The sequence below is a fragment of the Rhynchophorus ferrugineus genome, unplaced genomic scaffold (genome assembly GCF_030347505.1).
Source record: "Rhynchophorus ferrugineus isolate W39M unplaced genomic scaffold, kcgeb_rfMv2 rfM4, whole genome shotgun sequence".
Lineage (NCBI taxonomy): Eukaryota > Metazoa > Arthropoda > Insecta > Coleoptera > Curculionidae > Rhynchophorus > Rhynchophorus ferrugineus.
The window spans coordinates 47,431,322-48,584,754 of NW_027472583.1; the positions used below are offsets into that span (position 1 = coordinate 47,431,322).

The 1,153,433-nt window shown below is 31.0% G+C and overlaps 10 protein-coding genes and 2 long non-coding RNA genes across 29 annotated transcripts; 6 read left to right on the forward strand and 6 right to left on the reverse strand.

The window, feature by feature from the left end:
* Nucleotides 1-303: 303 nt before the first annotated feature.
* Tcjhe (juvenile hormone esterase) lies at nt 304-67,204 on the reverse strand. 8 transcript variants are annotated; one of them, XM_076404124.1, is made up of 11 exons: nt 67,186-67,204; nt 20,173-20,406; nt 16,055-16,201; nt 12,611-12,779; nt 10,762-10,947; nt 8,875-9,077; nt 8,639-8,813; nt 3,232-3,425; nt 1,065-1,227; nt 856-985; nt 304-533 (listed from the first exon to the last, which is right to left on the reverse strand). In XM_076404124.1, exons 2-11 carry the CDS (start codon nt 20,380-20,382, stop codon nt 326-328), a joined length of 1,785 nt encoding a protein of 594 aa, XP_076260239.1. In that variant the 5' UTR covers nt 20,383-20,406; nt 67,186-67,204; the 3' UTR covers nt 304-325. The 8 variants fall into 8 exon arrangements, with proteins under 8 accessions (XP_076260239.1, XP_076260240.1, XP_076260238.1 ...); XM_076404125.1 differs by lacking the exon at nt 67,186-67,204 and adding an exon at nt 61,627-61,739; XM_076404123.1 differs by lacking the exon at nt 67,186-67,204 and adding an exon at nt 61,508-61,575.
* On the forward strand, nt 4,907-5,362 carry LOC143196449 (uncharacterized). Its single transcript, XR_013005746.1, has 2 exons — nt 4,907-4,961; nt 5,023-5,362. It is a non-coding gene; the product is annotated as an uncharacterized LOC143196449 (long non-coding RNA).
* LOC143195495 (uncharacterized) lies at nt 38,870-39,849 on the forward strand. 2 transcript variants are annotated; one of them, XR_013005545.1, is made up of 4 exons: nt 38,870-38,974; nt 39,041-39,344; nt 39,494-39,644; nt 39,685-39,849. It is a non-coding gene; the product is annotated as an uncharacterized LOC143195495 (long non-coding RNA). The 2 variants fall into 2 exon arrangements; XR_013005544.1 differs by having other exon boundaries at nt 39,494-39,849.
* Nucleotides 67,205-109,596: 42,392 nt separating the features above from the next.
* LOC143194713 (uncharacterized) lies at nt 109,597-145,002 on the reverse strand. 2 transcript variants are annotated; one of them, XM_076401361.1, is made up of 6 exons: nt 144,886-145,002; nt 123,255-123,402; nt 121,874-122,113; nt 116,816-117,094; nt 115,464-116,756; nt 109,597-112,971 (listed from the first exon to the last, which is right to left on the reverse strand). In XM_076401361.1, the coding sequence occupies exons 1-6, from the start codon at nt 144,949-144,951 to the stop codon at nt 109,676-109,678; spliced, it is 5,322 nt and encodes a 1,773-aa protein (XP_076257476.1). In that variant the 5' UTR covers nt 144,952-145,002; the 3' UTR covers nt 109,597-109,675. The 2 variants fall into 2 exon arrangements, with proteins under 2 accessions (XP_076257476.1, XP_076257475.1); XM_076401360.1 differs by lacking the exon at nt 144,886-145,002 and adding an exon at nt 130,838-131,178.
* A 2,006-nt stretch (nt 145,003-147,008) lies between these two features.
* Nucleotides 147,009-190,951, forward strand: LOC143196450 (uncharacterized). The gene is made up of 8 exons (XM_076404129.1): nt 147,009-147,252; nt 184,368-184,584; nt 184,705-186,370; nt 186,424-186,686; nt 189,460-189,736; nt 189,792-190,076; nt 190,165-190,331; nt 190,525-190,951. Exons 1-8 carry the CDS (start codon nt 147,232-147,234, stop codon nt 190,539-190,541), a joined length of 2,913 nt encoding a protein of 970 aa, XP_076260244.1. The 5' UTR covers nt 147,009-147,231; the 3' UTR covers nt 190,542-190,951.
* Nucleotides 190,952-191,545: 594 nt separating this feature from the next.
* Nucleotides 191,546-206,030, forward strand: LOC143196453 (oxysterol-binding protein-related protein 9). Of its 2 annotated transcripts, none has more exons than XM_076404135.1 (15): nt 191,546-191,751; nt 192,846-193,046; nt 193,574-193,675; nt 193,738-193,815; nt 193,876-193,926; nt 193,983-194,058; nt 194,561-194,656; nt 194,799-194,913; nt 196,929-197,089; nt 201,893-202,082; nt 202,168-202,427; nt 202,484-202,605; nt 202,666-202,938; nt 204,618-204,848; nt 204,954-206,030. In XM_076404135.1, the coding sequence occupies exons 1-15, from the start codon at nt 191,644-191,646 to the stop codon at nt 205,038-205,040; spliced, it is 2,151 nt and encodes a 716-aa protein (XP_076260250.1). In that variant the 5' UTR covers nt 191,546-191,643; the 3' UTR covers nt 205,041-206,030. The 2 variants fall into 2 exon arrangements, with proteins under 2 accessions (XP_076260250.1, XP_076260251.1); XM_076404136.1 differs by having other exon boundaries at nt 191,547-191,751; nt 196,932-197,089.
* On the reverse strand, nt 197,967-201,777 carry LOC143196454 (uncharacterized). Its single transcript, XM_076404137.1, has 2 exons — nt 201,542-201,777; nt 197,967-199,279 (listed from the first exon to the last, which is right to left on the reverse strand). The coding sequence occupies exons 1-2, from the start codon at nt 201,727-201,729 to the stop codon at nt 198,031-198,033; spliced, it is 1,437 nt and encodes a 478-aa protein (XP_076260252.1). The 5' UTR covers nt 201,730-201,777; the 3' UTR covers nt 197,967-198,030.
* A 1,159-nt stretch (nt 206,031-207,189) lies between the features above and the next one.
* Fancm (FA complementation group M) lies at nt 207,190-213,438 on the reverse strand. Of its 3 annotated transcripts, none has more exons than XM_076404101.1 (16): nt 213,240-213,438; nt 213,047-213,185; nt 212,803-212,986; nt 212,484-212,749; nt 212,285-212,431; nt 212,105-212,229; nt 211,941-212,053; nt 211,386-211,507; nt 211,092-211,316; nt 210,648-211,034; nt 210,485-210,596; nt 210,148-210,426; nt 207,963-210,088; nt 207,724-207,896; nt 207,561-207,666; nt 207,190-207,503 (listed from the first exon to the last, which is right to left on the reverse strand). In XM_076404101.1, the coding sequence occupies exons 1-16, from the start codon at nt 213,263-213,265 to the stop codon at nt 207,321-207,323; spliced, it is 4,713 nt and encodes a 1,570-aa protein (XP_076260216.1). In that variant the 5' UTR covers nt 213,266-213,438; the 3' UTR covers nt 207,190-207,320. The 3 variants fall into 3 exon arrangements, with proteins under 3 accessions (XP_076260216.1, XP_076260217.1, XP_076260215.1); XM_076404102.1 differs by having other exon boundaries at nt 207,724-207,866; nt 210,142-210,426; XM_076404100.1 differs by having other exon boundaries at nt 210,142-210,426.
* Nucleotides 213,439-213,708: 270 nt separating this feature from the next.
* On the forward strand, nt 213,709-630,803 carry LOC143196452 (inactive dipeptidyl peptidase 10). 4 transcript variants are annotated; one of them, XM_076404133.1, is made up of 12 exons: nt 213,709-213,791; nt 339,073-339,137; nt 562,728-562,941; nt 604,887-604,981; nt 605,743-605,870; nt 606,631-607,009; nt 615,711-615,938; nt 617,395-617,621; nt 620,665-621,135; nt 624,908-625,263; nt 625,506-625,711; nt 627,894-630,803. In XM_076404133.1, the coding sequence occupies exons 4-12, from the start codon at nt 604,964-604,966 to the stop codon at nt 628,026-628,028; spliced, it is 2,148 nt and encodes a 715-aa protein (XP_076260248.1). In that variant the 5' UTR covers nt 213,709-213,791; nt 339,073-339,137; nt 562,728-562,941; nt 604,887-604,963; the 3' UTR covers nt 628,029-630,803. The 4 variants fall into 4 exon arrangements, with proteins under 4 accessions (XP_076260248.1, XP_076260246.1, XP_076260247.1 ...); XM_076404132.1 differs by lacking the exons at nt 213,709-213,791; nt 339,073-339,137 and adding exons at nt 488,703-488,861; nt 536,867-537,047; XM_076404131.1 differs by lacking the exons at nt 213,709-213,791; nt 339,073-339,137 and adding an exon at nt 234,975-235,148.
* A 3,596-nt stretch (nt 630,804-634,399) lies between these two features.
* Nucleotides 634,400-641,693, reverse strand: LOC143196456 (uncharacterized). 3 transcript variants are annotated; one of them, XR_013005747.1, is made up of 3 exons: nt 638,902-641,328; nt 637,198-638,841; nt 634,400-637,015 (listed from the first exon to the last, which is right to left on the reverse strand). XR_013005747.1 is itself a non-coding variant. In XM_076404140.1 (2 exons), the coding sequence occupies exon 2, from the start codon at nt 638,813-638,815 to the stop codon at nt 637,277-637,279; it is 1,539 nt and encodes a 512-aa protein (XP_076260255.1). In that variant the 5' UTR covers nt 638,816-638,841; nt 641,383-641,693; the 3' UTR covers nt 634,400-637,276. The 3 variants fall into 3 exon arrangements, 2 of the variants coding, with proteins under 2 accessions (XP_076260255.1, XP_076260254.1); XM_076404140.1 differs by lacking the exon at nt 638,902-641,328 and adding an exon at nt 641,383-641,693 and having other exon boundaries at nt 634,400-638,841; XM_076404139.1 differs by having other exon boundaries at nt 634,400-638,841; nt 638,902-641,327.
* Nucleotides 641,694-641,910: 217 nt separating this feature from the next.
* Nucleotides 641,911-644,383, forward strand: GAA1 (Glycosylphosphatidylinositol anchor attachment 1). Its single transcript, XM_076404138.1, has 8 exons — nt 641,911-642,376; nt 642,431-642,590; nt 642,644-642,835; nt 642,889-643,091; nt 643,147-643,363; nt 643,421-643,525; nt 643,594-643,966; nt 644,019-644,383. Exons 1-8 carry the CDS (start codon nt 642,017-642,019, stop codon nt 644,326-644,328), a joined length of 1,920 nt encoding a protein of 639 aa, XP_076260253.1. The 5' UTR covers nt 641,911-642,016; the 3' UTR covers nt 644,329-644,383.
* An 881-nt stretch (nt 644,384-645,264) lies between these two features.
* Nucleotides 645,265-1,021,334, reverse strand: LOC143196459 (uncharacterized). Its single transcript, XM_076404142.1, has 8 exons — nt 1,021,275-1,021,334; nt 957,511-957,714; nt 764,101-764,201; nt 719,978-720,094; nt 717,782-717,928; nt 654,871-655,069; nt 649,495-649,756; nt 645,265-646,803 (listed from the first exon to the last, which is right to left on the reverse strand). Exons 2-8 carry the CDS (start codon nt 957,617-957,619, stop codon nt 646,731-646,733), a joined length of 1,008 nt encoding a protein of 335 aa, XP_076260257.1. The 5' UTR covers nt 957,620-957,714; nt 1,021,275-1,021,334; the 3' UTR covers nt 645,265-646,730.
* Between the last annotated feature and the right edge of the window lie 132,099 nt (nt 1,021,335-1,153,433).

The window sequence follows — 1,153,433 nt, forward strand, 5'->3', positions numbered from 1 at the left end:
ACAAAGCTTCAATTACGTCGATATCAGAAGATTGTGCAGCCCAGAAAAGATGGTTGATGATGTTTGATGCTCCTAAAAGCACCAATAAACCTTTTCTGTTGTATGGGCTCATTATCATCTAAGATCATTGCAATGGTGATTGTGCTAGCCAAGGCAAATGTTTGATGATACCAAATCATTGTTGTATATAACAAATATTAAATTATTAGTAAGGTGGTTCAGTCATATCATATAAACTCATACATTTTCTTTTTAGTATAAATATAACTTAGTAAGTAGGAGGAAGAAGAAAAAAATAAAACATTGTGAAATAGTCATTTATAATTTAATGATTTTCTAAAATATCGACACTTTTCCAAAAGTTTATTCGGTCTTTGTAAAATGATTTAGAGCCCTTTATATCAATTCCGTCCTTGATATTTCCCGTTATATTCAACAGGTGAATCAGCCCTTGAATGTTCTCTTTATTGATGGCAGTGTCCAGAGGTTTCCAACTTGTCTTTTGGGTTTCATCATCTAGTAAATTTGGATTCCTAAAAACCATAAGTTATATTGTGATGAAAATTTAAAACGACAAGAAAGTAAATTCATTTGTGTGAATTTTTAGTAACTTGAAGACATTTTTACTGAAATATCGTTCAGATGCCTGCTAACAACTAAAGTTATTTTTGGGATATTCCAGCATAAGTTAAAGTCATGCAAACAAAGTGAAATGTGTAATTTCGTTTAAAAATAAATATAATATAGTTTTTATAATACAGAAAAGGTTTTTTGGATTTTGAAAGCTATTATGATCACTAGTATTGGAAACTTAAAGATGAGCTAGAAACTATCGATAATGAATATTTTCCTTACCCGTAAATAACAAAATTTGTCCACATTTCAACTATGTATTTACTCATGCATATATCTCTATCAGCCTCAAGTTTGTTAAAATATTTTGGAGTATAAAATAGGTAGAGCAGGTCATCACAATGTGAAGTGCCTGAAACATAATATGAAACATGTTTATTGTAATGAACTAATGAAAGAGATAAACTAAAGAAAATGAACAGAAGACTTACCCCAAGAAAAACTGATGTCGTTTGTGGTAAAAGAAAATACATCTCCATATGTATATTCACCTTTGTATTCGAAACTGTATAAATAAATCGGGTTGTGCTTATGGTAAAGATGGAGAAGCAGTGATTGATACAATGGATATATAAATGACCTATCTGAATAGACCTAAAACAAAAGTTTAAGAGATATTATTAGTAATTGCATTATTGGGTGTTGTTTAAGTATAAAAAGTAAGTAAAAAATTACCTTTGCATTTTATATAAAATAGTCTTACGTCATATATGAATGGTAATGCAGTTTGTTAGTCTTTAAATCTTATTGTTTATTTGGAGTAATATTAACCATTGTATTGTGGACTATCACGTCTGAGGTGATTAAGCTCAGTCTCTAAATAATCTCGAAAAGTTTTATTGTGAAAAAGACTTATTTTCTGATAGTTTTTACAACTTTCATTACTTCGTTTAATTTATATTGAGCTTATTGTTTTTTTTTTCCATGCTGATGGTGCGTTTTTCAGTCGCCATAGTTTCCACAAAAGTCTTGATAATTTATGCTATTTACTTCAGCGGCCTTATTATATACAAGTTATAGATATATAAGTTAGACAAAATATTCAAATTGCATTCTTGGCTGTTGTTTATGTGTAAAAAGTATGTTTAAAAGCTTTTCTACCATGTTAATTTTTAAATTTTGTTATGATTTACATCAACAACATCTGTTTATCATTAAGTTTTTCAATTTATCATTATTATTCCTGATAAGTAATAATTGTAACTATTCGTAAAATGGAATTTGCTGTCATGAAAAATAGTACCAATAGAAGCGTTTATTCTACAAAAGTTTGATTCCAAGATATTATAATAAGAGCGAAAGAAACAACGTCAATACTACTGTAATACAAAAGTAGGATTTTTAACTCAAATTCAAATATAAACAAACCGTATTCTCGCCCCTTCCAAGTCCTTTTTGGATAAGTCTTTTTCTATTCAGTTCGATTTCTTAATAGTCTTTAAAACATAATCTTTAAAACTTTATTTAGTTTAAATCCTTTTTAATCTCTCTAGTCGGCCCAAAATGGATGAATACTTTTCAAAAGTATGGCCCCAAACGGGATTTTTCAATTTACGGTATTCCCTAACGAATAGTCAGAAACAGAACAAAGCTAAATCAGGCAACATAGCTATTAGTAGAAAAGTAGCAAAGAATTAGTCATTTATGAAAAATCATCTATAAAATTATCGTTAAGAAAGAGTTACTCGGTCCATTATTGTGACTTCTTGAGACATATACCTTCATGCAACGTGATTTAGATCCTAAAAGAAGGCAAACTTGTAAATTAATCGTTACGTCCCTGAGTTGAAGGAATATATAGATGACCAGAATACTGCCAACTCAACAAGTATTAGTTAAATTAGTTATGTCCGCAATAGTTAATGATGTGTGTTTAATACCGGAAGACAATCTCATTATATAATTTTTGTGGATGACGTGGAAACAACTCTGATGAAGAAAATATTCTCTTTCAGGAAAATTTGACATAGAGTGCCAAGCAAGGTTATTTAAGACATATTATTGACATAATAGTGAAATTGCATTGAAGCTGTGAGCAATGTCAGGGATAATTTTGAAGATCTTCATTATTTCATCACTGGATCCATCCTAAGACATAAGCCGCTGGCCTGCAATAATGGAAGAATGATTTCATTTTAATACCATTAATAAAAATCCAGAAGTAAGGCAATAAAACATGGTGTAATGGCAAGTAAAGACTAAGAAATTGAGAAATATCATAGATATATTATTGCATTCAATGTTCATGTATTTAGGCATATTAAGTTAATTGATATAATGTAGTAGGACTTGTTGAATAGTGTTCATATAATTTAATTTTTGTAGTTGTTCTAACCTATTAAACTTATTTAACAACCTATTAAATATACATGACCAATAAATTAATATTAGATTTATTATCGTATAAAATGATTATTTAATTATTGAAACGTTATTTTTAATTTATAACAAATAATTTTAATTCCATATTAGCAAAATATATGTGAGTTGCTTGTCAAACTAATACAATATTGGATAAAACGAATAGTTATCATGTGTTAAAAAGCCTTTAGAATTTACGACCAAGAAACTTATAATTATATTAACATTCTTACTTACATCAATTAAACCTTGTATGCTGTTGGGATTGTTAATATCGATTTTATTTTGTCCTCCAAAATAAAAGTTCGATATGTTACTGTAGAGCGTTGTGGAATCGGTAGTACTAACAGTTAACGCAAGTAATGTGTTTGATATTTCTTCTACAAATTTGTTATTGAGGGCATTTCTGATGTTATCGTTACGAAGCAAATCTGAAAATAGAAATAATATTATACTGCAATCTATACAATTTTCCAACATAGTAGATTGTACCAGAGTGAATTCACGGTAGGGCAGAGTAGATGTAAAAAAATCACTTTTAAGGATATGTCGTCTGTGAAAATATTGAGATTATAATTAAATATATATTATTTATGTGAATATTAAGTACAGTAAAAAGAAATTCATAATTTTTTCAATAGATAGCGCTAATAAAATCACGTGCTGTAAAGGTACGATCGGTATACGCTAGATGGCATTAGAATGCTGACGTTGTAGCGACCGAGCTCTGGTGGACTAGTACTATGCGATTCCCGGCTATAAAAAACCACCACGACGACGTCTCTTTTTTACTAGGCGATTGTGTGGTAAGAATTTTGGCGGCCCCAGATAAACCCGAGAAAAACTCAGGTTATTCTGTTCCACCGCTAGAAGGAGTTCAGTGCTTACCGCTTCCAAATTGATAAAGTTTCTATCCCCTGGAAAATAAGGTATTATGCCTCGGTTTTCAGTTCCGTAGATTCCAATGGTCAGCCCAAATCCAGCACGCTATCGGCAAAGGCAATGGCGTGTAGAGTCTACTTTTCCTACTCCTCTTCAGAAAAAGTAAACACCCAATCTCCCATAAAGTGACTCTATTAAAATGCTAGTTTGTCCAGTCTGCCTCTTCGGAGCACAGGAGTGGTACAGGTACGTGTCTGAGACACAACTTGAACTGCTCCTGTTTCAATCCATGGTTTATGAGGAACGACAACCCTCACCTCGAATCAGGCATCCCGTTCGTGAAGAGTTTCACGAAGATTCTCAGAGTAAGGTTACCTTAGGCGGCTTAGAACACGGTAACAACTTGATACAATCCATACTCATCCACAAACCCCGGTAGATAGCCAACTACGAAAATACTGGGTTACGACTCTGTTGCCAGCAAAACACTTCTCTATCTCGAACCCAAAGCGACATCAGCAAAAGGCCATTTGGTTTTAGCTGGCTATTCTGGAATAAGAAAAAAACGTCTCTCTCTTTTCTCTACCCCTTGTAACAGTATCACTTCCGTAGCGCATCCGTACTTCCTTAACCAATGTAATATCTTATCAATTCTTCCATCGAACACATGTAGTATTTAAGATTTAAATAAAGAAGTTTTTATTCAGCCGGTGTTTTTTACTCCCATGCGAATTTCGTCCACAAAAATAGTAGTAAGTTTTCCGATAAACAGTCGTGTCGGCAGCAACACATTTCGACCGACAAAATGAACATTCCTACAATTGGTGGCCCGAAGTAATCGAAGTGCCTAATGGATAAACCAGCTCAACAGAATCCACTCAACAGGTACTCGATGAAGACTACAGATTCCGCCATGCATGACATCAACGCATGAATACCCTTGCACCACGAAATGGGACCATAGAACCAGATGGCTGCTGATCCCGAAAAACTCCTGACTAAGGTTGGATCCTCATTTCATAAATAGTCTCTGGGCGAATAATTACGTAATTGTGGGTGTGTGCAGAAACCTGCACCACATGGAGGTACGTTCCACGGTAACTCCACTAGGAGGGGAGTAATGTAGTGATCGCTGCAACCCTTTAGGCTACCACCATTATATCTACAATAAGTTCGAAGGTTGGCAACGCTGGTGGATTGGTACCATGCGGTTTCCGTCTATAAAAGACCACCACGAGGACGTCTCTTTCTTTTTTATCTACCCCTTGTATCAATACTACTTCCGTCCTTCCTTATCTTAACCTAATATCCTGTTCACCCTCTCGTCGAACATATGTATTATATAAGATAGAAATAAACAAGTTTATTTTCAGCCGGTATTTTGTGTTTGCCTGCGAATTCCTTCCACAGAAATAGTAGTGGTGTTCCGATAAACAATCGCATCGATAGCCACACATTCCGACCGACCAGATGAATATTCCTGCAACGTTTCGGACAAAAAAGTTTACTCGAGGGACTTAACTCAGTTTTGATTTAATTCACGTAAGCGAAATGTGCCTCAGCAAAGAGGAAAGTAACGCTAATATTCACATTTTATTTTTCTTCAAAGGCTAATGTGCAAAATACCATAGAACAGACCGACCAGATGAACATTCCTACAACGTTTCGGACAAAAAAGTTTACTCGAGGAACTTATCTCAGTTTTGATTTAACTCACGTAAGCAAAACGTGCCTCAGCAAAGAGGAAATAACGCTATAATTCACATTTTATTTTTCTTCAAAGGCTAATGTGCGAAATAGGTAACTGAGAATGTGATTATGGTTCCGATACTGTCAATTAATTTGTCAGCTAAACTCAGCTTTCGTTTCATTGAATCTCTTCCAGTTATTTCGGTGTCAAGTATATACCATGCTCTGGAAGAACAGTTGTTGAAAATTTCAATGGAATCATGGAAATGGCCTAGTTCAACCATCATACAGCACTAGGTATATGATCAAGGAGCTAATAATTTAAGCAAATTATATCTGGAATACTGGGAACAATGATCAATCGCTCATCAATCCAGGATTGACGACCAGGAAGGTTTTGCTATTGGTTTGTTGGGATTGGCAAGGAACCATGTACTTCAGTCGTGTACTATGAGTTGTGATTAACTGGACTGTTATTTGATATTGTGTGTTTCATAAAAATAACGTTAAAACACATATCGACAGCGACTGGTCAGAAGCTTCGGGTACTTGTTTTAGGGATTTTTATGCCGCCACCTTTTAATCCGAACCTGGCATCAAGCGGTTACTGTTTGCTCCCATCCATCTGATACTATTTTGATTCAATATCCGATTCTCTCCAAGAGAGGCTCCTGGAAATAAAATCTTCCAATATTTTTATAATATGTAAATTGGATCCTACGAGAGATGTAGAGAATAGAATTATTTTCCAAACGGCAATATATATATATATATATATATATATATATATATATATATATATATATATATATATATATACAACATTTATTTATTATAAATAAGATGTTGATCCACGACTTGCTTTTTACTGTCGGTTTTAAAAGTGTCCATAACGGTTCAATTATGTTTAGGTCTGGCCATTGACCATTGTGATGATCGGGTCATACATTCTTCCAGTTAACAAATATCTGGTAGACTACTCAGCCCTTCCATGAATGTTAGCTAGCTTTGTGGAACTCTCGTTGTACTGTTTTTAATCAAAACAGTATTACTCAAGTGAATGCTGATTTATGCTGGCATTTTTGCCACACTAGCTTTATGTTTTCTGGCCAGAATCTTTTTTAATGTTCATAGGTCTCTGTCAATTTACTTTAGGCCTCCTCCACAGTTACCGTTCGCCGATAATATTTTACCATACTTTGTGTATGCTGTCATTACCTTAGATACTGTTGCTCATAAAACACTAGACATATCGGCTGTCTTTGCTATATATGCTCTCGCTAACCGAATACCAACAATGTTTTCTCCTTCAAAGTCTTAGAAATCATATGTTCTCACTGTTTCACTGATCGCCGCCGTCGTCGAGCAAAGCGTATAATATACTGAAATATAACTCAAATAACTTGGCATGTAAACTGAGCAATACATACGTGATACATTATTTACATGGAAACAGTGTTGATAATATACAACAAGATATACTATATTACATAATTCTCATATTATTTTGCCTTTATATTGTTAAAATACGGTTTCCAATTAATTAGTTTGGTCCGCAGGATCCGCACCTTGTTTTATTAATTAGTAATATAGGTATAGTATTTTATTATTTATAATCCATTGATTTATTAGATGAGTCAATGACATTTGAATATTAATTAGAACGTTTCGCAAACATTGCTTTTTTCAACCACCAGTTAATCTAGTCGATAACGAATAATCCGGTCTTGCAATCATTTACTTCACCAAGAAGCTGAACAATGGTTGGATTCTTGGAACTTTTTAAAAGAGGACGAACTTTATCGAGGCTTACGCCCACGCATGCCGTGTGGATAATGTGGATAACGGTGAACATTATATAGGTGTAGGATACATATTGTTTGAAAGGTGCCAAAAATACCACTCTACTAAAGAAACTGTTACCAATTTAATTTATGTGTAATAAGAACCAACTAATTTACGAATATATTTTAGTTTGTTAAATCCAAAATAGGACAGTGTTTACTATAAAATATATATTAGTAATTTTGCCTTAAATTTAAAAAAAGATTAAATCTATATCTCACAGTCTATTTGCTATTGAAATTTTTAAAACAGATTTAATTTAAATGTTATAAGGACCAAGTAATTTACGATTATATTCGAATTTTACACACACGTCTAGACTCGTACGTAACATACTCGTACTATACGTTATAGCTTAGGAACAATATTAATGTCTCAATCAAAACATATATAAAGATTGCATAATCATTATATTACCAGGTATATTTGTGAATATAGTTTTTATGTAGTAACAACTCCCACTGCAACATTTGATAATAAAAGATATCGTTTAAATTTAATCGCTACATACTTTGGTCTGAAATAGCAACCATTTAAGTAGAACAAGTTTTGTAATTTTACAGTGGGGGACATTTATTAACAGGCCGTTATAAAATTAAAAACAGATTGATTAGACTAATGATGAGTGAGACATTCAATTATATAATTGGAAGTAGAACCATTTCAAAATCAATGAAATTGATTACTCTAATAGGTGACCCATCATAATGGGTCTCATCATAACTTATCAATAAAAAGTGAATAGAGTAATGTGTGTAACTACTTATCCTTAAAATAAAAATCGCGATTCAATAAAAATAGTTTTTAAAAATATGAAAAAACCATTAAATATTTTGAGGAAACGCGGAATATATTAAACACTGCTGATGTTAGAGTAATTTTGGATACTACTCGATGTAGTATTAATCCATAAATCTTGGTTGCAGATCATACTAGTCTAAATCAACCTACTCAATTATTGACAAGTTAGCAATATGGAGATTTATTTCAATAGGTATCAGATTTGTCTCTTGGTTAATGGAACTTCAAAGATAATTATTTTTTGCCATATTTTATGCATTTTACCATCAACTTATCAACGAGCATTAAATTTTCCAGTGGTATTCGAACACATTGAAACTCAATAAAGAAACGTGTAAACCAACGACTCAAATCAACTATAGTAAAATAAGATAATTAATATAAATAAATATCTAAATTTTAAACATGAATACTGTCCTGTACTTACTTGATACTTTCAATATGCCTTCATCTTTGACTACTCCTGTTATCCAAGGCACTTTCCGAAACATACCCTTTTTCAGGTATTCTCCAGGAGGTTGTATTAAAAATGGATTAGGATTTCTAACCGATTTCTTTTCTACAGTTGATGTATAGACAACTAATGGATCCGAAAAGAATCTCTAAAAAAATATAAAAATATATAAATTTATGTCACATGTGATATTTGCATCAATATTGTACTTTGAAATAATCCTGCGTCTTGAGAATTTCTTCAGCGGGTAAACCACGCAGGCATTCAATGATTTGTTTCGTCTCGGTTGTCTCGTTTCCGCAATTAGTGAACAATGCTTGATAAGAGGTTATCTGTTTTTGGTAGGTTTCATTAAAGAATGCCCAGGGGCCCAATACATTGCCACTCTGAGAAATCGCTTGGTGGAAAAGACCTTAAAATAAAGTAAAAGAACTGTAATCAGAAATATTTTGTCTGGTAATCAACAAATATTGGTAAAAAATAAATATAGACTGCGGAACCACTATTAAAGCATATTAGTTGAGAAGTAGACACTATCTCAGAGCTCTGGTTATGAAATAATCATGATTCATGAAAAATGGTGTTCGTCAGCCACGAAGTATATGCAACAATAGAAAGAGTAACAATAATATAATTATTATAACTTCAATAATACTGGTGAGAAGATGATCCAGATTTGTCGTAATAAAATTCCTATAATTCAGGGAAAATCGTATTGCAGGCTGGTAATGATTAGTGTGTAATGATGATTAATTATATATCAGTGTAATTTTTCAGAATATACATGAGCATTAGGTTAGAATGTATAAGTAGATATTTAATACTAATAGTTTTGCAAGAATGCAGCGACTAAAATAGTATGAATTTTGTGGCAAGGAAGATGTCTACAGGCAAACAGAAAAAAACTAAGGAAGATAGATATTAAAATGGGACACAGAAACGAAGGAAATAGGAACTAAACGTAAAAAGGCAAAAATGGTCTTTAATGAATGTAAAATACATTATTTGGATATTCAATTGTTAATTTTATATATTAAGCCTCCAGAAAATACCGCACTATGAAACAAAAACCGAGCATAGAACTCCACCTCATAGACGGAAAGGAGTTAAATGCAAATATAATAAAACACAGCCCTAACCTACAAACTATCGTGGCTGCTTAAATAACTGTAGCTGTAAAGTCCTTCGAAAATATATACATCAGTCTGTTCAAACTTATTTTGTAGATACGTTATCTAAATTTGTGACGTCAAAACATTGCAATGTTGCCCCATCAACTCTGAGTTTTAGTTCAGTTTGGCTTTGACATACAACAAAATTCTAATCTAAATAAAATAATTAAACAAAAATGTTATCAACTATAATTTCTTTTAACATTATAGTACGTCTAAAAACTACAGTTCATTATACATGATACACAATAGTTTATAGGTTAGAGTTATAACTTCTTATCACTATTGCTTTTAAGAATTTTGCATACGTCTGACAATTGAACGACCTTAGGCTCATTCGTTTACACGTTCGAACTAATCAGACAGCATGTCTCCTTTTAACTAAAATAAAATAAGAAGAAAAATATTGTATGATTTTGAAACGAATTTATAAATTGCGACAGGCAATACATCTTGATGACGTATGTACAAAAAAAATTGACTAGACTATATGTACTATTATGTTACATAAATTATATTTAATAACCTTATTTTTTTTTCATTATTTTATTTACATTTTTTTACATTACATTTAATTATTTTGTTTACCCAGAGTTGATATAAACCAAAACATAAATTTGATGCGGCAAGTTTGCTACATTGTGGCGTCATACATTTTGATAAGGCTCATTGGCTGTTCTATAGAAACGACTATACAAATACTAAAAGCTAATAAATGGTTAGCAAGTAATGGATTAGTTTTTTTTTTGAATTTCTACATAAATATGGAAAATGTGTTAATTTTATTACTAAATAAAATTAATGAATTGAACGAATAAAATTAATGGATTGAAATTATATTTATATATATATCAACATATTGAAAATTATTAATTAATTAGCTCCATTAAAATAATTAGTAAATATATTAATCAGTTTTTTTACCTTCCGATTCGGAACTCAATAAATGGAAATGTACACTGGCAGCCCCGGCACTCTGTCCAGCGATGGTGACTTTATTTTTGTCTCCACCAAAGTATTCGATGTTCCTTTGAACCCATTTCAGAGCTAATACTTGATCTTTGAACCCATAATTACCAGGAGCCTCGTCATCTAATGTTGTCAGAAAACCTGCACGTAAAATTGATTGCAATTAATACCGATGGCCAGCAATTTAACAAATTTCATTAATTAATATTATTAACCCACAATTAAACTATGTATATATGACACTAGGTATTTCATCTAGCTCTCGCCGAGTTCTTATACCTCTTAATAGTCTTTTATAATTTTTTAGGTTTTATTTAACAATAATCAAATGATTCAGCTATGGGTGTATAGTACGATAATCTTAAAGGAAGTCTGACATAACGCAGTTAAATATATCGATTTATTAACAGGTCTCGCGATTGGTAATAAGCTTCTTTTCATGTAGCACAATCTACAAGTCGTCGAAACAAAACAGTCGGTGTGATACTAATAACGTGGAATCTTATAGAAGAACGCAATGGTAAATTCTCAACCATAGCAATTATAACGTTTGAAAAACATCAGGCTACGATCCTGTCGACGTAATTCTCTTAAATCATCTACCATGCAAAGGAATCATTAGCCTAGTGAAAATATTCAATGCTTGGTTTAGACCTGAATATTTTCAAGGAAATAATTCTAAGTTAGCCTAAACCACTAAGGACCTCGTATAAAACTATGAGTCCCAGTAACCAGTAATTAACTAATACAAAAAATTAATAAACATAAAGTAAACTAATAAAAAGATCCTTTTGATCGGAATGAAAGAGTACGTGATCAACATAATGTTCAGCTACCAATTGGGATTCCGCACAGTTGGGCTGGCATAATGGACTGGCATATAAACTGAAGAAGTCACTACCGCATTCATATTAATACATATTCTTATCCTACTTCAACCGAAGAAGCTTGTTAAATATAACGGTGAATGTTCTGCTCTACACGAAATACGCTCAGCTATTTTTCAGGGCAGCATTCTAAGATCTGTTTTATTATTGATTTACGTTGAGGACTTTCCAACTAATGTGGACAACCGCAACCTACGCTAACGACATTGCTCTCCTGTCAATACGGATTTTTTTTTTCAAACTTCAATGCTATCTAAAGGAAATAAAGAAGAACTAGTGGAGAATAATGGCAAATCAATGCGAGTTCACTCATATAACTTACACAATCAGAAAAGGTACCCACCTATCCTACAAGAAGAACATGCTAAATATTTGGGTCCTGCACATCTTGACTAAGCATACACAGCTTGACAAGAAATTCCAAGTGACAAGTATTTATCAAGTTAAGTTAGCAGGTTATCAATTTGACTCAAATAATATGAAAAATTATGATAATTCAAGTATTAATTATGCCAATCTGTGCACACGACATTGAGGGGCGCAGTGAGCAACAATAACATCAAAATTTTAGAAAGATTTGAGAACACAGTATTAAGGAATATGTCCAGTATTCCCCAAAGCGCAAACTGAAAATAATCTTAAGTCATGCTATGCTAACTATATCAAGCTAGCAGCAGAGCCTAAGATATCACGAAACAGAAATGAGCTAGCACTAGGCCTAAGAAGTGGGAGGATAACAGCACATTTTCTGCACAATTAGGAGTCATGTAGATTACTACTTATAAAATTGGTGTTTGTATGCATAAATGCATTCCATGCATTCTACTACTATAAAAAATATTTCAGATAACTTCAGAATTTTTAACTTTGGAGTTAATTAATATCACAAAATTATATAAAAGGTATAGAAATCTTACCAAATACCCCTAACCGATAATTAAATGTAACGACTATAATGTCTTTATCCATTAAATAGTCTGGGCCGAGGTACGCTTTACCACTGTTCCCAGCAAAGTAACCTCCCCAGTGGATGAAAACCAAAACAGGTAACAGTTTGTTCTCGAACTTGTTATGTCGATATTCAACCTGAAAAGGTAGAAAAAATTATAAGTAAATTAATTATGAGACTTATTCAAGATAATAATTCGGAATCAAAACAATAAGCTAATGAGTGATATTCGCAATTCGTACTTCGCATAATATATTCGCGAAGGTCATCAACAACTGAAAATAGACATTATCTAATTTTTAACAATCCAAAAGATATCTGCTAAATTTCGAAAATACCTGCTTCACAAACGAAAGAAGGAAAAGTTTTCCTGTCAATGATTTAAAATATAATTTATTACAATATCCACCCTATTAGCTAAATTAGCACTGGGAGAAGTATTTTTAGCGGAATGAAGACGTAAAGGCAATGAAGGGGCCTTATTCATTCAGTGGCAGAATCCTTAATTTATGGAATCATTAATATAATGGTCTTCAGATTTAAATAAATAATATTTAATGATTTAAAAGTATAAAATCGTATTTTAATTTACAACATTAAAACTTATTGAACAACCTATTATACTGAGTTTAAGAAACTGCGGCTTTTAAGAAGAGAATTTCTAATTAAAAGTATTCTTAGGGCTTTTTAAATGAAGAATAGCCTTTTTATATATTGACATATTTTATATTTTATCACTGATGTTACCAATCATGAAATTATCAAAATATATCTGTTATTTTATTTCCCAATCAATAGGTTCTTGCTACTTCAAAGTTTCAAACACTTGCGACAAAAACACTGCAATACTGCTCGTGCTTTGTACAGAATTATAAATTAGTAACATCTACTAAGTGCTTGCATGTATTTTGATCGTTCTTTCATAAATGTAATCATTTCACAGATTATTATTCGAATATATTTCATCACTTTCTATATACTCTTTTATACTTTTTCTGACAACATGGCGATACTGTGTCCATGAAGCTATATTAGTTCAATTCGATTGCTACAGCGATTTAATCCTCAATTGAATTCAATCATATTTTCGCGCTTCTTCGCTTGCAGCTATCAGGGTTTCGAATCCATATTCTGACCAAGCTATGTACGTTGAACTAGTGTTAATCTACAGAACAAGTGATTATTAGAAGGCGCTAAGTCTGCTGTACACATTGGCTGTAACTGAACTTCCCGCTCAAGCTGCAACAGAAGATCCTTCGTATCTATTGTAACATGTGGCCGAGATTTATCATATAAGAGGACGAGTTTGCGTGTACTCCGCACTATTGCTGTTTTTTATGCAATACACACAGACGATGTTCAATTTGTTCAAATGACGTCTGTAGATAACAAGTCAATTGAAAAGTCCCCGGCCTACCATAGCAAAACACATGTTTTGGCAAAATTCGTTTTTTTTTATTCAACATCATTCCCTTCAAGGATGATACACTGATTATAGCGACTCTTTAACTTTTCATTACCATTTTTGTAGTACGATTTGTCCTTTGCTTCAAAATAGGCCCCAGTTTCGGTGACCACCTATTCTTTCGACGAAAATTTCTTCCCAGCGAGTATTCTTTTGAGATCTGTGAACTGGGAATAGTCCCTGGGGGCCAGATCTGGAGAATACGGCAGATGAGGAAGAAATTAGAAACCCAATTCATGGATTTTTGCCATCGTTTTCACTGACTTGTGACACAGTGCATTGTCTTGGTGAAGCAGCACTTCACTTCACTTTCTTTTTCTTCAAATGCGGCAGTTTTTCGGAGATTTCGTCCTTCAAACGGTCCAATGTAATAGCAATAGTCGCTGTTGATGGTTTCTCCTTTTTTCAAGGTAGTCAATGAAAATTATTGCATGCACATCTCAAAATACAGACGCCATAACCTTGACAGCCAACTTTTGCGTTTTCCCACGCTTTGGAGCGGGTTTATCGTGTGCAGTCTATTCGGATGACTCTTGATTGCATTTTGGAGTGAAATGCTAGAGCCATGTTTCATCCATTGTCACATATCGACGCAAAATTCGGGTTTATTACGCTTGGTCATCTTCAAACATTGTTTAAATCATCAACTCCTCATTGTTTTTGGTTAAAAGTAAGCTCGCGCGGCACCCACTTTCCACAGAGTTTTCTCATACCCCAATATTCGTGAATGATATGATGTGCACGTTAATTTGATATCTATAGAGTGTCTGCTATTTCATTCAATTTCAATTTACGGTCATTCAAAACCATTTTGTGGATTTTTTAGATGTTTTCGTCGGTAACAACTTCTTTTGGTCGTCCACTGCGTTCACCGTCTTCGGCGCTCATTTCGCCACATCTAAACTTAGCATACCAACTCTTGATAGTTGATTTTCCTGGGACAGTGGACGAAAACTTGGCATCAAGCAAAGTTTTTGCTTCATCTGTATTTTTTCCCTTCAAAAAGCAATATTTTATCAACACGCGAAATCGCTTTTTATCCATTTATTTCACAATTTTCTTCACTCAAAATGGTATAACGCACAAGCTAATGATCCGACAGATGTCAAACTTATGCACCCATCTTTTAAGGGTTAGGGATAACTAAAAAACATATCTGTTTAATTCTAGTAGGTCATCTATGTGTCGGGCCGGGGCTTTTCAATTGACCTCTTACCTGTATTAACTGTCTCATTCGGTTTCAATAGCTCGAAATAAACAACACCTTCCAAATCCCACCGTTTAAATATCGATGCATATGGTGGTTCTAGACTGATCCATAATTTATTGAGCTTGTGATTGTACATCCACTGCGTTCTGCATCATCTGCGTTCTGCATATGAGCACGTTTGAAGTAAGCAAATCCACGTTTTATTGCTGTTTCTGATGTAGAGGAGTCCTTATAACACTTTTCAGACCATTGCTCCGCTTGAACGATATTTTTCCCCATAAAAGAGCAGTGTAAAATTAAAACACGAAATTGTTTTTGATTCATTAATTTGAAATTAACAAAAGTAGTGTTACTCTTAGCATAATAACTCACAAACTTAAGAGTAGAATGTCATGAAATTTGAATGAAGCTTGAAGATTAGTAAAGAGAGTCTTGAAGGTTAGTAATATCTGAAGGAGCGTTGAACGCAATATAACTAGCGCCATCTATGTGTTAGGCCCGGGACAGACCCCGTGTTATGTTAGCTGAACAAAATTAAATGAAGAAACGCCTATAAAAGCTTTTGTATTCAACACTAAACTAAAATTAAACTATATTGTGTCATTTACAGAACAACATATAACGTTTGTAATATGATAACACAATATAGAAACCGCAGAAGTTTTTCTTAAACTTAGTATATTAATAAAATGTATTATTATTCAAAAACATATTAAAAACGTGTATATTATAATTACCTCCGGTGTATATACATTCAAATATAAACAATCTTCAGTTCCTTCTGTTGGTGGATTGTAAGTGACCAAATAGTCCCGCTGAATGCATACTGGTGTAACATTGGTTGCTTGCAATGGAAGTGTCCAAGAATCTGGCTCTTCAGGGGCCTAAAATAATGTTTATTTATGTATGAGACTGTGTGATATTCAGTAATGTTAAAACAGGATTGTTTTTGATATCAATTTCCAAGGTATAAACTTGTTTTTGTGCGATTTAATATATATGTTAGTGTCAATTATTCGTCATAAAGAATATATTATTTTACTCTAAACCAACAGTTTAATTGAAATTTAATCAACAGCTAGCGAACCATTGAAAAATTATTGCCAAAAAAAGAATGATTTCTATATATCTAATAGGTTATGTAGACAAACATAACTATTACATTTGGGATGTCAAGAGCCAACATGTGATGATAAAAAAGTCATTACATCTGCAAAAAGTAATTGTTGCTATCAATTTTATTGAAAATAATAGAGTAACATTAAATATTGTATATTAAAGAATCATTCGAACTATTTATTTTATTTGTTTACTATTTGAAAATTTATCACGCTTTGAGAATGGCTATTTTTGTCAAATTTTGATATTTCTATTCACAATTAGTCACAATTAGTTTGCTCGTTTTCGTGAGAAGATGTGAAGAGGGACCTGGCCCTGACCAGCTAAATCGTTAAAAAAGTTAATGAAATTCTTGAACATATCGAGGCAGACTAATATATATTATTCCGCAGGATCATCAAGGAGCTAAACATCGACCGCAAAACAGTTTTGACTATTTATACAAGATTTGATAACAAGAAAACTTGATATTCGGGTTTTACATGAATTAACAATAAAACGTTTCATGGTGGCACTTCCATTTGTGAATCTCTGCTAAAACGAAACAAAATTAAACAATATTTAAAATGAATGATTATGGGCTATAACAAGTGGATCACGTATAACAATAATGTGTGAATAAGATCATGGTCAAATGTTAAAGAAGTAATGTTAAAGGATTGGTATTCTTTTCGACAATCTACTGTTTATTGTTAATAAATAATTTGATCTTTGTATTTCTAATACTATTTGGTAAAATAACTATTCGAGAATAAAAGGTTTTAATAAGTTCTTAGTTCTTAAAAGGTCTCTATTATTATTAATTTCTTGTAATATATACCTTGCATTTACTGTTATTTTTACATTTATTGTTTGGTTTTATATTTTTATTTACTATAATCGTTGTCAATCGATAGCTAGTGTTCAGAAACATTTCTAACTTCTGAACCTACTAATATGGGTCTAAATATACTGCTGATAGTGTCGCAAGACTTGTGTGGCCTACCTGCCACAACCGTTCTAGTCTGAGTATTCTTTAGATCGTCTTTGTGATATCTTGATTTGAAATATTGCTTTATTCGGAACTGCTTGCTACTTCTACCCAATATGTCGATTTCGCATGTCATTCGACAGACATTTCTAAATCATGGCAATCTGCTTCTATTATTTCTTTCCTCAATTATGCACTGATTAATGAAAGTCATGTAGAAATTGAATTACTCGTAGTCGCATTTGAAATATCTCAAGCTTACAGATGTCAAATTATTACAGTGTCCAAATTTTGTGGCTATTCAAAAGGATTGGCAAAATGAGACTTTAAAGAAGCTGGATTTTAGTCTTGATTCGAACATTTCCTCTGCTCTATTCCGCACGACCTTAGAGAAAAAGAACTTTGCCGCTATTACTGATCCCAAATACTTCACTTGCCTTAATTGCATCCCGTTGATATTTACAATAGCAAGCGATCCGTCTATTGCCAATCGTTTGACTGTAATTCGAACTATATCATGGATAATGAATTGAATATTTATTGAAGACTTTATTCCCATTTTAAAAATGATCACCCCTCATAAGAATAACAATTTATTATAATGCCGGACCTAACTTTTAATAAATTTGGTTAATTTAATTAATTTAATTAAATTTTTAATTTTTTTGTACTGTAGTACCACTTTTCTAGATAATCTTATTTGTTTTTGTTTTAGCTTATTAGGAAAGTTGCAACCATATCAACGAAGGAGAACTTCATAAACTTAATATATTTTTTTGATTTTTAATTTACCGGTTTGGTTGGCGCAGTGGTCAAGGTGAAAGAACTGTCTTCCTACTGTTGCGATAGATGCGGGTTCGAATCCTGTTGGGGCATGGATATACTTTATGTTTGTGACTGTAATTTTAAATGTCTTTATAGGCAATAGTGAAAAATTCGACAAGGAATAACCATCCCAGTCATGCAAGTAACTATGCTAGGTAAAGCCGGATGTCTTCTGGGATGGTCTCTAAATTGGTCAGTGGTCAGTCGGTAGGCTCAATTTCGAGGATCGTGGTTCGGAACTCACGTTAAATAGTAAGTCCATTCCAGATAAATCCTCATTGGTAAAAATAAATTTTAAAATATATATAAAAAGGTGTTAATTTCATAATTTTTGTTTAATTTATCATTTTGTGATTAATGTATGTGATCTTAATGTGATCTTTAAATATTAAGATATGATTGAAAAATTAGTAATAAAAATATTATTTGTTTTTTATTAATACGTAAAAATCCGGTCTGTAGATGGTATTAGAAAAAACTAAATAGATAACTAGTTCTCTCTTCGTTGTTGAAAAACTTCTTCGATAGCTCTCTTAGTGGACTGCCATTGGAGCCTTTTTATTTGATTACTGTTACCAATTCACTTTGTGTACTGGTTGGTGCTGGCATTGTATTTATATTAATAACAATTTAAGTTAACCAAGGCGATCTTTAACATGAGTCTTTCTATCTAGTCTTCTTGACCCTGAGCTCTCAAATTATCGGGAATCGAATTTAAGTGAACGAGTGAAAGAGTACTAGAACATATTGTTTCGTCCAATTTAAGGTGGAATGTATGTCACGCCTACTCCGAAAGTATACTGCATTTTCCAATCACTTTTTCTTCTAGCTAACGGTCAATTATAAAGATTTTTCCATATAGTAAATAAGCCAGAGGCCACGTAGTGGTTACAAAACCTGAAACTCATATTACCGACCGACAATATGCCGGAGAGCTAGATATAGCTGAAATTTATAGGCTGTATAATAGATAGATTATACTGGATACTGGCGTATTCATGAATATTCCCGAATAGACGTCAAAATATGGGGTATTAATGTAAACTACTTTTAGAATTCGTTGGCCTTGATTTATGATTAACTTAAATAATGACTTTCCTTCTAGAATTATTGAATTATTTGCTACTTAATTAAGTTAATCATCGAACTCTTAAAATAGAATTTCCGACAATCCTGACTTTTGCTATTTCATTTGAAGGAATCTGCATTTGAAGTCCATGACACACTTTGAAAACGAATGGTGATATTGTTCTGTCATTTTCCAATTATCGTTTTTAGTTTCAACTATTTTAAACTAGTGATTTTGTTGTATATAACAAAGAATGGAGTGAAGAACAAGAAAAGTTTGAAGACATTGGACAAAACCCACTTCAAACGCCCAAAAAACTTTCGGAATAGCGTAGCAGTTAGTGTGCTAATTGTAAATTTACTGGATATACCTTTTGGAACCCTTTCAATACTGGTGTTTCATTGTTTGTCAGCTAAAATACAAGATTTTTCTGTGGCATATGGTGACTGATATTGAATGGTAGATCTACTGTGACAGATTATCAAGAATCGAATTTAAATGAAAGAGTGAATGAGTATTAGAACATCTGGTTTTGTTGTATTTAAATACATTCCTTAACGCCTACTCCAAAAGTATACTGCATTTTCAAATCACTTTCACTTCTAGCTAAAGGATAATTATAATGGTTTTCTATATCACAAATAAGCCACAGGCCACGTAGTGATCCAATACCTGACCAAATTACAATACTGGCCGACAATATGCCGGAGAGACAAAAATACCACCATAAAGCTATAAATTTGCAGATATTGTAAAAGCGGTATTTTGGGAAATTACTATTAACATTTTACAAACATAATTAACAATTTTAGTCATTTATCTCTCCCACTTCCTTAATATTAGACTAAAATATCCCTTTAATTATAACTTACGGCAAACCTGAGTGGTCCAACAGGTGGTTTAGCAAACGGGATTCCGGTAAAAGATTGGTAGTACCTTCCATATCTGGATAGTTCTCGCTGTCCTTGAACTGGACCATAGACTGTTTTAACTATCGGTGTTTTCAGTGAAATGGAACTTACGCAGATGCACAAGGATATCATCACAAAACCAAAAACCACGGTTTTCCCATCATTGTGCATGATTTGTATGATTTCTCAATGATCCTAAAAAGTACAAATACTTAATTAGATTTAGCTAAAAATAGTCGACGTTCAACTAGATATAATTTAATAGTACCCGTAGTTGACGCTGTAATTAATTAATATTACAACTGCAATAGAATCGATGTTCTAAAAGTAAATATTGTGCAGTTGACGAAAACGTTTAGTAACGTACGGTAATGTTTAAACAAAAACATGTCTATTTACTTATATCCATCGATTAATTGCATCTTTGGTTTTAAACAATTAAAAATAAATCTAATTATGTTTGCCACATGTCTGCATTGAGTCACGGATTATACAGAGTCCGATAAAATTATCGTAACTTTTTTAAATCGTTCGTCTGTGTCGATTTATTGTGCAATAATTATCTTTAAACAATTCATCTTTTATATTATGCAAATTTTATTATATCAATAATAATAGTATAGAATCTGTCATCTGTTTTTTGTTTTTATAATATCACTCAAACTACAACTCTTGCTCTATTTTTGAATTACTACAATTTTATTTAAGGGAGTATATAGTGACTATAAAACAATTTTGAAAGATATACAAAAGATAGTGATACTGTTCATTAAATCGCATCGGGTACCCTTGTAACCAACTTCATGCAGAACCCTCACTGACAGGTTTCACTTTTCAGTATGTATCATTTTGTCGAAATGTGAACAAGACATATATTTAGTGCGTTGAAAATGTCTGAATTTGTATGGACTAAATCATATATGCGGAAAGTTTCGCTTTTTTACATCATTTTGATGAAAAAGGGACCTGAAGGCCACCCAATGCTGTATGAAGCGCATGGTAACTGTGCTTCATCGATTTCAACATGTGAATACAGTTTCGACATTTCAGAAATGGATATTTTGACACCGAAGACAAAGCGCGCTCTGGAGAGCCAAAAAAATTGAAGACGTGAACTTGTGAACTTGAAGGTATTATTTGATCGGTGTAATCGGTGTAAAACGCAAAAAGAATACGCAGAATTGTTGGGAGTAACCCAAGAGACCATTTTCAGTTAATTAAAGAGCATAGGAAAAACCCAAAAGGTTGAATATTTTGTGCAGATATATTGAAAGGCGTTTGGTCATGTCTCAAATGCGGTTTCAACGGCAAAATTGGAAAGGTTTTGTTGCACCTTATTGTTACTGGTGATAAAAAGTAGATCCATTACAATAGTCCAAAACGAGAGAAAATATGAAGAATACCAAATGGTTATTCATCAACATCAACGGCCGAACCAAATGTCCGTTACTCCGAGCAAATGCTCTGTATTTGGTGGGATGAGCTTCACGTGGTATACTATAAGCTGCTAAATCCTAATGCAGTCATTAATGCGGATCTCTATCAACCACTATGCTCGAAAACCACCTTCCATCATTATTGAAGCATATACTAAAGTTAATCATGGAACAGTCAAATTGAATTTTCGACAATCCTTACTTTGTGAAGAAATCTGCAAATCAAATCCATGAAATACTTTTAAAAACACGTGGTGACCTCGTTCTGTCGTTTCCCAATTGTCGGTTTTGGTTAGAGCAATTTTAAGGAAGGACAAAAAAGATTTGAAGAAATTGGACCAAAACCCACTTCAAACACCCAAAAAACTTTCTGGATAGCATAGCAGTAAATGAATCAACTATTTGCTGATGTTTGAGGGTGCTGGGCAAGATTCAGAAGGAGGAAAAATAAGGTTTCATTGTTTGTTAGATAAAATACTTTTTTATTTTTCTGTGGCATATGGTTATTTTTCTTGACAATTCCAAGTGCAAGAAGTCATAAGTTAGTTTCGGTTCGTCCACATCGTCTTTCTCTGCATATGGTGGGATGATCACCGAGAAGTAATGTACTACGAAGTCATAAAAACGAATGAAATTGTTATTACTGTTTTCTATCAACCACAACTGTAAAAAATAAATGACAGATAAATAGCTTTTTACTGACTTTTTATTAAATATATTACACAATGTATTTTAATGTTTATGAAATAATTTATCAAAAAAGTGTAAATTTAAGCCACAATAAAAATGCAAAATGCGACGGAATTCTAAAATAAACAGAAAACTTTTCTGTATAAGACAAAACCCGAAACCATATTGGTAAAACGAACTGAAATCCTTGAACTAAGATGACCATCTTAAGTGCAAAATATATTGTTTACAACAGTAATTTATTACAAGTCTAAACAAAATCACACCTTTATTCAAGTAAACCATCTACTTCAATATTCATCAAAATAGATTTAATTTGTCTTATTAATTTTAAATAACCACAAGTAATATTATCGGAGTTTTATTCGCATTACAAAATTAAAATCTTAAATATAAGGACACATTCAATGTTACAAAACTTGTTGCACATATATTTACAAACCGAAAAATCCCGTTTGGTCTGGGTGAAGGTTCTAGTAATCGTCCGTAAATATTAATATTTTTATTGCAAATTGACTCATCATATTAAATTTACCTCAAACAGATTATTTGACTCCATTTTATCTAGAATTTTCACGACAGGAATACTAATTGAAATCTCTAATTGTGTCATTATGTTCGAACCAAAGTTCATCCAAGTCCAAATCGTCTAACAATAGTTACAATGAGGTTCTAAAACTATTCCTATTCTAAAACTCAATACAACGAAAACAATCACTACATGTGCGTTTAGGAAAATTTTATTTGTTTACGTAGCAAGACGAAAATTAGTCTGGAAGATTTCTCAGCTACGCGTTTTTATTAGTATTATAGCATTATCTTAGAAATTGTTTTTAGGATAATTTTATGTTTACAAAAGTTTGTTGAGGTAATATAATTATATATTACTTAATAGAAAAAATGAGCAGCAGACAATACCAAAAATGTATATGTTACAGTGTGCTGGAGATAATGTAGCGATTAAACTACAAGATAAGAAAGGAAATAATAGAATATTATGAGAAAAATATACACAGGGTGTAGCAGATTAACCAAATAAGGAGAGAGCGCAATATATTACCTCACTGTTTTTCTCACTCTTGGGAGTAAATATCAGTCAGGACAGTTAATGAAAACTTATAAAATGTGGATTAAGTCTACTAGGGAAATCACACAATGAACAATTCAAGCGTCTAAAACTTTACCTCATAGACGATGTGGAGAAGAGTTTATTGTAAATATAATAAGGATATAAATACAACCCAACAAGCTGGCCAGGTTGGCGCAGTGGTATAGGTGACAGGACGGACCTCCTACTGTTACAATAGTCGCGGGTTCGAATCCTGCTGAGGCATCTTTGTGATTGTTTAACATTTGTGGTTGTCCTTAGGCAAGAGTGCAAAATCCGCAAGGAAAATGATCCCAGTAACGCCAGTAACCAGGCTAGGTAAGACAGGATGTCTTCTGGGATTATCTCCAAGTTGGTCACTCACCAATCGGTGGGCTTAATGACGAGAAACGTGATTAAATAGTAGGCCCAGACCAGATATACCCTAGGTGGTGGTAAAAAGGAGACTATAAAATTATATAAAAAAAACATTAAAACAAAGCATTATATATCTGCTCCAAAGAGTTATATAAACCGAGAGAAATAATAGATCACAAAGCTCCAAATCTTAAGTTATCAATTTATTTCACAATTTCTGTTAAATACATCTTATAGTTACACTCCGGTTCATGTCATTGCTAAAAGCTGCAAGGGACATTTTAGTAGTGTTCTCTTCCACACAAAATAATATAGTAATCAAACAAAAAAACAGATCGTTATTACCTAACACCCATATTGTTTTAGACAATGTCTGCATACACTCATAAAAACCCTATATGCAAGAATTTTGTATATATCTCAATTATAAAAATATGAAAATATTTAATTAAAATTAATTTTCTTAAAACAGGATAATAATTATATTAAAAAAATTGGAACTCATACAGAGACATTATTGGCATTGTGAAATGCTGCTTTTTGATGAATAAACGATAAAACAATTTAATTAATTATTGGCAGTAAATATATTTCAACTAATAATTAAATTTAGTTGTTTGTATTAAGCTTTATTATCAAGCTTGATGTAGATTAAGATAAAAATCAATGACAAGAAAAGCTCTTATTTAAAAATATTCAATCAAAAAAAGATTCATTTTCATATAAAATAAATATTGATCAATTATTAAATGAGTCTCATCCAATTTCTAAAGGATCAATAAATATTTCGATACCTTTTAATGTTAAACGAACAGGTGAAAAACAAATATTAGTTAATTTGAATTGTTTAGATTAGTTGTAGTGTCCTAAGGCAACAGGTGGGTTGCGACAATGTTTTCTTTGTTTAATTAGTTCCGAGTATGTCTTGTCCTTTAATGTATATGCAGACGGATTAAGGGTTTAATTTATTATCTAATTTAGGTATTAGCAGAAAACAAGTTATTAGGTGTGAACATTATGTGTAAAACCATTATTTATATACGTGAAAGCGAAACAGAGATAGGGCATAAGGGACACGGAATCTTTAGCTTTTATCAAGCAGGCACCAACCATACTTAACAAAATTTAAAACTTATAGAAGAACTTCACACAATAGTCATAATCTTACCAACTTATTAACCTCTAAAATAGAGATGCAAATTTAATTGAAAGAATGAGGTAATGATAAAGATAACATAATGTTTATTATATTTTGTTGCTCCGAAATAATTTGTTTGTAATATTTAATAAGCGTGTGGTGTAAGATATAATGCTGCATGCTAAACAATCACCGTCGACATATAAAAACAAAATTTTTTGGAGATAGTGAACAAGTATTGTGTACATTATAATTCTTATTTTGTTTCATGTATTAAACACGTAAAGTCCATTAAAACATCTAACTGACACAAAACAGCTAAATATCACACAGGATTATTGAAGTGTATTAAGAATCTTGAATTTTTAAATACACGGGGATATTTAATTTAGTTATTTTGATATCAATTTATAGTTAACGCAAAAATGAAAACAGGAAGTATTACAACAAACTGGCTAAAATGGAGGTAATATTAAATGTTATTAACAAGGAATACTGACGATTATGAAAATTATTTTACTATTTTTGATCCAAATTTAAAAAGTTAACTAAAAACAACTCGTCTACACAAAGAAAACCGCTCTAAATCCTCTTGTAACCCAATAAAGTCGCTCAAATGTTAGCGTAGATTTTGGTCAACAAAACGGACTATAAACATCTACGTTTCCATGTTTACAAAGTTAAATGTTACAGTTCTCATACCTCTTAAAAAGGTACATCCCCTCAGGCAATATCTCTTGTGGTCGTAAACATATTTACATTTTGATAAAACACAATTTTAAGCTCCCAAAGTATAGTCTCTCTGATAAAATCCAAGCTTATTTGAGCTATTTTCCCATATAAATATGACACAGGCATTGATATCCGTGCTCAGAAAGGAGTGAGACTCTACCTAATAGATCGATTCGCTGATCTATCAATCCGTTTGTATAAGACCATTGAAACTGCCAGGAAGACGAAAAGCCCGTTGTTGCTTATTAAGATGGAATCTAATGTTTTGCTTATAATAAATAGATGAACTGATATATCGATTGTGAGGAAAGGAATCTGAAACAATGCTTAGTTTGTTATATTATGTTTAGCTGCTATACATGTAGACCGCATTGATCAAGATCTTTCTGAATATCTAGGAATTAAATAATCCAGAAATAAAAAAGAAACATCGTATATAATGTGCATTTTCAAATAATAATAATAAATAATAAATAATCTTTGAAAATCACCTAAATTTGATTTAAGTCGTATTAAGTTTTCCAGCAGCAACCTTCCTTGTCTAAGAGACGTTCCCTATCGGACTTGTGTGAAGGGTACCAAATGCCATTCTGACTCAGAGTAGTGGTGGACAACGTCCAGTTTGGTTAGGTAGGTATGTCAACCACGGCGTACGTGATATAGACTTTAACATCCTGATACCACCTGCATATTTGTTATTTATATATTTGATTAAAAAAATAGGGAGTTATTTATACAGAAACACACAGACAGAAGGACGAAAAAATTGAATTGGTTCTGCAATCTCTTAAAACTTAGCTGAAATTATAACATTTTTAACATATATATTGAAGAGATATATTGCCGTTGATGTTTGCCCTTATTATTGACTTAAATGACAGAAAGTGACTTATAGAAAACTGTATATACAGATTGGTGAATAGTGCAGATGAACTTTAATTTAAGTGTCTTTCAACATATTTGTGTCACAATGGGTAGTAATTTTACAGAAAATATATAATTAGATAAAAATTAACACTCAAGGGAGTTTTTGAAATGAAGAGTCCAGATCTCAAGTGAAAAGAGGACCTTCTCTGTCTCTCTCCCCTGGACTTGGCCAACAGGAAACGATATTTAGTATTAAAATAATTAAATGACCCAATAGAAGATCAAATGACATGATGTTGTCCATGTAAAAAATATGTGCCTAAAAAGATAGTTATGTAGTGATGCGATTGTAGAATGGAAATAGAGAATATTCTGAAAGAAGTTTTGAAGGATTAAGTACACTATTCTCGCGTCATACAATGAAGGTCGCCTAATTTAATTTCATTCATCGCACTCATTTTAATATAGATAAATAGCCATACTTGTAACTAAACTAAACTAAATAACTAAACAACAATGGCAAGATAATCAAATTTCAACAAATAGAGAAAGAAAAAGAAAAATTTAGAAAACTAACTTGAATTAAGGATATTTTATTGTTTAAGATCATATACACAAACACACAAATGTGTTCCAATTACTTATTGCCATCACATTATATTGTACATTCAATTTATATAAATTAATATATAAATTTATTTAAACATATTTTTGTAGATATGAAGGTTTATACACTAAAGTTTCCACATTTTATTTCAATTCATAACAATTTTTGAACAAAAAGACGCTAAAAGGGTAAAGGTTTTATGGTAATTTGGTTATATAAGGTTTGCTAATTTCTGATGAGAATTGAGGTTAATTATATTGGCTCAAAGAGAAAACAAAGAAATGTATCCAAATGAGAAGAGAGAATTGCATTGGAAATATAATATATTTAAAAGTTAAAATATTATTCAATAACTAAGCGACTTACCTTAAATTTTGTATAAACTGAATACTACACAAAGATATTTAACTAACACCCAACTAGATATCAAACAACACTATGTTCATGCACGGTAAATATCTCATGATTATAAACACATTCCACTTGTCTAATATATATATATATATATATATATATATATATATATATATATGTGACATTAATTTGTATTACAGACAAAAATGTAAATGAGCTAATACTGAACAGAGATCTTAAATAATTTTAAACTCAAAACATTATTCTTTAGACGTTATCGACATTTAAATATAAATAATGCATTAATTAGCGTACATTTAACAATTTAATTGTTATATATTACCATGTGTTGGATTCGCTTGTTTTCAGTTTTTAAATTCTATAAATTGCACCTGCAATATGTTGATAGTTGTTGATTAATGAATAGATTGAGTCCATCATTCATAATGAATAAAATATATCAATATTATTATTCGAAATAGGTCTTAAATTATTTCTTCAATAATTTCGTAGAAACGAACAAAACTAAAACAATAATAATAAATGTTTTGCTTTACCAGTTTACGATATTATTATGCTTGGTGTCAAACGTGTTAAGTTATAAAGAATAATTTTTAAAAGAGGTAATTCATATTACATATACCGACTCACGACTAATTAGGTAATCGACGTGCCTGGTGAAACGACGATATCAACGACATTGATGCTACGATAGAAATAAATCAACTTCAAAAATTGGCATATAAATAAATTTTAAAGGATTTTCATTTTCAAAAGGATATCCATGTCTCTAGGTAAATGCTCGGTAATTAATGGAATTAGCTTGATGTAGTATACTAAACATTTCTAAAACCTAATGAAACTATCAGTGTGGAGAGCTTTCAACTACAATTGATGCCTTTGAGTCGTGTACTGCGCGAAAACGGCTGGAATACCATTTAATACATAAAAATATTATTCTTCAGCATGAGAACGCTGGACCACGTATTTCAAAACCCGTGAAAACACACATAGAAACATTAAAATGGAGAGCTACCCCACACGCATATTATGCAGCCATTGTACCTTTTGATTGCTATTTCTTCCGTCATATGAATCGTGCCCTATCTGAACAGCAGTTCTCAGGCCATATGAAGATATCAAAGATAGCTGATTCATGGATAGACTTAAAATATATACCGTTCGTTCAAGATGGAATCAATAAAATGCCTGAAAGATGGGAAAAAGTAGCGACCCTCGATGGACAATACTTTAAATGTACATTGTAACGATTTTTGCCAATGATTATTAATGGAAGATGAGATCCAGTCAAGATTCGAATGAAATGCACTCTAGAAATTTCACTAGTAATAACAAGCTCTGTGGAGTTTCGTATATAAATTTTCATTGTAAACAATATATTGAAGCATCAAATTTAAACAACGTTTGAAGGAAGAACTGACCGACAAATATAACATTTTAGCCAATGAAAGTGTATTCACAGAGGAAGAATATTTGTAAATAAGAGATTAATAGTATTCGTGTTTATACCAGATCAAATTTGATGCATATGTCCTACAGTATATAAAGCAATGTAATTGCTTGAACAGTAGGTGTAAGATTACCGGACTGCATAGAAGTAAATAACTGTATCAAGAAATTATTAATTAAAATTTATTAATTTGACTTTTATTTTTATTTGGTTTATTAAATTCAATTTTCCAAATGTTAGCGACAAATAGGAAATCAGATTACTTAAAATATATTGCCTTTTTATTGATGATAATGTTAATGTAAAGTCTTTAAAAAAATTACGTAAAAAATATTGATGACTATTTACATGATTAATTATAAAACATTCATAAAGTCATTTGATCATAATTGCAAAAATTCATTTTTATATTTTATAACAGCGGTGAAAGATCTCCAGGAGTTAAAGAAGATGCTTCGAAATATCTTGGGAATAACTTCAATAGCTTCCAAACGACTAGAAAACTACATCGAATGATAATTAAAACAAAACTATTGGTCCAATTAATATGCGTCGAATATCAACTGTTCATTAACTTGTAGATGTGGTTAATTATATGGTATTACTACATTTCTTTAAATTTAAAAAGCAGGTAAACATACTACTAGTTATTAACTACATCTAACTAGAATTTTTTGACATAATTAAATTTAAAAAGCTCATAGCACACATACTACTAGTTCTTAACTATAACCAAACTTATCTAATTTATTGGTTTAAAGGGCTTATTTAACTTGTGAGTAAATCCACTGTGTCGAGTAATTACAGTACTTCGACGTGCTAACGCAATCTTACTTGGTATTTTTCCATGATTCACTTAATTTCTTTGATAACCGATGGTACCCTTAGATATTTGTGAATAGCCTCGTTTCTAATATACCGTTGGGCATTAACGATATGCAAAGAAATTTTTTCTGGTCAGTTCGATTCATATTAATAATGGTTTCCCTTATGCGACCCCATAGTTGTTCACAGAAGGTACACATTGACTTCAACATTTTTTTATATAATAAAAATTTGTTATGGAGTGGTCGTGATTTCAAGTAATCGTTCATTCAAACTCTGTTGCCACTTCAGTTTGGTATCCAGTGTAATACCTAAATGGCTTGCTAGTCGCCATACGTCATTTCTTAGTTCACTCAGTAATGCTATTGATATTTGTATTCTATTTCCAATTGTCTCAATCATTTTACAAGCGTGGAGTGCTGTATCTTAATACGAATGGACATCACATCAGTACATAGTATCAAAAATGTTACATAAGAAAATATTCAAACATTATATATAACATTTCGATGCTCTAATACTCACAGCAATGTTGCTTATAGCCAGGAAATTTAATTTTAACATTAAAAAAAATTCTTTTTATCAATATATGAGATATTTGTATTAAAATGTGTTGTTAAGTTATATATTCAGCCCTATGTTAGTACAATTATAATAACAAAAGAAATTGATCAAGTGCTTTCAAGATAATTTTAATTATGATGACTAGTAAGTTTCTAAATCGTTCGGAAAGTGATATAATTTCGTAATAGAATATTTCAATGTATTATTTTAATTATACTAATATAAGCTACCAACACATTAATTAAGATATTTATTTAGGTTTTTTTGTTTTTATTGTATTTAATATAACTTTATGATAATGTAATACAAATGCTATACCAGCGTAAGAATGCAATTTGAATAACATTTATTTTAATGGGCTTTTCCTTCTATTTATATTTTTATAATTCTTGGTAAATTATTGTGAACATATACTACTAGTTAGTGACAAGTAAATACAAAATTACTGTTGTATACCTTATTATATTGCTTCATAAATTGGATAAAATGTTTATGTATAAATGTGCGTAGAGTGGTTAATTAATTTTTAAAAAAATGTGTTATTCGCTTGGTGTGCGTAGTTAATAGAGTGATATTTAAATAAGAAGGTAAGGGTGAATAAACATTGTATCTCAACGACTCTATTAACTTTCAAGATTCAACTCGTTTTACATATTACTCTCTATAAAGATATAGACTAATATACTATCGTTCGTTTACTTTTTAAAAATATATGTGTTTTATTGTCACTGGATATTTTTTGCAGGGTTCAATTAATTGATAATGTTATTGTTAATAGTCACCATAATCACTACATAGTATAAAACAAAGTCGCCTTTTCTGTCCCTATATCCCTATGTGCGCTTAAATCTTTAAAACTACGCAACAGATTTTGATGCGGTTTTTTTCAATAGATAGAGTGATTCAAGAGGAAGGTTTATATGTATAATACATGCATAATATACTAAGGCAACATTGCTAATTTTAGAGGTTTCTAACGTGATGTCGTAAATTAACCTATTTTTTTAGGCTTATTTAGCAATTAGCAAAAACGCTGCCTAACCCTACGAGTTAGATCAAATTAATGTACTACAGTATTGTACACCATAAAAAGGTCTACAAAAAAGTCCGCGATGGTATATGTTTATCTTTTAGGGATAACCCACATTAACCATTTTTATTGTTTACTTTTTACGTGAGAAAATGGCTTATTTACGAAGCTATTTTAAGCAATACGGCATTAATCCTTATCGAATTAAGTACCTTAAATACAGTGTGCAATTAATATAGATCAATATGGTTCCTTACAGCATGTAAATTAAACAAATATTTTCGGAGATATTACAAATTTAAAATTTGCGTTTAAAAATGTGTAATGTAATAAAAATTGTATGAATTTAGATATTCCAAAGATAGCAGGAAATCTTCATAGTAAGTATAGGCGAAGAGGAATTGTTTTACTCCAAATTTAATGCGTGCAGGCTAAGGGCAGTAATGAATGAACCAAAAATACTGGATCGATTTTAATCATGTTTTCATTGAGTGACATAGGCATATATATTTTATGCCCGTGCAAAGTCGGAGCGGGCCGCTATGTTTTTATATACAACGTTCATATTTTTTCTGTAGTCTATTTAATTTAGTATCAGCATTGCACCCATGCGAAGCCGGGGCGGGTCGCTAGTAAAATATAAAGATATAGATTGGGAGCCAGAAATCACACCTGAAAGGGGGTTCTGCCTAGGTCAAATTACTAGACAGTTGGAGGTATAAAGGCAAAAGCATCTGATAAATATTCTTTCTTTTAGTCTGAAATGTTGTAGCACATTTTAACTTTTATTTGTTTTTTTTTTATATTTATATATAATTTGTTATTACGACGTCATTTTTATAGTATTAAAAATAAAGATAATATGTTTAAATTGAAGAAAAGAAAAATGTTGTTTAAGATGGGAAGATTTAAATAAAACTAATTATTTTCCAAACGATTTCGCTCTATCCCAGAAAAAGTTTTTGACAAAGAAAAAATTAAGGGGGCCTCTTATGAATTCCTAAATAATATGTGTGTATTGATAGATCCCTTCCTTTGAAATCAGCACTTTTTCAGTACAAATTGGAACCTTCATAAGGAAAGTAAGTACATATATAATATGCTTTTTAAAAGAAGTAAATTCTGGAGGTCATTATGGTTAAGATCAGTAGATAGGAAACATCAAATAAGACAATAAAGATAATAAAATACCAAATAGATTAGGAATTATGTATGGAATTATGGTAAGCAAGAATTGTTATATATCGTTTTATTATTCTGCTATTGTAATTATATTATGATATTTAAACATTATGTACGGACACCGGGAACTTATTTTAATTCGTTTTTGTGTTTTGCTCTGGACTTACTATATTTATTACGAAAAGTATGTAAAATTCCAAATTTAACTAAAAGAAATTTTCCATGTTTTAAATTTGGATAGGACAGCAGAGCAAGGGTCCAAAAAACAATAACCGCTGAAAGCCAGAAAATGCGACTTCAGTAGACCGCCAATATTCTTACAGCACTATTAAAATTACCGGTCGATAATTAAGTTCCGGTTTATTAAATATATTTCACTAGCCATAAGTATATAATGTTATGACTTAATACATATGTTATTTTATTCTACCAACATTGATTTCAAAATTACACAAGATATGTTCCACTAAAATAACAGCCTTATAGACTTGCATTATTTCCTGTTTTTTTTGTGTTCAAAATATCCACTCAAGGTCATCGCTTGTTAGAGACTCACGGTGGGTATGTTCCAAATATAAGAACACAAGAAACCTGGTTTTTACAATTCAAATGTAGTGATTTCAACGCTCAAGATATAGAATGTCCTGGTACGCCGAAAGAGTTAGCGATTGAAGAGCGAACACAAACTCAAAAATAGTTGATAGAAAAATTAAACGAGATTACAGGCAATTGGAAAAAGATTGCAGTAAATAGAAGAATTGTTAGTGCAATGCTGCTTCAAAGGTATTCAACAGGTTTATTTCGAAAATTCGAGACTAAGCTGGTTTCATCTATTATGAAAATGAAAAAAAAGTTAATACGGATTGTTATGTTTGAAGAGTCTAGACCCATTCGACCTTTCCGCATCGATGGGATATGCGCTTGCAGATCGGCACATAGCCGATTTCGAAGAAATTACAAAAATGCCTCCAGGAATGGTTTAACTCAAGCGAGAAACTATTCTCTTGGCATTCATAAATTGTTTCAGAAAATGGCAAATTTGTTTTATTAAATAAACTTTAACTAGCCATTGTAAATAATACCAGTAACCGGAAAGGAATTACCGATACATTTTTCGATTCTGAATGTCTTTAGTAGAAAGTTATGTGGAAGCCCCTAACTATGAACGTTCCTTAAATATAGTAATATAAAATTCAAAACTGTTGTTTGTCTTTTGATTCTTAGAGTTGACTGAACGTCGGAGGGACGGAGAACAATACAAAGACAGTAAATATAAGAACAGTCTATATTTATATAAATTTTCTATGTATCAGTTTCTTATTTTTGTGATTTATGTAACGATGTCATATTGTGAGATAATTGGGGTTGATAAAAAACTGATATCAAATACGGTTTCAGTGCCAAAAATACATAAGATAAATGTAAATTGTTTGAAAAACATTTTATAATACAAACTTTTTTATTAGCTTGTGTAATTAATGATAGTAATTATTCAATATAAAGTGAACGGAGCCGTACTTACCAAATCAACGAAGTAATGAAACAAAAAACATCAGTGATTCTGTTTAGAACTAGACTTTTAAATTACTTTTATAGCAATCATTGTTTAAAAAAATGATATTAATGCATAATAACTAATTAGTGTCGTCAGGTCAACCTTGTTTATTATCACTTATTTTAATGAGGTTTCGGAGTCACGTCAAGAGTTTTTTTAACCTTGGTATATTATATAATGAAAAAATAAAACTAGTTAGTGATAAACATAAAATTACTATAGGTATTACTTAATAAAATCGTTAAGTAAATAAACTTATGGTACAATTAAAAGTACATAAAACAAAAACGTTATGAATAATTATTTATATTGCATCAAGTTGTTGCGTCTAACGGTATATTATTTAATAACATGGGGCCAAATCTACGTAATGTGTAACGCAATGAAGCAGTAAATAGCAGTCTAAAATATTTGCAAAGTAAATACACCAACCTTAGACATATTTGCTGAGCTAGATTATGACTGAAGTTCACATATTAAAATAGCGAGGTAAACCTTTGTTGTTTTTGTTTTGTTTTGATATGTTGACATGATGTATATTCTGGTTATAACTATTTAACTAAGTAATATATTCTGGAACCAGTGAGTATGTAGACATATTACCATACTCTCAAAATTGCAAGGCCGAAATGCTTTCTTTAGGTGCTTGATTTGAAGAAATCTACAGACAAAGCCACACATTTAGAAACTGGTTTTGGTTTCAACAGTTTAAAAGTGGCAATTTTGATGTCAAGGACATGGAGCATCCTGGAAGAGCAACAAAGTTTGAAAACAAAACTAGTAAAACTTACTAAACGAAAACTCAGCTGAAAATCTCAAAAAAAACTTTTATACAGTTTAGCAATTCATAAATCGAACTCTTTCCAGGCGTTTTCATGTAATATGAAAGCTCCAAATAAAGGATAATTATTACGACATAAGCTCATTGCATGCATGACAAAAAGGTGGGTTTTCTATGGAGTATTACGACTAGTGATAAAAAGTGGTCTTAGCAAGTCCAATCACCAAAAAAATTCATGGGTTAGTCCAGGAGAGCCATCCACATTGCAACCGAAGCATCATGCCATTTTTTTATTATTTAATTATTACATTGTCATTAGTCTAACCTACAATGTGTCTTTATGATAACTTAAATGTAGGTATAAAACTAGGAGGACCTATCGGCCCTATCCCAGTTTCTGGTGTAATAATGTTTATACATGTCACTGCTGTACTTTTTATTATATACATACAACTACACAATAGTACATAATATCAGATGGTATACAATATATGGAGATGGTATACAATAGTACATAATATCAGATCTTTTGAGTTTGTATCCTGTTCTGAAGATATCCAGAAGCTGCAATACTTCAATATTGTTATGAGAATGGAGACTTTCCTCATGTTCCCTTGTAGTTTTTCTGCAGTATTCCCGTGTAGGTTCTCTTGATTTCTTGACCGACTTGTCCTATAGTATTTGGTTGCGCCCAGAATACCTCTCAGGACTTGACAGGAAGATTCATTCCTAGATATGTAGCGTTGTTGCTATATGGAATGATAGTATTATTTAATGTTATTGGTGCTTGTACTGTCAGATTGTAGGTGAACTGCACAGGCACAGATTTACTTTCATTAATTTTTATTTTCCAAGTTTGTGTCCAATTATTTATATTGTCACTTGCCTGTTGTAATTTTCATGAGGCTTCTTCACTATTGTCCCCTACAACTATAATCGCAGTATCATCAGCAAATGTAGCTAGCCATCACAAGTGTATACAAGTGTAGAGTAGATAAAGTATTGGCCCAGTACACTTCCTTGTGGTACACCTGCTTTAACTTCTTTTATTGTAGAGTAAGCTTCTTCTTGTTTGGCTCTAAACATTCTGGTTGTAATATACGATTTTAATAGTTCGGTGTATTGTTTTGGTAACATTTTCTGTAGGTTATGAACAAGGCCTTCATGCCAAACCTTATAGAAGGCTTGTGCTATATCTAAAAATATAGCTGAGCATACTTTTTTAATTTCGTAGTTTTTTTCAATAACATCTGTTATTCTGTGGACCTGGTCGATTGTTGAATGCTTGTTAATAAACCCAAATTGGTGTGTTGGTATTATACTTTTCTCTCGATAACCGGTTTTATTCTTTTCAACAGGAGTTTTTCAAAAACCTTAGATATTACTGACAGCAGCGATATGGGTCTATAGGCTTTTATTTCGTCGGATGACTTTTCATGCCATGACTATAAAGTTTTGCTATGCATATGGTGGTTTAGCAAGGTGTATTCTAGTACAAGTCACTAAAACCAAATAATACTGTTACTGTAGATGTTATTAGATGTTGATTAAATAATATGCGTGTCGTATTGTTGAAAAAGTTACCAAATGAACTGACGCAAAGCCAATTTTTTGTAGAACGTAAAAGTTCAACCGCACGTCGGAAGAAATATGCAGAATGCACTGTTGTTGTCCTGGCGTATCCAACGTACTCGCCATACTTAACACCACATGTTCAGATCTGTGGATTTATCACTGAGACACACTGGCTTCAAAAATATTTTAACATATTTTTCCAATCAATGACTGAACGCGAGCGATCGCTTAATATTTAACCAAGTAAAAGATTAGGCCTAAAAATTAGTTTTAAATGATTTATTATTATTGATGATTATTAAAAGTATTGTCCATCCATAGCCACTACTTTTTCCCAACTTTCCGGCAATTTACGGATTGTATCGCGAAAGAACCATGCATATTTTGAGATTATCAAAATATCGACCCTTTTTGGCATCTTTATAAGAAATGAATCTTCGGTTAGAAAGATTACGACTCATATGTTGGAACAGTAATCCCATAGCACCTCCAATTTTAATGTTTTCAAGTATGTTTTCGCCAGTTTTGCAACATGGTGTCGAGCCTGATTATGTTGAAGGATAACACTGTTGTGTTCTTGCTCGTATTTCGTTCATTTTAGCGCAGTGCTGGACTCAAACGCTTGAATTTATTCAGTACAGAATATACAAGCTTTTGGACTATTTCCGTGTTCTTATATCGATTAGAAATAGGTTCCGATGTTACACCTGATTATTTTACATATATTTTTTATTTATTTATTTTTTTATATTGATTATTTTTCCGTTTTACATGAATTATCATCGAGTAATTCCTTCAAATCCTCGTCTTCAACATCTTTTAACTGACCAGAAGGTTTTTGCCTTCATTGTTAATATCACAACTATTTGTAATATTTCATTTTTAATTCGATGGAGCATAGTTGCCATAAGATTCACATTCACATATAGTTGCTATAAGGTTTCGATGACCTCCACTTCAGCCACCTCTATCTTCAAATTTATGTAGAAAAGCAAAACTTCTCGCAAATGTGATTTACTCGAAAAAAATCAACCATTTTCAACCCACTGAAAATAATTTTTGTTCACACTTTGAGGAAGTGACACTATGAAAAGTGACGCCTGTCATTTTTCCTGAGGTTTCAACATGATGTTGGTTAGAAACGCATCCGATGCAATTTAATACGCAGTAACACAATCTGTCTAATCCTCTAAAATCAATTAATAGGCCTAATCCTTATATTTTCCAAGATTATTATTAATTTATCGATTTAGTAGTAGTAGGAGGAGTAGTAGTAGTATAGTATAAGTATAAAAGTGGAATAAATTACTATTTTACATATACAGATAATTATATAATCTTGATCTTTTTAGATTTTAGATAGTACGCGATAATCAATGAAAAGCTCAGCGGAGTATCTTTAGTCTATTTAAAGTTTCTTTAGTAATAGATACGGATATTTGTGACGCCGAAACATACCGCATCAAATATGAATTTTAGTTCAGTTCATAGAAAAAGTTCAGTTTGGCTTTGACATACAAAAAAATTCTAATCTAAAAAAACGGAACAAAAATGTTATCAAATATAATTTATTTTAACATTATAGTATATCTAAAAACTACGGTTAATTATACAGCCACAATAATGTATAGGTAAGAGTTAAAACCTCTTATCACTATTGCTTTCAAGAATTTTACATGCGTCTGACAGCTGGTCGCCGTCCGGTTGTCAGATGTACGCCAAATTATTAAAATATTGGTTATAATTACTACAGGTTATAAACCGGCAAACATTATTTTAGCCCTTCGATTATTTTGACAAAATTTAAGTCGTTCCGTAATATATCATATTAATTTGTTTGAAAATGCCGAAAACAATAGATATTCAGGGTCACAATTTGATTGCGGCTTTAATAGGTTATTTCGAAAAGGACCGAGGTAATTATTGATGATATTAAATAATGTAAGTCCATAGAATTTTAGTGGAAATGTTTTTAGCGGGTTGCTGCCGCGCTAAATATTAGTGTGGATACTGTGAATAACATCGCTTACAAAATGAGGAATAATAAGTCAGATTCACCCGTCTACATATAAAATGGGTGACAAATCTTGACAATCTTGATATTGGCTCTATTCGAGATCAAATATACGAAATGTATAAGAACAGTACGTTCACAAACTATTTTATCGATATAAACATAATTTAATAGAATTATTTTAGAGAAAATTGCCTGTCTGGAAAGTATACATAAAAGAATTAGGGACATACAGCTTGTTGGGTTATGTAACACATCCTTTTATACACTTTTACAGGGCATAGGGTTTAAATGGTATCCAGACATTACCTTAAAAAGAATTCAATTTTAAAATGTATAAAATAAGATCAAGGAAGATAAACTATTTGAATTTGTGTATCTTGATGAAACTTGAATATTTCAAAATGGTTCATTGTAGCACTCTTGGTCAGGCAGTAACAAAAAAAGTGTAAAGACAACAAAAATTGATGGAAAAAGGTAACAGTTACAATAGCATTCGATTAGGTTTTGTTGGTCATTACATTTATTAATAAAAAATTGCAGATATATTGCCGGTCGAGAAGGATATTTCATCAAAAACTGTTTGGATATGTGGAAGGAACCAACCAAGGTGTCGACCATAACTTCTTCGGTTTTGATAAACTCGATAGACATACAGAGGAAGTAATTGATAAATGCTGGACTCGTGAAAAGGTTTTAGACAGATTAGAAATTAACAGTTTAGTGATTGAATTGGATAGTGAGTCGGAAAGTGAAAGTGACTGAAGGAAACTTTCTGGATATGTGATTATGCTGTGCAATGCTGGAAATTCCTGAGACACAGTGATGAGAGTGGAAACAACTAAAGGTACATAATTAATTGAATATAAGTGTAGAAAATGGTATTGTAGGGCGTGAAATATTTGTGTGTACAGATATGATTGTAATTGTTCAAAATTAAACATAAGCATTAGGTTAGAACGTATGAGGAGAGAATGAATACTAACTGTTTTGTAGATATGGTAAATACATTAGACAGAATTCAGTGTTTAATTTTATGAAGAATGGGGTACACCGATAGTAGCAGAAGAAATAAAATATACAGTGATACCAAGATGACTTGACAAGTAAAGACGCCATCGAAGGAGACAAGAACTTAACGTAAAAAGTAACTATACTCTCGAATGAAAGTAAAATACGTTTCTCAGATATACAACGGTTAATTAGGTGGATTAGGCCTCCAGGGGGATAACACTACCTCATGGATGGTGTAGAAAAGAGAAGAAATGTAAACAAAACAAATCTAACCTACAAACTATTATACCCGTGTTTTTAATTGTAGTTTTAAGTCTTTCGATAATATATGTATTAGATATACTATAATGTTAAAATAAATTATATTTACTAGTATTTTTGTTCCATTATTTAATTCAGATTAAAATTTTCTTGTATGTCAAAGCCAAACTAAACTAAAACTCAGAGTTGATGCGGCAACATTGCAATGTTTCGACGTCACAAATATCCCTGATGCATTACTAAAAAGACTTTGAATGGACTATATACTATTATTTATTTCAAAATTGAGCCTGTGAAAACAATAGCTTAGTGATCACTTGATGTACTTTGCATAAGTGATAAAATGTAAGAAGGATCATTGATATCTGACCCGATAAAAGATTTGTAAATTAGAAAACATAACATTGAAAGAACAAGGCTTTGTTAGTAAAACTAGCCCATCTAGATTTATTTGCCTTCGATCAGGTATTATAAAACTATATAAAAGAATAAGAGATCCCAGAAAATATATTTCTAATTAATTACATATTTTTTTCTTATAATAAACATTATTGTAAAATAAAATAACATGTAAATTGAAAAGTCCCCGGTCTACCATAGTAACACACTTTTTTGGCAAAATTAGCTTTTTTTTATTCAACATAATTCCCTTCAATGATGATACACTAATTATAGCGACCCTCCAACTTTTCGATACCATTTTTGTACTACGATTTGTCCTTTGATTCAAAAGTTTCGCATCAGTTTCGGCGATCCCCTCTTCATTCGACGAAAATTTCTTCCCAGGTAGCATTCTTATGAGATCTGAGAACAGGAAATAGTCACTGGAGGCCAGATCTGGAGAATACATAGATTTTGCCATCCTTTTCACTGACTTGTGACATGGTGCATTATCTAGGTGAAGCAGTACTTTCTTTTTCTTCAACTGCGGCCGTTTTTCGGCGATTTCATCCTTCAAACGATCCAATAATACTATGTAATAGTCGCTGTTGATGGTCCTTCCTTTTCCAAGGTAGCCAATGAAAATTATTCCATGGGCATCCCAAAATAGAGACGTCATAACCTTGCCAATCGACAAATATTCTGGAATGATATGATGTGCACGTTCAGTTGACATCTTTAGAGTGTCTGCTATTTCATTTAATTTCAATTTACGGTCATTCAAAATAATTTTGTGTATTTTTTAAATGTTTTCATTCACCGTCTTTGGTGCTCATTTCATTACGTGTAGGCTTAGCATACCAATCCTTGATGGTTGATTTTCCTGGGGCAGTGTCCGAAAACACGGCATCAAGCCAAGTTTTTACTATAACTGTATTTTTTCCTTTCAAAAAGCAATATTTTATCAACACGCGAAATTCCTTTTTTCACAATAACAAAAGTTGCTTCACTCAAAATGCTATAATTCACAAACCAGTGATCCGACAACTCTCAAATTTATACACGCATGTTTTGAGGGTTAGGGCTAACTAAAAATATATGGATTTAATTCTAGTGGCGCCATCTATGTCAGGGGCTTTTCAATTGACCTGGATCATGGATCTAATACTTGAACAATCCCACAATAACAGAACCAAGAGCAGTAGGTTTTAGCAGAATATCTGGCGGGGAGGAGAGAGGGATTCTTAGCTGAAACCTTTTCTTTTTATGAAGGAGAGATATAAAATCCTTTGGCTAATTTAAAAACTACTTAATAATAATTAGTTAATGTTCCAAATAGATAATCAGTTCCAAATGACGTCATTTGGCGCAACGCATATTTCATAGGATAATTTCATGACCGTTTTTAGGGTATTTCACATCAACTCAGTTATACTCATAATCCAACAGCGAAAAGAACTATTTTCCAAGAACTACAAATGTTTCTTTATCAGAACAGCGATTTGGTAAGTGTTCAAAAGAGCATTGGAACGAATGTTATGTGATAGTTATAACATCGTTATCAGACCTGATAAAACACCTAATGGTTAGAGCAAGTTGTTATGTATTTAACTGAAGTAAGAAAATTTCTTGTTTTATATTTTATATCTTCTATTCATTGAATTTGCTTGCTTATATTATAATTGAATGTTATTCTGTTTTGAGAAATGGTTTATATAAACTTTAAATAGTTCAAGAAGCGTATGGTAGCAATAAAAAAATAAAAAATACATCCTCTGGTTCCAACAACAAGGAAGCGGTAAAATGGTAATGGCCAAAACTGATCATTAGGAAAGCCATTGTCTTGTACTAAGTTTTGATACATCTACTCTCTTAATGCTGAAATGTTTATTTCAAAAGAGACTTGCGAAAATCACTTGGTTTCGGGCTATAAAAGACCATCAGGACGACGTCTCGCTCTCTTTTCTTTTCTCCATCCACTTGTAACAGTACCACTTCCACAGCGCTTCTCCCGTCGTCCACATGTATCAATAATAAGATAAAATGAACAAGTTTGATCCAACCGGTGTTTTTAGTTCTCGTGCAAACTCGTTTCAAGAATGGTAGTGAGTGTTCAGACAAGCAATCGCGTAGACAGCTATTCACTCCGACCGACCGACCCGTCGAACATTCCTACACCTTCATAATGACAGAAAGAAGGATTTACCAAAAGAATAGCGGAAGTTGACTGTCCAAAACGGCACATATATCATAATCAAATTAATCAATATCATAATAATTCATTTTATAAAATAGAAAAACAAGTCAAAGACACGATATTACTTTTCAGGTCAACTTGATGTTATATTGCGAAGGCTTTTGAAGAGTCCCTAGCGTATAAGGAACAACCGGTGCTTTACGGACCAATTTTCTCCTCAAAGTATGAGCCAGGTTTTTGAAAAAAAATCCGTGGAGCAAGTCTACAACAACTTAGTCCGCCAACTCCAGTTGAGATATCCTCCTAAATAAGAGACTTAGCAATACGTCTGTGTGTAAATATCTAAAGTAGAAATTCAACAAAAATTGATTGAAATGTCTATAATAAAAATCAAAAAATATTTTTTGCAATCCAATATTTTAAAATCACTAATATTTTGTCAATTAATATATAAGAGATTAAATAATAAAAGAGATAATATTGGTTATGTTTCCCAAATGTCATCTGTTATAATATTTAAAAAAACCTATACGTAAAATAAATCTTATATAAGTCAAACTGTAACAAGCGAGCACATTAATCTGAATATGTTGTAAAAACAAATAAATCTAATTTCATCTAAATTAATATATATTAATAAGAATTACGCGTGTGGTATAAATGATAAGGAACTCTATGATAGCAGTGCATAAAGTTTTACGGATCATTTAATATTATTTGAGGACTGGACGATTTCGCCAAAAATAGTTCTTATATAATTAAGACTAAACATGTTTATTTATGATCGATAATGAAATGTTTTTAAAAAAATCATTGATTGCGGAATACTCACGATGGAGTATATAATCAAATATTATTATTTATTATTTTTGTAATGTCTACTTTTTTAGTTTGTAGCGACCTTAAGGCATGTCGAATTTTACATAGTGGATTAACGGTCTACAAAATACCCAGAAATATAATCTCAGATGCTGAACATGGGCGGGGTGCCAGCAGCGCCAACTAGAACCCGATAACGAATAGCTGGCAACCCCGAGACGTTTATCTGGGATGTTATTGAAGGGTATTTCCAATGATTCAGTAACCGACCATCGTTTGGTTTAGACGTGCCACCATCGACTGCCCAAGCCGCGTCTCCAGGTAACACCGTGTCCATCCGTTTTTTCTATTTTATATTTTCCACATTTTTATATTACTTCAATAAATAACGGTCACATAATCTAAACACCATTGTTTCATTTAGTTTTACCTCCATTCACCGAGCCATATCAATTTATCCTAAAGTGGTGACCCCGACGTGATCTTTAGCAAAATTGGGTTTGGCCTCGTGAATGGAGGGTACGTGCAACATGGTGTGTTTTACGTGACCGTTATCTTTTTTTTTATACAAAATTTTCTCTAATTTTAGTTCGATTGTTTTTCCATTTTACTTTTATTTCTTCAACTTTACATTCATTCAAACATTTGTTCCTCATTAAATTTTATTTTAGTGCTGGAACAATGAACCTTAAATTTCATTTCTTTTTTTTTATTTTTTGTCCAAATTTTATTTCTTTCACAATCTTTTGAACCCTTAGAGATTTTTACATCACTATTTAATCATCATCATTTCAACTAAACTTTTCTTTCGGCGCTATGTTTAAATCATAAAGTCTTCCTACGCTCGCCGTTTCCGTCATATTGGCAGAAATTTTGACTTGAAAGGCTTTGGGCAGCTTCGGTCGAATACCATCGTTATTTGTTTTTTCTCAATTACCGTAATGTATGTGACTACGGATTAGTCACAGAGCAGCTCCAGAAGCTAGGTACCGTTTGCAGTCACGTCACCGTAAACGCGTCAAGTCTTCGCCGAGGTAATAGAATTGCCAACATCTCGTCGTCGAAGAAAATAAGCTACTATGTAGTCGAACAATCGATCCTCCCACAGCGTCGATTACGGGAGCCCTGTTCGAAAATAGCTTGTTATCAACGTCGTCGATGGACCACATTCAAGTGCCAAAGCGACGTTGAAGCAACGGTATCTGTAGGACCAAAAGATATCAACAGTCGTACCAGATCGCAACCGTACCAACCACAACCTTTTCGAATTATCATATGTTTCAAATCCCTTTTCATGCAGCACATTTTGTTTGGCATATCAGTATTTTATATTTGATATTTTTCCCCACAGTTTTGTATTTTAATTCGTTAAAATAATTGTATGTAAAATTCTGCCAGAGGAGTATTGTAGCAACCTTGAGGCATATCGAATTTTACATCGTGGAATAAGGATCTACAAAATACCCATAAATATAATCCCAGATGGTGAACACGGGCGGGGTGCCAACAGCGTCAACCAGAACCCAATAACGAATAGCTGGCAATCCCGAGACGTTTATCTGGGATGTTATTGAAGGGTATTTCCAATGATTTAATAACCGACCATCCTTTGGTTTACACATGCCACCATCGACTGCCCAAGCCTCGTCTCCAGGTAACACCGCTGCTATCCGTTTTATCTATTTTGTTTTTTCCACATTTTTATATTACTTCAATAAATAACAGTCACATAATGTAGACACCACTGTTTCATTTCGTTTTACCTTCATTCACCGAGCTGTATGAATTTACCCTAAAAGTTAAAAGATATGTTATGGTAATGATTATTACATCTATTCACATTCATCCATTCACATTCACATTATTAAGGTACATCCATTCACTGATTTAATCACTAACTTCCACAATATCTCGATTCTTATCTAAAATATCAGTTTCATTTCTATCATTAACATATTAGTTTAGAGGTAGGCTCAAGCCTAGTCTATAATAAAAGAACGACACACATTTTCTTGTAATATTAATGTGGTATATGAATGTGGTTTTGTTCCACTGTTAACGAATGTATCTACATGTAGCTAACACTGTCTTTAAGTACGGAAGCATTTGTATTGGATATGCATTCCATTTTTAAACAAATTGATTCATAAATGAGGTACTTATACCAAATTTCTTTATAAATTAAACTATTTATTACGTATCCAAGAAAATTATAAAATGGTGGGTTTTGAAAGTAGAGTTTAGTCTCAAACTAATGTAGCTACTACGGGTAAGTTGAGAACTTTTAAAACTTATTTAGTTTTTAGTGTTTTCCTGAGCTATCGAGTCGCGTGGCAGGTTTGCAAGAGCAATGAGTGTTGCAACAATATTGTTTTTCAACTTTCATATTTATTTAATTGAAACTAATTTACATGGTAAAGACATTTTAAGTATAAATGAGAAAATAAAATTACCAAGAACAGAAACAGGCACTAATCAATATCATATCAGGATTTGGGCAAGTTGTAATGGGATTAATTTAAAATTTATCTTGACGAGTTCAGGCAAGTATGAGAATGTGAGTGTATGGAGTATTGGAATGCATGTACTTACCATATTAAACTAAGCCAAAGTATCTAAATGCAGGAAAGGTTCTCCAGGGAAGGTTCTCCAGGGAAAAACAGAGCCAAGAAGATAAAAAATGAACAGCAGCATTAATTGTTGGGACTGCTGAGAGTACTTTGGGAAAATGTTTAAAACTCAACTCGACTTTGTAAATTTGATAAAACAACGAAAATGGCTGGAAATAATTATATTAATTAATTTATAAAACGACATCCGCATTAGCTTGAAACCAAACCACACCTACGAAAATAACAAAAGTTATTGCGGTAATGAAGTACAAATATGGTGTAGAGTGACAGTGTCAAGAAATGTATAAGTTTCATCCACATAGCTATATAATATATAGTAAGGACGAAACTGACATCAGTAAAAATATATTTAAAGTTCAATTCCTTGTAGAAACGGAACAAACGTTCATAAAAATTTTACTTGAGATTCTAGTCAAACTAACTTCTCTTTGATTTGCCAGTGCCTACATTTATTTTTCTTCGAAAATGAGGATGCAGGGTACATTCGTAGGTAGGGCTCATCTATGGAGTATTGCCATGACACTTGATTTGACTATATTTCACCACCAATCGATAGTACTGTGCTGCTGATAATCGATAATCATTCATATAAGCAAGCCCATAAGACATATGAGCCTACAATTCACCTTGATATGCAGACAGCAGATACTAATTTTAATCTTTGTATAGGTTTATTTACAGTTGGCAAAACATTTATAAAAAAATTGAAACATAATTGTTTAAAAATACATAGAGAATCGACAAAATAAACCTACCAAAAATTTAAGTCAATAAAAGAACAAAAACAGAAATAAAAACATGGAAACAAAAACTAATCCAAAAAAAGCAATTATATTAGGAAATATACCAAAACTGAAGACAATAAATATAAATGTTTACAATAAAAGTATTATTGTCAAGAGTATTTTGTCGAGAAAAGTACTAAGATACGGTGGAAGAGTGGCATGAGTATAATAGGTCAATTGAAAAGCCTCGGCCTGGCACATAGATGGAGCTATTATAATTAAATCCATATGCTTTTTAAGTTAGCCCTAACCCTTAAAAAATACGTGTATAAATTTGACAGCTTTCGGATCATTAGTTTGTGAATTATAACATTTTGAATGAAGCAACTTTTGTTATTGTGAAAAATTTTGTTATTGTGAAAAAGATGGATACAAAGGAATTTGGCGTGTTGATAAAATATTGCCTTTTGAAAGGAAAACATAAAGTTGAGGCAAAAACTTGGCTTCATGACGAGTTCCTGGATACTGCCCAGAAAAATCAACTATCAAGGATTGGTATGCTAAGTTTAGATGTGGCGAAATGAGAACCGAAGACGGTGAAGGCAGTGGGCGCTCAAAAGAGCTACAAGTTTTTGCGTCGATATGTGAGAACGGATGGAAAATAGCTCCATCATTTCACTCCGAAGTCCAATCTACAGTCATCCGAGTGGACTGCATGCGATGAACCCGTTCCAAAGCGTGGGAAAACGCAACAGTCGTCTGGCAAGGTTATGGCGTCTGTATTTTGGGATGCGCATGGAATATTTTTTATTGACTACCTTGAAATAGGAATGCCCATCAACAGCTGCTATTACATAACATTATTGGGCCGCTTGAAGGACGAAATCGCGGGAAAACGGCGGCATTTGAAGGAAAAGAAAGTACTGCTTCACCAAGACAATGCACCGCGTCACAAGTCAGTGGAAACCATAACAAAAATTCATGAATTAGGTTGAATTAGGAGTTGCTTCCTCATCCACCGCTTTTTCTAGCGACTATTTCCTGTTATCATATCTCTAAAGAATGCTCGCTGGGAAGAAATGTTCGTTGAAGAGTTGATCGACGAAACTAACGCCTATATTGAAACAAAGGACAAATCGTACTACAAAAATGGTATCGAAAAGTTGGAGGGTCGCTATAATCAGTGTATCACCCTTGAAGAGAATTATGTTGAATAAAAAAATCTAATTTTGCCAAAATAATGTGTTTTACTATGGTAAGCCGGGAACTTTTCAATTGTGCTGGTACAACTGCTAAATCTTAGTGGCATAAAGTCTGTATGAGCTAGGAGAGTGGCATGTGGTCTAGGTGCAGTGAATAATAAAGTTTCTGATGTGAGTTCACGGTTCAATAAAAATAAAATATAATTATTTGAATTATGGTTTATTACATTAAAATAAATTATGTTCTTTGGGGTTGAAATTAATCTTATATCGGAAGAAATTTACAAAAAATTGCGTAAAATTCTTTAACGCTTTTGAAAGTATTCCCACCGTTAAAATAATCCAGCTTGCCATTCTACAGAGAAGGTATTTATTCTAACTTTGTAACCCATCACCCAGTAACTGATGGTGGTATATCAGAGAAAAAAAGACGATGAAATCATATGAAGAATATTGCTGATCTATGCATTAAACCTCTCATGAATAAATAAGAAAGGGCATGTGATCAATGTAGGCCACACTAATGGAACCGATTACTTTTCTTGCGAATCGGCATTATACTTGGTTGACCGAAAGAACCAGATCCAGGTCATTAAAAAAATCTAATAATGGTCTAAAACAAGCGGTAAACAAGAACTCTTGCTAAAGCTACTTGCGACTTCGAGGACAGAAAATTGAAAATCAAGCTCAAAGGACGCTCTAAGGAAAGAACGGCGGATTGGACTTCACGACAAATATATTCCATAATTGTCTATAATTCTTCTCACCCTTCAGGAAATGCGACAACACCGTACCGAAGAGATGAAGTTTGTTTGACAGCGATCGCATTTCTTCAGAATTGCTAACATTGGGTCTAAGCCATATCCTTTTTCATCGATCTGAACTAGTGGTAATCAAGGGACGCTATGTTTAGCAAGTGAGCTACGTGCGACGGAACTTATTCTTACTGACCTATACAACCCTGTACTCTTAACAATTCTTGCAACGTGCGGTCAGGCGTTTTCATTTATTGTGATGATTTCGTCTCTTAGTAAATATTGCTATTATTTAGTCATTTATTATAATAATACGTCGTTTTTTTGTTTAATTTGTTTTTTGGTCTCTTCTGTTCGAATATCTCGTGTATTTGATATTTACATAATATTGCATTTTACCGCATTGGCTGCTGATCAAAAATCATACAAGAATTTGAAACTTTAGTAGTTTTTAGGGTTTATTCCATATATCAGCTATTTAATACTGTAAATAAACAAAATTTGACTTGAGAAACCGGATTCTCAACCTTTGAGCTCTGTTAAATTTAAAAATCCTTAACATTCGAGTTTTTTCGAATTTTTTCCGACGTACTTTCTCTCATCTCATATATACTCATATATGGTATATTTCAAATATTAAAAAAATTATTTTAATAGAGTATTTTTTATTTACCAATGTCCTGGAACTAATCGGTTCCATTAGTGTGGCCTACATTGATGGCTCTTAATAATGAAAATGACTGATAGATTGTTGTACAGTTGTTTAAAAATATAAATCTAAGCAACACATAATATAAAGCTTGATCATTTACCGTACCTTAACTAATATAGCTTGCGTCAATAACTACAAAGTCACGGTTTACTTTACTATAATTGCACTGCTGGATTTCCCTTTACGACGAAGAATGAGGCAAAATATTAAAATTCTTATTGACAACACAAACTCTTGACTCAAAACTCACTCGCGTGATGAACAATAGGTCCTGATTTTGGACTACCAAAAAAATTTTTTTATCTTTGCATCGATCAAGTGCCATTTAAAAATAAATCAACCCATTCCCCTCGCAAATACCTATGCAAATTTGATGTGGCGCCCGCCGTATCAATACTATTTCCATAAATTAAAACATCTAATTTTAAATCGCTCACAGAGAAACCATTAGTGATCGAAAATATTTGCATATATGAATAATCATTGTCTATAATGAGATGTTAAATATAAGTATTAAATTAAAGTGTGCTTTTTATCATCCAAACAAAAATAGAAAAGAATAGGTAAGGATGTTCAATAATAATCGGCCTATATATTTTAAAATTGAAAGATTTATCACACAAGAACTATTACATATTTATTCGAAGAAATACTATTTACCCCTAAAAACAACCTTGATTCGTAAATATAATTCGTGTTTTTGGAGGTGATCCAATTCGAAATTGTTGTCATAGTCATTCCACTTTTCACCTATATGTGGTGTAACATCTCCATTCTTTTCTGTCATTAGAGCAATCAATAACATGTGAAAAAACGTCGTTCAATGAGTGTTGCGTGTAATTCATATATTATCTCATCTATTACTCATCTTTTCAAAGCACACTTTTAAAGTAAGTTTTTAATGGTGGAATGAGGAATGACTGAGTTTTCCAACAATCTTCTTTCAGCAGGTTCTTCAATTGAATCTGCAAACTTCTTTCATGCACCCGATGCTGGTTACCCTTCATATCACGTTGTTATACTACTTCACTCGTCACTATGTATTTCAGTAATCATTCTTTTTCATTAATATTTGTGTTGGTTGGGATAATAACTAATCATGTTTACTCACTTAAGATACTATTTAAGATATTTATCGCGCTCGAGAGAGTAAGGAAGTATCCTATCGAGAGTGTAAGGAAGTGAAACAGTAAAACAGAACTGCAAAATGATTAGTTGTGTTTATGTATTCAATTGATTGCATAAAAATCCATTAAGACTGGCTCAAATCAACATTCAGTCAATCAGACAAGGTGAGAGCACACAATTGATATTTCTTACTGACCTATTAATTTATAATGATTCAAATACTCTTTGGCACTTTTCATTTGTATTAATTGGTCTTATCCGATTAAAATCTTTTATCGCTACTCTTATATTATGTATCATATATATATTATAAGGGCCGATATATTTTTACACATATCTATTATAAGTATAAACAGTATTTTCATGATGGGAAGTAAATATATTGCATAGATTTACAAATATACATCGAAGGTATATTATAAGAATCGAAAATAATTCAACATAAAAAAATAAATAATTAGAAAAATTTAAAGTCACATTAAATTTTTTATTATTTTTGAAAATATGTAAATTATTTAAATAAATATTATTGAACACTACAGTAAAATATGCAAAACAAAGAAAACGCCTAATTTAAATAATAGAAATAATTTCGGATTACAATCATTTATTGACTTTTATTTTACTGTAATGAAGGACCATGACCTACATTACAAAACTTGGTAGATCTGGTATCTAGTGTATATCTTTATCAATCGCTAATTCTTCCCATATTTCGGATAAGACACGACCACTGTATCTAATGAACTCATATCTTGGTATCTCGTCATAAGAAATAACATCGTGTTCTGAGAGATCATATGTGATTGATCGATACAAGCAATAGTATAGCTGAACAATATTTGGACAATGCAGCAGGTATATTTTCATTCAAATTTACCATTTCCATTATTGGACTGTTGTGAGTCTTTATATTGCTAGCCTATTGTCTTGCAGATAGTTTTCTATGACATCATGTGATTATTGGGTTTGATTTCTCGCCAAAAAAATTTAATCATTTTTCTCTGAAGAATTTTATATCTTTCATTCTACAGACATATTGTAGTCATTGCAGACATATGTCAGCATATTGAATTCATTCCTCAACTTTGAATTGATGAATTGAACATTTTTCACATTTTGATATAATCTTGGAGAAAAGGAAAACATTTGAATTAATAATAACATTTGTCATATGTATGTCAAGCCATGCAATTATTCAAGTCTCAAGCCATGTAACTGAATAGGTTTTGCACCTAATAGTATGGTGTTGCGATAAACAATAACAGGTGATCCCTCAGTTATCAATAATTCAGACGTCTCTTCAATTATTCTCAGGAAATATGGCTTGAAGCCTCAACATGGATACCAGCACAAATAGCGCTAGCATTAGCGAATATGAGAGCGGCCAAGAAGTTTGTAATCTCATGCTAGCTGCCATATCTGTTTTAAAATAATTTTTGTACAATCAGAGTTACTTATCGTGTAGGTCTACGAAGGTCGTGTCTTTCTTAATGTTGCCGTTGGAAGATTTAAATAAACTGTTTAATCTCTTGCCAGAAGGAAGTATAAAGTTGAGTACAATTTCTAACTTCCAAAAGGCCACTCATTATCAAGCCAGGCCATTTTCTAATTATAGCCTTTTTCCTAATATCTGTATTTACTTTTCAGTATTTCTTCAAAACTATGAGTTTCGCTCGTTTTCGTCCTTCTGTTATTTGCAGCAATTCGTCGACGATATTCCAGATATTGATATAAAGTTTGACTGCACATTTAACAATTATTTAAAATATTTATTTTTGACTGCTTTAATATAAAAAATTATTCAGCTATAACCATTCAAATGTGTTACAAAATAACGGCTAGTGAAGGACAATGCATTTTTGCAACTTTATTAAACGAAAAATTTATTTTTGAAATAGTGACGTTCCATTGCCTATTCTTATTATATGTGGCATAGAAATTGGCAAACATAGTAATAATATTTTGATTTAGTTTATTTTTCAACTGATGTGACACACGTTTTAAAAATACTTGATAAAAATAAATATAAGTAATAAATCAACAAAACAGGATCTATGGTTAAAAAAAAACCTGATAACAAACAACTCTGCTGCATAACTAAGCAGGTGATTTGAATGTATAAACATCATTAAGATCATAAGTAAAAATGATGATATTTTTAATTAGATTTAATTAGATAATTTAATTGTTTAAGGATAAAAAGAATTGTGCTCTATTTAGGATAATACTAATCAATATCGTTTATAAAGTCTAATTAAACCATTTTGTTGTCATCATTAATTCATAGCCCGATCTGGCTATTCTAATTTTGAATGCTGTTAACATTCTTTAGATTGATTTTTAGGGTCATTGATGTCTCTTTCTTGAGACATGACAAAACATTTCGTCACAGAAATCTTCTTGAGTTAATCTCACCGTATCTAATTTTTATGATATGCGTCTTCTTCTTCGATTGTTGCATTTTAATCAAATACTAATATGAGAACCTTTCGGAATTTGTATAGCTTACTCATATCAGACTGTAAGTATGTCTATGTAAGTATATGATAAGTATGGGTATGTAAGTCTTGACTGTAACACTTAGCATATTCTATAGGCAACATCGATACAGTTCTATCGCTTGCATTAACAAGCAAATGTATTCCATGTAATATTAACAATTAAGTTAACTCTTGTAATAAATTTAAACCGAACTTTACAATTACAGATTACCCATTGTATTTTTCATTTATTTTTAGCGAGCAAATACATTTAAATAACTTTGGATTAGTCAATTTTTAGGAAGAAAAGTGGTAACTGGTTTAACCGATGCTACGATCGATACTACCTTTTCCTTTTGGAATAATTACAGATTGAACTACGATGCTTTTTTACAAAATTCTGTAATTATGTTGAAGATTAGGATTATTATGTTGGATTATTAGAGTGTCCAATGTCATAATAATAACGCAATCTAACGTATAAAGGGTTAAACAAAATTATATAAACACAATGCAACATAGTAATCTAGTTGCATGTTGGCAATACTGCTTACGTGTAAATGATTCGACGTGAATATATTACCTAGATTACATGTCACCTAGTTTGTAGCTTAAATTTCAATGTCTTTTATTCCTTGTTATGCAATAGCTAACATTAGCAATCGATGAAATGTGTGAACTCTCAGAATTCGAAAGAGAGCAAATATTTATTTCGTGTTTAATTAACGGATGCATCTGTGATGAAAACAGGTGAATTGGTTAAAGATTCACAAGCAACAATAGATACGGCAATGACAGAGTAAATAAAACATAGTAAAGCAATATCAACATAAATAAGAGGAATAGAAGACAATACCCAAAGTTAATTGACGAATATTGACAAACATTAAAAATATATTGTACTGAGACGACATAAAAATACCGTGACAAAAGAGACTGTAGAACTCAACACTCACCTATGTTATACTATTTCGACAAAAATAGTAGAACTGAAGCTGAATAAGCTCGCATTTATGGCTGGTTCTGCAATTGTAATAACTTTTATAATGTAAGCCATCCCTAAGCTGCCAAAGAAGTAGTATAACGGTTCATAAAATCTGGAAAAGTATGTGGTATGATACGATGAATCATCGTTTATATATATATTTACAAAAGAAATCTAATATTTGAACTATCTTCCTACAGTTAAGCATGGAAGTTGATTATATCGTTATGATTTTGGCGGCAATATCGTGATATTCATGTGGTCCTCTTATTCATATCACCGGCCGGAATGAAAAAATCCTCACTATGACAAGCGCCATTCGCACAACCAAAGCTAAATGGTTCAACCGCAGTTTGACAAGCATCAAGATATCATCAAAAATTTTCCATGGCCAACTGCCAGACCTCACAATTGACAACGCAATTGATAGAGATTCCCATCTCCAACATAATTGAAACAATTTTTAGCAGATTTTTTGGTACAGCAACGGAACAACATTTTGTTGAAAATTATTCAGAGATTCTTTGAATCTATTCTGCGAAGAATAACAACTGTTTTAAACGCAAATGACTGAATACCTTATTAATAGATAATTATTTGGCATATGTCAAGTATTCTTTATATGTATTTACAGTGCATTAAGATAATTTACAACCTTCAGTTTTCATTTGGTACTCCACTTTCTTTCTTGAAAAGGCAATATTTTATATATAAATCAAATTGTTACACCACTAAAATCTTTAAACGGTTATTCACCAATAAATAATAATAACTGAATCATAATAAATTATTTAAATAAAATTGTAACAAGGTAGGATAATTTTTTTTAATAACCAACACTCAATCAACAATTTATTTCTCACTGTTTATTATGAATATTAGCATATGTTATAAGCTGATGTGAATACATTCATGTGTACGCTATTAAACTAAGCAGATAATTTCACAGTGCCTTGCACTGTTTTTTTCAATTATTCGAAATGCAATTATAACGTTAAAATCGTAATACAATCCTCTATATTAAATTGTAATGATGCAATTATATATACTAAAAGGCAATTTTCAGTGTCTTGTGTCAATAAAACCATTCTGTGTAAATGTTGTTACATGAGACTATATTAACAGTTTAGTTAAACATATCAACGTCTATAGTGGTACATGCACTACTAATAAAATGCTTAATAACATTATTTATCTCGAAAACACCACGTGTATCTAATTTACACGTGACATTTTTATGACTACAATTCAAATAGATGTATTTTGCATGTTTAAATAAATTTATCCTTGGCGCATGTGGTTCATCATTGACGTTTTTTCGACACTAGTAGTATTTGATAATAAAGGAAAAAATGATAAAAAAACAAAATAGCGTAGGTAACAAGTTCATCATACGTCATCAATAATGCAATGAATTATTACCGAAATTTTTTAACAAGTAATTGAATTATTAAAAGCTAGAAAAAACTTAATTTAGTAACATCATTAATATCTGTCGAATAATAATATAATAATATAATATCAATAATTAAATTCTTATTGTTCTTTCATTTATTTGTCATATTTTAAAGCCCTATAAAACGTATACCAATATTGTTGGATTTTTAGTGGAATACGAAAATACACATTCAAAAGAGTACATAATACATAGAAACAGATTAAGATCCCCCATTAAGGGAGAGATCCATTAAGATCCCCTTTGTCTCATCATCTTAATTCCACAAAATACGATTTTAGTATAAAAAATAACACATAATTGATTACACTGTACCATTTATTATTTATTATGCATGGATGATTTCAAACTAATAACTGCTTCATATAACCAAACGCTTAGAATTGTTCAAGAGTTTTCCAATGTTATTTGGATTAGATAAGGGTCGAACTTTTAGCGTAACCCGAGGAAATCTCCATTAAAATGCTTGTAAAATTCAGAATGGCTGGATTATCGAGGCAATGGAACGTAATAACATCTACAAATAACTAGGGTTAAAGCGGGTTTAGCGAATCCACCAAATAGCCATTAAAAATTGGCTTAGATGCGGGTTTATAAAACGAATAAGACAATTATAAAAAACACAGGTGAACAGTAAAAACATGCATACAGTGATCAATAATGTGCAAGCTTTGTCCTAAATTACTCATTTGGTATTATAAAATGGGCTAGAATCAACATCAAAGCCTACCATATTGTCAGGAAGGAATATCAGCAGCTGCTCAAGATATAATTATTGTAACAAATTATTTCATTAAGATATCCGGAATATCACTGACATGCAGCAATATACGAAGTCGATAGCTTTACCCCTTTACGTCTATAAGAAATCAATTATAGAATAATATTTTGGGACAGACGAAGAGAAAATAGAGGCTTGGAAAGGGAAGCCGGTTCATGGGTGGCATCCGTCCGAGAGTTACCAGGATAATGTCAACAGTGTAGCGTCGAACTATTACATGATAACGGGTAGAATGTTTCCGGAATGGGAAAGTCACCTACTGGCTATGCATGATCAAGTTGTTCCTACCAGAAGCAAACTATTTAAAGTATACTGTTAAGGATTTTATGGTTTATGATAACAAATTTACAATTAAAGCTGTAAAACGATACTACAGGAGTTGTCATATCCTTGCATCAACGAAATATAAAGAGCGACATGATTCATACTATAATAGACCAGATATGATAATTAATAAAAAGCAAAAAGTGTAATACTATTAGTGTTACCTTCCCGGACAAATGCAAAATAGCAGTCATTTTATCAGCAAAAAGTTTAATACCTAAAAATATATTAAAACATATTTGTAAGCTAGGTTAACATGAAGACATATACAAAACCATACAACCCAGAAAGCAACTTTGTTGGCGACATCTCGGTTTGTCCGAAAGTTCCTGTCCATATCAGAATCAACAGAAGTAAGTAATATGAAAAATCAATTGTTAAATATATAATTGTGTAATGAATTAAACTCAATTATAAATTACATAATAGAATTAGTTGACACAATTTAATGATAAAAATTGTTAAGTTAACATTATACAATATTCAGAAAGTTAGAGCTTAATCTAACTAACTAATCTATCTAACTAATAACAAAAACCGTTCTAACCTCGACTAAAATAATAGTAAAGTGTTTGAACTGCTATTTACTCTAGCTTCCACATAAAAGGTCGATTTTGCCACAGGAATATGAAAGCAATTTATTCTCTTTTCATTCGACAAATATATTTAAACCATTATAATATCCATTTGATGTTTTATTGTACACCGATTGTGCTACCTCGATTAAAACCACACAGAATTTGCTTTAATTGCTAGGTCAGAAACAAAGTCTCGGAGCTATACAGAAATACTAGCAATCTTATTATTAAAAAAACAGGATTTTCTTTTTGATTGTAATTTTTCCTCTCTTCCATATGCAACATCTTTTAGAAACGATAGCTTCTGCAGCTTAGCTTATTACCTCAAAAATGGATGCCACTTATTTTTACTTTATTACTAATATCAATTACTTCCGCACTACTATAACTGAATGATATTGAGATTCATCGGGCGACTCATCATTTGTTAATGTTTTAATAATTTCTTCATTGATTTTCAAGTCGTATAGCACAAAAATGCGAACAATTATAGAAGAATATTTTCAGTCTAGTATCTAATACGTTCGTCGATAAACAGGCGAAGTGAAAACCTTATCCAGCGAAAGTCTACCAAACGTAGTTCGGTCTAAATCTTACCTATTCCCCTCAGCTTGTTAAAGAAAACTTTTTTAACAATTATTAGGATACTTGCTTTTAATATTACGGTAACCTTTACGATTGCCAAATTAATTTTGGAATATCAATAAGTAATGGGGTTATTAAAATCTGCCTAATCTAATCTGGTGTAGTTTTACACATCAAGACGTTCATCCTGTGACTTTATAATGATTTTATATATTTTTTAAATATTGATATTTATGGTTGTATTCTCTTAGTCCCTTAAATAGATTAAAGTCACCCCATTCAAGTAGATCTCTCTTTCTATCTTTAGTTTTCTACGAACTGCCATCTATAAACATTTATCGTGTATCTAACGATCTGTTTTATATCAAGCTAGTGGACATACTTTTAACAAGAGTTGCTTTTGTATCGCATGAATATGGATATCGTTAAGCTGTCAGTAAAATGTATTTGTCGTTTTAATTTTGAATCCTTATTTGCTTTTCGCAAGTTGCATTTCGCAATTGTAGAATACTTTCTACGTTTCGGTTATTGGAGTCGTTTCACTATTCTACAAAGAAGATAATGGTCAGATGCACAATCACACACGCATACAATTTACATGAAAGAAATATTAATTTCAACGCTCTTCGAATTATTCGTTATCTCTTTTGTAAAATTATTTATTTTACAGCTGCAAAAACTATTTTTAAACTGATTCAGAAATATTTGTAGTAGTTCATTGACGCATACCAGCGATTTTTTTTCTGTTTCTCCTAGGAAGTTCTACACAGCGATTTGGATAAGGTTTTCTTCTAATTTGGGCAAACGCGGCACTTATTTCGGAAGCAACTTACTATTTTGAGACCTTTTTGGCTATTCCGGGACAAGTGTTTATTTTGGCCACCAGCTAAATATAGGTATAGTGAGTCTAGATGTCCAAATTTTATTAATGATAAATATACACCACAAGAACGAGCAGACATAGTGACAATATTCATTAAAATAATCGTTCCATATACAATCACAGCTAAATTCTGAATACCAGTAGAGAGGAGTTGATTCTCGTTTACCATTTTGCTTCAATATAAGTTAATTTCATGAAGAAACCATACAATAACATATGAAAGTCTTTATGTCAATATTTTTAAAAGTAGCAACGGATATAATAGAAAAAATAGAAATATCTCGCTATAGGCGACCATGGCGAAATGTTTTGTTTAGTTCAATCAACGGTAGCTCTGCGATCGCAAAGTGTGATTGGCTAGTTTAAATACCTGGTGCCGCCACTAACATGGAACGTGATTGGTCGATCAAATTGTGTGAAGTAAGCATTTTCTAAGAGCGTCCATTTTTAAGTTCGTTGTTTGTAGGTTTTGGTTTTTGTTTAGATCAAGAAATTTTCGTTTTACGTTGTGCATATTTTCTGTTTTGCAGTAATTATTATGGAGTATTAATATAAAAATTGATGACAATGCGTCAGTGTAGTAAAAGATGTAGTTTCCCAAAGAATGATCTCGCTCCTTTCCAAAAATGGGTTGATCAAGTAAATAGTAGTAAGTTACCTGGATAAACCACAATGCAAATATATCAACGTCATGGTGTCTGTCACGGACATTTTAGTGAAAAGTTTAGAATTACCCTTCCTTCACCAAGAGGTATTAGGGTAAGTGCATATCCAATATTGTTTTTTTGAGGTACATATAAAATTATCTATCTACTACATGTCTGTTTATATATTGTTTGTTTACAGAAAATCAAAACCTACTTATGAATATGTTAGTAGTAATAAAATTCAATTAATCTACCAAGTTGTTCGTATGCTGTCAGTGTGATGTCTCTACATAGAGAAGTCTTACAAGAAGGTAATAATTAAGATAACTGGATAATTAGTAGTAATAAATACTACTTTTAATTGTAAAATATCCCTAAAATATTTGTAATACTTTAACTTTTTAGAACAATATATAGATATATATATATATATATATATATATATATATATATATATATATATATATATATATATATATATATATATATATATATATATATATATACATTAAATATTAGAATCTCCTAAAACAAATAATATACTGCATAACATGCAAGCCACTAACTTTTTTCAGTTAACGGATTTGTTACAATTAATAAAGAATTAAAAAAATGGAATGGTATAAATAATAAGATAATGTGAATGTAACTATGCAGGTTCATACTTTTACGTTCAACTACTTTTAATATGTGTTATTTTAAATGCGTATTAAAACGAAATTATATCAAATTTGGTCTTGCACTCGTAATTGTCATCAATGAGATAAATAATTGTTTCAAGGAATTAACAATATTATGTTTATTATATTCGTTTTATGAACATAGTGTTAAATTGAGTCAAAAGTCTATATTCAATATAATAAAATGTATTTATATATATATATATATGCTACATTATACGTTTTTCAAATTATATTCCAGTGTTATAACATTATGGCATTATTATTTTAATAATGAAAGCAATATTGGTATTATTGATGATATTCGATGGTATGAAATGGCGAATTTAAATTTAACTCTAACAGCCATTAATTTACTAAATTATCACTAAATCTGCTTCTCTGGCCGCCTCTGATTTGGCTTATCAGGCGTAATTATGTTATAGCGTGTGCTCTTCACCAACTATTTTACATTTTATATTTTTTTACTAATATTTTAAAGCTTATTTCGTATATACTGCATTTATAAATATTTTGTATCTATATGTGACACAATATTGTTTCACTTCATAGTTTTTTATTTTATAACTATAAATTGGATGTCATTTTAGACAAACGAGTATTTGAAGAGTATTTAATAAGCATATATCTCCAGAGATGAGGTTAGACAACAAATCCTCTTCGACCATGTTTGAATTATAACATTTAGTTATATATGATTAACATCTAATGCGCATGATCAAAATTTATGACGTCATCACGTGGCAATGTTGCTATATCAAATTGGCCTTTTGGTCTATAACGTTTGTCGGTTTATAACTTCTAATTATTATCACTAACGTTTTTAAGAATTTGGAGAATTACATAAATTGACAACTATATTACATGTTTAAAAAATTCCTCAAAATTAATTCGTTTATTTTAATAATTTACTATAATTTATTAAACTAGTATTTAATAAATTATAATTATAGTAGAACAGTGAAATTGAGAAATAATCGATCTGTATTAAAACAAAATTTATACTATATTACATGTGCTCATAACAAACAATAAGGTAAATATATTATAAATAATATAACAAATATAACATAACACATGATATAAAGCATTGGTGTCAGATAAGACTAGCGACTAGTTATTTGGTTTACTAATTAACTTTATTTATTTTACTTATCTTTAAATTCATCGCAGTTCTAGGTGTGAAAAACTGACGTAGACTAATTAGTTTTCTAGAATTTGGGCAGAAACATACGATTTAGAGTATACGGCTACCAAAGGCAGATTATAGCAGTTAAAGCAAAAAAAGTTCCATATTTTATTCAAGAGTCGAGCATTCCATACAGGATATACCAGAGAAATTTGAGTAAAAGCAGCGCATCAGAATCCAGACTGGCAGACGCATTCACAAAAAAGTTTACTACAATTGTAGACTATTTAGAAGAAACAATGACCACATATATCCTTATAGTCATTTTTTTCAGGAGGGAGGTATTATATAGCGCAAGCGACGCTGGTAAAAAAAGCTGTGGTTAGTCTAGCTATGAGTTATGTGAATGAACTGTTTGTATTTAAAAACTCCGATGATATTAAAATAGATTCAATAAGTCTTCTGTCCTTTCCTCTAAAATAAAGTTTTTAAATTTCAGAAAAATTTTAAAAAATCTTAATTTACAAAAACAACATTAATGTAATATTATGTTATTGGTATTATATAATCACCAATTTTAAAGAGCTTCCAATCAATCAATTCTAATAAACATTTGTGGTATGTATAAAAATGTGCATAAAACATTTCCTACCTTAAAAATTGTTCTGATTTTGATTCAATACAATCTACTGCTACGTACATACTGTTAACCTCTTTTTAAAATATAGCAATTAATATTGACATGGTTTTACTTATCGGTTGTATAATTACCTATATATAAATGTATGTCGCGTTCTACACTATCACAATAATAACAAACACTCAGTTGCATCTCGTTAAACCTTTGACATTTACTCGTATGTTTTTCAATCTATATCCGATTATTTTTAATCTACACTACTATTTTGAATGAATGACTAAACACAAATAATTTTATATAGTGTTCCGGCAAGTGTAACAGTCATGATAAAATAAAAACGGAGAAAGTAGGAACTTTGGATTCCTTTTTCTCTGACGAAGTCCATAAAACTTATGATTGCAACCTATTGGCTGAGAAATAGACTAGAAGTAGTTTGATAATATATATTAGAATAAGTCGTTGTTAATTGCACTCTTCAAACTCACTAAAGCTGCTTCATTAAGATCAATATAATAATCCGAAGTTAACAACATTTGAAAAACGAGTCGTCCATCCAGGATTTGGCGAATTTCTGTTAATTAACAAATCTTCTACCATTAGTAGCGCATTGCTTGAAAAATAGACCATTTTTACAGATACTTAAGGTTGATAATGCTGGTGATTTTGATACTATTTTTAATGAGATTTGATCTGGGTTGAAATAAAATGGTCAAACTGTGTATAAAGTGGAGTGGAACAAGTGACAACAGAAATAGTCGAGGCTAAAAATCTTATTTTAATGACACCACTATTTTAAAAGAATTACATTTCTTTAATCAATTTGGAAATACTTCGAATGCAATTTAAATAGCATCAGGCTTCATTTTCAGTATTTGTCATTTGTTGTGAACAAAAAAGTTTTTCAGTGGGCTGAAGATGTTTGAATTTGCATCGAGTAAATCGCATTTGCAGGAAGTTTTAGTGTCTTATTTTAAATTTGAAGAAAAAAGCGTCAGAAGGTCACTAAATTTTATATGAAGCGTACGGAAACTATGCTCCATTGATTTCAACATGTCAATACTAGCTTCGACGCTTAAAAAATGTGTAAAAGTGGTTTTAAGGCAGTACCCGATGAAATCGTTAATGGGCATAGCTATCAACTACAACAGAACATAAGCAAAGGCACAACAATATTATTCTTCAGCATGATAAGGCTCAACCACATTTTGCAAAACCGGTGAAAGTATTCTTGGAGATATAAAAATGGGAAGTGCTACCCCTTCGCGCTATTCTCCAGACTTTGTTCCTTCTGGTTACTACTTGTTCCGACATCTGAGTTCTGACCTGCCTGAGCAACGCTTCACTTCCCATGAAGACATGAGAAAATGGGTCGATTCGTCGATAGCCTCAAAAGATACATCGCTCTTTCGAGATGGAATCTGTAAATTGTCTGAAAAATAAGAGAAAGTAGGGGCTATCGGTGGACAATACTTTGAATAAAATATATTGAATCGTTTTCTTTTTCACAATAAAATTTCAAATGAAAAAAAGACTTTAAAACTACTTTATAGGCGTAATATATACTGAAGTTTTACTCTGCAAAGCCATATAAATTGAGAATAATTTAAGAAACGACCAAAATATTAACAAATAATTGATGCTAATCTCCTGTTCTTCTAAATATCAGTGATAACAGCTAGTGCAAGAGTAAAAATATTTGAGTAATAATCAATCGAGACTAATATAGACTCTTTCCAACGTTTATTTTGTCATATTTAGAAGACGTCGAAGCTTGGACACTTATAGTCTCATCTATAAGATTGAAGTATCAAATCCTGAAATATAAAAAACAACCCTCGTATAAGGTAAATGTCAGCAGACGAACTATTAAAAAACGTATTAAATAAGATGTATATTTTACCAGCAAATATATAACTTTTTTATTACTCAACTTGAAAGATATTTATAATATTAAAAAGCTTATACTGCTGTGCTAATTGTTATTTATGGTAGCTGTTATTCTATATTTAAAAACAAAACAAACTATTAATTTTCATCGGTGGTAATTACTTAGTTGCAGGTAGTGGAAATGATAAATATTCCTTTGCATCTGTAGGAACCTTTGACATTTGATTATTTCAAATCTGTTCAAGGAATAATAATCAATTTAAAAATATATCATCATTCATTCGGCGGGGATATATGTTTATGTGTATTTCGTACGTAAGTCTCATTTGATGCAATATATGGGTTATATTTATTTATAGACTACTTCGTCTTTGATAAATAATTAATTGTTAATATTACCATTGCCTCTTTTGATTATTCGAAATTAGATATTATTTTTCTTGTTGAAACAAATATCTATTTTATTTATATAAATAAATATCTCAATTTAACTGTTAATTTTTATGTTAAACTTCAGTACTATTGATGACTCAGACGTCTAGACATTGGGGTTTGGTGTATGTTAGAATAAGTTTAAAACCTCAATGTCAATTTATCTCGCCGTTCAAAGAGTCGTCATTTCTTTGCCTAAAATCAATTATTGAAAGTAAATTTTTAAAAAAATACTTTTAACCTTTCAAATTTTATAAATTATATATACCATGTATTATGTATACCATGCATCAGTTAAATAAACTAAATTTCAATATTTTAAATATAATTTGTTCGATTATTTGAACAAAGTATGTACATGTATATGTACAAAATATAAAAAGAACAGCATATTGAGTATTACAGGGAATGAATGAAAGAATTATTAATCGTAGAAATTTAAGAAATAGTTACCAGAATATAGTTGTTGAGATTAGTAAAATTGATTACCAGATATTAGAGATTATTATTTGCAATTATTCATTATTTTATTTTTAACATTTTAGTACATAAATCATTGACCTTCATTGTTACTTAGTTTTTCACTTTTTCATGTTTTAAATTTAGACGTGTATCAAGCCTAAAGCAGTTGGTTAATCTTATCAAGGTATATTGGTGGGAAATTTTACTAAATTTATTAATGATTAGTAGTTTGTAGCATTATTATTAATTGATTATTTTCTAATTTTAATTTTTATTATGCCTCTTAGTTATTTTTAACCTTTTATTTTATAATTTAAACCTTTCAAATTCTGTTTTATTAACGGGGGTTTCTCTGGACTGGACCTACTGTTTAACGTGAGCTCCGAACCATGGTCCTCGGCATTAAGCCTACCGACTGGCGAGTGACCAACTTGGAAATCATCCCAGTATACATCCGGTCTTACCCAGCCTGGATATTGGCGTGACTGGTATTATCTTCCTTGTCGGATTTTACACTCTTGCCCAGGACATTCACAAATATTAAACAATCTTAAATATAAATTTACTAATAAATGTAGCAGGATTCGATCCCGCGACTATCGCAACAGTAGGTGGACCGTCCTGTTGCCTATACCTCTGCACCAACCGGCATTAAGCTAAATTCTGTGTATATAGTAAAATATAAAATACGCGTACTGGATAGGTTAAATAAGGTTTTTGTTTTTTCTTAGTTATTACAACGATTATTTTGTACATATTTTTTAACGTTTTTTAAACATTTTTTAAAAGTTCTTTTTTGTGTTCTTAAGTAATTAAATTTTTAGCATTTTGATTATTTTTTTAAGTGAGTTCCTTAATTATTTTTTGAAGTCGGTTAAATTGCTGTTAAAAATATTTTATTTAATTAAATTTAAACATTTAATTAAATTTAAGATATTATGATTTCAATGTTTTGTTTTAAACCGTATTAAACAAGGTATTCAATTATTTTTCGAACATTGTTTAAAAAATATTGAAATCATATGTATTTTTAATTAATTGTTTGTTAATAATTTTACATATATATCTTTTTAAAACTTAAGCCTTTTACATAAATAACACAAGTTATCATAGTTTCAGTGTTTTTTTTGACCATAATATTAAATTAAATAGTATGATATGTAACACACATAATAGTATTAATTGTTTTTAATTCTAATTTTTAACTTTTCTTTATCTGTGTGATTAACATCTATTGTGCCTCTTCTCAATTATTATTTTAATTTTTCATTTTGTAAGTTTAATGTGTTTTTGAATAGCTGTTTTATTGGCATTTTTTTACTTTTTTGATTAATTTTTTAAAATATTTACCCCTTTATAGTTATTAACTTTTTTTCCAGTTTCACCATTTTTAATATTCATTTTCACCATCCAGGTATAATTATTTAGTTATTTAGTATTTAAAATATTATAATTTCAGTGATTTTTTAATCAGCATACCGAGCTAGATAAAGGTACGGAATTATGTTTGTAACATCATTTAAAAAATGTTGATATCATATATATTCTTTTGGAAATACATACTGATGTATTAATCTCGTAATGGCATTTCTTATGTATTAATGCAAGTATTACAGAACAATAGTAATGAATTAATTTGTAAATTAAGGTTATACTATACTACTATACTATCTAATAAATTTGCCATTAAGAAATCTGTAGAAAATTCATAATTGTCAGGTCCAAATCGTTGTGTGTCTGTATTCGATATCTAAATCTAAAAGAGCGATACTTCATATCAGTATATCTGTGCAAGGAAATAAGCATCATGAACGAGCTCAGATAATATTTCATTTATCTTTTTAATCGGACCTTCCAACTGAGTCAGTGCATCAAGAAGTGTTTCGCTATAACTCTAATATCATCTAAACAAAATCGAGAAATGATTTATCCCATGGAGAATTCATCTTTAAACTAAACCAAATCAAGTTCGATAAAGTCACGTCACTTCGACTCAGAGAAGCATGCAGAATATTTGGGCCGTTATCTGGATCGCAGGTTAATTTGGAAGATGCAGATCTGAACCAAGCATAAGCAGTAATCATTGGATAGCGGTATCTGTAGTGTGAAATTCTTAACAGGTTGCCACTCCCGTTTAAGCAATGAGAACAAAATAAGGAATAATAGGTCAATTGAAAAGTCCCCGGCCTGACTCATAGATGGCACTATTAAAATTAAATCCATACGTTTTTTAGTTAGCCCTAACCATCAATAAATGCATGTATAAATTGACATTGACAGCTGTCGGATCATTAGTTTGTAAATTATAGCCTTTTGAGCGAAGCAAATTTTTTTATTGTAAAAAATGGATAAAAAGGAATTTTGCGTCTTCATAAAATATTGCTTTTTGAAAGGAAAAAATATAGTTGAGGCAAAAACCTCTCAAAAACTTGATGCCGAGTTTCTGGATACTGCCACAGGAAAATTAACCATCAAGTATGTAAGTTTAGACGTGGTGAAATGGGCACCGAACACGGTGAATGCAGTGGACGCCCAAAAGAGATTGTTACCGACGAAAACATTTAAAAAATCCACAAATTCATTTTGTATGAATATATATTATATATATATATATATATATTCTAAATTAACTCTTATTAATATTCAATAATCAAATATAAATGTTTGACCATGGTCTTTTAATGAAACTTAAGATATTATGATTTCGGTGTTTAATTTCAGTCAGTATATTAAATTAAATAATATGGTATATGTCATACATATTCTTAAGTCGTGGCTATTAATGTTAAAATGTTTACATACATTTTCGATATTTTAGAAGCCTTTAACTATAATATAACTTAATTATAGATGTAAAAGGTACTGCCTGTTGTTTACTTAATAAAATACGATATAAGTCTGGGTCTTACCTTAACTCTCAAGTTCTTCTCTGAAACACTCTACACGGTCGTACCAAAATATATTCAATTTTGAAACGAGCATCAGTTGCTTATAAAGCACCATTAACCTCTTTTGCAAAAAAATCAATTAATATTGACATTATTATATTTATCAGTGGAATAATTACCTACATTCGTAATGCGTATACGACGATTTTATGAAAATAAAAAACAGGCAGTTCTATCTCGATAGAACGACGTCGATGATCATTTATTATACGAAGTGTGGTTATAAAATAATGGAACTGAAACTGTAATAGTGGCAATTGTAGAACTGTACTTTAAGTTTATTTATATTTATTATTCAAAAACACTTCTATACACTTTTCTTCTATTTCTACCCCACACTAAACTTCAACACTTCTAAACCATAAACATGAGACAACTTCAATCAGTGAATGTCGCCCCTTAAGCCACACGTGCTGTTGTCCCCCTATTCCACTCATCGCTAATGCCAGCTGATATTAATACTATTATGTAATTATGCTACATTGTATTTATTTCCTGCCTTATTGTTTACACAATGAGATCCAGATAAATATACATATTGCTCATGCTATGAGAAATAGTGAGCATAACACGTCAATTGAAAAGTCCACGGCCTACCACAGTAAAACATATTTTTTTGTCAAAATTAGTTCTTTTTTGTTCAACATAATTCAGTTACACTGATTATTGCGACCCCCCAACTTTTGTAGTACGATTTGTCCTTTGCTTCAAAATAGGCTTCTTCCCAGGGAGCATTCTTTTGAGATGTGAAAGCAGGAAATAGTTGGTGGGGGCCAGACCTGGAAAATACGGTGGATGAGGAAACAACTCGAAGCCCAATTCATGGATTTTTGCCACCGTTTTCACTGACTTGTGACACGGTGCACTGTCTTGGTGAAGTAGGATTCTTTTTATTCAAATGCGACCTTTTTTCGCCGATTTCGTCTTTCAAACGGCCCAATAACGCTACGTAATAGTCGTTATTGATAGTCCCTCCTTTTTCAACATAGTCAATGAAAATTATTCCATACGCATCCCAAAATACAGACGCCATAACCTTACTAGTTGACTGTTTCCCACGCTTTAGAGCAGGTTCAAGATGTGTAGTCCACTCGGATGACTGTCGAATAGACTTCGGAGTGAAATGATGGAGCCATATTTCATCCATTGTTACATATCGACGCAAAAACTCTAGCGAGCGGCAGCCACTTTGCATATAATTTTCTCATACCCAAATATTCGTGAATGATATAGTGTACATGTTCAGCTGATATCTATAGAGGGTCTGCTATTTCATTCAAATTCAATTTGCGGTCATTCAAAATAAAGTTGTGGATTTTTTTAATGATTTCGTCGGTAACAACCTACTTTGGGCGTCCACTGCATTCACCGTCTTCGGTGCTCATTTCACCACGTCTAAACTTACATACCAATCCTTGATAGTTAACTTTCCTGGGGCAGTGTCCGGAAAGTCGGCGTCAAGCCAAGTTTTTGCTTCAACTGTATTTGTTCCTTTCAAAAGGCAATAATTTCAATCCATTTTTTTTTCACAATAACAAACGTTGCTTCACTCAAAATGCTATAATGCACAAACTAATGATCCGACAGCTGTCAAATTTATATACGCATCTTTCGAGGGTTAGCGCTAACTAAGAAACATATGGATTTAATTCTAATAGTGCCATCTATGTGTCAGGCCGGGGATTTTTCAATTGACTTGTTATTCCTTAATCTTGTTCTGGAGCCTTTCAATATTGTTGTAGCTGTTCAGATTATTGTGATAATGGATATTTATGCCATCATTTTGTTCTCATTGCTTAAATGGGAGTGGCTACCTGTTAAGAATTTCATACTACAGATACCGCTATCGAGTGATTACCGCATATGCTTGGCCAGATCTGAATCTTCGAAATTAACATACGATCCAAGTAACGGCCCAAATATTCTGCATGCTTCTCAGAGTCGAAGTGACGTGACATGATTGAACTTTGTTTGGTTTGGATTAAAGATTAATTCTCCATTGGTTAAATCATTTCTCGATTTTGTTTAGATGATATTAGAGTCATAGCGAAACACTTGTTGATGCACTGACTCAGTTGAAAGATCCGATTAAACAAGATAATAGAATTATTCTCTGAGCTCGTTCATGATGCTTATTTCCTTGCATAAATATACTGATATGAAGCATCGCTCTTTTAGAATTAGATATCGAATACAGACCCACGATAACGACTTGGACCTGACAATTATGACTTTTCTACAGATTTCTTAATGGCCAATGTATTCAGCTCAACACTCTAGATAAAATTCAACACAGTTTTTCTTGTTTATAAAGCATATGAAACAACCTGTAGTGTTAACATAATTGTGATACAATAATGTATAACGTTAGCATAATGATATATTAATTAGTAGAGATTCCAATTTGCTTTTTTCGATTGTTTTCAAATTTGAATGCTATTAAATAACAATTCAGATTCAGTCACTATATAGGATTAATGCAAAAACTTGGATGGTCTCATATGTCGACTTATATTATTCTGAACTTACTACAATAATCTCCCTAAAAAAGGTTTTCTAATAATTATTTATTGCTACAAATACAAAAACAACTCAGTAACGACTGATCTGTTTTGAAGGTATTTTTTGTGTAATATTTTGTATAGGGAAGATCTTAACTTAGTTGATCTAATGATTTGAAAGTTGGTGTAAAGTTTCAGTATTAACAGGTTTATTAGCAATCCACCCTTGCAATGCTTAAGATTACTGTTAAATAATTATCAGACTATTACCTCTACAGACACAGGAGAATTAATAATTGAAAGAAAAGGACATAAAGCTCTATTTCCCAAATGTTAAGTCATGCTTAATACCTCTGTATCAATATGAATCTCTGTCAATACATTTTTGAAGCACACCTCGTACATGTATATCAATTATTACAGATATTTTTAAAAAATTATCTTATCTACTACTAAACAAAATTTGTATAATATTATCCAAAAATGTTGATTCACATAACTTATAATGTAATAAATAATTGATAGTTTAACAAAAGTAATACTCTATGCCTTTGTTGCGAACTGGTTTTTAAAAACGAGTCAGACGATAACTGCGGAACGCTAGAGGCAAAAATTTAACAAATAGAGTGAAGAACATGACAACAAAAGGCTAATTTTTGTACAAAGAAGTAGGCAAAACATTCTGCTGACAAGACTCAACCTTGCTCGAATGATTGATAATATCCTTAGATTATTATTAGAGAAAGACTTATCCGCCTACCACTTGTTTCAGTCAATACAAGAAGTTTTAATGAGTAAACAACTTTTTATGGAGTTCAAAATGCTAGATGATGCGTACAGTCGTTGATGACGTTATCGCTGTGGAGCCCGTATGCTTCTCTCTAAACAATATATAATAATTTCAAGATTGAACTTGATGTTGTCTATCTGTAATATGAAATAAATTTGCTGATAAATCTGTAAAAAATCTCATTTAAAAGGCATTTATTTGGAGAAATTGATAGAATATATTCAAAAAATATTATTTTCAACCAGCCTGGTTAGCATCATATGCTATTTAGAAAACGGAATAGGAATAACTATGTGTTATTCTCGGTGTTTTAACAACATTTTAAAATATAGACGAATAAAGGCAATTTCAGAATGTAAGGTTAGATCTTTAAAAGTCATAAAATCCAAGTAACATCAATTTTATTTATAGTGGGAATTTAGCTGTAAAATTTGCAATAAATATATTCAACGATATCAAAGAGGGATCAACGTGTGTTCAAATTTTTTCCCAAATTAGCTGTAGATTTCAAAACGATAACAGAATGCCGAGAAAAAAAAAACTATTCTTGATGTTAAATTCATTAATGGGGTTTGTATATTCGGAATAGTCGTAGCAAACATAGCAGAAGAGATCATACTGCCACCGTGTACTGGTGGAATTTATTGTTTTGTGCTTGGTCTTGATATATATATATATATATATATATATATATATATATATATGTTTATATAAATGTGTTTATTCACAATTCGCTGTCTCTACCTGGCCCTTGGCTTACTTGAAATATGGAAAAATCCTTACAATTAGCTGATGATTAGAGTGGAAGGTGATTGTTAGATATAGTATGCTTTCAGAGTGTGTGTAAAATACACGCCACCTTAAATAGGGCGAACCGAGAGTTTAATCGAAGATAGTTCGGGTATTTCATTCTATATATTATTTTGTAACTGTAAGAATAATTATTATAGATATAGTTACTTTTATTAATAAAGTAGAATAGTGAATGTTCTAGAAACTAGTTGACATCAGTTTCATGAATCACTAATATCCTTCAAAACATCTTATTAATTAACCCTATTGAATTGGTCCTTCAAGCTGGATAGAATTGACAGAAAAGTGATATTCATGGTCCTTCGAGCTGTATACGCGGGTTTTGATTTATTAATTAACTTTATTGAACCAACATTACGATTATTATTAAATGAATTACACCAATTAATTCAACATTACCTTCTTACATATAACTTCAAGCCAGATTAAATCAAATCAAGTACTTATCAAATTTATTTCTACCTATATATAAATATGTTCAAGGACAGGACGATCCTCTTACTATTTCGATAGTCGCGGGACCGAATCCTGCTGATGCATGGTCGTACATTTATATCTGTAATTGTTTATAACTGTGATTATCCAAAAGGCAAGAGTATAAAATACGATAAGCAAAATGATCTCGGTCATGTCAGTACCAGGCTAGGTAAGATCGGATGTAGTTTGAAATGACCTCCAAGTTGGTTATTTGCCAGTCAGTAGACTTAATGTCGAGGACCGTGATTCAGAACAAAGAGGAAACTCTAAAATATAACAAAAAATTTCACGATACTTCGCCATTAACTTCTAACCTATCTTTCCAGCAATATCCGATTACCGTATCGCCAACCATTCAACCATTCAACCATTCAATCGTCGATCTATCTTCGCACTTCTTCAACTTTTCGAAAGCATTTTCAGTCAGATGACGGGTGAGTAAGTTGGTTGCATCAGTACTTCTTATCCAAGCTGTATGTGTATCCGTCACGATTTTTAACGCAATAAACCTAGCTGATTGCACAACTCTCTAAGGCCATTAATATTCCGTTTCAATGTCATGTGTCCCTCCTAGAGTAATCCATGATATTTTGTCTTTATGATTGTAGTATTAGATTCACTTTTCATCAGTCACGATATGCCACAAAATTCTTCTTTTTTTTCTGGAAGGTAATGAAAGTGCTTGCTCGGTACTTGGTGCATTTCTCTACTGGTCAAATTTTTGCATCGCATGTGAACGTCCGGAAAATATTGATTCATCGATTGCAAAGTTGCATGAAAGCTATTTGTGAGTTTAAATTAGGTTTCCAACAAATCAGCAAGTCTTGTAATTTATTGTTTTAGATTTTTTGGTTCTTTTAAATCATTGAAACCAAAACTGACGATAGACAACTATGGTGATGCTGCTTCATGCATCACCCTAAATTTCAAAATGTATTTGGTGGGCTTCGCCACCAAATATCTTTAAATCGAACAACACAAGTAAATTGAAAATGCAAGTTTTAGCCATGGAACGCTAGCTTCTGTAACTCATTAATAATAAATTGTAAAATGTTAAAGAAATGTTAAAACCATCGCATTTAAGAATAAAATAAGTTATTTGACAGTTGTTTATATTAATAATTTACATATTCATCATTAGATGCCGCTGATTGTATCGCATCAATAGATATCGCTGATATAGGTTTCGTGCGTAAAAAAGATGAACCGTTTCGGGGTATAAATGACCAGTGCGACTACGTCTCCCTCTTATTCCAAGTATAAATTCTCCAGACGATTTAGAAAGAACAGTCTCTAAACTCACTCTAGATATTCAATCAGCCGCAGATAGAGCTACTAAAAGAAGCAGCCCTGAACTTTTTCAATTTAACCTCCCTAGAGATACAAATGAACTAATCAGGTACAATAACCGATTAGCGAGAACAGCTCGCACTATTCTGGATCCTGAGGATGAGCACAGTGCACAATCAGAGAAGTCAGGGAAAGGGCTAGAACCTGCCCCACATGACCTCTAGCGCGCCACCAAAACGTAATGGGGAAAAATTTGAACGCCAAAAATCCTCCACGGACATCGCCGATCATCATTCATCAACATCATTCGAGAATTAAATGAAATGCAATCCATCTCTTGGCCCACGTCAACAGATATTGTCCATCATAAATGACAGCATCCCCTCTATAAAGAGGAAATAGTTCCAGTCAGTTTATTTTCTGAAGAGCATAGTCTCTCCTAGAGACCTTCAGCTCTCCATAAAAGGTCTGTCTTCTAAAAAAGCTCCAGGCCCAGATGGTATAACAGCAAACCATCTGGAAATCCGCACCAGCAAGCAACTATCAGAACTTGTTATCATTATCGACTCCATCCTGAGGTTAAAGCATTTCCCAAAGAACTGAAGACATGCGCGTGTCGCTGTTATTCTGAAAAAGGATGCCAAGTGTAAATTCCTTCAAATGAGGATCGGTGGCGCAGTCTCCTCTTGTATAAAGATTTCCGCAGGAGTCCCCGAAGAGTTCCGCGTGTATCGTCTTCAAATTGAAAAAGTTCTTTACCTTGACTCCAGAAGGCCATATACTTCTGTCTCCGCACAGGTTTGATACAAGTATGTCTGTGAGAGACTCACTCACTTGTTCAGTGTTCCGTGACATTCCATGAAGACCCACGAATATACCCAGTGTAAGTTTCTCCCTTGACACCTTACAATATCAAAATCCGTTGATCAAAGTGCTATCCGCTCATCGTTCTCTCTAGGTAATTAAATACGGCAGTTCCAAACATATTCCATCCGTAATAATCTGTCAGAACCCTATCACCGACAAACCATATCCTTTTACATCCTTTGAAAAACTAAACCAAAATTAGCAGAAGATACTTTGGTACTAGCTGCTCATCTTTGTTCACCAAAAAATTGCCTCTCTTCTTCTTTTCATTTTATTCTATTTCTTAATCCAGATGAGCTCTAAACTAATCATGCTATCTATCCTCCTATTAACCCCGTGTAGTTATAACTGAATATCATGTGAATATCTAAGAAGACAAAGCTGTTAATAACGATAACTTAAAGATACGAAATTTCCCAATAGACACCCTATAGTATATAGAATCACTTTCTTCTTTAAGAAGGTGGCGTATTACTTTAACGGACCCAATATGGAAATGAGCCAGCAATGAAATCTGTTTACTAGAGATATTTTGAGTGGTGGATGTCTGCTTTTACACCTTCACCTCTGACAACTTATTTTGCTTAACACAGATTACTTGCATTTATCTCAAATGACTACAGAGTTTCAAATATTTATGCTGCAAAATATTCCTAACATCTTCATAACGTGTTTCAGCGTCTGACACTCAAATAGTTTTTTGTTCTTTTTAATAATTTACCCATATCCTCATCAATAGATATTACTCCTCTGCCTTCTAATGTAATACAATATAAGAATTCTTTTTAATGTCAAATGTTTTCATTAAAAGAGTGTATTTTGAGTATTGGCTTCAAACTGATATGTAGCATCATTGTTTCATTTCTGGGTATCCTACCCATAATCACCGAACAATCATCCAAAAAAAATATTTATAAGAACATAGCTTCATTGAATACTGATAGGTTTATTAAAATTTAATTAACAGAGACCAGTCCAGAAGACATACGGTTTTACCCAATCTGGTTACTGGCATAACTAAAATGGTACGCTGCCAAGTTAGCACTGCTATGGCTGCACAATTGCATTATTGACGTATTTATATAAGTATAGTTCATTTATTTGTTCACTCACAAGTTTTTAAATCATATGTTTAATATAAAAATTTATATTTACATTAAACTATTTTGAAAGGAATTTAATTAATTAATAAGCAATTAATTTATTATAATTTTAAACGTATAATAAATTAATGTTAAATAGGGAACGACAATATCTTAAAATTATCAAAACAAAGCCAAATAAAAAAATATTAAAATAATATATTACCAGGCACCTTCTCCAAAACATATTGATTTACATTACTACTTGCTAGTTTCCCTAAGTTTGGTTAATATTTATATTCGTAATTTAATATATGTTATACGGCCATGCCTTCCCTGATACCTACGCATTGTTCTCTCACAAGTTTAAATTTTCATTTTGGAAAAATGTGGTTTAATGTCGCCTACTTCCAATAGCCACATTTTTTCATTGAGAAGCAAATGCAACAACAATTTTTCATTAATAGTTTTATCTTGACATCACTCTTCAGGTCCAAATCTAAGGTTACAAATCCAAGCAAACATGTATTTGTAAAATTTTTCACATATACACTCAAATATATTCGTTTTGTTTGGTAGAATGGTTTTGCCTCTTCAAACATCGAGAAAGTCCACTTATTTCGAGTAAACCACTGATCTTTAGATATCTTTAATTGCCGCCTTTGTGTTCTCATTTCTAGTGTAGCATGAACCATTGATAGATTTTGTTTTCTACTTACACTGGATTTCTTTGTGTAACTACCATTAACTGCATTAACTGTTACACAGTTGCACTTCATTATCTGTCGCGTTTGTTATCTCTTGGGGGATTTTTCAAGCAACCACTACATTTTTAGACACTCATACATATTTCTGCGCGTTTTTGATAAGGCTTATTTGATTTCAATTTGGAATCGAGAGTCATAGTCAACTAATTTACTGTGTTCGCTTAAGAAATTATTCCGAAGTCAGTTATCTATCTTTATATTTATCTATGTTTCTTATAAGAAAAATTTACATGTGTAGATTTGCACCAGTTAGTAATCTTATTGACATACGTTAGCAATTTACTGCTATTGATAATTAGTCAGTTTGTCAGTAATAGTTTGTCAAAGAGTTAGCTAAGTCTAAGTGAACAATTTTTTTTAACATTTCCTCTATTGCATCTGCAATACGGATTTATACCATACGAATGTCATATTTAGTTGGTCCAGCAGAAGATTTCTGTTATCTTGTTATATTTCTGGTAATAGACGTATTCTCAAAGAAGATTGTATTTATTGTTAAAAATATTTAACTCAATAACTTGGCATCGTCTGTTATAAGAAAAGTGCCGAAGCTGCTCTTTATATAGGTTATGCATTGTTCGCAAAAAAAATTGATAGGCAAAAGTAACAATTTTTTAAAAGTTTCTCAGAAGTATTATGATAACGATCAGCTGTAATAGTGCTTTAATCTTTTTTAAAATTATGTCTTTCAGTAAATTAGTTTATTACGAATAATTCACCAACAATAGTGCCGATTTGTTCGTATTTCAATCCAATCGAAAGCTTATAATATAAACAATTGTCAGCGTCCGAACGCTAACATTTGAAAAGCAATATGGCCTTATGGATCCAGAGGCATGACACCACACCTTCCTTCAAAAGAAACTGATCAAAGGTTTGTCTGCAATCGAAGTTTGCTTTAGGCACATTTTATAATTAGAAAGTGTGTTTCTAAGTAATGTGCATTTTTTAATGTTTGTATAACTTAGTAAGTAGCTAAACAACTGAGATACTTCCGATCGCTTTTGGTGGAGCTATATCCTGAGCTTCTATAAGAAATCCAGTAAACCAAAGACTGTTTTGGGCAACTTGCCATTAAGCAACAAAAGTTAGGACACTCTATAAGTTATCGGTCAAGCTAATAAGGATTTTGTGTTCGGTTACTTTGAACGACTTTCATCTATTTTCAGCTACTGTCTACTTAATGTCTATTATTTTGATTTAAATATATAGCCTAGGACTCATGTTTTATCTGTTATTACTACCGATGACGTTGTTATTATATTTGAACACCGATCTGAATCTAATTATTCTGATATATTTAATTGTCGGTTGTCATGAAACTGAACTTTTCCAAAAATTTGTCACTATAAGAGCTTTTTTAGTTTGTAAAGAATTTATTTTTTATGTTGAGTATTTGAGATGTTTATCACTTAAAAGTTGTATTAAGCGTTACACTTATTCGAAAATGGATCCAAATGTTTGAAAGAACAGTACAATGCTAAAATATTCATGATCCGAGTGATTAAGATCCGTAGAAAATATGTTAAGCAGCCAGTGAAATGTAATGAAAACGAACATTGACATTAATTTTTTACTTGAAAATAAAATTCAGTCCCTTTAATCTCTCCAAGTTGGAATGAGAAAATATAAATATGTAATGATGAACAACCTGTGTCAAATTAAAATAAAAAAAGATTCAAATTCGATCAGTTGTTCAGCAGAGAGAGTATCCAAGAAATTCATTGCTCCAATATGTTTATGTGTATATGGCGTAGCCTAAGCTTTCGATAAAGTTTGGCCCCATGGCTTAATACATATTTTAAACAAAATGCTGGCAAGGCAATAACTTTCAGCGTTAAACAAGAAGAAGAAGAATATTCTGAACTAAAGAAATACGAGCAGGAGTGCCGCAGAACAGCTTCGTGGGACCTATCCTCTATCTGCTTTATACTGTTGACTAACCGAATCTCGAGGGAATTGAACATTAAAATAAAAATTCAATAAATAATAAATGAATACATATTCGAATGATACAGCACTTTTAACAGTGAATAATAGCTTGAATAATAACTATTTCTTAAATAAATACTTCAATAAACTATTTGTTATATAAATAAATTTTTAAATTTAATAGGTGGTTACATGTATTTTCATTGTTTTCTTCACTTGCCAAAATGAAATTGAATGCTAAAAATACAATTTTAAGCATTCCTTGATCAGCATCTATATAGACTTTATAACTCAATACTAAAACATACTAAACCGAAAATGTGACTGTCTCTACACATAGTCAAAACCATTAATTTTAAGTCAATTTAAAATCTTCAGTTATCAGTACACTAAATTTAAATAATTAATATTATATCATTACTGATATATCAGTTTTGATCTTTAGTGATATTGTAGATCACTTATCAGATTTTATTTTATGAATTTTGAAATAGCATGCATTTTTTGAAAATAAAATTCAGTCCCTTTAATCTGTCCAAGTTAGAATGAGAAAAATAAAAATGTAATGATGAACAACACGTGTCAAATTAAAAAAAATATATTCAGATTCGATCAGTTGTTCAGTAGAGAGAGTATCCAAGAAATTAATTGCTCCAATATGGAACAGTACTAATTAAAATACATTAAAATTAAAAACAAGAGAAATTTTTTAATTTTGATAATAGCAATCTGGTTCATCATATTCATATCCATATTTTAAGCTATTCTTCTACTGTTGCTAAGGTAAGATGTTACTAAAAAGTGTCAGAAATGATAAATCCCGAATTCTGAATGAGGTACCTTATAATCATGTACTTTAATAATTTTCGTAGGTAAATGACATTTTTTATATATTAAAATAAATCTACTAAATAAAAACTCGATAATATAACATCTGTAATGATAAACCGGACTTATATAGACAGCTAATACTAAGTTATGCTTAATTAGCTACAGATATATTAACTTATTAAGAGATATGTTAAATGTGATCTACTCCAAATTATCTCTTAAGAATTTTTTTAAATTAAAATTAGTTGATACTATAAAGCAGTTTTATTTGTGTTTTCTTTGAAATAAATTTTAATTCATCATTTAGTCAAGAAAATATTTCAAATTATTGTTCCATCAAATTTAAACAAAAAATCATTATAACGCTGATTCATTTGAAATAAGTTTGCTTGAAGTAAATTAGACCTTGGATTATTGATTGGTATTATTAAATTATTTTAGGGTGCAAGTTTCTCTAGAAAGCTTCATCCTTGCTCCATATTTTAAATAAACTATATATCACTTTTACTTACCTCGTAAATTTTAAATGTTAATATTTGAAGTTTTATTCCATCTATTCAATAACAATTGCTCATTGCACTATCACGATTGGAAATATCTGAGATCGATATCAAGCACATAACAAACTCACTTATTATATTTTAATAATAGTAATATGACTATGAATTTCTAGAATTATGGCTAATTCAAAAAAATATTAATAAGTAACGCTAATATGAACCACGTTCTAATCACAATGGTAAATATATTGTTGATCAATATAGCAGTTCTACATTTTTATTAGTTTATTAACTGCTTAGGTATATTTTGAGATAAAATTTAACTTAGACTAACCACAACTTTTTATATTATATTTATACTATAGTAGTTTATTTTTTAAAATATAGTATAAAAATACTTTTAGCCAAAAAATTGAACCGACTTCAAAAAATAAATAAGGAACTCACTAAAAAGTAAAAAATAATCAATCTTAGATTTTTAACACAATAAAAAAACGTTTTAAAATAAAGTATGTAAATAATAATTGTTGTAATAACTAAATAAAAATAAACAAAAACGTTATTTAACCTATCTGCTACACATATTTTATATTATACTATTAGATACAATTTGGCTTAATACTTACCTAAACCTATTTATCTATCTAACATATTATTTGGTTTATTTTGTAATTTTTAGTCAGTTTCTTATTTATATTTTGAAGTCGGTTCAATATTTTTGTTAAAAACGTTTTATTTTTCTCCTTTTAGTGTTATATATTGACTTAATAAATTAGGACGTTATTTTATTAAGTATTACTATGGGTAGACGAAGTAAAGGTGCAGCCCATATGAGGAAAAATAAGGAGAAAGAAACAATGATTGAAAACAAGGAGAGCTTCAGACCCCGGGGATCGCTACCTGGCCTGGGTCATTTGACAAATCTTTCAATTAAGCAATAACAAATATTTATTTCAGGCGCCGTAATCGAACTGGCGACCTTTGATTGGGAGCTAAACGCTTTAACAATTACACCAGAGAAGCAGTTTTCTGGAAAATTTCTACGAGGTTATATATGCTATATTTGGTGCTTAAACAGCAAACTGAATGGCTTTTGCACTGAACGACTTCCGATTTGTCGTCATATCAGCTCAACAATAACATTATACACAAATATCTGATTATTTTAGATAAACAAATATGTGAAAACACGTACCTTTCAAATTTTAGGGTTTCCCCCGATTATCCCCCCCCCCCTTTCCATAGTACCACCTCGGAAGTGTACTCTTTCGAATAAAAAAATTATTTTGAAAATCGGTCCATAATTGACGGGGAAATCGGTGAACATACTTTAAAAAATATACATCCGAACATAGAACCACCTCCTTTTTCGAAGTCGATTAAAAAGCAAAGCTCTTTGCTGAACATCTAGGTGAAGCCTGTACTCCCAATCGTGAACAGACAAATCATGCCATTAATAGTATTGATAAGTTAAAATCACAAATTGTCACACTGGTAACCCCAAGAGAACTTATAAATGAGATAAGAATAAATCTGAACCCAAAAATTCACAGGCCTTCAATTTCATCATTAAAGAAATCCTAATCTAGAAAAGTCATAGTAAAGCATATTAAATTTTTAATGCAGATTTTTAAGAAAACTATATTATACATATTAGGATGTATATTGGAAAGCGGTAAAAGTACTTGTGATGCCTAAGCCTGGTAAACAACATGATGATGAATAATTATCATACGATATTAAATCGTATAGATCATTTTCACGACTAACAATTGTTTCAAGAATTTAAAAAAAATATTTCCCAAGAGAAGTCCAATAATAAACTAAAATTAGGTTGCTCCGAACTATAATGTATTTGGATTCCGATAAAGACACTCAAAAATCGACCAGGTCCCTAAGATAACAGATATCATTAAGACTTTTTTGAAATACATACATATATCTGCATACGATATTGCGGTTTTTCTAGGCGTAGCCCAAGCTTTCGATAAAGTTTGGCACCAGGGCTTGACATATAATTTAAACAAAATGCTGGCAAGGTAATAACATCATATTATATCATTACTGATATATCAGTTTTGATCTTTAGTGATATTGTAGATCATTTATCTGATTTCATTTTATGAGTTTTGAAATAACATGCATTTTTTCTGATTTAGTATTTCCCTTTCAGGTTAATCTCTGAAGAAAAATTCCATTTTTGAAAATATTTTTGAAGTTAAACATTTTATAAATTGTTTCAAATTTTCATCCTCTAAAGGTGACTAGTTTTACACAAATATATTAAAATAATATTCCTCTTTGACAGCACTATACAAGGAAAAAATACATTTAAAATAAAAGAAAACTGGATTGATTCTTTTTATTATTGATTATTTAATTAATAATAAAATTATTAATTACCATTTCAGCACATTAACAAAAAAAAACGTTAAAGTATGTTTCATTTCACTCTGTATATTAGGAAGTATCATGCTTTACTGCATCGCGAGCCGACTGTGTAGAAAGTGACAAGCGTCAAGGTCAAGTGAAAGTCAGATATAGTTTGACGATTTTTTCTCAAGCCGCGCTATAATCCAATTAAAACATCATATTGTATCTGATTAACTTTCCTAACTCACAAACGTGATTGTTGTTTCTATTTTTTGCAAAAAAATCATCTAAACTATAAAAATACTTACCACGTCAATTATCTCATATCATCTAAAAAGAACTAATTTATTATGAGAATATAAATATATTGATCAATTAATTAAAACATGCGCTAACTAACCTTCAGATGTATTCAGTTCAATTAATTAAACGTAAACCCAATATTTTGATTTAAATATTAATAACATTATTTGACTTGTATACTTTCACTTTTATTGCCAACATTTTTTCCCGTCAACTATAATATATAAGATTAAAATTAATATTACGAAATCACCTACCGGTTTTTTAAAAGACCCATTATATCCTTGCAGATATGACCTGTTGAAATGAATTTAATTTTTCTGCTTAACCTTTCTATGGTTTTAATTACCAGCATATACTGTATAAGATTTATTTTTCATTAAAACCAGTTAATGGTTTAAGAAATGATTTGAATTAAGTTTATCGTTACTGAATCCCAGCCAGATTTTTGTCTGGACTGACTCCTTATCTGGTGGCCAATGATTTCATAATCTCTTTGGCATTGCACAAATGTTATAACATGTGTACGGCCTAAAAGCCAAAAGTTTTACCTTAATTTAAAACTATTTTATTTTATAGAAAGATATATTATGTTATTAGAACCAACGAACGAATAATATTGTCAGCTGAATCCTATTCTAATGTAAAAGAGATGATTTGTGGTCGTAGTTCTTTGTAGAGAGCTCATAGTTCGCCAGTTAGAAATAGTACTTCTATTTTTGGTGTCTCCAAATTTTAATAGTTTATGGCTTAAAAACTTCTAGACCAAATCTAATAGTTCAGAGCAACTTCACTCCACCTTTAGTGGTGGTACATCCTAGGAGAATTTTTAAAGCATGGATGTTTTTTAATTATAAACGTTTATGGTTGAAGAGCTACCAAACTTTCACTTCAATTTTAATCCATGTGTTGTGAGTGATAATGTATCTATTTTCTTGGTGAGTAAGTAAGTTCTAGTTATTGCAAAAAAAGAGATCCTGAAAGGAAGATATTCAAGACTATTGTTTGCCTCATGTATAGAATTCAATTTAGGATTGACATACAGACACCTTTATTGCACTTTGAAAATATTTTATTTTACGAAGTAACGAATTATTGAGACGACCGAACAGACAATATTAGCGGCTAAATGAAACTCTATGCTGTTTTTTCATGGAGGACATTATCACTTTTGCGATATTACACAAATATTTCTCCTTTCAACTATCCATGATTGCAATTTTGCAGTTGCAAGTTTTAAAGTAGGCAACAAGTGCTCGATTTGAAACATAAATGGCACTACTATTTGCAACTCGATATGATTTCAAAAACGTCATACTATTGTTGTTTTTGAAACAGAGATAAAAAAATTCTTGCGTTAATTGTTTTTTAATTGGTTAAATACCGTTAAACTAAACAGCTACATGATAATGTTATGAAAAGATACAATGTTTTTGGAAAAACATAAATTGACGTTACATGAAATAATAGATATCTTTATCTATATTCAACAAGCTACTTAATAACAAAATCTTAAAATACAAACACTACTTCAAAAAGATTACCCTACGATAAAATGTTTACGACTTAGCATCTCCCACTTGAAGGAAATGATCACAATATTGACTGTTATATATATTGACTTCCTTTAGGCAGTTTAATAGTTTTTCACCAGATTTCGTCAGTTCACCTTTGACGATCTTCTAATCTACTATATTCCTACACATATGTTTATGACTTTCAGACTTTGGGATGATATTTTAAGCATTGTTATTCTCAAATTCCAATAATTCAGAATTGAATAACCAAGCTAATTCAGACCTGAACTATAAGCTTCTTCTTAAATGGTGAAATAGTAACCTAGATATGTTTTCACATCTTAAGAATTTCTAGCTTCCAATAGTTTATGGTTAGTTATGCTTTCAGCAAATGCTAGCTATATAGTATATGGTACGATGCTATCTGAGAATCTTATACAAATTTCAGTATATTAGGGTTAAAGGGTTCACAAATTCACTTAGATTACTCAGTTATGGATTATCTGAAATAGAGGAAACTACTGCTTTAGAATATCGGAATTCCAGAAACGCGAAGAAGGTGTTTTTGGCAAACATTAATAGCCCAGAGTTGTTTTAATTTAACAGACTGAGCAACTGAGCTACTTCAGTCCATTTTTAGTAGACATACATCCCGAAGAATAAGTGTTCAATTAAGTTCAAAACTATTGGTGATTTAACATCAACCGGTCTTCTTTTCTTAAGAAATAAAATGTGATTACATATTGCATCCAACAAGGCCATACCAATTTTTCCCGACGGTTTGTAAGTTAATTTAAACGAAGAATAATCAATTTTAATACAAAAACTTATTAATTTGCACAAGTTACCTGCGAAACTCAAGTTTGCTCCCACCAGACCAAAAGATAAACAATATATCGACGATTCAAACATTAATAGATCTTTGTAATTATACTGGTATGTTGAATATTAGGACTACTTTAAAGTACAAATCAGGAAAAGACGCTCTACGTACAAAAAGGGCTAGATGCTTTAATTTTTGTTTTACTTTATTTTAATTAACGGTGTTATAAGTCGACAAAAGCATTACCTTTTCACCAATTCGCCTCTTGCAAACCTCAAAGAGTACACTCTAAATAGGGAAATGTGGTTCTCTCTAAGAAATAATTACAGAAACTGCATATTTTAAGAAGAAATATAATTAGTGTCACAAAAATAGCTACAAAATGTTAGATGAGCGCTGGAATAAATGTATTACTCTTTGAATACTAATGAGCCAGAATGCATCAATAATCGAAGTTCTAATTAGATGGGAGACTGGTGGATTATATAGATGGCTCATATCTTGCTTTAAGTTGTTATTCGTCAGATTTTTATATACTTTATATTTGAGAAGATTTATGGCGTAAGTACCAATAATTTTGGGAGCGAGAAATTGATCATCGCTCAAAATACTCATTCTCAAATATAAATTGTTACACCCTATAGTAACCTTACTTTCGTATGAAATCAGTAGATGTTAAATATACAATAGATATGTTGATTATTGATAACATAATTAATAATAACTGGTTTAAATGTTACTCTGTTAGTTTACAATTATAAAAGAAAGGATACTATAGATGAAAGATAAAGATATTCAAGTAATGTTGACATCTAATGTTTTTCTCTTTCTCTGACTATCTGATTATGTATATCCTTTTGAAGACAAATGAAAGTAGATTTATGACACAACCAGAATTTTATCTTTATAGTGTTAATTATATGCTAATAATGTTTACCTTTCACCAAATTTTGTAATTTGACTTTGTAATGTGTACAATTCAAAATAAGAAACATATATTTGTCCGTACTGTAGATTTAATAACTATTCATTATTAATAATTATTGTACGATACATAGAATCAAGTACATTATATTTTTATTGTAAATCTATAAAATTCAAATAATTCTTTATAAGAGTTCACGATGTAGTAACAATACTTTTATTACTTCTGGTACTGCCAAATGATTTTTCCTTATATTTAAAGATAACCAATTATAACTTTAGTAAATAATAATTGATTTGACATGTTGACTCGGTCTATATGACCGAAAATATTTTTTTATGTACAAGACGCCTTTCCCCTATTTTATTTCACGGAATCTCGTAATTCATTGATATCTATCTCTATGCATTATAGCTCAAAATATTAAAATTTTGAGGTAATATGATTTATGCCACTGTCCCAAACGTAAAATACTGCAAAAATCGCTCTGGTAGTCAACACGTTATGCTACCTTTGAATATAAAGAAAATTAGTATTTGGATTCAAAATTCAAATAAATCTTCGCCGTTACAACAAACAAAACACAAACATCAGATATTCTTAAAATTATCTTATATAACACATAGATTTTTCTCTTTTAATTTTGAGCTATATGAGAAGTTGCGAGAGTTAGCTAACATCGTCAAGATATGAAAAGATTGTGTTAATTTTTTATTGCATGAGCATTTGACTATGAGAAAGCACTGTTCAAAATGGGTACTGCTTTTGCAGAAACAAAAATTGACCTAAAACAAAATATTATTGATAATTCTGAGCAATGTGGGGCCATGTTTAAACGCAACTAACGCGAATTTTTGCGTCGATACGTGACATTAGATAAAACTTGTATCCATCACTTCACTCCGAAATCAAAACGATCTCCATCTGAGTGGGCATCAACTAGTGAACCTTTTCCAAAGGAAGAGCGCAACAATTGTCAGAAAGCACAATAATCGGCTGGAAAGGTTATGGCCTCGGTATTTTAGGATGTGCAGGGTGTATAATATTCATCGGTTAAATTAAGAATGGAAATACTATCAACAGTGACTATTATATAGCGTTATTGTAGCTTTTCAAGGCCGATATTACCAATAAACGACGCATATGTTAACGAAAACATGTTTGTTTCATCAAGATAACGCACCGTGGCACAAGTTAATCAAAAAAATGGCAAAATTACGTGAATTGACCTTCGAATTGACCCCACATCCACTATATTCATCAGATTCGACTCCTTTGGGCGACTAATGGTAGTTCGCAGACCTAAAAAGAATGCTCACCAGTAAGAAATCTCGCTCAAATGAAGAAGTTATCGGTGAAATTAAAGCATGTCTTGAGGCAAATGGTAAATTGTTCTACAAAAGTGGTATTAAAATGTTAGAGCGTCGCTGGAATAATTGTGAGACTCTTGATGGAGAAAATAAAACGCATTTCTTTGTTAAGCCCGGGACTTTTCAGCCCATCTGTTAAGTTATATATGTAATATGTAATAAGTTGTTAGGAGTTGTTTCAAGAGCATAATGACATGAAGAAAATGTAGTGAAATTCCAAAAATGAAGAAGTATGATGTGAACATGCGTGGATGAAAAAGGAGCATCATCGTTTATTCGGTCAAAAATTATTATGGCTTGAAAATGGAAATCCAGAACGTCATTCCCGTAATTTTTTACAGAATCGTGAATTAATAGTATAAAAACAGCGAGTACACCTTATTAAAAGAATTGAGTATACTATTAACGATTTTTCAATTTACTTTGACAGTGTATCAGACTACAGCTTCAATTTCTCCTCTCTGTTTCGCTGACCCAGCTACGTTGTCACAAACTAGTAGTTGTAATAAATGACACAATTTTATTTTATATTGGACAGCTCGAAGATATAGAAATAGCCTAATATTTTGGTAGGATAGTGGTTGCAATTGCAGTGAATTAGAGCACCCAATGCAAACTAATGATGAATTGATACAAGCTTCATTGTTTATAGTACATCTATTATCGCAGCCAGAACAATAAAGCAAACATATATGCAATAATTATTACTTTTTAAAAACATAATTAATTTAACGAATTGCAGTCAAATTTTGACTAATAGTAGCTATAGTACGATGTTACTGGAGCTTCTCTTGACAAAAGCAATATAAAAAGTCATATAAGAGTAACTCATGTACTCTGTTAAATTGTAAAGATTCTAATATAGCTGCACTATGTGAAAAACCGTACTAGATATTTTAAACTGTGTAGAATGTTTACTAACATTTTTTATTAGTTAGAATATTTTTCAGTAAATGCCCTACCTGTCTCACATTTGTTCATATCATTTCCGATTAATTATTTTAAATAATTCAGACACAATTAGTTTATTTGAAACAAATTTGAAACATAAATACAATAGACAATGAAAGAGTAATAGAAACGTACTTTTAATCTCGATCAAAAAATCTATAAAAATCCATTAAAATCATATACCTACTATATATAGCACACAAAAGTTAAAGGAATATTATAATAGACGTAATCAAAATTCTCAAGATCTTTTACGTAAATATTTTGGTTACTAATATCATCCAATTAACTCTTCACGCAAAATCATCATTAAAATGGATCATGCATCCGAAACAACGCAGACTCTTGCAACAGTTTACTTGAGAATTTGAAACAAAAGCGCTCTCACGTCGATCGCTCCAATTAATTTCACTGAGACAATGGACTTAGCGCAAAACCCCGTCTTACAGAAAGGTCATAACGAAATAAATTGGTAAGAGCGTGATCTACTTCGTTAATGAAGACATGAAGCAATAAATATTCGAATTCAAAAGCATATTCAAACATATTTAATGGAAATGTCAATAAATTTCCTGTAACATTATTTACCATTGTAAACTTACAGATTTAGTTTTATTAAAACATATTGAAAATTGAGATTTACAGAAATAGAACGGATTTATAGTTGTAAAAATGACCATTTTCTCTATAATTTATTTTAATTACAATACGATATTTATTCTAACAGTCTTTAATTTATGGATTACAGATTATCATTGTTATGATTTTACGAATCTGTAAGATATGAACAAATGTGAGACAGGTAGGGCATTTACTGAAAAATATTCTAACTAATAAAAAAATGTTAGTTAGTACACATTTTACAAAGTTTAAAATAAATTAATTTTTTATTAATTATAATGGTGCTTTTACAGTTTTTCATTAATATATAATATAACTTGAACACATATTAATTCAAAACTGTTATTACCCATCTCAAAGACAGTAAAGAATTAACAAAAAAGGGTTATTTTTAAATATATTGTGATTAAACTATTTATTAATTAAACTATTATAAATATTATATTGGTTGGTGAAAATACAAGGAATAAACTGTTGAATGTCTAACTTAGCGGTCAAATAATTTTAACAATTAAATAAATGGTTTCGACATTTCTTAACACATAACATAACACCTATTCTCAGTTACTCACTCCTCAATTGTTCGTTTTGACAATTTAAAAATGTGCTGCACGAATGGCGGGTTCGAATCCAGGTCGTAAATTTATATTTGTGACTGGTTAACATTTATGATTGTATTTAGGTAAGAGTGAAAAATCTGACAGGAAAAATGATCCCAGTTACGCCGGTAACCGAGCTGGGTAAGACCGGATGTCTCTTGGGATGATCTCTAAACAGTAGGTCAAATACAAATAAGTTAATAAAAAGCCCTAGTTAGTAAAAGATACTCTTATACACAGATTTAGGTTCGAGAGTTGACCATAAAATTCATAAAATAATATGAAAGCTTCATAAGGAGCCGATTATTCCGTACAGGAATGAATATTGATAAAACCCATTAGATTGAATATTATTTTATATTATTTTGGACTTTATTGCAATGTTACTAGATAATACTTTATCTTATTAGTCTTTAAAATATAATTAATTAATAATAGTTGGCATCCAGATTGCCAGCTTATAATAGTAATTTTCACACCTGCAATTTTTGATTATAAAACATTTTATGATAAAGTAAATAAAAACTGAAAATAAAACAGAAACAAAAACGAATAATGCAGTATGTAAACCAATAAGGATAAAATTGTCATATAAAATTAGTAAATTAATTTTAGAGCAAACTTATTTGGGAAGAAAATATTAAAGTTGCATATAATCTAAGTTTTTAATTAAATAAATTAATATTTAATATTTAATATTAAATTATTTGTATTTATATTATTTTAATTTAATTAAATCATAATTAAGGATTAAGAATGATTAAGATTCATTCTAAATATATCAATGTATTCCTTTTACAATATGTAGCAATTGTTATAATATTTTAATGGGTTATGATTTATACAGTTTAAGAATATATTAAAATCATTTTGTAAGTTATTATATCATAATTATTTGTTATAACTTTTAATCTTTCGCTGTTTATTTATTTTTATGTTATTTATATTTATCTAAATTTCTATCTATCTAAATTGTTGACGGTCCCAATTTAAACTATTGGTTATCAATATAAACCGCCCTAAATATAAGCCGTACTAAAATTAATATATTATATTTGTTTTTGATTGAATTACATTATTGTTAGTTATTCGTCTTTGATTTACCAGGAATTATAACTATTCAATAATTGTATTTTCTATTATCTCAAGAACCGAAGTGTGTAGCGAGCCCCAGTTTAGTTCTAATCTGTCAGCGCTTCTAATAATTTTTAAGTTCACATCAGTAAAACGTAAAACGTCAGAATCTAGGAATACTATTTTAACGAATTTTACATTACATGCATTTATTTATTTAATATTTATATATTGTTACTTTCATTACATTTAATTCATTTACAACTACGCAATATTTTAACAAAATCAGCTAATAGCAAGAAAAAATATAACAACGTTTTTGGATTTTTCTTGATGATATATTACTCTGTTTATAGGGACTCAATATCGAAAGCATCTATAGCCAAAGAACTAATTTGACTTAGAATTGTTTTTACCTGTTGTACATATATAAAATTATATCCGAGTACTGTATATTGGCTGTACTGGCTATTGTATGTTTAAATATTTACTGTTTGTTAGGAAGTTAACTGATTTTTCACCTTCTTAACAATAAATGAGCGATATTTGTAAATATATTAGCCAGAGTATAAACAATGTCAAAAATAACATATGATGGTAAATATGGCTACACTACAAGAAGATTTGAATCTTAAAGCCAATCAGCATTTGAATACTATTCAATAGATTTGAATTTTAAAAACGTCTATTGAAGAATCAATTTTGCAGAATCATGCTACTTAACCAAGACAACTTGGATATTTGTTTTGGTTCTATTAGAAATCATAGAGTCAAAAATATACATTATTCAACAATTATGTAAAAAATAAAAGTTAAGTGGAATTTTTGTGTAACTATTATGGATGACACTGTAGTCTAAGCTGACATAAAAGTTATAGAGGCAAGATATCTTCGTCAAGTTTATTTTATTGTATTCTCTGTAGGCTCCTATCCTATCTCCTTTATTTTTATTTATTTTATTCTTATATTTTGCTGCAACCATAAGGCCACAGTAATTATATGCATATTATATGAATATATAGAAATGGTAAGTTTGATGTCAATGGCAGAGACCGGCTTTTTAGACAACAAAATTTAGAGACGTATTGTTGCCAAAATATGGTTTCAAAATGTAGAAAAAGTGCTGATAAATGATACTCAAAGTGCGAAAATGTTCAGAAAATCCAACTGATTTTTTATACATGATATATATAATATCGGCAGAAAAATATAGGAAAAATTTGGATTAATATATAATCTAACAATGTTCTCAATAAATGCCTTTCATACAAGCACTTAATAAATTATTTTTCTTATACAAACTATTTTATAATCCTTCACTGAAACAGCCAACGCAGGTTATCAACATTTATGATGTCAGCACGTTGCAATATTACCGCATAAAGTTTAACTTTGGGTTTATTTTGACTATGACATATTATAATATACTAATTTAAGTAAAGCAAAATACCAATTATGCTATTAAGTATAATGTATTTTAAAAATTGTATAATTTATTTAAATATCTACTTCATATATTATGGATGGAAACGCTACGGATTTCCTTAATGTCATCTTATTTACTGCATTCTCGCTAGTCGTAAACCCACATCCTGAAAATTTCATTTCACTGTCAATTTGTCATTTTTCTTCAATGTGTCTAATGGAATTCATTCAAATTGAAAGTTTTAGTATAGACAATGCTTCTTTCTACATATCAGTTCTTGTTTTTATATCCGTCTCTACCTGTACATCCATTTGTAGTAATTCTTTGCCACACCATATATCGAGGTTAACACTGATAGGAAAGAAGGTGTAATAGTCTGCGGTCATATTGTTCAGCTCTCTGATCTCCAGCGTATACTCTTTCAACTCTATTTCTAAAATACTAAATTATGAAACATTTAATTTATATTTATCAAGTATCAATTTGAAATAGTTCCTTTATTACACGCTTTGTTGATTCAATTGTTGGGATTAGTTCCATCAGTGGTATGGTTCATTATCCATAATAACAACAGATGGTTTTTCCAAGTGCTTTAGAAGTTAATTTACAAAACGAAGCAAAAATATGTTGTAGTCCATTTATCTATCATTGTGTCATAGGTAGTTGCATTTATCTGCAACGAATATTTAAAAAGTGTTATGCTTAACATATGTCTTCTTTTTCATGCATTTTATGTTTACCATTTTCCATAACCTTTTCTTTTCTTTACACTTTTTTTCTGAATGTTTTATTTTAGAATATCCATGTTATCACTTATATACACATATTTTTTTTACTTTTTGTGATTCCACAATCTGCCCTATAGGCAATAAGTATTTCTTATGTCTATATTATATTTATATGGCATGCAGAAAATCACTTCATTAAACGATCTTCTTGTTATAAAATATTATCTGAATTAATTAATAACTAATAATGTTATATTCCTCAACGAGCTGCATAATCCCTAGTTTTTTAATTCCAGACTAACAACTTTTTCTTAAATAATTATATTAAATTATATTTATAGCGAAAAAATTATTCACTATTTTTATATATTTCATAAATTTGATCGTGAATCCAATCCAATATATTATGGCGACTACTACTTGGTAAAATGAAATGTCTCCCGCATTTATTATTTTACATAAATATAAACAAATTAACGTTAAATCAATTCAAAGCATAATAAGCTGTTATGAAAGAACACAAGTCAACATTCGAAATTGATTTCATAGAGGAAGCAATAAGAAACAAGACATCAAAGTTCATTGATCAAATGTGATCGATTATTGGAGATTAGATAATAAAATGTGACCTATCCCTGCAACTGCAATAAAACGTGCAATTTCCTTTCGATTTTAACACACCACCGGCATCGTCGGTTACATCATCGACCCGCCAAAAGTAAAAGGAAGAAACAAGTTCTCGAAGCGTTCGGCTCTTAGTAACGCCGAGCGGTCCATGCAAAGTGAAAGGTCCGACGAGCCGTTACCTAAGCGAATAAGGCTCCTCAAATTTGACGGTGCGAGATGTTAATCTTGCCTTTTCTAGAACCAAACACTAATTATCCTTTATTTATATGGTATTCAGTAAACGAGTATCATCTGGCCGACAATGTTGCCTTTCACGTATAGCGAGAAATAAAGGCAATAGTTAAATAAAATAGAATAACCGGTCCGGCTATTTTTTCCGTTGTCGAATGATGGTGTTGAGATTTTGAAATGTATCTTCGGATGATATGCGGTCATTTGCGCAAGCAGTACATTATGGTTTTCAACTTTTTTTACAATTTACACCTTTCGGTTACGGTTTGAAATTGACTTTATTACGCCACATATATAGTATTTATTTAAAAGGTCATCCATCAAATAATACTAGTTGATTTGGATTTGCAATATTAAATACAATTTATTTTTAATATACGAATAATTAACTTTTAGTGTAACGAATAATCCATTACATAGTTTTTATGAAACGTTCAAGATTTCAAAAGATCTAGAGTTGCATCAGTTGTGTGTAAGAACAGATACCACGATATATTAATACTTCATCTATGGAGACATGATATTTCTCTATAATGAAAAGTGCTACTCAGTTGATGCTTCGTCGATAAAAACAAATGGCCCTGTTCCTTTCGCATTTGCATATAAGTTTCACGGATGTTGCAACGTACAGCCAAACATGATCATACAACACTTAATCCCGAATCTTTTTTTATAACTAGCGTTAATTCAAATGGTCAAACGAATTGATTAATTTCTAATACGACCTCGAGATGAAACATATAGAATTTTACTTTAGCATCGCTCTTGAAATACCTCAAACTTCCAGATATCTAGCTATAATAATGTCCAAGTCTCGGAGCCATACAGAAGGCAAGTAAGAGATTAGTAAGATAAGCGTTCAAAAGATGCGGGGTTTGCTTTTTTCACACACACCACCTTGGGGAAGCAAAATCTCTTGCAGCTTAGATTATGCTACTTTCTACTTCAGCGGTAGATAATATTTTTTTGTTCTGTATTATTGATTCCAAATATCTGAACTCGCTCCTGTACTTGCTCTGATATTGCTTAAATTGGATCCCCGTTCAAATATACAATAGCAGGCTATCCATCAGTTGTCAATACTGCGGTCATATTTTCATTAAATCTCAAGCCATAGGGCTCTAGAGTGTAAACTATATCATAACGAATGCTAGAAGGTTCAATATTTCGAAACTCAACATAAGCGAATATAATGCGAATATCAGCGAATAACAGTTAATAGCAACATATTGAGGATCATTTCTGTTTCTAAAAACGTAATGATTAACAGGTCAGCTGAGAAGTCACCGGCCTACCACAGTAAAACATATTTTTTTTGGCAAAATTGGTTTTTTTCCCTTCAAGGGTGACACTAATCATACTATAGCGACCCTCTAACTATTGGATAACATTTTTGTAGTACAAATTGTCCTTTGCTTCAAAATAGGTCTCAGTTTCGGCGATCACCTCTTAATTCGAAAAATTTTTCCCAGTCAGCATTCTTTTGAGATTTGAGAACAGTAAATAGTCGCTGGGGGCCAGATCTGGAGATTATGGTCGATGAGGAAGCAAATTCGCAGCCCAATTCATGGATTTTTGCCATTATTTTCACTGATTTGTGACATGGTGCATTGTCTTGGTGAAGCAGTACTTTCTTTTTCTTCGAATACGGCCGTTTTTCGGCTATTTCGTCCTTCAAACGGTCCAACAATGTTATGTAATAGTCGATGTTGATGGTCCTTCCTTTTCCAAGGTAGCCAATGAAAATTATTCCATGGGCATTCCAAAAATGCAGACGCCATAACCTTGCCAGCCGACTGTTGCGTTTTCCCCCGCTTTGGAGCGGGTTCATCGTGTGCAGTCCACTCGGATGGCTATCGATTGGACTTCGGAGTGAAATGATGGAGGCGTGTTTCATCCATTGTCGAATATCTACGCAAAAACTCGTGTTTATTACGCTTGATCATCTTCAAACACTGCTCCGAATCATCAACTCGTCATTGTTTTTGATCAAAAGTGAGCTCGCGCGGCATCCTTTTGTACAGAGTTTTCTCACACTCAAATATTCGTGAATAATTTGATGTACACCATCAATTGATATCTCTAGAATATCTGCTATTTCATACAATTTCAATTTACGGCCATTAAAAATAATTTTGTGAATCTTTTAAATGTTTTCGCCGGTAACAACCTCTTTTGGCTATCCATTGCGTTCACGTCTGAACTTAGCATACTAATCCTTGATGGCTGATTTTCCTGGGACAGTGTCCGGAAACTGAGAATCAAGCCAATCTTTTGTTTCAACTGTATTTTTTCGCTTCAAAAAGCAATAATTTATCAACACGCGAATTTTCGAGAAATGGTTAAAAAGGAATTCCTTTTTAACCATTTTTTTTCACAATAACAAAAGTTGCTTCACTCAAAATGCTATAATTCACAAACTAATGATCCGACAGCTGTCTGATATATGTGTCAGGCTCGGGACTTTTCAATTGACCTGTTAATTGTATTCGCTACTTCATTGAAGAACAGTGAAGAGATGTCATCATCATCAATGAATTGAGTCATGAATTGGTGCTCGCGGTGAATATCTTGCTCAACAGTATAAGGTACACTTCTTGTAAACATGATTTATCCCATCTCTCATATTTACTGCTTTCAACAGGGCTTGATATCATAATTGAAGCTCTAATGCCTATATAACTTTCAATTACTATAATCTTACTGATATAGTTAACATATATTAAAACATAAACCAGAGTTAATTGCTTTTTAATGCATATACAAATTTTATTTTGTGAAGTGGTACTAAGAATGAATGAATGAACAAATTCATTAGATTTCTACGATATTTCATAGAAATTGGCAGATGTTCCTCTCATCTATCATGCTTTTTTTATTTTACTGGTTTTAAAGAATCATAAACCAATTTGCCAACAAGTACAATGAGTACCAAGCAAGTGTATGTCAATATTTTTTTTATTATTTAATTAACCTGTTAAGTAATAAAGTAAATAAATATTTATAACATATTGAATTGAATGTATCTTATCTTTTTCTCACTAGTCTGTGTAATAGAAACGGGGAATCTATTCGCTATTTATTAACACATTTTTTGTAATATGCCAATGTTGTTTCATGGTATAAACATTGCTAAATATTATTGAAAATGTATTTTAGACAATACAATATTTCTACTGATCACGGTGACTTTCTTGTTGGTATAATGTCAGTCCTGACTATTCTTGTATCACGTTGTATCTGAATATATACCATCTCTTGTTATTATTAAGTATGAGTCGACTTGGTGGCACAGTGGTAAAGGCGATAGAACGGTCCTCCTACTCTTGCAATAGCCACCGGTTCGAATCCCGCTGGGGCATGGTCGTAAATTTATGTTTGCGAATGTTTGAAATTTATGATTGTCCTAGGCAAGTCCTGGGTAAGACCGGATGTCTTCTGGGATGATTCTTAAAGTTGGTCACTCGCCAGTCGGTAGGCTTAATGCTGAGAACCGTGGTTAGGAGCCCACATTAAGCTGTAGGTCTAGTCCAGATAAACCCATAGTTGCTAAAGAAGACTTTAAAATATACTTTAAAAAAATTATTAAATATGAAATAGGATTATAATTTTCTCTTTTTAGGGGTACAGTACGCGCGTGTATTCATATTACAGTGAAAATATAAGACTTAAATTATGATGAATTATTTTGAATATAAGCTCAAACAAAAAAATCAACACGTACTACATCATCTTTTGTAAATATATTCCATCATCATACTGACACAAAATATGATACTAAGAATTGGAGTATTGTTATAAGGTTTTGTTCAGTATTTAAACATATAATAAAGTAAAAAATCCCATTTAATATAAACAAATATTATAGAGGATAATTTGGAGACCTTTTGCGATTGTTCCAATAGTGATTCATCAATTTGAAAACTTTCCATTACAATTTGACGAACATGTTGAACAATCAGTAATCCAGTATTCAGATTCCAAAAGTTTAGTTATTTTTGAAAAAAATGATTATATTGAATAAAAAAATGAACACCTGTCATTACCGAAGTATTTTTTTTGGTGGAAAGTATAAAGATTTGCATCAAAAAATTAGTATCAATAATATCCATAATAATTAATTTATAGTTTTAGAATAAAAATTATCTTTTAGAGGATTATTTTGTTTACGACGACGTAGTAACAATGTTGCACAAGAAATCCTTCCAATTTGATTCATAGTCTTCGGTTATTAAACTTATTTAGAATCCTTATAATTACAATTTTGTTGAATGTTACTAAGGACTATAATTTTCTTTTAACCCGTCTAATAGCTTGTGTTCCATTAAATAAACTTTATGATTTATGAGGTAAGTAATAAGAATGTAATTTTCATTCACTTAATTATATGTTAAGTACGTTTACTTTTCACTAGATTTTATAATTTCACTACAGACTATATAAACCGTAAGTATTCCCGCGTAATTATTTAAGTGGTCTATTTTATTGTCTCATAAACTGTTATTATTAATTAATTTCTTTAAATGACTTTCCAGATTATATCACAATATGATACATAATTAGGCAGAATTAGAAATTTATACTATACTGTGCTAATGAGATCAAAAAATAATGAGACGTTTGACATAAAACGATTACACTTGTTCATTGACAGAATGATATGAAAGCGCCTATTTTGGATGGTGGATAAATGCCACCTCTTATTACGAATTGTTTCACGAAATGAACACATAACTCTCAAGTGATATTACTTGTGGACATTCGAATTCCGCTGAAGGAATTCCTAATGAACAACATCATGATCTTACAACTTTTGTCACTGTAATGCTTTCATTTACATTTTTACTTAATTATTTTGTAAACGTACTTATTAATTATAGTTTCGTAACTAATATTCAAAGGAAACACAAATTTTAATAAACAGGAAGAAACGTAATAATACATAATTTACAGCTCTTCCTATGAATTTCTTCGCGAAAAGAATACATAACCCCCAAGTAATATTTCTTGTGGACAATTTGGTTCAGCGAAAGGAATTCTTAATGAAGAACATCATGATCATACAACTTTTGTCACTGTAATGCTTTCATTTAAATTTTTACTTAATTATTTTGTAAACGTACTTATTAATTATAGTTTCGTAACTAATATTCAAAGAAAACACAAATTTGAATAAACAGGAAGAAACGTAATAATACATAATTTACAGCTCCTCCTATGAATTTCTTCGCGAAAAGAATACATAACCCCCAAGTAATATTTCTTGTTGACAATTTGGTTCAGCGAAAGGAATTCTTAATGAAGAACATCACGAGCATACAACTTTTGTCACTGTAATGCTTTCATTTAAATTTTTACTTAATTATTTTGTAAACGTACTTATTAATTATAGTTTCCTAACTAATATTCAAATAAAACAAACATTATATGTATAAAAAGTATAAACAGAAAGAAAAAGCTAAACTGTTACGCTACTGTTTATTCGGTAAATCTAGAGTATTTTCACCATAGTAAATAAAAAATACAAAATATTAGAGCAGCAATATTGAATGTACATTTTCCACATCGTACTAGTGACTGTAATAAAATTGACATGGAAAATAGAGATTGTTTGATATTACAAATCCAACCCGATCAGGCTTGCTCAACGGATCATTTAGTCAAACCTATTGGTACCCTCCCCTCAGATGTGCGGCAACTAAAGCGGAGCTAAAATTGCTGAAAATTCAAAAATTTGGAGTATTGGAAATCTTTAAAACTGAAGCTTAAAAACACCTTTATACTTATAGTTTATATATCATAAAGGTTGGGTATCGCCATAAGCAGAAACCGAATATTCGCAAAGTTACAAGCTGTGTTGGAAGAATTATGATGCAAGAACATTAAGTTATGTTTATATATATATATATATATATATATATATATATATATATATATATATATATAAATTTGGAGTATTGTAAATCTTTAAAACTGAAGCTTAAAAAATTGCTGAATATTCGCAAAGTTACAAGCTGTCTTGGAAGAATTATGATGCAAGAACATTAAGTTATGTTTATATATATATATATATATATATATATATATATATATATATAAATTTGGAGTATTGTAAATCTTTAAAACTGAAGCTTAAAAAATTGCTGAATATTCGCAAAGTTACAAGCTGTGTTGGAAGAATTATGATGCAAGAACATTAAGTTATGTTTATATATATATATATATATATATATATATATATATATATATAAATTTGGAGTATTGTAAATCTTTAAAACTGAAGCTTAAAAAATTGCTGAATATTCGCAAAGTTACAAGCTGTCTTGGAAGAATTATGATGCAAGAACATTAAGTTATGTTTATATATATATATATATATATATATATATATATAAATTTGGAGTATTGTAAATCTTTAAAACTGAAGCTTAAAAAATTGCTGAATATTCGCAAAGTTACAAGCTGTGTTGGAAGAATTATGATGCAAGAACATTAAGTTATGTTTATATATATATATATATATATAAAAATTTGGAGTATTGTAAATCTTTAAAACTGATGCTTAAAAACACCTTTATACTTATAGTTTATATATAATAAAGGTTGGGTATCGCCATAAGCAGAAACCGAATATTCGCAAAGTTACAAGCTGTGTTGGAAGAATTATGATGCAAGAACATTAAGTTATGTTCAGTATAACAACTATATATATATATATATATATATATATATATATATATATATATATATATATATATATATATATATATATATATATATATATATATATATATATATATATATATATATATATATATATATATATATAGTTGTTATACTGATTATTAAATTTTCTTTTATCGATTAATCAATTTATATCGTGTATCGTAAAATAGTGTCTCCCTAAATATGTATGTAGGTAAGTTAGGTATTAATATTATGTTAATTGATTATAAATGAAACTCGTGACAAAAGGCAAAAGCCTATATGACCCTAAAAGTTAACCGATATGACCCGATTAACAAATAAGCTGAATGAAGTACGTTAACCCGATTGAAGGTCGACAATGGTGATAGTCAACGGATGAATATCAAAACGATGCTGATCTTAAAAACCCTTGGAATCGTTAAACTCTTGAATTTCGAAAGCATAAGATTTGTATTAAGAGTAACATTGTCGACATTGGATATATAGTAAAAAAACAGAAAATAGGGTTTGCTGAAAGGTGTTTTTGATCAAATCTTCTTACGGACCACCAAGAAAACCAGGGGGTGGCATTGAAGATAGAATGCGGTCAAATTAACAGAATCTCTATTTAAATCGAATATGGAAAAACAAATAATCAACCAATCGTAGTAAGGCAGAGTCACCGTTAATAAAATGAATAATAGAACGTCAAATACGATAAAGCCAGAGAACAACTTATTATGTCTGGTCACTTGCACTTACTCTTGCAGTTGCGCCATCTATCTCAAATTTGTAGTCTATACAGTATATTATCGTTGGTTAATATTTTAAAATTAAGTTTCATTATGAAAGTATTTAATGATTAATACTTTGAAACTAGAAATAATTAATTTGGAATAAATAACTTGCGGCTGTAAATGCACTTGTATTTTTAAAGCAAGATGTATCCACTTCTACACTCTACGTCTACGAAGTACCTATTGATCATTGTTTTAAAACAAAAATGTTATAACATATTATGTGAGCGATATTCTGCTGATTAAACGAATTATTTGTATTAGGGGCCTGTTTAATCGAATTTTACATTTTTAAAACATTAAATGGAAATATTTATTTCTCCTAAACCTATCAGTGACTTATTTTTTAACTTAAAGTTTTATGGTGAAAATTTGATACAATATATTTTACTCAAGATATTATCTATCGATAGCCGTTGCTTTTTCCCATTTTTGTGCAATTTACTTACATTACTTTTATGTTATTTACTTTATTTTATGGATTCCATCTCGAAAAAACGATGTACATCTTCAGAGTATACATGAATTGACCATTTTCTGGTATCTTCATAAGGAATCAAGCTCTGCTTAGATAGGTCACGGCTCATATGTTGAAACAACTAGTAATAAGAGGGAGCAAGGTCTGGAAAATACGACAATTTTTTGTACAGTGCTCGTTTCTTTAAATCATTGTGTTCAAATTTTCATGAGTGGCCAGAGCTGCCTTTGTGTTCGATGCCAAAATCGCCACTTCTAAAATGTCGAAAACAATATTCACATATTGAAATCGTTGAAGCATGTTTACCCTTTTTCTTTAAATTGAAGTGAAATTAAAACTTCCCACCATCGCGATTTATTCGGTACAAACATTTTCAACGCACTCAAAACATTTTCTTTTCATACTTTGACGAAATGACTGAAAAGTGAAGCCGATCAGTGAGATTTCAACATGATGTTGCTTACATGCGATGCGAATCATTCAGCTTTGTCGCCTTTCCAAATCACCTCTTGTTCGTCGGTAAAATAAAAATCACGATTTCAATCACAACAAAAATACCTTAAAATATTTATGCCATGTTTCGTCGGCAACTTCTTCATATATTATTTTCTAAAATACAATGACGCAGCATTCTTTCAATAGTAAATTAGTGAAGTAGACCTAGAAAAGCACTTTATTTGAAATAAAAGGTGATATATTTAATAAAATATATTTTACTGTTATTTACACTTTAACCAAATAACTAAACTAAAGGGTGAAATGGCAACTCAAAAACAGTAGTAGATCAGATTTTTATAGAGAACAAATTAACTGAATTGAAATTAATTATTGTTATTTTTGGCAAGGCGCTACGAACTAATTTAAACAACTAATAATTTTAACTCTTTAAATAACTGTTTAACATTTGTTATATTCGTTAAAGTATCTTAAATTCCACCTTTTACTATAGTATATTCAAAGTTTTTTTTACAATGCGTCATGAATATTTGTGACGTCGAAACATTACCATGTTGCCGCATCAACTCTGAGTTTTAGTTCAGTTTAGCTTTGACATATAAGATATTTCTAATCTAAATAATATAATTGAACAAAAATGTTATCAAATATAATTTATTTTAACATCATAGTATATCTAATACATATATTATCGAAAGACTTAACTACAATTAAAAACACGGATATAATGGTTTGTAGGTTAGATTTGTTTTGTTTTCATTTCTTCTCTTTTCCACATCATACATGAGGTAGAGCTTCTGGCGCGTTTTTTTATGTAGTGTTATCCTCCTACAGGCCTAATTCACCTATTTAACCATTGTATATCTGAGAAACGTATTTTACTTTCATTCGAGAGCATATTTACTTTTTATGTTTAGTTCTTGTTTCCTTCGATGGTGTGTTTACTTGGCAAGTCATCTTGCTATCACTGTATTTTTATTTTTTCTGCTACTACCTGTGTACACAATTCTTGATAAAATTAATCACTGTTAGTATTCATTCTCTCCTCATAAGTTCTAACCTAATGCTCATGTTTAATTTTAAACAATTACAATCATATCTGTGCACACAAATCTTTCACAAATACAATACCATTTTCTACGGTTATGTTCAATTAATTATATGCATACCTTTAGTTGTTTCCACTCTCATCACTCATCATTGCACAGCATTATCACATATCCTGAATGTTTCCTTCAGTCACTTTCACTTTACGACTCACTGTTCATTTGAATCACTAAACTGTTAATTTCTAATTATGTTTAAAATATGTTACCTTTTATCAATTACTTCCTTTATATGTCTTAACGAGTTCATCCAAACCGAAGGTGTTATGGTTGACAATGCTTCCTTCCACATATCCAAACAGTTTTTGATGGAATATCGACCAGCAATATATCTTTAATTAACTATTAACAAATATAATGACCAACAAAACCCAATTAAATGCTATTGTAACTTTAACCTTTTTCCATCAATTTTTCTTGTCTTTACACTTTTTTTGTTACTATCTTGGCAAGAGTGCCACAATGAACCATTTTGAAATATTCAAGTTTCTTATATTATTTTATTATTCTTATATTATTTATTATAATTGAATTATTTTTAGGGTAATGTCTGGAAGTTCCATTAAACCTCTCCGAGGGTTAGCTTTACACTATTTAAACCCTATGCCCTGTAAGAGTGTATGAAAGGATATTTTGCATCACTTAAAAAGCTGCATGTCCCTAATTCTGTTATGTGTCCAGAGAGACAATTTTTTCTACAATAATTTTATTAAATTATGTCTAAATCGATAAAATAGTTTGTGTACTTATTGTTCTTACACATTTCGTATATTTGGTCTCGAACCAATATCAAGGTGGTGAAGATTCGTCACCCACTTTGTATGTAGCCGGGTTTTCTTGGGTTAATCTAACGTATTATTCTTCATTTTGTAAGCGATATTATTCACAGTACCCACAGTAATATTTAACACGGCAGCAACCCACTAAAACATTTTCAATAAAATTGTAGGGACTTATATTGTTTAATATCATCAATAATTACCTCTCTAACGGAATTTACTGGCAAAAGGGGGCCTCCATTATCTCATTCCTTTTCGAAATAACCTATTAAAGCCGCAATCGATTTCTGACCCAGAATATTTATTGTTTTCGGCGTATTCAAACAAAGTAATATGATATATTACTGTAATAAAATTAAAATTAATAATTATATTAATAATTTAAAATGTATCAAAATAAAGGGCTAAAATAATGTTTACCTGGTTATAACCTGTAGTAATTATAACTAATCTTTTGAATAATTTAGCGTACATCTGACAACCGGACGGCGACCAGCTGTCAAACGTAAGCAAAATTCTTCAAAGCAATAGTGATAAGAGGTTTTCATTCTTACCCATAAATTATTGTGGCTGTATAATTAACTGTAGGTTTTAAATATAGTATAACGTCAAAATAAATTATATTTGGTGACATTTTTATTTTGTAATTTCTTTGTAATATTTCGACGTCACAAATATCCACGACGCATTACTAAAAAAACTTTAAAAACTATATGTCACTATATATTCCCATTAAATCTAATATAAACTGCTATATAATTCATATATAACAACAAAAACAAATTGCACAATCATCTGTATGTTATTTGAATCCGTGTGCGAGAACGATCCGTATTGCAACTATGTCAGTTGCAATAAAACACTCTGTATTACATGATTGTGGAATATTAATGCAACTCGTGGTTTAACTATTCCTATACACACATCGCGTTTACGTAAGAATTAAACGGAAGATAAAAAAGAATTGCTTGGACAATAAACAATTTCACTTTCACAATTGACCTGCGATTGGATGGCACGACACTAGATAAATATTAGAGGGGAAACGCTTTTTTATTTGTATGCATTGTGTATGGTTTTTGGTACACGAATAGAAATGATGTTTAATGGCGTAAAGTTCGTCTGGCTCCCAGGACAAATTATATAACATTTTCAGAAAACTTATTTACATATCTTAAGTCGTAATGATCATTAAATGTTTTATATAACTACAGAAGGTCTGTCTGTCATATCAGTAAGTGGCCTATTTTATAAAATATAGCTACAGAGGATATACAGATAATATAAACACAATGCAATATGCATGTTAGCAACACTGCTTTCTTGTAAATAATACGACGCGTATATACTGCTCAGTTTACATTTAAAGTATTGAGGGTTATATTTCAGAGTACTATACGTTTTGTTCTGTGATGGTTAAAACAAGCATTCGGTGAAATGTGTGATCTCTCACTCTACGAAAGAGGACACTTCTATAGTGCTCAGGTAGCGTAATCGTTTCTGACGAAGACAGCTAAGATGCTTAACGTTTCAGGCGCGACGGTGTCAACAGTAGTGACAGCATATACAAAATATGATAAACATCATTGGCGAATAGGTATAGTAGGAAAGCCCAAAGTTAACCGAACGAGCATTAAAAAGGATTATGGGCAGTCAAAATAAACCGACCAATACCAGAACATAAACACTAACTTAAGTAATTATGTTTCAAGAACAGTACAGCGAAAACTCAACTGTAAAACGGCTGCAATTTCGTAAACCTTTGTTAACTTCAAAAGTAAAAAAGAGACTCTTGGCACCGAATCACGCATTCCAATAATTTCACCGTGAGATATAACCCACAAGACTTGGGATATAAACTGAACAATACATACACGTTGCATTACTTAAATAGAAACAGTGTTGATGACATACAACAAGATGTGCTATAGTCCTTCGAATATAAAAGCCAATGCATATCATCAAAAGTTAACAGGTCAATAGAAAAGTCCCGAGCCTACCATAGTAATATAAATTTTTTTGGCCAAATTATTTTTTTATTCAACACAATTCCCTTCAAGAGTGATTACATAATACACTGATTATAGCGACCCTCCAACTTTTCGATACCATTTTTGTAGTACGATTTGTCCTTTGCTTCAAAACAGGCCTCAGTTACGTCGATCACCTGTTCATTCGATGAAAATTTCTTTCCAGCGAGCATTCTTTTGAGATCTGAATTTAGAGAATAATCGCTGGGGGCAGATTTGGATAATAGGGTGGATGGGAAGCAATTCGAAGCCCAATTCATTGATTTTTTCCCATCCTTTTCACTGACTTGTGATACGGTGCATTATATTGGTGAAGCAGCACTATCTTTTTATTTCAAATGTGGACGTTTTTCGGCGATTTCGTCCTTCAAATGATCCAATAATGTTATGCAAAAGTGTTGACGGTCCTTCCTTTTTCAAGGTAGACAATAAAAATTATTTCATGCGCATTCCAAAACGCAGACGCCATAATCTTGCAAGCCGACTGTTGCGGTTTTCCCACGCTTTGGAGCGGGTTCATCGTGTGCAATCCACTCGACTTCGGAGTGAAATGATGGAGCCATCTTTCACCCATTGTCACATATCGTTGCAAAAACTCGGGTTTATTACGCTTGATCGTTTTCAAACACTGTTCCGAATGCCTTGCACAGAGCTTTCTCATACCCAAATATTCGTGAATGATATGATGTACACGTTCAGTTGATATCTTTAGAATTTCTGCTACTTTATTCAATTTCAATTTACGGTTATTCAAAATCATTTTCTGGATTTTTTTAATGTTTTCGTCAATAACAACCCCTTTTGGGCGTCCACTGCGTTCACTGTCTTCGGTGCTCATTTGACCACGTCTAAACTTAGCCTTGATAATGAAAATTATCCTTGATAGTTGATTTTCTTGGAGCAATGTCCGGAAACTCAGCATTTAGCCAAGTTTTTGCTTCTACTGTATTTTCCCTTCATAAAGCAATATTTTGTTATCAACACGCGAAATTCCTTTTTATACATTTCTTTTCACAATAACAAAAGTTGCTTCACTCCAAATATTATAATTCACAAACTAATGATTCGACAGCTGTCAAATATATACACGCATCTTTTGAGGGTTAGGGCTAACTAAAAAACATATGGATTTAATTCTAGTAGGGCCATCTATGTGTTAGGCCAGGGACTTTTCAATTAATATATTGACGCATAAAATTTAAGTTTTTGTTTATTTTGACTCTGACATAACAAAATAATGTAAACAAACTAACAAAATAGAAATAACATTATAATACATATATTATCGAAATACTTATAATATAGTTAATTGAACAGCTGCCATAGTTTGCAGGTTATTGCTGTTTTACTATATTTACATTGAACTCTTTTCCACGCCATCTGAGGAGCATTTTCTAGTAGTGGTCTCCTGGAAACTTAAGCTGCATAATTAAGAATTGTATATCAAAGTAGTGAATTTTACTCTCATCAGAGAGCATATTTAGCTTTCTAGATTTAATTCATGTTTTCTTCGGTCCTGTGGTTCTTTATTAAATAATCTTGATATATGTGAATTTCCCTTGAGTTTTTTTCTGTTACTGCCTGTGTACATTTTCCTTTAAAAATTAGATTTAAAAACTACATTCTCTCCAATGCATTTGCCAAATCTGAAAACCTTGAATATTATTTATATCGTTATGAAATTGAAATTTATTCTCAGGTATATTCTAAACAATTACACAAATATCTACGCACAGAACATAAATATTACACACTCTGCAATATGTTTTTCTACAGTTGTACTATATTAATTATATAAGCATAATTAATTTATATAAGCATTATATTAAGTAGCTCACAACAAAAAAGTTTCGTTCAATCTCCTTCTTATCAGAATCACTCTTCGAGTCAATCACCAAATTACTAACTTCTGATCTATCTAACACTTGTTAACAACTCCACCATCTATAAATTTCATTTTGTTCAAGTCTGATGGAGTTTGTATAAAGCGAAGGTGTTATGGTACACAATGCTTCTTCAGATTTGAAGGTTAATTTTATTATATGCTTTTGTAAATTATATTCTTTTAAAGTCAACGTTTTAAACTTCCATTGGACCTCTTCGTAGGTTATTCTTACTTTCTTCCTATGGATCTTTTCTATGGATACTTCCCAGATTAACAGAACTTTCTGAAATAATCATATTAAATAATATTTATATAGAGAAAAACTATTCACTGTTTTTATATAAACATACATTGCATTTCATAGATTTAACCATAATAGAGTTAACATCAAGTTGATCTTAATTCGTCACCTGCATGGTTTTATGGCGCTCTTTGTATTCACCAGCTCTCAATGCTTATATCAATATTAAGTGCAGCTGAAAAATATTTCTTATAGAACCGCAGCAACTTAAAATTTAATATAGTCAATTCAAAGTTTTTTTAGTAATGCGTAATGGATATTTGTGACATCCAAACATTACAATGTTGCCGTATCAACTCTGAGTTTTAATTCAATTATCTTTGACATACAAAATAATTCTAATCTAAATAAAATAATTGAACAAAAATGTTATCAAATATAATTTATTTTAATATTATAGTATATCTAAAAACTACAGTTTATCATACAGCCACAATAATTTATAGGTAAGAGTTAAAATCTCTTGTCACTATTGCTTTCAAGAATTTTTCATACATCTGACAGCTGGTCGCAGTTTGGTTGTCAGATGTACGCTAAATTATTCAAAATATTAGTTATAATTACTACAGGTTATAAACAGGCAAACATTATTTTAGCCCTTTGATTATTTTGATAAAATTTTGATTAAAGTCGTATTCATATTAATATCATATTACTTTGTTTGAAAACGCCGAAAACTATAAATATTCAGGGTCACAAATTGATTGGGGCTTTAATAGGTTATTTCGAAAAGGAACAAGATAATGAAGGCCCCGTTTTGCCCGTAAATTTTTTTTATATTATTTTGTAACAAAATTTTTATTACAATTTGCAAAATAGAAATCGAAGTTAAATATTATTTCAGATTTCATAAAAAGGTTCTTGCAACTATAATATAAATATTTTAATTTTTCATGAGGTTTTTATTTAATTATATGCATTATTATTAATCGTTAATAGATATTAAACACATATTTATCATTCAAAAACATCTTTATAGTAATTATTAAATTACAAGGATAAAGAGGGTTAATTTCTCGAAACGAAAACCTATTTCATTCGTAATCCCGTCAATTTTTCTAACGTTCGCTCAAATTTGTTGGCCTGATCCGCGGCTCCTAGAGCAACCCTCTGTTCGTCGCCAAGCGCTGAAAGTCATGCGGCGAACACTGGTACTAAGCAAAGTTCATGCGCACTACGACTTTGAACCAATTTTGAAACGAATGTTACGAATGTTCGCCGAATTCAATTCTGCTCATGCGCATTTTCAATTTTCTCACGAAATTCGCCCCGAGTGCTCAGCTATGTAACCACCATTAGATTTGCTGAAACTGCAATTATATTTAACTTCACATGTTCAAACAAACATTAAACCTTTCTTCTTTAGGCTTTTAGACTTTTAGATATTTATACTTTAAACTTTAGATGTAATGTAAACATATATATATACATCTGAAGTATACGTACATTCTATTTACTGAATGAAATTACGAAAACAATTTCTTTAATTATAGCTGTGTCACTTTTCAAGCAGAGACTCGATCGTAAATATAAACTAATAGAGGTCGTTCGTTATAAATCATTATAATTATCATACAAACTAACTAAAGTTTTCGAGCTAAACGGCTGAATAAACAGAAATTTAAAATTAGGATTAATATTACGATGACAAAATTTACACAACATTTATGTTTGTTTTTGATAGTTTTTGTGATTGTATGTTACGCAAAAATTCACCTTTTATTCAAACGCTACTACTAGTCTCCAATGAACTGAGTATGTTATTTAATGGTCATTTGTTTACTGATCATTAAGTGACTGGTGGCATGGAATTTTATGATTTCTTCATAAACTACCATTTTAATAAGTTATTTAATAAATTGTTGTTTTTAGGTGCCCAAAAAAATATTTTTATTTCGTTTGGCAACTTTCCAGGCTTTGAGATCATTTTAATTTGCGCCATCTTCTAAATGCCTGGGATATGGCTTCAAAATTAACATTTCAAAATCTTTACAATGATGAAAGTATGATGGCTTTACCAGAAAAGTGGTAAGATATTATCAAAATTTCTGGACAGAATAGGCCATTTACTGAGAAATGAAGCAGGCAAATCATATCGTGTCGTGACAATGCTAATCAACCCCCTCAAAGCCCATTTGAACATGCGGTGTTACACGGCATACTCAACAGATTGACCTCATCGGCCAATGCCTTACTTAATAAACAGTTCGTGACGCCAAACAACGTACAGTCTTCCTTTTTGGTTCCTTTTTCAACCCCTGTTATTTCAATGATAACGCTTCGAAATCAGCAGCCAATATTTTGTAAAATAAATTATATAAATTATAAAATAAATAAATTCGTACAACATATAATATGGATATAACAAACATAGGAAGAGTTTAAAGTGGAGGTTAGTTTTGTAAAATAACGAGAACAACAGTAAAACTCAACAGTTAATAAATATGTTAATATATTACTAACATAAATTTATACATAACTATATATTACATTGTATACAAACTAAGTTAATTATTAATATTTGTCCTTGCTCGATCCTCGTACGTTAAATATTCCTCTGGAATAAAACCATTGTTTTAAGGTTTGTACGTATAAAAGTCGGGTACTCTTATTAAACACAATAAAAAATAAGAACATCACAAATCCCTGCAAGGATGCTGTAATACAAAACAAGTACGTGAAGAATGTGTCGTTTTTTATTTGACCTAAAAATCCGAATATCCACGTCAGCCCCAGCATGAAAAATAAAAGAAGCGCCAGCCTCCATTGGAACAGAATCTCGTGGTTCACAACGTCGACACATTCGGTTTTTTTATGGAATACGTTGTATAAAATAAACAGAAATATGACGCTGTTTATGGTTATGATCAACAATACTGGGAACCATACACCTAGAAACAGACTCAAGTCGGAGGGGTAACACAAACCCGATTGGCCCACTTGGTAGCTTCCAGAATCGATGACCACAACACAGACGACTGGCAACACTGGAAATAACCAGCCACAAACGAGTGCTTTCAACAGAACGTATTTCGGTGGTCCGCCGAGAACTTCAACAAATCGTTTAAACTGTAAAATGGCGATTGTTAACATCCAGGCACACTCTGACAGAATAGCGTAATGCAGGATGGCTCCCGATATGGTACAACTAACGCCGCCTGACGTGCCGCGAACGAACTCACTAACGTAAAGCATAACGATCTTCAGTGTTATGGCAACAGAGAAGTTGATAAGTATAATGTTCCCGGTATTTTGGCGCCATTTTCTAAAAACCACAGCGGTGAAAAGAATGACAGATATGCCAAACAAAGACAGGATACATTCGATGTCCGTTACTATGTCCAGAACGGTGTCATCGTTATAATCATCGTTGTTTGCCAGCAGAAGAGCAAAATGCGTTACATGATTAAAACTACATATGGTGAAGTCCTTTAGTTTATGTTTATTGAAGTCTTTTGTCCACTGACCGGCTTGGTCAGCATTAACATCGTAGTCCCAAAACGCACAAACATTGTTCGGCCCCACGAGAGCTCCCGCTCCATACACCACATACAATTCACCATTCAAGGTTGTATTAATGCCAGGAAACACGACACCGAAAATCCTAGAGGTCTCCTGCTGTGTATCAATTTCATTAAATAAGTCATCGTTAAAATACATGGTTATCACCAAACGAGGATCGAAAGACGCCGATAACTGCTTCACTAATTCTTCGCTCAACATCACCATAGCAACTACAGTTTTGTTATCAACATAGTCGTTAACGTCGATGTAGTCACCATACATCTCGATACTGCAGGTGTTATCCCTGCAATCGGATATAATCACCGCTTTTACGCTCTTATTTTGAAAATTCTGCACTATCAAAGAAAAATTCGATAGGCTTAAAAGAGTATCATCGGATTTTTTTGCCATCTCATCAACTCCATGTAAAATAGTGTCGGTAGCGCTGTATGTTGATTGGGAAGCTCTTAGAACCTCTCTTGGTACACCGAAAAGACTGCTTACAATCTTCGAAGTAATATTGGTGAGAGAACTTTCAAATGTTGAATTCGCGATAATCTTGGATATTAAGGATATATCAACAGAAATGAGATTTTCAGTACTTGCCATTAAAATCAATTCGACCTCCATGAGCTTGTCTAAGCTTGACAGATCTGAGTATAGAAGAAACTCCAAATCTGTGGTGATATTATGGTTGGTGATGATCAACGTAAAATGAGTGGTATGGGTAAAAGTACAAATAGCCTCATGATCTTTGATAACAGCAGGGAACTCTGATCTCCAACTTCCACTATTAAGAACTTTTTTATTTTCTATAACGTGATTCCAATAAGCGCAGTATTCTTTGTTCCTTCTATAATTGTCGTGTCGATATATTATAGAAAACTCACCTTTACCAGGAGTGTCGATATCGGGAAATAATAGATCAATGACTACCCTTGAAATTATCTCACCACTCGTCATCGGGAAAAGTGTATCTTGATAGAAAATAACTAAGACTATTTTGCTTTGATATTCCTCAATTTGTTTCATCAATTTCTCACTGAACACTATACGCGCTATCATTTCTAAATTGTTTTGCATACTGTACATGTTTTTATTAAGCACTGTTACGTTATTTGGTGAGTAAATATCGAATCCTGCAATACCAGATGAATTTTGTTTAGATTTTATGATAAAAGTAACATGCTCTTTATATATTTCGACATCATAATTAATTTTATATATAACGTGATCGAGACTTGCTAGGATCTTATCAGCTGATTGGTATATTTCTTGAGATAGTTCCAATGTTGATTTAGGAAGCTGTAGCACTCTATTTATTATGTTTGCTAGTACTTCTGTTTCTTCTTCTTGAATGTATTCTAGAGTGAATAATTCATCTGCTATGGATTTTATGTCACCAACAGATATGTGATTCAATAATTTTCTTAAAAGCAAATTGTAAATATTATGTAATATATTCTGATGTTTTTTAATACATGAATTATCATACCCAAGATTATTATAATCTGGTTCATTTACGAAATAGTTTTGATAATATTCATCAAATGCGAAAGGATTTTGAGCACTACAGTATGTTTCATTTGGAGCATCACAACAAAAAGTATCGGAACTTAATTCATTGCTTAATAACGTGTCTTCATCAGGTTTATCAAATGGTAGTGCAAAATGAGTTACGTGGTAATATTTACAAATTATGAATGATCTTTCGTCGTCGGTATCTTCCATTTCCCAATCACTTCTGTACGTTTCGTCAAATTTCCAATAAGAACAATTATAATCTATTGTTCCTTTTCTGAAACCAATATGATAATAAATATTTAAAGGTCCTGCGAAAGGTTCATTAAATCCAGGTAGAAGAACGCCAAAAACGTAGCTAGTAAACCTGAAAGGACGTTTACCAACAAATAAATCACAGCCGTAGAAAATCGATATAACTATTTTCGCCGTATAACTGGAATTCCTTTCGGCATAATCCATAATTTGTTTTTGTAGATCTTCGGATAAATATATGGCAGCGAACACATCGCTCTTCAATTGGCTTTCCACGATCGGTTGTCCATAAATGGTAACAATACTGCAGGATTTGGAGAATCCGGTACAATTTTCTAGGAGAATACCGTAAAACTTGTCTTGATCAACGTTGATCGATTTAGCGATGAAGTTTTCACTCGCCCATTCTCCAGGGTCAGAGTCGCTTAAAGCATCATCAATAGCTATCAGTATATCATCGGTTGCTTTAAAATTGTCTTGAGCATCTATCAATATATGTTCAGGAACCTTCATGATATTACTCACAATACCTAGAACAGATTCATTAATATTATATTTGCTACATAAAAACTCAAATTAGAGTAACAAGTAATAATAATATTTATTTATAATATATATTGTTATAATCTTATTTCAACAGTTCTATCAAAAAATGTTTATATCGCAATCGATAAAAGAATTTAAACTAACACCGCCTTCCAATAAGTAGCTTTTGTTAACTTTATTATGTTAACTTGAACATATATTTAAACCCTCTTACAAAATCAGTTTTGTTTCTAAAAAAATGGGCTGTTTAACGGATTATAAGTTAAAACACCTCGGTATTTCTTAAGATAAATATGAATACAAACAGTAATTATCTCTGAAGACACACACAGACAAAGTGTAAAGGTTTGATAAACTTGAAAAAGCTTATAAAAAGCTGAAGAACTATATGTTGAATTTAGTCTAGTACAAACTGTGTCTTCAAGAGAGTATTCAATATGATTTAAAGGGAAGATGTTCATAGTAACAGCGGTTTACAACTTTTTAAATACATATAATATATTGTCAATAGTCGTATATTAAGGGAAGCCCAATTCCCAATATGTTTGATTCATCAACTACTACGTAATACGTTGCCGAAATATTAGTAGCACCATATGTATAAAACTCATGACGATTCGTAATACAAATTTCATAATAACAAAGTATCAACAGTCTCAATCTCAGAAACACATCTATTCATAAGGACTTCATAAGGACAGCTAGTAACTCAAGGAGCTATGCTTTGACACCAATCAAATACCAACATAGTGATAAACTAGAATTTATATATATATATAATTTCTGATTAAAGAGACAATAATATATTAGTATTATAATAGTATTAACAGTAAATATCATTAAAAACCAATGTTATAGTTAAATATTGTTGATACAAAATTGATGTTAGTTACGTGTCTCTTTGTTAGTAACTAAGTCGCTAAACTTGAACTTCTAAATATTAACACTTCAAAGAATCTTAATTGAGGGGTAAGTTGACGTAAAAAAATTTATAATTGGTGAAGAGATAAAACTTCATCATGGTTATATAAACCATAAAAAGTAAAAAGATCATCATTGTCCATCAAAACTTGCATTGTCGGTAATACTCTATGAGTTATGATAAATATTGTTTTCAAATTCAATTTAATTGCCATATTTAAAATATCGAAAGTACTTCCTAATTCCAAAACCCAAGAATTAGTTGGGCAAAAACAAAATACAATGAGACAATTAGTGAAAGGAACATTTATTTTAACATATACAACTATTGAAGCAATGATATCCTTTGGGCATTTCGTTACATATAGAATAATATTGAACTAATTATTTTGAGCTATAAAATTATTACATTAAATATAATAAATAATTTACAAATTAACTTAATCATACAGCCCTGGTATCTAAGAAACAATAGCAGATCAAAACATTTCAAGATTACACAATGACTGCGACAGACGTAGAAAAAATTGAATACATTCGCAGTTTTATGTAATAGATATAAGGAAATGTCTTTATGGCAAAATGTATATAAATATATCCCATTGCCAATAAAAAATAATATGATTTAGACAAAATTATTTACACTAGAAAGCCATGTACTGTTTTTACTATCCCAATAATATTTAACTAGCGAAAACAAAATTAATCTTAGTACTTGATGTTTGTGTGAAATCACGAATGAATAAGAGAAATCATAGGCAATCACGATATCCATTATATTATCTATTATAACACTGTCAATATATAATATAATAAAAATATTATAACGGTTTTCATTTGAAACAAGTAAGGTATTCAACTTAAAGGAACCTATAAATAATTATTTGTTCAAATACTATTTTACCCTTTTTAAGCAAATAAAAGATATTTGTTATATAACTAAACGTAATTATATTTATTCTACATTCCCTCTGAAGTGATGTTCTTTTTATTATTTTTGGAGGAAATCCGAATATCAATCTCCTATTATATTTTTTCAACATTTTAATTATTTTTTAGGTTTCCACCATGAAATTGCATTACCATCGCTTTAGAATAAACCTATTAAATGCGCTGTCAACATAAAAAAGCTTTAAACGACTGTTCTTCAGAAAATAACATTCAATAATTCGTTTTTCGTAGTTAATCGCTGGGACATATATTTATAATTCCGATAATCAAAATACATTTTTTATTAGTATTTTTGAGATTCTCAATTGTAACAAGTCGACGCTGACTCTATATGGCAGAATTATTAAAAATTGGATCCGTATCACAGTGAAATAAAAAAAATATGTTCACCGAACATTCACTGCGAAGCGAATGAATGTTATTACATTGACCCTCTCTTACTGTCTTATGAGCTTATGAGTAAAGGAAACGTATCTCAATTGCACAAACGTTGAAGAAGAATGTAACATTCACGTGTATCATAGAAAGCATATGTTCATTGTTTTAGCTTACCTTTATCTTAAAATTATAAATATGATTTAAATAACGCATAATTACTATTTACCTGTCAATTTCTGTAAATCCGGTTTATTATTTGCAATCAACTTCAGAAATTTGGCTATTAATAATACATCGATAGTCAGGAATGACTGAGCGTTTTCTGTTAATTCGCATACAGTACTCATACTCTTCAATAGAACTGTTATATCGCCAGACGTTATAATATCCTTGAGTTGTTTGGATGAATCTGAAGCCTCATAGAATGTACAATTGGGTATATCTGACCAATGAGCTCCAGAAATAAAATCGTCGATGCAATGTCGTTGCATTACCACGCCGTCATCATCAATACAATATCCCCCTATAGTATCATTGGAGGAATCTGCTGCGGTCAAAGGCCACGTCATTTTTTTACCTTTCATTGTCGTAACAACTTGAGCACAATAGTGAACGCTCCGAAAATCAATAAACTCGAAGATTTTTTGTGATCTAGATATTCCCTTTAAGCTTTCATATTCTTCAGGGGAATCAATGGACTCGGCTGATGATAAGTGATAGGTCAATGTGATCTCGTGCTTCTCCGCGTCCACCTTATTTACCATGAAGAGTCGTGGATAAAACGACTGGTAATTAGGTATCTCGTTCTTGAACAAATTCTGCAACATTTCCAGGTTTTCTGGAGTCACTGGATTGGTAGATAACTTATCAGTGTAGTTCTTCAGTTTTAAAATAGCTACATATTCGCCTTGGTAAAGAGGGTTATTCAGAAAAAATCTGTTTGAGGTGATGGTGTCTAAATTTGGATACAAAAAACCTTCACACCAATAATTGCCTGGACCTGATTGAGATATTGTCAAGGGATCAAAAACAAACACCATATTATCGTTGACGATTTTATCAAATGTCACCTGCGTTATTCTATAGATCAAACTTTTTGATGAGGCATCAGTGAAACAATAAATAAGGGGCTTCTGATTTTGATCGTATTTAAACTGCTGGGAGTTGCTAATGATTAAAACAAAATTACTATTTTCTGTGTCGTAAGTTAGTTTTAATTCTCCACTAGCTTCTGATGACTCCTTCTCGTATAAAACACAATCCAAATCATCATCGGTCAACTCCCAACCATCGAAGGTATAAGCACCATAATTTAAATCAAAATCAATGTCAACGTTATAATTCCAATTAGTATAAGTAATACTTTTATTCGATTTTATCCAAGTTGGTGATTTATTTGGTTCATTTTTCAGGCCAATTCGGCAAAAAGTTGAGACACTTTTAAACAATAAGTTTTGAAAAGGTTGTATAAATTCAACCAAATCATATGATGATATTTCGGGTTGTAAATGCTTGTCACCTGCAAATAAAATAAGCTGCAAATAAAATAAATGTATGTAACTCAAAATAGTTTAATACCTTTACAGAAACAACTTGAACGAGTTTCATATCCACTTTGAACACATTCTGAATCAATTTGTGAACAGAGCGTAGAGGATCTGGAAGGAAGAACATCATAGAAACAGACAGCCGAATATTTTGAGTCGCAGGGTACTGCCTCCACGTGGGTACTGTTGTGATATATTAAACAATTGCTTTCCATCAGTTGGCCGGTATAAAAATATGTTTTGCAACTATCTGTACATATTGTAAAGGGATCACCGTAGTTATTTGTGATTTCCGTATATCGCATGACATCTGAAATGATTTACAACATAAATTAAGCCTAAATCATAGAGTTAACTCTATAGGTGATCGTGAAGAATGTCTTGCCAAAAACATTGAATTGGTTCATTTGAATTTTTTGAACTTAATTTGAGTTCTGTTTGGTATTGCACATTTCTTTTGGGCGCCATTTTGTTGTATTCGTAAAATAAAGAAAACTATTCTAATAAATTCTGGTATAACACAATTAAAGTATTGCAACCAAATTATAATCAATATAAGGAATAATAGGTACCTGGTTGTACGGAAAGCAAAGAAATACTGTATTTTCATGTGAACTTAAAAGATTTCAAAAATTCATCGATCAAGTTAAAAATCCCAAAAATCTGGATAAATCATGTAAGAAATTGATGAACAGTGTTTTGTTTGTCATTATTTATTCAATAATACAATAAAAACACTCATAATAAGTAGATCTGAATTACTATTTTATTTTAATTTTAAAAAGGATAAACATGAGGATGCTTTAGATTAGTCTACATTGTTTTCTAATTGGAGATGTATTGCCAAAATTTGGCATATTGCAAGTTGATTCTATATCCTCTCTTCCTGATACTGTTACTATCAGAAAAGTAATAGTTTTACGTTGTACATTAATTTAGCCTTTATTTCAGGTTATTTGGTACAACTTTGTCAGGTCAACAAATTGAGATGTTTTGAGTACAAGGTAGTATCTCAGCCCCAACTGCCTATTCCATTAAGATTGTTTTATTATATTGTTAGTCAATCCTTGAGCTATCTCTTTAATTTAATTTCCCAACTTTGATATAAAACTATAAAAACTATAGTTATATTATCTTTATGTTTCTGGTTATATAAATTCACATTAACAAGAAAAGAAAGTCTGCTTTCAGTGTTAGAAAAAAATAGTTAAAAGTTAAAACTTTAACAGATCCTAATGATTTTGATTATATTTATCGGGATATATTGGGCTCTTAATTAAGCTCCAAAAAAGTTATATTTCTATATTTATATGTTTATATACCCATAATTATATTTATATTATATTTTATTCCAATATATTTAGTATATATTCAATTTAGTATCAAATTAAAATTTAATTGTAAATTGTTATCTCCGATTTTAATCCCAACAAAGTATTTGCTTGGCCAACCGGGTTGGTAGTCGTAGTGGTAAAGGCGAAAGGAGGGTCCACCTACTATTGCGATAGTCGGCAGTTCTAATCCTGCTAGGGCGTAAATTTATGTTTGTGATACATAAAAAAAAAGAAATTATGTTCTTTACAGATAATAGTAATTTAAACTAAGAAATACAACGAAAATTCGCCACCAATTCCTGAACGACGCAAAATAATTCTTCAAAGTGGCCTATTAAATTGACATTATCTCTATATTTAAAACATATTTGAAGATTGTATGTAACCTATAATTGACTAATTTGTTCATTGTATTTCCGTTTGTCTTCACTAAATCTGTCGTATTGAGTGTAGTATCATTAATAGACTAAGACTTTCATTGACAAGACTAAAGATGCCCTCCATGAAAGGAATTTAATAAATTTAGGTTAAGAAAAAATTCACATGATACCATATAAAGTGAGTACAATAATAAGTCAGATTTGTTGAGAATATTTAAAGCCTTGTTTAGTGCTGTTTTTAAATCAAACGGGACTTCTTTGGAAACATTCGATACTATTAATTATATAATGAATGATTTTAAGAAGTGTTGTGCTACGAGCAGCTAAAATCAAAATAAAGTCACAATTATTGAGATCTACCATGTTATTGAGCCAACTTTCTAGGGGTATTTCAGAGATTTCACTCTCGTAAGCAAAAGGCATACACGATAGTTAGAAACAATTAAATTAAATATCATAAACTTAGGTTCCGCTTCTGTCATAATATGTTATCTAAGAATGATATAAACATACTATAACAGAGAACTACTAGATATAGTATAATTATTATATTTTAGGTTTTTTACTATTATATAATATAAAGAGCTCATAAGAAATGCTTTCACATCTTATTTAAATCACAAATAAAATAGATAAAATATAAAACATTAATTAGTAATAAGTTTAAGGACTAATTGATATACGATTATTTCATTACGATTTTACATGTACTATTCAGCAATTAAAAGAAAAATATGAATGGCTAATCCATTTGTAGAATTAATGCAGGTTTGTTTTATATACAATATTCAGTAAAATATATAAAATAGAGAAGAAAGATTTTTAAGAGAAATTTAATGAACATATTTGTAATTAAATAATAAGCAAATTGGATCGTTAATTATACATTGATAATAAAGTAAGAAGATGTACGATAAAAAGATTTATATAAGAAAAGGTAAGGAAAAGTTAAGTCAATGAACTAAAAATTAATTAATTCATTAGTAGTTTTATTTTTATACATTTTTCATACTACTTTCTAATATAGTAAATCAACGTAAAAATCTTGATAAATTATAAACGAGAAAATATTTTGTATTTTTATTTGATGAGAAAATATGTAGAATATTTTTCCAAAATTTACTGGACAAGTTAGATAGAAAGAGCTTTTAAAGATAAGATATAGACTATATAAAAGTATATAAAACTGTATGAAATAGTATATAATTAAATTTTTTTATATTAATTATTTAAATTTTATTTAAAAATTATAAATTTTATTATTTACATTTTTGAACTATTTTAATGACAACTTTCTCAATATTCGGAAGAATCTATAAGTAACCTCGAATATTTTTTTCCAAAAACATTTGATTGATTTATTTGAATTTTTCTAAATTACTTTGATTTCTACTTATTATTGCACATTTTTTCTTTTGGATGAAATTTTGTTGTGACGAGAAATAATTTAAATAGCTGATGACAAGTAGATCTCGATTAATAACAGATCAATTGAAAAGTCGCCGGCCTGACACATAGATGGCGCTACTAGAATTAAATCCATATGTTATTTAGTTAGCCCTAGCCCTCGAAAGATGCGTGTATAAATATTACAACTGTCGGATTATTACTTTATGAATAATAATATTTTGAGTGAAGCAACTTTTGTTATTGTGAAAAAAAAATGGATAAAAAGGAATTTTGCGTGTTGATAAAATATTGCTTTTTGAAGGGAAAAAATACAGATGAAGCAAAAACTTGACTTGATGCCAAGTTTCCGGACACTGCCCCAAGAAAATCAATCATCAAGGATTCGTATGCTAAGTTTAGACGTGGTGAAATGAGCACCAAAGACGGTGAACGCAGTGGAGGCCCAAAAGAGGTTGTTACCGACGAAAACATTTAAAAATCCACAAAATGACAATTGAAACTGAATGATATAACAGACACTCTAAAGATATCAACTGAACGTGTATATCATATCATTCACGAATATTTGGGTATGAGAAAGCTCTGTGCAAAGTGGGTGCAGCGCGAGGTTACTTTTTACCAAAAACTACGACGAGTTGATGATTCGGAGCAGTGTTTGAGGATGATCAAGCGTAATAAACTCGAGTTTTTGCATCGATATGTGACAATGGATGAAACATGGCTCTATCATTTCAGTCCGAAGTGCAATCGACAGTCATCCAAGTGAACTGCACACGGTGAACCCGCTCCAAAGCGTGGAAAAACGCAACAGTCGGCTGGCAATGGTATGGCGTCTGTATTTTGGGATGCGTATGGAATAATTATCATTGACTATCTTGAAAAAAAAAGGACCATCAACACTGACTATTATATAGCGTTATTGGGCCGTTTGAAAAAAGGCCGTATTTGAAGAAAAAGAAAGTGCTGCTTCACCAAGCCAATGCACCGTGTCAAAAATCCATGAATTGGAGAATACGCTCATCCACCGTATTCTCCAGATCTGGCCCCCAACGACTATTTTCTGTTCTCAGATGTCAAAAGAATGCTCGCTGGGAAAAAAATTTTCGTTGAATAAAGAAGTGATCGACGAAACTGAGGCCTGTTTTGAAGCAAAGGACAAATCGTACTACAAAAATGGTATAGAAAAGTTGGAGGGTCGCTATAATCAGTGTACCAACCTTGAAGGGAATTATGTTGAATAAAAAAAACTAATTTTGCAAAAAAATATGTTTTACTATGGTAGGCAATTGGTTTTATTGACATGTTATTTATTTTAATTCTAAAAAGAATAAACATAAGGATGCTTTAGATTAGTTTACATTGTCTAATGAGAGATGTATTATCAAGGTTTGGAAAATTGAAAGTTGACTCTATATCTTCAGTTCCTGATAAAGCTACTAGCAGAAAAATAATTTTTACGTTGAACGTTAATGTTTTAACATACAAACTATTTTTAAAAGATCATTTTAAAAAGTAATAGAATTTAGACGATTTCATTAAGAAAAAATGAGGAACATTATCTCAAAGTTTAAAACTAAATGTAAAATTAGAAATAACTGTAAAGTAGCATATATTTAGTAAAGTTTCAATTTGTTAGCAATTCAAGAATTATTCGAACAAAATGAGTAAAAGATTACACGTAAAATTAATGCATTTATTATCAACCTGTTGTAAAATATTGTATTAATAGTTCACGATTTTCATTAAAAAATAATAGTTTTCTCTAAACTTAGTTTTTATGCAACACTTTTAGAGTTATCACCCATCTGTTAGCAAGTGTGATGTTTTTCTTAACGAACTGCTTTAATAATAAAATCACAGCTGACAAATGTACCAAGTAATTAAAAAAATTATATCGAAGTTAGTTTTTAAGTTAGCTAATTAAGTAAGCGATTAATCCACACCTAATTTGTCTGTTGTACTCACCCACTCCATAATACTGATTCTGTTCCCGTTTTAGTGGCATCCATATCGGTTTTTTTGTTAAATTTAACCTACTATATTTACTCCAACCTAGAGTTTCTTGATAGGGACATTGTGGAGGGAAAACTGTATTGTCAATAACTGTGTAACAGTATTTTCCTTGTATATAACTCAATCCAGTCGGACAGGGATTGGTAATTGTTGCTTGTAATCTAGTGCAGTTTGGTTCAAAATTCCACATTGCTACAATCAAAATAGTAAGAGAATTATTGGATGTAAAGATATGTTTAATAAAATTATTCATTAAAGCAGTTAATGTAAATGCCATTAAAATCATTGATTATATTTGGAACTTGCATTTTGGTATTCGAAATAAAGGCACGTGAAATAGCTGAGATTAAAATTTATTGCAAGATCCTTTTTCGAGAAAATTTGCACGAAAAATTGAGGACAAAAATCACGTCATAAAGAATAATCATTGTCGTCAAGAAAAAAATAATGGATCAAGAGCGTTTATGAATTTCTAGACAAAATAAAAAAGTATGAAAGCTTTCTCAGTTATCAATCTAGCAGAGCAGGGATATGCCCACTGGAGTTCTAATGACACCCATGTTTCTCGACGTATCAATGGGGCATAATCTTAATTATAATTTTGAAACATTTACAGTTTTTTTATTATTTTAGTCGATTGGAGGAAACAAGATCATCTCTCCGAACCATATAAAAAAGTCAAGCCGATAAAAAAGGACTTTAATTGAAACTGGTAGTTTACTTGATCTGCAAAGACAGGTCTCGATGAGCTCTCGATAGCACCTAACCTGTAGTGGCTTACTGGATTTGAAATGAAATCCATGGTATGAAACTTCTTGTAGCCTCGGAATATTTTAGCCATTGAATTATTTTCGATAAAGGAATGTTTACGGTGGCAAATTATCCCTTGTGTATGAAGTGGATTAACATGCAGCCTCCAAAAGTTGAACTCTTTGACCATTATATTTAAATAAAAGAGCGAAAGAAGGCGGTAACATCTCCATAAAAATTGGATTTTACTGTATATCACTAGATAGATAAAACAGTTAATAGATAAAATAGATAAAATTTAATAAAACAAGTTTAAAAGTTAAAGCGTAGCTATTTCTGCTAAATTGCGAATTATGCATGGAAAAGCATTACTAAATAAATTCAAGTAGGACATAGGCTTGCAGAAATATTAAAACGTTGAGCTGTTATCCATAGATAAAGCACGAGAACACAAAATATACTTAACAAAATATTTCTAATTCTAACTAAATATAAATTAAAAAGTTTTATTTTTAAGTCAAAACATCATTTCATAAAATAATATAACAATTTCATCTTCTTCATGTCCGTGATAATGACTTACACCCATCATCTCCAAAGATACAAGTTCTCTTGATTATTTTGTAAGTTTCATTCAGGCACAACGGTGTTGACCATACTGATAATCCCAAGGGTTGCTCTGGCCACACAATATTAACTCCGTTGACGGTTTGATTGATTTGGTAACAAATCTGTAACAAATAGACAAATTAATCATTCTAGGATATCTAAGAAATTTTTAAAAAATCAACCTAAGTAAAGTGAATATGTATTTTTCAAAAACATGTCGGATAGGGAAATAATGCATTAGTGGAATTTACAAAATATAGATTTAAATATAATTTTATAACAAAACAAAAATAAGTCAGTAGTTAATTCAGCAACTATCCGATTACAACCGCGAGATCAGTTAAGAAAAAATCAAGAGGCAACAAAAAAACATGAGAATTATATTGAAGAACACTACACGATGAATGAAATGAATGTTCTACTAATATAGATGAACTAGAACTAAAGATAGGCTAGTAGCCTAAGTGGGCAGTAGTGAAGAACAAAAATGATAAAAGAAAGAAAGGGACCTAAATGAGACCTTCCCCGCTAGGGAGAAAATATAAAACACAAAAATGCAAGAAAATAAAATTCCTGTGCCGCCACCCATCAAAGTAAGCGACATTAAGGATTTCGAACTCTCTAAGACAAAATTATTCTTTAATCCTCCTAGTAAGATTATTTTTCATTATTTAATAAACAAACAGTACAAATATTAGTCCTAAATATACTACAGTCCTAAATGTCAATGTTATTGGAAACTGAAGTAAGAAAGTAAATAACAAAAAATTAAACAAAAATAAAATTTGAGTGGAATTTAAATTTTTTAAAAGGCTAACTGATTTTAAAAGACTGAAAGAAATAAAGACGTAAAGTCACTTACTATTATCCCTGTTTCTGTAATTACTATTTTTCTCCAGTGCATTTTTACGACTCAAAGACAACAACTGCAGTTAGTAAATATAGCTTCTCGATGACGATATCGTTCATTTCAGCTTCAAATTCACTATTTCGAAAACCAGTAACAACAACTAAGTTTTGATGAATGAAGATGAATTTGAATTTTGTTCTGATGAAGCGTAAAGTTTGGTTATTGATAGAGACTCAAACTTAAAATATGATATTTTACAACTAAAATTTTATTAATAGTAGATAGTTGAATGATATAAGTTGTATAATTTTATTGACCATTGATTTGAATTTGAGGTTTTAATACCCAAAATGATACATTCATTTCATCATTTTAATGATGCTTCATATGAAAACGATTGTATTGGTTCGGAAAATACTGAGAATTTTAAAAATTATCGTCTTGACACGATCTACTTATTGTCATTAATATAGCCGCTTTACAGCTATTAAGCACACTACCTGTTCGTAATTACCATTCGAATAATAGTTTTAATCATAGACCTTAATCCCAAAACCTAATAATACTAACCATTGATATTTTACACTTTCTGCGTTTAAAATTACCGTCCGTCTAGCGTACTTTCTAATCAGAAATCATATAATTCTAACAATTAACAATCCTACCAATAATTTCGAATGTTATAACTTAATTTTAATTTAATTCTATTATTAAAAAACTTTATGTTACTTAATGAGGGAATAATTATTAAAAATAAAAAATGTTTTATAGCTACTGCTGTAGTGTTATAATATTATGTTTGGGTATTCATAAGTTTTTAAATGTTATTAAAATAACAGTCGAGACAGTTAGTCATTCAATAGAATTTCAGATACCCTCTGTTCCCATGACATAAAAATATGTTAACATATTAACATTATTGTTTGACTTGAAAATATATTTGTAAAACATTTTTATAAACGTAACCATACTGCTTCAACATATCTCTATTGAGTAATTTTAATATTAATGACAGAGAACGACCTGGAGGTCCAAGAAATTTCCAAGACAGTGAATTTCAAATCTTATTGGGTGACGGCTCAAGCTCTCAAAGAACCTTCATATAGTTTAGCAGCTAAATAATTAACTATTTCCAGATAATTACATGCTATGGGAAAGATCCAAAAGGAGGACAGGATACTATCATAAAAATTGACTTGAAACGCCATTTTGAACCATTCCAACATTGCTCTTCCAATCCTTACTAGTTAAAAAAGAAGATTTTTCTCTAGCGTATGGTGACAGTCGATGAAAAATGGATCTACTGCGACAATATTAAGAGCAAAATATCATAGATCGTTACAGGAGAGCCATTAAAATCCACAGCGTAAGTTACTTGTTTGAATTTAATTGATTGATATTAATTGATTAACTAAACAAAAATATGTTATTGAAAAAAATTTTTCTGACATCTCAAATATTATTGGAAACAACTGTAACTAGAAAATCAAAGCAGTAATCCCTAAACTGCAGAATTCAAAGATCACTGCAAACTAAATCAGCTGCCATAAAATTAAATAATAATTTAGATAATGATTTTTGCTTCAAAGACACACATATTCTCTGCAATAACTAGGTTCTTGAAGGTTGTACTGCGACTTAGCATAACTAACTCGTGATTGTTATTCAACTTCTTAAAAAATAAACTGAAAAAGTATATTTCTGAAAAGGAAGTCATAGATCTTTTATCAGGACAATACACTGTCCCGGATTGTATTATCTGTCAAAATATTTTGAGCCAGTATGATTCACTTCAACAACTGGTAGTTCAACTTTTTGTCGAAGCCGTTGTCGAACCTCCATTAAAAGTAAAAAGATGTCCGCATTTTCAAGATGCGAAAGGATACGCATAGTAAATGAGCTTGTGAAAGAATATTCAAATCGTGCGGTTTAAGAATGGATGCAGGATGTATATTGAGAACGAGTATATATACAATTAAAATAAAACTTTCAAAAGTAGCACTATTCATTGTAGTCACTATATATTTTGTTAATAGACGCTATATAGTAGATTTAAAATTGAATAAGATTTTTTACACAACCTTTTTTTGCTTATAATTGTTATTTAATGTAACGTTAAACTCTAGTTATATAATTAAAGTTTCACGATATACATTATTTGTTCATTTTTCGTTAATAAATGGGTATTCCTCCTTGGATACAGACACGTGAACATGCCCCATAAAATGTCCACGGAAAAGCAGTCAAATTTTATATCAGGATAAATTTAAAGTTATTCTTGGAGTTTTACTTAATATACAGGGTGTACGGGTAATAATATGTAGAGAAAAAAATTAATCCATTAATAAATAAAAAGAAAATCCTGGACATTATTTGCAATTTGTCTAATGTTCGCTATAGGGCGCAGCAGCCCGGTAGGCGGCGACCCATCAGAAAATATTTTCATGGTTTTTCGTTTTTTTTAAAGAAATTCAAAAATATTTGTATTTTCAAAGAGTTGGCAAGAAAAAATATATATTTTTCCAATTACAAGTTTAAAAAGTTATCTTAGGTGTGTAATAAGTAAGGTTTGATGTCAAGATATTGATTAAATATTGATAATATAATATTGAATAAGATACTGTAGCCTGAACCCGATTACTTCCCGATAGTACGTGTGAAGCAAACTGTAGCTCCTCTAGAGTTCTGTCCGGTAACTCAGGTGCGCGTTGTTTTAATCAATGCCTAATGAAAAAGAACCCGGGGTCTTCCTCTACGATTTAAACTGGAATTAGTTGGAATGGTGCTTCTTGTAGATTACTAAAAGTCGCATGCAAGAACGACATATTTTCTCATATTTAGTGGCCATTCTTAACCCAAAAACCTTACTGCAATTCATTATCTTGCCTTTATTTTTTTTTTCTGGAAATAATAAATTAATTTATGAATAGTTTATACAAAAATCTTGGATATGACGGAAATGGATTTTTTAAAAACTCGAACAAAATCTAAAATGCTGGAAGATTTACACAAATTTGGTTAGATATTTCTAAACTGTAAAAAACTTACCAGAACTTTACGGTAGGTTTTGTCTATAACAATATAGACTACGTTCAACAAGTTTAGAAGCGTTGCAAAAAAGCGCGACCAGCTAAGATAAGTGGTGTTTTTATGTTATTTAGTGACAAATAGTCTGCTCAATAATTTAATAAAATATACTAATATTTAAAAGTTATAAATTCAGTTTTTAGGTAATTTTGTCCTTGGTACTTCTGTGCCGTGGATTAACCGTACACTCAACGATATGTGATATATAAACATATAGCTCAGTGAAACCTTGTTGAAAATCGGATGGGTTATTTGCCACATCATTTAGTTCAATAATGTCGTTCAATAATGAATAACAATAGAAGTCATCTCAATCGCATCGATAACAAAATTGGGTAGGTAATTCGGGCCACCATATGAGAGACAATCTCCAAAATATAAAAATTACAGAAGATTAATACCCCATGAGGTATAGTAAATCCATTTATCAAAGAATACTGGAAATTGACATCAATATACTCACTAACAATAAAATAAAAAATACATGCTTATTTTCATTCAGTTCACAGTAATTGTAAAATATAATGGGAGCCACAATTTAAATATAAAAATAATAAATAATAATAATAATAATATATAATGAAAAGTGAAAGATATATTCAAGCTGTTAATATTTTATGTAACTTTAATTAAAAGAATCGCTTTGGAAATAATCTACTTAAACTCATTAAATTAATCACTTAATAATCATTTTTTAACAACCAATTTCCGGCAGACCGGAAATAAAAGTTTGGAAGGATTTTTAATGTGCGCTTTTACTTATTTTATTGGCTCTATATAGGTTTAATTTTTATTTTAAAATATTCTTAGAATTATGTTATGCTTCTAATTACTTAACTATTAAAATTGTGTATTTTGTCACTGGCACAAAGTTGGGATGTAGATGAGGACGATATAATGATAGTGGAGTATTTTACTACTATCGTTAAAGCTTATATTATGTAACATATTCACATTACAGCAAAACTTATAATTAATTTATGATTTTCTTTTCTTGCAGATTTTTCTCGTAAAGCGACTCAAATCTTCTCCTCTCCTCCTTCGAGGAGATGATTTTAATGTCTATAAAAACTCTCAAAAAATCATTTCAAATTAGCACGGTACTTATTCGTTTCTCAAGTTAGCTACTCCTTCTCCAGCTTCTTCTTTATAATAATATAATGACTGTGTTTTTAACAAATTTTATTCAACAACATTTTCAGATCAGTCAATATGTTGTCTTGAAACCTAAAACTTCATATAAACTTTTTTTCAACTAATATTTGCACACTGAAATCACAGAATTCTTTCGTATTAAACGAATACAGCGAATATTAACACCTTCAATAACAGTAAGTACAAAATCTGAGTCAAGCCGTTATTAGTAACTTACAAAAAATATAATAGCAGTAATATTATGCAAGTGAATCTTTAAAATTTTGAAGACCTTTATAATAAAGGACGTGGATATACTTGGATGTATGTTTGAAATTGTAATATTTCTGAGTATCAATGTAAAATCCTATAAGGAATACTCATCCGATAAATACCTTCTGGTAGTTGGACATTGGTCAGTCCAATAGGTTTAATCAGTAGGCTTAACTCTTAAAGCTGAAGACTATATCTCAGAGCCTACGTTAAACATTAGGTGCAGAAACTTCAGAACCCAAGACGTTGGTGTGACTAAAATCCATATTAATAAAATATTTATATAAAAATGTTTATGCACTACTGAGTATTCATTGTGACGCTATTCATATGTATGTACTTAATAATGGTCTTAGAGCAAACGAGGCTTCAGAGTTTGGCTAAGAATTTTGCCTTCTTAACTTTAGAATATCTGCGAATTCAATTTATGGCCATTCTAATAATGGCCAAATAGACTCTGAAGATAACGGGTTTGTAGGCAGCCGCATCACCTATTGTGTTTAAGCATCCGAACTTTCCAAAAATTGCAGTGATCAAAGTAAGAAGATCCCACTTAGATCACTCTTCCCTCCGTAGAAATATCAATAAGTCAGGATGCAGAAAGAGATGCTTGATCTAAACTTATTAGCAAACACTGGGAACCCGAGAGAGCAGCATCATAGATAAAATATAAATTATCCGTCTAATCAACAAGCAATAAAATAATTATTATGACATAGCACATAATTCTTATCAACAGTACAATACTTTTCTCCGAAGTTTTCTCAACCATACGGAATCCTGACAAATATGTAGAAATTTCAAAAAGGGATTATCGTTAGTAATCCAGATCATCAGTTGATCAAATCAGTCATCGTTTTAACCTCTCATCAGAAATATATTACCGCGTTTAGCTATTCGAAATTTAATCTCAATCATAATTCCTCACCAATTTGTAGCTATTTATATCTATAATTTATTTCATGATTTTTTATCTTCAATGCAAGTTGCATACTTTATTTTGAATATTTAAAGATAAGCATTCATGAATTAGGCACTTCAACAGATTTTAGGTAAAAATTGTCGTTCTAATTTTATTATTTTTTAGTAATTTTATTAGTCGGTGGCATCATACAAGCCTTGCATTTGAAAAAAATCTAGACACGTCGATTTTTTCGAATCTAGATACTTGATGGGCTTACAATTCTAACGAAATTATTTCTTATTCATATCGATCAATCACTTTTATTAATTTATGAAACGGTAAATCCATTGGTTCAATAAACATAGCAGGTCAATTGAAAAATCCCCAGCCTGACACATAGACGGCGCTACTATAATTAAATGCATATGTTTTTTAGTTAGCCCTAACCTTCAAAAGTTGCGTGTTTAAATTTGACAGCTTTCGAATCATTAGTTTGTGAATTATGAAGCAACTTTTGTTATTGTGAAAAAAAGAATTAGGCGTGTTGATAAAATATTGTGTTTTGAAGGGAAAAATACAGTTGAAGCAAAAACTTGGCTTGAGTTTTCGGACACTGTCCCAGGAAAATCAACTATCATCCCAAAAGGACCATCAACAGCGACTATTACTTAGCGTTACTGGACCGTTCAAAGGACGAAATCGTCGAAAAAAAAACGGCCGCATTTGAAGAATAAGAAAGTGCTGCTTCATCGACTATTTCGTGTTCTCAGATCTTAAAAATATACTCGCTGAGAAGAAATGTTCGCCCTTGAAGGGAATTGAAGGAATCGCATTAAAGAGAATTATGTTGAATAAAAAAAAATAATTTTGGCAAAAAAATGTGTTTTACTATGGTAGGACGGGAACCTTTCAATTGACCTGTTATACCATAAATGTTACAGTTTTAGTACTAAAATATGTTACCAATCTCTGTAAAAGTAATTTTTTTATCTGAGGCAATATTTCATGTTTTTCAATACTTTCTTTTGTGAAATTTTGTGCAGTCCATTTTGTTCCTTCTTCAACCTCATCTCTTATATATTTACCGATTGCCAATTGATTAAATCCTGATATCTATTATATTATATACTTATTTAATTGTCATACTCCGATGTTTCCATCATGTATGTTGAAAACTTTTACTTTCTATAAAACATTTTTTCAATCATCTTAACTATAATAAATATGACTGAGATATTTTTAGAGTGTACATAATTGCTTTGTAATATTATTTTAGATATATTTAGAATTTTCCTCCGTTACAACTCACCTGAGGATATGTTGTTGTTTCAATGATATCAGTAATCCCGGATGTATCGGAATAGTCTTCTTCCGATGAGCTACTTTCCAAAATAATATCGCTAAGCTTAAACCCCTCGAATGGGGGTCTAGATGGCCTGGTATATTTACCCAAAAACTGTGGATATTTCTGTAATAACATACTAAAATTGGACGGCCTAGGTCTGTATCCGCGATCGATACATTCAGTCCACAACAACTGATAAAAAAACAACAGCACGAGAGAGAGCAAACAGTATGACATGGTACTTGTGCGTGGTAAGTATCACGAAAAGTACCGGACTGGCATCATCATCAACACTCCACGCAACTAACCAGTCAAATCCCTATCGATAGATAAACAACGAAGAATCGTTGGATATTTATGCAGATTAAACGTATATGGAAGATAAATTTATTTGTAAACGCTTATTAATTAATTCCTTGGTAAAGAGCAATATTGTGCTAACGAGAAGGGAATCGTGTTTGTTTTAGCGATACGGGTTTAATTATCGGCTATATCTCAAAAAGAATTACGACGACATAGCGTATGGATTGTTCAATTATGTTGATTGCAGTGTCACATTTTTTCATTGATACGTTATTGACAGACTGTCTCCCCAGATCCTAAATCGCTACAACGGGTAACAGGTATTATTTTCGAGTCTTATTACCGATACATCGAGTAAACCGCTCAATTAATAATTTGTAAGATATATTTAATAAAAAAATTGAATCGACTTCAGAAAATGAATAAGGAATTAACTAAAAATTAAAAAATAATTAAACTTAGATTTTCAACACAAAAAAATAATAATCAAAACCTTCAAAAAACAAAAACCTTATATAACATATCTTCTACACGTATTTTATTGTCTATTCAAAGTTTATTTATATATGCGTCATCGAAATATGGAACGTCAAAACGTCGCAATGTTGCCGCATCAACTCTGAGTTTTAGTTCAGTTTGGCTTTGACATAGAACCAAATTCTTATTTAAATAAAAATACTGTTTTCAAATATAATTTATTTTAATATGAAACAATGCATGTATTATCGAAAGACTTAAAACTACAGTTAATAACACAGGTATCATAGTCTTTAGGTTAGAGTTGTTTTATTATATTTACATTGAACTCTTTTCAATACCGCCCATGAGGTAGAGTTCTAGGCACATATTTTTAAGTAGTGGTATCTGTCTGGCTCTCGACCAGCATGTTTATTATAATAATTCTTTGCAACTCGATTGTATTAAATATATAGTGATAGGAAGTTATAAAACTATGTGGCCATATTGTTGAGCCATCTGATCTACTGTATATCTTTTTTGGGCTTATTTCTAAAAAAAGTAAACTGTAAAAAATGCAATGAAATATTTCATTTACACCTAGTAACAATTTAAAGTAGTTCGGGTTTTAGCGTAGACTCTTCAAAACTCAATTCATGTTTTGAAAGCCATTTCTTCTGTAATGAAAGATTTTGTTGATCCTATTGTTGGAATTTTTTCCACCAGTGTGCTACGATATGGTGCACTGTCCAAAATAATAACTGATGGTTCCTCCAGGTTTATTAACAATTGATTTCTTCGTGGTAACCATTTTTATTTCCTGCATGAATAACAATATATCTGCAATTATTAATAAATATTATGATCAATAAAACCAAATCAAATGCTATTATAACTTTTACCTTTTTACATCAATTTTTGTTGACTTTACACCTTTTTTACTGTCTTGCCAAGAGTACCCAATGAACCATTTTGAAATATTCAATTTTCATCAAGATACACAAATTCTATTAGTTTATCTTCTTTGGTCTTATTGTATGTTTTTAAAAATTGAATTATTTTAAGACAATGTCTGGAAGTTCCATTAGACCTCTTCGAGGGTTTTCTTTACATTATTTAAATCATATGCCCTGCAAGAGTGTATGAACTGCAGTCCTGCAACATAGTACTAGCTGCATGTCCTTAACTCTTTTATCTTTACATTCCAGACTAATAATTTTCTCTGAAATAATTTTATTAAATTGTGTTTATATCGATAAAATGGTTTGTTTACTCACTATTCTTGTACATTTCGTATATTTAACTCGAATTGAGTCAATATCAAGATGGTTTTCTTGGTTTAATGTAACTTATTGTTCTTCATTTTGTAAACGACTTTATCCACAATACCTATACTAATATTCAGGTCAGCAGCACCACGCTAAAAACATTTTCAATAAAATTGCAGCAACTTATACTATTTAATATCATCAATAATTATCTCTGATTGGACGGTGTACGGCTGTCAGACGCGTGCAAAATTCTTGAAAACTATAGTGATAAGAGGTTTCAACCCTTACCTATAAATTATTGTAGCTATATAATTAACTGTCGTTTTTAGATATACTATAATATTAAAGTAAATTATAATTGATAACATTTTTGTTCAATTATTTTATATAACAAACTTTTTTGAAGTATTCTTTTTCTAGAATCTTCTTTGTATTTCAAGCCAAACTGGACAAAACCTCAGAGTTGATGCGGCAACATTGCGACTTTTTGACCTCACAAATATTGATGCCGCATATATAATAAAACTTTTAATAGACTATATATTCTACTACAAACACACAATTTAGCTTAATACCTACCTAAATCTATATATCTTTTTATAATACTATTTTAACTACTACCAACTGAACACTTTCAAGTCGGTTCCGAACCCAAACAGTTATATTAATTTAAAGTCGTTTTGTTCTTAATTTAGTTTTGTGTATATGTCACAAAATTATACCATTATTTTTGTATTGTGTAGCCTCGATACCGCCTTCAAAGTGTTCAGTTAGTAGTAATTAAAATAATATTGTAAATAGATAAAGAGGTTTAGATAATTATCAAGCTAAATTGTGTGCATATAGTAGAATATAAAATACGTGTAGTAGATAAGTCAAATAAGGTTTTATTTAGTTATTACAACGATTATTATGTACATGTTTTATTTTAAACCTTTTTTTGTGTTATTATTTTTATATTTGTTAATATTATTTTTACTCTTCGTTATTCCACAATCTGCCCTATATGAAATAAGTATTTCTTATGTCTATATTATATCTACATGGCATATAGAAAATCACTTCATTAAGCGATCTCCTTATAAAATATTATTTTAATTAATTAGTCTTATTCTAAAGCTTATTCTAAAGTCTATATATGTCCAGTAACCAGATCAGGTGGTGTTAAACGTTTTAGTCTACGCACTTCACTATCACGTCGCATATTTAGCTAGTTAGCGAGTATGTTGGGATGCACTGACACTCTTTCGAAGTACTTCACACAAACACGTTGAATTACACTCGTTATAGGTTCAAGAGGAATATCGCGTTATTTGTATCACTTTATTTGAAATATAGTGGGGAGCATCAACAATGGCACGCAACACCTTATTCTGGAACCGTTAAATGATGGATATATTAGATTTGCTACCCCATAGTTGGATTCCGTGTGACCAAATAGGCTTGAGTATAGACTTTTATATATTTGAGTAACTTTATGTATAGTTTCTCGAAAAGTTTCGAGATTATCGGTAATAAACTTATAGGCCGGTAGCAGGTCACCTCTTCTAGTATTTTTCCTGGTTTAAGAATCATTAATATCTTAGCTACTTTCGAGATGTTAGGTAAGTAATTAATTCGTAGCATAGCATTAAATATAAATGTTAATAATTCCATACCATTTTCTGATGGTTGTCTTAAAATTTTGCCAGTAATTAAGTGATAACCAGGAGCTTTTTTAATATTAATCTCTCTCATTATTGATTGTTTAACCTTTTTATCCGTTAATTTCTCGTGAGGTAAGTTCATTTGAAATGGCCAATCTAGAAAGCTAGTAATTTTATTTTAGTCATCTTTATGTAGCTGAGACTGGAAAGGTTTAAAAACATTTTTTAAGTGTTTTAAGAAAATGTCGGCCTTCCTTTTATTGCTTCTAGTTCAATTATTTTCGTTTGTTTTAATAGGTTATGCTGCTGGGGTCTTTTAAACTTTTTTCTTGCTTTACACAACGAATAGTCGGTAGCCTCAGTTGGTTTCAAATTCTGTAGATATTGAATGCCTTGGTTTTGTTCATTTTGGATTAGTTTTTTCAGCTCTTTTATTGCCCTATTAAATTTTCTTTTATTCTCTTCAGTCCTTTGCTGTTGCCAATTCCGTCGTAACTTTCTTTTTCTGCTATCTTTTTCTGTATTGTACATGATATATGTGTATTTTTTCTTGGAAATATTTCACTGTTAGAAGCCGCGGAATATGCTGCCTCCTGTATGTTTTTTGTAATGTTTATTGCTGCTATTTCTATATCCATTTCAGTTTGTAACGGTAAGTTTAGGGAGATGTTTTGTTCTAAGTATTCTCTAAATAAGGACCAGTTAGTTCTATTATTGCACAGAGAAAAGGGTTTATCTTCGAAGGTAATTTTTGAAGAGTGTTACTATTATTAGTGAATGATCAAAAGACAGGTCGAAACATGATTCTGCATGACACTTTTGGTATCAATATTTTTTGTAATACAGAAATCTATCATATCTGGTTTTTTATTTCTGTCTGAAGGCCAATATGTTGGTTCACCAGTAGAGATATGTTGTAAATTATCTTTCTTTATTGCTTTTAGCAGTTCTCTACCTTTTGAGGTTATTATTCTTGAACCCCACATTAAATGTTTTGCATTGTAATCTCCTCCGGCTATAAATCTGTTACCTAGCGTACCGAAGAATCCTTGAAAGTGTTATGCCTTGTTGTTATGTTTGGGTGGGCAATAAATCGCGGATATTGTTAATGGTCCATGGACTTCCTCTATGGTTATACTGGTGGCTTGCAGGTAGTCTTTGCGAAATTTTTCTTTTTCGAAATGCTTTATATCATCTCGAATGATTATGGCTGTACCTCCATGTGCTTTATCATCAGGGTGATTTGTATGATAAAGTTTATATTTGGGAATTTTCAAATAATGTTTGTCCGTAAAATGTGTTTCGTAAACCATAACATTTTTAGTTCCCTGGCGTGTTGTTGGAGCCCATTGGCATTCCAGACGGCGATTTTGTAGCTAATGATTTCAGGCATTAGGCAAGTTTGCTGACGACAGTTGTGAGTAGACCAAGCATCGTACTTATTTGATCCATTAGTTTGGCCATCATGTTTTCTAATCTAGAGATGTTGCTGCTAGTTTCAGTAGGTTGTGATGTGGTTTCTCGATTTTTTGTTGAACCATTTTCAACCACTTGTGCGTAAGTTATGTCTGGTTGACTTGGTCTGGTGGGTAGACTGGTAGGTGTGGTTTGTTTTTGTTGCTGTTGATACCTTTTTTCTCGTAAGACAGGATAGAGTTTCTGCTATAGTTGTTTGTGAACTGCGCAACCCTTGTAGTTCGCTGCATGATTTCCGTTACAATTAGCACATTTCACTTTATCATCGCAGACTTTACGAGTACAATCTCCTGTTTTTTTGTTTTCCTGCACATTATACGCATTTAAATGATTTGCGACAATAAGTTTTTGTGTGCCCGTGCGCTTGACGTCTCGTGCATTGTCGTATAATTCTTTTTATATGTGGCGGTTCGCATTTAATTATATTATTTTCTAATTTGGTGATTTCATACACCGCCTTATTCAAATCAATTTAGAACATTACGACCTCGTGTTCTTGTTCAGCTAGGGTTACCTTGATGGTATTAAAATCCGTCCCGTGATGTAATCCTTTTAACACAAATTTAAGTGTTCCCTCAAATTTTGGCCTGAATGTATGGTACTGGGTGTTTCTTTCGTCTAACTCTTTCACTAGAACCTTAAATTGCCCCGCTTTTTGGTTTCCATCCGATGGTTTTCAATAGGTCATGGATGTGTTCTATCACTCCTACCTTATAGAATGTTATTGGTGGTGGTTTGAGAACAACTTTTTCAGGGCTTGGTTGTATATTCTCTTCAATTTCTTCCGATAGGTCGCTAAAGTTGTTTTTTGTCTCTATTTTTTTCTGGAACCATTAGTCACTAATCCTTGTTTGTCTCCTCGCGATTGCTTCTTTTGGGCTTCTCAATCGCTTTTTGTCAATGACTGTAGTCCATTCCGTTTGTGGGTTTTGCGTTATTGCTGACTGAATAAAATACTAGGTTTTTTTTAAAGAAAGGTATCTTTCTAGAGCTTAGAGGGTATTGAAAATACGTCTTCACCCTACGAAGGTTGGAACCGGACTGTGTTAGAAATCTAAGTTTCATTATTTTTAGTGAGTTCCGTATTTATTTTTTTGAAGTCTGTTTCCTTCCTTCCATCAGATTCTGGCTTGGTTCCAACGGGGCCATCTCGGAAGTGCACTCTTTGAAATACAAAAAGGATTTTGAATATCGGTCCACAATTAACGGAGAAATCTGCGCACATACATTAAAAATATATATTTATATTCGAACATAGAATCTCCTCCTTTTTCGAAGTTGGTTAAAGATAAGAGTAAGATATTTTAAGAATCCCATGTTGTATTATGTCAAGACCCTGATGGAATGAAAGTTGTGACTGAGAACCCAAAGAATAACTCAAGAGCATTTTGTCAATTTAAATTTTTTAACATGACATTATCGTCAATCTATAAGAATGATCAGCAAAAATACGTCCGTCCCTTAATTTCTGGATACTATTTTTTCTTAAAATACAAACACATGAAGAAACTCATATGTTAACATGCCCCAGGGACGTTATAATTTTATAAGATTTTATTTATAAAGACGCGACGCTACCTTGTTTTTATTCAGCTGGTTTTATGATTTTTTTAAGCAGCTCAACCTGAGTTTCACCAAATGGTCAATTTGTTCGTAGAGTATTCCAGTTTTTTTTCATTTCCATGTGTTATTTATTAAATCTTCATTTATTATTATCTGTTTATTTATTTGTTTATCTACTTTTTAAAATAGTATCTATTTATCGTTACCTATTTTATTTTCCTCCATTTTATTATTTACTACTTCTTATCCACTACACTGCATTAAATGTTAATGCGTAAACTTGATTTAAAATATGAACATTCCCAATGAATACTTTGTATAAAGAAGGTTATTTTGAATCGATAATATACAGCAATCTAAAAGACTTGCCATACCAAATATATACAGTTCATCTCTTTATCTAATCCTTATTTGATCCCATATTTCCCATTAATAATCAGTTGCAGCCAATTAGTTTCCATAGTTTTACTGTTTAATATCGTTATTAACCACATTAATTAACGACTTACCTGTTAACAAAGCAGTCGCGAGTCTACTGTACAAATATGACGAATATTTTTTTATATTGAAGTATTTTTTGGTTTCTGAAATATTTGTAGGAGTCCAAGGAAGGTATATATGGTGAGAAAATATTGAAATGTATTCCAGAATTTAATTGTATTCTTGTATGTTCAATTGGAATGTTTTTCCACGCAATGTGTCACTGTCATCAACTGCTCGACTGTTACTATCAACATTTTTGTCATAAAGTAATTTTTGTTGTCAAATATTTACGTCTGTGTTCGGATATTTATTTTGTTACTAAAAATATTGAATACTAATTCTATAACGATTGATACATCGATTCTCTAATGTGAGAAATAATTAAATATATGTTAAATACAATATAACTATGTGTTAACGCTGATTTCGAAACGTATTCTATGACAGTCGAGTTTATATTCACCAAGAATGGAGTTGAAATATGTAGTGGCTTTTTACGGTAAAGCACACTTAGTATATTTATTTCACAGTAGTTTTTATTTAGTCACAAATTTAGTGCGACCGAACTTTATTTACATTTATTGTTAACAATGCCAAGGAGACTATCTGAATAAGGTCGTCGAAGAAAATCAAATATGCGACGAGATACCTAGCGTGCTAACCGCGCTGATGACCAGCGAGAGCCAGAAAATGATAATAGTCGTATTGGTATATACCGGTTGCGTTCGAGAGTGACTAGAAGTAGAGTAAATTGACTTAGAATGCAACGAGTCCGTGCTCATCAAACACAACAACACTGTGCCTGATACAATGAAATGGAACGATTCCCCAGACACAGTGATCCTGCGATCCAGGAACGAGCAACATTTCACTATGATCCGGCAACAGATTATGCTGCCAACATATGAGTTATAATTGGGTAAATGGCAATTCCTTGCCAATATAGTAGGACATCTATTGGTGAGTATATTAGGTCATTTATTAGGAGCACTATTACCGCCATCAGATACAGATCATTAATTCGTACAAGTTCAAATTATATATCAATAACTACAACTATTTCTTTATCAAACCAACGATTTAGTCAAAATATTCAGAATAACATTGAATTCAATGCCATCAGGCAGCCATAATATCATCATCAGACGTGAGACACCTATCGGTTGAAGGTTTAATTCACCGACAATATTATTGGAAGAAATGTTCAATGCCCACTACATCTAAGTGGTACCAAGTTCAGTGAGCTATCTAGTTATTTATATAGTAGGCCTACAGTTTTACGCAGATTCCAAACCACGAATTTAGGTTACTTAATTCTCTTATTGATATTAATCTTTGAAATATATCCCTATTCTCAAAGTTGACCAACTAACCAATGAGCAAAATAAAAAAAAATAAGAAGGCTTATGGTAGAATGTATTACACTCTTTTTTATAAAATATTACAAGAAGTTACATTCAGAATGAGATTTGTATGATGTCCTTATAACGAGTGTGAAATGAGCAAAATATTATTTCAGTGCTAAATACTAAAATTTGTCAGACCTAGGAAATAAAAATTATTTTCAACGAGACTTTCCATATTTATCTATCGAATTAGTTTTTTAGATTTATAAATAAAAAAGTTTATAAATACCAAACTTACCGTATATGGTATCGAACTGATTTGTACTCGTGCCTTAACTTGTAGAATTTTGTCGTGACGACGACAAAAATGTGTCTAGTTGCAGTAGATATTTTCTTCGTCAAAAGCGGAACGTTTTTCTGTTACAGTTGAAGTGGTCCAACAGATACACATATAATTGAATTGTTGTTTTTACAAGATAATCGATGTTAATTACATTGAGTTCATATCAAAATACTTCATATCTTCATAAACATGATTTTGTTCACATACATTTTCAACATCGAACGGACAGAACTGGTTTTAACCATTTTTGGTACAGTTTCACCTAGAAATATCCACTTCCTCAAATTGTTTCTAATCCCTGATTTCCAATATTAAATATATATAAATTAAATATCAACAACCAACGCTAATAATATTATGAATGAATATTAACATTATCATTGCTATGAGTTTGTGCTTATTATTATTTACGTCATTAATATCCAAATGAGTTGACCAAATATTCTATAATTTTATAGAGAACTACAGTTCCATATCGTCTCACGTACTTTCATTCTTCAAATATTGATGTAATTACTAATATTTACTGCTGCAACATGTTGCTCGTATGTGCGACTTAGATCTTAATCTCTAAAATACTATCATCTAATATGATCTTTTAGTTGAAGTTGTTAGGCATTATCCATGATTGAGAATTACCTAACACCTGTATGAAATGGATGTAATATTATTTTGATTTGACATCAAGATACGAGCTTGGTTTGTAGTGTCCTAGTGTTCTTTTGTATAACATATAAAATAGGTTTTAAACCAATAACATAAAATATTCCTATTTTAGAAAGTAACATCCTAAAATATATATTCTAAACATGATTTACTTACTATCCTCCATTCAAGAGTTCCTAAGTTAGTTTCTATTAAAAAATTCGGTTTCTATTAACAAAACCTACATACAAGATTACATCGAAAACAAAATAAATAAACATATTTTATACGCTTTTTTAATTTTGTTAAAATTACGTTAGTATCTAGTAACCCTTCATATTACAAAATTAATTTTGAACTGTAACAAATATTCCACCATGCCATTGCGTCATCAAATAGTTACTTAATTTCAGTAACTGATCGAAATAATTTATAAAATTTCTATCAACTGTGTTTTTTAATATTGATTAAAAAATGCTTCGTTCCACTTTCCTGTCATATATTCGTTATATCGCACTAATGAGACGATATGTTTATGAAAAAACTGAATAATGTGATGAGTGAGATATCTAAACCTAGCCGTTTGGAATACATTAAAACAAAAATAAGTATCGTTTTGTATCGCCATTCAATAAGTGGACACTTTTTGTTGTAAAATAAAATAGTTTTTAAAGTAACACAAACGTTTATCTTGTTTTTAAGATCATAACTGACGCAGTAGATATGATTCCAAGAAGGTTATATATCTGTTCTCATTCGAATTAACTGAATTAACCGGAATTATCCTGAATCGGAAATTAATTAATCAATTATATTCGGGCAATAAAGCATACACTTTAATTATCATAGCATGAATTTGTTTAATAAATAATATAAAACCAATTCAATGTATGAGTTATATGTCATTGTTAATAAAAATGTTTCTAATAGATGGTATCTGTACGTGTCAAAACATCCTAAAAGTACGTCCTAAAGTAAACCACTACCAAAATTGAAAACGCTATTATATTAAATATGAACTGATCTACTCTGACTTATTTTCTTACAAATTATTATGTAATTTACACTAAGAACTTAGTTTAACAATAACAATTACTTGGGGAAGAAACCTACAGAAAAATGAAAACCAAATCAAACTTACTTCCTTGTTAAACTAATATTTATTATTTTATTAACTAAAAACATTAAATGTTTTATGTGTTTTTATAATAGCTGCAGGGAAGGTTTAATTATATTTTAATGTCATTGTTAATTGTGTAATGTTAATTATTGTAATTTTTTACTTTTCTAATGAATAGATAATCGGTGGAGCTGTGGCACCCAAAAGGATACACAATCCTTTTAGGTGTGTGTCAATAATTTAATTAAAAAATAAAATGAGAACAGTTCTCCATATAATTAGAAGAAAATATAAACTATAATTATGTTGTTTTAATTAGTTTACGCAGTAAAGTTTCTTTTAATATTTGTTGCTCTTATAAATATTTGGAGAAAATACGTTATCTCGAGAGGAACCTATTAGTCTCCCTTTTACCAACGAGGGTTTATCTGTTGAACTGGACCTACAGTTAACCTAAGCTCCAAATCACGGTTCTCGGCACTAAGCCTAAAGAATACTGACTGGTGAGTGACCAACTTTTTTTTACCGGTTTTACCCAGCCTGGTTACTGGCGTGATCATTTTCCGCTGCTGCCTAAGGACAATCGCAAGTATTAAACAATCACAAACATAAATTTGCGACCATAGAACTGCAAGATACAAACCCGCGACTATCACAACAATAGAAGGACTGTAGTGTCGCCTTTACCATCGCGCCAACCAAGCCGGCAGTTCATTTCTATTTTCATTTAGTTTGCCGATATATATAATTTCTAAAATATATACAACTACTGAAAAGACTACAAAAGGATCAGTTGGTAGTAGTTAAAATAATATTGTAAATAAATAAATAGGTTTAGCTAGATATTAAGTTAAATTGTGTGTATATACTAGAATATAAAATACGTGTAGTAAATAGGTTAAATAAGATTTTTGTTTATTTTTATTTAGTTATTACAACGATTATTATATACATATTTTATTTTAAAAAATTTTTGTTGTGTTAAAAATCTATGTTTGATTACTTTTTATTTTTTAATGAGTTCCTTAATTATTTTTTGAAGCCAATATTCAATTTCTTGTTAAACTTATTTTATTTTTTTCTATTTAGTATTAGATATTTACTCAATAGGTTACACAGTTATTTTGTTAAGTATTACAATGGGTAGGCCAAGTGAAAGTGCAGCCCGTATGAGGAAAAATAGGAATAAAGAAACAATGATTGGAAATAAGGAACTCTTCAGGCCCCCGGGACCGAGACCGTTACCTAACTTAGTTGATTTGATAAATGTTCTAATAAAACTATTACAACAACTAAAAGTCTTTGCCCTCACCGGGAGTTGGGAACCAGGGGAGCGCTCTAACCACTTTACCATAGAAGTTGTTGCCTGCAATATTTCTACGGCTTCTCATATGGTATAGTTAGTGCTTAAAAAGCAAACTGAGCGGGTTTTGCACTGAATGACTCCCGGTTTTTCGTTACATCACTTCAGCAATAACATTATATCCAAATATCTAATTATTTTAGATAATAAAATATGTTAAAACTGTATGCGTGCCTTTAAATGTGAGGGTTTCCCTCAATTTGTCACCTTCCCCCATGAGTTCCTGACTAGGTTCCAATGGTTCCAAACCTCTTTCAAGTCGGTTAAAAATGATAGTATAGTTATATGGTAAGTTATGTCCATTCAAATGCTTTACTAACCTTTAAACCCAAGAAAAATCTAACACATCATATTTTTACTATAAATGTAAACGCAGAATGCTTAGATTTTAGTCTCGCTTAATCCTTGTATTGTAACGTAACAATTGTTGTTAAAGTGTAAAGCTCTTCATTATTATTTTTGAAATAAAGTTTGTTTTTTTAAAGACATTCCGAGTTTCAAACTTAATTGTACGCATTGTTGAACAAGTAAAATGACAATTTGATAATAATTAGATATATAATAAAAATATGATTTACGTGGATTGTTCAACAAATATTTAAATCCAGTCGGTAGCGCAGGTAGAATCGAAATATGTTTTTTTTCTAATGATTGAAACAGAAAACTTTCCTCGTTTAACTTTCGGCATACAAGGTTGTTTTAATTCCAAGACTTTTACAATACGCAAATTATATCTGAAATCGCAATGAAAAACTTTGATGTCCTCAGTAGCTAGGTTACAAATTTTACCGCGTCGTTGCATTTCATTACATCAGTACTTAGCGTGATAGCATCTTGTGAGCACGGGTACCAAGTGGACCTTAAGCGTTTTTAATTGATCTTTGTATGGGATGTTGTAAAAACGTACCATCTTTTGTTTCTAAAATACTATAATATTATAAAATATGAATACAAAAAATTAAAACGTGAAAATGAAATGTTGCATGAAAAAGTTCTAGTTACACCACCATAGCAGTCCAGAAGATTTCAAAGATGTTATTTCTCCCCAAGAAATAAAGATAGGGAAACTCTAAACCGTTGTTTTAGATATAATATCAGTTTTCTAACAGTAGAATTTGTGTAGTAGCGAAAAACAGTAAAATTTCTAGGTAAGAAAAATTTTTGTTAACTTTCTTATGCCGTTATCTTTCCTATATATTTTTTTAAATAAATATTTAATTTCATATATTTTTTTGTTTTATTTAATACTCAAGTTCCTAACAGAAAAATATATTTAAACATATATTTAATCTATGAAAGTAAATATCTTTTTGGGTGGATTTAACCGCGCGTTGTCAAGTCATGAATTATTTTGGCTTCGTATGCTGAACGTAAAAGAAATTGAAATTAAATAAGAAAATGAAAATTATCTTACTTTATAACAATACAAGGGCATTAGGCTCTTATGTGCAATGGCTCAAATCGAACATTTACTATTCAGTCACTTTTAAACTTTAAAAATTTACTTCACATAAAGCCCAGATCAATCAATGTAATTTATTAATAAGACGTTTAACATAAATTGAAAACCTATTTAAGTTAAACGTTTTTAAAAAGTAATTCCGGTTTTTTCATGTTCAAGTTTTAGCAGATTTATTCATAACAGTTTCAAATGCTATTTAACGATGTATGTTTCGTTTTAATCGATAACATTTTACCACTTTTCTGATAAAATCATAATTCTGACTTTGTAGAACTTTGGTAATTTTTGAACAGGAACATAGTGATTTTTACAAGCCTCTTTTAAAGTTACCTAAAATCAAATATTTTGTTTAATTTCGTTTCACCTGGACATGAAAATATTGGTCAGTATATAATATTAAATTTGATTGCTTATATTAAACCTATTATATATATATATATATATATATGTAATTTTATATACAGAAATATAAAATTGTGACTAAAGCATTTGCTAACTTTATTCTAAACTTATGTAATAATCTAATTAAACTTACCGAATTTGTATAAATAATTTTAGTAATCAAGAACACTATTGTAGGAATCAATATAGTTTTCATCATTGGAGAAAATTCAATTAAATTGTCCTAATGAGAGATCAATCAACGACTGTCGGTACTATTTTTTAATCGCCTTTATCTTTTACCTGGAAAGCAGTCAATTGTGAATATTTCTGTTTGATTAATATAAAAACAATAACTGATAAGTCAGGATAGATACGTCTGATTTGCTCCAAGTTTTGATAATTGCACATAGCCCTATTGTTAGTAATTATATTTCAAATATAACTACCGTATCACAAAAAATATTTATATAATTTAGCGTGCAAGTAGATTAATGTTATTCCATTCCAAGTGGAGATTTCAGCAGAGAAATTGATGCTATATATTTTATTCAATGTCTAAATAATATTTTCAATGTATCACTCAAAATCTCTATCAATTTTCTCATTATTTCACTAATAAACTTTTTGATACATAACATATACTAACATAATTGCATGAATTATTTTGACGCTTTTAGCAAATAGTATTACCATATGAAACTATATTATAATATGACTTATGACATGTCTTTCATATGTAATATGAATAACGTCCATTGCTACACCATTTCATCGCAAGACACACATGTTTACAGACGATTTAATACAGACCACTCCCGCGTGGAAGTCTTTGGGGTTTAATATCAAACTTTATTGTTTAATATAGAGAAGATTTAAGAACATTTTTTTGAAAATGTTTTTTCTTCTGTATATAATGACTTATGTTTTACGGTCAGAATATTTCTATTCCTAACTCAGTTCACTTTGCCAAATTAAATAAAATGCATTTTTCCATAACAAAATTTCTCTCATTGTTCACCGATAATAAAAACAAAATTTTTAAGGTATTTTTGCACTTATACCTAAACAAATTGCCAACAATAGATCACTATCCGTATATGGAACTGGTGGCTTTGACATTTATGATGCGTTAGGATATTTATAATGTGCTTATTGTCTTGCATTCGTACCGACGACATTCACCGAACAAACGCAGCAATTATTTACATGATTTTTCTGCTATCTTCATAAAGTTGGCACAGGAAAGAAAAATTATATATTATCACTAAGTGACTACTTGTACAGCTTTATCCTGCACAAAACAATTTAGACACAGCTTGCCACTGTTTACTACAGCAAAGTGTAAGTACTTCAAATACACATCTCTGAGTGCACTTTTTTCATTTTTCAACGTTTACCAAGCATAAATATCTACAAACGTACAAAAAATACATTTAATTGATTTGGCAACGTTGTCTCTGCATTTTCACACTCCCCGAAGCACAAAATCAAGTTCCAAATGGTGTTTGATGTACCGTCGTCAGCTGACATCTGCTACAAAAAGGTACAATGCTGCCACTATGCGCGAACTTCGAATAAGAATAAATATTGAGGCATGAATTGAATATCAGATTTCAAGACATCAAATCACTTCAAGAATCGTTCTCATATGCTCGGATCCAAAAGTTTACACGAATTTGTAAACTTCTTTAATGTTTGCAATTTTATTCATTCAATTTGTTCCGTAGTGTCCGTTATTACTTGTCATTGGCATCAAGTTTACCAATTTTAGACTGTTTATGCAAAACTTGGCAATTAATATATATTAAAGCGTCATCACTATAAGATTTTACGAATGTTTGAGGAGCCTCACTAGCATGGTCTTAAAACTAAACTGCAAATTATCGATTATAGAAAATAGCTAACAATAAATAATGCACTAAGAGTAGAAAAACCATTTAAAATAATAATAAGGCTGTGGAACTTCACAGAGTAAACTATCGATATGTTTTGTATCATTAAAATTACTGCAAATATATAGCACTAATAAGAATATATTTCTTATCCTAATAACAAACCGTCTAAAGCCAATATGAATTTTAAAAAGGTGACAAAGCCAATATACATACAACCGACAGATAACCAGTGGCGAAAAAACCGCTAACCACTGGCGCTCGTCACGTTTGTCTCAGCCTGGGGCCATAAGTAACTTTCTACCACGGGCCCCTTTCTTCCCACACCAGGAGACGACCCCTCTCGCCAACGCCGCCGAAGATGATCTTCGTCAGCCTCTTCATACCGCGATCAGTCGATATACGTTTCGGACGTAGAAACCGCCACAGGTTTTTCGTTTCTTTCTGCAGCGATCACACACAAAAAATCGTTGCCGGTTAACGGGAATGGTGATCGAGTGACAATCCTTTCTTCTTTCAGCAACTGAGTGCGGCCAAGGAATTTTCAGCGGTGGTCGTGGTGGATTCCACCAGTGGTTTCTTCAATTCATTCATCCACCATCATAATGAGGATTACTACTTTTCTTGTAAGTAAAATCGATATAAATATAATATATAACATATATATATATATAGTATTTGGATTTTGTAGAAATAGAATTTGAGTGTCTCACAATGTTCATAAAATGAGTTTCTTTAAGACTCCTAAGAAACTTAATCAACCAAATCTAGTTACTGTCGTAAGAAACTTAGGTGAATAAAATCAACGTTAAGCTCATTCATTCTACTAAAGTTAATAAACCGTATAAAACAAAAAAACTAGGATGACACAATATTGTATAGTATATAATATTATTATACATTAATTTTGAAATTGAATTTGAGTGTAAAACATGAATTAATTGATCAAAAATGTATTATTAATAATTTTAAAAATGTATATTGACTAAAACAAGTAATTTTAATCAAAAACATTCTTAAAAAACCTAAAGTGTCAATGATCAAGCTATGGATAAACTTGAACTGTTAAAGTACAAGAGTATGATATCCTTAAGTCTCCGAAAGTCTTAAAACTGCACTAAAATAATGGTATAAAAATCATATAAATAGAATAAAATATGTAATAAAGATGCTTTTTAAAAATAAAAGGAGTCCAATTGTAATTTGAAAAAAATCATTAAATTTTAACTATTATTTTCAGTTTCTTATGTTTTAGTTTTTGGAATTATTTCCTAGATATTCTCAATTTGTATATTATTTAAAAGACATTTGAGACAAATATTGTCAACCGATAGATACGATTTTTCTATCTTAAGCCGCAAGAACTAGATAGGGACCTGTAATAGTAAATTTACGTTTAATCAACAGTGATAATCCAATTCTTGAATTATCAATCGCAAATCTCTTCTCTTTGTGATTGAAATAGCTAAATGATAAATTTACAAATAAAAAAATGCCTCTCAATATTCCTGGAATTCAATTCGTAACAAAATCCTTTAAAACAAGAGTTTGAATGTTAAATGGAACATCTTACTTAATGGTACATTCAAGTGGTGTGATCTCAAATAACCAAAAATTCATGTAATAAAGAAAGGAATTGAGAATTTATATTTCAAATTGAATAAACACTATAAAATTCAATATCCATTTATCCTTTTGTGTAAAAATACTATATTATTTAAAACTTTTTTACTAATATTTAATATATGACAAAAATAAGTATAATTAAGTTTATTTTACCTATTTTTTACATATTGAAGTACAGTTACGTGTATAATATTTACGGGTCTTATTATTAGATCTACCCTTGTACATGTAGCCAACTTTTACTACACAGCCTGTAAACATCAACGCTTATGCTATTATTACTTCTTCTTTTACGTCGCACGTAAAATAATAGAACCGCTATTTTCAGTAATTTTCTATAAAGGAGAAACTCAAAAACGACTAGGTGTATGTTTATCAGAATTTGAGGCCATGTAACTTGACGAACAATATAGAAAAAAAGAACTTATCGTTACGTGAGTGGTAAATACTAATTTTTTTCGGGCATAGAAAGTCTGACGATCGGTGAATGTTAATGCGGATGGTGCAAACCGAATATATATAGATGGATTGGGTTACATCCAATTGTTTGCTGCCTTCCGCTAAGATAAAGAATATATTGTTTTCTAAAATATTTATAAATATTCAATAGAAATTGCAGGAAAAACAATAGTTGCTATTCTATTCATGCAAATAGTCAAGGTGGGATAGCTTGTAAATAAAACTTTTTGATAGAAATATTATAACAAATAATAAATTAATTTTCAACAAATTTAGAATAAGAGGAATGTAAAATTGGCCAATATGAAATGTACATTTTCTTAAGAATAAAATTATCTAGTTAACCATGCAGGAAAATTGTGTTTATTAAATAAGCCAATATTTTATCTGTCCTATAGGAAAAACGAAGTTGTTAGAACAAAACTTTGTTATTATTACTTAATATGATGAAATGAGATCAATGATTGAATGATTGAAGAAGAATGATGAAGATTGTGCTACAATTTGTCAAACATCTTTATATATATTAAACATTGGAGATCAACAAATTACATTCTTAAAATGATAACTGATTTAATCGTTTCGTACAAGTCCAGTAATTCATCCTCATTTTGGGACATTTGCATAAAAGGAAAAGGGCCCTAGTTAGAAAAATGTACTATAGAAAACAGCCGCTACTTATTTAAAATAAAGGCAAAGTTTATGTTAAATAAAGTGTTTATCAACCTGTCTATCCTTAATCACTTCAGTTTGTTTCTTACATATGAAGGGAAAAAACAAATTGATATAAAAAATATTATAAATTATTTGATACAAAAGTATTCATTATTATCTCATACTAATCAGTAATTAATCAATCGTGACACGTAATGAAGAAAGAAACTGCAAAACTAATTAAATAATCCATAAGTAAGGTAACATAAGAACAAATATTGAATGGCTAAAAACTAAAAGAAAAAGAAGTAATTGACGGAAAATTTATACTACTTTGTTTTATCCTTAATCTTTCATATTAAAATTTTTACTTTTGTTAATTTGTCTTGAATTTTAGTAGATATACTAAATTAAATAACAATATTGCATTATGCACCAACACCACAAGATATATTTCTAACAAATTTTAGAAAATAAAATATTTTAACGTTATTTATATATTATTATATAAATGTTTATTTCTATATAAGGACTAATGCTTTTGTTGATAAATTACTCTTACGGTAATACGAACGAGCTACGATAAATGCATATATATATATATATATATATATATATATATATATATATATATATATATATATATATATTCATTCGTGTAGTAATATTGCATTTTCATTAGTTTTAAATCCTTCTCAGCGCTTGTAAATGTCTGGAAACCATTGACTGATCAACTAATAAAAGCATTTAAGTTGAGTTTTCGCCCAAGTCTTGCAATTCATTGTTTTGGAATTAGTTTGGTCCTTCATATCATTCTTTGTTATTTATATCAAATGTTAAATGTTATTTATGTTAAAATGGTCAAACAATTCGTGTGGTAGTATGGTATTCTCATAATTTTTAGATATTTTCCAGAGCTTATAAACGTCTCAAAACAGTTAATCTATCAACTAGTAAGTTCAGAATCAGAATCTTCTTTGTGAGTTTTCGTCCAATAAGTCTTTCAACTCATTGTTTCCGAACTAGTTTGGTCATCCATCTTTGTCATTGATATCAAAATATCCACTTTATATTGTTAATATTATTATATTGATATATTGATTAAATTGAGTAATGAGATTCATATTTATATTAAACATAATACCATATTTCGTTTATGTTAGCCCTGTTAACATAAAATAGTACATAAAATAAGTTCTAACGTTAAGGTAACAACATATAAGGCAATAAAGTAATGTTTCATTCAATAATATCTTTCTGTCAATTTTATTTTCTCGTCCTAAAACTATTAACCTCAAAGTTGAAACGAAATTTTATAAACAAATAGGAGAAAATAGACTAGAGTAGCATTTTTTGAAAGAAAGTAATTTTCTTATATATGTAGCGTAAATGCAAATGGGGCATATGCACGCTCACACACCTTTACAACAAATTTGGGAAAATAAACATGAATTATTCATAGACGCATACCTCGGTTTATAATTTCGTTCATTCTAGTCGACCGTGCTTGTTTATTAGTCTCGGTGAAGGTCGGTAAAAACTAGCAGCTGTAATCAATTCGTCTTTTCCTTAAAGGATTCTTAGTGGCGGAATACCATATTCGCTTTGTACTATTAAAATCTTACAATATAATCGAAGAAATCATCTTCAAAACAATAAATAAATTCGAATTTTTTGTATTTCTTTGCCTTTAAAAGTCTTCTTTTATCGTCTTATATGTTAAGTTTAGCGAATAACCAAAACGGAGCTAATAATTTCATTTCTTATAACGAAAACAAAATGAAAATAATATTCCATGTTGATTTTTTCCTCAGGTGGCAAGAATTAATTATAAACAACAGCATTACCATGATATTGAAGCTTAGTATATTAATACATTATATATATATATATATATATATATATATATATATATATATATATACTAGCGACCCGCCCCGGCTTCCCACGAGTGCAATGCTGATACTAAATTAAATACACTACAGAAAAAATATGAACGTTGTATATAAAAACATAGCGGCCCGCTCCGACTTTGCACGGGCATAAAATATATATGACTATGTCACTCAATGAAAACATGATTAAAATCGATCCAGTATTTTTGGTTCATTCATTACTGCCCTTGGCCTGCACGCATTAAATTTGGAGTAAAACAATTCCTCTTCCCCTATACTTACTATGAAGATTTCCTGCTATCTTTGGAATATCTAAATTCATACAATTTTTATTACATTACACATTTTTAAACGCAAATTTTAAATTTGTAATATCTCCGAAAATATTTGTTTAATTTACATGCTGTAAGGAACCATATTGATCTATATTAATTGCACACTGTATTTAAGGTACTTAATTCGATAAGGATTAATGCCGTATTGCTTAAAATAGCTTCGTAAATAAGCCATTTTCTCACGTAAAAAGTAAACAATAAAAATGGTTAATGTGGGTTATCCCTAAAAGATAAACATATACCATCGCGGACTTTTTTGTAGACCTTTTTATGGTGTACAATACTGTAGTACATTAATTTGATCTAACTCGTAGGGTTAGGCAGCGTTTGTGCTAATTGCTAAATAAGCCTAAAAAAATAGGTTAATTTACGACATCACGTTAGAAACCTCTAAAATTAGCAATGTTGCCTTAGTATATTATGCATGTATTATACATATAAACCTTCCTCTTAAATCACTCTATCTATTGAAAAAAACCGCATCAAAATCCGTTGCGTAGTTTTAAAGATTTAAGCGCACATAGGGATATAGGGACAGAAAAGGCGACTTTGTTTTATACTATGTAGTGATATATATATATATATATATATATATATATATATATATATATATATATATATATATATATATATATATATAATAATTAATTTTATATATTCCTAACTTATAATAAAAGTTCATACCAACTTACGTGACATAAGGCTCAAGTCACTTATCCAAGCAAATGCTTTATAACAATGGAAATATTCGACTTCAACCAGTCTATTCAAAAGATATACGATTTTTAAGAAACTTAAACATGTAACATTGTATTATTGGTCTACTAGAACAACCATTAATATATTCCTAACAATTCAATGCAGTTCATACAATTCAAATGGATTACAGTTGATCTAAAGATGGATCTCAAGATATCACGGTCTAATCATTTTCAGCTTGAGCCCGACATGTTTCACATCTAGTAACCACAGAGCCTCTGAGTTCTGATGGATGTGTATCTTGGTTTGATCATTCCCCTGCGTGTCTTTCTTTGGCTGTAATGATTTCTAGATTTACATTCAATTCATCATAACATACATACCAAAGTGCATTCATTAGATCAGAAAACACTTTGTTGTGATATGTTTTTGTACTCGTTATATTGCAACCCCACATTTACATATCATATAGCCTAAATGGTTTTAGCATTTGACTGTAAATAATTCAGGTCTTTATTATATACCGACATTTTCTTGTGTTTGTTTATATTTTATTTTCAGATCGGCTAATTTCTTCTTAACATGTCATGCCTAAACAATTTCGACTATTCCCAGTAGGGTTACTTAATTATTTTGATCAATCGATCAATATATAGCAAGATTCAAAATCATTGCTTGCTTAGTCTTTCACTAGTATAGTAGGACGGCAGAGATTTGAGATAGTGTAATTTTACTCGCTATTGTCTGTTCCAGGCTTAATAACTAGATGCTTGAAGTTAGACTAGATAAGATCCTCAAGAACAACTCTTTAATATTACATACAAATATTCGTATTCATCGTAAATAGGACTGGTCTTAACTGCTATTCTTACTGCATCGCTTATCTAGTGTTGAAACAATGAAACCTTTTGCTTTTGACACCTTAGATTATTTAATTATATAGTATATACACTATCTGCCAATATATCCTAAGCTTTCCATTTTTTTTAATAATACTACCAGTACTGTACTCTTGTCTCGAACAATCACAAATATTAAACAATCACAAACATAAATTTACGACCATGCCCCAACGCGATTCGAACCCGTAACTATCGCAACAGTACGCGGACCATCCTTTCGCCTTTACCACTGCACCAACCAAGCCGGCTCTAATATTCTTTGAGAAACTTTTTTAAACATACTATTCCTAGCAGTTCTAAATATGTACCAACATAACCTCAAAGGCATTATATATAATTTAATTACATTTTGAATAAATTATGCAATTTCGAACTTGTAAAGTAGTTCTTAAGTATTCTATAAATGTATAAAAGAATAAAGTAATTAATTATTTCAGATCAATAGCAAGCCATTCACTTCTAAAATACCTTGTTATAGTCATGAATAGAAATACGCAACTCATACAAACAAGAGCAGTATATTTATTGAGGTTATTCAATATGTTTCTACAGATATAATCTGAAGAAAAACATTCTATTAACCTTAATAATAGGTTACCACAAATCACTAAAATAAGTATGTTACTATTTACAGTCATTATACTATATGTAGCATATATGCAATTAAGTTCACGCAAGAAACGAGATTAGTTTTTACTCTCGTGAGCGTATAACTTAGCATTCATTACGCTCAATGTCATATTAAGCAATACTTCTTGTTAGAATTTAAGATGATTTAATGTTAATCTTAACCACAAACAATTAAACAGAGACCGTATAAATTTAATTTTATTTTTTATTTACCAAATTTGCTGTTGTTATTTATAGCGCATAAAAGTTTTTAATGAATATTTTGAAATATTTCAAAATTAAGAGTGTAATGATTTTCTGATTTATTTTTCATCATTCCAACCATACTTTCTCCAAGTAATACAGAGTTAACTTTATTATATAGTATATACACTATCTGCCAATATATCCTAAGCTTTCCATTTTTTCAATTAATACTACCAGTACTGTACTCTTGTCTAGAACAATCACAAATATTAAACAATCACAAACATAAATTTACGACCATGCCCCAGCGGGATTCGAACCCGTAACTATCGCAACAGTACGTGGACCATACTTTCGCCTTTACCACTGCACCAATCAAGACGGCTCTAATATTCTTTGAGAAACTTTTTTAAACATACTATTCCTAGTAGTTGTAAATATGTACCAACATAGCCTCAAAGGCATTATATATAATTTAATTACATTTTGAATAAATTATGCAATTTCGAACTTGTAAAGTAGTTCTTAAGTATTCTATAAATGTATAAAAGAATAAAGTAATTAATTATTTCAGATCAATAGCAAGCCATTCACTTCTAAAATACCTTGTTATAGTCATGAATAGAAATACGCAACTCATACAAACAAGAGCAGTATATTTATTGAGGTTATTCAATATGTTTCTACAGATATAATCTGAAGAAAAACATTCTATTAACCTTAATAATAGATTACCACAAATCACTAAAATAAGTATGTTACTATTTACAGTCATTATACTATATGTAGCATATATGCAATTAAGTTCACGCAAGAAACGAGATTAGTTTTTACTCTCGTGAGCGTATAACTTAGCATTCATTACGCTCAATGTCATATTAAGCAATACTTCTTGTTAGAATTTAAGATGATTTAATGTTAATCTTAACCACAAATAATTAAACAGAGACCGTATAAATTTAATTTTATTTTTTATTTACCAAATTTGCTGTTGTTATTTATAGTGCATAAAAGTTTTTAATGAATATTTTGAAATATTTCAAAATTCTAGTTATAAATGGATACGTGCTACTTTTATTCAAAAATAGTATGACTTAAAATAAAACTCAACTTAGTTTTTTATTTTCACAAATGTGTTTCGTCTCAATGGATTTGTTGTGTTTGCTTTTCTTGAAAAAAAAATGTAAAAGTTCAGTTGTTCCTATATACCCTTCTAATCCTCTGAAGTGTTTTCTCAGTTTTTTTTTTGTTGCTAATGCAGCTATTTTATATGAAATAACTTAATTTTCTCTATTGCTAAAGGTATTTTAGAATGTTTTGTCATATGAAAATTTGTCATAAAACTCATTATAATTAATATATATGTTGAACTTAACTAACCTCCTTGACTAATATTTAATACTACATAGTTATATCATGATCGTGAAAATGATATAAAGATTTTTAAAGGAAATGGTGAAACTTGTTTATTGCAATTATTACGTCTTCGTTTGGTGAACAACGTTTTCCACAATAAAAACCTCGTAAGGTATGAGAACCGCAAGTGTCCTTCCCCTGAATCCTGATGAATATATAGAAATAAACTGTTACATCGCAACAGAGCTTTTGCGCTGGTTTGTAAGCTTTGTGATGGAAATATTTTCTATATCTTTTGTTGCTTCCATGTATTTTTTTCTTTCTTCCATTATTTTGATGCGAAAGTTTGATGTATGAATGTAAACAGCCTAAACTAATTGTGAAATTGGATGGTGTTGGCAGTACTCTACATAATATTATATAATACATTCATTATATTTTTCTTTGATTTGAAGAAATCTGTTGCTGAAGCAAATCAAACACTTATCTTATGGCAATACTGCTTTTTCATATCTCAGTTTTGGTTTCAATAATTTGAAAGTGATCATTTGATGCTAATGACAATAAATAACCTGTAGGACCAAAAATGTTTGAAGACAATGAATTATAAAACTTCTTACGAGGAAACCCAGTTCAAACTCTTCAACAGTATTCAGACAGGTTGCAGTTGACAAATTTTGATAACACTAAAAAAAGAGTTTTCAATCCCAAATTCAAAGAATGATGTGCATCTAGTGGAATCAGTAAGTATTGTATTACGAGCTGCCAAAAATTAATGAAGCTGTTAATATAGATGTCAATCGATGCCACTCGAACAAATTACATGACGTACTGTTGCCAGAAGACAGCGTGTTCTCCTAACATAGCATCCTCAGATTATCACTTGTTTAGATCTATACAGCATCTCTTGGCTGGCACATGGCTTAGAAATGCAGAGCAAATATGAAAATGGGTCGTTGATTGGATCGCTACTAAACCCACATCGTTCTCATCATGATATTGCCATATTACCAGAGAGATGGTAAAATTTTGTATAAAGTAATGGAAAATAGTTTAATATGCCATTGCTTAATTTTTTCTCAATAAATGTTATATCATCAGTCAACAAAGCAACGTTAGCAATACATAACTTTCAAATGTTCTATATTGTTAACTTTTCAAATTAAATTTAATTCAATCGTTTAATATTTTTAATAATTCTGATTATTTCTTTGAAAGGTATATCAACGAGAACAGAAACTAGTTTATCCAACGAAAAATTTTGTAGTCTAACTAAGTAACTAGTCTTAATACAATGAGTTTTTGAAGCATTAACCAAGCTGTTCTTATTTATATCTTGCATTTGAAGATATCTGTCTTTTCACTATTATCTTATCTTTATATACTGTTTTCTTTAGTTCGGTCTATCGTTCTATTCTCTTTTGATCACGCTACTAAATCAGATCTCTCTTTTCTATAAACTCCAACATCTATTCATCAACACACAATGCTTCTTCTAAGATACATCAGTTCTATAGTTTGAATAGTATACAACATATACTCCTATATTTATTTTTAAAACTTTGGCAATGGATTTGCATTGGACAAAAAATGGAAATCTTACTATAATAGTTTGTTATTTAAATTAACAATAAAATATCTGTTTATTTTATGATTTACATTTATATTTTTACACATATTTTTACTCTTATGTTAATTTCATTTTACTACTATCATAATGTTTACTTTTACTTCGCTTTTATTAATTTTCATTTGATGTTATGATGCCTAATGGTTTTTATAGAATTTGGCGGTAATATCTATATATAATTTAATAAAGTGTATCTGTTTTATACTAACAAAAACTACTAAGAAGTCTACTATGAAAATTACCTACGTATAAGTTGCTTATTAATTTTATCGTGTTGCTTAACCAATTGATCTTAATGATGGATACATTATTACTATGGATATTACTATGGATACATTATAATACTATGGATACCGTCATCGGCCATTGCTGGTCACTTTCTGTAAATTTTTATTTATAACATAAACTACTTCTCTTGAAAAATGTATGTTTTCAGTCTCCTTTTCCGTGTCTTTGGTTAAACGCTTCTCCACAGATTTTCAAATAGTAATGGAGGCAATTATGCGAAAAGTTTTTTTAACACGCATGGCGTTCAGTATAATGTGATTAGATCTCCTTTACGGATCTGATATTAGCTGATGATAGCGCTATATTCGTTGAAGCTTCCTGCATTTTCCATGATAAAGTTTGCAATATGGCTTGAGAGTTAATGCAGAAAAAAAATAAAGTCCTGGCAACTGACGGGTCGCTAACTATTATAAATCTCAACGGAAACCAATTAGAGCAAGTGCAGCAGTTCTAATACACGGGATCAGTAAAACAGGAAAAATAATTACATCTACCACCGAAGGAATAAGCCTAATCGGAGAAGCTCCAGTAGATTTTAATTCTCTAAGATGTAGGTGCGTGTGGAATAGAATAAATACTACTATGAAAATTAAAATCCGCCTTTTTCGAAATTCGATTCTATCTTGGTCTTTGTTATAATTCGACATATGTAAACTTGAGGTCTTGCGCGCCCGGTATTGATTAATGATGATGGTGATTCTATATATAGTCTGTACTTAATATGATATAAAAATTAATACTGTTCTAGTATGGAAACCTCTACTCTAAACGAAGGTCAATTGTGACTAACCAACGTAGGTAGAAGTGAAAGATGTTGGCACCACCATCTGATGTTACTCAGAATAGAAACAATAGGGTTCTAATAGTAGTTCCGTGCATGAACTGTCGAACGTATTCTTCAATACACTTAGGATAACCTACATACCAATAAAATTGCCTCAAAACATGAAACAAATAATTCAATATATTATATAACAATATAACCCCTTAAGAGTGTAATGATTTTCTGATTTATTTTTCATCATTCCAACCATACTTTCTCCAAGTAATACAGAGTTAACTTTCATTAAAAAAAATAAAGAGGTAATTATAATCTGATACCTAACAAAAGAAAAAAGTCGTTACTGTAACGAAACTGTGGTAACATCAGTTAAGAGCATTACATAAAATTACATAACCTAATAAAACAAAAACGCGAATACGTTTCGGTTTCGTGATGTTACACTCTTTATGGATTAAAGAACATCTCGTCCAAGAAAAAATTCACGCGATGCGACCTTGCTGACAACTTTCTAATGTTATGATACTAATTTTTTTTTGGTCGAACTAGCAACGAATTATCAATGAAATTTACCGTGAACTATCATTGTCATAGAAAAACACTGTTTACGTTTTACTTCTACTACTTTTTATAGCTAAAAATAAATCGCTTTCAAATTAAATACACGAACGGAATATGGATGTAATCAAATTTTATTCAATCGTCATCGTATGGTGATGATAAAAGTAGACCGTCGTTTGGAAACGTGAAAATGCCGAAGAATTATAAATATTTCTCAAATGTAAACAAATGTACGCTTTCTTGGAACGCTGACCTGATTTTCGAGTCAATATTTGATTGCTAAAACTATTTAAATATAATCAAGCTAACGGCGAACACCTTCTGATAAAACTTAACTCTACAAAATATAATATTTATATTAATTTTGGTGAAAAAAATATTATCAACACATTTTATCCTGATACCTTTTTATTAGTTTACTAACACTTTTTATTAAAGTACACATGGCCCTCGCTACAGACTTGTTGTTGATGTAACTGTAGAGTATAGAAGATAATTAATATCAATTTCACAAAAGACATCACAAAATACATATAGACAAGAATGTAAAAATTCGATTAAGAACGAAGAACTAGACTCACGTAACTAGGCTGCGTAATATCGAATGCCTTCTGGAATAGTTATTGAAGAAGTCATAGGAGCTGGTAAACGTAATGTCATCAATCGAAGCCATGTTAAGCAATACATCTGGTACAGATGATAAAAATACTAAAAGATAGGTGATAAAAATTACTATAAGATAAATTTAAAAAAAAACGTATTTTTTTGTTTATCCTTGAACAATATTCAATAAAAAATCGATTTTATCTCATATTTCCATAACTTAGCCCTTTAAGAATATGTCATTAAGAGGAATTCTCAAAATTTAAATTATTTTCGGAAATATAGCTGTTACGCAGGCAGCATCTAAGTCGCAGCATCAAAAAACGAAACTTTAAACGTATTTTTGTCAAAACTACGTTTTTCCAGACCGTTGACGCGATATCTCAATTTTTAATATGATAAAATCATGGTTAAAGCTGCTGATCAGGAAAATGATCAAAAATAATGATAATTTGGTAATTAAGAAGCTGTAAAATAAGCATAAATAAGAACATTATGGGTCATTTCATTTTTTACACAGCTACATCTATACTTTTGTAAACAAACATACATTGATATATAGTTAAATGCAATTGGCTTAGAAGTCTTTAACATAGGAAGTTTGGGTTTAGTTGACTGTTAGTTGTAACAAGAGATTTTAGATTAATAGAAACATATACTTTCGTATCGTCTATACTAATCATCTTATGTTTTATGAACGGGAATGCCATGGCACATTTAATATGTATTCATTCAAAATTCGAAGAGTTATAATCAATCATAGTTAATGACTATCTTTATTAGAATCCATAGTACATGGCACCACAGGATCGGCAAATGATGTATATTAGCCACGTGCATATATCTTGATCAGCAATATTAACTGGTGAAAATGCAATGTATCATTGTAAATATGTATTAAACAACCCAACTTAACGATGATACAGATTCTACTCATAGAATGCTAAAAAAGAATATTTTCGATATTCGTTACTTTTGACAATTAAGCCTATTAATCATTTTTTAAAACTTGTGGTGAAGCTGTTTCGCCAAATTCTAACTGTCGGTTTTGGTTTCAACTAGCGTTGGGAACTATCGACTGAAAACACTCAAAACAGTCGATAGTCGCAAAACAGTCGAAACAGTCGATAGTCAAAAATATTGCGATTGAAAATAGTAATTACTATTTTCAGTCAAATGCACGGTTCGACTGTTTTTTTCCATTCGTGATGTCAGACGAAGATGTAGGAATTCTTCTCTGTATAAAATATGAGATAGGAAAGGACGGAGATAATTACTTGGAGCAGTTAATTTTAAATGTGTCTATATTCTCCAGTGGTAGTATAAGCGAGACAGTATTCATTCACGTCCTAACTTTGAAAAAGAAATGGAAAAAAATTACCAGTTTATATTAACATGTAATAAATAATATAATTTTAAAGGAAGGATTACTTTTATACTGAATGTTCTGTGGATTTGTAAAAAGGAATGGAATAATAACACCACAAAATGTTTTATCGTGTTTTAATATATTAATTGCTATTTTTAAATAACATAGCATAATAAATATAAATAGTACAATGCAACTTAAATAAAACCTAAAGACTAAAGATTTTTAATAACCCTAACTACTAAATAAAATGTAAACGTATACCTAATAATTGAAATATCTAATCCATGACGAACCTAAAAATGATTGTACAATAATTACTAGACCCTTTTTAAATAAAAATTTTATTTATTTTTGAACCGAAATATTTTTAAATTACTGGTTAATTATTTGCCCATATTTTGAAAAAACTCGTTCCGAGGGGACAGGGGTATAGAGGAATATTTTAAGTATAACTGATAAGTTAGGTAGTGTCATTATATGGGGCAAAATCAAATGTGTTTTCTAAACGCCCAATAAATTGCATTTCCAAATACTGCTTAATCTGTAAAGTCTTGGTCAGTAGTTTTGTCTTGAATTTCGAGTTTTGGAACTATATTTATATTTTTAGAAGTTAGAATGGAAGATATCTCTTTTATGATAACTTTTTGTATCGCCTCAGTATTATTTGTAATATCAAATCCTGCTTTTTTAAATCTAGGATCTAAAAATGTGGATTTCCCGCATATCGTGTTCATTTCTAAAATCGCCAGTCTTTTATTGATGACATATAATAGAGAATTTTGTAATTTTTTCCCCATTCACTTGTTAAAATCCTGGATTTGATGGAATGTTGCAGTCCTCTTATTAATGGTATATTTAAAGAGATCTTGGGATATCTTTCACCAGATAACTCGGTGGTCTTCAACAAATAAAAACTGTGGTGCTCTTCTTAATAGCCATCAAAATAAATTGTTGAATAGTAGAGCTTTTCTATCAGAAAATGTATTTGTTACCAATATTTAATATACTTTATTCACCTCTTTACCGTTATTATTGTTTTCTAAGAAATTTAACAACTGCTACAGCAAAAAATTCTTCAAATCTTTAAGAATCGATGCAATTTCTGAAACCTTTGGAACCTAATTTTAGTTTAACAAAAGGCTTGGACAAAAATCATTTAAAGTTTATCAAAAAGTATTACCTATTATACCAGCCCAAAGTATTACCTATTATGCCAGTCAAAAGTATTTTATTATTTATCATTTACAATTTTATTTTTTTGCCCTCGAAAACTAGCGTTCCAAAATGCTGCTATATTAATTTACAATATATAGTTATTCACAGGCAAACTACAAAAAACAGAAAACCACATATATTACATATAAATCTATATAAGCTTAAATTCGGCACATTACTTTCAAGGTCACGGCTAGGACGACAAGGTCAGAATGTTAAAAATCAGTCGAATGAAGTAGTAGAACCGAAAATAGTAACTAAAAATAAACGACTGAAACAGTCGATAGTAAGAAGTAGTCAATTACTAAACAGTCGATAATCGATTTCAGTGGATTGTTCCCAAGACTAGTTTCAACGATTCAAAAGTGATAATTTTGATATCAATGGCAAAGAACAGCTTGGACCAAAAACGCTTAGCAGTTGTTGAATTAACAGTTTACATGCGATGAGAAGGGTATAAGAGTGAAACTAGTTACCGTACGCATTGACTGAATATGCCATTTTAAACCATTTCAATATTCATTCATTCTTTGCTTCAGGCAAAAAATAGGGTTTTCTGTAGCGTATTGTGGATAGCGATGAGTATCTAGCGACATCATTTCAGCAAAATTTTACAAAGTATTGTTGCAAAAAAGACCACCAATAGCGAATAACAGGCACGAAGTCATCCTCTTGTCATCACAGTGCTAGGACGCACATTGTCGGAGTTGCGAAGGACAGATTGTTGCAGCTCGAAAGAAAAGCACTCAACATACCTACCAGCTGTACCTGTTTCTGATTCACTATAGTTTGACACGGTTTCAAAATTTTTAAGAATTTTGAGGAAATATTTCGATTAATATATGTAGGTTGTTCAAACTTTTCTGAAAAAGGCTTTTAAATGGAAACACGATCAGAATACATTTAAACACCTAATAATATTTTTCCTATTTTTATATAAAAGCGTACTTTCCGTATTTTGAAAGTGCAGGCCTTACATGGAAAATATCAAGAAGGTAATAAAACTGCCAGACGACGAAGGAAAAAAATGTAAATCAATAACGATGGTCTATACATGACATTTGAACTGATCCTCATTGCGCATAATTTACGATATTGTTCACACAAGAAAATGAACAATTTCAACATCATGCAATACGAAACCAACTGTGAGAACCAACCTCATTTCCAATGCAACCACTTTCGTAATCGGTAACATCCATTTACGATGGGTACGTTCACCAATATGCAACGTCGTCTATTGCAAAAAAAAACAACAACAGAGAAAAAAGCAACGAATAGGATAATAACCATATGTCCGACTAATGAATGACTAGATGGAACAGAGTATTGATGAAATATCGAGGTTAGATGAAATAACCGGCAAAACTTTCACGTCCCTACGTGGATCGTCTCTCACTGGGCCACCTGAGCCGTCGTCCTTCACCTGCTGAAGAAGAAATCGGGCCAGTACGGAGACGATGAGCGAATTTTCCGTCTCTCGATCTCCGAATACGATGACGACACGTTACATCACCACTTGGATTCAATAGAGATCATTGATCGATTAATATAAAACGAAACCATTAATATATCTGAACGACACAGATATGAATAATTTTTATTGATTAATCCTTTATCAATTCCTTTATTTATTAATATACTATAGGAAATATATGTTACTTTATATAAAAAATATGTCCTTTGTTCATATATTAATACTATTAATTATTCAACAAATGTGGGACCCACCTGAAGTGTTTTTGAATGCTTGCCGGCGACAATACCTTTTTTAATTATTCGTTTACTAAATTATTACAAGTCGTTGCCGACTAACTTATAATTTGTTCTCACAATACTTTAAATCTAATTATATATCTAGGAGGACCCATCGGCCCTATCTTAGACTGTAAGTAAGTAGGTGTAATAACATTTATGTATTAATACTGCTGTTTTTCTATTAAATGCAACTAACTGCACTAGACTACACAAAATCAAATGGTTTGATTCTTTTAAGTCTGTTTCCTGTTCTGGTGTCATCCAAGAGTTATAATACTTCGATATTAACATGATAATGGAGTCGCTCCTCATATTCTCTGGAGTTCCTATGAATGAAGGTCTCGGTGTAAATAATCAGTTCTGAAATACCTGAATGCACCTACAATTCTTAGGACTTTATTCTAAAAAAGTCAAATTTATATACTTGCTTGTATAACAGCCATCTATTGTACACGGATAGTTGCGATATTCTTCAATAAATTTTCTTTTATTTGAACTCTAGTTCTTTCCTTTTTCCTTTTACGTATTCCTTCCTGCAAAGTTTTACATCAAGACTAATTCAGAGAGACTTTACGTTGTTGCTATATGGAATGATAGTATTATTTATTATTTATTATTATTGGTGTTTGTAAGGTTTGATTATACGTCTACTACACATGCACATATTTATTTTAGTTAATTTTAATTTTCCAGGTTTGGGGCCAACTATTTATATTGTCACTTCCCTGTTTTAATTTTCTTGGAACCCCTTCGCTCTTATCCCTGAAAAAAAATATCATGTGTACAGAGTACACCATATACATGATAAGACCGAAGTAATGGCTATGGATATTTGACTTCAATGTCGATGTGGATGACTCTACCAGACTAACCCATGGCTTTTTACACTTCATAACAGATTCATTCTTTATATCCAATCACCATACGTTATCGGGAACTAGTATGGTAGCTATTTCCCTTCTTTCGGAGCTATCTCAACACATATAAACGTCTGAAAACAATTGATTAATCAATTGTTAAGCTGCCTGAAATTCCTTTGAGACCAATAATCCTAACAATTCATCGTGTTCAAACTTCGATTAGCATCTGTATATATTGAATAATTCAATAATACTAAGTGAAAAACTATTGCTTTATGTAAGGAAATGTAAAACAATCAATTTTAACAGATCATTTAGTTTGTTTTACAGGTATTTACAACAATACATCGCATTTTCACTATAGATCTCTTTGATTAAATATATTTAACACCTAATATTATATAAATGAGCGGTAGGTGTCTTTTGACATGCTCTTTTGTACTAACATTAACACTTTATCATTAAAAACACAATGCAGGACATGGCTATGATGATGGCATCCTATATTTTACTTTGGAAAATCTAAAGACTCTATACTAGACCTATCAATTGTTTAACTATACACGGATAAATTTTATATGTTCAAATAGATTCCAGGAATATACATATACAGCAATACCAGATCAATTGAAAAGTCCTCGGTCTACCATAGTAAAACACATTTTTTTGGCAAAATTAGTTTTTTTATTCCACATAATTCCCTTCAGGGTTTAATACACTGATTATAGTGACCCTCCAACTTTTCGATACTATTTTTGTAGTACAATTTGTCCTTTGCTTCAAAATAGGCCTCAGTTTCAGCGATCACCGCTTCATTCGACGATTTTTCTTCACAGTGAACATTCTTTTGAGATCTGAGAACAGGAAATAGTCGCTGGGGGCCAGATCTGGATCTGGAAAATACGGTGGATGAGGAAGCAATTCGAAGCCCAATTCATGGATTTTTGCCATCGTTTCCACTGATTTGTGACACGGTGCATTGTCTTGGTGAAGCAGCATTTTCTTTTTCTGCAAACGCCGCCAATTTTCAGTGATTTCGTCCTTCAAACGGTCCAATAACGCTATGTTATAGTCGCTGTCGATTGTCCTTTTTCAAGATAGTCAATGAAAATTATTCCGTGCGCATCCCAAAATACAGACGCCATAACCTTGCCTTACCGACTGTTGCGTTTTTCCACGCTTTGCAGCAGCTTCATCGTATGCAGTCCACTCGCATGACTGTCGGTTGGACTTTGGAGTGAAATGATGGAGCCATGTTTCATTCATTGTTACATATCGTTTATAGTCAAAAGTGAGCTCGCGCGGCACCCACTTTGCACAGAGCTTTCTCATACCCATATATTCGTGGATGATATGATATCGTATGATTACACGTTCAGTTGATATCTTTTATTTGAGTATCTGCTATTTCATTCAATTTCAATTTACGGTCACTCAAAATCATTTTGTGGATTTTTTAAATGTTTTTGTTGTTAACAACCTCTTTTGGGTGTCCACTGCGTTCAACGTCTTCGATGCTCATTTCACCACGTCTAAACTTAGCATACCAATCCTTGATGGTTGATTTTCCTGGGGTATTGTTCGGAAACTCGGCATCAAGCCTAGTTTTTTATTCAAATGTATTTTTCCCTTCAAAAAGCAATATTTTATCAACACGACAAATTTCTTTTTATCCATAGTTTTCACAGTAACAAAAGTTGCTTCACTCAAAATGCTATAATTCACAAACTAATACACACATCTTTTGAGGGTTAGTATTAACTATAAAACATATGGATTTAATTCTATTAGCGCCATCTATGTGTCAGGCCGGGGACTTTTCAATTGACCCGTTAGTTTGTCATCTAAACAAAAATTTGATTGGCATTCGATTTGTGAGATCTGACTTAGTTTAGTTCCATCTAGTACAGTACTTTAACTGCATCATTTTAGCATATGTATCTACTGTTCTATTATCTATCTCTCTTAATTTCGGTTGCTCAAATGCACACAACCACTGCTATTCGATTGTACGTTTTTGACAGGCTTCGTAATATTTATTAACACTAGTGGTGCCAGGAACTGCGATGTTGTTTTTCTTCGGACTAAGTCTCATTGAAATATAAGTACAGGGAATTAAAGAAAAGCAGAAAAGGGTTTTTACTATTATAAGCATATTTACCCTCACAAGGACAAAACTAGCCCGATAATCTCGTTTGCTCAAGCGTGATCCTCTCAGGATGTGTAAAAGTGTTATATCAAAACGCATTCTGAAGCCAGTATAAAATTATATTGGTAGAAATCTGCTTCTTTCGTGTATATACTTTTTATTTCGTTACAATTATCCTCCATTTTGAAAACTCTTCTTTTTGTAAACTCTTCCTCTGATGTTCCTCTGTTGATAACGTATACTTTACGTTTTCTGGTTAGTTTATTCTTATTATAACTGTTTATATTATTTATATTATAGTCACCATATTATAATTACAATATCATAATAATATACTTTATACTATTACCAAACCTAATGACTGTATTATGTAATTTATAATCCCAGAAAGGTCTTTTTCTGAATAAGCGTTTTCACAGAAGAAAATGGAAAATTCTGATAGTTTTTTTAGATTTAAAAAATTAAAGCTTATAATGGAAGTGACGGAAACAATTGAAGCAAAAAAAATAGAGCACAATTACAACCATTATCATGACTGACTATTCACAGCTGTTTTATACAAATTATTAAACGTTTGATCTACTTTTCTATAGAAACTTATGTGTATTCTAACAAAAAATCAATTATATATAGATATTAGTGACGGAAACAATTCACAATTAAAATCGAACATGAACACAAGATTGCTAACCATCTGTTGCAGCTTTTACAGATTTTATCGGCACGTTATATAAGCATTTTACAATATTCGCAGGAAATTTCCAATGCGTCGCTTTCTGCAATATCCGCTGATATTTATTTATTATAATTTGACCGTTCGTTAAACTTCACCACACCCACAATGATTTTGTTAATACGAAAGTGGAAAAATATTTATTGTAATATATTGCAAAACCCTAGTTCAATATTTAGAAAGTTGTCTTGGTTTCAAAGAAACCAAACTTCACTGAGATATACATATAATTAAACAACGGACATTTAGTCTGTTAACAGGTCTATTGATGGTAAAAATTAAAAGTTTTAGAACTAAGATTAACAAACAATTTATTTCCAACAGCTATGTGAATGCTAAACTATTTCGTCGGTGCCAATATTTTTTCTTGACTACATTACCAATTACATAACAATATGGTTATACCATTAAACTGTGTGTTTCCAGTAGTAAAAAATATATTGTATAATATATTGATATAATAGTAGCCTGCATGTACTTTGCATACCCCGAAATAATATCAATCAATTATATCTGACTAGGTACATGCTTGAATATCACGTTTTTTAATGATAACATCCACCATGGACAAATATATATTAATAGTATAAAAACTTAACATATTCTACAAAACAGTGTTCAATAACCATATACTTTTTACATTATCTCTCATTATTTTAGCCAGAACAATTTTAAAACTACCTGAAAATTATATAATTCAACTCATTTACATTAATTTTAAAGTAATTTAAAAATGATTTATTACTTGCTGTTCTGAGTCACATATAATCCTAAACCTCATAAATTCATCGATTCAGCCTCACTAAACTCTACTATCACGTAATTTCGTACTTTATTACCGATTATGAACTAGTATTTTATTTTGCTTTCCCAAATTTCATCAGACTTTCATCTATCTTAAATAATCAAATACTAAGAAACTCAAAACAAAGCCATAGAATGAGCGAATAACAAACATAATCAAGTTCATTAAATCGAAATATGTATACATAGAATAAACTAATCCATATCCACAATATAACACATCTTGGTTGTTTGGCTACATTTCAATGTATAAACGATTCTCCGTAGTTTTACATAATTTTTCTAATTATTTTTCGATAAAAAGCATTGTAATTGGGATGATTTAAAGGTAATTCACGATCATAAAGCTTTTTGCGTTCCTAACAAGATTTATACTATTACCTTGTCAGTTAATTTTAAAAGCCTAATTCGATTTTGGGCCAATTATACTTGTTTCTCAGATTCTTAGTTTGATTCAGTATGATAGTAGACCCAGATCTCATTCATAATTATATGACAAAATCTTTCATCACTGTTACATTGTCTTGAATTAAGATTCCAAGTTTTATAATAACTTTATATTAATTATTTTATTAACTAAAACATTAACTTTAAAAAATTTACACATGTTCAAAAACTTTTTATTAATGTTATAAACTGCGTCTGATATATAAATAACATTTTAAATATTAATTACTATAACTTCATTGTTCAATGTATTTTCTCTTTTCACTACGATGAACATATACACACGCATATTACAATTGTTTACTTGTGAGATATAACCGGGAATTCATAAATTAGACAACTAAAAACATATCTTCACAACAATAGTTTCTCTGTTATTTAAGATTAGACATTAATAGTCTCTCGATAAAAGCCATAATACCAACGTCGAATATAGTATTTTGTTTTAAATTTGTCCGTAACAATTCTGTAAATTTTATGGTTAAATTTGTTATATGCACCGTAATATATCTTTTTTTATATATGGTAAAGTTGAAATATACTCATGATAAATGAAGTAAATCAACAAAAATATGAGTGGCAAAAAAGTGGCAATGTATCAAAGATGTATTAATATTAGCCTTGGGAACTGTCGATGGAAATTGACTATCGACTGTTTTGTAATTGACTACTTTTTACTATCGACTGTTTTAGTCGCTATTTTTTGTTCGATTGATTTTACTACTTTGTGCTAGTGACTGTTTTCAGTCGCTATTTTCTGTCCGACTGATTTTATTACTATTTACTATCGACGACTGTTTCAGTCGTATATTTAGTTACAATTTCTATACTAGTTCAATTCGACTGATTTTTAACGTTCTGGATGTCGTCCTATCCGCGACCTTGACAAAAATATTCCGAGCTTAGGCTTATATAAATTTATATGTAATATATATAGTTTTATGATTTTTTGGTACACTTGTAAATAATTTTGGTACAAATGTGCTATATTAATAATATATTGTATATATTGTATATTAATACAGCAGCATTTTGGAACAATATATTTCAAGATTGTTAATGTAATAGGGTAAAAAGATTAAAGTTGTGAATGATAAATAGTAAAATAATTTTGAATATTATTATATATATACAATAATAGGTAATAATTTTTGATTGACTTTTTGGTTTCCATCTGACTCTCTGGATTTTTGTTCAAGTCTTAACCGTAAAGAGGTAATAAACTATATTCAATATTTATACTAAATATTTCTAACAAATGAATTTCTTGATAGGAAAACTCTTTAATATTCAACAATGTATTTTCTTCGCTATTAAAAATACAAGAAAATAATGATAGTCGCCACACATTTTAGTTAAAATTTATTTTATCAGCAGGTAAGATAGAGAAATCTCTTTTAAAATCTATTTTTATTATTTTATAAATTTTCAGTAGAATGATGCATTCAGCTAAACTATGCTACGGTTTGAGAATATTCTGAAAGAGAATCCTCAACTTTTGCTATCTGCAATACTCGATTTAAAGAATCAGTACCTGGTATTACAAATAATGCTGAGGCTATACAAGAAATTATCACAAAAGAGATATATTCCATTCTAACTTCAAAAAATTAAAACGTGGTACTATAACTCGAAATTCAAGACAGAAATACTGAAGAAGAATGTATTTCATCTGAAGATATTCGATAAAAAAAAACTAGCTAGAATGAAATAAATAATTACGCCAGGTGCTACAACAGCTTTACAAATAAAACAGTATTTGGAAATGCCACTTATTGGGCGTTTAGAAAACCCATTAGATTTTTGGCATTGTCATTAAATGATATTAGTTGATTTATATCAAAAATCAAATATTTTTCAAAATCTGGTCAAATTATTAATAATCGAAGAAATCTCATAACGGGAGAAAAGCTGAACTATATATATGTTCATTATATTTTTGAATAGTGATTAAAAAATATTTCCGTTCAATAATAAATAAAGTCATGCATTAGTTTTTTCTATGATTAGGTATTGTAGCGACCTTGAGGCATGTCGAATTTTACATCATGGAATAAGGGTCTACAAAATACACAGAAATATAATCCCAGATGTTGAACAGGGGCGGGGTGCCAGCAGCGCTAACTAGAACCCGACAACGAATAGCTGGCGGCAACCCCGAGACGTTTATCTGGGATGTTATTGAATTGCGATTCATTCAGTGCTCAACCCTCGTTTGGTTTAGACGTGCCACCATCGACTGCCCAAGCCTCGTCTCCAGGTAACACCACTGCCATCCGTTTTATCATTTTTATATAGCCAATAAATAACGGTCACATAATGTAAACACCACTGTTTCATTTCATTTTACCTCCATTCACCGAGCCACATTATTTACCCTAAAGGTATATGTTTAATTTTTATTTAGTATTTATTGTTATTGTACAGTAGTTCTTTAGTTTAAATTCCATTATATTATCTATATAAATTAAGTAATATATTAATTATAGTAATTACTATTTTCAGTCGCTAGGTTTTTTACTATCGACTATTTGTGCTGTTTTACTACTATCGACTGTTTTCAGTCGATTGTTCTCAACGATAATTAATATTACTCGATTCTATTCGATTATAACTTCACAAAATAAGATCTGAAAATAGATTATTTTCTTACTGAGAGATTCTTATAACATTATAGTTGAAATTAATTATGCACTCATAGTAATGTATTGTGGCATACTTCACATTCTGACAATATATTGATGATTTTAAACAAGTTCATTGTCACTGGACAACTTCAATACAGAATTATGCACTGTTGTCGCATAATCTAGTAATTTTAGTGTTTGCAAAATTATAACATGTCCAATACTCAGCAGCATATTTTGCATAAAAAGTCAAATTAAAATGATCAAAATAATGATTGCTGGAGAAATAAATCTCTGTTAAATAGTAAAATTCAATACATAGAAAGTTGTAATACATCTCAGATGATTCAAATACATATTCAATCAATGAAAAAAGCACCGATGTTCTATTTTTTTCCTAACAAAATTCAATACATTGAGATCGAAAAAAACCACGTCTGACGATATAATCGAACCAGTAGAAAGTTCCTCTTTATATAGTCGCTGATAAGCTCGTAAATTTCGCGCTAAGACATTCAAGGAATTTCTATTTGGACTTTAAAATGTTGAATTTCTTCTTCGTCAGCACCCATGACGGGTGCGGTACATTTTCGTTTAACCGTACAGCCGATAGCTTTTAAATAAATAAAATTAATTTATCACCTTTTTGCTCCTTTAACATAACTGTAAATGGGCGTTTAAATTAATTCAGAATATTAAATTGAAAGAAAAACTATTATTATATATATTGTCCATCACTAGCTACAACGTATCCGATTTTGTAGACTCATTTTTAAGGATTTTAATAACAAATGAAGTTTACACACAAGTAACACAGGGGCTTTTTGTTCAAAATTAGCTTTATTCATCAACGTAATTTCCATCAAGAGTCACACAGTTATTTTAGTGCTGCTCACAATTTCAATAACGATTTTATAGAACGATTTATCTTTTGCCTCAAAATAGGACTGTCACCAGTTGCTGTCCACTCAGATAACGATCGTTTTGATTTCGGAGTGAAATGGAAGATCCATGTTTTATCTATTGTCACATATCGACGCAAAAATTTCGTTTTGTTATGTTTAAATATGACCAAAGATTACTCAGAATCATCACTACGTTCTTGTTTTTAATCAACAGTGAGCCACTTTGAATAGAGCTTTCTCATAGTCAAATGCTCATGCAATATAAAACCAACACGTTCTTTTAATATCTTTACGATGTTAGCTAACTCACGCAATTTCACTCGATCCTTGAAAATTATTTTGTGAATGTTTTTGATGTTTTCTAGTGTTACCACCTCATTTGAACATCCATTGCGTTCTGCATCATCCGTGTCTATACGAGCACGTCTTAAATCAGCAAACCAACATTTTATTGTTGTTTCTTATGGAGCAGCTTTCTTTCAAGCTTTCTTACGGTTCAAAGCAGTCAAAGCTAATTTCGCCCCTAATTTACCCTTTGCATGTTTTTCATTAATTACAATACCTTATTAATTCTTATTTATTTTATTTGTTATATTTATTTTTAAAATATTTCAAAATGTTTTTAATATACTATTTTTATACTATCTTAAGGCAAAGTCATCTATATCGTCATTTGATCACTTGACAAAACTATTTGACCTTAAGACCATACACAGAAAGCACACAAGAGTACATTTTTCTAGGCATCTTGTTTATACATTGATTTCTTTTGTTAAAGGAATGTTAATTACGGTGGATACGAGTGGTTTGAACCTATTACAGACGGTGGAAAGTATTTTCTTCTTCTATACGTGCACAAGAAGGAATTAGTATCAATTGGATCGGCGGTTGTAATAGTTTTAACTTGCTTTTTTTATTGGTAGAGAGCTGACAAAAAAAAGGCGCGCATACTGCTCCTGGATTTCACATTGCCTTTTCCATAGTGGTTTCGAGAACGATTTAGAAATTGTAATAATTAACTGTCTGCCCGTTTAATATGTAGATGTATTAGTCACAATAAAGACTAGATTTGTTTTAGTCAATGCCAGCTATATATAGTGTGATAATGGGTATCATATAAAGTAATAATCATACAATATAAAAATATAAAAATTAACATTGACCAGTATGTACAATTTTTATACATAGAATCAGTGTTATAGATATATATTGATAGTTTTAGTATCTCAACTGATCCAATATCAGTTATAACCATTTCCGCAATAAAAAATTATATTTAACTTGTTGGAAAATGTCAAAAGTTATATATTCCAACCATATTTTTTCTAGCATCCCTACCTATTATGTCAGATTTCTGTTGATCGATGTTCTTTTAAAAGATCCTTAAAAAAAAGAATCTTTAAAAGATCCGCAATCATTAAGCCATTTGTTAAATCATAATAGTAGAAGGGCTTCATTTCTGACTAGTTCAGCCAGTATCCTGTAGCCAATTATTTGATCTCTTTTAACTCAATATAGAGTTCATAACATACTATTCTTAACATCTTCCTCTAAACCATGTCAGTCTAAACATGTATAACCAAACACACATAAGCATCTCGCGTAAGAACATTTTACCATTAGTATCTACAAATATATAATTGCTTTCACATCCATTTTTCTGTTGAATGAATAAGAAAAACTTACCTGTAATGTTTGGATGATTTAAGAAAAGTTACATAATATTGTCTGTTAAACCTATAGAATGATCAAAATATAAGTTGTTACAATTATTTCTGTTTTATATTCAAAAACAACTTCACTTAGCCATTAAATGTTTTTAATGATCACGTTTTCTAATCATATTAGACTTTTCGATTTTAAACTTTAATAATAAACTAATTTATATAATTTTTATTAGAACTACTCATTTGTACTTGAATCATTTCTTGCTTGTCAAGGGCAGGATAAATATTTAAAAAACTAATAACTTTAGTAACACATACCTGATAATGATATTTTCATTTCATTGTATGCGAATGTATTTAGCGATATAATTAGGTTTCTTTTCACTTCAACATAAAGAGTAGATTTTAAGCTATTAAGTAGTATTTTCCAACCTGTAATCCATTTATCCATTTCGTTATCTATCACTTTATATTTCTTGTATAGGTTTTGCCATAACGACTAATCAGATGATGTGCTATAATATTATTCATCCTCTCTGAAAGTATCTTTTCGTCTGAATACTAACGAATTTCTAACTATCCTCTGGCTATGTTGCAACTTCTTGCAAAATCTTCTAATAATAAGTTGACATTTATCTGATATTCTTTTTTTTCACCTTTAATTTCTTCACCATGTATTTCAAAAAACAAGCAATGGCTTTCAGCGACACTTTTCTTTTAAACAAATTATAAGGAAATTTTCATCATAAAAATATCTTTCTAGAAATGTAATTAGACACTTTTACTATATATATTAACAGTTAACTATTATTATAAACTATTAACAGTTAATATCGACTACATTCTTGAATATATTATTAGGCATTAACAACGACGTTTATTAACCGACTTCAAAAAAGAAGGAGGTTCTATGTTCGGCTGTATATATTTTTCTATGTGTGTTTATTTTTATTTTTAATTATCCGCCATACGCCATTTTTAATTATCCATTATATAATTATTATATTATATATATAATTATTTTAATTATATACTTGAATTATGGACCGATTTTCAAAATTCTTTTTTTATTCGTAAGAGTGTCCTTTCGAGGTGGTCCCATTGGAACCAAGTTAGGATCATATGGTGGCAAGGGAAGGATATCGAGGGAAAACTCAAATATCAAAGGCACGTACAATGTTTTCACTTATTTTTTATCTAAAATAATCAGATCAGATATTTGTGTATAATGTTATTGCTGAACTGATGTGACGAAAAATCGGAAGTACTTCAGTGTAAAGTCATTCAGTTTACTTATTAAGCATTAACCGTAAGTCGCGGGTTCGACTCCTAACAGAGCAGCAACTTTCGCTTTTCTGTTTAGTTCGAACATTTGTCAAATCATCTAGATTAGGTAGCGAACCCCAATACCTGAAACATTCTATCATTCAATCAACGATTGTTTATTCCTATTTTTCCTCATACAGAATGCACTTTTACTTGGGCTATCCATTGAAATCCTTAATAAAATAACTGTGTAATTTATTAAGTAAATATCTAACACCAAAAAGAGAAAAATATAAAAATATAAATAATGTAAAATATAATCACACGGCACTCAACGGACTTCAAACTGATTTTTATTCAGTTACTACTATTATTATGTACATTTTTTATTTTAAAACTTTTTTTTGTGTTGAAAGTCTAAGTTTGATTATTTTTTACATTTAATGAATTTTATTTTTTGAAGTCGGTTCAATTTTTTTTATAAAAATTTTATTTTATAACCAATGACAAAGCGAAAACTTTGTGTTGGGTTCGATATTCAGCTTATTTGAAAATAAATATTTTAATGGGCACAGTAATTATTATACATTGAGAACTACAACAAATTTGTGTTATTAATATATATTTCATACACGCCAACTTTTCTCTATAGTTACACTTTCCTTATTTTTTTTTGCTGTATTGCCTATCTTTAGCAGCATATTACCATAAAAAAATGTTCACTTTAGAATTGTTTAAAATATATTAAAATACGTTGGAACTATATTGTGTAATATTTCCATTATCTAATGCTAATCATAATAAAATATGTGTAACTAAATACTGTCTACTGTTAATAAAGGCTATAACTAGTAATATAATCGTTGAACAGTTATATTTTGAATTTGCTAGATAATAAAGCGATAATCATGTATATTTGTTTAACGTAAAACCAGTTAAACAAATATTTAGAAAAATGGTAACACGAGATAAGAAACATTTGTTTTACATTACGCCCGCTCCTATTCAGTCACAATATATCGTTTCTCTTTACAACAATAGCTATCAAATTTAAATATAGATCATTTGGCACAGTTTTAATAATTTAAACTCAAATTAACAGTCTTAAACTAAGCTTTCACTGTTTATTCAATTTGACCGAAATTAGCATCGAACAGTTATTATTTTAATTCGCTCGATAAAAACTGTTTCATAATTTATGACTAATAACCAACAATTAAATCAAATCAGATCATGAGGCTGTATAAATAATTAATCACTAGTCAACCGCATAAAAACTCCTCGTACTCGCCCTGCTTGTCTAATAATACAAGTTCAAAAGAACAGTAGTAATAAATGAGTTTGTAAACTAAGATTGTATTAAACATATCTAATGTAAGATGTAATTAATAAAAAAACTTTCATAATAACTTCTTCACATAATTCACATTCGGTTTTGCAATCTGGAACTTTCACTGTGTCCGAATAACCGGAACCAATAAAAAGTAAACAATTATTATTATAAATATATAATAGCTCACAATTAACAATTAACAAATAGATCAGGCCCGAGCGTGAATCTGACGTAAGTGATTAGTCACCGGTCAGTTTTCTACCTCTTAACCCAAATAACTGATTGACTTTTAGTCTCCGGTACCCGCTCGTGATCATCAGCATATAAAGAAATTCTTGTGCTGGCGAAATGCATAATTCAACGAATAGTCCAACCGACCGGTACCCGGCTGCGGATACAAAACTGGGTCGCAGGTCATCGTTGAACGTTGAAAATGAAAGTCGGAAAGTTTCTTTACCGTGACAAAACTGTGAATCGATCGGTGATTTTGAAGGATCTCCGATATTTAGACGACTCAAAATAAAATTTCAATATTAATATATTTGAAAATCGTGTATGTAGCATACAATATCATTCGATAAGTCTACATATTGTTTCGAATTCAATTTATCAATATATTAACGTATGTTAATTCTTGAGTACAAATCCTAAAAAAATATATCATAAAGTATTTTATTATTATCCATATTACATTTTAATCGTCTGTTATATCTCATATCTTACTATTTATATATTTTTTTATCACTTTTTTGGCCCTCCAACATATATGTATTATGCTTATGTTTTGAGCATAGAATAAAAATAACAGGTTATTTGAAAAGTCCCTGGCCTCACACATAGATGGCGCTACTAAAATTAAATCGATATGTTTTTAGTTAGCCTTAATACTTAAAAGATGCGTGTATAAATTTGACAGCTGTCGGATCATTACTATGTGGATTATAACATTTTGAGTGAAGAAACTTTTGTTATTGTGGAAAAAAATGGATAAAAAGAAATTTCGCGTATTGATGAAATATTGCTTTTTGAAGGGAAAAAATACAGTTCAAGCAAAAACTTGGCTTGATGCCGAGTTTCCGGACACTGCCCCAGGAAAATGAACCGTGGTGAAATGAGCACCGAAGACGGTGAACGCAGTTGACGGCCAAAAGAGGTTGCTACCGACGAAAACATTTAAAAAATCCACAAAATGATTTTGAATGGCCGTGAAAATTGAAATTGAATGAAGTAGCAGACACTCTAAAGATATCAACTGAACGTGTAATCATACGATATCATTCACGAATATTTGGGTATGAGAAAACCCTGTGCAAAGTGGGTGTCGCGCGCAAGCTCACTTTTGACCAAAAACAACGACGAGTTGATGATTCGGAGCAATGTTTGAAGATGATCAAGACTAATAAACCCGAGTTTTTTTGCGTCGATATGTGACAATGGATGAAACATAACTCCATCATTTCACTCCAACGTCCAATCGACAGTCATCCGAGTGAACTGCACACGATGAACCCTCTCAAAAGCGTGGGAAAACGCAATAGTCGGCTGGTAAGATTATGGCGTCTGCATTTTGGGATACGCCTACAATAATTTTCATTGACTGTCTTGAAAAAGGAAGGACCATAAACAGCGACTATAACATAGCGTTATTGGACCGTTTGAAGGACGAAATCGCCGAAAAATGGCCGCATTTGAAGAAAAGAAAGTGTCGCTTCACCAAGACAATGTGTATATCTATATGTTCCTCATCCACCGTATTCTCCAGATCTGGCCCCCAGCGACTATTTCCTGTTCTCAGATCTCAAAAGAATGCTCGCTGGGAAGAAATTTTCGTCGAATGAAGAGGTTATCGGTAAAACTAAGGCCTATTTTGAAGCAAATGACAAATCGTACTACAAAAATGGTATCGAAAAGTTGGAGGGTCGCTATAATCAGGGCAAATAGAGGCGGAGATAAGATATTTCAAGGAATATAAGGAGTTTGGGTAGGTTTTTCGAGGTGAACAGGTCTGATAGACATTGAAGGCAGTTTTGTTCGAACCTCAATAGGTCAAATTTACATAGTCAAAGTCAGGGTTACATTCTAAGAGTACATGGCATAACAAGTATGGAGAACAGCTCTCCTCATTTATATCTATATTATATAATTATTTTATATTTTTGAACTGATATATCTCTAATATTGTAATTTTTTTTATGATTTGCCTTATTGTTTGTTTGCATCCTCTGCCCAAGTTGTATCTATATTTCCTTCTTTGCCACTTCTATCACTCATTTTACTCTACATTCTCGTATGTTTCCCAGTTCCCAGTTGTTTTTTCATTCAAGTATTTACTCCCTATTTTCTTCTTTTGTTTTATATCTTCAGACCATTGCTGTTTTTGATCAGATGCCATGACGTTAATGCGACAGATCTATTGCCTTGCATCTAGTACTGAATTCTTGAAATATTTCCAAAACTATTTGGATGTTTGTGATATTTCTGCAATTTGTTTACTTATAATAATTTGATATCTATAGATAATTTTGTATCTTGACTGTTGAATAATTGATATTATTGATTTAAGAGCTCCCCAACCCCTTAACGTTTTTTGAAGACTCACATCAGCACAAACCAAGAAATATTAACAAAAAAGGAGAGGCTATAACCCTTCGGTCAGTTCCGCGTTTCAGTTCAGAGATCCCAAAACAATAAATTACAGTCAACTAGCAGTTATCATAACAAGAATCATGACATCTACACAAACAAGTAAATAATTAAATAAACAATCAAATTATACGAGGAAAAATTAGATTTTGAATAAAGACCGATTTCTCTGACGAAGTAAATTACTTTGTGTAGGTATCCGTCAATGAAGCATACAAGTCATGACTTCTTCTGATATGTTTCTACATTTCATTTAAACGTTTTTAACTTGTTTCTCCAGTATCGGAACTTTTTTTTTAATTTAATTAATATATTGGTACCAGTCGTTTCCGTCTAACCTACAATTTGTCTTTATTATAACTTAAATCTAGATATATAACTAGGAGGACCCATCGGTCCTATCTCAGTATCCGGTGAAATAATGTTTATACATGTTACTGCTGAATTTTTTAATAAATGCACCTCACTACACAACACTACATAAGATCAGATGGTTTGATTCTTTTGAGTCTGTGTCCTGTTCTGCTGGTATCCAATAGTCCTTCCTCTTGCCCCCTTGCAATTCTCTTGATTTCTTGACTGACTGTGGGTATCTAAATCAGTCCTATAGCATTTGGGTGCGCTCACAATACCTCTCAGGACTTTGTTCTGAAAAATTCGAATTTTATTTATGTTACTCTTTGCAGAAGATCCCCATAATAGAACTCCGTATGTCCATATAGGTTTCAATATTTGCTTATATAATAGCAATTTATTAAATACTGATAATTGTGCTTTTCTCCCATTTAGCCAGTACATTTTCCTATATTTCAATTCCAGTTCTTTTCTTTTCTTCTTTATATGTTCCTTTCAGTGAAGTTTTGCAGCGAGATTCATTCCGAGATATTTAGCATTGTTGCTTAAGGAATGATAGTGTTATTTAATGTTATGGCTATTTATAGGTGAACTGCACATGTACAGATTTACATTAATTAATTCTTATTTTCCAAGCTTGTGTCCAATCATTTATATTGTCACTTTCCTGTTGTAATTTTAAGAGGCTTCTTCACTATTGTCTCCGACAGCTATAATAGAGGCTAGTAATATTTTCCGTTTATGGTATATCACAAGTGTAAAGTAGATAAAGCATTGGTCCCAGTACATTTCCTTGTGGTACACCTGCTTTAGATTATTTTATTGTAGAGTAAGCTTCTTCTTATTTGACTCAAAACATTCTGGTTATAATGTATGATTTTAGTAGTTCGGTGTGTTGTTTTGGTAGCATTTTCTGTAGTTTATGAATAAGGCCTTCATGGCAAACTTCATCGTAAGCTTGTGCTCCATATAAAAATAGAGCTGAGCATACTTTTTTACTTTCATAGGCTTTTTTAATAACATCTGATATTCTGTGGACCTGGTCAATAGTTGAGTGCTTGTTAATAAACCCAAACTGGTGTGTTGGTATAAGGTTTTTTCTCTCTATGATCGGTTTTATTCTTTTCAACAGAAGTTTTTCAAAAACCTTAATTCGGAACTAATGATCTACCAATAGAGAAAGATCTTTATAATATAATTTTCGGTAATTGTATTATATGTACAATTATATGCACGCTTTCTACTTTACATTTGATGTTTCCTAGTATGTATATAGATATTCTTCAGCTTCATTAGTTATTCGTATAAAATCCCTCTTCTTCTTTCCTTTGTTAACATATGCGTATAGTGTTTTGCCTTTTGCTTAATTTATCTTTCTTATGTTTACGTTCCATCTCTTGTTCTAACCTCTTATGTATTATGCAGCCTACTTCTGTTGATGCACTGTTACTTTTATCTACTCCACCTCTATGAATCAAAATATGGCCGTTACTCATTTCATAAGTGCCCAATCCCTTATTTATCGTTTCACTTACTTAATTTATTCAAATTCTTCTTCCTCTACGTTACCTGTCAATCTTATGTTCCACGTTTCCGTCTTCAACATTTGTGGTGTTTTCCCTCCCCACCTTTTTAACTTAAGAAAGCATATCCTAATTGTTGGTTTATCCATTCTCAAAGAAACGATAGAAGCTAATCTTGATTTGCTACACAAGGCATGATTTTGACCTGAAATCATTATAAGTTGGTTGGTTCTGCTTTGAGCTGTGAATAAAAATTCTAACTCTTTTTTAATCATCTCAATAGACAGGAAAGCTAGCATCAATATGAACACATGCTGAATTAAAGTATTTGTTAGAGAACTAAGAAAAATCATAACCGATAGCTATCCTTATGGCCATGTCAATTCTGCCAATGATAATAATGCAATCCATATCTAAGGTTATGATGATGAAGAACTTACTAAATGGTTTCAAACACTGTAATATCATTTTATGGTATTTTATTGACTTGTTGAGTGATTTTATCTAAATTCTTTAATTATAAATATATGATTTGTATAACGATTGATATATGATTTGCTTTAAAGAAAAAATGATAACAAATGTAATACTGTATATTCAGTAAATATTACCTAATGAAAATAACTTTTTTTTCGAAATAATAGAAGATACAAATATACAAAAATTTTTAATTTTAAAGAAATATCTATCACCGCAAAACTATAAAATTATTATAAACAGTTAATTAAAAAAACAAATGCATATGAAAACAGTAAACTTAAAATATATCTGACATCTGTTGAATACGTCGATAATGAGGTCGATAATTAAAAAAATTGTAAATGTCGAATATCCCAGAAAAATAGATATTATAAAAGATGCTACGATATAATTAGAGAAATCGCTAATAGTCAGCTATTATTAATATGTTAGCCGATATGATTAATTATGCATGTATATCGCTAATTTTCAAAATAGGCGAAAATACGTAATCTGTTGACATAATGTCACTACATAACATTTATATTACTCTCATCCTACGTCCATAGCAAGCGTGTTAGTTTTCAGAAATGAAATGAGATCATACCACCTGATAAGACAAAATATTTTTACCGTTTTTTTCAAAAACAAATGTACTAATTAAACTACGTGACAACTAATTTATTCACTTTTAAATGCCGTTGTTTAAAATTTTTGGAATGTAGGTTAACATAGCACACTTATGTTATTAGAAGATTAATTATTTTGTTTATGTGAACATTGGTATTTATGACAAAATAAAAAAATATGGAAACTGTCCTTTCCTATTCTCTCGCATTATTCTATTTGAATAACATATTTTTCATTACAATGTTTAAAAAGTTATCGCAAATGGTTTCAGAAAATTTAAGAATAACGAGTTTAATGTCGAATTTATGTCGAAGAAATGAAGGTGTAAACCGAACAAATACTCATGCTGGAGTTACAGGCAATAAGAAATCAAATACCTTTAACGCTCAAACAGAACTAAGGCAAGATGGAAGCTTAAGCACAACTTTGTTCATGACATTTATGGATGAAATAATATAGACACATCAAATCGAACCGACAGAAATCGGAAAGAATTTTGCTGATTATCTACTGATAAAAAGTGATAATCTAGATTACCTATCTGAGATTACCGCAGAACTAAGCAGCAACGAAAGCCAAGAAAAAAATGTAGAATATTTTGCCATAAATAACAATATTTATTGACAAAAATAGACGAATATAAGTATATAAAACGATATATAGAGTAATTTTGACATTCGGCTAGGAGACATGGGTGCTATCAAAAAACATAAATATAAAATCTAGAAAGCGGAAATAAAATATCTTAGAAGGGTGAGAATAATAACAAATATGAATAAAATTATAAACAGAAATAAACAGGAACCTCAACATAGAATTACTGAAAGAGTATATATGAAGGAGAAGTTGTCTCTTAGTTGATTGGTATTTTACAGCACTTTAAAATAGTCTGGAGAGCAAAAACAGAACCGGATCTGGGATGAAAGTATCAGCAAGACATTGCCACAGCAAAAATTATAATTTATGTACGAAAGGGACACAGCGGAAATAAAGTCGAAAATGGGTTGATAATTTGTAAAACGTTAATGCTCAAGAGAAAAAAGCAATTCTTTCTATATAAAATTGTGACTGGTGATGACTACTTGCTCATTTTATTTTGATAATTTTACATGGAAAAAAAATCAAAAACGCTACTCTGGACGTCAACATCATACTTTATACCATATATATATGATATTATGGTGTAAGTCAAGTTATAAGAGCATAAGTTATTATTCAGATGATTTGATATCAGGTCAGATAGTCAGGAAGCATAGGTCATCATGATTTAGCCATTAAAAAAGGCATATCCTAATATAACTGTTTTATTTTAAGCAACCTTCAAAGAAAACAGCTATAAAACTTAATAATTAATAATTGATATAATATATATATATATATATATATATATATATATATATATATATATATATATATATATATATTCTCTTTTTTTTATTATAATGCTAAATATACCAATAAGTCACTTACTTAGTTTAAAATCTTATTTTATTTGTCATATCCCAAGAATGGAAGGGTTCAAATAGTAAAATTTTTAATTTACTTTGTAATACTATTGTATTTAATGTCCACGATAGCCAGTAACTTAACAGTTGTGGGATATAACACCTCGCTCTTAAAGAAACGACCACAGAGATGCGCATAGTTGTTACTCATCTAGATATAGTCTCGTCATCTACCTTCGACCAGTTTGCCTTTGTTGATCTTCCAGATAATACCATGGAATGGTTTTTAAGTCTTTCTTAAGGACTCCAGATTCTAGTATTATACGGCTCAGAAAGTGAGCTACAACAATCCGCCTTTGATGGCCGTTCACCTTGAAGCGCAAGCTCCTGTCCAAATTCCAGTAGACTATGTTAATTTACAGCAACTTCAATCCGCCTTTGGTAGCCTTACATCCTGAACTGTACTGCTTGTTCCGGGAATCTATGGACTAGGTGTATTTTACAAAGCTTTAATGTTTCCTAATTAGAATAGTTTGATGCTAGCGGTCGATGAGCACCTTCAATCCATCTTTTGTGACTTTACACCTTCAACTAGCATGGTTTTTCCTAAACTCCACTTAACTTAACTCCACCAAACCCATGTCACTCGTTACACCATTCAGTCATTCTTTAGCACACGGTCCCTTCTTTTCTTTTATTCCGGAGATGAGATAGAGAAATGATTATTTAAAGATAATTAATTTGCCATCAAAAACAGTAAACGCAGAATAATATGTAAAGATAAAAGCTGAAGAATATACAAAGTTAACAATATTTGAACTAAAATTGTGAAAAAATGATTTTAAATAGTACATTATACCAATCTTTCTGAACTAATATAAAAATAATCCTCAGAATTTATTTGTGCATCTTATAATACAAAAAATAATGTTTAATTATTTTTTAGGCAATCTTAGGCTGCCTGTTGGCCTTAGCCGGAGCTGCCGATGAACACCGTCCAAAGAAAAAAGAAAAACGCAACCTGGAGCACAGCCTGTCCCAGTACCATGCCGGCGGTCCGCACAGCTACCGTTTGGAAAGGAGAATCTCGACGGGTCCCCAGCAACTGTCCATCCAACCCCCACCACAGTACTTCCTCGGTCCCTCCCGCCCGTATCGCAAAGGTATACCGCATTATCTTCCCGTGCCGCCTTACGCTGTTCAGATGGAGCCTTTGATCCACTACTCACAGCGCGATCCCCTTTACGATCTTACTAACACTCTTACTTTGTCCCCTCACGCAGATAACGGCCAAAGCTTGGTGACGGAGAACGGATTCGCTTCGGATCGAGGAGGCCACGGAGACACTATCTATATACCCCACAAGCCCTTCATCAAGGTCGTGGAAAAGCCAGTCTATATCAAGGAGCCCGAGCCGATCATCGAAATTATCATCAAAGAATCGAACGTGACTTTACCGGCACCTCCCACCGAAGCACCGCCACCGCCGCCAAAGAAAAAGAAAGAAGAGGTGCAGGTGTTTTACGTCAAGTACCGGAAAAACCCTAACGGGTACGGTAAAGACGCCGTCATCTACGACAAGCCGGTACCGGCTATATCGCCTGTGATACCCGACGAACCAGAACCTCAAGAAGAATGGAAAGACCCCGGTTATAATTCGTATGGAAATGATGTAACGGAGGCTCCTAGGAAAACCACGACACTAAGAACCATCATTAAGCCAGATTCGGAGGTGTATCACAGTCCGGGAAATAATGTGAAAGTCACGTTTGGCAAAGAGGGTTTCGATTACAGTAAGCGGGCTAGTAAACCGGAAGATTACCCAGGCCCTAGTGTAGCTCCGGAGGGACGGCAATTATCGTCTTTCAGCAACGTGTATTTTAAGAGGCCTGGCTCCAGTTTCCACGCTAGCGCTAGCGAATACAGACCCGAGTTCAGGGCGCCGCAGCCGTACCGACCTTTTAACAGTTTCCCTCAGCCACCCAGTCAGCATAGTAACAGACCGCCTAGTAGAGAGTTTAACAATAGACCGCCGCCATCTTTCTTCCCCTCATCTAAGCCTCATTCGTCATCGTCATCATCGTTTCCCAGCTTCTCACACTCTATTTCTCATCCACCGCCATCGCAGTTCCAATCGCAACACAGACCATCGCCCACTAGTCAACCTGCGCCTCCACAATTTCATTCACACACCTCATTCGGCGAGGTCCCCTCGCCCGGTCAGCGCAAACCCGTACCATACACCCCGTTCGAAAATATCAGACCATCACCACCAGCTTTCTCGCCACCGCTTCCCTCCACAGAACCAAAGCACCAATCATTTAACGCACCAGCGCCTACTCATCACTCATTGCCACAAGTAAAGCCCCATGTTCAATTCAGACCCGAAACTCACATCACCACACAACAGCTTCCCGCCTCGAGACCTGCGCCTAGTTTCGCCGAGGTGAACAATCAGTTCAAGGTGGTGGACTCTCCCAAAACCCTGCAATTATCGCACAGCTTTAATCAGTTTAACAGCCAGCAGCCAAACTTCCAGTCCGCTGGGTCAAACCAGTATCAGCCAATTAACAATGCCAGAACGCCCGAGAAAATAATACCACCGGGCGGTGAACTTGTTGCAGCTCTGCCAAGATTTGAGCAACATCTGATTGTTGACCCTACGACTGGACAATTAACACCTGCCGATCAGGCTCAACAACACCAACAACCACAACAGCATCGTCAACCACAGCCACAGCAACAGGTTCATCAACAGTCACAGCAACAACTTCACCAACAGTCACAGCAACAGTTTCAACAACAATCACAACAGAGCTTTACATCAAATACCCAATTCGCAAAACAAGCCAAGTCTCAGAGTTTCCAACAGATTCCTCAACAGTATTTCCAACAAGGAACCTCGCAGAATTCGTTCATCAATCAACATCCCAACGTTGTTAGTCAAAGGTAACGTCATCATTTATGATGAAAGTGAACTTGCACAAATGGTCGACTTCCAGATCATACTCAACCACACCAGCACCAACAACAACCACCCCCGTCAGTACCACAGCAGAACCCGAAAACCCCTCCACGACAACGAAGGATCCTAAAGTACTAGAAGCTCAACTGCCCGACGAAGTTCCTGACGATTTGAGAGAGCAGTTGCTCTCGTCTGGAATTTTGAACAATGCCGACATTTCCATCTTGGACTATGATAAAGTGGGAGACATTCCTCTATCGGCACTACCCCCAGATCAACTTGCTAATTTCTATGGTGCAGGTAAATTTGTTGACGATCATACAAAAAGCATGGTAACATATATATTGAATGGATTCGCATTAAAACATTTCATGTTGTATAATATTAATATATAATATTTCATTCGGACACATTTGGGGTTTAAAATGTGGATAATATTCATATTGCTGTTAAAGTTGTTTGTTATATTACTGTTCTGTTTTATTCATGCTAAAAACAGTAAACATATATACAAACGCATCCTCAATCTAACTTGGACTGTCTCTTTCAAGGAAAACGACGTCTCGTTCTTTTATTTCCGCACATACACTGGATGTACAACACTTTTGAGATTGAAGATACATTTTAATCAAATAATAATGATTATAATATAATTAAGTCACAAAAATGCAGAACGTACATCAGGCACACAAAAATAGAGTCATAAACAAACTGAAACAAACCATAGAAACAAACAATCGCGTTATAGAAATGGGCCAATCGAATGTCTTTGTGGGGCAATTTAAACGAACCAATCAAAAAAGTGGTCTCAGTGCCTGTATTGGTGGGACTACGCAAAACATTTCGTCGGTTTCATCTATTTAAGTTTAACCTCTAGATAATATCCTATGTTTCAAACTTTTTGTCCTCAAATTTGAGATATCAATTTTAATTAATTATGAAGTAAATGTTATCGAAAATCATGGCTATGAGGTGTGGTTAAAATTCGTTGAAGGTTGCCTTATCTGGGTGACTGTACATTCAGTTGCTATCCGTTTCGTGGTCATAGGCATATTACTCTAAACATACATACAGACCTTAATTTGTAATCTGTTATTTAATATGTTACTATAACATGTTATTTAATACAAATTTGATAATATTTTATATTTAAATTATAGGATATATCGTATAAATAGATCTAAAATGAAAATAATATATGAGATATACATTTTTTTAAAAAATTTTATTCATTTATTTATTTATTTATTTATATTTTTAATTATTTATTTAATTTTATTTATTTATTTAATAAAAATATATCAAAATAAGGGCAGTGCTGGATCGAATGTTTCAGTCCCAAAGAGCGAAGAGGTCAATTGAAAAGTCCCCGGCCAAAATTATTTTTTTTTATTTAACATAATTCCCTTCAAGGGTGATACATTGATTATAGCGACCCTCGAACTTAACAAAATATGACTTAGTTTCGGCGATCACCTCTCATTCAACGAAAATATCTTCCCAGCGAACATTCTTTTGAGTCTGAGAACAGAAAATAGATCTGGAGAACGCGGTGGGTGAGGAAACAATTCGAAGCCCAATTCATGCATTTTTGCCATCGTTTTCACTGACTTGTAACACGGTGCATTGTCTTGGTTGAGCAGTTATTGGGTGGTGTGCTTCTCATGTGTACCAATATGAATTATCATTTATACCATTTTGGATTCATCTCAAATTACCTTGTTGTTGTTGACTTGAACAGGAAGTTTATAACTGCATAATGGTCTTTATACATTAAGCCAATTCATTTGTAAAGCATCTGCACTTTAATGTAGTGCGTGTTTTACACACCCTACATTATTGGTAATTTTGGCCATAGTTCATCTCCCAGATGAGTTCCTATGATCATATCATTCCTTCATGAATGATGACACAAAGGCAATATAACACTACTTTTGTCTGATCATTTTAGCATCAAACAGATATTATCATACAATAACCAGACCTAGAATGCAATCTCCCATTTATAAATATATAACCAAGTTTTATTCGTATGAGCCACCAGAGGGCGCACAAAGCGGGTTTATTTACTACAGGGGGAAATTAAAAAATAGGATTAAAAGATATTTATATTACAGTGGAAAATAAAAAATTAAATTTTAATAAAATATTAGTAAAATACTAGTTAACATTTGTATGAAACATTTTCAAAATACATCAAAAACAATATCTAATCTGACAATAAATAACTTATTTTCTAATTGAACATTATTATTGCCTTAAATATTATAAAATAAAAAAAACTCTGAATTTTCTGCCATATAAAAGTATATTTGTACCTACTTCTACTTCTGTACGAAGATTCAAATATAGGCTGAACAACTACTGATTTCAATATTTAACTTGTAGCCACATTTTCCTTTTCCATCAGGGTGAGAGAAATGATCTGTGAATGTACATCTATTATATATTTCAATTCAATTATCGATGTAAATTTTAATGAGTCTTACTATTAAAACTGCAATTAGGAATTGTATCTTGGTTAAGGAACAATATTTGGGGCATAATCATCTGATCGATATGGAATGGAAAGAATAAACCTTTCTGCTCGAAAAGTTCATATAGTAGTTCATAAGAGATTTTTTGAAGTTTAACATTACTTATTTTAAAAACCATTTCAGCGCTGGAGCAGAATCGTTCGGAAAACAATTAATTTTATTTTAGCCTTCATATCTTGAAAAATGACACTCATATTATGATCTTGCCTTTAAACTAATAATATTCATCGTAAATGCAACAAAAATAACAGAAAAAAAAAGAAATCTGTAATCTGTTTAACTCCGACCATATGGTGATTCGGATACGCAAAACACGGTTACGGGTGTTTTCTTTTAAGTTCCCATTCTATATTCGGCAGATATGATAAACAAGTGTTTAATAAAAAGTAATACTATTTGTCATTTTGCCATTTAATGTTGCAATATACCATACACCAATGAATTAGAAGAAATACCTGTCACACGCTGACTTAAGGCAATAATAATACTTATCAAATTTACACTTGACACTTATTGTAATACTCTTCACAACATAGGTGGTGCCCAACAACTAGCAGCTGCTGGTAGCGAGCCAGTGCCCCAAGTTGCCGCTCTCACCGCTCCCAAGTCACTGGCACCATCCGACGATCAAGAAATGGACGCTGAAGAAAGCGAAATTAGCGAAGTCTTAGCGAAACCTGACCAAGGTGCCGAAGTGAAAGTGGTGAAATACGATCCTGAAACTGAAAAAGGCAGACAAGTCCAGGAAGCGTACATCAGCGATGACGCTCAACAGGTTGATCCAGTAGTTTTGAACGATAACAGTTATAACAGGTGCGTATATCGAAATTTAGTAATGATAACATAACCGAAATTATCGTAATTTTAGGTATCTTCCACTGAAGGTCAACGGGACCCAATTCCCCATACCAGACGCGCCAGAACTAAAAGGAAAGCGCATCACTAGCGTGGTTGTCTTAGCACCGATCACTTACGATTTTGCATCAACACGAAAAACTCGCAGCACTGATTCATCAAGCGATATCGATCTCATCCAGAGTGAACCATTGAAGAAATTACTGAATGAACCCACTGCCGAAAATTACAAACAATTTTTGGACAGCGAGAACAAAACAGCAGCCGCCAAACAGTCCATAATACTTCTAGTTACAGGGTATTACACTTTTTAGCACATTTTACAGCCATTAAATAAAAACAATACAAATCGGTTGTAAAATATGTTCCGTTTTCTGTTACTTTAGACCCAGCAGTCCTTCGACAGAGAAAGAAATATTTATGTACGACATAGCGACCAAAACTGTCAGTAAACTTAGCGGAGAACTGTCATCAGCTTTTGTGGAAGCTGCTGAAGCTAATTCTGACGACGAAACTACATCTTCCGACAAGGTGGAAACTAAAATAACTCCTGGTAAATATTCTTTGACCAAGGGTCTTTTAAAGTCATAATTACCATCTGTATGTTTGGTTGCATTGTATATATTATACTTATTTAAAACACAGAAAGAAACACTTTGTTATATATAAATATATCATATATATCTTTTCTTTATATTATCTGATTATCTTTAGGCATATTATCTAATTTTTGTCTTTTTTTTCAGATTCTACAGCCAAGTAACGCGCCATCTTCAGTAATATCTTATAATTAAGCCTTATTACAGATTTGAATTGTACATAGAATAAATATATTTCACTGATATGCCATTATCAATTTATAAAATCCTAATATAGTGATTATTAGAAAATATATAGTTTGGAAACACAAATAATTTGAAGGAAAATTCGATAGTTTATTATTTATTGCTACTGCGGTTTCCAAATATGTATTTTGCTTCGGTGTAGAATTCTGGCTAATTTGTGAGACAATATAATTTTTATAAAAAAACTTCATGGCTTACATAGACTTTTAAAGTTCGATTTAAAAATCTACGTGAGTCTCATTATTGGTATTATTGTAGATATAAGAATGCGTGATTTTGATAATGTACAGTGTATTATTATATTTTTTTAATAAAAATCATCATAAAATGTAAATGTTTTAATTCCCTCCTAACTATTAAAATCAATGTTTTATAGAACTCCGTAATAGTAGTGTATATTTGGTGGCCTGACCGTTATAATTTTCATATTTTGATATATATTAAATTTAGTTTACACAAAAATTCTCTAAAATATCTAGTTCTAATATATTAAACGATAACGAAGAAAGTCATACTTTAATCTAAAATTACTCTCAGTTTTAATTTATTCAAATGTCCTATTATAATTACATTATAAAGATATAAAAGTGACTATAGAATAACTATATTTTTATATAAAATTATCATTATAATTAGTATTAGTTAAATACATGAATAATGATTTAGATATGACAATGACAATATAGGTAAACTATAATCAAACTAGATACTGTTCTGGTAACGGATTTAAATCACTAGTAGACCAAAAGATGGCATCTTCAGTATTAACATTAATTATGCACGGTACAGATAACCAGCAATACACTAATGGATCACCAATATATGTCTTTGTTTATTTCATAGAAACGTGATGAGATAGGTTGTGTATGATTGTGTTCTATATGTTCTTGACTTTAACAGATTAACAAAAGGTTTTTTGACAGTGACATTTGAATATCACCAAACAAACGACGTAATGCGGCAGTATGTCACTTAAAAGTTGTTAATAGAAATATATAATTAGTGCTGTTTACTTTAAAAATGGCAGTGATGGAAGGGTCTTTAAGCAAATGGACAAATGTAATGAAAGGGTGGCAGTATAGGTGGTTTGTTTTGGATGATAATTCCGGCCTGTTGTCGTACTACACCGTGAGTACAATTATTCTAATCTTCTATTAACCTCTAAACAAGAAGGCAAATGGGCGTTTTAATCAGGATGTAAATCGTTGTTGAGGCCCTAAATGGTAAAATAAATTTTGATTGATAACAAAATAATTACACGTGAGCTTCTATTTTTATTTACATTCGGTTAATGTGGGTGTATTCTATTAATCTCCACTTTCTTTTATGTCTTTCTTGTTTATTTTTATTGGAATATTATTCAAAAATATTCTACAATGTAGAATAAACAAAATAAACTTGTAGTGACTACAATTACAATTAGTATTTGACTGACGGGAGATAGTTCAGTTTCTAATTGTTTTACCTCAAATTTACTTTTGTTAAATTTGACTTCAGTGATATATGCCGCAAATGAATATTTACATTTAATAGTAATTTGCTTTAATTCTAGATCTACTGAATAATTATTTGTTTTATGACAATTTATAAAAGTTTATCATTTAGTGATGAATAGGTGACTTAATCCTAATTAATGATTATTAAATGATATGATATATTAACACTTATTAATGGGATGTCTTAAAATAAAATATCATAAAATGGTATTAATAATTAGATAATTTTCAATATCATAGATGAAAGGTATTTTGGTTACAAGGACGTTATTTATTTCTTAAAATTATTTGTATAGAAAAATATAGAATATATAACATCATTGCATACACATTTTTTGCAAGATTATATTTTTTTGTTCCCGTTGTAAATTCTCTACTATATTCCATAGTCTCTATTATATTCCATGTTAAATATATGTAACATTTTTTTATTATAGTATAATGGATATGTAATTTAATAATTATTGAAAGTTTACTATTTTCTGATTTCATTGCTTACTTAGTTCCAATAACTTAGCTATATTTTTTACAAAAAGTAATAACTAAACTTCAATTAATGTATACGTATACAGTAGAATAAATATTTGTTGTTATTTCCTTTTAAATGTCTTGTATAATATAATCGACTTGTTTGAACAGAAAAAAAAAGATGGAATCACTACTAAATGTTTGTTTTAACCAGTCATAAGTAGTTTCCTTCTTATGTTACTTTCTTTATTATTACAGTCAAAGGAAAAAATGATGAGGGGTGTTCGTAGGGGTTGCGTACGTCTTAAGGGTGCTTCTCTAGGTATTGATGACGAAGACGATAGTACATTTACCATTACCGTTGATCACAAGACGTTCCATTTTCAAGCTAGGGACGCTGAGGAGAGACAAAAATGGGTTCGAGCACTAGAAGACACGATTTTCAGGCACGGTAAAGGGGTAAGTTTAATGTATTTGCGAATTAATCATCATAGAAAAAAATTACAGCCAGTTAGATTTGAACAAATAATTATATATTATACTAACGAAAATGCTATTTATCTCTAGAATCAGTTTATTGACCTATTTCCCAGCGTCTTTGTAATTGGAAAATTGGATAGCCCAATGGCGCCATGTCTAGGGCGTCTTAACTGCTTTGTTAATTGGGTGAATGGATGAATGATCTAAAATTACTCTATATATCGCTTTATAATATATGAGGTGATTGTGTTGATATCATTATCAATTAAATGCAATTTGTCATATTCAGTATTGTATTTATATAGAAACGTTTTATCATTTGTTTAACAAATCATGCCAATCATAAATCATTTCGTGTGCTTTTTATTATTATTAGTGACAGATTATTACATCAGATTATCAATTAAATCAAATAGTACATTGTCTTTTTAAGTTTGATGGACAAATGTTTATATTTTTTCTGTTTATGTATAGATTTTATATAGATTTTACTTTGTTTATTCCAGTCGAGATGGGAACCACCCCATCCGCCACCAACATTGAAGGACTTTGACAACAAAGTGTCAGAAGCCGACGCCTATCTTCAACTTATGATTGAACAAACAAGCGTAAGTTTATTTAAGTAAGAGCCGCAATGGATTCAACACCACCACGTTCATACTGTTCACAGAAATTGGAAGAGAGAATGGGCACGCTAACTGACTCCCAGGAAAAGGCTACTTGCGAGCTGATATTGAAGAACGCTAATGTATGTTCACGCATTGTTTGAAACTTTTGTACTATAACGGAGTCGTTTTTTTCATTTCAGGTAATGCTTGATAACATTAAACATTCTATAGTATTGTTGCAAATTGCAAAGGTGGGTTTTGAGATAGGGATTTATTTAATGGTATGGCTGATTGAGATTTATTTCAGAACACTGCTCATCCGATTAATGGCGTGTATCATCAAAGGGCAGGCCCATCAAATAGTGTATCATCAATACACAATGGTAAGTAATATAGGAGAATGCTTATATAAGTCAAATACATATACAGTTACCAAGGTGTTCTTTGCTGTAATTATCTATTTTATAAAGTTGTATTGTACATGATTTTTTTTATTTATTTAGTAAAATGATAATTTAGGAGATATTATAAACAATCAGTATTCAGAGATTGTTGCTAATCTGCATATGTATTATCAATTATTATTTATGATTAGACAATTTTTATGGGCATAACAACTGAATGGATGAAAGTTAAGTTTATCATAAACCTAATATAATTCGTTTTCAATCATAATAAAATGGGATTGTACGCCCTATGACCTTTCAAACAAAATATCAATTCATCATGTGTCCCATTTAAAGAAATGTTATTGTGTCTAAGTTGGCATTTTCTTCCGTCGCTCTAAAAATAAACCACTCAGTATTGCGGAAAACACCAACCGAAAATGGTGATTAAACCGTAACGGTTTGGCGCAACCATAAGCGAATGTGTTTATTGTTGCAGAGGTTGTGGTCACAGGAGAAGCGGTGATCCAGCAGGGAATCGAATTGGGTTCCGAATGTTTGGAGAATGGACGCCGTCATCTTCGACCTATTATCCGTAAGTATTACTATTCTTGACAATGTTACGATATGATATACTCGTGGTATGTTTGACGGATATGACGCGTGCGGTATTACCGTATAAACACTTAAGCAGACTTTCGTTTACATTTGTTTTGTTTACATTAACTCGTTTTCAGCTCCGACAACAGTGCTCGTTGTTCCCGATATGTCATACTCGAGTTCGGAAGGTGAAGACGATTTCTTCGACGCGAACGATGCCCCGTTCGTCGGTAGTCAGGTGCCATCACCAACGTAAGTACAATCATTTTAGAATCTGTAAAACGTATCGTATTTCCAAAGAACTCTCTGTCAAATGTTGAAAAAAAAACAGTAGTTTCGATTTTAATCGTGTCCGCCACTGGCCGACGCAGATGCTCAGTGCCTCGGCGCCACTCTCCGTCCCCCTTCCCCCCAACAATATGTCGTCAACTTCGCCGGCGTCGGCCCTTCGAAACCATCGAGTCAGATGATTTCGATATTTTGACGGCGGTACGCGTGCCGGCTGCGTAAGTGTCGACCCAGTAGTCAAAACAATCACGCAACACTTATCCCGTTCTAATCACCTAAAGTCACACGGATTCAGTATTACAAGTTACATCCGAGATCTTCGACTAGGCTCTGCTTCACCGGCCTAGTAAATTCACAATTGTCATTTTAAAAAAAATCGTATTTTATAGATACAGGTAAAAGTTTCCAAGAAATTGTTATAATTCGCTCAGTTTGATATTACATAATGCGTTGGATTATTTAGCATGTGACTATCGACCGTCGTGCGGTTCAGGAAATCCCTCGGGGACCGAGAAACCGTGATATGGCGTGAATAAAAGTGAAACTCCTTTTACATATTTCATGGTCGCCCAAGGAAATTGTGTCAGAGAATATTTTTATCTATCCAATGCAAAAATGCAAGGAATTTTTCGAACGATGGAACAGTTGAAGATAAACAGAATAAAATTTGCCACTGTATTTATCCCACTTCTGTAAATTAGTTTCTTGTTGTTGATGTTTTTTTCTTCAAAACACGCATAAAAATATTTACTCTAAGTAAAGTCTATCCTAACCTCTATGTTTAATTTAATTGGTATTTGTTTTTGTATGCAATATGTCGTAGTTATCATCAAGAGTGGTTAACAGTTGTTGAACTTCCCATATTTCTACTCATCTTAGCTATTTTGGTAATTACGTGCAGTCTGTTTATTCTCTTCAAAAAAATGCATTTATTTGGTAAACTGTATCACTTACTGACTCAATATTTATCGTCTACCACTATTTCAGTTTTTAGTAAATAATTATGAAGAACAGTAATTGAAGCATTTCATTATTATTTTATTAATTACATCTTACATTAGATATGCTCAGTGTAACGCTAATTTACAAAGTAATGTATTACTACTGTTCTATTGTACTCGCATCAATACACAAACAAGGCGAGTACGGAATTAATACATCAGTATGTATTTCCCAAATTAAAGTAAAACTGAACTATTTAAGCTAAAGTTACACTTAGACACTATACGAGTGCATGTGGTTTCTTTCGCTTCAATCTTCGCATTTCCTGTGTGTTGTCCAGGAGCTGTTTTGCTTCCACGTTGCTGCGATTGAATAACCTTATTATTTTGTTATTATGACTTTAATTTTAAAAATGAGTATTCATCTTCTGTTTAATATATTATATATTTACTCATGTGTGAACAGTAACTTAGTAAACTTACTGAACTAATCAAATCCTTATCTTTATAATATACAAACACACACGTATATATATATATATATATATATATATATATATATATATATATATATATATATATATATATATATATATATATATTGTTTATTTTATATACCATGAATGTAAATGCTAGGCATGTATATGATAGTTGATTGGAAATATTATGGCTTTACTGTATCAAACAGATCAGTATATGACATAACATGGTTGTGATACAATGTTGGACGGTTTTTGTGCAAGTGTCATAAATGTCGATGGGTGCTGAGATTGGCGAAGACGGGACAATATGATGCGTCTTATCAGTAGTCACCTTAGTTTTAGGCGAAGGTAACTATAATTTGTTAAAAACACATATTAAATTACTTTATCTGTTATGCTTGCATAACACACATTGGTTTGTTTGGATTTTATTCCATTTTGTGTTTATGTCCTTTTACTAAATTGTGTCGCATTAATATATATATATATATTTTAGTCAATATGAAAATAAATAATAGTCTTCACATTGTTTTTGTTGATAATTGTATTTTTCCAGTAGCTTACGGTCATTTGATAACGAAAACCAAACGGCCGCAGCGCCAGCTAAAACGAATCCTGTGGCTGTTTCAACGAGCGGCTCCAGACCACCGTCCATTAGAAAGGGTAGTACCAGTAATTCCGTGCGCGGTACAAACCAAGGAGAGCTTGACTACGATGGTGAGTATCCAATACAAAATAAAATCGCATCAAAATCATGTGGTAAGATTAAAGTTAGAGATCTCAATCGTCAGTTTCATCACCGTCAATATCAACGGCGTCGTCCTGACCCCATTTTCCGGACATAGGGAACGCATGAATATTTCAGTGCCTAATAAAATTTATTTTCGCTTATGGAAAATAAACTTGTAGTGGGGACAGTTGACAGTTGAATGGCTTAATTTATAATTTCCTATTTATGTTCTTCTATAAATAACGTTTCCCCGTAAAGTTAAATGAATTAAATCAAATATATCTTGATTGTTTGATTAGTTTGGATTAGTTCCATGGATTGAATATTGGAGAGATCTTTTTCATTAGTGAATCTACAAATGTGTAAGTTCATTGATTTTTTTCCTTATTTTCCTAGAAGTCATATTTTGTGTCATAAATAAAAATATATTTGATTCGTTCACGTTATTCAATTCATGTGAGAGGTGCAAATTTTAGATGTTTTTTTAATGCAATTTAAAACAAAACATTTTTAGGAGTTATTTTTTCTCAGATTTTTTGCTATTTTAAGAAAATACAAAATAAAAAATGAAAGCTAGAGGCTATTGAAAAAAATTGAGCACCCTGGTGAACATGAAAACGCTGTCAAGATTTGTATGGAGAATTTTATGTTTATAGGTTTATATTATCTCGTTACTATGATTTTAATTAGGATAATTCTTAATTATGCACTATTATTAAAATTATAATATATTGGTTGTTGCTTTCACCCTGTCTAAAATTAAATTCATGCGAAGAAAACGTAAAATATCGTAATACATTTTTTTTATTCATACAATATTTTAGTGTTGTGCAAGATTATACTACAGCGTCTTATACTAAATATTCAAACATTTTTATTAAATACTATTCCATTACATTATAAACTCATTTAAAAAGTATACAAAAATCTAGGTCTTCTTTTTTATTACGATAGCTATAATGGCACCAATATCTACAGTAAACCAGTCTGTTATTTCGACATTAACCAGTTGATTATTGTGGTACACATTGACCTTTACGGAATATTCCGTCAAATCATAGTGATGTAAAATGGATATTTTCGCTTGACTATTTTGGGCTTGGTGTGTCAATTCGTATTTGAAACCGCGTTGGTCTTCCACATAAGCTTGGAAATTATTATTTGTCGTCTTCAGAACGTTTGTATAAAATGTTTTATGGGTAAACAAGGGCGAGGAATGTTTCAGATCAACACTATGATTTGAGAAGTTATTTGGGCAACTTTGCTCATGGAATATTAAGTACATGAACGATTCTCCACAATTATATCGACAGTAAAATGTTAACATCTCGTAAACTTTCTCGCTCAGCGGCGCATAGCATCTAATGCAATTATTTGGAAAGTACGACTTGCAAATTATACAGAACATTGTGCCGCAATGTACATCCGTGCATTCATAACACACTTTAATAGCCTGCAGTGGCCAATAACTCTCACAAAACGTACACCAAATTGATTGAATAACTTTTCCTTTATCATCTAAAAGATAACGACTGTCTTCAGACACCTTCATGGTCCTCAGTCGGCTCCTTAATGCCTCCGATTTTACCTTATCTAGGTCAATTTTCGGAAAATTACTTTTTTCAATTTTTTTTGTTTTTGGATTGGCAGTCTTTGTTTCTTCCTGGGTTGACTTCCATTTCCACGTCGATTGAAATGGTTCGAACTCTATTTCAAAAGTAACCAAGTCGAAATCATCTTTAATAGGCACTCGATGACAGTCACAATGATCGTTCCAGAGACTGCATAGCTTCCAGGGGGAACAATACAATTCTTGTCCCGAGTTCAAACTGAGCAATTTGATTCGATGTGTTGTCGAACGGTCTTTGGATCTGACCGAAGAACAGATGATGTTTAATTCATTACCTTCTTTGAACATGAAAATAGCAATGAAGATGTTTCTGTTCTCATTATAATAGAAGTACCTGGTTTTCTTTATCTTCTTAATATGCAGTGTTGTGGTGGGATACGGTAACGTACAACTATGGTGTTTGGTCATTACGTGGTCGATCAGGTCCAAAACTTTGCGGTAATTTTTTTCTTTTCGACATAATGGACACACATAAACCGAACCTTTGCAGATGGCTTCATGTTTAGTTACATCATCGGTACTAATCAGTTCCAAACAACCTTCAAACCTAAAACAAATATTGTACTAGAATAAATGTTGTAGAAAAAAATGTGTGGAATATCATTTGAGTTTAACATTTATTTCAAGAAATCCTCAGAAGAGATAAATAGACCGCTTTTAGAAGCATATGACATAAATGAAGTAGAGTGTTGTGAGGGTTTCAAAAGCTTACTACCAGTGAAGAACATAGTGCGAAGCCGAACGTGTATGAAGACATGACGAATATATTGAAGGCTTAAATCGTACTAAATCACCATGAAAGAACACTACAAATTGTAATTGATACACTTGAATCAAATATTTAATGCAAAATACATAGAAATAAAAAAGTCATCAGATTTTGCATGATGGCAATATTGCTTAATTAAGTTTACACTTAAAAAGTTTACACAATAAAGAATTATTAGTTATAAACCCCGATTTACTGGCTACCACTTGTTCTGGTCTTACGAAGAAGCCAAATTGTTCCAACATGGAATCCGTGTTCTTTGGAACACATTGGACCAATTCCTAAGAATAACGCTTTTTTTCTATTTCTACATCCCATTTGAAGATTTTTCATAAAGAAAAAGATGCAACTAGATTATATTCCCAATAAACAAGAATAGTTTTAGATGAAATCTGTTATAATATAGATTCATTTTGAGCAAGGCAATGGTAATATAATGTGGAAACAATTTAAATTCAAATTATGCAAAAAACAATTTGAGAAGTTTTTCATGAAACGCGAGAAGTTATAATAAACAGGAGAAAATAGTGTTATAAAATATTAACATTTTTATATAATAGTTATTAACAGGTCAATTGAAAAGTCCCTAGCCTACCATTGTAAAACAAATTTTTTTGCCAAAATTAGTTTTTTTTATTCAACATAATTCCTTTCAAAGGTGATACACTGATTATAGCGACCCTCCAACTTTTCGATACAATTTTTGTAGTACGATTTGTCTTTTGCTTCAAAATAGGTCTCAGTTTCGGCGATCACTGCTTCATTCGACGAAAATTTCTTCCCAGCGAGCATTCTTTTGAGATCTGGGAACAGGAAATAGTCACTGGCCCACTAGTTGGGCCAGATCTCGAGAATACGGTGGATGAGGAAGCAATTCGAAGCCCAATTCATGGATTTTTGCCATCGTTTTCACTGACTTGTGACACGGTGCGTTGTCTTGGTGAAGCAGCACTTTCTTTTTCTTCAAATGCGGCCGTTTTTCGGCGATTTTGTCCTTCAAATGGTCCAATAATGCTATGTAATAGTCGCTGTTGATGGTCCTTCCTTTTTCAAGGTATTCAATGAAAATTATTCCATCCGCATCCCAAAATACAGACGCCATAACCTTGCCAACCGACTGTTGCGTTTTTCCACGCTTTGGAGCGGGTTCATCGTGTGCAGTCCACTCGGATGACTGTTGATTGGACTTCGTAATGAAATGATGGAGCCATGGTTCATCCATTGTCACATATCGCCTCAAAAACTAAGGTTTATTACGCTTGATCATCTTCAATCACTGCTCCGAATCATCAACTCGTGGCTGTTTTTGGTAAAAAGTGAGCTCGTACTTTGCACAGAACTTTCTCATACCCAAATATTCGCGAATGATATGATGTACACGTTCAGTTGATTAGAGTGTCTACTATTTCATTCAATTTCAATTTACGGTCATTCAAAATCATTTTGTGGATTTTTTAAATGTTTTCTTCAACCTAACAACAACACAACAACCTCTTTTGGGCTCCACTGCGTTCACCGTCTTCGGTGCTCATTTCACCACGTCTAAACTTAGCATACCAATCCTTGAGGGTTGATTTTCCTGGGGGCAGTATCCGGAAACTCGGCATCAAGCCAAGTTTTTGCTTCAACTGTATTTTTTCCCTTCAAAAAGAATAATATTTTATCAACACGCGAAATTCCTTTTTATCCATTTTTTTTACAATAACAAAAGTTGCTTCACTCAAAAAACTATAATTCACAAACTAATGATCCGACAGCTGTCAAATTTATACACGCATCTTTTGAGGGTTAGGGCTAACTGAAAAACATGGATCTAATTTTAGTAGCCCCATCTATGTGTTAGGCCGGGAACTTTTTAATTGACCTGTTATGAAGTATCATTCCAATCAGAAAAGTTCTGTCATTTATCTATATTTTGAAATATTTCACAACATTCATATTTTTAAACCACTTTCTTATGTTACGGTTATTCTATAGATGTTAACATAAATTTATAAGCGAATTTCAAGTATTAGTTTAGAAAAACTAACCAACATTTACCTGTTGATGCATGGAAACAGTATATCTTGGGCTAGATTATTGAATAATGATGGAACACCATCGTCATTTTCTTCAACACATCGGCCACATTTGGTTTCACCCGATGCATACACTTTGACGGGTAAACACGACAAATAACTCTTACACTGACTACAAGTTTGCTTTTCTAGCCGACCTATCTGAAACATTGTCAGATTTTAAACAGTACTAATTATGAGATAACGGTATGTCGAGTAGATGATAATTTGTATAAGTACCGTATATCTGATATAAGAGTTGTTTTTTTATATGATTAGAAAAAATATCCAGCGGTTCAAAAATATCCTAAGTAATTATTTTAACAATTTGCAGCACTCTATGACGACGACGATGAACCGGATGTGGAGATGGAAAGCCATGGATCCGTTATTAGACATCTTTTGTCCCAGGTTAAGATTGGCATGGACCTGACGAAGGTTGTATTGCCTACATTTATCCTTGAACGACGATCGTTATTGGAAATGTATGCGGATTATTTTGCCCATCCAGACTTATTTATTAGGTAAATATTTTGATTATCAACTTATAATTTTACTGTGGTACTCTCGTTAATTTAATTTACAGTAAATAATCTTATCGAATTTTAGTATAGCTGATCAGAAAGATCCTCGGGACCGCATGGTGCGAGTAGTGAAGTGGTACCTATCATCATATCATGCTGGCAGAAAAAGTGCTGTTGCCAAAAAACCATACAATCCCATTTTGGGAGAAGTGTTCAAGTGCCATTGGGATGTCCCAGTCAATAGCAATAATCCAAGTGACGAGATTGTTTCCGATGGACCTATAGAATGGTGTACTAAAGATCAGTTGTCATTTGTTGCAGAGCAAGTGTCACATCATCCTCCCAGTAAGTATATGAAACCTAATTTCATCAACGAGCACTGCAATTCTCCTGCCTTTCAGTATCTGCCTTTTACGCCGAACATTTTAACAAAAGGATCAGCTTCAACGCCTACGTATATACCAAATCGAAATTTTTAGGACTGTCCGTTTGTGTCTATAATATCGGACAAGGTATCGTTTCTGTGAGTATATAACCAACATCAACTCAGAACTATGAACATAAAACCGAACATACGGTGCAGGTCCTCGATTACAACGAAGAGTACGAAGTAACATTCCCAAACGGTTACGGCCGATCAATCTTAACAACACCATGGATCGAATTAGGTGGTACTGTAACCATCAACTGCCCGCAAACAGGCTATCATTGTGATATTGAATTTTTGACTAAACCTTTCTACGGGAACAAGAAACACCGAGTTAATGCCGAAGTCTACAGCCCTGATGATAAGAAACCATTCTTGAATATTAGCGGCGAGTGGAATGGCATAATGGAAGCCAAATGGGTTGACAAGGTTAGTAAAACACTAATAATATCAGGTTGTTCAAAAGTATTCATCGTGATTAACGCTTACGATGTTTTATGATTTATATTTAGATTTTTATAACTTATAAAACATAGTTTCTTCAAAATAATCATCTTCTAAAATAATTTTCTATGAACGTTCTAAATGTCATTTAAAATACTTCCAATTTGGATTAGGCTGGATTATGTTTTTTTTTGTTTTTTTTGTCAGATTAATTAGTTAAAACCAACCTTCTGGGAGATCATAGTATAAGCTCCCAGCAAGAGAAATGGATAGGGAGCTATTTAATTAATGGATTTGATGTTTTTGTCGTCGCCTGCCTTCTGTTGTATTATAAATGATACTGAATATCATAAAACCTCTCATCCCACCCTGACTGAAAGTACATATACATACATATAAATGCCATATAAGGACGTTATTCTTAATTATTTTGTTGAATATCGCTATATCATAAAAAAATCGTATTAAAATCGTATAAGTTCTGAAATATGAAGGGTTTAGTATCAAAAACTTTTAATTTACTTTAAAACTTAAAAAGTTAATTCAATAAGTCGCTACTAATTGAACTAACTGGACAAACGACACTGACGACCCACATTACATCACTAGACTGCATACCGATTTCCTAGAATATCCATTACAGTATTAATAGCGCTATTAATATCTCCATCCTAAAGAAGCCACGAAAAAGATCATAGTCATTATCCCATATAGCTTTTAAGTCTAGTCAAATTATTTACGATCTTCTGAAATATACTGGTATGTTATTGCCTGTGTTGAATGGTTTCATCTTCTCAAATTACATTATAGTCCATGGTTTCAATTAAAGTCACTGATATTCCGCGTTTAGTGGCTGTACACCCAGAACTTCAAGCTTCCGTCCAAACTGAAGTAGACTATGTTAGTTCATAGATTTTATTTATAATTATAGTTTTTAAAAACCGTCTTGGAACCTGAACTGCGATGTATGTCTCCGAAATTCACGCACTAGTCTTTTCTAATTCTAATAGTTTATGGTTAGGGAACTTTAAGCATCTTCAATGCGACTTTGAGCATCTTACAGTTTGAACTGAGATGCTTTTGCCTTTTATCTATGTTAAGGAATGCTTCGTTTTTCCTTATAAATTGCTTATTTCCTTGATAAGTAAGTTGGGTGATCCAAAAGAGAACAGCCTTATGATCTCACCGGAATTCTAGCGACTACACCAGTTAACATATTACCATCAGACCAGCATGATTTCCAGACTTATTTCTTAGAATATCTAGATTTATATCTGTAGTTTGATATAATAATATATAATGTACTATTATATAATACTATACTATATACTAGTATTTCACAGACTATATATATATATATATATATATATATATATATATATAATACTCGTATACAGTGATGAAGGTAATTTAACATATTCTTGGTAATATACCAAATTGTCACTAAATGAAATTTATTGAATGATTCACCGTTTTTTGAATAAATATATAATCATGAAAAAATTAATTCATGATAAAAAAAGTGAATTACTAGCTAATATTACAGCTCATTATAGCCTACATTGTATAAGCAGAGAAAAGAGTTAATTGGTAATTGTTAATTTTCTTTGTAAATTGATGTTGGTTGATGATTAATTGAATTATTATCACTTTATATTTTTTAGACGGAAAGTGAATTATTCATTGACGTAAACGCCTTGAGCTTAATTACCAAGCGTGTAAGACCGATTAGTCAACAGGGCGATAACGAGTCGAGAAGAATGTGGAAAGAAGTAACTGCCGGATTAAAGTTCAACGAAATCGATAAAGCCACTAATGCAAAACAAGCCCTCGAACAAAAACAGAGAGACGAGGCTAAGGAAAGAAAAGAAACCGGAAAGGAATGGCAAACAAAGGTTTGTGTATTAATATAATAAAGTTAGGAGAGCTGTCTTCCTAACGTTCGTCATCGTTTAAATATTTCAGACAAATTGGTGATATTTTATTTTTTTAATTTTCAGTTATTCCAGAAAATCGGAGAAGATCGATGGTGTTACATAAACCAGTTAAAGCAGCGTTTGCCACCAAAAACATCGAACGCTACATGAAGTGTCAGTGATAACTCGGCAAAGCTTCTGTAAGACCTACCTTTCTACTATGCTATGGACTTAAATTTTCATGATCAACTGACAATCTGTGATAATATATCATGAAAATTTTTATCTATTCCAAACCAAATATCGATCTAGACCTTTTTTTAAATTTCGTTTTCGGAAACAAAGCGGAGAGGGCAACAAAATTGTTACTGTTTCATGTTGTTGTAGAAGAACATAATATAAATAGAATGTTTAATTTTTCACGTTCTAGGATAATTGCATAATGTTGACCACAACTATATCAAGTAATATAATTTAGTTATAAGTGAATTCTTTATATAAAAGCTCTGCAAGACGTATATATGATTTTCCTTATTTATAAAGTATTACTCTCCTGGTATATACAATTAAACTCCTGAATTGTCCAGGGTACTAATTATTTAAGATCAATCAAATTTTTAATGTAAAAAACTGAAGAAATAGTAGTTTCTTAAGGTAGAAAGATATTCTGATACACTACCCAACAATAAAAAAAGTTGTTTGGCTTTTATGCTACCTACATTTATAATACAGTAAATTGAATCAGTATATTAGCTTTGCAGTTTATATTCAATATTGTTTGAATCACCCTATTTATATTGTTGGTTGTGGACATAAGGTGGCTGATTACTGATTATAAATTTAAGCTGAACTAAAGAAATACTAACAGATGCGTCTTTTGTAAATAAATATATACGCCATGTATTAACAGACAGCATTTATATTTTTTACTCCATAATTTTGGAATAAATTAAACATTATTGTACAGTATAATATTTTCGATTGTCTTTAGTTTCCAATTTAGTATTATTCGGTTAAGAATTGGTTCAATTCATTAGGTTTGGTTTGATATTTTATTATGTAAGGTAATAACTTGCCTAAAAGGTTATAGTACAATCAGGTATATTGTAACGTGACTTAACTTCCGATTAAATCCTTTAAATAAATAAAATGATGAATATATGATAGTGTTTTTTTTTTCAACCAAATACAATTTTCCTGCATTATCTTGATACAGAAAAAATCAGCTTCTGTCTATGGGTTCCTACAAAACTTGAAAATTGAAATTTAAAGCGTTTTAGATTTATAGATTTTTATATTTTGCCGTGAGTGTCTATTATCATATTGGAATGTTAATTGATAACAATGTGTTTTGTTTTCGGTATATCTATGATGGCTAGAATAATTGTATTTTTTAGATAGTTTGTAATTATCATGATCTTGAGATTTCGAAGAAAGATACTTATTATTAAGACTACTTGCTGGGTTACTGTTTTAAGCTTGCAAGAACAAATTACACTTTTTTGATGCATGCTTCATTGGCAAGTTTTCATAAATTAATCAAATTGATTGACATTAACTATTGCATTTATAATATTATAGCAAATATGTTATTGCATTAGGTAAAGCTATTAAACATATATAATAGCCTTGACAGCCTTGTTCTATGTAGTTAACAACATCAATTAGCTGGCTAAATTTCATTTAGGAAGACTTATTGCATGTAAAGCCCAATGATGTCCTTCTATAAAAATAAATACAGTAATACCCCATTGGCAGAGATCAGATTAAAATTTGATATGATAGGATTTTTTTAAATAGATTTTTTATTATATGCATTGGAAAAGTCAATAAACATCTGAACAAACTTGCCAAGAAATTACTATTTCGAGTTAATCTAATAACTAACAGTATGTACTGTTACACTAAGTTGATATATAACAACTGAATATGGCACTTAATTTATTATCGCACGTGTACAGTCCATTAATAAATGGTATTATAAAGGAGGAATTATTACAAACGGAGAAAAGAAACCGCTCAAGAATTACCGTAAATCCTCCATATAAAAAAAGTCTGGTGCTTGAACTCAATCATGCCCATGAAGTAGAACCGTAGTGACACGATGTGTTGATAGCAACTTGGATATTTCGGCTTCTCGTTCATATTATAAAGGATTATTAGATAAGATAATTTAATCAGTGTATGTATCTATTTAGACATGGGGTTACACCACACGCAATAAAGTGGATAAACGGTTTTGTTGTGGATCTATGACTACCTGCACACTTTTTGTGTGTGTTAACGAACAAATATTAAAAATAAATAAATACACGAAATATATACTATAAAAGAGTAATTTTACTCTGCTTTGATATATACAAATAAATAAACAATATAACAAATCAAAATAAATATTTAAAAATACAAATAATTGACGTATCAAAAAAGCTCTCTAGTATGAAACAAAACTTAATCGCTATCATCATCGCTGCTAAGGCACACTATTCTTCGACGTTTGGATTTTTGCGTAGGTTTCTCTGTTGACTTTTTCCGTTTTTTCTTTTTCTTTAGTTTCATTTCTAGAATTTCTAATTCAGACATTTCATGGCTGACGGTTGGCTCATCTTCATCCGTACGCACACAAAAGGAGTCCTTAAATCCATATTACGTTAGAATATTTAATATATGAAGATTTTAATAAAAAAAAACCTCTAAATAAGTATCGTGTTCATCGGCTGCTGGTTGTTGCGAGAAGACATTTGATACATTAAAGCGTCTTTGTGGTATTTTAAACTTTCTTTGAATAACCGGACTTCTGTAAAAATAGTGGGAGTAGTAATGTAACCGCAACAATAATTATTCATCTTATTACTTCGTAGACTGTAAATATTTCGCATGCATCTGTGTACAAAATATTTGAGTTTCATCATTGACGAAGCTTTTGTCATAACAATCTAAATTCTCTTCGTTCTCATCGTCTGATATAAACACGTTGTCATCGTCGGAAACTTCAGCCTCTAATTCCAGAAAATCACTTTTCGGTTTCTTTTTTTATGAAAATAATACACTTTAAATAATTATAATTGAAATATATGGTGAAACATATTTTACCTTATTGTTTTTTATGTCTTCTTCTTTTCGCTTTTGATTTGCTAGTTTTGGAGCTGTCGGTTTCAGAAACTTAAAATCTTCAAACTCGTCACTGGAGTTTGAATGATTCTCTTCTGTTTTCTTCACATTTAGCCTTTTACTGCTGGTATATCCCGATTGTCTTTTTGAAGTTGACGCTTCCATACACGTAGATAGAAATGAATCGTTGAATTCTTCATAATTTGCTAAGTTATTTAATATATCATCATGTTTTGTTGAGACATTGAATTTATCATTGGGTATAGATGTTTCATTTTCAGATTCACTGATAAAATTTAATACTTGTGTAATCGACATACCTGTTTCATCTAAGTTATTTTCCTTGCCTTTTTCAGCGTGAACAATCTTAGTAACGTTATTATTTTTATTGATAGCCTGGGTTATGGCGTTAAAATCATCATCATCATCATCAGAAAAGACATGCTTTTGCAACGCAATTTTATTTGATATTTGACTTCTTTTATTATCAAGTATTTTCGGCGATTTTACTTTTTTTTCATTAGTTAATTGTGTTAAAGCATGAAAATCACCAAGTTCGTCATCGTTATTATCAGAAAATAGGGCTTGTCTCATTTTAGATTGTTTCAGTCTGGATATCCTGCCATTTTGACTCTTTAAAATAGGTGATGGCTTACTTTTAGTTAGTTGTGTAGACAAGAGAAAGTCTATATCTTTGGTTTTATCATCACATATGGGTTTATTTCCAGAATCGCACTTCTCTACTTCAGAGGCTTCTATAGTTTGCGTTGTGCATAATTTTTTGCCATTATTCAGTTGAGTTGGTAAATTAAATTCAAAATCGTCGTCACTATTGTAACAATTTTCGCGACTTTTATTATTTTTAGGGGATGAAATTATGTTATTATCATCAGGATTTAAACCAAATTCGGATAGATCATAGAAATCGGTAATGTCAAGTGTGCGATCAACCGATGAGCACGGGCTTATTACATTAGTGGGCACGGGCTTTTCTTCTTCCTGTAATAAACCAAATTCAGGCAGATCGCAAAGTTCACTGAGATCACCTTTCTTCTCTGGAACGGACTTTTTATCTAAATCTATTCCGAACTCCGAAAGGTCACAAAATTCGCTTAGATCAATTTTCTTTGAACAAACTGATTTAGATTCGAGTATAGTATCTTCCGGTACAAGACCAAAGTCAGAAAGATCGCAAAACTCGCTAATATCGTCCATTTTTGATTTGCTACGTTCCTTGACATCCGTAGATATACCGAAATGGGATAAATCACACAATTCATCGATGTCGTCCACTGTGGAGTTTAGATTAGAACATTCTTTAGCTTCGGACCTAGATTTATTTATAGCCTTTTTCCTTATATGACGCTTATTATTACTTAACAAAATTGGTGAGTCCGGTTCTACATCACTTTCATAGTGAGTAACTTGCGAGACAGGAGAAATTGCGTCTGATTTTAAAACATCGCTTAATGACTCCGCAAATAAATCCTTTAACGAGTCTAACTTAAACCACTTTAAAAGCTCCTGTTCAGACATCAAATTTTGCGTGGTGTTGTTATTTTTAACTGGCTGTTGTGTTTTTTGGGTTTCAAAGATCGATTGTCCAAATTTGTCTAATAAATTCGAATACGATTTTGGCGCTTGGAAATTTAACGAATCGTTTACTTCTTCACATTCTGGGGCTTCTTCCTCCTTTTCATCATTAAAAACAATGGCGTTCTTCTCCGCTTGTGTAAAGTCGAACTGCTCAAATATTTCTGCTTCCAATCCATCATCAAAATTAATTACGTCGTCATTTTTAAGGGACTCGTTTCCGTTTAGCGTTTTAAAATATGTCGTTAGATCTGATAGCGAAATTGTATCTATTATATCATCTGAAGGAACATAATTAGTATTTTTTAATGGCTGTGGTGAATGGAAAGGAACGATATAATTTTTACAGGAAAAACCTTCCGGACAGTGTTGACATTTCTTATCCCATAGACTTTCTATATCCATAAACTCATACTGTGATAGTAAAAGGAAAACTTCTTTAGGTACATTTAATGATTCTTGGAATGGTTCCTCTGTTATGGGTGTAGGCAGTTGTGTGGGAATATCCCTTAAGCCTTTTAAAATAAAATCAGCTAAATTATTTTAATAATGTTACAAATCTAATTACCTTTACTTGGTTCTTCAGTTGATACAAAATCATTTTGACTAGTACTTTTAAGAAACATATTCCTTATATCACCCTGTCTTAGGTTCCTTTTTGAGTTATCCTGGGTCCAACATTGTACTTGACTAGGCATATTAAACCTTTTGGCATCAGCAAAGCTCAATAGATTCGTCAGCAACTGAGAATTTTTTGAGTTTCCGATAAAATATGTCTTTTGAAGTGTTCTTTGTTTTTCTATATGTTTACCGAATATATTTCGGAAATTATACGATTCTTTCTCATTTACATCTAAAATGTGTCGCAAGGTTTAATATTTTTCAAATTTTAATAACATGACGGGTACTACCTTGGCTAAATAGCATTACTTGCTTAGGTATTCTTTCCCCTACATCCACAACATCAATATCTTGTGAAAATATAAGTTCTGATGAATTACTTGAGATGGAGCGCAACATTTCCTAAACGTTATAATTAAATACCATACTATATTTACCTGAATTACGTCTTACCTTAAGTGACTTCTTTTTTTCAATTTTTTTAACAGTAATAAACATTTTTTCACACCTAGGCTTAATGTGTTCTGGTATTAATCTTGGACTTTGATTATACATCCCAGCCAGGAGATGTTTTGATCCTAACACAAAAGTTGATATGTTATTCTTATGAATCAGGCAATCTTTAAGTGTTTGTTGCTCTCTGCCTTCTGTAACTAGTGCTATAACTTTTCCTTCCCTTTTTCGCCCTGTTCTACCCATCCGCTGCACCATTCTAATCGGGGACTTCGAAGAAATATCAAAGCATACAATAAGATCAACTTCGCCCACGTCCAATCCTTCCTCACCTATACATGTTGATAATAAGGTATTGCACTTTCCTTCTCTGAATGATTTTACGACCTATACAAATTCATGATATTTTATATAGTTAGAAAAAGCTAAATCATATTTCTGTACCCCTATCTGAATCTTCTGAGTTACACCAGATCCTTGTCCGAGAAAAATTTTCGGTTGTATAAGGGGGCGTGACTGCAGTAATAAAGCGTGGGCCTCCATTACTGATTCCCGATATTCAAAAAATACTATAACTCTAGTATTTTTTTCTCCATTGGTGAAGTGGGCCACTAAGATATCTCTCAACTTGTAATATTTCGGATGTCCGAACACTATATTTTTGGGGATCTGATAAGTTAGTTAAGAATTGAATTTTATTTACCTTTGAATTATTGAATTTTAAATTAGTGTACTTACTTCTGGATATGTACCATCAGGAAGAACTTCAACATTTGGAATAGGACCCAAATAATCTCTAACATTATTTAATATACTTCTAATTTGAGTGTTACCTTTTAAAAGAGGTTTCTCAATATGCTCTGTAAAAAAGTAATTAATTTTTAAATAGCAATAACGTTTTTAAAATAGGTTTTTACAGAAAATATAACCAAAATGCATTAAGTACATAATTTATTATTCATCACCATTTTTACCGATCTATAGTCAGTAGTCGATCTGTAGCCTTTTTCATTCTGGAGGTTCTACCAAATTTATATAAAAAAGTACGTGAAACTGGAGCAATAACATTTATTTTTCATTGCAACCTGGGATTCTTGATGCTATAGATTGCGCATGTGACTCAGAAGCTTTTAATAGCATTTTAAGCAAATGAGGATAGACCCTAGTTCATATATTCGAATCTGTTCCAATGTAAATATATTTTTCTTAATGCGATATACTTTGAGTCGAATGTTTTTATTGTTGTTATTTCTTCTTATAAAGAACAAAAATTAATAATCATATTGTACTTACCATCAAAAAATGAGAGAAAATTTCTAAGTCCATGCCTAATGAGTAGCTCATATGCATGATATAAAGTTACACATATATTTAAACATCTCATAATTTCTGAATAGTTAGATGATCTAAAAATATTCACATTAAATTTTAACACATCACAATTTGATAGATATTACTTTGTTCCACGATTTTTACTTTGAAAATCCTTCATAATCATAAATATTTTTCCTTTAGTCAATGATCCACAGTTTCCATGTATTACATTATATTTTCTAAGTGTTTTCACATAATATTCCAATACCTAAAAAAAGATTATTATTTCTTTTTTAAATATTAAATTCACACTAATACTATACATTCAAATATTCATCACGAATCTTCTCTAATTTATCACCAAGATGTACAACAATTGTTTCTAGAGATCTCTGATACACATATGGCTGCACATCTAAACTCTCTTCAGTCCTAAATTCTAAATGAGATATATGTAAATTTTGAATAACCTAAAATTTAAAATACATTAAGAAACAACTTTTATTTCTATAATTTGCTAACCTCTAGTACATCATTGACATTATTTCCTGGGGTGGCACTAAGTGCTAGTACTCTAAAGTATTTATGATCCTGAGATACCAGTCTTCTTATTACTTCACAGTAGGCATGGTTACCCCTGGCTCTATGAGCTTCATCAAACACCAGACATTTTAAATTACCACCTAATTCAGCAATTTTATTCAAATCATTTTGTAATACTTGTGGGGTAACATAAAATACTCTTTTTTCTGTCCAAATATTGGCTCTAGATGTGGATACTTTAGCTCCTAAAATAAAATATTATCATATAATTAGAGTATAATTTAAACATGTTTAGAACCTGTTAGTTCTGCTGTAGATTCAGGTGGAATTGCCATTATGTTATAACAAGCATCAATCTGCTGTTTAACTAAAGGCTTGGTAGGAGCCATAAATATAATTTTTCCATTTGGGTACCATCGAAAATAATTATACATTACTACTGCTGCTATAAATGTTTTACCTAAACCAGTTGGCAGACTGACCTAAAGAGATTTAATAATCCTTTTATATTAAATCTACTCATTCTTTGATAAAATATTTACCAAGGTGTTTTCATGTAATGCCTTTTGGATAATATTGAATTGATAATCGCGAGTCGGATAATTTGTTGGATATATCCATGTTTTTCCTGCTTGAAGATCAAATCCATCTGTTTCAATATCTCTGGATATCTCAATAAATCTTAAAAAAAGTGATTTATATTATAAAATACTGTCCTATTTTACTCAAACCTACTGTGTTTGAATTGTGTTAGTTTCCATTTATCTGACACTTTCTAACAACTGTTGTTTAATACTTATCTGACCATAACACAAAGGAGTTAATTTAATGATTAACAAAAATAAAAGCATTACTAAATCATTTTAAAAACTTCGTTTATTGACAACATTTGTTTACAAACATGTCACTTGAAAACAATGAGGTTAGCAACGATTTCTACTTCTTAAGATTATCCCAGGCATCTAGGCACATATAATTTTATTGTGCATGTTTTGTTTATATTTTTCTTTTTTCTCATTTTTAAATGTATTAAAATATTTATTGTGAATTATTTATAATTAACATATAATTTATTTAAAAACATTTAGATCTATATCTAATCTAGTATATTAGACATGTAAACCACAAAAAATAATATTTTGTAGTTGGCTATGAATTTACTTTTTTTGTTATATTTTGTTTTATAATGACTTTTTGTTTAGTTGAAATATTTTTATTATGGTGTTTAGGTATCATAGTTTTAATTTTAGTGATTATAGTGATTAGTGTTCCTATTATTAGCATTTGGTAAGTTTTAAACTTATTTTCGTATTGCAAAAATATATAAAATATCACCAAGTTTAATTGACAAACTAGTCTTATAATATGATATAATTTATGGAGATATGAAATATTTAATTTGTTACTATTATTGAAACTCTTAAACGCGATAATTTATAAAAGGCTCTAATACCATTTGCATTTTTAAAACGAATTGTAAAAAACGAAAATATAAAAAGAATATTAATTTGAATTGGTACAGGTGCACCTGGTATTCAAGAAAGTTTTACTTTAAATCTAAATGCAGCTGATAAATAGCTGTCTTAAAGTTCGAATAAGTTTTTTTTCTCCTAAAATTTGAAAATTGATAGCCTGTCTGATTTTTGTATTTTGTTTGGAGATTTAATTTTATTTCAATAATATATTTGCGGAAGACTTAGTTCTAATACATTTAGAAAACCATTATAAGAAAATAAAATAGAGAAAGAATATTCTTTAATTCAATTTATTTTTCTGATACGACGTGCGTTTTTTTGCACGATAAATGTTGGGGTTTCTTGAGGTTTTTTACCCGCAAGAGAAATAAAGAACAACGTGGAAAGCTTTGTTGTATTTTTATGCGACCTGAAAAACCGCAGATTTCGAATATTAATGCTGTTTCGTTAGCATACACATACATAAAGTGGGATATTGTTTTATTGGCTTGATTTATATATGTATTTGGTTTTTAATTTAATTTCCTGGGAAGTATATTTTTTTATGGATTTATGGTCATTTCAGCCTTTTGATGTTTTAATTATTAGTCGTGAACAATGGTTGTGGGCCAAATCTTGGAGAAGGAGACTATAATATATATATATATATATATATATATATATATATATAATGCTATCTAATCTATTTTTTTTTGTTTAACCCAATAATATGTTTTCTAATGAGAATATATTGATATATTTTTATTTTTTATGATATTAGAGATTTTATATCATTTAATATAAATGAAACTTTTTTATTTCTACAATAGTATTTGATATGAAAACACTTGTAAAGTTTTTTTTCAAAATACCATATTTCTATATTGTTATAGATTTAAATATAACACTATAATATAAATTTAACATATTACTATCATTTTAATATAATATTCCAAACCACATTAAAAATATAATTTGCCCTTAATTTTAGTATTGTAATACAATTTTAGTATTGTAATACAAATGATGGGAATGATGGGAAAAAATGGGAATATACTTAACTGAATAACACATTAAATATTTAAATTTTTATTCCTTAATCTTTTTTCTGTTCATAAACTACAGAAAATGTTACCAAAACAACACACCGAACTATTAAAATCTTACATTACAACCAGCATGTTTAGAGTCAAAAACGAAGAAGCTTACTCTACAATAAAAGGAACAGGAACATATAAAGAAGAAAAGAAAAAAACTGGAATTAAAATATAGGAAAATGTACTGGCTAATTGGAAAAAAATCACAATTATCAGTACATAATAAATTGCTATTATATAAGCAAATACTGAAACCTATATGGACATACGGAGTTCAATTATGGAGATGTTCTGCAAAGAGTAACATAAAGAAAATATAAATTTTTTCAGAACAAAGTCCTGATAGGTATTGTGGGTGCACCCAAATACTATAGGACTGAGGAAAGACTCCATTCTCATGAGAATATTGAAGTATTGAAGCTTTTGGATACCACTAGAACAGGACACAGGTTCAAAAGAATCAAACCATCTGATCTTGTGTAGTGTTGTGTAGTGAAGTGCATATAATAAAAAATACAGCAGTGACATGTATAAACATTATTTCATCAGAGACTGCGACAGGGACGATGGGTCCTCCTAGTTATATACCTAGATTTAAGTTAAATAGAAAGAAACAAATATTATCAAAGGTGTCTCATCGGGTCTATTTCTTTATTGTCTATAACTACGTTCTCATATATTTAATACATTTCACACAGCTTCATATTTGGGGTTTCCAAGGCTATTTGGTAGAGTAATGAAAATAAATAAAAAAATAAATAGAGTTTTCAATGACTCTCTGACTTCAGTGACTTTCCGATGCTTTGAAAGGGCCCAATTTTCGATTATCCAAGTAAGTGTAGTTTGATGATTTACACTTTGCTGTCATTGTGGTAGAACAATGCTTTTATAACGTTAAAATTACTACCAATTGATGGCACTTGTAAACATTAATTCCGAACAACAGCATAATGTCGCTTTTAATTAAAACACAGATAAATTAAAAAAGTAAAACATCTGGACTTCTTTTTGTTTTCTTCTTCGTACATAAATTTCGATTTTAAACCCTCTCGACCCCGTTTTGCTCAAGAGAATGCGCGTTGGCATATTTCGCCAGCATTTTGCAGTCCAAGCAGTGATAATGAACTCGGTTTCCCTTTAACCTCTTAATGTTCCGTATAGATAACATCATCGGAAGGGTTCACGTTTAAATGAAACGCATTGGGGAATGTTAATTTGGAATATCTCATTTAAAGTTCATTTTATTTTTATTATCGGAGGGTTTTGCCGATTCAAAGGATCGAGGATGAAATCAATTTAATAGAGTTGATTATTGTCGGCATTGTATCCTTAAAAGTTTATTGTAGAATTGTCGGGTTTGGTAAACTTATTTACTATTGAATTGACTTCAATTTCAGTTAGGACAATCTTGGATATATTTTTTTTTCAATTTTAATAAAAACACCTGTGGAGTTTTTAACAAAAACATTTTTTTTATTGTGTTAGCTTTCAAAAATCCATCCAATGGGCTATAAGTATCACATGTGATTTATATTATATAATGATACCTAGAAGGTGACTTCAGAAAGAATCTCCTAGATAATCTTATAAACTAGAATTTAATTTATTTATTATCTATTATATCTTATTCTATTAAATACTATTAATGATAGCCCGGTGTGTCGAAATTCGATCACGATTTATTAAGCTAATTATTTTTCTCGCATAATGGAATACGTTATTATATTAAATCTTGTTTTGACAATATTTTCAACTTAAGATCCGAAATATATTTGATCTATTTAATTAATTAAGCTTCAATAATCATCAAAATATTGATAAGTTTAAATTATTGTACCACTGAACGTTATAACAAAAAATCATAAGTAAGATTATTTTCAGAACTGTTCAGAACAGGTCAGTTGAAAAGTCCCCGGCCTACCATAGTAAAACACATTTTTTTTTGGTAAAATTAGTTTTATTTTATTCAACATAATTCCCTTCAAGGGTGACGTACTGATTATAGCGACCTTCCAACTTTTCGATACCATTTTTGTAGTACGATTTGTCCTTTGCTTCAAAATAGGCCTCAGTTTCATTTGACGAAAATTTCTTCCCAGCGAGCATTCTTTTGAGAGCTGAGAATAGGAAATAGCCGCTGGGGGCCAGATCTGGGGAATACGGTGAATGGATGGATTTTTGCCATCGTTTTCACTGACTTGTGATACGGTGCATTATCTTGGTATTCTTTTTTCAAGGTAGCCAATGAAAATTATTCCATGCGTATCCCAAAATATAGACGCTATAACCTTGCCAGCAGACTGTTTCGTTTTCCCACGCTTTGGAGCGGGTTCATCGTGTGCAGTCCACTCGGATGACTGTCGATTGGACTTCAAAGTGAAATGATGGAGCCATCTTTCATCCATTGTCAAATATCGACGCAAAAACTCGGGTTTATTACGCTTGATCATCTTCAAAAACTGCTCCGAATCATCAACTCGTCATTGTTTTTAGTCAAAAGTGAGCTTGCGCGGCATCCACTTTGCACAGAGCTTTCTCATACCCAAATATTCATGAATGATATGATGTACACGTTCAGTTGATATCTTTAGAGTGTCTGTAATTTCATTCAATTTCAATTTACGGTCATTCAAAATCATTTTGTGGATTTTTTAAATGTTTTTGTTGATAACAACCTCTTTTGGGCGTCTACTGCGTTTACCGTCTTTGGTGCTCATTTCACCACGTCTAAACTTGGCATACCAATCCTTGGTGACTGATTTTCCTGGGGCAGTGTCCGGAAACTCGGCATCAAGCCAAGTTTTTGCTTCAACTGTATTTTTTTCCTTCAAAAAGCAATATTTGTTCAACACGAGATATTTCTTTTTATCCATTTTTTTCACAATTACAAACGTTGCGTTACTCAAAATGCTATAATTCACAAACTAATGATCCGACAGCTGTCAAATAGATACGAAACCGCAGAAAGCTGCGGCCAACAAGCCAATTATCGTCGACATGATGAAATTGCTCAAAGAATTCCAGACTGAAATGAGACAGAAATTCAGTCAGTTAGCGGATAGGGTGGAAAAATTGGAGAAATTGGGATTGAAGAAGACTACCTAAAACAACCTAAAGAAAAACAAAAATGAGTAATTGGTTTTTAAGAATTATAACTTGGAACACAAACGGACTAAATCAAAGAGTCCGGGAACTAGAATTATTTTTAAAAATAAATAACATATATATAGCTCTCTTATCGGAAACACATTTTTCTAAAAAAACTGCATTAAAATACGGGGTTATGATGCTTACTGGACACTACACCCCAGTGAATCGGCTCGAGGCGGGACAGCTTTAATAATTAAACAAAATACACAACATTTAGAACAAGAAGGGATTGAAGAAAATGAAGAAATACAAGCTACGATAATTAGTATCGAAAAAAATGGGGCTGAAATAAATATTGGCGCTATAAAAATATCTTTTCAAAATTAGGCCCAAGATTTATTTTTGGTGGAGATTTTAATGTTAAACATACAGCTTGGGGTTCACGAATAATAACACCTGGAAAAGGAAATGAATTATTCAAAGCCATTAACCTTACAAATTGTAATTATCATTCAGGGCGCGAACCCACTTACTGGCCCACAGACAGTTATAAAGTCCCAGACCTGCTGGATTCCATAACGCATCTCATTAAATCAAATTAGTATAGAAAACTTGTGCGATCTAACATCTGATCACACTCCAGTATTGTTAACATTGGGGGCGACAATCCTAAGAAAAGCAAAAAAGCCTAATCTTACCAACAAATATACTGACTGGGACAAATTCAGATTAATACTGCAGGAACAAATCAGTTTAAAAGTAAGACTTAAAAGTATAGATGATCTTGAGGAATAAATCAAAAATATGACTGAATAAATTCGGTCAGCTGCAAAAGATGCTACCCCAATAGCAAAAGAGAAATCAGAATATAAAGTAATTTGCCCCCTCGAAATTAAATAAATGATAAAAGAAAGGCGAAAATCTAGAAGAGTATGGCACAGAACCAGAAGTACTTTAGACAAAACTACTTTTAATAGAATTAGTAATCAGACGAATCAAAAGATCAAAGAATATAAACAGAATTGCTTTCAAAAGTATGTAAGTGAATTAAGCCCACAAGCAGACAAAGATTATTCGCTGTGTATATTATATCGAGTACCGCGAATTAAAAATGATCGACATGAATGGGTTCGACGCGACAATGAAAAAGCTGAATTGTTCACACTATAGCTAACATATTTCAACCTAATGATATAGAATCTACCATGGATACATCTCCTGTTTATCAACCCGATGTAGATCTAAATCTAGTTTCTCCACTGGAAGTTGCCACTGAAATTGATAACCTCAATCCTAAAAAGGCATCTGATATAGATGATATTTCACCTGGATTATTGAAAGAACTGCCACGAAAAGCAATCATGTCGACATATATATTTAATGCTTGTTTAAGGCTGAAGCATGTCCCGGAATGCTTTAAAGTAGCACAAATAATTATGCTCAAAAAACATGACAAACCTGCAGATCAAGTCGAATCTTACAGGCCTATTTCGCTACTACATGCAATATCAAAGCTATTTGAGAAACTAATATTTACACGTGTTAAACATTTGGTAACAATACCAGATTTCCAGATTGGTTTTCGAAATCACCATTCAACTATCGATCAAGTGCACATAGTAACTGAGGCTATTGAAAGAGCGTTTGAGGAAAAGAAATACTGCCCTGCAATATTTCTGGATGTCTCACAAGCTTTTGATGGGGTTTGGCATTTGGGCTTAATCTGTAAGATGAGCAAATTGTTACCACGTAACTATTGTCAATTGCTGGAGTCATATTTATTTGGAAGAAAATTATACTTTATCGCACGAAATGGCGTTCTTGACATTTAAAACTATTTCGGCTGGAGTTCCACAAGGTAGCGTCTTAGAACCTCTCCTGTACACTGCTGACATTCCAATAACAAAAGAAACACTATTTGGAACCTTTGCTGATGGCACAATTATTATGGCAAAAGATATAATTCTGCCTAGGGCAATAGAAAAAGTGCAAGTGGCGGGTAACAAAATTCAACTTAGTAGCTCCAAGTCTGTCCACGTTAATTTTGCATTGAGGCGAACTAATAAAAACTTAATTATATCACTCAATGGATGCCCGATTCCTCAAGCAGAATCAGCTAAATACCTTGGAATCCAACTTGACGGTAGATTAAATTGGAAAAATCACGTTAGACAAAAAGCAAAACACATTAGAACCAAAATAAAACAATTATACTGATTAGTCGGAAGATACTCAACTTGATCTAAAATCAAAGAGTTTGATCTATAATACAATTATAAAGCCAATTTGGACCTATGGGGTGCAAATATGGGGTTGCAGTAAAAATTCAAATCAACTAGTCATACAACGCTGTCAAAACAAGGTTCTTCAATTGATTACCAATGCCTATCGCTATGTGACTCACGAAAAACTGCACAATGACCTGGAAATCAAATGGATTTGCGAAGTTATCCAAGATTTCGCCTTGAAACGCGAAAGAAGATTACTAAATCATACTAATGTGGAAGCAATACAACTGCTGGAGAGCGCGCAGAATGTCAGGAGATCGAAGCGAATAAAACCATACGAACTTATATAAAGAGTATACATTTAGTTTAAACTAAAGCTATAAGTTAATAATTCATAAATAATTATAATTTTATAATTGAGGAATACATATTGATGTATTTTCTCGCACTCGTCGTGCTTGTTAATTAATTCAAGTACATAGGAAAATTTGTAATAAATTAATTGTAAATTAAGATTGTACTAAGCGTATCTAATAAAGATGTTATAAAAAATGTGTCAGGCCGGGGTATTTTTAATTAATCTTATCTTATTGCATTAATCGTTATACACCCTGATATTTAGAATGCTTTAAACTGTTTACAAATTTACTGTTAGAATTCATAATTTCTTCTATATGTCCAATGTAATTCATCTATTCAAATTATGTATTTAGCTTTATTTTGAGTCCTGCGCATTTCCATTACTTCATTTATAAATTCATATAATCCTTATCTTTTATCCATATTTCTCACCTAAAATATATCAATCAATCAAATATAATATATCAAAATATGAATAATATATATCAATAATATATCAAAGTCAATCAAACCAACTTTTAAACAAAATAATCATTTTTTTTATTATTATATACGAAAATAAAAAAGTATGCTCAGCTATATTTTTAAATGTAGCACAAGCCTTCGATAAGGTTTGGCATGAAGACCTTATTCATAAACTATAGAAAATGCTACCAAAACAACAATGTTTAGAGTCAAACAAGAAGAAGCTTACTCTACAATAAAATAATCTAACGCAGGGGTACCACAAGGAAGTGTACTGGCACCAATGCTTTATCTACTCTAAACTTGTGATATACCACAAATTGAAAATATTACGATGGCTACATTTGCTGATGATACTGCGATTATAGGTATCGGAGACAATAGTGAAGAAGCCTCACGAAAATTACAACAGGCAAGTGATAATATAAATAATAGGACACAAGCTTGGAAAATAAGAATTAATGAACGTAAATCTGTACATGTGCAGTTCACCTATAAGCATACCGTACAAGCACCAATAAAATTAAATAACACTATCATTCCATATAGCAACAACGCTAAATATCTTGGAATGAATCTCGATGCAAAACTTCGCTGGAAGGAACATATAAAGAAGAAAAGAAAAGAACTGGCTAATTGGAAGGAAATTACAATTATCAGTACATAATAAATTGCTATTATATAAGCAAATACTAAAACCTATATGGATATACGGAGTTCAATTATGGGGATGTTCTGCAAAGAGTAACATAAATTTCTCAGTGCCAAATTTATTGAGTAATTGTCTAACACTAAAAGGAGAAAAATAAAGTATTTAAAAATTTGAACCGACTTCAAAAAATAAATAAGGAACTCACTAAAAAGTAAAAATAATACAACTTAGATTTTTAACAAAAAAAAAAACGTTTTAAAATAAGTTATGTACATAATAACCGTTGTAATAACTAAATGAAAATAAACAAAAACTTTATTTAACCTGTCTACTACACGTATTTTATATTCTACTATATACACACAATTTAGCTTAATACCTACCTAAACCTATTTATCTATTTACCATATTATTTTAACTACTACCAACTGATCAGTTTAAAGTTGGCGCCGAGCCCAAATAATACAAAGGTACTAATATAATTTTTTTTGTCATATATTTAAAATTAAATTTTGAACAAAATAAATCTAATTTGTTGGTAAACAAATCTGTTTTTTATAATATAGAAAAATATTGATGACATATTATTCTGTTAGTGAATTAATGATAAGCCTCGATCCAAATTCCTGTAGAATAGGTTAATGTTTGTTTCCAAACTCCAGTAGTCCACACCAAGGAAGGAACTTAACTTTGAGCATCTTGGTGGCCGTATATAGTGTACTACGACGCTCCTATCCAAATTTGATTGATTTAGAGAAAGGGGTATTTTCGAAACTTTATAATTTTTAAGTTCCAGCAATTCATAAACTAAATATGTTTTTCAATTCAAAGATTCGATGTTTCCAAATTTTAATAGTCCACTGCTGAGTAACTGTGCAACTTTAGTTTGTCTTTGGTGAGTTCCTCCTAGGACTGAAAACTTCAGTAAATAAACTCCAGTAAACTATGTTAAGGGGTGCTTTGAGTAACGATTATAATTAACGCGAAACTGTCTCCTTCACTAGATAAGTTCTCTAGTTGAATTGAACGAATTCAAAAGTGAACAACCTTATGATTTCACTGCTCTACAAACTGCTCAAAACTCTACAAAATAATATAAATACTTATTACTACTTAAAAATGAATATTACCATATGAATGTGATGAAATTACTAGCAGCTACCATACAATTTTACCTTATTAAAATATTCCGAATAACTATAATCGTCACTAATTACTACTCTCGCTTAAGGTAGTTATACTTTAATTTCTTATGTTGAGCTTCCCTTAATTTAGTTTCTAGTTTTATTTAGTTTTAACATTTCTCTTAGCGTAAAAAGAGCATCTGCGGCAGTTTGTTTCGTTTGTTTCTTTTTAACCGAGTTGGCGAGCTAACGACCTTCGTTTCTCGCTGGGTCATAATTGCCTGCCAAACTCAAGTAAGCCACGGTAAAATTGTTTTTAATACGATGTTTCTTTTGTTTTTGTGTTTGTATTACTTATTTTGTATTTTAATATTATGCTTATATGATTAATAATGTAAATATTTGTTTAAAGCAAACGCTGTTAAATATGTTTTGTCTTACATTGTTAATGCTATTAATGATTATTGATAATGAAGCATAAATATATTTTATTGTTTAATATTATCGCTCTGCATTTAAGAAAACGCTTGTTATACCAATTTCAAATTATTAAACATCGTTTTCCATGTAGGTACCTAAATCTGACGAATAAGGCAGATATTGCAACAATTCATCACCTAATTTAGTTAACTACTGATTTTTGCTGATAGTTTATTGAACTATATAAGAATATGGATCATTTTCATCTATAATACTTTCCTTGTTGAGTATTAGGGTTAGCACTATTCTTTGTAGCTTCTTGTTTTAGTTCAAAATCATTGTCGCGAGTATTTTTCTTCCCGACTATAAAAAGCTGATTTCAAACCTGTACGTAGAGATACCAATGATGCTGAATGCAGTCCACGTCCAAATGAGGTGAGAACACCAGAAAACGTCAAAAAAATCCACAACATCTTTTGAATGATTGAAAAGTGAAGTTGTGTGAGTTAGCTAACATCATAAAGATATCAAAAGAACCTGTTGGTTTTATACTGCATGAGCATTTGACAATGAGAAAGCTACGTTCAAAGCGGGTGCTGCGTTTGCTCACTGTTGACCAAAAACAAGAACGTGTTGATGATTCTGAGCAGTGTTTTGTAATGTCTAAACGCAATAAACCGGAAATTTTGCTTCGATATATGACAATGGATGAAACATGGATCCATCACTTAACTCCGGAATCAAAACGATCGTCTTCCGCGTGGATAGCAACTGGTGAGAGGCCTGTTTTGAGGCAAAAGATAAATCGTTCTAAAAAAATGGTATTGAAATGTTGAGCGGCGCTGTAATTATTGTGTGGCTCTTGATGGAAATTACGTTGATGAATAAAGCCAATTTTGCACAAGAAAAAGCGTTTTATTTGTTCCATATTTTACTGGTCACGTAATAAAATCAACTAGACGGGATAAGACCGAATATCTTTAGTCAGCCAAATTTTTTTTAGGAACTTGATGGTTGATCGGAACCTGAACCCTAGTAGTATTAATGCCAAAGTCTCTGGTTTTAGTTAGCGTTATGATATTTTTTTAATGTTAAAAGTTAACTCATATGTTAAATTCAAATTGCTTTTAAACAATGAATTAATTTACAAATTGGGTTAAAACACTAGTTATGGTGTTACACTAGCTCAATTATTAAAATATAGTCTAATTTTCCATCATGTGTTGAAGAATAAGTGGTGTTGTGCGAATATATTAAAGAGCCTAGTATCAATATATCAAAAATATCGCAATGATTTTAGACTGCATTCTCTTAAGCTACTCTGGTGTTAGATTAAGTTTCAAAATCATGCGAAATTAATAAGCTTAAACCGATCTACAATAAATATGTGATTATCTCACATTAAATATTCTCAGCGAAATATTATATATATATATATATATATATATATATATATATATATATATATATATATATATAAATGTATTTTAATAATGTAATTAAAACGTCTGTGTTTTAATTAAAAGGGGAAACAAAATACTGGAAATTATCGTCATTACCCTGTGTGTCTCTTCGTTGTTTTTTGTGTACCCATTTTGGTTTTATAATACGTAGGCACATTCTTAAACCCTCTCTTCCCAATTCCGCCAAAAATTACGCCAAAGCTTTATGTGGAGCAGTCATAATAAAGTTATTTTTCTTTTGTCTCTCTTTTCCATATATTTATATGTAAGTATCTTAAAAGCTGTCATTATTATTGGTTTTTAGTTTTTTTTATTTTCGTTAGTATCATGTCGTATATTATACGGTGACATTTGATACGGTGCATTGTCTTGGTGAAGCAACACTATCTTTTTCACTCAAATGCGGCCGTTTTTCGGGATTTCGTCCTTCAGACGGTCCAATAATGCTATGTAATAGTCGCTGTTGATGGTCCTTCCTCTTTCGAGGTAGTCAATGAAAATTATTCCATGCGCATCCCAAAATACAGACGCCATAATCTTGTCAGCCGACTGTTTCGATTTTCCACGCTTTGGAGAGGGTTCATCGTGTGCAGTCCTCGGATGACTGTAGATTGGACTTCGGAGTGAAATGATGGAGCCATGTTTCGTCCATCGCAACACATCGACGCAAAAACTCGGGTTTATTACGCTTGATCATCTTCAAACACTGCTCCGAATCATCAACTCATCGTTGTTTTTGGTCAAAAGTGATCTTGCGAAAAGTGATCAAATATTCGTGAATGATATGATGTACACCTTCAGCTGATATCTTTAGAGTGACTGCTATTTCATTCAATTTCAATTTAGGGTCATTCAAAATCATTTTGTAGATTTTTTAAATGTTTTCGTCGGTAAAAACCTCTTTTGGGCATCCACTGCGTTTACCGTCTTCGATACTCATTTCAGCACGTCTAAACTTCGGCATACCAATCCGATGGTTGATTTTTCTGGGCAGTGTCCGGAAACTCGATATCAAGCCAAGCTTTTGCTTCAACTGTATTTTTCCCTTTAAAAAGCAATATTTTATCAACACGCGAAATTCCTTTTTATCCATTTTTTTCACAATAACAAAAGTTGCTTCATTCAAAATGCTATAATTCACAAACTAATGATCCGACAGCTGTCAAATTTATGCACGCATCTTTTGAGGGTTAATTAAAAAACATGTATGTGTCAGGCTGGGGACTTTTCAATTGACCTGTTATTATAATACATTTTATTAATACTAGTGCGAGTGTTGAGACAAATATATTCATATACACATACCTCGCTTTACGGCCTAGATACTTTTGACGAAATTTGACCGCAAAGCGAAAAGACGTATAAGAAATGAATTATTCTAATACAAATTCATACAAATTCACTGGAATCCAAATTTGTTAAATATGTAACATGGTTTATCTTTCTAAATACATTTTAATTTTTATTTCATTTAAATCAAAAATGCATACATAACAAGTACATACATTTATACATAAAGTAATAAAACAGACTCCAAAAACCAACAATAATCTATGAACAAAAATGAACAACTTCAAGTTACATGTATATGTATGTAAACATACATATTTTTTTAATGACTTTAATCTGAGGACGATGAAGAAATGGTAACCTGCAGATCATTGTCGATATCATTTTTCGCTGGTAAGGATGGGCCTGGCTTAAGAAGATTGTCCAGCGTTGTTTGTCTTACCTTCTTGTCTATTTCGTTCTTCAGTGATTTATAACAGCTAATGGCTGAGTTAATCCCTCGAGAAACTTTAGCGCTACGTTCGACATCAGGATCATTTTCAAGGGGGACGTTTAATACTTCTTCAGGTTTATAGCCACCCCTTGCAATAATTCCCTTTAAAATGTTGGGATATTCCTTTGATGCGGCCTCGTTGGCGCTAGCTCCTTCACCTTTCATTTTAGAATTATCCAAATTAAATCTATTGTTAAGTATTTCAAACCATCCTCGGCTTGCTTGGAATGTGACATCTTCAGCAGATTCATCGGTATCTCCATTCTTCAATTTTCGAAAATACTTAAAGCTTTTTCCTGGATAGTCTTTGACTCTGTGGCATTCTTCGTTTGTTATAGTCCTCAATCCATATAATCAATAGTTTTTCCATATTTTTTATAATCCAGTTTCTTTGGCGTGTTAATATCTAGACATTTAAAGGTGCAGCAGATTGCAAATATGTTTTAATATCGTCTTTTTTATCGCGAATAGTTAGAATGATAGATTTCGCAAGTCCCATTGTCTTGCAAATTTCAACAGTCTTATCTCCAGCTTCTATACGACATAATACTTGTAGTTCCTAGCGTGACTGATTTTCTCCGATTTCCCAAGACGATAATCGTTTCATTTTAAAAATGTTTAGTTTATACCTACATACATATGTGCTAACGTACCAAAAATGTCCCTAATTGTTTCCAATTTTTCGAGTTAATGTGTAACAATCAGTAATAAATATGTACATATTTACATCTCACAGACAAGTCTAAACCAGCCGCTACATGAGTACACACTGAAAAACCCTCGTAAACAAGAGGCAATTGAAAAGAGAGTACATTACTAATAATAGCAGGAATATATTTTTGTAGTTTAATGGTAAAAATATCAGTAAATTTATCTAACAATTTAATTCTAGCTATTCTGCAAAGATGCTTCTTTTAACATTATTAAATAGAATTTCACGTTGACAGTACTTCTAAGTATTAGGAAGAGATATTCGAGCGTCTATATATGTTATATCAAAATTTTCTCGATATTTTTACACAAATTAGCATTGTGGAGGTCTAAAAACTTGACTTTATCGAACTGAATCTTGTGAATAGTATGCATTCAGTATTCAGCCTGATGATTGAGCCATGTATCCATATGGATATATATCAGACATCTTTGATGTTATTTTAGCAGTCTACCATTTATCTATCTTCCAATTTCGTCCTGTGTACCCTTTCCAACACACTGAAAGAGGGCTTTATATACATCTGTTACCTTTAGCAGGCCCGTCTTAGTTTTGGTGTTAAAGACCTGATATAAATTCTGTAAATAATGGTATGTATTATTATTGTGTAATATGTGTAATATTATATATAATTGTATAATAGTGGAAGATCTGTTTATTTATATTCCTCAAGCTGTATCCGTTTTGAGGAAGGACATTTCTGAGGTAATTCAATTTATTCTCTAAGTGACGTGGCGTGTGTGTGATAAATTCTTTATGTATTAAATAATTTGGGATATAACATTTTTGTGGCGGTGTAGTATGTGTTGGTTTTCTGTAGACCAGCTATGCCAATTGACCATCTTTTTGTCGAGTTAAAATATCTAACAAAGCATTCTCGGTATTCATGGTCAAGGTACCGTAGACATATGCAAACTAGGTGGAAGGTTTTAATCGGTTTCTGGTCAGTGCCTTATTTTCAAAATATCCCATTAAGACGTTAGCTATGGTAGCAGATATGGAGGAACCCAGAACAGTATCAGATGTTCCTTCATACGGATTTTCTTGGAACTTGAGATATGTGGATGACAGACATAAATAAGTTGCCATATGTAACATAAAACGTGACAGACATATGTTTTATGAGGTTATTCGTATGAGGGAATAAGTTTCTCAGTTTTTTTCTAATCCTCTGATTATTATTCTGATAAATCTCAGATAAAGAGAATTTGATAAACAAGGAAACAACTTTAAGAATCACTGTCTCATGGATTAATTCGAGCGGTCAGTATTTTATAAAATTAATAACATCATAACGTGTTGCATTTCAGAACAATTTTCTATTAGATATATTTTTGTCATAACCCATTCGTAACGTTCATTCATACAAATTTTGCTTTAAGGCATAGAAATCCTTGATCATTAGTTCCATCAAAGTTTTTGATGAGACATTAAAAGGACATTTTTCAATGTACTGACTAAGTAAACTTGGAGGGAACTTTACCCCCGTTCGACATAACGATTAGATATATGAATTATAGACAGAAAAAAGAAATCCTTTCTGTAATACAATAATTTTGACTGATAAATTTAATACGAGTCGAAATAAAGATGACGCATTGGAACGGTAGATGATAATATACATAAATATGAATTATTAGGGTATTATTAGGGTACTAGGGTATCCTTTTGATCATGGCTTCCTTTTCAAGAAGATAAATGTGAGAAAATTGAAGTAACATGCCTCTTATACAGTTAATATTTTAACAGTTAATGAAATAGAGAAAACTTTTGCTTCTTCTTTTGCATTTCATATTTTCAAAAATATTAAAATTAAAGTCAAATAACTAAGTTTGAATTAACAACTTGTTTCCATTTACATACCAAAAAATAATGATCTATATGAAAAATATAATACTATACACTCTTTCTAATATGTTAAAATATATAATTAAAATATAAGAATGAATAATGGTAGGTCACAAAATGGATATATCGATCTAGATCGATTTTTACGATGATTGTCGACTAAAATAATTGATTAGTGCCCGATCTGAAGCTATTGTTGTTCGTTGGCTATAAATTCGGATTAGTTTCGACAGGGGATCACTGTTAACAATCGAAGCCTAGGACATTGTCGTCTGGAGAGACCCTTTTCAGCAAAGCATCCTTTTTTGTTTTCGGTTCAATTTAAAATAGCTATTGAATAATTTCGATGTCAATAGTTATTGCATGAATTCATGGAATATTATTGTTTTAGTATATATTAATTATAATACTCGTAATCATATCGCGTGGAAACAAAATAAAGGGATTAATTTTATAAAAAATAGTTTGTCTTTAGACATTTTCAATTAGTATTTACCTCTTTTAATATAGATATAGAGATTAGACAAAATAATATGAACATTATGCAATATGGATATATTTCGTGTAAATAATGCGTATGTATTAATTATTTTACATGCGACGGTTTTTAAATTATTATTCTTAGTGCTTCAGGAGTAGACAATAAGCATTTCTTATGATTATAAGATATGCATGACATATAGAAGACCACTTCATTAAATGATATCCTATGTAAAATATTATTTATGTAAAATATTATGCCTTATTCTAAATTTTATTTTATGTTTTAGTCTGCGCACGTCACTATCATGTCGCACACTTAGATATTAATAGCATATGTTGATACAATAGTGATTTTTGTAGTCGGTAAATCTGATCTATATAGGAGATACAGTATTGGGCCCACATGCGACGGTCAAAATTAGAAAATGTGTGATCTCTCAGACTTCACTGTTGCACTCTGAGTCGTACAGATCATTGGTACTCGGTTAGCCGGAACCTCTGGGACGAAAACCGCTCACCGCCGACAAAGAGAAATAGTGGGCGAAGCACAAAATTAATTGACAGAGACCGACGAACATTAAAAAGAAATGTGACCGAACATCTAAATCTACTTGTGCAAAAGTAATTGCAGAACTCAACGCTCACTTGCGATATACTGTTTTAACAAAAACAGCAGAACTAGAGGGCGGCACGAAGTCAACGCCAAGCTGCGAAAGGAGTGGCGCAACGATCACAAAACCTGGACACTTGATGATTGAAACAATATGGTATGGTTTGGTGTTTACATTGTTCACTACAAATGGTCGAGTTCATGTATCCGAAATATAATCCGAAAAGAACTCGAAAAGATGAAAGACAGCCTCGTTTCCATAGTCAAGCATGGGGGCGTTATAATTTAGGCGGTAATATCGCGGTATTCAGCTGGGCCTTTCAATCATATCATTGGCCGGATTACTGAAAATTAGTATCCCGATATCCTCAACGATAATATACGATCTTACTATACTAGCATATTTTTGCCAAAGACTGCCATATTCCAAGATGATGATGCAGACAGCCAAAAAGATTCAGTCTTAGTTTGATGAGTATTAAAAAATCAACTTCTTTATGTGTTCAAACATGTGTTCATATTATTTTGCACATCTCCTGTATATTTCCGTACACTTCTTTTTTATCTAACACTGCTTTGTTGGTATTCCGTATAACATGGTGTAAATCCATATTTGAGCTTGTGGAACAGATAAGTCGCATGAGTCTATATCAAGCAAATAAAACGGACCAGTGGTACGGCTTTTCAGCATTCATGGTTGATCTGTGGTCTTGTAGCATCGGGCAGTTAAAATATGTCCAATTAGGTGTAGGTCAGTTTTAATAATACGAATTCAATTTATCAATTAAATTTAATAATTCTTATTAAGGCATGTTTTTGAGTATTATTGATTATATTGTTCTTTTTTAGCGCTATTCTTTCTAGAGTAAGAAATTGGTATTATAGGTGTCAGAAACTCCCTTAATCTCACTAAACTAATAATCAAAGTTTTCGTGATATTGTGAATTTTTCTACCAATATTTTAACAAGTTTGTCGATACCTTATAAATATGACAAAATTCGATATTGTTTTTTGAAAAACCAATATTTTATACATATTCATATATTTAACGTAAAGCAAATAATCGTAACGAAGAAGACCTATAAAACAACAACAAAGAAAAACATTTGTTCTTAACAAACTATTTTAAAACTTGCTTTGAAACAAGCTACTGTTAAATATTAAAAATATATATACTGAAAAATATATAATTGTGAGAACTTGTTCTTTTGTTCTTGATGAGAAAAAATAGGACGATGTTGTTTTCAGAATATTACGGAAACATAGATGGAAGCGGTTTGAAACAAACTTTGTTGCAAATTACCCTACACAGCTATATTATAATTGGCAATTTAACTAGATAAATTAACTTCAGCACCAGATAATAAACCCTTTCAAAACTCGACTTCGAGCGAGAGAAATAATCTGACAAGTAAAAGTGTAAACCGTTTCATTATTTTTTATTTCGTGTCTGTTTTCATTTTTTTTTATTTCGAAACTGGTTAATTATTTTGAAATTGTAAATCGGTAAATATAATAAACTTTAATTAAGGTTTGTTAGGTTATGTATTAATGTTTGTGAAAATTAATGTATTAAGTTTTTAATATCTTAATTGTTTTTGAGGTTGTTATTTTTTTGTTATACTTTAGAGTCTCTAGAGTTTTATAAAATAGGGTTTATATGTATTTGACCTACTGCTTACCGTGGGCTCTGTACTATCTGACGATTCGAGTAACTGCGAGTTAATTTAGAGATTAAGCCGGTTTTATTTTTATTTGTTTTCTCTTTATTTTTGTTGAATTTTGCACTCTTGCATTATATATAATTACAATTATAAAGAATTTTAAATATAAATTTACAATCATGCTCTAGTATGATTCGAATTCGCCACTACCGTAACACTCGGAAAACCGTCCTGTCGTCTTGACCGTTACACCAACCTAGTTTGCCTTTTCTAATTTTTGTACTCTTAATAAGAGGTGTAATCTTTATAAGAATATCATATTTTAATCTGCGTATATAAAACTGAAGTATAATATATTAAACTGAAAATTACTTTAAACTTTGTAAATATATTTTACTCGTTTTCTTAGTAGGGTATTAGTTTAAATATATGCAAGGTCGATTGTTTTCTTACACGTTCCTTTAACAAAACTTTTATTGCTTTATTTTGCTTTACCTAAGATAGTACTTATAACTTGTACTTGTTATATATATATATATATATATATATATATATATATATATATATATATATATATATATATATATATATATATATATATAACAAGTTGTTTTTAAAACAGTTTATTTTAATATTAAAATATTAATTTTTTATACTTTTTAGACCCATATTTACATGTTGAAATGGATATAATTTGTTTAATGTCTTTTGTTGTTTTATTTTTTCGAGTTTTAATTAGCAAATACTGGGTTTCAGCCACTTTTTTATAACATAATTTATAAAAGCTTCCTGTAAATATAGCTTTGTTGGAATGTAAGTGGATATAGCAAAAAATTGTTAGGGAACGGGATTTGATGAATGTGTTGATGAATATTGTTAGCTGTAGCATTTTTAGTTGCTTTATGCCCAGTTTATAGGATTTTTTAATAAAGCATTTCTAAAAGTATGTCCACCTATAGTCTATTCAAAGAAGCAGTGAACAGACGTTATTTCAATTGACGACGTCAAAACGTCTCGGTGTTGCCGCATCAACTGTAAGTTTTAGTTTGTTTTGGTTTTGACGTATACACATTTTATTTTAGTCTGAATAATATTTTGAAAAAATATTTTTATATTATAGTACATCTATTATTGAAACAAAAATGTTATCCAATATTATTTATTTAAATATTATAGTTCATCTAATGCATATATTATGGAATAATTTAAATTACAGTTAATCATACAATCACAATAGTTTATAAGTTGTATTTAGAGTGGTAGTATTATATTTATATTGAATCCTTTTCCACACCACCGATATCTTTGTCTTGGAAATTGTCAGCATTTCCACTTTCAGACAATTTAATTCAAGTGAATAACTAAGCTGTTAATTTGCAATATATCTAATATTTGTTCACGACTTAATCTTTTGTTAATTTTTTCTTCAATATGTCTGATCGAGTCTCATAGCTTTAAGCTATCTATGGATAGTTTCCAGACAGTTTCCTCTGAAATAATTGTATTAAATTATGTTAATATTGAAAGAAAATAATCACTGTTTTTATACATTTCATTTATTTGATCTCTGATAGAGATAACATCAAGCTGATCTTTCATGAATCCTTCGGTGAATCCAATATTATATATTTAATGTTTTGAGATATTTTAATGCTCGTGCCTATACTAATATTTAGTGCCGCTGCAATACGCTAAAAATACTTTCAAAAAAATCTTTGCAGCTTAATATTAAACAGAAAAAAGCTCTCGTTCCTTTTCGAAGTAACTGGTTAGCAATCTCTTCTCTCTGGCCTCGGCATTTTCAAGCATCGGCATTTTCGGCATCAGAGTAATAGCGATTTGAATGTATCAAAACAAGCAAATCGTTAAGTAAACTAGTTATAACTAATATTGTGAAAAATTTTACAAATATTTGACAATCGGACGACTTTCATACTTATTTAGTTATATGTTCCAACGTATCACACAGCATTGTGTCTCTTTTTAACTAGAATAAAATGCGAAGGAAAAATATGGTCTGATTCTAAAAGGAATTTAAAAATTACTGCAAATATATTGAGAGATATAATATGAGAAATATATTTTATTAATCAAGCAGAATCGTCATTAACAACATGATCGTTAACGTTAAGTCGTATTAAAGCAGTACATTCTTGTCAGGGTCATATGAAATCGCCAGGGCATTTGAGGACGGTGTCGATATTTAGACAGCAAGTACGAAATTAAGCATTCGTAATCAAATTTGGAATGATAGATTCTCACCAGACATCTTGCATATGTCACCCGTTTTGTATCATTTTATAACATTCATTCATGTTTTTAGCTTATATGTGTCTTATTATTATTTGTATCTGTAACTCAATTCTTTATTTCAATTTATATCAAGTTAAACTAAACTTATTCTTAAATAAATGCTTTAAGACTAAGTACAACTTATCGGATTAATATGCACAAAGAATAAAAAAACACACTTGCATTTTTTGATCCAACGTGTGGTCCTCTCCTACAATTTTGTGTACGTAATACTATGCATCTTGTGGATTAGTCATAGTAATTTCCAGAAAATGTTGTGAGCTATTAATTTACGTCAGCATATAAACTGTTGGATGTTCTTACAGAACATGAAATTGGATTCAGTGGGAGAGGGAAAGAGAGAAACTGTAATAAATCGAATGGTAAAAACCAACATAACAGTTATTGTTATGGCATCAACAACACCGAAATCGAGACGGCTTGAAGCCTTATCGTCCACGTTCGTGCCTAGCAGCGGGCACGGAAGTTGGAAAAAAATTTAATGTTCCATAAGTGAAACACGCTACAAACGCACCTAACTTATGACCGCGAAATGCTAATTAAACGTCATTAACGCAACTATTTAAAAAATATACCGTACGTCGCACGTACGATTTCATCCGATTGTAGTGACGAACACGCCCGATCTCGTACGCCTTTCGCGGCGATTTACGTTTTTTTTTTCGGTCTCCGGTTCAGTGACGATCCAACTCTCAACGTCGGAGGGTGAAACGGGAGCGTACGGGGCGAACGGACTGACGCGATCTCTCCCAACAATCACCTGTTACATTTCGGTTACGCAAAGATGCAAACCAATGTGCACATCGACACCAAGAATTTGGGATCGTCACCCGAGCATAGGATTAAAGGTAGCGGCCAGTCGAAACGGACTTTGGAGGTTAGTTGGAATTTTTCCGAACGTTTCCTCTCGTTCATAATTTGTCTTTTTACGATTCGCAATTTGTCTTGGATTGGAATAGATCGACCGATTTTTGTCTTAACGTATCATGGACTGATGCTGGTTTTGTCAATAAGTGATACGGATGATTTTGTTTTCCGTTATATATTTAAGTTTTTTTAAGTAGTTTATTTTAATTAAAAATATATACTTTTTTGTAATTTTAATCTATATTTATCATTAAAATAATAAACATCTATTTGATATTGACCGATGGTTGTTATGCTGAGGAGAGTTAGGATTTTTTGCTATTACGTATTTAGGTATTCTTAGTAGTTTATTTTATTAAACATATTAAGTTACACAACTTTAATTTATTTCATTATTAAAATAGCTTTTTGTTATAATGATATTCAAATAAACTATGTAATCAAATACAAATCTTCTTATAACAGAAAATAAAAATGTAGTTTTGCAATGAATATAACTGAGCTTTTGATAACGTAATCAATCGTGGTACTTTTTAAATACTTGTCGAACGACTCACGTATTTAACTAAATAAAGTTTTGTTATTAAATTGGGATTGTTATAAATTTTTATTCTACTAAGTTAAAAATTAAATAAAATTAATCATAATACATTTTTATTTTAAAAAATGACATAATGTAGAACAACATGAATTGTTCACATAATACGTACATCATTTACAATAATTTTATATAACAATAGGATAAAAATATTATGGACCATATATAAAAATAATTCATACTAAAGTAAAGTCAAATAATTAACATCTTTTTGTCATTGATCTATGGTCGTTATGCTGACGAGAGTTTTTTTTTGAGTATTCTTAGTAGTTGCTTCGTATTTCACAATTTCACAATTTCGTGTTTTAATTTTACACTGTTTCTTGGTGGGAAAATACCGTTCAAGCTAAGCAATTGCTCAAGAAGTGTTATGAGGGCTCTGCTCCATCAGAAACAACAATAAGACGTTAGTTTTCTGATTTCAAACGTGGTTGTAGAGATACTGATGATGCAGAAAGTGGACATCCAAGTGAAGTGGTAACACCGGAACACATTTAAAAAATCCACTAATTGAAAATCGTTTTAAATGGTCGAAAAGTGAAGTTGCCTGACTTAGCTAACAACGTAAATATATCAAAAGAATGTGTTGGTTTTATATTGCATAAGCTCCGTTCAAGGTGGGTGCCGTGTTGGCGAAAAGCAAGAACGTCTTGATGATTCTAAGCATTGTTTGAAAGGCAACAAAACAGAAGGTGTAAAACGTTCCAAAGGTAACAAAACGGAACTTGTGCATCGATATATGACAATGGATGACAGCAACTGGTGATACACCTATTTCGAGACAAACATAACTGGTTCTACAAAAGTTAAATGAAATGTTAGAGCGGCGCTGAAATGACTGTGTGGCTCTTGATGGAGATTATGTTGATGAATAAAGCCAATTTTGAAAAAAGAACTCGTTTTCTTTATGATGTCCGTGTATTTTCAGCCCATATGTTATGTGTTTAGTTGGCGCTCAAAATTGAGCCTTTTTGTATTTATAAGTAAAAACAAATCTTCCTATAATAGGACAACAATCTGTAGTTACGGAATTATTACAAGTGAGTGTTTGATAGTTAAGTATTGAGTCGTGAAGTTTATTAAAACATAACCAATTATGATGGGAGTATTATTTATTTGAATTTCAAGTACTTGTTGACCGACTCATGTATTTGAATAAATAAATAAAGTTTTATTATCGAACTAGGGTCAAATGATTTAGTTTGATTTATTAGAATTTTAGTTGTTTACACTCAGTATTATTATTTAAGTTTGTCCCTAGTGTGCTTATTGGTTAAGTAAAGCGTGGTACTAGAACAACAATATAGAAGTTAAGGGCGTTTTGATGCTGTGGATGTATCTGAAAAATATTATCGACAATATGATTTATTTGGAGATATTTAAGAGATATGTCAATGTTATTGTTATGGGAGCAATTTATACTAAAGTACATAATTTATTTTAATTATGTATAAGTAAAATATCAGTTCAAACAGACCCTGGAGTTTACGAACATTTCCTTTTACTCATAATTTGTGCTTTTATGATTCGCATTTTGTTATATGGTTATCTTTAGGTATTATGAGTAGTTTATGTTTATAAAACATATATATATATATATATATATATATATATATATAAATTATGTATAATACAATATGTAATATGTAAGTAAATAATGTAGTGGAACAACATGGATTGTTCATAGAAACCAGCAACATAGAACTTATACTAAAGTTTAAAGTTTTCAAACTATTTATAATATTTTAATTATTTTTTATAAAACAGATTGTTGTCGATTTTGGTTGTTGTAAAAATAATAATAATAAAAGAAAATGCTGGTCACGGAGGACATGACTGGTCAATCATTAGCTCTCTGACTCTTTTAAAAGGGCAATATATTATTTTCTTTAAGCCGATCCAATGTGTTTACTATAAGTACAATGGATTTTTTACAAGACCAAGTGAAATGAGTAGTCAAATAAAGATTATAGAAGATAGAGTCGTTTTGATGTTGCGGATGTTTAGCGTTCGACCACGTAGATGAAAAATATTATATATTATGTATAGGAGTAATTCATATTAAAATACAGAAACTGTTTTAAAGTATAATGTTTTCAGAATATTCTTAGTGTCTATTATCTTACGCAAAAAATATGTATGTTGCAAGTATAAATTATCTCTGTTTTTAATAACTTTTCCTGAACTTCGTTCTTGCATTATATACTATATTATAGCAAAATGTTGTTAAAAATACTATACAACTTTATTTACAAGAAATCAGCTACAGAAAGATAGAATTTTTATCGAAACTAATGGAGACCACTACCTTTTGGAAACAACATATGTATAATAAAATAGGTTCTGATACAAAATAATAGTATTTTATTATTGACGCGTTCAAGCGTTCAATACTATTGATAACAATTAAGAATTTTTATTCTACAAATTTGTTGAAAAAATTGTTAATCATTTAATTCTGCAATAACTAGTTTTTCCAGAATATACTATAATAGTTAAGACCTGCCGTCTAACCATCTTATTTATACGTCTCTTTTATATATATTTTCATCAATGACCACAAACATATAAAAATTATTTCGTTCTTTTTAAAGTTTACTCTTTGTTTTTTTTTCTGTCTCACTTCGATGGATATTTAAAACTTTTTTAGCTTCTTACTGGATACCAATGAACCTATACTATTAATTTTACATGTTTACTTATGAAAGTTATTATAAAAAGTTAGAATAGAGATAGAATTCGTTTTATATTTTTTGTTGTTTTATTTTCCGTATTTTATTAAACAGTGATTCCCGGCCGCATTTCTTTATACTATAATTTACGAACGCTTCTCGTGAATGAAGCTTTGTTGGAATATAAAGGAAAGCAGCAAAATATTGTTAGGGATTGGGATTTACTGAGTGTGATAAAAAATTGCATTACTAATGCAATAAAAATTGAAATATACAGTAATAGTAACCTGAAATACGGTTCATATAAGCCGAAATAATGTAGGAATGAAATAATTATAATAATATTAAAAACAGTTGATGTTCTTCAATCGCTGTGATAAAGTTTGTGACTAAATATGTATGTACCATATGTATATAAAGAAATTTCGAAAAATAGCAATGAAAGATCCGATATATTTTTGTAAAATGGGCTTCTCGGTATAAATTATCTTAATACTTATTCCAATACACTTGTTCTAATAATCCTTCATTTCATCTGTATCATCGATGTATTTGTAGCTTTCTGCGAACCCCGAAAAATACTGCTTTACAGCAATTATTATCTATTCATTTGATGAAAATCGTTTTAAATGAAGGAATATTAAAATAAATAACATATAATATTATATTATTGTTATATTATTAGATTTTAGCACCAATATTTTTGATTTTATTGTTGAATATATGGCTCTACGCACTTATTGAATAATCTGGTATAGGTTACTTATAACTATATATAGAAAATAAAAAAGACGTAAATTAGCTACATTATTAAAAGTAACGAAGCTAAATGAAATATAGTCAATGGTTTTTGCCTCATTTTCACGGTTATTTTTCGTATACAGAATAGTGGAGTTTGGATGATGTTTATTATCAGCTATAAAGTTAATTTATCTAGTTAAAGCGCTAATTACAATCATGCTGTGTAAGTAATTTGCAGCAAAGTTTCAAGTTGCTTCTATCCTTTCTACGGAATTTTGATGGAGATTATCCCATCGTATTTTGTCATTATGCGTATAAATAAGTTACTGTACGTGTATATGAATATAACTTAAATCTTAATAATAAGATCTTTATTATACTCTCCAGTAAGATTATAAAATAATGTAAAAAAAATGTGTATTATTTTTAAAATAATTGTCTATAATTCGTTTAGGTCCATATACACGAATATTTCCATTTACATGTACGTATTTTTCAAAGTTTCAAGTTCTTGGTTTTATTTTTTCGTTTGTTATTTTACTACAATAATTTCTTTCTAAATTCTTGGATCAAAGGCATTTTTTTAAATTGATAGTGATCTGCTGTTATAGTTTTGTGCTTTTTATACTTGCATTTTATTATATTCAAATCCACTTGGATTTTATTATTGATAAATTACCTTGAAATATAATAATTTAAAACGAAATATATCATTAACACGCTTTTATTAATTGATTCACTGTAAATTTTTGTTGACAGCATTTAATGATGTTTCAACAGTTTTCATTACACTGCATAGTACTTTTGTGATTTGAAAAGTCGCTATCTTGGAGCTTACAAGAGGTATGCTGTTTATGATATGTAATCTAAAATCTAATAACACAGCTTTACAAATAATTCGATGTGAAATATGGCATGTATTATAAATATCGCAAAATTAATTTATAGTCACTATTTGTCTATGATATGTCATATGATATATGACACTTTTTACTGTTGCCCGTAGTATATTTATATTTTGTTTTAAATTAAAAGCTTTAGGTGATCAAAATATTTATGTTATAACTAATTTGTATATTTTTACATTTACTTACATTACATGTGTGTATATAAACTAAATACTAAATTAATTAGTCAACATGTTATTAAGTGCAATTATTGGCGAAGATGGTTACAAAGAATTTGGGTTAGTGAAGAAATAGTAACAAAAGATAATATTCGAAAGTTAATAATATTGAGTTGATTTTATTAAAGAAAGAAGAAGACGAAATATCTTTTTAACGAAATTGGTGCAGCAGGTATATAATTCCAGCAAATTGACTATATTCATGAAATCGTTTAAGTAATATGTAAAATCAGAGAAATATTAGAATCGCTTTGATGCTGCAGAATTGGTAGATTGATCACATAATTGTAGTGTGTTACAGACCATATAAAGTAATTGCTGCCCAGACCATAAAATGTAACTAACCTACACTTTATATAATTTAAATTATATATTTTTTACTATGAAGTCATTAAAACGGCGATCTTAGTGGTTTTAGCACTGTAATATTCGACACAATAATTCTAATCTATTTTATTAAGAGTTTTCGTTGAAATAGATTCCAGTTATTGCCAAAAGCATTGCTGCAACTTTATTAGGTTATTGGAGTATACCTAAATTTTTTTATTACATAAAAATAAATCATAGTTCAATCTCGGCCTTTTGACAAGGATCTTCTGCAGCCTAATTCTAGCAGTTTTGTTTATTTAAAGAACTGTTTCTGTAAAAATAAACTCTATTCGTAAATATAAGAAATATATTCTTACCATTTTTTGCTCCAGTTTGACAGCTTCACTGCAACATTAATGTTGGCACACCTAGAACGAAGCAGTAAGGTTTTAGAAATTTTCTTTTCGCCATATATAACTCTATCTGTAACCTATTGTTGTTAAACATTTTTATGATATAAAATTATGATAATTGTTATAATATATTATTTAATATGAAAATAAATTAACATTCATTCTTTTGTGTCTTGCACAATATTTAACATATGACAAACTAATATATTTATTTACATAGTTTAAATTTAAGAGAAAATTTATATTTATAAAATTAACCTGATTGAATGGAATCTTGAATATTGAAGGATTGAATTTGATAAAAATTGTTGGTTGGTATTTCAAAGATATTCTTCAAAATATTGATTGATTTTGTGGTATCTTAATTTTAAGGGAAGTGCTATTCAGCCAGACCATGCGGCATCAGTGGGAATAAGTGTTAATTAGTTGGGACAATGTTTCATAAACACATCAAATGAGATACGGCTAGGATTAATTTAAACGTTTCCAGGTAGATTCTCTCAGACTATCCGAACGTTGTTACGTTGCAAAATCATTTTGTTATATTTCTGTAAGTAGCGCGTCAAATGCATTAATTGTGAACGATTGGTTTTATTACCTTTACTCGTCTGCACAACATTAAACTATGATAAATCAGACTGATATTTTTTCGGGAAATATTACTATAATAATTGTATTGAAATTGATGAAATATATTTTTGTTTCATATGTTAATTACATGAAATTCTCCTAATTCGTAATTGACACTCCGAAATTAATAATTATTTGAATTTAGTTCATACTTCTTCTTTATTTGTTGTTTATTTTATCATTTGTCATCAGTTTTATTACTTCTTTGCTTTTATTTTATTGCTTTTATCTTGAGATTAAAAATAATTGATTGTATTTGAATAAAGTTAACTATGATATATTTTTCTGATATTTTTTGAATACTAATATAATAATGGTATTTGCACTCACATGGCAAAAAACTAAGGTTAAAAATATAAAGGACATTTGATTGTGCTATAGTATTAAGGAAATTTGATAAAAGCTGTATTAATAAAAAATAATTTCCATCATTTTCTCTCACTTTTTGCCATCATTCTGACAACAGGCAACATGGCGATACCGTATGTCAACCGAGCCATGCTATATTAAGATACTGTAAACTGAAGGTAATTTCAGTTTAGCACACGCGCATTTTTATTTATTTGAATTAATAGTCTCTGGTGAACAAGCCCTTTTCTGGCAAGCTCTACGCAAGCGCATATACTTTGTTTTTTAACTGGCGTTTAAAAGTTTACTTTAATAGATTTTTTCTATGTATATCATTCTACGGCGGAGAAATTTAGTCCTATGGAATTAAGAGGCAACTATCAAACATGTTACAATAGTAAATGAAGTACTGGGAACTCATTTAAGGACTAGTAAAGATAGTAATTAAAAAATTATCATGAATTTTTTATGAAATATTCGAAATTAAATGCTAATTAAAATGCATATTTTAACAATCGAGTGTTGTAATTTTGTTTACCAAGTAAATAAAAATTGGGAAACATTGGAAAATAAAAATCATGTTCTATTAGAAAATTTTATTACAAATATTTAAAAAAGGAGTGAAACGCAACATATTGAGAGGTTACATTTATAGGACATCAAGTCCATGCACCATATTTACATAAAGATCGTATTGAAACATTTTTAGACAAAGTTCATAAAGCATATTCCCATAGCATTTAAAAATTTAGGAACAGTTGATTTATCCACTGCTTAACTATCTGAAAGCAGTTTGAATTGAGTTTTTATCCAATAAGTCTTAGTAATTCCTGATTTAAAACGATAATTGAGATATGACCTTTTGAGAAATGATATATGAGATTGAGGCATCACCATAAGTTCCTAAATGTGTTGAGGATTGATTATTGATATTGATTAAAATGAATGAAAATACCTAATATTCGCAGATAAATGGTGGAGAATACGCACACATTTTTATAATATAACTACTTGTTGAAAAACAGAGAGGACTTATTCAAAACCACAATAATTATCTCTGTTTATTATTTAAATCTCACAGTGTAATAATGAATGTTCTAAAGTTTGCAGATACTAATTCAATAATAACAGACATACTTTTTTTATTAAAGTACACTCGTTCCGGAAACTCATATTTCACAATCAGTAGCAAAGTATAATAAATTATCTGTTTTGGAACGATGGGAAACCTATCCCCTATATAACTCCTAGAATTCTCGACAAATGAAGTGTTTTATTCGAAAAAAAATGATGAGCCTGCTTTGATTTAATGACAATAATTGGTTTCTTTTAGATTAAATTGACCAAGTTACTTGAAACATATTTTTTAAAAATAATAACAAATATTTACCTTTTAAAATTCAATATTTTTAGAAAAAAGTTTCATATGTTAGATTAATATTGTAATTCAAAATTAATATTCGGCCTGTAAATAATTTTTTACACTTAATTCATATTATATTCTTAACATTCTTTTTTCTTTATTCCAATTTTTGTTTTTATCGCGTTTGTGTTCATTTTGAGATAGTTTGGCTGTCTAGGTACCTTTACGTTCAGTTTTTCCTGTGGTACTTGGTTTATATGATTATTTTGTTAAAATTGCTTAGTATTTTCAAAATCACATGCGATTGTAACCTTAAAAACCCTAGGTTCCATAGATAATTTATAATAAGATCAAATTTAGATCAGAGCAAGATAGTTGTGATTAAATTTTAATATAAGAACTGAACTTGGAAACTTAGTTGTTTGAAATTTCATCTGATTATACGCGTTATTGTTTCCAACATATAACTGTTGCAGTTCTCGTCGATAATTTGACCAGGATGAAATATTCCTCACAACATTTTATCCTTTTAATCAAGATCTTAAAATTAAAAAGACATTGTTCTATATTTCATTCAATCAAAAAATCTTATATCTAATTTCTTTATTTCAGAACCATTTTTATGGCTTGTAGATTTATGTTTATTTGCATAAATATGTCAGAATTTGCCCGCAGTGTTTTGCGATTTCAAGTTCTCAGTAAATCAATTTATGTATTGTAGATTTAATTAAGAGCGTGTTCATTTTCTATTATATTTCTAGTTACATTTGGAAAGTATCAATTCCTGTATATAGCCTATGCAAAGTTTTTTGTTTTATGTTTGTATATACGCCATCAAGATATTTAATGTACAGCCTGTCGCAATTTGTAAATTCGTTGTAGAATCAGGCAATATTTTCCTTCTCATTCTATTCTAGTTAAAAAGAAACCCAATGCTGTCTGATTAGTTCGAACATGTAAACGAATGAATCTGCCAAAGTCGTTCGGTTGCCAGATGTATGCAAAATTCTAGAAAGCAATAGTCAAAAGAGGTTATAACTCTAATCTATAAACTATTGTGGCTGTATAATTAACTGTAGTATTTAGATGCACTGTAATGTTAAAATAAATAATATTTGATACCATTTTTGTTCAATTAGTTTATTTAGAATAGAGTTTTTATTTATTATAAATTAAAATAAATATGTCAAGGCCAAACTGGACTAAAACTCAGAGTTGATGCGGCAACATTGCGACCTTTTGATATCACAAATTTAAATGACGTACGTACAAAATAACTTTGAACAGACTATATGTTCTTTTGTTGGAAGTTAATTCTAGATCTTTTAAGTAATACAATTAATGTTTTGTGTGTATTAGCATTAGGAACTCCCTTAGCTAAATATTATTTAGATAGTCCTTGCAATGAAACAGCCAATGCACGTCATCAAAATTTTAATGCAACGCTGTCGCACCAAATTTAAGTTTTCTTTTATTTTGACTCTGACGCAACAAAATACTGATGTAAATGAAAGAACGAAACAAAAATAAGGGTATAAAATATAATTTGTTTTAACATTATCGTACATCTAATACATATATTGTAATATATAAACTTATGACTCTAATGATAGTAAAATATATTACTTTGATATACAATTATTAATTAGGCAGATTAGGCCTCCAGGGGATACCACAACATAAAAAAACGCGTCTAGAACTCTATCCCTTTGGAGGTGTGGAAAAGAGTTCAATGTAAATATAATAAAAAAAACTCTAACCTACAAAGTGTAACCTTGCTGTGTCTGTTTAATTAACTGAAGTTTAAATACTTCTATAATATACGCATTAGTTAAAATATAATGCTAAAATAATATATTGGTATTATTAGCCAATTATGAGTCAAGAATATATAAAATAAAAAAGTGCTTCTAGACAGAAAAACTCTTTGATATTGGCAAGCATTGTATTATTTTTGCGGACCATTTTGCCAATAGGAGACAAAAGATACACATAAAATGGACCGCGGAAAAACATTCTTCTTTATTTATTACCACTTCATTCCTATTGCTTTTATTTGCTAAACGACAATGGAGGGAATGTTTATTTTTCGTTGACTGTTTATCTATTGCCCAACTGAACCGTTCTCTTATGGAACAGTAAAACTTATTTATTACATCGATCATCAGTGTTGTTATATTCTTATTTCGCGTCACGTTTCTTTCATTGCCTTAACATTTTCGTTTAATGACGGTTTTATATTGTGAGTACTTTTTGAGGTTTTATTTTATTTTTTAATTTAATGAAATTTACGTTTGTTGTGTTTTATTTTGTTTTAACCGAAGGGGAAGAGTACGTTGAACATTAGTTCATTAAAAATAGTTTGAGACATCTAATTATCATTGTTGTTGTCTTATCGATAATTAACAATTCCGCGATTTTTTGTGTACAGCCTGTTTTTTCATCCAGTAACGTTTCTAGTTCTTCATATTCACATTTTTCACAAAATCACAGCTTTTAAAAAATGAGAATTAATATCTGCGAGTGATTTTACATAAACGTATAAAACCCATAAACTTTCACAAATCGATATTAACTGAAGTGAAGACATAATCGACAAAACTAAATGTATGTTTTTATATTAAATTAAGATTCATATAATTAGAAATACATAAAGATTTCCTTTTTAGGATAGGATTGATAATTTATTTATTAATAATAGTATATTGCAAATTAATAAATACCACGAATCACCATGATATCATCATGATAAGATGAACACTAATCGACTGCGTTGCATCATTTTACTCGTTTTTTATTGCATTTGTGGTACTAACTGTTTTAAAACCGAAACAGGATACATTAAAGCAAACATGTCTAAGTTATAGGAAGAAGGAATTTATGATTCCCTGATACCAATAACTCTCTTCCTAATTATTCCTATTTATTTTACAAACAACATGTCATTTAATACTTTCACAAGGAATTTTTTTTAATATTATTCACTTTAAATAGTTATGAAATATGCAGGGTTTAAAACAACAAGAACTTTTAAATTACTTTAAAATACTATTTTCTTTATGGAAGGATGTAGTGACATGTTGAACCGTAATACGAGGGTCTAAATCTTTTTTAAACAAACCAAACCTCTGTCTCTAGAAGTTTCACTCATTCTACCATTCAGTCTTAACATAAAACATATGGACTTGTTTCTTCGAATACATACTCCGTAGGACCGTATGAGTCGCGCCGTTGTCCCGTCTGGATAGCTTGCAGTTGTAAAACTTATTTGCAAATATTTTTTGTACCATCGTCCGCCACATTGCCTTTGATGATCTTTTAAATAACACTGTTTTTATTCAAATTTCTCTGGTAGCCGTACACCCTGAATTCCAAGTATGTGTTATAGTTCTTATAGACTATATTGGTTCATAGCAACTTGGGGGCTTTAAACCCTTAATCTGTGATAAATGTGTCGGATAGAGTGTAACAGGGGTGACTTTTAAACCTTGAGTATTTTCTGTTTGGAATAGTTTATGTCTGGGGGTATTTGAATCCCTTCAACCCATTTTTGTGAGTTTTCAGTTTCAGATGCGATACTTACTATTTACTTGTCGAATCTTACTTATAATATGATATGAAAAAGTTTACAAATTCTGGTCAATTTTTAGACCCGAACAGATGAGAACTATTCTTAACGTTATTTGATGCTCTGAACTCAGATCTTCAATCCGTGTGCCTAGATTGGTTTTGCACTTTACACAGCTTCAGTTGATATCTTTAGAGTGTTTGCTGGTTCAATCAATTTTAATTTGCGGTAATTCAAAATCATTTTGTGGATTTTTTAAATGTTCTCGTCGGTAACAACCTCTTTTATGGGTACACTGCGTTCACCGTCTTCGGTGCTCATTTCGCCATGTTTAAACTTAGCATACCAATCCTTGATGGTTTATTTTCTTGGGGAAGGGTCCAAAAACTCGGCATCAAGCCAAGTTTCTGCTTCAACTGTATTTTTTCCCTTCAAAAAACATTATTTTATCAACACGCGAAATTCCTTTTTATCAATTTTTTTCACAATAACAAATGTTGCTTCACTCAAAATGCTATAATTCACAAACTAATGATTTGACAGCTGTCAAATTTATACACGCATCTTTTGAGGGCTAGGGCTAACTAAAAAACATATGGATTTAATTCTAATAGCGCCATCTATGTGTCAAGCCGGGGACTTTTCAATTGACCTGTTAAGCACATAATCTACAATTTATTGCAACAAGATTGGAGTTCGAATGTCTTTCAAAATACATTTTCTGCATACACATCTTGATTGTTTTCCATAAAACTTGGGCGTCACGAGCGATGAGTAAGGAAAGCGACTACACCAAGAAATAGCGAAGATCAAAAGACGATACTAATGATTTTGGGACAAAGGCATGATGCGTGAAACCGATCCTAAACAGTATAAAACACTCAGTACAACCTCTGTTTATTTCTGATTCATAGATTTAGATAGAAATCAATAAATCTCCGTTAATGATGAAAAACAGAGAAATAATGGATTTATTGCATATTTGAACCAATTTTAAAAAACTGGATGCTAATTTGGATTCAGGGCCCCAATTGCTCAGGTCCAAAAATCGTGTGTACTTGTGTAATTAATTACAATAAATTAAATTATTTATTTTTATCTAGCATCTTATTAGTTTATTCATTTTATATAATTATTTCTGAAAGTAACAACTATCTCGAACAGTATAATCTAACTTTAGCCTCTATAAAATATCTATAATATCGCTTTGAACTATATTTCCTTTATCCAAATATAATTTTCAGATTTTAATTAGTGGCGGCTCTGATATCGCCAAATGGTTTAACTAAGAAAGTTATCAAAGCAGTCGGATTTGAAATAAACCTCATCGCAACTTCTCGTATTATTCGCCAATATCGTCGCCGTGAAACTAATTAACATACTTGACACCCTTTTACAACCACCACGTTTTATTTCGAACCATAAAATAATCTCGCAAATGACACAGAAATGGGAATTTGTCGAAAATGTTAGTTGTGAACTCGACCGAGACATGGGTAGAAATGTGCCGTTGGCTTTAACATATTCGTCTAATTGCTTCTTTATGCTTTAAAGCCATTTATGATTTGATCTGTATAAGTAGAGATAACAGCCCGACCAAATAATTTTATTAAGTTATGCTGGAGATTGTTGGTTAATGGTATTGTTATTGTTGATAATGAGTTTACATTTTCAATAATCTAATGTGGTATGTTAGATTTTAATAATTAAAAATTTATTTCTAAGTACGGATAATTAATTCTGAAGGGTTTGCAGTTCATGGGGTAGGTTTTGCTGTATCGTCTTGGATACTTTTGTAAGTATTAAGATTATCAATACATTTCGAAGCTTTATGTGAAGCGTATAATGTTTTTTATTTATTTAATCGTTTTCATTTATAATACTATATTGATGTTTTATATTTAAGGCTCGGCTAAAACGAATTAATTTGAATTTATGGCAATCTTCCATGATGATTTAGTGAATTTTCTATTTGGCGACTTAACACGCTTTTGAACTTAAATTATGTTTCTTGTGCTTTATCCTTAAGCTTTCGAAACTGTTCCCGTTAAATTATTTCAATTTCAATTGTCTTCAAAATTAATAGATTTTACCACCTAAAAAAAAAAGAAAATTGTAAGAGTCGAGGCTCAAATGGTAGAAGTTTTGTTGTTGATCGATAGATAGATGCCGAATTTCACAATGTGGCGTTTTAATTACTCAGTTTTACATTATTTAATGGTAACTGTTCCTTGTAAGGTATTAGAGAAAGAAAAATATTATTAAGGGTATTCTTGTAAGCTTTCACTGAACCTACTCTATTAATGTGAAAGGGGTTGGTATGTTTCATTGGTCTTGGTGTTTTACTCACTATTATAAGTGATTTCAACCGAAAAGGTTCAATGATGAGAAATGTAAAGGTTCAAATATATCAAAAACCACAAAACTTATAGTGACCTTATAAGACCGCTTCTAGTCTATGGTCGTCTCGTAACTGTCTATAAAGCTTCAAGGCCGAGGAGGTTGAGATCGTATGATTCGAATATACAAAACATGCTTTGTATATAAGTAGAATAACGTTCGACTATGCAATAAATTCCGTGAAAATCATACTATTCGTCGTTTTGGCCAAGCGTTAGTTTATCTATGTTGTTGTTGTTATTGTTGTAAATATGATCGTTAAGTATTCAAAAATCCAAATAATTGTTAAAAGGACTATGCCACGAAAGCGTTGATTTTAAGTGACCGATATTTCCTTTTTAATGTTTGACTGTGAAATATTGCCATTAAAGGCTAGAAAAGACACAAAAACCTGATAAAATAAAATGGGCGGTTATACGGTAAGGAGAAATGATGGAAGATTGATTAAAGTAATCGTTGAATGAGCACCATATTATAAAAAGGGCCTACAAAGGAGATGTAAAGTAAGATGGATGGGTTACCAAGTGTAAATGTGGGTTTTAAGGCATAAAGTGAAGGAGAACGTTTAATTTATTTAAAATGTCTTTTTTTACTCTTAGTCTACATTCTATTCTATATGTTGGGTTTAAGAAGATATATATTTTCTACTATTGACACTGGTTCTTATCTAAAATGTTTTGTTTCAAATATTGCGTCATTATTTCATTGTTTTAAAATTTAATACTATAATACTGCTAATAATATATAGTGGCGATAAAATTGAATTGAATTGTGGAGGAGTTATTCAAATATGAATATAAATACCCCAACGTCAATGTCAATTTTTCAGTACAACTAGGGCCTAATAATCGAGTAATATAACACTGATTTCTCAGGTTTGGGTGTTTTCAAATTCTAATAAACTGTTATAATTCACCTATAGTAGCAACATTGCCAATCCAACATCAACCTGCCATCTTTTCTTGATAAGTAAGTTGATTCGCATTAATTGAATGCATTCAAAAGAGAAGAGCTTCTTGGAATTCCACCGACTTCAACAGCTATAAAACGAGTAGGTTGCCTTTATCAAAAAGATTGAGTTAAAACTGATAATTAATTTGGTCTCTGATTTTGAAACAGGGAAATGTGAATATGTGAATAAGTTTAATTGTCTGAATGGAATATTTTGATGTGGACTCTAATTAAGAGTATCATAAAATTAAGTACACTATATAATTATACACTTCACATTATATTTTGAGACGTATATTTAATAGTATGTCATCAATATATTTAATGTTTTTATTAATATTTATATTAAATTCCTGGCTAATTAATAAATAGGTAACTTGGTAATTTGAAAGTACTAAAATTATCCTAACAACTAAAGTAACAATTATATTTATTCTATAGTTATTCTATATAAAAATATAAGATATTCAAATAATACGAAATAAATAGTAGGGTGGAAAGGAAACCGGAAAGGATATATTTTATTATATACATGTATCTAAGTTAAGTTACTTAGAGAGCCCTTCCTGAATTTTATTATCGTTTTGTAAGGGGGTCGTTATTTCATCTGTTTTTCTTCATGCTGAGTTATTTTGGGAAACATTAAAATATTGTTGTCTAGATTTATTGTCAATAATATCACCGATGTGTTGGTAATAAACTGTAGAAGTCTTAAAGGTCTATGTTATGAACTTTTTCTGTTATTATATTCTATAATGTTTATTATGGTAGGAATATAACATAAATTGTAATTATCACTTTGATGAAGTATGAACAGTGCATTAGTCTTAGTTCTGAGACAGTAAAATACAATTAGCACATATTTTTTTTTCTCTGTTTAATTTTAAATGAAGAAAGACATAGTTTTATAAGTATATATGTTAATTTGAATTCATGAACTTGTTACCTGAGGAATACAAGACAGCAGAGAAAAAGTTATTCTTGTTGAGCAAATTATAAAAATGGTTTTTGTTAACGTTACAAAACAATAAATGAGAAAACACGAACTAAAAAAACACTTAAACTTTTACACCCGTTTAGTTCGTATATCCCTATATGAAAAAGGACGAAGTTGAACATTTCTGGGAGAGAAATACATTAGAGAAGGACTTTCGAGGTTTATCAATTTTGTATAAACGTAAATATCGTAATATTATTTATACATAGGGTTTCTCTATAAGGGATATACGTAAAATAATTCTGTATTGACTGCGTCTGCTTAACCTATTATTTATCATACCGTAATTATATCACAATATCATGGAAGGTTACATGATTAATTAAGCACGCCCTACTGATATTATGAAAATCTCTAGAAATACAAATTTTACCTAAATTTGACCACCAAACTGTCTAGAATGAGGCGCATTTTTTAATGACTTAAATATTTGAAAGTATCTTTTGTGTGAAGCTACACCTCTATGAGGTTTACTAAGTAGCAATGTTAATCTATATCTTGTTTACAGTTTTTACAGTTTCTTTAATTTAAATCAGTTCTATTTTTTGTTTCGTTATATTGAAAACAAATTAATCATCTTTATTTACTATTTATTCTGATAACTTCTTTAATCCATAAATATGGCAGACATAACATTTTTTAAATATTAAAAAGCTTACAATTTTTATTAAATTATTAATAATATATAAAAATATAAAATTATTTAAATTAGAAATTTATATTTTATATAAAAAAGGAATAAAATAAAGGAGATTGCAATGTATGTACACACAATATAATGAAACAATCTTAACGGTGTTATTAGGTGTAGCATGAGATATTTGCCATGCTTCTATAAACTCTATCTCATCTTGTTGTACAGAGTTTTCAAATAGTCTTTATATTCTTCAAGTTCCGCCTGATCTGTGCGATAATTGAAAGAAAGAATTGTGACTTGAACAACTTCACAATACAACCACTCATATTCCTACGGCTGTGGAAAGTGGTGGAGGACAGTTGGATGATGTTATATTTTATATAAATAGATGACCCCTTAAATTAAATAAGGATATAGTTGTAGTAATTCGATCCCCTTCCCAAATTTCAATAGTTCACGGCTAAGCTACGTCAGTTCGCCTTTGATAGTCGTACACTTTAACACTTTTAACTGCAAGGAAGCTTTGAGCAACTTCAAAACTATTGCCGATATAACGTCAATCTGTTTTCTTGATAATTTTTCGATTCGGGTTAATTGAATAATTTCAAATGATGAAAAGATACTTTTATTTTAATTAAGTAATGTTATTTCAAGGATAAGTTGGAATAAGATATGCTGGATCCGTCGAAGCGTGAACAATACAAACGAAAAATTACAATATAAAAACGCCATTACCAGTAGAACACGGTGTAACATCTCTTAATTTATAATCTGAATTCTTATCGATTATTTAATACCTACAGACCAGTTTGGATTTATTAAGAAACATTCAACAATTGTCCAGGTGCATAGAATGATAGATATAATTGAAAAAGCCTGTAAAGGTAAAAGTACATGTTCAGCTATATTATTAGATTTAGCACAAGCCTTCGATAAGGTAATATATTCGATTTATAAGCTACAGGAAATATTACCGAAACAACACACTGCACTATTAAAAACTTACATTATAGCTAGAATGTTTATAATTAAATAAGAAAAACCCCACTCTACAATAAAAGAAGCTAAAACAGGTTTACCACAAGTAAGTCCATATGAGTTAATTTTTAACCTACTCTACACATGTGATATACCACAAATGGAAAATATCACGATATTGCGATTCTTGCTGTCGGACATAATAGCGAAGAAGCCACACGAAAATTACAACAGCCATGTGACAATATAAATAATTGAACCCAAATCTGGAAAATAAAAAACAGAGTAAGTAAACCTGTGCATGTGCAGTTTACATATAATCTGACCACATAAGTACCAATTAAAATAAATAAATCTATCATTCTATATAGCAACAAAACTTCTCTTGAAGGAATAAGTAACAACGAAATTTTCGCGGTTAACTGGAAGAAAATTACAATTATCAGTATCCAATAAATTGCTATTATACAAGCAAGTATTGAAACCGATATGGATATATGGAATTTAATTAAATGTAACAAGGAAAGTAGACTTTGAAGTTCCTGAGAAATATTATAGGTGCATCCAGATGGTATAGTACTGATTACTTATACCGAGAATTTCAGATAACGACTGTCACTCAGGAAATTAAGAGAATCGCAACAGCAGAATAGGACACAGACTCAAATTAATCAAACCATTTGATCTTGTGTAGTGTATTTTAGTGAGGTGTAGTTAATAGAAAAGCAGCAGTGTTAATACGAAACAATATTACATCAGAGATTAAGATACGGCCGATGGGCGAAAAAATTGAACTTAGTTAATGGATTTTTTGTTCCAGTGATGTTTAGACGTGTCCATATCGGTCGATACCACCTTCTAATTAAATTATAAACCCGCATAAATTCAAATTAGACTTTTACTGTTCGACAAAATCCACGAGTTCGAAACTAATTACCTTATTTGGCTCACGTTTTACGAGCGCGCATTTTATTTTCCGTCTTGCGGAAATAATTTCGCAAATGAAAGCGAAAGGCCGCTCGTGAAAAATGGTAATAACCCCGGTAACATCCCGAAAAACGGTCTCCTAATCTTTTAACACGTTTCCTTAATTATTCGTACTCAAAATGTCAGAGGTCATAAAAAATGCTTTTGACATTATTGTTATAGAGAAAACTTTAATAGTTCCTTACTTAATTTTTGAAAGAACTTGTTATACACAGTTGGTGTTTATTGTCTCATTATCTCTGTACTTTTAAAATACTATTTTTGTAATTTTTTCAATTATTTTCTTGTTCGATTATTTAAATGATACATAGAAAATTGCTTCAGTAATTGGCATTCTGTAAAAACTTATAGAACTGGTAATTAATTTAATTACTATCTAACTATTGTATCTCAGATACTATATACTATATATATATATATATATATATATATATATATTACCATTTTGATTGCTTGCCATCTTTATGGGTCGTTTAGCTCAGTTTCGTTTTAACAATTGTGTTGTGAAGACATCTAAATTCTATTTTGGATAAATACTCAAGTCACAAGAACGATCAGAAATAGTGGCAATATTTATTGAAAATAATCGTTCTATTATTGCCACTCAGCGGAAATTGCGTCAAAAATATCCTAGTCGCCCAATGCCTCACAAAAATACAAATGATTGTTTACATGCGAATTTTCGACAGTACGGTACGACAGCAGACTGGCCTCGTTCTGGAAAACAACGGACGTCTTGTAACGCTGAAAATGTGGCTCTGGTGCACGATAGTGTTGCAGAGTCTCCAGAAACATCAATTCGAAGACGTCGTTTCCAGTTACATATTTTTGCACGCAGTTTAAGGCGAATTTTGAAAACTAATTTGAAAATGTTGCCGTACAAAATTCAATTAATCCAACAATTGCTACCGATAGTTCCTGATAAACGAGTTGAGTACAGTAATGCAATCCTAAGACTGTCCGGTGAAATTGAAGGTTTTTCGTCTAAATTGATAATGAGCGATGAAGCCCATTTTCTTCTCAGTAGCCACGTCAATAAACGGAACAGTCGGTAACACAGAATCCTCAGTTAATTCATAAAAAAATCCTTGCATCTACGAAAAACAACTGTATGGTGCAGTATTCGTGCTGGAAATATCATCGTTCCCAATTTTTTTTGAAAATGACCGATGTGTTCCAGTTACTGTTACTGCTGAACGGTACCCAGATATTTTCTTGTGTCTGAAATGGAAGAGCAAGTGGTTTCAGCAAGATGGAACCACAATGCACACTTCGTTAAACAATTAAATTATTGGATCACGTTTTTCCACGAAGACTAATTTCGCGATGTGGCGATTTAGCATGGCCAGCCAATCTCTGGATTTAACAGCACCAAATTTTTTAAAAGCAAAAGTTTATGTAAATAAGCTCCAAGCGACTCAACATCTTAAAGATAATATTCGTCACGAAATTAAAGAAATTTAGCCTCAGATGTTGCAGGATGTCATGAAAAATGCCTTAAAAATAATGTAATGTAAAATAATGTAAATAATAAAAAAAAAATGTAAAGATCGTATAAACTTTTTGTGAAAACCGAAGTTACTTATCTTTTCTTAGGATATATAAAGTTATAGGCGATGAAAATGGTAGGGAGAGTTTTGCTCGACGTTATATTTTGCCCCATACAATCATTTATCCAATAAAACAGTACGTCATCTGTATTTATTATGGTAGCATGACGCAATATTGCCGCACTAACTTAGAATTTTAATTTATATTTGCCTGTTTGTGACCACTAATTATTATCAGTGAATTTTGAATTTTGTGGAGATTTGGCACACATCGAATATTATAGAATGATTCCGTTACACGTTGCGACGCATCAGACAGCATTCAACTAGGGTAAAATGAAAGTAATATTTTCAAAAACTGCATTTGACAGCATATTGATGTCATCTGTGGCGTGCGTTGCCTGTTTTATTATGATTATATGTATCTATTAATCAGGTCGGCTGATACTTTACGCACTTTACTGATATCGAGCACATTTAATTGTTTGCCGAGTGTATTCGGGTGCAGTGATTAGGGTGTACACTTTCAGAGTACTTTACACTGTCACTTTGGATCACATTTGTTATGGCTTTCACTGGAACATCGCGTTGAATTAGTTTGTTACAGACGTAATATGGGACGCTACTAATATGTTTGATTTGCTAGTAGTATACCACAGTTCAAGAGCATCGTCCAAATAGGCCCAAGAATTGACTTATATAGTAACACCTTGTTATCTGTTGTTAGGATGATATTGGATCCTTGCGAGTTGATAAATTTGCCATATCATCAGCATATATTGGCGCAGTAGTAGGTTTTGAGGTTGATACCGAGGATATATGACCCTGCAAAACACCTGAAATGATTGAATGTATTTTAGTATATTCGTCACCCTGTCCATGTGACACGAGACAAAATAGCTTGTTCGCGGGTTAGTCAGACTAATACATCGCGGGTATTTTCATACATGTCTCGACCTTACACGTGCTGTTAATTATATTTCATGTGTTTATTTTGTTTTGTGATTATTGTGTATCGTATTTTGGTATTACTTGTTTTATGCATTTTGTGTACTTTATAGGAAAATAATAATACGAAATCAGGGCTATTCATGTAAAAATTATAAACAACTAAATGTGAGATTCTAATAAAAGAAATTATACTGAATGCTGGAATTATTAGGTGCTTGCATGCATTGTGATCGGCGACATCTATAGGTGAAGATGAGACGTATTAATTTGACTAAATTAACCATATGTTAAGTTCGATGGCTTTAATATTTTTTACATTAATATGGCCATTTCCCTTTAGTACTACTGAGTTATTCATTATACACGGATGTTCATCATGAAACTTCATCATGAAACGATAAAAAATTGCCCTTTGTCGCGTTACTTTTGATATTTGATTTGAAGAAAATTACTTCAGAAGTTCATTAAATACTTTTAGAAACTTACCGTAGTGTTGCTACGTCACTATTTCAATTCTTGAGTTTAGTGTCAACAATTTAAGTTATACTGATGTCAATAACAAAGAACGCTCTGGATAACCAAAAGTTCGATAGTAATGAGTCACAAGATTTGGATGAAAATCAAACCGAAACTTTCAAAGATCTTTCACGCAGCTTATCAATTGATGAATAAATAGTCTCTAGATATTTACATGCGATCGAAATATCTGAAAGGAAGGAATATATGGATTATACCGTACGAATTAACTAATGATGTAATTTCCAATCGTTCTAATATGATTTTTTTTGTTTGTCAGACAAAAAACAGTGTTTTTTTGTGGCGAATTGTGACTGGCAATGATGGCTAGTCCATCGATATCGAAGTAGTTCCATAAAGCATGTCCAGAAAGTTTTGTGCATGTTACTGAAATTGCATTAATTTATTATTGAAGAAGTTTATCAACGTCAAACGATTTAATGTTGCAATAAAGACTAGAAATAGTGAATAATTGACTCGTATATGAGAACGCTCGGCCACACGTCGCAAGAGTTGTGCAGCAACTCAAATGGGAAGTTCTGTCCCACCCAGCGTATTCACCAAATATAGCGCCTTGTGATGGTTAATTGTTCAGATTCATTATTATTGAATACGACATTTATCTGTCATCTTAAGTTTCTATTTTAGGCGAAGTCAATCTTGCATTCATGGAGAGCTACAAAAATATATTTTATTTAAAAATTACAACACGAAAATGCAATAGTTTATAACATAGGTGATGGTTAGACATTTTGAACACTTCTATTAGAGAACTATCACGAGAATTGTTGGCTACTGTGTAAATATTGCATTTGTATAATGACTTATTAGGGATATTGGGCGTTTTCAATCTTGGGCATGTTGATACATTTTATTGTGCTTGTGCTAGAGTATTTTGTGAAGAGTTAGCAATTGAAATATGTTGTGTTGAATATGTAATGAATATATTAAAATAAGCTATTTTAAATTGGCCGCTGGACACAAAAGCTAATTTTTAACCACCATCCACTACTTTGTTAAAGCCATCTTAGAGGTGGTGAAATTACTCATGGTTATTGGAATAGAATGACTTATTGCATTCAACGTGTTAATGCTCTGAGAGTTATTGTTAACAAGAAAAGGAAATAATTAACAAGAAAATGAATCAATTGAACTAAATTTATTTCTTCATTGAATTTACATTGAATTCTTGAAATTTGAACTACACCACCTATGAAGTGGAGTTCCGGGCGCATTTTATTAAAATGTTATCCTTTGGATCCTCAAAATAACTACAGAGCATATTTACCCTTTTACGTTTAGTTCTTTCTTTCGTTGCCGGGTATGAGATGAGATAGAATATTTCTTTACCAAGTCATTTTGGTATCAGTATATTTCTCTACATTTTCTTCTGTTACTATCTGTTTTAATTTTCCTTCAAAATTCTATCGATGCCGAAACAATTACTAATTTTCCTCTAATGTACGCCTTTCATAAGAGTTCCATTCTCTTCTCATACATTCCAATCAAATGCTCATGAATATTTTCAACAGTTACACACATGTCTTACAGCCACTATCATTCTGTATATCCATCTCGACCCCCATATCCATTATAATAATTTGTTGCCGCCCCCATATAAATTCGATACCATCTTCCTTGATTTCTTCTGTCATCTAATCTACTGTCTACTTCTTTTCAGTGTATCTCTTTTTCTTTCTAAAAAGAATAAATTACTCAAAGCCGAGTGACAATTTGAAAGAGTTCTCCGTCAAAGAACTGCATACTCCTAAGTTTTATGAGAATAATTCATAGATTAACAGTTTCCTCTGAAATTATCGTATTAAGTTATGCTTATATCGAGAACATAATATCGAAAAAGTTACTCACTCTTTTCATACATGTCATGTATTTCCGAATAGAACCAACATTAAGGTGGTCTTGATTAATTTACAATCACAGAGTGACGGGTTTAACTACTAGAAAAGTAGCAAAGACCATCGATTAAAATGAAACATTCATATTATTTTAAATATGTATAACTCATATGAATAAAATGTCTCTAAAAATATGCAAAAAGACTTAAATTAATTTTTTTAACAACAATAAAATAACAGAATAAATTTGTCTTCTATTTTCGACAAGTAGTATTTCTTCGTTTGCCAAATTGCAGTTAGACCCTTCCTCATTCTCTTCTTAATCAACTTATAAATATTTAGGTACAGTTTGTTGCCGTGTACTTTTAACCCGCCGTTTATCTCAACTAAACCCACCCAGCACTGCTTTATTATTCCAGAAATTTGTTATTCGAGTCTGGAATCTCCGTAAACGCCTTCTCCAGATTATCCAATCAGCGTTGTTCCTCTGATCAAACTTTTAACACCACACGAGTCTGCTAAGAAACATTTATTTCGAATAAAAGTTAAGCTTTAATTAGGTTACACATGTTTTGTACTGTTTCTTTTCTCGTTAACTTGTTTAGACAACAACGGTGTACAAAAGTAAAACTTCCTTTATACAAGTTCGTACAAAATTAACTGCTGTATTTAGGTATATATTAAGGGTCATTTTAATAAAGAATGAAGCACTTAAGACCCTCAAAGGAGTCACATTATAAGTCGATTTATAATATAAACTTGAAGACATTTTCCAACGTCTGGAACATTAATTTTATTTTGTTTGAAGTTCAGCTGAATGACTCCGAAGTAGGTTCTGAAATAATGTTTATTTATTTTCACAATTGTTCATTATTAAAAAATCAGTATTAATAAAGCCGATATACCTTGATTGTTATATATTTTTAGAAATAATTTGTAAAAAAAGGAAATACTTGTAAGTTATTTATAATTATTAATTATTTACTTAATTCATTCTTTTTAGATCTATTTTGTATATATTTGTAAGTTGTTTAATATTGCTATAATATTGTTAATATTATTTTAATAATTATAAAGTAAATAGTGGCTGAAAACTCTCTGGTCTGTTATGGTAAAATATTATTTTTTGTATACATCATTTGTAAAATCGTTTTAGATTTTGCAAGTCTCGTAAATTGTCGTACTCATAAAATATATTTTGTGAGTTTCTATTAATATAGTTTTTAGTTCAAATAAACCTACAAGTTTTTGAGTGTTTTGAAATTGTAGTGCCAGTGTACTATTAGATCCTTGTTGCCTTTTTGATCAACTATATCGATACGTGAAAATTTGAATTATAAATGTAAACAGCTACTAAAAAACCTAATCAAATTATTATATTTTATGGTTTTTACATTCCTCTACATAACATAATTTTCACGTAGTATTATTAAGTCATTCAGTGTATACACAAGTGGCGATTCTGATGTCAATAACAGAGAGTCCCCAATTTCAAAACAAGTAAGTGCAGACTTTTTGCAATTGCAAGAAAACCTAGCTCAAACTCTCAGAAAACTTTCATATGTTTTTTTACATTTTTATCAATTGCGGCTTCATTTCTTGCCAGGTAAACATAGTTTTCTGTGGCATATTGTGACTGGTGCTGAAAAGTGGATCTCAATTCACAAAAATTGGGTTATCTCAGAAGAATCGACACCGAAATAGAATATACATGGCCATAAATAAAGAATTTCGCTACGTATAGCGAGATCAGCAAGATATCAGCAAATCTGTCATGAGCTGCTAAAATCAAATGAAACTCTTACTGCAGATATCAATGCTTGTTAAAAAATAAGAATATTTTTATTATAACTAATGTGTATGCATTAGTATTTGATTGATAATATATTGTTTTTGGAAGGTTATTAATATTTTGCTTTTTTTTATAAATATTTATGTTGTAAAATGTTTTGACATTTTTAAATCCAAAATGCTGGATTTATTATAATTATATTGATGCTGAAGTGCCATAGGTAATACAATCTTACGCTACATAGAGCGACCTTTGATTTATGCATTTTCGTTACAAACACGAATTCGCATTGATCGCAAGCATAATGTTAAAACACATGCAATATTCTATTAAACGCAAAAATATAGGCGAGTTTTTTCCAAATAAAAAATAAAAATAAATGAAATGCCCAGAACGTATACTATATATATTTCGTAATATGTACGTTGTAAATTCATATTACAATATACAATTTGTGTTTCAGTTTTATTTGTTTCTTTATCGTGATAACATTGAGTTACTTGCATTCTATATCTTAATAACATGCATCAGTATAATAAAGACGTTTAAAGCTCTTTATTAGACTATAAATTTCAAAAAACATCATTTTTATCGTCTATTATTACGGATAAGTTCTTTATAAATTGATCGTAAATATTATATGTGTTCGAATTGGTTTTTTATAATATTCTTTAAAAGAAACATATAAACAAACCATTATTTTTGGTAGCATCATGCTAAATAAGTAATAAATATAAAAGACCCCAAGCAAATGAAGAAATATGACTCAGTTTCTATATATATAGTTCTATATATATTTATAAAATAGATATGTTCGCAGTTTTTTGTGAAATTTTGAAGATCGAACGAATAGTGAGTTACAGTGGTTTGATTGAGAATAAAAGAATGTACAATGGCAACTACTAAAAGGCTACTAATTCGCTATTATATTATATATTATATTTTATTAATCACCTAGAAAGTCAACAATCTGCCCATGGGCAATAAGTATTATTATATGATTTCAGTTATGTAATATAACCATCCTGACATGTAGCAGATTACTTCAGTAAGTAAGTCTACTGTACAACTTATAATCTTAATCTTAAATCTTATTCTAGATACTATTCTAACTTATTTTAAAGTCTATCCTAACTTTCCTATTCTAGAGATTATTAAATCTCACTCTATGTGCCTATTCATCAATTAATATGGGAGTTTGCGTTTGAGCCTACGCACTTCACTATCATCTCGCACATTTAACAGTTTGGCGAGTGCATTGGGATGTACTAATAGTCTTTCAGAGTACTTCGCACTAACACTCCGAATCACACTCGTTATGGGTTCTATGACTTCCAACACTTTATTCTGGAATCTCTGGAGGATATATCATATCATAGATCCAAATGGGCCTAAGAATTGACTTATACAGCAAAACCTTGTTATCTAATTAGATTAACGCCAATACATTTGGTTTAATTTAAGCCTAAGCTGTTTGCGTTTTGTCACTATATTTCCAGATATTTAACGCTGTCTTTTTGCGGAAGTTCATAATTATTCACTTTTACTGACGGACATGTTCTTCTACAAAGGGTGAATGTCACATGGGTAGATTTTGTCTCATTTGCTTTGATACGCCACGTTTTCAACCAGAATTCGACTTTGTTAAGATCAAGTTGGAGGTTTCTTGTGGCTTGTGATGATAAAACCGTTGTATCGTCAGCATATGTTGCAACAGAAGTGTTTCTTGAGGTCGGTAGGTCAGCTGTATACATAAGATGTAACAGTGGGCCAAGAACACTGCCCTGCGGAACACCCGAATATATTGGGCGTGGGTCACTGTATTCGGCACCCTATTTGACAATAAAATGACTGTCTGTGAAGTATGATTTCAGCAATTGAAAGTGCGTATGGGGCAAAAGCTTTTTCAATTTAACATGCAGTCCAGTGTGCCACACCTTGTCGAAGGCTTGAGAAATATCGAGAAATGCAGCGGGGCAATATTTTTTATTGTTTAAGCTTTTGTTTATTTGGTTGACTAAACTATGTATTTGTTCTGTAGTTCCGTATTTATTACAGAAGCTAAATTGATGGTCTGGAATAATATTTATCTGCGATTATTTTAGTCTCTAGTTATAGGACGATAGGAGATTTTTTCTGATTTTTTCCCAGGTTTAAGAATCATAATGATTTGAGCCACTTTCCAAGTGCTAGGAAAGTAATTAAGTCTTAGCATGGCATTTAATATGAATATTATTAATTTGATGTACTTTCCTGACATTTCTTTTAAGATTCTTCCAGTTATTAGGCCAAAACTAGGAACTTTTTTAGAATTGATTTCTTTATGTAATGTTTATTTTACTTGTTGTTAAATTTCTCATGTGGCAGATCCATTTGAAAGTGAGTGCTAAGAAAGTCAACTATGTTATTTTCTTCTTCTTTAAATATTTAGAGAAAACTTCCGCTTTATCTTTATCATTCCTAGCCCAGGTATTGTTGTCAATTTTAATGGGTGGATTATGTTGTTGAGGTTTTTTAATTTTTTTTGTTACTTTCCAGAGAGAATATTTCGTTGCATTCGTTGGCGCTAAATTTTCTAACTCCTTGATTTTGTTCCTTATTTATTATCTCTTTCAGGTCTTTTGTGACCTTGTTGAATTTTCTCTTGTTTTCTTCTGTTCTGATTTTTCTTTTCGGCAATTGTTTAATTATAGATGAAATGAAATGAAATTAAACTTTTGATATGTCGCGCTATTAGGTGTTGCGTACCATGCGGCCTCTTGTGTAGATTTTATTATATATTTTGCTGCTATTTCTGTATCTATTTCTGTTTTGAGAGGTAAATTTAGGGATATTAAACTATCTATTTTCTCTCTAAATAATGGTCAGTTGGTTTTGGTGTTATGCAAACAAGGTTGTTTTATTTTGTTCTTTTGTTTGTTCTTTCTTTTTTGTTCTGGTTTTCTTCTATCTCTTCTGTCAGGGCACTGAAACTATTGTATGTTCGGATAAATTTTTGAAGTCAATAATCGCTGATTTTGGTCTGCTTTCGAACGACTTCTTAAGCGTTTTTGTTTTGTAACAATGTTCCATTTGTGCATTTGGATGGTTTCAGTTATTGACAGTTGATCGTAATTTCGAATAGCGGGTGATAAATCAACAGAAAGATGTTGTGGATTAGCTATTTTGTATTGAAATTAACCATACAGATCACGTAATAGTTATTAAATATTTAATTTAAATTTTTTTTACGCGCCTCATGTTTTGCTCGCTCGATTTACCGTTCCGAAATTAAGTTCACGTTTTAAATCACGTTCTCACCCTACAATTGTTGAGACTAGGTTTTCACTTTTTATGACCGGCACTTTTATAACACCAAGAGTAACACAGATGTGTTTTTTTACAACAGAGCGTTCTGAATGGTACTTTTGCACTCCGCGGTAGTTTGAACAGAACTGCTATATTCTATATGAATTCTAAAAAAGAAAAATGGTTCTTAAGCATAGGAATTATTTTATAGTGACAACATAACGTTTTGTCGAATAAAACGTGTAATTATTTAAGGCAGATTCTATAATCGTAGTGACTATTGTTAATTGAGGATGTGTTATATGAAGCTTTATTGAATGAATATGAGGGAAGAGAAGTGAAATTAATTAATTTTAAATCATAGCATTTTTTTTCGCAATTTTAGCAGCACGGGCTTAAATTATCCTAAGAATTCTTATGAAGGATTATCAATAAACGAATCAATCCAATCAATCAATTACAATATGACGACATAATGAGTTGTAGTTAAAAAGAATTAAATGATAAAATAGTCAAAATATCGGTGAATTTATGATTGTAGATATGATATATAGATAATATGACATATGATGTCATTTCATGTCCATGGTACAAGTTTTGTTAGTACCTCAAATAAATTTGTCGGGAAATACCTGTTTGCATAAAACAAGAAAAAGAAGAATTGTACATTGAACTAATAAAGGTGGTATTGAATAAAGTGGTATAATTCAGCTGCATGCCCCAAGATTTTCAAATTGGAACTAATTCGAAAAAGGAATATGAAAATGACTAGACCACAAACTTTTGGCAAAAGCCATATATCCATTTTATCCCAATTAAAAAGAGACAGAATACAATCTGATGCGTCGGAACATCAGACAATAAAATTCGCTTTGTGTTGGTACTGGCCGACATTGTCACATGTCTACAAAACAATAATAATAATATTTAGGGGTTATAGAGCGGCAAATCAAAAGTCCAATTTGATGCGGCAACATTTCGACGTCATAAATTTTGATGACCCACATTGTGTGCTTTATTGGATAGGTTACAGTAATATCAGTGTTCAAAATTAAATATTTGGGCGTCAAGATATACATGGTAACATATAGGCTGAAAAGTCTCGGGCGCACCAAAGAAAACGCTTTTTTTATAAAGGCTTTATTCACCAACGCAATCTCCATCAAGAACTACACAATCATTCCAGCGCCGCTCTAACATTTCAATGCCACTTTTGTAGAACGATTTACCTTTTGCTTCAAAATAGGCCTTAATTTCAGCGATAACCTCTTCATTCGAGCAAAATTTCTTACTGGTGAGGATTTTTTGAGGTCTGCGAACAGCCGGTAGTCGTTGGGAGCCAAATCTAGCGAATACGGTGGATGTAGGAGCTATTCGAAGTTCATTTCAAGAAGTTTTGCCATTATTTTGTTTGAATTGTGACACGGTGGGTTGTCTTGATGAAACAATTTTTTTTCTTTGCAATATCGGCTTTCAGACGCTCCAATAACGCTATCTAATATTCACTATTGATTTTATTTCCCTTCTCAAAATAATCGATGAATATTACACTACGCACATCCCAAAATACCAGGCGATTGTTATGCCTTCGGACGCTTTGGATGAGGTTCTCCAGTTGCTGTCCACTGAGCTGATAACTGTCTTGATTTCGGAGTAAAGTGATGGATTGGAAAACATGACTAAACATTACTCAGAATCATCAACACGTTTTTATTTTTGGTCAATAGTGGGGAAATGAGGCACCCACTTTGAACAGAGCTTTCTCATAGTTAAATTCTCGTACAATATAAACCAACACGTTCTTTTAATATCTTTACTTGGCACAATAACTCACTAACTTATGAGTAGAATATCATGAAATTTTAACAGTTTTATTTTGATGGTTAGTATTAACTGAAAAAGTGGCGAATGCAGTAAAACTAGGGCGATTTATGTGTTAGGTATGTGACTATCAACGGTTACATCGGTAACCACCTGTGACTATCAACTCTGTAAAAAGCGATTTCCAAGACAATTATATCAGAATAGTTCAGGCAGAATTTTAGTATGTTCATTAAGCGATTCTGAGTATTAATTTTACCATACATTTTCGGATTAATTTTTATTTTGAGTCAAAATTAGTTTAATTCAATTGGTACATGTTTTTGCATTTTTATAGAAAACTAAATAAGGTCCAATTTGATTCAACCGCGTTTGTGAGGATATCTTAATCATTCTTATCATAGATATTTATTCAAATAAAAGAAAGATTCTAAGAATGAGATGAATTAATACATGTCCATTTTTACCTCATGATGTTATACATTAGACAATTTTAACATAATCTATAGAAGGAATTTACTTGATGAGTGGCAATAGTAACTTATTCAACTTATGTTGCAACGAAAAAATATTTTTTTATTTAAAGAGTCTAGTTGTAGTTGTTGGATTTTCTTACATGTTCATTATTATGTTATTTCTAATAATGGCTTTAACATAACAAGGTATAATGTTAACTTTTTTATTTTTAAAATTTTGCTAAAATTTTATACTAGAATTTATTGTCCTAAATTGGTAGTTTCCAGTAAATTTAAGATTAGAAATGCCAGCTAAAATTATCTAATCCTTTCATCTCTTCTATTTCGAGCGCACGCTACTTTTTACCACAGGTTTATTTTACGTCACGTCCTGCCTTCAACTGCATATAAATATTTAAGCACCCGTTTGGCGTCTTCACCTTTAACTAGTCGTATATTTCGGCTATTGGCGTCATTCCAACGATATTGGCGAAAATGATCCATCCTGATGCGTGACAGTATCCTTTGGCTTTTAGAGCACCTTCAATATTTATTTCAGATGAACTGGGCGATGTTCAGCCTCTTGTTAAGTTGCTTCTAACACAAAAAACTTGCACATGAAAAATTGATTTAGAATATTGAATAGAGATATGATTATACACATTAGGAAATAAATTATTAAGTTATAATTTTGGAAAAATATATAATATACTGTTGATGGAAAACGTTTTTAACGTTTGATGTGCATTAAAATTTTAATATGTGTTACTTTTATTCTATTTGGTTGCTAATAAACATGGATATAACATGGATAATAATGGATATTTTGTCAGGCTTTGTTAATATTATATTATTTCAATATTTAATTCACGCAATCGTGAAGAAGCTATAATGTTAACTTAGATATCTCAAGTTTCCATGTTATTTTCTATTTGTATGTTGATCACATTTAATTAATATTACATATAAATAAATTATTTTCTTGCATTGGTTATTATCGCTCTTATTAAACACTTGATAATTTATTGTGATGTTGCTCCGTCACGTCCCAGTTGTCAGACTTAAAAGTTTCGACTTTGAAGTCAATAACAAATAATGGTTTGGAAGTTCAAATAAGTTCGAGGGAATGGTATGACTTATTGGATGATTATCTAACTTATCTAGATACTCGAAGAACTTTCAGATAGTTTAGCATTGGTAAATCAACTGTTCTCAGATATTTACGTGTGACTGGAAGTAACCAAAAGGAGGAAAAATGGCTTCCACACGATTTAATTGAAAATGTCATCGGTTTGACTGAGTATCGAGTTGTCAGTAGCTTGTAGTGAATGGAGATGAAAAGAAGATTTATTTCAAACGCAAAAGGTCATAGGTTAGTTCGGGAGAGTCATCCATATCTACACCAAATAATACCGCGGAATATTCATGGTCATAAACTTTTGCTGAGCGTATGACCGGATGGTGGTGTATTGTATTACGAGTAGTTAAAAGCCAATTAAACCACTGCAGATGTCTATAGAAGTTACTACATCGGACGAGACGTATTGTTGCAAAAATATCATCGATAACAATTTATCATTTTGAATGGTTGGACAATGGTCGGTCACATGTGGCAAGAGCTTGCAGGACACACTGTTGCAGTTGGAATGGAAAGTTTTGCCACCCCAGCGTACTCGGCACACATAGCACCTTCTGATTATCGCTTGTTGATATCAATTCAGTATGGCTTGTTTCGAAATGTCGAGGAAGTACGGAAATGGAAGATTAAGTAACTGCTAAGCCCACATCGTTTTTTTGACAGGCTATCGCTATATTGCCAGAAAGTTGTAGAGAATGAATGTATGTTAATACATACATGTTCTATCATTTTTTCTCATAGATGCCTTTTTGAAATGAAAAAATAGCCAGATTTCTTGGAGCACATTGTAGTTATCGTGACTAGAATATCTGCCTATGCAAACGTTTGTTCACCTCCTTATTTTGCTGCATTTAACTTATTTGATTTGTATTATTGAGTTTTAACTATTATAAATTCGTTTAACATCACATTCAGCTTTCAGTTAAAGACTAATAGTTTCATTAAAAAAAAGCAACAAGCTACCTATATTGAACATTAAAGAAATAGTAATATAAGAAATGAGGGACTAACTTCAATAAAAATTCGAACTAATATTATTAATCATGAAACGCTTATAAAAAATGTGATTCCGATAAAAAATGGTTCCATTAATCCAGTTATTTTAATATAAAGTTTTTGATATATTTTTGTCATATTTTAGGATCTCATCTTTAAATTTTAAAGGAATTTCCGAAGGAAAACATAATTATTGATATATGAATTATTAAAAAGATTATAATTTACTCAATTTGCCGTAGTAATTATGATAATACTAATAATACATTATTATAATATTATATTGAAATATTTTTATTGGAGTTAATTCAGACTAACAGAACAACAAATGTTACTAATATGAGAATATTATATCAAATTTATGTTATAAACCATTTAATTAAAAATACTTTATATATATAAATCTTTTATATATCGTATTTGTACAATAGATCATCAATAAAGTTTTATAGCTTGTAACTTTTGACTTTTAAGAAGTTTGGCTAGCATTATGTCTAAACTTATTGTAATTTATTTCCTTCATGTTATTTTTCAAAAGGGATTTCTATTTTGAAAATAAAATAAATGGTTCGATGTAAAACTAAATGCATGGGCGTAGGATATCCTACTAATTATGCCCTATTAAATGCCAAACCGATACGTTTGAAAATGGTTGTTATACAATAAGAAACATTCATATACAGAAATGTTTTATTTAATATTGCACCCGTATAAAATAACATATTAATTTAATTAAAAAAATCTCAATTATTTATATACTTATTGTTTTATATATAGCATATTGGCTCAACATTCCACATATCGTACGTATAAATTTCTATTTTTATCATTTTAAAATGCTAGTTGATCAACAATTTTACTGTCGACATTTTTATCAGATTTTGTACACAATTTCTAGAAATTATTGAAGCAGAACCATAATTTTAATATTATGTCAGATGAGGAGATTTAGAACTAATATACCAACAAGTAAGATCTGTAATCAATTAAAAAAATCATCGGTTGTAAATCATCAACATTTTCAAAATGGAAAGAGATGGATTTTCAAGCTACAATATCTTGATAAATTGAGCTCATTTTAGATTTTATTTATAATTCTTACGCATTATTGTTTCACTAATTATAATTCAGGTCTATAAGAAAATCAAAAATAAGCAATGAAGATATTAGCGAAACTATTATAATTATAATCTGTAGGAAATTGCGTTGCATAGAATTTCAAGTCGCTAACCGCCAATTCAATTTTTTTATTTAGAAGTAACAGATAGTGTTCAGCGAGAGTGCGTAGACCTATTTTGTCTGTTCTGACATATTAATATTATTTTTATTTTGACCAGTATGGAGGTTACATCAGCTATTCAACCTGTTATGTTTAATTTTTACAAGAATGCCCTTTTAGAATTCCGAAACCGATGTTATGTAGGGTTTAAATACGGTGCAATATGTTGTCCTTAAAATATAGATTAGTAGAAAAGTAAATTAGTATTGTTCTAATAAAACCACATAATATCATCAGTTGTTATAGGACGAGTGTATTTTATAATTAGACCCCAAAATTTAAACCACACTGTGTATGTTTTGAAGAGACGTTTTTATAGCAACCTAGCAACCTGAGCAACCGAAAGCTGAAACCAAGGCAGTTTTTGAAATAATGAATAAATTCATTATTTTATTATTTTTGGTCATTAACGGCCATTTATATAATTAAAAAGTGCAAATTAGAAATGAACAGAGGTGGAACTGAGTCTTTTATAATGCTTGGGATCTGTTTCACAAATTAAGTCCATCATGTCATAGCCACGTTGCTGCTTCATTAGACGTTAAGCATTCTGTAAACTTTGCGTCATGTACTGGTACTTCGCGATTGAGCTATTTAACAAGGTTCTCAATTAAAATAAGTTTAACGTAAAGAGGTGGCGGTAATAGGTCTTATGAGTTCACAAGTAGAACATTTTGTTATCATGGCTATTAATGGATACGACTCGGCCGAACATTTTTTACATAATTATAATTAACTGCACGACTGTAGGTCAGGCATAAAAAATAGCAACATTTCGTGTACCCAGATTACATCTCAACCAAAAGATCAATAACTCGTAAAGTAAATCAATTTAATATTTCGAAATTAAGTACAATTGTCATGATTTTTTACGTTGACGGAGCATATAACATTCACAAACGTAACAAAAAACTATGAATTTATTTTTAAATGTTATTTCTGTATTTTCATACGTCCGGAAGCACAATTCCAGCACAATGATGTATAATGAAACGCAGTTAACTGACACCCCTTATAAGGGTACACTACGGCCCCTATACGCGAACTTGATAACTAAAACCTAATTTGACACACGGATTGAAGATCTCTCATTTGCTCGAGTTGAAAAATTTACACGAATTTTTATACTTGTATACTTATGTATACGAGGAAATATAAAAAAATAGATGTTTAAACATATGCACAATGGACCATTGGGGTTACGTGCATGAACTGCTAAATGACATAATTTTCCTTTGCTACTTCTGGCCTTCAAGTACAATCTTAAAACAAAATTACAAGATAGTGGAGATTATAAAAATTAAATGAAATAAAGATATCGGCAAAACCAACAGGTATGTCGATGTACCGATTATATAGATTTGTTTTATAAAAATCAATTTGTAAAAAATCCTAAATCATTTTGAATTAATTAGCAATTACTTTAGATTTATTATTGAAAGGACGAAGTAATAAATTACAAGGCTGTTTAATTAACTCGATATAGAAAACGAGTAATAAATAGGACTTTTATTTTGGTAAGAATATCTATCTTAATCTGATAAAAAAATATGGAACAATTTGTTTTTATTTATATGCCTAACAAATGTATAATATACACAAGTATTATTGAATATAAATAATAAATACTACAATGATTAAAAACAGTAATATTTTTCAAATAATGCTCAAATAATAAATCCTTAAAATAAATTTTTAAGTTTTTCTTGGTTTTTTGTAATGGTTTCTTCCAATTTTTCAATAATTATAGAATTCTACAATATTTTAAAAATAACTTTCAAAGCCGTTAATGATGTAGTTCATTATATTCACTAAACACCTTCTTGGGCTTAGGGACATTGTTTCGAAATAACATTTAAAATCGAAAAATGTTAATCCTTGCTAATTAAAAGATTTGAAATATTTACGTGTTGGTATATAATGGTAGTAGTATATTAATTTAGTAGTTATTAATTACACATTAATGAAAAGCGTTGCATTTTTATAATAATATTAATCGGTAGAAAAATACCGTTGAAAGCTATCATTTCGCTTGTTGACAATGTTAACAAACTTTGTCGATCTTAATGGGTAAAATATAGTTTCAGAGTTTCTAAGGGGTTGATTTTAATGTGAAACATAAACAGCGTTTATTAACTGTTGTTGGTTTTGATAGAGGGAAGTCCTTATAACACACACAAGCCATTGCTTCGCTTGGACAGTTTTTTTACCATCAAGAAGCAGGATAAAATTAAAACACGGAATCGTTTTGATCCATTGTTTTGAAAATAACAAAATTAGTGTCACTCTTAGCATAATAACTCACAAACTTATAAGTAGAATATCCTGAAATTTGAACAGCTTTCTTTTGAAAGTTGGTACCAACTGAAAAAGCAGTGAATGCAATTAAACCAGCGCCATCAATATGTTAGGGCCGGGACATTTGAGCCCACGTGTTAGTCTTGGCGTTCTTTTTGGAGAGGTGATTTTAAAGGTACCCAAAATATCAATGCATTCATGAGGTAGGGTTCTGGGTCGGAATTCTGTAGTATCGCTGTAGACCAAGAGCCAAAAGATCATTCAATAGCTTGCATTTGTTCCTACGAGGGAACAAACTAATAAACTGCAATTTGATTATATTTACATGCTTACTTGTTGGAAATATTGCTACACACTTTATATGTGTTGCGATTTGATGCAGTTCAATTTATTGTAATCGAATAAATGTACTATTTCAATTGTCATATTGTTGTACCTAATAATTTGTTCTGGCACTATATATATTTTTTTTGGAAAGATCAACCAACCATTATATTTTTCGAATTAATAGGTATATTAGTTCCTATTCCAGTTTGCTATATCATTTGCTAGATAGTCATTATATTTATATTTTCAAACGAAATTCATTTTTTGCAAGGGGAAGCCTAATTATTTAGATGATTTAAAATTGGCACCAGAAGTATGTGCAAAAATGATGCGGTGCCTGCTGGATTCGTTTACGTAAACTCAGTATTGTAGAAAATACCTGCATATCTAAAAAATAATCCTAGTCTACAAACCGTTGGCACTCTAGGCAATGTGGAGAAAGAGTGTAGGATGACATTCAACATATCGTGCATATGAGTTTTTATTTTTATCAATTTAAATTGCTTGTCAATCTTAATGGGTAAAATTTAGTTTCAGAGTTTTTAAAGGGTCGATTTTAAGGTGAAATATAAACAGCGTTTATTAGTTGAATGAAGTTCCAAGTGAAATGCAAAAAACAACTATAAAAAGCATTAGGTCTAAATTAAGAAGCTGTAGATAAAGTTCTAAGACCCAAAGAAATATTCCACCTTAACTCAAACCCATAAATGAAATCTGAATTAACTTTACTATTTCGATTATATTTCATAGTAAATATATAGATAAAACATTTATTCGCAATTATCTTTTGAATAGTACCACAAAGTTTAATTAAAATCATTAGGGCTAAACTAAAAACTTAATATCCGGTATTTAGATCATAATTTGTGTGACATTTAAGTACTTGTTTTCTGAATTGCACTTTTGCATTCCGAGTCAAGTCTGTTTGAACAATAATTAATTTTTTAAAGTACTGTGAAAGAGTCTTAGTTCAATAGTCGCAGTTTATAATATTCTGGCACGAAATACTTAAAGTGTTTCTATGTTTGGTTTCTATGTTTCTATGTTGTACCCAAAGTTGAGTTCCTATACGATCAAAGTTTGTTTTTTTATTGAGATCAGATTTTGTCAACCTTAATTTTGTTATATAGTTGGTCTTGTGAATAGTCTTATTGTAACAACTTGGCAATTAATAGGCATTAATAAAGTTCATAGTATTACTTGTAAATAAACTTTTATTTATAGAAATTGATGTACAAATAACTTAATATATCGATATATGTATTACAGGTAGTACAATCTGATTTCTTCACATTATGTTTCTTCACTGATTCCAAGTGGTAAATAGTTCCAAATCCTTGAAATACAAACCAGATGCTTCCTTGTTAGCGTCGATGACCCGAATCTTATTTTTCGGATGTACTATATATCTGACGGCTTGTAGACTATTTGTAGACTCTTAGACTTTTTTGTGTTCTTTTTCTGTTTCTTTTTTTAGTTCAATAGACAGCGTTAAATATACAGATTCTTGGAGGTTTGGATACTTTGGAGTGTCAATTTGGAAAATTTTGTTGCTTATTGTCCTAATTAAAAATGTCGGTCTTTATTAAGTGATATAATGAGTTCGATTTCTTGAAAAAATAATTTATGTAATGGTAATGAAAGCAATATTTGAAATTTACTCGGATATTTTGTATAATAATTTAATTAGATTTACATTTATCTTTAGTCGCGTAGTTACAAATAATATTGGACTTTCTTGATTAAAATTTTTGTAAAATCCCTCGTCTCCTATTCCGAAAATGTCAAGTATTCCTTCTAAATGGATCTGAGGTATGTTGACATTTTATATTTAAATTGTTTGTTTTTTCTGTATTAAATAAAATGGGTATTGTAAATTAAAATTAATATATTTTAAAAAATATTGGATTTTCCTAAGAATGTAGCGCATTCAAACTATTTCAAGTTAATGATAAAGAAGAAAATTAAGTATCAATTTGAAATTTTGCGACGCTTTATTGTTTAATATTAATCTGATTACTATCTATAATATATCTGTACAATATTTCTAATTAAGCTATCTCACTTTAACCAATGTCAAGCTCAAACTTTAGTATGTTAGGGATTACATGAAGACAGATCGTCAACCGAGTAAATAGAAAATTGATCATATTGGATAATTGTAGAATAAAAGCAGTCATTATAAAAACGTTTTAAAATTAATAGAGGTTGTGCACCTAAGAAAGTTGGTGCAAGATTCGTGATAATGTAACAATTATATTTGTTGATGTTTCACAGCAGTAATGGGAAAAACAAAAAATCTGGAAAATAAAAAAATTAAAATTCCAAAATTTTCCAGAATTAACTAATTTAATCTCGCTGTATTATTTTCCGTGCTTCTGAGATCTATCAATTCATAGTTGTGCTTGAGAGCTCATAATTATCATTTGTCCATCGCTATAGATATGTTAACTATAACGAAGGTAGTGTTTGCAGTTAATTTGCTTTTGTACAACAAATAGTTTCTTAATGAAGAACACATAACTTAGAGTCGAACATTATTTAAATTTAATTTTGTTACGTCACTCATGTGAACTAGCATTACGTTAAATAAAGATAATATTAGACCTAAAATCAAAGAACTGTAATGGTTAGTTGGAAGATAACAATATGATTGAGTGTAAATATGGGGTTGTGCTAGAACATCAAATCAATTAGAAAGACAATGCTGCCAACATAAAGTTCTTTGAATAAATACTTATGCTTATTGGCGCGTAACCAACGAAGAACTGCATTGTGACCTCGAATTCATATGTATTTATGACGTTATCCAATATTTCGCTTTAAGACATGAAATAAGTTTGTTAAATTACAGCAATGTGGACGCAAAAAAGGTTCTGACAGGACAACAGGCTGGACATCAAATGATTGAAAATAATCAAATTCCATTTATTTGTATAGTGTATAAGTCTTTACTCTAATTTAACTTTAATTTCGGATATATGTTTATCCGCGGGGATTAAGTTCCGATAAGATGGTAGCGGTTGGTGAAATCGCGGTTGGCGAGGGATCCATACTTGTACGGATTTAAATCAAATTAAAAAATAAAATTTAATTTATTTGTCTATTTATTAATGAAGAAAAATGTATGTACATATGTACGTAAATATACAATTTATAGTATATTACTTGTGTTTTAGTTGCTGATAAAAGCATAAAATAACAAAAAATACCTATATTACGCAAGTCATAAAGTGTTTTTATGCTTCTTTATATGGTTGTAGTAAATCTTCTCGACAAGCTAGTAAGCTTCGTCATCATACTTCGTTCCAGTGCAAGATCCAGGTCCAAAACCAAATCCTGCAGTTCATGAGCAGTAGTTGATTTTCCAACTAATTCTTGATAACTACCATCTTCATCATTTGATTCATTGTTTGTATTGCTTTCCAAAATCTCAAGGGGTTCCTCTTCTATGAGTTCATTGCCGTTAGCGGCTAAAACTTCAACATCTGTTGACTGAAGATGTTCAAGACTTCGATGTATTTGGTGCATAACTTGTAGAATGTTAGTGACTTCGGCTTCTTTATCCGGCAATGCTGAGATATCGATAACAACTTCCGGCACTACGTTTCTCTTTAATGCATTTATAGTTGATGGTCTTTAGTCACTCACTGCATCTTTATTACTGCTTATAAAGTGAGAAATATTAAACTGTTTACAACTTCCGGTTACAGTCAATGAACGATATGGTTCCATGCATTGTGATATGCGAATACAAGTGCGCCTTAGATAATATCATTTAAATTAATACATTAATTTTAAACTAATCTAATGGTTGTAGACGCGAAGTTGTGTTGGGAGGTAAATATTGTATTTTCACATTGGGGTCGATTAAATTTAAGGTCTTCGGATGTCCGGACAATTTGTCAATAAGCAGAAGTACCTCAAATGGTAGTGACTTTGAGGCCAAATACTGTTTAATACTGGGCAAAGTTATTAAATCAGTCTCTAAATAGCGTCATTGTAACCCAAGCATTAGGACTTGCTTTTCAAAGCATGTGCAGACAGTCTTTATTTTTATTTTCAAAGGGCTGTGGATTTAATGATTTCTAAACAAGAATTAGCTTCACCATAATAATTACCTGAGGCGTTACAACAAAACAAGTGTTAATCGGTCTTTAGTTAGCTTAAACCTGAAAAGTGGAATAGCGGTTAAGCGAAACCGTGGTTGGTGAGATCGCGTGTAACGAGGGATTACTGTACATAGTGATGTATTTATCCTGCACTTGTCTTGCTTGTATATTGACACAAGTACATGAAACCAATAGTAATAAATTAATTTTACAAATGAAGATTGTACTAAGCATATTTAATGTAAGATGTAATAAAAAAATCACGTAAATTTTGCTAATTTCCTGGGTGCAATATTTAATCTATTTGAAGTAAACAATACAGTTTTATTGTATTTTATTTAACGGACTTTATAAAAAACTCATAAACAGAAATACAAACAAAAAATACCATAAAAGTTGGGCATGTTGACTCTGTAACTACTTTATTTATGGTTTTGTTGTGTTCTTATATTCGCTGTTGACCCGAGCTGGTCTATTTCTGTTTACTTATAGTCCACTGGTATTGAACTAATTTTAATCAATCAGAGAAATGTTGTTTTGTTCGTTCTAGTTCAAGTTCAAATATTCTGTGTCGCAGCATAAAGTGGAACAGCGAATTCAGATTGAATTACTTTCAGAAACCTTTTAAAAAAGTTTATTCAATATTGCGTTTATAACATTAAATTGAAAATATTAATTTGTATTAATTTTTAATATGTGCGTCAACAATCTAGCGTCAATCCAAACAATGTATAATAGAAATGATAATAGCAATGTCTTATAACTTAAATGTTTTAGTTTACAAAAATGCCAAGTGTTGGAGGTTATATTATCAGTGTATTATGTGTGATCCCTTTGAAGTTTTTTATGGTTTTACAAGTGATCTACCGTAATGATGGCATAATGAAAAGCATTAGTGGACGAAACCCAAGGTTTACTGTCGATCGACGACATAAAACTACAGCAGAACTCAACACTCACTAGAGTAAATATTATTTTGATTAAAACAGTATTTACGGATATATTAGCTTTGCGGAGGGAGTTCCACGAAGCTAATATTTATGGAAGGGCTGCGATTGCCAAAACCTTTATAGCAGAAGCCAAAATTAATCTGTCAAATTGGTGGCAACGGTCTTAGAATATAGAAATTTGATGATTTGAAGAGGGTGGACTATCTGTTTCTTAGAGTCAAGTCTGAGTAGGTTTCGTTATTATTCGGGTGGTAATATCGTGGTGAAATGCGAATACTGCGAATGAATATTTCGACATCTCCAGTAATGAAGTTTTTACCACGATTAGCATATTGCTACTAAACACTGCCTTATTTCAAGATGATAATGCATTCATACACACAACAAAAAGTTCAGTGTTGGTTTGAAAAGCATCAAAATCAGAATCAGAAGCAGAGAATGAGGAGTAGATTTCCATCTCCAATATCATTGAAGCAGTTGATGGATGTGTTGGTTGGTAAGAGAATAAGATAATATTCCATAGGAAAATATTCAGATACTCTATGACGAATTTCATTACACTTGTCTATTTTTCGTTATTTTATTCTTCTTCTGTATGTTGAACATTTATCATATAACAACGTGTTCATGTGATAGTCGTTGATGTGAGGACACCAAGTGCAGTTGCCAACCATTTTTCATGTTTATTCGGCTATATTTAAGCTTTCAGTTCTTACTTTTCAAATTTTTTAGTTAATTAAGGTATTTTTTTATCATTTGTATCAAAGTAATCAATTTTGAAACGTATTTGCACTATAGATTTCCAACAGTACTAAATGACTTTTACTAAAAAAAGAAAAGGAGAAATACATACCATGTTTTGTTTTGTGATTTAAGAAAATTGAAAAAAAATCATTTATGTATTTTATTATAAATCAATGGAAATAAATTCCTTGGATTTTTATCGTTTTAAATAAGTTAGCGATACAATTAATATGGGTTAATTAATATGATATTAATACTAGGAATGCTAATACAGAAGTGTCCGAGACAGTATAAGATAAGTTTATTATATACTATGAAACGTAAAAGTTAATTGTATAAGTATAATGTATAATGTGATGTATAATGTGTATTATTAGTAGATTCATATGATTTCTGAATATTACCGATCTTGTAAAACTTAATATAAAATTTTGTCCCATGAAGTAAATTATATAATTTTCTATATATTTAATGATATACATATGTGGAATGTGCACATACTGATATAAAATAACAGATGATGTGAATTTATCATCCGACGTTTTCAACTTCAACCTCTAAACAAAAAAAACAGCCTAAATATGCAGGTGGAGGAGAAAACGACCTTTAAAATATATCAATGATGAATAGGTTTTCAGTTTAATTGTAAATTGGTGAATTGATTGATTAGGTGCATGAAATCTTATACATGGTATTTTATAGTAGTATTTATCTCAGTAGTTTTGCTAGACTTACACGTTATTCATTACTTTATATTCCTCATATCTTAAGCAGTCCTTATCCTATATAATAAAGGCATTAATAAATGTTTCATTAATTTTATAATCCTTATAATTTAAGTAGTCTTTACCTTATGTTATATAATAAAAGCAGTAATACATTTTTCATTAACACTGACATTCAAACAAACAATACATGTTATTATGAGGCCAATTTCTGATGATTTAGAATATGTATTATTAAAAATATATCCTTTTATTGTTTATTTTAAGGAACATAATTTTTTATTTTATATCAGTTAGTGAAGATTATTATTATAAGAATAGTATGTCTATTCTATAACTAGTTTATATATATAAGTTCCTTGGGCGTATTATCTATTGTAAAGACTAATAAGCATAATGGTGATAGATTAACACGGAAGAGATCAATGACTGATGTCTCTCTATATATATAAGTTTTTAGATGTATAGACTTATATAAATTATAACTATATAAATACTTCCATCCTTAAGTGCGCGGTTTTACCATCTACGCAGTTGTTTTTTTCAGAAGTATTACGATTATTGGTATTTGATGGTTATGGAATTGTTTCATATTTTTTTGATATTCCTAAATTTCGGCAGTCCATGGCTGAACAAACGAGTTAGTCCAATTTGCTTTTGATAGACATTTTGGTATACATTTAACCCTTCATACTCTTAGGGTACAACCACTTTTGTCCATATTCTAGTGTAAAATATGTTAAACTTAAACTTCAACTTCAGCTTTAGTACTTACTGAACTGGATTTTTTAATCCCAATAGTTCATAACTAATAGTATTTTGAGTAACTTCAATCTACCTCTGATGACTCTACAGCCTAAATTGCGGGACTTTAACCCATACTGCATCAACTACGCTAAATGTTGCTTTGAGTAACTTCGATTGATTAATTAATTCGTAATGATTGCCTGAATCATCTTCTTCTCTATTACAGTTATTTTCTCAATTAAGTTGAATCCAGTTAAATAAATGAATTATTTTCCCGGAATCCTATTTCAACATTATAAATTGATAGGAGTAAAACACATACTTGTGATTTACTTTAAACTATCTTTATTAAAAATAAAATTGGGTATCTCAAATAAAAGAGAAGCGGCGACTGGTTGAATTGACGGTATGATGGATATTGCCAACCCAATATCATTCTAATATAATTGAAACTCTTAATTATAAAATTTTCACTCGTAAGATGTTAATGAGCATTCCATATACTTCCACTGCCATTTTGAAACTTTTTAAATTACTTACCACAGCTTATTTCACTTTTGATTACTGTTCTTCTGTTTCGTCTTGATGTTTTCCCACTTTAGATTTCTGCAGATAGTTATTATCTAAATACAGATAGGATTATTAAGATAAAAGTTATCTTGAAATATATAGATGTCATATTTATACTTCAGAGTATGATTTTGACAGATTGCATCGTCTTGTAAATACTAGGGCTTTTACATTTAACTTAATCAGAATTTAGATAATTTATCAGTCATAATACCACCTTCAAATAGATTTGTAATTTTTCATGTAGCGTTCGATGCTTTCAACTGATTTTTAAAGTGTTGAAGCAAATTTAATCTAACTTAACTTGAAATATTTTCTACTCATAATTATATACGTCATTTTCACAGAAAAAATATTTCAAATTTACTCTTGTCTTATCAATATATAGACAGTAAATGCTAAATCGAATAGTCGTATGTATAAGTTAAAATAGAAGCTTACTCAAGTAATGATAGACAATCGAGTGAATTTGCATGCATTATTAATTCATTTAACTGTAGGTCATGCCGTCTGATGTTCGACTTCAATAACATCTTGTATTTAATTAACGGATTTCGAGGGATTTTGGGGTTACCATTCAGTGTACCCTCAATAATTAACACGTTGCCGCTCCACTGGATAAAATGTGACAAACGAATTGACTAATTGTATTCGGTGAAGGATTAATTAGTTTTAAATTTTAGCTCTTGTTGTAAAGCTGCATTTTTCTTTTATTTAGTTAAATTTAGGTTTTAATTTTTGTCTCTCTAGACTTAATAATTTAATTTTCTTTTTTTTTGGCACTGATTTGTTGATTTATGTTTTTGGGTTATATTGTTCTCGTCATAAGCGATTAGTAACGAATTTTTCATAAATTTGTAGGATCCATATTTAGTTATTGCTTGTCCCATCATCTCGTCAAAATTTGAAAACCAATTGCGAAAAACAATACGTTCTTTATAGATTATCCAAATATATTTGTTTTCATATTCTTATTTAAACATTTCTATGTAGAATTTTAAGGATTAAAATTTTTATCCCATTTACCTTGGGTTGGCAATATCTGGATAGCATTAATTACTTTAAAATATATTGTAGCTTATGGATTAATCTTTGGAAATTTTCTAAAAATCATCATATCAATCTCTAGTACATATTTGCATACATATTGAACCATTTTTAACCGATTTTTTTGGATAATATATTAAATATCGAATTTAATTAGTTATTAAGTTTGGTTTCTGTTGTTTGAGAATTTTATTTCATCCTGAATTTAGTTAAGAGTTTTCAAGGGTTACCAAAGCTTACATTCAGTAACCCCGGATCATCGAAAGGCTGTTAATGGACTACCATTTTGATTGCGCTCAGTTTTGCTTTAATCATTGTGTTGTGTAGATGTCCAAATATTATTGTAGTGTAGTTATATGTAGTGTATTTATTATGGATAAATATACGCCACAAGAACGACCAAGTTACAAATTTCTGCACGCAGTTTAAGGTAAATTTTAAAACTGACTTGAAAATGTTGAGAAAACGAGAAATCATGATCAACAAGTTGAGTACAGTAATGCAACCCTAAGGCTGTCTGGTGAAATTAAAAATTTTTCGTCTAAATTGATAATGAGCGATGAAGCCCATTTTATTTTCAGTGACCACGTCAATAAACAGAACAGTCGGTTTTGGGAACACAGAATCCTCAATTAATTCATGAAACATCATTGCACCCACTAAAAATAACTGTATAGTGTGATATTCATGCTGGAAATATCATTGGTCCCTATTTTTCTGAAAATGACCAAGGTGTTGTAGTTACTGTTACTGCTAAACGTTACCAAGACATGATTCGAAATTTTCTTATTCTTGAAATGGTAGATCGCAGCTCGTTCAACAATTCAGTTATTGAACGAGCACGTTTTTCCACGAAGACTAATTTCGCGATGTGGCGAATGCTAAATCGCGGCCAGCCAGATCTCCGGATTTAACAGCATCATCTTATGGGGTTTTTTAAAATTAAAAGTTTATGTCAATAGGCATCAAAAGATTCAACATCTTAAAGATAATATTCGTGACGAAGTTTAAGAAATTTAGCCTCAGATGTTGTAGAACGTCCTATTAATTGAAGACATGCGTTAATTATACCTAGAGTCAAGTCAACTCAACTCTTACTTTAATTCATTTGAGAATATAGTATGACGTCGATTTACATATCTGTTTTCGAATTTCTGTGAGTTTTAAAAGTGTATATTAACAAGGCTATGTTATATAAATCTAAACAGAGGGCGCCAAGTCTGTTGAGTATGCTGGGTGGTCGATAAGCTATTCAATTGCAAAGTGTATCTTTTACAGTTTTTGTAACATGTGGATTTTAAGATTATAGTACAGAATTTACCTTTTGATTATTAATCATTTAGCTGTTGATTTTCTCTATTGCACTTTATTTATGTATTTATTTATTTATTTTTAAATTAATGTTCATTTGCGCCGTCCTTGCTTCTGTTTAAAAATCTGTCAAGGAAATGTTAACGTCGGTATTTTCGGATGGCAAAACAGGCAATATGTATATCGAACTGATTAATTTATTGACTGAATGGTATGATTAAAATTCAGGGATAATACACTCAAATGATCGGTACAGTACTTAAAATATAATATATTCACCTATAGTTAGCTTAAAACAAAATAATTAGTGCACTATTATGGTGTAATTAAAAAAGTTCGTAAATAAATATAATATTTTCACAAAAAAAGACAGTTTAAAATGAAATCATCATTGTCATAAAATTATAAAATTTTAATACGACTAAATGATTTTTATTTTGTATATAACTAGAGAAAGATGTTATATAATTTTAATTTCCACTTTTTAAAAATTCCCCTTACTTATGAACGATAGCTTAAATAGCGATCCTAAGCTTTTCCAGATCCGAAGTTTAATCTATACTGGGGATGTATAATGTGGCGAAGTTAGGTTAGAACTTAAACGATAATTTTATTTTTATCGTAACGATTCATTGGGGATTTCCAAAAGTTTGCGTTTCTAATTTGAAACTTTTCGTTAATAGCTGATTTTTTTCGCGTCAGTAATATGTAGGCCGAGAAAGTAACGCTATCTGTTTGTCATAAATTGTGTTAGAAAATGTCATGGGCAAACAGATCACTGAACTTATGAAAAAGTTGTGATAGTTATATATTTTTATTTAAGTAATAACATATCTTCTTTCCATAAGTGAAACTAGTGTTTTAGAGTAAAATAACAGTTTTTATTATTTTAAACCTTTACATTTTATAACTTACATACACGTATTCTTTATGTATCTAATTAAATGTGTTGCATTGCATTAGTTTATATGACTTTGTAAAATTTATAAGAATTGCTACTATGATCAAAAAGTAGTAAGACTTGAGAAAAAACTAAAAAGAAACGGGTTATTATTCTGCTGCCCTTGGATATAATTATTGTTGTGCATACTTCTTAACAGTTATTAAATTCGATTTCTGGAATTATGGGATTGTCTGTAAATTTTTATTTCGGTTTTGTTTAAGTTCATAGATCAACTTAAACGTTCTTTAAGCGATTTTTTGAGTTTAGGAAAATAACCGGATTTTGTCGGGCTCTTTCATACTATTTTTAGTGATTTAACAATTTGCCCATAGGGCGGAAAGTATTCCTTAAATATGTCGTGTAGAAAATCACTTCATTAAATAATTTCTTGTGGAAAATATTTCACTCTAAACCTTATATATGTTCATTAATCAGATAATGTTAAATATTTTAGTCTATGTATTTCATTAAGATGTCGCACTTTTGACTGATTTTTAAGCGTATTGGCACCCAAAACATTAATACTCTTTCGAAGAACTTAACACAAACACTTTGAATTACAATATGTATGGAGTCTAAAGGGATATCGCGCTGTATCACTTCACTCACAAAGAATCGACAATGGCACGCAATGCTTTATTTTGAGACCATTAAATTAACCTACAAGCAGTACCCAATAGTTGGATTCCATATGACCAAGGTTTCTAAATATTGATTCGAACCTTGTTATCTACAATAATTTGGATTTGCGCCAGGTCACCTAACACATTTCTTCCAAATTAAGCGTCGGTTTAGATTTTCGGTCCGGGTCTTCTTTTTTGTACATATTTAATTATTCTGCGCATAGCAAAAGTTACATGAGTAGATTTTATTTCATTTGTTTTAATGCGCCATGTTTTCGCCCACAGTAGGCTTTTATTGAGGTATATTTGAAGATTCTTTGATGTTGATCTTGATGTATTTAGGAGATACGAACCGGTCTCAGTACTCTGCCTTGTAGAACTCGTGAATGCGTTGACGCAATTTATTGTATTAATTGTCTTGTTTTATTGTAAAATGTTATGATTTTAGATAGCGATGGAGAATTTTTTTAAAATTTAACCTTATAAGTATTTCATAGTTTAACCTGTTTCATATATGTCCAGGAATTTATATTCTCAGGAAGCCCATATTTATTTTGTTTGTCAGTTATCACAGTAGCATATTTTAAAAATATCTAAAATAATTAATAAATTGACATGAGGCTGGTATAACTGATCATAACATAAAAAAAAATTCGCACCAAAAAAATCAAAATTTAATAAAAAAAGACCGGATATTAAATAAAGTGAAGGGCGTATTCGTTTATAAAAAAGCCCTTTGGGCATAAATGACTGTAGTATAGGGGATAAAGGAGATTCCAAAGCAAGACAAGACTTATATTACACCGTTTCTTGGGAGGTTTTGCCAAATGAAATATCTAGATGGAGCTTTATATAAGTACAGAATGGTCCTTTTAAATTCCCATTATTTTTTGCTTTTTTTCGATCAAGCTACTAGGGTTTTTTCAAAATTAAATTATTTCTGAAGTGGATTATTTTTTAGCTTATTGGCCAGATACATGTTAGTTAGTGTTTAATAATATATATTTTGTAATAGTTGGTTTTGTTGATGAAAACGTAGTCTCGCTTTTCTATATTGTAACTAATAAAATTCAGTGTAACCAAGAATATATAAACTTTTGATATAGTATGGCATGGGGATCTCCAATACAAATTAATAAACAAATTAACTAGGCAGATGGGCCAGATACTCTACTCCTAAATGTCGAATCATCATTTCAGTATAAGATACTATGATGAATATTCATATTTTAAACCCATCTAGGTGGGAGTACTAAAAGGAGCAACAATGTGAAGGAGTAAAATGGCCACATTCGCTGTTGAAATTGCAATATTCACTACAAATAACAATATTGAATCAATAGTAAATAGAGTATAAACAGCTGTCAATAACATTACTGAGTGAACTAACAAAGTCTACAAATGTGGATTTCATATACAGGAAAATAGACTACTTCCCAGTTATAATTGGACTTAGAGTAATTCCGTATGTGAATGCACTAACTATGCATGGTACGCCAAGCTTCAGTGGAAAGAACAAAATGAAAATGAAATGAACGGAATTTTGTATAAGACTCAAAAATATCATGGTTTCTTGGACGATATCTGAATTAATATTCCAAAATAAACCTTTGTTAGAGAAGAAAATATTCTTTGGGGATAAGGGAGATTCCAAACGAAATATCAAGATCTTAGAAGAAATAACTTAGTCTTAGAAAAGGTCTTAGATCTGGAGTTAAAAACAATATGAATGTAAAATTACTAAACGCTTTTAAATAGTTTTTTAATAAATAAATATTATAAAAGAAAATCAGTATAAGCTCAGTATAATCCCTTTGAATTTCAATGCACCTGTTCCATTATTCCTGTATCATTTAATTTAAGTATGAAGTGAACTATACAAGAACTAAATTGGTCTTTAGTTCATTAATGTTTGTAGCGTTTTTTGTAATTGTATGTCTATTTCTCGTTACTATATTCACACTATTCCTAAGGCTCTTGAATTGATTCAAGTTCACGATAGTACACCTAAGTATGATCTATAGTGATATAATTTCAACAGCTCTTGAGAAATGAGTGTACTTTAATGGGTTTCTATTATTTTGCTGACAATCGAATATAAGTTCGTCTTCAAGTCTGGCTCTGTTGATCATCCGGATTGACCTGTTTTTTATTTAAGTTTCTATGGAGTAGCCTATCTAAGTTATGAAATGTAACAAGGTTTAAAATAATAAAAATTTTAATTAGCTTCAAAAACTTAGTTATTTTAGGAAAGGAAATTGGATAAATGGGGGAACAAAATGACACTGACGATTTAAATCTTTTAGGACATAATCTAAACTGTCTGTGATTGGACGTCTCACTCATCACCTCCATTATATTATAAATTATAAATTAATATTATTATTAATATTATAAATTATAAATTATATCTATAATATTATAAATATGTATCGACTGGGTTTGATGTCTTTAAGTTTTAGCAGTTCAAGGCTGAGGAGCTGGGCTGCTTCAATATATTTTTGGTGGGCCTCAAGTTCTAGTAGATTATGTTTAGAGGTGTCTCTTCAGCTTAAGCATTCCCAAACTCCATAGACTTCAGTCATTTAGCGTTGGCTTTCAATGGCCTTATTTTCGTTCCTTGTTTCCATTCTGCATGCACGGGAATACATGTTTCAGTAATTTTACAATTCAGCAAAATAACTAAACTGAATCCGGTCAAATGAATATTTCAAAGTAAAATTCTTTTTAGTTAAATAAGAAAAGTATAAGTAATTTAACTAGATAGACAAGAAATATTTTATTGTTTCTTAATTCTATTAGAATCTTTTAGGAGTTGAAAAAATGCTGTTTGTAAGCTTCGGCTAAGGAGGAAGTTTAATAAGTAAAACAATATTCGTTTTACCAACATTAGAATCAACGGAAGAGGAAAGGACAGGATATAACGAAATATTCAGAGCTTTCAAAAGTAGATAGGAAATAAAACAGCTTTTTTCCTCAAAACTAAAAGATTAATTTTGAAGTAAACTGAACTTCGTTGTACGGTTATATTATATTCTAATAGAGACAGTTTCAATAACTCAAGGCAAGAGTTATAATAATAAATGGCGATTATTCATACCTTGCCTAGAGACACTTTCCATCATATCCGAGTGCCCTGAAGTTGTTCAGACGGAATACAAGAAACTAAATAGGATAGGTCGACAGCTCATCATGACCTAGACTTTAAGATGAGACAATCCAACTATTTTTTTTGTTTTGTTCCAACTATTTGTTATAGACGTAATTTAATGTCTGAAATATTTTATAACAAATGTATATCGAATTCATTCTAAACATATTAACCTATTACTAATAGTGACCGAAGAATGTCAATTCTTAGAATCTCTTAGTCTTTTTGACGCATATCTGTATTATTAAGCCTTGTGTAATTTTTTTTATGGTTGTTTTGTTGAGCTTACATCATTATGACGTGAATAAATTAATATTACTATTAATACTAATAATACTATTAATACTATTAATACTATTAATACTATTAATACTATTAATACTATTAATACTATTAATACTATTAATACTATTAATACTATTAATACTATTAATACTAATAATACTATTAATAGTTACTATACTTATTAATACTGAATTTCAATTAAAAAGCTATTGCTGAAAATAAATACCAATTTTATGTTACAAACTAGCCAAATGATCCTTAATTTATGCAATCAATCTATATATAAAAACATAAGGCTTTTTCTCTAAACAGACAGGACCGTATTAGTCGTGCCATCTCTCTGTTGAAGAAAATGCCAAATAGATGTACGTGATCATTGTTCTGTGTGGACAGCTTTCATTGGCAGTAAACTTATTTGTGCATATCGTATCGAATATTGACTCTACCTTCATTTGCTAGTTTACTTTTGATGATCTGAATTGATCTCTTTTTATACACATTTCTATGGTATCAAATTATTTCCCAAAGTTGATTGTCATTAGTCAATCAAATTTAAATTGTATATGGCTGATCAACTGAGCTATTCAACTGAGCTATTATTCTGCCTTTGCTGGTTGTTCACCTTGAATTTTATACCACTGTTCAAATGTTAGTAGATCAAATATCAGTTCTCAACAGCTTTAAAGCACCTTTGATAGTCTAATACTCTGAACTACGAGTTTCTATAGAGTAGAAGTGTTGGTCAAAACATGTATTATTCATAATTCTAATTGTTCGTGACTAAAGAGCTTTGGACACCTTCAATTGATCATTGGTTATGTTATACCTGTAACTGGAATACTTTTGTCCGAACTACACTGAACTATGCGAAGGACTGTATCGAATAACTGCGGAACGAATGCCAGTTTAACGTCGACCTGTCTTCTTTTCTAAATAATATGTTTAATTTCTTAATAAGTAAGTTGATTCTGGTTAATTGAATTAATTCAACAGAGAATACCTTTATAATTTTTCCTGAATCATATAGACAGCGCCAGTTTTGAAATATATAGGATATAAAACAACATTTCTAATTTACTTCAAAATTATGTTATTTTAACTGAAAGAAGTGGTGACTTTATTGCAGTTGTGTTATGATTGATGTTGATGATATTAGGATAGCATGTCAAAGAATGTTATTGGTTTATTTAGATACTGTTTATCAGGGTAATAGTTATATGTTCACCCAATATGTAACAATTTTTTATATAGTATAGTTTCTAATATTAATATATGAAGTGCTTTTCAAAATTAAGTTTATGATCTTTGAGCCTGTGGGTTATTTAAAATAAATTTTAAACATTACTTTACTTGCATTGAATCCTTTAAATTCCTAGGTTTCAGTTGTCTCTGTCGCTAAAAACTTTATCAGATTTAAGAAATAAACTATCGGCAAAGAGGAGTTGTTTGCTTTTCTTTCGAGAACTCTAAAACTAAGCAACTGATTTTGAGAAACTACGTAAAACTTTATAAACGAAGGTAAAAACGACAAAAAAATGCAGGTATTGTCGAAGTTTGTACAAAAAGGTGACGTAATTTTTTATAATTAAATTCGCATTTTATTTCTCATGAAATACATAATTAAGCTCATTCTAATTACAAAAGTTAATTAAATATACTTCTAAATCTATTAATGCGCATATTTTATTTTATTAGAGTGTTTTTTTATTGTTGTACTTTCAATTGAGTGTTCAATGTTCGAATATGTTCAAAATTTTAAACAACTGAAACAAGTAGACAAAGTGATATTGCTGACTATCCTTTTTTAAATCGATGACTTGTTCTCAGTTTTCTGTAGCGAGTCGACTTTATGAAAAAGAGCAACTAGCAAAAAATGCTTGGATTACGAGAATCCCTCAAAATAAAACAGCTGCGACTGATCGTCAGAAAATTTAAAATCGAATCAAACCTCTAAGATAATTTAATAGAGTGCTTTATAATTCAGATATTTAACCTTTAAGTTTAGTGCTTTAATTATTAATATATGCTAAGCTTATAATGTGAAAATATCTAAGGCGGTAGAATTAAAATGGAAACGTATTCTGACAGCTAAATACATTATTAATTTAGCACGGCATAAATCCTATTCTTAGACGTTCTTAGCTTAACTAACATCCAGAGTTTAATTAATAATTTGCATATAATTTCCGTGTAATGTTCAAGATATTCGTAATAATTAGTTAGTTGTTAATCAGTTATATGGCTCATAATGATTATTATAACCAAAAATGTTAATAACTAATTAATAAGTAAGTAATATGGCTCATAATGATTATTATAACCAAAAATGTTATGCTGCATTAATATTCCAGTGATATTTAATTACAATAAAACAGTTAAATTACACGCTTGCATTATTAGACTCTTTGGTACTGGATCTAGAGTTTAATAAGGTCTCTAAACCACGGTCCTCGGCATTAAGCCTACCGTCTGGCGAGTGACCAACTTTAGAAATCATGCCAGAAGACATCCAGTCTTACCAAGCCTGGTTACTGGCGTGACTGAGATCATTTTCCTTGTCGGATTTTACACTTTTGCCTAGAACAATCACAGATATTAAACAATCACAAAGATATATTTTACGACCATGCCACAGCAGGATTCGATCCCGCGAATTTCGCAACAGTAGGTGGACCGACCTGTCGCTTATGCCACTACCCCACTAAGCCGGCAGATGTATATTTGATTTATATGACCAGGATTAGGAAATAATTTTTATATTAATGAAATCATCCTGTATTGCTATTAATAAGTAGTAACTCTATTTTCTGAGTATCTATTGAATCTCCATTAACTAAAATAACCTTTGAAGGAATGATATTTTCAATATATTACTCTGTATATCTAGATTTAAAGTGTAGTGTATGCAATTGTGATATATGAGCGAAGCTAGTATAGCTACTAGTTATGTGTAGCCAACAAATTCTATGGATCGGTGCATAATGAAAACCTTTTTTAAGTAATTAAAGTTTCTTTTGTCACTTAAATGTACTTGGTTTGAGGTACTTTTGAGATTCACTTTAAAAGAAAATTTAGCAATTATTTCCTGTTATCGAATGGACTGAGACATTTTCTACTGTGTTAAGCTCGCGCGGCACCCACTTTGCACAGAGCTTTCTAATACCCAAATATGATATGATGTACACGTTCGGTTTATATCTTTAGAGTGTCTGCTATTTCATTCAACTTCATTTTATGGTCATTCAAAATCATTTTGTGGATTTTTTAAAATGTTTTGTAACAATGTAGGTAACAATCTCTTTTGGGCCTCCACTACGTTCACCGTCTTCGGTGCTCATTTCACCACGTCTAAACTTAGAATACCAATCCTTGATGGTTAATTTTCCTGGGCCATTGTCCGGAAACTGGGCATAAAGCCAAGTTTTTGCTTTAACTGTATTTTTTTCCTTCAAAAAGCAATATTTTATCAACAGGCGAAATTCCTTTTTATCAATTTTTTGACAATAACAAAATTTGCTTTACATAAAATGCTATAATTCACAAACTAATAATCCGACAGCTGTCAAATTTATACCCGCATCTTTTGAGGGTTAGAGCTGACTAAAAAACATATGGATTTAATCTTGTAGCACCATCTATGTGCCAGGCCGGGACTTTTAAAATTAACCTGTTATCTGTTTACAAAATAGTTAATTATACTATTTGAGGCTGCACTATATATGGTAAATTGAAAATTGAAATATTGATTTTGATGACGAAATACTGTTGAACCTAAAATATGATACGACTTGGTACATGTTAAGTTGAATTTAAATATAGTTGCAGGAATGGTGATGATATTAAACGTTCTGATTTCGTAAAGATTGCAGTTATTTCGGCACATATAACGTAAAATAAAGTCTAATAATGGAGGAAATTGTTTGCTTCAAAGTTTTAAGTTGAGTTTGAAGCGAATACTGTATTTGCTCATATCTAATCGAAACCTTGTTTTATTTCGTAGAATAATGACAAAGTACGGATATACTGTTATATACCTAAATCAAAAAGGTCGTCGGTCGTCAGCTCACCATTCTTCCTTCTACAACTTTACCGACCTTATATGTTTTTTTACAGCGTCCTAATTAACATATATTATTTGATTTGACTTATATTTTCGTCACCAAATTCCCCATTTTATTGTATCGTTTAATGTTCTAAAACAGTGTTCTCAAATTGCTACTAGTAAACTTTGATTACTGTTTCCAATATGTCACTATGTCAATGTTTCAATAAGATTTGATGATCAAAAATGATTCCTAAATATATACAGCGCTTTTTGATTTATTTATATTCGTTGTTTTACATGACAATGTTGTTACCTATTATATAGCTGGTGGAAATATTCGTACCCGAAATATGTTGCTTCTTATGATTATTTTTTTTCAATCGATGGTTTGATAGTGTAGCGCTTTTCTAGGAAGGTTAATACAAATGGTCTTTAACTTCTATTAATATTTTAATGATCATCTTATTGTTTAATTAAAAATTAATTTCTCCTCATATATCTTATTTTCATATAATATTTTGGTTCAAATACAAATTCTTCTGACTTTAGTAAAATTTTATCTTGTACGGCATTTATAAAATTATGTGTTTTTAAAACATCCCTTTGCTATTAAACTTTTGAAAACATTTCTGCAATTTTCGGTAATTCTTAAACAGGCCTCTTATAAGAAATTCCATCGACAATATCTTGAAACGTCTGGAATTTTGATTATACATTTTGAAAGTTTAATATCGATCAATGCGATAAACCCAGCAGAATATTTATTGCTCATTAAAAATTGAATATAGAAAAAGTGAGGAACTATTATTTTCTCTAACAAAGGTGGAAATATGATATTTAAAATTATTTTATATTTTAATAATATTTTTAGTTTTCATATATAGAAATATTAATTATACAGGAGCTCCAACTAATGACGTTATAGATATTTGATAACTATTTAGTTAATATATCAATGTTAGAAGTGCTTGTTATAAATTTTTAAATGCCATTTTATAGAATAATATCATTTTTAAGAACAAATAAAATATAAAGTGATTTTTTAGTATGGAAACGTAAAAACACATATTTAAATTATATGATCATATCAATAATAAATTTTTGAAAATCTAGAAATTATAGTTATCCTTATTAAGAGTTACTATTATATCAGTTACTAGAAATTGCATTTTTCAATTATTACCTGTTTTAATCCCAAAGGTCAATTGTTGGATTTAGATGACCTAATGTGGCTTGAACATGAAATTTAAGTACTTTCCGTAAACAAGAATACAACTTGTTATGAAGGAACGAGTAGAATTTATATATGAGTCTCAAAAGATGTAATGGTTGCTTGCACGACAATTTGAATGATCATTTTCCAGCAAATTATCATTATATACAAAAATATTTTGGATTTATTATGTGTCTTTCTGGCTATAACTTTAACCCTTTATAGTTAACAAAGTATAATTATCATAACCGTAAATCGTCTTTGGGGCAACAGGGTTGACATCAATTTCCTTGAAAACTAATTGTGCACTAAATATTAGGATTATAAAAGCTTTAAATAGAGAAAATGGTTTCTTCTTTGGTTTGTTTAGTTTTGATAAGAATATTTCCTTTGATTAAGGTATACCAGAAAAAAAATCATCAAATGTCACTTTTAATAGACTATAGGAATAGTCCACAAAGCAGGTCCTTAGTTTGATGTTGACTATATTGTTCTAGTTGCTATTTGTGTAGCGAATGTAGACTCATTATTTACGCGCATATACACTTACTATATCTTGCTGTTGCCAGGTCTTACATATTGTATTTAAATAAATTACCATTACCAATTACTTTAATGCTATATACCAATTCTCACCCATTATCTAGCATTGGTTCCTCGTTGAAATATAAATTGAATTGGTAATTATCATTATAGATTAAGTTAATATTTTTAGCAGCTAATAGTACGGGTAGTTAATTGTGCTGTTGAATCATGGTACTGATAAATAGTAGTACCGAAAAGTAATGGTACTAGTAATGGATAGTGTTAATAATACTAATAACAGAAGACAATGAAAGTAATAGTCAATAGGAATGATGGAATAACCACAATGGTTAAAAAAACCATCGCAGTTCAGCAATAAGTCAATAAGTTCCTGCTACGAACGGACTCACGACCACAAAACAAAGCACGACTTAACCGCTTGTACCATAATGGACGTCAGTAATGGACGTGTAATGAGACAAAGGGAAGAAGACTGCGGGTCTTGTTCCCTTGCCCAGATGTTCAGGTCAATTACTCAGATGCTGCCAATATCTCAAATAAATATATAAGCAACACTCTTGCTATTATGTTTTTTTCCTAACTCCAGTTATGATGCCAAGTAATGCTCGCAAAGAAAAAGCCAATGGCAAACACGCTAGTTACGCATCCATCAAGAGCCAGCAAAAATCACTTTCGGGGACGCATATGTTTCAAAAATAAATCATAACTACATATCACTTACTTTAGCCACTTACTTTGGAATTAGTTTCTAGCTTATAAAATAGTTATAATTTATGTTTTAAAGTTGTAGCCATAAAACCATTATCTTCAATTTACAGTAATTTAATAATTATGGGAAAGATACGAATACATAATAAAATAGAAGAAATAAAATAGACACCGATAATTAGATAAATAGATAAATATATAAATATCTAGAAACAGAAAATAATAATTCGAATAAATAGAATGGAATGAATTTAAAAAGAGAGCACTGAAATACTCTGTAAACAAACTCACCATTAGGTGTAACAAAACAGACAGTAAAATCAACAAACTAAAAAAAAGGTAGTTACTGTGAGCATTGCGTCATCACAAATGAATGCTTATGAAGTTACCTTGTCCTCCGTTGGACATATTAAGATATCTTATGTGGTAATAACAGTTTTAGTAAATGACCAAACATATTGCTGTTCTGTTGCTGCATTCTGTTGCTGGCTATCCGCAAAAGCGACAAATTGAAAACCACTATTAAAAAAGCGACAATCCCGCCTGGTTTACTTTACATTACCTTTGAAACCTTAAATACCATAAATATAATTCGGAACGATTTATAATTTCCTTGAATAAGATAGTAGAAGTGAAAAGGAGTGTGTAGTGTTTGAAGAAAAAAATAATGGAATTATAAACAAATTAGGCCCGCTTTTACATAAAGAACACTAGAGAACTTTTGAAAGTGCTTGGAGTGAAAGCATTTTGAAAATGAATTTTATGACCTTAATTTAAACAGACAGTAAAAGCTGAAAATAGTACCGATCAACTATGAAAATGTAAAAAGGAAAGTAACAAGTGAAACCGTCGCACGCGAAACGAAATATCTAGGATCACAAGTGATGTAATATGAGTTATTAAGACTGAATTGAAAACCATCATTGATGATGTAAAAGATGTGAAGCTTATTTGTTAGACTTAGCATTTTATATATATTTTATCTACTATTTCATATGATAATATATCCCTGGGTTTTACCTTCATTAATCTATATGCGTTCATCGTTGCTAAGAATACAGGAATGTAAAGTCATGTTTATAACCAGAACAAAAACATCAATATCGGTCTGTATCAGCCATAATAAACACCAACGTCTCGCCTCGTTGACCATTACTCTTTCACCATGACGTCCACGATGCGTGTTGTTTACCTTTCTGGCGCTGATTCGTTCATTATCCGATAATGGTGTCGGTTTCTCATCGGCCACATGGAAACCGATAATTTTCATTAAGTTTAAACGACAAACCGGCGCCGACATGATGCTGTATATAAGGCCGGCGACGAGGACGGCGGCGTAAAAATGAAAAAAAAATTCGAATCTGCGCCTGTAATTTTTTTTCTGCCTATACGAATGCGGACGACATGTCTCGAGGTCAAATTAACCCCTAGCTGCATGCATACTGGCCAAAACCCAATTTTTGGGTCTAGTTTTAAGCTCTCCGTCAAAGATTTGATGTTATTATAATATTATATTGGGTGTAAAAAACAACAACTAACTTTATGCTGACAATACAGTTTATTGTTTTCAGCTATTTATCCATTGATGCATTGCTGCATTGATTAAAATAAGTTTTAGGATTTTTTTGATAGTTTTATTGTAAATAACTATATATTGTTTATTAATATTATAGCATTTTGTTACAGTATTTTTCAAGATTGTTAATGTAATACGGTAAAAATTAAAATACTTTTGACTGCTTTTATGGCAATAATAGGTAATATTAGGGATTACTCTCTCGATTTTTGTTAAAAAATATTTCCGTTCAATAATAAATAAAGCATTTATATCATTTCATTCAGATCATTTTTAATTATGTCATGGATTCGTTTTCTTTTCTATGACTAGGTATATATTTAATATATACCTAATTTAATATATTCTGTATATTTATTATAGTATATTATTTAATAATAGCAATTAACACATTAAAATTCAATAAAACATTTGTGGGTTATTATTCCATTACAGATAAAAATGCAATTCCTTTTTACAGATCCACAGAACGTTCAAATATAAAAGTAATTCTACTTCGTTTAAAATGAAATTATAAATTACGTGTTATGTATTATTATTATTATAGTATTCAGTAATTTTTTTTTCTTTTTTCAACTTAGTTCGTCAAGGATTTTAATAATAACATACTCCGTCTCGCTTATACTATAAATATCTCCGTCTCGCTTATACTACTGTTGGAAAATATAACCACACATAATATTAACTGCCCCAAGCAATTATCTCCGTCCTTTCCTCAATTTATTCTCACAATTTATGCAGGAAAAGATTTGTATATCTTCGTCTGACATCACCAATTGATTAAAACAGTCGAACCGTGCATCCGACTGAAAATAGTAATTACTATTTTCAGTCGCTAATTTTTTTACTATCGACTGTTTCAACTGTTTTGCGACTATCGACTGTTTTGACTGTTTTCAGTCGATAGTTCCCAACGTTAGCTGAGATATACACTTTTGGATATAAAGGCCGACACCTTAACTAGAAATGATATAGTTTCTAAGAGTCTTTCGAAGAGTATGTTGGTGATGTAATTGATAGCCGAATGTCATTGTAATCACTGTTGTAATACCTTGTAAATTATCAAGATAGTGACCATTATAACGCTTTGTTGAATATTTGTATTTTATTTGCCTAGAAATAAATTATTTCTTACAGAAGTGGTTAGGTTACAGTCAATATAAAAAATGTACGTGTGTAACTAAATTTTGGGGACAAGGGTGAAATTAAAGCCAAAACTTTAAATTAAATAATCAGCAACAATTTTGCTGTTATGCACTTACTTCTCTTAATCTCGACTATGATGAAATTGCAATGCGTACAAGGAAAGAAGCCAAAGGCTATAAATAAGTTGTCACCAAGTGCCGGCAGGAACAAATTTCGGTGGCGTTTACGAATGTTTAAAATTATTAGTAATTTATAACTACACCAATTTTGACCATTTTCGAATCAGTTTTTTATAAAATGATTATAATATAGGCTTTACGGTTCCAACCATAAAGCATATATCATAACGGGAACTATATAATATAACGGATAATAATATAATAATAAATTCACTATTTGATGCAACTCAAAAAGCAGTTACAAGAGCACAAAAGACAGTTAAATAAAAAGAATCACAGAAAGAAAAGTAACAGAAAAATGAAAGTAGTAACACTGAGCGTCAGTTCTTCACAAATGAACTCTTATAAGGTTCTAATGTCCCTTGGACGTGTTCAAATATTACATCTGGGAGTTTACGAAAAACCATCAACAATGTTGTCATTCATTATACAATTCCTAGAATTAAGTAGAAGCATCAATCTCGCTTAGTTTACCTCAAATTGACTTCATGACCCAAAGTCGTAAGTACCATAAATATTCGGAACGACTTACGATTTGCTTGAATAATATATGTCCTTGCCTTTTAAGTACCTAACGTAATTTGGCACGTCTGTATTGAATGATGGTTAGTTAGAAACAATTTATTGTACTTTGCCTGATACAGGGTAGGAAAAATGCTTGATACATACTCAGCCGGGGAGATTCTCTTATCACTTCTAATATGATATCCGGTTAGAAAATTTGACAGCCGCAGCCGGGTAATCTTTACGGGTGCACAAGTATCTATTGGAGATAGATTAGACATTCAGCTGTAATTCCGTGATTTAAGACACCAGATCGCCTGTTAAACGATGAATGGAAACTGGCAGCTCTTAGTGTCTCAATGTGTCAATTTTCTGGTGATTTTAAAAGTTTTTGACGAACGGACGTTCAATATGCGCCTATTTTGGAATATTTGAATCCATTTTAACTGGGCTACTGTAACAAATTGAATTGACTGTGGTTGATCCATTGAAGTCAGATGGATCTGCAGATGAGCCGATTTAGAACGCTGGCTATCGCGATAGCTTTTTGGAGAGAGAGGTGAACCTTGGAATTGTAGCCTTTTCGAATTGGAGTTATGAAACGCTACGTTTTAAAAAAATCACTTAGCAGGGAATCTATTATATAGACAAATACAACCAAAATTAGTAGAGAATGAACAAATATTTTGTATTCAAATACTACTAACAATTCTATATTAGTTGAATTATATTTAGATTGGACCAGAGTGCTTGCAAAAGAAAGCAATTTCTTTTGTCTTTTGACATTTTATTAACCTTTCTAATATAGCAAAACAACATTTAAACAAGTTCCATTTACTGGCACAAAATTTTTTAAAAAATGTGTATATAATTTTTGGTACTATAGAAATGCCGAGATATAGCTTGGTTCATGTCTGGTGGTACTATAACCAACAAGCGACGGTTTATTTTAAATATTTTAGTATTTAAACCTCGAAATATATTTAGATTTATTTCTTGCTATTTTTGTAAATTAATGCCTGGTTAAAGTGTACAAAACAATTTTGCTGATTTCAATATTAAACTTGTGGCAATATCTTCCTTCCTGATTGGTATTCAAAGTACTAAAGCTATTCATAAGTTATTTATACATTTGGATTGATACTCATTGAGCCTAAAATAATAACTATAAAGGGTCTTGTTCGATGACAGACTTCCTTAAGCTTCTTAATATATCACATATATAAATAAAACCTTACAAATTTTAATTTTATAAATAAAAAAACGAATTAAATAACCAAATATTAGCAAGAATCCGAGTCGACCAAACAGAAGTCAGATTAAAGTAGAACAAAATTTGTGATTAAAATACATCAAATTGCCTTTTTAGATTTAGCGCAAGGAACGGTGAGGAAGTACTTTATGCAGACCCATCTGTGAAAACCTGTTTATGCAATGACATGTTTGAATGGGTGATGTGGAACTGCCTCTGGACTTACCATACTGAAACCATTCTCCAGCTGATTATTTAATCATTTATAACATTGGTATTGGAATTGATAAAATAGGTTGTGATCATTTAAGTTTTCTCATTCTCATTTCATTCATCATTCTCATTTCTTCATCATTTCTGTTTTCTCTATATTGGTAACTGAATTGTTGAGAATCCTTAAAAAAAGTCTGAGATTATTATAATAGCATTGTCATTATCTCAGACTCAGAACTCATTGTTCATTATTTCTAGGAAAAGTTGTTGTCGTCTTATATCTTCATGTTCACCTGCATTTTTTTGATACATAACTATATTATTTTCTTTACTAGATGGAGAGAATATATATAGATATTTAATAAATTGATAATAGTGGCTTTATCAGATTGTATTGCGTTTTTATGTCGTAATATGTCCCTTATATACCGTAAATTTTAGTTATTCTTGTTTTCCACTTTTGCGAAATAGATTTTACAATCACTGCTAGCCAAAGTATTAAGATAAATGAATCGCATTGGCAGCATGACCTATATTGACGACATTTATTAATGAATAGAAATAAATTCCCTCCTATATGTAATCGTTATTCCAATAATTCAGAGAGAACATGATATACAGCTATATTTTGTTCCCACATAGCGATTATGCATATTTCTTTCTCGTATATATGAAAAGAAAGTGATTATTTTCCTAGAGTAGAAACTAGCTGTGGAAAAATGTTCGATTCTCTTCAGAACGTTCAATTATTATGACGGAGAACACAGTCGAATTCGGACTTGAAAAAGAGAAAGAATACTTGACATTTCTGGAACAGGCGCGACGCTACCATTACGTGTGAAATTCCATCAAGAACGTCTTGAAGCGTTTGGAATTTTGATTGTGCCTTTACAGCGTCGGAAATCGATCTACGAGACAAGACTGAATCTGAATTTTTTCCTAATTTACAATTGAAAAGTGTTAAACATATATGTCTACTCAAAGTTTATTTAGTAGTGCATCATGGATATTTGTGACGTCGATATTAAACCTCTCCGAGGGTTATCTTTACACCATTTAAACCCTAAAGTGTATAGTGTATAAAAGGATGTCTTACATCCCTCAAAAAGCTGCATGTCCCTAATTCTTTTATGTATACTTTTCAGACGGATAATTTTATCTAAAATAATTTTATTAAATTATGTTTATATCGATAAAATAGTTTGTATACTTACTGTTCTTATACATTTCGTATATTTGGTGTCGAATAGAGCCAGTATCAAGATGGTCAAGATTCGTCACTTTGAGCCCCCTTTGTATGTAGACGGGTTTTCTTGAGTGAATCTAACGTATTATTCTTCATTTTGTAAACGATGTTGTTCACAGTACCTACACTAATATTTAGAGCGGCAGCAACCCGCTAAATAACATTTTCAATAAAATTGTAGGGACTTATATTATTTAATATCACCAATAATTACCTCTCTAATGGAATTTACGAGCAAAAGCGGGCCTCCGTTATCTCGTTCCTTCTCGAAATAACCTATTAAAGCCGCAATCAATTTGTGGCCCTGAATATCTATTGTCTTCGGCATTTTCAAACAAAGTAATATGACATATTATGGAGCGACTTAATATTTATCAAAAAAAAAGGGCTAAAATAATGTTTGCCGGTTTGTAGCCTGTAGTAATTATAACTAATATTTTGAATAATTTAGCGTACATCTGACAACCAGACGGCGACGGGCTGCAGATGTATGAAAAATTCTTGAAAGCAATAGTGATAATAGATTTTTACCCTTGCCTATAAATTATTGTGGCTGTATAATTAAGTGTTGTTTTTAGATATACTATAATGTTAAAATAAATTATATTTGTTACCTTTTTTGTTCAATTATTTTATTTAGATTAGAATTTTTGTGTTTGTCAAAGCCAAACTGAACTAAAACTCAGAGTTAATTCGGCAACATTGCAATATTTCGACGTCACAAATATCCATGATGCATTACTTAAAAAACTTTGAATAAACTGTAATAACTATCATGTTACTTTTTAAGTATTACTTTTAAATCAAGTTTTAATTTCCTACATGTTTCATTAAATAGATTGTGGATTAGATTAGATTGGATAGATTGTGGAAAATTAATATTAATTATTACTTTTTTGTTTTTTATTTGATTCTGATTTCGCTGCCAAGATATATGTTTGTCGAAGGTTTTAATTGTATTGTTTCATCGAAATGTAGGTATTAGTTTAGCTTCGGTCATCAAAAGTGGTTATTTTGAATGTAAGGTCAGGTAGAAAGTTGTATTAGGATGATAGTTGAAAAGATAAGGAAGAGAAAATAGGAGACACAGATATCAAGTGACACATCATTAATAAACATTGTTTCAATTACCCCCTCAAAGTAGTCCTAAATACTACCCAATCATTGTTTTGACTATCTTAATTACTGTTTTATCTGACTTTCTTTAATTATATAATTCAATTGTTTAAATGAGGATTTATCTGAGACCTAATTCTAGGCTATATTCCGACTGTGATAGAAGTTATGTAATGATTAAATGATACTAAATAATATAATGCAATAATATACTCTCTTCAATATACATAATATTAAATTACGCAGCTGAATTTATTACTGTACATTATGCACTCTAGTCGTTCGAGTTATTCCCGGCCAGTATGCGTTATGCAGTATATGGGGTTGCCATGTTCATTGTATGGATGTTAAAAGAAACCAGTATAACTTTGTATGAGGCTCGAAAATGTGGTGGTTACTTGGGCGATAAGCCCAGTTAACACTCCACAATAACCTTTTACTATACAACAAATATTATGGCATACAGTGTACAATTCTGCGGTTATATAAACAAATCTAATATTAACATGATATTATTTACCAAAATAAAGTTCTCTGCAACATTGTTATCCCTCATTGTACATTAGAATTACAACCGGAGAAATTAAAAGATTAGGTAAAAGGGTAAAACATCAAGAAGGATCAAGCGATTACAAAAGAAAGTCTCAAAAAAGTATCCCAACTGCTCACAGACAACACTGGACTTAAGACAAAAGGTTTTTGAAGTAATATAGTAATTATGTATGAGAACTTAATTAGAATTATGTATTAGTGGAAGTACATCCGTCAAATATTTGGACTTGGATTTTAAGAACAATTTGATGGGAAACTTACTAGATAGTTGTACTTAGTAACTAATTTCAATATGTGTGCCATATGTTTTTAGAATTAAAAAAGTTTATTTTATTATAAGCAATAATAATATACCATTATTAGTTCCCTTATCTTAATATACATCGTCATCATTAATGTAGGCATACATTAAATGTTTCCTATGCAAGAGAAGAATTTATTTTGTTGTGAAATTGTTCTTATATACTCTGAAGTTTTAAATTCTGATATTGTTTGGAAACATTTTATGTTAACAAGAGAAGAAGGATAAGTTAAAACAAGATTATATTTTGACTGTAAGAATAATGGATCTGTAAATTAACATAATCTATTTGACTGCGTGCTATCCATGTTAATTTCCTTGTCGATTACCTACTCTTACATTACCTACATCCATTCATACATTCACCAAATAACTATGTTTTATGCCCGGTTGAACATTAAATTGCTGAGATTAGTTTCTTCTTAGGAATCCTATTTTTAAATAACGTATTTGATATTAATATACAATATTTATCCATTTAATATGGCAATTCATATATTTGCTAAAATATAGCACCATTAATAAATAAGCAATATATTAAAAATTAAATTGATTGTATTCAAAAATATAAGCCTAATTCCAGATTTTCACTTTAATGTATACGAAAATAGATCTATTATTACGATTTTTTGTTGAAATAAATGGTATATATTGAAAAAGTATATTCGTCAAATTGATATTGGATAATTGGTATCTTAGTGCTGAAAAAAATAAGTTCTGCTCTGTTTATACAGCGAGAATTATATGCATTAATAATTATGTTGTGTATAATCTGTATTATTCTGTCACCGACTATTCAACATCAATGACACTCTGTGTTTTAGTAATGGATTTAATGGGGTCTTCCGAGTGACATTTAGTACATCCCTAATAATTAATACCTTGCTTATTGGGTATACAGAACGTATACAAATACATTTTGTTTTGGTTCATATAATGTGAGTAGCGTAATTCTGTACACAATTTATAGTTAATCGGATCTGATATAATTTGGTTAGCGCCATAAAAAAATAATGCAGTAGTGAAAATTTAAAATATTTCTGTTTACGTATATAATAAGATTAGAATAATGTTGTGTCCCAAGTCCCAGATAACCAAGCAGTAGTTAATTTGCAGGACTCCGTTTCGAGTTCAAGCAGTACGTTCAGACTAGTTAAATTCTGTTTAGTAAAAATGTATCCCTAAATATATGAAAATAACTGATTCAATAATATAAATTATTAAAAAAAAATCTACGAAATTATTTAATTTTATGTAAATTCGAGAGCTTACGAAGCTATTTTTCTTCTTAAATGACTCAATTTCGCTATTAAACTTTATTTTATCACTAATTTTATTTTCTATTTGGGCTTGAAGACACCAGTAGAAGAAGGCCAATATTTTGCCTGGCCTGGCTTTACGCAAAGGTACTAACAAAAATGTTGTTTATTTGAAAGTTTTATGTGTGATATTATAAATCGTTGAAATATCCGGTTTTGTTTTTTAAGCAATCGAATTTTAATAGACTGAATTTGAGAGGCGATCTGAAATATGTTCTGATTTTAAAGTTTTCGGCCGATTATGGTTAAATCCATCTAAAAAAGTCTAAATGAGATAAATTGCATGAACTTGGGGCTAATTTTCATGACCTTTATGAGAACTATATAGCCGGCACTAGTGGAGAGCCTCTACTTCTCAACCAATACGCTGCCATTGGTGTCGCAGGATTTAGTTTGAACTCAAAACATTTGAACTATTTTTCCTGACCTCGACCAACGATTTTTAACGAACATGAACAGCATGTTTGAGATTTTTTTCTAAGACCTTGATTCATGTCTTTTTTGAGGTTGTTCGCTGCTTATTCCATCCAAAAAGTGATTTAATTACAGAAAAATGTGAAGAACTCCTTCACCTTTCACTCTATAGACATGTCCATAAACACTAAACCGCATTTCGGGATTTATTTTTCAACTCTGCACTGAACGTCATATTTTATGTGAGATATAATTTCTAACAAGATCTCGAAGAGTAACACGTAGAATTTGCCCTAAGTGTCGTATTTGATGATAAGCTTATATGAATCAGACCGTAACCATATCAGAGGCTCAAAGCCACACGAGAAAGATTTCGAAGAGAAGTGTTCGAATGAGGCGAATTTTAGTCTTCTCCTAAACACCTACTATATTGGAGAAGTAAAAGCTCCTGTAGTTTGGGCGATTTGGTCTATTACTTCAGCGGTAGATGCCACTTTCTTCTGTTGTATTACTGATTCCAAATACTTAATACATGTCATGCAAGTTATTCTTAGAGGATCCTGTTGAGGTGATCTGCGAGTTATTAACTTTGATCTATTCTTCATACGAATCAATCCGATGTACTTCATATAATTTGGTGTAATTTCAAATACCCCAAAAATGCTTATTAAGATAAATATTCGACAGAAATTAAGTAATACACAAAACTCTAAAAATTGAAGAAGTGAAGTCGCCATTGAAGAAACATGGCCGTCCGCAGCTTACTATCTACATTAAAGCCTATAAAGATATAAAAATATTGAAAAACCTAATATGTTAAATTTCTGGAGTACTGTTTTTTGGTTTACATTCCTATGAAAGGAATATAAGATCGATTTTTAGTTAAAGAAAATGTATGCCAGTTGTTAGTTACAGAACGCTTTTCACTTTGTTACACAATTTTGTAAGTATTGTGGAGAATAATGCAGATTATTTATTAAACCGGTACATGAGTACTTTAGGACATTTAGTAGAGAAATAAGAGAAGTCGATGTAAAAGGGATTGAAGAAGTAAAACAATTCACAATTTTGCTTTGGTTTATGTAACCTATATTTCTGTTACCTTCCAAATATAAGTATCTATGCATGGGAATGAGGAAATATGGTTATGATAATATTTAAATCGTTTATATTTAATATCATATTAAAGAAATAGAAATACAATGTATCTGCTGTAAATACAGAATAATTTCTACATAATATTAATAAAGTATATTGAAGATAAACGAAAATAAAAACGTGTCAATATTACAAGATTCTGCTTCGATTCAAACACAAAATTGTCATTGACGACAGGACTGTAAACGACCAATTTAAGAAGTTCACGCAAAAGCGGATTAAATATTTATGAAATAATTACAATTTCGATCTGATATAAATGTAAATTTCGAACTTAAAATGTTGCAATTATATACATTGCTGTATTAAAAATTTGCATAGTTGTTTTAAGGGCTGATTTTCAATTTTGTCTGCACATCTGCACTATTTTGCACTGAGTTTTATTTTAAATCTTTTTGTTTGCATCGAGTTTGACTCAAAAATTAAGATTACGAAATAATTTTGTCATTATATATTATTCCCCTAGTGATTCAAAACATTGCTGTGTATCTTTATCAGTGGAATATTTCCAATACGTTGTTTTGTATTGTGTTAACTGATATCTTAGTTATGGAGATGAATGAATAAGTCCCTCAGTATATTGTACAATACAACGACACTAGGAAACAAACTATTATAGACAGAGAATGCTTATCATTTCACAATAACAAAAAGAGCTTCGCTTCGCCCTTCAAAAGTAAAACAAAAACAGTTAGAAGAAAATCAAAATAAGCATATTTATATGTCATAAAATTATCCAGTTATTGTTATATACATCCGAATACCTTTTCTTGCAATATGTTTGCTGGAACGAGGCTTATTCATTCTAGTAAGACTTGATTATGCCAATTCAAAAGCATATAAGAAAAGTTATACAAAAAGTAGACAAAATATCTTAACACGTGCAGGAAAACATCACTTAGACCTTTGATTATATTATTTTAAGTTTCCTATTTAAATTTGATTTCAAAGTCGAATTACGGACCAGGGACCGCTTTGGAGGTATAAAACAAAATTCTGTTAAGCACCATAATATGTCATCAAGTGTTATTGACACTCAATAATTATATATCTTATCGTTCATCCTTCATGTAGAAGATGAAGTAGACTAGTCTTATTTAAGATCCTTATTACATATCAAACTTTAGATCTTTAAAACATATATAGTTAAAACGTACAATATTCTTTAAAAATAATTACTCTCGTGTATTATATATCACAGAAAATAGAGTAATGAATTTTTTCTTCATTATAATTCTTGCAGTAAACTCAAAAGTAATATGAGTTGACTTACGAAGTTAAGAAAACCTTAGTTGTTTTTTTGAGTAGTGTTCTATTATGAATATGTATCATGAATGTATTGTGAATACATCTCAATTATGAATATGTATTCAATAGATTGAAAGCCTTTAACTGACTATCTTAATGCTGACCATAAAATAAGTTAGTAAGTTAACAAGTAACCCTTATAATAATAAACTGCAAAAAATTTTGAATTGCTCAATAAGAAGTTTATAAAACGATATTGCCAAATAATAGTAAAAGAAATTTCATATCTCGGTTGCTCTTGGCTGAGGCAGTAGGGAGTCCAATTATATTGACGTATGGTGGCAACTTAAGGACTAGAAACATAAACGATATCGAAAAGTTTACCGAGTATAGAGGGTTGTTATATAGCTTTCTTTTAGCGGTATTTTAAAATAGAGGTTTTCTCTTGTGTTCCGATATTTTTTAATGATTCATTTTTCAGAGTTATGTAAAAATTATGTTTTATAACTAAATGCATAATATCTAACATATACCGAAACGATATAAGGAAAATTTAAGTTTATATCCTAAAAAATCTTCAAGTATATAATTGGAATCGGAGATAAGGATAGGGTATGATGAAATAAGGATGTCCAAAGATAGGAAAGTCTGTATAATTCAGTAGAATAACATTGACACCGTTCTACTTCAAGCCTTCTACAGTTCCTAATTCTAATCTACATTTGCTCGTTATTTTATTACAAGTTATCTATTTATTAAGTTCTTTTAAAGACAACTCATATTCATTCATACAATCGCAATCATAATATTTAGGTGGACATTTTTTATACATAAAATTAAGAGGGCGTTCTGGTCTACAAGTGTAAAACTTGATTTTTTTCTTATTATCAAAGCTTAATCCATTTTGAATATATTCCTAAGTGAATTCTTCAAAATTTAAATTATTTTTGAAGAGATTATATTTATTTTTCTGTTTTAGTGACACAGAATCTAAACTGGGGCTTCAGTTCAAATTCAGAAACCAAAACTTTAAAAGTGCTTTTCTCGAAACTAATTCTCTGTACGATCTTCTGTCGTATCAAGGTAAAAAGTTTTCTACAACTAATACGAGGAATGATAGCTTGTCAATATTTTCATTACCGTTAAATTCTGCTGTCCCTATTACGATAACTCTGGTTTTTTGTTATGATAAATGGTATTTTCTCACAGCAACATTCTTCGATACCTTTTCGTTAAAAACAATTGATTCATAGAATCATTCATATTCATTCATCAATTGATATAATTCCGCAGCCGTTTCACTCGCCTGATTAGTAATCCGGTTGTATTTTTTTCAAGTCTTTTATGTTATAGTAGTATATCAAACTAAGTAATAAAAAGAGCAGAATCTTTATTTGAAACCTAAAATTTTATATTTCAAACAATGCGTGTTAAACCATTTAAATGCTTTTTATGGCCAACTACCAGAACATTTACTAAAATCATTAAATAAAAACACGGGATAAGTATTTAACTTTTATTACTGCGGCACTTATTAGGTATTTTTAGTCCCATACATATTTATGACTTAGATGTTTTTAATCTGATACATATTTAGGCTCAGCTATGAGGTCTTTCAAATATTTTCACAGTTATTAGCATTTGTTTGACCTACATTATTATGAAGGTAAATATATCGTTATATGCAAGTCATTTTTTATAATCAATAACCTTCTTTTGTAATACTCGTCTTTATGAACTCATCTTATTACCCAACTATATATTCAGCTTCATAATATTTGTATAATTTTGTTATGGAAACTACGCTTTTTATTATTTTTGTATTTGTGTCCACCCTAACTTTCTTATCTGAAGCAAGTCTCTTTTCTTGAAACTAGTTTAATGTTTGGTAACAGAGAATAATAATTACGAATATATTTCCACAGAGATTTCAATTTAAATTTCAATTTATGTATCTTTGGTATCGAAATGAAAGGTCTGTACCGAGCTGGCGAAATCTATTTTTGTTTGCGCATATAGGTTATTTGTTTTTAATTTAAATATTCAATCCTTCTAGTATTGTTGATGTATTCCGCTAAACTGTTTTTGGTTATCTTAGTGATCGTAAATGTATCTTTATTTGTTATATCATAAGTATAACACAAATCGTAGTTACAATATTTTCTTATATTTATTAGTTTGTCATTGGGACGCTCATTTCAAGGTTTAGACATACTAGGGTTCACCATACTTCTTCTTTCACTTTCCATGTCACTCTATTCTTGCTCTTCACAATTTTGAACTTTTAATTGTTGAGGAATATATTCTGTTTTTCCTATCATTCTTTGAAGAAACAAAACAAATCTTTATGCAGGATTCAATAAATATCACATCTGAGACTCCATGGATTTTGCCCGTTATCAATATAAATTGGATATTAGTGTCTAAGTAAGTTTATTAACATTTCAGAAATAATTCATACAAATCCTACCAGAGCACCCAAATTGTTATGTTCCAGCATACAAACGCAAAAATTTATTTTAAAAATTAAAAAAAAAATTAATAATTTTTTTATATATATATATTTTAAAGTCTCCTTTTACCAACTGGGAGTTTATCTGGACTGGGCCTAAAGTTTAATTTGGGCTCCGAACTACGGTCCTCAGCATTAAGCCTACTGCCGACTGGAGAGTGACCAACTTTAGAAATCATCCCAGAAGACATCCGGTCTTACTCAGCCTGGTTACTGGTGTGACTGGGATCATTTTCCTTGTCGGATTTTACACTTTTGCCTAGAACATTCACAAATATTAAACAATTACAAACATAAATTTACGATCATGCCCCAGCAGGATTCGAACCCGCGGCTATCGCCACAGTAGCAGGACCGTCCCATCGCCTTTACCACTGCGCCACCAAGCCGGCAAAATAAATTAAATATGCTTCATCATAATTCTAATGTATTTATCATAATTCTCAGGAGCCGTAAATCGTTTCTATAATATATTTGGCAAAAATTACATCAAATGTTTGAGTACTTTTTTGATATTTACTTTAATAAGGCTTTCGTCTCAAAAGCTCTACATGATCAGTGTTAAGGAAGCCTATTTGGACTTACTAATTACCGGCGATTACTATGTAGCCAACAAGAAAAATTATCCAAGATTTTACCGCAAAATATTAAAAAAGTTTAATTTACACCAAAGTGGAAGCAACACAACTACTAGACAACGGGCAGGAAAACTTCTTCTATATGAATTGGTACATGTACGAATGAGAAGTAGAAATAAATTAATTTGTAATGAAATGTTTCATGAGGAAATTTCTAGATCTCATATTTTTAGTGCAACTTGCATTATTAACAGAGTGGGAAATATAAATATACAAATGAAGACGCTATCTGCGAAATTCGCTCTTGATAGGGGTAATGTCAGAGCGAAGCAAATTTTGCCGTATCTGACGTTGATATAAGCAGATTGGTTATTGCGTAGATCGAGAGAAGCATACTGATTTCGGTGCTCGCTATATGATATGCAGTTTCGTTTACAGTTGGCCAATATATCGTGGAACCGGTAAACTGATAGGAGGCAAATTTTAGTTGGGGCTTATCAGTTAGGCTGTTATACTTAGTGCCAGTGGTCATAAGTTGCCTTGTTTACCTTTATATTGTGTTCGACTTTAAATATTAACAAGTATAAAATTATTTTATAGTTATGACAAATAGATATTAAATAATATTAATAGTTTTTATTAAGCTTGTACATTGGTTGATATTAGAATTGCTATTGGTATATCTTTTTGAACGGATTTGAATTTCAAAAAAAAGGAAAATACATGCTTTTTAGAGTAATCTTAAATTTGGTTTGTTTTTGAGTAGGTTCATAGAAAGTACTACAAATCGGACGGTAACTAACTTATTAAATGAATCACAATTTTTAATAAATGAGATAAATATGGTTATTTTATTCATAATTATTATTAATAATTTTTATTCTTATATCCAGCAGAAGATAAATTATTCTAATTTATTCCATTGAAATATACATTTTTGGTAAAGAATAAATAATCTTGGCGGAAAAGAAATTCGGCAGGATTTATTTTCATTAGAAATCAAATAGACAGTAGGAGGATTTAATTAATACGTTGAATTATTATGTATAATATAATTAGGAGACATTCTTAAAGTTATTTGGTGATTACATAATACGTTAATACATATACGAGTAATTTAATATGATTATTGTTGGTATATTGATTTAATTATTTCATTAAAAAAATTACAGTATGGATTTTAGTGTGATCTCTTGAAGGCTAAAAATATTTTCAAAATTTCTAATATAGTAAAGCTTTTTTATGTTTATTATATTTTGATTTAAATATATTAGAATTTTAAAATAGTTTATACATTTGGGGATATGTAGCAGATTTAATTTGTTTTTCCTTACATTATGTTTTTTTTTACCCTAAAAGATGTTAATAAAAGCTACTAGAAAGAAACATACGCCACAATGATTCGTATTGATGGTTGATAGCATTGTTCATCATTTGCTAGTACATTTCCTCATTCTTTTGCCAGAATACTGGAATTAGGCGTTGATAAAATCATACGTCTTATTTCACGGCTGTCACATACCTTTAGAAAAATCCATGTGTAATTTTTATATATATTTGACTACAGACTACAAAAGATATTTTAAAAATTTGTTTCTTTTACCTATTCAAATTAGTATAAACGCAACTTAACTAAACTGGTATAAATGAAACTATAATTAATTAAAATAACTTGAATGTATCCGCAGATTTAATCCTTTCTCTTCTAAATTGTTCTAAGCTGTCAATTCTGGGCATGGCGATTCACAATATTTTGATATGATCTATTTATAAATGCAACTTTAAACTTAACAAATATTTTAAAGCTGAATCAGTAGGTTTGATCCTTTCTCTTTCTGCGATGTACAATTTAAAATTTCATAGTCTTTTGGTGAATTTTGAATTTCAAATATTTACTTCTCAATCGACAAACAAGTTCTTCCGTAAATATATTTGGTTGTTTGATTTATTTTATGTCTGTTTCTATTATGTTCAAGACTTCTACCAGGCCGTCTATAAGATACGGGTGGAACAATTTGGATCAACGACTTCAAAATGCCAGAAACCAAGCTAAGTTTAGGTCTAAAATAGGATTTGAATATAGCTAATTTATGTAACTGATAATCTTGCGAGTTGGGTTTGAAATGAGCTGTTTTTAGTTGCGATATTTCAATATGGTTGAGTGCCCAGAGTTGCTATTGGATCTATACATTTTGTTTGTCCATATTGTAGGTAACTAATATATGTTGCACAAATGACAAAGTGATATTAGCACTATTGGCCACTGCTGAGCCATAGTTTCAGGTTTCAGGAACAAAAGTGGATTCCATATTTTTTTACAATCTTTTATTAATATTCTGATAACAAACGCCTTATTTTATATCTTAGTTGGATCTATATCAGTCAAACAGTATCCATATGAATGGACGTGTAACTGTACTATGATCAGATTATTCCAAGATCTTTTGACAGAACGACGTCTGTCGGGTCAGCTAGCATCTAAGAAAATATACTCAATATCGGAAATTATCCTGTAACAGTACTGATTTTTAGAGAACCACATAACATATGTCAAAATGTTTTGGAATTTGAGTAGGGCAAAATAATTTGATATAAAAGCATAAGTTTCAAGGTGTTAAAATTAGTTTAGGTAAACTCTGATATAACTATAAAAGGTTAGGAGACAACAAAGGATATCTTAACGACGACAACAAAATTTAATGCACTTTTTTATTAACTCTGTTAGTCAAGTCATGCTGCATTGATTTTAAAAAATATAATTAAATAATATAGAATTTCGAGTTGCAACATTATATCCTTTTATAACTCTTGAAATGTGAAGACGAGCATTGTCATGCAAAAGGATAACTTACTATCTGTTACTTAATACTGCTGGTCATTTGTGCAAGAATATATCGCTTAATTTGTTCAGTATTAGCTGCAGTAAGAGTAATTTGATTTTAGTAGCTTGTAATATATTAAATCTCGTTGATTTAACTATATCAGTAAATTTTTATGGTCATGAAAATTCTTTTTCAGTGGTAGCCTCTCCAGAATAATCACATGATTTTTTGCGTTTACGATTTTCGTAGCAGATTCACTCGAAGTGAACGACCGTATCTTTATTCTATCGCAGCCGACACTACTCCGTCGTGCTCTTATTCCCAAACGTCTCGATCACGACGGTATGTCCTTGCCTGGTTCTCGTGCCTCTTAACGGTGTTACCGGTCACTGGCACCCTCCTTACCGACAGTAAGAAGTATCAGTTAGGGTCATGGGTCAGCTGATAGGGTGAAGTTTAGAGGGTAGCCCAGAGGCAGTCTCCACAAAACCAGTCCAACTCGCTTATTCCTGCGGATCTCTGCGACCATGTATCCGTAACATGATTCCCCTACTCGGTTTCAGCTCAAAAAAATGTATATCTTTTATCTTTTAGGCAGTTATTGATATGACATAATGACACCATAAGTTTCTAGAAGTATTATGCTCATTACTCTGATCAATTATTTATAAAGGATAATAAAAATTCACAAGATTGTTTTGTGAATTTTATTGTATGTTTAAGTCCACTAAAGACTATTTAGTGGACATACTGATACATGACAAGAAGAAGCTATAGCGATGAAGCTTTTTTTTAGAGATAATTATTACGCAATAGTATCCTAAAAGTTATCGTTTTTATCCTTTGAAGGAAATAAATCTTCCACAATATCGGCTATTTTCGGGTTTGTATGGATTCCGAGAAAATCGTAAAGTTTACTTAGAGAGGGCGCGAAACAAAAGGAAAGGAAAAAACTTCAAATGTACCGACGTAAAGCTTCAGAAGTAAATGTTATAAGGCCTCGAGGAAATGTTAGATTTATCGCTTGGTTAAGCAGTTTCCTTTTTGGAAGAAATCCTTTTCCTCTTAACGCCGTGGCCCCCAAAACATATTGCTGATTCCGAGAGAAAGAGACGTAATCAATCAGGATTTGATCGATTTAATATCAAATCGTACAGATAACATTAAAGTTTAATAAAATTGCATATTACTGTGCTCTTAAAATATAAGTTATATATTTACAACCTGCTATGAAAATTGTCCGTCTGTTAAATGGAAAAATTAAATATTTATGTTATATATTCTTTTAATGCTGGATGTATTGGGACAAAAGTAAATCATTGGTATTTAGTGTATTTTGTAAAATTACTTTATATAAATTCAATTCTTGTATTTCTTCCTGATTGAGTTGATCGTTATATGTATATGTCTGTGTCGTATTTGTATATAATCTGATTATTATTCTACTTTAATTATATTAAATAAAATATATTCATCACTTTCTACAATACTATTAAAATCATACATTACAACCAGAATGTTTAGAGTCAAGCAAGAAGACGCTTACTCTACAATAAAAAAAACCTAAAGCTGGTGTACCACAAGGAAGTGTACTGGGACCAACGCTTTATCTACTTTACGCTTGTGATATACCACAAATGGAAAATATCACGTTGGCTACATTTGCTGATGATACTGCGATTATAGCTGTCGGCGACAATAGTGAAGGGGCCTTACAAAAATTACAAATTACAACAGGCAAGTGACAATATAAATAATTGGACACAAGCTTGGAAAATAAGAATTAATGAAAATAAATCTGTACATGTGCAGTTCACCTATAAAGAGACCGTACAAGCACCAATAACATTAAATAACACTATCATTCCATATGGCAACAATGCTAAATATCTCGGAATGAATCTCGATGCAAAACTTCGCTGGAAGGATCATATAAAGAAGAAACGAAAAAAACTGGAATTGAAATATAGGAAAATGTACTGGCTAATTGGAAGAAAATCACAATTATCAGTACCTAATAAATTGCTATTATATAAGCAAATAGTGAAACCTATATGGACATACGGAAATCAATTATGGGGATGTTCTGCAAAGAGTAACATTAATAAAATACAAATTTTTCAGAACAAAATCCTGAGAGGTATTGTGGGTGCACCCAAATACTATAGGACTGATTACCTACATCGAGACCTTCAGATACCCACAGTCAGTCAAGAAATCAAGAGAATAGCAAGGGGACATGAGGAAAGACTCCATTCTCATACTAATATTGAAATATTGCAACTTTTGGATACCACCAGAATAGGACACAGACTCAAAAGAACGAAACCATTTGATCTTGTGTAGTGTTGTGTAGTAAAGTGCATATATTAAAAAATTCAGCAGTGACATGTATAAACATTATTTCACCAGAGACTGAGTTAGGGCCGATGGGTCCTCCTAGTTATATATCTAGATTTAAGTTAGCATAAAGGCAAATTGTAGGTTAGACGGAAACAACTAGTAACAATATACTAATTGAATAATAATAATAAAAAAAACTTTCTACAATGTTTTCCCATCTTTCTGGCAACATGCCGATACCGTGGTGAAATAAATATGTTGGTTTCGTAACGATCCAATCATCAATCCATTTTCGTACCTCCTCAGAATTTCAAAACCATTTACCAACCAAGTCATGTTCAACAAATCATAATAGAATGAATAAGAAGACAGTCAAGAATAAGAAGACATTGTGTCTGATGAGTACGCTGGGTAAGGCAAAACTTTCTGCTTTGCAACGTGTGATCGATCGTTGTCATGCAAGAGGATAACTTTGTGTCTATTACTAGCTCTTGATTCTCCTTTTTAACCGAATTCCAAATAGAAGAAGGTTCTATGTTCTAATGTCTATTTTTTTTATTGTATGTTCGCAGATTTCTCCGTGAATTATGGACCGATTTTCAAAATTCTTTTTTTCTTCGATAGAGTGCACTTCCATTGGAACCAAGTCAGGATCATATTCACTTCAAATTTCAAAAGCACGTACACGTTTTGACATATTTTTTATCTAAAATAATTAGATATTTGTGTATACTGTTATTGCTGAACTGCTCTAACGGAAGTCCGGAAGTTGTTCAGTACAAAAGCCATTCAGTTTGCTTTTTAAACACTAACCATATCATATGAGAAGCCTTAAAAATATTTTAATTAACTGCTTCTATGGAGTAGTGGTTATAGCATTCAAACAACGCGCAGAGGTTGCGGGGTCCATTCTTTTCGGATCATATGCAACGACTTTTTGTTGTAGGCGTTCCTTATTTTCAATCATTGTTTTTATGCCTATTTTTCCTGATACGAGCTGCACCTTACTTGGCCTACCCATTAATGTAATACTTAATAAGATAACTGCCTAATTTATTGAGTAAATATTTAACTAATGATTATTATGCACATATTTTATTTTTAAACGATTTTTTTTTGTGTTAAAAATGTAAGTTTGATTACTTTTTAATTTTTAGTGAGTTCCTTATTTATTTTTTGAAGTCGGTTCAATTTTTTTGTTAAAAATATTTTATTGATATAACATGTTTTTCCATTTGTTGGGTTGACGTCGGTGGACATCGAATAGTTGTTTAAGCAAATTGCTGTCGCGGGACATTTCTCAACTGTTGGAGTTCCCCAGGGTAGTGTCATTATGGCAAAAGATATATCTCTGCCTGAGGCCATAGAGAAAGTCCAAGTGATAGTTAACAAAATATAGAAATTAACTAAATACTGGAAAATACAGCTTAATAGGCCCAAATCTGTCTATGTTAATTTTGCATTGCGGCGAAATGACAAAAATCTAATTATATCACTTGACGGATGTCCGATTCCTCAAGTACTATAAGCTCAATACCTCGCAATACATCTTGATGGTTTGGAAATTGGAAACATCATATTAAACAAAAGGTAGAGCATATCGTAATTAACATCAAGCAACTCTACTTTTTTTCTTCGAACTAATAATTCGACTCTTAATACACTACACCTTAATAGTTCCATATATTTATTTATTCACTTATCGTTTTAATCGTACCATTCTCGTACCACGTTTATGCTTGTTATACTATAGCTATTAGGGTCAATTCAAAATTATATAGTTGCTGATCGAGGTTTTGCGTAAATATTTATTTCTTTAATACATCTTATCATTATCTTATTGTTACCTAAAATTAATATTATTGTACGAACTATAAAAAAATATAAAATATTGGTTAAACAACAATAATTGATAAGAATAATTTACTGATTAAAACATGTTAAAAATATAATACGTTATGGTCTATGCACAAAATTAGAATTTACAGTTTATGTAAAAATACGTGCCAATTTTAAAAAATCACCAACAATATTTTTAAAATATAGAAAGGTCTCGTTTTAAAATTTAGTGAATATTCAATTTGTTTGCCATTGTATCGGCTGAAGTTAATTGAAATATATAAAGTTCGTGCTTTAAACCGTTACAGCATTTAAATAGCTTCATCAAAATGACCGTTATTGTAACGACAGTGTAAATATTGTCCTGTTTTAATTAAGTTTGAAATAAATGCCGATAAATTACAAAACTCTTTACATTCGGTACATATACCTATCATGAAATACTTTATAACATTTCATATAGTCTCTTTGTATTCCGAAGTTACCTTTACAAATTACATTAAGGACTTTAAGGAGTTAAATGAACGAAGTTACGAGGACACTCTGATAGGCCTGCTTGTAGGCTTTTTCAATGAAATCTAATTTATCTTGTCCAAAAAACCTTTTTGCTTCTCAACATAATATCCTTTTAACTCAATATATTTAGTCCAACATTTTAATACCAAAATATGCGATTGTTTCAGTCATCACCCCTTCATTCGACCCAAATCTCTTACCACCCGGACATTTTTGGAAACAATAGAAAAATAGTCTCATGGGACTAAATCTGGAGAATATGCTGGATAGGGTAGCAATTCGTAATCCAATTTATGAATTTAGTGAATATTCAATTTATTTGCCACTATATTTGACTGCAGTTAATTAAAACATATAAAGTTCGTTCTTTAAAGCATTTCATACAGCATTTAAATTGCTTCATCAAATTGTCCGTTATTGTAACGACAGTGAAAATATTGTCCTGTTTTAATTAAGTGAAATAAATGCCGATAAATTACAAAACTCTCTACAGTCGGTACATATATCTTTCATGAAATATTTTGTGACATTTCATACAGTTTCTTTGTCTTCTGAAGTTACATATACAAATGCCATTAAGGACTTTAAGGAGTTAAATGAAATATTTAGTAACGAGGGCAGTTAGATAGGCCAGTGACTTTTTCAATTAAATTTATTTTTTCTTCGCCAAAAAAAAAGTTTTATATCTCAACATAATATCCTTTTAACTCAATACATTCAATCCAATTTTTAGCACCAAAATGGGCGTTTGTCAGTCATCACCGCTTCATTTAACCCAAATCTCTTACCACCCAGCCATGTATTCATGTTTGGAAAAAGAAAATAGTCTAACGGGACTAAATCTGGAGAATATGCTGGATAGGGAGCAGTTCGTAACCCAATTTATGGATCATTGCCTTGGTGGCTGCACCCCTGCATTGTTTTGATGGAACAATTTTGTCTTATCCAAATGCGGTTTTCTTGCTTTAAACCAATGTCAACTCTGTAAAAAAACTATTCCTTGTTGATCGTCTTACCCTTTTCAAGATAATTGATGTGAATGACATCGCGCGCAATACAATGTTTCGAAACGGCTTAAAAAGTCATTCGGATTGCTATTGAACATTGCTAAGTATTCCTTTAAAGAGGTCACATGGCTGCCCTTACGTTATAGTGTCAGCAATCGCGACATACATCTCGAGGATAGGTCTTTCATATTTAAGTATTCATTTATGAAATAATGTATGTAATGTTTATGTATAATGTAATGTATCTGTTCAGTTGAGAGGCATAGCGCAGCCACCTCCATCATTCCACAGATTGACGATTTCTGGCTATTACCTCTTTTAAGCGATTTGTATGTTCATAGTCATTTGTGGTGAGAGTAAACCAATTTTTAACCATTGAAACTGATGGTGATGAGTCCCAACAGTTTTTATCAATTTTTTCCTTAGTTCTGGTGATTCTTTTGCACCAAAAATAATGCTTACTCAGCATATGAAAATAGCTTTATCCATATTTTCTTTATTGTGATAAGCTTACTACAATCTAACTTTACAAATTAATTTATTACTACTGTTCTGATCTACCTGCATTAATACACAATCAAAGTGAGTACAGCAATAATAAATCGGCATGTATTTCCCAGATTAAAATAAACTAATCTACTTAAGCAGAAGAATACACTTATATACTAAACAAATTCATGTGGTTTGGTACGCTTCAATCTCCTGATTTAATGCGTGTCATTCAATAGTACTATTACTTCAATGTTGCCATGATTTAGATTTGATCCATTTGATTTAAAACTCATCGTGCACCTCTTTTGGTGGTCATGTAGCGATAAGCATTGGTAATTAATCCTAGAACTTTTTTTTGGGTGCGTTGGATTACTAGTTGTCAACCCCCCCCCCCCCCCATTGGCTCTAAGATTGACTGATAACCTAATATTTTTGATGCTAGATCATGTTTAGAATATCTTTCAATTAACCAGTACAATTGCGTGACTTTAAGTCTAATCTGCTCTGCTTTTTTTCTTACATGATGTTACCACTTTAAACTACCATCGAGATATATTCCGAGATATTTGGCTGATTCTGCTTGAGGAGGTGATATAATTTTTAATAACGTTTTTGTTATTTCACCGCAGTGCAAAATTAACATGGACATCTTTTTCCTTATTTGTTAAAATTTCAGAGGTGGTCTGCTATTAATGACTTTCAAACACAAATTAAATGATGCAGTTTGCTCAAAATGTCACAGCAGTCTATTAATATATGCCATTTGAGGGCAACAGTGATGCATTTAAAGTTATTGAGTGGGAAATGCAACCTTACTATTAGCTGCTTTTCAAGCATACTTTAGTATTCCTTCACAAAATAAGTATTAATAAGTAGCTACTTTAAAGTCAACTATTAGGAAATTCGAAAATTATCTTTCCCTAACCTTATATAATAAAAACAACGTAATAAAATAAACATTAGGAATTGTATAAATAGGATTGTTAAACGACATTCACATATATATTAATATTCGCCATAAAAAGTCCAGTACTAGACACTATAAAAGTTATTTTACGTGTGTGTTTTTCCGTTCGTGCTTTACTCCAATATAAAGTGTAACTTTATATCGTACGCACCAGAATGATATAAATGAAACCCTTCGGTTTTAATACATTGACGCCCTTTTTCCACTTATAGTATGGTGAGCGTGTATGATGACATGAAAAAAAGATCAATTCTTCCCCCACAGTACTTGGCGACCTAATTTAGCTTCGGCTATTTTAGATTTCCGTCGAGATTTGGAGCCGACGCTGCCAGAATGGGAATGGGCATCTTCAGATGTTTCGAATAGGGTGAACAAAGAAACATAAATGTATATATTATCTATTTTTTCTCACGAAGCACCATAGAATAAGTGATAAGGTAAACGATATGTGTTTAGATAAGAAAAAAAGGCTGCATCAAAAAGTATGGGAATCGTTAAACTCGAATTTTAAGTTTAGGAAGTACGGGATATTAGCTGTATTGTGTTATATCTTATTATCTATTAATTTATAGTTTCATAAAATATTATTTAATTCGTAATATATTTTAAAAGACTTTTGGAGTCTTGATATTCGGGCTTGCATGTGAAATTTATCGGTTAGAATCATAGCGTAATAAAGAGAAAACTCAACAGGCGTCTCTCGAGAAAAGTTTTGCTTTGCCCAACATCCCGATAGGGTGGTATCGGCCATTCGATTAGTTTGAATTGTCAATTAAAAATCTCCATTATAGGCACCTGTAAGGGCAATATTTTGTTGTGAAGACATTTGATTGGTTCTTTGATAAGGTTTGATACGTAACCGCTCTGAAGTCATGTGTAATTGACAATAAAATTTAAATATAAAACAATTTAATCTTTGAAATAAGTTAACTAAATAAAATTCATTAAATGGAATAAATAAAACGTGTAATGATCAATTATAATATTTAAATTGGATGATATTCTGGTAATTAATTGGGTGATATGGGGTTTCAACGCCACGGTGCCAATATGAGTTAATTGATATAGAAGATGGAACAGCTCTAAAAATTTCAATAATCTTTAAGAGGCAAGGAACTAAAAAATCATGGAAGATATAAAAGTTAAAGATTTAAATGTTCGTGTCGTTCTTGAGTTTATTTTGAAGTATTAGCTGGATTGTCAAAATCCTCTCTGTCATTTAGTTTTAAAAAATTACAAAAAAATTTTTAAAATTACAAAAAAATTAAAAAATCAAAATTATCTCTTCTGCCTTTTCTCTTGTTCATATTTGTGTAGAGTATATCTTTGATCTTAGGTTAAGTTAATAATTTCTGAACTGAACAGCATTTTGTATAATGCGATGTTACCAATTTAACGCTTAAGGAATTCTGTATCCCTAATTTTTTTTCTTTTCGCCCTATCGCAAAATTGATATGGGCATTTTCAAGATATTAAGTTGTGGTCTTGTATTAATATAGATAATTTATAAAAACATGTGTGTATATGTTCCAAACTTTTTTAAACATTTTAAAATAGTCGCCCAGTGTATTTCGATTTTGCACAAATGGATATATATTTTTGTAGATAAATTAAAGTAGAAACACCTATAAAACAGAGACGATCATTATTTTATCTTGTCCCTCCCTATGCGGCGCTTTGTTTTTTTATGTGCAATGCTTTATGTGCTGATTGGTTCGTGAGAATGGCTGTAAAATACATGCTTGTCACGTGACTTATTTCTAAGGTCACGTTTTATCGGTTAATAAAATTGAAAATAAAAATAAGTCTCTGAATCAAATTAACTTGTTTATCAACACAGTATTGGTAAAAGAAGCAAACATTGTATATAAAAAAGGAGCTTATAGATTAATTTTAATGATAATAAAATTGTTCTTGCTTGGAATATTGCTTAATTTCGCAATAAACAAATATTTTAGTTTCTAGTTTTTGTTCCTGTCTGAAACATTTTATTCGTACGATTTAAAGACTAGCCAGTAGTCAGCAATATAATCGGTAAAGTCATAAGTCTTCAAAAATAGTAACAAGCTTGATAAGCAGGCAAATGCAAAAAGTACAGCTCTGATTAAAGAGTAATAAAACCTATAAAATAAATTGATTATTTTCACTGCCTTTAAATTAATACTTTTGAATACAAAAGTGTAAGTATTGTTTATGTATTGTTATCAGTTTTAGAATCACTTGAATCTAGAATAGACTTCTTCTACTTCTAAAATAAACTTTAAGCTGATTTTGATTCCATTTTATTTTTGAATATTTTCTATCAACTTGAATTGACTAGTCTGAACTAAATCTGGCGAAGAGCCGGCTTGGTGGCACAGTGGTGCAGGCGACAGGACTGTCCTCCTGTTGCGATAGCGGTGGGTTCGAATCCTGTCGGAGCATGGTCGTAAATTTATGTTTGTGATTTTTCTAAGCAAGAGTATTAAATCCGATTCCCATCCGTGATTGGTCAAGGCACTGTGAGAAAGAATTTCCATCTCGAGACAAAAAACTTCAGATAAAAAACTTCCAACGCTCAAATAGGGTGCCAGTTAGCAATTATTAGTAATGAGTAATATCGAGTTTTTAGTAACTCTAGGAACTAATGGTAGTTGAACGGGCTAAGGTCTATGCTATAAAATAGATACATCCAATCTCTAAAAATTCACTAAAGGTATATGTGATCTACGTTGCCGTAATGGAAGATTCCAGCAGTTTATGATTCCTGATGAACAGTTCCTTTCTAAAGTAGGCTTTTCCATCATTTGTGAAGATTTTAGGACTTTGGCCATGATCTTTTCCACCCATTATTATCGTTTCTGACTTGCTTTTCATTGCTTATCGCTCGTTTAAAAAATGCCGTTTTAATTAGTTTTCACAGTGATTCACAAATATAAATTCAGTCCATTAACTTTTCTTTATTGCAACTAATATGGAACAAGAGTATGCGTGCTTATACAAATTGTTGAAACAATTTTATGGTATTGTATATGGCATACACACTCTATTTTATAACTTTTCATATACTCCATACTCCATTCTTCTCTTATGCAAAGAAAAAAGTCTAAAATATCAATTTTCAAAGCTCAGGATAATCATTATTAGAAAGGTGTGACTTTAAAACTATATTTCTATTTGACGGATGATATATTTTCTGTTAGCAATAATGAGGTGGTAGCAATAATATCATCTGAATAATGACCCAGAAGATAAAACAAGATATTTTATGAACAAAAAAAATCTGAAAATTAAATTTGCTTATGGTTAATTTTTGAAACTCACATCAAATTAATAGAAATATTGAAACTTTTCAATACTTTTGTCTTATTTTTCTTAAACCTTTTCCAGGACACAGTTTTAATATATTATATAAATCGCAATCCTATTAAACATAAAAGTGTTAGAAAAACTAACCAGACTTTCATTTTATAATTCCTTCTGGCCTTTGTTAAGACTTCTTTGATATTATAATATCACTGTGAAAATATCAGAATTACAACAGCTTCATTTTTACATTTATTTTTCCTTGGTACTTTGAAAGAGATAACCGAGACAAGGGTTTGCTCCTTGACTTTTTGCAATATTTATTCCGAAAACAGAGAAAAATATGCATGTTTTTAATTTCGCCTTGATTACGTCCTCTTATAGTTATTGATAATAGAATAATCTAATTAACCATGCAAAACAAATTGTTATGTATTAGATAGTGCAGTTTTATCAATTAGCGTCTGTTTCGTGTATAAAATTATGGCGAATAGTGACATATAGATTTAAATAAGATTGCAATTCTAAGATTGAAATAAGTGATATATACATAAAATCCTTCTTTAGCTCAGTTACACATGCCATAACAGCATTTAAATTGAAGAATGCATGCTTAAGACACAAGTCAATATAACCCGGTATTTCGGTATGAAACGCTTTTTCAACGCCAAGAATTTTGCTCATTTTCATAATTTTTTCTTAATCAAATAGAAATAGTATATTTTTACTCTTTTATTAATTTGTAGTCCAGATTTTGTTGGCTCATATTGGGAGATGAGAAAAATTATATAGTTTCTGCTTCATTAATAAATTACCCTCTAATAAAGAAGTTTTGATTAGAATATAGTTATCGAAGCCTCCAGTTTAGAATAATTATGCATATTATATTTTAAATATTACTTTAGTTATAGGTTCTTGATTTTTTTTTAATTTTAAAAATGCTTTTTCCTTTACTTAGTTAATGCAGGATTATATCTTACGATGACTTTTGTAAAACTTTCATTCCTAATCAGCGAAACAGGCTTGTGGAAAAATATATACAAAGCCAAAGACGTCATTATCTCCGAACAAAGGAAGATTGAGACAATGGAATAGGTCAACTGAAAAATAAAAAGTATGGTCAAAAGAAAATTATCTTCTGTAAAAGATGTTATTAAAAATCATAATCAAAATATTATATCAGGATTATTCAGGTGATGATAACAATATTTTCGTTAAAAGCCAAAAACAGTTTTCCACCGTCGTGGTCAATTTTAAACACACTGTAATCACAGTTACAGACAGAAGTTCTTGTCCTTATTGAATAGTTATATGCCATCAGGAGAGCTAAACACTTTCACACTGTCAATGCGAACTATTTTTGTGACTGACTCTCTGACTGAGGAACTTGTCGTAGCTCACAGAAACAAAAAACACATTACCCTCAGTCATCATCTAATGACAGATTGCTGTGAGCAGGTCACCTGATGAGAAAAAGGAACTGCTCAGTGCAGGGTAATTCACTCTACTAAGGCGAAGACCTGAATAGCAATAGTTTTATTTTCTTGCGTCGAAACCTCAGTCGTCTTATGAGTTTTTACTTAAAAGCCTACCGCCTATCTGCTTGACTGTAACTGTAGTTATTCTGTAATCGTTAAACACATCCTGACAAGCCACGACAAGTAGTACCTCCCCAGACAACAGCGGTGATCTCGAGTGTGTCTTAAGATTGGAGGGCATGAAGAAACTAACATAGTAACTTTCCTTTATCTTTCGGGTTTGGCGACCCTAACATATCTATATCTGTCTATGTATGTCTATATCCAAAGACCGCTCGGAACGTTTATTCATATGTTTAAGTTTCTTTAGATTGTCAACAATTTATATAAACTTTAACCCACATATTTCGATCTTGAAAAACTGAGGAGGCTGGATCCCTATTAATAAACAAATAAGAAGTAAAGCTCGCGATTAATACTTGCATCGTCTCCTTCGTCATCGAAATTGTCACATTCATGGTTCAGAGAATCTAAATGTGAGCAAAATATAAAAAAAAGTAACCATATAGGTATCGTGGGGTTGTATTTCCTCTCTACTGAGGCGAAGACTTGAATACTTACGGTGCACAATTATACATAAAAAAACTGCACTAACTGGACTAGAATCTGTTGGACAAGAAAAACTAAGGGGCAAAAAAGACCTATCAATAATCGTTTCGTTATTGGTGTAGCTATGGCTAGACGCAAATTAGTTTCATTTTCTTGCGTCGAGAAGTCGGTTGTCTTGTGGGTTTTTACTTAAAAGCCCACCGCCTATCTGTTTGACTGTATCTGTAATTATTCTGTAATCGTTAAACACATCCTGACAAGCCACAATAAGTAGTACCTCCCCAGACAACAGCGGTGATCTCGAGTGTGTCCTAAGATTGGAGGGCATGGAAAAACTAACATAGTAACTTTCTTTTATCTTTCAGGTTTGGCGACCCTAACATATCTATATCTGTCTACGTATGTCTATGTCCAAAGACCACTCGGGACGTTTATTTATATGTTTAGGTTTCTTTAGATTGTCAAAAATTTATATAAACTTTGACCCACATATTTCGATCTTGAAAAACTGAGGAGGCTGGATCACTATTAATAAACAAATAAGAAGTAAAGCTCGCGACTAATACTTGCATCGTCTCCTTCGTCATCGAAATTGTCACATTTATGGTTCAGAGAATCTAAATGTGATCGAACTATAGAAAAAAAAGTAACCATGTAGGTATCGTTGGGTTGTACTTCCTCTCTACTGAGGCGAATACTTGAATACTTACGGTGCACAATTATACATAAAAAAACTGCACTAACTGGACTAGAATCTGTTGGACAAGAAAAACTAAGGGGTAAAAAAGACCTATCAATAATCGTTTCGTTACTGTTGTAGCTATGGCTATATAGTCAAATATAGTCAAAATCATCCTGAAGAAAAGTTACTGATTTCACAAGAGATAAAATATTTTGTACTAGTATTTAGAAATGTGCTGAAATGTGTAGAAATGAAACATAACGCATGCTTTCAAATGACATCTCTCGGAATACAAGAAGTAAATAATTTAAATTCCAAGTTTCGAATGCAGGAGTAATACTTTTTCTATGTTACGCCCAGCCAAACAGGCATCCGTTATATTAGATGCAATCATTACATTCAAATTTTAGTTTTATTTGTATAATTTTTTTGAGATTAAGGACTTTGTTCATATTGTACACTTAGATTCCACAATCAAATTTTATTATGTGCCTAGACAAGTGGGCCGGTAGCAGCTACCAATATCATAAAATAAGAGATATTGCAGGAGAGACATAGTTTTATGCGCCTGAATAACCAGAAGTCGCGTTTAACGGGAAATTAAAAAAAAAACAATTTTAATAAAATATTTTATTTTAATATTAGTTGATATAATTTCCTTCTAATATTACACAGTGAACTCGCAAAAGTATAGAGCTAACTGGGCTATTTAAGAATCTTTTACATGCTTCTTTTGGGTCAGTTGCGACCTAACACTTGTATTTTTGCTTATTTACGCAACCTATTAAGTGAAAAGGGGTTTTGTCATTGAGGATTTATTACTTTTACTTTACGCAGCCTAGGATGTTTTTCAGGCCTATAAATTAGTTTTAAAGGTTTTTATAATTTGAATTTCATTTTGAAAGAATGATTTATTTACGAATCAACCCATATTATGATATCTTCATAAGAAGAAAGGCGCTGATTAGATAGGTCACAATATGTCGGAACAAATAATAATCAGAAGGAGTAAGGTCAGGAGAAAATGACGGGTGTGGTACTACTTCCCATTTTAATGTTTTCAATTATATTTTTACCGGTTTTGCGACATATGGTACAGCGCTTCATAGTGAAGAACAATATTTTTATGTTTTTACTCGTACTACGGCCGTTTCTCGCGCAGTGTTCCGCTTAAACACATTAATTATGGATACCGATCCCTATTGATGGTTTCATTGAGTCATGCCTTCAAATCCTCTTCAGATTTCTTTGGCTTTCGAAAACGTTTTTGGTCTTCTGTGTCAAAATTATCACTTTTAAAACGTCGAAATCAGTATTGACATATTGTGAATCGATGGAGCATGGTTGTCACAAGCTTCACACAGAATTTACAGAAGATATTTTCATTCATGCCAATAACTAAATTACTCACTCGACACACACTTTTCTTCTGTTGAAGTGGATTTGGTTTATTGAATGCAGCGCCTGTTGAAAAACTTCTTTATCCACATTTTTGGTAAATAAGCAGTCGTGGTCAGTGTGTATTATACTGAATACGAATTCGTATTCTTGAAATATGTCCTGCTAAATTCCTTCGGTCAAGATTCCTTTCCACTATCTCGTAACAACCGTTCAACTTAATTTGAAGTATAAACTTTTTCAGTAGGCCCTGTTTCAAGTCTTCGCTACATAACCATTTTTCATATTTGTTCATTGTTAATTATCTTTGTTTCATCTAAAAACTGAAACAAAAAAAGACAACATGTCATTTTCACAAGGATTTTCAAAAAAAGAGAAACAGTGATATGCTAAACAAGCTCTGCAGAAACAACAAGATAAATAGACTAAAATCCTGACCCCGCAAGTTAGATCTGTTTGGGTACCTTCTAGCTAATAAAAATAAACACATTTATTACGAAGAAGATTATTTCGTTAGGCGCAAAACTCAGCTCAGTCAAAACAACAACAAACCCATAAAAACCTTTCGGATATAAAGCAAAGAAAATGTGCCGACGCTAACTGAGCTACTACCCTCCCAACCGTCGTCCCGAATCCATTATGCTAATATATTCGTAAATAATTCTGTCGCAGCGAAAAAAAAAAGACGGACTAAAAGTCGACACTTTTGCATGAAGTGAACCGACATAACGCCCGTAACTTTAAACGGACCGGCTCTGTCCAAGACATCGTCACAAGAATTAATGATTTCCTTGCCGCTAGAAAGACGGTAACTCTTTATGTCGTCTTTACTGGTGACCAAGTTCTGTGTTCGGTCATTTTTTCGTTTGTACAATAATCCATCATCCTTTCTGATGGAGTAATTTTGCAGAAAATACCGATTACAATCTGAAAAGGGGAGATGGCAGGTCGTTTCAGATGCTATCAGAGCGGTAATAAATAGCCCGGTTAGAAATGGCCCTTTCTACAGTTCTACTTATTAAATTGGACGAGGAGATAATGGAGCATTTGGTAATCTAAATAAAATATTGTTTTCTTGCGTTGGAAAATGGTTTCTGTTACATATTAGATGCATGACCTTCTGTTGCGTTTATAGTAATATTTAAAATAGAAATATTTTAGCAACCCTTCGTTAAGGAAATAAGAAAGGAGGTTTCAGATACAACAAGCTTATGTGAGCTAATAAGTTAGAATCACAGAGTTTACGAAGATAAACATCATAATTGGTACTACATTATGTACGAATACCACAAAGGTAAAAGTAAAAAAGGTCTCTTATTTGCTTGCCCTAGTTCTCAAAATACTGAAATAGGTTTTCGCAAGCATCTTCTGAGGCAAATTTTACACCAGTTTCAGTAATTTTCCATAGAATCCAACAAGTGGCGATCACTTAGTACTAGGTCAAGGTTATAGGGTTGATGCATATAGGAAAGGTTCTTCCCCACTTGCCGTTGTCTTGATTAAACATAATTCCTCTCTTATTTGTCAAAGTTGACCCCTTTTTGCGATTGCGTCCTTCAGACTGTTGAATTGTTCCCCGTACTACCTTAAATTTGACCGATGTGAATTGTGTGATCAGATGAGAGCAACTTATGGTATATGATTCCTTGCTAATTCCACTAAAAATACAGCAAAACATTCTTGGCCGTCTACCATGACATGACTACCATTTGCGTCAGTTCAGTGCACTTCGACCATGACCATTTTCGTTATTGTCGTAAATGATCCACTTTTCATTGTCAGTCGCTACCCTCTTCGGTAATAGGTCGATTTAATTGTCATTCAGCAGCGATTTACAAATGGAAATCGATCCATGCGTAGATCATCAAGAGCGTGATGCGTCTTTGATATCGAAATTACTGGAATGGTATTGACAAAACCAAAATTACCTTTGGTTAACTCTTTAAAATGGAACTTTAATTATTTTAAGAGGGACGTATCCTTCAAGATTATCCTAGGTCAACGTCTTGATTGCCAATTGTGCATTTTCTTGACAAGGTCACCAGAGGTATTGCATAGTTCAGCAATAGCAAAATAGCAGAGCAACAGCTTTGCATGAATTTAAGTTTAAAAATACAACAAATGTCAATAACAAGCTTATAAACAACTTATGGTATGATTGTGTATCATATTGAATGATTTGTGTTTCTGAAAATAAGATTGCTATTCAGTATAACTGCTGCGATTGGTGTTGATTAAAGCAATAATATTAAATCTGTGGACTGTAGCTAATTATATAGACGGTATGCATTGTAGATGGTTATAGCCCACAAAAGGAACTGAATAATAGAAACTTCGCTAGCAAATGTGTGTCTAGAATGAATAGTAAATATAAAGTAAGAAATAAATTATAATTTTTTTATACCACGTGCTAGACAAGTGACAAATTCCTTAACATTCGAACACAGTATCTTGTTCAGAGAATTCTTTATACAGAAAACCGTTAATAATCATAATAATATATTTTTTATATTTTGTGGCTAACCAATTAATATTACTGATTAAATAACTAATTAATCTTAACTTATTTGTGACGTCTAGTCTCCTTGCCTTATCGAAAAATACTACCCGTAATTCATCACGTAATTGGTAGCCGTAGTTTGATTTTTTAAATTGGTATTGGAGAAAAGAACATTAAATTTGAGAAGCAAAATTAATTCTCAAGCCATATTGGTCTCCAATGCGAACTATACCATGAATAATGCTAGAATTATCAACATTTGTATCAGCGAATATAGCCTTGTTCATCATATTGGACATCATGATTCTTTTGTAGTCATTTATTTGATTTGATTTGATCTTTTATTTCCATTATATATTAGTTGTTCTGCATGTTTTATTAGAATTTACATTATTGTATTAGTATTTACGTTATTATATTAGAATCTATCTTATTTGTCTATATAATTGGTAATTGTATCGATATTTTTCTATTTTATAAGGCATTATTTATATTATTTTACTTTTGTCCTGCCTCCTCCATATTATTGTTATTAATCGAGTGGATCCGTATTTGAGATATTATCGTTTTTTAAATTTAATTTTTATAATATCTATAATTAACTATGTAATTCACGATTGATAGCCTCCTTGACCAAACTGGAAGCGCCATATTTGCTGATACGAATAGAATTCCTAACATTCGTTCAAGAAAATATCATTATCGATAACTTACAGATTACCTGCTACTATTGTAAGTTAGATGGGAATTACAGCAAGTGGGGAAGTGAAGTAACCGGAAATGGTCAAGCTTCTGCTTTTCTAAAAAAAAATGGAAATCATGGATGAGAAAAAATGTTACAATTAAAACTAATATCCGCCTCTTTCGGACTTTACTCGGAGACTTGTACATTCTTACAGTCTGACATGTGTAAACTTAAGGTTTTTCAAATCCGTTACTTAATGCAAAGTCATCATATTTCTCTCTAGTTTGACATACAAAAATCAGTGCACAGTTGAGGAACCAATTCAGGGACGTATATTGCAAGGATGAACGAGTTCCTCATAAACATCTAAAGCGAAATCGACCTTTTGAATACAAGACGTGGTGAATAGCTAGAAGAGTTACAGCCGATCGCCAACTCTAGCGATATTACAGGACACTCTCCTGAAGCGAGGGCTATGGATTGATAATGATGAACTAATTAATTTTTATGATGATGATTCTATATTTTTTTTGTGAAAGCTTTAATGCTTTGTCATCAAGTAAACATGATAATGATTCTTCTTTCATTCGTAAAACAATACTGTCAATCACACTGTTAAATTTTAAGAAATTAGTGGTTAACATAGTCAAATACTCAATAACCATAATATACACATATATTAGATAAAAACAAGATTAAATTTCACTTTTCTACTTAAAGAACTCGACGCCTTTTTTCACCAAAGAAAATGGTGTTTACTGAGGAAACAATCCATCACGCAAGGGCTAAAAGTGTATATTTATTGTGCATGATATGGTAGCCGTTGAGATTATTTTGTGACTAATATTCAACACAATAGTAGCAATTGTTTTAGTTAAAATTCTGTATTATTATATTTTTATACTTTGGTTTAAAAACAATAATATATAATGATTTAATGTTTTTATTAATGTAGTCCTTAGCTTCTGAGGTATTTAGCCAATGCAATATCCATTGTTTTTTTGTTTATTGTTTATCTTTGTTACCAGCCTATGGAGGTCATGCTGTTATTCCCCGCGTATGTTTTACCTATTACTTATTATTCATTCATTGACGTGAAACCACTATGGCAGGTCATAGTGGCATAGCGCCTATTTTACAGTCAATGCGGTGGTCTCTCAGAGCTGATGCTTTAACATTTTGTTGGTAACTCTTCAAATTTTAAGGCCACCGGTTCAGTAAAAGTTCAATTAAACATGAAGAAGTAAACAACAATTAAGAATATCATCTATCTTAGAAAATGTATAAGACAACCAACAGTTCTAAATTGTTTGCTGAGTAATTCAGTCTTGCAGACCTAGATAATTGCGATCATATACCCCCAATGTCCATTTACTATATTTTAGAGCGTTTGAAAGTGGGATCAATTTTATCTGAAAAATCATGTGTTGCAAAGTCCGCCTCTAAATGAATGGTTATTTCAAATAAATATAACTATTGTATAGTTATGTTATATTATGGTTAGTTACTGTTTGCAAAATGTAACATGCACCAACGCATATTTCTGATACACCAGTCGATTATTATTCAGAATCAAAACATCATGGTCCTTACCACAAGGTTTCGGGAGTTTCGACATTTTAATATAGTTTTTCTCTGTTTATTTCTTCATCTCATAGCCAAAATATAGCCAGGGACCCGTTCTAACGTTTATATTAATTTGTCCAAAAAAGTATTTCTAAGAACCAACTCAGTTTACAAAACATTCAGAATCTATTAACCTAAATTAGAGAACCAAAGTACTTGGACGGCTATTTCATGTATACGATGGTGTCAAGCAAAAATACTATATGCTGGCGTGACCCCATTCACAAATCTAAAGCAGCATCAGTACTATTTACGTTTCCTACTGTAACGGATATCTTGATGGTAGAAAAATATATAGGGTATTTGAATTAATTGAATAAAACATGTATAAGAGTTATGTTATGTAGACGTCTTGAACTTTATATAGTTTCGTCAGAGTGTCAGTTCCATTCAGCCTAAATACCTCTGAAGCTCCTTGATAAGCTGACTTTATTAAAGGGCAAATATGACTTTGCATGTGGTATGTTGGTTGCATGTGGTTGTCAGGACTAGTTCTTAGGAATGTTTGACGGTTCTAAAGCTTTCTACCTGCCCCAAATATAGTACGCATCACAAGGAAGAATATATTCATCTACACCGGAATGTAATATTCCCTTGTAGAGCTTTAGAGAAGTGTCATCATTAAGAGCATCTCTCACTTTTCAGCTGGTGATAGTGCAGCAGGACTATTCATCAGCTAATCTCGACAACAGTTGTCTCATATTCTTTAAATCGCTCTCAATGCTTTTGATCATTATATTGTTTCAGAGCTGTTTTTGTATTCTGTTCAAAAAGTCGTTTACGCCACAGAAGTTTGTGGGGAATTGGTTCTCCCTTTTTTCTTGACAGATATATCACATGTCCATTGTAAACCGATTGCCGCATCTTAGACGAATAACTTGATATCTTTTGCCTCAAACATCGCTTTTGGAAGACCTCTTAGAGAAGCAAAAGTTCCTGCAGCTTGACCGATTAGACTTATTATTTCAACAGTCACTCGACTGACACATTACTGATCATTACTAATACATCGTGTATTACTGATACGAGGTACCTGAGCTATTGCCTTTGATTTAACTGGTTCCCGGTAATACTTTAGTTTTTTTTCTTCTCAAATTTTTCATTCAATAAAGTTTCACACAATTTTTCAGGAAAAATAAATATTCATTGGTACCACTTAAAGACTGTAAGTCTTTTAGAGGCGAGATTAATTTTTTATTTAATAGCTAATAATATATTTTTTAAACTATACCTTAACGATTATTTATTCATTTAATGCTATGAATTAATTTAACATATAAGCACATGTAACACTATTATTATTATTTAACAAATTTATTCCTTTAATTTAAAATTTAGGCTGACATGAATCGAATTAAGGATTCAGTTTCTTAGCAGGAATCACTTAGCTGACGTATTTACCCTGTTATATCGACTTTTTAAATAGCCTCCAATCTATCATTCTGAAAAGTATCACTTGTCTTGTACTTTGGCAGATTAGATATATTAGACCATTAAATCGTTTTTGGCAAACATTTTTTTTCTGGATTTTCTCTCTTACGTTAAGACAGACAGATTTAGAGTTTTAGTATTTGAGAGAGATCCATAATTATTTTTAAACCCTCATAACATCGATAATAAATCACGGACGCTTTAGAACTTTTTCCATGATCGTAAAATCATATTTTTTTAGATCGACATTGGAACGTTAATTGAATACATATGTTTTTGTAATTCTTGTATTTTGATTTATATATCTAGGGGGTTGCATGTATTCTGAGCATTTTACATTTGAAAGGGCTACTTGTAAAATATTGGTACAATATTTGTTAATAGATATATCTTCTTATAAACATTTATATTTGAATTAATTCAATAAATCATGTATAAAACTTATGTTATTTAGATGCCTTGAACTCTATATAGTTTCTTCAGAGTGTCAGTTCCATTCAGCCTAAACACCTCTGAAGCTCCTTGATAAGCTTACTTTTTTAAAGGGCAAATATGACTTTGTATGTGATATGTTGGTTGCATGTGGTTCTTAGGAATGTTTGACGATTCTGAAGCTTTCTACCTGCCCCAAATATAGTACGCAACACAAGTAAGAATATATTCATCTACACCGGAATGTGATATTCTCTTGTAGTATCAGCTACAGTAGCTAATCTATTCATCAGCTAATCTCGACAACAGTTGTCTCCTATTTTTTAAATCACTTTCAACGGTCTTGATCATTATATTGTTTCAGAGCTGTTTTTGTATTCTATTAAAAAAGTCGTTTACACCACAGAAGTTTGTGGGGAATTGGTTCTCTTGTCTTGTAATTTGGCAGATTAGATATATTTGACCACTAAATCGCTTTTGGCAAACATTTTTTTTCTGGATTTTCTCGCTTGCGTTAAGACAGACATATTTAGAGTTTTAGTCTTTGAGAGAGATCCGTAATTATTTTTAAACCCTCATAACATCGATAATAAATCACGGATGCTTAACTTTTTCCATGATCGTAAAATCATATTTTTTTAGATCGACATTGGAACGTTAATTGAAAACATATGTTTTTGTAATTCTGGTATTTTGATTTATATACTAGGGGGTTGCATGTATTCTGAGAATTTTGCGTTTTAAAGGGCTACTTGTAAAAGGTTGGTACGATATTTGTTAATAGATATTTTTCCCATCTTGTCTGTCATCTTGTGTGTCAACTACTTCAACGTGCACGTCAAACAATGTTGCATCTATCTGAATAAGTGATAATCAGAAAACGCTATGTCTGTTGAATACGCTGGGTATTTTTCAAAGTGTTTCATGATCTTCGGCACAGTTTACGATTAGCGTTTGTATGTACTGTATTCTAAAAATTAATTCGTTAAGAAAACAGGCTTTCACATATTTCAAATGTCAAAAATCAGTTACAATATCCGCCCTACTTACCAGATATGGGGCGTTGCCAGTGTCTTACGTCTCAAAATATTTTATACATGGACAATAATCTTCATTCAATAAACAGTCGTGAAAGGAAGCAAGCAGGAAATTCGATCGCGGTTGATCTGAGTTCTTGTTAAAGGGTAACACTTATTGATTTTTACTTAGTAATGTTTGAATACTATAAAAAATTATTATTTAAATATTATCGTGTATTTAACAGATGTTCTTAGGCGAACTGATTTCCAAATTTAACTTCTAATATTTTACAGCATGGTAGTATTTTAGTGAGAGTCATCATTCAATTCAATTCATTCTTATGTTTCAAACAATAATAGTAAACTACTATTTACATTAATATTTCAATTAAATTGTTTAATAAAACTAGTCTATTTCATTCTATCGATCCCAACTACTGATGCAACATGTAATAAAAGTATTATTATTTTATGCAGGATACATCACAATGAATAAGTAAATTGATAAGGTTCGGCCTTTTTCGCCAGATTATGATCATGAAAACTAAAAGTTTTGATTAAAGCCTAAAGATTATATTTTAATTTAAGAAGCCAGGAAAAAAAATAAAAATCGAAATCTAATTTGGCATAATTGTTGAACATTTTTTCTATCTCTTAACTTCAAAATACTTCTCGTGGCTCTACAATGTTAACTGTTATAAACTATGTAGCTAGCATCCATTTATTCTCTTACATATTAAAAAAAAACTTCTTCGCAAGTTAGTCAGACTAATATATCAGGTGTTTGTTCAGACGCCTCTTTAACTTCTCATGTCACTTAACTGGATTTCAAATAATCATTTTGTTTTACAGCTATTTCATTGGGAATTAATTTAATACGTTTTATGTATTTTATTTAAAAATAATGCATAAAAATATTAGAATGGCTCTTACAAAATTGTTGATGTTGAAAAAAGATTGAACTTTACTTACTTCCTTTAAGAATGTAGTAATAAACATAACTTATATACATGAAGTTACAAAACACAAATATGTATGTCTTTTATATGTAGAATGAATAGTTAAGATTTTTCTTCGGTATAACAGCGTAATTCAAATATAACAGTATATATTCAAGAATGCAGCTGCGAATTATTGCAACTCTCTGATTTTTTCCGGATTTTAGAATTATAATTTCTGCTAATTCCGAAACGACAGGGAAATAATTAATTCGTAACATTGCATTGAATGTAAATTTTAGTAACGTTATATCTTTTTCTGGTAACTATTTAAAATAGTACATATTTTCACGCTCTAATTTTAATGAAAGGTTTACTATCTACTGAAGTATTTCGTCGAAAAACTCTTGGGTTTATAATCGTGATTATTTCTGCTGTTAAAGAGAATTCCCCTATGAGTCATTGCAGAAAATGATCGGCAAAAAAGGCGTAATTCGGGAGCCTCAACAAACGTATCACAAGATAATTTCAAGTTTTTTATTTGAAATGGGAGACATTATCTCACGAAGCGTCTGTTAAATGGTTAAATTTCTTTATATAATACGCCAGTGAATTCTAATGATAATTTATGCGAAAAGCTCGTTTAGTCGATATGTTACATTAATACTCAAGTACATGACATTATGGAAAATGTCATTAATATTTTAACATTATGCTTTACAACATGCATACTTAATGATATAGAAAATAAACGTTACTCGGAAATAAATTAAGTAATATGTATATTAAAATGGAATAAATTAATAAATATGAAACAAATTTGGTTGAAAATACGTATAAAGGTAGAAAACATATTTAATGAATTATTATTTATTTAAACTGGATATAATTATTTCTGAAATATTCAGTATTTCGAAACGATTTTCTTTAAATATTCAAACTAATATCTTCTTAATGGTATTACTATATAGCGTCTCAAGCAAACGCGAAGTTTGTTGATTAAAAAGAGTACATTAACATTATGATTATTTAAGGTATCCTTATTATTACAGATACACCATTAACATCAGAAAGTCGTTGTAGCCGGTTTCACATACTTCTTTCTATTTGAAGTCATTTTGGCTCTTTATTTTCGAAAATATGTATTTTGATAATGATATGATATGATATGATATAATATTAGACCGATTAATAGAACCGGAAGCGAAATAAATAACTTAAATAAAGTATTATGAAAATATATATGCATATATATATATATATATATATATATATATATATATATATATATTAGTATTGTACACCCAGAATAGTTGCTTAGTCTAGCATTCTTTTATTATATTTGCATTAAACTCTTCTACATACCACCTTTGAGATAGAGTTTTAGGTTGATTTTTTGACTAATACGGTATTATAAGGCATTGAACAATAAACTACTTTTTCATTGAAGCATATTTATACATTTACGTGTAAAAAGTATAGACAAAATTAGATGACCACCATTTTTATTTAGTCACTTCAACCACCCCCCCCTAATGCAATCTAATAATCCTTGCTATATCATGTATATTATTATTAATACCGTTTCTCGAATCGTGCCCTGCTATTATTATTTTGTAAGTTTGTCTGAAAGCGGTTAATTTATGTTAGGAATTTGACACATTAAAATTGTTTTAAATACCTGACAATACTTGGTGAGCTTGCTAATTTGTAAAAACAAAATGAATTAGGGACCCATTATTTCAGTTATCTTTAATTAACATTATGGCTAAATCCATATCCCTTTTGTTAATTTCATTGCGGCTGTTTATACACATATATGTATATATTGCTTGCGTATAAGTACCTTTAAGATATTCTTCCAGGATTGAAACCAATAGTAAAATCTTCACTTGTTGACTTATATTTTTAAGGCTGTTCTTTTGAATTTAATGCATTTATTTAACAGGAATCAATTTACTATTACAATTACTAGTAAAGAAGTCAGGTTGACGATTTAATAATAATCATTTCGCAGTTACTCGAAGTATCCCTTAGAATAGTTAAGTGAAGTTCGATTAAAAGTATCACAGCTGAGATACTCAAAGACTAAATTAGTCATAAATTGTGACAATTAGGAAATATCCATGCTTTGAAAAAGGCTCCTATTCTGTGGATTTTTGGGAGAAGTATAACAGTTAATTTTGTAAAACTTTCTTTCCGTAAAATAAATTAGTTCTAAAAAAATCTGTTTTAAGCCCTATACATTTTATATTTCATATATTACGAATACTAATACTATTACGTTAAATATAAATATTTTTGACTCTGAATTTTGGCTTTGAAACTTAAAAAATATATTTAACTTTTATTTATCTCGAGTACTTTTGTAATATAATAAATAAGATTAGGTGGCTACTACGGTCTTCCTATCACCAAATAAAAAACTTAAAATAAGCTAATGAGTAGCTTTTTAAGATTTTACGATACCAAGAATGAGAATATATTGCGAATATTATATATGATTACGTCTTTTTTAAGGCGAGTTCCCTCATGGCTTATTGTAATATACACGAGAAAAAACCTTAGTTCCGATCTCCGAAGAATCATAACTCAAGATAATTTGGATTATTTTATGAGGCAGATTCTGTTGCCAAGTTTCTACTAAATAGATAAAAAGGCAATCAAAATGCATTCAAATTGAAATATATTACTGCTTTAGCATTAGTAATATTATACCTTAAAATGTTTACTATATATCAAAACTATTGTATAATAGTTTACAGAAATATTAATTTGTCATTACTGCTATATACACAACGACTACAAAATATATAACTCAACATGAAATTTGATTGTGATAAGATGAAGATTATAATATTTTGCTAGATTTATCGTTGGACGGAGAACATATCAACCCTAGTAAATCACATTTGTGAGAAGATTTACTTTTCTTTACTTCAATCTAAAGAAAAAGATCCCTGAAAGTCATCGAGTGTCGTGTGAAGTTTATCTTAAACATGCTCTATGGAATTCAATATATGTATACTGATTTCAACCTTTTAAAAGTGATAATTTTCATGGAATCCAAATTGGTGACCGGGAAGTATGTTTTGTCTTAAGGATACAAGTGTTGCAGAATAAGGGAAGTTCTGCCGCATCCAGCGTATTCACCAGACATTACGTTTTCTGATAATAACTAAACATAATGGGATGGAGACTTGGGAAGGTTATGGTTTTCAATTTATTTGAAGTAATATTTTATGAATAAGAAACAGTTTAAAATTTCTTTATAAATATTTATTTTGTTAGTTTTACAAATATATTAGCATGACATGCTTGGATAGATTGATACTTATTTAGATACAGGTGAGAGCCATTAGGACAATGTTATATTACTTTCACTACCTTCTAATCATTGGCTGTTGACTATAAAAAAACGTATAAGCTTTAATAAGTAAGCTTTCGCGTTAAAAATAATTGTAAATGAGTTAAACTAAATATACCATATGATTTTATAATATTTTTCGAATGAAGATTACGAGTATTTATATATTACAGTCAGGAGTAGAGGAATGATGTAGCTTAACATTTTTGCAACGAAATCGTTTTTTAAGTCAATTATTTTGATAAAGTTTGATTATTTTTCATAAAATACTCCTATCGTAGTATTAAAATCACATTTTCGGTAACACCAGTGTCTTATTTAGCCAATTTATTGATTATTGAGGTTATATTCCTTCCAGTTTAAATTGTCTACTATATTAACTCTGCAAATAACTTAATAATTCTGTATATATTTATATAAATACCTAAAATTAAAATGTATTATATATAATGATCAGTATTATTTCTTTTGTTCTAAAGGTAAGAGCGAGAAAATGCCCCAGTTCAAATCATCAAAGAAACAACTCGAAATAATGTGAACCTTTGTAAGTACAAACCATTTTCTTTAAGCTTCTTATAAATCATTACAAAAGCTCTAAAAATATTTCATTCCCTGAGAAACAGTTAACATTTTTAGTTGTAATATATTTAATATAATTAAACAATAAAATTAATTGAATTAAATTTATATTATATTTCAGGATCTGCTTCTATATCATTTAATTATATTTAACTATTCTGCATTTTAAAGAATACTACTAGAATTTACTGTAGCTCCGTATTACTCGTATATTAAGAACGTGAATTAATTATGCGGAATTTGTAACAGAAGGTATAAGTGTATTTTGCTTTATTTTTAACTCAACATGATGAGTTTAAAAAAAAAGACTATGTGTGGGTAGTTTTATTATATCAGAAATTATTTGTTTACATGTAGTTTAATATGTATTAAATATGATATAAAAATGGTGTGTTGCAAACTGTAAGAAAAGCAGTGACAAGGGAAAATTTAATGAATGGGTTAATATCCTAATATTGAAAATAATTTTCAATTAAATTTGTTGTGTATATTTTTATATATATTTTATTTTCACCTATCTATATTTTATTTTCAGCAATCGGAATTTTATTTTCATTTATCTATATTTTATTTTCAACACTCTTTTGATGTATTTTTACATGCGCCTTTCATTTCATGGAATTATATATCTAAATATATGTTTAGCACCATGTTTAGAACGTACAGAGGCCATTTAAGTTCATGATCTGTGTGTTTTTAGTCTTCTGATATATTTTAGAAATTTATATCATTTAGAAAAAAAAATCTTATATAACTAGCAAAAACTAAAATCTAACAAAAACTAACTAATAAAAAGAATAAAATAAATTATAGATTTAAATACAAATTTATTGTATATATATATATATATATATATATATATATATATATATATATATATATATATATATATATATATATGTGTATATATATGTAATATATATGTAATATATATATATATATTTAATTATTTATTTATTTATTTATTTATTTATTTTCAGCTATCTGTATTTTATTTCCAGCAATCAGTTTTTTATTTTCAGCTATTTATATTTTATTTTCAGCGTAATTTTTACATGCGCCTTTCATTTAATGGAATAATATATCTAAATATTTGTTTAGCTCCATGCTTAGATGGTACAGAGGTGCCACTTAAGTTCATGATCTGTGTGTTTTTAGTCTTTTGGTATAATAACAAAATAGCCCTTTTAGTTTAATATTATTTAGAAAAAAAAATTATATAACTAATCACAAAAAAATTATAGATTTAAATACAGCGGAGAAAAATACAAACATAATTTTCAGCTATCTATATTTTATTTTCAGCAATCGGTATTTTATTTTCAGGTATTTATATTTTATTTTCAGCTATCTATATTTTATTTCGAGCAATCGGTATTTTATTTTCAGCTAACTATATTTTATTTCCAGCGATCGGAATTTTATTTTCAGGTATCTATATTTTATTTTCAGCAATGGGTATTTTATTTTCAGGTATTTATATTTTATGTTCAGCTATCTATATTTTATTTCCAGCAATCGGTATTTTATTTTCAGGTATCTATTTTTTATTTCCAGCAATCGGTATTTTATTTTCAGCTAACTATATTTTATTTCCAGCAATCGGTATTTTATTTTCAGCTATCTATATTTTATTTCCAGCAATCGGTATTTTATTTTCAGCGTTCTATATTTTATTTCCAGCAATCGGGTATTTTATTTTAAGCGTTCTATATTTTATTTTCAGAATTTTTTCGAATTATTTTTACATGCGCCTTTCATTTCATGGAATAATATATCTAAATATTTGTTTAGCCTCATGCTTAGATGGTAGAGAGGTGCCATTTAAGTTCATGATCTGTGTGTTTTTAGTCTTTTAGCATAATAACAAAATAGCGCTTTTAGTTTCATATCATTTAGAAAAAAAACTTAAATAACTAGTCACAAAATAAAATTATAGATTTAAATACAGCAGAGAAAAATACAAAAATAATTTTCAGCTATCTATATTTTATTTTCAGCAATCGGTATTTTATTTTCAGGTATTTATATTTTATTTTCAGCTATCTATATTTTATATCGAGCAATCGGTATTTTATTTTCAGCTATCTATATTTTATTTTTAGCAATCGGTATTTTATTTTCAGGTATCTATATTTTATTTCCAGCAATCGGGTATTTTATTTTCAGCGTTCTATATTTTATTTTCAGAATTTTTTCGAATTATTTTTACATGCGCCTTTCATTTCATGGAATTATATGTCTAAATATTTGTTTAGCTCCATGCTTAGATGGTAGAGAGGTGCCATTTAAGTTCATGATCTGTGTGTTTTTAGTCTTTTGGCATAATAACAAAATAGCGCTTTTAGTTTTATATCATTTAGAAAAAAAAACTTATATAACTAGTCACAAAATAAAATTATAGATTTAAATACAGCAGAGAAAAATACAAAAATTATTTTCAGCTATCTATATTTTATTTTCAGCAATCGGTACTTTATTTTCGGCTATTTATATTTTATTTTCAGCAATCTATATTTTATTTAAAACTTTTATTTCAATTTATATTTGCATACGCCTTTAATTTCATGGAATAATATATCCAAATATTTATTTAGTACCATGTTTATGTGGAACAAAATTGCCATTTAAGTTCATGATCTGTGTGTTTTTAATCTTATATAGGTAAACTTGATATTATAAACTAGATTACTAAATTAGTAATAATTAAATTTATTTAAAAAAGAAAATTAAAATTATAGATTCGAATAGAAAAGCAGTGAAAAAGAGAAAATTTAATGAATGAAATTTAAAAAATAATGAAAAATAATAAATGAAAATATAAATTAATATCAAAAATATTTTTCAATTAAATTAATTCTGTATATATTTCATTTTCATCTATCTATAATTTATTTTCAGCTATCTATATTTTATTTTCAGCAATCTATATTTCGTTTTCAGCATTTTTTAAAATCTATTTTTACATGCGCCTTTCATTTCATGAAATAATATATCTAAATATTGGTTATATATATATATATTTTTTTTTCTTCATGCGTGTTTCCTTTCATGGAATTTTATATTATTTTTTTTATTAAAATATATTTTACGTTAGATATGCTTATACTGTTCTGTTGTACTTGCATTAATATATAAGCAAGGTGAATATGGCATTTATACATCAGTAGGTATTTCCTAATCTAATTTACTTAAGCTAAAGTTAAAATACACTTATTTTTAACAAGTTTGTGTGGTTTGTTTCGCTTCAATCTTATGATTTCCTGCATGTTGCCCAACGAAGATCATAGTGCAATTCTTCGTTGGTTACGTAGCTATAAACCTTGGTACTTATAACTCGATAAACATTGTTTTGGGGCGTTGGGTTACTAGTTGAATTGATCTCTTAGTGCAATCCCATATTTGCACCCCATATATCGAAATTGGCTTTATGATTGACTGGTAATCTAATCTCTTTGATTTTAGGTCAAGTTAAGAGTATCTTCCGACTAATCAGTACGGTTGCTTGACTTGAGTCTCATTTGGTCTGCTTTTTGCCAATATGATGACTTGATGTTTCTAGCATAGCCTACCATCGAGATATATTTTGAGGCATTTAACTGATTCTGCTTGAGGAATCCAGCATCAAGTGAGACAATTAGGTTTTTGTTATTTTGCAGCAACGCAAAATTTATGTGGACAGACTTGGAGCTATTAAGCTGCATTTTTTTCATTTTCTTTCTTTCGGTCTATAGTCCTTTGTAAATATTGTTTTCTATAGTCTAAGAAATACATCTTTTGCCATAATAACTGAGTCACGGGTAGATGCCGCAAGTACTGCTTCTTTTGAGCTGATATGGTAGTGGTCCCAAGACACTACCCTGTGGAACTCCAACCGAAATAGGTTTATAAGTGTTCAGAATGCCCGTTAATTCGATATTCTTAATGTTTTTTTCGAAAAGATGTGATTCAAACAGTTGATAGTAATTCCGAGATATCAATTTTCTTATTTTGTAGATTAATCCCAAATACCATACCCGGTCAGAACTTTCTGAGGCACCTGGGATATTATAGGGCTGCACATCTTTTCTTCGTATGCCTTTTTAGCAACCGCTGTTACTCTTTGCCCTTCTCTTGATCGATTATCAAGTGGTGATTTCGAAAACTAAACTGGAAATCTGGTATTTATGTAAATGGTATAATGTGTTTTAACAGCGAAATAGTCTATAAGATCGAACTTTTTCTGCCGGTTTGTCATGTTTTTAGGCATAATTATCCGAGCTAAACTTAAGACATTCCGGAACATGGCTCTCAAACCGTCATGAAATATATATGCCCACATGATTATTGCTTTTCTAAGAAGCTCTTTTAATAAACCATGTGAAATATTATCAATTCCAGGAGCCTTTTAGGATTGAGATTATTATCTATTTCTGTGGCAATTTCCATTGGAGTAATCCGACCTTACAGCTACGTCGGGCTGATAAACAGGACATCTGTTGTAGATTCTATATCATTCGGTTGGAATACGTTGGCCAAATGTTCTGCGAATAATTCTTTTTTATTTGCTTTTTTATCGTTGCGTCGGACATATTCATTTATATCATTTTTAATAGTCGGTACTCTAATAATTGGTTTTTTGCTTTCCATTGCGAATAATCTTTTTCTGCTTCCGGGCTTTATTCACTTACGTAATTTTCCAAGCAACTCTGTTTATGTTATTTAATATTTTGATTTGTCTGATTACTAATTCTATTAAATATTGTTTTACTCTTCTAGCTTTTAAGCTTTCTTTTATCAATTCCCTAATATCAAGGGGGTAATTTACCCCATATTCTTATTTCTCTCTTCATGTCGGTATAGCTTATTTTGTAGCAGACCGAAATGTTTCAATTATATTTCGGACTTGTAGCCCAAGGTCGTCTATAATTTCTTAACTTTAAACTGATTTTTTCCTGCATTATAAGACTAAACTTATCTCAGTTAGTAAAATGTTAGTACGATTAGGCATATTTGTATTTGTTTCAGAATTCTCGCGCCTAGTCTTAACAATACTGGAGGGTAGATGACAGTTCGCTCAAGCTCTCGAATTGTATTTGATTTGATGAGATGCCTTTCAATATGTAAAACTCGAGTAGGTCTAGCACTTTATTATTTTCGGTGGGCTAGTAAGTGAGTTCCAAGCCCAGAATGATAGTTACAATTATATTGCTGCAATATTACAATAATTATTGCTGCTAGTAATTTGTTTCCTTTTCCAGGTGTTATTATTCGTGAACCCCAGACTATGTGTTTAACATTAAAGTTCTTTCCAATAAAAAAACCTTATGCCTAATTTTAAAAATAAATCTCTTTAGTGTTTTTGTGTTATTTTGTATCTTAGTGGATAGTATATAGCCCATGTTTATTTCAGCGCCGTTCTTTTCAGTGCTAATTATTGTAGCTTGTCTTTCTTCATTTTCAATATAGTTTTATTCGAAATGCTGTATATTTTGTTTTATTGTTAGAGCTATTCCGTTTTGAGCAAGTTCACTTGGGTGTATTATGTTATAATTGTTAAGAAGGAATTACTAATTTTTGTTTTTCTTTAATTTATTTTGGGGTTTTTCTAATATCTCTACCCTGTTTGCCAACTGATTGAAATTGTGTCGCATTTCAATCTGAAATTCACAGAGCAATTTCATCATGACAGATGATAGTTGACTCGTTGTTTACAGATTCCTTTATTATATTATTGAATTATATTTATCATTTAAGCTAATTTAATGTAATTTAAGACCTATATTTTTTGTCATTTATTTTTAAACTTATTAAGAAAAGCCGTTTTGTTATAGATATGTGTAGGTTTTTGTGGAATGCTAATAGTATTCTATTATCCGCGAATCACAAATTCCTTCTAGTTCATGTAAGTTATTAACATACACGATATAGCATAGTTGTCAGGACAATGACTTGTGTGTTTCAATTCAGAATGTCCATCCTGTTGTGTATGAATATTCTATTGCATATATAGGATGTAAACGTTTCCACGTTATTTGGAAACATTTTCTTTAGTTTATATATTAATACTTTGATCCAAATTTTACCGAAGTTTTGTGCTACGTCTAGATTCTAAGAACATTGTTCAATCCATTGTCGAGTAATTTTCTCTGAATCCTAACTGGCAGTTCAGGATTATTTCTAATCAATATATTTTTTTATTTCCGCACATATATTAATATATAATAACGCTATCTTAGCATGATTTAGTACTTACTAGTCTCTTACTTCTACACCGCCACTTTCCAGTATGTAGGTGCAGGTTTCGGATAGAAGGCTGCATAGATACATTTTATTATAGTTTTTGTATCCAATTGAATTATCATTCTTCTTGTCACAAGATCAATTTCCAATAACAGGTGTGGTATTTTTTAAGTAATTACCAATAAATTGTGACGAAATTCATCTGTAATTAAATAAAATACAGATATATAGTGATATATAGATACATAGATACCGAATCTTAAAGAGCTGTTTAATGTTTTACAACTACATTGTCCATTTTGTTATAGATGTATTTCATCACTTCATTCAAAATTTGTTCTAAACTAAAGTTCAGATAGGTAATGATGTCATAAAATTCACCTGTTAAAACAAGCTCTAAAAAATAAACCATGCTGGACATACAATAACTTTAAATAGCCCTGCCGTATATATATCTTGTTCAGTGAAATTTTTAATTAATCACATGATTACTGCTTTTCGAGGAAGCTCTTTTAATAAACCATGTGAAATATTATCAATTCCTTCAATTCAATTGAATTCAATTCAATTTCAATTCCTTTCAATTAGGTTTGTAGCTCTAAAAAAATAAACCATGCTGGACATACATTAACTTTAAATAGCCCTCCTGCCGTATATATATCTTGTTTAGTGAAATGTTTAAATAATCATTTCAAAAATATTTAAATCAGATCAGATGCGCTGAAGATGGTAATGCCATTGAAATTTAGGAAATAAGTTAGATTAAATGGTAACTTTATTTTTAATGATGTTTTATGATTGTGTTTCAAAAAATGTGCTACTGTTGATTTACTTGTGTATGTAGAAGAAAATATTTTTATTAATCCACTTTATTATTTGGATTATGTTGGTATAATAGAACGTTATTCTTTGAGTTGCACTTAGAATACTGTACATTAATTTGTTTTGTATGTATTTTCTTTATATCCTCTTTTTTTCTTCGATCTCGATAAGTACTTAACATTACAATATAGGCTTTTTCACAAAACCCATTTTTATCTTTGGATCCTGTTATGAAATTATGATGTCCGTTTTTTGTGGATCTGATTAATTGTCGAGTATTTTTCTCTAATACAAACTGGCAGATTACTTCTCGATTAATATTTTTTTAAGTTTCAAGCTGAACAGGTAAGCTTCATACGGCGTTTTAAAGTTTCTCCAGTCATAAGATCGATTCCGGCAATATATGTGGTTTTGGATTTCAAATTATCACTTTTAATTACGGCGTAATTCGTCTGTACTTGAAAAAAATACCGACGATATTGCTTGATATATCGAACTGTTTAAAGTTTTACTAACTATTCCAATTTTATTATTAAAATGATGAAATTGTTCAAGATTTGCTCTGAGCTAAAGTATTGGTAGTACGGATATTGAACAACAATAATATGAACTTTATTTCTGGTTTCTCCGTTCTTTAATATACTCATTTCAGTATAAGTTACTCCATCTCTGAAGTGATATTCTGGAAGGTTGTACAAATACACTTCCACATCTACTTTGCGTTAATTATTTTTCGTACACTAAACACAATTTTTCTACATTCATCAAAACTTCACTCAAGACATAATGTTTTATTGTTATTTATCCATATTAATATTAATACAATTATGTTCGCTTAATATACGCGCGTTACATTGTTTTTATACTACATTTTCTTTTACTTTTTTCTGCATATTTTTTTCCTGCATCCCAAGAGTAACTTGTAGTAAGATACCTTCAGGGAATAGCTGCTTTTTCTCGTATTCCTATCTGTGAATACGTGACGGTATTATAAAATTCACCTGTTTCGAACTAGGTTTGTAACTTAAGTAAACCGTTACGGATAGACATTAGCTTTAAATAGGTCTTCTGCTGTATTTATCTTGTCCAGTGAATTGTCTAAATAATTACATCTAAATCAGATCAAGTGCGGTCAAAATAGTTGTTATTGAAATGTAATACAGAACTTACAGAATAGTAAATAAAAGAATTTTCGTTGCTATTTAGTTTTCTATATAGAAGAAAATATTTTCTATTTATTTATTTTTTTTTAATTTGATAGAACATCATGATTTCAAAGGTTTTTTTAACTTTTGTCTTACTTAAAAGCAAGTAAGTTTAAATACAATAGGCCATTTATTTATTCATATATGCTGTGTAATTATTCTGAGCGGTATTATTAATATAATTGCGAGAAATAATTGACATATCTATTAAATATACTATTTATATCATTTGGTAGGTTGCTTTGTTATCTTTTTACTTTCTATGTACCCTCTTTCCTTCAAGAAGTAATCCAATATATTAACATTTAATCAGACTGTTTTTTCCAACAAAAAACTTTTTTTGTCTTTAAGTACAATTTTTGTAGAAGCTTTCTCGATATTTTTACTCCCAAGTTGAAAAAACGGATATATTTTGTCCAGATATATAATAAACGATAAAAGATAACAGAAAAGGTAGAAGAAAAGGTTGGGTAAATACATTTACCTTTTAAATTTTTGGGAAATATTTTTTAGTAAATTATAGAACTGGCCAGCAAATGTATATTGTAGTAGTTTCCAGCTTAAATCAGTACCATTAACTGAAAAAAAATTGTACAAAAATATAGATACACATATATCATATTAAAAAGAAAACTTAATTATAGGACAACAATATAACAATTAATGATTGTTGATTTGCCATATATTATATTATAATTAATAATATTTATTTCGGAAATCTTCATAATAATGAAACTTTTGCTCAATTGTATCTAGTTGGTATCAGTTGGAAAAAGATACAATCCAAATGTACAATATCTGATACGAGTGGTGAGCTATTTCGAGATACAGTTTAAATTTATAGTGCCTCAACTACAGATATTTTAGTTTTATTAGGAAGTTCTTTATCAAATCAATCCCAATAATCACCTCTAAATTTTTTTTTAATTAAATAGCAAAAAGAAAAATTTTTAGATTCATCGTATTGTTTTAATCTCGAAGCTGTAAAACAAATAATAAACATATAGAACGTAATGAATATATCCGGTGCTTGCTATACTAATTTACGTCATCAACTGAAAATTCTTCGCAACGAATTAACTGTCCTGATCAATTGTTGATAAATCTGATCTATTTAATTTCATCGAAAATTTATTCGTTTTAAAGCTAAACCAAACCTTTGTTATATATTAAGCTTTTTATTTTTTTTTGCTTTTCATTTTCGTTTTTATCGAAAACTGATCGAATAGATTAGCATTAATTTATCTCGATATTTGTCGCAAATATATTTTTTTATCTTCGATACTCTATAAAACATTCTATAAAATAGTCGATGTTTTTACTCTGTTGATAGACAGAAAACAGTTTTTTACATCTTCACACCATAGCATGCTAAATGAGAGTTATATTGTTTCAATCTATTAGTAGATTGACTATATAATTTGTTGACTGTTTGATAAAACAGCGAAAAGGTTTAGCAAATAGGTTTACGTCTTTTTAAATACTCAATAACTGTCTGTTAGATATTGCTCCAGTAAAATATCAGTCGATTGCTAACTGAGGGGTACAAGATTATTGTTAAGTAGTGGAGTATTTACTTTTTAGTTTGGTTATTATTTGTCTCGTATATTTCTTTTTTAATTAATTTTTTTAAGCTTTTTGAGTTTCGTCAGTTCTTACACGAGTGTAGTATAATTGTATTATTTAGAATAGGAATATAATAGTCCTGTTGGTATTTTATCTTCGGAGACCAATCCCCACGTTATCAACTGTAGAATCGTGGGTGTATATATGGTAGTATAAAGGGTCGTAGTAATCGCTACAAGTCGGTTAAAGATAGCGTCATCTCTGTATCAGACCCGTGAATAGTGATATGCTATAAAGCTTGAAAAATATTAAAAAGTCAAACCGTAATTTAAAAAAAAATATCAGGCAGAGCAGACATAAGACACAAGTGTAATTTTTTTAATATTGCATATTATAAAAAATAGAAAAAAATCTCTCTCTGAAATGTAATCTCTGAGTCTGTAATCTCAATTAAAACCATTTATTACACAAACGTTGTACTAATTACAAAAACTACTTTATATGTTTAAGTCACTAAATAACTTAGTCACTAATAACTGTTAATGTGACTATAATTTAAAAAATTACCTGATTATTTATATATTATCATTTGTGACATCTAGGGTATATATGTATGTAGTATCCAAAAATATGCGCCTAGTTGGAAACACGATCTAGTGGAAGCATTTTAAATAATTTTTTGAATAATTTTCGGAGTTTTTGTTTTAATATACAGGAATATTTACATTTTTATTTATACAGAAGATTAATAAGAAAAATGGAAATTTATTGCTAACAGTAATTACGTTACTTTTTATGTTTGGAAAATTCCCACATGACCCGGTGTTGAAGATGCCAAAAATCCACGGTTTACGTCCCCGAAGAGACATAACTCGAGATAATTTGAATTTTTTTTATAAGAAAGGGAGTATTCTCAAAAAGTTTTTACTAAATGGTTAAAATTTTTATACATACAAAACACTCAGGTGGGTAGTTTAGAGTAAGGGCAATTTCTGCAAATGACTCTATAAATTATTAAAGTTAAATTTCTCTATATTTATCATAAAATAGTTAAACGACCGTCTATATTTTGAAATGTATGAACATATGGATCTGGATACATAAAATAACTATAAGGGCATCGTAAATAAATCAAGTAGCGTTTAAACGAAATTGACGGATATATGTAAAAAAGGATGTTTAAATATTTATGGGCTATAAGAAAAATAATTCATAAATCGGTTGCTGATAGGCAAATCAAAATCAAATAATTCAATTTGTTTTATTCTTTTTTATTGGCCAATAATTCTTTACAATAAAAATGTTTTATACGTTGTTTAACTAAACGTATAAGTTAAATCAAATTAATCTTAGATCGAGAAAAAATATATGACTCTGTTAGCTCTAGTTCTACGAAACATATCTCGAAATAGTATAGGGTCATCCAAAAATATTTTTGACGTTATTTTGCGTAGGTGTTTTTGAAATTATATTACATCAACAAGATTTAATTATTACAGGAACTGAAAGCATCATACTTGTATGAATTATTAAATTTTGGGAATTTTTCACAGGAGCATCGAATTATAGCCAATGGATCTTTTTGTATGGGTATACCTTCAAACCTGCTGTACTTTAGTAATCTGACAATGTAGCATCATTTGACGCTGAATATTTATTAACAAAAAACTAAATCCATTTTAACAGGGGCGCTTACGAAAATTTTTCGGAATTCGCGTAACGTTCCGCAATCTTTTGTAAAATTTTATTTGAAAAAAAAAATATATGTATTTAATTTCCCATTAAAACAAATTAACCGTCTTGGATTTTTTTTTACTTTCAAAATTTAATTTCTTTCTTGTCTACCCTCAATACAATGTACAATATATAAATAAATAAAAATTCAAACTACTTTTTAACTCTTAGTGAAAGAGAGAAGATCCGAGCCTAACATATAGATGGCACTAGATTTATTGCATTCACTGCTTTTTAAGTTAGCATTACTTATCAAGAGAGAGCAGTTAAAATTTTATAACATTCTACTCACAAGTTGTGAGTTATTGTGCTAAGAGTGACACTACTTGTGTGTATTTTAAAAACAATGAATCAAAAGCAATTTCGTATTTTAATTTTACAATGCTTATTGATGGGAAACAGTTATCAATCAATTGAGTAACTTTGATAACATCGTAAATATATCAAAATTATGTGTTGGTTTTATATTGCATGAGCATTTGACTATGACAAAGCTCTGTTTAAAGTGGATGCCGTGTTTGCTCTCCAAAAACAAGAACGTGTTGATGATTCCGAGCAGTGTCTGGCCATGCTTAAACGTAACAAAGCGGAATTTTTGCGTAGATATTTGATAATAGATGAAACATAGATCCATCACTTTACTCCGAAATTAAGACGATCGTTATCTGAGTGGACAATTTGTGATGACAGTTCTATTTTGAGGCTAAAGATATATCGTTCTATAAAAGTGGCATTGAAGCGTTAGAGCAACGCTGGAATGATAATGTGGCTTTTGATGGAGATTACGTTGATGAATAAAGATATTTTTGAATAAAGAAAGACGACTTTTCTTTCTTACACCTGGGATTTTTCAGTATATGTGTTAGTAATAAATCCTAATAAATACACCACTAATCTTAAGAAAAGTTATATTTTCGGAAATATGACAATAATAAATGTGTTACTGCAAATTATATACATATAAAACGAAATAAATTTAATTTAACACAAAAAGTGTTCTTGTGTAAATGTAACAAGAACTAGTTGAATAAGTTGAATAATTTAGTCCTAAGTAAAACGCCACTCATGTCTTGATTATTTTATTAAACTTCTGGTTATTAGAAGTGTAGAACTACCAGCACTTTAACATCAAGTAAATATATACATAATTATTTATGTGTATAGTTTAAGACTGTATTATACATTCAAGAGTAGAACACTAAATTTTTTCCACCTTTCTAAAGGTGTTATTAGAAAATTTATATTAAGGTTTCAGAGATGAGAACACTACCAATACCTGTAATTTGTACTCTGTAATTTAATAAATTCTTAACATTCAGTGTCGTACCACACTTTTCAGAGATAGGGGGAGGAATGCTGATAGAATGTTCTTCCGGCGTCTCAAGATATATTTTCTCCCGTATGGTCCCTGTTTATTAGATCCAGCTGCTAGGAGACCTGAAATACATTTGCCTTTTTTGTTTCCAGTCCAAATTGGCTCTCCGCTCATTCTTCTGTGTCATTCCTCCATGCCCCCTTTAAAAGAGGAACTAACAAAAGATGAGAATGAGGGTAACCTAGAGTTTATAGTAAACTCATGGTGTATGATGCAATATATATTCTTATGAGGGTTCTCGTGAATACAAGGTACTGGTATTAAACATCTGAAGGCCCTACCTTCCTGGTGCGCTAACTAATAAATTGGCGATCCGAGTACTTTTCATCTTGCATTTACCGTTATGGGAATTTTAGAGCAGAGAATGAAAAGCAGATTTTCGCCTTCAACATCACTGAGGCATTTAGCGGATTCAGACACTCTATTAATCTATTCTGCAAACAATTGCATCTGTTGGTACAGAAAATGGTGGCTCAGCACTTTATTAATAAATACATATTGTGAGTATGTCAGGTGTTATTATATCAGATGTAGTATTATGTTCATTTCCTTCACTTGTTTAAAATCTGTATAAAAATATCTGTATAATCCTGTATAAAAATTATAGAATATAGAAAATTACAGAATATAGAATTTATTTTCCCTTGGAAAGAGATTCCATCCAAAAATTAAATTTAAATTCCAATTATGAAATACTGAAACCATTTCGTGAAGACCAAAAGTGCTTCTCATAATTCTTAATTCGAATATAAAAATTAATATTATATTTTATAATCATCTATTATATATAGCAAGTGAACACCGAAATTTTTGGAAAAATTTTAGAATAAATAAACATCTAAGATTTCAAATAAATTCTTTAACCAAAAACAGAAGATAAAATTAAATTAAAGCCTAAGATTTTTAATACAGACAAAACCCAGCGGAATAATTTTCGCCAGAAATTTAAATATTCCGACAATGTTTGGTGTTAAGTTACTTTAGTTTCCCACCGAAAACGATTTTTTGATCTGCCCCGGAATATTCAACGGGAGGTAAGCGGGTAAGTTTATGCGAAACGCAGACATGACTGTATTGCCGATAAGGTCGGTTTTTTCCATACATCCAGAAAGCTTTTTAATGCAAAAGGAGACCAAAAAAAAAACACTACTTTGTAGTCGTAAATGGGGGACGAAAAAGCATTTTTCCGTTCTATTTTCGATAATATATTCTTTAAACTTGGATATATAGCCCGGATGATACAGGCATATAAACACAAAGCAATGGTTTAGAGGAAACGAAAAATGACAAAATTTATATATATGCCGATTTAATGTGCTTTGTTCCGTTGACTTCGAATTTATGTAGCTCTCAGAATAAGGTGACGGTTTTCATATACATAGCTTTTTTATTGACAGGGACGTGTAATACAGCGCCTTTCGTGTTGGCGTTTTCTCGTTTAAAATCATCATACATTTGGTAAACATTTTTTTATTTGAAATTTAATATTTTTTTCTATCTTATATCCCTTCACCTTCTACATGTTAAATATTTTATTAAGTCCTAAAGTTATAAAAAAACACGAGTATAACTTTAAAATATATTTCTTCGAAAAATATTAGGTATCTAAAAATGTTAGGTGTATTAGGGTTAATTATTGTAGTTTTTTTATTCCACCTAAAATTTTATTCAATTTGGAAATAGTTTGTAGTTATCCAAGCTTTGGTGACTTATTTATTTTAACAATATGGTACAACTAGTGTATATATTATTGGTGCACTTAAATTACAGTTAATCATTACAGCTAATAATACAAGTTTGTAGGTTAGAGTATATATCCAACTCCTCACTACTTATGAGTTACATTTCTAGACGCTTTTTTTTCGTAGTTTTATCTTTTGGGGGCCTAATCTAACTAACTGACAATTGTATAACCAAGTTTGTTGTTGTTTTGTCTTGTTTCCTTCATTACGGTGTTTACTTGTCAAGCCTTTTCAATATGACTCTGCTTCTGCTTAGTTTCTTGTGTTATTACCTGTGTATATTTTCTTGATAAAATTAGATTTCTGCATTCTCCCTAATGCACTTGTCATATCTACCAAGCAAACAGTATTCATTCCCCTTGTAGATGCTCATGTGCATTCTGAATAATTATACACATCTATCCACACAAACCTTTCACACTCTATAATAGGATTTGCCACAGTTATCTTATATTAATTATCAGTAATCTTATATATATATATATATATATATATATATATATATATATATATATATATATATATATATTATACCTTTCGTTGTTTACACTCTCAAAATTCTATCTTTGTAATTCTTAGTATTGGATCATAATCCAATATACCGAAAGTTTCGTTTAATCACTTTCTGTATGTCTGATGTATTTCATTGTAGCTCTTTTTAACTATAATAAAATGAGAAAGAATACTGTCTGATTTTAAAACGAATTTACAAACTGTGATAAGCGATACAATCAACATCGTGATGACCTGAGTTCACTCTTATTTTGAATACTAATTATTAAGTACGGTTTCTGATGAGGATCTCCTTTTCAAGTTATATACCGATTATTGAACTAACGACTATATATCTCTACGATATGATCCAGCTGTTCGACGTTCGATTTGGATTTATGCTTTAATAGGATTGATTAATTGAATAACAATGATTATAAAGGAGACCATAATCATTTTATACTGGGTGCTCCTACCACAGGTTTCTTGGGATTATAAAAGGGAGAACTTTTCAATCCTAGGGACCAAAACTATCTAAATTGTAAAAAACGTCTACCGGTAAAATTTCAGATGTTCACGTTTCCCGCGCTTTTCAATGTCAGCGTAGTTTCTCGATATTATATGTCAGGTTATTGTCACAATCGTGGCTTTTCCATCGGTTAAAATTGTGAAGAATTTCGCCCCTATACTTGCATTTCCATTATCTCGAGTTTCTGCTTGACCAAGAGCGAAGCCTGCCTTTACATTTCCCCCTACATATGATTGATCTTGTATCAGATAAACTTGTCAGATAAAAAATTCATATCTAGAATTAATAAAGTTATATAACTTTATAAAGTTATAAATAATTTAAACAATAGATAACTAAACGACGAAACATAACAGTTTAATGTGATCATTTTGATCCCAATGACAGCTTTGAATGTTTGAAGATACGGAATTACTATTTGATGAAGATTTAACTCAAACGTAATAAGAACTCGCATTTGCCCTAGGAGTTGTCCAAATAGTTATTTTTCGTTGAACATATCCCAGGTTAACGTATGAACTCGTGTCTTCATTTTATAGGTTCTCACCATTTAGGATTTAGAAACAACATACCACAATTGACCAAGTCGATTATATTTCTCATCTAATTGGGAAAATTTTTTAATAAAAAGAAATTTGTACAGCTGTATTTCTATACGTGTTACAAGTCTATGATAATATGTGACATAATTAAAGTTCAGATCCCCATATAATATGTTTAAAACCATTTCAGAATAAAATACGGTGACGAATATTGAGATTCAAATCTGTCTGTGCAGGTGTACCTTTGGACCATTACTATATTTACTGTATACTAGTAATATGCCTAAATGTGAAGGAGTAACAATGGTGGCCATTTGGCGATGATACTGTTTCACTCTTTTAAGTAACATCATTCAGACAACTGCCACCAACATGAGACACTGGACGCCAAGTTCGAGTGGAAAGAACATGTTGAGAAAAAATTAGGAGAATTTTTCGTGAGACTTAATAAATGTGGTGGTTGCTCGGACAACTATCCGAATTAACTGTGAGCACATAATCAAATCTGGAAGTCATTGTAGAACTACACTATGTAGTTAAGGAGCTGTACAAAGAAACATAACATTAATATAATCCAAACTAGACAAACAAACTTCTTCGCAGCACTGTTAACGCCCCATGGTATATTAGAAATGAGGACTTCCCCAAAGATCTCAGGATACCAACGGTTAGGGAAGAAATTAAAATTTTACGAAAAAACATCATGAAACTTTGCGTGATCATAAATACGTCGAAGTACTAAAACCGCTTAATAACAGTCATCTTACCTGGAGGTCGAAAAAACAAATACCCTTTCAACAAATATAGTTATGTGCGAAAACTATGCAATGTTTGAGAACTGTGAAGTACACCCATGTATTAATTAAGTTTAGTCTAAAAATATGCACTTGCAATTAATAACTAATTATAAGGTGTGTGCCATGCGGTTTTAAATAAAAATTAACATGCCGCTAATTACCTGCCAACTGAATCCGGACATTTAAATACATGATGACAAAAAAAAAAATAAAGCACATGAAGCAAAATAGAAATATCTATTTATTGTGTACGAAAGTAGGCAAGGCATTATGCTCAGTCTCAATTTATTCGTGTGACTCCTTCTTTTTGATAATTAATTTGAGTTTTTGAGGGGAAGTTTATCACATGCAACCCATTCATCAGGCTTGACATGACTATGTCTGACTACAACTCTTTTCGACCAATACATCACCGCCTTAGTATGTAAACAGTTAAAAATGTTAGGGTAAGTAAATTCATTAATTATTTTGTCGACTCTGTCTCTTCTGCAACATACCCTTATGTTATCTAAGGGTTGACGCAGGGTATTAAAATAACAAAAATATAGTTTATAAAAAATATATTTTGTTCGATGACCTTTTGGTAGTTTCCTCGTGAAACCAAAGTTTCGTCACTGTAGAACATATTAGGTTTCTGCACCAAAAGGTTTATCATTACCAGTTGTCATCTTTAGAATATTAATACTGGCCGGGCTATGCAGTAGATGCATCAGAACTCTCAGCTGATATCACTGAATGTTAGTACTGGAGGCGTGTGTAGCCTTATATGGCCTGCTTCAATGGATTTTTGAATCCCAACAAATATTTAATATTATCTTCCTTGCTGTCAATACAAAACTCAATTACAACCTTTTCCCATATTATTCGATGGTAATTAGTTTTTTTTGACTAGTTTTGTTTCTCAATATTTTTTGTAATTGTATCGACTTTTTTAACGATTAACCGACCAGATTCATTTTTCCGAGGTTCAACTTTAACATCGGTATTTCTGGAACGAAAACGAACAAACCAATTCTAACACTGAAATACACTTGTGCTCTCATCACCATTAACCATCATGCAATAATTGATGAAGCTTCCCTTTTATCTACCCTTCGATAATAAAGTATCTAAGCTTCGAAAAAAACAAAACATATTTTACATAAATTTATACACTAATATACAATAAACAATTTTAGAGAACTCTAAAATGAAAACAAATTCAAAGTCAGTTCGAACTAAGGTCAGATCCTGAAAATATTTTCCAAAAATCACTGGTCAAAACAGAAAACTGAAAGAAAACTTTTATATCGATCAAATATTTAGTATTTGGACGTATAGAATTTCTAAATAAATTATTTTCAAGGAACTTGAGTTTGTCAAAATACAAGTAATTCTAAACTGAACTTTATACACTTCTATTTGTCTTCAACTTCAGCTACAGCAGCATGTTAAAACGATTCGAAATTATATTTTCAGTCAATTCGTGTAGCATCTTTCGCATATAAACATCCGGAAACAATTGATTACTTAACTTCTACTTGCTGTCTGAAAAATATTTGAGAGTTTGAGGTAGGTTTCTTCCAACAAGTCTTACAATTCATTGTCTTGGAATTTTCTTGAACTTCCATGCTGTTGACATCAACGACACCACTTTTAAATCATTGAAACAAGGAACTTCGATTGTGTCAAAATACAAGTATTTCTAAATTAAACTTTATACACTTCTATTAGTCTTCAACTATAGCACCCCGCCATCTCTGAATTATATTATTATTTTGCAGGTCCTTTTTTTTTGGTTGGCTATGAAATAAATTTTATTTGTTCATAAAAAAACTGATGCAGGCAAATAATAATAAATCTATAGTGATAAATCTGTTATATACGTATTTCTGGACAACCGTTGTTTTATAGCCGTACAAATCCACTCAATCTAAATCAGATCGTTTCCATTTCCAGTTATATAACTTGACGGATTTCGGGACTCTATAGAAATATTTTTGTTTATCATCACCTAAATATATATGAGAATGATTGAAACCCGGAAAAAGAATTATTTGCATTCTGGATGTCAAATGAGGTATTAAATTAAATTTTGTGTTAAATTCTATTAACTCGTATATTTATCTCTGTTTCTCCTGTTCACTATAAAATGCAAGTGTTTTTCATATATTACATTTGAATTTTATAAATGTGAGACTGAATTTATATTTATAAATATGCTCCATTTTTATAAAGAGTATTTCGCCAATTTTCTTCCTATCAATATATATTTTCCAGGTTGTTTTTGCAGCCAGCTTTTCGTAATCTTTTATTCGTAATCTATCTATCTTTTTGTATCTTTTATCTGGCCGCACCATAAATAATTTGATCAGTTTTCTTCAGTAATGAGATGGTTAGAACGTGATTCATTTTTTACATTAAAAATCACTAGTGTAGATAGGATTTTGAAACTTGGTCAATTTATGGATGAAGGTATTAGATGCGTAAAGCGTGCAATCGTTGTTATTGATTTTCTTCCTGCTTTCGATATTATACCCTTTGGCCATTTATACTTTCATCAGCTTTGGGGGTTTTATCCGTTAACATTCTCTAGGCATCTACGATACTTCCATTGGCTATGTAGAAGTGCGCAATGATCTGCCGTATTGATTAGTGATTCGAGGCCATTTTCTGTAGAAATGCAATTTTTATAATATATCTCAACGAAGCATACTAATTCGTTGTAATTCGTATTGGCGATATAGGAGAAGAAAGTGGATGTATATCTGGCGCTGTAAGCTGAATTAGCAAAGCTGCATGTGATTTCACTTTAAGATAGTGCTTATACAAGAGAGGAGAATTTATAGTTTGAACGCTTATTTTACCAGTCTTATGTATGGTTGTGAGTTCTGGATAGCGTCACAGTTTGGCGACTGTAAGCTTGAAGTAAATCAAAGGCAATTTACTTTATTTCTTTTCGAGATCATATTAAAAATGGAACAACACTATTAAAATGCCATAATAAGTGGCATAGTTGAAGAACAAAGTCGGAGAGGCAGACTAGAATGGTCTATCGAATCAAAGGTGAACGTATTCCTCAAAACAGGATTAAGAAATCGACTTTTTGAATAAATAGCAGCTCCAAAATGACTCGTAGAACAAAATCACAGATGGCGCACAGAACGGTTGCGGTCGAGCTTCAACAATGGCAAATCAACAATGATTTTTTCCGTATGCAACACATGTATCTCGTAGTAAAACTTCGTCAGTTTACCATTTGCAGTGGTTTATTTCATTACCCTTATTTTTTGTATAAAATTAGCTATTTTTTGTTAACAGTGCGCTTATTAATCTAAATAAATTAGAAACTTGCATGTATATTGTTCATTTGTTAATCATTTTATACAGGGGTCTAGTCTTTTTTGAAACAATAGTATTTTATTTAAATTGGGGTCAGTGGACATCTGCAGTAATAGCTTTATTTTACAAGGACTAACTCATGAAATTGTGCGCTTGGAATTGTCGTGATGGCTCGATCTTCCATCGGTAGTCTCTTAGGAACTCATCTCTCGTACAAATCTCTTCTTTTTCTGCTTGGCAAGCGATGGAACTACGATGTTAAAACGATTCTAAATGATATTTTCAGTCAATTCCTATAACATCTTTCGCATATAAACATCCGGAAACAATTGATTACTTAATTTACTGTCTGAAAAATATTTAAGAGTTTGAGCTAGGTTTTCTTCCAATAAGACTTACAATTCATTGTCTTGGAATTTTCTTCAACTTCCATGCTGTCGACATCAACGACACCACTTTTAAATCGTTGAAACAAAAACTTACAAATGGAATATGATAATCTTAAATGAAATAGTATTATTTAACTTAGGTGAGGTTGCTTAACAGCTGATTACATCAATATTTTCCATTTTTACCAATTTAGTCAAAGATTCTATGAAATTACTACCTGCAATGGATTAAATTATCAATTTACAAACTGATAAATGTCTTCACACACACACGCCTTCAGTACTAACATGATAAAAGTCCACGTATTTAGATTACTAAGTTGGTTTGAATAAATTACCAACAAGAAATTACTAGAAGACTATAGGAAATAAACTATTCCAATAGCAGTACACTCGATTATAATTTAGAACTTTTCTATATGACAGTTGACCCTATCTGCTGTTATATATCCAAAACCTTCTGATTTAACTATCATCCAGAATGGACAGATCGAACGAAAAGACGGGGATAATGAACTATATAATCCATTAATTTCGGATTTAATGGAGTGGCTTTATGTAAATGAATCTAGAAAAAAACGACATCACGATGTGACGAAGCCATTTCAAATGTCTGCGTAATTTAATTAATCGGATAGGACTGGCGAGAGCTCTTTGTTGGAGTATATAAATTATTTTATGGTTGATAGTTGAATATTATCCAACTAATGTTAACAGTGCTTTTAATGCCTGGTCAAAACAAATTTACTCAAGTTCTTAGTATTATTAACGAAATATAAATGAACAAAATTCATGTATCCGTATGTTTGTTTTATATTAAAGAAAATACATAGTTGTTTTATGTTAACTACTTAATTACTACTAATTGTTAAAATAGTAAGAATGCGATCTATTCCGTAGATTTGGTTGACTACTGTCTATTATGGTGAATCCAGCGCACCTTGATAGCTTTTCATAAGCAATTTAGAAAATTTGCGTAAATTTATCAATGGGTTTATGGTCTCAAAGCTTACAGGTTTCTTTTACGATGACATTCCTATATTATGTGATTAATAACACAATTTGATCATTTTTACTGGTTAAGATTACTTTTTGTTATTATTAAACCTTACATGGGGTTAGAACAGGCTTCACTCTTTTATTTTATACTAAGTTATGCATTGTCTGTAGGAAAATGGACAGAAATATAGATCAAGGCGGTTTTAATGTCTAATAAAACTATGCTAAGGGTACTGTGAGTCATTAAGTATAATCTTTTAAATCTAGCCAGTATACACTGTTACAGATCTATCCACCTACTTAAATTGTGGAAAATAAGACTTCCTCTCAAAAAAATCTTAAATCATCAATCACTTAGTCAAAGATTCTTGTGCAATCACTACTTCCAGTGGACCAAACTATTATATTGCTTAGCAATTCAAAATATATATTGCTTTTATTCCCAGATGTTGCAGTACATTATAGGTTGGATGATGAGCTCTTCAAATTAACATCTGCTTTTACTATTTTTTGAGATATTCGTAACAAATTGGACCGTAAAGCTTATAATTTCCTAAAGAATGACTATTGATTCTAGTATCTGGCATATATACCCAAAGCTCTCAAAAGCTTCTGCAGGTCATTTTAGAAGCTTTTTCGACACATTTTAGTTGTTTCACACAACTAGGTTAGTTTCCTGATTTGCGTAGTTTATCTATCTTCGGCAAATCATCATCTGGATCCCTAGCCATAAGAAATTACCAGTTAATGACTGGCTGATACCCTCACGAAAGGTGCAAATATAAGACAAATATTAGTGCAGTTTTGGTAGGACCTGCTGGAGGTAGATAACAAGGATTCACCTATCAAGAAGCCTTTATCCTGTTGTCTTGTTAAAAAAAGTGATGCTTTCAAACATGTTTAATAGATTGGTTGTTGCACACTGTCAATACTTACCTCCTTCCTTACCGGAAGCCTGAGAGACTGATAATATTTATTTGATTAATTTCAGAGTGTTTTTACTAAAATATTTCATTTCCTCAAAGTAGCCGCCTATTACTTTATAATTTATATCTATTATTATTTTTATCTATACATATAATTTTATTTATTTATTAGTTTTTTATTGAATATGTTAGTTTTATCGTTAGTTTTTGCTGTCTAAAGTACAGAATTTTCTGGTTATAAGCAAATAATATGATTCCAATAGAACGAAGCAACATTTCTCTAACACGTCTAACTGCAACAAGTCTTCACAATACACTTTTACTGGCTTGCTGATCTCCAGGAAATGTAATGTAAATAGGCCTCCAGTTCTATGGTCAGATTGATTTAACGTTTATGAACTATTTCTTCCGATGTTATCTCAATTTTGAGCCAATAAACTGACTTCGCAAGCGAATTTGAACGTATATATTTTTGTGCCTATATTGCAACCAATATGTGGTAGTATGTGTCGTGAAAACCAAGATTTACATTTAAGTATTACTTTCACGAAAAAAATTATGAAATTGTTTAATTTTTTTTTACATATTATTGTATTGCATTACTAGTCGTTGCCGACTATCTTACAATCTGTCTCTAGAGTCACTTAAAACTATCTGGTGCTTATCTGGGAAAATCAATTGGCTTTCACTTAAGTCTATAATAAAATAGTAAATATTTTTAAAACTTTTTCTGTACTTCATTACACAAGTTGCAACTCCACAAGATCACGCGTTTTAGTTCTCTTAAGTCTTCGTCCCTATTCAGTGTTGTCAAAGAGATCAGCACTTGTGTGTTAAAAGGGGTGCGGGGTCTAAACATGTCTTGTTCCGAATCTCTTAATTTCCTCCATGACAATTAGAATCCGAAGGTGTCGGTGTAAGTAACTATTCCGATAGCATATAGATGCATTCATAAAACTTCTCAGAACTTTATTCCAAAATACTTGTATTATTTTGGTTTTACTTCAAGCAGAGAGAATAAATAGAGTCATATTTTAACTAAACGCAACTTATTAACTATTAGGAGACTATATGGCTTATTTGACTCATTTTAGAGTCTTTTTACTGCCAATTAAAAATGATCGAAATGAATGGGTGGTCCGACGCGACAAAGAAAAAGCTCAAGTGTTCGCAAAATACTAACATATTTCAACCTAATGATATAGAATCTACCATGGATACATCTCCTGTTTATCAACCCGATGTGGATCTAAATCTAATTTCTCCACTGGAAGTTGCCACTGAAATTGATAACCTCAATCCTAAAAAGGCACCTGGTATAGAAGACATTTCACCTGGATTATTGAAAGAACTGCCACGAAAAACAATCATAATGTTGACATATATATTTAATGCCTGTTTAAGGCTGAAGCATGTCCCGGAATGCTTTAAGGTGGCACAAATAATTATGCTCATAAAACCTGACAAACTTGCAGAACAAGTCGAATCTTACAGGCCTATTTCGCTACTACCTGCAATATCGAAGATATTTGAGAAACTAATATTTAAACGTATTAAAAATTTTGTAATAATACTAGATTTCCAGTTTGGTTTTCGAAATCACCATTCAACAATCGATCAAGTTCACAGAGTAACTGCGGCTATCGAAAGAGCGTTTGAAGAAAAGAAATATTGCCCTGCAATATTCCTGGATGTCTCACAAGCTTTTGATCTGGTTTGGAATTTGGAATTAATCTGTAAGATGAGCAAATTGTTACAGCGTAACTATTGTCAATTACTGGAGTCATATTTATTCGAACGAAAATTTAGAGTATCGCACGAAATGGCGTTTTTAACATTTAAAACTATTTCGGCTGGAGTTAGGTAGCGTCTTAGGACATCTCCTGCATCTGCTCTACACTGCTGGCATTCCAACAACATAAGAAACACTACTTGGAACCTTTGCTGACGACACAATTATTATGGCAAAAGTTATATATCTGTCTAGGGCAATAGAAAAAGTGTAACTGGTAGTCAACAAAATCTACTAATACAAATCTACTAATTTTATCACTCAATGGATGCCCTATTCCTCGCCTGGCAGAATCAGCTAAATACCTTGGAATCCATCTTGATGGTAGATTAAATTGGAAACATCACGTTGGACAAAAAGCAAAACTCATTAGAACCAAAATAAAACAACTATACTGGTTAGTCGGAAGATACTCTCAACTTGATCTAAAATCAAAGAGGTTGATCTATAATACAATTATAAAGCCAATTTGGAGCCATGGGGTGCAAATATGGGGTTGCACTAAAAATTCAAATCAGCTAGTCATACAATGTTGTCAAAACAAGGTTCTTCGATTCATTACCAATGCCTATCGCTATGTAACCAACGAAGAACTGAACGATGACTTGGAAATCAAATGGATTTGCGAAGTAATCCAAGATTTCGCCTTGAAACAGATTGAAGAAACAGAAAGAAGAAGAAAGAAGATTACTAAATCATACTAACGTGGAAGCAATACAACTGCTGGACAGCGCGCAGGAGATAGGAGATAGAAGCGAATCAAACCATACGAACTTAAATAAAGTGTATACCTTTAGTGTAAACTATAGCTTAAGTTATTATAATTTTATAATTGAGGTATACATATTGATGTATCTTCTCGCACTCATCTTGCTTGTTAATTAATTCAAGTACATAGGAAAAGTAGTAATAAATTAATTCTATACTAAGATTGTACTAAGCGTATCTAATAAAGATGTTATACTAAAAAAAGTCTATTTACTACAAAATGTTTTTAATATATTTCATTTTCTGACAGTAATCAGCTGCTATTTTATCTATTTATTATGGTCTTTTTATCGTTTCTTTTAACTTTTATAAAGTATATTGGTTCACACCACATGGTTTAGTTCTCTTAAGTCTGCGTCCTTGTTCAGTGTTGTTGAAAATTTCAGCACTTCTTGTTCCTCCATGAAAGTTGGAATTCGAAGGTGTCGGTAACTATCTCGATAGGATCTATGTGCATCCATAATACATCTCGGATTTTATTAAAAAACACTTGTATTATTTTCATATTTCTTCATGCAGAACGTCCCCATAACTAAATCTATTGGTCCATATATGTTTTAACATATGCTGGCACAGAAGCAATTTATTAGGTGCGAATGATTTAGCTTTTTCTTTACAATAACTAAAAAAATTTTTGTATTTCGGTTCTGGTTCTTTTCATTTTTAAATGTTCCTTCCAACAAAGTTTTTCGTCAAGGTTGTTCAGCATTTTTACTGTGTACAACAATAGTATAAACGATTTGGTTATCGGCAATATTCACTGATGTACTGCCTACTTTAGTAGTTAATAGACTATTTTTTCAATCCATTAAATATAAGTATCTTAAAGGCATTTTATATTTTTCATCTCCAAGAATATTTCGATGATGGATGACCGATAATGAATAGTGTTGATTTTTTCTTAACTGAAAAATTGCGCAAATAGTTTTTTGACGCAAAATTGGTCTTTCGTTTAGTTAATGTAGTAGTCCCTACTTATTTTGGAATTATTTCCGATTTCTCTAAAATTAAGGAAATATTGTGCACAAAGCTTCATATATTTTACCAAGTAAATCAAATACTGCCTAAAACCAAATACTTAAAAATTATTAAACTATTTATGTGTTAAGTTCGAAAAATATAGAGGTATATTTAGTACTACTTTAAAACTTTCATAGAACTAAATAAAACGCAAACAAATGTAACTTGAAAACAGCAACAAAACGGACCCTAAAAATGGTTGTATAACTTTATCTGATTATATAACGACTTCCTGAAGAACAAACTTCAATTTTGTACAAGACTATAAAGCTGAACAGGGTTTAGGTGATATTTTGTAGTTTATACGCAAACCCAAAATAACGGGGCCAGCATTCCGGCTAATTGAATTCGGCTAGACAGGCCGAGAATCTTGTATATCTTGTTTGAAACTTCTGTAACGTTGATTGTCGTGTTGGTGTTGGTGCTCTTATAAATATATTTATGTAATAATCCATTTCATAAGTCAAACAAACACGATCTGGGAATTATATGGTGTTTCTGAAGGTAAACGAAAATGAATTATATCTTGATTTGGGTGTATTGTTTAATAAGGAGATTAGAGTTTCAACAGTTCTAAAATAAACATTAATTCTGCAGTATTTCGCATAGGCAAAATCGTTATTACACTTTCACATAATTCATAATATTATGTATCGATGAAAGCAATATGTATAAAGAGGTATTATGGAGGTTATTATTCGAAGATAAGTTTATAACATGTTTTTGAATTTATTTATGCTGCGTACAGGCCGGGCTAACGAAAGACAACGAATGAGTTTATTGGGATATTTTAAATTCTGTATGGACGGTTTACGACTTCCAACGAAGGTTTATTGGCATCGCCTGCAATCCGTAGAGTGTCGGTAACATCAAAAGAAATGAATGGAATCGACGAATGCGGTTTTTTTTCTTATTCCATGAGACCAGCTAGAACCAAATGGTGTTTTGCTGATGACGCTTCGGGTTCGGGATAGTGAGTATTTTTCGGGCGACAGAGACCCTGTGTTACCACTGGTATTGTCGTAGTTGGTTTACTAGCGTCGTGGCTATAACTGGTTGTGAAAAAAGCGTTATCATCTACATAAAATGCTGTGTAGTAATGTTTGTGGAGTGGAAAATTAGCCATATAGAGGTTGAATAGGGCTGTGGCTATTGGAACAGCTTGCGGAACTCCTGCGGAAATTTGTTAACGAGAGGAGACGTCACCGATCCTCACTTGAAAGGACCTACCGTCCAAATATGAATCTATCAGGGAGATTAGATCGTTCGGTAGACCAAGTTGTTTCGCTTTGAGTACTAGACCGTGATGCCATACTTGATTGAAAGCTTTGGAGACATCTAGAAAGATGGCTAGGATAGGATGGATGGATAGAATTGTTCGTTCGTGATTATATGCTATGCGTCTGTGAAATTGTTTAAAGAAGGAATTCCTTTTTAGGAATGATAGCGACAAGCGCATGTTTCCAGTTCTCTGGGAAATGCTTTAACCTCAGGATGTAGTTGATAATATTAGCATGGTCTGATAGTTGCTTTCTAGTGAGGTTTTCAGATGGTTTGCTGTTATACGTTTTGGGCCTGGAGCTTTTTCAGATAACAAACGTTTTATGGAGAGCTGAAGGTCTCCGGGAGAGACTATGCTCGTCGGAAGGTGAACTGACTGGAAGTCATTCCTCTTTAGAGAGGGGATAGTGTCATTTAAGATGGACAATGTCTGTTGAGGTGGGCCAAGAGATGGATTGTATTTCGGTTGGTTCTCGAATTAGTTAACGAAAAACTCGGCTTTTCCGGATTTGTTAAGGCGATGTCCGTGGAGGAATCCGACTTCAGAGGAGGGATTGCATTCGAATCTTTCCCTATTACGCTTTTAGCGGTGCGCCAGAGGTCATGTGGGGCAGTGAGGTTGCCTAGATTTTCAAGAAATGATTCGCACTCTTCATTTTCATATTTTTCAAGGTTGTTTAATTCGTCGTCGGTTTTGCCAGTCGTCATGCGCGTGTTGACAATGCGGTGTGGACGGTAGGTATATATACACTATAATCGCCGCCGCCGTTGAAAAATATGGATCACGCCCAACGAACATTTGCTTCAAATGCAATATGTACGTTTCATCGAAGGCCAATAAATGTTCGGTATCCAACGTCGAATCTTATTCGTTGTCCTTCGTTGACCCGGTTTACTATTTAGTAATTTACTACTTTTTACTATCGACTGTTTCAGTTGCAATTATTGATTCTACTGAATTTACTACTTTTTACCAGTGCCTGTTTCAGTCGACTGTTTTGCGATTATCGACTGTTTCAACTATTTTCGGTCGATAGTTGTTTGTCCCAACGCTACTTTCAACTTTCCATTTTTTTGGTAATATTTCTGGAACCCTAAAAATTTGCTTATAAACTAATACTACACTCAAAATTGCATTTGCAACATTCATTACTATCTGCCGAATCTCATCAAACCACTTTTAGAAACTTATTGTTATTCTGCTTCGGCATTATCTTCTCCGAATTATCGCTTTTAAAAGTTGTGATTTTGATGTTAATAACGAAGAATACTCTGAAGGGCCAAAAAGTTCGATGATAATGAATTACAAGGCTTTTTGAGCGAAAAATCGACTCAAACTCACAAAGAAGTTTCGGGCAGCCTTTCAGTTAATAAACCAGCTGTTTGCAGATGTCTACATGCAACAGGAAGGATTCAATAGAAGGTAAAATGGTTGCCAGATAAATTGAGTGAAATTGCCATTTCAAATTGTTATAGAACGCGGTGTCATTGATTTCAAGGGAAAGAAAAAGAAAAGTTTTCTGTGAAGTATTGTGATGGTCGAAAGTGCATGTATTGCGACAATTACAATGGTAAAAATTACAAGTTGGTCCACGAGAATTATTCATATATCAAAGTCTTGACATGTATGATCAGCAATGTGTAGTGTATTACAAGCTGACAAAACTGAATAATAGCCCTACTACAGATCTATAACAACATCAATTAAACAAATCAAATGACTTATTGTTGCAGAAATATACAAGCAACAGGTAGTAACAACGCAAAATCATCCTTGTGAATGAAAGTACTTGGCAACACGTTGTAAAATTGTAAAGGATATAATGTTGCAGCTAGATTGAAATTGTTCCGGACTAGCGTACTTACTAGACATAGTGTCTCCCGAATACCACTTGTTTAGATCGATGCAATATGGCTTGGATTGCACAAGGTTTTGAAATGCTGTGGTTGATCGATTATATAATTGGCCTGCCATCTGGTTCTTTCGACAAGATGCCGCCATGTTGCAAAACTATGGGAAAAAGATGTAGAAAGTATTGGAAAATTTTTTGATTACCATATTTCACTTTATTTTAGGATAAAAATGGTATATACTGTATATTTAACAAATATGAAAAACTATGCATTGACAGGCTGTTGCAATAGCACTTGATATAGGAATTCTCCTTTATGGATCGTTCCAGAGTTTATATATGTTCTATTTACATTTAGCCATAAAAAAGTTTTCATTTTTGTCATTTGAAACTGCAGTTATTATTATACATTTAATGGACATGTATTCGCGCTTTTTGAAATCATCATTGTCTAATATAGAATTGAAATAAAACCTATGCGAACACAGAAAGCTCTCATATTTTCGGTGTTTGATAAATGAAAGCACGTCCACTGTGGCGGGGGAAAATAAATGTTTGTCAGACACCGCCACGTACTTGCAGTTCATGTTTTTGAGAACCAAATCATGTAAGACATAACAGGAAGATTGTTTTATTTCTCTCTTATTTCAGATCGTTAAAAAATCGTTCAGATAAAACTGATGAAACATGCATATTTAGAGCGTGTGAATCTAAAATGAACCTTAATAGTTACATATTTTTACATAATACATAATTAATAAGGGTGTTAATAAATTAATATATTAAAGGGGGTGAACAAAATATAGTTTTTTACCGTTTATTAATCGTTTGTTACGTTTTTAAGTTCTGGTGAAAAAATCGTCATTGCAAATGACATTAAACCACAGTATGTTTTCGGTTGTTTGTTGTATTTCAACTTTATCTCTTATTTTATGGTAATTCCGTTATGTATTATAACATACGTTGCTTTTATTTCATTAAAAAATAGTGACCATTAAAAAAATGCCATACTTGTGGAAAGGGGTTACAACCATAAATATTTAATCGGTTGTTTATAAGTGATATTCTTTCTTACTTAACATAAAATTTTCGAAGATGCGCAAATGGCAAACTAGAAGCTAGTCAATTTTTAAAAAGTAAAATATTATATAATGTAATGTAAAAAGTATCAAATTAATGTTTTCATCATAACGATGTAAACTGTTGCATAATCAGTATGGCAAAGAACTCGCAGTTCTGCATACAGGTTATACAAATTCCCTGGAGACAAAACGCCACATACCTCGGTCTCAATTTTGACTGTAGGTTTACACGCTCCACCTAGATTAATAAAACAATTAATAAAGAATACAGAGTCGCCACCGTCCTTCATCTTATCATCTTCAGAAATAGGTAATTATTATCATTGGTCAAGGTTTTAATCTGTAGGTTGTTGATTCAGATCCGTATTATTTTATGGATCAAACACCTGGTTCATCGGTCCAGAACTAATAGAAACACTTGCAAAACAGAGTCCTAAGATAATATCTAAGTGCCCCATAATTTATTACAAATACCCAAATATATTGGAAAACTGGCACACCCACGGTTCGGGAATTCGCCAAATTCAATTAAATTACACCTTGAATTTCCAAATCAAATCCCTGATAGAGGCATTATTACCCAAGTCACCTTTTGGCTCCAAACCAAACAGTTTTGGTGACTTACGGTGATGCTGCTTCAATTGGCGGTCTTGGTTTAAATAGTTAAAAAGTGGTGATTTTGTCTTTAACACAAATATTGACCTGGTTGATCATAGAAGATTAAAAACCATGATTTCTTAAAATTATTATATCTCGAAAAACCCTAAGACAGCTATCATTAAATAAAGTATCCGATTTGTATTTTCATAGATCTGTAATAACTCTTAATAGAAATATCTTTATTTATAAAATTTAAGTAAAATAAGTAATATACATAAATAAGGAAATTAATGAATCTGGTTTCCAATTGTTTAATCCTGGTGAGATAGTTTTGGTGCTCTCTTACTATTCTAGCCCTTAATAATTAAGAGAGAGTTTACGAGCGGTTTATCTATGTTAACGCTGATTTTCGATTTCAATTAACCCGTACTCGACTTATACCATATAACATCGCTAACCGAAGAGAGAAATATCTACCAGAGCGTTAAATGTAAATGGCTTGTAAATGGTAGGTCGTAGTTTAGGTCATACTTAATGAGATAACTTATCAGGTTAATTTACTACAGTTAGTTTATTGGAAGTAAACATATTTATCATATAATTTATATTTCTATAAATCTATAATACTTTGTTGCTAGAACATACTGACTAGCACCTTTATAAATAAGAATTTTAATAATAAATATAATGACGATACTATCGTATTAAACAAAAATATTATTACAGCATAAAGCAAGGAATTGCTGCACCTGTCGAACACTACCACTATTATTATAGTATTATATTATACATAGAGTTATATACAGTGTGTTAACAATGCCCGATATTCACAAGTATATTAGTGTTAATCATTTACTATAACACATAAGTTGTTTACTCTTGAGAATTTTTTAGTGGTATTTAAAATGTTTAAAAAATAGAGTCAAGCACCGACAGGTCAACCTTGGAAGTTATTAAACTGAAATTATACTTCTTTTGAATAGATTACCATTTGTATTTTCTGTATATGATCTGTAAATATTTTTAAAGAAGCAGTCTCATTAGCAATAAAACTAAAAACTATTTGGCAAGCTGTATATTAAGAAGATGTAAAACATAAAAGATAAAAGATGATTTATAATTGATATATTTTTAAATAACATCGAGAATTTTTATACTTCAATATTCATATCTTGTTAATGTAGCTGAGTGGCTGAAAGACTTATATATTACCAAAATGAAAAATCGTTTTTCATATATTCTCATATTTATACATATAATGCTTATTATTTTAGCCTCTTGTTAACTACTTACTACTTGCAACCAGTTAATTTCCAAAAGTAAGAATTTTATCAAATTGTTTGTTTAAATTGAACTAAAATATGATAAACAGCTACTTAATTTTGGATAATGCTTTTATACTTTTTAATACTACTGAGAATATTTTGTTATTCAAGAGTTTTGTTCTCAGCCACAAAAAACCTCCAACTTCATCTCAATAAAGTCGAATTGTGGTTGAAAACGTGCTTATCAAAGCAAATGAGAATAAATCTACCCATATGACATTCACCGTAGAATTGAATAATCATGAACTTCCGCAGGCAGGCAACGTTAAATATCTGGGGATGCATTTTGATCGACCTTTGACATGGAAAAAACATATAGTGATAAAACGCAAACAGCTTGGACTTAGACTAAACCAGGTGTATTGGCTGATAGGGTGTAAATATAAATTATCATTAGGTAACAAGGTTTTGCTGTATAAGTTAATACCTAGGCCCATCTAGACCTATGGTATTGAACTGTGGGGTACTACTATCAAATCTAACATAGATATGCTCCAGAAGTTGCAGAATAAAGTGTTGCGAGTCATCGTTGATGCTCCATATTACGTGTCCAACAAACTGATTCAACGCGAACCCATAACGAGTGTGATTCAAAGAGCTAGTACTCTGAAAGTCATGCAGTGCATCCTAATGCACTCGCCAAACAGTTAAATGTGCGTGATGACAGTAAAGTAGCGTAGGCTCAAACGCAAACCACCATACGAAATGATTAATAGGCACATAGAGTGAAATTCAATAACTTCTAGAGTAAGTTAGAATAGTCATTATAATAAGTTATGATATACTTTAAAATAAGTTTTAAAAATAATTAGGAATAAAATTTAGATTATAAGTTGTACAGCAGATCACTTACTGAAGTGATCTTCCACATGTTAGGATGGTTATATTATATAACGGAAATTATACAATAATACTTATTGCCCACGGGCGTATTGTTGACATTCTGAGATATTAATAAAAAAGTTTTGCTCGTCATTATCTTAAGCATGGTATGAAGAGCTTTCCAATTCAGCCATCTATGTTATTCATGCGAATATCCGACTATATTCTAAATCTGATATTTTGTTTCTAAAAATTGTTTTATATTTTTTCCTCAAGTTCTTTTATTTGATTCCTTTTTATTTTATATAGCTTACTTTCTAGAATATTAATTCTACTTAAGCATTACCTTATACTATTTATATAACTTAGAAATATAATTTGAAGCTAAATTATTTTTAATAATATTTATATTTTGTTTAAAATATGATAATAAGGTAACAATGAAGTCAAGGCTTTAGCATCTTAACAAATTAGTAACTATCAATGAATAGCACTGTATTGGCGCCCAAATCATAACGGAAACAGGCATAGCTGCATTAAGTAAACAGCCACGATTGTATTCTTATTTTAGAGTTCTACATATATAAATCCTGCCGTTTGTATGAAATAATGTAAACGATAATTCATCGGATCATTCTTCCAATCATCAAGTATCCAAGTTTTGTGATCGTTGCATAACTTCTTTCGTAGGCTCAGTATTAGTCTCCGTTATAAAGAGTTTCGCAATCTCAGTCCTTCCATGAATGTCAGCTCTGTGGAGCTCCTGTCGCACTGTTTTTGAAACAGAATTACTCAAATGATTACTAAGCTCTGATGTCACTTTTGTTGTGGTAGTTTTATATTGTCTGGTCTGTGTCAGTTAACTTCGTACTTTTCGCACAACATATCTCTTCGCCGGTGATGTTTTACCTTAAGATCTTTGTGCTGTAATTGCTATGAATACTATTGTTCGTGAAACGATAAACAGTTAAGCTCTTTTCATCATAGAAACTGACGTTAATACCGCACCAACCATCTGCCCTTTTTGAAAAGTATGAGTGATTATACGTTACAACAAATCACATAATACACTGATATATAATCTACAAGACTTATTAATTAATAAGGCCATTTAATAAATGAATATAAAAATCTAACAATATTAATAATATTAACTATCTAATTTACTATATATTATCTAATATATATTGAAACATTTATTTGAATATTTATATTACTAGAAAATTTATATCGTTAAAATAAATAGAGGTTGACATAATGGAGTAAATTTGTTAAATAAATTTGATTTTAACAAAAAACAACCTACGAAAGGGTAAAATATAAATGAAACCAATTTTTCTTGTGCCTCTCTCAACCTGATAATTTCGGTGGTGTTTCTTTCAACCCTCGAGAATAAAGGGTTATTTTACAAATTGATAACTTTGTTAACGTAGATTTTCAATTCCAATTTAGGAAAACTTGACATACAATACGGCTAAACACATTTTATATATCTTGATGTTGGTAGTTTTGATAGTGTTGAACTGTATTTCAAAATCAATGACCAAAAAATTATAATTTCTATTGAAAGAGAACACGCTTGTGCATATCGGAATAATACAATACATCTAATAAATTAAATAATAATACATTTTTAAATAAATTAAAAAATAATATTTTTTTAAAATTTTATTTTAATTGTTAAACCGACCATTATTTTGTTCTTAATAATTATACTAATAATGATCTACCCCATGTACTATACTTCATGTAGAAATAAGCTATTGTTATATACTATTGTTATGAGAACTGCCACTAATTGAAAATAAATCTACTAGGATATTCCATAAGTTCATGGAAATAAAGCAGAAATTCAGAAACAAACATGAAAAAAATTTAATTGTAGTTGTAATTATTACTTGCAACTTCAAACATTTAGGTTTTTTGGACGGTCTGTGGGAGTTCTATGCAAATCTCTCTATGGGAATTCTTGTCTCTTCTTCTAAATAAAATAGTTTTCATTTAATTCATTATTTTAAAGTATGGCGATGAATGGATTGAACAGCATTTTTTGGTCCAAAACATTACAATAAACATCTAAGTTCCAAGACCCATGAACAATATTTTTATTTAAAAAACATGCTTTAAACAACGTAGTCAAGTTTTAGTACAATATATCTATACCATTTCAAAATTCTCTACTCTTCTATAACCCTGCAGTGTCTAATATCGAGACGTTTTGGTTCTCGAATTTCATTGACCATATACTAGATGCATGCTGTCCTCTTCGGTACTCTACAGTCTTTGCGCTATCCTCTCACAACTAGCAGTAGCTCTTCAGAGTCTACTACGTTCTCTCAAAACTTGTGTATCGGAAAACAATTTGAAATTTATAACTTCTGGTATTGTTTGGTACATCAAATATTTTACTTATAAAACAGACAGTAGTTCAAAGTTCAAAAATGGGTAGTTGATAAGTATTTTGAAATTCGTCCAAATATTTTCATTAATATTATGGTTTTCGAAAAAATTAAATTGTAAATTAACATATATTATTTTATTATGCGAAGTTGAGAATTATAATTGCTACCTCTTTGTGGCCGTCCCTTAAAGATGTTGGAACAATGGACTATTTGTAGAATCATAATTTTACCAACAACGATATCATATAGTTAGTGAATTAAAAGTTTCTCCAAAGATGAAAAACTGTGTCTTCTTAAAATGCACATAGATTGAGAAAAGGAGATAGAAATAAAAGAACGCTTTGGATATTAATTTTTCTGTCAATTATTTACACATATATTCACCAAACAACTAAGTTTCCTATAATTGGTTGAAATTTGAATTCCTTACTGGTTGTGGATTACTACTTGATTTTAATAGACAATATCAAATGTTTTATAATATCCAATATATTCCAATATACGACAATTTTCATATTTTACAAAAGAAAGGGGTCATCACATTCAAAAAAGAAATCAAATTAAAATATCTATTTGAATTGGATGTATTCGAAGGACCTGGAAACTCGATTTTTAGATCCAAGAACTCGTCAATCCTAAATTTTCATCGATAACAATATATTTATATAAAATAATTGCTCACATGTAAGGTAATACTTTTTGTAACATTTTGTGTAATGCCCTATAATATCGTGACTAAAAATATTAAATTTAGGGCTTAAAATATCTTCGTATATTTCATTTACATATTTTAAACAAAAAAATTAATAAAAACTTTAGACGCTCCAAGTAAGTTAAGCACAATATATCACTCTTGTGGAGAAACTGAATTGTTAATTAGACGCTTTAATCTGCATAACTTAGTTACTTAAGCTTGCCCACACTTCCACAAAATATAGATTATGCGGTATTATTTAAATTTACAGGCGTCAAAGTACTACAATTGTTTTACGGGATCTCAAGATCTCTGCCGAAACCTTCTACTGTTATAATTTAATAAAAACTGTCTGAATATATAACTTAGTTGTTGGTTCGGTCCCTTTTTTTAAAGCACTCAAACAACAATCTAATACATATAATGTGCTTCACCTAACACGATTTGCCTCTCAAGATCACGAAATGCAAGCAGGCGAATGTCAGATACGAATTTGTTTTCGCCGCCACCTCGGACGTGCTTTCATTTATCAAGCACTGGAACCATAAAACCTTGATGTGCTTGTTGTGATTTTATTTTTACTCATAATGCGACCTTATGCTACACAATGTATACTAGAAGAAAACAAAGCTGTAACATTTTTAAAAAGTAATTCAAAACTATTCATATATTACATACGTTTTTTTACTAATCCTTTTTCCTTCTTTCTTTAATCCTTTTTTTTACTATTATTCCTTTATTTGTAATTTACATTACAAATTAAGGAGTCCCTTTTTTTAAAGCACTCAAACAACAATCTAATACACATAATGTATTTCACCTAACACGATTTGCCTCTCAAGATCACGAAATGCAAGCAGGCGAATGTCAGATACGAATTTACATTACAATTGAATGATTGAATGAATGAATTTACATACGTAATTTACATTACAAATAAAGGAGTAATATATTTTGCTAGCTTGGTGATAATACGGGTAGCGGAACTTTTGCACCATCCTATACTTCGAATTGAATTAGGCTATTTGAGAAAAATGAGTAGTACTATCTGTAGTATATAATTCTCGGGACATTCTCGGATCATACATACATGACTTAAATGACCTGGTCTGGCAATATATACACCCATGACTATTAATATATTTATACATGCTTGGTCTGACTCGACATATATCAAAACGTCATCTGTTTGCTTCAATTACTTTGAAGGTGTATATTTAATCTTCTTTCTGGGCTTTATAACTTCCCATCACGGTTCAATTTTATTGAGGTTTTATTGACTAGGGAAGATATGTCTAGGGAATATTCTGATAATCTTTGAACCAAAACTGAAAAAAATTTTTGTTGTATTAGTGTACGAACTTCATTATTGTGGATGTTGAAATATTCGTTAGCAGTAAACCGGCCAGTAGTGTGAATGAGAAGACTAGCTGAAAAAACGATATTGTCGCCCAAATCATAAGGAAAGCTTCGCCGCGCTTGACTATAAGCAGGGAATCCGGATGATTTTTTTTGGGTTTTCCATACATAAACCCGTTGTACCCGTTGCTTTATAGCAACATTTTTCTTTTCTCAACTGGATAATAATTTGGCTGTAGTTAGCTAACAAGTTTGTTGCATGTCTTTTTATCAGACGCATTTTATATTATTTTTAATTTGTTTATAGTTTTTCTAATTCTTTAGCTTTTTAAAGACTACTCTAGCGTTGTCACTGATACTTACGTTTGTCAATAAATAAATAAAATGTGTACAAATTCAAGGTAGAACGATAAGTTAAAATTATTCTGGATTGTATATATTAGTAACATATTTACTGATGAAGTGATATCTGATATGACTGAACTGATGGGTGATAACCTGGTCAGTCGTCTCGCAATAAATGATAGTAACCTAGTCTTAATTGATTCACAGTTACGCCATGATGATGTTGGGAAGGGGCGGGAAAAGAGGAGAAGCATTATCAGTCTTTTTTATACAGAATAAATTTCAGTTACTCGAAAGACCACTTAAAGTTAAGATGAATGTGATAAGATGGGTATTTTTTTATTAATCAATTTTTATTTAGAACTACAGCAATTAGTATTATTTGTATGATTTCCGTTATATAATGTAGCTGTCCTGACATGTGGAGGATCGCTTTGGTGAATGATCTGCTGTACAGCTTATGATCTGGGTCTGGTTCTAGATACTATTCTAACTTGTTCTAAATACTATTCTAGCTTATTCTGGAGATTGTTAGGTCTCACTATGTGTGTCTGTTGGTTAGTTCGTATGGTGGTTTGCGTTTGAGCCTAGGCATTGTACTGTCGTGGCGCGCATTTGACTGTTTGGCGAGAGCATTGGGATGCACTAGTATTCTTTCAGAGTACTTCGCAGTAAGACTTCGAATCATAATTGTTATGAGTTTTAGGGCGATGTGGCGCTGAGTCGGTTTGTTGGAGAGGTAGTGTGCAGCATCGACGATGACTTCCAACACTGAAGCCAAAACCAAATCTATACAAAATTGTTAAATATAAAAGCAGTTTATAGTCATTTAGTTTTCAATTTTAGGGTTTTTGGAGTAGTAGTTAGTTTCTATCACATCACATCACATTTTCCCTTACTTTAAACATATCAAATTAAACACTACTAAAGCACCATTAATATCCAGTAATACCAACTATGTTATCATACATTTTGACAGGTTTAACCAAATATTCGTCTTGAATTTCATAAACTTCAATTCGTCTGTCAACTAAAATAACTAATTAACTAATCTGTAACGCAAACGAAAAGTAAAGGGTAGTTTTAGCACAAAAGTAAAAGACAAATGAAACCAATTCCTCTCGTGGTTTCTTTCTATAGTTCCGATAATTTTACCCGTGTTTTTTACAACCCTCGATAATTAAGGTTAGTTTTACGAGCGGATATCTCAGTTAACGCTGATTTTCTATTTCATTTAACCCGGGCCCTACTGAAGATCTAACATGAATCGAAGGGGAAAAATTCATTACAAAGTTTTACAGCTTCTAGGATTCTAGAATTGGTTATACTTAAGGAAAATCTAATTTTCTCCATTTCTGTGATAATTTTTATGTATAGGTATCCCAACTAATAAAAAACACCATTAAAACAACTGTTTCCTTTCAAATGTTGATTCAGTAGCAATATTTAATTAATTGGTGCAATATTTTATATTACTAAATCATTCTTTCTAGCTTAGAGATCAACTATGATTCTGTAGTTACCAGGAGAATGTTTGTGTTTATTTGTGTGAATTGACCCATTGCATGTATTAAGCGGGTCATCCTGTCTTACTCTATCTTGCTGAGGGTTATATTTTCATATAATAGTTTAAAATATGATAAATAGAAAATAAACTTATTTAAGCATATGCTTGTTTAATCAATAGTAAAAGCAGATGCTTTTTATATGTTACAAATGAATAAGTTTCAAGATAATTTAATACTATTAAATTAAAAACATATCTAATTAATGATATATACCCGAGTAACAACATGCGAAATTTGGAATAGCTATTTTATTAAAATCAATATCACATTCATAAGTATGAAATTGTGGACAAACTGGAAATACTTTGACGAGTTATGTGAAATGATTTGTTTCAATCAAGAATCAGAAGAAAAATACAGATAGCAAGACATTCTGGGGCAAAATATTAATACAACTGCATTAGATGTGCAAAATATGTTTGTCTAAAATAAAGGACTTTTGTTTCTATCAACTAAACCTTAAGCTATTTTATATTAAAGTATTTATTATTTAATATTATTTAATATTAAACCCGGGTCGATCAACCGAAGAAAGTGTTAGACATGTTTAGATCTACTCTTTTACTTCTATAACGACAGATTTTATTGTTTAACGTGTTTCTATTTCTATGTTGAAATGTCATAATTGAAATGAAATACTAATCCTTATAAATTCCTATTTATAACATTCCTTCATGATGATTTAGTTGTGTTTGTTTTATTCAGATTTACGTCTTCCTACAATTCGTATATTCACAGTATTTAGTCTTTTAACATTGCTGCATTCAAAACGTGTTTCTATTTCTTTGTTGAAATGTTATAATTGAAATGAAATAATAATGAAATATTCTAAATTCCTATTTACAACATTTCTCTATAAGGATTTAGTTATGTTTGTTTTATTCAGTTTTACGTCTTCCTACACTTCGTATGTTCACAGTATTTAGTCTTTTAACATTACTGCATTCAAAACGTGTTTCTATTTCTTTGTTGAAATGTTATAATTGAAATGAAATAATAATGAAATATTCTAAATTCCTATTTACAACATTTCTCTATAAGGATTTAGTTGCGTTTGTTTTATTCAGTTTTACGTCTTCTTACACGTCGTATGTTCACAATATTCAGTTTTCTAACATTTCTAATATCAACCGATCAGTCTCAAGTTTTTTCAAATTAACGTTAAATAAATATAGGCGATGCTGATATAAAATCTTTAATATTTTTTAACAATTTATTTTAAACTTGAAATTTAAAACTTCAAATATTTATCAAAAATTAAGTAATTTCTTCTACGAATACCGTAACATATAAGTTTTTAATTTTGTATATATATTTTAACTTATTATATTCATTATAAAAAAACTACAAATAATTAAATGAGGTCAAATGTAATAATGCCAGCTTGGTAACTCTCATATTAGCTATAATAACATGTTTTAAATGTTAATACTTTAATTCATTTTTTTTTCAGTTTGACTGGTCCTTGTTATGCCGTGTAGCATAGATATATTAATAAAATCGTATTATGTAGCTCTATTTGAAATAAAATTTGTAAGATACTACATCTGTCTAGCCAAATTCAATTAACTCGAATGGTTGGCCACGATTTCGGGGTTGCGTATAAACCAGAAAATATTACCTAAACCCTATTTAACTTTATATCGTCATATGCCATTGAAATTTGTTCTAGAGGAAACTATTAATAACCAGATCAAACGGTAGTACTAAAGTTTTTGTGAATACTTTTTTAAAAAACCCTTCGTATTCTAAAAATATGATTTTATTTCAATAAACTGTTTGATTAAAAAAAAAACATTTTAAAACTCCTTATTTTTTATCTCATAGGATCTTAGAAATCGATTAAGTGAAAAAAAAAGCAATTTGCGTCAACTAAAAGTGTTTATTGTAAATTAGTGTGACCAAATTATGTCTTTTATTTAATTTTTACCTGAATGCTGAAAATTATTAATGGTTATGGCTATAATCTAGATTGGTTATGTAACCCTTTGTGTTAAGATATATTCACATAAAAAAGTTCATTGGAACAAAATTGGTATTTAAAATAACATCTCTTAGATATGAATTTCTAATGAAAATGTTCAGGAACTGCAATTACAGAAGTTCTATTTTCCTATTTTATTCGAACCAAGTTCTTTAGTTGGAGCCTGAGATATTGAGGTTTTTTCTTTATCTTCATTGAGAAGTTTTACTGTATTTACGTTATAGTGCAGCCTTGTCCTAACCCGTACTTCAAAAAAGACTTGTGAGAATCATAATAGGTGAGTTTTCCGCCCATAAATCTGAGCAATGAACATAAATCAGTGTTTTAAAATTTGTATGAATAAACTCACAAAAAAAGCGAAAAATAAAAAAAAATTATTCCAACCGATTGTATTTTAGTTATTTCCTGTTGTACTTAAAGTTCAAGTAATTGCAGAGAAGGGTGTAACTGGTACATTTACTTGGTATTTATAGACCGAAATTTCATCGTAAACACAAAGCAAATGATGCTAGTAAGTTTATCTGCACTTCAAATAAATTTTAAGAAAAATCACAGTCAAAAACAAAATTAGGAAAGAAATCAGTCTGATAATTTTCAAGTTGTTTTCCGGACCCTCGATAATCAAGGGTAGTTTCACAAGCAGAACTCTGTTATCGTAAATTTTCGAACTTACACAAAGAGAACTTGAACAAAGGGTACATGTAAAGGTTAATCTATTGTTTTTATAGAAATTAGATAATTTTGTGAATGGATGAAACAATAAGGTATTTGTGTCTTGCTGAATATAAATAAACTAGAGACACTATGTAAAATATCATTTTATAATAATTAATAAATTTGTTCATACTTTGTTAATTAAATTTATAAAAACACGTATACACTTTATTATATTAAGTCATACATTTTTTACGGAGTTTTCAAAACTTGTAGAGGAGAAAAATATATAATTAGAGATAAATAAAATAAATAAAGAGGAAAAAAGGAGAAGGAATAATGTGAGTAATGTAGAGATGGAAGGAATACTTTCAGAAATTGATTTGCTCGCAGGAAATAACATATGGAAAATATACGGGCCAACCAGAAAAGAATCTGAGCGACCAGACTAATCCAATATAAGTATGAAGTATTAGAAATGCCGGACATGGAAGGATGAATGAAAAAAGCCCACAAGATTCCGATACATATAAAAGATATAGGAGAAAAGCATATATAACAACATCTGAAATCGGTAGTAGATTATATTCCAATAAACCGAATCCCAGAGCAGATTCTGAGAGGGAAGAGCTATAGAACACCATATATTTGCTATTAGACAAATACGAGACAAATTTTCAAAAAAGCACAGATCTATCTAGTTTTCATTGATTTGGATCATAGAGTAAAGAGAGAAACACTATGGGTTATATGAAAACAAGGAGATTTAAATAATAAAATTGTGAGAATAATTCAGGATATATATAGGATAAATGCCAATACTAGCGTTGGGAACTGTCGATTGAAAATAGTTGAAGCAGTCGATAGTCGCAAAACAGTCGAAACAGTTGATAGTTAAAAAATAGCGACTGAAAATAGTAATTACTATTTTCAGTGAAATGCACAGTTCGACTTTTTTTTTTCATTCGTGATGTCAGACGAAGATGTAGGAATTCTTGTCTGTTGTTATGAGATTGTGAAATTGCAAGATAGGAAAGGACAGAGATAATTGCTTGGAGCATAATTTTAAAGGTTTTATGTTTTTCAAGCGTTTTATATTTTCTAACTTTAAAAAAGAAAAGGAAAAACATTATTATTAATTTCTATTAACATGCAGTAAATAATATGATTTTAAAGGAAGTAGGATTACATTTATACTGAATGTCCTATGGATTTGTAAGAAGGAATAGAGGAATATTTTACGTGTAACTGATATAATTCAGGTAGTGTTATTTTATGGGTTTGCCAAAAATCCAATGGGTTTTCTAAACGCCCAATAAATGACATTCCCAAATACTACTTAATTTGTAAAGTTGCTGCAGTACTTGAAGTAATAACTTCTTTCATTCTTTTTTTTATCAAAATATCTCCAGATGTCAATACATTCTTGGTCAGTAGTGTTTTTTTGAATTTCGAGTGACGGTATTATATTTGTATTTCTTGAAGTAAGAATAGAAGATACCTGCTTTTTAATATTTTTTGAATCGCCTCAACATTATGTTCAATAACAAATCCTTTTAGCTTTTTTCTCCAAAAGCTTTTTTAAATCTAGGATCTAAAAATGTGGATTTTCTGCATATCGTGTTCATTTCCAAAATTACTAGTCCTTTATTAATGATATCTAATAGACAATTTTGTAAATTTTTCCCCATTCACTTGTTAAAATCCTGTAAGTCATACATTACAAATCACTACATAGTATAAAACAAAGTCGCCTTTTCTGTCCCTATATCCCTATGTGCGCTTAAATCTTTAAAACTACGCAACGGATTTTGGTGCGGTTTTTTTCAATAGATAGAGTGATTCAAGAGGAAGGTTTATATGTATAATCATTGCATCAAGGCAACATTGCTAATTTTAGAGGTTTCTAACGTGATGTCGTAAATTAACCTATTTTTTAGGCTTATTTAGCAATTAGCAAAAACGCTGCCTAACCCTACGAGTTAGATCAAATTAATGTACTACAGTATTGTACACCATAAAATGGTCTACAAAAAAGTCCGCGATGGCATATGTTTATCTTTTAGGGATAACCCACATTAACCATTTTTATTGTTTACTTTTTAACCTAATTTTAGTTTTCAGAAGTTTAGGAAAAAAGTTTTGATAAACAAAAGGCTTGAACCAAAATCGTGAAATTTTATCAAAAAAGTATTAGTTATTATACCAGCCAAACTATTACCTATTATACCAGTCAAAAGTATCTGTCTATTTATCATTTACAATTTATTTTTTTAGCCCTCGGAAAATAGCGTTCCAAAATGCTACTATATTAATGACAATATTTGGCAAGTGTTGTAATGGTGCTTAAAAACCTCTCTATTATTGTAACCTGACAAGTGATCCTTTTTTCCTTCTGTGAGGTGATGTAAGCCTTTCAGTGTAGTTTAACCTTGAGTGCCATTTTAAAGAATAGTGGAGTATTTTTGAGTCATCTTGATCTCATATATATAATTCACCTTTTTTGATATATTTTAAAGTTTTCTTTTCACCAACCATGGTTTATCTGGACTGGACCTACTATTTAATGTGATCTTCGAATACCAATTGATCAGTGGCCGAGACCATTTTGGTTACTAGACTATACCAGCCTGGTTACTAGCATGACTGGGATAGTTATTCCTTTTCGGATTTTTCACTATTACCTATAAAGGCATTTACAATTACAATCACAAACATAAATTTACGATCATGCCCCAGCAGGAGGACCGTCCTGTAGCCTTGATCACTGTAGCCAATCAATATAAGCATAATACGTAGTAGAACATAACTTAGAATGAGTGTCAGCACGAAGGTTTGAAAGATCGGGAATGAGTGTTCAGATCTAAAATTATGTTTTGATTTGTTCAAGGGTCATAATAATGCGTGTTCTTTTAACATGGAATTCAAACATTGCCATAAAAGTGATAAGAAGCAGCAATCTATCAAATACTCAAATACTTCTTCGACTTTTAAATTTGAAAATTAATTCACATTATGTAAAGATTTAATAAAATATATTTTATAAAATAAATACCAAAAAAAGGATTTAATATTGCAAAACTAGGCCTGCGAGATTCTATCTAATGAAGTATATTTTTTAGTAGAAACCATAATAAGATTTTATGGAAAAACAATTTATATAAAAGCAAAAACCTATCGAAACCTATTTTTCTCCGGATTTATTCTTTGGGTTCGATAATTTCGGCATTGTTTTTCGGAACACCTGATAATTAAGGGTAATTTCACAAGCGGGTCGTTCTATTTTGGTTGGATCTCGTTCTTGATTAATTGGAAGGGAACTGATTATGTTTAGCCACCAATTTTTTCGGCTTCGTTTACTTCAGTTGGTCTGTTCAAAGGTTTTATCATGTTTTGTGTCTGTTTCGGTACATACGAGTATTTTTATATCATTCTGCTGATATTAATGTTTAAAGCTTATTTATAGACCTGTTACGGAAGATTTTGCTATTCTTTAATATAATATTATAATAAAAAAAAATAATAAATGCGTTGAATATACTATATGATGGATTTTATATGAATAAATAATAATTCTACATATATTTGCATACTGAATTTTTGCAATGTTTATATATTATTATACTTCAAAATATTATAGACTATCACCATTTGAGTTATTTCCCCATTTGATCTCCATATTTTACTCATGTCAGTCCTAGCTATGGTACTACCAAGACAAATGATAAAAGTCTGGCGAAAGCTGCGAATGGGATAAAATGGTAACGCCTTAATGAAAGAACCTATACTGACCAAAACAATGCATTAATTAATAACATAAAAATATAATTTGCCTAATATTTTGCAAAATATATTTTATAAATACAAACTTAAAAACATACATATTTTCACATCGTTATAGATAGATTGATAAAAACTGGAACATAAATACAGAGAGGAAATTTGACTTGCAATGTCGATGGATTTTAATTATTAAGAGAACTAATTTTATTCATTCACGACTCTCAAGACTTTTAGATATATATAAATTAATTCTCAATAATAAGCTAGATAGGCTGATGATAAAGAATCACAAAACCATAGAGAGGTTATAAAAAATACATATATTTCAAAATTAAAAGTGGGAGTACCATGATTTTACCAGATATAAAGACCCAGAACTTCAAAATTTATCATGTAAGTCAAACACCAATAAGAAACGCTACGAAACATTGACGTCGTTTAGCATTTCCTAACTATCTTTTCGCATTCCAATGTTTGAACATTTTCACTCGCTTCGATTTTTTTTTGAATTATGTTTATTATTGAGAATATATGGTCGTTAAGTAGTGAACAACAGTAAATTTGCAACATTTAACCACATTTCTGCATTGGAATTAAAATATACAACTTCTATCTTACTTACTATACACTAATTTAAACGTCAATTTCTTTCAAACCCCTTTTTTGCAAACTTTAATTCCTAGTATAGTAAACAAGTATAATTGCCATAAAGGAGTTTTAAAAAAATAGTGATCTAGCTTATTCAATTTCTTGCGTGATTCTTCATCAAGTAATTCTTTCAATTAACATCACCAATTTTAGTCTATTGCTTTTAATATATAAAAGCAAGATTACCCACAAAAATATAGCTTGTACAAATGATCTGTGAGAAATATACATTATTGTGATATATAATATAATTACAACTGTCTTGAGGGAACCACAGTGTTGAATGGAACAATAACATGCTGTGTTACTTTTACCTCCCATTTGAGATAATCCTTGAATGATTGTTGTGTCTTATTTATTTATTATTTTATTATTTATTATTTATTACGGTGTAGTATATACGAAAAGTAAACTATTTTGGGGTTTTAAACAATATTTTGAGTTAAATACTACCTAATTAAAATATATGCCATTTACAGTATTCATTACATATTTAGAGTAAAACCGCTTATACTCGTAGTTATCTTAATTAGTGTTATTTCATAATGCTATTATTTAATTAAATTATATAATTGTACGTAGAACATTTCATAATTTTAATAAATATAGTGTCTTTACCAGCTTCTATTGAGTTTATTTCTCTATTAATTTAAAAGAATTTCAATTTGAAGGGAACAGGCTATAAAGAATGATGTCGTCTATCACGTACGAAATCGAAAGACGAGGAATGTATGAAAGCAGTGGTAGGCGAATTGTCTCTTCTCTCTACGGAATTGAGAACTTCACGAAGAATTGATAAAACATGGTTATTGCAACTTCAGGAACCAAAGAGTGGGTGTAGTCGATGAATATAAATTAATATATTTTATGGTAAAAAAAATAATTTGAAAGATTATAAGTCAACTGAAGCAGGTTAATAGGCTCAGGAAGTAAATAAAAATGGTAAAATTTTGGAAAAAACAGATTTTATATAAAAAAGTATTGAATAAAACGAAATAATAAAAATATAATTAATATATGTCCAGCCATTCTATTTTTATAAAAATATTATATTACACCACATTAGTTTTTTATAAATAAATATAGACAAAATTGATAAATAATTGATTTGATGTTGAAACTATATATAAGGAGGGATATAAACATTGAAAATATTTTGAAATAACACATTTAGTTTAAAAAATTATTGAATGAAATGAAATAATAAAAATAATTTGTACATGCCTTTCTATTATAAATCCATCTATTATAAAAACGCCATATTGAAATTAATTTATATATTTGAACAAATAACAATGTTTCTCCAAGAACCATATAAATAAACATTACCGTAAAATAGACCAAAATCGTTTAGATCAAACCCAGCCAATATAGTTAAAACCAAATTAAAAAGCCACCACTATATATGAAAGCAGTGAAATTCTCCTAAAAATCTTCAAATATGATCGCTACTATTCTTGATCCACAAACCCCATTAATGAATTGACTACCTCTAGCTTTCGATTAACCTATTACAGTATTATAGTACATTACATAGTAGATTTACTATAGAATTATTAATGTAACACAAAATATAAATATCCCAGATTTTTTTGTTGTTTTGACTTGATCGATTGTACCGATCGACTCGACTAGATTTATCCTATGCAGGAGAGCACGCATGTGCCAAATCCGGAGATAGTTGTTGGAGTAACGTATCCTCTCAACAGCTAAATGAAGCGAAATGTTTTTCTAGTAATATTATTTGAAGTTAATAGATGTTTCTCTTGATCATTCAATCTGAATTACTAGTTTTATATGATCTTCTAAATAAGGGTTTCTCTGTTATTTATATGGAAATCACAGGTTTTCGTCAGCTGGAGAAGACTCAATAAGTGTCTCTGGGGATATGTTAAGGAGCGTCCAGTAAAATTGAAATAAGAAACTAAACTTAATTTCTCAAAACCTTTTTTAAATACAGTTCAAGAAAAACATTTCACGCATAATAACATTTTATATTTCATAGAAAATAGGTGCAATATTACTGCGACGTTACTGACATGGCAGAATCTACGAATAAAATAAAGCAAATAGCTTAAAAAATACACATAATATAATATAAATAAACTAAGTGTGACATGAGATGTTGCCTTACTTCCATAAACATTATCTTATCTTGGTCTACAGAGTTAGCCATAATAGATTATAAACGGTATAGGAGCATTTGATGCGACGGGTTTTAGAAAATACAAATTAATACTGAAGACAAAACCAATATAATTGTAAATCTATATCACTACGATAAACATATTGACGTATACGAAACAAAAAGAAAAGAAAACTCAATTTAGCTTTTTGTGATTTCCAAGAAAATTGAAACCATTGCCCGGAAGAATTGTTCTCTTTCTCACCAATCAGAGCAAAGAAAGACTTATGTTACCCTTAACAACAGTAAATTGAATGAAACCTCGGCCGTTTCGCATTAAGAGTAATTAAATGGATCGACACATTGTCAAAGAAAGAAAGTACTGGATCGCTTTCTATCGGACGGGTTCATTTTGTAATAATTTATTTATTTCGCTTTTATAATGTGAAAAAAATACTGCTAGCTAAAATGTATTTTTAATTTTTTTATACGTAGAAAACATAGTTTCAATTTTTCTGTACCATTATTGTTAATCTTATAATATGAATTGCCACTAGCGACTGGCACAAGTATCAACAATTAACTAGGTTCATATAAGCATCAAAAAATAGCGTAAAATAGTTGATAAAAGCGTTCATATAGACATCATTAACATAGCCTACGAAAATAAACAAGAAAACTTTTGGTTGTGGTTAGGCTTGGTCTGAAGGATTTGTCCACAAATATCAGAAAATTTAACAAACTGAATTCTTAAACTCATTCTTTGTTTAGAGCCAGTATATTCTGTATATCATCCAAACAACAACAAGAGAAAGAAAATGCTACTTTACAGCTTATTGTAAATAAACTAAAAAGGGTACAGTTCTCTAACTACTTTATATAGGTGATATACCATATATGGAAAAACATCCTCGTGGATGTTGAGATGCGACGATGGTTGCTATAGGAGACAACAGCGACGAGTTAACCAGAAAATTACAATAATGTAAAAAAGAATAAATGAATCCAAACATGGGGAATAAAAATTCGCATCTAACCAAACTTTTTTAATCTTGCAGTAAAGTGTATTTAACAGAAAAAAAAGCTGTGTTATATAAATATTATTTCTGTAGAAACTAAGAATGATATATCCTTCATATAGATGAAAGATATATCATTGTAGTATATATATAATACAGTTATATCTAGATGAAATTTAAATTAGCCTAAGACAATGTATATGACAATCGCTAGTAAATTAAAACATTAATATTTAAAAAAATACTAATATTAATATTATTAATATTATTAATATATATATATATATATATATATATATATATATATATATATATAAATATATATATATATATATATATATATATATATATATATAAATATATATATATATATATATATATATATATATATATATATGTATATATATATATATATATATATATACGTATATATATATATATATATAGATGTATATATATATATATATATATATATAGGTGTTAATATAGAGAGCATAACAACTATATACTTATTAATAGGTTTTTAAGTTTCACTACAATATTTTACTTTTGGTTTTGTAAGTTTTTATTACAGAAAGAAGTAAAATGAATTACAGATTTACTGGTATTCCAGTTGGAATACTTTGTTTTATGTGTAAATTTTTTTATCTGTTTTCATCTATATTTGGTTTATTTCATTGTCTTTAAGGTGATGCTATGTACGAACATACGAATATTTAATATATTGCACTCTATATATACTTAATTCTATAGGAATGAAGTTGGTAAACAGTTATATTAAAGTAGAGTGGCGCATTGTGACAGTACAATGACTAAGGTAACTAAGCAATTTTCCAGATATTGCGTTAATATCAGGACTGTGTGTATTTTCTTAAATTTTTGATGGCAACGAAAACCCACCTTTGTATATAAAAATTGTGTATTTTGATAACATTACTTTTAAATAAAAAGAAAATAAAATTAACGTACACTTGGGTTTTATTTTATTTATGTCAATGCTTAATGCTATATTAATTTTTAATTAAAACAATGATTCGTGAGATAATTACTGTAGACCTGAAATATATTTCTGAAGCTCATTATTGTTCAAATGCATTGTGATAATATTGAAAGAGTCGACTTAAAGTTATTTTAATTATTAAAACACACTTGTACCTCATTTACTTTGAATATCCGCTCATAAGTAGAATTAAATTACATAAAATTACATTATATACGTAATAGAATATAACAAAAAAGGACAAATACTTCTTTTCGGTTATATATTTTAAAGTCTCCTTTTACCAACTATGGGTTTATCTGGACTGGGCCTAAAGTTGAACGTGGGCTCCGAACCACGGTCCTCAGCATTAAGCCTACCGACTGGCGAGTGACCAACTTTAGAAATCATATCAGAAGATATCCGGTCCCACACAGCCTGGTTACCGGCGTGACTGGGATGATTTTCCTTGTCGGATTTTACACTCTTGCCTAGAAGATTCACAAAGTTCAAACAATCATAAACATAAATTTAAGACCATGCCCCAGCAGAATTCAAACCTGCGGCTATCGCAACAGTAGGAGGACCGTCCCATCGCCTTTACCACTGCGCCACCAAGCCAGCTCTTAATTCTATTGATAGTATTCTAAATATACGATTGCCCTTTGATTCAGCAACAAGTATCTGTCTTCCCAAATAGCACTCATAAATACGAATTGCCGTACTTCCATTGTCTTTCGCATTTATTGCCGAAGCTAGCTCCAATATACTGGCTTAATTCTATAGAATTGGAAATAATGGATTTAATTCAAGACTTACCTGTGCATTAAGAATTTTTTAGAGATTTTTTGAGGACCCTACAGTTTTAATAAATAAGCATAATTAAATAATCTTATTTAGAATATATATGTTGGATTTAGACGATTTTTAGTATTAATGTTGATATAATTACGACTAATTACTGATATTTTTTAATAATTTATTAAACTAGAGCATAAACCATACTACGGAATCAATTATTTTCTAATATAACTGAAGGCCCTATGTTTTAGACATCTCATTCATGACATGTCATAAATCACAATCATAATATGCATTGTATACTCTGCATGGAATAGTTTTAGTCAGTCCTCCAAATTCCATTTATCTACTACTGAGAACTTAAGCTACTGTAATCCGCTTTTGGTGGCCACGAACCTTGAACCGTAAGCTCTCCAAATATCAACAAACTATGTTAGTTTATCGCAATTTCGGTAAGCCTTTGGTAACCTTACACCCTAAACTGCGATGACTATGCCAGGAATCAAGAGACTACTGGTGTTTTCAAAATATGTTTCCTAGTTGCAATATTTAATTCCTAGTGGTCTCGGATCATCTTCAACCCACTTTTTGTGACTTTGCAGCTTCACCTGTGATACTGTTGGCCGAAATTCACTTAACCATGCCAAGGTATGCTTCAATAATCTGCGGAATGATTGCCAATCGTACATCAATCTCTTTTGTCTAGCTAATCTGTTTATTTTCCTGAAAAGTAAGTTGATTCCGCTTAATTGAATGCATTCAATATAAAAACCCTCATTATGTCAGCGGAATCCTACTTACTGCTATAAAAATAAGATAAAAATGTAAAAATTCAAAATATTTTAAAATATTTTATACTACCAGTATTTAATATCCTTAACTGTCTTACCTATCTTCAATTTTTCATTATCTATCTGGTGAAATTTTTATCCCATATTACAGAAATTGCACTTTGTCAAGTTTTAGAGTATTTTGATGAAAATGAAAGCACTGCTTAGCCAGATCGTATGAATTTTTTTTGAAGAAGGGATTGTGGGGTGTTAATCTTCATACCAATATGAAATTAGTTATTATTATGAATAATAAAGGTCAATCGCCGATTTCTGACATAGATGTAGTGTATAATTATATAGTATAACATAAGTAACACCATCTACTGTAAATTCATAAAATTGGTGCCTTATAAAATAAAATATATTATAGTTAAGACAAAATTTCAACAAAATAGTAAACTAAATATTGACTAATATGCGATTATATATAATGATTTTGTAAATAATTTACTGTGTTTTACAGTAACACAATTTATTGTATCAGTATTTAATTTATTTTGTATGTTATTAATTTATAAAATTAATTCTAATATTTCATAATAAAAGGAGCGGATTTATAATATATTACTAGAATAAAAAATATAACAGCAAACACATACCTTAAAATATTGATACAATGGCTAGCAATTAAGAAAATTATATAGGCATTATTTTTAAGCACGTGCGATTGTTGAACTTCTATGTTTATTGTGACAATAAGTACTAATAGAAGGGAATCATGTCAAATTATAATAATGTATCGTCCTGAAGTAGCGACAACTCTTAATATCAGTAACTATATGGTCAAAATAAAATTGCTGTTCGCCAATATCTTCCTTACTAAAAACACTATGATTTATGGCTTCTAACTATTTTTTTCAGGTAAGAAAAACTTTTGTGAGGAAATATGTTTCAACTAAAATATATATTGATATCACTGTTGAGTTTTATTTAAATAATATTCGTGAAAACAGTTGTCTGTTTTTTTTGGATATATTAAATAAAAATATTGAATCTTGTAGCAATCTTCCTATTCTTGATAATTATAGCTTGACCATCGTACAATACAATAATGCAAATATTAATGCTTCTACTGTAGATAAATTAGAAATTTAAATTGAATAGTAATGAAAAACTAGTTTGTAAATGATTTTATCAACGCTAGCAAACGATCTACTGTCTCTCGCAATATCTCGACTCGGTTGGATTACTGTTAATGGGAAACGGTCATGATTTCTATCAATTTATTGCTGTTGAGCGTAAAACAACCCTTTTATCTTGATCGGTGCGAAATGGAACAAATCTTCTAGACGATAGGTTCAATTTACTTGGGACGCGCAAAAAACTAAATCGAATTTCTTTCACTTTTGTTTCAAATACAACAATCGGTTTCTTGTATCGATAAATATTGTATATAATAATATTTTTATTATTACCGCTATATTTCATCATAGGGCTAAGAAAACAAAAAAAATATGTTTCTAGATAACGTTTTATTAATCGATCTTCTCGTTATTTATTTTTCTTACTCTTCTCGATACCTTATACTATGCATATGTAGGATTTATCAAGAAGAAAACTATAAAGGATGCTATATTCGAACCCCTTTGACTTGTCGCAGTAATTTCATTTTTCATCTTTCTTTCACTTCTTTCACTTAAATATTCAATTAGTATATTATTGAAATTACTATTTCAAAAGAAAGATTCCAAAAAGTTTTATGAAAATTAAACCTATGATACTTCCAGTAAAATAAGCATTTTCGCATTTTTTCTGATTCTCGTTCCGTTTTCGACTTTGTGCAGCTAGTGTAAGGAGCACTGGAATTAAAGAAGCCGAACATGCCCTATAAATTATTAAATATCTTCAGAGAGAAGATTTTAAAAGTTGACATGGCTTTCAATATAATCCTTCAAACTTCTTGACTGATATGATGCTCGCTAATGTTAGTACTATTATTCGCTGATACAGATGTTGAGCATTCTTCATGATATATTTTCATTTTACTTTTTTAAGATACTGAGTTAACCAAAATGATAATAATGTAAAAATAATAAGATTACTAAAAATATTATTGACCTGCTAGTCAGTTAATATATATAATTATATCAATTATTATTATTATTAGTTGAGTTTTTATTTACAATAAAATAATTTTTATCATTGAGAGCATTATTGTTGTTCAGTCATCGTTCAAATGCTATATATTATTATTTAAACATTTATTTTAAGTTTAACAAGAAACGGCTGTATAGAGAATATGTAAATGTTGGTCACTTGTCTGTCAGTGAGCTTCACGAATTAGTTTTATTAAATTCTGAATTTTTCTCTAAAAAACTGTTTCATTAATTGGTCTAGAAGTCATAGTGTAACAAATGAATCGATATAGATAAAAAAGATTTTGACAGAAAAGTAAAAAAAAGTAAAATTATAAAATTGAATAGGTGCGATCGAAGTGGAAAGTTAAAAAAATGATTTTTTTCATACCTACTGGAATATCGATGGAAATATAAAATAATATTAGTGCGTATTGTATCACTAGTGGAGAAAATTATGTAAAACATAAAAATATTAAATATAAAATTAAAACCGGACAGAGTTTGATCCACTAGAAATCCTTAAATTTGTTAGCACTACCACCTTTAGTAAGTTAGAAAAATTTTTTTGTTTGAATTGACTAGTTGTATATCATGTAAAATCTGCTATTAATGTCCATGACCATAGTCGATATTTTGGTAGCGATTAAGATAACATATAAAACATAAGCAAGTTATCATGGCACATGCGTAATACAGATATCTAGTTTGCAACATATCCCAGGTTTAGTGTTGATTTACAATACATTTAATATGTCATTGGTTTCAGTATAAAAAATATGTTTTCTTTGGAAATTGAACTTTATCCATCAACATATGCAAATGATATACAATCATTTCAGCGATCTTATATTTTCGATACCTTTCTTGCAGAACAACTTTTATTCGGCCGATTTGGGACGGCTTCCACTAGCGACTGCTTACACAGCTGACGAATGTTTTTAACCTTCGAAACTTCGAAAAAGGAGGAGGTTCTACGTTCGACTCTATTTTTTTCTAATTTACGTTCGTCGATTTCTCCGCCAATTGTGGAAAAAAAAATTTTTTATTCGAAAGAGTGTACTTCTTAGGTGGTCCCATTGGAACCAAATCAGGAGCTGATGGGAGAAGTGGGGAAATCAAGGGAAACGTGTAAATTTAAAACGCACGTACAAAGTTGTGACATTTTTTATCTAAAATAATCATATATTTGTGTATAACGTTATCGCCGAACTGATGTAACGGGAAATCGAAAGTCGTTCGGTACCAAAGACTTCATATAAGAATCCGTAGAAATATTGTAGACAATTGCTTCTATGTAGTAATTGTTAAAGCATTTAACTCCTAATTGGAGGTGGCGGGTTCGATTCCAGGTGCGGACAATAATTTCTTGCTTTTCTAGTTTAGTTAGAACATTTGTCAAATCACCTAGGCTAAACTCCGGTGCCTGAAGCGCTCCTGATTTTCAATCATTGTTTCCTTATACGGTTTCCAATTTTTCCTCATACAGGCACCTTTACTTGACTTATTCATTGTAACACTTAGTAACTTAACTGTGTAATTTATTGAGTAAGTATCTAAAAAAATTAAACCGACAAAAAATAAATAAGGAATAAATTCACTAAAAATAAAATAATAATAAAACTTTTGTATAAAATTTTTATACAAAAAAAACATTTTAAAATAAAATATGTACATAAAAATCATTATAATATCTATATAAAAATGAATAAAAACCTTATTTAACCTATCTACTACACGTATTTAAATTATACTACATACACACAATTTAGCTTAATATCTGCTTAATCCTATTTGTCTATTTAGAATTGTATTTTAACTACTACCAACTGGTCATTTTGAAGTCCATGCCCAAACAATACATTGTACAATATATTGTATATGTTATTGTATGTAATACAATACAATATTTATTTTAAAAATATTTTAAATTTAGCTGTATAGTATTGCATCCCTGTTTCTATTTCTTCCATCTAATAACGAAACAATTTTTTATGCAGCTTGGCCAATAAGAGTAACGTTAAACCAATTGTTCAAACTTTCGTCTAAATTGTAAATACAGTTCAAGTATCTTTAATCACATTTCAGCAACCTGACATTCCTCCACTTTTCAGTTTTTCAAAACAGTTTTATAAGTAAGGGACGACTCTGAAAGTTTTAATTAAATCATGAGTCTTATACTATAAAGCCGTTGTTTGGCTTTAATACTATTTCTCGCTATCAAAAAACTCACTCAAATCACAAAAGGCACTCAATTAATTTATTATAGCTTGCTTTAAAACTAACAAAAACAAAAATACGTAAACTACTAGATGAAGATGGCATTTTAATACGAACTAAATCGTATCAGTCTATAAAGTCAATTATATGTTGTAAGTTTGTCATTACTTTTTTATACAGGTTGATAGAAAAAAAACACTATCTTATTCATTTGGCCATACTTTGCCTATACTTTTCTAATTTATGAATCAGTTTTAAATCAACTTTGGATGTCTAATATGATGTGATTGTGGCCTTTTCCATGCTTCCCCATGGATGACAAAACGATCCTTTCAATTCCAAACCGTTTTAGCCAGGAACACCGTTTGGAATCCTCTTGGGATAGGCCAAATAAAACTCCGGTGGCTTGGCTCCTTTTGTCGTCTGTCTTTAGAATTAAACACCCATCTTTTTTCCGATGGAAATTTTCGCGTAATGGAAATTTCGCATTCGAGTGACTTTAATTAGGAATTACTTGGCAGATTGAGGCGTTTCTTAGATTGCTTTTCGAGTTTTTTTAGAATAAATTGAGGAGGGGCTCAATTAGTATATTTAAACATAAATTTTGTTAAATTATTAACCTCTTTATAAAATATATTGAGTTTTGTGTTGATTTGTGCATTAAAGTTTAAATTAGATTTACTATAGATCCTAAATATTAACCATTTTTATAAAAAAGGGTAACTACTTAGGATTTGAAAAATAATTTTTATTTAAAATAACAATTATATATTTTGCAGAATGTATATTTCAAGCTGACAATATGGACCCTTATATATATTTGCATATTCATAAAACTTTTATTTATCAGTTTAAAGTGTGATGCATGCAATTAAGATATACCTTCCAGAGCTCCGTATCCATCAGAAACCGAAAATATTTCACCAATGTGAATAACAAAGACTCATATATAATTCGCAAACTTTGCTTGGGCTTGAAATCAGCCAAAAAAATGAAGACAATGTGGTATAAATATGGATTAATCTTTTGTCAATTCAGATGGTATCGACTCGATTTTGTTGAGTATTTATTATGCCTATATATTATGCGCAAACAATAATATAACAATATATATGTACATATTCATGTCTCAGACTAGATTTGCATATATTTTGCTGGATATCCATGACAATTAATCTCATCTATATCCTAGCGTAGCTCATTAATACAAATATTGCTTATTAATATCATTGTCGATATCAATTTAAGACTTTATTTAACGGGTCAATTGAAAAGTCCCGACCTACCACAGTATTTTTTTGGCAAAATTAGTTTTTTTATTCCATATAATTCCCTTCAAGGGTGACGCACTGATTATAGCGACCTTCCAACTTTTCGATACCATTTTTGTAGTACGATTTGTCCTTTGCTTCAAAATAGGCCTCAATTTCGGCGATCGTCTCTTCATTCGACGAAAATTTCTTCTGCGAGCATTCTTTTGAGATCTGAGAAGAGAAAATGGTCGCTGAGAGCCGGATCTGGAAAATTCGGTGGATGAGGAAGCAACTTGAAGCCCATTTCATGAATTTTTACCATCGTTTTTACTGACTTGTGACAGCATTGTCTTGGAGAAGCAGCAATTTCTTTTTCATGAAATGCGGCCGTTTTTCGGCGATTTCGTCCTTCAAACGGTCTAATAACGCTATGTAATAATCGTTGTTGATGGTCCTTCATATATATAAACTATGCAAGGATAAAGTGTGATAGGTGGACACGGTACGAAGGCCAAGTAATAGTCGATGCACCAACTTATACCCTAAAGCCCGGCCCATTGACGGTCAATATTATTGCTCAATATTTGGCCATGTGTAGACAAGATTGAAAGGTTGTGCAATATATTGTGTGATTTTCAGAATCTTTTTGCCGATTTTGCAGAATTTTTGGTTTGGTTGCAAAATGGGGTTATACGTCTGTACTCCCAATTAAGCACAACCTTCAATATCGCTTCCATGCAGCACAATTTTTTGCACAACTCAAAATGTTGTACAATCATATTAACCGTCTAGTATATTAATAAACAAACAACCCTGCTGCTATTGTGCACTCACTTCTGCTAACTAATTATTACTGTATTCACAAAGGCAACAAATTCTACAATTAAACGACCCAAAATTAAAAGGTCTAATATATCGAAATATTTGTTGGAATTCTAAGTACACACATATTCGTAGCGATATAGTTTTAGGGGAGAAATGTCGAGAAAATATAAACAAATAAAACTCGCTTTTACATTAGTTGGAAGCCGTACGTTTATTTTTTGTAATGGCAAGAATGGTAACTAACATATAACCATTTTAGAATTTCGATGGCGCGAAATATCGAACAATTTAAGCGTCAGTTTCTGACTCGACTGTCATCAATGTGAACTAACAAGCGCCCAATTCGATAAACTACTATATGTACGCCAGCGGCAAACGGATGACACAAATTGACGTACGACATGATGAAAAATGGATCGCGTATCGTTACGTTCTTTTTGCGTGCGCTTGTACAATGGTGCTTATTATCAATGGAAATTCCAACTAAATTTACTGTGAAAATAACTCAACATGCGGAATATTGTAATAAATGATGTTGTCACGTATATATACGTGACAAAAGCCTACGCTGACCACTCATTTTATTAATTATGTCAACATCCACGTCATCTTCCAAATTTATTAATAACATTATCAGATATATGACTAAATTGGTGATTAAAATTATATTCAAAATATAAGTAATCTTGCACTTCTTTGTAGTTTTGAAAGGATTACTAAACTCGTGATATTAGTGACCCACTCTTTCATGATATTTGATGAGTTAAATGAATTAAGAATGCAGTTACAATAAGAGCTTATGCCTTATTCAGGAATTCTCCAAACATTTGTTTGATAATCTCAACAAATATATATATATATATATATATATATATATATATATATATATATATATATATATATATATATATATATTCTCGTTTAAGTGTTTACGACAAAAACAAATTAAAAAACGTGGAATGTGTGTTTGTGAACACCATGAGTATAACAACCAGGTCACTTTATGTCTTTCACTGATTGTCTTTTAACAAAAAATGACCTTCTATGGAAATTTGAGATGGGCCATCAAAAGACAAATCAAGACAATAATCTCAAGAAATTCAGAAGACTACATAAAAAACGATCGATGCCTAATGTGGAAGGTTTCTTTTTATTTCTAACATCTTACATAAGATGTGCTTAGTACAATCTTAATTTACAAACTAATTTGTCACTACTGTTCTGTTGTACTTGCATTAAAATGCAAGCAAAGCGAGTAAGGGATTTAAGTTAAAATAAAACTAATCTACTTAACTAAAGTTAATAATTCACTTATACACTAAACACTTTCCAATGGTTTAAATCGCTTCCATCTTCTAATTTCCTTCGTGTTGTCCAGTAGCTTTATTGCATCCACGTTGCTGTGATTTCCGATGAACCATTATAGTTGCTTATGTCTATCATGATGTTTCCAGTATAACCTACCATCAGGATATATTCCGCGCTATTTTACTGATTCCGCTTGAGGAATTGGGCATCCGATATTGGGGGATTCTATATCATTCGGTTGAAATACGTTAGCTAAATGCTTTGCGAATAATTCATCTTTTTCATCGTTGCGTCGTACCCATTAGTTTTGATCATTTTTAATAGGTGGCCCTCCAATAATTAGTCATTTGTATCTCCGAGTTGCTCTCTGTAGCGAGTAATTAATACATCATTTCTGGTTCTGTACCATACTCTTCTAACTTTGCTTTGTTCTTTTATAAATTCCCTAATTTCAAGGGTGTAATTGACATCATATTCCGATATCCTTCATGATATCGGGGTAGCTTCTTTTGCAGCAGACTGAATTTGTTCAATTATATATCGGATTTGCATTTCAAGGTCGTCTATACTTTTCGGTCTTATATTTAAACTAATTGTTCGTGTTGTGGAAGGTGAAGAAGTTGAATTCTATATTGCAAATTTCAGGTTATTTGGTCAAATAGCCATTACAAATGCTAAAACCAATAATGGAACAAGTTAAGTAAAGGGTCGGATCAGAGGGCTATTTTAGATTTAGTATTTAGGGTCATTATTTACTGGGCAAGACGGCCGGCGAGTTATATTGCCGCATGAATGGGCCACGCTCTTCATGTCACTCAGAATAATTTTTATACCACACAGTAATAACATTAATTAAAATAATAAATATTCATATATTAAAACATATTAAAAATAATTAACATTCACTAAATTTTTTATATGATATTTAATTAAACTTGATTTCCATTATGTTTCAACAAAGTATAGATAGGATTAGTAGGTATTGAAAGATTGATTAACTCACTACACTGCTATATATATATATATATATATATATATATATATATATATATATATATGTATATATATATATATATATATATATATATATATATATATATATATATATATATATATATGTATGTAGTGTATATATATATATATATATATATATATATATATATATAAGAAATATATAAATCATGTTAACTTTCTTTACTATATATTATTGAAAAAGATGGGATCCTGTCATGGTTGGATACTAAAATGAGCCGTAATATTTAAAGATAAGAAGAATGTATTTTGCTTTGTTTCTAATGTTTCATAAATGATATTTTGAAGAGAGTCTGCTGTAACCTAAACTACTGAAACTGATTAATATTTTATTATATATCTAAACTATACATCTTCAATAAATTATTGGATAAAAAATAATAAGTAAATCTTCTGCAAGAATTCTCACTGGGTACAGGTAAATATCTGAAAAAATTCCTATATTTTAAATTTTGCCTATTCTCGAACAAGCAGCCTGTATATGACATATTAAGACAAACAAAAAAAAGTTTTTTAACTTAATTGAATTGCCAAATTTATAAATGTTTTCAAACCGTCTTTGGTAACACTCTCTAAATGTGTAATTATTAAAAACACTTATTGCTATTACCAGACACATAAATCATATTAGGTCCGTCCATGATGTCTCACCGGGGGTTATAAAACAAACTAAACTATAATAATAATGAAACACGATTAATAATTCCCCTCTATAAATCATATATATAAATGTTCTATGTCCAAAATATCACTTGGTTATTCAATAATTATTGGGCCGGAGTGGTTAGGGTTTTCCCGTTTATCTTCCGACTAATTACTCTGTCCTATATTCAAAATATTTTGGTTTCAGAAGTATTTATTTCAAAAAAGTGTTCATAAAATATACAGATTAGCTTTAGGTTTCGAAATGAAAGCGAAATTTTATATTTTCTATGTTTCTACACTTGGGATTGTAAAAAAATGTTGTTTTTCGATATTGGCATATCTGTTAATTGTCAAAATATAGATAATATAGCTGTTTGAAGGCCACAAACGATATTAATACTTTCGGTGAATTTCATAACTGAATATCTTATTTTAGAGAAATATGTCGCGCAAATGTGTAAATTCATCAACTGTTTTTGTTATATTGACGGTGTATTGACCTATTTCTCACACTAACGCAATCTGACTTCTATGAAGAGTGTCTATCGACATATTTTAGTATGCAATGAAAAAGCGAGTTTAAGTCATGGGCCCTGAGTATTCATGTTTAAATGTATCACGGGAATGAGTGGGAGATTATAAGATTAGAATTGTGAATGAAGAAAACTTAAATACCCGAACGTTCTTTAGGGTAAATGATGTGGCTCGGTGAATGGAGGTAAAACGAAATGAAACACTGGCGTTTACATTATATGACCGTTATTTATTGGCTATATAAAAAATGTGAAAAATAAAATTAGATAAACGGATGGCAGCGGTGTTACCTGGAGACGAGGCTTGGGCAGTCGATGGTGGCACGTCTAAACCAAACAATGGTCGAGCACTGAATGATTCGAAATACCCTTCAATAACATCCCAGATAAACGTCTCGGGGTTGCCGCCAGCTATTCGTTATCGGGTTCTAGTTGCGCTTCTGGCACCCCGCCCGTGTTCAATATCTGAGATTATGTTTCTGGGTATTTTGTAGACCGTTATTCCACGATGTAAAATTCGACATGCCTAAAGGTCACTACAGTTCCATCTTCAGTATAATCTATTTTGTTATTTCAAATAGTTTTCTAGCTTCTACTCCACCAAAATCTTATGACTTGGAAGGATAAAATGGATAATTTTCTTTTCATTCAATGATTTGACCCTGATTTTAAAGAAATAATGAATAACCGCATATACTGAGTCAGTTAATTTCGTTATTCGAGATGTATTATTCAGGATCTTCATTTGCCATAATGGAAGGTAATATTTCTGTGGCCAAGTTTAAAGTAATTGAGGTATATGCAGAATAAAATCAGAGATACTTAGGAGGGAAAAAGTAAAAAAAACAACATATATATTATTGACTGAATTGATTGTTTGTAGAATCAACTACCTGCTGATGATCATAGCATGAGTTTCTTTACCATTTTCTTTAATACGAATTACTTTATCTATTTTTTTTTTCTTATAGTGTTATGATTATTTTTGCGTTTGAATGCAATTTTAAAAATAATTAACAGCATTTTCAGTCATAAAAAATCCTACATCAAAGCTTGTAGCAAAACATCAATCTCGTACAATTTAGAAAACTATAACATTAATACCAATATAATACTAATAATTACAGAAATATCGGGCTTATTATGTTTTTCTTATCAAATGACAACTTTTGAAGAATCTAGTTTATTTAATTATACCTACTTTTACAATATTACCATTGCTAAAAATAAGCCCTAACAAGCAAAATAAAATAACATAAACTACATCCTATTTACAATCAAATCTATAATAAATAATGCAAATATTATTTGGCAAAATTGTTTTTGTTTGACATTATTGGATATTTTGAGGTAATATATTATTTGGGGAAAGGAACTCTCTGTTACAAATGTTATTTATAGAAATTTTCCGATATATAAAAGAAAAATTAATAACAGAATACCTAAATTTCTTGAATAATTAAAACGAAATAGTTTACTCATTGCATAATATATTATAAAAGCTAACATAGGGTAAGGTAATAGGTATAATTAAAGTTTAGGTATATTTAGAAAATATATAAAACTTGGTTAAAGATTAGGTACTTAAATCAATTCACACAATTAAACAATTAGCAGTTTTTTAATTCATTCAATAAAAAGTAATGTTCAAAGTTTTGACAGTACGCTGTGAAAGTCACTATGCTTATCGGGTGTCATTTATCATCAAGTTTCTTCGAGATAGGAACGGGAAAATCATCATTAAAATTGTGAAGACGAATGTTTTTCAAATTTCTGATTTCAAGTTTTTATTATTTTCTTTAGATGCTTAAATGTTAGAATTGAATAAAGCGATATATCCCGTAGGAAACTTATTAAAAATATTCTGTAGATATTTATGTCTCTTTATAACAACGTAAATATGTTTTACAAGGTTTAGTCATCTTGTTACCGCTAGATAGTCCCTCTGTCACTTTCGTTTAGATATAAGACCTTGGAAATTAATTTTATGTCGAGTTTTAGCTGTAATTAAATGACAATTTAAACGAAGATTCATATTTCCTTCCGCCTGCTTAGAACGTTTAACACATTAGTAAACAATAAATTCCTTATATTCCTTAATCTGATCCAATTTAATGTTCATTTTAATGTTTCATTATTGTGTTAGTAAATTTCATTGTAGTAATATTTGTTTATATTAACTTTAGCAACTCATAGGATGCAATAAACTGGGAATAAAAATAAGCTAAATATCGTTTTCAAAATTGTGCCTGAACATTATTCCGATAGGTTCCTGTACAAAATATTTTCCGTGGCTGTAAATCCTAACGTTAGCATATATTTGGCCTGAAATAGTGTATGAGAATCTACATACAAAAAGAAGTTTCATACTTTACTGCCTTATGATCTAAGCGTATAAAATGTAATGAACTGAGTTTGTACTGCAACCGCAAAAAAAGCATGAAAATAAAAATATGAAAGATAAATAATATTGTCTGAAAAATTGGTGGTATATTGTTCAGCATATTTTACTTTTATTATGCTCCTAAAGAAACGGAAGCTTCTTGAGATTGACGATTTAAGATATGCATGAAGTTTGTGGTGTTGATGGCACAATTGAACGCACGTGTTTGAATTATTTAAAAGAGAGAAGATTTCAAATTTTCATGTAGTTTTTGACTTAAAAAATTTCATATTTGCTTTCATTCATCAAATTACCCAGTTCAAGAACGAGATAATATTAAAATTAATTATGATATTTAATAAAATAAGAGGATAACTAACCTATTTGAAAGTAATACCGTTGGATTTATAGAGAAATAATGTTTCCATAAATTCTAATAAAAAATATTGCGTTGAGCAGACTCTAAACCAATATCAATAAATACATTTCCTGTAATTCATAATATTATTAATTTTGACCTTCATTCCAATCTGGTTTCAGTCAAGTCCAACAAACCAGAAATCATGTAGCTATAGACCAATCTCCCTAACTGATAACTTTTGCAAACTATTCGAGGAAATGGTGGGAGATAAACAAGAGAGGTATCTACAAATAAATTGCCTTCTTTACTCTCCTCTGAAACAGTACACTATGACTTTTAGTAAGAAATAGTACACGATTGCGGTTTTACTGGACAGCGAAAAGTCTTTTAATACTATTTGGAGATACTCTGTTATTCAGCAACTGTATTCCGGGAACATGAAGTACCATATTCTTTAATATATTAAGAACTTTTTGATCAGCCGTACCTTCAAAGCCCTTTTAAGTAACCGTGTTTTCCTAAATATAAGCAAACATAATTCCCTAGATTTTCCATTTTTTTATGTCCTAGTTAATATAGTTTTAATTTGCAATATGTCCAAATGTTAGCATTTGGCTCTTTGTTGCTGGCATATCTCACTTTTGCTCACTGAAAGCCTTTATATGGCTCAAATGTAGGCCATATTTAGTGCTATGCTATTATACATTCGTATCTCTTATTATATGGCTTGAACAGTTGAGATTGTTGAAATGCTATGGAAGTGTATTTTAGACTGTTATAAAAAAATTATAGCAGATGCATTTATGATTTTGAATATATATAGACTTATTGACACAGTTGCCATCAACTTGGTTTAGGTCATCTGAATTAAACAAAAATAACTAGTAAAAATTATATTTAAATAAGAATAGTAAAAATAATCTTGATGCAACGAAATATTGAAACCTAGTAAATTGTTGAAACCTTGGTAAAACATTTGACAAAGACGTAAACTACTGGAATTTTAATATTTTCTTTGGAATATATACAATGGTTAGACGAAATAATATAAAACGTTCTTCAATATATCATATTGTGTTACAGTTTGACAACCCTGCTTCCAAATAAGCAATGTGGCTGTATATGATTGTGAATGTATTGTATTCAAAATTCCATAGAGCTTAGTATAGAGCTAGATATAAACGGAAGAGCCGCATTTGAAATATCTTCGAATTCGATGTTATTTTGTATATCTTAGTGAAAATCTTGGGTGATGAAAAGTGGATTTATGTTGAAAACTCTAAGCATAAAAGTAATGGTTATCACCTGGCGATGTCGACCGACCGACTCCAAGGCCCAATCATCTTGGCCAAAAGACAATGTTCTGTGATTGGTGACGTAGGGTATTACGAACTGTTAAACCCTAGCGAAACAGATAATGGTGATCGCTACCACCAACTAATGATCAATTTGGACCATACATTGGTAGAAAAGGTCCAGAATGGGTCCGAAAATACGGTACAAGGAAATGTTTAAATCTCTTGTATGGGGCATTTTCTCGCATTTACCGCACTCTCCAGACCTTGACCCGTTCGATCAACGGGAGTTAGGCTCATAGTTTTAATCAAAGGACAAACATTTTTTTTTGGAATGACATACATACATTGTATAAAAAATAGGCAAGATGTACAGAATCAATTGGACAATACAAATAATAATACAGTAAATTTTTCAATTTCCTTGAATATTATGTAGTTTTTTCCCAAAATAATAATATCTCACTGGTAACACCCCTCAAGTGACACTACTTTCAACAGCCAGACTCTACTGCCACATCATACTAGTCGTATAAACTAACTTATATAGTATTGCTATCATATTTTATGAGTTCCCTGTATTTCAAATAACTAAGCCTTTAAAAAAATGTTTAGAGTTTTAGGCCAGAAAGTCTACAGTGCAATGACATGTTTATACTTTGGATTTATAAAATAATTTTTGGAATGTGAATTTTGTAAAAGTTTAAATTTTGAGAATATGATAAGAAACATTTTCTCAAAATTTTAGACCAAAATATCTCTTTAATAAAACAGTGCAGTGAAAAGTTTGTGCTCTGCTTTGCGATTTGCACTATGCATTCGGGCAGTTCGTATTAGCTTGTTTTCCCGCAACAAACTAAGTAGATCAAACTGTTCCTAACACCGTCGACGGCCTTGGCCAGAAACTAATTTACTCTAATACCGGTTTTCGGCCACAGAACAACCGCGAACACAATTCGAACCTGCCGCTGCTTTTCGAACGCATCGGAAAACGATCAATAACCGAACGTTCACGAGTTGGCGTCGTCGCCGTAGAGGGCGTCCCCGTCGTCCAGAGTCTTCATTCATTCATTCGACGCGCACGACCACTGAAACCATCTGTCCACCAACAGAACGTATGTTATGGTGACTGCGAGTGTCCAGTTGTCTTAAACGATGCGAAAACCTAAAATAAAACGTTTATAAACTCTAAAAAAAAATAGAAAAACGTAAAACTTAAGCCAATCAAAGATAAACAGGTCGTGTGCCAGTACACGACGTTAAAAGCGAAACATGTAAACCGATACGGTGGACGTTAAATGACACGGTTTTTAACACATATCAGTCCAGTTGTGGGATCTTCTCTTCTATATTTCCATTGCTTTCCGACGCGGGAGCTGAGAGTCTTATTTTTGATACCATGACGCAATTGGGGGCCAGTCCTTTAGGGTAATATCCGAACTTAGATTTTTGTGCTCAACTAGTTAAGTAGATGATAAAAAAATAATAAATGTGAGTTTATATTTTGGTGTTTTACTCCTTATGTGGGGCCATCAATGTCTAATTTTATAGAGAAGTTTGTTATTATATACATATTTACACAACCCTCTATTTTATACGTACCTACACACTCAACCAAACAACTCCTCGTCTATTATAAATGTATCAAAAATTATTATAACCAGTAGTCTCCCTACATGTAACCCTTACCTCTAAAAACATAAATAAACTCGACCTAAATTAAAAAAAACTCTCTGCTAAACTAAATATTGTTAAACTAAACCAACTCGAACTTAAACTGTACTTCTAAAACGACATCTCTAACGAGTGACTAATGTTTAAACTGTCTTGGTGAATATGGCAAATGCTCTTTCTCCAATAAAACCTGTGATCGCCACTGTTAGTACAATAAATGCACAACCTGAAGGAGAAATGGATGCTCTACTACTAGGAAGAACCAGGGTAAGTTTCAGTGTTGTGTGGTTAGTCGTGTACCCCTTACCCCCTTGGTGTTTTTCCCTGTTTCAATATGTTTGTTTGTGCGGTTTCGCGGACTATCTTCTATTTACCTATTGTTTATGTTACCGTTAGCGCCATCTGTGGACAGTCGCCTGCGTTCAAGTTCATGTATCGATCTGTTTATGTTAGAACTTTTTTTTATTTGGCTGTAAGTGTTTATTTACATTGTAATAAATGAATAAATTAAATGGAATTATGTAAATTAAGAGTTGATATAATGCTAAATAGTACAACACGTGTATTAATATTTTTAATTTTGGATACACCACAATAAATAAAGAACTAATAACTAGAGTAATATGAAGTTTAATATATCACTCAACAACTCATCTTTCAAGCCAAGAAAAACATTTTTTTTTTTAAAAATTGGACTTACTATTTTATAATTTCCTTCAACAATATTAGATTCTTGCATGTATTCTGAACTACTTTATTGTCTAATTAACATTACTATCTAATAAACATGGCTATGCTGTCATTCGTAGGATATTTGTTAGTTTGGCAACTGAAATATCGATACAAACAACTGGTAACCAGAACGTGCAACGTCTGGTGAGCACGCTAAATACGATATAACTTCCCACTCGAACTCCAATGCTGTACGCTTGACAAGTTTTTTGTGTTATTGCTGTTGTGTGGCCGAAGTGTTGTCATGCTAAAGGAAAATTTTGCAACAGTGCGTCTTACAATTAATTTCATTAGCACCGGAAAATATTTCCATTGACAGCTTCATTCGATTTTAGCAGATCACTTTGTTGATCTCATCATATATAGCGATGACACCGAGATGTTGAAACGATATGAAATTTTATATTTAATCAATTCGTGTGATAGCAATTTCCCTCTTTTTGGATCTTTCCTATTGTATGTAGACACTTTTTTACATCTTAAAAGAGTTACATTTTTCATCCAATACGTATTCAAATTCATTCTCCTTGAACATTTTTATGCTTCAAGCAGTTTTACGTTAACCTTAAAGCGTTGATGGCCATAAAGCAAACCAACAATACTAACACTTTCAAGCCAATTCTAACACTTCTCTAACTTTCCTATTCCTTTTTTTATAGGACGATTAAATTTTCTTTATATCAGTCAGCTAGCGATATTTTTTGGATCCCAACATATAATAAACATATTTTATTCATTCTCACACATAGCTATAAAAATACTTATCTTATCTGGCTTTTTGATAGTCCCAAATAGAGATTCACTGATCGACCAGTTGCTAAAGTTCAAAAAAAAAAATTCAAAATTGTCACTATCATCAGCATTCCTTTATTAAACAGCTATAACTCTTATTAAACTAGTATTTCACTAAAACAGTTTTTCGTCTCATCAAGTTTATAATTTTCATCTCTCTTAAAGTTGTCTCATAAGGCTTCAGAAATCAAGGTCCGTCAGTAATAGTAAATGATATCAAATAGTGCTGAGTGATGTGTTATAATATCATAATATCATATCATGTCATAAAATAATAAATGTGATATATAATAATTGTTTTACTCCTTAAATAGGATATTAAAATCTCACTTTAATTGTCCTTTTTTGTTTAATAGTTTCTGCTATTCGAATATTTGTTTAAAATCTTTTGTTTAACGCGTATATTATCTTCAACGAGCATGTGCATCATTTGCTAAACCTAATTAGATATCGGCCTAATTATTATTATATTATTTGTGCATTTTACAGAATTTTTAGAAAAATTTTAACACAAACTTTTATAAATCTATAGAAAATTTAAACTGTTTTTCGAAATTTAAATCTCTGGTGAATACGACTAGTGAGGTAGAAAATCTGAGTGAGGTACCAAATAAATATGTTTAATATACCTTAAGATTACAAAAGACTGTCAATATTACAAAATACAACATTAATATATTACAAAAATACAGTCATATAGTCAAGTCCCAGAGAGTCAAGTCAAGTCAAGTCAAGTCAAGTCAAGTCAAGATAGTCAGATTATTTTATATCTATACTAGCGACCCGTCCCGGCTTCGCACGGGTGCAATGCTGATACTAAATTAAATACACTACAGAAAAAATATGAACGTTGTATATAAAAACATAGCGGCCCGCTCTGACTTTGCACGGGCATAAAATATATATGCTTATGTCACTCAATGAAAACATGATTAAAATCGATCCAGTATTTTTGGTTCATTCATTACTGCCCTTGGCCTGCACGCATTAAATTTGGAGTAAAACAATTCCTCTTCCCCTATACTTACTATGAAGATTTCCTGCTATCTTTGGAATATCTAAATTCATACCATTTTTATTACATTACACATTTTTAAACGCAAATTTTAAATTTGTAATATCTCCGAAAATATTTGTTTAATTTACATGCTGTAAGGAACCATATTGATCTATATTAATTGCACACTGTATTTAAGGTACTTAATTCGATAAGGATTAATGCCGTATTGCTTAAAATAGCTTCGTAAATAAGCCACTTTCTCACGTAAAAAGTAAATAATAAAAATGGTTAATGTGGGTTATCTCTAAAAGATAAACATATACCATCGCGGACTTTTTTGTAGACCTTTTTATGGTGTACAATACTGTAGTACATTAATTAGATCAAATCAATCAACTCGTAGGGTTAGGCAGCGTTTTTGCTAATTGCTAAATAAGCCTAAAAAAATAGGTTAATTTACGACATCACGTTAGAAACCCCTAAAATTAGCAATGTTGTCTTAGTATATTATGCATGTATTATACATATAAACCTTCCTCTTGAATCACTCTATCTATTGAAAAAAACCGCATCAAAATCCGTTGCGTAGTTTTAAAGATTTAAGCGCACATAGGGATATAGGGACAGAAAAGGCGACTTTGTTTTATACTATGTAGTGATATGACTTAAACCACATACTCACTCACCTTTACCTATAGTTATTTGAATATTGATTTTTAGTTCTACTTTAAGTTTGTTCATTTTCCTTTGGGTTCTCAGTACCACTATTAGATGTCCCGAACTTTGAAATTTCAGCACTACTTACTCCTTTTTATAATTGTAAAGATTGTATCGAATTTTCACTATCTTGAATACAATTAAACATATCTAACTATAATAACATAACATATCTAAAAAAATAATAATAGCTTATTGTCTATAATTGTTTGCGTCACGTATTATAAATTAATTACACGTGGAAATTACATCATTGCTAAGGTAATGTTAGTTATGTTAATATATGATATGTTGTGAATGTAATTTTATATTTTATAATTTTAATACACAAAGTTTAATAATTACGTAATAATTTTAATAAGTACAATTAATTAAATTTATTTAATTCATGTATGATGTTATTAAACAATATTTATGCTTTTATTAATTCCGCTATGTTATTGCAACCGATTTAATATGAGTACCTATTTAAAAGATTTAGTTTTTGGTTACTTCTGGCGCCATCTATGAGCAGGCACTTTCGTTTGCGTATAAATCAAATTATTAGGTCTTTTCAATATTCTTTATATGTTTATTATTATAAATTTTAGAAAGAAATAATTTCTGAACGATAATAGAATATACAAAAAATACTCACATTGTTATTTTTGTTGTACACATAAAATAAAGGAAAGTCTACAACTTTCAAGGTGGTTTATAATTGGAATTTATTAATGATAAAATATAATGTATGAGTCTTCCGGTGAATATGGGTGTTTCTGGTGAACTAGGAAATATTGAAGATATGCCTGAGAAACTTGTTCAAGAAAGCTTGAACGCATTTTATCTGTGGAGGTCAAAGGTGAGAGCTTTAGTAGTTTTGGTGTTTTATACCTTTTGACAACATTATTCTAATCCTCTCGCTTTGCCAACTGTTAGTTTTTTACTGGGGTTGTCTAGTTTTAAAGTAAGTAGTAAGCTAAGTCATCAAGTTTTACTTTATATTATGCTTCATTTTTTCGACTAGTAAACAACACACATTTTTATTAACTTCATCCCAAAGTCTATCAATGTGATTATTTCGAGTCAAGCTGTGATTATACACTATAAATGTATATTATATATAAATATATATAATATAATGGTACAATATACAGTATAAACAACACTCGAATACATATCAAAAATAAATGGGATTTCACTCGCCGTATTCGCCAGATCTAGTTTTGATCTCTACGTTACATAGCACGTTTAATGCTGCTAAAAAATTATATTTTTTTAATGATAGTCATACATTGAACATTGTATAGAGGTGAGGCCTTAAATTAACAAAAAGTCTTAAAGTTACTTATATAAAACATGATATATAATACATTTATAATAATTGTGGAATAATTTAATTTTTCAATATTATTTGAAAATTTAAAATCGTAATGATATTTAATGGGACAGTTTAATATTCTCAAGACATCAACTCAATTAACTTTCGTTCCCGCTAATTTATCGCCAACCCGAATTATAAATTCGACATTGCCGGTGGCATTTTCATTAACAGTCGTCCGCAAGTCCCTTTTACTAATTAAAATTATACCACATCAAAAGCGGGACAACAGATAATCTCTAATTCAATATCCGCGGCAGCGTTAACCCAATCCCCTTGTGAAAGATAATTCTGAAATTTCACAGAAGTGAGCGGTAATTGCTTCTCTTTTTCCCTCTCTCAGTGCCATCTAACGGCGGAATCTGGAACGGTAGTTCGTTATTGATTTTCCGATAGACATGACCCAGTAATGAAATAACATAAGGAGACTCAGCAGATTTCTGTTTTATCGATTTGATTTTATAGTGTCATTTTATGTTATACACTATAGAGGGCCTTTAAACAAGAAGCTAACCATTGTATTTTCAATTAATTTATTGATTAATGTTCTTAGCGATATTCTTCTTTTTATCTAATAGTGTGTTTATTCTGGTAGAAATGGTGCCTTCATCTAGTTTCTCGTAGTAATTTTGAAATATAATAATCAGTAAATTGCACGTGAATGAATACGTATGAATCCAAAAGAATAATATACAGCCAACCTGCTGCCTCAAATTTAACTAGATTATATGTACCCTGAGGGGAATAGAAGCTTGTTTCGCCAGATGGCAACACCATATATTTACCAATATAACTGCCATCTGGCGTTAAGTGAGCTAAATTATTTCTGTCGGGTTTGGCCCTAACGGAATTTTGATTAAACATTATTTTTAAATACAGATGGGTTTGTTATTTGTCTATTTCGAAAGTATATAATCTTATATTTGAAGCGATAACCTTATTTGCACCTTACGTTATCCGGATATATTTGTAATATGTGCTATAATTAACTTGTTTCATAAAAATAAATATAAAAATTTAAAGTGCATGAAAACTATTGGGTTAGTTATATAACAACGTGTTAGTTATTAATATACCTTTCCATTTTTCCAAGTCATATAGATATGAGAAATATTATTGCTGCTGCTCTTTTGGAAAAGTTATTCTTACTCTGGAGCCATGCACCATGAAATGGAAGTAGCACAATTGATAAAGAATTGTTTGATATATTGAAAATATATTTTAACTCATTGCAATTGATACGTTTGCGCTAAAGTAAAAAGCACCATCAACGTATCCCATATGTATACATAAACTATGTCTTGGCTAAACCTACATGAAAGCATCAAAAGGCAAATCTCTTTGAAATACTACTCAAACATTCTCAAACATCAGACTATTACACAATGAAACAGACTAGATGTGATACATAATTGTCCAGTGGGACACATATGGACTTAAATGATATGATTAATATTTTAATTTAATTTAGTTGTATATGTTTTGATTTTTTGTCGACCAATATTTCGTAGATTGTTTTGAGGAATAACTTTAGTTAAGCATATTGTTTATATTATAGTTTGATCCGTTTATCTTTCGGAGGCTCTTGTTAACGCAACTATAATTATTGTTATTTAGTAGAAATTGAAAACTAATTGATATTGGACTTGTATAGTCAAAATTCGTAATAAAAACAATAAAATATGTTAACTGATTTAGCCAAAACAGTAACGAAAGTGCAAGTGTGAATGACAAAACTGTTGAATCATATTCAATATTAAAGTAATGTCATCAATATGTTCAAACGTATATATTCACAGATTCGATGTATTTCTTTTACATTTGCTTTTTCTACAATACCTATGATTCTTATACGAAACCTGTATAGCTGAATTATTCTCTGGTAACTTCATATATTTTATCTAATATGTTGTCACTACCAAAATCAGTTAAAACATGTTGAAATATAAATACCTATAATATATTTCAGAATTATTTGATATTCACTATAATTTGAATTATAATATTAATTATATTTTCATTTTAATCAGCGTGTTGAGTGCTAACGAGAGAACACAATGTTGTAAGAAGAATAAAATAGCTTTTCTCTTTTCTTCGCGTAAATTAATGCACAAAGACGAGTGTATTTATTATTATCAGAGAAACAGAAAATTCTCTTTAATCGGAGATTCTGATTTTGCGAGTTTGTCTGTAACGAAATTCGCCCATCTTCTTGATTCGTTGTTAACTGGGTCTTAAATCTGTTTTTGTTTCTGACTCCTTGTCTGTGATGTTTTATGACACTTGATTGTTCTGTTTCTGTTCTTGATGTTTTCTCTTCGTTATTGATGGTTTTTGTTCTTAATTCTTGATATTGATTCTTCACTGTTCATACATTTCGCCGCTGCAGCATGTATTACCGCTCCTCACTCGGGGGTTCTTAATGGTTGCTGAGAAGGCTGATTTAAGAAAACGGATGGAACAGATGCATTATGGATTCTTAAAAATATTCTAATATTTCACGATCTCGGATCTACTTGAAGTTTATGATTATAAGCCTTATGGGTATATTTCCATCATGAGCTGCAATTATTATTCGATTATCCAAACATCGGTATGACCGAACACAATATTTTGCAATGTGTAATATACGTCCTATGTTATCGGCTAAAATCGTCCATTTTGTTGATGCTTTAGTAGAACATTTCACCCAAGTTCCTTTTTTTTAATCCAGGGTTTTTTAGATTTTTAAGAAAAAATCTCGGCATGCAGGACTATATCGGAATTAGATAATTTTGGAATAAAAAAAACTTTATTTCTAATTAAAATTTATATCATATTCTTGTCCACAGAATTTGTTAATTACTTTCTGTGAGATTTCATTAGATTTTTTTCTTGTAGACTAGATGACCAGCAAGATTCAATTGGCCTAAATACCGATGTCCTTTCGGTTAAGTTCATTTCAATTTGAAATGATTATATTTTAATTAACAAAATGTCAATCATAACTCAATAAATTGTGAAAATGAATTTTAATTTTTTTTTCGGCTTCGCTCTATAAAGATGTCTTTTTAAAATCTAAATCCACTTTACTAAATTTAATTCCGATTTTTGTATTCCGAACATTCGTATAATATGTATGTTCGTATAAAAATATGTATTATATATATATAAACGTATAATTATATAAATACATGAAAATTTAAAATAATGTATATGTTTCAATGATGCATGAATATAATATATTTCAATGATTAATCTTGATTCCAGATCTTTATCACCTCAATAAACATTGATTCATTTACAGCCACTCAGTTATGTTTTATCGTATACGATATGCCACATAAACTTAGTGTTCTATGAGCATGCAACATGGATAAGTTTTCCGAACTTCAGAATAATATTTGGATTATCAGTTACTATGCAAAATATCTACTTAGCAATATGCTGAATGAGTTATAGGTTTGTACTAATTTAAATTGTGTTAACTTTCGAGGAGGGAAATAGTCTTCCAGCTTATTCAAGCTTATTCAGATTCATTCATTGCATTCTTGATGTTTATGGTTATAGGGATATCCTATGGAGACTTCTAGTAGGTTTCAATTTTTTACGCGGTTCATCTGGCCCCGTACCTGCACCCCTGTTATACGGAGCACTTGACAACGAGTCGATTTTCTATGTCCTGAGGTCACTTTCCTACTATGACCTGGCCTCACCAGACATTCTCTACAATACGTTATTTTATATTGCCTTAAGTCATAATTCTTTTCCCATTTTTAAACTACTACAAGTAGTTAAATGGGACAATAAATTATACTCTTAAGTGTACAAAGAAGATAACAACAATAGAACAGATTTTAGTAAAAAATTTAAAAAGTATAAAATTGAAAGCTAAAAAATAATGTATACTTATATAGTATCATAACACATCAGTACATTATAACATAATGATGCCTTGTAATGATAAAATTGCGGCTTATTTCATCATCTATACAAATATTAATCAAGTCAAATAGAATAATTCCAATTACACGAATTAACTTATAGATAGTAATTCACTTACAGCGACAATATATTTACTCAGATTATACGTATATCAGCAAAATTAGAAGCCTATAACGAGATTAAGTATGGTGGAAGAGAAATCGAAGCACTCAGGTCCGAAAATAAACATATTACGGTTTCGGATGTGTTGATTAATGTGTTAATCGATGTGCAAACATCAAGTCAATTAATCATGCGGTCGCCAATCGAAAAGGTTGAAAATATATGGCAACTTACCGTTTTACGTTGACGACGGCGCGTGAAAAATTATCAGAATATCTCGGTTATTTTAATGCTTTCTTTGAGAAAATGGAGCTTTTGAATTATTTCATCGGATTATATTCAGATACCGTAAAATTATGTTTTGATGTATCAGAAACCTCGACAATTAACCCTTATCGTATTTGTTTGCATTAAAATATTATTATTATTTGATTCTGTTTTTAGTTCATGAAGTAATTGCGTAATATAGTCCTGGTTTATATAATAAATATATAATAAAAGATAACTATAAATAGTTATGTATGCCGCTAAAATATTAATTTTCTCATTACCATATTTAAAAATATAAGTGTTTCACTGTGGTTCTAACATTCATGTAGATTAATTTATTAAATGAGCAGTGAATATGGTATAGCCCAGCAGTAGCTCGATTATACAATATACATTACTTAAAGCCTTATGAGCCTACCAGATATAAGGGAGATAGAATTAATAACCCTTGGATTAGAGTTACGATGTACTAGAAATTTGTAACGTTAAAAGTGCACCTAACCCATACTAGTAATATAATTTATTTCTTACACATATTCGTTGATTTAATTTAAATTTACAAAATTAATTCACAATTTGTACATAAGCCTTAGAAATTACTTAATTAGACTTTACAACTTAATAGTTTTGACTAATTTCTAAAATTTTGCTCCCAGAATTTCCACAAAATTCTGCACAAATTACATACTGCAGTTTATTTTTAAATATTGGAACTATATAGTACAATTTTTCATCATAAGTTGCATTTATTATTCGACTATTCAAACATTTGTAAAACTGAATACGTTATACATACCTAAAGGGTACCTAAAAATACCCTCTAATATTTTGCGATGTGTAGGATATGTCCTATGATATCAGCTAAAATCATACATTCTGTTGATGCTTTAGTGGCGGACTCGATCCAAATATTTTTTAATCTTGGATTATTGGGAATTTTAATAGATAATCTCGGCATCCAGAACTAAATCAGGGAGCATAATACGTTTTCCTTCGTATTAGTTATTTTTGTAAACAAAAAATAACTATTTAAATTAACATTTGTATCATATTATGATTTATAGAACTTGTTAATTACTTTCTGTGATATATCAATAGTTCATTTCAATGGAATTTGTTGTATCTTTATTAACAAAGTGACAATCATAATTCAATAAATTGTGAACGTAAATTTAAAAATGTTATTTTTTTGTCTTCAGTCTGCAAAGATGTATTTTTGAAAACCAAATTCGTTTTACTAATTTTAATAACGATTTTGATATTTCGAATAATGGTTAAGCAAGTAATTCTGTAATTACATGAAAAATTAATGAAAAGTATGTTTCAATGATGAAAGAAAAATATATGTTTCAATGATTAATTTTGATTTCAGATCTTTGTCACCATCATCATCTGAATCAACATTCATTTATTTACAGTTAGCTAGTTATGTTTTTATCGTTTACCATACGCCATATTAATTTGGTGTTGAATAAGTATTCAACATGGATAAATTTTCTAAATTTCAGCATAATATTTGGATTATCACTTACTAGTTACAATATCTACTTAGTAACATGTTGAATGAGTTATATGCTTATATCAATTTAAAATAGTCTATTCTGAAAATACCGAGAAAGGAATTCACTTAACATAAATTTAATCCGCCAAGTTCTAGAAAACAATCATGATGTCGGAATATCGAATAACGAATTATCTATAATTTAGTCAATTCCATTGATATTGGGAATAAGATTCCATTGATATATCTATAAATTTTGTTACATTTTACATTAGATATGCTTAATAAAATCCTAGTTTACAAATTAATTTCTTACTACTGTTTTGTTGCACTTACATTTTTGGAGCAATGCTAATTTTTGTTAAAAAGAAGGCGTGCGAAATGCCAGCTGGCTGGCTAGCCATTATCCTAACTTATTTGCCTAGGCGGATGTTCGAGAAACTTGTGCAGGGATTTGTTGAGATTTCGGTCCATGAGTCTTTGTTGGTGGTCGTTTTTCGCACCCTACAAAGTTGGCAGGATGTTCCTTTGCGCAGTTGGAACACATGACTGGCATTTTTCTGTCCTTAGGATGCCTCTTTGGGATTCAACTGTTAATCTCTGGTCCAGAAGATATTCAATATTGTATATGTGGTGCTCGTCTTTGGGCACTATGGCCAGGGTGAGTGAGATAGCGATTCTAGCTTTTGTCCGCCATATCTTTACGAGATATGGAATTTATTTTCCTTGAGCGCTTCTCTAACTTCGCCATCTGTTATTGATTCCAGTAGTCGTCTGATGATGTACTTGAGTAGCCTCTCTTCTGAGGATTCGAAGGATCGCAAAAGATACTTCCTCTCCTCCAGGATCTTGATTGCCACTCTGAAGTTGTCAGCGGTTTTGAGGAATACCACTCCCTCGGGTTTTGTACTCGTGTTGCCGAATTCGATTGTTCTATTCCATATATTTAGTTTTGTCTCAGAGTACTAGGCGGGATTATTCCTTCCTTCTTTTGTGGTTATATGTTGGTCTTGGTTGGTGTGTTTGTAGTTTAGGCAGTTTACTGTATTTTCATGTCCTCCTCACTACATGAGGAAACTAGAATTTACCTTCCTTTTCTTCTTCTGTGGTGCCTGTAGGTTTGCGTTTCTTGATCCATTTTATCCTGTGCTTGTTTTTCGTTTTAATTTTCCTGATTTGCTCTTTTAATAATAATTTTCTAGCGTAAGCCCATCGTTGTGGGCCTGTATTTGCTGTAACAGTGTGCGCAACTCTGGGGTATTCTTGTGGAAAGGGGTGATATATGATTTTAATAATTCTTCTCGTGTTAAGGTGGTGTTTGGAGTTGATTGTGACAATGGGGTATCTTCTGCCTTGTTTTCGGTTTCCATATTGGGTTGCGGTTTAATCTATTTTGCTTTCTTTGAAGAGCTCTTTAAATAGCAGCTTATAATCTTTGGCAGATGACCAGGTATATTGGGTACCCACATTTTGTTGGGATGGCGATCGGAGCTCCCGACACACGGAGCTCCCGACACATCCGGTCACTTCGAGCCGACACACTCAGACTCAGACTCACAGGTCACTCGACAAAACTATAATAAATACATACAAACATATACAGACTAAAATATTTTCACTTATTGGACAAAATTTCATCCACAAATGCATACAGCTTCTAGATAATCAAGTACTGCAACAAAATACTAATGATAAAATTTCTCGTGAAAAATGCGTAAATAATGATTAGGTATTCGATCATTAAGTAGATGATTATTTCCATTGTGGTTAAATGTTTACTAGGGCGTAAAATTTAGCAGCTACTTAATGACCGGTAAATAACTAGAGCAATGATCACTACAGGAGCCATCTGGCCTCGCTCAAGTTGGTTACTAGTGTTTCTGAGGTAAATTTGGGGCCTTAGTTTTTACATAAATTACAGATTTGTATGTGTTTAATAGATTAAAAAGATCTTTGCAGCTATAAAAGCAATCTAGCTGTTATCTATATTGTCAAAGTTGCTAAGAACATAGTATCTGATTTGTATTATACCATTTGTTATCATATATGCTAAAAATAAAAATCTACTAAGCAGTTATGTAATGTTCATTATGTATATAATTCTTTTTTCTAATCGTAAATCGTAGGGTTATTTCATTAAGAATTATCATTTAGTGAATAATTTTTTGAAATATATTTAGTGGAAAACGTAGACCTTAAAACATGATTTAATATCTAAAGCTCGGGTTTCAAAACTATTGTATCTCGGTTAAATATTATTTATTATGTACTATTTATTTATCAGGGAACAGGGATTTTCCATTACCGGCAGTTCCACTTTTGACATATTAAAAGTTTAGATTTATTTGACGGATCGTAGCCTAATGATTTTAATCCAAAATGGAATAACTACTTAATTTATTAGGTTTCGGATTGATTTGGGTTTTGAAATATGAGAAATGTTATTAACTAGTTACTTCTATTTTCATTTAATAAATAATTTATTTATATTTTGAATAAATTATAGCTACTTTCTAACTTACCGGGACAGACGGGATAGTGATGAATAAATGCGACTAAACAAGATGTATAAATTTAAATATCGGTAGACTTTACTTATTTTAGTGGTAAGGAATGCTTAATGAAAATATTCGTGAAATATTTTGTTTATAGCATATGGGTATATTTTCTATACTTATTAGAAGATAGCAAAAATACACAACAAAACAAATAAACAACCATCAGACAGAAAAAGTTTCTAAGGCTATATTGAATATTCGGATAGCTTAAAGGTTTGCAGCTACTGAGGCATGGGCGAATGATCATTTTCAACGCACGAAATATATCTGAAAAGTTGATAAACATATAATACATGATGAATAAAGGAATCAAAGGAAAAGCGCAATGTCATTGAGTCGACGCATCAACAAAATTTTGGATTTTAGTATTTTCGGCTGACATTGCATACTCTGATTATAACTATTTCCAGTCGGTGGAGATATTCGAAAATATATCGTATTATAGAAAACCTCAAAGATGTAAATGCTAACAAAAATATTTCAAAATGTAGTGTAGCTATGAGTAATAACTTTAATGATAATACTAAACACATTTTGTTGTGACTATCAGTCATAATTCTTATAATTTACATGTTATAGAAATAAAACAAATATTTCATCTGATATACGATACCATATGTGTTTTATATATTTACTATGTGTTGATATTAAATTTAAATAATACTGGTTAGTAAATGCGCTAGGAAATCAGACATCCATATTAGACTTTACATTATATATTGTTGCCAACCACAAAGCTAGCATAGTCGTATTTTATCTGAATTATCTAACAAATAGTGACACACAGATTGGCTCTAGCAACAATATGATTTAGTTATAAGTTTGAATTAAACTAGGGTGCTTTTTGTTAGATATAACGCTAGTTTTATAGATAAATTAATTAAAAAATTTAAATGATACAGTACCACATTTTCTTAAATATACATCTTGAGGCTTAGTTTTGAAAATAGGCAGAGAATCGATAGAAGAATGTAAAGATTATATACAGCATTTTACATTTCGCCCGTCTCGTTCACATTCTTACAATTTGTAAGGCTTATGCCTTTTGTAGCATTGTTCTAAAATATTTATTATAGCTGTTGATCTCCTATATAGAAAATGTCTATATCTATAGGTTACACTTTAATATCTGGATTATCCTGAAGTCAAAATTTGACCACGAAGTATTAAATTAATTATGTTTCTCTCATAATAGAGTAAAAGTAACCATTTAAAAATTATATGTTACTAAAAATTGCTTTCAAAGTATTTTCAATATAAGATCACAAATGTTTTTGGTATATAACATTATTAAAATAATAAATGTCTGTATATTAAATCATATTAAAATATATGAAACAATATCAAGAATCAAGACTCACTAACATTTTTTAAATTGCATTTAACTAAACCTAATTTCCATTAAGTTTCTTTTCATAAACTAAGATTATTTTCAAAACTGTAACGATAAGTAAATATAAGTATATATGATTTTTTTTTACTTTTATCTTATAAACATAAGCATGGAATAATAAATGAAGTATACAGACATGCTTGTATATTAAAATAGAGAATATATGAATAAAACAATTTTGAAATTGACACATGATTTTAGCATGTATAGGTAATTTATTTTTTACAACTTATAAATGTATATTAATGGAATGGATAAACAATCATTAAATAAACTATTGGTTTTCCAAAACATTCGTTATAGGATAAATAATGAATATAATTGATACATGGTTCAAACAATAAAACATCATAGAGTCATCGTCATCTCATTATCATATAGTCATATCTTATTGCATTAAACATTAAATACCTTCATATTTATCAATGCTATAAAATGTTTACAAATATATTGTTAATAATTCATAATTTATGCAAATTATGTACTTAATTTCATGTTAAATCTTGCATGTTTTCATTACCTCATTTATATATTCATGAATTCTTTATGTTTTAGCTAGATTTATCACCTAAAATATATGTTACAAAAACAATAAATTACACCAGGCTGTTGAAAAGAATTGTTTTTATACCTAATTTTTTAAATAAAATTGCATTGCTCTTTGCTGCTTTTTTCACATTTTTAGTTTGTCTTCTACGGCTTTTATTTATCTGTTGGTTTCTACTACTCTTGTATCCATGTATCCTAATTAAAATTTTATTAAACTATTTTAAAACTGTTAGTATTCTGTGAATTATTCATTTTAACTCTTGATGCACAAATGAACGTATTTATTAGCTGCAATATTCGTTTAGTTATTTGTTAAACAATTCAATTGCTAATAAAACCTGAAATTATATAATAAATAAGTCAATAGCACTAAAATTTACAGAAAAGTCTTAGAAAAGTTTGCAATTAATACCATATCAATTAAGTCCTTATAAGGACTTAAGCAGGAACAATTTTTCTTGTTTCCTTTTTCTTCACCAGATATGAATTTAAATTAGTATTGTGATCTCGAAATTCTAAATATTTTGTAAGCAAAGAAAACAAACGATTGTCGTTATTTTCGAATTTTGTTAATCTATGTTGTGATAGAATTTTCACATATCTGGGGAATATTAATTTGCTTTCGCTTGCCCTAAATCTCCTTATAACTCTAATAAGACGGGAATAACTTAAAATAATATAAAACACTATACTTACATTTAAATAAATTCGTTTAATAATGTTTTAATATCGTTACAAATGTAAAAGCCAAACATTCACTTAATTTTTATGAACACTGTCTTTTTTTATTTTATAAACTTAACAAAAAACTTATCCCCAGCTAGATCCGATCCTAGTACGTTATTGTCGGCGAGCCGAACTCTTAGCTCGCACGGTTACCCGTAGGATTTGTTAATATAGTTTATGTTACCGATCTGATGGCTACTCTAGGTTGCTTGCTCTAGGAACTTTTCATTTTATTGGAATATATTTATTTGTAGCGCATATCAGACAAAAATATTAGACCTAAAAATTCTTCCAGATATAAGCTTTAACCGTGGCAAATTTCAGGCCTCAAGGTTCCTCCGTTTTCATCAATAACGGGGGCTAAATATGCGTTAAGCGGATTAATATTAAGATAATTGTCAAGATATTAAACAAGTACATTTATTGATTAACAATTAAATTTATTTGTCTCTCTATATATAGAGTATATTTAACAAATTTATTGTATATATATTTTTATATACTAATCCATCATATTTTACCAAATTTAATGCTTCTTAATTTCTGTAATAAAAAATATTCATAGTCATTTTATATTAAATATTATTCAGTTACATTTCTTACAAATTAAAATGAAATCATGTAATAAAATCTTACTTACACACATATAAAAGTGCCAACCATACTATAACAAATTATGAATGTTGTCATTACTTTTATTACATTACTATTTTTTGAGCTACACTTTAAAATAAAAGCGTACTACTAAGTTATAAAATTATATTTATAATTTTATAACTTAGTAGTACTATATTATATACTACTACTTACTATAATTGCACTAATGTTAACAATTAATATTAACATATAGAATACAAGGAGGATTGTATTCTTGTTTATAGCAACTATTATTTTTTATATACTAAAGGACTTTTATTACGGCACAATTATAGACATAACAGACAAGAGTTGGTTTTAGTGATTCATGAAATGGCATTATGATTTTACTTACTAAATGCATGCTAGTTCTTTTATTCAATAGTTCCTCTGTTAATTAGAATGAAATGGATATGCACAAGAAATCACAGATCTTCACCGTTGTGCCAGGAAAGAAGTAGCAATTTATTGTAATTTATTTTTGTTTATAACATACAGTATATGCAGGTTTTTTTTCATTACAAAAATATTTTGGTATGTAACATTTTGATCCACAGTATTAAAATAAAGATAAAATATATCCAAGCTTTTAATATACTATATTTAACTTTAGAGCTTATGTTCCAAGAGTTAAGCAGATATCTTAACTAGTGTAAAATATCACAATATAGTTGAATTTTATTTATTTACTTACTTTATGTAAAGAAAGTATTATCGAATAAATTAGATTACATTTATACTTTATTGGAATACATTTTTGGAAATGAAATTAAGGTAGCCATATAAATATTCAAACTAGTAAAATATTTATAGTGTAGTATGTTCTGCATGTCTGTGACAACTATTCTAATCTTTGCTATAACACTGCTTGATCCAATAACGTCCCTTAATTTTCAAAATAGCTAACTTTAAGCCTTCCTTTCCCACACACACACTATATTTTAGGTACGTCGATATAATTTTACTACCCATTATTGTCAAAATTAGATGCTTTAAAATAATTTTGATACTTGAAGGCTCATATTTGTCAAATAATAATTTATAATTAGTTTAATAAAATCCACAAAAGTATATACTACTACAAATAAATAATCGTAGTTTCTGAAATATATCATTATACGTTACATTATATTTGTTTTCTCTCTGATAATTGATTTCAACTATCCGGTTATGTGCTCATCTGTTTTCTTAGCCAAGAGTTAAATCTGTCCTATCCTAAATGCTTTTTGGTGTTATATTTTTGTCTTTTCTATGCGCATGATATGAACCTAACATATATATATATATATATATATATATATATATATATATATATATATATATATATATATTATTTGCATTATTACGGCAATGCATTACTAGTATTCTGAATTATATTACTCCTAACTAATAAGTTTGAAGCATCGTAATTTTTGTATGGTTAAGGGATGATGACTGTAAAAAATATAGTTTAGGTGGGAGTGCAAAATTAAACGTTATGGAACTTTATACACCATAGTAAAGTGATAAATTCACAATACCCTGTTTGAAGAAAAATTTCCAAACGTCTGAACTTTTAAAAAGGTGGATATCTCTCTCGGGTCACCGGACGGTGTACTGAAAGACTCTTTTTGTAATTTACACGGTGCCATCGAATAGATAAAAACAAATTTTTCGTTGATTATTTACAAATAAATAGTTATTAGGACTATCTCCAGCTATTATCACGTCTTTTGATGAAATCAATAACCAACCCGTTTTTATATAGTTTTTTATGTCCACTCTTGTCACAGAAAACCATATAACCAATTAGAAGTAGTTGGGATGGAGGTGATAGAACCAAACCACAAATCAGGAAATAACAGTTAATATCCCTGGTATAAAACTAATACCGGTGGCGTGACTGGAATCATCTTCCTTGTCGGATTTTGCACTCTTGCCTAGGACAATCACAAACATAAATTTACGAACATGCCCCAGCAGTATACGAACCCGCGACTATCGCAACAGTAAGTGGACCGTCCTGTTACCTTTACCTGCGCCAACCAACTTTATTTGACAATAAATAGAACATATTAGGTACGGTATGAATTATTATTATTTACTATTTAATCACATTTAATATACTGAAATGAACGTTTGATAAAAGTTATTTGGAGAGGAATACATTGATGGAGGGAACAACGAAATATTGTGCGCCATCTTTGTAGAGTGCTATTTCTATTATATCTTAACATTTCCTAGTCAGAAAAATTCTAAATTTAATTAACTGTAAAACTTTTAGTCACTTTTATTTTAACAATTTTTATGATGACACATCTTTTACGATAAGAATTTGCTTTTGTCCTATATAAATTTAAAGATAAAAATGAAGCAAACATGCTGTATTCTCATTAGCATTAGAATTTCCTTATCTGAAAAATTTCCGTTTCTGTTTTATACTTTAATTTTTTTTGCACGCTAAATCTGCTTAAGAGTTTCTTGCTGCAATTTACAAGGTGCCCGCCATTCAAAAGCAGCCACTCGCGTTAATTTTCAGGATTATCTTTTCATTCCAGTTTTCGTTTGGTTTTAAGTCCAATTTATTAGCGCGCAATTTAAAAAATGTTAATTTAAACTACGGAACTCATCCCGTTAGTACGACACTGTTTAATTAATTTCAGCTGTATTACATAATGTTACACAATATATGCTTATTCTGTAAAATACTAATTTAGTTTAACTAATTTTATATAATGAATTTATATATTTTTATAAATTCAATTTCTCATAAATTATTTTTAAGATTATTTAGATTTTTAAGAACATTTAGACAAATTTTAACCTTATAAATATTTTATATGTTTTATGTTTCTATATTTCTTTATGAAATGGTTTTTCTTTCAAAATAGGGTTCAGCTTTGGCAATCACGTCTTTCTTTGGATCCAACTTTTTACCTGAAATATTCTTTTAAGGTATCAAATGGCCATTATTTACTATTGCTCAAAAAGCATTGTGACTTTTAAATTAAAGGCCCGATTGTCATGGGATTTTGATATATATCGTTAGGCTAACTATGTTCGAGTCATTAAATGATGTTCCATAACTTTTGCTACTTCATCTGGAGTGAACTGAATATATCCATATATTCTGTAGAAGGCGTTTTATCACCACAATAACATTCCTGCCAATATCCGATAACATTATATCAATTGCTGCTTTGGATCAATGCATTAGTTTTTTTTTAAATATACAATTCTCAATTTTGAGATCATTTTTTATAATCGTAATGGAACATTTTGTCAATTTTATTAATTTATTTATAATATTTTATATAGATTGTTATCCAGGGAGATAGAAAAGTTTCTTTGCATATCCCTACTCAGATGTTTACTAAATTTATCTTCTAATTTATTTTGTATGGTTTTCAACTTATACAGTACACAACTTCTTATGAATCGACTTAAATAAGATTAGCAAATATCTTCTTTAAGTAAATTATCTTCAATTAAAGAATCAGTAAAGCCATTCCAACAAATTCTTGATTTCGATCGCAAATCCTCAATTTTCGTATTAATAATAGTTATTGAATATTAAAATAGGTCAATCTTTACTTTAGTTTTAGCGTTAGAATTGTGAAGTTTGTATAAAGCTTGGTACGTGACCCAAAAGATGCTTTTAAGGATTTAAGACGTAACTTTTACGTCGGGTTTTTCTGATAGTTAAAAAGCGTGTTTAACATTGTAACAGTTTGGTCATATAAACATTCATCATCATTTTTTCCAGTTTTTAATTAGTTCTTTGGTCAGTTTAACTTTACTTACATATATTTAAATATGACGACTTAGAATTCTATTCAAAAACACTAAATCTGTCGTATTTCGGAATATCACAGATTCTTTACCACTTCTTTAGGTTTTTAACTTTTTTTTTATTAATTTTATTGTTTTGTTTGTTTGCGAAATGTATTAAATCGATGAAATATTTCAAACTATAATATTACATTAGTACTATCATTAAACATACTATTCTAAAGATGTATATACTTACCATTATAGATGATAATTTTCTAAAGAAAGTGTCTATAAATCAGATTGGGTGGTAGTATACGTTTTTATCTACGCACTTCATTGTCATCGTGTACATTTTATTGTTTGGCGAGTGTATTGGGGTACATTGAGTACCAAGATTTTCAGATTAATTTACACTACCATTTCCGATCACAAACTATATGGGTTCTAGGAGGATATCGCGCTGAATTAATTTGTTAGAGATTTACCTTGGAGAGGCAATGTTAGGTTCTCTAGTAGTATCTCGCAGTTCCATACTGTGTATCCAAGTAGGTTGGCAATACCTTGCTGTGGGCGAATTGATCTAGTTCAGTTTAAAAGCAAGTTTTTTTATATCAGTAAAGCATATGTGTCCCTTCCAAATTAAACGTCGATCCAAGTGATGACCATCGATAAATTTTATATACGGCTTGTATAAATCAGAGTAAACTCTATAAATAAAAGAAACATTAGAAGATGTATAATAACTCTAATATGATGTGATAAAGCTAACTCGCAAAAAGTAAAGGTAAAATAAATTTCTATTTTTTTTAAGTTGTTAAAATTTCTTATAAATACTTACATTAACTTATATATAATGGGATACATTGGTTATGTTCCACTTTACGATCAAAGTCTTAAGAATTATTCGTGTAAGTTAAAACACCGCTCCAACATGGCAATGACCTAAATTTCTGTTAAACGCAGTCATCTTAGCAAACGTAATAACACACATTTCCGTGAGGTTTGACCGGAGGAACTTAAAAATTCTGCTTATATAGTCTCAGATGATGGGTATGAATTCTGAACGATAGAGTACCCAAGCTTGAAATAGCTGGCTTTTGCAACTTAAAATAGAAAATAATGAAGATTAATTCGAGAGTGAGAGACGAGGGGTGAGTGTATTTTAAATTTGAGGAAATAGAGTTTTGTGCTAAATTATTTTGTTAGGATCGAGTTATATGTTGAAACATAACGAAAATGATAAATTCAATTAGGAACTTTGAAATAAATGCTATTAATATTACTATAGGGCGCAGCTTTGTTGCTGTAGTAACTTGGGCCCCTTGCTAAGATTGATTTATTAGGACCCATCTATAAATGTAAGATAGGGTCAGCGCTAATAAACAGCTTCCTTACAAGTAATTAGTTCCTAGCGAGTTGTTCAAAAACATTCAACTAGTAACATTCCATAAACGCTTTATTTGGCTAATTTAGTTCCAGTAGACTTCTGGCTATACTCTATGTCTAAAAATATATCCGAGAATTTTACCGTAGGTTAAAATTCGGAATAATCTGTAGGAATATTCGTCTTGTCGATCGGAATGTCTTGCTGTCGATGCAATTTTTTATCAGAACACTCACTACTATTTATGTGGTAGGAATTCGCGAGAGCAGAAAACACCCGCTGAATTAAAATTTGTTTCTTTCGATCTTGAATACTACATGTGGTCGACGGGAGAATGGACGGGATATTAGGTTAGGTTACGGAAGTACGGAAGCGCTATGGAAATGGTACTGTTACAAGGGGTAGAGAAAAGAGCGAAGATGTTAGAGAGTTAAACGATCCACATGTTGTCATATGAAGTATCAGATCAATCAGTTGCACCAATTATATATTTCTAAACAAGGCATTAAAAAGAAAAATTTACACGCAATAACAAAAAAAACTTCAAATTAAATCACAACAGGCGATACAAACAAAGCGGAAAATTTTCGAGCTTTAATAGTAGTTACATAATGAATACTTTGCTTATTTGTGCTTATTCTAATGGCACTGTAAAACTTTACAATTACCAGTAAAAAGCAGTTGGGGAACATTAAGATCTTTATACGACGGCCTTGAAGAACTTGTGTTGAAAGCGGCCTACCTATTCTTTCATTAAAAGCGGAGTTTTAGCCGCGGTTATACTGCTGTAAAGGTTCGTAATTTAAAGTTTGTAATTTAAGTCGTACACAAGAAACGTTCTCATACACGTATCCATTGTGTCAGATTCAGAAGAGAACTCTACGTAGAACTAAGTAATTATTTATGACTTATTTTGGTAAGTTTCCAACTTTTTAAAGACAGCTTTAATATAACCATATTGAAAGTTTGCATAAGGCATAGCAGTTGTTTTTAGGTTAAAAATGCTGCTATATTTCAATTAAAATAATTTAGTAATTAATTTATGTATTCCAATATTGCAATGGTGAAGAATTGATATCTCATATTTCATCCAATTTGGACATTGTTCGACTCATGCTTTCTTCAGTTTAACAAATTTTTGTCAATGCACTACCTTGAAAATTGAATTTGAATTGTCAAGGTAGTGTAATACTAATCTTCAACGTTTATTGATCTAAACTATAAATCTCTTTTCCATTATATTGTTGTAAAATATCCATTTATACATATCACTAATAACAATATGATAGTGGATAATAGTTTTTTGGCGTTGAGGTAATATTTTGAGTAGATAAAAATCCCCTTTTACTGTATCTGCTTTACTTTATCGGATGCTTTGTCTTTGAGTCGTTGTTCCTCATTGAATTATTAGTAATTCCATATAATCTTTCAATTTTATTTGCAGTTTTTCAAGAACAAAATCGAATATAATAAAAATTTCTAGATCATACACATAATAGTTGCATGTACTCTATCGCAAAACATGAAGGATATTATAAAAAATCTACAAAATAATTGAATGACCGTAAATTGAAATTGAATGAAATAGCAGACACTCTAAAGATATCAACTGAACGTGTACATCTTATCATTATGTATTTGTATTGAATATTAGGTTATGAGAAAGCTCTGTGCAAAGTTGGTGCAGCGTGAGCTCACTTTTGATTAAAAACAACGACGTGTTGATGATTCGGAGCAGTGTTTGAAGATAATCAAGCCTAACTAACCCGAGTTTTTGCGTCGATATGTGAGAATGGATGAAATATGGTTCCATCATTTCACTTCAAAGTCCAATCGACAGTCATCCGAGTGGACTGCACACGATAAACCCGCTCCAAAGCATGGGAAAACGCAACAGTCGGCTGGCAAGATTGTGTCGTCTGTATTTTGGGATGCGCATAGAATAATTTTCATTGACTATCTTGAAAAAGGAACGACCATCAACAGTGATTATTACATAGCGTTATTGGACCGTTTGAAGGACGAAATCGCCGAAAACGGCCGCATTTGAAGAAAAACAAGGGGCTGCTTCAGCAAGACAATGCATCATATCACAAGGCAGTGAAAACGATGGCAAAAATCCATGAATTGGGCTTCGAATTGCTTTCTCATCCACCGTATTCTCCAGATCTGGCCCCCAGGGACTATTTCCTGTTCTCAAATCTCAAATGAATGTTCGCTGGAAAGAAATTTTTGTCAAATGAAGAATCGTTTTACAAAAATGGTATCGAAAAAAGGGAGGGTCGCTGCAATCAGTGTATTAGCCTTGAAGATAATTATGTTGAATAAGAAAAAACTAATTTTACCAAAAAAATGTGTTTTACTATGGTAGGCCTAGGACTTTTCATTGACCTGTTAACATTTTTACGGTATGGGATAATAATGTTATTCATATATATATATATTGGTATATGAACAGTTTGCTTGTACATGAATTCAGTATATTCTGATTTACTTTCGTTGACTTTTATTTTCTATTTGTGGATTCACTTATCAGTTCTCTGAAACACACAAGTTGCTTCTTCACTATTCCATACAAGCTTCGCTGTTTCATCATAAAATGTAGCCATAATAATATTTTTTATTTGCAATATGTCACATGTGTATGAACTATGTAAATAAAAGAACCCAAAACGAAGCCTTGCGGTATACCTACTTTTATTTATTTAATCTTGTACGTATTGCTTCGGCAACATTTTGTGAAGTTTATATATGAGATTTCCTTAGGTCAGACTTTATCGAGTTTTCACTACGTCAAAGGGTATAGCTGAGTAAACTTTTTTCTCTTTTCTATATATGACTGTTTTTAACCTATTTAATAGAATAATTCAAATATTTTTCATATTAAGTGATTGGCGAATGTGCCCACTTTTCCCTTAGGTCTCTTAACCAGAATGAAGATTCTGTTTCTGTGTTATCTGTGAAATCTCGCAGATAATTATTTATGAATTTGTATTTCATTTCAAATATTTCATTTTTCAATCTTTGTGTTATCTTATTTAACCTATTTTTCAGATCTTCTATTTTGATGTCATTTTTTTTCGTAGTATCTATTTTTCAGCCACTATTTGCTTAATATCTTTGTTATAGTAGTTTTCCTCTTAATCTCAGTGGCATTATTCCAAACGAATGGCTGATTGTCTAGAACAAGTTTTTCTGCTTCTAAACTTAGTTTTGGGTCAACAGTGTAATTCAATTCAATCAATTATATCTTGAGTTTTATTTTCAGCTGGATACGACTGCCGAGTTCTTGACTTATTATTAGACCAGATTTTGTATTTTTACTAACAACTTATAATATTCACATTAGCTAGCACCATGTAAACAAATGTTAATAAAAAAAATAAATAGAAATATTGGGAAAAATAAAATAAATACATAAAATTATATATAAAAATAAATATATTTGGAAAATTGTACTTTTCAACGAAAAAATATTTTATTCGACGGCTAGTATGTTAATTTAAAGATAAAAAACTCCAATTGGCTCAAATAACTTCATCAATACATTTCTTGGACACATTTTAATGTTTTTTATAATTAATAGATCTATCGTACGATAACCATAACATATTAGGATTCAGCATTGATGTCTGTTAGAAATGAAAATTTAAAGTTTTAATGTGTATTCAATTTAAATGTAGCGAACATTTATAGAAATAAAATTACTATATATTATCCACCTATAAATACTAATATCATATAAAATGGGATCAAATAGGTATGGAACTTGAGCTTAATGTTATTTTAATGTTGTTTAGAAAATATGCCACTAAGAAGACGACAAAGATGGAGCGGATGAAAATGCAAGAAAAAACTTGAACGTAAACAAGGGAAGACAAGGGTCCTCTCTCCCTAGAGTAATTTTTTATGGTCATAGATCTTTTTGATGTAATTTAATTTCTACGAAAGTGTTACACAGGGTATTTTAGCAAGCAATTTTTCAGTCATACAGTTTTCGAAGAATTTATTCTTAATATGTTTAGATATAATATTTGATTTATGCTTTTTTATACATGTTAACACTAGAATTATAGGTATTATATTACTATCTAATTTGCCTGTCAGAAATAGACATATATATGTATGTATTATTTTTACAAAAAGTGTTCTTTACAATGGCTATATATTCCAGAATTGGGACTAGCACTCATAAATAACAATTATTTATTAAACGTAATGGAAGCACTTTCTAATATACAGATAATTAATACATGTTACTGGTAACATAAAGAAAACAATTTTTAATTTATAATTCCTGAAGTACCCTTATCATTGCTCGATAAGTCTTTTTATTTAACTTCCCTTAACCTAAACTTATGTTTGCTCAGACAAAAGAAAATAGAGTAGTAATGCACAATAATAGACTATCAATATAATTCATATAGTAAATTAACGGCATTAAGTGTTATATTATTATTTCACAGGTTCTAAGTTAAAATAAAATAACTTATAGCCAATATGTTGGGTGCTAGCACGTGTACTGATTACATTTATAATTAAAGATACATTTATTATGAAATATACACTGATCCAAATTCGCGCTTCTTCAGCATTTCAAAAGCACTTGTCGATGGAGCTATGCTGCATCGATCTGAACAAGTAGTAATAAGAATTCTCATTCGAACTGCAACAATGTATCTTTGAAAATTCTTACACCTATTAATCTCTATTTTTAGTTTTTTTTTACAACAATATTTCATTAAATATATTCAACTGGCATCAGTAGACATCTGCAGTAACAGTTTAATTCGATTGTAGTAGTTGTTGACCATACAATATACACGGATTGTCAGGCATTTTTTGTAGTAGCAATTTTCTCTCATTTTGTAACTTTCATATCGCACGTAAACTTGTGGAAACAGTTCATTCATAAACTACTGAAAAGTTTGAGCTGGGTTTTATTGCACGAAAATTTTGCAATTCACTATGCTCGAACTTTTCTCTTGACATTCCGGGTCGTTCTTGATCATTAACATTAAAATTACCTTTACTAAATTACCAAAACCCCAATAATTCGAATACGGCTAAACAATATTATCTTAAGTTTCTAAAAGTGTTAGTGGGATTCAAATCAATGAACAAAAGTAATGAAATTTTATAGTATTGAGCATTTCCTGATTAGCATTTCTATACACGTATAATTCAATAATATATACTGAAATGCTTAAAATTGTTATCTTAGGAAGAGAAATGTCAAAACTGTCGAATTTAACCGCTTTATTGTGTTGTTGACCAATAGATATCGCTGATTAGATACATGCAAGCACCTAATATAAAATTTACGAACGTTGTTTAATATAATATAAAATATATATAGTAATAATTATATTTTATTATAAAGAAATAACTTTAAAATCAAACTATGGATAAAATAAATAGTTTATGTGTTTTTGTAATAATATTGTAAATAATTTGATAAAGATATCAAATTGTATTATACTCAACCAGAACTTTTAATTAGTAGTCACGAAAGGGATAAAGTACGATTATTATTGTAGGTAATTAAACAAAAACAAATTGCCACTTCAATCTTCTGGTAAAAATGTACCCCATTATTCATTCTATGACTCTCGGTTTTAATTAGTTCCAACAAAACACAGTAAAAACTCGTCCAAAAACAATGTCGCGAAACGAAAGACTACTGTTTCCTAATTAGACAACTCACTGTCGCCTAAAGTGCAATTTTCTTAGTTGCAAACTGAGAATACGCCCAATCTTTCCAGTTAAATCATCATTATCTGCATGACAGTAATATTAAAGTAATGTTTCTTTTCATTTGGCTTTATTATGATATAACCATTATATTTATTTTAAATTATTTATTTTATTTTTCTGTTATTTATTGTATCTTCTTTTTATCTAGTGTTGTTTTATGATATGTGCAGTTCACTACCAGTTATTTTATAAAATCGAACATTAGCCATTTTCTTATGATTAAATATTGTCATTTTATTACATGAAATTATTGTAACTAAGTATTAGAACTATTGTTGGGAACTTTCAACTGAAATTAACTATCGACTGTTTCAGTCATCTACTTTCAGTTAATATTTTTGGTTCTACTAGTCTCATTGTACTGATTTTTAACTTACTGGCTCTATTGTCCTAACTGCGACCTTGACAACAATGTATGCTTACATAAATTTATATGTAATATAAATAGTTTTATGATTTTTTTGGTGGTTTGCTTGTAAATAACAATATATCGTATATTAATATGGCAGCATTTTGTAACGCTATTTTTCAAGATTATTAATGTAATAGTGCAAAAAATTGTGAAAGATAAATAATGGCAATAATAGATAATATATTTTTGCTTGACTTTTTCGTTTTGTTCTTTTGTGCAAGTCTATTGATTGTCAAAACTTCGTTCCTAAAATCTTGAAAGCAAATTTAAAAAAAACCTCTTACTAAACACTAAATGTTAGGTTTTGTTTAAGTTCTATTGTATTATCTATATTTATTATCTATTTATATCTGTATTAGTATGTTATTTAAAAACATCAATTAAAATATTTCATTCCCTTTTACAGAATCACAGAATATTCAAATATAAAACTGTATGGTAATAATATTGTATAATAACTGTATAGTAATTATTTCTTTCCTTTTCTTTTTTAAAGTTACTACGGAAAGGAATTTATACATCTCCGTCTCGCTTATATTATCCTTGTAAAAATAAGTACATTTTAAATAAACTGCTCCAAGTAATTATGTCCATCCTTTCCTCTCTCACAATGTATAAAGGAAATAATCCGAACATCTTCGTTTGATATCACGAATAAAAAAAAACAGTCGAACCGTGCATTAGACTGAAAATAATAATTAGTCAGTCGCTAGTTTTTTGACTATCGACTGTTTCGACTATTTTCAGTCTATTGTTCCCAACGCTAATTAAAATATAAACTTTTCGTAATCTTGTTTGTGTAATTCAAGTGGCTATGAACGGTTTCTGTGTTAAAAAATCTAAAAATATTACTAATTTTAAGTTATCTTTAACTTGGAAGTTATTGCTGCAATTGTGTTCCTTGGTGGTTCATTTTGAAACATTTTTGCAATTATAGAATGAAATTATTAGGGAAAAAATTAAGTACCGAAAAATAATCAACTTTAGGGAATCTTTATTAGAATTAAATCGAATAGTAATTGTAGAAACAAATTAAAATTATAAATAAAGACATGAAAATTAAGAAAATGAAATGAAGGAAATAGTGAAGGCAATAAAGACGAACAGAAGAGGAATAAGAGTGAAATATTCTCAGACATAGCCAATGAGAATATAACAAAGCTACTGGATTAAACTATAGTATAGATATAGTATAGAATGTTTGAATGCATTCATTTGAGAAGTATATAAAATATGGAATTGAGCCATTTCAAACTCAAAGCTAGTAAAGAATATCAATGTCAAAATTGTATTCATTATATTATAAGTGACAACTTGTCTACGGCAATGAAAGTGTGACTGATACGTCACTAGAAGTTCATTGAAGCCCGTATCATTTTTCTTCGGCGACGACGGGTATTTAATAAAATGGCAATATCAATATTGCTTCGGCGTATCCAACTTTCTATTTCTTAGCATTTCAATTCTGCATCAAAAAGTAGCATATTATTGAGGTGTTTTCATACATCTCATAAAAACATAAACGCTTCTCATCTAGACCATATGGTTTTGATCTAAAGCTAAAGATTACTATTTATGAGTAAGATTTTAATAACTATGTATTTAATCCACTGTTGTTATGTTATTTTTTTTAGTTATTTACGTAGTTACTTTTCTTGTAATAATCAGTTGTCGTATATATGCGATGACCTCCGTTTCTCTATTTTAATCTTCTAGTTCACCGTTTTTTTGTTATACTGAAATTAATCCTCAAAAGTTTGTATTAATAGAATATATCCACTTTCAACAACACATAAAATATAACTATGACAATAATTAATTAAATTGATATGAAATCTTTAATTTACGTTGAAACTGATTTCATAGTTTATCACTTTTTCGTTATATCGACTGGTCTGATACGTAAAATTGCTATTTCATTTTAATATTGCTTTGTTATTCGAGCAGCGTATTTGATTCAAAGCTGAGAAGCTGAATTGAATGTTTTGTCATAGTCGATAAATATAACTGAGACAGGGGTTACGTCAGTATTTTATCAATCTGATTTATTTTGTAATCTATTCCGTTGTTATTTTCATCAGATTAAGGCTGTAGTTGAATAATGACTATTTCGTTTGATGTATATAAAATTTCGTTTGAGATATATTTTACAATTTAGTGTACAGTAATAGGCATACTGTATTCTTTTCCTAATTCTACAGCTAAAAATATTTCAAAAAAGCTAATGTTACAAGAATATAAATCCAGTCAAAGTCAGAAGTTATTCTTAGTAATATAGTATCAAAAAGTAAACAAACTATTAAATGAATTAAAATACTACTATTATTACATATCTGTTATACATAGAAACTATATGCAATATAGAAAATAACTTAAATTATATATTTACTGAATTAATAAGTGTTATGTGTTATGTATGTGTTTTGTTCAGCGATACATATTGGGAAAAATGAAAGGTATCAATGTAACTATTAAAAAACCTAACCTAACTAATAAATTAAATGATCTATATTAATGACATGTATCTACATAAAACAGTAATATACAAATTTTCGCGCTTGGTTTTGTTGTTTCGTAAAGGTGATGATTTTGAGGTAAATGCCAAAATTGACCTGGAGAGCCAAAAAATTTGAGGACAAAGAACTGAAAGATTTATTGGACAAAAACCATAATCAGACTCTCAAAGAACTTTTAAACAGCTTAGCAGTTGATGAATTAACTTTTCCAGACCTTAATGGCCAATAAAAATATCTAAAAGGAGGAAAAATCACCGCCACAAGCCATTTGCAGGTAACATCACACGATTCCGAATTGCTTGAAGCGTATAGAGCAAGAGTAAGCTAAGCAAGTAGTATAAGCGTACAGAATATATGTTCAACATAAAAAAATTGTGTCAATAAATCTCTTTTTAAATTTTAAGTTTATCCTAATACATGCCCCACCATTCAGGAAGCAAGATTTCTGTAAATAAGCATATTAGCTTAAAGTGCAGCCCAGTAGATTATTTATTTGGTTTACCAATATATGCTTTTAAAACCAAATTTAATGTTTTGGAATAATATTTCGTTATTAGCCAATAAGTAAGTAAAAGATATAAATGTGTTATGTTTCAATGACAAAACCATAATATGTTTTTTTTAAATTCTGAATCAGTTATAATTCCTTTACACATTACGAAGAGCATTGGTAATATAATATTACAATATACAGCTAAAATAAAAATTAACTTTAAATTCAATGAAAATGTCTTTTCTAAACTATTTCTCACACGTATCTTCTAATACACAATCGTTTTTATCGGTAGACTATGTTCATCGTAAATTGCCAAAAATACTCGATAGTAGCACATTTTTTTCAGTTAAACAGGAAATGTAAAACTTCGCGCACATTAGTGTTGTTTACTCACACTCCGCTATTTATGAAGCTGAGAGCTATTTATGATGTCTTAGCTACTTGCAATAAAAAGTACAACCTAATTACCGAGCTTCGATGTAAATATAGTTAAGAAAGCTATAGCTAAGAAATGTATAACTCTGTGTTTATCTCAGGCTAAAGAAGACTGAACTTGACTGTAACAAGCAGATAGTCCACATCGTGGACTTCTTTTGGGTGGGGAGGGTTCCATAACTAACCCCGACGATTTCTACAAAACAATATAAAGGCAGTTTCTCTAGACAATGCCACATTCTTCCAATCATGAAATGTTCAGGTTGCAGCCTCTCCATGAACGTTAACTTTATGGAGCCCCCGCCATACAGTTAGCATGTAAATTGAGCAATACATGTGCTTCGCATTATTAACTCGGAAGCAGTGTTACGAATATGTAATAAAATGTACATACAACAATATATAATACTATATTCAATAGATGTACTGCATTTGGTCAAACCAAACTTGACAGCTAAATTCCACCAGTTGGTTCTCTTTCTGATCCATTAAAGACAAAAATAACATAATAAAATACAAGCGCAATATCGTATTTCTGTCTGACAATCTAATGAATGTGGTTATGGAAACAATTATTGCAGAAAATGTTTTCATACGTTATGTACAAGTTTATATACATTACATTACACATTATTATTTACATTACATATTATTACTATTACCAATACATTAGTCAGTAATTGGCATTAGTCTATTGAAATACATTAGTCATTTACGAACCGTATTACTATAAGCCTCAAATATTACATCATTCCAATTGTTGCTTTATAAATTACCGTAGTTCCAATGGACTATTGTTATTATCATAACAATAGATAAAATAATTAAAATAATTTGGTGTCTTTTGCATCTGCGTCACAAAAAAATCAGCAATCGGTGCCTGCTGAATTTAAAAGGGATACTTCGTCGTGTTAGTTAGTCATGTCATTCTTTGAAGTGTAATAAAACATTTCATGCTTTTACCATAAATTCGACATGGATCCACGAATGATGGATAAATTTCAGTTTCTAGAAAATATATTTTGCTCCTTACCTGGTGATTTATTGATTACCCTGAAAGTAATATTTAAACTTTTTAAAATACTGTGTTAATATACCTTACTCAAAATTAACTGAAAATATAATGATTGAATTTGATTATATACATTTTAGCGGAAAAAATAAAACTTCTACTGAGAATGATAAAATCATTTATAAACTAGCTTCGTCAGATTTTTTATTGAAACTGTTGCGGAAATAAATAGACTAACCTCCTCATAAATATTCAATTTATTTCACTGGCAATTGAACGATCTTGATCGCGTCTATTTTTAAATAACGCCCCCTTTGGGGGCAAATTGCATTTTCAAGCATGCAGAATATTCATAAAGGAACGAGTACGTTAAAAAGGAAATATTCTCCGTATTCAGAGGAATTTCGTGCAGTTCAATTATAAAAACGAGCCAAGTTTGTATTTCATGTACGCTACTGCTAGATGGGTTGATATATTTTACTCGCTAAATATGTCCTTTTGTATAATTCCAAGTAAGTATATGTAAATCAAGAGCAAATTTATGGATAAATCGAAAACAAAGGCTCAAGATATAAATGAAAAATGCCGCAATAAATCACACATAATGCTCTAAGCAAGAGGAAATTAAGATAAAATGTTTCGTATTGCACCGTATAGAGATTAGTATAAAATGCAACAACAGGCGACAGTTTAGCACTGAGTTGCAGCGAGATCCTTTTGTGATTATTGGGCTATTAAGAATTTGATGTGGATATAACATTTTGAACTTAGAGAGATTTTAACTAACTATTCATCATAAAAAAATGGAAATTGAACTATATCAATGCAGAAGTATATTTACGATCAATATAAAACCTTCAGGTATTCACAATCACTTCAGAACAATCCTATAAGATTTTCAGTAAAGTATACCATAAAGATGAAATATTTTTTTGATATGCGAGAAGCCAGATGGTACTAAGTCTGGCGAATAAATAAGACGTTGACAATATTAGAATAGTTATATTCGGTCATTTTATTCATGATTTTTGTAATATATTTTTAAATGAACGTTTATTGAATATACATCACACAAAATATATTGTATGCCTTAGAAAATGGGCATTCTGCATATATACTAACATGCAAGTGATCAAATGGGTTACTATTATAATTTTATTTAATAAGTTTATTATTTTGCCAAATTGAACGTACATTAATACTAGTATTAATAATAATTTATATTATTCTTAATACTTTCTTGAATGGCTTATGAACACATTTATTGCCCACGTAGCTAAATGTGACCTTAAGATAAATTTAACTTTATTGTTACATTGATAACATTTTTATGGAAGATAACATATTTATGGTACCGATTATTTAATTATATTATCTTAATTAATTATATATTCTTTGAAACTAAATGGAACCTTCGAAATCTTTTTAAATAACTAAGGAAATAATGATTACATAATTATGAGTTTCAATATACAATTTTTATTGTAAATTAAAGGGTCCGTAAAGCGCGGTGTATTTATTATATATAATTGTAGTTAGAATTAGCGAACGCAAAAATCAGATCCATTATTTGTGACCGAAAAGCAGGATCAACAGATATCCTTGTTGTTTTTATACACGATTCATATTAATTAATAATACCTATTAATAAATAAGTTTAAATTCCGTAAAAAAACGATAAAAAAATGAAATACATATGAAAATTCTGGATTTTATAACTATGTGAAGACATTTTCCTAGAGTCAAGCTCCTTCATGCTTTTCTTATGATGTGAACAGAAATAGTGTAGTATTCAGCTGAACTTTTTCTTCATATCAATGATCTGATTACTGCGAATGAATATATATATATATATATATATATATATATGAGAGTGAGGAGTAGATTATCATCTCCAGTATCCTTTAAGCAATTGGCGGACATAAATATTGTGTATATGTCGGGTGTTATTTTTCCCATCCCCTGTAACATAACAATGAAAGGAGGACGAAAACTTGAGCCAGTACACTGCAAGTTTGCTGCTACTTAAGCACTGATAATGATAATATTTTAAGTATGTAGTATGAACTTAAGAATAGAATTATAGAGTAAGATGAGCCTAAAAATCAAGTAGTGAAGGAATATAGTTATTTCTTATATTTTGCATTTGTAATATTTATTTTTTAATAATGTAGTGAAAGTTAGCTGGCGGCGATTATAAAATGTGTAATGTAAAGTGAAACATATATTCGTAGTATATAAATATTAAAATATTATAACTACTAAGTAAAAGTGAAGTATTAATATTTAATTTTTTTAATATTTAAAAACTCCAAATATTTTTAGTTCATTTTCGTTATTTGAATTTTACATAAAAATGCTCGACTACAACATAGAAGAAAGAAACTATTGCTGTTTTTTTCCTTGATTATACGTCTCGATGTCATCTAAACTGCAATTTTCCTATTTCTGAATTCAAGATACGCTTTATCTTTAGAGTTAAATCACCATTGTTTGCTATGCTAAACTAAAGACCTGAACGTCCCAGAATGTTAAAATAGTTTCCTTTATCTTGTTTGAGTTGACAGTTTTATCAGTCATCTGAATACCGTCTATTTAAGAATATTTATTTTGTAGCAACTCCACTTTATGGTTTGTTGCATTATATTTATTTTATAACTCAGTGTTTTATATTAGTTTATTTTATAACTATAAGTGGTCAAACGAGGTTAACAGTATTAGAGATTTACGATCCTAATGGCATGTGTGGATAAAAAATGCTATAATTTTCATTAACCTACTTATTTATAACCTGAACAGGAAATATCAAAAATATGTTATACATAGGATATATTCATACTCTATTTAATATTATTATATTGAATATCTTATTTAATTATATGTGGCTCTTAAATAAAATATTCCGTTTTAAAATAATAATTATAATGTATAGTAACAAAAATGTAAATATTTGTTAAAAGCCGAAAACTAATTAACACTGAAAAAATCTCAGCACAATATCGTATTTAAATTCTTGTATGTTATACATATAATACATGTAAAAGGAAAACGTCCTTATACATATTTTATTAATACAATAATTTTTAATCAGTTATCTGTAAAAACCTAATGGTGACATATGTTAATTGTCATGACAAAAGGCTGTCACCCAATTGGTGAGCAGTATAAACTAAAAAATACGCATAACAGTCACATAGGTAGTAAACTATTATTCTATATTCTATGCTTCCTTTTTGAGATTGCAAATCTAAATGAATTAAGAATTATTAACATAGCAATAACTAGAAAAAATTCGGGACGACATATGATTGTTATTATTAGAAAAAAGTAAAATCTATTTTACATTTCTGAGAGGGAGTCTTAATTATAAAGTATGTATGTTAACATTTGAGAAAAAAACAACATACACTAAAAGCAATTCCGTGAAGAATTGCAACTTTAAAACAAGTGGTGGTTCAACATCTTATTAAAAAATAAATATTGTGTATATATCAGGTATATTATATTATTATATAAAGCAAGATCTTCATGTGATATACTATGAGATTGTGCTATTCTTAGGTATTTGTATGATAGCATTAATATGATAATGCATAATTATTTGTCTGTAAGAGTGTTTGTTCGCCTCTATTAGTACAAAAAAACGTTTAAACTGAATAATAAGCTGTGTATAACATCTACTTATGTAATGAAGAGACTATATGCTTATGAGCTCGAATATAAATACAGAAATCGACTGTATGTGTCTACCAAACGAGCCGAACCCAGCAGAAGGTGCATAAGAAGCACATCAAAGTAAATTGTTGCCTATTTCCTCGCAATTACGGGTCATATAGTGACAGTCACTTCAGAACAACAGGTGGCCAAATCTGAATAATATTAAGGGTCAACAATGGAATGCTTGACGGTCTAAAACATAGAACTTATGGGTCATCCTCCGTTCCATCCTAATTTAGCGCCCAATGATATTTTAACACGCAATATAAATTACTTGGTAAACGATTTTTGATACCCGAAGAAGTAGATGTTTTCAAAATGCGAGTTTTGGACTTATTCAATCGCAGTGAAACGTATACTACAGAAATTAATAAGAACGAATGTAATAGTGGATTAATATTTACAAAAAATATTTCGAAAAAAACACCTATGCTCTGCGAGTTTTGCATTGTGGTCAGACTGTGCGTATTCTTTTTCTTACATTTTCTGGGTCACTGCGCTATCGAGCAGTTAAGTTAGTGTTAAGATTAATATTGTAAAACATAACGCATAAAAAATAGTTTTAACTAACATAAAAATTCGTATATAAATAAAATATTAGGAAATGGTTGGTTGGAATATACGTACTTAAAATATAACGTTGGAGTATTTGATATTGCTAATCATTATGTAATAAATTTTCAAAACAGTATAAAAAATTATTAATAATTTTTCGTCTTTGACAAAAACAAACTTATATTTTATTTAAAAAAATATACATTTCTGTTGTTTTGTTATATTTTTCAAACCCTTAATATGAGTAATGGCGTAAAAATAATGAAATAAGGAAACAAAAGCAGGACTGTTTCTGCAGTACACTCGAAAATTCTTACTGCGACACTTAGAGCCAGAAAAGTTACGTCTCGTTGTCAAGTTTGACGAAGGAAACCTACACTTCGTCTAATGTCACGAGGTATAATTACTGGATGTTTCTGGTGCCTTATTGTCTGTATTCTCTCAAACATGAACTCTTATATTTTTATATTTAATGAATTAAAAAATAACATTAGCTCAATGTTGTATGAAGAAGACTAATTTAATTTGTATACAAATTACCGTCACTATTTTTCTTATTTAAATTATAATACTTAATAACACGACAGAAATATGTTACAATTTAAGGTATATTTTAAATTGATCAAACATTTTTACAAAATATGTCAAATTACCACTCATTGTAGTAATATTCTCTTTTAAAAATTGCATTCAATATTTCATATCCTATTGAAACAACACCAAATACCATAAGTTGCTATTAAAGAAATGCATTTTAATAAAATATTTTATTTAAAAATTATTTTATTTGACACAAAAAATATTTTTTACATGTATTTATTTCTACAAAATACTTCATTAACCCAATATTATAATTTTAAAAGGGTAAGAAATATTAAGAATATACTCTTTAATTAAATATAACGTAAGTAAATCACATCCCCTTTATTTAACATTAATGGAATATCCTCCGCTTTTACATATCATAAATATGTGTAAAATATATAAAATAAATATATAAAAATATAAAGTCTTTTGAAATCAATAGAATTTGTCCACCAAAACAAACAACACTCGCTTGCTATTTTTACAATCAATATTTAAATTATGCTATAAATATTAATGCTAAAAAGGTAATTGATATTTTATATTTTAAAATATTGTAATTTGCTGATATAAAATAAGATTGAAAATTTAAGTTAAGTGTTGTATATAATTTTGACAATTAATAAAAAAATCATTAACTCATAAATTGAAATAGATTCCTGGGATAACAATAGCAGAATAACAAAAATATATGTAACAATTCTTGCTTGCAATACTATCACATTTATAGTTAGTTCTTAGTTTTTTTGGTGTTGTACTATGAGGCTTCAAAAGGATCTGGGGAGAAAAACATGTTATAATTTTCAGTTTTAATATATTCTTCAATTATTCAATTTGTTACCTTTTCATTTATTCAAATCTTTGCGGTAAGTTAAGACAAATGTTCTCTGATTACACACCTACTTCAACTCAATTATCAATGTAGACCTTAACAAAATAGTTATCATGTAAATTACAACTAGGTTAAGCAATGATTTTTTGGTTAAACAATGGTCGTTTATAATAAGGTCCATAATTATCAATGTAACAACAAACTTTTCGGTCTAAAGGCTTGTTACAAGATCTCATAAAAATGTCCTTAATTATATCAAGGTTTATACTTAAAAACTATTTCTGCGATAGAATAGAATAATCTGGAATGGAGTTTATTCTGTTTGAACTTTCACATCCTGGAAAACAAATATTTTTCAAATTCCCTCAAAATGACGTCGTAACAACAAATTTCCTTAAAACGATACGCAAAAATAGGAACTAAACCAGTATCATTGAAAATTTCAGATCTAAAGAATAGTAATCTGTCAGTTATTCTTACTTTTATGCCTCCGAAGCTCTAGCGAGTCAGGCATGAACGTGATGTACTCGCCATGTTAGAAAACACGGTTATGATTGCTTATGCTCTCTTCTATTTATTATTTAAGCCCCCGTCATTCTATATTTCTATATTCTGTAGTCAAAACTTAAAAAATCCGGCTTGGTTGGCGCAGTGGTAAGGCGACCAGACGGTCCTCCTAGTGTTGCGATGGTCGCGGGTTCCCGCTGAGGCATGGTCGTAAATTTACGTTTGTGATTGTTTCACATATGTGATTCACATATGTGACCGCGGTTCTGAGCCCACGTTAAACTAGAGGTCCAATCCAGATAAACCCTCGTTGGTAAAGGGAAACTGAAATATAAAGAAACTTAGAAATATGCATTATTTTTGTCCAGTACTTGAATATATAGATATACTTTGAGTTTATTTTGTATTGTACTGTTTCAACCAGTGAAAGAAATCCTACATAATTTATTTATTACTAATTAATAGTAATGAATACTAATTAATTTTTACTTACTACCTACCGACTAATTAATTATTGTTTATTAATATATTATTAATTAATCTTCTTATACCAAAACATTTTTGTCAGCAACAAAATTTATTAAAGTACCAATAAACTCTAATAAATATGGCTATAATAAGCCATATGTTGATTTCAAATACCCTTGTTTCAGGATATAATACAAATGTGAAAATTGCTGATATTGAAATTTCGTTCCGTATATATAAATAGATTTAGGACGTTCGGATGGTAGTCAAATGAGCTTCTCTCCCGCTAACTTTAAAAGTTTGCGTCAAAGAAATATATATTTATATTTCACTCAGCGATATGAAAAATTTGGAACTACGATCCAGAAACTTATTATTAAATCAAATAAGCTAGTGAAGACTGTTGACTCTTGTAACGTGTTTATTTTTATTTCAATAAATATCTTAAACTGTCCATAAATGATGAAAATTATCTAAGTAATTTTAGTTTTATGCATGCAAGTAAAACTTTTAAATTACAAAAAGGAAATAGTTATTGTTTTATTCAACGACTTAATCTGTCTCTTAACTTAATTGAGTAACAAGCTGTTCATTTTGTCTGTTAGTAATGTTTTTAAGTAAACGGTTTTTTATTTAGTCATCAATATAAAACTTTTATTTTTTCGACAAAGAAACGGGGCAAGTGATTTTGGCAAACCTTTTTTGATGTTACGTTTAATACATTTATGGAATTCTGACAGATACTAAAGTGTAGGGTCCTGAGGAATGCTTTAGCGGCTCTAACTTCCGGCTATAAGATAGATGTAATGAAACTTCCTAGCGAGCCCCTTACCAAGTTTATCAATAATGTTGTTTAAAATTCTTGTAACACAGAAAAACCTTAATAATTTAATTTAACAATTTAATATTGCAATAATATAACATAAAAAAGAAAAAGGCAAAGGAATAAATAAAATATTTTTATAGTAGTTATGAAAGTAGAAACGATATTAAACAAGCTATTCTAATACCTCAAAAAAATTAAAAAGATGCAGTCACATAATCAAATAACAGTCGTGTTTGTACATAGCCTTTCCCGGTTATGAAACAAACAGGCATATCGAGTACAAAATTTTAGTTATTAAAAAATACTTATTTATTTTCTTCCTTATATATGAACAGTGTAGCTTAAATCATAATTTAGATACAAAAGTAAAAATCAAATTACGACATTATACGTACATGCTGAAGTAAGTTGATTAGGTTATTAGACACAGACACGGGCGTTGCATTTTATATAACGGGATCGTGCTTAATCTTTATTTGGAAACACTTTTCCAAATGAGAACTTATATTCCTATTTTAAACAGAGGTTTTCTGTGGAATGATCTGCTGAAAAAATGGCAATAGGAAAGAAAACTGAAAATTGAGAGAGAAAAATTCAAGTGATGTTTCAATTGTAGTGAATAACGTACATTTACTGTAAGTGTATTGATCTTGAAATTTAGGAGGAATGTTATTAAAAGTATTGAACCTACAATACGATAAGCAGTTTATGTTGTAAATTGTTGTTAAATTCCCAAATATAAAACCCACAGCTATTATGATATACAAAATTGAAGCATTATTTTTTCAATGTTTGTTTTGTTTTATATTTACTAATCTTTTAAGACTTCAATAATCGGCCCGTAAGAAATAAGTATCATTTTATAATTTACGTTATACAATATAACTGTAGTGACATATAGCATACCACACCAGTAAGTGATCTACTGTACAAGCTTATAATTTAAATCTTAGTCTAGATACCAGTCTAACTTATTCTAAAGTCTATCTTAACTTATTCTACCATACTATTCTAATTTATTCTAGAGATTTTTATATTTCACTCTATGTGTCTTTTAATCAGTTCCTATGGTAGTTTGCGCTTGAGCATACGCACTTCACTGTCATCGTGCACATTTAACTGTTTGGCGAGAGCATTAGGATGCACTAACAGTCTTTCAGAGTACTTTGCACTAATGCTTCCAATCACACTCATTATGGGTTTTAAGGTGATATCGCGCTGAATTAATTTGTTGGAGACGTAATATGGGGCATGGACGATGACCCGCAACACTTTAATCTGGAACCTCTAAAGGATAGCTATGTTAGATTTACTAGTAGTACCCCACAATTCAATAACATAGGTCCAAATGGGCCTAATTATTGACTTAATAAGGAAGGTTAATTTAGATTTGCGCTTTATCAGCCAATATATTTGGTTTAGTTTAACCCCAAGCTATTTGGGTTTGGTCACTATATGTATTATTCATGTTAAATGTCGATCAAAATGCATGCCCAGATGTTTAACACTGTCTGCTTGCGGGAGTTCATAATTATACAATTTTACCGAGGGACAAATTCTTCAACAATGGGTGAATGTCACATGGGTAGTTTTTGCCACATTTGCTTTAAACCGCAATTCGACTTTGTTTAGATTAAGTTGGAGGTTTCTTTTAGCTGATATTGGATCTTCGTCTGATGATACAACCGCTATATCGTCAGCATATGTTGCAACAGTAGTGTTTCTTGAGGTCGGTAGGTCAACTGTATACAATAGATATAACAATGGGCTAAGGACACTGCCCTGCGGGGCACCTGAATATATTGGATGTGGATTAGTTCATTCATCATCCTGTTTCGCAATAAAATATCTGTTTGTGGGTATGATTTCAGCGGCTGAAAGTGCGTATGTGGCAAAAATATTTTCAATTTAACCTGCAGTCCCGACTGCCACACCTTGTCGAAGGCTCAAAATACCGAGAAATGCGGCGGAACAATATTTTTTATGAAGTTTTTGTTAATTCTAATAATTAAATGTTTGTTTTAGTTAATTGTTGTTAATAATTTCTCCCTTCTGTCATTGTTTTGAGTCTCTTAATGTATAGATTTTCAAAAACTTTGGAAATCACAGGTAAAAAGCTTACAGGACGACAGGAGGAGATTTTTCAAAATGATCTTAATTATTTCTTATATATTTTAAACACTAACCTATGAATAACAGACAAACCTAGCCTATGAGCTAAAAAAACCTATGAAACAAAGCTAGCCATAATAGTACGAACATTTCGCTTCTCCGTCATTTCGACATCAGTAACAATGCGCACAGAAAACTCTTGATTTTGCCTGAGAAGCAATAAAACGGCGATGTTGAAACATTCCGAAGTGGCATGAGTCAATTTCCATTGTGCCTTTTTCCATCGTATGGAAATTCCTGGAAACAGTTGATTAATCAACTTCTAAAATTTCTAGGTCGCTATGGTGCTCAAACTTTTTTGGTTCTCTAGGCCGACTTTTGGTCTTTGACGTCAAAATATTCACCTTTAAATCATTAAAATCAAAACCGACAAGTTAGACGTGATGAAGCAACCTAACCGTAACTTTATAAAGTTGTTTAATGGACTTCGCTAGCAAATTTCTACAAATCAAAAAATAATAGTATTGAATGTCGAAAATACAATTTTGAGCATTTCGTGATCAGGGTCTATATATACTGAACGACTAAATAATCTTAAATGGATAACTGTTATTTTATGTAGAGTTATGTTGAGTTGTTTAACGTTTGTTTATATGAATATCCCGCATTTTCACTAATAGATGTCTGTGACGAAAATACATGCAGACATAAATTATATATATATATATATATATATATATATATATATATATATATATATATATATATATATATTGTGCCTATTTTATTTTGTTATATATATATTTCCATTCAAAGGCTTCATATATAATTTATCTCATGCATGAAAATAGTGGTCCCGTCGTAAAAATTATGTTCGATTTAATATTTTATTATGTTGTTCCCATAAATTTCAATATAACAAGAACAAAACAATATCCTGAATCTGTAACGTGATTGTTACGCAGTGTGACAGAGTACACACGAAAACACTGTGTAATTCATTCAATTCATTTGAATTCAAGCGTTATAACAGGCGTTACTTACCGGGTGCCTTTTGTGTTTCTAGACTAAAAATATTCTGTTAATTTAATATTTTATATCAGCGTAAAATTGGCGAAAAAATCACGTAACAAATGCGATGAAACCTTTATAGCATCCCTTGCGATTGCCTATCTTAAAGATCGATATAAAATGGAGGCTTTCGCCATCCCGAAGGTATTTCGCAACAGTAATTTATTGGTGTAAGCTGTATGAATTTATTTTCACCTCCTGTTGTGAAAAGGGTTTTATGGACCTACAGAATGTTCTGTCTATTGAAAATAATATATTCCAGCATTTGATGTGTCTCAAATAAGATACCCATTTAATTTTGATTACTTGTGTTACTTTTATATAGTCCCTCTACTGCTTTGTTTTTGTAGTGTGTGTTATTTCCACATCAGAAATCCTAGTTCGCCTAATATTTACAGATACAGGAGATTGACAAAATAGTATGAACCCCTGATATAGACACAATATTTATTTTTCATTAAGGTGTTAGTTTACCATTTGCTTTTAAAACAACTCCAATTCATAGAGGATTCTTAAAGTGTCGGAATAATATCCAACAGAATGTTGTCTTATTCTTGTAACAAAACATCCGCCAATTGCTTCAATGTCCCATAACGGCTAAATTAAGTCTAATGATTGTGCTGACCAGAGAAATTGATATAAATTCTGATACTCTTCGAGCTAAGACTGAACATTTTTGGCTATGTGTATGCTTTTGTCCACTATCAACTTGGAAAATGGCATTATTCGGTAGCGATATGATACACATAGTCATATCAATAATTTTAACATTTAGGCTTGTTGAGATAAATAGATTCATCATCGACTTTTGAGGTTTTATGGTCGTTGCACCCTGTCTTTCACATATTAACGTTGGTATCTTTTATAAAGGATTTCGAAATCACGCTTTTCCATGAATATTAGCTTTGTGAAACTCCCATCATACTTTTTTGTCGGAACTAGATTACTCCGATGCACGTTGGATTAATGTCACTTTTGCGATGGTAATTTTATGTTGTCTGATCACAATCCTTTTTAAATTTCGGTCTCTATCAGTGTTCATATGCTGTCACGGATTCTTACACTAACCAAGAACTAACGATTTGTACGTTTGCGAAGTCTGAGAGGTCCCGCATTTCACCAATCGCTTCTTGTAGCTATTATAGAACAAATGTGTGTGTAATACATTAAAATATAGTCTACAAGACTTAGAAGATGAGCAACATATACTCGTCGGATTATTTATATGGAAGCAATGTTGCCAATATGTAACAATATGTACTTTATTGCATGAAGATCATATTATATTTTATCCTGTATAGTGACATCGATGCTCCACTGCGGCAGTTTATATTATTTTAAACTTAATTGGTTAATTTATTAAAGAATTATTAAGCTCAAAGTGTAAGTGTAGTATAGTAAACTATTTCGAGGACTTTAAGTGGAGTGAAGCTGGAGGAAGACAATTTAGTGATAAATATTAATATTAAAACAAATAATTCATTATATAATTAGTATCACATTATAGTACTTATTTTAAGAGAACCTCCAATATGAAATTCGCTTTACAGTGAAATGATAATTATAATGATATTAATTAATCTACGGTAAATAATATCTTTAGCCGTATTTTTATACTAAATTGGTTAATATATTTGCGGAAATAAAATGAAAATTTACAGAAATACAAAATATTAATGGACTCATAATTATAATACTGCTATTTTACTGCTAATTAATAGATACAATCATCGTAGCTCCTCTGCGGAAACTATTACCTCCTCGTTTAATAACATTAATTTTCTGCAAAATAAATTTTGATTGAGTGAAGATTGATTGGAAGAACAGAAATCAGAATTAAATTTGACGAATATATCGGATTTTTGGATTGTGTGGACAACTGTGTTATCTTGATAGAAATATTTGATTGGAAATTGATTACTCGATGGATATTTATTAATGAACTATTGCGTTGAATAATAAACTTACTATAACACTCTAAGTTTATAGTTCTTTCAGTTTGAGGGAAATGCAAAAAAAATCTTTTGTATCTTAAAACTCTGTCTCTAACACTTTCTTGCTTGATACTTGAACATGGACTCGTTTGTTTCTAGTTGTAATAAGCTCACGAGGTTACTATTTCTTATTTTCTTTATTTAATATCATAGCGGCAAACTGAGATTTCAGGCATACCGTTTCAGTATTTATTATAATTTTACTGTTAACACCACGTATTGTATTCAGACATTTATTAATTAATCTACTTATTAAATTGTTGCTTCTAATTGCTAGTGGCGGAATTCAGTTAAAAAGATTATTATGTTAATAATTATAAAATAAAATTATACTAAAATTTTCATTGAATGAATTTATAGGTCATACTCATCAAATTGGTCATATAAAAGTCGCAATCGCCATCGAACTAATATTATTTCAAAATTAGCTAGTATTATTACAATATATAGGCTTATATGTATATTTTGAAATAATAAAGAATGTAGATAAAAATATTGAAAATAGACCAAATAGAGTTGTTTTTGTTTTATATTTGAAATTTATTTTACAAGTAACAGTAACCAATAAAATTTAGTTCAATACCAGGGCAGGCACTGAAGCAGTGACAATCATCAAAAGTTTGTGGCTTAGCCAAACCTGCTTATATTATAAATCCACTATAAAACGCATATATCACTTCTACTATAAACGAAAAAGAAATTTAAATTCACATGTTCTGTTCACGATTTCTATCCAATACACATGACCACTTATTGTCTTTCACAATGGGTACTGCGACCTAAATTTAATTGTGAGTTTTAATTTTGTGTATCAAAGTTTATGAACTAGTTAAAAGTAAACTTATTACTTTTATACTGTAGCTTACAAAGCTAACACCAAAATGTAAAACAGTATGTTATAAACATTTTTCTGGCTGTGTAAGATATCTTATTTTGTAGACATTACTACTGTAATAGAAGAGTTTAATTTAAAACGCATCTAGCAAAAAGATAAATTGGTTTGAATAAACAAGAAACAGACCTAAATTCCCTTTCCCCATAAATTAGAAATGTCAATAAATTAGACTCAAATGCCTAAGTAAATGACGATTACTCTATCTGAAATAGGCAGAAAGGGGAAAATTCCGATTATTATTGGAAGTACTTGAAACTAAAAAAAATATTGGATATAAAATATTAAAAAATAATAATAATTACTAAGTGTTTATATAAAACAAGTCCATGTCCTTTTATAAGCGTTCGTAATTATCCTTTGTTAAATTATTAAATTTCTTCGTTCCCTGACTAAAGCTTTTAAATATGCAGCACCGTGCTAAAGGCTCATTTTTATACTTGTTCGCATTGTTCATTACATCTTTAAGTACTGTTGCAATTTTCTCTGCCATTTTTAAATGTTTAGAGTACGTTTAAATTAGAACATAAAATGTAATGTTTTGAAAACATTGTTGTTATTGCACAAGGGTTGCTTTTTATATTTCTGACGTTCTCATTAAGAGTTCTTAGCACTTTTGGCGCTTTCATTGAACATAACTTTCCCAAAATATTTTGTAAACTCAATTTGTATAGCTTACAATGTTTTGAAAAATGTAAGGTAACATATATGAATTATGGTGATAAAGCGCCATCTTGCTGTATTCCACTATGCATACCGATTAGAACGCCGAAAATCGATTGTTGTTCCATAAAACATTGATTCTCTCATATTATAAAACTATATGGCCATATGATATACTGTACGATTGAGGTATTCTTAGATATTAATAAAACAATTATTGGTATTAGCAACTATCACCGAAGTAGAAGGGCCAATTGGCCTAGCTTCAGTAGCTTTTGGATTCTAAGATGGTGCCTGCGGAAGGAAGGAAATATTACAATTATTACAGTTAAGAGTAAAATCCGCTTCTTCCTAACACCTATATTGCTAATCTTCCTGTATGTCTCCGAAATTTGGAACTTGTTACAGTCTGGCATTTATAAACTTGAGGTCTTTCAAATACGATGCTTAAAGCAAATTCCACATATTTCTATCCGAGATGATATTATAAATAAAGTGATTCGTTTAAGAGGAAACTATTGTCGCACAGTTGTGCTGAAATTATTTTCACGTAGATTGTAATGATTTAGAGGGATGGTTGGTTGTGTGTGCGAATGTGAACGAATTCCTCACATATTTCTATAGCGAAATCGACTTTTTGGCTGGATGACACAACGAGTGGTTTCCGAAAAGGACATGTAATAAAATTATCAAAGACGATATGAAAAAAGAACAGCTGTAGCCGATTGCTAACTGTAGCGGAATTTAGTGAAGAAGTCCTGCGGCACCAGCAACACAGTATTTATTAAGAAGTAGCTCCTCACAAGCGCTTGAATGATTGATGACAAGCATCAAAAAATATTATTGGTGAACATAATCATGATCATTTGGCCATGAAAAAATGTTTTTACTAGATCCTGCATAATTTGATAAATACTCAAAAAATAGGACCAGGAAATGTTTAAAGGATACGTTCATATACGTACGTTAGATACGTACCGAAAGGTGATAAATCAAGATCATCTACACTGGCGACGAACCAAGGATATATATCTATATGATTGCTTGTTTCTTCGGAAATAAGGTTAACGTAGCTATAGTGACACTAGAATAACGTAGAATGATTTGCCAGAAGATCTCGGAGAAAGCAGAAACGAAAAGACGAATCTTTGATCGGTCAGTATATCGGATTGATGAGTTCATCCACCGTACACTCCTTATCTAACACTAAATAGCTTCTATTATTCTCGCACATGAATACATTTTAGTGAACGTTTTTGAAAACCTGAAGAAGCAGTTGTTGCGTTCAAAATACGTGTTTTGGAGTTCGGCATTATTTTTCTAAAATTTTATTGACCAGAAATATAAATAGAAACCTTTATATTTATTTTCATAATGCGTATAAGCAGTTTTTCACTACTGTTGAGAAACTCCGAAATATGAATTCTGATAGAGTAATCGCTTCTTTATATATAAAAAAACTTTGGTCTCGTTATTTATTCTTAACATAACCGAATGAATGAAGTAATTACCAATGAGCTTACTTATGTTGATATTGTACTGTAATTTCATGCACAATATTAATGACAATGTTCATGTGTACACGACAATCCGCCAATAACTAATAATTGCCTTTAATGTTAACTATTTGGTGTGAGTATTGAATCTAAGTATGTGAGAAGTGATCAATGTTTCTTATGTTCAATTATTTATTATTTCTGGTTCATGGTTTTTAAGAGCAAAACCCATGCCAAGCGTTATATAGACATAAAACCTAAAAATAACTACATTATTTGTTTTATAGATATACTTCACTCTTTTAAATATTCTTTACAGATGTATTTAGCCATCTGCTAGGCATAGTAGTCAGTCTAGTACAACGCATATGTTTAGTGTTAGAACTTTCGAGCCGTAAATAGTCGGAAATTCTCGTCATCAATAGCTTACTACCTCGCAATTCGTCTATGTCACGGGACCAGTTAGTTGCAAATAAGATTTTCTGAAGAAATATATTTTAACACTATTCAGATTGATACACATGAAATACACATGATTGAGCTCATGAAAACTGATTTTGTAAATTTGTTACTTATTAAGTATTTCAGTAAAGGTAAGTAAATTCGAGTTTCTGCTAAATTCCGACTGAATTCTTGTCAAACAAAATTAGAGCTGTTAATAATAGTTTGTTCGCTCTTAAAAGGGAACACTTTGATTTCTTACGTTCTTAAATAAAGGAAATAAATGACTAGCGCTTTATATTTATATGAAGGTATCTTTATAGATCTTGAGACACCAAATAAAAAAGCCATCTGTCATTACTTTCTACAGAAGCTGGAGTTGATACCATATACATATTATGTGGATCATTCAAGGTAGCCATACAAGAAATATTCATCGATGGCTCATGGTACAAACTATGCTCAATATTAGCGAAATCATGTTTCGGAAACCATCAGATTCGTAGAAAAACATTTTTAAAATGTTTATTGCATTAATTAGTTTTACCTCATATGGCTCGATAAACTGTACAGACATCATTCATTCATGCCGGACTGTAACAACATACGAATAGAATTATGCCAGTAGATCCAAAACAACAGATAGAATCAAAAGTCTCATATTTGTATAGGACAATGGTATTATAAGTATAATTGCAAAATATGTAAAAATCTATTTGCCTCACGCACGTAGAAATCTTTTAAATTCAATGCAGTCAAATATTGTCAGAAATACCACAAGATCACATAAATAAGGAAAATAAGTTTGTTATATACCTTCTTAGTTAATTACATCTTGCATTAGATATGGTGAGTACAATCTTAATTTACAAATTAATGTATTACTATTGTTCTGTTATACTTGCATTAATACTCAAGCAAGGCGAGTAAGGGGTTAATACATCAGTATGGGTTTTCCAGATTAGAGTAAATCTAATCTACTTAAGCTAAAGTTAAAAATAAAGTTGTTTATACTTAGATACGTAACAATGTTTCATAAAGACGATTACATAGTTATAATAATTAGTAGAATCTTGTTTTGGATGCTTTGGATTATCAGTTCGATGGTGTTTTAGTTTACTACCTCATGTTTGCACCACACAGGCCCAAATTATGATTTTGATTTGACTGATAAAGCAATATCTTTAATTTTAGGTAAAATTGAGAGTATCTTCCGATTAACTAGTAGAGTTGCTTGACTTAGTTAGTCTTATGAGCTCTGCATTTTGTGTAGCATGATAACTTTTTATATAAGCAACACAACAAAATTAGTTACTTTGGTTCATATACATTAGATAGCTAGTTGCTTCTTATTGAATTATTTATATTATATATATTCTAATAGTTCTTAAAAGATAGAAAGTACTTAGGAAACCTATATATAATATGTATAAAATTAAAACGTATTAGAGTTGGTTACTTTAAGTACTATTGAATAAGAGGTGCGAGTTCATTTCGATACATCGCGTCCGACTTTGATGATTGTCTGACCCCATCTAACTAATAAAGATTAATAATAACTTGGTACCGACTGCTATAACTTCTTATGGTACAACATATATTAGTCACAATTACCTGAACCAACTATAAAGTGTATGTAAAGTGCTATGCATGTTTCAAAATTGGCGATATTCATATCCACAGAGACGATAAAGTTTGATTTTGAAAAACAATGGGAAATTCCTGATGAAAGCTTCTTTCAATCATTGAAGCTCGATTTTTTAACAGTAATTGAAAGATTAATCGTTTTGGAAATTATAATTAAGGAACGAAACGAGGAAAATAGATTTTCGCTTCATATTATAATTTAAAGAAAATACTATGAAAGTATACTAGAAAAAACTCAAAAGCCAACTAGAGTTTATCTATACTGAACTTATTGCTTAACATGGATCTTAACCAAACTATGGTCCTCGGAATTAAGCTTATCGACTGGCGACAGTCGCAGCAAGGTTCAAACCTACGACTTTTACAACAGTAGAAGGACTACCCTGTGACCACTTGCCAACCAAGACATCGAATGCAAGTTCTTGCTTATTTATATCATATATAGCTTTAAAAAAATGGAACCATTAATATATTGTATTCATAGCCCATCAATCTTCTAATGCCAGATCCGTATTTTTTGGCCAAGTTGGAAACGCTTTTTCAGATTGATTTTTATTTATGAATCATTTGCATACACAAAAGACATTACTAATTGATTGGAACACAAAATATTAATTGTTTTAAAAACACCTCATTGAAAGTGCCTTTAATATACTGGAACGAGTTAATTAATTCTAGTAATTGAATATCAAGTCGTTCGAATCCTAGTTTCGAACTTTTCCTTTCGGATTCTTGAAAGAACCGTAGTTCAGGGAACGTCGAATTACTTTGAAACAACTTGGCGAGAAAATATTATTTGCCTACAATGCGGACAAAGTTCCGGGTCTATTTATTTAAACTGAACCGAATTTCAATATCAGATCGAACGGTTCGAGTTAACATTCGTTTTATCGCTCGGAACTAAAGTCTTTGAAATACGCATTCAAACCTCTATAATCGACAATTGTACGAGTATTTTACTTCCTGTTAACTTTGCGTGCTCTACTATGACTTTTATAAACTATACAAATAGTATTTAAATCGAATTCATTTTAGATTCTCAGTTTCACAGTAGTTAGGAGATGAGAAACAATTGCAAAATTAATATTAATTGGATTAAAAGATAATAAGATTAAGTTGTAACAAAGGTCACATTGTTTCGAAAGATACATTGAAGTGTTTTTGACAATATTGATATTGATTTATTTTGTTTCACATGTTTGGCTTTCTATAATGACCGATTGTATTTTGATAATGTAAAAATAAATTTATAAATAAACTGTAAATTTTTCCTTAAATACTACAAGTATCCTTATGAAATAAAATATAATCTTATTAAATAAATTTCCACGATATAACATACGGACGTTTTGATAAACTTTCAATATTATTTAAATATCCATTCATTTACATAGACAATAGAAATAGACGATATGAGGAACTATAACCTTGAAATGTTAAACTTGTTGTAATCCACAATCGTATAAATAAATATATGTCATTGGAGAAAACAATATTTTGTTATTAATTCATATTGAAAATGTGTTATTTTAAACCTCACATCATAAGAGTGATCATCTGCCAACATTCGAAATTTTCTTCCTTTTTATTCTGTTAGGATTTTATTTATAATAAATGCAGTTGACCAATTGCTTTTAGATTTAATTTATCGTATTTTCTAAGTATGTCCAAACTACAGTTTAAAATCTGATATCGAGCCATATTATTATTGGAGATGGTTATTAACTGATACGTGTAACTTAAGTATCCACGAAAATAACATATACATAAAAATTTGATTACGTAAATTGATATTGAAATGCTTCAAAGGCCTTACTACCCTAAAAAGCTACCCCTTCTACAATATTTACCTGACACCGAACTTTTTGATATTTTTTAACTCTTAGGATATTATTAGTCAATAATAGATAATATTTAAATCACTAATGATAGGTACTAGACCTAGCTTCCAACAAGTGTTCATCTTCTTAAAACAAATATTTTTGTGTATAAAATAAATATCATACAATACAATGCAGATAAATACAAAACCTACTTTTAAAAAAGGATGAATCATATTTACCGACCTAATATTACGTTTTTGATGACAAAATACTACTGTAGATACTACTGTATCAAGAAATGGTACGAGCTGCTTTATATTATGTGCTTACATGTACTTTAATCAGCATATATATTGGTGAAAATTAATATAAAAGAGTAGAGTATAAAAATAAAAAAATATCTAATACCGCCTAATCTATCTATTCAATTCACTGGTTTTAGAAATTTTCTACATAAGATAACCGTTTTTCTTTCAATATTATTAGCTTATTCAATGTATACAGACACAATCGCACAACAACACATCATTAATAATTGCATTTTCGACATTTATTACTTTTATTGTTTGATTTAAGGAAATCGGCAGCCGAAGTCCATCAAATACTTTCAGAACCTTGATGCTCCTTTGTTATATTTCAATTGTCTGTTCTGGTTTAAAATTGGTAATCTTGATAATTATGATGTCAATGACAAACAACGGCCGAGAGGGCTAAATCTGTTCTAAGACAATGAATTGACAACAATTTTAGACGGCTTAGAAGTTGATCACTTAGGCCAAACGTTTACACGCTATGTAAAAGGTTCAAAACCCTGTGAAACAGCTACCGCTAACACGTATTAATTGAAGATATAATTTTACACCGTTTCAGTATCAGAGTTTCATTGCTTGCGAGGGAAAGTTTCCTGTAGTGTATTCTGACTGACGATGAAAAGTTAATTTTGTTAATGTTGTTGTACATATTATATAATACGCAATGTATATTACACGAGGTTCTGATGAAACCGAATGAAACTGTTAATGCAGACATACTGACGTCAATTGAACTCTGAAACAGATTTTAATTGCCACTTGCTGATGATTGTTGCTCTTAAAGCAATATCGTTCTTTTATTAAAAGTTTGCTTAAATTATGGGAAATAATGATGATGACGTGTCCAAAATGTCAATAAGGAATTTTATTTAATTTTTCATTTGTATGAAATGAAAGTCTCTTTAAGTAAGTCCCAAGAAGTTAGAATTTTAAGTTGAAAACTCTTAATTTTTATTACGATGATGTGCTTTATCATTCCCCGCGAACAAAATTTATATCATTCAATTCATATCATCCTATTGGTCCAAAATTATTCTTTGGAAATTTTTTAAATTCAAAAATCGCTTAAAAATTAGTGTTCTGAATCAATTTGGGAAACCCAATATTAAATAGGCCATCCGAGATATTAACTACAGTAATTATTTTGTAGGCTGTAAGAATAAGTTAGTAAGAAAACATTGGCATATCGCAAATGCTATTCAATACATTAATTTTGAATACATTTCAATAAATTAATAACTTATATGTGTTATGTAATATAATACATTATTTTTTAATAATAAGACGTACTTTTAAGAATCATACGTTATTTTCGTGAAGTGAATATATCTTTGCATAAGTCTCAAGAGGCTAGAACTGTGGGTTGAAAGCTGCTACAGCACTATTTCCTCTCGATTACAAATTTAATTCATATTATTTCATAACCGTTCTCTTAGGTCGAAATACTTTGATAGGAAGTTATTTGAACTCAAAACCTGGTAAAGGCCATCCCAGAGATATACTGTAATAATAATTGTGTAAAACTTGTTGTCATATAAATTAATTGCATAATTGCATCCGAAAAGAGCTACTTTGAAAGCGATAATATATACTTGGAAAAACAAATAACCCCATAAATACATTTTTTATTCAAAACTCTAATTATTTTTTATTACAACATTAAATAAACCCACTATAATACTTTGTATGCTGTATTTGTCGGCTTTCTTGTGGCGAATCTTATCAACATTATCTATTCATATCCAAATCATAAATTCCGTGTTCGAGGGGATGGCATGACGAGTGATATAAAACTTATTTATTTATGAACGCGACAGAAGGGCTGCGTAACGTATGGATGGCATAATAATACAGAGGTCGAGATATTTTGTAATACGGATTGTGTTTTGCGATGTTCTTCTTGTTTTCAGATCGATGCCTGCAGCTACTCGAATTTGATTATATTCTATGGTGGCGCTGCATTTTATTACGTACAATGTATTGTGTGCTATACTGTTCAAATTAGCTTTGCACCTTCAGTGCTCCAAATGTAAGTCTTTCGGCTTCTCTTACTATAGTAGATGATTAAGGTTTGCAGTATATTTTCCGTCTATTGTACAGGAATCGATACGTGTATAATTTGAATTTACAGTGAGCTTTTATGTGTAGATTTTTTATTTACATGATATTAGAAAACATATCTAATGTAACAGGTCAATTGAAAAGTCCCCGGCCTGACAGATAGATGGTGCTACTAGAATTAAATCCATATATTTTTTAGTTAGCCCTAACTCTCAAAATATGCGTGTATAAATTTGACAGCTGTCGGATCATTAGTTTGTAAATTATAGCATTTTGGGTAAAGCAACTTTTGTTATTGTGGAAAAATGGATAAAAATGAATTTCGCGTGTTGATAAAATATTGCTTTTTGAAGGGAAAAATATAGTTGAAGCAAAAACTTGGCTTGATGTCGAGTTTCGGGACACTGCCCCCGGAAAATCAACCATCAAGGCTTGCTATGCTAAGTTTAGACGTGGTGAATTGAACACCGAAGACGGTGAACGCAGTGGACGCACAAAAGGGGTTGTTACCGACGAAAATATTTAAAAATCCACAAAATGACTTTGAATTAACGTAAATTGAAATTGAATGAAATAGGAGACACTCTAAAGATATCAACTGAACGTGTATATCATTCATGAATATTTGGGTATGAGAAAGCTCTGTGCAAAGTGGGTGCCGCGCGAGCTCACTTTTGTCCAAAAACAACGACGAGTTGATGATTTGGTGCAGTGTTTGAAGATGATCAAGCGTAATGATTCCGAGTTTTTGCGTCGATATGTGACAATGGATGAAACATGGCTCCATCATTTCAATCCGAAGTCCAATCGACAGTCTTCCGAGTGGACTGCATACGATGAATCCACTTCAACGTATGGGAAAATGCAACAGTCGGCTGACAAGTTTATGTCGTCTATATTTTGGGATGCGCATGAAATAATTTTCATTGACTACCTTGAAAAAGGAAGGACTATCAACAGCGACTATTACATAGCGTTAGTGAAACGTTTGAATCACGAAATCGACGAAATATACCGCATTTGAAGAAAACGAAAGTGCTGCTTCACCAAGACAATGCACCGTGTCACAAGTCAATGAAAATGATGGCAAAAATTCATGAATTGGGCTTCGATCTATCGAGCTATCCAGATCTGGCCCCAGTGACCATTTCCTGTTCTCAGATCTCAAAAGAATGCTCGCTGGGAAAACATTTTCGTCGAATGAAGAGGTGATCGGCGAAACTGAGGCCTATTTTGAAGCAAAGGACAAATCGTACTACAAAAATGGTATCGAAAAGTTGGGGAGTCGCTATAATTACTGTATCACCCTTGAAGGGAATTATGTTGAATAAAAAAAAACTAATTTTGCCAAAAATATTTGTTTTACTATGGTAGGCCGGGGACTTTTCAATTGACTTGTTATTTCCTGTTATAGACGGTAGGCTACTAAAAAAGTTCAAATACAATGAATTACAGGATTTAATGGACGGAAAGCTCACCTTTTCAAAGAACTTTCAGGCAGCCTAGCACGTGATATATAAAGAGTTTTCTAAGGCAAATGCTATGACTGGCCACGACTAGGTAGTCAGGACTAATTCAAACTTCACAAAATCATTAGTTAGTCTATGCGAGTCATTCACATCAAAACCTAAGGAGAATCTTGCCATTGCCATAAGGTATTTCTGAGATCAGCAAGGTATCTTCATGTTTGAAAAATAGGAAAAATGATGTTGAACATTTTGACAAAAAATATGATGTGATTAAAATACACGCATTTAATTTTATGCAAATGGTCTACCGATCTATGAATTTTACAAGAGATCATGTGTCAAATCTCGGATCAGAAGACAATCCAATGAAACATCTAGTGACATCTGAAGTTTACATTCAATTCGGTTCCAACATTCAGGATATTTATATTGATTGATATTTGTAAACTTCATATTTATAAACTTATTTAATAGTCATTTGCTATTGTAGTACTTGAATTTTATGTAAGTATTCTTTATAAAATAAGTAAATATGGTTTTAGACCTGATCAATCAAAAGCCGTTTATAAAGTAAATTAGTGGCTGAAAACAAATTATCAGCCCGTTTTGTACTATATACTAATTTTGACTATTGACGGTCATTTATTGAATTAAAAGGTATAAATCAGAAATGAACATAGGTAGTACTGAATATGTCATATTTCATTGTATGTTTCTCATGCATTAGGGTCCAACAATAATCGCTCATCATGCCTTTGTCCGAAAATCCTTGGCATCGTCCTTGAATTTTCGCTATACCGTCGACATAGATGATACGTCAGAATATTTATATTTTTTGCATTTATACCAACGACATACATCGAGCAAAAGTAACAGTCATCTACGTGATTTTCCTTTGCTCTCCATAACGTTGGCACAGAAAATAACAAGTATACATACCACTTGTACCGCTTTACTCTGCACGCATTACAAAACAATTTCGGTACTCATGGCTTGTCAGTGTTTACTACAGCCAAATCAAAGTACTACAAATGCGCATCTTTGAGTGTATTTGTCATGATTTTTCAACGTTTACCGAATACATAACATTCGCAAACGTAACAAAGACTTTGAATTAACTTTGCAACGTCATCTGTATTTTCGTACATTCCGAAGAACAATCACAGCGCAAAAATAAGTCCCAAGTGATGGTTAATGCAACGTTATTAGCCACTATAAGAGCGCAGTACTAACAGGTTGCGCGAATTGAAAACCTAGAACCAATGATGACATACTGACTGAAGATGTAAGCTCTGAGCAGCAAATAACGTTGAAAATTATGAAAACAATTTTCAACGCTATTCTCTGCTCGGGTCAGAAAGTTAACCCGAATTTGTAAACTTATGTAATTATATAGAATATTAAAGAATTTCTTCTTTTATAATATAATATTAACCAGATTGTACATCAAATAATTTCTTTTTAAAATTTTAATATCGATAATAACATTGATAACAATTGAATGATATATACATAACTAGAACGATCATCACAAAACATTTAAACAATTAAAGTCAGTTGTGGGTTGAAGAGACATTTTTAAAAATTCATTTCTCTGTATGTTCTGCTTTAATTTTCAGCCAGTTTTACTGGTAACTTGTTCAATAAAAGAGTGATGATTTAATATTTGTTTCATATAAGGGTTTAGTTGATACGCTCGAATCTAAGATCCAGAAGTTGATTGATAAGTAAATATTGTATTATGTTTTTTTCAGAAGTAATTTTGGCGTAAGTTATAAGACTAATAAAAACTCTGTTGGATAAAGCGTTACAAATAATGAATTATCGATATGAATGGAATTGATATAGAAGTTTAATAATTAAATACTGTTATATACTTGCTTTATGTTTTGATCGCAAGTCTAAATATCAATTGTGTTACAAGAATTTATGTCAAATGAGGCATTTTTTTTTATTTGATAAATACCCAAAGGAAGCGAGGAAATATATGAAATTGGTATCGATAGGATCTGTTGATAGTGAACAAATAACGAACCAACGAATGGTTCGCCATCCGTTATGCATATATTCACTGAGTGAATATTGTTAAATGTAGGGGACGAGAGAATAGGCAATGTCACCGCTCAAATATTGAATAAAACATAGGCATGTATATTACCTCGACGAAAAAAATAGGGAATATTTTCGAATGAAAAGGTGCGATGACAAAACCGTTCTTTTTTTTTGGTGGATATGGGAAATTGTTTAGGTATTATTTGTGAATGCATTAACAACTAAATTAATTTGCTGAGAAATAAGTAACATATCAAGTAAAGAGAAATATCGTGACTAATTAAAATGATCATTCAAATTGAAATATGTTTAAATAACCTTTTCATGACATTACGTTCAAAAAATTACTTAAGTTAGAACTAGAATAGGTCATTGTCTTCTAATTATGTTATATGTTTTTAGGAATATATAATTTTTATAGATATTTTGACAATTGTATGTATTTTGACAATGTACTATGTTATTATTTGTTTAATTTTTAAACTCAAATTGACCGAATGCGCACCCTTCCCTATTGTTTTACGATTGGCAGCATTGGAAAACACTGTCATTGTGTAATCACTGGTAGTGGACGGATCCGTGTGGATTAGTGAAAACAATATCAAAAATATTATCTATAAATTAGTCTTAAAGGATATTTTTAAATTTTAACTTTTATTTTGAAAAATCGGTACAATATTTTGTATGCAAAGTCTTGCCTCTCTGGCAATTTACAGATTCCATCTAGAAAGAATGTTGTATCTCTCAAGGCCATCCAGGAATCGATCCGTTTCTTGGTATCCTCATGAAAAGTGAAGCGCTACTCAGATAGGTCAGTACTCATATGTCAGAACAAATAGTAATCACACAGAGCGATGTCTGGATAATACGGCAGGTGTGGTAGTACTTCCCATTTTAATTTTTCCAAGTATGTTTTCATTAGTTTTGCAACTTGTGGTTCAGTGTTGTCTTGCTGAAGATTAACGTTGTTGTATTTTTGCTTGTATTCTGTCCACTTTTCATGCAATTCTCGGCGTAAACGCATCATTTGTATTCGATAGCGATCTCTGTTGATGGGTTCAACGAATAATACCTTCATTCTTGGCTTTCCTTTTTTCTCGGCTGACTAGAGCGCTCTTTGCCTTCAAATTACTTCCACTCAGACGTCAGAGCCAATATTCACATATTGAAATCGATAACGCATGGTTGCCACAAGCTTTATATAGCACTCGATAACCCTCAGCCGCCTTCTTCTTCAAATTTAAGTATTTTTTTTTATTTCTCGATTTTTTTCTGTACAAGTTAAGATATTTTCGACGCACTAAAATCATTTTTGTTGTTTGTAAATGGAAGCCCATCAATGAGGCATCAACATAATGTTGGTTACTAACGTATCGGACGCGATTTTATAATACATAGTAACACCATATGTTGTAAATCATTTAAAATTAATTTATGAGCCATATATAAATACTAGTTTTGTGTAATTTTAAAGGTTTGAGTAATTTCTAAACTACAAAGGAGTATGTCTCAAAGACTTAAAGAGATACTTACTGAGAAGATACCTCTTCACATCTTATGTCGATAGCGTTCCAGTTCCGGAATAAAACCGATTTTAATGTAAGGATTTTGGTACACTAGCATTTACCATTTTAATATGAGTTTTGGATCGACTGCCTAGAGAATATGATGCCAGTGAACTCAAAACACATTGAAAGAAATTTTTTGAGGGATCTCCAGTATTTAAACAGTTTTAATCAACTAGTTTGAGCAAAGAAGCGACTAAATGTCGCACCTGGTAAAGTATTGTTACTAGAGATAGTAATGTGACAGCTGATTCACCTCAGCTGCAAAATAATCGATTGACTAGCGATCAACAGCCGATTGAAGTAAATCATTTGAACTCAATTGAGGATAATTTTAAAAAAGATTAAAATTAATTAATTAGTTAAAAGAGGTTAATTTTAATAATCTTAAGATAATACCCAAATATTCTTCCAAAAGCCAGCTTTCTAAAATTGTGAGAAAACGCACTTTGTAGATTCCTTCTTGCACACTAAGGCTTATATGGTCAGGACCTAATGCTTAACGTGGGCTCCTAACCACGGTTGGAGATCATCTCAGAATATACCATTGATCAATTCGAATGATTTGCCTTATCAGATTTTGAACTCGTGCTCAAAAAAATTATAAATAATCACAAACATAAATCTACAACTATACCCCAAATAAATTCGAATTTGTGACTATTGCAACAGTAAGACGACCGTCTTGTAGCCATAAAAACTACTCAAAACAATCTGGCTTAATATTAAAGAACTCAAAATAAATATTAGTATAAGCAAACATTAGCCGTAATTGATTGATCCCCAGACAAATAATCTTACACTGTTTTATATTTACTAGTATAGTTACAAGTAAAATTTAAATATGTAAGTATTGATGATTTTATTATCATAGTTGATGCGTGTATGTATATGTGATTGTCCTACTTTCCATCGAAATATCATCAAATATAATTCAGCACCAAAAGATACGTCTACTAGTAATATTTACTACTAGTATTTAAATTGGAAAAAGCAGTTTTGTTAAATTATTTTTACTTTGCAAAATGTTTAAACATTATATCTAAACCTACGCATATTATTGTTGATAAACCACCTTAGAAGCATCTCGTCTTAGCGTAGATACTGGCGTAACTAGGTAGTTATTCATAGTGGTATATGTTATCATCGATCAAAAAAATTGTGTTTTCTATCGCTTTTTGGTCTAGGAAATATTATTACTTGTATTTAATATTAGATTGTTTAAAATTATATTTTCTTTAGTGAATGCAATTAAACAATAAGATAATAAGATAATACATTTTTGTAGTGTCTATTCCATCACTACATAATTCTAATTATGTCTTTAGCTGCCCTGATCATTATCCATAAATTTTGGATTATAAAATATACATTGATTGATGACACATTTATTTAGAAATATTTTTAGTTCCACTATATTTTAAACAAATATCAATTTATACACTTAAATGATTTTAGTTATATTTGAATACCTCAAATTTCATTGCCTAGTCCAATGTTTTAAAGCATATAACTAAATAATTATTACTGACGATAAGGGAGGAGTAATTCAAAGTTCAGTACATATAATTTTATTATCGTGAGAGTTGACGATTGGTGCTATCTTTGAAAATGAAAACACTTTTAATCTGGAACGTTTTTTCTTAACTTCAAATCCAATCATAATTTATTTCCATTTCAAAGTAGTTAATTAAAAATATTTCCTACGCGTTCAGAAATTTCCATAACCCTTTCGATCGAATGTTTTTGATCGCTTTAGGCGACTTTCAATTTTTTTCTGTCGAAATTTTATGAAGTTATCCGAAAGCAGATATCGAAAATTTCATATGAATTTTTAAACCAAAGGTATCCTACCTAGGTCACAGTGGGTCCGGAGTCGATACATTACTTTTAAATCATATTTTAAAAATATATATGATACGTTTTAATAATAATTTTTGGCTTTAATCGTTAGTTGTGCAGATACTATTATATAAGTCATAATAATTTATATAATTTAATTTTATGTTGATATTTGTCCCTCAGACTACCACTAACTTGTTCCTCAATATTTTCAAATATATTTATTATTCACTATAATTCTAACGATAAGGTGTAGTTGTTATCTAAATTAGCAAAATTTTTACTCGCATGTATATATGTATTATATTTTATATGTATTATGATTTATAATATATTAATTACGTAAAAAATAGCATATTAAAATATACAATATTTCATATAGATATTTCTTTTAAACTTTAACCAAAAAAAGTTACCAGCGAAATCATCGTTTGTCTCCTCGTAATTACAATGAAAAAACTCTGTTGAAATATGCCAGACACAATCATGTCGTAGATAAATGTCTAAAAGTTTCCGGATTATTAAGAAAGAACAAAAATTAATACCACATAATTAAATCGAAATATATATCCCAGGATATTTGATGATTTAAGAACTGGTAATTCAAAGACAATAATTGAAGTAATTATTATATCGAGTTGAGAATGATGATAAAAAATGGGTTCATTTTGGTAACACTTTCTTGAATCAGTGATATAATATTTTACAGCAAATAGCTATATTTTTTATAGATTAAATGTTTACTTTAGTTAAGAATAGTTTCACGTGGCATAATTATTTCTTATATGGAGGCTATATAGTGTTGCTCTTAGGAGAATACCGTAATTTAATATTATTCTATGAAATTATTATATTTTATCTAAATTTAGAGATTGACATAGAGGCCTCAAAGATAGTAATAATAACGAGAAAGTCTCAAAAGGTTCTAACTGGCCGCAAAAGTATTATGAAGAAGAATTTAGGCTATTACTGAATGCAAATCGATGGTAAACACAATAGAATCTGCAGAATCATTGAATGCTAACGAATCTCCTGGAGTAAAGAAACTCCAGTGCCATTCTAATCTAAGAAAATTGAGTGTCATATGAACTGAATATGACAGATATCGATCTATAATTTTGAGTAATTCAAATCTCGCTTGTTTCAAAAATTGATCTTTGTTATGAAATGCGAACAAGCAGAAACACTTTATATGTAACTGGACCAAAAGTGTGTGGTGTATTATTTATTGGTACTAAAGTATTAATGAAGAATGTTATGGATAACAAATTAGCACTGGTTTTCCAAAGACTTTTGCTAAATATTATAAGACATGTACATACATATTATATGCCTGGTTACTGTCGTGATTGGGATCGTTTTCCTTGTCGAATGTTGCACTCTTGCTTAAGAACAATCACAAATATTAAACAATCATAAAGTAACGACAATACCCCAGCAGGATTTGAACCCGTGATTGTCGCAACAGCAGGAGGGGGGTCTTGTCGCCTTTACCATTGCGCCACCAAGCCGCCAGTGCTAAAAGCGTTATGATATGTTGCAATATTTTATTGCTATAGTATTTGATGGAATTGTAAGCTTTTCCATCTCTAAAAAATATATTTTTCTTGGATTAGCAAGTATCAAGGTAGGAATTGTTGTAATGCTGATACGTTGTTTTTTATTCATTAATAAAACTTTTCCATTAAGTATAATTCACAAAGTTATCTGCTTCTCAAGTATTTCTTTTCCCAGTAATCGAACCTTATGTTTATTTAAGAAGTGCAGTTTTAAAATTCAATTTTCACGCGTTAAAATAGCCGATCTGTTAAGTGGTTTTCGACCCAATTGGAGTTTGGCATTTTTAGCTTGTCAATAAAACCGGTAAAGGTTTTATATAAAACGTCGATATTTTTTGCCGGATTTATAAATTCATTGTTCGGGATCTCTCCTCTTTCTCGATCGACTCGAAAATTATGCGGTTGGATTTTTACATATTTTATTTGAGGTACGATGTAAAATTACATTAAAAGATATTCCATTTGGAAATAAGATATAATATCCGTTTATTGGCTCTGATTACTTTACTGCGCCACATTTGGGTACATTTAAGTGTAACAGAGATAAGAAACATTATGAACATCTTCATATTCATGAATTTCAATAATCTTATGTAAGTGAATTAGTTTTACTAATTTGCAGCAAATATATTGATAACCATCGGGCGTCTCATTGGTAACGTGCATATGCTCAGGTCTAGCGCTTTGTACTAAATGCGTTAAAGTTTACTGAATTGATCCAAAAAATTGTAGTCGGATAATTTTCTGGCTAAGGGGCTAAGGGGTTAAAATCCATCCATTTTAAATTCAAGAAGGCTATGCACCTGCTAAATTAGCTTCTTCTTCACCAGCATAACAACATTCCTTCTTAATAATTCATGTCCCGCCATATAAACAAAACTAATTAACTATGTTTAATCAAACATTTCGTTTTATCGTTGAGCTACTATGTTGCTCACGATTATTACTTCTTACTACATCGGACAAGTATTCTCATAGTCAGGTTGTATTTGATGATACATTTAAGATTAACTTTCAAGCAAAGTTAATCTGCTATTTTAAAGAATGACAGAAGCCCGATCATCTCTGACCAAGTAATCTCTGTAATCAGTGAGCATCATATTGGTCAAGGAATTTGTCCCATCATTTTGAATGTCATGACGTTTGTTGTTTGATGTTTGGAAAATCGTTTTCAAACACTTTTCACACAATTACCTACTTAGTTAAAAAGCAGTCGAGAGACATCACCTTGGTAAACTCCGGCTGCGATCTAAAATGAATTCGACAAATCATTTCGTATTCATATCACTGTCAGTTAAACCAGCATAAATTGGCTTCAGGCTTTAACCCTTATAGCTCGCAAGCCCATGTTTCGATTACATTGATTTTTTATCTAGAAAAGTTTAGAATTCTGCCTTTACAGACCTTCCGAACTGTTGAAGACGCGACTGGACACTTATATTGTACTACAAACATTATAAATTGATTCCCGTGGTTTACATGTTCTACGTTGAAAAAGTCCTTGAAATGACTAAAACTAATTATAGAGAAAAAAGAGGTCTGTTCATCACATTGATTTTCTAAATAAACTTTTAACAGTTGTCTAGATTATTCTAGCAGAGGTTTTTGAAGACCGCTATGCAAATTAAACTTTTCTCAGCTATATTGTTAGATTTAGTACAAGCATTCAACAGGGTTTCTTATTGGAAACTAAGACACAACTTATAAAATACTACGAAAGCAATATTGTAACCTTATATGTGAGAATGATTTTAAATTCAAATTATTCAATTTAGGTTTTTTTAATATTATTGAATTTAGATTCAAATAAATAGAAGTTTATTCTGCAATATAATACTTTAAGTAAATAAAAAACAATTTATGTACCTACTATACCGCATATGAAAAATATTAATATGACTATAACTACTATGTAACTACTGATGACGCAAGTTAGCAGAAAATTGCAACAGTTAATTGACAATATAAACAACTGCACCAAGACATGAAGAATAAAAATGAATATTAGATCCATGTCGACTGAGTTTACATTTAATGACATAGCATATAAAACAATAACAATAAATATAACCATCCATATAGCAATAAAGCTGAGTAGCTTGAGATGAATCTATATGTGTTGAAAGGAGCAAAATAAAAAAATAAAATAACTTGAATTGTAATAAAAATTGTAGAGGTTAATTGTACATAATATATGGGGATATGGGGATGTTCTGCGAAAAGTAACATAAATATAATATAATATTATTTCAAAACAGAGCACTAAGAGTTATTCTATATGAGATTAAATGCCATTAATATGGTTACATTCCAATGACAACCAAACCTTCAGATATCGACTATCATTCAGGAAAGCAATATAAACTAGACTAACGCCTGCAAATAAAGAAATGTTGCTCTAATTCCAGTAATTGTTTCTTCATAAAAATTCAAATATCACTTATTTAATTGAAAAATGTATAAATTCGTTCATGTTTCTATATATAGTATTTAAATAAATAACTCATATATCTTTAATTTCAAGGTTATACTATTTATAGTTTACCGTAGTAACTTTCTTTTGCACTGTTATATATCCTAAAACATATCTAATTATAGTATGACATAATTTTACAACTAATATTAACGATAATGTAGAAAATATGTAAAACATTTTTTTCTATAGGCATAAAAAGTTAAACGTAACCAATAAAAATAAAGTAGGAAATATCACCGGCAATGAATTTATAAATCCAGTAAAAAAACGTGGATGTTCTTATAAAAGCTTTATAGCTTTCAATGGCAAGACACAAATGTCACTTTCGATTGGGGAGAGATTATTTTACCAGACTTTATTGATACGGATAAAATTCAAATAAAAACGTAAAACCTTCCGTAATAAATGGTTACTCGGGAATGTTGGACGTTAAAGTTATAATTTCTAACGTTCTATTTCTAAACCGAGGTAGATTATGATGATATAAAGTGACTTTAGTTGGTAAATTATGATTATATGAGAATATCAGTCTCAATCGATAGAGCGTAAAGTTTCTGGAATAAGAAAAATATCCCTAGAAGCAGCAGAAAATTAACGAGTTCACAAATTTCCATGATTCATATATATTAAACTTTATTTAAAAATTCCATTATATTTTCATTTTATTTACCTTAATGTCTTAATTTTATAATTTTTAGTACATTAGTAACAGTTCATGGCCCTTTTTGTTTGAAAATAGTTGAGAATGAATCCACATATTTTGTTTTTTCTTTTTTAAAATTTTTCATACATGCTCTTACCTCTCTTGAATCATAGTAAATCTGCCTATTCAAATATTGTTTTTGTGATATTGCTGTGTTGCAATAAAATTTTAATTTGCGATATCTATGGTTAAAAGCAAAATGTTAATATAAACAACTCTTGAACACACTAAACCACCTGTTCTTTTGATAGTTTTAACACTTCTTTCCTTAAAATAATAACCAAGGGACGTTAAAAATTGCAGGTTCAATATCCATTACTTTTGTTGTTTGGTTTTATGAAATTTGCTATCGAGACACTTTGAACACTTTTAGGAACTTATTTTGATGCTGCTCCTTCAAATTAACAGTTTAAAAGTAGCGATTTCAAAGACAAATAACGGAGTGGAAAAATAGTAAACTTCGAAGACCAATAAAACTTATTTTATGAAAATCCGGATCGAAATCATGCAATGGAAGTTCCAAAAGGAGAAATGCCTGCCATTGGAATAAAATAAAAGCGGTTTCGAACTAATTCAACATCGCTGTTTTGTCTCTTGTTAGGCAGACAAAATGTAGCGTATTGTGCCATTACTATAACTGGAGGAGTCCAGAAGAACTTCAGAAGCTAAAACAGGCTGCTAAAATCGAACTAAATTGTTACTTTAAATGTTTAGTGTTTACGGACATCAATTGAATAATTGACAATAATTGACAAATTAAATATTATATATAGGTAAAAAAACAATCAATAACGACTAACAGAGGTAAAATAATTCTTTTGCAAGCCACTGACAACTGCACACGCTGCAAGGGATTTGAATTGAAAGTTCTACAATATTTAGTTTACTTATCAGACTGGCACCTTCTCATTACTACTTGTTCAGTTCTATGAAGCATGTCTTGGATAGTATGTTGCCTGAAAGATGAGTAAAGGTTGGTTGTAGAAAAGTGTGCTGTACCGTACTATTTAGTAAGAAATGATACTTGTCTGTTAATTAAGTTTTTTTCTAATTTTTAGTCGTTATATCTTGATTCACGATTATCACAAAATATAGCTACAATACGAGTAATGGAGGTAGCAGGTCTAAAACTCATTAAAGCCATATGTTATTCAGTTTATTACTTATAATATATTACATAATAATTAGCGATGGTATAAAATTATCATATTTAGTATGTGAGGGAGGAATCCGATTGAATTGCAATGGTCTTATCAACGTCACAAAATGTTTTAGCGAATGTTATCAACCCTTTGTACTATTTTTATCCTGGAATGAGGTTGCGTGCAGTTTTATATCCGATATTTTTAGAAATAATTTTAATACAATGACGATTTCTCATCTGCTTCAATTTATATACCATACATTTTCATGTGATTCAGGTTCTATCTGTTCAATTTATATTCGATCCTAAATATTAAGAAAATAGTTATTTTTTTATTTATACCCTATATATATTTTTCGATTTATAAAAGTTAATTAAAATTATAGGACCTAACTGTGTGATTATATAAAGAAAATTATACACCTTAACTAAAAGTGAGAAACAAATAACACAACAGATGTTGTAATTTTTGTTTATATCACTTTTATCTGCTTTTACATGAATGATTTTCAAGGATTACTATTTAGATGTTGTGTTGTTTTCATAATGATTATTAAGAAATGTGTAGCCAACGTTGGCAGTCTTTGAGGACGAAACGCTTTTGTAGACTAATTGCTATAGTAAGAAGCATAATTGCTATATGCGGAGGTTCCCCAGTTGGCAATATCTCCACACAAAATTACTGAATGATATAAAGGCAGCGAGTTTGAGATGAGTTTTGATTCAGCCTTATTGTTCAAATATTTCGCTACTTGTATAAACGATTTATCTTTATTTGGCAGGTTATCTCTCATGGAAATAAAATTAGGCTTTTTCTTGTGGGGTTTTATGAAGTTGCAAGTCCATACTACTGTTAGAAGTCGAGGCTGACTTTTAAATAATGTTATATTCCATACATAATGGAAAAGTTTATCAGTTCATTAACATCTTATTTTGTTCCAATTAAGTGACATTTTAGGCTGCCTTGATAATATGATAGATCAGTCAACAGTGATCCAGATAAAGTATTCTTAGCTTTGTTCTGTTTTGATGATCCACTAAAAGTATATTATTCTCTCTTCTATAGTGACAATTCTTAAAAATATTAAGAAATTTAGATTATTAGTAGATCAGTAGTACTGAGTAGATTATTTATGCAATAACCTAATGATTTTCTTATATTATATCCAGTCTTTAATACAACTTTAGCAGGAAATCAGATGTTTACATTATTGACTCGATACTAATTATTTGATTTGTACTACTGGTGTAAATGCGCATCCACGGGATAAACAAAATAATATATCTTGTTGCATGTTGGCTACGCTACTTCCGCGTAAATAATGCGATGCGTACGTATTACTCACTTTATATGTCAAGTCTTGTATGTTATATTTGGGTGTATTATGCGGTTCAAATAAGCAATCGGTGAAATGTGCAGTCTGTTAGGTGTTACCATAGGTAGTATTCACTCGTGAAATGCTAAACATCGGCATACATAACACATGAACATGGTTAAAGATCATCAACGAAGAATAATATTGGGCGAGAATCAAAGTTAACTGACAGTGATCGACAAACATTAAAAGGGCTATAGCCAACAGCTAAAATTACCGCGGCAAAAGTGACGGCAGAACTCAAAACATTATCTTAATTATTATCAGAATTTATTACTTATTGCTATTTCAATTGTTGTTAAAAATATTGTTAGCGACCCATCTGTCTTTGCCTCTTGGGCTTTTTAGAATCGACATATGCAGTTACGAATTTATATCATTTGTTATTAGTCCAAAATTATAATAAAATTATTAAGTAATTCATTCAAATGATACACTTATAGTATAAATATCCTAAAAACTCCAGGAAGACCATCACATTTTTAATGTCCTCTAATCACAGGTAACACTGAAGGTCGCTTCCAAGTGCAATTATTGTTTAAGAAGGTGCCATTTGCTCGTCAGAATGAAGATCCTATTATTCATTTTTTTTTGTTAGATTAAAATCGTTTGGAGATTTAAGAACAGGGTGAAATACGAGAGAGATAATTTTGGCGAATAGGGGGGTTGTTACAACCAACAATGTGTACTCTAATTGGTTAATAGTTATTAGCTTTTTTCTTAGAAAATTTGTTTTTCCTATAAAACAGTTTTTTAAGGATTATATAATAATCTCACACTATCAATTTCTGTTATCAAAAGTAGGGACCTGTCGGTTGCCTTTACAAGTAATGCCTGAATGTATTTCATCATGATATTAGAATGTGCAATTTGTTAAAGAATAATTCGATAACCAAGTGAAAGATCATACAAGTCTAATAGCGCCAAATTATATCGAGAACAATAAGTCATGAAGAACTTTTTACTTGTTCTTTGTTATATAATATCTTTTTAACAAATAACGTCTCTGCATAATGATTTGGATGTCATGTAAACAAAAAGATAGTAAGCAAAAGGAAAGTATATTGAAATCTGCTAGTACCATATGCTACGAGCATGAAGTCATGCTGCAAATTAAAAGTAAAATTGATTAAGAACCAAGCGATTATAATTAAAAATATTACTAATTCCTATATTTACTAGATTCCTTAAACGGTAAGTTTATTAAAACCAATAACAATGACATCTTAATAGTAATGGTCGAAAAAGTTACTGAAACAGGTTTATCACGTTCGAAGAACCAGTTGTAGGTGATGCGAATTTAAAGATCGAATAATACGAAGCTTTTCTGTAGGGGAGTGTAAATTTATTGTACGCACATACTTGCGATATTACCGGATAAAATTTACAGCTGAAACGCACAAAAAAGCATTAGAAAAATTCGGGGATCCAGTACCATTAAATAAAATTTATAGCACGTCACAAACAGCTAAGTTCATATTTAGTTAGTTTTTTGTTATATATTAGGTGCTTTCATATATGTTGATCAGTTTACAGAGGCATTTACTGAGAAAACATGGTACATGGTTTTTTGGTTTTAAAACATTTACTGAGTAAACATGTTTTAAAACGTTTTCCTATCTTTCTGGTAACATAGCAATACCGCGTCGAAAGAAGGTTTGCTGGCAAACTAATCATGCCTCCATGCTGCATCGTTTGCTCAGATCGATACTAATCAAAGTCGGTTCTGATTCATATACTAGGTAGAGTAGAACCATTCAGCAGCTGTAACAGTCCCGTTTATAAACTTTGCAACATATGGCGGCCGCTTTTATGCAAGCGGATGATTTTTCTCCCTTTTCCCGCAATAACTTGTTTTTTAGCAATACATAATTCAGACATCTGTAGAAATAGTATCAATTAGCTCTAGAAACTCCTAATATATTTCACCTTCCAATACTCGTCAGTCTCAAAACGCGACATAAACCTTTTTTTTTCCTGGAAATTGGCATTTTCGCTCCTTTTGGATATTTGTCAGCAAATAGTTGATTCATAACCTCTTGAGCTTTCTAAAGTTTTTGAAAAGTTGAGCTGGGCTTTCCTCAAATAAGTCGTTGTCTTCGAACTTGGTCCTCTAGGTCACCTTCATAATTCTTAATGGATTCAATTATTTGTTGAAATATTCAACATTAATATTTTTTTGGATTTATTTGTTGACAAGTTCGGCAATATAAAGCAGTCACTACTACTGAAAATTAGATTGTTTCTTGGTGCATAATTCTTTAATTGGATTTAATAGCGTCAGAAATGGCTTCAAATATTATGCAACTCCTTTTCCCCAACACCTTCTTTCAACCCATTCCTGCAAAAACATTTATTTAAATTGACCTCAAAATATGCTATAGTACTTTAATGGTACTTAAAATACATTGTTTCGGATTATCGGTAATATCAGATTTTTTCAACTAAAGACCCACTCATCCTTTTTCTTTCATATTACTCTGAATATCGCATTCTTGCACAACTTTAAAAATATATGTGTTGCAAATTTTGTTGTTCATAAAATTATCCTCAACATCTTATTATAGAACACTTGCAATTTTGGTTCTTTCGGAAAAATAAGATCAGATTTTCGAATTATATAGAAAGTCAAAGGACATCATGGAGTTTACTTGATCAACACCCGAAGCGGCTTTACTTGATCAACACCGGACACAACATTAGCAGCAATTGGCCTTAAACCCTCAAAGTGCCTTGTTTGATTTGATATGAACATATTGACTGGCGATCAAAATGAAGTTTAAAGAAGTAATATATGTGCCTTTTTTAGGTAAATTATTTTTACTAAGGGAGCGTTTATGGTGAAATATTATCATCCATTTGACTGTTATATTTAGCTGGTCTTGGAGTTTGCGATGTATGTTTTTGAAGGATTGAAATGTGAGATATAAGGGAACGTCATCTGCGTGAAGCATAATTAATCTTTCAACTTTAATGATAAGTTAGTCACGTCGAAATTAAAGCGTACCGGAGAACCCTGATGAAGTGCAATTTGGGAAAATCTCCTAGTCAAACAAAATCACCAACACAAACTAGGGCTGCAAAATTTTTTCAAAGGCCTCGAAAAGCCTCTTTCTTAATTGGGCTATTGTCATGAAAACAGCAGTTTACTGCGCCTGTTAACTTCGAAGCTTGATGAATCTTGAGTCCCGTTTTCCATCTTTATTAAGGTATAACTCTAAGCGAAAATGTGGATAAATATGTGTAAGTAGCTTTTGTATGTACAGCGTCTGTTATTTTTTAGTGTCTTATGCTTGATTTACTCATTCCTGGAGTGTTAAAATTAAACAATTATCAGTTCCCCCTCATCAGTACAATCTATAGTATTTTATTGAATTTATATGTATGTACGTACACGTAGCACTAATAATGATCACAAACAATTTCGTAATGGTTATAAAATAGCTTCCATTTTAAGTACTAGTTGCAGTATGTTATGGTATTATAGCATAAAGTGAGCCATTAAAATTAAACGCAAACTTATTCCAAATCGCTTTCTAGAAGGAATGTCATTGTCAACTTATTCTTAAACTATTCTATCTTATTTCTCCAAGGCATCTCTTGGCAACTACACTCTTAAAATATCATATATATTTTATAGCATCTTATAATGCATAGTCTGAGGATCTGATTTTACTTTGCTATATTATTTACATATTTGTTTCCCAAGCTGGACCTTTTAAATCATTTAATATTTTGTATATAACACGTTTCATTATCAATAAAGTCATTAAATCTTCAACAGTCGTCATAAATGTTGTGCCACTTCCTTGAAAGATACTCTGGGAGTGTTAAAGCTCAGGCTTTTATGATAAAAAGTATTCTTTGAGCTTGTTTTAAGCACCACTGATAGATATTTGACTTGTTATTTCGTATTCACTTTGTATTCTTCTGAATTGGTTGCTACTGTAATCGGTAAGCTTAATTCGAAAGACCGTATTCCAAAACCCACATTAGGCAGTAGTTACAGTGGTTTAGTAGTTCAAGAGGTTCACATGACTAAAATGCACATATCCACATACATATATACATATAATAGCTATTTAATATTATTATTGCTTGTTTCTGCCTAAAAATAAATAATAAAAATCTTCATATCTAATATGTGTTAATTAAATACAATCATTTTAAATGTAGCCATTATGTTTCAGTGTGTTCAGTGTTTTGGAGTGGAACACCAATATTTGATTGTGAATTTTATACTCCATAAAAACTTATCAATGCTTTTTATATATTAGTTTCATTGTTAGACGAAATATTATAGAAAATGCTATTAATAATTAGGTATTTTCTTCATACATAATGAACATTTTGCCTAATATCAAAGTATATATTTTTATTCTATATTTCTCTCATGTTGCTGTAATTTATCGTATGTAAACCAAAAGAGGTATAAGTAAGACCAGAGTTTGTTTATTTTACAATATATAAAATATAAAGTATTAAGTATTAGACCGTGAATTTCTATTACGGTAAGATTTAAGATTATTTATATTTTACCATTGGAGATAATTCTTTGGTATTGTTTCTTCCCGGTGTTTATTATAGTCACGTGCTGTATATAAACCGAGAGTGTACGAATAACAAGACGTTGATTATGTATTATTCATACATTTTCCGGTGTTGCTTGTTTCGAGAAGCTTGAAGACTATTTAGTGCTACAGAAAAACAAAATATTTGCTGTTTTGGTCTTGCATAAAACTGTAGAGTATGACAATTCCATGAGATAAACAGGTACAATACATATTTAATCGCAAAACATATATAATATAATTTGTATTTCTATTTTCGATATATAATCAATTCAAAGGTTTTTTGTATATGCGTCATTGAAATTTGTGACGTCAAAATGTCGCAATGTTGCCGCAGCAACTTTGAGATTTAGTTCAGTTTGTCTTTGACATACAAGAAAATTCAAATCTAAATAAAATAATTGAACAAAAATATTATCAAACATATTTAGTTTATTTTAACACTATAGTACATCTAATACATATATTATCGAAGGACTTAAAACTACAATTACGAACACAGATATAATAGTTTGTAGGTTAGAGTTGTTTTATTATATTTACATTGAACTCTTTTCCAACCATGAGTTCTATGCACGTTTTTTATATGGTGGTATCCCCCTGGAGGCCTAATCTATCTTACCTAATTAACAATCATATATTAAAGTAATGTATTTTACTTTCATTCTAGAGCATATTTACCGTAAAAAATATTAAACGTAAAAAGTTTAGTGCTTGTTTACTTTTTAAGTCATCTTGATATCACTGTATTTTTTATTTCTTCTGCTACTACTGAATTCTATCTAATGCATCATAATATCTAGAAAATAGTTACTATTTATTCTCTTTTCATAAATTCTAACCTAATGCTCAGGTTTAACTCTGAACAATTACAATCTGTGCATAAAAATGTTTCACGCCCTGCAATACCATTTTCCACAGTTATATTCTATTAATTATGTGCATACTTTAGATATTTCTACTCTCATCATTCTGTCTCGGGAATTTCCAGCATTGCACGGCATCACTACATATCCTGAAAGTTTCCTTTAGTCACTTTCACTTTCCGATTCGCTGTCCAAATGAATCACTAAACTGTTAATCAATCTGTCCAAAATATGTTCACGATTCCACCATTATTACTTCTTTTGTTTGTCTTATCGAGTTCATCCAAACCGAAGGTGTTATGGTCGACAATGCTTCCTTCCACATATCCCAAGAGTTCTTGATAGAATATCCTTCTCAGCTCGACCAGCATTGTCTTTGCTACCCCCCATATATACTCGATTGAATTGATAATACAGTGAGAGGGAGGAAGTCGTGGTAGTATGTGACCATATTGTTCAGCCATCTGTACTACTCTATCTTTTTACAAGCTTATATAAAAAAAGTAAATTGCAAAAAACATCATTTATATTTCCCTAGTAACAATTTGAAATAGTTCATTATTTAACATGGTTTCTTCAAAACTTATTTTATGTACTTTAAGCCATTCTTTAATGCAACCTTTGTTGATGCACATCTTCTCCACAAGTGTACTATGATATGCTAAATTATCCATAACAAAAATTGATGGTTCCTCGAAGTTCTTTAAAAGCTGATTTTCAAACCACTGCAAAAACAAGTTATGGTTCAATTCCCCATGATAGTCGCCCTTAGATTTAGAAGAAAATACTTATTCTGCACCAGGAATAAAAATTTTAATTTATATTCCTATTTCCAGCATAAAGGAGTTCTTCATGACATATATATCTGCAATAAATTATTAATAAATATTACGACTAACAAAATCTAATCGAGAGTTATTCCCACGTTTACCTTTTTCCATCAACTTTTGTTGCCTTTACGCTATATTTATTATCATCTGGCCATGAGTGACACAATGTACCATTCTGAAATATCCACGTCTCATCTAAATATACAAATTAATATAATAATTCTTCTTTGACTTTGTTGTATGTTATTTTTGTTACATTACTGAAATTCTATATTATTCAACGGTGTATGAAGGGATGTTCAACATCCCTCAAATAGCTGCATATCTTTCAGCTTTCTATGGATAATTTCGAGGACTAACAATTTTCTCTGAAATAATTGTATTGAATTATGTTTCGATTGAAAATACTACTTACTGTTTTTATACGTTTCGTATATTTCAACTCTGATACAGCTTCTGATCATTTCGTATAAAGGCCGTTATATTGTTTTTTTATTTTTTGAGATATTTTAGATTTTGTGCCCGTACTAATATTCAGTACAGCTGTAACACGCTAAAAAATATTTTCAATAAAAACTGCGGAGATTTGAAATGTATTAAAACAAAACCTTAAAACAATGTTTGCCGGTTTATAACCCGTAATTATAATATTTAGAATAATTTTGCGTCCGTTTGATAACCGGACAACTCTGACAGGCTAGTTCGGTTTCACGTTCTTACTTATCAGACAGAATTATATCTCCTTTTAACTAAAATAAAATGAGAAGGACAATATTGTCTGATCCTGAAACGAATCTACAAATTGCGACAGGCATTAAATATCTTGATGAAGTAATTTACAAAAAAACTTTGAATAGACTATATATTAGGTGCTACATGAATTTATATTTTTTTTCACTTTACAAGGCAGCTATTAAAAAGAAAATGGTGCAATATTTATTATTCAAAATGTTTTCCATAATTTTCTATTTTTTTCCGCCAACGTCGCGATACCATTTCGACGAAGAATTGCTAAAGTAAGTCTTTTTGAGGGGTTTAATTTTATTCTTGAAAATAATATTCCCTTTATTCCTGTTCTGTAGGCACATTATTAAACTTTAACAAACAGAAATATTCTTATTATCATTTAATAGCGTAGCGTATTAATAACAAAGTTTACAAATTTACCTACTCGATACCACGCTGGAAAATATATTTCATAATTTCATTTCATATGCAACAACAATATCATATATATGGAAACAGAGTATTAATTCACAGAAATAAGTTATACTATACCTTATAATTTACATATATATTGCGTTAAAATTAATGTATACTTTTACACAACTGGGAATTACTGACAGATATATTGAAGTTAATAAATGTAAAATTTATATGACTAATAATATAAATATTAATATTACATATAAAATGCTTTTTAAATTTTTCATGATTGTCAATTTTTTTATGAAAATGTTGTTAAACAATATTGTCGTATTTACGTTTTACTTCACTCTCAATCTCCCAGTCAATCCCATATATTTCCTGAAACTGAAATAATAGCATTCTTTTGGCATGCAGATTGAAGCTGAAGTTATTGAAGAAAACTAGGCGACGTTTAGCAATTCTTGGAGATTGCATCTTCAGGGCGAGATGCTCTGATACTGCAGACTCTTCTAATAAGGCTTCAATTGAATAAAATGTAAGCAATTGCCTGTCACGGCTGTGTAATTAACCGTGAGCATCCTGTTTTTTTTATGACCCATTAAATAATTACAAAACCGGAAGCAAACAGTTAATCTTATGGTCTTTATTCTTATGAGATTGGATTTTTATAGTCTTAATTATCTGTAAATCTTAAAACTCTGGATGCGCTCAGGAAACTATATGGGAGTAGCCTTGTGCATTGATCTGAATGTTGTGGTCAATATCCATCCAGAGTTCAGTCAAAGCTGACTGCACGATATATTATATATCGTTGATGTTATTTTATACGTGTGTTTATCATCCTCCATATTTCTCTTACGTATGCTTTCTAACACACTCAAGGCGCCTGAGATAACTGCAATATAACTTTAGTGCCGTGATTATTTAATAACCTTGCAATGCGGTCTGCTGTTCCTTTAATGAACAGAAAAACTTCTAGGAAAAAGTTTTTTTACTTATATCCCTAAACCTGTACTCATTTGGAGAAAGTATATTGAGGTGGTGAAAGTACATAATGTAGGGAATTCAAGACGCAGAATGTTTGATGTCGGTGATGGTGTGACCTACCATGAAGGTCTGATGTGTGAATATTCTCCTTTCATAGAATTAAAACATCTAAAAAACAAATCCGGGAATTATTCTCGGATCAAGCCGGCTTTTATAATAATTTAAGTTATTTTAAATTAACTTCTCCATAACATATTAAACATAATTATTTACCATAGAAATTAAGTAAAAATATAACAAAGAATCTAAATCTCCATCGTTAGACCTATTATTGTAAAATGAAGTGAGGTTAATATGCTACCAAAACCATGAGAATATATCTTCAAGATGATCACGTCTAATTAATTAATATTTAATATAATCTAATAATTAAATAGTATTGAGACATGTTCCAATATGTTCATCACTGAGATCTGTAGGGCTGAAAAAGTTTGAAGAGCTATCAATAGAAATTGTATGTCATGTATAATTATCATGCTGTATTTCAATTATCAATACAAGATTTCCCTATTCAATCATTTGTATATTTAATATAATTCATTATTACATAATAGTGAAGCCTAACTATTTGTAGGATTATATATATTTATATTATTTTTAATCTTATTCAATATTTCCGTCAAGTTAAATTTAGCTTATATATGTGCGTATTGTAGAAGAATATAAATCTATATGCAGATATTCTTTCACAGATTAATTATTTAATATTAGATAAAAATATGAATAGCAATAACTGAAACTGAAATATGATAGAGATTTATTTATCAGAATTATTGTTTCCATAATTCATACTATGATAAATATTTCGGCTTATATATTACGAACTATCATAAGTTACAGAATATTTTTGTTTTCATTATTTATCCAGTGATTTATCCATTGGGTCATATATTACAGATTATTGAGAAATGTGGCTGTCCAAAACTAAAATACATCAATGTTTTTTAATTCTAATTTTTGAAATATACCAGTTATACTTAATAAAAAATAATATAATATATTGTAATAAATAAAGAATATTTTCTTACGCATCTTAATATATATATAGATTTAATTAAATCTTGAAAAATAATATTATGCTTACTAGAGTCTTTCAGACCCTGCTAACTTAATTACATTTACTGTCGAATTACATAGTACTCTATTTATTATTGGAACCCTTCATTAACTAACTTCGCCCTCTTGAATTTTCTTGTTAGACAGACGTTGTCGGCAAGAAAAGGTTACCTTTTTCATGGCTATCGTCCTCCTAATGATATGAACGTAGGTAATTGTTTTTCTTATAGGTAATATACATTTTTCTTATATATCAGCTGCTGTGATATGCATAATACTTTGTTCTGATGCCACATCTACATGGCATCACATAACACTCAAAACAATATTACCCAGATGAATTATATCTATTACGCGGATCCATTGGGGATGTTCATATATTAAATTTGAATTATACGTCAATGCAATATTGGCTCCAGTTATCCAGCGATTTTGATTTTAAGAGTGATGAATCGTATGTAGCTGCCTTACTAGTTTTGGACTCCGAGGATCGTATATATTGGACACAATAATATACAATATTTTCATAAATATTCCTAAAAAAAGAGTATTTTCAGTTGAAATTAATTAGAAACATATTTCAAATTAATAATAATACAAAACGTCTTGATTTTTCTAGACCTATTATTATTATTATATATATTGTCCCAATGTCTAAAAAATGATCTGACTTCATAGGATTCATCATAATCATTTTTAAATAGTAACAGTCGACGTAATGATTTGCCTTTTCAAAAAACTTCGATGTTTCTTCTTACATTACATAATCGCTTACTAACTTAACTAATATTTTATTTCATTGTTGTATAATTAACAACAAGGAGGTTTAGTGGCAATTACGGATTAACCTATAATTTATTAACCTATACCAACTCCCTATAATCAATTGTACATCCGAAACCTATTTTACCTAATGTTGTATTAGGAATATAACTGCTAGTATTTCTCTTATTATATGAGTAATGTATTTGCTGGTACTCAATTATTAGTTATTAAATATTTGAAAACCCCTAATCAGAAGAATTGTTCAATCTTATAGTAAATCATTATTGAGTAATTGTGAGGTATATGTTTAAAGCTGTGATTAAAACTTATATTTAAAAGGCTTAACAACAAATAAAAAGATCAAAATTGAATAATTTCAACTGTTTATGTGTATTGTTAATTGTTACTGTGTACTTCCAAGAGACTGCTGCTAATGTTTGACAAAATCAACTATATACTTTCCAGTGATTAATAAATTACAGCGCTTGAAATAATTCAGGCCGCAAGCATACTCCAAGATAGATTCCGCGATTTCTAATACTTGAAATAATTGAAGACAATAACTAAATAGTATTAAGTAACGTTATTTCATCGTTTGAGTTAAAAAAGGACCAAAAAGGGGAGGTTTGTTCTTCAACGGCTCGTATCAATTATTCTATACTTTTACATTCATATATAAATTAAATATAATTAATATTAATTAATTAATTTTCATTATATTAATAATAACAATAATTTAATAGTTTCACAGTAATTTAAGCCACTGTCTAGTAGAGCATTAAATAGGCCAATGGCCAATTAGGTCGCCGATAATAAATATCATCATCAGTCTATAGCCAACACTCTGGGAGAGTGTCTACTTCTTAACAAATACGTTTCTGCTGTTGCTGAGGGACTCTTTACTAAATTCGTCCACAGTTGGCGAGAGGCCGCAGCTATTCTGGCCTCGGACAATGTCACTTTCCTGTTTTTCAGTTCGTTCTCCGTAAATATCAACATTTAATGACAACAAAGTTACGTATGTCAGACTGTAACAAGTCTCGAAGACATACAGAAGAACTGACAAGATAAGCGTTCGAAAAAAGTGAATTTTAATCTTGATTGTAATACTACTTCGCTTCTAAATTCCCCATTTTAGAGAACCAAACGCTACTTCAGCTTGGCGGTTTCGGTTAATTACTTCGGTTGTAGATGCCACTTTTTTCTCCTGCATTACTGATGCCAAGTACTTACTGGTTGGTACTGGATCCAACTGATATTTACAATAGCTGGTGATCTCTTTAGTTTTCAGGTGTTTGATAGTATAGGATTCAAATGGATTCGACAAATCATTTCACACTAACACACAGGTAATGGAACCATCGTAAGAGGCTGAAATTTTCAATTAATTTAGAACATACCCAGTCCTTCATCGTCCATCGTCCTTATATCATTAAGCTTCATACGATAAATTTTATTAAATCAGATAAATTTAGCAAAATAACAACGAGTAACAATAACATGTACCTTTAGCAATAAAATATACTCAGCCGATTTCAAAGCAACCTTCTCTCGAATCCATACTCAGGTTTAAACGTGACTTAAAATGTTCGTTAACGGGCCGCCGGTCTTCTGGCGACAATTAGTCCCATAATCGACGCAGCGATTGCTAGCCTTTAAAATGGACCACATGCTGTACCCTATCAGGTTAAAATCCGGCGGGTAGGGAGGCCATTCTACCGTTATGATGATGTCCAGAAAATGGTCTCGGCACCAGTCTTGCATCGCTTTTGCCTTGTGGGCCGGAGCGGAGTCCTGGAATGAGCTACTGAGCCCATGGAAGTACGGCAGCTTCGAATCGCAAGATACACTTCTTGATTGATTTTGACGCCTCGATTTATAAAAACGAGGAGGAATCTTGCTGCTGGAGCAAATTCTATCCCAGACCGTGACAGACTGCTGATTTTGGCGATGTTCAAAGATGGTCAATGTACCGGGACCTCTCCTATAATTTTGGTGAATGTGCACCTGCTCAACGGTGAACCTTTTCTCGTTTGTGAAGAGGATGGGCTCCCATCGCTGAGCAGCGGCCTGAGTTGATGGCATCTTTCGAGTCGTACCCGTCTTTTCTAATCTGTGAGGTGCTGAACTTTTTGAAGTGACTTACTTATATCAGTATCACGGGCGATTTTTCTTATGAAGATTCTCAAATTTCGCTGCACTCACTTCTTGATGATCCTACGGTTAGGATAATTATAAGCGGTGCACTTTCTTCGAATCCCTGAACCCCAACCATCATGGTCAAGCTCTCTTAAACCATTAATGGCACGAGAATCAGTCGACTGATGACTAATAAAATGGTATATAAATACAAGAAGAGTTCGGTAGAACAATAATTAGTTTATTACAGTAGAACAGTTTTTTTGGTACACCCTGTATTGTAAAAACTACCTAAAATATCTTTTCCAAATTTCTTTAAAGAATTAATTAAATTACATTGATTTTATTATTGATTTTCATGCATCGTATATCTTTATCGGAATTTTAAAAACATTTTCAATATTCAAGAATTTTATATAAATAGATCCCATAAATTATTGTTATTTTAGGAGATTCATGAATGTTTATTAAAATAAAATAGTATAATATAAGATAAAAGTTTATGAAACTTTTAAGTAATGCACAGAATTACTAAATATCTTTTAAAATCTTGGTATATACTTTATACAAACCGTTGGCTATATGACAAGATGCAATAATACACCTGATGAGTAAAACTACATATTTCATCAAAACCTCCTCTTCCGTGGTCCCCGGCGAGGCATAACCGCGTTCTTCAATGTTAGAAACGTGACATTTAAGACAGGAACAGTGAACATATCGGGGCTACTTAATACCACCATACGTTTTACGATTTTACGTCGTCCTTTGTAGTGGCACTCTTCGTCCAAGCAGGAGCAACTTTTGCATACACCACGCCTACTTTTCCTGCCACCTACGGCAATACCGGCAGCAGAAACAGACCGCAGTGTAAGCTGCAGCGGTGTCGGAAACGGTTCGGTTCCGCCAGGCGCTAGCGGGATATTTATCGTAACCATTCTTCATCAGTTAACGCTCAAAAAATTGCGATGCTCCTCGCCAAGTTTGGGTGTCATTGAGTCATACTGTCGGTATACCGTGCAACATTGTCTAAATAGTTTTGTAGATGACAGGTGAACTATAAAAATTGTTTTTTTGTTAATTTTTATAAAAAATAATTTTTATCTAGAAATATAAATTTCAAAATATATATTTATTGGTTTATAAGAATTATATTTAAATAATTCTCAAGAAACTATCACTGAAATGAAACCATTATATTTTACTTTTTTAACAAAAAAACCTACATGGATGTTTTATTTTCATTGTTTGGATATCAAAATTATTGTTCTCTTGATAAATATATAAAATCCTTATATTGTATCTTATCTTTTTTTTATATAATTTTGTAGAACCATTGGGAATAATATTTAATACTGTATTAACTTTATAAAATATTAATAATTAAATTTTACAATTTCATTAAAATTATTTAGAAATTTAATTAATTAATAATAAATTAATAATTTAAATTGTAACCTTAGTATAATGAAGAAAATTTAATTGCCAAAACTTGGAATGCAGAATTATCATAAAAGTAACTAACATACATAGATATAACAATAAATGTAATCATCACGCCTTAGTAAAAATACTTTTAAATTATGATGCTATGATTTTCTTCTATTGGTTTAGAATTGTTAATTATAATTTTATCATATCTTATATTAAAATTGTTAATTTAAAACTATATCTTTAGTTGTACGCCCTAAATAGCCCCTGAGGCTTGTGATTAAATAAATAAATAAATAAATAAATAATTGCTATAAAACATTTAAAAAATACAAAAATTGACTATATATAAAATGTGTTGCTATAAATAGCCGAAATATATACAAATTTAATAGTACAATTTGTATGTTTTTCATATTTTTCTTCATTAATTGCTTGTTTGTTTTATTTATACTGAAGTGTAATATTTCTTAAGAATAAAAATGTAAATATTGTCACATATATTCACCTTTATTTATATATATATATATACAATATATATATATATATATATATATATATATATATATATATATATATATTTATATATATATATATACATATATATATATATATATATATATATATACTAAATAACAATAACGATATTAAATAAACATAAAATTGATAATTACATAGATGAAAACAGTAACATATCTAGTTGATATTATGTACCCAACACATTTTGAAATTATGATGATGAATTTGTTGCTTTGTTTTCATAGTTTGTATACCAAAATTATTTTCCTCTTGATAATTGTATGTAATCGTTACATTACATTTTATTCTTTCTTTGTATGATTTTCTAGAACCATTGGGAATAATATTAAGAAAACAAACAACTTTATTAAATTTTAATAATTAAATTATACTTAATCATAAAAATTAATAATAATTTTATTAATTAAACAATAAAGAGAATATAAATTACACAGTTAGGATAATTAAGAAACTTTAATTCTTAAAATGTGGAATGTATACCTAACATAAGAGGATTAGTTATAATATTAATTTTTGGTTATAATTTCATATTGGCATATAGATTTATATATATATATATATATATATATATATATATATATATATATATATATATATATATATATATATATATATATATATACTGGTGTATATACTGGTAACTAATAAACTTACATGAATTACATTAATTAAACTAATTTTCCTCTTAATAAATATATATAATCCTTATACTGTATCTTATTCGTTTTTATATAATTTTGTAGAAGCATTGGGAATAATATTTAATAATGTATTAACTTTATAAAATAGTATTAATTAAATTTTATTTAATTTCATAATAATTAACTAGGAATTTAATTAATTAATACTAAATTAAAAATTTAAATTGTAGCCTTATATTTTTTAATAACATTTTGAAAAAAAAACACAAGCATTTACATAGATTGCTTGTTTTATTTTCACTAAAGAGTAATATTTATTAAAAATAAAATGTAAATATGTTTACATATGTTTACAAACCTTTATAAGAATTAGATTTATGTAATTCTCAAAACTGTTGAAGACTATCACTGAAGTGAAACCATTATATATCATTTATTTAGCAAAACAAATAACATAAATGTTTTGTTTTCATTATTTGGATGCCAACTATTCTCCTCTTACTAATTGTATGTAATCCTTACATTACATTTTATTCTTTCTTTGTATGATTCTATAGAAATATTGACTATAATACTTAATAATTTATTAACCTCATAAAATATGATTAATCAAATTGTACTTAATTGCATAAAAATGAATCAAGTATTTGATTAACTAAACAATAAATTGATAATTTAAGTTATAGAGTTAGGATAATGAAGAAACTTTAATTATCAAAATGGGGAAATAAGTTACCATAAATAGGTTAGTTATTATATTGATATTAATCACAGAATAATACAAATATATAAAAATTTAACATGAAACTTTAATCATCATTTTTATTCAATAAATGTTTTAACTTGTAGTTCTTACTTTATTTATAATACACAATAATTATTATATTAAATATATATATAATTGATAATTACATAGAGAAATAGTAAACTAACTAGTTGGTATTGCGCACCAACATAATTTTGAAATTGTATTTAATATGAGATTCATAGGACTACATTATAGCAAATTCACAGTTATATGAACTTTGCTAATATTTGTTTGTATCTGTTTTGGGTAAACTTTAACGAACATTCTTGTGAATTATATATAACATTTCAATATATAGACATAAAATACATTTTAAATACATCAATAATCCAACTTTTGTTGTTATAACTAAACTAATAAGTTTTATCTGTTCGAATATGGGTAAAAGCCTGTTGGGTATATATTTTTTTAAACTCGCAATTAGTATTAATGGTTTTTCGTGCTTTTATTTGTTCTGTTAAACACTAGAAACTTTTTATATATGCTGTACTTGTTCTGCATGTTTGATTTATTAATTCATAATGTTCACAAATTCCGTCTGAAATGTAAAAGAACATAATTATCGTAATAAATGTTCAAAATACGTATCAGTATCAACAATTAACATAGCGTATCACATTAAAAATGGATTTTAATATATATAAAATAGTATATATAATATATATATAAATAATATAAGTATATATATATATATATAAGTAAATATATATATATATATATATATATATATATATATATATATAAATATATATATATATATATATATATATATATATATATATATAAATATATATATATATATATATATATATATATATATATATATATAAATATATATATATATATATATATATATATATATATATATATATAAATATATATATATATATATATATATATATATATATATGTATATATATATATATATATATATATATATATATATATATATATTTACTTATATATATATATATATATATACTTATATTATTTATATATATTATATATACTATTTTATATATATTAAAATCTATTTTTAATGTGATACGCTATGTTAATTGTTGATACTGATACGTATTTTGAACATTTATTACGATAATTATGTTCTTTTACATTTCAGACGGAATTTGTGAACATTATGAATTAATAAATCAAACATGCAAAACAAGTACAGCATATATAAAAAGTTTCTAGTGTTTAACAGAACAAATAAAAGCACGAAAAACCATTAATACTAATTGCGAGTTTAAAAAAATATATACCCAACAGGCTTTTACCCATATTCGAACAGATAAAACTTATTAGTTTAGTTATAACAACAAAAGTTGGATTATTGGTGTATTTAAAATGTATATATATATATATATATATATATATATATATATATATATATATAATATATATATATATATATATATATATATATAAATATATATATATATATATATATATATATATATATATATATATATATATATATATATAAATATATATATATATATATATATATATATATATATATATATATATATATATATATATATATATATATATATATATATATATATATATATATATATATAAATATATATTAATTATATAGCGCTTAGTAACTAATTTATATAACCTATTATAATATTTTTATATCTATGCAAAGAATGGAAATATCAGTACTCAAGTTTTATAGAAAAAGTAAAGAGAAACGTAAAAAACAATATTATCTGGCTATTATTGGAAACTGGCCAACAAACTACAAAGTTTGTTATTTATTGGCATTGAAATTTTTATTTTTATTTTAGATTTATATTTAGGGCTCCAAATATAGTGTTTTGTGATATTTAGTATTAGAGATTTAATGACCAATTTAAATGCATAACAATGAAATATACATAAATCTACATAAAAAGTATGCTAGTGTGTAGCATTCATAAATAATATAATTATTAAACTAAAGGTATAGCAACATAATTATTGAAAATAAATATTATAAAAATTGGTTCTATACATTTATTTAAGAAAATAAACGTTATTATTTAAATGAATTATATATCATAGCAATATTTAGAAAAAGTCTACATCATGGTAACAAAAACTTAAAAAAGGAAATAGTTAGTAACAAGTTAACGGTTTTACATAAAATAATAATACGTGGTTAAGGCGATGGTCCTCTCACTTGAACCTCTTTTAGAGCATTGATATTTGTGATTATATATAATTATCACAAGACAAAAAATCTAACATGGAAATATCATAATAACGCCATCTTAATAATCAGACTGCAAATTAATAAACATAAACTAAATTATATTTAAAAAACTTAACATTTATATGTAGTGCTTTATAAAATGGATTTACTTATAAATACACTGACGAATTTTGAAGTTATTTGATTAAAAATAGAATGTGTTTGTTGTTTAATAAAATAAAATAGGGTTTATTGTATATAAATTGAATAGAATAATATCAAACAGAAAATTAATCATTTTGTCTTATCTTAGTTCATTAAATTTTTAAATAATTAACTATTGTTTTGTTAAAATTATAAAATTATTAAATATAATTATAAATGAAGTTACATATGTATACAGGTACATACGTATAGTTTTGGTAGAAATTTAAATTACAAATTATGTAAAGCATAACAAATTATATAGAGCAATACAATACTATCAAATTTTATGGAAAAACGAAAAAGGGACATAAAAACAAAACTATCCGCCTATTGTTGGATGGTGGCCAACAAACTACAAAGTTGTTTATTGATTGCAACTCACATTTCCAGATCTTATTTAGAATATCTAACAGTATATGATATAGCTCTCTGATAATTTCACAATAAAATTAATTATAACAAGCATATTATAATGTTTTGTACAACTGGAAATAGAAACACATTTTTATCATTTTGGGTTACAAAAAAAAAATAATATTAATTTACCACAATTCAAATAAACGGAAGAATGAAAGAAAATGTTGCACATATTACAATAGAAAATTTAATAACTGTAATACAATAATAAAAATATATATTCGTGTCCTACTGTTAATTAAATGAGAATAAATGAAAACTATATTTGAACTATACAACTTAAACTATACAATATATAACTTATATCATATACTTTTATTATAATTAATTGAAAATCGCAAATCTCAAGACTTTGAAGACAATATATTTAATGAACAGAAGTTAACAGAATTGATACGACGCGTGCATATTGCTTGGAAGCTAACTAAGCTGCGAAAAGAGTGTCATAATGATCACACAACTTGGACACTTGATGACAGGATCAATGTAGTATGGTTACATGAGTCATCGTTTACATTATTTCCTACAAACGTGAGGGTTTATGTACGCAGAACCCCAAAGAAAGCCTACGATCAACACTGCCCACTTCCTAGAGCCAAGCATCGAGGTGGTTCCATTATGATTTGGACCAAAATATCGCGGTATTCAATTCGTCCTCTCCTTCTCATCACTAGTCGGATTGTTGCAAATTATCTCAAAATGTTCAGTGATGAATCTCATACTATGACTGGCACATTGTTGCCGAACAATGCCGTAGTTCAAGATGACAATGCGTCCAAACACAAAGCCAAAAAAGCTTGGTATAAGAGGCATCAGAATATTTGAATATTTTCCATTAAACACTATTCAGGCACTCTACGAATCTATTCCGCGAACAATTGCTTCTATTTTGGAAGCAAATGTTGGCTCAACAGTTTATTGAAAAACAGATATTGTGTATATGTCAGGTGTTCATGTATTTTTTTTCTTCCCCTGTACATTAAAACACTTTACCATTCTGATTGATATCTTTAACCCTTCAATCTGGAATAACTGGAAGATTCGTTTACATATTATATGATCCCAAAGCAGAATTTAACACAAACACAAATAAATTGCCGTACATTTTGGTGATTGGATTCAATGATTAAATTGATTCAATTAAAAAAATTTGGGGTCTTGTAAAATTTTTGCAGCCCCTAAGTTACAATGTTACCGTACTAATAATATTAAAACTGACTTTCTTATTACATAGCTTAGTTGCTGCTACGTATGCCTTATTAATTATAATAATTCACACCCTCACTTATAAGGAATACAGACGTTATTGGTGTAAAAGGCTTTGAAGTGATCTCCAATATAGTGTTTTATTAAAATATAGAATTTCATAAGGAAATATATTATTAGATATAGTTAAATATGCTAAAATAATGAAAAATAAAAAATATTGTATACAGGATTTTTTTACCACGTTTTCTTAAAATAAATATAATAATGATATATTTTGATGATATTTTGTGCGCTGTATCTATTCGAAAACAATCGACAAGTTTTTATATGACGGTTTTGATAATATTAGTGAAAATGTTTCAATTATTAAAATACACCTAATATTGTTATATTGTTTGTATTAAAAATTAAATTAAAACTATTTGCATATAAATGCTACCCAAACTAAATAAAACGTGCTGCTAACAATCAAGTTTTCTCATGTAAAATCGTATATTTTAATTAGAAACACGTTTCCCCTCAATTACCATTCATTTCGCGTGTTTATTCTTGCATTTGTTGTATTTCACGCCCACTGGCGTTCGTATAACAATATTTGTTTCTATTATTTACCTTTCGGCGGATATTTTTGGGTCATTTGTTGTATGTAAATCAAAGATGCATGAGTAATGGAGCCGAATATGTGTTATTCATAAATTGTCTGGCATCGGTTATCTCCAGGGGCCAGCACAGACCATTCAGAAATATTGGTATGCACAATTGTTGCTGTTATTTGTCTTTGTTTGAAACTCATATGTAATCTGAACATTTTTCGTATGTATTGAGATTTTTTGATGTTATACGTTTATTTTATTTTTATATTTAAAAGACAAAACAAGACAAATGTTTTTTATAAAATTATTCTGTTTACTTTTTTATTAAATGTATTGATTATGTGACATATTATTAGAATTATAAATTATACAAGTATACTGATATAGAGTAGTCATGTCAGTCATAACAGTAGTAGATATTAAGTATGTTTCTAAACTAGATATTTAATTATATTTTTTCTTGAATATAAGTTTAATGAAATGAATAATTTGAGTCTGTTACTATTTCTAGATGAAAGGGTTTGACAGTACCGCTGATTGTTTATATGTGAATTACTAATAAGTATCTTTAGTTAGAAATATTAGTTAGTTAATTAGAGTTATTGGATTGGATCTCAACTAGATATTTAATGTTTTTCTTGAATATAAATTTATTATAATAAATAATAATAATAAAATAATTCCGAAAAAACACTTGCAAGAAGCGTTACTTTTATAACGTAATTTCTGCAAACTTGGAATAAAAATACTTAAAAGACAAAACAAATTCAGTTAAACTATATTTTAGATAAAATTGACTTTTTATTAGTTCTTCTTTATCCATATATTAAAATTTTCATTTTAATTACTGGAAACATGTGTCGAGCGTTCCCGGCTCGATAGCTCGATATTGAAAAATCTCAATAAGATCGTAAATGGAATAAAAGGGGATAACAACTTGTAAACGGGCTTAATTTAGTATATTGTTCATGTATTTACGATTCGTAAGGCTTTGTCTCATTTGAGCACAAAAGATTTTTACCAAAAGTATATCACATACTTTCTTTATATTTTCTTTAATTATGATCCTTAGAAACTTTATAATGTTGACCATCTACAGTATAACTTCTAGAACAGAGGGCAATATTAATTATTGAATGTAATAAGAATAGTAAAAACTAATATGTCCCGTCTCTAACATAACTGTATCTTTGTCAAAGAGAAAGGTAAAATACTATACTGTTGAAGTAAATAATAGCATGATTCCATACAATTAGGTATATTCTAAATTGGATATAAGGTTCGGTTTATTCGAAATAAGATATCATACCAGTATTCCAACCGTTAAAACTAAAATTAATGCACATATGGTTGTCGATTTCTGTAAGTCCCCCATTTCTGTAAGTCATTCCGTACATCGAGAATCACCTACAGGAACTTGCAATTGCTTCTTGGCAAATTAAAGTATAAAGACCATGGTTGGCAGGTGTGTAACGATTTTAAAAGTTTGTGCATGCTACTTGAACAAGTTGGATTTTTAAAAATTCCATTGATTTTTGTGTATATAGGATAAATTTATGTCCCATGTAATATGGGATGGATATATATGTCTAGTTGGCAATCGAAGAAGCTTAAATCTAGTGAAAAGAACATCCTCCAGAAAGCATTGGTACCTCCACATAAAGTCATTCACTACCGCTGCATATAAAGTTGGAATTGAGGAAGAAATTTTTAAAATTACTTTCTAAAGATGGAGATTTTTTCAAATACATTGTTTCGAAGTTTGAAGGCTTCTCAGAAGCAAAGGTTAAGGAAGATGTTTTTGTCTTTTGACTGCTTATGACTGACACACATTCTTCCCGGCAATGGCGAATAGCCAAAAAGAAGGGTGAATCAGAGAGACATTTTTAATAATCATAAAGACCCTAACTATAAACAAATAGTCAAAAGAATGCTGCAAGTAGTTCAATCTTTAGGTTGCTTAATTAGTCTGAAAATACACTCTCTTTAATCGACTACTTCCCAGAAAAATTGGAGGTGTGATAAAAAATTAAGTTAAAATCGAGAGAAGGCAATAAGGAAAATGAACAATCTCAATAATGTCAGACTACTGTTGAACGCCTCAGAGAGATCTTTCAGATCTTACCTTAACCTTACTAGCTAATAACAATTATTTAGTGTATGCTAGTGAAGGTATAGTTAATTGTTTGTAAATGAAATTACATCTTTTAAATCTATTATATATGACTTTAATGTAATAAATAGTTTAATATATTTACCAAGATTGCTAACAAACGTGTCGATCTATATCAAAATGGTAGTTACCATATATTTGGGATTCAGCATATCCAAACATGTATTTATTTAACACAAACTATTAATATTTTAAAACATTTTATATATAAAGTTTTCTATACAACGAACTATGATCCTCAGCATTAAATCTGCCGAATGATCAATGATGAATTTAAACACCATTCTAGAAAATATCCTTAACTATTAACGAGCCTGGCTACTAGCATGAATCACAATTACAAAATACATCCATGGCTTCGCAATATTCGAACACGCAACTATCACAACAAGAGAAGGACCGTCCTCTCGTCTTGAATTGTGCTTAATATTGTTCTTCAGATTATACTCACATACATAAACAATCTCTATGGTCCATTCTTATATTCAAATATTCCACTTATATCAATGATTATAAGTAAAATTGGGTTTTTGGATTTTTGATGGTTGCAAAATCCTACAAAACTTAGATAACCATCAATATTAATGCTCATGTGTTATTTTTAAGCTGAACTGAGATATAAGTCTATTTTTATATCTAAATTAAAAAATACTAAACAATATTAATTAAACAATACTAACAATAATTAATGTATCTTTTATATCACGAGTATAAGCCCCAAACTTTCATTGCGGTATATTTACAAGTTTTAGCTACATTTTATTAAACACAAATTTTATAAAATATCTAAATAAATATTGAATTACTAATCTAAAGTATATTTTAATATATTAACTATTTAGTATATTTTATTCAAAACTATTTTAGTAAATAAAACCATTGATAAAAAAAATTAAGTGCAGAAAGTGTTTGTTCGGTTATAGTTCTATAACTCAGATATATTTCATACAATATTTGTGACAGTTTCTCATAAAATTTATCTTTTAATTAGTATTATTATAGTTCCATGTGACGTCATTAGTTTCAATTACATTTTATGGATGCATAGATGATTTATGTTACCGTTAGGGGAGGCATATCTGAAAGTATTACTTGTTTTATTTAACTATAACATCAAATGGTTTTCTTTTTTTATAATTAATTAATTCTATTATAAAATAATATAATGCATTTAAAAACATTAATTAAAAACTGTTATTCAGTAACTAAACCATATAAGTCTTTTATATTTTAGGAATTAGTATGAATTATAAATTAACTTTCTAATCGTATTTTACAATTTTTACGATATAGATAAATCGTGCACTTCTGCAACTAGAATGTATGCCATAATTAAAGTGTATATGGGACACACTTTCTTTTTCAGTAAAACAAGGATGTATTGACAGTATTATTTTCACCCCGGATAATTTAACGGGTTACAATATTTGTTAAAAAATGCCCAGTGAAAACAAATTAATATAAATAATTAATTATTTTTAATCTCAAGTCTGAAATATAAAACGTAATCCATTCATGATGTTATAAAAAATATATAAGCTAAAATTCACAGAATTAATTTTTTTTTAACTTTATGCTCAGATTATCTGTTCAATGTTTCGAATTGCCCAAAAATATAAATTAATCTGAATAAGCTCTTGGAGAATGGATTTTAAAAAAGGAATAATACACAAACAGGATTAATTAAATTTAACATTTTGACCGTTTTATCTCTTTTGTAAATGATGCGCTCGCATATGATAAACAACAATAAACAAATGAATGTCAAGGATTTTCAAAGTTTTATATACTAATATACATATATACATACAAACGCTGCAAACAGCCTGCTACAAATTTCAGATGCATTGTGTTCTATTGAAAACATTTAATAGAAGATTTAAAGATATCTACTTCATAGAGCTATATGAAAACCGATTATGGGAATTACGGTTATTACTAGTTGACTGAATTTGCAGCTATAGAAAAATCATTAATGTATTATTAATAATTTAATTAGTAACTGCAAAATTCTTTATTGATATCAAGAGGTCGCACCAAAAAGTATTTTATTATGTTTTATATTTAATGCTTTACACAAATGTAAGTTTTTTATAACGCGAATGGAAAGGAAGGAAACAAAATTCACCAAGGAAGGAAACATACCAATGTACAAGCGATGTTCAATAAGTCGTCGAAAAAGTAGAGAACCAATTAATTTATATATAATATAACTTTCTCAATAATATTTCAATGTAATTCTCATTTAGCTTTTAAATAAAATCTACTTTTTAAAGCTATTTAAAAAGTCGGAAGTTTCTTAAAAAGCTATAGGAATATATTTAAATGAGAGCTTCAGTTTTTGGACGGAAACTTGTCTGACAAAAGTGCCTTCAAATTTGCTAATTCAAAAAAAGCCACTGGGAGTCAAATACACCTAATTAAATGGTATAAGTATGAACAGTTTTACCTTATTCAAATGATTGTGTTTCTTTTTTCTTAATGAATATATTTATTCTCATTTTTAATTAACTTGTGCATTAACGTCACATTATGTTCTTTAATTATTTTTAATTTTCTAAATGATTCAGATCCACGATTTTACACCTTATGTGCAAAATTATACTTTGTGATAGTCTTGTGGAGCCTACTACTTTATACACATTGTTTCATCGGTCCCCCAAATGCACGTCGTGTATTTTGGGAGTAGCCACTTCCATAAGGCGATCTAAAATATATCCATATTTATTTTCAAGTAGAGAATTCTGCTAATTTCTCATCATAATAATAAATTAATCATAAATTGCTTTCTATTTTCAATTGTTTTATCGAGGAAACATAATTTTATTTAATATTATATTATTTTTTTTTGTTTAATTTTTAATTTCATTTTCTTTTTCTAGTTTGTTTAGTTTTAATATTATATAATCGTGAAAGATAATCTTTGAATCTTCTAGTAAATCTATTAATAATCTGTTTAAATATAATCAAAATATATAACATTTTTGTAAAACTAGTCATTGAACACAGCTTGTATAACTTTACCTTTTAGGGTGAGTAGATTTTCCAATCTGGATTTCAAATTCTCTCAGACAACAGCAATGGAAAAATATAGTGGTTAGCAATAGATGCATATCTCTAAAATAATTATATTCATAAGTTTTCGTAAGAAGCCATTAAGCAGCCGGATCGCTGGCGCGGTGGTAAATTAAAATTTGTGAATGTTCTAGGCAAGAGTGTAAAATCCGACAAGGAAAATGATCCCAGTCACGCCAGTAACCAGGCTGGATAAGACCGGATGTCTTCTGGGGTGATTTCTAAAGTTGATCACTCGCTAGTCGGTAGGCTTAATGCTGATGACCGTGGTTCGGAGCCCACATTAAACTTTGGGCCCAGTCCAGATAAACCCATAGTTGGTAAAAGGAGACTGTAAAATATATAAAAAAGCCATTAAGCTTAGAAGACAAATATATCAAAATTATTGTGCATTTCATATAATTTAAAAATTGTTTTAAATTTAGTTATATATGTATGAGTAGATTACAATATGGCATATATCAATATAAAATAATAAAATAAATGAAAATTATATAACAAAACGAAGTGACATTTTTAAGAAACCACTACAAATGTATTTGAAAAGCAAAATTTTGCGTTTTATAGCTATACGTATACGTCTGAAAATTAGGTGCTTCCCTTTAATTGCTAGACTCATACGCGGAGCGTTTTTAATTTCGGAATAGTGCTGAAAAGTTGCTATAAACTGTTCATAAATTGATTAAAAAGGTCTAATGAAAATTAAACCCGGAAACAGGAAACAGTTCCCGATCATTATTTGAGTGTGTATGAAACACGTGTTTTAATTAAAATTACGCTTTTTATGATTTAGTGAGATTTTTAAAGAGAATGTTTTACAATTAATTTATGTAAGGATATAGTAAGTCTCCAGTTCCGCATGCAACATTAAAATGTAAAATTAACCGTTCTCGAAGAATTTAAATCATTCGAGAATAACTATCTGATAAAACAAACAAAATGGAATTAAATGTATCTTAGGTTAGGTACCCGAACATGATGTGCAAGCATGGTACGGTATGTCATTTTATGTAGGTACCAGTAATGGTGAAATGATAATGAAAATTAAACCAATCTATTAAAACTAGATCGGACTTTCCTTAATGCACTTATATTTATAAGATTATATTTATATTTATAAATCTCTATCAAACTGGCCAAATATATATATACTGGATACTGTCATTTATCTATACTATGACTTTCCTATGTACACTTTTCCACACTAATGGGGGATTTTTGATTTTGGAGTTTGATGTTGCGTTTCTAGGGAACCAAAAAGACATATTTGCTTTATCATCTGTAATATCTGAGTTTAGTGCAAATATAGATTTTTCATATTACCCATTTGGTTACCCTTGTAAAGGCAAAGAGCTACGGATAGCTGGTCGAAGATTTAAAAACCAATTACTTGAGTACCGCCTCTTAATAATGGAAGAAAAGAATGGGTTCAACGCTACGAGGAAAAACTTATCATTTATCTAAGGTATTCCAATCCAAGCTGTAAATATGATTTCTCTATTGGAAGTTTCCACGGAAATTCATAGCAAACTCAATCCTGAAAAGGGTTCCCTAGAGTAGATGATATTTTATCTGGGTCACTTAGAGAGCTGCCATTAATGTCAGTAATCAGGTTGGCATACGTTCTAGTGCCTGTTTGAGTCTCAAGCATGTTCCGGAATGTTTTAAAATTACCCAAATAATTATGGTTAGAAATCTTGACAAACCGGCATTATATATCGGATCTTACAGGCCTAATTCACAATATCAAATTTATTTGAGAAACTGTTATTAAAATGTATTAAACCATATACAAAATACATAATTTCCAGTTAGAATTTCGAAATCAGCACTCAACAATCGATCAAGAGCATAGTGTAACAGCGGTTATTGAAGAAAAAAAATATTGCCTTGCAATATTCCTGGACGTCTGACAAGCTTTTAACCGTCTATAGCATTTGGCACAAATCTACAAGATGAGTAAATTGCCACTGCTAGCAAATTTAGAGTCTCGCATGAAGGGGGAATTCTCAACAATTATTTATTTATATACCTATTTCGGCTGGAGTTCCCTAGGGTAATGTCTTGTTACCACTCCTGTACCTGGTCTACATTGCTGATATCATAACAACAAAAGAAACATTATTGGGAACATTTTCCAATGACACAATTATTATGAAAATATATATAGTTAATTCAAACCACTGCAAAACGAGCTATGGTTAATTTCTTCTTGGACATTGAGGAAAACACTAATCCTGCACCTGGAATTAAACTATTGCTGTTTTCAGCATGAAGAACTGTATATCTGCAATGAACTACTAATAAATAAATGTTATGGCTAACAAAATATAATTCATAGTTATTCCAATGCTTACCTTCTTCCATCAACAACTTCCATTTTGTGGTCTTTACACTATATTTATTATCATCTTGCCATGAGTGACACAATGTACCATTCTGAAATGTCCATGTCTCATCTAAATATACAAATAGATATAATAGTTCTTCCTTCATTTTGTTGTAGTTTTTTAAAAATTTTATAATTTTAAAAACAATTTCTGGAAGTTCCATTAAACTCCTTCGTTCTACATCCATCAAATTGCTGCATATCGTTTGGCTTTTTATGAACACTTTCCAGACTAACAATTTTCCCTGAAATAATTTTATTAAATTATGTTTCGATTGAAGAAAACTACTTACTGTTTTTATACATTTCGTATATTTGATCTCTGATACAGCTTACATCAAGCTGATGTTGATTCGTTACCTGTTTTGAATAAAGACGGTTTCTTTTTGGCGAATTTATGGTTATATTGGTTTTTATTTTTTGAGATATTTTAGGGACCATGCGCAATTATTCTTGAGTATTTAGTGCAGCTGCAACGTGCAAAAAAATATTTTCAATTATAACCGCAGCGATTTGATATGTATTAAAACAAAGCGTTTAAACTTGAATTTCGCTGACGTTTGACAAACGGTCAACTTTTGCAGGCTCATTCGGTTACATGTTCGGACTTCTCAAACAGCATTCTATCTCTTTTTAAATAGAATAAAATGAGAAGAAAAATATTGTCTGATTGTAATAGGAATTTACAACGTTCGACAGACACATATTGATGATGTGCGTCACTACTATTTTTAATAAACTATATAACCCATCTAAGATTATAGAAAAAGTACAACTGCCAGTCGACAAGATCTACAAATGGACTAGCGACTGGAAATTTAAGATTTTTCCTTAAAACATGAATTAAGGTTTCTAAATAACAGCAACGTTTGAGCGATATAACTGCTGGGCAACACGCAGGAAGTCAAAATATTTAAGCGAACCAAACCACATAAACTTGTATAGTGAAAGTGTTACTCTTAAATTTATCTTAAAAAGTTTAAGTTTATTTTAATTTGGGAAATACACATGGATATATTTATCCCGTGCTCATCTTGCTTAAGTATTAATGCAAGTAAAACAGAAGAGATGTAATTAGCAAAAAAATATGTCTTAAACTATATTAATTTTAAGGCATAATACACCTTATATGCTGTTTGTATTTAAGTTGTTTATTTAAGTTTGTATTTAAGAAACTAACTACGGCTATTCTTGGAATGGGTGATGGTATTATGAGGCTCCAAGACCATGTGTGTTAATTTTCTGTAAATCTTCCGTTATATTGTCGTCGAAACAAATCTTCTGAAAAAAGAATCTAGCAATCATTTTCAATTTCCGTGGACTGGATGGTCGAATATTGAGAATTGCTGTAAACCTGCTCTACAGATTGAGTTTGTTTATTCCATAGTTTCATATATCAAATATAACGTCCACCTAATAGAAATTTAACAATTTTTACGATAAACGATAGACGATAAACAACGAGCAAAAAGAGCTCGATTCTTTACTAAGAATTTAAGAAGGTTCAAATACCACTTAAGTAAATATGACTATGTTTATCAGCGTAATATAAAATCCTGATTATCAGAAACCTAGTGCGATATTTTTTGTCTTAGATACTCGTCTTACTTTTCCACTAATGCAAGTATTTTTCCTGCCAAATTTCACCTTTTTTATTGGTTTATATACAATTCACAAATCACATAAATTCAAATATTTTGTATGCTAGAGTATTAAGCCCAATTTATTATATGGATCGATATAAAAACTACGACTGTGTAATGGTTCCGCCTTGTCTAATGGCCTCTTTCAACCGCCAATAACAATACTAGAGCGAGGTTATTTCTTACAACAGAAAACTTTTAACTCGATACAAAATCGAAACGAAAGAAACAAGTTTTAAACGTCGGGAACGCAACTGTTGTTGGCTTTTAATTCGATTAGTAAGTGGGGAAGGCTCTTGAAGTTTACTCACAGCATACAAAGCTATTTGTTGTTGAAATCAAAATGATAATTACTATTACAAAGCTTAAAGCAACTAGATAATTGTTATTGTAACAGACGGTGATTCTGTACATATTAGGAACATTGCTATTTTAAAAAGCTTCTTTTTATTTAAATTAATTCAACATTATTGTTTATAATAACATTATATCTGGTAATCATTATATACAAATAATAAATGTTTTATGAGAATAAACGATTATATATATATATATATATATATATATATATATATATATGGATGATATGAATGATATATGTGCAGTTTTGATCGAGCACATTTTGCTAAAATGATAATTTGTTCACTGTAGATGTGCTTAAATTTCTGAGCGAAAAACTGAACTAAGTAATTGTTTTAAATTTAAAGCCAGTGTTAGACCTTTAATAAAGTTTTGCAGGAATCGTAACACATGATGCATACCAATATGTCAATCACTATCTTTCAATTTTTACCGAGTTATTACTTCCTCCGAGTTTATTTACATGCTTAGTGAAACGTATATCTAGTGAACGAATATTGTAGTAATGAATAATAGGTTTGGTTTTTCATCAGATATATTAAGTAATTTATTTCGTGGAACATTAAATGATTAAAATCAAAGTATTGTACATTCTACCAAATATTTGTTTATAGCCTAGAAAGATTAAAAATCTAAATTTATTCCTAATACTTTCTTTAAATTTTCATCAGATAAATCTTTAATATGTATAATACGGAATTATTTTGCCTTTATTCAACATCAATATTTAACAACAAAATATAGTTATATTTAATCATTTAAGAATATATTATTTCGACAATACCAAAATAGTTATCGAATATTTTTTGAGTTACCCATTGGGAGCTTATAAAGAATATACAGTAACTGTCGCTTATTAATTATAACAGATAAACTTGACTAAATTTTATGATAAATAGCTGGAAGTGCTATAGATTTTCTAGATCATTACAAATTTTAGTTTTCTTATTTCATAGGTGGCGATGCTCCATTCACGTCGACTTTAAAAATGTGATAAACACTACACAGCTGATCAAACAAACTCTTAAATAGCATTATCATCCAAAACAGCATATAGATGGATAATTTATAGCTCTAGTATAAGAGACGAAATTTAAAAGAACGAAAACTTTCAAATTATCAAAACGTTTTTACAATATTCGACAATACTTGGCTCTAGAACAAAATCCGATAATTCGTATAACCTGTTAGCAGTTCTCGTACCGCCCCCTATGTCGACAAACTCTATAATAATCGATGCTGAATTGTTTGACCAAACAGCAAAACAGTTAGTGGTTAACCATTAACAATTTTTTGAGATATATTCTCCAACTATTATTTATTATAATTAATTGTTAATAATTAATCTTCCTTTTCTAATTATTTTTTTTAATCTGAAACAAGTGATTAGAGACTCCACTGGAAGCCATAGTCTTTATAGTTTTGTAGAAACACAAAATAATGGTAGTGGGATGGAGTAAAATCTAGGATATTCAGGTTATGCATCGAAACTTCCTAGCTATTCTCTCTAAATATTTATTAAATTCTTACTAACCATGTGTGAAGTTTATTGAAGACACACCGTTGTTGTGTCGCAGGATATTAATAAAATCTAGATGTGTTTTTTAATCGCATGCATCAATCACATTAATGGTTGGTTGTAGAGTTGATAGTAAGTGGAGTTAATTATTTGGATAGATTCAAGCAGCTTAGGATAAACAGTTTCTTTGCAACTAGACCAAATACTTAGCATCACCTTCAGCGTTTGTGAAATGTGTTTTGGCTTCAACTCCGATCTTTTTCGCTCATAGCTATCGCTCGTAACTATCCCTTCTTAAAGTCGCTTGATTGAATTTCATTTAACCAGAAATTCTCAACTAAAAATCGTCCCACAAAATATTTCACCATTATTTCCAGACCAACCAACCAAGCATGGAAATTATTTCGGGAAACCTGAAAAAAGCCTTGTTATTTTAGTTTTATATACACCTAAGCGAAGAAATATATTTGCATGTTGCCACAAGTTGTAGATGTGTTAAATGGTTAAAAGTTTACCGACTGTAGTAAATTTATCAAGGCAATTAAATAATTGAATACAAATAAAAGTGTAGCCTTATTAACAATAGCGAATATCAGTAAAAGCTGTGAAATTAAATAAAATGGCTCATCTCAATTGATGAATTAATGAAAAGTTATTCAGCAATTAATCCGTTAGGAGTCTTGACATAAAAACTGGATATCTATCGATGTCAAATTCTTTTACAGCGATTACAATAATCGTATTTAAATAAGAATCATATGGTAGACCATCAAACAAAGCCATCACAACAAAATGTGTGAATAGAAGTTATAGTCAATCAAAACGTACACTGCAGTCAGATGAAAGCTAGTTTGTGAGATGCCCAACTAACTGAAAATCCAGTTCTACATATACAATAAATATGTGACTAAACGTTTTAGAATCTTTTTTTGACTAACAAGGGTTTATCTTAGAACTTATATAGATCATCCCATAAGACATCCGGTCTTACTCAGCTTCTTTCTTGGTGCGAGAGTAATGATTTTTCTTCCGAATTTTACACTCTTATAAACAATCATGCCCAACTAACTGAAAATGCACTTCTACATATACAATAAATATGTGACTAAACGTTTTAGAATCTTTTTTATCTTAGAACTTATATAGATCATCCCAGAAGACATCCGGTCTTACTCAGCTTCTTTCTTGGTGCGAGAGTAATGATTTTTCTTCCGAATTTTACACTCTTATAAACAATCATAATTATAAATAGTCACCTGTTCAATGGCCTTGACGAATTTTTTCAAAGTAGCTTTTAAACCACTCAAAATACATGGCATGTATTAGGTCCGTTAGATACAAATATATTACAAGTAATATGGGAAGAACATTTCTGGATATGGAGTAATCATGTTATAATAATTGAGTCAACGCTTCGAAATGGAAGTGTGATAATAAATATTAAAATTTTGGCAGCAAAACTTTAGTAAAATTATTTTGAATTTTCAATTTCTCAATATTTTTATTTGTACTTAATATTTATTTGTCTTTTGTTGATTATTTTATAGATAGGCATTGCATCTGCATAACTGCAAGGAAATCTAGAGAAAACTTATAAGGCATGTGTATGTAATTTTAAAATCTGTTTATAACCCGCACTATATAATTTGTACAATATATTTTATTATTATTGGCTATAAAATTTGGTAGTGTTCGAAAAACAAGATTCGTGTAGAACTCTCTCTACGTTTCATCTCATGGAAACATCTGGATATATCATGAATTGATCTGTTTTTATCTAAAAGCTCGAATTTGTTTTCTTTTGCTTCCTTCCCACTTCGTTCATTTTATACACAGTATTATTTTAATCCGGTGGTATTTGTTAAGATTACTACATCCCTCAATTTGTTTTGAAGTAATTTATTATGTATGCTCTTGATTGTATAATATCCGTCAGACTAACTCGTACGAAACAGAATTTCTGCCGCATTTTCTGATATAAAAAATATTGCGTAAATTAGAAAGGATCGAAGTTAAAAATAATGAAATGTCTATTCGAAGTCGGCAAATTTCCACTACAATCTAATCAGTTATAAGGAAAATTGTGTTTCGTGTTTTTTTTTGTCATTTATCATCATTAGAGGCAGCATTTCGCAGTTATTGCTGTTTTGATAGATGAGATTTGAATGGCTTAAATATGCTTATGAAGTAAACTTTATTAACATCGGAATAAAAGAGACTTGAGCTAAGAACCGCTTATTAATTAATAAGCGACGAAAGGGTTGGGCATTTTTCTTATAATGAAACGGCTATTTAATTAAGTTCCAAATATCAAAAAAGGGTATATATAAATTAATTTAAATTATATAATATATTAATGTATATTCGAGTTTTAATATACCATATATAGAAATCGGGACACTTTTCTTTGTTTAATATTTTTGAACCCTAGAGAACAATATAACTGTTTGTTAAATCAGATGGCACTGGATATAATACAAACATTTGTTTTTATTTATTGAACAACTTGAAGTTTATCCAGTTGCCAAAAACGTAAAAGCTCCCTCCTCAACCTCAGCAGTATCACTAATTGGGCTATTGTGACTGCATCTACAAGTTCTCTTTAGTAACTATGTTATTTTCGCCTTTAATGAATTATGACTAGGGATACTTCTGTCTATCTTAAACTGTGATGCTTTTACCAAAACACCATTGGATCAGAAAGAAGAGTGCTTTCGCTATTAAGAATTGGAAATTGGTAATCTCAAACTCGAATATCTGTCATTCGTGGATTATAGATGCGTTTCGATGCTTCCAGGCATAGTTTGAACAACATTCGTAGTTGTCTCATAGATTCATAGCAGAAAAATTCCCCTTGAACTGTAATTCCTCTGTTCAAGTATCAGTAGACTATTGTAGATTAGAATTTTATTTTGTTAAGAAGGTCTGATTTTTGTTATTTTAATTTTAAACCCTTGCATGTATTTTGTTCAGCTATATATCGCAGTGTAAGTGCGAAATACTTAACTATATAAACAGCTGTTATACAATCTCAGATAACTGGTAATATGATAAAATTGTTACATAAAATAAATATTTATTATTAGTGAGAGTAGGTTATTGTGACTGGCGATAAAAAGTGGATCTACTACAGCAATTCCAAGCACCCAAGGCCATGGAATAACACCCGTTAAGTAACTGAAACCGAATAAAACTATTACTGGAGTATTACCGACCCATGGTTTTATAAGTTCTAAAATTATGCCAAATGATGCCAAAACCTCCATAAATGTCATTTAAATTACAAAAATTATCATAAAGCATATAAACATCAAATAATACGCCATAATATCCATATTTTAACATATTTAGTCAAACACATGTTTTTTTCATAATTGCTTTGATGAAAGAGAAAAAAACATTAATTTGTTCGATCACCTATCATACAAACAACTTTATATGTAATAAAAATTCTAAACTAAAAGAAAACTTATAATGTAAACATTTGTTACGACCTCTTGAGCCACAAACAAGAAGATTTGATTAAATTGTTAGCGATGATACAACCACAAAAGATACAGAATGGCGTTATGCAGATACTTTAATATCATGAGTATTTCAAGTGAATTGAAATATTATTTCACAGTTTGCAGATGTGTGATTTAATTGACTTATTGTTTTATTGCATTATTATTTAACTGACTAAATATTAGACATGATTAATATTTAAATTAGTTTATAGTTTTGAACAATTTAGAACATAAGTTAATTAATGTCTTAATATCTTACAATCTTTTTTAACCATGTCGGGCGAAGGAACGACATATATCTACCAAGAGCGGTAAAGAAAGTACAAGTGGCATTCAAAAAAAAATCTAAAAATGGACCAAAGATTGGAAAATTAAACTTGATAGCTTCAAATCTGTTCATGTTAAATTTACATTGCGGCAAAATAATAAAAACCTATTTATACCACTCAATGGAGGCCCGATTTCTCAAGCAGAATCAGCTAAATACATCGGCATCTATCTTGACGGCAGATTATATTGGAAACATTATATTAAACAAAAAGCAAAACTCATTAGAACCAAAATAAAACAACTATATTAGTTAGTCGGAAGATATCTTCAACTTGATCTAAAATCAAAGAAATTGATTTATCAAGCAATAATAAAGCGATTTTGGACCTATGGGGTGCAAATATGGGGTTGCACTAAAATTTAAATCAGCTGGTCACCCAACGCCGCCTTAACAAAATTATTCGATTTATTACCTAAGCCCATCGCTACGTAACCAACGAAGAACTGCACGATGACCTGAAATACATACACGAAAGAATATTACTAAATCATACTAATGTGAAAGGGATACAACTACCGGGTAATGCGCAGGCAATCAAGAGATTGAAGAGAACCAAACCACACGAACTTATATAAACTGTATACCTTTAGTGCAAACTGTGGCTTAAGTTATTATAATTTTATAATTGAGGAATACATATTGATATATTTATCTCGTACTCGTCTTGCATGTGAATTAATCCAAGTACAAATGAAATGTAGTAATAAATTATAATTAAGATGTACTAAACTTATCTACTAAAAAGCTTATCAAAAAAATATATCGGGCAAAGGGTTCTGTCTGGACTGGACACACTACTAAACGGTGCGAACTACTATCATTGGCTACCAACTGGCCATTAACCGTACATCAAGTCTTACCCAATCTCACTACCAGAGTGACTGAGATAATTGTCCTTTGTCGGATTTAATATTGTTATTTATGGACACTCACAACTAGAAATAATCAAAAATATAAAACACGTCCATGCTCTGGAAGTGGTCAAACTTTCGACTATCGCAGCAGCGGAGTACCATCCTATTATATTGAATAGTCGGATCAATTAAAGTAGTTCTTGCAATTCCGGAAATATGTTGAAAATTCAACTGTCATACAATATGTGGGTATAAAGATATTTATAAATCTTCAATGATCAGAAATATCTTTCGATTTAACATCACATGAAAAGATATAGTTCTAATTCAACCAATAGTATTTCGTAGAATTGTGACGTAATAACAAAATAATATTATTAATTTACCCTTCAAGTTTTCAGAGCCATCTGTCGAGAATATTAAGAAGTAATTTAACTTCAACTGTTTCACCACAACAATGAAACATTAATATAAATATCAAATTATAAATCGAATAAGTTCAACTACAAATATAACTACATATACTGATACAATATAACACATATGATGCGGTAAAAGCTCTTTTCTGTTCGTAATAACTAAACTTAAATTGTCCTGTCGTTTCTTTTTGCGTGTGCTATTCATCTTCATTAAGAATAACATGTCGTCATTGTGCCTGTTTTATTGAATGTTCGGGCCAAGAACCCATTAATCTCGTACATTTGATCGAATGTCATATTATATCAATTTAATCGTATAATATGTCAGGCAGGTGCCATTCGAAATTTGTTTTATTATGAAAACCGTTTCAAGATTGGCATTTGGCTATGACATATTTACGTTACGTTAATCAATAGATTTAAGTATTAAATTAGTATGGTAATTTAAAGAATAACTACACAGCCGCATTTGTCAACAGCAGAATAAGAATTATTATCGATCGTCTTAACTGGGCTAGATTTTCAACAGAAATAATATCTGCTTTTCCTCCGAATTGCAGTTGTAAAACTGCAAAGGTAGTAAAAGGACCAAAACGAATTAGACGAAACTCAAAATGGTCTCGTGTGAAATGGCTCTATAATTTTTCTTTGTTTTAGTTAGAGCGAATGCTATCTCAGCAGAGAAAGTTTTAGTGATTTGCTGAGGCATCTTGGCCATTTATTATTTAAAACAAACATATGTAAAGAGACCCTTTTTATATTTTTAACCCTTTTGAAGATATTTTGTGAAAATATAATTAAATATAATATATAACAGATTTGATTCACTGTCAGTTATAATTCAAGAATAAATACTTGCGTACTGCATTGATGACGTAAATATTGGACATAATAGAAAAAATTTATTATTTTAGTATACAAAAGGTTGAATTTACTATAAAATAACCATAATCCTTAATTTTATATTTCATGTTTCAACATAAAACTTGGGATTATATACTTATAAATTGTCTAATATAATGTTGTTATATTACCATCTTTATTTCAAAATTATCTATTATTTCAATAAAGCTATGTACCATAAACTCGTTTTTGTTAAATAATATTCGAAGATGGTTTGTATTTTGAATTATTGGCGATAAAAAGTAAGAAGCGCAATTTTTGTTTTACATTAACTGCATACCTGGATATCAGTATAGTTGAATATTGTGCCGAATTATCCTATAAGTCAGGGAGTCTTCCAAATTAACACCGAGGCATACTATTTATGGTCATAAAGTCTGCTATGAAGATGCCGTTGCAATAGTTGTCAAAACTACACAATTGCAACTAAAAATGAAGGTTTTATAGCACCAAATGTACTTACCTGGCATAACGACCATCCCGGAGCCCCGAAGTAGACAATGATTACTCGCTATGAAAAGCAACTCGTAGATTGATAAAAGACCAATTATAAGGGTACCGCCTATTAAAAATGATCAAAATGAACGAATCCATATTCCAACCGAATGATATAGAATCTGGAATAAACATAAATTAGCCCAATGTAGCTGTAAATCTGATTTCTCGAATGGAAATTGCCACAGATATTGACAACAACCCCAATCCTAAAAAGGCTCCTGGAATTTATTATATTTCATCTGGGTGTTGTCACGAAAAGACATGATCATGTTGACTTATATATTCAATGCCTGTTTGAGACTGAACCATGTTCTAGAATGTCTTACAGTTGCTCGAATAATTATGTTTTAAAAACTTGACAAAAACAACAAAAGTTGACTTGACAATACTGCCCTGCAATATTTCTGCATGTCTCACAAGCTCTTGACCGAGTATGGCATTGGGATTAGTCTACAAAATGAGCAAATTGCTACCACGGAATTACTGTCGACTGCTGGAATCATATCTTTTCGAAAGAAAATTCAGTCTCGCATTAACACTCCACAAGGTAGTGTCTTGGGACCATTGTTATATCTGCTCTATACTGCTTATATTCGATCAAAAAAACCTATACTAGAAACATTTACTGAGGATACAGTTATAATGGCAAAATATATCTCTGTCTAAGGTTATTGAAAAAGTAGAAGCGGCGGTAAAGCGATCGGTAAGATCTACAAATGGACTAGAGACTGGAAAAGATCGCTTAATAACTCCAAATCTGCCTATGTTAATTTTTCGTTGCTGCGAATTGACAAAATCATATATCTAACAATATTAAAGTATATCACTTGACGAATGCCCGATTCCTCAAGCAGAATCAGCTAATTACCTTGAAATATATCAATGGTAGGTAAAACTTGAAACATCATGTCAGACAAAAAGCAGAGCAGATTAGATTCAAAGTCAAGAAACTGTACTGGTTAGACGGAAGATATTCTCAACTTGACCTAAAATCAAAGAGATTGGTTTATCAGTCAATCATAAAGCCTTTGGACCAACGGGGTGCAAATATGGGGTTGTACTAAAACATCATATCAACTAGTAATCCGACGCACCTAAAACACAGTTGTACGATTAACTACCAATGCTTATCACCACGTAAGCAACGAAAAGCTGCACCATGACCTCGAAATCAAATGATAGAAGTGATTCAAGATCTCGCCCTGAAACATGAAATAAGCAATACAGCTACTGTACAACACGCAGGAAATCAGAAGTTATATAGAAATTATATAGTTAGAAATAGAATAGTGTATATGTGTATTTTTAACAATAGCTTAAGTAGTTAGTTTTATTCTAATTTTATTCTAAATTAATACATACATACATTAATCCCGTACACGCCTTGCTTATATTAATGCAAGTACAATAGAATAGTAGAAATAAATTAATTTGTAAATTAATATTATACTAAACATATCGATGTAAGATGTAGTTAATTAGAAAAACTTGATATTTATTTTATCAGAATGATGAATGAACTTTAGAAAAAACCTATAGTCATATTTAATTTTTAAAAAAATTTATGATTCCCTTAAATGGATAGTTTGCAATATTAAACTATTCGAAATCCAAGGCCATTTTGTAGGTTATTATCTTATATCGAGCAAAAAAAGTTGAGCTTTCTTAATTTGATTTCATTGATAATTTTTTCAAAGCTCCGATTCTAAAGCTAATGGTATAACGTCCTCTATACCTACTTCGTCATAAAAAAGTCAATAAAAGCTATCTCCAAATTAAGTAACGTTCTTTTATATATCTATTCGATGAAAGGACTTTAGTTTGATTATACTGGTAAAAAAACTATTTTTTTCGTAGGTGCCGTAGTATGTGTTTTTCTCACAATCGAGAATGATTAAATATTGAGTCTTGGAAAAGGTTCGTGCCATTTTAGTAATTAAACTTTTTAACTTTAAATTTATTGATGGTTCGTGACATAAATTCAACTGCTTCAACAATTTGAACCAATATTACTCTATTATTATCAATAATATTTCACCTATTTTCGGATATAGCTATAGTGCTGTTTATAAAAAAACATTGCGGTTTTCAGTTAGAAAAGTGGATGAACTCAGGATTCTTATAAAAACAACTTAATTTCGTTGTAGGTTCTATAAAGAACAGAACAAGTGAAAATTATTTGTGCTATATATGCTTCAAGGCATCCCAACTAATTTCTCACAATTTGTAACAAGTCCTCAAATGAGTGGACAATCATGATAATGATGAAATTCAACTCCATTCCTATAAATTAATTTGCACAGGTTTCTTTCAAATATATCTCATGATCGCTCTCTATGTCAATAGAATTTAATCACTAGAGTTAATATTTAATTGTCTGTATTGTATCTCTGTATCTAATATAAATAATTTGTACTTGAAAACTACTAATATACTGAAATAATAAATTTTACTTGAATATTATTTTTACGGATAACAAGATATTGATTTAGCTCTGTTGAAGAAACCTGCACAGATTTAGTTTTATTAGTCATCATAGTCTCTCTGACAAAATTGTTAACTAATGTTTATAATTGAAATTCTATTATTCATCATTTCATCATGAATCTTATTCCTTGGAAGCATGTATAAATTTTCGAATGTTCTTAGGAAATCGTATTAGATTACTGTTTCTATTAAGTCATTCATAAAATTGGTTTTATGTTCACAAACAATTAATATAATTTGCCAATTTGGTAGCCGCAGTGGTTAAAGCGACATGGCGATAGCCGCAAGTTTGAATACCGCAGTGTATGGATGTATTTTATGATGGTAATTCTAGTTGTAAATATCCCTAAGCAACAGTGTAACATCCGACAGGGAACAGGGAACCATCTCAGTCACGCCAGTAATCAGGCTAACCAATCTAGCCGGAAAGTAGGATAGCCGGAAAATATTTTAAGCATTACTGTAACATAAACATAAAATAGTGTATATTAGTTATAAGTACTCTATTTTAAAAATCAAAATACTTATTAAAAGATAATTATTTATTTCTTGTGTACAGATATATTATCATCCTGCTATGATAGAATTTTTGGAGAAAGATAAATAATCTCAAATTATATATCCAAATCTCATTCTTCTACCAAAATATCCGAAAATTGCTTCAATGAATGGAAGATATTTGATGCTATTCTGACGCTGCTAAAACTAAGAGTATTACCCAGTATTAGGCAACAATATGTTGGTCAGAGCGCGAACTTGATCATTGAGGATGCCGATATTTATTCGCAGCAATGCGATATTACATTCCAAGTGATAACAGAATATCCTCCACGCTAAATTCTAGGAAGCAGGCCGTCAGAATCGTAGGCTCCGTTCGGGGTTCTCTATACAAAAATCAGGCCGTTTGTAGAAAACAATGTAAACAATGTTTCATCAAATTGTTTTTGTCAAAACACCCAAGTGAGGGTTGAGTTTTCCTGTCACTTTCACTGCTGTACTCGTTGTTTGATCATTTTTATTTGTAATGTTCGTCGATCTCTGCCAGTTAGCTTAGTGTCTCGACTTTTATTTCTTCTTCACCGATGATGTTTTGTTATGTTTTGCAACAAGTTGTATTATATTGCATGGTGTTCATCTCATTTTTTCTATCCCCTGTATATTCTAGAGCTGTCTTGTATGAGGGAAACACTATTACCACACTTGATCCACATTAACATATTTTTTTAATCGGAATCTTTCGATCGACATTTTTTTTTGGTCGTGCGATAACACACTTTTAACAAACACATAATTGTTTCCCTGAACACAGAATGCGAATCTCCCATTTTAAAATTCTTTATATAAGTAAATAACTATCAATATGCATATATATATATATATATATATATATATATATATATATATATATATATATATATATATATATAAACCAGAAGAAAGTTAATCTTTGTAATGATGACAAATGAAACACGTAGGAAACAAATCGGTCAGGTTTTATGAACGAATCGTACAACAAACAACTGACTCTCCGTTGAAATAGATAAGTTGCGCAAGTTGAAAGTTGCTATTTCATTGTTTTTCTGTCTGATACTAACCCAGGGAATTTTCCCGTCCGATCTAACGAGATATTTCGAATAAATTTGCTCGGGGGCCGAAAATTTTATTATCACGGACGTGTTTGGGTTTTTCTTTGCTTATTAAGTCCGATAATTTAATATGCTCTTTCCTTTTTCCAGTTTCCAGAATTATTAACGTCTGCATAAATATGTAAGCATAATCGTTCTGTGGGAACGATTTGAATAATTATAGTTATATTGACGACGAACTGCTTGTAAAATGCAGTGCTTATATCATATAATGGTGCATTATCTGAAACACAAGTGACATAATTTATGTGTCTCGATCCAGTAATAAATATTTCTAACACTATGCATCAAAGATAGTTTAAAACACTTAAGTATTTAGTAATTAAATGTGATTGCTAAAAAGTTTTTCCGTAACGTTCTTGATTATTCAGATATGCTACTTTAAAATAATTAACTCAAAAATTATTGAAACATTGAGAATTGATTGCAAGTTCCTCTTTCACAAATATTTTTTATCACCCAATCAATAATGTAACCATTTTAATTAGAAAATCCCAAAAATAGTAATATATACTGTACAACTTTGGTATCCATCAGGTAATTTTGGGTCCCAAATTTGAATACTCAAAGTTGAGCGATAATTTGTTGCAATTCGCCTTTAATAGCCGAACAACCTGCAAGCTTTTCAAAATTCTGTAGACTAGGTTCAACAAGTTTAAACCCTTTTTTACTTTACAGACATATACGGACTAGAGATATTTTTTAAAGCATGGATATTTCGTTATTCCTGTAATTCTTAACTAACAGATTTTGAACACATTTTTTTGACCGTATAGGCTGAACAATTATTCTTTTCATAACAATCATGTCTTTTTATATGGTCACCGCATTGCATATGTGAATTTACCATCCATCATTCATTAATCAAAAATATCGCAAGTGAATAAATATAGAGAGTTAAATTAAATAAGCACAATAAATTCACTTCAAATTCATCACTAAGAAATATTTATGTTACGATGGAAGTCAGTGACGCAAAGAATCTAATGACATTTTATTAATATCAGATAAAATTAGGAGTAAAGTGTAAATTTGATGTAAAGTTTATATGATAATTATTAATACTCAAACCACAGCAAGTACCTTTTTAAACTTGTATCATATCCAAATTTTTTTGAGTCGAGTTAACATTCTTTCGTATTTCAAAATGATTTATATACTAATTTAAGTACCTTGAATTTACTATGAGTTATATTTACTATTTATATTGTTATATTTTAGGATGATCTTTTTGCCAACTCTAAGTTATCTGAACTGCATCTATTGTTAATATTCCAGTAAGGAAACATTCAATGAATATGTCAGGTTTAGTGAATATGTGTGAATAAGTGTATAATTACGTTCCAAATGACACTGCTATATACAACGGCCAGTTTTATTTCAAAGCCTTAAAATTATTTAAAAAAAATTGTTTTATTCCATTGATAAAATTGAAGTTAACGCTTCAAATATACTAATTTTTATTTAAAAGTGACTGAACTGTAAGCACTGCTCGATGCTATTGGAATGATACAAAAGCACAAAATTTTGTTGTGTATGAATTGAGTCCAAATACTTTGAAACCCCATCTTTTATGTCTGAAATATTACTAATGTAATGTTCGGCCAGAACCAGAAGGACCAGAATACTGTATTTTATTAATAGATGCTATTAGAGTAATATGAGTGCTGCTGACATAAGCTTTCATTTTTTATAATGATAAAACACGACTTTATATTTAAAAAAATTTAAACATAAAATCATTCAAAAGCTGACTAGAAATTAGAAAGGTCTATCGTATACGGCATCTATTATAGGTATACGCTTTAGTTCATTTAAGAATATCAAAAACTGGCTAGACACTTTCATAGGGTCGAAAAATTAAAAGTAATTTTGGTGTGACATTCATATACTTGTTTGTATTCCTATATATTGCAATTGAAATAAACCCACATCTAATGAAAATTGCATATATCACAAATAATTTAAACCCATTAAAATTAATTCACAGTTCGGCACACCCTTAGATATTTTGCAGGAATAATGTTGTATTGTATAAAATAAAGTAATACATTTTACTTTACAGTAGATAATTTTATAACTAACTTGTGGATGACACAAAATATTATATATTGTAGATAAACAATTACATTACGAGGAGACAAAATATTTTTCTAAGGGCGTGATATACTGATTCTAAACCTAAACAAACACATTAAATATAACTAAGTTTGCTATATAAACGTTTCAATACGTGTTTATTTTCAGTGCTAAAAGCTCCCTAGATACCCCGTATCGTGTTGATACATATACCCAGGTCGTTCGAGAACAATATGTAAACAGATTTATTTTAACTTTTTCAATAAACTAATATTTTTGGAGATCAACAGGTCCTGAGTACAGGAATTTATGTAGAAACTTTGTGTCAGGATGATTCGATAATTAATTATATCGTTAATTTAATAGGAAATAATTAATAGGAATATAATATATATATATATATATAATATTCCCAATATTACTTACGTCTTTCCAAACAATTTATAAGTGCTGTTAATTCAGACAGTGTGGTTTCGAATCGCAATGAATAAGAATCGAAAGGAGCAATGACTGGTAAGATAGAACGAGGCTTCATTACACTTAAACAGCTTATGTAAATTATAGTCAGTTGATTCCACCAAATAGCAGGACCTTTAAAGCTTCTTAGCTTTTGTCGAAATTATGACATATCAAAGATGAAGGAAGCTAGTTGATATTTATAATATCTCAATAATATTTAAAAAAATATAATAAATGTTTGAAACTTTTATGGTGGTAAGTAATTAAAACATTACTTCGATAAACTAAGATGAGTTTTACTGTTTATTCTATCCAGCAACTGAATTATCGATTCTGCCTAGAGATTTTAACGCACATACATTCTTACCTATAACTATCTAAGTGAAAATTTTAAGAAATTTTGCAGAGAATGATAATGATGTAATTTTATTGTTACTAGCCCTATTAAATAATTACATGGTCGTTAAAGGAGGCAGGGTAAGTCCGTTAAAGAAGGCAGGGTAAGTCCGTTAAAGAAGGTAGGTCCGTCGTGCTAAAATCAGTCGCGAGTGGATCTACAAGTACTAGCGGAAAGCGAAACATCAGCTAGAAATTCAAATCGAAACGTCATATAAATTTCGGACGTTTGAACAATTATACGATATAAACATTGAGATAACAGAAAAGCAGATACCTGAAATAATTGTTGGGTGTCCCACTAAAAACTGTTAAAATTCAACCCTGGATATTCGATGAATATTTATAAATACTAGAAGAATTTAAGCGAAGAATAATCATTTGTTTTGAGATTTTTTTAATTATATCTTACGTACATATGCTTAGTACAATCTTAATTTATAAAATTAATTTATTGTTATTTTTCTATACTTGTACCAATGATCAAGCAGGAATAATGTAGGACAAATACGTTACTGTATGCATCACTCTGCACCTATTTTAAAAGTTAAAATTAGACTATTTAAGACCAAAGTTAAGATTAAACACTAATGCACTATACATGTTCATATGGTTTGGTTCTTTTCAGTCTTCTGATTTTCTGTGTGTTGTGCAGTAGCTGTATTCCTTCTACGTTGTTGTTATTTAGTAATCCTACTTCATATTTTAAAACCAAATCTTGGATAATTTCGTAAATCCAATTTCTTTTTAAAAAAGTGATCGTTTAGTTCTTAGTTGATGATGTACCGAGAAGAATCGGTGGTTTGATGCAACTCCATATTTGGACACCATAAATCCAAATAGGTTTTATAATAATCTCTTTGATTTTCGGTCAAGCTGGGTGTATCTTCCGACTAAGGATTACATTTGTTTGATTTTGAATCTGATCTGGACTACTTTTTTGTAACGTGATATTTCCAATTTAACGTATCATCGTGATGGATTCCGAGGCGTTTCGTTGGTTCTGCTTAAAGAACCGACCATCTGCAAAGTTATGTAATTAGGTTTTTACCACTTTGCCTCAATGCAAGAATCACATGGACAGCTGAACTATATTTTCCGATTTCTAGTATATTTGTGATTCTTGTTGACCTTGCATTTTTTTACCGCCCTAGGCAAAGATATGTTTTTGCTATAATGACTGTCTCTTCGACAAATGTTTCCAGATTATTTCTTGTCTTCTTGGAATATCAGCAGTATAAAGCAGATACTCGGGGCAGGAATAATCCAAAACACTACCCTATGGAGCTCCAGCCGAAATAAATAGATTTAAATATTGAGAGTGTCCCTTCATGCAAAACTCTAAATTTTCATTCGAAAACATACGAGTGCAGCAACTGACAACAATTCCGCGACAATAATTTGCTCATCTTGTGTAGTTTAAAGAAAATACTAAATTTTTAAAGAGGTACTTAGTGAAGAAGAATTCTGTGACCTTTGATATGGAAGCTGATGTATCGAAGCATGAACATCGTACGTTGTGCTAAACCCTTAGGGAGATTCCGCTATAGTAATGTTCTTTTTTTCATGGCTAATCATATATGCCTCAAGGTTATATTATGTTTTTCTGTCATCAATACGACAAAGGTTCTCCTATCGTAAGTGGATAAAACGATGGAATACGTAACTACTAATACGTGCGGCAGCTTAACATTTAATATTTTTCTGTCATATTATAGTAATTGTACAGCTTTTATTATACAGTGAACAACGGATATAAGAAGAAAGATAAAAGCAAAATAAACTGACAAACTTATTGCAGAATAAAACCTGCGTTATGCCGCCTTTCAGGATATTATATCATGTGTTGCGTATTTGCGGGGATATTTTTAACTATAAGAATATTCATATATATATGATACTATAAAACCTTGTTAGTTAATAGTTTAGTAAATTATCTTTATCGCAGCTAATATCACTTTGTTGGTTGGTTTATCTTGTTATTGTTGGTTATTATTTTATTCACTAGATACTTTCTCGCCAACATTTTTTATCATAGGAATCGAAATTGTAATTTACCATTTTATTCAAATTAAATTGTTAAAAAACATTATTTATGGTTAAATATATATAGACATATGAAATAATTTTTATCTGGTGTGTCAGTTAGCTCAAATATTTAAATATATATAATGTATTAGCGTCATTAAATACATCCTAAAAATAAGGAGAAATAATCATGAAATAGAGAGAAGAATTATCTATTTTAGTTAGTACTAGTTAGCCTAATAAAAACTGTGGGTGCGGCAGAATATCCCATTCGAGCCGAAACAGTGTATCCTCGCAGCAAATTTTGCAAAATATGATCGAGCGTTGGCATGTTTACACTACTTGTTCTTGTGCAACGTTAGTGGCTAGTAATACTCTACTTCTACCACCAAATGCCTAGTAAGACTTTATGGCCATGAATATCCCGTTTCGATGCCGATTTGGAATATTTTCCAGAGCTGTATCATAGTTCTTTTGCACTTGGAATTTTCGTAGTAAATCCGTCTCTCATCGCCAGTTACAATACGCCCCATGAACCTTTTTTTAATAGTATTAATTTAGATAAGCAAAGAAACTGCGTGCGGATTCATGTCATGATTCCAGTAATACGTTATGTTCCATACGTTTCTAAATATCTTAATAATAAAACAAATATATTTTTAGCATGATAAGATGTTAGAAAATGTAAAATAACAAAAGTAAGGAATGTCAAAAATACAATTTAGGGCGTTCCGTGGTTAGCGTCCGTTTACACTGAATAACTTAATAATATTAACGGAGAACTGTTGTTTCATATTGAAATATTTCAAAACACCATCAAATTTAATAGTTTATTAATATAATTGTTTACTTTTTACAATCCAATAACATTAGAGCTATAGAAAGAAATAAAATATATCGAACAAAAATATTCATTCACAAATGCACCATCAGTAAATGTTACTATTTCAACATTATATCAAAACGAATGAAAACTACAAGGCGATTGCTATATATAGTAACAGATATATTACAATAAGATTCCCACAAAGTGTTAGTGTGAGTAATATATTAGGCATTTAGATAGATTGCGCTAAAAATTAGTTGACCCTTTCAATTTTTTCTTATAGTCCGGACCCATATTTCACAGTCCGAATGACATGTGAAAGCCTCCTGGCTATTTTCAAACAAATCATATTTCTGGTTCAACCTTACTTTTATCGTGTTGTTTGATATTTCTCATCAATTTTATTCGAGCAATCAGTTTTAATCTGACATCTGGTAAATCAATAAATCAAGAATGTAATTTAATAAACATATCGACAATATAACATATATAATTTTAAGCTGTCTTGATAAATTAACTGTTTAATACATATTTATAAATTCTTATTAATAATTAATCAAAATTTTGTAGTAATTTATATAAGGTGGAATTGGAGTCTGATATATTGACAAGATATCAAAAACAATTTTACACCCCTTTGACTTCGAAAATTTTTCCAAATTTAAAGCCTCTAGGTGCTTTCGTTTTCGTTAAAATAGAAGAGAAAGTTTTTGCTAAACCGATTAATATATACCCATAGTTAATGTAACAGACCGTAAAAAGCAACAAGAAGTTGTAAATAAATAACTAATATAATAAACGCATAAACTTACCAAATTCCCCTAAACATCTATTGAAATACTACCTTAAAAGAAATCACCCCTTAGAAATTATAAAACTTGTAAATCATAAAATAACTAGACAAATTTTCTACCAATCTTCTACAACTTATACTTCACGAATATTGTACTCTGCAGCTGAAAAACGCTCTTCTATCAAGAAACACACTTCACTATCTGAACCAACGTTTGCATTTTGACAATATTTTTCCCCCATATTTTATTCATTTTATGTGAAAAGTTCATATACACATATTTAATACAAAAGTCGTATTTCACTTTTCATGTGATTCGACAATGATCATTAATTTTGACTTCGAAAGAATGTTAGTGCCCCCCATGTATTTGTCAATCAGCCAAATGTGCGTGTTAGCAGTGAAGTGCGTGGACTAAACCGTTGTTACCATCTCATCTGATTAATGAACAGATACAGACTTAAGAGTAAGATTTAGAATAAAATATTTTACACTGGAGATCTTTTCGTGAAAATGATTTTCTGTCATGTATTAGGTCCTTACTTGTATCTTAATTAGCGACATCTATTGGTGAAAACTTAAAATATCAGTGACAACCTAGCTGTTATATTCGATAGTTTCGGCCATCTTTTCTCTACCTCTATTTTTACATTTAATTTTCTTCTGTATAAAATGTATTTTCTATTTAAAATTACAGTATTCCATTTAAAATAAGCAAGTAATTTATTGTATACACACATTCCATTTGTTGTCTGATTTAATTTGAAATTTGTTGCTCAAGTCCATCAAGTACTTTTAGGAACGTGTTGATACTGCTCAGTCATATCCCAATTGTCATTTTTGGTTTCAACAAGAGTTGGTTGTTCTGATGTATATGACAAAGAACAGCTTGGATCAGCAAAAAAGTTCAAAACAAGAAAATTATAAATTGCAAGACTCATTGAACCAAAAGACAATCTACTAAAAATCTTTCAGGCAGCTTAGTAGTTAATTAACTGTTTCCAGACATTCGTATTTGAATAGAGAGGTTCGAAAAGAAATACAATGGGTACTACATGAACTGACTGAAAATGACATTTCAAATAGCTTATATGGTTTATATGGCCGTTTCATTGCTTATCAGAATATTAGAAATATTAGAGAGTTTTCTGTAGTGTATTATTGAGAAGTGAGTTTACTACGATAATTCATAATTTCTCTATTTCTCCTGTGTGTTCTATGCAATCATCATTCATCTAAGCAAATTTTATAGTTAATTACATTTTAACTGCTGTCTATTTGCATTACTTCATTTATGTATTTATAGAGTCTTTATTTTGTATTCATATGTCTCTCCTAAAATATATATTGCTAAAACAATAAATATACCAGCTGACTTAAAAAAAGCATTTATCTAAATTTTTAAACAGAATTTCATAGTTCTTTACTCATTTATTCAACTTTTCGATCTCACCCTTGCAGATTCTTTAATTTGCATTCTATGGTTTTTATTTATCTACTGCTGTAGTTGATTTATGTACAACATTAACGATGAATAACGTACCGTATAAGAATTGGAACTGGCAGCGCCTAAATTATTTGTTTATATATGTTGTCACTGATCTGACGGTTATTCCTGGTTCTTTGATTTGGGCGTATTTCGCTTTATTGGTGTATATTTATTTGTAGCGCATATTACATAAACATTTTAGGCCTACACATTTTCCTTCCATAAGCTTTAACCGTACCAAATGTAAAGCCTCTAGGTGCCCTCGTTTTCCTTAAAAAATTTTCGCTATACCGATTAATATGGAAATACTCATAGTTACTGTAACAGACCGTATAAAGCAATAAGAGTCTGTTGATAAATAACTATTATAATAAAGGGTAGTACTTACCAAATCACGTAAGCAATTATTGAAATACTAACTTACCCCTTAAGATATCACCCTTTAGGGATTGTAAAACTTTGAAATAACATAATAACTAGACAGATTCTCTAGCAATCTTCTTCCCCAACTTATTCTTCATGAATATTGTACTCCGTAACTGAAAAACGCTATTTATTCTATCAAGAAACACACTTCAATATTTGAATCAACGTCTGCTTTTTCAAAATGTTTCCGCTACATTTTATTTATTTTATGTGAAAAGCTCACATAACGCATATTTAATACAAAAAGTTGTATATCACTTTTCTTGTGATTCGACAATGATCATTAATTTTTCAAAGCATTTTACGGTGTTAAATAACATTTTGTTGGTAAAAACTCACAATGGCTCCGTTTTTGGAGCCTTTTGTGGGTTTAAAAGGGTGATGTTTATAGTGCCTTAAAACAGCTATTTCAACACAGCAGTACTAAAATGCAAAAAGTAACGACAATATAATAACAGTCAATTACTCTCAGCTCAATAAATAGTTATAATATTGTAATTTAGGTGGGTTTGTTTTATGTATTATATTAACATATAGCAAATATGAATTCATATAATACAATAAGTAGATTCATATAATGTTAATATATAGACACGAAATGAAAAAAATTATACACTAAATTTATTAGTTCTTAATATATGCCCTCTTTATATATAGAAGTATTTAAAAAAATGCAAATTTTATTTAGCAAAAAATTTTATAAGTTATTAATAAATTTATTATTACTTTTCCGCATTAATTTATATTAAAGTAACATTTTCAAAATTTTACACAGTAAATTATATAATTATACATAATTATTAAAATTCATCAAAGTTTTCATAAAATTAGCATAGAAATATTTTCGTTTTATTTTCCAAAATGATAGTCATAATAACTGAGATGATAGTGATAATAACTGAGATAATTCACAGAATGATGGCGTGATATGGGCCTAAAAATGTTTCCAAATGTAAAGCCTCTAGGTACCTTCGTTTCGCTAAACCGATTAATATCTACCCATAGTTAATGTAGCAGACCGTAAAAAGCGGAGAGTTTGTAAAAGAGAAAAGAAGGAAAGTAAAAAAGAGAGTTTGTAAATAAATAACTAATATAATAAGCGAATAAACTTACCAAATTCACCCAAACAACTGTTAACTAACTTAAATACTAACTTAAAAGAAATCACCACTTAGAAATATAAAACTTGTAAATCATAAAATAACTAGACAAATTCTCTAGCAATATTCTACAACTTATACTTCACGAATATTGTTCTCTGTAGCTGAAAAGCGCTCTCGTATCAAGAAACACACTTTACTATCTGAATCAGCGTCTGCATTTTGACAATTTTCCCCCATATTTTATTTATTTTATGTGAAAATTTCGTATACACATATTTAATACAAAAAGTCGTATTTCACTTTTCGTGTGATTCGACAATGATCATTAATTTTTCAACGCATTTTACGGTGTTAAATAATATTTTGTTGGTAAAAACTCACAATCCCTCCGTTGTTGGCATCCTTTGTGGGTTTAAAAGGGTGATGTTTATAGCGCTTTAAAACAGCAATTTCAACACAGGCTCGCCGTCTCGATTCGGCCTCAGTTCATCGCATATATCAATTAGACTAAATTGAATACGATCGTTCTTTTTTCACATTTACATTGCTGGGGTGCCCGCTGCTTTATTATTATTAATAACGTTTCCCAGGAAGAAAGCGTAAAAATGGGCACGTTAACCTGCTTAAGTTGATGTTCCAGGCCTTTTAAAGCAAATTATTTCTTTGTTTGGACTTAACAAAAGGAGTATGATTTGTGTGGTAATAATCAAGAATGGAACGAAAATAAACTATTACAATAGTAGCGCGAAGAACCATAAATACTAGTTATTTAACTAATGCATCGAAGGGCCAATATTATGTGTTATGTACTCAAGGCTAACTAAATTGGAATCAAATCATCTAGACTATAAGCGCTTTTAATATAGCATCAGTACCCTACGAGGGTTGCTGCTTATATTTTAAACCTTGGCAATACAAGGTGTTATTAAGCTCCATCCAACGCTTCAACAGGGAGTTTGATTGAGTTGAACAAAGATGTTACCTGCTTCGGACTGTTTTGTCACTTGAACACAGTATCCTTTACAGTGACTTGAACATTTTCTCTATAAATAAATTGAGTTAATTTCTGAACATTTTCTTGCATGGATGTTTTACGGTTTTCGATAAACTTACTTCGACTTTTGGCGACGAAACTTTGAAGCGCTGGTATAACGAATTAAATTAAGTAAATTATTCTGAGATTGAGACATCCTTGGACATTGGAGACGAGAATCAGTAAAATTTGATGACGAAAATTCATAAAAGATTTAAAAAGATGCTCGTTTGAATTAGAACAAAGAGGTAATCAAGAAATCAAATCGCGATGCACCAAAATATAATATCTACACAACTGGCGAATTCTGAATTAGAGCAACGAAAACGGTGAGTTCTAAATGGTAAATATTTTTTTAGCAAAACTGCTTCCTGAAATTCCAAAAAAAAGAAGAGAAATCGGATCATTCTTCATCATAATAGTATAAACTCTCACCCATCGACTGAAACAACTACTTAACTGACCAAAACGTTGAATTAATAGATCATTCTACGTACAACCCTGATTTGGTACCGCATGACTCTTTTTATTCCCGTTAATCAGTGCCCAACATTTGTTGGCTCCTAAAGGAACCGTTAATGTATTCTAAAACCATGGCTTGGAAGTACCTCAATCAAAATGAAAAAAGGGTTTCGAATATGCTTCGAAGGTTGCTTCTATATATTAACGAATACAGTAGTTAAAATGATGCCCGTTGTTAATAACTATCTCTACCATCTTTTTATATCCTTATAACAACGTCTTTTTTTGTTTTCGTCAATTCATTTGGTTTAGGACTTTAGGCGAAACAAATAAATGAAATTAATCTTAGAACAGACAAGCTCTGTCATATTGCAAAATACTATTTTCGCCTTTCTACTTGTAACTGTAGACTGTTATCGAAGTATGGGCTTAAATGGAACATTTAATTTAAGCTAATATATATTTGCTACCAGTATATTTATCATTAATTATTTATAAAAATATTAGCATAGTTATCACGAATATATATATATATATATATATATATATATATATATATATATATATATATAATCTAAAAAGCCCTGCAAATTCAATTGCACCAGTACTAATATTAAATAAGTAACGACAATATTATAACAATCACTAATAATCACTCCCAGGTCAATACATGTTTATAATAAAATATTATATTAACATATATATAGCTAATATGTTCATACAATAGAATAAATAAATTCATATAATGTTAATATATAGACACGAAATAAATATAATTATAAACTGAATTTATATATAGAAAATTATCTCTTTATATATAGCCCTCTTTATATATAGAAAATTATTTAAAAAATAACAAAAAATAGCAAACAATTTTATAAATTATTAATACATTTATTATTACTTTTTCTCATTAATTTATATAAAGGTTACATTTCCAAAATTGCACTAGTAACATGTGTATTATATATAAATATTGAAATTCATCATTTCATCATTCATCAAGTTGTCATAAAATTAGCCTATAAATATTGTCGTTTTATTTTCCATGTAAGTTGAGATAATAGTGATAATAACTGAGATGAAAGCCATGTATGCAATTAGTTGCTAGCGAATCCAAGAAGGTTTCAGTAGTATTACATATACGAACATTTTCTTTGTTAAAAAAAGTATTCCTAAATGTGTTATAGTCCATATAATCCACAGAATGATGGCGTTATGTGGGTTTTTGTGCAGCAATTAGTTGGAAGCTCATTTTTTCTTTAATCTCTCCACGGGCCTTCGTAGGCTATAAGGTAATTTTCTTAAATTTAGTCTGACTTTAGTGTATATATATATATATATATATATATATATATATATATATATATTTCATTCTTCATTATTTCATTAAATTGAAATAATTACAAAACACTTTATTTGATATCAATATATAATATGAATAATTATGAATATCTGGAATATGTCAATTAATTTTATATTTTTATTCATTATTGCAATTTGTTTTTTTAAACTAAAATCCCATTCATACTAGAAACTACTTTTATGATTTCTTTTCTATAGCAGTCTGTTTCGTATTTGTTTTAAAGAAACAATTCTGTTATGTTTAACAAACTATATTTTAGAGCGCCTATTTCATGTTTATATACAAGATATACTTTGAAACTCTCTGAAGAGCTATTGCATATATCAATTATCTATCTTGTCTTTTTTTCTTGAATTCTTCTTTGATTTCTTGGACTCTTTTGCTAAACTAGAAATAATAGTAAGTTTCTCACTTTTCCTTTGATTAATATTCATAAAAGTTATACTTTTCACACCTTAAAATTCTTTATTATTGTTTCTACATTTATTTCTTATTCTGTATATTTCTTATTCTAATACGAACTAATATTGGATATACTCTAGAGTGTCGATTATTTAATTAACGCACATTAAACATAGGCTGAAAACTCCCGGGCATAACTCATAGATGGCGCTAGTTTTATTGCACTCATCTTTTTTTCTGTTAGTACTAACCTTCAAAAGAAAACTGTTAAAATTTAATGATATTCCACTCAAACTTTGTTAGGTATTGTTCTAAGAGTGAGACTACTTTTGTTATTTTCAAAACAATTTATCGAAATATTTAATTTTACACTGCTTGATAGTAAAAAGTACCGTTCCAGCGAAGTAATCGCTTGAAAAGTGTTATGAAAAGTCAGCTACATCAGAATCAATAATAAAGCGTTGGTTTGCTGGCTTCAAGCGTGGTCGTAGATACACCGATGATACAGAACGCAATGGACATCCAAATGAGGTAGTGACACCAGATAACATCAAGAAAATCCACAAAACCGTTTTGAGTGATCGAAAAGTAAAGTTGCGTGAATTGTCTAATATGACAGAGATATTAAAAGAGCGTGTTTGTTTTATATTGCATGAGCATTTGTTTATGAGAAAGCTCTGTCGAATGTGGGTTCCGCGTTTGCTCACTGTCGACCAAAAACAAGAACGTGTTGATGATTTTGAGCAGTGTTTTGCCATGTTTAAACGTTATGAATAGGATTTTTTTGCATCGATATGTGAGAATGGATAAAACATGGGTCCTTCAGTTCACACCGAAATCAAAACTATCGTTAACTGAGTGGACGTCAACTGGGGACAGGCCTATTTTGACGCAAAAGATAAATCTCTCTACAGGTGGTATTATACATACAGATGATAAAGCAACTCCGGAATGATTGTTTGGCTCTTTCTTGAAGATTCGTGAAGATTACTTTGACGAATAAAGCTAATTTTGAACAAAAAAAACACGAGTTTTCTTTATTACGTTCGGGACTTTTCAACCCATGTGGTAAGTAGCAGGATCACGTGCCTGATGAAATGATGATACCATCGATAGTCCTGACATAATAGAAACTATTTAAACAATTATAACATAAGCAATTACATCTAATTAAGATAGAAGTTGGGATCGAGTAAAGATTGGAATGTAAATGAACTATGGACGTGTTTCACGACACTAGTGTATTAACAATTGTGTGCCAACAAATTTCGATGTTAAACAAGCCTTGGGACCTTCCAGGCATCAAGAATCATTGTAGTTATTTTGGTTACAATTGCTTTTCTACATGTTTCGCAGATGGTAAACATTTCCATTACAAGGCTCGGTTTACGATTTGAGCAAAACTACTTCCATACCAGATACAGGAATCAGTTGTGAAGGCACTACTTATATGTAACTGTGTAGGCCATGGTTTTATATCAAGTCCATGGTTTTATAATTTGTGACATATATTTCTATATTTAGACCAACCGTCTTAATCTACATATTATTTAATACATTCTTAATTATATTAGTGGTCATCTGTGATCGAAATTATTCGACCACAATTTATTACATAAACATAGATCTACAAACATACACATAGAATATTAAAAGTAAACTAAAATAATTGATAAAAAGTTCAAAGAATAAATGCCATATAGTTACATATTTTATTGTATTAAATATCTTAATATTTATCAGCGACTTAAAATATTTACCAATTTACCTACAATAGTCCTCAGTCCATCAATCTAGGAAAATTATGTGGTTAGTTTTAAGTTGCTCTTTTTGCCTTAAAATACATATTGAAATAAAATAAATTGAAAAGAATAATTTAGTAACTTAACTGCACAATTTTTTCCTTATTTATTCTATTCATTTTAACATTATAGTACATCAATGCATATATTATCGAGTAATTTAAGCCACAATAGATTTTAGCGTAGTTTTATTATCTTTACATTGAACTCCTCTCTTCACCACCCATAGTATTCCTGCGATTCCTAATCGATCTAATTAATAACTGTATATCCAAGTAATGTATTTTACTTACATTAGACAGCATATTTACCTTTTCACATTTAGTACTTGGTTCCCTTCCATGGTGTATTTTCTTCTCAAGTCATTTTGATATCACTGTATTTTTTGTTTCTTCTGTTACTACCTGTGTACACCATTCTTGATAAAATTTGTCGCTGAATTTTCCCTATCACATCTGCAAAACAGTTATTATTCATCTCCTTAGTTACTACAGTTAGAATTCTAACACAATGCTCATGAATAATTCTGAACAATTGCAGAAAAATGCACATAAATCATCAAGCAAACTCTACAATACAACTCCCTACAGTTGTCGTATATTAATTATATACTCATCTATAACTATTGCCACCCTCATCACCCTATCATGGAAATTGTCACCATTGAGTTAAAATCTCAAATTCAGAAAGTTTAATTAAGTGAATATCAAGTGCATAACCAAGCTGTTAATTTCCAATTTATCTAACATTTGTTCACAATTTCATATTTGGTCTGATGAAGTTCATCCAAATCGAAGGTGCTATGGACTATTCCGGTTTCCAGCACAAAGAACAATATATATTATGACTAATAAAACCTAATCCATTGTTGTTCCAACGTTTACCTTTTCCCATCAAGTTTTGTTGTCTTCATACTATTTTTATTAACATCTTGCCATAAGCATCTTCTGAACTATCCTCTCATCTAAATACACAAGTTGAAATAATAAGTCGTTCTTGATTTCCTTATATGCTTTTAAGAATTGTATTATTTTAAAAGCGATGCCTGAAAGTTCCATTAGACCTCTCCATGGGGTATCTCTACAGCATTTAAATCCCATATTACCTAAGAGTGTACGAATGGATGAGTACTTTTGTTATTTTCAAAACAATTTATCGAAATATTTAATTTTACACTGTTTGATGCTAAAAAGTACCGTTCCAGCGAAGTAATCGCTTGAAAAGTGTTATAAAAAGTCAGCTACATCAGAATCAACAATAAAGCTTTGGTTTGCTGGCTTCAAACGTGGTCGTAGAGACACCGATGATACAGAATGCAATGGACATCCAAATGAGGTAGTGACACCAGATAACATCAACAAAATCCCCAAAATCGTTTTGAGTGATCGAAAAGTAAAGTTGTGTGAATTGTCTTATATGAGAGAAATATTAAAAGAGCGTGTTTGTTTTATATTGCATGAGCATTTGTATATGAGAAATCTCTGTTGATTGTGGCTTCCGCGTTTGCGCACTGTCGACCAAAAACAAGAACGTGTTGATGATTCTGAGCAGTGTTTTGCCATGTTTGAACGTTATGAATAGGATTTTTTTGCGTCGATATGAGAGAATGGATAAAACATGGGTCCTTCAGTTCACTCCGAAATCAAAATTATCGTCATCTGAGTGGACGTCAACTGGGGACAGGCCTATTTTGAGGCAAAAGATAAATCTCTCTACAGGTGGTATTAAGATGTTAAAGCAACTCCGAAATGATTGTTTGGCTCTTTCTTGATGAAGATTACTTTGACGAATGAAGCTAATTTTGAACAAAAAAACACGCGTTTTCTTTATTACGTTCGGGACGTTTTAACCCATGTCGTAAGTAGCAAGATGAAATAGAAACTATATAAACAACTATAATATAAACAATTACATCTAATTAAGATAGAAGTTGGGATCGAGTAAAGATTGGAATGTAAATGAACTATGGACGTGTTTCACGACACTAGTGTATTAACAATTGTGTGCCAACAAATTTCGATGTTAAACAAGCCTTGGGACCTTCCAGGCATCAAGAATCATTGTAGTTATTTTGGTTACAATTGCTTTTCTACATATACGGCAGATCGTAAACATTTCCATTACAAGGCTCGGTTTACGATTTGAGCAAAACTACTTCCATACCAGATACAGGAATCAGTTGTGAAGGCACCACTTATATGTAGCTATGTAGGCCATGGTTTTATAATTTGTGACATATATTTCTATATTTAGACCAACCGTCTTAATCTACATATTATTTAATACATTCTTAATTATATTAGTGGTCATCTGTGATCGAAATTATTCGACCACAATTTATTAAATAAACATAAATCTACAAACATAAACATAGAATATTAAAAGTAAACTAAAATAATTGATAAAAAGTTCAAAGAATAAATGCCATATAGTTACATATTTTATTGTATTAAATATCTTAATATTTATCAGCGACTTAAAATATTTACCAATTTACCTACAATAGTCCTCAGTCCATCCATCTAGGAAAATTATGTGGTTAGTTTTAAGTTGCTATTTTTGCCTTAAAATACATATTGGAAAAAATAAATTGAAAAGAATAATTTAGTAACTTACAATTTAAAACTAAAACTGCACAATTTTTTCCTTATTTATTCTATTTATTTTAACATTATAGTACATCAATGCATATATTATCGAGTAATTTAAACCACAATTAATTATAGAGCCACAATAGATTATAGGGTAGTTTTATTATATTTACATTGAACTCCTCTCTTCACCACCCATAGTATTCCTGCGATTCCTAATCGATCTAATTAATAACTGTATATCCAAGTAATGTATTTTACTTACATTAGAGAACATATTTACCCTTTCACGTTTAGTACATGTTCCCTTCCATGGTATATTTTCTTCTCAAGTCATTTTAATATCACTGTATTTTCTGTTTCTTCTGTTACTACTTGTGTACACCATTCTTGATAAAATTGGTCGCTGAATTTTACCTACCATATCTACAAAACAGTTAAAGAGATGATGATGAAACATAATGCTCATGAATAATTCTGAACAATTGCACAAAAATACAAATAAATCATCAAGCAAACTCTACAATACAACTTCCTACAGTTATCGTATATCAATTATATACTCACCTATAACTATTTTCACCCTCATCACCCTATCATGTAAATTGTCACTATTGAGTCAAAATCTCAAATTCAGAAAGTTTAATTAAGTGAATATCAAGTGAATAACCAAGCTGTTAATTTCCAATTTATCTAACATTTGTTCACAATTTCATATTTGGTCTCATGGAGCTCATCCAAATCGAAGGTGCTATGGACTATTCCGGTTTCCAGCACAAAGAACAATATATGTTATGACTAATAAAACCTAATCCATTGTTATTCCAACGTTTACCTTTTCCCATCAAGTTTTGTTGTCTTCATACTATTTTTATTAACATCTTGCCATGAGAATCTTCTGAACTATCCTCTCAACTAAATACACAAGTTGAAATAATAAGTCGTTCTTGATCTCCTTATATGCTTTTAAGAATTGTATTATTTTAAAAGCGATGCCTGAAAGTTCCATTAGACCTCTCCATGGGGTATCTCTACAGCATTTAAATCCCATATTACCTAAGAGTGTACGAATGGATGTTTTAGCTCTAAGCTATAGATGGACACACACTTTACACACATTTTTACACAATTTCCTCTAAAATAATTGTGTCAAATTATGTTAATATTCACTATTTTTATACACTTCATATATTTGATCTGTGATAAAGCTAACCACAAGATGATATTCATTTGTCACCCGCTTCGTATGAAGATGACATTTTTCATTTTTTGACATATTTTAATAACTCTGCTTATACTAATATTCAATGCAGCTCAACACGTTAAAAATATTTTGATTAAAAACCGTTGCAACTTAATATTTAAAAGTAAAAATTCTTAGCCCTTTAACGAATTTTTATGGTAAGAGAGAGCTACTATAGCTATCATTGTTCAAAGTAACTGATTAGAGACGCAATCTGTTCTGTCTGGGCTCGGAATTTTTAATCAGAGTAATAATAAGCAGCGATTTGATAGTCATCAAAACAATCAAGGCCCCAAAATAACGTTTTCAGTTTATTACCTCTTATAATAACAAAAATTCTCAAGAATGTTTCAGACATTTGACGACGACTTTTGCAGGCTCATTCGTTTATGTGTTCGAAGGTATCATATAGCATTGTATCTCCTTTTAACTGTAATAAAATTATACATAAATATCATTAAAAATAATATTTTAAACTAATAAGTATAAATATTTAACTATAACATATATATTGATAAATAATACATTAAACATCTTGATGACGTATGTACTTCTTTGGATAGACTATATATATATATATATATATATATATATATATATATATATATATATATATATATATATATATATATATATATATATATATATATATATATATATATTAGAAAAACATATTATTTTCTAATTGCTGTGATTAACTTGTTCACCTCTCATCTACAAAGATATAGATAGTAAATCCAGTTATGCCGTTGAAATTAAAATTTCATCTCGAACTGGAGCATTCTTGCGAGGTTGCTAATTTAAAACAAACACGCCTCGATTAATTCAAAACCGATAATGAACACCGTTCAGAGTACCGGAACTGGAGGGCATGCTGCAACGAAAAAAGCACAACAGGATGAGGTAAATATTATTCTAATTTTATTATCAACATATATCATCATATTTTTTCGAGATTTGTACTGTAAGTGCAAAATCAAATATTTATAAGATCAGAAATATGTTTGATATATAATACTAATTAAACTAATATGTGTCTGTATATTAGAATTATTGTTACAAGTCACTAACCTTTCTTTAATCGCAATTAATTAAATCTAACTTTCCGTTAAGTTTCAGTAATCAACAAAGTATTAATAAGTTTAATTTATTACACCACTGAACATTATAACAACGTCTCATGAGTAAGATTATTTTCAGAAATTTAACAACTTCAGAGCATCAAATATAAGTAGGTATACATAATGTTTCTTCACTATTATGTTATAGACATAAATATTAAATAATAAATGTAGCAATACATGTTTGTATATTATAATAGGATATATATATATATATATATATATATATATATATATATATATAATATTTTAAATTGATATTTCAATTTAGCGTGCACTTATATTAAAACATTAACAAATAGGTAATAAATAATTTTTACAATTTAGAAATGCATATTAGATAATGTAAGTATAATTGTTAAATGAACTATTGACTTTTCAAAATTTACGTATATATATATATATATATATATATATATATATATATATATATATATATATATATATATACTAGCTGACCCGACAGACTTCGTCCTGTCAAAAAGATTTGTAATGTGGCAGTTTTTGTGCCTACGTATTTTAAAAAATTCTCCTGAACAGAACCATCACCCTGGTGATAGGGCGTTGTGAATAAAAAATAATTAAATAAAACATATATAAGGATTGAAAAGTAAGTAATCGCTTTATTGTTAATCATGTGAATCATAATTATTATTATTATTATCATTGTAGTGCTTTGTGGTATACGATGTTTTTGTTTGATTACCTGGCGCATAGATAAACAAATCTGATGGTTTTCCAACACGGGAACAGGCAACATACAATTGACCATGTGAGAAACATGGGTTTTCTAGATTAATACCACAAACACTTAATGATTGCCCCTGGGACTTGTTTATAGTCATAGCAAAAGCAAGCCGCACTGGAAACTGTAGTCGTTTAAACTCAAATGGCACATCAGTCGGAATCATTGGGATGCGCGGTATGAGAACAACTTCTCCTTTATACTTTCCTTTGAGTATAGTTGCTTCTATCACATTGTTTAGTAATTTTTTTATCGCTAACCGTGTACCGTTGCAAAGACGCGGTTGGTTGATATTTCGCAACATTATAACCACCGATCCAACCTTTAATTGAAGATTGTGAGGTGGCAATCCTGGCAAATCCAGCGAGTTTAAATATTCCGGTGGATAGTTGACTACATCATCTTGATTAGTAGCCGAATCAACTGATTTATATATCCTCAATTCGCCTGTAATTTGTTCTTGAATTTTGAAATTTAATTCATTTACATCTATGTTTTTTGCAGCCAGTATAGCTCGTTCGCTCAACCAATCATGGTTTCTGTAATTTTGAGAAACATCTGGAAACACCTTCTGAATAAGTTCATCTTTTGATCGAGTTAACTGACAAAAACTTTGAGGAAAGTTAATGCAGCCAGTCAACATGTCTATAGGAAATTTGCCATTACCAATGTCAATGAGTTGTTTAGAGAATATGTTTCCCGATTGGTCATTTTGCAACTCGACACGCATATTCTTGCTTAAGTGAAGTACTTTGACATGTTTCCACAAATTGGAGGACTTTAGACATGCATTGAGTTCATCAGCTGGCGTTGATCGTGGAATCACTGGCAATGTTTGACGAAAATCTCCTGCTAATAAAATCATTGCACCACCAAATCGGTTATTATTGCTACGTAGATCTTTTAAGGTTCTGTCTAAAGCCTCCAAAGATTTTTTATGTGCCATCGTGCATTCATCCCAAACAATCAATTTACATTGCTGCAAAACCTTTGCCATTGCAGAGTTCTTCGAAACGTTGCAGGTTGGAGTTTCATTGCTTTGCATATTTAATGGCAATTTTAGTGCTGAATGGGCTGTTCGACCACCTTCAAGCAAAGTTGCTGCGATTCCCCACGAAGCGAGTGCAAGTGCAATTTTATTTTGTGAGCGAATTGTTGCTAATATTAATGAAATCAAAAAAGTTATTCCTGTACCACCAGGTGCATCTAAGAAGTAAATCCCTCCAGTTTCATCATTTGTTACTTTCATAAGAGTTTCAAATACATACTTCTGTTGTTCATTTAACAGTGGAAGATTTGTTTGAATTAATTCTTTCAAAGCGTTGAGATCATACAGTCTTTCTCGATGCAACTCTTGGTTAAAAGCGTCATGCATTGGACGATTGGGCGCGGTCAGGCCTAATTGAATTAATAGTTTGTTTGACATTATCAAGCACATGTCCTCAATTGAAATCAATGCTTCATTGTAAATTTCTTCACTGATTTGTATATTTGGATTTCCCATTCTATTCCGTATTTGATACAAAATATCATCACACATATAATCTTTGTACTTCATCCACAAATCAATTGGGTTTGATGGGAAGCATGTAGATATGATTATAGAAAACAATGTTCGTATTTGATGAGCGTGTGATGATATTACAGCATCATTGAGAGTTTGATCCCAATGAGCGTCATTTTCAAGCAATTGCAAACGTTGACAGGCTTCTCTGTAGGATCCACACAATTCACCATCAACAGCTCGTAACTGTTGGAATGATGTTGGGCCACGTACATTGACTAATAGCAGTCGTAAATAAAAACATTCATCATTGCTTGGATGTACTGAATAAATCCGGCCAATCGCATCGGTGGAATATACATCTGTATATCCTGGAACTGGTTTTCCTTGTTTCCGTCGTATAAATCTCCTTGAGGATTGATTCCAGGTATAATATTTTGGCATTTCAGAATATAGCAATGTTTGTGCGAAATCATCGTTTTGGCATGTCTCAAAAAAACTGGTTAATGTAGGAGCTGGTGGCTGAGCAGCTCTTTGTACTGCGTTCTGTGCTGTAAAATACACTCTTTGTCCATTTTCTAAATGCACAGCTAAGTGAACAACAGAAGGGTGTCTCTCATGAATAGGAAAAGAAAATATTCGCCAAACTGCTTCATTACTACTGACATAGCGGCCCATTTGGTATTGGGTAACTTCATCATTAGAATTCTCTGCACCAATTCCAATCACAGCCATATCACTCCCTTTGGTTACCTATTTGCAAATGTATTTAATCGATTTCACTGAATGGCAAGATTCAACGTTGATGTGTGCTTTGAATGTCTTTGATAAAATGGGTGAATATGGAACAGTCCAACGATTATCTATTTCAATATCTTGTTGATTTAATTTGACAATTGTTGATTTTCCATTGTCTGCTGTCGATCTGCGACGATACAATGGATAACCGTCATTACCAGTAATTGTTTCCGATATTAATGTCCGTGGATATCGTTTTGAACATTTACCATCCATCATACACGGTGAATTTTGATTAAGAGTTCCACAGGGACCATGTATCATGTTTTTGATAACTACCTCATGCAATCCAGGATCTACTTGTACATTAGGGATTTCAGCTGATATCACTGCATCAACTTCATTTGGCCTTATCTTTTCAACCAACCAAATCAAAATGTGTGCATGTGGCAATTCTCGTTTCTGCCACTCCACAGAATACATCCAGCAGCGTGTCTCACCAAACACATTATGTTTTACGATGAAATTCATTAAAGATTTCAACTTTTGTCTAAAGACTCTGGCTGTAATATCATGACGATCAATGGGTGATTGCCCAGAGAATAACTCCTGCTTAATTTCTATCCATTGTGGATTGCATGTAAATGTGATGAACAAATCTGCTGTACCATAATGACGAACATACGACATGGCATCTTGAGCATATTCGTGCATATGCCGAGGGCTTCCGATGTATGTTGCTGTAAGAATAGTCATCCGACCGACATTCTGTGCATTTCCATCAGTATTAATCGCATCTCGAAGGTGAATATACTCTTCAGATCGGAGTTTGGTTTGATTCAACCTGATGAATGTTAATCTCTCCGTTTCAATTTTAACATACATGTCAACAACATATTTGTGATATAATCGCCGACATTTCAATATGTGATTATCTTCATTTTCCCGAATCATTAGGCGGTATGAATAATAGTTCATTGAACTGACTTTTTTGTTGGTTTCAGAACCTGTAAACAGATTTTGTTTTAATAACATTCAAATACATAATATAGTGACTGAGATATTATCGCCATAGCTAAACTAATATTTTAGTTACCTGTAATGGGATTTATCATTTTTATTGATAAATCGTAGCCATCTTCACCTTGCCAAAATATAATGGGATATTGCAGTGCATCATATGAGCGGTGTGTTTCCTTTATACGTTGTAATTGATCATTCCGACGATGTAAAACAATATCACGGGATTCCAAATTTTCTCCAACTACAACGATAGCAACTTCATCAATAGTTGGTGCATTAAAACGTCTTGTATGTTGACCTGCAGGTGTTTGATCAGCTCTGATTACAATTTTGTGATTATCGGATGGCATCAGATCCAGGGCAGTTTTAAACAATATAATCAATTGATTGTGTTGATGAAATAAAGTTTGTAATTGTTCTACAATAGACCTCTTTACTAAATTGTTATATGCACAACGCAGATCAATTTCTTGTGGTAAATTGCCCATAAAATAAATTTGCAGGAATTTGTTGTCGCTATCTGACACTGGTAACAGTGAACCTGCTCTGTGATATATTTGCCCTTGTATCTGTAAATAAAAAAAATATTATGGTGTGGTATAAATTAATGGATTGTCAGTGATCAAACTTAAATAATATTTGATCTTACGAAGGATATATTTAGTTTTAACTAATATCTATCAAATATAAAATATAATAAAAGTGTCACTGAAACTGAATCACCATATAATATGATAACTAAGTGATATATTTCGTAATGATTAAGAAATTGAAGATTAGTAACACATCTTAACTTTGGTGACAGAAAATTTTGTTCGCTAAAATAATTATGAGTAACTGCTATAATACATACCTTGAAAGTTGGCTTAAAATTTTCCCGAACTGCATTTGTTGTCCCAAATGAAGTCATTTGAAAGCAATTGTTATATTGTTGGATATGTGTCAAAAAGTGTATAGAATCTGTTCCTATTCCTGAAACCAATGAGTACAATGGTTCTGGTGGTGGATCCAATGGTATCAATTTCACTTTACCATTTGCGCAACACAATCCATTGGCTTCGTTTTTGTATTTTAATGCCTTACAGTGTGAGCAAACCAAGTTCATAGAACCAATAACAACACATTGGTAGTTACTGTAGTCAATTGACACATCGTAACTGAAAGCAGCTCGATTCAAACTTGCGCGATTATTAGTTGAATGTCGCGCTCGCGCTTCACGCGTTTGTGATATCCGAATTCTTTCACGTTCATTTCCGTCGTCACGTTCTTGTGCAGTACGATTGGATCGGTAATTAGCTTGGTTTATAGCATTTCTGGTCCTTCTACATAAATTGCTTCGTCTTTTAGGAGGCATATCAAATATAAATTATTTTTTCACTAATCACGAACTGAACAAACACTAACTAACTAAACACTCTGCACAAAACACGATATACGAATTTGTTTCGTGTATCAGTTGACAATTCATCTGTCATCTGTCAAAAGTTATCTGTAACAGACAACTTTTTTTTTTTAAATTTGATATGACTTGAACTCAAATCCTTTTAAGCCGTACGAATTGTTTTATTTATTTAAAATTTGGATATTAAAAATAATAAAACACTGTTGGTAACGCGATTTTTGTTTGACTGATGTAATGACGTGGAAACTGATGCATTTTATCTCGCGTGCCGAAACTAATACAAAAGAAGCGCGAGTTTCGGAACGCGACATTAAACTCCTCCAACTATGTATTCTGTGCTCCAACGCACACACGCACATTGTTTTGATAGATATGATCTTTGACGTTAGGAACACACCTACATTGCTTAGACAACAGTGAGTGCTTGTAATTTAATATGAACTTTATACCATAGCAATAAAGCTCAAATTGACTACGTTTTAGTTACAAATCATTTGTATGGGAAAAAGAAAAGGGCTATTTTTAGGGTTTTTCCAGCAATAATTCTAATTTTTCTCGCCGTAAAAACCATCCTTGAACTTCAGCGAACATTTTAAAAAAAGATTTGGCCAAATTGGTCCAGGCGTTGTTGAGTTATGCGCTTACCAACACATTTTGCGATTCATTTTTATATATAAGATATTGAACAATAAATACACCAGGTCAGGACTAAGAGAATAACTTCTTTAACTAAATTTTTAAATAAAATTACATGTTTCTCTGCTTATTTATTCCATTCTTCAATATTTGAAACAATAGCTGTAATTTCTCCTTTGCCTCTTATGTTCTGAATGGGAATTATTTTATCTATAACTCTTGATGCACAATATAACGCACCCATTTCCTTCAATATTCGGTTAGTACCATGTTAGCTACTAGTTAATGAAACCTGAAATGAGAAGCTAATACCACTAAAATGTACAGAACAATTTTAATAACCTTTAAATTTACCTTTAGTACAATGATATACTATGTTTCTAGAGCCACATCAATCAGTACTATCACTATCAGTACTTGAGTAAGAACAATTCCTCTTAGCTGTTCTCTGTTCATGTCCACCAAATATGAAATGAAATTTTCGCATATGTCGAGTTTTTCTTTCACAGCTATATATGTCTTCCGATAAAGCGAACACATTAATTTGTACCCTCTACAAAAAAAAAACGTAAAATGTAACTTTACGTGACCATTCTATTCTTAATCATTCTTGTCCTCTTTTCTGAACTAGTTCTCTGATATAATTTGTATAGTTTCTGATATATACTTTATTTGAGATCGTACTATGATTTTTCTCCTCTCCGTCTTTGCTTCTCATATTCTCTTTATCTGCTTTGTCTGCTCCATGTGCCGCAAAAGGGGACATTTTTGACACACCAACTGATACTATGTTCTGGTATTCCAACTGACTATGTATTCTTCAATTGACTCAATAGTGAGGTCTTTCCTTCACCGCTATCAAATGTTAGGGTTGGGGGTTGGTCTGTAAATTGCTTTGTACATTTCCGCCTTAGTTTGGAGTGATTTTTTATTAATGATTTACTTCTTATTAATGGATTTGTCATCTTTAGCGCTGAACTTCATGGTTTTTCAGTCAAACTGTTGATCACTAATAGACTTTTCCTATAATCCAGTGAGCATGCAAATTCCACATTTCTAATCTTTTAAGGTTATCTAAAGTTTGTCTCAAATTTTGTATAATATCTAGTGAATATGGCAAGTCAACAGATTAAAACTTCCGTATAGACTTTTATGGATATAAAAGAAAAGAAATTAATATGTGATGAGGAAGCAAAATACTATTATATTATCTAAATAGCGGTACATTCTCTCAATAAATGGAAGGAACATTATTTGTACCTTTGTACATTAAATATATAAGGTTGGTAAAATTTAATTATTATTAATTATTCTAATTATTATTAGTTTCATCCTAACAAATGGTTTTAAAGTAGCGGTTCTCTAATAACACTTATCCAACCTTAAAGTTAGTGATGTTTCTTTGTCCAATAAAAGGTTATCACCTTTTCAAAATAAAGACTCCAGAGGGTAATTTAAGATTCACTGAAAAATGTATGGTTTATGGTGGTATGACGATGGATACTTAAGTGATGGCCTATGCTAGAATTGGTCTGTTTGTTTTTATGCTAGAAATTTCGTTGTTAAAGTTGAACCTCGCCCTGATGGGCTAATTTTTCGAAAAATTCGACGAAATTCGTAAACATATATAAAGAGACAGTAAATTGACATACTAAATTTCGCTACATTGCTACTTAATTAAATCTTATCAGTTTACGGCAGTTATTTGCATAAGAATGGATACTAAAAAAATGTTGATACTTGAACCACATGTGAGAAAAGTAATTGACCGACGAACTTCCATTTGTGAATTGCTGCTGAAACGAAATTAAATTGAGCAAATTTTTAAACAAATTGGTAAGGGAAATTAAGAGTATATAAATGCTTCCCAAATGTGATGCTAAGTGTTTGATGGGATTGGAAAAAAATCGTTCATCTTGAGAATTGAAGCATAAAAACATTCAAAACTTTATTCAAAATATTGTTGACAATGAACTGGATTTTACTAAAATTATTTTGGTTAATTGACCAAGCTAACTCTTGTTAAACACATATCTTACCATCTTATTATGATTTATTATGGTTTGCTATTTGTAAGCATATTTCACCCCCAATATAAATGTGTCATTATTTGAAGATTTTATGTGAATCAGGGACATCTCCAAAGTCGAATTTACATATATATGTATATTGACTCACGTCGATCCATTGGCATTAGGTATTTCTGCTTCTAGCCCTAATTGTTCTTTCTAGAAATATTTAAATTAATATGATAATTCGTAGTACCGTAGCAGTTAAACTGAGAACTATTTTAAAATTTGATATACAGAAATATAATATTCGATACTATAATTTTATATTTTTAAAAATATATAAATATTTAAAAACAAATTTCAAAAAACTATTTCACAAGCTGATTATATTTTATTCAGTACCACAATGCATATTAATTAAATAGCCCCAACGTATTTTCCCATAACCATAATTATTAATTTAAAAATATGATAAGCAAACCAGCTTTATTTTAATTACCGTGGTCTCAAGTAATAAAAAAGTAAACCTTTAGGGGATTAAAACTTTTTTATGTAGTTTTTATTTAATGGTGTTACTCTTGCTTTTTACACAGAAAATGTGTCTACTATTTTTTCATCAAATTCATAATTACCTAATTTTCTCTTTCTGCTAAAAAGGACAGTTTTTACTTAAATGAGTACATACTTCATCGACATTTTAGTAAATAGCACTCTACATGCCTTCAATACAGAATAATACTTCTCACTTTTACTTTAAATATTTAATGAAATATATGTTAGTACGTTGGAATCACAAATTTTAGCATCTTTAACTAAAATAGTCCCTTCCGATACTTGGCAATACTAAGTGTTAGGCTCCATCTAATATTTAGAATTGGAACGTTGACCTTTAACCATAATATTTTTCAGAACTCTTTATTATTTGAACACAAATTGTTTGGAGTTAGTCGTTGTAGTTAACTCGTAAACATGTTCGTGCTATGATTTCTTACGGCTTTCGGTATATATCCGTTTCAACAAAATCTGTTGTGCCAGATAATATTGATGCTGTTACACGAAATGATATTAAAGATTTTCATGTGACTTTCCGTGAAAATGAGTATTCCTGGCGTTAGAGACGATCATCAGAAAGATACAAGATGAACATTTAGTTATAAAATATTTCTTGACATTAGATCCCGTATAATTGATAAGAAATTGCCAAGAAATACAGCGATCCATCAAAAACTATGTATAGTCCTACCAAAAAACATCCAATGCATATCATCAAAATTTATAATGCAACGTTTCGGCATCAAATTTAATATTTCGATTATTTTGACTCTGATATAACAAACTACTAATGTAAATAAAACAATGAAATAAAAATAATGATATAAATAAAATTTATTTTAACACTGTTTTACATCTAATGCAAATATTTTCGAAAGACTTAAACTATAGTTAATTAAACAGCCGCACTGGTTTATAGGTTAGAGTTGTTTTATTATATTTACGTTGAACTATTTTTCCACACCATCCATGGGGTAGTACCTCCTAGACACTTCTTATGTTGTGGTATCTGCTGGGGGCCTAATCTACAAGTTAACAATTGTTACATTTAGCTATTGCTTCCTTGTTAAATTATTTTGATATCTCTAAATAATTGCTCTTAACTTTTTTTGGTTACTGTCTGTGTCCTCTATAAAATTAGATATAATCACTACATTCTCCCTAATGCATTTGTCATATAAGCAAAAATAGTCAGTATTAATTTTCTCCTGATAAATTCTAACCTAATTCAAATGTATAGTTTAATCACTCCACAAATATGATTTTGTACAGTTATTTTATATTAATTATATATTCGTCTTTAGCTGTTTCTGGCCTTATCACTGCCCACAACAAGATAGTTTTATTCAGTCTCTTTCACTATCAGAATTACTATTCATGTCAATTACCAAACTGTTAATTTCTAATCTATTGAACACTTATTAATGATTCCATCTATCAATTACTTTTTTGTCTATATGATGGAACGAATATGTTATTGTAGAAAATGTAATTTTCTACAGTGTATCATGTTTCAGGCTTGTTTCTAAAAAAATAAATTACATAAAATACAAATATTTAATTTATATTTAACGAGTAACAAAACATTAACTCAGCTTCAGGCATAAAACCATGCTTGTTTCCACCATGAACAATAGTACATCTGCAGTGAAGTATTAAAAATTTTTGTTAAAATTTGCTGTTTTATAACCTCTGATTATCATCATTAATGTTTTGAATAAATTCTGCAGACATGTAACAACGGTGTTGACCATTACCAACATAAATCAAATTTTATAAACCCATTCAATTACATGTTCGGATGCAATGGACTTTCAACAGACTAATCCGCTCCGTGTTTAAAACTAATTTTACGATTTCACAAACTGAATTTGAAAATACATTCGATAGCACTGATGACGTATGTTGACTCTTTATTGGAAGGACTATATGTACAACATCTACATAAGTGACAAATCTTGAATAATCTAGTGTATGGATCTTCTCAAAGGAACTAAATTCAGCAAAAGTGACAGCGAGAAGCAATTCTATGCAAATCATCGCCTGTTTCTTCGGAATAACTGGACATGTTGCAACCATACCGTTAGAGTAACGTAATAGTAAATTGTGAATGGTATATAAACATTTTTATACCAGATGTGCTTTGTGTAATACGAATAACAAGCGACAATGAAGGATCATTCTTCATTATGACAATTCAAGCTCCCACACATCGCCTGAAACAACCACCTATTTAGGATTTACGGAGTAAAGCCTTAGTTTGGCATAAAATTGATACATTCAACTTAGGTTTTAACTGTTTTCTTTTATAAATATTTCTTGTAATAATTATATATAGTTTTAATAATCTTATAAGAAGGGTAAAAGAAATTATGTTAAAAATATTTATAAGAATAAGCGATTTGGTAAACTTTGTTCTTCAATTTTACAAATAATCTGCTACTTATTAACATTTCATGGATTTTGAAACATAACTTAATAAAATTCGCAACGAACAAATAGAACTATAGTTTTAGGCAAAATTCATGATTATACATCAAGATACTTTTCAAGGATATTTCATTCAATTCAACCTTATACATTTATATTTATACGTTTTTGGGGGGAAATTGTATTTTCTTTCAAAATAGACAACTACAGGAATCAGTGCTTCATTTACACCAAAGTATTCCTGTATTATTATTTTTAGGCAAATAGCTAGCAGACATTCCTTTAATTTAACTATCGTTTTCATCTACTTGTGATACAGTGATCACCTGAGAGGGTTCTATTATCTTCTAGTCTAGTATTCTTCTAGTATTCTATTATATTCTAGTCTAGAAATTTGAAAAAAATTGCAAAGAGTAAATATTTTGTAAAAAACTAACTTCAATTTTGTTCAACTAGTTTTTAGAAATGGAAGAAAAGAATGGAAACAGCCGTAATTTTGTGAAAAAAAAATTGTTCGGCTTCTTTAAAATTTTACTGTATGATAGCAATACTTCTCTAGATTAAGAATTAACTTTCCTTTTAATTGTGATTACTGGGATGGTAGCAATCGTGTAAACTTCAATCATCAATCGTCGTTCAAACAATCGTAGCCACTTTTTAGCCTCCGATTTCATCAGCCTTTTTCGACTTTCAATTTTTCACTCATTTGTTCATGTATTCTTTCAACATTAATTGAATATTAAATTAATAAATAAAAATTAGGAAAACTAGTAAACAAGAACTAATAAAAGAATTAGTAAAATTATTGTTCATCATCATACATCTCACGCCGTTCAAATACGTTGCCTTGCAATTGTAAGCTAAACAAATAAAAACTTTTTGAGACCTTGTATGTGACTTTAAATGTTCATTAATATAAAAATTTTCCCTAATTTTTCTAGATTTCACAGTCACTTTTCCATTTTCTTTAGAAAAAAACAATATATCTCCTTCTATAAATGACTATCATGTGATTTTTAGGTCAATAAAATTGAATTAGTCTCCTTTTGTTACATGAACCCTATTTACCAATATATACTATAACCACTAGTAGCTTCATCTATGAAAATTATTTATGATTAATTACCAATTGTATTTACGGTATTTTAATCTTAAAACCTACCACTTTATTCCATAAAACAAAATTAAAATAACATTTAAACTCAGAAACAATCTAAACTTGTCATTGATTTAAATTATACTTGCTTCAGTTGTTCCCCTATTTTCCTATTATAGCTCGACAAATTTATCTTTTAACCATTCTTATAGGTTTGATTAATCTTGCCCTAAGGATGAAGTAATCTAGAATGAAATATATGCGTATATGTCACGGAAACTGAGATTTATTTTTAAATTAAATTCAGAAATTTAAAGTGACTCTAGAACTGACAAAGTTTGGAACAATGTCACTAACGAAAACCGCCTCAAACCATGTTTTTCACGTTGGTAGCAATTTATCTCATGGCACGTGTACCAGACAGCTCACGAAATCGAAATATATTTGGTTATACCGTCAAAACCAAACAGATAACTGTTCATCCCTAAAACTCGTCCTACGCCATCTAGCGCCCTATAACATAAAATATAGGTAAAGGTGAATCGATAGAGCCATGTTGGATTATCGATCAGAAAATACCTTAGTATATAACAGATGGCGTTTCCTGTACATTTTCTGTTAAAAAATTAGTTTTGTCATAATTTGGAATGTTATGAATCGCACTTTATGAATAAATGATAAAATCTGTAATACCATGGGAAATATGTCGAAAATAACTTAAAAATTAATTTTAATACAACTCTTACTTTTTATGGGGCTGGCAAATTTTCTTTGTTCATATTTTGTTTAACAAACAGTGGTGAAAAATTGTAAAATTATACAAACTTCCCACAGTGTGGGCTTGTTTTTCATTTACCCCGGAGACTTCATCTAATCTACTTTAAGAACTTTCTTGTCGGGAATAAAACAACAGAATAAAAATTAATTACTTTTCTTGAGTTTATGTCTTTTCAGATGATTCTTTTTCTTCAACTATTAGCTTTCTAAGAGGCAAGTTCTGTAGTGGTAATAGTTTGCTGAAGGTTAAAAGTCTCTGAGGGGAATGCTGCTTTCTCCTGTCGTTGGCAAATTTAAAATGCATCTGTTCATTTAATTAAAGCGAAGAAAGACGTAAATTTTACCAGTTGTTGACTGTTTCAAATATCAGTTTTATTATTAATGTGATTTGTAGTATGCTTTAAGTTGCAGTAAAATCTTATAGGTAAAGACATTTTGTAAAATACTAAGATGAAATGAAATATGTATTTTGCAGCTTTTTATATTTGAAGAATTAATTGCTATTTACCATTTAAGCCATTGTGCTAAAAAATTTTGTAAAATAAGTATACTTTATAAATAAGAAAATAAATAAAATGGTAACAGCAAAATATAATATCCATTTATGTCTACCATATGATCTAAAAGAATAAATATAAAGATGACAATAATAAAAAAGCTAATGAAATTTATTATTAAACACAATTCAAGTTATTGAATTTGGTTATTATTTTCAAAACCAAAAATAAATAAAAAGTTATTTATAACTAAAAATTGTTTCATGAACTACTAGATATTTTACATCTGTTGATTATAATAAAATTCTTTGTTAAATATAATGTATTCATTATTAATAGAGACTTGGCATCTACTACCTAACTTAATATTATTTAGGTTTTCGACAGTATTTACTACAATTTGTTTCAAATTGTAATTAGCGTCAAATAAAATTTGTCTTTTATGCATATTCTTTTTTATTATACATCATTAATTATGATCAAGTATAATTTTTAATAATACGCTATAATTTATATTATGTAGATAACATTATTTTTGTTTGTTTATTACTTTTACTAATAATCAGTAAATTAATTTACTCAATGTAATTATATTATTACTTTACTATAACATTCTTTTTACTTCTTTAGCTGTTATTATTGTTAGAAATTATTGACCTTTATGCATACCCGTAATTACATTCAATTAAAGTACATTAAATTTAATATCCTTTATAATCTTAAACTTTATAATGGATAATAAATTTAAAATTTAATTGCGGCAACTATAAAATAATTACTACTAAACCGTTTCGTCAATGTTGATACTGACTTAAAAGATAGTGAAGAACTAAACTTATAACCCTACAAGCAGAACAGTAACATATTTCATCAAGTTAATACATTACAACATGCAAGCGACAATATAAATAATTGGATACAAGCTTGGAAAATAAGAATTAATGAAAGTAAATCTGTACATGTGCAGTTCACCTATAAACCGACCGTACAAGCACCCATAGCATTAAATAATACTATCATTCCATATAGCAACAACGCTAAATATCTCGGAATGAATCTCCATGCAAAACATCGCTAGAAGGAACATATAAAGAAGAAAAGAAAAGAACTGGAATTGAAATATAGGAAAATGTACTGGCTAAATGGAAGAAAATCACAATTATCAGTACATAATAAATTGCTGTTGTATAAGCAAATACTGAAACCTGTATGGACATACGGAGTTCAATTAGGAAAATGTTCTACAAAGAGTAATATAAATAAAATACAAATTTTTCAGAACAAAGTCCTGAGAAGTATTGTGAGTGCACCCGTATACTACAGGACAGATTACCTACATCGAGACCTTCAGATACCCACAGTTAGTCAAGATATCAAAAGAATTGTAAGAGGGCATGAGGAAAGACTCCATTCTCACACGAATATTGAAATATTGCAACTATTGGATACCACCAGAACAGGACACAGACTCAAAAGGATCAAACCATCTGATCTTCTGTAGTGTTGTATGTGTATATATTAAAAAATTGTAGGTTAGACGGAAACGACTAGTAACAATATATTAATTAAATAATAAAAAATATAGTTAGCACATAAATGTTCATGTTCCACCACATGTTCATGGCGGTTCTTGATATAATTTAATGTTATACGTACATAATTATTGTAAATAATATTTGAAATTAAAATATGACGAAATTTTCAATTACTAATTTAGATATGTTTTGAAGATTGGCTGTACAAATAATCACAAATGGCAATAAATAAGTAACTGGTTCCCTAATATCATTGATCCGCCATACTTGTCTGGTTAGACCCATGACTAGTAAAATCCAGGACGCTTATATAACAAGATATTTACACTTATATATAAGATATTAACAAATTACTAATATCGATTTTCGTAGAAATAACATATGATATGGCCGCTAACAGCTGCAACAGTTTCTGATTCCAAGTTGTAAAGTGCCGCCGTTACGTGTATGTCCATGTAATGCACCATTTACCATTATTAGTATCTTAAGTTCTTAATTGGATACTGCACAACTATAACGACTATGAAGCAGTCAGAGCTCTATATTATTTTGGGATAGACGATGTATGATGTATGTTTTTTAATATTTCGCAAATATTTCGTTGACTTCATTATTCGTATGTCTGTAAATTAATACTTGTTCATTATCTTTATAAAAACATTTTGGTTGTATTAATAAATATCTAGCATTATTTATAACTAAAAATTTTATATATGTTGATATTATGTTAATTATATAATTCCTGATTAAATATAATTAATTCATTATTCATAAAGACATCAACCTGACATCAACTAATTACAAATAACTTAATGTTATTTAGGTTTTCTACTGCATTTACTACAATTTGCTTCAAATTGAACTAAGTTTGATTAACATCAAACAAAATTTGTTTTTTGTGCATGTTATTTTTTATTAAACATAATTAGTTATAATCAAATATAACTTATAATAATAAAACGCAATAATTAACATTATGTATATAACATTATTTTTGTTATTAATTTGCTCAACGTAATTATATCATTACTTCACTATAACACTCTTATATATGTTAGTCATAGTAAGAACTTAGTGACGATGTGTGAGATATTGAACACTAGGGGAATAATACAATATTGCGGTTCAAAACATAATGGAAGCCCCCCAAGCTTGACCGTAAAAATCAAGCAGTTCAGTTTGTAAGCTTCTTTTGGGGTTGTTCATATATAAACCCGGTTGTTTTTGGAAACAATGTACAGGATGATTCCTCGCACCACGCTACATTCTTCCAATCATCCTGCCATATTCTACGATCGTTGCACAAATTCTTTCTCCACTAAACGTTGGCTTTTATAAAGGATTCTGCAATTACAGCCCCTCTATGAGTGTTATGAGTATTATTCAAGTTAATATTGAGCTATGCTGTCGCTTTTTCCGCAATATTTTTATGTTGTCTGGCCACAGTCATTGTTAGTGTTCGTCAGTTTATGTAAGTTAACTTTCGGTTTCGCCCACTATTCCTCTTCATCGATGATGTTTTATTATGTTTTGTGTATACTGTCATGTCACTGTTTTCATTTCATACGCTTCCGGTAACTGAGCACCAACAATTTACCCTATCTCGAAGTCTGAGACATCACATATTTCGCTTATTTTAACCATCGCAGAACAAGACATGACATGTAAACTGAAGAATATATGCGCGTCACATTATCATGGAATCAGCATTGCCAACATTCAATAAGATTTAACTCATTGACTAAGACATAACTCAGAAATAATTGTCCAGCAAAACTAATGGCCATTTTCATACTTATGTCATCATTGTTTGGTGAAAGTTGTTTCTCCATCTCATGTTTGGCATTAATACACAGAGATTACTTTTTATTTTCAAGGGAGATGAAAAACATAGTAAAACAAAAAAACTTATTTTGAAAGTAAAATGTTTCGAACTGAAAAGAAAATAAATTATTTTTCATTTATATTTTCCGTTAAGGTACAACCCTCGTATTTTGATGTCATTTTGTTCGTTTCTGTAAACAACCCACCCACGATACTTTGTAAGTTATAATTATTGTAGATAGGCAACATATGTGGTAATTTCGATATAATTTTTCATAAGCAGTAAGAAATTGCGAGGATCTAGGTTCATAATTTCGGAAAAGCCGCTCATTACTGTCGAATTTTCCAATAATTAATGCGGCCGTGACTTGTCATAGAGTGTTTCCACAGCCCACTCATGCCGTATTAAATTCTTCCCAGACTAGAATTATAGGCAAAGGGCAATCAATTTGAAGGGTTCGACTTAAAATTGGGCGCACTTCCTATGGACATCTTCGCTCTGGAAGCCGGCAGCGATTCGTCTGCGTGGTGAAGCCCGCTTTTATCGAGCATTTTCCGACGATCCGTCAGTTTGGGTGTTTCTATCGGCCTGCGCGGTCAGCCATCTCGAACCTGGCATTGTTTTTCTTGTAAATAAACACGGATAAGAGCTCGGCCACACGCAATATTTCATTTATCCGTTCGTTTTTGTTACTTTTGTCCGTTTCTTTCATATAATCTAGGCTAGGAATCGATGTTAGTCGCGCTTCATCTGTCCCCCGACATATAAACATCTAAATCAAAACAACGTGTCTTAACGTTCGTCGTGTCGTGTTTAGTGGTTTAGATCGGTAACATATAGGAACTATTTTGATACATGTCTGTATAACGCGTAGATTAAATCATTCAGAACGAGACAAGAATTATTTTCGTATAAATATATGTAGTATTTTTTGTATTTTATATAATGCCAGAGATAAATAGTTCCAAGTTCGAACTGAAATTTTTCAAACGAAAATCCGTCTCCGAGAAAAAAGTTGCCAAATCGCCCGAGACTGTCCAGAAAACACCGAAAAGCCCTGTTAGTCGTGTTAAAATAGCACCCCCTTATGCCTACGTTGAGGTAAGAATGCATATGTTACGTAGACAATAACAAAAGCGAACTCGGAAATATTTAATCGAAGTATAACCTAATTCAATTAGTATCGATATAAAATTGAAATTAGCCTATAATTTGTTTGGTACAATAATACAGTACTTTGTTATATGCAATAATATTTATTGTTTGAAGAATACCATCTCTCTCCCTCTCTCTCTGTCTTTCTCGGCTTGTATATATTATTTGTAATAAAATTTAAAAACTTGTTTATATTATGTACTGTTAATATTTTTTAAAATAGAAAATAATATTTTTAAAAATATAAAATCTTTAGTAGTATATATCTTAAATATGGACAAATATTTATAAGAAACAAACTTTGGCGGTTACTCTTAAGTTTAAGAGCTTATTATTAAGAATTGATACACACTGTGAACCAAACAATATTTAAATGCATTGAAATTTAGAATAAAATTCAATATTGGAAGCATAGGTAAGATTAAAATATATGGAATATAGTTATATGAATAATAATAAATGAACTACTTCAAGTTTAATATAGAGCATTACAGAAAGTGATACATTCTCTATAAACATAGCGCTGAAAATTAAATGACACTTATATTCAATATAGACAAATATAGATAAATAAAAATATTATAGTATGTTGGCATAAAAATAGTTTTTTGAAAAAATAGTTAATTTCACTAAATACACAGATTAAATTTTCAAGTAATGTTGTTAGTTCTGTATGTTTAACCAATAACATAAAACGCTACGCATCTTAGTAATTTTTTATGGATAAGAATATATTATCTAGTACGGAATAATTATCCTCAGTCACAGTTATAATGATGGATATCTTAGAAGAGGCGTTAATCAGTTGGATGAGCACATCAAAAAATCTAAGGGCTGTTTAGGTTTTCTGATGTAATTTTTATTATTTTGGGTGTGCTGAATCCAAAACTGGCTTAACTATGTACCCTTTCGTTTCCCCAGTGAGGCCCCTCTTTATACATTTGCGCATGTGGAAAGAATCTGGAAGGTGTCTCTAAAGTCATGTCACCTTTCAAAGGTATCCTTTCTCAATCTTATTAATGTACTGGTGAAGTTGTTCTTCACTCACATCTCCCAAATTTATCATAGTCATACATAAGATATCTAATGCCTGGTTCTTTGAAAGAGGATTTTTCTTCCTGCTCCTCTGCTTCTGTGAGGCCTGGAACCTTTGAAACTATATATTTGTATTAATCTCCATCTTTGGAAAATGATTTTATGAATTGCTTCAGAAAATGTGTAAAAAATATCTTAAACGAACTTTATCCGAAAAAAACGATGTTTCTTGAAGTACATTATTTTCACCAATTTTAAGTTCCATTGGCGGTTAACTATTTTAGGCCCAGTAACGTGCTAGGTCTCTGATATACACGAAGTATATAAACACAAAAAGCAAGGGAAATTGATGAAACCAGCTTTTTGACCAAGCAACATGCACAAAATTTCAAATTCGCCGCATACCTGCAATCATAGTCTTTATATTTTAATTTGCGAAGAACTAATTGCAAGAACGTCTTTAGGCTTCTTTTTGGGGAATCTATGAAATTACTCCTTTGTGCTGTATTGTACTGAGCCTTAAATATATCCCTTAAACCTTCAATATTGGTACAATAAACCAGTCCATTTTACTTACTTGTGAGCCTTCAGCCAATCAACTCAGCAGCAGTAACTTTCAAAAAAAGATACAAGTATTTTACCAAATCATTTAGTTCACCCTGGGAAAACCAATTCAGACTTGACAGGTCATCGGGTTCAGGTACGGCACCATTTACGTCAGAACTTGGAATCTCGGCCACCGTCCCACGATTTTTTTCTATAGTATTTCCGTCTTCAGCATACCAAAATACATAGAAGTCAGTTGAAAATATTGAAGCAGTTTTTTTATTGCAGACCTGTAATGGTTGTTTGAATTTTAAGTATAGTAAACTAAATTACTTTATTATTAATAATTATAACTAAACTTAAACATTAGCATGCAGTACTATCCCTCTGTTTGCATCCTTATTCAACCTTGTAATTAAACGCTTGGCTCAATTTGTTCCGCTAACCGACTTCGCAAAAAAAAGAAGAGGTTCTATGTTCGGCTGTATATATATATATTTTAATATATGTTCGCCGATTTCTCCGTCAATTGTGGGCCGATTTTAAAAATTCATTTTTGATTCGAAAGAGTCCCATTGGAATTAAATTAGGATCTGTTGAAGGGAAGGGGGGAATCGAGGGAAATGCTCAAATTTTAAAGGCATGTACACAATGTTCACATATTTTTATCTAAAGTAATCAGATATTTGTGTATAATGTTATTGCTGAGCTGATTAGCTTTTTATATATACTAACCATAGCATATAAGACTTAGAAATGTTGTAGACAATTATGTCTATGGTGTAATGGCTGTAACGGAAGTCGCGGGTTCAATTCCCGGCGGGGACAATAACTTTTTTCTTGTAGTTTAGTTAGGACATTTGTCAGATCACCTAGGCTAGGTAGCGGACCCGGGGGCCTAAAGCGCTCTTTATTTTCAATAATTGCTCTTTTATTCCTATTTTTCCTCTTTTACTCATATCCTGCTGCACATTTACTTGGCCTACCCACTGTAATATTAAATAAAATACCTCCATAATTTATTGAGTAAATATCTAACACTAGAAAGAAACTCTTTTTAACAAATTGAACCGACTTCAAAAAATAAATAAGGAACATTGTAATAAGTAAATAAAAATAATCAAAAACCTTATTTAACCTATCTACCACAAGTATTTTGTATTCTACTATATAGTCACCATTTAGATGTATACCTACCTAAACATATTTATCTATTTTCAACATTATTTTAACTACTACCAACTGATCAGTTTGAAATCAGTGCCGAGCAACAAATTAGATTTGTTTTGTTCATAATTTAATTTTGTGTATATGTGACAAAATTATATTACTATTTTTGTATGACTCGGCACCGACTTTAAACTAATCAGTTGGTAGTCAATATATTGGGTTTTCTGGGATCTATCCACGATCTATTTTTAAAAATAATTTTCATCACTGACAAAAAGTTTTTTTTCTTATGTTCCGTCAACACATGTGGGACCCACCATGTATGATGTAAGTGTATGGTTGAAAGGTTTGAACGTAACTATTTGAATGGCTTCCAGTAAAGTAGAAGTAGTTAAAGAATCTGATATTAAATACATCCATAAAAACTTGAATTTACTTTTTGAAAATCTTCCAAATATTAAGATTGTGGGGCTGGTGTGAAAAGTAATTCAAAAAAATCACTTCTTATGCTTCTCAATAATTATAACTTTCTTAACATAGACTACCCGTATTTAGAACAATACAAATTAATTATCATTTAAATTTACTTTATTTTACTCGTAAACTTGTCATTCATTCCTGTCAAACCTTGCATCCAATCTCTTCGAAGCCAAGAAATCCAACAAAAATATTTATATATTAGGTATATAAATATAATAAATGTTAAGCCCGAACAATGTGTATTATATCATATACATAATATTGTTTTTTGGTGATATAATAACAACAAATCAAATTCGTACTATATAAATTTTTAATAATAATGGGAATCTTTATATATTTTATTTATATATCAATAAATTTCATTGAAACACCTCACAAAAAATATTTTATCGGCTTAAAAAGGGTCTAAATGGTCGGCTTTATACTAAAGAAGTCTAGAAGTTCAAATAATATAATATATTGCTATATACATTTGAAACGTTAAGATTAAGCTCCTTATCAAGGTTCATGTTGCTGTAAAATATACATTCAAGTTTCCGCAGAGTTATATCCCTTACATACTTATTAACGATTAGCAATAATGTATTTTATCGTACCAAAAGCTTTCGGCTTTCATTTATACTATATGTCGGCGTAAGAAGTAATCGACACAATTACAAAAAAACAGAATTACAAGTTTATAATTAAATGTATAACATTTTAGTTTTAATATTTATCACTACTAGATAGTGATGTGTAACAGTAATAATTCTAAATGTTTAGTATAGTAATATTGGATTAAATTTAATCATTATTAAGCTAAAATAAATGTTATAAACAGTATTATAGAAAATGTTATATTATCATTTAAATTATGAATAATTATAAAGTGTGTTGAACAGAAGGAAATGCCAACATATTCTTTAATATACAAAAAATATCCCAACTGATTCTGAACAAGTAAAATTTAGTTTGAAAAGTCTATGGTGTATTTGCCGGTCAAGGATACGTATCTCCACTACTTGTCAAAAAGATTTAAATAAAGAACATAATATTTTCCGAGGCAAGAACAACTACAACCGATTGTCAACTATGACGAGATTTAGTAAAAAAGTTCCGTGGTACTAATAGCAGCGTGTTGGTTGATTATATTGCATGGTATCATTGTTGCTTCTAACAGGTTTATTTTCTTTGTTGCTCTCCAGAGTGAATAATCGGTTAATTTATATGCTGATATATCTTGCAGATAGAAATTCACTGGTTTTTCTTTCAACATTTGAGTCCTTCTTTCTTGTTGAAGGTTGTCTGTAGAATACCTATTTTTTGTTGTCACATTCTTGTTGCTTTTCGTTTTTCTTTTAGTAATTCTTGTATATCTGTCGAATACTTCGATCCACTTTGATGTTTTTGTATGCTGCTGTTTGGGTAAGCTTCGTGAAGTTTTGAACTTCTTCTAATTGTAAATTGTCCCCAATTAGTATTTTTGTTAGTAATAGTGAGACTAACCTAATTTTTATTATATTTCACTTAATGTCAACATAGTGGCTGAATGATTAGAAAGCAAGCCATTATTTTCTCATATTTCTATAAGGTTTGGAAATACTACTTGAAATAAATAATCTACTATATCAGAGTCGGTAAACCAATACGTCTGATTACCTATAGAGCGGTAAATACAGCTCATTTCTTAGATCGCCTCTCTTGCTTCTTTCTCTCCATCGAAGTCTCCTCTAACAATAAATATTTTTCCCAAATTGTTAAAATTGGTGGTTTAATATTCTTCTTCTTTGTGGTATATTTTGGTAAAAAATAAACTGCACCAATTCACATTTTTTATTTGAACTTTGTCCTAACTACTGTTAATTGAATATGTACTTATTTTAAAAGTAATTCTTCATATGGTTTATTATCTCCCACGAGACTGACACTAATCTATGTATTGTAGTATGATTTGTTTAGAATACCATTAGCATTCCCAGCACTTGCACGTATTTTCTATAGCTTATTTCATTCTTAATATAACTCCAATGTGTATGGCGTCTAATAAGTTTTAGTTGTATAATATATTGCAATAAGTGACTTATCGATTTCTGATGTCTTTTTTATCTTTATGTAACGAAAATAAAAATAAAATCATGCAAATTATCAAAAAAAAAAGAAAAACTGCATAAGAAAATGTATCAAAAAGCAACTCATGACTTGTAAATCGCATCTTAGTAATCACAAGTAAAATAATTTTTAAACTAAAGTAAGTGAATCGCTAAATTTATTTGTTAAATTTATAACACCGTTCTAACGGAATTAAGAAGGCATATTGTTTTACGAACTGTTATAATCTGTCGATACTGTTAAAACATATTTTAACTATTAAAACCAATACCAACAAATCATACAATGTAGCAGGCATGTTCTCAATATATTAAAAGAAACTATTGAGAACTAGCTATAAAAATAGTTTATCGCCGACTTGGTTGGGGCAGTGGTAAAGGCGACAGGACGGTCCTCCAACTGTTGCGATAATCGCGGGTTTGAATCCTGTCGGGGCATGGTCGTAAATTTATGTTTGTGATTGTTTAACATTTATGGTTGGTCCTTAGGCAAGAGTAGCAAATCCGACAACGGAAATGATCCCTGTCACGCCTGTAACCAGGCTGGGTAAGACCGGATGTTTTCTGGGATGATTTCTTGTTGTTGGTTACTGGCCAATCGGTAGGCTTAATGCCGAGGACCGTGGTTGGGAGCCCACGTTACATTGCAGGTTCAGTCTAGATAAATCCTTGTTGGCATAAGGCTAATAGTAGTATAAAATAAGTCACTATTAGCGATATCAGCTAAATTGTTGTTTTTGTTGAATTATTTTCAATATATGAACTTCACATATATATAACATTACACATTTATTTAAATATTAATTTTCTGTAGCACAAATAATTATATTATAAATAGATATATTATAAATAAAGAAAAATAATAAATAAATAAAAAATAATAATATATAATAAAATAAAAAATAAAGAAATATATAGAATAATTATATTATATATATAGTAGGTTATGTATAGAACACAACAAAGTATGTATATTGTAGTATATAATATTAATAACTTGACTTTTTTTAAATATATTTTTAAAGTCTCCTTTTACCAACTATGGGTTTACTTGGATGGGACCTACAGTTTAACTTGGGCTCCGAACCATGGCCTTCAGCAGAAATCATCCCAGAAGACATCCGGTCTTACCCAATCTGGTTACTGGCGTGACTGGGATCATTTTCCTTGTCGAATTTTACACTCTTGCCTAGGACAATCACAACTTTTAGACAATCACAAACATAAATTTACGACCATGCCCCAGCAGGATTCAAGCCCGCGGCTATCGCAGCAGTAGGAGGACTGTCCTATCGCCTTTACCACTACGCCATCAATCCGGCAATAACTTGACTTACGCCGTTATGTTTATCACTGCCTAATGTCTCTTAACTTATAATATATAATAGCATTTTTATATTAATGGTTAGACGTTAACATAAAAACTTTAATATTAATACTTGATATATAACATAAACATTTTTTACACATAGTATATATCTTTATCTGAAATCAGTTTAGTCCTGAAAAAACAGTGTCATCGAAGACATTTTATCATTCAAGTCATTCATATTTTACTAATTTTATAATGAATATGAATGGGACTTTGTTATATGTTACATACGGTCTATATCTTTTGAGAACTTTTTGAAATAAATTCACAAATTTATTGAAATAGTATGTACATTATACATTTTCACTAATTCTTTGAGAATCCAAAGGCTCAAAATATACTTTTATCAAGTGTTCACGTGAAATATCTGCTATGTGCTAAAGTTTTATCACGGAATCATCAAAAAGATAAGTCGTTGTCGTGCTGCAAAATAATTTTGTTTCGACTGCCTTGTAACGATCATTTCTCTTTCAGTTGCATTGCCGGAACACATTATTTTCAATCAATAGCAATCGCATATGATTGCTTCGCTTGGATTGAGATTCCAGTTGCTTTTTCGAATATTGGAATTTTCTCGTTTTCTCAAAGCACCTTACTTAGGTTTATCACAATAACCACTTCTAAAATATCAAAATAAATGCACATATGTTTCTATCGGTGAAGAATATTAAATGAATATATGTATGTTTAGGAAAAGGAAAATATTCCACATATGCTATTATGTCATAGGCAATCTATTGTATGCCATCCAAAATTAATTCAAAATCTCAAATGGTAGTTAGCATATACGATAAGTGAAAGATTATAAACACTATATGATATGAATATTTCATTTTTTTCAGGAACTGGTCGTCAGCTCACCAAGTGAAAGAAATTGGCGAGGCATCTTCATAGCTTTACTTGTCATTGCGGCCGTCTTGGGCTTAATCGTGTTCAGTATAGTGCTGGTCTCTCCACCTGAAGAATGTCCAAGAACAAAAGGAACGAAGCCGAATCTTGAAGACATTTTCTTGAAACTGCCACCACCTGCAACTTTCAACGGTACTTGGATATCAGGTAAGTTGTATTGAGGAACTTGTATAAATAACATTAACTTACTTCAATTTTGTTTGCTGGGCTGTGAATATTTTCACACTTTTTAATCACTCGATATTACAAATTATCTATATTTGTCAATAGCACTAAAATAATAATTTACAAAAGTTAACGACAAAATTACAGTTTAAATGTCTTATTTTATTACATCAAACAATCACAGTTTATAATCAAAAGTTTATATTCTTGTTTAGTTATCATAAAAAATATTTATAACACAGTAGTTGAACCACTAAGGGTAATAAAAAGTAATGCTGGCTTGGCTGGTGCAGCGTTAAGGGCGACAGGACGGTCCCATACTGTTGCAGTAGTTGCGAGTTCGAATCCTGCTGTGGCATGATCGTAAATTTATATTTGTGATTTATGTTTAATATTTGTGATTATCCTAGGCAAGAGTGTAAAATCCGTCAAGGAAAGTGATCCCAATCACACCTGTAACCAGTAAAATATATATATATATATATATATATATATATATATATATATATATATATATTATATACAATACATATTTAACATTGATGCTGTTATGTGATTGACGATTGTAATTAAAATCTGATAAAAATAACCACTTTTTTACACCATTAACCAATCTGGGTAAGACCGAATGCCTTCTCAGATAGCATTGAGCTTTGTATCAGAATTCGCGTTTCGAAATCCAATAAATAAAAAGAGTTAGAAAGGTTTATCTCTATCTAAAGAAAACGATAATATATCTACTATATGGAAATATTACATTGTACTATCATGAATATAAAGCGAACCTGATTTCAAAATTATTAAGAGTTGTTAGGATAAGCTAGCACGTGCTGTGTACTCAAATTATCTACCACTGAAACTAAAAGATACTATCCAAAATTACTGAAAAAAGTTATTATGTTAAATACCTATATAAAATGCTGATTTAATTTGTTAAACATAGAGGGTGATGGTAGGATGAAATAAAAATGATAAATATTGATGAGTTTTTTACTTAACTGTGTTATAATTTTGTCATTTTGTTACAGGAAAACCTATTGTTTAATTATAAGTTCCGCGTAAATACATGAATCGTAAAATCCAAAAGCTAAAAATTTACTTTTATTAAGAGTTGAAATGAGATATCTGCTATGTGCTAAAGCTTTGTCACGGAGTCCGAAAAATCTAAATTAATTTTTTATTGACTATTGTCTATTATATTAATGAATTTGAACTTAATGAATTTTTCACTTAATTTTTAATCAATAAACCCATTCATAATGCATAAATATTTAGTTTCAATGATTTTAACTATATTTTCTGATAATGAAGGTTTAAGTTTGATAGGTAGATAGTCGATACATATTCTATATATATTCTAATATAGTATTCTTGATTCAACAGTTTGACCTCATCGATTTAAACTTTTCATATGCTCAGTTTCAAAATGAATGAGAACGAGACTGGGATAATTGAGATACATATGAACTGTTAAATTCTGAATGATAAATATTTTCAAAATTTGTTTTCGTCAGCTAGAACTTTTGATAAAAATTTGTAAATTGCTTTTATATGTGGTAACATTGTTGCCCAAATAGGTCTTTTTCTATATTCCTGTTCGTTTTTGGCGCAAAAGGACGTTCCAAATTATCTTGAATACCCTAAAAGCATTTATAAAAGCATGCACGTTTCGGACATCCATAACCGAATAGTTTTAATATAAAATTTCGCAGTTTTCCTGGCGTTCTATTAAAACATTTATCATTTTTATTTCGCACAAAAAAATCTGATCATATATAAGCTCAGTCCCTGGCCAGAGTAAATTCAGTTGAACGAGTTTTTTTATTATTATTTAATTAATATATTGTTATTAATCGTTTCCGTCTAACCTACAATTTGTCTTTATGATAACTTAAATCTAAGTATATAACTAGGAGGACCCATCGGCCCTATCTCAGTCTCTGGTGAAATAATGTTTATACTGTCACTAATTTTTTAATATATGCACCTCACTACACAACACTACACAAGATCAGATGGTTTGATTCTTTTGAGTCTGTGTCCTGTTCTGAAAAAATTGTATTTTATTTATGTTACTATTTGCAGAACATCCCCATAATTGAACTCCGTTTGTCCATATAGGTTTCAGTATTTACTTATGTAATAGCAATTTATTATGTACTGATAATTGTAATTTTCTTACTTTATATATTTCAATTCCAGTTCTTTTCTTTTCTTCTTTATATGTTCCTGCGATGTTTTTCATTCCGAGATATTTAGCGTTGTTGCTATATGGAATTATTTAATGTTATTGGTTGGTGTATGGTCTGTTTATAGGTGAACTGCACATGTACAGATTTACTTTCATTAATTCTTATTTTCCAAGCTTGTGTCTAATTATCCATATTGTCACTTGCCCTTTGTAACTTTCGTGAGGCTTCTTCACTATTGTCTCCAACAGCTATAATCGCAGTATCATTAGCATATATTTTTTCATCAAATTATTTTGCATTTGTGGTATATCACGAGTGTAGGGTAGATAAAGCATTGGTCCCAGTACACTTCCTTGTGGTACACCTGCTTTAGCTTCTTTTATTGTAGAGTTGAACGAGTAAACAGTTAAAGTTAATTTTGTAATATATTTAAATAATTGAAATTGTATATTAGATTAAATATATATGTTTTTGCGGGTCTAAGATAAAATATAAATACAGCGAAATGTATAGTTATTTTTTATAGTATATTTTATAAACAATAATAATGGTTTTGGTAAAAATTAAATAGCTTGTCCGGTTTAGTTATATTTTCTTATATTACAAACAATTTGGTTTATAATAGCTCCTTAAATGATTGCGTAGTAAAGTTTGGGCATGTAACGATTGTGATTAATGGTAATCGCAGGGTAAGATTAAAGATGAAACCCCCACAGTATATTAAATAGCATTTGTGATAAAAATCTATATTGTCTGTCTTAAAATCAGCATTAAAACTAGATTAATATACAACCATGATATTATCTGGTACAATAATGGGTAATCATGATTGTATTTTAGTGTGGTTGGGTTGACAGCACTTCTCGCCGGCGTAAGGGTATTTTAAGTGTATTATCTTGATTGTCACTCGTCACTTGCTGACCGGAATATTTAATGCCGAATATCATATCTAAACTATAGGTCAAATCTAGATAAACCCAATAATAAAATATTTTTGATTACATATTACTGTAATGCATTACTGCTGTTCTCTTATTCTTCTATTGATTGCGAGAGGAACAGTGTGCAGGATAACTGCATCATTATGTATTTCCCAAATTAAAATTAAATTAGACTAACTGAAGTTAAAGTCAATAATAGACAATGTACTGTATACCTTATACAAGTTCTCGTGATTTTATTTGCTTCTTCTTCATCTTCTCATTACCTGCGTTACTGAACCTGCTTTTATTTTCATAACGAAATAGTGGATAAGTACTGCCATTTTTCGTTAACTACGTAGCAATAAGCATTGGTAATTAATCTAACTTTGTTTTAACAGCTTTAGATTGTTAGTCAGCTTGATTTCTTAATGCAAGCCCATATTTACAACCTGCGTTACTCCAAATAGGCTTCATTATTGATTTAAAAATCAATATCGTTAATCTTGTCAATTGTCAAGTTGGATGTACATTGACTAGCCAATATAGTTCAGTTGTATAATTTTGGCCTGATAAACTGAGCTTTTTGCTTTTTGGCTATCTAAGACATTTTCTAATAATATATGCAAAGATAAAATATTTTAATCACCTCTCTTCAAACATTTATTACAGTGTTATATATTTTTGTGTTTCCACTTTTTCTTCACCAGTATCGAATACTGCTGGTCTATTGAGTTTTAATTCCATATTTGTGGTTATTTTTAATTATATTTGTCCATAAAGCAAGAATAAATACGATAAGAAAAAGAATTATAAAATAAAACATATTTTCTAAAGACAAATATTTTACGCATATCACCCTTACAGCCGGATTAGTTGGTGCAGTAGTAAAGGAGGAACAACAGTCCTCCTACTGTTGCGAGAGCAGGTTCGAATCCTGCTGAGGCATAGTCGTAAATTTATACTCATTGATTGTTTAACATTTGTAATTGTCCTTAGATAAGAGTACAAAATCCGATAAGGAAAATTATCCCAGTCAAGAGTCAAGTTGTCATAGTTAAGAGGATAAACTAAGCTTTATTTACTCGCCTATCAAAGGGTGTGTGAACAAAAAGTGCCAGATCATAAAAAATCCCATTAGAGTATACAAGATATATAATTTAAATAAATTAAAAATATATAACAAAAATATTTTTAACGAAAAAATTTAAACGACTTCAAAAAATTTATAAGGAAATCACTAAAAAAAAAATAAAGAAATTTAGATCTTTAACACAAATAAAAACGTTTTAAATTCAAGTAAGTACATAATAATCGTTGTAATAACTAAATAAAAATAGCATAACCCTTATTTAACCTATCTACTACACGTATTTTATATTCTACTCTATAGACATAATTTAACTTAATACCTACCTAAACCTATTTATCTATTTACAATTTTATCTAATTACTACCAACTGATCAGTGTGAAGTCGGTATCAAGAAACGAATTAGATTTGTTTTGTTCGTAATTTAGTGTTGTGTATTTGTTACAAAATTATGTTAATACTTTTGTATTATTTAACCATTACACCGTAGAAACAGTTGCCTACAATGTTTCTACGACTTCTCATATGATATTGTTATTGCTTAAAAATCAAACTGAGTAGCTTTTACACTCAACTACTTCTGATTTTTCATCAAATCAGTTCAGCAGGAACATTATACCTAAATATCTGATCATTATAGATAAACAAAATAAGTGAAAACATTATACGTGCCTTTGAAATTTGAGGTTATCCATCTACGTATCAGTCACCTCCACCCCCATCAGATTCTGACTTGGTTCTAATGGGACTATCACGGAAGTGCACTCTTTCGAATAAAAAATGAATTTTGAAAATCGGTCCATAATTGACGGAGAAATCGGCGAACAAACATTAAAAAATATATACACAGCCGAACATAGAAACTCTTACTTTTTAAAGCCGGTTAATAAATAGCTACCATTATTATATTAATATTATTCAAGGAAAAACAAGCAGGCCATTTTCTTATAACATATAATTTCCTATATTTTTGCATTCTCTTTTAGACATGAGCTCAATTATATGTAATATGCATTCTTCTCTGTAGAACATTTTTAATTGTGTTTTAGATGACTACTTGTGACGTTACCCATTTTTTTAAATTACTAATAAATATGCTATAAATATTGATGGTAAGAATAGGTTTGTTTATTTTTATTGAAATCTGCGAAATGATCCCTTTTTAAGAGTAATAGTACCAAATTAACTGATACTAATCTTTCGAAATTCATAAATTTTAGCGACTCGATACGAAACAACCGCGACTTTACTAAAAAGAATTACTTTGAAATTTCATTGTGATTTATGGAATATTAATTTCGTTGATTAAGAAACAAATGATTTGCCGAAGATGTTTTTATATTTTGGGTGGCTAAAATTCTATATATGTTATACCCATATCAATTCTGACATTGTCATGGCGATAAAAAATACCTGTTTTTCTCAATTGCTTTCTTGAATCGCATTGTTTGTTGATAATCGAGGTCTGGATCGATATTTTGAACGGAGGCCAGCAACTCATAAAAGACAATTGCCTTCCAATCCCCTGGATAATCAGCATTACCCGGCCAGGTTTTAGAGTCGTTTGTGACCATTATCCCGTTTCCCATAATATATTTTCGAATTTTGTTTTTCATCCTCTCATATTTTATTTATTTCAGATTTTTTTAAATTTGTTTAAACTACTAGTATGTAACAAGATATAATGCGGAAATATCTTGATACCTAGTTATGATATTTATTTTGTCAGAAGGAAAATTTAAAATCAATATTTTCAAAATAAAATAAGAAAATCGAGTTTTCAGGAAAAAATCAGGAAATTTTCAGACTCATTTATATCAATTAATTTTAAACGTATGCAGTATGTAGTACTGAGTTATGAGAAATCATTTCTCCTGAATAAACGGTAAGCTCTGAGAGCGGTTTAATGTAAATATAATGGATAATTATAACTGTAACTGTAAATATAATGAAGTCAAGTTATTGCAAGACTGATAACGGGTGTAGAAAAATGAAACGAATAACCGTGTGTGACTAGCAATGGACAATATTTTGAATAAAACTTCCATTTTTTCCAAACAATTATCCAATTTGTTTTTAAAATATCAACAAATACTCAGTTGCAGTCTCTCATAGTAATATCATTGGCTTTGCCTATAATTAAAATTAATTTCAAATTAAAATGTGTTTCTTTAAAACATTACAGAATAGTGTTAGAGATAAAATAGTATAAAATAATAGAAAAGTGATTATAAACTATATGAGACCCTATCTATAAAAGTTAACAGAAATCATAATCGTTTTAACTAGTCAATAAACGCAAAACACAGGAAGGGAAAGAGAAGGAAAGTTGATGATGGATATCAATTATATCAAATCTTTAAATGCCGAGATGCAACAGGACTTGAAGGAAATATGGAATGGACAAGCGACATATAGAAAGGAGAGAGACAAGATCAGGGAGAAAAACGAGATACTAAATGATGAGAATAACGCCATAAGAGACGGAAACAAGAGAAATAATATAGGATTGATTTTAGCATGGAGAGAAAAGGAGATGCAATGCGGTTATTCAAGGATTGCTTTCACAAAATGCAGCATAGTATAAAAAACGCCAGAAAATTGGGAGATGGGATCTGTCTAATTGAGATGGAAAATATCAAATACAAACAACTGATCATCAAAAATAAAAATAAACTACTTAAAGTGAAAGTATTACTATATATTAACAAGGTAATGCATAAGAATCAGAGGCAATAACAAGAAAATTAAAAATTAAAGCGTAGAAATTAATTCATAAGAAACATGCAAATATTGTCAATTCAACAGAACACCCAATGCACGTCATCAACATCGTGAACCTATTGCCAAATTCCGTTTATAAAAAGGCAAAATACCTTTTAAACTCGGAACAATTTTCTTTCTCATTTTACTAATTACTTTAGTTGAAAAGAGACAGAATGAATGTTTCTGATGCGTTCAAATATGTAACCAAATCAGTCTATAAAATTTGATTTGTGTTAGTATCAGTCGACACTGTTGTTAATTGTCAATGTAAATATAGTAACACAACTCTAACACACAAACTATTTCGACTATTTAATTAACTGTAGTTTAGTTTAGTAGTTGTAATTAGTAGTTTTCCTTAAGTAAATATTCATTAGATCTACTATAATTTGTATAACAAGTCAAAAGTCAGAATAATCGAAAACTTAAATTTGCTGAGGCAACGATGCATTATAAATTTTGATGCATGGAAAAGGAATATAACAAACCGTTAAAGGCGAAAAATTACATATAATAACAATGATATGTATTCATATTTAACATCTGAAGTAGTTTTTCATAACAACTTGGCCAATTAACGGCTAATTATCCACAAATAAGTATCATTTCTGAATATGATATCCATTCAAATTAGGGCCTACAGACAAGTTTTCCAGAGCTCGGTCAGCGAATATTATTTTCGACCATGCATATAGTCATTTACTTTTAACTCCTGAGCCAACTAAATTATATACAAGTGCATGCCTAGGTCTCCACGTAAACTTCGCTGAGTTATAGTCTAAATTGGCCAAGTTCTTATGCGACGAGTGCTTCCATTCATATAATATATGTAGCTTCAAGCCAAATATATATATATATATATATATATATATATATATATATATATATATATATATATATGCAATACAAGATCAAATCCATGTCATAACTATGACAACCTGAGAATTTAAATTAGTTTTTTAAGTAAGTTATTTTTAAAAAGTTATTGCATGTATATAAATGTATATAAATTTTTATATATTTACAATACAAGGTGGGGACGGAAGACGGAAGATATCCTGTAATAAAGTGTCCACTCAGTAAGCATAACATAGATGAATGTTCACATTTTCACAGGCACAGAATTAGTGGCATAACAACGTTTGTAAATTTCGAGGATGCATCTCCAAAGTCAATGTTCTGTTAGTCAAACTCATAGAGTGCTTCGCGAGTTTAATGGTCTCTTGACAATTTCGGTAAACCAGTTATGTAAACGAGCAAAATTTCAGAATTTAGAGAGAGAACAATCTTCAATAAGTTTACGAATTATTATTGCATTCTTAATAATGATGCGGTTGGAACGTTATTGATGTGTATGAATGTATAATAATATATAAGAGTGAAAATATTAAAATATAAAGTATATATACAAGGTGATTCGAAATAGAAGCTCGAGTTGTAATCCGCATGGTTTTTAATGATTCCGAGTATATATGGTATAAAACACATAATGGCAAAAATTTTGCCGGAGCTCACTTTGTTAAGTGTTTAACATTTATATACAGACAGTCGACCTTAAGGGGGCCAACCAAAAATATACAGACACGATACAATACAGTTTCATAAAATAATATAAAAACCTCATAAGGAGCCGATTGTTTCTTGTACCATCTGATTGTTAATTTGTATTATCTTGTACAGAAATTCATATTGATAAAACCCATTAGGTTGAATTGTATTTTATATTATTTTCAACTTTATTATAATACGATTATATAATATTATATCTTATTAATAGTGATCATTAAATTTAAGTATTTATTGTTCACATTATTGTTGTTAGAGTTGTTAACAAATTAGAGATTACTAGCATTTTTTACGTTCGGTAAAAAGGTTTTTCTTGTCAATTGCCTGCCTTTTCAATTTTTGTTAATAGCCTAACATAAAAATTTACAAAGATACATAATTCTAATTACTATACCAAAATTACTAACCCAAGGCATTTCATTTCAAGGTCATCGAAACATATAAACGACCTCAGTCGAATATTGTTCACACTTCTAGGCTCGAAGATTTTACTTCAGACTTATAATGATGTGAACTTAAAAATTATTAGAAGCGTTGACAGGTTAGAACTAAACTAGGGCTCGTTACACATGTCGGTTGTTGAGATAGGTCGACAAGCCGTCAAGAGAAAAAAATATAATGATTGAATAGTTTGGAGTTATAATTTCTTGTAAATCAAAGATGAACAATTAACAACAATGTAATTCATTCTAAAACAAAAATAAAATATTAATTTTAGAACGGCTTATTTATATTGGCAACCAATAGTTTAAATTGGGATAGTCAACAATTTAGATAGACACAAATTTAGATACATATAAATAATATAAAAATAAATAACAGCGGAAGGTTAAGAATTATAACAAATAATTATGATATAACTAATAATGAAATATTTTAATATATTTTTAAAATGTATAAATCATAATTCATTAATATATTACAACAATTACTAAATATTGTAAAATAAATACCTTAACATATTTGGGTTAAAATATTTTAATCCGTTAAATAGTTAAGAATGAATACATTCTTAGTCCTTAATTATGATATAATTAAATCAAAATAATATATAAAGGTCTTTATTGACATTGTCAGATTCTAAATTAATAATTTATTTAATTAAAAACTTATTTTATATGCAACTTTAATATTCTCTTCCCTAACAAATATGCCCTAATAAATATATTAATAATTTTAATAAAAATAATAATAAAAATTAATAAAAATTGCAAGTATGGAAATTATTATTATAAGTTGGCAATCTGTATGCCAACTATGTTAATTAATTTTATTTTATATACCACTTAAATTTAATGATCACTATTAATAAGATATAATATTATATAATCGCTTTATAATAAAGTTGAAAATAATATAAAATAAAATTCAACCTAATGGGTTTTATCAATATTCATTTCTGTACGAGGTGATACAAATTAACAATCAGATGGTACAAGAAACAATCGGCTCCTTAAGAGGCTTTCATATTATTTTATGAAACTGATACTCAAATGTAAGCTGTGACTAATAACCGAGCCGAAATATTCTCGCGCGATGTTGCCGCATATATCAGAGCTCGTGTTGTATGGTGTCTGTATATTTTTGGTTGGCCCCCTTACGGTCGACTGTCGAACCTAAATCTGTATATAAATGTTAAACTCTTAACAAAGTGAGCTCCGGCAAAATTTTTGCCATTACGTGTTTTATACCATATATACGAATCACTAAAAAAATGGGGATTACAACTCGAGCTTCTATTTCGGATCTCACCTTGTAAATCGAACATCGGGTTGTACATAGTTTAACAAAAACAGAGATCACCTGATATTACAAAGATATATATATATATATAAATATGTATATATATATATACATATTTATGTATATATATATATCATATACTTATATTTTAATATTTTCACTCTTATATATTATTATACATTCATACACATCAACAATGTTCCAACCGCATCATTATTAAGAACGCAATAATAATTCGTAAACTTCTTGAAGATTGTTCTCTCTCTAAATTCTGAAATTTTGCTCGTTTACATAACTGGTTTACCGAAATTGTCAAGAGACCATTAAACTCGCGAAGCATTCCATGTGTTTGACTAACAGAACATTGATTTTGGAAATGCATCCTCGAAGTTTACAAGCGTTGTTATGCCACTAACTCTGTGCCTGTGAAAATGTGAAAATTCATCTGTGTTATGCTTACTGAGTGGACACTTTATTACAGGATATCTTCCGTCTTCCGTCCATCAAATTATTGTAAACAATATTGATTCTGTTAATCTATTAACATTTAACAGGGCAAGAGTTGTATTGTTGTGTTGCTGATATTTAAAAAAATTCATAGGATCAAAATAACTTAAATTCTTCAGAAGAACTGTCATGTGGCTCACTATGAATTCCTTTCGCTGAAATCAACTATGCAAAATAAATATATGTACCTGGGAAGATATGGATCGAATTTAGAGGAACTCTTGATTTTTTCTTCATGATAATGTGCCTTCTAAAATAGTATTGTTTTCTAACCATTTTCTCGTCAAAAATACATCTGATATCTTTACCCAACAACTCTGTTCGTCTATTTTTAATTACGCCGATTAAAAGGTTGGCAAGACATTTTTCACATGGAATTGTCGTAATAGATCCACTCTTCCGTTACAATAAGTAATAGAAAACTCTTCTTACCTGACAAGAAATCAAACCGCGATAATGTAGCCGTTCGAAATAGAATTTCGTATATTCATTATAGATTCACTCTTCCTTACAGAACTTTTATATCGCATGCATTTGAAATAGTTGTTTGATCAACTGCTAAGCAACATGAATGTTCTTTGAAAATTTTAGTTAGGTTTTCGTCCAATATATCTTACAGTACATCGTCTTCATTATATGTTGGCCCTCTAGGCCACTCTGTAATATTGCTATTATCACAATCACCACTTTTAAATCGTAAAACTAAGACTGACAACTAGAATATGAAGGAGCAGTATTATCATAAATTCAAATGCATAAAATAAAATCATCAAAATACATACAAGCTCCATGAAGCAAGCGAAGTAAATTTGAAACATTGAATAACCCATTTCAAAAATCTTTGTATATTTTGACATTCAGAATTTAACTTTAATAGATTTTTTTAAGTAATTAAGCAATATTATAATATAATATTCATATTCGGGGATGATCAGAAGAGATTAGTGTAAAATAAATATTTATTCTTTATTTTAATATCACGATGTGTTGATAGATATAAAATTGTAAACTACACTGAACTTTTCAAGAATTATATATTTTGTTGAACTTAGAAACTTGACTGATTAATTCAACTGCTTTTAACATCTGAAAGTTTCACTAGAAGGACCGCGAAACTAATGGGTCTCTAACCATCTCAATCAATTTCAATCTAAAACTTTGGCAAGTAAATTTTTTTGTTTCGGTTCGTTTTTACTAATCTAAACTAAGGGTAGATTTCTCAAGTTTGATAACGCTTTCCCAAATACGGCTCGATATCCTAAGGTAATTTTAACTTTATAAAGCCACTAGCTTTTTTTTCTGAGAACATTTTAATAAATACTTCAGAAATGACGTTTTCTCTGTTCAAGCATTTCCACAACTTTTACTATCTTTATAAAAATTAAACAAATTATCGAAGCACGTCATGATTGAAAGAGACATGTGTAATGAAAACAACAAGTAGGATACGATTTCTCATTTAACTATTCCTTTTTTATTAGACTTTATTAATCGATTCAATTGTATTCAATAACGATCTTCCATCATAGTTCCTTTGAATTTTCTCATCTTTCCAGCATCCTTCAATTACTTACTCCAACAAGGGTGTTGATTCTTCAAAAATATCAAAATGATAAATTCTAAAGATTCGAATTCAATACTTAATTCTTTTAGCCAGACAACATATTCATTATAGATGTCCAACGACTTTCAATAAATTTAGGAATGGAAGAAATTTTTAAACTAGAAGTTTCTTTAAATTTAACTGGGAAATAATATTTTGCTGCATCGTAAATACATTTTTAAAGTTGCAATAATTATGTTGTCAAAGCTTTGTCATCAATCGAGTTAAAGAAACAAAATAATTAGAGTTTCGCTGTAACATGGTGGCTGCATGTAATCTAATCAGCTATATATGAAGAAAATGGTTTTAGATAGATGGATGGTTTTGACATTTCTTTATATAAATAGCAGTTTTTCATTTAGAATTATTGAATTATTCAGTGAATTTACAGACGCTAATCATAGAACGCTCAAAATTAGATTTTTCTTACTTTTTCTTTTGTTGTCTTTACACTATATTTATTACCATTTTGCCATGAGTGACCCAATATACCATTCTGAAATATCCATGTCTTATCTAAATATACAAATTGATATAATAATTCTACCTTGATTTTGTTATATATTTTTAAAAATGTTATTTATATATACACCACTTAAATGCTATATTTCCCAACAGTGCATGAAGGGATGTTTTACAACCCTCAAATAGCTACATATATTTCAGCTGTTTATGGATACTTTTCAGAATAATTCCTTTATTCCCTGAAATAATTATATTAAATTATGTTTCGATAGAAAAATCTACTTACTGTTTTTATACATTTCGTTTATTTGATCTCTAATAGAGCTACCAAGCTGACCTTGATTCGTCACCCGTTTTGCTTAAGGCGCTGTCTTTTTGGTGAATTTAAGATAATATTGTTTATTATTTTTTGAGATATTTGGTGACCTTGCCCGTACTAATACTCAGTGCAGCTGCAACATGCTAAAAATATTTTGAATGAAAAACGCGGAGATTTGAAATGTATTAAAACACAGCATTTAAACAATTTTTGCTAGTTTATAACCCGTAATTATTGTATTTTGAAGAATTGTCAATTTTGAATGTTCGAACTGGTCAAACAGCATTCTATCTCTTTTTAATTAGTATAAAATGAAAAGGAAAATATTGTCTGACTGCAAAACGAATTTACAACTTTCGATAGGCACATATCGATGACGTGAGTTCACTGCTCTTTTGAATACACTATATATATATATATATATATACATGATGGAATGGGTCAACGTATATGCAATATATAAAAAAGTATATGTATATGGACAAACAAAACGGAAAAACACGCACAACCAGAACATACAAATAGATTATATTTGTAAAACAGAATGTCACAAACAATGGGTGGGTGTAAAGATAAAATGGACGATTATATACAAGACTTGAGAGAAAGGAGGACGGATGGGAGAACTTGCTGTAATGGAACGAGATAGAATGACCAGAGAATAAGTATGACGAACTACAATTAGTTGAGGGTTAATACAAAAGGTTCACGGTAAGTTAAATCTTACAGAAGTAATACATATCTTTTAAGAAAGAGGAATTAGTAAACAGAAAGTTACTCTAAAGTTTTCCCTTAAAATATCAAGACTTCGCAATTTTAGCAGAGTAGTTAAATGTTAATACTCTTAAAATATTAAAAGGTCTTAATTGACATTGATAAATCTCAACAACAAACATTTCTTGTGGTTATAGATGCTCGTTGATCACATCAAATATAATTCAAGAGTATTATGACTCTAGATCGAGACCATACTGGGCAAACTCATTAAAAAAAAAAGAGTTGTAGTAGATCTGGTTTTTACGTCCAAGAGAAAATTATTTTTTTACCTCAAATATAATCAAGGTATAGCGATGGTGAACCAATTAGGAATTTATAAAACATTCTTTGTATTGCTGAATAAATGGCCAAAGTTTATAAACATCAAGAACGATATTTGTTTCTCAAGAACCCTTCCTTGTTTTTCTGACATAAATAACTTTCATTATAAGTTACTGCCGACCTCCCATAACACAAACTATGTGATGTACGTGAAAGTATCTGCAAATATAGGTCGACGATTGAAAGCTGCCATTAATCCCTTTATCGTCATGTCTATTCCCAGAAAGGGTCAGACGGAAACTAAAATTTGCATGTGCCGAAATAGCGATCGATGTTAAATGTGTGCAGGAAAAAGAATTAGTTTCTGGTCAGCGTCTAACGCCGGCCGTTCTTTCTATCCTTTCCGAAATTATTTTTAGATGACTTTTTTGTCCCGGGTCAGTTAAACTGAACGAATGTTGGACCTAATTTATTTCTCACAAGTTCTACAATATTTTATATTAACCATTTGTTTTATTGTTATTTCAAACCATTTTATTCTGATTAATATATTTATTATTAGCTGACTCGGTTGGCGCAGTGGTCAAGAAGGAAGGACGGCCCTCCTACAGTTGCGATTGTAGCGGGTTCGAATCCTGATGAGGCATGGGGATGTACTTTATGTTTGTGATTGCAATTTTAAAAATATTTAGAGGCAATAGTGGAGAATCGGATAAGGAATGACAATCCCAGTCACGTCAGTAACCAGACCGGATGCCTTCTGGACCTGTCAGTAGGATAGGATTAATGCTGAGGACCGTGGTTTGAAGCCCACGTTAAACTGTGGGTCCAGTCCAGATAAACCCTCGTTGGTAAAATGGTGACAAAAATATAACCAAAAAAAAATATATATATATATATATATATATAATGCACTAAATTATTAAATAAAAATATAAGTAATAGAACTATAAGAATAATTCAAGAAATATACAGGATCCATACCCAAGCAGTACAGTAAGACAAGGCGATAATTTAAACTCAGCCCTGTTTATAATATTAATGGATCAAATTAGAAAAATATACTGAATAGAGAAAGCAGGACTGCATATAGCATAAAAAAAGATAAAAAGTAAAGACGCCGACAGACGCTTTTGTAGATGATGTAATAATAATATGTGATAGGCCAGAACATCTAAATAAAATTTTAAACTGTTGGAATATGATACTACGAGTATATGGAATGATAATGAGAAAGAAAATGAAAGTCTTTGTGATGGGAGATTCGGAAGTAACAAATATTCAAATTGAGCTTGTGAAAATATGGGATAAAAATATAATATACAAATCGAAAGTAATGGAAGCCATAAAATGGAAACACAATTCATTAAAATTCATTAAATTCAATAATATAAAGGGAAATGTCAAACAAAACTAAAATGGAAGTTATACAATGTAATTTAGATCAACTCTAACTTTAGTTGGCGAGACATGGGTATCGTCATCATATAGGTGTATATATTGGTAACACAGACTTAGATTGATACCTCTTTGAAAATGTGCTTGAAATCGTATATTTGCATCACACATTACTTTTCTTATTTAATTAAAAAAAACCGCTGAGAGTCATCGTTTGCTGATAGAAAATAGAAACCTACAGCGAGCGCATGCTATAACCTTTAAAACATATTAGGATGATCGCGAAAATTCAAAAGTGGTTATGTCGATGTTTAAGGCAAAGAACTTATGCTACATTGATTGATAATTTACCAAATATTAGTTTTATACTGTTTATTTTTTATATATTTTCTGGGCCTTACATTATTAGTAACATTATATGTAATGAACATTCACACAATCAATATTTACATTAAAAATTAAGTAACGCTAATGACATGTGAGGTGTTTATATTTCTAGCCTAAATAACTAACTATAAAAAAACTGTAAAAATATGTAAGTGATATTACAAAAGAAGATCATTTGATATACCGTAAGATTAGAAATCATTGACCATCGCAAGACCATTTGGCCATAAAAAAGATTTGTCGTTTCAGAAAAGCTCGTATCGATTGGTGCCAAGAAATATTAACAAAATTCAACATGTGACAGAAACTGTGTATAATATCTGAACAGATAACAGTTTATAGTTATATGCCGATAAGCCCGAAATAAATCAAAAATCGCTTGTATGGGTTATTCAAGACAAACCAAATTTACCTACTACAACTATTCGCGGAGGAAGCATATCAAAGTTAGGTTACGCATATAAAAGGTTACCTTTTTCTTGGTCATTTCCGATAACGCCGATAATGGCAATGGCGGTAGGGCAAAGTAGGATAGTCAACTCTGAATGGTACACAACTATTTAATTGTGAGAGGTCTTCGGGGAAATTAGAAAGAATTGAAGAAGAGGCAAATTATTCTCAAAAACAATGGAATTTTTTGCCGTCCAAGATATTGAATTGATGGTCCGTTCACGTAAAATCTCGATTTGCAAATTAATAATCTTTTTTATTTGACAAATATTTTCGTATCTCTCTAAAGCAGCAAAACAATAATGTCCATGTAGCAAAACAATAATACAATTTCAATAATCAATATTTGTTTTTTTTTTCAGTATAAACTGATTTGAAAAAACTACTCAACATACGCATAATAACTAAAAATTTCTTGAAACTAAATGCTTCCTTTATAAAAACAAAAAATTACGTAACCATAGTGTAACATTTTTTTTAAACCTTTGCAGTTTATAAAAGGTACCCAGGATAAACTTATATAGCCATGATCAATATCCCTTCATATTCTCCAAAAATGGGTTTATTTGACCTTATCCTATTTAAGCTTGCCCTTAAATTATGACGGTCTGACAAAAATCAATTGACTGTAAATCCAACTGCAAATAAAAGATTGTCCATATAAAAATATTGTTACTTAAATTTAGCTTTTCTTTGCTAAAATTGCATTTGTGTTAATATTGAATGTAAAATTAATTATATTAATTATGATATTAATTAAATATTTTTTTATTGAAATTTACTTCCTGAAAATATTTTATGATGTCTTACGGAATTTGAAGGAATTATTTCTTAACGGTAATTGACAATGAGCAAATGGATTAAAACTTAGGATTTGAGTTAAACTTGGTCTGTTGGTAAAACTGTTATTGTTTGGTTATGTTTTTATTAAATGTGAGATGTTTTCGTGACGAATGTTCGTAAGAAGTTCTTTCACCAACCGTCGTTATGATACATTAAAAATCATCGTGGTCCGGTAGATTAACTATACTGCGCTGGCGCGCGCGTCCCCAGTGTTAGAAATATTTAAATATTCTCAGTATTGCTTTGGACGTCATGAGTAGAGCTCTGTCTTATCTTTAACCAAACTTCTGATATCGTATAAGTTTTATATTAAGCTATATATACCATACATATGTATATATAGTAAAAACGACTAAAAAAACAGTAAGAACATGAAATTAATTTACGACACATTTTAGAGGAGGTAAAAAGAAAAATACAGCATAATACTAAATTTTATATTATAGTAATTTATTTATTTTAAAATTGAATAATAATTTTAAATTATAAATTGGCGGATATTTGAATATACAATACTACAAATGTATTATATATAAATAAAATTTTCTAACTACTTTCTTGTAGATAAAGTCCTTCATATTTCTCACACTAATTGCTAATTAATTACAATGCAATAAAAGTTGCAATTGAGAATTTTCAAATAAAGGCAATATATATATATATATATATATATATATATATATATATATATATATATATATATATTTGTATTCATATATATTGTACTTGTATTTGCTTCAATATTGAGTCTCATAACATTCTTAACAAAAAAAATGTATATAGACAGACCCAAATTATTTTTTTGCCTGTAACCCTTCTTGACTTATCTTACTCTACCTAAAATGCATTCGTAAGATATCAGTCATATCGATAGTTTTATGGAAAATACTACCTTGTTGATAACTTCTTATACAGTGGTATATAAACTTCTTGTCTTCTTGTTTTCTAAGACATTCTTTAAGCAATTTTGTTTTACTTTGTCATCTAGTGACTTCCAACTTTCAAAGCCTTACAAATTCTTAAATTATAGATTAGATTATTTATCATATTATGGATCCGACAAAAACGCTGCCAAAATTCAGTATGTATGGATACTAAAATCATTAAATTGGAGACACAGAGAAGGCACAGACGATCCTTCTTGTTATCGGCTTTAGTTGTGCATCAAGCTCATGGTGAAATATTTCTTTCTCTTGCTACTAACTATGTCATATTACAAACTTGACATATTAATTTACTTTCACTGCAAAATTTAAGTCATTTAATTAATTTATCCTATTTGTAACAACTGAAACTAAACTAACCTTTAATTCTCCTTATTTGTAATCCTGTTCAAACGCTGAAATGTTAAACTAAAGGGCCTTCTTTTTAAGTAAAAAGGAACATCACAATATAACTTTAAAAATGCCATATCAAATGCTTTAGTAGTTAAACAAATAAATGTCCAACGTTTAACCAAAGCAATACGGTATGTCACCATTTCTTTTGAGAAACGCTTGTCTTGCAATACCATGCAGTGTTGCCAAATCTAAGGGCAAGACTATATATTGTACTGCATACTAAAAAAACGTATGTATTCAATTTTTTTTTCAAAACAATATATAAAAGTTAATGTCATGTAAGTCTTGTTAAATATATTATTTTTCTAAAATTAAATACATCCATAAAGCAAATAGCCTAGCTGTGAATTTGGCAACATCGAGCATTTCGGCTTGCGGGGAGTAGATTGCGCCCACAAATAACGAATAGTTCCGAAAGTAGCCGAATCTGCGGACCACGATGATTTTTAATGTATACTACCGTCGTTATTCCTTACAAGCTCTCGGCTTCTAGGTTGTTCTCGGCTCAAAAGCTTTGTTTCTAATGTATGTCTATTTGGAGATTCTACTCAGTTAAGCCAAAATTAGGATTTGAAACTTAATTCTAGGTATAAATTATATCCAAATCAAAGTTGAATATTTTCTTTGTTTTTGTTTTATGCTATATTTTTTATGCTTTATATATAATTATTATTGTTTATGTGTCTTGTAACTCCTACTATTTTATTTAATTCTAAACATATTACTTAAGATTATTTTACCGAATAGATAACGAAGAATGATTTTTTAAAATTTTGTAATTAGCATATATGAATTGTAATAAGCTTTTTCATTTTAGAAAACGTAAAGAAAAGACATTGTTATAACATATAAATTGACTTAGGTCAGTTAACAACTAAAATATAAAAAATAACAAACGTCAAGCGTCAAAACATCAACATTATCGTTTTTACCAAAACATTATACATATATTTTATGTAGACAATAAATCAACAAAACAAATAAACTCATTCTATTTTTATACTCATCTAAAACTGTCCGTTAAGTATCATGATATTTTGATTATATCTATTTATATTTTCGTCGCTTTAAGTATAATTCCTTGCAATCCTTGCTATAGTCATAAGGCATTTTATATATATACCTAGTACTATCCATACATAAGTTTATAGACGTCTTACGCTTGAATAAAACGGTAGGTTTGATTACGTTACTTGTGACTGATATGCACATAAAACTAAACTAATCTCTTCTATCCGTATTTTTATGTATGAAGTTTAATAAGTTTTTAAACTAAGATTACGTACTTGTCTAGAATTATATTTAAAATGCTGCTGAAAAGCAAAGTAGGTAGTAATACCTCTATTTCAGTGACTAATAAAATTTAACATAAGTCCTTCTCTAAAAACAACTACATCTGTAGTAATCAAAAATATTTATCATAAATATAATATTATTCTCTAAGTATTCCATATTTATTCATATTCGTCTTCCACAAAATGTGCCCTTATTATATTTTTTTATTATTATTTAATTAATATATTGTTACTAGTCGTTTCCGTCTAACCTACAATTTTAAATATTTCGCGTTGTTGCTATATGGAATAATGTATGGATGCTTGTACGGTCTGTTTATAGGTGAACTGCACATGTACAATTTTACTTTCATTAATTCTTATTTTCCAAGCTTGTGTCCAATTATTTATATTGTCACTTGCCTGTTGTAATTTTCGTGAGGCTTCTTCATTATTATCTCCGACAGCTATTATCGCAGTATCATCAGCAAATGTAGCCATCGTAATATTTTCCATTTGTGGTATATCACAAGTGTAGAGTAGATAAAGCATTGGTCCCAGTACACTTCCTTGTGGTACACCTGCTTTAGCTTTTTTATTGTAGAGTAAGCTTCTTCTTGTTTGACTCTAAACATTCTGGTTGTAATGTATGATTTTAATAGTTCGGCATGTTGTTTTGGTAGCATTTTCTATAGTTTATAAACAAGGCCTTCATGCCAAATCTTATCGAATGCTTGTGCTACATCTAAGAATATAGCTATACTTTTTTACTTTCGTAGGCTTTTTCAATAACATCTGTTATTCTGTGGACCTGGTCAATTGTTGAGTGCTTGTTAATAAAGCTAACTTGATGTGTTGGTATTAGGTTTTTTCTCTCTATGATCGGTTTTATTCTTTTGAACAGGAGTTTTTCAAAAACCTCAAAGGTCTATAGGCTTTTATTTCGTTTGGTGATTTCCCCGGTTTTGGGATCATTATAATTTCCGCCATCTTCCAAATGTCTGGGACATGTTTTAATCTAAATTCTATATTGATCAAGTTGGTGAGTTTTATAAATCCCTTTCTTGGTAGTTTTTGCAGTAATTCTCCTGTTATTAAATCGTGGCCTGGTGATTTTCTGGGGTTAATGTCAGGTAATAATTTTGGTTAACTCTTTCGACGTGACTAATTCAATCATCGAATTTTCAACATCTATGTCCGGCTAATTATGTTCAATATTAGTTTCGTTTGGTTTGAAAGTTTTTTCTAGATGTTCAGCAAATGCAATGAATTTCGTTAAACTCTTATCATAAAGAATAGGTATTTAAGTAAGAATAAACAAGTTTTGCAAAACAAAAATTATGAAACGATTTTTCTGTATGTAGAAACTAAGTATTTTATAGCTTTAAATGTTTTCCTTATAAGAACAAAAATCTAAACACATTTATACATGAATAGTTCTATGAAGGCTGCCGTATTTGAACAAAAACCTCATTTTATCGACTATAAAACAGGTCAATGTCTCAGCGGAACAATGAAGAACTATATCTGATCGTTTGTATAAAAATGTCTGTTTCTAAAAATAAAATACTGTATTTATTATTTTTGCTCTGTTGTGTTACATCAGATATGGCATTGAATTATATGGATCTAAAAAACAAGTAAGGTGCCATTTATTTATGTTATTATATAATACAACTTTTGCCCATTTCCTAATCCTCTCCCCTAACCCTCCTACCCCCTGTTTAATATTTGTTAATATGTTATATAATGTATATTTATGTAAGAAAAAATAAGATACCTACCCCGAAATTGTAAAATAAATAAATGCCCCCAAAATACAGTTAAGAACAAATTACCAGTATTTAGTTTCGAAAGAAAAATATGTTTCATCATTCTTGGTAACCCTAGATATTTTATGGTTTTCATTTTTCAAGATCAATATTGATGACTTCTCATATATGCTTCTGATGCTGCAGCATATTCTTTAGCAATAGGCTAGATGAGAAAAAGAATCACAAAAATAGTAATATAACATTATAAAATATTATAGAGAGATTACTAAAAATATATTTATTTTAAAAGTACAAGTGGGATTACTAAGATTTTAGCAGAAATAAAAACACAAAATTTCAACATTCATCTTAAGTCAAACACCTATCAGAAGCGCTACGAAACTTTGATGTCACTTAGGGTTTCTAAACCACCATTTTTATAGAGCGCTTCGGGTTTATTTATCTTATATTTCACAGTTAAAAAATTGGTCTTGTGCAACCAACGAAAAAATAACATAAATGAAAAAATTTAATGGGATGTGTCAGGGCAAATAACCTAAATTTGCCCACAATCGATTCGTCGATAATGACTGAACCGTGTGACCGTAACTGAAATAGTAATTTTAAAAAGAACTAAAACATTTATTGAATTGAAGTGAGTGGGTATTCCAGATAGACTCACCATGAAATATAGTAGGATATTGAACAACACTGAGTAAAAATACTATAAATGTAACACTGGACGAGAAAATTAAAAATGAAGGTAATAAAAGGTAAGGTAATAAAAGAAACTGTGAGAATAGCATTAAAATCAAGTGCCCTATATTTGCTAAGACAAATCAAAGTTGTATCAATGGCAAACCTACCAAAAGACTTTATGATGGTAATTTGAAGATACAAATACAAAAATATATTTGACGGGGCTACCAAAAATACATTTTTCATAGCTGATAATCTCTATAACATAAAAAAGGTTTAAATTTAATACGTTTTATGATGGATGTTTAATTTTCATCAAATTTTATTTTCTACGATTAATTACCAATGATACACGAAGTGTTCAAAATTTCGCCTTAAAAAATGAAATAAGGTTGCTAAATCACAGCAACGTGGAAGAAAGACACAGGAAATCAAAAAATTTAAGAGAACTAAACCACACGAACAAGAGTTGTGAAGCGAGAAACCGTTGTAGCGTGAATAGGAAGTATTGCAGTATCCAGCGCACTCACCAAACAGTAGATAGCGCCCTCTAATTATCAGTTGTTCAGATCGATAGAACAGGGCACACGGTTTCGAAATGCTGAAGAAATGTGAAAATGGATCCATGATTTGATGTTGCTAAAAAGATGCAAGATTATTATGAAAAATTATGGAAAATATTTTGATTCATATATATTGCAATAATTGTTTAACAAGAGTGAAAAATGAATACATGCAAGTACTAATATAAAGTAGACAACCGTGAAGTGTAAATATAATTTAAAACGTTAAATTTTTAAAACTAAAAAAACTATGGGTTTATCCGGACTGGGCCTAAAGTTTAACGTGGGCTCCGAACCATGGTCCTCAGGATTAAGCTCTTAGATTAAACTATTAGCTACTCAGCATCAGCTCTGTATTGTATCAAATCACCTTGTAATATTTGGGTAAACAATCTCATAATCAGGTAAAGTATCTCATAATCAGATGTAATTACAATAGTTCATGAAATACTTACAAAATACTTTACAAAATCTGTGCTTAGACGTGCTTCAACAAATCAAGTTCTCCTATGAATTCTCTGCTTAGTTTCTTTTATTTTACTTGACGTCAGTGAGAATATAACGGGCTGTAAAAACTTGACAAAATCGCATTGTTCAATCAAATATGCGTCACTTATCTTTAAGAATAAGTCCATCAAACTATTAGATAAGAAACCAGATATTTGATATTGGCTTTTCGTAATCTAACCATGATATAATTTCATTGACCCTTATTGAAGACTTGAGTTTACTTAATATTTTTCCTTGTATTTTGAGAATACATAGTCATTTAGTGGTGAACAGCAGTGAATGATCAGTGAGTTCACTTAAAACTCCCTTTTCTTCTGTCTAATTGGTATTGAAGTATTATAGAAACATAATAGAGACTTCACGCATACTTGTATGACTAAACCAGTAAAACTATTAGCAACGCATATATATAATAAACAAATAAATAAGGCCTAACCTCAAATCTTAATAAGAGTGTTATTTACCTCGATATTACGTTAATTACACTTATGTATTTAATTCCATATAATTAAAGGTACTTAATGAAGTACATACTTAAATTAGAATGATCTTGTTACTGTGGAAAAGTTACCGACTCAAAACAGACTGCCTGGTTCCAACCTTGCAAGATTTTTCTGCGTTGCAACAAAATTACACAACTTGTTTCGAGTTGTTAGTAATGTTTATTTGCATTAGGGGCTCTGACACTATATATACATACGATATAATGTCTAATTGTAAAATTGTAAAATCATAAAAAATGAACAATGAAATCTACAGGCATTGTCACATCAATACACTAAATCTTTCAATATTACAATAAATGCAATTAAAGATTCAAAAAACAAATAATATCTCGATTTAACAATGGAACTAACTCAGATCTGGTGTAATCTGTTAAAGCACTGTCGATAATAATAGGCCCTTTGGGAACAATTTCATCCAAGTTCGGCAACTATGTTACCGAGCATGGGATCAGCGCCATAATAAAAGAAAACTTGCAGAAAACCTCTTTAATAGAGTATTTATTTAATTAGTCTGAGATATTATTGGTATATTGCGTTGTCGAAATATTGTGATTGTTTTTGAGAAATAGTTTAAAATCAATTATTTTTTCGCACTGTTAAAAAATGAGATTGCCTTATTCACAATTAATTAATATTTGTATGTAATAGAGATAATAAAATGTATATATAACATAGGAATGTAAATAAAAACATAAATGCATGAATAATACATTGACTTGATTTATATGTATACATCGTGCGACTTCTACGCCGCTGGATATTTGAAACTTTCATTTATATTATAATAAAACTTATTCTTTATAACTCAGTCGATCCAACAAATCGCCACTTTCTTTTCTTAAAACGAAATATTTAAACTAAAGTACAATTTTGTTATCCATATCTATTGTTTTGTTCGATATCTATAAAGAACATTATTACCAGTGAAAGCTTCTTAGATAGAATAACAACTATGTATATTTTGAACATGGACTAGGTAACATTACGAAAGAAATATTAATTTGATTCAATAAAATTATAAAAATTTTATGAGTTCCACTAAACAGTCGATATGGTGTTATCATTTTATCAGTGGACATAGATCCTTATAAAATTATATTTTGAATAGTTTATCCTATGAAAGGTCAATGAATAAAACTGTATATTGTTAGTTCGCAATGTGACTCACATCAAGGCAAATATGGCTTCGAGATAAGCGAGATGTGGAGCTCAAACTCAGCTCAGTCTTACCAGTAGTTACAGAGTTACCAGGGAGCTTAGCAGCTGATCAGTCAAGTACTTCTAGACGAATTGACTGAAAATACTACTTGCATCAGGCAAAAAACAAAATATTTATAACATATATTAACTGGCGATGAAAAGTAGATCTACTAAATCCAACTAGCTGTGTCCCAGAGTAGAAATACTACCCCAGATGAAGATGGCATGAAAACAACCTTTATATAAAATTGAAATTACAACCTGACCAGTTGCAACTCCTGCTGGATCTCTATAATTAAATACGGAAAGGTGCTCCGGTAACCCTCACAAGCTACTTGTGCAAACTTTTGGCAAAAATGGTTAAGAACCATCTCACCTTCTTACTGGACAAGAGAGGTCTAATAAACAAACACAGCTTTAATTAGCGAAATTCCACCGGCACAGTATTGCTGAACATCGAAAAACCATACGAATAGAAAGAACACACCGCTTCATCGCTCCTTCAAGATCATTGCAAATAATGTGCTGTCTTCTCTGTCTTATTTTACATTTTGTATCTGATACACTTGCACACTTATGTCTCATTTAGTTGGAAATAAAATTGGGAATAGACCCTAAATAGCCCAAGAAGCTGACGGGCCATTAATAAATAAATAAAATGCGAACACAATAAAATGCCGCTTTCCTACTACAGAATTAATAACTTTAGTTACAGTGGAAATAAAAATAAATATACAATATATAACAAGTGTCCATCTTTACTATATAATCGATAAATGGAGAGTGCCAGAGTATTGTGTTAGTTAAACATATCACCGATATTTAAGCAGCGACTTGGTTTCTGTGCAAATCAATTTTTGTTTTACCACACGGTGACTTGTAGTATATTTGGTCGCTAATAATAAGCATGATCAGGTTGTCAGTAAAGGTCAACAATTAAAAGAATATCACCGATTATCATAACAAACTATCTTTTATACCAACCTATACTTTGTAAAACTCCCATCAAAATTTAAAATCACTATAATATATTGTCAGATTTCTGTGGAATGGTATAAAAAATTAAAATCTTCGGAATAATAGAATTATGCAATGTAAAACAAAATATATGTTTTATATAAATAAAACGTTAATAACGAAATATAAATAAAGTAAGGAATTAAATAGTAATACCCATTTATAGAGATGTTTTAAATTGGTATTAGATTCCCGTAATAGAACTGTACGTGTTAAAGTGAATGTCTGGCTTACTATCGAGAAAGGAGGTATGGAGATAATGGAAAACGGTACGTGAAAACGATCCCCAATACATGTCAATTGCCACTCAGTATTTCGGTCGATCGTACATAATTTCAAACGATATATCATCAATACATCCTACAATAACTTAATCCTTTCAATGTCTGCGACTATTCGCTGATGAGATACAGTCCGATTGGAACTGACAGACTATTGACAATTTCAAAGAAGTATTGTTCATTTCGATACAAATGAATTTATATTGTAGAGTACTGGGAATTAATAATGATAAAAATAGTTATACGTTTATGAAGCAAATATAATTAATTATTAGGAAGATATTTAATTTTGAGGGGTTTAATTTTTATTTTTAGTTTATTACTTATTCTCTCTTTCTCCATGTGTACATTATTTCTTTTCTTTGTTTCTGTTCATTCTTCTTGCTTAAGTCAGGGGTTTTCTTCTCTTCTAAAGCATTTCTCTGATACCTTCATCCCAGATTGGCCTAGGTCACCCTCTGAGATTTCTCCTCTCTCCTATTTGAGAGTTATATACTTTCTATTATTATTCCATTGATTCGATATTGAGGTCTTTTATTATTTCTTTATTTTTCGTCCTGCACATCTTGTGACTGACCTTCATTTATTCCGAATTTTATTTCTGCTGCTTGTATCATTCCTTTATCTCTCTTTAACAATACCCACGTCTCGCAATTGAATGTTAGGATTGGTCTGTAAATTGCTTTGTACGCCTCTATTTTAGTTTTTCTTGATGTTTCTTTTTATTAGTGAATTATCTATTGAAACCCATGGAACGATATTGGATGATCGGAGAATGAAAGTTGGGAGGTGGCTGTAGTGGTAGATGTTTCAACTGAGTGGATACATCACATTTTATATAAATATTTGGATATGAAAAAGCAATCCAGGCAATGATTGCTTACAATCGACTTTAACCATAGAGTAATAGAGACGCAACTCAATAGGGGACCTTGGCGCAAAGTTTTGCTTTGCCCAACATCCAGAGGGAGCAATAATAGGCAATTTAAGTAATTTGATTAGTCAATTTAAATCTCTATTATAGGCACCTGCAAGAAAAATATTTTATTGTGAAGACATTTGATTGGCTCATTAGTAATGTTTGGCACGTAAAAATAAATAAATATAAATATAATATTTAAAAATAAATAATCTATAACAATAAATATAAATTTATAATGTAAATACAAAATATAAATATAATATGAAAATAAATATATCTATAAAACACAAATATTATATACATATATATAAAACCATAAGCAAAAAACTTTGGTGCATTGCAAATCAAAATGATCTCTTCCATCTTTCCGTTAGCACTTTTAATATTTTATCCGAAAGATCATTATAGAATGTACAATTGAAGGGTTTTAAATTTACTTTTCTCTTAAACATTTGACAAATATTTTGTTATATTATCGACATGACAAAATCGCTGAATAAAATAAGACAGCTCAAAGACCTACTGACAGTATAATAAAACAATTTTGTAAGAGTCTGGGCACGAGATATTGTCTTGCCTCTATAAAATCAGTCTCAATTTCTGGGTCTACTGATTTATTCATAATTATATGTAAACAAAAATCACACTTAATTTCTTTTTTAAAAAGTTTTACTAAAGAAACCTGAGATGTACACTACGGTGCAATGTAAAACTTTGTTTGCTCTTATAGGAACATCTGAACTGGCTGAATGAATACAAACTTTACCATTACCTTCTGGAGTTTGTTCAAATGTTGATAATACTTGCTTCGAACACCCTGGTTGTGAGCCTGGAACGATGGAAATAGGCACTACAAATATTTACTATATCTTTTTATGGTAACGATAGTTTAGAAATTAATGGTAACAATTATGATCTACTTCCATTTGTACATATTCTGGCCTCATGGTAATACTTTCACCATCACTAAATTGTTCATAAGTACCTAAAGGAAAGTTTAAATGTATCACAAAAATGTCTCACATGGTAACGATCATAAATCTGTTTCATGTTTAACCCAACCAGTTTAGGATTTTTTCTACTCATTTCTTAAAGATCGTCGGGTACTTTTTTAACGAAAAACGATTATGCATTTCCTCACTATCTGTGCATCCGAGCACACAACAATTCCTAGAACAGGAATGCATTTCAACTACCGACTTGTATATAGTAATAAAATAAAATAATAATTTAATATATAAACGTTATAAAAGGCTAACCACACTGTTCTCAATATAGGGCACATTGAAAATGGCGTGAAAAATAAACAAACCATAGAACGAAATAAACCAATCAGATTCCGTCGCGGCTCTTAGCATAGCGAATAAAAGAAATAATATGTTAAACGTATTAACATATACATGTTGGACCTCGCAAAATATTTCGCCAAAATTTCCTATGAAGTTAAATCTCTATTTCTCTATGAATGTAACTGCAACTTTTCAAACTAGTTCTTGGCGATGTTCAGCAGAATCCGAAGGAGTTTTTGTGCCCTTTCGAAACATGAACACCAAAAATACCAAAAACCAAGAAATGGTTAAAACAGTGGATTTTTCCGAGTAAACCTGCTTCAAAGAAACCAAGTTATGTCTATTGGTCGGCCGCAGCCTTTTGGATGCACGAAAATAACATATTGGTATTGCAATAGGATTATACTTGAAGAACTGATATTTTTTACAAAACAACTGAAAATAGTTAAAATATGAAACATAACATAGATATAAAATAGATTTAAATATAATCATGAGTGATCTAGGAATATTTTTCTGAAAACAATTTAAGTAAGAAAATAATGTACGTGTAGAAATCGAAAGATGCTAAAATATTATTTTATATTTTTGAAACTTTCGCCGAGTATTTAATGGGATGTGAGGATGGAGGATTTTAAGGATGTGAAAAAAGCTTAGAAGCCTAGCCACTGAAGTAGTGATTAGTGGGAGAGTATACTTTGAAACATTAAAGTACACAAAACGTTTTCAATTTGCATAAAAAATCATAAATTTTTGTAATATAATGTGACCTGTGCACCTACAATGTATGCAAAATCTAAATCTTATCTAAGATTTTATGAACCAGTAGATCAACACCTCGGTCGGTTTCGTAACTATCACTCAACTTCGCCACAGAGTCAAAGCTATAAGACTGTCTTCCTGCTAATGCGATAATTATGGATATCCAGCTCTGAGAATGGATGTTTTAATTTATTTTTGTGATGACAAGGAACAACTAGCCCAGTTAATATATTATGAAACTAGAAATGCGACAGATTATTGAAGAACATTAAGTAAAAATGTTGTCAGTATAACAGTTGGTACGAAAATTAATAAATGTTAAAATAACTCTAAAGAGTACTCAATAATAGCACAATCGCTAGGTGGGAACTGTTAGAATAGTGTTATTAAATTTAAATAGCCCATGTTTACTAAGACAATTCAAAATTTTATCAATGGGAAACCCACTCAAACATTCCATAATGATAATTTAATTATGTAAATGTATTTAATAGGGCCACCAAAATGTTAATTTTATATTGTTGATAGTAATTATAACAGAAAAAAGTTTAATTTATATACATTTGATAATGGATGTTGCATTTTCTTAAACTTGTAGCAGCTCTATAGACCTAAAAATATACACGGTATCGTATCAAACTACCTTGTAGTATTTGAGCAAATATAATTAAATTTAACAAATAGTATAAATAATACTTGATGTATAAATGATTACTTGATTTAACTTGATGACAACATTTGGGTTCACACATTGTCTGTTATATAGAGCTTTTACCGATATATAATCACATTATAATTCAAAATTATTAAAATAGTGTATAAATAAGACTTGTACCCATACGACAATGGACGTGACCCAAACAACTACACACAGATTTAGAGGAATCTAACACTAAATACACTAATTCTTGCTAAGAAAAATTGACTTTTTTCTTTCAAATCCATTTTTTGCACAAAAAATATTTATTCCGCTAAAATATATCTTGCAACAAAATGTAATTTATTCATAATCCATAAATATACTTCGCAAAACAGGTATAATTATATTTAAGAATATATCTCCACGTAGACGAGCACAGATAAGTCACCCTTTATGTATTAAAGAGTTTTCTGTTTAAAATAAAAATATAATAAAAGATCAAAAGAAATAAAAAAGAAATAGGAAGAATTGAAGTTAAATGGGTCAAGTTTGAAGCCCTTTTCTATCATTTATTCAATATTTACCTTCAATCGGTAGCTCCTGGGGCGTATAAACATCTTCACTGTTGTACTTGAAGCTTTGTCGACTCGCCTTTGTCTATTATTTGAGTTGTCGTTTCCTTGGAGATAGAAATCGTTTCCCATGCTGATTTTGAGGATCCTTAGAGCACATACTAACATCAAATTTTACAGAAAATCTTAGATCCAAAATTCCTCTATTGTTTCACCTTAAATCATGCTGCATGAGCGAATAACATTCACGAAATATTCGCTCGAAAAAATTATTATTTAATAAAAAATAGATCTATTTTTTATTAATCATAATAGATTAAAGATAAACAACACCAAAATGTAACATATTCTAATAAAATAGATATTATATTATTACTATAACATTATTACTAACAAAATATTCGAAATGTTTTCAATATTATATCAAGAATTGTCAGAAAAGGAATAATTTCATGAAAATAAGGTGTTTTGGCTTGTTTATTCTTGTGAATATTAAGCATTCTAACAGAAATTATAGGTTATTCATCCTAAGTCCATCAATCTGTATCAATAAATCCCTATCAATAAATCTAGTGTTTGGAATATTTCTACTGTTGATGCATTTTTGTTTTTAAATACTGACTTTCCTCAAGGCTATCAATATTCTAAAAAGTTTCCTTCAATATTTTAATAATTTTTTAATATATCACATTTTATTGTAAATTTTGTCACAAACTATGCCATAAATTTAAAGATTTTAAATACTATTTTATAACCAATAATGAATATGAAAATATAGTTATAATAATGTATTTTTTAGGTTTTATAATATATATTTAGGTGTTGTTATTTTCAAGAATTTATTGAACCAATCATGTTCTATTTTAATCGATGACCTTTTGTTATTTTTCGGGTAGAGCCGATATTTCATTATTTCCTAAAACTTCCGGATTTTCAGGTGAAATTAATAAATTTAACACACACGTATAAACACTAAAGCTAAAATATCTTTAAATATAGTATCTATAATAAAACAATACAAAAATATCTTTAACTATAAAATAATAAGAAAATATAACAGTTAGTAATTGCTAAAATAAACTAAAGCAAAGTAACAAAATGTATTTGGTAATATGTTGTACAACTACGATTATCATAGCTGATAACGAACTTTAAGTCAATTATTTTTGGCACAATGTCCATTAATATTCTAAAGTATTCGAACAAAGCATGAATCGATTTGTTTTTTTTTTCTAGTTTGACTCCACAAACTCTTAAAATTAGGACATCTTGGAACTAATTAATGTATACGCAATACAATATTAACACAAATAAAATATGTTTCTGGTTAAAATCACCCTACAGTTGCTGAAAAATGAATCTTTCCAGTAGTTGAATAACTTATACAGATCTATAATCGTGCTTATACAATTGCTTTATATTTTCTAGCATTGGCAATGACACAAATCTGTCAAACTTCTCCACTGAAACCCCATAACTCTCTCTTAGAGAGTATATGTAATGTCTTTTATATGAATAAATATATTATAAAATATATAAATATTTGTTTAAATGAAGATAGCTTTCCCACCTTCATTTGTTATCTTACAACTGATCTACAAATAATGTGCTACCATTTTACAGAGAAAATGCAATGGATGAAACTGTATTAACATCCGTCATGTTAACAGAACTTGATCATTGGCATCTTATATTATTGGCATAAGGATGACATTTTTTCAAATTCTGTTGAATTATATAGATTTGTCAATAAAGACTTAAAAATGCCCTGTGTACCTATTACTTTTGCTGCTAAAATGATCACAATAAAGGAGACCTCAAAGCTTATAATTTTCCTCAACTTTCTGCGGATTATTGATGAATTTTTCCCACATATCTCCAAACAAAACTGTCACATCTTCAACCATTTATAGAAAAAGCTACATACAATCAAAGCTTAATAGATTGCTTGTTGGAAACTTCTAAAAACCTACTACGTCTGCCTTCCATATGTAAATTCTGATACGTAAAGGCAACAACTTATTAACTATTACTAGAATTTGGACTGACCTTATATGATTAATTAGGGAGTGTTTTCTTACCATGAAATGTAAATAATTAGCTTTCCTCAAAGTAAACGGTACACAATCAGTTTCGTTGATTTGTTTGTTCATCTGTCGTGTTAGCGTGAATGTTTGCAATCATTCAGAATGGATAATATACTGAGGCTATAGTTATTTATTTTTTTTTATATACATTTCGAAACATCTACACGTTGTGGAGACCTAAACAACTTATTAACAGAAAGAATTATCAAAAACAATTTCGTGTTTTAACTTTACACTGCCTGTTGAAGGGAAAAATACCGTTCAAGCGACGCATTTACTCATTAAAAGTATTATTAGGGCTCCGCTGGATCAAAAACAACAATAAAACGCTAGTTTTCACTTAAACATGCTCATTGAGACTCCGATGATGCAGATAGCTACCATCGTAACGATATCAAGAGAACGTTTTGGTTTTATATTGCATGAGCATTTGACTGTGAGAAAACTCTGTTCAAGGTGGGTGCCGCATTTGCTCACTGTTGACCAAAAGCAAAAAAGTGTTAATGATTCTAAGCAGTGGTAACGTAACAAACCGGAATTTTTGCGTCGATGTGTGACAATGGATGACACATGGATCTATCACTTCACTCCATAACCAAGACGATCGTCATCGGAGTGGACAGCAACTGGTGTAAATCGTTCTATAAAAATGGTATTGAAATGTTAGAGCAACGCTGGAATACTTGTATGGCTCTTAATGGGGATTACATTGAAGAATAAAGCCAATTTTGAACAAAAAAACACGTTCTCTTGGTTACGCCCAGAGCTTTTCAAGCCATGTATTTATAATTCATTCATAAATTATTATATTGGTTATTAATAATGTTATATAATTTTTAGATTAATACTAGATTAATACAATCCCATAATATTTAAAACTGACCTGTTGTAGTTCATAAATTACAAAATTTGCCTGAAAAATCAATTGTTACCGCTAAAAATATACTTTTAAGATCCTTACAGTGGAATCCCTACATTACAAATGAATAACTGAAAATAAAGCTGCATTACCGAAAAAACAGCGTTAAAATCTTCACAAATTACGAAATACATGACTTGTAAAGAAATTGAAAACGAGTGGCATTTTAAAAAGGCAAGATAAACTGCTATCCCGCCGAACAGGAATCACTAAAATAAGAAGTGACAGGGATGCCTTTACCAGACGCCGAGGGTGTTTTATGGACATAATAATCCACATTGGTAGACCCCTAAAGACTGCCATAAAATGTGCCGCTCTTTTTTTTTTCACAGCGATATATTCAACAAAACATTTTCGATAGGCTATTTGGGATGGTTATTTATACTCCGTACATAAATATAAATTTTTTATATCACTTTATCATTACCGAAAATAGCAGTATATTACTACAGATATTTACAGGGTGTGCCATCTCTTCTTGCAAAATGAGGCCAAATATTTGAAATGATTGTACTGATACTTTTCACACGCGTTATAGTATTGCTTAACAACTTATATGCAATTTATTGTTATACTGTATTTATTAAAAATATTTGGTTCCATTCATTTTCTCCATCTCTCAGGCAGTGCATGAATGCCATTCAAAATAACAGTTTCTCCTTTGAACGGTCATTCATGGAGTAAATTTTTAACTTCTTCTTCTTCTTCTTTAAGTCTGCGAAGGACTGCTCTGCAAGCGCATACCTCATCTATGCGTAAAAGTGCTAGTAAGATAATAAGATAAGTCTAGGGAGTACGGCAAGTGCGAAGTTCATATCCAAGTAATTTCAACATTTATTTGATTGATTTTGATATATGAGATGGCATGTTGCTTTGCTGTAAAATTACCTTATCGTCTTCGCCGGCTTCGCCAAATTATAACCATGATTTTTTCGCTTAGGATTTTCGAAATAAATCCATTTTTCATCACCCGTTACTATTCGATACATAAATTACGTCCATTCATTCCTTTCAAGCAGTACGACACTAACTATATTTTGATTTTCGGGCATCAAGTAATCCAATGCAAGAATGATGATGTGATAAAAATTATAAAAGTTGTAAAACTGTTTAATCCAATTAATTTATCTTACTGGGTGATCCTTGAAATCTAATTTGCAGCTATATATTTTAATATATATGGTTTTACAGCTGCCATAACAGGTATATTAAAATTTATGGCACTATTTGTAGAGAAAATGTGTAATGAAATAATGCCGTCCAAAAATTTTATAAAAACGAATCAGGTAAAAACCAAACATTCTAAATAATCATTAAAATCATTAACTTGAAATTATTGTTTTCAGGCAATTCTTTCATTTTGATTTTTTCTGAAACTGAAACTTGTTAGCATAGGTCGCCAAAATTCGTAGTCATTCCTCTACTTTATTTTATTTTAACTCTTCTTATTTCTATAAACTTTTATACTAAAAATAGTTAATTTTGGAACGTAAATGCATTTCTACTTCACTTACACCCAACCTATAAAATATGGACAGATTTAAATCATCCAACGCGTATTACAGTCATATCGCGATATATAATATGCATTATTTTCTTCAGAAAATATCGTAGATGTCTGTAATAAGAATCACCTTACCGCTTCCTAACCATTCCAACGTTTACGTAACTTTAACGCTCTACCAATAAAAAGAAAAGATAAACAAATAGATAGAACTAATATTTATGAAAGAAAATCACCTAAATTTGCCCAGGATGAATTCGTCGATAGTTCGTTTACTTGGTGGCTACATCTGAAATAATAATGTTAAAAACAATACTAGAACCTTTATATAACTCAAATAAGTAAGTAGCTCAGAAACCCAAAACGTAAAATGTGGTAATATATTGAAGACCCAACCCAATCCCCCAATAATAACACCCAATAATAGCATAATAGCTAGCTTAAGAAGGAGCTAGCTAGGAAAGTAGTATTGTGGAAATCAAGTGCCTAATATTAACTAAAACTTATAAAAATGGTATCGATGGCAAACCTACTGAAAAAATGTATGATAATAATTTGAGGATGCACAACAGATTCAAATGCCTTTGGCAGGTCTACCAAAAATCAATTTTTTATAATTGATAGTAACTATAACACAAAAAAGGTTTGGATTATATACATTTGATCTAAAAAGTGTACCCGGCATTGAATCAAATTACCTTTTAATAGTTGGCTAAAAAATACACAAGCGGCAATTTTGAAGTATATTGTAATTATAGCTTCACAAACTCACCTATCTTCTAAGTCCTCCTATGAATTCTTAAGGTAGATCTTTGTGAAGTTTCTTTTACATAACGTTAGTGACAACTTCTGGGTTCATTTATCGTTTATACGCAAATATTGTTAGAAATGTTTGAAACTTCTGTTTGCCATAACACACAAATACCAGGCTGATAAATCTTAATCAGATACATTGTTAAACCAAATATATGTCGCTTATCTTTAACTTGGTGAAGTATAGCACACCTAACTATTTCATGTACAAAAAACAGATGCTTTAATATTAGCTTTTTTGTAAATTAGATTTGGTTAACACTTGTTTAAGGCCTAAATTTAATTAACATGTTACTTTGTGTATTGAGAGTATATGATCATTCAGTAGTGAACAGCATTGAAAGTTCGGTAAGTTCAATTAAAAGCGCATTTTATTCTATCTGGTTCGTATTCGAACCTTCTAGAAATATAGACTGACTTCATGTACAGTTATACGATTAAACCCATCATATATTAAACAATTTTTCTATATTATTTGGCAACTGAAAAATAAATAAAGCTATTAAAGGAGTCCTAACCTGAAATTATTTCAACAATGTTAGTTATCTCCAACTTACGTTAATTATACTTTAGGCATGATAAAAGGCACTTAAAATAGTAAATACTTACGTAGAATATTTTTATTTCTATCAAAATGTACGGGCTGGTTCGCTCTTTATAAGATTTAACCACATTTCTGCCTTTGAGCAAAAATACACAAATTTTGGAGTTTTTATCATTATATAATTACATTAATAACCCTCACATCATCAATACACATTAGAATGTCTAATTATAACACAAACATTTTAAAAGAATGTATAAGTGAGTCCTTATAAAAACCGTCCGGTGCAACGTGTCACTTATACATCCTGAGACTGTTGCACTTCACCTGGAAGATAAGTTATTCCATCTTCCAGGTGAAGTAAATACATAAAATTTTCATAAAGTAGTTTTCATCAATAGTCACCTAACGTATTTTTTGATATTTTTATTGATTTTTTTTTTTGGTTTTTATGTAAACTTAAATATATGATAATACCTGGGTGAATAATTTTTTAGTCCCGAATATCCTAAAATATATTCAAATTACAAGTTAATGATATCGCGTATATCTGTAGTTGGTAATAATAATTCACGATAGCCACGATAATAATGATAATCATTTAAGACTAGATATTTATTAAGTACCAAATATCATAACAATACTAGATATGTTGCTTAAAAATCTGACTTCAAAAAAAGCCTCTACCTGACGTGGTGGATATTGAAAGACGATGAGGGCGTCTATTGCCCTGTACACATTATCTACCTTCTTTAAACAATATACACAAATCTATCATACTTGTCTCAGATAACGTATCCCAAAACAACTTTTACCATTTTTAATGATTAGGAAGCAAATGTTAAAAATAATATTTTAATGTTTAAAGTTCATGTTGAAAAACAAACTTTTATTATTCTATGAATACAACTAGTGAACTACTAATGCTATGATCTTAAAACTTGGCATATTTGTTAGTTCTACAATTTTAAGGAAAGAAAATTAATCCGATTAGGAAATATCCGATAAAGGTTAATGGTCTCGATGTATCATATAGATTTTGTTACCATTTAAGGAAAATGTTATATAAACCAGAAAACCAGATTTTAACAAAAATGACATTATATTGAAAGAAATACAAGGAAACTGCCATAGAGCAAAAAAATCCTAATCGCGTTAGGAACAGGTCCGAGCTAGACAGCGAAATACAATAAGGCCTTAAAACTTAACAATAACGACGTTTATTACTCCGGGAAAGTTTCGGGAAAGGAAACCAAGCTCATTTATAATGCCGGTTCGTCGCTACTATCGAAAAGAAAACTCTCAGTTCGAGCATAAAAACGAGCTTAGAGTTTTTACCGCCATCTTGGCCGACCTTCGATTCTTTTCATTTTCACAAGATTTATCCAGACGCCGCGATTGTTCGATTCTAAATTGTTGATGAATTATGTGATCTAACTGCTAATGATTATCGTTTTTCCGCTAAAACGCGTTTTTTCATGGTGGTATACCATAAAAACAAATGGTATTTAATTTCAAAGCATTGTTTTACTAATATAACACTGTGTGACACAATTTTTCTAACATAAATATGATTACGAGTTTCGAATTTCTTATTCCATTGTTAAAAACTTTGTGTATTGATATGGTTGTACAACACGTCATGTTCCTTAGTAATAGTGTGAATTCTATTTACGCTTAAAAACTGTATTGCTCTACAATGACAGCCGTTAAAAGAAACGTATGAAAACATGAAACAAAAAATACAAAGAATACAGCTGGAAAGTTTGTACTGATTTAAAAGTTATTGCTATATTGCTTGGAATACAGGAAGGTTTCACGAAATATATAGTCAATTCAAAATAGCAGTGACATGAGTGTCAATATATGTCTGTCTAAAGTAAATTCGTTCTACAGTCAGACAATATAATTCATACTATTCTACTTAAAAAGAGATGGAATGCTGTTAGAGAAGTTCGAACATGTAACGGAATGAGCCCGCAAAAGTTGTCCGTTTGCCAAACGTCTGAGAATTCTTCAAAATATTATAATTACGGGTTATAAACCGGCAAACGTTGTTTTAATAAATTTGAAATCGCCGCGGTTTTTATGCAAAATATTTTTTGTGCCTTGCAGCTGCACTATATATTAATACGGACATAGTCACTAAAATATCTAGTATCCACAAAGATCCAAAAGATATACAGCTATTTGAGAGATGTAGGACATCCGTTCATACATTGTTGGATAATATAAGATTTAAGTGGTGTAAAGATAACCCACAAAAGGGTTTAATGGAACTTCCAGAGATTGCTTTTAAAAGAATACAATTTTTAAAAAGATATAACAAAATCAAGAAAGAATTATATCAATTTATATATTTAAAAGAGATATGAATATTTCAGAATGGTACATTGGATTGCTCATGGAAAGATGATAATAAATATAGTGTAAAGACAACAAAGGTTCATGGAAAAAGGTAAACATTGGAATAACTATCGATTAAGTTTTTCTAGTCATAACATTTATTCATTTCAGACATATAGTTCTTCAGGCTGGAATTGTATATATATATATATAAAGATATATATATATATATATATAGTAAAAAAGAAAAGATACATAGTAGATCAGACTACTGAATGTTATGGCCACAGAGTATTACCGCTCCCTCCCTATTACAGCAATAGATATTCAGGTCGAGGAGGATAATCAAACCAGAACTGTCTGGATTTATGGAAGGAGGCATTGTCGAAAATAACACCTTCGGTTTGTATGAGCTTGATCAGGCACATTGAAAAAGAAACGGACAAATGGTCGAAAATTTACAAACATTTAAAACGATGGAGTGCAGTATCTAAAAATACATTCCTTGTATTCCTATTTCAATTTTTCCTCCCTAATCTTGGAATGGTGTGTGACGAACAAGGTGAACACTTTCATCCGGATATAAAACAGATAGAAGAGCGTTATCGAGGAAGATGGAATGCTAAAATGTTAGCGGATTTTAGCTGGTTTGTAATGAAAAAGGATTCTACTGTTAACAGGAGGAAAAGTGTCTTTTCTTTCAGAATATATGGTTCATTTTTTCTATTGGCTCCTTAAACCTGAGCTATTTTGATTCATTGTCTATTTGTAAATATATATTACTATTTTTTATATAAAATTAATAACATAAATAAAATGATATGATTTAAAATTTTCATACTGTCTCAGTTTTAATGATAGTATTTTCACAGTGTTCAGCAGTCACAATTTGACAAAACAGCCATTTTATACAATGCTATAGAAAATAAATTCTCACATAGTAAAATCATACAAATTCCGTATTTAGCTTTAATATTAGTTGTAGTTCGTAATGATCGTCTGCATTAGGTACATCATGTATGTGTGTATATGGATTTTAGTCACCTCTTGGATTTGGATCTACAGAATAACATAAGCTCCAATCCACGGTCTTCGGCATTAAGCCTACCGACTGGTTAGTGACTAACTTGGATATCATCCCAGTAGACATCCGGTCTTACCCAGCCTGGTTACTGGCGTGACTGGGATCTTTGTCCGATTTTTGCACTCTTGTCTAAGGACAATCACAAATGTTAAACAATCACAAATTTACGACCATACCCCAGCAAGATTCAAATTCGCGATTATCGCAACAGTAGGACCGTCCTGTCACCTTTACCACTGAGAAAAGCCATGCCGGCAATACATAAACCCACTGGCGAAACATCAGTTTCGCCAGTGGGTCAAAATACGATAAGTTTTTTGAAGTATATAACGTTAATTTAATATTAAATAAAACAGAAATAGTTCATATAAATAAGCTATATATTATATAATATATGAAATTAAATTAATAAGAAAAAACATTTTTTGCCACTTCTATCGACAGCAATCTTATTTAAATATAAAATTTAAACTTCCAACGCTAATATTACTTGTTTCTTCAATAATTGGCGTGGATTTCAATCCAGTAATGAAATTCGCTGGTGCTCACTAAAAATTGTCACTTCCAAATCTCAAACGGTAATTAGAATACTTGTTATATAGCTTTATTGTAAGTTTCTACAAGCAAATGATAGAGTTCAACAACACTTAATCAAAGTACACTATTCTTTATAAGTAGTGTACTTATCCTAGTGGGTTTCAAATTATAAATTGTTTATAATATATAACATCTAGTGTATTTATACTTAGTAACTTGAAAATTGTTTTTCAAAAGTTCTAGGATTACTTAATATAATTCATATTCTGGTAATTTTTTATTGCAGACAATAAATGTCTCCATCTCTTGATTTAATTTTCAGCAATAACTAATTAAATGATATAAATATTGACAAACTGTAGTGGTTGGGCTAGATAGGTAGTAACAAAATCATGCAATACATTGGTTTAAAATATATCAAAAGTATTGAATAGTTAGTTAGATGAAATCTTAAAATAACTAAATAGAAATAATTATTTAATTATTAGACAAAATAATATGAACACTAGAGAAAAACACAATATTTATTTATTTATTTATAGGGTGTTGAGCCACTCTCTGCTTTGAAGACAACTCATTTATTCACGTAATAGGCTTTATATTCTAATGTCCTCAAACCAAGTCTGGACCTCTTTGCTTGTGTTTATGGTCCAATTGCCATTCTTGGAATGTAACAGTGTTCAGCAGCAATATGTTAGTTATAGTAAGAACTTCATTTTTTAGGGTACTCTTCATCATCAACTATTCAGGTTTTATAGTCGTGGCTCCATTTCTTTCCCAGCTCGGCGTTGGCTTCCATTATAAAGGATTTCGTAATCGTAACCATTGTGGAGCTCCAGCTGTATTGTTTTCGTCAAACCAGTATTACTCATGTCAGTGCTTAGTTCTCATGTCACTTTTGGTTGTTTTATGTTATCTAATCACAATATTTTTTAATGTTTGCCGGTCTCTGTCAGTTAAGTTTGGGTTTCGCCAACTATTTTTCGTGGCCGATAATGTTTTATCATATTTTTTCTATCATTACTATGGATACTGTCGCTCATAAAATGTTAAGTAACATCTGAGAAGTCAGATATTTCACCGATCGCTTAATTCAACTATTGCAGAACAAAGCGTATAACGCACTGATATATAATGGAAAGAATCTTGCAAATATGCATCAATATACACTATATTACATATTAAATGTATTATATATTATTTTTGTCCAATTTATTGAAGCCTATAACACTAAAACACCATAAACAACCATAATATTAAATCATACCTTCTACATCCCCACTTCTACCTTATTTTAATGAAATTACTACTATAATTTCAGTGGTAAGCTTAGTTCTTTTTTTCCACCATATTTAATACATTGAAATTGAAAACTGTAAAAATAACATATATATTTGATGCGTTATCTTTACTTTGCATTTTGCATTATCAAGTATTACATAAATTACATTGATAAAATATTCTTTTCTTTTTCAGATTCCGAATTTATTTTTAAAGATCTTTACGGAGGTATATCATTGTTTAATGCTGATAATCTTACTACGAGCATTATTATGACAAATATTACATTGGTAAGTAGAAATTATTATATATTTAATTATATTAAAGATTATTTCACCAGAAACATTATCGTTAAATTGTTGGTTCAGCTTTATATTTTCACTAACAAGCTAATATATTAGGACCCTGAATAATTCGCTATTTTCAGCAAATTCTGTAACCAAGTATGTGACATCAAGTATCAAAAATATACCTGTAGTTTTGAATTGGTAAAGCTATTTAAAAAGTAAATGTATTAATAAACATATGCATTTGTTTATGCATAAGAAATTAACCCCAAATTATATTCTTTCATTTCCTACGATGTTATTTACATTATTTCAGTTTCATATAAAAATAAAGGATTTTTCGAATTCGAAAATTTAGCCAGTATTGAGGCAAAGTCCAACAAGAAAAATGGTCCCAGTTACGTCAGTAACTAGGTTGAGTAAGACTAGATGTATTATTCGAAGATATCCAAGTTCGTACATTGGCCAACAATCGGTAGGCTTAGTGCCGAGGACCGTTGCTCAAAGCCCCCGTTAAACAGTAGGTCCATCCAGATAAATCCTAGTTGGTAAAAAGAGACTCCAAAATATAACAAACTAAATTAAAATACTGCCTTATTTTAAAAAAATTGTAACTCAAGCGAATAGGACCTATTTAGACATACCACAACTTCACAAAGATTAATTATTCAAGGACCTAATAATAATTGATTAAAATATGTTATAATATTACCATGAAAGATAATTATTGGATATTATGTAATTTCTATTCATTTTTATTTTAGAGACAATATGAAGTTGTTGACTTTAAAGTATCTAACGATCTACGTTTCGTTCTTCTAATAAGCGATATAGTGAAGATTTACGAACATACAACGTTGGCCAAATATCATATCTATGAAATTTCAACAAGGTAAGTTTTGTGTCTTTACGTATCTTGACATATATATATAAATAAAATAAAGAATATAGCAAATCAGGTTTATTTAAACTATCACTGATGTTACTGTATTCAAAAATAGTAAGACTTAACGCCAGTGGTTGATAACATTCGTTTATATTCGTTCAACAACAAAAATGCCCTTTTACATGTTTAACAGCAGTAAAAAAATTCATCAATAAGTTTCAATGAATTTTGTTTTAAAAAAAGTAATTTCAGCGTCCTTAATATTCAAAATGATATTTCTAAAAGTTTTATGACAGGACAAAGAATGTGTGCAGGACGATGAATATTTTGGTTATCCTTTAACATTTACTGATGTGGTATTTTTCATTATGAGTACCTTCCTTCGGTCGGTCGGGGAAAATTATTAACAAGAAAATTTGTTGAGAACTAATTGTATATATAATATACATCTCATCACTATGATACTTTTTCTTCCGCAATATTGGTCCTTCGCAATTTTTGGTCCAATAATTCCTAAAACCTACACCAAACTGTTCCTTTTAATGGCTTCTTAAAGGTGTGATGTATATTTTCCAATGATTTTTAAGAGTAATATGATTCATGTCTTATAGTAAAGGTTTGATTTCTTGTTGCAGGACCAGATGCAGTTTTTACAAAAAAACGAAATAACTGATCGTGGACAATTTACTGTTACATGCGTTTATAGCTAATTAACAACACAAAACTAGTCAATATATTAATAAATTTTTTCTTGTTCTATTTCAAGAATTAGGAAACCGTTGAGCCCGAAAGAATTGGACGAGAACGCTCCACTCTTGCAGTACGCCACGTGGTCTCACGACGGCGGCGCCCTAGCCTTCGTTCACAACAACGACATCTACTACAAGCCTAAGGTGGAGAAGGATTTGGTATGCCGGATCACCAACACCGGCCTATCGAACGTCATCTTCAACGGCGTGCCCGACTGGTTGTACGAGAACGAGATCTTGAAGATGGACCACGCGCTATGGTTTTCGCCCGATAACAGCTACCTGTTGTACCTGAGATTTAACGATACCAATGTCGGGGAGTACAAATATCCTTGGTACAACAGCAAGAACTCTGATACTATTTATCCTCAGATTAGAAGCTTTAGATATCCACGGGTAAGTTTTTTCATAATAAATTTTATATAAATATAAATAAAATATAAATTTCATTCGTAGTAAATAACTAGATAAATAACTAATTAGAGAGACTCCGTGCACTTTGTCAATTCGATTCGTCTCTTGTGGTGAATTAAACCTACTCGCATGATCACCAATAGATGTTTTGTCAGGTTTAATGACGATTTTTTGTTTATCTATCAGATCAGTTTTTGAAAAACCGTACATAAGGAAGCTCAATTGTATAATATAAAAAAGAAAGATCATTCCAGAACATCAATTTGGGTTTCGCAATAAGCATGGAACAATCAAACAAGTGCATAGACTTGTTAACAAAATAAATATGGACTTAAATGCCAAAAGATATTGTTCAGCCGTATTCCTAGACATATCTCAGGCCTTTGTTAAAGTATGGCATACGGGATTGCAGGTTAAGTTAAAAAAATTTCTCCATCATTCGGATTATGAACGATGAACATACCGAATTACTGCAAGGTAGTGTACTTAGTTCGGTACTATATATTCTGTAGATAGCTGATCTACCTACAACAAGAATAACCACTGTGGCAACATAGACAGACGATACGGCAGTCTTAGCTCTCTTAGCCACAAACACTCATAAACCAAATACAAATGTGGCTGAAAACATGGCGTATAAAAGCCAACCAAATCCAGTCACATAACTTTTACGCTCCGCAGAAGAACATGGTGCTAAATATATTGGTATACACCTAGATCGACGCCTAAGTTGGAAGAAGCACATATTCGCCAAACGGAAACAACTTGGACTTAAACTCTATCGTATTGGCTTATAGGGCGCAAATCCAAGTTCTCATTAAATAACAAGATATAATTATATAAATCTATACTCAAGCCTATTTGATCATATGGAATCAAACTATGAGGATCCACTAAGTCTAATATATCCATCAAACAACGGTTCCAAAATAAGGTGTTGCGTGTCATTTTCTATGCTTCGTACTATATTTCAAATTAAGTGACACCACGCGATATTCCTCTAGAATCAATAAAAAGTATAATTCAACGTGTTTGTATTACAAATATGTTATATCATTGTATTGTATATGTATTTGTATGTATTTGTTACAATATGTATGTTATGCTTCGAACTGCTTCTTCGTACTTCTACTGACACTCTAGTGCATCCCAATGTACTCGCTAATAAGCTAAACATGCGAAGTGACAGTGAAGTGCACCATGTATCTACTTAATTCTATAACTAACTTAAGGAAAAAACCCTTAGTGCACAAAGTAACGTATTTATTATATGTAAAAATGGATTAACGTTTTGTTAACAAATGCATTTACTAGAAAAACTTAAAATAAAATAGAAGTCAATAGCACTAAAATTTACAGAAAAATCTTATTAACCCTTAGAATTATCGCTAGTGCAATGATAAACGATGTCTCCAAAACCTAACTACTACTGTCTTTAAACAACAACCACCTTTCTTAGCTATTATCTGTTCAACAGACATCAAATTAAATCTATAGCTGATTTAGAAGTTCTAAATAACCTGTAAAAAAAGAGAACAAAGAATTCTTGTTATTCTCGAATCTTGTTAATCTAGGTTGAGATGAAATGTTTCCATATGTCGGCTTTTCCTTTCACAGCTGTATACACCTTCTGATAAAAGGAACATATTATTTTATCATCTCTACAAAAATGTAAAATATAATTTTATTTTCATAATAGTTCAAGGTATTAGTTCTAATGCTATTGAGTGTCCAAGGTAGTAATAAATGAGAAAACACCTTAAAAATGAGATCTGTAATAATTACGGGTCTTCGGTTACTATTAGTCCATTAATGCAGCTCTAATCCAGCCAGTTCAGATATCAACGGTTGTGTAACTCCCAAATTTATAATAAAAAGTTACGAAATCATTTAATTAAATTTGAGCTGCTTTCTATCTACATTAAACGTAGCATTTTTAACTCTACTCAGATTTTTTTAGTCACAAAAAAGTGTGAAACCCAAACATTACTTACAATTTATTCTGTTGTCTATTTTTAAGAATAATAACTGATATGATGAATATAATTTCTGAGTATATATATAAAACAGCCTGTTGACAGTATAGATTATAAAATATGAAAAGTTTAAAACACAAAGAAACTTTTATTTTAGTTCAAAAACTGTTTTATTTTACTGACATAAGTGGCGACTGTCCAATGAGAAAAGGGAACTGAGGGTTTAAATATATTCTAACATAAACCAAACCCTTATGCCTAGCCATGTCATTCATCATTCAGTCTTAGCATACACACATCATATTGTTCTTTCGAAAGCACAGTCTTTGTAATAAGGGTCATATCAGTGGAGGAATATAACAGCTCCTTCTTAAAATAAAGATCAAAAACACGTACATGATCGTTGTAGCATTTGAAGAGCTTATAGTTAGAAAATTATTTGTGAGTATCTTCGTCCGCCAATTTTCCTTTGATGATCGTACACACTGTACGGAATGGTTTCCAACTTTCATGATTCCAAACTCTTATTCAGTCTACGGCTGAGGCCCTAAACTCTCCAAATTCCATCAAACTATGTTAATTCACAGCAAATTCAGTTCGCCATTGGTGGTTTGACACCCTGAGCTATGACGCTTCTACCGGCTATCCTCGAGCTAAGGGTATTTTTGAATGTTTTCTGATTAGCATAGTTTATTTCTAGTGCTACACTTAACTACATCAAGAAATTTTTCGAGTAAACCTATTTCGGCTGGTATTCCACACAGAGTCTTGGGACCACTCTTATATCTGCTCTATACTGCTGATATCCCAACAACAAAAGAAACAGTACTTGGAATATTTGTCGATGACACAGTTATCATGGCAAAAGATGTGTCTCTGTCTAAAGCTATAGAAAAACTATAAGTGGTCAACAAGATCTACAAATGGAAAATACAGCTTAATAGCTCCAAATCTGTTCATGTTAATTTTGCGTTGCGGCAAAATGACAAAAACCTCATTATATCACTTTACGGAAGCTCGATACCTCAAACAGAATCAGTTAAATACCTTGCAATATATCTCGATGGTAGGTTAAATTGTAAACATCATGTTAGACAAAAAGTAGAGCAGCTTAGACTCAAAGTCAAGCAACTGTAATGGTTAGTCGAAAGATGCTCTCAACTTGACCTAAAATCAAAGAGATTGGTTTATTAGTTAGTCATAAAGCCAATTTGCACTAAAACATCAAACCAAACTCCAATCCACCGAAAACAAAGTTCTACGATTAATTATCAATTCTTATCGCTACGTAACCAAAGAAGAGCTGCACGATGACCTCGCAATCAAATGGATACACGAAGTCATAAAATATTTCGTTTTAAAACATTAAATAACGTTGCTAAATCACGGCAACGTGGAAGCAATACAGCTACTAGACTACACCACAGGAAATCAAAAGATTGAAGCTAACCAAACCACACGAACTTGTTTAGTGTATAGGCATATTCTTAACTATAACTTAAGTAGATTAGTTTTATTTTAATTTGGGAAATACATACTGATGTATTAATCATGTTTAATATAATATATAATGAAATAATTTGTAAATTAAGATTATACTAAGAATAATGAATTAAGATTATACTAAGAATAATAATAATTAATGTAAGATGTAATTAATAAAAACAAACTATTAAACGATGAGCACAAAACTATACTGAGGGTTTAAATCTATTCTAACATAAATCAAACCCCTATGTCTAGATGTCTCACTCATTATATTATTCAGTCTTACATAAACACGCCAGCTTTAACTTGGTTAGCTTAATTTAGTTATATTCGTTCTTATCCAGTAATGGTGAGTTAAGTTGAGATATCTCAAACGGTCATTAATATAAATATTTATTTAAGAGAGGCCATACTATGTCCATAATAATACAAATTATCATTAGATATCGAATGTAAATTAAAAAACTTATATTATGAATTTGAAAAAAAAACTAATATTTTATGGAGCATCTATGTGTATTTCAGTTTTTTATTTTTAAATATTTTTACACCTATTGGCCAATCACGGCTTTAAACTTTTATTCTGACTATTCATAATTTCTACCCTGCAAAAGACTATTACAGGCATCCACACTATAATCTAAAATATTCATTACTATTATTTACGTTCATGTCCAAAACGGAATTTGATCTCGTGATATTCTTAGCCGTTAGATGGTTAGTAAAATCCTTCACTCACACTACTAAAGCGATTATTACGCATATATTTTAATACAGCTTTCAGGCTGAACCTACATATACCAAATGCTTGTTACAAACAAACCTATACATCGTTATAAACATTAAAAGCCGACATACAATTAAGTTTTCTTTAATTAAGAAGAAAACGTTTTTCTCGTTTTCCTTGTCTTTAATAAAGCTTTATTTAAGCGATAAAACTTGGAAGAGAAGGCGTGGTTGTATTTACAATAAAGTTCAATATATTTCTCAAAATATTAGACGAAGAACATATTAATATAGTTCCCAGAGGTTCCAAGAAATATATATGATTAACAGTCTCATAGCAATATTCTGCTAGATATTTCGTTTAATAAAACTGTATTACATTAATAAGCTGGTTACAGAACTTCCACATCAACTTTTTCTAATAATATATAATATAGTAGTTCCATCAATAAATGGAAGTTACATAACTCCACTTCGCGAAATTAAAGACATTATGTGCCCATTTAATACTCCTCCGTGTTTTCCACTATGTTCGTGTAGCATGCACTTTAATATTTTATGCTCCATTTCCATACCGATGCAATGCTGGTACCGGAATAAAATAAACTTCTGTATTTCTATGGGATGCAGCTACCTGGATTTTTTCTCGATTATCGAATTCTATATAATTTTACTTCGCCCTCTAAGAGTAATTCTATGAATGTATTTTATATTCAACCTAATATATTTATATTTCAACATAATATTAATAACACAAACAAGGGGGTTAAAAGTATAAATAGTGTATATACAATTTAAAAATGAACACAAATACAGGACAACCATAACGAAGTAGAGGTTCTATCCAGACACATCAGCACCCACACCGAAGTGGTAATGGTTATTCGGTCAGCAACACTAAACTTAGCATAGGCTAGATTCTATGGAGACAATCGATTTCTCGTAGAAATCTGATGAAAATGTCTGTATTTTCTCCTGTTAAGACGTTTCTAAAATTTTGCAGCCCATACTTAGTTCTAATCTGGGTCAATCATGGACAGTCATTCAATATGTGGTAAACTGAAATAAGGGCACGGTGACAAAACTCACAGTGAGCAGGCGGCCTCGAAGTCATCAAGTGATCGTGCGAGAAACGACAGTGGCACAATCTCAGTCGATTCAAAGCTATGGTATGGTGACGAAGAGAAGGAACGCGAATAGAGAAGAAAGATTCATCTTTAACCTCAAAGAGCCTGTTGGGGTTAGCCTCCTGGGCCCAACGACGTTGTATCTCGTTATTTGTGAAACAAGAAACGAATGGGATAAGGTCGGTATGAACACAAATATCCGTGATGGGGAGGGGAGATAAGGCTGTCGATATAGCCGCACTATCCGCGCGCTCATTTCCCGGTATACCAACGTGAGACGGGATCTACAGTAAACTTGTACTCATCCTATTCAGATAGAGGATACGGATAATTCACAGTGAGTCGGTGACCAGGGGATGGTTGATCTTCTGTTCCAGGAAACAATCCAGAGCATTTCGGGTGTCTTTGAAGGATTGTGCTGAGATGTAGGATAAAGCTTTGAATATCGCGAAGCATTCAGCGATCGTCAATACTGAACCCTCTCAGGAAGATTGAAACGGAATGCTTAGTTTTCCACCACAAATGCACTGCCATCCCACTGCGAGATTTGGAGCCATCGGTATATATGTGCCTGCGGCCAGAGTAAGAGTGGAGAAGTTCACAGACCACGTGGGCCGAATAAGGTAAGAACAATGTTCTCTTTTATAAAATGGACATAAAGATATGTTTATGAAGGGAGTAGTGAAAGTTCAAGGAGAAAATTGGAGTAATGAACAAGGAGAGGATGCAACAAGCCAATTCCAGCCCTGGACAGTAGATAGGCAATTATGTGAGAGGTACGAGTGGAGTAATTGGGGATAAGACTGTTCAGGGCGGGTAGATGTCTCCAAGTGGAGGTCAGATTTAAGGAAGATGGTAAAGCAAGCGATCTCACAGTGAACTTGCGGAATGCTTGCGGCTAGGGTAAAAGTAGATAAGTTCACAGAACTTGGACCGAAAAAGATAAGGACAATGTTATCTTTGACATGAAGGGGACAGTGAAGGTCCAGGGGGGAAAATTGTGGTAGTGGACAAGGAGGGGATGCAACAAGCCAATTCCAGCCCTGGATAGAGTAGTTAGGGACAAGATGATCTAGGACGGTTGGATGACTCCAAATGGGGGTCAGTTTTAAGGAAGATGGTAGAGCAAGTGATCTCATAGCGAACTTCAGAGATAGTAAATCCCTACGACAAGAAAGTGTTGGGGTGGATGTAAGACTGCACAAGTTAATTGCAGGGGAGGATCGAAAGGCGCCCAGCGATATTCTGATCGCAGTATTTTGAATAGCATCTAGGGATTTGAGCCACAGTCTAGCTTAGGAAGGATTATGGAGGAATATATTTTTGGGTATGGTTTCCTGGCCTATACCTGTGTGCCGGTCTCTGGAACAATGTTATGTTCAGTGATGTAATGCTTCCAGCCAAAAGTCGAAAATGAGTCCCAGGAACCTTATACGATCAACAGTTTTGATTGGAGTATCATTAAGAGGGTAGGATTGGACGCGGTTTAAGTTACGCCTCCGATAGAAGTGGATCACAGAGGACCTTGAAAGAGAGAACATTAATCCGGTGAAGCAGGACTAGGCCTCTCTCCAAACTTAGGAGTATTGTCCGATCAATAAATAAGTATGTCGTATGCAAAAAATCGGTAGGTGAGCCTTAAGTTGAAGAATTTAGTTATTGAGTCAAGGGCATATTATATTACAAATAAAGTAGGACTTAGAACTGAGCCCTGAAGCACTACTGTCGAGAGGGGATAGCTGGAGGAGAGAAAACCTCCCGAACAGACTGAGAAAGATCTGTTGCTGAGTAAATCCTAGGATATCACCCATGATACTAACTCTAGCAATCAGTGATAGTGCCAGCACGTGTGTTCTGTCGCAGTAGGTAAGCATTTCTAATATCATTCTCTAAGCCCACCAAATAATTTACTGTGGACCGATTAAAGCGCAACCCACAGTGAAAAACAGATAGTAATGAATGGGTTTTCAGAATATCATAAATCATTTCTAAAAACTAGTTAAATATTATTTATTTTTGCTGAGCACATTATATGTGAAACTAAGGATCACAAAACCTAATCGTTTTGGTTGAAAGAAAATGCGCTTTGTGTTTGGTGCAGCCAGAGTTGCGTGGTGTACGGACACGCGAACTGTGAAACGAACTGTGTACGGACTGTTGAAACCTGATAAAACAGTTAATAGTGTTTGCTACCGATGATCATTTTGAACCGTGCGTTGATCGAAAAACGTCCAGAATGGACTCGAAGACAGGGTAAAGTGATTTTGCAACACGAAAACGCGCAGTTTCATAAAGCAAAAACTGTCAAGGAAACGTTGAAAGCACTTAGATGGAACATATTATCACACCCACCGTACTTACAGATTTTCCCCATCCGACTATCAACTTTTCGCATTAATGGGACATGCGCTTGCAGAGCCAGTTTCGAAGAAGTCTCGATGAATAGTTTTTCCTAACGGACAAAGAGTTTTTTTGGGATGCCATCCATCAATTGCCTGAAATATGGGCAAGGTGTATAAAATAAAATGGCTAATATCTTGAGTAAATAAAGTTTTCCATTTTCTTGAAAATTGTGTAGATTTTTTCCAAAAAAAAAGCATTAATGACTTTGCGCTAACCTGCTAAACTCGAAATTAGTGCAACAAGGCATCTTACTAAACTACATTCTGTCCTATCGTCGCAATCATCTTCCAAGGGATTCTTTGGATTTTAGTTCCACGATTATTGGCTCAAGTGACATTGATATCGATAATTCAAGGCTTTCATTATAATTATTGTACCAATTTATAGTTGAACACAAATGAATACATCTTAAAAACGTTTATCTATGTAATTTTATAAAAGTATCGTTCATTTTATATGCTCCAATAAAATATAAATATTCCTTTAACAAATATTAATTCAATCTCAAGTGTTTGGTATGACCACTCGATGGCCAATTTCAATGCCCCGTTTACATTTAGTACACTATTCACTATTCCAGCAAGCCTTTCTAATAAAAGATCAAAACAATCACAAAACGAAAAAAAAGTATTTTTCATCCCAGGTCCGATCATTAATAAAAAAGTTATGTTACTGTCATAACATTACTAACAATCCTGGAAACCATAGAACCGTAGCAGACAAATAAATGAATGATTTAGACAGCTGAAAAACGGAAAATATTTTCCCGCACTCCTGATTGATGGATTTACAGCTTTTATGTCTTTTTGTTTCAAATAACGGAACTAATTTCGGATTTCAATTAATTCTGAAGATCCGTCCCGACTTTCGGATCGATTCTTCTTAATATTCACCCCTGATTTGAATTAGCTGGCGAGCAATGAACCGAAAAAGTTTTTTTTAACCGGTGATATTTTATTTTAGGTAGAGACTCCAAACCCCGATGTAACTGCCTGGATAGTGAACCTTACCATGCCGAAGTATCTTTTTCCGTTTGAACTGAAACCGTCGAATAGTGTGGATGCAGGCAGTTATGTTACCAGTGCCAAATTTCATGGAGAAAACAGCGTAGATATAGTTTGGTTGAATCGGAATCAGAACAAGTTTGTGGTGGTGATTTGTCGAAATCAGAATAACTATAATTGCGAAAATGTAAGTTATTTTAATAACGATTATAATACACATATTCTATTTTGTTTTGAAGAATATTGTTGTGGTATTTGTTAACTTTTTTCAACCATTCATTCGATTATTCTTTATCTAGTAATGTTGTATAAAAATATTCTATATTTGTTATAATGTTTTTTTCTGAATTTTTACTAACATTATCAGTATGGTTTGAAATTCTGAAACTACTACAAAATGTAATATCGGATAGCACTTATATGAAATCCATTGTAGTCCAAGTCGTGAATTTCTATACGCAAATAATAAGATGAAACCAATGGTACAGTTGTTGCAGAATGCAGAATATTCAATCATCTGCAACTAGTTAGGTACAGGATATATGTTCGAGAACTTTATCTGTTTGAATAAAAAGGATATGAGAAAGTTTATAAGAAAGATAAGGAAAATATTTTTACGCCTTACATGAAACTATCAAACAACCGCTTGTGTCAATCTGTTGAATATTTTATCAGTGAAAACTCCCCATAAGGCTTTAATTATGTTGAGGTTTGATGATTGTGTTGGTCATGGAATATGTTTGATGACACTCTCATGCTCCTCAAACCAATATTGAATCATTTTGGCTGAGTCTAGTCATAGAATGGCAATATAATCAAAGTATGTATATTCCTAACATTATTTAACATTATTTTGTAGCCTTCCCCATACTTCACGACAGGAAGCAGACAGTCTGGATTGTAGGCTTCTTTTGTGGCTTCCATACATAAACCCGGCCGTTTTTAGAAAACAATGATTCATCGACCCATGCCACATTTTTCCAATCATCAATAATCCAGATTTTATTATCGTTACACCACTTCTTTCTCAAGTTAGCGTTGGTTTCCGTTGTAAAGGATTTCTCAATCACAACCCTTCCATAAATGTTAGCTCTGTAGAGCTCTCGTCGTGCTGTTTTTACCAAAAAAAGTATTACTCAAGTGAGTGTTGAGTTTTGCTGTCAGTTTTGCCGCGGTAGTTTAATGTTGTCTGGCCACAATTCTTTTTAATGTTTACCAAGTTCTCTCAGTTAACTTTGGGTATCGCCCATTATTCCTTATCGCCGATGATATTTTACCACGTTTTGTGTATTCTGTCATTACCGTGCATACTGTCGTTCATGACACTAACAAGACAATTAACTATTTTCGTCACAGACGCCCCCGCGAAGCGAGCACCGCTGTTTTATTCCGTTCCTTCAATTTCGTCCCCGTTCGGCCGATACAAAAATACAATTTTTAAGTAAAATTGCTGCTAAAGTTTTCTAAAATGTTCTAAATATTAAGCATCATAATATGTCCAAATGCTAATATTTATGTTTCACATGCACTGTTAATAAGTTTAAAACAATTTTCTAATTTAAAATAAATTTTATATATATCTATTACCTACATATAAAGAAAATAGTTAATATACATACATATTTCTAAATTTATTTTGATAGTTCCATGTTGAGAAGGAGCATGATGACATCGGTTGGACGGAACCCGTTTACCATCCAGTGTTTAATGAAAATGGCACCAAGGCACTCATCAAGCTTCCAGTGAAAGACGGAATGAATGGGCATTATATGCACGTTTGCATAGTGGAAAATGGAAAAGTAGTACCATTGTCACACGGTCCATTTGAAATCATTCGAATCTTAGCTTGGGATGAAGAAAATTACTATGTGTAAGTATTTATATTCGTGTATATGCATGTTTATGTGTTTGGTTATAATAATAGACCATCACATATCATAAAGTTAAAATATAAGTATGCATATAGAATGTATACATTTGTAGATTTACAGAGAATCTTCTTCACAATGAAGTTGATGTGGGTACAGACATTTTTTCTCAATTAGAACTCAAAATTTTATCAAATTTTTCATCATCATAACAGGTCAGTTGAAAGTTCTCGGCCTGACACATAGATGGCGCTACTAGAATTAAATCAATATGTTTTTTAGTTAGCCCTAACCCTCGATAGATGCTTGTATAAATTTGACAGCTGTCAAAGCAACTTCTGTTATTCTGAAAAAAATGCATAAAACGGAATTTCGCGTATTAACAAAGTATTGCTTTTTGAAAAAATACAGTTGAAGCAAAAACTTGGCGTGATGACGAGTGTCCTAGGAAAATCAACCATCAAGGATCAAGGATTGATATGCTAAGTTTAGACGTGGAGAAATGAGCACCGAAGACGAACGCAGTGGACGCCAAAATAGTTGTTAACGACAACATTAAAAAAATCCACAAAATGATTTGATGACCGTAAATTGAAATTGAATGAAACAGCAACACTCTAAAGATATCAGCTGAACGTGTACATCATATCATTTACGAATGTTTGGGTATGAGAAAGATCTGTGCAAAGTGGATGCCGCGCGAGTTCACTTTTGACCAAAAACAATGACGAGTTGATGATTCGGAGCAGTGTTTGAAGATGATCAAGCGTAATAAACCCGAGTTTTTCCGTCGATATGTGACAATGGATGAAACATGGCTCCATCGTTTCACTCCGAAGTCCAATTGACAGTCCTCCGAGAGGAATGCACACGATGAACTCGCTCCAAAGCGTGGGAAAACGTAATAGTCGGCTGGCAAGCTTATGGCGTCTGTATTTTGAGATGCGCATAGAATAATTTTCATTAACTACCTGAAATAGAAAGTACCATCAACAGCGACTATTACATAGCGTTATTGAACCATTTGAAGGACGAAATCGCCAAAGAACCGCCGCATTTGAAGAAAAAGAAAGCGCTGTTTCACCAAGACAGTGCACCGTGTCAGATGTCAGTGAAAACGATGGCAAATATCCATGAATTGGGCTTCGAATTGCTTTCTCAACCACTGTATTCTCCAGATCTGGCCCCCGGCGACCATTTCCTGTTTTTAGATCTCAAAAGAATGCGAGGAAATTTTCATCGAATGAAGAGGTGATCGCCGAAACTGAGACCTATTTTGAAGCAAAGGACAAATCGTACTACAAAAATGGCATCGAAAAGTTGGAGGGTCGCTATAATGCAGTGTATCACCCTTGAAGGAAATTATGTTAAAAAAAAAAATAATTTTAGCAAAAAAAATGTCTTTTACTATGGTAGGCCGGGAACTTGTCAACTGACTTGTTATATCAATACATCAACTTACAATGTATTTTCTCATTTATTCAGACTTACGTTACTACCATCCTATTTATTATAACGTTTGTTCTGACCTCAGTGAATTTCTGTCGATTAGTTTTTAACGTATCATTGCTTCTTTTTAGAACGAAACACAACATTTAAAATATTTATTTTTCTAGAACTGTGAACAAGTCTTAACACCCTCAATCCAAGAAATCCATTAAAACAGAAAATTCAATAACGTGGACTCCGAACCATTTAGATATTGTAAGGAACTATTTGTTTAACCACTTGGGAACTGACCACTGACAAGGGGAATCATTCTGAAACAATAATAATTCATAATCCTCTTTTTCTTGAGTATTTTTTCAAGGTTTATATGGATCAATTTTCTGTTAATATGCTAGAATAGATCCTAATTCAGTTGAGATTAAACTTATTAGAGAATAACATAACACTAAGCTGCTGAATATAATTGTATTCGCTTCATCAATTGAAGTTTATCTTACACTTCAATCGAGGCTCACAGCAGGTTCAAACAATTCATTCTTAAATTAATAATTCGGCATTTAAACATAATCATTATATGACAAAAATCTCATCTCCAAAAAAATCTTCAGTATAATATCTGCTTCTAGCGTGTCATTTTATAATAATTTAATAATTTATAATTTCAGAAATTAGCTTAAATTTATTTAAAAAAATTAATTTAATTTAATTTTAAAAAGTGCTGATGTAAGGTGATATTAGAACCTTATAGTATAAAAAAAACAGCTAGCAGCTAGCAGTATAAGAAAAAGTAGTGGTTAGTGGTCGACAATAGTCTAATTATACTAAAAAAAAACTTATAAAACGTGTATGGTCTAAAAACAAAACACATCACTCTTCATATTACATCACTAGATCGATTTAGTGGAATATCAAGTAAAAGAAACGACCAAAGGGTCTAAGATATAGGTGGTCCTTCGTGCATCTGGACAGCTTTCAGCTATATTTTTCTACCAGTTTGTCTTTAGAGTTTTGATGAAATGAGCAACTTCAGTCTAACTTTGGAGCCCTAAGACCCTAAACTACGCTTACCTGTATTAGGAATACAGGTAGTGTTTTTTTTCAAAGCACTGAACTTCTCTTAACTATAACTGAGTAATACTACGAGTAAGTGCCGAACGATTGGCAATCCAACGTCAGCTTGTCTTCTTTTATTGATAACTTGCTTATTTTTTTGATAAGTAAATTGATTATGGCCAACTCAATGAATTTAAAAGAGAATAGCCTTATAATTTCCACAGAATCCTACCGACTGTGCCAGTTACAAAAGACGGGAACGGAACTTAACGGAAATAAGTTACGACTTATTAAATCCATTGCATAAATAACTTATTTAATTTCATCGTATCATATGACTTCCGGATGTCAGTAATTGCACTTATGATAAAAGCATTTCGTAAAGTCAACATATACTTATAACGATGGGGACGATATCTTTACTCAAGATATTTGTGTATATTTATTTAAATACAGATTAATTAAAAATGTAATACATCTTCCCCCTTTATAAAAAAATATTTTTTCTGAAATAGCCATAATTGTTTTTATAACTCTTTATAGATATGCCCTCGGTACGAGTCCCAATAAACCTGGCGAACGTCACCTACTCCGAATCCAGGGAAAACCGAACACCAAAGACGAAATGACCTGCCTCACATGTCTATCGGATCTAGACAGAAACAACACTTTCATCGATAGCTTAAACGAAACTGTTCTGAACAACAACCTCTGGCTCAACTACCCCTGCGAATACAACAACATTATATTTAGTAAGAGCGCCAGTTATTTCGTACAGGAATGTCTGGGACCAAATATCCCCATCGTCGTGTTGGCCAAGACGCTACCCAATATCCGCTTAGCTGTATTGGATACCAGCAATAAGTTAAGGAAAAGAGTGAAGCGATTTTCGGCGCCACAAGAGAAATCGATTTCGGTCGAAATTGAGTTCGGATACAAAGCTCAGGTTCGATTATATTTGCCAGCGGTGTTGAGGGAATATGAAGATACAACATTTCCTCTTGTACTTTTGGTGTAAGTATGTTCAAACATCTTAGTTAATTTATAAATGTATTCGCCTCATCAATTAAAGTTTATCTTACACTTATTTTTTTAATACATATAAATTCGGCATCAATAAGTAAGTAATGAAGAAAAAAACAAATTTATTGTAAAAATTACTTTATTCTTATAAAAAAGAAACTCGGATTACACAACAAAAAGTATTTTTTATCAAGATGAGGTTCGAGCTAAGCCCAAAAAAATCTACATCCAACATTCTACATTCACTTCATTTTCCCTTTTCAATTCCTGTTGACTTCGTAGAAAAGTATTTCGTAGAAAAAGATGTTCGTCAAGTGAAAATGTAAAAACGGTCGTAAAACATAAAGGCGTATTTTGTACTTCCGAAAAACCACTACAGTATCAAACCATTTTTGCAACTATAAATGTAGGGTTTTTTTAAACCCATGGCGTAAAATAAAAATTATATTTAACAAAACAATATAAAATAATAAAACATCTTAAATATAAAAGCATATAAGCATATAAATATATAATAGAGAGCAAAATCAATGATATAACAACTACTTACTCAATAAATGGCAAAATAAAAAATAAGCGTGCAAAATCTTGATATTCGAGGTGGTCGAGTGATAATTTTGCGAACATAATAAAAACATACCTGAGCAACCAATTTTCAATGATAAGGGTGAAATTAAAATATTATGTAGATAATCTATTGTGAGGTTATTGAAATATAACGGCACTGGCGTCAAAATACTATCAGCTGTAATAGTATCAATAAATGAATATTTCGACAAATACTGGTAATGGATAGTAATCAGTAATTAACGGACAATCATTATAAAACAGGTAATAACGATAACTGTTATTTATAATAAACCACATATAATGGATGTATATAGCCAACGAACAACATATAATTGATAACAATGATAATAGCAATAATTGAGAGCAATGATAAACTGTGATTGGATGAAGGATGACATGTTCACGCAGTACAAAGGAAAAGTAACACACAACGTACAAGCTGATGTCCTAACAATAACGACGTTAAGAGATCAAGGGAAGTACCGCGCGAGATCTGCTGACACTAAGGTTAGTAGGCCTCGCTAGGATTAAGCTAAATTCTCAAAATAAATAAATAAATGAACAGTACTGTTACTAGTGCACTCACTTCTCTAGCTCCAGCCATGATGGATGTGCGTACAAGGGAGAAAGATAAAGGCTCACGCTGGATACGCTGCCACCAATAGCTAGCAGAAACCACTTTCGGTGGCGTTCATGCATGCTTCAAGCTACCCATAGATCAAAACTGCGTATCAGTAACTTTAGCAACTTTAACATTCGTTTCTGGATTATAAAATAGCTATAATTTATAACACAGTTACAAATAAATCTATTATCTTTGATTTGCCATAATTTTAGAATTCTGTGGAATATATGACGATTCAAAGAAATAAGATATAAATAGAGTGGAATAATACATACATAGATATATATATATATATATATATATATATATATATATATATATATAACGATGGATTGATAAATAAAAAGAGAAAACTGGAATACTCTGTGGACAAACTCACCATTTGATGAAACTCAGCTTGGACGGCACAATACACAGTAAAATAAACTGAGTACGAAGAACGTAGTAACCGCCGTTTTTAGAAATTGACTTTTACGAAGTTTCAACGTCTCTAGGACGTCATCACATATGGCAAATCCAACCCCCGAGGAAAACTCAACAACGTTGCCATTCGTGGAAATTATTTCTCTTAATAAGTATTCGCAACAACGACAAATCATACAATTAAAAGGAAAGGTCAATCCCGTCTAGTTCCTATATTATCGTTCAAACCTTTTTAAAAAAAACACTTGAACGACCCAAAAATTAAAAGGTCTAAAATATTGAACTACGAGATGAAATTCTTAAGTACGAGGGTCACTATTTATATTTCGGGAATTGGCAATACTGTTGTCATGTGAGTCCATCTGACGGTTCCATCGTAAAGTTTGATTTTTTTGACGATATACGTATTCAGAACATTTTGTCGCACGGACGTTATTTGTTTATTTTATATTTAGTTGAAAGTTTCGTCTCGGCAAAAAATTGAACTGAATCGTAAACATTTTCGAGCGTTGATTTTTTACGACTAATCGCTATCGACTATCGCTGATTCAGTGAATTCAATCATCGTCATAGTTCGCTGTCCGACGAGTTTCGTGAAAGTCATCCAAAATCGGCTGTTGTGCCAGAAAACATCGATGATGTTGTTCGCACACGAAGCACTTCAAAGAAAATGGTAGCCTGTTTCTTCGGGAAAACTGGTCATATTGCAGCAGTGCTTCTAGAGGATCGTAGAACAGTAAATTCTGATTCTCATGACAATGCGCGCTCCCAAACAAGAGACTATTTGAGCACTCAAAACATCGAATTGATGGGTCATCCGCCGTAAAGCCATGGTTTGGCACCCAATGACTTCTTTTTGTTCTCATCCGTGAACAATAAACTGCGTGGTCAACGATTTTCATACCCCGATTTTTTTTCCTATTCCCGAAATATAAATAGTGACCCTCGTACTATAAATATTCGGAACCATGATTTCCTTGATTGGTACATATGTGTCTGTGTTTTAGAAAAAAAATTATCGAAGAAATTTAAACAACTAGAACTGGCTGTTAAATAAATCACTCCAGAAGATTATTTCTGGATCGTTGTCTATATTTGAACTTTCCAGGCACATATAAGTGCAAAATCCTGTTAAAATAAGTACTGTTAACTCCTGTCAAATCTCCTGTCCCAACAAACCTGTTTTGCTTATTGAATACCTGACAACCATTATTCAAAAACTTCACTGTGTTTCCATTGCTTATCAATTGACTCACTGATAGTAGCTGACTGTAGCTAAATCTGGAACACATAATAGATTTTTCACAGTTATATCATATCTGGTCTTGCCCAACAATAGTCCTACTATAGTCCCAATTTATCACCTGAATAAATCACAGGAATATTTATTTTGTTGTCCACTATTATTTGTTTTAATTCTATGGAAGTATCAATATCTTTCAACCTCTCTTGACAGTTACATTGACAGTTAGATGTACCCCCGCCACTGAGTCTATATACCAGTCCGAAAGCATCTGAACTATTAGTTTTTTTTTTGTCGCAATTATTCTGAAAGTGCCGATTTTTTTAAATTTGTCACACTTTACATCCTTATTGATTGCAATGCTACTTACTAGTAAATGCACTCCAGTCCTGCTAGCATCTACTGCAGTGTAGTAATTTATTCTTTATCAAGTCTGTTGTAATAATTCTTAAATGCTGAATCGCTATTATAATAGATAGACAACTTCATTTATATAGCTTGCCATATATCCGCAGCTATCTAGATATAACGAAAATTTATAATTAATTTTTCTTCCGAATCATTTATAATCAAACGTCTTCAGTTTGTTCCATAGCTCCAAACATGTCGATTTGGCTTCACTAATATGGATATATAAGGGTGCGTCGATTGTTAAAATTAGATTTGCCTTCGCCATGGCGTCATATTTTTGCTTAACACCTGATATACATTTCGATATTCCTTCCAAAATTAGAAAGTTCCCTACAGCGAACGCCCAATCTTGGAACATTAACAATATAATCATATATCTATCAATCTAGCTACAGATATCATCTTTGTGCTTTACATTTTTAAATACTGTTATAATGATATGATACTAAATACTGTTACTCCAGTAGTTTCTTTAATATGTTTATTTGCAGCGATGCTTCACCGTCTTCTCAAACTGTTTCTTCTAAATGGGAGGTATCCTGGCCTTGGTATTTGACCAGTACTAGGAACTATATAGTAGCGAAGATCGACGCCAGAGGTTCCGGTTTTCAGGGAGTCAAGATGAGAAGGGAGATTCAACGACGGATCGGATTAATAGAGGTTCAGGACCAGCTTGCCGTTCTAACGTATTTACGAGACACCTTTAAGTTCATTGATCGGGAGAAGATATGTATCGTTGGAAACGGGTATGGGGGATATGTGGCCGCCATGATGCTACTCCAAGATTTCCATCAAGTGATCAATTGTTCTGTTAGTATATCGCCGATAACAAATTGGAGATATTACAGTAAGTTTCTTAAAAAGTTTTACCATTTGTTATGTAATTAATGGAAAAATAAATAATAAACGATCTGAAAACCGCCCAGCTATTTTAAATTTAAAATAAAAATATAATATTTATAATTAAATTGGATTTACAAAAGAGGTACGTTTCATTGTTATGAATTATATTCAAATATGTCCATATATTGACATTGTAGTTTAATTTTCAAGGGTGTTTCAACATTTACTTCGAATTTTCAATTTCAGATTCCTTTTATACTGAAAAGTATTTGGGTCTTCCGAGCAAACATCCGCTGGAATATGAGAATGCCGACTTAACTTTAAAAGCAGCCAATATCAACAACCGCAACTTCCTGTTAATATACGGCACCGCCGACACCACAATAACTTCGCAACATTCCATTATGCTTTCTAAAGCTCTTGTACAACAAGATGTTCTATTTCAACAACTTGTAAGTACAGTTTAATATTTGAAGCTCCGCTAGTAAATCAAACAGGTAAAATATGCAGAAATCCAATTCAATGCTGGATTCTCACAAAGCAATAAGCGCTTACTTGGATTTTGCAATATTTTATTAAATAATTTTTAATGAACTAGTCGATACTCACAATTCAACCATGACAAATATTATGTTTACTGGAGGAATATCCATAAAAAAATTCTTTACTTACACCCATGGAAGATAAAGAAGATCTTATGAAGCTTATTTAACTAAAACAAAAATGCCCAAACCATTATAATCTGTACAGTTTGGCATGAATGAAAGAAAAATTAACGACTTTCTCAATAACTATCAAGATGAAGTCGATTTTTAAATGAAATATAAAACAGTCAGCCTCCACATATAATTAAGATCATAGACCTCGAATTACTAGAAGACTAGAAAAATAATAACGTGTGAGCCAAGGAAAACTTTGGTAAAAAAAAGGTGAAAAAAAGAAGAATACAAATTCGAACAGTTATTTGGCATATTATGTTATATCTGTACATATGTATATATGCTTCTCTGTAAAATATTCAATGATTCGTCCAAATTTCGCTAATCCGAGTACCCAAGATAAGAAAATCTGATGAAACAAGAAACCAGAGCTCATAATGCACATGAAAGAATAAGTAAACCTTGTGTACTAAAAATATTGAAGCCACCAACTGCTTATAATATAAAATTAAATTCAATTATTTCAATACTACCTGCTTCAACGGTACATATAAGTGTATCGACACAGGTTGGCCAGGCAAAAATGACACACAAAATCGTGAAGAATTCTTCATATTTTTTACTCCGTGACAAATAAAGAGGATTTTATTATATCTTGTATTTCTTAATCACTACTTTTAGAATGGGAAATCGGCAAGAGGGAAACACTAGCCGATCACTATTCCAACAAGTGGCTATTCATTTATTAAGTAAAACTTTGGGCGAGGGACCTTGTTTTTTTGTTATATTTTATTGCTAAGTTGCTAAAAATTGTTCGTTTGAAAAATTGAAATTAAAACAAGCCAAACATTTTTTTTTATTTCCTTTAGATTCGAACGTAATAAATATTAAGTATCACAAAAATCGTCTTACCTAATAAATAAATGGGAACTAAACACACAGCCTGAGATCTGAAACATAGTGAAACACTAATGCAGTCGTACCTAAACTTGTTATCACATAGGCCTAATAAACAGAGCCTCCCCTTGTCACTAGAAAAGTCAGTCTTAATTCACTTTTGTAACAAAAGGATTGTGTTTGTATTAACCATATTAATAGTAAATAACAATTCTCTTGAAAACGAAGGCCATCGTAATTTCTTAGGCAACATCTTAAACATAACCTTCTATAAGTTGAACAAGCTTACTCACATTCGATCTTAGAGACAAGTGCTCTGCCTATTTTACAACGGTTAGGACACACAATGGGAGCACATAGAACCAGCTTCTTCGTATAATAAACTAAACTAAATTAAACTTACACTAAAATAATCACTACAATACAGATCCGAAATCTGATAATATGCCTGAGGTTTAAGAAATCACTTAAATCACTCTATACCACAATCTGTAGAGAGAAGTAGTCTGGACGTACAATAATTTACAGACGATTAAGAGAAAAGGAAGGACTAAGATGGCGCAGCTATTACCTGCCAACTAGATGAACCATTTTAGTTTACCGGCGACTGCCACAGGCCAAGAGCTACCATCAAATAAAAAGTTAACTAAAACTCGAAGGGAACCTAGAGCACCTATCTATACCTCTGATGGGATTTCTGGGAACACTTTCAACAACTTAAAATTCTTTCAATGCTTGTATAAGGCCTACAGGTTCAAGAAAATAATGTATGTACAAAGGATGTTATAATTCTTCAAACCCCCGAGAAGAAGTGTTTGATAAAGTACCGCAGGTTGCAAAAGGATTATTTTAAGATATATTATGTTTGATACGTACAAGTCGTAAAAATATGTAGCACATATATAATCCATATTCGTTTATTAATATATTAGTTACATTATGAAATACTTTATTAAATTTTAAACAACTTACAAGAAAAAAACGCGAAAAGAAAGTCATGATCTCAACGACAACAAAAATAACTATTGTACAACCTCTCAACGTACCTCTAAATTAACTTATTTTTATTATGTTCCAGGCGTATCCAGACGAATCATACCAATTCAGTCAAAAATCTTTATTACACATGTTCAAAGAGATCGATCTCTTCTTCAACGATTCCTTCGGACCAGTAATCGACGAGTGGATAGACGACAGCGGCTTCTTCATTTAATGCAGGCTTTACCGTAACGAGGACATAATAAATTAATAACGACTATTCGATCTGTCTCTCTCATGACCTACTATTTATAGAATTAAAATACTACTTCGATTCGATACTATATCGCTCTAATATTGTCTCGTCTTCAAAACGTAACCATCATCACCATTTTACACCGGATTTGGTGATTACAGTAGATATTATTTCTTAAATTCGAGTCTTAGTCTATTTGCCAACACCAAAAACTACTAGTCGGAGACTTCTGATTGTCTGAATGTTATTTATAGATGTGTGTTTGTGACGTATGGTGAAAGGATTCTTAAAAACTCCAAATATTACGTTTTAAATGCGTCTTGTTGGCCCATTCGTGAGGCTCTATAATTTTAGTTCCGTATTTACATAACACATAATAGGTAAGCAGTCATTTAGAGATTTTTAAATTTTCCCACAGTTAATATAGTACTAAAATACAGTAGTTTAGTATTCTAGTAAAAATCATTAAATAATTAATTAGGTAAAGCATTTAAAGGCTACAAGGAAAAAAGTATAAACGTTAGGTTTCCATTGTGTTTCCTATTCATTTGCAAGAATTAATTCAATTGTCACTTGAAATATACTTTTTTCACTTTTCACATCCCAAAAAATGAATGTTTATCTGGCACTTTACAATTTCTTTTTTGAAGATGAAAACTGAATACTTAAAAGTTGATATTCTCCATTATTACCCATGTTTTTCATTTATTCCTTGCTCTAGCAAATCATAGTAAACACAAATTATTTTATCAAAACATATCCAATATATTTTCTCCTCACTTAGCATTTAAACTGATATGTTTGATGCTTTTGGTTAATAAACGAATACAACTGTGATGTTTTTGAAAATAATTATTTTTTTAATATCTATTTTTGAACTTTGGTGTTTTACTATAGTTAAGAATATAGTTTGATATAAAAATCTTATCATTCATTATATATTTTATTTATATAAAATGATGTAAATGGGAACACAATAATTAAATATTATAAATTTAAGCTAAACAAAGTAGTTGAAGATTGGTGTATTTGAGGTAATGACTCTGAGGTACTGACTCTGACGTGATTTTGAGGTATAGTAAAACTCGTCTTTGACAACTTCATTGATTTTTAAAAAGACATAGAAAACATTTTCTATTTCTATTAATTACTTTGACAATTAATTAATAACATATTTTATAAAATGCCATATAACTACAAATTTCTGTTGGTTAAATTCAGTTGAGCGAAAAACTTTTTGGGACTTTTTTGGACTTTTTGGGTTAAACAAGTTTTCCAAGAATTTATCTAATGAATATTTTGACTGTCTGGGCTGGCAGGTACAGTTTGATATTGGACGTTAAAAATATTGTGGTGAAATAGAACAACGTATTGGCCAAATGTTTGATGAATGTTTTCAAATCAAACCTAAATATATATTTCAATACGAAAATAATTTTTAATTTGGAATGATATCTCTATTTACACTATACTCTATGAAAAAGCCTAAGAAATTGGAAACAATAAAATTTAAATCTTTTAGATTACCTGGAGGTCTAAAATCCGTGCATTTCTATAATTTCCTATTGATTTAGAATATTTTCAACAATTTAATTAATAAAACTATTGAATCAAAATTTCAAATCATTATTTTCTTTATTGTTTCATTTTAGTTCAGATAGTTCAAAATGGTTTGTCAAAAAGAAGCACATAGCTAACAAAAAGCAAAAATAGAAGAAGAAAGTACTGAGAATAACCAATTTACCATATACAAAAGAAAAACAAGTCTACAATTAAATAAACTCATGGCAAATACGAGAATCACAAAAATGAATGAAAAGAATAAATAAGAAGAGTTTTACGATTTAACCCATACTTTGAGAGAAAAAAAAACATATATAGAAAATTAGTAAATCAAAATTATGTTTCCCAAACATAAAGGACGTAGGTAAATATAAAAATATATTTTATAATTACTCCTTAAGAGCATTGGTATAACAAGACCATTTAAAACTTAACATATTAATATATTACTTAATGAAAAAAAGAATCATATAAAAGTGTAAACACAATATAAGAGGCTTTTATAATAAACTTATCGTGCAAGTGTCTGATTTAAAACAACCTGTAAAAAAAGACTTTAAATTAGGTTTTAGGAACCACTATTATCGAATGATCTTATTGTATATTAAAACAGACACTTGTTTTGTATATTTTTCTACGACATATACGTGGCTGACTTTTAGAGCTGTTCCTTTTTTGTTTGTTTCAGTTTTTATATTATTTTTTACCATTGTTTTCGTTAAATTACTTGACGTTCAGTATTGCATACCAACGCTGGCAGCTTTAGCTTTATCAGTATAATTCGTTGAACCAAAATTTCTCCTTTTCCTCACATAATATATATATATATATACAATTTATTGAATACGCGGGATCGGTATAAAGACGAGGTAACGGGCGAAATTATGAAATGTATGGTGAAGTTGCCAACGAACGCACAATAGCGAGAGAGTCCCGCGTATTCCCGAACAAATCCCCACAAGTACTTACGTAACGATAGTGTATAACAGAAAAAAAGAGATAGAGTATATGTTTATATGTGCCTAATTGTATAGCTTTATGGATATAAAGCTGTTAAATTCCGTAGTTATTTAAAACATTAAAAAATTTATATACAACGTTGTTATCAGATGTTATAATTTATGTGTTAAGTACAATTTATCTAATTATACCTATGATACGGATTAAAATAAATGTTTCATTTAACAATAAGTTATGTCTTTTATTTAATCATGAATGGGTATAAAACATCACTCAATAAGTCTGCTGTCTAAGAAAATATTTGTTTAGAAATTCATCTTGGTCAATTCTAGGAAATCAGTTCTTCGTGTAGAAAATTCTAGAAAAAAAAAACACCACCCTCGTGATCGTTTTCTCCCAACGTTCCTTGACCTTTTTGTAACTTGTTCAATAAAAGAGTGATGATTTAATATTTATTTCATATAAGGGTTTAGTTGATACGCTCGAATCTAAGATCCAGAAGTTGATTGATAAGTAAATGTTGTATTATGTTTTTTTCAGAAGTAACTTTTGCGTATGTTATAAAACTAATAAAAACTCTGTTGGATAAAGCGTTACAAATAATGAATTATCGATATGAATTGAATTGATGTAGAAGTTATAATTAAATACTGTTATATACTTGCTTTATGTTATGGTCGCAAGTCTAAATATCCATTGTGTTACAAGAATTTATGTCAAATGAGGCATTTTTTTTATTTGAGAAATACCCAAAGGAAGCGAGGAAAGATATGGGGGTGGAGAAAAGAAAAGAGAGTGAGACGTCGTCGTGGATGGTCTTTTATAGCCTGGAACTGCATGGTACCAATCCATAGCGCGTTGCCAAATTTTGAACTTGTTGTAGGTGAATGCGTCTAAAGGGTCGTGGCGGTCGACACAAATCCATATGTTTTCTAGTTAACCCTCAAAGGATGCGTGTATAAATTTGACAGCTGTTGAATCATTATTTTGTGAATTATAGCATTTTGAATGAAGCAATTTTTGTTATTGTGAAAAAAAATGGCTAGAAAGGCATTTCGCGTGTTGATAAAATATTGCATTTTGAAAAAATACAGTTGAAGCAAAAATTTGGCTTAATGCCGAATTTCCAGACACTGCCCCAGGAAAATCAACCATCAAGGATTGGTGTGCTAAGTTTAGACGTGGTGAAATGGGCACCCAAGACAGTGAACGCCCAAAAGAGGTTGTTACCGACGAAAACATTTAAAAAATCCACAAAATGATTTTCAATGACCGTAAATTGAAACTGAATGAAATAGCAGACACTCTAAAGATATCAACTGAACGTGATGTAGACGTATCATTCACGAATATTTGGGTATGAGAAAGCTCTGTGCAAAGTGAGTGCCGCGCGAGCTCACTTTTAACTAAAAACAACGACGAGTTGATGATTCAGAGCAGTGTTTGAAGATAATCAAGCGTAATAAACCCGAGTTTTTACATCGATATATGGCAATGGATGAAACATGGCTCCATCATTTCACTCCGAAGTCCAATTGACAGTCATCCGAGTGGACTGCACACGATGAACCCGCTCCAAAGTGTGAGAAAAGGCAACAGTTGGCTGTCAAGGTCATGGCATCTGTATTTTGGGATGCGCATGAGATAATTTTCATTGACTACCTTGAAAAAGGAAGGACCATGAACAGCGACTATTACATAGCGTTATTGGACCTTTTAAAGAGCAAAATCGCCAAAAAACGGCCGCATTTGAAGAAAAAGAAAGTGCTGCTTCACCAAGACAATAATGCACCGTGTCAAAAATCCATGAATTGGGCTTCGAATTGCTTCCTTACCCACCGTATTCTCCAGATCTGTCTCCCAGCGACTATTTCCTGTCCTCAGATCTCAAAAGAATGGGAAGAAATTTTTGCCGAATGAAGAGGTGATCGCCGAAACTGAGGCCTATTTTGAAGCAAAGGACAAATCGTACTACAAAAATGGTATCGAAAAGTTGGAGGGTCGCTATAATCAGTGTATTTATTACCCTTGAAGGGAATTGTGTTGAATAAAAAGAACTAATTTTGCCAAAAAAATGTGTTTTACTATGGTAGCCTGGCGACTTTTCAATTGACCTGTTAACAAACTTATTTCATATTTTAAGGCGAAATCTTGGATCACTTCGTATATCCATTTTATTTCGAGGGCATCGTGCAGCTGTTCGTTGGTTACGTAGCAATAAGCATTAGTAGTTTATCGTAAAACTTTGTTTTGAGTGCGTTGGATTACTAGTTAATGCTTTGTGATTAACTAATAAACCAATCTCTTTGATTTTAAGTTAAGTTGAAAGTATCTTCAGACTCACCAGTATAATTGTTTGACGTTGAGTCTAATCTGCTCGTTTTTTGTCTAACATTATGTTTATAATTCAACCTACCATCGATATGTATTCCAAAGTATTCAGCTGATTCTGCTTGAAGAATCGGTCATCCGTTAAGTGATATAATTAGGTTTACGTCATTTCGCTGCAACACAAAATTAACATGGACAGATTTGGAGCTATTAAGCTGTATTTTCCAGTCTCTGGTCAATGAGTAGATCTTGTTGACAGCTACTACCGCTACTCTACAATTTTAGACAGAGATGACCTGACATGACCTTTTGTCATGATAACTGTGTCGCGGGCAAATGTTCCAAGTACTGTTTCTTTTGTTATTAGGATATCAGCAGTGTAGAGCAGATACAGAAGTGGTGTCAAGACGCTACTCTGTAAAACTCCGGCCAAAATAGGTTAAATTAAGTGTTGATAAGGCCTTCATGCGAGACTCTAAATTTTCTTTCGAAAATATATGATTTCAGTAGTCGGCAGTAATTCCGCGGTAGCAATTTGCGCATTTTATAGATAAATTCCAAATGCCATGCCCGGTCAGAATCTTGTGAGACTTCTAGGAATATTGCAGAGTAGTATTTCTTTTCTTCAAATGCAATTTCTTTGCACTTGAACTTAATCGATTATCGAGTGGTGATTTCGAAATCCAAACTGGAAATCTGGTAATCCTATAAATGGTTTAATACGTTTTAACACGACTTTCTCAAATAATTTTGATATGGCAGGTAACAGCGAAATAGGCCTGAAAGATCCAACTTTTCCCGCTGATTTTCTTAAGCATAATTATTCGAGCAACCTTAAGATATCGCGGAATATGCTTGTCTCAAACAGACATTGAATATATATGTCAACATGATTATTGCTTTTCGTGGTAGCTCTTTCTATAACACCGGTGAAATATCATCAATTCCAGGATTGAGGTTATTGTCAGTTTTCATTGGAATAATCAGATTTACGACTTCACCAAGCCGATAAACAGGATTAGGATATAAATTGTTCTATATTATTCGGTTCGAATAAGTTAGATTTTTCATCGTTGCGTCGAATCCATTTATTTCGATCATTTTTAATGGGTGGTACTGTAATAACTGATATTTTAAAACTGCGAGTCGCTTTCCATAGTAAAGTAATTTCCATTACTCGTCGTAAGTTTCCAATTACATTCTGATATTTTAATATGGAATTCAATATCACATAACTTCGAATAAAATGGTGGACAAAATTTTTCAAAAATATGAATTTATAGTAAAATGTTGGCCAAATAAATAAAAAATACAAAAATTCTATTGTAAAATGGTTTATTTTCCTGCAAAAACTGGTAAATCATGTATCAATGCGTATAATTTTCTTGTAATATTTTGGTGTAATGATAAAAATGCTGCGAATTCATTGAACACAGGTGGGTGGATAGTTTTGTATTAGAAATCTGTAACGGTTAAATAAATGAAACAACAAATCGTAAAAATATAAATAACATTCTATTTATATTTGTACAAAAATATAATATGTATATATTTTAAATACCTACAATTTAACATACATAGTATACTAAAATAATGTATATTATAAATATAAAAACTATCTCTCTTAAAACTATGACTAGCTGATTGTACAGCAATAAATTGTTGTAAATGAGGTAGATTAGTATATCAATAATAGAGAAAGGGAAAGAGAAGGGCGAAGTGTTCTCCTCTCCCCCTTCGGCCGTAGTCTGTCACGACACCGTAATGCCTCTCCACGTCAAAGTATAAAATTATTCTTTTACCCTGTATACGAATACATCCACAACAACTTGCTCCCCAAGCCCGACGAGTAACATTACTGTTTCCGAGACGTACGATGTCGAAACATTAGAAGACTGTACCCCCACCGATCAAAACTTCTTTTCCCTCACCGTCGATACTTAACGCTAAATGAGGTATATTTTAGCGATGGAAAAAAAGCTGAGAGGGGGGACAGAATGATCGGGGGTGGGAAAATTTCCTGACTACGCTAGGCTCAATTTGTTGATCCGACAAGACAAAAAGAAAAATCAAACGTAACAGTAAACTAAGAAAAATTATACCTCCAATGAATTTATCGTTAAATTAAAATATTAAAAGCATAACAGTATAACCTATACAAAAACATAACGATAATAATGATAACATGTTTAACATTTATGTACATATCATTACAAACACGATTTTAGGCATTAATTTCAACTGGTAATCAACAGAAACAACTAGAATATAACGTAACAAAATAATATCGTTATTTAAGTTATCTAGACTAGATTTTTAAGATGACTAAATAACAATACCCGGTAAAAAGGAAAATGCTTTGATGTTGTGGCTACGATTTTTCGATTACAATTCAAATTCTATATTCTGTAAGTTTAAAAGTGGCATTTAGTGTTAAGTACTTTTATGAAAAGCAGAACAAAGTATTTTAACGTTCAGGTTAAAATTTGACTTGATTGGGAAAACATAAAATCTCCTCTATAAATCACATATAGATCTGTTGGCACTTTTGGTGGTACCTATGAAATACTAAATATATCACCACTATATAGCTGAACATACTAAATGTACTGATATCCTTATTGCTAATCAAGTGACATTAAAGAGTGGTCATCAACCAAATATAAATCCATAAATAACACTTAATGTTTTACAAGATAAAATATATATATGAATCTAAATTACAATGATGTTCCATTTTTGGTACTTCTAGGGTGGTGTTAATTAAAAAGAAGTTAAATTCTTGAAAACCAAAATCACCTTGTTACATTGAAGAATGATATAAATTAATATCAAATGCCTTGCTGATACTGTTATTTGTTTCACTAACTAATATATAATTATATTTCAATATTTATGTGCTCAAATTCATGAAGTTAATTTATTAATTGTAATTAAGACTTGAAGCTTTATGAATGACGAACAATTTTTTACATCTAACAATATCAATGCAATGAAAACTGATTTATATGTAGTTTTATCAAAAAAAAAGCGAAACATTATTAGCTGCACTGAGTGAAACAAGAAAAATACTAATAAAATCTAATAAAATGGGGAAAGATATTTTATACCATGATAAAACGATTAAATTTTCTTATCTTTCACAAAGTAGTTAAGTACATTATTAGAAATTATTATTGAATATAGCCAGTGACAATTACTGTATAACAATAAAAACATATATAAGATTGAGTCTAGCATAGAAGAAATTTTCTCATGGTCTGTATTGAGTGGACGAGGATTGATCTCCATTTCCAAGACATGGCGTGTTTCGTGTATTTGTATTGAATTAGTATCAACAGACTTAATTGGTAATATGGTAACAATTTTTCATAATAATTTTGCAACGATAACGTAACGGCTCTTAAATTTATCCATGATAAAATTCAAATCCCTTTAACGATAACCATTAAAATCGTAAAAAATTATAAAATATATATGGTATATATATATTTTTGGAAATGCGTAAAACTGCTATATTTACACTGTTTTTTTATAATTTTTTTACAAATAAATATAATTTGTTTAATTACAATTAAAACTAAAGACTATTTTAAAAAACATATACAAATTTTCAAAAAATCTGATATGAGAAACATTAATCCATGAACAAAATATAATATAATATAGCACATTTCATATTTAGTAATATTCAATTCGAGTGATGAAACTTAATTAACAGAAAGTAATTCAATGAAGATGTTAAAACTATATATAACCAAATAGTTAAGTCACTATTATTTTAAATCATTACAAAATTTAAGTAACATCAATATTTCTTACATTAAGTTCAATCAATAAACAAATGGTAGCAACATAAAGTTAGGAGAATATTATGTATGGTTTTTCTTTATCTCGAACTACTTTCCCACAAATTTTCTATAATAAAAAATTGTGTTTTGCGCTTTGCAATATGTAGTTTTCTTTTATAAATTTTTTGTTCATGAATTATTGAACAATGATTGCAATATTCCCTCTTACATACTTGACTTGGCATATTTGCAATTAAATGATTATTTGAAATGAACCTTGTTTTGTATTAGTTATGTAAGTTTTTTTGGTTTTCTTATGCCCTAAAATAGAAATGAAATTAACTTCAAATACTTCTGGGATATTTTAACAAAATTGTCATGTCGATACATACATACATACAGATATGTATATATATATTTAATAATTTTTAACATACCACAGAAGTGATCGATTGTTTTCACGTTAATCGAAAGGATAGTGAGTAACACACTTTCCTACTTACCTTCGCGAAAATTCGCGATAACAGCAAAAACAACAGTAACAACGAGAACAACAAACGATCTGAATGGTATAGAACACTGTTAAGGTGGCGGCGGAGGTTGAAACGTCTTACTGAACGCAGGCAATGGCTTATTATCATCGTCCGATTCTGTAGTCTCCAAGATATCGAACACCTCCGGGCTGTCTTGCTGTTCAGGTTCAGCGATTTGCTTGAACATCTCAGAATAGAACTCCTTTAATTCGCTCTGTGTGGACTGCGACGACAGGAACAGCTCGTCTTCGTTGAGTGGTGCCAAACTCCCCTCTTCGAATATAGTTTTGACACCTTCTAAGCCCAAATCCTCCGTTTTGAATTGGTCCGGATCTAGCATAGTGTCCCCTTGTTCGATCTTCACTCGTACAGGCTGTCCCGGCCATTTGGCGACTATTATATCCGGGGAGGGTCCCATGCTAGTGCTGGGCATATCCTGCAATGACGCATAAGAAGTCGGCTCCGCAAACAGAACCTCGCCGCCCAACTCCGACGTCATAGTCTCCGGCCTGGCCGTCGATTCCACTTTGATCTGCGTCACGGTTTCTTCGGAGTATTGCTTGTGATGCGACTTTTTAATATGGCGGACGAGGTGGTCCTTACGTCCGAACCGTTGCGGACAGAATTGACACAGGAAATCCCTCATACCCGTATGCACCACCAAGTGTCGTCTTACGTCCTTTTTCGTAAAGAACCTTCGGTCGCAATGGTCGCACACGTACTTCTTCTCATTAGGGCTCTTTACCGTCCGACTACCTGCATGTACCTTCAGGTGATGAAGGATATCCTCTTTTTTTTCGAAGATTTCTAAGCATATCTGACACGTAAGGTTGCCTTCCTCAGCTGCGTGTACGGCTAGGTGTTTTCGGAAACTAAGCTGCGATGTATACTGCTTATTGCAGTCGGCTTTCTCACATTCATACAATTTTTTCGTAGGGCTGTGCACTTTTATATGATTCTTTAGATGGTCCTTCCGATGGAAGGTACGCTCACAGACCGTACAACTGAAGGGTTTCTTATCGGAGTGGATGAGCGTGTGGCGCACAAGCTTGAACTTCGAACTGAACGTTTTCTTGCAGTGCTCGCATTTGAACTGGGGCGCCCCAGTGTGCGTCTGATAATGCTTGTTGAATTTCTCCCCTGTGGCGAAGCTTCGGTGACAAACCGGACATGGATGACTCTTCTTGTGTCCCACCCGTTCTTGTTTCTTTTTCTTGCCCTTCTCTGTCGTCGTGGTTTTCGTCTTCAATGTTTGTAATCCGGAGGGACCAGGTTCGTCCACCGACTGGAATGTTGGGGGTGTCGTCACAGGGTACAAAGTGGTCAGGTTCTCGGTGTAATACTTCGTTTGGCTGAAGTAATCTTCGATGGAGGCCTGGAAGCTCTCCGGTTTGGAGGTGATGTGAGGCGTAGGCTCGGAGGGGCCGGCCAGCAATTGGAAGTCGGGTAAGCGGCTGAGAACGCCCATCTCGGAAGATTCGGTCGACGGGTCAACGGACAATAGCGGTGGTTCTTTATCTGAATCGGAGCTGGATGATTTCTGTGCAACTACCTTTTCAAGAGTCCTTTTATCGCCTGGTGTTCCCATGGCGATACCAATAGGGCCAACATGATCTGAAACATACAAGATACCTATAACCAAAAGTCATTTCCCGTTATTAAACGAGCACTAACTAATTATTAGATCTTTCTTCCTTTTTATCAGCATACCAGTAACGATTGTTTTCAAGCTTAAATTTCTGAAAATTGCATTGCGGTGTCTGATGTATTAGAAGTTCCTTATTTACGGCTTAAAAAATCCCGACTCAGTTTTCGTACTCCCAAAAACACCACCACCGCCTCGGCTCTCAAATCATTTGATAATTTTCTAATGTTATGTAACTAAAAACCTAACTAAAAAACTTAAAATTTAGGTAAAACAAAGAACGACATTTAGTTGTTTAGAAGAATGAGAAATAACTAAAAGAAATACCAATCATTTTAGCACTAACCACACAAGTAAACAACACAAACTCAAATAAGCATTCAAGAGTCTAGAAAGAGAAACTAAGGAGATCAGATAGGTAAAACCATATCTAATAAAAGAGGGCAAAAAAAGAGTAACAATTGTGAATAAAAAGTAATCATCAATGAGAACTAGAGAAGGGGGAATAGACAAAAACATGAATTGAAAAAAAAAATGTCAATGAAAATAAGGAAGAATAAAGATAAATTATGAAAAAGGGACCAGAGGCGTAGAAAAAAAAATAAAAATAATTACAAAATAGACCAAGAGAGAGCACTAACGGTAAACATTTTTATAGAAAAACAGGAAAGATAACAAGAACAAACTCACAAAATGAAGAAAAAAAAAGAACAATGCAGTGATGAACGATAACGACAGACGCGGAACAAAGGAGAAGAGATCAACAGGGAAGAAAAAAATCAGAAAAGAAAAACATTAAATAGCAACTGGACGGAGGCTGATTCACTCCTAAAGAATATTACTACCACTCCTATAATCCTATAATATAGCTTTTTCAAAGGTGGTGATACCCCTTCACGAAGCTAATCATTCACTTATGTTACAAGACACTATACACCAGGGCACCACAAACCTCAATAATAAAACCATTAATCTTCAAATGAATGAATGTGACCTATTTATCTAGTTGCATTTGTTTTAATTAATCTATTTATATAATCTCGAATATATTTTATTTGTACATTCATATTATTGATAATTATTATATGCATAATATTTAAATTGCTTGTATATTGAATTGAAGTTAGAGGGTTCAATTCTTGTACTTAATATCACTATTATATTATTAAAATACACTTACCTTGAGAAAAATTGGTTTGATAACCATTATTATATTTTCATGTTGTTATTAGTTTATGAATTTATATTTTGGTTTTAATGTTTATATGTAAAAGAATCAGCCACTAATAACCATACGAAAAGTATGGAGTATTTGAAACTGAAGTCAAATATGTATTATTAGCTGTCCATCGGAGTCATTATCTCTACCTGTATACTATTTTGCATAATCATAATGAATGTGTAACTTCCAAAAACAAGGATATTCATAAAAACAAATGAAAACATTTTTATTAAGGTATAATACATAGCATAGAACTGTCAAATAAATAAATCTTCTGATTATCATTCATATCAGCAGCATACAAAATTTTAACTTTAACGTCAACAGAAGTTTAAGTTAGATAGTATAATCGAACATTACATACTGGTGCTACTAATTAATGCCATGCCAAATTGTCTTGGCATTTTTATAACTTAACTCACTAATAAGACGAATTAATTTCGAGCAGAAATATAAAAATTATGAATCATGAATACCGATATAGCACCAACGTCTGAAAATCCTCGACACCCTAAGTGAAAAATGTTATAACTAATATTCAATTATTTAATATTATTTATGACTTTTATTTATTTGATTACTAAGTAATAGACTTTAAGTTTTGCAATACTTTAGCTGGAGGTCATTGACTGTTTTTATTATTTTTGAAACATCTGGAAAGTTGGATCACTAGACGGTGTTTTTAAATAGCATAAATATTTAGCAAAATAGTTTAAATTCTCGTTGTTAAATTAATGGCAATATAGTCAGTTCAATTAAAGTGTCGGGGTTACTCACCCTACATTAATATACTAGAAAAATATGCTTTTTTGCAATAACATGATGTGTCAATAATTTTTTTAGATAATAAAAAACTAATACCTACTATAAACTTTCCTTTTCACTTTACAATTCCACTTTTATACAGTTAGCACCATATAACTTGATGTGCAAATGTTTTATTATATTTTCCTTATTGCTTAATCAAGTAATCAGGCATATGATTAATATTAAATTATTTAATACTTATTAGAAAAGAGAACCGAAAAATTTAATTTACTAGCCAACAAGAAAACCAATAAAATATGTTCTATTATGTCATACTAAGTCGTTCTATTACACCAGAAAAATAACTTGTAAAAGCAGCTTTAAAAACTGTAAACCCAATGAATATATTGCTTATTAATTTTCGTAATTTTTAACAATTATTGACATTTAGGTCACAAAAAGTATTTTAACATAAGTAAGAGGAACAGATTGTAATTGAATATAAGTTCTGCAATAGCTACTATTTACACAAAGTACTTACAAAAAGGTTTAGTTTATGCTGTTACGCCCAAATGCTGTGTTCATAAGTGGAAAAATCCTTAATTTTCTCGAAACAAGGGCACAAAATTGAAGACAAAAAATAACCAGCAGGAACCACTAAATTTGAAGGGCAAATTATCTACGATATACACGGTGACACTTAGATATTTCACGTCGGGATATTTGAAATTTTATATAAAGACTTTCCCACTACACTTATTGATAATACTTTGTTTGATTGGAATATTTTTTTCCTGAACACAAACATATCTTTTTTGATGTCACACCTCCATCTTGAACCTTCAAAATTTCAAATGTCAATTGTCACTTTAAAATATCTTCTTTCTATTAACTTTTACCTTTTCCCAAGGTTTTAATCTATACATAATAAATATATGTATAAAACATACCCTAAAAATAAAGTTTAAGTGGCCACTATGTGATAATCTGTTAACCCGATTTATTTTATATCAAGAATTACAGCCTGTTACTAATCATAAATCATATAAAAATTGGTACGAAGACTGATATTATAACCTAAGTTAAATTATGTTTTGTTGATGGTGTTTCTGAATCGCTTGAAATTATGATATTTTAAAGTAATATACAAATAATTTGAGTATATTTTATATAAGATGGGTCTATTAACAGACCCCAGTAGTGGCCAGGGAAAACTAACAAAATTTCTGATAAAATTTCATAAGAAACTATGCGCCCTTTTATATCTGGGTGGTGTGATCTGGTTTTGTTGTTTAGCTTCATCTTCATTCAATGCTAGTACATATTTTTCTGAAAATGCTTTACTCCCAGGTTTAGTCAAGTCAATGTTTCAAGAAGATAGGACTGCACTGCGTTATTATGAAGAATTAGTGGATGAAACTAAAAAATATGATGATTCTATTCCTTATTCATGGTTAGTAGCAAAGTTTTCACAAATTGGGTTGGATGTCTACACACATAATTTTACATTAAATTCTCCATTAAATCCCAATGAGGTATATAGTCTTACTTTATAATATATTTAGTTCCATATGAGTAATGTATTTTAGAAATATTTTGGGAAAAATGTATATGGTATTTTGAGAGCACCTAGAGCTTCGAGCACAGAAGCTTTGGTTCTTAGTGTCCCATATAGGTCACCTTCTAGTATTTATGCTACAACTCTACCATCAGTGGCTATAGCACTAGCATTTGCTAAATTTGCTGTTAGTAAGTTGATGAATTATTATAACTATTGAACATTTTTCATTGAATTTTTTTAGGGGGCAAATATTGGGCTAAGGATATTATATTTTTAATTACTGATCATGAACAGTTAGGAATACAAGCCTGGTTGGAAGCATATCATGGTGTTAGCTGTGGAACAGATGGAACTTTAAATCACGGGGACCTGAACGGACGGGCTGGTGCTATACAAGCAGCAATTAATTTGGAACTGCATAGTACTAGAATAGGTTTAATATACTATAATTGGTACTTTTTAGAATTTTTGACAACATTATTTTAGGGAAAGTTGATATAAAAATTGAAGGATTGAATGGACAATTACCAAATTTGGATTTGTTTAATTTAGCCAGCAAAATATGTGCAAAAGAGAATGTTTATTATACATTTAAAGGAAAAGGTATACAATATTTTCGTGATCCTTACAAAGAATGGAAGCATTATTTTAAAAATATGTTAGCAATGATTGGTACTCAAGCCACGGGGGTATGTATTAATTATTTATTTAATATTGTGTATATATATTTTGAATTTGTTTTAGATTCCAAATGGAAATCATGGTCTATTTTTGCGATTTGGCATACAAGCTTTAACACTTGAGGGTTTTGAACCATCTAAGCGTGATTCGGGAGTAGGTTTTTTAAATATTGGAAGAGTAATTGAAGGAGTTTTTCGCAGCATGAATAATTTATTAGAAAGGTTCCACCAAAGCTTTTTCTTCTACTTATTACCAGCTCCAGATAGATATATTTCAATAGGTGAGCATTTCCTCTATTTGTTCGAATTGATCATATATAAAGCGCTGATGATTTTAGGCTTTTACATGCCAGCTGTCTGTTTAATATCAGCTGCACTTATAATAAAAGCTTGCGTTAAATGGTATCAGCTACATGGTAACCCTGTGGCTGAAGAAGTGAATGGTAAATATGATGCTTAGCCTTTATATATCATTTTTATTTTTTGAATCATAACTGAATTTTATTTATAGGTGCTGCTATTAAAAGAGCACCAACACTAAGTTATTTGGGTGTTATATTAATCTGTGTAATTACACATTCCATTGGAGCATTGCTTATGTCTCTGCCAGAACTCGTTGTGAAGGGTTCAAACCACTTTAATTACAGCGCTAGTCACAGCATATTTCTATCGTTATTATTTGTCACATTCCTTTCTTTATTTATACCTATAGGACTGGGTACTTTAAAACAAAATGTGCATAATATGAATCTTTTAGCAATATTTTCGCTACTAGAATTAGGAACAGTGATTATCTGTTTAGCAATGAATAATTTTTCATTAGGTATATTTTGTGGCATCATCAGTGTACCAGTTTCTCTACTTATAGATGCCAATCCAAACAAGTAAATTATTTTTTCACTTATTAATTTTATTACTAACTAATCTACTTTTTAGGTATCTCCGACCTGTCCAGAGGATCCTCTGGTTGATAATTCATCCAATGATGGTATTATTTATTGTAGTTCTAATAAACACATGGATGATGTTCAGACAGGAAGATGCTAAAGAAATTATTATTAGAGCAGCAGATGCTGTTCAACAAGCTGTCTTATATAGCATCGCTGATTCGATGATATATGGCAACTGGTTGTATAATGTAGTCACTACAGTGTTAGTTTCAAATTGGCTATGTTTTTGGTGCATTACCTGTAGTAATAAACATAAACCAGAGAGTAAAGTTACCACTGACAAGAAATCTAATTAAACTTATTTAGTGTTAATATAATGTACAACTTTTTAAATAAAGTGATTAAACATTATACTATTGCATTTTCTTACATAAATATATACTGAGAAGTTATTGAAAAACTATTATTGAAAACGAAATTTTATAATAACAATACAATTTTCTTTTTATCAGGAATTCGACAATTACATCAAGTTACCATTTGGAGTTTATAATTAATAGGCTGTCAGTAATGTCAGAAATTAATCAAACATAGAGAGTGTTACAGCGACAAATTGAAAAAAAGTGATAGATTCAAGGAATATTAAAAAATTGTAATGGGTTATGAGTTAATAATATTTTAATTGAAAAACCTAATAAGAATAATTTAAAAGAAATTATACATTTTTAAGGTGATTACATTACATATTTATATTCATTATTATTTTTCATATTTTTATGAGAATAATTTACATTACCAAATTGTTATTAACAACGTTTAAATTTTAGTTAATAATATATATAGATTTAATTTTTTTATTTTTGATTTTTCCAAAGAATTTTCTTCTTATATTTAACTTCACCTCTTTGTCATAATATAATAAAATAATTTTATTAAAGTGTGCTATGCTTTCCGTGGGAGGGTATTAATAGAACATCGAAGGGTCTATGAAGGACAAGTTGAGACAAGATTTCGAAAGTCTCTGGTGCAAATATAATAATTTGTGAAACAAAACGGGTTATAATTATAGAACAATATTATAATTTGTGTTAAAACAATGTAGGTAAGTGTAATATTATTCTAGCTGTATATTGTTTTTCGGGTTTTATTGGAATTGAATTTTTTTTAATTTATTTATATACACTTCTAATCGATTATAGGATATAATACAATCAATATGGACGCTTAAATTTCTAATGATTTTACTTGTGGTTTGAAATAGGTTGAAGGAAATACATATTATCTTGCTTTAATATATTTATTTAACATTAAAAAGTTCTCATTATAACGGTCTTTTGTTGTGATAAGGAAAAATCCTCTACTTCCACTATGATACACATTATTTTTGCAAATAAATTAAAACATTATTATTTAATACAAAGACAAATTTTAAGGGAAAATTTTAATAGATCTACGATTATCTAACAAACATTTATCAATTATTTTACAATATCATTGTTCGATGAAGCCGATTGATTTAGGATTGGTAGTACAATTATTTCCTTAAATTTACTTTTGCCTTACTAATATAATTGTCTAATAAACTATATGATTAAATCTAACAGCTAAAAATAGTGTCGATTACCAGATCTTATTCTTGTACATATTATATTAGGTAATTAAATTATTATAATATATATATGAACTATTAGTCTATCCAATATCAACATGTTTTATTGATATTGGATAGAAGTAAGATTTAAGTTAATATTATTTCAATATGGTAATCGATGATAAATTATCTTAATCCTACCAACTGCACGGTACGTTCGTTGTAAAATATACAATTGTTTGAGGGCAAAAAGTAACCATTACAAATATTTTAATATCTAAGTGTACAATAAAACATTCGAGATTCTTGCTTTTTTTAATCTAAGTATATATTGGTCCATATATAATTGATAATGTTGTTAAGAAATTTTCCAAACAAGAACTATACATTTTTTTATATTTTTTTTCTGGGCGTCCCTTTTTGGGACCTGAATATTTGCAAGGTAAATCCCTATCCTTACAAGTACATCGATTTTTGAGCAACATTTTTACAAACTAGCTCCTACAGAGGCCATAATTCTTTGTCACATTAAGCGAAACTTTTATAATTTTTCTTTAAATGATTATTATTTTTTAAGACAAACGTTTACAGCATACAACACTAGACAATTATATTCCTTTTTTTAGTTATTTATTAATGTGTACTAAAACACCTTTAAAATGTTTGCTTTTAATAGTATTCTTATTATTTGGTGTCTTGTTTTGTGAATGTATCAAATTACTTAATAGTTAAAATATTTTGTATCGATTTTTTCTGATTTGTTTTCTTCATATCCATATAGTTACTTTGTCAAAGAGCAGAGGAATTTGCTCGATATAATTATCCCTAGCGAGGTTACATGTATAGAAAGGGTCATTATCTTTGGTATGTATTTGTTCTGTAGTAAATCCGAATTACTGAACGGAGACCATAAAGTCATCTGGTTGTACGGTTCTAATAGGACCTCTTATTTAGTGGCGATAATGTGTTTCAGTTCAGAATCTGAAACGTACAATAATGGTTTGGAATTAACGTGACTAAAACGAGCAATTTCTTCGCAATTAGGACAGTAAAAACATCTCCATTCGTACATGTTTACATTCTGATTCGCTTGAACCACCGCAATATTTAATCGCCAGCTTCGTGGGGTATAAGGACGAGGCAGCGACTCCCGCAGATATATTATAATTAAATTAGATTGAGGTTGACTCCGCTTGCTATGTAGTCTTCACGCAAGAGTGGGACGAGCGTTGGAGGGCGTCTGTAACAGAAAAAGTTTAAATATCAAGTCAGGATGACGCCAACTATGCCAACATAATGTTGTTTTTTGGTGTGTAAAGTCTGTCTTCCTTTTTTTTATTTTTAATGTGTAAAACTGGATAAATATATTTTAACACATGATATGTGCACATTTGCTTTATATTCTTATATATATTTATATGGACATTTTCTATATGTTAACAAATAACAAATTCTATATGTTATTAAAAGTATTTAATTTTTTTTTATTTTATGTTTATTTATTAATAGTTGGGATTACGCAAACTATGCCAAAACAATATTGCTTCTTGGCGTGTAAAATCTGTTTTGTTAAATGTTTGTAAAAATATTTGTAAAATGTTTGTATGGATATTTAGCAAAGTTTATGTGTTATGTTTGGATTAATATTTTACGTACTGTTAAATAATACAGTTTATTTTATTTTCTTAACATCGCAGTTCAATTAAAATCTTCATTCAAAATCGCAAAATAACAATTCTTCAAATTTCGGTTTTATTCGGCTCCAGTTAGTTCCTCAAATTACTTTCTTTATTTCTAATACCTATCTTTTTTGACACTGACCATCACTGACTTCAATCATCGTTGACTGTTGCTTCACCATTCAAAGGGAAGGGGAGTCTTTTTCAAAAAAATACGCGAAGAAATATTTTGTTCTTTATTTTATAAACAACCTCCTTTTTCGCCACTTTCCATCAATCTCAGGATAGATCATCATGTCTTTGACCGAAAGGTTTTCTATGAAATAATGCAGTTGAAGAGTATTAAGAGCGTTTTCAGTGCATTAGGAATGAAGTTTCTCCACTATTACCTCACAATTCACATTTACCTCTTTGAAGGTGAGTTTCCCTTCTATCTGGCAAACCGACAGCAGAATTGTTGCAATATAGAGAGGATATTAGAGGATATTTTCTTCATGTCCTCATCAACTTGAAATCCTCTTATTTCCACCAGCTGCAGATTCTCAGTTACTTACAGGGTTACTTCTCACATACTGGAATGGACAAATTGTCTTACGCTATATTGTTATAAAATGCTCTTCTGGTACAGAAATCTGTCAACATGCATTGCGAATATGTCTAGATTGTTGAATTGGGGTTTTATTTGAGATTTCCTTGAAGTAAAGCTGTCATAAAAGAAAGAACAACGGATATAATCTTTTCTAGGTAGTATTTCTTTTAGGGAGATACTTCCTCAATTTGTTTCCTGATAATTAAGGATATCCTGACTGTCTGTGGCAACTGTGATAATACCTAGGACCGAACGAAAAGAGATTACTCAATTTTTTATTGTTGCATCTTTAAACAAATTATTGCTGATGTTTTTATTAATTTCTGATGTATTTTAATTGATCGATGTTGTTGGCTTTATAATCCGTTCTTACTTCTTCCCATATTAATTGCAATTTGTTATTACTTATGTTATTTTATATTAATTGCAATTAGATTATATACAGTATCTCTAAAACACATCAGTTTTCTTTAGATTCTGGGTAGTCTTTGTAAAGCTCATGAGGCTGATGAATCTACAAGTTATTATAGTCTTACGCGACTTTATTCGATAAGCTGTTGTAATTGTAATCTTCGTCTTTGTAATCATACTAGTGTTTGACTCAAACCCTGTACATTTTTATAGGCTAACAATGTGAACAATTCGTGTCTTTTAATTTATTTAAAGCATATTATTTTGCTGGTCGAGCAAAGAAACCACAATTATATACAGATATTTTATTGAAAGTTTTCTACCAGGTGTGGTTTCAATGTGCTTTTAGAGAAATTCGTTTGATAAAGGTACCCAGGTTCGTGATAGCACTCTGGTTTCTTCATTGATTTTGGTCAAGTTAACTCAGATGGAAGGGACTTCTATAGCTCGACCGTTTCCTAATTTGTAACTAAGAACTGTTGGTTATTATCTGGATAGTGTATTGACTTTTTCGACTGACTTAATTCTTAAACCATTGGGTCGTGTAACTAATTTATTTTACAATTATTTGTTACTGAAGGATATTGGTCTCAACGCTGTTGTCATTTTATTCCATATCTTGTTCGAAATCACAATTGGAAAAGTACACGGAGCGGTATTTACTGATTTAATAATCAAAATAAATGTCTCATCATTACTAGAAATGTTCATGCTGGTCAATATTTTCAGGATTGATCGCTACTTATGGATGGTGGTTTCCATTATTTTATTTATTTTTGAACATTTTTATCAGGTTTTAGAATTAAATTGTTAGTGATCCGTAGTAATGTTGGCAATTATATTTTTTAATTTTACTGTTATATTATTTGGCATGACAATTTGTGTCGTCGTCACAAAGTTTTTTCTATAATTACAATTAGCACTAATAAACTAATATAAGTTAGTTAGGCAAATATTTTATATTCAATTTTCATACCAAAAGTATTCTGTCTAATTTCTAAATGAAAACGTGCTTCAACCCAAAAAGATATGGAATGAAATAAACAACATTTGTGAAATCAGTTGCGACCGGTCGCTGAGAATAGTAAATTTTGACGAATAATGATTGAAATTCTGCAAAACGAACAGTAGCATTTGGATCAAAAGATAGACACTCTCATGATCAAGGACTGATGGTGATTAATATTTAACATCTACTGTTATTTTACCTGTTTAATTGTGCATATTTTGGGCTATTAGATGGAACACTTACTCTGTGGTTGTTCCGGAAAAATGACTGGAAATATGTTTGACTTGGGCCGCTCTGGCTTTAGCCAGGAGACTCATCACCGTTCTCTTGGTGGGTGTCATGGCTGTTCGTGGTCCAGCTGCCAGTAGCGGTCTCTTGCGACCCCCTACCATCAAGCTTTGGGGTATCATTTCGTCGGATCCGTTTAGGCTTGGTGACATCTGGTTCGACCCATTGGTTGAAAGAATGCTGGGTTCCGTGGGGGTCACTACGGGACTCGAAGTTTCTATAATTTGAAAATAAAACAAATAAATATAATATAAAATTATTTAATAGATAGTTTATAATATAGTTCATTATATAGTAAAAAAGTGTTTAATAGTTATAGACATGTATATATTGGATCGATTGAGGTACAAATAAGAAAACCTTATAAATACTCGAAAAAAAATACCCTGCATTAGAAAGGTTTCTATCTAAATGATATATCAGTACGATACCCAAATGATATGATGATTGAGTGATTTTGTAAGCTTTGATATTTTCAAAGTTCAATAGTCCACAGCTAGAGGTAGTTTGAGCAACTTATGTGCGCCTTTGGTTGAGATACGTTTGTAGAATAGAGACATTGAACTGAGATGAGTTTGTAGAATGCGTATATTTTAGGAATCCGTGGACTAGGGGTGATTTTCAAAATTTAGTTTCCAAATTCCTAGGACAAGGAGTGATTTCCGCCACCTCCTAAGTTCAGTACGACTTTAATAGATGTACACACCAAAATGTGATACTTTTTGGTCAAATTTTAATGAAATTAAGTAGTATTTTTGGAACTTTAGAATTTAGATTCTTCTAAAAAAAAAGATTAGGGATATTTCTCACTAGTTTCAATGCTCCTAAACCCTACGGTTCACGATTAGCTTTAATGCGAAACTGAACTGTAATACTTCTGTCCAATTTCTACGAAACTGGGTCAAGAGTATTCGTTCGAACTTCAGATTGAGTTAAGGGATGTTTTGGGCTTGAGACTTGCGCGATCACTCATACCTGAAATTTTGGATTCCGGATTGGAGCCGTGCTTATTAACAAAAACTAGACGATGTTTATTGACGATTACATTTTTAGGATGGTAGTTATGATACTCAGGCTCTTTATTATGTGTCTGTTATGATTGAGTGATCAAATGAGAAATATTTGTAGTTTCATAGCCGGTCGATAATTATAAACCAGATATATACCTGTTAAGGTTTGCATTATAGCTCTTCAGTTATAGCTGCTCAATACAAATATAGTCATTGTTGAGATTGCTTTGATGTTTATACATTTCAAAAGTCTCTCAATATTTTTTTTCAAAATAGTCTCGTGGGGTGGCTAAAACCTCTACTGTGTTGAATTAAACGTTGTGGTAAATATCCATCCAGTGTTTCGACCACAGCTGGTCGTACTGTCCAGATATTATACATCGTTAATTATCCTTTTTTTCCGTGTATGTAACAGTGCGCTACTGCTACGTCACTGGTTACAGACTGCCCTGTATTGGAAGAATCGCGGCCATGTGCAAAAGCCATGTGTTTTAAGACTGTAACAAGTGTGATGGGTTTGGTCTGTGTTATAATAGAAAAAAAATCTTAGTTTCGTTTGGTATCGCCATTCAGCAAGTAGCCTCCTCTTTCCTTAAAATAAAATAGTATCTTGAACTAAGTTAATAGTCTTTGTGCTTAAACCGCGTCACATTTTTGAGCTTATATATCTTATTATAAGTTAGGGGATGTTTTGTTTTTTTCTTGCCAATATCTTAAATCTAAATTATAACACCACTCGGCAACCATACCTATTTTAATATAACATCTTTTATTGAATATGTTTAGTATAATCTCAATCATACCTTCATTTATGATTATACTTGTTACTAATATAAATTCATTTATTACCACTTTTAATTTATACCTGGATAATTTTTGCATAGAAATATATCAGTACGTATTTCAGAAATGAAAATTAAATTATACTTAAGTTAATAGTAGTATATATACTGGGTGTTTTATTGGATAAGCTGTAGTATGTGTTGTGCAGTATTTTGTGTAGGTTAGTTTGCGCCAATTTTCTTGATTTGCACGTGCACGTTATACAGTTGTATTGTGTAGTAACCTTTCACGTTTTGCCACGGAATCTTGAGTTACTTTGTGAATCCACTTGATTTGAGGTCATCGTGCATTTCTTCGTTGGCTGTTGTTGAAATATCGGCACAACTTTAGTCGAAATCGGTTTGAATATTGGGAATGCCCCTTCATTATTTTAAAAAGATTCGAATTTAGAATAGTTCCGCGGCCAAAATTTGGATCAATCTCAAATGTCATACCCGATAAATACCTGTAAGACGTCCAGTAATATTGCCTTATCAATAACCGCTGTTACTGTATAAAATTGGTCGATTGTTGATAGATTAATCTGATATATCTATAAGTGGTTTAATATATTTTAGTAGTAGATTCTAGAACAATTTGGATATGTCAGATAGCTGCGAAATATTATATATCCATATCTTAAAACACCCCGGAAAGCTTTTGATCACATTGGGTGCCTTTGTAACCAACTTATATTAGAGTGAAAGAATCACTGTGCGAGAAACGGCCGGAATACGAGCAAAGATACAACATTGTTACTCTTGAGCATGACTAATACTTGAATTTCTAATACTTGTTCCGATATATGAGTCGTGACCTGTCTGAGCAGCTTCACTTCTTATGAAGATGATAAAAAATCGGTCGATTCGTGAATAGCCTCAAAAGATATATGTTTTTTTCGAGGTACAATCCGTAAATTGTCTAAATAATGATAAAAATTAGCGGCTGTCGATAGAAAATACTTTGAATAAAAGGCATTGTACAGATTTTACACAAAACAAGTTGTGGGCCTGATATAATTAATTTTGTTTTTCAATTAAAAAATCGTAATAATTAATAGTTACTTTTCACTAAAAACTATTTAAAATCTACTTTATTAATATGCATGTGATTACAGTCAAAATGTAGATGCGTGGAGAGCAGTACGTGTATATTTTTTCTGATATTTTGTAGCTCTTGAAATATCACTTTACGGTAAAAGAGATATTGAAGCGCTGCTTTACAAAAGGACGAATCGAAAAAATTTCAATACAAATATTATTTTTCTAAATTACATCTCATATTTTATACGGGGAGAGATGACGGCATAAAATAAGATTTATCAAAGGCGCAGACACTCTTTTTTCTGGCGATAATTTATGATTTTTCAGCATCATTGCCGTGGCGTTTTTTCATTGTAGACTAATGTCTGTTTGTCGAGCTAAAATATTCACGAATTATTTATGGATTCGATATGGTTCTTGACAGTCTGGTGAAAAAAAGACGAAGCCAAAATAGTAATAATACTTCTTTTGTTGTCTGTTTTTTTGGGCGCATATCATTGAAGTATAACACAAATAAATCGCTCATAAATTATAACAGAAAGAGAGAATACCAAATGTGATAATTCGATGTCAGTTTACCAAACACATATGGCAGAAACAGAATATATTATTATACTTGATATCATTCAAGTATGCTTATGCGAACTAAAATAGCAAGGGGATAATAACGTTGGTTACCGGACATTAGCTTAATTTCTAAAGCGATTGTTCTACAAAGATTACAGTTACATTAATATTTTATACATTAATTAATTTGCTGTAATTGTAAAGAAATGTATATAAATAAATATAAATGAATATAATGAAAAAATATAATGTCGTTTTGAGTTCTCGATTTTTTTTTCAATATTATGGTTTTTTAATAAAAATAAAACAATATCATTCACAATATCAATGTTTTCTAACACAACAGCTGATTTTAGACGACCTTCATAACTTTTGTCTCTGAGCAAGATGTATTTATGTATTCTTTTGAATAGTAATTCGTTAAAATATATTTACTTATTTAGTTAAAACTTATCGAGCCAAATACCACAGTAACATACTGTTCATTCACTAGAAAAATCGCACAGGAATTGAATTACACTAGGGTATTAGTAACTAAGTTGGGATCTTGAAAAGTTTGGTTTGAATTGAAAGTTAGATGATCGCAAAACACTGATATCTTTATTAAGTATTGCATCGAATATAATTAAAAAATATTTATAAATAGTTTAATCAATTAACTTAATAAGAAACTAAAACTACTAAAGTATTGCATCGAATGTAAGTAAAAAATATTTACAAATAGTTTAATCAATTAGCTTAATAAGAAACATGATATTTAATAAAATAATCTCAAATAGATTAATCTTGGCAGTTTTTAATCAAGTAGTCTTCAGGCTTCGCTTCCTTTTGCGTTACATCTCGTTCCACATGTTGAATTGAAGTAGAAGGGCCGTGCTCATCTCCTCCTCATATAAATTCTCACATTGACCTTCTACGCTCTCTTTATCAATACCATTAATATTCGAAATATCACAGCTCCTTTTTTACAAGTTATGGGAACTGCTTTCCCACTACTCGGACTACAGTCATATATACAAAAACGCGGGTGAGCAAGTTGTCCTCTTCAGGCTCCCCAATCAAAGCTCAATACTTACTGCGTTCTGCGACATCAGCGGGGATCGTTTGTATTGACTCTCAATTACTTGTAGTTCGTCTCTATACGGTGAATTTCTGTGATAATACCCAGCATGATTTTATAAAAAAGTTATTATTGTACATCTAGTAATATGTGAAACGCTCGTATTGACATGTTGAGGTAGTTTGTGTTCTGAAGTAAACGCCTTTCGAGATTGTTTTAGAATTTTTCCCACTGTTTGGGTGCTTCTTACAAGAACTTTCGTTGCTTTTGCGTTGAGATTTTGTTTAACATAGCTTATAATCCAGAATAATTATTTATTTTATTAATAGTCACGCATTTGCGAAGACACTACAAATTTTGTGCCAGGATTTTGAAGAACTTTCATTGTTTGAATATGTACACACTACAGTGGCGAAGGTGTGGTGTTCAATCATTGTCCTAAATGCTCTATATTAAGTAGATTTTCAGTCCTAAACCATCCATCAATCGTCATTTTTCGATAATTGTTAGTTGATTCTCATTAAAAAATTGTTTTGTTTCGAAATATAATGTAGAAATGTTTAATTTCTATTAGTATTAGAGCTAAATTATTGTGGTATTTAAAGCAATCTATGGATTAGTATTATAAAATATCAATATTTATTTCTCTGATTTTTTATTCCATATTTTTGACAACTGAAAATGAGGTTTGGCGGACAATGATGAGTATAGTATATGAAAAGATAGTTTACCTTTCTGTATTCAGTAACTAAATAAAGATTTACGAGAGAATATTTAACGATATAAGTAGTCATATCAAAATTATGTCTAATTGGTTGTTGTATTTTACCTGGTAAGACTCCTCTGAGAGCTGGATGTTCATGTTCTTGGGGACTTTGCGGGCCCGATTCACCACCAGTATCGGCGCTTAATCTCTCTTCATCGCCGGATCCGAACTGTTTGGATTCGTCCATTTTTGTCGAATTCTTTTGGCTTGACAACACCTGCATTTCCCACATTTGTTCTTGTCTTATGTCGTCGTTATAATCCTGAAATAAAACAGGTTGTTTCAAATCAATACATCAACAGGAATATTTATTTAATTATATTATTATTTTTCTTCTACAACTTTTTAAGAGATTTTAAGGTGTTACACCTAAGTGTATGCAAGAAAATTAATATAGGTTTCTAATGTTTTCACGAAATATCTATATATTATGTAAATATAACCTATATCTAGTTAATGTGAGGACACGTTTTTAATTTGTTCAATATAATTCATAGTTACAGCAATTTAATATAGATATATACCTAATATCATTTGTTATTTAAATATATTCGTTATCAATATAATTTCTTTTTATTAAAAACCATATTTTTCGAATCACTAGATATCATACGTTGTAAAATACGAGCACAGTAGAGTTAATGGGCTGCATATCCTGCTGTTATATACTCAAAATCTTAATGGGTAAAACCGATTAATTAGCAATAATTGCAATATTTTATCACAAAAATATTTTGGTGTTTTGGGAATAGTCTTTCTATTGAAATATCTAAAACCCTTTGGTAACATATGATCTTTATATACAATATGTTTCATTTGACTTCAGAAATCGTTTTCATCGTTAAAAACAATATTTAACCAACGCTTGTGTATTCTGATTAAAAATTGGTTTTAAAAGCAATAAATTTTGTTACACTTAATATTCTGTAACTTGTAAACTAGTAGTTGAAATAGTAGGAATTACGGTAAGTAGGTTGGGATCAGAAAATTTATTGTGTGAATTCTTGATAAATGAATGATGTAGTTATTAATATTTTAGCATTAGACGTATGTTGCTTTTAATTAACAGCACCAAATTTAAAACTATTAGTGCTTTAAGTAATAATATACTATAGAACAAAAATTGAAATAAACCCGCTGTCAGTTTATTAATTACACGTTCGTTCGGTGAAATAACTTAAATCTTTTTAGTCTAGATTTTTCAAGTGGCCACTTGTCGCTTTGCGATGGAATATTCGAAATTAAAAAAGTCTTAGTGGGTCAAGTCCACTTCGTCTTTTCCAAAGGAAAAAACGCAATTTAAAACTCCCGTTTTAAAAAGGTTGAAGGCGATTTAAGGGCGTGTTGTTAATCGTTTCCGCATCAGAAAAAATAATCAAATAAAAATGCCGTTTGAATTATTTAGTAAGCAAATATTTTGATGAAATTTTTTATTAATCAAATGTCATTATTTTTTACATTTCAAAAATCTTATTAGGGGAAGATATTTTATTAAGAAAATGTTTAATATTTGTACTTATGAAATTATCTTATTTAACGTTGTTCAATCTGAATGAATTTCAGAATGTAGAATGGTTTATAGAATACTTATATTTTTTTTGTGTTAGGATCAGAGAGTCTTGTGGTTCAAAAAATGGACTGTTATTAACCTTATATGTGTAATTTACATAATGTCCTTAGTGTTGCTCTATTTGCTCAGTAAGCTGGCTATTAATGATTTATAATTTTTTCCAGTTACATTTTTATTTACATTTTTAAAATTACATATTCACTAAATATATGTTTCAATATCTATCTATATCTATTTAGTATTATTTTTATTTAATTATTTCCTAAAATAAAATAAGATTAATTTTCTAAAATTTCAGTAAGAAATAAAATATGTTGCTTTCGTACGCAAAATAATGTAAGCTTAAGTCTAAGTATATTAATACAATTGTACGCAATGCCTTTATACCAATATATTCCCGGCTTGTAGAGATAATTAGCTTCATGCAAATGGTGGGCAGCACTGTTCAGCGAAAATCACTCATAATTAGCAATATCAGGATATATATTTCTCATTATTTGGTAGTCACAATGGGTTACTTTTATTGGAATATGGGTGCTAAAATATGTAATATATTGGTTTAAACACTATCAGAAGAGAAAAACGTAGAAAAACAACAAGAATAAAAATTTTTTACATTTTACGTTACTACGTTCTTCAACAATTTTTGTATATTTTATATAATTTTGATATTTGTCCGTCTCTTGAGTGCCTATTTTTTGTTTTTTATTTCGATATCAAGCGGCCTATAATCCGACACTTTTTTGTAGGAAACATGTTAAATCCAATTCGGGGTTGGATAAATCCGTCGAATACCGCAGACATTCGGAGCTCACAAATTAAATTAACTTGTGTGTGTGTGTGTGTTTGTGTCGTCAAATAATAAAGCATATCTTACATAAAATATTAACCTTATATTAATAAGCCAAACAAAAATCTATGGCTGGAATTGACATAATTGACTGAAGACGGTAAAACAGATGAGTAAACTACGGATGATGGAAAAAAGTACTACTAGAAAAAATGTTTTTGAACACTGCGTTCCTGGGACAAGGAGGTAGGGAATATAAATTCGATCTCGTATTTTAAAATGAACGCTAACTCGCGAGATTAACTGGCAATAGACAGGCCCCTATTTAATAATTCCGGAACACACGTTGCGTTTCAAGTTTCACAAGTTAGACGATCTGGGGATACAAAAATGCTAGTTAATTTGTGCCCTGGAACTATTAAATTATTCTTAAAGAACTATTATTATAACTAATTGTCTAACAAAGATATTGACGGAAATAATCAAGACTATATTTAACAATTATATCTCAACAAGAATTTCCTGCACATACCTCAATTTCTGATGACGTGAATAATGTTACAGCAGCAAATGTTTTGCTGCAGAAGACGATTTGAATTTATTTTACAAATCTACGTGACTATTCAAGACGAATTACAAGTGGCTGCTATGACATATAAGCCGTCTGTTTCCAAATCTACATAGTCGCTCTGTTTGATGTTTTAATTATGTTGTTCAGTTTTCATCGCGTTTCAGATTTTTTTATATAGGAATCTAGATCTAGCCAGATCCAAACATTTTAATACAAAGACGTTTCGAACTTGCGGTCTCACTTTTCAGGACTGATTTTTTTGTTCCTTGATCCTCAAGTACAAGAAATAATTGTAACTATGTAATAGAGAGCAAATATACAATATGGAAACCAAAAGGAAAATTATATCTGATGTAGACTGTATAATAAAGAACTTTCTCGGCATAGGAACTTTAACTACTCCCATTATAATTCTGTTAAGTTGATTAAATTGTTCATTAAGCTACACATCCCCATATCCATTAAGTTGTGAAATGTGTTTAAAACAACAAACACTTTTATTCATAAGTCGTATCAGTCGCGTAATATAACACGTCCCTTCTAAAGCAACCAGAAAAGGGATACACATGGTCGTTGTCCCCTCTGGACTGTTTATAGTTATAGTAAAATTATTTCTCAATATCGCCTATACTTTTGCCCGCCGATTTAACTTTGATAATCTCCTGAAGAGCACTTTTTTACCCAAATTTCCATGGTATATCCCGTATAGAATAGTTTTAGTCACTGTAAATTCCAATAGTCACTATCTGAGAAACTAAGCTACTGCAATCCGCCTTTGGTAGTCGTACACTCTGAACTTCGTAGGCTTCAGTCCAAATTCCATTAGACTATATTTGTTAATAGCAACTTCAGTTCGTCTTTAGTGGGGTTATATCCTAAACCGCAATGTTCGTGCTAAAAATTTACGGGCTAGTAGTGTTTTTCAAAGCATATATATTTCCTAATTGGAATTTGTACTGGTCAGTGCTCTTGAAGGTCAATCAGTCACTCAGTCAATCCACCTTTTATTATCCCACAGTTTCAGTAGTGATACTTCTGCCCGAACTTCATTTAACTACAGCAATGAATAATTCGAATAACTATGGAACGACTGCCAATCCAACGTCAAAGTGTCTTATATTCTTAATAATTAATTTGACTCCGGTTAATTCATTGAATTCCGGCATCCCACCTACTACACCAGTCATGAAGTATGAAGGGGATTTAAAACAAAAAACCACTAATTTGCTTTAAAATTCTATTTTATTTTATGGAAAGATGAGGCGACTTGTTGAACGGTGATACAAAACAACACTGAGGGTTAAAATCAATTCTAAAATATACAAAATCTCTTTGTTTAGACTTCTCACTCATCACATCATTCAGTCCTAACAAAGCACATTATCTCGTTCCTTAACATATGTTTTACACTACTTGGTTTTTGTACATTTTAGTTTTTGGATCCATAGATAAAGTGCTAAAATAAACTTAGGCTATTAGGTTTTATTATTAATATTAAAATAGAAAATTTCGAATTTGTTTTAAAATGAAACTACCTTGTTTTCTATTGTCTCTGACCGTTAATTTCTCTCCTGTTGGATTTTATTGAAATAACTAACTACTGCAAATACATGTAATGCAATGATCTCCCCTGTGCCGTTTATTAAGTTTTAAGTTCCGCCCTCAGAAGCTACAAGACATTGTGGAGTAAAATGTTACCTAAAGATTGAACAAATAAGAAGCTTTTATCATTTTGTCGTGTCATGTATACATTAAAATTAACAAACAAGTTACAAACTCTCTTTTTCTTGTCTCGGGTCTTGTCAATTAACCCTTGTTTCTTAAGGCTGAGTCGCTTTTAATTATAAATTTCGATGTAGTTAGTCTTAAAATAAATAGGTCAGAATTATATGGAGAAAAAATGGCTTACTAAAACCATGCCATTACCATGATAATTGGATGAAATTTTCGTTCTATATATTCATCCTATTAAAATAGATTTAGGGATACGGGAATAATCTGCAATAATATTTTATTGAAGCAGATCAACTAAAGGTTTGATATCATCCCCGTGATGGTACCTGGACAACTGAGAATATATTAAACAGAAGGTAATTTCAGTTTAGCATAAGCGTATTTTTATTTATTTGAATTGACAGTATCAGTCTGAAAATTTGAGTCTAATGTATTTTTCTTTGTGTATCGTTTCGCGACGGAGAAATTTAGCTGGATGAAATTAAAGAACAATAATCAAACATATGTTACATCAATAAAGGAAGTGCTGGAGTTCATTTAAAGACTAGCAAAGGCATCTTTTAGTAACTGAAAAAGTTATAATTTATTAGAAAATTTTATTGCAAATCTGAAAAAAAAACGGAGTGAAAAACGGAGATTATATTGAAATATGTTTACATCTAGTCCATGCACCATATTTACATAAAGACAACGCATTGAAACATTTTTAGAGAAAGTCCAGAAATCATGTTTGTAATGTCATTCATGTATCTCAAAGCAAAATCTTCATCTTGCAGACCATCGTACTTTTCACCTGAAAGAAGTATCCGCTCAATACATCATTATTTTTATAAAACAATATTTTATTTACCTATGCTCTTTATAAAAACATATTCTTTTTTCGTTGTTTGTTTCACTCCACCACTAGGATATTTTTAAAAAAAAAATCTATATGTTTAGTCTATAATTTTTTGACCGATATATCGATATTTTTGTTAGCCGATATCTATTTCTGGAAGATTATAAAAAACCTTTTAATTATTTTCAATAAACCTTTAAAATTGATTGATTTTAAAGGTTTGTTAAAATTTCACTACTTAGAGAATATCGATTTTTTTTGGTCATTATATCAATATTTTTATTTTTTTTAAATATCGGTATATTTTTAATGTAAATTTTTGTTACTTTATGATATAATCATCATACGAAAATGTTGAAGAAAAATTGGCAAATATTATTCTTAAGTGAAAAAAAAAACAATATTGTTTTTTTATAAGAGAAATTATATGTATTCAAACTATTTCTAAGAGTATATTTATATAAGTTTTCAAACACCTACTAAACTTTGAATTCTATTGATGGTTAATGAGTGGTTTTGAAACGTTCTGTCTTTGCTGTTTTCCATGCTCCTGTCCCGGTAACAAAGTAATTTTGGTACTCAGAAAACCTCAAACCTGACCTATTTACTTAGGTCTAACTGCTTCAAAATTTATAATTAAATGTGGCTAAGCTCTAAGCCACAAGGGTTAATTGATAAGCCTTAAGACAGGAAAAAGGGAGTAACCTGTTTGTAACTTTGTGTGTCAGTTTACGCGTGAATGATAAAAGTATTTTTATTTATTTAGCCTTAAAGCATGTTGTCAGGCAACTTTTATGTAAAACTATTTAACTATTACTAAAATTATTTTAATTATATTGAAAATAACAGTTTGTACAAAAATATAATTAATTATTTTATGTAATTATTTGTTTTATAGTTAATTTTTGTATATTGTATCATTATATCATCATTTTCTAGTTATTTTATTAATTACATCTTACATTAGATATACTTAGTACAATCTTAATTTACAGATTAATTTATTACTACTGTTTTGTTGTACTTATATTAACACAAAAGCAACACGAGTAGGGGTTTAATATATCAGTATGTGTTTCTCAAATTAAACTAAAACTAAACTACTTAAGCTAAAGTTAAGAATACACTTATACAGTATGCAAGTCCGTGTGGTTTGGTTCGCTTCAATCTTCTGATTTTCTGCGTGATGCTTCCACGTTTCTGTGATTCACTTTGTAAATCTATTTGATTTCGAGGTCATCGTGTGGCTCTTCCTTGGTTACGTAGCTATAGTTGGTTTGATTATTTAGCGCAACCCTTATTTACATCCCATAGTCCAAATTGACTGACAAAATCATTTAGTAATATAATGACTGTTATTTTGGAAATGTAATTGGTGACTGAAATAATTTGAAATTTTGTTGAAGATAATACAAAAAAAAGGTATCGTCTTTAAATGTAATCCATCAGTTAACTTTTTTTCTAACCTTCATAAGTGAACAGGTTGTGTGTAACAGGTGATAACAGGACTCAACAAATATTAGTCAGGCGTTTTAAAAATATGTTCTGCTGAAGAATTCTTTTTTTCAGTCTTCTTTGTTTTTTTAATATACTTTGAAGTCTTATTTTACCAACTATGGGTTTATTTGGACTGGACCTACAGTTTAACGTGGGCTTCGAACCACGGTCCTCACCATTAAGCCTACTGACTGGCGAGTGACCAACTTTAGAAATCATCCCAGAAGACATCCCGTCTTACCCAGCCTGTTTGCTGGCGTGACTGGGATCATTTTCCTTATCGGATTTTACACTCTTGCCTAGGACAGTTACAAATTTTAAACAATCACAAACATAAATTTACGACCATGCCCCGGTAGGAGAACCGTTCTATCGCCTTTACCACTGCGCCACCAAGCCGGCTTTTCTTTGTTTTTTTTTTCTGGAGAAAAATGAGTACAATATATATTATTACAAATATTTTCCACTATTTATATTTATATATTAGTTTCGCAACGATTCCAATCATGGTTACTTTTTCCCACTTTTTCGTTCCATTTTTATATTCTAATTAGTCATAAAACTTAAGTTTGATAATCTAATTGCTAATATGTCGATTTTTTAATCGTAATTTCGCAAAATCATATTATTATATTGAAACTTGTGATGTTAATGGAGTTGTACTTAATGTGACCCGCCAAAATTGCAATACACTACATAGACAATTTCGGCGATGCATATCAAATTTAATGGTCTAATGCGCAAGTTCAACGACTAAACAACATTAATCTGGTGCTGAGTTTAACCAGCAAACACATTAAGCAAATCCTTATGCTGGTTGCCCACGACCCTTACGTGTTCCGTGTCAATTACCATTTAAGCCTCTTCCATTACCATCGAATGTATAATAATTATAAAGCCGGGGAGCTGTTTAGAATCTAATTTTTGTTTATCTTGTATCTTGTTCGAACGTAATAATAATAAATGCTTCTTTAGAAAACAGGTTCAATTAAAAAACTGCATTTACTATATATATGTGGTTGATCATATAACATTTCATATATCTTGAAGAAAATATATAAATTCGTTTTAATTCATTGGCATACTCAACATTTAAAAGCGATATTTTAAAGACATCACTCTAACTTTCCCGTTTATATCATTTTAACCGACTTCAAAAAAGGAGGAGGTTCCATGTCCGTCAATTGTGAGCCGATTTTCAAAATTCTTTTTTTTTATTCGAAATAGTGCACTTCTGAGGTTGTCCCATTGGAACCAAATCAGGATCTGTTGGGGAAGGGGGGAAAATCGAGGGAAACGCTCAATTGTCACACGCAGGCACGTATAAGGTTTTCACATATTTTTTATCTAAAATAATCAGATGGCGTGTATAATGTTATTGTTGAGCTGATGTGACGAAAAATCGGACGTCGTTCAGTGCCATTAGGTTTGCTTTTTAAGCACTAACTATATCATATAGACCTCGTAGAAATATTGTAGACAATTGCTTCTATGGTGTAATGGTTAAAGTGTTTAGCTCCCAAACGGAGGTTGCGGGTTCGTTTCCCAGCGGGAGCAATAACTCTTTGTTGTTGTTTAGTTAAAAAATTTGTTAAATCACCTAGGCTACGTAGTCCGGGGCCTGAACCGCATTTTATTCTCACTCACTGTTTCTTTATTCCTATTTTTCCTCATACGGACTGCACCTTTACTTTGCATACCCACTGAAATATTAAATAAAATAACTGCGGGATTTGTTAAATAAATATCTAACGCTGGGAAGAGAAAAATAATATATTTTTAACAAAAATATTGAAATTAAAAAATAATCAAACCTAGATTTTTAACACAAAAAATAAATAACCTAATAATCGTTGTAATAACTATATAAAAATAAACAGAAACCTAATTTAACCTATCTACTACATGTATTTTATATTTTACTACCTAAACCTATTTATCTATTTACAATACTATTTTAACTGCTACAATTTACAATCTTATTTTACGGCTATTACATTGAAGTCAGTGCAGAGTCCATAAAATACAAAAATAATAATATAATTTTGTGACATATACAAAAATTAAATTAAAAACAAAGCAAATCTAAATTAATATAACGGTTTGGGTTCGGCACCGACTTCAAAGTTATCAGTTTGTTATTCCAAGATTATTATGTATATATGTTATTTTATATTAAAATGTTTTCTTTGTTGATTAAAAAGTTTGATAATTTTTTTATTTCTAGCGAGCTTATTTATTTTTTGAAGTCGGTTCAATTTTTTTGTTAAAAATATTTTATTTTATATAGAATTATTAGCTTAGGGTCGCATGTTTCGTCTATTGTTATATACTGACGTAAGAAATTCTCTTTATTTTACTTGGAAAGTTCCAAGCATTAACAATAGTTCATTTTACTTGTTCAGAGTCCCCCCCCCTCCCGTACCACATCGTTTGAAAAATAGAAAAATAGAAGTGATAGATAAAATAGGAAAGAGAGAATATCAAAAATTACAGAAATAATATAGGTTTGTCATCAGATCGAAGACATATCGTTTTAAGAATATTATTGAATCTATACCAAACGAATTATTCATATCATTAATTTTTACGTATTTGATGTGTCAGTGTGGACCATCCCGTTGGAACCAAAACTATTTTAAGCTTAAATCATCTCAGGAGTTGCAGAAAAATACTTATCAATGTATCTCTGTTATATACAATCATTAAATAAGTTCAATCATTGAACGAATCATTCAATAAATCAATAAAAATCTATAAGTTCAAAGAATAAAATTCATATGGTTGTATATTTCGTTCATTCATGTATTGATATAATCTTCGTCTTGTATGGACTAATATTTTTCACCTAAAATATATATTGAAAAACAATAAATATACCAGGTTCATTTAATAAATGAATAATATCTTCTCTAATTTATTTATTTCAAGTTATTATTTTACATAATGTTCCGCAATCTTGCCCGTGTATGTAGTTCACTTATAATGTACTTTCTATGGAATTCGTTAATCCACTTTGTTTTGTGTACCACACGGGAACTAACAACTTATCAACTAAATAAGGAATTTATGTTCTGTGAAGCTATTTCATAATTGCTAATATTCTTTATAACATTTATTTAATTTCTTGATGCAGAAATTAACGTAATTATTACCTGAAGAATTCGGTTAGTGCTTACGAAATAGATTTACTTACGAGTCCTGAAATGGATGACATTCAATAGTATATTACCAATAAAACATATTAAAAATCTTAACAACTTTTACCATTACCTACTACCATTGCCATTACAGTACAATGTAATATGTCTCGAGAACTATACCATTTACTATTAGTTCTAAAATAAGAACAGTTTTCCTTAGGTTTTTTGTGTAACATCAAATTAATTGAAATTATTAAAATTCTAAATGGAATGATTAATATGACTATCAATCTGAAAAAGCTGCTTGTGAAAATCTAAATATGTTATAAACAAAGAGGACAGACGATTAATATTTAGATTCTGCTACGGTTTTACATTTCTTAATATCACAATTTAATGATGTGTGGTAAGATATTACGATCAATGGTCCCGTATGTGTGAATTTGAAGAACTCCAAATCTTTAGAAAAAAACTTTATTTACGTAATTGATAAGACTAAAGTGAGATAGAACGGAAAGCACTCATTTGAAAATCGAAAAAATTGAATTCTCAATATTTCTAAAATGCTCTTCATGCTTGAAATTATTCAGTTTTTATAATATGATGGAGGCGCGTAGTATATTATATGCTAGCTCTTTATTCTTCAACTTTTTCCTTTGATATTATGTTAATATTCTCCAGCCGGAATTACCTTATCTAACTTTCTCTTCTTGAGTTTTCCCCTTCTCATTCCCGTTTTCTTTCCTCTATCTTCTTCTGTCAATACGTTATTGCTATATCTGTATTCTCTCGTATTACGTTGATATAATTGCTGTCTTTGCTGCTCCAAATATTCTTCTTAAGATCTTGCTCTTCCATGCTGTCTGATTCTTGTTTCTTTCTTTCCAGGCCTCACAACTGTCGGCGATTTAACTATAGTTCCATATACCCTGATGTTCACATATCTAAGAACTTTATTGTTATTTCAACATTTAATATGTCTTTTATGTAATATGACTTTTAACTTCATAAAATTTAATTAAAACTATTGATTATAGCCAAAAAATGAGTTTTGCCACTATAAATCTAATTTCTACTGTTATCTATAATCTTCTTTCACTTTTCATCATATGGATTTCATTCAGATATATTGGTTCGTCTCGAATGGTATCCACTAACTTTTAACATGTATTTCGATTTCTCGGTAAGAATAAATAAACGAGAATGTCACTTGATATTTTTTTTTCGATAATGGTATTAAAAGTCGTACCATGTGCTGAATAATAATGTCCTAGAGGAACAATTGTGATAGTAAATATAGTATTTTTAGTAAATAACTAATGCGTTGTGAGAATTCGAGATGTTTCTTTCATCTACGAAAAACTTTGTCATTATATTGTAGGCTTGTTTGAAAGCACACATCACAATCTAAGGTATTTTTTTCGTCATACCCCGACGTTCAATGCAAACAAATGTTCTAGACGACATATAATATTCAGTGTATATTAGCCTAATGTCAAATTCTTGCTTTACAATAAATAATTTATTAGAATTAATTCACATCAAAAGTTCAATACCTAGAAAATAATCTCGATCCAATTATATTTTTAATGCATATTATTTGTTATTTAAGTTACTGTAAATAGCACAAATAGTATTCATATATGAAAAGTTTCCCAAACTTTACGATGGACATCAAACTTTAGTTGCAACTGTATATGGCAATAGTAGTCTAGAATAATCCCGGAAAATAAAAGGCAACCATGATCCAAGTATATTTAATATTCACAAACAGATCCTGTACTACATATTTTTATTGTTTTATATAATTAATATTTATGGCCATAAAACCAATCACATTAATTAGTGTCTAGAGTTACTTTTTCTTTAACTTTAACAAAACTATAACAAAATCAAATAATGATAGAGTATCGGTATGTTGGTTCGTTTATCTTCGAAACTTAAACTTACTTATTTAGTTACATTGCGAGAAATTTCCGTGAAGTTTTCGGGTTAGTTTAGAAAAAGAGCCTCTAGCTTTTATATTGTTTAATATAAACGAAATTTATATTTCAGGTGATTGATTTTGTGGTTAGTTACTCCGTGTTCAATATTATTACAGTATCAATATTATTTCATCTGTAGTTTTCGTAAAAAGCATTGCCTTTATCTATCAGTATACATCAGTATTGTTAGATCGACATGTTCTCGAGAATTATTATATTATTTTTGCTATATATTTTTTTTATTATTTAATTATTATTAAAACACTACATAAGATCAGATGGTTTGATTCTTCTGAGTCTGTGTCCTGTTCTGGTGGTATCCAAAAGCTGCAATATTTCAATATTCTCATGAGAATGGAGTCTTTCCTCATGCCCCTTTGCAATTCCCTTGATTTCTTGACTGACTGTGTGTGTATCTGAAGGTCTCGATGTAGAAAATCAGTCCTATAATATTTGGGTGCCTGAAAAATTTGTATTTTATTTATATTACTTTTTCAGAACATCCCCATAATTGAACTCCGTATGTCCATATATATCTTTGCTTGTATTTGCTTATATAACAGCAATTTATTATGTACTGATAATTGTGATTTTCTTCCAATTAGCCAATACATTTTCCTATATTTCAATTCCAGTTCTTTTCTTTTCTTCTTTATATGTCGAGATATTTAGCGTTGTTGCTATAGGGAATGATAGTATTATTTAATGTTATTGGTGCTTGTACGGTCTGTTTATAGGTGAACTGTACATGCACAGATTTACTTTCATTAATTTTTATTTTCCAAGCTTGTGTCCAATTACTTATGTTGTCACTTGCCTGTTGTAATTTTCGTGAGGCTTCTTCATTATTGTCTCCGACAGCTATAATCGCGGTATCACCAACAAATGTATCCATCGTAATATTCTCCATTTGTGGTATATCACAAGTATAGAGTAGATAAAGCATTGGTCCCTGTACACTTCCTTGTAGTACACCTGCTTTAGCTTCTTTTATTGTAGAGTAAGCTTCTTCTTGTTTTACTCTAAACATTCTGGTTGTAATGTACGATTTTAACAGTTCGGTGTGTTGTTTTGGTAACATTTTCTGTAGATTATGAACAAGGCCTTCATGCCAAACCTTATCGAAGGCTTGTGGTACATCTAAGAATATAGCTGAGCATACTTTTTTACTTTCGTAGGCTTTTTCAATAACATATGTTATTCTGTAGACCTGGTCAATTGTTGAATGCTTATTAATAAACCCCAACTGATGTGTAGTTTTTTTCTCTATATGAACTATACATTATCGAGTAGAATTTATTATTCCTTAAACATAGTATGAAACACGAATCATCACAATTAATAATTCATAGCAGATGTTCAAAGAAACTTCTCTTTGGATTTTCTCCCTACGTCCCTCGGGTGTAGATTTTGGATAAAAGGTTGCCACATAAGTCAGACATGTACAAACCACTTTAATCTGCATCTCTGGATTTGTTCCTCAATTGTCCATAACTCAATAACTTGAATAACTCCATTTTCTATACTTTACGGATAGTTATACATGTAAGTTGTATTTGAAAGATGTATCGATGTCAGAGTATAACAGTGTCCAAGTCTCAAATTCGAGTTAGATTTCCTTTCTTAAAGAAGCTTTTTACGAAAAAGAAGCAGAAAATTTAGTTGTAAATGCCACTTTCTCCCGTGTTACAGATAGATTCTCCATAGCTTCTTTGGATGTTGTTGTTCAATAAGTGCAAAAATTTGTGAGCTCTTTGAAGTCTCATAGGCATAATTTTCACAAATATTTCTCTGAAAATTTATACGAGATTTATTTTTATACAGCTTTTGCAATTTTTAATATATTCTTCGGGTGCTCCTTCCAATCATCAAATTTGCATAAGCAGAATATGAAATCGTCGAAATAATATTCCTTGTCGGGGTATTTTTTCTTTCCTTATATCATTTGTTCGAGTTCAGTAGTCGTAACATTCTTGATAGCAGATTATGATTGCACATTACTAATGATTTTATTGGTGTTAGTAATTCGTTCGTCGTCATTAGGAAATGAAGTTTGGGAACAAGAATTGCAAGGATAACATATTAATTATTAATTATTAATTTTTAATGAAAAGTAATAAGACTAAATAATATCATCAATTAGTGCCCTTTGTTTAATGTCAGAAATATTGTTTTAGAAATATTCTATATTTTGTAAAGGTTGTAAATGGCCAATTACACAGAAATAAAATTTATGCAACTTCTTTTGTTCTTCTGTTGTAAATCTGATGCTAAATATTTTATATTGTGTTAATAGTTTGTTAATTTTAGCAGAATGGAAGCTGAATTGGATCATCGGACAAAACATGACTTCTAAGGAAGTTTTTATTTTTAATTTATGAAAATAATGATTTACATAAACTGATAGAAACAAAGGTTATTGATGTAGCAAAAAGTCGTTTCTTCAGACAGCTATTAGTTTTACTATTAGTATTGGTACTCGTATTACCCGATAATATTTTTTTTAGTTCCATCTTTCTCTCTATATTAAATTACTGTACCTATGTTAAACTAGCCTGGAAGTGATTCATCTGCATTTATATTTCGTTAATGTCCAATTAATTATTAAAATATATAATTTAATATTATATATATTTATATTAATAAATATAAATATATAATTATATAATTATAAATAATATTAAAATTTGGATAAGGCCTTATAGTAATTCTTCTGTTATCTTCGATAATTACTCAATAATTATTTCGATAATGAAACCAACTAGGGAATTACACTTAATTATCATGTCTAATTGTGTCTCTATTTAGAACTGGTGTTCTTTTTAAACTTTAGGCTCTACGATTTATATATTTTATTTTATTTTATTTTGTTGTTTTTTACAGAATTATGGAACGTGCTTAAATAAAATAGCTTATTTAAAAGAGAATACAAATATAAACAAACTTGGTAAATTACGTGTTCGAAAAATTATATAATAATTAATGTAAATATTTATAGCCAATATTTTAAAAGTAAACAAAACAATGACTGATCCACTTACACTTTTTTCCGTCGAAAAAATAATTAAATATAACGGCCTCCTCTTAAAACTTGTTAATTGATGCTGTCCCGACACGATAATGGGGGTCGCTTAATGTGTCGTTTTCGTTGTTTTTAGATGGGCTAATAAGTTTGAAGTTATGTGTGCTTAGGGCTTAAACTTAAAATACTCCCGGAAATCTGTCAAGGATGCCGCCAAAATATTTAAGTTTAACGCGAATTGCTAACTATATTAAATATCTTGAATTAGTATATTACCGTTTATTTATTTAAGCTGAAATTAGGATGTGTTTGCAGTGTATGGAACGAAACACTGTATTGGGTGTATGACTAAGACATTAGAATGTATTTGATCTTAGAACTACTGTATCTTGTTCTCTATACCATCTCTTAGGTAATGTATAAAAGTTGTCACAAAAGAAATTTATTTGTAGGCGATTAGTAAAAGTCTTAAACTGTTTATCTTAAGTTAAGTTATAAATCAGAATAAATTATAGTAAGGTGGTGAAGTTTGGCCAAGAGGCAGATATAATTGGCTAGTAATGCACATGCGCACTTACATTTAAAACATTTAAATTATTATTCTCTTTGTATTCGGTCATCTGTTGAATGGGCAATAATTATTTGATATGAGTTATGTTATACAATGACATGTAGATCTCCTCATTAAGTGATCTACCGTACAAATTTATTATAGCTAGTATTATACTTTATTAAATTACTGTGTTATGGCATTCTGAAAACTATTTTATGTGTCTATTAATCAGGTCGGATGATAGTAAACGTTTTAATCCACACACTTCACTGACATCGCGCACATTTAATGGTTTGGCAAGTACAATCGGGTGCACTGACACTCTTTCAGAGTACTTTACATTGGCACTTATACGAAGATATACTAGTTAGTGCTTTCAGGGGGATATCGCGCTGAATTAGAATGTTACTGGTATAATATAGGATATCAACGATGGCACGTAGCACTTTATTTTGGAATCTCTGAAGGATTGCTAGTGGTTCCCCAAAGTTCGATACTATACATTCATATTGGCTTATACAGCAAGATATATAAATATAAGATAATTTGGATTTACGCCTTATGAGCCAACATATCTGGTTCGGTTTAATCACACAATTCTTTAGGCTTTATTAGTACATGTTTCTTCCAATTTAAGCCTCGATTCAGATGCATTCTCAGATATTTAAATTTGTCTATCTGCGGGACAAATCCTTCTATGTAGAGTGAGTTTCAGATAAGTAGATTTTGTCTCATTTGCCTTGATACATGATGATTTCAAGCACAAATTAATTGTGCTGAGTTGAAGTTAGAAGTTCTTAGTGGCTGATAGTGGATTTTCGTGACGTGGTAAAATAGCTGTATAGTCAGCATAGGTTACCAAATTAGTGTTATTTTTGGGTCGGTACGACAGCTCTATATAGGAGGTGTAACAATGGGCCAAGGACACTGCCCTGTTTCACAATAATTTAACTAGAAGTAATGTGTGCAATATTTGTTCGTGAACATGCTCTATTGTTTCATTTTTGTTACGGAATCCAATGCCCTGGAATAAATTTTCTTTCTTTTGTGATTATTTTAACCCTTTTAATATATAGTTTCTCGAAAACTTTGGATATTACAGGTAACAGGGTCGTAGGATAACAGAAGGAAACGTCTTCCGACTTCTATCCTTGTTTTAGAATCATAATGATTTTGGCTATTTTTCAAGTGCTGTGGAAGTAGTTTAGAAGTAAGATTATTGTATATTTCAACTTAGACGTTATTGATGTATTTGGTTTTCTTTCACATGACAAAACAGTGTTAAATAACCTTTATATTTTGTATTCTCTGTATTTCTTTTGCTGGCCTAGCTTGTGTTTGTTTGGTGGAGTCTTGGTGGGAACTTCCAAGTTAAGCTTTTTCCCTTTTGGTGTAAATTTTTTGAAATTATAGGTTTTAGGTGGCGCTAACTCCTAGAAGCAAGCTTTTTGTTATTCTGTCCAGATTTTAAACTGCAATATTCAACTTTTAAGACTGTTAATTTAATCGGACTTATCACTTCTAAAATGGTTATATCAATAATTAAGCATGTCTTACGACAACGTCTGTGTTGAGGACACTACAGACTGATTGTCGTGCTTTAGATGTATCCTTGCGTTATCCTTGCCATTGCAAACTCTGCCATTCTGAGAGCTTATACGTATATTATATTTATGGGTATTCCATGTTATGTATGTTATTGGTTATTGAGTCTTGCATTCGAATTTAAATATAATTTGAAGTTGGAAGAAAAAATCTGAAGAATTAATTTATACATCCTATGTTTTTCTTAAAATATCATTAACTGACTGAAAAAGAACAAAATGAATGAATTTTATATTAACATAATTCTTAAATTAATATTGAGGTGCGTCACTATTAAATGTTTTTTCTTGTGCCTCCTTATAACGTGTTTAACGGAATATATTAATATATTTTTCGCATAAATTCCTTGTAGAATTTTGTTTTTTTCATTTTCATTTTTCAATTCGTAACGCTCTATTGAAATACAGTATAATTAAGCGTTCCATATGACTTTATTATATTTATTATTTTAATTTTGTATTTATATTCTTTATATGATTTTAGGCTCTTAAATATGTTTGTTATACAGGCACTCATTTATATTTTGGATTTATATGCCAAAAATAATTAATTTTGAACAATTATTTTCAAACTAACTTGTATTTCAAGACAATTTTCATTAAATTTCATCTTGTCTTTTATCCAAATTAATCGAAGGCTCCACTGTCAAAAGTATAGTTAAGTTCATTGATGCACTGTTATTTAGTTAATTCAAGTCTTGTTACATAAGTTAGTATTAAGTTATTATAAACAAGTCGAAGTTTCTACAACAAACAATGCTATTAGTACGTCAACATATTCCGGGAATATTCACCGTTAAAATGTAAAAGGTTACGGTAGAAATGCCAGTTGTTAACTATAATTTACATAGTTCGAAATATAAAATATAGCTCAGGTATAAAGGAATAGCTTTGGCTATTCATAAAATATTTCGATAATCTTAAGACTAGATTGTTCAATAAATTCACTGAAATTAAAAGAAAATTTCCCAGACGGAAATGAAAAGTCGGATTTATAGTTGTAAAATTGACTCTGCTCTTCAGCATGATTCTCTTTTACTTGAATACGCGTATTCTAACGATCTTCTAATTTATGGATACCACCATTATTGTACAAGATTTTCAGAAAGCCCATTTAGTGCCCGTAGAGTAATAACTACCTCTACGGCTGTCACTTACTCGTTACTACTAATAAAAATTGTCTTTAAGATAATATTTCTTTCATGTATAAGAGATGTACATAATTATAAGAGTACATAAATATAAGAGATCGGAGTTAAATCTGATGAATAATTTGGATACGATAAATTTTTCAGCTCTGTGGATCTTCCTCCAAGTAGTTTTCTAACTAATTAATTCAGTTAATAATAAAGTTATATAAGTTTTATCAAAATTACATAATACTTAAATAAAACTTACGCTAACACATTTTCCTTTCTATAAATCCAATATGAATATCCATTCATATGAATGAATCAACGCATAAAAAAAATATTTTCAATAATAACATTTTAAATATTAAAATGGTGTTGGCACGCCAAATTCTTCAAAACTTTATGTATTATTAACTGTTTCTATTGTAATATATAGTAATGCCTACTTCTCCTAATCTCTTAGTGCAAATACTATATTGTTGGGATAGTTTGTCATTGATATACTTTTTAGGTTCCTTTTGTATGAGAGGTCTTCAATTGGATTTGGAGGTCATTTAGATATGATATAAATATCCATAGCCTTTAAACTTGTTGATCAGGAATTTAATCACATATTTTCCATTTTTGATGCACGTTATTAAACATATATCGACAGAATATATTTAAATGGCTAGAAAACCAACAAATGGGTCAACAGATCGAAATTTTTACTTACTTATATGTTCTTATAGTAAACGAAATATAATAAACGAAATGGATCTGAATTTCGGAATTAGTGTTGATGTGTAAATTGTGTGTAAATGTGTTAATTCTTATTGGACCGAAGAGAAGAGTACCAGTTGTCTGGGTAACAAATCATGTGGGCATAGAGGGTAATGGGAGAGCAGACTCAGCAGCTAAAGAAGCCAGATATATTCCTAGTTCCCCATATTATATGGATATAAGTCCCATTATCACAATTAAAATATATAATCTTCAACTGGAATGGGTCTTGCTGGAGGGCTATTATAAATTATGGTTCATTAAGCAATCTTTTTTTTATCATATAAGCGAGACGTAACATCTATTTGAGATAAGCATAATATACTCAGAACTGTTGAAAGTCTCTTTACTACAAACCACATCGATAAACATGTTAATTGTTAATTAAATTTAATCCATTTAATTTATTATATAATGTTATTTTGAAGAAACCAGACTATTTCATCTTTATAACCTTCATGTTGAATATATTAATATATTATGCATTATGAACTGTAATTTTTACATTATTATTATTTTATATCCTACATAAGAGCCTATGTTATTTTTTAACTGGATTTTATTTTATATTTTGTCTATATTTTTATATTTGCCCATTATGTTATATGTCACAGTTAAAAGTAATTTTAAATGAATGGTTATTGTTTTATTTATATTATTTGTGTTTGTATTCTATATTTATTTTAAACATATTTATTCTGTTTTGATTCTGTCTCCTAAGCATAATTTAAAATATATTTCATAAATAAATATACTCTTTGTATAACACAAAACTATTGAAGTTACTATAATTCAGAAAAATAACTCATCCATAATCTAGCGGATTGCGAAAATCTTATTTATCTAGTTGCTTCTCTAGTCTTCTCGAGCAATTTGTATGTCTCATTTGTATGATATTTATAAATAATTTTCCGACAAAATTCTTACAATATTGTTTTTTATTTCAACAATTATTGATTCCTTCCATTTGTTTAAGTTGATAATACAGTAGCTTTTCATATTAAGCAGAAAACCATTGTATTCTATGTATGTAACCTTATTGAAAACTACTTTATATTGATGAATATTATTTGATAATTATCTCTAAATGCGACACAAATAAATTTTTGTTTTTGATAATACGTAAATAAAGATTAAATATTAAAATATTAGTTTGAATAGTGTAAAGGGTTTTATTTAATGTATGGAATAAAACTATAGAAGTTAATAATAATTATTTAATATATAAAAAGTGCAAACATATGCCCAGATGCTTGTAAAATTGAATATTTACTTCAAATATATTAATACTTTTCAATTTTTTACCTTTAATTGAATTAATCAGTAATATGTATCATATTTAAAAAGATGAAATAAAAGGTGATATATATTTTATATCAACCTCTAAGTAGAGAATTGGGTGTAACAAATTTTTATTTCGATGTACATCGTACAATAATACTAACTTCACTTTCACCTTGCTTGCCCGAATAATCTACTACCGCTACCTAGGATAGGCAGGTAACAAAGTTACTTAAACTTTCGAGCTTTAACTTTATAATTAAAAATGACGACCTACTGTTAAAACTTGAGGGTTAATTGACACGACCTCAAGATGAAAATGGGGGTGGTTAATGAGCCGTTTCCGTTGTTTTTAGCGCGGGTTCGAAGTTCGAAGTTATGTGCGTTCGGCACTTAAAACCTAAAAGGGTGATGAAATCTGTCTGGCTGTCAGGGTCGCCATTACGGTATTTAATTTTGACGTGAAGACACTAAATATTATTTCAAATTATTGATAGATTCGTAATGAATACTTATTAAATATATTACAATATATAGGGAGTACAATAAGTTATATTAAGCTCGATATGCTTCGTCAAGCTTCCTTCCATTAAGCAGACTTTTGGATCCTGGATGTTAGGGAGGACATTGTTTTGACCGTCTTCTGACTTTGATGCATTCTAAAAATTAATTTAAACTAATTTAAAAAAGTAAAGTAAAATAAAGTGAGTGAAAACTTTTCAGTAAATTTCTTCCCTGGGCTAAAACTTTTTCCACCATTTAAAAAATGCCATTCGCAAGCTTCTGATTATATTACATGCAAATTTGTATTCATAAGTTTAAATGTACTTTTATATGTTTATTTCTAGTTGTAACTGTTTGTATTAAGGCTAAGTAACTGTTGTTGATTTCAAGCCGCATGTGAAACATTTTTAACAACAAAAAGTTTATCATCGAATAGCGTCAATTTCAGAAATGAATGTGTCAAGGACTTGCGGTTATACGGTTTTATGTTGCGATTTGGTCAGATTGTTCTTAAAAAAGTCACTGGGGTCAAATCCATATTTTTATAAATTTGAACCAACATGACAGTCTGGACAGAAAGTTCACTGTCTCTGGTAATTTGAAACCATTTTCCGATAAAAATTTTTAAACATATCAAAATTCTACTGGTGCTTATTCTTAAAATACTATTGGAGTGTAGTAATATAGCATTACATACCGTTTTTAAAGCGAATTTATTTATATGAATTTCACATACTAATCAATGACATACGTCTGCGTATTTATTTATGAACTTCTACCATTTTGTTAGTACTTCTATATTTCCCCATTTTATTTTACCATATAAATTTTACCGTAATTCGGTCATTGTAGAAATTTTCATATATGTGATTTGAACCGAGTTGATATCACAAGTCTCTTTTGAAGCTGACTTTACACCATTAAGAAAGTTTTTGTATAACTAGTTCAAAACTGTTTTCTAGCAATACGTCGAGAAAATAAATTGTGTGCTAGTGTTCATTTCACCAACAAAATCACATGGTTTTTCACAATTACACATAATTACACATAAGTCAATCATATATGACTTCACATTGGCGTGGGAAAGTTGAGAATTATTGATATTCAATACGTTGTCGCAGGTGTATTTTATGAAGGTGTGTTTGGAGGTTCTTTGATACTGTTATTGGATCTTCGTGAGATGCTAATATTGCTGTTTCGTCTGCATATGTTGCTACAGTAGTGATTTTTATGGTAGGTAGGTCCGCCCTATATAGGAGATCCAGTATACTGTTTTACTGAACTCCTGGATATATTGAATATAATTCATGAATTCAGTTGATCGTCTAGTTTTATACTGAAACATCTCTCTGTGAGATCAGATTTTATTAACTGAAAATGTAGCTGGGAGAAGAGTTACATTAATTTAGCCTGCAAGCCTGTCATACTTTATCAAAAGCGTGATATATGTCCAGGAACTCAGAAGAACAATATTTTAGGAATTTTATTCCACATTTTTTTTTTTTGGAAACCTATGCATAGGTAAAGGTAGAGTTCTCTTTTTGTCGGGAATGTTTCTCATAAGGAATTTATTGCAAATTAACATTTCAATCGGTAACCAATTTTCATTCCAAAATAGTGTTCTGGTATAGCTACATTACTATTATTTGGTAATAAAAAGAATCGTTCCAACAGGTACGGAATAATTTAACAATTTTAAATCAGGACAAGCGACCGTAAAAGTTAGAAAAAAGAAACTGTCAATTGACTCCGAACGGGAAACATTGAAACGGAGAAGAAAGTTTGTGCCACGGGAACGACCTTTTCACTTTCTAAATAAAATAGTTGAAGCTTTGCTTTATGAAGTTCGGGGACATTTAAACAGGGCAAATCCTTTACATTATTGACCGTTTTGGCCTTTTTCCTTCCTACAATTTACAGAGCAGATAGGTTTCAAAGAAAAGTAATTTTTTCCTTTGTCTCTGAGGAGATGAAAGTTTCCGGCCGTTCAGCGGCATCTGCTAGGAGGAATGCGGCTTTTCTCGATATTACTTTTTCTATTTCTGTTACGATTGTTGCGGAACAGTTTTGGTTTATTTTGTTATATTATTATTCTTATCTTGCTCGCGTTATTTTAACTTAAACTCATGAAGGTGGTTTGTATTTTTGTTAGCGAACTAGTGTTGAATATCTATTAGCATATTTTTTGTAGTATTTCATTTTAAAGATGCATATTAATTTGAACAAATTAAAGGGACAATGATAATTTTAATGTAAATTTATAAATAAATATCATTGTTCATCTTTGTAACAGCTTTTAGTTGTAGTAAAATTATTTGTACCAACTGTACCTCTTCGTCCATACGGTGCCAGTTGGTGATTTTTAGTTTGAATGATTTGATGAGTTTTGGTGACACCAAATTCCAATTGTCTACTGCTGAGTAAGTGAGCATCTGTAATTCAATTTGTGGTCGTGTAGCCTGTTTTTCTTCTATTTCGAAATCTCATACAACCCAAGCAGGCCACGTGAACGGCCTTTTTCGAGATAATCTATGGGTCGTGGGAACCAATTTAATCTTTTCATTTGGGAATTTGCTCAATGGAATTCAGGTGGTTCTGACTTCCTCCGATATCTCAGATCACGTAGGGGATACGGGGTGCACTAAATAAGGGGGACTCACAGCTCATAAGGTAAAATATTTATATAGAGAAGGAAAACAAACAATGTAATGTCTTAACTCCTAATTATCCTTGCATAGAAAAATATATCCTTCTGTAACATAAAATGATATCGCTTCTTAAAAATAATGTGCTGTTACAAAATGTTCCACTATAAATATCGTTTCATGAAATGTTCTGTTATAAAAATAACCCTGCGGATAAAACAATTTTTTTAGTCCGTTTACCAGATGGAGAAGAAAGGGCTTACCTCTAATGAGGGTTTTATGACTTCAAGAAATCTTTCTCTATGGGACTACTCCCCTCCCGGTTAGTGTCACGAGTCGGTAGACGCTCAGACTAGGCCACGCTTTTGCGGGAACTGAAGACATACGCTCTCCGAGGCACTTTTGGGGATCCGATGGTATGAATTCCGATGTGATTCTCGGCATTTTGCAAAGTTCGCTAGATACAGAGCAGGACGGAGAACCAGAACGCTACGGCCGTATAGCATTAACTTGTAAGATTCCGTCCAAATTCCAGTAAACTCTGTTAGTTCACAGCAACTTCATTTCGCCTTTGATGATTTTATACGCGAACTGCGATTTTTGCTATGTTTTTCAAAGCATGAATATCCTGTAATTGTAATAGTTTATGTCTAGGGTACTGTGGGCTCATTCATTCACCTTTTGTAACTCTACAGTTTTAGCCGCGATACTTTTGCCAGAACTCCACTTAACTTCGTCAAGGAATTCTTCGAGGAGCTGCGGAACGATTGTCAATTCAATATCAAGTTGACTTCCTTTCTTGATAAATAAGTTGATTCCGGTTGATTGAATGAATTCTAGAGATAACAGCCTTATGATCTTCCCAGAATCCACTTAAAAAATATGCAGGGTTTTTAAATATATATTATAATATACTTATAAACATATATAGACTGATCTCTCAAACGATACTGCTAAATTCTATTCTAGATATCCTACTATTATTAATGCTTGAATTGCTTATTTCTGATAAACCATGGAGCATTTGAGATTTTCCTGAGGAGCTTATTTTGGAAAACTTGAAGCCGTTTCACCTGGTTGGGTGTAACAAACTTGAAGTAAACATTAGATGCATAGAGGAGTACGGACCGAATTAACACATTGTAAAATAAGCATTTGATGAAGATGAGAAGTCTGATAGAAGGGCAGATCAGAGAAGATAGCAGATTGCTATCCACGAACTTTTCCAGATTGATTTTTAATCATTACTTTCAATCACCAATCATTCATCTTGTGTTCAAAATCATTTAGCGTTGTTATTTTATTTATGATTTAACCATTTGAACTGAATCGTCAAAGCTAGGAGCGTTATTGTATTCATACGACCAGTGTGGCATGAGTAAATTGCTATATAAATGTGGCTAGAGTAAATCTTTATTAATCCAAATATTAATATAACCAATGTTTTATTCTGTATCTTATATAATTTTTTAACATTAACAATTTTAAAATAGTGTTTATATTTTGTTTCAAATAAACAATTAAATTAATTTATAGATTGATGATTATTCGGATTATTGATGTCATTTTTAGATAGAGTCCATACCTTTTCTATTTTACGAAATAAGATATGATATTTTCGCTGAGCTTTGGCGACATCAATTTTAATCCATAAAAATTTCTGAAATGACTGATATAAGGGATAATTCGTCCTGACTATGTAGATCATAGATGTCAAAACTTCTTTAGTCAATCTCTTTCATTTCTTGGGAAATCCTTATATATATATATATATATATATATATATATATATATATATATATAACATATTATACATATAACATATTATACATATAACATATTATACATATAACATATTATACATATAACATATTATATATGATTATATGATTTTAAAAGTCATTTATATTTTTTTCACACTCTTACATAGTATTTACAGAAAAAAATGTTTTAAATATCAGCGTACTACATTTTGTGTTAAAAACTCTTCAGAAATATTTATATATTGATAGTTTTATATACATATTTTTTTCTAGGCAAGATTAATGGACTAAAAAAGGTCAAATAAAAAGCGTTTGATAAAAAGGGGTAGGTTTCAAAAAAAAAGGTAATTTATTTTCAGAAGTTTGAGTAAAGGTAATCGAAAGAAGTGACTTGTCAGAATGTTTCTTGAAACATTTTTCTTCGGAAACTTTAAAAAACTTCATAATGAACATATTACAAAAATATATTGGTAATTCTGGAAAGTGTATTGACACTGTTTTGTAAGAAAATGGCAAAATGATATAAATATTTTTAGATTTGAAATGCATAAGCTATCTTAAATAAATTAAATATTATGTCATCACGGCTATAAAATGAAAGTTCTTCTTCTAGTTCTAGTTCTTCTATAGACAATTTATTATGGTCAAACTGGTAGAACAGAATATTTAAAGAAATAACCGCATGAGTTCTTGAGAGTTGGATGTGAGAAGACTATGAATGTATTTTTTTACATTAAAATTTTACGAGTTGAATTTATTGAATACTATGAAACATGTAGCAATCTGATTTTTACTAGACTCCGCGATATAAATTACAATAAGAATAAGGTCTTTGTTATACCACTTTAACATATACTCACAAAGGTTAGTCTTATGATTCCTGGTGTTATTTTTTCAAAATTATATTTTAATGCCTCTCTTCTCATAGTTTTTCCTTGTCGGATTTTACACTATTCTGTAACGTTTTGTAGAGATATTTTCAATTCATCAATCACCATAAACATAAAGTACATCTATGCCTTGTGGGATTCAAACCCACGACTAACACAGGAGTATGAGGAACGTCCTATCCACTTAATCACTGCGGTTACCAAGCGGCACCCCTTGTGTTAAGCCATTCAGTTTGTTCGGCTAACCTCATGATAACCTTTATCAGGTTCTGGGTGTAGGGACAGAAGATGAACATTAGAAAGAATTCTAAGTCAGTCTTGTTTTTTTAGTCATATGTTTTTCAGTATAACTATTTCTGTGTATTCATATTCTGTAAATTTATTATTTATTTTCTATATTATTATTGTTTATATTTATAATTGTAATTATATTGATGCGTATTTTTTATAGTTATATGATAGTTAAATGATCAAATTAAGGAAAAACTTTTAAGTAAATCACCATTAAAATATGAATATTTTTTGCAGCATAATTAATTATACAATATATAATTACAATGCACATAATTTCAAAATTGTTTTCAATATGGCAAGGCGATGCAATTTGGATGTAGTAGAATCTGTTTTAGTTATGATTTTAGTTAAGTTTTAATATTTGTTTATATATAGAATATATTTTCTAATTAAACCCATTATAAGCGAAATGAACTTATAATATTACTGTTATAGAAGAGCCAAGAAACAGTTATTTATGTTTCTTGATCGTTATAGATTCTACCTTTAGAGAGGATGTTGTGCCAGATAGGATTAATAATCCTAATAGGCATTCTTTCTTGAAATTGCTTTAGTGTTTATAAATATCAAAGTCGTCTCTCTCAAAGTCTATTCTTGAAACTCTTCCTTGTGCAGTAGTTAAAACCTTGACTTTCGAATTGAACGATGTGGCCAGATCCGGTGTTCAATTAAAGCAGACTGGACCGGTTTCCCCTACATAAGAATTCACAGCTTCATAGGGGACCTTGTTGCTTATAATTGGCTGATGAGGAATGGAAAGTTTACTGATTTTTTATATATCCGGAGTAGTAATCAATCCTTTTATACAGCACGACCCTAATATTTCCCTTATAGGCTAGTAGAATAAGGGTATTCTAATCCCTTAGGACCGCGTAGTGCTAGACAGTTCTTCATTACTTTTAATAATATAATTTAATAATAATATTATATAATTTTTCTTTAGTGATCTGCCAATGCTGTCTGTTGTTCCCTTAAGAAACCGTAGGACTTCCAGGAAAACTTCTTTGGTTTTATATTTTTTAGTTTCACTTTTAATGTTTGTTTATTTGTTGTTGATATTGGAATATCTTCTATTTATTTGTTTTATTTTGAGGTGACTAAACTCAATATCCAAGGAATGTGGTTAGGACTTAGGACTTTCCGAAAGAATTCAGTTTGCCTTCCCCTTTTGGGATGAGTTGCAACGTAGCTTGAATGTATATACATGTGTAGATTTCCTGCAATTCAGAATTCCTTTCGTCTAATAACTGACCACCGTCCTTTCGTCGTACTAAAATATCTAAGAAAAGGATCTCAGCATTATTCTTGTTCTCCATAGTATATTGTCTCCATTTCATATGACCAAGATGTCGTCCACATATCCAAACTAGGTATAAAGTTTTTGTTATTTTGAGGGGTGATGGTTAGTGCCTTGCTTGCGAAATGTTCCATGAAGATATATTGCAATTATATGATATGATATATGATATTTATAGTCTATTCAAAGTTGTTTTGTACATACGCCATCAATATGTTCAATGTATTGCCTGACGCTATTTGTAAATTTGTTTTGAAATCAAACGTTATTTTCGTTCTCATTTTATTCTAATTAAAAAGAGACATAATGCTGTCTGATTACTTCGAGCACGTGAGCCTGTCAAAGACGTCCGGTTGTCAGACGTATACAAATTTCTTGAAAGCAATAATGATAAGAGGTTATAACTCTAACCTATAACTATTGTGGCTGTATAATTAATTGTAGATATACTATAATGTTAAAATAAATTATAATTGATAACATTTTCGTTCAATTATTTTATTTAGATTAGAATTTTGTGATGATATATATAATATGATATATGATACGTTGGATATTTGTTCATTGATTTTTTATTGAAACTGAAAATGTGAAGAAGAGACCTTGTTTTATGCAAAGGGAGAGGTTTGGTGGTATTTTTCTGATATTAATATTATTTCTAAGGTGTCTTGATGTTAAAAATTGATTGAGGAAACAAAAACCTTTATTTTTTGGAGATATTTAGTTAATTTGAACATACATTGTCCTTACTACAGTTTTATGTAAAATTGATTAAGTTGTGGTCTGCGAAAGGAAATGGAAACATATTAGACTCGACCAGATACTGACTTAGATATTATACGAGTATGCTTTAACTATTATTGAAAACTCTGTATTTAATTTATAGTTCAGTACGCATTACTGAGCGCTGTAACATTCTATGCTAATTGAAAACCCATTATAATTATTATATTCTATATTATATTGTATAAAGCTAGATAAAAAAATTCTTCTCTTTTAATAGATATTTTTGAATTATGTTTATTGCTTCTTGATGTGTTGTTTTTATTTCAATGCTAATTAAATTCATGTATTGATTATGACAGCTAATTGATTATTTACGAATATCTCAACAATTATTAGACAGTTTTTTTGATGGGACATTTTTTGAGAACTCCAATAACAGCCGCTGACATAAAAATATCAGCGCTTTTAACTTGAGAGGCATTAAAAAAGATACTTAATTCGCAACGTCACCGAGGATGGCTCATTGTCATCATTACCACGACGTTTTTTTTGCAATTTTAACTTTCACTGTTTCCCTTCCAAGAACCCACTATCACTTTCTCTCGGAAATAAACGTCATATTTCTAATTTGGTCCTTGGCTTTTTATCATAGTAGGTCCGCCTACTCCCCCCAGTCACCCGTTTCCGACGCAGCATTCCGCCAAAAGTCTATAATTAAATTTGACGACCGTCATAACACTGGAGGAGACGTGGGGCCTCGAAGGGATGTGGTGATATCTTGACGAGACTGCGACAGAGACCGGAACGTTACGCGTTTTATTTTATTGTTTTCGAAACGGCTAATAAAGTGTCGGGCCCTGTTTGCTGCTGGTTAATGTCTTTGGCAATTAAGACTTGGATGACGTCGATTCACCATGCCTTAGTTGTCTACGTGCTTGGGTTGTGTACTGCATATCTTTACTGTAAATTATTAACTGTACACAACGTACTTACGAGGGTTGCTATTTATATTTCTGCCCTAACAATGGAAAATTCTGATCGTGATCGAAATTGATTTAATTATTTTCTCCATTTGTTGCAGTTCAACTTTCATTCTAATTGAGGTTACTTCAAAATAAAATATCTTTGAAGATTTTATTAATATTTTATAAACATTATATCTTTCCCCATTTGTTGATCATAAGATAGATATTGGCTGGAGAAGGGAAACAAGCTTCGGTTCATTAAGAATAACCTATTTTCTTCACTACCTCTTTATAAAAAAAGGCTATAAATAAAATAGAACAGTCTGCGGATTAACCACTGCCAATTTATCCATTCCTTCCTAATGGATCGAACTGAGTCCTGTGTGTTCCAATTATGAGGAACCATTGTCGGTCTCTAATATTTTAACAAAATGCAGAAACTCATCTCATCTATTAGAAAATATCATGGTTTATTTGATTTATTGAGAGTTGTGTTCTCGTTTCAAAATATTTGTTTTAAATTCCTTACGGAAGTCGGTCTCTATTTCAAATTTTAATTTTAACTTGTACATGTGAGAATTGAGGGTGGGCACGTGGTGACCGTTAACAGAAACTAACAAGGTTGCTTATGATTTATACGAGTAATTGATAGTTTACATTTGTTGACACAGGTACTCGAGAAAATCCGGAAAAGGAATATCATCAAGTATCTGTGTCAATTTTTTTTGTAGATCATGCTCCATTTTTGGGTTCCTGATTGAGGGTGGGAATTTTATGTTTTGTATTTTAATGCTGGAAATTTCATAATTCTGATTTCAAATGATTCAAATTCAAATTTCATAAAAACCTTTTGACTCCTGGATAATGCCATTCTATTTCGAAAGACCAATTCGAATTGTTGTTATCGCTATTATTATAACATATATAGACTACTTTTATGTATACACAATTTGATTTAATTATTTATTTATTTGACTGGTTATATATTTGGTATCGACGTTAACTACGTAAGTTTTCTTTTAATCGTTATAACTGTTACTAGATTATTGTCTTATTGATTTGGCGTCTTTGGAACGCACAATATTTAAAGGAGTTCTAGCCTCTCAGTTTTTATTAATATTTCTTGGTTTGTGTTGATATTCTCAAAAGATACAAACGCGGTGTGGAGCCTAAACTTGTAATAGTTTGAACCGAAATGTGACTCTCTTCCTCTTCGACTTTTCCAGAAATCCTCAAGAGTTTTCTAGTAAGCAAATGGTCGTATATCACTCAGAACGTTGCTCTAATGGAGCCATCGCCATGTGAGCGGTGAAACTATAGATTGAGGTGGCGAAACTTGCTTCGATATGTTTCTTCTGCGAACAACCTTTGTCGAGTTTTATTCGTTTTGGTAGACCCAAGCGGAGAATTATCACGCAATACAGTATGGATGTTCGCTAATATCCAATACAGCAAATGTACAATATGAATATTTTCTGGAATAACAACCGATGTTGTGTCAAGTTACTTTGCGACACAAATCGTGCTGTAAAGATTATGTTGCCACATACAATATCAGATTTCCAATGAAATCTTCAGAATGAACCTGAAAACTAATAATGTATTAAATGTGTTAATGTTTAACAATGTGTTAAATATTTGTACCTCTGTTAACTCTTCATTAAAAAATCTCATTTGATTTCTTAAATGTTCTCTAATATATTAAGAGTGTGAAAAAATAACCTATATTTTTAGATATTTTGGTGATCAAAAAATAATAAGACGAAAGTATTGTGGTTTTGTTTATTTTAAGTTTCTTCCGCTCGCTCAAACTATTAATGAAGAACAGTATTTTTTAGATCTGGACAATGACAAATAATTCTCGATTTCTTATCATGGTAGTACATTTTCTAACACGGCATTGATTTTTCGCGATATCTTCATCAAAGGTTTCTATTTTATCACAACTACAGTATGGTGTATAATCCATATGTTGTATATCATGTAAAGTAAACAAAACTATCTGTTTTGTATTATAGTTTATTTTTCATTATAAAAATTACTATAAATATATTAATATTTTAAGACGTGTTCATAAATATCGTAGTTTTTAATCTTTTTGAAATTATAGCTTGTAGTTACTTCAAGCAATATGAAATATATTACAAAATATTTTGAAAATTCGAAAACTGAAGACAGGTACTACGGACTAACAACACATATTAACTTCTGTCGCAGATAATTAGTTAATTAAAGGGGAATAGGTCAATATAATTTAATCATTGTGGAACTATGGAGGTGTATGTTTTATAACAGTACATTTTTGTTGGTCCGTACCTGTTTAAAATAAATATACTAACGAAAATACAAAATTTTTCTCAAAATATTGATTTTTAATGGTAGTAATTTGATGGAATAAGGAATATTGTTGAGTAGAAATCGGTAAAAGTTGTGATGTGGTCAAGGCAATAAGACCGAGTATAAGCAATACTCAATTAATGCCAATATAAAATAATAAAATAATTAATACCAAAATAATTAATACAATACAACTGAAAGAGTAATAGCGGGCTTTGCTTATTGAATACGCATAAAACAATTTCAACACGTTACTTTATCTGAATGTTATTTTTCATTAACAACAAAAAAGTATTTAGTTTAAATGTTACCGAATTTTTGTACTGCCATGTATTATAAACACTTTGTCATAACATATCTTTTCATAATGCGTTGTTCTACTATATAATTGTATATATTTAGTTGACTTATTTTTAAATAAACTTAATAATTAACGGACAAATTCAAAATTAGCTAATTGCTCATTTTTTCTCGAGAAATGTTTCCCTTGTTAATTAAAAATATTACTAAAGTAAATATTTAGAGAGAGGGACGAGAAATCGTCAAAAAAACAACCCGAAAACCGGGTAAGAAAATTGTAATCAGATTAAACTTATAATTTGAAATATCGCAAAAGTCGGAACAGAGTTTATATACTTTTTGAGGTTGTTTAATTCAAAGAAATATTTTATTTGCTGTTGGTTGACTGAAATCCGGTTTCAATATAAATCTAGCAAAATAACAATTTGCGATTGTAGGCTTGGCGCAGTGTCAAAGCGACAGGATAATTTTCCTACTGCTGCGATAGTCGCCAGTTCGAACCCTGCTGCTGCATGCTTTTGTAAATTTATGTTTTTTATTGTTTGTACATGTGTCATTTTGAGAAGAAAAATATTTTAATCGACAATAACCAGGCTGAGTAAGACCGGATGTGTTCTGGGATGATTTCTAAAATTGGTCAGGACTGGACCATTCGGTAGGTTTAATGCTGACCTTGTATAGGATCCCACGTTAAATAGTAGCTCCAGTTCAGGTAAACTCTATTTGGAAAAATAGTGACTCTAAAATATAAAAAAGTATAAATTGCCATTGGATTTATAGAATAGAGGACAATTTATAAAAATTAAATGTGTTTAAGCATAATATTTGTCAATAAATTCGTGATAAAACGTATTCAAAGAAACCATACTGTAGCGCGTCATCATTTGTCTACTTAGTTAAAAGTTATTACACTTTGGAAATTAAGATTTTGGATCATTTTTCATATTTACTTAAGAAAAAAGGGAAATGTAGCATCAAATGTCTCATCGAAAATTCCATTATATTTATGGCGATGAGTATTTAAGTAAATACTAATGCCAGAATTGGTTTTCTCGTTTTAGTTTCGGAATTTTCCAATTTCGCGATGATCCTCTTTCTAGCAGAATGTAAGGTGTGTGTGTAAAATCTAAAAATATAATATAACTTACAGATATAATATAGCTGTCAATTCTGTTAACCTCAGTCAGTTATTTTTTATGTTTTCTCAAAAAGCATTGCGCTCTTGATTATTTCTTTTCAGCTCTTGTAATATTCCATTTAAACGAACAGAACTTCTATGTTCCTATATTGAGCGATTGACACTTGAGTGATACCGAGTGAGTGACATTATTCCCGCTGATATAAAAAATAACAGCAAGAAAATTACGTAAAATATCTAAAATGAAATTGATAAAACAAAAAATTAATATCATCTTCCGATTACGAAATTACTAAATATCTACGGAACGGAAATGAAATGTTACTTTTGGTTAAATACATAAATTAATTTGAAAGAATCCTATTACTATACTAATTTGCTTTTCGACGTAAGCTGTTTAGGACGCCAACGTATATTTCTGTAAATGTTTAATAAGATTTTTTCATTTTTCTTTCGTTGTCAGATATAAATTGTTGCTTTGCCGTTGCAATTTTCTTGCAATTTAAAACATCAGTTCCTGCAATTATGGAACTTTTGAAGTACCATCGTAGAATAACTGAAAGCTCCTTAAATATTTTATTTCTAAGAGAGCACAATTTTATTAAAAAGTGTCTCATTACCTGAGAATATTTTTAAATTCATCGGAAATGGTATTATTAGTTTATTGCTAATCCGATTTGTTTACAGCTAGTTCTGTTGTTTCGAACTCTTTCATCTCACGGTATTTTACTTACATAAATTACTTTACGAATACATTTCTTAATAGAAATGTCCACACTATTTTTTATATATCAATTAATTTCACAATTGTCATATAATTTTTTGTGTATATTTTGAGCAGCATTTCTACCTCATTATTATTGCTGGCACACTGATAGGATATGTCATATCCAATAATGGTTGGACAACTTGATTGTATGTAAATGATTGTATGGAAAATTATAAGTAACATTTCTGTAATTCTTTTACTAGATGTAACATATTTTTGTCGTTTTCTGAACATAAGATAGCCCTAGAATGATCAACCAGTGGGTATAATATAGTGGGTATTTGGGGCTATTTGATATTTTGTAATAATATTTATTTGATGTATTTTCAAAATGGTTAATGGTATGGTTAATAGGACATTATATGGTTATTTATTATAGTATCTTTTTCAAGCCTTTTTCTGAAATTGGGCTTAGACCTTGTCTACGTTCTGCTTGAACTCTTTGGGTTTCTGTTTTTTCTATTTTTTATAAGTTATGGTAATTGTGTTTTTCCATATATTTCCTGAATTGTCGTATATTTTTATCATCTACCTTAATATTTTCTTACGTTGTCAAATAACTTCCAATCTATGAATGTCGGATATATACTTTTTAATATAATAATAATAACTAATAGTAATATCTTAAGGAATAAGACACTTGAAAATAAGTAAACGTAGCTAATTATATAGATTTTATATCCAGCCATGTTCTAAATATTGACCATGTCCTAGTCCCATTTTACCAGATAATATTTTTGCCAAGAGGACCATATGTATCTGTAGTTTTATTTATTATTTAATTTATTTATGAAATATTTTTTATAAACAGTGTACAGAGGACAGACCAAATATGAACACCCGACATACACAATATTTATTTATTATTAAGATGTTGAGCCACCATTTGCATTTAAAATAATTGCAATTTTTTGCGAAATAGATTCCTTGAATGTAAAATATCAGCCAATTGGTTCAATCATGTTACTATTGAAAATCTGCTGCTTCTGCTCCAAAACTTCCCATTATGGGTCTACTATTTTGGGGTCTGCAGAGTGTGCTGGATTGGAATGAAAGGAGCAACTGAATATGAGAGGAGCAGTATGAATATGTTACATTCTTCTAATCAAACTGCCAGGTTTTATATTAATTACACCATATCTTTTACAGTTTAGTGTTGGCTTCTGTTATCACTAAAGCTAGTGTTGGGTTCTCCTGTTACTTTTGCCGCGGTAATTTTTTATGACCCGACAAGTCCTTTTTAACATTCGTCGGTCCATCAGTTATCTTTGGGTTTCACTTACTATTCCTCTTCGCCGACCATGTTTTCTATAAGCTGGCATTATCGAGGATATTGTCGACAACAACATCAGAGATCACACATTTCACTGATCGCTTGTTTTAACTGTCGCAAAATAAACCTTGCATCATGTTCATATTATTTTGTTTATTATCTGTAGATATAAAATACATAAATAAATAATTCTTATTAATTTTTTATTTATAAAAAATATTCTAAATCGTTAAACAATAATTTCTTGTTGGAAATATATTAAATTATAAAAGAGTTTCTCTTATATAACAGGATAAAATTGTTTTTACTTAGGAATAAAACATCTAAAAAGTATCCAAAGTTATTCTGCGCTGATGCTCTTAAAATTCCCTAATCGTTAAAAGCGTTGTTTTAAAATGCACGACAGAAAATGGAGAAATTGCAGTGACAAGGCTAAAAACGTATCGCTGGGTACAGAAGGAAAATGGTAATTGTGTTATTGTCCTGATGAAATATTTTGAAAACTTGACTACTGAATTAGTTCAGTCTATGAAATATCAAATGAAAAAATACAACACGACGTATTGGAAATAGTACAAACTCAATAACCGTAATAAATAATTTCATTGGGATCGTAAATAAATATGTGATAGCAAAACTACTAGCGAACTTTAATTTAAAAAAATGATTAAGTATTAGCTCTTGATGGGGAATCAGATCTTCAAGGATCAGGGATCTTCCGAAACAACACAAATGAATTCCATAGGTTTATATTTGTTTTAATATGTGCTTGTGTAGAAGCAACTTATTGTTTACGAATAATTTAAATTTCCTTCCTATTAACCAATTCATTTTTTTTCTGTTTTAATTCCAGTTCCTTTTGTTCTTTTTGATATGATTTTGCCTCCAAAGTTTTGCGCTAAGATTCATACGAAGCTACTATATAATATTATAAATCCTATTTGTATTTATTGGCACATGCGCACTTTGATTGTAGGTGAATCCAATATGCACTGATTTACTCTTGTTGGCTTTTATTCTCTATGTCTTAGTTTACGTCTTTGTAGATGTCTGGTTGCTTATTCGCTATTGTATCCGATAGCAATCATCGCAATGTCCTCAGCAAATATAGCTATAGTAACATTTACTATTTGTAGTATTTCACATATACCAGCAGGACTCAAAACACTGATTTGCTTCTTGTTTAACCCTAAACAGCTTGAATTTGCCAGACTTTACTGAAGGCTTGCGCTACATCCATAAATGTAACTGAGCAACTTTTTTCTCTTCGTAGGCTTTTTCAATAATGTGTGTGCTTCTATGTAACTTGAATATTGGATTATAAAACCAAACTGGTATTTAGGTATTAATTTTTTTCTATCACCTTTATCATATTATTTTTTTCGTTATCTATCATTCAGATATTAACCTTTTAGGTAACAGTTTTTCTAATACTATGAATATTTGGTATCGATGATTTTGATCGATAATATTTTACATGACAAGAGAAATAATTTGATCAAGGTAATAAATCGTGTGATACATTGAAGAAATTTGAAGTGTTATTAAATTATTGTTGTTTTACAACAGACTGAAACATATGCCTAGCAAAACGAAATGATCGTTATTAATAGAGATAGATTCGAATTTTATATTCAAAATTGTAACTTCATATCTACTATATAAGAAAGAGATTTAAGATTTATTCAATTTCAAATGTATAATAGTTTCTATTGCATTTTACTGTATAAGAAAGAGAGTGAGAAATATGTTATAATCATAAAAATTATTTTGATATAACATAAAACTTACTCAGAGAAGTGTAAACTGTTTTATAACCTAGCTACGGTAGTTTTTCTCTCTATGTGAGTTAAAAAAAATGATAATTTGCGAAGCGACTGTTATTGCACCAAAATACTTTTATGAATCTTATATGTATGTAACTGTAATCAAGCAGTTAATACTCTTTGATAAAACATTTAACAATTTTTTATTAGAACTTGTGAATATTTGTAAATAAATGAAATATTTAGAATAATAGCATCCATTGAGTAACAATGAAAAATATAATAAAGATGCAAGAATGTGTACAAGGCCTAACAAGGGAATTGTTTCTTGTTTACGGTGAAATGTTTAACACGTGTGTTTTCAAGAGAGTTAAATCAATTTTCCACGCGGGATTTGTCTACGTTACAGCAAAGAAAAACCTTGCGGGAAATGTACGTCGGCGTACTGTTTTATTACAACAACGGTTTTTACTTATTTTCTTTGTAAATTGAAAAAAAGCTTTTACATCTTTAAATATGCCTGAGGCCTGAGGTTCCCATGTATTTTTTTGGTTATTTTGAAATATTTCAAAACCTGTAGTAATAAATTGTCCGTCATATATTATATAGAACATGTATATAGGATCTGGAATCCATGTCGTAAAAACGACACCTCTTTTGAGATTATCCAAGATCTTCATCTCAAGAAAAATGGCCTTTGCGACATATAGTTTTCATGTTATTTAATCACTTTATTGCTTTTTTATGTATATAATTACGTTTCCCTGTTGATTGTCCAGCATGAAAATCACTATTTCTGAACCAATATCTATGAAGTATGTTGTACTTGATTTTCTTTGAACTAATAATAATATCGTAAACCTTTTATAACACAGAAAATATATTATGGTGATTATTTATAGAATAACTTCCAGTATAATTTTCAAAAAATGTAAATCTACAAATGACTAAGAATTAACTACATAATACTTCTATAGTTTGGGATCGTAAGAGTAAAAGTAATTATTTTATGACTAAAAGAACGATATGACATTATTTTTACTAATCTGTTCTTGAATCATCATACTCTATTTAAGTTAATAAAAATCATCAATATTCTTTATTCAGGAAGTGTTTCTCGAATAATTTCGACCTAAGATACAGTTATGAGATAAATATTTAACATCAAGTAATATAATGGTAATTTAAATAATAATTTCATGTATATATTATGTACCAGTATATGTAAATATCAAAGAAATCTAAAAATCCTCGTATAAGTGCTGCATTTTTAGTTCAATTAATCATTATTGAAAAGAAAAATGTTATGAATATGTGCATATTTAAAAACATTTAAATGACAAATTTTTAAAGTGATTTGTACTATAACTACTATATAATTCGCAACTATAATTTGATATCAGTAAGCTCAAAATATTTCAATGCGATTCTTGAAGCTAATTATACCTGTATTATTTCTTGGTAGTATCTTAGATTTGGGTCTGAAACTGTGAACGTGTAATTCTGTGTCAACATCATCGAGTATTGTTTAATCAATAGACACGATTTCAGGATGCTATATAAACGTTGGTGGATTTGGATCATGACTTAGAAGTGAAATTGATGTTTTGGGTAATAAAATATCTTTTGTTCTGTTATGCTACTGGCTTTATGATTGTTACAAAAAATGTGATTCTGGTAGCAGATCTCACTAGTTCTATTTTCTTAGGACTACACTTGTTTTAATTTGATGGAAAACTAAGTTGACAAGTTTAAATTGCTTTAAGGTTCTTTATACTTCAACATAAGTGGGTGGATTGGTGTCTTAGCTGAACACTTTTTAGCTTGGGGATTAATATTTTGCAAGTAATAACGGTTGGAACAATTTAGATCTAAAGTTATCGCTTTTTTTTCTAAATTTTTCTCTATTTCATTTTCACTTCTAAATGTTGCCTGATTAAACTTTTAATTTTAATCCCAAATCTTAATGTAATGTTATTATTATACTAGATAATAACAAAATATTTCCAAAAAAATCATATTTCGGTGCTAAATGTTTACCAAAATATATAGAAAATTTTTATATATATTTTTAGACATTAAACTAAAGCTTCACTATTAAATAATTTAAAAGAATCATTTCATTATATTATAATAACAAACATTGTTTAGGGAATGCCTTTCTATACATCTCCAGGGTATTTGATTAGGTCTAATACCAAGAAGTGATTTTCAAAATTTTGGGCCGTAGCTCCCTTGACTCCATTTCTTTAGAACTCGTCTATAACTGATTCTCTATGCACGGTATATTCTTCGCAGGTATTACATTTCTATTTGCAGCAGTTGTAGCAACCTAATTTTAATAATATTATAATTTTCAATAGAAAAAAACCAAAAAAATTTTCAATCGAAAAGCATCGCTAAGAAGAATCTTACTTTGTGTTATAAATAGTATTTTATTGGGTAAGATTGAAACTAAGGTAAATATATATTTACCATTAATTATCGTGTTTTTGCTGGAAATTTGGACAATATCGGATTATTTTTAATTTCTAATTTTAATACATAAATACCTTTAACTTCCATTGGATAGCGTTTGTAACAGTTAACAAACTAAAACAAATATAATTTTAATTATAGTTTAACAAATCCAATTAGACTATTTTCTATAGGTTTACATGGAAAATTGGTTCTAAAGAAATAGTTTATTCTTGAACAAAAATAAAATGACTTATATCATTGATTATAAATTTATAACAAACATGGTTTTACATAAAATGTTGACAATATAATGAACGAATGTCGAGTTACAAAATGTGGTAATATAGCATATCAACTTTTTGTTATCCAGAACATTATGTGGCTTATCGAATAAATGTCTAACATAATATTAGACCAAAACTAATTTAGATATAAAACGCTCTGTTTCTTTTTATTTGGTCCTGCTAAATGAACCCACTAAAGAAGCTGAAATGTATTCTTTTTATGTCGCTTTCGGGTTAGAGTGAAAGCACTAAAATTCTTGTATTACATTTTTGTCCGACATTTAAAACGATAGTTTGTTGAAATAGAAAACCCACAGCCCAATAAATTCTACGCAAAATTCTTCAATTAACTGGGAAACATTTTACAAATATGTGATAAGTAAAAAGTAATTAAATTATAGTTTTTAAGTTAAAGTTCAGTATGTTTGATTTACATTTACAAGCCTTAGGATTGTGGTAAGAAACCCAAAAGATGGGCCAAGAGTTTTTAATATTATTTCCTGGAGAAGATAACTTTCTTAATTAACTGTCAATATACTATTTGAATTATACTGAACCTCTCGATGATTTGAGTGTTTGAGGAGAGGCTAATGCTAATTCAGTCAGTCATTCATGCTATGGTCATACTTCAGTCCATTCTATGGTGATCCCCTATGAGTGTGGGAAAGTGTGCATAGGAGAAACCCAGACCATAATAATTAAACAGATAAAAGAATATTAACGATGTTTGAAATTTAGGCACATGGTCTAGTCACAGATTTGATTGATGCACTGGATGGATATTGGCATCTCCATTCAGTTCAGTTAAGTTAAGCTTTACTAGGATATTCTGAGAGAAAGCATCGAGGTTTTAAGTTTTGAGTTACACTAAAATAATCTCAAGACGAATGCTGTAAAATCACTCCTATCTTGTATACTATACTAGGACCATAAAAAGCTGATTCTTAATGGGTTAATTAGTCATCGGTGACAGGCTTACATCGCTTAAATAGAATTAGAGGTTAGAGTTAGATTACAGGAAAAGTTTGTCTTAGAGATGCAATATCTATTGATTGCGAAATGATGGTTAGTTTATAAAATAAACATGACCCCAATCTTGAAACCAATAGTTCAAAATGCACTAAATTGTTATCATTGCACTGGATAACCATCTTTAAAATCTCTATTTTTGGGTTAGTTGAGGCCAAATATCTGAAATTTTATTTCCTTAAATCACATTTGCAATTAAAATTGGCTTTGTCATTGAAAACTGTTTGTTGGCACAAGCTTGATAACAATGCAATTTTCTTCATAATTAATTGACCTAGACTTGAAATACCTAAATTACCTGAATGTTTACGTAGGGCATGCACTGGATCTGCAATATCTGAATAACACAGCCTGTTTTACTGGATGTACGTTTTTTTTTCACTTATGCATGAGACGGGACCTCTCTACGAAAAAAATACCGAAATAAATATCTCAATATATACCCTGTCATCAGGTTAAGGTTTCTCAATGATTGAGCTACCATGTGTCTTAGGTAGTAAATAAGCCAAGCATAATACCCTATAGAATAATCATTCGTCAGGCCTTTCAACTGATTAGTGGTCAAAGTGAGAATCCATTTCTGACCTTACCCAGTCTAATTACTGATGCTTCAATTTGCATTTTACATTTATCACAAACATCCATACTCAAAAGCAGGAAGTTTCGAAGTTTTCAGCAACTATGTAGGTAAACCAATCGCCCAGATGTATTATGCAAATATTATGTAAGATATTGAAAATATTTGCAATAAATAGACACCCATTTTAAAGATATATGCTGAAATTAAATTAAATTGAAAGACTATCTATATGTTAACAATCGTGTTCGGGGTTGTAAACTGTCAGTATCGTCAAACGTTTGCAAATGTTTCATCACGTCTTCTGTTTCACGTTCTAATTGGCCAGATGGTATTGTCTGAAAATAACGTGGAAAACAGAGGGAAAAATGCCCAAAACAATACCTTCAGATTGAATAGGAGTTGACGTTTTGTTTTTATCGTGTCATTTTCGCCGCTCTACCTTTCGTCGGGCTAAGGCAGACTGGAAATATTTAAATATCACGCCTCCAGTAAGTACAGTCGAGTCGGAAGAATTCTCAAAATGGCGACGTTGTTCAACCGTAATGGAGAGAAACAAAAAGGGTCATAAACAATGAAGTAATTTGCAGTTATTCTTTTAGATCGCGACTCTAAACGGGATGCCAGTTAAAAACCCGTCTTATTTTAGCTTTGTGTTATTCTGTTTGAGACGCTAATTATTCTTTCTCGTGCATTTTACTTTCTTTTAAGTATAATAACGTAGATTTTTTTATGTTCCTTTAGACAATGTGACTTTGACTCGAAGGAACATTTTTAATTTTCAATAATTATATCTTATAGTCCATCCAACAATTATCTGTAGTTCTATTCGCTCACTTTACACCCGTTTCAATTGTGTACATTTCCACAAGATCGCAAGGTGTGGTTGTGTTTAGTCTGCGAATGATTTACAGTTGTTGGTTTGGTCCCCAGGTAACTAACAATTGCCTAATATGTATATAGACTATTCAAAGTTTTTTTGTACATACGTCATTAAGATATTTAATGTATTGCCGGTCACAATTTTAAGTTCGTTTTAGAATCAGATATTATTTTCCTTCTCATTTTATTCCAGTTAAAATGCTGTTTGATTAGTTCGAACACGTAAACGAATGAGCCTGTCAAAGTTATCCGGTTGTCGGAAGTATGCAAAATTCTTGAAAGCAATAGTGATAAGTGTTGTTACTCTAACCTATAAACTATTGTGGCTATATAATTAACTGTAGCTGTTAGATATACTGTAGTGTTAAAATAAATTATATTTGATAACATTTTTGTTAAATTATTTTATTTAGATTAGAATTTTGTTGTATGTCAAAGTCAAACTGAACTAAAACTCAGAGTTGATGCTTCAACTTTGCGACGTTTTGATGTTACAAATTTAAATGACGTATGTACAAATTAACTACTAAGACTATAGCTTAAATGTTCATGTTTGAGACTTTAATTAGATTAACTTGCTTGTTAACGTTAAATAGTAATTTGCTGTTCAATAGTTGTCAAAATTTGACCACAATTTATTACACAATATATATATATATATTAAATAAATCACTGTAGTGATAGATTTGTATATTAAGACAGAAAATATGTGAATAGAACAATTTTGAAAGTGATATTTGATTTGATTTTAACATATTTATCAAAATAATAACGAACACAATTAGAAATTTATATTAAATATATGTACTATAGTATCATTATATTAACTATTGATTTTTAAAAACTTAGGTCTGTAAAGTAAATAATTAAAATAATATACAAACACATACATACAAAGTATAAATAATTAATCGTTAAACACCTTAATCATTGCTTTGATATATTTACATATTTACTGTTAATAATTCATAATGATTTCTATTTCTCCTACGTGTTCCATCTGTGTAAACTATGTACTTACTTTCATTTTAGCTACTGCATATTTTAAGTAGTTCTATTATGTATTCATGTAGTCTTTATCTTTTATCAAGATTTTTGACCTAAAATACATATTACAAAAATAATAAATACCCCAGGCTGGTTAAAAAATAATACCCTTATAATTTGCTGATTTATCCCACTCTTCAATATCACCCCTGCAGATAACTCATCTTTAATTTGATTCCCTTCATTAATTTAATTAATTTCCCACGTGGTAACTAGCAACTCACCAACAAATAAGTAACTAAAATTGTGTGAACCTATTTTATAATTGTTAAATGTTCTTTGCAACATTCATTTCAACTGTTGATGCACAAATTAATGTACTTATTACCTGCAATGTTCGGTTAGTGTTTTTTTTTTATTAAGAAATGCATTTACTAAACAAACCTGAAATGAGTCAGAAGTTAATACCACTAAAATTTACAGAAAAATCTTAATACTTTAGAATTACCTTTAGTACAATGATATACCATGTCTCCAGAACCATAACAATTACTATCAGTCCTTAACCAAGAACAATTTCTGCTGTTCTCTGTTCACCAGACATCAAATTAAATCAAAAGCTGATTTAGTAATTTTGAATCTCTTGTAAACAAAGAGGACAGACGTTTTTGTTATTCTCGAATTTTGGTATTCTATGTTGGAATGACATTTTCAGACACATATACATATAAAGGGGACACATTAGTTTGTTGTCTTTACAAAAAATGTAAACTAAAATTTTACGTGATCATTTTATGTACTAGTTTTAATCGTTTATTATGTAAAGTTGCCATAACTCTTTAATAGTTCGAACAATATGGGAATAACCGAATAACACAAACTACTTTAGACTGCATCAAAATAAATAACTTCAATTAATAACCTCCTAGCGCACTCACTTAGCTTTTTAATAAGGTTTCTAGTTTAAAATTTCACATCTTGTGGTATAACGTTGTTTGTGTTTTACGTACGACACAAACGACCAATAGCCGAGACGGTTGATGTAACGAATTTCGTCACTTATTTATTGATATAATGATATAATATAAAATATATTAGTAATAAACGATAAAATATGATAGTCTTGGAAGTTGATAGTGTTGTTTGGAGTTGTTTGTTTGCTACTAGGCGATGCAGCACGTCTTGAATCATTCACAGTGCAACTTTCACAATGCAATATTCATAAGATAAACTTCGCTTAGTTTGCTTCGTGTAAATATTTTAGTTGTAACTTTAGTTTGACTTATTTTGCTTACTATATTTAGTAATAAAAACGGATATTCTGATTTACATATATGTCTAATTATAAAGGACCGTTATTTTAAATATTTCGGATTAACATGATTCAAATCCAAATTTAAAATATTTACAGCGAGATCGTAAATAATGGTACTATATTCTAACATCTTAACTATGGTAAATACTCGAATAAAAAACGGTCTCGAATGGATCAAATAAAATGAGATCAAGTAGTAACATAGACTTTCAAGATGGATAGTATTTTCGCCCTTGTGTTTGTTTTGTTATAGGTATCATTATCAAATAACAGAATAAAATAAAATAAAAACAAAGAAAAGCTACTTCACTTAAATATTTAAGAAAATTGATAAAATTGGATATATATATATATATTGGGTAATACATCGCTCGGTGAATGGAAGTAGGACGAAATGAAACTGTTATTTATTGATATTATTCAATATAATATAATATAGAAAATGCAAAGAAATTAAGGAAAGCGGCGCTGGGCTACCTGAAGAGATGCTTGGGCAGTCTATGGTGGCATATCTGAATTGAACAGTGGTCACTTATCGAATGATAGAAAGTACCCTTCAAGGATATCCGAGATCAAGGTCTCGGGGTTACCAAATCTTCGTTTTCTCATATATTAGACGTTGTTGCTGGCACCCCGCACGTATTCAACATCTGGGATAATTTTTCTGGGTATTTGATAGGCCGTTATTCTAAGGTTGCTACAATGTTATATCACGCAATTAACATTATTATTATTATTAAGACCCTAGCTATCGAGGCCATGTGTTCTAAGACTCACTGAGTAGTGTACTGTGTGAGATTGGTTTAGTCTGTTTTCTAATAGATAAAAGCCCTTAGTGTCGATTTGTATCGCCATCTAACAAGCGTCGTCTTATTTCCATAAAATATATAGAGTTAAAAAAGTAAAAGTTTTTTTGTGTCGGCTTTGTTAGCGCAGTGGCAAAGGCCACAAGACGGTTCTGCTAGTGTTGTAATAGTCGCAGATTCGATTCCTGTTGGGGAGTGCTCATAATTTATGTTGTGATGACTTATAATTGTGATGACGATGATCCGTACAATGATCATTAACCACGCTGGGTATTAACTAGGCTTAATGCTGAGAATCGTGGTCCAGTCCAAATAAACCCTAGTTAGTAAAGAGAAGACTTTTTATTATAACATAAAAAATATAAAATGAAATAAATTAAATATATAAAAAATACAATATAATATATATTTATGTGTTTTAAATCCCTTTATATTGCATAATATATAGGTAAAAATGGCGAAGGATTATGATTAAGAATAGTTATACTTACGATAGGTTCGATAAAATATGATATATTTTCTGACAAGAATCTATCGCTCTGAGTTTGATACGGTGTTGATTAACTGTCGAGTATCTACAGATACGATGAGATTGATTACGTTGTTCGATATTCAATTTGAATGAAGAATGGCGATATAGGACGCATTTTCTCACTCACCCCTCGGGTTATTGATGGTGATTGAGAAGGTTATATCAGAAACTCCTTTCTACAAGCCTAATTGCGTTGATGTTTACTTTTGTCAGAATTGTTTTTGTTAGAATAGTGACGTACTTCGTTCGGTTCCAGGCTTTTGCGCTACTCCTAGCTATAGTATCTGATTGATAAGAGCAAAGTCTACATGGTTTTTCGCCTGCTTTGTGTTATGTCTTTTTCTCGTCTTGTCCAAAATTCCTTTCGCACAGATAATTGAATTTGGAAGATAACATTGGGTGATGGACGACTTAGATTAACACAATAAAGTAGTCACCATGTTAGAACATCTTATGACAATGACAAAAAATTAAGTGATCAGTTAAAATTATTATTGAAGTGAATGTTATTGAATTTGATCGCCACTTGAATTGATATAAAATTTGCGTGTTGGTAAATTAATAATTTACAGAACGAACTAGTTAAAGAGCCTAGTTAAATATTGGCAGTGTATAGTAATAATGATAAGACTAGTATGATGAGTATATGAGATGAATAATCATTTAATTTTTGTCATTGATCAAACCAGAAAATTCTGATATTACCAACAAGATGGTCGGTTATGTTAATAAGGTCCATGGACTTCTAATAGACAAATATTCATACCCTATAAATTACAGCAAGTGTATAAATAATCAATTAAAACTTGTCTTCTAAAGCTGTTTTCTTATATATATTGTGTTAATATATTATTCACAATATTATATTAATATTTTTTTTCCTATTTTTTACTTAACCATAAGGAAATATTATTTAATTTTTTTTATTAAAACAAAAAATATATCATGTTTCAATAAAAAATTCATATAAAATGGTACACCTCAGAAATATGTTATAATATTATATATGTAAATGCTTTATTTGTTTTCCATATAGGATATTTTTCTTTGGAAAAATACGGAGCAAGCAATAAGAAGAAATTTATTTAAATTTGATCTTTGTGTTTTTTTGCCTGTTTCTTATAAAGTTTCGGTAAATTTAATTTATTTTTAAGGAATTTCTGTTATATTTGTGTTGACTGTTGACAAAAAATAAATCTTAAAATGCTATTAGATTTCCACGAAATCCTCTTATATTTCAAGATATATTGTTGTTATTTAAATATTGTATTTATATCACAGTGATTGAAAACGGCCCTAATTCAATCCGATTATATATTTTATGTATTTTTAATATTTTACAGGATTTTTATCTAACAAAAGATATACGTTATATATTTTTTAAGGCATAAATAAATTTTTTATAATAGAATATTTTAATTGCGATTAAATACGTTTTCCTTGTCGATATAATTCTATAAATTTATAATAATATAATATATAACACTATTAATCATTAATTCCCTTTTACCTCTTCTTTTGTTTGTTTTCGTATTCATCTGTTCCTGTAAAAACAATTATTAAAATTCAGGAAAACATTCTTAAAGACAATTAATTAATAAATATCACGATTATTATTCGAAAATAATCTCATTAATCTTCTTTCTGGGTAGATCAATCTTCGTAATTGATCAGTCTTTGGTTCTTTGGTCTTTTATATTTTGGGTATCATTTAGATTTAATTTTGCAATTAACAATGCATTTGTTTTGTCAAAATTCATTTGATTTATCAATATTTCATGAGAATTAATAATAATAATATAAAAATTTTGGTAAAGCTTACTTACTGTTATGGATTAGGTACTAATAAATTGTGTGTGTAACAGTCTGCTGCTGAAACATCGAAATCCCCTTTTTAATTAACTTTTGTATTTTAATGTTTGTCTTAATATTGATCATTATTGATTTATTTGAAATTTTCATTAAAATGGAGCGGGAGAAGAAGTATTTATTTGATATAGTAATTAATGAAATCTGTATTATTTGATGTACCACTTTTGTGATGCAAACATAATTTCGTGATCTCATTTTAAACTTCTCGGCGTGCTTTCACATGCATTTATTGAATTTAGCTTCACACCACAAATTTTGCTGAGGCCGAACCGTATGCCGATGAAGTAGGACCGTGCAGGGTCCGGGCTATATGGTAGATTCTACCAAACGTCTTTCCTTCTTTCCTGTTGCATCACATCACATGTCTTATTGGATATTGACAACTCTAGTAGAGCTTCTCGTAGAGAGTTGAATTAATGGTTTTCTAAGTTAAATCGTTAAAAAGCTTGGAACACGACCTTTCGCATTCTCATTTCATCACATTATCGCGTATGATTCACTGTTCATCGTCCGTAATCATTCGCTTCAAAAATAGCTTCATTTAATTTCGGAAGCGGTTCAGTGACTGGTCAGGCCGATATTTATCTTTAACATAGGAATTTTCTGATTCTCATGATACTGACGTTCACTAAGCACTAATTACTATGAGAACTACACAATTTTTATTGAGTTTATGTCAATTACATGTTTTAGTCCATTATTTATATTTAGTCCATTATTATTATTTAATCCGTTTTCGGAAATAAAACAGCAAAATATGGTGAAAATAACTAGAATATCCATATTAGGGGTAATACATTTTTATTAAGTGAACAATTACTACCAAAAATAACACATTGCTAAACGTAAAGTGAACAAACTTTATGTTTAGAATATTCTGAGGAGAAACGAGCTATAGTATGGTTTCATTGAATAAGTATAGAGGTAAGCCAAGAAGGAACCAACATTATCTTTTTTCAATCATGAATCAAATTTCAATGATTTTTTTTTATATTAAAAATTTAATAAGTTATTAGTTGTTGGAATTGCACAATTATTGCTGCACAGAAACAACTTTTTTAAAACAAGTTTTTCTTAATACATGATCAGTTTCCTTTAAAGCTTGTGCATTAATGCATTTGGTGAGGAAATAAATACCTCTTTTCCATTTTTCCCTCTATTTAACCAGCTTTAGGATTACCTAAAATACTGTTAGTCTTCAATAATTAAACCACTGAATAACAGTTTCATAGAACCTTTTTATCTACGGTTTTTTATCGGATACTCGGCAACTACGGCACTGAGTACAAAACTTGTAAAAGACAAAATAATTTTTGAAATAATTTGGCTTAAAATTTTTTTCGATCTCAAGGACACATTTGACTACTAAACCCGTATATTATTGAGATCCCTATTTTGTATATTTAGTTGAGGATAGGAGAGTTTTTTATTTTTAAGGGAGCAACATTGAACAATTATTTTTAAAAATATTAAGCTAAAAAGACATGTTCTATAGATCACCCAACATAACACATTAATAAAACGATTTTTAACATATTTTATTAGATACGTTTAGTACAATGTTAATCACACACTAGTTTGTTACTAGGCACTTGTCTTTTACAAATAAATACATCACTATATTTTTCCAAAATTAAGTTTAAGTTAAATGAGCTTAAAAGTTTTTCAAGTAATTTGTCGACAATGGTGGTATTTATTGGTCAGTATAAGCTCTTTCATGAGGTGGCTTTCCTGGTTTAGAAATCATAATTACTTCAGCCACCTTCCACAGTCGTACATATTGTAGTCTGGATGAAGCATTTATTATATTGATGATATTAATTAATGCTTTTCTTGGAAGTTCCCTTAATATATTCCTGTTAATAAGGTCAAAACCAATTAATATTATTTGATATTAAATGATTTTGTATATGATGAATATTTTACTTACAAAGCAAAATGCATCTCGAAATATTGTCTATATCGTTATTGCTCATCGTTTCCAATAAATATTTTGCTATACGTCTTTGCTTATCTCGGCGCATAATGAAAATGAATAGTTGTCGACTGCGCGCACCCCACTATTACATAATAAAGCATTTCCTCGGGGAGCGGGATAATGTATTCCCTTAAAGCGTATTCAAGGCGGAAGGAAAGTGGGGAGGCAAGAAGTTTAAGCTTAAAGACGGCGTCAAAATTACCGTCTATAAAAGCACACCAGCGCCGTAAAAAGCCGTTTACATTTCGACTCGTTTGCTCTCTTATCTTTTCTTGCGTCGAAACATAGAGAGCATTCTTGAAGATTTATAAAAAATATGGGCGTAGTTATTATTTTCTTATTAATTTTCTACGGCGCTGAGTCCATGAAAAGAGATTATGTAGTCAAGTAGGTACTCTTTATGGCTAATGAGTGACAGTTAGAGAATTTCTAGTAACACCATATTACATAGCTTACATAATTTTGTCGAAAATGTAGTGTTAAGGTTTTTAGAAAGATCTTTATTTCTAGAACATACATTAATCGAAATATTTTCGCCATTTTTTTCCATCTTTCTGGCGACATGGGTATCGCCATGTCAAATGAACGATGTTAGTTTTGCAGGTGTGCTAGTTGCATCAATCTGAACAAGTGGTCAACAGAAGGTGCTATGTCTAGGTAGAGCAGAATCCATTCGAGATGTAACAGGGTATCCTTCACAACCCTTGTGGAGGCTTTCTCGATCAATATGGATAACTCTCTTGAATTAACCCATGATTTTTGTGCTTGAAAATGTCGTACTAGATCCAGTTTTCAACATCAATTACAATACACCATAGAAATGTATTCCTTTTATCATAATAAGCGACTAAACCTGCTGTGATGGTTCGACAATGGTATTATCTTTCATTAACTGCTAAGCTGTATGAAGTCTTGCAATGTGTGGTATTCGAACTTTTTGTTTGAGGTTCTAGATGGTTCTCTGTCATTGATTTCATAAATATTAATTGTATGCTATCAGAATATATTGATATTAGAATTTCAAATTGTTGAATCTAAAACTGAGGATTCCAATGTAATGGAGCCATATCACCTATGTTATTAAAAGTATTTGATAGATTTCGGATTATATTTATTCATATCAAACAACTAATGAATGCCAAAAATGCAATTTTGAGCATTATGTAATGGATAACTGTATCTTTATATGGAGAAATGCCAAACTAAAATTTATTAGGTTAGGTTGTTTAACAGATGTTTATGATGATTTTCCGTAAATTTAATAGGTATCGTTGACCAAAATAAATACAAACATGTAAAACAATGCTGCTTCTGGTATATTAGTTAGTTAAATTGTAAGTTCTGTGTATTAGTAATTTTGATGGCTACAACTCTATAGAATTTGATCTCAATATCAATATATATCTAAAATGTATAATATTATTTCATTAATATTGCTTCATAATTTTGTACCCTTCTGGATATAAGAGAACTTACAATTTTGCGGAGTTTGATTCCATTTTCTCTAAGCAGAATTTTATAATGTTGGAATTGAGTTCGGACGACCTATATGAATAATGTAGGAGTAATCAATATATCAAGTGAAAAACAGTGTTTTAGCAAAACCACCATCACACCTGAGTTCAGAAAAAGGAAATACATATTCTTTAATGAATTGCTGATGTACTAGGTTATATTCAATATTTACGGATTTTTCTTTATTTGCATAGTATTAATAGAATCTCAATTGAAGGTAAGGCTTGCATAAAATTACAAAAAATATATAATTTCTCAACTCCTTTATGAATTCCATCGTGCCCTAATTCTCACAATATTACCCGATATAAATAGTGTTCATTTTCTTGTGTCGCTACAATATGCAACAATAAGCGATATACAAAATATCAATACGATATGTTAAATTTATTATTCATATTTAGTCATAAGATCAGCGTTAAAGTATACTTATTATAGTTATAAAACTTAAAATAAAACATAAACTGTTTATTTATTTTTTTCAAACTTCCCATCCTTTAAAATTAAATTCGCTTGAATAGATCGCTTTTGTACGAACGAATATTCGAATATTCCAATTTTTTAAATCTTTTTTAATCTCCTAACTTATCCCGAATATCCTTAATATTTTGCCAATGGCGTGATATTAACGGATAATTTGAGTGTAAAATAGTTGCGAATAGAATAGTAAATAGAAAAGCAACGAATAAAATAGTGGAATAGTTATATATAATATAGGAATAGTGATATAGGAATAGTGGCTACTGCTGTGTGAAGAGGCGTATATCGTGGGGTAAAAACAAAATCCAGATGTTATCGAGAAATAGTTCTGGTTTCTTGAGACCAATAGCCTTATGTAAACCTTCAAATAACGTTTTTGTTGAAAGTTTGCTCCAGCTGAAGAAATCATGAATGAACAACAGCAGGACAATTGAACAAAAAATCATTGTATACCTTAGGGATTTTAGGATAAATTCATATATCATCTGCTGTAACTATGCATTTCTTATCATTCAGAGACTTCAACACGATGTTGTTTATTGAAAAAATTGAGTATATTTGGCGCTAACCGAGGAGAAGATATGTTTGATGTCCAACTTGTTCTTTTTTACTAACTAGCTGACGTCAGGAAAGTCTTTAAATGTAACTAGAAGATTTTTAAGCATCAAATCGCATATAATATAGTTTTCAATATAGTTGCTTAACAGTGACTAGAACTCTCATCGTCTGCTATAAACTTTTTGCCTCCTTAAAGCATCTTCTAACAATTAGAAAATCATGGACATACTTTTTTGCCGCTTTGGTTGGTGCGGTGGTAAAATCGTCAGGACGGTCTTTCTGGAGTTGCGATAGTCGCGGGTCTGAATTCTGCTGGGGCATGATCGTAAATGCATGTTTGTGATTGTTTATAATTGTAATTGTCTAAAAGACAAGAGTGCAAAATCCGACGAGGAAAATGATCCCCAGTCACGCTAGTAAGCTGGTTAAGATCGGATGTCTTCTGAGATGATTTCTAAGTTGGTCACTCGCCACTTCTCGTCAATAGGTAGGCTTAATGCTGAGGACCGTGGTTCGAAGGCCACGTTAAACTTTAGATCCAGTCTAGATAAACCAATAGCTGGATAAAAAAATAGCTTGTAAAAGGAGACTTTAAAATATATAAAGTAAAACTAATTTTTTAAAACAATTTCGAATATTTTCGATATTCTTATATATATTTTCGAATGCTCTAATATAATAATAATAAGCACACGGAATAAGTACTTTTATTGTTGAATGTGTATTATGGTAACAGAAGATTCTTGTCTATCCGTGTATTATATTTTCATATAGATGATTATTGTTTATTGAAAATGATCCTGATCACGGCATTAACCAGGCTGGGTAAGACTAGATGTCTGACTGATTTGTAAGTTGATCACTGGCCAGTCGGTAGGCTTTATTCCGAGGACCGTGGTTCGATGCCCACGTTAAAGAGTAGGTCAAACGATTTTAAAAATAAAATTTAACGCATTCTTGGCAACATTTTCTCACGCATGTAAATAACCGGAATAATAACTTTTTATTGTTGAACTAGCGACCCGCCCCGGCTTCGCACGGGTGCAATGCTGATACTAAATTAAATACACTACAGAAAAAATATGAACGTTGTATATAAAAACATAGCGGCCCGCTCCGACTTTGCACGGGCATAAAATATATATGCCTATGTCACTCAATGAAAACATGATTAAAATCGATCCAGTATTTTTGGTTCATTCATTACTGCCCTTGGCCTGCACGCATTAAATTTGGAGTAAAACAATTCCTCTTCCCCTATACTTACTATGAAGATTTCCTGCTATCTTTGGAATATCTAAATTCATACAATTTTTATTACATTACACATTTTTAAACGCAAATTTTAAATTTGTAATATCTCCCAAAATATTTGTTTAATTTACATGCTGTAAGGAACCATATTGATCTATATTAATTGCACACTGTATTTAAGGTACTTAATTCGATAAGGATTAATGCCGTATTGCTTAAAATAGCTTCGTAAATAAGCCATTTTCTAACGTAAAAAGTAAACAATAAAAATGGTTAATGTGGGTTATCCCTAAAAGATAAACATATACCATAGCGGACTTTTTTGTAGACCTTTTTATGGTGTACAATACTGTAGTACATTAATTTGATCTAACTCGTAGGGTTAGGCAGCGTTTTTGCTAATTGCTAAATAAGCCTAAAAAATAGGTTAATTTACGACATCACGTTAGAAACCTCTAAAATTAGCAATGTTGCCTTAGTATATTATACATCTATTATACATATAAACCTTCCTCTTGAATCACTCTATCTATTGAAAAAAACCTCATCAAAATCCGTTGCGTGGTTTTAAAGATTTAAGCGCACATAGGGATATAGGGACAGAAAAGGCGACTTTGTTTTATACTATGTAGTGATATGTGTATTAAGGTAACAGTAGATTCTTGCCTATTAGTGTATTATCTTTATCACATTGATGTTTATTGTTATTGTTTATGTTTATTGATGATTAAAGTTTAGGAACTTAAATTGATGAATTAATCTTCATTAAATAATTTAATTATAGATAGCAAGTAATGAGTTTTCCCCAAAACAAAGCTGAATATAAAATCTAGTTAATATGCCAATATTAAAATAATAAAAACAAAAAACGGCCGAATGTTAACTTACGTCGGATTAATGATCCGGCACACACTAGCACGAAACTCCAAGTCACCACGGAACAAAATATTTCCTCGGGGAAATAATAACGTATTCTGGCTTAACATCCTCCATCCTCGGAGAGTGGGGCGTGAGAGGATGGCAGCCGGTTGGTAGGTGGATGATGGGCGAAGGACGGGCGGAAGGACGGCAGTAAGCAGGGATAATACAGATTAAAGACGGCGTCAAAATTACGGCCTATAAAAGCGAAAGTGTCATTAGCATCCGTTTTTGTTTTGCCCAGTTGGTCGTTTCAATTTCTGTCGGTTCGTCGTTATTATGTAAGTTGTAAGATGGCGCGTAATTAAAAATATATATATAACGAAGAACATAAAAGTGATTAATTAAAATCGATTACCATGCGTAGCTTAACAAGATTAAAAATTAATTTAGAGTTCATGTTGTATATTCATGAAACTTGCGTCAGTGTTTGTCTCTTTTTGTTAATAAGTTCGTCGAAATTTATAATTTGTTATTGTAGATTTTCTGAGATTCTGAGATAGCTTCTCTTGAAGCTATCTTTGCACCATCAAAAATAGTTTTGGGGAGACCGAATCAATAAGTAGAGCACTTGATTTCTATGGAACACTACGGGGGTACGTCAATCAAGATCTCTGCCTAGTATCCTACATTTGTATTTACTTTGGATATATAGGATGCTTTTGAAATATCTTTCCTGATCTACATCGAATATTAAAAATTCAGAACAATTATTTCATGCCATTTTCTATGACTTTTTTCTGCATTTGCTCAGGTAAAGGTAAATATAAAAGTCTATATCTGCACTTGGCATAAATATAACAAAATGACTTTAGCAAAAGATTTGCATATGGTAAGCGAATTAAAACGTATCTCTACTCGTTCTGATGTGTATGACGTTATTTGATGCCCTGACCTGGGATATTCAATCCGTGTGTCAATATTGGTTCTAGATTTCGGGTTCGCGCATGGTGATAGCACTGTGCTCTTATTACTACTATCAGCTGACGACGTTGCATTAACCATAGTCGATCTAGTTCTATATAGTTCATTTGGAACTATATTTTGTGCGGTGCTTCGGAACGTGTGAATATACAGAGACAATATTGCAAAGTCATTTGAAAGTTTTTATTATGTTTGTGGATGCAACATCCTCGGTGAACGTGAATGCACTTGACGTGTATTTACAGTACTTTAGTTGATTCGCGATTTTAATTTGTCGAAACCAAAAGCACAGTTGCTTCTAAGAAGAAAATGACATACGTTTCTGCAATGATATATAATATTTATGCTTCATATAAAATCATAACCTAAGAATTTTGGAACAAATAAAAATTACTTAGGTTTTATTCGATCATTTTCTAAATACGATACTAAAGAATAATCATGTATTTTCGTTGATGGGATTTCAAAACATCACCTTCCGGTAGTAGCTATGAGAAACTTTAATATTAATATTTAATTTTTGTTCTTAAGTATGTTTTAAACAAGCTCAGTTCACGTAAATTACTGATATTCAGTTAATATAACACACTAACAGATCTTGATTTTTTTATTCTCCTAAATCTACACTTAAGCTTTATTTCCCAGTATGATCTTATCTTTTTAGGGAGGAGCGAATAGTGAAAAGGGAAATAAGATTTATACCCTAGAAAATTGAAATTTTTTTTGAAGGTGATAATTGAATTCACATACTAGATCAGTTCGCGCAGTTAAATTTGCATTTATCAGAGAATAAACAGTAACTCAGATATTTTCATAATTGTTAGTATTACGTTATATTAGTCACTTGCACGTATTCTGAAAATTTTCTTCGCTTGAAAGAAAGAAACATTGGTACAATATATATTGATAAAAATATTGCTCATCATTCTTTATAACTTTTTCCCATCTTTTTGCTAACATATCGTGTCGAAAGAACAATGTTGGCTTGGTAGTGATCCGTTTTCACTTCATCAGTATTTGGAAATCGTGTACAAGTAAATCGTGAATGTGAATGCACTTGACGTGTATTTGCAGTACTTTAGTTGATTCGCGATTTTAATTTGTCCTAACCAAAAGCACAGTTGCTTCTAGGAAGAAAATGACATACGTTTCTGCAATGATATATAATATTTATAATTCATATAAAATCATAACCAAAGAATTTTGGAACAAATCAAAATTACTTCTTCAGTCTTGTCTCTTTTCCATATTTGTTTGATGCCATCAATTTATATCTATTAGAGATTTAATTTTCAGAGTTCTGTCTATTCGTTTTCGTTCGAAGAACAATTTGCTGTCCTTAAAAAATAGTTGATAACGTTAAAAATCATAAACCGATTGGATTATATATATATATATATATATATATATATATATATATATATATATATATATATATATATATATATATATATATATATATATATATATTTATATATATATATATATGTATAATATATATAATATATTATATGATATATTTATATATTTATTTTAATGACAGCAAATTGTTCTTCGAACGAAAACGATTCTGCATTTCCTTATTGTCTGTGCATTCGGGTACACAACACTTTCTAGATCGAGAATTCGCTTTACTTATTGTACTACCCACTTACATATACTAATGAGCTAATAATTTAATTTCTAAACGTACTATTCCTTACGTCGGGCATACTAAAAAAGGCGCTCAAAATAAACAAACAACAAATGTACCACAGAAATGATACACAATGAAATGATACATTATACACAATTGGAGGAAATTATATGAGAACTGGGCATATGTTTTCGATATTGGCCTTGTATTCCGATATGAAAAGGTCTCGATCCGTACTATCAGAGCATAAATGAATACATTATTAAGAAAACAATAAAAAAACTCGGGCCGAGTTAAAAAAAATGGCTCACAAAATGAAACGATTAAAGCAATTGCGATCCACGGAAAATGAAATTGAAAATCAAACGATGCCATTGTAAAAAAAGTCACTTGCGATTGAAATTCGCGAAATGTCGTCGTGTCGGATCAAATTACATCCATTGCCGCACATTCTCAGCCACGTTTTACTTACCTAGCCCGAAGGCCGGATCTCGAATTTTGATGAGTCGAAATTCCGTAACGTACGCTCGCCATCTATCCGACCAGAGGCAGAGAGTCGGGTTTGCCGGGGTGGTGGTTTTTTTGTACGTCGAATGGGACAATTGACGATACGAACCTTGGAGTTTGGTCGCTTACGAACGGAAATCAACTTGTTTTGTCCGGCGAAATGCTACGGAATGAAACAGCATTGTAGGGTTCTAAGGAAACTCGTGACTGAAATTTACACCGCTCCCGAGCTCCGGAAAAGAATGAAAGCGACTGAGAATAAGGAAAATAATATTGTACTGACTTTGCCGGCAGCAGGTTCTTTCAGTTTAAAGTCTCAATACAAGTAGTTGTTCCTGTTTCTTCAAGCCTTTTGTTTCGAGACAGTTTGGCGATGTTGTACCAGGGATGTGATTTAATTTTGGATTTTTTTATCGGGAGTACAATTTTATTAAAAATAATGCTTTTATTAGGAGCTTGCATGTATTTTGATGAGCGATATCTATTGATGGAAATGAAAAGTATCAATACAATTAAATGTTAAACAATCTACAGTTACTTAGAAGAAATCGTTTGGTTTCAATACCCAACTGTTTTCTGTATATAAATTAATTTTATTTATAATATTCCATTTGGTATTATTAAGTCATTCAGTGTATAAAATCCTGAGATATTTACAAATTAATTTTAGACTTCATTACTTTTGTTTTTTTTTAAGTCCATCGAATTCTTTTAGAAACCTATGGTGATGTTACCCCATTATATTCTAAATACCTGTTTTAGTTTTAATGATTTAACAGCAGTGATTTTGGTTTCAATTCAAGCACAACGGTCTGGTAGCTTAGCTGAATGGCTACCAACTGACTAAAAATGCTAAACCTATTGAATATAGTAGTTTCAATGATTTTAGGGGCAAAAAAGAAGAGTTTTCTGTGTCGCATTTCAACCGAATGTAATATAAGTGGATCTTCTATAATAATTTTAAATGCAGAAGGGCATGGGTTAGCCTACGAGATTCATTGCTGTGCAATATGCTTGCTGTGCATATAATGAGATCAGCGTGATGTAGTGTATGTGAAAAATGAGGGTGGGCAGGTGATTTTTATAATAAAACTACGGGTTTATTCGAGGAGCCAGCTAAGAAGCTCATTCAATTGCCATTGAATTAGGACTTTTCCGTTTTCCTCATGCCAACACTCTGTTTCTTGGAATATCAAAACGAGGCTTCATTCCAGCTCCTTACGGCCAATAAATGGCATATGCTCACATGTAGTTCGGGCTAGTAAAATCGAATGAAAGTGTTACCGTTGATGTCTACCGACGTCAATTGAGTAAGTTGCCATTGTTGAGTAAGTAGCACGAGTTGTGAGGGATATATCGTTACAGCTCGAATGGGAAATTCTGCCGCATCTAGCGTACTTACCGGACAACTTCTTCTAATTATAACCTTTTCAGATTGATGCAGCACGGTTTGGTTGGTACAGGGTTTCGTGGTACTGACGATGTGTGTTTCGACATAGCGTCGTTATGTTACCAGAAATTGGGAAAATGTATAAAATGATTAAAACAATTAATATTTTACGGTCTACAGGAATCGATTCATTTTTTGATACCTTTCTGTGATATATCAAGCAGATCAGGCAGTACATACGCTCATACTCGAAAACGGTTGTTAAATATCCAATGTGTGGTCAAAAATGGGGGTTATGACGAGACGTCTCATTTAAGAAAGGAAGTTTTTTTTACAGTGATCATCACAAAATCATCTTCGCTCATGATCGGTTTAACCTCAACTAATTTTGCGTTTTTGAACATTTTTAGGTTTTCAGGATATTTGGAATACTAAGCTTTTGAAAGCAGTCATGACAACTTGTTTAACTAAAGTCAGAGTTATATAATACAAGCAGTCGATACTAATAAGCTAGGATTGTTCAAATTCCTACAAATTATGAGGTAATACAGATTATGAAAAGCCAAAATATATGGAGCTTTAAAACAATTAATATTTAACGCTCTTTCGGATCTTCATACTTCTATATGTTCGTGTCAGGTTTGACACAATCAATACCCAAATACAATATACAAATGCTTAGCCTTGCAAATATAAGGTTAAGGAAAAAGTAATTTAATAAAAGCTTTTTAAGTAAAGCAGTTTTTAAATGTTTAAAGTAATAAATATCTAGTAATACTTATTCCATAGTCCATTCAACGTGATTGAAATATAAAATTCCATATAATATTATAGATATAGACTATTATATCCTATTATAGATACTACTATAGAAAGTTAACGTCATTTGTGCACTATTTTTGTAATATTTTGCCGTTTTACTTAATTAATAACAATAAGTCATTGCTGACTCTGTACACTTTGAAGAGATTGGCTGAGAAGTCTTGATGCGTTCGTTCTATTACCCGGATCTTGCTTCGTTCAACTAACATTTTTTCTGATTTCTGCAAAATTTTCTCTTGCTGAGTTAAAATTCCGTTTTCGGTCTAAATCTCAGTTATACAGTTGCATAATCATTATTTAATCAGAAAAAGTAAATATAATTCATTAATGTTTAAAATCTATATCTCTAAATTTTTCTTGGAAAATGCGAATGAATCGAAAATACGTTTCTCCAAACCCATTATACAATATGAAAACTTTATATTATATTATTATAAAAATGCGAAATAAACAAATATAGTTCAAGTATTCCAACTATTTACTCGGTTGCAATACGTGTCTAATTTCTACGTCTCTCTACGTACAAAACAGCTTCATTTCCGCTAGCCGAATAACAAAGCAAAACACGAACAGTATCGGTGAATCTGTTCGTGTCGCGCGAGGAGAACGAAACACGAAAGTTTTCTGCGGCAGGCGGGTTAAAGGCAGACCGCTGAAAAATGGAGTTCGAAAGAGAGAATTTTTCACTCATCAAAATTCAAGTTCGTGACCGTAGAAGGTTGGCAGGGTGTAGGTAAAGTAAAATGTGGTGGAGAATGTGCGGGGGATAAAAGCAATTTGATCTGAAAGGCCGTCGCCGGCGGAATTTCAACTCGGCGAACGATTGGGAGATTTCGCAAAAGAATGAAGAGGAAAAAAGGAACAGTGCAGTGGAACTTTAAATTTTTTTAAATGTCCGCTTAATTCATGAATAATAAATAGGGAATTTAGGAAATATGCCTTTAGGTGTTAAAATATTCATTTTCTGTTTGCCAACTGCCAAAAGAATATATTAATCAAGGAACTGTCATTAATTCAATATACATATCTGCTAGGGCTAGAGAAAAAGTACAAGTGGCAGTCAACAAGTCACAGAAATAGGCCAGAAGATGACAAATTCAGTTTAATAACTCGAAATCCATGTCAATTTTTGCGGAGAAATGGAAATAACTATAATAACTATAATATATAACTTGAGGGACGTCCGATTCCTCAAACATAATCAGTGAAATACCTCGCCATTCCTCTCGACAGTCGGTGGAATTGGACACATTACGTTAGTCAAAAGCAGCCCAGTTCAGTCTCAAAATCAAAGAAGTGTAGTGATTAGTTTGAAGATAGAAACTTTACCTAAGATCAAATAGATTGATTTATCAATGAATTATAAATCACAACGACTAGTAATCCAACGCCGCTAAAATAAATTTCTTCGATTAATTATCAATAGTTATAGCCATGTAACCAACGAAGAACTGCACGATGACTTCGAAATTAAGTGGATCTACGAAGTCATTTCATTATTGCATCGTAAAACTCAGACTCAGACTCAGACTATTACTTAAAGTAATAGATCAGATAAAACGTAATTATGTGATGTCTTTTGAACTCATTCACCTTGATCAGGGTTTTATTCGATTATTTTCTAAATACGGTACTAAAGAATAATCATGTATTTTCGTTGATGGGATTTCAAAGCATCACTTTCCAGTAGTAGCTATGAGAAACTTTAAAATTAATATTTAATTTTTGTTCTTAAGTATGTTTTAAACAATCTTAGTTCGCGTAAATTACTGGTTTTCTGTTAGTATAACACACTAACACATCTTGATTTTTTTATTCTCCTAAATCTACACTTAAGCTTTATTTTCCGGTATGATCTTATCTTTTTAGGGAGGAGCGAATAGTGAAAGGGAAATAAGATTTATACCCTAGAAAATTGAAATTGAAGGTGATGATTGAATTCACATACTAGATCAGTTCGCGAAGTTAAATTTGAATTTATCAGAGAATAAACAATAACTCAGATATTTTCATAATTGTTAGTAATACATTATATTAGTCACTTGCACGTATTCTGATAATTTTCTTCGCTTGAAAGAAAAAAAACATTAGTACAATATATATTGATAAAAGTATTGCTCATCATTCTTTATAACTTTTTCCCATCTTTCTGCTAACATACCGTGTGAAAAGAACAATGTTGGCTTGGTAGTTCTCATAATTTTAAATTAAATTTCCGTATACAACTCGGTGAACTTTCCGTATACAAATATATGAAAACATGTGAATGTTTAAATACAAAATCTTTACGTGTTAATGGCACAAATATGCCTTATTATCCAAGTATTCTGTGCTAAACAATTATATCAAAATTAGTGTCAATCAAAATCTTCTGCTGCACAATTATTGTGTTTAGATATACTTTATTGCATTATTAGTTGGCCATTCGTAATATCATGAAATATCTTGCAAAATTGAGTATATCTTTTTTAATTATCAAGTAAATTAATATCACAGCTTATAATACATTCTGCAGGTAATTCACGACGTTTTGAATACTAGAGTAGCTTTAGTTCCTGTGCTATTTAAACCTCATGTGAATTACAGCTAAATCCTTACGTGAAATATGCCATTTGGCAGATTCATATTATTGCTACCGTCGACTAATGACCCCTTTTTAGTTTCAGTAACACGTACCAGGTTAAATTACTTTTATTGTTTTATGCTCTTATTTCATATACTGTTCTTTTTTATCTCACATCTAAACAATTTATGAAACCTTTCCTATGAACATTTGGATTTAGAGTGACTTATCCATTAAGATATGATCTATTAAGCAAATTTTAAATATCAACTCTGTAGAAACATTTTTTCATAATATTTATAAACTAAGGCTACAAAAAATTTACACGTTGCATTTTGTGTAACGCATTTTGCATTTAAGTAATAATTTTTATAAATGTAATATCTCCAAAACAAAGTTAAGCTGAAACATAGTATCTTTAATATAATATACGCCAATCCAAATATCTTTTTACTTGTTTATATATGCCAAACCTAAGTAAATTTTCTAAGGGCATCTGTTATTTGTATGTATGTTCTTTGCTTAATCCACTTACCGGTACTAGAAATCTTCTCACTTCTGCTAGTGCATAAGCGATCCTAGCATGTGCTTCAGCAGGCGTTGCAAATGCGCTGATTTCTACGTGGAGCTCTTCACTTAAATGTTGAAATTTTGGATCGCCACTAGCGCGAAGTTCTTCCTCCTGTAAATGCAAAAAAAGAAATTAAAAGATCTCTTCCTTTATTGCTTATGAAATGTGAAGGGTTTGAAATAAAAAAACTTTCAGAAAACTTTAAACTTTACTTTAAAACTACCTTATTTTACGGAAAGATATGACGAATTTGTTTATCAGCAACATCCCTCACATCTTCCAGTATTTTAGTCAACAGACCGTTATCTCGAACACACAGACCGTAGAAGTTACACGATAAAACACTAAAATGAAATAAATGTAATTTATGAACTAATTCAAAATACGTTTTCAAATAATAATAGAAGTAATGGAAGAGTCAGAGAATAGTAAGTAAGTAATCTGTAGAAGCGGATTATAGTGAGATGCGTGTCATTATATGAAGTAATGAGCAAATTCTCTATAATTAAAGATAGAACCGAAAAAATAACGAAGATAATGTTAGGTTTTGTTGTCCCGTGCCACGATTGGCTCTCCTGAGTCTGGTATCCTGTTGCAAAAACGAAGAATAATTAACAAAAGACCTAAAGACAAGAACTAAATATTAAAACTTGAAATATCAAGTTTCATAACTGTATAATTTAAAAGTGTTTATAGAACTTTAAAAAATAGAATAATAAAAACATTTTCCATCATTAAATGTTTTTATACGAAGTTTCTATAATTCTATACTATATTTTATTAATAATTATTATATAACTATTAATAAATTAATTTATAATGTAACAGTAATATTTTAATAACTAAAAAAACATCTGTAATATTTTGCTGATGTGAGCTCTACATAATTAATAATAAACATTCTGTTTGCCATTGAACCAGGACTATGACTAGTGATTTATTAAATCACCTAATATGTTTTACACGATTCGCATATATTTTATATATACATCTCTACTGATTTATAGTGTTTTAACATTTCGCTTTCATCAATAATTATGTTTATTTTAACGGATATGAACATATTACTCGTTGTACTTTATTAGTTAAATTAATGTTTACATATATCCGAATGGTTATAAAAGTTAGAAATGAATGGAGTTGTTTTAATTAAGCTTTTACAATGTAAATAACTGGTTCCAATTTCTTCTTTGGGTTAATAATGATCATGTGGAAAATATGATGAACCATTATGATGTTTAAACCGACAGGCCCTAGCTATATTTCATTAGTCAGAATATTTTTCCGAAATTTTTAATTTCAAACTTCTCTTGCGTTCAATTGGTTGTTTCAACTAAATACTAATTACGAATTATATTTAACGGGTATTTAATGTTATCTAAATGTTACTATGAGTTCTGTTTGATCGCATATACTTGTATAATTATTATAATAAATATAATACAATCAACATGAAAGAGATACCGTTCTAGTATGGAGAAATACATTTCATTGATGCATTATAGACATTTTCAAATATATAGAATTTAAAAATTTTAGTAAGGCAACGAAGGTACCTAGAAAATTAGGTATGCGAAAAAATTAACTGTTGTTTGATTTAATTTTTAATGAAGACGATGCATAAATTAATTGTAATGAAATGATTAATTGTAATCTAAATATATCTGTCTTGTCATAGATACGAAATAATGAGGAACGTCTTTAACCTAGATATATTTATTTTGTTCGTCTTATTGTTGTGCAGATTGTCATTGATTGGAGTAACCATTGACAAAGAGTAAAAAACTATGTCCATTGCAACGAATTATGTCTAGACTATCTATCGCCAGAAATTTGACACCTCCTCGATGGAGTTGCCATTATCTTTAGCTCAAAATTCAAAAACCTTAAATCTTAAAGTATATATGTACATAATTATATTAACAATCAAGTGAAGTACATCTTATATACCTGTTACTTAATTGTTACATCTCGCCTTACGGTTAACTTACTTCTAAAAAAACAAGAGATATCGAATTTTCGTTCTAAACCAAGGAAGATAAAAATATTGGGAAAATAACCCAGTTTTTGTTATTTTGTTATTATCAAATATTACATCATATTCTATATTATTTTAAATATTTATTAATACTTTTGAGCAAAAAACAATTATTTTATTACCTTATGACGGTCTCTCATCGAGCCACGACCAAGCACTGCCATCTTGCACATAGTATCCTCTTGTAAACGCTTCAGTGAGTTTCCTTTAGGACCCAGTAGCTTACCGACAAAGTTAAACTGAAAATAAATGATACAATGTTAATAAATATGGTTAATATATTTCGAAGTATCATTTTTGTTTTCATTAAGACTTGATGAGCATCCCTAATGTTGCGCAAGAAAGCCGCGACTTTTGTTATTAAAAACTTTGACCCCTCTTTATAACTTTGGTCATGCTTTTTTTCCTGTTTTGCTTCAGTTGTGAAAAGACGACATAAAAATATTCAATCATCCCTCGCAAAAAAATACATGGAATTTTTAAGGGGCACTACGTGGAAATAGATATAAACTTTTTTACGATGCCTGTTTTATTACCCAAACATAATATATTTTTGAGGTGGTAAACGTTTCGGAAAAATGGATAGAATTTTTGATACAATATAGATCATATATATTTCATGTAAGATCAGCCGTACATAGTATGTGAGCAACTCTTCAGGTTTGATTAATAACATTGCCTAACTAATACATTCCTAAAATATTTACTACTAACGTTCATCTTAATTATTGTTTAGTTGAACATTATTACAGCTTCTATATACTAGTGATCGCTCTGTGGTCGAGATTCGACCACAATGTAATTAATAATTATGTTTCTTTAGTAATAAAAGGACTAATTTTAAAAATGATATATTATTAAAACTTGATTTCACACTACTTTCAATATAAGACCAGAAATGTATTTGATACATAACATTAATTAAAATAATGCATGTCTCTATATTAAAATATATGCAAACTATCTCAAGAGCTAACAAAATTTTCACTAAAATTTTTTAAATGGTATTTAAATAAATCTAATTTCCATCAACTTTGAATAATAAACGAAGTATTAATAAGTGTAAATTACTCCACTGAACATTATAACAAAGTATCATAAGTATAACAAAGTATATAAATAACTATAATCACACCAGGCTGGTCAAAAGAATAATTTCTTTATCTAAATTTTTAAATAAATTTGCATTGTTCTTTGCTTACTTATTTCACTCTTCGATCTCGCCCTTGCAGATAGCTCATCTTTAGTTTGTCTTCTGTGGCTTTTATTTATCTATTACTTTCTATTTTGCCTTATGCCCCATATGTCTCAATTAAAATTCTGTGCAACTGTTTTATAACTGTTATTATTCTCTGCAGTATTAATTTTACCACTTGATTAACGTATTTATTACATGCAATATTGGGTTAGTGCTTTCAGTCAAGTCAATACCATTAAAATGTACAGAAAAAACTAAACAACTTTTAGAATTACACTTAGTAGAATGATATACTATTTATCCAGAACCATATCAATTAATATAATTAAGTACTTAAGCATTTTCGTTTTTTTTTTCTTCACTAGGCACCAAAATAGGACATGTGATTTAGAACATCTAAATATCTTGTATGCAAAGAAAAAGACAAGAATCGTTTTGTCATACTTGAATTTTGTTAATCTTCCTTAACTTAGCATAACTCTTTAATAATTCCAATAATACGGGTAAAAACCTAAAGTAACACAAAACACTGCTTAAAAATAAACAACTTCGTTTAATAATGTTTTAATTACTCATATTCCATTTTAATATAGTTTCAAATATCAAAAACAAACATTCACTTAATTTTAACGAACACTGTCCTTTATTTTTTTTTTAATATGTTTTTTAAATATCCTTTATCCCTAGATAGATTTGATCCTAATGCGTCATTGTTGTCATTATATATTTTGTATCATCTATCTGACAGGCTCTTCCAGCTTGCATGATTTGAGAATTTTTCGTTTGGAATTTATTTATTTTTAGAGCATATTATACAAATATTAGGCCTAATTATTTCTCGATATAAGCTTTAATCGTGCCAAATTTCATGCCTCCAGATTTCTTCTCCCTCTTTCATTCTTCCCGTTTTCTTCAAGAAGGGAGGCGAAATTTTCTATATAATAGAAATATAAAATTCGGTGTTCTGTTATAATTTGTCTTCCTAATAGTAATTCGTGTAACTGTATGCGGTAGCCCTGAAAACAGGCAAAAAAAGACACTAAGTAACAAAGAGTTTTCATAATTCTTAGCTCATATATTTTTCTCAGACAAGTTCAGAGCATCAGATATATTGACTGTAGTAAAAAACGTCGATTTAGTAGAGTAATTTTTCAAGTTTCGAAAAAGAAAACAATCCGAAGGCTAAAGGCTGGAAAAAGTCAGGCTAATAGGACTAGGCGTCAGAAAGTAATTTGAACTTTAAATAATTGGCTTTAGCTTTTACGACGATCTGTCTGGTGTTCTCTCCAGGTAATAATAATAATAACTTTAATATTAATATCTGATTATATTAATATTATTATTAAGTATTTTTCACTATATGAAGTCATTGTTATGTCAATGCAAAAACGTTTTTATAATACATGCTGTTATTTAAAGTTGCATATACGTAATACTGGTTATCCTCAAGGTTTCAATCCAACATCTTGGCGGTTTCTTTATCTCAGATATTAAATAATATTTACATGTTTACAGAACGCAAATTTTTGGCTTTATTACTACGAAATTTTACTATTTCTTATAAATTCACAAATGCCTTTATATCTTTCTCTCTTTTCTAGTAGAGCTAGATTATAATGTAGCTTTGTTTTGGTATTGGTTGACTGAACTTATTCAAGTACATTATTTGGATAATTGCTCCACAATTTATTTCACGTTTGTAAATTTACGCGTTGTCTGTACATCTTCTATATATAAAATTGGTATTTTCCAACGTAGAACTACGTTTGAAACAACCGCAATCTATTAGGTGCTTGCGTGTAGTTTAATCATCTATTGATGAAAATGAGAACAGACAAAAAATCTTTAATATTCTAAACTGACTGGTAAATTCGAGAGTTCTCTAAATATTAATAATATTTTTGAATTTAGTAAGTTATTCAGTGCTTATAGATGATGGAAGGCTCAAAATTGCATTTTCGATAATCATTATTTCTGATGTTTTAGAATCTTATGTCAGTGCTTGTTCCAGATATCTCAATATTCGGGGGTAGTTTCATTTATTTAAAGTGTAGATTTGACCACGGATGTTAACGATAAGGAACAAGCAAAAAATTCGGAAGACTTGTAGGACAAAAACTAAAGTTAAGCCCTCAGAAAATTTTCAGGCAGCTTAGTAGTTGATTAATCAATAAGAGTTTTCTGTACGTACTTTAGTTTAACGTAACGTTTAACGTACTTAACAAAAATCATATGTTAGTCAAATAGTCATTATTTTCATATTGATACCGACGCGATATATTCATGGCCATAAAATCTTGCAGTGTCCTAAAGTATATTGGTATTGTGGGATTAGCAAGTGTAGTAGTTATTTTACAATATACCATAACCAATAGGACTGTTATTGCAGATGTCTACCGAAGCCGATTGACAAATTGAATGATATGTTGTTGCGAAATGACCAGCAATTATAAGCAACAGACGCAACCTATCGGTCACATGTTGCAAGAGTTGTTAAGGATTTACTTTTGAGCTGAAAAGTTCTGCCGCACTTCAACGACTGAGTACGAAACGATTTTAGCTCTGAGAGGATTTATTTTCCACTTTCCAATATAATTGCAGACGACTAGGAGATTCATAGCTCATTCAGTTTTGAAATTTATTAATGCCTTCTTGCTATGATAAGATCCGCAAGATGTGTTTCTACAAATTTAATAATGAATATTATATGGTACGCTTATAATATTAATTATAATTATGAAATGTTATAGGAAATTCTATAGTTGTTGAGAGTATGTTGCAGAGTAAAGTACTGAAGTTGATTTGAGGAGTGTTATTATCTATCCAGATTATACGAGTGTGTCCGAAAAGCTCGATACATTTGAGTTGCGATACTCCAACTCTTTTATATTCTACGAGAATGTGCTATATGTACTATTTTTTAAAATAGTACTAGTATTATTTAGTACAAGTACTACTTAATACTGGTAATACTTTGTTATACTTGCATTAATACGTAAGCATGACGATTGTGGGATAAATACATCACTATGCATTTCCCAAATTAAAATTAAATTACGTCACTTAAGCTAATGTTAAGTATAATCAATTCTCCCGCTTCGATCTTCTAATTTTTTGCACATTGTCTTGTAGATATATTCCTTCTACTTTATTGTGATTCACTAGCCTTATTTCATGTTTTACGGCGAAATCTTGGATAAATACGTAAAACCATGTAAATTCGGTTATCGTGCAGTTCTTCGTTGGTAACGGAGCGATAAATATACAATAACAGCTTTGCTTTAGCAGTTGGATTGCTGTCGATTTAATGTTTCATTACAACCCCATAAGTCCAAATATGTTTTATAATATATTGATAAAATAATCTCTTTAATTTCATGTTCTTTCTCTTTCTGAACTACTACGGTGTTAAATATATATTTCAATAATAACTATTGCTCGGGTTCAGATATTGCATGTATTTTAATTACATTATTTCCAGTTAACGGATTGAAACATAAGTTAATTAAAATGACTATTTAGTTTAAAATGTCCAATGTTTACTCAATTTTACCATTATATTGTATTTAAACGTATAACTAATAGAGAACGTTTTCCGATTAAGCTAAATACTGGTCGATAAATAATTATTGTCCCCAGATTCGTTAAACTTGAACATGCCGTTTTAAATGTTATTAGATATTCAAAACTCAATTAATTCGCATTTATTAGGAACGGTACATATTTATAATTCGATATATTATTTTTATTAATTAATTTTTTTATTTTATAATATCTAGGATCTTCCTTATGACCTTTTTAATATTTTAGTTGTGATAAATCTTAATATATATTAAGATTTTTTTTTCGTGTTATCCTTTTGTATTGTATGATAGCATAACGTATACCGTTTTCTATTTTTTTGCAGGATTAACAACTGTTTACTAGTGGACAAACATTAAGTTGTGCTGTGTGGAATCAAATATTAATAATTTTCTGTCAGAGATACATTTACAAAAGAGCTTCAAGCTCTAATTTTATTACTAAAGGTGAGTAGTAGATTAAGTATTTTTATAAATATAGGCAAAAAGTTGCTGCGTTCGAAATCAGTAACGTTCTAGTTTATGCTGAAAACAAATTAAAAGTTATACAAAAAAAGAAGAACACGGAGTGTGGTTATTTGGAACTATTCAAGCTAAATAGATTTTTACAAATTGAGAAAGTGTTGCTCTACGCTTGTCCCATTGATGCAAGAAGTTAGCCGAACGGGGCAAGATCTGGAGAGTACAACGGGTCCGATAATATGCCTCACTAAAGTGCTTGCAACGCGTCCTTGACCAGATTTACTTTATAAGACTTATGTGTTATCGTGCTGTAAAATCACTCTACCGTTTCTTCGGTACAATTCTGGACGTTTTTCTATAAATTCATGGATAAAATTAATCAGTTGTTGTTGGTAGTGAGTATTACACCACGCCAATCTAGTCCCACCAAACACAGAGCATTGTTCTGCCACCAAAACGATTTGACTTTGGAGACGATTGGTCGGATTCGCCGGGTGATAACCATGATTTTTGCCATTAGGGTTTTCATCCACTTTTCATCACCCAATATGTACCCGATTTCTCGATATAAAAATAACTTCACTTAACCGATCATATCAGTGAAGCAACATTTCACAGACAATTTTTACTATTTTCTATTTGCCTCATTCATTTGTCATTCAATTAGTGTGTCACCTATTTTCAATCTTTTGGATTTTCCCCATTGTTCCAGATTGGCCCCTAATAATTTCTTGGGTCACATTTAACGCTTCTGCTAAATGTTTTTGATTATACGATTTTCTGTCTACCAGGACGTTCTTTGTCTTGCCCATCGAAACCATCACTTTTGAATTTTCGAAAACACACCTCACATGTTTTTAGGCTTAGAACATGCCTACCGTAAGTTTCTACCAGCAAACGATAACTTTTAGCGTGATTTTTCTTTTGATTAAGTAACAAAACTAATGTGTACTGCAAATGCATTTTACTTCCGCAAGATATAATATGTATTGCTTTGAAGCTTGATGTCAGTAGAATAAAATAACATATATATGTGTGACCATGTTATGCTTGCATACCTAAGCCTCTCGACATCTCTTAGAAGAATCGGTAATAACTTTCCTGTGCACCGAGTAAATCGGAATCGTAGCTCGTCAGCTGAGTGCAAAGCGATTAAAAAAAAGTTCAAAAGTTGGTTGGTGTTTATATTAGTACTTTACTGTATTGAGAAGAAAACTATCAAAATTACACATTCTTACTTTTTTGTTGTTTTTGGCATTGTTATTTACTTTTACTAAACGGTTGTAATGTTTAAAGACATATATAGTATTATAATGGAACAGTAACAATGAAGTACGAGAACACATGAGAATCTACATATATAAATTAAATGGTATAAGTAATATATTTTAAATGGGGGTTAATGTTAAAATATGTGAACCTATAACACACAAGACAGTAAGTTAAATACTGACTGTCTGAAGGATAGTTTGAATGATGTATTAAATAAACGATAGTACATTGATAATCAAAATTGACTTCGCGCTTCCAATTTGAGTTGCGAGTTAGCTCTATGGTGCTCTAGTGCTCTGTGTGTTCACTCTCTTGGGAATTCTGTGGGTCTGTTAGTATAGTGTTATCGCCTACTAAGGTGTTTCAAAAGTTATACAAATCCATAAATTGATCGAAAGAGGAGACAAGGGCACATATCTAGTCCCAGCGTCATAATTTGAGAACACATTTAGTGAATAGAAAACGATTTTTCTCCAAGACAATGCACTGTTTGACAAGTTTATGAAAACCATGATTAAATACGTTAGGAAATGGTTATCTACCCCCTCTTACTCCAGAATTTAATCCAGATTGGAAAAATTGGAAGAAGATAAAAAAGATGCTTATTTTGAGCTTACTTATTTTGAGCTACCCAAAAATAATTCTACAAAAGGCATCGAAACGTATTGAAGAGATTCTTGTAGAAGAGAACGTTAAAATTGATTAGTTGAAGAATATACTTTGTTTTTGCTTATAACTATAACTAATAGTGAATTTTTAATACATAAACCACATATATCAGAAGCATTAGCAGTACTAATATAACACACATTCCATTAATTTATTTTCGTATCAAAAAATATGCGTTATTAATTGTGACAACATTAATTTTTAAACCATGAGTCATGTAATTTATATTTCAACATGTTTTTTTTTAATTTCTCAAATATCCTTATCCAAAAATTATTTTGATCCTAGTTGAAGTAGATATTTCTATATACCAATATCTAACGAAAGAAACGAAGATGAATTGGTCTCTATTAGGACTCGTAGACGAGACGTTTTTGACGTTTCTGATTCTAGTTTCACCCGAGCTATAAAAACACACCATAAAGCATACGAGCATTCAGTTCTGCCCCGTAAAAATTGATTAGTTGAAGAATATATTTTGTTTTTGTTTATAATAGTAAAACTATAACTATTGGTGAATTTTTAATACATAAACCACATATATCAGAAGCGTTAGTATTTATATAACACGCGTTCCATTAATTTATTTTCTTATCAACAAATATGAGTAATTAATTGTGATGAAGGCAATAAGTCATTAATTTAAACCATGGGTCATTTTTGGAAAATGTAATTAATATTTCACATGATTTTTTTAATTTTTTCGAATATCCTTATCCAAAAATTATTTTGATCCTAGTTGAAGTAGATATTTCTATATACCAATATCTAACGAAAGAAACGAAGACGAATTGGTCTCTATTAGGATTCGTAGACGAGACGTTTTTGGCGTTTCTGATTCTAGTTTCACCCGAGCTATAAAAACACACCACAAAGCATACGAGCATTCAGTTCTGCCCCGTAAAAATTGATTAGTTGAAGAATATATTTTGTTTTTGTTTATAATAGTAAAACTATAACTATTGGTGAATTTTTAATACATAAACCACATATATCAGAAGCGTTAGTATTTATATAACACGCGTTCCATTAATTTATTTTCTTATCAACAAATATGAGTAATTAATTGTGATGAAGGCAATAAGTCATTAATTTAAACCATGGGTCATTTTTGGAAAATGTAATTTATATTTCAACATGATTTTTTGAATTTTTTCGAATATCCTTATCCAAAAATTATTTTGATCCTAGTTGAAGTAGATATTTCTATATACCGATATCTAACGAAAGAAACGAAGACGAATTGGTCTCTATTAGGATTCGTAGACGAGACATTTTTGACGCTTCTGATTCTAATTCCACCCGAGCTATAAAAACACACCTTAAAACATACGAGCATTCAATTCTGCCCCGTAAAAAAATACATATATGGAATTTTCAAGCAGAAAAGTACGAGGCGAGAATAATCATAAAATTTTTACGTTGTTATTTTATGATCCAAACAAAATAAATATTTAAGGCGGTAAATGGTTCAGAAAAAAATACCACTTCAATCCGCGATAAAAAAAAAACTATTCATCAATTTTATTGGTTCCTCTTTTGATCTATCTGTTGAAATTACTGTGAGACCTGTGTTGAGAATTCTTTCATATGTTGTCAATTATTTTTATAGCCTTCGTTTTCGGGATCTTTTATGGTCTACCAAATAAATTGAGGGTTAATATAATTTTTATTTCAGGCGTGAGCATAATTTTATTGTATTCTTATTTGTATTAATATACTCCGAATTTTCGAATAATATTCTAGCCATGTTTCTTTCTACTCATTAGTTTTTAAGGAACATCCCCATAACTGAATTTCATTTGTCCATAGAGATTTCAATACTTGCTTCTACTAGAACAAGTTGTTATGTACTGATAATTGTGATTTCTTCCGTTTAATCAATACTTATTTCTGATTATACATGAAGTGCACCTACAGAGATCTACTTTGGTTAATTTTTATTTTCCAAGTTTGGATCCAATTAACTGTATAGTCGCTTGCCTGTTGTAATTTCGTGTGGCCTCTTCGCTATTGTTTCCACCAGCAAGAATCGCAGCGTCGTCAGCAAATATGGCCATCGTTAAATTTTGCATTTGTGGTAAATCATATGTAAAGAATTTACTTCTAAAGAGTAGGCGTTCTCTTGTTTCACTCTAAACCTTGTAATGGTAGTATAAGGTTTCAATAATTCACTTTGTTGTTCCGATAATATTTTTTGTAGCTTAAGAACAAGGCCGTCATGCCAGGCCTTGGACTTGTGCTACATTTAGGAATATAACTGCACATACCTCTTTATCTTCATGGGCTTTTTTATTTACGTTTATTAACAAACCCAAACTGATGACTAGTTTTTTTCTGTCTCTAATGACGATTGCATGACGCACCACCTCCGTCATAAAGAAAACAAAGGGTTGCTCATGGTTATAATCCAGTATGAGCAACCTTAACTTGTGGCGTATTCTTTAATTCTTCATCCATTAGTCTGTTTTATTTTCATTAATCGACCTGAAGCGAATAATAGTTTTAAGACATTAACTATTTGATTATAAACTTAACTTACATATTCCTAATCTGATGATAAATGAAGCAGTTCCTTAATACTTAAGTTAGAAAATAGTTACTGTTCTACAATATTTCTTGTTCCTTATTGTTAAACTTCTAGATCAATCAAAACATCCACAACATTACGTAGAATAAAGTTATTAGTTTACGAATATTACGGCTTTCTTATATTTTATTCAGGGATCTGGGATCTATTAGTGAAAATGCGAATTATTAATTTTGACCATTTTGGCATTTCTCTATATAAAAAAGCAGTTCTTTATTTATTGCATTTTCAATATTCATTACAGTTATTTGATCTGAAGAAATGCGAAACAGAAGCTAATCAGAGAGTTTGGCATTGATATGCTGCTTCGCCAATATAGGTATTGATTTTAGCTATTTGAAAGTGGCTATTTTGGTGTCAATAACAAAACTGCTGTGCTTGCAGGACTAAAAAGATTCAAATACAATAAATTGCAAGACTTATGGGATGAAAACAAAACTGAAATTCTCAAAGAACTCTTTGTGTGAACTCTGTCATACATAGCAATTTACATATTATTATTATTATTCTCTTAGCATTCCACAATCTTCCAATAAATATTTGACGAGATTTATAGAAGATGGAATTTAATAAGTGATCTTATAATTTATAAAGTAACATTATACTTAATTTAATTACTATTCTATGTTGTTCTAAAAACTGTTTTATGTGTCTATTAATCAGATCGGATGGTAGCAAACCTTTTAACCTATGCACTTTAATCGATGGCATGTTATATATATCGTGCTGAATTAGGTTGTTCATAATATGTCGACTATGGCACGTATCGCTTTATTTCCATATGGGCCTAAGAATTGACGTATATATCTTATTACGCAGAGATAAGTTGGATATGTGCCCTATGAGCCAATACATCTGGTCAGTTTAAGCCCAATTTATTTACGCTTTATTAGTACATGTTTCTTCCATTTTAAGTGATCTAGATGCATTTCAAAATATTTAACATTATTCTCATGCAGGATATCATGATTATTAAGATTTATCGGTGGAGTTCTTCTACGCAGGGTGAAGGTCAGACGAGTAGATTTTCTGATTGTCTCATTCACCTTGATACATCATAGTTGGTAGTTGGTCACAGTCATACGTTGGAGTTTCCTTGTGTCTGATATTGTATCTTCGTGAGATAATAAAATGACCGTATCGTCAGCATATGTTGGCACAGTAGTGGTGCTTGAAATCGGTACCTCTTCTGTATTCTGGAGTTATTATAATAATGGGTTTTGTTGTTTCGTTGAATTTTTTCTTGTTTTCTTCTGTTCTTAGCAGGTGCTGGCAAGGAGTTTTTCGTGTTTTTTCCTGCCATTTTTCTATTTAGTGATGGATGACGTGAAGTTAACTTCTTGATATGCTGCACTACTAGGAGTTGCATACCATGCAGTTTTGAGGGACACATTTGGTGATATTAAACTTTCAGTTTTTATCTAGTAATAATAAGTAATATCTCGTATTATGCAGAGAATTGATATTATTAAATTAACGGTTAAGATTGCTAGCGAGTGATCAGATGATAAATCAAACATGATTCAGCTTTGCATATTTTAGTATCAATATTATTGTGATATAGAAATCTATAGTGTCGGGAATTTTGCTTGTACCTGTTGGCCAATATGTTGGCTCACCGTTGGTGTAAATACGCAGTAGATTATTTGCCTTCAGTGCATTAATTAGTTCTCCACCTTTTGGTGTTGTCAATCTTGAGTCCCACATTGGATGTTTTGCATTGTAATCTTCCTCGGCAATTAATTTATTATATAATGTATTAAAGAAATCGTGGTAATATCCAGGCCTTCTTGTTATGTTTAGATGGACAATAAATAACAGTTTTTGTTAATGGCCCGTGTACTTTTGTAATATTTACTCTGGTGGCTTGTAAGTAACCCTCGCTAAATTTCTCTCTTCTATGGAACTTACATGCAATGAGAAATATTAGAAAGGGGGGAAAATACCGTATCGAACCGTTTCAACTTCGGGGTTTCATGGCTTGTCAGATAATATATAAGAATATTAAATTAAATTTAAAATATATATGGCCTGTTTTACAAGGATTTATTGTATGGCAATTAAAAGTTGGAAATTAGTAATTGTTTGTTTCTTAATATTCAATTCAACCAATTGATATTTAGTCAAAATATCTAGATTTTACTAATTACACTAATAGTTTTCCACCCGATGTTCTATACAATGTTGCTCTTTATCCCTGGAACATAAATAAATCCTTTGTTTTTTTTTCACGCCCCCTAATAAAACTACCCTTCTGCATCATTGACAACGAGAGAGTAATTTTGCGGAGATTTTCACGGATATTTTACGGCTATGGTTCCTTTAATGGATCGCTAAGGGGCGTTCTGTTCACGTTTTTTTTCCCTAGATAAATTAAAACAATTGATGATGATGTGAAACTTTTGAAACTGTCCCGGGAGAGACATTTCGCAAAATAAATATTTTATTAAGCGTGATGGAACTTCTGGCGGCCGCATAATGTTAATTATGAAATCATATTTTGTGTCAGTGGTTTGATGATTCGTGAATAAATTTGCGTAACTTTTTTTCAATATTGATTTAACTTGGAATTGATTATGAATGATTGGATGTTTTACAAAAATGGTAGCTAATTATCTAATAGCAATAATTTATATGTATAGCAAATATATCCGATTATATGGCGAATAAAGTTTTTTATGGCAAATGTATAGTGGTTTCAAAGGAAAGTAACAACCTAAAGGTCGACACAGTTCACCAATGAAGAATTGGAGAATATTTTAAAACTTAAATCACTAGATATTAATATATTAATAGTAATTAATTCTATATATATGTTATTTTAAATTCTATAAGTATTCTGTTCTGTCTATTATTTCAACGAAAAAGGTAGTGATTATTTTAGTATATTATAAGTATAATGGTAAATTGATATTCAGTAATTATTCTAAGCCCAGAAAATCATAACTTAAGTAATTTTAAACAATAGATACAATCAGTGGACTTCAATCATGGACCCCCCATTATGAACTGTTAAAGCCACATGATTTAAAGAGCTATATTTTGTAGTATTTTTTATAATTTTTTTTTTGAGGAAGAACCGCTACGACTACAATACAGCATGTAATAATTTTGCGATATTTAAAATAGTTGACATAATAATATATGTTACAAATATTTACCAAAAGGTACACATATGAAAGTTGTTTCACATAAGCCATTGAGTTTATAAGTTTTACAATTTATTTCTATAGAAATGGTGATGCTCTGATTGGTACAAATTTTGTTTTGGAAAAATTTATAATTGAATGAACTACTTAAATGACATAATCATACCTTATGAAATGTTACAAAATGAGATAGTTCTTTGTAGTAGATATTTGACCAAACCGTTCGCGGGTTCAAGTTTTGTTCAGGGGTTTAATGAGTTTTTATTAGTTTTTCCTCCGAAATTATTCAACATCTGGAAATGATTGACAAAAATATAGTAATTCAGATGAAGTTCATCTTGTGCTTGGAATATATATTTATTTCGAGAAGTGTCTAATTCTTCATTTTCTCATATGGCAGGTCTATCACGTCAAAATCATCATTTTTGAAGCACATTAACCAAATTCTACAATAGCTTTCAGAAAAAAAAAACGTAATAGAAATAATTGGTATAGGTTAAGTTATTAACTATTGGATTTCGGATTTTATATAACACTCGTGACTTGGAGGCAACATATGGTACTGATACATATGTTATATCACGCGACTGTTAACTGATTTGACGAAAAATGTGAATTTGAAAACTAGACGAGGTCTTTATGTTACTGAATGGTGGTGATAAGTATAGTATATAAGTATATATAAGTATATATATATATAAGTATATATGATAAGTATAGTTATAGGCAGTTTAGTTTATGTTCAAATAGGGGCTATAGTTCTGTAGGTCGCTATGGCTACTGCATTATATTTGGGGATATGGCAGCCGCCAACCGGGCAGCCGTTATTGGGCACGAGGATCACCCAAAAAGAGATAGTGAATCGAACTATTGATGCGTTAACACACAACTTGATGTTGTCGCATAGGGGCAAAAGTTATCACTGTAGCGATTGATGAGGTCGTTTCAGCCTGGAAAAAGGGAGGTTAGCGGTGACGCGTTGCCAAGCTCCCAGCATGTCCACCAGCTCGCGAACAAGCGCGTTTTCAGAAGAACCTGAACTGAGTTGTTGTTTGTGCAATGATTGAAATATGAAGTGCTCGATTTCTGGAATGTCAGTTCGCCTATGAATTTGATTATTTTTGACAAACCATGGACCGATTTAGATTCTCCCGAGGAGCTTATTTTGGAAAACTTGAAGTCGTTTCACCTGGTAGAGTGTATCAAACTCGAACCATGTTGTGTATGCTATAATTACTGTTGATACTGCCGCACAAAAAGTATTAAGAGATTCAGGCGTTTTCGTCATGTATGATGACCCTTAATCGAGCACCAACGATTTGTCCTCTTTCGAAGGCTGAGGGATCTCATTTCATTGATCGCTTGTTTTAACCATCGCAAAACAAAACGTATACAAGACACTGAAATATAATTTACAAGGCTTGGCATGTAAATTGAGTAACACATACTCGTCAATTTTTTTCTAAAGTCATCAAATATTTGGAAGTTTGCCGAAATTACGTATAGTATGCAAAATCTAAAATTAACACATTAGAGAAAACGTTGACCAAAATTCCATTTCAAAATTCTGCAGATTATTGTACAGAAACTTTTTATAATATAACTTATTTTATTAGATACGCTTAGTATAATTATAATTTATTGGAAGTTTGCAAGAATTGCGTATAATATGCCGAATATAAAAACTAAATAAAATGTAGTCCAAAAAATCGATAAAAAACTCATTCACCCCTTTTCGCCCAATTCTCAACAATATTAGAGGTCTGTCTTACGATATTGCTAAGTAACTAAATAAATCTCATCAAAAAAGAACATAATTCAAACCGTATCACTTTACAATCTACTGATATTATAAGTAATATAAGGATCATCCTTACCAATCTAGAGGACATTCTTGGTAGTTCTCATAATTATAATCAGTTCGAAAGTTTTATAAGAACAATATGTTTATTTAGTATATTTCCAGTTCTAACAATAGATTGTTGTCAGAGTCAACATCTTCATGGATAAATTTTCAAAACTAGGTACAAGTACTCTACTAAAATCTTTTGTTTAGTTTAAATATTCGGACGATAGTTTTTTTTATCCCTAAAGTTATACACAGGTATTTTATTTCATAAAATAATAATTGAGTAAACATATTACTATTGTATTAAGTTGATATTATATCAAGCATATCAAATTAAGTAATAGAAATAATATCCCAGTGCGAATAAGTGTTACACTCAGTTGCTAAAGAGCACAAAGTTATCTATAAATAAGCCATGAAACTTATTATTAGTAGATAGACCTGATAGCTTTAACAGCATTGACTGTAATCGCTCGAGTTTGACTATATCGGTGTATCGATGTGCATAATGGTATTATGCTAATTCGCAAACTAAACGCATTTCCTAGTTTCCATTTCCCGTCCAAATGTTTTGCCAAATATTACTTCCGTATTATCTGTATTAAGAACTTTTACGGTATAAGCATATTTTGTTTCTAACAAACATTATCACGTTTAATCATAATCCGGAATACAAAAGTTACCATTTAATAAAACCGTGTACTTTTCTATGGTTGTTATCAGGAATTTCGCTATCTCGAGAGCTGAGGTCCTATTCATTGAGTCGCACAATGCAAAATGTCTTTTGTCCCTCGGGACGGGGTTAAATTTCGCTGCGGTTGTGATCGTCTAAGACGAAAGACAGTCTCGAAGGCATGCACCTAAATGAGAAATGGGATATCGCTTCGGCATCAGTGGTACTTTTATCAAAATATCTTACATTTCTGATGTAAATAAATATATATTCATTATATCGCACAGTTTTTTAATGTTTAATAGTATGAAAATTAAGCCACATATGCAGTATAAGAGTTAAATCAAATTCTCTTAATTTTTGTGGATTTTGGGATAAGTATATATGGTCCATTCAAAGTTTTTTTAGTAATATTACAATGTTGCCACATCAGCTCTGAGTTTTAGTTCAGTTTGGCATTGGCATACAACAAAATTCTAATCTAAATAAAATAACTGAACAAAAATGTTATGAAATATAATTTATTTTAACATTATAGTACATCTAACACACATATTATCGAAGGACTTAAAACTACAATTAAGAACACAGGTATAATAGTTTGTAGGTTAGATTTGTTTTGTTTCCATTTAACTCTTTTCCACAACATCAATGAGGTAGAGTTTCTAAGCGCGTTGTTTCATGTAGTGGTATCCCCCTGGTGGCTTAATCCACCTAATTAACAATTGTATATCTGAGAAACGTATTTTACTTTCATTCGAGAGCATATTTACCTTTTTATGTTTAGTTCTTGTTTCTTTCAAGGGTGTGTTTACTTGTCAAGTCATCTTGGTATCACTGTATATATTATTTCTTCTGTTACTATGTGTGTACACCATTCCTCCTAAAAATAATGACTGAATTCTGTCTAATGCATTTACCATATCTACAAAACAGTTAGTATTCATTCTCTCCTCATACCTTCTAACCTAATGCTTATGTTTAATTTTGAACAATTACAATCATATCTGCGCATACAAATCTTTCACGCCCTACAATCCCATTTTCTACAGTCATATTGAATTATTTATGTGCATACCTTTAGTTATTTCCACTCTCATTACTCTGTCTCAGGAATTTCCAGCATTACTACATATCCTGAAAGTTTCCTTCAGTTACTTTCACTTTCCCACTCATTGTCCAATTCAATCACTAAACTGTTAATTTCTAATCTGTCTAAAACATGCTCACGATTCCACCATTTATTTCCACCGAAGGTGTTGACACTGCTTCCTTCCACTTATCCAAACAGTTTTTGATGGAATATCCTTCTCGACCAGCAATATATCTCCAATTAATTATTAATAAATACAATGACCAACAAAACCTAATCGAATGCTATTGTAACTTTTACCTTTTTCCATCAATTTTTGTTGTCTTTACACTTTTTTTGTTGCTGTCTTGCCAAGAGTGCCACAATGAACCATTTTGAAATATCCAAGTTTCATCAAGATACAGAAATTCAAATAATTTATGTTTCTTGCCTTTAAAAATTTAATTATTTTTAAGGTAATGTCTGGAAATTCTATTAAACCTCTCCGAAGGTTATATTTACACCATTTAAACCCTATGCCCTGTAAGAGTGTATGAAAGGATGTCTTACATCCCTCAAAAAGCTGCATGTTCCTAATTATTTTATGTATACTTTCCAGATAGACAATTTTCTCTAAAATAATTTTATTAAATTATGTTTATATCGATAAAATAGTTTGTGTACTTACTGTTCTTATACATTTCGTATATTTGGTCTCGAATAGAGCCAATATCAAGATGGTCAAGATTCGTCACCCACTTTGTATGTAGACGGTATATTAACTGTAGTTTTTAGATATATTATAATGTTAGAATAAATTATATTTGATAACATTTTTGTTCAACTATTTTATTTAGATTAGAATTTTTTTGTATATCAGAGCCAAACTGAATTAAAACTCAGAGATAATGCGGCAACATTGCAATATTTCGACGTCACAAATATCCATTACGCATTACTAAAAAAAGTTTGAATAGACTGTACATCTATTAAAGCAAAAAAAAATTAGTTCCCGATTCTAATTAATCATTGTTATTAATAGCTTAATTATGTATCTCATTTTAGTAGCCATAGAAATTATTTTTGCCCGCATAACTTATAAGGGTAGAATCGTTTACCTCAAAAGAAATGGCTGGTTATTCAAATATATCGCCCTAAACAGCGTAAAAACCTTAAAGAACAAAGACGTCCATTTATGATAAAGCTGTACCATTTCATGTAATTACGGCGTCGATTATTTAACGCTTTGAATGCTCTCATTTCGGACGTGGGGGACGAATAATCGGCATTATTCAGCCTTTGTTCGCTTAGTCGGGTCAAATATCTGTGGACCTCAAAAGCCAGTATATCTGCCTATGGTTTAATGAAGATATTTTGACAGTTACTGTGCAAGCTGATACAGTTGCACTAATGGACATAATCAGTTTACACACGATTTAATTAGAAATATTATTGGTTTATAAAAATAATAAGAGAGAATATTAAGAATATAAAATAGTTATAAATGTATTATTATTTTTACTTGCAGGGTACTGGGTTATTTTTTATTCGTGGAATCAAAATGGTAAGCTATATTTCGAAGTTGATTATTGGCATTTTACACATTGATGAGTAATCATGTAAGTATTAGCAATAAATATAAACTGATCATTCTTGTATGCTATTTCCATTTATTTATTTTTTTAATTTTTATATACTAGGATATACATTAATGATGCTATTAATAAGTCATTGGATATTGTGGTAAGTTATCCATATAAAATGTATAGCAACACAATCAATAATATAAATGGTAATAAATTTTCATTCAAGTTATGTTACTAAATGTTTATTATTATTATAGGCTACACGTTCATTATACTCATATATTATATTACACTGGGTAGTTTTGAATAATTATTACAATTATTATTTTTATTTCTTAATTTATTATATAGCCCCAATATAATTTTTATTTCAATTATTATACAACATATCGCTTACACTTTTAATTTTAATTAGATATTCAGTTATTTTCTTATGAGTTATATGTATTTGTTTTAATGTTATTTAACCTACTTGTAGATGATTAACATATTTTGTTTCAGGAACTTTTGTTAATCATTAATTAAAAATGTTTTATGATTTCCTTAATTAACATTTCAATTATATTAAAATTCATTGTAGGAATAATCAGTTTTAAAGGTTATTATTTGCTGGTATTATTAACATTCTTCAATTTGATATCAATTAAGTAAAATCAAATGTTTTTAATATTCTTATTTGTTTTCATTATTTGTTTAGATTTTAAATGTTGGTAATTCAATATTTTTTTTATTTATAGACGCCATAATGTACGCTTTCTCTTTTATGTAATTGATAGGTTATTAGGAGAAGTGGTAAGTTATTGTTGTAGAAGCGGTATTAATAATATAGTATAAATATAATTGTTATGTTTTTGATACATTTTACATTCATACTACATTATATTTGGGACGGGTGGGGCTAATTGTTTATTGCTGTGTATATCTCCTTGTTATCTATTTTCATTCACTAGGGGTGTTAAAGGGGTGTCAATGGTGGGCAGCGCCATTCGAACATCTTGCCGAAGGCAGGCGCCTCTTGCATGATGATGTTTTAACACTGGTCCTTACTCTAGCAAGAGTTTGTCAAAGATCGATACTACTTTTGGGGAGCTGATGTGATGTAAACAGGTTTACTAGGATTGCAAGCGTATTAAACAAGTTGATATGAAGGTTTGATATATCGCAAGCGGCCAGTACTTCCAGGTAACAGTATTTAAAACTATTAAAATTATTGGTTTACATATTTTTACGCAACCACATATTTTTGACAATGATTTTTTGATTAAAAATTTTATATCATTCTTTAAAATTATATTATTACTATTTAATTCATATTATACATATTATATATCAAATATAGCTATATAGATTAATTTGTTTTAGATAACATAATCATTATAACTAAGCTATCAGTGAATTCTGTGGATCAGTATTTAGATATTAATTTTTTTTGCAATATTTACTTATATTTTTTATCTTCACTACTCGAATTAAACAGTGACTCATTTGGTTACTTTGGTTTACTTACTTATAACCGATAGTTATTTATAATGATGATAATTGAGCTATTTTGATGGATTAACAGTTTCTTCAACTTCTATTTGGGGTCAACAAGTTCTAATTTTTCTAACCTAGCATCTTATCAAAGCCATATTAAAATATTATATTTGTTCCAACTGATGAACAGTGCAGCGCTAAGCAGTAGTAGTACAATACAATATTAATTATGTTATTTTTGTTTCAAGGTCTTTCTTCACCATACACCATACACCATACTTTATTAATGTTATTGCTGAGCTATTAGGAGAAGTGGTAAGTTATCGATAAAACGCCTAACACCTACACAACCTAATAGTAATGCTCTAATTTCTATTTTTTTTAATTTATAAATTTTTCCTAACATTTTTATTAGATTTATATAATTTTTTTTACAGGTTGTAAAAATATGATACATTACTGATTTTGTTATTAAATGTTGAATTATTACAACATATTTCTACTTATTCTACTTATTCTTAGTCTTTTAATTTATAAGCCTGGCGTTTAACTTTCAGTATATAATTTTTTTCTTCAATCTTTCACTTATATTCACATGATATTCATTCATATGATATATTTAGTTGATTTGTATAGCAGTTATTACTCCTTATATCTTGGCATCTTTAATATTCATATATTAGTTGTTTCTCTTATATATTTTTATACTTTGAATTACAGTTCTACAATAGTCTAACTGAGGACTATTTAATTATTACTTTTGATTGATAATTATTTATTGCGATATTATTTAAATTATTTATAAATAACTAACGATTTTTATTTCAGGAATTTTTATTTTAATAATACATAATATTTTAATCAAAATTATAATTGTGTTCGCAGGTTATAAACTGTGCAATTATTAATTGGTTGCTATAATACTTCGAATTTAGATGGTCGTTATGTAAGTATTGATACCAACTATTGTTCTATTTATAAATAATTTTTGTTTATTGATTTACAGCATAGTAATTATTAATAGTGTCTTTGATAAGTCATTAGGAGAAACGCGAATTTATCGATATAGTAGCTATTTATTAACACTCGAACTGTGTTATTTAGTATTTTATATATTACCTCCTTTATCATGTTTTTATTGTACTTCAACTAATACTTAAATGAATATTCGTAAGTTTTTTTTTATTTCAATCCTCCATTAATGATTTATAATACTGTATTTGTTCCAGATATTTTTGATAGATAGTATTTTCCATGATAATTATTTCATATTTCTTGTGTTGCTTACAAAATTACTAGCTCATCTTTTAATTAACACGTTCTTTCTTTTTTGCAGGAATTTTGTTATTATTATTATTAGTATTAATTTATTTAATTAAATTTAAGGATTATTTTAGGGAAACAATTCCCTGTCTTAATTGTTCACATTTGATTAAATGTTTGTTTCAGGTACATTAATTAAATTTTTTCTTTTTATATTATTATATATTATAATATACCAATATTATTTTGCTATATATGTATTAATTATTTTTCAGAAGTTTTTTATTTTTGGACATTTTTGGCCTACTATTTTTTCAGATACTACATTTTAATAAATAACTGTACCTTATATACTTTTTCCTTCAGCTTTATGTTATAATATAATGACACACTATATCTTTATCCGTAATTTTATCCGTTGTTTCTTGAAAAAATTTTGTTGATTATTATTTTGTTTATTATAGTTCGTTATATTTAAAATAACCATTAATTATATTTAGTCTTTTTGAGATGGGAAAATAATGTCACTTCCAATTTTTTAACCTAATACATTATTTTTTTACAATATTTACTTATATTTTTTATCTGTAACACTCCAATTAAAGTGTGACTCATTCGATTACTTGAGGTTACATCTTATTATAACCGATATTTATTTATAGTGATGTTAATTGAGCTATTTCGAGGCATAAACTGTTTATCCAATTTCTATTTGGAGTCACCAAAGCCATATTAAAATGTTATATTTCTTCCAACTTATGAACAGTGCAGCACTAAGCAGTAGTAGTACAATACAATCTTAATAATGTTATTTTTGTTTGGAGATCTTTCTTCGATGTGAGATGAGACGAGAGATGTTATTGCTAAGCTATTGGGAGAAGAGTAAGTTATCGATAAACCTAATTTAGTTCCTAATATACTTATCAAATTTATATAATTTTTTACAGATTGTTTTTAGCAGCACTATTTAGAATTTATTAAATTTTGAATTATCACTATATTTTTTTCAATGTTTTACTTATATTCACATGATATTCATTCATATGATATATTTAGTTGATTTATATAACTGTTATTACTGCTAATATCTTGCTATTTATATATTAGTTGTTTCTCCTATATATTTTTATATTTTGAATGATAGTTCTACAATAGTTAGAATAACTGAGGACTATTTCATTATTGCTTTTGACTGATATTTATTTATTGCGACAATCTTTAAATTATTTTTAAATACCTAACGATTTTTATTTCAGGAATTCTTATTGCAATAATGTATAACATTTTAATCACAATTATAATCGTTTTCGTTAATTTCATAAATACCAAATTTTGTTGCATTTTATACATAATTTTTGTTTATTTATTTACAACATATTAATTATTAATAGTGATTTTAATAAGTCATTAGTATAAGCGGGAATTTATCGATGCTAGAGCTATTTTTGTGTGTGTATTTTATTGTGCTTCAACCATTACTTAAATGAATATTCCTAAGTTTTGTTTTAATTTGAATCCCTTAATAATTGATATTACTGTGTTTGTTTCAGGTATTTTTAATAGTTAGTATTTTATATGATAATTATTTCTTATTTCTCGTGTTGCTTTCAAAATTACTAAGCCATATTTAAATTAACACATTTTATTGCAGGAATTTTATTATTGTTATTAGTATTAATTTATTTAATTAAATTTCGGAATTATTTTATGGAATAAATTCAGGTACATTAATTAGTAATTTTTTTTTATGTTATATTACTATAATCATGTGGGTTACAGTTTTTGAAAGTGTTTACCACTAAACTATATCTGTATTATATAGTTAAATTTTTATTAATTATTTTTCAGGGTTTTTGTAATGACATTTTTTAAGATACTACATTTTAATGAATAACTGTACCTTATATACTTCATTTTTTTTGTTGATATTATAGTTCGTTATATTTAAAATAACCATTAATTATATTTAGTCTTCTTGAGGTGGGAAAATGATGTCACTTCCAATTTTTTAGTCTAAAAAATGATTTTTTTTGGTAATTATATATAAATGATGGTCTACGCATTAATTTCACTTCATAATTTCATGAATCTACAAATCGAGCACTTGTACAAATATAATTTTTGTTTTGAAAACGTTGTTCAATTCTACACTATTATATTTTATTGACTTTTTATATTTAATTCATATACTTAATTATATACTTCAATGAACATATTTGCTTGCAAAGTTTTTTTAAAACTTGAATCCTCTATTAATAATTTATATTACTGTATTTGTTCCATCTATTTTTACTAGGTAGTATTTTCCATTATTTATTATTTGTATGCCTTTCAAAATTACTAGCCCATTTTTTAATTGACACGTTTAATTGCAGCCATTTTAATAATATTATTAGTATTAATTTGTTTAATTAAATTTAGGGATTATTATGGAAACAATTGCCTATTTTAAATGTCCATATTTGATTAAATTTATGTTTCAGGTACATTAATTAATAATTTTCTTTTAATATTACCATAATCATATGCTTTACTGGTTTTGAATGTGTTTACAACAAAGCTATGCCTATATTATATCGTTAAATATATATTAATTATTTTTCAGAGGTTTTTTATCAGGATATTTCGAATGACATTTTTTGTCTACTATTTTTTCAGATACTACATTTTAATGAATACAACTGTACCTTATATACTTTATTTCTTTCAGCTTTATTTTATAATATATTGACACACTATATTTTTATCCGTAATTTTGAGCTGTTGTTTCTTGAACAATTTTTGTTGATATTATAGTTCGTTATATTTAAAGTAGCCATTAATTATGTTTAGTCTTTTTGGGATGGGAAAATAATTTTCTTCACTTCCAATTTTTTAGTCTAAAACATAAATTTTTTTGGTAATTCTATTGAAATTATATTATATATACTCATTAATTTTTTTTTAGAAGCTTTTTGATTTATTAGATTTGATATATTTTTTGTTATGGAAATTTTGATTAATTCTACGCTATTCCATTTTATTAGCTTTTTATATTTAATTTATACATTTAAGTATTAACCGTATTTTACCCCACTTAAAATGACAGATTATAAAAAATTAATTAGTAATGCTAATTATAGTATTATATACATATACATACATAACTAAACATCTATTAACTAAATATAACATCATGCATGTAGGATCTATGGTTCAGGATCTTCGGTGTACAACTATTTATCCTATCTTATGTTTCTTAGAAACGTGAGTAATAACATATTTTGTTGCTCCGATTATGATACTTAATTTTTCTTTAAAAATCATATGATATTTGTTTAACTCTAGAGCTGAACTAGTTTAGAATTCTTAATGACCAATAATCATTTTGTTAAACAAACATAAAAATGGGTTCAGCTTTCGTATTAGCTTTATTCCATTGTATTATTATCCTTTGATTTGAATAACACTTTAATTGTTGCTTTCAAAGATTATGCAAATCTGGTTGTTTTGTCTTTTAGTCAGTTATTATTTATTTGTAGACAAGTAATTTATACGTTAGTCAATAATATTTCACAATTCCGGTTATTTTCTCGCTACAGTATCAGTGCTTTTAGCATTTTCTTATATTCTAGAGTCTTGCACTCAAGTGGTGATTAGCCTTACAACGGCATTTGAGTTTGTATATTGGGATGTTTAGATTAAGTCATAATTGTAGTTTATTTGCGTTAAGTATTATTTTAGGCTGGAAACTTAAAACATCCATGATATTTTAGGAAGGTTTTTTTTTTGTAATTGAATTGCTGACACGGTATAAGATGGTCATCAGTTGCGGCAATACATTGGGAATATTTATGAGATGTTAAAAACGCTATTCTTACTCATACGTATCGCTTGTAACTAACCGTCTATTTTAAAAGCCTTGTGTATGAAGCAATATTGAATTAGAATTCTTGCTAGAGCTTTATATAAAAAAATACAACAAATACTTGAATTATATACATAAATACACACATATACTCAAATATAACAAATACAATTAATATAACACGTTGGAGTCGGTGTTACATTCTTTCACGGCAGAAAAGTGGACAGTTACACCATATACCGATGTCTTCGGATAGCCCAGACGTGCTGAGTTATTTAAGTATAAGAAATATAGAGCATTAAAATTATAGTTAAGCATAATGGTTAACAGCCATCTTGTTATTTTAATTTGGATTTTAATTTTGAACAATATAATTTATCAACGTTTAATGATTCCGTACGCTCCTTTTGTATTTAGTATTATTTATCCATCTTTTATGTCAATAAATCACCATCAATGAAGTATCTATATCACTATGAAGTAGTTTCAGATAGGGCATTTTGTTTTCCAACTAATAGTTTCGGCAAATTTTTTATAAAGAAATAATAGTAAAATTCATTCATTGCGAATACATTTTATGGGGAACAAAATTTGACAAATTAATACAGAAAACCCTGTGATATTGTGAAAATCAAAAAAGACTTTTGATTATAGCAGGTGTATCGGAGTGTCATTACCGCTTTGTTTCCGGAAAACCTACATATTTTTCAAGAAAATGGAAAAATTTATTTATTCAAGGTATTCAAGGCCTTTTGATTCTATACATCTTGCCCATAAGGCAATTTCTGAATGCCATCCCGAAGCAACATAGAACTGTTTGTTCTTTGAGCAAAACCATTCATCGAGACATTTTCTAACGTCTTCGAAATTGGCTAAGTGTTGCTGTGTAGGCGCTTACCCCGTTGATGCCAAAAGTTGAGAGATCGGACGGGGCAAGGCCTGAAGATTATGGTGGCTGCAATATGTCTCATACAAGTGCTTTCAACGCTTCCATGACCGGTTCTGCTCTATGCGATTGCGCGCTATCGTGCTGTAAAATCACTTTACCGTTATTGATTATTTGTTGTCGATAGCAATCATTATTAACTGTTTCACCAGGTTTCAATAGTTCGAAATACACCATGCTACTCTGGTACCAAAATATCTTGTGACCAAAATGATTTGGCCTTAGAGTCGATCGGCTGTCTTCGCCAGGTGACAACTGTGAATTCGCTGAGTTTTCAAAATAAATCCGCTTTTTTTATCACCCATCACTATTTGATAACGAGCTTTCGACGTTCTATTTACTCGTCATTCAATTTCCCATTTTTTGGATTGTCCTCATTGCTCGTAATCGGTCGCTTATCATTTCTTGTAACACATTGTTTTTGTCATTTTTTTAATTTTGGGTCGGGTCTTCATCTAATAACTCTTGCAATTTCGCATCTTCAAACTTTTTCGGTCTACCAGAACGTTAGAGCAAGCTCCCTGTAAGTCATACGCGCCGCAAATAAGTTTTTGGTCAGGGTACTTGACATTTTCCAAGAGGTATAATTCTATGATGGTGTTAAAAAAATATTAAAAGCTTTGAAGATATCAAATAGCGATAACTTAACAAAATTATCGTTAGAGTTTAAAAGTTCAAAAAATAAATTACGTAAAATATTTCGGGATGTTATAAAAGCAATGTTTTATTCAAATCCACTCTACTATTAACAAATATAATACGCGAGATTAATTTCGAAAATGCGACCGCGCACTTGAACTGCTGAAACTCATCACTAAAAACGCAAAGCAGAAAAAACAGTCCCGACTTGTCTATTCCAGTTATGGGGCGGCTGTTTGAAGAGCAACTTTTAATAAGTTTCAGAATTTCAAATTAAAACTTCCCTTCTGGGAATAATCACCGACATTTAAATTAAAAGTAATGTTGATTTTTATGCCCATTAATTATGGATGTATTCCGAATAATTTCGTGTTGTTCGACGATGTGAATAAATATGGCACAGCTAGGAAAATTTCTATCTAAAAATATTTTCTATTGGTTCAATTAGCGGAAATAATCGTACGGAATATTGATATAAGTTTGAAATGTTTTCACGTATGTTTTCATTCACGCAGCACGCACGACACAACGATGAAAAATTACAATTATCTTTAAAAACACATATTGCAGCCTACTTTTTAAATAACTTATTTAATATTAAATTAAAATATCTTTAGAGGAAGATAAATATTGGTGGAAAGCATGGTGGTGAGTGTGGAAAAGCATTGTTATTTAGATGGATAATTTTATCTTAATTTCCAGAGCGTTCCTGTCATTTCTTCTTCAATATAGGGTTTAAGTGATTCATTCCTGTTGACAAATCATTAATGAGAATTTCAGTTTTAGTTTTTCGTAATAGATAACGTCTCTTTGATCACCCAAAATACACGTATTGGGTTTTTTGATGCTGATAGTTTGGTTGGCTTAACCGAGTATTTCCTGTTTAAGATTGCTGTAACAAATCCATTTACAAAAACGCTTTCTTCAAAAATATCTTTTGGTTTTAGTTCACAAATGGGTTTGTTTTTCTATTTTCAGGGCTTTTAGGTATTTCTCTATTTTCATTAGTCTAGTGTCAATAATTTAGTGAATACTTTGTGTTTGACAAGAGCTGCGAGATCGAAAAGCTCCTCCAATTTTTATCACAGATTTGTATCAGTTCCCCAAGTTGTTCCTTGATTTTTACATCAAAATTTCCACTTTTAACTGAAATAGTATTTTTTAACATGCGTACTCAAGTAACTCATGATATACGATAATAAAATACGATGACTTTCGTCATTTCATGTTGAGGTAGCATGAAGGAAACTTTCCACAAGAATACAAGATTGAGTATAAAATACACGAGATATTTAATAAAATATGAATTATGGTTGTTTACGTTTCAACCAAATAAAATTACTGAAACGAACACTTAATAATAACTCTTTTGTGGGGAATACATTGATAGAGTAATAAACGGATTGCCGTATTACCTGCGTCAGGTTTTGTAAAATGTTATAAATTAAATCCAACGCCTAATATGGAGCTTAAATAAAACAACATAGTGGTTGTTAAGATACAGTTAAAATGTTTCATAATTTAACCCGTTTTGACACAAGTTAACTTTTATCGCAGAGAAAGTTTAAAAACTTGGTATACCACTCCATACCTAAGAAACAAAACTTTATTTAATAAATGTTCGAAGGAATTGAAGAACCTCGTAAAAATGCTCACAAACAACAACTTCTGGAACTACCTATCAACATTAACACCCACACTAGGGGCGATTTTTTTCTGTGGAAAGAAACTATATTCGGAAAGAACCCTAATCTCAAGTAACTCTTATTAGAGACAACATAGGAATATGGGCACTATCAAATTATGATAAAACTAGTACCTTTGTTGATTATCTAAGTAATATGCTTCAAACATTCTCGAAGTCTGATTAGGAACATGTAACCGAAATAAAATAATACCTTAAATCGTCTTCGCAAACTTCCTTAGAAATAATAAATCCGAAGGAAAGAAAAACTACGAACTTGTTGACGACAGTCTTGAAACATCTACCACACAAGAAAATCAAGAGCCTAGTCCAAATATTCAATGCCTACTTTAAGCTCGATTATATGCCAGGACAATGAAAAATTGGCTATCGTAATGGTGCCCAAACCAGGCAAATGTGCCTTGTATAAACCTATAGGCCTCCTCTAAGTAATTGGTAAAATAATGGAAACATAATGAATGTGAACATAAACAATATAATCCCTAGTCACCAATTTAGTAAATCGCACTGTAGACGTCATCATTAGATGTCTAGAAAATGGACTGTACTGCTGTACTGTCTTTGAACATAAGTCAAGCCTTTTACAAAGCCTGACATGATGGACTGACATATAAACTAAAAAAGACGATTTCAATTGAAGGAGATGATTGACGATTAAGTTTAATGATGAATATTCAGCTTTACATGAAATACGTTTATAGTGTAGCGTACTGTAACCAGCATTGTACCTGGTTTACACTGCGGACCTGCCAACTAATGAGGACATAATGGCAGCTCCTATGTTGATTACACCTGAGTAAAATCGAGAAACAATGTTATTTACACTCTGAAAAAAGAAATCGATAAAATTATATAACGAAATATTCGACGAGAGGTACCTACAAAATAGTGGGGTTTTTACATAGATTGAATCTTAACTTGGCAAAAACGTATCTAGATCAAGTGTTAACTAAACAGCGATCTCCATAGAGTGAATTGGTTAACAGGTCGCCACTCCCATTTAAACAATGACAGCAACATGATGGTATAAAAATAGATCATTAACAATAACAATAAAGAAATATAGGAAAGGTAAAACCTTTAGGAACATGCTCAAAATTCTTCAAAGCATGAGGCAATAGGATCTCGGTGTGCGATCTGTAAGACATGATAAAATACATTGTAACATAAATTATCAGCATAAAAACGAGTTGGCATTGGTGCTGAATGGAATAAGAGGACAACAACAAGTGAGGCTAAAGATATGAGACATCCCCAGTCTCAGCAACAGGTTCATGTAGAAGGATGGGAGTTGCGCCAGCAGATTCAAAAAAACAACTCGATTGTTAATTCAACTTCAGAAAAATACGACAAATTTTCTGCCACATGGAAAGCTCCTACCACTTACCTGATTCGGTTTACTACTTCAGCACTGAATACTAACTTTTCTCCCGTGTTACTCAATAAAAGTACTTGGTTCCTTGTAACAGAATACTCTTGAGATTTATAATTGCGGATGATCCGTCTGTTATTAATGATTTGATCTTCTCCCCCACATACTTGATTTGATAAATATTATTCGTTGTTATTCTAAGTTTACACCGACATAAAAATACTGTTTAATTTATTTATATATTTAATATTAAATTTTACATGATCATTGGTAGGAATACAGGAACAGGATCTCTTGTTAGTTTCAATATCCACAGATCCTTCAATTTTCGTTTAATGGTAAACGTTTTTTACATTTTTATCGGTGGTCTCATTGTTATACTGTTATATAATTATATTTCATATTGTACGAATTTTGTTAAGTGTCGAACAATATCGCGGGATAAATAAACAAATAAAAAATGGAAAGTACATAAAAGGTAAGCGCAAAATCCAGTTGAGGATAATTAAAGATATACAAAATGAAAGCCCGTCAGTAAAGGCCAGCCTTTCCGCCAGATATCCATCAATAAAGCACTATTAGTTTATAGCATATTTATTTATGCATTCATTCATAGTGGGCGTAAATAAAACTAACTGGGTATTCAGTGCTTAAATCATAAGTTATTTATGTATTTGTTCATACATTCTACCTACATATCCTTTGGTTACATATTTTACAGTGTGGCAAAAATGTGATAACAATGTACATAGCAATTTCAGTAATATTTAAAGCATCCAACAAATCCCTAAAAGTGAATTCATAGTTTCTATAATCAGTCTTAAATATAAAGCTTGTTCAGTATTTGTCTATCTTATTTAGACAGTGTAGTTGTGTGTATAAGCGATTAATTCAAACTGAAACTTATATATCTTGCTATTTCCAATATTGAGAGTGACATTACAGAATTAACAATCCAGAATATTAGTAAAAGTCAAAACACATACACGTGGGTTTTGGGCAGTGACAAGTATATAGTGTAGTGTAGTGTAAGTATATAGTGTAGTGTAGTGTAAGTATATGGTGTATATTATTGTAACAAATCTTCCATTATTCTAACCATATCTTCATTACCATTCTTCGCTTATCGTTAACAGTCGAACAAAATCGGGGATGAATAAAGATATACATAATAAAGAGAACAATAAAAGCAAGTGTTAAACAAAGTCGAAGATAAATAAAGATATACCTAATGAAACTTCGTCAGCCGACAAATTTACGTCAAAACACTGTTAGTTTATGTCATATTTATTTAACTTAATGCACATTGCCAGTTTTATTTTGGTTCAAGCTTAATGAACAAAAAGTCCTTCATTAACCTGAAAACATACCAACCTGATGAAGTTAACGCTACCTACAAAACGACCACCAATAAAATGAGCCATTTACTCGTGAAATCAGCGGTAATTAAAACTCGATATTTTATAACAAAATCCTTGCTTTTCAATGAAACCCTTCTAGAACAAAACCTGGATTTATCCGGCTATATATTTCATCGAAAATAAGATAAATTACTTTCGCGGGACCGCATTTAAAATGTATCCGTTAATACCAGTCCAAATGACTTCCTCACCGGTTTTAATGGTTATTTTATACGGCGAGTAAACCGACAGTTATACGGTTTTAATCGTAAAAACTTCGTCGCACAAACTGAATACACAACGCCGCATACGAAAAACTAATAAAACCCTAAACGCTCCACCGGGATTTTCGGGAACTGTTTAAGGCGTTTTTTTATTTCGCGACAAAACAAGCCGACAATTCGTATTCGATACTTAAAACACCTCGCAAATTGTCTGGAAAAGCAACTCGTGGGAGAATTGTGAAGCTATTTGTCTTTTTTTTTTAATTTGGCGACTTCGTCGTTTTAATATAAAGTCGCCTGGTAAGGGTAGAATAAATTTGTCTATATATGTGTATGTAGATATTATATTATTTTATGAAAACATTTTATTGTTATAATGGGAATTCAAATAACAGTAGATGTTTATATATTTTTAAAATGTAATCGAATGTTTTGTTGATTTGAGTGTATGTCAAATGGCCATGAACAACACTTAAATAACTATCTATTTTCAATTTATATTATGCAACAGATCCCTAAAAATTAATTCACAGCAAGTAACTCAAAATGAAATCTATGCGATTTTACTACTGGCAAAGTTGATAATAAAATTACAAAGTTAATAACTGTGGATATTAGTAAAATACCAAATACAGTATACGTTGGTTTTAGTCGTAAATATATTCAATCTATTATTGGAAAAAAATCAGTAATAGTTGTGATATTAAGAGATTGAAAAGTTATCTTTCGGGCAAATTGCCAACAAAGCCGGTAAATATCCAAAAACAGCGGAACTAATCAAAACAAATTGAAACGGCACGTTTGAACTTTTTTCCCCGCAAATGTTCTCGGATTTTCCTTCGCCAATAAAAAGCGGAAACCGGCGCTAAAGCCAAAAAGAACAGACAAAAAAACAGTTTCCTGACGGCTGTTCCTTTTTTAATTTATCGACCAATTTACTCTGAAACCACGCTACAAATCCGCAAGTCTGGAGGAAATTTTACTGAAGCAGGAAATGAAAATCGATATTTTTGAAGCAAATTATTGGGATCGTACGTTTTTTATCTTGAACTTTATTAAAATGCTCGCCAACCAATGAAAGTGAATAAATATTTTTCCTATAAAATATATAACGTCTGCTGACAATGATAGGTTGTTTAATAAACTTTGTATTTGATAAGATATTACAGTTGTGATCATTCATTTGATAACATTCTTGTTCAATTATTTTATTTAGATTAGAATTTTGTTATAGGTCAAGGACAAAAGGATGTGGCAATATTGCACCGTTTTAACGTCATAAGTTGAGATGACGTATATCACGCCAACTTTAGATAGTACAATAAAAAAATATACTCAAATGTGATTGAACAATTTAAAGAATCACTTCACAGTTATAATTAACACTTGGATTGCTGATTCTGTATCAGAATAAGACACTTCTGGATCCCTTACTTCAACATTTCTGTGCTTTAATTTATTATCATTTGATTGGAAATTGTTCGTAGATTACCGCGGAATATTCATTTTTAAATCTTCTAATGAACGAGTGAATCGGTGAATTAAAACGCCAATTATTATCAGATAATGCTTGTTCACAAGATTTGGCTACCTTTATGTTTAGTCTGCTCATAGATACGAGGAAAATTATGTAGATATTCTTCATAATCCTCCCTAAAGGGTGTTAAAATTTCATTGAAAGCCAGTCTCTATTACACTATTAGACAGTTATTGTTCATTTTGGTGATCATTATGATTAACTATGTTTTGAATGAGTTACGCCATTATTTCATACTTATTTTAAATAAATTGGCATATTAAAAGATTGATACTTATATTAAACTATTATTGATACTATGCAATCAAAATATTTTTTTAAAAATATTTTTAATATAATTTTTTTAACTGATATTTTTTATAAGAGAACTCGACAATTTTCACAATTGTTTTAAAATAAAAATAAGTTTATATGGACACTTACACAACTACAGTTAGATAAGAAACTAATGGACAATTAGACCTACTCTACCGACATTCATATTAATCCTTTAAGTCCTGATTAGGAAAATGGTAAAGTACTTTTTGAAAATGTCCTTTAATGTGTATTGGTAAATATTTTGACAAATCTTATAGTAATGTTGGCTTAATATTTTAAACCGAAATTGAACCGTATAAACTTTATTCCAGTCAGAGGTTGTTTCAGTTTCGAAAATCGAATATAAATAGTAATAGAGGTCCCGAGATGTACCATATAACCATCAAATATATTTGTATATAATACATTAAGAATTATGTATAAAGAAACTTTAACTAAAATTTGTTTAGCCCGTCAAGATTTATTTAAAACAACCATGGGAAATAACGTTTTAAATCCAATAAATGGGAACTTCTGTAATACTACTATAATTTGTGTGACTGGGTGATCCAAAAATAATTCACTGAAAACATGTAATATTGCATAATGAAAAAAATTAAAAGTTTTAATATAATAAAAGGCATACTTCTTTATCTTGGCCTATTGAGAAAGGTGACAGAATTTATTAAATCAAGAATTACATATCCAATATTTTCTTTGGTATTTAATAACTATCTAGTCGTAATTTAAAAATAAGCTAAAAATATAATAGTAATCTATATCAATATATAATATCCAACGAATATGGTACAGAGAAAGAGTTAAGTTTTATCCAGTATTTTTTAGTGAAATTTACTTTATAATTTGTTGAAAAATGTCAATCAGTTTACCCCTATCAAAGGTTTATTAGATCTTTTGGCTTTTCTGTAATAAGAGAGCCCGGTATCATTTTGCCGAATATTCCACTGTTGTCACTTAGAGCATGGTTTCGCCATGTCCTGTGATAAGTGACTTCTTCATCAATATTTCAAATGAAATCACTCGATTTCAATTAACGCAGCCTATTTAGGTGATTTTTTTTTCTTAAAAACTAGAACCATGCAATATTGCAGGCTTATTGAGATCTTTTTTTCTTCCATATTGCCTACATCTACAATTCTCTACTGTCAATTCTTAATATCAAATGGTATATTAATATATTTCACTGAGTTTAAATAAAAATTTTCTCTCCAACTTTTGTAAACGTAGTAAAACTAAAATGCCATCTTGTGATTATTGTTAAACCACAGGCATGGAAAAATTTATTAACCTTTTTTTTCTTTTATCAATTCTTGTAATATAAATGTGCATAAACTGCAAGATGTATTTCGAAACCATAATCATCCCGCTCATCTAACTTTTTCACCAAAATGCCAATTAGAGAAGAAAGATGGAAGTCAGGGAGGAAACATTAATTTGTATTTCTACGAGAAAAAAAGTGCTAGACTATGCATTCGCATTTAACAGATGGAAATACTTGTGAATAGGTTTTTAACTTCGAAACCTTTTGATCACTGGATAGTGTACCCAACATTATATAACAGTATTGCATACCTTATATGATTAAAAACAACGAAACATCCTTTTTAAGCTAATGGATTTCGTTACTACATATACGCTTTGATAGGAAAATATCGTATTATAAAATTGTGCTCTTTATCCATTATACTGTTTTCGCTAAATCAAATTGTATATATATCAAGTAGTACATTGATGTCGTTTTACAAATTTCAAACAATTGCTAATTAAATTAGTTGAGATGAATAATTCTAGCGTATATCTCTTTATTGATATGAAAATTGAAATTTGTTATTGTAAAAGAGACCAGTACAGCATGTCGTTAAAATCCCGTTGATTAAATAGGTCTCAATCGGTGAAACTCTCTGGTCATCGGGTTTAATTCGGAATTTGAAACGATAATGATATTTGACGTTTACCCGTGGAGCCTTTTCGATTTGTTATCCGTTGCCGGAAGCAATTTTTATCGGGAAAATGCGGAAAAACGACGACGGAAATAATTACGACAAATTGGGAAAGATTGATCAATCGTCCATTTTTTTGCCCGCTCGAAATACGTTCGGATTTTATTTCATCCTATTTAGGAGATGAATTAAAAAACGTGGAGCGGATTCGATGGGTAGAAAATCAAGAAACAAAATAACGGGTTCTCTGCGCTCTTTAATTACTTTAGAGTTTACTAATTAGTCATCGGATTTCCCGATGTTAATTAAAATAAACTTTAACGATCATGGCCAATTGTTTCTTTTTTAATTAAAAAGTTGATTACTATCAGTTCACATAGCTAACTGCTAGTCGATTTTTGTCATATGCTTATAGTTTATACAGCAATATGCTAATCGACAATTCATAAGAAACACAAATAGCTCTCTCGTTCAGAACAAGACGACACCAGTAAGTTATGGTTAAATTACACAGAAACACAAAAATACTGAGACCTATATATGATGTATGGCACTGAAAATATACTAGTGGTCGCCCTATGTTCCAAATTCGACCACAACGTATTATATTAATCATATTTATCTCATAATAGAGTAAAAGAGCTAATTTAAAAATTATACATTTAAATTTGTTTACACAGTATTTTCAATATAAGATCAGAAATATATTTGATATTTAATTATATTTCAAAAATATATTTTATATATTTGATTAGGTGGCTGTATATTAAAACATATTAAAATATAGACAAACTATCTCTAGAATTAACATTCACTAAAAATGTTCAAATTTCATTAAATGAAATCTAATTTCCATTAACTTTAAATAATCAACAAATTCAATAAGTGTTAATAAGTGATTACTACTACCCCAGTGAACATTATAACAAAGTATCATAAGTAAAATATCATTATTTTCAGAACTGTAACAACATCAGAGCATCAAATATAAGTATACATTATTTCTTTTTCATTTTTATGTTATAAAGATATATATTGCATAATAAATGAAATAATACATGTTTGTATATTAAAACAGAGAATATATGACTAAAACTATTTAGAAATTGATGTTTGACTTTAGCAAGTATATCAAAATAATAAGGAACACAATTAGGTAATAATTTTTTACAATTTAGGAATGTATACTAATGGAATGTATTTACAATCCATTAGTATACATTATATAATATCATTAGATGAACTATTATATGGAATTTTCAAATGTCTATGAAGTAAATTGTCAAAATAATTGATACAAAGTTCAAATAATAATCAACACCTTAATATTGATCAGTGCTTTACTGTTGATAATTAAAAAAATTATTCCTATATTCATTTTAACTTCTGTATATTTTTATTACTTCATTTATGTATTCATATAATCTTTCAGAAGTTAATAGCACTAAGATTTAGAGAAAAATCTTAATAACATTTAGAATTACCTGTATGCAGAACCATATCAATTACTATTAGTTCTTAAGCAAAACAATTTTTCTTAGATGTTCCCTGTTCATCTCTGATTTCGAAATACTAAATATATTTTAAAAATAGGCGACAGACTGTTCTTGTTATTATCGAATTTTGTTAATCTATATTGAGATGAAATTTTCGCATATGTCGGATTTTTTGTCACACCTTTGGATAAAGCTAAGTTTCTCTTCAAAAAATGTAAAATATAAATTTACGCCATCGTAGAGAGTATTCTTAATCGTAAAAATTCGGAGACATGGCTCCCAGTTATACATTTCTGCACGCAGCTTAAGGCGAATTTTGAAAACTGATTTGAAAATGTTCTCGTACAAAATTCAATTACCTTAAAAGTTGCTACTGATAGATCAACGAGTTGAGTACAGAAATGCAATCCTAAGGCTGTCTGGTGAAATTGAAGATTTTTCATCTAAATTGATAATGAGCTAATTACGAAACCCATTTTCTTCTCAGTAGCCACGAAAATAAACAGAACAGTCGGTTTTGGGAACACAGAATCCTCAATTAATTCATAAAACATAATTGTATCCACGAAAAACAACAGTATGGTGTGGTTTTCAAGCTGGAAACAGCATAACAACCAGTTACTGTTACTGCTGAACGGTACCCAGGCATGATTCGAATTTTATTCAACCTTTTTAGTACCTGAAATGGAAGAGCAAGGACTAAAAGACATGTGGTTTCAGCAAGATGGGGCCACAGCATATACAGCTCGTTCAAGATTTCATTTACTGAATGACGTTTTTCCACGAAGACTAACTTTGCGAAGTTGCGATTTAGCATGGTCAGCCAGATCTCCGGATTTAACAGCATCAGAGTTTTTCTTATGGAGTTTTTTAAAATCAAAAGTTTATGTGAATAAGCCCCAAACGATCCAACATCCTAATGACAATATTCGTTACAAAATTGAAGAAATTCAGCCTCACATGTTGCAGTATATCATGAATAATGCCTTAAAAGAGCCGAAAGTTGCATAGCGAATCGCTCCCACCAATTAACAGATATATTTTTTTAATCATAACAAAAAAAAATGCAAAGACCAAATATACTATTTATGAAAACCAAATTTAATTATCCTGTCTTTGAGTAAAATTATAGTAAATAAAAATGGTAGCGGGCCCACATTGTTTTTTGTGTCACCACCGATTTGACGCCTGTTCCTGCTATATACTATATATATATATATATATATATATATATATATATATATATATATATATATATATGAATTGATATGTATGTTTTGAAAATGATGGCTAAATCAATGTGTACGAAATAGTTGATATGACAGATTGATTTATATCCCATGGTACATAGTTTTCATGTTATAACGGCTTTTGATAATAATCTCGCAATTGTGTGATTACCAAACAAAGAGTCTTTATATAGATTTAAGGTTAGATACATTCTTCAGCTGTTTTAATGTGGTGATCTGTTGTGTGTTATAAGCATTTCTTTAAATTAAAATGCAAACCAATCCACAGTATTTTTAGAGTTTTGAGGAATCTTATTCTTAAAATAAATTGGTTAATTAAAGTGAAAGTTGTTTTCACCGTTACATTAATCAAAATTTAGGTAGTTTTGACTGAACCATGGATAAAATGTATAGGGAAACACTTAGAAACTAATTTAGAATTGAAATGAAATTAGTAGGTTTGATGGCTTCAGTTAAGCCTACAGGATGGTTCTTTTGCCAGGACAATCATGGGCTCAAATCTCAGTGCAGCATAGTTGTAAAGTTATTATGTTCGACAAGAGTATAAAATCCTATTAGAGAACACCATCCCGATCCTATCTCACGCCAGTAACCAGGTTGGGTGAAGGATCGGATACATTCTGGGATGGTCACTCATGTTAAACAGCAGATTTAGTCACTAAGGAATTGACTTCGTTTTCCCATTTATTTTCAATTATTTCGTCATCATATATATTCGTAATCAGAAGTAGAAATTTAAAGAAGCATCGTTGGTATTATCGTAGAACTACAGAGGTCGGATGGGACGATGTATCGTAGGGTCAGTTGGGCATATTTACTGTTAAAAAACGTGAATTTTTATGTGTCTCGCATTTACTATCAATAAACTTCTAACAAGGTCATCCAAACAAAAGTTACTCTTCTCGTTACCGTTCCAATCGAAGCCGAAAAGTTAGTAAAATTGGTATGAGAAACTGATGCCGAAACTTCTTAAACAATCATTTCTGTTTTTGTTTTGGCCCCTTCATCTCGTTATTACGAACTTCCCCCTCAGGATAATTGATATCCCTTCGATGAAATAAAGTTTTTCTATGGGGTAGCAGTCATAGCGTGAATTAAGTACCATACTGCTAAGAGAATATTATTTTTAACTTAAGTACTGCGAAATTTATGGCTGTTTTCGCGTAAACTAAATTGGTTATCGATTTTAGCTTACGAACCAGACGTTCTTAAATTGGGAAATGTCTTTGATTAATACAAAATCGATGTATTAGCGTGATTCATGCATCGAACGGTTTTTCTTTGTCGTTTCCATCGTTTTTCGATGATAAAGGTTGATGATAAAAAAAATTACAGACTTTTTCGAGTCCATCGTTTTTCACCTTCACTTTGTCATGTCGTTTGGCTATCAGTCATTGGGGCATATTTTTTGCCCATAACTTTTTGCTTATATAAATGCTATATAAATTAATTTTATAAAAAAAAACAGTATTTTCTTATTGTAATATTGTATAAAGTTCTAAATGAAACTTTTGTTACAACTTCTACAATGTATTTAGTTATTAGATATATAGATAACATATTATGTTGACAACAACAAAAAATCCCTTATTTTTCACCATACGCATAGCTGTCGGTATTCTAATATCGAAACTCTAATGATGCACATAATTCTCGAAGTTTTGAGATGACTCTTCATCGACCATTGTTTTCAATTGTGTATTACAACACTTTTGTTATTTCTCTAATTTCAATATTAAACAAACTTTTTATGACACATTTTTAGCTAGAGTATGTAGAATATAGCTAGTTAATTTTTTAAGTAAGAACACATTTTTTTTTTTCAAATATCAAACATATTTAGTAAAATTCTAAAAATAATTCTATCGAAAAAATCTATTTTCACAAAATATGCATATTTGTAATAACCGTGTAAATAATAGTGTGATATTTTCAATGGCATTGAAGATAATGAAGTTTATTGCCATTTTTTCATATACTCTTTGTATTTTCTTTTATTTAGTGTATCACAAAAATTAGAAAACATACATTTCTATAGATATATTATAGCTGAATAAAATCAGAGACAAACAAATTTTTCCCTATCCCAGCCAAAACTATGGAAGTAGGATTTTTTAAAAATATATTTATATTTTTAAAAATTGATAATCAAGTATATTTTTTGTAAACTTCCAAATGTTAATGCCGCTTAATAAAGAAGAATAAACACTATGTACTGTTAATTTTTTTTTCTACATAGAAAGTAAGAGTGATTATATGAAGAAAAATAAATGATTTAAAAAAATGTGGTACATGATTTTGAGCTTAAAAGGCACAAGGCAATTATTTGTTTCTGTGAAAAAAACTACTAACATAAAAGCGAAGTGGACTAATTGGTAACAAATATTATAAATTCTAATTCATGCTGCATGCTTCTGCATTCATTCTAATTCAATAATATAGAATAACTTCATAGAACACTTCAAATCAAAATATGCTGTATTAAATATTTTCTAACGTTTTCCTCCCGTATTTCTGACAATATGGCGATACCCTGTCTAAAGAACGATGTTCGCTTTGCTGCAGTCCCATCATCGATCTATTTTAGTTCTTCATTCAAGGTGCAGCACATCTTTCACAACTCTTGGAGCATGTGGTCGAGTGTTGCTGTTTCTTTTTTAGCAACAATTTGTCATTCGGTTTGTTCAACTGAAGTCATTAAATATTTACAGTATCAGTTTCATTCGGGCCAGTAGTTCATAATACACTACACCTTATTACTTTAAGGCCATAAACGTTATCCACATAAGCCATATAAGTTATTTGATCGTTTGAGCTAGGTTTTTATCTAATAAGATTGCAATTCATTCATGTGGGCCAACACTAGTAAGTTTAAAAATTACAACTTGCTTCGTCCGTCATTTGCTTCGCACAGGATTTCATAATTTTTTTTTTCGATATGTTTTTACTTGTCCCGAAAAAAAAAACGATTAATAATGTTAAGGTTAAGAAGCACCTTACCTTTTATGAATATGCCTATAAATAAAATCGTTTCTTAGAATTTTATTTTAGAGTGTTACTAGAGAGATAGTAAAAACTAGTTGCTAACGTTAGACAATATTTTTAAAATTAGCAAGCACAGTAACTTGCAATAATACAGAACGCCTTTAAATACATTATAAATGATATATGAAGTGTTCTATTTTTCATTATGACCGAAATTGCCGAAAGATACCGATACATTGGATCAGGCGCTTCGCATGTGTTGACAATGATGCACGATCTTCAATCTGTTTCGCGGAAATTTGCGATTTTTTTGTCGTTAAGGAAAAATTGAAACCCATTTCGCCAAAAACACCAGCCACTCTTTATCAAACTTTGCTCCGGCACAAACGTTGAGCTAAATTGCCCAATAAATTAAAAATGGAAAACCGGCGGCAAATGTTTAATAGTTCTTCTTCGGGCGAACACACATGGGCTGCTTCGTTTTTCTACGAGAAATAAATTTTGATCCCATATGCGAGAACTTCGCCGATACAATGTTAAAAAGTTTAAAATCGAGAGAATTACAATGACTTTTTTAAATATTTTGTCATCCTCGTAAAACTAATGGATATGGTAGCAGTTTAGTCTTGTAGATGGCGATAAACGATGTTATATCCTTACGTCGTTTATTATAATTAGACCCTTATGTCGCTCATTAAGATTTTATAATATAGAGAATGAAAAAAAAATGGATGGAATAATGTTCCCCCCTAATGGGAAATTTTCATGCAAGAACTTTTTGATATAGTCATTCGGTGTTTTTATATATTCCCTATATAAACCAGTATGGCTGATGTATTGCTAATAAACAAAAAATGATGTGAGTAAAATCTACGAATGCCTCTTTCTCATTGCTATTTTAATGCGTAGATAATAAGGCCAGCAACTCGCAGTTCTCCTTTCTTTTTTTGTTTTTTTATGTTTTAAAGTCTCCTTTTTACCAACAAGGGTTTATCTGGACTGGGCCTAGAGTTTAACGTGGGTTCCGAACTACGGTCGTCGGCATTAAGCCTACCGATTGGCCGGTGATCAACTTAGAGACCATACCAGAAGACATCCGGTCTTACCCAGCCTGGCTACTGGCGTGACTGGGATGGTTATTCCGTACCAGATTTTCCACTGTTACCTATAAGGACATTTACAATTACAATCACAACCGCAAAGTACATCCATGCCCAAGTAGGATTGGAACTCGCGACAATCGCAACAGTATTAGGGCCGTTCTGTCGCTTTGACAACTACGCCAACGAAGCCGTTTTCCTCCGTTTAATTTCCTGTGTTTTGATAGACATCATGTAATATATACCCAGAACATACTTCGGGTTCCCTCTTTATCAACCCTTTAAAAATTGATAAAAAATGTTTTGCATAAGACCGATTGATGTTGGACGTGCCAAATGTATATATCGGTGGTGATTTGCTGTTTCTAGTATTAATTAGACAAGAAGTAAATATACAAAGCAACCAAACAAAATCAATTTTAGTTCTATTTTTTTGATAATGCTGAGCAGGAACCTTAGCCAGTAAAATAGATAAAACAGTGCAAAATGCGCAATGTCCATAAATGACATCATAATATTATAAGTAATTTAAGATAGATTAGACCTGAAACTTAAGATATACAACACTCTGATCAATCTTATCTTAGCTTTATTCTTATCTCACTCAATTTCAGTATGACATGTAGGCAAAGGAATAACTGATATAGGAATAACATATATCTCAATCCCTATAACCTATAATCCATATAATCAATTGTTTTTTTTAAGTCAGAATATTCATCTTTTTAATCCTGAAGAGTCTCGTGAAAGTATATGATGTTAATATCTGTATTTTTGGGAGCATTTGTTATTTATTATATAAGGTTTCTCTACCAAATTTTTTGGAAGGCTTGTCTTGCATAAGAAACACGGATAAGGTATAAGAAAAGCGCAGAGAACAATCAATCCTATCTATTATTTTGCGGACCTGGCAGATTAGCCAGTGTTTTGTCCTACTTCGATCTCTTAAGTAATATTTTTCCAAAAAGTTTGCAGGCAATGGTTAGTAGATAAATAGGCCGATAATATTTAATCATTTAATTGTTTAGTAGACTTTAGTATTATGATCACTTTTTTGATTTTGTAATGTGAAGTTAAATATTTTATTCTAAGAGCTGAGTTAAATTGGTAGGTGAGGTTTATTGTGCCTTTTTTTAGACAATAGCCTTTTTAGACGTGATTAGATTAAATCCCAGCGCCTTTCTGGGTTCAAATTAATTTTTCTTTTCATTCTTTTATTTTATTTATTTTCTAGTAGTATTTTTTTATTCTAATTAAACTTAAACACAGCATTTATTATAAAATCTTACCAGAAGAAATAGCTAGAAACATCCATCCAAAATAATTAAAATTATCATAGTAAATCAAAATAATCTATAGTAAAGGTTAATTGATCTTTTAGATAATGAATAATTACCGTTATTATTACATTCTACTGCTTTGTTGAGTTCTCCAAATATTGAAATTAAAGAATGTTCAGTTGTTCATCTATCACACTGGCCATATACGAAGCACCAATAAAACTTTATAAGCTTTAAAATGTAGCCACACAAAAGTAAATTGGCTCATGTTTATAAATTAAATTATAAAATATAATTATAAAGAAAGTGTTGTTCACTCAGGTCTCTATGGTATTAATATTATTAACATTCGGTTCAAACACACCGAATGCAATCAGCGGTTTTTCATGATTGTTTCAAGATTCAACTTTCAAATTGCTAATGAAATTTTATATTAAATTTTTTTATATAGCAAGGTTTTATTCATTAAATATATCAACGTGTACTTAGTTTTAAGTTTGAAAAAAAAATGAAACGAGGAAAGTGGTTTTCTAGCTGAAAAATAACTAGCAGCGATTCTAGAATATATAAATATATGGAGCTGTAATGGTTTTCTGCAGCAACACTTCCGCCTGCAGATTATCTTTCTACGGCAGATAGTATATCTTATCTATCTTCTCTCCTGATCTCTCGCCAAAAGTCGTCCTCTAAGAAATAATTTGGGGAATAAAAAGGGTACATATAGAGTATATATAGATAGATATAGATTATATAGAGGGAGTTATACTAATCCTTTCATATTAAAGTACGGATTTCAGTATATTCATGTACTTTTGTTCCACAAGAAATACATATCAATTTAATTTTAATATTAACAATTAGTGATGTTCCTATGAAAAACTGAAATATTAAAATTGCGTAAATGTTTTATATCTCCTATTGACAAATAAACTGTTCACAAATTCGACAAACAACCTAGTATGACAGTTATAAAATGTCGAATCAACACTTTTTATCGATTGGATACCATCATTATATTCTGACAGTATTTTATAGCTTTCAGCGGCACATTTTTAATCAAGCAGTAAATATAATGTTATTAGTAATAAAATTACGTTTTATTAGATCGTAAACAATATTTTGAGAAAAATGTGCTGTTCTACTTCAGCAAAATAACACCTGATAAAAATAAAGAATAATATTATAGCTTTGATATAAGTAAAGGTCCAGAAGTACTTACAAATAATATAGTTTCAATTGTTTTTCTAGCCTACATAGTTTCATTTTATTTTTGTTACTGTACGAGATAAGTAATCCAACCGTCAGGCAAGATAAGAAGATGGTAGGAATTAATTTTTTCCGGGAAGCAAAGTGCAATTAAACTTACTTTGGGGTGATCTCGAACGGGCACGACCACTCTCACTGCAACTTTGATGGGTTTATCTCTGGTAATGTCGACCATTCTCCTGCTGTCGCCGCTTTTGTTCCCTGAAACAAAGGCACATTAATCCGATTATGTTCCTTGTTCGACGAGGATTTTATTAAAAACGAGTGGTTTTGTTGGAGTTTTACGTACCCCATGCTGATATAACGTCGATAGCCAGACAAGCAATTCATTGAAAATTAAACAATATTGTAAAATATATAAAATTAATTTTCTTCCTTTGTTCGTCATATTACGTTATTTGTTCAATATTCAATTTATAATTACATACACACATAGATGGCACTACTAGAATTAAATCCATAAATTTTTTAGTTAGCCCTAACTCTCAAAAGGTGCGTGTATAAATGTGACAGCTGTCGGATCATTAGTAGTTTGTGAATTATAGCATTTTGAGAGAAACAACTTTTGTTAGTGTGAAAAAAATTTATAGAAGGAATTTCGCGTATTGATAAAATATTGCTTTTTGAAGGGAAAAAATACAGTTGATGCCGAGTTTCCGGACAATGTCCCAGGAAAATCAACTATCAGTGATTGATATGCTAAGTTTAGACGTGGCGAAATGAGCACCGAAGACGGTGAATGCAGTGGACGCCCTAAAGAGGTTGTTACCGACGAAAAGTTTTAAAAAATCCACAAAATGATTTTGAATGACAGTAAATTGAAACTGAATGAAATAGCAGACACTCCAAAGATATCAACTGAACGTGTACATCATATCATTTACGAATATTTGGGAATGCGAAAGCTCTGTGTAAAGGGGGTGCCGCGCGAGATCACTTTTGACCACAAACAACGACGAGTTGATGATTCGAAGCAGTGTTTGAAGATGATCCAGCGTAATAAACCCTATTTTTTGCGTCGATATGTGACAATGGATGAAACATGGCTCCATCATTCCACGCCGAAGTCCAATCGACAGTCATCTGAGTGGACTGCACACGATGAGCCCGCTCCAAAGTGTGGGAAAGCGCAATAGTCGACTGGCAAGGTTATGGTGTCTGTATTTGGGATACGCATGGATTATTTTTCATTAACTACCTTGAAAAAGGATAGACCATCAACAGCGACTATAGCGTATTTACCGTTATTGAACCGTTTGAAGGACGAAATTGCCGAAAAACGGCCACATTTGAAGAAAAAGAAAGTGCTGCTTCACCAAGACAATGATGGACAATGAAAAATCCATGAATTGGGCTTCAAATTGCTTCCTCAACCACTGTGTTCTCCAGATCTGGCCCCCAGCAACTATTTCCTGTTCTCAGATCTCAAAAGAATGCTTGCTGGGAAGACATTTTCGTCGAATGAAGAGGTAATCGACAAAATTGAGGACTGTTTTTAAGCAAAGGACAAATCGTACTACAAAAATGGTATTGAAAAGTTGGAGGGTCGCTATATTCAATGTATCACCCTTGAAGGAAATTATGTTGAATAAAAAAATAATTTTACCAAAAAAATTTGTTCTACTATGGTAAGCCAGGGACTTTTAAATTGACTGTTGATTAAAACTAATATGTAATAAAATAAATAAAACTGAACAAATAGTGACAAAATAAACATACACATAGGTTTCTATGCACATCTTCTGAATTTGACATAGTTATTCACTGATCTTCTGAACCCATTCATTTTTATTTATTTCCGCAACATCAGGTTGATTTGTGAGTGAATGAATTTTACCTTCTTCCTTGAGTATTAATATCTGCCGCTTATCTTATGATTATTCCACCGACTTCCCCATCAACCGTACTTAATTGCTAAATTCATCCATTTGCAAATTCGTCAAGATTTTATATATATATATATATATATATATATATATATATATATATATATATATATATATATATATATATATTAAGATTTCCCTTATGGCGAGAAGTTTAATGTTTACAACATATGCCCTATTATCAGTGCCGGATTAACTTGTGAGCTAATTATACAATTATTTAAGGCATTCCGTCTTAAGGGACACCAGAAACAGCGCCAAAAAATGTTTGCTAACACATGAAATGTAAAGCTGTTTGAAAATCCGCGTGTTTTAAATTGAATGGTGTTGACGTTACAAATCGCCTTTTTGTTAAGACTTATACTAGTTTACTTATGAATAGAGAATCCCAAATGCTTGCCGATTGCTTAGGGCGTCAAGTAGTCTTAATCTGGCACTGTCTATTCTTGCACACATGTACTCAATTATCTCTCATGACGGTGTTTTACACTTTCACGATTTATTTATTTTCACACGATTTATATAGTTTTAATTTCACCATTTTCACCAACATTATAGTAAAGTGCTCAAAATACGCGCTATAGTGATTTTATAAACTAAACATCATGTAGTAAACCATTATATACCTCCCATGGACAGTAATTTTTAAACTGCAATCTGTCATCTATGAAACGAACGAACTCTTTCTAGATGCTAGAATTTCTTTTTTTTCAATGCAGTAATTCCAGATAGGTTAACATATATTTTCAATCTATTTTCATGCAATCGTCTCTCTAAAATTCTGCTTTTGACACCTTCGTTATTACGTTAATATACAATATCAGTACAAATTGCAAGGAATTTGATATCGAACCCTGCGATACTGCATAGAGTAACGTCTCTCTCGGGCCAGCTTCTGCTCAATTTTTTAACTACAACTTTCCTTTTTTTATCCTGCTCTTGCCCTTTGTTTACCGTTTTATCTTTATCATTCTTTTCACAAGCTCCTTTAAAATCCGTAAAAAACATTTTAACCGTTTTCTTGTCATCGTACTTGACATCGTCTACTACTTGTGATTTCTACTCCTCTCGCATCAAATACTTTTTTAAATTTCTCTGCAGTTATATTATTCTTATATCTGATTATTGAATTGATTATTTAAGATAATTGATTTATTAAATTTTTTAATTTATTTTATTTGATATGCCATGCCTTGTACTAAACAAAGCAAAAAAAACTGAGCAACGTATCTGTATCAATTTATCAAGCAATTTGGTTAATTTAATTTATCGAACGTATGAACATCCATCTATGTTACAATTTCGTTTCTATTTAATTCTCCCGATTTAGTTTTACTGTTTTAGTTTGAAATGTATTCTGTTATCAGGTTGTTCTGTTTGTCCTTTTGTTTTATGCCTGTACAAAATCAATCAATTTTCTATTTAATATACCTCTTCTTTATTCTCTGTCATGTGTTGATTCACATTTAATAATTATATGCGATTGCTATTATTGAATTATTCTGGATTTTCTTTTGAATTTGACAGTAGTATTTATTTCAAGTTAAACTATTTCTTTAATTGTTAAAATTAATTATTTCTGGTATTAGGATAGATATTTAATATTAATGTGTTTTTACTTTAGAATGTATTCAACATTATTATTGATCTAAAATAAAATGATCCTCATGGGGCTTAAGAGAGAAGTTATTATTAGATATAAACAAAATTTATGCGGCGATTTTATTAACTGGCCTGTTCACAATTAGTGATTATTCGATAATAGCACAAATAACACACATTCTTCCTGTAATATCTAAATACATTCTCCTAAATATAAAGCTATAATTTATTTATTGTCTTACCAACGTTCAGTAGATTTTCCAGTACCGTTATGTTACAGAATTAATAGTCTTGAGGAAATATCTTGTCTTTGATAACACACTTAAATTAAATTCACAAACACTGGCAAATATTTAGATTTGTTTAAAATGTGTTTGGATAGAAAGGTAAAAATTATTTTTGATGAAATAGGTTTTACAAAATATATTAAGTTTATTAAAATGCACCATGCATGAACTATATAATTTAGCTAAATTATTCAGATTGAAAATTGATGTTAGTGCCGAGGATAGTGATAGATATTTTGACTCGGAAGTCTCGAATGGCGGTAATACAATAGGAGGTACTCAAAAGTATATAAAAGGGACCAAAAACAAGGTAGATTAACGAGATTATACAGTTTAGCGAATCAAATTGGGGTGAAAGGCAGAGGATTCCCTAATATATGTTAATTTTGGTAGTTTAATCTATCTGAAATTTTCTTAATAGAAATTAAGCTTTAACGTTTTAAAGGATATTTCTGGTTTATACTTTTGGTTGAGCATATTATATATATATATATATATATATATATATATATATATATATATATCAACCCCTCAGCAAGAGTTTTTAGCAAATCTAATCACAAGCTTGTTGTCCGAACGGTCTTCGATATTAATCCTACTGACTGACGCATGACCAACTTAGAGACCACTCCAGAAGACACCCCTGCTTATCTAGCTTGATTACTGGCCTAATGACAATACTTGTTGGTTCTTGCATTCTTTACATTTGCCTTTGAACAATAACTAACATTACATACATGTCTCTACAAGATTCGAATCTGTGATTATCGCAGCAATATGTGATTAGTTACTGACAATCGTCTTAACTTCTGCTTCTATCAAGCCGCCTAATAGAAAATTCTTTTATCTCCTAAAGATGTTTTTATTTGTTATGTTAAAAATAAATCAAAACCGGTATTAGAAAGCATTCCAAAACATTTCATACTTAAAGAATCTTTATACTTTGTGAATGCTGGGCTCAGTTTAGTTTGAACTCGTGTCGAATATAGGTATCAGCGAAGAGATAACATGATGTTTTCAGTTTTTCTTGGACAAAAGTGAAAACGTAATATTATCGACTCCGTTCCGGTATTTTCGTTGTCAAAAATACATGCTTTAGAAGGACAATTGTCGAAAACGTAGACAAAATAAAAAAAAGTATTCGAAATGATTTAAACCAAATAACTTCATGGACCGAGTTTCCACCTGTGAATCGTTTATAAATTCGAACAAAATTGATCCATTTGTGAAGCGGTGATTGGCGATAAAATGTGAAATTGCATAATCCGCCATAACTGATGACTAAGTCAAAGTTAACAGCCTAGAAGGTTTTGATGTACATTTGGTGGGATTGGCAAGAAATTGCTTCCAAGCCAAACCAAATTCTTAATTCGAACTTGAACTATAAACGATAGGACCGTCCGAAGGAAACAATTGGCCAAAAGCGGCTAAATTCGGGCTCTAGGGAAGTAGTTTCGGTTATAGCTTGTGAAAATCTTCTGTCCCAGCATGTTTGATAATAGAGATAAAGGCTCCCGAGAAAGGCATAATGGAATTATCTTGGAAATAGCAACAGCTCAAATGTATTGAATTTCAATATAAAAAAAGTATTTCCATATACCTTTAAATCCAATATTCAATCAATCAACAAAAACAAGTTCTAGACATTTTAAGTTGACTTATGCTCTGTTAGTTAAGTTGCCTTGGTATTCGTAATCCTGTTAGAAACTGACCAAATTTTTTTCTCGATAATCTATGTATAATTTATACTAATATGTAAAACATGCCCGTGTTCCATTGTAATGTTTTGTTGTTTTTTACAATTTTTTTTTAATATAACAACTTTATTAGATACGCTTAATACAATCTTAATTTACAATTAATTTATTACTACTTTTCCTATATACTTGGAATAATTCACAAGCAAGACGAGTGCGATAAAATATATCAATATGTATTCCTCAATTATTAAATTATAAAAACTTGTAGCTATAGTTTACACTAAAGGTATACACTTTATATAAGTTCGTATGGTTTTGTTCGCTTCAATCTCCTGACATCCTGCGCGCTGCCCAGCAGTTTAGTAATCTTCTTCTTAGTAATCTAATCTTCTTTCGTGTGTCAGGGCGAAATCTTGGATAACTTCGCAAATCCATTTGATTTCCAGGTCATCGTGCAGTTCTTTGTGCGTTACGTAGCGATAGGCATTGGTAATCAATCGAAGAACCTTGTTTTGACAGCGTTGTATGACCAGTTGATTTGAATTTTTAGTGCAACCCCATATTTGCAGGTCCAAATTGGCTTTATAATGTATTACAGATCAACCTCTTTGCTTTTTAGATCAAGTTGAGAGTATCTTCCGACTAATCAGTATAGTTGTTTTATTTTGATTCTAATGTGTTTTGCTTTTTGTCCAACGTGATGTTTCCAATTAAATCTACCGTCAAGATCGATTCCAAGGTATTTAGCTGATTCTGCTTGAAGAATCGGGCATCCATTGAGTGATATAATTAAGTTTTTATGATTTCGCCGCAATGCAAAATTAACGTGAACAGATTTTGAGCTATTAAGTTGAATTTTCCAACCTTAGAAACATATCTTTTGCCATAATAGTTGTGTCGTCAGCAAAGGTTCCAAGTAGAGTTTCTTTTGTTATTGGAATGTCAGCAGTGTAGAGCAGATACAGGAGAGCTCCTAAGACGCTACCTTGTGGAACTCCAGCCAAAATAGTTTTAAATGCCCAGAACGCCATTTCGTGCGATACTCTAAATTTTCTTCCGAAAAGATATAACTCCAGCAATTGACAATAGTTACGCGGTAACAATTTGCTCATCTTACAGATTAATCCCAAACCCGATCAAAAGCTTATTTTTTTATAAATGTATATTAATAAATTTCTTTAATTATTTAATTACTCAATTTGGGTTCCTCTATTACTTTTTATTATTATTTGTGTATTAATATTACCAGATACTGTTCTTTCAGTGATTCTCCGATTTCATTACTCTAGAATATTATTTATTTTTATTCTGTATTAACGCTGTGACACTGTACCACTCAATTTAATTTCTTTAGCCTGTAATAAAACGGGCTCATCCATTTTCACTTAAATATCAATGAATTAAGGTTGTAAAACCGCTACACCGTATTGTTTACCCTGAACAATTTCATCCTGACGCATTTGCGCATAGCGCCAAGCGATAATTAACTTTCTCTTTCATCACGCAATGTTGAAGGTTTACAGCGTTATAAATTCCTCATAAATAAATCCGCCACAAAGCAAAGCTACGCGCAGAAAAAAAGCGGACGCAAAAAGAAAGCGAGACGACAGGAACAAAAGCGCGCATCACAAGAAATCTTCAGCGATTTTTTCCCCTGAAGGCGGCGTTGAATTTCGCATTTTTTATTGCGCTTTTTTGAGTCGTTCCACCTTTTTTTCCCCGTGATTTAGAGACCGCCGCGGCACCCCTGATAAATTTTAAACGAATTTATCTGTATCATCGGAACTCACTGCTCGGAACAGTCCCCCTCCCCCCGAGGCCCTCCAGCGGGGAAAACGGTCATTCGATTGCGGAAGGAGATTGGGACGAGGTAGAGGGATTTGGTTTGGTTTTGCATGGAAAAATAGCTGGCCATTTCTTTTATCTGCGTTGTGGAATTTTCACTTTTTAGGTCAGTTGGTATTATGTTTTGATGTCGGATAGCATTTATCAATGAAGAGTGTTATCTTGTATTTTCTGTCTAATATTCTTTTACTAACAAGAAACTTTTATAATGATTAATTTTCGTTAAAAAAGACTACAAGGAATGGACAGAATAATAACAAGAACACCTGGTAGATATAGTGCATCCAAAATAATAGTGAACTCACGTCATCGAGGTGTATAATGTTTTGCCTATTGCAGTTTGTAAATTCGTTTTAATATCAAACAGTTTTTTCCTTCTTATTTTATTCTAGTTAAAAAGTGGCACAATGCTTTTCGATACATTCCAAAATTTAACAGAATCAGTCTGTAAAATTTCAGGTTAAAACATTTCAGTCACAAAAAGAGTACGTCGCTAATCGATAACTTCGAACACCAACTAGGTATTAGTATTATTCAATATTAAGCTGATGGGGTTTTCATTGCAGATATATATATTTCGTTGCAGCTGAACTGAATATTAGTGTGGGCGCTATGACTAAAATCTTTCAAATAAGTAGAACAATATAATTTTAACAATAAATTTATGAAATGTATAACAATAGTGAATACTTTTTTCAATATAAACATAATTTAATAGAATTATTTCAGAAACTGTAGGTATGGAAAGTATCTATAGAAAATTTAGACAGCTCATTGAGGGATATTAGTCATCCCTTCAAACACTATCAGGAAACATAAGATTTAAATAGTGTAAAAATAACCCACGAGAAGGTCTAATGCAATCTTAGGTTTAAAAAAAGTTTTATGTAAATATAATGAAATAACTCTAATCTACAAACTATTATGCCTGTTAAGTCCTTCGATAATATGTGCATTAGGCATACTATATGTATGTTGAAAATAATTATATTTTATATCATTTTTATTTAATTGTTCACATTTACATTTGAGTGTTGTTATGTATTAGAGCCAAAATAAACTAGATGAGGGAACATTGCGACGTTTTGACGTCATACATTGAGATGATGTGATTCCACTGCTATTTTGGATAGACTATGTATAATATTTATTAGTTACTTAAGTTATCATTAGTTTATTTTATAATTAAGTGTTGAACCACCGTTGGCTTTTAAAACAGCTGCAATTCTTCGCTAACTAGATGGAAGGTTGTCCATTCTTATATCAAAGCATCTTAAGTATAGGACGCAGATAGTCCGAATTTCGGACTTCTTTTGCGAACTTAATCGGACGTACCCCATCCTTCCATTTATTAAGGGGTCAGGTTTCATAACCGCTGTACCATTTTTATCACAGTTTACGTTTGCTTCCGTTATGAAAGTTTTCTCTAAAATCGAAATAGTACTACTCAAGTCAGTGTTGAGTTCTGTTGTCACTTTTGCCGCGGTAGTTTTATATCGTCTGGCCACAATTTGTCCTCTTTCGAAGTTTGAGAGATCGCACATTTCACCGAGTGCTTGTTTTAAACTTAGCAAAACAAAACGTTATAATAAACTGAAATATAATCTACAAAACTTAGCACGTATACTGAGAAATACATAGGCGTCGAATTATTTGAGCAGTGTAAACATGCAACAAGATGTACTATATCGCGTGGTATTGCTAACGAAGTAAAGTTTAACTGGATAATCTTGTATATGTTAAAGGCTATAAATCTATTTAGCTTATTAATTAAACTTATTTTTATGGGAATATTATATATATGAAGGCTGTGAATTAATAATGAAAAAATCTTTCGTTCATGTCCCTAACGATAATTGATAAGTACTTTTAAAACTGAAATAGTAATTCTATAACCACGGAACCAAATATTCTGAGACATACTTTTTTCAAGATTATTGTTATTTTGCTCCACTGTTAGCTCTTATTTTGCTGATATTTCTGCCGCTGTTTGAAATATACGTCAGTTAAATCTGCACATCTGTTGATGATGCCCAAAATTCCGGTTTTTGAATACGTTCATAGGCATAATAAAAACACTGCTCGTGCTTACTTACTGTCGTCATTTGTTAACTTTTTCAAGTTGTCATGTTCATTTTATAAAATAGTTTAATTTAATGTTTTTCAAGTTTTTTTCTTACAGCAATCGAAAAATTTGGAGTTAAAATTATTTTAACTAATTATTAAATGTTAACTCAATTTTCATAACTTGAAGTAAAAATACATCATAAATAAAAATAGAAGTTTCTTCAATAAATTCTCCTGAAGGTTTTACTTATGTTACAATAGGCTACATAACATAGTTGAGGGAGTCTAAAGAGAAAATGGCACAATGATAAATGGAAAGGTGTTTGGCTAGCTAAGTGTAGTTTTCGAGAACAATCTGTTCCTGAAGGAAGTGTGTTACCTGTTTTAACATATTGCTTTTAAACTTGGGACATTTACAATACTGTTTGTTCTAATCTCATCTCCGAATAGGATGTTCTGCGTAATATATGAAGTAAAAGAAGCATAAGCAATTTATAACCTTAACAAAATACTAACTTTAATTTAATGGTAATATTATGCCATGTATGAAAATATATTTTATTATAAGCAAGTTATTGCCAGTGTAAATTTATTGTTTAATTTTACAATATAATAATGAATGTTTGCTTGTTTGTCTTAAAGACGCTCTTAAAATGTTGTTTCTATTGTGATGAAACTTTGGTGGGTTGTTCAAGACTGCAAAAGTTATCTCTAAATATCTACATAAATTTAATTTAGATTATCTTAGGTTATTGTTGTCTTTGAAAATAGAAATAATTAAAAAAGTTATTAAAATTTCAGAATTTTGAGTGTAACATATACTATATAAGAATACATTTTGTATAGGTTTGTCCTCTATACGTCTTAAATCGTTAACCCGAGTGTGATGGAACTTTGCTTGGTTACTCTGAGTACAACCGCGAAGGTTGCAAAATTGTTTGGTTGCAAAACCTATTTAACATTTGAACTAATTCAGGTTAGTTTAAATACACATTCTTTTCATTTTCCTCTGGTGGCATAAAATAAGTCAGACCCACCTGTAAGGAAGTTTCATACACATTTGTAAGAATTCCCTAATACTTTTGGGTAATTCTTTCTACTTCTCTATTTATTATCAGCGTATTAGTTGGTATCTATCTGATATTCTAGATTTATTGCTATTGCACAATTGGCCTGTAAATAATTGACTAATCAACAATTGATAATTTGGTTATTGATTTTACTTATTTTTATCTAGTAACGTCTTAAGTTCAAGATATTTGTGATATTAATCTTATGACCATATAGAAATCATCTTCTCAGACGATATCAAATAGTGTATGTTCTCCACAAAACTCTACAAGGAGACGACGTGCGGCCAGTAATTTTGATTATATGTTTCTAATCATCTAACAAATAAAAAGATAGTGACTGAATATTTTATTACCAGTATAATTATTTAACAACACAAACTTATACATACATCCAATATTTTTCTATTATCGGTATTTTCACAACTTGATCAAACACGTGGTTTTAACGGTAGTTTTTTCGGGGAAACAAATATTTTTCTTTACAGTGGTTTTAGGTAAAATTCTCAAAACATTATCCGAATTCCAAATCCTATCGGCATTCTCCCAATGTGTATTGGATTATCTGAACATACTAAACCAGATAAGGGAAGGGAATAGGGATAAAATTAATACATATTTGATAGGCTAGGGTCAGGGATCTGAGCGGGAAATACCGGGAACGGCTTTAATAATTAATATTAGAAAAACAGCACACGAAACAATTATTTTAATTCGATATCGATTGATTTCAAACCAAGAAAACTGTTTTGTTGATGTGTTTTGTTCTTTTGTCTGCTCTTTTCTGTTTATTTTCATCGAAAATATACACTATCTATTATACTGTTTTCTTCTCATGATTCCTATTCTATTTATTTTCGCAATTTATATTAATTAACATGGATTTTTAAATGATTATTGGACTGAATTATGGTCTAAAACCAATTATTAGTTTATTACTTTAAAATTATTTTACATATTATGTATATATTGTTTATATCATTTTAATATGCATCACATAATGTTGATTTTCTCTCTTATTGTCAATGTTCCAACGTTCTTAATCTAGATTGCAATCATAAATATAGATCGCATATATATTAGCTGCTGGTGTGGTACGTAATAAAGTCTGATATGAAAGGAGAATTTAAATTAATGGTCTAAAGGATATACACTTAGTTTAAGTTGCTCGATTCCTTCTCCACGCGATTTTAATATAGTGAATGCCAATGGGTGTTCAGCGGAGCTTAGGTATTAATTGATTTCACTTTTTACTACTGAAATGGTTTCACGGTCCATAAATATGATAGAATTTGGACTTTTATATTTCTATTCTTTTTCAGAATTGTCTACCTTGCTTTGAATTTTCTGTTTACACTGTTTACCTTGACTTGATATTTTTTTTGGTCCTGTATTTACAAATACTGCACATTTATACATACAATTGAGAAATTTTTAAATATGGGGGATTTCTGACAATACTTTACGATTTTCAAAAACAATTTTGTACCCTTTTTTATGCGTGTACATTAGGGAGATTGAGATAATATTTAAAAAGCATATAGAATCTTCATAAAGCCAAACGATGAGATTCTTGAGCGGCGTTATTATGCAGCTCTACAATTATGGTCTATGTCATGGTTTGTCAACTTCACCAGAAATTACCATGATGAAAACCCAACAGTAGATGACTTGCGAACGGCAATAAAAGCTTAAGAATATCTACAATATAAAAAATGTGGTATGATTGGTGGAATTCACCAAGTAACAATACCTGACGATCAAGGTGGGAAAACATTACCTCAACGGCTTCACGTTCAATAAAAATTGGCCATCGAAAAGAGTATAGTTGGAAGAAATTGATGAATATTCGTATACAGAAAAAAGTAGATAGTAAACATTTTAAAACTGTAGAGGTATACGTTTTCTAATAATTTTCGAAAAAGTATTTATGGAAGTTTTACAAATCAGACTTTATAGCCTCAAGGCATGCCCTAGCCCTCATTTTAGACAGTTTTTGAAGTTGAATATGTTCCGTTAGAAAATTCCTTCAACCACCTTACGATGAATCCATTAGTAATGTGCGAGTATAAACCAATGGAAATTAATTGGAGTCGGTGTTCGCCAAGGAGATCGTCATTTCTCCACCGCTTCTTAGTACAGGAGGTTACAACTTAAGTTAAAAAATGACGTGACGCTCTGTATGATGTAAACTTGTTAACCTCTTGATTCTTCATGATATAGTTCGCGTTGTAGACCGAAAATCAATTGCGAATTAATGAAGATTATTGAAAATATTGACAACAATAATAATGACAGTTAACCGAAGGATCGCTTGCTATTGTTAAGCTCAACGGGATTCTAATCTGACATCTGTAAGCTTGGGATCTTTCAAATGTGGTACTTAAAACATATTCTCCATCTTTCTTTACGAAGCGTGTGTATCTTACTAGAAATTAAATTATTCGTGTAATTAATTAACATAATTAAGGAACATATTCAGAGACGCAGGTTAGAATGGTTTCGATATGTCTTCCGAATGAACGATTAACGAATTCTTCACAGATTTCTCTAGCGAACTCAACCCGTTCAATCGACGGTGGCGAGATCTAACGAAAAGCAGCATATTGATTGAAATATTGACACTCCTTTTAGCCCTGGATATGAATAATGAAGATGACTCTTTTATATTTGGCGGAACAACTGCCGATTTGGCGACTAGGTTTTAAACTAGAGCTTTAAAAATCTGAAGCTTTTAACTAGAGAAATACTACATCTTTTAATATCTGCAATCAGTACATAACAGTAGATGTTTAAGGCGCAAGTTCCTCATAGTACTTATCAAGCCACTTTTTGGCTTCAACAGTTTATTGCTATCAAAAAAACTATCTTTAATTAATACACTATATTCTTTTCAATATAACAAATGTTGTTTCACTAAAACAATTTTAGGTTCTAAACTAAATGTAACAGAGTGACATACATATTTTATTGGTATCGTTTTGTCTGATTAATGGTCATTAATTAAGATAAATTTTTAGTGGAGTAGTACGATTTTCTAACTGAACGTCTTTCAATTCGATATGGAGTGATGAATCCATTTTCTACATTCATCTTTGTATTAATTCAATTCATATTGTATCATGTAACTTTCTAAGGGCTCTTAATTGATTGTGACTGTAAACAAACTTGATAAAATGATTGTATTCAATTCATGAAAGATATATAATAAGACCTGACACTGAACAATGGTATAATTAATAGAAAACCAGAAATAGAAGCTTTTATGCATAGATGCTCAACATCGCTCAATGTGTTGATGGATACGAGGACTTATGTTTTTATATATTTAACAGAATGACATAAAAAGTTCGTTTGTATTGGTATTTGAATCGTATATAGTATACAGAAATCGTCTGTATGGCCTAGTTATAGCATGTGCCATATAAGTACTATGAGACCGAGATACACATTTGTTGGTTTTGGGACTAGTCTAACCACTCTTGTTTATAGCAATTTACGACAAGGATTTCCGAATCGTATTGTGTCTGTTTTTTATTTACGTGCGCTCTATATTCTAGCGGGCAATTGAAACAACAAAACAAATTCGGCCGACCTATCGCGGCGAGTATCTAGATGTCTCTTTTAAAAAACATAACGTATTTCGCGGGAATTCAGCTGGGAAATGAGGAGAGGAAAAATTGCACGCGGTTTTTTCGCCGGCAACGTAACCAACCCCATTAAAAACGCGATATGTATGCGGTTTTACTGTCGACAATGCGTCGCCGGCTTGATTTATCGCCCGGGAGGCCATAACACGGGGTATAGTGACAGCGCACGCCGCCATTCCGCCCCCGTCGTCGTATCCAAAATAGATACCCTCATTTAAGCCGGCATCGTAGTGTGCCGAGGATGTTTACACTGACGATAATTAGACGGGTTGTCCGCGCGCATTTGTCAAGATGACATCAGACGATAGGGGCGTGGAGGGGAAAACAAACGACAAACAGTTTATAATCCTGCCTGGCATTCTCTGTTATAAAGGTGGATAAGACGTAATTGTTGGAGTTGAAAATAAGTTGGTGAGGTCATCCGGCCTAATCCGACTTGATAGCTGACGTCAATCCGGCGGAGTGTTAACCTGTTGGGTTTCGCCAAATGAATGATTTTTCGTGGTACACATTATGTCAAGAACAAAACAGGTTTTATTTTGGTATTATTCGTATTACGTTTATATATCTGAAACATTTTGATTAACATCTTTTTTTATATTTAGACTGATCTGGGATCTGACTAGAAAACTTCTATGTATTTTTTATAACTTTATTTTACTTAAAAAAGCACATGACGCACATATTACATCTAGTTATTGAGTATTTTTTAGTCTAGATCTAAGATTTACCCACAGTTACATACGGCATAGTTTTCACCTATGACTGTACTAAATCAATGGGTTGGTTACACTGTACGAATTAGTATTAGTTATCAGTTTAGGATTATAAATATTGTACCACACAAGTTAATATAGATATAGTTATATTTTTCCTCATTATTTCTCATACCCTCTCGGTAGCTCCTTTATTGAATACTGAATATTGAATAGGATACCTCTTCGTGGTTTGGGATACTGGAGATATTCGAGAATCCGAATGGAACGTTAAAATTGGTTCGAACCACGACCCCATAGATTGCTATTCATTTTGAAATTGAAAAAAATTAATTCAACATGGTTTTTGTTCCTTCAACCTCCGGATAGATTCACCATCCTTGAGTATCGTCTAAATAACCGCAATTTTTTAAATCTCATAGAAAGTTTTGCTTGTTTATTTTTTACATGTTCTTACTACTTGAGTTTCACATCTAGTATCATGGCCAAATATTTTGCTGTGTTCACATGCGGAATTACTCTAGAACCAATTATCAGTAGAAGGTGCTATTTGGGAATCTGATTTATCTGGTGAAGTAATTTATTTACCAAATTGTACACTTTTTTCAAAAATTTTCCCAATTACATGGGTTTTAAGAACATCTTACTGATATGATATTTTGTTGTTACAATATTTCCGTAGTTTATGGATCATAATAATATCCGCAATCTTCCATCGCATATATGTTTTCGCAATCAAAGTATAGCGTCGAATAGATATGCAAGTTTTGTCATGACCTTTCTTGGCAGCTTTTTATTCTACTTATCAGTTTTGGCTACTTATCAGATCATACACTGGAGCTCCATGGATACTAATTTTTTCTGAATTTCGCTGACAATTTCTTTTGGAGGTATTGGGTTTATAACTCTACATTTTTATTTGGATTAGATTAGGTATCCCATCTTTCAGAACGATGAAGTTGGAAAGTATTTGCTAAATACTCAGCAAAATTTTCCTCTATCTTTTTACCCCACTCTCTATTTCTTAATGGTTTTGATGTTTTAACTACTTCCCAAAGAAAATAATCAGCGTCACCTGTTCTATATATATTATTCTAACTTGACATCAGAGATTCTGATCTAAAACTTAAGCGTATTGCTTAAATCTTTCAGCTTTGAAATTTAGGTTCTTTGTATATATTTGTTGAAATAACCTATTTAGCGCTATCAATTATATTCAATTTTCAGTTGATAGTTCAGACACAAGCTATGCTCTGGTTCATTTCTCATTAGAAATAGATATCGTTATCTCTCTTAAATTACCGCTTTCATCTCACTAAATTGTTGTTTTAGTTTTACCTTTTTAGATATATGAATTTAAATGAATATATTCTAACAGTTTTAAATATGCTCACTTAGTTGGCTAAAACTGAAATAATTTATATTCTTCATCTGTTGAATTCATCAATTGATTTCTGAATAACCAGGTTATATTTATATCGAATAATATTCAATCTACATGGCTCCTTAATAAAATTTGATGAATAAATACAGTGCTATTGTTACCAATTTATTTTTATAAATTGAGCCCCCCTAAATATAAAAAAAACACTTGTTCAAGTGACCTTCTAATTTATATATTCCAAAACTTAAGTGCGAGAAGCTCAAAATATTTTTTCACATACGAAATTTTTGATAGTTAAGTCCAAGAAAATCAAATTTGACTAAGAATACTTGAGTGAGAATTTTGCTTTGGATTCACAGATTTTTGATATATATTGTTTTGAGTTACATGTATGCATCATGGTCTTCTAAAATATTTATAATATTTTAATGTGTTAGGGGTGGCTGTTCATGTCAAAAATGTATTGATGCCAACATGTAACGATATCAAATCACAGTATACTAAAACATATAGTATTCCGTCTCCATATACGGAAAAATTCAAGAGGAACACTGATACAAATAGACAAGAAAGTGAATTCATATCACATGTCTCAGTATATAATGAATTAAGAATTTGCTTCAAATAGTTAAGCAAGTTACAATTTAATATATTTTAAAGATGGCTTTTGCTGGACCATGGACTGCTGCATTTTCAAGAAAGAATTAAGGTCTAGATTTGATTAATGGATGGCCATATATATTATTTAATGGGCTGCTATGATTTTTTACCTGCTAAATCTGATATAGGATAATGAATCCATCTTACTTATATTTACCGTTGTATTAAATCATATTTTATAATCCAACATTCTAAAAATTATAAATGAGTGTAGCTGTAAACATAATTTTGTAAAATGATTATATTCTTAAAAAATCCTAGTAACCTCTAAAACTGAATAATGGTATAAAGGTTGATATCGTCATAAATACTATTGAAGCGTTTCCAAAACAGATTTTACAGATTTGATTTTGGTAAATTATGGCTTAGAATAGAAGCTTAGATGTATAGATACTCAATTTTGTCATCAGTGTTTATACCTATGAAGATATTTTGTATATAATTCTCGTAATTGGTATGATATATTGCAAAGTATTTTTTAATTTCTACTATAAACTTGGTATTTGCACGTGAACCATTTTTTAAATGATAGTTTAATATCAACTTCACTAAAATAAAGTAACGAACTGTACAGTTTTTAACATTTTTATGAACTTATTTCTCTAGAATTAAAATGATCATAACATTTATAAACTAATTATGAAATAGAATATAGCATAAAACATAGCATTGAAATTCATAAAACAAATAATATTGCAATATTGTATTAATATTCATTAGAATTTATAACTATGAATGATCAAAGTCAATACCTTTTTACTAAATGCGGAACCGCTTCGGCAAAACTCTTTTTAAATTGAAACTAAAACAACAAAGGACACGAAAGCACGATAATAAGCTGTTTGTCGCTTGTTTCCCTTTTGTTATCCGCAGCCATCTGGGCAAATCCGCAGCGACGTCTCGTCTAATTATCGTTGACAATACCGGGGGATCTCTTGTATGGGCCGCTGTTGCTTTCATTTAAATGCACGTATCCATTTTGATGCGACGCGAATACGAAAATTCCCTGCCAGATCTGTCGTAGTAAATCAAGTCACGCGAAACGCATAGCCACCATTAAAGGGGAGATTTTGCTTTTTCTATTAAAGTTTCCGTTTTTTTTTTCACCAACGTAATCTATCTGAGTCAGGTGTTTCGTTTGCCTTTTATTACCCTTTATTGGGTCCTTTCGTGTATGTTGATAATTTTCTATAACTTTCTTTCATCTTTTTGGTAGCGTGACGATACCGGGAACGATGTTGGTTTGTCACTTGCCGATCTGAAAAAGAAATCAGGAGGTGCTATGTCTGGTGAGTAAGCTGGGTGCGGTAGAGCTTTCCGTTAGATCTGTAAATGTGTACCCTTCACAACGTTTGCAATATGTGGCCGAACATTGCCAAGCAAGGGGATAACTTCGTATATATTACTTGGCGTAAGTTTTTTGAGAGCTTTATGTTGCTGCTCCTTGAAGTTTTAAAAAGCTTTTTCGGTACCCTAAGACATTTCAGCTAAGATAAACTATTCATCATGTGACTGAAAAATCATTCTATTTACTGACAATGGTTTTAGTCAGATTCTAATCTACACTCGATCATGTATATGATTCAATATATTTAGGAAATCATGTAGGCACATATGAAGCAAAAGTTGATCTACTCACCATCAATAAGTTAATTCAACTTGTACTTTTAACTGTCAAAAGGAATTAGTTGTTGATAATCAATTTCCTAATTGCTCAAGGCTTTGATATCTTACAATGAATTAAAATGTGGTAAAGACAATAGGCCACCTAATACTTTATGGTAGGGTATGTCTTCTATGCCAATATTTTGTTAACATTTTTTTTAATGAAAAACATAAAAAATACCTAGAAAAAGTTCTTTCATAAGCCTCACTTCGGACAACCTGGCATAACTCATGATCTTATTGGTTTGTGATATTATTTTACGTACTTCCTTTTTTATAAAATGGATATACTGGTTAACTGGTAAACAAAGTTTAATCTAAATTTGAGCATCCTGAAGGCTAAGCAACATTAATGGTAATATGCATTTATATTTCCATAAATCTCTTTCCTTTACTAAATCGTAATTTGATTCCTAAATATGTCATTAGTTTTTTATTCCTTCTCATTCAATACATCGTTAAAATTCCTTTGGCTTCGCTTAAATATAATTCAAGAATGTTTTATTTGGTTACAAAGCAAATTCGATAAAGTCCCATTCTTCCTTTTATTTGATGAAATTCCGACACTAAATAGAATAAATAATGTATAAATTTTATCAAAGAAATTCCTTCTCCTATTGACATACTTCTGAAAAAAAACAGACCTCAATAAAAACATCTTGAAATTCCATTTACTGTCCTTTGGAGAAGGAGAAATGCTTTTATAACTTCTATACGATGATGAAAAATAAATCAATTAAAAATGTACGAAAATATTTCATAGATATATTGAGTAATTTTGAAATTTGACGTAAAAAATAGTAATGCTTCTATATATGTTGTGGTGAAGTTCCCTAAATATAAGCAGTTCTTAGTTCGTAAAAAATATCGGTATTTTTGGCCGACATTTTTTTGACCAATATATCGAAATGCCAAAGTCATGGAGTTTGTTGATTAGGTTAAGTCGTTCAACGATTTCTGTCATTAATACTATACGTTTCTACTAATATATATCGCTCAGCAAAATGCATGTAACGACCTAATATGTTGAATAAGATGAACGTAAAATTAATGATGTTTTGTTTATCATATGAAACAGAAAGTGTTAATAAGCAGCAAGAGAGCTGCTTAGAATGTTAAATGTTTGAAAAGAGCAAATGCTTGTATTAGTTTATATTAGATTGTAAATAGTAGAAGTTGAACATTTCTTTGAGACAAGTAGTAATTTCTCTAATGCATATAGTACGCTTATTCAAATTATTACATGTATAAAAATTATTTTTAACAGAAAATTGAGCCGACAATAAAAAATAAATAAGGATTTCAATAAAAATTGAAAAACAAACAAACTTAGATGTTTAATACTTAGGAAACTTTTAAAAATTAATTACGTACATAATAATCGTTGTAATAACTAAATAAAAATAAACAAAAAAACTTATTCAACCTATCAGCTACACATATTTTATATTCTATTACATACACACCATTTAGATTAACACCCACCTAAACTTATTTATCTATTTACAATATTATTTTAACTACTATCAACTGATCACATTGAAGACGGTATCGATCCTAAACAATACAAAAATAATAATACAATTTTCTGACAGATACAATCTAATTTGTTGTTCGGCACCGACTTATTTTATTTTTCTCTTTTTTAGTGATAGATATTTATTCAATAAATTACGCAGTTATTTCATTAAGTATTACAACGGATAGCTTAAGTAAAAGTGCAGTCGGTATGAGGAAAATTGAGAATAAAGAAACAATGATTGAAAATAAGGAACGCTTCAGGCTCCAGGGTCTGCCTGGTCTAGATGTTCCAACTAAAGTAGTGAAAAAATTTGTTAGACCTCTCATATGATATAGTTAATGCACAAAAAATAACCTGAATGGCTTTTAAACTGGAGTACTTCCGATTTCGTCACATCAGTTCAACAATAACATTATACACAAATATCTGATTATTTTAGATAATAAATATGTGAACATTTTATATGTGCCTTTGAAATTTCCGGGTCCCCTCAATTTCCCCCCCTTCCCTAATCAGATCCAGTTGGATTCCACCGTGGAAACGGACTCTTTGGAATAAAAGAAGAATTTTGAAAATCGGTCCATAATTGACGGATAAATCGGCGAACATTAACAAAAAATATGCGACCTCATATAGAACCTTCTCCTTTTTTGAAGTCGGTTATAAAAGTTAAACTACCTTAATTAAAGGGTCATATCGGACGATCTTCAAGTATTTCCGATTTGGTACCAACATCACATATTTTTTCTTTCTTTTTTTTAGACACCCATTGTCAAACAAATCTGCGATTGTTCAATTTTTACATGTTGCGATATTCATGAATATGTGCTTTTTTTAACTGGATATTCATGAATATATGCTGTTAAAGTCTGACCGTGCTATATTTGTAAACAACGATGAATTGTTTATCTGAATATTTGAATGTTGAAGATATTCTACTAGGGAAGATAAAAAGATTTATTATGGGAACAATATAGGAATATTAAATTTTAAGTTAGTTATAAGAACTATTTAACGATAGCAGAATTTGAATATTAGATTTTGCCGAAAAATTTGTCGAACATTTATTGGTAGAGGTAATATCCTTCAAGACTATAGATATTCAGTAAGGTAAATACGGATATTGTTGAGATGAAAAACTAAAACGTTCACGGAACAATGGGCATGCTTCCTGTATGTAATTCAGCGTAACATTAAACTATAGTGTTTTACAAACTGATAAATGATGTTAAAACTATTTAATCGCTTCGTGATGCGGGCATTACCTGTTCTTTTGGCCATTAGCACCCAACTATCTAAACAGCACTGTCAGTTTTATGAAGAAGTAAAAAGTGATTCATAAAAAGATAGAATCACTTGGAATTATACTGTTTAGCGTGAAGTCGCAGCGAACAATGAAACAATAATAATATTGTATTTTACAATGAAACCGAATATTTGTTTTTAAAATCTCTCTTGGATATCGTAGAAAACAAAAAATATAATGCAACATAATAAACGAGAACTATCTTAATTCGCTCGCGTGGTAAAACATCCTAAATCAAAATCGATTTGAGCCATTCGTTTTCTTCACATGAAAACGACTAATTATCTATCAGGACGTGCAATTAGCAGACAAACACATGACCAAACGCCGCGCCATCGATCTCTCGCCTTCCGGACGGTAAATTGATTAAACGGAATAAAGAAAATTCGGGGTGGCGTGGGAACGGCTCACGTCCTTGTTTCCACCCGCGTAGTAAGATCGTGTTGGCGGTGGATTTTTTTCTATTTTGGTATTTCGCGGAAAGCTGGAGGAGGAGAAGAAAAGGACTGGCTTTTCCATTATCCGACAGACTACGTATTTCGTTTGAAAGGGCACGAAAAAGTGTTTCACATAAAAGAGGTCCTCCCGTAATTGGGACGATTTATTAAAAAATTATATATTTTTTATTTTGCGTCTTAAGGTCGTGAATATCTTATTTTTGTTGCACAACATTTTAAGCATAAACAATTAAGTGACAATTTTGAGCAATATATCATGGAGATAGTCTAAAGAAATTTTTGAGAATAAAAATACTGGTAAAAGCGAATTTATATATGTAATTATGAAATATGTACAGTTTAAAACTAATACTTTTATTGTACGAAAAGAAGCTGTGGCACATTGGGTCGACATTCCAAAGGATACTGTTGGTTCAATATTATTTTACTATAGACGAAACCCTCTGTCAGATACCTCTTATATCAACTCTCTTTACCGGCACTAACTTGTCTTGAACAAGCAGGGTCATATCAATCGCGCGATATAACATCTGTCTTTCATTCTTTTTACTCTTTCTTTTGTACCGTCTCTTAGCTTATAGTTGCAGTAGCGATAGAGGTGCGCGGCTTTTACCAACATTTTCGTGATATAGCCTATATGATATAATTGCCAAGTTTTGGTAATAAAATATTCTACAACAATATACTTAATTAACAATATTCTATAGCTAGGCACTGCAATACTCCTTTGATGGCCTTAGAGTTTAAACTGCCACTCTTGTACCAAAAATCTATGACATAGGATTTTGGAAGGAATGGATGTTTGCAAATTGTCATTATTTATGGACGGAAGTCATTGAGCACATTCAATCTACCTTATGTGTTCTTACAGCTTTAACTGCGGAACGACTGCCAATTCAGTATAAACTTGCCTTGAGTACACCCTTACCTTACGAAATTTGTAGGATAATGGGTAAAAACAAAAACTTTTATTAACAATTGGATGTTCCCACATTCTGATTGTAAATCTGTCAAATGATGATATAAGTGTTTCTTCAGAAGGCGTAAATAATTAAAGTCATCTTCATATTATGCTAGAATATATCTCACGCTCAACAAATTACAAACCCGAATCTGCTAAATATAACGACAGCTAACGCTGAGTGTATAGCGTCCTATGTGAGTATGAATAAATGTATAAGAGAATCTTAGATAATAAGGAATACACGGTTAAAGAAAATCTATGACATATGAAATCGGCTTTAGCTGCACACCAGATTACCATTACACTAGAAAGACCCATTACAACATCTAATTAGATAAAATCACCTGGCAAATCTATGTTGAAACAAAAAGTCAAAAGACGTGAGGAACTGTAGAAGTAAAACAAATATTTTGTGGGTAAAACAAATATTTAAAAAAACCTGATTAGAAGAATAACAAAATTTGCATCCTGAAGATGCAATAAGCAATCATTTCAAAACGTCGACTAGCTTTAGTCATCAATGAATCTAAATTCCTGCTGCCAATTAGTTCAGATATATAAACAGTATGACCTGTGTGAATCTAAACTGATATCTTCAAAAAAATCTAGAAAATTGGGTGGGTAATAACAATCGTTTGATTTGCATAATTAAGTACATTTGTATTATCAAAAATAGATGTCTAATCGGTCATTGAAATTATTATTAGTAGTATAATGATTAAAACTGAAAATAACAGTATCTGCTTAACTAAAACTTACAATTACTTGTTAATTAATAGTTACACTGATATAAAAATTGATAAGCAGTATTCACAGAAATTATAAATGTTCGACAAGGGTCATGTTATCTACGCGTCAGACTAGAGACTTATTGAGAGACCTGTTTGAATATATATGTACTGTTATTACATATTATATAATAAACGCCTAGTTGAAGGAGAGCTTTATTAGTTTAACCCAATCCCAAGATATGAAAAACATACATCGTTTTAGGAAGTTATTGCTATATATTCGGCTAACTATAATGAAACTTTGACGTTAACATACAGTGTGCCAAGTGAGAAACTTTTAGATGCTATAAATACCACAACAGTAATCGTATAAAAGTGTTAACAGATCATCCTTTCAATCAAGAGGTCAAAACAATAAATGTTTTTATTCGGTAATCAAAAACTTTATGATCGTTCATTTCTTCCATTGATGTGGAATCTGTTAAGAAATTATCAATGTGGATTCTTAAATATTGCACTGAATACTTCCGAGATTGTACTGCACACTGTACTATAATCACTGCACTTAAGATATATTTTACTTGCAAAAACACGTATATTATCATAACTCACAACTTTTTTTTAACAATTTCACAACAATTTTAACTACATGTCTTTTAAATATTAAAGCTTATCTTACTTGTATTTGTATTCAGTCCTTATTCTCAATCTTCTTTTTCATAAAAGAATTCATAGAGAAGCAAAGCCTCTTTGACATATTTCCTGTCCACTTGTGATATACTAAACACACCTTCATTTCTGTTATGCTTAAATACAACTGCTGTGAATTTAATGCAGATTTATTCGAGTTTTAAATCAAATTCTGTTGATATTAAATTACGGACCGTTCAAAGTAATATTGTTTCTTCCACTTAACCTCTCAACGTATATTATAGGGATGGAATTAATGGCCACATTCCCCTCTAATATATTGGCAATTTTTCCCGATATTATAATAATATTTTCGAACAAACCGACTGTAACGTCGGGATAGCGGCAGCAAAAAATAAAAGGGCTTCAATCGAATGAAATAACAATAGCGCCGGGTAATTCCTAAAAGAAATTTCGACGTTTCGTATAAAATAATATGAAACAATAAAGGAAATAATAAAAGAGTTTTCATGTTTACATTGTATAGTAACAGTTCATTGACGAGGGCTATAATCGTTAAATATTGTTAAAATGGGATGTACAAATATACTTATTCTATTCTAGTTAGTTTGCTATCTTGAATTCTAAAATGTAATGTATTCTTCTCTAGTTTGACACAGGTTAATATCGTCTTGTTCTAATATTTTCTAATGTTTCTTGGTTCTCCATGGTCTGATAATAAAACAAAAAGTTCTTTCACTCACTAATTTTGATATTATTTTTCTATTAGGTGGATCTGAATAGAATTAGTTTTCTTCTATATGCTAAAGATTTTTTCTAATAAATTTTCATTCTATTAATCCAGAAGTTTGCAATAATAATTTAAGTTTATAGTTTTAGGACAAAATTCGTTTTGCATCCCGGAAAATGGTTCTTAAAGGCTTTTTTCAGACCTCTCCTTACTTCTTGCATTTTTTCATGATAATAGTGATTTCATGATGATAGTTGATCATTTTTCCTATTTCTATTCCGTTATATTTTTTATGTCTATTGATCTAGTTAAAAGAAAGATTTAATTTGAACATTAAATTTTGCTTCTATGCTTATAAAATGTGAATATTTGTATTTGTAATTGCGGAGAATTTTTAGTTCCTCTATCGATGAATGGATATTGCTCGCGGACTTATTAAGCAACATATTTGTGCGAGTTTTTATGACAATGAATAAAGAAAAGCTGGACATTGGTAATCTATTTATTTAGACTAATAAATACTTAAAGTAACAACAATTTTTGGGGAGTCGAATATCTATAAGTGTATATATTTGGAATTAAAAGTGACACGAGAACTATATGTTACCTAGATAATGGCTTGTTGAAGAAAACCTTAATTTTTTGGCTTGACAACGCATTTTAACATCCCTATTTGTTGAAACATGAACTCTGTGTATTCAAACGAAGGGTTTGTTGAAATAACTACTGTATATTGAAATGGAAACTGTTATCCTGATAAGATGATGTTCTTCCTTGATATTACTAGTGATGATTTTGAAGGTTGAGTCAAATACCTTCTCTGAACTCTCTGAACGGAAGACTCATTAATTTTTTACCTCGATGGGAATCTTGTCCTCTCATATCTTCGAAAGTTCAAATACTTAGGTGAAGATTCCTTCCAAATTTGTATTTGTTTTTAAATAGTAATTATATTATTTAACTTAATGATATTGTACTTACTTTCTTTACTTGATTTTGTTCTTAATTTGATTTGAGGAAATCTGCTATATATACATCAACTATTTTCATCAAAGGAAATCAACTGAATATCAATGTGCTGGGAATATCAACAGATTAAAATGGGACAGTTTGAATGACTTAATTTTTCAGCATGGCTTCGCTGGCACAATTTTTCAAAATGCTGAAATTGATTCATGGGCACCACGATTGTTGCTTCAACACAGTATTGTCATATCGCCACAGATATGAGGATATAATGTAAAAAAAAATATGTAAAATATTTTTATTAACATATATTGTACCGATATTTCACAATAAACTCCTTTTTAAAGTAAAAAATCAGAATACACGCAATAAATAAAGATAACAGACTACCAACATATTTCATTCTGACAAATAAAACATCAAACAAAACTATTTTCAGTACATACATCTTGTTTATCAATAACGAAAATAGAATGCTCCAGATCAGATCAGTGTTTGTTGCCTTAATATCGTCCCTCAACAGGTTTAAAGATTTATCGGACTTGCAAGGATCGATAATTAGGCGAGAGCACAGCGTGGAGGATTCGGGGGGACCAGTTATGTGTCCGATGGTTCAGCGGGGCGTCATAAATATGGCACAGGTTCAATTGGGCTTTGCTGTTCAAGTGATATAAATCGTTCGATTTCCAAATGGAACCGCCATATTTTTCCCGTTATGGACGTGGCTATATCCCGAGATTTTTCACCGTTTCCTTGTTTTTTTTTTGTTATTTTCAACTCGCACAGTAAAGGCCTTAAAACTTTTTCTACTTTTTTATGGCTGCGGTTGGTTTGCGGTTTCCTGAGTAATTATAGTGGTTTCAAATCTTGTAGTGGAAATTATAAAACCTAATATCCAGTGAGTGAAGTTCGTCAGAAAACACCTATTTGCATCAAACCGATAAAGCAAGAATTATAGGGATTATAAAGATCTCTCAGGTAGCCACCATAAAGGCAATTTGACAGCATATTTAGTCATGCAACCGTTGACTAATTCACACTCAAATCCCACAAATTTTTTTAAACTTCAATACACGCTTGTTTATTACGTATTATGATCATAATCAGAAGAGATTTCATTTTATAATTGGAAGAATAATTATGTAAGGCTTACGCAAGTAGCAGAAGACGCCAACAAAAACCTGCTCTTTGCCAAATAAAGTCTTTTTGTACCGTTATCAAATCTTATAATCTTACGGTCGAATTTGCCTTTTAATTTTGAATTTTTCACATGATCATTATGTGATTCGAAAAATTATTTGTAACATTTATTTTTATTATAGACCAAAGTAATTCCATAATTGAGTATGTTTGATTGGTAAGGAAAATTTTTAAAATAACTTAGAGATTATAAAAATAAAGTTCTTGATGAAATTTTTACATACCGACTAGTTTGTCCATGTTCATTCATCTAATTCATTCATAACTCTTTGAATATACGAGTACAATTGTGATGTACAATCAACAGTTTTCTCTGGATTTGATTATAAAATAGCAGTAATACATTGTAGTTACTTAATCCATATAATTTTATTTTAGAATATACATTATAATTGAAATCTTGTTATCAGTGATTAATATCTCCCATGCTATTAATATCTCCACTTTTAATAGTGTGTGAATTAATAATTGTTTAATTTCTTGTTAGGTGGTTGTAAAGAAGAATTACTTCACGGCCTAATATAACCTAATATGGTAACGTAATACATAATTTTTTATGTCCATGCGTGTGGTAAAATTAAGTAAGAAACAATTTTCCACAATATAAATACGTCGAAAATGGCTTGAGGCTAGGATACCCTCAAAAGAGAATGTTGCAGTAAAAATGTGTATCTAGTTATGACGCATATTTCTAATAAATTATTTTACTAATTTTTCCAAGTTAGCTGGTGGGTGGTTTTATTCAGTTTATCCTTCTGCGACTTTATACGCCGTCGGTATTACTCTATAATTTTTGTCTTCGCTGTTAAATTGACTGTAAACTTTCTAAAACCACTCACAACGTATTTTCTCACTTAAGTCACTTCTCTTCACTTTTACAAGTAATCGGTATTCTTCAACCGCAGAATTACTTAATTCAAAGAATATTTAGGTAAGGCTTGTTCAGCACAATATAGAAAGTAGAAAAATAATTCTGATCAAAATCATCAGTCATCGCTAATCATATTTGAATTTGTTTGTCATATAAGATTTAATTAAGTTAATCATTATAAAATGATATTACAACATTGTGATATTAAAAATGGCAGAAGCTATGTATAACCTTCTTGCACCAAACTTCAAACTTTCAAACATGTATCTTGAAATTTGGTAATAATATTACATTGAATAAGAATTTTTCGATTGAATGAAAATTATTTTAAAAAGCTTCTATTGCCTTGTTACTCAAGATCTGATCTCTAGTGATTACTGGTCATTTGCACATTCAAAAAACGAGGCGGACGAGGTTAAAGAATATTTTGAAATAAAGGAGTACATGTACGAAAGAGTTATACAAAAGTAAAGAAGTGTTGAACTGAACACTTTTGAAAAGAAGTTATTTTATGAGTAAATAGGGGAAAGGCCACGTAATATGAAAATTATGCAAAATAGTGATTACTTCCGTGTATATATCATATTAAGCAGTAAATATCCATGAACATTAATAGCAAGATGACTTTAAACACAAAATTTGGTAAAACGCCATCAGCGAAATGAAATAATGGGCAAAACCCACAGTAAATAACGGCAAAAGTGGAAACGGAACTCAACACTCTCTTGAGTAATACTGTTTCCGCAAAAACAATACGGCGGGAGCTCCACAAAGTTAATATTCATGGAAGAGCTGCGATGATGATTGGAAGAATGTGCTATAGTGCTATAAAAGATTATTTAAATTTTTTCTACAATTCCGAGTTTACGTAGAAATAACCCCAAAGGAAGGAAAGGGGAGATACGAAATAATTTGGGTGTCAATATCGCGAGAGTTAGCTGGTCCTCTCATTCACATCTCAGCTCAGAATACTGCGAATGAATATCTCCGTATCCTCAATGATGCAGTTCTTCCTTTGATTAGCATATTGCTGCTAAAACACTGCTATATTCCAGGATGTTAATGAGTCCATACATATAGCCATAAAGGCTCAGTCTTGGTATGAGGAGCCTTAGAATGTCATGAAATACTTTCTCTAGCTAGCAAAATCACGAAACCTCATAGTTAAACCGTTATAACGAGTTTAGATCATAAATAGAGAGGCAGGAGTGACTCCATGTTATTATAGAAGCAATTGGCTGATGTTTTGGTAGAGGAATAGCATAATATTCTATTGGAAACTATTCAAATACTTTATGAATCTATTCGGCCAAGAATTGCAGCTGTTTTAAAAGCAAATAGTGTCTTAATACCTTGTTAGTAAATAGATACAGAATATGTCGTGTGTTCCTATTATTTTGTACATGACCTGTAGTTCAATTATACCTAAAATTAGTTGTTATCTAGTTATTTATTCACCTAGTAAACGTAGTTTTCTCTCGAATATCCTAGACTTAAGCCTATAATTTGTTGTTCTTAGTAAAATACTCTGACCAATATATATCAACTGAACAGTTAGTATAAGATATATCCGCTATCATATTTACGAGCTTTCTGAGGATCACCGAGGGCGCTGCACATTCCCAGTTCGACTAATTATTGCTCCTAGGGTAGCCGATAAATCTAGAAACCTGTTGATCGTAAACGGCCTCGCTTGTTATCAACAGAGGATTGCAATTCGGACGATTAAGATATCCTTGTGCAGGCTACGATGTGTTTTATGGATGAAACTTCCACTCTCTATATATATATCGGTCTCACCGGAGTAACAATAAACCAAACGTGATGCTCGAAATCGTTATATTATATCTCTCGTATTCACTATCGCTAAGTTCGACCGATTAAAGGGAATGAATTGTTTATGTCCCACTACAGTTGTGTACGTGCTAGTGGGTTATAAATTACGAAATTGTACACTATTCTCATGTGTCCAAACCTTACATATCGACGTTTGGCTACACATTTTATGTATAAATTTATAAATCAATAACAACAACACAAATTAAATGCATTTAAGTTTTAATATGAAACAATTGACATTGATTAATCATAAGTAGGATTAAAAACGTATATTTTTATTACATCGTTTATCCGACTTCATTAGATTTGCTATCTTAATCCAGAATCTTAATAACAAATTAGTTTGTTTATACTTTTCGTTTGTACTTGGAGCAATTCACAATAAAGGTGAGACGGTATAAATATATCAATGTGTACTTAATTACTTAATAACTTAATAACTAGTAATTCGAGATTGATATGATTTAGTAGCCTTCTGTCATGCTTTGAGTCAATCTTGGATAATTTTGGGAACTTTTGATTTTGAGGCAGTGAATAGAAGGTTCTACTTCGGCGACTTAGTACAACCCCAAATGGCCTGATTAAAGAATATGTATTTATTATGTCAATCTTAGATTAAATTCCAACTAAAGTTTTAGTCTGATGTATTCAGCTGTCCATTTAACATTATGGTTCCTATTTAACTTTCTGCTTAAAAAATTGGGCATCTCGCAAGTTATATAACTAGGTTTCTGTCTTTCCGTGGCGACGCAAAATTGGCATGAACATATCTAACACTCTATTATCGCAACAAAACTTATGACTCAACATTTTTTATGACTTATGATTGCTACAAAAAATATTAACGATTTTGGACGGTTCTTAAAAAGTTTAATTAAGTTGCTAATTGTAAAAGGCATAAAGAACTATATGAGATATATGGTTCTTCAGTTGGTGAGTTGGTCGCTTTATACCTTTCGAAACTGGAATTCTTCAGGTCGTAGTTTTCATTGTAACCCTCTTTAATATTCCGATAGTCTCTTTATTCGAATTTTATGACTCTGTACACTCTTACCAACTATTTGCAGATGATATACCCATTTTTGTCTATACCTGACGAATGAAAGGAGGCTTCCTCTGGGTTTAGATCCATTGGATTCTGAATATCTATGACAAAGTACCATTCACTTCTGCAGAACACACAACCGACTGCAGAAGGCCAATTGGATGGTAGTTGGAAGGTAGGGTGCTGAATTGTGTTCCTTTTAATTTATAGAAATATAAGAATTTGTGATTAAATTAGTAATGAGGTATTTTAAAATGTCGGAACCAAGTATTTTTCGAATAGCTAGCTTCCGAGTTATTATTGAGATAATTTTTGCGTCACCTATATAAGTGATTGCATTTTCGTTATCTTGAATTTTGTAGGCACATCGATTTTGATCAATGTGGTTGCCTATTTGATATCGAATATACTGTGAAGAATATCTGTCTTTGATCTCCTTGATAATTCGTCAACCTGCAGCTGTTACCAGAGTGCGATGAGTAAAAATTAGCATGCATGATTTTCATTTTGTCCTCTATCCATGTTGATTTAAATTTCAGAGAGTTTCATTTGTTTTTTCTTTAAATAACCACCCAGTTAACCGGATCCAATAAACGTTGTCCTGTCCAAATATTAGCTTTCATTTCGATGAAATAATTTATTTAGACAACAAAAACAAATACTACACAAAAGCTGATCACAATAACATCCTATTAGATGTTGTTGTGGCATGTTCTTATAATTGAAACATGTTAATATAAATAAATAAGAAATAATAAATATATAATACAATCTATTGGAAACGGTGTAGAAAACTGTACCAATTGGTTATTATTTTGCAAAAACGTCCTGAAATTTGCCACTATTTATATCTCCTTCGTCTGCTTGGCGTGGTTGTATCACTTCATGTGGAAGCAAGCGTTGAATTTACTTATTTTACGCGAAAACAACTTTGATTTAGAAGCAGCCCCAATTAATAGCATTTTCAATGACTCTTGCAGCACATTTAATAATTGAAACTTGAAACTTTTCCTGATGCGCAGCAAAGACAAGCCGATGCATCTTTGTACTTAAATGCATGACAATATTACCATTTTTTTCTATATTACCGACGACGACTGCACGGGAATATTGACATGTGAGGCAGTTCATGTGACGTATATTTCGTAGTAATATTCGAACGTTGTTCTCGCAAACTATTCACTCAAATACGTTCATTATGTTGTTCATGTTCAATATGGTGTCTTAAATTTAAATTATCCTTCAAAGTGTTCTTCTGTAGTTATACAATATATTACTGTACATTAGCATGCACTATAACCCAAGAAAGGTCTAAGTCAGCAAATATCTGAATGATAAAGATAAGGTTGGCTGAATACATTTGTGTTATGGAAATTAAATTTAGTATAGATTGTCCCTTTGACAGATATGTCCCAGATGAAATAAAAAATATTTGTAAAAATCTTGGAACCTTCTCAGTAGTTACCTACCAGGTCTAATACCCGAATTTACATACACACATACATTTTCTGAACAGATGAATCATATATTATGTGTAAGTTATATAATCTATTCACAATAAGAGTCAACTCACGTCATTAAGATGTCGAATTTATTGCCTATTGCAAATTGTAAACTCGTTTCAAAATCAGACAATATTTTCTTTCTCATTCTATTCGAGTTAAAAATAGATACAATACTATCTGATACGTTCCAACATGTAACCGAATGAGCCTACAAAATTCGCTTGATCGTAAAACGTCTCCAAAATTCTTCATAATATTGGTGATAATAATTACAAGTTATAAACCGGCAAACATTGTTTTTGCGCTTTGCCCGTTTTCATAAATTTAAAAGAAATTCTGAAGCCATTATATAGTCAGTCAGAAGACTATGTTTGTAATCAGTTGCTTCATCAAAGTTGATACGGCAACTGTGCGACGTTTTGACTTTTATTAGAGTTTTGACTTTTATTTTATTAGAGTTGAATATTCAGCAGTGATCAAACAACAAATCTATATCTAAACCCCCTATCGGAAATTATTATAGATATACACATTATAATTTATCCATTATCCCTTTTATTCGACTTTCAAAGAGCAGTAAATTTTTGCAGAAAATGGTTCCGTGGACTTCCAACGCAAGAGCTTCTTTCCTTTTGTTCTTTTAATTAGATAATTAGATCGGCGGATATCCTAATGGCGTAAAAAGGGAATTAATTGAATAGTTTCGGGTACGTTCACGATAGCTGAAAGAAGAATGCGGAAAAGGAATTAATGTTTTATAAAGAGATTAAGAGGAAATGGACGGTTGAGACTGAACAATGGGCAGAGCAGAGAAATAATCGGGAAGTAGGCTTTGTAACAAATATATCTACGTTCTGTTGTGATATTATTATGGAGGCGTATTAGGTTAAAGAATTAACTCACTTTCACTTAAAGAAGCTGTTTTTTTTCTAAATAACAAGTTCAAATTGGTGAAGAGGTAATCCAATTTAAACGTCTAAGTTTTGTAAACTAAACTATACTTGATAGTGTGACATTAGATCCATTTGTTGTGGCTTATACCGTTTGTTGGTTTCATTATTTGTATTTTTTTTATACTGATAAGGCTACCGCGCCAACATTCGTATATATGTTATTGTTAAAATGAGTACCCCACTGTGTTCCGTTATTTACCTCTTCACTGAGTGAAAATTGTTTTTAAAAAATTTTGTAATAAATACTTTAACACCTACTTTAATTCATTGATCTTAATGATGGGTATTTGTAATAATAATTTGTACATTCTAATAAAGTATTTAACTTATTCATTTCCTGCTTTTTTCACCATTGTATCGGATTTTTCATCTTTATCTGTCCATATCTGATTTTTTTTGGAGAGTATGTGCGTCAACAGCATGTAATTTCGCTCTATTGTAAGTAAGAATTTTGCTAATCATTATTATAATGTATATTTGTATATATTTCAAGTATTCTTCACTTCATGCTTATGACTTTCTTCCAGTCAGGTCTTAATAAATCATTATCTCCAATTGTTCTGTAGTAACAACTCCTTTTCACACGAATTTCTAGATCTGAATGAACATTTTGTATATAAAAACTAAACATTTTCCGTTCTCAACCATTGAAGCATCGGCTCAAATAATAAATGAATACAAATAAGACAATAAAATTGCAACAATTAATAAGATATGGAAGAAATACAACAATGAAGAGATATAATTAGGTTAGGGTATAAAACAATATAAATAAGTATAGATTAGCAAATATTTAAACAGAATACATTCCTTCTTTACAGTAAGATAACTTTGAAGAAACTCCTTTATTTGTTTTCGTTTACAGATGTTTACTTTTAGAAATATAAATCGTCATCATCATCGATTCATAACCGGCGTTCGGGGAGAATGTCTACTTCTCAACCAATATACTGCCCTTGGTGCCGCAGGATCGATATTATCGCATATTACACCATATCTCGCCACAGTTGACGATTGTTCGCAACCATTCTGGCCTCAGACCATGTTACTCTCCTGCTTTTCAAATTGCTCTCTTGTCATTCTTATTCATGCTTTTTTTGGAGTTGTTAACTGCGTCCTCCATCGAAAAGTTTTATTTTTCTACATAATTTGTCCAGGTTTTGTTCGCCTTCAACTCGGCAAGTATGACAAAACTACCATTATCTGCTTCGAGTACTTGGGATCAGTAAAACAGGAGAAGAAAACACATATGTACTGCTTAATTAATAAGACGAATCGGCCAAGCTGTAGTGGTTTTTGCTTCTCGGATGGAAAAGAGAAAAAAGATTACAATCCAGACTAAAATCTCTCTTCTATTAAATCCTCTCATTCGAACTTTTATCTTAACAATATTTCTGTATGACTCCGAGGCTTGGATGCTCTAACAGTGTGACTTCTGTAGGCTTCAGGTCTTTCAAATGCGATTTCTGAGGCAAATTCTACATGTTTTTTCGTAAAATCCTATTAAAAATTTAATCATTCGGTTAAAGATTATCGAATACTTCTTGAGGGTGCATTTCATTACTTACATTTTGCATCCCTTTACATAACACTTCCTAAATCGAGGATGTATTATACTTATTTTGTACTGCTGGCTAATGTTATACTAATCAACTAATGACTACTAATTTAGTCACTAAGCCGTATAATATAAACTCTCTCTTACGTAAGGCACACTAAAAATAGCACTCAAATGAATAATCAACAAATGTGCCATAAAAGAAAACTGAACCAATCAAATGCTTTTAGCATAGCGATTAAGGTAACCAATAACTTCAAAGTAGAGATATCTAGATTTTTAACGTCTTGATTAGATTTCTCCAAGGTTGCCTCTAAAATTAAATTTCTATTTTCTCAGTAAGATAAACTTTATAGTTCTGATTAAAAATGCTTTTGCTCAAAATTAGTTTTTAATATATATATTGCCTTTACTGTTTGATTTCAAGAAGCCCAAGCTCTTTCATATATCTCTGGTTCCTCTCCCATGGCCAGTTTTAGTTTTAATGATTTAAAAATTGCATCATCATTAACCAGCTGGAAGACTAGAAAAGTTCGAATACAATTAATTGCACATATTATCGGACATAAACCATTTCAAATTTTTAAAAGATTTCAGAATATTTTGGGAGTTAATTAATTAATTGTTTTTAGACCTTTACATGCGATGCGAAATATCCAAAGACGACGGAAAAAGGCACCCACAAGAAACCAAATACCGTTTCATATACCACATCAACAAGGAAGCTATTCCGCGAGTAGTGACCGTAAAATTACGCTACGTATATGGTGGGATTAAAAAGGTCTAATATGTTAATTGCATAACATATTGTTGCAAGAATATCGGGACTAGCGAGTCGCAGAAAAATAAAATATTAAACAACTTGCTAAAGTCATTCTCCAATGGTTCCCACAGCAATTGTATTAAGTTAGTTACTTTAGAATCAACGATTGAAGTAATTATATTTATTATTTATATCCTGGCTAGCGTTTTATTTCAATCAGTGTCTATATCTAGCTAGTTAATTAAATTAAAAAACATAAAAGTTATCTCATTTATACCGATTTAGATAAACCACAAAGTTTTTCAGTATTCTGCTTTTTACGGTATTCTCCTTACGACAAATAAAGTCCCCCAACACACAACCTAACAGTCCATTAACCCAAACTTAATTTATTAACTAGCCGGAATTTCCATCATGACTATTGATTACGGGCCCATATCAGTCCTCGATCAAACAAATCAATCGCGCCGTTTGCTAACTAATTTGTAATGGCAAATTCTGCGAATAACTTGAAAAGAATATTAATTGAATAGTTTCGGAGTTTGTTGGCGGACTAGCCGGGAAAGCTGGTAGTAGATAAAAGTTTCGTAAACCGATTAGGCCACCGATGGTGGAACTTAAGGTCGTGGAGAAATTCTAGTTAAGGCTTTTAGTTAGAAGCGTGATATGAATGGATAAAACCCAGCGAGATGTAGTTCGCAAAAACTTGCAAAGCATTAAGTTCGACAAAAAAATACAGACTAAAACCTTGCTGGTTAGAAATAGTACTTTCTGGGCTGCGATGTGTTAATATAAATGTTTTGCTTGCGGTTTGTTTTAAAAATAATATATTTTGTTGGTAAAAGTTATGTTTTAAATTAATCCCCCTCTAATCCTAGTTAAAGGGATACATCCTTTGATATATTCACAATTATAATGGTTTATTTATATGACTCAGATTGTAATATATTATGTTAAAAATTTGATACAATGTATTAGAAATTAAACAACTGTAACTTTGGAGTCTCTCATATTGGATTATATCGCTATTGTGATTATGGTATCTATTGGTGAAGTGTCAACGTAAACACGTGTTATTGTCCATTGCTTTTGATACTTATTTGAAGAAATCTGCTACTGAAGCCCGTAAAACATTTTTAAATTTAGGTAATATTGCTCCGTCATATCCCAGTAGAGTTTGGTTTGACAAAGAACGGTCTAGACGATTACAATCACGGAATTATTGGACGACAACCCAGTACAAAAATTCAAAGAACTGAACTTTCAAGCAGCCTAGTAATTGATGAATCAATTACTGCGCTTAATCAGTGAAATGTTTTGTGGTATTTAGGATGGGAAATATCTAAAAAGAAAATTTTTTATGTCAATGATCAGTAATAACCTGGAGGACCAACACTCTTCGAAAATAATGCTTTTCAAAACTTATTCAACGAATTCAAAGAATTTCAACCTATTTGCAGACTTGGAAAATACGAGTATTCTCTGGCGTACTGTAACTTGCCATGAAATTTGGTCTACAACTCGTTTTTTTACTGTTGTCACCTTCTTCGGTTTTCAGGTCAGTTAATTTACTATTCGTGTAATTGTGATATACACAATATATCCTTAATAATTATACAAAATATCCATATAAAATTATATACTAGGTAATTAGATTAAATTATCTGCCCTATTAAGTTATAGCAGAACTACGTTGTTAAATTTTTTTAACATTGTCATTTATTTTAGTACTATATTATATCGGCGAAATATTAATAATAAGTACAAATATCGAGGTTAATTTATCTATTGTGTTTTATAATAATATGTGTTATATAAACTGTAAAATCTAATTTAATATCTGTGTTAAGTAATTATAAATTAATTAAAACTTGATATCACTAGTGTTGTATTATACCTGACAGATATAAATTATTTTGGAATTATAGCATAATTGAATTTAGTAACACTCTACAATTCATATGTTCATTTCATATTAAATATTCATAAAAGGCTTTAATCATTCGTCCCTATTTTGTGCAAATTTGGTGACCTAAAGTTGTTTAATTAGCTATTTATGTAGGAATACTAAACGTTGGGTAGCATTCAATTAGAATGCGGACTTTTGTTGACCAAGAGATGCCCCAATAATACACTGAGTAGTCATGTAGTTTAACATGCACGCTGTTGAATATAGTAATACTAACTGTTTCATTTATGTGATAATCTATAACCATAGTAGGTTCCACAATGAATTTATTCATATAAATTTGAAGCAATCAATCAATTATGGCCCCTTTTCTACTAAAACGTAAATATTTCAATTATTGTAGAGTATCTAAGATTTCTGGTCGAAAAACTGAACTAGGTGGTCTTCGTGAGGCTCTTTTAAAGTTAGCTGTACACCCACCGCTACCGCCTTATTTTTGAAAGACCGATAGTAGAATGAGGCATGGTCCAGCATATAAGATGGATACACTAAATTTTTCGAGTCAATCTTTCTCAATTCTTGTTGATTATATGTATTGCATAGTATTTTCGCCAAGGAGCATCAATTCTGCTAATCTTTTTTATTAATGGTATCGGTGAGTTCGAGCAGAAATTGAGAAATTCCTTTTCCATCCCACCAAAAACTTAACGTCAGCTTCTTTAGCGTGTCTCCTCATGGTGTTGTAAAACTTATACGTGCTTCGACTACCATTTTTTTCGCGCATTGTTGCTGTATGTGGTCCACTATTCCTAACCGTTACCATTTTTGTTTATTTAGTTTTATTAGGTGCGCTAATATGATAAAGTATAACTAGATATATGCGAATTTAAAGCCATCCATTACTAAAATCCGAAATTACTTTTTCCCCAACCTTATACGTTAGCTAAGTGATATAATCTAATAAAAGGATGGAAAAAAATATTGCTAATATTACTTGAAAATTAGCACAAGCACAAATAATTATATATCTGATATTGATGCCAAGGAAGAAAGCATATCAGTAGACGAAGTAATCAATTAAAATAAGAATGTTGCAAGAGCATTTGCTTCTAATAATGATTATACAAATAAGCATCTTTCGAAAACACAAGTGCCATCAATTAAATATTATAAAATTGATCTGTCGATAATATGATCTTCATATAATAATAGTCTTTTGTATCAGCATTGAATTTTTTGACATTGCTGACAAAATTAAACTACCATGGGAGGTGACTGTAAATTGAAAATGACTTAACTATATAATAATAATGACTGAATACTGAGTGTCATTATAGTAGAAAAATTCAACCAAGTGGGTTTGCAATATGCAACTGATTATTTCTTAAAATCAATGAATATATGAAAACAGTTAATATGAAGAGTCTACTCCACTCATCGAGATTACCAAACATTACTTACTTCTCCTTCTAACTACTTGTTCCAGGGGTATTATTCAACAATTAGAAATATAAAGAAATAGAAAGATAAACGGAATTTTTGTGCTTCTTGAAAGATGAGGAAGAATCATAGATAACGTAGTACCATAAGACAGAAATAATTCTTCAATGTACAGACAATTTTCTATGATCACATATATAAGAACTTCAAAACCATATCGACGAAAATCCTTTTTTAATAAACATGAAACTTCAATCATACCTAAAATCCCTAAAATGTTATATCGAATAGTCTACGGAGACATTTTTTCTAGGGCAGAAGTAAAAAAATAATAGATATAATATAATCTCGAAAAGATTTTCATATATTTGAATATTTCATGTCTGAGTTGACAACTAGTAGAGGAGGTCGGTGTAAAAAAAAGCGGACGAATAACCTGACTGAAATATCAATTTGTAAGGTTGTTTGATTTTTTAGGTATATCAGCCAGATTACCTAACGTATAATTCATTTTTTCTCTGTTTGCTCTTATTTTCAATATTCCTGGAGTGGAATGAAAACACTTTACTAGTCTGGTCACGTTTTTTATATTTATTATATTTCGAATAATTTGGGACATCTGGGACTTCATTTATACCTTTTTTTCTAAATAATTTATACATATATTTATATATACGGTATGGATATTTATATGTGCGAGGACAGAAATGCATATTAATAGTTTAGTCTTTATCCTTTTCTGTCTTATTATATCGTTTTAATTAATCATTTATTGCGAATATTTGTGCTATTATTTTTTCGAAAAATTTCCCATGTAGGTTCTCACAGATTTTGCAACCGAATATTTTGTGTCTCAAAATAACTTGATCTCACAGTTTTACATTTACTACGATTAGTTTTCTTTAAACTTGACTGATATGCATCAACTTCAATTTATGACCATTTCCTGTAGTGATTTAGTTTATTTTGGGCATTAAAATCACCGTCTCCCGTTTTATCTTTAACATTAAACGTTTTACATCAAATAGTTTTGATATAATGTGGTCATGACTTGTTTTTTCGAATTGTAAGGAACTCTTTGCACACTGAATTCAACCTAATTTTACGCGTGCTGGTTATATAATATATAGGGGATGGACAAAATAAACACTTGACATACATACCACTCATTTATTAATAAGGTGCAGAGCCACCATTTGCTTTTCAAATAGCCGCAATTTTTCGTGGAACAGTATCTGAATAGTTTCCAACGGAAGGTGTTCTATTATAAAAGTATCCGCTAATTGCTGCAACATTGTTGCAGATAGAAATCCTATCTGCAACAATGAAGAAATCTAGAAAACTCCTCATAACAGTTAATTTTAACGCTTCTCATACCAATACTAAGTCTTTCTTGGATCTGTGTGTGGGTGAATTTCCATTTTGGCAATATGGCAGTATTTGGCAACAATATGCTAGTTGTAATAGGGACCTTTGCATTTGCTGTAATCCGATATGATTTAGAGGATGAACTAAATTTCACGATATTGTCGCCCAAATGATAACAGAACCTCGTCCATGGTTAACTTTAGAATGTAGACGGTCCGGATTTTCGGGTTCTTGTGGTTCTCTATATATAAACTCGGCCGTTGTTAGGAAATAAGTAAACGATTATTGTTCGGACCATACCACATTCTATCGATAATCGAGCGTCCAGACTTTATTATTAGTTAATTTTTTACCACCGTGTACTTTCGTAGCTTAGCGTTGACTTGCGTTATAAAGATTTTAGCTGTCCTAATCCTTCCATTAATTTTAACTTTGAAGACTTCCCGCCCTAGAGTATCGAGTTCTGAAGTCACTTTTGCCGTATTAGTTTTATATTATCTTGCCACATTTTTATTTCATGTTCATTGGTCTCCGTTAGATAGCTTTAGATTTCGTCCACTACCGTTCTTTTCTGATGATGTTCTATGATATTTTGTGTATGTTATAATTACCGTGGATACTGCCACTGGTGAAAGGTTAAACGATCATTCAATGATTACGCATTTGACCGATCGCTGATTTTATCCATGGCCAAACAAAGCGTGTAATACACTGAGATATAATTTACAAGACTTGTGATGTAAACTGAGCAATACATACGCTTGGTATTATTTACAGAGAACCAGTGTTGCTAACATGCAACAAAGTAACGTACTATACACTACAAAGTATTATATTGCATAGTGTATATATTATTTTATCTTTCCCTTGTACTTATAAAGTGCGAAAGGTGACATTAGTAATGTATTACTATCGAGTTTTTAGAAAGTAATAAAAATCTGTTATATATTTTTATAGTTTTATTTTGATGGTATAGAAGCTTCAGATAAATCGGTTCAGTAGAAAAAAAAGTAGTTTGAAACGCGTTTAAAATGTTGTTTTTAGACTAAAATAGCTGTATCTCCGAAAATAATTTCAATTTTGAAAATTCCTCTTAAGGGCATTTTGCTAAAAGGTTAAGCTTTGAAAATATTAAAAATAGTTAGACTGGAATATCCCTTAATATATCAAAGGTAATTTTTTGCAATGCAAGGTTCGTGGCTTTTGCACGACATGTTCGTTAAGTTGTTACTACGTCATTTTCACTAGAAATTCCATATAATACCAGAAAGAAAATACACAATTATTCGCAGCAGTGACATGTTAATAAGAAAATTAATTACAAAAATTAATGTATCAATTAATATTATTATTAGTATATTGATTTATTATCCATGTTAATAAGAAAATTAATGTATCAATTAATATTATTATTAATATGTTGATTTATTATCCATTTATCATTGAACAGATATCGAATTAAGTTTCTGCATTTCGCCAATCGAATCAAGATTGTTTTTGGTTGTTTGATATTTTCGAAGCTTTTGTTTTTATTAGTTTAGCGCATAGACGAATATTTAACAGAACTAAACTAGGACAATAGGGCGAACAGACCATAAGTTGGGATTTAGTTAAGTTTGTTTTTAGCATTATCGATATAAAAAAATAAAAGATATCGGCCTATATAAGGAAATGCAAAATGAGACAATATATTTATAATAGCATTTAATACACATTGAATAGAATAATATTTTATTCTTAAATATTTTTTATTCTTATTTATCCTGCGGTATAAAATTTAATTCATTTAAATCCTCTATTTATAAATAATAAAATAAGGTAGACCTGAGAAACAAAGAGCGCTAACCGTATAATCTCTCTCCGCATCGCTAAATGTATTATACAATAATCCTAAACGTATTTAATTTCGGGGGTTTATTGTTTAAAAACCTGCGCAGAATACTTTAAAATTAAAATGTTTTTATACCTTCCGAGCGATAAAAGGCAAAATATTCACGAAAAATTCACTGAATTGTTGATTTTTCAGTTACAGGGCGTGTGTTACTAATCACATATAGTAAGAACTAAAATAGTCTTCTCTTGTCTAATTTCCTATTGCTAAATCATAGTGTATATTAATTGGACAGATTGTTCTTTTCAGAGGTTCTTACTTAATTGAAATTGTTAAATATTATCTGTGTTTGCTTTTATTTAATTTTGATTGGGTCTTTAAACGCTACTCATTGATGACTTCAACAAATGCAGTATTAATTACGGTAACCTACAGAAGATTTTCTTTTCTTACAACTGGATAAATAATCTCAGTGTTAAACCGATACAACGATATTTCATATATTAGTTAAATTTCTTCATGTAAGTTCATTCCAAAGCCATGCAGACATTTTCTTACTGCTAACATAACATCTTAGTTAATTAATTCATACTTAATCATTTATACCACTTGTATTCATTTGTGATAAAGCGATTATGATGAAACATTATAAATATAAGCTTCATGTTAATAGTCCTCTGCAATTTATTTCCTCAATTCAGAAAAAAAAATAATGAGAAATGCAATTTTCATCAACAAACGATAAATAATATACTAATAATCAGTAAGTGGTAGTACTGTATAATGAAACGATATTTTTTTGGGCCTTTGGAAGATCTAGAAGTCGCTTTTGGTTTCAAGGATTTGGTCATGATGATGCTGTCATTTTGACATGACAAAAATAATTCAGAGATAATGAATTGTAAGATTTATTGGTCGAAAACCCAGCTTAAATTCACAAAGAACACATTTCGATATTCAAAATTCACAAGATAGTGTATTATAATTTTTCTGCAGATGATTACCGCAAAATTTAACAAAAGCATTAGCAATAGTGAGTAAAACATGCAAAGTTATCCTCTTGTATGACAACGCTTGGCTACACGTTGGGGAATTGTGAAAGATTCATTGTTGTAGCTCGTTGGGAAGTTTGTTTTTTCAGAAGATGCAGCATGCTTAGGTTATCACACAGTTTATAAGTGCGAAAATGAGTCGATGATGTATTGAAACATAATAATTATTTTCTTTGGATTTTTCCTTAACTGGGATTAATAGATTGATAATATTAGCGATTTTAATTTGCGAAGCCAGCGAAATAACTAAATTCATAATGATATAAATAGTACTCATCCTATAATTCCTATATCCTATATTATTCTATTATACTTAAATTTTTTTACTGTTACATTATGTTGGACAGTAGTAATTAATATACCCTTAGTATTTGTGCAAAACATTATTACGCAAGACCATCAGTAGTAATTCCTTCGAAGAAGCAACATAAACTGCTAGCGTTAACAATTACTAAAACAGTCCCCAGTAATACAGGAGAAGGAAGTGGCATCTACCACCGAAGTAATTTTCAAAATTTGAAGTGGTCATTCATCTAAGTTGCGACAATCAGCGTACAATTGAAGAAAAAATTCAGAAGCGTCGATTAAAATGTTTTGTACCTGTCTGGTGAATGAAAAATGGACGAATTCCTCACATACTTGTGCGATACACTGTGGCCAAATCGATCTTTTGAAAATAAGAGACACAGCAAACATTTCCGAATAAAACGTGGATCAAAATAACAGAAAGCGAGTCGAGCTGACGCTGAAGATAAGATAAATTTTTCGAGGCCAGAATAGCTATGGCCGACCATCAACTGTGGCGAGATTTAGTAAAGAATATTAGAAGTCTAGCGGCACCAACAAGTAGCGTTTTGGTTGGCAAGTGGACACTTCCCGCAACCCATCGGCTATGGATTGATGATGATACTGACACTAAGAGATGTCGATATAATATAATGCCAGATATAATCATGGTTAAATGTTAAACAATACATACTACATATATATATTAAACATACCTATTAGAGCTAGTTACTGATTATCTAGTAGTTTTTCCTCAAAATTGTAAGTATAGATCTAAGATTTCAGACCTAAATTTACTCTCCTTTCTCACTGATGCCCTTCACATACGTTTAAAACACTACACTTAATTTAACTATATTGGTTCTAAGGGTTTTTGTCTATTTAATCTCTGGGTCCACTGCTGTCGAGCAGTGTAGTATAACTGTTCGACGTTTTTTTATGTTTACGTCATCTCACAAACTGTTTAATATATTCGTTGACCATTGATACCATTAGATCCTTGTGTATGTCCTCATTTCAAATACGACATAGGTTGTTAATAATGACGTGAAGAACTTTATTTTGATCAGTCTAAACCATATTGATACTGGATTTCTTTGTGCAGCTCCATAGTTACACACCGTAGGCCCAAACTGGCTTAATTTTTTTAATAGCATTTTGTTTCAAAGCTATAGTTCAGATTGTTGTCCTAGTAACCATCACATTTTGGAGACTCTGCTTATTTTGTATGGTCTAACATGGTTTTTCTATTTGACCTTCACAGCTTGACGTTTTCAGTATCATGTCCAAGTATGTTACTGTGTTTGCATATGGAATTAATATTGAATAGGTAATTTAATGTTTTCGTAGTATGTAATTTTATTCGCCATTTGTTAGGCGACTCAGTAGTATAATAATTGACAGCTGTTTGTTTTCTGTCAACAGTTGACTCAGTGGCGTTAATTCTGGCGAGTAATGCAATTCCATCAGTAAATAGGTCTATATTTGTAGTGCTGATGCAGTTTTTGTGTGCGCCCTTCGCGTAGATTATATTCAAGGCTTGGCAATCTCTAAACCTTTGATTTCGAAGGAACCTCCATACTTATTTACTTAATATTTTGGAATGAATTTCCAAAACCTATGACATTTCTTGCTCAATTGATATACACGATTATCCCTGTTGAACCCAATTTTAAAGTTTCATTTCATTCAAGCGATCACTTTGAAACAGGATAGAAGAGCAAACGTGAAACTTTCTTAAACAGATTACCGCCCCACTCTTATCATATTAATAATAACATAAAAATTATATTAATTTTATTCACTTTGCTTGGTTCACTCAGTAATGTATTCATAGCTGTCCATTTACAATTTACTCGTTGTTGTTACTTTTTATCATATTCCAGAATCATCAGCAAATATGGCTATATTTCTACAGATGCAGGTTTTACTATTCACCTATGCACGTCCATAGCCTTTAACATTTTCTATTCTGGTTTTCTGCGAACTTAATGATTAACCTAATAGTTTCATTATACACGATTGTCCTTGTTGAGGCCAACCATAAGTACTTTATTTAATTACAGTTATTCATTCGAGCTCTCACATTAAAAGAGGATAGAAGAGTAAATATAAAACTTTCGAAAACAGATTACCATCCGGCTTCGGACGGACCTTGGAAGGTTCTTTTTATGACAATAACAGAGACGGATTTAAAACAGTTCAACGGTTTTGATGAAAAAAGTTTTGTTCGGAGTCCCGCATATAAAGAGGATATTTAACTAACAACAAACGAGCCGCTTGCCTTTTGCAAACATAAATTCAGGAATAAATATTTATATCGTTTTCGTTTTAAACGTTTCCGTCGATAGAACAAACGATTTCGGCCGTTTTGCAGTATGGCGTTCTCGCCTAGTCGTTCGACCGGGAATCTGGTTGCTGGTTATCAGTATTCGATGTAACAGCGTTTGGTTTCTCAATTATATGGATATCGAAAATATCTCCAATAAACTATTAACTATAAATTTGAATAATGCTATTCCAATATAAGTTTATATATATATATATATATATATATATATATATATATATACATAAACAAGCTAATAATAATATAATAATGTAATATAGTAGTGTGTCTTTAATAGTAGTGCAAATATTGCACTTATGCATTATTATTAGCTTGTTTTGTTAGTAAGTTTTTGAATATCCCGCGGAGTAACTTTAAACGCCTCAATTGCCATTTATTAAGATGTGAGGTTTTGAGCAAGCTCCGTCATTTAGTTTGTGTTTGACAGTCGTCAACTTCTTGGATGTTAAGAAAAATAGAAAAAATTATTTTAGTGTGCTGATTAAGGAAAGGAAACCAAAAAAAGATTTAATGAATAACTATAGGGACTCTGCACTATCAAGTTCAATACTTTGAAATGTTTTATAAGTTCCATTGTAGTCGTACAAGCACAAGTGACACTGACCATTTAGATCGCGCAAAAAGTTCCTCGCGTCAGAAATCGTTCATAAAATCCATGAAATGATATTGACCGATTCGAGATTGGAGTACGTGAAGTGAAGCAGATTTCTGTGTCATTCCGAACCATGCTTAATTTGCGATATATCAAATTTCAAAAAAGTATGAAAATAGTGGGTTTCTTCTGCTGTACGTGGCGTGTGTCATTTATATATATGTTATTATCTTCAAAAGGGTAATACGATTACCGGCTATTCTTATTCATAGCTTCCGGGCATATTTCATAATAATTTGTAGCAAGAGTGACTGCATTTGGCGAAAGAAAAAGTGTTGTTCGATCACAGTGCACGTGTGCAGACACTTCTAGTTAAATTTAAGCCTGTAATCTTGAATAACTAGCTTTAATATGTGCATTATGTACTTTAAAAAAAAAGTCAAAATGCTGTTCTGCTAAAAAGTATCATTCACTCAAAAAGTTACTGATTGCTCGTAGTAGTAAGGGCTGAAACAGAACATACTAACGTACGCAATTCAAATCAACGTTGCAATTGTTATTTATAGCAAAGTATATTTTGAAATAACGACTTCATTGGTTTGAGATATTAAGTATTTCATAATCCAGGTTAGTGATTTTTAGTCTTAATGTAAAACTCTCTTGCATTATTTTTAAAACTACAGCTCTATGTAACACTACTATGTCGTATATGGGGTACTATGTCGGTATACATTATGATACCGTCCGCATGAATATTACATTTAAATAAATTTGGTATTATGTACCCTTACTATTATGCATTTTTATTAGCAGGAAACAGAACAGCAAATGATTACGCCTTCACATATGGTCTAGTCAAAGTCTAGCCATTGTATTTATTATTAAAAAAAGTCTTATATTTTACATCCTTTTTTATGCTTGATATTATAAGATTATATGGGTGAAGTATTTTATCTAAATATTTATAAAAATATTAACGAAACATTAAAACACTATGGTATGTTTACAGCAAGTAATAATAATTATAAACACAGTTAAAGCTAAATTATATTGTTTGTAATTTATTATTTGATTTGGCATTTTATATTATTTTCCATCTCAAAAAGTCAAACTTGTAGTATATTTCGTAGCGCTTTACTTAATATATGCTCCGAACTTATGTTGTCGGCATTATGTCTATCGACTAACCAGTAACCAATCTAGAATATATTAAATCTTACTTATAACACATATTCAGACATATTTAGGAACTTTATTTTTTACGATATAAAAATTATATTAAAGTAATTTCCAATTATTAAATGAACTACTGACTTCTCAAATCTTAGGTCGGTAAAGTAAATAACCAACGTAATTGATAAAATTGATAAAGGTTCAAAGAATAAATTGTCATAGTTACATATTTTATTACATTAATCGTTGCTTTGTTGCTTACTGCTTTGTAGTTTGCCATGTGTCCCACATAAGCACTAACAACTCATCAATAAATGAGAAGTTAAAACATTCATTTTAACTGGATGTACAAATTAATTTATTTATTCCTTGCCATATTTGGTTAGGGTTTTGTCACTAAATGTATTTTCTAATGAAACCTGCAATCGATTAATAGTTAATGCCAATAAAATTTATAGAAAAATCTTAATAAATTTTACATTACATCTAATACTATGATAGGCGATATCACCAAAACCTTATCAATTACTACCAGTTCTTTAGAAAGAACAATTTCTCTTCGCTGTTAACCATATATCAAATTAATTTAAATTCATAAAATTAAAAATGGATTGATTGATGTTTATACTGTGAATCTGAAAAAGCATTTTGAGAAAATCTAAATACCTTGTAAACAGAGCACAGACGATTCTTGTTGTATACAAATAATGTAAAATTTAATTTTAATTGACCATACTTTTCTTAATCGTTAAATATAATTACCTTAACTCTTTAATAGTTCCAATAATATGGAAATAACCACAAGCAATAAAAAATTTTAAACAGCACTTAGACTGCTTAAAATTCAATAAAATCAGTTCATAATATCTTAACTCACTCACTTCTTTCAATTTTGGGGTAGAGCGCTGCCAAATTTACGCCACAACGTAAAATTACATGTCCATAATCCATTTATATACAACAGAAATGGCGAATAATCTACCGTATTGGAACTGGAACTGGCAGCGAGCCGACTAGGTTCAATTAAAATAGAGCCTAACTGATCTGATCCTTATTCCTAATCAGGATCAGAAATATGCAATCTCTTGATTTGGACGTAATTCGTTTTATTGGAATTTACTTATTTGTAGAGCGCATTAGACGTACAAACCTTCCTTATAAACTGAGGCCTGAAATTTAGTTAACCGTACTAAATTTCAGGCCTCTCGGTGTTCATCTTCCTCAAAAAAGAAGGCAAAATTTTTGCTAAGCCGATAGATATATAGATTTTGAAAAATTTTTTTAAGAGCTTATTCTTAAAAGGTTAAACTTTGAAAATATGAAATTTCATTTGATTTTTAAAATATCTAGACTAAAAACAGTTTTCTACAATACCAATCTTTCGCATCATTAGTTATCACAAAAATATTATCACTACCCCGTTAGCTTGGTATCATAATACAAGAACCAAATTCTTATTTTTTTTAATCTTGGCATTTTTAAATTAAAAACTAATATAAAACTGTATTATATATTGAACTCTACTTATTAAAGTTAGTTAGGTAAGTGAAAAGATATATAAATAGGGCTTACTGATTACCTTTTTTTACCCTAACGTTACCTTTAAATATCCCGTTGTTTATGGCGGTTGTAGGGGCGGAATACAACGTTCCTAATCTCACATAATTTTATCTATTTACATTGCAAATAGTACGTTCACATGTTTAATTCATATCGCATTACCATTATAAGTCTTTCGACTATTTCGACAGGATAATTGAGCAAAAACAGTTGTAGAGATAATGAACCTCCGCCATTGTATCGCGCTCGACAGCGAAACTTTATTAAAGCAAGCTAAGAGATAAAAGTTTGCAAATCCATATAACCCCTAGCTATAACCCACATAAATCTTTTTGAATGGTCAGCTCTAGATAAATGTGTGGGCCATCTGTTGCCTAAATTCTCCAACGCAACCTTTTATTTTTGCTTATTAAAGTTTTTGCCGATGTGTTGTATATATATATATATATATATATATATATATATATATATATATAAATATATATAATTATATATATATATATATATATATATATATATATAATTATATATATATATATATATATATATATATATATATATATAATTATATATATATATATATATATATATAATTATATATATATATATATATATATATATAATTATATATATATATATATATATATATATATATATATAATTATATATATATATATATATATATATATATATATATATAATTATATATATATATATATATATATATAATTATATATATATATATATATATATATATATAATTATATATATATATATATATATATATATATATATAATTATATATATATATATATATATATATATATATATATATATATATATATATAATTATATATATATATATATATATATATATATATATATATATATATATATATATATCGACACCCTTAAGTAAGTACACATGTATGATTTTGTTATATACAAAAATTAAATTACTAACAAAGCAAATTTAAATTAATTAACTGTTTAAAATAACTGTGTGGGTCCGGCACCGACTTAAACGTGATCAATTGGTAGTAGTTAAAATAATATTGTAAATAGATAAAGATGTTTTGGTATGTATTAAATTAAATTATGTGTATATAGTAGAATATAAAATACGTTCAGTAGATAGGTTAAAAAAGGTTTTTATTCATTTTTATATAGATATTATAATGATTATTATGTACATATTTTATTTTAAAAGGTTTTTTTATGTTAAAAATCTAGGTTTGATTATTTCTTCACCTTTCAGTGAGCTCCTTATTTATTTTTTGAACTCAGTTCAATTTTTTGTTAAAGATATTTTTTACATAACAGATAGTCGTTTGGTCACCATGGTCTTAATTTCGTCCTTAGAATCCCGTTTGAAAATGTGCTATTTAATATAGAGCAATCTTTATTTATGCTCTTGACTTTTTTAATATAGGTATAAAAGTATTTTAATAGATAACATGCCTTGAGTAGGCCTAGTACTTTTGAAGATCGAAGAGTAGAGATCGGAGATGATGATTTTTAGGACTTATTTTGAACTAGTGGCCTTCCTGTTGTCTCAGAAAATGAGAGTAGTTGGTGCGGAAACACCTTATCGTTTAATGAGTAAAGGCCATTTTTTGGAATGTATTTCCATTTAAACATATTGTGTCAATCCGTAAATACAATGTCCACCTGTTTGGATGTGTTGTTACACATTACCAGGTTATACTGCATGAATGCTTGGTTCCGAAATTCTGGTAATATTCCACTTTTAAAAATATTCAGATTTTAATCTAAAAGATTTGTAAAAATACTTGCGGCCAAAAATGTTTGCACTGCACTTTGCTGCCAATGTCGTCAAGGGCACTCTTCTGTTAAAAAGAGACTATTCCCATTTAAGCCAACATATATATTTTGGCGCTTTTGAAATTCAAAAGTTTATTCTTTGGTGGTTTTAGCTTGCAAGTTTAAGGACAGTTATCTATGATCAGTCATGTTAAAAAATACGTAAATGTTTACATCCCTAAGAAAAATGAATATAATGGGTTAATGGACCATCACGAATTAAGAAGAATTGGAATTACACATCCTATCATATAAAATACTGTTAATGGACTAGTTACTTCTGTAATTACTGTTACAAAATTATTTTTAATCCCCTATATCACACCGCTTTGTATATATTCGTGGAACAATTTATAGTGGGAATAAGATATAAAATTTTATATAAAATATGTAACATCAAAAGTTAATTTATTTCAAATGTCCTGATTTATTCAGTTCATTTAAGCATTTTATAACAAATGTTATATTAATTATTTAAAATTATTGTCATATCATGTGTTTTAGATCCAATTCTGAAGATAATAGTTACAGCAATTTTATTAATAAAATATTATATAAACATTATTTATTAATATTAAAGATTAAGATATTAGAATACTTTATATTATAATTAAATATTCTAGTCTAGAGGCATAAACCTTAGGTAAAGCAAAATAATAGCTGTTTGAAGAAACGACAAAAACGTACAACAAAAGTAATTTCGAGGGTAACGCGTTTAAAATATAGCTTTTATATGCCGTGTCCCTAACATAGCTATTTATCTGAAAATAATTAAAATTTAAAAAAATTCTCTTAAGAACATATTGTTAAAGAGTTAAGTTTTGAAAATATGAAAATATATTTTTTCATATTATCTTTCAAATGTCTATACTAGAATACAACTTAACAGATTTTGTTAGATTGAGATGAGGAATATCTTCACTATCGTTTACTAAATTAACACCTCAAGATATATCTTGACATATAAGATTCAAATGAAAAATTTAGGCCCTCTCTGTCCTTGTTTTGCCTATAAAAGTTAAGGAAAATAATGTAGCAATTTACCTATTTATATCTTCGAAGATATACAATTTTTTTTTGTTTTCGATAGTAATACCAAGAAGAAAAATTCATGACTGACAAATAGGACAAAAAAAGTGTCTATAGGATAATGGGAATAGTTTTTAGACGAGAATTTCTTTAGTTTAAATACAAATTTTCACCAGTGCACACAAAAGTGTTATTAAATGAGAGCAAATGAAATAGAATCACCAAAGTATCAAATATTTTAATGAACATTTACTACAAATATATTGTACCTCATTAAGCAAGAGAAATATTATACTTAGATTGTAAGAAATTACTAGCAATTAACTCGTAAAAAATAATAACCACCAAACGTAAACATAATCTATATACGTTAGAGAAAGATTACGATGGAATTACGAAAATTATGACCGGAAATAACTGGAGCTTGTTTTATAGAGACTTTTATCTCGATAACTGAAGTCCCGCCGACAAAAAGAATAATAGCTCAATAAAGAACAAAAGGGAAAAACAGGCGAAAGGATAACCTACAAGGGCAGTTTGGTCTTTTTTATACAATAAAAAATAACGGCAAGAAGCGGTATATGGTTTGTTTCTTCATTAATTTAAAATCTATTTAATTTTTGCTTGTTAAGTGCTTACTGATATCGATAGCTACTAGTTATTCCCATCTTTCAGACAATTTACGAATTCCTTCTGGAAGGAACGATGTAAATGTTCATAAGTTTGCGCTACTCAAATAGGTCACGTTACATGTGTTGAACTAAGTGTTACTCAGAAGGAACGAGATCGGGAGAATACGGCAGATGCGGTAATACTTCCCATTTTAATGCTCCTAAACTTGAGATAAGGAGAGTGCAGATATCTGTATTATTTCATCTTCTTTAAGAACCTTCGATGGTATAAATATATATATATATATATATATATATATATATATAGCATATATATATATATATATATATATATATATATATATATATATGCTTATTTATAGAAGGAAGAATGAATCTTACGGTATTTATGAGTGTATAGCTAGATCTAGACAAGAAAATTATCATTGTATAAGTCTTTCCCTCTCTAGAAATAATTAATAATCAAGTTGCGAAGCAGATTTGAGCCAGCCTATTTTCGCAGTACAAGGTACCGAAGGGTAGAATATTGGGTGATACAAATTGATGTCATCTAACTTAACACGACTCAGTTGCCACGATATTCATACACAATTACACACAATCTTTAAAGAGTCTCCATTAAACAAGGCATTAACACAGAACATTTAATTACTAGGTCAAAAGAGCGTACAGTTGGTGCCATTTTGACATTGTGAAGTTAATCGTCGCTTTGCACAATTTTGCACTATAAGGAAAAGACGCGCAACATTGGCTCTTCACCGTTCTTCATTTCTTCGGTGTTAAAATCAAAACGTCAAAACCAGTATTCCCATGTTAAAGTCGATGGACATGCTTGCGATAAGTTTGATGCAGTTTTGGAGGACTTCAACCTCCTTTTGTTTAAATTGAAGTAAAAAGTAAAGCTTCCGTATTAATACACTACAGTACAATAACAATCTGTTGTAAATTGTTTGAAATTAATTTATAGACCTTATATATATATATATATATATATATATATATATATATATATATATATATATATATATATACATATATATATATATACATATATATATATACATATATATATATATATATATATATATACATATATATATATACATATATATATATATACATATATATATATATATATATATATATATATATATATATATATATGTATATATATATATATATATATATATATATATATATATATATATATATATATATATATATATATAGGAGCAACACTTAACAAATATCACGCAAAGCAGATATAGATCTTCCAGATATATATATTTTCTATGTTCAGTATCCTGATCAAAATATCGACATCAAAATAAATCGATCATTTATACAATTACCAACATTAGCACCATTATCTACTTGGATGGGTTAGGTCCTAAATAGAGGCATGATCTTAAAAAGCACTACAATAATGCCATATGCTTAATGGTATAACTATCAGACGATTTAAAAATAGCTCTCACAAGCAACCAACAAATATCATTATTTTCATTTTTCAAAAATGTTCGTCTGTGTGAAAATGATTCATCGATTTCATCAGAATTTTGGATTAAATGTGACTATAATATAATTTTCAAAGCCGACTCATTCCGTAACTACAAAACACTTTATTGCATTAGTTAGCTCAGATTTCTGAAGCTACGTGATAAATGGAGACCTATAGAGTATACCCTTAATGTAGATCAGTCACATTAATAGTCCTAACTAAAGTATTTTTACATCACATACGTTCTGTATTTCTTTACGGTGCTCAAGTCTGTATTTTGATTATTTAAACTGATCCAAGTCAAAAGATTAATTCCAAATATGGGATTGAATCAAATATATCAAAGATGTCACGTAAAAGGTAGTTTAATAAACAAGACATCATCAAAAACCCTTTAATTTGTCCTGAGATATCAGTAACTAGAAAATATCTTCATAGACTTCCTGATGACAGATACATTTCCAGAAATTACAAATGCCTTAGGTCCATCGCTTGGATTACCTCTCGTAAATCCCACTACAATAAGTAAATTGTACAATCTTATTTTTTACTAACTAAATTTCATACATTAAAACATAAATTAAAGTTTGGATATAAGAATATCCAGGATATATCTAACCATCAAAATATTCTCTGTGGTCCCAGCTAGGTAATAAATGTATATGATTCAATCTGTTGTGAGAGCTATTTTAGAGGGAACGTTTATTAGACACGTTTGGAGGATAAAAGTTTCGTAAATCCGTTCAGCCCCGGGCTATAAGCTACATAAATCTTCAATAACATGCCTGTCAACTTCAGATAAGTGTATGGGACATCTGTTGCCCAAATTTCGTAACCTTGTTGTTCCTCCTAGCTGAATACACTTTCTCGCCAATTAACTATACTAAAATGGATATAATATATGGAATGGTTATTATTTATACATGATAAAAATAATAAATGTTTTTTTTCCATGCTCGTATTTGAATAGAAAATAATCGAAAAATCAAATATTTTTACACTATTAAATAATATTTTTATTTAATATTAATTTTGTACTCAATCTAAAAGCAATAAAAATTGAATTTCTTCAATCTAATGTCTGCTAAATGTAAAATATCTGGGAAAATATAATGTCTGATAAGTCCTAAGTCCTAAATCAGTATTTTGAAGAATATGGTAACCTTTATTCTAGATTACTCTGATATATAATATTATACAAAGGCACTTTATTGTTTAAAGGATTAATATTCGAAAATATGATTCAATATATTTCTCTAATATATGCAACGTGTGGCAAAAGTCCCGCTACCATTTTGACCTATAATTTTGCTCAGAGAAAAGATAAGTAAGTTTGGTCTCATAAAAAGTTTTTTTTTTTCGTTATGATTGAAAAATTTTATGGGCTAAATGGTGACCGCGAGTCGCTATGAAACTTTCAGCTCTTTTTAAGGCATTTTTCATGACACCCTGCAACATCTGAGGCTGAATTTCTTCAATTTCCTGACGAATATTGTCTTTAACATGTTGAATCGTTTTAGGCTTATTCATATAAACTTTTGATTTTAAAAAACCCTATAAGAAAAAGTCTGGTGCTGTTAAATCCGGAGATCTGGCCATGCTAAATCGCCACTTCGCGAAATTAGTCTTCGTGGAAAAAGTCATTCAATAATTGAATTATTGGTCGAGTGTTGTGTGCTGTTGTTGGCCCCATCTTGCTGAAACAACATATCTTCTAGTCCTTGATTTTCCATTTTAGGCAGAAAATTTCGAGTCGTATCTTTGTACCAAGCAATAACAATAACTGCAACATCTTGGTCATTTTCAAAAAAATAGGGACCAATGATGTTTCCGGCATGAATACCACACCACAAAGTTATTTTTAGTGGATGCAATTATGTTTTATGAATTAATTGAGGATTCTGTGCTCCCCAAAATCGACTATTCTCTTTATTGACGTGGCCACTGAGAAGAAAATGGGCCTCATCGCTCTTCATCAATTTAGACGAAAAATCTTCAATTTCACCAGACAGCCCTAGGACTGTACTCAACTCGTTGATCAAGATCTCTCGGTAGCAGTTTTTGGTCTAGTAGAATTTTGCACGGGAACATTTTCAAATTAGTTTTCAAAATTCGCCTTAGACTGCTTCCAGAAATGTATAAATGGGAACCATGTCTCCGAATTGATGTTTCTGGAAACTCTGCAACACTATCGCGCACCAAAGCCACGTTTTCAGTGTTACGAGACGGCCGTTGTCTTCCAGAACGAGGCCTATCTGGTGTCGTACCATACTGCTGAAAATTCACACAAAAACGATAAATTGTGGTTTTGTGAGAGACTATTAGGATATTTCTGACGCAATTTCCGCTGAGAGGCAATAATGCAACGATTATTTTCAATAAATATTGTCACTATTTCTGCTCGTTCTTGTGGCGTATATTTATCCATAATAAAATTTGGACGTCTACACAGTATGTGTTGTGCGTAATTTATTAGGCGCCTATGTTGTTTCCCTAGCTTTGAAGGTATACAAATCTGGATATGATAACATTATATAATGATGGTATTATTTTCACTAGGCCACCTTACAGTTTTTGGTTAAATATGTCAGAGTTTCTAAGAACTTGCAATTTTGACATATAACAAATCAAATGTTTACAGTTTTTAATACACATCACGTGTACAATTTAGTCGGAAGATACTCCCAACTTGACCTGATATCAAAGATATTTGTTTATCAATCAATTATAAAGCCTATTTGCAATTCTGAAATGTAAATATGGAGTTAAACAGGCTATTAATTCAGCGCTCTAAAACTATTACGTCGAAACCAATTGCATTTATGAGGTAGTAGATTTCGATCTCAAACATGAAATAAGATTACTAACTTACAGCGACTTGAAAGCAATAGCTACTGGGCAGCGCGCAGGAAATCAAGACTGAAACGAACCAAATCGCATGAACTTGCGTGGTGTAACATATAAGTGTTACTCTTGCCTTCAGCTTAAATAATTTAACTTAATGTTAATTTAGGAATTATACTGATGTAATCAATGAAGTAATCAGAACAATAGTAACAAATTTTATTTGTAAATTAAGACGTTGATGAGCCTATCTAATCTAAAATTTAATTAAAAAATTTTTTAACGCCGGTCTGCGAATATTTTTAATATCCTCCATTTTGTATTGTGTAAATGTGTTGATATCATTTGAGTTCAACATATAAGAATTACGTCAACATAAATTTTTTTTTAAAGATATGTGTATTTAATAATATTAATGTATATATATTTCCTACAATTCTAATTCTAATTAATATAACAGCATATTTGGAATTACTGTGAATAATTTTATGTTTGTTTTATATATAGGCACCTGTATACCACTTCCTTAAATAAATATATAATCAAATCTTCAGCATAAGATATTGCAGCAGTATAATCCCAAACTGTTTTTCTCCATCGAGTTTTTTTTTAATTTAAAAATAGAAAATAATAACTACTGAGAATTTTCGAAACAATGACTGTTAAGTCTGCCAAGTGGAATGGCTGCAAAAACAATTTATATTCCCTAATTCAAACTTTTTTTACCAGAATGCAAGCTCAAGTGAATAACTAAGTAATGTGCGATAATTGGTCAGATATCAGAATTCAAACAACTTTAAAAGCCCGTTTCTTTATTTTATCATTTATCGAGATACGTTTGGCAGTCCTTATAATTTATTATCGGCAAAAGAATAACCAGTAATTAAAAGTAATTAAAACTAATAAATAAGTAATCTTCAGTAGTTCTAATATCATAATTAGCATATATTATCATTTCTTTTACACTCAATACTGCATAAAATGAAATTAGTTCAAATGATTGCCTTTAAATTTGAAAGATATTACATTATTGTCATAACATAATTATTGTTTTGTTGTTATATTTATGCGTATAATAAATTGTAGAAATAATTTGTTTCAAGATAAATTATATTCACGTATAAAGGCACTTCAGCGAAAATAATAGCCGGTTATAAATATCTCATTATTAAATAACATTTGCGCACTTCATCTTCGCACGTCGAGCTGTCGTAAACAACTAGCAACCATATTGTAGCTGGCGTTGTTCCCCCCAAACAGCTTGTTTAAGTTGTTTAAGGGATAAACGTTTCTTAAACCATTCACCAACCACCTCCGGTAACTTTTTTCGACTACTTTAACTATCTCCAGAAATGTTTATAATATCAAAAATGTATTCTAGTTTCGAGTATTTCAATTAATCTACTCAATAGCACAGTTAAGAAACTATATACTAATTTATGATAAAACGATATTCATTTCATTAGTTTTACGTTAAGCAATTACCGTTTTTAGTTAGCATTAATTATTTCAAGGTTCTCAGAACAAACAATGGATGTCAATTACTGTTTACTGATTGTTTTACATACTTTTAAGAGTGGCGCATTCATTCCAAAACTTCTGTAATTTATTGATAGCTTCTTTTGCAGAACAACTTGTTCCTGGTGACTTCTTCAGTTGTAATTTACTCATTTGACAATTTTTATGAAGATATGTAGTTCGGTGGATATTTCCCACATTGCCTCATGTCGGTGCAAGGAATATTTCACGTAAATAGCTCAAAAGACGGCGTCTGATCGTTGAGGCATTGAAGTTTTTGGTAGGTGTGAACAAACGATGCTACCACATGGTAAAAACTGTTTTATATGATATCTTTTTTATATGCATTTACTAACTACTGTCGGTCAAAACTACTAAGCACTATTCTAGGATGACTGCGTTTAAACTGGTAATAGTTGTAAACATCAGTGGATTTTCTTGTCTAATAAGAATTCCCAATAAGAATTTTCAAACCTTTCATTATCTTCGTAAAGAAGTGTTTCAAAAACTTCATACAACATTTTCCAGTATTTTAGACATTACAATAATACCGTCTCGAAAGAACGAGGTTGGTTTGTTAGCGATCCAAAGTTTTGAACTTATGTGCCAACTTAGCCATAATCAGAAGGTGCTATATCTAGTGAGTATGCTGTGTATGCTAGCAACTCTTGCAAAGTGCGGCCTAGCATTGTTATGCAAAAGCATAAGGCCAAGCATATATTTTCTCTCCTTTTGGGTTTTTCCGTTGCATATAAACGGTTGTAAACAGTTGACTCATAATCTACTATAAGCTTTCATTTAACTTTTGTATTCGATTTCAGACCATTCATGGTTGTGGGCATAAAAATTACCACTTTTAAATCACTGACAGCAAAACAGTCAATTGGGGTATGATGGAACAACGTATCCACAAGCATTTGTAAAACTCGAATGGGTTTTGATAGTAATTTACCAAAACCTTAATATGAACATCAAATGTAATGAATGTCGAAAATACAATTTTCAGAATTTTATGATCTTTATATACCTAATAATCTTTATATACCTAATAAATGACATGAATTCCCTTGGATCAATTTCATTGAACTTCGACAATTAGTTTATCTGGCTTGATATTAGCGTAATAACATTGGAGAACACACTGAAGATCCTTTTAATACGGTAATATTGCCTCAATATATTCCTTCCTACAAAGCTTCACGCTACAAGGCGAGACAATTAATTACGTTATACTTAATAGGGGAATAGCAAGTTATAGTACTAAAGATCATTCTATATTAGAATGATCTTTAGTTCCTTTTCATAATATTTCTTAAATTAGATTATTATAAGAACAATGACAGTTAGGATTTGTGAAAAAAAATCTTATCTCGATATTAGGAACGGTACTTCCCCTGATTTTGGGAGATGCTACTTTGATATTTTGCTGCCAAATTTTCACTGACTGAAGAATTTAGTTATTAAGGAAAATATCTATAAAACATAGATATTATGCTGTGGAAAATTGTCTTCTCGGACAAACTCGCTTGTTTTAGTTGATAATAGGTTTCATATAGTGATAGGGGTGAGAGTGGTTTTATTATGAAAATACTGATAGCTTCTCAATAAATAAACTATGTTACAGATATATGCTAACTAATTTTTATAGTAGCTGCAGGCTCTACAATTCATACATAATCGGCAATAAATTGAAAATTGGGTTTGGTTTGGTTTGGTTTTTTAGTTTTATCTGAAATTTGTTTCTATGAATAATCTGAGTGTATATTTCTTATAGTGTCAAACAATTAAATATATATACAGGTATATATTTAATGACATCATTGTCAAGCACATATTCCAAACAAGTAGTATATCTATTCCAAAATAACAGTGAACTCACGTCACCAAGATGTTCTACCGTAATTTGTAAATTCGTTTTATGATCAGGCAATATATTCTTTTTCATTTTATTTCAGTTAAAAAGAAATACAATGCTGTCTGATATATTAAAACATGCAACCGAATCCGCTTACAAAATCGCTTGCTTGTTTTGATAAATCTCAAATAGCAGTTAATTATTGTTCCCATTAAAAATTCCGAAGCCATTTGATAGTTACAGTCAGATTGCGTCTCTAATTAGTTACTCCGAACGAAAATAAGTCGTCCTCATCTGAGGCGGGTAACGAATTAAGTTTACCTTGATGTTGGCTCTATCAGAAATCAAATAAATGAAATGTATATAAACAATGAGCAGTTTTTTCAATAAAAATATAACTGAAAAAAAATTCTTTTAGAGAAAACTGTTAGTTAGTCTGGAATGTATGTGGAAAAGTTGTACAGCTCTTTGAGGGATGTAGAATACACTGTTGAGTAAAATAGTATTTAAATGTGGTATAAATAAGTCAAGATGACATCTTATAAAAGTTCCAGAGATTGCTTTTAAAAGAATACAATTGTTAAAAGCACGTAAAATTATCAAGGAAGACCTATTTCAATATATTTAATTAAAATTAATGGATTAGTGGAAAAAATCTCAACAAGTGCAACAGCAGATCGTCCAAATGAAAGGTTTAATTGCGTTTTATGTAATTTACTTTTTCAGAAATAGGCATGAAAAAAGATAGTCAGATGGCTGAACAATATAGCCACATAATATTGCGTCTTCTTCCCTACCACTGCGCATATTCAATGAAGTCGAATTGATGAATTGATGGAGGTGGAGAAAGATATACAAGCAAGATCTCTCTGAATATGTGGAAAGAAGCATTAATCTACAATAACACCTTCGGTTTGGATGAACTCCATCAGTCACACTGAAGAAGACATTTCAAAATGGTGGAATACGAACAAGTGTTTGACGTATTGGAAACGAACCGCTTAGTTATTCACTTGATATTGGTTCGCAACTTTCCGTATGTGGTATTATGATCTAATGCTAACAATTATAGAAAGATAAGCATATCGCAAATACAGGATAACAATATGACAACTGTGTGCATAGGTATATAATTTTTCAGAATATAATTTGATTAGAATGTATAAGGAGAGAAGAGATACTAACTTTTACAGATATGGAAAATGAAATAAGGAGCAAATAAGTAATGCAGTGATTAAATCCTGCAGTTTTATCAATATGGATGTATATAGGTAGTAAGAGAACAAAGTAAAAATACAGTGATATCAAAATGATTTGCTGCACTGCACCGATGGAAACAAGAACTAATCGTAAAGAGAAAATATAATCTCTAATGAAAGTAAAATACATTACTTGGATATAAAATTGTTAATGAGGTAGACCAACCCTCTAAGGCATGCCACTACTTTATAGGTGGTGTGAACAATAGTTCACTATAAATATAATAAAAAACAACCCTAACCTACAAACTATTATAACTGATTTGACAATACATGCATTAAATGTACTATATAATACTATGTTATACTATATATTTTATAACATTTCCGTTTCATTATTTTATTTAAATTAGAATTTTGTTATAAGTTAAAATGAACGAAATTTCATAGTTCATACGACAACATTGCGCCGTTTAGACATCATGAATATAGATGACGTAATTTCACTGTTTTGTTGGACGGGCTTGAAGATGTCAATTTGAAGCTTTTTAAAATTTGCATGCATTGCTAGGTGCTATTTAATAATTTCACAATACACAGTTTGAAGTTAGGACTAACTAACTTATGTACTATATACGAATAACTAACTAACATCTGTACTCAACATATTTTATTAGTATTAAAATTAACGTAGGTGATAACTTTTTGGATGTAACATTTTGGAAAAAACAATGAAAAGTTCTATTACGTCCGTCATTTATTTATTTAACTCTACGATTTAGTTCCAACTCGAAATACGTTATTCTTAAAATGTGCTCAAAATATATATTAATGGAAATTGAAAGATTTAATGATACTAACATGAAGATATGTGCCGGCTAATGCCTCGTAACTAAACAAGGGCCCTTGTTCCATAGTTAATTTTTCCTTAACTGAAATTAAGTGTAGAGCAACCCCTATTTACAATAACCACATTCATTATTATATATACAAGCGGATATTTAATAAAATTAAATATTCCGGAGAGTTCTTCGTTTCCCAGATTGTATTAACAAAGATGTTTAAAAGGAAGACAACAGCGCTATAAATCTCCCGAAAAACATCTGGCAATGTTAAATAAATGCACGGACCATCTGTTGCAGGAAATTCTTCAACATTCGCCCCTCTCGTTCGAATTAATTCTAAAATATGTTTCGCAGATATTTTTATTTGTCAAATAAACTCTAACGTTCCGGATAAATGTGTCGATATAAACTTCCGAAATTGTTATGAAAGAATGATGAGTTTTAAGGGAATATTATAATTGAAAATGTATAAATTGATTTTGCCCCAATGATGAATTTTATAAAAAATTACTTTAAACTTATTACATAGCGTAATTTTAAATGTGTTTTTAATGAATTTTGGTTTTTTTTTCGACCGACTGGCAAGTGACGAACTTAGAGATCATCTGAGGAGACATCCCATCTTACCTAGCTTCGTTACTAGCGTGGCAAAGATTATTTTCCTGGTAGGGTTTTGTACTCATACCTAAGGTTAATTACAACACTAAATAATCATAAGCATAGACTTAGGGCCATGCCCCTGTAGGATTCGAACCCGCGACTATCGCAACAGTAGGAGGACCGTCCTGTCGCCTTTACCACTCTAGGTTTTTACAAAATATCAATAAGGGTAGGGAGACTGATATACTAGAATATTAGAGAGACAAAGAGAGCTCGTATTACTAATTGATTGACGCAAAAAAAACTCAAGAAAATATTAAAATGGGTTTCAAAGTGATATATTTAAATATTGTACTTAAAACACTTATTCGACACAGAGAAAAAGCTAAGAGACATGAAGTTGATGGCTTATCTCCTGTATTTCTAATTATCTACGTTTTTGGAAATGCGTTTGAACATATGAATTACCAATGATTGAAAGAGTTTAATTAGGAGATTAGATCTATGTAAACGTAAATAATTCATGGGAGATATACTAAGTGATACCCAATACCCTCGGAATTTTGTTGGTATTTTATCAGTACGTATGTTTTACAATACGGTAATTCAGCGACTGTCACCTGTCAAACTTGCTACAATATTCGAACTTCTCATTACTTAGATGATGCGTGAAATATATACGAACATGACTCAGTAGGTTCATAGAAGCTAATGCAACATTAAACAAATTAAAATCCTGTAGATCTTAATCAAGAACGGTATAAAACGTGCAGTCTGTTTGTGATAATCCGAAGCAACAGCTTTAAACGTGCATAAATCCTCCATTATAGCGTATATTGTGCGACTTAAAGCTACACCTATAGAAATAATTTTGCACAAGAATTAAAGCCCAAAGTTATTAAAAATTTGACATTATAAATCAGTTAGTTGAGCTCTTTCAACGTTTACCAATATCTTGTTTTTTGATGGAGCTCAGTTAAATCTTAATGGATACATGAATAAACTTAACTGCCGTTGATGAAGCGCAACCGGTCTGAAATACAGGCATCAAAAAATTCTTCATCACCCTGAAATTGCAGAATTGACTATAAAGAATTATCCACACTTAGATTAAATGATTGATCTGATAAATAATAAAATGACTCTGAAATCTATTTCATACCTTTCATACCTGAGATTTATGTTAAATTTTTTACAAAATTGATTTTACCTCGCTAGTAAATTTTATAAAAAACTACCTAAACATTCATGAGCGATTAGCAGTAACGTTATTAGATATGTCCATGGTGTCAATTCGAAATCTTTATTTTTGAGTTACTGAACAGACTTGAAGAAAATTTTGCGAAATAATATGAAATAAAAGGGTATGCCATATTGTTGAAAAAATTCAAACCAAAATAATGTATTCTTCTTTCTATTACTAGTAATTTATTGAACTAATGTGACATTAAATTAAAATTATTTATAATATACAAATACAATTAATAAAACAATTATTATAAATTATCAGAAAGTTTTTCATTGTCATCAAGAAAGTGAAAATTTAAAAAAAATTAAAAATCAATAAAAATCTCTGGAGCCCTATCGCAGCACAACCTACCGGGACCAATTGTGAATATAGAACATCCCTGGATCCACTCCAGCGCAAAAAATGTTCATCAAAATCGGTTCAGTGCTTTAAGATAAGTTCAGTGGCATACGCACATACAAAGAATTACAGTAAGAAAATAACCGTATTTGTTCTGATTTATCCCTGAACTTGGTCTAATAGTCATGGAATGTGATTTATTTCATTACTAGCGATCCGCCCCGGTTTCGCACGGGTGCAATGCTGACACTAAATTAAATACACTACAGAAAAAATATGAACGTTGTATATAAAAACATAGCGGCCCGCTCCGACTTTGCACGGGCATAAAATATATATGCCTATGTCACTCAATGAAAACATGATTAAAATCGATCCAGTATTTTTGGTTCATTCATTACTGCCCTTGGCCTGCACGCATTAAATTTGGAGTAAAACAATTCCTCTTCCCCTATACTTACTATGAAGATTTCCTGCTATCTTTGGAATATCTAAATTCATACAATTTTTATTACATTACACATTTTTAAACGCAAATTTTAAATTTGTAATATCTCCGAAAATATTTGTTTAATTTACATGCCGTAAGAAACCATATTGATCTATATTAATTGCACACTGTATTTAAGGTACTTAATTCGATAAGGATTAATGCCGTATTGCTTAAAATAGCTTCGTAAATAAGCCATTTTCTCACGTAAAAAGTAAACAATAAAAATGGTTAATGTGGGTTATCCCTAAAAGATAAACATATACCATCGCGGACTTTTTTGTAGACCTTTTTATGGTGTACAATACTATAGTACATTAATTTGATCTAACTCGTAGGGTTAGGCAGCGTTTTTGCCAATTGCTAAATAAGCCTAAAAAATAGGTTAATTTACGACATCACGTTAGAAACCTCTAAAATTAGCAATGTTGCCTTAGTATATTAAGCATGTATTATACATATAAACCTTCCTCTTGAATCACTCTATCTATTGAAAAAAACCGCATCAAAATCCGTTGCGTAGTTTTAAAGATTTAAGCGCACATAGGGATATAGGGACAGAAAAGGCGACTTTGTTTTATACTATGTAGTGATTATTTAATCCTATTATTCAATGGCAGACTAAAAGTATTAAATATAACTCTTTAGCTAATATCCTCGTATATGTATTTAACCATGTATTAGGACATATATTATTTAACTAGAATAAACCTAAATTTAAATAGATTTAACAAATCGCTACAATAAATAACAAATATAATAAAATTTAAATTTAAACAAATTTAAGTAGATCTATTGAACAGCTTTATCCTCAAATTTGGGTGAACATTAGATTTTTTTCTTTTTTTCTAGATATTTCTCTAGAGAAAGTCTCCTTTTACCAACTATGGGTTTATCTGGACTGGACCTATAGTTTAACGTGGGCTCCGAATCACGATCCTCGGCATTAAGCCTACCGATTGGCCAGTGATCAACGTAGAAATCATCCCAGAAGACATCCGGTCTTACCCAGCCTGGTTACTGGCGTGACTGGGATCATTTTCCTTGTCGGATTTTGCATTCTTGCCTAGGACAATCACAAATATTAAACAATTACAAACATATATTTACGACCATGACCCAGCAGGATTCGAACCTGCGACTATCGCAACAGTAGGTGGGCCGCCCTGTCGTCTTTACCACCGCGCCAACCAAGCCAATTGAACATTATTTGAAACGAAGTGTAGTTTCAGTACAGAGATTAAACATAAACAGGTTTTTACATTTGAAGTCAGCTAATAATGACTTTTCTCAATTGCATCGCAATCACCATTTCTTAAAAGTCAAAGCTAATACTATCTAAAACTTAAGTATTCTTTTTGGAATTAAAGAGGATATTGTTTTGTTGCCTCACCATTTGATATATTCAAAACTAGGAAATCGATATTTTTTACTTCAGCCATATATCACATGATAACATAATTTGTGCCATATATCGTCTTAACAATTAATTCAGTGTGCTACTATATCACATTAAGTTCCTCAGAATAACGACGTTATCAACTGAGAACTATTTAACTTTATCTAAACTCAATTATGTAAGAAACTGAGCGAAATTTAATCCGGACCTAATTCGCCAGTTAGATTATAATGTAAATCGTCCATATTAATGAAAGATACAAGCAAAACGTGTTCGTACAGTGATAAATGTGATGATTTACCTTTAACAAACTTAATGACGATCCGATGGGTTTCGTAAATTCGTTTATAAAAGAAAACTCTTTTAATATTTCAGCGCGTCCCCGGACACAATAAGGCTCATGTTCTTTGTCGACGTCGGAAATATTCTGTTACTTCTTGTGTACTTTAGCTTTTCGTTCCCGAACAATTCTACTTAGTACATTGATATTTTAATGGAGCTATATTTGCCAAAGGAAATATTCCGTAGAATGCGCCGTATTTTTTATAAAAGCTTAAAGGGAATTGAAAAAGTTTTTAGCAGTTCGAATAATAGCGATTTTTTAAAGAATGTATATTTATTGAATGGTTTACATTAACTTTTTGTGTTAAAATTATACCAGGTGATCAATAAGCTCATGGAGTATCATCTATTCGTTAAGAGCAGAACTATATATTCGAAACTGCTTAAATATTTCTTCCTTCATAAGGTAACGATCATGGTTTCATTAATTCATTTTTAGGGTAAATTAGATGATGAATGGAGGGAAAACAAAATGAAACAGTGGTGTTTACATTATGATTTATTGAAGTAATATAAAAATGTGAAAATACAAGTGATAAAAAAGGCTGGCAGCGGTGTTACTTGGTGACGAGGCTTGGGCAGTCGATGGTGGTACGTCTGAACTGAACTATGGTTAGTGACTGAATGGTCGAATGTACCCTTAAATAATCACCCAAATAAACGTCTCGTGGTTGCCAGCTATTCGTTATCGTGTTCTAGGTTTTTGTAGACCGTTATTCCACGATGTAAAATTTGACATGCCTTAAGGTCGCTACACATTAAATCTTAATTTCAAAATATGAAAGCTGTGTGAATAATTGTTTTTTTCGCTAACAGTGAAAAGACTTGAAATTGACGTAGAATCTTAGAATTGGAATCTTCAAACTAATCAAACTATGAGCTGATCTTAATAATAACCTCCTAGGCCAAACAATTAAAGGTAACGTATGTGCACAAACAAGGCAAAAATAAGCATTTAGGTTGTTAAAGTATGAGTATTCAGACTATGGATTTATACCTCTCATTCCTCTCATATCTCTCACACCTCAAAAATTATATAACAGAAAAAGAATGCGACTAAACCGCGAGTATATAGCTGCTATAGACAAATATTTAGTTAGTATTAAAAGCTGAAGAATTATAGTAGAAATTAAAATAATTTTTGATCATGCATTTTTTACAAATCCATTTTTTTAGAGCTATTATTGGTTAGTATATGATATTTATTTAGAAAAACAAAAAAATGCAATTTTTAACTATAATAACATTTTAATGTATTTTCTTCCGATTGCAATTATATGTTTTACTCTTTGCTTTTCTGAAGGTATTTTAAGATTAATTTTAGAATTGTATTCGTGTGCCATAGAAAAGAAACCTTTCTGTATAATATGCTCAAAATTTTAATGAATAAAATCTGGACAATAGCTTTACTGGAGCAACTTCCCCTGACAATTATCTTATTTGTCCAACAAACAGCACTTTGTCCTTAATATTTTTTATCACCTTAAGTGGTCCAACAATCTTCCAATTGGGCGATAAGTATTTTTGCTGGTAATAATTGTATGGATTATACATAAACATGTGCTCTGCTCTAATCTTTATTAGTCATCATTCGTTAATCAAATTTCATGATAGTAATAGTTTTGGTTATTTAACATTTAACGTTGTAGTTATTTAAATTCCATTGGGGTGTACTGACCCTCTTTTGAAATACTTAAGCTTGGAAAATATACATTTTGAACTATACTTATTATAGGTTCTAGGGCGATATAAATATACTGCGGAGAATTGACAATGACATGCAACACTTTGCTTTATTTGTTTTGCAATTATTTGTTATTGAATAGTTGAATGATGGTTATATTAGATTCATTATAAGTGCACCACAATTGAATTCGGTGGGTCCAAGTGACCCATTGACTTATGATATTCGTTCGACAGCCAATACATTAGTTTTAGTTTAGCAAGTTTACAAGTTCTTAGCTGGTCTAGATGCACCCCAAGATGTTTAATACTGTCTACCTGTGGTAGTTAGCAATTATTAAAATTCACTGATGGGCATGTGCTTCCGAAGGTAAAGTTTACAAGGGTAGATTTTGTTTCATTGGCTTCAATACGATGAACTCGATATATTCAGCCGCTGTTGTGTATTATTAAGACGTCTTTTACATAATTCTTGATGCTGCCATTAGATCCTCATAGGATGCTAATATTTCGGTAAAATTTGCATATATTGACAATAATGATTTTTGTGCTCGATAAGTCAGCAGTAAACAGGAGATCCATTATTGGCCCCATTGAGCAGCATTGCGGAACTCCTGAATATACTGAATAAACTATTCGTCGTATCGACTAGTTTTATAGTAAAATTTCCATCTGTGACGTAAGATTGCAGTAGTTGAAAGTGCGTATAAGCAAGATAGTTTAATTTGTAAACACATGTGCCATTATTTATCAAAAGATATATCTTATAATGATTATTGATATTTTAGATTATTAATCTATGTATTGTTCTAAAGTTCCATGTTTATTACGAAACTCTAATTGATGTTGAGGAATAATATTTATATTTTCAAATATTTTATTAGGCCTTTTGATGTACTGTTCGCCCAGAACTTACATTGTAGTTAACAACTCCTTAACATATATGGTGTAGTTTTGAAATATTTTCTTAATTTTTTGTTTTTCCTTTTTTACAGAGGAATTGGTACAATGTATTTTAGAAAGTTCAAATAAAGTAATTCGTTAATTATGACTTTTCCTCATATTTCTGATATAATTCATACTCATCTTGAATTTACTCAGTTTTTGACTTTTCCAATACAAAGTGGCAGCTAGAATGAGCAATTTTTACGAATTAATATGATGTTACTCGAGATTGTGGCGATACAAAATAAATTGTCAACTTTTTACTTTTATATTTGAACTACAATGTTCTATGAATGTATGCTTTAGTTTGATTAGTGAAATAATTGAAATACGAGCACTAGCTGTCAAAAAGAATGTGCGTTGGAATGTTTCTCTAAATATAAATATGAATTCTTAGGATCTGAATCATTAATATATTGTTGGTTTGGTCAGGTCTAAATAAACGTTACACATATTTCAAGACTAATCCAAGCAAACTGAAATGGCTTTGAACCTGATTCTGATATCTTTGAACGACAGTAAAATTTTAAAAAATTAATTTGACAAAAATGTTCTAAATTAACTTTTTTTTCTGAAAATAATTAAAACAAAAAATTACTTAATATTACCCCTTTAATACTGCTGCTGTTCACCACAAAAGTTTCATTACGAAAGAACTATTATTCCAGTTTTTAACAGACCTGAATACATTTACTCGCGTTTAATTTACCCTAACAAAAACTATTCGCAGAACAAGGGTTTTTGAAATAAATGTAAATAGTGAGATTAATTACCATATATATCGCGGCCATTGACATTTATGATTTAGCTCCTTGTTATATTATATGTTAATTAAAATTTCTACTAGAAAATGTATTTATATGGATGGGAACAAAATCCTTCAACTAAAGTAATAACTTAATTAAACTTTTTGATATTAAAACTATAGACTTTCATTAATTATACACATGAAATTGAATAAAATAATAATGGATAGCAACAAAAGTTCTTCAAAATTTTATATCTTTATGCCTGATCTACACTGTATACATTATATATATATATTTAAATTTTGATAATTTTTTTAAAATTATTAAATTTTTAATATATATAAATATAATTTTCAAACTAAACTAAATATAGGTAAATAGAAGAAAGTTACCTTTTGAATTTTATTGGTAATTCCTATGATTTTCTTACTTCAATCAGCATATTTTCCAAAATTAATGAGAAATTGTTGGAATGTAATTAGTAATAGCCACATTATTTCTTTTTGATTTTACTGGTATTAAAATTATGTAATTATTTTACCAAGTGTTAAATTAAGAGTGAAATCATTTTATCTTAAATATTATTTCTTGTTTGATCATCTGATTATAGATCAATATTGATAGACATGTTTTTCAAGTACATCAAAATAGTGAATCAAAAGATATGCCAGCGCAAATGTTCGATATACTGCAAGACTTTCGCGAAAAAGATTGTTGAGAGAAATGCAATTTAAAGTTTCGACGAAATGAGCTGACAAAATGAATCCCCTGAGATTTAGACATTTGTCTGAAGTTTACATTATACATGGAGTGAAGATATAGAAAGATCCTCTAAATTAGATTTTTGTTTTATTTTTTTGCATGTAGTTATTACGATATTTTATCTCGTTACCTAGATTATGAATGTATTTTTAGATATGTTTACAGTAGATATAACTTATGCTTTATGGTATCGAACATATCGGTTACTATATATATAAGCCAATAAAACACAATTTGTCATATAATACAGCTCCATTTTGCTAAAGTAATTGAGTACTTCAGAGTCTTCGTTTTGTTAATGATTATTTCTATATAGCCCATAATCAATGGGGCTCATCAAGTAGAAATATTGGAAACGAAATTGCGGAATTAAAAGCTCAAAATAAAGAAAATCATCACGGTGGATTGCTGTGATTTATCGTCTGATGTGTTAGAACCCCATGGAGATTTATCATTAATTTTAAGTCAATATCACCACTTGAACTATCTTTCATAAGAAAATTCATCTAAAACATGCTGTCTAATATGGAAAGCGAATTAATTAATAATTATATAATTAATGCGTAATTGAGTACGTACGTCATATTAGACAGAGCAGTCCTAAAATTGAAGTGTACCAATGAGTCGAAAACTCACGTCAACTAGTAGTCCAGTTTGGCCAAAACAAGGATTTTCGATTAACTATTAATCAAATAGATTAGCGAAACTAGCCAGGATTTCGCCCTAAACAGTACCGATTCTAAACAACAGGCAGGAAATCAAAATATTGAATCCAACCAAATCCACATAAGCAGTAGTCTGTTGTAGTAATCTAATTTAATTTTAATTTGAATAATATATACTGATGTATTTATTACGCACTCACTTCGCTTGTGTATTCATGCAAGTACTACAGTAATAAATTTAATGTCATACATTCGAATTTTACAGCATATCTAATATAAGATGTGTAGGGATGTTCGTCTTGTCGGTCGGAATGTGTGACTGTCGAAGTCATCGAAGGCATAGTTGGACGTAGTTCGTCTTGGGGCGTTACGATTTGTTTTAGGATAAAGTGTGTAGTCTTAGTGTGCATAAGTGTGCCTTATATGTTTCGTTTCGTAGTACAAGGGTGTTCAAGCGTTGATGTCATGCATGATCGGCTTCTGTCGTTTTCGTCCATCGCACCAGTCTCGTGGGATAACGTCGACCATGTGATTGTGATGGGTTCTTCGCGCTATTCTTCCATGAACCTGTCGAGCACGTGGTATTTGTTGAGCTGGTTTATCCGTTAGGCATTTCGATCATATCAAGGTCACCAATTGTAGAAATGTTCGTCTGGTCGGTCGGAATGTGTGGTTGTCGATACGATTGTTTATCGGAGCACTTACTACTATTTTTGTAGAAGGAATTCGCACTTGAACAGAAAACATCGGCTGAATATAAACTTGTTTATTTCATGTGTTTAATACTACATGTGTTCGACGGGAAAACGGGCAGGATATTAGGTTAGATTAAGGAAGAATGGAAGCGCTATGGAGCTGGTACTGGTACAAGGGGATAGAGAAAATACCGAAAGACGTCGTTGTGGTTATCTCTTATAGCCGGGAACCGCATAGTACCAATCCACCAGCGTTGCTAACCTTTGAAGTTAATGAGGATGTATAGCCTAAATGGTCGTAGTGATCGCTAGAGATGTAATAGAAAATGATTTATTTTTAGTCATATTTAAGTCATAATAATTCTTATTAAAAGGATCTGAATAATATGATCTTTATTATATATTATATGTGATCTACCGGCAAGATATATTTAAGGTTAGGTCTATATATTTATTTGTAATAATTATAACAAAAAAGTCTTATTTTACGTTATAAAATTGAAACTACGTTCTATATAATTCAAAGAAATGCTGATACCATTTTCTCATATCATACATATTTATATATTTTTTCTTATATCTACTTTTTGCGTTGATTTTAGTGAATGAATTTTTTTATAGTAAAGAAATCTGTAGTATAATCTATAAAATATTTTATGTAGGTACACTTGCTGTCATTTATCTACATTCATGTCCGAACCGAAGAAATCTAAAGTCATTTATATTTTATGCTCCCCATTTCAGCGGCAAATCAGAACCGACCTTCCCCACCTACTGCAACCACTCATTTCCTGCCCGATCCTCTTCCCCCGCCTTTTCGGAAAACCTTAAACTATCCATCTCCTCCCTATCGATATATAACTTTTATAAGGGTCTGCCAATCCCCATTCATTTTCACATTTTATGACGCATCTCGGGCGTAAGAACTGTCCCCACGAGTCGACCATTTGTTGCTCTACGATCGGTTAATGGCGCCATCTGGGGCTCTCGTTCGAACAATTGTTTTGTTATTTGGTTTAAAATACAATAAAGTTTATCCGCGCTCGTCGCTCTCACCCTTATTCTTTATTTCCTTGATTCCATAACTAGTATTTGTTTTGTTTACTATAAGAAGACTAAAATATAGATCGGTATCAATTATGGATAGTAGTAGATGCATCAATTTACAGGCAAGACTAGTGCTGAATAACTATATTAGTGTGTCTAGACTGCTAAATATTAAACTAGACTACTAAAGTTTAACTTACGAGGAACACTTATATATTATATAAGATTAGGTGGTTAGATCCGCTCTAATCTTTTGATTTTCTGCTTATACTCTCGTAGGGTTAATGCTTTCCGTTGCTATGATTTAGTAACTTTCTTTATTATTTTATTTCTTAAGACTTTTGTAGCTGATTACGTAGTGATATGCATTGGTAATTAATTCGCTTTGATTTTTAGTACAACCTCATTTAATGTCGGAAAAATTACTCTTTTTGATCATAGGTCTAGTTGGGGGTATCTTCCAACTAACCAACCCGTATATTTGTACAATTTTGAGCCTCATTTGTTCAGCTTTTCAATCTTGGCATGCCATGAATATCCGGTCACAGCCTCAATAAACCTACAAACCCACCTGGATCAAATACAATTATGGTTGAAGACATGGCGCATTAAAGTCAATGAAACAAAATCCACCCATATAACGTTTACCCTGCAGAGCAAGTTAAATATCTTAGAATGCACTTAGATCGACGCCTACCCTGGAAGAAGCACATACTCTATAAACGAAAACGACTTCGACTGAAATTATAACAAATACATTGGCTTATCGGGCGCAAATCCAAGTTATCATTAGATAACAAGGTGTTGCTGTATGAGTCTATACTCAAGCCTATTTGGTCATATGGAATCCAACTATGGCGTACCGCTAGCAAATCTAATATATCCATCATTCAACGGTTCCAAAATAAAGTGTTGCGTGCCATTGTTGATGTTCCGTACTATATTTCAAATAAAGTGGTACAACGCTATATTCCTCTAAAACCTATAACGAGTGTAATTCAACGTGTTTGTGTGAAGTGCTTCGAAAGAGTGTCAGTGCATCCCAATGTACTCGCTAATCAACTAAATATGCGACGTGATAGACTAAGTAAATTACTCTTTTTGATCATAGGTCTAGTTGGGGGTATCTTCCGACTAACCAACCCGTATATTTGTACAATTTTGAGCCTCATTTGTTCAGCTTTTCAATCTTGGCATGCCATGAAGATCCGGTCACAGCCTCAATAAACCTACAAACCCACCTGGACCAAATACAATTATGGTTGAAGACATGGCGCATTAAAGTCAATGAAACAAAATCCACCCATATAACGTTTACCCTGCGTAGAAGAACATGTCCACTAGTGACTATCAATCATCGTCTCACTAACCCAAGCAGAGCAAGTTAAATATCTTAGAATGACCTTAGATCGACGCCTACCCTGGAAGAAGCACATACTCTATAAACGAAAACAACTTCGACTGAAATTATGACAAATACATTGGCTTATCGGGCGCAAATCCAAGTTATCATTAGATAACAAGGTGTTGCTGTATGAGTCTATACTCAAGCCTATTTGGTCATATGGAATCCAACTATGGCGTACCGCTAGCAAATCTAATATATCCATCATTCAACGGTTCCAAAATAAAGTGTTGCGTGCCATTGTTGATGTTCCGTACTATATTTCAAATAAAGTGGTACAACGCTATATTCCTCTAAAACCTATAACGAGTGTAATTCAACGTGTTTGTGTGAAGTGCTTCGAAAGAGTGTCAGTGCATCCCAATGTACTCGCTAATCAACTAAATATGCGACGTGATAGACTAAGTGCGTAGACTAAAACTTTTAACACTACCTGATCTGATTACTGGACATATATAAACTTTAGAATAAGACTAATTAATTAAGATAATATTTTATGCAGAAGATCGCTTAATGAAGTGATTTTCTGCATGCCATGTAAATATAATATAGACATAAGAAATACTTGTTACCTATAGGGCAGATTGAGTAAAAAGAGAGTAAAAAAAATTGTTCAGCTTTTTGTCCAACGCGATGTTGTCCAATTTTACTCCACATTAAGATGGATGTTGATGTATAAATGAGATTATATTCTACAATATATAAAATACATATTCTGGATTATTTTCAATCTTAGACTTAATTAAGTATAATGACAATAAATTGTGGAACATCGGACACGTTTGTGAGAAGAGTGGTTATTTTGAAGCGAATTACTTTTTAACTTATTCATAAAACTGAAAGTGCCAAAACTTTATATCGTTAATGTAAGTAAACTAAGAAGAAATAATAATATAAGTATTCACGAGTCTTGCCAAATGAGAACTTTATTTGATTCATGTTCCAAAAACATATGAACATACACCCTCTTCTTTATTAGCTCAGTCGTGGTCATGTTCTAAATCAAATAGATTCTAAATGGGTTATCTGACATGAAGGTAAAAAGAAAGAAGGTAAGAAGATAGAAATTTAGTCAAGGTAAACTTACAATAAATATCAAAAACTGTTGCTGCAAAATTTACTTTGTTTCATTCAGACTGTTCTAACTCTTATGTTTTTTTACTATTTTGGAATAAATTTTTAACTTAATTTTGCTCTATCAATATTTTAAATCATTTCTGACATAGGTGCCTGGCTTATGGAGTTCTCAGTATCTTCTCAAACAACCTGTAATATTTGAACCCTTTAAAGTCTGTTTGTATTGCAGGTATTCATTGTCATATATTTATTTTAATACAAGGTAACTATCAATAGACATTTCATAGTAAATTTCATACAAAATGTTCCAATAACTCGTCTTCTTCTGCCAAAAGAAAAAATAATCAGAGCTAATCTGATATATCTAATAATAGAGGGATTGAAAAAGCTGAATCCATCCAATATATAATAACTCTTATATAACATTGTTGTATACATAATCTATCTGTATTCATATAAATCTTGGTATTTTATAGAAACACGTCATATAATAATGCCATTAACTATATTAAATTAAAAATTGCACTAAAATCTTACGCAGTGTCGTTATAACAATTGAATAAAATATCCATAGAAATATACAGTGAACGATTATTTGTTAAGTCGGAAAAATATATAAATCTAACATTGTGCTTAATAAGAGGTTAAAACTGGGACAGAAAATTAAATCAAACTATAAAATTCAAACCCTTAAGGATATATAATTTCATAAATCAAAGTAATATCAGTGAATATAATTATTTTATTTATTTTTAAAATATTTTTTTCTCAATATTTCTACACACACTTCCGTTTAAATATAGTCCTTTTAAATTATTTTACATTAGCTATAGAACGTTAAATAAGTAATAAAATTTGTATTTTAATTATTTAGACTCTTTTTAATATCACTGAAGCTATTCTAATGTATATTTAGTTTCTGATTAGTCTAGGAAAGTGTTTGATGATATTCAATATAACATCAATATAATTTGTACATATCGAAAAAAAAATCAATTGCAAATATTAAATTTTATTAGGATGAAAATCTATATTATTAATAAATTTAGAATTGTTAATAAAATAAGGAAATATTCTATTAATTTCTAATGGAGGTTTTGTGTATTAGAACTCAGCTATCTTGCAAAAGTTAATTCTGTTAATAACACGCCTACATTGTAAACATTAATTTCAGATACTTGATACAAGATATAGTTCGATGGGAAACATGAATTCGTTGGTTTATTGAAACATTTTTTTTTCTGATAAAATAACAAAAATCGACCACAACTAGACCGATCAACTGAAGCAGTAAAATTAATTTAAAGCAATTCTTGTCTTGTTCAATCACCTCATTTCAGTACTATAAATAAAAAATTTAATTAAAAGTTATGGTATTTTTATATTAGTTAGATGTAATACCATCGCAAATATATGATAACCGATTATTTAACAAATAAGATAGATATAAAACAAATAAAGAGGTCTAAAAGATGGAGAAAACTTTATATCGCAGAGTAAATATAACATTTTGAAGGACTTTTTTAAGCAAATAATCTCAGTAAAACTTACTAGAAGTTTCTTAATTCAATTAAAGACTCTTGTCCTTCTCGATACTTTTTTGGTCAAATGCATTCCCATCAAAAATATCAATACACTCTTAAAGTAAGTAGAATCGCTCGAGAATGACAAGTCAAAGTACACAGAAACTTACCGAATATTTTCAACAACGGCAAAGAACATGAAACCTATTGTGTCCGGGGATGCGCTGGAATATTGAAAGAGTTTCGCTTTATAACCGAATTTAAGGAACCCATCGGATTACCAATAATCCGGCAAGAGGGAAAAAACGGGAATTTATCACAATCCAGGCACGTTTTGCCGTGTTTTCTTTTTTTAAAACTTTTCAGCTATAATTTAACGATATCAAGATAAACGAGATTTTCTGAGAATAACTCAAGTACGTAGGGATATTCATAAAGTACACTTGTGAGGCCATCTTGGGAACTCTCCAGATAAACAACCCGACAATATCCATAACACTCCACAACAAAATCGAGGTATATTATTTGGTAGGGTGGTATTTATCATTATTACTATAATCCTAAAAAATACGGACCAATTTAAAGTATAGATCCCTTGTTCAATAAGCTGGGTACTAGAGTGTCTACAATAAGACAATAGGCTGCAGTTTTTATTTCTACAAGAAATTACACATTTAGAAATAAGAGCGTATTTTCATCCTCTTCTATTTTACGTTTTTTTATGTTTCCACTAATATTTTTGGTTGTGTTTTGTCAGTTGTCCTTGTCATTCCTTTGCAGCTAAATTAATTAAGCTTTATATACCTTCTGCCTTTTAGTACATCTATACAAATCAATTACATTGTTCAATAAATTCGCAAGGTTTGTAAAATCAAAAGTATTAATTTAAACAACTGTTCTGATTGTCTAAGTGCGATGATCACACAATTTTCCATTTAGCATTATTGAGTTATTTAATGCATACAAAGTCTGATCGTGGAACGCTCAAAATTGCATTTCGTACATTCATTACTTTTGTTTGTCGATTTGAAGGAACCTATTGCCAAGGCAACATTACGTAAATAACCCACTATAAGAAATGTATGGTGATAATGGTCTGTGATATCCCATTTGTTGGATTTGGTTTGACGATTGAAACATTGTGATTTTGATGTCACTGACAATACTCGCTGGAGGACCAACAACATTCGCAAACGATAAATTGTGAGACTTATTGGATGATCATCCTCCTTAAGTTTCCAAAGAATTTTGAGACCGCTTAATAGTTGATGATTTGACGGTTTCCAGGTGTTTACATGCAACGAAACTTCAGGTCTTAGCAACTTCTGTTGTAAAAAAGTATAGTTAGTTGCCTTCATTCAATGTTCCGATGGCGATACACTAGCTAAAATTCATAATATAACCACAAATATGTTTTGATTTTTTATTGGATCATTTGAAAGATTAACTAAATTGGAATATAATTAATAACAGTAGCAAAACAATTCCATCAAATTGTAGACAATCGGTGATCACCCGTAGTTCATTTTCTAAATCCAAAGGTTTAACTAAAATTTCTTATATTAAATACAAAAGGTTGGGATCATTTATTTCGCGTAATATGAATAAACTTAAAGTAATACTGGTACTAATTATGCATGCAAAAATATATTGCAGTGAATTTTAGTTTGTTTCATTACGACTCACAAAAATAAGCTCTTGCATTGCATTAATTAACAAATAATTTCATTGTATACGGTTTACGTTAAACTTGGAAGAAACTTTGGGACTGCTTATCAGTTGAAGAATCAACTATGGAAATGATAAAAAATAACATAGCTTTCGCATGATTTAACTGCAAATGTCATGAACCGTTTCAACGTCGAAGTTTCATTGGCTGTTTAACAAAAACAACAGTTTTCTTGGCATATATCAAATATGACTGGCGGATGAAAAGTATATTTAGTACGATAATCTCAAACGCAAAATGTCATAGGCTAATCCAGGATAAGCATCCACATCGACACTAAGCTAATGGTATAATTAATAATGGCGAATTATAAACTAAAAATAAAAAAAAACAAACGGCAAAAATACTAGAAAATGAATACTATATACTATTGTGGGCAGAGTAGCTTATGTTTTGTCTGGCCACAGAGCATAAGGTCTTACCAGCTAACTAGTTTATCTAGACGCTAATCAATATCTATTGAAAATACATTTGAAGATCTAGTTAAAAATGGTCATAAAAAATTTCACCCCAGTTGGATACAGCCGTTGCTATAAGCAATGTTTCTCAAGAATGGTGAAGAATGGTTTCAATCATAGTCTTAAAGCACTTCTTTTTCTAATAGATTAAGTGCAGAATACATATTTTGATATTGGAGGGGACTTGATATTGGAGCCTTGACGTTTTGCTAGACTGTTCCATTCGCTACCTTCAAAAAATCTTCCCATTGGGTCTAAATTGATGAATTTCTGTTTATATATTTATCGGCAATGTATCGTATTAAAATTTTGAAAATTTCTGAGACTAGCCCTAGTTGTAAAGTTGTTATTAGAAGAGCTGACGTAAAATGGCCATTAAAATTGTACGGTTTGACTGAGGTATACTTTTTCTTGTGGTTCTTTTACAGACGCAGGTCTATATCAATTGGTCGACGGTCCTGGAGTCAATATAATCTAGGATCGCTTAAATTTAGTCAGATCTGTGAGACTGTTATTGAAATTTAGATAACTTTGGTAAAAAAAAACACAAAATGGACAAAATTTCGAAGCTGCAGCTGATATTTTAAGAATGCTATATTCCGTACATATCAACATCGATACTTTTTTTATAAAGAAACCCTATGTATCACAAAATATGAGGTATATCTCCAGTTCATATTCGAACGTACCTATCAAGCGTATTTATTCTTGTTTAACTTTAAACCAAACAGTTCTGGAATCGAAAAATATTTATCCTAAACTTGTCGTTTTTGCAACAATAACAAAACTATCCATCTTTTCCACTTTACCGACTTAAGCCAAAAAAACTTTGCTGATATATATATATATACGTCCCGTAGTTATCGATACGGTTTCGAACTCTATAAATAAAAGTTCCTGACTGGACAGCAAACAAACACATTCGCATTTCTCCAAATTGATTTTGTATAGTTTTTTTTCTCTTTCCAGTCTATTTTTGGTTTATATATTTTAAATTGGGTAGTTTTGTCGATTACACAAAATAAATTCCACTTATATCGAACGATTATTCATTTATTGATTGAAATCAAAAAGTATAGAGACAAATGCTCTGCAATTATATGTTTTTGGTAAATTCGCGAAATATGCTGTTTTTAGCCGACTTCGAAAATGGAGGAGATTCTACGTTCATCTGTATATATATTTTTTATATGTATGTTCACCGATTTTTTCGTCAATTGTGGGTCCATTTTCAATATTCTTTTTTTATTCGAAACAGTGCACTTCCGATGTGGTCCCATTGGAACCAAATCAGGATCTGTGGTGTGTAAGGAGGGTAAATCGAGGAAAACGCTTAAATTTCAAAGGTACGTACAAAGTTTTCACATATTTTTTATCTAAAATATTCAGATATCTGGGTATAATATTATTGCTGAGCTGATATGGCGGAAAATCGGATGTCGTTCAGTGCAAAAGACATTCAGCTTGTTTTTTAAATACTAACTACAGCATTTAGTCAAACTTCAGTTAACTAAAGCATTTAGCTAATAACGGAGGTCGTGGGTTCGATTCCCGGTGGGAACCATAACTTTTTGTTGTTGTTTAGTTAGAACATTTGTCAAATCACTTAGTCTAGGTAGCGGACCCCGGGACCTGAAGCGCTCCTTATTTTCAATCATTCATTGTTTACTCCTATTATTCCTCATACGAGCTGCACTGATAAAATAACTGCGTAATTTATTGAGTAAATATCTAACACTAAAAAGAGAAAAGTAAAATAGTTTTAAGAAAAAAATTGAACTGACTTCAAAAAATAATTAATTAATTAATTAACACACTAAAAGTTAAGAAATAAGCAAACCTAGAGTTTTAACACAAAAAAAAACATTTTAAAATAAAATATGCAAATAATAATTGTTTTAATAATTAAATAAAAATAAACAAAAACCCTATTTAACCTATTTACTACACGTATTTTACATTTTTAGGCAAATTTTGCTCCCGTTCATATATAACACAGGCAATTAACCTTTGTCGTGCAAAAACTCGGCAAAAATTCTGTTGTATAATTCCTATTCTTATACATCAACTGAATTACAAGTATTTCTTTTATATGTCAAAATTATGGTAATACGTTGCCATAGATACAAAAGAAATGTGTGCTTTCTGCTCTAGATGATAAGTATTTTTACAATATTATTACACGATATCAAATACGTTATCGTGTTATGATAAAACATTTATGGATTTAAAAATAGAATGTGGTATAAAAATATATGTTTCCATGGTTTATTAAATATTTCCAATTAAAGGAATTATCTGCTTAAAAGCTCATCTTTACTGAAAAAGTCCAACACTTGACTGTTTTCATATTTTGCCAAAATCAATGCATTGCCCAGCGCTCGCGAAGGGTGTCTATTTCTCAACCAATACGCTGCAATTGGTACCATGGAAATACTCTTAACCAAATCTCGTCACTGTTGACGCTCGTCTGAACCGTTATGGCTTGGGATAGCGTTCATCCATTCAAGAGTTTGGTCTCAGAAATTAATGAGCAACTCGTAGAATTATCTTCAGATATGTCAATCGTTATTATTAGACGATAATATCACATTACCATTCTTAATAACACATTAAAGTGGTATTACATTGAATTTAAGGTTTCGTTTATGTTAATGGATTCTTCAGTAACAAAGAGCAATAATCATGTTAACATATATATTCAATGCCTGTTTGAGACTGAGGCATGTTCCGGAATTTCTTAAGGTTGCTCGAATTATTATGTTTAAAAAACCTGACAAACCGACAGTCTGAAAATTACTTGAGAAACTGCTGTTAAAATGTATTAAACCATTTATACAAATACCAGATTTCCAAATCACCATTCGAAAAGGCACTTGAAGAATAGAACTACTGCCTTGCAATATTCCTGAATATCTCACAAACTTTCGATTGTGTATGGCATTATAATCTAATCTACATAATGAGCAAATTGTTACCGTGGAATTATTTTCGACTCCTGGAATCATATCTACAGGGTAGTGTTTTGGGACCACTCCTATATCTGCTCTATACTGTCAACATCCCAACAACAAAAGAAACAGTACTTGGAGCATTTGTCGACAATACAGTTATCATGGCAAAATATGTATCTCTGTCTAAGGTTATAGAAGAAAGTACAAGTATCACTCAACACAATCTATAAATGGATGGAGTAGATACCGGAAGACACCACTTAATAGCTCCAAATCCGTCCTTGTTAATTTTGCGTAGCGGCTCAATAACAAAAACCTAATGACTAATCCTAACCTACTCACTTGACGGATGCCCGATTCATTAAGCAGCATCAGCTAAATACGTTGGAATATACCCCGATGGTATATTATATTGGGCACATCATGTTAGACAGAAAGAAGAGCAGATTAGACTCAAAGTTAAGCAACTGTATTGGTTAGTCGGAAGATAGTCTCAACTTCAACTAAAATCAAAGAGATTAGTTTATCAGTTAATCATAAAGCCAATTTGATCCAATGGGGTGTAGATATGGGGTTGTACTAAAACATCAAACTGACTACTAATCCAATGCACCGAAAACAAAGCTCTACGATTAATTACCATTGCTTATCGGTATGTAACCAACGAAAAACTGCATCCAAGATTTCGGTTTAAAATATGAAATAAGGTTGCTAAATCACCAAAACATGGAAGCAATACAGCTACGAGACAACACGCAGGAAATCAGAAGATTGAAGCGAAGCAAACCACACGAAATTGTTTAGTGTTAAGTGTATTCTTAACTTTAGCTTTAATAGATTAGTTTTATTTTAATTTGGGAAATACATACTGAACTATTAATCCCATAATCGCCTTGCTTGTGCAATAATGCAAGTACAATAGAAAAGTAGTAATACATTAATTTGTAAATTCAGAGTGTATTAAGCATATCTAATGTAACATGTGATTTTTAAAAATCGTCAATAAAATTTTTTTGGCTCAAATCTTGAATTATAGAGACTGTTACAATGAATAGTACTATAGATGACGGAGGTAAGTATATTTTATACTCAAATCGCAAAATAGAAAAGTCGTTGTTTTCCTGATGTAACGAAGAATTACAACAAATATTTTAAATTATTAAATCAACCAAGTTGCTTCCTGAAATCAGTTTTACACTTGAAAATAGATATTTCTGATATTATATGAAGCTGAATAAAAAAACAACTGAAAACTAAATAAAAAACAGTTAAATGTGCGCCATGACAGCGAAGTGCGTAGGCTCAAACGCAAACGACCCTACGAACTGATTAATAGACACATAGAATGAAATTTAATAATCTCTAGAATAAGCTGAATAGTTTTTAGAATAAGTTTGGATATACTTTAAAATAAGTTAGAATAGTATCTATAATCCCAGATGTTGAACACGGGTGGGGTGCCAGCAGCGCCAACTAGAACCCGATAACGAATAGCTGGCGGCAACCCCGAGACGTTTATCTGGGATGTTGTTGAAGGGTATTTCGATTCATTCAGTGCTCAACCATCGTTTGGTTTAGACGTGCCACCATCGAGTGCCCAAGCCTCGTCTCCGGGTAACACCGCTGTCATCCGTTTTATCTAATTGTATTTTTCACATTTTTTTATATAGCCAATAATTAACGGCCACATAATGTAAACACCACTGTTTCATTTCGTTTTACCTCCATTCACCGAGCCATCGAATTTACCCTAAGACTGAAATCATATAATAATATTTATTGCCCATGGGTAGATTGTTGACGTTGTAGGAGATTAATTTAAAAAATTATTGTACTAACAGAGTAATTTAAAGTATGATATAAATATTAAATATGAATTTGGTTTATATGAGAAATATTAATTTCTTAGATAGTTTAAAATGTCCTCCGTATTCAACTATTTCGTTTTTTTCTTGTTGGTGATAGCTTCATTGTTCCCAGTTCTGGCTATTTAAATTTCTAAACGCGCACGTGTCTTAATAAAAAAGTCAGTGGCTTGTTCTTCCTTTTCCACCGCATAAATTACCTCGAGTTCCCCTTTAAAAATATAAAACAAAACCGCTCGTTCTGTTCGAGCACAAAAAGGGAAAAAACCAAACAAGGAGAACATATATCCCCATTTCCCCATATCCTCCATTCGTCTTCAACGAAATGGCGGGTCTTAAAACTCCCGACTAGCTCTTCAATAAATAAAACCTTACGAACGACGATTTCGAATCCGTTCGATTTCGTCGATATTTTATGACGTGGTTCCGACGACCAAAAGAGCCCTTAAGGGCCGGCCATTTGTTGCGTCGTCGCTACGGACGCCACCTGGCGTACCGCCAACGAGTTATGGTGTTCGCATTGACCGAAAACGGTGAATAAACAATGGTAAAGTGTTGCGAAAGAGTTGACAAGTCGACGGTTCGATTGCCGATAAATAAATCAGACAAAATCGTACCTTAACTTTGGACTAAATGAATAAAAGAGGAACTTTTTAGTTGTCCACTTTATCCACTTATCTATTAATGATTGTGGATTAAACTCCAGGTTTTGTGACCCTTGACGCAATTAACGTTGTTGAATAATAGATCAGAATCGAGCTAGAACATTTAGATGACAATTTTATCTCAGCTGGTGATAATAATAATAATTACTTAGTGGAATGAGAATCATTAGTTCAAAACAGTTCAGTTAAATTAGTGTGAATTAATTAGAGAGTGTGAATTTAATGGATTTATAAAATATCGCATAATTTACCAGCGTGATCAAAAAATAGCCAGACCTAAAAGTTATATTGTTGATTCACTATAAATTCCTTTGGCTGGGCTACTATATATAGAATTTGATTTATTTTTATTACACATTTTACATTACATTATTTTTACACATTACATTATTTTTATTAACATTTACAAACGGTCTATTCTCTTGATGTAACTCTGTCAAATTTTTGGTTATTTTCGGAACTCAAATAAAACTGAATCGAGAATAATTTTTTAGTCAATTGAAGAGATCCATGAAGGATTTTTAAACCTAATAATACTTTACTGTTAATATTTTAACGAAACTGTTTAGATTGCTCTTGACAGAAAAGGTACAGAGTATGGACAATAATTATGTGCAAGCATTGATTTTCGCGATTTAAAACGTAATTTTGATGGAACTGATAAATAATGTTTGAAGATAAAGAAAACTTGGAGAATTTCCTATCAATGCAAACCAAATTAAACGCTAAAATAGGGAATTCTACTCTACCTGCTATATTTGCCAGATATTTTCTTTTGCGAATATCACTTCTTTGGATTCTTGCTTCATGGCCTAATTGAGTAATAAAATGTAAAGTTCCTTAGGCTTTTTGACAAATTTTCAAGATTTTTTCTCAAATTTTATTTCTTGCGAAACTCCAACCTTAGGGTTACTTAACATATAGATATACGTAATTACCTAATTAGATCCATAATTACTTAATATTAATACCTGGCGTTTATAGAATTGATTTTGGACGCCATTCTTCTTATTTTCTTGTCGAATAAAATGGAAAAATAAGAGGACGATTTTCTTTATTTTCTGCTTTAATATCTTATGATATATGTTTACAGCATATTCATCTTTATCGTTTTATTTAATGTGTCTTTTTATGGTATATTTATCTTTATGTCTTAGTATATTTATATTTATTGCCTTTATTTAATATATTTTCGTAGTTATAGTAGTCATAGTTTTATAGTTTCGTATATTTCGTATTCTGCATTGAAATTGTATAACGACTGCCCATCTTTACAGTTAGTGGAAATCATATAATGCAGGTTAAACGCTCATTTTACTTAATTATTATTAGTTATTGATTTTTTAATTATTGGAGATCAAATAAAGATTTTAAAACAAGATGACAAAACTCGGTGAAAAAATACTTTAAATGCTGTTTGCAAACCGTTCACCTTCACACATTGGTAAATTGGTACATACAAAAGTTTGATGTTAAATAATTATGATTAGATATCGATTTGTCAGCATAAAATAATAGACAATATTAATGAGAGTTGTTAAAATTTTAGGCTTATACATGAGAAATAATATTTTAAGTTTTTTAAAAATATTTTAAAAGAGAATTTAAGTAATTAAATTTTCACTGGATATCAGATACTATAACAATACTAAAATAAAATGAATTATATATCTGCAATTTTGATGGACGAACTTGAAAGTTGGCAATTTTTGGTGTAGATAATTTTATATATAATTTTTTCATTGCAAAACTCTTTTATAAACAGCTTTTCAACATTTTTACGTTTTGCTGAGATGATACCATATTAAATTTACAGCTAAAGGAAAGGGTAAGTATCAAAACAACCAAGCCATTCACTTTCATTTCGTTTCATAATTTTTTTCAACGATCGACTGATTAGTTAACGAAGACTAGTTAAAGATGGCCCTGGTTATCTTTAATATCAAAATAACGAACGCAGTCTGCGCAGCATTTTTTTCCCTTTTAGTGACTTAGAATGACGCTGCCTTTATATCTAGAATGTTCTATAGATTGTTACCTCTCAAACGCACTGTAGGATAACTTTATTGAATAAGTATTACTAGAGATATGCAACTTTAAAGCCATCCATTATGAGAGCCTGAAATTACTTCTTTTCTATCCCGATACCTAAAAATGATCATTAAATGCAATGAAGCTGTACAAAGACAATAATCACGTTTAGTCATTGTGATAAAGTTGGCAATAATTTAGATATTATTTATTCAGTATTTCAGAATTCAAGAGAATGCATTTTTACGAAAAATTTAAATATTGAAATATTTTTTGTTGAAAATATCCGTCGGAACGTGAACGAACGAAATGAAAGTTAATCATGACGTTAAGTCCGGATAGGACACCGTCGAAATAACAACAAAAGAAAAACATAAATCCTCGCCCGTCTTGTTTGTCTTCCATTCTTTATTGTCTTTCAAAACTGGGCGCCTCGTCGTTACCCTAATTTATTTATTCGGGTGAGCTCGGCCGCGTTTAGTCGCTGGCAGATCACCAGATGGCGCTTGCGGCGGCAACAGATATTATACAACTTGTTAGAAGCCCCTCGCTTAAGCCATGACTAACAGTGAGATAAACTGTGGCCGGTATATTTAATAATTTATTTATGACTATCGTCGAGAATACATGATCATACATTATTTTGGTTACCTTAGTATTATTTAGTTAAATTATATATATATATATATATATATATATATATATATATATATATATATATATATATATATATATATATATATATATATATTGTTATATTTTAGAATCATTTTTTACCCATTACAATTTATCTGGATTAACCAGAACCAGAGTTCTCGGTACTAAACCTACCAACTTATTGACCCTCTTAGAAGATAAATGACAAATAACAAAAAAAATAATTTAAAAATTCCGTATGTTCGGAACGGAATTCGAACTGTCGGCTGATACATGTTCAAACAACTTCTTAATTTTTCTCTAAATAGGAAAATAAGCTATACACTAGCGATGGAAATAAATGATAAATGATCATTTTGAATGATGAGCAATGAGCTAGAACATCTATCTTTCGCAGCATTAAATTCAATTTTCTCAAAAATAAATTTATTTTAGTATATATTTTGGAGTGTTAGTTCAGTATCTAGGTCAGGTATATTTTTTTTAATCAATTGATGATTATATAACTTTATAATATCATGTAGCAACATTTTTTTGTTTCGATATCTCTTCTTTGGTGTTGTTATTTGTAATTTTTCATCATATACATTTACAGCGATAATCTTGAGCTAATGCAACCAATAGAGCACACATAGAGTTAAAACCTATTTGTTGTAATATTCTGATCAACTAAACTAAATGTGATCCCTGGGTTATAGAGTAAAAAATTTATTGTGTTGTTAATAACGCTAATTGATGGAAATCAAGAATCATACTTAAATAAATATGTTTTATTTTGCACTAAGATTTCTCTCAGAGTTCATGTAAGTTAATAGTTTCTAAAAAATCTCAATTATCAATATAAAATAAACCTATCATTGACAAAAATATATAGAAACTAATTGTAACTTAGATGATATGCAATGGGAATATACAAATACATTCATATTACTATCTCATCTAAAAGTACTACGAAATATAGTAATTGATTCGTAGTATTATGCAAATCCATATAAAAAGGATATTTTCGCCTAAAAGCATGAACTAGCATCAATCTACCAACATCGAAGAATTGCTTGATAGGAGTAAGCAAGAAAAAGCTGAGGTCGATAAATCTAAGTTAGTGCTTTATGAACGTTTGAAACAATGAAATCAACTATTACCGAGTACGTTGAAAATCGTTACAAATTTTAATAATTTATTAATTTAGATTGTATGGTTCATCAGGACTGATCAGTTTCTATATTGGTTACAAACCAAAAAAAATCAACAACATTATCTTCGTTATTAAAAGTAGAATATCGTTTACAAATTATTCATCTTAAGCTATATGTTACAAGGTTGTATAGTCTATTGGAAAAAACAATGGTATAAATCGTTTTATTGTTGTTTAATTTTTCTGGAGAAAACTTTAGAGAAGTTTAGAGATATATTCACAATAATGTTATAATATTTTAATAACATCTTTCTTCAATGTTCAATATAATAAATTCAGTAATGTTTTAGTAAACATTTTTGACCCTATGTCAGAAAATTCAAAATTTAGTTAAAAGAGGCAAATTTTGAGTATTAATATAATTGTAATGTATTGTATTATTATATAATACCAAAATTGATACAACATATTCTCTTTATATATCTAAATATCCAATAATAATATCTGAAGCAGTGAAATCAGGCATATGCCATAGATGCAAATATAAAAATGTGAAATTCGTTTTAAACTCGCAGCCTATTTTCCCTCCTCATTTTGTCCTAGTTAAAAAGAGTCTATAAAATTTGACTTGGGCTGGTACTGATGGAGCGTGTTGTCAAATGTCGTCAAAATTCTTCGGTGATGTAATATTCAAATAATAGTGACAACAGAGGTTGCAAACCGGCAAAGGTTGTGAACCAAAATCTAAAACCGATGACATTTTGATGACGTGAGTCAGCTCTTTATTGGACGGGCCTTTTACATTTCATTGGACTATACATAAGACACAAAAAATACCTTACTGTATGTTGATAGGGTGGAATTTGTTCTGAGTGATTCTGGACATATTTTTCTAAATTTAATATTCAGTTCCTCATTCTGTTTCGTATGAACTTTCAATGTTTGTTTCCAAATAGTTTGCTATTTTAGTATATGACACTAATATATTATTTATTCTAACAGGGATATGTTCTTTTCAGATCAGATCTTTTTAAATTTAATTTTTTACTGAATATTCTGTGTACTGTGTAGGCTGTCGGACCAAACCAAACCAAAAGTTATCAAATTATTTTAACAATTTTTTGAGATGAAACGTAACACTCAATTAAATTTCCTTATCTGACTCGATAAAAGAATATATTATAACTTAATAAATAACAATAATCTCTAGATGTTACTATTTACTATAATATATCTCAATTATTTATTGAATTATTAAAATATTCGCAGGTCAGCTTGGTTGTCGCAATGGTATTGGCGACAGAACGGTGCACCTATTGTTGCGATAGTCGAGGGTTCAAATCCCGCTGGGCATGGTCGTCGTTTGTGATTGTGCTAGGTAAGAGTTTAACATCCGACAAGGAAAATGATCCCAGTGACGCCAGTAACCAGGCTGGGTAAGACCGGATGTCTTCTGGGATGATTTCTAGGTTGGTCACTCGATAGTCGGTAGGCTTAAAGCTGAGAACCGTGGTTCGGAGCCCACTTTAAACTGTGGGTCCAGTCCAGATAAACCCCTAGTTGGTACAAGGATACTTTAAAAAATATATGTATAAAAAATATATTCGCAGAATATTTTTCAGGAATTTAATCAAGAGTTATCTAAAATCACTCGGTGAGTAGCCTGTTAACTTCAAATTAATGTGAATTTAATTACGCATTATTTAACATCAGTTCACTAAAGTTGATCGCACTAATTTATATGTAAATAAATCTCAATATCGATCGAATTTTTCGAAACAAAAATGTAAAAACTGCAGTACGTTCTGATAAAAACGTTTCTCATTTCCCCGTTCACCGGAAACAGACGAGCTCCATGCTGAATATTTATTAGATTGTAAAACATGGGAAGGGTTTATTATCTGAATTTATAGTTGTTATACATTTTAAATTAAACCAGTTGGGAATCGGCAACGGACTGTGGTACGCGAGAGATGGAGTGGTCCGTCTCGTACGCTTTATTTACGTTTAAAAATCAAACGAATGCAAGAAAAAACCTGATGGGAAAGAAAACATTTGAGTTATATCGATTTCTGTTTCAGTTTGAATCAAATGATTTTCCGTATGAGATATCGGAAAATCGTCCAAGTGAAAAACAAACATGAAGTTTTTTTTGGAGGAAACTCAAACATTGTTAAAATATTATTTATGTTACACGTGGCAGAGGGAAATATGAAGAGTGCGTTTTCGCCTTTTGTTCTATGATTTGGATTGATTGCGGAATAAATATTATGGCTTAAAGTCTCCCTAAACCTTTTTTAAAGTACATAAGCCCAATATTTCCATAGTTAATAAGTTACTGCATTTAATTGAAACATGGGAGACGAACATATCCTTTTTACAGTGGAGCCATGTAAGTTCGATCTATGAATATGTATCGCTTTTCTAGAGAAATAGTGGAAGAATAGAAGTGTTTCTGCATGTGCTTTTTTCTGAAGAAATCTAGCAATATTTTTATTGTAGAATTGAAACTCTTTAATTGGAGAAAGTTTAGAGACACATTTAAGAACAGAGACTAGACTATAATATAGGTTCCAAACGAAACCAAACAACTAAAACAATATTATATATTAAAGGCTTACCTTATTGACCGGAAAGTTTTTTGTATCACAATATATATATATATATATATATATATATATATATATATATATATATATATATATGTATATATATATATATATATATATATATATATATACATATATATATATATATATATATGTATATATATATATATATATATATATATATACATATATATATATATATATATATATGTATATATATATATATATGTATATATATATATATATATATATATATATATATATTGTTATACAAAAAACTTTCCGGTCAATAAGGTAAGCCTTTAATATATAATATAAGCCTTAATATAAATAATAAGTTAATAAGTTACTGCACTTAATTGAAACGTGGGAGACGAACACATCTTTTTCACAGTCACCAACCAACCTTTCTGTTAAGTTTCATTTATATGTATCGCTTTTCTAAAGAAATAGTGGAAGAATAGAATTTGTGCATGCGCCGAAGCTATAATTACAGTTATGCAATTCCAGCAGGTCTTACTTAAGCTGCACTGGACTGTATTACGTACAGAATCTTTGGCGAGTTTATCTATATCCATCTAATAATTTTCAGCTATGCCCTTATAGTTGGGTAACTTGAAACACTGAGATGCACTGCAGAGAGTTTTAATAATCTCAAGCTATTCTTAAGCCGGGCTTTAGAACTAAGCTCTTCCTTGCTTCTGATTCCTCAACAGCGAGATATAAAGCAGATAATAGTAGAAGCAGAGTACAGTCTAAGGCAGATTTTTGCAAAACTTATGATGAACTTCAGGATCTATAAGGGATTTAGGGTAATAAAATAATTTCGTCATCTGCCGACGCAGATTACATAGGAGTTTGTAAAAACAGAGCTGCCACCAGTCCCGTTAATAATTCTAATATGCTAATAATATAGATTCATCAAGTTTTAATTAAGCTTCAACTTTTGAAATTTAAATGACACAACGGATGGTAGTTACATAGCTACTAGATTTAAGGTCCTTCAGCGCCATTACGAAGACAGAACTTTGAATTGTCTCTATATTTTGCTGATAAGAAAGAGGTTGATTGATCAGGTTTGAAAGGTTAAAAATCATTTATGTTAGGTCTTCCATCTAAAAGGTTTATTTCACAACGGAAGTTTGTAGAGAATTTTCTCTGAATTTGTTCCCCAACTGTGCACTGATTGTCGCATCTTCTCTTGCATCATTGTCTTCGAGAAGTTTTTTTTTGTTTTTTTATTACTCTTTGTGATTCCACAATCTGCCTTATAGGCAATAAGTATTTCTTATGTCTATATTATATTTACATGGCATGCAAAAAATCACTTCATTAAGCGATCTTCTGTATAAAATATTATCTTATCTTCGAGAATGACTAGATTTCAAATGATCTCGAAGGGAAACATAAAGATTAAGGGAAATTCTACCCTTAACCGTCGGCATTGAAAAGCTTCAAGTTTATAAGTATCAGATCGTAACATTTAGAGATTAGAACAATTTTAATTTTCATTGTAACATATCCTCTCATCCAAACGCACCACCTTAGAGAAGCAAAATTTCGGTGGTAGATTCCACTTTTCTCTGTTACTAATCCCAAATACTTGAACTCCTTGCCCTAACTGGATCCGGTTGCGATTTACTGTGGGCGATCCAACAGTTATCAATAGTTTGATATTTTCTTTATTATTTCTCAAGCCATATTGTTTTGCAGCGTTATAATGTATAATTCTATAAGTCTCGATTATGTATGAGCACATTGAGAGTAGTAGAGCATGTATCAGCGAATATCAGATCAGTAAAGAAGTTTATAGTACTCGTATCATATCGAATGCCCCTTTCTAAAAGCTGCGTAATTGTACCCACTACTATATTGAAAAGCAGTTCTCTCACAGAACACTTCTCTGGGATCTCAATTGTATTTGATGAATATTTGATGAATTGACATTAGCACACAGCTAATGGAACCATTGTAAGATGCTTGAGAAAGTTTAATGATTTTTGGGAGTGTTTAGCTTCCAAAGATACCCAAAGTAAGGGCCAGTGTAGACAGTCGAGAGCAAAAATCAATAAAAACGACAATCGCACATTTTCAACATCCAGTACATACACCAATAAACTGACGCATTACGAAAATCTTATATCCGCACCGCCGGTTGTCTTTGAAGTCTCATTTGTACGATATTTATAAACACCTTCATAACATTTGATAGCAAATTTATTTTGTTCAGCTCTATATTTGTTACTATCTCTTTTTTTTCAGTATAGGAACAATTATCTCCTTCTTCCATGTTGCACCGGCCTTGATAATTTCTATCGTCCTCTTTTCCAATGCAGCGGTCTTATACAACTTTAATGATTTTATTGCTATTAGCAATTCGTTCATTATTGACTCGTTACCAGGAAATGATTTTTCTGGAATACCAATTACTGGCAGAGTTGCTAAATTGTGTGGTAGTTCATTATTGTAAATCTGCATAAATATTCATCATGGAAATATGTTTATCATGCAATTTTATTAAGGGTCCTTCTGTTTTTTGAATGTTGATGTTGGTAGATTTATTCCTGCTGCTCAATCTTCTTGTGTCAATCTTCAAGTGTTGAAAAAATATCTAATATTCACGTTTCTATGTAGCAAGAAGAAGCAATGGAGGATACTTAAATTAAATTTAAATACTAATCTATAGGATTTTCTGAAATAGTATTAATTAACCTACGCTAACTACAAAGTGAATACAAGGTTTGAAAGTGCTATCGCAAATTCCTGCATCATTTTTTTTGTTAAAAGAAAGCAGAGGCATCTCGTACCGCTCGGAAACTGTCTTTATTACACCAACACTTATATCTAACATCTAGCCGAAGCCATTCTCCAAACAACTACCATAAAATCCGCCCCCCTCGCCATCTTTATGACGACATCCTGACTAGTGCACTGTACCGAATTTATAATCCTTCTTCCGTCGCCCATGTGCCACCGCCATCCAACACGTCTCAATCGTAAAATTCCCGGCCCTCTTTTTCCACGCAAAACTTTTATTTTCGCCTCATTCAAAATGACTGATTACTGCACCAAGACCGAAGCGGGAGTCACAAACGGGCATCGACAAAGCAATTTCCACCGATCGTCCAGCGGTATCGACGAAAAGGAATAACTACCGCCTCCGCGAAGATTACTCAACCATAAAGAAAGCCGTTCAAGTTTTATATTGACGAAATTATTTCAGTACGTGCCGTATTCTTTGTTAATATGAAGCCATAATGGCATTCTGCTTTTTTCATTGGTTTACTATCAAAGTAATTTTAATTTTAGTTTAGTATGAAAACATTGTTAGGTCTATGAAAGTCTATTGTGGATTTTATAAAGGCTGTAAATTAATTTTAAAGAGACATTTAATATATATATATATATATATATATATATATATATATATATATATATATATTAATATGTTATATAAAACCGTATTCTATTGTACGCTCTTTAAAATTAATTTAGTTAATACCATTCTGAAATATTTAATTATCGTTTAAATGTAAACCGTTCTGAAGTGACATTATAAAGAAAGTGAATGAAGCAGTGCAACTCTTGGATAACACACGAGTAGGATACAGACTCAAAAGAATTTAACCGTTTGATGTTGTAGTGCTACGAAGTGTATTTAATAGAACATCTAAAGACAACAGCAAACATCTAAAGATCATGATAATGTTTTACAGCAAGTAGTAACTAATGTGAGTAACGAGATCAGCATCAACCACCAAAGGAAATATTCTGTTTAAACTATTGGGTTAATTGTTATAAATTATTTTTAAAACTCAATCACATATAATGATAGGAATGTGCTAAAGTCGTGTGAAAGTAATTTGGAATAATTGCGAAATAATGGAGATGCTTTGCAAATAATTTGTTCGGATGTCATATATTACCCGCGTTATTCACCAAAATCGTTCCTTCTCTGACTTTGGTCAGTAGCTTTAACAATTTTTTTTTCAGTAAAACAATATGAATAAGTTAATTGATACCTTATAAAAATCTGCTGGACTGTGCCTCAAAACTTTACATTATTTGAATAGTATTAATTTCACAAATTTCAAGTGCTTTATAACACCTAAAGTAACCATATAATTTATATGTACAGTATGTGTGATGTTAATATTTTAAGAACAGATCGTGTATATAGGTTTATTTTTATTACAAATATGTTCGCAATTTCTGGTATATATTCGTGCTTAAATGTTTAAATACCTTCGTGAACCTCATTAGTATGCAAATAGAAGTATGATGATACTGCATCAGGTGCAGTAATTAAAGCGTCAGCCTTGTCTCTCAGCTAATTTAAATTATACAAGCTTGGAGGTAAATAAAAAGGGGTTTCAGTTGTCGTTGCTTTTCATCTATATGTCAACAAAATAAATTAACTTTCACACATTCAGTGGAGTAATATTTCCTCAAAGCAGTAGCCACTTCGGGAGCAATAATTACAGTATAATTATGTTGTTTTCTTTTTCTAACCATAAGTTCTATTTTTGCTTTTTTAGCGCTATTCAATGAAGCAGTTTTTTTATAACTATGCAAAATTATGATTCATTTATTTAACATTTATTACAAGGACAGCGTACATTGAGTATATCCTTTTGACAGTAGATGCACATGAAAAGAGTTTATGTTGTTGTGCTGTTGAGAATGTTAGACAACTAGAAATTAACTAATCACCAAAACGTATTAACATAAGTTAATATGCATATCATAACAATGATATACATAATGGATCATGTTCAATGTCTTAACATGGAAATATATAACGGACGACCATTTCATGGAGGAGAAAGGAGAAAATTACTTTTATTGCAATTGCAGTTAAATGGATATTTTATTGTTACTACAATATATGGAACCCGAATCAAAAGTTCAACAACTTGATGCAGAAACTTAGAATACGTATAAATGTATGTACACTACAAACTTGTTTGGTATCTTAAATATGCTAGAACATCTCTATTTTGTATTCTACACAAGAGGCTGCATTTATCTGGCAAAATGTTGAAGAAGATTCCAAATTTTAATAATATATTTTTCTTGGCTGTTATGTTTTTATTATATATTATCTAGTAGCTATATAGCTGGCACTGTCAGCGAAGGAATTATTCGTCAACACTTTTATGAAAATCTAAGAGGCAGTCTTTAGTCCAAAATTGATATTCGTATCTAAAACAGGTGACACTAATTAGCTTCCTAGTAACTGGATTTGACCACAATTAAATTTTTCTGTGGGGGTACACTAAAAGTACTGTACTGAACAGAAAAAATCAAATAAAATATATACATTCAAGTGTAAAATATTTCATGATTAGTTAATGGAATGTTTTATGATAGTTTTGCATGTAAAATATATTATTAATTCCAGCTTATAGAAGTGGAGGGTTCAACCAAATTCATGTTCAATTGTTTTTCCAGGCCCCGGGGTTCGCTACCTAGCATAGGTGATTTGAGAAATATTCTAATCAAACAATATAAATGTACTGACCTCGCCAGGAATCGACCCGCGACCTCCGTTTGGGAGATAAGCGCTTTAACCATTACACCATAGAAGCAGTTGTCTACAATATTTCTATGAGGTCGTATATGCTATAGCGTATTAGCTTAAAAAGCAAACTGAATGGCTTTTGCACTGAACGACTTGCGATTTTCTGTACATATCTGATTATTTTACATAAAAAATATAAATTACAGCTTTCTATAATGTTAGTGATAGGTCAATTGAAAAGTCCCCGGTCTACCATAGTTAAACAATTTTTTTTTTGGCAAAATAAGTTTTTTTATTCAACATGATTCCCTTCAAGGGTGATACACTGATTATAGCCACCTTCCTAATTTTCCATGCCATTTTTGTAGTATAATTTGTTCTTTGCTTCAAAATAGGCCTCAGATTCGTCGATCACCTCTTCATTCGACGAAAATTTCTTCCCAGCGAGCATTCTTTTTAGATTTCACTACACCTAAACTTAGCATACAAACCTTGATTGTTGATGTTCCTGGGACAGTGTCCGGAAACTCGGCTTCAAGACAAGTTTTTGTTTCAACTGTATGTTTTCCCTTCAAAAAGCAATATTTTATCAAGACGCGAAATTCCTTTTTATCCATTTTTTCACAATAACAAAAGTTGCTTCACTAAAAATATTATAATTCACAGACCAATGATTCGACAGCTGTCAAATTTATACACGCATCTTTTTAGGGTTAGGGCTAACTAAAAAATATGTGGATTTAATTCCAGTAGCACCATCTATGTGGCAGGCCAGGGATTTTTCAATTGATCTGTTACTAATCCAAACAAATGTCAATATCTAACCATTAGAATTAGTTTAGTTTATTAAATGATATCATAGAATATATAACATGTAATATACAAAGAAAAACGTTTTTTATCTACGCTAATTTTTAAGCATTTTTTTATTATGGAATTAATAAGTACACAAAAGTCATAAATAAATTATAGCGATAATAATATAGATTGCCATTACTTAACCATAACCAGTAGCAGCTTTAAAATTATGTGGTATACCATTACACCAATTGTAGTAAAATATAAACAGAAAGTAAAAGAACAACTTCAAAGGCAGATAAGTTTTTGGCGTGTATATCGAGGAAGTGCAATTTCTTATTCCTTCTCCGAGTAAAGCTTAAATAGTATTCGTATAGCTTTATGCTAGGAACTACTTCCACCAGTACGTTTTATTTTGTTAAGAAACTCGAAGGAATGCTTTAATAAAATTTAATGGAGGCAATTCGCATGGTTTATATATTTTAATGATTCAAAGTAAAAGCAAGATTAATTATCATGATTTAAAGAATCAAGGTTTGCAAAGGCGGCATTGAATAAAAGCTTTAAAAGAGTTTTAATATTTTTTATAAAAACATTTCTTCACTTTGGATAAATTAACAAATTTATAGTGACTCGTTCTTATTTCGGATATGCTTGTGTCAAAAGTTCGCGCTGCTTTATATTTATGTTACAATTTATTTAAATAAAATTTATCAGATATTGAAATATTTAAGAAATATTAAAAAGAGGACAACTTTTTATATGTGATGAGAACATTTAGTACTGAAACCAGCTAGAAAAATTGCCAAAACATGTAAGATTCGTTCATATAACTTCGAAAATTTTATCCTCCGAGAGGATAGATGTGAAGAGCATGGATAAATTGACAGCACTTATAAAACTCGAATAACTATGTACAATAATCAATCTTTAATACAGTTGTTAGTTTATACTCTAGTCTAATTAATCTGTTTTATTATGTCGACTTTTGTAATCTGTATTCTGACGAATCTGTACCACAACTTAAATTTTTTAAACTCTCAACAAATCAAAATCATATTGGAATTTTTATTGACTGTGATAATCATGATCATCACCATCGCAGATGTTATGGTAATTGATTGATTCATCTGAATGAGATGGTAGCGTCTTGAAATAAGATTTTTTTAGTTTTATCATTGGCTTCTTTAATAGTTCTTCCTAATGTTTGTTAATTTTTTTAATCTTCTCTTTTAGTGCTTTGTTAATGGGATTTTCTTTTTTCTTTTTTTACAATACTATTTTATTTAGAGAATTTATTATTTGCGATTATTGCTGTGGGTTCTGATATTTGACGAAAAGATAATGTTTATCAATTGAATAAAAACAATTTGGGTCATTGTCTAAAGAGATTATAACATTTTTCAAATTCCAATACACTAGATTAAATGACATCTCTATGCTTTTCATCACTCTACTGTGACTTATACTAGAGTTATGTTTGTAGATAATATGGAGTCCAAATCTACTTACTCAAGAATATCATGAAGTCAGTAATTTAACAACATATATTAGATATTCTCGCTGTTACTTTTTGTAAAATTTTTTCTGATTTTAAAAATTAAATAGTTTATATTTTTTCTACTCTTATTTCAATTTTCGATTTTGTAATATGTGACGGGAGAGAATATAACTTACACATGTAATAATATTTTTTTAAATGCACTAATTGTAGTCGAGAGCGAATTTACCTACATAAATAAAACTAATAATGCAACCGTTCTTTTAGGTTCCCTATGTTTTACAGGAATTTCCAGACGGGTTACGGTAAATGGATTATAGGATTTAATTTCCCCCTTTTTTTCGCATCCTGCCCACTTTAATGGCCCTATTTGCTTCGTGTTTTTTTTTCAATTTAACAAGAGACCAGACCAAACCGACAACTACAATTCTTCCGTTGGGTTGGGTCATTGTAAATCTGTTTTACATACGAGTACTTTAAAATGTCTAAATTCTGCCTTTGTTGTGTTGATAATAGTTTCAACTCATATTTTATGTTTTTGTTAAATCTCAGAGTCTATATTTTATCACCTACAATTTACTTAAATTCTCAGTCCCGATTCATGGCATTCAATCTACTGACTAGCAAATGTCTGGATAGTCAGTCTGGACATTGCTAATTCGTGTCTAATTCTACAGTCCTGCCTACGGATAACGGTAATTTTAAATAATTATAAACATATATTTTGATCCAACGCTCAGTCAGGTTAATATGGATAACCACCGCTTTCACGTGAAATATTTTCAAAAATTTATTGTTCAATAAAATTTAGAAATATGTTTCCTTGATATAAATCAGCCTTTACAAAATATTTCATATTTTTTATTTTAAAATTGATGTCTGGAAAATTTCTTTGATAAAATTTTTATGATAGCACGTTAGAATTCAGTGAACTAACTTCGGTTTTAATGATCTAAAAAAGTACAGCCTGAATCGTGTGGTAGTTATGAAACTTAAAAAATATTTTACTTAAAAAATACTTTATTGAACTGAGAGAGTGGCGCTTTCTTGAACGACGATGTGAAACAAGGTTTAACTTTTCACCATCATTCAGTCTTAATATAACCACGTCGCATCGTCTTCGAATACACAAATTTCGTAACTAGAACCGTAACAATTGTGCGATATAACATATTTGGACTATGTATTATTAATGTTGATCATGTAAAAATTTTGTCTTTCGATAATATATAGTTCTACTATGCAATATAATATCTCCAAACTTAGCTATTTTCATAGAAATTGGAATCCATAAATTCCATAATGAATTGAACATTCAAAAGACTATCGAAACAAGCTGCCACTACACATTAATTTTTTGGTTTGAATACCATCTTATCGATTTCCATATCCTCACATATTTTGGGGAACATTTTAAGTGAGTTCACTCAAATCTTCATCGTCTTAAACATATCCATAAAATAATACTACAGAACATTGTTTGAAAACCTTCTAAAAACCAAAATTTCAGCCTAAATATTGCTTCCATTATCTACTGATATTTCTAAAGATTTTAACCAAATTTTTTTGCAATAAATCGTGGTCCGATAAAGGCGACACATTATATTGAACCCGAAACTAATTCGAACAACCTATTGTAAGCATAAATATTTGATGATTCACCCTAAAATTGATTCAATTACTCATATGAAGATATATCTGGGAAATATTGCGCAAGGAGCAATAAAAACACCATTAACATGTTCGGGACTTTTTTGCTTCGATATCCAGTTTGATTCATTTAATTGTTATTTATAATGATCGGCGGTAGTTCATATACATTAGATCAGCATTAAACATATATGAGTTTATATGATTTTTCACTCTAAAAAGGCTTTAACTGAAAAAAATTTGTGTAATATATATTAATAAATATTTTTGCATATTTTTAAACCACTTTTTCTTATCTTTCTGTCAATATAATCAGATTGGGTTGACAGAACATTGTTGGTTTGATTGAAAATCGTGTCCCAGTCCCTTTTGAAAGAGAAATTGGTTTATTTGAAATAATGATACCCACTAAAATGATGCAAATCTGCGCGTACCGTAGTTGCTTTGGTCGCTCTGGACAGTTTGTATGGGTACAGGTCTTCTTTATACACTGTTATTTTCATCATTTTCTATCATAATTAGACACTTTATCGTGTATCTATGGTATGGATATATAAATTATGATAATAACGTTTTTCAATAGGTTTGACATCGAAAAGATTTTGATTTGTCTTAGCAAATACAGAATACTTCTGAGATTTCTATAACAGTATTCTTGCAGTTCCCTAGTGGCGATTCTGTTATCCTACTCTTTAGAGCTAATACCTGCATTGATGAATTTTCTTGCTAAGTAGTATTGGCTAATAAGTACTGATAGTAATTTTACTTAATATTCTTCATCATTCTGCCACGTTTCATGGGTTAGTATGTCTGGAATAATCACTTATTTTAAAGTTATTATTTCAGTTACGGTCACATTGTAGTCATTATCAACGAATCAGTTGTGGGCAAATTTAAGTTATTTACCTTTATAATTCCCTGTAAATTATTTTCTTATCTTTTCTTTCCGTTAGTTGCACAAGACCATTTTTTTACTGTGCAAAAATCGATGCGCACTAAAATGTTCAAATATTGGATTGGAAAAATCATGGTTAGGAAACAATAAGGGACGTTAATGTTTCGTAGTGCTTCTGATAGTTGCTTTTATTACTACTAAAATCTTAATATTCCCATTTTTTAATTTTAATTTTAAAATAAATTTAAACTGTCTGTGTTAATAATCTGTCAATGGTATATTATTATTGTAAAGCAATATTTTTGAATATTACTAACGTCACCTTAGAAATCCTTAAGTACCAAACGACACTTTGTATAGCTCTCTCCAAGGAATATCTATAAAAATTATTAATCAAAGCAAACCGATATGATCTCTAGCATTAATTAACTTGGCAAATTGGCTTGTAGCCCATTTTCATATCGAATCTTGGTACTGTTAATTCAGCGGTTAAGATGCCGGTGCAACCGTCCGTCCTATATCAATAAGACCTTTGTCCGATGCCGGCGTTATATTTCTTAATTAGGACAAGTCAATTCGATCTAATACGGCCGGAGCAATCCGAAATCCATTTGCGACAGTCCTAATTTTCAATCTGCTCAGGCTTCCGGGTCGAATCTCTGAGAGTCTCACCATTGATCCTTTCTCCAGCAGTGAATAATTAACTGTCGAATTAGAGAAGCAATTCCCTTTTGTGCGACTACAGGAAAACAAAAGTTAATAGAATAGTAAATAGGCCATCGACAACGATTGAGTATCGAATAGGCCTATAAATGCGCACGGTAAATATCGAATCAGACTGTCGTATTAATCGTGTCGTCTTTTAGGGGCGGTTTACTCAAGAGAAAGCGAAATGAGGAAAATCCCGTTAAACGAAAAGAAAACAATTTTTCAATGTAGATGTAACAAAATTGGTTACGGACCTATTACAAGATCATTAATTTGCTATAACTATTTTTCTATTCAATTGCCCAATTAAGGCAATACATTTTAGGGATGGATAATTAATTAAATATTTATTTACTAATTATAAATTTGTTTAATATTTAACACGTCTTATGTCCGCGGTTTAAATATGTAGAAAATCAAACATCCATCATTAAATGTATACTATATTCTACATTGTATATACTAACATCAACTTTGTATTTGATTCTACATCTTATTTATTAAAACGAAAGGTTTTAATAGATTTGTCGTCGCTAAAATTTTGATATGTCGTCTTAGCAATTATGAGATTGTTAATATCAATAATACTATTATCAGAGTTCTCAACTGATCATTATGCTATAATTGCGCGTTTTCACATCTGCCGGCACCGACACGGCAACGGCACGGCACCGTATTTTATTTTTGTCATTTTCATTAGTATTATCCCATATAGACTTTGATTCTACTAATTCAATTAGTGTTACAATATCATATTTATAGTTAGACATTTTCCTCCTTTAGCCTTAAAAATATCTCTGTACACAATAAAAATCGGCACCAACATTAGTTGACTGATTTCCCGCCGGCAACCACACGATACCGACATATCGGGGAGTGTGAAAGGGTTCCATTTGTTTACGTGTAATTACAGGTCCACCGATATCGTTGTCGTGTCGGTGGCGGCAGATATGAGAACGCCCACTGGGTACTCCTTACATATTATAAGTCACTTGTAACGCACTTGTGAACTTCTTGCAAATGTTATACAGATAGTGTTTTGTACTTAATTTGCTTCACTACTCTACTACATTTCATGGCACTATCAATGCCATAAGAGTTCCATTAATATTTTTGTTGTATAATGTTATTATATTAATATATTTCAGTTACATTATTATTATTTTAGTGTTTTTCACACTATTGTCAAAATTTTTCAATCATTCAATAAAATAATTAGCCGCCTTGGTTGGAGCAGTGGTAAAGATGAAAGGTCCACCTACTGTTGCGATAGTTGCGAGTTTGAATTCTGCTGAGCCATGGTCGTAAATTTATGTACTTATTTTGTACTTATTGTATTTATTTAAGTACTTATTGTATTTATTTAAGTACTTCGTGTAAGTTTGAAGCATCAGCGTATCGTAGGTATCAACAAATATATAGTTTTAAATTTATATTATGCTATTATTGTTGTTTTAATTTTTGTTATTTCCGTTCACTACTACTTTAAAATGTAGAATTTGCTAATTTCTATATAATAGTTACATTATTATTTATAATTTCTTTAAAACAAGTGTAATTGAGCGAGCACGTTAATTCTAGGTCGTGTAAAAATTCTTAGGAATATTAATAATTTTTGGATACATGGAAATAATGTTATAGAATATTAAGAAAATACAATAATTGTTATAATATTAAATATTATTTGTTGAAGAAGAATTTTCTTTGCTATTGTGTCCAAGCTCGATATTTATCTCATAATAAGTTATAATAGTTTCGTAAGTTACATTGTTCAGCATAAACATTTAAATTTGAAATATATGTATATATCAAATGTTAATTACATGACTGAAACAAAAGGGATATTGATGTTCAGGTATTAAATCATTCGGCTTTGTTGGATCCGTCTCATCGTAGCTCGATTCTGTCACATTCGACACGTCCATCTGACCTAATTTGACATGACCAAGCTGAAATCCTAATTTGAACGCGTGCAACCTTGGTCGACAACTTCTGTCCCTCTCCCTTTTACCAGTTCATTTATGTCTGTTCTTTTACGTCGCTGAATAATTAAATGTCGAACTAGAAAAGCAATTTCCTGCATGAAAATCAGAAAGCAGAAGTTAATGTAAATAGGAAATAACCAGTAGCTACTCGACAGTAAATAACAGATCTATATATAACAGATATTTACGTGATCAGTTAACAAAAAATAAACCTTAAATATTTTTTTACACTTTGTGATTCTACAATCTGCCCTATAGGCAATAAGTATTTCTTATGTCTATATTATATATACATGGCATGTAGAAAATCACTTCATTAAGCTATCTCCTGTATAAAATATTATCTTAATTAATTAGTCTTATTCTAAAGCTTATTCTAAAGTCTATATATGTTCAGTAATGAGATTCGGTGGTGTTAAACGTTTTACGTCACATATTTGCTGCTTAGCGAGTACGTTGGGATGCACTGACGCTCTTTCGAAGTACTTCACATAAACACGCTGAATACACTCGTTATAGGTTCTAGAGGAATATCGCTTTGTATCACTTTATGTATGAAATAGAGTACGGAGCATCAACAATGAAAATTATTACTGAAAATTAAAACTGATAGTCCGGATGAGGGATAAGTTTCTTTAATTTAACCTGCAAGCCCGTATGCCATACTTAGTCAAAAACCAACCTTAAATATGACTTTATACTAATTATATTACTGATATAAAGAAGTGAGAAAATTTACTGCAAAGTAACGAATTGCTAAATTGGAGAAAAATAAAGTGTTGTTTTCTACTTGCAAATTGCTTTTTTATCCAGGTTATATGGTTTATATTAAATAATACCACACGAAGGTCAAAACGGTCGCAAGATATGGAAACATGGGAGGGAAAAATAACCAATCACATATATTTCCTTTTTAATTTCCAACGACAAACAATACTCGAATTCGGAATTTATTCAAATATACATTCGACCATTTATCGGTCTCTTTCGCATAACTTAGCATTTAAATGAAAATTTGAACCCTCTCGAATTCTGCCGCAAATATTTGCGATAAATCTATCAGGACGATGGACATTTCCATCGATTTCTTGTGGTTTCCTCTTATATATAAAACAAATGACCCTAAACTACAATCAAGTAAAAATAGCATTGTTTTGTTTACTTTCTATACTATATGCTTTTTGTAATATGTATTGGACACGCATGTAATCAAATTCATTAAAATTTTAAATTAAAGAATAGTTGTAATTACCAGTTTTAGAGTTAGGTATTAATGATAGATAAAATTGAAGCTTTTATATAACATTTTTAGAATTTCCCGATTTGATGCTTTATTTCAAATAGTTGCCTTTTGTACGAACTATATTATGAATGCATAAGAACCTCCCAGCCATCCTTTGAGAGCGTATGGCCAGTCTATATGGATATGCGTGGTCTAATGTGTTGATGAAACGCAATTCCTGACTTAGTAGCCAAAGTTGGCAGCTTCTGGGCGGTTATTTCCTACACGCAGTACTAGATACAATGTTATTTGTTCTCAGTTTATGTGCGAATTAAAAGTTTGACCGTAGAGGAGCAATTCATAGTATATTATTCCTGGTTTGACCATCGTTTTTGACGAATTCAGCGCGATGCGACAATGATAGTTTTTACTTAACGTTGTCGTAAGTGGTCCACCTTTCATTGCCATTCACTATCCGCTTCAGAAATGTATCGCTTTTGTTTCGATTCATCATAAATTCACAGGTGGAAATTCTGCCTTTTCCAAATGGTTACAAAAGTTTTTTTGATGCCAAATTTAGCTTTTAGGAAATAGAAAAGTTCTTTTCATTAAAACATTTTTGCCTTCTAGCAAAAAGGGATCGGACTTTTACAACGCGAAGTACAATTTATTATGACTTATAAAAACTTAGTAAAACAAAATAAATAACTAAATAATGTTATAAAATATTTAGCTAGTGGTGGTAATATAAGGTTATGAATTAGCAAAGATCTTAATAAAGAAATATTTGGAAATCATGTTGAACGATAAATTATCTTTCGATGATCACGACTCGTATATTTCCAAAAAAGTTGAAAAACGAGCATTTTCCAGTGAATATGGAAGGCTTATAAAGTCAGAATATAACAGGTATATATCGTGCAAAGGTAAAGGAATAGTATTTTTGTAGCGCCTCATTTTTAGGTATTGTGCTGATTTTGGGTAATTATTAAAATGAGAAAAATAGAGCTGGTGAAAGAAACTATCCACGAAGTCGGGTTTGTTTTCAAAAGTGTTTGTTAAGAAGTTTTAGTTCTTAGATGTTTACGTCGATTGGAGAAGATTAGAGTGTAGGTAGTTGTGTTTATAAATATCCAGGGAGGCAGAACTGTAAGAATACAAAGAGGCTTGATGTATGGGGTACTAAACGTATACCGCAGGTTATTTAAAGGTGAAGGAAGGCCTATATAAGAACCACTTTGCAAGAATGCATAATAAATACTGATGAAACATACATACAGCCATATGTTTATCATTATTTGTTTCATTTCACTTATTAGTTTGATGCCGTTTCATTTTTAACAAATCGTAGGAATCCATATTAAATTTCATTTATATTCAGATTCATGAAAAATTTCACACTATAGTTTTGAAAGGCTATAAACGTCCTTATCCTTATAATGTGTTAATAACTACCAAAATTGAGATTAAATATAATATTATTATTTCTTGGCATGCAAAATTACTACAATATATATTAATCGAAGTAATTTCCAGAATTATTTCCGATCTTGCTGGTATAATGGCGATACAATACGATCAAAAGAACAACATTGGTTTTGTTAGCGATCTACTCATTCACTTTCGCACTTCTTCAATATTTTGTGCTAGCCAAGCTGCATCGATCTCAGTAAGTGGTAATCAGTTTAAGTCAGAAGGCGCTATGTCTCTGATAAGGACTCTGGATGTGGCAGAACCTTCCATTCCACTTGCAACAAGTCGTTCCATTATTTTATCTATCATAACTTTTGAAACGTTATCATGCAAGATTTTTTTTATTATTTAATTAATATATTGTTACTAGTCGCTTCCGTCTAACCTACAATTTGTCTTAATGATAACTTAAATCTAGGTATATAACTAGAAAGACCCATCGGCTCTATCTCAGTCTGTGGTGAAATGGTTTTAATAGTTCGGTGTGTTGTTTTGGTAGCAGATTTTCTGTAGTTTATGAACAAGGCGTTCATGCCAAACCTTATCGAAGGCTTGTGCTACATCTAATAACATCTTTTTTTTAACAACAGGTTTTTTCAATAACATCTGTTATTCTGTGGACCTGGTCAATTGTTGAGTGCTTGTTAATAAACCCAAACTGGTGTGTTGGTATTAAGCTTTTTCTCTCTATGATTTGTTTTATTCTTTTCAACAGAAGTTTTTCAAAAACCTTAGATATTACTGTCAGCAGTGATATGGGTCTATAGGCATTTATTTCGTTTTCTGACTTCCCAGGTTTTGGGATCATTATAATTTCCGCCATCTTCCAAATGTCTGGGACATGCTTAAATCTAAATGTTGTATTGATCAAGTTGGTGAGTTTTATAATTCCCTTTCTTGGTAGTTTTTGCAGTAATTCTCCTGTTATTACATTGTCCCTGGTGATTGCCTGGGGTTAATGTCAGTTTTAATAACTTTTGTTAGCTCTTTCGGCGTGACTAATTCAATCATCGAATTTTCAGCTTTTATGTACGCAAAATTATGTTGAATATTAGTTTTGTTTGGTTTGAAAATTTGTTCTAGATATTCAGCAAATGCTTCAGTTTTTTGGTGATTGTCACGTGCCAATTTCCAAATAGGTCTTTTATAGGTGGACTGTGTAGACATGAACGCTTTAGATATTTTGTGGCTTTCCAGAGTTAGTAATCAGTTTTTTTGTCATGTGTTAAATTTCTCAGATAGTCATTTATGGTATTGTTTTTAATTTCCAGTATTTCTCTTTTCAGTCTTTGGGTTATATTGTTTAAACTATTTTTATTTTTAGGTGTGCTGTTTTGTTGCCATTTTTTTCGTAATTTACGTTTTTCAGCTACCTACTTCACTTCTTTTGGATAATTAATTCCTTTAGTTATACTCCTAATTTCTAGAATATTATTCCAAGCAGCTTGTTGAATATCTACTGAGAATTTTTCTGCTTCTAAATTTAATTGTTCAGTTGCCTTGAGGGGTACATCTAGTTGAATTCGTTTGTTCAATTCTTCAGCAAATCCTTCCCAGTCTGTTCTCTTGTTTGTTAACGTTGGGTTTCTTCCTTTTCTTATTATATTTTCTATCAACGTCAGAATCACTGGTATTATTTGCTTTTTGGTCCTTTTTATAATAATACGTTTTTTGATTTATGTAACTGGCTTTGATAAATATCTATAGTGAGAGTTTCATTATACACAGCAACACGTTATGACCATGAATGTTTTACTTCGGTGTTGGTATAAGTAGCTCTTCTGGACTAACCCATGGTTTTTCGCGCTTGGAATTAGTAGTAGATCCACTTTTTAGAGCTGATCACAAAAAATATTTTGTGACTGGCAAGGAATCAAAATTACAAACATTGCAGCGATTTTACCTTTAGAAAACAGTTTATTCGTCAGCTACTATGTTGTCTCAGACTTCTTCGAGAGCTTTATTTGGATGTTCACCTGATAAGTCTTAGGAATTCGTTAGCCCTCCAGGTCGTCCTTTATTATTGGCATCAACATCAATAGTAGCAAACCAAAACCGACAATTGATATTACTCGGAGCAGCATCACCCTAACTTTCTAATATTGTTTTATGGGCTTCGTGTGGCAATAACACTAAATAGAAAACTGATATTTTATGTAGGCAATCGAATGTAACAGTTATGTCAGAGTATCACTAACAGAAATTGCTGATCAAAATGTACGCAAACTACAAGAAACGTGCGTAATACATTCTTAATAAATTCTGGAGAGATGGGCTGGAAAAGAGTACAAAACCATTTCTGAAACTTGATCTTCCGGAAAAGGATATAAGGAGTCACGTTTTAAGACGATCGAAGATTAGGTTCATTCTTGGTTATAATTTTTTTTATTAATATCCTAGAACGGCAACAATCTGCCCGTTGGCAATAGGTATTATTATATTATTTCAGTTAAATAATATAACCACCCTAACATGTAGAAGTTCACTTCAGTAAGTGATCTACTGTACAACTTATAATCTAAATCTTATTCTAGATACCAATCTAACTTATTTTAAAGTCTATCCTAACTTATTCTAAAAACCATTCTAGCTTATTCTAGAGATTATTAAATCTCACTCTATGTGTCTATTAATCAGTTCGTATGATAGTTTGCGTTTGAGCCTACGCACTTCACTGTCGTCGCGCACTTTTAACTGTTTGGCGAGTGCATTGGGATGCACTAATAGTCTTTAGGAGTACTTCGCATTAACACACGGAATCACACTCGTTGTGGGTTCTATGGGGATATCACGCTGAATTAGTTTGTTACACACGTAATATAGGACATCGACGATGACTCGCAACACTTTATTATGGAACCCCTGGAGGATATCTATGTTAGATTTGCTAGTATTACCACACAGTTCAATACCATAGGACCAAATGGGCCTACAGTATTCACTTATACAGTAAAATCTTGTTATCTAATGATAATTTATCAGCAAGTACATTTGTATCTACCCCCAAGCTGTTTGCGTTTTGTCACTATATGTTTTTTTCATGTCAAACGTTGATCGAAATGCATTCACAGATATTTAACGTTGTCTGGTGGGTGCATGCCGCATGGGTAGATTTTGGATCATTTGCTTTAATACGCCACGTTTTCGAATACAATTCGATTTCGACATAGTGTATTCGTCACCCTATTGGACAATATAATTTCAGCAGTTGAAAGTGTGTATGGGGCGAGAGCTTTTTCAATTTAACATGTAGTCCAGTGTCGCCACACCTTGTCGAAGGCCTGAGAAATATCGAGAAATGCAGCGGAGCAATATTTTTTATCGTTTAAGTTTTTGTTAATTTGGTTGACTATTCCACGTATTTGTTCTATTGTTCCGTGTTAATTACGGAAGCCACATTGATGGTCTGGAATAATATTTCTCTCCTCTACGATTATTATGAGTCTCTTAATGTGTAGTTTTTCGAATAGTTTAGAGATCACAGGTAATAGGCTTATAGGACGATAAGAGGAGAGATCTTCTGATTTTTTCCAGGTTTAAGAATCATAATGATTTGAGCCACTTTCCAAGTGCTAGGAAAATAATTAAGTCTTAGCATGACATTAAATATGAATGTTATTAATTTGATGTACTTTCCTGACAGCTCTTTTAAGATTCTTCCAGTTATTAGGTCGAAACCAGGTGCTTTTTTAGGATTGATTCCTTTATGTATTGTTTGTTTTACTTCCTTAGCAGTAAATTTCTCATGTGGTAGATGGATTTGAAATAGAGTGTTAATAAAGTCAACTATGTTATTTTCTCCTGTTGCGGATATTTGGTTATAATTATAAGAACGAAAGTTCTGCTGATGTATGACTAGTGGCATTGTTTAGAAAAAAATAATGTTGTGAATGCTAATTATAATAAATACAGTTGACGCAATTAATCGTTAAACATCACTGAATCTTATTTTCTAATTTTCTAAATTTATTGGTTGGAAAAATTACCAACTGTTTCGAAATCACTACCTCTAAAATATAGAAACCATTACTCATACATGTTTATCAACGGAATATACTCACTTTACCTTTTCAAGCGCTCGCTATATTTTTCGATTATTTATTGCTTTTTAAAAGAGAAGAAACCCGTTAAAACTAATTCAAATTTTTTTATGTTGACAGTTTTTGTGTAAAACTCTTTTTTAAACAAAATTAAAAAATATGTATTAGATTAAATTGAATGATGTATTTGCGATCATAAAAATCGATGCATATTGCGTTAAAATTTAAAAGTAAATATCTATAAAAGGCATACCGTCGCGAGAGAATCGGTTATATCAAATTTATATCGTCGTAAACTTAAAGAAGAAAAGAAATCGACATCTTTGCGTGGTCTCGAGAGCTACGTTATACGGACCGAATGGTCATATTTCTGTGCCATTAAATATGTGGAATATTACATGTTCTAAACGAAATTCGGCAGTTTGTTGCATTGGCGAGATTCCACCCTCGGACCTGGTCCGACCGTGGGTTTTATAGTTGTCAGAATGGCGGAATGAGACTGTACGCTGCATATCGCTTAGGCTATGAAATCCGCCTGTTATTTCTGGTATTTATTTGATGGAACATAGTTTCCGATCCGACGAAATATTTATATAGAAATATGATAATATGTATTTAGAGAGTTAGAACAAATTCAGATAATTGATAAAACAATTTTACAAATGATGCTCTGCAAATATCAGAACCATATATCAGTTTATCAAATGATTAAAAAAATCGATGACATCGGATATACCAAAATAAAAGTATATAACTTTTTTTAAACCTCTACGTCTCATTTATTAATAAGTTAAAATAAATAATGAAATTTGAATCCTAATCGTACAATAATTACAACTACATATAATTAAGAAACAAAAAAGTGGCTTACAATTTTTTATTACTTTTTTATTACTATTTTATTACAACGATTAGGAGTTTGTATTACTTTTAATTATTATTTATATTATTATATATTTTATATTTTATCAAAATGTTATTACTAGTATAAAGTACTGCAATGAATATCGGTAATGTATTTTCAGCGATTCTAAATATATTCTTTATTGTACTGTTGATGCATGTTAAAATTATTATAATACGACAGCCTCAAGAAAATAACACATTGCACATATTTCTTGAAATTGAACAATGCCAAGTGAATTGATAGTGAATTGGGTATTATTGCTACATATTAGCTATGAAATATAGAAAATATATCTGTAAATTCACTTATATTTACGGACTCTTATAACACATTTTACAAATGATGCTCTGCAAATATCAGAACCATATATCAGTTTATCAAATGATAAAAAAATCGATAAAATCGGACATACCAATATAAAAGTTTATAACAACATTCAGTATTTACATTCTAACAAAAGTATCCACATTTCTTATATTAGTCTAGAAATAGTTCAACTCTCAAATTATTTGTAAGAGCAATTTTACAATTTTTAAAGAAAACGGACCCTCTCGATGTTTGTAATAAGTTCTTGATATTATTTATAATGGATTGTTTATACATTCATACATAAATTTTGTTTGTTATAGCGCGTCTTGTTTTTCCTTTTTTTTTTAATAAAACTATGTTTAAAGTTAATCGTTTTTCCATAAAAACTTGGTATTATTTCTGACATATTACTGAAGATAACAATTCTACTAAACTTATCACAATTGGAACGTGAATTCCTTCGTTTGATTCACATCTTCCTCTTAAGGTGTTTTTTACTCATCTGATGGTTATTCAGGAACATAATTCCTGTTGCATTTCGAAATAAGCGATGCTTACACGGTCTTGATTGATTTCTCAATACAAAGTCAGTCTTCTTTCAGCTGGACTCTTGCTTTGACTTATTTTGAGTCAAAATCATAGTGCAATCAAAGTCAAAATCAAAGTTAAACCTACCGTCCAGAGAGTGGTGAATATTAAATTCATATTGGTGGATGTTTAAATATATTGCAATTGTTTATATATAGTCTATCCAATAAAAGAGCTAATACACGCCATCAAAATTTATGATGTAGGAATGTCGCGATGTTGCCGCATTAACTTAGAATTTTGATTTACAGTGTTTGCCGGTTTGTAAGCTCTAATTATTATGGTTAAACTTTTTAAGAATTCTAGACATTTGACGACCAGTACCAACACAAATAGAATTTTATAGGCTGGTTCCACTCCGAGTTTAAAATCAATTTTAAATTTTTGAAAACTGCATTTGACAGTATATTCGACGTCATCTACGATTGGATATTGTATTGCAAGTGCTATACACATTTTCCCTATCAATCTTTTCTTATCAATAATTGATCCTTGTTCTTTTTTTCAGCGCGGTATATAAAATGCATACATTTCATTTAATAAATTTTGTTTTAGTAAAACCTTTAACATTTTAAAACCTTCAATTGTTCACTGTTTTAATAAACTTTAAAAAACAAAATGTATTTATCGATAATTCCTAAAAATAGGGTTTGAATAAAAAAATGTTCCAAAAAAAGTATACGCGGTAAATTTTGTATACAGCTTTTTTGTAAAAACAAAATATGTAGATAAATCAGTTTTTAATTCGATTTCTTTTGTAGCCGTTTTATCCAAACCATGATTGTTTTCGCAATTTTAATATCAGGATGAAAACAATATCTGGGGAATATGAAGGGTTCTAATGAGTATTTTATTCCATGTGGAATACCGAAACCTATAAAAGTTGGTTGGTATAATACTTTTAGAAACTCCCTTTATTTTTATCACTTTTATGATATATGTAAATATATTCGTTGTGTTTTATTGCTTGCTACTAATCACTGTAGCAAATGAGGTGGAATATTACCATATATTTGTGAGTGGCTGAGTGGCAATATCAGCTACAAAAGAGATATATATGTATAATAAATAATCAAAGAATACCAATTTTTTGGTCACAATAGAAAAGGGCGATTTTCTGGGACAAGAAATCATGTGATACTAAAGAAAACCTATTGTTTAAAGGCTCAACGTCCCATTTATTAATGATGATAACTTGTTAACTAAAATAAACAAACAATGAAATATGAATCCTAAAAATTAGTACAATTCATTACAAACTACATATATGTTAATAAAGAAACAAAAAGTGGCTAACAATTTCTTATTACTATACCATACAACGATTACAACATTATGAGGGTGCTTTACTATTTTATATTATTTTCTTAAAATGTTATTACTAGTGCATAGTACTGTAATGAATATCGGTAATGTGTTTTTAGCGAATCCAAATAGTCTCTTTGTTGTACTATTGATATGTATGTTAAAATTATTATAATACAAGAGCCACAAGAAAATAACACATTGCACAAATTTCTTGAAATTGACTGTGAATTGGGTAATATTGCCACATATTAGCTATGGATTATAGAATATGGGGAATAATATATCTGTAAATTCACTTATATCAAAGCACAATATCACTATCACTCAAAGCTAATTTGTTATTATGTTTTACTCAGAACTTTATTTATCACTATAGAACCTCTGAGATTTCTAAGTGAAAACACTTGACTCAGAATTATTTTAGTAAAGCTGTTTTGAAGCCAGCTATATATCATATTATATTATGAAAGTAGCTTTACAGAAGTCGGAACATATAGTAGACAGATAGCGATCTAATTGTAGTAGTCAATTACTCAATGTCCGGCTTATAACATGAATGCTAGAAAACTTCCCATCCAACCTCACACAATTCTCATTTCTTGCTTTGCAGGTATATGGGTGTTCTCAGTTAATGGCTTTGATGGTATTAGTTGTTGACGTAGAGGTACGGACATGTCATGATGCAACTGCGTCTCCCCATTCTCACCTACACTCAATATCACGCTCTTTATAAATCGGTTACGATATCAATGTGGGCTCTTCTCGAGGCGTTGAGCATGATCTTTCTCACACACTTTTTTATAAATGGAAATTTTGTCCATTAAATTTTTCACTCTTAATTCACATGGAATTAAACTATCGAGCTTTTTAATATCCAGTCTTATGTAGGTATTCAAAACTATGTTATGGTCACTTGTTATTCTTGTAGTGATATCACAAAAGACAATTTATTAGTCTACTTCGATATTTTTAAAAGTTTATATGATTATTTTAACAATTAGCTAACGTTCACTCAATTATTTATTGCGTCTTTATATTTTACATGCGATATAGCACAAACAAAATGTTACTCTGGCTAGATTTTCTGATGATACAGCGATGTCTCGATGCTATCTAGACCCAGGCACGAAGAATAAGAATCAACGAGAGAAAATCGGTGCATATTGAATTCATCTACAATCAAATTGCTCATATGTCAATACATATGAATATTAATATTATAAATTCTCAATCAATCTAACAATGCTAGAGTATTTTGGGCCGAATATTGATGCATTACTTCGCTGGAAGAAGCAAATCAAAAAGAAAAGAAATGAAATTAGCAAAATATTATATTGGTTATTTGGAACAAAATCTAAATTATGATAATAATCTGGACATAATAAAGTGTTACTTTACAAGAAGATATTAAAACTTATATGGACCTATATGAGAATATTTTGCGATAAGAAATATTAACATAATACAAGTATTTCAGAATAAAACCGTCAGAAGTATTGAGAATGTACTCTAGACATGAGGAAATATTTCACTCTCATTTTAACACCTAAGTGCTGCAACTTTTGGACAACCCAGAATAAAACCGCGTGTTCTTGTCTAGCTCGGCAGTGAAGTTCACTAAATATTAAAAGCGCTGAATACTACTACTAACATTAATTTAAGGTACCTAGTTTTAGTTCACTGCACATTGCAGTCACACAAATTGTAAGTTTGACAGAAAACAAACTAGTGTTAATATATTAATAAACTTTTAAAAAGCTGATTTGGTGGTGTAGTGGTTAAGGCAACAGGACGGTCCTCCTACTGTTGCTACAGTCGCGTGTTGGAATCTTGCTAAATGTCTTTATAGGCAACAGTGGAAAACCCGACAAGGAATAAACTCCTCTGTCACGCCAGTAACCAAGATGGGTAAGACCGGATGTCATCTGGGATGGTTTCTAGGTTGGTCACTGGCCAGTCGGTGGACTTAACTCCAAGGACCATGGTTCGGAGCCCACGTTAAACAGTAGATCCAGTCCAGATAAACCCTCGTTGGTAAAAAAGAGACCTCAAAACATATATAAAAAATTATGAAATTTCTATTTTTATTAAAAACATGACTGAGCGAATGAATGGTGTAGCTTTATATCTACTGTATGGACTGTTCATTTTCTAAGGCGTTATAGTATGACTTCATTGAATAGATATTACTAGAGAAATGCGATTCGAACCGTAATTACTTTTCCTCAACCTAATATTTTACTTGAATTTAATGACAAATATTTGAATTCATGGAACTTCTCTCAATGTTATAGGTATATAATAGCTAAAAAGGAGACACGTATATTTCATTAAATTAAAAATCTTACAGAATACGAGCTGAGAATTCTCGCACTCAATATTGGAAATAGCGGATTGGATTCGTCTCCATCAATCAATTACAATGAAGATTTCTGCGTTTTCTCCCCCGTCCCTGTTCTTTCGATTTCGTTTTTTGTTCTTTCTTTAATTAACAGCCGGATAATTAAAATTTCAAGCAGGCTCGTGTAGTCATTTATCGTTCGAAGTGCACGGCTTCGGATCGCGATCCCCGGATCATTAATTAGGAATCGGTTCGACCGAGCTTTGAACCGGTGTAGGGGACCCGTCGAGCCAAAGATCGCTGTAACAATTGCAGAGATCTTAAGGGCTGTCGACAGCTTTGTAACGTACTGTGATTTATCTTGATTTATTAAACGGTGAGATTTAGTGCTGTTCAGAATTAAAAATGCGTTTATTCAGCTTTAAATTAATTTCAGTGAAAATAATAGTTTTAAATATATTCAATATCGAACAAATACTCAAAGAGTTTTGTTACTTTTAGTGGTTTAGCAGGCAATCGGAATTTCTTATAATTATTATTTACATCACCAGTAGAAGACCCCTTAAAAAGTGATGCCTCCTGCTTCTCCTGATGATGATGGTGGTTTCATTGTGCGCACTACACTATTATCACTCACATTTAGTTATGTGATAAAAAATCTAGCGATAAACAAATTAAAGTAAAAAAGCAGGAAACTAACGAGCCAACCATCGTCAACATGATGAAATTGCTCAGTGAATTTCAGGCGAAATGCGACACAAATTTCAGTCAGTTAGCATACAGGATTAAAAAATTGAAAAATTTCAAAACAAGATAAAGAGAAAGAAAAATGAGTAATTCATTCTTGAAAATTATAACATGGAACACAAATGGGCTATATCAGCAAGTCCGCGAATTAGAAATAATTCTGAGAACAAATAACATATATATAGATCTCATATCGGAGACTCATTATCCTAAAAAATATATATTAAAATATGGGGTTATGAAGAATACTGTGCAGTACTCACCAGCGAATGAGCTGGATGTGGAACAGCTCTAATTATAAAACAAAATATACAGCATTTCCAACAAGAAGAGATCAGAAGAAAAGCTGCGATAGTTAGCACTGAAAAGAACGAGGCTGAAATAAACATAGGATATATATACTGTACACCAAGATACAAAATACTACAGCAACAATGCATAGTCTGGGGCCCACAATTAAACACCTGGAAAAGGAAACGAATTGCTCGGGGCAATTAATATTAACTTATAATATATAATAATAATATATACTATATAATAATATATGCTATATAATAATTAATATTATAGCTATCATTCAGGGCGTGAACTCACTTATTGGCCCACTGACCTTAATAAAGTGTCGGACCTACTGGACTTTTCAAAAGGCATCTCATCAAATCAAATACAATTCGAGAGTTGGTGCGAACTATCAGCTGATTACACTCTAGTATTGTAAAAACTAGGCGCGACAATCCTAAAAAATAAAGCAGCCTAATCTTACTAACAAATTTAATGAAATATTACGTAAATTAGCCCTTTGAAATTAAGGAATTGATAAAAGAAATACGAAAAGCTAGAAGAGTATGGTACGGAACATGCTGTAGAAGAAACAATATTTAATAGAATTAGTAATCAAACAAATCGGGTTATAAACAGAATTGGTTCGAGTTTGGATTTCGAAATCATCTATTCGATCATTTGGTGCACATACACAGACGGTTATTGGAACGTTTGAATAACTATATTTATAGATGTTACCTAAGCCTTCGATGAAATACCTCAAACTCTAGCAAATAAATTAGATAGAGAAATTAGCCAGATTACCAGATCCTATATTTCTAACGGAAACTTTTGAAATTAAGGATACGGTGTAAATATATATATATATATATATATATATATATATATATATATATATATATATATATATATATTACAATCTAATATAAACTTTAATTACAATTACATCTAATATAAATATAGTAAACACATATCAACACAAAGTCCTTCAGAGTATGTTCAATGCTCTAGGATAAATGATACAATCTATAAAAACCTAAAAATATCTGGATCGTCAAGGGAATTAACCAGTTTAAAAAAAACTTCAACTGAGATTCCGTGACTTATGTTCATTGTCGAAGTATTATAAATGCTTTACCACAAGTTTTAAACATATGCAGAGTGCACCAGTAAGCTTATGGCTTTTTGCCTACTATTTAAAGCCAATTACAATATATCACAGAAAACTCCTCTTTTTGCCTCGAAAACAATGAAGCCGATGGACCTTTTTCCTTATTTTGGATGCTTCCAACCGCATGGAATCTAAAAGAAATCATTTTCTGATTGTTTGTTTCTCCAGTCCGTTTCTTATTATTGATACATGCCAGTATTTGAAATGAAGACAAAATTACTTTGCAGTGAGAATCAGTTGTATTATATGTGACATATATACATATATTATAACATGTGATATCTTTTAAATAAAAATAATGATTAGGCCAGATAGTTTTGAGAGAAATCCATTTAAATGCAAACACTATTGCCCAATTAGCGTTCGTATAATGCTTAACTAAAATTAGCCGAATTTTAAAAGACATATATAAACGGATTCCATCAATGTTTAAAATTACTTTACTTAATTATTAGTTCCAAAGATTACAAGAACGTTATTTTACGTACCGGGCAATTTCTCTTAAATCTCAATAGCGTTTAAATCAATCTAATTTTTAACTAGGTCAAATATCAGTTTAAATTTAATGTATTCGGCTTGGCGAAATTGACATTTTACATAATATAATACGACTTAATAAATGGTTTGAAAATATGACCCGAATATTCGCCATCAATTTTGCGCGCATAGAAAGGTATCAGATACACATTTCAATATAACCAATTTAGTGCATTTCTCTCACGCATGCCTGCACTTAAATTATACACTAGCTTGTTAAACAAATTGATCATATAACATTATCCGAAATTATCCACGCTGGCCGACAGGAATTCATTTAACGCCCAACCGAAATGTTAATTACACCTCCTGTCGCTGGAGGATCGGTTCTGACCGATGCCGATACAGTCAAACAAACAGGTTTTAATTACACTTATTTATTATATCGTGTCCATAAATCCAATCGATAAAACTACGACTTAAACATAAACGAATACCGTACAGTTTCAATTAAAACTCGCACGTTTTCCATATTCGTTTTTTCTTTATTTTTGGCGTGTTTAGCCATTAAAATGCAGCTTGCAATTTGATATATATGAATTACAAATATTATTTTTAATAAAATTCTCCATCAATTATATTATATTGGGAGTTTTTAGTTTAGATGTACTTAAATTATCTGATAATTATACTAATGATATACGGATTATATATGTTTCGTAATTGTCAAAGTGGGATATAGTGGGAATTATTTGCTCATAATGTGGTATATGGATATGGTAATTTATCTATGATGCGTTTATAAATCTAAATAATAGTCGAGGCGAATTAACTAAAATAAATTGTGAGTTATTTATATTGCTTTTGTTTTTGTTATTCCTAATTAATTCCACAATTTTTGTGAGCTTTTGTTTTTTTTTATGAAGAACCGTTTGCTTTTATCCAGACATTGAGAATTGAGGAACCACATTTTTGGAATTTGTATTATATTTAAAACTATTGTGATCAAGAAATAGTAAGATTTGAAAATCTTAGCTATTTATTTCTTTCACGGTTCCAATTTACGACACTGGGTATCGAAGTTACGCTGAACCCACTCGTTCTCAAAACAAGTCACAAATTGCTAAATCGTATATGTAAGGAGATATTCTACAATAGTGATTTCAACAAAATACTGAAAAGTAATGTTATTCTATGGGATGATATGTTATTTTGATGTGACATAATATTCTTTTTTAGTGCTTAATTAATTAGAGTTCTACTATTTAACCAACATTGCTATTTTTTGTTTTCGAGCTAGTTTAGTCTTAAGCTTTGTAAGTGTAGATTCTGACATTTTCAAAGTGACGCACTATATTACAAGATATATCGAGCCACTAATAGTCCATATGATGATAACCAGGACTAGGTTGTTCAAAAAAATGTCTCGTTTATATTACAACAGGATTGAGGCGACGTCAGCCAAATTCAGAGAGACTTCTTTTTGTCAAATAAAATAGTTCTACGTTATTTTTTTTAAATTTTAAATCCTACATGTCTTTTATTTGCACAGTCGATGGGATTCCGTGATTATAACGTTCTTCTCTGTTAAATTCGTTCATTTATCCGGAATCAACTTACATATCAAAAATATAAGGCTGGTTTCCATTGGATTAATTGAAGATAATTATTCCGCAGTTACATTGAATTATTCCTTGTTATAGTTAAGTAGATTTCGGGCAAAATTTTCGCGGCAGAAGCTGTAAGGTCGCAGAGGGTAGATTAACAACAGAGTGGTACAATCTCCTAGTCAACAATTACAATTAGGAAACATCTATAATTTGAAAAACACCTTCAATCCATGTATTCCTAGCAAATATATCGCAGTTCAGTGTGTACAGTCACCAACGGTGGACTCATGTTATTATAAACTAACATAGTCTATTGGAAATTAGGCAGAAGCTTGCAGTTCAAACTACCAACAACCAAAGCTTCATTGCAGTAAATCATCTATCATCATATCAATAATTTATTTTAAGGCAAACTGACCAAGGATACAGGCAATACTCGCAAATAATTTTGTTACAACTACAAAGTATTCAGATAGGGAAATGATCAGATTTGGTCTAACCTTTTGGTCGTTTATTTAGGAGGGATGTTGTTCAAAAAACAAGATGATGTTTATGTTAAACCAGAAGATATGATGTCGGTCAAATAATTCGCTTTTTCTCTCAATAAACTAAAATAATTCTATTTTTTTATTGTATTTTAAAATATTCTTTATACCAATTAGGTTTTATCTGAACTGAACTTACTGATTAACGTGACGTCCAAACCACGGCCGTCGGTATTAAGATTACCAACTGGCACGTGACCAACTTAAGATACCAACTCAGAAGTCATCCGTCTTACCCAGCCTAGTTACTGACGTGACTGGTGTAATTTTACTTGACTGATATTATACTATTGCCTTTTTGGATAATAAAAAATATCAATTTACGACCATTCTTTAGCAGGATTCGAACCGTTGACTATCGCAACAGTAGGAGGACAGCCCTTAAGTAATCAAATAATTCTAATTAAAATGTTCATATTTTTAAACCTTACACGTTTCATGGCTTGTATGTATATGAATTTTAGTCACGATAACCTCGTAGGTTTTTTACTCACTAAACTTTCTTGAGATAGGTCCTTCAGCATTACTCCTACCAACTTAAAGATCATTCTTAAAGTGATACGGTAACATTTATTACATAAATATATACTATTTGTTCGAAAAGTTACAAAGTATCGTATAATATAATATAGTTCTTCAATCAGAATATCATTACCGCATTAGTTTATTTCAATGGAACGGACCTTTGAAGCCATATGTTGATCAATATGTATCAACATAGTTTGCAAACAATTGATTCTTTCTAAAATTTTCAATACAAAAATAGTGACATCATCATAATGGAAGTATTACTCGATTACAATTTATCGATTTATTGGTCTTAGAAAAAGGTATATTCAAAAAGATAGATGTGTTATAAAATATTTTATACTATATTCCTCTTTGTCTTCAGATAGAATCCATCTTCATTTCTAACATTTACTCAGGAATATACAATTAACAACGGTACGAAAGATTCAAAAATTGGAACACTGTCTGGAAACAATATTTTAAACATATTTACAGGTCTAGTTTTAGTAATATTATCATGAAGAAGAGCCTTATTACCGTCCGTTCTTTGACATTATTCATCAATCCGCCCCCTTTTCTTCTCAGAGGTCTCTTTGAGCTGTTTCCTAAAAACTACTACACAGATCTTGTTGATATTTTGTACTAAGTCTGGTCAGTAAAATCCATAAATAGGTGGATAAATAGGTAAATTCCTATCTTTCCTACATATTCTCTAATACATGCCCTCATTTGTATAGAAAGCGTATATCTTCCTTCGAGGATCATTAGTGATTTTCGTCGCCTTAATAAGTATAATCATGCATCATAATTGAAAACATTTATCTCATAAGTTCTCTTAGATAGCAACTTTTTTGACCAAAGCATATCTGAAGCTGACGATAGACATGACAACGCGCAATACATCTTACCAGGGGTACCGGAAATTCATTGCAAGTTTTTCGGACAAAAACTACATATTTTTCAAGAAACTGGAAAAATGTATTTATTCAAAGTAGTGATCATTCAATTCTATATGACTTATGCAGCTTTCAGGCAATTTATGAATACCATCCCAAAAAACTGTTTGTCCTTTCAGTAAAACCATTCATCGAGTTCTTTTTAACTTCGCCAAAAAGTGCTGCTCTGCAAGCGCGTGTCCCATTGATGCGAAAAGTTGATAATCGGGCAAGGGGGCACGGGGCAAGGTCTGGAGAGTATGGCGGATGTGATAATATGTCCCATCGAATATTTTCAACGCTTCCTAGACTGATATTACTTCATGAGATGGTGCGTTATCGTTCTATAAAATCACTTTACCGTGACTTCGGGTCCATTCTGGGCGTTTTTCGATCAATTCGTGGTTCAAATTGATGCTGCGTTGTCGGTTCGTCACTCTAGTTCTACCAAGCACACAATATTGTCTTTCGGGAAAAAACGATTTGGCCTTGGAATCCATCGGCCGGCTTCGCCAGGTGATAACCATAATTTTTTGCGCTTAGGATTTTCAAAATATATCCACTTCTCATGATCCGTTACTATTCGATGCAGATATGATTTCTTATCATATCTTTTAAGTAGCATTTCATAGACAACTTTTCGATTTTCTACTTGCCTGTTTTTGAATTGATGCGGCATCCGTCTTCCCATCTTTTGGATTTGGACCATTGCGCGCAATCGGTCGCTAATCGTTTCTGGGCCACATTTAACGTTTCGCCAATTATTTTGAGTTGGGTTTGGTGTTCATCCGATAGCTCATGCTATTTCGCATCTGCAAACTTTTTCGGTCTACCGGAACGTTCTTTATCTTACACATCGAAATCGTCACTTTTGATTTTTCGAAACCGTTCCTCATATATTTTTGCCTCATATATTATCAGCAAACGACGACTTTCAGCAGCTTAATCCTTTTGATGATATAAGAAAAGTAATTCATGCCGCAAGTGCACGTTTTCAGGCATGAAACTTGGCATTTTCAATGAGGTATAAATCTATAATGGTGCTATCTTTGCAAAAAATAACAACAATCTTTAATCTTGATGGATCAATGGAATAAAATGACCACAAACATTTGTTAGAAAAACCGGAAATGACTTTCTGGTACACCTGGTATTATGGCTTAAATTTGATTTAAATAAATTAAAACTAGGTTAAACTAAATAATATAACCTTTCTTGTTTCGTAAAAATTGAATTTATTGATTTCAAGTTGTGTATATTGTTTATTTGCCTGATTTATATTGATTTAATTTGATTTGTCATATTTTTTATCTCTTCTTAAAAAAAATCTCATTATATTTTGATTTTTTATTACCGATAGTTCAATTAATGCGGTTCCGCAATCTATTCACGTGCATTCAATTAAACAAGTGTTAATTGCTCCCATTTGTATTCTGACGGTCGATCTTCGGCCGCCCGATTTCGATAGTCCGGCATTCGAATTCCGGCAAAGTAATTTTACGCCGAGCAGACCGAGCAAAACTGAAACACCATTAAAACTTTTACGCCCGTTAAAGAAAACGATATTCTTTTTTTATTCAATTTCGAGACGGATTTTTTATCACGGCAGCACTGCATCCGATAGCCGGAAGCGTAACTTTATTCCTGCTTATTCCACTTCCTGTTTATTTGTTTTTCTCTGCTCTGAATTCAGGCGATTTAATGCCGTTTATCCACCAGAATTTGAATAAATAAATTGAAAATTTTAAGGTTTTGTTTTGTTGCAATTTTTATTTAGACTCATGCATGTATTTGGTTAACCATATCTATTAGCTAAAATACGAAGTATCCATGCAAATAAATGTTGACGAATCCGTTCAATTGTGTTATCTTAACATATGTGTAAACAGATGTTAGGCAGGAAATGCTCAAAATGCATCTTCACATTCATTAATTTTGATTTTCAAAACTCCATTTCAACATGCCACCCCTTGCTTGCCAAGAAAAAAGAAGAGTTTTCTATGGCTGTGAACAGCAGATTTACTACGACAATATCCATTGCAATAAGTCATGGGTTCTTCCGAATGAACCATAAACATCGATACCGGAGTGAAATACTTATGGCCATACAGTCTAAGTACCTATATGGTGGAATCAGCAATATGTACTGTGTTGGAAGCTGCTAAAATCGAATAAAGCTGTTGCTGCATGTCAGTTATACAATTTGAATGCTGCAGTGTTGAAAAATATACCAGTAATGGCGAGTAAAATACGCAAAGTATTCCTCTTACATGTCATTGCTCGGTCACACTTTCGCTAATTCTTGGTCTGATTCAAAGGACCAAAAATATATATGAACTTTGTTAATATTGGTTCCCTTAATGAAACTGCCATTAGAACCGTATTCAGTAACGTCAGTGGTTCACTGACTGCCCGCACTTTTTAAAACACCTTGGTTACTTTAGTTACTTGCAACTGAATTTCAACTAGATTTGGGTGCCGTCAAATACTCACAATGTATAACATATTTACTTTCTGAAATACGAGTACTTCCTTTAATTAAATATATACAACGAAGTAAACTAGTCGAAATTTAACGATAAAACCACATCTTCCACTTCTTAAATGTGAATACTTCATACGCTGCGAATGCTCTCTAACTGCATTGTAACCTGGTTACATACAACCTTACTCTGAGAGAATAATATATTTTCCAAGAATTTTACACCATCAACACATGTACAATGTACAAATTTTCCCAATAGATTTCGGGTAAGGTAGCGGTGATAAAAAGTATAAAATTACAAAACGTGACCAACAATGGCCGTTGGTACATTAAAAAGTCTCTCTAAAACAGTGAAGGATGCATTAGTACAGCTGCAGCATGCTTAGTACGGCTTCAATGCCTATGATTTTAAAGTACTGAAGAGGGGCAAAAATGGATCGATTGGATTGTTGCCAAACCAACATCGTTCCTTCTGTAAAAAAGATTGAAAATGTTTTGGTAGATATATATTGTACACATTTTTCTCAACAAATGTATTTTTAGTTAGTTAAAGTTAAAAATACCATCAACATGTATTGAAGCATCCTATCATTAAAAAGTGTATTTATGAAAATGTGATTCCGTAAAAAATCTAATATTTTGCTTTCTATTGTTTTTTTAACGTAGTTAAATTACTCATACTTTTTAACTACTCTGAACTATATACTACTACTAAAAATGCCTATATATGTTATATAGTGATGTTCTGACTATCCGGCCATCTATGTAAAAACTACCTAAATGATTAGAGTGAGATGGAGGGGTCTCTTTTCTAATAGATAAGAACCATCAGTGTCGCTTTGTATTACTGTTTAACAAGTCCCCTCTTCTTTCTGCCCAATAAAATAATATTTTGAATTAAATTAATGGTATTTGGTTTCTGTGAAATGATTTTCACATATTATAACTGGCGCAGCCGGTAGTACTCCGGGATAGATCTTGAGGCTGTTTTCTTTTGAATTCATTCAGTTAACCGGAGTCAAAAATACGGTTCAAGCAAAGCAAGGACTTGAAAAATATTATAAGGACTACGCTCCATCAGAAACAACAATAAAACGTTGGTTTGCTGACTTCAAACGTGGTCGTAGAGACACTGATGATACAGAAAATAAAAAAATCCACGAAATCGTTTTTGATCGAAAAGTGAAGTTACGTGAGTTAGCTAACATCGTAAAGATATCAAAAGAACGTGTTTGACCATGTTTAATCGTAACAAACCGGAATTTTTGAGTCAACATGTGACAATGGGTGAAACATGGATCCATCGCTTCACTCCGGTATTAAAACGGCCTGCATTTGAGTGAACAGCAACTGGTGACAAGCCTATTTTGAGGCTAAAGATAAGTCGTTCTACAAAAGTGGTATTGAAATATTAGAGCGGAGATGGAATGATTGTGTGGCTCCTGATGGAGATTAACTTGCAATAATATAAAGCCCATTTTGAACAAAAAAAAACACGTTTTCTTTGTTACGCCCGAGACTTTTCAGTCTCTATGTTATCTATATGTATGTATAAATTAAATAACATTTTCTTGGATTTTTTTCATTAAACATTCTTATATCGCAAAATTACTTGCTTACATTTTTAGTTCTATAACGATAATTTTATCTAATGAATAAATTTAAATGCCTTAATTTCAATATATTTTTAAAACTAAAGTAGAAAAAAAGTTTACTTAACTATTACATTGCTAAATTGGAATCCTTTTTTATTGAATATAAGACTATTATTTTACTATAGTATACTATACATTTTCCATTAGAATATATCTTAAGAATGTTGCTTGTGCTAGAGATTACTTATCAATTGGCTTATTTCACTCGATGTTACCTCATAAATAATTCAGTAGAGACGATCGGCAATGCTCGGGTTATTTACGGTGGTTCTAATATATGTTCGTGTTATGTGTCGTTTTTTTGTAACGTCAGTGATTCTTCTTGATGTATATGGATCCACTATCGTTTACATATACAACCGTTTATTCTGAAAGCTATTTAATACTTTTTTTGTTGCTCCCTTAAACAATTCTGTTATTTTTATTGTTGAGGTTTTACCTACTTATTTGTTTTAGATCTTTGTAGGTCCCGTTATTCTCTTAAAGCATTTCCATTATTAAATCTTTAAAATTGCTATATTCGGCGTTTTCGTATATATATGTGTACTTTCTCTTAATATTTGTAAGCACATTATAATATTTTTATAAACTTCTGAAAGTCAATCAGAATTCAGCATTCTTACACAGTTGATTCTTACACAGGCCAAAGGTTAAAGTAATTAATAGCAATTACTATTTTCAGTCAAATGTATGGTTCGACTGTTTTAACCAGTTCGTAATGTCAGACGAAGATGTACGAACCCTTTCCTGTATAAACTGTGAAAGTGGAAAGGACGGAGATAATAGCTTGAAGCAGTTAATTTTATATGTGGTTATATTTTCCAAAGGTAGTATAAGCGGGACGGAGATGTACATATTCCTTCGCGTACTAACTTTAAAATAGAAACGGAAAAAATTAATTACTCTATAATATTATCTTGCAATTAATAATTTCATTTTAAATGAAGTAGAACTACTTTTATATTTGAGTGTTCTGTGGATCTGTGAAAAGGAATGGAATTATTCTATCTAAATAATTTCTTTTTAAATGGAATAATACCCTACAAATATTTTATCGTATTTTAATATGTTAATTGCTAATTTTAAATAATATACTATAATAAATATAGACAATACAATTGAACTTAAACAAAACCTAAAAACTAAAGATGTATAATAACATAAATACTAAATAGAAATTTAAAATATACCTAATCGTAGAAAGAAAACTAATTCATGGCATAATTAAGAATGATCGCACAATAACTACTAGAGCTTTTTAAATGAGGTGAATGCTTTATTTATAATTGAAAGGAAATATTTTTTAACAAAATTAGAGAGAGGAATCGAAATATTACCTATTGTTGCCATAAAAACAGTAAAAGGAATTTTACTATTAATCATTCACAATTTTAATTTTAATTGAAAAATATCGTTCCAAAATGCTGCTCTGTTAATATACAATATATTGTTATTTACAAGCGAGCCACCACAAAAATCATAAAACTATATATATTACATATAAATCAATGTAGGCATAAATTGGGTACATTTTTGTCAAGGTCGCGGCTAGGATGACAGAGCCAGAACGTTAAAAATCAGTCGAATGTAACTAGTCGAAATAAAAAAAGAAACTAAAAGTACACGACTGAAAGAGTCAATATAAATATAACAGTAACAAAATCAGTTGGACCGAAAATAGCGACTGAAAACACCCCTATGAAACAGTCACTGGTAAGAGAAGTAAAATCAGTCGAACCAAACACAGCGACTGAAACAGTCGATAGTAAAAAGTAGTCAATTACTAAAAAGTCGATAGTTCCCAACACTAGTTTAGATCTTATATTTGGACTCTAAAAACAATAAGGTTTTTAAAGAGGATAGGTTATATATTATATGATTATGATGAAAAAATTAGTAATATATATATATATATATATATATATATATATATATATTTGTTTATTTTACATCAATGATGATATAAAATTTCTGACCCGAATGAAACGGTCGTAAATTGAACATCTTAAGAACATCGTAAACTATATCCCGGTATCAGACGTGTTTTTCGACGTCTATCTTGAATTTGAGAGGCATCTTGAACACTGGGGATTTGGATATGTTATCTTTACCGTTGGCGATGGGATTTTAGAAAAGCGTCGCTATATATTTTATGGATTTCGATCCAAAGCGATTTCGATGCATAAAAGCGTTATAAAACTGAACAGACTTTCAGAACTTATTTTTATCTTTGTATGTTTTTTATCTCTGGGACTAGCACGACATTGTCTGCAAATGCTAGCTCGGCCACTTATTTTAGAAACCCTATTCGTATATTTTATTGTTTTGAATGAGGATTTTTTAATATTTCGGATTTTGACACATATTATATTTCTGAGTTTTTGTCTTTTTTTCCAGGATCCGTCAAAATAAAAGGCGAGACTTTTCTCTTTTTTTTTAAACATTGAAGGTTCTACTTTATAATAATTCTAATATAACTTGATGTTGATTAGTAACAGGTATATAACGCTTATATTATTTTACAAAAATAGTACATTTTACTAAATGCTGTATAATGTTAATATACATGTTGTTGATGTACATGATGTATATGTTAATTAATGTACTGTACATTGTTAACGTTACTAGCAAATTATTTACTGAAACCAATCTTTGACAATCCTGATTTCACGTCCATTTAATAATTTGCTCTTCTCTATTTTCATGTGATTTGTTGATTTTCTTTTCATTCAATAGTTTGTTGCTAACCTCAATATTTTCAAATATTCTCCCCATTACCTTTCAATTGTTTGGTTTACCTATTTCTTAACAGGGTACCAATTAGCTCTTTTTGAAGTGATCATATTATAGACATATTGATTATACGAAGGAATTTAATATAACAATTTAACTCTAAATTACATCTTCAACAATTTTCTAGGAAGGTTAACCATATCTATAATTTTAAACAATAAAATAATACAATGCCAATGAGATTACAAGGCAGTGAATATTGAAAAAAATAATACATACCAATCATTTGCACAAATTCCGTTAGATTCGTTAAATTATGTTCCCACAACAGCACTACAAGCTAATGCAAAGGGAACTATGTGTTTACGGGCAGCCTTTAGTAATTATTATAAGAAATATCTTGCTCTACTTCTATAAATTATTCCGATATTATTTTAAAATCTCTTTATCAATAACATACTTTTTCAGGGTCTCTTTTCATTATCATTGATGTAGTTTTGAATATTTATCAATATCAAGGAGATATAATATGGATTTTGGTTAATTCATTTAACCGGTATCTGTGTATCCACAAAGAAACAACTTATTAAGAAAAGAAAACAGACTAACTTTGGGTTAGCAATCGGACTTCTCTTACTCGAAGCATTCCTTGGCATAGCTGAGTGTAGTTCTAGCTATCAAAGGAACTTCGAATTTGCACAAGTTGCCATAGTTGTGCAGCGCTGAATATTTAGAAACATGCATTCTTTGAAAAACGTTCCTAGCAGACGGATTCATGTCATAACTATTGTGGTTTCTGCTGTAATGCCATGAACGGTGATAAATTGCTGTTAACTAATTACTTACTGGAATTTTAACTGGCGTTCTATGCCAGAGTCGTATTTCATTAGTTCGATTGCTCAATTGCGGATTACTAGAAGTTGGTCTTCAAAACTTGGCAAACCATTCAATATAGGATATATCATAGAAATATATTTTACATTTTTAATTAATTACCTCTAACATTAGATATGCTTAGTACAATCTTATTTTATTACTACTGTTCTATTGTACTTGCATTATTAGACAAGAAAGACGAGTACGGGATTAATATATCAGTATGTATTGCCCAAACTAAAATGAAACTAAACCACTCAAGCTAAAATTAAGAATACACTTATACACTATACAAGTTCGTGTAGTTTGAATCGCTTCAATCTTCCGATTTCCTGCGTGTCGTGTTGTCCATTAGCTGTATTGCTTCCAGGTTGCTGTGATTTGGTAACCTTATTTCATTCTTTTGTTGTTGAGATATCGGTGGTATAGAGCAAATACAGCAGTGGTCCTAAGTGTTGAGAATGGCTTTTCACGCGAGACTAAATTTTCTTTCGAAAAGATATGATTTCAGCAGTCGACTGAAATTCCGCGGTAACAATTTGCTCATTTTGCAGATTAATGCAATACCCGGTCAAAAGCTTGTGAAGACGTCCAGGAATATTGCAGGGCAGTATTTATTTTCCTCGAATGCCGGTTCAACAACTGCTGTTATTCTGTGCACTTGTTTGATTGTGGAACGGTGATTTCCAAAACCAAAGCAGAAATTTGGTAACAACTGTAATTAATTAACAACAGTTTCTCAAATAATATCGCAGATAGCAGCAAAGTAGGCCTGTAAGATACAACTTGTTGTGCAGATTTGTCAGGTTTTTTAAGCATAGTTATTCGAGCAACCTTAAAACATTTCGGAACATGCTGCAGTCTCAAACAAGTATTGAATATAAATGTAAACATGATTATTAGATAACTTTTCGTAGCAGTTTTTTCAATAACCCAGGTGAAATATCCTTAATTCCAAGAACCTTTTTAGTATTGAGTTTGTTATTATTTTCTGTGGCAATTTCCACGGTTTAAACTTCATCAAATGCAAACTTGTGGGCAGAGGTGCAGACAATATTCACAAATCATTTTATCATAACTGTAAACTGTTGAGATAGGTCGTATCTTCAGGAGAGAGGTGTTATATAGGGTGTTATATAGGTACGACCCTGATAGTGCGGAAATAATAGTTTCTTTGTATCTAGCTGTGAAATATGATAAACGTAGTATTTAGAATTGAGGTTTTGGTTAAATTAGGATTGAGTCAACAGTGGCATTTGTTACATAAATTCATTAAACCGTCAATAGTTCTTTCAGTTAGAATATAATAATTTTATGTAGATTAAATATTTTTATTTTATACCACATATATTGTATCAATATATCAAATTTGTTTAGGCTTGAATTAATATTCTTACCAACCATTAATCAACAATCATTTTATCTTGATGCATTTAAAAAAACCGTTCTCATCTCGTTTAAATTTTATGAAGAATGAATGATTATGAAATTCGAAAACGAGGTTGAAATATTACAAATCAAAATTAGCATCACATAGCTACATAGCAGAGAGCAAAATAGAACTTGATTGATGCTAAACGAATTCTAATCCATAAGCACAAAAGAAATTGAATTGTTAACTGCACAATGTACGTCGGTAATAAACGATGAACAAATTTTACGTTTTTCGGATTAACGTTCGGCTTGACATGCCTGACGGTTATCTGGGATGCATGAGGATGCCGGAAAATGGAAATGCGAGGAGTCCCTTCTTTGTGAATCGATCTGGGCTGCCATTAATCTCGCTACTGAAATGTTTACTTTCGTTTTTGCGTCGAATTCAATTGCAAGAATAATGCGCGCTCTGACTGTTGCCCGCTTGAACACGAACCCTCCGGAGGATCGTGTTTGCTTACTAATGAGTTTGCGAGCTTTTACCAGCAATTGATGGTGATCATAAACGTGTAACTTCTGGTTTGGAGTAACAATAATAAATGGTTTCAATATATGTTAATATGGGAATATGAAAGGAAATATGATCATGAATTATTCTTTCGCGAATTGAATTCCATGAACTTTCGAGCAACGAATTTTCATTGAAATAAATTTGATATTTACGAGTCAGGAGATATGGAAAGATACGTCGTTTATTGCAGTTTCTACTACTTCGCGCTCTATCAGTTTTACATTCACATATTTAGATTTTTTTTGATAATAACGCATTTATCAATTGATGTCCGGGTCGATAAGAAAAACATTTTTTAGACGCAGAGTCTAATAGAGATTCTGACTGTTTTATCAGTATTTGTTCTTAGACTATACCTCAGTTTTGTTAATTGCTTTAGCTAATTTATTCTCTTGGAACTTGTGTCCAGTGATAGTAGCCATTAATGTAATTTCTGGACAGTGCGGAATAAGTTTAAGAAACAAAAGAAGATCAAATGAGGTGGTAACACCAGAATACATCAAAAAAATCCACAAAATCGTTTTGAGTTACCGAAAAGTGAAGTTGTGTGAGTTAGCTAACGTCATCTGAAGGTACAACAACTGGTAAACCCCGTCCAAGACGCCACAATCGACTGGATAGGCTTTGGACTGGGTATTTCGGGAACATTAATGTTATTTGGTGTTATTGGTGCATTTGCGAAATTGCAAAGAACCGACCGCATATGGCAAAGAAAACATTTTTGTTAGAGCGGCGCTGGAATGATTGTATGGCTCCTGATGAACCAACCAGTCCAGTGTTGAACAAAAAACGCGTTTTCTTGTTACACTCAAGACTTTTCAGGCCATATGCTATTTATTTATATTATTTATTAACATAATACACTCGTTGCTGACTTTTCATCTCTAAACAATTTATCTGTAAGAGTTACTTGAAACTACGTATTTTTCTACAAAGGCGAATAGGTCCTTCTTTAGCCTCTAATAAAATAAAATTCAATAGCACTTTTCAATACACAACTACACAATATCACACTATTTGGTTCTCTTGAGTCTGCGTTCTAGTTTAGTGTCGTCCAAGAGTTGCATCTTCAAAGAGTCCAAGAGTTGCAATTTGTGTGATTGTGGATACCTCCACAATACTTCTCGGGCCTTTATTCTGAAACACTTGTACTATGTTGTTATTGTAGAACATCCCTATTATTGAAGTCCATAGGCTAAATACATTTTTTTTCGACTCTTTTATTTTAATTCGACTTCTTTTGTTTTATATTTGGTAATATCCTTCCGTGTGTTGCGAAGTGTTGCATCAATATTCATCTCAAGATAATCATCGTTACTGTATGGGATAACAGTGTTATTCATATTTATTGGTATATGATCAGTTTGATCATAGGTAAAATCAATATGTACTGATTTACACTCGTTGGATTTTATTCTCCAAATCTGGGTCCACTTATTTACATTATTACTTGGATTTCACAGTTTCCTGGTTGCTTCTTCAGATATGTAGCTAAATTATATCATTAGCTATGTAACATTCCAGTAAAATACGAATATTTATAATAGGTTACACAAATGAAAATATACAGAAAAATTATGAAACTAACCACATAATTTATATAAATGGTCCAGGATTGATGGATTGATTGAATTAAGAGAAATTATACCGTTTTCACAGTAGTTTAATAAGATTTATATATATTTATATATTTTTTTTATATATATTTTATATATATTATTTATTTAAATTTTATATATATATTTATATATATTTTATATATTTTGAGATTATACAATAAAATATGTCTTTATCAATTACTATTTTAGATGATTACTTCATAAACATAGTCATTGAATAGTTAATAGTCTGTTTCAATTATTACTCAATCTAAGTAAATTCATTATTCATAAAAGTAATAAATATATTTATCACATATACCTATATTATTATATTTGGTGATCTGAAGTCATTAGTCACTGTTTTAGAAATAATCTTATTTATATTACTTCTGTCAAATTCTCCTATAGTATTTTGAACTTGTTGGTGTTTTATTAGTTATGGCGATTTGATATAAAAATAACCTTATATCTTCAATACATAGAAGATCGAACTACATACTATGTATTAATCTCGTATTCGCCTTGCTGTGTATTGATGCAAGTACAAAAGAACAAGCACATCTAATGTAAAATGTAATTAATAAATCAATTAACAAAGTAAGTTGTTTTATAAAAATAATTAATACACCTAGTCACTAACCTTAGTGTGAGTGTTTGGGATGGAAAATATGTTAAATTTATATTATAATTTCAGTTGGTTCTTTTATAGTAATAATTAATGTATTTAATTATAATAATACCATAACTAACTTAACAAAGTGTTTTCTAATTTCACCCACTGGGCGACCAAATATTTTTTAATGAATTTTCTTCACAATTTCTAAACGGTATGAAAATCATTAGTTCTAAACAATGAGTTCTAAACAATACTCATATATTTATATCAAGGTTAAAGTTTAAGGTTATTATTAAAACGCAATAAGATTATTTTTACTGAGTCGTAATTAACGGTAAAGATACTGATGTGATTATAGCATAAATATAGTTACAGACTTGGTTATGTAAATATTTTTATATGCAAAGTTATACCATTTATGCGAAAATTGTCTTTGCTCCTAAGAATATAAAATATTCGTTCAAATATATGTAAATTCAGTTCCCGCTGCAGTAACATTTGTTTTTGTTATCCTCTAAAGGAGACAAATGAGGTAAAGCAAGAAAGGCTTCGGAACAGTTCAGAGAGAAAAAGAACAGTAAATAGCTAATTGCCAACGTTAGACAAATACTAGAACTAAACCATCCTTGAAATGAAGTGCGCATCGAGCTATCCTCCATTATGTTGGGAGTGTTTGTTGGCTTGATCTTTTTTTAAGTTTGTCGACAAACGTTCTTTTTTGTTATTCGAACAAATAGAGTCGCAAAGTCAACAGGAGCCGGTTTTCTTTCAATTAAATTTCCCGTTGAAACAGAACAAATATTTGAGTGGCTTCGTTAATGGACTTTGTTTTCGTGGAATGAAATTACATAAAAGATTTCTAACTCGAGCCAGATGCATTATCATAAATAAACGGAAAATGTATAGTCTCAAATCAAAACTAATAGAGTAACTAAAATTATCTTGCTCTTAATATGCTTACAGATAAATTATTTTTCTTATTATTATTATTATACAAAACACAAAAATATACAACATCAATGGGATAAGCAAAACCAAAGGGGGGTGGTGCAAATTTAACCGAGACAAATACTCTGACACGTTCATTTACTATTGAAAAAATATACAAAAATTTACAGTTTTTCTAGGTAATTCCCCTCACTAGTTACTCATTTTGTCCATCTTTCTGGAAGTTTTTTGATGCCTGTATTGAGGAATTCCTTGGGCAACTAGGACAACCATGTACGCACTAACTCCTCTACCTCGTCGTCGGTGCTTTGACACACGAGGTGCTACCTTTCACCTCCGAGGGCTTCTTTTAGTATATTAGTATTAGTATATTATTTAGCATATTATTAGCAACCAAACCTCACCATCTAGAATAATTTGTATTATAACTCAGATGAAGTATTTGCTTCTCCCTTTATAGAAAAAATATTTTTTTCGTTTACTTTAGTTTTGATCATATATAATGTGGATTTACGGGATTTTTTAAAGGAAGAATACTTGGGTCAATAGAAGTGAAGAAGCTTCCTTGGATCAAATATAGTATACATGTTCAGCATTTCTCCATAACTAACCGATACTGTAGGTTATTTTTCAAAATGCCAAACCAGAAGTACTTTGGGAATTTTGTGCTGTGATTCGACTTAAAATTTCTATAATCATCGAGGCAAAGAACAGTATGTTATTTAACATCAGCAAAATAGAATTTAATAAAAACGATAGTAATAGGTTTAAGTGAATATTGTTATCAGGTATTTTGACTGTTATTGTAGAAAATTTATTCCACCTTGGTTATAATACAAATATTATAAAATTCCTGTGCTAGAAAGTGACCTAAATTTTAATTTGAATAATTGAAGAAATGTAATGTAAATTTCATCTTATTCTTCTGAGGGATAATATTTTCAAACTACATTTACATTTAAATTGACAAAAACATAAATATTCATCTCGTCATTATTCATTCAAAAATCAGCTTAAAACCGTAATAGAAAATTAACAACAGAAAACTCAAAAAAATCACAATCGATCGATAATCATTCCACAAATTAATCGAATTCTTAAAACAAAAATGAATAGCGGAGCATATACAAAGTTTTATTTTGTTTATCAAAATACATTGTACTTATACATCAAGTCTTCTGTCAGCTATTTGTCAAAGCAGTTTTTACTCTTTATCATTACTGATAAATCATTATTGTTCTTACAGTTCCTATATTTGAGTGTGTGATCCTTTTAACATTTTTGTTAGTCCCGTCAACGTATTCGTTATGGTTTTTCATCATTAACAATATGTCTCCTTTCCGGTGGCAATACCAACCTTAATTTTATCAATAAAGCGGCTTTATTATTTTTATATTTATTAGCTGTTAAAATCTTATTAATTATTTCATAGGCTTACTGAATATTTTTTTAATGACCGTGTTTCTTTCAATACCACTTATTAATTTTAAATAATATTCGGATCAACCCCTAAAATGTGGTATTCTTATGCTAATAAAGGTGTGCTTCTTCTATGTAATATGCAAAGGAATATCTATCTTACGTAGTTGTAGCTACGATTTATATAACCAAAATCTTTCATGATAAATATCAAAAGTTTGATCCAGCCCTGCTGTAATTTATTGAACGAGCAGCAAAATTCTATCGCTCGTAAACTTCGAAAGTGCATTTAGCTATGACTAAAACTCGTTTGGATAGTAATCTGGACCAAGGCATGGCGATATAAAGAAGACCGTAATGAATGTATTTGTATTCTGCCGGAGCGCCCTATTCGATTAAATAACCAGCGGATTGAAAAGTTCCTATCGGTCAGTTTGCGTATAGAAAAATGAAAAAAAAGTTAACAAAACTGGATTTCAAAAATTGACCCTGAAGCCATCTCATATATCAGAAAACTGATTCTTATAATTTTGTGCTTTAATCTATATAATATTTTCCCAGCACTTTTAATTATAAAATTAGTAACATGACAGTATAGAGTAGATATATTTTTTTATTAATTACATCTTACATTACATATGATTAGTATAATCTTAATTTATGGATTAATTTATTACTACTGTTCTTTTGTACATGCATTGGAAGGTGAGTGTGGTATTAATATGTGAGTATGTATTGACCAAAATTAAATTAAGCTTACACACAAACAAGTTCGTGTGATTTGGTTCGCTTCAATCTTCTGATTTCTTGCGTGTTGTCCAGTAGCTGTATTGTTTCCACTTCGCTGTGATTTAGTAACCTTGTTGCATGCTTTAAGGCGAAATCTTGGATCACTACGTGTATCCATTTGATTCCGAGGTCATCGTCCAGCTCTTCGTGGGTTACGTAGCGATAAGCATTGATAATTAATCGAATAGATAGTATGATATTAATTTTGTTAGTGTATTCTGCCGTTTATTTCGGTAGAATGAATCAGCTGTGATCCATCTGAATATATGATAAAATTAATGGAATTAAGGTGCATAGTCTGGTCAAAACGAGGGATGCAGAACTTGACGATTTTCTCACCATACATATCATAGTTCCTTTATTATCTTATTCTCTATTAGCTTGTATTTGAAGAATTTTATGTTCAGATTTAAAGAAGGTTTATGATATCCTCAACCACAATTTTTTTTGGGCTATTACATACATAACACGACCTTGTAACTGCGGATATACTGCTTTGATTGCGAACAGTTTTTGGCGATCAATCCATGATTTCTCAAGTCTGATCATTCAAGTTTTGAATTAGTATATTAAAACGATTTTTCATCACCACCATTTCTTACATATTTTGGAAAACTCCTCTGTTTTGTATGGCAATTAAGGAAACCGAAATGATGGTAAGTCAATATATGAATTGACAATTCAAGTAGCAATTTCCCTTTGGAACTTTTTTACAGTTATGCAGACGTTTTTCAGTTTTCTGTTTATTCCATTATTATATGTATTTTTATTTATAGCAGTTATAGCTGTTTCATAAATATATAATTCTTTGAGCGTTCTTTATGCGTTTTAATTGGATATATGTATATATATTTGGTATATGTATGATGCATGCAACCTATTATCATTAGCTTTAGGCAATTTTTTGGCGGTCTTTTTTCATAGAAATCAAAATAATCATTTTAAAGCTATTGAATCTGCATTCGATAACTGATATGATCTTTCAGCATAACCATAAATATCAATTACTGTTTAATGGACCCTAGAAATTGATCAGAGGTTCCTTTAATGTCGTTGAAATAAATATTTCTCCAGTGACTCCAGTTTACTAGGCAAGATACATTTGGTTTAATTGTACTGTGTCTATTTTCATTATTGAAAGTGCCCCATCACAACCCTAGTTTTGTGTTAATTAATTAAGATTAAGCCACAATTGAAGAAGGATTTTAAGGTCGTTCCAGAAACCTAATTCAACAACTGTTTCGAAGACTGGAGAAAAGTTAAGATGATGTCTATTGTTTCTACCGGGAAATATTTTGGGTGGTTTTATATATATTTGGACAAGTAAATAAAATGTTGGATTTTATTTCGAAAATCGGTTTTTTATTATAGTTTTACTATGTTCACTATAGTGTTTCAGCAGTAGTCCGTGACGTTTAGCAGTATTTATTTTGTTGGCTTATAACTGATACCGACAAAAAATTGTGATAAAAAAATGAAGCCAAGTAACAACACACCGGAATGTAGTTATAGGGGCATCGAATGATATACAACATAAATCATATTATCTCTCTAAACCTTCCGAACTTAATGAGAGTGTTGCCATAAAAGTAACAACGCGGTCAGTTAGTATATGTTTTCTCTACCTCATTTTCTATAAAATCATAATAAGCTAACCAATGACCTAAGAATCCAGACAGAAAAACAATTCAATAAGCAGTAACCGTTCCGAAAACATAATCATAAATTAAAATGTAAATAAAACCGATAGGGCAGAAATCCGTAGCCGTCAGACCGGTAAAAAACCTATTCAAACACACGCGAAAAAATTACCAACGAGTGTTCCATCAACTCGATCCGGGATAAACCCGTCCCGAAGGACGATAGTTCGATTCCCAAAAATCTCCCGCCAGAAAGGGGATCTTTGTCAGCTTGTTCGGCGTGGAAAATGGTTCGAGACATTTTCCGGTCTTCTTTAGAAATCGGTTTCCTTTCGTCATTACTGAAATACACTGTCGCAAAGCCAACAAACGTATCAGTTGGATTTTTTCTTTTGAATAGAATAGAAAAAAATCACACACTTTTTTGAAATTTGATTAATGGAAAAATGCCGGATCAACAGGACTTCAAAAGGTGAAAATTCAAAGATAGTTTGTTTGAAGCCATATCGTATATAAATTAATTAGTTTGTACTACTGGATACTGAATGGTTCTTATAACAACAAGAAGTATCGATGTATATTTTACCAAAGTTATACATAACAAACTTTACGGCTCTACGTTTTTAGCAATTATAAGGTGCCATTATAATGATAATATTGTAGCGATCGCTACCACCTTTTAGGCCACCACCATTCACACCTACATGACGTCAAAGGTAGGTAACGCTGGTGGATTGGTACCATGCGGTTCCTGGCTATAAAAGACCACCACGATGACGTTTCGCCCTCTTCAAACTTGCCGAAGAAGCGATACCACAGACTTTAAATAGTTTCATTGACGCATACAACATAATCTCGAACCAACTGTTCTCTTTTCGTGCCAAACACTCAAGCCTTCATCAAGCTGCTCGTGTCACAGCAACAATACACCAAGCATTAAGAAAAGGTTGAAAAACTGGAGCCATCCTTTTAAATGTTTCCAAAGCTTTCGACCAAGTTTGGCATGACGGTTTAATTTTTAAAGCTAATTAGCTTGGTCTACCGAATGACATAATCTCCCTGATAGATTCATACTTGGACGGTAGGTCCTTTCAAGTGAGGATCGGTGACGCGGTCTCCTCTCGAAATCCGTTCCGCAAGGTGCTCCACTAAACCCTCCCCTGCTTAACCAAATGGCAGATTTCCCACTCCGCTTACATTTCCATACAAAATTTTATGCAGATGATACTGCCTTCTTTACAACCGGCTACAATCCCGACGCTATTTGCGACCGACTCCAAGTCCAATTGAATCAGGCGATTACGTGGTACAAATTCTGGCTGCTGCAGATTAACGCGAGCAAAATTCAGGCTATTCTGTTCCACCGTAAGACCCAATAGAATGACCCTCCAACTTTTCGATACCATTTTTGTAGCACGATTTGTCCTTTGCTTCACAATAGGCCTCAGTTTCGTCGAATACCTCTTCATTCGATGAAAATTTCTTCCCAGCGAATTTTGATGATCGTCGTTGTTTTTGGTCAAAAGTGAACTCACGCGGCACCTACTTTGGACAGAGATTTCTCTTATCCAAATATTCGTAAATGATATGATGTACACGTTCAGTTGATATCTTTAGAGTGTTTACTGTTTCATTCAATTTCAATTTACGGTTATTCAAATCATTTTTTGTATTTTTAAAATGTTTTTGTCGGTAACAACCTCTTTTGGGCGTCACTGCGTTCATTTCATCACGTCTAAACTTAGCATTCCAATCCTTTATGGTTGATTTTCCTGGGCCAGTGTCCGGAAACTCGGCGTCAAGCCAAGTTTTTGCTTCAATTGTATTTTTGCCCTTCAGAGAGCAATATTTTATCAACATGCGAAATTCCTTTTTATCCATTTATTTCACAATAACAACAGTTGCTTCACTCAAAATGCCATAATTCTCAAACTAATGATCCGAGCTGTCAAATTTATATACGCATTTTTGAGGGTTAGGGCTAACTAAAAAACCTATGGATTTAATTCTACTAGCGCCATCTATGTGTCAGGCTGGGGACTGTTCAATTGACCTATTATATTGCTAAAAGAAATCAATAACATGATGATGGAAAACCTACTAAAATATTATAATGATAATTAGAAGATACAGATAGTTAGATTAATGTTTAGTCAAACGCAATGAAAAAAAGTTTCGAAGTTGTAACACTAATTTCGGCACATAGTTATATCATATCTAGTATATATGTCATTAGTTTTCACTTGATTTTTCGTTATCGAATCGACGTATCTATCAAAAATCTTCATTTGTATACAATATGAATAGTAGTAAAATATTAAATAGTTAGTGCCAAAAATTATCTGTAACGTTTGAAATATTATGTATTCTAACCGCGGTTTATTTTTATTGATTAAACTTTGTGAAACACTATTCATGACAGTAACAGTGACACTTGGTGTGTATGGAAAAACAAATTTGTTGTTTTTACTAATTTTCTCGTAATTATTCCATATTTTCTTACTATACAAATCTTTCTTGGATATCCACAAATCTTGCAAAATCAAAATTAGCCAAATCGGTCTTCCAGTTCTTGAGTTTTAGCGGGACTAACTAATATCAATTAATTTTTGTATATAAAAAAAAGATAATATAGTAACTAGTGATATTAAAATTATTAATATAATTTTTATATTTAACAAAATTTAAAAGTCAGTTAATAGTGATGAATTAAACGTAATAAATATTATTTAAATACAGAAATGTATAAAAATAATATTCAATAAGATATAATGAAATAATTAAGTTTATTCGAGCTTCAAATCGACAGATGTATCTAAACGGGATCGGCCGCCGACTTTCCTCTTTATTTCTGACGGGATTGCGAGCAAAGGGGATGAAAATTGAAATCATAGCCCGAGATTGAGCCGTTTTGGAAGCGACCGTTAAACGCTAAGGGCGACGGAAAAAGATTGCCCTCCGAGAGACGGGGAGGGCGTTTAGATATGGAATTTGTGTCGTTTCTTTCCAGTTGTCGTTCGTTTCGTCGGGTTCTGATTGAAAAATAACAGAAACCGCTCCGAACTTCTGTCATTTACCATTCCGTTTACGGCCGAAATGGGGGGAGAAAACGTCGCGGCCAAAACTGTATCGTGACATTTCAAAACTTACTTTCTAAAACTGGTCAGAACGATTACGGCCAAATATCGAAAAAGATAATCATTAATTGGCTGTTAGCTGAATCAGTCATAAAACATTTTAATTTTGAAGTATAAAACGAATGTTGTTGTAGCAAAAAATAGATGGATCATTAATGTAAACTAATTTAAATAAAATTACCGCATTACCGAAATGTTAGAGTAGATTCTTAGTAGTTCAATACTCTACCAAGTGGGCATCGAGATCGTATGGTGCTAAACGTTTTAGTTTACGTAGCTCACTGTCCCGTCACACATTTAGCTGATTAGCAAGTACGTTCGGGAGCACTAACACTCTTAAAATACTTAACAAAAACATTACACTCGTTATGACCACTCTGGTTCTAGAGCGATATTGCATTGTATCACTTCATTAGAGACATAATACGAAGCATCAAAAATAGCACGCAGTACTTTGTTTTGGAACTGTTAAATGATGACTGTATTATACTTGCTAACAGGTCCTCATAGTTGAATTCCATATGACGAAATTGGCTTAAACATTGATTCATATAGCAATACCTATTTATCTAATAAAACTTGTATTTTCACCCGATAACTCAATACGTTAGATAAGTCCAAGGTGCTTTCGTTTCAAAGGTATGTGCTTCATCCAGATTAAGCGTTGGTTTAGATGCATACCGAGGTATTTAGCTTCCACAACTTGGGGAATTTGACAGTTATTGATATTGATTGGTGGACATGTTCTTCTACGCAGGATAAGTCTTATTGTAGATGTAAATGCAGATTTCATTTCTTTGCTTTAATACAATATATCTAGTTTTTGGAGGCTCTTTGATGCTGTTATAGAATCTTCGTGAAATGCTAAAGGTGTTATGTCGTCTGCATATGTTGCCACAATAGTAATATTGTGGTAAGTAGATCTCTGTATATAGGAGATACAGGTATCGGACCCAGTGTAGTTTTTTGTGGGACTCCTGAATATAGTGAATCTAATTCAATGAGTTTATCGACTATATAAAACAAAAACTGAAAATATAGAAGGTCGGAAGTTTATTTTATTTAACGTCTAGTTCTGTATACCATGCTTTATCAAAGATCTGAGATGGTGTCAATTACGGCAGTTCTACAGCTCTTACTTATTTGCCCATTTCTTTCATAGCTTCCTCTTTTATGTTATTTAAATGTTTTTCTTTCTTTCCTTTCTAAAGTTATTTAAATAATAAACGTGTTATTAAAAAAAAGTTAATATGACCTTTTATTGTAAGAAATGGTGAACTATACATATATGTATAAGAAACTAAACTAATATTTCAGCTACTACAATTATGTTTCAATAAGGAGAAAGATAATCTGCAAATTACATTCGTAATTTATAAAGAACCAAAATTCCTGTGTTTATTACCTTCATTCATTCAGATCAATCTAAAGCTTGGTTAAAACTTGTACAGTTTATCCGTCAATTACTAACTTTCTAACTACAATAATTGTTGGTTAATAATTGATTCATATTGTCCATTAACACTAATACAAGCTTAAAACCTTATTCCTTGTTTCTCCAGCTCCAGCCGCTTCGCAACATCAGGAGGACCGTCCTGCCGTCTTGAATACCTTCGTCAGTAATTATTCTCATTTTATTAATCAAAAAATGAGTAATAGGTGAAGAGGGTTATGCTTATTTTATTCTTATTGTTATGAAATCAAGCCAAACTGTGTCATTTACGTGAAACTATTTTTGCTAGGGCGTAGACATTATGGGCTGATTATTATAACTGTTTTCATCAATATAACTAGCCGTCTCAAACTGTATTGGTGCTTACTGGTTTTCATCAAAAATTTTTCTTAGAGAAATTATTTTGTTTTAGTTATAGTTTTTGTAATTAGTGACTATTTAAACAGGATTGAATAATTGACGTCGAATGACTGTGACAACTTTGTTCAAGGGCAATTTTAAAATTTTACAACATAAGTATAACAACAGCAGTATTTTATTTATTTTTAAGTCATACAATATTCTAGTTAATTGCAATAATATGTATCAATTGTGTTATTTACATATCCAAACATCTAATTAACATGCAATTTAAACAACTTTTAAAATACCTAAATAAAAGCTCGCGCAGTTCCTCCATCCTGTGCTAGTAACTGTCCAATAAAATTATGCAATGATTAGGCTGCAATATGTATATGTATATATATATATATATATATATATATATATATATATATAATAAAGCTCCTGCATTGTGTTAGTTAACATGATATAACCTACATAACAACATTTCGTTACTCTACTGAAGAAATTTGGAAGTACATTTTTCGTACTTTTAATTAAATTATCATCACTAGACTTTAGAGAAAAAGAAACTTTTAGAAAAACATTTCTAAACCTACTTTGCAATCTTTCCTTGCAATCACACATACACAGTTAAAAGACTGTACTATTTAATAAACATCATTTTCTTTTGTATGATTATTTTTCTTCGTATTTAAATTAAAAGTTCTTGTATTTCTTATTTTTCATATTACATTATTTAATTATATAAACAAAAGTTGCCGGCCTGTTTACTTCTCGGAAAAATATATTTTCTCCAACATAATTTAAAAGCAAATCGGCGAATAACGTGGTACGCAATAAGAATCTCGAATCGTTGTTTCTGAAGGAAAATTGGATACTAATGGAAGCCGGGCGTACAGCCATAACAAAAATGACTTACGAAACGCTGCAATATTGAGTCTTCCAAGCTGAAGCCGTATCGGCCATCAATTTCAGTAACTGACAGGAAGAATTCGCGATTACCAAACCATAAAATCCACCGAATAGACGAGAAAATATAAGTGTAGTCATGGAAAATAGTTTTCAATTGTTTTCTGACTACTTCATATTTACTGTTATCTTATATTTATGAAGAGTTATCTATTGTATTAATTTCATACAGCAGCTGTTCCTATTGCTATGACTACCATTGTAGGTTTATCTTGGAAACAATACAATTTTTTATTATAATAAAATAATTTTAAAGCAAGAGTCGCTACTTTAGTTATTGAATAAAGGTGCCCTATCGATTCATTTTTGATGCACAGGTGTTGCAAAAATGTGTAAGAGCTAGGTTATGTTATCAAAATTCCTTCCTTTTTGTCATAGGACGGAGATATTTCTTAACAATTTGTGTAACATGTTAAACTAGTTATTGCGACAATAGGCATAATAATAAACTATAACGATACTTATTTTTTAGCTAATATACGTTCATTTGCATAAACTAAAACCATTTCTTTTGCTGCTATTTGTATATTTTTGATTGTGGGAAAAATTGAAGATTTTTCTGAAGCGTGCAACAGTACCATATCATTGAGACTCTTTATTTTACTTCGTATTTTGTGTTCCTCTCTTTAATGTTGCGGTGAAATCGTTCCCCATGTGTTTCACTGATCTCTCAAATATTTAGGAAAACAGTCGAAATGATAATGAAGAAAATGTACTTTTGGATTCATTGGGCAACGATAAGGCTTAAAATAGTTCTACTATTCTTTTGACTTTAATTTGTTTACAATTAGTATCTTTTTAATTGCCTAAAAATATCTAAAAAAAAACCTTATTGAAAGCAATCTATCCTTATTTTTGAGAATACGCCATGTCCGTGACATGGACAAGAACTTCTCGGTCTCTCTTATCCCCTAGTTTTTGACTATGGGCAAGAAAATTTGGTAGATGTCCAAGTAACATGTACAATATTTTAAAATCGCCGGTCATCGGTCGTTCATGGTCTTCATATTTTAATATGCGAAGAACCAATTCAAGGAAAAGTCTAAAATTGGACAAGGAAAATGACCGATATGCAATGATTTGGCACATTTAACTTCTTCAATATTCTACTCACATCAAACTTTAAAGCTATACATGACATTTACATTCTGCGAAACTGACACCGTCATAGATTTATACCTCTTCGAAAATGTTTCAAGAGTTTCGTGTCTGAAAACGTGCATTTACGGCAAGCATTACTTTTAATTTAATCAAAAAAATAATAGCCGCTGAAAGTCATCGTTTGCTCGTAGAAACTTGGTGAGCTCTAACCCTAAGGAACATGCGAGACGTGGTTTCGAAAATTGGAAAGTGGTAAATTAAACGCGCAAGACAAAGAACGTTCTAGTAGACAGAAAAAGCTTGAAGATGCGAAACTTCAAGAGTTATTAGATGAACCCTCAACCCATACTCACAAATATTTGGCAGAAGCGTTAAATGTAGCCCAGGAAATAATTAGCAACCGATTATGAGTAATGGGGAAAATTTTAAATATGGGAAGGTGGGTACGACGTCAATTGAATGACAACAAAATTGAAAATCAAAAAATAATCTGTGAAATGTTATTTCAAAGATACGATCGAATATAAGTTATGCATTGAATAGTGGTGGGCAATGATAAGGGGATTTATTTTAAAAACACTAAGGGCTAAATATCATAGTTACCACCTGGCGAAACCGGCCGATCGACTCCCAGGCCAAATCTTTTTGACCGCAAGACAATGCTCTGCATTTGGTGGTATTAGAGTGGCGTGGTGCACTAGGAGCTGATGAAACCTTGTGAAACAGTTAACACGTCGTTCGAAAAACGACCAGAACGGGTCCGAAAAGACAGTAAAGTGATTTTACAGCACAATGACGCGAAGTCTCACAAAACAAAACTGGTCAAGGAAGCTTTGAGAACATTTGGATGTGACATATTATCGCGCCTGCTGTATTCTAGAGACCCTATCACGCCCGACTATCAACTTTTCGCATCAATGGGATATGCGCTTGCAAAATCAGAAAATGGCTCCATGAATGGTTTTGCTCAAAGGCCAAAGAGTTTTTTTTTTTTGGATGGCATTCATAAATTACCTGAAAGGTGGGAAAGATATATAGAATCAAATATCCAATATATTAACTAAATTCATTGTAACTCAACTGTGCTGAAAAAAAAATTCCGAACAAAACGATAATGACTTTCTGGTGCACCTAGTAGCTGAATAGTGCGATATAACAAAAGATTAACACAATTCCAAAAAAACAACATCAGTTTTCAGTACGTTCCCTTTTTTTCTAAAATTATAGCCTTTTCATATCGAAACAGGCTAGGTAATTACTCCACTTGAATTTTCAAACGGAATTTCCAAAACGTCTGCGCCCAGCTTTGGAACTTAATTGCTAGTTTATTCGAAATTCCGAAAGGTATTGCCAGAAGTCGACGGAAAAAGGAGAAATTTCCAGGGGACTCGATAACGAAACGGTTTTAGCTACAGCGGGGAAATTATATCGCATAAATTTTAGACAGTTTCGCAGGCACGGCTTATTCGGAAAAGTTTGGCCGTCGCGGCGCCTGGCTAGAACGGCCATCCCGGTTTGAAATCGCAAATTTTCTTTCAGAAACGCTCGCTAATTTGTTCTAGACAGCGCCACGTTTAATTGGAACTTAAATTAGCGAGACGATGGTAAGAATATTTCCCGGATTGCTGTGATCATAATGAAGAAATTAGTTTTGTTTTAATTGTATTCTTAACGTTTATTAAGAACATGTCTTTCCGCCGATCAACTGTTTTTTACAACATTTAATAGTCGCAACATTTCCGCGATTTTCATTGTTTATTTTTTCTACTATTAATTTAACTGAAACAAAATTCGCTTTAATATTAATGCACAAGTCTACTCTAATAGAATCTTAACGAATTAAAATGTATTAAGATATACATTTTTTGTATTAATTACATCTTACATTAGATATCCTTAGTACAATCTTAATTTACCAATTAATTTATTACTACTGTTATGTTGTACTTGTATTAATATATAAATAAGGCGAATACGGGCCTAATACATCAGTATGTATTTCCCAAACTAGAATAAAACTAATCTACTTAAGCTAAAGTTAAAAATACACTAGCCTAGTTCGTGTGGTTCGGTTCCCTTCGATCTTATGATTTCTTGCGTGTTGTGATGAGTGATGAGTGTGTAGGAGTTTAATCGACGAATTATCATATTGCCAGGTGCCCAAGGAGAACCTCACACTGAGCAGGTTCGTACGTGGGTGCTCGCGTTCCTCACAAATCATGAGGCATTGAACGTGTTACGTGCGGCTTTTTTTGGATTGAGATACTTAGGGTAGTGCAAGTTATCTCTCAGAGACCCACTTATACCACACGTGTGCTCCAAAAAGGCCTGTGTGAGTGATCAGACCAGCACTTTATACAGAAGAATCGCTTTCTGGGGGATTGGAAGTTTACCTTTTCGGCAGAGCAAAGGGTATATAATGCTATACCTATCATTGCCTTTGCAGATAGTCCAAGGTATGACACTTTGTCGATTTGAAGGCGATATGCATAGAATTCCTTCCGACGATGGAACAGAATTGCCTGAATTTTACTCGAGTTAATCTGCAGTCACTAGAACTAGTTCCACACGATCTCCTGGTTGAGTTGGACACTTGGAGTGTGTTACGAATTGTATAGTGAGAGTATCTAGTTGTAAAAAGCGCTGTGTCGTCGGCATAAAATGCTCTGTTTGATTGATTAGAGTGGGAAATTGACAAAGTATAAATTAAACAGGACCGGTGCTAATGGAAAACCTTGCGAAACTCCAGCGAAGACTAATTTCCTCACGGAAGCGAAGTCACCGGTCATCTTCCAAGTATGAGTGAATAAGGGATATTAGTTATCCGGTAAACCAATATTTTTGGCTTTGAAGATTAGGCCATTGTGTCACACTTAGTCGAAAGCATTGCATACATCTAGGAAGATAGCTCCAGCTCTACGACCTTTTCGAAGTGCCTCATTAATGGTCGCTGCGACGCGGACATCTTGAGGAAAACTTGAGTGTTTGGCACGGAAACTGAATTGTTCCTTGGGAATTATGTTATTTGCGGCGGTGTAAGTGTTGAGAGCGTGCAATATCGATTTTCGGTAAGTTTAGGACATAAAACTATTATTTTAATTTAAAAAAATGCTTTATTTTACGTAAAGGATGGGCGACTGGTTTAACGGCAGCGACACTGAGGATCTATTAGAAAACAGATCAAAATAGTTGTTTACCTTATTCATCATAGCCGGATAATCCAGGCCGTATTACAGTGCCCCCCCTCCAAAAAAAAAACGGCCACAGGGATATATGTGGTTGATATTTCGTCTGGATAGCTTATAATTGTTATTAATATTATTTTTGAGCATCGATTGTACCTTCGTCCGCCAGGTTGCCTTTGAAGATTTTCGAAATTGCACTGTTTCTACTCAATTTTTCATGGTACCCCTCTGCCGAATGGTTTTCCAAATTTTTCATTTCAAATAGTCTATGCCTAGAAACTGAGCTACTGCAATCCACCATTGGTAGTCGTTCACCCTGAATTACAAACTTCTGTCCGAATTATATTAGACTATGTTAGCTAGTATGTGCCGATAATCCAAGGACTAGAAGGGTTTTTCAAAGTCTGAATATTTCTTACTTGGAATAGTTCACGGCTGGGGGTCGTTGAGCACTTTCAATGTATCTTTTTTTCTTATTCCATGATAACCAGCTAGGATCAAATGGTCTTTTGCTGATGTCGGCTTCGGGATAGTGAGTGTTTTGCGGGCGACAGAGACCCTGGGTTACGAGTGGGATGGTGGTAGTTGGTTTACTACCGAGGTTTGGGAATGGTTGGAGATTTAATAAAGCATGTTTATAAAACAAAAAAGCAAATGAGCATGTTCGTGAAATTGTTCACATACGGGATGCTTGATTCGAGGTGAGTGTTGACGTTCCTCATAAACCATGAGGCATTGAGTAACTCGCGGACTTTCTTGGATTGGAGCATTTGGAGTAGTTCAAGTTGTCTCTCAGAGACATACCTGTACCACACCTGTGCTCCATAGAGGCAGACTGGACGGACTGGCATTTTTTACAGAGTCGATTTCTGTGGGATTGGAAGTTTACTTTTTCTGTAGAGCAGTGGAGAAGTAGGCTGTACACGCAATTGCCTTTGCAAATAGCGTGCTGTATTTGAGCTGACTATCGGAATCTGCAGTCGAACCGGAGATCGAGGTATGAAGCTTTCTGGAGCCAGGTGATAGGGACTTTATCAATTTGGATAGCCTGAGTTTTGCTCGAGTTTATCTGCAGCCTCTAGAATTTGTACCATGCAATCGCCTGGTTCAGCTGGTCTTAAAGTATGTTGCGAATAGCGTCGGGACTATAACCGGTTGTGAAAAAAGCGGTATTATCTGTATAAAATGCTGTGTGGGAATATTTATACAGTGAGAAATCGGTCATATAGAAGTTGAATAGGGCTGGGTCTAGTGGAGCACCATGCGGGACTACTGCGGAAATATGTTTAGGAGAGGAGACTGCGTCACCGATCCTCACTTGAAAGGACCTACCAAGCTGTTTCGCTTCGAATATTAGACCGTCCATACTTGAAAGTTTGGCTGGGGGTCATTGAGCAGTTTCAATCCATCTTTTGCGACTTGACATCTTCAATTACGATACTTTTATTAAACGATACATTTCTAATACTTTTTTCTTTATAATTAATGTGATTCCGGTTAACTGAATGTTAATTGAAATCTTACGGGCTGCGCCAGTTATGAAATGTTAAGGGTTTAAAATAACAAGAACTCTTATTTTTCTTTAAAAATATTTTATTTTACGAAAAGGAGTGGCGACTTGTCGAAGCTGATACAAAACGATAATCGTACTCTAAATCTATTCTAACAAAATACTAAAAGTCTGTACATATACATCCACAGTATAACACGCACACTTAGCTCACTATAATTTTAAACACATCCTAATACCAACTTACTAGATAAATATTTAATGTACAAAGTTCAAATATAACATTATTATATGTTAAATTCTCTTAATCCATTGATACCCACTAGCTATTATAATATTTCTAAAATGACCGCTATGACTGTAAATATTACAGAAATCCTGATACACCCCCGCCTCTGCACTGATGGCCGGTTTTTAGGGCTCCGCTGGCAGAACGGTAGGGAAAAATTAATGGCATATTTTATGGTCATATCGGTATGGCGGGCAGGGGACGCGGGCCGGGGTGAAAGTGGTAAAATTGATGACGGTTATTGGCCGCGGATTTATGAACCGTAAAATTTAAAAAAGACCGATTTTCTCTTCGCTATATCGGCGAATGTTAAATGAGAAAAAATGGCACAATTTGATATAAATTTTACTGCATATTGATGACCGTTGTTTGCATAATGGCTGGGATTTAATCAATAGTTTTTGTCCCGGTTTTATTTGAAATCCGCAAATGCCCACTAAAAGCAAATTCAAAGTAGATTGAAATATCAAACTTAGAAGATGAATAATAATTCCATAAATATATATAAAAGTTGTCTCGGTGATGCGCTTAGTTAGTTACACAACTTGCCTCACTCTAAAGAATATTGTCTTGCTATTAGAATATAATATGTTTCCTAAATTTTAATTGTCCAGGCCAAGATCGGGAAAACAATTTACAGTCGAAAACAAATCGGCGCCGGCATACCTCAAGGTCCCTCGCTCACCCAAGTCTTATTTAACCTGTTTATTTCAGATCTGTCAAGAAAAGAGCACATTGACATCACGTTATGCACTGCGCGTTTCACAACTTTAGATCGACACCGCAACAATTCTGGCTGGATAACGTCTTCACTTCGACCGACGTTTCGGTTGGCATTCCCAAATCCAGAAAGCAATGCAGAAAGGTTCGGGGATAGCAAACCTACTATCTTCTCTGACCTACCCTTCTAGCAGACTTCCCATCTCCATCAAATGCTTATTTTACAAGATGTTAATTCGGTCCGCACTCCTCCACGGATCTAACGTCTACTTCAAGTTTGTTACACCCAATCGATATTAAAAATTGTCTACCCAACGACCAAAAGAAGAGTACCTTGGTTAGGAAGATATCTTGGTTTATTAAAATTATATATCGTTATTGATACCTTTTCTACATCCAGAAAAAAGCATAAAACATTTAGAAATAGTGAATATATTACAACATTTTCCAATTCATCCAATTTGCCAATTCTAATCAATTGTCGGTAATCCAGTTAATGTTTAATTTGGTCTTCTAATTTCATTATACCTTTCGAATCTGACAAAATACTTAAACTGTATTCAATGGACTTGCTTTCGAGCCAGTTACGATTTAAATTCTATTATTCTAATTTTTAAGGTATCAGAAGAAAGAGAGAATTCCTCTTGACCATTCCCAAGGGTATTCTACATTTGTCTAAAACTATCAATCATTTAAATAAATCTTAAATACTCTCACACAGGGCTTCATCGAATTCTGAATTTAAACAGATATTGTTCCTTTTTTCAGATATAAAATAAATGTTTATCATTATAGGATGATTGATTGCGCGCCATCTTGGTTATGTGATGTTTAGCTCAATTTCGCTTTAATTTGTATTGTGTTAACGACCAAATTTTATTATGGATACATATACGCCACAAGAACGAGCAGAAATAGTGACCGTATTTATTCAAAATAATGGTTCCTTTTTTGCCACTCAACAGGAAATGTGTCAATACTTTTGCGGGCCTTTTGCCTCACCCGATATTTTAATTTTAAAACACACGGCACACATATTATTATTAGTACTACTACTAAATTAATTTTCCGTCATATTGTTCTTAAAGTCATTTTCTAATATTTGTGATATAAATGGAATTAACATTTGATGGATGTACTCACATTGGTGCTCTCCACATACTTTTAAAACATCAAATGGTTTTCATACATTATACAATATTAGTTCAAAGAGTTTTGACTTTTCAATCTCCGGGTAAGTCACCTGTTATCAAACAGTTGTATTAGTTCGACAGTTATGGGTTCACCTAATCTCTCTTGATGTTTTTTCGCAAACCGATTAATTTATTCTCTATATATATATCACAAATATCTATGTGGCTGTCCTTCTTTTTAATGTACCATGAGGCATTAACAATACTCAAAGAAATTAGAACACCGTAGGTTCACACTGGCTATAATATTTTTTTGCATAACACCGGTTTATTGTGAAGTATTTATTCGAATCGAATTGTCGTCCAAGCAGCCACTACATTTTTAAAACTCCATACAATTGTCTGCTCATTTGTTTTTAACATGATCTTTCCACTTGAGCTTGGTCTCCAGTGTCATGTCAGAATATTTAGCTATTTTATCATATGGAATTACTCTGGAATCAATTATCGTTGGTAATTTTTTTGGGTGTGAAATCCAAATGTGTTGTATTCAATTTTGTGCGCCATTTCATAGTCCACTCGGTACTGTTATTTACAGCTGTTTGTTAGTGTAGATTCGATATTTGATATTGTTACTTGCAAAGTGCAGTATCATCAGCAAATGCATTTATGAATATCGCTTGTATAGATTAAATACAATATTGACCCAGGGATACTACCTTGTGGTACACCTCCAGTGATGCTTTTAAAATCTAAGTATATGACATCGTATCTTATCCAGAAATGACAATTGGAAATATAGGCTTTCAGGTTCTGATTTATCGAAAGCTTAGGCCACTATAGAAATATGCCTGGACAAATTTCTTTTATTTAAGTTTTCTCAATTGCATCCACAATTCGATGTACTAGTGAGCCGGAGTGAGTTGAATTCCTTCAATTATAAGTTTTAGGGGTTTTAACAATAATTTAGATATGATTAGTAGCAGTGATATTAGTCGATGTGATATTTTACAGTTAGGCAATTTACCTCATTCATTTATCACAATTCGATTTTTTTTTGGTCGTGTTGTTGACTTCCAAGCTAAAAGAGCTGCTAAATGCAACACTACATGGATAAAGAAGCATCATTGATGAATAAAATACCGAATCACTATTTAATCAGTTCTGGCGAGACACTTGATTTTATCCACTCTAATACTAGATTGATATTTACACTCTATAAAGCTATTTTGTAAGAAAATACTGAGAAGCTTTTGAGATTTACAAACACCAAATTAATTCCAAGTCATTATTACTCAGGCGTAATAGGCACTTACTGCCATGGGATCTTAAAATTTCGTTGCAAATGATAACATTCATGTTTAAAAATAATAACATATTTAAAAATAGTCAACGTTTGACTTTCACAGAGTAAAACGTGTTCGGAGAGTGAAACGAAACAAAAGTGCAACATCTGTGTCACAAACGCGGCGTTAAAAAAAAGACTAACAACAACATTTTAAAGACTAGCGAAAAAGTGAGAGTGCGATCGGAAAAAAAGGTCAGTAAGTAGAAAATAATTGCAAAATGCCATAAAAGGTTAAGGGTCGAAAACTCAATATCTGGACCACAAATGCGGCGTAGGATAATTTGAAACAAAAATAATAGTGTTATTTCAACAATATATAAAAAAAAATATGGAGAAGAACACTGCACTGTATCACATATTGCAGTTTTGAATTAGAGAACACAACTAGAACCCAGAACGAACAGGAACTCTACAATGCGTGGATGAACGAAAAGTCGGCGCGGGAGTGTCTTGAAATTGCATTTACCAATATGCAAGAACAGATAAATGCCCTCCAGCTACAATTAAATAAACAAAGCTCTGAAGGCAAGGACAAAACAAGGATAAACCACCAAGCCAACAAAAGCAGTCTAATTGTTACATACGAAACAGAAGAAGAAGAAGAAGTGCAGAAAGAAGTAGGCTGGATAACGGTTTAAAATAAAAAAAGAAAAGCAAATAATTCTCTAGGATCTTCACCACAGCAAATAAAAATAAAAAAATAATTAACAATATAAAGAAATTAGAATGGCCAGAACACCCCCAATTATCGTAAGTAATGTTACTGACTTTGACTTGCTTTACGAAATACTGAGGTCCAACTACATAGTATTCAAAATAACGATACTAAACAATGGACAAATATAACTGAACGCCGAATGTTGTACAACATTCACAAAAATAATAGATTGTTTAGAGTTGCTGAAACTAGAATGGCACTCTTATGAAGACAAACAAACCAGAGACATCAAAGTTATGGCAAGAGGGCTTCCATTAACAGCTAAAAGTGAAAAAATGATCGCAGAACTAAACAAAAATGGGCCAAAAATAACAAAGGAGAAATTTTAATCCACAAGAAGCCATTACCTCTATTTATGTTAGCCTTTGAACATGATACGAACACAAAAACCATTTTTGGTATTAAAATAAGTTTAGTGGTCGAAATAAAAATCGAACCTCTAAAAAAATCGAACTTAATATCGCAATGCAAAAGATGCCAATTGCATGGACACACACAGAAATTCTGCAGAAGATAGATGATAGATGAGAACCTAGATGTGTAAAATGTTCAGGTAAACATATCACCACAGAGTGTAGAAAACCCAAAGAAGCTAAGCTGGAATGTGCGAACTGCAACGAAGCGCATCCGGTAGTTATAGAGGATGTGTAGTTGCTAAAACACTAAAAGAGAGGAGAAATAAATTAGCTCAAGTTAAACCTCAAGAAACAATGAGTGAAGATAAACAACCGAAAAAAAAAAATAACAACGTTAATGGTGAAATGACTTATGCCCAAAATATCAGTCAAAATAATCAAAGGGACACCAAGGAAGATGAAGGAACCACCAATGAATTGCTACTTAAACTAATAGGAAAGCTGGACAGACAAGAAGAAATGATCGAATATTTTTCCGAAAGGATTGAAAAACTAGAAGTGAAAAACATTAGGCCTGTGGCCCCAAAAACCCGAAACGGCAAATAAAGATATCCAAGTAGCAATTTGGAATGTTAATGGAATCCAGCAACATCACGCTATCCTACAAGTATTCCTAGATATGCAAATAATAGATATTTGCCTAATATCAGAAACCCATTTAACAACAGAATCCTTTATAAATAGGTATTTATATTTTAATTATTATAATTTAGAGGATGTACATTTTCTCATACCATATATCTAGCTAACACCCCAAGAGGAGGAAATGCAATGATTATAAAAAAGAATATTTCCCACCATCAAGAACCCGGGCTCAGTACAGCAGAAAATTAGGTAACAGCAGTAACTATTAAATCAAGCAGATACTAGGTTACAATAGCCGCAATTTATTATCCTCCAAGATACAATCAAAAAAGGAAAATTATTTGAATGTCCTAAGCAACCTGGGAGAAAAATTTATAATTGGAGGTGATTTCAATGCAAAAAATACAAGATGGGGATGCAGAATGATAACAACTAAAGACAATGAACTGCATAAAGCAGCTGCTGAACTAAAATGTAGTTATATGTCAACTGGAAAACCAACTTATTGGCCGACTGATCAAGAGAAAACCCCGGACCTATTAGATTTCTTCATAATAAGAAACATCCAACTATAACAAATATAATATAACAACTAAAAGTCGAAGAAAATTTTAAGCTAAGTTCAGATCATACGCCGATGATTCTGACGATGAGCGAAAATATAATAACAAAAGAAAGAAACCCAACGTTAACAAACAAGAGAACAGACTGGGAAGGATTTGCTGAAGATTTGAACGAACGAGTTCAACTAAATGTACCCCTCAAGACAACTGAACAATTAAATTTTGAAGCAGAAATTTGGTAGTAGATATTCAACAAGCTGCTTGGAATAATACTCCAGAAATTAAGAGTACAACTAAAGGAATTAATTATCCAACGGAAGTGAAGGAAATGGTAACTGAAAAACGAAAATTACGAATAAAATGGCAACAAAACAGAACACCTGAAAATAAAAATAGTTTAAACAATATAACCCAAAGACCGAAATGAGAAATACTGGAAATAAAAAACAAAACCATAAATGACTATCTGAGAAATTTAACAGATGATAAAGAAACTGATTACTCACTCTGGAAAGCCACAAAATATCTAAAGCGTTCATGTCTACACAGTCCACCTATAAGAGACCTATGTGGGAATTGGGCACGTCACAATCGCCAAAAAGCAGAAGCATTTGCTGAATATCTAGAAAAAACTTTCAAACCAAACGAAACTAATATTGAACATAATTTGCCGGGCAGAGAAGCTGAAAATTCGATGACTGAATTAGTCACACCGAAAGAAGTTTTTGAAAAACTTCTGTTGAAAAGAATAAAACCGATCATAGAGAGGAAATGCCTAATACCAACACACCAGTTTGGGTTTATTAACAAGCACTCAACAGTTGACCAGGTCCACAGAATAACAGAAGTTATTGAAAAGCCTACGAAAGTAAAAAAGTATGCTCAGCTATTTTTTAGATGTAGCACAACCTTTCGATAAAGTTTGGCATATTCATAAACTACAGAAAATGCTACCAAAACAACACACCGAACTATTAAAATCATTCATTACAACCAGAATGTTTAGAGTCAAACAAGAAGAAGCTTACCCTACAATAAAAGAATCTCAAGCTGTGTAAAGGAAGTGTACTGGGACCAATGCTTTATTTACTCTACACTTGTGATATACCACAAACGGAAAATATTACGATGGCTACATTTGCTGATGATACTGCGATTATAGCTGTCGGAGACATATGGAGTTCAATTATGGGGATGTTCTGCAAAGAGTAACATAAATAAAATACAATTTTTTCAGAACAAAGTCCTGAGAGGTATTGTGGGTACACCCAAATATTATAGGACTGATCATCTACATCGAGACTTTCAGGTACCCATAGTCAGTCAAGAAATCAAGAAAAGGGGACATGAGGAAAGACTCCATTCTCACACGAATAATGAAATATTACAACTATTGGATACCACCAGAACGGGACACAGACCCCAAAGAATCAAACCATCTGAACTTGTGTAGTGAGGTGCATATATTAAAATATACAGCAGTGACATGTATAAACATTATTTCACCAGAGACTGAGATAGGGCCGATGGGTCCTCGTAGTTATATACCTAGATTTAAGTTATCATAAAGACAAATTGTAAGTTAGTCGGAAACGATTAGTAAATAAAAAACTATATTTAAAAATAACCGAATTTTGAAGCTATACTGCATTTTCTAGTAAGAAGCAAAACAGCCTGTATCAAAAAAAAAAAATATCAAACCTGTCTGGAAAGACCGAACTTCTATGTTATCTTGAGTACCTATTACAACGAGGGCAAGCTGAATTGAAGCAATTTCATATGTTTTTTTGTAATTAAAAAAAAACATCATTTAGCAAACAATAAAAAAATTCAATTTAATTTCTGTAATTTTTTTCATACAACGATTTAGATAAAACCTAAAATACATCATTGTTAACTTTTAACGAATAACAAAATAAAAAAATAACAAGATGATAAAAATATAATTAAGTTGTAATATGTAGATGGGAATTTTTTTTCCGTCTCCCTCCAAATCTTTTTTAAATGCCCATTAAACCTAAAATGGCATTACATTTTTTTGCGAACCAGCGTTCAAATTGTGCCCCGAAATTTTGCGCAAAAGGGCTGCCGGAGAGGGACCTGAAAAAGAATGTGTCAATTAATGTTATATAAACTTTTAGAACTCGCCTTTTATTTTACCATTAGTAATATTTCATTTCTTTCAGGAAAAAAAACTTTCGTAATCCCGTCGGTATCCCTTTCAGAGTTCATACGATGTTTGAATTTATATATATTTTTTCGAATTTAAATTAACCATTGAAATTGGGTAATAAGTAATAATATTTTAGTAGACGGTCGATTGTATTACATTTTAAAGTTTATAGTTCTTTAACTAATAACACAGGTCTGTAATAAAAAAGCTTTGTGAGCATTTTCAATTTTGAGTGTATGCTCAAAACGATAATCATATTAGAACATTTCAGGACATGAGAGTATTTGGCAGATACATTAAAGATGCAATACGGTACAGTACAATGGCGTCTTTTCATGGATTCATCGAAAGGAAGCTTTAAAGCTTCACGAACTAAAATATGAATATAAGATCATTGGTAGGTGTGCGGCGAGTTTAAAATGTTGTGCATGTTGCTCAGGCAACATGACGAGTTTACAAAATTCCCTTGCTTTTCATGTATGTGTGATAGCAGAGACTGAGGAAATGATGCACCAAGAAGGCTTGGCCGTCGAGGGAAATTAAAATCGGTGGAAGGAATGTCCCCCAAGAAACGTTGATGCCTTCTACCACCGCGGCATATAAACTTGGGATTGATGAAGCAATTTATAAGATCACTTCCCAAAGATGGAAATTGTTTCAAATACATAGTGTCAAAGTTTCCAGACCACCTATCAGAAGAAAAGGTGAAGAAAGGTATTTTCGTCGGGTTAGACATTAGACTGCTTATAATTGACCCAAAATGTATCACTACCATGACAGATCTTTTAAGGAGGTCATACAGACTTATTAGGCAATCGTAAAAACCCTAACTATAAAAATATCACTAAAATAATCCCAAAAGCATTTCAAGCTTCAGGTTGCCTAGCGAGCCTATATTAGAAAATTATCAACGGAGTTAAATCTTTATCATCCATGGTCTGCCATAAAAAGTGTTAATGATAAAAACACTAAAAGCTGAAAAATTTTCTATTATTTAATAAAATTTTAAGATATAGAATAACCCCCTAGTATTTCTTCATAAAACTGAAAAAGTCGTCTCCTGAAGTTTTGTTTATTTAATAAAATGAAAAAATTTAAATTGAGTTTTCTTTCATACGCGGACTGATGAATGTAACTAAAATTTGTGTACATAGATATTAAAAGCTGATTTTTTTGTTCTTCTATCTCTTCTATTTCTGAGTCATCACAAGAGCCCTCTGATGTTTACGGATTTGGCATGTTTTTCTGATATAGCATGCTGTCTCTCTTACTTCAAGTTGGCTGTAAAAATATAGGAATCTCAATAAATACATTTCGTCATTGCTACGGGCTTTATATAATAAAAAAAGTATTTGCTTGAATTTAATGAGTGTTTTAACTAAGAAAACCACATACTGGCTTAAGTATAGGCAAGAGAGTATAAGGAGCGACCTACAGAAAAAATAACAGCAGTCGATTTAGATCTTATTAAAATGTAAATAAACGGAGAAAACATTTGGCAAGCCTGAATAAATTGTTCTACCTTCTTTCCAATATTTTAAATAATAACAGAATCATTTTAATCACAAAAATATTATTTAACAAAAGAAAATATAATATTTTTTCGCATTTTGTGATAGCATTCTCGACTTTTTTTTACATATCTCTTCCTTTTCAGTGTTAATTGTATTAAAAATGGATTTATTTTCGATAATTCTTTGTATATATAGTATGTTTTTCTATCAATAGGTAAAACCAAGCAATTTTTGTTTTATTTAAATTTAAATAAAGCTGCTATTAAACTAACTGGCTGACCCGGCAAACGTTGTTTTGCCATGCTAAAGAATTTCTAGTGTAGAAAAAAACTAACCTATTGGAAGTGTGTAAGGATGTGGTTATGAGTGAAAAAATTATAGAGCGCTGTGAACGATGAGGGAATATAAAAATAACAAAACACCAAACATTAATTTTTTTAACTTATTATAATTTATTTTAAGTAATAATTATTTATATCACTAATTTATGACATAATATTAATCTCTTAATACTACAGCGTGAACAATAATTTTTGTTAGCCCGTCTTTAGCTAATACAAACAAACTTGATGGTTTACCCATTCGATAGCATACAACTTATAATTGTCCGTGTGAAAAACATGATGTGCTCAAATCTAAGCCACAAACAGATATTGTTTGGCCTTGGGATTTATTAATAGTCATTGCAAATGTCAATCTAATCGGAAAAAAATTGAATTGGCACATCTATGGGTATAATAGGTATTCGTGGTATTAATATATTTTCACCTCGAAACTTGCTATTTAAAATGGTGGATTCTACTTCTACTAAAATGGCGATTAATTGCGTACCGTTGCACAGCCGTGGCGTGTTCAAATTACGAAGCAAAATAATTGGAGATCCAACCTTCAATTGTAAGTTATGCGATGGCATGCCTGGCAAATCCAATGAGTTCAAAAACTGTGTTGGAAAAGTGATAGAAAAGTGAAAATTTAGGGTTGTATGTATTTTTTAATGCCACATAATAAAAAAATAAAATAAAACATTTTATGCAAAATGAAATTGGGGTGGACATCCCTTTTCACTTAGGGTTTTGAAAAATAGATAGTAGCCGATTCTCAGACCAGCTCAAGATATAAAATTTCTTCTCATAAAAAATTTCATAAGAATCGGTCAAGCCGTTTCGGAGGAGTATGGGAACGAACATTGTGACATGAGAATTTTATATATAAAATAAACCAAGTTCTTAACATGGGCACCGAACATATATCTGTCTTAGGAGCCACCGATCTCTGGCTAGTATCCCCTTGATCTTTAATATTTCATATAATTTATCGATCGACAAGTTACGAATGTGGAGATCATCTAAAAAATACATTCGACTAGGTTGTCGGTGTCGTTATCATTTCATGTTAGATACCACACTCTTTTCTAAAATATAATAAAATAAATACGAACACATATTCGTTAACAAAATCCAAATCCTTTAAGAACTAGTAGTAAAACGACTCTTCCGGATACACCAGAGGACCAGACTTATGAGGCTCATTCAAAATTTGTAATATATGCCACATATAGCATTGGTAATATATTTCTTTTAGCCAAAGAACTAAATTACATTTTTACAAGCATGAAGTAAGAAGAAAACCTTATAGGTTTTTACCATAAATGATAACAATATTGAAACACTAGGTTATACAAGAGTTCAAGTATTTGGAATTATTAAAATATGTGATAACAATCACTTTAGATAAGTGTGAAAAAAGTATGTAGATTCTCTAGGTAGCAGTAGTTTTTAAGCTTTTTTCGTAGAGCTACAATGTTCCTTTTAGTTAAAGTAGTAAGAACAGCAAGACTGAATACTGTTATTAGGAATTCTTTAGATACGGCCAAACTGTCCACAACGAATATCATTGGAGAATTATGCGAGTTTGTATGAAACTGTTATTATTCATTGCAATAATGATTCTCACAAAATATTAGCTTTTTACAGTTTTGTCAAAAATCTGAAATCCTATATTTGTCTCAACTCATATTAACTCATATTAGATTAATATATCTCTTAATATATTGTATATTGTTCGATATTTATGATTTTCCAGTAGATCTTCTTTTCCCTCCTAAGATCTCCTGTAGATTTCCTCCTGAAATTTTGAATTGCATTCTTAAAATGCTATGAATATATATTTTCCGTCAACTAAAGTATCTTGAATTAAATTCAGCGCTACAAAATCATTAGGGCTTGTATAATGATACTTCTAATATATTGATATATAATACGTACACCTTGATCCAAATTGAAACTTACTTGAAATATATGTATACAATACATCAGTCATTTTGTAATTTGTATCTTCTTCAACAATTAACAACTTCTTTATTAACTCATTTGTTTACTTAGAAATTAAATAAGCAAATCTCTTGCATTCCATATTTCGAAACTGCAAAATTTACCGATAACAGAAAGAGACACTAAAAAATACTACCGTTTATATTTATTTTATATTTTACATATTTCTCTTTTGGGAGCAATTAACAGAATGATTGGGAAATAAAGGTTTATCGTAGCGTTTACCAAAATCGTACGAAATAAATCATATTTTCGACAGAACCAATATTATTTTTCCGTTCGTATTTATTATTGAGCCATATAAATTATTTTATAGTATTAAAATAAATATATTTATAACTCCTGCGTTAACGTTGAAATAAATTGATTTATTTCATCTTAAATCCGTATATTAAAAGGGGACTATTTAAATAATTCAATCAATTTCATAAATGTATAGTAGAAATGTGAGATATTTTCGTTTTAGTCTACGTTTTATTACCGGCACATTCAATATGTATTTAAATTTAAAATAGTAAAACTGTGTATATAGGGTATAGTATTAAAAACATGAATAAATACACTATTCGAAGGATTGTCCATCGGAAAAATTTGACATCCGAAGTTCAAAGCTTACACATTTTATCTCAAATAGTTTTTATTTGATCTCGCAATATCTGATTGTGTAATCAAGTCATTATTTGACTCTCGTTAATACCATTCCCCATAGTTCGTTTTAGAAGCTTGGAATAGAAAATGCTCTTCGGGGCCCATCACTCACTCAGCATATCGATTATTTAACGCCAAAACAATTTCTTTATCAGCTTTGGGACGTCTTTCTGATTCACTTGATATCACTATAAATCGTCTTAATAACGCGGTTGGAAATGGTGGTAATGGAAATGGTTATCAACACTCATTGACTTTTTCATTAATTCACCAACCATCAGTTATTGACTCATTGAGTTACCAGCTTTTCTTATATTTCGTATAGGTTTCTGTCAAACAACTGCTGCAAGGCTTCATTTTTACATATTATTTTGACCAATCAGAATAGGCACTGTTTGCATAAAAACCATATTTTTGGAAGAAATCAAAAGCATTTCTGTTTATATGATGTTGATAGAAAGTTCAGGTCCAGCCCATAGAAAATTCTAGATATAAGGTTAGATTCAGCCAGCGTGCTTAAGGGAACGCCAGTATTAGTTTTGATCTGCCCGTTTTCTTTCTAGAAACATCAGTGTTAAAGATAAACCTCACTTGACCGACCACTCGCTGAAATATTCGATGAAATTCTTAGATATATAAAGGTGACATATTTTTTCTCACAACATCGATATGGGGCTAAATATCGACCATAAAACAATTTTGAATAAATTTCATAAGACTGCCATAACAATCAAAGCTTTTATTTAATTCATTCATTCATTCATTCATTAAATCAATAGAAAATACTTTTTCTTCTGTTACACACCACATCTGTAGTAAAACGACTAAAACTGATGTTCCGACTATCTCGCCTTTATCAAAATATTCCTCATGAAATCATGTAAAGCAGCATGGTTGTATTGCGTTTTGGAGAACAAGCATTACGTATAATTTGTTTTCCAATGAATTATTATTAAAATATTTTTGTAGCAAAACGAGCAATGTTTCACATAACACATATTGTGAAAATATTTAATCGAAACATTTAACTAACATTTAATTTTTATACGAAACCGTTAATTGAAATAGAACATGTCTCAAAACAAAAAATATATTTAGGTGTGATATGTCAATTGGTAGTCTGGCTCTTTAAGACGTGATAGCTATACGTGATAGCCGCAATTTCTACATTCGTTTTAGAATCACACAATATTTTCCTTCTCATTTTATTCTAGTTAAAAAGAGACACAATGCTGTCTGATTAGCTCGAATACGTAAACGAATGAACCTGTCAAAGTCGTCCGGTTGTCAGACATATGCAAATTTTTGAAAGCAATAGTGATAAGAGGATATAACTCTAACCTATAAACTATTGTGGCTGTATAATTAACTATAGTTTTTAGATGTAGTATAATGTTAAAATAATTTATATCTCATAATATTTTTGTTTAATTATTTTATTTAGATTAAAATGTTGTTGTATGTTAAAGCTAAACTGAATTAAAACTCATAGTTGATGCGGCAACGTTGGGACGTTTTGACGTCACCTGAATGGTTGGAATTTGAATCCAAGATAGGACTCTGTGCAATAACCAAATACTAAGTTAGCACAAATAAGCTGGGCCAGCACCACGGAATGGTTTCAGAACAGTTTCCTTTGGTCCATTAATCGAAACATATTGCGATGTCCTGTTTTCCTCTCGGACCAATAAACAAGTATTTTTGTCGTATAAAGACCTTTTTTAACTTTATTTATAAATTATAAATTTATATATATAATTTATAAATAAAGTTAAAAAAGGTTTGGTTTAAAAAGGTTATATATATATATATATATATATATATATATATATATATATATATATATATATATATATATATATATAATTTATAAATAAAGTTAAAAAAGGTTTTATATATATATATATATATATATATATATATATATATATATATATATACATATATATATATCATAGAAAAAAGGAATATCACAAGAAACTTTAAATAAACAGATAAATATGTCCAAGGTAAATGAATAATCAATTAATAACTTTCGCTGTTATTCCGTTGAAAATTTATGGTTTGCCGAGAACCTTATTGAATAATTCAGGAGGCGCTTGTATCTCGTTGGAAATTATTTTCGTGCCAGGGTCTCAACGAACTTTCTTAGTTACTTCTCATGGAAATTCGGTCCCATTTTGATGGAAATGTCCCTCGCTAATTCGATATTTATTTATATACTTGAAAAGGTACATGTCTATTTGTATTTATTAATGTCCTGTCCATTTATGTTATGAAATATCGTTTAACTGTTAAAGAGTTATAGTAATAATAATAAAGTAAGTTCTCCCGACCCGTAACAATTATTATTTATTCAGTATAATCAGGATTTTTCTTCTATTTTTCTGCCAGGATTTTTTTGATTTTCTACATTTTCCTTTGCATCATTCTTCTGATTTGAATGCCGGCAATTGAATACCAGATGTTTAAAACCGGTTTACTGTGACAAAAATTTTATTGCCGTAATGTTTTAGTTATTTTTGATATATTATTACGGCTTTTACCGACTAATGTTCACTCCGTCTATCCTACTTATTCATTCAGTTGCAATAGTTGATCCATATTGAATCCGTTCTCACATGCAGAGGTCATTTTTGACTAAGTAAAATATTACTTAAAATGCAACAATGATGTGAATTCTCAACACTTTTTATTTTGTTGTTAATTGTTATTTTTACTCTGATATTAAGAAACAGAGCATCCATCCCAAAGTTACATACACGTTTGTGTAAAATAGTACTTTAACAGTTTCCTAAAACTAATTTGTGGTTGATGCATGTTTCTAAATATATTCATAATCAGCATTATTGCAATCACATTTCAAATCAACATACTAATCAATAATGGATAAAATCATAGATGTTCCTAATATGAATGCTCTAAAACACTGATTAAGTCACTGTTACTTATAGACTGATTTTAGAAGTAACAAAAGTTGTTTTACTATATTACTGTACTTAATAACTGGAGTAAAATAATAATTATAGAGATGCAGTTTTAAAGCGAATCATTTGAAGGTTAGTACTACCGAAAAGTTATGGTGCTATGGAGTCAACAATGTATATGTAATGTATGTATATATAACAATATAATGATAATTTCAGTATCAGACCTTTCAATGATGTTCAAATTTTTACTATGAAACTGACCCTTATTGTGTGCAAAGAAGTCATAATTACTAGTAAATGTGGAAGAAAAGTGTACAATCTAAAATTCATAGTATATGTATATATATATATATATATATATATATATATATATATATATATATATATATATATATATATAGATAACATTTTTAACAAGGATGTAATAAAATACATAAATTAATACAAAACAATGTTACAATTTGTAGACAAACAAGATGAGCTTAATTTTATAGACAAGGGATTATCATGCTTATTTTATTATATTATTAATAGATACAGAAGACAGACAGAATAACAGAAGCTGTCTTTTTTACTCCTCTATTTTACCACAATAAATGCACAATACTTTAAAGCATTACTTTTTGGCATGTTTTCTCGTTTCTTCTCCTCTATATCTTTCTCTTAACGATTTAACTGTTTTAATTATCCATTTCATAATTTTCACAATAACATTGTAAAAATAATTATAACCCGTCTTGTAACAAAAATTTTTAATACATCTTGTATTTGCTACGTAATATGTTTTCAATTAGATTACAGCCATTTTTAAATCCGTATTTAATTATTTTTTATTTATATATTTATATTTCATTCTTTTTTATTTGTATACTCAAAATATTCTCTCATTTTCTACAACTTTTTCCATATTGAAAGAGTGTTGTTGGTTTGGTAGTGGTTCAGTCATCCATCCATCTTCGCAGTTGCCAATGCCCCCAATCCATGCTGCATCGATCTGAATAAGTTGTGTAGATGAATTTGTGTAGGTTACTCGCTATGGCTGTGCTTTGTCGCAACAACTGAAATGATATCAATTTGATATTTTCATATTTTCATCGGAAGTAACAAACCACATTGTTGAAAAATCAATTCGCGTAGTAGCCACTTCTTCCCCTTTTGTATCATTCCCCTGACATGTAAATTGTTTAGAAATACTTGATTAATCGGCTGCTGAGCTGTCTGAAAGTCTTCTAAAGGATTTAGCTAAAGCTAAAGGATCTTGACTCTGTAAGTCTTAAAATTCATTATCTTCTAGCTTATTTGATCCTCCAGGACATTTCTTGTTATAACATTAAAATTACCACTATTTAGTCGTTGAACAACTGAGAGCAGCAGCACCATACTTTTCTAAGAGTTTCATAGATTTTTGTTTATTCAAATCAAATAGCAAAAATAATGATTAGCATAAATATGAACACTGAAAAATCAATAATACTAAATGAAAATCTATTAGTTTATATATAAAATGTCAAAACTATTGATTTTAAAGTTGGGGTTAGGCTAGTTGTTGACTTTACTTTACTATTGATTGCATCAAAATACATGCAAACAGGCAAGCACCTCGCATTATTTGAACAATAATAGAGAGAAACTAATAAATTTTCCCTCAAGCATGGTACCTCAGTTAGTATTATCTATCCTGTTATTGGAAAGTTTCGAAAAGTTAAAACTATTACAGCTTGGCCAATGGAGCAATTACTCATACCGTCAATTCCAGATTTACCATTAATGAACATCAAACATCACTTTTTAGTAAATTATACAGAATTATTGCGACAATACAGTTTATTTTATCATTAGTAGATGTCCATATTAAATACACTTACCAACATTAGGTATTTTTTCAACATAATGCCAGAATATCTGCATAAGCATAATTATTTTCCAAATATTTTAAACAATTTTTCATTTTCTTAATATAAAACAAATATAGATCTCCATTTATTTTATTAATAGACCAAAAATGTTAACAAATAATATATTAAGATTTCTTTTTCATTTCAAAACTGATAAAGTTTTTATGATATATTCCCAAAGAAACTTCCATTTTAGCACCTGTTTATATTCTTTGAAACAGTATAAAACACCTATTGAGAAGCCATCAATCGTTACTGTCGCTAAACCCCAGCCAAATTTATCTTTGCTCCTCGATGTTAGTTCATAGAGACGTCACATCGTTTGATGTCAATATTCATGAGCGGCTTTTTGATGTGTAGCGTTTTATTTTGACGCTTCGGATTTTTTCGCTCCCCTTCGTAGACGATTTGGATAAATGGCTGGGAATATATTTCTTCGATGCCATTGGGCCGATGTGGTGGTGTAGTAGTTTTCGAAGAAAAGCTGCTCCTAATCGAACCCAGTTTATTTTACGTTGTCGAGAAGAATAGGGGAGAATATTAAGGGTAATACATCACGTATATGTGGTATATTGTGATAGAGACTTAGATTTGTGCAGGTTATTTCATTTTTTATGAACATAGGTTCATTTTATTGCCGATAAATTATTACGTTGATTACTTAAATAATGAATGAAAGAGCATTTGGCTAATTTATAGAAACCTAGACTAGACTGGAGGTGATACTTTAATAAATTAATAAATGTGTTATTTTTATGTAAATCTATTATGAGTAATTATTAATATTAGTTATTATTAATATTCAGCTATTCCAAGTACAAAATGTATCAAGCAAACAAACGGAAAACTCGAAATAATTTCACTTGGCTGATTAAGGCGTAGAGAATAATTTTTGTGATACTTAAATATTACGATGGCAACTAATAATACAACGTTAAACACATATTTTTTGCAAGTTCTATTAAAGGTTTTTGTACTTTTTTAAGAACTATCATGAGTGCAGAACTACCATTGCCAATTGTATAACTTTTTACAGAATGGACATCTGTTGATTCGTAAATCTGAAGCTGTAATTTCATTTCACTGCTTTATTCGTTAAGTTATCGCAACGTCTAGGCTCGTGCTGTTACATTTTCATAGACCTATTGGTAACATATTCAAACTTGTTTAGAATAGCCAGATATATTTATTTTCATAAGTTTTTGTTTTCATTTGTGCGAAACAAATGATTACACTACTCCCACTATCAATTAAATTTTATAGCAAAAATCTAAGTTAGGGTATCAACATTGTCTGAACTTGGAGACTAATGTCATTGCGTAGAAGACTTTATTGCTGAAATCTTAACACTAGGGATTCGCCTGAGACAAATCCTGATGAGATTACATAATTTGGAATTTTTCTTCCTCATAGTTTTCATTTTCTATTTAAAGTTCATAAATGTAAAATAGCAAATACAAGAATGGGGTATTTTACAGTTCCTTCGTATAGTTAAAAGTAATAGTTATCTACATGATTTGGTAAGTTCTTGCCAAATATATACAGCAAAATCACTTGGCCATTTTTTATCTTGTATCCATTCACATTAACATAATTAAACATGACTTCATTCCAAAATAACGTCAGTAGGCAACCTCACAAGAAAATAAAACGCAATTTTGTGAGGGTGACGTCATTTCGCTAAAAACGTAGCTAAAATTGTTGAGTAAATTTATATATTCTTATGTCAAGTTGATGTAATAATTACAGGAATAGTATCACCATTTACAAACTCAAATGGCTAGATGATTTGTATATTGGCAGGTGCGGCCATATCGAAAAACAAACTTTTTACAAACCAGAAATGAAGGATATAAAAAATATAAAATGTACATTGGGCCTACATACACTTTAGATACTATTCTAAAAACCATACGAAGCAACTAACTTTTACCACTACCTGTATAAAATCCCAAATATATTTAGGTATATAGTATTATTATATATTTATCTTATATAATAGATTGGCTAGGGATTCAAGCAAGTATTTGGGAAGTAGCATTTGACAATTTTCTGGAGAATCTTCTAGAGTTGACAATAGAATTGGTTGAGCTACAAACGATTCGTTATTACTGTACGGTTTCAACATTTGAGTAATCTAACTAATAAATCTCACTGACTAATAGCTGGAAAATTAAATAAACTTGACATAATCCATGTGAGTTTTTTTTATATTCTGTAATAGATGATACGTATCACCTAAAATTACCACTTCGTAGATTGTCGGTGAACTAAACCTCCTTACCCTTATATGGCATCAAATCCAATACTATTTTGAATATTTTGACTAAATTGTTGATCTAATGAAGAAGCTTCACTGTCCAATTGTGAGCATAACAATTATCAATTTCCGCATCTGTATTGCCCATAAAATAAATTTATAAAAATTGGTCTGTATCTGGTAGTGATAACAGCTCTCCTAGTATGTGATAAATTTGTCCTATATATAATTGTTTAGGGTAGTATTAACTTATTTCTGATACAATTGAATATTACCAAAGTACACGACGTCATTTGAAAACTACTTTTATATTTTTGAATCGTGCCAAGAATCATTTCCCGTTCCAGAAACTATTGAGTATGGATACATACTCAATAGTTTCTATGATATATGGTATACATGATATATGGATTTAGTGCTGGTACCAATTGTAACAATTTTACGTTTTCACCGACGTAATGTAACCGAGTAGTTTCACCGCATTATTTTAATGACTTACAATATTGACACTCGATTGTAATTGATTTATGGGCATCAAACCTATTTTCGAATAGCGGTAGAATTCTGGTCTGGTGCTGTGTTTGATGTTTTCTCCGTTGCGTTCTAAGCCTATACATTTAATTTCCAATCAATCCCGAATGCAGTTGTGATATACCAATACAACTGTTATAATTTTCTGACTCTCACTGGTCATCAGTGCTACTGGCACGTCAGGTAGCTTGTCGCACATTCCACATTCAGTAGATACTTAAAACACAAAGGGAAAACAAATCTCCTATTATTTGAACAAGTTTGTAGTACGACCGATCGACCATTGAAAATCGAAGCGAAGAAGGAAACGTCAGCATGAGAAAGAAAGACAACCAAAGAATATCCTAAAGAAAGTCCATAGAGTAATTTCCATATCCTATAGAATCATCTGATCAGAGTTTTAGATATTTAGGTAAAGTTTTCTCTCATCGAACTGTAAACACTTATTTGTACATCATACAAGTAAATATTTTTACTATATGTGCATATTACCCACGATGCAGTTATTTTTCCATATGAATCTTGATATTGTAATGATTTGAACAGATTATAACATATTTCACGATCTTTAATTTATCACAATGTAATTTAAGTCGAATTAGCTTCTAAGTTTTAGTGGGTCATTTTCTATATTATTTCGCTTTTTTACCTCTGGGAGTTGGTTACCACAATCTTGCGTGGGCAGTAGGGAGAGAAAATATCGATAACTAGCCGTCGTTTATCCCGCATCAGACACATTGGTTCTTTTTGCTTGGGGGCAAAAACCAAAATCTGTCAATACGAGCTGCGTCACGGACAAGCTGGACCTTAAATAACGGACACCTAAAAGTTGGAAGGCATTCGGAGGGAAAATATTAAACCAATATTGGTTTCGTCGATTATAACAGAAAAATATTTCCAACGTGTTATTTTTATATCTTTTTTCAAAAATATTCTCATTATGTTTGCTGGAAAAATTTAATTTCATTATATGTTATCTTCAGCTTATATGTGGCGTTCAATTTTCCCTCAATCTATTTCTTTCATTTAAGTTATATTTAAAATTTAAAACTAATAAAATGATGTTTATATTTACTAGTTATCGCCCTGTGGTCGAAGTTCGATCACACTATTAAGTTAATCATATTTCTCTCATAACAGGGTAAAGGAAATAATTAAAAAATGATAAGTTTAAATTACTACACCACTGAACGTTATAACAAAGTATCATAAGTAACATTCTTTTTAGAACCGTAACAACTTTTTAGAACTGTGAGTTTAATGCTCTAAAATAAGTGCTCTAATATAAATGTGTATTATACTCCTTTACTTTCATGATATAAACGTTTAATAAATGTATACTAAAACAGAGATTATATTAATAAAACAATTTTGAAAATAATATTTGACTTAAGCATGTGTATTAAAACAATAACGAATACAATTAGGTAATTTATTTTTGTAAATTAGGAATGTATATTAAGGAAATTTATTTACAATTACAAAATAATTAAAATAATTGATACAATGTTCAAAAAATAATATGTCATTTAATTTTATATTCAATTGCATTAATCAATAAACACCTTAATATTTATCAATGCTTTAAAATATTTACAAAGTTTGTTTCGAAAGAATTAATGAAGGAACCCTATTAAGTGAACAATCTTAATAACCTTATGTCATAATAAAGTTTCTCGTTTTTACTAGTCAAAAGGTTTGAAAACAAAGGAAGTGGAAAAAATGGCATATATCCTCAATTATTGAGCTCCTTCTCCAACAATAGAACTTTTTTTTGTAAGACCAGCAGTCTTTTGTGTCTATTCTGTTTCGAGATTCCTATTCAATAGAAAATCGAACATAAAATAGAAACTGAAATAACCTTTAGTCAACAAGTTTGGTGTCTCTTCTGGTACAAAAAAGTGACAATGAAAAGGTTTTGCGATATTCTCTCAACATTTATATTAAAATTTGTTAGAAGAAGTTAACTAATATTATATTTTAATTAATAACTTAGTCTAATCTAATTTATCACTAAATCTTAATATTTTGACGAATGGCGAAATTAAGATCATTTAACATAAAACAGCATACGGATAGATCAAGTGTTTAAATTTGGAATGGAATCATTAATACTGAATAAATATATAGTATCGATATTTAAAGTTGATAGTTAAATTGGCTGAGCTACGAGAGAGAAAAATTATCACTGTCAAGGTTACGTTCCTTCTGTACGGTTCTGACACGGTTAAATAATGCTAATGTTGGGCATTAGTAACTCTGCGTTATGTCTAATGTACCCTATAACAGTGTAGATTGAAACACGCAAAAAGAAAAGAACTGAATTTGAAATATATAGCGATATATACAATTTACAATATAATGAGCAATGTGCTATAGGAATTATTAGCTAGATCGATATCTTCAGACACCGACTGTTGTTGAAGAAATCAAGACCTGGTTGATCATGTGATGATTTCGTGCTGATAGAGGAGCAAGGTAAAATTTTCGGTGGACCTTAGGACTTCTGCTTTTGGAGGCGCAGGGGTCATAATTCATCGCTTTTGTGGGGTAGGACGATGGGTTAGCTGATGAGCAATAACATCTCTATCAAGGATTTGATGTAGCCATGTTGGGACTGTGCTGACTCTGTAATATATTTTTGAATTTTATAAATTCCCAAATCGTTGAAATGCCAGTTTTCCTACGTATTTGTTTTTTTTTGGAGGGGGGGGGACACCATGGGGTGCTTTAGAAGTTTGTTTGGCACTACTTGTAGTTGTCCACCAGGCTAATGTACCTGAACCAAGTGTTTGACCAGTATGAATATACGGATCAAACTTGTACAGCAAAACTTTAACTTCTGAAAATAAGTTTCTTTTTCTGCAGATGAGAGTGGTAATTGCTTTATTTCATAGCGTGGACTACATGCATATAAAATCGAAATGGAGACCTATGCAAACCTTCAAAAGAATCAAACCATTTGATCTTACAGAACCCTGAAGTATGTTTAACATAAAAAAACAACATATTTAGTGAATAGCCAACTGCTAATGAGGAACTAACTATTTACAGTATATGAGGAGAGCGTCCAAAGAAGATCAGAACAGAAATACAAATAACCATTCCCTATCCTCCAATCAGAGGATTGGCTTTGGAGTTTTAGATTTAGAGAAACCTTCACCGTCAATAATAGATATTTTTTGGCTTTATTTATAGCTCTGATTATTTAGTTTTATTAAGTTTTCGGGTAATGTAATTTCGAAAGTATGTTAGTTATGAAACGTTTGGAATTTAAAACAAAAACCTCTTTTAATTCAAAACCTAATTTAACACATAGAAGTGACCACTTGCTGTAATGATTGTACAGACAATACTGCCATTTCAAACCTACTTTACTATAAATGATACCTTTATGATGTAAACATAACACTTAGGTTACCAGATACCATGCCGATTTCTTAGAATATCCACTGCTATTGATGGTTGTATTATATAAACAACCTGTATATATTATAAATTCTATAAATTATCATGACTACTTAAAATTATAACTTTATGTATATAATTATGTTGGACGTACATATGCAATTAGACTGCTCCTAAACGGTTGGACTGATTTTGATGAAAATTGTATATGTTTGTGGCAATTCGAAAATGGTTTTTTAACTAACTGGTAGATAGCGATGCGATAGGGTTCCAGGATTTTTAAAAATATTTTAAACAATCGACTGAAAACGACTATCGATTGTTTAGTAATTGACTACTTTTTAATATCGACTATTTCACCCGGTCCTACTGATTTTACTGATTTTTACTATCGACTATATCATAACTACTTTTAGTCGCTATTTTGGGTTCGACTGATTTGACTACTATTTACCATCGACTGTTTACTGTACCTCAGTCGTGTACTTTCAGTTACTGTTTTCGAACCAACTAGTTTCATTTGATTGATTTTTAACGTACTGGCTTTGTCATCCTAGCCGTGATCTTGAAATTATGTATATGTAATATGTATGGTTTTATGTTCTATTTACAGTAAGATTGTAAATAACAATATATTTTACATTAGTATAGACGCATGTTGGAACTATATTTTTCAAAATTATTTATTAATGTAATAAGGCAAAAAGAAAAACATTATGATTGATAAATAGAAAAATAATTTTCACTGGATTTATGTTATCTTGCCAACTATTAGATACTTTTTGATTGACTTTTTCGATGTTCCTTCAAGCCTTTTGAAAGTTTTTTCATTCAAGTTTCAACGAATAATAATATTCATAATAATAAATTATTCCTTATCAATGATAAATAATTTTTATTTAAATATATTTTAAAGTCTTCTTTTTACCAACGACGGTTTATCTGGCCTGGACCTACAGTTTAACGTGGGCTCCGAACCACGGTCCTCGGCATTAAGCCTACCGACTGGCTAGTGACTAACTTAGAAATCATCCCAGAAGACATCCGGTCTTACCCAAACTGGATACTGGCGTGCTTAGGATCACTTTCTTTGTCTGACTTTACACTCTTGCCTAGGACAATTACAAACATACATTTACGATCATGCCCCAGCTGGATCCGAACCCGCGACTATCGCAACGATAAATAAAATTGTTATTGTATTTAAAATGTGTCCGATGGTTAACTTATGGTTAAAAAGAAAAACAGTAAGCTGATATTGAAATGAAATAGGAACTAAACCAATTACTTTTATTATATTATGTCATTTTTATTTTCCGAATATTAAATTACGATTATATATACTTGGGATCATTGTTCTATTCCTCTTTTCACACTATCACTTGCCAATTTAGAATTATTTAAAATTAACTAATCTGAACAGCATAGAGAATCAAAGCGTTATCCCCCCCCTTTCCTCTCTAAAAATTAGTACGGGAAGGAATTCGTACATCTCTATCTGTAATCGCTTAATAGAAAAAGCGTCAAAGTGTGCATTTGAATGAAATAGTAATTACTATTTTCAGTCACTAGTTTTTTTTACTAACGACTAGTTCGACTGTTTTGCAACTATCGACTGTTTCTACTATTTTCAGTCGTTAGTTCGCATCGTTATTTTAAATACTTTTCGATTATCTTATAGTATTTGTAAAAAGCCAATATTCGGACACGACAATGCCTGTTAAAAGAAAAATCCTCAATATTTTTTACATTAATATTTATACCTAGTATGATAATAAGTCTTTTGTTATATATTACGAAAACACAAGGCAAAGCTTTACATTTCAACGCTGGTAGCTTTTACTCACTCGTATATATGTTTGTGGAAACATTGAACTTAACCAATACCTCGATGTAGTCGATGTGTCTTCTGATTCGCCTAATCGAAAATATCTTTTGCCAGGTTGAATGCTCTATTGTTCAATGCCGCGTTAACGGCAAACACTCGACATCTGCAATTTAAATTCGTTTGAGGCATGATGGAGAGGCCCGCCATTGAGCATTTTCTTGCGATAAAGTCAAATTATTCAGATATAACGCGATGGCTGTTTTATTTTTACGGATATTCTTATAATGGCTTTATTGTCGTTGTTTAATGGAATTTTCAATATGAAGTGCTTCGCATTAACGCAAGAATAATTTATTTCTGATATTTAAACAATTTAGCCAAATTAATGCTATTCATGGTTACCCTTTTCTTCATCGTTTATTTCTTGGAGATACTTTTTTTATTTTAATTTATTCAAAAACATATTTAAATGTATAGTAAGTTAGCAATATAGAAATCAAGAGAACAATTTTCACGACATAAGTCACTCATTATATAATTGCAATTATATAAATTATCAAAAGAAAAGAATCACATAATTTTACACTCGGTGACTAACAACCATATTAAAGCTCAGCCGGCTTAATCTTGGATAAGCTTAAGGGCACCGGAAAGTTTGGAAACAGAGTTCGGACGAAGGGTAATCGGTGTCAGCTTGATGGAAAAGTCAACTCCCAAGTTAGATCTGAATAGAGACGCTGGAAACCTAGTTTTTGTAGATTTAATATTGAAATCTCTAAGGATATGAAATAGGTTCATTAAAAATAATTTTTATATTCAGGAATGGGATTTATTAGAAATCAATAATGAGTTTTTCGAAGTGATCTCCCGATCTCGTTCAAATCATCTGTCCTTTGTTAACATCCTTTAGATATTAGAATCTAGAAACCGTTAAAAAACATTAGACTAACATTAGATTAAGTATTGTATTACCAAGTGTGTCGATAATTACTTTTAGGTTATAGCAGATTTCACTAACCATAATTTTTAATTCCGACTACGATTATTCTTTGGACATATCTAATTTTATTCTAGTGGCATTATATTTTGACTGTATTCTTTAATTTACAGAATGATGAAAATATTACTCTTCTTATTTCACCAATAGACAAAACGAGTCATCGTTTACTGGTAGAGACTTGTGACGGTGAACATACATCAACCATAAAAACATGTGAAAGTGCTGTGTCTAATGTTGTATATTTTAAACTGTTGAATCCTGGAAAAAGAATTAATAATGATCGATGCCACTAACAAATGATTAATTGATTTTGAGGCATGGCAAATTTGATTGACGGGTGGGAAGAAGACACTCTCCAGACCTGCGCAATTTTTCAGGTAATATGGCAATGCAAACTAGAAAGAAACGTGTTTTCACGTTTGGACATATATATGACGCATTAGTAGTATTGAGTTTTCATCCAGCAGATACATACAAATAGATATATACAAAATATGGCTTGTCACTAAAACATAAATTATCACCTAGAAAGCAATCCCCAAGAATATTACCAAGTTTCAGGAGCATTTTTCCATGGTAGAATTCATTTACATAATATTCTTGAATCCGATCTTAAAATAAAGAATCGTCGAAGAAAGCGAAAACTAAAGCTCAATAAAAAATCTAAAAGTATCATCTATAGCTAGATGCTCCTTTTGCATCTTTCTAACATTTGAATTTTACGCTAAAACAAAGAATGTTTTTCTCAATTTGTCCAAGTTTTGATTAATTTTTAGGTATTTTCAAAGAATTGTCAAATAACGCAACATTAATAGCATAAACTAACTGACAATTCTAATGATCAATACGGTGGATAAAATAAAATAAAATTTATCAGGTTATCATCAAGTATCAAATTTAGCTTCCACTTTGGGTTTTTCCAACAACTATTTGTTTTTTAATTGATCATTTAAACATCAGTTGTAATGTCTTCAAATTTAAGCCCCTGGTTTGAGCTTTTCCAAAAATGGTGTATATACGCTTAAAATATTACATATAAATCTCAGAAATATTCGATCATTGATTGAGATCCATAAAATTTTAAGAGCGCTGAATTTCAGTAACAGTTTTCACCCATACAATAGAATAAAAAATACCTGAATAATGTTATTTTGTTGGTTTGGGACTCGACACTTCACTCTTCACTCAAATATTATAAAATTCAGATTTCATTATCTGTTGTAAATCTTTTAAAATTAATTGACACCGTTTAAAATATATTTTTACGGTATTATAAAAATACAAACAATATATCAAAATGACATATTTATTCCATTAATTTCAAAGTAGCCGCCAATGTTGAAACATTTGCCTTTATAATAAAAGCCAGCGTCAGACATGAATGGTAATTAAAAAACTTACAACAGACTCAACAGATACGCCACGCCATATTTCAATAAGGACAGGCGGAAGCAATAAAGGAAAATCATCAGCAACAAACTTGAACTTTTAATCAAAACGTCTACTTCTGCACCGAATAAGATGAAATTTCTAACGAACCATGGGAAAATATTGGTATAATTTCGAATACTAACTTCCGTTTCGCTTGTCTTATCTAACGTGATGGCTTCGAAATAATTTTTATAAGACAACTATATAAAGAATATGCATTAAACGAAGTAATGAGAAAAAAGCAAGAGATAAACAAAATGTAATATACTAGAGCTCCACAAAACAAAATAAAGCTTTACTTCAAGGGTTGTTGATTACTAATTGAGTTAAGGAAAACATATACTATACGAAAAAATATTATTAGCTCTATTTTTTGTGATATACAAGTGAAAAGGTTTCGTTTTAAGAAATATTGTAAATATTAACTGCACATGCTAAACATTTAAAGTGCGATTGTTTTTTCTTAATTACCTTTGGATATTAAATTACTGAATAATAAATTATTGAATACCGCCTATCTGAATTTACAAAGCACTAATTGGTGACTAAGGAGCACCGGATGTTAAAGATTTGTTGAATTTTTCTTCTACAGTGTCTTTATTTCTACTTATAACTCATAAATTAGAGATGGAGTAGGCAACTGGCAAATTGTCCGAGTGTGGACTGTATTGATAAACAGATGGAAGGTTGGAAGGTATGATATTATAGGAGTCACGCAAACCATAGGCACAACACCGAAAAACGAATTCCTACCGACTAAAGATGTAGAATATAGAAAACGTCATCATCATCAGTTCATAGTCTGTGATTGTGAAGAATTTCTATTTCTTAACCAATACCCTATTGCTGGTTCTTTGTTCGCGTAATGTTAGACGCTGATTTATTTTTAAAAGTCGGTTTTTCATTCGACAGACATTTCCAAGCCACTACGATCCGTGTCTCTAAATTTACTAAATTCTTTAAATTTCCTAAAACAATTTCTCAGCTGTGCACTGATTCTTGCACCTTAAACGAATGAATTCATTTATAATACGTTCTCTAGGACGAAAATATAGAATTTGCCTTAATAATCACATTTGATAGACACTCATTACATACTGAAACGTCGAATCTCGTTACTCAATGAAATAAGCTACATACCAGTTAAACTGTCACGATTGGTTCGATTGGTTCGATTTATATTCCTGCAGTAGATGCCACTTTCTTGTCCTGTATTACTGGTACCAAATAGTTTCAGGTACCAGCAGGAGATCTGTCAGTTGTCAATATTTTGGTCTTTCCTTCATTAAGTCTTACGCCATATGCTTCAGCAGTGGGAGAAGGCTAGGAGCTTCTACATCTATATCAGCAAATACAGCGCTATTAGCGACCATCAGATCGATCAGAAAGTTCGTAGCGTCATACCGACCGTCATGTCTATTTCAGCAACTTTTCGCATAATGACATGCACTATTATGTTGAAAAGTAGTAAAAAGAAGACATATCTTGACGAACACCCAATCGAATCTCAAATAAATTTGACAAACTATTTCATTGGTATACTAATAATGATAAGACCGCCGAAGAAGTGCAATCTTTTTTAGAGGAACATGTTTAACTCCCAAGGTGAAGGTCAGTTTTATATAACAGAGAGCCAGTGCTGGTCTGTGCTTTTTATTGTAATTTTTCAATTCAGCAGATGATCATTTTCTTTATACTTCGGGTCCTAAGAATTAATTAATTAATGAGAAAATTTTACTATGATATTTGCTAGACAATTTTCAAATGCATGTACAATAATACCCTTACGGGGCTTAGATTGCGTACCTAAGTTCAGGGAGTGACGCCCCTGGGACCCCAGTCTTCTTTTTAAGTGCACTCAAGCTCTTGGGTAATCCGTGGTAAATAATGATATTATCTGTGAATTGTGAGGACACTCATCGTATATCTACAAAGACTTAAGTTTTTATTATTAAATTCTCATGATAGGTACACCTTTCATCATTATTTAAATACGTAACAGAAAATTCCTACCTAAAAATTAATTAACTACCACTATAAATTATCATAAAAAGCATAGACTAGCTCTGGTTCTGGTTATTTGTTATGCATATTAAGTCACTACTTTTAAGTCGTTTAAGCGAATCTCCAAAGCTGTGATATGATGGACAACAGCATCAGTACAAATTCTTCCAGATCTATTTCTAAATCATTTGAAGCGAACGCTCGAGATTATCTAGAAATTCAACTCATTTTTAATAGTTCTAGTCACTGTAGCCATTTATACAAATGTATTTTTTAAAATTATAGATGAAACACCACTCAATGGATATCAAAGCTATCAAATTTGTAGATCCTAGTTGAGTCTGCTTTTATAATATTATGAGTATTTAAACGACTCTTAAGAATGAATGTCTTCTCCAAATAAGACAAAAGAAGACAAAACAAAAAAATAAACGAACCTATTTCTGTGGTTAAACAGGTGGATGTTATTTGAAATTGAATTTCATATTGGAAATGAAAAAAAAAACACAAACATTAATTTCGTTTTGGTTTAATCGATCAGAATGCCTCGGGGGTCCCGCGCAACATTGATGAAATTTAATTTTAACTGGTAAAAAGTTTGTAGCCATGAGCGCGATGACACATGCATCATTAATTGACAGCAGAATAATGAAAACAGGTGCTTTTTTCACGATATAAATTTTACAAAACCATTTACGGCACGTTTATTAAATTTTATTTTCACTGTGAGTTATAACAATTATTAAAATGGAACGCATAAAAACTGACGACAAGAGATATATCCACAACTATTTTTTAAAATTGTATTTTGTTGAAATATTTTCATCGCAATTTAGTTTGTTGTTATAGATTTTCCGAAGGCTGATTAAAGTACTCTAACTCACTTAAAGTTATTTTATAATTTTATATCACGAGCCGGCTGGATGGCGCAGTGGTAAAGGCGATGGGACAGTCCTTCTACTGTTGCGATAGCCGCGGGTTCGAATCCTGCTGGGGCATGGTCGTAAATTTATGTTTGTGATTGTTTAAAATTTGTGAATGTTCTAGGCAAATGTGTAATATCCGACACGGAAAATTATCCCAGTCCCGCCAGTAACCAGGCTGGGTAAGACCAGATGTCTTCTGGGATGATTTCGAAAGTTGGTCACTCGCCAGTCGGTAGGGTTTTATGCTGAGAACCGTGGTTCGGAGCCCACGTTAAACTGTAGGTCCAGTCCAGATAAACCTATAGTTGGTAAAAGTAGACTTATATAAAATATATTAAAAAAATATATCACGAATATCATATTTATCCAGTTTAGGATAGTCTTCTAAGATTCGGTAATTATTTAAAAGCTCGAATATTTGCATTAATAGTAACTGTGAAAAATCGCTTAGAATGACCCAAATCAATTATCAGTTACTTGTCTTCTTCAAATGTCAGTAAAACATCAGTTTTTGATATGCGCATACTCCTTGGTAGACTTTTTTCAATAGCATATATTTTATATTCATATATTTTATTATATTTTCAACGGTTAGGTAAACCAAATTCGTTTCATATTCAAAATAATTGATGAACTCTTAGTTCTACTTAAACCATTGTAAAAATGTGTCATTCAAAAGTTTAATTGACAAAGACAACAGATGATAAGAATGACAGATCAAGCTCCAAATTCCGCAATTACTTACAAAAACAGTGCTATATTCTTAGAGGGATCGCGACAATAACTTTTACAACTTTTATTCTTATGATAAATTCCATAATTTGAAATATTCTTAGTTGCATTTTAACAAATATATTTCCGGTTTTATATATATTCACAGAGTTTACTTATATTCTGAAAAAATTATTGAAAATATTTTATGATTCTTTGCTTATCATATCGTATTATTTTTTGCCATATCAATATTTGCTTAGCAACTGTCGGAGACATTAGTGAAGAAGAGAAACGAAAATTACAATAAGCAAGTGACAATATAGATAATTGGGCCCAGACTTGGAAAATAAAAATTAACGAAAGTAAATATGTGCATATGCAGTTCACGTATAATCAGACCGTATAAGCACCAATAACCTAAAACAAAGAAAGGATTGGAATTAAAATATAGGAAAATATATTGGTTAATGAATGGAATAAAATCCTGAGAAGTACTGTAGTCGCACCGAGATACTACAGAACTAGTTACCTACATCGAGGCCTTCAAATATCCACTGTCACCCAGGAAATCAAGAGAATTGCAAGAATATAAGAGAACAGACTCCATTCTTCTGTCAATATCGACGTAATACAATTCTTGGATAATTCCAGAATAGGACACAAAGGAATCAAACCATTTGAGCTTGTTTAGTGTAGTGTACAGAGGTTCATTTATTAGAAAAACAGCAATTTTAAGTTAGTCGACAATGACCAGTAGCAATGTAATAAATAAATAAATTTAAAAATATCTTGCTTAGCGAGCTCATATGTTTAGAGTTGTCCGGAAAATTGTAGAACCCGAATTTCAAAAGTGACCATTCAACTAATTTGAATACATTTTGTAAGTCATTTAAAGCAAATTAGTATCTTATTGTTCTAATAGCAAGCATATTTAGTTGAATGAGTCATATTCTAGACTCAGAAAAAAATTCAGACTTAGAAAAGTATTTTTATAAAACTTATTATTAAATATATAAAGTGTCAAGTTTCCTTAATAATATTCCAATTAATATATGACTAAAATTTATAATTTAATTATAATTTTCTTAAAATATCATAAAATATTTTACATAATTCCGAATATAATTAGAATATAAGCAGACGCCGTGAAAATCTACAAAACCGTAAAAGTAATTTTTCCAAAATGATATGTGTACTTGTAAGCGTTCTAAACCAAACAAAACATTTAAAATATTCATTTTAATCTCAAAAAAGCATTTAAATAAAATATGTAAACTACGGAAAGCTCTGCCGGTTATAACACTTACATTTATGAAAATGTTAATTGAGAAGACCAGGAGGGAAACTTCAGCCGCTGCCAGAAGGTAAATACGACCGCGGAGGGCAAACGAGGCTAAAATTAAATTTAACCTTTATACCACAACATAACATGTGTGACAGTTTCTTATAGAATTTTTCTTAAACTTATTTGATTTAAAACAATTTTAAGAATTATAAATATTATTATTAGAATATTAATAAATTTTATGAAAACATCAAAATATTATTTATATTACACTTATTAATTACCATTTACAAATTCTGTAGTTTTATTTCATTATACAATTTTTGTAATATAATGTTTTGAATTTCTTATTCCATTGTTAAAAATATTGTCTATTGATATGGTTCTCTAACACGTCAGTTCCTTAGTAATATTGTGATTACTTACATATATTTATTACTGATTACTTATATTTATATTTACTCTTAAGAGCTTTGTTACTCCACAATATGGAAGGCGATATTCTTCTATACATTTTATATTCAGTGATTTTAAAAGAAACGTATGAAAACAAGAAACTAATTTTAAACTGAATCAAATACAAAAAATACAGCTGGAATGTTTATGCTGTTTTAAAAGTTGTTGCTGTATTGCTTGGCCCACAGTGGGTTTCACGAAGTATTCGTTGTTCTGTTTTTAGTACAATAGAGGCCAAAAACCACTCTCAAGTTAAACATTCGACAAAAAGAACAAAACTGACAGTTTGTAGTAAATCACTTTTGTGGTAGTCACTATGAACATTTTAAATATCGTCTTTGACTAGAAACTTTGTCAAATCCGCAACCAGAATCAGTTTAATTTAATTAAATGCAGCCGATCCTTCGTTCAGTTATACATTCACCAAAATAAAGAAAAAACAAAAAAAACTTGTTTCGTTTCAGAAACTGTTTTAGTTTACAAAACCAAAATTAGGTTATTTTTAACTGAATTAACATAAAAAACTTTAACCGTAACTCCCATCTAGTTTGGCCCGGTGTATTTTGCTTCCCTCACCCTTGTTAGTCTACAAGGTCTTTCATCCAAACCGAACTCGGTTTCTTAATTAAAACTGTAATAATTACGAATGTTGTGATGGGCCAGCTTCTGTAACTTCTACGGTCTTAATTAAATTGGCGGTTTTCACTTTTCCGCCGCCATAATAAAAATATTGCCTTGAGTTAATTGCCAACGGTGTAAAATAATTTTAATCGGTACAATAAAAGCTAATCTCGTATTTGATGAAGTGGTGAGGATCATGGCGACAATTATTTAATTATTAGAATTTATAAATTTCTTGAACTTATATTTCAAAAATTAGTTAAAATGCTATAGCTTACCAATACTGAACGACGAAATATAGAGTATTTCACTAAGGACGAGTCGATGTCAAAATAGAATTAAGCAAAACATGTGAGGTATTCCTTTTTTCTTTAATTTTGAAATTATATATTATATATATATATATATATATATGAATTATATATATATATATATATATATATATATATATATATATATATATATATATATATATATATATATATATATATGAAATTATATATATATATATATATATATATATATTATATATGTTAATATATGTTATATGACGACAAGAGTCAAGTTTGGATGATTTCGATCGTCCTTTTGGAACTATAATATATACAACTATATAGATATATAAAATATATACACATGAGCTCCATGTCACTATCGACAAGTAGAAAACCGCACTGTTTAAGTATAAATCAATAACTTAATTATGACATAAATTATATATTTTAAATATACATACACATACATATACAAAAGTCCCCGGACTACCATAGTAAAACAAAATTTTTTGGCAATATTAATTTCTTTTATTCAACATGATTCCCTTCAAGGGTGATACACTGACTATAACGGCCCTCCGACTTCTCGATATCATTTTTGTAGTACGATTTTTGTCCTTTGTTTCAAAATAGGTCTCAGCTTCGGCGGTCACCTCTTCATTGGATGAAAATCTCTTCCCAGCGAGCATTCTTTTGAGATCTGAGAACAGAAAATAGTCGCTGGGGGCCAGATCTGGAGAATACGGTGGATGAGGAAGCAATTCGAAGACAAATTCAGGGATTTTTGCCATCATTTTCACTGACTTGGGATACGGTGCATTGTCTTGATGAAGCAGCACTTTCTTTTTCTTCAATTGCGGCCGTTTTTCGGCGATTTCGTCCTTCTAACGGTCCAATAACGCTATGTAATAGTCGCTGTTGATGGTCCTTCCTTTTTCAAGGTAGTTAATGAAAATTATTCCATGCGTACCCCAAAATACAGACGCTTTAACCTTGCCAGCCAACTGTTGCGTTTTCCCGCCCTTTGGAGCGGGTTGATCATGTGCAGTCCACTCGGATGACTGTCAGTTGGACTTCGGAGTGAAATGATGGAGCCATGTTTCATCCATTGTCACATATCGCTGTAAAAACTCGGGTTTGTTAGGCTTGATCTGCAAACAATACTCCGAATCATCAACTCATTGTTTTTGGTCAAAAGTGAGCTCGCGCGGCGCCCGCTTTAACCCACCCACCAATTTAAAAACCTCTTACGCAATAGAAAACCTAAATATGTTAATTTTGCAGCAGACTGTACTTAATATTTTATTGTTAAAAACGTTATTATTGTATTAAAAATTGGCAATAATAATCTTAGTTTCATAAGCAGTCATGTTTCGAAGAGATCATATTGTAGAATCTTATTTTATAATAATGCCATTCTGAATTATTAATAAAATTCTGTTATATGATTGTAAATAGTTACCACTGGCTTATTTATAAAACATTTTTCAATTAAGAGGTTTTACATTATATGTGTATTGTTCAAATTTCCATTATTTACATATTTAAACACAAATTATATGACATTTTAATTTTCACCATTTCCAAAAAAAAAAACATATCTATGCACTCTAGGCACTTAATTTTTGTCAACAGAACTAATTCTTAGAATTTATAATATTATTAATATATATTATAAAATATTATATATTTAGTAATAAATTATTATAGTGTAGCTACTCGATTATTTAATACCAAGTATAAAGAACATTTTTGCGTTGTCGAAATTATATAATGAACTGATATTATAAATAACATATTTTGTGTATTACATATGCCTAATATATTATGGCAATAGGAAATTATAATTTGTATATAATTATGCCGGCTTAAAAATACTACAATCTATTGTTTTGCAGTAATGTAAATTAATCGTTGGTCGTCGATTAGTTGTAAATCTAAATAAGTAGAAGCAAACCAAGAATACTTATGGTATGAAATTTAAGAGATATATAGAGAGATAACTCCATTTCATTCAAGAGTTAAAGTAAATAGAGTAAAATAAAATAAAGGTTACTAACGTTTTCAACATTCGGTAATTACGTTTTGCTCTTTGCCAATTGCTTGTCTTCTAAATTTTTGCGAATCCTGATATACAAATTTACAAATATACATAATATTGTAATTGCTATACGAACCCAAAAATATTTCTCGTATATCAATAATATATATAAATATATATATATATATATATATATATATATATATATATATATATATATATCCATCATATCCATCAAGAATCGCACAATCTTTCCAGCGCCGCTCTAACGGCGCTGGAACTAAAGCTAAATTTCAATTCTACTTTTGTAGAACTATTTATCTTTTGCCTCAAAATAGGGCTCTCACCAGATGCTGTCCACTCAAATTACGATCGTTTTGATTCCGGAGTGAATTGATGGATCTATGTTTCATCCATTGTCACATATCGACCTGTCGACACAAAAACACTGGTCAGAATCATCAACACGTTCAATCATTACACGAATCGAATATCATGAAACTTCCAATAAATAAAAAATATAAGTATAGTTATATATCTACTATATATGATAGAAGAGTTTATAGAAAAGACTCACACCAAATTTTAAGTAAATCGGTTCACTAGATCTTGAGATAACATATCAACTGTTTTGATGTAGTTTCAAAATATAGTTTCAAGAATAAGACGTTTTGTTTTGAGAAACCCCAGTTTCCGTTAAAAATCATCTTAAGGGTGTATACCTCCCTAAAATTGAGAGATATGCGTTCTGAAAACCTGAGATTCCAACATAACGACATAGTACCCTTAATGAAAAACGTGTATTTGTAAACCCATAATAAATACTAAACGTTATAATTAAAGTATTAACGATATCAAAAATTAGATTTTGATCCCCCCAGACTCCGGTTTCTCCTAGTTCTCCGCTCGCAAAACTCTTACGGGCATTCGTTCGCTCCCGTCGATGGTGATCGCGGAACTTTTTCGCCCCCTCCCCGTCGACGCCTTAATTAAAATACTCATAATTGCCAGTGTTATGATCGATCGGCCAGTCTAAAGTTCGCCAGGGTTAATTAAATTTGCGGTTTCTTGTTTTTTCGTCTTAACATTAAAAATATTTCCTTTTCGAATGACTTTCGGCGGTCGAGGGGGAAACGGAGGGACGGTGGTGGCTGTAGGACGTAATTAAATTTCGCTGCTTAATTGATGCCAAATTGGGTTTATCAGATAAGAAATAAATTTTTCGAACTCGCTAATTAATTATATCCTGATCCTTTCGGGATAATTTTATTTACGCAGCGACAGCAGAATCTAAAATGCCGTTGTTGAGATAAGATTGTGTTGTTTTCATTTACAAGAACGCTAACAGCACGTGGAGTAAAAGAAACAACATTCTTATAAGCTATAGTATCTGAAATACTAATACTTTATATAAAAAAGAAATGAATCGGGTCAATTATAGAAAAAAAATTGTATAGATGTTTTTTTTTGTTTTCATATTTTGACTTAGTGTAAGTATAATTTTTACTTAATAATTATATTATTTTAAATTGTTTACACATAAATATTCTTCAATATTTACATTAGCATCTAATACCCTGCACATCCAAAAAACCATGCTGTTTGTTGTACGTGACGAAAAATCGGAAATAGTTTAATTTAAAAGTTAGTCAGTTTTAAAATTTTCATATCATATGAGGAGTCGTAGAAACGTTGTAGTCAACTATTTCTATATTGCAATAGTTAAAATTTTGAGCTCACACGCAGGTTTTTTTTGTTCTGGTTTAACTAGAATATTTATCAAATCACCTAGACTAGGTAGCGGGCCCCGGAGCCTGAAACGTATATTATTTTCGAATAATTATTTCTTTATTCCTATTTTTTCTCAAGCGGGCTGTACTTTTACTTGGGCTATGTAATGTAATACTTTATAGTATTAAAGTAATGACGTAATTTATTGAGTAAATATCTAACACCAAAAGGAGAAAAATAAAATATTTTTAACAAAAAAATTGAACGGAATTCAAAAAATAAGTAAAGAAGTCACTAAAAAGTTATATATAATCAAACTCACATTTTTAATACAAAAAAAACGTAACTCTAAATAACTCCAAATGTTGTTATAATACTAAATGTAAAATACATATACGCATACACAGAGCACAATTTGTCAATATATATGAATACAGTGACTATATTGATAAACAAAAACAACGGGTATAAGCAAAGAAGCAAGTAACCATGAATAGGGCGAACATTCAAATATATTCTTAATAACTTGGATTCGTAGAACAGTATATAACAAACAATGAATTGGCGTGAAGATACGGATAAATTGGACGGATACATTCAGTTGTAGTAGGTGAACCTAGGACCCGTATTTAAGTATAGCCTTAAATTCGATCAAATAACCAAGAAAAATTTAGAAAATTCTTTCACAAATATTTGAGGTTGTCTTCGTAGTAATAATACAATAACTAAATGTCTTAAAAATTATAAACCCATGCAATGCATAATTTTTAGATAAATTGTTTTCTAGAATGTTTTTGCCGTTATCATATCTTGTACCATGTTTCAAAAAATAGACAATACGTGCAATAAACGTACTTTGCAAAAATATTACCTAATTGTCGTACCTTTGTCCAATACTATATACATTCCTTTACGAACATTCATTGAGTTTAGATTATTATTCTATCAATATTTATCAGTATTTTTTTATTGGCATCTAAATGAATTTAAGTGGTTTCTAAACTAAAACATTATTTTAGTAATACATATATTTTAAATTGGTATTTACAATAATATATTATTCCTTATTTTATTTATTTTTATCATTCGGCAGGTAAAAATGCGACGTACTAGTATAAACAAGCTTGCAAATTCGATCGTTTTGACATTTATTTACATAAAATTACTGTATTTCCTTTAATGGATTTCCTTTTATTCGGTTTATAAAGACGCTAATCATAGAAGAATTTCCATGAAGAATGAAGTTTCGACATTCATTACTTCTATTCTTTATTTGATGAAATCTGCTGCCGATCATGATGATGATAATTATAATGGTGGTGCTTCTCCGCTATGTCCCTGATATTGCTTTTTATTTACACGATTTTAAAATGGATATTTTGATGTTAGTGGCAAATAAAGGCCTCGAGAACCAAAAATGGTCGAAGGCAATTAATAAATTAATTGTACACTTTATTGAACGAAAATCCAGTCTAAACTTTCAAACAGCTTATCTGTTGATCGATCAATTGTTTTCAGACGTTTACAGGCGATGAGATAGATCTAAAAAAATTAAAATGGCTACACATAAAATTTACTGAAAATTCCATTTGAAACAGTTTCAACATCATTATTTCATTGCTTGTCAGACAGAAATAAAGTTTTGTATTCCGTATTGTAACTGGTGACTAGTGTTGAGAAAAGTGAATCTACTGTTACAATTCTAAGTAAAAAAAGTCATAGGTTTATTCTAAAAAACCATCCAAATGGACGCCGATGCGAATATTTATTGCTATAAAGTCTTTCTCTATATATGCGAGGGGTTGGTAAGGTTTAGTGTATTACGAACTGCTAAAACACAATCAAACTGTTACTGTAGATATCTATACATGTGTGTTGAACAAATTGGACGACTTGTTGTAAATATGACCAAAAAAATGTGTAATAGAAACCTTCCTCTTGAATGACAATCCTCGACGACACGTTGCAATAATTTTGAAAGATACACTGTTGCTCAACCTCCATAGCGCCTTCTAATTTCCGCTTTTTTAGATAGATGCAAATGACTTGGCTGACACAGTGTCTTAATTGGATCACTAATGCCAATGTAATATTAAGTCTAATTCTGTTTAATTGGATACGAGTTTCGGTCATCAATTCAAATAATATTTGTTTAAAAATATTCTGTACATGCAGTAATTTTAATAACAAATATAAAATAAAACAGGATCAACATATCAACACAAAATATATAGAATATTTAATTTTTTTACTTAATTAAAAACATTCAAAAAGTAACAATACTGTCTTTTTCATATATTTGAATATACCAGATAATGATAACATTGTTAAAACAATACGCTTGGGCAATACTACAAATTGTATTAAGGCACACCATGATATGTATCTAGTAAATTTGGAAGGAAATGTTCTACGCGACAGTACTTCTAGGTTAAACTATTATAGATGGCTTTGATGGCTTTAGTTCTGAAAAGAGCGTTTAATATTTTGGTAACGTTTCGGCAGTACCTGCCATCTAATATCTTTTGGTCTTGCTTTATTTGTTCTACTTCTCATTATATGAGCTGGACAAATATAGGATATTAGGTGAGATAATGCGCCAATTTATATACCTAGAAATATTAGAGTGTAATTTGATTTGAATAAGTACCAGGATATAACGAAGCACCTTCCTTGGCTAGCAAAATATCCAAGCCAGAAGGTAATTTTTTTGGTTGCTTTGATGGATGTCGTCATTTTGCGGGTATACCGTAGTACGGTGTTGATATAAAGGCGACGGGAACAGACATAAAGTGTATATATAAAATAATAAATTAATAAATAAATAGAATTAATAACGGAAACAGATGGTGCTAAAAGTATCAATAGTGTATATACAATTTAAAAATGGACACAAACACAACCATAACGAAGTAGAGGCTCTATCCAGACAGCACACATTAGCACCCATACCGAAATGGTAATGGTTATTTGGTCAGTGACACTTAACTTAACATAGGCTATATTCTATAGAGAAAATCGGTTTCTTGTAGATATCCGAAATCTCCTGTTAAGTACTTTATAAAATTTTGTAAACCGTACATAGCTCCAATCTGGGTGAGCCATGGACTCAAATAGAGGCACGGTGACAAAACTCACAGTGAGCAGGCGGACTCAAAGTCATCAAGTGACCGTGCGAAAAACGACAGTGACCCGTCGATTCAGAGCTATGGCAGGGTGACTAAGGAAAGGAAAGCGAAACCAGGGAAAATAGCTTTAACCTTAAAGAGCCTGTTGAGGTTGTTTACTGGGCGCAACGACTTTGTACCTAGTGCTTAGTGAAGCAAGAAACGAATGGGATAAGGTCAGTATGGACACAAATATCCTTGATGGGGAGGGGAGAGGAAGCTGTCGATTTAGCCGCACTGCCCGCGCACTCATGTCGCGGTATACTAACGTAAGAAGGGACCTACAGTAAAGTTGTCCTGAATACATTCAAATAGAGGGTATGGATGGTTGACAGTGAGTGGTTGACCAAGGGATTGTTGAACTTCTGTTCCAGGAAACAATTGAGAGCATTTCGGGAATCAGTGACAATTAGCCATTCTTTGATGGATTGTGTTGTGTTGTAGAATAAAGCTTCGAATATCGCGAAAAGTTCAGCGGTCGATACTGAACCTTATTCAGGGAGCTTGAAACGGAATGCCAGGTTGTCCACCAAAAATCCACTACCTAGTGCGCTGCGAGACCAGAAAGTAATTAAATGATCGTGGGAAATTCTAAAGCAGATATTGAGAGAGATATTTCGACCTTTAACATTATTGAAGAAAATGGTATAAAAATGTATTGGCATATCATTCCTGAATAACTTTTCAAACATTACAAATCTATTCATTGAGGAATAATAAATGTTTTACATGTGAATGGTTACCGAAAACTAAAAATCGAATAATGGTCTTTGGTAAGGACATGCTATGTATCTGCTATATAATAATATTATTTTGTATTGTCTTTATTTTTATTCATGGTTCTTTTAATCCTTTTTTTATAAATAACTACCAAATTATCAATGCACTTATACGCGTAAATATATTCATTGGTGTCGCGTTTTGTTTGCAACCAACAAAACACCGTAAGCAATAGCGGAAACGTGTTGACTTTCCCTAAAAAGCTTTAATTGTAGAGAACGCTCGTCGCTATTAAAGCGGCTCTCTTGCTTCGACGACGACGTTCCATTACTGGCACCTGTCTCTACGAGCGCCGCACAAAATAAAAACCAACGTCACGCTCCCGTTCGGGAAGGGTCGGAGGGAGCGAGAGGCGGCCCCTTCAACAATGCGGAGTTACTTACGGTTGGAGTAATGGTTATTGTTGACAGCTGACGTTCCCATCGGCTTCTCCCGTCCCATCTCATCCTCCCCGCTCGTCGTCCCGTCCCTGGAACTACGGTCGACGTCCATGGGCGCGAGTTGTTACGCAAACACTTAGAAACCGTCGGGCGGACTTTTTATCGCCGCGTCGAGTTGAGACCCCGGAAAACAACTCTTTCCGAAACCTGAAAAGCAAAAGAACGTTTTAACTTTAATCAACATATATAATGCTCGAACAATTTTTGGCATGAACTAGCAAAACATCAGCGAAATTGTACAATAGAACTTTTACTGGGATTACTGCCAAGTTATCATAAAAATTGTCAGTTCCATAAAAGCATAATAGCAGAAAGAAAAAGGGCGAAAAAAGGAAATGATAATCTGATATGGCTTTTTTAAAGCGTCCGGTTTTTTTTCTATTTTCTTTTATCAATATACAGAATGGTGTAATATCTACTGTTTTTTATGTCTTGTGTCTATGTTTTTAAGTTAGGTCTTTGCACTATTACAGTCGTAGCTGGTTTGAATCCCGGGGCATAAGTGTTTTAAATTTATATTTGTGATTACTTATGGTTTTCCTTAAGCAAAACCACACCTTTTGACGAGAAGCAAGTTACGCTAGTTACGCGAGTAACTAAACTGGGTAGGATCTGATAGATCTGGGATGGTCTCTAAATTTTATCATTCATTAGGAGTTAGTCATTCTGTCATTCATAACTAGTTACCTAGTTAAACCTAGTAAAACCAATCTTTTAATACAATTTTGCGGATATTCTAATTATTGGTTTAATATTTTTAATAACTTTTAGCGAACTTCGGATATGTCGAATTTTACATCTTAAAATGTTCAAAATACCCAGAATATCTTATCCTAGATATTGATACGGGGGGGGGGTCACCAACAGTCACGATAACTAAAATCTGGCAACCCCTCGACGTTGATCTCGGATATTATTGAAGGGTACTTTGGAGGGATCAGTCACTGACCATCGTTCACTTCAGACGTGCCACCATCGACTGCCCAAGTGTCTCTTATTTGCTCTCTTTTGATCAATTGTATTTTATATTATTTATTGAATGTCAATAAGTAACGGTCACATCATGTAACCATCATCGTTTTGTTTTGTCCTAACTCCATTCACCGAGCCATAAAAACTGCCATTTTTTTTCCTTTTCTACTCTGTGCTATTTATTATGAGAGAGTTTCAATGTGTGGACGCATTTTCCATTCTTCTACGCGAATCTCTTGCTGAGGCTGGGGATGTTGGAACTCTTCAGCATTTTATTGTCCCCCTGTTCTACTTAGTGTTAATCTCTGCTCGTTTATATGTTGAGAGAGTCTCCTCTTGATATATTATGCTATATTTATTTATTTCCTGCTTCACCGTATTCATATTGAGATCTATTTTCTATTGAAGCTTTGAGAAATATTGAGTATGTTCTTTATAGCTTTGCCCTGGATTATTTCTAATATTTTAACATTGCTTTTGCTTACTGTGCGCCATAGTTGAATATCATATGGCTTGATGATGGCTTTGTATACCATCATTTTGCTCTCATCGCTGTTTGTTTCATTAATAACTTGATGGATATTTCTATTAGGTATGTCAATTATTATTATTAACTTTACAACTTTTAGAGCAATACCGGTCATTAATATACCTGCAGCTTTCGTATAATTAGCTATTGCGACTTTGAAGTAAATAGGAAGCAATATGATCTCCCATTCTAAAAGCCTCACTCTCCAGGGTTCAACAACTACTACTAACATACATACGGATTGTCAAAACTCCAAACTCCAAACTCAATAATGACAGCAATAAAAGATATTGTAAATATAAACGCTCCCAAAATCATTTTTTGGGCTCACATTATGTTAGTTGGTGTCAATGTTTCAGTTTTTTCTCGTGAATCCTGAGGTTGAAAAGTACCCGTATTATTGTTAGAGGTTTAAAATGTCTGTTTTTTAGTATTCGTCCAATAAGATCTTTTATATTAACGGGTATATTTTGGGATAGGTGATAGTTAGCTTCAAAATCGTTTTAAATACAAGTTTCCCAGCCACTATCCGACTAAAACCTTCTACCTGATTTAGATATGTAACTAAACACTGTCGAATTAATTTATGTTCTTTATTGTTTAAGGTGGGTAAAACATAAGCTTGCACGGGACTTATTGATAAACAAAATGAAAATATTTATCTTAAGTTAGTAGAAGTTTATCGGTCTAAACAGAGGTAGAATAGAAAAATAAAAATACGATTTTTTATATATATTTTTATTTAGTTTATATACCTCATATCAATTTTCTATTAGTTTGAATCTTCTCGAGTGCCATTTCCAAGTAGCATATTGTTACATATTATTATTATTATTTGCACTCATGCATTTCAAAATCAAACAATGTCTTTGCTTCTCCTTCTTTGTCGGACTATGAAAATCAATTTTAAAATTTAACGTTAATTTTAAGAAATGTATCTTTCAGTAATGACATGCCCATTTCAACACTCCTCCAACATTTCTATACATTTTTTAGAACGGTTTATCTTTTATCAGAAACATTTCATAATATTTGTATTAATTTGGAATTTTATTTTAATAACGTCTTTTGAAAAATTACATTTTAGTTTTACTTCAATCAAATGCCTTCCTAATAAAATATTTTCTTTACAGGTTTCTGTAATGGTTATTTAAACAAACTAATGAAGTGCCACGAAATGGCCTTCCCAGTGCCCTCCTTTTAAGACCAGACAAAACAATTCTGAAATTATATGTATTAAGTTAACGCTATTTATATTACTCTATAATCATAACTAATAAAAATAATCTGACAAGAGTGGTCTCAGACCGGAAACTTATTTAGTTATATGTTGTTACTATAGTATGGTACTTCTAAGTTAAAAAATGAATTATCTTATATGGGTAACCTACTTTACACGAAAACATTTGATAAAATGAAAAATAGTCCTTTATGCCAAAAAAATAGGGACGCAATGGACGGGGACAGTTTTCCCTGGCCAAAATCTGCTAATTTTATAAATTTACTTTTAAAACGTCCAACATACAACGTCGCTTTTTCTAAATCAACCGGCGTCGCATTATTTATGATATATCAACCTCTGTAGTCGTTAACCGGGGACGAATTTATCATATTTCTTTCGCTCGGCTTACAGAAATAATTCTATTCATTACTATATCGGGATGTCAAAGCCGAACCGCGATTATTAAACGCAAGACAATGATATGCGTCTACTTTAATTATCCCGGATTAATTACGGTAATAAATCATCATTTAACATCGCCTGGGAATCAATTTTAATTAGATCAGATTCGGTTCTTTGTGCGTGATTTATAAAAGACTTTAATGGTTCATTGTAAGAAATTCCCGCAAAAGAATGGACGAGAAGCAAAAAAACTTTAGCGAGCGAAAACGTACGGAGATTTTGATGGTACTCATTATTTGCAGAAGGAGGAAGAATAAGTTTAAGTTAAAAGCCGCGATATATAACGACGGTGTGTATATGGAAGTGCTCGAGAATATTTGAAGAGAATATTGAAAATTCATTTTATAAAACTGTTAGATATTGCAGCACCGTCAGTATATATTATATTATTGTTCAATAAGTTTGATCATTTATTCAAAACTTGAGTTTATGGTTCTAATTTTAGATTTTAAGTTTGATGAATGGAATTTTGAAACACATTACATATAGTCTATTCAAAGTTATTTTGTACATACGTCGTATAAATGTGTAACGTCAAAACGTCGCAATGTTCCCTCATCAACTCTGAGTTTTGGTTCAGTTTGGCTTTGACTTACAACAAAATTCTAGTTTAAATGGAATAATGAAACCTAAATGTTATCAAACATATATAGTTTATTTTAACATTATAGTACATCTAATTCATATATTATCGAGGGACTTAAAACTACAATTAAGAACACAGGTATAATAGTTTGTAGGTTATATTTGTTTTGTTTACATTGAATTCTTTTCCAGACCACCCATGAGGTAGAGTTTCTAGGCGCGTTTTTTATGTAGTAGTATCCCACCCTCCTAATCAACCTAATAAACCAATATATATAAAACTAATATATTTTACTTTCATTAGAGAGCACATTTACTATTTTACGTTTAGTTCTTGATTGCTTAAATGGTGTATTTATTTGTCAAGTCATCTTAATATCACTGTATTATTTATTTCTTCTGCTGTTACCTGTGTAAGTTAATCACTAAATTGTTAATTTCCAATCTGTCTAAAACATGTTCTCTTGACATATTCATCTCGACCAACATGTCTATTATAATAATTCTTTACGACCCCCCATATCGATTCGATTGGGTTGAAAACATAGTGGTAGGGAGGAAATCGTAATCCTATATGATCATATTGTTCAGCCATCTGATCTACTGTATATCTTTCTTCGAGCTTATTCTAAAAAAAGTTATATTGCAAAAAACTCAATGAAACATTTCATTTATATTTACCTAGTAACTATTTGAAATAGTTCAGTTTTCGGCATAGTCTTTTAAAAACTTAAATCATGTTTTGAAACCCATTCATTATAGCCTTCATTATAGCCTTTGTTGATGGGATTTTTTCTACCATGCTATGTATATGCTATGTATGCTATGTATATAACTGATGGTTTCTCTAGGTCCCTTCACGATTGATTTTCAAACCATAACAAAATAATGTTATGGTTCATTTCTCTATGGTGATCGCCCTTGGCTTTGGAGGAAAACACTAATTCTGCACGAGGAATATAACTATTTGTATTCCTCTCATGAATAACAATATATCAATCAATGGACAAATGGATCAGAGAGTGCCCCAATGAACCATTTTGAAATATCCAAGTTTCATCAAGATACACAAAGTCAAATAATTATATATATATATATATATATATATATATATATATATATATATATATATATATATATATATATATATATATATATCTTCCTTGATTTTATTTCTTCTTAATATCTTCCTTGATATCTTCATAATATCTTCCTTGATATTATGTATTCGAGGCTTATCTTTAGTCCATTTAAATCCTATGCCCCGTAGGAATGTATGAGGAGATGTCTTACATCCCTCAAAAAGCTGCACGTCCCTAACTTTTTTTGTATACTACCAGACTAAGAATTTTCTACGAAATAATTTTATTAATTTATGTTTATATCGATAAAATGGTTTGTGTAGTCACTTTTCTTATACGTTTCGTATATTTGTTCTCGAATAGAGCCCATGTCAAGATGATCAAGATTCGTCAGCCACTTCGCATGTAGACGGGTTCTCGTGGCTGAGTCTAACATATTGTTCTTTATTTTATAAGCGATGTTAGTCACAGTACCCACACTAATATTTAGCGCAGCAGCAACACGCTAAACTCATTTTCTATAAAACTGCAGCAACTTATAATATTTCATATCATCAATATTTACCTCTCTATCAGAATTTACGAGCAAAAGGGCGCCTTCATTATCTCATCCGAATCTCATCTCCTTTCCGAAATAACTTATTAAAGACGCAATCAGTTTGTGACCCTGACTATCTATCGTTTTCGGCATTTTCAAACAAAGTGATATGATATATTACAGAGGGACTTAAAATTTATCAAAATAATCAAAGCGCTAAAATAACGTTTGCCGGTTTATAACATGCAATAATTATAACTAATTTTTAATTATAACTAAGTAATTTTTTCATAATTTTGCTTATGTTTGATAACCGGACAACTTTGACAGGCTAGTTCGGTTTCAAGTTCGAACTTATCAGACAACATTATGTCTCTTTTTAACTAGAATAAAATGAGAAGGAAAATATTGTTTGATTCTGAAATGAAGTTATAAATTGCGACAGGCAATACATTAAACATCTTGGTGACGTATGTACAGAAAACTTTGATGGACTGTATACATTTTATTGTGTTAAAATAACGTACTGATGATAATATTTTTAAACTTCTGTGTAGTTATTTTACTATTTTAATCTTATGCTTGAAGTGCAAATTCGGAAAACTATTGAGATACGCTCCTACGGCTACACTTTAAATACAGTTTAGCTAACATAAGAGCTAAAGTTCTCCTTTAGTGTTCTGACAATTTGAAAGTTATCAAAACAAAATATCTTTTACATTCCGAAAAACTGTTGCTAACAGTTTCTTGTACATGTTCTTGCTTGTTTCGTTTTTTTCGCCGATGGAACAGTTCATATCACTTCACACTATTAGTTTTTTTGTTTTGGCTCAAGCATCCTTGTTAATCACAAAATAGAGAATTAATTTTTTAAACAACTTTGAAGAAATGTTTCGCGACGTCCAATATCTTGATGACACTACAATCGCTTTTTAGATCAATTCTATTGGTTTATTTGAATCGCTATTCTAGGAGCCGCGATATAATTTGACTAGTTCATTTAATTTCTATGCTGCGTTTATTCATTTTTATTTTAGGTTCCATTTCCTGTGTTCAGGGCATAGAGTGCTTTTAGTATTTTTATACGTTTTCATGACTAAATTATAATCAAAATTAGTTCGTTATAACGCATATTCGTTCTAAAAAGTGTAAATGGGTGCAAAGAAAGAAAAATAATGAGACATCGTTTTCCTTTAAAAAATTTTCCAGCTCTAAAAATAGGTACACATACAACACGTGCTATAGTGTTGTATGTGACTCAGCGTTGTTTTTACCTAGTATGTATTAAAATATATACATAGAGCTTTGTAAATTAATGTAAACATAAATAATATTTTGCAGAAATTTAACTTATTTTTAACTTGTAAAATGAGTGTAAAAATGTTGTACGGCATATAAACCCAAAATGTGTTCAAATGGGGCAATGTTAAAAATATTGAAGTAAATGTGACTACATTACAAGGAAATTTTTATCACAGGGTATATTTTTATCATTAGCATTTGAATAATGTCAAACGGTATTGCGATTTAAAAAATTTACTTATTAAAGTGTGTATACATATATTCTATTTTATTTTCTATTTACCAGATTCCATTTTTTTATATATATTTTTATATTTATCTTCCATCAAGAATGCTGACTATGTTACATAAATATGGTGTCTAGAAATTATCCATTCTTTCGATGAATATGCTCAAGCAATTGTATGCTAGTTCCTGATGAATAACTTCATTTCTATTATTGTATGTATTATCATAGAATCTCAACAAGAAACATTCAGAATTTGATCGAGGCATACATCTTCAATATCTTAAACTTATATATAGTCTAATCAACTATGAAACCTAGATTAAAGACTATATCAGGAGATATTCCGTCGTATCCTGCCTAGCTGCTGGTCACAAACATAAAGTACATCTCTATTAGTGTTGGGAACTATCGACTGAAATTGACTATCGACTGTTTAGTAATTGACTACTTTTTACTATCGACTGTTTCAGTCGTTACTTTTGGTTAGACTGATTTTACTACTTTTTACTAGTGACTGTTTCAGTCAACTGTTTTCAGTCGCTATTTTCGGTCCGACTGATTTTGTTACTATTTAGTATCGACGGTTTCAGTCGTACTGTCAGTTACTATTTTTGGTACTACTAGTTTATTTTGACTGATTTTTAATGTTGTGGCTCTGTCGTCCTAGCCGCGACCTTGACAGAAATGTACCTAATTTATGCTTACATAGGTTTATATGCAATATATGTAGTTTTATGATTTTTTTGGTAGTTTGCTTGTAAATAACATTATATTGTATATTAATCTTATAGCATTTTGGTACGATATTTTTCAAAATTGTTAATGTAATAGGGCAACAAGATTAAAATTGAGAATGATAAATAGTAATCAATTTTGACTGTTTTGTGGCAATAATATGTAATATTGCTCTCTTGATTTTTGTTAAAAAATATTTCCGTGCAATAATAAATGACGCATTTATACCATTTCTTCAGATGGTTAGGTATATGTTTAATTGTTATATAGTATTTATGGTTATTGTGCATCTTTAGTTCTTAGGTATTGTTTAAGTTCTATTCTATTGTCTATTTTTATTATAATATATTATTTAAAAATAGCAATTAACAAATTAAAATACAATGTTGGGTATTATTCCATTCCATAGAAAAATTCCATTTCTTTTTACAGACCCACAAAAGATTGAAATATAAAAGTAATTCTACTTCGTTTAAAATTAAATTATAAATTGCATGTTATATATTATTATTATAACAGTATTTAACTGTAGTAACAATTTTTCTCCTTTTTTCTTTAAAGTTAGTTTGTGAAGGAATCTATACATCTCCGTCTCACTTATACTACCGTTGGAAAATATAACCACATATAAAATTAACTGCCCCAGGCAATTATCTCCGTCCTTTCCTCTCTCACAATTTATACAGGAAAGGATTCGTACAATTCGTCTGACGTCACGAATTGAAAAAAAAATCGAACCGTGCATTTGACTGAATAGTAATTACAATTTTCAGTCGCTAGTTTTTTGACTATCGACTTTTTCGACTGTTTTCAATGGATAGTTGCCAACGCTAATCTATATACAGACGGGATTCTCGCCCACGAATATCGCAACTGTAGGAGCACAGCTACCAAGTCGGTAGAAATATTATAGGAGATATACAAATAAGTAGATAAATAATATAAAAAATAAATGTACTATATTATAAACATAATACATATAACATCACTGTATACTGATAATAATACTAAACCTAATAATTATGAAGCTGTATGAAGCTTTTTCTTTGTAAAAAATAGAATGTCGCATGTAAAGTTTGAACGGCTGTAAATATAAGAAAAACATTAATAAACGCAACTGAAACTTTATTAATTATTTTAACTTAAAATATATATAAAAGTAAATATATATGATAAGTTGTTATACGAAATTTTGACGCTGAAATTGAAACATTTTATGACAATATTGCAAGTGCTCAAATCAACAGGTCAATTGAAAAGTCCCCGGCCTAACACATAGATGGCGCTACCAGAATTAAATCCATATGTTTTTTAGTTAGCCTTAACTCTCAAAAGATGCGTGTATAAATTTGACAGTTGTCGGACCATTAGTTTGTGAATTATAACATTTTGAGTGAAGCAACTTTTGTTATTGTGAAAAAAATGGATAAAAAGGAATTTAACGTGTTAACAAAATATTGCTTTTGAAGGGAAAAAATACAGTTGAAGCAAAAACTTGGCTTGATGCCGAGTTTCCGGAAACTGTTCTAGGAAAATCAACCATCAAGGATTGGTATGCTAAGTTTAGACGTGGTGAAATGAGCACCGAAGACGGTAAACACAGTGGACGTCCAAAAGAGGTTACCGACGAAAATATTTAAAAAATCCACAAAATCATTTTGAATGGCCGTAAATTGAAACTGACTGAAATAGCAGACACTCTAAGGATATCAACTGAACGTGTACATCATATCATTCACGAATATTTGGGTGTCAGAAAGCTCTGTGCAAAGTGGGTGCCGCGCGAGCTCACTTTTGACCAAAAACAACAACGAGTTGATAATTCGTAGCAGTGTTTTAAGATGATCAAGTGTAATAAACCTGAGTTTTTGCATCAATATGTGAATATGGATGGAACATCCCTCCATCATTTCACTCCGAAGTCTAATCGACAGTCATATGAGTGGATTGCACACGATGAACCCGCTCCAAAATGTGGGAAAACGCAACAGTCGGCTGGCAAGGTTATAGCGTCTGTATTGGGGATGCGCATGAAACAATTTTCATTGGCTACCTTGAAAAAGGAAGGATCATCAACAACGACCATTACATAGCGTTATTGGACCGTTTGAACTCTGGTTAACATTTAAAACAGCTTATTAGATGTTAAATGAAAGCTCATCTGGGACAAGATCATATCAAGACACACAGGGCGAAAACAACATGCATTCGCCCTTATCATGACATGAACAAAGCGTACGGTCTACACCACAAATAATTATACAGTGCACGACCTGTAACAACTCTCATTACTGAAGTAGATAGAATTTCATCTAAACGCGTAAGTCGAGCTATCCTAAACCTTAATATTCACTATATTTGTACCATTTCCATTTATATTTAATATCATTTATTAGCAATAATTTAGGTATTAAATATTGATATTCAATTAAAAATGTTTTGCCAATAATAAATGTTTTAAAATTAATTACGTCTTCGTGGATTAATTTGCTTAAGAAAGAGAGAAAAACACTTTAAAATATAGATCCTCTCTTCGACTTACAGTGTTGAAGTATAAGTAAGGGATTTTTGTGGAATTTTTAGATTTTTTTTCGGACTATATCGAACTTTACTAACAGTAAGAATACAATATTTATAAAGATTTTAAAGACCTTTTTAAGTAAAAAAAATATTATAAAAAAAATTAATGCTGAATCATGGATGATATTATTAGATCGTTGTGTTTTTTAACAGATTATCTATATAAGTTATATTTTATGAAAGGGTTTTAAACAATAAACAGGGATATACGTAGTATGTATTCCATGTGGACAGCTTATAGTTGTTATAGAAATTGATTTTGATCATCGGTTGTACCTTCGTCACAACAACGCACTATCTTATAGAGCCCTATAAAAGTGGCGAACATTATTTGTTTAAAGTACAAACTATTGCAACATCCACAATATTAACAATATTTTAATGTCTTTTATTTTGGACTGCATTGACGCCGAAAATACTGATACGCAAAAAACGATTTTCCTTCGGGTGTGAAAATATTTCGAAGGCTTTCAGATTTTTTATTTCAGCGATGGATTTCAATAATTAGAAGATTATTGAGAATTAATTCAATATCTTATTGAACTAAGCAACATATAGACAGGAACATATTGCTTATCAGAGTATGCCTAATTTTATGCATTATGTCGAAAGCTTTGATCAGTGATGATTAAAAAATCTAAGATCCGGCTAGGTGGCGCAGTGGTTAAGGTGACAGGACGGTCCTCTGACTGTTGCGACTGTTGTTTTGGAGCATGGATGTAGTTTATGTCTGTCATTGTCAACAGTGGAAAATCTGACAAGGAATAACCATCCCGTCACGTCAGTAACCAGGCTGGGTAAGACCGGATGTCCCCTGTGATCCACTCTAAGTTGGTCACTGGCCAGTCGGTAAGCTTAATGCCGGTGATCGTAGTTCGGAGTCCACGGTAAACAGTAGGTCCAGTCGAGATATAGCCTCGTTGGTAATATAGGGACTTTAAAATATATATACAAAAAAATCTAAGTCACATATCGTTTCAATATTTTTGAAGCCACGTATTGAAGCATGCCTTCCAACTTACACAATATGTATCCGCTCTATATTTATTGTTTTTCATACGACCTGCATTTTAATTACTGCGGAAACATCGAACTTTCCAGACTGTCTATTAAGCTTTTGCGGGCTCGTAAATCTAAAAAAGTCGCATTCAGTCGCCGGTGCTACTGCACTAATTTTATGGATTTTAAAAACGAATTTCCGCGCCTTATATTTCCCGCTTAAAACATTCAATTAATTAATTTCGAAACTGTTTCGTAGCGACGAGGGATTGTATTCGTACGCCGAGCAATGGATGTAAACGTGTTCGTGTTCACTGGGGACTTATTAGAGCTACTCGGAGGGCCATTAAAATCCATCGGAGTAAATAACGAAAAACACAGTCGGTACATGCTTAATAAATCGAATTAGTTTCTGTTGAAGGACGTGTTGTTTTTAGCGGTAGAAACTTTGTCATTGAACGTGTTATTTTCAGACGCACAATGTTACTAATATCTACTTGATATAACAAGTGCACTAGTGTCAACGTCCTGTAAAAATTCTAAAATTTCCAAAAAGCACGTTGATTTTAGTTACAAAGTTACGATTTTGTCATCGTAAAGTCGTATTTTTTACGTCATAGAAAAGGGGCTAGACGAAATAACATGTAAAACACCTTACATTTACATTACATTTTACTTTATATTTCTTTATTAACAACTTATTCTTTATTAGCAACACTTGCAATTTTATGGCGAATAGATTCGCAGTATCTGAATAGTTTTCAATGCAAAGTTATCCCATGCTTATGCTAAAACATCCACTAATTACTTCAATGATGTTGGAAATGGAAATCTACTCTTCACTCTCTTTTTCCCCTTATACTCTCTGTAACGGTTTACTTATTGTGCTTAGTGATATTCTAATGCTCTTCAAACCAATACTGTATTGCACAACCAAATATTTTAGGCTGTGCGTGTGGATGCATTGTTTTACCAATACTTATCTTCCAAATCTGTCCACGTTAATTTTGCATTAAGGCGAAATAATAAAAATTTAATTATATCACTCAATGGATGCCCGATTCCTCAAGCAGAATCAGCAAAATACCTTGGAATCCATCTTGACGGTAGATTAAATTGGAAGCATCACGTTAGATAAAAAGCAAAACACATTAGAACCAAAATAAAACAACTATACTGGTTAGTCGGAAGATACTCTCAACTTGATCTAAAATCAAAGAGGTTGATCTATAATATAATTATAAAGCCAATTTGGACCTATGGGGTGCAAATATGGGGTTGCACTAAAAATTCAAATCAGTTAGTCATACAGCGCTGTCAAAACAAGATTCTTCGATTGATTACCAATGCCTATCGCTATGTAACCAATGAAGAACTGCACGATGACCTGGAAATCAAATGGATTTGCGAAGTTGTGCAGGATTTCGCCTTGAAACACGAAAGAAGATTACTAAATCATTCTAACGTGGAAGCAATACAACTGCTGGACAGCGCACAGGATGTCAGGAGATTGAAACGAACAAAACCATACGAACTTGTGTGAACATTTAGTGTGTATTATTAGTGTAAACTATAGCTATAAGTTAATAATTAATAAATAATTATAATTTTATAATTGAGGAATACATACTGATATATTTTCTCGCACTCGTCTTGCTTGTTAATTAATCCAAGCACATAGGAAAAGTAGTAATAAATTAATTGTAATAATAATAACAATTAAGATTGTACTAAGCGTATCTAATAAAGATGTTATAAAAAAAATTACTTATCTGATCAGAAATTTGAATTAGAGGATTGTTTTGGGGGTTTCCATATATAAACACAGCCCTTTGTTGGAAATAATGTAAAGGATGATTCATCGGACCATACCACATTCTTCAGATCATCAAGGTTTTATTATCATTGCTGTTTATTATCACTCCTTTCGAAGCTTAGCATTGGCTTTCGTTATAGAGGATTTCGCATCGCAGCCCTTCCGCTAATGTTAGTTTTGTGGAGGACCCGCCGTACTGTTTCTGTCGAAACCAATTAAGTGTTGAGTTTGGCTACCACTTTTTCCCCAATATTTCAATATTGCCTGACCAGAATCTTTTTTAATGCTCGTTGTTTTCTATTATTTAACACAAGGGCGGAAATGTCCCGGGCCCAACTCATATATGGCATTGCTTTTATTGCATTCACTGCTTTTTCAGTTAGTACTAACTATCAAAAGAAAGCTGTTACACTACTTTTGTTATTTTGAAAACGAAGGATCAAAAACAATTTTGTGTTTTAATTTTACACTTCTTCTTGATGGAACAAATACCGTTAACGCGAAGCAGTGACTTGAAAAGTGTTATAAGAACTCCGCTCCATCATAAGCAACAATAAAACGTTACTTTGCTGATTTCAACGTGGTCGTAGAAACACCGATGATGCAGATAACAGTGAACGACCAAATGAGGTGGCAACACCAGAGAAAATCCACAAAATAATCTTGAATAATCCAAAAGTGAAGTTGTGTGAGTTAACTAACATAGGTAAGATATCAAATGAACCTGTTGGTTTTACGTTGCATCAGCATTTTACTATGATAGAGCTCTGTTCGAAGTGGGTGCCGCGTTTGCTCACTGTTGACCAAAAACAAAAACATGTTGATGATTCTGAGCAGTGTTTGGTCATGTTTAAATGTATCAAACCGGAATTTGTACATCGATATGTGACAGTGGTTGAAACATGGGTGCTCCACTTCACTCTCGAATCAAAACGATCGTCACCTGAGTGAACAGTAATTGGTGACACGCTTATTTTGAGGCAAAAAGTAAATCGTTTTACAAAATTGGTATAGAAATATTAGAACGGCGCTGGAATTATTATGTGGCTCTTGATGCAGATTACGTTGCTAAATAAAGCCAATATTGAATTTAAAAAAAAACGCATTTTCTTTGTTACGCCCGGTATTTTTAGCCCATGTGTTAGCTTTGGGCTTCGCTCCCTATTCTTTTTCGCCGATGATACCGTGGATAATGCCGCTTGTAAAACATTAAAAAATTCAACTATTTTTCTCGCAGTTTTTTCAACGTATTTTTGTATTTTTGTGTTAATACAAAAGTAGTGTTCACAATACGCAACAAGATGTACTTTTTACTCTGTATATAAGCTTTTTTATATTTTTTGTAAAAAAAAATAAATCTCAGGTTCTGTACCCAACCACGATATTTTCCTATACTATTTCGCAATGCTCGAATCCTGCAATGAAGAAACTAGTTATTTTGAAGCAATACACGTGTCGAACTAAACACTCAAATAGCAATATACACAATAAAATCAAGAATGAGTAGTGGAGCAAGTATGAGAACAATATAACAATGAGGTGAGAAAGTTTCGACAAGGCATTAAAAACGGGTTAAATCTAAATAGGCCAAGAACTAAATTTGAGAATAAAATGATTTTATTACAAGTAATTGTTCATCACTATTTTTTTCTGTAAATTAATCATTACCAATGAATCTGAAAATAGATATTTTTCCTTTCTAAAAATGCCTTGCTCCATAACGCCCAAAAGGAAGTAGTTTTTATGGCATTTTCAATATAAAAAATCATTCTTGAACAAGTCTCAGCAAGGAGTTTTTAATCAGGTAGTCAAGCAACATCAATTAGTTTTCTGGTCACCTATCATGAAAGTTCTTCAATTCATTGCATTATTAAACTCTAGCCGATTAATTTTCATATATTATCCATCATTAAAGTCGGCGTTACTTCTTACATAGAACTTCTCCTTTAAAGATTTGGCCTTTGAATATACTATGCACCGTATCTTACGCCCCCTTCTTCTCGAAGTGAAGAAACCATTTTTAAAATCTCTAAATTCAGTTACATTCAGTTGATTACAAACGGTCTAATATTTACATTATTTTGTACATAATTAAACCAAGTTAAATTATTCATCACACTTATACATCATTATTGGATCATGTATATGATTCTCCACACATATAATAGATCAATGTAGAACAGTTGTTTTTTGTTTTTAACTACATAAGGCTGTCATTCTTATATTATTACGTAATAGACATTTTACCTATTTTATTTATTTATAAGCTAAATATAATATAATAATTTCTTTGTGATGTTTGCATCAACCAAAATGTCAGTGTTATTATATATACTATTATTGATTATTTATTTTACTTCGATTTTTAATTTCTTGCCTTGTTTCATAATTTCAAGACCATTAAAATTTGAAAATATCTTATCTGGTTCAACACAAACTAATAGAACAATACCAATAGAAAATAAAAGAGAAAATAAATAAATATGTTGATTACTTTTTACAAGGGTTGAACGTATGCATTGAGCTACTGTATTTAGAATCTATTTATTTCTATATAAGCCATAAATTTGAGTATTTGGCTGTTGGAGAGGCTTATTGAACAAATAACAGTAACTGTCGATGTAAACCTATGATGTAAGTTTTGTATGATAATATGAGATCGTAAGGGCTTGCTGTAACAGTAAACAGAGTACACCACAGAGACACATAAATAATTGAATATAATACTACAGTTGATAATTAATTTTTTTCGCTCTTGATATAGAATTTTAAATAATTTTAATCAACATGTGTTCTCAACCCTAAATTTGTTTGAACTTGATGCTCCTGAGGTATTTTCATGAGGATTTGCCAATACTTTTTTGTGCAGCACTCCAGAAAGGGATTATGAATACTTGAGAAAAAGTTTCCAGATTGGTTTGAAATGTAACTGCAACAATAAAAAATGTGGTGCGAAATTCATACAATATAATAAGCTACAAGTAAAACAATGAATCAACCTATTGAGAAAAAACCAACACTTACATTTATATAGTAAATATTTCATTTCAGCTAAAAAAATATTCGTTTTAACCGTTAATCTCCAAGAATTGAAATAATGTATTCAGCAAAATTATCCTCCACTTAAACCATATAGTTTTGCTCATGAATTCAAATGGGGATAGTTACGTTAAGCTTATTGGGAACTCTAATAAAATCATGTTTGCGCTGATGCATATACGTGAGACGGAAACTACATTTGCATTTTCTTTGTAATAAAGTTAGAACAGCAATGGCATTACAAGTGAAATAGCATAAGGTTTGTATTAATAAATAATAAATATTTTAATAATATAAAATACTCCCCAATATTATTCTAAAAAGTATTGTTGGTGTAACTCATAAAATTATTCTAAAACTCATAACTCATAAAATAATTTCGGAACGCTGGTTCGATATTGTCAATAAATAAACTAAAACCCGCGTATCCAGCTTGAAGTCCGATGGAGTAGTGAGTTGGAACTTGGAACAATTAATCTCGTCTATTGCCTTGGCGATGCCAGAGCCGACGGTGTTCGATCCGTTGGTGCTACGAAACGGATTCTATCGCTCCGCCTTTTGGAGCTGTGTTCATGATTGGAAAATGACTGCGACTGCAGTTGGATGTGCATGATGATGTTTTTGACGGCAATGGCTGTGTGATATTCTGTCGTTTCGATATAAGGAATAATTTGATTGGTAATTGATAGGATGCTGCGGGTGGAATGTGAACCTCTTGATTCGCGTTTTTTATGGTGGTGTGTAAGTCACGCCCACTCTGGCATATTTTCTTCGAGCCAGTAGTCGACGGTTTATAACGGTTTTTTCCTTTTCCAAATAAGCTGGAGGCCACGCAACGGCAATTAAATGTAATCAGTCAGTGACCAAGAATCTGCCAGAGAGACCCAAAATACCACCATGAAGTTATAGAAGTGCAGATATTATAAAAGCGGTATTTTTGGAAATAAATATCAGATTTTATAAACATAATAAAAAAGTTTACTGATTTATCTCTCCTGAACGTTTATTATCATAAAATTTCGGTCATTGAATGTACGAATTAAAACAAATTTTATATCAACTTTCCAAGTAATGAGAAAATCAACTTGTAATTATCATATAATCTATATTTCAATTAATATTCATGAAAGAACAGGAGTACCCAGGGAACATAGGTAGAAAAAATTAATTATCATGGCAATTCCATTAAGGACCCGCATAATTAGTCAATTTCAGCTACCACTGAGTTGCGTGAAAATTCCCGATTATATATGTAGGGTTCATTCAACATATGAAAAGTGGTTGTGTCCCGGCAATTTATCGAATGTCTGGCGCACTGGCCAGAGGTGACCATATAATATTGTCAAATGGTTAAGATCTTTATAGTTTAGGGACGATAATAAATGTAGGTCCTAAATTCTATGTCATTGTACCGAACAAATACCGTTAATCTTAACAGTCCTTAACAAAAACAACTCGCACATTATTTTAATCTTAAAAAATTACGACGATATTATTCTCGATTTAACATTCCAATAAATTAAAGTGCCACAATTTTACGAATTTTGCCTATTGTTAATAAATTCGACCAAACATTTTTGAAATAAAAGCTTTAAATCGTACTTAATCAGCTCAATTAAAAGCAAAATCTACTACATGTATATCAGTTATAGTATGGGAAAAGGTGTTAATCAAGGAAACTATTAATTTAGACTGCTTGAACTGTGTTACAAAAAGACACTGAGGGTTCTTATATATTAGAAAACAGACTAACCCATCTCACTCGATCACCTATCCGGTAGAAACAGATGGTCGGATAGTCAGGGTCCTATTACATAATGCCTTCCTCTTAAGGAAATGAGCACATTAATGTACGAGGTTGTTATTCCATCTAAACAGCATATAGTTATTATAAAATTTGGTTTTGAGTATCGATTGTACCTTCGCCTGCCAGTTTTCTTTTGAAGATATTGGAAATGGCATAGTTCCTACCCAAATTTCCGTGGTACCCCTCTACGGAATGGTTTTCCAAATTTTGGTGACTTCAGATTCCAATAGTTTACAGCTAAAAAACTAATAGGTCAGTTGAAAAGTCACTCCGAAGCCCAATCAACAGTCATCCGAGTGGACTGCGCACGATGAACCCGCTCCAAAGCGTGGGGAAATGCAACAGTCGGCTGAAGAAGGTAAAGTTGAAAAAGTAAGGACCATCAACAGCGACTATTGCATAGCGTTAGTGAACCGTTTGAAGGATGAAATCGCCGAAAAACGGCCGCATTTGGAGAAAACGAAAGTGCTGCTTCTCCAAAAAAATGCACCGTGTCGCAAGTCAGTGAAAACGATGGCAAAAATTGATGAATTGGTCTTTGAATTGCTTGTCCATCCACCGTATTCTCCCGATCTGGCTCCCAGCGACTATTTCCTGTTCTCAGATCTCAAAAGAATGCTCGCTGGGAAGAAATTTTCGTCGAATGAAGAGGTGATCGCCGAAATTGAGGCCTATTTTGGAACAAAGGACAAATCGTACTACAAAAATAGTATCGAAAAGTTACAGCGCTGCTATAATCAATGTATCATCCTTGGAATTATGTTGAATAAAAAAACTAATTTTGCCAAAAAAACTGTGTTTTACTATGGTAGGCCGGGGACTTTTCAATAGACCTGTTGCGAACAGACTGCGTCATTTACATTTTGTGAAAATAAAGGGTTAGAAAGTATATTATTTTACTTCAAAAACTATTTTATGGAAAGAAGAAGTGACTTGTTGAATGGCGATACAAAGCGATCTCTGAGGGTTTCTACCTATTATTCAGGTAATTTTGAAACAAATGGACGGATAGTCGAAGCTGTATTATATAACATATATAGGAAACACTACTCTTATATTAAAAGTTAAGTAATAAGAACAATTAATATGTAAATATTTATTAGCGTTTTAATTCAAATGATTGAGGAAGAAAATAAAGGACCGTGAATATCGCATGCCTGATGAAAGAAAGTTTTCAGAATATTATGTGCTTGTATGTATTTTGATCAGAGACATTTATCTTTGGAAATGCAAGATACCAAGTAAAAAATTGTTAAATGACCCAACGTAACTATTACGCTCGATGATTTTTACTATTGTCTGCTTAAAATAATAATTTCCCATTAATATCACCATAGAGTCCCTAATCATGGAAGGTTCAAAATTGTATTTTCGACAATATTACTTTGTCCGATTTATCATTTTATTGTAAAAATTCTTCTATCGAAGTCTATCAGAGAATTTTAAAATCATATGGTGATTATGATGGTGATGATGATCTTATGGTATTATATCGCAATTGTCTGTTTTGACCAAGAACGGCCCACAGCACCAAATATGTTCGAAGAACTTTTAAATAGCTTATCACTACATTAATCACGTATTTTTGTATGTCTACGTGCAATGAGAAACATCCAAAAGTAAAAAATAACTATAATACGAATTGGCTGAAAAAAAACATTTCGAACTATATCAACATCACAGTTTTATTGATTTGCAGACAAAAAAAAAACATATTTTCCGGGGAATATTGTGGCAGTCGATGAAATTTAGATCTATTATGATAATCTAATGCTAACAATAGCATAAGATATATGCTATTGTCCCTGAAACAGAATAGTCATAACCATAAAGTCATTGCTAAAACCGAATGAAAGTGTAACTGCAGATACCAATTCAATTAATTGGAATACGTACTATTGTAAGAAAGATCCGCAATAGTGGGCCACAGAAGTAAAGTCACCTTATTACATGATAATGCTCGGCATGTTTACAAATATTCCGTAAGTGTTTTACACTGTTACAGTTAGAATGGGAAGTTCTACCGCGCCCAGCGTACTCACCAGGCCTAGTGTCAATTAGAAGGTTATTATTACCTCTTTAGATCGATGCAGCATGGCTTTACTGGTATATAGTTTCAAAATACTGGTGAAATGCGAAAATGATTAGAATGAATACAAACACCTAATATATGTATATAATATGAATATAAAGAAGACAGCAGTTTTAAAAAATAATTGAGTGGGAAGTAAAAGAAACGGAATGAACATACAAAGTCTTTCGTAAATACCTACAGCTTTTAGAAAAAGAACAAAACAAACAAAGAAGTCAAAAATAGATGTATATACATATACATAAAAACGGATAATGATTAATTATATTACAAAATATTCATTCATTTCCAAAATTTAAAAAAATAAATACTTTTATAGAATTAATAAATGAATAAGCAAATATGAATAAACTTACGTTTAAAATATGCTAATGTATACATCCCACTGCTGCTGCAAAATACGCTTCTTCATAAGAATATGGTATTTTTAGTTGTTTTAGTTCATGATATAAAAACCTTGTTATACAAAGCTGGCTGGATTAAAATAAATAATAGATTCTAAAACATACAAATAGACCTAAATAAAATATTATTGAAAAGGTGTACAAATAAATTTTAATATACAAGTGATATTGTAAATATATCCATGTCCAAGTTTCATTATTTCCTTCTAACAATCCAGATGAGTCATTTCGTTGAAATGTAAACAACACATCTGTACTTTGTTTATGCTAATTGTATCAGATATGTTAATAAAAATTTAGCTGATCGCTGTGTGATATAGGGAATTAAAACCAGTAATTAAACTAAGAATTTAACCAAGTTTTTAAGTAAATTAACCAGGAATTAAAACACAAAAAGAGGCCAATATAATTTGAAGATGTTGATATTAATGCACCAATATGAGTGGACTTTCAATATCACATGGTAATGTATCTCTCTTATATTCATCAGATGATATTCTTTCCAACCGATCACTCATAGTTCGATCGAGCAGTACCTTATTTCTTGCGAAGGAGCCAAAATATTGGATCAAATTGAAAACTTCATCCAAAACGTACGGTAATTTCCATCCGTCTCCATTTTACTAGTTTTTTATGTATGTTTTCTACATTATATACGGTAAAACATAAAGGAGAAACAGTATTATTGTTCCTAGTTTAAAACATTTCACTATTTCTTTTTGTAACATATTTACCTTGCAAGTTCATTCGTTTTAAACAAGCAAATACGCGCTAGGCAAAATGCTTTCGTAGCAAATTAAGTCCTTTCAGGTATCCTATATTCAGATTTTGTTAGATATCGCCATATTTCTACCTCGCTAGGTTCACCTTATTAATATTGAAACACTTTTAAAGCGACAAGCACTGGAACTTCTCTGTTAAACAGAAGATATGAGCTTGTTTAAGTTTAAAACATTACAAAGCTCTTGAAACTAGAGAGGATATATTTAAGTTAGCTTAGTTGTTTAAAGAATATTTCCATTTAATAGTGGAGAGTGTTATTGAATAATTTGCTACTTAAATGAAACATTTTGCTAAATATACTCCTTCTAATAAAACAGCCAATATACGTCATAGATAAAGTCGATTATACTGACAAATGCAGTTTGTATAAATGTAAAATTCATATTAAACTAATAAAACAGACTGTACACGTCATACATGACTTGGAATATACAGTCGATTTTGTAAAAGTTTGTTTTGTTACCAAGTTTGTAAAAATATAAAATTCGGATTGACATTTTAATCCTAGTTAAAAAGAGATAGAATGATATAATACTGTATGATGCGTCGGAATACGTCACTGAATCAGTCTCTAAAATTATTGATGCCCAATGTCTACAAAATAATTCAAAATATTAATCAGAGATTATAAAACGGCAAACGCTGTCAACAAGAAGACAAGTTTGATTCGGAAACATTGGGACGTGCTGATATTATAAATTTTGATGACGAGTATCGATGACGTGGTATTGAACGCGCTAAAAATGTACTATTGTCAACACACCCTGTCGATTTCAACATCTGAATAGTGAGTCCAATTTATATATGGAATTTTTAATACATGCAAGTATGAAACTCAAGAGCAATTTGCAGCATGCCAATCGAGAAACCAATAGAAATGAGAGAAAAGAGAAAAAAACTTGTTTTCATAATCTTATACCCAAAAGACGATACGAAAATACAAATCTACCGCCACTAAATCATAACGACTATCACAGATATGTTATAATTGTAGCTCTATCAGTACAGGGGATATTATCGTATAAGCTGGAAAAACTGGATAAAATTGTTATATTCATTCATTTTAAAAATGTTAATCTCACTAATCCAAGCGTTGAACTAAAAACGGCTTGAACCTGCAGGAAGATATGATAACTTACTAAAGTCATAATGAATTTAGTTTATTTGTGTTTAGAATGTTCAAGTGACTATTCAGGAACCATGCCTAGTAAATATGGAGAGTGAGGTAGAACTTTCCATTTAAATGTTTCTCTGTGTATTTCATATATTTTTAGTGGAATTTCTACCAGTATAATTAAAATTATTGTTTAAATTTAGTAAACCATTTTTCCTAAAAAACTTCGCCTTTATTTACTAAAAAGGTATTGTGTTGTGGAATAAGGGAAAGTGTTTTATTCAAAATGCTTCAGCTGCATCGATCTTCAAGTCATTCAAACTTTTACTTAGAAATTATTAGAAATTATCTTAGTAAATAACTTGAATATATTACCTTAAAACATATAGCTATAATTTCAAAAACCATATGAATGACTACGTTGCTCAAGTACAAATTTTCCAGAAGCTCTTGAATACCATATAAAAAAAAACTTCGGTCCTAAAAACGTATAGAATCAACTAATAATTTATTCAAATGGGGTGGAATCTCCGTAAGGTCATAATGCCTCGACCAAACGAGGTAGCAGTCAAAAGGGGCATACATGTTAGTATATTTTTTCATCCGGTAACTCCTACAATACTTCGTCTTCCTATTTGTGTTCGTCACTTCAGAATAAGATACGAATATTCAGGTCTGAAACCCATTTGTGCGAGTATATCACAAGGTAGAGTCTTTGGATCAATATATTGCTAGTAAATAGATCTTCTTAAATATGAAAGAGTAATAATGGCCACATTTATGGTACTACTGCGACACTAGCACAAGAAACAACACTGAAATAACTGAAATAGATATGTAGATTTCACGTACAAATATAATTACCTGCTATTAATTGGTAGTAGCAGTAGTAGTATCTAGTAATAAAAAATAGTTGGTTTTAGGTAAATCCGTATGCGAACATAGTAACATAATTGGAAATGACAGTGTATGCCAAGGTCAAGTGGAAAGAGTAGAAAAGAAATGAGCAGAATTATATGTAAAGCTCAAGAAATATAGGGTTGCTTGGACGGATATATGAATTATCTCATCATACAAATTGTTTTTATACTTTATTAAAAGTTTTAATAGGTTTTATAGTTAAACATATTTTTACAAGATAGACCAGATAAGTCAAGATAAACCTATTATGTGTAAAGAAATCGACTATCAATATGATCCATTCGAATACCATCCATCAGTGAATATATTAAACATTTGCGAAAATACACCAAGTGAGATTTCGTGAAAATAAAAACGTCGAAGTACTACCACTACTCAGTAGTACCTTTTGACCTATAAACTAATATAGTTAGGATATGTATGAGAACTGCGCCAAGCTTTATACCTATATCGAGTTCATGATAGGTGTACATCCATCAAGGACTAACTAAACTGAAACCAATATAATTAATCTCAATCTCCAAAAATTGTGTCAGATAGAGCCCAATTTCCATAAATTTATACAAGAAGACATTGACGTTAAACAGTAGTTTTCTTTGTAAAATAACGGCTCAAATTTCCCAAACATACATTTTCAGAAAAAAATAACATTTTTAATGTAATAATATTTTTTTAAATTAACAATCTTACAAAATCAAATAGCTCACTGTGAACAATTTTGTGACAACTAGAGTTTTTCTTGTCAAATATCCAGAAGTATACTTTCAATATATATGATGCTTGAAGATTATATTGTTTGCAGACGTCCAATATTCATCTTCAATTTTACAATATATCATTTTACATCAAACGATTTTAACATAACTAACCGAGCGGCAGAAACTTATTTGTACACCTAATATTTAACAGTACTAATTATTTCTATAGCGTCTAACCATCAGTAAATTACGATGTCTTTTATTGATCCAGTTTCAGAACATTATACTGTATATCCCAGCGCTTAATGCTTCTCAGCTAAGAACAGAGGGATATAAAATCGAGTAGAGAAAATTAAATTTACAGATCATGTTTGACTACAAATGAGACAAAGTTTAACTAGGAGCTATAGAACGCTATCGATTTTCCTTCAGCAATTTATCTGTCGTTGGAGACACTTCGCTGAGAGCTGACCGCATAATGTCATTAGCTGACAAGGTCTTTCAAGTTTGACGACGGAAATAAATGGTTCCCTTTTAACTGAAATATTCAGACAGAGCTGAAATATATGGTAGTGCGTTGTAAAAACTGCTTTTGCAAACTAGAATAGGACGTCTGGATCCACAAACATTTCGAGAGTGTTTAAAAGAATAAAATCACTTTATAGTGTGAATAATTGATAATTAATATATGTTTACTTTAATTAACCTGTTTTTGTTTTTATTTATTTCAAATTTAATACCTTTGTTCTGTATATATTCATTATTCGCTTTGTTATATGATCTCCTTACAAATGTATAATCAAGAACTTAATTTAATTACAATTTGATATTATTCTGATAACTATTCTATGTTCAGTGGAATCGCGAATATTTTATTATTTGGCGAGTGCATTCGGGCTCTGACACTCTTTCAGAGTACTTTACACTGGTACTTTGGATCAAACTTGTTATTGGTTGTAAGGGGAATAGTGCTGAATTACTTTGTTACAGGCATAATACAGAGAGGCGACAATGACATCAGAAAATAGACAGATTTCCTAGAATGGCATCTCCGCTCAATACATTTGAATTTAAATCATGCTCGGCCAAGTAACCAGAGGTCGCGCAATGCCTGTTTATTTAAAATGTATTAATATTAGAGGGGGAAATTAGAAAACATAATTTTAAGTAAATATTTTATTTAAATACTAGTTAACATTTGTTTAAAATATTTTCTAAATACATTAAATATAATCTAATATGACAACTACTGATAACTTATGTTCTAATTGTACATTAGAAAATAATTTGTTCAAAATATTCTTGAAAATAGAATATTTAAAGATATTAAAGGTAGTAATTGTGTTGCAATTTAGAATACAAAATCTCCTTTATTCCCTTGTTTTATTTAATTTTTTCATACACTAGAACATATAACACCTAATTATTACATTTCTTATTATATTTCCCTCATCCAGATGTTATACTAGTTTTGAAGAATACTGATATTTGCTGGCATAACATATTATTCAGATTTTTTTTAATTTGCTTTGGCACATCCTTTTGGAAATACTTAAAAAGTCTAGAGATGACTTCAACAACATACAAATTAAAATAAATCCCTATAATTTGTATTTGCATTTTAAATATTATTCTATTCCTATAAATATATCGTACCGTAAGACAACATTTGTCATACTGGTGAGCATATTTCCTCAGCTCTACTTTTTGTCTATTTATTCTATTAACTTCTTTAGAAACAAAAACTACTTGTTCGTATAAATGCCGGGCTTCTGGAGTTAATATAAGTCGTCGAATAACATTATCTGCGGATAGCATCCGAACTTAAAATAAATAAAAAGATATTACACACAATTATTTGTTCTTCTGTTGTTGTATGGGCTGGCTCCTGTATGCCTGAAGTGGAAGGAATATATTCCTCTATTTTTTTGCATATTTTAAAGTCTCCTTTTACCAACTATGGGTTTATCTGGTCTGGACCTACTATTTAACGTGAGCTCCGAATCACGGTCTTCGGCATTAAGCCTACTGACTGGCGAGTGAGTTGGTAATCATCACATGAGACATCCAGTCTTACCCAGCCTGGTTACTGGCGTGACTGGAATTATTTTCTTTGTCGGACTTTACATGCATCTTTGGTAAGCAGTGGTCTATCACATTTGGGTTATAGTCTTGTGGTCTAAAATGCAAAGAGCAATCCGTAGATGCGTAAATAAATACTCGTAAGAGGATCCCTTAAGTTTGTCATCGTTTACTATATTAAACCATTTCTGGCTTAAACCAGAACTTTTGGGAAAACGTTGCATTCTATTAGAACATTTACATTCAGGAAAATAACACTTTTGTAGTTTTCAGATTTAAATCAATCATTTTTACAGGAACTGTTGAAAAAATTAAATGTTAAAAAGCTGCTGATTCCTAAATAAATCGTAACTAATACAAAAATTCGAAAAAAGATACACGTTCTATTACACGTCTAAGGTAACAATTTCTAATAATGGCATGCAGCACTTTATTTTGGAACTTTTGTGGTAAGGCTAGTAAGATGTAAGGTAAGTAAGATGTTGGTTTTGTTGGTAGTATCCCACAATTCGATACCATACGTCAAAATAGAGATAATTAATATTTACGCGTCCAAGTTGTTTACGCTTTATTAATATTATATGTATTTCTCCCAAGTTATGAGTTGATCCAAATGCATTCCCAGATAGTTAATAATATCTGCTTGCGGGAGCTCATGGTTAATAATGTTTATTGAATTTTACGCAGGATCAACGTCCAGTGAATAGATTTTACCTCAATCGCCTTGTGCTCAACCACCAATGGATTTTGTTGATCTTGGAGATTCCTTATAACTAATACGATATGACGTGTTATGATAAAATTGCCGTATCGGCAGTATATGTATATATATGTTACCACATTAGTGGTTCTTGAAGTCAGTAGGTCAGTTGTACAGAAGAAGTATAAAATCAGTAACCGAAAATACTGCCCGTGGAAAACCTAAATATATTGGACCTACTTCAAGGTATTATTCATCCTGTTTCACTGTAAAATGTACATCTGTCAGGTACGGCTGCATTGAAACTAACAAATACTAATTATTTTTAAGATTGTTTATTTTCTGTTTGTATTATATTTTAGAAGCTCTAGACTTAACTCTTAGAGTGAGTAACCAACACAGAAACTATTCCAGAACATAAACTTATCAAACCAAGTTTAATTAGGGGTATTACTGAGATGCCTGTCATTTGTCGAATTTTACACATATTATTATAAATATATATAATAATATAACTTTCATAGTATTTGTTCTTAATAATTTATATTTAAGTAGTATTATTAAAACGCTTATTCAAAACAGTTTTAGTTATTTATATCATCTAATAAACTAAATATATTATTGTCTAATAACTATGTAATTTTAATGTATATTATTTTCTATTGTTTATAAACGTCCTGATCTTATTCCCATATACTTTCGCGATGAATGTCTCCATTTCCTCTATAGTTTTCAATACACTACTAGTGTTTCGATATACATAAGCTTTAAAGACAAAATAATTTAAAGCAACATTTTTAATAGATCCGTAGTATTTTACAACACATATCTAAACTGGTTATATAATTTGCTAGTGGAGAGCCGATTGTTAAGAGACATACAGTTTGCGGAAGAGAGAGAATATTACAATGAAGACTAAAATCCATCTCTTTTGGACATTTATCTTGCCAATTCTTGCCTCATAGCTTTTAAATGCGAAGCTTAATGGAAATTCTATATGTTTCTCTCCGAGATCGTTTTAGAAATAAAGTCCAGTGGCGAAATCGGCCTTTTGGGTGGAAGACGTAGCGAACTGTTCCAAAAAGACATGGAATATCATAGAAAGCTTTTTTCGCCAAAGCTTTTATTGTTTTATAATTCTCGAATATTTTAAATATTGTGCCTCTGGGAATTTCCACGAAGGTCGACAATACTATGTGATTGTTTTAATCAAATGTAATTAACAATAAATAATAAATGCAATTTATTTATAATATATCGTTGGGCATTTCTGTAAGTTTTATATACGAAATTATATTCTATTCATTATGATTCTTATATCGGAAGATATTGATTTGCACAAAAATTACTGAGAAGAAGATTACTTACTTTTCATATTTAATTGAGACTTGTGCTGAAAGTTATCGGATGACTGTTAAAATGTACTGCTAATTTTGATACAAACGGCAAAACAACACTGTGGCGTTTCAAGAATGGAAATATTATTATTATATGGTTTTTAATTGTTTTTTCTTTGATATATTTTTGTTTTAGGAATGAATCTTAAGCGTCGCATGAGCTCCAAAGCTGTCATCGCTTGACGATAATGAGATTCGGTCTTAACAACCAGAATAATGTCGCAATTGATTGTTTTTTGTCGAAATTTGTATCTTGTAGGTAATACAATACAGTAAAATAACTTGCTATACACCTCTCGTACCAGAGAATTTTTTAAATATATTTTTTATTTCCTAAATTAGGAGACTTAAACAAAATGTTCTAGAGATGGTAATGAATACATTAAGCAAAAACACAACAAATATAAGCAATTAAATATATTAAATTATTCAGATCTTTTAGTATTAACGAGATTACCAGACTCCGGGGCATTATTTCAAATACTGCCTTAGTGAGAAATTCAAACACAATTGCAAATTCTTTCTATACAAGTGCTTCATTTGAATTATTCAAATATTTTCTTGGCTGTAACGGAATTCAAATTCAACAGACCGCCTTTCGGCTAGATGGATTTCTGTTTATTCATCTTTAAATAAATAAAGAAAATATTCCAGTAACTTATTTCAGCAGAGGGCAAAGCTTCCGTGCATTTGGGTTAAATAGTTTGCCATTAGCATTTTTGTTTATATTTTCTTAAAGTGCGTACTAATAAGAAAATGTTAATATGTTTCATTTAATTATACTTCTAAATATATAAAAATTAATTGTTCCTCGTTAGTCTTACTAAAACTCGAGAACGGTCGGACCGGTTTGGGTAATTTCGGTTTTGATATATTTATGGAAGTTCAGGGAAGATTTATATTTAAGAAAATATTGAATAATTTCGTAGGAAATATGACATTTTTGGTGATTGTGATATATTTATGAGTACGTTGGGATATTTATTTTGTGGTTAAAGGTATTGAATAGTGATTAAAACTACCGGTCACTTCTGTGAAACCGCGATTAGAATATGACATATAATGTATAGGTAGTTAATATAGGTAGTTCTTGAGAGGTAACGTACATCGATTCGATAACGTGAAAATCAAGTATGAAATAATGACAGATATGTCAAATATATTGTAACTACGTGCTAACGGTAATTCCGAATGGAATTCTAATTTCGGTCGAATAAACTTTTACCAAGAATATCACAGGTCAATTGAAATGTCCTCGGCCTGATACATAGGTGGCGCTACTAGAATTAAATCCATATGTTTTTAGTTAGGCCTAACCCTCAAAATATGCGTGTATAATTTTGACAGATGTCGGATCATTAGTTTGTGAATTATAGTATTTTGAGCGAAGCAACTTTTGTTATTGTGAAAAAAATGGATAAAAAGGAATTTTGCATATTGATAAAATATTGCTTTTTGAAGGGAAAATATACAGTCGAAGCAAAAACTTGGCTTGATGCCGAGTTTCCGGAAACCGCCCTAGGAAAATCAACCATCAAGGATTGGTATGCTAAGTTTAGACGTGGTGAAATGAGCACCGAAGACGGTGAACGCAATGGACGCCCAAAAAAGTTGTTACCGACGAAAACATTTAAAAAATCCGCAAAATGATTTTGAATATCCGTAAATTGAAATTGAATGAAATAGCAGACACTCTAAAGATATAAACTGAACGTGTACATCATATCATTCACGAATATTTGGGCATGAGAAAGGTCTGTGCAAAGTAGGTGTCAAAAATAACGACAACTTGATGATTTGGAGCAGTGTTTGTAGATGATCAAGCGTAATAAACCCGAATTTTTGCGTCGATATGTGACAATGAATGAAACATGGCTCAATCATTTCACTCCGAAGTCAAATCAACAGTCATCTGTATGGACTGCACACGATGAACCTGCTCCAAAGCGTGGGAAGACGCAACAGTCGGCTGGCAAGGTTATGGCATCTGTATTTTGGGATGCGCATGGAATAATTTTCACTGGCTACCTTGAAAAAAGAAGGAAAAAAAAGGAAAAAATCCATTCATCCATCGTTTTCTCTAGATCTGGCCCACAGCGACTATTTCCTGTTCTCGTATCTCAAAAGAATGCTCGCTGGGAAAAAAATTTCGTCGAATGAAGAGGTGATCGCCGAAACTGAGGCCTATTTTGAAGCAAAAGACAAATCGTACTACAAAAATGGTTTCAAAAAGTTGGAGGGTCACTATAATCACTGTATCACCCTTGAATGGAATTATGTTGAATAAAAAAAATAATTTTGCCAAAAAATTTGTTTTACTCTAGTAGGCCGAGAACTTTTCACTTAACCTGTTTGTTGATGCAGATCTTGTAACTATATTTCGCATTTATTATTATTTGCTCAGATATTTAGTGTACAAGAATTTTCCTCGCTTTAATTATTAACAATGCCAAAGAGAATCGAAATAAATCAAATGTGCTATGAGTTATCTCACGTGCTCAACAGTACTGATAATCAGCGAGAGACGGAAACATTAATAGGTGTATTCATATGTCACAATTGCGTTCGAAAGTGACTAGAAATAAAGTGGCGAGGCTTATACGCCAACGACTTCAGAACATCAAACATAACATCGAGCACAATAGCATGAAATTGAGCGATACCTAAGACGCAGTGGTTCTGTGATCCAAGACGGAGAAGCACTACATTACAATGCGAAAATAGATAATAGTGGAAATTAGTATAATCGGTGAGATGATAATTATCTGTGAAAATTGCCACAATTGGTCCCAAAACCAGATCTACGCTCTTTAGTTTCTGGGATAGGAACAAAATATGATAGTTGTTTCCAAATGATTATGTTTGGCGCAAAGCATATGGACCAAAACATGCCTCTTTGAATGTATTATGCATTTGAAGATACTAGATTCTAGAAGAGCAAATATATCCCGTATTAGAAGCGCTGTTACCAGATGCAGATTCTTACAAATTTCTTTTACGATCGGAATTTTTTAATCTGATTTCATTATCTGAACGCAAAACAGGAAACGATCTATTATCCATGAACTATAAACGTTTCTTGATCATAACAACGATTTAGACGAACTCTTCAAAATAACATTGCATAACATAGCATAATATTGTGATCAAACCTGTTAAAACACCTTATCGATAATCGACGAAGTGGCAATTATTATTCTCAGAGAGAACTTGCTAGAAAAATGTAGGTGATAGGAAGTTTACTGAGTCATCTAATTAATATTATTTATCACTGGTCTTTGTTGAATGATGCTCAGAAAATGACCAGTATATCAACACTCTGTGGAATATCGAATATACGTTGTTCAGACAATACTTCGTGAACTTTAGTGTATCTTCTGTTATAATTTGTTCCTTATGATGTTCGGTTCCTCTCCTTAAAATACACTCTTTATATTTGTCAATATAAAAATGTTACAAATTAAATGAAATAGGAATTGAAAAATATTATTTTTTCGATAATCCATAAATCGTTCGGCACTTTTTTCTTTGGAACAAGGGGCTGTTATAATCTACTCTTTAATTTTGGCCTTCATTGTCTTCTCTAGGAAAATTATTGGGTACCTAGCAATGTATGCTATACAGACTAGTATGCTAATTCTTTAAAGTATTTTAATTTTTTCTTTATGTGCTTTGAAGTTTGTTACTTATTGTTGCATTTCCTTTGTTTACCGAAAGGATAATAAGGACTTTGTGTAGTTTTGCTGCATGTATAATTTATAATTATCCTCGCTTTTGTCCGAAATATTCATATATAAAAGAGGGTTTGGCCAAATTTCGTGGGGGCTCAGAGATACTCCTATTTCGCTTATTATATTTTAAGTTACCGGCTTATAATGCTTAATGATAATATAATATTATCCTTATAATGATATGCTTAGTTGTGAATCTTTTGATCTATTAAGGTTAATAAGGTTGTCAATTTTCTCTAGGTATTGGTATTACTATTTCTGGGTTTTCTGTTTTTGAGTATCGCCTTTTTAATTTTATAGGGTTATTGACCACACTGATTGAAACTCCAAGAGCTGATAAATGTGTATTCCAATATTAGGTATACATTACAATATTAGGCTGATTTGATATACATTTATTCTGTCCTATATATATGTTTGTGATACTAGGTTTTTGTAATAGTCTAGACTAGTAGGTTGTTCCTTATCGTAGCTCTTCATACATTTGATTTGCTTTCTCTTTGTTTTCTAATTTTCCTTTTTTAATTTTGATTTTATAACAATAATTTTGAATTTTAATTTCGATGTATATAAATTGAAATAAATGGAGTCGTGAATGAAAATCAACGGCATCCGTGGGACTCAACAATTTCGTACTAGGCTGTTCACAAAATTCTTAAAAATAAAACGGACATTTTCCAAATCAGATACGAAAGAGCTGATTTAAAGTTGGATAATTGGCTTTTTTACATTTTTATTTCTACAAAGTTTCAGTGTAATTTCAACTCTCTACAAAATTATAATTCTATCACTGCAATGGTTTCTCAATAATAACTTGTAAAATACCCTCTACGTTAGCTAGCACATCTTACAGCAATAGTGAGAATCCGAAAATTATTTGAAATATCAGAAGATCTAGAAAGAGAAAGTTAGTTAAAGAGAACTAAACATGTTAAATTTTTTTTTTCTTGGTAAAGCCGATATTTTTTCACAATATTTTGTGAAATATAATTAGTCTAAAAGATTACAATAGTAATATGGATTTATTGTCTTGAAAGTTTAAAGGTAATGCAGGAACACATTTTCTTTTGAATTATTGAAAACTGATACAAACGCCTTCATATATGGATATGTTGGCTTCAGAATATCTTAATCTCTTAATAATTCCATAATTTCTAATCAAAAATTTATTTATTGACTATTACTAATTCATTATCTTTTGATATAAAATTTAAAATATCATTAAGTTAAACTTAAAGATACTGATTTCTTTTAATTAATTATATTTCACGATACTTCAATAAAATATAACACTTTGTTTAAATAGCGTTAGTCTTTAAAAATGCAGCTGTATAAAATGTACGAGAGGTAAAACGGTAATCTGAAATGCCGTAATACTAGAGAAGATAAACTGCAAGGCGTTTGCGACAAAGTTCGCCAGAAAACGGAAAATGTATGGGATTATTATGTAACTGCATGACAAACATGCATTCCAAAAGCTACTCCGGAAAATGAAAATGTATAAATTATGGCCACCAAGAAATGTTTGTCCTCAACAGGCCAAATACTGCGACAGTCCATATTTTTGGAAGACCATAGCATTTTTCCTCTCACAACTATCGCGTGAAAAACAGAAAATATTATTTCAGTGGCATTAATAATGCAAATTAAAAAGGGGTTTTGTAACAAAAATATTTTTCGCGTAGTGTCTGTGTACTTCAGGTTTGATTATATCTGTCTAATCCTACCGGAATTCTCCGATATTCCTAAGTAACATATCAGACGCATAAGATCATAAGACATACCAGTGGAACTCAATATACGATTATTAGACTTCGACTCTCAACTTCAAAGAATCCTTCATTATCTCTGTTCCTTGAGCTTCAACGTTTCCTTAGCATGGATTTCTTAGCCCAAGTGAGAATATTTGATAAAAAGCTGATTATCTAGATAAAATAGCTGTTCACAGCAAGCTACTCGTACTAGCTGCCCCACTACACATAAAGTGTACCCACCATTAGAAAATATAGCTTCATAACCCTACTGCTGGTCAAAGCTCATAAACAACAAACCCTTCCAAATCAGTTGCTAATATACGAACACTCAGAACTTATACTTATACTCAGAACTCGCGCCATTATAATCAACTGACTCAGACCAGGCCAGTATTTGTTCTTTCATGGTCACCTAATGAATAGTCCATCCCATTGCGAATTTTATAACAACTCACCAAATTCTATATATCAACCCTTAGCAAATGTCCTCGCATAATATTAGTATGTTAAGTCTAACTACGGTTTGACAGAAACGCTCTTGCTGTTGGATTTTCTCAAGAATATCAATTATATCCATAAAATATAATATTTCTCGAGATTATATGTTGAATCTACTGGTGCCCAGTATCAATTTGACTTTAGCGTTTGGTATGTAAATACCTGTACTATAATACCCGCTCAGACTTTTACAAAACATCCCCAAGAAATCTGTTAATTCGATTATAGGACGTAGGATGTGAAACAGGTTTAACCAAATAATATAAATAATTAAAAATGTACCAGTACAAGTATAAATGTAAGATATCTATTTTGCACTTGTTATTTCAATAGGTGCTAAAAAATTAAATATCTCAAAATGAATTTGTTACGATTTCCTTATTTGATTTGAATTAATCCATTGTTAAGGCTCATCAAACATTAACCCACTATAACAGAATAGCGGTTCATTGTATCTTATCACTTAAGGCTTTGATAATGATAAGAAATAACATCGTGGATAGCCAGTTGGAAGACAAAAAATGCCAAGATTACTGGATATAAATTTAGATAAAACACATATTCAAATAAATGTGTTCGTAGCTTCCACATATTCAAATGAAGTCAATATTATTATTACTGGAATTGACTAGAAATCATTGCAGATTAGTTTACCGTCACATTTTCCTATACAGTTCGTTGTAACATTAAGGATCATGTCCAGAAGTACTATGATAATAGAATATTAAAAAACAATAGATTAATTACAAACAACAGTTTATATATCAATCAAAATTGGATATACACAGTAATCCATCAGGATTCGAACCCGCGACTATTGATGGACCAACCTGCCGCCTTTACCACTGCGCCACCAAGCCAGCTATGATTATTTTTATAAAGCTTTTTGAAGATGTTAATTTAAATTTAAAAAAAAACGGAAAAACAAATATGGTATATAAGTTATATGGTATATAAAAATATATAGGTAAAATTTTTGATATATCATTTCTGTGAATTTCTACCTTCTGTTACTTGTTGAAGCGCAGAGAAAATACGCATTTTCTCAAGAATGTATTACGCTAATAACACAAACCTGAACGTATTAAGGGCCGTGTGTATATACAAATCAATTTATAAAGCTCAACAAAGAAAAATTGTTGCGATTTTTATGAAAATACCTTTAGAATATTTTGGGAATATTATGGATATTGCATAGTTTTCGATTTATTAAACCATTTTTTAACAATCAACCGAGAAAAATCCAAAATAAGTTCTGACCGTTCATTTCCATTTATTTGGATTTCATTTGTATCCGTTCAGTATTATTTCAAATGAAAAACTCACGCAAAAAATCCACAAAGCGATCAACGATATACAGTCAAAATGCAGCGTTGTTTTTAATTTCGCTGTATGGAACAATCAAAATAAAGTCTGATAGAAGTTTAAACTGAAATAGAATTCTCACAAATTAGGTTAGAAACCATAATACGTTTTTATATGTGTTATAGTATTGTCACAATTTCATTTTGTAAATAACTTTTTATAAAAATATCGATATATAAATACTAATTGTTTATATATAATGTTATCTAGAAATATGGAAATTAATATATATATATATATATATATATATATATATATATATATATTCGTAAAATTTGTAAAAGTTGTTTTAGCATCAATATATCTATAATAACTTGACAATGCTCTTATAATTATATTTTTGTCTATGTTATGTTGGGTCTTCTTTTTATCCACTATGGCTTATATCTGGACTGAAATTTGTGCTTCATGTTAGCTTTGAACCACTGTCCTCTACATTAGTCCTATTGACCGGCCATCAACCAACGTAGGGGCCATTCTAGAAGACTAACAATGACGTCACTAGATCAATTGTTCTTTGTTGAATTCGGGGCATCGCAAATAAACATTAAGAAACAAAAATCGTGAGTTGGATTTAAGGTGGCGATTATTGGAGCAATAGAAGACCATCCCATATCTGAGACTGCTTCGCTACTAAGATAAATACTTATTTGTAAATAAAAATATCAACATAAGATGGCTTATATTAATTAAACATACAATTTACATATAGATATGAGAAATGCAAAGCCAAAAATTGCATATTAGTATTATATTTTTTATTAAATTAGGAAGTACCTGCTAAGTTTATGAAACACTCTAATTTTGTATAATAAATTTTAAAAATATTTTAAAACTATCACACAAATGTCTATCGAGCGGTTACATGGAATAGATGGTATACTAGTATTTTTTATGATATATAGATGGAAAAGCTGCAATTCTTCTGAGGTTTCTTGAATAACTGGCAATATTATCAGTTGGTAGTAGTTAAAATAAAATTGTAAATTGATAAATATAAAATATATAGAATATAAAATACGTGTAGTACATAGGTTAAATAATATTTTTGTTAATTTGTATTTACTTATTACAACGATTATTACGTACATATTTGAAAGTTTTTTTTGCGTTAAAAAACTACATTTAATTATGTTTTAATCTTTAATGAGTTCCTTATTGATATTTTGAAGTCGGTTCAATTTTTTTGTTAAAAATATTTTATTGTATGAAATGACTAAATATTTTCAATTAAATTTTTCAGGTTTCTCTAACCTAAAATATATTTAATAAAAATGTTTGAAGATAGAAAGATTGAAGAAAAAAGCAGTTTTCACTGTCACTGGAGAAATCTCTAATATATATATATATATATATATATATATATATATATATATATATATATATATATATATATATATATATATATATATATTATACACGGTTAGTGAATGAATCTTTAAAATAAAAAATAAACATAATATATATATATATATATATATATATATATATATAACTTTCTGTTTATATAATAAATACATGTTTTTCGTTAATTTCGCTAAAACTCGAGAACAGCTTGAACCGATTAGGCTTATCTTAGTTTTTAAATAATGATAACTGTGAATAACTTGTGAACAAATAGTAAAAACAAAAGTTGTGTTTTCCCATGCAAGCTGTCTCTGGCACTCTCATGAATAATAATTGACATTGACTGTTTAATACTTTACCATTTCTTATACAAATGTAAGTTTTTCAATCAATTCAATGACGTGAAAAATAATTACATATATGTCAAATATAATTTAGCCATATATCGAAGTTATGATTAGAATTTAAAATCATATACTCATCGCGGTCGAGAGAGTATAACTTTACCAAGAATAGAGTTTAAATATATAGTGACTGTGAATGGTAAATCATACTTTGCTAATATATATCGCATTTGTTATGTTAACCAAATCTTAAACAATCGCAGATACAAGAACAAATTCATCACTAAACCTATAAATGTATTTTATGGGCAATCCGTATGCGGAAATTGATAGGCGTTGTGCTCACAATCCAGCAGTGAAACGAGGCATTACCCAAGAAGTACAAACATTTCTTCATTAGAACAACGAATTAGTAAAAATTGGCATTGGATCTGATGCCATCTAACAACAATAAAATCGTCATCAAACCAGGCAAAATACCTGCTGGCTACACAAGTGGCTAGTGCTATTGTCGGAGGAAATTTGCGACATATATGTAGATGATATGAAGTTCACCGGATCATCTTATAGACAATAAATATAGATATGAATAAAAATACAGATATAATATAGAATGGTGTAGAAGATAGAAACTTACAAGCATTTAATAGCATAAACATATCAGCAATCCTGAAGATAAATTAGTTTTTCAGATTGGGATATCCATCGAGACTATCACCAAAGTAGCTGTCTGATATATGTGAGTCTAATATTGCGCAAGAGAGGGAAGTTCATGATATCCCCGGAATAAACCAACCAACTGCGCCAATTTTGATTTTATTTTAAGCGTACAAAGGACTTAATAAATACTTGTTTTCACTTGAAAACATTTTCTTGAAAAAGAATATCCAGTGAAAATCCAGAAGCATGGAATTAGCAGCAGTGTGCCAATGGCATGGCATAATCTATTGCTTTATTTTGATATATACTGATGAAAATGCGAAATAAAAAAGTCTTAATGCAAATAGTCTACCTTTACTGTCTATTCGATGGTTTTGATATTTTTTATTTCTATATAAAATAACTATTATTCATTTAGTATTAATATTTTAATATATACAGAACGTTAACCATAACGAATCCAAACATTATAGCGCTGCTGCTTTGTTATATACTAATTGTCGGTTTCGGTCTCAATAGTTTAAATGTTTAAAATTAACTTTGATATCAATTACAAAGAAAAGCTAAAAAAAATTCCAAGAAACTGAAATCTTATTGTGCATGTGGCAACGTGGATTGATTGATGATGAACAAATTGAATGGCGTATTGTTGAAAAATATCTAGTATATTTAACAGCGGGTAACAGACGTAATATCATCATCTTGAATCACAACGCTCACTACTTTTAGAAAAAGGCAAAAAAATATTCGATAATTGGACCGCTGTCACAGTAACATCGTTCAACACGACCAATCACCGCGTTGTTAAAATGATAACAAAACATTTTAGAAAATATATATATAAATACATGCAATATATGTAAGCTGTATATGATAGAAATGGATAACCTAATGTTTAATTAAAAAACAGTTATTTCGATTTCTCTAGTTCGACTCGAAAAATAAATTTAATTCGATTTATGTAGCACAATCTACGCTATAACTATATTTTTTGAACTGAAGCCTGCGAATAACAGACGAGAAATAATATAGCTAAAATATCAACAGTAGTTTAAACGAATAACATCCCTTACTTAATATGCACATTGCTTTTGGAAACCAGTTCGAGTTATGCCACACAAATAACCAGTTTTCGCATAGCGTCCGCAAAAAATCTCATTAAAACGGAAACCATTTCGGCCAGCGCCTGCTCTAATAATCAAACGATATTTCAGCAGCTCTTGTCGACCAGAAAAAATCATCCGAATATTATGCAAATGCTGTCGGATCGAGACTACTTTTATGTGTGATTTGCTGAAAAACAAAATAGAACTCCGTGTCGTTTACGCTGTTTTGCGGATAACAATTTGCATCCGAATTGTTAGCTGCCACATGGCTCACTAAAACTAACAAATTTCACTAGTAAATAAATTCCGGTATCATTCGTTCATATCAGTGAAAATATTTAACCGCAAATCCCGATAAATTATTTTAATCTCCCAGTGTCAGTAGACGTGCTTTTTAACTATCAGTATTGATAATTCCTTACCCGTGCTTAAACCCAGAGATTCATGTCAAAATCCATGTGTACGTATTCATCTTTTTATACTTTTGGACAAGGTTTTATTGCTGCTATGTTTATTTCATCCTGTAACATCGATGACGCTGGCAAGTTGAATGTTGAATTCTTCGTATCCAACTATAATAATTGATGTTATCCCAGTCGAATAATTGCCTCAATGAGCTCAATAATCTAGTTGAGTAAGGCAATTTTAACTTAACAGACTCCACACAAAAAAACCAATGTCTCTGTATCAACTTTTTTTATATTTTTTCACCATTTAATTTCTTGGTTTGTCTTAAGTTCCTCTTTGTTTCTATTTATTTACTTTTGTAGTACATTTGTTTAAAAAAAAAGGAGATGGCTGTATATTTTTTTATATATGTTCGGCGATTTCTCCATCAATTATGGGCCGATTTTCAAAATTCTTCTTTATTCGAAACAGTGCCCTTCTGAGGTGGTGCCATTGGAGTTAGGATCAGAAGGCGGTAAGGCGAGAAGTTGAGGGAAAGCCTCAAATTTCAAAGGCACGTACATAATTTTCACATATTTTTTATTTAAATAATCAGATATTTGTGTATAATGTTATATATCATATGATAAGTATGATGATCATATGATATGGTGTAATAGGCAGAACGTTAAGCTCAGGCGCGGAGGTCGCGGGTTCGATTCGGCGATATATATATAATTTTATGTTATAAAAACAGAATTAAAAAGGAACAAAACAAATCCAATTTAATATAACTGTTTGGGCATGGTACCGACTTAAAACTGATTTTTATTTAATTATTGAAACGATTATTACGTATATATTTTAATTTGAAACGCTTTTTTTTGTATGTTAAATTTTGATTATTGTCAGTTTAACTTTTTTGTAAAAATATTTTATATCAATATCAACACAATAAATTACACATGATAATTATTGTGTACAAGACATATAGAAAATCACTTCACTAAATTATATCCGTAAAATATCTTATTTTAAAACTGATTATAAAGTCTGTTTGAGAGTCCAATCCATTAATTAGATCGGATGGTAATAAGCCTTTGGGTACTCTTAAGGAAGCACCATTTGGAGAACTCTCTATGGTATCTGAAGGGATATCGTGCTGCACTACCCAACTAGAGACATTTTACGGACCATAAATGATAGCATTTGGTTTTGTGTGAATGAAAACGCTACATAAGACTTACTAGAGGTACCCCACGGTAGAATCTCGTATAGACAAACAGGAATTTTTTCCGATTAGTAAATATACTAAATTTATTTTCAGCCACTGAATATCATTAAAAGGTCTCTTTGTTGCTGCTATTGGATCTTATGCATATGTTGCTAATGAGGTTTGATTGTTCTTTGCTTTCTTTATATCAAAAATTTGAAATTATTGAACAATCATATTTAGGATTTAGCTGTTTCTAATAACTAAAAGTGCTTAAAACACAACAAAAGCATGATAATTTCGCTGTGTTATCAATATATAATTATGCTTTATCATTATTACAAATATAAGAACTGTTATACATATATTGAATAGTTAAAAATAATAAATATATACTCGTGCTAAATTAAAAAATTTAGTTAATAAGTAAAAAGCACATAGATTTTTTTTAATAACGGTTATAAGACAGCTCACCTACATAAATATAAATAAAGACAAGAAATAATAACGAACCAGCAGGAGAAGATAATTTTGAAATTCCTGAATGCAAAATAAATACCAATTGGAGTATAATAAATAATATATCACTGTAATTGATAAAAGGCGCTTGAAGAACAAATCACTCTATTCCATATAACTGAAATTATGTAGATAGTAACATAATAGAGTGAATAAATAAAATTTGATTACGATTACACAGAAAGAAGACGCTGTGGTTCTGGTATGCCTAGAAGACGTTTTCTGATTAAAATAAAGGGCAGAATGTCTGTGTACTGTGAATATCTATCACAAAACAAAATACCTAAGATTAATATATAAATGCACGTGATAGCTTTATTGGGTTGTGTAGAAAATAATCTGAGGTATTTTTGTTATTCATTTGTTTAGAGAGTTGCTTATTTATAGGGAAATATGGTTATTTTATTTTTAGTTACTTTGTTTTATGCTTTTTCACTTTGACAAATACCTAAAAAAGCGCACAAATGTAAAATAAAAAAGCAACAGAAAAAGTTTTCCGTGTAGTGCTCCCATTTCTTCAGAGGTCAGCTGCATTAACAGGGCTCTGAAGAAACATAACATCAAAGTAATATTCACATCATGCAGACAGATGTCCCATGTTAAGAAGGATAACCTGATTAGGAGCATATATCAAAACTGTCTCTCTAAAGACATAATTTTTAACAATTGTGAAACGTAGGCCAGTTTTGTTGTCCCATTCTTGAATCAAAACGTTAGCTAATTCAATTCAGCTTCAATGATGTTGGAGATGCAAATCTTCTCCTCTCTCTCTGATATTAAACTCCCCACAACAGTTCAATTACATTGAGACTCAGTGAAGCTGTTCTGTGTTTTAGCTCGGTACATGGTTATACGAGGGGGAATCAAATATAAATAGTGTTTTTGAAAAATAAGTATACTGATCAATAGAATATGTAAACTAAACATTTAATTTTTTCAATGTAGTCACCTCCGGGCTTTATACACTTTTGCCACCGATTTGGAAGCTTGAATATTCCTTCATCATTTAAAAGTTTGAGGGCGATTTGAGCCAGTTGCACACATATTCCTCCATCACACATCTTTTTACGCGTGTTTTAGCTCGGTACATGGTTATACGAGGGGGAATCAAATATAAATAGTGTTTTTGAAAAATAAGTATACTGATCAATAGAATATGTAAACTAAACATTTAATTTTTTCAATGTAGTCACCTCCGGGCTTTATACACTTTTGCCCTCGATTTGGAAGCTTGAATATTCCTTCATCATTTAAAAGTTTGAGGGCGATTTGAGCCAGTTGCACACATATTCCTCCATCACACATCTTTTTACGCGTTCCAGCACATATCTTGCCTTCAGGAGATTCTTTCAAGGGCACAAACAAAAAAAAATATCACAAGGTGACACGTCAGTATTATATGAAGCTCTAGATCAACATGAATATGTTTACTTGACTTGACTTTTATTGTTTTCTTTTTTGATATTATTTTCAAGGCACTGGCAATTATATAATTTTAAACATATATTTCATTTGTAGCTATACCCTACTCGGCAGTTCTTTTCGCATACCCAAACTACGTCATATTGCTCAGAATTTTTATATTATTTGTTATACATAAATATCTGTTCCTTGGCAGTTTGCAAAGTGGTGTTACTAAATTAGAGCATTTTACCTACAATTTGTATTTCACACCCGTATTGTATCATACTAATTTTCCCTGTTAAGTAAGCAAACATAAAAATAAGAAAAAAATACCACCTAACCGCTAGGTAGGAATGTAGGAAATTTTTAAATATATCAGAATGTACTAAAGTATGGAATAGGTGAATATTACTGTACGCACGTTTTATGTTGTCTGGCCACAATCCTTTTTAAAGTTTGTCACTCAAACTTTGGATTTTGCCTACCAGTCTTACTCGCTGATGATGAAGTGTTTGTCCTCTTTTGAAGTATATCACAGAGTTCACCGATTGCTTGTTTTAGCCATAGCAGGATAAAGCGATAATACACTGAAATATAACCTGCAAGATTTGGCATGTAAACTGGGCAATAACATACATACGTATTGTATTATTTACACGGAAGCAGTGTTGCCAACATTCAGCAAGATATATTATATTGGTGTTCGTACTACTTTATCTATCCTGTGCAAATCTCCGATCTAAAATTTTTATAAAAATCTTTAAATATATAAATAACAAAATATTACATTATCATCGAATAATAATAACTGGAAATTCCTCGGTCATAATTTGAAGTGATTAATTATTATACAATCTAAACTAATTATATATTCATGATTGCTTTTATCCTATATTTATCATTTCACTATATTAAATTAATGCACTCTAGTTAATTTTAATTTTATGTCGAGGAAAAAACGCTTATGTACATCAAACCAGAACTCGAACAGATATTTTATTGTGATTCATGTAATAATTTTCTGAAAACATACAAAGAGAACATGTGTATGGTTTGGATATCATAAAAATATTTCAAAAATTATGTTAAACAATCCCAACACTTACTTTAAATAATTATAATTTAATATCCATTCTCTTTGTTGTGGCCGTAGAAGATAATACAGGTTATAACATCAAAAAAGATACGGCGAGAAAAAATCGGGAAGAATTATGCAAATGTTTACCATCTCGTTTCATATTCAATTTGGTTTAAGTATAAAAAAGAATTAAGAGTCAGTCGTTGAGTAAAGTCTTACGGAAGGCACGATAAAGGTCTACTGTATTCGATATTATAAATGGTATTATAAAATTATGTACCTGACACAATAACAGATTGTACTTCGAGCAAAGTTAATTTTATATAGTTGTTTAGTTTAACCTGCAACATACATTGAATTTATTAAATTTTTACCCTATGCCTTTTTCTTTATAGAGCGAATTCAAGTTGTTGAGATTATTGTCTTTGATTATTAAACGCTTTTCTGTATTTGTTTAAAACTTTGTAAAATTATTCCTGATACAAATTTGAATATTACCAAAAATATTTTGAAAATGAAAATTTCCTGTACCTTTTGGATTGCCACAAACGTCGTCATTTGGAAACAACTATTATTTTTTCAAATATTTGATAAGAAAAGGGGTGGGGTAGCCACTGGCATATTACCCAGTAGTTTTACTGCTGTAATTTAACGATTACATTATGTAACGTAATTTGTCTACATAAATATGATTACGCATTTTGATTCTTAATTCCATTGTTAAAAACACTGACTATTGATGTGGTTATCTAACACGTCACGTTCCTTAGTAATATTGTGAATACTATTTATACTATAAAAGCTGTATTACACCACAATGATAGCTGATATCCTTTCATACATATTCATTTTCAGTGAATTTAAAAGAAACGTATGAAAACATGGAACTAATTAGCCGATTTACAAGTTGTTGCTCTATTGCTTGGACTATACGGAGGTTTCACGAAATATTGTTGTTTTCTCTGTTTGTGGGGCAGTAGAGATACCAACACCAATATGAAGTTGAAGATTGACCAAACAGAACTGACTTTATTTGTGGTAAATAAAACTGTTAAAGAATTTTTGTATTTGAAAACTGTTTTCAAATTAAGTGATGCTAAATTAAAAGGAGAATTTTTTTGCCCACAAATACGAGAACTTATAAAAAGACAGTATCTTATGAATCTTGAAAATGCCGAATTTTCAGTGAATAACTTGTTACCAAAATTTAAAACGATGGAGTGTAGAATGTCTTTAAAAATACATTTCTTGCATTCCCATTTCTATTTTCCCCCCTAATCTTAGAATGGTGAGTGACGAACAGGGTGAACACTTTTACTGGGATATAAAACAGATAGAACAACGTTATCAAGGAAGACGGAATGCTAACATGTTAGCAGATTTCTGCTGGTTTATAATGATAGAGAATCTAGTCTTTAAAAGAGAAAAAGTTAACTTTTCGTCATTTTTTTTCAGAATTTATGGCTCATTTTTTCTTCTGACCGCTTGAAACCTGTGCTATTTTGAATCATTGTCTAAATAGTCCTGTTCGTGTGTCGTGTTCGCTGTTGTGTTTGATGTACACTTCACTTCGAGACATTCTGAGACGCAGTTTTATATTGCAATACGATTATTATCATTTGATAAATGTTTATTCGACGACAATTAAAATACGATTTGAAACTACAATTGCTATTTTTTATATTTTTATCGTATATGTGATTATTTTACGAAGTCGATACAGCTATCAAAAATACCTACATTTTATGAAATAATATGAAAAAAATCGTGGTAAAGTATTAAGTTGCAAAGATGCCGATCCCTTGTGACAGTGAAACTATCGGCAGTGCACTTTGAATGGGAGAACAAAGTTGTTATTTCTACAATTTCCTTCTCAAATATACTAAAGCCATAATTATCCATATCGGCCCAGCCATTCTCCAATAATGTGCTTTTGGTGCCTCTACCTTGATTATTCATCAATCCTCAGCCGTTTTGAATCAGACATAACGAAATATGAATTATTGCCTTCCGTATTGGAGATATCTATTGATAGCTACTGATGACTACTAGAGCTGTCCTAATCAGATTGCCCTATTTAAGCCCTGTTTCGACTGATTTACCAACCAATACGGACTCTTTAATAGCCCATTGAATAATTAAAAAGCCAAATGGTATACCAGATAAAATTTGTCTTATAGTATTTCCCCATCAGATGATTTCTCTCAAAATAGTCATGTGGAGTGGCTAAAACCTCGACTTTCTTAAACTAAACTTTGCAGTGTATGCAGTATTCAGCGGAAGCTGCACGAAGTATTACACATCGTTGATGTCCTTATCGTTAATCCCTCAAGGGGTCTGGTACACACATATTACCTTTTTTTGTGCGGCTTGAATATAACTTTAATGGTATGTTTCTTAAGAACCCTTCCATTGCAGTCTAGTGTACCTAAAACTAGCCGAAGGTATGCTAGGGAACCCTTTTCGGTCATATCTTCTCCTGTTTCACTTTTTATAGTTGATGGGTAATATCTTCTTAGTTATTTGGACGCTCATTTTGCAGACAGGTCTGACATGCTTAACCTTTTTAAAAATCTGGTTCCAATGCATTGAAGGTCCCATAAATTAAAGAAATTGAGATGGATGATGGTGCGAGATGACCTGAAGGTAGTATGTGTTGGCTTCATGTAAACCCTGGAGTATTTTCTCTATTCTGCATCTTTCCACATCAAAAAATCTAATATCACTAAGATCACATAAATGGCACTAATCGTTGCTATTATCATCAAATATCCATATCTATCTTTGAGTATAATATATATTGAGAATCGTATATATGAGGTTTATATGTATATATGTATATATATATGTATATATATATGTATATATATATATATATATATATATATATATATAAGTTGTGAAATATATTATTAGTGTTTAGTGTTATAACCAATCAGTTTTGAATAAATCAGGTAATCAATCCAATTCCATCCCTTGCAATCTTTTTTGCTTTCCATAATCTTTGATATTTTGTAAAACTCGCCTTGTTGAAGGCAACAGAATACGAGCTATTTATCTCAGTGCTTGAGAAAAAGTTCCTTAAAGTGATATGCATATAGAGATAAGAGCATATGTAGCCAAAATGCCTGAATATGATGCCGAAATAATTTCAAGTCGCGTGTATCAGCTATTTTAGATTGTTACCAATACTGCAGAAATTAAGTAAGAACAAATGTATACTACTAAAACGAAGCTTTAATTTCGTTTTCCTAAGTACTCATTAATTCCTTTCCGTTTTCACTAAACGAAATCTCATATTGTTCATTTATTATTAAGGTTTATTTCTAATGATACATTTACATATACTACAGAAGAACATTATAATAACAATGAATGCATATAAATAGATAACCTTCCAACTGATAATTATAAAAAAACACCAATTTTTCTCGGTTTCGTGTGTTACAAATTTGAAAAGTCATGATTATTGCACAGAGCTAACAGTACAAATTAAACAATATTAATAATGCGCTAACAATCATAATAAAATAATGAACGTATTTCTTAATTGGTTTAGAAATAATTCCCCTGAAAGTAATATTCCAACAGCTTAATTCCGACTATTAGCGTATATTCGAAAATCCTATTTGCATTATTGTGAAAGGAACTCTGAACTCCGCTAAGGGACAACGACTAAATATTTTAATTGGCTCGCCGACGAAAACAGGTCAGAGTAAGTTGAATACGACGAGAAGGTTACCTTTAAATGCAATATGCAACAGTCAAATGTTTGCTTCCATTACTGAGAGAACTCCTGCTCGCTCCAATTCTCACTGCTATACAGTTAATTCTAGTAGAGGTCTTTTTACCTTTTGAAAGGAATATATGTATATATATATATTAATGTTTTATATTTTAATGTTCTATGAATCTGTAAGAAGGAACGGAATGGCATAATACCAATAATTTTATCGTATTTTAATATTGTAATTGCTATTTTTAAACAATATACTATAATTAATAGACAACACGATAGAACTTAAAAAAAAACCTAAAATCTAAAGAGATACAATAATCATAAATACTAAATAAAAATTAAACATACACCTAAACATAGAAAAAAAAAACACTAATCCATGACATAATTAAAAATGATCGCTCAATAACTACTAGAGCTTTTTTAAATAAAGCAAATTCTAAGAAATATTTATTAACAAAAAATCGAGATTGTAATTGAAATACTAACCTATTATTTCCATAAAAACAGTCAAAAGTATTTTACTATTTATCACTACCAATTTTAATCTTTTTACCCTATTACATTAATTATCAAACCACTAAAAAAATCATAAAACTATATATATATATATATCACATATAAATACATGTAAGAATAAATTTGGTACATTTTTGTACAAGGTTGCGGCCAGGACGACAGAGCCAGAACGTTAAAAATCAGTCGAATGAAACTAGTAGAACCAAAAAGAGTAACTCAAAGTACACGACTGAAACAGTCGATAGTAAATAGTAACAAAATCAGTTGGACCGAAAATAGCAAAATATCGATAGTAAAATCGATAGTAAATAGTAACAAAATCAGTTGGACCGAAAATGGAACCAATGGAACAGTCATTAGTAAAAAGTAGTAAAGTCAGTCGAACCAAAAACAGCGAAATATCGATAGTAAAATCGATAGTAAATAGTAACAAAATCAGTTGGACCGAAAATAGCCAATGAAACAGTCATTAGTAAAAAGTAGTAAAATCAGTCGAGCCAAAAATAGCGAAATACATTTTCTTCTGAGCCTTGTACTCTGGATTAAGTTAAGCTGCCATCCAATATTTATGTTCCCCAATCTTTATGTATATTCCCTTCTAACATTTCTTTGAATTTTTTCATCATATAAATAAGCTATTTTAGAATATACATCGATAATTGAAATAACAAATTATCATTTGTGCCCATTGAATACATTTATTTGTTATTTTCTAAAAATTAATGACTCATGTATAGTAGTAATATAAAATTTTCTTTATGTGGTAAAGAATATTATATAAAAAAATATAAGTATAAAAATATTACGACTTATCAATGACCCATTCTTTCTGAAGATGATTAACAGTTCGATACTATCCCGTCGACCTTATCTCTGAACTAACCTTAGCCAGATGCCTTCCATTGAAGAGTCTTAGCTTCTAAGCTTGCGTATTTTCTTCAATTGTCTAATATTTCATCATTTATATATCATATAGGTGGTTTTCCTCTAATCCCAGTAGATTAAAGCATATCACATTTACAGATAGGTTATTTATGTTTTAAAAAAAAGCCGTTCGTTAAATGTATTATGTGTTGGTAGAGATACTTGCCGATATATTTTATTCACTTCCTCCTGGTTCTATTTTGAAGCACGGTTAAGACTTTCCTCCAGCTATAAGTAGTATTCTATATAGTAACAATTTGAAAACATTATTCACTCGTAACTTATGAATTCTATCTTCTATTCCTGATTTCACTTTCTGACATTTTTGGGCAATATATTTTTAGCCGATATTTTTTCAAAATAAATTAAATATAATTTTTAATAAACTTTAAAATTGGTACTTAATTTTAAACGTTCACCAAAAATATTACTATTTTATTAAATATTTAGAAATAATATATATCTTTTTAAGCTAATATTTCACTATTTTTATTATTTATTAAATATATCGATATATTTTATGTAAGATATCAATATTTTTTATACTTGTTACATAACTAGTGAATATATTGCGTCTGATAGAGCTTACTATTTAAGCATTTCTATATAGATTTTCACGAAATTTGCAAGGTATTATATTACGGAACGTTCTCACATTTCAAAACCTATTGATTTATTTTTACCCCTATAATATTAGTTTGTTTCGATTACAATATATGACGATCTATAATGACAATTTGAACCTCAAATCAGGCCTCTTCTCTCTCTCTCTCATGTATAGATTTCTTGAAATAAATTATATACATAAAAATTATCAGCAGATGAGGCTTGAGCGAGGCAAGCTCAATATTCAAATAAGAAAAATAAAAAATATGCCATACTGACACAAAATCACTAGTAAAGGTTATTTTATTGAGAAAGGTCTAATTTTATGAAAATTATTACTTAACTGGTTGCTAGTTGGTTCTCTTGTTTGAACTGTCGTGATTGCAATAAACTTATTTCTACACACCTATAGAAGTAATTATCTGTATAAATATATATAGATAAATGATTTGATGATTTTTCAAAAATATTGTATTACATATTACATTCCAGTGACATGTTTTCGTTAATGTGTGAATAAATTCTAGCTGAAGATATTGTAATATCAATTTCAAATGTTTCTTGGCATATTTTAAAAATTTCCAATACCTGCATTAACATTTCCTTGCTCTTATGATTTGCCGAAACTCAAAAAATAACTATACTTTTAATAAAATGGTAAGAAAACGAGATAAATTAATCTGGTTCTGTTTTTTTTCTTCATTTACTGATATAGCTCGTATTTAGTATGTTTAGCTGATTATTTTATAGAATAATATAAAATTTAATAGGTAAAAATGCTAAATGTATCTTTAATCTGAAAAAGAATATTACCAAATAATTCAGCAGTAATAATCTTAACTTATTTCTTTCCGTCGTCACTACCATTTTTTGTGCGGTATATCATAAATTATTTCCTTAAAATAAGTTTATAATGAACCTACCATTTTTCGACCAACAAAAAGCGAGACATTCCAACGCACGAACTTAGTTTCTGAAGTTGAATTTGGTCGGCAGCTTTAACAATTTTTTTGCTTGCATTCTACTCGAAAACTTTAGATCTATGGATATAATAAAAAGCATAAATTACCGACCCTAAAAATGTCTGAATGTAAAACGGAATTAAATAACAGTGACAGTTAAACTAACTTCCATTGAATAACGACAGTCTTCCAAAGCGTTCTCTATATTACGATAAAAATCGGACGAAAAACAATGGACTAAAGAAGTTTCCATTGGTTTCAAAACTTAAAAGTATTGGTATTGAATTACTTTAGCATAAACTAAATTAACAGTAATATTAACCATACTATGGGGAATGCTATCAGAAGAAAGTATTGTTAAAAATTAAAACAAAAGAATTTTAACATTTTTAAAGCTGTAACATTATCAGAACTTCATCAATGTTTGTTCTGCAGTGCCCGTTCCAAACGCGAAAGCTGAAGAGAATATTAAATGCTTGCTTGTATTTTGATCATATCTATTGGTGAAAATAATAAATATTAACCATTCCGGGACCGAGCTACAGAAAATTTATAATTTATGCAAATTATGCACGACTTTTTGCGACGTTAGAAAATAATACTTTAACAATTTGAAGAGTTTGTTATAAAGATATTTACATTTTTATATTAAATTATTATCTTCAACAGTTAGGATATAGAATAATTTTTAGTTTTGTATCGGTGGAGATCACAAAGGTTTTTTTTATATATACTGCACGATATTTTAGTCTTTATATCCCGTGGTCTGGCACGAAAGCTCCATCTTGGATTTGCATAATGTTGAAACTCTCTAGCAGGGTTTTCTTGGATCGTGTCATTGCTGTTCGCAAGAAAAATCTATTGCAGTTGTTGTAGTTTCGCGAAAATTACTCCTATTTCGATTCCTGTTTAGCATGTTTGAGAGTGGAATTTCTTGTGCCAAGTTTTGAAAAAAAATTCGTCGTCTACTTCGGACATTACATTTTCAATGGGGAATTTTTTTTAGGGCATATGATACAGGCATTGAGTGTAGCCATATCAATAATTTCCATAAAAATTCTAAATGGCCATCTTGTAGTTGAACGAACGCATAAATTTTGTCTCACGATGAAAAGTGCATTATGCGGGTAGGACTGTATGCAAGGCCGTACGGGGAAATGAATGTGCCCCACGTAATTAAATTCAGTTTTTCGTAGCAGACTCCAGTTAAATACAATTATTCATTTAAAAATTGGCTTAGCAATATATTTTCTAGGATTATCTAGAAGGAAAAAGATGAAAAAAATTCATTCACCCATTCGGTCACGGAAATGTTATTGTAAACAAATGTTCGACTACCTAACCTAATTGTCAAATTAGATGGTTTTCACATTTATATAAATGGAATAACAGTTTTCCATTTAGTATTAATGAGTTATTCAGTGTATACAGACACTAATGATGAAACAGTTGAAATTTAATTTTCACCATTCGTTACTTTTGGTTTTTTTACTTGAAGAAATGAAAAGAAACTGCTGCCGAAACATAATACTTCTAGAAACTTACGGTGTTGCTGCTCAGTTATATCCGGTTTTGTTTCAAATCTATAAATGTTGACTGTTTTGATGCATATTCAAGACAACTTATTGCAAGACCTATTGGTCGAATATCCAGCTGAAACTCTCAAAGAACTTGCAAGCGGCTTAGCAGCTAATAAATCAACATTTTCGACATTTATTAGCGACGATAAACATCCAAAATTAGGGAAAACAGATATTGATATATAACACTACTAAAATTAATTCATTTTGATTCTACAGATTGTTTGATAATTCTCATTTTGATAATAAATTTTTATTATACAGAACATCATTTGTTCAAGTTTCATCAAGTTCAGTTTTATAAAAGGGTTCTCCATGTTCCTGACTAACTAAATCCATATTATGCTATATAAAGCTTATATATAAGGGAAATCTGATTTCGAATGGTAGAAAATCAGTGAACTGTCTTTTTCTATAGATAATATAACTTGGCATCAAATTTATACAGATTTTATTGCTAGATAACATTAACTCTATTAAAATATAGGTAAATTTAAATTTATTATCAAGTCAACATCATAACCATTCATCAGGATCTAGTTTCATTGCAAACATCAAAGGTTAAAATTATGAGCCTTAAAATTGCCACTATTTATAAAAATTAAGTTACTCTATGTGTCAATTACACTTAAATTGGACAGCCAGGAACTGGTACATCAACGAAATCAGGTTTATTATTAATGACCCGTTGTTGAATTTTTTATTCACGTTTGCGTTCAGTGTCAATCACATTTTGGTAAAATTTGCCAGATGCCGACCACGATAGATACGATACAAACTATAACAAAAAACTAATAGAAAATACCGTCACTGAAGCCTGAACAAATGGTCAGATTGACGGATTTTTCCATCAAATGCAGTAAATGTGTTTAACAAAAATTGCAATCTATAGCATTATTCGTTGGTTCATTCAATTTTTCTGGTGAACCAAATACCATTTTAGAAATTGTTTTCTCTTATGAACCACCCAAATATTACAAAATTTCAAACAGCATTCTTTAAATACCCAGAAGTTATCTAAATTTCTTACATTACGATTTTATTTACGACATTAATTTTCGATTTTAGTATATATATAAATATAATAAAATATTCAAGTTAATGATTAATTGTCAAATAGCGCAGACGCTATATTTTTCTTTATAAATATATGCTATCAATTTTGTCCTCATTATATAATCCCTATTTGAGCAACAACGTTACTACAAAACAATATAAATTTTTGGATACTTTTAATAATAAGTAATGTAATAAACAGGTTAAACAGACGCCATCAAAATAATATTACAGCAGCAAGTTATCAATATTAGTTATTGCTTTTGCTACAAGTTTCATAAAACTACTCCTTCGTACACCACTGAACTACAGAGTATACTCGGAAGGTATTTTGGTATGTATAATCTTAATTAAATCGTAAATATATATTAATATAGAAATTCAAAAAATTCCCTAAGAGCCAGTACAATTCCTGTAGTATTCCTGTAGTAAGGACTGATCGTGTAGTCCAAAAATTTTATCAGTGATGAAGTCACATGCTCAATGTTTTACTACTCCCTACAGTACGGGTCTTTCGAACAGGGAAACTATATGATATTTGTTGAGTTTTGGTATCTATTGCAGTACCTTCAAGCTCACTTCAGTTTCGATAGGGCTTATTTATACAGTGGAGGTATATGTCCTGAATTATCTATGTTAATAAAACTGTCAAAGCCAATTCAACTCAAAGTCTCCATAACTCCATGAAAACATTTGCGGTAAAAAAACAGTCTATAAATCATTTTCTTACTAAGAAGAAGTCCAGGAAACGAACTTTCTTTAAAACTACTAGTACGGGAAACCATTTCCATCGTTCGTTTAAAAAAATAAAGAATCAAATCAAATCGCAACGGCGGTATAGGGATCTTAGAGTTAAAAATCCAATTATACAATCTAATTTCGTTGTATAGAGTTTTAAAAAATTAAATAAACATTTCTGCGATTTAAATACGAGGGCGGTCCAATAAGTACTTCTCACTCTCTGATGGCGCCACTATCTCAAGAGAAATTTACTATCATATAGTATGTTCGCGTAGACGGCTATTGTTGAAATTTCGGCCGAATCGAACTAGTAGTTTTGTTTTGGTCACTCCGGACAACAAGCCCAACCGTGAGACCACTTCAGAGCAGATTCTGATGCTGTTTAAGTGCAATCCTGCTGCGTCGTTTCGTGAACATCGATGAAACATGGATCCACAAGTATTACAATGGTCGCTATAGTGGATATCAACTGGCGACCGTGCTTCGAAGAACAGGAAAACTCCTCTATCTGAAATAGGACTGTCCAAGGCGAACTATAAAGTTCTCTAGGATTCATAAGATGTGGCACATTGTCTACATCGACTTCCTGGAGAAGGGAAAAACGGCCACAGTGCTGTACTAGGTGAATTATTTGGCCGATTCGACGCAGAATTGCAGAAAAAAATGGCCTCATTTGGTGAAGAAGAATGGGCTCCTCCACCATAACTAGGCACCGGCTTACACCTTCGCACTCGCCACGGACAAATTTATCGAATTGTGTTACGTAGTGCTGCCTCATCCACCGAATTATTCAGATTTGGCTCCGCGCGACTTTTTTTTCTTTCCGAACTTAAAAAAGTCACTCGTCGGGAGAATTTGAGTCGAATGCGAAGGTCATCGCTGCTACGGAAGCCCACTTTACAGACCTAGATCTTTCTGGTAAATTATCTATGTAAAAAAATTATATTATTTGAGAAAGAAACATGGAGAAACATCAAATAAAAGAAAGTTATTATTATAACACATAGTTATTAGCACACGGCGTCAATTTTTAGATTTTAATGGAGTGGATGAATATTGTTTGCCTCCACCATTCTTTAAGACTCTGCTACCTCTGAAGACAATAAAATGCATAAATTACTGAACATAAAATTGCCCCAATGTGTAGCGAAATAAAATAACAGTGACAGTTAAACTAACTTCTACTGAATAAAGACTGTCCCTGTGCAAATATATTAGAGCGAACCTTCTTCCGAACATCCTCAATATTACAATGAACGCCAAACGAAATACTAGACGAAAAACAATCAACTAATTGAATTTGTCTTCGTACTAAAGACGTCTGGGGGAAGGCAAACTTTTTTTAAACTGATAATACTGGAACCCTTTCCGTTGAATTGCCTTAGCAAGAAATGCATTAACGAAAATCGTAACTGTACTGTGAGGGACGCTTTACAAAGAAAAATCTAATTAAAAATTTAATTTCGTTGTCCGAAGTTCCAACAGTCCAAAATAAAAATTGTCTTAAGGAATAACTGCAACATAACTGTGACTGAAATAAACAGACGTTTATATAAAAATATTAACCGGGTGAAACTAAACCGTTATTTTAATATTTAATATAAAATAGTATTAAATTAAATTCCTCAAAATAACTGTTATTCGACAAATAATATTCATACACTTAAAATAATCAACTTAAAAGATCACCTTAATTACACGTTTTTACAAGCAAAGTGTTACCCCTTGCTAGAATATTACAAACTTAAACAAGAATACATAATACTCCGATGGACAAGTATCTACACAGACGTTTAGTGGAAGTAAAAAATATGTAAATATTTAAAATTTTTACATGAGACAATAGGAGAGAAGGGGAACCTCAGTTAATTCAAGAAAACTATTTAAGGAATTTGCACCAATAAAATTTATATAAGAAAAGTTATGTCAATCAAAGTACTTTAACCTGAAAGTATTAAAGTATTAACTAGTTGAAACTAAATCAGAACAAAGGGACAAAAATCCTCAAGAAATGTTTATTTGATGCCTAGTCCAGCTGTTCTATTGATCCGAATCATCGACTCATCAACAAACACCATAACGATTTGTTTTGCAGGAATTGAATGATATATTCCTGGACTTAACATCACGTCGCTATCTGCCACATAACGGAAGTCATAATTAGCAAACTGCATGGATGAGCATTTCCTGCACAAGTCGAGAATTGGCCACCAAAATTGTGTAATTTGACCATACGAGATTTTTTCAAGTAAACAAAATCATCGCTTAATTTAAGCTGTATCTATGTGACAAAGTCAATGAAAAATGAACCACTTCTTTAATCAGTTTTGTATGAACACTACAAATATGGATACCAGCATATATTATATTTTACTTTTTTCTTCGGTAAGTATAAAAACGCAAGACAGGTGGCTGAAAACGGTGAATTGTGTTTATATGTAGATTGTGCGTATTAGATACATTCATGGAAGTGGCTCAGAACGGCCATTAGATATGCACTATGAAAATATTGCCCATGCCTTGGAGTAATAACAGACATCGAATTTCTAGCCGGCTTAATTACTTATATTGAAGGAAACGTTAATACCATATAAGATTGAAAAATTCCAGAGCGATCATATTTTACGTCAGAAGAGTTAAGACCAAAATTAGAACAATAACGAAATGTTGCTGAAGAATGTTTACTATCCTAACGTAACCGAGAATTAACTGAAATATAGAAAATATTATAATAGTGAAAATAGCACTCCGCTATTCCAGAGATACCTCAGTTTAATATCAGAAATAACCCAGCTAGTGGTACAATTTTACTGATATTTTTTATTACATTATCTAACTAGGCACGAGAATCGCTGCAATTATTGAGAATAGAAAGATTATAAAAATGACGAAGTTTTTATTAAGGAGTCTTTTATTTTTAAAATAATAAATATAATAATAATAAATAATAAATTTTTATAATAATAAATAAAAGAGCGAATAGTAATCTTAATATCTTCTCCTCATTGAAAATAGTACCCTCGTATATTATGTTTGAGCTAAATAAATAGCCATAAGTTACATACTGTGAAATCTAGAACTGTAATATGTACTGTATATTTGTCTGGACACCATAAGGGCATGTCTGAAAATTAGGTGATAGCTTCATCAAAGATGATATTACAAATTACCAACTAATTACAAATATATATAGAGATTTCACTTATTACAAAGGACCAACTAATTACATTAATAAATTATTAAATTACATTTATTAATTATTATTAATAATTAATTAATTACTTTATATAATTTATTAATTATAAAATATACAGCCTAGTGCAGAGTGACTGGAACCTAATCATTGGAGGAATGGAATGGAGAAGGACAAACTTTGGCGCATCAAACCGGATCTGTATTCTTCTGCTAACTCTTTGGAATAGAGGTACATACAAAACAATACCGTATCGAACAAATGATATTGGTTTGGCCTATATGAAGGGTCTATATGACTGAGGACTAACCCATGGCATTTTGTACTTGGAATTATCGTAGTAGATCCACTTTTTATCGCCTGTCACAATACGCTAAAGAAACTATTCTTTTTTGTTAAGCAATGAAACTGCAATATTTAAACAGGTTCTGCAGGTCGTTGTTTATCACTCACATCAATATTATCACTTTTAAATATTTAAAACCAAAACTCACGATTTGAATATAACGGAGCGGCATCGCCAGTACTTCGCCGATTTTTTTGAAATCAAACAACAAAAGTAATTAGGGTCGAAAATGCAATTTTAAACATTCCATGATTAACATCGATATCCACTGAATATAATATATGGAAATGTGTTGTTTTACCTAGAGAAATGTTAATACTATCGAATTTACCAGTTAGCTTTGTTAATAGTATTTTACTTTGATGCTCAAAAAATGCATTTTAACACTATTCTAATCGTTATGTATACTTAACAGATCAATTGAAAAGTCCCCGCCCTGACACATAGATGGCAATATTAGAATTAAATCCATATGTTTTTAGTTAGCCCTATCACTCAAAAGATGCGTGTAGAAATTTGACAGCTGTCGGATCATTAGTTTGTGACTTATTACATTTTGAGTGAAGCAACTTTTGTTAATGTGAAAAAAAAAATGGATAAAAAAGAATTTCGCGTGTTGATAATATATTGCTTTTTGAAAAGAAAAAATACAGTTGAAGCAAAAACTTGGCTTGCTGCCGAGTTTTCGGACACTGCCCAAGGAAAATCAACCATCAAGGATTGGTGTGCTAAGTTTAGATGTGGCGAAATGAGCACCAAAGACAGTGAATGCAATGGACGCCCAAAAGAGCTTGTTACCGACGAAAACATTTAAAAAATCCACAAAATGATTTAAAATGACCGTAAATTGAAACTGAGTGAAATAGCAGACACCCTAAAGATATCAACTGAACGTGTACATCATATCGTTTACGAATATTTGGGTATGAGAAAGCTCTGTGCAAAGTGGGTGCCGCGCGAGCTCACCTTTGACCAAAAACAACGACGAGTTGATGATTAGAAGCAGAGTTTTAAGATGACCAAGCGTAATAAACCCGAGTTGTTGCGTCGATATGTGACAATGGATGAAACATGGCTCCATCATTTCATTCCGAAATCTAATCGATAGTCATCCGAGTGGAATGCAGAAGATGAACTCGCTCCAAAGCGTGGGAAAACGCAACAGTCAGCTGGCAATGTTATGGCGTCTGTATTTTGAGATGCGCATTGAATAATTTTCACTGACTACCTTGGGAAAGGAAAGACCATCAACAGCGACTATTACATAGCGTTATTGGATCGTTTGAAGGATGAAAACGCCGAAAAACGACCGCATTTGAAGAAAAAGGAAGTGCTGCTTCATCAGGACCATGCACCGTGTGACAAGTCAGTGAAAACTATGGCAAAAATCAATGAATTGGGCTTCGAATTGCTTCCTCATCCATCCTATGCTCCAGATCTGGCCCCAGCAACTATTTCCTGTTCTCAGATCTCAAAAGAATGCTCGCTGCGAAGAAATTTTGTCGAATGAAGAGGTGATCGCTGAAACTGAGACCTATTTTGAAGCAAAGGACGCTATAATCACTGTATCACCCTTGAAGGGAATTATGTTGAATAAAAAAAACTAACTAATTTTCCCAATAAAATGTATTTTACTATGGTAGGCCGAGGACTTTTCAATTGACCTATTATATATGTTACTTCAAATATAATAACCCATAATTTTACTTTTTACTAATCTGTTATTGTTTAAGTTGTCATAAAATTAGAAATGTAAGTGTACCGCCGAACATTACTCGACAACTGACAATACCACGCGCAAATCCTCAGAACGGTCATCTTGTAACATTCAATTTGCCGAAATATCGGCAATCGACCGACAACTGTTTACATTTAACTCGAATTTGGATTGCAGATGTCCTTTATCTTTGTTCTAGCTCGGATTGGTGTTTGATTTTCCAAATTGCTATTTCATTGCATGCCGTTCGGCCCGTAAACACATCATGCAATGCGTTTGAAACATTGCTAAACGTTCAATAAAAAAACACAAATGCAACTACGACATTACTAAAAACCTATACGAGATATACCCATACAAAACTGTATAAACTGTTATTTTTATATGATGATAACGGTAAATATTTTTTATTTTGTTGTATTTTAAAGATTCAAAATGCCTGGATGGTTGGCTCCTTGATGAATTTTGTATTATTGTCTATAAAAAATTAAAAACAACCATATCTTGGGAAGGATTCGAACTTGACTCCTATGGGGTTACCAGGAAGTTGTATTAGTTCATCGGTTTTATACGCAGTACACTATCGTCTGTGATTATTAAAAAGTCTTATTACAAAACATTTGTTAATATAATATTATCCTAAATATATACCTGTACTTATGTATACTATAGGTATATATCATCTATATCAGTTAAAATGTGACAAAAGACATTACGGAAAGAAAAGCCGACTTGTTAAAGGTTGATACAAAGCGATACTTAGAGTAAAAACAGACCAACCTGTGTCACTCGTTAACAATTCAGGTAGTCAAAAAAAAACAGATGACCAGATGGTCTGTACCGTATTATATAACTTATATAAGTACTACCAATATTTGAAGAAACTCTACTTTGTGCCCAACTTTGTAGTTGGTGTCACATGAGATTTTCCCCATTCAATGTTTCGCCATTATTGACGTTCAATCCCACAGTTATTTCAAGGAGAAATATATTTCTTTAAATATATTATGTTTTTCAAGCTTTCAAGTATTTTAAGCAGGGCAAAGAAATTCAATTAAATTCAATATCCTTGGGGATCACTACTTTGCTATTGCTATAATTGCAGGTTCGAATCCTGCTGGACGCAAAAGCGCAAAATCCGACAAGAAAACTTATCCGAGTGAAGCCAGTATCCAGACTAATTAAGACTGGATGTTTCTTCAAGCTGGTCACTCATCAGTATTGTCTCAGATAGTGTGTAGACTTAATGCCGTGAACTATGTTTTAGGTTTACATAAACCCTGGTTGGTAAAAAGAGACTCTAAAATAACGAACGAAAAAAATTAAGTTATTTATTATTTTTTGACAGTTATATTGTACTGCTTAATATAATTTGATTTCAAAGACAGTTGACTCATGACACTCTTAACATTTAGTTTGATATTATGTTATTTATTATATATTGTGAATTTAGAGTATTAAAAGACATTGAAGCATTTTGTACAATATATTGTTATTAATATTATGATCCTTGGCTTGTATTACTTTGTTTTATCATTTAATCTACCTCGTATTATATTTATTTGGCTCGAAACTAACGAATAAGTTGAATTACTCGAAGAGACTGAAGCCCCATCCAGTTTTTAGCCCCATCTCTCCACTAATTACTAATGTTGACACAGTGGTCGAAATTCGATCCCGATTTATTAACTTAATCATGTTTCTCATATAATTGAGTTAATTAAAACATATTAAAATATAAGCAAACTATCTCAAGAACTTGTAGTAACTAACTTTTCTAAAATTGTATTTAATTAAATCTAATTTCCATTAAGATTCAATAATTAACAAAATATTGATAAGTTTAAATTATCACACCAATGGACACTATAAAAAAAGTATTATAAAATTATTTTCAGAAATGTAACAACTTGAGAGCATTAAATATATGATCCTTTGTTACTTTTATGATATAAACATAAATATGGAATAATAGATAAATTAATACATATTTATATATAAAACAGGGAATATATGAACAAAAATAATTTTGAAATTGATATTTGACTTTAGTGTGTGTATTAAAACAATAATAAACACAATTAAGTAATGTATTCAATACAATTTATAGATTTATATTAAAGGAATGTATTTACAATCATCAAACTATTGCCCTTTTAAAGCTTAGGTCTATCATACAAATAATCAAAAAAAATTGATGCAAAGAACTAATTATTAAATATCTTAAAATGTTTACAAAATTACTCTTAATAATTCAAATTCTTTTCTATTTGTGCTATGCGTTCCATCTATACAAATTGTGTAGTTAGTTTCATTATAACTGCTGCATATTTCCATTTCTTCATTTATGTATTCATATAATTTTTATCTTTTATAGATATTTTTCATCGAAAATATATATTGGAAAAAATAAATACACTAGGCCGATTAAAAAATGATTTTTTTACCTAAATTTTTAAATAAAATTGCATAATTCTTTACTTATTCATTTCACTCTTTGATCTTTAAAATACTAGCTGTAATTTTTTCGTCTCAGTAAATTTTGATAAATTATCTACAGCATAAAAATTGATGGAAGCAGCGCCTCGGCCACATCCAATGAAAATAGAGCTTTAAATATTTGTTTATATATTTTATATCAATGATCTGACGGCTATTCTTGATTGATTGACTGGACATATTTCGTCTTATTAATATTTATTTACTTGTAGGGCATATTACATAAAAATTTTTACTTCATACTGTCACCTCAATATTTGGCCCTCTTTTCCCCAGAAAGGGAGGCAAAAGTTTCACTAAGCCGATTAATCTATAGGTAATTTTAATATGCATAATACAGAGGCTGGCCTAGATAAATTGCAATTAGTAAAATATAAATAATCTTTAATATAATTAACAGTCAAAAGAGACGCATTAGTATAACCGTGCCACTGTATTAAAATATATAAAATATTTTTTATCTGTTAAAACTTCCTTAAAAATACTACGTCGATCCACTAAAAGTACACGCAAAGAAATCTAGTCGCCCCAGGTTTTCGCCGATTAGCGAATTTGTAAACATAGAAAAAAGGTGCCGGGCTGCTTATTGTTTACATTTCGCCTCCGAGGACTCATATTATTTCAGGCGTTCTGATAATATTGTCTGATTTTAAAACAGATAGTGTGATAGAATAGTGGTAGTGAAGTGGCAAATGGCAGTACTGACGGTGTAAATAAATGTAAGAATTAATGTATTGCTTTTCATTAGATATATTTTGGTAATACTTATATTTATATCTATAAATTATGTTACATATAATGATTATTCGAATAAATTTATATTTCTTTTTTTTTGACTAGCTCTAAAACAGAGGTTTCAAGGCAATGATACAGAATACAACACACCACTATTCTGCTTACTAGTTTTCGATTATTTCTAGTTCAACAATTTTTGTTCATTCATAAATTACTCTGCCTTTCTTATATAAATTTGCAGTCTCGTCATAATGACGTTTGAAAATTATTTTGCCAATTACTTAAAATTTATGAAAACGAATGAAACCTAAAATTTACAGTATTTTAGAAAGATAAAATCTTAAATTTTCGGTTCTTAATAAAAATACACCTACATTAGGTTTTCCCCATTTCGTTTATTATGCACTATAGCGCAAAAATTAATGTTAGAATAAATAATATTAGACAATTGTACATACTACTACAAAATATATTAATTTAATTACTAATATTTTCATTTTAGGCCATTAATTGTACGAAGAGCAATTATCAATTTTGAAGGTAAGCACATCCAAATTTTTGTTACTACCCATGTATTATATTTTATTTGTTTAAATTTCAAGAAAAATATTTGAAATTACTGAATTGGTCGAAAATATTAATTACATTATATTATATAAAGCAGGCACTTTTCTCCCAATTTTCTATTGAATTATTGTTTTATAATCTAAAATAAAAGAACAGAAGTAAAATGTAATTTAGCGCACACATTTTATTACATAAAGAAATTTAAAGGGTCAATTTTGAATAATATCTTTTAGACTGCTCGAAAGACTTGAGGTTCTATAATAAATCGAACTGACATATTTCACTGCACGCCAACTGTGTCGCGCTGTCAGTTGTCGATTATTTCCAGAGGCTGCGGTTAATTATCTACGAGAATACCAGGAATATTGGAATGTTCCACACTAAGAGCAATCAGTCTCAAAGGCGACATAATTTCTATTCCACCAGACATTCATCAATTGTACTACTCAACTTGCCTCACGTATATTTATTGTACCTAATTATTACCTCTATTGTTTTTGTTTGCTCTTGATTTACGGCTATCCTACCAATTAGCTATTTGGGTGAAAACGATGTTCATAAGAAAAATTTTAAAAAATATATGACATAAATAATAAATTACATAAAAGCAATTGTGTAAAGAACTAATAAATTATTTATTTACTAATATATTTTATTTATTCCAGTTCATTACAATTGCTATAAAATTAGCAAATATCCACAATGTATCAACAATAAATAAAATAGTTTTTATACATAATGATAATATATTATTAAGATTAGTTTAATAAATATGGTGTATAATAAAATAAATACGTAAACCTGCTATTGAATTATTCTAAATTTATGCATGATAAAAGGCCACAACAGTTAATTAATTTCATAGAATTTATAGTATCATCAGACATGTTTGAATATACAATAGATTGTTTCACAAGGTTTAGAAAACACGAAAATATCCGGAAATGGGTAGGAAAAGAATAACTACATCCACTTACAACATTTATAATTATTTTAAATATGACCTATGTTTAATTAAAACTGTATTACCTTAATCTAATTCGATTTTTCCTCCTTGATTGAATGAAGATCGCGAATGAGTTAGTGAATCTGAAACAAAATTATATTAGTTAAAAATATGAATTTGTTATTGTTGATAATATAATTGTTATATTATAGTGATATTAATCGTTGATTTTATTTTAAAAGCTGAAATTTATTATTTAAAATCGGAGAAAGCACACAATCGTCCTTATATATTATACTAGAAAAAGTTTTAATTTTAGTATTTTGAAACCTGTGAAGTATACTTAACAAACGCTATATTTAATATTTCTGGATTTGAAATAAAATTAATACAAATTATATATCAATAAAACATAACATAATATCAAAATATTAAATACATTTTTTAAATCGTCTCAACCTATTCTGAAATCGCTTTATTCAGTCCGATTAAAACTTTTAATATTGTCAATGATCAGTCATCAGTCGCTATTAGTACGACAGCGGTGACGATTTTTTACCATGATAAACAGTGTTCAACGTCAGCTGAAATTGTAAAATTTAACAAATGGTTATCGGCAGTCCACGTGTTAAATATTCGGGGAAATAGCTTCTTAATGTGTGATTTTAATATATTTTAAACAAAATTAATATTGTTCCCGTTATTTACATAGAAAACAATCTATACATGCATTAATACATTTGCATAAATATCTTTATTCTTCCCAACAAAATAATATTTTTATTTTATATAAAGATATACCATGAGTTCCAAATAGACCCTGTTCAAATTTCCAAGGCAGATTAGAGCAAAAAATGAAATGGGAGAAAAAAGAAGAGTAACAAAAAGTATACAGCTAGCAAATTTATATTAGGCTGGTCCGATAAGTTACTTAGAAGAAGTTACTTACAAAGAAGAAGGGAAGGTTCTCCTTTGAGCTAAACCATTCATCGAGTAATTTTCTATCTTGGCAGTATGAGATGGTGCGTTGTCCTACTGTAATATTGTCTCATAATTCAAAATACAAATTATCATGTCTTTTAGAGAATTATGGACTTTTTCGGACAGAATTTTCGGACTTCAGAATACGCAACATCGACCTAGTGCCACCGGGTATAGAACTTCATCTTGCGACCCTGATTTCTTGCGCTTGAGATTTTTGAAATAAATCCATTTTCCATTACTCTACTCCACTATTGGGCACAGAAATAACTTCTTTTCTTACCTTTGAAGAAGCATTTCATTCACGATTTTTCGATTTTCCAATTACATCAATTCTTGCTTTATCTATTAATTTCATGCGGCGCATACCCATCTGTTAGATCTTTTCCATCACTAGTAATTGTTCATATATTGCTATTCGGCCCATATTCAAGTTCGGCCCATATTCATCCTTTTTTTTTTGAGTTTGTTAGATCTACATCCAATAACTCCTAATTTGTATAAATAACTTTAGAGACGAGACGCAATATTAATTTTGGAAATTTGATTTGAAAGTAATGGATAATTTAGTATATATGAAAAAAGACCCAAAGGGAACAAATCAAAGCCTACGTTGGAAAAATATTATGGTCGAAGATCACACCAAGAAGAATTAAATTGAATATTGAGAAATTAAGAATTCGATTAGTATATATTAATTGAAGTAGGCTGCGGAAAATTGATTCAGCTGAGAGCAACCCTAGAGATGAGAGACGAGAAAACTAATCTTTTCCACTTTTTAAAATGCACTACAATTTGTTTGTACAATGACTTAAAACTTCTAATAATCTCTAACAAGACCCATTGGCCTGTGGCTTGATCTCTAAAAAGATAAAATAAAATGGAATAGTAACTTCCGTTATTTTTATCAATTAGTATATTACGACTGCACAAGATCAGATCTTTTGGTTCTCTTGAGGCTGCGTCGTAGTTCAGCGTTAGCTTAAATTGCAGCACTTTGGTGTTAACACGGGAAACGAATCTCTCCTCCTGTGTTATTGCGAATCTTCTCTGTGACAGTGGAATCTGAAGCTCTCAAAAATAGTAATTGCTCCTATAGTATCTGGATGCATCCACAACACTATTTAGGACTTTATTCCGATATTACTGATACTCATATTGATATTACTTCCCGCAGAATATCCGCATAACTGAATTCCAGGTTTTTATATTTTAATTCGTTCATTTTATCTTTTATTTTTGATATAATCCTTCCAACGAATGTTTAAATCAAGATACTTAGCATTTTTACTATATGGTTTATTTCTAATTATTGGCATATAAATCGTTAGGTTTATCCCATGTTAACTTTCATTCTCCATGTCTGGGTCCACTCATTATTACATATCACTTGCATGTTACTGTTTTTTAGTTACTTCTTCGCTATTGCCTCTAATAGAAAGTATTTAAATTTTAACGCTACATTTTAAATAGTACTTCAATGGTCGATAAAGAGTATTTCATTTCACACATTTATATTTATACTGCATCCCTTGTAAAAAACACTAAGCTTATTTCAATTTTGGCTTACAGTTTCTTGCAGTATTTGTACGGTCTGATCAACTATTATGCTGGAACAAATATAACCAACTATGTATGTATTATACAGTAGCAAACATATTTAATTTAAGTACAAAATTATGGTCCTCGACAGCGTTATGTAGTGTGACGTTAAATTATGTTCGGGCAATTTAAACCATTAGGAGAATATGAGAAAACCATACAATTTTGCATCATTGCATTTAATTAAGTCCGGAACCGACGAAAGTTTCCACAGTTTCGGATACATAACTCGGCTTCGAGGGCAACGTTACGAGTTGTAAATTCTACACCAGACCTATTTATGTTGCGAAAGTTACGAGATAAAAATATTGCCTCATATTTATTGCTAAATATATCAGCTAAATAGGATAAAAAAATCTAATTAACTTGAGTTAAAAATTGAATATAAATGCTATATATAAACAAAAACTATTATTCTTTTAAGTACCCTCTTACTTTAATTAAGTTTAAGAAAAAGTTAATTAACCTTTTTTTATTATGTTTGTAATTTTAAAAAAGCTAACTAAGTTTTACCTTCAGATAACGAGCCTCAATATAACGAATTCCTGGATTTAACTAATTTTTCTAAAGCCCTTAGGACTGCAAGAACTAATGCAAAATAGACTTTTACATTACGACGAATATTTATCAAAAACTTCTTTATAACGAATCTAAAATCTTGACGGAATTTGTATAGAAAATAATCCAACTTATATCTTTTAGATAACATATATCCTATCAATTATTTTCACTTAATTCTACAATAATTCCTACCTCGACAGATTCAGACACATTAAATTATTCGTTAAAAAGTCATTGTTGTTTGATGCTAAATACTATAAACAATGCTGTTTGTAATTAATGTGAAACTGCAATGACTGAAAAAGATGTTCGTTAAGTGTCGAAGAAACGAAAAATAATTAAGCATGTAGACGAATCCTACAAAGAATAAAGTTCGAAATTCCCACAAGTATATTGACCACAATTCTAAAGTTTAAAGAAATATTTTCTGAAGAAACTGAATTGTGTGCAAACAATAAAAGATTAAAATCATGTGAATCCACCAACGTAGAGAAATAAACGTTCTGAAATGGTTCAAATACTGCCTGGACAAAAGCGATACTTTTCAGAATAAAGCTGAAAAGCCCGCAATAGAATTGTGACATGCAGAGATCGCTGGTAACAACGACTAGCTTCATAATGTTAATGCAGAGGTAAATGAAGAATGTGATTAGTGAGAAGACAGTCTTGCAAAGCGGGTCGATGGATTACCAGACAAAACCTTATCATTCAAAAGCGAGAAGTGTCGTGGCAGGAAAAACAGCAAACTTAATTTAACAGTGTTGCCAGGAATAAACTGTACTGGAACAAACTTAAATCAATAATAATTGGAAAATACAGAAAACCACGATATTTTAAAAAAGTAAATAATTTGTCAGTGTACGCGTCAAACTCTAAGGCTTGGATGACCCGTGATCATTTTAACAATTGGCTTAAAATCTTGAGGGAGAAAAATCTACTATTTTTCGATAGTTATACTGCACATGAATATATTCCTAATCTAAAAAACATAATACAGTACTTGACTTCGAACACCACTTTGAAACTTCAACCATTTGACCAAGCATTCGGCATTTCGGACACTGCCCCAAGAAAATCAACCATCAAGGATTGGTATGCTGAGTTGAGACGTGGTGAAATGAGCCCCGAAGACGGTGAATAAAGTGGACGCCCAAAAGGGGTTGAACCATTTTCGACAAACAAAATGTAATTGCTGCCGTATACGGATATTTTGAAGGAAATTATACTGAAAACATAATTTTTTACACCTATAAATTATTTTTATTTTTGGAAAGTTAAGCGAACTTTGTGGCCACTTATTATATATGAAATATGTGCATTAATGAGATTTAAAGTAGATGCAAATTAGGGAGGAGCAATATTATTCACTAATTATAATATACCGTAATAATAACAACAATGCTGCAGTGCACAATTTATGAACCCTACTTTATAGCCCTCCACAGTGTATACTATACATTACATAGCGTAATTATTAAGGTTTATAATTGCATGTATACATAAAATTTATTGGTAAACAACGTTTAACAGAAGAGAATTTATATTTGTATTTTCAAACGCTTTCCAATTTCGACAACATGGACGATTAACATTATTTTCTGAAATAACCCGCATTAATCCGGTACACGAAAGAAGCGAAATAGTACAAATATTACCAACGTGCTAGTTGAAATGTTATTTGTGGGCTGCCAGTAATTGAACTCGACGAATGTAAAATACGGTCAGAATTCCCACGCTAGAAAGAGTCCGCCTGTTCCGAATTATGGACGAAATAGTGCACATAATTTAGATTTATTCAATTAGACAAAGATATATATATATATATATATATATATATATATATATATATATATATATATATATATATATATATATATATATATATAATAACTAACTAAATTTTTATTTTACTAAATTTTTTAAATCATTTTTACACAAGCGTTAACACAAACAATTATGTAATATTACAACTACTTTACATAGTATTGCAACGCAAAGTCAGATCTTCAACATATTTTATTGACATTACTTCAAATATGGAAATTGTTTAATTACTTTATAGTGGTGTCTATTTTTGAGATATTATGGAAAGCTACAGGCTGTTTTATCGACATTATTATTCCTCTATTGTATCACCGCATCAAGGAGAGGCCAATGTTATCACAGTTAAAATTAGATATAAATTAGTTTCTTTATGACAGTAAGTTTAACGAAGAGAATTCGTCGAAATTAGACAAAAAACATGCTCGTTCAATCACTTATATTAACGATCGTTGATATAAAACGCCAAACCTACAGTACAGCTGCAAGAATCGAACATTTATAAAATCTGGTAGCAGTAATCTCTTGTACTTCAGATGAGATAGTTAAGAATGTGGAAACTGGAGGAACTAAATTGCTCTTCAATGCTGTCGTCAAAATAAAGTTCAAAAATATATTGTAGTTTTGCGAATTTCAACTTCATACATTCACAATATGGAAACAAATGTATAGTTTAAGAAAAGTCCCCAAAAGCCGGCTTGGTGGCGCAGTGGTAAAGGCGGCAGGACGGTCCTCCTACTATTGCGATAAGCGCGAGTTCGAATCCTGCTGGGGCATGATCGTAAATGTATGTTTGTGATTGTTAAATATTTGTGATTATCATCAACCTCAACATTATCCGACAAGGAAAATAATCCTAATCACACCAGTACCCAGGCTGGGTAAGACCGGATGTCTTCTGGGATGATTTCTAAAATTGGTCATTCGCTAGTCGGTAGGCTTAATGCCGAGGACCGTGGTTCGGAGCCCACGTTAAACTATAGGTCCAGTTCAGATAAATCCCTAGTTGGTAAAAAGAGGCTTTAAAATATATATATAAAAAAAGTCCCTAAATTTAGATTGTTCCAGTTTTTCATACTCTTAAATGTAGAGATATTTGTCCACAGACTATGTCTATTTTGATAGAATGATTAGCTCAAAACAGTTTAGTAACGTGAAAAATTGTGGGCACCAGCTCGATACATAATACAAACCTGGAGTTCCAACGAAAGTTTATGGATGACAGAGGAACGAGTAAAACTCATTGATTTTGAGAAAATTAAATAAAGATGTTGGTACAAAACTTCAGCACCCATTTTTTTAAAATTCAACTCTTAATAAAAATTAATGTTTAGGTCTTACAGTCTACGATTTAAGACGGATAGTATCAGATTTATGTAAATACTATAAAGAAAGCCACTTATAGGCTATCTACGCGGAACTTAGATTAACTAAATGATAGATTAGCAAATGGAACAATGCGATAAAACTATAGCACAGTTAGGTAAAATTATAAAAGGTGATATGGTGGTTAACCATGATCCGACTTCCTCTACTCATCTCGGTTAGCATTTCTTTTAGCATTTTATTTATTTATTCAACATTGTTAAATGGTTCACCATTTAGGTATAAAGCACGAGTTAGAATCTAAAGCTAAAAGTGTATTTTTATTAAAAGTTGAAATGAAAAACCTATAGTGTGCTAAAGGTCTGATGCGGACTGTCATAGATTCCCTGCGGAACATTCAAAAAGCAGATAGAAAATTTGCAAAGTAACACCATGAGCACCGTTTTGAGCGATGCAAGAAATCTTCCTATAGCTCTACACTAGCAAATAACGTTCCAGAAAATTCATTTCCTGACAACAAACGAATAATAGGCGAATCGCAAACAGCAATATAACAATTCAGTTGTGGTAATACAACTACAGTCGAACAAGTGATCGCAGAAATGACCAAAGCCAGTGGGGAAATATTGTTTCAACGGCTTTACGATCTGCTTATTCAAATTTGGTGATTGGAGAGAGTTCCATCAGCATGGAACAAACCAATTGTTCCTATATTGAAAAAAAGTAGATGCTAAAAAAGGTGTAAAAACTATCGAGGTATATGTCCCCCATCAATTGTCAGAGAAATCATTTCAATGAGCTTTCGAATATATAAACTAGTCCTTAATTTGGACAGTTATTGAAGCTGAACGTGTTATCCTAAAAATGATTAACCTTGGTCTTAGGCATCTTATGATAGTTTGATTAGATTCCTGCAAGTGTGGCATGATTTGTTAAATTCATTCACCGACCTGTGGATGCAATTATTATCTGATATTCGTTGATGATAGCTTCTAGCATTCTTCATAACATTGTTGAATTTATTTAAAGTAAGTAATAAGCCAAGTACGTCAAGCTGCAGGTGATTTTTCTTCTCTAAGATGGGTGTCTATGGGTGAGAGAAAATATTACAATCAAAAGTGTAATTCGCATTTTTTCAAATACTGATCTTGTCAATCTTGCTGCACGGATCCGAGACTTAGACACTTTCGGTAGTTTAAGGGAAATTCTACATATTTCTTCCTAAAATCATCAAGGCAGAGCGGCAACCGGTGTATACTTACGGGAAAAATTCAGAGACGCAGATTAAAGTCTATCGTTTTTAGATTTTTGTCTTTAAATTACATGTCAATTTAACAGTTCCAGAAATGGCATAGATCAAGATCACAGAAACCGGTGAAAAATAGGAAATGCATATAGCGACTATAGATTGATGATTGCTGATGATAATGCTGATGTATATTTGAGATTTGTTGAGAACTGCTGCCACTTTTCATAGAAATTGATGGTACGGATGTAGAGGCTTCTATCATTCTTGATGAGATAGTTCGCACCGCATAACCATATGGCAAGGCCTAAAAACTGACAAGTGGTCTGCTATTGTAAATCTCAACCAAATGGGTGCTCCTAGCAGAAGCACCAGTTCAAGAATTTAGAATCAGTAATACAGAAATTCAGAGAAATGTAGAAATAGAACGGTAGGTTAAAATAGAAACATCATGTTAGACAAAAAGCAGATCAAATTAGACTCAAAGTCGGGCAAGTGTGCCGGTTAGTCGGAAGATACTCTCAACTTGATCTAAAATCAAACAGATTGGTTTATCAGTGAATCCCAAAGCCTATTTGGACTTATGAGTTGAAGATTAGGGCATTCACTAGAACATCAAACCAACAAGTAAACCAACGTAACCAAAACAAATTTCTATGATTATTTACCAATGCTTATCTCTATATAATGAATGAAGAGGTGCACGGTGACCTCGAAATCAAATGGATATACGAAGTGATCCAAGATTAAAACAGGAAATATACATCTACTTGACAACACGCAGGAAATCAGAAGATTGAAGCGAACCAAACCACACGAACTTGTTTAAGTGTATAAGTGTATTCTTAACTTTAGCTTAAGTAGATTAGTTTCATTTTAATTTGGGAAATACATACTGATATTAAAAAGGTATATTAATGCAAGTACAACAGAACAGTAATAGTAAATCAATTTGTAAATTTATATTGTACTAAGAATATATAACTAAGATGTAATTAATTAAAAACATCTTTATAATAATGCAAGATCATCCAATATTACAGATTTCCAAATTGTTTCAATAAATATAATCGAAAATGACAATTCCCATACGACGCTCTCCGTTTACTGTCCTCCCCTCCCGTACACTTAGCCCTTTTTCCGCATCGCCAGGTTTGTTTATATTTTCCTTGGAGTGTACCGGCGTTCACTTTTTTATGGGGCCGCCGGCACCGAGAGGGCAGGCAGAGGGGCCACCGAACGTAGGAAATTGAACATCCATGTCGAAAATCCGTTTCGATTTTCGCGATGTCGAATTTAAATCGCCTCGCAGTTGGGAAATTGGTTTTTATGCGATTCCACCTTTTGCCGAAAAAGGCCTACGAATGAAACAAGTCTGTCGTTTAGCGCGATACACACAGAAACAGGCGCTCGCAACAAATGAATAAATAAATGGCTGATATTTGATACTGATGTTGTACATTACTTCCGAACCGAACTGTGGTTTAACTAGAAGTGTTCAAAATAATGGTGAAAAGAGTACGTTTTGTTGGTTGGAGGAATTTTATTAGTTCATGTTATATTAACTATCTTTCATCATACGCGGGTGAATTAAACATACTGTATTTAGCACTTAGAAGAGCATTTTTTTGCATTTCGAATGAGAAATTTCCCCAAAGCGAGCACCCTGACGATTGGCGGATAAGCAATAAGCTTGATCATAAATTTCTGGGACTTATATTAGACTCTCGCCTCAGCTGGCTCCCGCATATTATTGTCAGTACTTAGAATAGCATTTTTTAATGTACCATTAAGATTTCTATTAATATCCGTTTGACTATTCACGAATACTATCATTTTAAGTCTCCCTCTCAGAGTCACAACTTAGCGATAAGTTCTAACTAATGACATAAGTTCAGTCCTCCTGGTGTTGCGCTAGTCACGGGTTCGAGTCCTGCTGGGGCATGATCGTAAATTTATGTTTATGGTTCTCCTTAGGCAAGAGTGCAATATCCGACAAGGACTATGATCCCAGTCACGCCAGTAACCAGGCTGGGTAAGACCGAGTGTCTTCTGAGATGATTTCTAAGTTGGTCACTTGCCAGTCGGTTGGATTAGCTAATATAGACATCATTCAACGATTCCTAAATAAAGAGTCCCAAAATGATTGCATTCAGTACTTAGGCAGAGTGTTATTGAACTCCAAAGTGCTTGCTAATCAGTTGAATATATGACATAATAGTGAAGTGCGTCGATTGAAAGATGTAACTTCATCCAATATGATTAATGGACATACGTGGAAAAAAACTGAAAATTTTTAAGTGATTTTCTAAATATCATCAATATGATACTTCACAAGATATCAAATCAACACTGGGTAAATTGCTAAACCACTAAGGGTAAAATTTAAAAAACCTAGACAGAGTTATCATGTGTATCTGGTAGAAACTTTTCAGACTGAAAAATAAACTAACAAAATCTGAATGTCATACTATCTAAGAAACGGCACAAAGTAGTAGAAAACAATGAATAATATTTGGAGAACCTATTTCTTTATAATAAATTCCACAACCTAATATATTCATATTACATGGTTCCCCTACAGTACAGATTTATCGATTATTTAACTCTTTCCCCATGGACGACAGATGTAAACAATCGGCATCGCTGCAATGGAGAAACGGTCCCTATTAACTTGGGTAATTAAAACATCGGCGCCGAATGTAAAGGAACACGTACTATTTATCGATTTTGCATAATTTACTTGAGTAAACTAATGAATATGATATGGAATTGAACGCTTTCAGCAACTGGAGTGGGTCATAATTTTATTTCCTCGGATGCAATTTTAATTAGAGAGCCTCGTAAACGTGTCGACTGACCTATAACTTTATTTCACTTTACACGTTTGCAGCCAACTATCCCATACACACTAAAATAAAAGCTCTAATAATACTGTGTGATAATTTTCTTTTATTCTATAACATTAAATAAAACGGCTTTTTTGTCAAATTGTATCTGCTGAACACACAAACTTAAACGATTTTTTTTTTTATAATATGTTCAATTTTAAAGTTATGATAAATTTAATTTCTATAAATAAATACAGTATGAAAATTTTAAATCATTTTTATTTATTTATATAATAAATTTTATATAAAAAATAGTAATATATATTTAGAAATAGACAATGAATCAAAATATCTCAGGTTCAATAGAAAAAATGCGCCATATATTCTAAAAGAAAATGACGAAATATTAAGTTTTCGTCTTGTAATCAGTAGAATCCTCTTTCACTACAAACCAGCAGAAAACTGCTAACATTTTAACAATCCATATTCGGCATAAATACTCGGCAAGTCCATGAATTACTTTCTTTAGAGATAACCAAGCCGCTAACTCTTTTAGTTAACGTGGTAAGATTTATTCGAATTCATTGTTTTTATAGGTTTTCTTATTTCTACCAAAAATGCATTCTTTTAATTTAGCATCACTTAATTTAGAGAAAACAATTTTCAAATACAAAAATTCTTTGACTTAGCCTTGACAACATTTTTCATTTGACCATGTAAACGTGGAAGAATCATATTTAACGTTTGATTCACAAACAAAGTCAGTTATTTTTGGCGAATCTTTAACTTCATATTGGTTTTTGGCGTCTCTACTGTCCCTAACCCTAACCTCCTTGTAGTCCAAGCAATATAGCAATAACTTTTAAATCAGCACAAACTTTCCGGTTGTATTCTTTATATTTAATAAGTCTCAAATTAGTTTCATGTTTTCTCATAGGTTTCTTTTAAAATTACTGAATATGCAATAGATATGGACGGATATCGGCTGCCATTATGAAATAATATAACTTTTAATCGTCCATAGTATTCACACTGTTATATGGAACGCGATGTGTTAGGCAACCATATCAATAGGCAATGCTTTTAACAATGAAATAAGTTCATGAGTATGTAAGCTTAATTTAACATATTAAACATTAAAATATTATCTTTTCAGAATCATAAATGTTTCAAGATTATTGTACAAACTATACGTATAATATTCGGTAATGGTTAAAGTTCATTATTTTTAAAACTTATTATTTCTAATATTGATTATTGACTGCTCGTTTTCTAACTATTATTATAAATACTACATAACCTGGTGATCTTCGTAACACCTACTTCTGTGTCATTCTTGAAAACTTTGTGTAAATTAAACCTTCTCGCGTGCTCACTGGCATATGTTTTGTCGTATCTGATGATGACAATATGGATGTCAGATAGAATCCGATCCAATACCATTTTCGATATAATTCTGGATCTAATAAAGAGACGTTTGTGGCTTTTCGACAACAGTTTGCTTCGCTTTTAGATTGTGAGCATGGCGCCTATCAATTTTCGCATCCGCATTACACATACGATACATTTATAATAATTAATAATCTGCTTCTAGTATTGGTTAGAGTTATTCTAGTAAATGATAAAATTTCCCAGCATCCGCAATTGTTTAAAATTCTGTGAACTAATTTTTGATAAAAAGAATAATACACTGCATAAAGAACTATTTTATATTATTCTACAAATATCTTGTGATTTAAAAGCTAGAGAGAACCCTCTTATTGGCCCACAGTAATAAAGTGCCAGACCTATTGGACTTTTACATTTCGAAAGGCGTCTCAACAAATCAAATACAAATCTGGAACTTGTGCGAACTATCATCTGATCACACTCAAGTATTGTTAACACTAGGCTCAACAATTCTGAAAAAAAGATGCTTAATCTTACAACACATTTACTAACTGGGTCACGATTAGACTTACAATGCAGGAAGAAGTCAATTTAAACGTAAGACTCAAAACTATAGATTGCGCTGCAAACCCCAATATAGTGGAACAAATTCGGTATGGTGCAAAAGAATCTACACCGTCTAAGTCGAGATAGAAATCTGAATCTAAGGTAAATTACCCTCTGGAAATTAGAGAATTGATAAAAGAAAGACGAAATAAAAATAAACAAAACAATATTATCTAAATAAAACAATATTAAATAGAATTAGTAATTAGACAAATCAAAAGACTAATGATTATAAACAGAGTTGCTTCGAGAAATATGTACATGAATTAAGCCCGGAAACAGACAAAGATTTCTCGCTATGGAAAACAACTCGGAGATTTAAAAAACCAATGATTAGAGTAGCGCCTATTAAAAATTATCAAAATGAATGGCTTTGACGCAACGATGAAAAAGTTGAATTATTCGCAGAACATTTAGCTAATGTATTTCAACCGAATGATATAGAATCTACAATAGACATAAATCCTGTTTACCAGCCAGTAGCTGTAAATTTGATTTCTTCAATGGAAGTAGCCACACCAATTTACAACAACCTGAATCTTAAAAAGGCTCCTGAAATTGATGATATTTCACCTGGGTTATTAAAAGAGCTGCCAAGAAAAGCAATAATCATATTGACATATACATTCAATGCCTGTTTGAGACTGAATCATGTTCCGGATCTTAAGGTTGCTCGAATAATTATTCTTAAAAAAAATTGATTTATAATCATTTGAAGCACATTGAGTGAATCGATTCACAGCTAATTAAAGATCATCGCAGATGACATTCGGTCCTAGAATGGTCTAGCTACTAGAATAGTTGATTTTTTTGAGATTATATACTCTTAACTTTGGATGATCTACGAGTAACTGCTAACCTAACATAAAATATTGTCATACATAATGAATTTAAAAAATGGATATAAAACCTCAAAGTTAATGTTCAGGCATGTTTTAGACAACATATATTTCTCTAAAACACCGTTTATCAATATTTAATTAACTAAATAGAGCTAAAAGCCCGACATTGTCAATTCACGTCCCCATTTTCGTTCAATGCATGTCCCACCTGCCTCCAACATAATCCGTTATTAAACAAATCTCGTTAACGGTAATCAAAAATAATTTCAGATAATGGTAACCTAAACGTAAATCAATTGATATGGGCGGTAAGAGCGTAATTTTCACGCCATACGAACGTAAATCCTTTGATAGTTAAATGTTTATCGATATCGGGAACAGTTAGAATGGTAGTTAGCCAATAGTAGGGCATGATTTACGAAGGGGAATGGTCTGTAATCAGCCCTGAGGGTGGCTGAAGGTGCTTATTGCCTGTTCAAAATAATAATCATTCTAATTGGCTGAGTGTATCAGGTTGGTCAATATTCAGTTATATGTTAAATAAAAAGCGATATATACAAACACTGAATGGCTAGTACTAGACTCGGATTTGGATTACAAAAAAAAAGTTTCCTTTTTACAAACGAGGGTTTATATGGACTGGACCTACCGCTAAACGTGGGCTCCGAACCGTGATCTTCGGCATTAAGCTTACCGACTAGCGAGTGACCAACTCAGAGATCATACCAGAACACATCCGGTCTTACCCAGATTGGTTACTGGCGTGACTGGGATCATTTTCCTTGTCGGATGTTACACTTTTGCCTAAGATAGTCAAAAATATTAAACAATCACAAACATAAATTTCCGACCATGCCCCAGTAGGTGCATTATACCATACATTATAGAAACAACTGAAATTAATGAGTTATCATTAATTTATTTAATTTAAAGACCATTGATCAGAAACGTTCCTAAGAGACTAATATGTGTCATATAAGGTCGACGTATGAAAAAGTATAATAATTTCTGTAATCCTTGTTGAATGATGCACGTATTTTCAAGGCAAGTCCGTAGAACATTATAATGTAGACTCATCGAAGTGTTCTCAGAGTTGCTTAGCTCGTTTTGGTGCAGAAAATTTCGATGAACTTTACGCTGGACGACCAACCATTATGATATTCTTCAAAATGTCGACGTGGACCGACATATCTCATCTCGCGATAATGCTATGGAACTAAATATTATCGAATAAAACAGTTTTTAACCATTTGCATGAGACTGGATCCTCGATAAGTAGTTCTATATGAATTAAAAGTAAGATTTAATTAAGTAAGAATTGACAGAGTTTTCTTTTCGAATAGCTATCGAAATGAAATGAAATCGAGTTATTTTTGAAATGAATTATTGTTAGCCCATTATGAATTAACGTTGTAGTTGAAAAATACGACAATACGTATAAGTGTTATATCACGCCACTTATAAGTCAAAACGGCTACAAAGATTCTTATTTATATTTCAGTTAATGGTGTCTAGACAATGGGACGTCTAGACACAGGGGTTTGGTTTGGGTTTGTATTAAAGTAGATTTAAAATGCCAGTATCGTTTTGTGCTCGCCGTTCAACAATCTTTACTTCTTCCAGTAAAATAAAATAGTTTATAAAAATAAAATATAAAGTTTTTGAATTTTAAACTATTTCATATTTCTTAATTTGCATACGACAATGTTACCTAAAAGGATAATCTTCTATATCCACAAACTATTGCACTATTAAAGCCAAGAAATGTGATGTGATATAGGATGTGAAAATTTAGAAAATCGACTTTTTACTACCAACAACTACTGCCTGCCCTGTCCGACTAGCATTAGTTTCAATTTTATAAAACTGCCTTAGAATGTAAAGTTGTAGAAGAAACTTGTGGAAATCATTGAGTTTAACCAGAAATCTGTATTACAGATTACAGTCGAAGTATTACATCAACGGATTTATGGTTTTACTAGAACAGCAGCAAAATATCATCGATCAAATCGGAGCATATACCATGTAAAATATAAAAGAATAAATGCGTGTAAAAAAATGCAATGCAATTCAAAAAAATATCTATAATTACATTTATTTAAATTACCTAATAATAGTTTTCTCAGTAAATTCGCGGAAGTTGAACAGAAATTTCTGGAAAAAGAATTAAATATTAAATAAAACGTGTGGTTAAAAAGTAAATAACGAGAAAAGTCGGAAGTCAATGAGTCGTGAGTTTTCCTATATAAACTGGGTCTTTTACAATATTTTCATTCAATTATTATTGCAAGTTGCAATTATTAGTGTAAAAATTGCATTAATAATCTAAGTCTGTATTCATGAACGTAATTAATATCGTATTCTAAAGGACTCCTTTCTGAATATTATCTAGACATAACTCTTTTCAACATATCCTCTTATTTCACCTCTCATAATATTTTTTTAAATGTTTAAAATGAAAGACACCTAAAACTTTTTGAAACTCAAAGCCTTCATTCCAATTTTTACTCGCTGTATATTGTGAAATATTTACATTTTCTACTAAATCTGTCTTGGTCAAATCATGATCCTCGAAAACCAAATATTTTTTGACGGTTTCAGACGTTGGTGATATTTTTAGTGGTCATTCCAAAGTTGTAGAAGTGCCTTCAAACAGACTAGTTCACTTAGAAACCATGGTTTTTGAAGGAGCAGATGTACCTAATATTTAAATTGTTATACAACAATTAAATCGCTGCACGATATATATCCTTAATTGTTGTTAAATACAACACCTCAGCTTAAAAAATCAAAAGATTATGTAAACAAATAACACAAACTCTCCTAGAAACTTATGGCATTGTTAATTCGCCTTGATTGAATAGACTTGATTGATCACTGACAATGACAAATACTGACCTAGAGGATCAAGATAAATTGATGATAATGAATTGCACGACTTATTAGATAAAAACCCAGATCAAACTCTTAAGGAATTTTTAAACAGCTTGGCAATTAATTGTAGTAGTTGATCTTTCCATATACGATAAGAAAAATTTAAAAACAGGAAAAATGGTTATCACACCACATTGTTTCAACGTAGCATTCTCATGGTGTTCTAGATAAAAAGAGAAATGTTTTGGAATAAAGATAGATCTACTTCAATCCCTAATACAAATACTGGAGAACTATCCCCATCAACACTGGAGGCATATTACTGGCCATAAAATTTCAATGCGCTTATGGTGGACACAGCAAGGTGAAGTGTATTATCAGTTTCTAAAGCCGAACGAAAATGTTACCAAAGATGTGTATTGTTGCAAAAAAGAACCAGCAATAACGAACGACATACAACTTCTTGCATGACAACGCTCGGCGACACGTTGCAAGAGTTCTGTGCATTATAAATAATAATAATAAAAAATAATGTTACAGCTCTGGCGTACCGAATCCTATTTGTTCAGATCTATGCAGCACGGTCTGGCCATCATTCGAAATACCGTAGAAGTACAATAATGAAATGATGTATGTCCATAGCTATGTTACCACACAGATTAGATGAAATTCATAGAAAATTATGGAAAATATTTTAAAAAATATATAACATGAGATCGACGGGCGTATGGACAGGATAAGTAGGTTAATGTTGTTCTGGATAAAGTAAGAAAATGAAAAAAAAATAAGGAAAGAAGATAATGTATTTATACTCTAGGACCCCATAGTACCAATTCTTCGAACATTTCTAACCGTCGAATCTTGTATTGGTGCATATATGGTAGCCTAGGGAGTTCTAGCGATTGATACAATACTCTCCTCCAAGTAGAGCTGTTACCTTTGTGCGTGTTAATATTCTTAAGGATTCTTGAAATCATATAATGAATGACCCAGTAGACGATAGGAGTGTTCCAGAATCTCCTATCATCTCCATAAAATCAGGACGTAATTCATTTTGGGTTTACATGTCCCATTTCGTGCTACAAGAGTATCAGTGCGGTGTTTCTACATCAGTTTTGGTTGCGTTTGCTTTCGACTATTTTGCTATTCTATTGGGGGTGTCGACTGTGTTTTGTTAATGGGTTCCTCATTCGTATATACTTATTGCTGATGGAAAATATATAAATTGCATTTATAATAACGCACTATCTATTCTGGATCCTGTCTGATCCATAAATAACCAGTTGCAGCGAATTGAATTCCGCTATAACATCTGTACCGTACAATTTTGTCGAGCGAATTTACACCTCGCGTGGATTAATTAAAATAATCGCCAGTGCCGCAGATAATCACGACCAACCATCAATCGAAGTATTGTGCATTTCGAAATTTAAACGATTAAATCGAAACCGGCCCGACCGCAACAACGGGGCCAAATCTCGATCGGCATAATTAACGATGAGACATGGTAAAGTTTGTCGTCCATTAACCGATGTAACGATGCTAATAATCATTCAGTGCTGAAAAGGAATTTTTCAGCCCTCGCTTGACCCCATTAGCCGTGAGCCGCGTTCATTGCGAGACCGTTTATCGGCATTAGGAGAGTCTTAGAAGGTCGATCGTCGAGATCAAAAGACGTCCGGCCCCTTCCAGCTCGGTTGCTGGCATGACGAGGCGTTAATCCCTCGTCAGTTCACGTCGTCTGGTCTGGATCGGAGTGTCACAAACTGTTCAACTAATATATTAGAGATGGTGCAATTTATAGTTTAAAATTAATTTTTAAATTACCTGTTTCAATTAATTATATTAGAAAAACATTTGAAATCAAGCAAATGCAGATGGTACTTTAGTAAATCGACAAGGTTCTGTTTTCTTTATTGCAAATATTGAAGATACTCAATGTAATGTTGTAGCGAATGTGTAAATGTGCAAGTCACAATGCAATTATAATGTGACATTTTTTTTTATTACTCTTCGTGAGTCCACAATCTGCCCTATTGGCAATAAGTATTTCTTCTGTTTATATTATATATACATGGCATGTAGAAAATCACTTCATTAAGCAATCTTCTGTATAAAATATTATCTTAATTAATTAGTCTTATTCTAATGCTTATTCTAAACTTTACATATGTCCAGTAATCAGATCTGGTGGTGTTAAACGTTTTAGTCTACGCACTTCACTATCACGTCGCATATTTAGCTGGTTAGCGAGTACATTGGGATGCACTGACACTCTTTCGAAGTACTTCACACAAACACGTTGGATTACACTCGTTATAGGTTCTAGAGGAATATCGCGTTGTATCACTTTATTTGAAATATAGTACGGAGCATCAACAATGGCACGCAACACCTTATTTTGGAATCGTTGAATGATGGATATATTAGATTTGCTAGCGGTACCCCATAGTTGAATTCCATATGTCCAAATGGGCTTGAGTATAGACTCATACAGCAATACCTTGTTATCTAATGATAACTTGGATTTGCGCCCAATGAGCCAATACATTTGATATAATTTTAGTCCTAGTTGTTTCTGTTTAGAGAGTATGTGCTTCTTCCAGGTTAGGCGTCGATCTAAATGCATACCAAGATATTTAACATGCTCTGCTTGGGGGAGTTGACGATGATTGATATTTAGTGGTGGACATGTTCTTCTACGCAGGGTAAACGTTATATGCCTGGATTTTGATTCATTGGCTTTAATGCGCCATGTGTTCAACCATAATTGTATTTGCTCCAGGTGGGTTTGTAGGTTTATTGATGCTGTGACTGGATCTTCATGGGATGCTAAGATTGCTGTATCGTCTGCATATGTTGCCACAGTAGTTATTTTTGTGGTGGGCAGATCAGCCGTATACAGAAGATACAGTACTGGACCCAGTACACTACCTTGCGGAACTCCTGAATATATGGGATTTAATTCGGTATGTTCATCGCCTTGATTTACAATAAAATGTCTGTCAGTGAGATACGATTTTAGTAGCTGATAGTCCGGATGAGGGAGAAGTTTCTTTAGTTTAACCTGCAAGCCCGTATGCCATACTTTGTCAAAAGCCTGAGTTATATCTAGGAAAGCAGCCGAACAATATCTTTTGGCATTTAGGTCAGCGTTTATTTGGTTTACAAGTCTATGCACTTGTTCTATAATACCATGCTTATTGCGAAAGCCAAACTGATGTTCTGGAATAATTTTTCTTTTTTCTATTATCATCGAAAACTTTCGATATTATTGGTAATAAACTTATAGGTCGGTAGGAGGTCACATCTTCTGGTATTTTTCCTGGTTTAAGTATCATTAATATTTTAGCTACTTTCCAGATACTAGGGAAGTAATTAATTCGTAGCATAGCATTAAATATATATGTTAATAGTTTTATAACCTTTTCTGATAGTTCTTTTAAAATTTTGCCAGTAATTAAGTCATAACCAGGAGCTTTTTTAATATGAATCTCTCTCATTATTGTATGTTTAACTTTTTTGACCGTTAATTTCTCGTGTGGTAAATCCATTTGAAATGGCGAATCTAGAAAGCTAGTAATTTTATTTTCGTCATCTTTATGTAGCTGAGACTGGAAAGGTTTAAAAACATTTTTTAAGTGTTTTGAGAAAATATCGGCCTTCTCTTTATTGCTTCTCGCCCAATTATTTTCGCTTGTTTTAATAGGTGGGTTATGCTGCTGGGATCTCCTAAGCTTTTTTGTTGCTTTCCACAACGAATAGTCTGTAGCCTCAGTTCATGTCAAGTTTTCTAGGTATTCTTGAATGCCTTGGTTTTGTTCAATTTGGATTAGATCTCTCGGCTCTTTTATGGCCCTATTAAATTTTCTTTTATTCTCTTCAGTCCTTTGCTGTTGCCAATTTCGTCGTAACTTTCTTTTTTCTGCTATCTTTTTCTGTATTGTACATGATATATGTGTATTTTTTCTTTCTGTATTATATATATATATATATATATATATATATATATATATATATATATATATATATATATATATATATATATATATATATATATACATATATATATATATATATATAGATATATATATATATATATATATATATATATATATATATATATATAGATATATATATATATATATATATATATAGATATATATATATATATATATATATATATATATATACATATATATATATATATATATATATATATATATATATATATATAATATAATATAATAAAGATGAAAGTCCTAAGAGGTATTGTAGTTGGACATGAAAACCTTTAGGGATCACTTTCATTCAAGAAATCACGAAAATCGCAAAAGGATATGAGGAAAGACACTACTATCATGGTAATACCGAAGTACTACAACTCTTAACAGGCAAGAGTCAACACATCCAAAAGAATTAAAGCAGTTTATCTTTTGTAGTGCAGTGATGCGTGTTTAATAGAAAAAATCACAAACGTAAGAATAGAGAATACATGAACATCATTGTCGTAGAAACTAAGTAAATATCAGAAGAAAAAATGTACTAGTAATAATGTATTTATTTAATGATTATGGCCTTTACTCATTTAAAACACTTTCTCACTTCTCAGTTGAAAGGTTTGAATGGTCATAAAGAAATTGATTTGAATGGTCTCTTGGTCGGTGGAATTTTTGTTTTTTCTATCTAGATTTTTTGACGGCAAAAACGTAGATATTGCAGAATTTTTGCAAATTTTCATAACTGAGTTTATAGCAACTGAATTCACAAGGATAATACTATTTATCAATTATATTAGGCCTTCTCAGAACAAAAAGATTGGAGTTGTCCCTAGAAAAGGGAATCTTAGAAACTCGCAGAAATGTCATCCAAGTGGCGCCAATTACCAGATTAGGTAAAATCGGATATCTTATGGACTTAAACTTTAAATAGTAAAAATAGGACTTTAATGCAAAACTTCCTATTATCGAGTATGGTGGTTATATTAATAGAACTCAAAATATATTTTAATGCTATTTACAATAGAACGATATACTATTTTGTGTCAGACACTGCCATTTTAAATGAGAAAGTATAACTTTTTTTGGAGTGTTTGCTAAAGTCGTAAAAGTTCCACAGAAGATTAAAAGTTCGTTCAATTTTCAATTTTTCCTTCCATAAAATCTTCAGAATTAATTTCTATAAGAAAATACATCAGGAATTATGAGTTCAAGCTGAAACTATTATAAAAGAAAATTGATAAAAATATAAACCCTGATTTCTATTTATTCGTCATGGTAGTTGTACGCTACGGTTAGTTAGGAACCAATCACAAATTATTTTTATATAACAATTTGGCTACGAGGGTAAATTCTCTTGTAGAATGAAGTTCCTCTGCAAATAAGTTATCTCGTTACAAATTCCTCAATACCTATTGAATAAAATACTTGTTACCATTCCCAATAATTTAATAATAAGGCACAACAACAACGCTCTAAAAGATTGTCTTTCAAAAAGGCAGAATAGTGACAGATAATAGATATTGTATCATTAAAAACTGGAAACCTAGAAAATGGGCACAATGAAAGACTTTCGAGCAACAGAATCTACTGTAGCACATAGAAAATACTGCCAGCAAAGTCAGCAGTCTGCCGCATTTTCAACAAATTATATCCAAAAAAATTGCTGTCTAGGCATCAACACGGTATCCTAGAAGAGGTAGCATGCAGAACATGTGCGACAGTGTGTTACTGATGCGAGGTCTTGTCAAAACTATAGGTAAAAAACAATAGAATAAGCAAAGGAGGTAGGTGATGATGATCTAAGTGATCGATGATGATGATGCGCAGAAATCTCAGGCCAGGCCCAACAAAACATATTTGATAAAACGGTAGAAAAATTGACAGCGTCTATAAGTAAAAGTATAATACACATTATTATGTTAGCAGTTTAGGAGACGATATTCTGATCTTGATATATATTTCAAGATTTCAAGACAGAATAGCGAGTAGCTGATCAATATTATCCAAGCTTAATCACTTATGTTTTTAAACACCCTGTGTAAAGCTAATATTTCCAATATTAAGACTGACAAAGCTAAAAAGTAAAGAAGTTCGTGTTTTATATAAGCCAGATTTTTTAATCATTAATATAAATCGAACAATAATTCGATTTTTCTAGCATAACGAATTTCAACAGAGCTAATTTAAGCCAATCGGACACCTGTGGAATAATATGTGTATGCGCGACAGTCAAATACTATTTTTGACACTGCGGTGGGCACTGGTTATTCTAAAATATCGGTGCATAATGCAGTTTATCGCATGAATTTATTCCTTGCTGGTCATTCAGAAGGATGTGGCAAGTGACGTTATAAAAAAGCAATGGTTAGTTTGGACTTAATATTTACATTATATTATATATATATATATATATATATATATATATATATATATATATATATATATATATATATATATATATATATATATATACATACATATATATTAACCTCAAAACTACACAAGTTACGTTCCGCCAAAATAACAGCGCTATAAATTTATATTTGTTTGAAAATGTCGAGTTTGTGACTGAAAATGTTCATTTCAGGTACGCATAACTTTTTTGTTTCATCAATAATATAAACCGTGTCATCCTTTGCTGATAGATACTGACGGTGAGCATGCTCCAACCTCCGTTCAAGACAAATAACGTCCTGGTAGGCCGAAAGCGTTTGAAGATGCGGAATTGTAGGAGTTATTGGGTGAAAACTCAACACAAATTCAAAGACAATTGGCGGAAAAGTGATTATGAGCCCAGGCACACTTTTTGAACTGTTATAAGCGATGAGAAGGATCCAAAAGTTCGGAGGATGTTGATTTTTTCAAGAAGTCATTTGTGCATCGCTTAGTAACTGGTTATGAAAAATGGATATTTTTCGAAAATTTCAAGTGAAAAAAATTATGGTTAGGTAATAATCGTCGACATCTAGGCTAAATCGCTTTGGTGGCAGGACCGGACTCTGTGTCTGGTAGAACCAGGTTTTAGTCACATATCGTGAACTGTTGAAACCTGCAAAAATATCTGATATTGATTCCCACCGACAACAAATGAAGAAACCAAATATTTGAACTGAGCGTTGACCGAAAGACGTCCACCATACGTTCAAGGGCATGATAAGGTGGTTTTGCAACATGACATAGAGCAAAACCAGTCGAAAAAATGTTGAAATCATTTGGATGGAGGTTTTATATACCCTAACCATACATTTAATTACCTCGTGTTAATGGGGCACGCGACTGCCGGACTAATGTTAGGAAAGGATGACATTTTGCTATAATAAATTATACTTTAGACTTCTGCATATTGTCTACGGTTAAACTTCTGTATTAATGTTTTATCAGCCCGCTTGGTGGCGCAGTGGTAAAGGCAATGGGGCGGTCCTCCTACTGTTGCGATAGCCGCGGGTTCGAATCCTGCTGGGGCATGGTCGTAAATTCATGTTTGTGATTGTTTATAATTTGTGAATGTTCCAGGCAAGAGTGTAAAATCCGACAAGGAAAATGATCCCAGTTACGCCAGTAACCAGGTTGGGTAACACCGTATGTTGTCAGGGATGATTTCTAAAGTTGGTCATTCGCCAGTCGGTAAACTTAATGCTGAGGACCGTGGTTCGGAGCCCACGTTAAACTTTAGGCCCAGTTCAGATAAAACCATAGTTGGTAAAAGGAGACTTTAAAATATACATATTAAAAAAAATTATCAAAGTAGGAATTTATTTTAACTTAAAATGTTCAGGTTGGTCATAACTCGTATATATCGTCATGTCACGTGTCATCTCTCACTGCGAGACCAGGAATGGCCAATCAGCCAAGAAACTGGAGCATGCATAATAAGTAAAGAGTAAATAGAGAATTGTGTGATGCATTTTCTGTTGAACATATAAAGTTCTCGTTTATATTAGAAGTATGTCGACAAATTCGTCCTTGCCGCTGATTCAACAAATCGATACACCTCTTTCTTTTAAAATATTACAAAATAATTTCAAGTAATGTAAAAGTATTATAACTTATATAGTGTGCATGAGTTCTTAAATATTTAATTTCGCTACAAACAATCCGGTTCCGGAACAAGACCGGCCAGTAGGAAATTAAAATGTATATGTGTTAAGTAAGGTAAATAATGCGAAATTAAACATTCCTCGGGGTTATTTGCTTTGCTTCGACCCTTTCGCGTATTTCGTGCGCTGTTTTACGTCGGAGCAATTATGTTTGCATATCATTATTTACTAAAACATTGGGATCGATTCCCTTTTTAAATTATGAATGGGTGGCGCCTTCGACACGCCGTGTTGTAAGCGAAAGCGGATATTTGAATTATTCCCGCGGTGTAAATACGAAAGTTAACAACGAAACATCTTTTGTTTATTTATCTTCAGACGCCGATAAGTTACAATTAAATATTATAAAGTGCGTGGTTTTGTTTTACTTGGTTTTATAATATTCATGATATGTTTATGCTATAAAATAGTTTTACAAAAAAAATTGAACCGACTTCAAAAAATAAATAAGGAACTCGCTAAAATGTAAAGAATAATGAAACTTAGACTTTTAGCACAATAAAACGGTTTAAAATAAAACATGTACGTAATAATCGTTGTAATAACTAAATAAAAATCAGTTTGAAGTCGATACCGTGCCCAAAGAGTTATATATTAAATTGGATTAGTTTTCTTCCTTTATAATTTTGTGTTTATGACCTAAAATTATATTATTATATTGTTTGAGGACTTTTTGTTACCATGTTTCTACAACTTCTCATACTCAATGGCTTTTACACTGAACTACTTCCGATTTTTCGTCATGTTGGTTCAGCAATATCTGAAAACATTGTACGTGCCTTCGAAATTTGATATTTTGCCTCGATGTCCCCCCTTCCACCTCAGAAAGGAGGAATCGAATAAAAAATGAATTTTCAAAATCGGTCCATAAGTGACGGAGAAATCGGCAACATACATTAAATAAACATATATAGAGCCGAACATAGAACCTCCTCCTTTTCTGAAGTCGGTTAAAAACAACACTTAGTTACTTTTTTATAACTCTTATAGTATATAAATTATGCACATATGTTCAAACGTACGAAGGCCTTCAGTCAGTTACTCGCTCGAAGCAAACATCCTAAATATATTGAATCGTAAATCGTAAAGAGAAGTACAAGCGAAAGGTTTAGTCGTATGTATTACCTAAAGTATTGTAACTTGTGTCTAAATATAGATAATTATATAACGTACTTATTCATATTATAACAAACAAATTATTTTACAAAAAATTATATAATAATATATTAATATATAGAAATATTATAATAATATATATCAATAACAAGCAGATGACGTAACAAAACCTAGAAGATCTAGACTGGATAGAAACTTCGATCTCAGAAATCCTATCTATTATTTCTACTAAAAAATAATAAGAGGATATTCTTATTTATTGATTCCATAACACAAAAAATTGAAAATCTATCCATTTCAGTAACCAATTCAATTTCTAAATCTATTAATATAGATATAAATCTGCAGAAATATATTGAATAGAAATTTTATGCTACGGAATCAGCCCAAAAACATCCACTTCAACTTGAAATTTGCAAATGAACACACCACATGCATTAAAGCAATGAAAACAATTGTTGCAGTGAAATCAAATTTAAATTGGGTAAATTTTCAAAATAAAGCATTTTTTAAAAATATTTTGGACTCTGCTTTTCACCAACTAGGGTTTATCTGGAATGGACCTACTATTGAACGTGGGCTCCGAACCACAATCCTGTAGTATTAAACCTACAGACTGGCGAGTGCCCAACTTGGAGATCATCCCAGAAGATATCCGGTCTTACCCAGCCTGGTTACTGGCGTGACTGGTATCATTTTTCTTGTGTTATCTTGCAATATTATCTAAGGACAATCACAAATATACATTTACGACCGTGCCCCAGCGGGATTTGAACTCGCACCTATAGCAACAGCAGGAGGTCCGTTCTGTAGCCTTTGCGCCAATCGACTTCAAAAAAATTAAAAAGTGTGAAGTAACCAATAATATAAGTCTGATTAATTTAGATGGACTTTTTCAAATTTAACGCTTTATTATTTCCTCATTTGTCTGATGATCTGATTTAGGATTTACGATCTCATTTTTGAGTCTTCTTTATCATAGTCTACTTCGGTCCAAATATAAGTTCTTCTTACACAAACATGAAACATTTGAAGGAACAGTGCCTGGCGAATAGAGTAGAACTTCATGTTTAACCAATTCTGTATAGGAATTTTTTATTACAAAAGTATTCAATTATTTGCCACAAACAAAGTTTCAAAAATAAATTTATAGTTATTAAAAATAACATACAACTATAACATTTATAATTGTCTCATGGTAATTTCTCCCAACTTCAGTACACCTACTCCAACGAACCTAGAATTGACGTCCATTAACGTCGAAAATATGCGGAAGGCTTGCAATATAAAATTATTTAATTTATAATTTCATGAGATAAGAATCGGAAGTAGGAAGAAAGCCGAATCTTAAAACAATTGGTTAGTTCGCTTATTTTAATGTTGTTTTTTGAGATATGTGAGCAGATATATTGTCCTGAAAATTTTTGTTCCGGAAATCTGGCTCTTTTTCAGGAATTTCATCCTGTTAGTTGAAAAAGTTGCAGTCATAATCGAAATGTATTACTTTATCAGTATGAACGTAATCAACATGCAAAATTTCTTTCGTATGCACTTTTTTGCGACAAAACAAGTTAAAACTAATTGTTTAAGTGAACTTAAATTGGTAACAATATAGATAGAACAGTATCGTTATTATCATCATCATCAATTCAAAACTGGTACTCCGATATTCACCAATCGATACGCCAGTTTTGGAACTGCAGGAAATTTCGCCGCTCTGATCTCGGACAATGTGGTCTTGTTATATTTCAGGGTGTTTTCAATGATTTTGATTCGTATATTTTTTCAAATGGTTCGTTGCATTTTTCATTCACCGCTCTTCAACGTATTCAGCGTTTCTGAATTTCTTCCTTAACACTGAAACAATTGTCATATCTCAAATGAATGACGTCATCGCTAATACAACCTCACAGAATAACATGTAGAATTTGTCTTGAACATGAATCGCATTTAAAAAACATAAGCTTACAGATGTCCGACTGTAACAGGATTATAAATCCCAGAGCTATACAGAAGGGTTAGTAAGATAAGCGTTCGAAAGAGGCCGATTTTAGTTTTGATTCTGATATTTCCTCTCTTCCACGTGTATCTGTCTAAAAGGACCTGCAGCTGCGAATTATCCTTAACACTGTAAAAACTAACTGTAAAAAATAGCAGTTTTCAATACTTTGTTTTTCTCTTCATTAATTCCCAAAACACATGACCTGCAATGCGACCTATACCATGAATAATGCTAGAAGCTTCAACATATGTATCAGAGACTATAGCACTATCATCAGCGAACTTATTTTTTTTTAATTTAGGCAAATTAATATGACAAATCATTTCACACTCACACGAAACTAATGAAACCATCGTTAGATTGAATTCAATATTTAGAGGAACATGTTTAGCTTCCAAAGCTGTCCAAAGTAATGAAAAAGCTGTTAAAAGCCAGGAAACGCAGTAGAAAATAGAGTGAGTCAATAAAAACGACAATGGATCTTTTCTACATCTAATACCTTACTCCTTAAATTGGCGTAGTACGAAAAAATGGTCCACATAACCGCCATTAGATCTAAATCCCGCCTACACGTCTGGGCGAGTTCTTCGGGCGATTCTGGGCGACAATTAATAGAATACTTATAACTCAATAGTTTTTACAATGCTTACTTATATTATTCGATAGTGTTTACCTTTTTTTCGCTATAAACGGGTATATGGTTTAATTTACACCAAATTACATTGTTTGATATATACAAGTGGCAATAACTGTGCACTCTCTTGTATTACTACCACAGTTACAAGTATATATTACTCACTTCTTTAACTGAAGACTTCTAAACACTCGAGTCTAATTACACGGATTTTTCAGACTTTATTCCTAATGTTCCTCTGTCGGGTGCTTTTTAGTGACCAAAGACCCCTTTCTGCAGCAATTGCTGAAATTTCTAGGGGGGAAAACTCACTCTCTAGCCAAATATTACTGTCAGCCATGCCAATATATCGAGTACCTGCTTGATAAGAGTGTTACACATCATTTTCATTCGTACTAGCTCGTTCTAAATATTATCTAATTGGGTTAATAAATTAATGGCTAAAATATTTCAAGCTATTTAACTCATCTAACTCACTTGAAAAGTAAATGTAGAAATCCAACACATCAATTTTGTTACGTAAGAATTTCTCAAGGTGTTTTTCAGTTTTGTTTGGTTTCATCTTGCTGGTCTAACCAGTTCTTCATTTTCAAAAATTATGTTACAAATTTTACCAACATTACTACGTAAATATTGGATTATTTTTAACATAAATGCACACGCTATGCAATTTAATATGATTCTTGACGACATATTTGTAAATTGGACAATAAAATTGTTGTGTAAATTGGACAATAAATATTTCAAATAAGTAATGTGAAAATATCCAAGAAACATATATTTATACCTACAAATATAAGAAATAAGATCACAAATATTTAAAAACCAATGTGATATAGAATAAACTCCTTGTCCACTTCATGAATAAACCCTATTGTAAATCCCCCAACATTATCTCGCACTCCTAATCTATCAATAATGACAAACAGTTTCCTTCTACGGATTAACTCCATTATTTTCTGGATTAAGTTCTGACAAGTAAATGGATATTTTCGATGAAAGTGAATTACAAAACTAAGATTAATATCAACACTTATTATTCAACAGACGCTGTCGTCCTGTTTTAACCCTTTTTGGGTTGTCTGTAGTTTACACATGGATTAACCAACCAAGCAAGCATTATATGTTTTCGAAATTGTTAATATTTAAATGACTGTTTTCATGGATGTTTTCCAGATCCTCGTTGTCCTTCGAGCATGTACGACCAAAAATTAATACCCGTTTTGCGGTTTTCGCCCGTCCGAATTAAACCTGACTAATTGAGGGAACAATATGGTCACGCATGTAGAAGCTGGATGTTTTTTGTCGTCTATTATTCCGCCCGATGTTGGGATCGTGTAATGCCTGGAGGGAATCGGGATAATATGCCAGCGAAATAAATTAGGATAGGGAATATAGCTTCGACAGTCCTCCACTTGCGAATTTTATTTTGTATTTAAGTATGTATGAAAACAAACCCGACAAACGTCATTTTTCATATCGAGTGATGTGTTCTCAAGTTTATCAACGATTTTAATTTTTGTTTAAACACACGTACAGTATGGGCATACATATCATGGCGATGCAGTAATGTTTAATCTAGCAACAACATCTTTATTTCACCCCAGATTTGATTGCATATAAATGTGATGAACAGATTTGGCCGACCTTATGCACACAAAAGAATATTTTCTCGCATACAACTCGGACTACCTGTATATGCTAATGGAACAATTTATTCGGGGAGTGAATCTCCTATAGCACTGGGAAAATATTATTGGAGGTGCTGAAAACGCAACATTTGATTGGTTAAATAAATTCGTCATATAGAAATCTATAGGGAACATATCCTGTTCCCTTTCTTTTTTGTTTTCACGTGAATACCCTATGACGTGGCATTCATTAGCTAATAGTATTCAAATGAAAACCAAATTTAATATTTCAAATTAAATCATTAAAATAATATTCTTTATCCCTCAATGGAATGGTTTTCTAGCTTTGGTGACTCCAAATTCCAATAGTATACAGCCTGAGCTACTGAATGATCATCCTATGAATCTGAGCTACTGCAATCCACATTCACTTTGAACTGCAAGCTTCTGTTCAAATTTCTATAAACTATATTAATTATACAGCAACTTCAGTCTGCCTTTGTGAGCCTTAAGCTTTGAACATTATTTTTCAAGGCTTGAATGTTTCTTATTTGGAACAGTTTATGGCTAAGGGTCATTGAGCAACTTCAATCCACCTTTTGTGACCTTACAGCTTCAGCTGCGATACTTTTGCCTGAATTCCACTTAACTATGCCAAGAAACGCTTCAAGTAATTGCGGAACGATTGCCAATCCAATGCCAACCTGTCTTTTTTTTTGTTGATAATTAAATTGATTTCGGTTAATTGAATGAATTCAATGGAGAACAGCCCTATGATCACCCCAGAATCCTACCGATTGCGCCAGCTATAATATTTGAAAGGTTTTAGAAAACAAAAACCATGCATTTATAAAAAAAATTATTTAAGGGAAAGAAAAGGCAACTTGTTAAAGGGCGATAGAAAGCGACACTGAGGGTAAAAACAGACCAACCCGTGTCACTCGTTTACAATTCAGGTAGTCAAATGACAGATGACCGAATAGTCTGGGTCGTATTACATAACATGAATAGATTAAAACCATAAAACCAAGGAAACATTTCCTCTAATACGCCTTTTGCAGAATCTTAATGGTTTTGGAGAATAACAGCTTTGATAGTACTGCATTATCCTCATTATCAATGATAGTAGATCCTATATATTTCCAACAAATGTCGTTTATCGGAAATTTTGCACCTTTATCTCTAAATAGCGCTTTTTATTAAATTAGTTTCGATAATAAAAAATATTTTATACAGGAGATGACTTAATGAAGTGATTTCTACATGACATGTATACATAATATAAACATAAGAAATACTTATTGCTCGCTGGGAAAATTATGGAACTACTAAGAGTTATTAAAAAAAAAGATAGTTACATATCACATCTGCATTATCACAAAATTTAGAAAGAATGGCCTACTGTGATGGTATGGCCGCCAATATCGAAGTTGCTACATTGCACTTCGTGAATAACAAATTTGTGAATAACGAATATATTATATCAATTTCTGAGGAGATTGAGGCGGTAGCAGTAAATGTACCAACAATAATATTCAAAAGTGAATAAAAACCTTGTAAGGTCGCCTTATGGGCGTCTGAAATGACGGAATAAGTTCTCCATGCTGCTTTAGAATTATAACTCACCACAAGGTTTGGCCACTCCGTTAATAATTGATCTCACAGAAACTAATTACATACAACAGTACAATTGTTGAAGTATGGTTAGATCGATGTAGAATGTATTGGACACAGTCATAGCAGATAGGATGAAGGCTCATGGAGATATATTATTTCAACAGCGTCAAATTCTGCTAGCATGAATTTGGTAAAGAGAGCACCAGTATGGAAAAATCTAATAATTTTTCCGATACTGAAAATGGAGAAAAAATTATACAAATGTCACTTGCAAAGGAAACAAGCCGAGAAAAGCATATATGTTCGTATTCATCCTATTGTTCATTGAGCAAAGTTTCTTCTTCAGGCGCCTTATCGTTCCATTAGCCGCATGCAAGTGATTTTTTAATTCCTTTGGGATCCGAACTGGTGTTCATCAGGAAGATGCCATCTTTCCATTGCTTTTTAAAATGTTAATTGATGGAAGTATATGAAAATTATTTAAGGACGTGGTGTTCAATAGAGTGCTACAACTTCTTGACCGTTCTATTGTTCGTATTCATATTCACTGATACAGATCTTGAAGCTTCGAACATTCTTTACCATAAAGTTCGCAGAGCCATACGGTTTAGAAGGGATAAAGGAAACGCCGGAATAAACGGAAAGTGACTGATAGCCTGCTGTAGTGAATCTTACATCCAGTTGCAGCAAGTACAACAGTTCAATCAATAATATTGGAAAAAAATTTTAGTATCTACGTCTAAACTAATAAACCGGAACGACAAAATTGCAGAAATTTTCTCATCTTGTCTGACATATGAAAGCTTGAGTCGCATTACGATGCGACAATAGATTTTCAACAACGGAAATTTTGTAAAGAATACTAAATCATACAATTCCATCATAAACAGAAGCATATTAGTTGAAAAATAGTCATATTCACAAATTAAACTGATGTAACATGATGTTACAGCACTAAAGTTAATCTATTTCAAAAGAAACCTCTTCCGAATTATCTGTTCTTTTGGAAGAATTTTATTTTCAAATAATGTAATTAAATCTCCATTTCAAACTACATTTAATTAAAGGCATTTAAAAATAATAGTTTCTCTTCCCTAAATATTCAAAATTAAATTCAACAAACGTCATATTCTATATAATGAAAGAAATTATTCTAAATTCATATTTATCAATCGTAATTAAAGCATCGTCCTGTCATAATCACGAATGCTTTTTAATATAACATTTCTAATTAAATATCGAATAATAAAAAGTGTTTATTCCAGACGAATCAACTTCAACAGAAAATTAATCTTTAATTCTAACGATCGTTATTAAAATTATTTAATACAGCTTTGCCTACCCTCTCCGTTATCAATCATTAAAACTCGCTCATTGTTTTCTCGTTCTCCTTTCTCTCTCCAACGAACCGACCTTAAGAAGTTTTCCGCGGATTGACGTAATTTCTCCGGCCTGATTACACCTTTATTACCACACAAATCGTTCTGACCGCTTTGATGGTAAATTCCTTTTGTTTTACCATTCGTCGGAGTTGCTTCAATTCTCGACCATATATTTTCCTTTCCGTATAAGTTAATGAACATTTTATTTTGCTTTATTAATGGCCTAATGCTGAGAATATTTGTCCGAGACGACGAGCTGGAGTCGGAAGTTTTGAGTTCGAACGAATAAAACGATTTTTTTATCGGAGATATAATTTATTATTCATATATATATATATATTAATTTTTCATATCTTGAAATTAATCATGATTTAGAAATTAATGTTTGTCTCTTTGTACATGATGGGTGCCCCTAAACCGTTGATTCGATTGTTATGAAACTTTGATGAATTCTATGGGTTGCTATTTGTATTTTGAGCCGTAACAATACTAAGTGCTCTTCACATTATCACTCATCTATCGTTTCCAATTGGTATGGTGTGAATTAAAAATATGGAGTTGAGTGGTAAATGTTTTCGTGCAATGATCGTCTACAACTAACATATACACGGCCTGACACATAGATGGCGCTATTAGAATTAAATCTATATGTTTTTTAGTTAGCCCTAGCCTTGACAGCTCATCAGATCATTAATTATAGCATTTTGAGTGAAACAACTTTTGTTATTGTGAAAAAAATGGATAAAAAAGAATTTCGCGTGTTGATAAAATATTGCTTTTTGAAGGGAAACAATATAGTTGAAGCAAAAACTTGACTTGATGCCGAGTTTCCGGACACTGCTCCAGGAAAATCAACTATCAAGGAATGGTATACTAAGTTTAGACATGGTGAAATGAGCACCGAAGACGGTAAACGCAGTGGACGCCCAAAAGAGGTTGTTACCGACGAGAACATTAAAAAAATCAACAAAATGACGTTGAATGACCGTAAATTGAAATTGAATGAAATAGCAGAATATTTGGATATGAGAAAGCTCTGTACAAAGTGGGTGCCGCGCGTGCTCACTTTTGACCAAAAGCAACGACGAGTTGATGATTCGGATCAATGTTTGAAGATGATCAAGTATAATAAATTCGAGTTTTTGCGTCGATATGTGACAATGGCTCCATAATTTCACTCCGAAGTCAAATCGACAGTCATCCGAGTGGACTGTACACGATGAACCCACTCCAAAGCGTGGAAAAAGGCAACAGTCGGCTGGCAAGGTTATGGCGTCTGTATTTTGGTATGCGCATGGAATAATTTTCATTGAGTACCTTGAAAAAGGTAGGACCATCAACAGCAACTATTACAAAGCGATATTGCGCCGCATTTGAAGAAAAAGAAAGTGCTGCTTCACCAAGACAATGCACCGCGTCAAAAATCCATGAATTGGACTTCGAATTGCTTCCTCATCCACCGTATTCTCCAGATCTGGCCCCCAGCGACTATTTCCTGTTCTCAGATCTCAAAAGAATGCTCGCTGGCAAGAAATTTTCGGCAAATAAAGAGGTGATGGCCGAAACTGAGGCCTATTTTGAAGCAAAGGACAATTCGGACTACAAAAATGGTATCCAAAAGTTGGAGGGTCGCTATAATTAGTGTATCACCCTTGAAGAGAATTATGTTGATCAAAAAAATAATTAATTAATAATTTTGCCAAAAATATTCGTTTTTCTATGGTAGGCCGGGGACTTTTCAATTGACCTATTAAAACATGTCTACCATATAAGAAAGATCGTCAATAATGCATATTTGCCGAAAGCGTCGTTGTACTAGGCTTCATTTCTTGACTCTGAATGACCCACTTATTCCTGTTAAACCGAGTGCAGAGTTTCTTGGTGCTTACCACATCCAAACACTTAGTTGGAAGGAATATATATAAAATTTGGAACGGAAAACCAGTAAGGATTTAAATATACTTAAATTTATTGCTAATGGCAAAAACGGATTCAACCAACCGTTGGTAGTTATCTAACTTAACACATGAGGTGAAAAGTCCTAACATGTAGATGGTGTTTCACAGTATTTACCGCTTTTTCAGTAAGTATTAACATCTAGCTTAAAGAGAGGTCTTAAAATTTCATGATATTCTACTTATAAGTTTTTGAGTTAATGTGCTAAGAGTGACACTGCTTCTCGATGGGAAAAAATACCGTCCAAGCAAGGCAATGGCTTGAAAATGTTATTAGTAATCCATCCATCAGAAACAACAGTAAAACATTGGTTTGCTGACTTCAAACGTGGTCGTAGAGACACCGATAATGCACAAAAACGTTTTGAACGATTGAAAAATGAAGTTGCGTGAATTAGCTAACATAGTAAAGATATCAAAAAAACCTATTGGTTTTATATTGCACGAGCAATTGACTCTGAGAAAGCTCTGTTCAAAGTGGGCGCCGCGTTTGCTCACTGTTGAACCAAAACAAGAACGTGTTGATAATTCTGAGAAGTGTTTGGCCATATTTACACGTAACGAAACAAATATTTTTCGTCGATATATGACAATGGATGATACATGGGCTTCACTCCAGAATTAAAACAATCGTCATCTGAGTGGACAGCAACTGGTGATAGGCCTGTTTTGAGGCAAAAGGTAAATCGTTCTACAAAAGTGATATTGATATGTGAAATGAGCGGTGCTGGAATGATTACTTGACTCTTGATGGAGATTACGTTGATGTGTAAAACCAATTTTGAATAAGGCCGCGTTTTTTTTTTGTTACGCCCTATATTTTTCAACCCATGTGTTTTTCGTGTGCGCATGATGCAGAAATGAAAAATATTCTGTATATCTGTAATTAAATTGTAAAAACATTCATTATCATCATTTATTTTAGGTGGTATTACAATTTCAATGTATGCTCTAGTAAAAGTGGGCATATTTATTGTTGCAATATTTTCTACAAAATACAAAAGTTGATGTGTAACATTATTTTTAATTAATATAGATATATGTAACATCAATTTGTTATGCTTGATCCTCTCGAATCTTACTGTTAATTAGAGCTTCCTTACACTTACTATAGCAATTAAATTAGAAGTTAGATTTAGAGCTAGAGCATTAATGCGGCGTTCGAGAACACGTCGCAAATTTATGATGCAGCGGAACTAATTTGTTTGATGTCATATTTGGCCACACAGATTTACCGTAAAACAATGGTTATATTTTGTATCGAATAAAATATTTAAGTTTCTCTTCGCTACTTTACAAGAGACTCAATATAATCGCAGAGGAGAGTAATATTATTCCAAATCATCAAATTGGCTTCCATAATAAATATGGAACAATAGAATAATCAACCAAAAACTTCTAAAAACTCTAAAAAATATTTCTCCATATTTCCCATGCCTTCGACAAGGTGTGGCACACTGGACTGCATGTTAAATTGAAAAAGCTTTTGCCCCATATGCACTTTCTACTGCTGAAATCGTACCTCATAGACAGACATTTTATTGTCAAACAGGGTGATAAATACACTGACCTACACCCAATATATTCGGGTGTTGTTGGCCCATTGTTGTATCTATTGTATACAGCTGACCCACCGACCTCAAGAAACACTACTGTTGCAACATATGCTGACGATACAGCGATTTTATCATCACACTAGGATCAGCTACAAGAAACCTCAAACTTCATCTTAACAAAGTCGAATTGTGGTTGAAAACGTGGCGTATAAAAGCAAATGAAACAAAATCTACTCATGTGACATTCAGCCTTTGTAGAAGAACATGTCAGCCTCAGTAAAATTGATTAGTCATGAACTTCCGCAAGCAGACAACCTTAAATATCTGGGAATGCATTTCACAAGTCAATACTTAAGCCCATTTGGACCTATGGCATTGAACTGTGGGATACTGCTAGCAAATCTAACATAGATATCCTCCAGAGGTTCCAGAACAAAGTATTGTGAGTCATCGGCGATGCCCCAAAATTACGTGGCCAACAGACTGATTCAGCGCGATATTCCGTTAGAACCCATAACGAGTGTGATTCGGAGTGTTAATGCGAAGTTCATCCCAATGCACTCGCCAAACAGTTAAATGTGCGCGATGACAGTGAAGTACGTAGGTTGAAACGCAAACTACCATACGAACTGATTAATAGACACATAGAGTGAGATTTAATAATTTCTAGAATAAGCCAGAATAGTTTTTAGAATAACTTAGGATTGACTTTAAAATAACTTAGTATAGTGTATAATTAGATTTAGAGTATAAGTTGTACAGTAGATCACTTACTGAAGTGAACTTCTACACGTAAGGATGGTTATATTATATAACTGAAATTATATAATAATTCTTATTGGCCACGGGCAGATTGTTGACATTCTAAGAGATTAATAAAAAAACATTTTACGAAAGAAAATACTACCTAAGATCATCATATTTTAGTAGAAATTATGTTCTATCTGAGCATACATATCACAAATTATTTGCAGGTTTTAAGAATATTGAAAGTTTTTAATATATGCTTTGATGTTTAATAAACGGTGTTATATAAATAATATTATATATTAAATCCAACGCCTAAGACTACAAATCATATATGTTAAATATCAAATCACATTTTTTGTTTATATTCCCCAATTAGATTGCAGTTTTAAAAACTATTTATGTATATTCATTCGTTTTTATTTAAATAGATACATGTAATACGCTATATATATAAGTTGTTCGTCTTTAACTATATCGGGGCCGTTCAGTCCCTTTTCACCCTTACACCCACGCGGTCTAAATCTTCTCTCCCTCTAGTATTACATAATATAATATCATAGAAGAACTTAATAATACTCCACTAAAAAAAAGGATTGCACTTTTCTATCGTCTGGCGACAATTTGTTCAATTCCTTTTAAATATGTACTCTACTACATACTTAATAAGGTGTTCATAAGAAAAATATGTTCATCAGTAATATTATGAATATATTTGTTTATAGTTATTCGTATATTTAAGTCAACAAGCAAAATTTCCTCAATCTCCTTAAGACAGTTTCTCGGCAGAGCCCCAACTTCACAACAATTACATGTAGCTAAGCGCTGTCAAGTAAGAAGATGACTTTGTGTCTGTTACTCGCTATTACAGGACTTTTTTTACAACAACACATCATTAAAATTGTTCAGTTGATTGTTCTGTAGACATCTAAACTCACATTTTAAATCAATGAAACCACTATATTTAAACGGTTGAAACTGTCGCCCAATTAATTTACATATTTACATTTACATATTACACAGCCATTTTCCTTCCTTTTGGATCTTGATCACTTCATAGAAACGTTTTAGAACAGTTGACTTATCAATTGCTAAATTATGTGAAAACATTTTCAGGGTTGGAGCTGGGAAGTCTTTTGGTTCTTCTTTACTGACATCAAAATCACCATTTTTAAATCGTTGGAATGAAAATCTATAACTGCGATATCCTTTCGAATGTTAACGAAGTAGTAGCATCAACAAGTTACTAAAAGTTTTCGATGGGCTTCGGAACATTTCTTCAAATGAACCATCAAACTAATGAGTGTCAAAAATGCAATTTTGAGCCCTCTATTATTTGTATATTTTCTACATATTTCTATATATTTTCTCCAATGGATATCGCCGATCATAATACATGCAAGCACCTAATAATATAACACTATAACTCCATATTCAGTTCTTTAGTTACTAATAAATAAAATAGAAGTGTGGAATAAAAAGAATTATTTAAGCATATATCTACAATGTATTCTATATCTATTGTATAATGCATGGAAAATTTCTGAAATATTCAAATACTAGATATTAAAAATTATTTTCTAAAAAATAATGTACGAATCGAACAACATGCCAGTTTTGTAAAGTGTGAATTTATCCTAATTCGAAACATTCTTTTACAATGTCTTACTTTAACTGGATCAAAACTTCGTTGACCAGAGCGTCTCACTTAGCGGAAAACTTAGCCAATAAATGAATTATTTTATAAAATCTGTCAGTTTGTTACGGTAAATTACATTCAACTGGTAATTGAACATAATACATAACATAATATCAACAGTGTTTAGTAAAGTTTTACCAATTATAGTCAAAGTGGAGTTAAGTGCATGAATATAGCTTATATATAGCGAAGAAAAGGAAAAACAAACATATTTTTTATATTATCGAAAATATACAATTATATTTAAGATAACTGGAAGCGAATTACTTTTTTTAGTTTACTTCAAATAAAATTTATTGATGTCAAAATTCCTTTCGTCAGCAAAATAATAGAAGCAGTTGCTTGAAAAAAAAAAGGAATATTGATGTAATGTTCGCTCTATAACAATGTTTAATCATAAACAACAGTTAAGAACCACTAAAACTTGTAAATACTACTAATAAATATAGCAAATAAAAAAAAAAAACATCTTAATTTAAAATTAAAAAGGCACTCACCCACCCTTCTATCAAACAACTATACCGGCAACTAGTACTAAAAGATTTTAAGTGCCCTTTCGGAATCTTTGATGTTAATCAAACTTGGAATGTCGCTACATAAAGGCAAACTTAACAATAAGCCTTGAAGAGCTATGGCGCTGAAGTTTGACCCTCCCGATTCTCCAACCCCTCACGTCGTCCTTTGTAAAAGCTGTTCGTTTAGATGCTATCGTCTCTTATTTGCATTTTATATCAGCAAGTGGAAGGGAATTTTATTCACCTGTTATTTATGTAGTATCGTAACATCGAGCGTTATTGTTTGAACTTAAAAAAAAACTATTAAAATAATGAAAATAAAATAATTGGAATAAAAAAAATGTCTTTTCCATTGTTTCACTTTTGGCCATAATTGGTTTAATTAATTCCATAGAGATTAGCATTGAGAACTTAGTTAGCCCTAACCCTCAAAAGATACGTGTATAAATTTGACGGCTGTCGGATCATTAGTTTGTGAATTATAGCATTTTGAGTGAATCAACTTTTGTTATTGTGAAAAAATGGATAAAAAGGAATTTCGCTTGTTGATAAAATATTGCTTTTTGAAGGGAAACAATACGGTTGAAGTAAAAACTTCGCTTGATGTCGAGTTTTCGGACACTGCCCCAGGAAAATCCACCATCAAGGATTGGTGTGGCTAAGTTTAGACGTGGTGAAATGAGCACCGAAGACGGTGAACGCAGTGGACGCCCAAAAGAGGTTGTTACCGATGAAAACATTTAAAAAATCCACAAAATGATTTTGATAGAAACCCTAAAGATATCAACTGAACGTGTACATCATGTTATTCACGACTATTTCACGAATAGCTCTGTGCAAAATGGGTACCGCGCGAGCTCACTTCTGCTCCAAAACAACTGCACACGATGAACACGCTCCAAAGCGTGGGATCTTCATTGACGACCTTGAAAAAGAAAGGACCTACAGTGACTATTACATAGCGCTATTGGGCCGTGTAAAGAACGAAATCGCCGAAAAACGGCAGTATTTGAAGAAAAAGAAAGTGCTGCTTCACCAAGACAATGCACCGTATCACAAGTCAGTGAATGCGATGGTAAATATCCATGAATTGGGCTTCGAATTGCTTCCTCATCCACCGTATTCTCCAGATCTGACCCCCAGCGACTACTTCCTGTCCTCAGATCTCAAAAGAATGTTCGCTGGGAAGAAATTTTCGTCAAATGAAGAGGTGATCGCTGAAACTCAGGCCTATTTTGAAGGACAAATCGTACGACAAAAATGGTATCGAAAAGTTGGACGGTCGCTATAATCAGTGTAATGAAAAAAAAACTAATTTTGGCAAAGAAATGTGTTTTATTATGGTAGGCCGGGGACTTTTCAATTAACCTCTTATCTTAAAAATATAGGAGTATATTACTAGATACAAATGTTTACCAAACTCGCAAAAAGGAGCCGGATCCAAAGAAGGAATACTATATTTTATCAGGACAACACACTTATATAAAAAAATGTACGTTAGTGATGGTAAAACTGTGAGATTTGATGTACGATTTCAGTGGATATCTCATAAGTTGCCCCCCTCAGATACCTGAATAGGATATAATGCTGATATTGGAGAAACACTGGACCAAATGTGCTGAAGTAAAGAAAAATTACGTAACAATTTCGTTGTTGCGCAAAAAATTGTTCACCTTACCCTCGTAGATAGTCACCATAGGTCAAATATATGACATAAACAAGGACTAAAGTTTATTTAAGAGACCACAAATTTGGCCAGATCCCTGTTAAGATACGTCCAAATTTAAAAACAATAGAGGAATGCCAGAAGAAGAAAAGAACCTCTAGGTTTTTACACAATACCGTCGGGAATATTGAGAAACCTCTACGAAAAAAAATTGGTTAGTGGCATTTTGTTTACAGCATTAAGTAAAGCCATAAAGCCGAAAATGGAAAACGGGTAAAAATGATTGACTAATTGACTTAGTGCAACAATCAAACCTTTTATAGATCTCTTCGTTTGATAGAAACAATTTTCTACAGAATAATGTTTTCATGTGAGAAGAAACGAAGAAATCAGAGTTGAAGCAATGGGTATTTTAATTCATTGACTTTGAATCTGAATGTTTGGAATTGTCTGCTAGGTGCGTTAACTTAGTGAAAATAGTTTTCTTGTGTTAACCGGGTCTTCTCACGTTTCTTTATAAGCAATTAGTCAAAAATATCCTAACTTTGTCTCATTTCTAGACACTTACTTAGGTCGTAAAGGAAATATGAGTTCCTTACCACTCTCAAGTTTTTTTTTTATTTGCATTCAAGACCATAATAGTAAACCATAATCTCATCCACTACAATGAAATGACGCATAACATATTTTAAATAGTAATTGGTATTTTAAATATTTATGTATATGTTTAACAACTATTATGCACATTAACTTCTTGAAATCCAAAACTTCATTTATAATATTTGTCGCTCTGCGTAAGGAGATGACTCGGCTTTTGTTAAAATATTTCTTGGTCTTAAGTTTTTGGAAAACAAAACTATTATTTCACTTTAAAAGCAGATTTATTTTACAGAAAGAAAAGGCGATTTGTTCAACGTCGATACAAAGTACCACTCACGGTAAAAACAGTCCAACCCGTCTCACTCGTTCACAATTCAGGTAGTTTTTATTTAAAGCAGATGGACGGATAATCTGGTAGATTTTACATAACACCACCCTCCTAAATAAACAAGCACGGTGATGTACATGGTCGTTATTCCGTCTAATGTTGCTCCCTGGTACCCCTCTATGGAATTATTACATTGTTAAATAAGTGCATAATATTCTTATGTTTATTTTCCAAAATATCGTTATTATAGCATGCGCCTTTTTGTAGCTTTATGACTGTATTATGGGTCTCTTTGGCATGCTAGTGTTTCACATTTTATTGCCACTCTCTTGCATCTAGCTTACTTGGAAAAGGGAAAAAGTGCGCCAATAATAATATGTGGAAGGGTTTAGAAAACAAAAACTTCATGTCGAATTTTACATCGTGGAGTGACGGTCTACAAAATACCCAGAAATATAGTCCCAGATGTTGAACACGAGAGGTGTGCCAGCAGTGCCAACTACTATACGATAACGAATATCTATCTGGCAACCCCGAGACGTTTATCTAGGAGATTATTGAAGGGTACTTTCATTCAGATGCTGACCAGCGTTCAGTTCAGACGTTCCACCATCGACTGCTCAAGCCTTGCCTAAGGGTAAAGCCAACGCCAATCCCTTTTTTCACTTGTATTTTCCACTTTTTATATATCGCCGATAAATAACGATCGCACCATGTAAACCATAACGGTTTCATTTCGTTTTACCCCCATTCACTGCACCAAAACCCTAAAACTGTTAATTAATTTTATTTGACTGTTTTATTTTAAGAAAAAAAAGATGCGAGTTCTTGAACAACGATACAAAGCGTCACTGAGGGTTCTTATCTTTAGGGAAAAACTTCTCTGAGATCCGTACTACGTAACATATATTGAGTTAACATATTTATCAGTCGAGTCTATCTCTATTTTTGACTAAGGTTCGTAATCCTCAGACTTACTAGACAACGTATAATATAATAGAGTTAATATTTTATGAACTATATTGTAAGATAATAAAACAAGTAACGCGATAATTAAAGATATATTAATATAATAATATATTATGTCATAAAATAACGGCAAGTTTAAATCTTCGAATATTGCTCAATAATCTCGACACATTTATTGTCAAAAACTGCATCGGATACTGCTTAGAAACCTTTTCGAAAGCCAGTTTTATATACACCGTTCTATTAAATGGAAAATATATAGTCGGGGAAAACCCTATTCGCTCTTGGGGCATATTTAAAGGTTTATTGAGGGTGGCACCATATAAACATTTTTATTGGGGTCGTTAAGTAGTGCTATAAGTTGGAGCTGTGTTTCGAAGCTAATTTTCCTGTTTTATATTTAGGAAAAGTTTTAAAACTGTTTTTGGAATACGAGAAAAGTTCGACGTATATTTTATTATTTCGGTAGAGGTTTTTAAGAGTACGTGTAACATTTATTTGTTCACTGAATATTCACAGATCTTTATCTTTATATGATACTTCATGCAGAATTTGGTTAAAATGTAAACAATAATCTACAGTGTAATATGAATTATCTTACACTGTCTATTTGTAAATGCGAAGTCGTGTATCTCTATAATATATTACGAAGTGGTTTAATAAACATCAAATAAGTCAATTTTAAAATTGCTTAAATATTTTTCAGTACGTATTTCCACTCTTGGTGTTAAACGCTCTTTATAGAGATATAAATGTATTCCACTATTCACTAAGAGTTTTCACTATCAGACGGTTTTCAAGAAATTGCTTCCGTATGTAAACAGATCTAAAAAGGGACACATACAATCCGGAACCGACTGGAGCCGTTAAAGTTCCTCGCTCTATCCAACCTTTTTTAACCTCTTTATTTCATATCTGCCGAGAAAATAGCACATTAACGTCGCGTTTTACGCTGATGACACTGTTTTCTTCTCAGCCTCCAGGCTTGCGGTTACAATTCAAGAACTTTGACAGAAGCAGCTCGATAATGCGGTCAAGTGCTTCAAATTGTGGAGGTTGCAAATAATTCCACTGAAAACCCAGGCCATCATTTTCCATAAGAAGCATTACGCACTGCGCGTCTCGCAACTTAAGATCCACACCGCAAAAATTCCATGGCTGGATAACGTTACGTACCTAGGTCTACACTTCGACCAACGGTTCCGTTGGCATTCCGAAATTTAGAAAGGTTAGGGAATAGCAAACCTGCCATCTTCTCTGATCGGCCCTTCTAGCAGACTTCCCATCTCCCTCAAATGCTTATTTTACAAGATATTAATTCGGCCCGTACTCCTCTACGGATCTAATGTCTATTTTAAATTTGTTACACCCAACCAGATGAAACGGCTTCAAGATTTCCAAAATAAACTCCTCAGGAGTACGTTAAATGTTCCATGGTTTCCATAAATCAAGCATTTCATAACTCACTCCTTCCACAGACCACAACTCAGCACAAGTTTTTCTGCAAACGCGCTTCTTCACGAGCTGGTGGAAAGGCTGGAAGCTTAGCACCGCATCACTGCTAGCCTCCCCTTCCCATGTGACAGCATTCAGTCGTGTGTTCGCGAATCTAAAGTTAGTTTCACTATCGGTTTTTTCGACGGCTCCTCGGGTGGTGCTATATCCCCAAATTTAATGCAGTATTATTAGCCACCCACAACGGTCAACTGTGGGGCGGTTTCGGTTTAGTGTATTGATAAGCCCCGAGGCAGTCCCACATAACCCGATCCAACTTGTCACTACAGGGCAAGTCTCCGCGACCAGGTCTGCGTCACACACCGCCTGTTTTTAGGTCAGAACAAACAAATAGTGGAGCCCTTCGTTTTATATGAAGTCAGAAAAGGCTTCTGACAATTAAAAATACTTTTATAACATCATAACTCAATAAATTCCGTTCCTTGAAAATATATTAATTTTAAGAATTGGGAATTATTTTTTGTCAGCACGAAATGTGAGCATAATTTTAATACTGTGATACTCTAGGATTCCGTTTGTAGGATTCAATAAAACATCAATTTTATTCATTGTATGTAAGTTATATTATTAAACATAAATTAAGTTGTATTATTTTACTTTAAAAAACTTGTTCATTTTACGGAAAGAAGTACCGAGTTTTTGAATAGCGATAAAAAAACCATACTGCTGCCTTTTGTTCAGACTAGTATGGCCATATAGATCCAATCCGGTCTTTGGCTGATGTTTTATGTTGAGGGGGACTTTGTTGCACTATCTGCTCCGCGTTATGAATAAGTAGGGATCTTTTCAAGGGAGAATACTCTAAGGTGCCAAGAGAGAACCTCACACTGAACATATTTGTGATTATCTGGAGCCACATCTCAATCGAAATTGTTTTTGTTCATTCCATAAGTTCATTTTCCAAATGACATTTCTTGGAGCAATAAAAATCGTTCAGAATGAGGATGCTCGCCATTCTTAATCATTATTGCCTAATACAATGACCAAATATACCATCAAATTGACTCTTTCTTTTCAATGTCTGATAGGCTCGATAAGATCAGGTTTTTAATGCTTTAATGGTATATTACTTGCATCAAAATGGTTGCAATAATTTAAACTATGATACTGAACCTGATACTAAAGTGTTCTCAGAATTATGCAAAATGAATATTCAGCATTTGCGGGAAGTAAATAGGGCACAGGGGCGTTTGAACTAAATCCTTTTTATTATCGACAATAAAGAATCGAATCGAAAGTATTAAAAGGGGAGCCTAATGGTCGTGCTTTTAAGGGCGTATTTGGCGTTCGCCCATTATCTGGTTAGGCTGGAGATTTCAAACTAATGGACTTTAAACAGCGCTTAATATTTGCCGGTGCCTTTGGAAATTAGCTGTTTAGAGGGACTATATGGATTTGCTTTCGATTAAAACGAGTCGTCTGCATCAAAGAGTTGTTTGTGTAAGTTGTCGACGGAAATCGTTACGGACGGAATTAACGTAGCTGTCGAGCTGTAAGTTCTTAAAGGTTCTGATTCTCTATTGACTTGATGAATGGCTGTTTATACCATCAAAGGCCATATATTAAGAGACTCAATACTTATAAAATCATACTATTATAGAAAGGAATTAATTTCAATTAATTAAAAAATTGATTCTTATATACACACCCTGTACATAAGATACTAATGTGTTGTCATGAAAATGTATATTTATGCTGGAATAACGTGCATCTAATACACATTTTTAGACACACATTTAACCCGAGAATGGCATTGGCATGAAAATTAGTTTAAATAAAAATCATGCCTGGCAAAAAATTTTGGTGATATTTTACTACAGTTGCGCTTGTGTAAACAGACATTATGGCATATAGTCTATCCCAAATATCAGTAAACTCTCGTCATCAAGATGTATAATGTATTGCCTATTGCACTTTGTAAATTCGTTTCAATATCAGACAATATATTCCTTGTTATCTTTAATTAAAAAGAAACACAATGTTGGCTGATGCGTCCAAACTTGTAACTCATAAAAGTCGTCAAGTTGTGAAATGTCTGCAAAATTCTTTAAAACATTGTGATAACAATTACAGGTTATAAATTGGCAAACGTTGTTTTGGGGCTTTTCTTGTTTTATAAATTTCAAATCGCCGCTTATTATGACTCTGATGACGAAGCCAATAAATAGTTAGAAACAGATTACTTCTCTATTCAATAACTTCGAACAAGAACGAAGTAATGAGGACCCCTTCTTACCAGTAAAATTGTTAGAGAGATTGATATTGTTGATTAGAGTATTGATACTTTTGAATGTTAAGTTACTGGAGTTTTTATTGAAAATATTTCTATTCTGTCACAGCTGCGCTGCATATTAGTACTAAAATATCTAAACAAAAAAGAAAATCAATATATAAGTAAGTGAGTGAAGTATCTCAAATTATTATTTGGTAAGTATAAATGAAATGTTTAATTACGTTTCACGTAATTCACTTTTTTAGAAATAGGCCTGAATGAAACACAGTACACAGAGTGTAACATCTTCCTCTCTATCAAAGCATATTCAGTCAGATCGAACTGGTATAATGTGGTAAAGAATTAATACAATATACATGCAAGTCAAGAAAGATATTCATCCAGGAACTATTGGAATATGTTGAAAAAATGATTGAAAAAAAAATGTTGAGAAAATGATTGTAATAAAGTGTTGAATAAGTTCAATTAAGAATCTAACATTTATCTTATCTTATCTTACCTTACTTTACCTTAATTATCTAAGGTCTAACGTTTATGACTTGACAACTTAATAACTGAATCTATATAGTTCATGAAATAACAATCTTTGGTATTGTTCCGTCGCTTTACACACGTAATCATCACGCAGTATTATAAAAGTTCTCAGGATTTGATACTATTAGCTGCTGAGCCTCTGGATTTTCTTCAGAGTATAGATGGGCCTGAATTTCTTAAGTAACATTTTGTTAAAAAGCTTTGACACAATAATTATTTCTTTCGATTTTTTGTTTTGGGTTTTAAGTTATCACTATTAGTTATGAAGTAAGTCATTTGCCCTTGAACTCTATACTGTAGTCAGATGTGATGTTGAACAAAGATCTCAACTTTTTGTTTACCAGTGACAATTTTATATAATTTCATAACTAAACATCACCCCTACTCATTATTTAATTTCACCAAGTAAATAAGTTTGGTATTGAATTTTGTGAAATTTCGATATTGTATAAGTAGAAATTAATAAGCAACAGTTCATTAAGATTAGTATTGGACTAATTCTAGTAAATATACAGAAGTACTATTAATTTAGTTAAGAAATAAAAAAGAATAGATACAATGAACCTAGAATTTTCAATATTTTGTGATAGTAAGATATAGAGATACAATTAAAACCCTGTTTTTTGAGTTTTACTGAAATAAAACCAAAACACATGTATAGCCACAACACTGAACACTGAAATTAAAGTGAAATGCCAGCAATATATGAACCTTAATACATAATACAACATAATGTTGCTTAGTTTATAATAATATAAAAAATTGGGTTATTACAAAGAATTTTTTTCTCAAGTGGATCCTCTGAGATTAATTCAAGATTTTTTAATTCTTGAAGGAAGATTCTTGTCACTTGATTTGGATCCAAAAGCCCTCATTATACCTTCTGCCCTGTACCTTCTTGTAATGTCGTAAATACTACTCTGCGTTAACCGTAACCTTTGTATTATCTATTTCGTGAGTACTCGGATCCGACAGCTTTATGTTAAACAGGAAGGACACCCTAGTTAAATACCATCCTATTCAGACGCAGAAGGGATTGTTCTCATTTCTATTGATATATATTCAGCCAACGGACCATATTAAATAAGCCGTTGATTTTTTAAAAATATCATTTCTCATTTTAGATCTCTGTCATTTACCATTCATCGCGCAATTTTAATTAACATAATATTTATATTATCACTTTTTTTATCTGGAAGTGGGAATACAAAGACGTCTAATCTCATATACAACTACTGTCATTCCAATTTTAGGATTATACTAAATATTTTAACATTTCCAAGTGAGATTTTTATCGTATACTGATGCATCATCCCATCAATTTAAACTAGTGATAGATTGTTTAACCTAATATCTCACCATATTCATGAACTCGCTCAAAATAAGTGTATCGGCATTCGCAAAGGCTCTCTAGAGACAACCCAAAAACTCTTTGATAACATAAATCCTTACGGGAAAAAGGAAAAGTTTCTAAGGAAGAATCTCATTTTCATCTTTTAATTAGAGTTCCATGAAAATTTGCGTTTCAAAATTATCTATACAAATCATGAATACTGGCTTTAGAAAATAGAATATAACGCATTTTAATTCATTTCGTTCCATGGAAAAGAAACTACTGCATCTCGTCCAAATACACGAACGGATAAAATGATATAGAAAGGAATGTTAAGTATTGAATGAAACTGTTAAATCTATATTACATCAGTTCTAGTATTAAGCGTACAAAAGTAAACCTTTTGGTCTTACATGACATTAGAAGTAATGCAATGTAAAATTATCTATTTCGATTGTGTGGCACCATCATATATTTTTTCGTATACAAGATACACAAATAGGATACATCGATTGTTCATAGGACAATTTTAATAATTTTTCCTTATTATTTTTAAATTCCAGATCCTACGCTTAATTAACATTTACACAAAATATCTTTTCCATAAAATTATATTTCAATATTTTTTTACAAATTTTGAATTTTGTTTGTAAAAAACTGCTTTCAGTTTTTACACACTAATTTTCCAAACATTCACTAATATTAAATAGCCTACTTAGTAACTAGTCAAACTTTGAAGCAATTTACGAACTAATACAATTATTTACTTCTCCGGAAATAAGACCAGAAATGACCAGTAACTCCAAATGCTATAAATTGAAATAAATAATTGTCAAAGGTTACAACCTTTTAAAAACAACTCACTTAAACAACGAGAGTTCAGCATTCATACTGATTTCGAGACTAATTCTATGATATACACACTCATTTTTATATTGAGTTATGGTGATATATACCAAAGTTTATTGCGTAAGATATATGAGCTATTTATTTAGAACTTATGCTACTTAGCAGAAAACTAACTAGAAGAATACGATGGAATTAAAATTGTGCACCTATATTATACCCATCAAAAGCACAAAATATTGTTATTATTATGACACTTAAAACATATAAAAGATATGAAATTTAAAATTGCTACTTTCAAAATTTTATTAAAAACTTTATTATGAAAAATCCGGAAACGACACAAGTGATATAAAGCCAGGACATACATTTTTATGCTTTGTACTGCATGGTTTCATATTCTCACTGCGTGCAATCTAATTTTAATGATACAGCTCTATCCCAGTTATTACTACACACTAAGCCTTTTATGTTTCTTATTTGATTAAATGGATAAAATGTTTAATTATAAAAAACTCAAAATAGAAAAACCAATTTACATATTTGGCATTATTTTTATGATATTGTTGAAATTTGGAAATGCTTATGAAAATTCTGGGAATATAACACAAAAGTTGCTAAAAAAATTATTATTTATAAATATATTTTTTTTATATGAAATATGGAACAATACAAAACTAATTAATTCAACTCACAAATGAATCATAATTATTTAGGTATTTAGTAGAAAATCCACTATTACCTAACCTAACATCAATTTCTATTAGCATGACTAAAATACAATATTTACAGCAGACTGCATACGAAGTAGGTACCGTATTCAATAACAATGAAATAAAAATGCACCTGAGCTTGACATAAAAAATACCCAGTCTACGGAATAAAACAAGATTTTCCATCAAGAAAATATACTTTTCAACATCCGATTTATTGATCAGCTTTATTATAGTTTTTCTCACACTTTAACAGATTTTACGGTATAAAATAATTTATGTGAAACCCAGAGTTTGTAAACAATCCGTGTTTTTCTAGTTCACATTTTATTTATGAGAACTTGAAAAATCAGTGTACAAGAGGACCATTCAAGAAATCATTAATTTTAAAGATTTATTAAAACAAGATTTATATATTATTTAATAAAAATTGACAAATTTAACTTGAGTTAAATCAGATGGAATAATAAATAATAGATCGATCAGTTTAAAATATATAAAATCAGTTTTTAAACGTGATCATAAGTAGTATTATGGGTTGAAAATGCTTCTTTGGCCATGGAACTTGAGTAATAGTAAAATTTTAAAACTATTAAGAGTTGTTACCATTGTCTTTATATTCTAAAGAGCACATAGTACTCTATGCCAAAAATAGTCACTAACATTAAAAGAACTAATAAATTTATAAATAGAGATCCATTATGGTAGGCTTTGAACGACAGCAAATTAATTTGAACCAATATTTCCAAAATTTCGGAAACTTTTCCCTTTTCTTCAATTTCTTCATCTATGACAAAAATACTTGAACAGATTAAAAATTATTTCTGAAAAATATCTGTAATACCCAATATCCGAACTCTTTGAGGAATTAAACACAACCAACCAATTACTTATCACTCCCACTTTTCTAATATATGAGGATATCCACAAAGAACAAGGTTTGCGAAAAACACCAAATGAGATTACATGAACATAAAAATGTCTACATGAACTACACGGAACTTGAGAACTTGCAGAGACAAAAAACCGTTGAATTAGTTTAATTAAGCTATATGTGAAAACTATGCCATGTTCTCAACTTATGTGAGTGCACCAGTGAGAGTATATTTATCAAACGCTAATTAAGTTTAGCTCTGAAATCAGTGGTCTTTTTTTTTCTTATAACTAGTATGTGTGTCATTTTCTTTTTAAATTACAAAAAAAATTCCACAAGCTCCTATAGACCTGCAAGAAAAAGTGATAACAAATTTATACTATTTGATGGGATGCTCCATTGACGGCGGCTTTTTTTGAAGTTGGAATATATTTCATATGTTTAAATTGCTAAGACAACGTAACAAATTATTAGGACTCTTTAGTAGCCTCAGTGGTTAAATTCTACTGCCCACTGGGACCGATATCACAACTTCCGGCTAAAATTCTTATATGTAACACTCATGTAACTTTCAGATAATATATTCTACATTACTGGAAAAAAAAACGTTAAAAGATGTTTAGCAACGTTGTAGAGGGTTTTAAACTATATGCTCGCTGGGCAAACCGAGTAATAATTATATCAATACTTTCGGATATTCAATTATGCATTACGACTCATTTTAATAGAAATACTGCTAATGCGAAATTTGCGGGTTCGAATCCCAAACAACATAGCTTTAAATATCTATAAGTAATTATGCAAAATCCAGATATCTTCTAGGACAGCCTTTAAGTTGGTCACTCCAGGACCAGTTAGAAGGCTTATTGCGAAGAAACACATAAAACCACATTAAAAAATATATCAGATACGGCTAAAAATTGCCCCTCTAAACGACAATTCAACTTGTGACTTACAATGCTATTAAACCTGAGTCCACAACCCTATTAAAGCTTTTCTACTTAGCTTTAATTTGCAAATTTTAGGACACATCCATAAATTATAGAGCTCGCAGAAATCTTTGAAGCCATCTTAACAAACTCAATTTCACAGATCAAATCCCCACCGTACGGAGCATCGGAATATTTCCGGTTTTCGTTGGCGAATCCAGCAGGATCGAAAGTATTACGCCGACATTTAGATTGAGTTAGAAATTCGCCGGCGTCATTTCCTTTTTTCGCGCCATTCGACTTAATTACTGAAGGAAAATCGGATCACAACGAGATCAGAATAAATTTAGAATTAATTAGAAACGATTAAATGGCACTCTAAATATATATATTTATGTATCCCTAAGTAAAAAGAATGTATCACTTCTAAGACACGTTATTTTTTCTGTGTGTAAATTGGTGAAATTGTATTAAGGTAACATGTAAAATTGGAGCGCTATCTTTTGCTAAATGTAAAGTAATGAAGAAATTAGTTAAAATGGGAGTTGAAAGCTCAATTTTGTTTTCCAAGTTAAATTCTGTGAGCGAATGGTTGAAAAAGGAAAATTCGATGAAGGAATTTAAAGTTACATCTCAATTAGACTACAAAAACAAGTATAAAAATTGGCTACACTAAGAGTATAGGTATATTTTTACTAGATACGGCCTGTTTTAAATATAATACTTTTAAATCATTTTTACATTAATGCATTTATCTTAATCAACTATTACTCCATAATTTCTACACAAATGTAATATGTTCAAGAAAATTTAACGAAATCATCATCATTATTAATCCATAGCAGACATTCCAAGAGAGTGTCTACTTCTCAATCAATAGTCTTTTGTTAGTGTCCCAGGATACTTCACAGATCGCAAATCTGTTCTGGCCTCGAACACTGTTAGTATTCTATTTTCCAGATTTCATTCTATAATCCTGGTCCATATCTTTTTTAAAGCTGTTCGTTGTATCTTCCACCACGTTTCTTCTTGTTCTCATCAAACAGATATATCCGAACTATTTTAATCTGCGCCTGTGAGTTGTTTTCTCAAGTGAGCACTGATTGTCCCATCTTAAACGTATAATTTTATTTCTAACATGATCTCGGAGAAACATGTAGAATATACCCTATTTCAAACACTGTAACAGTGTCTAACTCTACAACAGGTGTCACAACGAAAGATTGTAAGCGTTCGAAAGAAGCGAATTTTAGTGTTAGTTGTAATATTTCCTCTCTTCCACATGCCTCATATCCATCATCGCTAAATCATCCGAAAGCTTGGCGGATTCGGCTTATTAGTTAGTTCAGCAGTAGATGCCACTTTATTTTCCTGTGGAACCGAATTAGGGTCCCGTTGAGATTTACGATAGCAGGCGATAGCGTCAATTGTCAATATTAGTTTTTTCTTCATTAAACCTATATCATCTATTGAATTAAATTTAAAATATGACGTTTGACTATATATTTCAAAAATATACGTGAAAATCTACATGAAGCACCTTAATCGAAATATTAAAACCATCCTATCTTGTTTGATCAGAAGCCAGATCTCGTTCTTTGTGATAAATACTTATTTAAATTAAAAGCCTATAACATGTCTGGGGGTAAGATATCAAAAATGTAATCGATTCGTGTATAGCTTTAAATGTAAAAACAGTCTTCGTAAAAACATATGGAGATAGAAAAATGGAGAAAATAATTAGCTTTTGATAATATTTTGAGTAAAAGAACAATTTTTTCCATTTAAATGGTATATCTGTAGAATGATTTAACGTACATACATTTAGTCTCATTTAAAGTTATTCTCCATTTCTTGGTTCAATTGTTAATCTTGTTTACTGACCAAATTCATCGCTACTTCCTCGTGGTCTTACCAACATTTATTGTGGTACCATAGCAAAAATAGCTATTGTATTATGTTATAACTCAAGAATATGATCATTGCACAGAGGTAAAGGATCGGTTGCAACACTCCCGCTTTTATTTATTAGAATTCTGCATGGATATCCTTATGCTTAGTCCTAACATTTTCATAATGCTGCATACTATTAGGATAGCAACATTCTTAATTTAATATTAGGTCCTCATACTACGCCTTATTAAAAACCTGCATTACATATAGAAAAATTACAGTACTTTTATTTCTTTATTATATGACCTTTCAATTATAAACGTAAGATTATTATATGTAATCAATTATGTGTGACTACTGGCTTCAGTCATTTCAATTGATTTTTTTTGAATAACTTGGAAATTACAGACTGTACTGTAGTATTATATTAACATATAAAAGAAATCAACATATCCGTATCGAAATAAGTAATATCCCAGTACCATAAGTTGTCACGCATTTGTGCCAGCACGATATTTAGGATTCATGGTGGACACGAAGCTGCGCTGGAAAGGTCATGTAATGAAGAAGAAAGAAAAACTGGATGCTAAACTTAGAAAAATGTATTGGTAATTTCGAATCAATTCTGCCTTGAAAACAATAAAGTACCGCTGATTCAAAATTAGAATCAGATTAATCAGGATTTAGAATAGATTAAGTTCTCAAGAAAATCAGGGTTGTGCCAAGAATAATAACCTAGGTATAATTCAGCGGTGTCAGAACAAAGTATTGAACAGTACTGTTAATGCAGTGCCCCATAGAAATGTAGAAATTGATACCGTTAACCAAACCGCTATAAAACTTGCCCAGAGTGATGAACAAAGAACTCCTCTCCATGTCAATGTTGAGTCAAAGTCATCAAAGTCCGATTCCCGAACTCGCGGATCAGACAGGATGATTCAAGCTTTTCAGCTGGTGTAATGTTTTGTTAGTGCAAATGCAGAACAAGTATTAGTATACACATTAATATAATTTAGTAATTTTAGGACTGCATAATATTATTCTGAATGATTATATCTCAGATGGTAATTCACTAAGAAACGGTAATCTCACTAAGAAAAATAAAATATTCAACTGATTAAAAACAGTTAAAACTTAAAAAAAATATGTAATACCAATATTAAATGTTTTATTCGATATTCAATGTTAATATTGATGCAATAGTCGATCAGCAGTAGTTATGTTTGTGATTGTTTAACATTTATAGTCTTTAGGCAAGAGTACAAAATCCGACAAGGAAAATGATCCCAGTCACGCACGCCAGTAGCCAGGCTGGGTAGGACCGGATGTCAAGTTCCTGAAAATGCATTGACATTCCTAGTAAAATAAATATTAAAAATCATTATTCATTTTCAATATTAAAAAAATTATCAATTTAAAATAATTATCATTATTCATTTATCACATATCAATTATAGTCCCAAAAGTCTTATAATCTGTTAAAAAAAAAGTTTGAGCCGATTCTACGTAATCCTCTTAAAATATCATAACTTGCACATTATTCTTCTAATAGCGCGTCCATTCTCTAAACTTGACATTTTAAAAGGTCAGAGGAAAACGTAACTCGCCTATTCACTAGTTGACAAATCATCTCCGCCATTCTTCCGGATTTATTATTTCATATCCGATTATATGGAATGATTTATGCGATGCAGGAGAGAAACTCATTTTAGAGAAAAAGAGAAACATTAAATATACAAAAATGCTATTTATATAAAACTAGCGACCCGCCCCGGATTCGCACGGGTGCAATGCTGATACTAAATTAAAAACACTACAGAAAAAATAGGAACGTTGTATATAAAAACATAGCGGCCCGCTCCGACTTTGCACGGGCATAAAATATATATGCCTATGTCACTCAATGAAAACATGATTAAAATCGATCCAGTATTTTTGGTTCATTCATTACTGCCCTTGGCCTGCACGCATTAAATTTGGAGTAAAACAATTCCTCTTCCCCTATACTTACTATGAAGATTTCCTGCTATCTTTGGAATATCTAAATTCATACAATTTTTATTACATTACACATTTTTAAACGCAAATTTTAAATTTGTAATATCTCCGAAAATATTTGTTTAATTTACATGCTGTAAGGAACCATATTGATCTATATTAATTGCACACTGTATTTAAGGTACTTAATTCGATAAGGATTAATGCCGTATTGCTTAAAATAGCTTCGTAAATAAGCCATTTTCTCACGTAAAAAGTAAACAATAAAAATGGTTAATGTGGGTTATCCCTAAAAGATAAACATATACCATCGCGGACTTTTTTGTAGACCTTTTTATGGTGTACAATACTGTAGTACATTAATTTGATCTAACTCGTAGGGTTAGGCAGCGTTTTTGCTAATTGCTAAATAAGCCTAAAAAATAGGTTAATTTACGACATCACGTTAGAAACCTCTAAAATTAGCAATGTTGCCTTAGTATATTATGCATGTATTATACATATAAACCTTCCTCTTGAATCACTCTATCTATTGAAAAAAAACCGCATCAAAATCCGTTGCGTAGTTTTAAAGATTTAAGCGCACATAGGGATATAGGGACAGAAAAGGCGACTTTGTTTTATACTATGTAGTGATAAATTTAATGTTAATCAGGAAATTGTAAAATAAATATACGTTTATATAGATAGACGTTTATACAAATAATATTAAACTGTAGTATTCTAGGTAATATATTCTAGATCCAAACAGAAACGTAAATTAGAACCTTGAATATAAAACAGAAACTTCGAAAAACACCTGGAGAGGGTGTTAAGAACAATACCCATTGCGTCTGAGCAGAGACCTAACCAAGGTGTTTTTCTTAACATAAAACTTTAAAATGCAAACAACACATTGCAATATGAAAGAAAAAAGCCTACACATGAATTGAAAACTAAACAACAATATATAAAAATATAAATAAAATAGAAATCAGACAGTCAATGGATTTCACTTTGGAAAAATTCCTCGTTTGTTACGACGATCCAGTACTACTAGTACTAGTTATTAGTGATTATTAAAGCAATCTCTGATGAATACAGTATGTAGAGCTTCTATTTAAATGGCACTTTACTTTTAAAACAACAGTTTTTATTCAATTCTTGATTACGTATGAATCATATAATGATTTCCCATGATTATTTAAGTCGGTTTAAACTATCAGTGTTGCTGCTTCATAAAATATCGGCCGTTCACTATGTTTTTGGCTTCGAGGAAAATTCATCTCCCTCGAACTTCTGAAACTACCACTCGAGAAATTGATTTCCCTTTATTCCGGAATTGCCATATTCTTCTAAGAACGATAGGTCTTATAAATGTTAACTGTTCACTTAAAAATGTGATAGTGATAGAAAATAACTATTATTTGAAGGTTGTGTTGTTAATATATAACTGTACATTACTTAATTGATGGCATCTTCTTTTATATAATATAAAAGACCTATTTGTACATCTAATATTACTAATAATATCCCACAAATAGTTGAAACTAAATATTCGATGGGATATTCAATGCAAGATAATCTGACTGTGCACTGAAGAACATGACAATAGCCAAATAAATACACCTAACAAACCATAAGCCCTAAAATTATATAAAAAACCTTCAAAATTATATATTTATTTCATTAAATGTAGTTAATCATATTTTGTATAGTTAATCCTATATAGTTTTTATAAAATGTTCATCCTATATAATAATTTTACGATAGTAGCTATATATAATTCAAATAAATAAAAATATATTGGCACAATATATCAAATTATAACTAAGAAGGTATCTAGTTCTATCATAAATTATCGTTTTTTTATATAAAAATGTCGAATATATATACATTTTATTCGGTTTATTGAGCTGTAAGCAGATATATATTTTATCTTAGCAATATAACATCCCCTTTTATCAGATATCGGGTTTGGATTTTATGCCTTAATGAAAAAGTTATTTTTTGAAGGAAGTTATACTTAAAGTAACATTAAAAGTCTTGCTAAATAAGAAAGTTAACTGAAACCAAGGATTTTGTGTTGTGATTTTTATCACTTAATTAATCATCATAATTTTTAATTTTTAACGTATACAAAACAATTTTAAGGTATTAATTAAATGGCTTAGCAATTATAGAATCGCATTGGATAATTTTGTAACGAGAATATTCATGCAAAACGTCATGATGTCTTTGCTTGTCATGTGTCGTTTCCTTGAAATATAAACAATATATATCTTTGTGGTGCAATCATGATACACATTTTCTTAATAAAACACAATTTTCAGGAAGTACTGGTAATTTATTTTTAGCGCAAAGAATGTTTAAACCGATGGGCGTCGATTACTATTGAATTATATAGATGCACAAATAATAGATGGGATGAGATGAGATGAGATAGATGAACAACAAACTGATGCAGAGCATCAATCCCATGTATATACCTATTTATCAAGGCGGAAATCTCCAATTGGGACAATAACCTGATCTATCTCTCTAATCAGATCCAAATTTCGGTTAAGACTTGTCTTCGGTCAAAAAACATATTTCACTTAAATCGCCATCGCTCGGTCAACCATACAAGGTTCTTTCGATAAATCAAAATCTACAAGTCAGAAACTACTACAACAAAGCAGACGCATACCAGTTCAAGAATATTCTAATTATCAACGTTTATCCGCTTATTACTAGTTATATTGACGTCAAAGCATATTCAGCGTTCGAAGCAAGTACACAAGGAGACTTTTTCGGCCAAATTACCATCGTTTGGTCAATCATAGAATGTTCTTTCGATAAACCAGAGTCTACAAATCGTCAAAACAAAGCAGATGCATATCAGATCAAGAGTTTTCTAATTATCAAAGTTTATCCGCTTATTACAAGTTATATTATCGTCAAAACAAATTTAGCATTGACATATAATTCGAAGCAAGGACACAAGGAGATATTTTCGCCACAATGCTTACAAGGAAACCTACGGTCTGTAGTATAGGGAAGCGTACGACTGACCACTTTATAACAATTGCATTCTTACTATACTCCTTAGAGACAAGAGTACACCGCTATTTGTTATGTTGTTTAAGTCTTATTAGTCTTAATAAATAGTATTAAGGTAGTGCCACTTTTCTTTATCCCTCGATAGAGAAAATAAGCGTGCTTCTAGACTCTTATTGTAAAGAAGAAAGAGGGCATTTTGAATTGAATTTTGATATTGAATCAAAATCGAAGCAAAACTCAAAACGCAATTGTAAACCATCTCAAGACCCATCCATCCATACCATCATGCTATCCAAGATACTAAAGCTTCCAAGACCAAATCGGAAATATCTTCTTGGAAATAATCAAATATTCAAGGCAAGAAGTCGGGATCGAGTCCGAATTATCTACTATGAGCTATTTCAACCTAACGGTCCATCAGTAAGGAACACTACTCATAATTATTGTTGCATACCAGCCAGCATTGATCCCTGCTGCTCTCAAACGCTATTTTACATATTTACGTATTTTTGAAATGACCCCTTCTGATTATTACTTGTTTCGGTTGATGACTCATGGCTTAGTCGAGTAATATGTAAATACGTAGAAGTTAAAGATTAGGTAACAGAATTACCATATTCTTATAAAAATCACAAGTGTCTTATTAGAGTGCCTCAAATTAAAGAAAGTAAAAAAAGGTTTCCTACAAATGTTGACTTAAATTTTAAAAATGTGATAATAATACTTGAAATACTTGAAAGAATACTAATACTTGAAAGTTATGTTGTTAATATATAATTGTACATTAATTAATTGGTGACATCTTCTTTTATCCAACATAAGAGACCTCTTTATACATCCAATATTACAAATAATAGCCCACATAAATTTAATCGTTCAGTTTCTATAGGCCATCCATCCGTCCATACTATTATATACGACATAGTGTGACTGTGTGTGTGAAAAGTATATAAAAAAACCCCCGCAAACTGAATATTTTAGTTTAGTTGCTTCTAATTTAGAAACTAATACGAAGTTATATCCACAAATAAATATATTATAAATAATAAAGAACATAACTGGGAAAGTACCCAGTTATGTCTTAAATTATACTTTTTTGAAATAAATATGACGAATATATATATATATATATATATATATATATATATATATATATATATATATATATATATATATATATATATTTATATATATATATATTTCATATATATATATATATTTCATACATATATATATATATATATATATATATATTAAATATATATATTAAATATATATATATATATGAAATATATATATATATATATATATATATATATATACATATATATATATATATATATATATATATATATATATATATATATATATTATTCATGTTCGTTGAGCTGTAGGCAGATATATATGTTATAACTCTATTTTACATATCTACGTATTTTTTAAATGACCCCTTCTAACAAAAACCTTTTTTCCTTCAGTTGATGCCTCAAGGCTTACTCGAGCAATATGTAAATACGTAGAAATTAAAGATTAGACAAAGGCGAATAATTTTTCTAATGTATGATGCATATGCTGTCTGAAAGAAATACTACGAAAAACACACAAAAAATTACCAATACGATAATGCTTGTCCAAAAACAATTACAGTTTTTCCAAAATCACGAAAAAGCTCTCTTTGCAAGCACAAAAAATAGTCATTTTCCAATATTCTAACTTGCATTTTAGCTAGACTCTCCTTTTTACCAACGGGGGTTCATCTGGACTTGGACTGGACAATCTATCTGTTTGTCTACACGGTTCAAAAAAACAGAAGCACGTGGTGAATGCTTTCACAAGTTTAATACTAGAACCTCACTATGAGTTCTCTAAAATAACAGGTATATTAATAAGTGAACTTTTCTTCGCTGAAAACATATTCTTCAAAAATATTACGATTGCAACAGACTCCGTAAGCTCAGAAATATCACCAAGCTCTTGCCACATATTGGTACCCACTAGGTAGGTCAATAGTCATACTGTGTTATGTTGTTATAGGAAATAGATTTTGGCCGACCCTCACGACTTTCGTTTATGATCTGATCAATCAGAATCAGGATTTAAAATATATTAAGTTCTCAAGCACATATGGAATGATGGCATCCGTATATAGGGTTGTGCCAAGAATAATAACCTAGGTATAATTCAGCGGTGTCAGAACAAAGCATTGAAGAGTGCTGTTAATGCAGTGCCCCATAAAAATGTAGAAATGGATACCGTTAACCAAACCGCTACAAAACTTGCCCAGAGTGATGAACAAACCATGTCAATGTTGAGTCAAAGTTATCAAAGTCCGATACCCGAACTCGCGGATCAGACAGGATTACTCAGCCTTTTAGGCTGGTATTGTTTTGTTAGTGTAAACGCAGAGCAAGTATTAGTATCCACGTTAATATAATTTAGTAAATTTAGGACTACATAATATTATTCTGAATGAGTATATTTCAGATGGTAATTTTTAGTAATCTTTTTTAGTAATCACTAGGAGTTCTCTAAAATAACAGGTATATTAATAATTGAACTTTTCTTCGCTGAAAACATATTCTTCAAAAATATTATGATTGCAACAGACTCCGTAAGCTCAATACTATCACCAAGCTCTTGCCACACATTGGTACCCACTATACGGGGAAATATACCGTACTTCAAAGATCAGGTAGGTCAATAGTCATACTGTGCTATAGTAAATTGATTTTGGCTGACTCTCATGACTTTCCTCTATGGACGAATTGCCATGTTTTACCATTACGTTAAATACGTTATATTAATATTTTTTTACAGTAGCCAATACCAGTTAAATAAATTGATGGATGCACCTCTGTCTTGAGAATGCAGATCCAAAGCACGAAAATGTTCGAGTTAATTCTATTTTTTCACTCGGACAATATTTTAAAATTACTTTAAAAAACACAAGTTTTGCTCAAATGACAAAACGTTCTGATAAAGGTTATGATTATAAATCTCCAACTTCCGATTAGAAACCGCAGATAGAGCCGAACAATATTTTGTAGTGCCAAGGCTCAAAATATAAATAGCAACCCTCGTAGTACCGCTTAAGCCGACATTGTAGAATACGACAACGGCTATAAACCCTCAAATATCCCCAAGAAGCATAATTCAGCATGTAAACCACTGACGCACGTCTTGTTGTTCAATCACTGACGAGAACAAAACAAACAGCCGAAATCGGAATCCGGAATAGACGAGACTGACGATAAATCATCGACGTTACACAAATAAATGATAAATTTCAGACGACGACACCAAAGATTAATGCTCGACGTAAACATAAAAAGTAATTTTTCTGTTACGTTGCCTGGGACGTTTCACTATTCAATTTTTTTTTCAGCCACAACACAGCCACGAACGGGAGAGGGTTCCGATCGTTTCCCTTTTCTTATGACACATAAAAAATACTACTCCCCCCTATTTCTCTCGCTCCATCTCTCTCCTCTGTTTTATCTGTTGTGCGGAAATTGTTTCTTTTTTCTCGTGCGAATGGCACTTGGCTCTATCGGAATGGGATATAGTGCATCATTTCCGTACCGCACCATTTAGCTTTACCTTCGTAAATATCAGCCCAATATAATCGCTTAACATATCAGTTGAAAATTTTAGTGAAAAAAATATGTCTAACATTTCTGCAGTTTAATATTATTTTGAATTTTACAACGTAGTATATCGGACGAACCTTTATGTAAATCAATACAATAAAGTAATACTTCTGTGGGTTATGTATGTGAGCATCCATCCTGTATGAGAACAATCTGAATTGGTATTTGAAAATAGTATGGCATTCCCCAGGAAACAAGTTTTTACGGAATTATGGAATTATTATTCCCAGCCCTAAAAGAGAAAAAACCCAAGGACCCAATAATGGAGCTTGACTAATAAAAACCCGACACAGATACTCGACAACCCTCCAGACTTGCCGAAAAAGCGATACTACACGCTTTAAACAGCTTCACAGACGCACCCTACATAAACCCGAAAGAAACAATTCGGTTTCCGTGCCAAACATTCAAGCCTCCATCGAGTTGCCCGCGTTACAGCAACCATCAATCAGGATCTTAAAAATAAAATATGACCGGCAGTTCATGTTCCGTATTTGACCAACTGTTTCTCGATCAATTTAGTACAGATTATGTTATTAATTTTCCCAGAAATTAATTTTATTTTTGTTTTTATTTCAAAACTGATGGCAGCCGGCTTCGTGGCGCAGTGGTAAAGACGATGGGACAGTCCTCCTACTGTTGCGATAGCCGCGGGTTCGAATCCTGCTGGGGCATGGTCGTAAATATATGTTTGTGATTGTTTAATATTTGTGATTGTTCTAGGCAAGAGTGTAAAATCCGACAAGGGAAATGATCATAGTCACGCCAGTAACCAGGCTGGGTAAGACCGGATGTCTTCTGGGATGATTTCTAAAGTTGGTCACTTGCCAGTCGGTAGGCTTTAGTGCTGAGGATCGTGGTTCGGAGCCCACGTTAAACTGTAGGTCCAGTCCAGATAAACCCATAGTTGGTAAATGGAGACTTTAAAATATATATAAAAAAAACCTATAGCAGTAAATACACAATGTTAACAAAATAGGCAATAAAAACCAAATACTACGACTTTAACCATTAAGACCGACAATTTTGGTTATATATCTCATATATCGCTATAAAATATAAAATCAATATATCAAAAGTGTTTCACGATTAAATATCTAAAATATAATCAACAAGCTTCTTTGATATGATTCGTCGTAACGGAGCTAACTCTTACAGTATTATTTAGTAATATAAGTGCCGCACATAACAATATTATTGATTTTATATAATGACAATATTATATATTAACTACTTGAATTGAGCTATCAGCATCATCGATATTTATATATTAGTTCATCAAATCAGTAATTTTATGGTGTTAAACTTTATTCCTTCTCTCGAAATTTATATCTTAGATCACTTTTAAAATGTTAAAAGTTGAAAATTTAAAATGTTCATATTTTACAATGAATCATTTAAGAAGCAATATATCTCGTGACCAATCTCTAATAAACTTGCATTTTTAATATTTACAAAAAATTGAACATGAAACTGCAACCTTGACTCAATGTAAATCCAATAGTACCATCTGTATTTCATGTTCAACTTTCATGTTTCTGTCATGTCATGTTTCTTGATATATAAACACTGCGAATTTTGTATATAACAGGTCAATTGAAAAGTCCCCTGCCTACCATAGCAAAACACATTTTTTTGGCAAAATTATTTTTTTTTATTCAACATAATTCCCTTCAACGGTGATTATAGCGATCCTCCAAATTTTCGATACCATTTTTGAACTACGATTTGTCCTTTGCTTCAAAATATGACTCAGTTTCGTCCATCACCTCTTCATTCGACGAAAATTTCTTTCCAGCGAGCATTCTTTTGAGACCTGAGAACAGGAAATAGTCGCTAGTGGCTGGGATCTGGAGAATACGGTGGATGAGGAAGCAATTCGAAGCCCGATTCATGGATTTTTGACACGGGGCATTGTCTTGCTGAAGCAGCACTTTTTTCGGCGATTTCGTCCTTCAAATGGTCCAATAACGCTATGTAATAATCGCTGTTGATGGTCCTTCCTTTTTCAAGGTAGTCAAAGAAAATTATTCCATGCGCATCCCAAAATACAGATGCCATAACCCTGCCAGCCGACTTTTGAATTTTCCGATGCTTTGGAGCGGTCCATTCGACTTTGGAGTGAAATCATGGAGCCATGTTTCATCCATTGTCGCATATCAATGCAAAAACTCGGGTTGATTACGCTTGATCATATTCAAACACTGCTCTGAATCATCAACTCGTCGTTGTTTTTGGTCAAAAGTGAGCTCGCGCGGCACTCACTTTGCACAGAGCTTTCTTATATTCGTGAATGATATGATTTACACGTTCAATTGATATCTTTAGAGTGTCTGCTATTATTCAATACAAATTTACAGTCATTAAAATCATTTTGTGGATTTTTTAAATGTTTTTTTCGGTAACGACCTCTTTTGGGTGTCCACTGCTTTCACCGTCTTCGGTGCTCATTTCACATCAAAACTCGACTTCAAGCCAAATTTTTGCTTTAACTGTATTTTTTCCCTTCAAAAAGCAACATTTTATCAACACGCGAAATTCCTTTTTATCAATTTTTTGGATTTATGGATTTAATTCTACTAGCGCCAACTATGTGTCAGGCCGGGTACTTTTCAATTTACCTGTTATTATTAATTTTCAAAGTACCTATTTCTACTATTGTAAATCTGTCTAGCAATATCGCCACAAAAGTTGAAGTACAATTAATATATTAAAATTAATCTAGCTTGACATTTTTAGCAGCAACACAAATCGATTTTATAAATTTATTCGCTTACATTTTCCGACGCGTCGGACAGCATTATGTCTCTTTTTAACTAGACCAAAATGAGAAGGAAAAATCAGCTCCGAATTTTACATTTTTACAAACTGTATTTGGCAGTAGCATATATTCGACATCACATATGGTATGTATTGGCTGTTTTATTCCATGAGCCCTAATAATATTTGATCAGTATTCCTGTCAAACTCCCGCATGAAGATCGTTTTATATTACCTTATATAATTATTACTGAACAAGCTCTAACATTAATTATAGAACTAATTAGGGAATATCGCAAATTTAGTATCAAAACTCTTAAATCGGTTATTGTTCTAGTAAACATTGATGCTGTACGTAAACTATTAGATCGTTATACTAATTTCCATAGCAATAGTTAGTGGGATTTGACCGTTAAAAGCATTTTGTCTTTGGATATTGATTTAATGGATTGTTCGACATATGGTACTAATTCGAAAGGGATGATATCGCAGTGTGATCAAGAGCAAATTAGAAGGGTAACATTACATTCAAAATACATGATTTGGTATATTTCTGCTTCAAAATAGCATCAAACGCATATAACAATAAATATTTTAACATGCTATAAATTTTCAATCCCTTAATACAAAAGCCAACACTCGCATTGCTAGAAAGTATATATGTATGTTTATATACAAACATGGCAATCTTACGTCAAATAACGTGCCTGTCTATAAAATATCTGCATATATCGTCTCCTTTTTTCTTCGACACAAAAAATATTCTCCCACCCCCATTTCCCAATTTTTTGCTTCTAACTCTCTTATTCGTCTTATCTGGTGTCTAGAAATTGTTTCTTTTTTCGGATAAATGACAGTTGACAATGGAACACGGGGAGAATGGAGCACAGAGAGAAAGGCTTCTTTAGCGGTCGATTAAATTTTATTTTCAATATAGACTTGCACGTATATTTATTTCTACACGCTATGGTCGTACAAATATCAGCGTATTGTGTCGTTTATTTTCGCTCATTTAATAGTATTTCATAATCACAACAAAAAATTTCCATATGGAATTTTACTAAATATTAAAATTGAAAAAATTTAGAATGAAATGTACTACTCTTGTTACACAAGATCTATTCAATGTTGAAATTAGTTTATAACTTTTTACAAAAGATGGTGTAGCTGAGCTTTCCTTTGTTACCTTCAACAATTTATTTTCCGAAATTTCTTTTTATATATAATAAATGCTTATATTTTTGCATATTTTATTTTATTAATGATTAAATAATTTCTATCTATTAATTTCTATATTTTAGGTCGGATTCTGTGCAAACTAATATAAACTATTTTTGCTGGAAGCTTTATTGCCAAAATTCATCACATTTTACTGGAAGCTATTTTCTACCTCAGAAAAATAGTTTAATCTATCAGAACTCATAGATCATTGATTTTATTACATTTACAATAATTAAAAATTATTACATAATAATAATTACATTAATTTTAAATAATTACATTAATTAAAAATGCAACAATATTACTTATTGAAAACTTATACCTAACACTTAAAATAACTAAACTACTGAAAATTGACTTACCAACGATAACATTTTCAGTGGTATAACGATGAAAACGAGACGGGTGTACACCGATCAGAAAATGTTTAAAAAGACTAAAAAGCATTCATCTCCTATCGGTATAAAAATAAATAAATCAATTTGTAGAGCATTTAAAATTTCGATCAAATTTAAAGTCGGGTTTATCTATTTTTATTTAGTACTTTAAAATCTACTTTTTACCAACAAGATTATATTTATAATTAACCTACAGCTTAACGTGGGGTCCGAACCACGGTCCTCGACATTAAGCCTACCGACTAGCGAGTGATCGCAGACTGCAGATACTGGCATAACTGGGATGGATTTCGTTGTAAAACATGACATGTACATTGTCATTAGTAATAATTACAAACATACAAGCTATCGATGGCCTAGTAGATTTTTACCCGACGATTTAGAAGCCGCAACTATCACAGCCTTAGGAGAACCATCAACCTGTTGCCCTAACCACCCTGACAGGCAAGCCGGCTATATTATTTATTCATGGTCATTCATTCATTACTCAAGAATCATTTTAATAATAACTTTTCAATTTTATGGAAAAGAATTAGTGCTGGGGAGTGAAAATAAGTATATTATTCCATTTTTATGTATGTACATACAAAGGTTATTTTTATTTTGCCTGAGAAACTATACAAAATGCTACATTATACAATAAAACTGCCTATCCCCAATTATCATAAATAAATTTCATCTTTCTCTCTAGCCTAATGACACCTGGGATATGTGCCCTTAATTTATTCTCACTACATCTAGAAACTCTCTAGAAATTCTTATGTATGAAGATAAAAGAAATAACTCTGCGACAAAACTTTAGCACACCATGGATTTTTCATCGCAATAATTGATAAAAATAAATTTGTAGCTGTTAGATTACACGAATAAAGACGGCTCGTCATGATTTCTATATAAAGATATTAAAGACACAGCTATTGTTGACTCCTAGATTCCCTGTAAAATCAACCCGTTGGAACGACGCGACAAAACTCTAGCACAATTAGGTATTTTTTAACCTGATCTGATTAATATTGTAAATTTTTATTTCAGTAGAAGCAGTTACTATATAAAAGAATAGAGAAACTATATAAAATGCTATATTATACAAGAACACTGCGTATCCCCAATTATTATAAATAAATTCCATCTTTCCCTCTAGCCTAATGACACCTGAGATATGTGTCCTTAATTTATTCTCACTACATCTAGAAACTCTCTAGAAATTCTTACGTATGAATATAAAAGAAATAACTCTGAGACAAAACTTTAGCACACCATGGATTTTTCATTGCAAATATTGATAAAAATAAATTTGTAGATTACACGATTAAAGACGGCTCGTCATGAATTTTATGTAAAGATTCAAAGACACAGCTATTGTTGACTTATAGATTCCCTGTAAAATCAACCCGTTGGAACGACGCGACAAAACTCTAGCACAATTAGGTATTTTTTTAACCTAATCTGATTAATATTGTAAATTTTTATTTCAGTAGAAGCAGTTACTATATAAGAGAATAGAGAAGCTATATAAAATGCTACATTATACGAGAACACTGCGTATCCCCAATTATTATAAATAAATTTCATCTTTCCCTCTAGTCTAATGACACCTGACATATGTGTCCTTAATTTATTCTCACTACATCTAGAAACTCTCTAGAAATTCTTATGTATGAAGATAAAAGAAATAACTCTGCGACAAAACTTTAGCACACCATGGATTTTTCATCGCAATAATTGATAAAAATAAATTTGTAGCTGTTAGATTAAAGACGGCTCGTCATGATTTCTATATAAAGATTTTAAAGACACAGCTATTGTTGACTCATAGGTTCCCTGTAAAATCAAGCCGTTGGAACGACGCGACAAAATTCGAGCACAATTAGGTATTTTTTAACCTGATCTGATTAATATTGTAAATTTTTATTTCAGTAGAAGCAGTTACTATATAAAAGAATAGAGAAACTATATAAAATGCTATATTATACAAGAACACTGCGTATCCTCAATTATTATAAATAAATTTCATCTTTCCCTCTAGCCTAATGACACCTGAGATATGTGTCCTTAATTTATTCTCACTACATCTAGAAACTCTCTAGAAATTCTTACGTATGAATATAAAAGAAATAACTCTGCGACAAAACTTTAGCACACCATGGATTTTTCATTGCAAATATTGATAAAAATAAATTTGTAGATTACACGAATAAAGACGGCTCGTCATGATTTCTATATAAAGATATTAAAGACACAGCTATTGTTGACTCCTAGATTCCCTGTAAAATCAACCCGTTGGAACGACGCGACAAAACTCTAGCACAATTAGGTATTTTTTTAACCTAATCTGATTAATATTGTAAATTTTTATTTCAGTAGAAGCAGTTACTATATAAGAGAATAGAGAAGCTATATAAAATGCTACATTATACGAGAACACTGCGTATCCCCAATTATTATAAATAAATTTCATCTTTCCCTCTAGTCTAATGACACCTGAGATATGTGTCCTTAATTTATTCTCACTACATCTAGAAAATCTCGATTTATTACACACTACTAATGACAGTGACGATTACGTTTAAAACCTAGTTTATGTGTTTTTGGATTTAAAGATTTATCTATGTTATTTGTTGGAATATCTTCATTTTAAGTTTTTTTAAATTTTATTGTTTCTTTGCTTATCGCCATCATTTGACAAATAAGTAAATTAAAAATATCGTTGGTTAGAATTTAAAAATTATTTAATAATCGCATTCCTTAGAGTTTAAAGTAAATTATAGAGTATTGCTCCAATTTAGAAGATGTCCACAGGGATGTAACATGCGCAGGCATGTGCCAAATCATTACTCAGTCAAGGCGTAATGCGAATTTCTAGTCTAAATACTAGTCTAAAGACTGATATGCAATTTTCAGGCCTTATGTTGAAATTGAACCTGATGGAGAAGTGAACAACATATATTCACTTTTAAACAGATATTTTGTAAACGATAACAAGGCGAAGGTGAAATATTAATTCATCGACAGTTTTGTGTCGAGATTTTCGTTGGATGTTAATATTTATGGGTGCGTTTACAAATTTATTTTGTGTCATTTTATCACTATTATGAAACCGATATTAGATTATATTATATATGAAGCATTGAAGATAATTTATCGACACTGATCGTTTAATATTTTTTAAATTTTTTGGTAGATTCATCGATTCGACAATATGAAAATCAAGTGAAAAACAATGGCATATATGTAAAATATAACTAACATGTGCATGTTCTAAGGGTAATATCAAATCGTATTTAAATTGCGCCGGAACAAATATTTACCAAGAATAGAGTTGAAATATATAAAGTCAAAAATTTAGTATTTTAGAACTCTGTATTTTTACTGCTAACAAGGCCAAGAAGCAGACGACCTGACTTAGATCGTCAAAGTCAATCAAATGGTCAACGAGCTACCTCACGTGCTCTCTGTCAAAATTACAGGAAGTGAAGTGGATAGGTTTAGAATTTAACGAGTTCATGCACATCAAGGACAACAACAGCGAGCACGATACAACTGCTCCTTTAATCCAAGAACAAGCAACATTCCACCATGATCCGGAAATAGATTATGGTGCCAACAAATCAGTTACAGTTGGGGAAAATGATAATCATGCCTTTTGCTAATATTGTGAGGCACTAAAATACAGCGGTAAATCTACTAAGTTATGTTGCGCCGGTGGGAAACTAAAATTGCATCCCACCACCATATCCATCACACGCTCATTAGATTTTGGGATGGAAGATTATTCTAACTGTTTCTTGACCAACATTCAAATATCATGTGACATCGTTTGGCGCAAGCCATATGTAAAGAACAACTTCATGCCTAATTTCAAGGTATTGTACCTTAAACGTTTTTTGATAACATTAAAATTTATATCAGTATATATGTAATAAGTCTCAAATAATCGAAGACACAAGGAAAAAAATATAATTTACTGGGAGCTCTCTTATAACTACCAGATGCAAATTATCAATTCTTATAAATTTATTGGGTAAATCGGATGGAGAAATTGATTGATTGATTACGCGTTATGCTCACAATTCAACAGTGAAGCAAACTATTATCCAAGAACTAGAAATGTTTCTTCATCAGCACAATAAAAATACCGCACATAACAGCCATAATATCAGGCCTGACATTTTGTTAATTTAAATTTATTTCACCAGGTCACCTAGTTAAGAATATAGATAACCTATATATTTTGATCACAATAATATATTTTAGAAATATATGGATATATATATATATATATATATATATATATATATATATATATATATATATATATATATATATATATATATATATATATATATAGCGTCAATTCAATACTTACAAAAAATTAAATGTAAATATATTAACCATAATGTGTAATATATAAAGATAACACTATAATATTAAAAATGTGTAATATCATTTACGTAAAATTGAGCAAGAAAAAGATACAAACACCACAACAAAAATATTCGAACATCTTTCAGTATTTTTTAATTCATTTTGTTTGGCATTTAAAATTAAAATTTAGAATCACTTTAAAAAAACTACAAGAAGTTTAAATATAATACGCTAATAAAACAGCAAGATTTAAGTTAATAATTAGTAAGAACGACAGAAAAAAATTTAAAAAAAAACAATAATAAAGACATGTTGGAAAATAAAGCCATAACAAAAATAAGACATCGTCTCCCTCCCGCCAATAACCCAATCAACCTAATTAACCCATACGCAATCCCATGCAACCCCCCAGTTCTCCCCCGGCGGCAAGCGGTCACCTACCTCGGACACCTGCAGAACGCAAGCAAGATCTCGACGATGCGACACGAAACGACCGCAACGAACGTCAAGGCCGCAACCACGACTACCGCCGGCTCGGGAAAGTGGTCCAGAACTGGCTGGGAAGTTGGACGGCGTCTAGCCGCTTGCAGACGACGAGCGTCGTGGCGCAGGCGTTCGCACCCCTGCCCACGAACTCCTCTTGCAAACTTTATCTGCTACCTGTTTCGAGTTATTCCGACGATGACAATCTGCGATTGTTTTCTGCTTCATTTTTTTTATTTATCCATATCCACCTCAGTCGCATATCAAACGAACACTAAGTATTTATGAAGTTATTAGCGGACCCGACAGGCATTGTCATATCGAGCGATGTGTAATCAAGTTTATCAACGATCTAATTTTTGTTTGAACACTCGCGCAGTCATATGATGGTGATGGTGAAAAAAATGTTTATTTCATTCTAGTTTAGGTTGCACGTAAATGTGATGAACAGATCTGATCAACCGTATGCACGCACAAAAGAAAGTCATAACATCTTGGATATATTCCTGTTCAACATGAGGCAAAAGCCCCGCTACCATTTACGTAATTTCCGCTGAATGGCAATAATATTATTTTCAATAAATCGTCATTATTTCTGCTCGTTCTTGTAGCATATATTTAACCATAATAAAATTAACGTCTACACAACACAATGGTTAAAGCCAAACTGTGAAACCTCACATAACCAAGATGGTGCGTAATCAAAATAATAGCGGGACTTTTGCCTCACCATAGTGTCAAATCAAAATGGTGGAGGGACTTTTGCCTCACCTTATATATGACGCGGACTACCAGCATATGATGATGGAAGAATAACAGGTCAATTGATGGCGCTTCTAGATTTAAATCCATATGTTTTTTAGTTAGACCGACCCTCAAAAGATGCGTGTATAAATTTGACAGCTGTCGGATCATTAGTTTGTGAATTAAAGCACTCTGAGTGAGGCAACTTAAGTTAATGAGAAAAAAAATGGATAAAAAGGAATTTCGCGTGTTGATAAAATATTGCTCTTTGAAAGGAAAACATGCAGTTGAAGCAAAAACTTGGCTTGGTGCCGAGTGTCCGGACACTGCCCCAGGAAAATCAACCATTAAGGATTGGTATGCTAAGCTTAAACGTGATGAAATGAGCACCGAAGACGGTGAACGCAGTGACTAAAACATTTTAAAAAATCCACAAAATGATTTTAAGTAATCGTAAATTGAAATTGAATTAAATAACAGATACTCTAGAGATATCGACTGAACGTGTACATCATATCATTCCCGAATATTTGGGTATGAGAATGCTCTGTGCAAAGTGGGTGCTGCGCGACCTCACTTTTCACCAAAAACAACGACGAGTTGATGATTGGGAGCAGTGTTTGAAGATGACCAAGCGTAATAAACTCGATTTTTTGCGTCGAAATGTGACAATGGATGAAACATGACTCCGTCGTTTCACTCCGAAGTCCTTAACATTAACAGCGACTACTACATAACAAAGTGTTGCTTCACGAAGACAAATGCACTGTATCACAAGTCAATGAAAAAGATGGCAAAAATCCATTAATTGGGCTTCAAATTGCTTCCTCATCCACCAAATTCTCCAGACCTGGCCCTCAGCGACTATTTCCTGTTCTCAGATCTCAAAGAATGCTCGCTGGGAAGAAATTTTCGTCGAATGAATATGCTATCGTCGAAACTGAGGCCTGTTTTGAAGCAAAGGACAAATCGTACTACAAAAATTGTATCGAAAAGTTGGAGGGTCACTATAATCAATGTATCACCCTTGAAGGGAATTATGTTGAATAAAAAAAAATAATTTCGGCAAAAAATGTATTTTACTATGGTAGGCCGGGGACTTTTTAATTGATTGATAAATATCAGTTATTCCATCTACATTACTAATTACAGTATCTGGCAAGTATCTATCAAAAATGTATTGATGATATATCTAGGGGCATTCGAGAATTTTATTATCTTAATTGTCACAGATCATCAATCGGTAAGCATAGAATTTCATTGCGTTAACTTTCTTTCACGTTTCACATTAATTTGTGCGCCTATTTAAATATTTGTCATAGTAATCTAGCAAGTTAACACAGATACTAAAGCATCAGCTATTTGTTTTTATCCTAATTTTGCTGTGGTTTTAAAATTACTAGGTACTTATTCTACAATGAATAATTGGCGCTTAACATCTATAGTCGATTTAAAACAGTAGTAAACCCACGTGATCTGAATTGATGTCGCAATGTTGCCGCATTAACTCTGAGTTTTAGTACATTTTGGCTTTGACATATAACAAATTTCTAATTAAAATAACATAATTAGACAAAAATGTTATGAAACATATATAGTTTATTTTAACATTAAAGTACATCTAATGCATATATTATCGAAAGAGTTAAAACTACAATTAAGTACACAGCCACAATAATTTATAAGTTAGAGTTGTTTTATTATATTTACATTGAACTTTCCAGGCTAGTAACATATTGATAGTATTCTAGGCGCGTTTTTATGTAGTGGTTTCAAATCGAAATACCCTGAAAGCCTAATCCACCTAATTAGCACTTGTATATCTGAGTAATGTATTATACTTTAATTAGAGAGCACATTTATGTTTTGCGCCTAATTCTTGTTTACTTCGATGTAATGTTTTCTTGTAATTTTTCTTGCAATCTTGTCATTTAGATATTACTGTATGTCCCCATTTGTTCTCTTACCACATGTATACATATTTCTTTTTAAATCTAGATTTTATCACTGATGAACTAGATTTAGTCACTTTCAGAATCACATACAATTAAATAACTAAGCTTTTTATTTCCAATCTATCAAAAACTTGCTCAAGATTCCACCTTTTGTCATTTTTTTCTTCAGTGTGTCTGATCGAGCTCACCCAAACCAAAGGTGTTGTTGTCAACAATGCTTCTTTCAATAAATTCAGTTAGTTTTGGTTTGAATATCCTTCTCGACCTGAATGTCTTTTGTAAAAATTCTTTGTAATACGCCATATCAACTCAATTGTATTAAATATGCAGTGATAGAGAGGAAGGCATAATATTTTGTGACCATAATGTTAAGCAATTGGATGTACACCATGTATCTTTTCTCAGGCTTATTTCTAAAAAAGTAAATAAAATAAAATGCAATTAAATATTTCATTTTTATTTACAATTATCAATTTAAAATTTTAAATAGTTCATTCTTTAACGTGGTTTCTTCAAAACATATTTTATGCACATAAAGCCATTCCTTAATTACAGTCTTTGTTGATGCACATGTTGGGACCTTCTCCACCAGTGTACTATGATATGGTGTCCATAACAATAACTGATAGTTCCTCCAAATTATATGTCCAAGTATAACGACCAGAAAAGATCGTCGATTTATTAATATGATTAATTGAAATTGAAATGAAGTAATTAACAAATTAAATCTACCAAAACTTACAAAACTAAATTAAATTCTTAGTAATATTTCGACCAGATATGTGTACATAAAACACCAGATAGCTTCTTCTTTTCTGCATTATACAATGGCGGTAACCATGATGATTTTCTATACAATTATGCAAGTATAAAATTCCGGAATTGTTATCGCGCTCTCTAAATTTCTAAAGAGGAAAAATTCTAAAGAAACTAATATAGAAAACAGTCGAAAACTATTACTAACTCTTTTATATCTTACTAAAGGAATCTCGAAAAATTTAATAGTTAAAAATTTTTGTTATAATGGAAAACTTTTCAAACGTTTTAATCTGAAAAAGTTATAATTTGAAACTTAAAACAATTAAATAGATAAAACGTCAATAAAATGTGAATTAAGTAAGATATAACATAAAATCATAAAATAAATATTTACTATTAGTATATTCTAAGTTCTATAGTATATTGTAGCTAATTTTTAAATAATATCATAACAATTGTTATACACATTTAATACATTTTGTGTTTCTTTACATACATTACTGTGTCATCTAGTTATAAAAACTGTGTTGCTTTATTAATTTTTACAACGCTTGTTATAATCAGTATATATAATAATTTTCTGTAAATAATTGAACATATTAATATGTATAAAAGTATAATTTCACCATGATCGAAAAATCGCATTTTCCTAAATAAGGCATATAGCATAGACATTGAGTTAAATGTAAAACTTGTTATTTTACAACTTGTAGGCATAAAACGTTGTCATGTTTCAAATTCACCTTCACAAACCAAACATATCTGCTTGGCTTCCTCAGGTAATCAACATGTTCTTTGTTATAGTATCGAGTTCACACTGGTATCTGGTACTACCTATTTATAAATAATAAACTGGTGCTGGTGTTGAAGCAACATTCTCTATCACCTTGACTGCTGGTGATCGTTTACAGCTATTCTGAGTACGAATACTGTTAAATTACTATTCCACAAATTGTTCTCTTTATATCTTAAAACACATCTTTTATTGACTTCATAAAAAAGAAAAATCTATAAAAACTCCATTCACTCTTTATTCTACAAAAATACTCAAACCTTTATACTTTTAATATTCTTACAAACATATTCAAATGTTTATAATTTTAATATCTGTATCTCCTTTCGACAGTGTATTGAGCATATTCAATGATTATGTTTAATAAAGTAAGCTTCTTTTTGATATGATCTCAGAGAAAAACACAGAATTGTTTTAAGCATCATTTTCGTAATACTGACCCCAAATATTTCAATATCTGTATCAATTTTTCAATATATTTATAATACCAAGTGATCCGTATGTTATCATTACTTTCAGTACATGAACTATTGTCAAGAATGTTTGAGACCCCAGCAGCGAATACAGCTATCGCCTATTCATTAGATCGCTTGATAAAAGTATCTAGTTTATCATAACCCTTAATAAATATTTTAATAAAAACATAAGTGTATCAATTTACTCCGTAAATCAATTTACATACCTAGTATCAATAATCCGATCATTCTAGTATCCCTATCAATATTCCTGACTATTTATTATTATACAACAAAAACTGAACTAATTTATAAACATCAAACAAACAATTATGATATCTAATTAAAATTTAATACTATAATAATAATAAATTCGATATATGACATCATTTATATTGTTTATTAAATGTTCTATTGAAGTACCGCATCTTTTAATAGCAAAAAAGCTAAAAACCTGGAACTAGAACCAGTAAAATCAAATTATTAATAGCACTCCAATCTAGCCAAAGTTTTAAGACGTTGTACTAACAAGGTATGTCTCGAAGCTTCAAAAGTTTATAGAGTATGAAACTTTGAAAATATGTAGAATATATACAGGTATAAACATATATATATAACCTTTCTCAAAAGAGGTCTTCAGATTTATTGCGATTGTTCCGTTTTATGTTGTAACTCATTATTTTTAAGGACCTAGGACTTAGTTGTTGAAGAAAAGCTTTTTATTTGTACTGACGTATAATAAAATAAATAAAATTGTATGTTACGGCAAATGCAATTATATTTAATTTATTGTAATATTCTCCTTTTATGATTTTAGTTATTATATTACCAGGTAAAATAATATTAATTTTTAAAAAATGTTGACAATTGTCTTCTTTTGTTTTAAAGTTTTTTCCTGTGCTGTTTCTATTTTTATAAAATTAATATACATGAAAAAATTTTCATATAATATATAAAACCTTAAAATATCTACGAATTTTCTGACATCTAATTTAATTTCTGCCACAAAAATTAAAAATTAGCCATAAACAGTACTTGAAGAAATAATACATGTGTGGCGGTCGCCACGATCCTTTAGGCCACCACGAATACATCAACAAGTACAATGGTTGACAACGCCGATGAATTGGTACCATGCAGTTCCAGGGTATAAAAGACCATCACGACGACGTCTCGCTCTCTTCTCTTTTCTCCATCCCCCTGTAATAGTACCACTTCCACAGCGCTACCGTACTTCCTCTACCTAACCTAATATCCTGTCAATTCTCCCGTCGACCACTTGTATCACTCAATATCGAAATAAACAAGTGATAATTAAACCAGTGTTTTTCAGTTCTCGTGCAAATTCCTTCCAAAAATAGTAGTGAGTGTTCTGGCAAATGATCGCAGCGGCAGCCACACATTTTGACCGACTGACCGACCCGACGAACATTCCTACACATGCATAATTTTTCACACGATAGCTTTTAATATACACAGGTGTTCTCTTTCAGTCTCAAAAGTTTATTTGAAATCTTACTTTCAAAAAACTGGCGTTAATATATTTTTTTATAGTTTTAAAGCAAAGGTAAAGAAGAAATAATAGTAAAAAAATAATTACTAAAATCGAAACGAAAGGCTAAACATAGTAAACTCCTATAGTAAGCTCTGGGGCAATATTTCGCCGGGGTCAATCAATGTTGGCTCTGAAAGCACGACAGTTAATGGTTAGTTTAAATGGGTTATATAGAAACCTCTAGAAAAAATAGTTTGTTTTGATTGGTCCTCCAGTTCACATGACTAAGCTGCAACGTCATATTCACTATTATATCAAATATATAGACAAATATAAGTACAGAAACATAAAAAATTAAGAAATATAAGTATAAATATAAATGAAAAAAAAAAGTTTAAGAGCTCAGTTCTCCAGGAAATATCATCAATTTCTTCTATAACGCCTTCTACCTTTTTATATTTCTTTATATTTTATACAATATATTAATAGTACTTTAATACAATTTTATGGGAATATGATCTATTAGAATTCTAGTTTTGTTAATACCTAAGAGTATTTTTTAAAATTTGATCTTGAATGTCATTATGGATTGGATAATTAAAATGCTGAAAATGTAAGTGTTTTTTAAAATATCTCACAAAATAACTGATCTGTTATTATTATGGCAAAATGTAGAAATTAAATACAAGAAATAGCTTTAAAATATCTGAAGAAATTCATTGACGGTGAGCACTTTTGAGCACCTTATACAGATACTATGAGTTGGAAACTCCGCCAAAATAGATTTGTTTGAGAAAATAAATCCCCTTAAAGAAGCAATTACATTTTTAATTCATAGCACTCTAACAAATATTTTCTAATTATATAAACAGATACTAATTAACTATTACCTTTACACAATAACTAATACATCTTTCGAAGGGCTGGGTAGAAAAATCAGTCGAATTTCTATTTTTTCTATGGTGTTAAGCTAGACTAAGATCTATCTACGATGTAAAATTTAAGTTTTCAAACATATCTTAATCATACTGATTTCCGGATCTACCCGATTTTTTAAAGATTCTGCATTTTTACCGTTTCTAATTAAAATTATGTTAAAATCCATATATTCCAAGAATCTCTCCATCTTATAACTTTTCTTCGATTTTTAAATCCACTAGCCCCATAACTGTCTTCCTTAGTTAAAATTGCATCCATATAGCCTATAATGCACTAACCACCATTTTTCTTCAATAATGAAAACATTTATACTATTTATATATTCTAATAGCTAAAATAAATTAATTTTGCATTATTCCCCTAGACCAACAGATCCCATCTTTTTGGCCTTCTAATTCTATTTTGTATTTTCGCATTAAATTAGAGATAACCATATTGTTATTTTAATTATTTACCTGTTCAGAATTCGAATTCGATCTGTTGAATTATATCCGTAACATATGTCCTTCTTTAATATTTCAACAATAATCTTAGCAGTCTACATTATCTTATAGTTACCAACAAAATATTTACATGGACTTTGTTTCTTAAAAATAATATCATACAAATGTTATTAGAGCAATTTTTGACGTAACCATAAGGTTTAAAATGAACGTCTGGAACTGACTGATATACGAAGTGAAGCCTTTGACTGGCATCTTGTGGATTTAATTATTGCATCACCCAGGCTGATAGAATTCTCCACAGGTGCGCTTTATAATAGTTTCAATCAAACCATTTGTCTCATTTGTCAAGAAATCTAGCATATTTTTGTATAATATTTTCAACACATCAAGTCAGCCAAGAAACTTAGCATATCAAAATAAAGAAAAATTTACTTACACGTCGTTCTAGAAATTTATTTTCTAACTACTGAAGGTTAGAAAAAGTGTTGTCATAAATAAATTAAAAGCAAAGATCATTTCTTTAAAAGAGACGAAAAAAAGTTTAGAAAAGTAAACAAGCCTTTTTTTGTCTTCGTCGAAATGCCTACTATTTTTTGATTACTGCATTGTATATTAGAATTGCCGTAGCACAAATCTTAAAGATAAATGTAATAATAGTTTTATTCGAAACCATCTAGCCAAATAAATCTTTGTAAAGTCTAATATTTCATATTACAAATTGATATTGACATCGGCCGATAAAATCTACCCTAACATTCTTAGTATTTACTGCCAAAGTTGGACGAGACCTTGAAAGACAGCTAGACCTCAAGCTCCTTTTTGGGGCATAATTAAATCCCCCAAAAACGGATTTATCAGGTCATGAAGGGCATCTGTCGCCTGTGGCCTCATTTAATTTATGGTACCATTACGCATTTCAAATATTAATTGATGTTATAATTTACTTCATATAATTAAGCAATTTGTAGAATGAATGGGCCTCATTTAACACTAACACAGCTTATAATATCAAATGTAGTAATATGAAAGTAAAAACGTATCTTAAATTGTTTTATTGTTTAATTTCCATATAATTTTTTTCAATTTCTTCATATAAAATGTGATAGATATATTATAGAATGATTGGTTGCCCTGATCGTACAGCTTGTTTAGGGTACTGTGCAAATACAATAGTAGTCACACTCTTAATAATTATACTTGAGAAAGTTAACTCACAGTTTACAAACTTACTGTTTTTAACTGAGTTTCCATGGTACCCTTTAAGGACTCTTCCCAGCTCTGATGACTCCAGATTCCAATACTCTAGAGCTATGAAACTGAGCTACTACAATACGCGTTTGATGGCCCTTTACCTTGAACTGCAAGTACTTAAAATAGTTTATGGCTAGGGATCGTTGACTACCTTCAATTCAAACACTTCGAACAATTGGAGTAGTTTATGGCTAGAGTCCCTCGAGCACCTTCAATCCACCTTTTGTAATCTTACAGCTTAAGCGGCGATACTCTTGTCTGAACTCCATCAAGAAACGATTTGGGTAACTGCGAAACGATTGACAATCTAACGTCAACCTGTTTTCTGTTCTTGGTAATTAATTTAATTCCGGTTAATTGCATGAATTCAAAAGTAGACATCCTTGTCCTTATGATCTACCCTGAATCCAACTGACTGCACCAGTTATAATATGTGAAAGGGTTTTAAACAAAAAAACTATTTTTTTATATATTATGTAATACACAGGAATTCTAAAGCACTAACTAAAATTAATATTTATAATAACATATATATTAACGTATACATAAAGTTAAAGTATTAATCTACCAGAAACAGACTAAAATAAATTGATGTTTATGACATCTCCAAGCCTGAAAAATACTATGATCTAAGTTTCCATTACTTATTTCAGTCTTTCGAAAGTTTTCCCTTAATGGATTAAAATTGTGGTCAAGATCATTCTATTCCGCTTCAGTCCTCCCTTCTAAGAGAGAAAAACACAAAAAGTTTTATACTGATGGACAAACTGACATTCAAAACTTACTTTAATTAAAGTTAGTAATCGATCCGGAAAAACGGAAAGCCTAACTTATTTTAAAAAATTAAACACTATTATAAAATATAAACTCAAATTTTATTTCAATGTTTTATAGCTAGTCTAAATTAAATAAAATTAAACGCTATGTATTGTTTATTACAAAATAGTTTAAATAAAGATGATCATTAAGTTTTTGAAGCCAATTCGAGAACATATTGACATTGCATCATTCATAAGTATGTCAAAATATCTTGATTAAATTGAATTTCAGCTAATTTAAAATGAACTGATATGAAAATTTGTATCTAAAAATATTGCAATTATAAAAAAAATAACCTCCATCAATCATCCATCCATCCATCCTCCGTCGCATTGTAGCAACCATCCCTCAGGCAGTTATAAAAGCTATATATACTACTAAATAATACATTACCCAACAATCGTAATTAGGTTTAAAATGTCATTAATCATAATTTATGTTTTAATTAATGTATCATTGTTAATATTCAGCCACTATTGAAAAACAGAAAAAATTTTGAAGCTGGTTAACTACCAATCCAAAGTAAACCATCAAGACTAACTTCGTCAGATGGCAAAAGCTTATATATGTGAGAAGACTTATCCTCTATGCTTTAATGATGAAGATAACAACAATATACTGGCTTTACAATTGTTAACAGTTAAATAAACAGTTACCACTAACTAAATACTAATTACAAATACCCATTAAATATAAAGTAAAAATCATTAACACTTGTTTACCATACAAGTTTCTTTCATGTGTTGAAATCTTGATGTTTTTCATAGTATATTCATTCGTTTGAACATTATTATATTAGGTGAATGTATTCTAATGTTTTAATCCTGTTTTTAATCCGGCCAAAATTTATTAACATAATAATGTTTTTCCGATTACAAAGTAAAAGGAATCATTTTAAAACGATATGCTAATAACATTTAGTTTCACTGTGTTTAAAATAATAAATGTCTGAACATTAAAACACATTAAAATATATGCAAAATATCTAAATAACTAACGCTCACTAACCATTTAATTAAATCTAATTTCCATCAAGTTTCAATTATAAACAAAATATTAGTGTAAATCAATACTCCACTGGACATTATAACAATGTATCATAAATAAGATTATTTTCAGAACTGTAATAACTTTAGAGCACCGAATATAAGTACGCATGATCTTTCTTTACTTTTATATTATAAACATAAATATGAAGTAATAAATAAGCTAACACATGTTTGTATATGAAAATCGAGAATATATTAATAAAACAATTTTGAAATTTATATTTGACGTTAGCATATATATATTAAAACAATAACGAACACAAATAGGTAATTGATTTTTTACAATTTAGAAATTTGTATTAAAGAAATGTATTTACAATTATTAAACTTAATATTGGTTTTTCAGAAGTTGAGTCTATAAAATAAATAATCAAAATTTACTGTTAATATTTCATAATTTCTTTTATTTGTTCTATGTGTTCCAATTATGTAGTTAGTTTGATTTTAACTGCTGCATTTTGTCATTACTTCATTTACGTATTCATATAGCCTTTACCCTTTATCTTCAACCAATTTTCAATGAAAAGGGTGAAATTAATAGTATATGAATATAACAAGGAATGTGATTATTACGATAGATACTGCTAATGCCAAGTATTTTTGAAATATAACATTGTTAAAGTATGTACATAAATAAATAAATAACTTTATTGCACTCACTTCGCCTAACTCCAACCTTGACGAAAGTGCAACGCATACAAGGGACAAAGGCAAAAGGCAAACCTGCTAAATACGCTGTTCCCTAGAGCCGGTAGGAACTACTTTTGGTGGCATTTGTGTATGCTTCAGATTTCTTAGTTATGCCAATAAACCATAATTACGACATATAACCAACAAACAACATATAATCGTTAATGGCAATAATTAATAGCAATGATAAACTATTTTAGGATGAACTGTGACATATTCAAAAAGTAAAAAGGATGATGACGTACCAGCTCATGTCCTAACACTAAGAATAATGGACGTGCAGTGAGGTAAAGGGAAGCAACCGTGCGAGATCCTGCCACTAAGGTGGATCTAGAGGATCACTCGCTAAGATTAAACTAAATCTCAAATAAATAAATAAGCAATGCACATTATAATGCACTCACATCTCCAGCTCCCTCTATAATGAACGTGCAATACGCACAAAAGAAAAAGCCAAAAGCCACAGACTAATTTCTGAGAGTATATATTGCTACCACTAAGAGCTAACAGAAACCACTTTTGGTGACGTTTCTGCATGATTCAAATTATTCATAAATCATTACTACACATCAGTAACTTTGCCCACTTTGGCGTTAGTTCCTGGTTTATAAAACAATTATAATTTATATTTACAGTTGCAATCATAAAACTATAATCTTTAAGTTACCGTAATTTAAGAATTATTGGAAAGATACGAAGATACAATGAATTAATAAAATAGAGGAGAATAAAATAGATAAATATATAAATAAATAAAGTTAATCAATAGATAAAAGAATATAGAAAATAATAAATAGAGAATAATAACTACCAAATAATAAATAAAGAACAATAAATAGAAAATAATCAACAGAGAACAATAAATGAATATTTTAAATAATAAACGGGAATTAATCATTTCAGATTGGATGGCACAAAAACACAGTAAAATAACCGGAATAAGAAAAAAGTAGTGACTCCGAGCACCGCGTCTTCACAAATGAACTGTTATAAAGTTGTAACGTACCTTGGACATGTTAAGATATCACATCTGGCAAATATAGCCCTCCAAGAAACGCCAACAGTGTTGCCATTCATGGTAATTATTTATATTGCTAAGTATTCGCAAAGGCGACAAACTCCACAATAAAAAAAGAAGCGGAAATCCCGCCTAAATAAAAGGCCTAACATATCAAATGACCAGATGGAACTCTAAAGTACCATAGATATTCGGAACGATACAAAATCGCCTTAAATAGTACATGTCTGTGTTTAAAAAAAAAAGAGATAATATAAAGAAATAAAACTACTTTTTACAATAGTTGAAATTATTTGATCTATTTGTTTCACGCGCAAATGAGTAATCCGTATTCAAATTTGTAATTAAAAACTAGACTCGATATTCTGTAGTCTTTAGCAACTGGATATATGGTCTGATAAGAAAACGCCAATAGAGCGAATTCGGTTTTCGCGTGCGTCATTGAGGTTCATCCAGATGTGATCGTGAATATATCGGTAATGTCGGCAAGACAAACCCTCTATCAATTAATCACCGTGCCACTATCGCATACATATATGCTAGAGTAGTTTGGCGCGAGTTCCAGCTTTATTTGTTGGTCGAAATGTTATTCAGGTGTTAATAAAGAAACTGATAGGGAAATGATTAATGAGACGCCATGGCTGTACTATTACTTCAAAATATTCGGCAAACTAAATACAGCTGATTTTGATTTTGTACATTAAAAAGATTCAATTTATACATTAAATATTTTTAATTTATTATTTTTTCAGTTACAGCTCAACTTTAATAGCAAATGTAGGCGAATAAAAATTATAGTTATGTTTCCTAACTCTAAAGCTATAATCTATATAATATCAAATTTTGAGTTTTAAGAAATTAAAATACAACTGGTAACAAGAAATGTTAACGTAAATTTGATTATTCGATTGGTAATTATGTCAAAATTATCGATATGCTGTTAATATTTCTCATAATTGATTGTAGTCATAGGCACTCAAAATATTTTAACTATGCAATGAACTTTTTTTAATCGTATAAAGCTGGTGAATAATGTGCCTGAATGATTCGGTTAATATATCACTCCTGTTAACTTACTATTCAATTGAGGGGTTTGATTTATTAGAAAATTCAAAAAGTATTCAAAAAGTTAAAAAGGTTTCGTACATTTTATTTCGTACAACTTTCGATATTAATGTAGCAGGCCTTTGTTTATACCTTGTAATATTTATTATTACAGTTCATCAAGTTATAGTTACGTTCAATAACAACTGGTTCTTCTCTGATGTTTCCCCAACACAATGTCATTTATAACACTACGGTCAATATTTCCGAAATATCTGCCCAGTTGCGTCTGTTTAAATTTTGAAAAGTTGAAATAATTAAATCTATTCCTAAAATACAATTAAGTGGTTTAGCCGATCGAGTGTAGCAGAATCTGAATTTGTTTCTTCGGAGTGTACCCTAAATCGAGGGTACTGCTATATGTTCTAAGTTGGACCGAAATCATCCTTTTGTTGACCATATTTGGTCACCAATAGAGTAGTAAAATATTTGTCCATTGTTCTAGGTTTGATTACTCACTAGACATACTGAATTGCTACATTATATTGGACCGAAACCACTACTATATGTTACTGTATATGATATCACGGGGGGAACTTTTATGTAATATATTATCAATACCTTTAATGAGTATTCTAATGCCTCTTAATTGTATATATGTACCCAACATATAAGGCATAACATATACAGAATTATTTACTTACATCTTTTTATCGTGATTTTTAGATAAAATTTCGAAAATATATATAAGCAGGTAAATAGGTCCAGGAGGCAAATAACTAGGGTAAAATTTTAGAAATAACACATTTTATTTAAAAAAATATTGAATAAAATGAAATAATAAAAATAATTTCAATATACCGTTTTATTTTTATAAAATCGCCATATAAATAAACATTACCATAAAAAAGACCAAAATCATTTAGATCAAACCCAGCCAATATAGTTAAAACCAAATAGAAAGAAAAGGCCAACACTATATATGAAAGCAGTGAAGTTCTCCTAAAAATCTTCAAATATGATCAACTATGATCACTACTATTCTTGATCCCCAAACCCCATTAATGAATTGACTACTTCGAGCTTTCGATTAACATATTGTACATTTAATAGCCTAAAATGAATGGATTATCGTACTTTTAAGTTGAAAGAAATCTCAGTCAATACATCATTATTTGTACAAAACAATAATTTATTTACCTATACTGTTATATAATGATACATCGTATTTTCCTTGTCATTAGATCATTAGGGTGTCGTTGATAGTTTTATATTTTGTTTATTTGATCCAGTCCCAATTGCTTTCCAGTTATTGTATATTTCTGTATATCTGGTTGTATTTCCAAATACCATATATTTTATCCATGACATCCCCTGTGAAGTGATATCATATCAATATATATCATATATATCATAAATCAATAAAGATCTTATCGATATATGCAGTTCTCAATGATCAAACTTGTATGTATCAAATGTATCGCAATCACTCACTTTCAATTTTGGCAACATCAGAGAATGTTATTATTTTGACTGGCACATCGCAAATACATCGCGCTAACTTCTTATTAATTTCTGCGTCTGAATAATAAAAAGATAAGGAAGATACAAAGAAATTCTCCCGTTTATTTCTTAATTTTCCAGCATATATCATGCAAGGCGCTCCGCTAGCCCCAGCCCTGTTCAACCTTTGTATGGCTGATTTCTCACTCCACAAACATTCCCACACAGCATTTTATGAAGATGATACAGCTTTCTTTACCACTTTTCCAGTCCCAACACCATCTGCGACAGACCTCAAGCCCAACAGAACCAGGCGATTGTGTGGTACAAATCCTAGCGGCTGCAGATAAACCCGAGCAAAACTGAAGCTCAGGCATCGCGAGGAGTTCCGCGCTTATCGCCTCCAAAATGGATAAAGTCCCTATCCCCTGACTCCAGAAAGTATCGTACCTCGGTCTCCAATTCGATCGTAATTCCAATGGTCAGCCCAAATCCAGCACGATATCTGCAAAAGCAATGGCGTGTACAGTCTACTCTTCCCACTCCTCTGCAGAAAAGTAAACTTCCAATCCCCCAGAAAGCGACTCTGTATAAAATGCTAATCCGTCCCAGTCTGCCTCTTCGGAACACAGGTATGGTACAGGTACGTCTCTAAGAGACAACTTAAACTAGTTGAATTATTCCAATCCAAAAAAGTCCGTGCGTTACTCAGAGCCCCATGGCTTATGAGGAACGTCAACACTCACCTCGAATCAGGTATCCCGTTCGTGAAGAGTTTCACGAACAAACTCAGTGTAAGGTTCTCCTTAGGTACCTTAGAACACGATAACAATTTAATAAGACCTTTACCCATACAGAAACCCCGCTTGATAACCAATTACGACAATCCCAGTCGTACCTCATGGTCTCTGTCGCCCGCAAAATTTCCTTATCCCGAACCTGAAGCGACATCAGCAAAAGACCATTTGGTTCTGGCTGGTCATTCTGGAACAGGAAAAAAACCTATATATGTCTATGGTATCTGAAAATGCCCTTGTTAATATATATCCTTTCTGTTAATTCACCTAGTTCATTTTTATTTTTAATGATTAGTTGTTTATTTTTTGTATATTCCATCTCAATTAGGCAGACGTTATCTCGTATTTTTTTATATTTCTTGCAAAACTTCTATTCCTAGAATCCATTATATTACAAATGTATTATTATATTCCAGTCATAATAGCATATACTAATGTTAATAAAATTTTTATATATTGAATTAAGTAAAACAAGATAAAGAGGTTTTCTGAAAAACTTCCAAACAGAAGGCTATGGATGACTGTATTAAATACAGTGAGTCTTTTTTCTGATAACTGTTTTCAAACAAATATAAATAAATGTAAATAACAGTCATACTAAGATAACATAAACCCAAATATATTTTTTAAAGTTTCTAATTAATATCAACAGTAAAATCAAAATCGCTCTATACAAATGTTTTCAATTTATTAAATGTTTACATCATGTTTACGATCAACATTCAATAGAAACCGTTGTCTGTCCTTCGTTGCAAACGGTCCCTTTTGGGATGTAATTAAATCCCGCGAAAGCGAATCTAGCAAGCCGTGAAGAACAACTGTCGGTCGTGGCCTGCTGGGTTTGATTTATCGGGTTTTCCACAATCAAAAATCCAGAGATATCCCCAGATATTTACAGCAAATTTTGAACACTCCTCCACTATATACGACAATCATCTATTTATTTTCTTGGCTATAAGCGTGTAATATATTACGAGTGGTGGATAAAACACGAAATAGTTAGAGCACGAAGGGAAGAAAAGACAATCAGCGTCGGGAAAAGACGAATCCTTTTAGGACGTAATTAATTCCCGTAGAGAACGAATCAAGTAGGGCGTGAACAAGAAACGTCAGCCGTGACCGACTGGATTTGATACATCGGCGTGGCGAAGCCAGAACGTTCGATATCTCATAAATTAAAATACTGTATGGAAGGGATATTGATTATATCGCACTATTTTTCGAAAAAACTTTTTCCTTTTAACCGACTTCAACAGAGGAGGGGGTTTTATGTTCAACTATACATTTTTTTTAATGTATGTTCACCGATTTCTCCGTCAATTATGGACCGATTTTCAAAATTCCTTTTTTATTCGAAAGAGTACACTTTCGAAGTGAAACTAAGCCAGGATCTGAGGGCGGAATCCGGAAAATTTGAGGGAAATCCTCAAATTTCAAAGCCATGTACAAAGTTTTCACATAATTTTTATCTAAAATAAGAAGTCTAAAAAAGACATTCCGTTTGCTTTTTAAGCACTAACCCTATCATATGAGAAGTCGCACAAATATTGCAGACAACTGCTTCTATGGTGTAATGCTCGCAGGTTCGACTGATGACGCGGGCAACAACTTTTTGTTGTTCTAGTTTGGGTAGAACATTTGTCAAATCCCCTAGACTAGGTAGCGGACCCTGGGGACTGAAGCGTTCTTTATTTTCAATCATTGTTTCTTTATTCATATTTTTCCTTATACGGGCTGCACCTTTACTTGGCCTCATTGCAATACTTAATAAAATAACTGCGTAATTCATTGAGTCAATATCAAACACTAAAAAGAGAAAAATGAAATATTTTTATCAAAAAAATTGAACCGACTTCAAAAAATAAATAAGGAACTCACTAAGCGGTAAAAAACAGTCAAACTTCAATTCATTAAAAATAGAAGTCTTGAAATAAAATATGTACATAATAATCCTTGTAATAACTAAATTATGATAATTTAACAATGTTCTAATCAAACTATAAAAAAAAGTTTCCCAACAGGAATCAAACCCGCAACCTCCACGTGTAAGCTGAAAGCTCTAACCATCACATCATAGAAGCAGTTGCCAGCAATATTTCTACAACTTCTCATATGATATGGTTAGTGTTTAAAAAGTAAATGAATGACTTTTGCACTATACGTCTTCAGATTTTCCGCCACACCAGTTCAGCAATAACTTTATACGAAGTATCTGATTATTTTAGATAAAAAAATTTGTGAAAACTTTGTACATGCTTTGCAATTTTAGGGCTTCCCTCGATCTCCCCGGATTTCACAATCATATCCTGACTTGGTTCCAATGTGACCACTTCGAAAGTGCACTTTTTAGAATAAAAAAGGGATTTTGAAAATCGGTCCATAACTGACGGATAAATCGGTGATGGCCATCGTCAAGGCCAAGAAAATAGTTGCTTGACCGACACCCCGAGTTATTAATTTACAGCAAGCTTATTTTAAATAACCAAATACTAAGACCAGTTTGAAGCTATGAAATTCAGTTGTGTGGCTACGTTAGTAACTCTGAATGACCAATACCCAAGTGATTAAAAGGTTTCACAATAAAACGCCGAAATGTATTTTGATTTCGCATCGGTATGTTCGCGTTTTTGATCTGTATAGCGATCTACAAATTGAGATAGTCACAAAAATTATCAAAGAAATGGTTATTCCCATCAAAGAACTACAGACTATAGAACTACCTCAACACGTTAGCGTCCTGATTTCTAAATGTGCATAATGCACATAGACGTAGAAAGTGTTAAAACCATCTGACCTTACGAATATCTTAATACTAAATGATTCAACAATCAAAATATCTTAATCTAGCTATTTGTTAATATGTTATAAAATTAGTCGTTAGTTGTACATTAATTTTAATAAATAAATTAATTAAAAGTAAAATTATGTCGGAAATCATTCGTTCTCTTTTATAATTATAACTTTATTAAATAAAAATTACTTTAAAAAAAACTCATGATTTTCTAAATCTAAACATTATTAACATATACTACTCTTTCTCATATAACATACAAAATAACTTTTAAATAAAGTTAGATAATATATTTTCCAAAATTATATTTTCTAACTTTGTTTTCACATACTCACAATTTTAAACTATCTAAGTAATGTATATATAGACTATAATTTGACTTTAAAATAGCTTTGGCGAAATTAGTTCGATGCACCAAATAAAATCCTAGCCTTTTACTGTTCTGCAGGGACGTTAACGATACCATACAAACGTAACATGGGCGCATTTAAGCCATAAATTAGCTTATAAAAGTAACTTAGCGAGGTATAAATTGGCAGAAAAATATTCGGAACAACAATGGCTTATGTTGATATCAGAAAAACGGAATAAATCAATCTTAATAGACTTATTATTATGGCGGGCGGCATTCTTACGCGCTGCACGAGCATTAATAAAAGATTAGAATATTATGCTGTAGTTCTTTTTGGTCCTGTGAAGCTAAAGAATATACGGTATATACCACATTTTAAAAAGGGAAATACGTTATTAAATATAAACGAAAACATTATAATAAACAATGTGAATCCAAGTCCTTTGTTCTACTTATTAGAAAAGGAAACTTGTTTTAGTTACATACAAGAAATATATAAAAAAATATATAGAAAAAATAAATAATTATTTTAATTACATACAGGGGATAGACAAAATAATATGAACACCATGCATCTGATAAATCTGAAAAGTATTGTATATGTTAGCATGTATTGTTAGCACTGATTCCGTGTAATGAGACTTGTATGTATTGCTCAGTTTATATGTCAACTCTTGTGGATTATAATTTCTATATATTATACGATTTATTCTGCGACGATTAAAATAAGCTATCGGTGAATTTATAATCATTCAGAGATCGAAAGAGGGCAAATAATTACTCGGTTCACAACATCATCTGCCATAACAGCAGCCGAGTTTTTTAACGTTTAGAAGCATCAGTATCCACCGTAATGACCGTATACGCAAAATATGATAAGACATCACTAATGAAAAGGAATAGTGAACGAAACCAAAATTTAACTGACAGAAATCGACAAACATCAAGTAGGTTTGTGTCCAGACAACATAAAACTACCGTGACAAAAATGATGGCAAAACTCAACACTCCTTTGAATAATAATGATTTGAAAAAACAGTACGACGGAAGCTTTACATAACTAATATACATGGAAGGGCTCTGATTGAAAAACCCTTTATTACTGAAGCCATCGCTAAGTTGCGAAATAAGTGCTGCTACGATTATGCCGCTTGGACCCTAAATGACTAGAAGAATGTGGTATTGTCCGATAAATGGTCGTTTATTATTTCCTACAATCGGTCCAGTTTATGTATATAGAACCCAAAAAAATCCTACAATCTTGACTAACTGCTTCCTATGATCAAACATATAGGAGGTTCCGTTATGATTTGGGCTGCAATATCATGATATTCAGCTAACCCTCGCATTCATATCACCGGTCGAGAGCATCAAACCTCTGGCCACCACAATCGCCAGACCTCAACATAACTGGACCGTTATATGGAGTTTTTGAGCAAAGGGTGAGGGGCAAATTTCCAACTATAACATCATTAAAGCAATTGACGAATTTTTTGCTATAAGAATTAAACCTGATTCAGTTGGAAACTATTCAGATGTTTTACGAATATAATCCGAGAAAAATTTGCAGCAGTTTTACACTAAAATGGTGGCTATTTAGTAACAAATTAATATGGTGTATATGTCAATTCATATTATTTACCCTTCCTCTGTATGTTATGTCGTGCATTCAGTATTCAGCTATTAATTCATATGAAACACGTAGATCCATGTTTCAACTGTTTGATTCCAAGTGGTTCCAAGGCAAGTTTTTATATTCTAAGCTTTCTTTCAGATTAAAATATGAATAGATTGTTAATGCATAAGTGGATCCGACAGGCCACCACTTCTTATTCTTGAAATAAGTTTTAATTTACAAGTTGCATGGCTGACTGGCACCTACTGCACTGATGTTACTGAAAGTGGCCTGAAAATGCCTTGAACTATTGAAATATGGAAATTTTTAAATTCGCAAAAAATCACTTAACTTTGTCTGTCGGAATTTAAGCAGAACTTGAACTGTAAGCAATTAATACGGAAGGGAATACTGAGGAAAATAAAATGGAACAACATAAACTATACCGATCAATGCTATAATAATGTATAGGCAATATGACCTTGGATAATTTTTTTTTATATAAGTTCAGATATTTTATCACACAAGTTTTGAGTATTTTTCGCGTATTGTCAAGATATACAATAAAATGAAGATTTCAAATATCTTACTTTTATAAATACAGTTGAAATCGAAGAAAATCCTCAAATTTCAAAGGCACAATGTTTTCACTTTTTTTTATCTATAATAATCAGATATTTGGGTATAATGTTATTGCTGAACTGATGTGACGAAAAATCGGAAGTCGTTCAGTGCAAAAGCCGTTCAGTTTGCTTATTTAGCACAAACTATAGCATATATGACGTCGTAGAAACTGCTCGCAAAGCGTTTAGCTCCCAAACAGAGGTCGAATGTTCAATTCCCGGCGGAGATAATAACTTCTTGTTGTTGTTTACACAATTTGTTTGCTGTTTACAATATTGGTCAAATCACCTAGACTAAGTAGCGCACCCGACGTTTTGAAGCGCCCCTTAATTTCTATGATTGTTTCAAAACAAGTTCCAAATCATGTTTAAAACAACGTCGTCAGCTGACAGCCGTTAGAAGAGCACAGTGCTGCCCACCATACATAAACTCGAAAACTAGAACTCGAAACTCAAGCTTGTTTTACTAAACAGATCACTAAACATATAATGATACAAAATTGGGTTTAAAAATTATGCACTTAACTGATTTTTTATATTTTTCTGATGATTTATACAACAAAATATCTTGAAAAAAAAAACAATTAATTTGTCTATACATAAGAGTAAGCACAATTACAATCATATTTAAGAATAATATAGAAACTAAACACATTTATTCTAGCAACGAATTTATGATAAAATTTAAATTTATATTTCAGTAAATAACTTGTACCAGGCTGTTCGTTCACAAAAGTTTCGTCAGCTTCTTGTAACAATAACGCCCACTGGCAATATATCACGATGATCAGACGGCAGACTAAAAAGCGCAGATCGCAGATGGTGCTATCCACTGACGCTAAACCCCACTTTATCGTTGGAATATCGATATTTTATTGGCCTAGTTGCCACGGTACGATATTTAGATTTACAGCTATACATCCCGGTTGCGCTCGATGTTAATCGTAATTGTATAATAGTTTACCCCAAAACAAGACACTATGGATAATTTCTCTTAATCTATATAGATATTACAGTTTTGCTAGCTAAAATAAAGGTAATATTATATCAAAGAATTAATTATTATGATGTGTCAATAAATTTAATACAGTCTATTCAAAACAGCAGTGAATTCAAACCTCGCAATGTTGCCGCATCAACTCTGAGTTTTAATTCATTTTGACTTTGCCATACAACGAAATTCTAATATAAGTGAAATAATTAAACTGTTAAAAATACAAAATTAAATTATATTTATGGATGTAACATTACAGTAATATATATTAATGCATATATTATCAAAGGCCATAAAACTACAATTAATTATAGTTATAACAATTTGTAGGTTATGGTTGTGTTTACTGTATTTACATTAATATTTTCCATACCACTTATGAGCTAGATTTCCAGGCGCGTATTTTTTATGTAGTGCTATCCTCTGGAGGTCTGATCCACCTAATTAACAATTATATATCCAAGTAATATGTTTTACTTTCATTAGAGAGCAATTTAGCTTTTACGGTTGGTTCTTATTTCATTCGGTACAGTGTTTCCTAGTAAAATAATGTTGATATGGCTGTTTTACTCTTTAATTTGTTCTGTTACTACCTGTATATATTTTTCTCTCCTCACACATTTTAACCAAATTCTCATGTATAATGTGAACAATTACACATACATTTGTGCACATAAAGCTTTCACACTCGATCAAGAATGAATTTGCCCTATAAAAACTCATGCGAAACACTTACACTAGTTCTTTTCCGAATCATTAGAAGTTTCACCAGGCTACGATTTAATAACAGGAGACTACTGCAATAACTACCAAGAAAGAGAGTTATAAATTTCACTAACATGATCAATACAGCATTTAGATTAAAACATGTCCCAGGCATTTGGAAGATGGCGGAAATTATGATGATCCCAAAACCTGGGAAGTCAGCAAATGAAATAAAAGCCTATAGACCTATATCACTGCTGCCAGTAATATCTAAGGTTTTTGAAAAACTCCTGTTGAAAAGAATAAAACCGATCATAGAGAGAAAAAACCTAATACCAGCACACTTGTTTGGGCAATTGAAAAGGTCCACAGAATAACAGATGTTATTGAAAAAGCCTACGAAAGTAAAAATGTATGGTCCTCTATATTCTTATATATAGCACAAGCCTTCGATAAGGTTTAGCATGACTGCCTTGTTCATAAACTATAAGAAATTCTACTAAAACAACATACCGAACTATTAAAATCGTACATTATAAGCAGAATGTTTAGAGTCAAACAAGAAGAAGGTTACTCTACAACAAAAGAAGCTAAAGCAGGTGTACCACAAGGAAGTGTATTGGGACCCATGCTTTATCTACTCTATACTTGTGATGTACCACAATTGGAGAATATTCCGATGGCTACATTTGCTGATGATACTACGATTATAGTTGTCGGAGACAATAGTGAAGAAGCCTCACGAAATTACAACAGGCAAGTGACAATATAAATAATTGGACACACACTATAAACAGACCGTACAAGCACCAATAACATTAAATAATACTATCATTCATTGATGCAAAACCTCGCTGGAAGGGACATATAAAGAAGAATTGAAAAGAACTGGAATTGAAATATAGGAAAATGTACTGGCTAATTGGCAGAAAATCACAATTATCAGTACATAATAAATTACTATTATATAAACAAATACTGAAACCTATATGGACATACGGAGTTCAATTATGGGGATGTTCTGCAAAGAGTAACATAAATAAAATAAAAATTTTGAGAACAAAGTCCTGAGAGATATTGTGGGCGCACCCAAATACTATAGGACTGATTACCTACATCGAGACCTTCAGATACCCACAGTCAGTCAAGAAATCAAGAGAATTGCAAGGGGGCATAAGAAAAGACTCCACTCTCATAAGAATATTCAAGTATTGCAGCTTTTGGCTACCTCCAGAACAGGACACAGACTTAAAAGTATCAAACCATCTGATTTTGTGTAGTGTTGTGTAGCGAGGTGCATATATTAAAAAATTCAGCAGTGACATGTGTAAACATTATTTCACCAGACAGTGAGATATATACCTAGATTTAAGTTATCATAAAGACAAATTGTAGGTTAGACGGAAACGACTAGTAACAATGTAATAATTAAATAATAAAAAAACAATTAGAAGTTGATTAAAAGTTAACACACTCTTATCAATAAAAAAAAAGAAAATTGGTTTCATTGCAAATGGAAATCGAAACAGCGACATTGAGATGCGGTTCTTGATTTATGACATGCCACTTCTGCTACAGCGACAAAAAAGTATATATTGCAACACCAGGCGTTAATGAGTCATTGATTAAATTCAACGAGTCATTAACGTCATTTGCAAGTTAACTCTATCTGCTTGATGGAATTAGATCGGTGTAATATATTATATACCGCTAAAATCAAATTAAGCTATAATTGGGAACCGCTGCCAATTAGTTGAAACGCTTGAAACATGTATTGAAAAAATGGCAATGTCTCTCTATAACTATAACCGATAAAAAAGGTTCACCTCACTCTTCTACAAGCAGCCTTTTCGCATAAACAAGCAGTCATAGTCAAATTATATATATGAAATGGTTAAACAAAAAAAAACAATTTTACTTAAGAACTGATTTATTCTACGTGAAGAAGAAGCGACAAACCGTGAATGGCGATACAAAGTGTCACTGAGGGGGTTATTATCTATTAGGAAACAGACGAACCCGTCTCACCCGTTCATCATTCAGGTAGTTTTAAAATAGACGGCAGATAGTCAGGACCGTATTATATAACACCGCCATACTAAAGAGAGGGCCACAAGAATATATGTGTACGTGTAAGTGTACGTTATTCTGTTTGGAGAGCTTATAATTGTTTTGAAAATTGTTTTTGAGTATAGATTGTACCTTCGTCCGCTAGTTTACGTTTGGAGATCTTCGTAACGGCACTGTTCCTACCTATATTCCTATGGTACTACTCTACGGAATGATTTTTCAAATGTTGATAACTCAATTTTACAATAAGAAACTGAGCTACTGCAATCCGCCTTTAATCACCTGAACTGCAAGCTTCTGTTCAAATTCCGGTAGACTATGTTAATTTACAACAACTTCAGTCTGCCTTTGATGGCATGACACCTTGAATGCATGTGTCGAAACGCGCAAAGAAACGCTTCCAGTAAATTCGGAACGATTGCTAATCCAACGTCAACCGGCTTTTTTTTTCTTAATAATTAATTTCAATTCGATTAATTGAATGAATTCAAAAGAGAACAGCCTTATGATCTCCCAGGATTCCTACCGACTGCGCCAGTTATAAAATGTGAAAGGATTTTAAGCAAAAGAAAGCTATTATTTTATTTAAAACTGTTTTATTTTACGGAAAGAAGAGGCAACTCGTTCAACGGCGATACAAATCGACACTGACGATTCTTACCTATTATATAATAGACCAACCCATCTCACTCTTTCATCATTTAGGTAGTTATAAAGTACACAGATACAGTTTTACGCAAAAGCAATTTCGATTGACATATGGCTCCAGTTAATACTGTTTTAAATGGTTAAAATTTTTAACTGCAGAAAGAGAGTTCAGTCATGATAATGGTGTGGAAAAGAGTCGACCGCAGAAATGGTTTAATTTGCTTGCTTAATATCTATAGAAGACAAGGATTTACATAGAGAAAATAGAGACAATAGCCCAAGAGTTATGAAGCAAGAAAAATCGACCCGGATAATACAAATGCTGATTGGAGAAGAGGTTGGGTATGCGGAAATTATAATAGAAGAGTAATTGACATTTCTATAATCAAATTATACAAATGTTGTCAATTATGGCCCATGACAGGCTACACAAACTAGAGTAACATCAACCAGTGTACACAGATGATGATGTACCATTAGATGGCACTATTGCTTTGGAATTCATCGCAACTGCGTCATCACAAATTAACTTGCCTAGTTTTAGTTTTAGATAATAAGCTTTATACCAAGAGGGAATGGGTAGAAAACGAGACTAAGAGTAATAATTCCATAAGAGCTCAGCATCTTTGATGCCATAATAATTCTATCGTTTGATTACCAACATTTCGTTTTCTTCGGGAGGGAAGTGTTTGAGGAATGTTTTTGAACACTTTCCATTACTTGTCTTTAAGTGGAGATAATAGTTTATATTTTAAACTTCTTAATCTTAAACTTCTTATTAAAAAAATTATACATACCTATTTAAATCATATATATATATATATATATATATATATATATATATATATATATATATATATATATATATATATATATATATATATACAAAACAGTAGTGATGCACGTCATCAATATGTGGCTATCGAAAGTCGTAAATTCGTTTTACAGCCAGATAATATTTTTCTTCTCATTTTATTGTAATTAAAAAGAGATAGAATGTTGTTTGAGATTGAACCGAACGGAGTTCGAACATGTAACCGAATGAGCCAGCAGAAGTCGTCTGTTTGCCAAACGTCTGCAAAAATATAATTACGGGTTATAAACCGTTTGTTTTAACGCTTTGTTTTAATAATGTTAAATCGCCGCTTATTATTACTCGCGTTTAAAATGCCGAAGCCGTGACACAGTGAGTGTCTAAAATTGATTGCGCTTGTAATGAGTTATTTCGATTTTTCCCCATCTTGTCAGTACAATGTGTTAGAGAGGTAAACATTTTTACTGTTAAATACTAATTGTCGCGGTCTTTATTCAAAGCATTTTTAGCCTATTGCAGCTGCACTGAATATTAGTACGGGCACGGTCACTCAAATATCTCAAAAAAAACAACATAACCTTAAATTCACCAAAAAGAAACCGTCTTTATGCGAAACGGGTGACGAATCAAGATCAGATTGATGTTATCTGTATCAGAGTTCAAATATACGAAATGTATAAAAATAGTAAGTAGTTTTTTCAATCGAAAAATAATTTAATATAATTATTTCAGAGAAAATTGTTAGTCTAGAAAGAATCCATAAAAAGCTGAAAGATATGCAGCTATTGGAGGGATATATAACATCCCTTGATACACTGTTGGGTAACATAGGATTTAAGTGGTGTAAAAATAACCCACGAAGGGGTTTAATGGAGCTTCCAGGCATTGCATTTAAAAGAATAGAATTTTTAAAAACCGTATATCAATTTGTGTATTTGGATGAGACATGGATATTTCAGAATGGTACATTGGGTGGCAAGATGGCAAGACGATAATAAATATAGTGTAAAGACAGCAAGAGTTGGTTGAAAAAGATAAATAAGTTTTGAAGAAACCATGTTAATGAATGATCTATTTCAAATCGTTACTTGATAGATATAAATTAAATATTCAATTACAGTTTATGTAATTTACTTTTTTGAGAAATAAGCCAAAGAAAATTGCTGAACGTTATGGCCATAGAGTATTATGCCTTCCTCCCTATCACAGCATATTTAATCCAATTGAGTTGTTATGGAGCATTGCAAAAAATTATTACAATTGGCATTCAGGTCGAGAAGGATATTCAAACTAGAACTGTCTAGATATATGGAAAGAAACATTATCAACAATAACACCTTGGGTTTGGACTCGATAGATCAGACACATTGAAGGTGAAATTGACAAATGGTGGAACCGTGAGCAAGTGTTTGATACATTGGAAATAAATAGCCTAGTTACTTACTTGAGTAGTAATTCTGAAAGTGACAGCGATTGAATAAAACTTTATGAATGTTGGTTTATGATTCAATGCTGGGCAATTACCAAGACGTAGTGATGAAAGAGGAAACAAACTTAAAGATCAGGATATAATTAACAAACTTTGGCTGTAGATAATTGTGTTGTAGAGTGTGAAAGCTTTATGTGCATGTGTATTATTGTTCAGAATATACATAGTACTAACTCTTTTGGAGATATGGTAAATGCATTAAGGAAAACATAGTGATTAAATCTAGTCTTATCAAGAAATATGTATAGAGGTAGTAACAGAACAAACAAAGAAGAAATACAGTAAAATCCAAATGACTTTAGAAGGAAATATTGCATCGAAGGAAATAAGGAAACATTAAGGAAACAATAAGGAAACAATAAGGAAGCATTGAAGGAAACGGGTGACGAATCAAGATCAGATTGATGTTATCTGTATCAGAGTTTAAATATACGAAATGTATAAAAATAGTAAGTACTTATAAGGAAATAAGAACTAAGCGTATAACATAAATATGCTCTCTAATGAAAGTAAAATACATTACATAGATATACAAGTGTTAATTAGGTGGATTAGGCCTTCGAGGGATACTACTACATAAAAATACACGCCTCGAACTCTACGTATACTAGTGTAAAAAAAGTTCTATGTAAATATAATAAAACAACTCTAACCTATAAATTATTGTGGTTGTATAATTAATTTGATAATTAAAATAAATTATATTCGATAACATTTTTGATTAATTATTTTATTTAGATTAGAATTTTGTTATATCTGATCTCATATTGTACTAAACTCAGAGTTGATGCGGCAACTGCTGACTGCTGTTGTGAGTAGACTATATAACTACAACCTACAAAATATGAAGAAATTATGAAGTCATAAGTATTAATTATTGATCTCATTTTGGTCAGACTTCCTTAGAGAAAGCGAAAAATTTAAAGCAATTTTACCCCTCTGTCAAAGTTAAAAATAAAATTCTCCAGTATCGCCCTGGCCATTCGGACAAATTGTTATGCATTAACGTACTTCCAGCTACGCTTCTACCATAATAACCAAACTAGGTGAATGGAAAAGCCTGAAAAAAAGGGTTTCTCTTCATTTTTTATTCATACACTCGCAAAACACCAACATTACGGATTGATTTATAGTTTCATTTTCATTAGTGTTTTATTTATGCTCAGTTGTCGATGTGTATGGGTAATTGCCATCGAAATACCATTCAAAGAAAAATAGCCAACCCGTAAATATGAAATTTAAATAATATGGAAATAAAAAATCCGAATATAAGGCTGGTACACCGAATATCAGGTATTTCCCATGAACTCTCGTTACAAGAACCATTTATATAATAAAGTATATTTTTAGGAACTATAATATATGTAAATGATAAATTAAACAAATTTTAAAACACTAATAGAGATGCAAAATTAATGATTACTAAAAACTTATTTTGTAACTGCTAATACTTGCATTATTGTTAATTCATCGCAAGCTAAAATCTCAATTTCTGTATAAATATTTGTGATCATATATAAGCCATTAGAAAGGATTAAGCGATTGTCAAATCAACAGGTCATTTTATGGAGTGCGGGTTTTGAGCTGAAGTCATAATAAGATCTTCCTTTTTCGAAAATCAAATTTCTCGATATCGACACGATAACCGAGTTGTTTCTACCTACATACATTTCTGCTACATATGATGAGCTGTAAAATAAATACATTTTTTGACCGTGTAGTGTCTCATTTTGTTAACGAGGTTTGACCGTTACATATGATTTAATACAACTTGGTATTTAACATTAAAGGTTTGTGCCAATGGTTCTAGCTCTACATTAATTAGTAGGTCCAGTGACCACATAATATGTCCTCATGTCTTGCTGCGAATCGCGTACTCTTAATCCAGGAGTTTTGGAATCTGAAGACCTTGGTGTAAATAATTATTCCGATAGCATCTGGAGGCATTCATAATACCTCTCAGGACAATATTCTTAAATGCTTATATTATGTTGATATTACTTCTCGCAGAACATCCCCATAACTGAATTCCCCAAATCCAAATAATTTAGATTTTCTTTAAAATAACCAATACTTTTTTTTGCTTTTGTTGCTGCTTCTTCGTTATTGCCTCCAATATAAAGTGTCGCAGTGTCATCACCAAATGTAGTCATAATTACAATTTTTATTTATGATAATTCATAACATGTAAAGGGTATAAGACCTACTTATACCTAAGAACAGGGCCTAAAACACAGCCTTGCGGTAGAGTCACTTTGGTTTCTTTCATTGTTGAGTAAGTGAGTGAGTGAGTTCTTCTTGTTTAACACTAAACATCCTGTCTGAGATATGATATAGGAGTTTAATAGTTCAATATATTGACTTCCATTCTATCTTATGGAGTATGTATGTGAGTTCCTTATGCTAGACTTCAACGAAGACTAGCACTACATCCAAGAATCTGGTTGAACAGATGTTGTCCTCTTCATAGGCATTCTCTACAATATCTGCGATTCTTTGTACCTGATCAATTGTTGAATGTTTGCTCATAAAATCAAATTGATGTGAAGATATTAAAGATTTTCTGATTATGGCGCTTGAGAATTAATAAATTAAATATTAATAATATTTATAAATAAGTAAATATAATCATAAGGCACTACGAACTTATAATAGTTATATAAACGTCGCCGCTTCGACAGAAGAAGTAGAAACGTCTCAAGAAGTGATGTTCAATGATGCCTTATGATATTGAGGCGGACGACATGTGGTAAGGCTCTCGCCTCAGCATCAGAATTGGCCCTAAATAATATGGTTTAACACCATCAGATTTCTTTTAGGGTGTTTATTTTTTAAAAAATCTACCATCAAGTCCACAACCACTAGTGTATTGAAGGAGGAAATTCAAAACTGAATTAAGCAAATTCAGCAACATTATTATCAATAATTTATAATAGGTTTGTCTTATCTAGCCTTGTCTAGAAAATTATATTGAAATTTATAAACAATAAAATTAATGACACAAACAGGTGGGCTAAAAGTATAAATAGTGTATATACAATTTAAAATAAAGGACTACAAACACAACTATTACGAGAGTACACATCAGCACTCATACCGAAGTAGTAATGGTTATTTGGTCAGTAAAGCTTAGCTTAGCATAGGCTAGATTCTACGGAGAAAATCGATTTCTTGTAGAAATCCGAGGAGCTTGTCCGTATATTCTACTGTTAAGTATGTAGTAGACTGAAATAGGAACACATTGACAAAACGCACAGTGAGTAGGCGAGCTCGAACAATCTCAGTTGACTCAAAGCTACGACATACTGGCGAAGGGAAGGAACGCGAAGAGGGGAAAAAATCAGCTTTAACCTCAAAGAGCCTATTGTGGTTGACCTCCTGGGCCCAATGACGTTGCACCTCGTTCTTTGTGAAACAATAAACGATTGGCATAAGGTCCATATTGACTCAAACATCCGTGATGAGGTGCGGAAAGCGGGCTGCCGATTTAGCCGCACTATCCGCGCACTCTTTTCCTGGTCTACCAACGTGAGAAGGGATCCCCCAGTAAACTTGTCATGATCCCTTTCAGATAGAAGGTACGGATGATTGACAGTAAGTCGATGACCGATGGTTGAACTTCTGTTCCAGGGAACATTCAGGTTACATTATAGAATTAACCATTCTTTGAAGGATTTTGTTGTGTATCTACAATCTACCTATAGGTGATTGTGTGTGATGGAAATTTTAATTATTATTTCAAATATAATCTGAACTATTAAGATGTGTTTCCAGCTTCAGCTTGTACACAGCTCTATAACAAAAGTGTATTTACTTTATTATTTTTGACTATTTATATATTCTTTTACCAGAGTTACTGAAATCCTGGTATTAATATCATATAACATGAGAATTTATGGTAGCAATGTTGAAACTCTGATCAGTTTATTTTACTTACCAAAACATGAAAGAGTGCATTGATTTTACGGTGAATACTTAAAAAAAAACAAAAAAGAAATCGATACAATCAATATTTGTTTATCCGTTAATAGGCAAGAAATATAAGTAACAACCTTCGCAGCAGATGTCAAGAGACATTAAAATCTAAAGATTTTTAAAGAAGTTTCCTAGGGGTAATTTTTATACACAAGACTGGTAACTGTCATGTCACGTCATGTTACTGTCAATATATATCAGATATCTCCATAGTTTTCTGTCAATTAAAATTATTTTAAGGTATATTTCTGTTTTAATGTTTTAAATTTATAAAACCGGTAAATGCCACTCAGTTGTTGCCATCTTTACTTACCATAACCCTTAGTAAAAAAAGTATTTGGTTGAGAAGTATATTATGAATCAAAAGACATCATGTTTGATCGATCGTGGATATCAAAATATTGTAGACACTTTTTATTAGATATATGTGTATAATGCATATATATCTGATTTTCTAATATTTTTTGATTTTCACCATTACCAATTCTCTAGGGAACTAACAGTTTTCTTCGATTTATCACTATTTGGCATTCTTACGAGTTGAACTTTCGAGGAATAAATAAAAAAGTTTTAATCGACTTTTATGTGCTGACATTTTTCTCCGAAAAGAGAAAAAAATAAATCGCCGTTACCTTCCTAGCGAGAATGAATGAATGAATGAAAACATGATGAATGGAGTGAGAGATGAACGTGATGCGAAACATTATAAGCGCAAAAAAATCCACCATTCATCTTATGAATTTGTTTGCATATTTGATTGCCTGACAGAATAATGCCACAGCAATATACAAAGAGCGTATTAAATTTGCATACATTTTAGTCGCAAATACATGTGTTATTGGGAGAAATTTCAAAGTTACATGTATTTTATTAGCATTATTATTCTTCTTTAAAATATTAATTTAATGTCATTGTATACAAGGGTCCTCCACTAAGTTCTTCCACATAAAATTTTCAATATATTTTTTTATCTCTGCAAACTTTTGTATACCAATGTGTATAAAAATTACAAAATGGGAAATAGTGTCGAACTCTCAGAAGTCTCATATACTTATACAGAAGGCCCTTATCCCGTCGGGACAGCTCATAGCTATAATAAAATTATTTTAGAGTATCGCCTGTATCTATGTGGGCCTGCTAGCTTTGAAGATCTTCGAAATGGCACTTTTTCTACCAATTATACCAAATTTCCATGGTACACACCAGATTTCAATAGTCTATGGCAATCAAATCAATCAATAAAACAATCCATCTTTGGCGGCCTTTTAATTCACAGCAACTTCAGTCCGTTTTGGTCGCCTTACGGCTTGAACTGGTTTTACCGAAATCCTCTGACTTGAGGGTATTTTTCGAAGCTTGAATGTTTCCTAATTGGAATAGTTTATGGCTAAAGCCCTTCAATCCACGTCTTGTTACTTTACAGCTTCAGCTGCGATGCTTTTACCCGAACTATCCTTAACTACAAATAGGAATGCTTCAATGCATTTCTTTTTTAATTCCTATTTTCAGGTTTATTGATCAGGCTAATATGCCGAAAATCACAATAGGGGGAAATTTATACCTGAAAATGATTATTCTATTTTCTCACTGAGAAACTTTTTTTACGTCAATGAAAACTACAATTGTATTGAAATGATAGCGTGTTTTAAATATTCATATATATATATATATATATATATATATATATATATATATATATATATATATATATATATATATATATATATATATATTGGTTGGTATTTTCAAGGCTTAAAATAATATAAATAAATATCCGTCCTATGTAATTATATTTGAAAAACACCTATATAAGGTATCAAATCTATGTAACAATAACTGTAAATAACCTAGATATTACCAGAGTTATTTATCGAGATATCTCACGGAAGCTTAACGGAAATACTAGTATTTCTTTGTTAATATTTGGGAGTTTAGAAGGGGCTATATATCTTCGATTTCAACGGTTGCTTTATTGACGTTTGCTTTACCCTCCATTCTTAGAGCTTATTATTGGACGTTCTTATAATTGCTAAATTTACTGGTGTCCTAATATCATCTAATACTATAGCTTATATGTTTTGATTGGACTTTTTGCAAGATATTATTAGGTACAATATTATATAAATATAAGCTTAAGCAAAGGTTTATAATATTTAAGTTGAATTTATCCGTTTTTTATAATCTATATACCTAATGATGCAAGTACACACGGCTTTGGACCTAAAAAACCAAAAGCTTGTTATTATAAGATACATTGTGGGGCTGAATTCGAATCGCCCGCTTTTTTTAAATTATTTCCAGTTTTCTAATTATTCAGTTAATTAATAATTTTACCAATTTTAGCCATTAACGGTTATTTATTGAATTAAAAATTATAATTCAGAATTAAATACAGGTTGAACTGAGTCTTTTAAACCACTTGGGATATGTTTTACGCATACGCATTACGCGTTCGAAAATCCTTGGTATCGCCCAAAATTTGTGAAAACAAATCAAAATATGAATTAAGAAAAAGTATTTTGAAAGACATTTGTTCTCCAATCTTGCATATTTCAGCAATTTTGCAACAAATTGATAATTACGTTCTTGTAATCCGGTGATTTGTAGTTACCGAAAAAGTTGTGAACAACACTTTAACCTTTCAATGTCAGTGCGTAATATAAATGTAATATTTTTCGTTTCTTTATTTCTTTTAGGTTTGGGAACTATATTCTAGGATATTCCTGTAAAAACTGTTGTCTAATTTTTTTTCAGTTATATACATTTTAACGAATCTTATATTCCTTGACAATAGTGTTATATCTTCATACTCTTCACAATACAGAAAGATCCCACAGAGATCTGCTAACGCGATCTCAATAAATAATAAAATTATTCTATTAAAATATAATAATCACTAGAGAGTTGAAAACCAAATCTAAGCATATAAATTAAATTAATATTTGCAAATTAAGTTACAATTAATTTATTTCTCAGCCTTTAGATCGGCAGAAATTTTCCATTGGTACTCATTGTATTTGATTTTGGCGAACATTGTATCATTCCTTAGTTTGTGCTTCGTGAATAATCGGAGTGGATTTTTATTATTAAAGTTTGAAGTCGAGTCCAAACAATACTAATATAATAATATAATTTTGTTACATACACAACATTAAATTATGAATAAAACAAAACTAATTTGTTGCTCGTCACCGACTTCAAAGTGATTAGTTCATATTAAGCTATATAGTGTGTATATAGTAAAATATAAAATGCTCCTAGTAAATAGATGAAATAAGGTTTTTGTTTATTTTTATTTAGTTATTAAAACGATTATTATGTACATATTTGGTTTTAAAACGTCTTTTTATGTTAAAAATCTAAGTTTGATAATTTTTTACTTTTTACTGAGTTATTTATTTATTTTTTGAAGTCGGTTCATTTTTTTTATTAAACCTGTTTTTAACAAATACAGCTCACCCGGTCACATAGTTTTGCTGTGCAAATTAAATTTAATGACATTATTGGTCATATTCTTGTAAACGATGAAATATTACCACTGCGTCGAAATTTTAGTTTTAGTATTGGTATACGATACTCAGCAAACTTTATGAATAATACAGTAATTAGATAATCACTAATTGAAGTCGCATCATCATAACGGAACCGTCAAAAGTCCAACAAAAATTGCGGAAGTATTGTTAATATTTCGCGACGTTTATTAAAAAAGAAAACAGAAAGGAACCGGACCAAGAAACTTGTGACAAATTAAACAATGAACCACCGGATCGTTTTATTAACTTTTATGTTTACTTTGCTCGTTTTCTAAATCGAAACGTAAATAGAAAGCCGATAAGATCGGTCGGCATCTTAATGCATAACAACTTGTATGGCGGATTTTCCTTCTTCCTCGCCACAAGAACGAACAAAAAAAAAGAAAACTTTACCGACCCTATCGATAAAAGCCGATTAAAACTTTTCCGGATCGGGGAGAGAATTCGAAGGAAAGTTGGTAGCGAGAAAATGTGGAGACACGTTGAGCAAGAATGCTAATTTTACATCGTCAAACGCTAGATAATCGCAGAAGGAAAAATAAACTTGCGGTGATTCAGTTAAAATGGTTATTCGATACTTGAAACAAATAAAGTTTAAGACAAAAACTTTTAATTTACCCGAAAACTATTTTATTTGAATGGAGGTGGCGATTTACTGAATCGAATACACAAAGAATACTGTCGACTATCGAGTTCTTAGAATATCCAGAGCCGTATTAGTATAGCCATATAACACATATCTACTACTACAATATCCGTATTGAATGTATAGGGTTCGCATCAATAATCAATTACAAAGAGCAGTGAACTCACGTCAACTGAATTGATGACGCAATATTACCGAGTTTTAGTACATTTCGCCTTCGACATACAACAAAATTCTAATCTAAATAAAATAATTAAACAGAAATGCTATATAATATAATTTATTTAAACATTATAGTACATTTAATGCATATAATATCGAAGAACTTAGAACTACAATTAATTATACAGCCACAATAATTTATAGGTTAGAGTTATTTTATTATATTTACATTGAACTCTTTTCCACGCCACCCATGATATAGACTTCCAGGCGCATTTTTTACATAGTGGTATCCCCCGAAGGCCTAATCCACAATTAACAATTGTCTATCTGAGTAATGTATTTTACTTTCATTAGAGAATATATTTACCTATTACGCTTAGTTCTTGTGCCCTTCGATACGGTGTTTCCTTGTAAATACATTTTGATATCACTGTATTTCTCGTTAGTTTGTTATGTTGACACATGTGCGCATCTTTCTTGATAAATCTATATTTAATCACTGCATTCTCGTTAATGCATTTGTGACATCTGCAAAACAGTTAGTATTATTTCTCTCCTCATACATTTTAACGAAACGTCCATGTATATTCTGAACAATAACATGCATGCACATAAGGCTTTCATACTCTATAATATGTTACAATTCCCGACAGCTAAAGTATATATATTATATACTGACCTTTAGTTGTTTGCTCTTTCGTCACCTTATCTTGGTAAGTATCAGCATTGAATCATAAAACAACATTTATAAAGTTTTATTCCATCACTGTTACATTCAGAATCACTACTCAAGTGAATAACTAAGCTGTTTTTTCCAATATATCAGAAACTTGCTTTCAATTCCATCATTTATCAATTTCTTCTTCAATGTGTTTGATCAAGCTCGTTAAAACGTTAAATATCATGAAAATACCTGACGCCACTACAGGTACAACTATTATAACTTAGCCCATCAATCGTATGTGTGTAAATCCAAGCCACATATTGATATTGTTTGGTCTTGTGACCTATTAATGGTCATTGCAATCATTGGAATCAGTGGTAAAACAACTTCAGCTTTGATCATTGTACATGATTATTTTTATAACCAAGTGTGTCATTACTTAGGTGCCAAACCAACCTTCAATATTAAGTTATGTTGTGGCGTTCCAGGTAAATCCAGTGAATTATAAAATTCAACAGGATTACAATACCTACCAATAACGTGCTCTCCATATGGCACTTCTGGTTTAATTATAAAAACATTAATTTGTCCTTTAGGAATCTATTGAAAACAGTGTTAAAAAAAGGGACCAATTGGTTATGATTTTACAGGAACTTCCCCAAAGTTTCCACAATTTCTCTCACCTCTATCTGTTCAATGTGGTTGCATAGACATAAAATATATTTGCAAAAGTCTTGGATCGGCATCAGGCATCGAGAACCGATTTGATGGTATACTTGGCCCTGAATCTTGAATGTTGATTCAAAACTAGGACTATTCTCATTTTAATATCCTTTGGAAGCAAACTTTGACGAATTATATACAAAAATAATTTCAATTGAGATGTGGCTCCAGTTAATAATGTTTTCAATGGCTCTGGTGGTATATTTAACAATGGAAGTAAATTTTTTCCTGATGTTCAGCAAGGATTAGTTGGTTCATCTTTGTACTTAAATGCATAGCAATGCATTTTTTCCATATTGCCGGTGACGACTTGTGGACATGACAAATAGTTTATTTTAGCGATATATTCGAACATGACGTGCCTCTCGTTTGTCACAATCTATTAGCTCGAAGACATTGTGTTCACTGTGTTACTTTTAATATTACAAATACCATACTAGTATTATATAATATTTAATATTTTCTACATATAGGAACCGCCATTATTGCGGCAACTACCATGAAAATGTCACTCTGGCAGATATAAGCCAATTGAATATATAATACCGCACACTGTAGCACCCACACCGATGTGGTAATAGTGATTTCGTCAACACTAATCGACTACAATCGCAGAAATCCAAAAACACGGTATGTATTTTCTCCTATTAAGAAATTCATTCATTAAAGTTGTGGTGTGGTAGACTGATGTAAAGGCAATGTGACAAAATCCACACTGAGTAAGCGGGCTTGAGGTCATCAAGTCACCGTGTGAGAAACGACAGTGTGACCAATCTCAGTCGAGTTCAGAGCTGCGGATTGACAGTGAGTCGGTGACCAGCGGATAAATTTCTAGGAAACAAAAGAATTTCAACAAGAGAATTTCGAGAATCGGTAATAATGAGCCGTTCTATAGAAGAGTCCACAATATAGGACAAAGTTTGAGCATCGCAAAGTGTTCAGCGGTTAATATAGAAAACTCCGTTCAAGGAGCTTAAAATAGAATACCTGGTTGTTGAGATGTAGGACCATTAGGATATACGTGCTTGCGGCTAGGACATGATCCCAGAACTTCGACTGCACAGGATAAGGACTGTTCTCTTTTATAAAATTGACATAGTAAAGGTATATTTATTAATATATTTGATGATAATATATGTTTTGTTAGACGGTGATTTCCCCTTCTACTTACTAATTTATACATATATATGAAATATATTCACTTTTCAAATTCAGATATAAAACACTAATCGAAATGTTGAATTAAAAAATGCATACGCTATAACTCAATCCCACATTTCAATTTATGCAGAGATATACGATATGAAACGGGAAAACAGCAGGTTCCAAAGAGATTTACGTGCAGGAACTGGTGTCGATCCATTCGTATCGCCAGGCTATCGATTCCAGAGGGAAAATTGTTTACCTGACTTGTTCCTAATTTAATTAGAAAGATTAATGAAAGCGCCACTATATATCGCTGGTTAAATATTTGTTGGTTTTAAGTTTAGACTGATTTTGTATTATGATGAATAGTCCAACAAAAACAGAGGATTTAACTAAAATTGTTCTCCAGCTATCAGCAACATCGATCGTTAAACCGAAAATTAAAACAAAAACACCTTCACATCCCACATTAATCAGAGATAGCTTTATTATTTAATAGAAATCATTTTTAATCTGTAGCTAGAGATGTAACATAAGGTTATAAATATCAAATAATGGAAAAAGACCTGAACGCCAAATTGATAGGATCATATACATACTCCAACTATAACTATTGCCCTTAATACTTAAATATTAAGAATTAATATGATTTCAATGTGAGAAAAATGTGTTTTTATATTTTAAACAATTTTGTTAAACCACCAATATTTAGTTCTTTATAAATTAATCAAAAATCTTAAACGATAAACCTTCTTGATGTCCTTCTTCATTTTTGTATAACAAATTGTGTAATTCATTTACATATATATCACATATTATGTATAATAATACTTAGGGCAGATATTAAATCTTGCGTTATAGAAACTGAACATATTAAAAGAACAAGTTAATAATATTAATATTACTGAAGTAATTACTTTAAATTGTAATCCTGTAGATGTTGATTACTGAAATTACGATGATCTTAAATAAAGTGTTTTGTTTGTAAGGGCTATGGGATTGTACACCTTCTTTATCCATTTATCTGTAAAACAAAGCACTCCCCGGCTAATCCCTATAAATCCCTTCTTTTTCACGAGGTTTATCCATTCTGTAAAATTGTAGGGTTCAGATTAATACTGAATAAGAAGCTAAGCTTTAAGTAATCACTTGGGATAACAGGAGTAACTGCCCCATTCTACAGAAGGAACTCCCAAATTGGCTAAAGGTCTGTTACCCCCCGTTTGTCTTTACCCCAAGAACCTACCTAATTACTCAAAAATAATATCTAAATTAAAATAAATTTTTTGAAGTTGATCAGAACATAATGGAAAGAAAAAGATGAAAGCATCCAGACTTCTAAATGCGCATAATGTCATCAGACGTTTCAGTTGGAAAAAAGCATATGGTCTTACTAATGTCTGAGCACTGAATCACTCAATGGAAAATTTCGTAATTGTATTTATTTGTTATGTTAAGACAAAAAAAACCGTTACCTGTACACTAGCATAATTTTTTCAAATAAACAATAGAAAAAAATTCTATACTTTAAATTCTCCTTTTACCAACTAAGGGTTTATCTGGACTGATCCTACAGTTTAAGGTAGGCTTCGAACCAAGGTCCTCGGTATTAACCCTAGATGACATTTGGCCTTAACCGCCTGGTTACTGGCGTGACTGGAATCACTTTTCTTATCGGATTTTATTCTTAGATTTTACACTCTTGCCTAGATCAATGACAAATATTAAACAATCACAAACATAAATTTACGATCATGCCCTAGCAGGATTCGAAACCGCGACTATCGCAACAGTAGGTGGATCGTCCTGCCGCCTTTACCACTGTGCCAACCAAGCCGACCATAAAATATATCGAAAATGTTTCAACACGAATAGCTTATCTGTCGGCATCATCTTTAGTTGTAATTTCTACGTTTAAATGTCGTTTACCATCTCTTTCACTGAAAGCCTGAACCCAATACAAAGCCATGGTGAATTGATATTTCGGAGAAGTATTATAGGCAATATCAAAATACAAAGCAGCAACAAAATAGAAAGAAGAACGAACAATATAACCAATACCAAAACATCAGTTTGGGTTTATTAACAAATATTCAACAATTAATCAATTGTATAGAATGTCATTGAAAAACTCTATGATGATAAAAAGGTATGTCCAGCTATATTCTTAGATGTACTACCAGCCTTCGATAGGATTTGGTACGATGGCCTAGTTCATAATCTATAGAAAATGTTGCCGAAGCGACACAGGGAACTACTAAAATCTTGAATCACAGAGCTATGTAATGTTTAAAATTAAAATAAAGTGAAGCCCTCTTTACAATAAAAGAAGCTAAGGTTAATAGTTACCTAATTTACACCTGTAATATAGCACAAGTGAGAAATATCACATTTGTTCAACATACTGCGGCTCATGCTATCGGAAATAATGACAAAGACGTCAACAATTAGAACGGTAATAATATAAATAATTAGACCTAAACCTGAAAAATACAAATTCACCAAATTAAATATAAGCATGTACAATTCACCTATAAATAATACTATCATTCTGAATAGGAACAACGCTCGGTTTTCAAGGTCAACAGGTTTCTCGGAATGACTGTTGATACAAAACTTCCCTGAATTTGAAATTAAGAAAATATATAGGATAATTGGAAGGAATCACAATTCAAACAAAATCCTAAGAAGCATACTAAGACAATGCAGTATTGCAATTCTTGGATAACACAAGAACTGGACACATACTAAAAAAAGCACACCATTTTATCTTGTGTAGTATCGTGAAGTGCATTTAATAAAAAAAAAGAGAAATACATAAATAGTATTTAACTAGAAACTATATTAGGAAAAATGAGTCTTCATAAATACACCTAGATTTAAACATATTGTGGACAGTGAACAGGAATTGACAACCTCAACTCTAAAAAGGCTCCTGGAATTGATGATATTTCACCACTTCAATTTAAAAAATACGTACTTGTCTATTAATGTAACAAAAGTAAAGTTAGTAAAGCAAAATTAACGTAAAGTACAACAGAACAGTAGTAATAAACTAATTTGTAAATTAAAATTATAGTAAGCATATATATTATAACATGAAATTAATTACAAAAAAAATTTAATATCGAATCTCGAAATTCAACAAATCCTTCAAATGATTTACAACTTCATCTTGAATCATTGCAGTATCAATGGGTTTAAGGTTGTTATTTATTTTTATATTTTGTATGATGTTATTAATAGCTGTTGTTTTATCTGCTAATGTAGCCTGTTCAATTTGTGATTCACTTTATAGTTCTTATATCAGGATATTTTTGAAAACATTATCATAATTATGTTCATTAATATATTATATTCTATAAATCTGGTCGATAGCTAAGGGTTTTTATTTGAATCCAAACTAATCTGTAAAATATTAGGTTTTTAGGGTAATCTAAAAGTTCAAAAGATTGTGAAAGAAATAAAATTAGGACAAAAATTTTTAAAAAAAATGAATTGGAAATAATGAAATGAAATTTAAGGTTCATTGTTCCAGCACTGAAATAAAATTTAATGAGGAACAAATGTTTGAATGAATGTAATGTTGAAAGAATAACGGTAAAATCGAATTAAAAATTTTGAAACAAAAAATATAACGGCCACGTAAAATACACCACATTGCACGTACCCTCCTCCGTTCGCGAGTACAAACCCAATTTTGCTAAAGATTACGTCGGGGTCACCAATTTAGGATTGGATGATATGGCTCGGTGAATGGAGGTAAAACGAAATGAAACAGTGGTATTTACATTTTGTGACCGTTATTTATTGAAGTAATATAAAAATGTGGAAAATACAAAATAGATAAAACGGATGGCAGCGTTGTTACCTGGAGAGAAGTCTTGGGCAGTCGATGGTGGCACGTCTAAACCAAACGATGGTCGATCCCATCCCTTCAATAACATCCCAGATAAACGTCTCGAGGTTGCCAGCTATTCGTTATCGGGTTCTAGTTGACGCTGCTGGCACCCCGCCCGTGTTCACCATCTGGGATTATATTTCTGGGTATTTTGTAGACCGTTATTCCACTATGTAAAATGCCTCAAGGTCGCTACAGGTTGTTAAATTGTGTTATTTTTAATTAGTTAGGCATTAGGTTTAGACGAATAGTCTTAGTCTCTTGAATAATATTTTCACCAAATTAAAAAAAAATAGGGCTTTAAAAAAATCGTTAATAGAGAAATGTGATAAAATCAATTTTTATGGCGGTATTCGTGTATTACTTAAGAGTTAGAGCAAGGTCATAGAAATCAATGGAAAATATTGGGAATATTAAGACCAAAAACATTTTTAAAAATTAAACTGTTAATTCCTACGCCGAATATATCTGATAATCATCCACTTTCAAATCGATTACTCATACTTTAACGCTTCATTTGCTCCAACCTATTAATTTTTTATACGGACCAAGACAAGTCTCCCCCCTCCTGATAACGTGCGCTAATTTTCCTTTCGCAAGCGGCACGACCAAAGTTGAAATGGTAAAAATGTATTTCTTCCGACGATATGCCCAAAAAGCGAGAAAAAAGGAACCACGGGTGTGGGGCTTCACGGGCCTGATTAAGAATAATCGGAAAAGTTCGTCGGAGTTAATTTGACAGTTCGTAATTGGGGTTGGCGGCAAATTGCGATACGATTTTTTCCCTGAAAATTATATATAAAAGAAAAGTTTCGAGTAAGTCTGCTTCAAAATGTAATATTAATATAATGTAAAAATTAATGATATGTAAATAACGCGATAAAACTAAATTTAAAAGCGTATTTAATGCAGTTAATGGGCCTGTAGTAAATAGTTACAGTGAATAGATTTTAGAATTATCCTGACAAATATTTATGGGCATTTTCATTTATTTTTTATTTTGCTGTCAATTTTTCTATTCTTATCATTTTTGTGAAGTATGACATATTACTGAGATTATAGTTATTTATAGGTATCGGCTGCACTTTTTGCCTTTTCTTCTGAATTGCGCTGTTTTTGCCCAAATGTTAGTAATATAGTCTATATGGAACGGTTTCTCAAGTTTTCGAGACTTCAAATTCCAGTAGTCCACGACAATAGTCATGATCAACTAAGCTCTAACAATTCAACTTTGGTAGACATACATCCTGAACTGCAAGGTTATGTCTAATTCAATTAGACTAGATTAGTTGGCAGTAACTTCAGCCCACCTTTGGAGGCCTTATAACCTGTACTGTGATGCTTGTATAGAAATCCGCGGACAAAATGGTGTTTGTCTAAGCATAGATGTTTCCTAATTCTAATGGTTCATAGATAGGAGACCTAGAGCACTTTCAATTTCCATTTGGTGCATTGTTTATTTGAACTAAGCCTACAGCACCTACAACTTTACAAATTTTTTATAAATACCTAATTTTATTCAGCTTAATTACTGGCGTTATTCACTAGTTATTTCGTATCAAAATTTTCACTCTATCATATAGATCGTTACAAAAATCACTTATCTACTGCGCTGCCATGCATAGTCCGAATTAATTCATGTTATTGGAATTACATTCATTAAATTCCGCTCATTTGTTTGTGGCCAAGAATTAGTTAAACTCATAACAAAATAAATGGACAAAGTAATCAAAGGCTACTACTTTTTCTCTTACTTCTCAAGCAATTTGGAAATTGCATTTATAAAAATCCAGTTCCTGGTTTATTAGAAAGAAGTGGAATAATTAAAAGGTGTATTGTCCAGTTGATACTGCGAATGTGTTAAAATATCCTTATTGAGTTTTTTCAAATATTGTAATGTCGAACTTATTCATTTTATTAATTCGTTTTAGTAATATATTGGCAACTAATGCTATACAAAAAACCTTCAAACTATAAAGTTCGGCTTTGGTGTTCTTGTTGAAGTTGAATTCAATGATTAACCAACATATATTCTTTCTCAGATTGTCGAACCTTTTTATATAAGTCACAATAAATTTACAATATAACTATCTCCAATTGTCTATCTTTATTTATGTTGACTGTTGAAATTGATTTTAATGTTACAATCAATATTCTTGAAATATCGAACCCTTTCTCTCTATAATTTGCAAGTTGTCATTGTCGCCATAAACATAGCTTCTAATAAAAGATCACTTGAATCTACAGAATTCGAATAAAGACGTAATAGAACGTGTATTACTTAATCAGCAAATTTTTTCTCTTTTTTCAAGGCCTGTCAATACTCCTCGCCTTACTATGAATTGCCTTATTATATATATTGTTAAAACTAATTTTGCTGAACACCAAACAACTATGAAATGGCGATGAAATTTCTGTTGAACTTGAACACTCACTTTAGTCCCAAATATGCTATGAAGAATTATACTTGGTATTTTTCCGGATAATTATACTTACTATGTATTCTGAAATACTCAATATAAAAGAAAATAAAGACAAATAATAATAGGACAGTAAAAATAGGAAAGAAATAATAAAATTATTATGAAATTGCCAAAAATCCTAATAATTTGGTTGTGCATAATGAGAATAAAGCCGTTTATTAAGAAAAAACAATATTATTGTTATAAACTTTGTAAACGTACTATTTTAAATCGGACCGAAGGTCACATTTTACTAAAAATGAAGGTAACAGATGGAATGTCCCCAATAATCCGGCGTGCTTTGTTAAATAACACAAACTACAGATTTCGCAGCTAATGTAAACTAAAGCTGACCTATCCAATTTCACCGGAGCCACTCTCTACGAGGCAACATAAAGAAACAACTCGAAATTAATTAAACAGATGCAGTGTTTCACCGACACAAAGCGATATCCTCGACGCTTTGGGCCTTTTCAAAAGCCTGAAAATGATTTTTCACGAATCCAACATATTCGACAATATATAATGGTTATAGCTTATTTATTAATTCATATAAATTTTATAACATATATATAAGTATATAACAATAATTGATTATATATTAAAAAACTTGAAAATTATCAGTATTACCGTTAACAATAGTTGGAGGTAATTCTAATATTCTGATCAAAAACTATACTGTATCAGTTTTGAAATAAAATAAAATAAAGTCATCTACTTTTAGTTATATTTGAACCCGTTCAAATATATAAAACAACTCTCTTATTTCCGTATCTAAGTCAGTCAAAACAACTACAAGGTTGTCGTTATTTTTTTCATAAAAATTTCTAACAAATCTTCACAATATTTTTTTACTTACGATCAACAGTAATAACAAACTGTCATAAAAGTTTCAAAGAAAAATAACTGATGAAAAATAAGATAATAATAAAAAGATAATAAGACCTGATAATAAGATACGCGTCAAATAAAAGACGAACTTGTTATACTCGTTGTACTTGAAGTATAATGCTTGAAATATAATTCCGAAACAATGAAAGTGAGTACCATAGGTACACATTCTGCTCAGTGTAGTTGAACAATGGTGCTGACTTCATTCCCTGCATGATGAATAAAGTTGATAAATAAATCCAGAGACGCAGATTACAATAGTTTTGACATGTCTGTCGAATTAAAGGTGAAAGGCGCAGAGAGTATATCCAAAATAAACTTGAATAAAGATGATATAAAACGATCTTAAAAATAAGGTACTAACATTGTCAGGCTATATGGAGGTCAATTACTAACAGTGGCGAGATCCAGTAAAGAATATTCGAAGTCCTCCCGCACCAATAGCAGCATATTGGCTCAAAAGTAGACACTCTCTGTGAGCGCCAGCTATGGATTGATGATGATGATCATACTAACGTAGAAATATGAGATAATGTATTGACTAGAAACTTTGTGCAACTAAATCGCTGCTGAAAATCTGCAGACTTATTTCATATACTGTTATAATAGTGTTACAAATACCAGACAATTTTATGTCAATACCATCTCTATGATCCCAGCCTTTATTTAAATGACTTTATCGATAATCTGTCCAAAAAGTTCCAATAAATTATGAAGTTTGTAGTCGAAATGTGATGTTTCAGAAACTATACAGTATTTTTATAAAATAAAAAAGACATAAAACTGAAAATAATTATCTGAGCCAAAATTGATTCTTATTGTTTTTTTCTAGTTCTTTTTCTCATAACTACAGATATTAATCTTTGCAATGGATTTTCATTAATTTAATGGTTCAATGTAATCTGGTTTTAAAGACATAGTTTTTAATAAATATCTGGTGCTATATCATTTTTCGTTAAATTGATAACATGAAAAGCATTAAATATTAGAACGTATTTGTGTATTGTATCAAGGAACATAAAATATACTTAAATTAAGTCGAAATATCTGGCTTATGTACTACAAAGTTTATTTTCTCTCAGGCTCTCGCAATTTATCCATAAAATGAGCAAAAAACTATTTGGTATTTTCTCTGACGACTTGTTCGTCACTTAATCTGACTCGAGCTTTCTGAAATGTCGAGACTGAAGGTAAAAAATCTATGCTAAAAAAGTTTTATGAAAAATAAATCCTAAAACTAAAGAAAGCTTATATTTTTCATCGTCTTCCGAAAAAAAAGGTCACGAACTTAACTATACAAATGTTTTTATATTGAAGTATTACGTATTAAGAAATACTCATGCCGGTTCTCATGTTGAAGAAATGTCATATTATATGATACAGTAAGCAGGTATCGAAAAGTCTATATTCTGAAAAGTAGCAAAAACGACTGTATAACGAAATCTAACTGTATGCAATATAGTTCATCTTGCTGTATTTTGCTCAACTTACATTCTAATTCTTGTAGATTATGAATTGGTATCCAAGCTAACGACTGCATACACAAAACATAATTGAACAATATTGGCGAAGACAATTAGTGAGCGAAACTCAAAACAAACAGACATCAACAGAATTAAAAAGGATTGTGACCGTAACACACGACGGAAAAAGTAACATATTAACCCAACACTCCCACTGAGTTATCTCACTTGAGTTATACACCCTACCGTATTCAGCCTCGACAAAAACAGTAGGGTGGTAATTCCATAAAGCTAACATTCATGCTATAGCTGTGATTACGAAACTCTTTATATCAAGTCAAGCTTAGCGCTGAGAAAGAAGAAGATCGAAAGGTGCAATAATAATATGACATGAAAACCTGAAGATTGGGAAAATATGGTATGATTTGATAAATCATAGTTTACATTGTTTCCTACAAACACTCGGAATTTTGTATCGAGATCCTTAAAAGAAGCCTACAATCCGGACTGACTGATTCCAACTAAAAGCATAGAGGTGGTTCCGTTATCATTTGGACAGCAACAGTGTTGTATCCAGTTGGTCCTCCCAAATTACTAGCCAGTTTACTGCGAATTCATATCTTTACTATGAGATTGCATATTGCATATCACTACCCAACACTGACATATTCCAAGATGTTAATGCCATACCATATACACAGCGAAAAGAGTTCAATTTTGATTCCACGTACCTTAGAATATCATTAAATATCTTCACTGGTCAGCGCAATAGCCAACATCATTGAAATAATTGACGAATATTTTGGTACAAGAGTGACACAATATTCTATTGGAAACTCTACTATAGGACACTCTACGAATCTACTATAGGAATAGTTGCAACTGTTCCAAAAAGGAAATATATTATCTAATATTATAGCAACCAATCAATGATCTAAATTGCTGGCAACAATGTATGCCTGATAATATAAAGTCATGATAAAGATATAAACCTTTATAAATTGTTCCAGTGGGCTATGATAACACAGCAGAGATTCTTGATCTATGTTCTGTATATCTGCAGTATGGCTGTGACTAGTCTGTCCCTAGGCTTGTGATATTTTCTATGAAAAATTGTAAACATTATAATTTTTCAAAATATGTTTAATTTAATTTGGTCTTATGGTCAAACTTTATACTATAAAATGTTATACTTTGTTGGATTTCTATTTAAATGACAGCAGTTGCCCTCCATAGACATAAGAAACTCTAATGCATCAATTAGAACAAATATTCTTTAAATTAAAGTTTGTTTAATTTGCGCTTACAATTTCTTTGTTACCCATCACTATCGAAATCCTCACTTATTGTCCATAGAGTATATATAGAGGTTTTACTTAACATAAATAGGCGAAACCGAGGAAATATTTTGCGTGGTCCAACTAATGCTGGCTCCGAGACCATTTTTGATTGAATTTTATTTGAATTTACCAATAAAGGCATTTAATTAGCTAATATCTATAATCCGATTGTTTGTTCCTATGATTTGTTTATGGCGCTATTTTTGTGTGTCTGGCATTGAGTACGATCAGCATTTTTGTGCCTTAATTATAATCACTATTATTTGATTATAATGTATCTTCATTCTCAAACGTGTTGTGTATCCAGTGTATGTGCGGAGATAAATGAACCAGACGTCGTTTTCCTTGGAAGAAACAGGTATGTATACAATTATTTATATAGGACATTTGTATTCATATGTTATTTATTGTAATTTACAGGAATATAAGAGAAGAAATCATGAAAATATTACTCACACTTTAAAACCAAAATGTGTGCAAATTGGGCGATGGCAAAATTACATTGAAAGTATATGTGACTATTCTACAGTGTTTTAACCCCTTTAAAATTTGTTTATAAAGTGCCATCAATTAAAAACTTAATCATTTTGAAAGAGTTCATTTACTTGAAATAAATGTATATTAGTTAAGATACTTATAATCATATAACATAATAATATAATATAACATAATATAATAATTTATAACAATATTTGGCCTTAATGTTCCTTAACCGAGATAACTATTTCAACAAGTATGTTAAAAAATACATTAATATAAAATAGAATAGACAAGAGATTATCTCATGATTATTTTATTATATTGTTAATATATCCATAAGCTGTCTCTTTAACTCCTCGATTTTACCACAATAAGAGCACAGCAGTAATTTTGATATATATATCAAATGATATATCATTTAATTTAATTTTGTATTGCTGGTCTTTAAAGTAATACAGTTGGATATGTTTTCTCCATTATGATCATACTATTTGATCGTTTTAATTACCATTTCCACAATTTTTACAATAACGCTGCAAAAATAATTATAACTTGCCTCAATACATTTTTTGTTGAACATGTAAATAAGATATTAACAGACACAAGCATTTGTGTTTTATTTCAATATTTTATTTTATTTTAAAATGTGACGTCAGACGTCACGTGATGCGTATGATATCATCAACCTTTTTATAGATCTCTGTAATGATAATTTAAACTAACCAATGAAATGCAGCGAAATGACGTTCTCAGCGCCTTCCCGCTGGGACATGTATTAACACTTTATATATTACTCTATGCTTATTATCACAGTATATCAAAAGCGTATACATTTGTTGCAATACTAACAATGAGTTTCGGTATTCCATTTTTTAATTTATATTAAAAATATTTCATTCAATTAAAAGTGGTGTTTTTTTAACACAATAACATAAATAATCATAATATACATAAATACATAAATAAGAATATATGACCATGCCGGCTTGGTGGCGTGGTGGTAAAGGCGATAGGACGGTCCTCCTACTATTCCGATAGCCGCGGATTCGAATCCTGCATGGTCGTAAATTTATGTTTGTGATTGTTTAAAATTTGTGATTGTTCTACGCAAGATTGTAAAATCCGACAAGGAAAATGATCCCAGTCACGCCAGTAACCAGGCTGGGTAAGACCGAATGTCTTCTGGGATAATTTCTAAGTTGGTCACTCGCCAGTCGGTAGGTTTAATGCTGAAGACCGTGGTTTGAAGCCCACGTTAAACTTTAGGCCCAGCCCAGAAAAACCCATAGTTGGTAAAAGGAGACTTTAAGATATATTAAAAAAAAGAATATATGACCATCTATTTTTTTATCAAGAAGCAATGCAATTTTTGTTTACAATAAGTTATTACTAACTATAGATCATCACCGTATGTAGGTCTTTAAACTTATCCCCTTTATTTTATTCCTAGATCAATCACTCATGTTAAGAACCTCACAGTAACTTTAATAGATATCTGTTTAAAAATAAACATTTTTCCTCATGAAATATTTTCTTTACAGGTACCTATAGAAATTATACTAACCAATCAAATTACTCGAATGGCGAGCACAGTACCATCTGGATATTTCATATTGCCATTCGAGTAACATTTCTCCAGCGACACCTATTAAGTTTTTTCTTTATCTCTAATACTCTATGGGGATATAAGAAAAAAATCTATCTGACACACAATCGCCGCAATATTTGATTAACTAATGAAAAGAGCAGTGTTCATCACTAAATAGAAGTGCCTTAGTACCAGATTTCCCACCTTGAAAATAAAATCTGTAATGATGGCAATATGCAACAGTAAGTATCTGAAGTTCTTACCGTATATAAGATAGAACTACCTAACAGAATTAATTTGACTGATAGTAAAACATTCTGTAATTACCTCAATCATATTAGGATACCATTACATTTAATGGACTGTTAAGTAAAATTAGCATCCTTAATACCAATTAATATACAAACATCAGTTCTAAATGCAAATTAAGTCTTAAAAAATCCGAATTTCTACTTTATCAGTTCGACAACTTTCGACAATTTCTTCTGAGAACAAACAGAACTATTTCGTTTTTGCTTCACCGATCTATTCGTCTCTTAAGCTGACTTCAGACGTCCTAAAACGCGGAGATTGGAAGAGAAAAAGTGGATAATGGCATCCGGTGCTCTTATCATATTTACTCTTATCCGTCTTCCGTATCCTTTTTATAGTACTTGAACGATTCAAGGTCATCGGATGCATATTTTTATCCTCAGATAAGGCCTTAATGCGATTTTGATGTGCAACATCACGGCTGGACTTTTTTCCATTTCGCGTTAGTTCTTTAAATTTCATTAGACTCCATTAGAAATCAATTATAATTTATTTTATTACATAACTTATTTAATTTTAATGATTGTCATTGAATTTATGAATCATAACTTTATAGATTTTTAAAAACATTTTATTAATTTCAACAGCGTACCTTATACTTCAACATTATTGCCGACGTTGAACCAAGGTTTAATAAGTTTTGTCGTTCTATAAAAAAACCAGGATTTATTTTACACCCTAAAATCTGACACTACCTTAGTCATTTTCTCAACACTTTTTAGACTTTTGTTTTTATTCAGAATATGATAGTACACCCTCAGTCTCGCCCAACATACAATACATAACATACAATCTTTACAAGTCATGATGCTCAGTTGTATGAAATTGCTAGTGCTACAATTATCCGAGATAATATAAATTAAGGCCAAGGTCAATCCGACAATAGAATGAAGCTGCTCGAAATTAATTAAACAGATATGCTATTTTGTTCACATAAAATAACGTTAACTCTACTTGTATTTTCATTCTTACCGCAAAGATATATTTACGATATAAAAAAAACTATACGAAACTATGAATATAACAAGAGCATCCACATAATTCTATAGATTTTGTAAGATCTATAAATTCAATATGTTCTATAAGATTACTAAAAGTATATATTCGACAGTAAATGTAGCGAAAACCTGAATTGTTTTATTCCATTAAGATCCCTCAATTAGAACGAAAAGAAAACAACTCACAGTTAATTTCATTGGTAGATCCTTTCTGAAGTAGGCCTAAATATATACATACCATAGTTCCTACAACAACATTTTTTCTCTAAGCATTAAAATTATACTAAAATACTCTTCAAATGTCCCTTACGATATAATTCGCATGTCCAGTTGAGGTGAGCAAATAAATAAAGAAAACACATATAGAAAATATGGCCTATTAGATAGCAGTCGTAACAAACACCCCCCAAAAGACATGAATTAATATGAAAAAATTAATAATAAAAAAAATCAAGGGCTAATACTATACAAGGCCATGAGCATTGATATAGAATATTCATGAGACACCAAAAAATGTATTTCATAAAAAATAGGCACATAAGCACCAGTTATGACTGATAATTATAATAATTATGATAGTAATATTCATATTCATATTCATATATTCATAAATTACTATGGTTTGGTTAAGTTTTGTCAAACATATAATTAACTCTCATTAACTCTCATCTTTCTATAGCAAACTAAACTTTTAAGTATAAAACCTAAAAACAGTTCTAGAAAATATAGAAAAATCTATAAATTTATTTTAGAAGCCCACAACGGGTTGCGTGAGATATCTTTAAAATACCAAAAGGTAGTGTAATTAAAATTTTCGTAAAAATTTAACCTCTTGTAAATTGTTTTCGGGTAGATTTCAGAGCGCGACTTGAAGCAATTAATGCAAATTTGATTAGTATGTAACAATGGATGAGTGAAAGAAGAAATTCATATAAAATAGAACAAATTATAAAATATATATATAAAATTATATATATATTTTATAGTGAATGGACAAAATAATACCTAATATATACGTAATATTTATTTATTAATAAGGTATTCAGCAACGGAATATTGTTCCAATCTTGTACCAAAACATCTGCCAATTGCTTCTGTGATGTTGAAGATGGAAATCTACCTCCCACTTTCTATTCTAAAGCTCCCAATTACGGTTTCAATTAACATAGATTGAAGTCTGGCGATTATGTTTTCCTAGGAAAATATTTGATGATATTATGAACTTTTTGTCTGTGTCTATAGGCGCGTTATCATCTTAGAATATGGCAGTGCAAGAAGCAATATGCCAGTCATAATAAAAACTTCATCGCTGAGAAAACTATTATAATGAACCCCCATATATGCTTGTAGGAAGCAGGAAATATGAACCGTAGATTTGTTTGGTGTTCCAATCATCAAATGTCCAGATTTTGTAGTCGTTGTACCAATTTCGCAGTTTAGCTTAACACCAAAATAACCTACGATCGAAATAAAGGCCAAGAATTTCGCATATTTCTCTTGTGGAATGTTTTCATTGTATAATTTTAACGACGGACAGCTTTGTCTTGTCAGAATGTAAGTAACATGAGTAGACTTGGTTTGTATTGCTTTATAATCCATTGGTTAAACAATGTCTCGATTTTATTTAGATGGAATTCACGTTGGAACAGAGCATTTTTGGGTCAGAATGCACTGAGAGGACGGCAAAATCGTCAGCGTAGGTCACAGTCATGTTGTTCGCACTAATTGGAAGGTCCGCAGTGTAAATAAAGTACAGTGGTCCCAATAAGCGCTGTCCTATGGGACGCCCTAGCGTACGTGCAAAGCAGCATATTTATATTCGTCATTACACTGAATCACGAACCTCTTTCGATTGAGATAGGATGAGACTACATGACAATATAAATGTGGAAGCGTTGTTTTTAGTTTTTATGTGATATAATATGTTTAGTATGTTGCAGCTGCACTGAATATTACTATAGACGCGATCACCGAAATATCTCAAATAATTGAATCTTGAATTCACCGAAAAAAAAACCGTCCTCATAAGAAACGGGTGACAAATCAAGATCAGCTTGATAACTATTAGCTCTATCAGAGATTCAATATATGAAATGTATAAAAAGAGTGAGTAGTTTTTAAATATAAACATAATTTAAGACAATTATTTCAAAGGAAACTGTTGATCTAAAAAGTATTTTGTAAAAGAAGACTAAAGAATTATTATTTCAATTTATGTATTTAGGTGAGACCTGAATATATCAGAATGGGGCCAATATACCCAATGGCCACTCATTTCAAAACGATAATAAAAATAGTGATGACAATAAAAGTTGATGGAAAAAGGTAAATGGTGGAATAACAATTGATTAGGTTTTATTAGTAATAACATTTATTAACATACTCGGTTCGGATGAACTCTATTAGATACATTGAAGAAGAAATTGACGTATGATGGAATGGTGAAGAAATGTTATACAGGTTGGAAACTAACAGCTTAGTTATTCACTTGAAGGAAACTTTCTAAATATGATATGATTCAATGCTGCCAATTTCTAAGACAGGGTGATGAAAATGAAAACAAGTAAAGGTGAATATAAAATTAATATATGATAACTGTAGGAAATCGTATTGTAGAATGTAAAAAATGTGTGTGCACAGATACGTATGTAATTCTTCAGAATATGCATGAGCATTTGATTAAGTTATATCAGGAGAGAAAGAATAGTAGCTCTTTTGTAGATATGGCAAATATATTAACGAGAATGCAGTGATTAAATCTAGTTTTATCAAGAAAGATGTATACAGATATTTGCAGAACAAACGAAGGATAAATTCAGTGCGTAAAATTTAAATATGCTAATGAAAGTAAAATATATTACTTGGATACAAAAATTGTTAATTAGGTGGATTAGGCCTCCAGGGGATACAACTACGAACGCGCCTAGAACTCATAGGTGGTATGGAAAAGAATTCAATATTAATATTACCTACCAACTATTATAAATGTGTACCTAATTGCAGGTTTAAGTCATTTGATAGCATATGCATTAGATCAACTGTAATGTTAAAATAAATTATATTTAATAACAGTATTTTTGTTTAATAATTTTATTTAGATTAGAATTTTGTTGTATAGAAAAGCCAAACTGAACTAAAACTCAGAGTTGATACGGCAACATTGCGACGGTTTGTAATCATAAATATAGATGACGTATCTACAAAATAACTTTGAATAGACTCCCCTATAATATATGTACATAGGGGAGTTCATTTCAATCCAATTTATATTGTATCATTCTTACGTTTAAATAACGATATTTTTACTCAAAGAAAAGCATTTTTCATACTATTACAAAATATCGTCACATTGCTTTCTCACCAGCAGTTTAAATGATATACGATCCGTTCTTAACTGCTCGACGGTCCCTATTATCATTTTTAATTAACCGTCTTTTGTAAACAGAGTAATCATCCTAAAACAATCCTCGAGAGGTCCGTCTGCAGCACCCTCAGACACCCCCAAAGGTTTCCGTACAGCCTAATTACCATACAAACCGCGACAGGTATCTGATGTATCGCCATACTGGGACACGTAATCATTGTTCAGCTAAGAGACGACGCACGAAACAAACTTATATTCCCCTCAGCTTATCACCGGTTCTGCTTATTTAATCAGTACGGTCGTTTTAAACAGGCGGGGAGGGGGTGGATGGTCATAAAGACGTGGATATTAACAGGAATGGGATTGTATCTTTGCTCTGGCCTGATGACATGATGAATTGTTAATCATCTGGTATTTTACTGGATACTGGCTAGAATTAATTCCATATTTTATTTCTTAAGCATAATCAAATGAATAGCATATCTATATACAGATATTCTTTGCGGACTCCCCGTTAAAACTCCTCATAACAGTTTGAGTATGTTGAGGTTTCAGAATTGTGGGAAGATGTTTGATGATGTTGTCATGCTGCTCAAATCAAGGCTGAACCTTTTGTTGATGTACGGACGCATTAGCATCTTAGGGTAATTATTATTTGTCAGTCAGTATCATCATTGTTTGCTAGCAATATGCTAATCATTGTAAAAACTTCATCATTGAGAATCTCGAAACATTATCGCAACGTTATTGCGTTTTTTTTTCGCTTAGTTGCTTGTCATGTTCAGTCCCTGATCTCTAGCTTGGCCGCTTTCTTGCGCGCCAGCATTTGTCTCCTCTTGGCAGCCATTCTGGGTATCCTTTCCTCAAAATCAATCACCGTTTTGGCCCAAACGTTGATCCTTGTAACGGTTTCCTCATCGACTATCCCGTCTACATTTCTTAGCTGGTAGTTCCCGATGTTTGTTGTTGGGTTTGTCCGATGCCTGTTTGTGGGTTTTCAAGATATGCGTAGTGTCTTCTAGTCCTGTGCAACACTCGCAGAGTCCATCGGTCTCCTTCAGTTTGAATCTGTGCAGGTAAGCTTGCATATTCCCGTGGCCTGTCATCAGTTAGACAGCCTTCCTACTCAGTCCTATGTTTCCTGTCCCTACTTTTTGGCAGTATTTGTAAAGGATTCTTTAATGGATTGCTCCCAAGATATTTGCCACCTCCTTTTTACCTCTTCTTCTTTGATTCTATTGATGGTTCTGGTGCTGATCCATCCGTGGTTTTCCAGCCCTATTTCTTCCTTTCCGGTGGCTTCTCTCGCGAGTCTGTCCGCGGTTACCATTTTGACCGTTGTCATTCTCCGGCACCATATTAGCGATATTTCACTATCACTTTTCTGCAAATCTAGCAAGGTTGTTTTGATTTGCATTATGTCTTTGTTTCGTGTATTTGCGTACTCGGCCCACCATATGGACATCCGTCCGTCCGTCCGTTCGAATGGTGATTGGTCACGGGGGGCTTCTGTCCCGTACCAGTTCTATGGCTTTCTGTACCTCCATGAATTCTGCCGCTCTGGAGCTCAATTCGTCTTTTATTCTAAGACTTATCTCTTCCTAGGCGTCTGTTCCTGCCCGTATCACTATACTTATGCCTGCTTTTCATTCTTTGGCACTAGCGTCTGTCCATATCTTGGTGTTTTCGACGCTATTTGTCCGATTTTCCCACGGTTCTACCCATGGTCATCGCATTTTCTTCAGTTCTAATCCTTTTGGCCCATTGAGGTATCCGTATTTTTCTGCAGCCCACCCCTGGATCTCGGCTTCCAGGTATAGGGGTGGTGTTCCTGCTATTACATGCAGAGCATCGTTCGATGTAGTTCGATGTGGTTCGATAGGCGCCTGTGATTACTAACAGTGCAGTTCTTTGTGCTGCTGCTAGCGCTGTCCTAGTCCTTCCCATCGAGGCCCTGTATCCCCATATTTCTGCGCCATATAATACTGCGGGTTTTATAACCCTGTCGTATATATGACGCATGTCCTCTGGTACCCTGGGGTTGCTTCTTCTGCGCAGTGTTCCCCAGAGCCGGCTCATCACCTTTTCAGTTTTTCTCCTTAATAGCTGTATGTGTTTTGTATACTGCTGTTTCCTGCTGATTGTCACGCCCAGGTACTTTATTATATCTGGACGGTGTCTTCACCAAGTTTGGCCGTTAGTGGCCTGCTGTTTTTCTTTGTTTTTGTCTTTTCCTTGTTGTACTCTGCTCCTGCCTCATCGGCCCATTTTTGACAGCTTTCACTACAGTTGTTCCAAGCAAGGTCCAGCCTATTCCTAATGTGTTTATTGCTGAGAACAATCACCTGATCATCGGCGAAGGTCTGAATTATCATTCCGCAGTCCCCTACTTCTGATTCAGAGACTTTGCGGAACTAGCTGTTCATGCCCAGCAGCCAGAGTATCGGCCCCAAGCTTGACCCTTGCGGACATCCCTTGTCAATTTCTTGACTGGACTTTCTTGCTGTATCAAATCGTATATTATACTAAAATATAACCTACATGACTTGGTATATAAATTGAAGCAATACACATGCGTCGCATTTCTTACATAGAAGCAGCATCACCAACATACAAGATATACTATATTGCATGGTGCTCATATCATTTTGATGTATTTATTATTGCGACGTAGGTAATAATACCATTGGTAACTATTGAAGACAATACACTGGCCCAAGGCCATAGGCATATTCAGAAACTGTCAGCTTAATAAAGTTTACTTTTTTGCTATTTTTAACATTTTTCACAAGGGTACGAGTGTATGTGTCAAAGAACCAACACTTTGCATTATATATATTTATGCATATGCTTTGCATATCACAAAGACTCCTTATTATACTATTAATTTCCTCCATATTATTCGACTCAATTTTATCTAGTCAATAACAATATAATATTTTATTATTTTTAATAATTATAATCCATAATCAGTTTATTTGAAGCAAAAGAAGAGAATGCCCATAAAATAGGAAAGGTCACAGTTATTGATGGTTCGATCTGGATGAAAAAATACTGAATTACTATATATACAATTCAACGTAACCTTGATATATTAGTAGGTTTGTAGACAGTAAGACAAAGATAATATTCCAAGACCTCATCAATTCATTGCAAATTTTATAACATGAACACCTAACATATACCATCTACAACATGTATTTATGTATTTATTAACAAATAAAAATTTAGTCCATTTCGACTTTGATATACAACAAAATTATAATCTAAATAAAATAATGAAACAAAAATAATGTTATCAAATACAATTTATTTTAATATTATAGTATATTTAATACACGTATTATCGAAGGACTTAAAACTGCCGTTAATTATACAGTTATAATAGTTTTTAAGTTAGGGTTGTGTTTTGTTATATTTATATTGAACTCTTTTCCACACCACCTGCGCCTTTTTTATGTAATGGTATCCCCTGGAGGCCTAATCCACCACTTTACCTTTAGTTGTTTCCATTCTCATCACCCTGTCTTGGAAATTGTCAGGATTGAATCCTAATCCTATATTCAGAAAATTTCATTCAGTTGAATACAAAGCTGTTAATTTCGAATCTATCTAATATTTGTTAACAATTCCACCTTTTATCAATTTATTCTTAAATGTGTCTGATCTAGTTTATCCAAAATGAAGGTGTTATTAACCATTTCTGTCTTCACCATGAAGAACAATTTATTTACAATGAATTATTAATAAATGTAATGACTAATAAAACCTAATCAATTGTTATTCCAACGTTAACCTTTTTCCATCAACTTTTATTGTCTTTTTCAAGTTTTAATTTAAATTTTGCAAATAAAATCATTTATGTCTTAAGGTAATCTGGATATTTATATATTAATTCTTTGATTGAATAAAACTTTACAGTGATTTTTAATATTTGTTTGTAAATTTAAACTTCTGAATAGGAAAATATTCGACCAGATCGTAACTATCCTTAGTCATAAACAAAAAAAAGAGTTTTCATAGGTAATGAACATCACCTGGGAAATTGTTTACTTTTACTAAACTGGGAAACAACCTCACTACAAAAAATAAAACAAACCGAGATCATCCACACTTCCTGAATTGCTTACGGTATAAATGGCAATAAAGCTATTTTCATTGCTTTGTCACATCGGCCATTTAACGCTGACCAAATGTTGTTTTCCGCCAACAGAGTAATCTCACCGTCATTTAGAATTGATTGAGGAGGATGGACGCACGATACGAGGACTCGTTGAAAATTTTATTAAGCGAGGAATATGACATGGACCAATTAAATGGGGGTAAGGGTTACGACATACCCGGTCAGATGAAAGTGTGCATAATTCAGTGGCAATTACAAACGCCGCTGAATAGGACTAGTTAGGGGCCAAACGGAACGTCTTTTATGTATTCGTATTTGTTGTAACCACATCATTTAATGTTTCTTTAGATTCTTAATACCAAAAGCTGAATAAATCCGATATGAATAAAATAATCTTTAAATATCAAGCTTAAATGAAATTAATATAAAATTAACGGAATACCTAGTTGTTTTGTGAATATATAGTGTTGATTCGAAATTTAGTTTCTTTGTTTAAATTTATCCTAAACCAAACAATGTATAAAATATTTTTTACAAAAAAAATTAACCGACTTCGGCCTCAACATCTGCGAATACAGCATTAACTTCAGCAAACATCAGATCGGTCAAGGAATCTGTGGTATCTTAATAAACGCCACGTATGCTTTTAAAGGCTTTTCACATAATTACATACACTACCTTGAAACCCAGTTGACATCTCCTGGTTACAATGAATCACAAATGAATTTGAAAACATATTTTGCCCTTGCACACAGCTAATGTTGAATTGAATGAATGAAAAACGACAATCGTACAATCCACAAGCCGATAAAGCAATAAACATAAATCTTTGCCATTCCTTTCTTCAGAGCCAAACTTGCCCAAAACTTTATCCCTCTCAACTTTAGCGAAGCCTGTATGCGTAATGAAATCTCCAGCCAGAATAGATACATCAGTTGTTGGAAAAGAATTACACAGTATTTGCAGTTGGTTGTAGAAGTCATCTTTAAACATATCAAAGCTTGTTTCAGTAGGTACGTATACATATGCAATATGTATTGTCACCGTGCCTTGGATCATGAGACTACGCGATCTGGTTTAGGTTAAAAACAATAAAACGTTCATAAAACCTAAGCCAGGTCACTTCATCAGTGATCAGTAAGTTGATTGTTCCAGGTCCAATCATGTATATCTTCTAAAACTCATTATGTAATGAAACCCATCACCACCAACCAGAATTAAACAAAAAATAATTATATGAAATTATAATA

Coding starts and splice junctions, on each gene's coding strand:
- Tcjhe (XM_076404124.1), bottom strand. CDS start 20,382: ATGCACAATGATGGGAAAACCGTGGTTTTTGGTTTTGTGATGATATCC. Junction 3,426..8,638: donor AGGCATATTGAAAGTATCAA/GTAAGTACAGGA, acceptor TTCTATTTTCAG/ATTTGCTTCGTAACGATAAC. Junction 986..1,064: donor CGACATCAGTTTTTCTTGGG/GTAAGTCTTCTG, acceptor ATTATGTTTCAG/GCACTTCACATTGTGATGAC.
- LOC143194713 (XM_076401360.1), bottom strand. CDS start 131,110: ATGTCATACTGTTTGCTCTCTCTCGTGCTGTTGTTTTTTTATCAGTTG. Junction 123,403..130,837: donor AAACAACAACATATCCTCAG/GTGAGTTGTAAC, acceptor TATTTGTTACAG/ATTTGTTACCAAATCAATCA. Junction 116,757..116,815: donor TTCAAGTTGTTTCTGTAAAG/GTATTAAACTAT, acceptor TTTTATTTGCAG/GTGACAAGCATTTACAACCC.
- LOC143196450 (XM_076404129.1), top strand. CDS start 147,232: ATGAGGATTACTACTTTTCTT. Junction 184,585..184,704: donor CTCCCGCCCGTATCGCAAAG/GTATACCGCATT, acceptor CCCCTCACGCAG/ATAACGGCCAAAGCTTGGTG. Junction 189,737..189,791: donor AACGATAACAGTTATAACAG/GTGCGTATATCG, acceptor TCGTAATTTTAG/GTATCTTCCACTGAAGGTCA.
- LOC143196453 (XM_076404135.1), top strand. CDS start 191,644: ATGGCAGTGATGGAAGGGTCTTTAAGCAAATGGACAAATGTAATGAAA. Junction 193,676..193,737: donor TTATGATTGAACAAACAAGC/GTAAGTTTATTT, acceptor TACTGTTCACAG/AAATTGGAAGAGAGAATGGG. Junction 202,939..204,617: donor AAGCCAAATGGGTTGACAAG/GTTAGTAAAACA, acceptor TATATTTTTTAG/ACGGAAAGTGAATTATTCAT.
- LOC143196454 (XM_076404137.1), bottom strand. CDS start 201,729: ATGTTTCAGATAGGTCGGCTAGAAAAGCAAACTTGTAGTCAGTGTAAG. Junction 199,280..201,541: donor CTGTTTCCATGCATCAACAG/GTAAATGTTGGT, acceptor TATTTGTTTTAG/GTTTGAAGGTTGTTTGGAAC.
- Fancm (XM_076404100.1), bottom strand. CDS start 213,265: ATGGAAACTAACACAATTCAAACACA. Junction 211,508..211,940: donor TTTTCTCTCATTTTTTGATG/GTAAGTACAATA, acceptor ACTTTTTTACAG/AGCATATTGAGAAACCTCTT. Junction 207,504..207,560: donor AACACGATACTTATTTAGAG/GTTTTTTTTTAT, acceptor TATGGATTTAAG/GACTCCTTTTGTGTGCGTAC.
- LOC143196452 (XM_076404130.1), top strand. CDS start 554,983: ATGCCAGAGATAAATAGTTCCAAGTTCGAACTGAAATTTTTCAAACGA. Junction 562,942..604,886: donor CAACGGTACTTGGATATCAG/GTAAGTTGTATT, acceptor TTTCTTTTTCAG/ATTCCGAATTTATTTTTAAA. Junction 605,871..606,630: donor ATCTATGAAATTTCAACAAG/GTAAGTTTTGTG, acceptor TTCTATTTCAAG/AATTAGGAAACCGTTGAGCC.
- LOC143196456 (XM_076404139.1), bottom strand. CDS start 638,935: ATGCTGATAAAAAGGAAGAAAGATCTAATAATTA. Junction 638,842..638,901: donor GAAGAAAGATCTAATAATTA/GTTAGTGCTCGT, acceptor TGTATGTTTCAG/ATCATGTTGGCCCTATTGGT.
- GAA1 (XM_076404138.1), top strand. CDS start 642,017: ATGGGTCTATTAACAGACCCCAGTAGTGGCCAGGGAAAACTAACAAAA. Junction 642,377..642,430: donor CTCCATTAAATCCCAATGAG/GTATATAGTCTT, acceptor AATGTATTTTAG/AAATATTTTGGGAAAAATGT. Junction 643,526..643,593: donor TGTGGCTGAAGAAGTGAATG/GTAAATATGATG, acceptor TTTTATTTATAG/GTGCTGCTATTAAAAGAGCA.
- LOC143196459 (XM_076404142.1), bottom strand. CDS start 957,619: ATGGACGTCGACCGTAGTTCCAGGGACGGGACGACGAGCGGGGAGGAT. Junction 764,202..957,510: donor CAATAACCATTACTCCAACC/GTAAGTAACTCC, acceptor CCTTTGTTTCAG/GGAACAAAAGCGGCGACAGC. Junction 649,757..654,870: donor TCTCAGAGGAGTCTTACCAG/GTAAAATACAAC, acceptor TTCAAATTATAG/AAACTTCGAGTCCCGTAGTG.